Source organism: Triturus cristatus, chromosome 10 (genome assembly GCF_964204655.1).
Source record: "Triturus cristatus chromosome 10, aTriCri1.1, whole genome shotgun sequence".
Lineage (NCBI taxonomy): Eukaryota > Metazoa > Chordata > Amphibia > Caudata > Salamandridae > Triturus > Triturus cristatus.
The window spans coordinates 1,133,508,020-1,134,494,519 of record NC_140593.1 but is presented as its reverse complement, the minus strand read 5'-3'; the positions used below and the strand labels follow the sequence as shown (position 1 = coordinate 1,134,494,519).

At 45.7% G+C, this 986,500-nt stretch overlaps 1 protein-coding gene across 6 annotated transcripts; it reads left to right on the top strand.

Annotated features, from left to right (window-relative positions):
- The first annotated feature begins 191,667 nt into the window (after positions 1–191,667).
- CASKIN1 (CASK interacting protein 1) lies at positions 191,668–911,355 on the top strand. 6 transcript variants are annotated; one of them, XM_085629424.1, is made up of 21 exons: positions 191,668–192,430; positions 598,763–598,814; positions 635,209–635,306; positions 649,179–649,324; positions 651,085–651,180; positions 654,560–654,690; positions 702,759–702,867; positions 739,332–739,440; positions 742,749–742,843; positions 751,851–751,968; positions 758,340–758,552; positions 790,204–790,311; positions 795,855–795,964; positions 812,241–812,331; positions 823,203–823,297; positions 836,070–836,180; positions 841,523–841,624; positions 843,181–843,319; positions 891,526–893,724; positions 895,267–895,654; positions 898,172–911,355. In XM_085629424.1, the coding sequence occupies exons 1-21, from the start codon at positions 192,337–192,339 to the stop codon at positions 898,266–898,268; spliced, it is 4,701 nt and encodes a 1,566-aa protein (XP_085485550.1). In that variant the 5' UTR covers positions 191,668–192,336; the 3' UTR covers positions 898,269–911,355. The 6 variants fall into 6 exon arrangements, with proteins under 6 accessions (XP_085485550.1, XP_085485553.1, XP_085485555.1 ...); XM_085629425.1 differs by lacking the exon at positions 191,668–192,430 and adding an exon at positions 512,542–512,651; XM_085629426.1 differs by lacking the exons at positions 191,668–192,430; positions 598,763–598,814 and adding an exon at positions 614,173–614,617.
- The last annotated feature ends 75,145 nt before the right edge of the window (positions 911,356–986,500 follow it).

The window sequence follows — 986,500 nt, the reverse complement described above, 5'->3', positions numbered from 1 at the left end:
GCATTGAACCATAACAATAGCTTCAATAAAAACATGTTTCCTTACTGTCAATCCAAGTGTTGTCTGGTTGTGAAGAGGATCTTCCATTTTTAAGATCCTTGGCTGAGTTAAACCTTGCCTCCGTGTCCTTTATAGAATTAAAACTTTCCTTCTTGATAGCTAGGAAATGTTACATTCTATGTCAGGACCAGCGGCAATGATAATGCATGTTCAAAGCTTACTTACCACCAAAGCTGCTGAACTCATTAATAGGTTTGAAATAAAACCTCTTAAAGGTGGATTCCGATGACTGATATGCGGCATTCATAATGTCCTCTAGTCTGCCACCTATCCGAATTGTTTTTGAGGCCATAGCTCCTCTTGTGGAGTGTGTGCCAAACTTTTTGACGTCTATACCAACCTCTGCCGTGATCCATTTTGCCCACCTTGCATTAGAAGGGGAGGAAACAGCCTTAAACGACTTCTTTACAGATATGAGAAGTTTCCTTTCTCCTGCCGGCCTTACCTCTGCAGTCATTTCTTCATCTGCTTTGATGCATGAAACAATACATAATTTAGGGGTGTTATTAAAAACCGGGTAAGATGCCAACCTGGTATTTGTCTCTATCCTCCGAGTAGTCTAAAATGTCACACCCTCAGGTTTGAACACCCGAGCAGACATATCCAATGCTCTCACGTCTGAAACTCTTTTACAATAGATCAAACACAAAAGGATTGCCAGCTTAGCGTAAAGCTCTTTTCTGCTAAGGCATTGGTTGTCTTGCCATCCCAAAACAATATAACCAGCCCATAAATCGGAATATCTAGGTTCATGGGGCTTTACCTGTCAAATCCATTTCATCAACCTACAAATGCAGATTTGTTTACCCACCGGCACTTCGTTCATGGAAGCATGTGCCGCAGACATGGCTGATCTGAAGGAGTTCACTGTGCAATAGGCCAGCCCTGAGTGGGCCAGTGTTGCCAGAAAATTTAGGATGTATGTAACCTCCGTCCCCAAGGGATCCAGAAGTTGTTCCGCACACCAACGCACCCATTGTCTTAATACGGACCAGTACCTCTTTATGGTACCAGAAGCCCAGGCCTGAATGAAGTTCGCAGCAACTGTGGGGAGTTGGCTGCTTTCCCAGCAGCCCCCGAAAACCTCCAAGCCATGAGTCTGAGGGTCTTCTAGACTTAGCCTGTTCAGCTAGCTCAATAATCTTAGTTAGAGAGCCCACCATGTACAGGAGTTTGTCCTGGCGAGCCCCTCCATGAGCAATCGATCCTGTTGTTAGGGTCCTTCATATACTTCCCAAAGAAAGTGCACATCTTTGGGTCAATCTCTGGGGTGACCGGTACTATCCCCCTGAGTGAGGGTTTAGGGCACTCCACCCACAATCAGGTTCTCATATCTTTCTTCAAGTGTTTGTTGTAACTTACTGGCGACATAATCCACTACCTTCGGGTCATGGGGCCACTCCAAGAAGTTGGGATGGTAAAGGCCCTCGGGCTCAGAAATATCCGACTGCCCTTGTGAATCTGAAGCATTTGAACTTGGGCGCCAAGGCCTGCTGCAGCCCGGTTCCTCTTCGGAGGACCCATTGTCCTCAGTGTCACCCATCCCCCTTTCAAAAACCCGAATCAGGGTCCAAACTTTGTGCGACTGTTTTCCTGGGGAAACTTTACTCCCGGCAGGGTGCATTCTTGAGCATGCACGCACTCCTACAGATGGCCTCCTAAAGCTTGTTGAAGCCATTCAGGTGCCCGCATCACTCTTGACAGTCTTTTTAGTTATTGAGGGAGACTGCTCCCTGGGCTGTGTCCTCTGTCACAGTTCTGTTAGTCCCCTCAAAGACCCCGGATATTTGCCCCACTTACTTGTCTATTTGCTCTTGTAATGGGGTAAAAGCCCTTGAAATTGCCTGACTAGGGACTCTATTGACCTCTGCAGGAGAGTGCATGCCTCAGTTGCAAGTATTTGGAAATTGAGTAGAGGAGAGGGCAAATTGAGATTGGAGATCTTGGAATGATTTCATCAAGGTGCCGTACCATACGTCTCCCAAAAGGGAAAGCCCAATTTTGTCCCATTTGGCAAACCCTTCTAAACAGGAGACTTGACCTAACCAGCCTTATTTCCAAAGAAGAGTTTGTTGTTGGGTCTATTGCCCCATCAGGTCGTCCTCAATGCTGCGCGACACACCTGGGTCACCACCCTAGTGACATGTCGAACGTTGTCTAATCCTAGCTGAGAGCGTTCTAGTCTGTACGCAGGATTTACCCAACTGCCATTAAGCCACTTGTTAATTATTAGGAGTTGGGAGGCCTAGTATTAGAGACGAATGTCTGCCATGCCGCCATCATACGTCGGTTGGCAGCATTTAGCAAGAACTATGCAGGGGGGTCGGCCACCCGATAGAAAGGTGCGAATCAAATTGGCAAGGAACCGGAAACAGGAGGCTGGGATTTCCAGAGAAAAATTCGGTAGGGTATATAGAAAGTGAGGTAGAATCCTCATCTTAAATAGTGCTACACTGCCTCTAATGTGTAATTTGAGGTGCACCCAGACGTGAAAATCTTTTTTCAAGCTGGTCAAAAAGTGGGGGTAAATTGAGGCACAAGGTCAGCTCGCGTTTCACTGATATTTGAATGACTAAGTAGAGGGATGAGTCTACGTCCTCCTGTTCTGTGGGAGATACGGTTGGAAGGGGAATATCAGAATGGTTAAAAAGGAAGGGAAAAAGATAATTAAAACAAAGTGTGCAAAAAGTTATATAGTAACTCTAGATAATATCCCAGTGCTGTATTAATAGAAATATATATAAAGATAAGAAAGAAGCTAACAATTTTTATTGACAAAATATTTTTTCTTTTTATTATATAATATTTTCTATGAATAGATAAATATTCCTATAGGCTCTTATTTTGTTGATACAAAAAGTATATACATAGACAATAATGATTTCTAAAATGACTGTATTATTTGAGTGATACACAAAATTATGTACATATTCTGACAAGTAACATAACCCAAAGTATATATATACATGAAACAGGACAAAGCCCTAGTGATGATGACTTTCTTCACACTTCACACAACGCGTTTCAGCTAAGCCTTCATCAGGTGTCCGTTGTTTGTGATTGAACTGAATGATGGTTTAGACGAAAAGGAACAATGAATGACCAAAGTATTAGACAAGTCGATAAACTTGAAATATGGACTCAAATTTGATAAAAAAGCTGTAAAGGGACTGAGGTCTATCTCTTTTCACAAGTTAACCCAAAGCTGTGTATAAAGAGGATTAAGAATGCACTGGCCAGATACCTTGAGTTCCTTTATAGATGGATTAGATGTGTGAATACTGCTAGACAAGGGACCAAGATGGTCAATAATCATGCAAAATGGTTAACCTGCTGATAAACATGATGCCGGAACCTACTGCATGAATCTTGTACTGATACACTAGATGGGTACCATTCTTCACGAGTGAGCTGCCTCTATTTGATATATGAATGCAGTACCAGTTAGAGTTCTCGCAGGGATATCGGCGCGAAAAGGGGAATATCAGCCAGTATGGGGTTGCTATATTCTGCGTGAGGTCGGGTGGGGGGTGCATGTAGGTCCACACTGTCCAGATATCGCTTAGCCCCAGAGAACACATCCATACAGATAAGGATCTGGAGGTGGTTACTCGGTTTTTCATTGAGGTACCTGTGGAGTCTGTCCGAGTCAGAGGCTACATTAAAATCACCTCTCATTATCATAACTCCTGGGGGAAAATCCAGAACCTCCATGGCCAATTTAGGAGCTCAGGGTGGAACATAGACGTAAAGGAAGTTGTACTGAGTTACTTTTAATGTTCTCTCCAATCCCGCATATCTGCCCATGGGGTCCAGGGTCATGGCTGTAACTACGAAAGGGAATCATTTATGGAAGCGTATTGCAACTCCTCTTGCACCTTTGGTGAAGCCGGCATTGAACACCCTGTCATACCCATTCCGGAGGAGGAAGGGGCATCTCCCACCCTAGAGGTGAGTTTTATGAAGCGTGAGAACCACAGGGAGCCTCCGTTTGGCATATTGAAGTATTGATGTCCTCTTTAATTGGTCTAAGAGACTGTTCACATTCCGAATGAGAAGAGGGAAAACTTAGGCAGGGCCATCATGGGGAAATTCTCTGGTGTGGATATAAAGTGTGGAGTATCAGCACAGGTTATGCAGCGGGGTAGCACCTAGGAACCTGGTGGCAAAAGGATTGGAAGACAGGATTGTCCAGCGCCAAGGCAGTGCAGTGCAGTACATTAAGAGACAATGGCGATCTAGGTCGGTTGAGTCAAAGATTTCAGTGAAGGGTTGGTTGCTCCATGGACGGTCTCTGGAGTCAAGAGTCCTTAGGACCCCCAGGGGGCCCCTCCGTCAGAGGTTTCAGGTTGGTGCCTGTCAGTCTCTGTGGGCGTTGGCCAGTTCGGGGGCTGAGTCTGCACATCAGGAGTTGGCTGGTTCATCTCAGTGTCAGATGATTCTGAGGCATCTTGGGTGGAGCCCCGTCATTTGTGGGATCTTGTTTTTTGACGCAAACTGTTGGGATGTGGGCTATCTTGACGCCCTGCCACCCTAATGGGTAGGTTCTGAGTTCAGACTCAGTCTATTTTTTTTACACCCAGCCCCATTTCTCCTCAAGAGTTTCAAAGAAGTGGGTGCATGAGTTGTGGATCACCTTTAGGGTGGCCGGGAACATCAACATGTATTGTAAAGTTCATTGCCCTTAATTGTTTGCTAAATCTTCTGAAAGGATTTATGTTTCTGCTGTACCATTTGGAATAATAGGATCCTGATGCTCATGGAGTGACAGGAGAGATCTCTAGCTTTCCGGGCCTCCTGAACAATGATATTATAATCTCTGAAAATCAAAGTGCAAGCAATGATCAGGCTTTGGCTGCACCTGGAGGGGGTTTGCGGGCTAAACATCTGAGGGCCAGTATGAACCACGGAGATAGTTGGTCAGTTGTAATCCATGATTTCAGTCAGGATTCTAAAAATTGCTCAGGAGCTGTGATTTCCGCCCCTTCCAGGTACCCTATGAATCTCAGATTATTGCGTCCAGATCTGTTTTCTACCTCCGCATCAAGTTGTCTGGTGGTAAGGAGCAGCTTATTAACCGAGGATTTTAAGAAAAGTCACATTGTCCTCAAGAGTGGAAACTCTGTCTTCTGCTTTCGTGACCTTGCTAGCCACATTACTGAGGTTCTGTCTAAGTATGGCCATTTCGACTCGTACTTCACCTTTTTTAGTCGTCCATCACATAGCTTGCAGGATGGCTTCTGTGTCTGTATGTACTGACAACTGTCCCATCAGTAATCTTGCTTCACTCTACCCTCCCATCAACGGGTATGAAGTAATACATTTATCAATCCTTATTTGGGCCTGAGGCGGGGCCTCATATCCTTACCCATCTCTTCCCCTGCTAATGGGCCATTGCAGTTTGTCTCCTGGGTCATAGAATCAGGGTGCCAAACTTGCTGAGTTTCTCAGATGGGCAACTTGATTGACCCTTCAGGAAGGAAGACATGGGCCATCACTCGCCGGTTAGGGTGGGGGAGCATGAGCTGTTGGCGACACTACTCTACTCTGCACCCTGTGCCACTTCACGCTACACCACTCTACACCATTGTGCTTTAAATCCCTTCACTCTATGCCACTCTATTCTATTCTGCTCCATTCTACTCTGCTTCACTCTACGTACTGTACTCCACGTCACTGCACTCTACGCCACTCTACTCTGTCATTACACTCTGCATCACTCTGCGCCACTGTATTCTATCCTGCACCACTGCACTCCATGCCTCTGCACTGTACACCACTCTGTTCTATGCCATTGTACTCTACACCACTGTACTCTAACATCTCTGCACTCTACCCTGCAGCACTCCAGTCTACGCCACTTCATTCTACTCTGAAACAATCTACTCAATGCCACTGTACTCTATGCCACTCTTTGCCAAAGTACTCTACACCACTTTACTCAAAACCAATGCACTCTATACCACTGCACTCTACACCAATTTACTCTACACCACTGTACTTTACGCCACTTCACTAAGGGCCACCCTACTTCATTCTGTAACAGTGCACTCTATGATACTCCACTCTATGACGCTCTGCTCCACTCTACTCTACAATGCTCTACAAAACTACTCCACTATGTGACACTCTACACAACTCCCTCTAAACCACTCCATGCCACTCTCTTCTATGACACACATTCCACTCTACTCCATTCAACTATACCACTCCACTCTACAACAAATCTACTCCACTCTGTGCATCTCTACAACACTCTAATCCACTCTATATTTCACTTTCCTACACCACTCCACTCTATTCCACTCCACTCCACGCCACTCCACACCACTCCACCACACTCTATGCCACTCCTCTTTGACACTATACTCCACTCTATGCCCTTCCACTCTACTCCCTCCACAACACTCCACTTCACTCCATGCCTCTTAACTGTATCCTACGCCACGCCACACCACTCCACTTTACAACATTCCACTCCATGTCACTCTCCTTTACCCCACTAACATTTACCCTTGCACAACTTCAGCCACGCTGGTGTATAACATGATTAAAACATATTGCCAAAGCCAATAGCTGTTACATAAGCGACACCTATTGGCTTTGCCAGTGCTTGTTAGATTTGAGCTCTAAACGGTTTTTGAACAAACTCTAGGGGCGTCTGTATGTGGTGGATAAGTGTCAGAGAGAGCGAGAAGGAACGGCTGCTCCAAGGCCCTCAGAGGAGAAGGCTCTGCGCTTCCTTCAGACACTGTCAGGTAGTCACTGTAGGAATCCTCCTGAGGTCCCTTCAATTCATTTGGGGCCGGTAACTATAGTTACGGTCGCACTGGAAGTAAGAAACTTGCGAGAACACTTCAGATCTGTTCTTTTCTGGATGCTGCCGACATCTCTGGTGAAATACTGGGGCATATTAAGGAATTTACAAAGGAATCGGACCTAAAATTACAAAATCACCCAGGAATGTCTTATCTCTAAGTGGACCATCAGGATGATATGCTGTGTGTATTTGTATGGTGCACAACCCTCTGGGAGAGGATCCTGTCTGGACTCTCCCGGTAACACCAGGTGGTGAAATTACCAGGACAAGGCTCAATGTCTGTGTAATCTAGCTTGTTTAAAGAAAACTGACACAACAAATGACCTTTGAATGAAAATCATTAGGAAGATATATATATATTTCTTCTGAAATGTTTCAATATTCCAAGCCATGCATACATATAGAATTTCACTTAGTTCATGAACATAATGCACTGGCATGCTTTGACATGGGGCAACGCAGTGTAGGCTTTTCACCAAGCAGTGTGTTGGAAGCTGCTTTCTGGATCATGGGCTTGTCTCTGATATTCATAAACAGTAGAATGCCTCCTGTTGTGCAGGATCCAGGAAATCATTATGAAATAAAACCACTCAAGCAAGTACCCACAAGATTACCTGAATTTCCAAGGCTCTATTTTGTCAAAAACACTATGTTTTTCTTGTCTTTTGCATTTATTTGACATTTTGAGGCGTCTAGTTAAGGGTCCTTTTTTGCTACATTGTTTCAAAATTCTGTCTTTCTCTCTTGATTTAAATCGCCCAACGTCTTAGTTCTTGTTGGCAGATTCCCCTCCTGTGGCGGAAATAAAGCCCTTGTGGGGCCGCTGAGGTTTTCAGACTCCTCAGCACACCTGGTCCAGCAGATATTGGTGATACAACATGGCTGGTCCCCAGATACAGTGCCTTTTCCCCGGGCCCTTGCAGTAAGCAGTCTAGCATTGCAATCTTGGTTCTCCTACTTGGCCATTTGTTTGATCTTTGGCAAATCATGTTCTCCCTGGGCTTCTGACCCATTGTCTGCTATTAAGTGCGAAATTCAAAACAGGCTCAATCCAGGAAAGAAGCTCTGAGGGCATATATTCCCAAGACAGCCCCCCAGCAAAGTTCATTTATATGTGCTATCCTACTTTCATGGCTGAATGCGTAAAGTTGACAAGATGACCACTTGTGTCCTTTCCCGCTGGTGATGCAACACATAAACAGACTACTTTGTCTCATGAGTGTAGTTTGGTGTAAAATGAACCCCCAAAATTCCTTGAGTCCTAAAGTTGTGCTGGTCCACACCGCCCTGCACTGCCAGGGGCCAATGCATTTGAGAAAGGCCTTTAAATGGTACATTCCCAATGGACAGTTGAGGTCTGCTTCTCTTAAGAAGGTAGAGGTTCTCAGATTTCCAAAGCGAGGTGGGGTGGACGTTCTTTCCTCGTGGCTACTGCCAGCCTCTGGAACTCCCTGCCCACCCATATTGCTCGCCTTTCCTCTCATGTTGCCTTTCGTAAGAACCTGAAAACCTGTTTAAGGTCGAGCCTGGCAAGGCCTGCTGTATTCGAGTATGGACTTGAAACTCCAAGTCACTGGCTTGTGTCATTGTCCTTCATAAATGTTGGCTTCTGATTCGTTAATAGGCTTGATAGTCCCTCCTTAGTACCGCCTTGTCTTCATTTATAACCTCCCATGAGGACTGTCCCTTTTACTTCGGTTGTTACACGGTATGTCTTTTGTTGTCTTTTAAGCACTATTTTCTTTAATGCGTTTCTCCCACTGCAGGTACGGCATGCTTTCCTGCAACATTCAGCTTGCCAAGCACTTTTTCACTTTCCCAGCAGCCCGGGACAATGGTGGTGGCTTCTTTGAAATGAAATAGGTCTTGCATTTACAAGAGTTACAGCTATTGGCATTGTAAATGACAAAGCCTTTTATTTATGTGTTAATTATCAAAACCAATAAATAAAAGGCATTGTCATTTACAATGCCAATAGCTTAAACTCTCGCAAATGCAAGACCTATTGCATTGCAAATGATTGTTTTTTCTTGTGGTGGTGAATAGGCTTTGTTGTCTCCCCTGTTGGCGCTTCTTTGGTTAGCTAGCGCTTTGACACCTTTGTGTATAATGCGCTTTATACGTTTTCAAATTACATTCTTTTGTTTGATCTGTTTATTAAGTTTCATATTTGCAATATACATACATCAATCGTTTATGAATCGTTCTATACTTTTTCAAATTTCATATATATTGTTCACCGGATACAGCACTGATCAAGCTTCACACTGACCTCTTATAGGGCCCACTGCGACTTGGTGCTTACATGATCTAGGCACACTCCCTGAACCCAGCCCAAACACTCTGCTTCCATAGCCCTAGACTCTCAATGCTCTTTCAGGGCCTCGATGTGCACCCAGGGCCCAGGTACCCTCTCTACGCTCTCCCAGTACCTGTGCCACTCTCACAGGATTCAGAGACGCGCCCAGCACTCAGAGGGTCCAAACACATTATTTACACAACAGTACACATCATGCATCAAATTTGTAAGATCTGCCTTAAAAAAAATCACTTAACGACCCTCTGCATCAAGTCTTCTAATAGCATCTAAGGATGCTGGCACTGATGACACTTCAACCCTAGATTGCTGATTTCTGTGATCTTATTCAATGCTAAGGCATGTCTCCCCTTGTTTGCTCTGTGCACACCACAAATAGCCCAGCCCAGATGCTCTCACCGCCTGGTGACTGGACTTCCAAAACTGGTCTTGTCGCCCTCACCTCAGTTGTTGAAGAATTACAGGCCGCAAGCGCCTCACTGAGGAACCTGCCAGCTGCAGGTCTTAGCAAATTGGGTCTAGGCAGGCAGGAGACACTGGCTTGCTCTGACAATGGACAGGGGCCCTGGAGGGTAGGAACAGTGTGTGTTACAGATAGTCACAGTGGGCAAAGAAGGACTAGGAGGTGCACTTGTATACTAGAGTTTCATGATGCTATAGAGAACTACCACATAAACAGGACAGAGAAGAGGACAACCAAACTCAAAGAAGAAAGATGAAAATACAGCAGAACCCATGGAGTTAAAAATTTAAAACTAAGGTGTTCAGCTTCATGCAGCAGACTGAAGGAGGGCAAAGCTTGAGAGGAAACTGGTTCCATTGGCAGCTGCCACAAAAAAGAGAATCTGGAGCAGCTACTAGTTCGAGGAGCACAGAGGATGCTGTGGGAAATGGAGCTGGGATTTCAACATTACAAATAAGGTTATGAGTGATGTTTCACCTTGTGCATAAGCAGCAATGATTTAAATACTACATGCTTCTTGACATGGAGTCAGTGAAGGTTTCTAAGGAAGGGGGTGATATGATCCCTTTACTTGCTTACGAATAGAAGGCAGGCTGAAGCGTTTTGGACTAGTTGAAATTATCTATTGGTTTTAGCAGGGAGACCTAAATAGATGAAACTCCTATGGTCAAGGTGAGACTAGATCAAGGCCATAACTACCTTGATGTAATATTCTGGGGCAGGGGCGATGAACAGGAAGATTTTGTTTCAGCCAATGATGATGCAGTGCAGACTCCTCGGATCAGCTAATGGAAATCCGCTTGTTATTCAACATCAAGGAACGCTGGAAGACCAAATCAGCATCCCCGCTGTGCCCTCTCACTCCCCTGTCACAAAGTGGACTTCAGCTATTGCTGCATTGCTACTCTACCCTTTCACTGCAAGACATGAACATAGTTTGTTCTCTAGCCGGGGAAAGATAGAAGTGGAGCAGCCTGTTTCAGTGTCTGTTTTCTTTTCTTTTGCCAGACACAACCCTAGCAAGCTCTTGTCTACTAAAAGCACTGTACTTGCCACAGTAGCTCATGCCTGCCAGGGCTTGTCTTGATACTGGAACTCTTGAGAAAATAAGGGAGAGTAGGGTAAGGGCTGGCCTGACATCACACCCGCTTTATGTGATAGTGCAGTGCAAGTGACCAGTGGAAAGATATGAATGTGCAAAGCAGAACGGTAAAGAAAATAGTTAATATTGGTTCTGCAAAAAGGACCGTAGACCTCAATGTTAGTACAAGCTCCAAAATTAAGTTCATTAATTGTTCAGCCAATAGAGTAAACAAGTCAACATTTCCATGTAATGTATTGTCATTAGCACAGGAGGTTAATTGTGTGTTTTTGTTACCTTAAAAGATGCTACCATCATCTTGTCCTGATGAAGCCTCTATCATTAATCACTATCTGGGATTGAAACATTGACATATTTCCTCTATTGGATGACCATTTAATCTACATAACGTTAAAGCCTTTACTAACATTGAGGTCTGCACTCCAATGAGAATTATTTTTGCACATCTAATATTGTCTTTTTCCATTATTGTTCTTTTGTGCACATCCACATCTTTCCACGCGTCACTTGCACTGCACCGTCACATGGAGCATGTACTTTGTTCTTTTTATATTTAATAGAACTGCAATCAATGCAAGTTTTATTTGTTAAGAAAATCTTTTCACATGTTCCTTGATGGTTTGCACATTTTGGCTCCCAAACCTAAAGGATTAAATTTTTTTGTTTTTGTTAATCCTCAGGAACCGTTATTGTTGTTAAGTATTGAATTATGTACCATTTAGGAAGTGTTCGATGACTCTATCAAAGCTACAAATTCTAGATGAAAACCAGATTATAGGCTCTAGCCACCTGAAAAACATATGATGCTGAAAATAATAGAACTGTGGACACCTTGAGTTTGCGCTGCCTCCACCTGGTTTCCCAGACAATGTGTGCTGAGAGATTCCTTCTGTTTGCTGTCCCTAATTTATATATTTTCCTATAAGACCTAAAGTTGAGAAGAGAGTTGGTGCAATCGACGGCTGTTCATTGTCAGTTAAACAAACTAGAGATCTTTGTAGGACGTGGATCTCCAGGTTCAAGGGGGAAGCTCTCTTAAAGGAGCTAAAGAACAGTGTTGGCACTCTCCCAGCCCTGGGCATTCTGGCCTGAACTTCCAGTGCTCTAGAGTTTACCAGAGAACGCCGGGTTGCTTACTTTGTTTAAGGCCCAGGGGACCCAGGTCCTCCCAGGCCTGTGCATAGCAGATTCAGGTTTTGTGTTTCAGACACAATGCAATGGAGAATACTGTGCTCAATATTCCGCCCATTTTCTTTGACCCCAGCCGCCAGATGTAAAAGGCTTTAGTCAAAGGGCCTGTCTATGTAAACGATGGGTGTCCAAGGCAGTCACTGAACTGGGCCTTTGACTGGATGCCAGACGCAAGCACACCACTGTAGTGGCCTGGGGTGAAGGGCACTAGGACCCTGCACCGGACCACAAGGCAGGAAAGGAACTGGACACCACTTCCGGTCAGGGAGTGGGCAAGGCAGTACTGATGAGGTGGGCATGATAATGTGCATGTGGGCAGAGAAGCAACTATAGCAATAAAGAATATAGCCACCCTACCTGACTTCTGTGTGGTTCCTTGGGTCAGCAGAACACGACAACTGGCGACGAGCCAGGTGGGACGTCAAGGCGACACCAGACGCGTGCACGAGGTCCCTCGTGATTCAAAACGGAGCCAGGAGCCCACCCTGGTCCGCCTGCCGCCTAAAAAGTACAGGAGAACAGCTGCGACGTCCGGAGCCCACCCGGTCGCAGGAAGAAACGGAGCCAAGATCCCAACCTGGTCCGAGTGCCGAGGATCGGAGCATCAGCGCGGGAGCCCGCCCAGCCGCAGAGAAGACGCGGTAAGAGGCCCCCCACCTGCCTGACAGCAAGCGGTAGGCCCGTGTGTGTGTGGGAACATCGCCCGCCTTTCAGCGGTGCACCCGACTGTGTTCCAGCTGCCCGCCGCATTAGAAAGAGCCCGCTTCGCACGTAGATTTGAAGGCAAATCTCGCGTGAATACAGCGGCCATCTTGGGGTCAGGCGGGAGCAACCAGGAAGACCTGGCGGCCATTTTAAAGGGTCAGACACCGCAAATCTCGGTCCCGCGAGACCCGGCGGCCATCTTAAAGACAGGCAGAGCAGCCAATAGAAGAAGAGGAAGGCTGGGAGGCCATTTTGAAGCCAGGTAGAAGCAAAACAAAGAAGGAAAAGTGAAATTTAAGGCCAGGAGGCCGGATTACGGCGAAGCAGATAATAAAGAAACACAAAGGTGTAATTAAAAAGGAAAAAGCAACAACAAATTAAAGGCAAAAGTGAACGTGGGAATAACGACATCAGTAGAGACGGAAGTGACACTGTCACTGTAGAAAGAAAGCAACTGCAGAGAAAGAAGGCTTGCACAGAAGCTGCACGTCACAGAAAGTGACACAAGCAATATTTCGCAGACCATTGCCATTCAGCTTATCGAAACCACAATCTGGAATCAGGTGGGAATGGTGGATTCGGCAATTTGAGCGCTAAATGCGCGCCACGGACATCGTAGACAGCAAACAGCTGGAACTCTTTCTGAATCTCGCAGGGGATGAAGTGAAGGACCTGCTCATAACATTTCCTAGTGATCAAACAGCGACATACAAAGGGGTGATACAGTGCCTCACAGCGAAATTTGACCCGCAACGAAACATTGACTTTGAGAGATGCACCTTCAACACAGCGTGTCAGCGAACGGAGGAGTCCCTTGACGACTTCGCACCACGACTGCGAAAATTGGTCACATACTGCGAGTTTGACAATGAGCAAGCGATACGACTGCGCATCATTGAAGGCTGTCAGTCTGTAGAGTTCCGTGCACGTGTTCTGAAGGAACCAACGATGCTGGAGAAGATATTGACCATGGCCCGCACAGAAGCGAGGGCAACGGCGAATGCCAAATAGATGGAGTTGGGGAAAGAAAAAAGAGTGGAACAAGCGAATCGCATTACGGGAAATGGCAGGAAGAAAGAATACCCGGTGCCCTCTCCAACAAAGAAGAACGAACAAACGTGCTATAGATGTGGACTCGACTTTCAGCACGTCGGGGCATGCCCGGCGATGGGCCAGAGATGCAGGAAATGCAACAGAGACAATCACTTTGCAAGCGCCTGCATGAGCAGGCAGTTCAGAAGCGAGCGAGGCAGAGAGGCAAGACCACGGATGACCACCAGCACCACTAGCCGGACACATGGAAACAGTGAATCGCAATTCCTCCGATGAGTCGGAAGAAACGGCCGCACCTGTGAGTGTGGCACGACTGCATCTAATGTCAGATGCCCCCAAAGAAGACAGGAGACCAGAGCACATTCATCTCGTGGAAAAGCATCAAAAAACTGCAACCGTGGACATTGAAGTAGGGCGACATAACACACGCGTCGTGCTTGACAGCGGGGCCCCATGTAACATCATGTGCATGTCGGAGTATGAGAAGATGAAAGTGAGACCGCCGCTATCACCGTCCACTGTTGATGTGTTCACGTGGGGCTCCAAAAAGCCGGTAGAGAACATCGGGAAGTTCACAGAGACCCTAACATACAAGGACAGGTCCTGCCAAGAAGAGATACATGTGCTGAAAGGTGACATCCCAGCACCATGCCTGCTAAGCAATGTCACGGTGCAGGTGATGGGTCTACTAGCGATGACATACCACATGTCGGAGAAACGGAACATTCTACAGGAACATCCAAGGGAAACAAATAACGTTGTACATCAATGAGGCGATCAAGCCGGTAGCACATCATCAACGGGTACCGATACACCTACAACCACAAGTTGAAGAGGAAATTCAAAGTTTACTGGCCCAGGACATCATTGAGCCTGCAGAAGGGCCGACGCCCTGGGTGTCTCCAATAGATGCGGTTCCGAAAAAGAACACTTCCAAGATCCGCATATGTGTGGACATGAGGATACCAAATACAGCAATTGAGCGAGAACATCACCCGGGGCCACATCTAAATGAGATGATCAGCTGTCTCACTGGGGCCTGCTGATTCTCGAAGTTAGACTTGTGCAAAGGATATCACCAACTGGAGCTGGACCAACAGTCAAGATATATTACCACGTTCTCGACGCACATGGGCCTGTTTCGCTACAAGCGACTGAGCTTTGGCATTTCATCGGCTGCAGAGATATTTCAGGAGACCATGAGGCAGGTGATAAGGCCGGTGAAGAACAGCCTAAACTATAGTGATGACATTCTAGTATTTGGGCGATCAGATGAGGAACATGACAGGGCCCTGCATCAAGTATGCCTACAGGTGGAACAAGCGAGATTAACATTGAACGCAGACAAGTGCGAGCTGGGGAGAAGTGAATTGGTATTCTTCTGACACATCTTCTCCAAGAAAGGAATGAGGCCAGATCCCAGCAAAGTAGAGACACTAAGAAATGCGAGTCCTCTGAAAGATGTCGCAGAAGTAAGATCATTTCTGGGGCTCACCAGCAACTGTGCTCGCTACATCAAGGACTTCACCACGGTGAGCACACCGCTCCGAGAGCTGACATATCAAGGTCAGAAGTTCCTCTGGTCACAGGAATGCAGTTGGGCGTTTGAAGCCATCAGCAAGGTTGTAATGACTGTAGATCATCTTGCCTATTTTGACCCTTCGTTATGCACTGAGCTGACGGTAGACGCCAGCCCAGTTGGGCTGGGAGCCATTCTAGCGCAGCACCTGCCGGGGAGAGATTCACCAAGAAAGATTGTTGCTAATGCAAGCAAAAGTTTGTCTGACATTGAGAGGGCATACTCCCAACCAGAAAAGGAAAGCCTAGCAGTGGTGTGGGCGTGTGAACACTCACATGTTCATCTACGGGAAGTCGTTCACCATCATAACCGATCATCAGGCTCTGGTTACAATATATGGCAATCCGTCAGCAAAAATGCCACCTCACATTGAGCGCTGGGGCATACGGTTGATGGACTAGGACTTGTGCACAAGCCAGGAAAAGAACACAACCCAGCTGACTACATGTCGCGACACCCTCCACCACAGGCACCAGAGACTGCATCAATGGCTGAGTAATATCTCAATTTTGTCCTAAAGCAAAACACTCTGGTACCAATAACATTAGCGGAGCTAGAGCAAGAGACAGTGAAAGATGCCACCATGCGGCTGGCCAAAGAAACGACAAGGATGTAGAGATGGAGACATGTTAACAACAACTGCACCTGGGGAGAGGGAGTAAACAAGGAGGAAATGCTAGCACTAAAGAAGATACATGAGGAACTGTCGGAGACAGAAACAGGAATAATGATGCGAGGAACAAGGATAGTGATACCAAGTTCACTAAGGCGACAGACTGTCAATGTGGCACACAAGTCACACCTTGGCATGGTTGCAACAAAAAAACTGCTAAGGGAGAAAGTTTGGTTCCCTGGCCTGGATAGAATGGTGGAAGACACCATCATGACGTGTCACATCTGTCAAACAACAGGACAGTCAGCAAAGCCCGAGCCGCTACAAATGTCGGAACTCCCAAGGGCGGTGTGGACAACGTTGGCAGCTGACTTCTTTGGCCCACTGGACACGGGCAACTATCTGCTCGTGGTCATTGACGAGTACTCACGATTCCCCATAGTGCGACATGTATCATCAACGTCGGCAACAGCGACGCTGCCAATCTTGGATGACATATTTGCGGCCTGGGCTGCCCAGAAATTCTAAAGACAGACAATGGTCCTCCATTCTCAGGAGAGGAGTTCCGAAAATCCATGACCTACCTAGTCTTACATAACAGAAAGATAACACCGCTGTGGCCACAAGCGAATGGCATTGTTGGTGGAACGGTTCATGGGGAACAGAAGAAGGCTGTCCAACGAGCGAAGCTGGCGCAGATCTCCATCGGACAAGCCCTATGTCAGGTACTACAGAAGCACCCCCCACAGCTCCACGGGAAGATGCCCCACTGAGTTAGTGTTGGGGAGAACAAGCAGGACGAGGCTACCACAAATAGAAGCAATGGCGTCACCAGAGCACAGCAGCATTTCAGCCAAAGACAAAGAGGCTAAAGAAAAGATGAACGCATATGCAGATGCAAGGCGTCATGCTACTCCGGCACACCTCAAAGAAGGAGACGCAGTGGTAGTGCGTCAGCGACAGCAAAGAAAGTCCGGCAGCCCGTTCTCAAAAGACCCGCTAACGATCATAAAAGTGAAGGGGCCAATGATTACGGCTCAGTCAGAACACCACCGATTAACGCGGAACAGTTCTCATTTCAAAGGACTGAAGACCATGAATGAAGATGGCCAAGAGACTGCAGCAGGAGGAAGTGAAGAAATGGATCACAACGGAAAGGAAATGGACAAGGGAGAAGGACCAGCAAAAGAAGTACAGGAAGAGGCTTGTCCGAGAAGAGCGAGCAGACGGCCGAAAAGACTTATTGAAGAAATGCATTGAAGGGGATGCACACCTATCATTTTCTGTACTCTGAGCTATCTTTTTCTTTCTCCCTATCTCTACATCTTTTCTCTCTCTCTCTCTTCTCTTGTCATTTCTTTGTGACAAAGGGGGAAGATGTAGTGGCCTGGGGTGAAGGGCACTAGGACCCTGCACCGGACCACAAGGCAGGAAAGGAACTGGACACCACTTCCGGTCAGGGAGTGGGCAAGGCAGTACTGATGAGGTGGGCACGAGGACAGACATGCATGAGGGCAGAGAAGCAACTATAGCAATAAAAAATATAGCCACCCTACCTGACTCCTGTGTGGTTCCTTGGGTCAGGTGAACACGACAACCACAGCTTGTTCTTGCACAGATGTCTTTTAGTCAGTGGTGTCATGTATGACAGAAATCTATGGAATTTGAACTGGAATCCCCAGCAACATTTATATTATTAATATCACTTTTCCATTCAACCATGATGTGATACGATCTGGCATCACTCTGCCATCCACAATCGAGGATTCACAACCGGGCCCTTATTAAGAAGGCCTACGCTGTTTACGCAGTCACTGACTGACTGACCTATACGTCACTATACCTTTCTATTTGGGTTCAGGCCTGACAGGGCCTTCCGGTATACTTCCTACCTGGTGAATCCACTACAAAGACTTCCCGATCAACTCACAGGCCCTAATGAAGTTCAACCTTTGAACGAAACGCGTTGGCTGATGCTTTGCACAATTTGATGGATTTTGAAATAAAGAATTATTTTCACACAAAGGATTTGACCAAACTTCATTATTGACATATACCCATCTGGGAGTGCAACGCTCCATTTTTCTTGAAATATTATTAATATTACTTTGTCTGTCACTACAAATCTGCAATCCAAATCTTCTGCAAATAAAAATGGACCTACCACCACACAAACTCAATGTGACCAGTCTCCCTGACCTTAACTGTAACCCTTAATCGTACCCATAACCTAACATTGCCCTTCACCGTAAGCCTACATCTAGACCGAACTTATTTACTTTCTTGAACTCTTGTTTGCAATGACATTATTCTCTGTGGTGATGGGAGGGAGAACGAAAGAGGACCTGCAAGTAGAACACTATATGGTGGTACCTGATAAAACAAGAGCATTCATTACAAGTTTTTTTTTAAAGTTTTGGTTCCAACATTCCAATTTCCAGTATTGATGCTTAGAAGTTCCAGTGTTAATGACCTTCAGTACTGTTGTGTCCAATGTGAAATGGTGCTTCAGTGCTCCTCAGTCCACACGGTGAAGAAAACTTTAGCCTGCCCGTCTGGAAGACTGTCTATTTGGCCGCGTGTTTGCCTTAAGAATTTGCATCAAGAAGGGTTTCTGTGCTTTACTAAGGCTTGAAAGCACCACTTTCATATGGACAGCCTCCTGTAACCTTAAAGACATTGTGCCTGGTTGAAGGGGCTGTCCTTAATTCAAGAAGGTCAAGTCTTGATGCTTTTGTCCAGACCGAGGCACTCTTACATGAAGCGGGTAACTTTGTAAAACCAAGCATAGCTAATGTAGGATTCACTTCCATCCTGCGTTGGTTGGCCTAGTGATGCAACGTGTTCCAACGACCGAAAGGGTCTCTCCTATATCTTCATCGTGAAGGTCTTTACCCTGATCTCTCTTAGACTGTTTGAACAGATCCAACTTGCTCTTGGAGAACTGGTGCAACTGACTTAATTTGCCAGACGTGTGATAGTAGCATATTAAGCACTTGATTGACATACCTTTAGAACAAGCATTGGCAAAGCCAGTAGGTCTCAGCAGTCCAAGAGCTAATGGTGTTGTCAATGATAATGTCTTTTAGCCATGTGTTCTAGAGTGGATGTATAATGTGTGAAGTAGAATTATGTAGGTTGGATTGGAATTGTTTGTTGTGGAATTGTGTGCGGGTGCAATTATGTTGCATGGTGTGCAGTGGTGGAAATATGTGGATAGTAATTATTTGGTATTAAGTGTGCTGGAATTATGTGGAGTGGTGCTGTGTGTCATGGAGTGTAATTATGTGGCGTGGTATTGTGTGTTGTGGAATGGCATGTAGCGGAGTAGAATTATGTGGTGAATTGTATGGCATGATGTGGAATTCTGTGGTGTGGATTGGATGTATGTGGTGTGTAGTGGAATTGTGTTGTGGAGTAGAATTATGTGATTTGTTGTGGAATTATGTGGTGTGGAATGGAAATGTGCAGAGTTGAATTGTGTGGCGTTGAGCAAAATTATGTTGGGGGAGTTATGCGGCATGGTGTGCAGTGTATTTGTGTGGATTGTTGCTATGTGGCATAGAGTGGATTTATGTGTGGTGGATTTATGTTGTATTGAGTAAGGTGTAATCCTGTGGAGTTAAAAAACATTTAAAAAGGCTATAAATTCCATAAAATTGACGATCGGAGTCCAAATCTTGTGTGCTTGTTACTGGAATTCCATGCTGTCACTGTTTTTTTGTTTCTAGAGTTTTTTTTAACTGCCAATACACACTTTCATACCGTTTTCCAGACTAGTGAAACCCACTGTAGAAGGGTGTGCTGCACAAGGACTGCGCCTGCCCTCTTCAATCTTTTGTAACACTACTCTGTAAAGGGGGAGAATGCTGAGCTGTAACGTTGGAGACTGGTGTAACGCTTTGTTGGGAAAGGCGTTTGGCTCACGTAAAGCACTCTAATAATACATTCAGATGGTGTTCGCTCTATATAAAACTGCATTCAAACGGTGTGCATAGCACCAAGACAACAGAACATTAAGTCAGAAAGCAGCAAGACAATATGGGCTTTAAGGAGTGACGATAACAAAACAGTGCATACGTTTATCATTTGTACATATTTACACCCGGCAAGCAATGACGGGAATAAATGCAACAGTGGGAAGGGGATATGTGGTCAGGAACAGGCTTGAGCAGAAGTGTGTCACTGCTACCATTATGAAACGGGGTTCTGCTCTTGCCAACCCATGAGTTTACAGTTTGGGGCCAATTGGCAACAGTTAAATAACTTTTCTCTAAAACGTCACTTTGTTTGACCTCGGAAGGGGTGAACCCTAAAATCGGATTTAAGCAGAAGTCAAGGAACCTCATTACTCTCACTGTCCACACCACGTGCCCTGTCCCCACAGTAAGTTGGTCGGTATTTCAGAATCTAAGAAGTTGATAACTATGTAAACAATAGTCCTATGAATCTGGTATTAACACTTGCTTCTTTAGTGGCCACTGTCTGCACAGACCGCAAAAGGGCTCTATAAGAAACTCTGCCCTTCCCCTGTTACACGCTGCAAGTAGTATGATCCTCTGCTATGAGAAGACAAACACTGCTTCAGGTTGGAGTGCGTACCACTGCTGCCTGATCACTAGGATTGGTTTAACATCAGGCAAGGGACCACAATTCTGCTTCGGGTATGGTTTTATGAGCATCAGGGCAATTATTCGACTTTTGGCGTTGGCACAACATCCTGTGATCTTGGGTAAATCACATAATCTCCCTGTCCTACAAAAATGAATGTGTCCTTGTGTAAAGTAACTTGCACTTACGTAAAGTGCTCTTTTGGCATCGGCACAATATCCAGTGATCTTGGGCAAATCAGTTAGCCTCCCTGTTCTTACAAAAACTAACATACTTGAGTAAAGTAAGTGGCGCTGACGTAAAGCGCTCTAATAATATGTTTGGGTGGTGTCTGTGCTATATACAACTGCATTTAAAAATAAGAAAGAGACAGAGCGAGAGAACTGAAAACACGAGAACTGTATGAAGTGCTCCAAGACAAATAAAAAAAGTAGTCCTGAAAACATTTCCTAAAATGGCCTCTGTGTATGAATAGTAGTACTTGATCCCTGCTCTCGGGGAGGGAAAGAAGCATGATGCATGCATGCCATGGGCAAATGAGGAAAACTAATAATAGAGCGACGGGGGAGCCAGCAAATGGCAAGCCTATGAGCGGACTGAAGCTCACAAAGTACCTACAACATGTCTGTTTTTAGGTCTCGCCTAGCTATTGCGTAGCAATCGCTATGCGAGACTCTAGTAAGGGGCTCCCAAAAGTGCTCCCAAAAGGGGATTGCATGGCGAGCACGCGCACAATCACGTGCATCGTGCCGCCATGCAATCCACTTTTGGGGAAGCGCTTCAGCCCACTGGCGCGTGCACTGGCGACGGTCGTGCGGTTACGCGCACAATGACGAGCAGAGGCACCATATGGCTTTCCTCTCTCGTCATGGTGCGCGCACATCGCACACCACTCGCCAGCCAGCCTGCTTTCACTTGCCTGCTTTTCACAGCCTGCGTAATTATCCTTCCGATGCCTCACTCCGTAGTCTAGTCTACGCCCAGTACTCGGGAGTCGCTCACCTCGGAGCAGCGATGCTCTGTTTTCCACCGTCCTCCAACTGCCTCTATCGGTCCTCCTGCCTTCGGTGCTGGCTCTCTCCCTGTCACGCTGTAATCTGCTGTGCGAGGGCTGACAGGCTGCTTTCCGCTTCATTTCCAGTACAGCTGTGCCTGTCGGACCCTGATTGTGGGTGAATAGCCAGCTACCTTTTGTGTATGTACAGAGGCTCATTAAAAAAAAACACGCGTTTTCCAAATGCGTATTTTACATTCACGTATCAAACCCTTAGCATACGGGTTAAACGTAGGCTTTTTAAATGTATCAGTAAGTTACCTTTTCTTTATATGTGTTTTGTTATAAAATCTTTATAATTAAGAGGACAGACTTCAGGGTTCGTGTTTTGCTCGACAGTTCGCTCACTGTTTTATGTTTCTTTTACGGCGTTTTACAACATCGCGTAGCTGCACACATCCCTATACAAAGGTAGGCTTTTTGGGTTTTAGAAAATTACAGCCAGAGGATGTTGTACGAACACTCTTTTTTTATTACATTTCAGAGCAAAGTGTCACTGTTTAGGTGTTGCCTTTATGTGCTTTGCATTGAAATGTGTTTAGCATAATGTGGTTGCTTTTAGATAATTGTCGTACACCTTTAGGGTTATTTTTAAATATACAGTTATGGTTTTACAAATTTCGGTGTAGTTTGGGGTCTACACTACCTGTGTTACTAACTAGCAGAGGATTACCTAAAATTAGGGAAAACTTACGGGTGCATAAACATTACTTTTTTTTAGTCCTCAAAGCGTGATTACTGTTACTTGCTTTCCTGTAACACTGTACAACATTTGTGTAACTTTTAATAAACATAAACAAAGGGTAGGCTATTTCTAGAGACGTTTGATGCAGTCATTTGTACCTGCATTTAAAGAGGTTTACGTTACTAGGCTAACATACAGCATACCCGAGAATATTCTTCGAACCTTTTAAGGGAAAACTATAGCAATGCGCTTTATATTTCAAAAATAGAATTTCTTTATTTCAACATCAATTTATTGTAGCAATACCGCTATTGTCTGTAGCGCTGCGTTACACATTTGTTAGCTGTCCCTTTTGCGAGTCTTAACATACTATGTGTCCACCTCGTCTCCCTCTAAATTCACCGCCGAAAGCAAGGCGCCCTGTACTTTCGCCACATGCTGCGCGATTTTTACATCTTCTTTTCATCGCAGGAAAGGACCTTCTTATCAATGTCGCCATCGATTTGCCTGTTGATTTGTTCGTTCCCGCACAAGTGAAACATCCCGTCTAATGATTCTTTGGGGCACCCCTAACCTACCCTTTCATCCTTTCAGTGTAACATTCGCACCTACTTGCCAGACAAGTCAGCATCAGCAAAACTTCTCTAGCTCACGTACATTTTTGGTGGGACTAAAGGCAAGTGCTAAACTTTTGTTATTTAAAATACACTCCCCTTTTTTTACCCCAGCTACTGTGGTACTTAAATGAAACTGAGAACAAGCATTGGCATAGCCAATAGGTCTCGCTTTTGGGACCTTATAAGTATTTAGTTATGCAGCACAATATCCTTGGTGCAACAACATCAACTGTTGCAAGGCTAAACACTTATAATGTCCCAAAAGCGAGACCTATTGGCTATGCCAATGCTTGTTGATACAGCGCATGTGCGCCTTCTAGAGTCAAGACCTAAAAAGCAATGGGACATAGACTAGAAAGTGTGTGAGATTGTTCTTTAAATATTTGTATGTATCGATTTGATTTATTTGATTTGTATAGTGGCCACAGCACAGTATTCCCAGAGCACTTGTAAGGTAAGCGATCATGGCCCTTGTGAATAGAAAGACGGCTGGTGGTTAGGGACTGAAATTAAAACAAGCATTTGCAATGCAATCGGTCTCGCCTTTGGGGCCTTGTAAGTATTTAACCATGCAGCACATTGTCTGCAGGTCGGTGCCAGTAGCGGTTCAACCGGGATGGGGGAAGGGAAACAGTGCTCCAAACCAGCATGCTGTTTTTTTTTAAAAGAGCCAAATAAAGGACAAATCCAGGCTCACTTTACTAGGCAATTCTAAAACGCGAGGCTGTATCAATGGCAAGGGAGATGGGTTAAATGTTTCTGTCAGCAGGGTAAAATCATCTGTCAAACCACAAGGGGATGACCAGCCTCGGTATCTGAAAGACAAAAGGAACGTGTTGGCTAGAACGGTAGAATCCAAAGTACAATAACCTGAATGTCTCATCGGCTTTACAGAGATAAACTCAGAAAGAAAAATGGGAACTCAATCGCTCACAGAAGGTGGTAATAGCTGAACCAAGTGGGGGATGAAGGCACTTAGAAGCCTTTGGGTGGCCTAATGAGGTGTGTCGATAAGAGGGGAGTGAGGAGGTTGCAGCGGCATGGGGAATAAGGAGTGCCTGGAGTACGACATAGAACATTAGAGAGTTTGGGCTGTGTTTGGGAGGTGCAGGGAGTCTGAAACAATCCAACAACCTCACATGGAATGGAGCGAGTAGAGCTGAAACAAAGCCACGAGCCCCAAGGACCATGGGGTTCAATTATTCGAATTTTTCTAAAAGGCCAGTGGGTTTTTTCCCAAAGAAAAGGTACTTCGTGCTCAAAAACCGCCTTCTAGGTACAGCCATGCTACTTTGTGCTCAAGAACCGCCTTCTAGGTACAGCCATCCTACTTTGTGCTCAAGAACCGCCTTCTAGGTACAGCCATGCTACTTCGTGCTCAAAAACCGCCTTCTAGGTACAGCCATGCTACTTTGTGCTCAAGAACAGCCTTCTAGGTACAGCCATGCTACATGAAGGACTGCGTCGGTTCCCGTGGTCTCATAACTGCTGTCTTGGAGCTCTGTAGCTGCAATGCCTCTGCTTTGTACCTGAGCCTCCTGCTTACAATGGTCCCCTGCTAGACCCCGCAGTTCTTCCTTCTCCTTCCCGCAGCATATGGGCAACTCAGGTTCCCAAGCACAGAAGAAAAACACACTGCCTCTTAAACATGCTTCTTGCTGGAAGTGCAGGGCATGCCCACCCCACCATTAGGTTGACAGAGTCAAAGGGGTGAACCAGCAATTCTATCAGAAGCTGCAGCACAGCTCATGGCCATCTTTGAATGGTAATCATTCAAAACAAGCTCCCACAAAGCAATATATATATAGTTTTTTTGTATTTCAGTTTTCATTATGTTCTTAGGAATAATGACTTCAGGATTCACACTATCCACAGAAACTGCCTGTATTAAGGCACCCTTTACGTCTAATTAATTATTTAAAAAAATGTAATTTACAATACTACGAGGACTACAAAGAAAAGAACTGCAAGTTTTACTCAGACAGGCTAGGAGCCAGAGAGCTCGGGTGATTTCCAATCCCAACATTATTAATATAATTAAAGTGTGAATTAAACATGAATGCTTCAGACTGACATGTCAACTTATAAATAATGCATGCCACAACACTGTTAAGTACACTGATAAGTTAAAAAAATAAACAATGAGTTAATACATCTGCGTTAACTACTGTGTACTCCAGCTCACATACAACTGTTAAAACTGTTGCTGATGCGAACGTATACGGAGTTACAGAAGTTTTGCATGTGGCTGCAGCTGCTGGGAATATGACTCAGCGGGCGCGATCTAAGCTACTGCCAAGTTGAAGGTGGGAAGACGGCCAGCGCTGCACGATTCACCCATAAGAGATGTCCGCAAAACAGCAGAACCGAGTGCTGCGGCTACATCGCGCTCGAACCAACTTAGAAAAAAGAGTGCCAAACACAAAGGGGAAACAACTTCAGAGAAAGTAGACTAGTATTAGGTCAATATTTTGGTCAGAAACTAGCCACAAGAAGGAGGCTCAAAGCAAATCAAACCACACCGAAAAACGCTTTTCAGAACGACACGCCCTCAAACAAATCACCTGCAAGGGGCAGAAGCCCACATACTGAATACAGCATGTCTCAAAGAGGCAGCGCATTCGCTGCCTAGGCAAGACCTAAAAAAGGCGAAGCTGGCCTGCAAAAGAATTAACAAATTCCGAAAGTTTGAAACCAGTGGTAAGTATTTTTATTTATTTATTTTGAAAAAATTCCATAAAGGCCTGTTTCAGGTTCTCCTTGATTTAAAGGAAGTCTGAGATTCTCCAAAGTTCTAAAGATAATTTTGTGAGCGTTTTTATTCATTTTTAGCCAAAGGCAAAGAGACTACCACACTTGCCCTTAGCCACAATTCAAATAAGCAATATGTATATTTCATTGTAATTTATGATGACATTTATGTGCGCGAAATTGATTTTTTCTATTTAAAGTGAGACTACTGTGTCAATTAATGCAGTAACACCACCACACTGAATAGGAAATGCACACCTACTAGCGGTAAGTTGTTGCTCATACCTTCACACCTTTAGATGTGAAAAAGCACATTCGATTGCTGTTTACAATAAAACAATTTCCAAATCATGATACTATCGTGAACAAACCGACCAACTTTCTCTGCGGGATTCTTGCTCTGTTGCACCAGCTCTTTTGTGATGCTGACCCAGTTCTCATCCTGAGCACCTTAAATATAGAGAGATGGAGATACCACAGGTACTTGACGTCAGCTCCAACCACAATCGTACGGTAACCTAGATTTACGACTCCGAGTCAAAGGTGATGACGGAGCCATCATCTGGCAGATGCTGTAACAAGTAGGACCTGCCCTTAATTAGGGAAGTTTGTCAAATATCCAACGCCCTCCAATCAGCTTGAACCATAGGTAAAACCAGCGAGAAATGAGAGGTGTATTTCTGTCCAAGAGAATAATGGTGCGGACGGGGGGAGCATATACAGTACTGCAGTACCACTACAGCACAGGAAGTGGTGCTTGTTAACCTGAGAGAGTCTTTGCAGAGGAGGGGGCTCTTGAGGGTTCTTCTGACTTCCGGTTGTAATGTAACGCCAGTGGGATGGACTTACCTCGTGGGACACAAGCAAAACCCTGGTAGGCTGGAGGACAAGGGGTTGGCTTTGGGATTGAATTGACTGTAAGACCCTTAACACGTCCATCCCTCAAAACAAATCCGAATGAGCGACACACACAAAGTTCTCATGGCCTACCCATGATTTTCTGCTGCAGGGCAGTAATGCTCCTAGACGCTGTCCTGGATCTGGAAATATTGGAATGTTTTACAAGCTTCTCTTTAGAACTGAGTTTAAACATATGGTGTGTGTGTGCAGTGTATTTGAAAAAGTGTACTGTGAAATTAATAATGTAGTCTGATAAAAAGAAAAAACACTATTGGTTGGACCCCCCTTTAACTTCAGTCTGTCACAGATGGCAAGGATTGTTCTTTGTGCATGCTCAACGCAGCATGCAGCTTAAATTAAATATTTTTCCAGGACTACCTTTAGCTCCCAGTCCAACCCCGCACACGTGTGTCTATGCAGGGGTACAAGGAGGCGTGAAGACAATAGTGTGTAAAGTTGGGGTGGCCTAGAGAGGGTCGGGTTTGGAAGGCGATGCTAGGATTGAGTATAGAGGTGGTAAGAAGCAGACGAGACATCCTGGGCTACGTTGGGGATGCCATACATTGAAATGGTGAAAAGGCCAAGTTGAGAAGGTTACACGGGTCTTTTTTTGTATTCAGAGCATTTGGCAATGAAAGTAAGTGGAGGTAATGTGCTGGAAGCCGAAGAGGAGTTGGTGGCACAATGAAGAACCTCAGAACAGGGGAGAAAGTAGTAGTGCTGTTGCAGTTTATTGATGCCATCTAGGAAAGTGGTGTTCAATGGCAAGGGACCCGGGGCACAGCCTTGGGCGGCCCCCACCAGCAAAGAATGGGCATGAAGTTTGCCTGGCACCAGTACATAGAGCCGGACATTCAGGAAAGGGTGTGCAGATTACCCCCAAGGAAAACAGAGTTGATTGGAGTGTCACAAACTTGACACTGTTTAAGATGGCAGAGAGGTCCACATTGGAAGGTAGGTGGCGGTGGTGGGCAGCAGGAACAAAATTAAGAAATCAGTGACTGTACTCTAAGGCAGGTAACGCCTGCATAATCTAGACTGTAGGATAAATGGTTGGCATGTAATTTAGGGAAAAATCTGCCAATAGGTCACCATGGGTGTGTCATCATCCTGTCCCTCTGGAGCAGGGGCAACAGATGTCATGGCCTGTGCCTTCTCAGAGTCCCTTCAACCACAGTTAGCTCATTTACTATGATGGGTGCAGCTGGTACATGGTCCTGCATCTCCTTACAGTCCTCTTGGTAAAGTCATTCTTTGTGGCACATAACAATCACCTTAGCTTAGAAGGACATTCCTGTTCTCCATACCCTCTGTGTTCCTGATATGAAACCCAATTCCCTTTCTGCTTGTGTCCTCCTTAGGACCATTCAGAATTGCTCTGGCCCTTACCCTCTGGTTTGGAGCCCCTCTGAGAGTTCCTCTCTTGTTTTGGCTTAGAGCCGTGCTGCCCCATCCCATTGTTGAGCCTGTTAGCTAACCACTTGTCAGCCAACACTGCAATGCCTCTGGATCCTTCTCTGTCAGATCAGGCAAGTGAGGTTGAGTGCTCTTTGAGTCGCTCTGTCACCATCAACTGGTTAAGCGCATGATCATTCTTGGCTTCCATCTCTCACCCACTTATTACAGTCATGTAATATGCAACAAATCCATGTATCAAACACAGCACCGTCCGCTCTCTTGCTCGCTTTGAACCGCAGGAGTTACTGGGTCGTCTTCAGCCCAGATCATTTGATCAGATTCCCCTCCCTTCGTTTGTACTTCATTTGATCAGCTGCTAGCATTCAAATGACTGCCGTTCCATCTGTGGGCAAGTGCCTCATTAAAGTAGTTGCCTTAGGCACCTCACTCAAAGCGTGAGCTGTAGTAGTGATATTAGAACTTACAAACCGTATCCTGGCCCTCCACATAATATACAGAAGCTCTTTTGGGCCAATGTAGGTACTTCTTTTGAGTGGGAGGAGAAATTGCATCTCGGAGATGAAGCTGTCTCTGTTGCCATCCTGAACTTTTCCTTTCCTAAAGCTAGACTCTCACTCAAAAAATATTTTTCTTTTTTTCCTGCATTTTGCTTTTACTTTTCCTCTTCTCTCTCTCTCTTTTTCTCTCCTCATTGACCCATTCCTCTGGTCTCTCCTGCCTCCTTTTGTTTGGTTCCTGGTGAACTAATTTCAACTTCTCGATCTCAAACTCCCTGGTCCTCTCCCTCAGCTAGACTTAACACATGCAAGGGAATAACTTCTACAGTTGGTGACAGTGGTCCCTTGAAATTGGAGCGGAATGTCTAGTGAAAGTACTAGAAAGCAAAGAAGTGGGGACCCAATTGCAGTGTGCTGTGGAAAAACAGTGCTAAGGGGTTGTGTCAGCATTCCCTCCCTAGCTTCCCAACATGGTACCCTCCCAAGAGTCCATCAAAGTCCCTTCCCTTTCCCTCAGTTTTTGTAACTGATTATTACCAAAACTAACAGGGTTCTCTTTATCCGTGTTCCTGGGAGCCCTCTGCCCTCTTTCCAAACACAGATCCCGTAACTGAGCTGTGGACAGGGTGTCCGTCTCTACTCCCTCCAAGACCGTATCTGCAATCGTACTGTATTGGAAATTGTGTTCAAGCTGAACTTGCTGTTCTAGTCAGTAAAGGTGGAACTGGCACTTGCAGACCTCTCACAGCTTGCCATCAACTCTCGGAGGCAGTTTCGGGGGGATTCATATGGCACAGCGGGGCTACTGGGTCCCAACTGTGGTGGTTGAAGATGCTTGCCACTGGTGTCCTGGTCGTCCATCATACTATGGCTCTGTAAGCTTGGCCAAGTACAGCCCCTCCTATGCTTGGCTCTCCGGGTAGTGATGGCAAGCAGTCACCGGCTTCCGAAGGAGTTAGTGTGGGGATACTCAACCTCAGAACTGAGCAATCACCAATAGACACAATAACTTCCATATCCAGCCACCTGCTTATAAAAAAAACTGCTTTTAGTCACAGAGTGGTACTAAATACTCCACCATTCAATGTAATGTAACATAACATAATGGGTATTTTTATAAAGTGCATGTTCACTCAGAAAGGTAACTTGGCGCTGAATATCAGATGTTTATTGTTACCCAGCCCAAATGGTACTAATTTTATTAACCTCAGAAAGATGAAAGGCTGGGTTGACCTGCTGGGAGTTGAACCTGTGACGATGAGGTCAAACACAGGCACCTACACCACCAGACCTGGCTTTATAAGAAATAAAATGTGCCTTTAGTCACAGAGTGGTACTAAATACTACACAATTCAATGTAACATATAACGTGTATTTGTAAAGCACACGTTCACCCATAAAGGTATCTTGGTGCTGAATAACAGATGTTTATTGTTACTAAACTCAATGGTACTCATTTTATTGACCTCAGAAGGCTGAGAGGCTGAGTGGACACATCGGGGCTTGAACCTTTGACCATGAGGTCCAACACAGGCACCTACAGTGGACGCAGTCCACTAAGCCACCAGACCTGGCTTTAGAAGAAAAAGAAACTGCCTTTAGTCACAGAATGGTACTAAATGCTAGATAATTCAATTTAATGTAACATAACATACATGTCAGTGACCCTAGTTACACCTTCCCCTTGTACAAGAATAATGGTAAATGGCCAATAAGGGAATCATTTGCAAGTATCTTTACTAATATCTTAGATCAATTACTTGTCCAAAAGGTGACAAAATTTAACCAATGATTTAATCTAAAGAAAACAGGTGAACACAATATTCAAATTTAGAAAGAACCTTTGTATTCCATACATGTAATCAAGGGGTGCACAACAGAAACAATCCACATGCACATTAACCGTGTCAATCTAAATCCAACTGAAAATCAGTTTCGGAAACCCATAGGTCAATGTATGTAAAGTCCACTCATTTAAATCAATGTATATCCACCAGGAAGACTGAATGATTTACAGGTAAAGATCCAGTTATTCAATGGGAAGAAGTAGACTTGGCGGCGACGTTTCGGTCTCTTTTGCCCGTGGTACGTGAGACTATCCTCAGGACAGAGACAATTAAATGGAAATACAAAGACGACCTTACATAGATTAATGTATGAATTAATCAGCCAAACCCTGAAGAAGCACCCGCAGGTCACTAATGGGATGAATTTATAGAATAAGCTCCATCGATTCAGACTGAAACGTCGACGCCAAGTTCTCCTCTTCCCATTGAATTTTTAAACTTGTATGGAGGAAATCCCAGCCTCAAACTGAACTAAGCAAGAAAGTGAGCACAGTGTGCAAGACTGGCCTCTCCACTCCTAATGTGCTTTAGGTTGATTCTCCAATGTGATGGTACCAAGACATCAGCAAATAGCGTTTTGCCACCAACTCAGCATAAAGCATCACTCAACTATCAGCTCTAAAATTAGTTCACAAATTGACTCATCTTGTCATGTTCAGAAAGCACACCAAAAATGTACTGCTTTGCACTTTTAGTCTCTCTTAACGAAATATTTTCATCTTACGAAAAAGTCACCAAATAACATCATTTAAAAAAATGTATCTCTCATTTTTCCCAACCCTTCATTTCCTTTACTGTCATAGCACCAAACACAAGCTTGTCAGTTTCTGAAAATGCACCTTGCTACCCTGCTGACCAGCTTTTCTTGTTTGTGTTTTTTTGTTGTAAATGAGCCCCATTGCTTACAGCATCAACCTGGTTTTCTCAAAATAGACTTGTTTTGCCATCAACACCTGTTTTTTTTTATTTTCACAAGTAAACTTATTCTCCATAAACAAAAAAGCTCGTTTTCTGAAAATGAAGTCCTTTTGTTCCTGGAAGATAAAATGTTCATTTATTTTTGGCTCATAACCTCATTTTACCTTAACAAAAGCTCACATATGTGTACTAAAACAACATTTATAACTTGTTTTATATACAGCACTTCAACCACACTTCTGCTGCTTCTAACCTCTGTAAACTATAGCTATTTACCAATGCACTCATCAGCAGCAGACTCAACTACGGCAATGAACTCTAAGCAGGCGTCACGTAGAAACTCCTCAGGAAACTACAGAACATTCAGAACGCCGCAGCCAGACTGGTCCTCAAAATCCTATTCCGCAGCCACATTGCCGAACACCTGTGAGAAGAAAACAAGTTACTTACCTGTAACTTTGGTTCCCCAGTATTGGTAACTTTCATAGATTCTCATGCTTTGTATCATTCGCCGTCGTCGGAATGGGAGCCTCGGTAACAAAAAAAAATATATATATATGTATAACCATAGAAACAAAAGAGAAAAATAGGCCTAGGCCTCATCTCATTTTGTAGTATATCACCCTCTTTGTGTAAAAGAGCCCAAACTTTTGCCAGGACCAATCAGCACAGCCTCACCCTCTGGAACCTTCCTGAGAGAGCTCAGAGCCTCAGATTTTCGTAGCCGTTGTGCCAACAGCCACTACCTCAGTAAACCGGCAGAGCTTTCCCAGGGGAGGTGGGTGGGCGCATGAGAATCTATGAAAGTTACCAATACTGGGGAACCAAAGTTACAGGTAAGTAACTTGTTTTCTTACCCCAGTATTGGAACTTTCATAAATTCTCATGCTTTGTATCAGAATAGCAAGCAGTAAATCACGACAAGCACATTTCGGAAAACACATGGCTTTACAAACTCATCTCAGTGTACATGATAAAACAGCAAAGAGAGCCACTGAAGACGCCATCGCTCTCGTAGAATGAGCCCGGGCCCTTTTATCCAAAGGTTTGCCCGCAGCCTGATTACAGTATTGAATTGCACTGGAGATCCAGCGGGAAATGCCACTCTTGGCAAGCGGCAACCCCTTCCGTGGTGCACTGTAGGCAATAAATAGCTGAGTAGACTTTCTGAAAGAGCGTGTGCGCTCGAGATAGAATTTCAGACATCTCTGGACATCCAAAGAATGCAATGTTCGTTCCGCCTGGGTGGAAGGACGCGGAAAAAAGGAGTTCAAAATTAAGGGTTCATTCAAATGAAACTCCGAAGGCACCTTCGGGATGAATTTTGGGTTGGTTCTCAAAATCAGCACATCCCTCTTGAACTGCAGAAAAGGCTCCACTATAGAGAGAGCCTGGAGTTCACTAACCCTCCTAGCCGAAGTTAATGCCAAGAGAAGGGCTAGTTTCCACGACAGGAACTTCAAGTCCGCCTTGTGAATTGGCTCAAAGGGCGCTTTCATCAGTTGAGCCAGTACTAGGTTAAGCTGCCAGATGGGAGGGGGTGGTCGGACCGGAGGAAACATCCGAAATAACCCCTTAAGGAACTGCTTAACAATCCTTGCGGACCATAGAGATGGCCCCGATGTCTTCCGTCGAAAACGGGATATGGCAGCCAGATGTACCGTGACCGAAGAGTGCGCCAGACCTGATTTAGCCAGAGACAGGATGTAAGGCAAAACCTGATGTGGCCGGGACTTATAAGGATGGAGTTTATTCCTGTTGCACCATAGACAAAATCTCTTCCATTTTGCCCTATATGTCTTATTAGTGCTTGGCGCCCGCGCCTGAGATAAAACATCCCTGCACTCCTTGGAGAGATTCAGATGACGGAATTCTCTGTGTTCAGGAGCCACGCTGTCAAGTGAAGTGACTTCGGATCCGGATGGAGCACCTGCCCCTGATCTCGCGACAACAGAGATGGAATCAGTGGCAAGCGAATCGGGCGATCCTGGGAGAGAAGCAGGAGTTCCGTGAACCAGAACTGCCGCGCCCATGCTGGAGCAATGAGAATCATCTTGCATGGTTCCGCCCTGACTTTCCTGAGAACTCGAGGAATGAGGGGAATGGGAGGAAAGGCGTAGCAAAATGCGCCGAACCAAGCAATCGAAAGGGCATTCCCCAGAGACCCTTGATGGGGAACCTTGCTTGCGTAAAACCGGCACTTGGCGTTCTCCGGGGACGCAAAGAGGTCTATGGTCGGAGTACCCCATCTCTTGAACACTGCCTCCAGCGTGGCCTGATCTAACTCCCACTCGTGAGTCACTTCCGTCTGTCGACTTAGAGCATCCGCTGTGATGTTGAGACACCCTGCTAGGTGCTCGGCTTGCAGAGTGATCTTGTGAGAGATCGCAAAATCCCAGATCATCTGAGCTTCTTTGGACAGAGTCCGCGACCTTGTTCCCCCTTGCTTGTTGATATAGTGCATGGCCGTCGTGTTGTCTGTCCGGACCAGCACTGCACGATTCTGAAGTCTGGGAAGGAATGCCAGCAAGGCTAAGTGAATGGCCCTCAGCTCCAAAAGATTGATGTGGAGTAGTCTGTCTGCTGGACTCCAGTGACCGCTGACCTGAAGCTCCTGGAGGACAGCTCCCCATCCTTCTAGGGAAGCATCTGTGGTCACCACCATAGGAGAAGGAGGGATCCGGAACGTTAATCCTCCTGCGATGTTCTCCTTCACCAGCCACCATTCGCAGGCTTTGCGCATAGCAGGTGTTATCCACACCTTGTCGTTGAACGACCCTTCTGCCTGGCGCCATTGTTTGTCCAACTCCTCCTGCAGAGGACGCATATGAAGCCTGCAATGCGGTATTAAAGGTATGCAGGATGAGATTGATCCGAGTAAGGACTTGTACCGTCGAACCGATACATATCTCCTGTGCAGCATTTGGCGAGCGGAAGTGGTCAGTTGACGCTCCTCCGACGGATGAGCCGTGCATCGTTTCGTGTCCAGAATAGCCCCCAGGAACTTCCGTGACCTGGAGGGTATCAGCACCGACTTGGACATGTTGAGCTGAAGACCCAAATGGGCGAACAACCGTATGCAAGTTGAAACGGCCTGAGACGTTGCCTTGAACGACGGAGCCTTGACGAGCCAATCATCCTAGTACGGGAACACTTCCAAGGACTGCTTCCTTAGAAAAGCAGCGACTGGTGCCAGCATCTTCGTGAATATTCGGGGTGCCGACCGAAGGCCAAACGGAAGCACCTTGAACTGGAAATGGCTCTTGCCTACTGTGAAGCGTAGATATTGCCTGTGAGCTGGGTGGATCGGAACATGGAAGTATGCATCCTCCAAATCCAGGGACGCCAAAAAATCTCCCGGATTGAGTAGTCGTAGAATATCCTGGAGAGTGACCATCCTGAAAGAGAGTTTGATGAGATAGGTGTTGAGCTCCCTGAGGTCTAGTATAGGACGCCATGTATCTTCCGTCTTCCGAACCAGGAAGAACCTGGAATAAAACCCGTTGCCCCTTTGTGAAAGAGGTACGGGCTCTATCGCCCCCTTGATGAAAAGTTGGTGGGCTTCGAGATGTAATAGTCGGAGATGTTTTGATGGACGGGCGTCCGGAGCTCTTGTTGGAGGAAGATCTTGGAACTCCAACGTATGGCCACTCTGAACAATATTTAAGACCCACCGGTCCGATGTTAAAAGAACCCAGCTGTCCAGACAAAAAGATATCCTGCCCCCGACCGGTGTTCTTGGTAGGGGAGGAACAGTAGCCAGAGCCAGGAGGCCGCTATTGCCTCTTGGCGTTGTCTCGTCCCTGACGATTCTGACGTCCTCTCTGGGACTGTCGAGAGAAAGACGCCGACTGTCCTTGGCGTTGGCTGGAGTATTGACCTTTATAGGACTGTCCTGATTGTGTGGAATATCGACATTGGTTTCCTCTGTAATTAGAAAACCCCCGACAACGTGCCCCTCTGAATGGCACTTTGCGATAGTTCAAAGACCCCAAGCTGTGTCTGTGTCCTTTTTTATGCTTTGGAGGGCGTCATCCACATGCTTACCAAAAAGCATCTCCCCGTCAAAGGGAAGGTCCAAGATCTTATTCTGGACCTCCTGGCGAAACCAGGTCGCCTTCAACCAGCCTTGACGGCGCAAGACCGCTGATCCTGCCAAAGCCCTGAAAGCAGTAGAGGCTATGTCCATCGCACAGTCAATGACTTCCGAAGAGCATCTTTCCCCTTCCATCAGAACCTGCTTGGCTTCCTCTTGACTTGACTCTGGTAGCTGGTCCATGAACGGCTCCATGTCGTACCACATCTGGCGGTCGTACCTGCCTAGAATAGCCAGAGAATTAGCTGCACGCATCAACAAGCTGGCCATGGTGGAGAATCTTTTTCCTACATTGTCCAGCCTCCTGCCTTCTTTATCCGGAGGCGTGGTTAACGGAGTGGACGGATTCTTTGGCTTGCTTTGTGCGGCTTGTGATATTACGGAATCCGGCTTAGGTTGTCCTAGGAGACATGCAGGACTGCCCTCCGGGGCCTTGTATTTCTTCTCCAGCCGGGGAAGAACCGGAATGACCGTCGCCGGATTCTGCATCGTTTTAATTCCCTCATCCCAGACATGTTCTATGATGGGAATTGATCTGACCGACTTCCTATACTGTGCTTTAAAGTCATATAGGAAGCAGTCGGACTGCTCCACTGTAAGGGGCAGACCAAACCTCTTGGATGCCCGTTCCATCAAATTAAGGAAACCACCAATATCTGCTGGAGGCGATATATTTGTCTCCCGGCCCACAGCATCCGGATCCTGCATACCAGTGTCATCAGGGTCCCCATCCGGATCCCCTGGATCAGTAAGAGGGATCACCTGCCCCTCGTCGTCCTCATCTGTATCCAAATCTTGTGTGTCTTGATCGGCAGGTTCCGTACCTGAAGGTTGAGGAACCACTAACGGTACCACCGTTGAAGTGGTACGAGGTATGTCCCTTGGCAGAGGTGGCAAGTCCATTGCCATGTCACGTGGCACTACAGACGTAGAAGGACGCACCGGAGTGAGATCTGGTAATGACGGAAAACGAGCTTTATAGTCTTGCAGCATCATTTGCAAATCCGTCACTAAAGCCACTGGCAAGGCTATCATATCCTGCCCCAGAGAGCGGGGGTGTACTTCCTGTGTCAAGCTTTGCCGCCCCTCCTGCACCTCTGGACCATAAAAGTCCTCAGTATCCGTGTCCTGCTGTTTCACATTCAGGTCTGAAGGGCTGTAGGCGTCCCCATACTGCCCATCCTCTTCCTCCTCCTCCGAGTCATCGAGAAGCATGGATGGTGGCAAAGGCGTGACCCGCCTAGGAGAAGTCATGTCCGGCGTAATCTTTAATCTCTGGATGGCAAATCCTGAATTCTTCGTAGTCGACGGTCCCGTCGACGGTCCCGTCGACGGAGTCGATGGCAAAGGGATTCCCTGCGTCGACTGAAGGGTAACTGTCGTCGACGGGGCTAGAATCGTCGTCGACGATGAGGACGTCGACAGTTCCGGAATCGTCGTCGACGGAGCAGTCGTCGACGGAGCCTTCTTCTTCGTCGACGGAGCATGTTTCATCGTCGACGGAGCAACCGCCGACGGTCTCGTCGACGAACTCGTCGTCAGCAACATCGACGAACTCGTCGTCGTCGACGTGGTCTTCGTCGTCGACACCGCCGTCGAAGACGAGAAAGTAGCCGTCGTAGACGATGAAGTAGATATCGTCGACGGTCTCGTCGACGACCCCATGGAAACAGTCTTAACTATGGAGATCGTCGTCGACGTACCTGCTTTAGCCTGCGTCGACGGACGCTGTTTCTTCACTGGAACTGACTGAGGAGTTTCTGCAGCATGTTTCTTCACAGATTTCTCCTTCTGGGACGGAGGGGAAGATGTTGCAACCTCCTTCTTGTCCCTAAGGGCTACGTCCACACCAGCAGCCCGTCCCTGCCTCTCCTTTACACTGCCGTGAGGAGATTTCATGGGACCAGCCTCCTCAGACCTTTCAGAGATCCCGTGAGGGGCTTTGAGAGGGGGTTCCGCAGAGGTGGAGGGAGATGACCTACCCCTCTTCTTAGATCTCCTGAAGGAGGTACCAGAGATTGATTCCTCCTCATCCGAAGAGAGAACCTCCGTCCTGGTCTTTAGCTTCTGCAGCCACGTCAGCAACCGACCCTCTCTGTCTCTCAAGGTTTTGGTAGAGAAGGTCCGACAAATTTTACAGTCTGTGGCTTTGTGTTCCGGGTACAGGCAGTATATGCAGTTTTCATGCTTATCTTCCACAAACAGTCTCTTCTTCCCACAAGAAGCACAAGATCTGAATAAAGCTTTCTTCTCCTTTTCTGACATTATGTCACAAAAGATGGCAAATAAAGATGACTAATAGTAAAATTCTGAGAAACTGAGCAGAGCTCAGTGGAGACTCCCTAGCACAACGTGCGGTAGAAAAATCTGAGGCTCTGAGCTCTCTCAGGAAGGTTTCAGAGGGTGAGGCTGTGCTGATTGGTCCTGGCAAAAGTTTGGGCTCTTTTACACAAAGAGGGTGATATACTACAAAATGAGATGAGGCCTAGGCCTATTTTTCTCTTTTGTTTCTATGGTTATACATATATATATATATATTTTTTGTTACCGAGGCTCCCATTCCGACGACGGGGAATGATACAAAGCATGAGAATCTATGAAAGTTCCAATACTGGGGTAACTCCACTGGCTCCCAGTCAACAAAAGAGTCACGTTCAAGCTCCCTACACACATCTACAAAGCCCACCATGAGGCCGAACCAGAATACCTGAACCACATCCTCTCATTCCACGTACCCACCAGACTCCTCCACTCTGCCAAACTGGCCCTTGCCACCGTCCCTCGGATCCGCAAGACCAAGACGGGGTATGGCCCTTCTCCTACCTCGCCGCCAAAACCTGGACCACCCTGCCTGTCCACCGCAGGCTTTCCCCTTCGCTGACCCAATTCAGGAAGGATTTCAAGAACTGGCTCTATGACTGAACCACAGTGCGCATCAGGACCTGCACCTCCCCCCTTCCCCTCCAGGCGCCTAGAGACCCTCACGGGAGAGTAGCCGCGCTTAACAAACACTGATTGATTGATTCCTGTTATTCAATTTACTGGAGCTTAATTTACTAACCTTTTGGATGATTGAAGGCTGGTAATCAAATCTCTGTGACCTCAAGCGTGACACTTTTTTCAACACTGAGCGTTCAACTCACTGAGGCATTGTGCCAGCAGTAAGTCATTTTCTGGTTGCGCACTCTTTTTTTAACCCAAGTACCAGTTTTTCTGTTTTTTCTAAATAAACAAGTTTTTTTTCCTAAACTCCAGCTTGTCAATTTCTGACAATACAATAATTTTACTCTCAAATTCCATCTTTATATTTTCAGCGACTGCAATAATTGTGTTCAGAGGCTCAGATTTCTTTGCATGTCACGTGTTTTCGTCTTGTTGCGTTTTGTTTTTTCTTCTTGTGTGTTACGTCTTTTCTGATTGTTGCGTGTCATGTTTGTTGTTCTTAATGTGTGTTACGTGTTTTCTTATTGTAACCAATCAAACTTCACTTCTGCCAAAAGCATCCCAGTAGTGTGTTACAACATCTCCCTCTTCCGGGTTTCAAATATACTTTTTTATGCTCTTCAATGTTGGGGTATTTTTGGGTATGGGTTTTATTTTTCTTGGTACTTCTTTTTGTGCTAGTATCATTTTCTGAAGTTTGCTTTCCCCAAATGTTAAATGAAGGTCAAAATGCAATCTGTATTTTTGGGGGAATGGCGCTTTCTGTACTAGGGACAGTACACGAGTGCCAGTGATGCCAACTCTTATCCACTTACAACACTACACATGTTTTATCTTACAGCAAAATGTGTCTTCCTTCATTAAGAAAAATGAACAAAGATACCTTTATGTTATGAATTGTAAACATACCCAACAGTCCTTTAACCCCATTCGATACGGTTCCCCAAATGTATGATTTCAATCTATGAAAATTAAAATGCTTCAAATTTAATAATTGTATCTTGCACAAAAAACATAGTAGAGTTCATGACCTTTGCATGTGAAAACCCAACCAGTGATCTGCTTAGTAGCCAACCAGACTGTGCGCACTTAACCAATTGTAAAACACCTCAAAGCCAATTCTACTTCGATATTACACATGATCACTGGTGATTTGTAGTGAACAAGTGCAGTGATAGCCGACAGATATAAAGACCGGTGGGGCAGATGAGGGTGAGGGGGCTGGCGGGAAGCACGTAAGGGGAGAGTGCGGTGGGTGGGGATCAATAATAATAAAAAACGTACTTGATGCTGTCAGCCGCCTTGTGCTCCTCTCTTCCTGGTTCCAGCCATCTCTGGGACAGCATCGGACTCCCCATTCAATTCCCACGCTGCTCTCAAGCATGAGAGCAGCGTGGGCGATTGGCCTGAGTGGGCTGGATTACTGCTTGCTCAGGTACAGGGAGTCTGTGCTGTTTCTCCAACCTGGCTGTACAATAAAGTGGGGTTGGAGAAACCTATATGTGCATGTCAGTTTTAGCTGGCCTGAAACGGCTGACCAAACTGACGTGCACTTAAAAGTGCACCTACCACACCTCCTCCCCCCTTCCATGGCCCCGCCCCTCCCTGCACACGCTGGCTCAAAGCCAGCCGCTGAAAAATAAAACAATAGTAAAATATTGTTTTATTTTTCAACTGCCTGCTCTGACCTAGTGGGGCGAGGCTCCTCTACCATTGCTGAGGAGCCGCCGCTGAAAGTTGTCTGAAACGGCTGCAAGACGGCATATAGCACTTAACAAAACACATTATTGACACAAAGTTTTTAATAGCAACCTATAAGGGCGATATTACATTGAGGCGTACGTAAGGCCATATATTGGGCCTGGTGATGCGGCTAGTGGCAGCCATCATTCACCAGCTCTTGCTAATGTAATAACCAGAAGTCCCCGACCAGATCAAAGACCAGGCAGTACTTGGGACCTGGGACACGAATTATTAAACTTGCTGTGTGTGTAGAATAATGAGCTCAGCTTCATGTTTAGATATAATTTGAGGACATGTGTTCTGAGTTTCACAGTGTCTCATGATCTCATTTTAACACACATCTTCTTCAGAATCGAAACCTACAATCATCAAACCTTATTTCGGGTGCTTTCTGTAAATATGTATCCTTTGCCGCTGAGATATTCTTTCCCCACACACTGCCGGAGAGAAACCCTTGCCCGATTCTAGTGATCACAACTGTTTCATAAACACCTTTTGCAGACATTCCAAATGCATTGCATAAATGTTTTCTTTGACAGTTCCAAACCATACTCTGTGTTGCGTCGGGCCTCGTGATGGTGTAGTGCGGGTCCTCTGTGACATTGGTGTCTGCAGTGCAGTTCTAATGGTGCGACAAGCCCTATAAAGAAACACTTGGAGGCAGAGATGCGGTTGCTTGGTAGTCAACGCAGGCAGGTTCTCCTGGCCACACCCTGCCGCTTCCAATATTTATTATCGATGATCCACGTGGCTACGGGGTCTTACCATTGTGGTGCACATTAAGGGGGTGGCAACATAAAACCCCTGCTCACTAATTGTTGCCCAAAAGTCCAGCGCTCCTGTAACGTCACTGGAGCGACACTACATTCGTCCCCCAAATAAAACAAATTGAAACACCAGAAACATGTACCAACTAGTCTGCTGAATATCATAACAGGCATGATGCCACACACAACTGTATCTGTAGTAGCACAGTCATAGGCAGGTACATAGTTAACAAAGTGAAACATAACTACGGTCCAAAACTCACCATACCATGGTGATCAACATTTACCTGAAGATGAAGACTAGTCATCCCGCTTGGTGATCCTTCAGCTTCGTGGATTGCACTGGGTTTCCCTGGAGTTCATACCTGGTGCGGGTGGTGCGACTGCCATGTTGTTCGAACGGGCTCACCTCGCAACTTGCATTGCTGCCCACCACAGGGGAAATAGGGCAGGCCCACCATCCATCAATGCTGGCAAAACGGAAGCAGTGCTACTGGACTCTGACAATGTGTCATGTTCGTCCATCTGAAAGTGATTGTCAGTCATATCCATGGAAGGATTGGTCCTGAAATCTCTTGAACACTGATATGTTCCGGGTGATTTCTTCTGTCCTGCGACTAGCAGTGACTTTGGTAACCTTGCAAGTGGACGATGGTCCAAGGGCGGCATTCGAAGGGTAGTCTGAACTTGCTTCCTGGGGCCCAATCCTTGATGAGGACTAACAGGTACATGCATCAATGTAGGATTTTGCGATTCCTTAATTGCGATTTTTAAGGAATCACAATTAAGGAATTGCAAAAGCCTATGCATGTAGGAATCGCTGTAAAATTAGCGATTCCCAAACCTTCCTTAATTGCGACTCGCATCATTCCTATGGGCCTACAGGCCCATAGGAATGAATGGGAGATTGCATGCGCAATTTGCGAGTACCAATAGGTACTCGCAAATTTCGCATGCAATTTCAAGGGTGCAAGGGTGTCAAAAGGACACCCTGTAGCACCCCTACAATTGATCTGTGCACACATGTTGCGCACACACATGCCCCAAGGGCATGTGTGTGTGTAACCTACAACTTTGAAAAATGCACTTTAGTGATTTTTTTCAAACTATTTGCAATTTACCATCGAGTACAAATTGATGGTAATTTGCGCCCACTATTTGCAAAATCGCAATTTGCGAATCCATCATGCATTGCATTTAAGGAATCGCAATTTGCACAATTCCTTGAATGCAATCGCAATTTAAGAAATCTCAATAATTTGCGATTTCTTAAATTGCGAGATGCTGACAGGTTGATGCATCGCAGAAACCCTTTTTGCGGGAGCAAACGGCCGAGTTTTGCGAATCGCACTGTTTGCGCTCACAAAAATGGTTGATGCACATACCTGTAAATCGCCAGCTTTAAGAGTGGATACTTTTGCACGCCGGTGTTTGCTAGCTCTATTATTGGCTTTCATTCTCTTCTCAAGCACCTGGCGGTCATAAATAGGGCCAGGAACCCAGAGATGGTGATTAGGAATTGCATCCATGACTACGAGACCCACAGAGAGATACCCTGGAGCCCGCCCTGTAGTAGAGTGCGGTGTTTGGCGGTAAACACCTAGGGATGAGTAGATGGCCAACTCAGAAGCTTGCTGGCTGGCAGGGGCATTTCGGATGACCTTGTGTAAAGTTCTCATGAATCTCTCCACCTCTCTGTTAGCTTGGGGCCAGCGGGAGGTGATCCTTCTTGGCCTTGAAAAGGAGGCCCATTGTCTGGCATTAGTTCTTTTATCAGGCTGGAGGTAGCCATGATCTTCTCGATTCTAGGCACCACTTCATTGCACTTAGAGATGAGAGGATTTCCATTTCAGGGTATTTACATTATTTGTCTATCATGACCACGGTGTGTCTTCCGTTGGGGAGGCTCCCAAAGTTGAGACTGCCGCACATTCAAGGCAGTTGTGGCCCTCTTTTCATCACCACAGGAGCTGGTGGCCTAGCTTCACCCGAGGCTTGGCACCAGGTGCATGATCCTACCAGCGCATTGACCTGTTCATACATCAAGGGGAACCACACTTTGGTAGCTGGCTCTTGGTCTTGACCATGCCCTGGTGTCTGGCATATGTGAGCTGAACTAGCCGATAAGTGAGGCTAATGGGGATGACTAGACAATGTCCTCTCAGGAGGCAGCGCTCAATTACTAACGAACATGATATAGGCTCTCCATTATGCATCTAGCATCGGGAGTGAGCTGGGCACACTGGTTCACCAGCTCTTGCTAATGTAATAACCGGAAGTCCCAGACCAGATCAAAGACCAGGCAGTACTTGGCACCAGGGACACGAATTATTAAACTTGCTGTGTGTGTAGAATAATGAGCTCAGCTTCATGTTTAGATATAATTTGAGGACATGTGTTCTGAGTTTCACAGTGTCTCATCTCATTCTAACACACATCTTCTTCAGAATCGAAACCTACAATCATCAAACCTAATTTCGGGTGTTGTCTGTAAATATGTATCCTTCTTTGCCGCTGATATATTCTTTCCCCACACAATGCCGGAGAGAACCCCTTGCCCGATTCTAGTGATCACAACTTTTTCATAAACACGTTTGGCAGACATTCCAAATGCATTGCATAAATGTTTTCTTTGACAGTTTCAAACCATACTCTGTGTTGTGTCGGGCCTCGTGATGGTGTAGTGCGGGTCCTCTGTGACATTGGTGTCTGTAGTGCAGTTCTAATGGTGCGACAAGCCCTATAAAGAAACACTTGGAGGCAGAGATGTGGTTGCTTGGTAGTCAACGCAGGCAGGTTCTCCTGACCACACCCTGCCGCTTCCAATATTTATTATCGATGACCCACGTGGCTACGGGGTCTTACCATTGTGGTGCACATTAAGGGGGTGGCAACATAAAACTCCTGCTCACTAATTCTTGCCTGCAAGTCCAGCACTCCAGTTACATCACTGGAGTGACATTACAACTCTGGTGCATTTTGAAAATAAGGAGTAAAGCCGAATGACCTGAACAAAACTCGTGGGAGCCATATTTTTACAGGGACGGCCAAAGGAATCTTCCAATTTATCAAATACAAGAAGGATAAAACATGCTATCAGTTTCAACAATGACTGCACATAGTTTTGTCCACTGAACTGCCCCCCACTTACCTACTTGGACATGTGTTGCTATTACTCAGATGATGGAAGGGCGCATCACAAAGTGTACTGAAAGCAATACATGGACACTACATCATGAATGAATCACATCTGGGAAGCATGTTAAAGCTCCACGGATTGTTTGACGAGCACTGTGGTTTTACTGTACTCTGAACTTTTGAACTTCTGTAAACAGCAGCTCTGTCATTAAGTATAATGAGGCAGGAAGTACTTTAACGATCCCGCACTAAAATGCTCGCTATGTGCAGTGTTCTGCACTTAATTACATTTTCTGTTTTATTATTGAAATCTTTCTTCAATCACTGTATCGCTTTTCTATATTTTACCCCCCAGGTCAAATTAATGGCAATAAGGTTCTCTGAGAGAATATCGGGCACAAAAATATTGTGTGGACAAAATATTGACGTTTAAATATGGAGTATGAAAATATTCAAATGGCCTATATATATGTGAGTACTGTATGGGTGTGTAAGTGGGTGTGAGTGGCTATATGTGTGACTAGGTGGCTGTGTGGTTGAGTGACTGGGTGTGTAAGTGGCTGAATGGGTGAGTGAGTGGCTTTTTGAATGGGTGTATAGGTAAGTGAGTGGGTGTGTGAGTAGCTGTATGAGTGAGTGAGTGATTATGTGGATGTGTGAATGGGTATGCAAGTGGTTGTATAGGCGAGTGAGTGGCTGTGCAAGTGGCTGTATATGGCTAGAGTGAGTGGGTGTGTGACTCGCTGTATGGTGTATAAGTGGGTGTGTGAGTAGCTGTATCGGTGAGTGTTTGTATGAGCGACTGTATGGGTGAGTGAGTGGTTGGGTGAATAGCTGTATGGGTAAATGTCTGGGTGTATGGATGAGTGAGTTGGTGTGTGAGTGGCTGTATGCGTGAGCGAGTGGATGTGTGAGTGGTTGTATAGTTCTGTGAAACGTTATGTGAGTGGTTGTGCGAGTGTATATGAGAGATTGTATGGGGGTGTGAGTGGTTCTCAAGATGATGCCAGCAGTGATGTCATTTTAGATGTCATCAGTGATGTAATGTATGAGGTCATAAGTAGTGCATTGCGGGAGCGTAAGTTATAATGAGTTTAGGTAACTATAAGTGCTGAATTTCTATGTTTTTGTATGGGTAAAACGTAAACCTAACTATAATGTCCCTGTAACCTTTGTTTTTTTTCAGGGAATTTCTATGTTTTTTAAAATTCTATTTTCTTACTATAGCTTCCCTGTAACCTCTAGTATTTTCAGTGAACGGTAAAGGTTTTTTAAATTCCATTTCCAAACTACAATGTCCCTGTAATGTTCGGTTTTCTTCAGTGAATTTCTAGGTGTTTTTTAGCACCACAATTTCATGTTTTTTATACACTTTAGTAATACTTTTTTTAACTTTAGACTTTAAAATATATATATACATTCACAAAATGACAAAAGTCATAAATGTGCTTAATGTAAAATATGTAATGTTTTTGTGAAAGTAATAAAACAAGTTTTATTTTTTTCATTAATTTATGGTTCCATAAACACAAAGGCTCTTTTCAGAGCCAACCCTTTTACACACAAACTGTTTTGTTTTATTTAAAAATTATTTTTTATTCATTCTCTTTAAAATCCGCGGATCTGTTGCGGATCCAGAAACCGAAAGCATGCGCACAATACAGAACAACAACACTTATAGTTGTGTAAATGCCTGCGTGAGTCTGTCAGTGGGTGTGTGAGTGCCTTTGTTGGTCTGTGAATGGGTGTATGAGTGCCTGAGTGGGTCTGTGAATGGGTGTGGGAGTGGGTCTGTGAATAGGTGCGTGAGTGCCTGATTGGGTGCGTGAGTGCATGCATGGATCTCCGAGTGGGTATGTGAGTGCTTGTGTGGCTCTGTGAGTGGATATGAGAAAGCCTGAGTGGGACTGCAACTGCGTATGAGAGCACCTGTGTGGGTGTGCAAGTGGCTTTTTTTTCAGTGCGTCATGATCTGCGAATCTGTTGAGGATTCACATGGGGGCACGCTGAGCATCCCCACACATGGAAAACAAATTTTAGGGCAATTTCTTGCTCAACATAGGTGCCTCTGAGAACCCTCTAACACATCCATGGGGACAGGGTACCTCTACCCTGACCCCTATAATCACTTTGCAGATAAATGTTGAGGTCCCAGGACGGTTTACCAACACTTAAAATGGCAGCCGTGACCTGCCGGTCAGGTTGCTGCCAACCAATCATGGCATTGCTGTTGGTGCATTGATCCTTGGAGGATACCCGTCCCTAGATATACAATTTTCTTTGTTGTTAAATAACTCTGCAAGTACTGAACGGATTTACACCAAATCACAAAAAAAGGTCTCTTTCTAGACCAAGGGATAGCTTTCTTCCAGATTTGGTACAATTCCACCCAGCGGTTTGGGCTGTAATCATGTCTAAATTCCCAATTAGAGATTTCATGGGGAAAACGTGTTTTGGCTCTCTCCCTTTTTCTCAACTCCCGGTTGATGAATTGCCTTGACACTTTCCACACAGCATAAGAACTTAGCTGCGTACTAGTTTTGAAAATTTCATGGAGATTCATCAAATTGCGCCAAAGTTATTGGCAAAACAAAAACGCTTTTCCTATTTCCTAGGTCCTCACTATAACTACCTACTGGCAACCATATATAAATATGCTGACATCAACCCAAATGGGGCTCATTTGCCTAATTGGCGCCTTCGAGTCTGGCACTGTCAAGTGACAAAATCAGCCCAACCAGGTATACAACTCCCTGCTTGGCCAGAGTGGGGCTGAACCTGCTGTGCGATAACCGTGTCTCGAGCAGAACTGCCTCTTCAATCTACATGCTTGGCTCCTGCATGGCAAGACAGGGCTCGGTAGCTGTGCACTCAGACACACAGGCACACATGTTTTTTTGCGGGCAGCATCCGACATTGCCCTCGCTCACTGCGGCTGAACCATGGTAAGAACTCCGAAGTGTCACATATGCAGCAGAGAGGGAGCACCACAAACTTCCCCACACCCACTACACCAGGGGTAAGAATCTTAAAAACAAAGTAGACTATAGGGCCTATTCACAAAAGGTAAACTTAAATATGAGAAATTATATATGTGTAAGTTTACTCTTACACTTTGAGTAAGTATTTTACCTTTGGCTAATCACCATTTAAAAGCATAAAGCTATATAAAAGTTAGACTTGCTTGCCCTCACTCCCTAAAATAGGGGGTGGAATCAGTAACATGTCAAATACGCCCATAACTTTACGACTAGAAGTGACTTTACAACAGTAGTTTGAATTTCCACACATTTGGTTGAGACCTCCACAATCTGGGCAGAGATCTCTATATGGTAAAGTGTAGGCAAATGTTAAAAAAGTTTTATAAAGTTTTAAAAAATAATTATAAAAATGTGTGTGGCAAACATTAATGTTAAATAATTTTATATATGTATATTAAATGTAGATTTAAAAAAAAAGTTACTGCACCATTAACTACATTTGGAATTACATTTCTAATAAATGTAAGTATATTGAATTAAATTACATTTATTATTTAAAAATGTTTTATGAAAACTAAACCCACCTAAATTGAAATATCCATATGTATTTATTATATACTAAACATTATGTATAAAATTAGTTTATTTAAGATATTTAAAGCTGTCAAGGCTCAGAATGGCTATAGGGTAAAATCAGCAAAGGACTTGCCAGGCTAAGTGTCGGGGAGCTGTTGAACAATGTGGAAGAAAAATGAAAGGCACAACAGTGCCCATAACGAGAGAAAGAAAATGTGTGTCCGCAGATATTAACTTGTGGCCTACAACCTCTTGGCCAGTGCTCCTCTCCTCAACACCAAGAATATCGGTGCAGGTCACTTATCATCTTGTGTTGACCATGAAATAGTGCAAATTGGCCATGCTTTGAGACATTTGCTGTCCCCACACGTTGCTTATCACATATCACTGTGCTAGGCTGAACTGTTAGGCATTTTACCATCATCTTTTGGGAAGCTGCACCTGTTTCTAATTAGAGGAAGCCTTGCTTAAATTATGACTCTCACTTGTTAAGCCATGAAAGACTATGTTTGTACAGGCCTTCTCTTATGAAAAAAACAAGTTGACCTCTGACCTTATAGATAGGTATAAACGGGCTGTCTTTTATTTTCTGGAGGAGTCTGGTGATTGATGTTCTCCATCAGTCAACACAGTACCGCGGTGTGCCTAAATAAATGTGAGTTCGGGTATTTCCTGATAGAAAATGTTTTTCCCCGCAACAAAGAACAAGACAAATGTAAGAAAGAGTGAAATTGGAGGTGCAGTGTTTGGTTGCATTTGATGGGGATGTTGTGGTCTGCTTTGCCAAATGCAGCAAATCATCCAGAAACGTGACCCATGTCATCCCTCCAAAAGTAAAAAGAACAACTGATGGACGGAATGCCGAACAATGCAAACATTGAACCTCAGTAATAAAGATATGGGTTTAATCGATCCTTTTTTTGCTCCCAACGCCACCACAGTGTGGACTCAGCCATATGCAAATCAGTCTTGACATCCTCCTCATGGGAACAGTCCAGCCCGAACTGCCAAGGCCAGGTCCTCCTTGGACCGGGAACAAGCATCCTGGGACCAGTTTCGGATCTCTCCCCTCATCAGACAGGCTAGCTTCAATCCAGTGGGGCAGTGAGCTTGCCCTAAGTGGAAAGGGTATGCCCAGATGTGCGTCCCATGAAAAGAGGAATGTACGTTAGGGGCAACTTTTGGATCTAATCTTAAGACCTCTCGATCCGGGAAAACTTCCAAGTAAGGATATGGGATTGCCAAAGTGCCCAATTCCCATAACTTTCTTGCTGAAGTTATTGCAACTAAAAATTCTGTTATTGAAGATAATCATGTGAGGCTCGCCTCTGTGAATGGCTCAAATGGTTTCTGCTGCAAACATTTTACAACTATTGAAGGCTCTCATGTAGGAATTACATTGGGGTGTTCTGGTTTCCTTAATTTAAAACTCTTTGGCAATCTAATAGCTAAAGGAGATATTTAGGACAAGTTTCCTACATCTTCTCTAAAGGCTCTCAATGCTGCCCACTGAGAGGAGAGAGCAGTGGTGGCTAGGCCTTGCAAGAATCAAACGCCCCAAGAATACCACTAATTGAAAAGGATCAACAGAAATAGAAGCATAACCCCTTCTAAGCACTACTTTTGAAAAGAATCTCAATGGTTCTTGTAGGAGTTGAGGGTTGAAGGCTTTCTTGAGGATTAAATATCTTGCTCAAACAACCATTTTTTCTAAACTTAACCTCTCAACATCCAAGCCATTAACTTGATGCTGATATTGTAGTACCAGTAAGTTTGTATATTGTAATGGAGGTGGATACAATGGCAGGTGAAAGAATTTTTCTGTAGAGAGTTTCAATAGGAGAGAGAATCAGAGGCGACAGGGCCAAAAAATACCATCAGGATTACCATCACCCTCACCTCCACCCAACTCACGAATCTTCTGAAGCACCTTCGGGAGGAGAGGAATTGGCAAGAAGGCATACAACATCCCTTGAGGCCATGGGACTAACAATACATACACAACCCAAGACTAGGAAGTCCACACCTTGATACAAAAGCTGAGAAGAATCACATTCTGTTGGGATGCAAAGAGGTCTATCCAAGGAGTTTCGAAAAAGTAACAAATGTGGTTGAACTGCCAGATTGACGAATGGGCACAACCAAGGATGCAGATTGCGACTAAGGCTGTTCGCCCGGAAGTTTAAACTGACCTTATATAGACCGATGTCAATGCTACCAGGTGTGTCTCCACTCAGGCAAATATCTGAATTGCTATAAGATTCACATCAAAGAGACTGTTCTTAATAGGCCAGGGGATGGATACTGAAAGGGACCCCCAACTCAGATCATGTGTTATCTGTACAACCACTAGCATCAATTGTTCCTAGTAGCAAGAACTTGGGTCCGTGCACCAGGGTGTGATTCACAACAGGTTTGAGGTGGTACTGTGCCCATGGGCATAATACTGGTGATGCTGCCATTAGCACTTGTACCTTCAACAAGTCCTGGAAGTTACGTTGGTTTGACTCAACAGGCTTGGGCTGGAGAGACGCCATCCTGTTTGCCGGTAGAAAGCTCAAGCCTTGCTGGATGTTGAATCGAGCCCCGATAAATAACACCTTACGTCATTAACAACTGAATCTATTGGATATTCAACATGAACCCCAAATTCTGAAGTATGCTGGTGACCATCTTCACATCCTCTTGTGTCTTAGAAAAAGTGGAAGCAGATAACAACCAATCGTCAAGGCACGGGGACACTGTTATACCTCTAAACTGTAAATTAGCAACCACAGGCACCAATACTTTCGGAAATATCCTGGCTGATGTTGCTAGGCCAAAGTGTAGAGGCTGGAAATGATTCTTTTCTACTGCAAACTTCAGGAAAGGCTGACTTCCTTGGTGGATTGGAACATGAAAGTACGCATCTTGAAGATCCAGTGTTGGTAGGTGGTCGCCCTTGGGTATCAGTGATATGATGGATTGTAGTGATATCATCCTGCAGGATTCCACCAGAACAAATGTGTTGAGGGCTTTCAGCTCCAGTACCAGCTGGTACCATTTGTCTTGCTTCGGCACAAGAAAACGGATGGAGTGCAAACCCTGCCCCTTTTGAGCCTCGGGGGCTGGCCTTGTCACTTCATTCTGCACCAGGGTCTGAATCTCCAGACTACTGTTTTCTTGCATAGTCTTTCGGTAATGGAGCAGATCTAAAAGGGCCTCCTTGGAGGAGGGACCTTGAACACAACACGATGATTGACTACGGCTATGACCCGCAAGTCTTTTCTACAATGACTCCACTGCTGGCAAAAATATTTTGGTCTTCTTCCCAACTCCAGGAAGCCATCCTTGTGACTTCTCTTGATTGTGAGAAGTGATTGCTTGGGTTTTGTTCGCAAACACAGCACTCAACCACAAGCCTGGCCCCGAAAGGGACGCTTGTTTTTTTGGTAATGCTCCCTTGAATGCTTTGGGATCAACAACTTATCGACATAAAAAGGTTGGAATAGTTCAAGGATTTTTTCTCTTCTGCTGCTTTCTGGACCATCTCATCCAGTTCCGAACCAAACAACTTTAGCCCTGTTAAAGGCTGCATCTGAATTGGAGACCTTTGACTTGAGGACTACTTCCAGCACTTTATCCAGACTACCAGACGGCCTGCAACCATTTCGCCTGCTGCAGACATAGTAGTCCGAAGACTGTCAAATGTTACACCTGACAAAAACTGTGCCAATAGCTGCAAATTGGCCAGCAAAGTTATTTGATCCTCATTTGTCTGAAGACAATCATCCAAGATTTGGAAGTCCTTGAGGAGGGCTTGAGTGGTGTATGTCTCATAAGCAGTCGCTCTAATAGCGAAATTCAACCTCTTTCATGTCGCTTCAAATGTGCCGACTCCTCTGTCGCCAATGATGACGATGAATCCAAGATGATGGAATAATACTGACTTTCTGTACTTGAGAGAAGATGTCATCAAACTTCTGAATCAAATATCTTTGATTCAGAAAATATGCTATTGCTGTTTTGTCCAAGTTCTTCCACTCTTTTTTAGACTTAATAACTTCGTGTGGGGGTAAACCATCCTCGACAGTACCACCGTATAGTGAGTGAAACCCTTCTTTCTCCTGGGCCTTTTCTCAAAACCTCGCTGATGTATTTCAATAGGTCACGCAGTTGGGATCCTTGGACATATTTACCCCTAAAGTCAGAGTCTTGGTCGTCAGCATTATTCACCCTCTGTCTCCTTGTTTGGGACTACGAAAGGGCATCTGCAACTGGGCTTGCAATTAGGGTTTGCAAATATACCCCTTGAAATCTGGCCTCCATTGTTGCAGGAACCTAGAAAGCACTAGTGCAGGACTCCGGTTCCTGCGTATATGGGGTTTCCTAGTAACAAAATACCATCTTATGAGATTTGGTCACTAGATAAACTTGCTGCCTCCCTTCTTGGACCCGTGCTTCACCAGTGCACTGATGAGGGCTCCGGATACTACTGACGCAGTTCCTGAATGCATATGATCGGGAATCGCTGCCACGGCCAGTGAAAACTAAATGCTGCGTGTCCAGTGCTACAACTACCAAGTTAATAAATATGAGCATACCAGATAAAATAATGATAATAAAATAATAATACTGCATGGTGCCTTACTTCATCAAGGATGGAAAACAAAGGAGGAAGGGCGTTTGGAGAGACTCTATGCGGTCATGTGGGACTATCAGCAGTCGAAGTGCATTAAAAAAAGTAAGGGAATTGTTAAGCTGTGCACAATGGGGGTGTGGCAAGTAAGCATGGGGGCGGGGTAAAATGCGTGGCTAAAAAAAGCTAAATATTCTGTAACTTTTTTTCAGTCTTTTAATTTCAGGAATGTACATGTAAAATTACACACAGCTTAAATGTAAAATAAGTGCAAGTTTAGGTAATCAGTGGTAAATGCGGTATCATATTTTATGAGACCTCTATTAGAGATCCGCGTCTCTAACCAGAGAGACACAGAATTGAATCCTGGTTGGAGCAGTGGAGAATAGTTAGGGGCGTAACACAGGCCCCTGCATCCCCTGCGGCATAGGGGCCTGTGTTATGCTCCTTTGAAAAGCACACACTTCACAGCTAAGCTGGTAACTTCTTTCCAAAACCACTCAAAAATAATAAACCCGTATCATCTGAAAGTATGAAGTGATTCCATTAATTAAAGCCAACACTCCATCCAAGCTCCCTTTCCATTTGCAGATCAACCCGTTGTGCAAATTTACATTTCTTTCAGGTAAGCAGGTACCCTGGCACGAAGGCATGTTTAGCTGTCTGTCGCCTTCGGTTTCACTGCGCAGGAGACTCCCTGCCTTACACTGCAGCTGAAACATATCACTCTCAGAATTAACAACCCCGGGGCAGTTATCTTTTCACAGAAAGTAGGAGAACTGTTTTCCTTAAATTAAAAAAGTATGGGCATGTAGTGCCCCTTCGATACCACCGACTTCGACCACTGGGGACTGGAAATAAAAAAGAAATACACAGTGTATATTGCTTGATGACTTTCTGTCTGGATGAAGCAGCAGTCAGTGGTTGAAGAGGGCGGGATCTGCAGAAAAACCAGTTCCCCTACTTTTTGTTCATAATGTATGATAGTGCATTTTCCACTGATTAACTTAACTTGGATATATTTTCCATTTAAGCTGTACGTTATTTCATATGTAGTTACCTTAAGGTGAAAGATCGAAAAAAGTTACAGAATATTTTGTTTTTTTTAGCCACACCTCTGATTCCGCCCCACACTCCCTCAACCTGCCTCCATTGCACGCAGCATCACAGTTCCCATTTTTTTTTTAATGCACTTCACTGCTGGTCGCAGTGCTTAATTTGAGCCGTGTGTGCAGGTGGGTCACCCCGGCACTCATTTATGTGGACTGGCACTAATTTTTCCTAAACAGACTTTGTTTGATCCAGAGCAAGAGAGAGAAAAAAACACGAAAAGTGGAAGGAAGGAGGAGGAGAAGGATGGTAAAATAATAACAAAGGAAGAAAGCTGGGATAAAAAACTGCAAGAGTGAGATAAAGGGATAGGAGTGTCATGAATGAGACACGAGGTGGAATAAAGACTATGCAGCCTTGGTGTTCGGTCTTCTGATAAATCTTTGGACAACGACACTTATTATTTTACAAATTCAGCACTTGATATATGGGGGCACCTTACAGAGACAGGCTTGGAAACGAGGAGACCAATAAGAATGGGGTAAAGACTATATAAGTGGTTCTCTTATTGTAAATTCAAAACACCATCTTGGATTTCTCTAAAGGAACCTGTAACTGGACTGCGGACTTTCTGCCACCGGGCGGTGCTGTTGCCTCTCTTTCGCCCCTGGAAACTGCTTTCTTTTTCCCTGAGCTTTCGAGGCCACCAGGCTTCTCGCGATCGCACAGAATGTCACACGTTAAATATAGAAGTTAATTAGATTCAAAACATAAACGAGGGCATAAGACAAATCTTACTGCGTCAGGCTACAGGTTATCAGATTCCCAAAATATCTGACAACTCCCAGCGTGCTTACACAGAATTAAATGTACCTCAGCCTGCGGTTTCAGCAATTTTGGACTGCCTTGAAGCGTTTCCACGCCGCGAGATGTAGGTCGCGTTAGGTCTGCGCGTGCGCGTCGCTCCTTTGCGGGGACGCACGCGACGTCACTTTTGGACTTAGCGTTTTCTGTTCTCGAATGACCAAATGGGTCTAGAGGTGGCCGAGCCAACACATGAACATGGAGAGCCGAGCCAAGGGTCGGCCCTGGCTCTAGCACCCCGTGCATGAGCCGAGCCCTTAAAACATTTGCCATTAAACCATGCAACTATCATGATAGAATATGATAAAATATCTTCAGAAGTTAGAAAAGGTATTGCTTTAACTCACAGAAGTGTTTTGCCTTAGTACATACGTTCATACCTCTGCATTGGGAAGGACTTCTTTGAAGTGAGATTTTAAACAAACTGAGAAACATGCCTGGCCTCGCCCTAATGACAATGCTAAGAGTGAGCTAAGAGGCAAGTAGGAGGACAAAAGTACACTACATGTGGCCTAGATTCCTGTTATATGGATGAACAATATAGGTCATTAAACAAGAGAGGTTTTTTGTACAGTGCACATCCTGAACTCATGTCTAGACCCACCAATTAGGGTCTGACAAGTGTGAAGGGGGCTCTTATTTTGGCAATCCTGAAGAAGGCGGTGCTTGATGGCCAAAATGTGCGTAGATTTGATACACAAAAGCCACATTTTTTTTTTTTGCATATTTATATAGTGCGAACTCGACCCGAAGGTATTGGAGCGCTATACATGAGCACCGTATTTACATTACACATTCAGGCACGGGGAGATTAAGTGATTTGCCCAGAATCACAGGATGTGGACGCGACCCCGAGGCTCGAACCCTGGTTTCCTGCACCAAAGTCGGCAGTTTAAGCCGACGGACCACATCCTTTTTTTGATTGGATGTAAGACCAGTAGCGGCTACTACTGAACGGGGGTGGTGGGGAACAGAGTGGGGGAATAAAAAATATGATAAAATGACTTATCTGGATGCCGCTGGCCACCGCATCTCCTCCGGCGTCTTCTCTGCCCCTCAACAGGAAGCACAAAGCCTCCCAGAATCCCCTTGCCAATCACAACACTGTAATGCAGCATTGTGATTGGTCTGAGTGCCTTGTTTAGGCGCTCAGATGGGGACGGGGAAGCTGTGCATGTTCCCTACCTGGCTGTGTAATTCAGCCTGGTGGGGAGAATGCAAAGTGCGCATGACGGTTTGGCCAGCCAAACTGGCCATGCACTTTAGAGTGTGCCTAACACTCCTTCCCCTGCTCTGCCAGCCCAACCCCGCCCCGCCTTCACCCAAGCAGGAAGGAGAACTCAAATGAGAATAATGTTAGTATTATCATTTTAGTTTTCCTTTTTAAACTGCTCGCAGAGCGGTGGGGCGACGTTCCTCCACTTTAGCGGAGGAGCAGCCGCTGTGTAAAACCACAGATTTGATGTTAAGCTACAACAGAGAAGAAAATATATCAAAAGATTGGACAAATAGACATATAAAGAACATTTAAGAAGGTAATGTGGAGTTCTGATATTCTCTTTTGAGGGGCAACACCGAAGATAAATAAATGTATGGGGAATGTGGAATTTGATGTGAATATTGAAGAACCGTTTTGTAATTTCCTATTGATTGATGTTTTTGAAGAAATGTTAATTTGAGGCATGTGTGTGAATGATGAAATGAATGAAGGTTGAATGATAAAGTGGTACATGAATGAATATGGTATGAGATGTTCTTAAGCAAAAAAAGAAGATACACTTCTCGTATTTTTTACCTTTATTATTAAAAAATGGAATGAGTGCTGTATGTACATTGTTTAAAAAATTGTTTACATTGAAAAAAACACTAAATGAATTTATAATATGCTGTGTAGACGTCATAGTATGACAAAAAATAATAAATAAAAAAGTAAATTAAACCTTGTAGATTAGGGAGCATATATATTGGAGTAGAACAATTAGAGAATGATGATTTGCTGAGGAAAGAAAAAGGTTGCCGGGGGACTCATCTCTAAAAATAGATTTTTCCCTGCCCCAGGGTCCACAATTGAAAGCAGAGGATCCGGTACTGTTTTTTGCAGTTTTATATAGTGCGAACTCGACCCGAAGGTATCAGACTGCTTTACATGAGCGCCAGTTGCGTTACACAAGGACACATTCATTTTTGAGGCACGGGGAGATTAAGTGATTTCCCAGAATCACAGGATGCTTGAGCCTCCAGCCAGACGCGAAGTCAGCCGCTCTAGCCGTTAGGCCACATCCTCTTCTATTCTATGCTGTTTGTACACTGCAATTGATTGAAGAAAACATAGTTTCCCAAATTGTTATAGATTTATTGCATTCGAATCTCCTAGTGAATTCAGTTCCGAGCCTTGGCATATCTCTAAACTTTCCTTTAACTTTTACGTCCTGAGTACATGCTGCAAAAGAACAATTTAATCCCGAGTGAAACCCCCAACCCATATTTATTATGAAAGTCCTCCAAAAAAGTTACACCTTGACTTTAGCCCCCCTGTGTTGTGAGTGGGAGCTGACCCTTCACGAGTCAGCTTTGAGTTCCCAGGATATCTTGCTGCTTCAGGGTGGAATATTCTTAGAGTGCGAGAGGTGCAGATGGGCTAATTCAGCTCTGTCGTTTCCCTGGACACATCTCCTTGATAGTCAAGTAACACAAAATGATTGGGCCCTCCCGCAGAATGTGATGAGGGGCGCTAAGTCTCCCATATAAGGCGGCTATTGATTGGCTTAGAGCTAAAAAGGGCCCCTCTGAAGGGTTGTGGCCACGATGCGATGCAGGGGCTTGCGGTATGCCTCTGGGCAGTACCAACCAGTCTGGGACCGCAAGATGCAAGGACTGGACTTGGGATCACTGAGTATGTTCTAGGGAGTGTAACAAGGCAGAGCAATACTAAATCCAGAATTGGGAGAAGCCCTCAAGCACGGCCAGTGCTTGGTCACAGCTACTAATCAATCCCCGGCTCTGGTATCCCATTATCCATTGGCAGACTTGTTTGCTCTTTATCAATTTTGTAAAAATCCACTATGGTCACCACCATAAGAGATGGTGAAGGAGCTCTGAACGCAGACATGACTAGGGCTGTCTCGTTTGGCTCTTTATGGCACGGTGAGTGAGTCATTTGCCAAGTTCTGTGCTTGTAGCATTTTGGAAGCCACATCTTACATACACTCGCCCCTACTGCTCGGAAAAACAGCTGAAGTACTTAGTGTATGTAAGAGCTTGTTTTTTTATATGACACAATTTTAAAGGTTTTACAGTTAGCATGATATACAGCTTTAAACTGGACAAGAAAATTTGCAAGTGAACTAAAAAGAGAAAAAAAGTAGTAATACTCTCATCGCTTAGCATAAAGTGTCACCTTTTGCTTAGTGTGGAGGTCTGGGCGTCTTTCCTAGGTTCTTTACATTACCCGATCGGCCAACTCACCCACTCCAACACCCGGATACCACTCGGGTGATAAGTGTGCTTTACAGATCATCATAACATAACCTTAATCTATGGCTGTGTCTGCAGCGACTATAACTAGATCTTATTTAGCCAGGCACTCACTTTCACATTGTTATCAGCTGTATTAGGATCAGGGTGAGTCTTAACTCCTTCTTATAGTCTTTTTTTGGTCTTTATTTCTTTTAAGGACTATAGGTGGGCTGTTCAACAGTGGATAGAGCAACAAAACTAAGCCAGGAGACATAGACAGGAGTTCCCTGCATTCCCAATGTATCTTCACTACCTAGTGCCTTCACCTAATACACCTTTTTAATGCCACAAAACCCTTAAACACATTATATATCCAGGTCCCAGATGAACAAGAATGGGCGATCTAGGGAAATTGCCTTCCTGCCCTCTGTCCTGGACAGATTTAACATACTTCCCCATCTCATTCAGTCCTGCATTTCTTGCTATATCAACGCAGACAGAAAACTGATCATCTTGAAAATGTGGACCATCAACAGACATAGGGCGCGAGGAACCTCACCAGAAACAAATGGATGACCAAGAAACTCAACCACTAAGCGTCTACTCTCCAGTCAGTCGTGAGGCAAATATACGCAAGCGACACACTCCCGTATAAATGTTCGCTAGAGTCGTAGGGAACCACGCGGAGACTCATTTTGTACACTGCAATTGATTGAATAATACATAGTTTCACAAATTTTGCTGGATTTATTGCTTTCCAATCTCCTAGTGAATTCAGTTCCGAGCCTTGGCATATCTCTAAACTTTCCTTTAACTTTTACGTCCTGAGTACATGCTGCAAAAGAACCATTTAATCCCGAGTGCAACCCCCAACCCATATTTATTATGAAAGTCCTCCCAAAAAGTTACACCTTGACTTTAGCCCCCCTGTGTTGTGAGTGGGAGCTGAGCCATCACGAGTCAGCTTTGAGTTCCCAGGATATCTTGCTGCTTCAGGCTGGAATATTCTTAGAGTGCGAGAGGTGCAGATGGGCTAATTCAGCTCTCTCATTTCCCTGGACACATCTCCAAGTAACTTGAGTAGCAGGGCACCAGCCTCTCAAACCTCCCCAATAATAGGTAAGAAAGGGCAAAGAAATACAGGTAAAAAAACAAAGGAAGCCGAAAAAAGAAGGGCACACCACACAGGCAGACATACCTCACAATAAGTAATGTGGCACTCATGCTAAGAAACAGAGTCAAGGAGATTACTAGAAACATTCTCTGAGGGGAGGCACATGTTCAGGTCCTTGAGAATGATGCATTCTACAGAGACCAGAACTGGAGACACAGTCTCACTCATCCTCAGACAGCAGAGATACACACATGCAGCCTAGAAGCTCTAACTGGACAGAGACACGCAGGAAGCGATGGAAACTCATTCCAACAGAACAGGCACGCAGATATCCAAGGAAGCTCATTCTCACAGAACAGAGAGACATGGAGCCATGGAGCTCAGTCTCACAGAACAGAGACACGCGGTGCCGTGAAGCTCATTCTCACAGAACAGAGAGACATGGAGCCATGGAGCTCAGTCCCACAGAACAGAGACACGCGGTGCCGTGAAGCTTATTCTCACAGAACAGAGAGACATGGAGCCATGGAGCTCAGTCCCACAGAACAGAGATATGCGATGCCGTGGAAGCTCATTCTCACAGAACAGAGAGACATGGAGCCATGGAGCTCAGTCTCACAGAACAGAGACACGTGGTGCCGTGGTAGCTCATTCTCACAGAACAGAGAGACATGGAGCCATGGAGCTCAGTCCCACAGAACAGAGACACGCGGTGCCGTGAAGCTCATTCTCACAGAACAGAGAGACATGGAGCCATGGAGCTCAGTCCCACAGAATAGAGACACGCGGTGCCGTGAAGCTCATTCTCACAGAACAGAGAGACATGGAGCCATGGAGCTCAGTCCCACAGAACAGAGACACGCGGTGCCGTGAAGCTCATTCTCACAGAACAGAGAGACATGGAGCCATGGAGCTCAGTCCCACAGAACAGAGACATGCGATGCCGTGGAAGCTCATTCCAACAGAACAGAGAGACATGGAGCCATGGAGTTCAGTCTCACAGAACAGAGACACGCGGTGCCGTGAAGCTCATTCTCACAGAACAGAGAGACATGGAGCCATGGAGCTCAGTCCCACAGAACAGAGACACGCGGTGCCGTCGAAAGTCATTCTCACAGAACAGAGAGACATGGAGCCATGGAGCTCAGTCCCACAGAACAGAGACACGCGGTGTCGTGAAGCTCATTCTCACAGAACAGAGAGACATGGAGCCATGGAGCTCAGTCCCAAAGAACAGAGACACGCGGTGCCGTGAAGCTCATTCTCACAGAACAGAGAGACATGGAGCCATGGAGCTCAGTCCCACAGAACAGAGACATGCGATGCCGTGGAAGCTCATTCTCACAGAACAGAGAGACATGGAGCCATGGAGCTCAGTCTCACAGAACAGAGACACGCGGTGCCGTGAAGCTCATTCTCACAGAACAGAGAGACATGGAGCCATGGAGCTCAGTCCCACAGAACAGAGACACGCGGTGCCGTCGAAGGTCATTCTCACAGAACAGAGAGACATGGAGCCATGGAGCTCAGTCCCACAGAACAGAGACACGCGGTGTCGTGAAGCTCATTCTCACAGAACAGAGAGACATGGAGCCATGGAGCTCAGTCCCACAGAACAGAGACACGCGGTGCCGTGGAAGCTCATTCTCACAGAACAGAGAGACATGGAGCTCAGTCCCACAGAACAGAGACACGCGGTGCTGTCGAAGCTCATTCTCACAGAACAGAGAGACATGGAGCTCAGTCTCACAGAACAGAGACACACGGTGCCATGGAAGCTCGATATCACAGAACAGAGACACACAGGTAACTGCAAGGTCATTTCCCAGAACGGAGACACACAGGGAACAATGGCAGGTCAAACTGACAGAACTGATGCACACAAAGAGCCATGGAGGGTCATTCGCACATAAATGAGACTCGGGGACCTGTAGAAGGTCTTCCCATAGACCTGGGACATGATGGGAGCCATGGAAGCTCATTCCCACAGAAAAGGGACTCACGGGGAGCTGTGAAAGCTCGTTCTTACAGAACTGAGAAACACAGGAAATCAGGAAGCGCATTCAAACAGAACAGCGACATGCAGGGATGCATGGATGCTCATTCCCATAGAACTGAGATATGTAGGGAACAATGGAGGCTCATTCCCATAGGGAACAATGGAGGCTCATTCCCATAGGGAACAATGGAGGCTCATTCTCACAGAGCAGAGACACAAAGGAAGCCATGGAAAGTCATCCCTCTAGAATTGAGACACCCAGGAAGCCACTGAAGCTAATTCTTACAGAACAGAGACAAAAAGGGGTCAATGGGAGTTCATATGTATAGAATAAAGACATAGGGAGTCATTCAATCTCATTCTTACAGAACACAGGTACACAGGTAGCCATGGAAGGTCATTCCCATAGAATTGAGGAATGAAAGGAGCCATGTGCACTCATTTCCACGGACCCGGGAACAAGGAGGCTCATTCTAACAGAACAGAGACACACAGGGAGCTATCAGTCCTCATTACCCCAGAACACAGACGTGCAGGGAGCCATTGAAGGTCATTCCCAGAGAACTGAGACACAGGGGTAGACTTGGAAGCTCAGTCTTACAGAACTGAGACCAGGGCTGGCTTTAGCACTTTTGCCCCCCAGTGCCACAATGTTTATTGGGGCCCCCCACTTATCTCCTTCTCTAGTGATTCCCTCACTTCCACCCTTTAACAGTACCCCTCAAGTCTCCATAACCTCTCTTTCTCACATGCATTTCTTTTTTTATAGTGCCACTTATACCAGTGTAGGGTGTCAGAGCACTTTACATCACACACACATTGCACAGAGACAATCATACCTGTGTACATCAGTGCATTGGAAGTGTTACACCAGACAGAGGACTTCAAGGGGTAGGATTCATGTGTCATCCATACTGGCAGGCAGTACGGGGTTGTATTTACTAACAAGAACTGATTTCTACCAAAATGAACTCTTTTTGCAACATTAGTATAATGAAAGACTGGGTCGGGGGGAATCATAACGCTCTAGCCTATACCTTGCAGTTTTCATGCAGCTCTTTGCTGAAAGGTAATAGCTTGCTGCGCTTAGTTAGGATTTTAACTTTTCAACTGCAAGTAACAAAAGGATCTCTCTCAGACAAAATTAGTAATCCACTCAACTGTTCACATTATATGCACTTTGTGTTCTGCATGGTGCACGTGCTTTGCAGCAGGCATATTAACCCTCTGTGCTACTTTATGAGGAGTCAAACCTTCCACTAGACCACGGGTACTCATAGTACGGCCCGCGGGCCGCCAGCGGCCTGGCAAGCCTTCCTTGGCGGCCCGTGGACCTGGCAGACAACATACCTCTGTTTTTTTATATCGCCGGATGCAGCAGTGCGGAGCTATGGGGGACGGGCGATTCTTTTTAAAACCATTCACTTGTTAATAAGGTTTTGTTGTATTTCACCTCTTCTTAGCGCCCCTGCATCTCCACTCTGATTGAGTGGAGATGCAGGGGCGATTTGAGTGGAGATGCAGGAGCGCTAAGAAGAGGTGAAATTCAACAAAGCCTCATTAACAAGTAAGTGGTCTTTAAAAGACCTGTGAAGTACTTGGGTGCGGCGGCTGTGTGTGTTCCAGGGAAGCTGTCTCAGCGCGGGGTGAGGTGACAGGGACAGCAGGGTGAGGTGAGGGGGGGGCAGCAGCTAGTGAGAGCAGCGGGTGAGTTTACAGCGGAAGGAAGACAGTGCGACAGAGGGAGGGAGAGGGGGAAGACAGAGAGCGGGAGACAGAGAGGGAGAGACAGAGAGAGAGGGAGACAGACAAGGAGAGAGAGGGAGAGGGAGGGAGACAGAGGGAGAACATAGGGGGAGGGAGGGAGACACAGAGAGAGGGAGACAAACAGTGAGTGAGACAGAGGGAGAGAGAGAGTGGGAGGGAGACAGGGAGAGGGAGGGAGACAGAGAGAGGGAGGGAGACAGAGAGAGGGAGAGAGAGACAGAGAAGGGAAGGGAGACAGAGGGAGGGAGACAGAGAGGGAGGGAGACAAACACTGAGTGAGTCAGAGGGAGAGAGATAGAGAGAGGGAGAGGGAGAGAGAGGGAGAGGGAGAGGGAGGGAGAGGGAGGGAGACAGAGAGAGGGAGACAAACAGAGTAAGTGAGACAGAGGGAGGGAGGGAGACAGAGAGAGGGAGGGAGACAAGAGGGAGGGAGACAGAGGGAGGGAGACGGAGGGAGGGAGAGGGAGGAAGGGAGGGAGACAGAGAGGGAGACAGAGAGAGAGGGAGACAGAGGGAGTGAGACAGAGGGAGGGAGGGAGACAGAGAGAAAGGGAGAGAGAGGGAGGGAGACAGGGAGAGGGAAGGAGAGAGAGGGAGAGGGAGGGAGAGCGAGAGAGGTAGGGAGACAGAGAGAGAGGGAAACAAGAGGGAGGGAGACAAGAGGGAGGGAGACATACAGAGGGAGGGAGAGGGAGGGAGGGAGGGACTGAGACAGAGAGAGGGAGGGAGACAGAGAGAGGGAGACAGAGAGAGGGAGGGAGACAGAGTGAGAGAGACAGAGACAGAGGGAGGGAGACAGGGAGGGAGGCAGAGAGAGAGAGGGAGGGAGGGAGAGAAAGGGAGACAGAGTGAGGGAGACAGAGGGAGAGAGAGAGAGAGAGATAGATAGATAGATAGATAGATAGATAGATAGATAGATAGATAGATAGATAGATAGATAGATAGATAGATAGATAGATAGATAGATAGATAGATAGATAGATAGATATGTGTGAATGCCGGGTCTGGTGGCTCAGTGGACAAAGGCGTCCGCTGCAGGGGCCTGTGTTCAACCTCATGGTCACAGTTTTTTTTGTAGCTCTAGCCCCGCCCCCTCCCCCACTGCCCCCGCCCCCACCGGTGCGCAGAGGCGGCTGGTGACATTTGAAAGTGGTGGGGCGTAAAATGATTGGTATACTTCACCGTTGCGAGCGCAGCGAGCGAGCCCGAACCCCTATAAGGAGGGTTCGGGGGGGTTCCCCCCCCGAGACAATTTTGAAAAAAGAGAAGAGAAATGGTGCATTTTCAAGCAAATTTGAGAAAGCAGGAAGGCTTCTCGAAGCATCTTCTACTTGACTTTATGCTCCCAGATCTCAAGGTCTTCTGAATAAACTTATGTTTAACTCTGAAAACAGTTGCTTTCTATTTTAATTTTGTTACCTGCATGGCCACAGTCAGTGCGCATTAAACATTTTATAATGGATGCTTTTACTCGATGTCATCTTAGTTTTAGTATGCAGAGCCCCCTTTCGATACATTATGCTTTTTTATGTAAAGTATATTAATGCCAATGCAGCCTAGAAGCACTCTAGAAAAGCATTAGGTCAAATAACTGGAATAAATAAATACCTATAAAGGACTGTATTACAGTACAACGTTACTTAGCATAAAACATAACAATCCTAAAATCTGAAATTTGGCTAATTTCAGTTTTATATTCACACTTTTAGTTAACTTCAAATAATGGTCAGTCCCATTTCAACAATAATGGCATCTTCTGTTTTTAGTTCATTGCCTTTTCACATTCTCCCCATGTCTGCATGACGTCTTGTCTTTATGCTGCTGAGTCCTGCATGGCAAAGCAGTGTGCTGCTTTGAATTTTTCCAACCTGAAGTCCTCTGCTTCCTGACTACATACCCTTTTCATTTTCCACCATCTAAACATCCCTCTGCAACAGCATGTTTGTCCCGTAATTTATCATATAACTTCAAACTCTTATTACAAAAAATCTAATTTTCAAAGATGTACGTAGCTCGTGTTATGCCTCGTGGCTCATCTAGCCACAAGGCAATGCAGCACAGTCATCACCTGCATGCATAGTGGCCATGTGAACTCAAGTGGTCATGATGGACTATGTCATTAGGAGATGGCGGTGCAAATTCAATACTAACGTTCTGAGTGAGGTAAAGCAAAGGTAAGGTAAGCTGCAGTGTGTCTTACCACTAATTTCTTATGTGGCCATTTATAAAGAGGATGTGAGGAGCAGAGAACACACTTCGAGGCACTTTAGATGTTCCACGGTGTTTATGCTGGTATTCAGTGGGAAATTTAAAGAAGAATCAATGACAGTGGGCGCAGCTCGATATTCTTCAATGCTATCACCAGCTGCAAATAGTTTAATTGAAGCCAAGATGGAGCACTTCTAAAAATCATGTTTTCGGGCTCTCCCCTTAAGTGTGGGCTCAATGCATTCCACAATCTAGAGCCCAGGTCTCTATGTTTAATCCGATTGAACGCTCATTGGGTAACAAAGTGTGCTGATGCAGAAAGCAGGATTCTGTATGGTATTAGACTTTGAAGGCATGTGTATCTTAACCATCTACCTGAATAGGACTTGTTGATGGAGCTTATGTCCACTGAGAACCAATGCAGTGTTTTTCAAGCTGGCATTTGTGCTCATGCACCTTTAGGTGCGGGCACAGTCTGACAGCTCAGCTCAGCGGAGAGGACTTTGCAACCCGTCAAAGAGCTTATTTGTGAGCCTGGTGCACTTGATGGTGGAATAACGAAAACGTGCATTTGCGTTTCAAATGTCCGATCCTGCAGCAGCACACTTACAAAGCCCACACATCATGTGTGGGCTTTGTAAGTGTGCTGCTGCAGGATCGGACATTTGAAACGCAAATGCATGCACGTTTTCGTACATGCCAACATTTCAGAAGAGCAAAGTGGGAGATGTAAAAAAAAAAACGGGAGAATGGGGCCTTGAATCGGGTTACTGTCATGTGTGACACATGACAGTAACCCGATTCAAGGCCCCATTCTCCCGATTTTTTTTTTTTTTACATCTCCCACTTTGCTCTTCTGAAATGTTGGCATGTACGAAAACGTGCATTTGCGTTTCAAATGTCTGATCCTGCAGCAGCATGCACTTCCAAAGCCCACACATAACGTAACCCGATTCAAGGCCCCATTCTCCCGCTTTTAGCAGCAATGTAGATGCATGTCCACACCACCTAGAATCTCAACAGAGAACAGAATCTAATTTACCTTTCTCGACAAACACCACGGTCACGATGGCACTGGCAGTCACGTCAGACAGTCACGAGTCCTCGACGACCGTCACACGAGTCACGACGGGTCCGGGAGAGCTGACACACACTGTACACCGCCGCCACGAGGTGTGTATGCAGACAGTGTGGCACCGCGTGCGTGATGACGCGACGGACTGCAGAGAGTGCGCTGCGCACCTCATGGACAATCACTGTCACTGTGTTCAGACATAAGCCACAGTGATTGGCCATAGTTGCGCGGCACCCAATGCAGTTTCGTCCTAGGCTGCCGCGCGGGGTCTGAGACTGTCTCAGGCTCTCAGCCAATCCAGAGACGCTGCATTAGCAGCGCCTGCCCTGGATTGGCTAAAGAGCACGGATAGGGCTCGCCCGGATACCGAGAGAAGGGGCTGCTGCATGAGGCAACCCTCGGTCTCTCGGCCCCCTCCTCTCAGTACATAGTACATGGCAGACAGTGCGGCGAATGCGCATGCTCGTGCTTGTCGTGAGACAAATTTGAGCATGCGCAAATACATTGCGAGCCGCTGTCAGTCAGCGTCAGTGCTCGCCCCCCGGCCCCACCCCCTTGATGTCCCGACTCCCGGCCGCTACACAGTAAGAGGCAGAGCTGAGCTTAATTGCTGGATTTGCTGCAAGCACACCGCGTCGCGTGCGTTAAGTGGGGCTCCGCCCCTGCGCCCCAATGGACGCACCGCCACTGCCGGTGCGGCCCTCGGCCACAAACCACACTGCAAATTTGGCCCCCGAGAGAAAGTTTGTGAGTACCCATGCACTAGACAAAACTCCACTGCCTCTCCAGCAGGCCCTTTAATCACCAGAGTATACTGGAAAACAGCCCCCCTCCCAATTTAGTGCCCAGTGCAGTGACACCGGTGGCACCGACCCTGAATGAGACATGTAGGGAGCCATGGATGCTCATTACCACAGAAGAGAGACACAGGGAGTCATCGAAAGCCATTTTCGCTGAACTGAGACATATTGAGAGTCATAGAAGTTCATTCCTACAGAACTGAGGCTTGCAGGGAGCCATGGAAGGTCACTCCCACTGAACTGAGACACACAGGGAGCCTTGAAAGCTCATTCTTACTGAACTGAGGCTTGCAGGGAGCCATGAAAGGTTACTCCCACTGAACTGAGACACACAGGGAGCCTTGAAAGCTCATTCTTACTGAACTGAGGCTTGCAGGGAGCCATGGAAGGTTACTCCCACTGAACTGAGACACACAGGGAGCCTTGAAAGCTCATTCTTACTGAACTGAGGCTTGCAGGGAGCCATGAAAGGTTACTCCCACTGAACTGAGACACACAGGGAGCCTTGAAAGCTCATTCTTACTGAACTGAGGCTTGCAGGGAGCCATGAAAGGTTACTCCCACTGAACTGAGACACACAGGGAGCCTTGAAAGCTCATTCTTACTGAACTGAGGCTTGCAGGGAGCCATGAAAGGTTACTCCCACTGAACTGAGACACACAGGGAGCCTTGAAAGCTCATTCTTACTGAACTGAGGCTTGCAGGGAGCCATGAAAGGTTACTCCCACTGAACTGAGACACACAGGGAGCCTTGAAAGCTCATTCTTACTGAACTGAGGCTTGCAGGGAGCCATGAAAGGTCACTCCCACTGAACTGAGACACACAGGGAGCCTTGAAAGCTCATTCTTACTGAACTGAGGCTTGCAGGGAGCCATGAAAGGTTACTCCCACTGAACTGAGACACACAGGGAGCCTTGAAATCTCATTCTTACTGAACTGAGGCTTGCAGGGAGCCTTGGAAGGTAATCCCTACATAACTGAGATACAAGGGGAGCCATTAAGCTAATTTTTACAGGACAGAGACACACAGCAAGCCACGGAAGGTCATTCCTACAGATCTGAGACAAAAATGGAGCCATGGAAGCTCATTCTTACAGAACTGAGCCGTGCAAGGAGTCATGGAAGCTCATTCCCACCGAACCGAGACACGCAGCGAGCTATGGACGCACATTCCCAAGAAGAGAGATGCAGGGAATTTGTAGAAGCGCATGTGTACAGAACTGAGACACACAGGGAAACAGGAAACTTGAACTAACTATAGAGACACCAAGGGAACCATGGATGATCATTCACACAGAACCGAGGCACAGAGGGAGCCTAGGAAGGTCAATATAGACCCGCCTTCAGCAACACACCGTCCAATTTGTGCTGCTCGCAACTTTGGGCGCGAGCTTGGATAGAAACGTTCCGGTCACCAATGCCCGGTGCCTTTCTGCCTAAAGGCGCCCTGTGCCTCGGACCACCCCAGAGCGCGATGAGGTACCAGAGGGTGTCATGCTCACAGAGCAGAGACACGCAGGGAAGTGGAGGGGGATTCATTCGTGAGCTACACTGTCACTAGTGCAGCAGGTGCAGCGGCACCGGAGCGGGCGATTATTGCTGTCTTGTTACTTCCCAGCTTTGGGAGTGGGGCAAACTTGCCGACACTGTCGATGTAGGCGGAAAGCTCTCGAATGTTCTAGTCTGAAATGTTATTTTGCCCTTGTCCCGTTGAATTTGCCCTCTCTACAATGCCAGTTAATTTGTAATTTTTTTTTCTCTAATAGATCCTGTTGGCTGTTCCTAAATGTTGGCATGTATGGGACGGAGTGGGGTTCATTTTCTTTGCTTGCATGAGTCCCCCTAGCGCCGCTGCTATGCTACCGGCCTGTTTCCAGAGTTTTAACTTCACACAGGGACGAAAGTGTCACATTCTGCCCCGAAAGTGCCACCCCAGTGCAGATGTTTAACATAACACTGGGGCGCGTTAGACTGGCCAGACCTGCGTTCGCCCCCCTCGAGTTAATGGCTGTGCAAACACTACCCTAACGGAGCCGGGACAGTTCAAAGGAGGCCTCGCCGCTCCCTTCCACGCCCCCCACACGGCTGGGACAACAGAGCCCGCTGCGGATATTGACTGCGAGAAGTGGCGGCTGGCCCCGAGGCCCGGGGAGCGCGTGTGCCGCTCGCCTGAAAGAAACAAACAGACCTCGCTCGGCAGGCTCCCGCCAGCAGGCCTGGGGGAGAGTCACCCACCGGGTCTGGCGGGCACGTGGCTGCCCACCCTTAGGCAAGGCCCGGCAGAGGATGGGCTAGTGAGGCGAAGGCACGAGGAGCGCGTGCTCCCCCTCTCTGGACATCTAATGGGGCCCCGCAGGGGCTGGAGGCCTGAGCAGCACGCGCTCCCTGCCTGGAACCTTCAAACAAGGCCCTGCTGTGCCCTCAGCACGCGGACAGCCGGAAGTACATATGTTTGTCCATGTTCCACCCCTGACTGCCCCATGACACTGCTGGAGAATATCATTCGCCCGTTTATGTCCTTACGAACTAATTCGTCTATTTGATGACATCACAGTAAGTACCTCTATCCAACATTTTAATACCAATAGCCACAGGAATGAGACAATGGTAAAATTTCAAACATAAATGACCAAGTCTTCATAAAAGTAGTCTCGTGTTTACTCTTTGTTTTGGCCTAGTGTGGGGAAGTGTGGCCATGTCGTGCGTGAGGACCACTGAGGTGCGGATATCGTGTTATGGGACTCAGCGCTCCCCAGTGTGACGGATGAAGATGAGTGGGAGACAGACTCGCAGCTTATGGGTTCAGTAAGGCGGCCCCTAGAGCAGCTCTGCAGGTCTCTTTATGGGATTCCTCATGTTCATAGTCCACTTATCTGCTTACCGCATTGGGTTGTCCATTCTGAGATATTTTGTTTACCGTTTATGGTCCTGAGCAGGCATTGGTTGGAGGGAGAGGTGGTGGGGAGATCTGCTGGGATGGACTTGTTAGTGTCATCTAGGGGTGGGCGGAATTTGCGAAAGTGACTTTCGCAAATGATCGCAAAAATGTTGAAAATCTCCGCAAACACGCGGAAATATCGCGAAGATGCAGAAGTTTTTTTCCCGCCCGTTCGCGGTATTTTCTGTGTGGTCGCGGCTCCCCAACCTACCCATGCGGTTGCTCGCGGGCGCGGCCATCTTGTTTTCACTCTTCTCGCGGTGCATGATCGCGAGAAGAAAGACGTGATTGTGCGACCAATGACATTAATGCGGGCGCGAACTGTCGCGAGACAGCGCAAATGGCTACCAACAATCTAACATCTCGTAGAGAACGCGACCGGATCGGGAAAACTTGTCGGCGAACGCGGGGATTCAGGTAAGGCGATCGCGCGCCCCTGAGAATGTATTATTTTACAGCGCGAGCAAGAAACAAATTATCGCTAAGCTGCGGAATGCGGAAATTTTGACATTTTTGCGCTCTCCGTGGAACGCAAAAATGTCAAATTATCGCAATTTCCGCGAGTGGAACGGAAATTTAGCCCAGGCCTAGTGTCATCGCATATCTGATTGTCATTGTGAGATGTCAAGAAGCAGTCGTAGCATCTATCTAGTTGGGACCAGCAGTGGTGGACTCAATTAAAATCCTCCATGGACCAGCAGCATGTGGCAAATCTCTTCAGTTTCTCCACGCCTGTTCAGTTGTTGATGAGCAGTTTATTGCTGTGGACTGGTACGAGATACAGCCTCTACAACGCGGCAACTACCACTCAGCGACAGCTTTTACACTCATGCATTTCCTGCATATGCATTTTTGGGGTCTTTTACCATGCATATCATTACTACGCATTATAAGTCTATTTAAGGTAAGTATATGTGTGTATGTGTAAAAAAAGCAAGGGTTAACGGGACGTTATAGTAAGGCTGAGATTTTACACACACAAAACCATAGAAATGCAGCAGTTATGATTACCTAGGCTAACTATAACTTACGTCCCTGCAATGCTTATGACCTCACATATTACATCACTCATGGCATCTCAAATGACATCACTGATGACATCATGCAGTAAGAGTGTGTCGTAAAAGTTTGTGAGACTTAAAGCTATATACAAAGCTACTGCATAAGTTAAATTACTATTCTTTCTGTACTACTAATGAGTAATACTATTTTTAGGATATGTCATGTGATGTATAATCCCGGTTTTGAAGCAGGATTGCTATTTATTCGTAATCTAGCCGCTACACTGTCACATGTCCCCAGCTCATGTGTATGTATGGTAGTGCTTTGCGACTGTCTAAGGTTTCAGTGAGACTTTACTCAAGAGTGATGGCTGAATATAGTTTTATTTTATGATATACTGACAAGTTTCCTTAGATCTTTTTGTATTGTGATGAATGAGTATAATAGTAGATTGTAATAAATTCATCTGTTCACTAAGGCCCTTCTGTAGGGTGATGGCTGAGTATAGTACACATTTACAACAGACTTACCTCAATGCCCACAACTTTGTCCTGGATGAAGAATAATTTCACTGTTGGGTTCGGACATAGCGGCCTGTCCGCTAAGTCGTGTCTACTGGTTGTATGTTGTAGTCATTTGCACTAAAACTTGCTACTAGGTTCAGGAATAGTGCTTTTGTGGTTTGCAATAGACTAGTCTATACAGTTAGACATTTGTCTTTGATCACTAGTGTTTAGAGTAGTGGTTCAGAAGAGAAAGGATTATACACTGACAACTTTCTCTTACGTGATAAGTGAGTGCAGTAGTTGATAAGCGTACAGTAAGGTGTCTGCTGTACGTGGAGCACCTGTGGCTTCATACTTTAAAAAAATGTAAATCATATGGTATCAAGTATATTGAAGTTTAATTAGCTGGATGATGTCATCAGTGATGTCATGAGGGATGTCACTGACCATGTCATAAGTGATGTAATATGTGAGGTCATAAGCAGTGCATTGCTGTGGCGGTGTAAGTAATAGTTAGCTTAAGTAACTATAACTGTTGAATTTCTATGGTTTCGAGTGAATTAAATCTCAGCCTAACTACGACGTCTACTTAGCCTTTGTTTTTTTAGTAAATTTCTAAGGTTTTTAAACTGTATTTCCTAATTATAACGTCCCTGTAACCTTAGTTTTTTTTGTGAATTTGTAAGGTTTTTTTAAATGTTATTTCGTAAATATAACATACCTGTAACCTTTGATTTTTTCTGTGAATGTTTGTGGTTTATTAGTGGTATTTCTAACAATAACGCCCATGTAATTTTTGTGTCAATTTGTATGGTTTTCTGGGTGTATGATTGGGTGTGTGACATACTGTGTGGGTCTGTGAGTGAATGTGTAAGTGTTTGTGTGGGTATGTAAATGGGTGTGTGAGGGATTGTGTGGAACTGCGAGTGGGTGTGTCAGTGGTTGTGTGGATGAGTGAGTCGGTGTGTGAGTGGCTGTGTGGGTATGTGGGTAGCTGTGTGAGTGGGTGTGTGAATCATGTGGGTGGTTGTATGGGTGTGTGAGTGGTTGTGTGGGCCTGTGAGTGGGTGTGTTAGTGGTCGTATTTACCTGTGAGTAGGTGTGTGAGTGGCTGTATGGGTCGGTGAGTGGGTTTGTCATTGTTTGTATGGGTCTGCGAGTAAGTGTGTGAGTGGTTTTGTGGGTGTGTGAGTGTGTGTGTGAGTGGCTGTGTGGGTATGTGAGTGAGTGTGTGAGTGGCTGTATGGGTTGTTGAGTGGTTGTATGGGTGTATAAGTTGGTGTATGAGTGGTTGTGTGGGTGTGTGAGTGGCTGTATAGGTCAGTGAGGGGATATGTGAGTGGCTGTATGGGTCTGTGAGCGGGTGTGTGAGTGAGGTGTCTGGATCTATGAGTGGGTGTGTGAGTACCTGTATCAATATGTGGTTAGGTTTGTGAGTGGCATATTGACACACACATGCATTTAAATACAGAAGCAGATATAAAAAGAATGCATTTTTTCAGTAGCACTTCAAGCTACTCTTCTGCCCATTGTAGGTGCTGTAAACAGCAAGTGTTACTGTCACCTGAATTTATTGTACTATAAGTGTATTTAATTAATTGATGTTAACTTTTTCTAGAACAATACCCATCACCGCATACAAAAACACCCACACATTCTGAAAGTGATGGCTACTTAGAAACATGTGATCTGTGGCAGACTCGTACACGCACTTTTCTTGCTTTGCAAATGCCTATATACCCATTAGTAGTTGTGGCACGTATAGTTAGATGCTCATTTAAATGGACAGACACACACTGCTTAATTTACAGCCCTTTCTACAGACGCAGTGATAACGTGCAGGATGTTGCTTCAGACATCAAGCTGGGCTTTTGTGCGTATGCAAATGTGTGTGAGAGATCAATGCTCATATTTCTAGTTTGTGTGTGAGTACAAACGTGTACGAGGGATCAACACTCATATTTCTAGCTTGTGTGCATGTGGAAACGTGCACAAAGTATTGATGCTCATATTTGTAACTTTTGTCTGTGTGCAAATGTGTATGAAGGATAGACACAAATTTCTAGCTTCCGTGCGTCTGCAAATATGTACGCAGGAATGACACTCATATTTCTAGAACAGCCTCAATTTTGAGATTTGGGGAATGTCTCATCCATAAATTTGTCTCCTATGTTAATTCAAATATTGCGCTTGATTAAAATGATCGATAATTCATGAACATTTAACTTGAGCTGTTCCCCGCCCCCACCCCACCGCGAGAAAGTGCCCCCTTTGACAATTCTTTCAGTGAAGCTGTTTTTTTATAGCGGGACAAGCGAACACTTAGAATTCTGCTATTGATCCACCCCCCTGGGACCTCCGCCATCCGGGGGCATATGCAAAACAAGCGGTCGGCCAGCAGCAGTTTAGAATTTTTTTTACAGCTGATTCTTGGCAAAATTGTAGTAAAAAAAAGAAAAAAATATGTTTTTGGCGTAAAATAGCTGCCAAAACTTCCTGGTTGAAGTGATGGCAGCCGATAAGATCTCAGCATGATCTGTCAGAACCATAGAGGATTTGCGAGATATCTATAAATTGTTTTCTTTAATAACGCCAAAACTACTAAATGGATTTACACCAATTTACAAAAAACACTTTCTGGACCAAGAGCTAGGGATCTGTCAAATTTGGTGTAATTCCATTCTGCTGTTCGGGCTGTAGTAGTGTTCAAAATCCCTTGGGGAAATTGCATGGGCAAAATGTGTTTTTAGGACTCCCTGTTTTTCCTGCCCCCATTTGATGGTTCACCCAGAAAATTTCCAGACAGCAGCTGAAGTGACCAGGACACTCATTTTTAAAATGTAGTTAAAATGTGTCAAATGGCGCTAAAGTTAGTAGCAAATCAAAAAAAATATTTGTCTATGGAAACTAGGTCCTAACTGTACCTACCTACTTGCGACCGCCAGTAGGTAATTATCTATCTATCTATCTATCTATCTATCTATCTATCTATCTATCTATTTATAAATTGCTTCACTCTCAAAAGAATGGTCAACACTCACGCACGGGGAAAGAAAAAAACTCTTGTTTAATCAACACAAATAGACCGACAGACTCGTTTCGGCAAGTTCCTCTGTTAATGCTATAGTTACGTTATAATCAGGTGTGATAAGAAGATTTGCAGTTTAAAAAAAAAAAAACTTAAAAATTCACTGAACAAATTAAAGGTTAAAGTAACGTTATAGTTAGATGAATATGTCAATGACAGCATTAATGTATAGAACAAAAAAAACACTGAAATTCAATAGTTGTTTTTTTTGAGGAGCTAACTATAACTTGCGCCCCACAAAAAACCCCACAGAAATTCAATAGTTATAGTTAGCAGAGCTAACTATAACTTGCGCCCCACCATACACTGCTTATTACCTCATGTATTCCATCACTCATGATGTGTTCTGTGACATAATTTATGATATCACTGATGACATCTCAAATGACATCATTGATGACATCACTGATGGCCAGGGGCGGCTGGTGACAATTGAAAATGGTGGGCATAAAATGATTGGTATACTGCACCGTTGCGAGCGAGCGTAGCGAGCCCGAACCACCATAAGGGGGTGTTCGTTGCAATTCTCGACCTGTGAAAATTTTGAAAAAAGAGAAGAAAAATTGTGCATTTTCAAGCAAATTTGAGAAAGCAGGAAGGTTAATAAAGCAATTGTGAAAGTGCCTCTGTGAACTGTCACTTTTCTCTTTACCTATCTCTCTCCCAGAATTCACCACCTTCACCTGTAAGTGGCTGCAAGCTGCTCTATCAGCGTCACTCTCTTCCAGTGACACTCTCACTTTCCCATCATCTAAGTATCCCTTCCTACCTTATCTCTTTTGCTATCTCAGCATCTCCCCTCCTCTTTCACTGGCTGGGTGCTGCTGACACTGCCCGGTGACTGTCTCTTGCTGCCCCTTCCATTGTCTCGCAACCCCCATGCTCTCCTCTCTCCCTATCTTGCTTCCTCTTTCTATCTTGCTATCTCTTCCTATCTTGTTGCTGTCACATCCATCTTGCTTGCTATCCCTCCCTACATCTCAGTATCCCTTCCTCCCTCGTCTCTTTCTCTGTCTCCGCACCTCCATTCCATTCTATCCAGCGTTTGGACAGAGAAAAACAACGGGGAGGGGGTCTTGCCATTATGTTTCGCAGCTCATTAAAATGTTCCTCACACGAATTGGTCGATATCAAAGGAGCTGAAGCTTTATTTTTCTCATTAGGCATCCATGATTCATTTACTTTTTCGGGTGCACTTGTTTATCGTCCTCCAGGCCCCCCGAAGGAGTTTTTAGATACTGTGGGAGAAGTCCTAAGTGATCTATCGCTTAGATGCTCTAATTTCACTATACTGGGCGATTTGAACTTACATCTCGACTCCCCGAATGCCCAAGGAGTAGAACATTTTATGGATACCATCAATATATTAGGACTTACCCTTTTGACGCATCAACATACTCATCTGGGAGGTCACATATTGGACTGTGTTTGTTCTAACTTCACTGGACTTACAGTTCAATCTCCTTGCCCTCAGATTTGGTCTGATCACTTTTTCATTCCATTTCGTGTTCCTATACATCATAAAAACTTGGGTGCTATTACTAATAACTCCCCAATTTCAAATCTGACATATAAACCTAATTGGAAGGAAATTTCTAATCGTCCTGATGTGCTGGACTCCTGTGCAGCTTGCACTCCCGTATTAACAGGCAGTACCTCTATAGACTATCATAACCTCTGTGACTGGCTAACTATGATAGGTAAGAAACTAGGCCCCACGAGTCTTAAAAAGTGTAGCTCAACCAAAATCAAAAGGAATGCCCCCTGGTTTACTCAGGAGTTGAGAGCAGAAATAGGTAAACTAAGAAGACTAGAACGACAGTGGCGCAGGAATTATGAAACTACTGCCCGTGAGCTATATAAACTTGCTAGGGGAAAGTATCATGCAGACATAAAATCAGCTAAAAGGGCATACTATCTTCAAGCCATAGTGATGGCCGATCAAGACCAAAAAGAAATCTTCCAGATAGTCAAGGGCTTCATGAGTCCTTCAACCCTTGTGCAGGAAATTCCACCTTCCTTAAAGCTTTGTAATGCAATTTCCGACTACTTTGAGAATAAAATCCTCAATATAGTGAAGAGCTTTCCTCCAGTGCATCCTACTTTAGGAAATACAGAAAGAGGGGTGAGGACGAGTCCTCTTGTATGTTCGGATACTTTTGCTTCCATCTCTCTTGAAGACTCCTCTAAAGCTATTTTAGCTTGCAAATCAGGATCTCCTTTCGACCCATGTCCCCCTTTGGTTCTACACATCACGGTAGAACTCATGAATCCTATCATTAACAGTATTATTAACTCATCCCTAGCTACTGCAGAGGTCCCCAATGACTGGAAGCTTGCTGCTGTTAAACCACTCCAAAAAAAAGCCCTTGCCGACCCCACCACTCTTTCAAATTTACGCCCGATCTCCTTGCTGCCGGTGATGTCGAAGCTGACCGAAAGGTTCGTAACTAAACAACTTACGAACTTTCTGGAAGTAAATAATATCTTACATCCACATCAGTCAGGGTTTCGCTCAAGCCATTCCACCGAGTCTGCTCTGCTGTATACAGCAGAAACCCTTCGCATGGCCATGGACCAAGGAAAGGAGGCGGTTTTAATTCTACTTGACCTGTCGGCAGCCTTCGATACGGTCTCACACTCCATTCTAGTGGACCGGTTGGCTGCCGCAGGAGTGGCGGGGACGGCTCTGGCTTGGCTGGTTAACTTTCTCAAAGACAGGCGTCAAATTACAGTGCTGGGCCCCTATCAATCTGAAGCAAAGGCACTCAGTTTTGGAGTTCCCCAGGGATCAAGTTTGAGCCCTATACTTTTTAATTTGTATATGGTTCCCCTGATAAAACTGATTACCTCATTCCAGATCAGTACTATTTCGTATGCTGACGACACTCAGCTTATTTTAGTACTGGATAGGGAGCAACCCGATGCCGAGAAAAATCTCAAAGACTGTCTAACAGCAACATTTAAGTGGATGTCTGACAATCACCTTAGGTGTAATGCTGATAAGACTGAGATTTTGCCATTTGGAAAACACAAGCTGTTTTCCCCAAAGAGCTGTTGGCCTGAGGATGCTGTGACTCCCCCCAATACCATCACCTCAGCTCGGAATCTAGGCATCAAATTCGACAATCAACTGTCTTTTAAGCAGCAAGCGGTTACCGTAGCTGGCACCTGTTTCCATATCATAAAAGCCTTGAGGAAATTCTTCGATCTTCTGCCTCTGTCAGCTAGGAAAACAGTTGCTGTAGCACTAATAAACTCCAGGCTTGACTATTGCAATAGCTTATATGCTGGAACAAACAAGTCGGTTCTCCATAGATTGCAAATAGTCCAGCATGCAGCAGCTCGGTTAGTTCTACGTCTGCCGCGTAAGTCGTCAGCCTCAGCAGCGCTGAATGCGCTTCACTGGCTCCCCGTCGTTAAGAGGATACTCTTTAAGATCCTCCTAATTACTTTTAGGGCTTTTCACCACCAAGGACCTAAATACCTACAAAATGGTTTTAAACGCTACCATCCAGCACGCTGCCTAAGGTCTGCAGGGCAGAACCTCCTTGTAACCCCCAGATTTAAGCTGGTGACTAGAGGGGGTAAATCCCTCTTTGTACTGGGGACCAAAGCGTGGAATAAGCTTCCTTTTGCTATACGCTCCATGTCCCATGAAACCCAATACAGGAAGGCTTTAAAAACTTGGCTTTTTTTAAGAACTGACGCTGCATGTATGGCAATGGTTTAGGAATGTGATGTTCAGCGTGAAGTGTGTCTCTCCCACCAACCCCCTTCATCTGGGTTGGGTGAGCGCCATGATACTCTCTGAGTGATAATGGCGCTATAGAAATACATTTTACATTACATTACATTACATTACATTACATTCCCCCGTCATAGCAAATGACAAGTAGTTACGACAGAGCACATCTCACACAAGAATCGGATGAACTATCTCTAGACTCTACTATAGCGCCTAATATGTACCGGTGATTGCAGGTGGTGGGCACTTAGCGCTGCCACTCTTTTAAGGTCCAGCGTCCGGTCCGGGGCATATTTCTCATCATTGGCCTTCACCCCCAGAGCAAGAGAGAAAAGTCAGTTAACCGGGGAATAGAAAGAGAAAGAAACAGTGACATAAGGGAACAAGGGTGCAGAAAGGAACGTGTTAGAGTAACGGAGCTGACTTAATGCCCATTGCTTTTATCATTACAAAACGAAAGCAGAATGGTTTCAAAAGACCACGTTTGTGAATAGAGAGCCGCAGTATGCATTTTGTTTTCCAATGCACGCACCCAACAAGCAGGTATTTCAGTACCTCCAGGAATAGTGTGCTTTCCCACCCAGGGAAAACATGGTTGTTCAAAGAGCGAGGAGGCGACAAAAGTAGGGCTTCACTGGCAAACACTAATGAGGCGCTAATGTGTTTATGTGTGAATAAATCAATATGGCCACCTTGCTTTAGTTAGTTAGTTATTTTTCATATTTTGAATGTTTTATTTCTCTCTACCCTGAGGCTGCACTTAGAAATTGAAAAATGTCAGCAAAAGACTACGTTTCCAGCAAGTGTTTTTCTTTTTTGGATCAATTTCACAAGGAAAGAGAAGGTAATACCTGTTTCTTGAAGTCTCCAACCGGTTTTTACTACATGAGCAGTCGCGAGGGGGTGGGGGGGTCGCGAGGTGGGTGGTCACGCGCGGGGGGTTGGGTCGCACAGGAGAATACAATTAAAATTAAGAGGAAAACTTACCTGATCGCCTCTGCTCCTGGTCCGCGTTGGCGCCTCTGCCCTCTTCAAACTGGAACAGCACATCAGCACTGCAGTGGCAACCCCTCAGCCAATCCTGGCGCTGCTGCAGCGCCAGGATTGGCTGAGGGCACAGCCTACTCTTCGGCCGCCGCCTGCCCATTAGGAGACCGAGGGGCATGCGCAAGTCCGTGAAAACACAAGTGCGCATGACTGGGCACGGGCTAAAAATTAGCTCACCATGCCCACTCATGCGCACTTGTGCTGCAGTGCTGCCTGTCCCTGCCTGGTCTGACAATGCATGTCAGTCAACATGACGCCGGACCGCCCACGGTCCGACGTCATGCTGACTGACATGCATTGTCAGTTCTCCCCACCCTCGGCGTCTCTGAACTTAAGTAAACTAAGTTCAGAGACACCGAGGGAGCTGCGGGCACGGGCGGGGGCGGGGGGGCAATGCCCCAACGCCCCAATTGACGCACCGCGCCTGCTGATGGCATCATCCAATGAGTGTGTTAGTTTGTTTTATGGATTACATAGTGGGAGGTAACTACCATATTACTTTTCTACCTAATTTTGTACAGCCTTTAATGGCTCAGGGAGGGGTGCCTTGGCCCTCCTCCTCTTTTTTTCATCATTAAACCCCCTTGCCCGCCCTGCCTTATTGAATAAAGTCCCAGGGTGGCCTCCCCAGGGCCTATAATTAATGAATGCGGCCTCAACTGCCATTTTTTTTAAGATCCTGCAGGACTGCCGCAATTATTGCTATTTTTTGGTTTTTCTTTTTTGGCCTGGTGGTGGGGGGGGGGGGGGGGGAGTCACCCCTTGGGTCCTAGTGGGCAGGTTATCCCTACCCTGTGCCAGCTCTTGCAATTGTCTGACTACGGCAAGAATGAATTGGTCCAAGGGAAAAAAGCTCCCTGTGCTAATCAGAACGCTACATTTTTAAACTGATGCTGCGTGGGCATCTCTTGAACCTCCCGTGGACCTTATCCTCCAGATATCTATATTCTTTTTAATTTTAATTTCTCAAAAACTACTGAACTGATTTACACCAAATCACAAAGAGCATAATCTGTGTACCAAGCTCTGGCTTCCTGCCAAATTTGGTATAATTCCGTTCAGCAGTTTTTGCTGTTGCCCTGTCTAAAGAAGTCTATGGAAAATGTACGGGGATTTTGCATTTTGGGACCCCCCCCTTTTTTTCTCGACTCCTGCTTGATGGATCACCCCGAAACTTTCCATGCACAAACTAAGTAGAAAAGAGGACTTTTGAACAATTGTTTTGGAAGATGCGTCAAATGGTGCAAAGTTATTAGCAACAAAAAAAACGTATTTTCTATGGGAATGCTGATCTAACTATAACTACCCAGTGGCGATATATATTTACATACACACACACATATTTAAGGGTATTGGGGTTCATAGGGGTAGGGTGATAAGAGTATTTTTAAGGTTTATGGCAGGGTGAGGGTTTTGGGTGGTAAGGGTATTTTAAGGGTTTTGGGTGGAAAAGAGTATTCTCAGGGTTTAGGGAAGGATAAGGGTATCGGGCTGTAAGGGTGTTTTTAGGGTTTAGGGATGGGGAAGGCTATTGGGTTGTAAGGGAATTTTTACGGTTTAGGGCTGGGTATGGATATTAGGTGGAAAGGGTATTTTTACGGTTTAGGGTTGAATAAGGGTATTGGGTTGTAAGCATATTTTTAGGGTTTGGAGGTGGGTAAGGGTATTGGGCTGTAAATGTATATTAAGGGTTTAGGAATGGATAGGGGTATAGGGTGGTAAGGGTATTTTTAGGATTAAGTACTGGGAGGCGTATAGGGCGGTAAGGGTATTTAATAAAGGGGGGCATTTGGGGGGGTCCCCCAAATAAAAAAGAAAATAAATTTATTGAAAACAAAAATGGGGAGTTTGGGAGATATTCCCCCGTAAAAAAGATACATTGAAATATATATATATATATATTCACTTAAAAAACCATAGGTTTCAGGGGTGTTATAGTTAGCTGGACTTTTCACTTGTACAAAACCATTGAAATTCCCCCGTTATAGTTAGTTCAGCTAACTATAACTCGCGCGCCCGCAATGCACTGCTGATGACGTCACATATCACATCACTCATGACATGGTCAGTGACATCACTCATGACATCACTGATGACATCTCAAATGACATCACTGATGACATCACTGATGACATCATCCAGTGAATGTGTGTTTTTCTGAAAATTAAATATGTTTTATATATGTATATCTCAAGGTCGATGGAAGAATAAATGGGTATATAAGTGTCTAAATGGATTTGTTTTTGAAAAATTGATTGTGTAACTGACTGATTAAGTGTATCATAATGAATACATGGCTTAGTGAGTAATGTTTAAATATGTAAATATCTGTATCAGTCTCTCACTTTGTGTATAAGTGGCTGCATGGGTTGGTGAGTAGGTACATGGGTGTCTATATAGGTTATTAGTTGTTTTTTTGAGTATCAGTCTGAGTGTCTGCATGGTTCGGTGGAGGGTATTACGTAGTGCATAGGTGCATGAATGAGTGACTCACTGTTTGTATGTGTTGAAGACAGCATGTGTGCAGGACTGTATGGGTGGATGAGTGTGTGTATGGGTGTGTTAGTGAGGGAATGACTGTCTCAATAGTGTCTTTATGAGTAACTACATATGTTTTAAACTAGTATATGTGACTATTGGTGTATATAAGTGAGTATATGTGAGAGTGAGAGATTGAAATAGTTCCTGTATGAATAAGTATGTGTTTCTATAAGTGATTGTTTAAAAGACTAAGTATGTGTAAGTTTCCCTAGAAGTAAGTGTGGTAGTGTGTGTATAACTGTATATGCAAGTAAATGTATGTTTGATTCTTTATTAGCATGAGTGACTATGTGTGTGAGTAACTCTATGGATGAGTGGCATTGTGTAACAGGATGTATAAGTGTATGAGTACATATGATGAGTGAGTACATGTATGAGTGACTGTATAGGACTATTGGTGAATGAGTGGATGTGTATGTGGATCTTAGAATTACTGAAGAGGTTGTTGTAACTGGTATTGGTATGTCCATTGTTTTGAAAATTTTAGTCTCTACTTTTGAATGCGTGTATCAAAGGTTATATTAGGGTGAGAGGAGGTCTGCCACTCTATCACAAGGATGATGTCATCAGTGATGTAATCAGTGATGTCATTTGAGATGTCATCAGTGATGTCATGAATGATATCACTGACCATGTCATGAGTGATGTAATATGTGACGTCATCAGCAGTGCATTGCGGGCGCGCGAGTTATAGTTAGCTGAACTAACTATAACGGGGGAATTTCAATGGTTTTGTACAAGTGAAAAGTCCAGCTAGCTATAACACCCCTGAAACCTATGGTTTTTTAAGTGAATTTCTGAGGTTTTTTAAATGCTAATTCCTAACTATAACGTGCCTGAAACCTATGATTTTTTTCTGTGAATTTCAAAGGTTTTTTAAATGCTAATTTCTAACTATGCCTACAGAGATAGGACATGTGAAGAAAGAATAAAAAATGCACAGAAAGAAAAAAACAGGAGTGCAGAAAGAAGCAACAGAAGTCCTCAAAGACGAAGAAAAGTGCAGGAAGAAGGATAACGTGCAGAAAGAACAAAAAGAAGAGCAGAAAGAATCCTTGTTGCAAAATCATCCTCAACTTTTTCAGACGGATACTGGTGGTAACTGAGTCTGTCTAACCAGTCCTAGAGCCAGTGCTGTGTTAAAAGACACTTAGCATACAGTGAAAACACCTACATACACTAGGGAACATTATGCGTTGGGGTCCCCCTGTGATTAGCATGACCTCCTCTGTAAGCCCCTAGTATATAATAGGGCAGGGGGATTAAAACTACCTCTTAAAACAGGCCACAGGGCGTTTTTGCACACGTTAACTAAGGCCCCGTCCTCTCCCTTCACCACTGTTTAAACACGCCCTGTGTCCGTTTTTAGTTGGGAGATTAAGTTCATTTGAATCCTGAGGGTCCCTAGGGTCCAACTAGCCCACTAGGTACCTCCAGTAAGTGCCACAGAGCTGCATTGCAGAGAGGTGTAAAAAGTGGCATGGCCTGGACCACCTCTCTGCAATGCAGCTCAGTGGCGCTTACTGGAAGCACTTGGTGGGCTAGTTAGCCCCCAGGGGCCCTCAGTATTGAAGGGAAATTATATCCCCAATTTAAAACGTGCCATAGTGCGTGTTTGCACACGTCACCTCAGGCCCCGTCCCCTCCCTTCACCACTGTGTAAACGCGCCCTGTGGCTGTTCTAAGTTGAGAGATTAAGTCCCCTTGAATCCTAAGGGTCCCTAGGGTCAAACTAGACCACTAGGTACCTCCAGTAAGCTCCACAGAGCTGCGTTGCTGAGAGGTGTAAAAAGGGGCTTGGCCTCAGAACACCTGTCTGCAGCGCAGCTCCCTGGCACATACTGGAGATGCCTGTTGGGCTAGTTGGCCCTCAGGGACCCTTAGTATAGAAGAGGAATTAATTCCCCAAATTACAACTCGCCAGGGGGCGCGTTTGCAGAGTGCTGCAAGGAGGGGGCGTGGCCTCCGGCACGATGCCAGTCTTTTATTTATTTTAATTTTTTAAGAAGGGGGGCTGTGTGGTTCCCCTTCTTATTCTAATTTATTGGCCCTGATGACCCCATCCCCCAGGGCCTGTCTCCTAATTATATTTTTTTGACCCCAATCCCCAGGGCCGGCCACTGTTTTTTATTATTTTTAAAAAATATATATTTATAGACACACCTAGGACATGCTGGACAAACCGTACGTACCTATCACCATGACGATTTACGTGATATTCATTAAAAGGCGACTATGCATACAATGAATCCACGTGGAATGTATTTACACCACTAGTGAAGCTCTGACATGTCTGATGCCCTACCGTGCCTAATCCCGGTAGACACCCTTGTCGTTTATTTATACAAACATGGGTAGCTATTGACGGGCACATTTAATACACATGCACAACAAGCCATTCAAAGGGGATTCGACAAAAATTCGACCTAAACTATGCAAGAAACCCCCCTCACGGTTAATAAAACACACATCCACTGCCGGATGTGTAATACTTTTTATTTTACTCTCTGGAAAGGCGACGAACATCACTTGAGAGTCACAGCGCGCTCCTGGCAGAGCCCAATGCTGTGTTACACCCACCATTGCCTGCCGAGTGCCACACACCTCTGTGTTGTCTTCCACCAGCTAGTGCATATGCTATGACACTCTCTAGCCCATGTGCACTGTAACACCACCCCGTGAATATGTCATGCCACACTTGTCTTCGCACGGGTTATATTGCCCCATCTAACGTGCCTTCCTCGATGCCTATGTTATAACGCACAGTGCTATGCCATACATATTACAATATGGGATCCATATCTTTGTCACAGTGCATATGCAACGTTACACTCCCCAGCACATATTTTATATTACAACTTTAGAGACTAGTTAGGTTACACAACACTGCCCTGTGCATATTACACTCCAATGCGCATATCGCATAGCACGCGCTAGTGCCTGTGCTATCTCGCGCTCTCCAATGAATCTGTCATTGCGCACAATGTATTGCATATTATATTTCACGCCCGGTTCATCTTATATCACACTTTTTGGTGCATAGTTCATACCATACACTATACCTAGTTTTCATTTTCAATCGTGCTCTCAGGACTATGTTCTATATAACACTGTGTTCACCTACCCTTTTCACGGGCATTACATTTTGCGATAGGGGGTGGAGGGTCAGGGGGTGTTTCTGCCAAGTGAGCCCGGAGTCAGTCACAAACGTCCTCTTCTTCCTAAATAAAAGTGAGATTATGCTGCATACTTGTTCATATTTTAAGTAGTTCGCACAGACACACGTTTTAAAAACAATGAAGTTCCTAATACCCGCCTTCTCTGAACAGTTAGCTTGCTGCCCCATCCCCCTCCTCCCTATCCTCTGTTGTGTGAATCCATGGACTAGCCTCCTCCCTCCTGCCATGCATGGTCTGATGTGCTGCCACTGCCCTCAATTTAGTATGATGTACCAGTCCACTCCTCCTGCCCTCCATTGCCCAATTCTATGCCCCATCATTGACCTCCTGCTTAAACTCTGTGCTTAGCTTGCTGCCCCTATTCTCCTCCCCCCTGCCCTCTGATTTCTTTGTGCATGCCCCTGCTCCATCCTTTTTGCCCACTATGTTCCATGGACCTGCCACTCCTATCTACTCTGAGTGTTCTGTTGAGCTGTCACTCCCCTCCCACCTGCCTAGCATTGTCAGATGACTGTAACCTGTCCCTGCCACCTCCACCCTGCCTGTCCACATGCCATGCCCCTATCCTCTTCCTCCTGTCCTACATGGTCCATTGTTCTGCCACACCCTTCTGCCCTCCCTGGTCTGTTGTGCTGCAAATGCTCCTCCTGCCTGCCCCGTGCGGTCTGTTGTGAGGCCCCTTCCCCTGAACTTTCTTGTCCGTGCACAGGTCCTGACCCTCCCTTCTATCCTCCATCGTCCTTTGTGCATGCCCCTGCACCCTCCTTCTTGCCCATCATAGCCATTGTGCTGCCACCAACCCTCCCACTTGCCATGCATGGTCTTCTGTGCTGCCATGGCCGCTCCCACCTTCCCTGTGTGGTCAGTTAGCTGCCCCTGACCCCCTCCCACCTTCCCTCCATGGTCTGTGTGTATGCTCTTCAGGGTGTGTCTTGCTTCTAGTGCCCATCCTGCCTGACCTCCATGGCTATCTTGCTGCTCCTGCCCTGCCCCCTTGCCCCCAGCCCTCTGTTTACATGTGCAGACCCCTACTCCCTCCCTCCTGGCTTGTCTGTTCCATTGTAATGCCCCTGATCCGTCCCTCCTGCGCTTTATGGTCTGTTATGCTGCAGCTTTCTCTCCTGTCTGTCCATTATGGTCCGCTAGCTACCATTGCCTCTTGCCCCTCTGTTCTCTGTTGTCCATGTGCATGGTCCTGTCCCCTCCCTCTTGCTTTCTATGGATTGTTGTGCTGCACTCCCGTCCCGCATGCCCTATGTGGTGTATTGTGCTGCTGCAAACCCTGATGCCTGCCCTGCAGGGTCAGTTTGGTGCACCTCTCCATGTCCCTCCTGTCCTCCGTTATCCAAGTCCATGTCCCTACCCCATTTCCTTCCATGATCCAATGTACCATACTTGCGAACATTTTGAACTTGGTAAGAGGGAGATTTTGAAAAAAAACTGGGGTATTGATTTTCCCCTTTGAGTTACATTGAAAAAGAGGAGATTGTAGACAGGAGACAGATCAAATAAAGCCCATTTGAGCTTAAAAACATTGGACGTTTCCTGGCTGAATCGGGTCTGTTGGCATTTATGGTTGTACTACCATTGCCTCTTCCTTCTGCCCACAATGGTCTATTACATTGCCACAGCCTCTCTTGCAAGTCCTGTATTGTTGGTTTGTTGCCCCCGCCCCCTTTCCACTGCCCTCCATAGTCTGTTGTGCTGCCACGGCCCTTCCTGCCTGCTCAGTGTGGTTAAATTGTTGCCTTTGCACCCTCCTACCTGCCTTCAATTTTCAGAGTCCGTGCCCCTGGCCTCTGCCTCCCAACAGTATCCTAATGTACAACTAGATTGCTAACATTCTATATTTATTACAAAAGTGTGGAACGCCTGACGTCATCTTGATGTAATCAAAACTGTAATACCTAGAGCATTTCCTTTAGAAATTACATATATGAGAGCGTCTTATTGGCATCAAAATTATGGTTAGTGCTCTAAAAGGCTAAAATAAGGACATATTTTCTGAGTTTTTAAATAGCGACAAAGCACTTTTAAATTATTTGTTATCTTTATGTTTTTTTATCCAGTTGACCACTTGCTTAAATGTTGCACTTAGGGGAGAGGATGTGGTGTTACTTCCAGAACTGCAGACTTTGCAACTGGGGAACCAGGTTGGAGTTTCTGCTTCAGCTCGACATTCTGTGATTCTGGTCAAATTACTTAGTCTCCCCATGTCTACAACCAAAATGAATTTGTTCTTGTGTGATGTAACCAATGCTCATGTAAAGCACTCCAATACCTGACAAGTCTGCACTATATAACACTGCAAAAACACAAAATAATAAGTGTTTTGCACACTTCTGTCATTGGGCTATATTTGGGCTACATCTGGGTGATTTTGGGCTACATTTGGGCTCTTTTGTCTCCGGTGGCCATCTTGGGAGATTTATTTGTTATGAAGTTTCCTAATTTCCTCATGTACTGCAGTCTCCTCAGTAGGAAATGCTTTCAGTTTTTTACTTTGATTCCATCATGAAGGTATTCAGATATGTCACACATTTGCCATAAATTCTGAAAGTTAGCACTCTAGTTGCTCATTAGATCACTGTAGTAAAACTACTGTTCACCATGGAAGTCTGCTCCTGGTATTTAAAAGTGCATGTTTCAGTCTGCATGTCTGAATTTTTTAATGAAATAGAAGAGGATTTGAGAAGTCACTCAAAATGTGCCCTCATTTTCTTTCTTCAGCATTAATCATAATTTCTATGGCAAAATGAACCCCCTCATTGTGTTCCTTTTTAAATTAAATGTTTTAAGTGTTACCAGTTTATTCCAATCAAGATGGCTTCAGGTGTGCCATACTTTTGTCATAATGAAGACAGTAAGCGCTAGTTGTTTTTAAGAACACTCTGGGACATTCTGTCATTGGGCTATACTTGGGCTACATCTGGGTGATATTTGGGCTACATTTGGGCTCTTTTTTCTCTGGTGGCCATCTTGGGAGACTTATTTGTTATGAAGTTTCCTAATTTCCTCATTTACTGCAGTCTCCTCAGTAGGAAATACTTTCAGTTTTTTACTATGATTCCATCAAGAAGGCATTCAGATGTGTCACACATTTGCCATAAATTCAGAATGTTAGCACTCTTTTTGCTCATTAAATCACTGTAGTAAAGCTACTGCTCACCAGGGAAAACTGCTGCTGGTATTGAAAGTGCATGTTTCAGTTTGCATGTCAGAATTTTTTAATGAAATAGAAGAGGATTTGAGAAGTCACTCAAAATGTGCCCTAATTTTTCTTTCTGCAGCACTAATCATACTTTTTATGGAAAAATGAACCCCCTCATTTTGTTCCTTTTTAAATTAAATGTTTTAAGAGTTACCACTTTAATCCAAGCAAGATGGCTTCAGGTGTGCCATACGTTTATCATAAGTAGGACTGTTAGCGCTCTAGTTGTTCTTTGGAACACTCTGGGAAGCTGCAGTAGAACACAAAGGAATCAACTGACAGTCTCTGCCCTTGTTGGATGTACATGTTTTACTGAGAATGTCAGACTTCATTCTCACATGACTGAGAAAGATAATGTGAATTTACAGAAAATAAGCTCTCAGTTTAGCTTATAGATCACCTTCCAAACCTCTGTGGGAAAAGCATGAGAAAATATTTTTCTCTCAATCATGATATCCCAGCAGAAGGCTTTTTCACATGGTGAAATCACCTTAGAACATACCACAATTCCTAAAATGAGTATGGTACCATCAACAAATGATTTATAATGGAACTAAAGTCTTAAAACCTTCTATTAACTGCAATGCTTTTTAATGAGGTGCTATCATGTATATTGGCCCCAAGATGGCTGCCAACACTTCTTGGATGAAGTGCTGACAGCCAATCAGATCTCAGGATGAGATGTGTGGTTAGGCTCCGCCCACATATATATATGATTTTACTTTTGATTTTCTCAGGAACTACTGAACAGATTGACACCAGACCTGCAAAAGGCACTTCCCTGACCTGAGGACTACCTCTCTGCCAAATTTCAAGTAATTCTGTTCAGCCGTTCGGGCTGTACCTTGGACTAAAGGTCCCTATGGAAAATTGCATGGGGAAAACGCGTTTTGGGACCCCCCTTTTTTCTCTGCCCCTGCTTGACGAATCCCCCCGAGACTTTCAGGGTAGGAGCGGAGCGGAGCGCCCCACCTATTTTGAAAATTTCGCGAGGATTCGTCAACCGGCGCCAAAGTTATTCCAAATAGAATGTTGCGGATTTCGTATGGAAACACGGTCCTAGCTATAACTATCTACTGGCGACCGCCAGTAGATAATATATATATATATATATTTATATATATATATTGCGTGAACTCCGCTGCATGGTCAGAATACTTCCATAAACATGGACACGGACCCAGATAGGTGCTTCAGTTGTGTTTATTCACCCATCACCATTACGCGTTTCGGCTCAGCAGAGCCTTGATCACATGACCATACATATATACATCACTTACCTTATATGTACCTACCTGCGTGGATGTGTGGTAAAGGCGGATGCATGGTAAAGCTATGCGATGTAAAAAATGTAATACCTAAAATGTATTTTTCCCCCGCTCCATCCCTAAACTCCCTACTCAAAAAACAAGAACAAAAGCTTGCAGAGGTTGGTCCAATGTCCCGGGGTGTTTCCTCAGCAGTTCAATGCCTCCAAACCAAGCTGGAAATCCACTTTGTACAGAGGTTTTCAGCTCGTTTTCTCTGCCACCGTGTGATTGTGGCTCCTCACTGGGTGAAAGGGTGTAGGGAGCCGATATTATGTGTCACACAGTGAACCATCTGAATTAGGTCTGAAGCCTGTTTTATAGATTTTGTGTAAATTAATGCTTCTCAGGGCAGGTAGCACTGGGGCTGTCTCCAAATTGGAGCACGCGCAACAAAAGCACAATGAAGTGTGAGATCTTGCATCTGGCTGCTATTCTGTCTTCCTGTAGCAGTAATCAAAGACGGATAAGGAATTGCATCACTTTTCTGTGTGCAGAGCAGCATCTTCCACCAACTGAGGGGTTCTGTGGGAGGGCTCTCTTGTGGTGGGTTGGATGCCTGAACCTTTTCTAGCCCCCAGACCCTGCAATGCACTCAGCAGAGCTCGGAACTGAGGCACATTTAGAGTACAGGTTCTAGCCATCTCCCCAGGTTTGACATGCTGTGAGAGAGAGCTCAGCCCTACTTCCTTATGAGTGAGTCTCACTCGCAATGAGTGAGACTTGGGCTTTCTGCTGTGTATTGCCGCCTTTCTCAAAGAAAAACATTGGCCATTTGTTTGTGTTTTGAGATCGTAGAAGGTGCGAAAGCTGGTTACTTAATGAAGATTTCCTGTAAAGTTCTATTTATTCATTTTTCTGGCTCTATTCGCTTTGATAAACAGTTAGTAATAGTTTAAACAGCTCTAAAATACAATTTCCATTTTTTTCCTCTTTCATATTTTGCTTTCAGATTATGTTTTAAAGGCAGAACATTATGGCTTTTACTGATTTATATACTGACTACGGTTTTCCAAGAAATGTGCATTTTTTTGCACACTCTGCCACCAGAGAAAACCAACAAGGAAAACTGCTGAAAAGAAGCTGTTTGGGCTGTCTTTACTGGGCACAAACAGATCGATTTTCCAGACTATTGCATTCACTACAGTAATATAATAACGGTGAAAACAGTCGCATTTCCGGCATGAAAGCATAATCCATTTTAAAGAACAGTGAAAATCCTGTTTTTCAAATCATTCTCCCCCGTCTGAGGAATTGTGGTCAACTTAGTGCCAAAGAGATATTTATAACCCAGGTATGAGTTTTCAAGATAAAAAGTACACATGGACATGGCAATAACAAACGCTGTATCTTGAAGTGGAGGGAAGGGTGCATGCGACTTCCCTCGCTCTACTGTCAAACCGTATGAGAAGGCGACTTCAGACACCTGGCAGAATGGATTTTTTAAGCTAAAAAAACAAGTAAAATCCATTCACAATTTCTAAAATGTGAGAAAGGGGCAGCTGGGGTGCTTGAATAGATGTTCACAGGCCGTCTATCCAGTTTTCTTTTCTCCTATATACAATTATATAAATACAATGGGAGTATTGTGTATTTTTTTTATTGTTCTCTCATTTCTCCCCCTCAAACAACATTAGAGCTGAAGAACACTCAGAAACCCACTGATATTTCTCCTGCCCCCCCATTCCCCAATTAGCCAAGCCAGGTCTTCCCTCAAACGGAAACAAGCATCCTGGGACCGTTTTCGGGTAACACCCCTCATCAGCCAGGCTAGCTTAAATCCAATGCCAAAGTGAGCAAGGGACCCACGTCTGGGCATACCCAGCCAACTTAGGGCGAACAAAGCAAACACAAGGAGATGATGGACGGAGCGCTGAAACTATTCAGACACTCACCCCCCAGTCACAGATCTGGATTGAGTCCATCATCGTTCTTTAGCTCACTTCGCCACCTCAGTTCAGACTCAGCTGTTTGCATATCAGTCTTGACCCTGTGCCTCATGGGAACAGTCCAGCCGAAACTGCCAAGCCATGTCTTCCCTGAACCGGAAACAAGCATCCTGGGACCGGTTTCAGGGTAACACCCTTCATCAGCCAAGCTAGCTTGAATCCAGTGGCAAAGTGAGCAAGGGACCCACGTCTGGGCATACCCTGCCAACTTAGGGCGAACAAAGCAAACACAAGGAGATGATGGACGGAACACTGAAACTTTTCAGACACTCACCCCCAGTCAGAGATCAGGGTTGAATCCATCATCGTTCTTTGGGTGTAATGGGGCAGGAATCCCGCAAGACGATATCAAATAAAGTGACGCAAAGTATTACAACCTGGCTCTGTGTGGAATAGTATCTCTAAATTAAAACAGGTGCAAGCCATAGGCAAAATGAAATCACGTGATATTATCACTTGTGATATGTGTTATTTTCCTAAAATTCACTCGCATTACATGGTTTAGGCATGAGCTGTTGTTTGTGTGATAAGAATTGTACTCGCAGGTACAAAACAGATGTAAAACTCTACTCAATGCCTTTGCACCATGAGTTTAGGAACTTGCAAACTAAGCATTAATTGCCTTTTGGTGGCCATTGACATAATGGCTCATGATGCATAGTAAATTTGACACCGCGCAAATGTAGACATTTGTACAGCACAATATAATTTTCGTGCAGCATTGCACTGCAGAAATCTTGGTAAATCTGCCCCTGTAATGTCTGTGAACCTCGAATTAGCTTGTTCAAAAAATTGTGAAGACCTCTCCTATCAGGGCAGAATGGGGAAATGCCTAATTTTTGTGAGTCGTTAGCAAGGGCTTATGTCTTGTAACCTCTACCACAGTTTTCCTCTGGCTGTTTGTGTCTAGGAGGGAAGTGGTCAAAAACACTTCAAGGTTTAGGGGGCCATAAGCTGGGGCCTCCAGGGATGCAGCTTCCAGGTTAAACCTGAGCGCGGGCACTGCCACACCTGACAGGTGGTCTTCAGACCGACCACCCATCTAAAGAGGATGTATGATATTACAACGCGGGTTTTTACCACGCGTGCAGTTACATCGCATGCGTTACAACGCATGCGATGTTACAACGCTATGCCATTAGAACGCAAGTCTTTACATCGACTTGCGCTAGATGGCGTGCTGACATTAAAAAAGTGTAATTTACTATTCCAACTCCAGTCCACTTAACAGTAGGGAAGGTGTTGGGATAGTAAACTACACTATTTGTAATGTTAGCACGCCATCTAGCGCAAGTCGATGTACAGACTTGCGTTCTAATGGCATAGCGTTGTAACATCGCATGCGTTGTAACGCATGCGATGTAACTGCACAGCGTGGTAATAACCGCGTTGTAATGGCTGTTCCCCATCTAAAGAGCATATCTGAAGAAAGACCACCTCAAACACCCACGCTTAAGTATTCCCCCTTCAAACTCTGATTCCTCCGCACACCCTTACTAGAACTCTGCGGTCTACTAACTCCCGACTTGCCGCAGTCCTCTCCGTTAAAGAAAGCCAGAAGTGGAGTTCGATCATTTTGATACAATGTTGCCAAGTTATGGAATTCTTTGCCCTCCACCCTTCGGACAATCACCCTGGACCTTCATTTTCGCAAACTCCTGAAAACATGGTTCATTGACTGTTTTTACCACTAATGTCTGGTCATCTAGATACATACTTAGCACTGGGACGCCTACGGGCACCACGCGCTCTAGTGCTTCTGAGATAAGATTCTAAGATAGGATGCCGGTGCTGTTGACGTCTCCAGATCTTATTCTGAATATTCTTTTTATCTCCCCGGTGTCCAAACCCCCCTTATTATTTTCCCTTCAGTGTCATCTGAGTGGGTATCTTGGTATTATACATGAAAAGTTGTTTTTATATTTCCCAGGCGCACCGTCTTGTCTCAACGTGTCATTCCATCTTACTGTGCCCTGAAGAAGGTGAGACCCACCATTGGGGTCACACACTGAAACGTGCATCGGCGCTGGAGTCCTCTGTTCTCCATGTCTCTCCCTGAGATTTCCTATTTATGACATCCATTATATGGTGTTAATATATTGTATTAACTTGCTGTTACATTTAGTGAAATGATATTTTGTTGATGGTATCATCATCTTACCATATTGTACATTGTGGTTTTAAGCAGTTATCTCAGTGCCTCCGACTTTGTGTGGGGGTGGTCAAATGATGGAATTCGGAGACCATTGGACATTTATGATTTCTGTGTATGTGCAAAAGAATGAATATGCATTGGTTTGAGAGAATGGTTGTAGTGTAGTGTTTATGTTGCGCCTGGGTTTTTCGTTAAGTTTTGTACATTTTGGAACATCCATTTATTGTGTATATTATGATTCTTTGTGATTTAATATAGTACATTTGATGCAATTTATCCTATAAATATTGTATGATTGAACATTTTTTTTCGTTTTTTGACACTGCATTGTTGTGTTTGGGGGGGGGGTATGTGACTTTCTTGTGCTTAGTGTATCAGTGACGATTAGCTTTTTCTCAATATTTTTCAGGCAGTGAGTTTTCTTGAATAGTTTTACCTGTTGACATGGAGTGTCACTACTGGCACCCACGCTGAGAGAGGTGTCACACCCCTCTGTACAGTGCTAGCTTCCTGTCCTCCTTGTGCTGGCTGCTTCTGTGCAGCACATGAGACTGCTCATGTGCAGTTTCCCGGTGCTGTCTATCCTGGTGACCCAGTACAGTTGATTTAAAACTCAGCCAGTGCTTAATTTGAGCTGGTGTTTTCCAGTGCTGGGCACCGGCACTTAATTGTCAACACCTTCACCTACGACAGGCTGCCACATGGTGGCACTGTTTGTCTTATTTAGAAATGCGTACAACAGTTGTTTATTAGTTGAATATACCATAGCAATGACTAATACTTGCCATCCAAGCCATTCTCATAGCTTTGGAGACAACAATTGGTGCGAGCTGAAGTGACCTTTTGACGAGGGCTCTGGCATTTTTATTTTACAAATTAAGCTCTGAACTTGGATAACTTCGGTCCGGTACAGGGGTCTTTGGCACCATTTAGGGGTCACTTAGAGGTCGCCTGGGGGTAGCCTCTGTTACCCTTGATTTTCCTTTGGTGTACATGCCACTACTTTTGCTGCCCCTTGGCAAACAATGCAATGTGCTCCAAAGTGTGTTTTTTTTAAACACGACAGCATGTTTTGACAAATCCACATTATGCAGAAAACCACTGGAACATGCATTTTCTTTTTCCTTTTGGAGAGAAAGTCAGTTCAACATATTGGGCAAGCTGTGCTCTTCTTTAGTATGCTAATCCTTTTTTTAATTGAGCAGGTCTTACACAGCTTGGGTACAAATTGTCTTGCGTTTCTCTTCTTGCAGTTTTATTTTGGTGGTGCAGCACAGCTGTCTAGCTAGCACTGAAGGTAGGTAAATCCAAGGTTGCAAACTTGGGCAACCGAATCCTTGATTTTTGTCCAGAAATGTGTGCATGATTCTAAGAATCGTCGTGTTCCTTGCGTCTAGGGTGAAACAATATTTACTCTCATTCAACAATCAATCCCCTGCAGATCATCTTAATGAAGGCCCCCTAGCACCCTTGCAATTGCATTTGCAATTTGCGATTACCAATTTGATAATCGCAAATGGCAAATGCTTTCCAATTGATTCCTATGGGCTAGAGGCCCATAGGAATGTATGGGAAAGCATTCCCTAATAGCGAATCACAATTTGCGATTCGCTATTAGGGAATGTGTAGGAATCGCAATTTCTTTCGCAAATCCTACATATATTGCATTTTGTGATTCGAAAATAGCGAATTGGTAAAATTTGCTATTTCAGAATTGCAAAATGCATTCTTGATTCATCTGGCCCATGGTGCCTACGGTATTTTGCAGAGGAAGTTGGTAGTCATAGCAAAAACCTGCTATTTAACAACAATCCAACTGTCCAATGGAAGTAAACCGCACAGCTTGAGTCTGACGCGTGCCCTGACGCAGTATGACAACGGATCCCAGTTTTCCTTACTACTTCCTATCTTGGCCTTACGAACTATCTCACTCAAATCTTAATTTTCTTGAGCACCGTGCCCCACAACAGGTAATCCTTCGTCACCCATATGGTGGTCAGTCACATCTAGAGTACCTTTAAATATCAGTGGAACTTATCCTATCCTAAGTCACCGCAACTTTATATCCTGACTTACCCCGTTCCTCTTTTACTCAGGCCTTCTCTGCTATGTTTGATACTACACATTCCCTCTGCATCTTTATCTTGTCCAGTCCTGGATAACCCCTGCCATTTGTACCATAAGAACCTGTAAGCCTTCTTGCATACCTGCACTTGGTGGGAAGCTCCTACTTTGGACATTGCCAGTACCTTCACTCAAAGTGCAACCAAACTGCCAACTTTCAAAACCTTATGCACGGTTGTGGGATAGAAGCACGATTGGTTTTACGACGCGTGCCTCTACTACGCAGCCCAACCACGAATGTGCCTTAACCACACATTCCTTTGCAACACATGCATTTGCCATAACATTTCACAGTATAGGCATGAATGGTAAAGGGGTATGTGTGGCTAAGGTTGCCACTAACCCGCCGCCGCCTCACGCTGTCCCTTAAAATACCTTAATCCTTTCCACTGCCCTAAAACCCACCCGACCCCCCAATCCTAAAAACTACCCCAACTACTCATCCCCCTCCCACTGCCATAGGGCCTAACACCCTACACTACCCCACCCCGGCGCTGTCCCTTAAACTACCCTAACCCCTTCCACTGCCCTAAAACCTACCCTGACCCCCACCCTAAAAACTAACCCAGCTATCCATTCTCCTCCCACTGCCCTAAGGCCTAAAACCCTGCACCTAACTTACCCTACCCTGACCCCACAACCCCCGAGCTCTCCCTTAAACTACCACAACCCCTTCCCCTGCTGCCCTAAAACCTACCCGACTCCCTCCCAGCCCTAAAAAAAAACACACAACAGCCCCACTTACCTCACCGCAGCGTCTTCTTGCTTCGGTCCCCCAGCAGTTAGACAGCGCACTGCGTTAACCACGCATATGCGTGGTTACCGCATATGTGTGGTTAAGGCAAGCATGGTAGAGCTTGTCTACTCGGAACACACGTGGTTCAGACCTCAGTGTTCTGACTGTTTCCCCTTATACACTCCAGCTCAGACACCTATTTAACTATCTGGTGCACACTTCAGTCTTCTTGTCTGCCACTGTGTCATCAATCAATCAATCCAGTGGTGTGGGCTGTCCCCCTTCCTCCTCTCCAGCTGCTACTTGCCTTCCTTTTCACTGTATTATACATTATTTCAGTGACCCAGCACTACTTTTTAACAGGGATACCCACATTCTCTGTACCCACTGCTGATCAGATGTTCAGTCCAGGCCAGTGGCATAGCTAGCCCTACTGCCACCTGGGACAGACCCTAAGTTTGCCATCCGGTGCAGGTAAAAGCGGGAAGGGGCTTAGGGGTTGTGGCGGCCGACAGACAATTTTTTCCAGGAGGAGGGGAGTTATGGCGGCTGACGGGCAACTTGTTCTCGGGGGGCAGGGGGATGGTGGTAGTCGACACACACGACTTGCTCACCTCCACTGCCCTAAAAAAACAGTGCAGCCTTGGGCGAACAGCCCCTGCGCCTCCCTCTAGCTACGCCACTGGTCAAGGCACAGCTTTTCACATGCCTGTAGTTCCTCGTTGTGGCTTATCACAGCCAGGTCCTCCCCGCTTATATGCCTTGAAAGACATATCCATTACTTCAGTCTTAGAATATTCCATATGCATTTTTCTTGCATACGCATTTACAGACTTAGAAATCCATTAAATCATTCGGATTCATAGGCCTTTTGCCTAGAGGCACAAATTAATTAATGGGCGAGTGAGTCAATAAATTGAGTATGGTATAACCTATCCACCTTGCCTTCTTTGCACATCAGACGTAATATGCCTAGCATATCAACAAAGGCTTTCTCCGAAAGGCAGTTGATGATTATCCGAACGTTTTTATTTAATTATTTTAGGTTTTGTGACGCATTTGGTAGTCTCATGGTGAGCTGCATGGCTAAACACATAAGGTTCTAAAGGCGAGACCTATTCGCTATGCCAATGGTTGTGTAATAATATGCAAGAAATGTGCCAGCATAGTGCATTTCTTTTTCATGGTGGTTGCGGGCTGACATAGACAACGGATCACAGTGTGATCAGTGGAAGAACACTAATCAAGATGAAGCAAGCAGTACTTGGTCTACGCTCCACATGAAAGAAGAAGAAGTGAAACCGGCACTCGCTGGACAATTAGGAGGCAGCAAATAACAATGACAATGAAGACATCAAACGGTAAGCAATGGGACTGATGTATACAATATGTCTCAAAAGTGATAGATTATGTGCGCTGTCATAGGCGAGACCTAAAAATAAGTATTCATCAATATGGCAATAATAAAAGCTATTTCTTGAATTGAGAGATAGGGTGCCAATGATTTCTTCCGATTCACTGTCAAATCTTCAAACCTTTGTCAGAATGGAATTTCGAGAAGATCGCTAAAATGTGAGACAGGAAGCTTGGAGTGTTTGAATGGCTATACAGAGGCCTTTTAAGCACTTTTTCTACTTCCCTATTTATAAATATATGAATACAAGGAGAGCGTTTATCTATTTCCTTATTTCCCTTCATCAACAAACATTAGCGATGGAGGATACACAGAAGACCACTGGCATATGTACCACTTACACATTCCCAAAGTACTAAAGATATTTTGACTCCAGGTCCTAGATTCACGAATCCTTTTGTGCGCGCGCTGCGATGTAATGCAATGATGAATGACGCAAACAACAGCGTTGACCAATTTTCAAGCAAAAAATTATTTTTGCGCCAAGACTTGATGCTCCATTCCTGCTAAACGACATTGTGCGCCAAACCCCTCCAATAGCTCACCCAGTATGGGTACTAACAGGACAGGGTGATACAATGCGACATCACATCAGCTAACACACAGTAGTGCAATCTGCCTCTGTGAGGAACACTAGCTCTAAATGAAAACAGGTGCAACCAATGGGCAAAAAGAAATCACATGACATTTTCACATGTAATATGTGTAATTTTCTTGATGTTCCATCATATTACGGAGTTTGTAAGTGTGAAAGAGTTGGACTGGCGGGTGTGCCTCAAGTACAAAACGAATGCAGGTCGCTGCTCATTCTGCCTTTGAACCATGACGTTAGCATCATGCAAACCCAGCCTTATTTGCGGCCAATGATATAGAGGCATGTGGCAAGTTTGCGTAGCCAATGATATAGAGGCATGTAGCGAGTTTGCGTAGCCATTGATATAAAGGCATGTGGCGAGTTTGCGTAGCCAATGATATAAAGGCATGTGGCGAGTTTGCGTAGCCAATGATATAAAGGCATGTGGTGAGTTTGCGTAGCCAATGATATAGAGGCATGTAGCGAGTTTGCGTAGCCAATGATATAAAGGCATGTGGCGAGTTTGTGTAGCCAATGATATAAATGCATGTGGCGAGTTTGCGTAGCCAATGATATAGAGGCATGTGGCGAGTTTGCGTAGCCAATGATATAGAGGCATGTAGCAGCGAGTTTGCGTAGCCAGTGATATAGAGGCATGTAGCGAGTTTGCGTAGCCAATGATATAAAGCCATGTGGTGAGTTTGCGTAGCCAATGATATAAAGGCATGTGGCGAGTTTGCGCAGCCAATGATATAAAGGCATGTTGAGGTTCTGTAGCGATCCGAACCCGTGAAATCGGTATCTTAGTACTGACACGATTTTGGTACCAATGAACCGCAAATGATCCATTACATACATGACAGTGTTTTCGCTACGCAACTAGCATGAATTCACTGAGAAATAGGGCATTCTGTTGTAAAGTCATGGCATCCATTTTAGTTAAGGTATCCATTTTGTTTCTTGCCCTCACATAGTCAATGAACGGGCAATGACCCCGACAGAGTCACCTTGTTAAGGACACGTAAGCTCGAGCCCCGAGAAAGGCTGACGCTGCATGACTAGGCAGAATCAAGCTGCCTCCCTTGCCTGAGGTCAGTCCTGCTATACTGGTTCTCGTGTCCATTGTCCTGACTGAAAGGCCGAAGACGGTAGCCATGCCCGTTTATGATCCATAAACACCTCTTATCCTACTTTTCAATCCTTTGCACCTGGCTCTGCTCCTCTCCTTCTGGACTTTTACAATGGGGAGGTTACGATTTTTATGATGGGGAGGATCGGGTAAAGAATGGAAAACTGACAAGGGGACCTGATCGAATACCGAAAACCTACGACTAATTATTGTTTGATGTCTATTTACTGTTTATTTGGGATACCGGGTTGGGCATGAGAAATATTCGTGTAATGTTGCCTAAAGACATTTTCCGTGTATTTAAGGAACAACCCACTTAATGCAATTCGAACAGTCTCGTAGATTCTGCCTCTGTATGGTTCCTATGACTTCTGTGTCCCTGCAGTAAATAAACCTTGGTCTTTGACGCCACCATCGAGAAGCCCGTGTCTCTGTTTATTTGTGCACCGAGACAGGAGGAACTCAGGGGTCTTTGGGTGTTGTTTCCCTGACACCTCTGGACTCTTAAAAGTCCAGAACCTCAATGTGGCGAGTTTGCGCAGCCAATGATATAAATGCATGTGGCGAGTTTGCGTAGCCAATGATATAGAGGCATGTGGCGAGTTTGCGTAGCCAATGATATAGAGGCATGTAGCGAGTTTGCGTAGCCAATGATATAAATGCATGTGGCGAGTTTGCGTAGCCAATGATATAGAGGCATGTGGCGAGTTTGCATAGCCAATGATATAGAGGCATGTAGCAGCGAGTTTGCGCAGCCAATGATATAGAGGCATGTAGCGAGTTTGCGTAGCCAATGATATAAATGCATGTGGTGAGTTTGGGTAGCCAATGATATAAATGCATGTGGCGAGTTTGCGTAGCCAATGATATAAAGGCATGTGGCGAGTTTGCGCAGCCAATGATATAAAGGCATGTGGCGAGTTTGCGCAGCCAAGGATATAAAGGCATGTGGCGAGTTTGCGTAGCCAATGATATAGAGGCATGTGGCGAGTTTGCGTAGCCAATGATATAGAGGCATGTAGCGAGTTTGCGTAGCCAGTGATATAGAGGCATGTAGCGAGTTTGCGTAGCCAATGATATAAAGGCATGTGGCGAGTTTGCGCAGCCAATGATATAAAGGCATGTGGCGAGTTTGCGTAGCCAATGATATAACGATACAATGGCACATTGCGCGTGGTAAATGTGATGCAGCACACATCTTGGTTACACTGCACAATACGATGTTCATGCAGTACTGCACTGTACTGCACTGCACGGAGAGCTTGCAGAATCTTTTGTCTGTGAACCTCCAATGAGCTAATACAAAAATAAGTGCAAACTTCTCAGGTCAGAATGGAGAAAAGTATAATTAGCCATTAGCAAGGTCTTGTTGCTTCAAATCTACACCATTGTCCTAAGAGAAGTGGTCAACATCTTTCAAGGCTCCTGGGGCCATGAGCTGGGGCCTCCAGAGCTGCAGGTTCCAGGTTGAACCTAGGCCCTGCCACACCTCACTGGGAGTCTTCAGACCGACCATATCTAATGGGGTCCCACCTCAAGCCCCATCCTGAAGTATTCATCCTGTCCCATATCAGTGCTGTTGCCAGTGGGATGCCACTCTTGGTACCCATGCGGAGGGATGGCAGATGCTGTGTAATGGTGTCGTGGGCTCTATCGCAGACCCTTTGGTGGGTTTCTCTCCTCCTTGTGTGAGATGCGGCTCCACAGCACAACAGGCGGCACATGCGCAGATCTGGGGGACTGTGTCCTTGCGCGGCCCGGTATGGTCGATTTGTAATTCAGCGCACTTTGGCCCTACAGAGTTCTTGGATATCAATTAGAACTCTCTGGGGGGCAGCATCTGGTACCCCTTGTTCTGTCTTAAGTCAACATAGCACCGTATGTGTGACTCAGGCCCCTGCAGCCCCTGCGGCAGAGGCGGGCCTTCGCCCTAGAAGGGCCCCAAGTCAGTCCAAACCTATCACCAGCTGTGAGATATAGAGGTGTCAGGGTGCCCCACCCCTTTTTTCAGGGGGTCCCCATCCTTTTGACGTTACTCCATTGATGCAACCTCTTGACAAGCATATGTCAGTGCATTCTCAAGTGTGTCTTAAACAAGGCAGAATGTTTTGAGAAATCCAAAATATGCAGACAACCACTGGGACATGTATTTTTTTTCTTACTTTGAAGAGAATAACAATTCAACATATTGTGCAAAGCGGTGTTCTATTTTTGTATGCCAGAGAAAATGTGGAAATAAGATCTTTTGTTAAGACTTGCCAGATCTTACACATCTTGGGTACAAACTGTCTTGTGTTCTTCTTCTGGCAGTTTTATTTTGGTGGCGAAGCACTGCTGTCTAGCTGCCATTCCAGGTGGGTACATCAAAGGTTGCAAACATGAGAACCAAGTCTGTGCAACCTATTTCTTGCTTCTTGGCCAGACAGGTGTGCACTTTTGTAAGCATTTTCTTACTTTTGTGTACAGTGAATCAGTGGCTTGTCAGCCTACAATCAGCTGCAGGTCAGTAAAGGTAACATTAGTTTGTGGCATCAGGAAACGTGAGCTTTGCTTAACTGATTCGCCGCCTGGACGGTGACTGTACATTGTAAGATGAAGCAACTGCAAATAATAAAGGTTTTTTTCCAAAAAAAAAAAAAAAAAAAAAATTCGTTTGTGGGTTTATTAGTACTTTGAAAGGCTTCCTGATTGACTTGCACTCCAAAGTTTGATGCTGTCATGGACAGGGGGTCTTGATTTTTTAACAAAGGGCTGTCCTGCTACACATGTCAACTAGATTCTGATACAGTACCAGACAGACCTCTTACCACCCTCAAATAAGGTGTTCTTTCACATCGTATTTTACTTATAATACCCAGAACCCTGCAATCCCTGTGTAAAAGCCCGTCTCTAATTTCCTTCTTACAGTCGAGTTGTGATTTCTCTAGTCACCTGTAGTAAAGGAATGACATAGCTGTTCAACTGTAATAAGTTATTACAGTTGAGTTGTGATATGATAATGCCTTCTGGCAGAGCCAGCAGCCAAGGTGAAAGGCAGGCTATGCAGCTGCAGTTTCAACAAGGAAAACGGTAACCGGTGTTCCCCTCTTTTGATGTATTATTCTAAAAAGAAAACAAGATCAGTAGAATGAAGATTCTTCTGGCAAAATGTAAATTTTTTTCACACTATGGGTAATTGCAGAAAAGATAGAATCTCTGCATCTTTGTTCTCAATCTGAGAAATCGATGTTTTACCATGACTTACAGTACATATTGATTTTAATATATTATTACTAAATGTAAACTTTTTTCATATTTAATTTGGCCGTACTCATTTGCTTTTGACCTTCTTGTCTGCAACGGATTTGAAAAAGCAAGACACTGATGATTTAAGCATGACGGTATGACCATCTATTATACAGAATAAAATACCCTCTGCTGTACATTAAAAGGATATTGTAAGTCACCTTGAAGGTGTGAGACCTTCATAGGAAGTCGACCTTTGGCCTCGTTCTTATGGTCATGAAACTCCTCTGTGACTTCCAATAATATTTTGCTCGTGCATGGTGTGGGGTACTGTATCCAATAAACCATATTTAAGCACGACTTTACCCGAAGTACAAGGATAAAATGCCCAGAGTCATATGCAGTGGGTGGTCAAATGAAGTGGGTGGTCATAACTGAAATCTGCATTTTTATTAAACTCCATTCAAATCACTCACTGCAATCAATGGCGGCTGGCAGGGAATGGGGTGACAGGCAGGGGGTTTGAAACAAAACCAAAAATAACAGGAAAAACAACATACCTTTTCACTGGCGCCATCTCTCCGTTGTTGCTTCTCTTCCTGGCAGTCCCAGAACCAGGAAGTACCCAGGCTCCCTGTTAGAAATGGGGGTCTCTAGTTGGCAGAGGTAGGTACCTTTGTCCAAATAGGGACCCTTGCTTCTAGTCGGGGTAAGGGGGATACACACTTTAGATATCCCCTGCTCACCCACTTGGTAGCTTGGCATGAGCAGACAGGCTTATCCCAAAGGCAATGTGTAAAGTATTTGTACCAACACACAGCAACACAGTGAATACACCATGAAAGGATACCACAACAGTTTAGAAAAATAAAATATATTTATCTAAACTAAACAGGACCAAACAATAAAAATCAAACATACACAGTTAAAAATATGACTTTCAAAAGGTTTCAAGAACTTGTACCATAGAAAACTATGGATGTGTGATTTTTACACAAATTACCTGAGGTTGTGTCAAAATTCACAAGGCTAAACAGCCGCAGAGTTGGAAACAAAGAGATGGGTCAACTCCTGAGACCTTGGGGAGACGATGCAACAGTTCTGCGGCACGCAGAGGATGAGTTGCGTTGAATCCGATCTATATGGGGAGTGATGTGTTGATTCTTCGTGATGGTTCCGGTCCGCATGTGATGCGTCGGGAAAACTTGCAGCACAGGTACGATGCGTGGAACTCCGGGTTGTGTCAGTGATTGATGTGGCGGCGCCTAGCAGAGCTGCAGCGGTTTTCTTCAGCCACGATCCCTTGATGCGTCGATTCTTGCAGCAGTACGGCGATGCGTGGAAATTATTCTCATTCCGTGGAGATGGGTTATAAAAACAGTCGCAAGAAGAGCGATGCGTCGTTTTTTGCAGTTCTTCAAGTTCCTTCTTTCTTTCAGCTCCCAAACAGCAGCAACGACCTCCAGAGGTCCAAAAGTGGCACAGGCACCTCCTGGCAGGTCAGAACTCACAGCAGCAGAGTTCAGGGGATCTGGGGGTGAAATCTTTGTGTCCCTGAGACTTCAGAACAGGAGGCCAGCACATACAGGCCCTTGGAGATCTCCTTCAAGCAGGGGACACAGCACATAGCAAAGTCCTTCTCCTTTCCTTGGCAGCAGGGCTTTAAGTGGGCCGGGTCTCCCCGGGTCTGAGCACCGGCAGTTTTTTTAAGGAGGCCTCGAAATGGGTCTCTATCGGGCTCTGTTTTGTGGCCTGGCACAGGCTGTCCGTTTTTTTGCAGACTGCAGTGACAGCAGGCACATTGATGTGCACTGCGCACACTGCTCACTTCTCACTAGTGCATAAGTCAACAAGCATTTACAATGCAATGGTCTCGGCATTGTTAAAGTTAGAGCTATTGGCATTGCTCATGACATTATTTTTGTTTATGTTTGTTTTTAAAACATTTAAAGAAACTGCATTGTTATTTACAATGTCAATAGCCTAATCTCTCTCAAATAAAAAACATAAATCTTGATGTTGCCATGTGTTTTAGGCCTCTCCTGCCTTTTGCAATAAGCCCACTTACACACGTGAGGTACTGATTTTAACAGATGTGTGGCAGTGCAGAACAGAAGAATCTTTGTTATTATTTATATTATCAATTGTTTTGCTACATTTTTGCCTACCAAACCCAAGTCAATGTGCATAAATACACACATTTTGCAAAACCCCTGCAAAGTCACCAGATATTATAGATTAAGCTCATATTTACAGAAGTATACATAACCCCTATTTCTAATTTCAGTTCTGGGCATATTCCAAAAATGCACAGTTTTCCTTCATGCTCACATTTGACAGATTACATTTCACCTTATAGATTGATGCACAGTCAAACCCATAATTAAGAGGAAAACACCGTGGTAGCAGATTTGCTCATTCTAGTGGCCTTTGGTAAAAGAGACAGAGGCGGCAGCTAAAACTGCCGATAAACACAGAACAGAGACAGACAGGAAGTCTGCGAGAGGGAGCGTGACAAGGCGAATAGCAGATACTATAGACAGACAAGAGAGAGCACGAAATGAGACAGCTTAACAGGAAGATAATGTAGACAGAGACAGGCAGGCCGGAGAGGTTAGGCAGGATCTATAGACAGAGACTGTCAGACATTGACAGAAACAGACAGGGAAAGAGACCGAAAGGGCGGATATCTAAAAAGGTAGACAGACACCCACATGGAAGACTCACCGTTGTCATCGAAGTAGTGCATGTTCAGGTGAGCTTCGGGTCCCCAGGCTGTGCCAGGGCCCGGTGGGCACAGAGCAGTCCCAGCGCCTGGACCCACAGAGCAAGCCCCCGACACATCTCACAGGTTCACACCGGACACCCCGCTACCGCCGGGATACAGCAGGGCAGCGACTGTCAGTGGAAGTTGGGGGCTCCAGCAGTAGGGGGCAGGGTTCCTTCCGGGTGTGCTGTCCCACGAGTACCCCCAAGACGTGGGCCACGGTCTCCTAGCAGGCAGCCGATCTGCGGGGGTCCTTTGTAGGACAGGAAGAGGGGGTCTCCTCAAAAAGTAAGACCCCAACAGTTGACTTGCACTTCACGCCCAGAAGTTTGTGGTACAAGGGGGGCCCCAGAAAGGCTTTGTTCAATGGTTGGGTCGCCGTGCCCTGTGCCCCCTCCCAGAGGTCATCTCACCGGTTCCGGTCAGCGGCAGCACCGCCCTGCGTGCAGGGGTCTCCCTCCAGCGAGCATCCCTCACAGAGCACCCCTGCCCCACTCTCTGCGGCTGACCCCGCACTCTCCGCCCCTCTCCTCCCGGTTATCTCTCACTTTTCTCTCTTCTGACCACCCTGTCCCAGTCCTCCCTTTCTCTTTCAAAGACCCCTCTCCCACTCTGTTCCGTGCTCCCGCCCCCTCTTTCTCCCTGCGCACCCCTGTAGTGCACCCCTGCAGCAGAGGGGAAGATGTGAGTGTAAGGGGACTGGGTGGGCTCCACCTCTGGCCGGCGGGAGGAGAACCACGGAAAAGGATCTCTGGCCGGTCCCGGAGTCAGGTTACAAAAGCTTCAAACAGCCCCTCCAAAGCCTCCTCGAGTGGCTGCAGGAGAACAGTGCGATTCCGATCCTCGCCCCGCCCCTCTCGTGCTCCTCCTCTATGAGGCGAATTTACATTGTTTTACTAAAGTGCCTGTTACTAGAACCTTTGCTAAACTGTCCGTTTAGCTAGCTCAGTGGGTTAAAGCAACTGCCTTAGACATCTACTACCAGAAAGGAACATACCTCCTGAATTCAGACTAGGCGCCCTGCGGTCCGGGTGAGAGTCGAGTTGTACAGAATGTACAGCTAACTGCACACAGCTCCGGAGAGGACAGGGCGAGGAGACCAGAGCAGCAGCCGGACACAGGGGCACCGAGGGAGCCGAGAGCAGGGGGAGCGGACGAGCACACCACCGCCTTTCTCCAAGGCGAAGCAGAAATGCCTCGGAGAAACGCAGTGGCGTTTTCGGATTCGGGGGCGTGTTTTGCTGTTATCTCCTCTTGCCATTGGCTGGAGGAGATAATTAGACTTTCTGAAAAAAACACGCCCCCCGATCCGAAAAGGACGGGGCCTGATCGGAGTGACGGGACCTCTTCTCCAATGGCCGGCCAGCATTCAAGAGGCCAGCCAATGGAGAACAGGGGAGAAGAGGGGCGGGTTCAAGCCCCTCTTCTCCAAGTCTTAAATCTCGGATCGAGACTGCGCAAGCGCAGCCTTCGAGCCGAGACCTAAAAAGGCATGACATCATGCCAGGCAGAGGCACAACTAAAGCCAAATTTCGGGGGGGGGAAACTACTAAAAATTTCAGGGGGTTGGGGGGCTGACTCTTCCAGTAATATGCAGAATGGAGCTGCAGAAGCTCTAAGAAGGTGTAAAAAAAAAAAACTCCTTAGTACTACGCAAGAAATGTGCCTCCATTGATGACTGTTTTTCAGAGGTCATGTGATGATATTTCCTGTAATGGAATCGGGTTCATATGTCATACGTTGTCACATTGTGTGATATCAGTGAGGACAAATGTCGCTTGATGTCATTTCCTTTAATGAGTCGGAGGGGTAAAAGAAGCGTAGTGGCACTTCCATTACCTGTGGCATTTTGGTGAATCGATGTCCACAACGCGGTTTCGAACCAAGAATGTTTTCTAGACCTAGACAGTGGCATGCTCCCAAACAATGTCCCCTCTGTCTTCATGTGCAAGGCATGCATTCATATGCATGCCACACATGGCGATATTTAGCTATGTGCCTGGCACTGCAAAGCAGGCAGTATTTGAGCTAATGCGCTAGCTTAAATGTAAAGAGATAGGACATGCATTTACAACCTTTCCCCTGTATGTGCCAGACAATTAAAACAAGCATTGCGAAATGCAAAGACTGCCTTTAAAAGCTATGCACCATTAATCTGTCAGTGTTCATCTTTAGGGCTCGTGAACTTATGCCGCACAGAAAAATGTAAAAGGAACATTGAAAAGTAATTTAACATATGATGAATCGCCTGCATTATTTGCAGATACTAATACGTGATTGACATCACATGCCCTTTGACCTACACTTTCACGCACACACCCATACACATATTCACACATATAAACACACTCTCACCCGCAAGCAAGCACACAACATACATTTAAAATCATTTTTTACTTACCTAATGTGCTATGGAAGGACATATTCCAGCTTATTGTACTCCATTTTTATTACACTATTACACTATTAGTGAATAATATATTTAATGTATTCACTAAATTGACAGAAAATAAAGAGAGTGGAGCCCCAGCTGCCCCTGTGTCCCTGGCACTGAATTTGCCACCTCTGAGGACAGGGGTAGCAAAAGGCAAGCCATGGGTCGCAGCTGTGACCCCTGGAGACCCATACGTGACGTCCATTGGGCGAGGTAAGATAAGTTGATATATCTAACATGGACAATGTTCACTGAATCAAAGCATGTTCTTGTTACTTATTCACCTGTCTTGTTTTCTCCTCTTCAGATCACATCACAGTAGGACATCGTATCCTCCTGAGAACCCTTTGGGTAGTTCAGGATTAATTCAATAGTAGGGCACCCGCCACTTTAGTGCGCAGGCCTGTTCCCTCCACCCCCTAACCATGAATTATTGCTGGATCTTGAGCCCTACATTCTTCACAACCGGATATCTATTGCACAGACTGTGGAAGGTGAACTCTGGGACATCTTAAAGATTGTTGGGGCCCTGGGCCAAACATAATTTGGGGCTCCCTGCTTGGATCAGCTCTGGATTTATTATTCATTTTCAGCTCATTCAAGCCCTAAGCAACTATGGTCTGATCATTGACAACCCTCTCCGGTGGACCCCACACAATTAACAAGACCCCAGTCCTTCAGGGGGGTCCGATTCAGTGCAAAGCTTTTGAATGTGAGATATTGGGGGCCTCTTTTCACATTGTGAAGGGGGCCCATCGTTTTTAGGTCTCGGCTGCGAAGGCTGCGCTTGCGCAGTCTCGCTCCGAGATTTAATGACTCTGAGAAGAGGGGCTTGCACCCGCCCCTCTTCTCCCCTGTTCTCCATTGGCTGGCCTAGTAAATGCTGGCCAGCCATTGGAGAAGAGGTCCCGTCACTCCAATCATGCCCCGTCCTTTTCGGATCGGGGGGCGTGTTTTTTAAAGAAAGTCTCATTCTCTCCTCCAGCCAATGGCTGGAGGAGAGAAAAGACAAACACGCCCCCGAATCCGAAAACGACGCTGCGTTTCTCCGAGGCATATTTGCTCTGCCTCGGAGAAAGGCGGCGGTGTTCCTGGCGTCCTCTCCCCCTGCTGTTGGCTCCACACATGAAAATAGATTAATTACGCAAATCTTACCTGCACTCAAACGCGCGCTTGCAACTCCGAGGAGGTTCATTTTGCCCAGGTAAGTGAAGCGCACGCCACGGACTGCTTTCTACGAATTGGCCAGCACCCTGAAATGGAAACCATTTCAAGCTCAACACGTAAGCCTGGGCGGAATGAAAATCCACATCTGCGGATTCATCAGAAACTTTCCCATGTAAATAACTGATGTTACTATGACCCAGTATGACCCAGTATGTGGTACTCAACTAACCAACTTCGAAAGGCTAGAATGCTCATTTTGTCTTGCTGGGATTCGAACCTGTGACCCACAGATCACTGCATTCAATTGCTAGTGCCCATTGTTGAGATCACTTGTTGAGATCACTTGAGCCATCCAGGAAGCACTGACGAAAATCTTTGCTTTTGAAGCAGGCAATTAGTTACCAACCAACCAATTCCTAGGCAAATCCAGTCAATAACAAAGGCTAGTAACTGGCCCCAATCATCGACAGTTAGCGTTCGTCTGTAACAGACAGACCTGCAGTACTTCTGGAACACAAGCCAATAATGAGTTTCACAGAATCATTATGGGAACATTTGAGACTCCAACTTAAGGAAAGCCCGTAAATCATTCTCCCGGGGGAGCAACAACCCTCCCGGGGGAGCAACAACCCTCTTTCCAGCTAAACTTATCTTCAGACCTGTGAGCAGGATGCGTGCAACAGGACAGGGCTGGTCACGTCATGCTGGCTACCGTGGTCATCTCGGCCTCAAAAATGGACTTTTTAACGGCAATTTATTTTACTATTAATGGTTTATGGTTAGTGACAGCTTCACGTTCCCGTGTTTTTCTACGTGTACAGTGAGGGTGTCCCTTGTTTGTAAGCACGCCTTCCGTCTTCCGGTGTCAGTGAGTGACATGGCGTCAGACTGGAATGTAAGCAGGCAGGCCTCTTCATGTTGACAAGGACCGCTCGCATTGCCATTACCGTGCCGGCCAAAGTAATTGCCCTTCTATGTGCGACAGGGAAAAGCGCCAGGCATTTCTAATCTTTCTAAAAAAAATAAAAAAACAAGGAATGTTCTAACAGTTTGTGGCTCAATGACGCATTTTAGCAAGACCAAGTTCACAAGGGCCCACTCTACAAAGAGCCATATATTTCAGCCTGGCAGGAGTTGTGTGTGTTAAAGTGTTTGCATATGTCCCCTTTGGCCTGCAGCAACAGGGGGCACTTTTACAACTTGTTATGCCTGAGAAGGTATGCATAAAACGTGCAGACAAGCCCCCTCCAGCCCCGCGCCATACTGAAGACATTACAGCGTTGTTGCGTCTTTGGCCCAAACACAAACAGAATTCGCACGTTTGAAGTTCCCGTCCCAAACAATATATATCGAGCTGGAGTCTCACTTCCTTCTAGGGGTTCTGCCTCCCAAGTGCGTGTGGTGTTTAAAAAAATCATTAAATTATTTCATTGAAGCACAAACTTCAGCCAAAGCAAAGCGTCTGCTGTATATATGTCACCAACCCCGCCGTCTGAGTGTCAGGCAGAGTGAGCTGAAACCACGAAAAACAAGAGCATGGCTGCATATTGTACAGATCATACCGAACATACAGGCGCAGGCATGAACCGGGACATGCGTGTGTTTTACACACGCACTCAAGTACCTCTGACGTGATGAACATGACTACATATGACACGGATCCCTGGTGTGGAAGCGATCACTTATGGGTATTGATATTACACACCTCAGAACCGCTCACCCTACAACACGTGCAGAAGAAACAGGGGCCTAGCTGCATATGACATCCACCAAACAGTACTGTGTAATGGTAAACAGGATAATGGCTCCACACGTAGACAGAGCAGACACATGACTCAGGATGCGCACAGTGAAGAACAGGGGCACATCCGAGTAAAACACAGGAAGTCCCTGTGCTTTTTAGGGTTACTGGATGACTCTGTCCTACGGGGCATTGCTTTTCGAGTCCTGCGCGTTCCTTATGCAAATTGTTGCCTTTGGCTGTACTATTCAAATGTCTTTAATTGGGCGGAAAATAAACGACAGCTCCCATAATGCACCGATCTGCTCAAATTATGGCCCGAAGAGGAAACAAGGTGTCCCGGTGACATGGGATTCTCTAGTAACAACACCAGGGGTGCACATTCCATAGGCGCACCAGGATCTATTTCCCCACACCAAGAGGGCGGCAGGCATATTGAACAGGGTCACCCCATTATGGCCCCTTTCTTCCACCTAGAAGCCTCGCCAAATTGTTTAGGCGGCTGGCTAACCCCTTCTAAAAATGCATGTAACATTAACTTTATGCAACGAAAAAATATACCGACTGTACTCACCTCCTGCAGCCGGAGGCAGTCAGGAACCCCTTGGCAAGCTGTCGGCTCTGACTGCCTGCTTAGTTGGGGGGTTGCTTTTCAGAGCCGTGCCCCTCCCACCCGGTGTACTTTCAACTAATGGGACACAGGAGGCTTCGGGGAGGGCAGGACCATTCATGGCGCTTGGTCTGGTATGTGAGCTGTGGACACACGCGCGCGAGGCAGGCCAGCAAGGGCCGGGGAGGTGGGTTAAACACCGCACACCATTATTGAACACGTGCTAAGGATCGCATTCGGCGTCACCGACCTGAGGCGTTTACTAAAACGAATTAATTCACCCATTCATAGCCCAATTAAAGAAAAATGTAACGTGCGGCAACATTTATTTAGTCATATAGACATTACCCAAAGGTACGAGCGCTTTATGATGAAACAGAGATCGTTAGACCACCTTTTTGACCTGTCACTGGGCAGGGAATACTCCTGAAGTACACGACAAAATAAACAACTCAGCCAAAGACTCTCCACTAAACATCCGCAGACTGTTCCTATTAGTATATAGGGCTGCACCGAAGCACCGTGAGTCCTAAAAATCCCTAATAATGCAATTGGAACTGTTTACATGCACTCTGTGTTTGTCGGTGGCTTTGTGTGTGTGGCTCTGTGTGTGGGTGCAAATGCAATAGGTCTCGCATTTGAGATACATTAAGCTATTGACACTGTAAATAACAATGGCGTTTCTTTAAATGTTTTAAAAATAAAAACATAAACAAAATTAATGTCATGAGCAGTGCCAATAGCTCTAACTTTAACAATGCCGAGACCATTGCATTGTAAATGCTTGTTGCCCTATGGCACTGTCTGGGGCTGTCCTTAAAAGCTTAGTGATGGGGCCCCTAGAAAGGTGAGGGCCCTGGGCCAGAGCCTACTTTGCCCATGCCTTTAAACATCTCTGAGTTAACAGTGAAAGAGCAGTGTGCAAGCCTCGTGTCACCAAGCGAGCAAGCGTAGTAAGTGAGCCCGGCCCACCACCGGGGGCCAAGCTGGGTGCACTCACGACTTTTTTTTAATGAGTGGGTCCAAATGGTGCATTGTATATTATGGTTTTCCAAACATCTATGAAATCAGAAGTGGGAATTTCTAGGTAGTTATGGGTGGCAACTATCAAAATATTCCAGTGCTTCATGGAACACAGGAGCATACTTTCTCTGCAGCAGGACACCATGTATCTGCCAGTCAGAAATCAGTGCACCGGAAATGACGCTGGATGCAGAGCAAGCCAATATTTGCTTAACTTTAAAAGGCCAGATTCTGCCTGGGACCATATTCAAAACTTCTTCCAATATATATCTAAAAGTACATCAAATAGTACAGGGTGCTGCTAATGTGACGTGCAATGTGCCAGTCTGCAAGTCAGAGACTGTTTTAAAATGCATCAAGCATTTTTTATTATGAAATGAAAATTCAACACAGGCGTCAGTGTCAAAATCTGGTGAAACCAACCTTTTTAGGTCTCGCTAGAGCCAGCGCATGCGCATGCGCTGGTCTGGCGTGACATTTAGTAAGCGGGTTTTTCAAGTGCTGCTCAAAGGCTTTCGCCGGCCACAAGCTTGCTATTACGCGCACAAGCGCGCGCTGTTGCTGAGCTCTTTCACTTTCGCGTGCGCGTGCACACAATTCCAATTCACGCCCTTGATCGCGATCACTTTCACTTTTGCGGCCGTGTGAATTTCACGGCCGCGCGGCGAATGTGTTCTTACAGCAGCATGTGTCATGTTAGGGCAAGGTAGCTCTGCGTGCAGAGCCAGGCATGATCCTTTCAGAGGCTGGAATTTAAGTCAGGGAAGGAAAAGTCTGTTCTGCTGATTAATCGTTGCAAAAATATTTGTGACACAATAATTGTTTAAGCTGAGTGAGCTGAAATCACAGGGTGTATGCCCCCAAAAAAACCTGGCAATAATTCTGCTTTTAATGCATGAAACGGTGCACCAAGGGTCTTATTACTAACTCTTTTGAACGCTCAAGCCTTTCAAGTCTGTGCCAAGATGGTAGCAGGACCGGGTTCTGATTCTCAGGAGTGCATGCCAAGTAATCTTTCAAAAATCCCCATGGGCTGAGTGCTCCAATTATTCTTGAATTTAACCACAGAATACTTGTTTACTCGTTTTTTTTAGCTCTTCCCCTTCCTCTGCTAAAATTAAATCTCTCCCTCTCTCTACACGTAAGGGTCGGCATGAACCCTGCCTGTCAATCGACCTGTCCCTGCAGTGACACCACATGGCCTGACGAGGGCACTCGAGGCGCACAGGTGGCACCGTCGCTTTTCTCATAGCTGCAATGTTTCCCTCTCCTCTGATGTTTTTCCAGTGGGCATTACATTTCGCTGATTTATTTGTTTTTGCCTAGCTTCCTGTGTTGACTTTCTTAAGAGCATATTTTACTCCCCGGGACTGCATTTTTTTTTTAATGAGTGGCTGAGGACGAAGTTGTGCACAAACAGTCGATCTAATGGTCACATGCAAACAGTCACTCTGCAAGAGTCAACACCTTCACAATCTGACTCTACCCCATCTAAACATGCACAAACAGCCACGGGTGCACCACTCAAGCTCTGCAAACAGTGGCCCTGGCCCCGGGGTCCTGTGGTACTCCTTTACCAATTTCTTTTAATGGTAACCTGGCCAGGACAGAAATGCAGGCAAACGACAAAGAGATTTCCGTAGTTGATTGAGTTTTTTTTTATTAATTTATTTCAATTGGAATGTTTTGCTTTATCCGAAAAAAACATTACCGACGGAGGAAGCATGCACTTGTTACTGGTTACTCGTTTCGTACTGGAAAGACTTTCCCTTATGATATAAATATTCACCAAAGGTGATGCTCTTTGTTTACGACAATCAAGCCACGTGATACTGCAGCCACAGCTTTTCCCGTGTAATTACAAATGTATCACATTTGTCGCATGACCCATGATCTGCAGCATAATTTTCACATTTCAACAAAAAAGTGTTTCTAGTTGATGTAGTTCAGTTGATGTAGTTCACAATCAATCTGGGAGGGTTAACTGGTCACATTTCAGATGCTGATTGCTGTATTCAGATGCTAAACTGGTGCAAATTAGTTGAAACTTTTGGAGTGGGGTTGAAGCTTTGTTCTGTAGCACTGAAAACATCCTTACATATTTCAATGTAATTCAACAGCTTGGGAATATTGATCCCTTCTTATTTATAAAAGATTGTCTGATTTAGTATTAGTGCAAACTGATGTTACATTACAGAACCTCTTTTGAAACCTGGATCCCTTTTTCCGGAGAGCCCTCACAGTACAGAAAAATCCCAAACATGTTGCTTCTTTTTTTAATGCCTTGGGTCTGGAATTTTACTGTGCCTTCCAGTGAAACACTGCCTTTTGCAATGTTAAAGCGGTGTTTCTGGAGTCAGACTAAAGCAAAAACAATCATTGTCAATAGGACTCGCCTTTGGGACTTATTGGCTTTGCCAATGGTTTTTAGCGATGCTGCAAAGCATCTCTTTTGTATCAATGAGTGCGAATATTACAAACCAGCATGATAATACCGCCGTAGCATGAGCAGCATACTAATGCACTATTTGCTTTTTTGTGCCGTGGCATGTATTCTACCCTTTGCTCCTTTTTTGCCACATAATTCCAGCTGCCCTGACTATAAACGAGTAAATTATGAAGAGAATAACCATGCTGAAGCCATTCCTCCCAGGAAGGAAGTGGTGCAGTCTGTATTTAACACACTGCTTTGACGGAGGCACACCTGGGCTCTCACACTTTTTTCCTTTCTATTCCATCGCTAGCTGGTCTTTAGGAAATTGCTTTATCCCCTTGTACCTCAGTTCTTATGAACAGCTAATTGTGTTTATGTTCAAAATGCTCAATCTTAAACAAGCATTGGCATAGCCAATAGGTCTCGCCTTTGGGACCTTATAAGTGTTTAGTTATCCAGCACAATATCCTTGGTGCAACAACATCAACTGTTGCATGGCTAAACACTTATAAGGTCCCAAAGGCAAGACCTATTGGCTATGCCAATGCTTGTTATGTCTTGCCTTGCTGACAGCGCAAGCTGTCTGTTGGTGAAAAGACCTATTGGTAGCTTACAGTGTCAAGTTGCCCATTGCTTACCACCATTATAGTCACTCTCATTTGTTGCTCCTTATTCATTGGCTTGTGTGGGCTTTACTTGCTCTTCTTGTGTTTGTCCCTCCTCTGGATCATGGCACATTACTTGTGTCCTTCCACTGCTCATTTTTCAGGCACAACTTTTTTTCATTTTGTACAAGTGCTCCATGAGAGTGCATGTGTTTTCTCGCTGTCTCTCATTTACTTCTCTTGCGGCCCCATGGCTCCTTGTTGTTCTCTCTCACTCAGGTGCTTCTGTTCTGCCTCACTCCGTGATGGCCTTACCCCATATTGCTTCCAGCCCTCCATCTTGGCTCCCCTAACCTGAACCCTCTATGTTGCTTCCATACTCCCGCCCCCCACTGTGCCCTTCATGCCCTCTGAGTGGATTCCCCAATCACCCATCTACTTTTAGAACAAAATTGCTTGCCATACTTATTTTCTTTGTATTTACTGATCCAACCCAGATTGGTAAATTAAAGGACAAAATAACACCTGCATAATTTTGTAGTAGCGTTTACGCTTGGTCCTCGTGCCTGCAGAATGGCGTATATTTTTGAGAGTATAAATAACTAATGTTTCCAGATCATATGCTGCTAACACTAACAGACTCAACAAATTTACTAAGAGCCCCGCTAACATTAGTAAAGAAGTTCACATCAATTTCGGGGAATGTGTGATACAATCCAGCCTTATGCAAAGTTAAAAATAGTTAATGAACATGATTATCAGCAGTGTCCTTTAAATTGGAAACAGAAAATACGTATGGGAGTACACATTAAGAAATGGAAGAAGCTTCAAATCACCTTTAGAATTCAGGTATGCATCACAAAAATCAATCTTTCTTCTTCCTAGAATTCTTCATATACTAAGAATTCTCAGTTTTATATTTTAATGTCTCCACAAATGATGATTGAGAGGTATTTGTTTTGAGTGTCGCAAGAGGTCTCAAAACAATTTACCAATTTCGCACTCCAGAATGACAATTCCATCCCATTGCTGTAGCCGGACTAGGGTTTCCAGATATAAAACCTTACCTCATACTTTCATACTATTAAGCACAGTGCTTAATTTGAGCCGGGGGTTTCCAATGCTTGGCACTGGCACTTAAATGACAACACCGGCACTTGTGACAGTCTGCCACAAGGTGGTACTGTCTGGCTAATTTAGAGATGACCACAGAAGTTAATTATGTATTCAATATACATTAAAATGTCTATTACCTGCCTCCCAAGCCATTCTTATTGATTTGGAGGGCATGGAATAGTCTGAATTGTCACACTTGTAGGAATGTGATGCTTAGTAGTTGGTAGGAGCAATGTGTGAGGCAAGCTGCAGTGGCCTCCTGACGAGAGCCCTGGAACTCATTTATTTTTTTAATTAAGCAGTGATTAAGCATAAGATAGGGAATATGTTCTTGTGTCTAAGTTCTCCAAACTGGGATAGCGTTTGCCTGAATATTTCTCCTGCTCCTCATTAAAGACGCTATTTTCGACTGATAAGCGGAAATCTAAGGCAAATCTTCTAGCCACAGTAAGGATGTTACTTTGTTGTGATTCAAGCCTGATTAAAGGGTGTTAATCCCAAATCCACTGTTATCTCTTCTTAATGGAAACATTAGGGCAGATTTACAAGCCCCTTGCAACACTTTTACACAGCCGTTACGTCTCTTTTTGTGACGCAGTGGCAGTGTAAACAATGCGCCACGTTACGGCCCATTTACAACGTGATGCATCTAGGGAGATGCATCACCTTGTAAAGCTCTACGCCACAATATACCTGGGTCAGGTATAATGTATGCAGGGTGAGCGTTCCCGCGAGGGAAAGCCTTGTAGAAGTGACGCAGTGAAATCTAAAAGATTTCACTGCGCCACTTCGTCAAAACCCTACGCCTGCTTTAAGCAGGTGTAAGGAGTGATGCAGTGTGTTAAGAATAGGCCTCCCCATGCATTGCTGGAGTTGCGTCATGCTTGTGACACGACTCCAGCAATGCGTGACTTTTGCGCCGACAGATGCATCAACATTTCTGACGCATGTATCAATACTTATGCCATGGTGCTCCGTATTGTAAATATGGCACATCCATAGTGGCGCAAGGGTTTCGCACGCAGGTCGGATACATCAGTTTCTTGAAAATAGGCCCCATTCCGTTTTTGAAATACAAAGGAGCAGTCTGTGCTGGTCTGCTTGATCAGGCCATGGCATTTACCTGTTTGGCATTTACTTCAAAATTACTCCATCTCGCCCTTTTAAAAGCTGCAATCTCTTTTTAATCTTCCTAAAAAAGGAAATATCGAGCTCGAGTCTTTGGCAGGCCATTCAACTTTTTCTGGCTTTGATTAAATTCAACAATCGTTTAATTAAACTGCTCCTGCTCCAATTAACTATATCTGTGCCGGGTAAGACATTTGGATCTATGTTGTGGCAAGTGGCATGTTATGTTATGTTAAAGCAATTTCTGGAGCGTGCATCTACCCGAAGGTGTTGTGGAGCTGAGACTGCTGCTCAGGACAAAGAAGTGTCTAATAAGAGGGAAACATCCTTTACCCCGCGTGCGTTACTCCGCGTGCCATTACCCCACATTTTTTACTCCACAAAATCTTGTACAATGCAGGGCTTTACACCACAAACTATTACAACACATTTCCCAAAGTAAAACCCCAGTGGAGTTAGAATAGTTAATTGTGTTGTAATGGGGAATGCGTTGTAATGGGTTGCGTTGTAAAGCCCTGCGCTGTAAAAGATTTTGCGGTGTAAAAACTGCAGGGTAATGGCATGCCGCTTAAAAGTGTGCGGGGTAAAGTGTCCTATTCCTAATAGGAACAAGGGTAGGTGTTAAAGAGCCATGTTTTCAGCTCCTTTCTGAAAGACAACAGAGTAGTTGAGGCTCGAATGTAGGAGGGGGAGATCATTCCAGAACTTAGCAGTAGAAACAGTGAAGCTCCTGCCCCCCCCCCCCCCCCCCAAGTGGTCTTATGAAATCTGGGCACTTTCACGAGCACGGCCCCGGTGGAGCGGAGTAAACGGCTGGGAACGTACCATTGAACGGATTTTTTTAGACAGTCCGGTCCAGAGTCATGAAGTGCATTGAAGGCCGCACAAAGGGCCTTGAACTTAATCCAGCTTCTCACAGCAAGAAAATGGCAAGTGGTAAGAAAGATTTGTTTTGAAAGGGGAAAATGAATTGAATTTTCCATTTCTGACGGATCCTGGGAGAGACTTGGCTTCTTGGAGCTGGTGTGCTCATTGCACAGAAAGGGAGATGTATGTGGCATTGTCTTGGCGGCAAGTGCGGTAGTGTAGCGAGGAGACACCCAACTATATCAAGGTTGTGCTGGAAGCATTGCGTGGGTTCTGTGTCACGTGTTCTGCTGTGCCGGGTCTCATGTGCTGGTCTCTGACTCTGCCTGATACTTGACCAAAATGAGCTTGCTTTGTGGTATTGTGATCTGTAGTCCTTCCTTCCCCACTTGTGCACTAGACGCCCCTCGATAACAATCCCCCTCAGTAAGACTAACCGACACTCACGTGCATAGGTGAGAGGCGTACTTCCTGGTCTGCCGGTAGGGTACACTGCTTAAAATGATCATAGTGTCTCCATCCTGCATGAGAGTCCAGGAGCCCCTTAATTGTGTATCTTGTGCAAAATTATTCAGATGCTGGACACAAACTCCAAGAAATGTATTTACCAGCCCCTTTTGCAGCAGGGCATATATCCATAGTGAAGGCTTTCCAGAAGGTTTGGTACAGCCACGCGCTCAGGAACACAAACATTCACATCGAAGTTCACTAATCAATCCCACGTGCCTTACACATGCCCGACTCTCTCAATCCTGGCGTAGGCAAGGGCCTCTACTCCCTCAAAGGTGGTATACTATATCTACTAGTTGTTAGAAATTGGGTTATGGGTCGACTGGGGTATAAGCCCTGGTCAAGCAATAACCACAATCCTAGTCTGGGTACGGTACAAGCAAACCCCAAATTAACCAGAGCTCACCCTCTGGTATCCTCACACAGAGCAGTCAGCAGTGTGTAAAGTTTTTGAGCAACACTTCAAACAGAGCAAACACCAAACAAATGATTCCACATGAGTTTAGAAAAATATCTTTTATTTTAAGACTAAAACAACAAAAATGCAAGTAGCAGAACACAAAATATTGGTTTTTCACGCTAAAAAGCACAAAGCACTATTAGCGATGTCTGGTCCGCTGGACAGGGTCAAAGTGACAAGTTCAGGCCGACCGCGATGGAGTGTAGGCAGGCTACAGGGTCCCAGGTAGGTCTGCTGAACAGAGTACCTTAAATCCTGGTTGCGGAGCTTTGTGTGGATCTGCTATGAAGATGCGTCGCACAGCTGAGGCAATGTGTCGGTTACGAGATGTGGAGAGGCTGTGGTGCGAGGTCCTGCTGCATCAACGTCAATGATCCCGTCGACGGGGCTTGCGATTCGAAGTGCGGTGCTGGGGATGCGATGCTCAGTCGAGGTGATGCATTGGTTCCAATGAGCGGTGAAGCTGTGCTGCCATCTACAAGAGATGCGAAGAGCTGTGCCGAGGAAAGCGTCATGCAGTGATGGTTCAGTAAGCGATGCATCGGTCCCAAGAATTGGGTTGCAGTAGCGATGTGAGTCTTTTGCGACGGGTCTAATCAACACAGAAATGGCGATGCGTCGGTTCTGCTCAGGGATGTGCCACTCAGCCGAGTAGATACATCAGTACTGCTCAGGGATGCTCCGCTCAGCCGAGTATTTACATCAGTACTGCTCAGGGATGCAGCGCTCAGCAGAGATGAGGTGTCAGCTCTCCCAGTAAGCATCTTAGGCTCACTTCCAAAGGTCCAGGACTGGGTTTGCACCTCTTGGCAGGGTAGACTCACAGATGGCAGAGCAAGGTGCAGATGCGAGTTGGTTGGTAGTCTGTTATGTCCCTGAGGTTTCAGATTAGGAGGCAAGCCAACTAGTCCTTGGAGTCACTTTGGGTTCTGGGTTCAAGAGATACAGGCCCAGCCCTTCTCACCCAGGCAAGAGTGCAGCAGATCAGCACAGCAAAGCAGGAGTCCAGCAGAGTGCAGTCCAGCAGTGTGGCAGCTTCAGCAGCACAGTAGTCCTTCTTCCTGGCAGTTTCCACAGGTCCAGAAGTGTACCGAAGTGGTAGGGTCGGAGATCCAGCACTTATACCCAGTGGTGCTTTTGAAGTGGGGGAGACTTCAAAGACATGTTTGAAGTGCACAGATGTTCTTACTTCCTGCCCTGGCTCCAGACTCACTACAGGGGGGTATGCAGCCCTTTGCATGTGGGCAGGACACAGCCTATTCAGGTGAAAGTGAGGCTGTGCCCAGCATCTCCCTCCCATCCTGCCAGCGATGGCCCATTGAGACACACCTAAGCTCCCATTGTGTGTGACTGTCTAGAAAGAATACAGAAAGCCCAACTGCCAAATACACCTAGCAATGTGATTAGAGACAGGGTACAAGCACCAAATGGCTAAAGCAAGAAAATGCCAACTTTCTAAAAGTGGCATTTTCAGAATTGCAATTTCAAATCCGACTTCACAATAAGTTTGGATTTTAAATTTGATTCCAGTGACACCAGAGTTGAATGGTATATCTCTTCCCAATTGAAATTTACACTTATAAAATCAATAAGGTAATCCCAATTATATCCTATGAGAGAGATATAGGTTTTGCAGTAGTTAAAAACAGATTTGAGAGTTTTTCAGTACTAAGACATGTAAAACTTAAAAGTATATGTCCTGCATTGCACCCTGCCCTACGGGTTATCCAAGGCCCACTTTAGGGGTGACTTATTTGTATACAAAGGGAAGATTTGGGGCTGGAAAAAGGTTTATTTTGCCAGGCCAACATGGCAGTGTAAACCGCACTCACATGCTTTGCAATAGCAGGCTTGAGACATTGTTAAAGGGCTACTTAAGTGGGTAGCACAATCAGGGCTGCAGGCCCACTAGTAGCATTTAATTGACAGGCCCTGGGTACATGTATTATAACTTTACCATGGACTTATAAGCAAATTAAATATGCCAATTGGGGATGAACCAATATTACCATGTTTAGGGGAGAGAGCACAAGCAATTTAGCACTGGTAAGCAGTGGTAAAGTGCGCAGAGTCCTAATACCAGCAAAAAAGATGTCAGAAAAATGGATGAGGAAGGCAAAAGGTTTGGGGGTGACCCTGCAGAAAGGGCCATTTCCTACACCAGTCTACTACATCTACTAATTGTGATAGCTCTGTATACGGTAAGGCAGCAACTACGAAATGAGAGGTGTGAATGTAATTTTCCTTTTTTGCCCCCCTTGTGTCCACCTAAATTTCAGGCTGTGCCTGAAAGCCCTCTCAAGGAAGTGTGCAGCGTGTGGCAATGGGTGCAGGCCAAAGTCTGTGGGAAGGAAGAGCCTCGCCTCCATATCTGATAAAGCACCCACACCGATGATAGTGGTGTCACAATGCATCGCACCCTATGAATTCCAACTGAGGGAATCTGAGCGGAACTGGTCGGTCTGGCAATTCCTGTCTGTCTTCAGCACCTGGGTGGACGTCACTAGGGTGGCCTGGCTGCCACACAGAGCCTCTGGGAATCTGCCGCCATGGGCTCAATGACACTAAGGCCATATTTATCATTCTTTCACTCAACGCAGCAAGATAACTTGCTGCGCTGCGTGAAAGGAAGCGGGCAGGAGTGCGCCATTTTACATATGTATGGGGCATTCTTGCTCTCTGCCTGCGTTGGTGCACAATCTGCTGCCTGGCACCAATGCAGGCCCCCTGGGGCCATGGTGCAAGATTGCCTGCGTTGCAGGCAGGATTGTTTCCACTGAGGCTTCTTACTCTTTCTGTGTATGCTGCAGAATGCTGCACACTTAGAAAGAGGAATCAATGAGGAGAAATAAAGACATTTCTCCTCATTGCTACTCCCCTAGGAAGGCATAGTATTTTGACACATTCCCAGGTTTACTAGAGGAGGTAAAACTGGGAATGCGCCAAAATCCATGGGTGGATGCATGGGAACACCCTTGCTCTGTCCATGCTCTCCCTAGCAGAGTAAAGCAAGGCCGAGATTTGTGCTGCCTTCCATTACTCCATATTTACCAAACGCAGGGCCATGCAGGGTGTCCTTGTGTTGCTTGGTAAATCTGACTTAGGGCTTGCGTTGACCATGCGATACCCTGCGTGACTAAAGGGCAACGCAATCCCTTGATAAATCTGGCCCATAGCGCCTGGCAGTCCAGCACTTAAGTCTGGCTCTTTGTCTTAGAGGAAGCCCTGTATTAAAAGGGCCCCTCCCTCAAGAGATGGGGGTTCCTCCCTGCTACCCGTGCTGGTCATGGGAGAGGGATGGCATCGCATGTCATTGTATGTGTACCTCTTGGTCCTATCCCTTCAGAAACTAGCTCTTAATGCCCATAACTACCAGAATGTTGTACACACTAATACACTTCAGTGTAAACACAACCAGCCAATCAGTGGCAATAAAGCCAAATAATGGTAAGTAATGGGCAGCAGGGCTTTAAGTGGGGTGGGTCTTTCTGGGCCTCAGGACCAGCAGTAATTAAAAAACGATGCTTAGATGGGCTGGTAAAAACAAAGAGAGATTTCTCAACTATGACAGTAAAAACATGTAAGATAATCCATGTCACCGATTCAATCCCTGTTTGCATTTCACATGTGTTACTTCTTCTTGCATTCCATAAGAATATTTGCTTTTTCAAGACTTTTTAAAATATTTATTTTGTTTCATTCAACACATGACTCTTGTGTAGTGCACAATTTAAACTGAGCCCTCCAAGTGGCTTCAGTGAGTTCATGTTATGGGTGGGTGTTTATGACAGTGCACGACTGAGAGCTCTGAAGCTAAAACTGAAGACACTGAGTTTCTCACAGTACCTGTCAGTCAGTCCTAAAGGTGTGCAGACTACATGCAAATCCCATTCCTTGGCCTCTCTGCTGAGCTCAAAGTGTCATTGCCCCATATGTGCCAGTTGTAACTGTTGGATAGTGGTAGATTTGCAGATATGGTTAAGAAAGATGTGGGTAGAAAAAGGGTGTATGTGTCTAACATTGAGAAACTTCAGAACAAAGTACTGTGAATGGGAGAGGAGGAGTGTATGAGACATATTACATGTAAATATTTAATTATATTTAATTCCAAATTAATTTAATAGTGCTGTAGCATTTTGTTTATTTTGTTCTAAATTTAAAATAAAAAAACGAATTAATTTACCCTAATAGTTAACATAAAATATATATGTATTTTAATTTTAATAAACATTTTCCTACACTTTACCATAGGGAGATTTGCGCCCCAGTGGTGGAGAACTCCAACTACATGTCAAAAGTTACTAGCAGTAACTCTACACTGTTAACCTAATTTTGAATTAAATATGTAATTAATTTAAATCTATTAAATTAAATGAAAATTAAATTTTAAAGATTGTTTTTAAACTTCTCTACCTAAAGTAAAATGTTTGTATTTACCTATTATTTATTAAAAATTGCAAACGGTTATTTATAGAATTAAGTTAAATGAAATTAATTATTTAAAAAAGTTTAAAAAATATATAACTCGTATAATGTTATTAAATATGTTGTCATAAAATAATATTCATTTTTTATTTATGTATATTTTTAAATATTAAATCAACATAATTAATATTAATTTAAATACACGTATATTTTTAAAAAGTCAAAATAAATACATTCATTTTAACGTTATTTACTACGGGTTTCTATTTTTAGTCAATGCCTCCTTTATTTGCTATGGGAAAGTGTTGCCGTACCAGTGGTTGGCCGTATGGGGTGCTGGATTTACTCCAGACCTGAGCTGGAATACATTTACCACTGTTTTGGGTTGTAGTAACTTACATTTAGCTCCACCCTATGTTTAAGAAGGTGAGGACACGCAAGTTTACACTTTGCAGTAAAATTAAACTTGGAAATGGTGAATAGCCAAAAGTACATTTCATTTACTACAAGTGTAAGAGTACATTTACATGTGTAGATGTACTCACATAAGACTTTACCTTTGAAATGACTCCTCCGCCACCCCCCCCCCCCCTTGAACCTCCCCCTTATTCTTTCTTTCTATCTTTGGTTTCAGGTCACCTCTGGTGATCAGTGATCGATACCGGAAATATCGTTGCCCGGTAGCCCCAGGGCTGCACCTTGTGCATGCCCAACTGAACGCAGTGGAAATCAATAGACCCCTGTATAAGTGACATGCATGTGAAAACTCCTCTCTAAGAGCTTACTGTCTCTCATCAATGACAATTGGGTGATGTTTGTAACCTTGAGTCTGGCGGAACAAAAAGAAAAAGAGAAAACAGACACAGCCTTTGTTTTATTGATGACAGGGAGCCACATGAAATCAGAACCCAAGCCAGCTCTAAACCGGAAAATGTTGTGATGTGGTATTTTCAAACAAGCAGTGATTAAAGAAGGTGTTGCCTCACCTTTAGGGAGGGGGGTTTACAAAGGGCTCACTTAGGCAGGTAACGGGGGTGAGCGTGCGCTCCAGCGCGCCTTGAGATCGCCTCCAGGCACACGCTTACTCTGTGGAAATGATCTGTGTCGTTTGTACTTTTGTATGTTTGCGTTGCCTCAGAGCGTTCAGTGGTGGCTCTAAGGGGGCTTGTTAGTGCTACCAAATACTTCAGCACAGAAAGGTAACACAAAATGACGCCTCCCCGCGCTCCCCTATCCTGCAGAATGCAGTGACGGGCCCTACAGATGTCTATGGGCCTTATTACGAGTCTGGCGGTCCATGGACTCGTGGGGGTGCGGTGGTGGCAGTCCAGCCACCGCCGCACCAGCAGTCCAGCCTCTGTATTATACGTTTGGTGGCCGGACCACCACTTGACGACTGCAACCGCCAGGGAACCGCGTTCCCTGGTGGTGGCACGGCAGTCAGGGGCTCAGAATATGCTGCTGGTGCTGCTGCGGCAACGCCGTGCATATTTTGAGTTTACCGACCGCCATGTACAAGCTGGCTGTGGGGAAACAAAGGGGGCCCTACAGGGCTCCCCTTGCCTCATGCAGGTAGGTACATATGTTGTGCCCCCCTGTGAGTAAGCACCCCCCCAGTTCCAGCATGGCATGGATTTTACATTCCATGCTGTGTTGGAATGCGCTGTGACGGTCCCACGGCGGGTATTATTAAAGGCTCATTTAGCCTTGCTGCCCACCCGCCCTCCCGCCAGACAACAATTTGTATCGTAATCTGGCGGGCAGGCAGCGTTCGGGTTTGGTGGTGCCGGAGCAGGGCGGTAGTGAACCCCTCTATGAGGCCCTCTATCTCAGGGATGCTGATGGGCTTTGCACTGAATTGAAGGGTCCTTCAAGGGTAAATCCCCAGGACGCACGCGGGACCAGCAAGTTACACCTCTGCCTAAACACACAACCTGGAGTGTACATTGACAAAAACAACACGATATTACTACTGAATGACTCACTGCCATTACAAGTCATTTGGTATATTGAAAATAGGGTACAAGAGGTGTCGCAGTGCGAAGTCTGTAAGAGAGCAGTTCCAGGTTCAAGAGCCGGATCAGCACAAGCTCCAGCTGGAGGGGCAGTGCCAGTTTGAAGGGATGAAGCAGTGCAGGACAGAGGGAAGAGCACCATAAGTTCCGGTTGACAAGGTTGTTGGGACGGGTTAGGACCTGTGCACGGTTCATGGGGAGGAGTAGAGTAGGGGTGGAGGGCAGGCAAAGAGGTCCAAGCAATAATGCTTCATCTAGACAGAGAACACTGACATCAGAACACATGGCGGGCGAGTGTAGATGTGTGTAGGAGAGAGAGAGAGAGACTCAGGCAATAGACCACGGCCAGGGTGTGGAGATGTGTGGAGGGACATAGACCCTGGCATGATAACACATGGTGAATGAATGGAGATGTGTGTGAAGGAGGCAGAGACCGCCAACTCACCAGCCACATAGAGAACAACGATATCCTAGACCCATCCCAATTTGCTTTCCGCTCAATTCACAAAGCAGCGACTGCCCTAATCGCAGCCACTGACGACATCATGTCTTTCCTAGATCAAGTAGAAACCACAGCCCTGATCCTCCTGGACCTCTCAGCGGCCTTCCACACTGTGTCGCACTACACCCTCCTACAAGGACTCCACCAGATGGGGATCCAAGGGAATACCCTCAAATGGATCGCATCCTTCCTCACCGGAAGAACCCAGAATGTCTGCCTTCTATCCTACACCTTGGGCCCAAAAAACATCACCTGCAGCGTTCCCCAAGGATCTTCACCCTAGCCTCACCCTGTGCAACACGTATATGGCCCCTCTGGCAACCCTAGTCAGATCCTATGGTATGAACATCATATCATACACTGATGACCCTCAGCTCATCCTCTCCCTATCCTCAGACCCCACGAACACCAAAGCCAACTTTCACATGTGCATGACTAGCGTAGCGAGCTGGATGCAAAACAGCTGCCTCAAACTCAACACAGACAAAACAGAGGTACTCATCTTCGAGAGCAGTACATACCTGTGGGAGGACTCCTGGTGGCCAGCAGAACCGGGCCCTACACCCTTACCCACAGAACCCGCAAGGAACCTCAGCATCATACTTGACAGCAAGCTCACCATGAAAAAACAGATAAACGCAGTGTCCTCAACCTGCTTCCTGACTCTCTGCATGCTCCAGAAAATCTTCAAGTGGCTCCCCATCAGCACCAGATGCACCATCACCCAGGCCCTCTTCACCAGCCGCTTGGACTATGGCAACACCCTATACGTGGGCATCACCTCACAGCTGCTAAACAAACTTGTGAGAAAGACGACGGGGTGGACCGGAAGTGGGGCTGGTTGGAGCCGCTGCGTACTGATCCGGAAGCAGGACGCGGACTAGTCTCTGGCTCGAACCTGGGGGCGGAGCTGGACACGGAAGAAAAAGAACAGAAGCAGATGCGAGGGTGTGGAGGACGCGGAGCAGAGAACGAGACCAGCGAGGCGAAGCGGGAGAAAGGACACGAGAACGGAGAGAGCCAGGAAGAGAGAGGAAAGCGACGACGAGACGACGGAACAGAGGCGGACGGCGACAGGAGTAAAGACGAACCCAGGAGCGGGGTATACATCGCGAACCAACCCGGTGGGCAGAGGAGAGGAGAAGACGCCCCGGGTCCCAGCGCCGCGGTCCGTGTAACGGGCCGTGGCTCAAGGCGAGTGACACTCAGGGGACCTTTCGGGTGGGGTTGGTGGAGATAGTGAAGGGAGGGGGTAGTTAGGGGAAGGGAGGCACTGTGTAGGAAGGGGCGGGGAGTCACTAAATTTGTAGGAGGTCCCTCACTCCCCCTCACGCCCGATTCAAAGGTGGTGGTAGCACAAATACAACTGCTGAAAAGAGCCCTGACTAAAACCTGGTACTCTTTTGTTGTCTTCTCTCCCTACGCCCCTCCGGACCACCAAGAAGCAAAACCCCTGGAGCACTCCTGAACCCGCCCTGAGAACGCAAGGAAGAACCCAGAGACAGTGAAGGAAACTGTTGACTGTTGTTTTTTTTTTTTTGTTGTTAAGTACTTTACGCATCTCCCTTGACTGAGACCAGGAGAATAAAAGAGTCTGTCACTTTCACCTGGTACCCTGAGACTTTCTTTGGCTTGGTCCCCTGACCATTAGGAGCCCCAGCTACCACAAAACTTCAGACCATTCAGAACACAGCAGCAAGGTTCGCCCTTGACCTCCTGTGGAGGGCCCACATCACCCCTCACTTCAGAACACTTTACTGGCTCCCCGTCCACAAAGGTGCCAGTTCAAACTGCTAACCCACACCTACAAGGCCCTGCACAAAATGTGACTGGCCTACCTCAACCGCAGGGTGAATTTCCACCAACCCCTCAGACAACTGCATTTTGCCTCCCTCTCCCTCACCCACAATCCCTGCTTCAACTGGAGCAGGCGCGGCAGCCGTGCCTTCTCCTACCTGGCCACCAAAACTTGGAACAGCCTCCCCCTCCACCTCTGGACTGCCCACACGATGCAGGATTTCAGAAACTGCTTAAAGACATGGCTGTTTGACTGACTACATGTAGCAGCAGCATCCCCCCAATGTCTGTATACCCACACGGGCGATTAGCAGCGCTATACAATTCTGGTTTGATTTATTGATTGAGACTCTCGCATAACAAAACATGATGAATGAGTGGAGATGTATGTGAAGGAGACAGAGACTCACGCATCACAAAACATGGTGAATGAGTGGAGATGTATGTGAAGGAGACAGAGACTTGCATCCCAACACATGGTGAATGAGTGGAGATGTGTGTGAAGGAGACAGAGACTCGCACATCGCAAAACATGGTAAATGAGTGGAGATGTGTGTGAAGGAGACTGAGACTCACACATGGCAAAACATGGTGAATGAGTGGAGATGTGTGTGAAGGAGACAGAGACTCGCACATCGCAAAACATGGTGAATGAGTGGAGATGTGTGTAAAAGAGACAGAGACTCGCACATCGCAACACATGGTGAATGAGTGGAGATGTAGGTGGAAACAGTGACTCGCACATCGCAACACATGGTGAATGAGTGGAGATGTGTGTGAAGGAGACAGAGACTCGCACATCGCAACACATGGTGAATGAGTGGAGATGTGTGTGAAGGAGACAGAGACTCGCACATCGCAACACATGGTGAATGAGTGGAGATGCATGTGAAGGAGACAGAGACTCGCACATCGCAACACATGGTGAATGAGTGGAGATGTATGTGAAGGAGAAAGAGACTCGCACATCACTACACATGGTGAATGAGTGGAGATGTGTGTGGTGAATGAGTGGAGATGTGTGTGAAAGAGACAGAGACTCGCACATTGCAACAAATGGTGAATGAGTGGAGGTGTGTGAAGGAGACAGAAACTCGCACATCGCAACACATGGTGAATGAGTGGAGGTGTGTGTCCGAGACAGAGACTCGCACATCGCAACACATGGTGAATGAGTGGTGATGTATGTGAAGGAGACAGAGACTCGCACATCCCAACACATGGTGAATGAGTGGAGGTATGTGAAGGAGACAGAGACTCGCACATCGCAACACATGGTGAATGAGTGGAGATGTGTGTGAAGGAGACAGAGACTTGCATCCCAACACATGGTGAATGAGTGGAGATGTGTGAGGGGACAGAGACTTTGATGGTAGGACACACAAATGGGAGGGTAGATGAGACCTGAGAGAGGGTAGATTCTCTGGGATCAGAATACAGTTGTGTTGAAAATGCATGTATGAGGGAAACTTTGACATCAGTCAGAGCCTGATATCTTTGCTCAGATAGCACCCTGGGCAGATAGAACATTGGCGCCCTCGCTGCTGCTGGTAAATACAATGAAGCCTCAGGGCGCCCATTTTGTGCTCACAGGTCAGTCACAGGGTGACTACATTATAGCAGTGTCTGGCCTCGTAACACAAACACCTCCCCTGAACCAGCCTGATTCATTCACAACTTACCTCTATCACTCTGGTGCCAAGTTGTTGGTGTGGTGGAAATGGTTGTGTTGCGTGACAGCAGGGGGTGAGAGGGAAAAGAGAATAGACGGAAAGTGGCTACTGGGGTGTAAAACGGCACCTGCAGTTATATAAAACAGTGTGGACACCTCTATGCTTCCCTCTGATGATTGGCGCCCTGGGCCTGGGCTCAGCTCGCCCATTGCTAAAGCCAGCCCTGATATTAGGAAACACAAGCGGGTTGGAGCAAGTTGGAAAAAGACCCTGGCACCAGGACACACTAAATGGAGTTGAGGAGAAATGGTTGATGGCAAAGATCCTGCATCTGGTTTCACAAACGGGTTGGCTCGCATAAATGTGTGAGGGAACCTAGACACTGTCTTTAGTATACACGCTGGGGGCTGTGATAGATGTGTGAGGGAGCATAGACACTGACTTTAGTATACAGCCTGGGACTGTGATAGATGTGTGAGGGAGCGCAGACACTGCCTTTAGTATACACGCTGGGGGCTGTGATAGATGTGTGAGGGAGCGTAGACACTGTCTTTTGTATACACACTGGGGGCTGTGATAGATGTGTGAGTGAACCTAGACACTGTCTTTAGTATACACACTGGGGGCTGTGATAGATGTGTGAGGGAAACTAGACACTCTTTAGTATACACAATAGGGGCTGTGATGGATGTGTGAGGGAACGCAGACACTGTCTTTAGTATACACACTGGGAGCTGTGATAGATGTGTGAGGGAGCATAGACACTGACTTTAGTATACAGCCTGGGACTGTGATAGATGTGTGAGGGAGCGCAGACACTGCCTTTAGTATACACGCTGGGGGCTGTGATAGTTGTGTGAGGGAGCGTAGACACTGTCTTTTGTATACACACTGGGGGCTGTGATAGATGTGTGAGGGAGCATAGACACTGACTTTAGTATACAGCCTGGGACTGTGATAGATGTGTGAGGGAGCGCAGACACTGCCTTTAGTATACACGCTGGGGGCTGTGATAGATGTGTGAGGGAGTGCAGACACTGTCTTTTGTATACACTCTGGGGGCTGTGATAGATGTGTGATGGAACCTAGACACTGTCTTTAGTATACACGCTGGGGGCTGTGATAGATGTGTGAGGGAAACTAGACACTCTTTAGTATACAGAATGGGGGCTGTGATAGATGTGTGAGGGAACCTAGACACTGTCTTTAGTATACACGCTGGGGGCTGTGATAGATGTGTGAGGGAGCATAGACACTGACTTTAGTATACAGCCTGGGACTGTGATAGATGTGTGAGGGAGCGCAGACACTGCCTTTAGTATATACGCTGGGGGCTGTGATAGATGTGTGAGGGAGCGCAGACACTGTCTTTTGTATACACACTAGGGCTGTGATAGATGTGTGAGGGAACCTAGACACTGTCTTTAGTATACACGCTGGGAGCTGTGATAGATGTGTGTGGGAGCACATAAACTGACTTTCAGGATACACATTAGGGGCTGTGATAGATGTGTGAGGGAGTGCAGACACTGACTTCAGGATACACATTAGGGGCTGTGATAGATGTGCGAGGGAGCGAAGACACTGACTTCAGGATATCTACATACTGAGGGGATGTGATGTGTGAGGGAGTGCAGACACTGACTTCAGAATACACACTGAGGGCTGTGACAGATGTGTGAGGAACCACAGACACTGAGTACAGGATACACACTGAGGGCTGTGACAGATGTGTGAGGGAGCACAGGCACTGACTACAGGATACACACTGAGGGCTGTGACAGATGTGTGAGGGAGTACAGGCACTGACTACAGGATACACACTGAGGGCTGTGACAGATGTGCGAGGGAGCACCGACACTGACTACAGGATACACACTGGGGGACTGTGATAAATGTGTGAGTAGCACATTGTGAGGGAGCGTAGGCACTGACTTCAGGATACCTATACACTGGGGGCTGTGACAGATGTGTGAGGGAGAACAGACACTGTCTTCAGTATACTCACCGGGAGCTGTGATAGATGCTTGAGGGAGCGCAAACATTGGTATCGTGATACACAAAGGTGGTGAAGAGAGAAATGTGAGAGGGAACAAAACCCTTACCTCATGATATACAAAGGGGGCAGAGGTATTGGAGACACTATCTGTAGTGCCGAGAAGACAGATGTGGGTGGCAAAGGGAGACTGTCATCGAGACACACAAAGAAAGGTGAGGAGAGGTGTTTGTAGAGAACAGAGATCCCACGTTTTTAGGTCGAGCATTCAAGACCCCTTGTATATACTTTAGTATATACTTATATATGTGAATGTACTTTGTGGGCTCTGGAGATCAATCATCCCTAGGACTTGTCTGCTTCCACTTAGGGACTTTTTTTTCTGTTCAACTGCCTCTATTGAACGGTCTTCATAGAAAACGACCAGCAGAGGTCAGTAAAATACCAGAATCACTTTAGCATTCTCTAGATTCCATTCCATAGAAATTGTCTTCCAGGAGCACCCGTAGACAATAATATGTTTTTCAAATCTTGTATTTTCAGTGATATCACCACCGAAGGCCCTGATTTTATATTAAAGACAGAGCTTTGGACTATACAGTATCCCGCTAAAAGGCAATATTTCACTCCACGTGTTCCCATACCTGGCGTGTCACACATTTTGGTCCTTACTTTCCCCTCATGTTAAAGAACAGTAGATGTTTCAGCACCCAGGCTAATGTACTGCATAGCTAAATACATAAAAGGTCCCAAAGGCTAGACCAATTGCATTGCAAATGCTTGTTTAACTGTCTTAATGGCCATGCATTCATGTTAAAAATAAACACGATGACTCCAGCTGAGTGTAGCTTGTTCGGTTATTTTTTTGTATTGAATTGAGAAGTAGTAATGTATATTTTCCAAACAGTTCCTGCCGATTTTCTGTTTTTCACTCAGATTTGACATTTTTCTTTGAGGAACGAGTAAATCGTCAGTGCTGTCAGATTTTAACGGTGTCTGTTTTATGTGAAAAGATAGAACATAGAGTACCCGATGGAGGCTTGTTCGGAGTATTGTATTGTATTGTAATTGCTTTTAAATAGAGCTTACTACCCATGACGAGGTGTCGAAAGTGCTTTTTCGGCGAGTAGTGCGCTACTCTGGAACCCATAAAGTATTAGTGTTGAATTAGTATAGTGAAATATGAAAGTAATTAGAGCTGTGGATATGTTATTCAGTTATTTTGATTGTGAAGGATAGTGGAGGGATAGAAGAGGAAAAGGTTTGCATATATATAGCTCTAGCTACCCCTGATGAGGTGTTGAAGCTCTTTTCGGTGAGTAACACGCTACTACGGAACCCAAACAGGATTAGTGGGGAATTAGTATAGGGAAATATGAAATTTATTTGAGTGGTGGACATGTTAGTTTGTAATTTGGATTGAAAAGGAATAGTGGAGGAATAGAAGAGGGAAGGGTCTAAATATTTGTGTTCCTTCTTTTTTTGGAGTTCATAGCAGTAGGAGGGGAATTGGAATGAGTAAAGGGGAGGTGGAGTGAGAAGAGTCAGAGGGAAGGGTTTAGAAAGGCATAGCTAGTAGATGGGCGGTAGGTTGAACGTGTAACACAGCGCTTGATAACGTTATAGAGCTCCTTCTATGCGCTGCTTGTTTGAACAGGTATGGGAAATGGATCCAAGGCAACCACGTGATTTCCTCAGTGTCACACAGTATGGTAAAGTCGGGTTTCAGAAAATATTTATCCTTTGTACATGACCAAGCAACGTGTTTTGATTTGTTTTGATCCTGTTAAAATCTTTATTTCTGTCATAATCAGAATTATAAAACACATGCTTGATTGATGCTTTCCTAACTGCTGATATAATTTCAAATATTTGTACAGTTCATTCACAGCTATTAAAATGATATTGGGTGTTTAAAAAAAAATTGACATCCTACCAACTTTCCCTTCACAACCCAGCAAAATTGCCATATAATTCACTTTACAAAATTCTCTCACTTTCCAGTCAAATAAAGAAATGTAAACACCAACCCCCATGTTAAAAGAATAAGCAGCAATTTGTGAAAATGCGGTGCCTAACATTTGATCTGTCGTTAAACGATCAGGAGATGTGACACGATAAAAATAAAATGTAAAGGCATCTTTATGGCTCATTTACCTTCTGGACTCCAGCATGGATATTTTGTGGGTGCTGTAGCACCCTCTGCACCCTACTTCCAGCGCCTATGTCCCAGTGCAAGTAAAGATGGGGATGGTGGAGCGATGTGTCTGTCCCTCTCTGTGTGAGGGTTAAATCCAGGAGGAAGGCAGTGGTGTGAGTACCTGTAGAAGAGGACAAGTCAAGAGACTTATAGGCAGAGCGGAGACAAAGATGAGCCAGGGGTCTGGGTTGGCTCTAGGGGCCAATGAACGAGCCGAGCCATGAGTAGGTTTGATATGCAAACTATACAGCAAAGATCACGTATAAACAAGATAAATGAAATGAAATGAAATTAGGATTTCTAAAGCGCACTACTACCCGTAGGTGTCTAGGCGCTGATAACGACGCTCTCAGTTAAAAAATGGATACACTGTGCCACTTCAGTAATTAGATCATATCACTGTATTGACGTCTGTTCAAACCAATAGTTTTTAAAGTTAAATATTCCCCAAATCCATGGCCCTGACGTCTATGGGTGGAAGCAGAGATATCAGGTATCACGTGCTTTATTTATTTATTTTGGAGTTTTATATAGCGCGAACTAGACACAAAGGTATTTGAGCGTTTTACATGAGCACCAGTTGCATTATAGACGGACACATTCATTTTTTTTTCTTTGTATATATGGCCAATGTTGTTGTATGTGGAGCCACATTCATGTCTTTGAAACCACATGCAATTCAAGTGTTTATATAGCACACATCTTGTAAATTTCTTATTTGTCTCAACCAAATGAGGCACAGTGAAGTAAAGGTGTTTGCTTAGGATCACACAAGTGTGGAAGTTGGGATTTAAACCCTGCTTTCCTGTTGGCACATTGTGTTATTCACCCACTAGATGTTCACCCCCCTTCCCTGTGCTTTTGCTATCAAAGGCCAGTGCCTTGTGTTCACTTATTTTCTGATCTACATCAGAACACTATGTTCAATGCATACAAATAAGTCCTGTTAATTCAGTGTGACTCGATTATTGTATAAAATGTCATAAGCGTCTTTATTGAGCAAGGTTAAGTGTAAGAGAAGGCAGGAGAATGAGTCTATGTCGGTATTATGGCCTTCCCCTCATTCACCAGCAAACGCCCGGATGGTCTGCACTCCAAGGGCGACAGTTCCATTCCTTAGTCAAACAAAGGGGAAACAGACTTCCTGTAGGGCATCAATGATGCAGCTATGCGTGAAGCTCAGCTCAGGTGCAGACATGTATTCATCTCTTTATTTATTCATGCATGTTTTTATAGCGCCAACATCACCCAAAGGTGCCAGAGTGCTTCACAGCAGAAATCATTTGTTACATGGAAGTCACAGATGGTTTAAGAGGCGAACGACCTTTATAACGCGGTCATTACACCGCGGTATGTTTACATCGCGGTCATTACAACGCAAGTCGTTATAACGACTTGCGCTGGATGGCGCTATACACTAAGGAATAGTATGATTTACTATTCCACCACCTTCCCTACTGTTACGTCGGCTGGAGTTGATATAGTAAATCATACTATTCCTAAATCCAGCGCCCTCCAGCGCAAGTCGTTATAACGACTTGCGTTGTAATAACTGAGATGTAACGTACCCACATATTCGGTTTACGATAGGCAGTACAGCTATAAGTAATTAGAAAGGTTGAAAGTATAAAAAGGTATATCATTACATAAAAGAGAATAAGCTGTAAAAAGGTTGAGGTAGCATACAGAAGGCACTTTTTTAAATGTGTGTCACTCAGATGTCATTGGGTTCGTTTTTGTCTTTTAAAACTGCAATACGGACGGAAAAAGGAAGTGTCTAGGATGCTTGGCTCGGCTATCTTTGTGCTCATGGGACAAGGCCCTAGCCAGATCCGGCGCTTCAGCCACGCTAGGCTCAAGCCCTGTTTGGCGTGTGTGTGTAATAGGAAGAGATGAGAAGGGTTATGAGCAGCCGCGGTCCGTGCAGGTAACGGAGGTGGGACGGTGTGGCTGGGTAAGGGGGGATTTCTAGAGACGATGTTGTGGGAGGATTCATTATTTATTTAATTTTACCTCGGCATTGTCCTTCAAAATCCCCTCTTACCCGGCCCCACCGCTGTTCCCTGCACGGACTGCGGCTGGTTACAAGAGTGATCTGTGGGGTTCTTGAGGAGGGTGGCGTGTGAGCAATCTATGTAAGTGAGACCCAGGGTGTACGAGAGGGTCAGAAAGGCATGTTTGTGTGATAAGACAAGGTGAGAAGGATCAGGTGAGACTGATCTCTGGAAGTAGGTAACTGGGTGGGTATGAAGTTTCTGTTGAAGTGATGAGCAGGATGGCGTGTGAGTGACTGGTAGAACTTTTGTCCTGTATAATATATGTAGCGCTTCATATCCCTGTTGAGGGGCGCAAAGCGCCCCACTTTTACAGTGCGCAATTTGGAATTACATTCAGTGAGTCGTTTCCCTGGGCATATTTTTCAGAGTGCCTACTTGGTGTTGATTGTAGTTAGGCCCATGTGTGTTAGGTGAGGTGGTTGGGTGAGGTGCCGACATTCACAGACCCGCTTTGAACATGGTTCAATGAACCGGCAGCTGTGCACAAACAAGAGGCGTTGCAGGTAAGTGTGAGAACAGAACCTCTCAATCATGCAAACCCATGCCCTATTTTTATTACAAAAGGGACCTGTGTAAATTGTGAGACTTATAAAATCCAGGGTTTCAGCCCTATCCCAAATGTGAGGTGGTTGCCAATAATTCTTATTCCACCAGGATTTGAGCTGTGGATCTCAGCATTCTGACCTTAGAAGGTCCTGCTGCTGGTGCAAGACTTCTTGAAGAAAAGTATAGCCAAGGCCAGGGCTAGTTTGATATGTGTTTGGTGATAGTTCAGGAGTTTATGCGGAAGGAAGAGTGGCCTAGAACAGTGGATGCCTTGAAGAGCCATTAAAACCTCTTTAAAGGTAGTCTGTAGCCACTGGCAGCCAGAAGAGTGATGGAGGGGCTGGGAAAAGCATTCTTGGTTAGGGAGATTGAGATTATTGGCCTATGCTACGCCTGCATTCTGGATTCTACGCAGTTGCGAATCAGGTGGAGAGAGACACTGAGCCAGCGCTTAGTTTGTGATAAAATAATTGCCTGGGTCCAATGTATTTCCCAGAAGGCCACTGCCGCGTGCACTACCCACTGCACTTGTTGTCGCTGCCAAATGCAAGTATAAACGTTCCCCTACTAATCATCACACTCCAATAAATATGACAGTTTGGACACTTCACGCCACCCAAACCTGTAAAAATGGCCTGACACACCATAGTTATTTTTAAGTGTATATTTAATTATCAAACCAATGTGAACTGCTCAAAAATAGACAGACAGCGCCACTGTGTGGTGCACTGCCATAAATAGGTGCTGATGGTAAGCATTAAATGTGGGTGCCGAGCACCAGCAAGCACTGTCACAAAATAAGCCCTGCAAGGAGCTATGATATATTGTTGGAATAGCCAAGATTGGAAACTACTGAGGTAATGGCAACTTACAGTGATCTATCACCAGTGGAATTCATAAAGTGCAAACATTCTCCCCTCGGGAGTTCTCTTGGTACTGGCCTTCAAGTAAAGTGGGGAAGGAAGTACCTGAGAATCTGAGAACCTAAGGCAGGTTATGATCAAAGAGCCAGGTTTTAAGGATCTTTCTGAATCTGAACAGGGTGGTCTCTTGGTGTGATGGGTAGGATGCCTGTGAGTGATTTGTGGATTTGAAGAGGGTAGGAGGGTGTAATTTATAGGAGGAGGTGATGTTAGTGATCTGTTGATATGATGAGTGGTGGAGAGTGTAAGTGATTGGTAGAGGTGACGAGCAGCGTGGTTTGTGATTGTTCAGTAAAGGTGATGAGTAGGGCTGTGAGTGGTTTGTGGAGGGGATGATTCGGGTGGTGGGTGGCTGTCTGTATGATCATTGGAGGTTGTGAGCAGAGCAGCTGTATGAGTGATCTGTAACGTGAGGAGCATTGCAGTGTGTGACCGATTTCTGGAGGTGATAAGCAGAGTGGCATGTGAGCAGGGGCGCCATGAAGCCCCGCTTTGCCTGCTAGCTACTGCATGGGAGAGGTTTTTTATGGGCCTTTTTTATCTCCAACTTGGCAGATAAAAACTCATAATTAATGCTAAGAGGAAAACTGATAGGTTGATAGAAAAGGGAATGAAAGATGGTGGAGTGGACACATGAGTGGTGAAAGGATGAATGGATGAGTGGGTGAAAGAATAGCTGAATGAAAGGATGGGTGGATGAATGAATGAAAGGATGGATGGATGTGTGGGTAAAAAATGAATGGATGAGTGAGTAAAAAGGTGGGTGAAACAATGGATACTGAGTGGGTGAAAAGATGGATGGGTGGGCGAAAGGATGAGTGGTTAAAAGGATGGAAGGATGGGTGGGTAAAAGGATGGGTGGGTTAAAGGATGAACAGAAGAGTGGGTGGCAGGATGGGTGGGTGAAAGGATGGATTGGCAGATGAAAGGACGGATGGGTGAAAGGATGGATCAGTGGGTGAAAGGATGGATGGATGAAAGGATTGATGGATGAGTGGCTGAAAAAATGGGAGGATCAGGGGGCAAAAGGATGAGTGGGTGAGAGGATGGGTGGAAGGGTGTGTGAAATTATGGGTGAATGAGCTGGTGAAAGTGATGGAGCAGGTAGAGCAACATTTTGTATACCTCCTCTATTTTGCATGAAAGTATTAATTGAATAACCTTCTTATTAGAATTTACTAATTGTGTGCTGTGATATATTAAAAACTAACCATTTGCATACACAAATTACACGCGGGAACTTGCAATTTGCATGGCAAAATAACTCTATAACTAAAATATGTTCGCATATTAATATTAGTATATGTGGTAATTAGATATTGCATGATTTATGTTGCTTTTGTGACGTTTGCATCTTCGTGGAGGACCGTAAAGGTGAATATAATGCTTTAAATGTCGCTATATGCTTGGTAAATATTAATACAAAAAGGGATTAGTAAGGGTATAACATTAGAAGCATAATTTCCTTGTATTAATTACTCTTTTGTGTTTGTTTCGCTTAAGTTGACATTTGGGCCTAAAATAACATGGAGGAAAAAACCGAGTTCAGAAGTGGCCACCGCCTCGTGAAGCGCGAAGTCAACTGCGCAGACTCGGATGGCTCCGTGAACTTCCTAAGCGACCTCTATACACTCTGTTCCTGTCAAGGATAGGTTATTGGAGGACTGCCAAGACCCCGAAACTAGAAATTGGTATAAAGGAACAATGGAATCTCTTAACTAGAAGTCGAAGCTTTGCAACATTATCATTATAACATCACCGGAAAACGTATCAGCAAAATCCATGTGAACTCAGACTAACTAAAAATCGGATGTTTGCCACTAGCCAATCACGAACACTCTCCGCCCAAAAATGTTTCATATTATCCCGAAAATGTATTATAAAAGAATAGTAGAATAGGGAGGAGTTAGTGAAGGATCGTTTTTGCGGTTACTATGACTGCATACCCTCTTTGACCCCACAGGCGATGACTGATGCTGGCACGACTTCTGGTCCTTTGGCGATCTTTGGGACTGCATCGTGCTGAGCAGAGGACTTTCGGACTTTGAGCCTTGGCCTGCTTTATTTGGACAATTGACGATAAAATTTGGTTATGCAGAGCCAATGAATTAGAGAAACCCCAGATAGCCAGAATAGGTAAATATGGTGCTCTGTGATTGAAATAAATTGATCTAGAAATTCTAAAAAATTGATGAGACAAATGCTAATATTACTTATAATGAAAATTTAGATAAACAAATATTGATTAACAGAAATTATGAGTTTGTGGTTTTTCGTTAAAGAGAATAAAGGATTCTGAGTCTTAAATGTGTTTTAGCTGGTTCTAATTCACCATCAACCAATCCAACTAATTGGTCCGTCGACCAAGTGGGTGGAGTGCCTTGATGTTTAGGATTAGGGATCTATAGGTGAAGAATGTTAATGTATATTTTGTAAAATAACTTTTCTCTCCTTATAGGTTATAAAGTGTTCCCCCACATGTCCAGCGCTTGAATTATTTATTCCTCCTGTGTGCAGACTCGTGAGAGAGATGTATGAGTGTTGGTGTTATGGACCCCACCAATGACTGTGTGTGTGGATGAGCTAGTGTGACGTCGGGTCTGTGACGCAGGGAGGATAATTGTATATTTTATTTCTTTTCCCCGGTCTCGTGCTGGATCAAAAGGAAAGCAGAGTAAAGGGAAATCTGAGATGATGGATGGGTAGGTTAGAGACTGGAATTCGGATGAAAGGATGACAGAGTAAATGGAAATGGATGAATAGATGATCGATGGATGGAGGGATTAATGCATGGATGGGTTGATGGATCAGTGGGTGAAAGGATAGCAGGGTAAATGGAAATCTGAAAGGATAGAAGGAGGGGTGAATGAAAGGATGGCAGATGAATAGAAATCAGAGTGAATAGAAGGTTTGGCAAAGTAAATCGAAATCTGAGGAGATGGATGGTGAAAGGTTTTATTGAACAATAGGTAAGTCAAATGATGACTATATGAGAGGATGGATGCATGTATAGATGATGGATGTGTGAACGGATTGTGTGGAAGAGACAAGGGAGTTTTTCTAGGGAGGTACAGACTCATGTGTTTCATTTGGTTGGTGCCATCAGAGCTTTGGTTCAAAGTAGGGGGTACTTTAATTTTCTGGCTACTACCTTGTATGTGAGTGATCAGAGGAGAATGTAAGATCCACGATCACTCGCTTTATAGTGGAGTGGCATACAGTGGAGTAGAGTGTCGTAGAGTGGAGGGCATAGAGTACCGTAGCGTGGAGCGGCAAAGAATGGAGAAAAGTGTCGTAGAATGGAGTAGAGTGGAGCGACAAAGAATGGAGAAATGTGTTGTAGAGTGAAGTAGAGTGGAGTGGCATGGAGTGGAGTGACATAGCGTAGAATGGAGTAAAGTGTCATACAGTGAGGTGTGGAGTAGAGTGGAGTGGCATAGAGTGGAGTAGAGTGGAGTAGAGTGTTGTGGAGTAAAGTGGTATTAAGTGTCGTAGAGTGGTGTGGCATGGAGTGGTGTAGAGTGGGTAGGGGAGTAGAGTAGTGTGTCTTAGAGTAGAGTGGAGTAAAGTGGCATGGAGTAGTGTAGATTGTTGTAGAGTGTAGTGCATTGAATGGAGTAGAGAGGCGTAGAGTGGAATGGAATTGAATAGAGTGGAGTGTCATAGGATGGAGTTGAGTAGAGTGTTTTAAAGTAGAGTGTTATAGAGTGGAGTGTGGTAGAGCAGACTGGAGTAGAGTGGAGTGGCATAGAGTGGAGTTGAGTGTTGTAGAGTGAAGTGGAGTAGAGTGTCATATAGTAGAGTAGCAAAGAGTATCGTAGAGGGGAGTGGCATAGAGTGGCGTAGAGTGGGGTGGCATAGAATGGCGTAGTGGGGTAGCATAGATTGGCACAGTGGAGTGGAATAATGTGTCATAGAGAAGAGTGGAGTAAACTGCCATGGAGTGGCATAGAAGGACTTGCATAGAGTGGAGTAGGGTGTTGTAGAATGGAGTGACATAGAGTGGAGTAGAGTGTCATAGAGCGGAGAGGCATAGTGTATCATAGAGAAGAGTAGCATAGAGGGCAGTAAAGTGTCATAGAGTGGAGCAGAGTAGAGTGAAGTGACATAACATAGAGCAGAGTAAATTGTTGTGGAGTGTCGCAGAGTGGAGTAAAGTACAGAGTGGAGTGAATCAGGGTCTCATAGAGGGGAGTTGCATAGAGTGGAGTGGCATAGAGTGGAGTATAATGTAGAGTGGAGTGGAAAAGAGAGCTGCAGAGTGGAGTAGCGTAGAGTGGAGTGACAGAGAGTGGAGTAGAGGGGAGTCGCGTAGAGTGGAGTAGTGTGTCATAGAGTAGAGTGGAGTAAAGATGCATAGAGTGGCATAGAGGGATTTGCGTAGAGTTGAGTAGGTTGTCAGAGTGGAGTGGCATAGAATAGAGTACATTGTTGTAAAGTAGAGTGGCACAGAATGGAGTGAAGGAACATAGAGTGGAGTGTTGTAGAGTGGAGTAGAGTGTCATAGAGTGAATGTTGAGTTGAGTGTCGTAGACTGGAGTAGAGTGGAGTTACATACAGTGGAGTAGAGTGTTGTAGAGTGGAGTGAATGTCATAGGGTGGTGTAGAGTGGCATAGTGGGGTAGAGTGGAGTAGTTTGACATGGAATATAGTGGAGTAAACAGGTGTGCTGCTGCATAGAGGGAGTTACGTAGAATGTCACAGAGTGGAGCAGAGTGTCACAGAGTGACATAGAGTGGAGTAGATTGTTACAGAGTGGAGTGGCATAGAGTGGAGTAGTGTCATAGAGGGGAGGGGCATAAAGTGTCTTAGAGTGGAGTAGAGTGGAGTGCCATTGGTTGAAGGAAAATGAGTGGAGTGGAATATAGTGGAGTGGCGTAGCGTAGAATGAAGTGTCATAAAGTGAGGTGTCATAGAAAGGAATGGTGTAGCGTGTCATACAGTGCTGTGACATAAAGTGAAGGGGGTGTCGTAGAGTTAAATGAAGTGACCTAGAGTGGAGTGGCATTTTGTAGAACAGAGTGGAATGGCGTATCGTAGAGTGGCATGTCAAAAGGTGTCTTAGAGTGCAGGGGCGTAGAGTGGAGTGGAGTGGAGTAGAGGGGAGTGGCATGTCGTAGAGTGGAGTGGCATGTCATACAGTGGTGTGTCGTAGAGTGGAGTTGAGTACTGCAGATTGGAATGGTGTGTCGTAGAGCAGAGTGGTGTGCCGTAGAGTGGGGTGGAGTGTTGTGGAGTGAAGTGTCATAGAATGGAGTGGGGTGTGGTAGAGTGTAGGGGCATACAGTGAAGTAGGGTGTTGTAGAGGGGATGGTGTAGAGTGGAGTGGCGTAGTGTGGAGTATGCATGGTGTGGTAGTGCACTGCCTTTACAAACAACACATTTTCAACTGAAATGACAATTACGTTTGCACAGACATATAGTTTTACTAATAAATACATACAGTGCGCAAACGATAATGTGTGGAAATGTCATCACCTAGTGTATTGATTTGTTTTGATTGTATTAAAATATTTGTTTTCACCACACTTCAGAATTACAAAAAAACAGTTGCTTCATTTGTGCTTTCCTAATTCTGATATATTCTGAAATGTCTGCACAGTTCATTTATAGACTTTTAAATTGTATTGTGTGCTAGAAAAAAGCCTTTTCTTTCACAGCAAGATTGTCACTTAAATCCTTTCACTTTGAAGATAGAGAAGAATGCAATAAATAGGCTATGCTATAATGCTCCACAGGAGGGACATACTCAAGCTGGACAATCTACAACAAATAGAAAGCAGGCAAATGTGAGGTACAAAACACAAAGCCAATGGTAAGCAATGGGTGAAATGCATTCCCAGGGAAGCTTTCGGATTGTACCCAAGATGTCGTTAGCAACCAGACAGCTGCACTATCTGGTAGGCTTTGACCGAAAAATGGCCCACATGTGCATATTAGGATAGTTTTGAATTTATAAAGACATGCTGTATGAGTGCTTTGCAAGGTGTGGGAGACTTCATGCATTTTGTGCTTGCTACAGGCAATGTTTGTGGCAATATCAGGGAATCACCAGGAGGGGCGGCTCCTCCACGTGGATGTCGGAGCGTCGCCCCACTGCTTTCTCTCAGTGCGAGAAGCAGAAACATAAAATGGTATAAATACCATTTTACGTTTCTGCTTCTCGCACTGCGAGAAAGCAGAAGAAGGGTATGCCTGGCTGAGGGCGGGTTGGGGAGGAGTGGCTACCCCAATGTTATGGGCGTTGACTGTTTGGTCGGCCCCAGGGCCGACCAAACCAGTCATAGCACTCTCTGTTTTCTTCTTGTAGGCCTGCATGAAGAAAACGGCCTCCCGGTAGACGCCTGTAAGGACGGCGTCCTAGCCAATCACAATGCTGCCATTACAGCATTGTGATTGGCTTAGGGGATGAGAGGGAGGCTGCCTGCTTCTGATTCCTGTGAGCAGAGAGCAGGTGACACGACGCAGGAGTCTGGGACCAGGGGCGAAGGTAAGTTTGTTTTATTTATTAAATTACCCCTACCAGCAAGACGCCCCACCTCCCCATCTGCGATTCATGCCGGCCGCGACTGATCACCAATAGGAAACAGCCCACTGGACAATAAACCAGCCTTACAAGCAGCCAACAAGTAGTTCTTACACTGGGCTGTCAGACCAGCTCTTAAGGCACTGCCCCCTGTAGGCCAGTCCAACGCTGGAGAGAGTGACAGACACAGATGGGAGGGAGCAGACGAGAGCAGAGATTGAGAGAGAAGGCGAGAGGGGACACGTGCAGCCTCCTTGGGTACACTTTTTATTAAGTCCGGCCTTCGATACAGTCTTAGTTGTCTCACCAGACTACTGCTTTTCCAAGAAATGCATAGATACTATACATACATATAAGGGCTGTTAGTCCTCAGACTGCCTCCTTTAGTCTGATAAATTGTCATTCACATCTTACTTCCAACCACCACAGCATACAGCACGGGACAGCGGGTCACCCCACTCTATCCACTGGCCCCCTTCACTTTGAGTGACTGCACAAACTAGGCCCACATGGTTCACATCCGCTTAAAATAGTTCCTTTCTCTACTGAGTCAAGTCTGTTTCAAAGTGTCCTTTGTTCATTAATTTTTTTAATTTCATCTTTAATAATGGCTTTTATCTTGCCTGCGCTTCGTGCGCACAGTTAAATGGCGATTTATTTCCCCTATCCCGAATAAAGGTTATGTTAACGAGTTCAAATGACTTTGTAACACTGTAGGCTGCCGTTTGATTTCGCCGTGCTGCCTTCACAAAATCAGCAATAATAAAATGCATGGCACAACTGAAATGTTTCTTATTTAAAAAGCATTGCTCATTAGTGAATGGTTTTGAAATGAAATTGTTTTTATTGCAAGCATATGATGCCCACATTTGCGTGGCAGCGTGTTGTTTTTCTCATATGCTTGCCAAAAAATTAACCATTGCACCATCACGGGCCAGAGCTACAGGCTTTGCCAATGCTTGTTTAGGTACTTAGGCGTTAGGCAAGGCCTTTTGAATAAACTAAAATTATATATGAATATACTTCTAGGGGGTTTCAGCCAACCCTCTTCATCCATTGATCTGTAATTGTGTAATTCATATTTTTCTCCCGCCCATTACAATCCACAGCAAGGGGCTCATTTCAGCCATTGGCTAATTCCCTGTGATGGACAGGATTCTACTCCATCCAAAAGAGCGCGGCCACACACAAGTACCTGCCCCTTTATTATAGACAATGTGTTATATGGAATGTGTGCTTTTTGATATAAAAAATATGTTTGCTTTTGAGCAATTTTTTATATTGCAAAGGCCCTAAATTGACCCCAGTAACAATGGTTTACAAACACAATCACCAAGCAAAGCAAAGCCAAAAGGCCGGCGCCAACACCAAACTTTGCCAATGCTTGCTTTCCCAAAGCTGAGTGGGCCTGCCCCCATTGAGTGACAACCTATAGCAGAGTAACAGCTGCATGTAAATAATATCTACTGCCCTTAAACAGTTTATTATAGCGCCTCCATCTAGCGCTCAATAACTTCTCGACACTGTGTGAGTCGGGCAGAACAGCTTGCAATCAATGAAACAAATGTGTCATAAATGCAGAATGTGTGAAGTGATCACTAATAAATAATACATGTAACCCAAACATAAGCTGTAAACAGTGCTGGGCTTGCCTTTCTGGCACTGTGGCTTTCTGACACCGCCAGATGGGCCCCAGCTTGATAGCCCCAGTGGGTGGATTGTTTATTTTGGTCCCGTCATGTCCCACGGGACCAAGAAAAGGTGGCCCACACACTTGCCCTTTTAAGATGGCCCATCTGGCATTACCAGCCTGCCTGAGCATCCAGTCCAACACGGGATAATAACACTTAGTGACCACAATAAGCCTATGATAAATAAACATTCACTGAAATATGTTGCAGCTTCTTAAGTCTATAGTTCTATGTGTATGTAAATGAAAATATATGTACATTCATTTAATGTTAAATTAACATTCAGTTCAACTTGCACTCTTTGGATACAGTTAACCATAAATGTGTATTTTCTTTGCAGGCCTTCCCCGAGCCTGTCACTTTATCAGTATTTATTTCTTGAAATAAAAATCAGAATTGGATTTGGTTCAAATGCAATTTCACTTTCTGCTGTAACAGCAATTATACCAACTGTTCCATTAGTGAAATATGCTCGGCTTGAGAAGCTTACAGTTACATTTTCAACTTTAAATAATTTTCTTCTTGTTACAGTGGTGCCCATAAGAACTAGCATTTAAAATCTATGCTCCCTATTAAGTATAGGTTTGCGTGGGTGCTCGTGTGATGCTAAGCAGCGCTTTATGGCACAGACAGCAGAGTCAATCAATGTCCTGTCCTAAAGGTTTTTAGGTCTCGCCTGGCGTAGGCTGCGCAGACATGCTGGCGAGATTTAATGAGTTAGGGTAGATTTCACTAGCGGGGTTTAAGCCCCGCCCCTCTTTTCCATTGGCTGGCGTCACCGTTTATGCTAAACGGTGGCCAGCCATTGGAAAAGAGCTTCCAGTGACGTACAGTTTTCTCTTTTAGAGCCGTCCCAGTTGGACTGGCTCGCTTGGTTTACGTTTGTGGTAAAAGTTTTCTTATCTTTATGGGGCCATGTGTTTCAAACATATGGCCCATAAAGACAAGAAAGCTTTTGCAAAGGACGAAAGTGAAAGCAGACCGTGCCTTAGCAGTTCAGCCAGGCGTGGTGAGACTCCACCCCCTCTGCCATCGCCATTCCCGCACACGCGGAACAATAGAGCCGCATCCAGGGAGCGCGCGCCGCATGCAGGACAGGATGCAACATCCTTTATAACATGACCAGGTATCGTTTTACTTCATAAATTAATGCGGGTGCCCACCCCACTTATGTAAGCCCTAGAGGGTGCACAAACCGCATGCTAACTTTATTTCTACACCGAGGGAGCCTACCCCTCATTGCCCCAAGAGTGCCGCTGCTGCTGCCCAGCCGCGGCCACCCGGAAGTCAGGCAAGTCTGCCTGCGACGCGGGCGAGGCCTGCGACTGTCCCGGCGGAAGCCAGAAGCAGCGCGAGCGTTGCGGGAAAGGAGTTAGCCTGGAGCCTCGAGTGCTCCCTATCTTAAGTCCCGGTCCCGAGATGGGGGACCGGGTGAAGCGTGGCGCTGCCTCCAGAAAAGGCTGAGGGCTGAAGTGTACTTTTTGAAATACCCAAAGCAGCTGTCACTGGTTGTTGTGCATCTGATCCACCTCTTCAGGAAAACCCAGGAGGTAAGTCGCTCCCATGTAAATGTATTGTCTATAAAGTTATCTCAAGGGGAGAGCCATAAAATCCTGCATATATCCGACACTCGCGGATCAACGTTGGAGACCACTCAACACAGCTAAACACACGTTCCAAAAGTCCATGACTACACTAGATTGCATTCATTTAGGACAAACGCCAATAACAACAAACACATCATTTTATTTTTCGCGGCAACGAAACTATATCCTTAGAACAAAAGTCATCCTCTTATAAATTCAGCCCAGAACCAAGAGGTAAGACTTGCATCGTAGAAAGGCACTTATGCTGGGTACAATCTCAAATGCACAACTGCTTGAAAAGTAAATCAGAAGGTTTACCTTTTGCTACATAGGTGGTACTTATTTTGTCCAAATAGCCTAAATATCAACCACAGCCCTGTTTTCGCCTTTCGCTTAATTAACCCTTTTCTATATACACAACATGATTCCTATTGCTTCACCTGAGTCTGTCGCATTGTTCTCAATTCTCATGTCATTTTAAATGATAATCAAAGAAGCCTCTTCAATTTCGTGACTTTTTGGATAATATTAATGTTAGTCTTCAAGCATTTATATCAATGTCAGACCCACGCTGCTGTCTGCATCACTGGCCTGGCAGGGGAGATGTTCCAAGTAAACCCAGGATTGGTCAGACCTCCAATGATTCCCAGCCTCTGAGCAGGACAGCAAACAGTGGCCAGGGTGAGAAGCAGACCCCAGGTTAATCTTGTGTCAAAACACAGACCTTTAAAGTGACTTTCGCCTTCAGTGCCTTACTCGAAGTACCTGTAGCTTCAAGTGCCAGACCACTAGTGACTACGTTTCAGTTATCGTCTCCAAATGGCTCTAGTACTGTTAATTCACGAACTCTGTGACGGAGTGATGCTTTATTCGTATATAAAGCATTCTATAGAGCAACGCAAACCTTGCCATGTCAACTGTCCACTGCGTATAATTTCCGTGGGTCAACAATGCAACAGGTATTGCAGCTTTACGCATTTTCACTAAAACATTATGCCTTTTCAGTTGCTTGGTCTTATATTAATAGGTATGGACTCTAGCACACAGGTACAGGCAGACTCACTCACATACATGCAGATACTCACCCACACACAGGTACACTCACTCACTTAATGCTGTTTCTAAGTAGAGCGTTTTAGGCACCAGTACCTCTTGTTCATGCTGCTGTGCAGCATGGCTTAAAGTAAAAAAAAAAGCCTTGTGATGCGTTCAACGCTGGCAGTGTCATAGCACTTTAAAAACAAGCATTAAAAATGCAATAGGTCTCGCCTTTGATTAAGCTAAAGCCATTTGCTTTGCTAGTCAATACCATTAGCAAAGCAAATGGCTTTAACTTAATAAAAGGCGAGACCGATGGCATTTTCAATGCTTGTTGTCATTGAAATTGATCCTTTCACGGCGGCCATCTTGGGTTGGCCTGCGGGGACTAGAGTGGACCATCTCAAACACCACTTGTATTTAACGCAAAGTCTAAACAAGATTGTAAACTGTAAATCGAGAGATATACCTGCAAGTAATGGTCCTTGAGTTGATTCAGGGATTCACATGTGACCTTATGGTGTGCTGACAACAGCAGCACAATTGGGGTGATTGTGCACACTTGTTGAAGATTATCAAGAAGGGAGTGGTATATTGGACAAAATATACCTCGTATTGGGTTTCACTTCATTCACAGTTATTTGAAGATTGTTGCAAATCACGTTCCCAGAAACCACTACCACAATAAAATGATTAGGGAAGAGGAGAACGGGGGATTGAATTGTGACTCAAGTCTTTTTCATGATCAGGTTGTCTATTCTGAAAAAGTCGCTTGTTGAAAATTAGTACAAAGCATATTTTATATCCTGGGGAAGACACTTGAAATAGTTGGTTATTAGGATGCTGAAACTAGTCGACTATCACACAGTAGAGACACCCAAAAGATAACGCCATTATTTGACCATGTATGCATTTTTTTTAAAACATGGTGTACGACGGAGGTTAATAAATAGGTATTCTCTTCGGGAGACTTTTTAAAATGCAAATTACTCAGAAATACACTCATCTTTTGCTTACCATTGCATAACTTGATATGCTATTCCTGCAACACTTTGCATAGCTTGAACTTGATTACTGCAAACCCAAATTGCGTATGCATTCTACCGGATTCCTGGCTCCCTTATAAACACCTGACGTGCCTTGGGTGTAGTACAAAACTACCGGACCTTATATCTCAACCGGTGAAAGCCATACAAGACCCAGGCAGAGATAGGAAAGGACACAAGGATAACAAATGTTGGAAGTGTGCCCTTCTTAACGCAAGATCGATGGTAAAACACAGCATAGACTGTGCCTCTCTCATTGAGGAAGAGGAAGCTAAAATTGCTTCCATCACCGAATCATCGACGGACGAGGCTTCCAGTCCTGATTAGGTGAAAGGCACCCCCCCGGATTATCTCTGTTTTACTTTAAACAGGCCACATGGGAAAGGGGGGGTTAGCGGTCATATACCATAATTCAATAAACGCTTCTTTCAACCCATCATCCAACCCTGAATGTGATGCGTTGGACTTCTGCTTCTTTCTTTCTCATCAACATACTTTTAGGAGCACTCTCATCAATAGACCTCCTGGCCAGAGAAGAAGGTTTACAAAACAAGCCGGTAATATGCTGGAAACCGAGCTCAGTGCTAACTCTTACACAATATTAGGTGATTTTAACTTTCATCTTGAGGCCCTTATGGATCCAGATATGTCAGAACTGCTCGACCTAATGAACAATGTCGATTTAAAGCAATTGGTTAGTGGTGCTACCCATAGGACAGGACACACTTTGGATGGCATTTTTTCCAACAACCCTCAGCTTGCCTTCGTCGACCTTCTTCCACTAGTATGGTCAGATCACAAGGCAGTGCTATTTGCACTGACCGTTTCTGACCGACACATGAATAAACCAATCAATAAACGAGTGGTTAGCAGAGCGTGGAATAGAGTATTAGCCAATGAACTGAGAGAACTATTAACCTCTACTTCTTTTGATTTACCAACAGACTTGGACAAAGCCACTGCTTCATACACTAACTGGTTGGAAGCGGCAGGGAACAAGCTGGCCCCTAAGAGATTCATACGCCCGAAGAGGGCTCAACCATCTGCCCCTTAGTATACCCAAGAATTAAGAGAGAAAAAATTGGCCTGTATACATCGGGAAAGAATTTGGAGGAAGGAGTAGTAGAAAACTAAACAAGACTACTATACAAAAAAAATGAATACTTCTAAATCGACAAAAGAATTGTTTAATACTGTAACTGCCCTAGCACACCCAGCCCGGCCACCCATCCCGGCGAGCCAGGAACTATGTGATAATGTAGCAAAATTATTTTTTGTCAAAATCGAGGCTATTTTCTCAACCTTTGCGGGATTGACAGTTAACAGAGTACCGGCAGACACAGCAGCTCCAAAGTCAGGAACCAATTCTCCACCACAATTTGACAATTTCGCACCAGTTATGGTTACAAACACCTTGGATCTACTCATGACAACGAAATCAGGTTCTCTATATGACCCATGTCCAATGTCAATATCACAACTTGCACCCGAGCCTGTCACTACAACACTGACTTCAATCATAAATGCTATGTTTAGAGAAGGGTACTTCCCTAAAGTATGGAGAAAAGCACCCATTCTGCCTCTACTAAAAAATCCAGTCTTGACCCTAAAGACTCCAACAATTTTAGGCCCAGCTCTAAACTCCCACTTCCAGCGAAAATTACAGAGAAAATTATGAACTCGCAACTCAGTTTGTTCCTAGAAGATGCTCAGGTGCTGGATCCCACTCAATATGGTTTCCGGGGGGGTCACAGTACGGAGACAGCTCTTCTTAAATCCACGGAGGAAGTGAGAGTCATACTCGGATAGGTAAGAAAAGCGGCTATGATAATGTTGGACCTCTCAGCGGCCTTTGATACGGTCCATCATGCTTTTCTGATGCACCGGCTGCATGAGATTGGGGTCCAAGGGACTGCCTGGAAACTACTTAAATCTTTTTTATCCAATAGAATTTAGACTGTTTTCCTTGGCAACTTTTCTGCTAAACCATTCACTCTGCCCTGTGGAGTCCCTCAGGGATCATCAATGAGCCCAACACGTTTTAATATATATGTGTCATCACTGGCTCCCCTGATTGAATCCTTTGGTTTTAAGTTGACGACATATGCCGATGACACCCAAATTGTGGTTTCTGTTTTACCAAACAAGAAACAGGAAACGTCATACCAATTCCGTGATTGTCTGTCAGCGGTAGGTGTCTGTATGACCCAAAACTGCCTAAAACTTAACTCCAATAAAATGGAGGTGGTCCTATTTGGAAACGATCCGAACTTTTGGACCCCAGTGCGGTGGCCGGATACACTGGGCCCTTTACCTATCCCCATTAATAAGGTAAAAAACCTGGGAGTTTACCTAGATAACAAACTCAGCTTCAGGGAGCAAGTGAATGCGATAGTCTCATCTGTCTCAGTTACTCTTAAATCCTGTAAGAAAATCATGCCGTTTCTGCCTAAAGACTGCCAACAAACAGTCATCATGGCTTTAGCCATGCCGAAAATAGACTACTGCAACAGTCTGCACCTTAGTATTCAAGAAGGGCTCATGAATAAACTGCAGCTTCTACAAAATGCAGCTGCCAGACTGCTCACTGGCACGCCAAAAAATGCCTCAATCACTGCGGAGATTAGAAGGCTTCACTGGCTGCCAGTTAAGAAACGTGTCCAGTTCAAGGCGCTATGTATGGTACATAAAGCCCTTCAAGGAACTGGGCCTAATCACTTAAAAATGCTATTTCACTGGTACACTCCCTCAAGAGCACTACGCTCGGCAAAAGCGAAATTGGTGTTGGTATCTCTGGTAAAGAAAGCCAACTGGGGTGGTAGAATATTTGGGGTCGGTGCAGCCAAGGCATGTAATTGTCTTCTGCTGCACCTCAGAGGCATGGCTAATCTATTTGTATTTAGGAAGGCCCTTAAAACTTGGCTTTTTACCAGTTAATATCTACCTTTATCTTTCCACCAGGTAGGGTCTCGGTAGGACTTCAGTCAGTGCCAGGACACCTTCGAGTAACAGTTTGCACTCTTATTATTTTTTATTTTGCGATTTCTAAAGCGCCTGGTGACCCGTAGGCATCCCCGCGCTATAAACTTGAAGAGATCCAGAGGAGGGGGAGAGGGAGTGAATTATTTGGGGAACAAGAGGGTTTTAAGTTTCCTGCGGAACGTAGTGAGGGAGGGTTCCAGACGTAGACTGAGAGGGAGTGAGTTCCATGCTATGGAGGCTTTGACCGAAAAGCGACGACCGCCGGTGCGAGCCTTCCTAAATTTGGGAACCGTGGCAAGATGTTCGGCGTCAGAGCGAAGGGGTCTGGAGGCTTTGTATGGGGTAACCATATTTTTTAGCGCGGCTGGGCCAGCTCCATTGATGAGCTTGTGGGTGGTGCATAGGGCCTTGAACTCTACTCTCTGGCGAACAGGGAGCCAGTGTAGGGCTTTAAGGGCAGGCTTTGCTGAAACTCTAGGGGGGAGGTTCATAATAAGCCTGGCCGCCGCATTCTGGGTGCGTTGGAGTTTGGCCAGGGTGTACTCAGGGGCCCCAAGATAGATGGCGTTGCTGTAATCGAGCCGGGCCAAAACAAGACCCTGGACCAACAACTTCCTAGATGGGAGCGGAAGAAGAGGCAGGATCTTGCGCACGGAACGCAGGAGACCGAAGCAGGTGCCTGCTGTCTTGGCCGCCTGCGTTTTCATGGTTAGGTCGGGTTCCAACCATACTCCTAGTGTTTTGATCTCAGTTTTAGGAGAGGGGATTTCGCCGAAGGTGTCAGGCCAAGATGTTGGTGGAAAGGATGTCCATTTGTTGCCCAGGAGCATGATCTCGGTCTTTGCACCGTTCAGCTTCAAGGCCGAGTCACACATCCAGGTATGGATGTCCTGGAGACAATGCAGCAAGCTGTCAGGGTGGTTATCCAGGTGGGACAGGGAGACGACTAGTTGGGTGTCGTCAGCGTAGTTAATTATTTTTATACCGTAGGGGGCCACTACGTCTTCCAGGGGGGCCATATAGACATTAAACAGGGTAGGGCTGAGCGACGACCCCTGGGGAACTCTATTCTTCAGTGGAAGAGGTTCTGACCGGGAGTTGCCGTCCCACACCTGAAAGGATCGATAGGAGAGAAAAGATTCGATCCACGCTCGCGCCGTACCCACAATTCCTGCCTTGGCCAGGCGACGTAATAGGACACGGTGATCCACCGTATCAAAGGCGGCGCTAAGGTCCAGGAGGATCACTGCCACTGATCCCCCTGAGTCTAGGATACACCTTGCCTCCTCGATGACAGAGAGGAGGGCGGTGTCCGTGCCATGGCCAGGTCGAAACCCAGTTTGGGATTGGCGCAGGATATTGTTTGTCTCAAGAAATTGGGACAGTTGCGAGTTAACTAGCTTTTCAGCCATCTTACTGATGCATGGGAGCAGTGAGATCGGTCTGTAATTAGACATGTCATCCGGGTTAAGTTGGGGTTTTTTCAGCAGGGCCTTAACGACTGCGTTCTTCCAATTGGGGGGCACCGTTCCTCCAGCGAGGGAGGAGTTGATAAGGTCCATGATGATAGGGGCTATGGTGGGAGACACCTTTTTTAGGAATCTGACCGGGGCTGGGTCAAGAGGGGAGCCTACTCTACAAGTAACAATAACATAACATAACCATTTGAAATAAACACAGCAGTTCCACACAGTAGGGAGTGGGCCCCAGTCTTTCAGCATTTAGCCAACACTCATTTTTGCTATTAAAAAGGTGTTGAGGAGTTAGACACATGAAAAGAGTTACGTGTTTTCATTCCACTTATATTGGTGATTAGCTCTATAATTTGATGGTCCTAAGGAGAACAATTTGAGGAAAAGCTGGTGACTTCTCGAATTGCCCAAATAACTGGTTTTGAGGAATGCTGTTCTTATTTTCTAATTTATTAAGATTTGTCTCGGTATCCCTCTTTAAATTTGCATTCCGAATTAAAAAAAAGTAATACATCTGTAGCAAGAAGACAAGTTGGAGACATCGGAAAAGTGAAGAAAGTCGCTCCACCCCTACACTGTAGTTCTATTACCCAAGACGACGTAACACTAGGTTGGTATCTGCATAATTTTCTTATCTTCTGAATAGTACCAAAATTTACTTTGTCAGTAGTCTCCTCCAACAACTTCTCTACTCTCCTCAACATGGCACGCAACTGCATTCGCGGGTCGAGCTTCATAGCAGTCTGGATCACACCTTCTGACCAAGCTTCCTCTGTGCAGCTCATGGAACAGCAGGAGATAGAGTGCTGTGCTGAAGTGACACTGGGGATTTTGTATGTTTTGAGAATGAAATTGATGAATTTGTTGATATTTATCTGAACAACATACTCATCTTTCCGAACAATCACACCGGTAAAAGGTTCACTTCAGAAAGACCCTGCAGTCCTTATGTGAGTATCATTTGTAAGCCAAAGCGGAAAAAATTGTATTCAGTGTCACTTCGTTACAGTTTCTGGTTTATCTTCTATACTTGGAAGAGCAAAACTGGCTAAACTTAAAATATAAATTATACACACAACTTTAAAGCCTTCATAGACCGGTCAGCATCCATCACTCCAAAACACAAATAAAGTTTTATTGTGTTTCTGTTACAGTGTGCAGTTCTTCTACCATTTCCAGCATGTAAAAGTGCTTCATTGTGATTGGTCTTCCAAAGTCCAACAGTCCATTGATCATCTAAATGAAGAATTGTTTATTCTGGCTGATACGTCAAAAACCTTGAAAACAAACAAATCCAATATTGTTTGGCTGTTGGAGCTGTTCTTTCACAGAGATGTGCAGATCAAATGTTAGCTGTGTCCCAGATATGTTTCTTCTGCCACTCTGAGTTATCCAAGGCATAACATATCTGGGACATTTTCAAAGTCCTCCGTGGCGGCCTGTGGCGTGAATGATGCTGCTCTGAAGGGCAGGTTGGATCCTGGAACGCAGGCAGGTAGAATGGAACAGAACCAGGTGGATGGACCGGACCAGGGCTGGAAATGCTGTTCTGAATTCTGCTTCCAAAAAATATATATTTTTAACAATACAATGTAAATTGGTTCCAACTGGTGCTGGTTTAGTGAGTGATGTTTGTTGTCAAGTTGGTAAAGAAAGCCAATGGATTTGCCACCACTGAGGGGTTTTGAACTGAACGCATCCAGGTCAATTTCTTCCAACCGTGTTTTAATCTGATGTTGTGATGTTGATTGTCAGCGTTGGTGATCAAGACCTATCCTGGTTGGGATGAACTTAAAGTATGAGTCGCAGATGCAGTATTGGAAGATTACTAAGCAAGTCTTTAGTCGGGCGATGTCCCATATATTGATCCGTAAATATTGATAAATTCTTTTTCCGTTTCTTCTCTTACTTGGTGTCTCAAAATCAGCTTCTATCTTTCTAAACTCAAGCTACCTCAGGGGTCAGATTGCTTCTCTGGCATGCTTATTTGTGTTTGAAACTACCACCAGATGTCTCTTCTCAACCTCTAATCCATGGACGTCAATTCACTGATGTGCCTGGGGTAGCGCAAGTGACATTACACGCCCTTTGACCTACACTTTCACTCACACATACACACAAATTCACACATGTACACTCTCTCACATAAACGCACTCTCACCCACAAGCAAGCACACAACATACATTTAAAAGCATTGTTTACTTACCTCAGCCTCCATGGAAGGGCATATTACAGCTTATTGTACTCCATTTTTATGTCTCTACTACTGAATAGTATATTGTATTTATTCACTATTAGTGTAATAAACAATTGACAGAAAATAAAGAGAGTGGAGCCCCAGGTTCCCCTGATCCCTGGCACTGAATTTGCTACCTCTAAGGCCAGGGGTCGCAAAGGCAGTGCTAGGAGTAGCAAAGGACAAGCCAGGGGACGCAACTAGGGGTCGCAGTTGCGACCCCCAAATGACGTCTAAATACCCTTGATGTCGTAATTCTGCAAAAGTTGGCTTCTACTCTGTCCACAGAGGCACTCCTCTCCCCCACCACCCAAACCTGGCCATTGTTTCTGTGATACATGCAGTTTCCCAGAGGTAGATAAAAACATTGAGAAGACGTGCCGGCAAAGAGAGAGAATAGAACAAAAGCCGCAACATAATATTTTAACGAAATTAATTAAAATAACAAATCAGCACAAAATAACGCCAAACCATCTTTGTAGCATATGTACAGACATCCAGCATCTTTTTTTTCTTCCCATTAAGTATCCCTCTAAATCTTTTTAACAACTGCTTAACAGTTCAGTTTCCAGATTGTGAATTGTCTGCATTTCATCTACTTTCTAAGTCTGGCACGTTTCGATGTATAGCCTGCCTCATGTAATAAAAATTATAAATAAAAAAATAGGTACATATATACATAAATACATACATACAAAGAGGGGCTTTGGATCAGCCCTCTTCTTCCATTGGTCAGTTCAATTGTCATTGACATTTTGCTTCCATTCACCACAGCATAGAGCATTGGGTGAGCTCACTTCAGTCATTTACCCTCGTCACACTGAGTGGCTCATTTTGCTTGTGTACATGTCTAGAGCCACCTACAAAGTAGTCCACCTCAGTGATAGTTCTGGAAGGCCTGTCCTTGTTAGGTCTCGGCTAGCGATGGCTGCGCTTGCGCAGTCTCGCTCGCGAGAGATAATGACTTGGGAGAAGAGGGGCTTGAACCCGCCCCTCTTCTCCCCTGTTCTCCATTGGCTGGCCTAGTAAATGCTGGCCAGCCATTGGAGAAGAGGTCCCGTCACTCCAATCATGCCCCGTCCTTTTCGGATCGGGGGGCGTGTTTTTTGCGAAAAGTCTCAGGGAGGAGACAACAGCAAAACACGCCCCCGAATCCGAAAAGGACGCTCCCTTTCTCCGAGGCATTTCTGCTGTGCCTCGGAGAAAGGCGGTGGTGTCTTCCGTTGCCCTGTTCCTGTTTACTTGTTTGTATTTAATTGCGTGTGTTTGAATATGTGCAAAAAACGTTAATAAAGTACTGCCTCTGAAAGACATGTTTACTGTTTAATATCACAGTTACACAATTGTTTTACGGTATGATCAGTTTATAAGGGCACTAGGTTAGGGTCCTTCCATTTAGATGCTCTGCAACAGTTTCAAGATCTTACTGTTTCTCGTTAGGTCAAATGGGTGTAATTTTTGAAATGTACTTTTCTCGCCTTCGCTTGATTTTGCTCTCGAGAAAGTGCCACTGATAGTAATTGAATGACACTCATAATTACACTGAAATTATGAGAATGTCCCACATAAGCGATCTGAAACTTTGGCAATGTTTGCTGTTCCTCTACTCACGCTACCCAGAAAAGCTTCTTTACTGGCCACTTCAAGATGGCTGTTACGACCAGACAAAAGTTACGTAATTCGTCCCTTTTCCCTTTCTATCTTGGAACTGATCATGTGAAGCTCGGTCTCAATTCTATGTCTATTTCGGATTATTCTCCTGTTAAATTTAAGAGCTTTTCTTCGTCAGTAGACTTCTAATGAGTAGGAATGACATAACTCGACGTCGGACAGCTCTTGCGGTAGCAACGTTTGATGTTGGTACCACCGTAGGAAAGGCACGACTACTTACTCAAATCACTCCTTAATTTCAATCGCACGGAGATTCGCACCGCCCATGCATGGCACGTGATGCGAGGAAGTAGGGTAGGAGGTGGGGGGGTAGATTGGTCTTGAAGTCTCGCGTGGCTTCCGGAGCTGTCAGCCCGCCTGGCTTTGAAAGGACGCACCGGCGTTGAGTTTTCACGTGTGTTGATGCGGTATGCGTTTGGTGCCTGAACCTTCCCTGTGCAAGACATAAGAGCCATGGCATTTCAACATCAGGGATACTCCGAGGCCGAGCTCCGAACATTGGAGGAGGCGGTTATATGTCGCGAGGCACAGGTGTCCTCCTTGCTCAGCATCTTCGGGGAGGTATTTAACATCATCTTAAATCAAACTCAGCCGCTGTCACCCTTTTACTTTTCAGACCCTGTTCCTGAGCTCCCTACCGTGGTCCATGACATGGCCACTTTGGCCGTTTTTGCTCTGCACGGTGCAGACCTTTCCCCTTTACCTCCTCGCTCCCCAATGTCACAGTGCATGCAAAACACCAAGCGATTTTTGAACAATGAATGTGAAAAAATTTAAAGTAATCAGTGACAGCGATTTAATTCTAGTTTTCTTCACGTTTTTTACTTAATCTTAAATTTGCATTCTCTCCGCATGTTTGCTATTTCAAGTTTGGATGTTTCTATTTTTTGGGTGTAGGATATTGCTCTTGTATAACGCAAACTTTTATTGAGTCGCCTGTATGTGTTTACAGCGGGCCACGATTGAGACTCTGGAGTTGAAGTTCAAGGGGTCAGTGCGAGGTTTTCAGTGGTTCAGAAAGGTAGTCGGAATAGATGGTCTTCCAGACCTTGGCGCTTCTGTAGAGCGCACAGCGCAGTGATTATGTTTTCTAATTGCACTTTTGATTATGTGCAAGTGTATGTGAAGGAGGCATACTGTTGTCAAAATACTGATAAAGGAAAGTAAAAGAAAATGCGGCGCTAATAGGTGAGTGGGTACGCTGTTTGTTTGGGGACGGGGGTGAAGTCAAGGAGAAGCACGCATCTGCTTTCAGGAGAGAGGAGAAACAAGCATTTACAATGCAACGGTCTCGGCATTGGTAAAGTTAGAGCTATTGGCATTGCTCATGACAATGCCGTTTCTTTAAATGTTTTAAAAACAAAAACATAAACAAAAATAATGTCATGAGCAATGCCAATAGCTCTAACTTTACCAATGCCGAGACCATTGCATTGTAAATGCTTGTTTTTATTTCTGCTTTCATTCCATGTGCTTTTAGTTATTTATTTGTGCCCTACCCCCTCGTTCCTGTGCCCTCCTTCCTAGTTCCTATTGCTTCTCTGTATTCTTATTACACCCCGCGTTGTGCCTTTTGCCTGTGCCCTCCCCCCTCGTTCCTGCCGAATCCGCTCTCCCCGACTGCCCCCGCTCCCAGCTGCACGTCCCTCCCCCCGCCCCTACTTAATGGCAGCCGCTGCGGGGAGCGCGAGCAAGACCCCTGACCCTTGGTCTGAGGTCTGCTCTTCCCCGGCAGCTCCGCTGTGCCGTGCTCTGCCTTTGAACCCTCCCAGGCAGGGTTCGAGACCGCACTCTGACCCGCTGGTGCCCATTGCTATTCTCAGCCTGCTTGCTGCGCCGGTATAGTTTTTATCTGTATTCCTGCTTATTGTGTATTTCTCCCTGCTTGCGCCCTGTTTTTGTGACTTTTCCTCATTTTATATTTCATTTTATATATTTAGTTGTAGTCTGCCTTACTCTCTATTCTTTTATATTGCTTCGCTGTATTCTTATTACACTACCCCGTTGTGCCTTTTGCCTGTGCCCTCCCCCTCGTTCCTGCTGAATCTGCTCGCCCCGACCGCCCCCGCCTCCCAGCTGCACGTCCCTCCCCCCTCCCCTACTTAATGGTGGCCGCTGCGCGGTTGCGCTGCTGGCGTTCCAAAGGTGCGCCAAAGGCAAGCCCGTCTGTGCCCGTCTGCAACCCGACCGCGACCAGCGACAGGAACCCTGGATCAGGGACCATCCACCGCTACGACTCCTCGCACTCAACCCCGGAAGACTCAGAGACTGCCAATAGGCCTCGCCGACCACGACTCACGGCCAGTTCTCCTGCCTCCACTGCCGCAAGACCTTCACCTCCACCCTGGCCCCAACACACCCAACGCCAGCACCAGCGACACCCTCATGATGCATCCTTCTCAACGTACGCTCCTTACACAGACACGCCAAACCACCTCGACTCCCTCTCGCCCAACATAGCTTTCTTCACAGAAACCTGGACCAACGCCTCCTCCACTCCCGACATCAACAACGCCACCCCGGACGGATACAAAATCCAGAGAAAGGACTGCCCCAACCACCCAGGAGGGGGGCTCGCCATCACCCACAACAGCACCCTACGACTCACCACCTCCAGCAAAAAATTCCTTGCCACCGTAAATCTGCACTTCCAGATCCGGACCAGCCCCAACACCACACTCCGACGGACCCTCGTCTACAGGCCACCCAGCGCCCGAATACCCTTCGCTACCACCATCACTGATTTCATCGCACCATACTCCATCGCCTCAATGAACTACATACTCATTGGAGATCTGAACTTCCACCTCGAAAACCCCAGTGACCACCACTCCACCACCCTCCAGAACAACCTCGCCAACATCGGACTCAAACAACTCGTCAACACACCAACCGACAGAGCAGGACACACCCTCGAACCCATCTTCGCCGCGGGAAACAACATTCACTTCAGCTACACAAAACAACCTCCATGAACCGACCACCACTGCATTCATTTCACCGTCAACAAAGTAAAGGCACCCAAACCCGCCCCACGCCCACCACGAAGAAACTGGGCAAAGTCACCGATGAGCAACTTAACTCCACCATCACCCGTAATGCCCCCACCAGGACATCTGACGTAAACAGCACAGCCAGAGGACTCCACACCTGGATCTCCAGCTGCGCAGATGAGCTCACCCCGCTACGCAACCCCGGCAAACAGCGCCCCAAGAAAGTCGCCTGGTTCACCACCGACCTCCATAGCGCCGGGCGAACCTGCAGACGCCTGGAGAAGAACTGGAGAAACAACAAGACATCCGAAAAATACTCCACCTACAAGGACGCCATGACAGCCTACCACAACCTTATCAGAACAACCAAGAAGAACTTCATCCACAACAAAATACGAACCAACTCCAAGGAACTCTTCAGTGTCATTCAGGAATTCACCAACCCACACAGTGGAAACACAGACATCACCCCATCCCAGGACCTCTGCGACAAACTTGGAACCTACTTCCACCTCAAGATCAAAAATATATACGACAACTTCATCGACCACCCTCCAGACGCCGCAGACGGATCCCTCCCCCTAGAGACACCAGCCATCCCACCATCTCCAACTGGACACCGATCACGACCGAAGACACCATCTCAACCATAAAAGGCATCCACTCGGGGGCCCCCACTGACCCCTGCCCTCAGCACATCTACCACAGAGCCGCAACCGTCATCGCACCCGAACTACAGCACACCATCAACACCACATTCAAAACAGGCACCTTCCCAGCCGACTGGAAACGCAATCCATCTTTACATCATAAGGACTAGGTGAGACGCAGAACCAGGGATTAAACAATCACTGAACAGACAGATTTCCTTTAGACATCTTTGTAAGATTGGCACGATCAAATGTCTGACCATACAACAGACAGGTAGGATGCAGAGAATGTGCAGAGAAAATTAGTTGCATGCCTAAAATCAGAGGCTATAGGATCTCTACCCAGGTCTCAAAGGTTAGGTAAGCGTGTGCCCAAGGATGAGTGGGTACACTGCTCAGCCCCTAAAGGTAAAAGAGGAGAGAACGTCTAATGCTATTCATCATCATTTGATTGCCTAGGATCGCCTCTGTAAGAACCAACTGAAGACACTTTGGGCCAGATGTACGACTGTTTTTGCGGTAATCGGCCCGTTTGCGACCGCAAAATAGGTCTGCCCTATGTACAAACCCAATTTTGTGAGTCAGTAATCTATTAGCGACTCGCAAAATATGGTTTGCGACTCGCTATTAGGAAGGGGCGAGCCAAGGGCACCCCTTCCTAATATCGAGTCGCACTTCAATGTACGATTGTATGCGACCGCAAGTGGTTAGCCACTCGCAAACAAGAAGGGGCCCCAGGGAACCCCTTCCCTTTGTGACTGGCAACAAAAACAATTTTTAAGAGCAGGCAGTGGTACTCTTAAAAAATGAAACAGAAACGTTTCATTTTTCTTTTGTAAATGCATCCCATTTTACTTTAAGGAAAACGGGCTGCATTTTAAAAAACTGCTTTATTTGAAAAGCAGTCACAGACATGGTGGTCTGCTGACCCCAGCAGGCCACCATCCCTGTGAGTGCTGGCCATTCTCAATGGGGTCGCAAATTGCGACCTGCCTCATGAATATTAATGAGGCGGGTCATTTGCGAGCCCATTGGGAATCGCAAACAGCATCTGAGACACTGTTGTAAATTCCGATTTGCGAGTAGCAAAACGACGCAATTTGCGAGTAGCAAATTGAAAGGGTCGTACATCTGGCCCAGAATGTCAGGGTGCGTGGTATTCCTAATTCCCCCAGTAATTCCCCATCTCTCAGGGAATCCGTTGGCATAAACTTGAGGCTTCAAGGTAGTCCTTCCCCCTTGGAGCGATGGATGTTCCAGTATCAATACCTCAGCAGTGGAGGTTTGGGGGATGGGGGAGAATACTGTGCCTATTTACTGCCATCTTGTGATGTGCCCCTCACTGTTTATTATAGTTTACAAGACCAGCAGGAATGATAGTCATGGACATGATGGATACTGAACTGAATACCAGCAGGGCTTTAAGCTTTATTATTCTAGTGAAGATATTACTACTTAAATGTGTTTAGAAAAAGTGATATATCTCTTGAGTCTTCACTGTCAAGTGACTTTAAAAAGAATGAATTGTAGTTTTATGTTTGTAACGTAATAAAAAAATCTTTAGAATCTGGGTGCTTGGTTTAGAGTTTGGCGGACAGGGTGCTCTGGCGCAAACATTACGGAGTGGCCTGTCCATCAAGCTCATGGTCTTCCTGCCATTTGGAGATGGGAGGATAGTCAGCTTTCCATCCGTGGAGTCCCTGTTGGCTCCATTAATGGGAAAGCTACCTCCAGTGGTCAGATGGAGTAGAGGCCGTTGGAATAAAGGTATCACACTGCCCACTATTTAGAGTGGACGGTCAGAATTTTATTTTCCTGCCTGTCGCATCTAGGAGAAACCTGGCAGTGAGGATAGAAACAAAAATGCCCCCATCCCTTAGGAGAAAAAAACAACAAGAGTGTGGGGGCATTAGTTGTTTGTTTTCCTCACTTTGAGAGCTTGTTTTAAAAAGCCAAAAGATGTGAAAAGTTTGGTGGATTGCTGTTAATACAGACGTCGGACATCCAATTTGACAGCCATCCAGCAAACGTTTAGAACCTTGAAGGGAACCGCTGCTTTCAATGTACAGAGATGACCACTGGGCCAGAGGCCACCTCTACATAGGATAGACTAATGTCATCTGTCAGGATGGCAGAGGATTTCATGTCCGCTGCCATCTGACAGATGGTACTCCATCCTCCAGGATCTAAATCAGGCCCTTGGACACCAATCTGCTATGTTATGCATCTCATTTTCAGAGTTCTCCCAGTTCCTTGGAATCTGAAGAGGTTGACCTTGTTTAACTCCTTCACTATGAATGGACAAGGCGGAGGCCCAGGGGAGTAAGAAATATTGAATGAAATGCCACAACTACAAACAGATGTCAGCTGCTAATGGAGGGGTCACTCTTGGTGACCAGATGTCCTGGACAGGAACTCGGCGTGCTTACCTTCACTTCTGTCAAACGGCTAGACCACTTCACATGCGTACAGCACAGCACCATTCCTGAAAAGTGCCTAGTTATGTTATATAGGTTTATAAAGTGCACTGTTACCCAAGGGTGTCCTGGCGCTGAGCACTGTCTACCTGGGACCCTTCTTCCCTGAGCCCAGACTGATACTAAGCTAAAAACAACCATGTCTTCAGAGCCTTACTTAATGAAAGGAATTCCGTAACAGACTTTAGATAAAACAGAAGGTCATTCCAGGCATTGGTGGGTCTAAGAACAAAGCTCTTTCCACCCCAGTTAGCCTTTCTCGCCCTAGGAACGGCCACCCGCTTTGCTTCCATTGAGTGCAGCGATCTCCCGGGGACATACCACTGAATGCGCTTTTTTAGGTCTTCCGGGCCAGTCCCCATCAGGGACTTGAAAACCGTGCAGAGAGCCTTGAATTGGGCTCGTTGTTTGATTGGGAGCCAGTGAAGGTCATATAAAAGTAATAGGAGCTATTGATTTAAACGGATTGATGGGTGTCCTAGTCTCTGGGAGTGGGTATCATCGAAGGCTGTCTGAGGCAAATAGAGGCAATGAGGTACACTTGGAGCATGTCATTGTGGAAGATCCACTACGGATGCTTGCACATATCGGTACAGGGACAAAGATATGGTGTATGCTGCCTCTCCACTCCATGCCCAAACAGCCAAGGGGCATGCTGACACCTCAGGGGTAGACACACTGCAGCAGTACAAAGCAGGTGTTACTTCCATGCTTCACTGTTTTTTTACTGGATTTTGTCATCTGATCCTTTTGTTCTTGTTGAAATTTTAGATCTTGGCCTGGCCTAATCTTGACCTGCTTCTGTTTGGCATTTTGGACTTTGTCACAACAGTAATTCTGATGCTACCTGGTGGTGATTATCTTATATCTGTTCCTGTGTCTTGACTAGTTTGGGTGAAATTTTAATTAATCTGGCAAAATTCACAACATTTGTGAGATTTCTTAAAATTTGACATTATGAGATTTTGTGCTACTCTTTTTAAGCAAGCTTGCACTAGCTAAATACTTGTGAAATACAAGCGGTTGACTGGTTCACCCAGAAAATGTCTTGCCAATCGACTTTTCCTGCGCAAACTAGTCTCCGGCTGGTATCTTGCACACTTTTTTATGCAAAGTGCACACTTGTGTAAAAAAATCACAATAGATACTGGCAAACCATATTTCTCTATGAAAGACGCTTCTGTCAGTTTTGTGAAATTTTCCTGCAATTTTGTGCAACAAAAGTGACGTGATTTCAGACACCCCTAGTCTTGGAGTGCTTCTCTGGTGCTTCTCTCTTCCTGACTCCAGCCTGAAATTGCTGTGCTGATTCTTTCTACCTGTTCTGGATGTTGACCAGGTCTGGGTTTGTTTTGCTATTACTGAATGACAACTTCTTCTGGAGAAGGTTTGCCTGGTGATGGACTCCTCCTTGACGTCATTATCATCATCTTCTTCTGCTCCTGGACCCCTCATTGTCATCACCTTGGATATCTCAAGGTCTTCACTGGTATGTGAACTTTTAATGGGAGTTGGGAAGTTTATTATTGTATTTACTGTTGCTCTCTTCCTTCTTCCCTCATCTCTGGCTCCATTCCTACCAAAATTTACTGTAGCCTAATAGGCCGCCGCAGCGGGCATTACCGGCTATTAAAGGCCCACTGCAGCGTTAAAGGCCCGAGCCGAAGCTTCCAACTTTCCAATGTTCTAATACAGGTTAATCTTTTTGTCTTGCTGCCTCAGGGTTGTCTGTGCAAGGATTTCCCCATCTTTTCTGTTCCAGGTACCACTTACATTACCAGTTTCCTACAGTCCTGCAGGATATGGGGCCTTGCCTGGATAGGACTGCTCCCCTGATAGAGCCTTTAAGAAAAATAGATATCATTGCATGTTTAAGCTAGATTACCTTTCCTTTTTAGGTTCTTTTGACTGTTTAAATATTAAAGAGACCTATTGCTGACAATATACATATAGGCGTCTTTGGATCCGGCCATTTCGGCCATAGGCTTTCTTCAATCAACCTCTTGCCACCATTGGCTGGAGACTTTGTCAATCACTTTTTGACTCAGCCTAATTGAGTATTCATCTCTTACCTAATCCTTTTAGCAGTTTGAGTGCATCCTTCTGCCAACACTCAAAGGCTTGCACTGGAGGGCTTGGTGGGCTACTTTACAAATATGGCCTTCTCTTCATCCGGTCTTGCTCTTCTGTGCTTACAGCTGTTTGTGTTAGCACATTAAACCCAAACCTATTAGTGTTGCTAATGCTTAATGTAAGATGGGCCTTTGCAGTGAGAAGTGTTGCAATTAGATTGTGTGGGATGTCTGAAAGGGTAACATATTGTAACGTCCTGGCTTTCTCGGGGTTGGGACAAACAGACGACGGACCAGAGAAATGGAGGTTAAGGAAGATTTAATAAACAGATAAACAACTACAGACAACAAAGAATACCGGTACTGGAATCACCAGTTAAAGTACGATACCCATTCACAGCTCTTCTAACCGTCCTCCGCATGCATACTGGACCCGGTATGCTCCAACGGAGGGCACAGTGCTAAGCAGTGGCCGACAATGCCACTCGACCGCTGTGAAGGGTAGTTCCAAGGTTGTGGAATCTACGGGGGGGGGGGGGCACGTGGGACTCACCCGGCCGGGCTCTCTACCACCTGGGAACAGCCGCTCTACCAGTATCCCCAGAGTACTGCCACAACACAAAGACGCTGGGAACACTTCCTAGTGTGCGTCTCTTGTATCCGGGTTTAAGTGATGATACCCAAGGTGGTACAGAGAATGGATGGGAGCAGCCGCTCTACCTATCCCAGTTCTCCTACGAGTGTTGATGGCTAAGACGCGGAAACACCTCCTGGATAGCGTCTTAGCTCTAGGCGTGTGTTTACCCAAGTAACGAGGGTGGGGAGCTTCGGCTCGCACCCACCTCGTTTTCTCTAATTGTCAGGCCGTTGGGAGCTTCGGCTCTACCAACGGTACTTGTGCCCAATGACGTTGAATACGGCTCTCAGAACGGGACAGGACACGGGCAGGAAGCACACGCAGCACCTCTCCTCCGATCCTTAGAATGTTCCTTCCGCCGCTCAACTCTCCAACGGGTCCGTGTACCTCAACCAGGTACTCCGGCAAAGATCAGAATATCCGACGCCGAGTCCCAGTGATCTTCTCCTTAAGTAGTACTCTCGGCGTTGTATAACCATGACTCTTGAGTTGTATAACACGAAAACTAGGCGTTACCCTTGGTGTTATGTAAGCAGAACTCTTGTGTTGCATAAGGCACTGTTGGCGGAGGGCATTCTGGGAGTTGTAGTCCGCTCTCCTCCAAGCGCACCAGGTTCACGGAAGTGGCATCGTGGGAGGGAATCCATGTGCGGGAGGGGATTCCTGACACATATGTTGAGATGGATGTATCCAGGGAAACTTGTAAGAGATCCTAAGACTTTATAGCATAGAACGCCCTTACCACTAGCTCTGCAGGTTGGAGTTCTTTTAATTAGATTTCATCATTCAAGGAAGAACATATGAGAACTTGATCAGACCAAGATACGGACAGTGGTTTAATGATGGCTAATTAGACAGGTTGGGGCTGTGATTGGTGCGTTGGATGGAGGCACTGACCAATTGTAAAGAGCCCTGACAATCAATGCCCCAAGTCATTGTTGAAGCATAATCCATTTTGGGAGCCAGAAAGGGTGTGTTCAGTTTTCAAAGGGTGATACGTCATTGCATTGGTGTATGACGAAATGTCTTTATTTATTTACTTTTTTTTCAGTAGTGGAAGCTTTTTGTTCAAAAATGTTGAACATGAGGACATTGACCATTCAGAGGACAAAGGCAGATTGGATGTTTGACAAAAATCAAACATTATTCTGACCTAATTAAATTCTACGCGAAAACAGAAGTTTAACAAACCTACCTCATTCTCACTTTAAACACAAACAATACTATTTATATTTATGGATAACATAACATAAAACATAACATGAAATGGTAAAAAGATAAAGGTAAGAGTAAAGGATAAAAAGTGCTCAGTAATGTGGTAATGACCCTTTACCTTCTCGTCTCTCAAAATTACTATTGTAGTTTTACAGTCAAGGAGTGGGGTGTGTGCTCTGATGTCTGGCGGAAATTATTTTAAATAGAGTAAAATGAGTTGACAACCTAAGGTTGTGGGTGGGAGCATAAGGGGCAATGGAGTTAGAAAGGTAATCCGGGGATATTTGATGGATACCCTTAAATACGACCAGTAGTTTTTTCTAATGGTCTGTTTTGAGTACAGAGTCAGCCAGACTGGTAACAATATGTGGAGGTAGGTGTGTCCTTTTGAAGGTTTTGTAGGGTGTTTTATGGCAAAGTGGAAAACTTTGACAAGTTGAAGGGAACATTTTTGAGGTAGGCTTACTGGTATTCTGTTTCAAGAGTCTTGTATACTGATCACCAGTGAGTTGTCCATTGCTTCAGCTGTGTCGAATGGAATTTGGAAGTGGATGTTTCATATATTTTGTACGTAGTAGGGAACAGTGATGGCAAGGGCGGCGAAACAGGAGGAAAAGTCAGAGCCAGGGGGGAAGTAGATAGACTTAGATAAGAATGAAGATGCCGTGGAGGAGGATAAATAGAGGACCCAAGTTTTGGATTACTTCAACACAGGAAATGGAGAAATAAATCTGCCCCGGAGGAAAAACTGAGATACAAACAACAGATACAAGAATATAAGAACCTGATTATCGCAGAGAAAACCAGTTTTTTCACTGATAAAATTAGATCTGCAGCGAATTTGGTCCGAGAGTTGTTTCAGACAGTATCTAGTCTCTCAGCTCTGTCCGCCCGCCTTCACAGACTCCCTCACAACTGTTCTGTGATAACCCAGCTAGGTTTTTTAAAAACAAAGTAGAGGCGGATTATAATTAGGGCTCCTGGTTTTATGGTATTTATTTTTTTGACATTTCCGTCTTTATTTATCCATATTTATTGTTTGCTAGTTGTATCTGTATTTATCCATATTTATTTTGGGTTTAGTGGAAAAATGAAGCTGAAATTAGTATATTTCCACATTTATTTAACCGGTATACATGCACTCATGCTGGAATACCTACCAGGTTTCAATGCTGTAAACATCCACAGAAGATACATCAATGCACTTGATGATGATATGCACATTTCAGTATCAACATTGTGCATATCTACTGCTGTTAAAGCCTCTTTACTAAAAGTCCTTTCTTTTTTAGCCCCCTTACCTATCAATCCACACAGCCATAGGCCTGGCAGTCATGGCAGACAGTATTTAGAATTACTCAAAAAGCAACCCAATTTCCGTTTTATCCACATTTAAAAATAAATACAGACAAGAACATCAATGTGTTCTGTCTGTATTTATCTGTAAAAATCAATACAAACGGAAAACAGGGAGCCTTAAATATAATGACCTTGCTCTATTTTTGTAAATGCATTGTATTGAGCTTTCAGAAAGAGCAGGTTACGACAACAAAGATATTAAGAAAAAGAAAAAAAACAATAGTCACAATACACAATAATACGGTCTCTTGCTTACTTCCAGGTGTAACTGTGTCTCGATGAGGGTTGAGCCGCTCCCTCTAGTGGGAGCAGATCAATACAGTGTTCATATTATCAGTCTGCCTCATCCGGACAGCATCATCGGACCTATAAGGACTACTGCAAACCAAACTGGGGCCACAGTCGTAACACTTCTAGCAGCCACTGCTGCTAACAGAAATTATGTGTACCACATCCCAACCCCATCCCTAAAGCCACGCATAACATGCCACAAGTAGCAACAACTCCCATCGGTCTATGATTCAACTGACAATCTCCCTTCCCTCATGATAATTTGGGTTAGCATTTGGGATTAATCGGAGGGACCCCCTCCAGTCTCCAGGGGAAACATTGGCAGATAGGACCTACGTGGCTGCCAGATATGTTTGGGCCTGGAAGCTATCAGTTGAAGAGAAGCATATATCTCACTTGTGGTGTCACAATTTACCAAGTCTTGCATCCAGTGTTTCGCTGAGGGTGCTGCTGCCCTGATACCTGCCTTTTAGCCAATAGTAACCCCCTGGCGGTGTAATGCCGAGTGCCTTTTGGTAACGTCTGGACATAGCCCAGCAGAGCCTTTAAGGGGTTGTGGTCTATTTCTATCTCAACCCTTTGTGACAATACTGGGAACATCTCCTGCAATAATCCAGCAACAGCGCGCAATTGCAGGCCAAGTGTATGAAATCACAATGGTGCATTTTCCCTACACAACTGGTGCAACTATCCAACAAGACTGGACACCATTAAACATCTCTGATGCTATTTGGAACATAAATGTTTATAAACTGTATGTTACAGCAATAGCTAATGGTGCTCCGGTCCCAGAGTTGTGGAGGGCTGCTGAGATGGTTCCAATCCATAAAAAGGGTGTTAGGGACGACCCTTCCAATTATAGACCAATCAACCTGATTGATGCTATGCAGAAGGTCTTTGGACGAGTCCTTATGCATAGGATACAGTCATGGACTGAGGATGAAGCCATCCTCTCCCAGTACCAAGCTGGATTCAGATCTAAGAATGGGACGATAGATCAGGTGTTTAGACTCCTCCTTATTTACTGAAAGGTAGTGGTGATAGGCAAGGGCAGGCTTTATCTCGCATTCATCGACCTGAAGACTGCCTTCGACCTGTTCCCTAGATCTAAGCTGTGGATGACACTCAGAGAGATGGGTATTCCCCACCTCGTCCTTAAATTGATGATCCAGCTACATGAGGGCAACTATGCCCAGGTTAGATGGGGGCCGCAAGGACAACTTACAGAACGCATCCCTGCCAACAGAGGAGTCCGACAGGGCTGTGTTCTAGCCAGACCCTATTTTCCTTATATGTGAATGGGGTGGTTAGCTTTCTCCAGGAGATTCCTACAGACTCACCTACCCTGGGGGGAACCAAGGTACCAACCTTGCTGTTTGCAGATGATACCCTGCTGATATCTAAGACCCCAGCAGAGTTACAACGTCTACTTAACAGATTCCAATTTTTTTGTGACAATCGGGGATTGGTCATAAATAGCACGAAAACTAAATTTATGGCCTTTGATTGTCATAAGTCATACGGGGCAGCCCCCAGATGGGTGGGGCATCCTTGGAAAAGGTCGACACCTTTGATTACTTAGATGTCAGATTCTCTGACAGAATGTCTTGGAAGCCTCATCTAGCAAAGATGCTGCTGGGACATAAACGGGAGGCTGGAGTAATAGGAAAAGAACACCACCTCTCACACACTAGGCCGGTAGCCCCTGCCCTCCAAGTCTACGATGGTAAGGCAGTTCGCTCTCCTCTTTATGGTGCAGAGGTTTGGGGATTCGATAAGCTTGACGACCTCTGCAGATCCGAGCACACATTTTTTAGAGACTTGGTGATGCTACCCAAAAATGTCCCCCTTACCCCCGTAATGCTGGATATGGGTAGGTGGCAAGATTACGCCCATTACTTTTCTGGGCCCGCATTAGACAGACCCCAGAGCTCCTCCTTTATGCCAAAGCCCTCACCAAAATCGTCCGTCTGGACGCTGGCAGTAAAATAGGCTGGATTTCTAATGTTAAAAAAATGCTTACATCTATCGGCCTCAAAGCTTATTGGGATAGCCCGGACCCCCTAAGGAGAGACGACCTCAAACAGCTCTATTGGGAATGGGTAGACCATCGGGAGAATAGCAAGCCTAATGCGGGCAAATTAACGAAAGAGTTCCTCATGCACAAACAAAACAGATACCTCAAGCCCTTTCCTTAATATAATCCAGGGCCCGAGGGACAGGAAGTTGTACATACATTTCAGGTATGGAACTCTCCCTGTTCGCGAGGTGACTGTTAAGTGGCACTCATGCAACAAGACCTCAAAAGGCTGTCCATGCTGCAGCGCCCAGATAGAAAGTGTTGCACACCTAATGTTTGCCTTCCCGGCATATAAAAACTTGCGGGCAAAGTGGATAAGATCGATCTGTCAGCAATTAGGCACACTGGATCAACATGCAGCCCTGTGCATCCTTAGGTCTGATTCCATTGCTCTTTTCGCTTATTGGCCAGGCATGGCTCACTAGGTGGAAGGTCCTTTTAGGAGTGGCACAGTCCCAACTTGACTGAGGCTGTGACAAACATGTGCGATGACCCTAAGCCCGCTTGGCCAATTAAATAACCTTCTTCTATGCACAAGCACTTTACTAGTTACATTCGATGTCATCCCAGGGCAAATTTACAATGATCCAGCAAAATATCAGACGTCCATGACATTCTGAAGGCTTGGCAACAAGATGAAATGTTATCTGTTTTTAACCTGTTGCTACCGTATATTTCCATATGCTGTATTAATTGCATGCTTTTATCTGATGAATTTATTTTTTAACAATTTGACTACACAAATGTTTTATCATGCCTAGGACCAAATAGACCATCATGATGTATTGTCCTTTCATACGAAGTACATGGCATTATACGATTCAACTTTTATTTTTAAAAATGTATTTAGATAGCTTTTTTGACATTACTTGTCGAATAAAGCTTTTACAACAACTCCAACAGTATATTACACTCCATTAGATATAACAACAGCCCAACAGGTGGTTGCCATGGTTTGTATGTCAGTGACACTTCTGGGAAGCCCACGGGGCAATAGCGTACCCAAAGGGTGGGGATGGACCCGTGAATGTTCAGGTTTGAGGTATTGCAAGCGGTCATCATGGTGATACCAATGGTAAGAAAAATGGGCCTGTGCTACCAAGTAGTGGAGGTAGGGATCGGGAACTCCAAAGCTGCAATGCTCATATGGCAGTGTTAGTGGGGTCCACCCAATCCTGGGATGACTCCCTGCCCACACCAACCGGGTCAGCAGGCTCCAAAGGTTGTCAAAAAAAGCATTCGTAAGTACGATTGGGATATTTAGGAACAAGTACAAAAAACGAGGGCGAACCGCCATTTTAATAATAGCGATCCTGCCGGCCTTTGAAAAAGGGAGCTTTATCCATTTGTCTATCATTGTTGAAGGTTTGTCCACCGCAGGGCCATAATTCAATCTAACTACCTATGAACAGGACCGATATATATAAATTCCTAGATATTTAGGAGGGTCCGTGCACCATTGAAGTGGGAAATCAAGCGGTACCCGGGTAGTGACTTTCGTTAAAGGAAAAACCTCTGACTTAGATCAATCAATTGAAAGGCCAGATAGGGCCCCAAATCTGACCGCTTCTCTTAGCACCAGGCAGAGATTGGACTCTGGGTTTTTAAGGAAAAGCATTATATCATCTGCGTACAGTGATGCTTGTAACGGACCACGCTGAAATTGAAGTCCTTTTCCCAGGTGACGCTCTTGTAGTGGTTGAACCAGTGGATCCATGGCAATGATAAACAATAAAGGAGATAATGGGAATCCCAGCCGAGTAACTCGAGACAGCGAGAACCGACTAGTTATTTTACCATTTACTTTTAAACAAGCTATAGGCTTTGTATATAGGAGCCTGACCAGGTCACAAAAATCCTTGGAGCAGCCCAGTTTGCCCAGTGTGGCAAGCAAGAAGGGTCATTCTGGCGAGTCAAACGCTTTTGCAGTGTATAATAGTACTGCCACCGCTGGTAACTCAGGATTAATCAGATTAAGCACTGCGAAGATGGTGCGCAGGTTGATAGACGTTGTTCGGTTGGGCATGACTCCTGATTGCAATGGGTGTATCATTGTGTTCATTAGTAACAAAAGGCGGGTAGCAAGGACCTTAGCCAGGATTTTATAATCATGGTTCAGCAGCGATAACAGGCGATAAGACCCGCAGAACTCCGGGGACTTACTAGGCTTCAATAAGAGAGTGATGACCGCCTCGCGCATTGTTTGAGAAGGAATTCCATCAGCCAGGGCATCCGCATAGACTTCAATAAGGTATGGGATCAATTAAATCTTATATTTTTTATAGAAGGCTCCGGTGAAGCCATCCAATCCAAGTGCGTGGGCTCCGTTTAGTGCGTCTATTGCCTCTCCGATCTCATCAAATGAGATGGGCTCAGCAAGGAACTGCTGCTGTCCAGATTCTAACCAGACCATGGTGATTTCTGCGAGGTATTGTGCTATAGTTTCTGTTGAAGCGGAACATCTAGACATGTATAGCTGAGTGTAGTAGTTTGTGAATACCTGTGCTATCTCCCCCGAATCAGTGACAGAAGTACCGTCCTCCAACTGCAAAGATGGAATCCATTCCACCTGATACGGAGGCCGTAAGGTATTGGCCAAAGTGCATCCAGGCCTCTCTCCCTCCCCATAGGACCGTGCTCTAGCGTTTTTGCCCAGATATGTTACTTCGCGGTGCGCTAATTCTTGGAACGCAGGGGTGTCATGTGGTCCCCTGTGAGCATTTCTGAATCTAGTACCTTCAACGCTTGTTCTACCTGAGCTGGGTCTCGTCGTATTGATTGCAGCACACCAGAATGTTTAGCAATGCATACCCCTTTTGTAGGCCTTGAACGCACCCCATAACACTGCATGCTTTTCCACTGTGCCCTCATTGTATTTAAAGTACTCAGCAATAGCCTCTCTCACCTCATTTTCGAAGACGTCATCGAGCAGTGCATTTGTGGGAAAGCACCAGGGTGCACGTGGTGAAGAGGCATCAGGCATCAGCATGGTGAGGACTACCAGGGCGCGGTCTGATAGCGTCCTGGGGAGGTGGACAATGTCAAGGAGGTCTAGCAATAAATTAGGCATGACATACCAGTGGTTTGTGCGGGACCACGTACTGTGAGGTGTAGAGTAAAATGTATATTCCCTGGATGTTGGATATTTGTGGCGCCAGGCAGCTATTAACTAATGAGAATTTTTCATTGTGGTTAGGGTATGCAATGAATGGAGCTTTGCTACAGGGCTCATGCTGGTGGTATCGAGTTGCGCATTCGGGAAGAGGTTAAAATCTCCCCCATAAGTACAGTAGATATGTGGAGACTGGAGAGATGCACTGATATGCATGCATAGATGTCAGGAGAGTCCGTGTTGGGTGCATAAACATTTTTTTTAATTAATGGCGTGGCAGCGGACGTGCCTGCTTCTATTAAAAAGCGACCTTCTGGGTCAGCAACAATCTCCTGCACTTTGAACGGTATGGATCGATGCACAAGGATGCATACCCCCCTTGAGTACGTGCTGTAACTTGCAAAGTATCTATTTGCACCCCAAGCAGAGGCAAATCGAGGCGCATAACCCGGAGCACAGTGAGTTTCTTGCAGGAAGGCAACCTGCACTGAGTGCCTAGTTAAGTAGGAGAGCACTTGCCTGCTCTTCTGGGGGTTTGAGAGTCCACGAATGTTCCAGGTGATACAAGACAGACAACGCCCCAGCGCAGCATTAGAAGGTACGCCCATTTAGAACGGTGAACAGCATAAGTGATGAAACGCAACAGGAACGATAGCCCCACTCTTCGGGCAGCCCATTAGCCCACGACACATCACATATTCCGTGCAGACATAGAGACCAAATAGGTTAGAGAAAACAGCAAAGAGAAAATAACACACAATGCAATAACCCCAACTTCCCTTCCTCCCACTTTCGGTGGTAAAACAGAGCCTACCGGAGAATCCCAAAGGACAAACCCCGATCAACAAACAAGAATAATTTGTAGGATTCATCCTCGGGGTAGACAACGCTCACGGGCTAACACCTATTGGCATAGTTATGAATCTAGTGTCAATGGCCCAACTGATAATCAGCAAAAGAGACCATGGCGATTCTGCTGCATTCAGTGTCAGCGACAATTCAAAGTTGCAGTCAGATCCCTCTGGCGCCGAATGCTGACACATCCTTGCGGAGTCAGAGAGTGCCCCAAAGAGATGGGCATCAGGTGCATGAGATCACCAAGGAAACGCAGAGAGGAACAATGGAGCATCATGGCCGCCAGTCGTAGAACATAGCTATTTGGATGACAGAAGAGACAGGGGGGAGCTCCCAGCTGACCCTGCCCGCGTCCGCTAGACCAGCGCGGCGCTGTTTACAGAACTGGACAGCCTCCTCCACTGTTTCGAAGACAGTGACCTTGCCGTTGTACTATATGTGCAACTTCGCTGGGTATAACATAGAGTAGTTGACGTTGGCTTTGCTAAAGGTTTTCTTGACATCCTGCACCATTGGAGTGTAGTCTGGAAACAGAGCCAATGTCAGTCCTTGATGCTGCAGGGAGCCTCTCTACCGGGCAAGATGCAGCGCTGTAACCCGGTCTTGATAGTTGAGCAGTTTGGCTATGAAAATCCGAGGTGGGGCTCCAGGGACCACTTTCGGTCCTAGGGTTCTATGTGCTCTCTCTACGCCAAACATGGTGGAAAAGGCCTCTCTTCCGAATAGGTCAGTGAGGAGGCACTCCACATTCAGACTGATGCATCCTGTGTTGGTGGTCTCAGAGACTTCCGTTATGCACAATTTATTCCTGCACGAACTCGCTTCTAGGTCTTCAGCCATTGCAGGGACTTGTTTGAATTGCCTCTCTAGCTTGTCTAGGCGTTTGATATTTGAGGAGCCCCCATCTTCCATGTCAGAGATACGTTGCTCAGCGGCAGTGAGGCGCTCTTCGTGTTGGTCGAGGCGTTGGTAGATGGTTTCCAAGGTAGACTCTATTTTGTAAAGGCGGGTATCCACTGCACCGAATCCCGCCCTAAGCTCTGCTAGAATTGTTTAAGTGCCCATAGCAGACGCATCGGCGCCTGATGGGCCCGCGCTACCACTCTCCGCCAGTTTATCCGTTCCTCGCCGCGGGGTCCTGGCAGCATCAAACGACAGAGGGCGTTGGTGAGGGTCCGAGCGCCCCATTTTAGCAGCCACGTAATCTGAGGCAGTATTGATCACAGGTTCCGACCATACCGCTGGAGAGAGGGGGGATGCTAGCGCTCAATGCGGGTCCAATGGAGATGAGGCCAGGCACGCCAAGCAGATGCCAAGCTGCCACCGCCCTGTTGTTAATCACTTTCAGACCGGCAGCATGTAGCCTCGCCTCGCTGCTATGGTGTCGCACCGCAAACATGGGGTTTGTCACGAGGAGGGTGCGCAGACATGCAAACGTCCACAGTGGACAATGTCACCATCACTGATTGTTGTGCCAACTGCTCCCAGCACAGAATAAAGCGTTGCGAAGTGGCCCCAGTATTTTCAGGCATCAGCCACCTTATAGTGCAGAGCTGGGGTCCCATGTCGTCGCGCCATGCTAGGGATGGGTCAACGGCAACGCGGTAAACTCTCCATCGCTGCAGCCCACCGCTCCAGTCATGACCCATTACGGTTGCCTTACACTCAGCAATGGGTTTGACCACATTGCGAAGGGCGCCGCCAGACTCACCAGTATCAGTGGGCTGTGGCTGGCAGGTGCCGGCTGATATGGTCCCAGGAGAGCGCAATCTCGCTCAGTGCAGGTCCAGGTGCCAGCGGCCCTCGAGTTTGAGGCCACCGCCAGTCACGGTCAAGGCCCTGCCCTCAGGCTCACCCGCGGTCCCTGAAACCGCGGGGCCTCTGAGGACCGCGTCAGGCCGCAACCGCCGCCGGCTGCGCCACGTCTCCTCTCGGAATGTTCAGCTTTACAGCCTCTCTCTTCACCGTCTTGCGGGATCTAGCTCACAACACCAGCACCGTGGGATGCATTTAGGAGCAGCAAAGTATTTAAGGGCCAGAAGATGTCGGTTTTGCCGTCGTGCTTTAGGCTCGAGTGGCCATCATGGTTCTTGGCCAGGCCATGCCCCATAATGACCTTACTCTTAACAAATACAACAATAACATCACAAGTTACCACTCAATATAACCAAGGACATTATGTTTTTGATGAGTTTCCCCCCATATCTCCTGGCTGTATGATTGCGGTCCTCAAACAAACCAAATCAGGCGCCCCCTCTGGCCCAGGCCCTTCTAAGTTGCTGCACAAAATAGTTGACTTCATTGCTCTCCCACTTTGTTCAATGTTTAACAGCATCCTAACATCTGGGGGTTTTCCCACAGAAATGGAAAAAGGCCTCCATTCTACCGCCCCATATCGAGACTTCCGTTTTTAGCCAAAGTACTAGAGAGACACCTTAATGTTTGTCTCACACAGTTCCTGGACCAACATGATATCTTGGACAAATCACAATCTGGCTTCAGGAAAGCCCACAATACAGAGACGGCCTTAGTTACAGTAGCAGATGAGGTCAGGGAAATTCTCGACAGGGGAGGCAGGGCTGCGGTGATCATTTTGGATCTATACTCAGCTTTTTAACACAGTATGCCATACAATTCTGAAAAAGGGTTTGCTGGACATAGGCATCAAAGGCATGGCCTTCAAGCTCTTATGTGCCTTTCTCGACAGAAGAGAGCAAAGTGTTAGTTTAGGAGATTTTAGGTCAAAATCTTTCTTTTTTTACTGTGTTGAGTTCCACAGGGCTCTTTGATTACCCCCACATTATTTCATATTTATGTGGCCCCTCTTATAGGTTTGATAAGATCATTTGGCTTCTCTACAATATCTTATGCGGACGATACTCAAATTGTCATTTCCATTAGCAAAAACTCCGAAGAGGTAGCTGAATGTTTCAACAAACGCATGAGTGCCATCTTCCTATGGATGGTCAACGATTGCTTAAAATTAAATGCAGAAAAGACAGAAGTCCTGATTTTTGGGCAGGATACCTCCTTCTGGAATCAATTCTGGTGGCCGGATCCTCTTGGCCCACTTCCCACCCCAGTGTCCAAAGCCAAGAATCTTGATATAATTTGAGACACAAAATTGTCTTTCGGGGAACTTACCAACCACCTTACATCCTCCTGTTATCATACACTCAAAAGTTTGAGAAAAATCCTTTCCTTCTTGCCGTTAGAGCTACAGAAAACTGTGGTTTCCTCATTGGTTTTTATCCAAATTAGATTATTGCAATGCACTCTTAGTTGGAGCCCGGAAGTGTATTTTAAGCGGGCTGCAGAGGCTACAAAATGCTGCTGTCAAGGTTTTGAAAAATATTTACAAATCTGAGTCGGTGACTAAATCCAGAGAAGAGCTCCACTGGTTACCAGTTAAAAAAAAGAATTGCTTTTAAAGCTCTTTGTATCGCTCATAAAGCTGCACATTCTCTAGGCCCGAATCCCTCAGGAAAAACCGTTCTTGGTACGCCCCGTACAGGTCCCTACGTCCGCTGACCTCGCAAACCCTGTTGGTCTCGACGATTCACAAAGTCTCATGGGGTGGGAGAAGTTTTTCTCATGCTACATCTCGCCTCGGGAATGAAATGCCAATCTCTCTGAAGCCCTACTCCAATTCTCTGGCATTTAGAAAGCTTCCGAAGACTTGGATTTGTACTTTCCCGCTGTAGAGATGCTTTGTTTCTTTTCAGTTTGCGGGCAGCGCCAAGACGCCCTTGGGCATACGTTGCGCTTTACAAATTAAATCAAATCAAACAGGGGACTTTGGAGCCATCCCATTGTGAAGTGCAGTGAGGCGGCGGCTATGTTGTGACTGGAGAAGGGGAGAGAGCGTCAGGGACGAGAAATAGATTTGGGTGTCGTCAGCATACAGATTGTAAGAGAAACCAAATGAAGATATATCACGGGGGGAGATGGTCTATAGAGAGGAGAAGTGAGGTCCAGGTCTGAGCGTTGAATGTCCTTAACTTGGAATCCCATGGTACAGAGAGAAAGAATTCGCAGAAGGAGGAGGATCTCAGTGAGTGATTGAAGAGGGTTAGGGTCAGTGATGCATTTCACAAGTCGTTGTTCGAAAGACGTCTACGGTTGATCCATCACTTCATTGTAAGTGTTTTGGAATTGGTAGATCAGTGCAACACCTTCCTCCGGCTCACGCTTCCTCTTCTTAAGAATGATGTTCTTTCCATCAAGGAGGATATCAGAGACGATAAACTGGAGCTGTCAAGTCAGCAAACCATGTGTTGGTGTTTGTGAGGGAGATGGGTGATACTGTGGTTGTGAACGACGTATGCGTGACTGCTAGTATGGTGGAGGACACTCCTGATTGCGCTTCCCCTCATTTGGACAGCTAACAGGAAATATGAGGGGAAATTTTGGGGAGATGGTTTGGTGCATCCCTAATAATAACTTCAACACAAGAAATACCAACTAGACAACTATAAGGGGCAGAGAACCTGAAGGAACCACAGCACTCGTGCACATGTAAAATGGCACCCACTCACTAAATGAAAGCAAACTCTTAGATAAATCTTCAGGGCCCTCTCTGGTGCTTGGAAAACACTTTAATGAATTATTGTTTCTTGGATCTGGTAATTGGTCACAGAGAAGGGTGTAATGGTTGCGTTAGCCTCCTCGGAACATTTCAATATTGGGTGGGATTCCGGCAACAATAACGTTGCTGGAGTCAACGCTGGAAATATTGAGGAGGCAGAGAAAGAAGGTTTTATGCCTGCCTAAGTCAACAATTCTTTCCATTTCTCTGAATGAGGCCTATATGCTTTAGGCTCCAATATAAAACAGTTAACTTTCAATACAAGCAAGGTAGGAAAGTGGAGTGGTCTGTCTATGATTCACTTTAGCCTGTTTCATAGAAAATGGAAAGTTCAAGGCCACACTTGCCAAGCAGTAAAATAAAAGAATGTAAACGTCTTTGGACATTACCAGTTCAGTGAAGGAAACCTCATTAACTACAGAAAGTATAAAACCCCTGCAGAATCATTTGAAGACCCACACTTGTTACCTTCTTCCCACCTGGTCAGGATTGAAGCTTTAAGGAGCTGCCGGAGCCTGAAAGGGAAGATTGGTTGAGTGTTCAACAGTTCACTCTCCGGCACCTCTGCAATGGAGACCACCCAATCCACCAATGAATGAGCCATCTCTTCCAAAGAAACAGTCTTCCCATTGCCAATCTGATGGCAACGGTAGACCACCGAGGGTTGGCCCACACTGGCACTTGGTCGCAATGATGGTCCGGTTAGGACCCTGATTCTTAACCAACACCTGCACCAGGTGTTTCAGGCAGGTCTCTCATGAGTTACTGAAGATAGCAGTGTTATTCAAGTAGAGCTGGAGGTATTTATCTGATTTTATAACGGATTGTGCAAATATATATATTTTTTTTTTCAAAGATAGCTTTATTCGATTTCAATTGTTAAAACCATAAAAGCACATTAAAAATGCATACATAAAAACACAATAGTAAAAATCAAAGTACATCACAATCTGAGTACTACATAATAGGGAAAACCTAAAACTGGGAAACCAAAATTTAATTCATAGTGGATCTACATCGAATTGCAAATTTTAAAAATTTTGATACAGCACTAATGGTCAGTTCATCTTCTAGAAGCAGCAGCTTTACATAAGCAGGTTTACACTGTCTTAAGCCCCAAATCTTAAGAAGTGGAATCAAAAATCTCTTTCTTCCCCAGGCATAATATTTACAAAATAAAACACAATGTATTGTTGTTTGCTTAGAGAGGTTATCACAGGGGCATTTAATTAGACTCGATGACCAATCATTATTTTCCGGGAAGGTTAACATCCTATAATAAGAACCAGTTCTAAGTCGAGCTAACAGCATCCTAGTGTAACAAGAAAGCTCAGGAGATAAGTAGAGCTGCATGCCAGATCCCTGAAATATTAGATGATGATGTGATACAGATGTCTTATTCCTCTCCTCGAGCCACCGTTTGGACTCCAGAAATTCAAGACAACATTTTTTTAAAGTCTTTCTGGAGATCAAGGATAGTGAGGATGGGGTATTAAAGTATTCTACACACCCCATATTAGTCAGGAATTCCTTTATAAATGAAATCCATTTGATATCTTTCGATCTCTCTAATCTCATACAATCTAGCAGGATGGCTCTATTATAGATGGTTGCCTCAGAAGTCCATATCTTATGCCATAGCAGTAAGGGGCTAATTTTTATTAAATCCGATATATAAACCAGGTCGAGTTCTCTATGGCAAATGTATGTGGAGGTCAAAATTGGTACAGCTAAGAGATAGCACAGGAAAGAATTTTCTTTAGCTTGTATTTCCCGGCAATCCGTCGTACCCCAGATACCAGCCCCATAAATAGCAGTTGAGACACATTTAGACTTGTAAATCTCCAAAAGGATACGTACAGGCCTACCCCCCAGTTTATTTGCAAATTGTTTTACTGCGCCTAGAGCACGGGCAAAAGCAAGATTCCTTGTACTGACCGCTGATTTCCAGGTTCCCATTTTATTAAAAACAATCCCTAAATATGAGAAAGTACTTGTTAAGCCTATCTTAGACTTTTGAATAAAAATGTCACAAGAAAGCTTTTTCTTTGATGAGCAGCACATGGTAAAGGTTTTCCCAATATTAATTTTTAAACCCCTAGAACTCATATAAGTTGAAAAACCGGTTACTGCCTTTTGGAGGCCCAGTTGGGTTCTAGCCATGATGACCGCATCATCAGCAAATATATATTATATAATTACGTACTTTGATGATATTTTAGTAATTTTTGTAAGATTTTAATTAATCAAACAAAATAAATAAACTTGAAACTTGAAGTAGAGCTCCCCAAGCCCAGAGAGAACACGGTTCACCAGATGCTGCAAAGTGACTGGGGAATTCTTAGGTTTAAAAGGTATTACCTTCAACAGATATAATCCTTCCAGCACAGAGAATGCGTTCATCTTCTTGGCACCAAACACCAATGCACCCTGCCAATAGCTACTGGGCAAATTAAGGGTGCTCGAGTAGCGAGAAGCACCCAACCAATCCGCTAGCTCATCAGCTCTACAGATCGGGTATTCTTTTTTTTTTTCTTTTTTTTTTTTTTTTTAAACCGTTTATTACAAGACTCAAAAAATTATACAAATATGGGCCTACAACCTTCCGGCCGGCCGCTAGCAATAAAAGGAGCATACGGTATACATTTATAAAACACATGGTGCTGCGGCCGAGCATTTACAGGAGATAACATCGTTGCGTGCCACACTATTCAGGCCCCAGTATACGGTTCCATTTTAAATTTAAAGAACAACAAACACAAACAAACCCACAAGGCAATCCTCAATCGAAATAGCAACACGTGCTCCCCTAGGGGGGGATTCTAGCCATCCATAGGAATCTCAAGAGGGGGGGGAGAGATCAGAACTAGGGTTGGGGACACCTAATGCCCAGGTACCGGGGGGATGAGTTGGCTAAGGGGACGGGGCCGGCGACGGATCAGGCAATAGGGGTGGAGCACAGATTCCCCCGCGGTAGGCGTTCCAGGGGCCCCACACTTTCACCCATGTCGCAGGCTTACCTCTCGCCACATACACCACCTTTTCCCGAAACATGCACCAATCCATATGTTCCTTCCAGGCCGAGACAGTCGGGGGGCTCTGGGATCCCCACAGCTGGGCAATATCACGCTTGGCAACCATATACCCCAGAGTCACCCACCACGTCTGCGGCACCGAGTAATCGGTAGGCTCCCACACATTCAACAGGCATCTCCTCGCTTCGGGCAACAGCGCCACATGCGTGACCACTCGCAGCACCTCATGCACACCTCGCCAGAACCCCTCCACTTGCGGGCACTCCCACAGGATATGCAGAAAAGTCCCCAGCGCACCACACCCACGCTTACACAAACCGTCCTCAGCATAGCCCATACGCCGGAGCTTTGGCCCCGTCATGTAGACCCTGTGGAGTATCTTGAGCTGGACGAAACGAAGGCGAGCCGGTATGGCCACCTCTTTCGGGGAGGCCACCGCGGAGATCCAGTCCTCGTCGTCCAGCTCCAGCCCATCGGCTACCCAAGCCTCACGAAGGGCAGTCAGCAAGTCTGAGCGATCGTTGATCAGTTTTTTGTAGATCAGTGAGATCGTGCTGTCAGGGACGTGTCCATCCAGCACTCTATCCTCCAGGGGGGAGCACTCCGGGATGGAGGCAACGTCCGGAAAGACGGAGCCCAGCGCATGCCGGACCTGCAAGTACCGAAAGTACTCGCTGCCCTGCAACTGAAATTCCGTCTGCAGCATCTCGAACGTTTTAAATCCTCCCCTCGTCCAGAGATCCCCCACTTTGCTGATGCCTATTAAATCCCACTTCTCAAAGCCCTTCGAGGTCCACAAGGAGCCCAACCGCTCAGATGCGTATAGTGGTGACGCCCGGGTCAAACGGTCCTTCCACCCCATTGCAGCATTGGCCGCGTGCCACACTCGCACCATGACACGCGTGGGGCCCGTCAGGCGAGCGTCGGGCGCGCTAGAGTAGAGCGCTCGATTATAGTCACCACCTGGAAGTAGCATCCTATCCATTTCAAACGCCGGGTTTAAGGCTGGCCCATATAGGCCCTGATTAATTGCAGCTAGCTGGGAGGCCCAATAATACCGTTTAATATCCGGGAGGGCAATCCCCCCATCATACCAGGGGAGCGTCAGCTTAGCCAGGGCAATACGTGGCCTCCCGTCCCAGAACAGGTGGCGCTGCAAACTCTCCACTTCGCGGAAGTAGCGCGCTGGGACGAGGTCCATCGTGTTCTGCAACGCGTATAGGAAACGCGGCAACGACATCATTTTAAATAATGCCGCCCGGCCAAGCGGCGAAAGCGGCAAACGCCGCCAGCGCGCGACATCCTCTTTCAGACGCTGGAGGGGGGGAAGCAAGTTCCGATCATACCGAGCCTCCGGGTCCAGAGTAATGAAGACACCCAGGTACCTGAATTCCTGCGGGGCGATCTGGATCGGACAGTCCCGCGGGAGGATAGGAGCCTCCCCAGAGAGAACATACACACACGATTTAGCCCAGTTGATGACCAGACCGGAGTTACGACCGAATGAATGCAGAACATCAACTAGTACTATGAGTGATTTACGTGGGGAAGCTAGGTACAAGAGGATGTCATCAGCGTATAGGGATACGCGGTCCTCATACTCGGGGGTCCAGCGGAGACCACGGATGGAAGGCTCCCACCGCAGCCACTCCGCCAGGGGCTCCAAGGCAAGTGCAAAGAGGAGCGGCGATAAGGGGCAGCCCTGTCGAGTGCCCCGGCCCAGCTCAAACGGAGCAGATACTCTTCCGTTCACCACCACCTGCGCCAATGGGCCCGAATATAGCAATTTGACCCAACTGATGAACCCTGGGCCAAATCCAAACTTCGCAAGCATCGCCCAGATATATGGCCATTCAAGCGTGTCAAACGCCATGGTGGCGTCTAAGGACGCCAAAATGGCCGGCTCCCGTATGAACGGGGCACGTGCGAGCACACCGTGCAAACGCCGCAGATTAAGGGCTGTGTTGCGATGAGGAATAAAGCCAGACTGGTCCTGATGAACCAAATCGCCCACCACGCCGACCAGCCGATTGGCCAGTACCTTAGCGAGAATCTTGGGCTCCGCATTCAGCAGCGAAATGGGCCGATAGGATGTAACCCGGTCCCGAGGTCTCCCCTCCTTGTGGATGACCACGATTGTAGCCAGACGCTGGTCCGGCGGGAGGGAGCCCACCGAGTGTGCCGCCAGGAACATAGCCCGGAGGTGGGGTGCCAGCGTATCCGGTCGTAACTTGTACAACTCGATAGGGAGACCATTCGGACCCATGGCCTTGCCGGAAGCGACCGAGCGTATGGCGAGGGCGATCTCGTCGGAGGTGGGAGTGGCGTCCAACGACACCCTGTCCTCCCCGGAAAGGGACGGCAGCGCGATATCACCGAGCAGGGCAAGGGAATCCTCTTCCGAGCAGGGAGACACCGGGGAATACACCCCATGGAAATAATCCGCGAAGCAGGAGACAATTTCTTCTGGCTCAGTTACACACACACCATCCGTTTTCTCAATCAGCGGGACCACACGATTCGCTCTCTCTTTTTTGTCCAACCACGCTATAAGTTTACCAGCCTTATCACCCACATCATACAGACGCCCCTGTTGCTCTCTACTGAGGCCCCTGGCCGCCTCCGTGACGAGGGCCCTGTAGGCCGCCTGCTTGAGTTGGAGGACATGTAATGCAGCATCCGTCACCCCACCTTCTAAATTCCCCTCCAACTCGGCTATTTCAGCCTCCATCCGGGTCACCTCCTCCCGCTCGCGCCTCCGGGCATGGGAAATAAGGGATAGGGCCTCCCCTCGGAGTACTGTCTTGAAGGCCTCCCATAGCGGTATGGCCGAAGGCACAGACCTCACATTCTCATCAAAGTATCGCTGAAGGGATTTAATCAATGCAGCGCGAATGGAGGGGTCGCGCAGGTACCAAGGATTGATTGGGACCACCCTACCCTCACCCCTCGGAAAGACATCAAAGTGCAGTAGGAGCGGGGAGTGGTCCGAAATACCCCGTGGCAAATGGCGTACCTCTCCCACCCTCCCAACATAGGCCGCCGGGACAAGGACATAGTCTAGTCGTGAGAGACTACCATGGGCTCCCGAGTGGAAAGTATACTGCAGCTGCGCGGGGTGTTTTAAACGCCAGCAGTCCACTAATCCAAATGTATCTAAGAGGCCGGGTAGCCACGCCTGTGCCCGGGGGAGGTCCCTAGGGGGGTGACGATCCAAAGATCCAGATACCACCGCATTAAAATCCCCCCCCACAACTAAAAGCCCCCCCGGAAGGCCAAGTAGAAGGCGCCCAAGGTCCGCAAAGGTGGTCGACTGCAGCCCCGGTGGGATGTATACTGACACAAAGACAACCACTTTGCCCTCCAGTCTTCCCACCAAGACCGTATAACGTCCCCTATCATCGTGGAGCACCTCATCAATCTCCAACGGGAGCGAGTTCTTCACCATAATGCCCACATCCCGTGAGCCGGACGTAAAGCCCGAGTGAGCCACTAGGCGATAGCCACGCCGATTCATGGCGCAGAAGGAGTTACCAATGAGGTGTGTCTCCTGCAGAAAGACTACATCGGGCGAGATTCGCTTCAAAAACTGCAGGACCACACCCCGTTTGATCCTGTCCCCCAGTCCATTCACATTCCAGGATAACAAAGTTAGTTCCCTACCCCCCATCATATACAAAAGCCATCATTCGTACCCCGGAGAGCACTTTAAAACCAACACAATAATACGTTTGCCTTGTGATAAAAACGAACAACACCCCATCCCTACCCACCCACCCCAACAGAACTCCCCCCTCCCTGCACCCCTGCATGAGCCCAAACAGCCCCCCAACGTGCAGTGTGCCTGTCGCCCCATATGTAGTTAGACTAACTAAACCCCCTAGAGGAGGAGGGAGAACCCCCAAGAGACCCAACACAACCTCCATAGGAGGGGAACTTACAAAAAACTGACGCAGAATCAAAAGTGGCATCATTTTCGTCCAGAGTGAGGCCCATTATTAGACCCTCAGTCCTGATCCAGCGTGCCGTCTCCCCCCGCCGCCCCCCCCCCCCCGCCCCCCCGATCACGATCCCCGGGCAGAGTATCCAGCCAGTCCCCGGCCGCCTCGGGACGATCAAAGAAATGCGTGCGACCATCCACCTCCACACGCAGCTTGGCCGGGAAAAGCATGGCATATTTGAGGTTTAGGTCCCGAAGACGGCGTTTGACGCCTAGGAAGCTCAGTCTCTGCTTCTGGACCGCCGGGGTGAAATCAGGATAGAAATTAACCTCCATGTTGTCAAGCTTGACCGGTCCATGCAGTCTGGAGGTTTGCAGGATAGCGTCTCTATCCCGAAAATTGAAAATCCGGGCGATGAGAGGTCTTGGAGGGGCTCCGACATTCGGCCTTCCCCCGGGAACCCTGTGAGCCCTCTCCACAGCGAAGAATTTGCTCAGCCCCCGTGGCTGGAGATGGGTAGCAATCAGGTCCTCCACAAAAAGATCCGCCGCCGCCTCCTCGCGTCCCTCGGGCACCCCGATAATGCGGATGTTGTTCCTCCGTGCCCGACTCTCGGAGTCCTCCAGGCGTCGATCCATTAGTGCAGTCGCCCGACTAAGCCGGCGCACCTCTGTTTGCAAGGCCGCCACGTCTGTCGTTAGGCCCGATGCGGTGTGGGCCAAAGACTCTACTCGGTCATTGGTTTTGGAAAGATCGGCCCTCACCAGGCCAACATCCACGAGGACCGAGTCAATCTTCTGCGCCAGTGTATCAAACCGCTGGCCCACCGAGGCCTTCATCTCGGCAATGGCGCCCATAACATCTCGCAGAGTCAAATCTGCGGGCAGGTCTGGGGCATCAGGAGGGCTCTCAGGGGACTTGCGCAGACCATCGGGCGATCCCTTCTGGAGGGTATAGCGGTCCATACTGTTGGCCTGATGGACGGCGCCGCGCCGGGTCGATTTGATCTTTGCCCGGTCTCCATCTTGTTTCGTGGCCATGGCCACCAGTCTCCCAGTCGCACCAGCCACGTCGTGTAGGGCAGGAAAGCGGACACGAGCTCCGGGGGGGCCCCCTCAGGGCAGCGGGGTGGATCACAGCCTGCAGGCAGGCAGGGTCTCCCAGCAAGGCCACACTACACCAACACCAAGGGCTCCGCGACCCAACCTCGCAGAGACGACAAGGTGGTGCGAAAGCGAAAGTGCGGGGCACGCGAGTCGCCAGGCCCTGCCTGCCGCTGTTGTTCACTTTGTCACTGGATCACCCCACAGCGCAAATCCGGGGTCCGGCGAGGGGAAGGCCGCACACTTCAGTCGGTGCTCACTCCGGTGTCCGAGGTCCGATTCGGAAGCGGGAAACGGGTGCCACCTCAGCTCAGGTTCACCAACATAGTCCCCTCATCCAGGGCAGGATAATGTCAGGATAATCGTAGGAGGTTGCGGAGGTCCTCGGGAGCCTCGCACCTACGCGGCCATCTTGGTTGCGCGCTAGGCTCCTCCCAGATCGGGTATTCTTGAGTCTTGGTTACAGGGGCGGCTCCTCCACTAAGGTGCAGGAGCGTTGCCCCACTGCTCTGTGAACAGGTCAAAAAGGACAACATAAAACGATAATAATGCATTGTTATTATCCTTTTATCTTCTGCCGTTGCTCAGCTGGGTAGGGGCGGGCAAGCGGGGCTGGGCTGTCATGGAGGAGCACGAGGAAGAGTGGTGAGCACTCTCTTAAGTGCGCATGCCGGTTTGGCCAGCCATCTTGTGTCGGCCAAACTGTCATGCGCACTTGGCATGTTCTCCACCGGGCTGTACTGCACAGCCCGGGTGGATTACATGCCCAGACTCCCAGTCCCCGTCTGAGCACCAAACCACAGCATCGTGATTGGCTAGGGGAGTCTGGAAGCCTGGGTGCTTTCTGTTCCTGCTTCCTGTTCCTAGACTCTTGGAAGTACGCGAAGAGGACTGAGAGGCGGCGGCTGGCAATCAGGTATGTGATTTTAGGTATCAGTCTTGGTCATCACACTGACAGCCAGATAATCCACACAAAAGTGTGAGTCCATTAACCCTGGATTAGGAACCAACACCTCTGGGCTGGCCCATGAACTGTGCTGCACCCACTCACTCCCAGGCCAAACAACTTAAGAACCTCTGTCGTTGTGCATTCCTAGGCCCAGCTTGACAGCCCCCATTCATGGGCGTGCTCGCCATTGTGTCTGTGTTGTGAATGCAGATGGGTGTCAACCTTTCGGTCAGAGAGAAGAGGTAAGCAAACCATTCCATAAGATCCCGCCATGCACTCGCCTTGCCCTGTACGAGTCGGATCAGGGGCCTCCACAAAGCCATCTCTCTTACTACTGGGCAACAGGTCGGGGAGGGCTTCCTGTCCTCCTCAGCTTCTTCTAAGATTGCCAGGAAGTACATTGTGTCATTTATCCTGTGATATGGGAAGAAACCTTTAGATGTTTATCTTGTAGTTATTTTTATGTTTGTGTTCTTTGTTATTAATTGAACTAATGAATTTGATGAGCTGTGGCCTCACGAGTGGCCATTTTATAACATCATTGTTATGTTTAGCAAGTTTATGAGACAATATGGATCCAAGCCTACATTTACAAGCATTTCTGATTCCCACAAATCTATGCAGAACACTTTATGGTTAAAACACAGGAAAAAGGTAAACGAATTTATTGATTTTAGTAATGGTTGTGTCAATTCTGGCATGCGATGATATTTGCAAACCCCCAGATTAAGCAGGGGTGTGTAGAAGCTTTAACAGGTTGCTAAAATGTAAACATCAGCGCCCAAGTGTGTTTTGCTTGGTATTTCACATTTAGAGAATCAATTTTAATTAGTGTTTCCCTCCAGAATAAGGAGGACACCCTGAAATGTGTTTTGCTTAGCCAAATAAATCCAAACATTAATGAAATAAATTGAGGATATGTTTTCATGAAATTGTATTTGTGCAAGAGCAAATTCTTCTTAATTCATTTATTGAAAGAGAACATTCTATTCGCCGTCTGTGGAGATGTGCGAGCTGTAGGTAAAATATCCCAGATTTACAAAGATTTCTTACCTCCAAACTTACCATTCATTTTGCAACTTGAACAGGTCCTAAGGAACCACTGAGCATCTCGAAACACCGAGCAGTGGGTCTTACCTGTCCTGCGTATTTGTGATGATCAAGTGTCCTACTAACCTCGGGAGAGGGGAGAAGCAGGCAGAAGGAGGGGAGAAGCAGGCAGAGAGGGGAAGCAAGGCAAGCAGAGAGAGGGGAGCAGCAGGCAGAAGAAGCAGCAAGCAGAGAGAGGGAAGAAGCAGGCAGAGGGGCAGCAAGCAGAGAGAGGGGAGAAACAGGCAGAGGGGTAGCAGACAGAGGGGAGAAACAGGTAGAGAGAGGGGAGAAGCAGGCAGAGGGGAGAAGCAGGCAGAAGGAGGGGAGGAGCAGGCAGAGGGGAGAAGCAGGCAGAGGGGGGGGAGCAAGCAGAGAGAGGGGAGAAACAGGCAGAAGAAGCAGCAAGCAGAGAGAGTGAAGAAGCAGGCAGAGGGGCAGCAAGCAGAGAGAGGGGAGAAACAGGCAGAGGGGTAGCAGACAGAGGGGAGAAACAGGAGCAGCAAGCAGAGAGAGGGAAGAAGCATGCAGAGGGGCAGCAGGCAGAGAGAGGGGAGAAACAGGCAGAGGGATAGCAGACAGAGGGGAGAAACAGAGAGAGGGGAGAAGCAGGAAGAGAGAGGGGAGAAGCAGGCAGAGAGAGGGGAGAAGCAGACAGAGGGGGGAAGCAAGCAGAGAGAGGGGAGAAGCAGACAAAATGGGGAAGTAAGCAGAGAGAGGGGAGAAACAGGATCAGCAAGCAGAGAGAGGGAAGAAGCATGCAGAGGGGCAGCAGGCAGAGAGAGGGGAGAAACAGGCAGAGGGGTAGCAGACAGAGGGGAGAAACAGAGAGAGGGGAGAAGCAGGAAGAGAGAGGGGAGAAGCAGGCAGAGAGAGGGGAGAAGCAGACAGAGGGGGGAAGCAAGCAGAGAGAGGGGAGAAGCAGACAAAATGGGGAAGTAAGCAGAGAGAGGGGAGAAGCGAGAGGGGAGAGGGGAGAAACAGGCAGAGAGAGGGAAGACGCGAAAGATAGTGAAATATTTAGCGGAATGGCCGGGGTTGAGCAGGGATAACTGGATAGACAGAGGACCGTCGGGGGAGGTACAGGCGGGACGGGGAGGAGTTTATTGGGCAGGAGGGGTCGGAAGGTTGTAAGGGGGGAATGAAGAGAAGGGAGATGTCCAGGTAGCAAGGGAAGAGGCGGGAGTCGTGGACATTCTGCTCATGAAGTACCGCAAGAGGCAGCACGTCTCTGTTTACTCGCGGTAAATAAAGCCCCGTGCGTTATATTGCGTTACAAAATCAGTCACAAGTGGGCGGGGAGGGGGGAAGAGTTGGGAGAGGATGGACGGAGTAGAGGGAGGAGGGAAGGCGGAGGCAGAGTGTGGTGGGAGGCGTATTTAAATGATGTCTCATGAATATTTGAAAAGGACGTCCCGTACAGCCGAGTAGCAGCGCGCGATATTGTGGTAGCGCTGTGAGGAGAAAGCGAGTACCGGAAAGAGGGAGCGCTAAGGGATATAACACAGGGAACGCAGGAGGACTGGAGGGAGAAACAGGTGAAGGGAAAGAGAACACCGATCGAGGAGCAGAGTGAAGGGGCAGAGGAGGGAGGGAAATGGAGTGAAGGGGGAGAGCAAAGAAGGAAGGGGGCGGAGTCAGGGAGCGAGGTGGGCGGGCTTTGGCAATGTGAGGCGGGTGGAGGGAGGGGGGATAGTGAGGGAGGAGAGCCCTGCAGATCCTGCGCTGCCCGGGTCCACCCGCTCCTGCAGCGCCCAGCGGACACCGAGGCTGGGCTTCCCCCGCGTCTTCGTCTTGCTGCAGCTGGTTCAAGGCCCCCTGGCCCTCGGGGTGGTGAGGGGGCTCCCCAGGAGCGTGCATTTGGGATTGCAAACTGACTAGCTGCCTGTGTGGAAAGCCCCCCATCTCTGCGGATCTACCCCCAAAACCTGCCACCCTACGGATTTACCATTTTCGGGCATCGATGCGCGGAGCTGACTCTGGCCCCTCTGAAAGGGGGCGTTCTTGGATGCTGGGGGTGATGGTGGCGAGGGGGTTCCTGCCCCTACCCCATTAGAGGCGCCTCGAAGCCCTGTCAGCTCTTTAGCGCCTGCGCGCGGGGAGGACCGACCCCACTTGGTGAATTCTCAGCGGGTCCCCGGTGATATGGCGCCCTACAAAAAAGCCAACCGGGCCCAGGCGTGTGTACCGCGCGGATCCCCGGCGTCCTCGTGATTAACCCCCGCCCCCTGCATCCCTGGATGTGCACGCACCCGCTCCAGGCGCACGGGAAGGATGCTCTGAGGGCACCAGGAGCCTGCCCGCCCCCCCGAACCGCACTGTCCGTATCTGAGGACCCCCCCGGCCCCCTCCCCGCCCCCCTGGAGATTTTGCGATGGGAAAGGACCAGGAGCTGCTGCAGGCAGTGAAGACCGAGGACCTGATCACGGTACAGAAGCTGCTGCAGAGGCCGAGGCCGGGCAAAGCCAGTGAGTACCGGGAGGGGGAGGGGCGGCTGTGCAGCAGCGGCGCTGACCAATGGCGGGAGGGGGGGGGGGTCAGTAACCTCCTCTGATCACTAGTGCTGGACAGCGGCATGGTCAAGGGGTGCAAAAACCCATTGCTGTGCACGAGTGCTGACCAATGGCACGAGGGAGAGGGGTCCGTGTATCCGCCGCTGGCCAATGGCAGGGGAGCGTGAGCAGGAACCCATCGCTGCCATTAACGCTGTCCAATAGCCTGGGGTCACCAGTAACCTTCTGCTGACCATTGACGTGAATAGCGGAGCTGTCCACTAACGCTGACCAATGGCATGGTGGAGGGCTGTACTCCCCCCTGGTCACTAGTTCTGACCGGTGGGTGGAGGGGGGGGGGGGGCGGAGTGTACCGAAGCACACTGGTGCCCACCAAGTGCTCGGTACCGCGGGGGGCTCCATAGGTACACTCACAGCACACGAACCACTGCCCAGTAGCACCGCTGACCACCAGTGCTGCCCAGCAGTCCTCTGTTGGAGACCCAGCGCTGTCCAATAAACAGCTGACCACTAGCGCCGTGCAGCTTTCAGCTCAGATCCCACCGGTGCCTACCTCTCTATGAGTGGGGGGTGGGGGGGCTCCCCTGCCACCTAATTGTCTGACACCTCTTCTAATGAACAGGGGCAGCAGGGCACATGTTCCTGCCCTCCCCTGACAGAAGAGATCAGAGATGGGCAGCCGAGCCTCCTCACTGCCAGCTCGACCAGCTGCTGTACAGGGCGAGGCTGGCATGGCACGGTGCACAGAGGTTGCCAGTACTGGGGAGGTTGGTGCACACTTTGGAAAATAAACCTCTTCTGCACATTTCCTTGATATTGTTTGCACCGGTTAAGAATGGTTACTAGTCTACTGGGAGCGGCCAATGGGCAAAGGCTACTAGTTAGCCTGTCAATGAGTACGGAATATGGCCTCATGGTACTGGTTATGTTGCCACTGCTAGTTAGACAGTCATGTAGCACGGAATCTAGTCTTCTAGAACCAGCCAAGTGGGCACTACGCTTGGCACAGATATTATGAATACTGGTCATGCTGCCATAGCGTAGTGTCAGTTTCTGGTGCTGGTTAGGTAGGCGCTGGGCATTGCACATACGTTTGTCAGTCCTGGTCAGGGTACTAGATATAGCGCCCTGGTACTTGTCAAGTGGGCATTGGCCATGGCACAGATGTTGTCTGATTTGGCGAAACTGTTACTGGGCTCGAGATATCACCTTCGGGTACCGGTTAAGTGTGAACTGTGCATTGCTCAAGAGTTGCTATGCGTGCCAGTCTGCCATGGGGCATATGAATATTGTCTACTCCTACTGGCCAGGAGGGCGTGAAGCGTGCCAGAGAAATTGCCAGTGCTTGTGAGGTTGCCATGGAGATAAGAATAGAGTTTTCCAGCGCCGGCCAGGTTGGCAGTGTGTATTGCAGTGCAGATCAGGGTGGCATGTGGGATGGAATGGTCAAGATGGCATGGGGCATTGCCCATTGGGTTCTTATGGTGGCTAGACTGATGGTGTGGCGACAGGAAATGCGCGAAATCGCTTTGTTTGAAATAAAAACATTTTTAACTGTTTTTATTATTTTCATATTCAAGGCACATATCTTTCTGACATATCGATATTGTTTGAACTCATTTGATACAAATTGAAATGTAGAGTTTACTGTACTTTTGGTTGACATTTTTTGTTTGGAAAGAAAGAATTGGAAAATGAATAAAACATTCAAACAATACTGTGGGAAGAGCTTAGAATGTCTGGAACACCGACCTCGTCGCCAATTTTAGATCCAGCATCAGCTTGTCCTTCTTAAGGAGGTGCGAAGATCACAATAAAATCTGTTTCTACTACCACTACACAACATCTCATTTAAAAGCCCTTTAATTGTTAAAATGAACTTCTTGAAAATGATTTTGCTCGTGGTGCAGTTTTACTGCAGAATGTTTCCAATCAGATACCGCGTTAATTGCTGATTTCGACCACTTTTTTTTCGGTCAGTTTGTATTTCGCTAGCCTGGGTTTCCGCCAGCTGCACATCTGATATCATAATATTAGTGCCATCCCTTCTGTTGCTGGGTCTGCGCGTTGCATTAGCGAAGGCTTGTCGGGTCTGCATACTGCACAGAGGTGTCTGCTGGAGCCCTGCGTGAAGGCGAGCAGGTACCACTGATGAGGGATGCTAACCTGCCGAGGCTACTGCACAGAGGTGTCTGCTGGAGCTCTGCGTGAGGGCGAGCAGGTACCACTGATGAGGGATGTTAACCTGCCGAGGCTACTGCACAGAGGTGTCTGCTGGAGCTCTGCGTGAAGGCGAGCAGGTACCACTGATGAGGGACGTTAACCTGCCGAGGCTACTGCACAGAGGTGTCTGCTGGAGCTCTGCGTGAAGGCGAGCAGGTACCACTGATGAGGGATGTTAACCTGCCGAGGCTACTGCACAGAGGTGTCTGCTGGAGCCCTGCGTGAAGGCCTGCCGAGGCTACTGCACAGAGGTGTCTGCTGGAGCCCTGCGTGAAGGCGAGCAGGTACCACTGACGAGGGAAGTTAACCTGCCGAGGCTACTGCACAGAGGTGTCTGCTGGAGCCCTGCGTGAAGGCGAGCAGGTACCACTGATGAGGGATGTTAACCTGCCGAGGCTACTGCACAGAGGTGTCTGCTGGAGCTCTGCGTGAAGGCGAGCAGGTACCACTGATGAGGGATGCTAACCTGCCGAGGCTACTGCACAGAGGTGGCTGGGGGGAGGGGGGGGCAGTGCTGATCAGGGACTGGCGGAGGTCGAATGTCTGTCCAGGTGGAAAGCGTTCCTGCTGCAATAGATAATCTTTTAATATAAAAATCCTCCTCCATCTTTGTAATACATTAGAGGAGGGGAAAGGTATTTTTGAATTAGAAAAGATGGTGCATAGAGCATCTCCCACACACCCTGGGCCTGACTATGCACGGAATGTACACTCACGGTGACAGGATCTCTAGGACAACATCTCTCTAGAGGCAGGACAGGTAAGGGACACATGACTCCATCGTTCCCCCGCTCAAGGTCCCGGATACATAAGTGGCAGTGTTTGGGGAAAATGTCATTCACTCCCGTGCCTGACTCACATAAAATGTAGGAACACCATGGCCACGAACATCTCCCTCATCCATAGGGCGTGGGATACAGGAGTGCATCAGAGACCTGCTGTCTCTGTGAACATCTCCCTCATCCATAGGGCGTGAGATACAGGAGTGCATCAGAGACCTGCTGTCTCTGTGAACATCTCCCTCATCCATAGGGCGTGAGATACAGGAGTGCATCAGAGACCTGCTGTGTCTGTGAACATCTCCCTCATCCATAGGGCGTGAGATACAGGAGTGCATCAGAGACCTGCTGTGTCTGTGAACATCTCCCTCATACATAGGGCGTGAGATACAGGAGTGCATCAGAGACCTGCTGTCTCTGTGAACATCTCCCTCATCCATAGGGCGTGAGATACAGGAGTGCATCAGAGACCTGCTGTCTCTTTGAACATCTCCCTCCTACATAGGGCGTGGGATACAGGAGTGCATCCGAGACCTGCTGTGTCTGTGAACATACTCCCTCATACATAGGGCGTGGGATACAGGAGTGCATCAGAGACCTGCTGTGTCTGTGAACATCTCCCTCATACATAGGGCGTGGGATACAGGAGTGCATCAGAGACCTGCTGTGTCTGTGAACATCTCCCTCATACATAGGGCGTGGGATACAGGAGTGCATCAGAGACCTGCTGTGTCTGTGAACATCTCCCTCATACATAGGGCGTGGGATACAGGAGTGCATCAGAGACCTGCTGTGTCTGTGAACATCTCCCTCATACATAGGGCGTGGGATACAGGAGTGCACCAGAGGCCTGCTGTCTCTGTGAACATCTCCCTCATCCATAGGGCGTGGGGTACAGGAGTGCATCAGAGACCTGCTGTGTCTGTGAACATCTCCCTCATCCATAGGGCGTGAGATACAGGAGTGCATCAGAGACCTGCTGTCTCTGTGAACATCTCACTCATCCATAGGGCGTGGGATACAGGAGTGCATCAGAGACCTGCTGTGTCTGTGAACATCTCCCTCATCCATAGGGCGTGAGATGCAGGAGTGCATCAGAGACCTGCTGTCTCTGTGAACATCTCCCTCATTCATAGGGCGTGAGATACAGGAGTGCATCAGAGACCTGCTGTGTCTGTGAACATCTCCCTCATCCATAGGGCGTGAGATACAGGAGTGTGCAAGTACACACACTGATTTCACTCCCTTCCACAACACGTATTGACCAAAACTGCACTCCACGCTGAACAGGTCATCCAGACACCAGCAGACATCTGTGCTCCTTTTCACCTGAAGGTCAGGCCCAGCCCCTCCGCACCTTGGTACATTCTGGAACTGAATGCTAACGAAGCATCCGCAAACTTTACACATCCTGGTGTAACTCCACACTTCCATCTCACCTTGCTTCCTCAAAGTAGCACTCAGAACATGCAAAAAACACAAACCATTGCCACCCTCAAAGCAAACTACTGCCCAGAAACCATCCTCAAGGCAAACATTGAAAGACAGGCATTAGTCACAGCTGTCAGACACTGTTCAATCCTCTGCCACCACTACCTGTTCCACCCTCAATACAGGCATCGAACCACAGTGAATATTGTGCAGGGGTCGCCAACCTTTTCTATAGTGAGAACTACTTCTGATCAGTGAAAATCATTGTGAGCTACTGAAGGCGAAACAACTCGGGCGCTGTTAGCCGACAACCTCACGTCCAGCAACATTGACTTTAAGGCTAACGTCCATAGAGCCGGATGCTATGGTTTGAAAAAAATACTTTGACGGGGGGGCACTATGACAGGGCTGCCAAGTGTGTCAGTGAGAGCGTGTTCCTTGGGGATCTATGAACATGTGTGTGTATATGAGTGGGATATATGTGTATGGGTGACTGAGAGCCACTCTGAAGGTGTCTGGGAGCTACTGGTAGCTCACGATCGACTGGTTGGAGACACCTGTAAGATAATCAAGACCACCTCACTTACCATTGGTAATTCGACTGCCCGTACTATAAAACCTCACACTTCCCTCTGGCACACTCCTCTGGCGCTCGTACAATCCACTGGCAACACAGTTCTTGTTTAACATGTTACATTCTCTAAAACCATCATCCTACGTTTATGACTGTATCTCGACATCTTTAATAAATTCACTCCCTACTGAAGCCCTTACATCTACTATGAACATAATTATCACCTCTCTTCCTACATGTATAATCCAATCATTCTTGAAAATGTCTGGACTGTGTCCTCTGCTCAAAGAAGCAAACCTTAACCCAGATGAGCTGTGCGTTGACCGACCCATGACATGCCTTCTCTTCCATGCAATGTTTCTCGAATGGGCCAGTAGCTGACCACCTTCATGAAACACATCAGTCAGGGTGTGGGCTGGGGATATCGAAACCCAAATATCAACGGGTCATAGTATCCTGGCCACAATATCGAAGGATAACATTTCAAAAGGTAGGCTTCTAAACCTTTCTTATACCTGACTCCACATATTTGTACCTTGTAGATATATATATTTATGTCATCAAGGAATGTAGATGCAGACTTTATTATCATATATATCTTTATCTATCGATCTATCGATCGATGGATCTATCTATTGATCTATAGATATATCACTATATATAGATACATCAATATCCTCATCAAGGAATGTTGATTTAGAGTTTATAATTAATCCTTACCTCCCTCTGAGCACTTTCCTGCACAATATGTTGTTCCTTGATATTGTAGTCCCGATGTTGTGACCCATCGATATCTGGGATTTCATAATCTCCACCACAATCCTCAGTCTTCATAACCATCTCTCTGGCTTTCACCCGGGCTGTAGAACAGAGGCCATGAGTAGATCCGAGTTGTAGATGGCATTCCATGAATAATTCAAAATGGTGGTTCCTGTGTGCTGTTACTGCTTGAACAGTTGTGGCTTTTGCTAACATCAAACACCTAGTTCTCCTCAATACTCTCCGCGTACGCACAAGCATCACGCATACAGTGTAAATTGTCTTACCATATATCACCACATATCTCTTTGGTAGACAACAAGCTGCATGGATGGAATTCTGCAGGTCTCCACCCATGCTTGCCCGGAGAAGAACCCTAGGACTCCATTGTCACTCCTATGAGAGTAAACTTGACATGGAGCCACTGCGAGTACCCCTAAGGAAACAAGACACTGCCATCCGCCAATATGTGGGGCGACCCGATTATACCTTAAAGTGTCATCGACTAGACGCATTCTTCAGCTTATATATTTCCAAGATCTCATTCAAAGATGGATGTCTTCAGTATACTTTAAACTCAACCTAATACAGAGTAAATTTGTCCTCATAAATGGCAGAGTAATCAAACTATTCCTTCACTATGGATTTAGATGGTTCACTCACTGTCAGTTCTACGTCCTTTCTCCTAGACTACACTTTCCTTTAATGACCATGTCAATAAAATAAGAAAAGCACAGACTGCTTAGTTCAAGCTTACATTACGGTGTAAAACTAAGACCTACTTTCCAGCTATGAACTTCCAGTCCATGCCCATGACCTATCGCAGCTCGATGGAGGTAATACTTTATTTACTCGCCTCCCTGGCTTTTCACTGACTCCAATTTAAGCAGCTTTTCATTCGGCAGCTCAATTTGTTACCAACCACAGAAAGTCGGAACACGTTTCCCCTATCTTGGAAAATCTACAGTGACTCCTCCTCCTTGCCGCCGCTTTAAAGTTTGTCGCACGAGGTCTACAAAGCACTTCAGATGAGAAAACATGACTACCTTGCATCCAAACTCAGGGCTCAAGTGGATTAAAAAGTAATCGGACACATCCCTTGCCAGGCTGGAATTTAAAACACGTACAAAGAATGCGCACACCAATACGCTACTTTGGCATAAGGACTAAGACTATGAAATGACCACCTTTTCCACTTGAGACTTTCCCCTCATTGGTCTAATTCAGGAAACAACTCAAAGCCTATCTCTTTAGCATCTTCTTACCTGTCTACACGGTACACGCCTAGCCGCTTCTTCCCACTGGAATAATTGTGTCTATCCTCTTCATGTTTCTCATGGACCAACAACCCAGAGAGGCACAGGCCCGACAGCTAGAGGAGACGCTTACCACGCTTGGGCTTGCACAGCTAGTAACTACCTCTACGCATGAGCTAGAACATACCCTTGACCTGGTCTGGTCTACCCCCCCTCTGGTGACCCTAAGGGATATAACCCCTTGTGCGTGGTCGGACCACCATTGTATCAACCTTCTACTCCCCTAGCTAGACGCACCACACGCCCACCGCCGGACTGGAAATATGTTCGTAGCTGGTCAAAAATTGAGGGCCCGTCACTAGAAAGCTCGCTTAGAGACAACCCTGTCTGGAGGCCGGAGACAGCTGATATTGATGATTGGACCGAAGCCATCTCCGACCAGCTTCTTTCTGCCATCAATAAACTAGCTCCAGGCAAAAAAATAAAAACTGGTAACAAAGGCAAGGGTGCACCGTGGTTTACGGAAGAGCTCAGGGCTTTGAAACGCACGCTCCGCCACCACGAACGACAGGGGCGTAAAGACTATGAGCCACAGGCTCTCGTAGAGTATAGAGCTAAAGTCTCCACTTGCAAAAAGGCGCTCCTTAGCAGGAAAGCGGTATACTAAGAAAACAGGATCTTAGTAGCAACCAACAAACAAAAAGAAACATTTAAAATCCTGAAAGAATTAAGCCAAAAGCAGTCATTGGTGACACCATCCAACCAGGAACAGTGTAATCAATTCCTATCATACTTCTCCGATAAAATACAAAACATTCTGATTGAGATCGACAGATCCCCATTCAAACAATCCCTCTCTGAAGAGGAGGCAACCCAGGGAAAGGGGATAGAGTTGCTCTCTTCCTTCCCAACACTCGACATTGAGACCCTCCGATGCATTGCTACAACAATCAAATCTGGCTCACCCGCTGATCCCTGCCCCCGAGGATTTTTAAGTTAGCTCTCCCAGAGATTGAGAGAGATATCCTTGCCTTATTGAACCTCTCTCTGGAGACTGGGAAGGTGCCAAGACACTTTAAGGAAGCCAAAATAATCCCCCTGCTTAAGAAGACAGGCGCGGATACTTCCAATATGAAAAACTACCGACCAATTTCCCAACTCCCATTCCTGGCCAAAATTTTAGAACAATATTCCCTGCAAACTCTATCCAGGTTCATGGAGGACCACCACCTCCTGGGGGACAGGCAGGCTGGTTTCCGAGCGCACCATAGCACAGAATTGGTGATGCTATCAGTACTCGATGATATTAGGATGACAGCTGACAACAAGAAGCAATGTGTCCTAGTCCTCCTAGATCTGTCAGCAGTGTTCGACACGGTCAATCACGCTCTACTCCTGGAAAGATTGAGACATATTGGGATTGGTAGGCCTATCCTCCAATGGTTTACCTCATTCCTGACCAACTGCACCCAGAGAATCCAGATGGGTGATTGGGTCTCAGAGAGGGGGCCGATCCCCTGTGGAGTCCCACAGGGGTTGGCTCTCTATCCCCTCCTGTTTAACATCTCAGACCTCTGATAAATGCCCTCACGGAAATGGACTGCCAAGTCTTTAATTATGCGGATGACACACAAATCATTCTGCAAATGGAAAACACCCCACAGGCCCACTCCCGGGCGAAAGATCTTCTGCGATTCACGGTTCAATGGATGACGGACAATTCTCTCATGATTAATCCAGACAAAACGGAGGTCTTGGCCGTGACCAATGATCATAACCCTTGGAAGTCCCTCTACTGGCCTCATGAGCTGGGTGAGGCTCCAGTCCCAGCTCCAGTGGTAAAAAGTTTGGGAATAAAAGTGGATGTCAAACTCTCATTGGCCAATCAAGTCTCCTCTGTGTTTGGAACTTGCGTGGGCCTGCTCAGGCTATTAAGGAGACTCTCCCCCATCCTCTCCTTCTCAACCATGAGTACAGTCGTAGCTGCCCTGATCCTGGCCCGCCTAGACTACGGCAGCTCGCTCTACATCGGTTTACCTGACTCACTGTTGGGTAAACTCCAGATAGTGATGAATGATGCCGCCAGGCTAATCTTCAAACTACCTAGGCGCACGCGGGCATCTCCCCTACTGCAAGAACTCCACTGGCTACCCATAAAGCAGAGGGCCAAATTTAAGGGCCTCTGCATTGCACATAAGGCCCTCTACGGCCAGGCACCTATCTACATCAAACAACAACTTGAGAAATACGCCGCAGGCCATTGCTATGGTCCTCCACGGAGGGCCTTTTAAAATGCACACCTCCAAAGGGGGCCGAGCTTTCTCAATCCTCATACCCACACTTTGGAACAGGCTGCCTGGTCAGCTCCGCGCGAAAAGCCACCTTCTTCCTTTCAGAAAAAAACTGAAGACCCTTCTATTCACAGAAGCTTGGGCCTAACTGTGTGCTACTCTCCCTGGAACTGACGTTGCTCTTCTTGAAGCACTTCGAGACCTTTGGTATTAAGCGCTCTACAAATCAAAATTAACAATAACAAATGATACAACTTCTTATGTAAACATATTAGTATGTCTCTCAACTGTGGGTCAAGTATCCCGTTTGCTAGGTAAAGTGCTCCCTGGCCTTCGAGGCTAGATGCCCACTCTGAGAACCACAATAAAATAAGTAATAACGTTCAGGTTGGAACAACGCAACCTGGTATAGAAAGACCTATGAGTAGATAGACCGCAATCTAGCAAGGTACTGGCCCTGGCTTTAAACATGGGCGAGAGTTTTTAGGCACTGAGTAGATTTTTCGAAGATTTGGACTGTTATGGAGCCATGTTACATCATGTGATGGCGTGTGTGAGGCTGTTTTGTTGTTGCCACAGACATACTCGGTTCTGCAGTGGATCGATGCCTTCTATGATCCCTTATAATCTGCAAACAAGTGTGTGATTACTAGTTTGCTGCATGCATTGTATTACGTGTGGTACATGATACGTGATTGCTCACATGTTAGTGAAATTGGAGTACCTTCTTCCATTAATACCACCCTCAAAACTTCTGACGTGGCGAAATACAAAATGGACAGCTACAGATGCCGAACGCATAAGTTATCCTATAACAACTGATTTCACACAACACATCCTTGCAGTAAATCCTTATCTCACTTCCATACGTTATTCCAGCACCAACCATGTTTGTGAATGGTCCTACAACTTCTGCAGACCTGAACGGCCTTGTTCTGCACCGGGAACCAGTTCCTACTGTGTCCCTGTTTTGCACCAGGACAATTCTATCCCTGGACGAGAGTGTGATGGTCAGTGGAATTGGCTGGCCTGTTTCCTGGCCCTTGTGGAAATTCTGGTGCATGGCTACCAGAGTGGACTGACTGCGAAACCTCGAACCTAGACCTAGGCTTGTAATTGTGTATATAAAGCCTAATATATACAGGAAGGCGGGACAATGAACCCAGGGATCCCTGGGATACCCTCAGTGGGGTTTTCTGTAGGCTCCAGCCTGTGAGCTTAAGATGCAGTTCCTCCTGTGGGCAGGATTTTGAAGGAGGCGGTCATAGACGATTGGTCACTTTTTAGGTCTCGCCTGACCCAGCGCATGCGCTGGTCTGGCGAGACTTATTGAGAGGGCCCCAAAAAGTGCTACCAGGCCAGCCTAGAGCTACAGTGCATGTGCGCGCGCGCCGCGCTTTACCGCGATTACTTTCACTTTCGCGGCAGCACAGCTGCTTTGCATAGCCAATAGGTCTCGCTTTTGGGACCTTATAAGTATTTAGTTATGCAACTTTTGCATGGCTAAACACTTATAAGGTCCCAAAGGTGAGACCTATTGGCTATGCCAATGCTTGTTCCTCTTCCTGACCAGGCAGGACTACTTTTCCAAGGTTCCCCTGCACTCCAACCTATCTGGGCCTTCTTCCTGTCCCGCCCCATATCTCCTCCCAGATGTGGTGTTTCTTGGATGACATTTGGTCAGACCCACAAATTCCTCTGGAATGGGTACCATTAATCGCATTTCTTTCTCCCGGATGGGACAGAAGACGGATCGGTTACCTTTGACGCAAACGAGAAGAAAGAAACACTGTGCCTATATGAACCAAATATATATAGGGTCACCACCTCGCCCATGTATCGGGGCTCCATATATCCAGGTCTCAGCTCTTCCGCTCATATCACTGTTATCAGATATTGTAATTGTATTGTAATTGCATTTATATAGCGCTTACTACCCCTAACGAGGCGTTGAAGCGCTTTTTTGGTGAGTAGCATCCTTCTCCAGAACCCATAAAGGATCAGTGTTGAATTAGTATAGTGAAATATGAAAGTAATTTGAGTGGTGGATAGGTTAGTCAGTTATTTGGATTCAGCAGGATAGCGGAGAGAGCAAAAAGGTTTGCATTTATATAGCGCTTGTGACCCCTGATGGGGTGTTGAAGCGCTTTTTTGCCGAGTAGCACGCTACTCCGGAACCCCTAAAAGATTAGTGTTGAATTAGTATAGTGTAAATATGAAAGTAATATGAGTGGTGGATATGTTAGTCAGTTATTTAGATTCAGAAGATATGCCAATTGAAAAAACCCAGCGGAAGCTAACAGACACTACAACACCCAGAATGCATCTTGCCAGCAAATGTAAATATGGACAGGAAATATGGTGCCATGGCAACCGAGAGCGAAGTGACAACCCTATATCTACAAGCCACACAAATACACTGACGGATTATAACCCGGATTTGTCACCAACGCAGCTATAACCCCTTCCAGATATGCCTAAGGTCACACATGCAGCCAGATGAGTTAGTAGTTATGCAGAATAGGTCCGAGCAGCAGTAGCAGCAAACATGCTCGTTATTGTAAATGCCCACTAGTCTGGCTCAGGACAGATCTGCCCAGAACTCTTCAATGGTAATTAACTGTGCTGCTTTCACTCTGTCACTCGCCCTCCTTTCTGAGACGACGTCACCCGGAGTCTGTGCTGAGCGAGCAGCGCGAGTCTGTAGGGATGAAAGCCGAGCAATATGTCTATTTAGTGACACTTTGCCAGAGCTTTAAGGACGCGGAGAATCCTTTTTTCAAAATCAACACAGACAGCTCAGCAAAGCTTGTGCCCTAAAATGGCAGTGCGTGGTGGTGAGAGCAGAGGCCTGGGCTGTGGATGCAAGTTCCCTGCAGGGGAAGCCAGAAGGGTGAGTGTCAGTGCTCGACAGTGGAAGCCAGTACTTTAAGGCGCACGTTAGTGTTTCACAGTACTGGGTGGGAGTGTCTGCAGTGGCCTCAGCCCTGATGCACAGAGGGGGCGGGGGTCGATCATCCTGATACACTGCCGGTGCTCTCGTTCTTGGCAGAACTGACCAAAGAATCGAGGATCATGGGAAATCGGACCAGGGCAGACAGTGGAGTTTCATGGGAGATGATGGCAGACAAGGAAATACCCATCCTAAAAGGATTTCGCGATATTCGGTCTGAACGACGTAACATACAGCAAAGGATCATGGGAGAGTATATCAGAGAAAAGCTGCCATCGAGAAGGGCAACATGGGACAGGAAATCACACCAGAAAGAAGTGTCACTGGCTTCGGCATCAGATGAGGACTGATCATAAAGCAGAGGATCATGGGAGATGGTCTCAGTCAAGGACTCACCATGGAGTGGAGGATCATGGGAGATGGTCTCAGTCCAGGACTCACCAGGAAGCAGAGGATCATGGGAGATGGTCTCAGTCAAGGGCTCACCATGGAGTAGAGGATCATGGAAGATGGTCTCCATCCAGGACTCACCATAGAGTAGAGGATCATGGGAGTTGGTCTCAGTCCAGATCATGAAGTAGAGGATCATGGGAGATTGTCTAAGTCCAGGACTCACCATGGAGTAGAGGATCATGGGAGATGGTCTCAGTCCAGATCATGAAGTAGAGGATCATGGGAGATTGTCTAAGTCCAGGACTCACCATGGAGTAGAGGATCGTGGGAGATGGTCTCAGTCCAGGACTCATCATACAGGAGAGGATCATGGGAGGTGGTCTCAGTCCAGATCATGAAGTAGAGGGTCATGCGAGATGGTCTCAGTCTAGATCATGATGCAGAGGATCATGGGAGATGGGCTCAGTCCAGGACTCACCATGGAGCAGAGGATCATGGGAGATGGTCTCAGTTCAGATCATGAAGTAAAGGATCATGGGAGATTGTCTAAGTCCAGGACTCACCATGGAGTAGAGGATTTTGGGAGAGTATGCTGTGATGTCAGGACTGATCATAAAGTGGAAGTTCATGGGAGAAGATATCCAAGGGCATCAGTCCTGGATTGACCATGGAGCAGAGGTTCATGGAAGAGGATGTCGTCATCACAGGACTGATCATGGAGCAGAGGATCATGGGACAAGGTATCAGACCAGGGTTGGCCATGGAGAGAGGTTGATGGGAGAGGATGTTCTCATTTCAGGACTCATCATAGAGCAGAGGATCACGAGAGAGAGTATCAGACCAGGACTGACCATGGAGCAGGGAATGATGGGAGAGTAATTCCAGATCTGGTATCTCCCTGTAGTTGAGAATCCTGGAGTTTCGGACCAGGATTTACCTTGTAGGACCGAACCCTGAGTTATTCGCCCACGACTGATCATATATTGTGTTTTTGTGCAGCGCTGGTACACTGTTTTCATATACAGAGCAGAAAAGTATGGGAGATAATATCGTAGACTAGACCAGACCTTACTCTTCTGCACTTAAGTCACCCTTCTGACAACCTCTTGCCACAGCTGAAGAGCAGGATTCTTTACAGTGATTTCCCGGCTCTGCTCCCACCACAAAGCCTGTTTTGGAAAGTTCGCAGGGTTTCCAGACAGGCCAGCGTTTGATCCTGCAGCTGGGGCGCACTCTCCCACTTCTGCTGACTCAAACAGTTGTTGGGCCAGAGGTGCCAGAAGCCGAAAGCCAGACACGGCTTCATTAACAGGAGCTGCTGGCTCTCCCTGGTGCTGGCGAGAGCATCACACCCTAGCCATTGTGCGGCCCCCCTCAGGACAATGCAGACCCCGTCTTCGATCCAGATAAGGCTTCCTTTTAAGTATAGTGCAGGGACATAGGCGTTCCTCCTCAACCCTGTGAAGGCTCCAGCCCTCAATCATGTGAAGATTACCATCACCAGTACAATGCATGCCCCCCTCCTGAGTCCAGTGCAGGCCCCCCTCCTGAGTCCAGTGCAGGCTCCGCCCCCTGAGTCCAGTGCAGGCTCCGCCCCCTGAGTCCAGTGCAGGCTCCGCCCCCTGAGTCCAGTGCAGGCTCCGCCCCCTGAGTCCAGTGCAGGCTCCGCCCCCTGAGTCCAGTGCAGGCTCCGCCCCCTGAGTCCAGTGCAGGCTCCCCCCCCCTGAGTCCAGTGCAGGCTCCCCCCCCCTGAGTCCAGTGCAGGCTCCCCCCCCCTGAGTCCAGTGCAGGCTCCCCCCCCCTGAGTCCAGTGCAGGCTCCCCCCCCCTGAGTCCAGTGCAGGCTCCCCCCCCCTGAGTCCAGTGCAGGCTCCCCCCCCCCTGAGTCCAGTGCAGGCTCCCCCCCCCCTGAGTCCAGTGCAGGCTCCCCCCCCCCCCTGAGTCCAGTGCAGGCTCCCCCCCCCCTGAGTCCAGTGCAGGCTCCCCCCCCCCAGAGTCCATTGCAGGCTCCCCCCCCCCAGAGTCCAGTGCAGGCTCCCCCCCCCCTGAGTCCAGTGCAGGCTCCCCCCCCCCCCTGAGTCCAGTGCAGGCTCCCCCCCCCCCCTGAGTCCAGTGCAGGCTCCCCCCCCCCTGAGTCCAGTGCAGGCTCCCCCCCCCTGAGTCCAGTGCAGGCTCCCCCCCCCCTGAGTCCAGTGCAGGCTCCCCCCCCCCCCTGAGTCCAGTGCAGGCTCCCCCCCCCCCTGAGTCCAGTGCAGGCTCCCCCCCCCCCCTGAGTCCAGTGCAGGCTCCCCACCCCCCTGAGTCCAGTGCAGGCTCCCCCCCCCCCCCTGAGTCCAGTGCAGGCTCCCCCCCCCCCCCTGAGTCCAGTGCAGGCTCCCCCCCCCTGAGTCCAGTGCAGGCTTCCCCCCCCTGAGTCCAGTGCAGGCTCCCCCCCCTGAGTCCAGTGCAGGCTCCCCCCCTGAAACCGGTGGGCATGCTCCCCACCCCTGAAACCGGTGCAGGCTCCCCCCCCCCTGAGTCCGGTGCAGGCTCCCCCCCCCTGAGTCCGGTGCAGGCTCCCCCCCCCTGAGTCCGGTGCAGGCTCCCCCCCCCCCCCCTGAGTCCGGTGCAGGCTCCCCCCCCCGAGTCCGGTGCAGGCTCCCCCCCCCGAGTCCGGTGCAGGCTCCCCCCCCCGAGTCCGGTGCAGGCTCCCCCCCCCGAGTCCGGTGCAGGCACCCCCCCCCTGAGTCCAGTGCAGGCTCCCCCCCCCTGAGTCCAGTGCAGGCTCCCCCCCCCCCCTGAGTCCAGTGCAGGCTCCCCCCCCCCCCCGAGTCCAGTGCAGGCTCCCCCCCCCCCCCCCGAGTCCAGTGCAGGCTCCCCCCCTGAGTCCAGTGCAGGCTCCCCCCCCCCCGAGTCCAGTGCAGGCTCCCCCCCCCCGAGTCCAGTGCAGCCCCCCCCCCCCGAGTCCAGTGCAGGCTCCCCCCCCCCGAGTCCAGTGCAGGCTCCCCCCCCCCGAGTCCAGTGCAGGCTCCCCCCCCCCGAGTCCAGTGCAGGCTCCCCCCCCCCGAGTCCAGTGCAGGCTCCCCCCCCCCCGAGTCCAGTGCAGGCTCCCCCCCCCCCGAGTCCAGTGCAGGCTCCCCCCCCCCCCCCCCGAGTCCGGTGCAGGCTCCCCCCCCCCCGAGTCCGGTGCAGGCTCCCCCCCCCCCCGAGTCCGGTGCAGGCTCCCTCCCCCCTGAGTCCAGTGCAGGCTCCCTCCCCCCTGAGTCCAGTGCAGGCTCCCCCCCCCCCCTGAGTCCAGTGTAGGCTTCTCCCCCCCCCCCCCTGATTCTAATGCAGGCTCCCCCCCCCCTGAGTCCGGTGCAGGTTCCCCCCCCTGAGTCCGGTGCAGGCTCCCCCCCCCCCCCCCTGAGTCCGGTGCAGGATCCCCTCCCCAGTCCTGTGCTCACTCTCCTCTGAATCTCTGTGCAGGCTCGCCTCCTCATCCCTGTTCATACTCTCCTCCTCAGTCCTCTCCAGGTTCCCCTCTCCAGTCCTGTGCTCACTCTCCCCCTCAGTCCTGTGCTCACTCTCCTCCTCAGTCCAGTGCTCACTCTCCTCCTCAGTCCTGTGCTCACTCTCCCCCTCAGTCCTGTGCTCACTCTCCCCCTCAGTCCTGTGCTCACTCTCCCCCTCAGTCCTGTGCTCACTCTCCCCTCAGTCCTGTGCTCACTCTCCCCTCAGTCCTGTGCTCACTCTCCCCCTCAGTCCAGTGCTCACTCTCCTCCTCAGTCCTGTGCTCACTCTCCTCCTCAGTCCTGTGCTCACTCTCCTCCTCAGTCCTGTGCTCACTCTCCTCCTCAGTCCAGTGCTCACTCTCCCCTTCAGTCCTGTGCTCACTCTCCCCTTCAGTCCTGTGCTCACTCTCCCCCTCAGTCCTGTGCTCACTCTCCCCCTCAGTCCTGTGCTCACTCTCCCCCTCAGTCCTGTGCTCACTCTCCCCCTCAGTCCTGTGCTCACTCTCCCCCTCAGTCCTGTGCTCACTCTCCCCCTCAGTCCTGTGCTCACTCTCCCCCTCAGTCCAGTGCTCACTCTCCCCCTCAGTCCTGTGCTCACTCTCCTCCTCAGTCCTGTGCTCACTCTCCTCCTCAGTCCTGTGCTCACTCTCCTCCTCAGCCCAGTGCTCACTCTCCTCCTCAGTCCAGTGCTCACTCTCCTCCTCAGTGCAGTGCTCACTCTCCTCCTCAGCCCCATGCTCACTCTCTTCCTCGGCCCTGTGCAGACTCTCCTCCTCAGTCGTCTCCAGGTTCCACTCCCCAGTACTGTGCTCACTCTTCTCCCCAGCCCTATGCACGTAGTCCTCCTGAGTGCTGTGCAGATTCCCCTCTTCAGTCCTGTGCTCACTCTCCTCCTCGGCCCTGTGCTCACTCTCCTCCTCAGTCCAGTGCTCACTCTCCTCCTCAGTCCTGTGCTCACTCTCCCCCTCAGTCCTGTGCTCACTCTCCCCCTCAGTCCTGTGCTCACTCTCCCCCTCAGTCCTGTGCTCACTCTCCCCTCAGTCCTGTGCTCACTCTCCCCTCAGTCCTGTGCTCACTCTCCCCCTCAGTCCAGTGCTCACTCTCCTCCTCAGTCCTGTGCTCACTCTCCTCCTCAGTCCTGTGCTCACTCTCCTCCTCAGTCCAGTGCTCACTCTCCCCCTCAGTCCTGTGCTCACTCTCCCCTTCAGTCCTGTGCTCACTCTCCCCTTCAGTCCTGTGCTCACTCTCCCCTTCAGTCCTGTGCTCACTCTCCCCCTCAGTCCTGTGCTCACTCTCCCCCTCAGTCCTGTGCTCACTCTCCCCCTCAGTCCTGTGCTCACTCTCCCCCTCAGTCCTGTGCTCACTCTCCCCCTCAGTCCTGTGCTCACTCTCCCCCTCAGTCCTGTGCTCACTCTCCTCCTCAGTCCTGTGCTCACTCTCCTCCTCAGCCCAGTGCTCACTCTCCTCCTCAGCCCAGTGCTCACTCTCCTCCTCAGTCCAGTGCTCACTCTCCTCCTCAGTGCAGTGCTCACTCTCTTCCTCGGCCCTGTGCAGATTCTCCTCCTCAGTCGTCTCCAGGTTCCACTCCCCAGTACTGTGCTCACTCTTCTCCCCAGCCCTATGCACGTAGTCCTCCTGAGTGCTGTGCAGATTCCCCTCTTCAGTCCTGTGCTCACTCTCCTCCTCGGCCCTGTGCTCACTCTCCTCCTCAGTCCTGTGCTCACTCTCCTCCTCAGTCCTGTGATCACTTTCCTCCTCCGACTTCCCTCTCCAGTCCAGTGCTCACTCTCCTCAGCACTGTGCAGGCTCTCCTCTTAAAGCCTGTGCTCACTCTCCTCCTCAGCCCTCTGCGTACTCTCCTCCTAAGCCCTGTGCTCACTCTCCTCCTCAGCCCTGTGCAGACTCTCCTCCTCAGCCCTGTGCAAGCTCTCCTCTCCTTTACTGTGCACACACTCCTCCTCAGTCCTGTGCTCACTCTTCTCTTCAGTCCTGTCCAGGTTCCCATCTCCAGCCCTGTGCACACTCTCCTCCTCAGTCCTGTGCACACTCTCCTCCTCAGCCCTGTTCATACTCTCCTCCTCAGTCCTTACTGTCCTCCTCAGTCCTGTGCAGGCTCCCCTGTTCAGTCCAGTGGAGACTCTCCTCCTCAGTCCCATGGAGACTCTCCTCCTCAGTCCTATGCACTTTCTACTCAGTCCTGTCCAGGTTCCCCTTTTCTGTCCTGTATACACTCTCCTCCTCAGCCTTGTGCACACTATCCTCCTCAGCCCTGTGTGCATTCTCCTCCTCAGCCCTGTGCGCACTCTCCTCCTCAGCCCTGTGCGCACTCTCCTCCTCAGCCCTGTGCGCACTCTCCTCCTCAGCCCTGTGCGTACTCTCCTCCTCAGCCCTGTGCGTACTCTCCTCCTCAGCCCTGTGCGTACTCTCCTCCTCAGCCCTGTGCTCACTCTCCTCCTCAGCCCTGTGCAGACTCTCCTCCTCAGTCCTCTCCAGTCCTGTGCTCACTCTTCTCCTCAGTCTTGTCCAGGTTATCCTCCTCAGTCCTGTGCTTACTCTTCTCCTCAGCCCTGTGCAGACTCTCTTTCTCAGTTCTCTCCAGGTTACCCTCTCCAGTCCTGTGCTCACTGTCCTCCCCAGCCCAGTGCAGACTTCCCTTTCGAGTCCTGTGCTCACTCTCCTCCTCAGCCCTGTGCAGACTTCCCTCTCCAGTTCTCTGCTCACTCTCCTCCTCAGCCCTGTGCAGACTTGCCTCTCCAGTCGTGTGCTCACTCTCCTCCACAGTCCTGTCCAGGTTTCCCTCTTCTGTCTTGTGCTCACTCTCCTCTGCAGCCCTGTGCAGACTCACCTCCTCAGTCCTTTGTAGGTTCTCCTCTTCGATCCTGTGCTCACTCGCCTCCTCAGCCCTGCGCAGGCTTCCATCTCCAGTCCTGTGCTCACTCTCTTCCTCAGCCCTATGCAGACTCTCCGCCTCAGTCCTTTGCTCACTCTCCTGCTCACTCTCCCCCTCAGGCCTGTGGAAACTCCCCTTCTCAGTCCTGTGCTCTCTCTCCTCAGCCCTGTACAAGCTCTTCTCTCCTTTACTGTGCACACACTCCTCCTCAGTCCTGTGCTCACTCTTCTCCTCAGTCCTGTCCAGGTTCCCATCTCCAGTCCTGTGCTCATTCTTCTCCTCAGTCCGTGCTCACTCTCCTCCTCAGCCCTGTTCATACTCTCCTCCTCAGTCCTGTCCCGGTTCACCTCTTCTGTCCTGTGCTCGCACTCCTCCTCAGTCCTTACTGTCCTCCTCAGTCCTGTGCAGGCTCCCCTGTTCAGTCCAGTGGAGACTCTCCTCCTCAGTCCCATGGAGACTCTCCTCATCAGTCCCATGGATACTCTCCTCCTCAGTCCTCAGTCCTGTCCAGGTTCCCCTTTTCTGTCCTGTATGCACTCTCCTCCTCAGCCTTGAGCACACTCTCCTCCTCAGCCCTGTGTGCATTCTCCTCCTCAGCCCTGTGTGCATTATCCTCCTCAGCCCTGTGCGCACTCTCCTCCTCAGCCCTGTGCGCACTCTCCTCCTCAACCCTGTGCGCACTCTCCTCCTCAGCCCTGTGCGCACTCTCCTCCTCAGCCCTGTGCGCACTCTTCTCCTCAGCTCTGTGCGTACTCTCCTCCTCAGCTCTGTGCGCACTCTCCTCCTCAGCCCTGTGCACATTCTCCTGCTCAGCCCTGTGCGTACTCTCCTCCTCAGCCCTGTGCGTACTCTCCTCCTCAGTCCTGTTCGTACTCTGCTCCTCAGTCCCATGGATGCTCTCCTCCTCATCCCTATGCATACTCTCCTCCTCAGCCCTGTGCATACTCTCCTCCTCAGCTCTGTGCATACTCTCCTCCTCCGCCCTTTCCATACTCTCCTCCTCAGTCCCATGGGTGCTGTCCTCCTCAGCCCTGTGCACACTCTCCTCCTCAGCCCTGTTCATACTCTCCTCCTCAGTCCTTACTGTCCTCCTCAGTCCTGTGCAGGCTCCCCTGTTCAGTCCAGTGGAGACTCTCCTCCTCAGTCCCATGGAGACTCTCCTCCTCAGTCCTATGCACTTTCTACTCAGTCCTGTCCAGGTTCCCCTTTTCTGTCCTGTATACACTCTCCTCCTCAGCCTTGTGCACACTATCCTCCTCAGCCCTGTGTGCATTCTCCTCCTCAGCCCTGTGCGCACTCTCCTCCTCAGCCCTGTGTGCACTCTCCTCCTCAGCCCTGTGCGCACTCTCCTCCTCAGCCCTGTGCGCACTCTCCTCCTCAGCCCTGTGCGCACTCTCCTCCTCAGCCCTGTGCGCACTCTCCTCCTTAGCCCTGTGCGCACTCTCCTCCTCAGCCCTGTGCGCACTCTCCTCCTCAGCCCTGTGCGCACTCTCCTCCTCAGCCCTGTGCGCACTCTCCTCCTCAGCCCTGTGCGCACTCTCCTCCTCAGCCCTGTGCGCACTCTCCTCCTCAGCCCTGTGCTCACTCTCTTCCTCAGCCCTATGCAGACTCTCCGCCTCAGTCCTTTGCTCACTCTCCTGCTCACTCTCCCCCCTCAGGCCTGTGGAAACTCCCCTTCTCAGTCCTGTGCTCTCTCTCCTCAGCCCTGTACAAGCTCTTCTCTCCTTTACTGTGCACACACTCCTCCTCAGTCCTGTGCTCACTCTTCTCCTCAGTCCTGTCCAGGTTCCCATCTCCAGTCCTGTGCTCACGCTCCTCCTCAGTCCTGTGCTCACGCTCCTCCTCAGCCCTGTGCTCACTCTTCTCCTCAGTCCTGTCCAGGTTCCCATCTCCAGTCCTGTGCTCATTCTTCTCCTCAGTCCGTGCTCACTCTCCTCCTCAGCCCTGTTCATACTCTCCTCCTCAGTCCTGTCCCGGTTCACCTCTTCTGTCCTGTGCTCGCACTCCTCCTCAGTCCTTACTGTCCTCCTCAGTCCTGTGCAGGCTCCCCTGTTCAGTCCAGTGGAGACTCTCCTCCTCAGTCCCATGGAGACTCTCCTCATCAGTCCCATGGATACTCTCCTCCTCAGTCCTCAGTCCTCAGTCCTGTCCAGGTTCCCCTTTTCTGTCCTGTATGCACTCTCCTCCTCAGCCTTGAGCACACTCTCCTCCTCAGCCCTGTGTGCATTCTCCTCCTCAGCCCTGTGTGCATTCTCCTCCTCAGCCCTGTGTGCATTCTCCTCCTCAGCCCTGTGCGCACTCTCCTCCTCAACCCTGTGCGCACTCTCCTCCTCAACCCTGTGCGCACTCTCCTCCTCAGCCCTGTGCGCACTCTCCTCCTCAGCCCTGTGCGCACTCTCCTCCTCAGCCCTGTGCGCACTCTTCTCCTCAGCTCTGTGCGTACTCTCCTCCTCAGCTCTGTGCGCACTCTCCTCCTCAGCCCTGTGCACATTCTCCTGCTCAGCCCTGTGCGTACTCTCCTCCTCAGCCCTGTGAGTACTCTCCTCCTCAGTCCTGTTCGTACTCTGCTCCTCAGTCCCATGGATGCTCTCCTCCTCATCCCTATGCGTACTCTCCTCCTCAGCCCTGTGCATACTCTCCTCCTCAGCTCTGTGCATACTCTCCTCCTCCGCCCTTTCCATACTCTCCTCCTCAGTCCCATGGGTGCTGTCCTCCTCAGCCCTGTGCACACTCTCCTCCTCAGCCCTGTTCATACTCTCCTCCTCAGTCCTTACTGTCCTCCTCAGTCCTGTGCAGGCTCCCCTGTTCAGTCCAGTGGAGACTCTCCTCCTCAGTCCCATGGAGACTCTCCTCCTCAGTCCTATGCACTTTCTACTCAGTCCTGTCCAGGTTCCCCTTTTCTGTCCTGTATACACTCTCCTCCTCAGCCTTGTGCACACTATCCTCCTCAGCCCTGTGCGCATTCTCCTCCTCAGCCCTGTGCGCACTCTCCTCCTCAGCCCTGTGCGCACTCTCCTCCTCAGCCCTGTGCGCACTCTCCTCCTCAGCCCTGTGCGCACTCTCCTCCTCAGCCCTGTGCGCACTCTCCTCCTCAGCCCTGTGCGCACTCTCCTCCTCAGCCCTGTGCGCACTCTCCTCCTCAGCCCTGTGCGTACTCTCCTCCTCAGCCCTGTGCTCACTCTCCTCCTCAGCCCTGTGCAGACTCTCCTCCTCAGTCCTCTCCAGGTTCCCCTCTCCAGTCCTGTGCTCACTCTTCTCCTCAGTCTTGTCCAGGTTATCCTCCTCAGTCCTGTGCTTACTCTTCTCCTCAGCCCTGTGCAGACTCTCTTTCTCAGTCCTCTCCAGGTTACCCTCTCCAGTCCTGTGCTCACTGTCCTCCCCAGCAAGTGCAGACTTCCCTTTCCAGTCCTGTGCTCACTCTCCTCCTCAGCCCTGTGCAGACTTGCCTCTCCAGTCGTGTGCTCACTCGCCTCCACAGTCCTGTCCAGGTTTCCCTCTTCTGTCTTGTGCTCACTCTCCTCTGCAGCCCTGTGCAGCCTCACCTCCTCAGTCCTTTGTAGGTTCTCCTCTTCGATCCTGTGCTCACTCGCCTCCTCAGCCCTGCGCAGGCTTCCATCTCCGGTCCTGTACTCACCCTTCTCCTCAGCCCTGTGCCGGCTTCCATCTCCAGTCCTGTGCTCACTCTCCTTCTCAGCCCTGTGCAGTCTCGCCTCCTCAGTCCGGTATAAGTTCTCCTCTTCGATCCTGTGCTCACTCTCCTCCGCAGCCCTGTGCAGACTTCCCTCTCCAGTCCTGTGCTCACTCTCTTCCGCAGCCCTGTGCAGACTTCCCTCTCCATTCCTGTGCTCACTCTCTTCCTCAGCCCTATGCAGACTCTCCGCCTCAGTCCTTTGCTCACTCTCCTGCTCACTCTCCCCCTCAGGCCTGTGGAAACTCCCCTTCTCAGTCCTGTGCTCTCTCTCCTCAGCCCTGTACAAGCTCTCCTCTCCTTTACTGTGCGCACACTCCTCCTCAGTCCTGTGCTCACTCTTCTCCTCAGTCCTGTCCAGGTTCCCCTCTCCAGTCCTGTGCTCACGCTCCTCCTCAGTCCTGTGCTCACGCTCCTCCTCAGTCCTGTGCTCACTCTTCTCCTCAGTCCTGTCCAGGTTCCCATCTCCAGTCCTGTGCTCATTCTTCTCCTCAGTCCATGCTCACTCTCCTCCTCAGCCCTGTTCATACTCTCCTCCTCAGTCCTGTCCCGGTTCACCTCTTCTGTCCTGTGCTCGCACTCCTCCTCAGTCCTTACTGTCCTCCTCAGTCCTGTGCAGCCTCCCCTGTTCAGTCCCGTGGAGACTCTCCTCCTCAGTCCCATGGAGACTCTCCTCATCAGTCCCATGGATACTCTCCTCCTCAGTCCTCAGTCCTGTCCAGGTTCCCCTTTTCTGTCCTGTATGCACTCTCCCCCTCAGCCTTGTGCACACTCTCCTCCTCAGCCCTGTGTGCATTCTCCTCCTCAGCCCTGTGTGCATTATCCTCCTCAGCCCTGTGCGCACTCTCCTCCTCAGTCCTGTGCTCACTCTCCCCCTCAGTCCAGTGCTCACTCTCCCCCTCAGTCCAGTGCTCACTCTCCCCCTCAGTCCAGTGCTCACTCTCCTCCTCAGTCCTGTGCTCACTCTCCTCCTCAGTCCAGTGCTCACTCTCCCCCTCAGTCCTGTGCTCACTCTCCCCTTCAGTCCTGTGCTCACTCTCCCCTTCAGTCCTGTGCTCACTCTCCCCTTCAGTCCTGTTGCTCACTCTCCCCCTCAGTCCTGTGCTCACTCTCCCCCTCAGTCCTGTGCTCACTCTCCCCCTCAGTCCTGTGCTCACTCTCCCCCTCAGTCCAGTGCTCACTCTCCCCCTCAGTCCTGTGCTCACTCTCCTCCTCAGTCCTGTGCTCACTCTCCTCCTCAGTCCTGTGCTCACTCTCCTCCTCAGCCCAGTGCTCACTCTCCTCCTCAGTCCAGTGCTCACTCTCCTCCTCAGTGCAGTGCTCACTCTCCTCCTCAGCCCCATGCTCACTCTCTTCCTCGGCCCTGTGCAGACTCTCCTCCTCAGTCGTCTCCAGGTTCCACTCCCCAGTACTGTGCTCACTCTTCTCCCCAGCCCTATGCACGTAGTCCTCCTGAGTGCTGTGCAGATTCCCCTCTTCAGTCCTGTGCTCACTCTCCTCCTCGGCCCTGTGCTCACTCTCCTCCTCAGTCCTGTGCTCACTCTCCTCCTCAGTCCTGTGATCACTTTCCTCCTCCGACTTCCCTCTCCAGTCCAGTGCTCACTCTCCTCCTCAGCACTGTGCAGGCTCTCCTCTTAAAGCCTGTGCTCACTCTCCTCCTCAGCCCTCTGCGTACTCTCCTCCTAAGCCCTGTGCTCACTCTCCTCCTCAGCCCTGTGCAGACTCTCCTCCTCAGCCCTGTGCAAGCTCTCCTCTCCTTTACTGTGCACACACTCCTCCTCAGTCCTGTGCTCACTCTTCTCTTCAGTCCTGTCCAGGTTCCCATCTCCAGCCCTGTGCACACTCTCCTCCTCAGTCCTGTGCACACTCTCCTCCTCAGCCCTGTTCATACTCTCCTCCTCAGTCCTTACTGTCGTCCTCAGTCCTGTGCAGGCTCCCCTGTTCAGTCCAGTGGAGACTCTCCTCCTCAGTCCCATGGAGACTCTCCTCCTCAGTCCTATGCACTTTCTACTCAGTCCTGTCCAGGTTCCCCTTTTCTGTCCTGTATACACTCTCCTCCTCAGCCTTGTGCACACTATCCTCCTCAGCCCAGTGTGCATTCTCCTCCTCAGCCCTGTGCGCACTCTCCTCCTCAGCCCTGTGCGCACTCTCCTCCTCAGCCCTGTGCGCACTCTCCTCCTCAGCCCTGTGCGCACTCTCCTCCTCAGCCCTGTGCGTACTCTCCTCCTCAGCCCTGTGCGTACTCTCCTCCTCAGCCCTGTGCTCACTCTCCTCCTCAGCCCTGTGCAGACTCTCCTCCTCAGTCCTCTCCAGGTTCCCCTCTCCAGTCCTGTGCTCACTCTTCTCCTCAGTCTTGTCCAGGTTATCCTCCTCAGTCCTGTGCTTACTCTTCTCCTCAGCCCTGTGCAGACTCTCTTTCTCAGTCCTCTCCAGGTTACCCTCTCCAGTCCTGTGCTCACTGTCCTCCCCAGCCAAGTGCAGACTTCCCTTTCCAGTCCTGTGCTCACTCTCCTCCTCAGCCCTGTGCAGACTTGCCTCTCCAGTCGTGTGCTCACTCTCCTCCACAGTCCTGTCCAGGTTTCCCTCTTCTGTCTTGTGCTCACTCTCCTCTGCAGCCCTGTGCAGCCTCACCTCCTCAGTCCTTTGTAGGTTCTCCTCTTCGATCCTGTGCTCACTCGCCTCCTCAGCCCTGCGCAGGCTTCCATCTCCGGTCCTGTACTCACCCTTCTCCTCAGCCCTGTGCCGGCTTCCATCTCCAGTCCTGTGCTCACTCTCCTTCTCAGCCCTGTGCAGTCTCGCCTCCTCAGTCCGGTATAAGTTCTCCTCTTCGATCCTGTGCTCACTCTCCTCCGCAGCCCTGTGCAGACTTCCCTCTCCAGTCCTGTGCTCACTCTCTTCCGCAGCCCTGTGCAGACTTCCCTCTCCAGTCCTGTGCTCACTCTCTTCCTCAGCCCTATGCAGACTCTCCGCCTCAGTCCTTTGCTCACTCTCCTGCTCACTCTCCCCCTCAGGCCTGTGGAAACTCCCCTTCTCAGTCCTGTGCTCTCTCTCCTCAGCCCTGTACAAGCTCTCCTCTCCTTTACTGTGCACACACTCCTCCTCAGTCCTGTGCTCACTCTTCTCAGTCCTGTCCAGGTTCCCCTCTCCAGTCCTGTGCTCACGCTCCTCCTCAGTCCTGTGCTCACGCTCCTCCTCAGTCCTGTGCTCACTCTTCTCCTCAGTCCTGTCCAGGTTCCCATCTCCAGTCCTGTGCTCATTCTTCTCCTCAGTCCATGCTCACTCTCCTCCTCAGCCCTGTTCATACTCTCCTCCTCAGTCCTGTCCCGGTTCACCTCTTCTGTCCTGTGCTCGCACTCCTCCTCAGTCCTTACTGTCCTCCTCAGTCCTGTGCAGCCTCCCCTGTTCAGTCCCGTGGAGACTCTCCTCCTCAGTCCCATGGAGACTCTCCTCATCAGTCCCATGGATACTCTCCTCCTCAGTCCTCAGTCCTGTCCAGGTTCCCCTTTTCTGTCCTGTATGCACTCTCCTCATCAGCCTTGTGCACACTCTCCTCCTCAGCCCTGTGTGCATTCTCCTCCTCAGCCCTGTGTGCATTATCCTCCTCAGCCCTGTGCGCACTCTCCTCCTCAGCCCTGTGCGCACTCTCCTCCTCAGCTCTGTGCGTACTCTCCTCCTCAGCTCTGTGCGCACTCTCCTCCTCAGCCCTGTGCGTACTCTCCTCCTCAGCCCTGTGCATACTCTCTCCCTCAGCTCTGTGCACACTCTCCCCCCTCAGCTCTGTGCACACTCTCCCCCCTCAGCCCTGTGCACAGTCTCCCTCCTCAGCCCTGTGCACATTCTCCTCCTCAGCCCTGTGCGTACTCTCCTCCTCAGCCCTGTGCGTACTCTCCTCCTCAGTCCTGTTCGTACTCTGCTCCTCAGTCCCATGGATGGTCTCCTCCTCATCCCTATGCGTACTCTCCTCCTCAGCCCTGTGCATACTCTCCTCCTCAGCTCTGTGCATACTCTCCTCCTCCGCCCTTTCCATACTCTCCTCCTCAGTCCCATGGATGCTGTCCTCCTCAGCCCTCTGCGTACTCTCTTCCTCAGTCCTGTGCATGCGCTCCTCCTCAGTCCTGTGCATGCGCTCCTCCTCAGTCCTGTGCATGCTCTCTTCCTCAGTCCTGTGCATGCTCTCCTCCTCAGCCCTGTGCAGACTCTCCTCCTCAGCCCTATGCATGCTCTCCAACCTCAGCCTTGTTCATACTTTCCCAACTCAGTCCTGTTCATACTCTCCTGCTCAGCCATGTACAGACTCTCCTCCTCAGCTCTGTGCACACTCTCCCCCACAGCCCTGTGCAGACTCTCCTGCTCAGCCCTGTGCATACTCCCCTCCTCAGCTCTGTGCACACTCTTCCCCCCCCAGCCCTGTGCAGACTCTCCTCCTCAGCCCTGTGCAGACTCTCCTCCTCAGCCTTGTGCAGACTCTCCTCCTCAGCCCTGTGCGTACTCTCCTCCCTTTTCATACTCTCCTCCTCAGTCCCGTGCAGACTCTCCTTCTCAGCCCTGTGCACACTCTCCTCCTCAGCCCTGTGAAGACTCTCCTCCTCAGCCTTGTGCAGACTCTCCTCCTCAGTCCCATGGATGCTCTCCTCCTCCGCCCTGTCCATACTCTCCTCCTCAGCCCTGTCCATACTCTCCTCCTCAGCCCTGTGGTCGCTCCCCTCCTCAACCCTATGCATACTCTCCTCAGCCCTGTGCGTACTCTCCTCCTTAGCCCTGTCCATACTATCCTCAGCCCTGTGCGTACTCTCCTCCTCAGCCCTGTGTGTACTCTCCTCCTCAGCCCTGTGTGTACTCTCCTCCTCAGCCCTGTGCGTACTCTCCTCCTCAGCCCTGTGCGTACTCTCCTCCTCAGCCCTGTGCGTACTCTCCTCCTCAGCCCTGTGCGTACTCTCCTCCTCAGCCCTGTGCGTACTCTCCTCCTCAGCCCTGTGCGTACTCTCCTCCTCAGCCCTGTGCGTACTCTCCTCCTCAGCCCTGTGCGTACTCTCCTCCTCAGCCCTGTGCGTACTCTCCTCCTCAGCCCTGTGCGTACTCTCCTCCTCAGCCCTGTGCGTACTCTCCTCCTCAGCCCTGTGCGTACTCTCCTCCTCAGCCCTGTGCGTACTCTTCCTCCTCAGCCCTGTGCATACTCTTACCCCTCAGCCCTGTGCACACTCTCCTCCTCATTCCCATTGATAGTCTCCCCCTCAGCTGTTAGAAGGCGTTCACCGGGGAGGCTGCGGAATGCGTTCCTGACCACCCGGGGACCCACCCCTCCTAGAGTTAGGCCGAGCAAGAGCGGGGAGGCCCTTCCTGGAAGGGTCTCGTACCTAGGATCGCACACGCTGCGCTTACACTCTTCTGATAGAGGGACACCACACAGTAGTTCTTCGTAAGACAGTATACTTTATCGTTAGTTGTAAGGGATCTTTATGATCCGGAAGGCAGGTATGGAATTAGTGCCACAAGCGGCGGCGATCTCGTGATGGGGGTATGGGGGTAGCGGGACAGTCTTTGAGTCAATGTCTCTGCGGAGTATCCTGCGCACAGCGCTCATTCCTCGAGCTGGGGGGATGTTGCTTCTCTCGGCAATCTCTGCCGATTCTCTTGGAGGAGGGTGCCGCGAGTCACTCAGCAGGCACAGGTGGTTCGTAGTTCGGGGAGCCGCGACAGCGTCAGCAGGGCTCAGATGGTTCAGAGTTCGGGGAGCCGCGACAGCGTCAGCAGGGCTCAGATGGTTCAGAGTTCAGGGAGCCGCGACAGCGTCAGCAGGGCTCAGATGGTTCAGAGTTCGGGGAGCCGCGACAGCGTCAGCAGGGCTCAGATGGTTCAGAGTTCGGGTAGCGTTCTTCGGTTCGGGGAGCGATCGAGCCGCGACCAGGTCAGCAGGCTCTCGTCAGTCCAGGTCTTCTCTGCCTCCCGTCCCTTCCGCACCCCTTGTTATACTTCCCCTCCTCTTTGAAGTCCGGAGTCCTTGCCGAGAGGGGTCTTGGTGCCTGGGGGCGGGGTGTCGGGGCTTCCTGTCGCTCGGCCCTTTGATCTGTTCAGGTGGGTCCGGGAGGGACTCCAGACACCCAGCAGGCGAGGCGGCCGCTCACCGGGGGCCTGGTGGCCGATCGAAACCTTCCTTGGGGAAGAGACCAGAGGTGTGACAGGGTCGGCGCCTCTCGGTCTGGCTTGGGGGGTTTCTCTCTCCCTCGGCCGGGCATGCGTGTTGGGGTCTGGCCGGCCATCGGGATGTTGGGCCATGGTGGCCGGAAGTCTGTGACATCGAGGATCTGTGCGGTTGCAGGGGGGCTTGCTGGTCGGGAGGGCCCACGCCACGAAGCCGGTCTCACATCAGCCCTTTCACACTCTCCTCCTCAGCCCTGTGCGTATTTTCCTCCCCAGTCCTGTGCATACTCTCCTCCTCAGTCCTGTGCATACTCTCCTCCTCAGTCCTGTGTATACTCCTTCTCAGCCCTGCGCATACTCTCCTCCTCAGCCCTGTTCATACTCTCCTCCTCAGCCCTGTTCATAGTCTCCTCCTCAGCCCTGTTCATAGTCTCCTCCTCAGCCCTGTGCACACTCTCCCCCTCAGCCCTGTGCACACTCTCCCCCTCAACCCTGTGCACACTCTCCTCCTCATCCCTGTGCACAACTCTCCCCCTCCGCCCTGTGCACACTCTCCGCCCCTCCACCCTGTGCACACTCTCCGCCCCTCAGCCCTGTGCACACTCTCCCCCCTCAGCCCTGTGCACACTCTCCCCCCTCAGCCCTGTGCACACTCTCCCCCTCAGCCCTGTGCACACTCTCCCCCTCAGCCCTGTGCACACTCTCCCCCTCAGCCCTGTGCACACTCTCCCCCTCAGCCCTGTGCACACTCTCCCCCTCAGCCCTGTGCACACTCTCCTCCTCAGCCCTGTGCACACTCTCCTCCTCAGCCCTGTGCACACTCTCCTCAGCCCTGTGCACACTCTCCTCAGCCCTGTGCATACTCTCCTCCTCATCAGTCCTGAGCATACTCTCCTCCTCAGTCCTGAGCATACTCTCCTCCTCAGCCCTGTGCACACTCTCCTCAGCCCTGTGCATACTCTCCTCCTCATCAGTCCTGAGCATACTCTCCTCCTCAGTCCTGAGCATACTCTCCTCCTCAGTCCTGAGCATACTCTCCTCCTCAGTCCTGAGCATACTCTCCTCCTCAGTCCTATGCATACTCTCCTCCTCAGCCCTGTGCATTCTCTCCTCCTCCTCAGTCCTGAGCATACTCTCCTCCACAGTCCTGTGCACACTCTCCTCTTCAGCCCTGTGCACACTCTCCTCCTCAGCCCTGTGCACACTCTCCTCCTCAGCCCTGTGCATACTTTCCTCCTCCTCAGCCCTGTGCATACTCTCCTCCTCCTCAGCCCTGTGCATACTCACCTCCTCCTCAGCCCTGTGCATACTCTCCTCCTCCTCAGTCCTGAGCATACTCTCCTCCTCCTCAGCCCTGTGCATACTCTCCTCCTCCTCAGCCCTGTGCATACTCTCCTCCTCCTCAGCCCTGTGCATACTCTCCTCCTCCTCAGTCCCGTGCATACTCTCCTCCTCCTCAGCCCTGTGCATACTCTCCTCCGCCTCAGCCCTGTGCATACTCTCCTCCTCCTCCGTCCAAGCATACTCTCCTCCTCAGCCCTGTGCATACTCTCCTCCTCAGCCCTGTGCATACTCTCCTCCACAGCCCTGTTCATAGTCTCCTCCTCAGCCCTGTTCATAGTCTCCTCCTCAGCCCTGTGCACACTCTCCCCCTCAGCCCTGTGCACACTCTCCCCCTCAACCCTGTGCACACTCTCCTCCTCATCCCTGTGCACAACTCTCCCCCTCAGCCCTGTGCACACTCTCCCCCTCAGCCCTGTGCACACTCTCCCCCTCCACCCTGTGCACACTCTCCCCCTCAGCCCTGTGCACACTCTCCCCCCTCAGCCCTGTGCACACTCTCCCCCCTCAGCCCTGTGCACACTCTCCCCCCTCAGCCCTGTGCACACTCTCCCCCCTCAGCCCTGTGCACACTCTCCCCCTCAGCCCTGTGCACACTCTCCCCCTCAGCCCTGTGCACACTCTCCCCCTCAGCCCTGTGCACACTCTCCCCCTCAGCCCTGTGCACACTCTCCCCCTCAGCCCTGTGCACACTCTCCCCCTCAGCCCTGTGCACACTCTCCCCCTCAGCCCTGTGCACACTCTCCCCCTCAGCCCTGTGCACACTCTCCTCAGCCCTGTGCACACTCTCCTCAGCCCTGTGCATACTCTCCTCCTCATCAGTCCTGAGCATACTCTCCTCCTCAGTCCTGAGCATACTCTCCTCCTCAGCCCTGTGCACACTCTCCTCAGCCCTGTGCATACTCTCCTCCTCCTCAGTCCTGAGCATACTCTCCTCCTCAGTCCTGAGCATACTCTCCTCCTCAGTCCTGAGCATACTCTCCTCCTCAGTCCTGAGCATACTCTCCTCCTCAGTCCTATGCATACTCTCCTCCTCAGCCCTGTGCATACTCTCCTCCTCCTCAGTCCTGAGCATACTCTCCTCCACAGTCCTGTGCACACTCTCCTCCACAGTCCTGTGCACACTCTCCTCCTCAGCCCTATGCACACTCTCCTCCTCAGCCCTGTGCACACTCTCCTCCTCAGCCCTGTGCATACTTTCCTCCTCCTCAGCCCTGTGCATACTCTCCTCCTCAGCCCTGTGCATACTCACCTCCTCCTCAGCCCTGTGCATACTCTCCTCCTCCTCAGTCCTGAGCATACTCTCCTCCTCAGCCCTGTGCATACTCTCCTCCTCCTCAGCCCTGTGCATACTCTCCTCCTCCTCAGTCCCGTGCATACTCTCCTCCTCCTCAGCCCTGTGCATACTCTCCTCCGCCTCAGCCCTGTGCATACTCTCCTCCTCCTCCTCAGTCCAAGCATACTCTCCTCCTCAGCCCTGTGCATACTCTCCTCCTCAGCCCTGTGCATACTCTCCTCCTCAGCCCTGTGCACTCTCTCCTTCTCAGCCTTGTGCTCACTTTCCCTGCAAACGTGTGTCTAGTTGGCTGTCACACACATGTCGTGGGGCGAGGTGACTTCTGTGCTCTCACAAACAGTACAGAACCATCAATGGTGTGATTGTTATTGTGGAGCAGCCCAGAGATTTCATTGTGTTAAAATACAAAGAGTCTGATGCGCGAGGTCTACATTGCAAAGACCGTATTCTGTAGGAGCAAACAGTTCAATACTCGTCTGAAACCTGTAATTTCTACCTCCCCTGGAACCACAGTTCAACCGAATTTGACTCATTGCATTTGCCTCTTTTTTGTAACCTGAATATCTGCCTTTGTTTCTGCCCTGTCCTGCTGTGAATCTTTGTTTTTTACTAAACCTCTAAATTGTACACAGAAACACGTATTTAAAACGGATTAAAGCAAGATACCTCTCTACACCAAATAAACAACACATGCCAGTACTACACAAACACTTAACATTTTGAATGTCTGCCAAGCTGCTCCTTGTCTTGTGTGCTTCAGCCAGCCCTAGCTTTCCAGTCAACCACACATGCATTCCAGAAATTTTAGCTTTTAAAAAAAAACTTTTATATAGCACAATCTCAACCCGAGGGTGTCGGGGCGCTTTACACCAGCGGCGTTACATACAGATACATTTATTTTGTTAGGCATGGTGAGATTAAGTGATTTGCCCAGAATCACACGATGTTGAGCGTCCCTGCCGAGACTCGAACCAGGTTCTCCATCTTCGAGGTCGAATGCTCTAGCTATTGGCCACAGTGAGGTGTCAAAACTCCTAGCATGCCAAGTGTTGTTGACTAAAGAAGTCAGCACTGCTTAGAGGTGTCAAACACGGCATTTGACCAATTGCATATACAATAAACCTGGGAAGAATTTAAATTACTCCGGAGGAATAGGAATAATTTCAGTAATTTTGCATCTTTCACTGATGCCGGATTGCTGATAATAACGCGATTACGCCTGCTCGCATTATTGAGTTTTATTGGTGAAAAAATCCTACTGCGAGAGCACATTTAGCGAGCATGAGCGGCTGCGCAACCTCCTGTTTATGTTCTGTTGCATGAGCGGCTGCGCGACCTGTTGTTTATGTTCTGTTGCATGAGCGGCTGCGCGACCTGCTGTTTATGTTCCGCTGCGTGAGCGGCTGCGCGACCTGCTGTTTATGTTCCGCTGCATGAGCGGCTGCGCGACCTGCTGTTTATGTTCCGCTGCATGAGCGGCTGCGCGACCTGCTGTTTATGTTCTGTTGCATGAGCGGCTGCGCGACCTGCTGTTTATGTTCCGCTGCATGAGCGGCTGCGCGACCTGCTGTTTATGTTCCGCTGCATGAGTGGCTGCGCGACCTGCTGTTTATGTTCCGCTGCATGAGCGGCTGCGCGACCTGCTGTTTATGTTCCGCTGCATGAGCGGCTGCGCGACCTGCTGTTTATGTTCTGTTGCATGAGCGGCTGCGCGACCTGCTGTTTATGTTCCGCTGCATGAGTGGCTGCGCGACCTGCTGTTTATGTTCCGTTGCATTTAGAGCTATTTTCTTTGCGCAGACTGCATTTTGGACGCGAGGGTGCATTTTGTGCCAAGAAACTAGTGCTAAATACAGGGAGTAAATTGGGGGAAAATCCTACCTCGCGTGCAAATTCGGGGAGCGTGAGCAGCTGCTTGGGCTCGTTATTCACATTCTCTTGCATTTAGCACTATTTCTTAGCGCTCAATGCATCCTTGAACCGATTTTGGATGAAGGGGGGCATTTTTGCAGAAATCAGAACTAAATGATGAATTGTCTTAAGTCTTGTACTGTGACAGTAGGCCCAAAAAACGTGAAATCGAAAACCCGCTATATAAAGGACCATTCTTTAGGGAAAGCGGATAGGTTTTGTTATTTAGGTATTCTGGTGGATATCAACTAAATCGGGGACCTCTGGCAAGAGCGCATCTACCATCTTTTAATAGGGTAGCTCATGGCATAGACTCCTTTGCCAAGCACCTAGGACACAGCCACATCAGATCTATTTTACATCTCTGTTACGCGAAGCGCGTCCCGACCTTAACGTTGGGTGCAGAAATCTGGGGATATAAACCCTGTCGCCCAATACAAACTGCTGACAATAAATTTTTTAGGAGGTTATTACGAATTCTCCAGAGTGTCCCAGAGGAAATTGTGCACAAAGAGATGGGAGCAGATTATATTTCTGATTTCGTTGAACTGCGCCCAATACTTCTTTGGTTCTCTATATGGTTTAAGGAGGAGCTAGAATTTAATAGAAAGATTGCGATCGACTGCATGAATATGGATCTGAGCCACTTATACCATTGCTAAGCTATGTCAAATCAACTCTAGGGGCATTGGGCAAACCGCAGTTGTTCAGCACACCAGCGTTGATCTATAAATCAGACATAGCTTGGCCCAAAGAGACCCTTAGTCTAGCTACAAGAGCAGCATGGTTCCAAGCGGCCCAACATAAAGACCGTTACAAGCACTTTATGATGACGAAATCCAATAATAAAATGGAAATGTATCTAACTCTGGATATGTCAGCCCAGCACAGAAGACTGTGAACCTACTTCTGTTTAAACCTGTTCCTGCAGTTGTTGATGGGGTGGCACAAACCATCCGTACGCCCTTTTTTGCACATATGATACGACTACTGCACTGGACTCTTTATACACTGCTTTTATTTGTCTTAACTGGTCAGCCTTCCGACAAAAGTATGTCCCCTTCTCTTTGTGCCTTTTAATTTTAATCAAGTGAGACCAGCCTTATTGTACCTGTAATTATTAGACTCACCTAAAGTCTACTGCTTTTTATCCCGGTTTCTGGCAGGGGTGTGTTTTGATAAATTGAGATAATATTATTTATTCTGGCATGTAGTGTCATTTTAATAATATGTTTTCTTATTATTGTGCTTTTCAAGACTGTATATTCAAATTGTATAAATATATTTATGATGATGCTGATTATATTAATGGTTTTAGGTGGCCCCCAATATTTCCTACCAACATAGCGGACCCTAAAATTGAGGTTTTTGTATGTTCGGTTTTATCAGCATGAGCCTCCACGCTGTTCACACACAACCATGTCTCTCTTATTATTAGATGTCTCTCATTTTGCAATTTATAGATAATTGTAATGTATGTTGCTATTCCTCTAGATTTTTACAAGGGGTGTTTTATGCTTATATATGAATTTGTAGTCTCTGGATGGCTCATGTATTTACTAAAGATTTTTAACTGTTTTAATTGTTTGTACTGTGCTTTTATGATTGCTATTGCAAATCGAATATGAAAATTTGATTGATTGATGATTGATTGATTGATGAATTCTTCTTCTTTCATAATTCTGGGTAATCTTGCAGAATTATTGGGTATTTCCGCATGGTTACACTACATGGAATTACACGCGTTACGCTCACCACTAATATAGAATTTTGCCCATGTACAATTATTGTGTGTGTGTGTGTGTGTGTGTGTGTACTTTTTCAACTAGATAAGTAGATTGTGGCCTCAAAGTAAAATAAGTCACATCTTCAATACGCAAGTAAAGCTCTTGTGTACAGTATTTTGGAACATCTAAGGAGATTTAGTGAAAAAATGTAGGAATTCTATTTCTTCTACAAATTGATTTGGAGTGTTTGCATATATAAGGCATATGAAACAGGGCACCAGAAAAGACAATACAATCAGAGAAGATATGTCATTAGATTATGAGAATCCGAAATGGATGGGGTGGACTAGAGACATTTGAAAATACCCCAGTGCTTCCAGATTGAAAACTATACGTCACTGCTGATAAGGGTGCACTCACTGTGCCTCTGTGAAGTAGTCCTCTATTACCAATAAGAAGACATAAGGCATGATTTCCAAATAAATTGGGGAATTGTATACATAATGGGAAATCAGAAGCCTACCTCAAGGTAGCTGTGAAGCTGTCCAGGCAGCAGGACACCCCCACACACACTCACTCACACCCAATCTCACTCTCGCTCACACACACACACTTTCACTCACTCGCACTCACACCCAATCTCACTCTCGCTCACACACACTCACTCACACCCAATCTCACTCTCGCTCACACACACACACTCACTCACTCGCACTCACACCCAATCTCACTTTCGCTCACACACACTCACTCACACCCAATCTCACTCTCGCTCACACACACACACACACACTTTCACTCTCTCTACTGTGGGCAGAAAGTGAAACTGAATGAGTCAGGGCTTCAGCATAGTCCAGTTCAGAGATATACGTTATGCAACATTTATTTTTTGTAGCACAAGCTCCGGTGGGGAGAAGGGGAGGTTTTATGTTTTTAACATGTTGCTGCCGTTCTGAGTTTCGAAATTAGTCACATTATGATGTGTTCAGGGGTGTAGAGCATGTGAAAAATATTTGTGCAAGGACCCTGCTCCAGACACTGCCTCAGCGGGTCCTTAAACACCCCGAACTTAATAAAGAGAGGTTCAAAGCCCCCCACCGGTCCCCAAGTCACCTCTCAAAGACCATCATCTTGCCCGAAGGTAGGGGCCTTCGCAATCTTTCAAACATGCCCAGTTGGTCCGTCAACATCCTCGCTCCAGCAGGCTTAGAGAGACTTGACATGCTCACTGCAGGTCTTTGGAGATCCTCAGCCACGCTCTAGAGAGACTTGACATGCTCACGGCAGGTCTTTGACGATCCTCAGCCAAACTCTAGAGATCCTTGGCATGCTCACTGCAAGTCTCTGGAGATCCTCAGCCATGCTCCAGAGATCATTGGCATGCTTAGAGCAGGTCAATGGAGATCCTCAGCCATGCTCCAGAGATCCTTGGCCTGCTCAAAGCAGGTCTTTGGAGATCCTCAGCCACGCTCTAGAGAGACTTGACATGCTCACGGCAGGTCTTTGAAGATCCTCAGCTATGCTCCAGAGATCCTTGGCATGCTCAGAGCAGGTCATTGGAGGACCTCAGCCATGCTCCAGAGATCCTTGGCATGCTTAGAGCAGGCCATTGGAGATCCTCAGCCATGCTCCAGAGATCCTTGGCATGCTCACTGCAGGTCTTTGGAGATCCTCAGCCATGCTTCAGAGATCCTTGGCATGCTCACAGCAGGTCTTTGGAGATCCTCAGCCATGCTCCAGAGATCTTTGGGCTTCTCACAGCAGGTCTTTGGAGCTCCTCAGCCATGCTCCAGAGATCCTTGACAAGCTCACAGCAGGTCTTTTTTAGATCCTCAGCCATGCTCCAGAGATCCTTGGCATGCTCACAGCAGGTCATTGAGATTCTCAGCCATGCTCCAGAGATCCTTGGCATGCTCACGGCAGGTCTTTGAAGATCCTCAGCCATGCTCCAGAGATCTTTGGGCTTCTCACAGCAGGTCATTGAGATCCTCAGCAATGCTCCAAAGATCCTTGGCCTGCTCACAGCAGGTCTTTGGAGATCCTCAGCCATCTTCCAGAGATCCTTGGCATGCTCACGGGAGGTATTTGAATCTCCTCAGTCATGATCCAGAGAGAATTGGCATGCTCACGGCAGGTCATTGGAGATCCTCAGCCATGCTCCAGAGATCCTTGGCCTGCTCACAGCAGGTCTTTGAAGATCCTCAGCCATGCTACAAAGATCTGTGGCCTGCTCACAGCAGGTCTTTGGAGATCCTCAGCCATGCTCCAGAGATCCTTGGCCTGGTCTCAGCAGGTCTTTGGAGATCCTCAGCCATTTTCTAGAGATCCTTGGCATGCTCACGGCAGGCCCTGGAGATCCTCAGCCATGTTCTAGAGATCCTTGGCATGCTCACAGCAGGTGTTTGGGGACTCTCAGCCATGCTCTAGAGATCCAGGCGCTATGCGATAAAATCGCTTCTCATTTTGAGGAGAAAATCGCAAAAATTGTAGGGGGGCTAAATATGTGCGACCCCTCCCCTCTAAATGATAATGGACACACGTCCCCGGAAGAACTAGGGATGATAACCTCACTGGAGCGCTTTATACCACTCACTAATGAGCTGTTTAACAACTGTGCACATAATGTGAGGTCAGGGTCCCCATTAGACCCCCTACCCAATAAGATCTGGAAAGAACATGCTTCGGCTTTGCTCCCTCGGCTGTGGCAGATATGCTGCCAATCTTTGGAGGAAGGGGTGGTACCTGAAACATGGAAGCTGGCAGTAGTTAGTCCACTTTTAAAGAAGCCCTCCCTGGACCCAGGAGATCCTGCTAGTTTTAGACCCATCTCTCTGCTGCCTTTTCCTATAAAAAATTATTGAAAAGGTAGTGAGTAGATCTCTCTCTGGGTATCTGGAGGAGTTCCATCTCCTGGATAAGAGCCAGTTTGGCTTTAGGCCAGGTCACGGAACGGAGACAGCTCTGGTCACGGTGCTGGATAACCTTCGGATGCGGGCGGACAGAGGCCTTTCGTCAGTACTGGTCCTCTTAGACATGTCAGCCGCATTCGATACGGTTAACCACCGAATTCTGTTGAATAGGCTGGAGCATTTGGGAGTGAAGGGATGCGCCTTGAGATGGGTACACTCCTATCTCACAGGGAGACAACAGGTGGTCTCTCTGCCCCCTTTTACCTCCAGTAGGACCTTGGTGGAACATGGGGTCCCCCAGGGATCGGCCATCAGCCCCATCCTTTTCAACATTTATCTGCAGCCATTAATTCCTATTTTCAAAGCGTACGGGATCGATCTTATTAACTACGCGGACAATACCCAACTAGTGTTCTCACTGGAGGGAAAAGGCGCTTTGACTATGGATGACTTCCAGAATTGTATGTGTCAGACCTCGGACTGGTTAGGGCTAACTCACTGCAATTTAACGGAGGCAAGACTGAGGTGATCTACTGCCCCCCGGCAGGGGTAAGAGATTTGCCTTTCGATCTTAGAATGGCCCCAGAAGTGGAACCCATTGTCCCAGTGACAACGGTGCGGAATCTGGGGGTCATGTTTGACAACGACCTTCAAATGGCTTCTCAAGCTAAAAAAACAGTGGGGGGGTGCTTTGCTCTCATGAAAGCCCTACGGCAGATTCTACCTCTTCTGCCTGTGGAGAAAAGACCTTTGGTGGTCCGAAGTATCATCCTGAGTAGGCTGGACTACTGCAATTCTCTGTATCTAGGAGCTCCTCTTTACATCTACCAGAGTCTGCAGAGGGTCCAGTCTATGGCAGCCAAACTGGCGCTGAATAGGAAACGTGGTTCCTCAACCACGTTGGCGCTTCAAGAGCTTCACTGGCTTCCTATGAGGGAAAGGGTTAAGTTTAAATCCCTGTGCATTGTCTACAGAGCGGCACATGGTCTTGGCCCTATCTCTCTACAAGAGAAAATATCCTGGTACAAACCTCAAAGGACTCTCCGTTCATCAAATGCCTTCTTGCTAAACACTGGTAGGTTCAAGAAGGCCAGGATGGGAGGTAGGGCCTTTAGTACAGTGGCCCCGCGACATTGGAATGAACTTCCTCTGAATATTAGACAGGCCAACTCCTTGATCGATTTCAGGCGAAGTTTGAAGACTTGGCTCTTTCCTAGGGAGGGGCACATGGCCTCTTAATTCTCCATCCCTTGATCGGCATCGGCTTTCTATCTCTCCTCTTCTCTTCCGTCTCTGATGCTACACACTTTGTTAGTTTAGAAGTTTCTCTCCACCACAGTCCAAGCGCCAAGATACCCGTTGGGTGATAGTTGCGCGGTATAAGTACAAAATACAAATACAAATACAAATACAGCAGAGGAGGTCTTTGGAGATCCTCAGCCATGTTCTAGAGATCCTTGGCCTGCTCACAGCAGGTCTTTGGAGATCGTCAGCCATGCTCAAGAGAGACTTGACATGCACACGGCAGGTCTTTGGAGATCCTCAGCCATGCTCTAGAGAGAATTGGCATGCTCACGGCAGGTCAATGGAGATCCTCAGCCATGCTCCAGAGATCCTTGGCCTGCTCACAGTAGGTCTTTGGAGATTCTCAGCCATGCTCCAGAGATCCTTGGCATGCTCAGAGCAGGTCATTGGAGATCCTCAGCCATGCTTCAGAGATCCTTGGCATGCTCAGAGCAGGCCATAGGAGATCCTCAGCCATGCTCCAGAGATCCTTGGCATGCTCAGAGCAGGTCATTGGAGATCCTCAGCCATGCTCCAGAGATCTTTGGCATGCTCACAACAGGTCATTGGAGATCCTCAGCCATGCTCCAGAGATCCTTGGCATGCTTATAACAGGTCATTGGAGATGCTCAGCCATGCTCCAGAGATCCTTGGCATGCTCACTGCAGGTCTTTCAAGATCCTCAGCCATGCTCCAGAGATCCTTGGCATGCTCACAGCTGGTCCGTGGAGATCCTCAGCCATGCTCCAGGGATCCTTGTCCCGCCTTCAGATGCCCATATTCAACTCTACGCACATCTCATGCACTCTGGACCAGCTCCCAGAGAGCCTGTGCATGCTCACGGCAGGTCTTTGAAGATCCTCAGCCATGCTCCAGAGATCTTTGGGCTTCTCACAGCAGGTCTTTGGAGATCCTCAGCAATGCTCCAAAGATCCTTGGCCTGCTCACAGCAGGTCTTTGGAGATCCTCAGCCATGTTCCAGAGATCCTTGGCATGCTCACGGCAGGTATTTGAATCTCCTCAGTCATGATCCAGAGAGAATTGGCATGCTCACGGCAGGTCATTGGAGATCCTCAGCCATGCTCCAGAGATCCTTGGCCTGCTCACAGCAGGTCTTTGAAGATCCTCAGCCATGCTACAAAGATCCGTGGCCTGCTCACAGCAGGTCTTTGGAGATCCTCAGCCATGCTCCAGAGATCCTTGGCCTGGTCACAGCAGGTCTTTGGAGATCCTCAGTCATGTTCTAGAGATCCTTGGCATGCTCACGGCAGGCCCTGGAGATCCTCAGCCATGTTCTAGAGATCCTTGGCATGCTCACAGCAGGTGTTTGAGGACACTCAGCCATGCTCTAGAGATCCAGGCGCTATGCGATAAAATCGCTTCTCATTTTGAGGAGAAAATTGCAAAAATTGTAGGGGGGCTAAATATGTGCGACCCCTCCCCTCTAAATGATAATGGACACACGTCCCCGGAAGAACTAGGGATGATCACCTCACTGGAGCGCTTTATACCACTCACTAATGAGCTGTTTAACAACTGTGCACAGAATGTGAGGTCAGGGTCCCCATTAGACCCCCTACCCAATAAGATCTGGAAAGAACATGCTTCGGCTTTGCTCCCTCGGCTGTGGCAGATATGCTGCCAATCTTTGGAGGAAGGGGTGGTACCTGAAACATGGAAGCTGGCAGTAGTTAGTCCACTTTTAAAGAAGCCCTCCCTGGACCCAGGAGATCCTGCTAGTTTTAGACCCATCTCTCTGCTGCCTTTTCCTATAAAAATTATTGAAAAGGTAGTGAGTAGATCTCTCTCTGGGTATCTGGAGGAGTTCCATCTCCTGGATAAGAGCCAGTTTGGCTTTAGGCCAGGTCACGGAACGGAGACAGCTCTGGTCACGGTGCTGGATAACCTTCGGATGCGGGCGAACAGAGGCCTTTCGTCAGTACTGGTCCTCTTAGACATGTCAGCCGCATTCGATACAGTTAACCACCGAATTCTGTTGAATAGGCTGGAGCATTTGGAAGTGAAGGGATGCGCCTTGAGATTGGTACACTCCTATCTCACAGGGAGACAACAGGTGGTCTCTCTGCCCCCTTTTACCTCCAGTAGGACCTTGGTGGAACATGGGGTCCCCCAGGGATCGGCCATCAGCCCCATCCTTTTCAACATTTATCTGCAGCCATTAATTCCTATTATCAAAGCGTACGGGATCGATCTTATTAACTACGCGGACGATACCCAACTAGTGTTCTCACTGGAGGGAAAAGGCGCTTTGACTATGGATGACTTCCAGAATTGTATGTGTCAGACCTCGGACTGGTTAGGGCTAACTCACTGCAATTTAACGGAGGCAAGACTGAGGTGATCTACTGCCCCCCGGCAGGGGTAAGAGATTTGCCTTTCGATCTTAGAATGGCCCCAGAAGTGGAACCCATTGTCCCAGTGACAACGGTGCGGAATCTGGGGGTCATGTTTGACAACGACCTTCAAATGGCTTCTCAAGCTAAAAAAACAGTGGGGGGGTGCTTTGCTCTCATGAAAGCCCTACGGCAGATTCTACCTCTTCTGCCTGTGGAGAAAAGACCTTTGGTGGTCCGTAGTATCATCCTGAGTAGGCTGGACTACTGCAATTCTCTGTATCTAGGAGCTCCTCTTTACATCTACCAGAGTCTGCAGAGGGTCCAGTCTGTGGCAGCCAAACTGGCGCTGAATAGGAAACGTGGTTCCTCAACCACGTTGGCGCTTCAAGAGCTTCACTGGCTTCCTATGAGGGAAAGGGTTAAGTTTAAATCCCTGTGCATTGTCTACAGAGCGGCACATGGTCTTGGCCCTATCTCTCTACAAGGGAAAATATCCTGGTACAAACCTCAAAGGACTCTCCGTTCATCAAATGCCTTCTTGCTAAACACTGGTAGGTTCAAGAAGGCCAGGATGGGAGGTAGGGCCTTTAGTACAGTGGCCCCGCGACATTGGAATTAACTTCCTCTGAATATTAGACAGGCCAACTCCTTGATCGATTTCAGGCGAAGTTTGAAGACTTGGCTCTTTCCTAGGGAGGGGCACATGGCCTCTTAATTCTCCATCCCTTGATCGGCATCGGCTTTCTATCTCTCCTCTTCTCTTCCGTCTCTGATGCTACACACTTTGTTAGTTTAGAAGTTTCTCTCCACCACAGTCCAAGCGCCAAGATACCCGTTGGGTGATAGTTGCGCGGTATAAGTACAAAATACAAATACAAATACAAATACAGCAGAGGAGGTCTTTGGAGATCCTCAGCCATGTTCTAGAGATCCTTGGCCTGCTCACAGCAGGTCTTTGGAGATCGTCAGCCATGCTCAAGAGAGACTTGACATGCACACGGCAAGTCTTTGGAGATCCTCAGCCATGCTCTAGAGAGAATTGGCATGCTCACGGCAGGTCAATGGAGATCCTCAGCCATGCTCCAGAGATTATTGGCCTGCTCACAGTAGGTCTTTGGAGATTCTCAGCCATGCTCCAGAGATCCTTGGCATGCTCAGAGCAGGTCATTGGAGATCCGCAGCCATGCTCCAGAGATCCTTGGCATGCTCAGAGCAGGCCATTGGAGATCCTCAGCCATGCTCCAGAGATCCTTGGCATGCTCAGAGCAGGTCATTGGAGATCCTCAGCCATGCTCCAGAGATCTTTGGCATGCTCACAACAGGTCATTGGAGATCCTCAGCCATGCTCCAGAGATCCTTGGCATGCTCAGAGCAGGCCATTGGAGATCCTCAGCCATGCTCCAGAGATCCTTGGCATGCTCACTGCAGGTCTTTCAAGATCCTCATCCATGCTCCAGAGATCCTTGGCATGCTCACAGCTGGTCCGTGGAGATCCTCAGCCATGCTCCAGAGATCCTTGTCCCGCCTTCAGATGCCCATATTCAACTCTACGCACATCTCATGCACTCCGGACCAGCTCCCAGAGAGCCTGTGCATGCTCACAGAGACCTTGTGCTGGCCCCAGGCATCCTCATCTTGTCACTGAATTCCTCAGGCGGCACTCAGTCTACATTCAAACACACCTCCCCAGCTAATCCTAAAACACCATCATGAAGGGAGCCAAGACCACCAGAGTGTCAATGGCTTTTAAAATATTTTTTCAGTCAAAATTACACTTTTATTGACATGTATACTGTTGCTTCCTCCTGCATTAAACAGAGTCTGGCAACTCCTCTACTGTCAAAAGGCATTGCCAACTTCAGTTGGCAGCAGGCTACTCCTAGAAAACAGAACACAAGCTATTTGATGGGGGCAGTAGTAATACACATAATCTATTTGTATATTCGGAGAACCATGCCTAAATAGCTAGGTGACATACAAGTTGCCAATAGTACTCATCACAGTCATACTTAATATGTCACCCTCAAAGTATGAATGAGTACTAAAATCCTGCCTTGTGTAACCCAGCCTATCCGATGAACCATTGTCTTTGTCCCGCACAGCATTAAGAAGGCCACAAAAGTATGCTACCCTTTAAAAACATCACAAATACAAAAAAACATGAGCAGGGCCATGATTCACACTATGGTTCACATGAAAGAGCATCCCTGATCCTGCAAGTTCATTCTCCTTCCATTTGTCAGGTTCCGGGGCATGTGGTAGTCCTGGCCCAGGAAAAGAGCAAATACTTATTTGCCACTTTTGGTGAGGCACGTTCGATCATGGAGATCACCATTAGTTCCTTCTTCAAACATCAGAAGACCAGTTCTGCATCATCCCTACAACAATTTCTATTTCTAGGTAATGCCTAGTACATATACTGTAGGATGGTTTTCCTGCCAGTTTCTGAAGCAAAATGGAACTCGGGCAGAGTTCTCTTTTTTTTTTTTTCTTCCTGGGAAGGATTGCAGGCTGCCAGTCCAACTGTGGGAGCCAGGAAGCGACCAACATGTGGATTACACCACCTTAGAAACAATCAACCAATCAATATATAAACATTGTCACTTCCTGGACCATGTCTGTGAAGTCCATGGATTTTGCCATCGACCCCTTGTTGCAACCGACCTAAATGTCAATAACTGAGAGAAGTTGACCCCTTTTCAGCAGTTCTCCCTTGAATCAATTGGGAAATTGATTCTTGTGTCTGATCTCTGTGAGGCAGTACAAGCTCTTGTAATCTCCCAGATCAACGGTGGGATCTCTGTCTTGGAGGGCTTCCACGAGAGTCTGGCTCCGTGCAGTGCGGAGATTCTTCCTGGTTGCTGGTTGAGGTTCTCAAGAGGCCTCAATACGGACACGTTGGCTTCTCGTGGAGATGTCTTTACCACCCTTTAAATCTCCCCATTTTTCCATTCCTATGCCTCTTGCTGAAAAATCTTAGACTCCCCTGGGCTTCTCAATGATTGATGAACTCTTTGTTGAGACCTTCAAATATTGCAAAGGAGGTAAAAACAAATACTTATTTTATCTTCTATGGCCAGTAATCCCAAAACAGTCGCAAAGATGAGTTTGCACCACAATGGATCTTGTAGTGTGTAAAATTACTGTACACAGCGTCTTTTCTTACACAAATTTCACCAAGTGACACTTGCTTAATTTTGTGAGTGTGAAAAACTGTAAGTACGCATGTGTTATTACTTGTGGTGTACCCGTCTTGTTAATGATGCCTCTGAACACGTTTTCCCTCTAAATTGGCTTTTTCAATATATATATTTTTTATCTTTGCTTCTGGTACTTGCAGTTTTGCTTTTCATTCTGCACCTGCGGTTCTACATGTTGAAAGATCAAATCTAAGGCTGGGTGGGTTCACAGCAGGGGCGGCTCCGCCACTAGGGCGGAGGAGCGTCGCCCCACTGCTTTCTCGCAGTGCGAGAAGCAGAAACATAAAATGGTAATAACTTTCAGTTATTTCCATTTTATGTTTTATTGCGGGCAGGCGGGTGGTCGGGGCTGCTCTGTGAGCAGGCAGGGGAGGGGTGGTGTGCCAGCCCACTCCCAAGTGCGCAAAGGCTGTTTGGTGGGGCTGCCCGAACCAGTCATGCGCACTCTGCCCTTCTCCATGTAGGCTGCATTACAGCCTGCATGGAGAAGATGGCCTCCCCATAAGCTGCTGGCTGGGCGGTGTCCCGACCAATCACATTGTTGCTTGCTGCGTTGTGTTTGGTTTAGGGGAGGGAGCCTGGCTGCCTGCTTCTGCTTCCTGTGAGCAGGAGAGCAGGAGCAGAGAAGACGCGGGACCCGGCCGACGAAACATGCCGGCTGCGACTGGTTCACAGACAATTTATAAGAGGAGAACTTTCTTGACCTGAGCTCGTGTTATTTAAAGAAGACACAAACTTAACAAAATCATATTTGAAATGCCTTCATATTTTCTGCTCGCCCTTTATCATTTAGTTGTTGCCTGCAGGCCATGTTGACTGAATCTCATCCCATGAATATGCATTTGCATCTACTTAAACTTCCGCATCATTATACATTACGGTAATGTTTGTTACTCATTCAATGAATATATTACTGCATCTCAGCTTAGTGCTTTGACACCAACAATGGATTGGTCAGCGCTGTGAAATATGAAAAATAAAAATGTAGCAGGTGGAGCGCCAGGTATGGTTGGCCTCTTCAAACGGCCGGGCACTTCATTGGTGCTTTTATTGGGAGTAAATTCTGAAATCTACTTTTTAATCGGTTCCTGGCCTCTGTGGCGTAGCAGGGATGCTATGGACCCTAATATTCGGAAGGAAATTGGGCCCCCATTCACAGGTTTTAGAGTAGAAAAGCAACCAGCAATTGGGTCAAGAGGGCCACGCAGACCCCTCGGCTGCGGTGCCTCTGCACCTGCTGCACTACACTCCTGCCACACCTGCAGAAGATGCTGTAGGGAAAGAGTTATTGCTCTCCATGCAGGGCATGCCTGATCCAGGAGTGATGGAATGATTTTTAGGTCTCGCCTAGGCAGCGCTTGCGCTGTCTTGTTGAGACATGCTGTTTTCAGGTATGGATTTTATGCTCTACCCATTTTTCGCGCAGCATTTCAATTGGCTCCTCTAACTGTCCTTTGTAAATTATGGCTTTTGATTCATGAATAAGCTTAGTAGTCTCTCCTTAGTACCACCCTCTCTTCTGTTTTTACCCCCATGAGGACAGCCCTCTCACATGTGTCCTTAATCTCTAAGTTTCATTAACAGTTAGTGAGCACTATTTAGTTAATGTCTTGCTGCAGCAGGCACGACATGCTGCACGGGCGGCCACCGCATTTCATTTCCATTTATTTACTTTTGTAGTAATTGCGGCACACCTGTCTTAAGCTTTAAACATCTGAAGCTAAAGCGTAAAGTGGCGTGACGCCAATGCTACAAAAGTTTTAAAAATAGGAAAAAAAGGCGGACGGCCGCCGCATTTGTTTTCCATTTATTTACTTTTGTAGCAAATGCAGCACGCCATGCCTCAATTTTAAACATCTTAAGCTAAAGCATGGCATGTCGCAATTGCTACAAAATAAATAAATGGAATAAAATTGCAGCAGCTGTATGCCTTTTCTTTCTATTTATTTACTTTTGTAGCAATAGTGGCACACCGCGATTTTAGCTTTAAACAACTGAAGCCATGCTGCAATGGCTACAAAAGGAAATAAATAGAAAATAAAGGTGGACGGCCGCTGCTTTCCTTTTACAAGTATTTACTTTTGTACCAATCGTGGCACGCCACACTTTAGCTTGAAACATCTGAAGCCAAAGCGCAGCGTGCCAGCATTGCTTCAAAAGTCAATAAATAGAAAAAAATATGGCTGACGCGCAACTTTTGTTTGCATTTATTTAATTAGGTAGCAATCGCGGCACCCTGCGCTTTAGCTTTAAACACCTGAAGCTAAAGAGTGGCATGCTGCGATTGCTACAAAAGTAAAGACATTTTTTAAAAGGCGGAGGGCCACTTTCATTTCTTTTCCATTTATTTACTTTCGTACCAATCGCGGCACGCCACGCTTAGCTTTAAACATCTGAAGCTAAAGCGCAGCGTTAGGTGAATTGCTTTCTTCAGTCTTTTCTTGCGCCTGCACAGTGTTACATCTTCCTGCATGCCAGAATTTTAGTATGTGTATCATGGATTTCAGTGAGTTTGAGCAAGACAACAGCCGCAGCAGCAGGCTAAACTCTCCCGTGCTTCCTGTGTGTGTCAGCAAGACCTGTTGCTTGGCAATAAATTAGGCGAGCCTGGACCCTGTCCTGGGGATGAGTTGTATTCTTCATTATTGCGGTGTGCAGTACCTTATATGGCTAGCTGAAGTCCACAGGGACACCTAGTGCAGTACCTTATATGGCTAATAGAGGACCACAGGGACACCTAGTAACAGGCGAAGGTACTGCACCCTTTCCTTGCTTCATGGATTTTCTTTTATTAGTTATGCTACTGCTAGGATATTTCTTAAGAAAAAAAATTTGAACAAACGTTCTCATTTGCAACGCCAATGGCTCTAAATTTAACTCAGGCGAGGCCTATTGCACTGCAAATGCTTGTTAGACTAGGGGTGCTGTTCAATAACATCACCGCAATAAAGGCGCAAAGGGATCTTTGACAGTGTTTCTTTTAAAACACAAACAATGGGGCTAAAAGTTAAAACAAAAAAAATACAGAAGAGACCCTTAATTGCTCATTCTCCATCTAAACTCTTTCAAGTTGCACATTAGTGCAGATTACTGTCTCCCTCTGCTGGGTTTCACCAATAAGAGGCGGGCAGAACCGAGACCAGGGTCATCTTGGCAAAGCGTTAGTAGCTGCCCAGAGGAGCACAGGGCAGCACGACGGTCCTACGTATACTAATGTACGTAAGCACGTCTCCTTCCTCTCCCCAGGATGGTGCGCGCCACCGCGCAAGGCTACCGACGCTTCTTCGTTTATGACAACATGCAGCATGTTTCCCAGTAATAGCCGGGTTTTATAAAATAATTGTGTTGGCTTCTTTGTAATGTAATTTCTCTGTGCCCTGGTAGACTTCAGTTTACTGTCAATTGTGTTCATCGGGTTAGCTGCGGCGGCATGTATCATTTATTGGACTGGTCAGGCCAAGAATGCGCATTCTTTCCAGTACGCGTAATTGCGCTGAATTCAGTATTAGCCGGTGATAATGGAATATACTCGGTGTCTACAAAAGTCAAAGTAATTCAAGCATACAGGGAAGTCATGTGAAGGGTGTGCATGTAAAAACACACATGTCCATCTTGAGCCCGCCCCAAGACATGCTGAAAGTGTGCATATAAACACAGCCATATCGCATCGCCCGCATGCATTGACAATAATTGCTTCATGGACAGATACCAACGCCCTTTGTTTATGCGTTGTGAGGCCACGAAACACATGAATGGCATGTGTGAGAATCGAAAGAACATGCCTTCTAAGCACACAATGAAAATCAATGGGAGTGAGGTGGTTGAAGGAATGACAAGTTATGAACAAAATGTGGGTACTGAAAAAATCACGTAACTTCCCCGTGCCTACCAAAAACAAGCATTTGCAATGCAATAGGTCTCGCAGTTACACGAGTTAAAGCTATTGGCATTGTAAATGACAATGCCTTTTATTTATGTTTTTAAAACGAAAACAGAAATAAAAGGCATTGTTATTTGCAATGTCAATAGCTCAAACTCGAGTAAATGCGAGACCTATTGCATTGCAAATGCTTGTTTGTTACGCCTCTGCCAGGAGTGCTCTGTAAGTTGGATGGTCTCGCCCAAAAAGTATTCTGACAAAATGGGACCATATGATGCATTTTAAATCACACGTCTCAAAGAAATTGGCAAGGAATGTGCACGTTTTATAAGAATTTCTGAAGGAACACTTATTATATATTCCAATGCTTCCTGGTCTCTTCTCCAAGGGGAGGAGGGCGACTCTTCTTCAAGCTACCAAAAAACAGAAGTAATGTTCCTTTTACAGTGATTTTACAGCACAATATATCTGTAAAACTGGCTAACAATTATAGGTTTCAAAAGCCCTTCCTATAATTTATGTCATCAATTTACTGTGGACTGTTATTGTTTAAAACCTTAAAGTTCCTTCTTTCATAACCTATAACTAGTCATGTGCTAAGAACAGAAAAAATGAAGAAAATGAAAGTACACAGAGCTGGTGGCCTCAGGCTGTGCACAGCTCAGTTCTGCCAGAGGCTGGGTAGATGTTACTGGCTCAGACAGCATAGCTGCCGCTCAAGTTACAAAGACTGTACAGCTTTAGACAGCAGACATATCCCTTAGGCTACACTGATCTCAGAGGATCAGGCCTCAAACAACCGAGTTATATATAATCATAACAACTTCATAAAACAATATCAAAATAGATCACAAAATGCCGCCAAACGAGTCACGGAATAATAACCTATAACAAGCCAGAGTCCTCTGGCCTAAAGGAAAGGATGTCATAGCATCTGATATACACATCTCCTACTTGAGATATCATTCACATATTATCATTAAATATGTTTTGGAAATGTAGGCATTTTAACACATGTCGTGTTTCTGTTTTCAGTGAACACACGAATTTTGACCCCAAATACCAGCTCTTCGGTTTTAGTAAATTCGCTCTCATATTGTTCCCAAAAAATCGCCATATTGTTTTTAGTATAATCAGTATATTTCTCCTAAAGTGCTAGCTTTTCACTTTTTTTCAATCTCGAAACATCTTGATACCATTTTCAGATGCCAACTTAATGTTATCTCTAATGATCGCTTGTATATTTCAGTGTATTCACTAATTTTGTCGCAAGCTCTTATGCCAGATACACAGGGCGGTCCTAGGCCATATTCCTGCCTACCTAGGGGTTCCAACTTTACCGATCAGCCAAATGCTTGAATTGTCTTCCAGTGAGTGGCCTGTTGGTTATACGCCCAGATAGGTACATAATATTTTGAAGGGTTTCCCACACTTTCAGGGCTCTACACGATAATCACCCATATACTCCAGTGCTTAATTTGTGTCGGTGTTTGCCGGTTCTCGCACCACCTATGACACTTATTTCTAAACATCAGCACTTATTAAGTTCCACCACAAGGTGGTGCTGTGTGGCTATTTATTTTAGCAGAGTATATCGGTGGAGCTTTTAACTATTTGAAAATAAATCATAAAACTAGCACTTCTAGGCCATCCCTACAACCTGAAAGGACCTGGAATGATCTAAAATGGCACACTTGTTTGAGTGTAATGGTTAACAGGTGATGCTGGCCCTGATAGCAGCAGTGGCGGGAGCTGTGGGTGGTGCCAGCTGCAGCAAACTCTTGTGAAAAATCATGGGCCCTGGTACTTAATTTTTTTTCCAAACAAATTAAAGTGCTTGTACCAGTGGCGGCTCCTCCGCTAAGGTAGGGCAGCGTTGCCCCACTGCCTTGAAGCAGTAGAAAAAAGGAAGAAATTACAAGATAACGCAATGTTATTATCATTTTATTTTGTCCTCCTGCTGCGGCAGCGTTGCGTGAGGGGGCGGGGCGGAGCTGCAGAGCAGGGGGGGAGTGGTAGAACCCTCCTGAGTGCACAATGACTGTTTGGCCACCAAAAACTGTCATGCGCACTTTCCATGTTCTCCATGCAGGCTGCATTACGGGGAACATGCCCAGCCCCTGGCTGAGGTTTATTTCGCAGCGCTCAAACCAATCACAACGTTGCATTGCAGCGTTGTGATTGATCAGGGGAGCCTGGCTCGGCTTCCTGTTCCCTGGAGTCCGACGCAGGAGCAGAAACGTGGGACCTGGATCCAAGGTAAGTGTTTTTTTTTTATTTTATCTTTTAACATTTCGACCTGCGCCTGGTTGTTCTACCCCCACCCCCAAGCGCGAGCCCCACCACCCACGAGGTGTACCGGCTGCCACTGGCTTGTACCACATCTGAGACTTTAGACAGAAATACTAAACTTTCTTAAAAGCCTGAAGACTTCTGTTTCCAACTAAGTAGCTCTAGAAAGTGGCCCAACCCAACTCCCCCGCACAGCTCACTATCCTGGCTCACCATTGGTCAGCCTCTGGACCCTGCTTTCCTTAGCGCCGTCCTGCTGGCAAAATGCCTACGCTCACTCCGGGCTTCGGCTCCCAATCGGGCCCCTTAAGAGCTCAATTTGACTCCACTTCCAAGGCTGTGTCACCATGCCAGCGATGCCAAGGAGGCTGTACTCAACGCACACTCAACTCTTCATCAACCTTTGTTTTTATATCACTTAGAGCTCTGGCTTGCCCTCAGACTTCAAAGCGCCTTGGATGTAGCTTTTTAGCAATGTGCAGAGCTTTACTAAAAACCCTAAATAAATACTGCACGGACCTCTTTACAAACCCTTGGAACTACAACACAGGCCTTTCATGATACACTCTGGCCCTTCCAATCCCTCCATTCTCACAGTGCACACCTACGGTTTGAGGCACTGGGTTGTGGCAAGTGCTGGCATAGAGATAGATGAAGGACTAGCAGAACTCTTGAAGAACTTTCCATCTTGAGACCCCACTCCCATGCAGCAGCCATTGCATCATGAAACATGAGGCTTCATGACACATTTCACACAATACTTCATTTTGCAAGACTCGCCCTTTCCATGTGCTCTTTTCTCTCAGTTCACATCCCTTCTGCACAAATTCCTCCCGCAACAGCTATCAATTAGAAATCGTGTATCCTACATTTCTTATTGAAAATACACTCCTTGTCTCACATAAGTAATATACATAAACTGTGCTTTAACCAGGGCCACTGGAATAATGCGGCATGGGAGGGCCAAATTATGGGGCAGAGTTGAGTAAATTATGCGGCAATAAAAGACAAATTATGCACCATAAAGTGGCACATTTTGTAATAGTATTACTTCATTGTTTCGTCATTTTCACAATTATTAACATTGTCTGGACATTGGCTGTACCTCATTAGTACCAATTTAACACCCAAATCGCAATAAGCAACAAAAATGCAACTAGTGAACCTTTGAAAACGGCCTTCCACCACGCGGCGATATGTGCCGCTGACTTTTTAGTAACTTTTGAACTGTTTGAGCTAGAAACTAATTTGTTTTTGTTACGATCTGCAGATGATGTGCCAAATGATGGATTATGTGGCATATCTATAATTATGTGAAACACCTCCGGCAACTTCTCGTCCCTTCTAGTTGTCCTCATGTGGTCCACTTCTGCTGTTGCCCATTTCTTCAGGTCTGATCTCCACTTATCTATAGTAGAGGGTTGATGTTGTCTTATGTTTCAGTGAGACTGAGTTCTCTGTGATTCCACCATCTGTGAAACTACTTGGTCTGTGATGTCATCAGCAATGACGTGTGTACTTATGTTATGCCATGTGGATAAGATCATATGTTCTCAGTGAGACTGGCTGCGCTGTGACGTCATCACATGTGAGACTGTGCGCTCAGGGATGTTGTCAGTTGTAAGTCTGTGAGTTTTGTGATGACGTCAGCAGTAAGATCAAGCGTTCGAAGATCCCAGCAATGATAATGCGGCACCTTGATGTCACCAATAAGGCCGCTTGCTCTGTGATGTCATCATAGGTGAAACTCTGTGCTTACAGCCTTTGCAGATAGGGTGTCTGTGTGCTCTGTGACATCATTGTAGGTCTGCATGTCGTCGTAGGCATTTAGTGTGTTCTATGATGCCATCACGAGTGAGTCTGCACTTTGCATACCACAGCATCAGATGTTGATATGGAGTCACTGCGTTCTGTGATGACATCATGAGAGAGTCTGTATATACTAAAGGATGTTGTTGATAGGAATTGTTTCTGTGATGTCATCAGCAGTGCGACCGTGTGCTCTAAGAGCCCAGCAGTGACGCAGTGTGCTCTTTGATGTCATCAACAAGGAGGCCGCGTGCTTTGTACTGTGGTGATCAGTGACCGTGTAAGTTTCTGGATGCCGTCAGTAGTGAGCTGTGTGCTTCGTGCTGTGCTTAGCTTTGTACTGTGTGCTCCTTGATTTCATCAGCAGCGAGACTTTCTGCCCCGTGACTTCACCATAAATAAGACGGTGTCTTCAGGGATGTTGTCGACAGAAAGTCGGTGTCCTCTGTGACGTCATCAGCAGCGCGACGACAAGTTTTAACATTTCAACAGGACCCTGTGTGTTCCGAGATGTCGTCAACAGTAAGACCACGATGCCATCATATGAAAGCCTACTTTGTCGTCGATGACGTCAGCAGAGAGGCTGTGTACTCCGTGATACCATCATATTTGAGACCCTGTGTTCTGTGATGCCGTCAGTTGTTGCTTGTGATCGAGTACATAGTAAATCTCTATTTTTAGGCGGTGAGACGCGATTGTAATTTTCCAATACATTTCTGATTTTGCAGTCAGGTTGTGAGAGCAGAGTACGTAATTTAAGTCAATTGCATTTTTGGCGGTTAATAAAAGCGCGGTTCTAAGCTCTTTCGTGAATGAATATTGCTGTCATGGCAACATGGACACAGCTTTTGCTGATGGAGTAAAAATATGTTCGTTCACGAAAAGTGCGGGTCCAAAGAACGCTCTGAAAGGGATTTAATATAACACCCCGTGTAATTAATTATATTGCCTGGCTGTTCTTTTGCTGCGGCTCAGGCTGAGAATTACTGCCGAGGATGGATCGTAATCTCTGCAAACCCCACGGTTCGCAGGCAGTGTGAGGGGGCTTAATCCCGCTCTGCCCCTGGAGGGTGTGATGGGGGCACAAAGGACCGGTCTCGGTATAGAACAGGGGGCGATTGTGTTCAAAGAGTGCAGTGCATCCGCGGTGATGGGCCCTTTGGCGGCAGATTCTCACGGTGCCGTGCTATGCGTGACATCTCACGCCAGTTGCTAGGTAGTGGGAATTGTGAGATACAATCTGGGTCGCGTCACACCGGGTATCTGGTAATGGGTGTTGTGAGGGATGTCTTATGTAAGACAAGAGGGACCACATCACACTGGGTATATGGGGATAGTGTTGTGAGGTAGTTTTTTTTTTTTTAACATTTCTTTATTATTTTCATTAAGTAAGCAATATTCACTTACAGGCATGTACTGAAAACGCAAAGCTATATATCGCAGTATTAACAGTTCAATTAACCTTTGTAGCAAGTTTCGGATCACACTTCTCATTGCTTGCATGAGTGTATAAAGGACATCATTTCAATACTCCCAACTCCCACCCTCCCTACCCACACCACTGTTTGCCAAATTCTTTTGATGAATACTTTAGGGGTGCTCTTGATTGTCACTGACTCGCACTTCCTGATTGTGTGTATCATCCCTTTCTTGTTGCCCCCCCTCCGGTGGAGCTTGTTGTATGGGTGGGGTTTGCTCTATTACCTCTTGAATCATCGTCCCATCGTCCCATGCCTGCAACACCTCTGGCAACTTCTCGTCGCTTCTAGTTGTCCTCATGTGGTCCTCTTCCGCCGTTGCCCATTCCTTCAGGTCTGGTCTCCACTTATCTCTAGTTGGGCCCTGCGGGGTTAACCAGTGTATAGCTATTCGCCTCTTGGCTATTGCGAGTCCTAGTACCAGAAACCGTCTGCTAGTCTTTCGTTTTGGATTTCTAGGTATCGATCCCAGGAGACAAGTCCGCATTTCAAGGGCTACCTGCCACCCCGTCACCCTGCTAAGTTGTTCTTCGATTTCTGGCCAGTATGGTTGTATTTTGGGGGCAGTGCCAGACTATATGTACAAAATCTGCCTGCGTGTTCTGACATCGGGGACATCGTGGGTCTCGTGTTGCATTTATGGTGTGCAGTCGCGGAGGTGTGTCATGTGAACGATATTATATTGTATTTGCTTAAACCTGGCACTTACTGATACTCGACGGATACTTCTTCATGTATTTTTTCCATTTTGTCGGCGTTAGCGGTTGCTCACTGGCCTCTTGCCATCGCTCCTTCATCTTAAGGGGCTTGGTGTTGTGAGATCTCTCCTTTGTAAGGCAAGAGGTTCCCCTTCACAATGGGTAATTGGTGATGGTGTTGTGAGGTATTTCTCCTGTAGGGCAAGAGGTTCCACTTCACACTGGGTATATGGGAATGGCGTTGAGAGGTATGTCACTTACAGTATAATGTGTATTACTTCATACCGGGTATATGGTAATGGGCGTTGCGAACTATGTCTTTTGTAAGGCAAGAGGTTCCACTTCACACTGGGTATATGGGAATGGTGTTGAGAGGTATATCACTTATGGTATAATTTGTGTCGCGTCACACCGGGTATATGGTAATGGGTGTTGCGAGGTATGTCTTCTATAGGGCAAGGGGTGACACTTGGGATAGGGTCAAGGGATGTAAAACTAGTTACAGGGGGTGGGTGTCCATTGGTTTAAGACTTCAGTCTTACACTGTTAAAAATCTAGTCCGCTGGGCCTTTAGGGTAATAGATTCTGTATGCAGTGTCTCTTTGAGTGTTCAATATGTCTTCTCACCCCAGCACAACGTGACAGATGAATATTATGATATCACAGAGTTAGGATGTATAAGGTGCCACAAGTCTCGTCTCCTTTTGCATCTACATTGAGGTTCACGCTCCTCTCACAATCCTCTGCATTGAGATTCACGCTCCTCTGACAATCCTCTACATGATTCACGCTCCTCTGATAATCCTCTACATTGAGATTCACGCTCCTCTCACAATCCTCTACATTGAGATTCATGCTCCTCTCACACGCCTCTACACTGAGGTTCAAACTCTTCTCACAATCCTCTTCTTTGACATTCACGCTCCTCTCACAATCCTCTACATTGAGATTCACGCTCCTTTCACAAGCTTTTACATTTAAAATTCACACTCCTCTCACAATCCTCTACTTCGAGATTCACGCTCCTCTCACACGCCTCTACACTGAGATTCATGCTCCTCTCACAATCCTCTACTTTGAGGTTCACGCTCTTCTCACAATCTTCTACCTTGAGGTTCACGCTCTTCTCACAATCCTCTACATTGATGTTCACGCACTTCTCCCAATCCTCTACATTGAGGTTCACGCTCTTCTCACAATCCTCTACATTGAGGTTCACTCTCTTCTCACAATCCTCTACATTGAGGTTCACTCTCTTCTCACAATCCTCTACATTGAGGTTCACGCTCCTCTCACAATCCTCTACATTGAGGTTCACGTACCTCTCACAATCCTCTACATTGAGGTTTACGCTCTTCTCACAATCCTCTACATTGAGGTTTACGCTCTTCTCACAATCCTCTACATTGAGGTTCATGTTCCTCTCACAATCCTCTACTTTGAGATTCACGCTCCTCTCATAACCCTCTACACTGAGGTTCACTCTCTTCTCACAATCCTCTTCTTTGAGATTCATGCTCCTCTCACAATCCTCTACATTGGGATTCACGCTCCTCCCACAATCCTCTACTTTGAGATTCATGCTTCTCTCACAAGCCTCTACTTTGAGATTCATGCTCCTCTCACAATCCTCTACATTGAGATTCACGCTCCTCTTACAATCCTGTACATTGAGATTCATGCTCCTCTCACAATCCTGTACATTGAGATTCATGCTCCTCCCACAATCCTCCACATCGAGATTCATGCTCCTCTCACAGTCCTCTACATTGAGATTCACGCTCCTCTCACAATCCTGTACATTGAGGTTTACGCTCCTCTCACAATCCTCTACATTGAGGTTTACGCTCCTCTCACAATCCTCTACATTGAGATTCATGCTCCTCTCACAAGCCTCTACACTGGGATTCACGCTCCTCTCACAATCCTGTACATTGAGGTTTACACTCCTCTCACAATCCTGTACATTGAGATTCATGCTCCTCTCACAATCCTCTACATTGAGATTCACGCTCCTCTCACAATCCTGTACATTTCAGATTCACGCCCCTCTCACAATCCTCTACATTGAGATTCACGCCCCTCTCACAATCCTCTATATTGAGGTTCACGCTCCCATCACAATCCTCTACATTGAGATCCACACTCCCATCACAATCCTCTACATTGAGGTTTATGCTCCTCTCACAATCCTCTACATTGAGGTTTACGCTCCTCTCACAATCCTCTACATTAAGATTCACGCTCCTCTCACAATCCTCTACATTGAGATTCACGCTCCTCTCACAATCCTCTACATTAAGATTCACGCTCCTCTCACAATCCTCTACATTGAGATTCACGCTCCTCTCACAATCCTCTACATTGAGATTCACGCTCCTCTGACAATCCTCTACATTGAGATTCATACTCCTCTCACAGTCCTCTACTTTGAGATTCATGCTCCTCTCACAATCCTCTACATTGAGATTCATGCTCCTCTTACAAGCCTCTACATTGGGATTCACGCTCCTCTCACAATCCTGTACATTGAGATTCATGCTCCTCTTACAAGCCTCTACATTGGGATTCACGCTCCTCTCACAATCCTCTACTTTGAGATTCACGTTCCTCTCACAATCCTGTACACAGAGATTCATCCTCCTCTCACAATCCTCTACATTGAGATTCACGCTCCTCTCAGTCCTCTACTTGAAGATTCGTGCTCCTCTCACAAGCCTCTACGTTTGGGCTCAAGTCGCTCTCTCAATCCTCTACATGGGGGTTCATGCTTCTCACCATTACTTGCACTGGCAGGTGTATGGTCAGTAGTCTTCCGTTTTAGGGTTTATGAACTTGCATCTGTCTATATTTGGGTTCGTCCTCTCATAGCCCTCTTCAGAAGGGGTTTCAAGCTCTTCCGTCCTTCACATTGGGACACTCTTTTGTGGTTTTGGTTGTGGCTGTCCGTACATTAGGGCTCACGCTGGTGCAGTCCACTGCATCTGCGTTCATGCACTCTCGCTGTCCTCTACTCTGAGGTTCATGGTCTCAGTCTCCTCGGTTGTGGTCTTCATGTTCTTGCAGTCTCGTGTGTAAGAGTTCACGCTCTCTCTGTCCTCTACTTTGAGCTTCATGGTCTCACAGTCTCCTCGACTGTAGTCTTCATGTTCTTGCAGTCTCGTGTGTAAGAGTTCATGCTCTCTCTCTCATCTACGTTGAGGTTCATGGTCTCACAGTCTCCTAGGTTGTGGTCTTCATGCTCTTGCAGTCTCGTGTGTAAGAGTTCATGCGCTCTCTCTCCCTTCTACTCTGAGGTTCACGGTCTCACAGTCTCCTGGACTGTGGTCTTCATGCTCTTGCAGTCTCGTGTGTAAGAGTTCATGCTCTCTCTCTCATCTACGTTGAGGTTCATGGTCTAACAGTCTCCTAGACTGTGGTCTTCATGCTCTTGCAGTCTCGTGTATAAGAGGCCATGCTCTCTCTCTCCCTTCTACGTTGAGGTTCACGGTCTCACAGTCTCCTAGGTTGTGGTCTTCATGGTCTTGCAGTCTTGTGTGTAAGAGGTCATGTTCTCTCAGTCGTCTTCATTGGTCGTTGACACATTGGCGCTCTCTTGAGAGTACATGGAAGGAAGCACATGGGTCCATCATATATTCCTGCATTGCCCAAAGAGTGTGTGCTCCGTATTACCTTTAGTCTTATGCAGGTGACTCCTCACCTTATATGCAGATTCAGTCATCTCTGTAAGAATTGGAGCAGATGTGTTGAAAAAGGTTCTCAAAGCCACCGTAGGCTGTATCCACAGCTCTGCTCAGTCCATTCGCCCATTTTGGTGCTTGACACCTGCAGATTCCCCCCAGCATGCTCCCTTTCATCACCCTACTGTCCAAGGTGTTCCATCCAGGCCTCCTCCTCCCATAATGTTCACTACTCCCACCCCGCCCTCTCCCAACCCTGCCTGGGCCCTGATTTTCAGGTGCTCACCCTCCTTCAGTTTACTTCCAATACTGAGGCATTGTTTTCCTCACTTTCCATGCCACCCTTGGCCGGTGCCCGGTGCTCTTGTAGTTGTGCTACTCATCACCCATGAGCGAGACTCCAGCGTGGGTTTCAGATCTCTCCTATTCACTATAGTGGTGGCCAAGAGGCCCTGCCTCATGGTACTGCGCAATACACCGTTACCAGCTGTGGGCTTTGCAGCTGGAAGCTCTAGAGTAGCTCCAGAGCCAGAGGAGCCCAGTGGCCACGACTGCCCAAGTGTAGGGGTACTTGACGCACAGAGCCTGGGTGCTGGGAGGACAGCCTGTGGGCAGAGCTCATACCTGCATCCATGCGTGTATGGACAATCTCTTCTTTAGAGCACACATGCATGAATACATTGGGTTTATCTTACAATAGTTGCAGTAGGGGCTGCATGCAGAATGCACACTTGCAGGAAAAAACACATAAACCCAGTTGAAACCTGGGTGAATTTTATGTAACAAACAACAATGTCTCAACAGGCAGCACTTCAATGCAATTCGATAGGGAGCAAAATCAATTGCGACAGAACAGAAGCAAGTAGACATGAACAGTTTAAAAAAAAAAAGAAAGTAGTCTGTATTAGGAACTACCGATACAAATTGTATTAGTTATATCAGCACTATTACAATGTATGCCGGTGTAATCCAAGAATTGGTGTGCACGAAAGTGCTCTTGTAGAAATGAACGGTGCAAGTGAAGACGTGAAAGGGTACAAGATACAGCAAAAAGGCGCAACAATCTTTAAAATGCTTTACTGCTCTAGTATGTGGCTTTCTGTATCTCCCTCCACCCCGTGTGGCACTTTTTGCCGCGTATTTTAGCACTGCCCCATATGGGGCCTTCTCAGTGCATGTATAATACAGATTGAAAGCGCTATATCCCAGCTGGGCAACTAAGCGCTCTAGGGGACTTTCCCTACGGATTGGGGACTAGGAAAGAGTGGAAGGATTGAGGAGAGTCGGCCATGACTCAGCACCTGCTAGTGCCCCTGACCGTGCCTGACACTGTTGGAAAGGCCCGCCCTGTCAGAGAACGTTCTGGGCTTTGCTGTGGACCCTGCGCGCGGCGCGAGCTCCCTGACAGCATCCCCGCTCTCAGCAGTTTTTTGGAAGAGATGAAGCTGTTTGTGTCCGCTGTCATACCACGAATGTGCCAACTGCAGCGCCATTCGAGCAGTGAAAACAAAAGCGCCGTGAAGGAATGTGCTGGGGTCGGGGATGTCGGGCGCAGCTGTGCGCGAGCCCCATGCCGCCCCCGAGGCAAGTGCCAAGAAGGGCTCCTCCCGGGAACGTCACTTCCGCTACCATCGGAGAGGCAAAGCCAGCCTAGGGAGCGGGGTCTTGAAGGGCGAGGGTAAAGGGGACCTTAATCTCCAGTCTGACTCACTGGCGTAAGGAACCTTGAGGGGGCCTCCCTGCAAGGCACCTGGGGGGCGCCCCTCAGGGCTCAATCAAGAGCCCTGCAGCCAGAGGGCTGTGCTGAGGGGGCCCACTGGAGCTTGGGCCCCCCCCGCATCGCGAGGGCCTGTGTTACGCCCCTGGTCTGACTAGAAACCCCCTATCAGGGGTTAAGGGAAGGCAGGAGCTTGCGGCCCATGCATTGCAGGGCGACCTCAACCCTACAGTGGGCGCCCATTAAGCACAAGGCCTTTGACTGTATACTAGGTATGGGATTGTCACCATACCCACCCCATTTTGCAGGGAGGCCCCACCGTTTTCCATTAAGCCACTGAGCCCTGGTCAGGGTGCCTGCAAGGTCCAGTCTTGGGAAGATGGGGAATTGGATTTGGATGGTGAAGTGGCAGCAGGGCAGGTTTGGGGAGTACGGAGTTATAGTAGTAGTAGTAGGCAACAGTGAGCTGTAGGAGCCCGTAGGACACGTTGCAGCATGAGTGGTTTGTGGGTCAGCAGTACCGTGTTGAGGCAGTTGTGGGGCTCTAGGGCATCACTGGTGGGTTGTGGCCCCTGTGCGGGATGGAGGGCAGCCGCGGTGTGTTGAGGACCGCAATGCGGATAGACTCAGCATTAATTGATGGGGACTGCAGTGGTGAGCTGAGGGCACTAATAGTGCATTGGGGCAGAAGTGGGGGTTGTTGAATCGGGGGTGTTAGGACATGCTGTGTAAGTGGGAGCAGTAGCATTGCTGGGGAGCCAGTGGTAGTTGGGTGTCAGTGGTGATTCGTGGCAGTGTAGGGCACTGGCGGTAGTAGTACAGGTTGGAGAGCATTGAGGTGACCGCAGTCCAGTACTTCATTTGAGCCGGTGGTTTCAAGCGCTCGGCACTGGCACTTTATTGTTAGCACAGGCACTTATACCAGTCTGCCACATGGTGGCGGTCTTTATCAAATTTAGGGATTAGCACAACAACAGCTGTTTATTAATCAACCAACCCAATGAAGGGTCAATGCACCCTAGTCCTGCACTCGTCCACATGGAGTGATAAAAATAATGATGAGCTTTACAGTGGTGCAAAGAACCAGAGATGTGACCCCCCTTCACCTCTATATAGGAAAATACATTTCCCCCAAAAAGTTCTCAAAAATGGTTCAGCACTCAACTATCCAGTCACTTATATGTGTCACACATTCTTTTAGTCCATATTATACAGGTGAGAACAGTAGGACAATTTCATTTGGGTCAACAAATGTAGAAGTCGTTCCTTCTTCCAAAATTCCTTTTATTCTTTATTCATTAGTTTTTCTTTAAAATCATAGCACGAGGTTGGTAGAAGGAACGACTCCTACATTTGTTGTCCGAAATGAAATTGTCCTACTGTTGTCACTTGTATAATATGGACTAAAATAATGTGTTACACATATAAGTGACTGGATGTTGAGTGCTGAACCATTTTTGAGAAAGCTGTTTATTAATTAATCCGACCACTACATTGACTAATACCTGCCTCATATGCCATTCTTAAAGCTTTCGGGACCTTTAATAGTCTGAATTGTCAGTCTCAGGCCTGCAGGAGTGTGATGGTTAGTAGATGTGTTGGTACTATCATTGGCAGCAAAGGTAAGGGCAGTGGGTGGTGCAAGCTGCAGTGGCCTCCTGTCGAGGGCCCTGGCACTTAATGTTTTACAAATTAAGTACTCCAGCAGTTGTGTATTGGGTGCAGGACTGGTAGTCTGAGACAGTCATTTTTGGGTTGAGGATAGCTGTGGGGTGCTTAGGTCTGGGTAGGGTTGGATGAGCAGCAGATCTGTGGCAGTACAAGTGGCTGTGAAAAAAGTGCTTCCGGTTAGCGGTTAGCAGTGGAGGGTGTGGAGCCACGGAGGTGGTTCACATCAGTTTTGTAGGTTATTGCATCCTGCTGGGTGTCAATAGCCGTGCTGGTTGGCAGCACCAATGGAGGGTGCTGGTGGCAGTGGTGATTGCGGAGGCATGCTTGTTGAAGGAACAATGGCCCTTGAGGTTATTAGCAGTGGGCTGCTTAGAGCCGCAGTGGAGTGATGGGGTTTCAGTGGAATGTTGGAGGCCACAGTGGTGGGTTGAGGGCACTATTGGCTCATTGGGCAACCATAGCTTTAGTGAGATTGAGGGAGTTGGCAACAGTAGTGATAACTGGGGACAACAATGTCAGTGGGTACCACAGTAAGGGTGAAGAGATGTGGTGGAGGATGCAGTGGACTCTGGGAAAACAACATTTATAGTGCTGAAGTGCAGTGGGCTATGAGGTCTGAAGTGGTGTTTGGACCAGTCAAGTAGTTTGGGATAGAAGAGGGGTTTTAGGGTCGCCGGCGGGTTTAGAGTAGCGGTGGTATGTTGGGAGCTTCAGTGGGGGTCGGTGTCAGCGTCAGCAGTGGACTGATGGTGGCAGTAGTTCCATAGATTGTGGGGGCTGGGGCTGCTTCAACGGAGTGAGGGTCTGCAGTGAAGTTGGTGGGTGAGGAGCGCAGTAGTAGATTGTGGGGACCCCAGTGGGGGGTGTAAGCAATGGACTCATGGTGGTGGTAGTGCATTTTGGGACAGCATAGTTTGAAACTGTGCAGTAGGATCTTGGGCAGCAGGAAGGTATTGAGGACAAAACAAATGAGAGGCTAAGACAGCGGTGCGGATTGGCGTCACCAGTTGGCTGTTTGGGGCAGTGATGGAGGTTGGGGTTTGGGCATGAGTAGGACTTGGTGGAAGTTTTGGGCTGTTGGGGGCAGCAACGGAGCTTAGGAGCACATAGTAGTTGTTGGGGGCAGTAATGAGCTGTCGGGGGCAGTAATGAAGGGCCTTGAAGGCTTCTGTAGAGCTCAGAGGAAGCAATGAATTTCTTGAGACCGTGATAAGAGATGGAAGCAGTGGTGGGGGTTACAGGAATGGGCTATTATTAGAGTGTGGGGTCGGCAGTGGAGTTTGGTTGGTGGTAGAGGTGGGCAGTAACGGGCAGTAGTAGAGTGTGGGGTCGGTAGTTGGGTTTGGTTGGAGGTAGAGGAGGACAGGAAGGGCATTAGTAGAGTGTGGGGTCGGTAGATGGGTTTGGTTGGAGGTAGAGGTGGGCAGTAAGGGGCAGTAGTAGAGTGTGGGGCCGGCAGTGGAGTTTGGTTGGTGGTAGAGGTGGGCAGTAAGGGGCAGTAGTAGAGTGTGGGGTCGGTAGTTGGGTTTGGTTGGAGGTAGAGGTGGGCAGTAAGGGGCAGTAGAAGAGTGTGGGGTCGGCAGTGGAGTTTGGTTGGTGGTAGAGGTGGGCAGTAAGGTGCAGTAGTAGAGTGTGGGGTCAGCAGTGGGGTAGGTTTGGGGTAGATGTGCACTGTTGTGGCAGTAGTAAAGTGTGGGGCAGCAGTGAAGGCTGTATCTGCGTCATCAGGGGCCCAGTGTGAGGTTGTAGGAGCCCAGACGTGCCCCCCTTCCTCCCCCCAGACGCAGCACGTCACCCCGTGTTCCATCCCGCGTCTGTCCGCGCTCCTCTTCAAGGGCACGCACTGGTTTTAAACCCAGTAAATCTGGCTCGTTTTCTGTGATAAACATCGCAGATCTGAGGATAAAAGCAGCTTCTTCGCACAGATCCCCCGACTGTGCCGAGAGCCATCCAGACACCGCGGTCGTCACTCCGGCCTCCGCTGAAACGAGAGCCGCTCGGAGGGATACTTAAGCCGCCCATCAGCGCAGGGCCTTTACCGCTGAAATATAGTCCGAGGCTCGGTGAGCAGCAAATGTGAGCAGCGCAGGAGGGACTTCAAACACACCGGGAGAGGGAGGGTGAGGGGGGCGCAGGGTGGGAGAGAGAGCTGCGGAGGGGGGTGCTAAAAGGGAGAAAAACAGGAGTGTGGTAGAAACAAGAGAAGAAGGGTACAGTGAGGATGTATATTTGAGCATTCATGTAGAGAAAACCCAGCCCCCGTGGCGAGGGCAGGCAGGACTTGCTCAGGAGTGGAAGGCTTTCCTTCTCGGCGTCCATGCGGGGAAAGCACAGGGAGTGGTTCCTTCTGAGTTAGTTTTTTTTAAATTAGGTGGTCTCCTGCTTCATCTCAAAGAGAAGGTTCTCAGGTTCTTCCTGAAGTCAGAATCGAAGGATTCTTTTTGAAGTGGTGAGTCTTCAACGTCTTCATGATGTAGAGGGGCTTCAGCTTCTTCCTAACGTGACATGGACAAAGCTTCTTCCTGAAGTGGAGGTTCTCGTTTCTTCCTGACATGGAAGGCGTCCAGCTTCTTCCAGACGTGGAGGGTCATCCGCTTCTTCCAGACGTGGAGGGTCATCACCTTCATCCTGACGTGGAAGGTCTCCGGCTTCGTCCTTTATGTGGAGGGTCATTAGCTTCGTCCTTACATGGAGGGTCATCAGGTTCTTCCACACATGGAGGGTCATCAGCTTCTTCCAGACGTGGAGGGTCATCAGCTTCTTCCAGAAGGGAGGGTCATCAGCTTCTTCCAGACGTGGAGGGTCATCAGCTTCTTCCAGACGTGGAGGGTCATCAGCTTCTTCCAGACGCGGAGGGTCATCAGCTTCTTCCAGACGCGGAGGGTCATCAGCTTCTTCCAGACGCGGAGGGTCATCAGCTTCTTCCAGACGCGGAGGGTCATCAGCTTCTTCCAGACGCGGAGGGTCATCAGCTTCTTCCAGACGCGGAGGGTCATCAGCTTCTTCCAGACGCGGAGGGTCATCAGCTTCTTCCAGACGCGGAGGGTCATCAGCTTCTTCCAAACGCGGAGGGTCATCAGCTTCTTCCAGACGCGGAGGGTCATCAGCTTCTTCCAGACGCGGAGGGTCATCAGCTTCTTCCAGACGCGGAGGGTCATCAGCTTCTTCCAGACGCGGAGGGTCATCAGCTTCTTCCAGACGCGGAGGGTCATCCGCTTCTTCCAGACGCGGAGGGTCATCAGCTTCTTCCAGACGCGGAGGGTCATCAGCTTCTTCCTGATGTGGAGGGTCATCAGCTTCTTCCTGATGTGGAAGGTCTCCAGCTTCTTCCTGATGTGGAGGATCATTAGCTTCTTCCTGACGTGAAAGGTCTCCAGCTTCTTCCTGACGTGGAAGTTCTCCAGCTTCTTCCTGACATGGAGGGTCATCAACTTTTTCCGGCTGTGGAGCGTCATCAGCTACTTCCTGATGCGGAAGTTCTCCAGCTTATTCCTGACCTGTAGGTTCTTTCTGACCTGGAGGGTCATCAACATCTTCCTGACGTGGAGTGGTTCCTGCTTTTTCTTGAAGTGGAAGGTCCTCTGCTTGTTCTTGAAGTTGAGGGTCTTCATCTTCTTTGTGAAGTGCAGTATCTTTGACTTTTCTTAAAGCGTGGGGTGTTCAGCTTTTTCTTGACGTGGTGGTCCTGCCAGTTCTTCCTGAGGTGGAGGAGAGTTCTTTTCAAATCTGTGTTGAGTTGGAGATGCTAATCTTTGGTGGACAGCAAGGACTGGCCTGAAGGCCGCCCATGGCCTTCCCTTGCTGCCATGTTGTTCTTTGTTTTAAGCTTTCCATGTCCTTACTTCTTATGTTGTGGTCACAACAGATGTGTTGGTCTCCTTTGCTGGGAGGGTGGTACGTCAGCCCTGACATGATGCTGGCCTGTAGTTAACAGAGTCTTGGGGTGATCCAGTTGTATAGTTATAGCTCAGTCGGTTGATGAAGTCATGCTGCAGCATGGAGGATGCTTCCCAGTGGGGTCAGGTCTATATCTGGGATGCCAGCAGGTGGGGAATGGCTGCCATCAAGACATGACCACACCATGTGCCGGAAGGCAGTTCTGAAGTCATGCTGTTGCTGGTATAGTATCCAGGCAAAGCTGATAGAAAGATAGATAGGTAGGTGAGAAAGAGAGCAGGGTAGAGTGAGGGTACAAGAGAAAGGGAATGGGTGCTGGGAGAGATAAGAGGAGGAAAACATGAGATAGAAACGTGGTGGAGAGGTAGGGAGGAAGAAAGGAATTCAAATTGTGAGGGACAGAGAGGGGGAACAATGTGTTTGTGTGAGAGAGATGTAAGAGGTCCGAGACTGCAGAAAAGGGAGCGAGTACAAATTGACACAATGTGAAAGATAGAACAAGCATTGGCACAGCCAATAGGTCTCGCTTTTGGGACCTTATAAGTATTTAGTTATGCAGCACAATATCCTTGGTGCAACAAAATCAACTGTTGCATGGTTAAACACTTATAAGGTCCCAAAGGCGAGACCTATTGGCTATGCCAATGCTCGTTTTTCGTGCTGCCGACTGCAACTTTATGCGCTGCTGTTGAGTCTGCCGACTTATTGTGCAACTGAAATGGTGGACATAAAGGGGTGCTGACGAGATCGGGCCTTTCTTGAGTGATGAGGGGTTTTGAGCGCTGTTGAAAGTGGAGGTTGTGTGGGTTGGACTTAGGGTACTCTGTGCTGCCCCTGCCAAGGTGCTTGCTGCTGATCTGAAAACGGCTTTACAGAGCGGGCCATCTCTGCTGCTGCTGGAAGACGTCTCTCTGTACTACTAGCATGATCTTCCTTATTTAGGAATAAAATCTGATGTGCATATGCGGGATGTTGGTGCGTTGCAGACAGTTGTGACAGTTGTTTGTGCCACTACCTGAGTGAAAGACTGGGCAATGCTTTCTGTTTATTTCCTTCCTGTGTTGTATTATCACCGAGTAAAATTACCTTGTGTCGTGCTCTAGGTCAAAATTATTAACTGTAGGTCAGTTCCAATCCTCAGAGGAAGACAGAACAACTCCAAGAACTGGAGGTATGTAGAGGCAACCCCTGAATTTTTTGGGGGTGTGAGAATATGGCTACTCTTTCTTTTTTGCGCCCCCATTGCTTATTTGGTTCGCACTCACCACAGCCTCTTCACCATTCCAATCACTGGGTGCCCTGCGCAGACAGTGCCACTGCGGCAAGGCAGATGTGTTTAATAAGCATTTATGAGGCAATAATTCTACTCTGGTCAATCGGATAGTCCGCCTGGGCCTTCATATTGAATTTACAGCTGCCTATAACTTTACCAGTGTCACTATCATGAGACCTAACCATTTATGGTTCATGTGCAGGGCAACCATGAGATTTCTTCCAAAACCTTTGGAATGTGGTGGAGAGGTGTATCCACATCGACCATTCTACAAATAAGGCAACAACAGGCTCAAATTGTTCTTGAAATGCGAAAGGCTTAAAGTAATTTTACGCTGCTTTTCATTTAATTTGTGGCCATGTTTTCGTTGAGGTGATTAGCGTTATTGCAGGATCGCCATTCCACAAGTTATGATACTTTGCCTTTTAAATCCCATACACAAAAGATCAATGAGAGGCGGCAGCAAGCTCCGACTGCTTACATGGAGTAACAGGGAGAAGTAACATTATCTTTCAATATTGACAAAATAGCCCTGCACTCTTATAATAGTAATTAAATAATCAACATTCAAATCATATTTTGCAGTACATGAACAGTTCTCACTGAGTAATCAATTTTCCCAAATGAAAGCAGTTGATCCAATCTTGTAATTGTTGAAAGTTATTCTTTATTCAGATTCTTTCAAATAGTTCAGAACAGCCACAGCCAACGCGTTTCGTCCTCAATTGGACTTCTTCAGGGCTTAAGGTTTGTAAAGAATATTAATTCATTTAGGTTTGCATCAGTACACAGAACTCGAACCGATTTGAAATGTATTTTTCAGTTTTGAAATTTCAGTCAGGTCAAAGATGCACGAGAGAAACAAAAAGTGTGGTCGGCGAAAAGTGGTACCCGTCATTATTTTGATCGTCTGGTTCGGCAAGGTTTAACATCATCTTTCACACTAGGCTGCAAAGTAATGAACCAATGACATTTGATAACATTACTTGGTTCTTGCTGAGGTTACACGAGTACTTGTCAATACATTTGGCCTTTCCTTTACAGTGACCACAAAATATGGCAAAGACAAGTAATTTCTATGGCTCAGCATATGAATAGAAACCAGCAGAACGCTATATTTGCACTCTCATGTACATTCTGTACTCCACAGACTTTACAAGATAGAATCAACCGGTATTTCCTGGGTGGCTTTCCAGTGACCAGTGTTCAAATCGAACTACCTCAAAAACATCTGTTTAAAAAAAAAACATATTCAGTAAAGGCTGCTTCGAGTGTGTCTGAATGTGTGTGTGTGTTTGCAGGAGACAGAACTATAACGAAAGTTCTTCCTTATTATGGTATACAAAGTTATACCAACATGGTCATGCGGTTAACCACGTAATCGGAAAATGAAGAGCCTTAATGGGCCAAAGAACACAGGGCTTAATTACCCTTATAGATAATTACTTCTGTGCCATAGGTGCAAACAAATCTCAACTGAACAAAAAATGGTCAAAAATGTTATCTAAAAACACCATGGCAACAATTACTTTTTTTTTTATTTAAAGGACAGAAGATCTAAAACTTAAAATACAGAATAGGACCCGGTTTGGCATGTTCTGTAAAATTCTGCGTCCCTCTAACAGAGACTCTATTTTTGCAAAAATGTAGGACAAGGGAGTCTCATTTCCTGTATTTGAAAATCTCTTACACTGGGGGTACCTCGGTCCTGTAAAGGCTTGGATTGTGGACAGAGCAACAAAGTCGATATTGTATTATAGAGACACCAGTGCATTATGTGCTGAGCTGTGATACAAGCGATGCACACGTGGTCAAATGCCCTTTTCTGAGTTCCTAAGCTCCCAGCGTGGCGTAGACAGCAAACAAGCACAAAGAGGTGCAAAACAGAATGTGTTGACAACCTCCGCCATCATCACGAAATTTAACTCAACACACATGAAATACTGAAACGAGGTTGCAGGGTACAGTTGGAATTTCGACACCTGGGAAGGATATCATCTCAAGTTGATGGAATCTTTCACTGAATGAATTGGTGACACTAGCATCACGGAATTACAGTGAAAAGTCAATTTCATGAGTCAGAATGTCTTACTGCTGTTTCTCAGACTAAAGAAAAGCAACATAGATTGGATATCTAAAAAAACATACCACTGAGCGATGGTAAACAGGCCACTAGGGGGATTCTCAAGCATATCCATACTTTTTAAAGGATCCTCCTCACTCAGCCTGGAACAGATACCAAAAACATAACAAGCATTGGCCGTGCGGGAAAAGGAAAGTGATCGTGATCGCACGAAAAACATAAAAGCAGGGGTGCGCGCGCGCGCGCCGGCAAACACGCAAGTGGTGCCCGCGCAGCACCGCCAAAAGTGAAAGCAATCAAGCCCGGGAGTCGTGTGCGCGAGCACGCGCAGAAAAAAAAAACACGCGAGTGGTGCGCGCGAAAGGAGAGGCCTGTGCACGTTCACGCTCACATGCACGCAGGCTTTAGGCCACTCTGGTAGCACTTTGAAAACCTGCTTACTAAAGGTCTCGCCTGAGCTAGCGCATGCGCTAGCGCTCAGGCGAGACCTAAAAAGCAGTAGGATCGAGACTGCATGAAAAATCAGGGAAGAGAGAGGTGGTGAGAGAGTCGAAAAGTATAGAACAGAGCAGAGGAGAAATAGGAAGCTGGAGGGAGAGAAACAGAAATTACAGAGAGAGCCCGGCAAAGGATGAAGCAGTGAAAGAAAGTGGGCGCGAGTACGTGAGTGAGTGAATATTGAAGGAGAGAGGCCAGTGTGTGAGAGACAGTATGATGGAGAATAAGGGGAAATACGTCCTTCAACATTACCAGTTACTATCAATCAATAATTGTACTTATAAAGCGCGCTACTTACCTGTGAGGGTCTCAAGGCGCTGAGGGAGGGGTGCCGCTACTGCTCGAAGAGCCAGGTCTTGAGGAGTCTTCTGAAGGTGAGCAGGTCTTGGGTCTGTCGTAGGTGGGTGGGGAGGGTGTTCCAAGTTTTGGCGGCGAGGAAGGAGAAGGATCTGCCGCTGGAGGTCGTTCATTGGATGCGGGGGACAGCGGCGAGGGAGAGGCTGGTGGAGCAGAGCTGGCGGGTGGGGGTGTAGAAGCTGAGTCTGCTGTTGAGGTAGGCTGGTCCGGTGTTGTGGAGTGCTTTGTGAGCGTGGGTGAGCATCTTGAAGGTGATCCTCTTGTCGACGGGGAGCCAGTGCAGGTCTCTAAGGTGGGGGGTGATGTGGCTGCGGCGGGGGACGTTAAGGATCAGTCGGGCGGAGGCGTTTTGGATGCATTGCAGTCGTTGCAGGTGTTTGGCCGGGATTCCTGCGTTTAGTGCGTTGCCGTAGTCTAACCTGCTGGTGACGAGGGCCTGTGTCACCGTTTTTCTTGACTCGGTGGGGATCCACTTGTAGATCCTGCGGAGCATGCGGAGGGTGTTGTAGCAGGAGGAGGAGACGGCGTTGACCTGTTTCTACATGGAGAGGGAGGAGTCAAGGATGATTCCAAGGTTGCGTGCGTGGTCGGTGGGTGTCGGTGCTGTTCGCAGCGTGGTCGGCCACCAGGAGTCGTCCCAGGCTGAGGGGGTGGATCCGAGGATGAGGACTTCTGTCTTGTCCGAGTTCAGCTTCAGTCGGCTGCCTCTCATCCATTCGGCGACGGCCTTCATTCCCTCGTGGAGGTTGGTTTTGGCGGTGTGCGGGTCCTTGGTGAGGGAGAGGATGAGCTGGGTGTCGTCGGCGTAGGAGATGATGTTGAGGTCGTGCTGGCGGGCGATGTGAGCGAGGGGGGCCATGTAGACGTTGAACAGCGTCGGGCTGAGGGATGAGACCTGGGGTACGCCGCAGATGATATCGGTGGCTTCGGAGCGGAAGGGGGGAGGTGGATGCTCTGGGTTCTGCCAGAGAGGAAGAATGTGGTGCAGTCCAGGGCCTTCTCTTGGATTCCGGCTTCTTGGAGGCGTGTCTTTAGTGTGTGGTGGCAGACTGTGTCGAAGGCGGCTGACAGGTCCAGGAGGATGAGGGCTGATGTTTCGCAGTTGTCTAGTTGGATCCTGATGTCGTCTGTGGCGGCGATGAGGGCTGTCTTGGTGCTGGGGTTTTTTCAGAATCCGGATTGGGATGGGTCTAGGATGTCGTTGTCTTCGAGGTAGTGGGTCAGTTGCGTGTTGACGATTTACTCGATGACCTTCACCGGGAACGGGAGCAGGGAGATGGGCCGGAAATTCTTGAGGTCCTTGAGGTCCGCTTTAGGCTTCTTGAGAAGGGCGTTGATTTCAGCATGTTTCCAGCTTTCTGGAAACGTAGCTGTCTCGAAGGAGATGTTGATTACTTTCCGTAGCTTGGGTGCGATGGCTGCGTCTGCTTTGTTGAATATGTGGTGTGGGCAGGGGTCTGATGGGGATCCTGAGTGGATGGAGTTCATGGTCTTGCGTGTTTCGTTGCTGTTGACGTTGGTCCAGGAGGTCAGGTGGTTGATGCGGGTGCTGTTCGTAGGGGGGTGGGGTCTGACGATGTCGGGGTGGTCGTGGTGGTGTTGAAGCTGTCGTGGATGTCAGCGATCTTGCGGTGGAAGAAGGTGGCCAGCGAGTCGCACAGTTTTTGTGAGGGCGGGGATGTCGTTGGCGTTGGCGTTGGGTTTGGAGAGTTTTTTCACGATGCTGAAGAGCTCTTTGCTGTCGTGTGCGTTGTTGTCCAGGCGGGCTTTGAAGGAGGATCTCTTGGCTAATCTGATGAGATGGTGATGTCTGCGGGTGGCGTCCTTGTGGGCTGCGTGGCTGTCCGGTGTTCTTTCGTGGAGCCATTTCTTCTCCATTTGCCGGCAGGCTGGTTTAAAAGTCTGGAGTTCTTCGGTGAACCAGGTGGCTTTCTTGCTGGAGCGGCTGTTGGAGGGTTTCTTGAGCGGGGCGAGGGTGTTGGTGCAGTTGTTGGTCCACTGTCTGAGGTTGCAGGCGGCGGCGTCTGGGTTGGTGGGGTCGGTCGGTGGGTTCTGGGCGAGGGTGGTGGCTAGCTGGTCTTCGGTGATTTTGTTCCAGCAGTGTCGGAGCAGCTGTTTGGTGTGGTGGTGCGTGGTGGGCTTCTTGTAGGTGAAGTGGATGCAGCGGTGATCCGTCCAGTGGAGTTCGGTGGCACGGTCGAATGAGACGTGGGTGCTTGTGGAGAAGATGGAGTCAAGCGTGTGGCCGGCGGCATGGGTGGGAGTGGTGACGAGTTGTCTGAGGCCGAGGTTGGCGAGGTTGTCGATCAGGGTGGTGGAGTTGGCGTCCCCGAGGAGGATGTAGTCCGTGGAGGCGAGTGCGTGGGTGCTGGCGAGGTCGGCGATGGAGTCGTTGAACCATGGTCGGGGTCCTGGGGGTCTGTAGACTAGTGTTCCTCTGAGGGTGGTGTTGCGGTCAGTGTGGATCTGGAAATGCAGGTGTTCGGCGGCGCTGATGGTGTCGTCTGAGTCGGTGGAGACCTTGAGGCTGGACTTGTGTATGATGGCTATTCCTCCTCCAGTTCCGTTGGTGCGCTCTCTACGGGTGATCTTGTAGCTGTCCGGGACGGCTATGGCGATGTCGGGGGGCCGAGGAGTCGTTCCACCAGGTCTCGGTCAGGAAGGCAACGTCTGGGGTGAAGGTGTCGAGCAGGTCCCAGAGCTCGACGGCGTGTTTGCGTGCAGAGCACGGGTTTAGGAGTATGCAGTGGAGGTGGTTGGGTCCGGTCCTTGGTGGTTTGGTGGCTCTGTCACAGATGAAGCTTCAGGTGCGGCGGGAGAAAGGTCCGTGGGTGCGTTTCGGGGCGGCCCGGAAGCAGCTGCGGTCTCGGCCGGCGTTGAGTGCGTGGAGGGTGCTGGCGTCGTATCGGAGTCTGGCGTCGTGGCTTTTGCGGGGGCCAGGGGTTCTGGCGCTGGGCGCGGTCCAGGTGCGGACGGGCGCAGACGGCCTTGCCTCTGGCGCGCCTCCAGCGCGCCAGCAGCGCACCTGCTGCGTGTGCCCACTGCGCGCGGTCGCCATAAGTAGGGAGGTGGGAGGGAGGAGCGGCTGGGAGGAGGGTTGGAGCAGCGAATGGGAGCGGGGGCGGGGCCGCAGGGGAGGCAGCGGCCGGAGAGGCGAGGGAACAGAAGGCAAGGGGGTGGGGCCGCTATCACCTACTCACCCAAACACTGTCCCTTAGATCATATACTACAAGATATGTTTGTTAAATTTAGGGGTCCATATGCACGGTGGGTAAATATTACAGACCGCCATATTGAGGGGTAGCCTTAGCTGACCACGGTAGGTGGGAGTGTGTAGGAAAGGCATTGTGGCACTGCTTTAATAAAGAAGTCTTCTCCACCATAGAGCGTGCAGGAGATCAGGCCATTGAGAATCTACCAACACTGGCAATGAGTGAGTGACAGGTGGTCAGTCCTTGCATTTCATCCATCAAAAACCCAAACTCCCACATCCAGGGAGGACATCTTCTCACGCTCCAAGCTGCCAATGTCGGTTCAATATGGGGATCACGCCTATGTCATCACTACTCCAAAATTGTGGAATTCTTCGCATGTGTCCGAAGCCAACTCCAATTGTGTGAAGCCCGTACAACTTGCCAGTTACATAGGTAGTCCACAGCATGTTCTAGTGCCAAGAAGCCTTTTGGTGGACTCAGGTTCTACAAATACCCAACACAAGTACATTTCTGCTGAAGATGATTGAAATTACATGGACATGTCTGGAAATTGAACAGAACTCTTTTCGCCCGCTACTCCTGAAGAAGGCTGGTCCTTTTTTCCTAAAGAGGAGACTGAAACTGTAACCTAACTGTGGTTATATTTATTATAAGGCCTCGGGTGGGAGTCGCTTTTTCACCTGCAAATCACCTACAGCTGCTGTTGCTGCTTGTGCTAAAACAGGATCTGTTTACTCGTGATCACATGACTAGTAATGCTGGGAACATGTTCCAATGTGTATTTATGGACTGACAGCATAAAAGATGTGGCTACTGTTCTTCCGCGACACCAGTGAGTAAGCTGATAAGATAGCTCAGTGTGCTAGTGTATCTATTGTAGAGATCTGTATGTAGCCTGAAGGGCACAGATTTCAGTCTCAGGGTTTCCACTCAACCTTTCATCCTCACAAAGTCAAAAAGTTGATAACTTTTCAGTTGGGTAATAATTACCAGCTGCTGGAAACCAGACAAATGGTAGACGGTGCTATATATGTGTCGTCATTATTGTTATTAGTAGTAGTGGAACCTGTAGCAGTAGCATTGGTGGTGGTAGTATAAAGTCTCATTGTCTGGGAAAAGAAGGTATTGTTGTCTCCAGAAGCACACTAAGCTGCTGGTTTCTCCAGAGACTTTCACAAACACCAGGGGCCAGATGTGCGACTGGCTTACCACCTGCTTGAACTAGGTGCTAACTGCGATTGTTTTGCGATAGCATTTGCGGTAAAATAAACAACCGTACTTCCCAGTTTCTCTTGTTTTTAGGAAGGGACGCCCTTGGACGCCCCTTCCTAATAACGAGTCGCAAACCCTATTTTGCGAGTCTTTATTAGGTAACCGACTCGCAAACTAGGCTTTGCATATACCACAACCCTTTTAGTGGACCAATTTCCCGTTTGCGACCGCTAAAAGGGGTCGTACATCTGTCCCCAGATTTCTTAGCTCTTGAAATAAATTTGTCAATCTAAGCGGATCTACCATAAAGTCAGCCGTGATGCTGAGGATTTTCCGTGATTAGTCATTAACACAGTTATGGTAGTATGACCAGATTTTGAAAACTATAAACCAGGACATGTAACAAAAATAGAAGAAAGACTACAACTTCACATTAACCGAGGGGCACAGAATAACAGCAATGAAGTCCTAAGGGATAAATTAAATGCAGTTTTAAAACCCAGTATTGTATCTGTTGATTAAATTGCTTTCTGAGAAGAACTGATAACTAGTCCTGCTTTAGTATGCATAAAAATGGCCTCCCACTGTTTTCAGTCTATCCCTCTCTGAAAACTGGGACAGGAGTTACATTTGCTGAAATCTGCAGGGACAGCAAATCCAGGACACCTGGTCACGCCAAGTTATGGACCATTAGTGCGTTTTGTCTTTTAGCGTGCCGAGCTTATCAGACAGCGATACATGGAGGCATATTTACGATGAAATGTCAGAGCGGGGAGCTGTGCCAAATTTGGCAGCGCTGCGATATTTCCAAAATGCAGGGATGCGCCATATTTACAACGATACAGCGCATCCCTGTGTTTTCCCTAGCGCTGGTGCTAAAATTAACTGCCTAGCGCCAACGCAGGCACCCTTGCACCATAGTGCAAGGGTGCCGGCATTGCGCTAAGAGTGACATTCTGGTGGCGCTATCCCCTTGTAAATATACCCCCTGGTCTTTTGCAGTGATCCCGATCGATAAAATGTGCACCCACGCCTCGAGCTCACTCATGTTTCGCAGACCAGCCAACTAGGGACGGATATTGTGTGAGAGACTTCAGTCTATGTGAACCAAGTCTGGTGATTGCGTCAATTTAACAGTGGGACCTTCGTTGTAAAAGTTAACAGCCACTATATTTGATAGGCTGTTGGCTTGCTCAGTCTTCTCTCTAACACTTCACAGACAGACCGGTCTGCTAGAAAGTCACAATTCCCATCTAAACTAGTGCAGCTCAATCCACCCACGGGCAACCGTAGACTACTTGGGATGTATTTTTCTTAAAACTGCTCTGTTTGTTTATTTTAGGGTTTTTGTAAAGCGCTACTAACTACACTACAGTGGACTCAAAGTGCTTTGGGCTGCCTGGTTGGTTGAAACACCCAGTTAATGTGCTCTCTCTCATGGGAGCAGGTCAAATGTACTGAACTAATACTTTTGCTCACCTAAATGCACTTCTCGATGACTTGTGTGGGCACCATAGAATGGGAGTGACGCTGGCATAAAAGGGTCCTATTCTAAAAGCAAAACTTGCATGTGAGTAATCTGCACATTTAAATTTACTCTTACACTTTTGAGTAACTCTACTACTTTGGGCTATTCACCATTTCGGAGTATAGAGTAACTAAAAAGTGCAGACTTACATGTTCCTGTCCCCTGAAACAGAGTCAGAGCCTAACTTATGAGTATACAGTTATTACAGCCAAACAACTGGAACAGTAGTTAGTTCAGTACCACACATGGCCACCCACTGATACTACAACACCCTCGAATAGAAAAAAAAATGGAGGCAGGGACTAAAAACAGGACCCCATAGGAAATAATGTTAAATTAAAAAATTATTAAATACATTATTTCAACTTTTTAAAACGATATATAAATTACACTGAGTGTTAAAAAATCACACACACATATATACGTGTGTGTATATATATATTTTAATGATAAAATATTTTACTTGCCTTTTTCATTTAAAATGTAACTAATTTTTAAAGAAAAAAATTTACTGATTTAAAAATTATTCTGTAGATAAATGTTTATGATTTTATTGCATATTAAATAAATACAAACCCTTTACTTAAAGTGGGATTTTCAAAATAAATCTTTTAATTTGAATTGTATTTAATTTACCATATTTAAATGCATTTAATAATTATGAAAAATAAGTTAATAGTTTATAGTTGCTATAAGTAACATTTCACATGTCTCTGAAACTGGACTGTGGATCTCCATAACGTAAAGTATGTGGAGAAGTGTACAAGTCAATAATTTTTAACAAATAGAAAAAATATTTTTTTTTTAAATATTCATTTTATATTTCTTTTGATTTTAATTTTAAACCAATATAAACAATTTACAGCATCAATAAATTAATTTAAAGTTATAATTTGGAATGAATTAAATTGAAAATATTTTTCTAAAGTTTAAATTACAAATGTCACACTTTTGGTTAAAAAAAATTACGTGTCGACAATGATTATAAGTGATGTATAGAAGTAATTAGAATGAATTTGATTATATTTTAATAAAGAAACATGCTACAGAAATTTATAGTCTAAAAAGTTATTAAACTGTAAATTTTAAATATAAAATGTTTTATTTTTAGATACGTTTTTAACATTAAAATATTATATGTATTTACATTTTTGACGAGTTTGAATATTGTGTTTAATTTGACATTATTATATATGGAGTTTTATTTTAAGTCCCTACTTTCATTATTTTCTGTGACTGGTTTTGCAGTACCAGTGACCGGCCATGTGGGATGCTGGTCTTACTCCTGCTCTGAGCTGGAGTACATTTACTATTGTTTTGGGTCCATTTTGCCTGTAGTAACTTTAGTAGAGCATTTCATAAATAGGAATTGCTTTATTCTTTTTTTTTTGTTAGGTGAATGTCCCTCCCTAAACCCAACTCTAATCTTCCCTTAACCCCTCCTTACTCCTTCCTTAACCACTCCCAATTGGTTGTAACAGGTAGTTTTCCAGACACTCTTCCGTTTTCCTCCCCCTTTACTACTAAAATGTATACTTAGATGTGCATCAGCTCCACACTCTGGGCTGAGGTCTTCGCACAGAAAACGAAAGGAGGGACGGAGGCTCAACCTCCACATGTAAGTTTGTGAGGGGCATTTTGTAGTACGCTATACCTATTGTAGTACTACTAAAAGTACTGCAAACACACAGTTTGTGAATAGGCACCATAACGTTGCTATTCCTAAATTATCTGATTGTGAAAAATGCCATATGAATAGTGTATGGACCATCTACTTTGTTTTCATTGTGACTGCAAGCACTATTATGCACTGGGTTAAAACAGTGACCAGACATTAGGTTGGGAAGTGGTCGTTACTCATAGGGTTACGCTATTCGTTGAGGTTATGCACATCGGAGGGATTAGAGTTATGGCTACTCTTGGTGCACCCTTTGCAGGGGTTAATGTACTTCAGGTTTAGTATCAGGGTTGGGGTTATGGTTAATTTTTGGTTTAAGGGCTAAGGCTAGGACTATGACTGTGTGTTATACTTAGTGTTAACATATATGATTATTAAGGTTGAGGATAGGATTAGGCATGGCCGTCATTTAGGGGTTGCATGGGGTCGCACCTGGGTAGAGCGTTGCCCTAATGTCTAGCTTTAAAGATAAGGTTTAGGTTACACGTAGGTAGCGGTTGACACTAGGGTTACACTCAGGGGGTGGATTATGGTTGCAGATAGACAACAGTTACGAAATCGGGTTAGGATTAAGTGTTATGGGAGGCGGGATGGAGAGGTGGACGAGGGTGCTTTTGACTCTAAACGGACATTGCTCTATGTCTAATTCTTTTATGTGACCGCATGTTGGCCCTGCCACTCTCTGGAAGCATCATATTGCTGTGTCACTCATCCAACTGTGTTTATTTGCAAAGCTATAGTATACGCTAGTGCGTTCAGGTGTGTGGCTCTTGACCAACAAAGCTAGTCATGAAATAGTAAAGGAGTGCTAATTAGGCACAAAAGGTTTGATTAGCTGTTAACCCCAGTTGTCCTTTTGTCTTTTGATACGATAATTGGTCCTCTCTCCAGCTCATTAGAATAAGGGTTAGAGGTTATGGTTAGCATTAGGAGGAAGCGATGTGATTGGCTAGGAACCCAGTAGTACCTCTCCCTCCAAGTGGGCTCTCTCTTGCTTGCTTTCATCCTGTATTGAGGGTTAAGGGTTATATTTGAGGTTAAGCTTAGCAGCAGGAGCTTTGATTGGCCAGGAAACCCAGCAGTTCCTCTGCCCCTCCCTCCTGGTCTTTTTTATCCTGTGTTGAGAGCGCCTTGGTTATAGTTGAGGTTACACAGTAGCTGAGGCTGTGATTACCCAGTAACCCCAGCATCCCCGCTCCCTTCACAGTTTGCTTTTGGGCTCCAGTTTGCTCTCATCCTGTGTTGAGGGTTAGAGGTTATGTTTGGGCTAGGAGCAGGACATCTGATTGAACAGAAACCCCAGCTTTCCCTCTGGAACTATGCACCAATGTGCTGGTAGAGCTCCCACGTTTTCTAGGTCCATGTCCGAGTAACTTATCCAGTCTAGGATTTTTCTTTGCATTGTGAGACCGCTAGTCCCACTTTTCGAATGGGATAACCAGAAGTACAAATCCTAGCATTCAAAGAAAAAGCAACCTGATCTGGGTAACATTATCATGCATGGAACTCAGCAACATGAGAGCTCTGGGTTTGGGATCACTGACAGAATTTCAGAACCAAAAATATTGTGTGGACAGAATAACGCTTTGAAAATATTAAGGCCCAACATATCGAGAAGGTAAGTGCAAATAGGTAAGTATAGATTTATTATTCTTAAATCTGCATCTATGTACCTTGAAGATATATATATTGTCATAGTACATATATATGAAGTTATATATAGTAAAACTTTGCTTACCTCCAGAAACTTACCTTTACGATATTTTTGTCCTCGATATTCTTGACAGGTATTTAGTCCCGATATTCAGTTTAAACACCCTGGGTTAGCCCACTCCCTCCAGGTCGTATTTTTAGGTCGAGCCTAGGCAGCGCGCATGTGCTGTCTGCAAGACCTGTTGTTATCTCCTCTATCTGCTTTTGGCATGCCCATGAATTGCCATTTGTTCGTTGTTGTGCCATTCAGAAATACGTTTTTTTTATTGGTGCATTGGGTCTGATTCTCCCGCCTTTGCAGGCGATTTCACTCATTTTTTGCTTGTGTTGGCCATCCCAATACATCCACGGTTCCTCCTGGTCATCCTGATCTGCCTTTTTATTTTGTAGGCTATCAACATCGTTTTAGGCTTTCAGGCCGTTTCACAGAGCAATGCTGTGTTCGGCACCTGCAAAGTGGCAATTTCTGTCTGGTAGCTGTTGAGCTATGCCAATAGCTCTAACTCGAAAAATGCGAGACCTATTGCATTTCTAATGCTTGTTATTCTGTGTTGAAGCACTGCTGACTTTGCTCGTTTTGTCGGATCTTTTTCCCCCTGTTTTTGAGGAGGTGAAATTGATTTAGTCATTAAGGAAGCTCTTAATCAAGAGACCTTTGCTGCATCGAGTGAGCTGGTGGGGGGATGGTGCCTTTGATAAATGTTCAGAGAATCATTACCAGCACATTACTGATCAAATCTTTGTATTGAAGGGGCGGGTCAGCTGTGTGCTGTGATAGGAACCATAGAGTAGGCTCTTTTGGAAAAATAAATAAATAAATAAGCCATTAAAAAGTATTGGCCGGCCTTTCGACCTCACCAATACTTGCCACCATTCATGCGCGCATACATCTGCCATTTTGGCTCTTCACCAAGCATGTGCGCGCATGCATCATGACAAGTGGCCATTTTTTGTATTTTAATTTTGCTTTCAAAGATGGCACGGGGCCATCTTGAAGTAATACATTAAAATGAAAATTGTGTATTTTGTGATAGGAGAAACCCAGTAACAAATTGAAGCTGCCAGGCCCTACTAAATAATTTTTTACAAATAAAAACATGGGATATAGAGGGTTGGTAGAGCAACCCAGAAGCGGTGGGGGAGTTGGGATAATGAATGAGTGTCGCCGACAAGTAGCGGTCAGCAGAGAGGGGCAAAGGAGCAATTGAGGAGCCGAGGCGAGGGGATTCAACAACAAAAATCAACAGATCCAGACAGAAAGAGGTGAGAGAGCAATGAACACGCTGAGGAATGGAGAAGACACATGGACAGTGTAGGGTGTGTGAAGGAGAAGCAGCAAGCAGGAGACGGGGAGAGAACAAGGAAACACATGCACTTCTATAGAGTGCTGAAAGGGAAAGAAACAAGCATTGGCAAACCAAACGGATCTCTTTCTGGACCTATAGGTTTGTCAGTTTTGTTTGTGATGCTGTGCAGCATCTGATAAAAATACAGAAAAAGCATAATGATGCAGCAGACATGGCCATATAGGCCCATTCATGCGTGATGAGATAAACACACGTGTCACCGGTCATGTATGTCCCCCGAAATGACCTGGACACCATTTTGTTTTAATTTAAAGATCCGAGATGGATCTGTACATTTTAAAAAACAAAACATTTAACTAGCGTGTAAGCTCTTTTGAAGGCAAAGCGGCCCGCAGTAGTATGCTGCCTGGCCCTTCCAAAAACAATAAAATGTGTCTAAAAGGACCATGAGGATGAGGTGGAACAGAGGAGCATGTGGTGAGGTAAGCAACGGAGAGTGGGTGGGATAAAATAAAAATGAATCTGGGTGGGAGAAGGAGGGGAAAAGCAGCTCAAAAAGTAGAGAACAACATGGAGCACAGAGACAGAGGAGGTTGGTGAGTGGAGAAGCAAGCAGGAGAGCAAGAGCAGGAGAAAAGGGAGAGGGCATCATTGAAAGAAGTGGGATGGTTATTTGAATGGGTTAGAAGCGTACAAGGGAGACAGCTGGAAAACACATGCACTCTTACGGAGTGCTTTAAAAAAAGAATGTAGTTCCCTAAAAGTGGGAAGTGGAAGAATAGAAGTTAACCTATCAGAAGGATGACAAAGAGGCTATGCCCTGGGTGACGGGCAAACACAAAAAGAGGAAGGCAAGCCATAGAATAAGAAGCAAGGAAATCAGAGTAACAGTAAAGCCAACCACGGTACTTAGTGGGTGGGCTGTCAGTCCACTTCTAAGTTCTTGATAAGCCCACAATGGGTCTTTTGCAACCAGAGAGCTTGCACTGTCTCGCAGGCGTGACCTAAAAAGTAGTTCCCTGAATATAAGAAGTAGAAGGATACAAATCATCCAATCCAAAGAATAGTAAAGGAGCTATGCTGCAGGGGAGTGACAAACACAAGACAAGATTGACCGAAAGCCAACCAAAGATGAGCCACGAGCTGACCCAAATCCCATTTTAAGTACTGGTATTGGACACAATAGAGCTTTCAACAACAGACAGCTAAAGGTCTTGGTAGGCTAGACCTAAAAACACACAAAGAGGGGCCCAGCGGAGCAGTACAGACACAGTATAGGTCTGCGGTATGCTCAGCAATTCATTTAGCAAAATTCCACAGAGCACCCTTGTATTTGGAAGGCTGGGAGGTCTTCTGACTAAGTCATCGCTTTTGGTGAAGCCTGCTGGGCGGAGGAAGTCGCTCAAGGGCTGTCGAAGGAGCAGGGATTCCAAAGGCACACAGAGGAGTTCTCTTGGAAAGTACTCCACCAGGCAGATGAATGCAGATTGAGGGAGTGTCTGGACCAGGCACACCAGAGGGGCTGTGGAAAGCAGTACTCGGCGCGGCTCGTGGAAAGCATCTCCCTCGAGCTGTGGAAGGCACTCCCTTAGGGTTGTGGAAGGCACACGCCAGGGCTGTGGAAGGCACACGGCCAGGGCTGTGGAAGGCACACGCCAGGGCTGTGGAAGGCACACGGCCAGGGCTGTGGAAGGCACACGGCCAGGGCTGTGGAAGGCACACTGCCAGGGCTGTGGAAGGCACACGGCCAGGGCTGTGGAAGGCACACGCCAGGGCTGTGGAAGGCACACGGCCAGGGCTGTGGAAGGCACACGGCCAGGGCTGTGGAAGGCACACGGCCAGGGCTGTGGAAGGCACACGCCAGGGCTGTGGAAGGCACACTGCCAGGGCTGTGGAAGGCACTCCCTTAGGGTTGTGCAGAGCGCTCCATCTCGGCTGTAGAAAGCGCAATATTTAGGCTGTGATAAGCACAATATTTGGGCTGTGGAAAGGGCAGTGCTTGGGCTGTGAAAAGCACACGACCTATGATGCCGAAAGCGCTGTTGGGCGGTAGAAAGCACCACACCTGGGCTGTAGAAAGCACCCTGGCTGGGCTGAGGAAAGCACACTGCAGAAATCGCCCCATCCGAGGTGTGGAAGGAAGTCCACTGACTTGTCTGTAGAAAGAAAACTAGTGGGGCTGTGGAAAGTACAGTGCTCAGGATGTGGAATGTACCCCGCATGCGCAGTAGAAATCACTCATGGTGGAGTGTGGAAAACACAGCGCAAGGTCGGTGGAACTGGAAAGCATACTGCTGGGGCTGCAGATAGCACGCTTCTTAAGGTGTAGAAAGCACACTGCTTGACTCCTTTAGGGCTGTGAAAAGCACAGTGATTGGTCTGTGGAGCGCCCCCGTCTGGGCACGGAAGCCTTCTGTCTGGGCTGTACATAATACTCCGTTGGGCTGTGGAAATACTGCTGCCGGGGCTGTGAAAGCACAATGCTTAGGCTGTTGAAAGCACCCTGCCTGGTCTGTGGATAGCACACTACTTGCCCTATGGAAAGCACACTGCCTGGGCTGTGGAAGCACACTGCCTGGACTGTGAAAAGCACGCTCCTTGTGCTATGGAAAGCACTCTGCTGCTGTTGCTTAAATAACATCACATCGCCTATGGTGTGTAAAGTACACGGTCTGGTCTGTGGAAAGCACTCCTTTAGAGCTGTGGAAAGCACGCCGCCTGGGCTGTTGAAAGCACACCTTTAGGGTTGTGGAAATTGTGGAAGCGACACTGTTGGAGCCGAGGAAATCACACTACTTGGGCTGTGGAAAACACGCCACCTGGACTGTGGAAAGCACACCTTTAGGGTTGTGGAAAGTGTGAAAAGGACACCGTTGGGGCCGAGGAAAACACTCCCCCTTGGGCTGTTTGAAGCACACTACTTGGGCTGTGGAAAACACGCCGCCTGGACTGTGGAAAGAACATTAACCTATGGAGTGAAAAGCACACTGCCTGGTCTGTGGAAACCACACTGCCTGGGGCTGTAGGCAGCACACTTCTGGGGCTGTGGAAAGCACCCGCCTGGGCTGTGGAGCGCACACTGACTTGTCACGATTAGAGCTCAGGTTCGAGAGCGGTAAATAAATGTAAATATAGCCACACCGAGGCACGCGAGGAGAGACGCGGCTGATGCATCTCTGCCTTTCATCGTCTGCTTATTACAGTGCGCCATATGCTGCCAGCAACTGTTTGTGCTGCAAGGGCGCCCTGAGCCGGGGTGTGCACCGACTGGCGCTATATTTACTCCTCGCTGCGCGCGAGAGCCTTGTGCGCGTGCGCCTGGGAACTTGCTGTCCTCGCCCCAGGAAATCATTGTTAAAGGTTAAACACTGCGCTGCTGCGCCCACACAGAGCTGGCATTCCCAGAATGCACCCAAGGCATCATGCCACCGGTGCCAACCGCTGGGAGCCACAGACTTCATGGATAGAGGCTAGTGCGCGTTGTGAGACGCAGGGCAGGGGGGCATTTATATATGAGTTTTGTTTGGAAGCCCACGGCCAGCAGTGTCGAAGGGTGGAGTGCCGAATACCAGGGCTGCATAGTCTTGAATCCACCTTCTCTCTCATCCACCAGCAGATACTTCCTGTCCCTTTATGTCGCTCTTGCGGGAGTGGCGTCCGCTGCCGGGGGTATGGTCCCAGGCCGCAGCGGAATACAATGAAGTACACACAGGTATGCTAACCACTCTCGCGGACTGGCCTCGAGCGACCATATTTGTACCCCCCGGGCCCCCTGTCCCTCAGGGTGTGGGGATGCACCACATTGTGTATAGGGGCTGAGTGGCACTCTACATCCCTTCCAATTTTTATTGTAACAGAACAATCTAGAACTTTTTTTTTGGTACACAACAAACACAGCCTCTCAGTCTCAGCCTCTGGCTGGGTGCTGGGTTGGGCTAGCGTCCATACTTCTGGCTTCTGCTGCCGGACTCCTCACTCTGCCGCTGCCCGCGTCCCACGCAGTGGGACATCAGCAGGGCAGCATTCTAGTGGCCGCCCGTCGGAGCCTTCCCCCCTTGCTGCCTCGCGCGCGAGGCCTACACCCACTTGGGAAAAACCCCTATCGCGTGGAGCTGGGGGCGGGGCGGGGGCGCGGCTTACTCCCTACTCTACTTAGTGGGCTCTCTCGCCCAGTTCCTCCTCTGTCTCCGGCGCGCCGCCCCCTGCCTGGACACGCGTTCTACTCAAACGTTACCTTCACCCTGCTTATGGTGCTGTAGCTGTTGGGAACACAATTACGTGCCAGTTGGCACCCAAATTGGCCAATTGGAAGGTATCAAGGGGATGGCAGGTCCTTAAGCGCCTATTTCACCAATGCCCTGTTACCGATGCCATATTTCCAGCCTGAAAATCAGATTTAGGTGTTACTCTTCTCGCCCAGCATTTCCTTGGAGCCAGGGAGGGGGGAAAACGTTCACAAATTTGGGTCCTCGAGCTGAGCGATGTACTTTCGGCAGCTCAGTCAGCCATATCGGCTTTATCCGGAGTCATGAAAGAAGCAGACGTCCATTTAGCAGTTAAAATCTTCTGTCCTGCTAAAAGAAATCATGCAATTGCCCACCTTAGTGCTAGGTTGTGAAGGGAAGCGATGGATTGACGAATTCAGCTATGGCTTAGTTCTGACTACAGTTGTAGGTGCTAGATCTTCCCATAATTACGATAGGAAGATCTGCAGTGGCATCGCTTATAAGGCTAGTAACTCCAGGCACGCCTCAGCTGAGCGGCATTGGGGCCTAGAGTCATTCGTGGTTAGTCTGCCCTGGGCTTCTGAGTAATGTTGCTACTTAATGCCGTATATTTACGGTTACAGAACAGGACCCATTATTTAGCCCACTAAAGCTGGCTCGCAGGGGCGGCCACCTATAAACAGCGAAAGGAGGAAGGGGGGCTCTGGCAGCGACGGTAGCCTCCCCAGAGCTGTGGCGGAGTTACAGGGCGATCTGGATGCAGACTGGTACAGTAAGGGTACCTCTGCGACAGGCGGTACAGTAAGGGTACCCCTGTCCGGCACAGTAAGGGTGCCCGAGCCAAGGTCCAGGAGCCGAAGGGGGTTCTGGGAAGACCGCGACGGCGCCCCGTTAGTCCTTCGGGCGGTTGGGGGGCCTGACCAACCGGGGGTGGCCACAACACGCTCCGCCCCTGTCGGAAGGGGCGGGAGTAGGAGGCAGATCACGTGACCCAGTGGATGATCTGCAGATATTTATGTGCCACACTGCCGGGCATCGACCCACCGTGTGTGCTGGCTCACCAGGCGGGCGGGCAGCAAGGGGCTGCCTGCCCTGGATCGCCCGTAAGATAACCCAATTTTATTCATACTGTGTTGTATGAAATAAACCTGCAGCAGTTCTTCACCCACAAATAAAGTGTCAGTGTAATCTTTGGGTGATGTCTGTGTATGCGTGTTGACTGAAGCGGATGACGGTGTGGTCACTATGCCGCTGCCCGCGTCCCACGCAGTGGGACATCAGCAGGGCAGCATTCTAGTGGCCGCCCGTCGGAGCCTTCCCCCCTTGCTGCCTCGCGCGCGAGGCCTACACCCACTTGGGAAAAACCCCTATCGCGTGGAGCTGGGGGCGGGGCGGGGGCGCGGCTTACTCCCTACTCTACTTAGTGGGCTCTCTCGCCCAGTTCCTCCTCTGTCTCCGGCGCGCCGCCCCCTGCCTGGACACGCGTTCTCCCACCCTTTCCTCTTACCCCGCGTGTCAGGATCAGCGCGTTATTGGAATGTTTAATTTTTCTTTTTTGCGTTGCAGGCGGAGTTACAGGGCGATCTGGATGCAGACTGGTACAGTAAGGGTACCTCTGCGACAGGCGGTACAGTAAGGGTACCCCTGTCCGGCACAGTAAGGGTGCCCGAGCCAAGGTCCAGGAGCCGAAGGGGGTTCTGGGAAGACCGCGACGGCGCCCCGTTAGTCCTTCGGGCGGTTGGGGGGCCTGACCAACCGGGGGTGGCCACAACACGCTCCGCCCCTGTCGGAAGGGGCGGGAGTAGGAGGCAGATCACGTGACCCAGTGGATGATCTGCAGATATTTATGTGCCACACTGCCGGGCATCGACCCACCGTGTGTGCTGGCTCACCAGGCGGGCGGGCAGCAAGGGGCTGCCTGCCCTGGATCGCCCGTAAGATAACCCAATTTTATTCATACTGTGTTGTATGAAATAAACCTGCAGCAGTTCTTCACCCACAAATAAAGTGTCAGTGTAATCTTTGGGTGATGTCTGTGTATGCGTGTTGACTGAAGCGGATGACGGTGTGGTCACTATGAGAAGTGCCCGTGTCTGCGCTGGTTGCACAAGTGCTAGTGTCCATGTTCACCAGTCATCACTCCTGGGACTTGCTGTTCTTGGCGTATCCTCAGCACGCTCGCTCAGCTGAGCGCGTGACATCACAGGGTCTCCTTACAGCGTTCCGCCTGTCTCCCTTGTGCCTTCATCCTCATCCCCTGCCTGGGATCCAATGCACTGAACCAGGAGACATTCCTGGCTAGGGTGGATTGGTATCTCTGAACTGTGACCATCATCCCTTGGATGCTGACGATCTTCCACACCTCCTCCTCGAACGAAGTGCGGAACTTCCACCCTGGGTGTCGGTCCGGATAATTGCCTCATCCCCAACCACCAGGACAGGCACCACTGCCTTACAGGCCCGGCTTGCACGGTCATTCATGGACGTCCTTTTCTCCTGTGCAGCTTGGATGTCAATGGTGCTTGGCTCCAGCTGGGCCCCACGGGGATGACATCACGGGTGGGTCTTTGCAGTAACAGATCACTCGGGCACATCTTGTGGTACTGTGCGGCGTTTCCCAGTGGGCTCTAAGGAATTGGTGTAGGCACTCGGGGTGTGGGGCTGTAGTACATTATATAGTAGAGGCCGGGTGGCACTCTACAGCAAATTCTTTTTCATTCCTGCTTTCTCCCATTGTCACTGTTTTTTAGTCTTTCTCTTTTTCCTTCTCCCCCCTTTTGTGTTTTTGTCTCTCTTGTTTTTCCTCAGCAGTCTTTAATCCTGAACAAGTGCCAGACCCCACTCACGACCACTGACTCAAATGAAGCATTGGCTGTAGGAAAGGCGGGCTTGAGAGTTAAATCCGCCACTACTCTCATGCAGATTGTATGCAGCGGGTTGGATGGCTCGGGGATTTAGCACTCGCTGTTGACATCTGCAGCGATCTGAAGTGTTGTCCTGATAGGGCAGACTTCAAATTATATTTGTTGAAGAGATGGGTTACCCGAGCACCACTAAAGTGGGTAATAGTAATTATCTATCGATCTATCGATCTATCTACCCTAGAGGTGGAGGCGTCATGGGTAAAGAAGCACATTTTTGCAGATGGCGCCTAAGTACCAAAGGAGTCGCTTGGGTTCAGGGCAAGAGGTGTATTGTTTTCTCTTTTGCATTGTGGTACTTTCCACCCTGACTTTAGTGTATAATTCAAAAGCAAAACCCCAAAAACAAAGATGGAAACGAGAATCAGGACTGAGTGAACTGCTTACCTGGCTGTCATAGGGCACTTGAGAGCCCTGGAGCTTTAGATCCAGTGCATTGTGGGAGTTAGAGTTCTACTTTCCTAGAATGAACAAATGCAGGGTGTGAAGTCTGAGGACACCACGGAAAAGGATAATGCGACCTGTGACCTGTATGGTGCGAGCTGTGGTAGAGGGTAGAGGTTAGACCCAAATGTGCACATGGGTTCTACACTCAAAACCACTGCCAAATTTTCCAGTGACTTATTTTGTGGCTTGGTCTCTGACCAGAGATGATAGGTGGTGGTGAGTGTCCGGCTTCCCTTTTAGAGGTCACCTCGACAGATACTTACCAAGGGCTTGGTAGGTGTAGTGATGCCTCTACTCTAAGTCCCCACAGTGGCTGCTGTTATTGCCCGGGGAAGCTTACCTTGCTCCTGCCTGTGTCAACAGTAGCAACCGTGGTCTGGCTTTTGTTTGATGGAGGCTTGCCCTGATCCTCTGTGCTTACAGTAACTTCGCCTGTCTACTTAGGGGAAGCTTAGTTTCCTCTACTGTGCTTGAGAGAAGCTTGCCTTGCTCCTGCCTGTGTTGACACTAGCAACAGAAGCTTGACCTTCGTTTGATGGATGCTTGCACTGATCCTCTGTGCTTACAGTCACTTCCCCTGTGTACTTAGGATAAGCTCGCCTTCCTCTTCTGTGCTTGAGAGAAGCTTGCCTTGCTTCTGCTGGGCCTAGTTTGACTAGATCTGTGTTTTAGGGCTGCCTGCCTTGATCCTTTGTGATTACAGTAACCCAGGCTTGCCTTACATGTGCTTGAGAGAAGCTTGCCTTACATATGCTTGAGAGAAGCTTGCCTTACATGTGCTTGAGAGAAGCTTGCCTTGCTTTTGTGTTCTTGAGGGAAACTTGCCTTGCTCTTGTGTTCTTGAGGGAAGCTTGCCTTTCTTTTGTGTTCTTGAGGGAAGCTTGCCTTGCTCCTGTCTGTCCTTGTGATGTACTCCTGCTTGTTTGAATGAATCTTCCAGTCAACAAGTCACCAGGCCTGTGTGTTCGAGGTACACTTGTTCTGCTTGTGACAGTGTTGTACCTTTAGGGCTTGTGAATGTGGAACCCGGCACTGTTCATCTGCATGCTGCGCCTGTTTTGTGGATTGGTGTGAAACTGGCACTCAGTGCCTAACTTGGTTTTAAAAAGTGCCAGGGCCCAAGGTATTGCTTAGGAGTCCACTTCAGCCATCGCCACTCACAGGACTTGCCACTGCTGCTGAATTCTATGCTAGCTTTACTTACAAACCAACACACTCAATCTAGTTTAACATTTTGACTACTCCAGGCCAGCTCAAACTGTGGGGGTGGCTTGAAAGGGCTAGTTTTACCATTGTAGTATATTGAATAGTTTAAGGCTCTACCAGTGTGCGCTGCCCAAAAACAGAAAGACAGCACCACCTCGTGGTGGACCCTCATAATACATACAGTAGACATGAGTGACGTGCTGAGCACCAGCCAACACCAGCACGAATTAAGCACTGGTTGCACTATGCCTGTTATCTGACATCTACCTGTGCACTACTCATTGCACTACTGCTGACTGTGTGTGAGGAAAAGTTGACCTACTGCTCTTTATGCCTTGCCTACTCTGGAGGAAGAAGCAGGCAGTGTTGCAATCCGTGCGGCACCTGCTCTGTGTGCCGGAGAAGAATACACCGATGGTGACCGTGTTACACCTGGGTGCTTGGTATGTGATGGAGACTTGCCCTGCTGATGCCAATGCTGAAGGGAATCTGGCTGAGTGAAAGAAACTCTCTCTGTCACTCTCTGTGCTGTACCTAGTGATTGTGGGAGTTAAGCTTGCACGGCTGCTACCTGTGTTGCAGCTGTTGTGTCCATGCGGACAACTGTCTAGGTGGCTGTTTGTGTTGTATTATATTGCAGCATTTATATAGCGCTTACTATCCCTATGTGGGGGCACTGAACCGCTTGCCTCAATGGGCAGCAAGTTACTCCGTGTAGTGTGGGTGGTTGGAAGGTTGTTGCCTTCGTTTTGTGGTCCTCTGTAAGAAGTGTTTCAGTGTCGTGTGTGATGTCCTCCGAGGTGTGGTTGTTAGTTCTGGGAGGCAGTGATTAGTAGAGTGTTGGATTGTCAAGTGTGAGAGATGGACGTGCAGTTTATTTTCAGTAAGCTGGCAGCTTTGAGCAGTTCTGCAGGTCACTTTACAGTATTTCTTGCAATCATAGTTACTTAGCTGGTTACAGCATTGGACTGTCGAACCTGACATTTTGTTTATAATGTTGGTCCTGAGCTGGCATGGTTGGAGAGAGAAATTAAACTGGAGTGGTCTGCTGGGGTGGGCTTTGTTACTATCATCCCGTATCTGAGTGTCACTGTGAGATGTAACGAAGCAGGACCTGCAGTGGTGGATTATCAGCAGGACCTGCAGTGGTGGATTAACAGCAGGACCTGCAGTGGTGGATTATCAGCAGGACCTGCAGTGGTGGATTATCAGCAGGACCTGCAGTGGTGGATTAACAGCAGGACCTGCAGTGGTGGATTATCAGCAGGACCTGCAGTGGTGGATTATCAGCAGGACCTGCAGTGGTGGAGTATCTTAAAGTCCACAGCTGGACCAGCAGTATGTGAAAGATCTTCTCCGTTATACTGGTACAGTACTGGTGATAGACAAGCCCTATAGCAGGTATGTCTTATGTGAGTGTAACAGGGTAAGTTACAGTTGGCTGCTGACTACTGAGCATTATGGTATTTGTATTAGTGAGGACCAGAAATGTTTTATATATGAACTGGCAAAATAATATAATACGCAACAGAACAATACGTCAGCTTCTATTTGCTTCTGTGGGTAAAGAAAGTAGTGTGCTAGTTGGGTTGTTCCGTATCTGTGGGCTGTAAACTGTAGACTGTACTTGAGATGCAATTATCTTTCCAGGTTCTATCTCAAGGATGTGGATGATGTCATTATCTTGGAAATATCCACGTTTTCAACTGTCTTCTGAACAGTATCTGCTCATGGATGCTTCGTATGTTGGCTGGTATCGAGTTCCAGAGCATGGCAGCTTGTATTAAGAAAGCAATGCCTCTGAAGGATTGATTGTGGTACGGTGGTATGACAAGTGGTGCAGGCCTGAAGCACAGTGTCCTGTTGTGTTTGCATTACTTGAATTGAACTTGCAGGTATAATGGTCCTTTTCCTTGGGAGGCTCAGTTGACAGTGCAGCTTTCAATGAACCTAGTCCTTCTACCTATACGAGGCCAGCGTTGTGATTGCAACACTGGAGTCATGCGTCCTCCTGGGTGAAGGTGGAGAAGAAGTCTTGAGACCGAGTTTTAGATGAGTTGTGTTTTGCGTATGATAAATCTGTGTGTGTCAAGGTATTGGCTGCTGGCATAGTGAAACGTGGAAATCATGAGTGTGAGAATGGCTTACAGTTCCTGTTGGTTTCCACGTATGGGAAGATGTGATGCAGTGCGTAGAAATCCCTCTTTGTGACACATGGTATCAATGATGCATCTGAATCCCTGGTTACCCTTGGATTTCTGACTTATTTGATTTTGTTCAAGGGGCCTTAAGCTCCTTGGGCCATATGGTGGTAGGCTGGTGTTTTTGTCTGCAGATGATGATCTCTGTCTTTGTGGTGCTGAGCTTTAGATGGTTATTCATGTTCCATGTGTTTATGGTGTGAAGGCAGTCGTCACGTTTGGATTTGTACAGGTCTTCTAGGCCATCTATTTTAGAGTTATTTGGGTGCCATCTGCATAGTTGTAACGGGTGAGGTTGACTGATTTAATCAGATTTTATAAGGGTGTTAGGTAAATGTTGAATAGTAGAGGGGATATGATGGACCCTCGAGGGATGTAACCGTGTTGGCTGTGAGGTGCTGATTTGAAAGGCAGTAAGTAATTGACACTTCACCTCTGCGATAAGAAAGAATCAATTTTAAAGCATTTTCACATACTCCGAGATGATGGAGTCTGTGCAGTATTGGTAGGGGACATTGTCAAATGCAGCTGATTAATCCAAAAGCAATAGGGTGGCCACTCGGTTCTAGGCCACTATAAGTTGTAGAACATCTCAAATGAATATGATGGCTCACTTTATGCCTCTGTCTGGTCTGAAGCCAGACTCTTGTTTTGACATAAGGGTTTTCTCTTCTGTACCATTTGAAAGTTGAATAAAAACTGCTTTTTCAAATATTTTCCCAAAGAAGGGCTCCTTCAATATAGGTTAGTAGTTTGCTGGGTCAGGTGGATCAAGGTATTTAGTTTTGGGGAGTGGTCAAACGCAGGTGGTTTTCAGCTTGGGCAGGATTGTACCTAGTTCTAGGGAACTGTTGAGTAAGCATCTTGCTACCTTGTCTGTAGAGGCTGTGGGAAGGATATCGTTAATGATTTTTGGAGTTGTTCGGTCTGAAAGTGGTCCTGAAGATCTTGCTATGGTAATGTTGGCAAAATCTTTTTCTGGTATTGTAAGTATTTAATTATTTGAGATTTCTTTTGGTTCTTTCTATGTTGGTTGGGTCATGTGTTAGTGTAGTGTTGTCCTTAAGGTAATTTTCTATCTACAGAATCTTTTAGATCAATTCCATTGTGATTTTGACACTGAAGTCTTGCGATTGTGGTTTTTCTGTGTTTTGGCACTTTTTATTGCAGAATTTTGCTAGAATAGTGTGGAATTCTTTAGACGGGCAGTTGTCTTCAGTTATGCATGTGGAGTAGTGTTGCCTTTTAGTGGTTGTGATGGCACGTCTGAAGGCTCAGTTATAGTGGCCTAGTGTGCTTTTGTCTGTTACATTTCTGTATTTTCTCTATTTGCATTGAAGTATATTGAGTCGTGTTTTCATTCATTTGATTTTGTCATTAGTCCAAGTGGTGTTATTTTTATGGTCAATCCTGGTGTGGTCTTTATTGGTATCTGTTTGCCCATATAGTGGAGTTACAGTTGTAGAAGGTGTGTATGTCCTTTGGCTGCATGTTTAGTCGAGTTCTTTCAGAATGGGAGTTGAGTTTGTGGCACCTTTAAAGTGTTGTCACTGATAGGTGTGTTGAACTTGAATTTGATGATGTTGTGGTTGCTCCATCTTACAGGGGAGTTGGATTTAACTGTAGCTTGTCCTAAGAGTGCAAATATGACATCTAAAGTGTGTTCAGGGGAGTAAGTTTGGTCAGAAATAATTTATTGGAGTTTGAAGGCTTGAAGGTTGGCTGTGATAGCTGTGGTTGTGGTTAGATTATTTTTATCAAACCTTATGTTGAGTTCTCCTCGAATGTGAGGCTGTGGTGGTCCAAATGGTTTTTAGTCACTGGACCTAATAAGACATCTTTAAAGTTTGTATTGCTGGGTTGCTGTCTATATATATAAGTGGCAGGGATAATTTATAGTTGGAGTAGGGTAACACTTTATCATAGACTCCCAGCTGCCCATGGCGTGGTTTTCAATTTGTGTTATTTTAATTATTTTTTTGGGATGAGGGCTAGGCCTCCTCCAATTTTGGCAATGCGATTTTTGTTGATGTTGTGAAAATCTGGTGGGCTGGCTTAGCAGCATGTGGGTGCAAAGTCTTCGTTGAGCCATGTCTGTAATGAAGGTGAGGTCCCGTGTGGTTTCTGAGATAGGTAAAAAATGTTAAAAAAATGTTTGTTCATGGATCTTGCGTTTAAGAGTAAGTACTGTAGTTGTTGTGTTTCTTTCCTGTTCATGTCAAGATGCTTAGAGGTTATTGTGTGATGTAGAATGGTGGGACAAACAAGGGCACAGAGGTTATTGGTGTGGGTGGATTTGGGGTAGTCTGGTTGTAGCTTGGGGTGGAGGTGGGAGATTGTTTGGGTAGAGAATTCAGAATTTTGAGATGTGTGTGTGTGTATGGGAGGAATTTGTGTAGATGCTAGTGGTGTTGTAACTTTTTGTGTTGTTTGGTGGTATGACTGGGGTGTAGAGGGTTCTGTTGGGAACGTACGATCAAGGAACCTAGTGGTCATATGGTGCGGCCTTCCCAAGAATTTAGCTTTTCTTCTGGAAAGTGCCATAGTATTTGTCAGTTTGTTGGGTTGTTGTTTGAGAGATGGTGTGCTGTTTTTGATAGGTTGTGTGGTGTAGGTGTGTGGTTAGTGTTGTTGCTGAAGAGGTTAAATGGTTGATGAGGTAGTTTAATAGTTTTTATGGTCACTAAGTGAATGTATGTGCATTTAGTATATGGAGTATTCAGGAAGTAGTAACAGATAAAGATTTTGTAAAAGAGTGTTTGTTTACCTGGAGTTTTAAAGAAGGAGATGCAGAATTCTGGCCCTAGGCCCTTTCCTTGCTCTACTGTCCCAAACAGACAGCATCCGTAACCCGTTACCTGTCGCCCTTTACATGGATGCTCAGGATGGATGTCATAAGCCCTTGGTTTAAATAGCCCTAGTGATCATGTGACGTTGCCAATGAGAACCCTAGCCAAAACCTTAACCAGTAAGAACCTTAGCCATAGGAACCAATAGCCTAACAGGTGGCACATTTGCATTGCACACCTTTACACTGTATTCGACCTGTGTGGGTGACAGCAGAGCCACTTTGCTTCCTATAGCTAACCTTTCCACATGCTTATATGAAGAACTTCGGGCCTGATTTAGATCTCAGCAGAAGGGTTACTCCATCACAACGGTGACGGATATCCCATCCGCCGAAATATAAATCCCATTATAGCCTATGGGATTTATATTTCAACGGATATCCCAACTGAGATCTGGCGCGGAGTTTCTTGTGCATAATATAGTGACTTTGTCAGACTGTACATTCACTGAAGTGTCTTGAAGTGACAAGTGTTGTTCTTGATCACAGTTTTACAGAAGTTAGTGCACGCTAGAAGGTAGCAGTGATACAGCATCAAGGGTGGGTGGGTGGGTACAGGTGTGAGGAGAAGGGTGCTAAGGTGGGGCTGACAAAGATGATCCAGATATAAGGGACGGTGGTATAGCTCTGTTGGGAGTGGGGATTGGGTGGAACAGGGCTGGACTGGGAACCGAAAGCAGCCCTGGCAGTTTTCTCGGACCAGCCCCTGGAGGAGCAATGCCTTGTGACTGGGGGTCGATATTGCAGCGCTGCTGCAAAACTGGCCCTCAGGAACAAAACCAGCCCCTACTGCTCCAAAACCGCCCCACCCTTCCAGCCTCCCGGGGAACCGCCAGACCCTGGGGTAGAATGAGCATGAATGTGAAATCTCCAGGGGTGGTCTGGCGTCCTGTTGGTTACCCAGGATGGGCTCCAGGGCGGTGCGACTGGTGTGGCTACACTGGGCGCTGACCTCAAGGGTGGTGGAGGGGGGGCGCTGTGTTTAGCAATAACTTACTGATTTAAAAGCACCTGCTGCAGAATAGGGTGCTGTAGGAAGGTGGATATCTGACTATGGTTACCCCCAAATTTTTGCCTAGTGTCTAGCTGGTTTTTCGACTTAGTTGGCCTGAGATCCTGCCATTCAGGATCTCAGCCTGGCTGTTCTCTCTTTAAAATGGACTCCATGTACCCTAGGTACATACCTAATTGGTTGGATCACCCTGTGAGCCCCTGTACCAATGTACACTAGGTACCCAGGGCATTGGTGTATCTAAGGCCTGCCAGGGGCTGAAGCATGTATTATGCCACCCCAGGCTTGGCCTAACAATCTGACACAACTGGCTGATCACTCAGCTGGGGTAAGTTGGTGTAATCACCTCTTACTTAGGTGTAGTATACCTATACCTAACCTTAAATGGGACACATGTTAACCTATAAGTCACTCCTATGGCAGGCCTTAACAATCCTGAAGGCAGAGTGCTTGGTTCCATGTGAGATGGTGCTCTAGCATGAGCTGAGCCTGTCTGCAGTGGTCGGAACAACTTCCTTCTACTGTTTCCAGATATCGTCATACCATATACTCTTAAGTGCATTATGAACCTCGCGGTTAAATGCTATCTTTGGTTTGGCTTTATCAAAACATGTCGAGTAAGGTGTCATACGAATTGGAATACTAACCCCTCGCCAATTCTGGCGACGGGGTTAGCATTCCACCCTTCTAGAGGGACACGACATGTACAGTACCTGAAACCCGGGTAAAATCAGACATAGCCTCAGCTCCACAAAATGGATGCTGCCACCACAGACACAAGTCTGCCCTCCTGCTGCTGGGAGTCCTTCCAGCTTGGGAGGTGTGGACAAAGGGTTTCCTGCCAGGGGAGGTGCATGCACCACCCCAGACAGGATTTTGTGTATTGGTCAGGTAGGGCTTGAAAGAAACCAGACATGCCTGTGGCTCACAAGGAGCCTCGGTGCATATGCCAGTTCAAACCGGTCCTGGGGCACACCAGTCCCGGGCCTGGGGCGAGCTGGACAAAGGATTGGGGGTGTAACCACCCCCCTTCCTGGTCCCACCCATAGGGAGGGACCTAGCAGGTAGTCCGGCCCCTAGAATCCGCTTAAAGGTAGGAGCTGTGTCCTAAGACTTCAGACATCCTGGAATCAACTTGAAACTAAGAAGAAGACGGGAACTTCGACATTCTGCTGCACAGAAGACTGAAGGAAATCTCCCCTGTGGTCAGGGAGTGACCACCTTGCTAACGCAAGCACCATCCAGCGAATCAACGTCTGCTTTGCCGCCGCCGGAGCCCGAGCCCAGAGACTGACAAGACCTGGACCTCCAGACCTCTCACCGCCCGATCCACAGTCCCTGAAAAGAGGAGACCCGTGGAGGCACCGAGACACGTGGAGCCAGCCATCTTGAAACGACCACGACAAGCTGACAAGTGCAACAACCGAGGCTCCCTCCAAGTTGTGCTTTGGGATCTGAGAAGCCCAACCCTCGAGCAGCATCTGCACCAAAGGTGAGCCCTCCATCATCTCCACGATCTGCGTGGGGCCCTTCTGCATTTTGCCACTCGACGCGCCTACCCGGTTGCTGGCCCGCTGGCTAGTAGCCATCTTGGCGACGAACTTTACGAAATACACCGCTGGTCTGGTTGCTCCAGACTGGCCCTTGCTCCCCTCCAAAGGAGCAGTTCTTCTGACCTTGCTGGTCAGAACCATCAGCTTATTTCATCTCCTACAACAATTGCTTTTGCCAAGGCTTGTTTGCTTCGATCAAGTCGCCGACACCGCCGACAGCGAGAGCCTGCATGGGACAGCTCGTGAACCAACTCCTGGACGTCGTCGACCTCCAGGGACCACGTGGCTGCAGAGACAAGCTACACCTTTCTTCCTGTTTGCACCCGACATTGCCTGGTACCCACCTGGTGCCACGCTGGTCACTGGCTAGTGACTGTGAACACTGTCCCCTCTGCTTACAGGTCTTCAACATCTCCGATCCACTCTTGGATCCACTGCATCTCTCCCGGACCGACCGCCTGCAGCATCTTTGTCTTCAAGCTCCACGGAACAGATAGAAGAAACCCGACGCACTTCGAGGCCTATGCACCCGCTTCCTGTGGGTGAGGTAAAGCTGGCACACCTGTGCCCAAGTGTAGTATTACATCTCTAGTGCCTGTGTTCCAAATCTTGAGTTCCTAGTCCATCCGGAAGATCCTTTTTGCAGTAACTTTGTACTTTTTACGCACCCATTGAAACCTATGGGAGCACGCGTGTGACTATTTGCTCTGCACACGCCACCCGTGGACCTCCTGGTCACTAACTGAAGTTAGCTCCTTGTAGGCCCAGCGATTCTAGAGGCCCTAGGCCTTTTTCCTTTTCTGTTCGTGGTACTTATACCACTATTTTAGTATATGGTTTGAGCGGCCACCAGGGCCTATCCATATAAAGTGCAACTTCTGTGTATTCTACTGTAATCTTGTTTGACGATTTGTGCTCCTGTGCTCATAAAGAGACTAGGGGTTACTTTGAGAAATAAATACATATATATTTTGAATATATATCTGTGTGGTGTCCTTTCATTGGTATAAAAGGGGGTTACATGTGGTAAAACAGCTGGCTTAACACGCTTCACGAGTTTAGCCTCAAAGACTGCTTAGCCTACGCTACTACTAGGGCAGCTAGTCCGAAAAGGTTGACTTACAACCACACCATAAGGGTTGCTTGGCATGGTACAAGGTGATCACTTTAACTAGTGAGCATCATATACCAGGCCAACTTCTCACAGGTGCAGATTTAAGGCAGCAAAAAAAAAAAAAGTCAAGCTAACCCTTGTGAATAATGCTCCTGCCAGAGAGAGCGAGAGAGAGATCTAAGTTTTATCTAGTGGCAGTTTTGACTCCCCATAGAGTAGTGCAGAGGGTTAAAATGCCTGCTTCAAAGAACAGATCTGTATTTTATGTGGATAGCTGAGTGGATTAGTAAGGCCAGCCTTTACCAGTACTTTAAAACAAATGAAATGTATGTGAGAGAGGGATATGGAGAGATGAGGGGCACTTTTGCCGAGTGATAGTGAGGGAATCCGAAGAGGAGATCATGGGGAGGAGGGGCGCCAAAAAAAGGCTGTCTCACTAGGCGCCCCGAGCGCTAAAGCCGGTGGTTACCCTATGAGGAAGAGGGGCTTGAAAATGTGAGATTTTACCTCCTTGTGGGAGTGGAGAAGAGATGGAGCCAATAATAATCAGTATTGTAGGACTGACTCTTCCTGCTCTGGTCCATCACTCGGTATGCAATGAGTGATCTGTCATGTTCAACATGGCCGGCCACAGCCGCGGTCTGCGTTCGGTGATTTGCAACGTCTGACGTTTCCTGTCACGGTTCAGTGCTCATGTTTCATTCAGTGTGTTTTTTCCAAGCTCAGCGTCCCTGACGTTGCCTCTTGAAGGGCCTTCGGTGATTTGCGGGGTCCCCCTGCAGCTGCGCCACTCTGTGTGTATTAAGTTACCGATTGAACAGTTATTTTTGTGGTATCAGCTGTTGCGGTGTTCTGTGATTTGTGGGGTTCGATATTTTATGACGTCACACTTCGCATCACTGCCGGCTGTGGAGGTTTTTCTGACGCGGACTCTGTACGTTTGGCAGTGTTCAGTGACTGAATTTGACATTTATGACTCAGCAGTTGGTGTGTATTCAGCACTCTGAGGGTTGTTACCTTTTCTGGAACAGGCTCTGTACTTGGTATGTTCAGTGATTTGTTGAGTTTAACGTTTTATGACGCTGCATTCGTCTGAGTCATAACACGTGAAACCAGTTTGTTTTACCTAGAGTCCAGTTTAATTCTGTTCAATTACAAGCACGATTTTTTAAAATTGAATTCCAGAACATGGCCTAATTAGTGAAGGATCTCTGGTGCCTCAGGTCTACGAATTGCCGTCATTAACTCCTGCAGACAAGTAGAATATTTGGATCTGTAAATTATTTGGCTTCTATATTGCTAGGGACATCTTAAGGATTTTTGGGCCCCTGGGTCAAATTCATTTGTGGGCCCCTGTTCGGAACATCTTTGAATTTATATTTTGTCAGCTCTTTCAGCCCTGTTTGGCCAGGTCACTGACAGTGCATAGGCCCACTCATACAGATTCTAAATGTGTTTACATCTAATATTCAGGGATAGTGACGTGTGTTTTCAATATTGTAACATACCAGGGGCGCTTTCATACATATTATTGCAAATAATCACTGTGAGACTCTCCCTTTTCTCCTCATACGTGAGGTCCTGTTTTTATCTAAAAGAAACTCTTTTTGTGGATGTTTCAAGAAACATAAACGCAACATTGCTCTGCAAAATATGTCTAATAGAATGTCACACATCACCCACATTAAACATAACTTAAAGGAAAATGGTATTTAAAATAATCTGTTTAAGAATTATCGGGGGAAGACTCTGCAGAACAGAGCTGTTTCTATCAGGGGAGCCCCTGAAAGGCCGGAGCCCTGGGCAAGGGCCCACTTTGCCCATGCCTTAAAACGTCTTTGTATATTGGGTCCCTGTTGCTAGCGCCTCTTTGAGTTCACACCCAGACCGTACAACATGCAGCAATGTCTAAAAATCCTTCAACTCGGTCCACTTACTTGATGATTTCTGAATCTCTGTGCTTGGAGCTCACTCCGTGACTTATCAGGTTCGATGTGGTATTTTAGATACAGGTTCCGCATGGACATTGAGTCATCTGCCTACTGTTTCCTCCTCGCAGACCGATTCATGAAATGAGCATACCGAATCTGTACTGGGCAAAACCTTAACCATGCCCTTTCAGTGCCTAACAATTTCACTTTCTCTTCTGGCAAAACAGAATGTGCTCCCCATTCACGTACATGTTTTTTGAATATATATTTTTGCACTTTTATATAGCGCAAACTCGACCCGGAGGTATTGGAGCACTTTACATGTTGTTACACAAGGACACATTCATTGTTTATAGGCATGGGGAGATTAGGCGATTTGCCCAGGATCACAGGATGTTGAACCGAGGCCGAGATTCAAACCTGGTTCTCCCCTTACAAAGTCAGCAGCTCTGGCCATTACGCCACACCCTCTCCTTAACATTGGTGTAGAGGGGTTGATAGTGTGGTGCGTAAGCAACCACCACAGTTAGGCCGGGCACCACCGCAATGGCATGGGCAAAGACTCTTGGCGGTCTTCTTCCCATTTATTTATACCCTGAGCCGCGCTGAGGGTTGAGTATACTACATCCGGGGTCAGGGTATAGGACATAGTGGCCGGGTGGTTCACTACAGATACTAAGACTGCTAAAATCTTTAGAAATAGAGGATTTTATGGCACATTTGTGTAGTGTTTTTGTGAGTTTGTAAGCTCGTCGTTTCCTGAACCCCAGCGGCAGGCAGGTATTTGCTGATTTACCATTTCTTGATCTTGCCTCGGGGCTCAGTATGGATTAAGCGATTTCACGAGCTTTTCATTTCTTGGTTCGGCCAGGGTGACCATGAGGCGTGAGTGACTGACCTCCCTCCAGGGCCAAGTGTGTATTTGATGATTTGCAGAGCCAGGTTTTTTCAAAAACAATCCAGTTTATTCTAGTCACAGTGTATTTTGTCATTCGTGTAGCTCAGTGTTTTATGGCTTAGTTAACAATAAACATCTGTTATTTAGCGCCAAGATACCCTTCTGGCCAAGATACCCTTCTGGTTGAACGTGCGCTTTACAAATACACATTATGTTATGAAGCAACCTGAGTGTACCGTTAACCACAACAACTTACGCTCATCTGTCACGCTTGACCATCTGTGACACAACTTCGGCATACATGCACAATTGCCACCACTGCCTCATGAGAGGCGCAACTAGAGCCAAATTTCGGGGGGGGGCTGAGCAAAAATTTCGGGGGGGGCTGAACTTTAAGAAATAGGCGGAGTGGAGCTGCAGGGGCTCTTAGAAGGGGTGAAACAACAGCAAGGCCTCGTTAACATGCAAATGGTCTTTAAAAGACCTGTGAAGTGCTCGGGTGCGGCTGCTTTTTTGCCCGGGAAGGTGTCCCATCCCGGGCTGCCACACACGACGGGGGGGGGCTGAAGCCCTTTGAGTCCAATGGGTGTTGCGCGCCTGGCCTCATGTAACGTAACGTTTGTTTTAGTGTTTTGAGTGTCTGCCATTTATTGCAGTTTTTACCTCTACGTGTACTTTGTATGCTTTTGTGACCTGCACACATGTCACTTTTTCCTTTTGTAACGTATCGTCAGCTACCTCTTGTATTCTGTTTGCTCTTGATACTTGCACAATTGTCACTATTGCCTCACGTAACGTAACGTTTGCTTTTGTAACATGCTCACTTTTATTTTTTCTCCTCATGTATCATCACTGTTCCTATTGTGAAGCGCGCTGACACCTTCGGGTAAAGTCCGCGCAATATTAAAACGCATTAAATAAATAAAATAAATAAATACAGCCAATACTCAGCGCTCAATTAAAAATTTGCTAACATTCGTGACAAGAATTTTCAATTCTATTAAGGACAAGGAGGCGAGGATTATGCTTTCTCATTTTCTTTACTAGAAATGCTCAGCAGCCAATAAAAACACAGTATATGAAAAAACTACAATACCCATAAACACCAGGGTATGACGTATAACCATAGAGTCCACAGTATATAAGGTATTATGGCAAGTACAACATCCTCTTTCTTTGGTGAGGTGAACAGTTCAAATAGAAGGAAACAGATGAAGAGTCACGATGACCAACAGGAGGGACCACCATCAGAAGCCGCAGGAGTCCGTAAGGCAAAACGCACAGCACTGGAAGGCGACAGGACTCTGGTAGCCAAAAGCCATCGGATGCAGATGAAACCAAAAGATGCAGTAAGATTGTCACTTCGGGTCAGAACCTGAAAAGAGACAGACTGCCGTAAAATACATCCAATATAATAAAATGTAACAAGGGGGGGAAAAAATATCAGAGAGCAATACAACAGCAGAAGATACATAATACATATGCAAACATCCGTATAAATGCAAATTAATACATCAGAAGAAACATAATGGGTGGGATAATCCTCGCCTCCTTGTCCTTAATAGAATTGAAAATTCTTGTCACGAATGTTAGCAAATTTTTAATTCTATGTCAGGACAGGAGGCTCCGATTATGCTTGTTCAAAGCTTATCCACCACTACTGAGGCAACATGATCAATAGGTTTATAATAAAAAGCCTTAAACATGGAGTCAGAAGACCAATCTGCGGCCTTCATAATGTCAGACAAAGTCACACCCAAGGAAAAAGCTTTAGAAGCCATAGCTCCTCGTGCTGAATGAGCACCAAAAATAGACACATCAATGCCGGCTTCCGACATAAGCCAGCGCACCCAACGAGCTAAAGTAGCTGGGGTAACAGGACGAAAGGGTTTCTGCAAAGCAATCAACAGTTGACCCTGTAAATCAGAACGTAAAGAAGCAGTACATACCTCATAATCCTTGACACATTGGACCACACAAAGGTTGGGACGGAGAGGAAAAGAAGGATAGGATATCAATGAAGTATTCGTCTTGGTACGACGAGAAATTCGAAAAGTGACACCCTCAGGAGTAAAACAACGACCAGCCAAATCTAAGGCCCAAACATCAGAAACCCGTCTGCAAGAGACAAGGCATAGCAACATGGTCAGTTTGGCGGACAACTGTTTGCGGGAAAGCAAGGAGTTGGAAGGCCAGGCGTCCAAAAAGTTCAAGACAATGGAGACATCCCATAAAGAAGTGTATTTAGGACAAGGGGGAGTCGTCAGGCGAATACCCTTGAGCAATTTAGTAATCAAAGGGTGTTCACCAGCAGGTTTACCTTCAAGAGGAATATGGCCTGCCGAAATGTCAGAACGGAAGTTGTTAACAGTCCGATAAGCTAAGCCTGAAGAGGCAAGAGAAGCTAAAAAATTAATAATTAGAGAGACATCCGCTGTAGCGGGATCAGCTTCCCGTTGAACACACCAATCACACCATCGTTTCCAAGAACCTGCGTAGCGTTTGTGAGTGTTGGGTGCCCAAGATTCACTGATAAATTTGCAAGCGTCGCTTGAAAGGCCTGGGACCGACCAACGGTCCCCGAAAGTCGCCAAGCCAGAAGACGGAGAGAGCCTGACTGGATTAGGGGATGTGGATTCCCGAGAGGGTCCAGCAACAGATTCCACTTCTGGGGAAGAAGGATCGGCACCGCACAACACATTTCCAGAAGAACTGGGAACCAAGCCTGAGCCCTCCACAGAGGAGCATTCAGAATCCGCTCTGACTGAAAACGCTTTGTTCGAGCCAGGACTCTCGGAATCATCATGAACGGAGGAAAAGCATAGCACAGAAGGGCAGGCCAGGTCTGGAGAAACGCGTCCGTGGCCAGAGCCTCCGGATCCGGTCTCCAACTGAAGAATCGGGGAAGTTGCGCGTTGAGGCGAGAGGCAAAGAGATCGATGTGACTCTGCCCCCAAAACCGACTGAGGGAACGAAAGAGGCGAGGATGAAGTCTCCAGTCGCTGAAATCCCGAAGGTGACGTGAATGCCAATCCGCAATCAGATTGTTGCGGCCTGGAAGATATTCTGCAATAACAGTGATCTTCCTTTGCAGACAAAAATGCCAAAAATCTTTGGCGATCTCCGCTAAAAGCTTGGACCTCGTGCCGCCCAACTTGTTGACATAACGAACCGCGGACACATTGTCCATGCGGAGAAGAATGCAACAATTGGCCTGAAGAGGCGTGAAGCAACGAATCGCAAAGGATCCCGCCAGGAGTTCCAGACAATTGATGTGAAGAGACAACTCCTGCGGGGACCAACGACCCCCTGTTGAAATAGGACCGCACCGGGCTCCCCAGCCCCACCGGCTGGCATCTGACTCGATCACTATCTCCGGAGAAGAACCGAACAGGGCTCGACCATTCCAGGCCTCCATGTGGTCCAGCCACCACTGCATCTCGCATCTCGCCTCGTCTGACAGAGGAATCTGATCTGAATAGCGAAGACCCTGCTGAAGATGACGGATCTTCAACCGTTGTAATGCCCTGTAATGCAGAGGACCTGGAAAAATCGCCTGAATTGAGGACGCTAATAGACCGACTACACAAGCTATAGATCTCAATGACACAATCCGTTTGGAGATAATCGATACCAACTCCCGTTTGATATAACGAATCTTCTGAGAGGGTAACAGAAGTTGACAGGTCAGAGAATTGACCTGGAAACCTAGAAACTCCATCACCTGAGAAGGAAGGAGGACAGATTTCTGCGGGTTCACAAGAAACCCTAAGGATTGGAGAAGATCGATCGTCCAATCGAGATGCAGGATCAATTTGTGAGGACAATCTGCCATGATCAGAATGTCGTCCAGATAGACAATCATGCGGAGACCCCGAGCGCGTAAGTGTTCCACCACTGGCTTCAGAAGTTTCGTGAAGCACCACGGAGCCGACGAGAGGCCGAACGGAAGGACCTGGTATTCGAACCAGTTCCCTTGCCACTGGAACTGAAGAAACCGCCGATGTGGCTTGAAGATTGGGACTGACAGATAGGCGTCTTTGAGATCGAGACGAACCATCCAATCTCCCGCTCGGAGAAGATCTCGCAAAAGATGGATCCCTTCCATCTTGAAATGTCGGTAAACCACTCCGCCGTTGAACTCCTTTAGATTGAGGACCAGGCGGGAACCGCCCCCTCGTTTCGGACCTAGAAACACCGACCTCACAAACCCTCTGGGATGGCGGGTAGTTTGAAGAATAGCCCCTTTCGCAAGAAGGGAGACGATCTCCGATGAGATGATCTCCCGATCCCGAAGAGAAAAGATCAACGGGGTAGGAAGGAGAGGTTGAGGCATGGGCTGATAAAATTCTATTTTGTAGCCCTGAACAGTTTCGAGAATCCAAGCATCGCTGGAGATTAGTTGCCAATTGTGGAGAAAAAACTGGAGCCTTCCCCCCAAAACCACATCGGAAAAAGGAATCAGTCTCACCTGAAGTATTGGAGTCGTGATGACCTCCTTGCTGTCCTCCGAAGCGACCCTTCCGGAACTGTCCCCTTCCCTTGCGGGAGGGATAGAAGTTTGAACGGGTGGTGAAGCCGGAGTCCTGTCCACCGCCACTGTGGGACTGAAATCCTCGTTGAGAATTTTGCTGGGATCCACGGCCGAACGAACGTCCCCTAAGACGCCCGGCCTTTGCAAAAACCGGCCGAAACGCCCGCCGCAGCGAGGCTTGGGCTTTGTCAAGGCCACTGAAAGTGGCCACAAAACTGGAAAGTTCTTTGAGGAATGGTTGACCAAATAAGAGCCCCTGAGCCAAGGGACCGGCCTCAGAAGAGGAGAGCTCCGCTAGCCTGGGGTCCAGGCGGAGAAGGATGGAGCGGCGTCTTTCGCATGAAAGCGCACAATTGGCATTACCCAATTGACATATGGCTCTCTGAGCCCATTGAATGAGTTCATCTGGGTTAACAAGAGCCGATGATTCTTTAGCCAGAACACCCAAATCCAACATTTTTGTGAGTGGGCCCAATAAATCTAATAACTTATCCTGGCAGGAGCGCCAAGATCGATCCAAACCTTTTTTGGGGTCTCTTGCGTACTTCTTCAGGTAGGTGACCATGGTAGGGTCAACCTCCGGAGTGTCGGCTAAATGATCTGCCAGATCAGGACGGGGACATTCAGATCTCATGCGTGCTCGGGCATCCTGAGGAAAAGGTTGGCGAATGTGGGATTGGACATAATCCGCCACCGCTGGTGAAGGTAGCTCAGAAGTGGAATGGGGATGCATAATCTCTGAAGGTTCAAATGTAAGAATGGGAGGAGTGGAAGGAGCGTCAACAAAATGCTCTTTGCGAGCCCTTTTCCGAGGAGGTGGTTCAAATTCAGACGAGGAGGAATGTGCATCATCAGCATCAGGATCATGGGAGGATGAAAAAGAGGTCCCAGCCGACCCTTTAATAGAGGCCGTGTCCGAAGACAGCGTCTTAGCCAACCGCTGAAAATCAGACTTATGAGGATTGACAGGGGACTTTGACGCACGGGACGGTAACCAACCCTGCTGCTGTGCATAAAGAGACAAATGTCGCTTCAAAGGATTAATTGCGCGCACAAGCGCCTTATTCACGGAGTGCTGCACCCCTTGATCTAGAGCTTCCACCAAGTCATGCTCCAAAGAGCCAGAAGGATCCTCCTCATAATAATAACCATCCTCTTCATAATATTCTTCCATGTTGACACAAAGTGTAACAGTATTCAATGCCCACAATAAACAATTAAATCAATAGTGGCCAAAGGCACAATGCAGGGGGGAGTGAAAAAACCCCACAGCAAGCCAAAGTGTAGATAAGTCTGAACACTTAAGTAAACAAAAAAATTCAACTGTGGAGGGAGGGCTTGCTGTAAACAAAAAACTAGCACTCTAGGCAATGCCTATGCATAATTATACAGCCCAAACGTTGTAAAATAGCAAAATGGGCGTAAAAAGGGGGAAATACTGAGGCAGTGGGCTCTCGGCGCGTAGCGACCGCTCTGACAGGCGAGAAACACCTGTTGCAATCAACAAATATGGCCGCCGCGCATGCGCGGTAACGGCCGCCCAGTATTTCGAAAGACGGAGCACTCGCAGCACAAGCGCGAGTCTCCGAGCCCCTGTCTCCCTCTCCACAAACCGAGACGCGGGCGCAAGGCGCCCGGCAACGGGAGGTGAACCACACGCTCCCCGCACATTAAAGGACACGCGCGGCGAGCGAAGCTGAAAACAACAGCGCGGGCAGAAAAAACTGCGTAACCATGGCAATTGAACAACAATGCGCGTTATAATACATGAAACCTTGGCAGCGAAGAGCAATAGTATCAAACCTGTACACAATTCACAATAAATGCATTTGAAAAAGAAATAAGCACTTAACTGGCTGCGGAGCAGCAAAGAAAGAGGATGTTGTACTTGCCATAATACCTTATATACTGTGGACTCTATGGTTATACGTCATACCCTGGTGTTTATGGGTATTGTAGTTTTTTCATATACTGTGTTTTTATTGGCTGCTGAGCATTTCTAGTAAAGAAAAAGAGAAAGCATAATCGGAGCCTCCTGTCCTGACATAGAATTGTCGAGTTCTACATTTTGTGAAGTATTATTGGTGTGCAGTGAGCCAGCGCTGCCAATGGTCATTTGTCTAGCTCTACGTATTTTGTGACGTAATCTCGGCGTGCGTTCAGCACGTGCCGTCAACGCTCGGCGCGCGTTCAGTGCGTTGCCAGTCTCCCGACGCGGCCCCATTGCTCCTCAGCTCTGCGTGGCTAGCATGGGCTTTCTGCTTCTCGTTACATCGCCGTTCTCTGTTCTAATTACACGTTCTCCGTCTCCTTTCCCCACGCACCGCCTCTGTACCGTAATCAGCCGTCTAGGAAATAATGATTAAAAAAAACCGCTCTTGCTGTACTAGTTAACCCCCTGATGCATTGGTTGGCCCCGGTGGGTCACACCGCTCCACAGTTCCTTTGCAGTATTGTGTTTATGCATAAATCCTTAGGTTAGGTGCCCCGTGGCGGTGGCCACATTAACATAATACTAGTAATCAAACAATGTATATAAATAAATATTATTTAGCTATTATGTCTTTCAACTAAAATGAGCGTGCTACTAAATATGTTAGTATGATATGTTCAGTGAAGCCCAGCGAGTTTATGATATTCTGCAGCTGTGGCGTTTAATCCTGGATGTGCCATATTTGCCACATAAACTAGCATCTGATGCATATTTGTAGGATTTTACAAAAAAATTGGTTTCTGTGTCAACCGGTTCAAAAGTTTCCTAACAGTGTTTCACATTTAAAGTCCACACAGTGGTAGGTCTTTTTGAAAGTTTAGTGGGTCACGGCTAAGTTGCTGCTTGCTGTTTCCATTTATTAAATTAATATTTTACCAAGATAGTATTCATTTTTTGAATGGTGTGTATGCCACCAAAAATCATCTGCCGGTGCTGTCGTCTGCTACGCACGGGCGGAGGAGTATGGGTAATGTTCACATAATATGGCCTCTCCTTCCTGACCAAAATGTGAAAAAAATACCCTACCTGCTATGCTTAACCAACCCACCCACCTTCTCTCCCTTCCTTTCCCCTCCTGCAGCTATGCTTTTTGCTTTCATCAAAGCATTCCCGTCAGCCTGCCTGGAAGGCTTTTATGATGTAGCAACAATAGGTAACACGTTTTTTTTATCAACTGTTGCTACGTCCTAGCAGTGAATTGCCAGTTTTAGTATGTGGTGTAAACGATAAAGGCCTCCTATGGAAGCCATTCACAACAAGAAAATTATAGTGCTGCAGATTATGCTGCATAGTTCGCCTTCGTTGCTGCATGCATTCGTCAACCCTGCTGCATAATTTGGGCTTGCACTGCTGTATCGTTCCAGTGGCCTGAAGTGCAGTGTACACAAGCCCTGGGAGAGCATGAGTGGTATCACAGTAATTAAGAGTGGCAAATAAATTGGAAGCAGAGAATATGGAATGCTCACAGTGTGAAGTTAAGGCAGGGTCCATTAAGTGGAAAGGCGTGTCTAAGGTCAGAGAGGTCCGTTGGGCATTAAGTTGGCATTAGGTAAATCAGTTAATTCTGCTGTGACCTCAAGGCAGTACTCCTGTTTATGATGTGTCGGTGGTATAAGGCAGTACTCCTGTTTATGTTGCGTCGGTGGTCTAAGACAGTACTCCTGTCTATATTGTGTGGTTGGCATATATGTTGTGTACGTGGTATAAGACAGTAGTCCTGTTTATATTGTGTCAGTGGTATAACGCAGTACTCCTGTTTATGTTGTGTCAGTGGTATAAGGCAGTACTCCTGTTTATATTGTGTCAGTAGTATAGCATAGTACTCCTGTTTATGTTGTGTCAGTAGTATAGCAGAGTACTCCTGTTTATGCTGTGTCAGTAGTATAGCAGAGTGCTCCTGTTTATGTTGTGTCAGTAGTATAGCAGAGTACTCCTGTTTATGTTGTGTCGGTGGTATATAGCAGTACTCCTGTTTATATTGTGTCGGTGGCATAAGAGTACTCTTGTTTATGATGTGTCAGTAGTATAACAGTGTACTCCTGTTTATGTTGTGTCAGTAGTATAGCAGAGTACTCCTGTTTATATTGTGTCAGTAGTATAGCATAGTACTCCTGTTTATGTTGTGTCAGTAGTATAGCATAGTACTCCTGTTTATGTTGTGTCAGTAGTATAGCAGAGTACTCCTGTTTATGTTGTGTCGGTGGTATATGGCAGTACTCCTGTTTATATTGTGTCGGTGGCATAAGATAGTACTCCTGTTTATTATGTGTCAGTAGTATAACATAGTACTCCTGTTTATGTTGTGTCAGTAATATAGCAGAGTACTCCTGTTTATGTTGTGTTGGTAGTATAACAGTATTCCTGTTTATGTCGTGTCAGTAGTATAACAGTACTCTTGTTTATGTTGTGTCAGTAGTATAGCAGAGTACTCCCGTTTATGTTGTGTCAGTAGTATAGCAGAGTACTCATGTTTATGTTGTGTCGGTGGTATATGGCAGTACTCCTGTCTATATTGTGTGGGTGGCATATATGTTGTGTATGTGGTATAAGACAGTACTCCTGTTTATAGTGTGTCAGTGGTATGACGCAGTACTCCTGTTTATGTTGTGTCAGTAGTATAGCATAGTACTCCTGTTTATATTGTGTCGGTGACATAAGACAGTACTTCTGTTTATGTTGTGTCAGTTGTATAACATAGTACTCTTGTTTATGTTGTGTCGGTGGTACAAGACAGTACTCCTGTTTATATTGTGCGGGTGGCATGTATGTTGTGTACGTGGTAAGAGACAGTACTGCTGTTTATGATGTGTCGGTGGTATAAGTGTTACAGCAAACAAATGATGGACGGAATGCTGTCTATGCAAACATTCTCCCCAGTCAAGAGATCTGGGTTAAATCCATCATTCTTTTGCCCACTACGCCACCCCAGTTTGGACCCAGCCATATGCAAATCAGTCTTGACCCTGTGCCCCATGGGAACAGTCCAGACCGAACTGCTAGGCCAGGTCCTCCCTGGACCGGAAACCAGCATCCTGGGATCGGTTTCAGGGTATGTCACCCTTCTTCAGCCAGGCTAGCTTGAATCCAGTGGCACAATGAGCAAGGGACCCACGTCGGTGGTACAAGCCAGGACTCCCGTTTATGATGTGTCGGTGGTACAAGGCAGGACTCCCGTTTATGATGTGTCGGTGGGACAAGGCAGGACTCCCGTTTATGATGTGTCGGTGGTACAAAGCAGTAATCCTGTTTATGTTTTGTCATTGGTATATTTGTTCAGCAGCAGGCAGAAGACAAAGCTTCTCTGTCTGCTACCCTAAGACCTTGGCCAGTGTCTTACTAAGAGTGCCTTTTGGGTATCACTACTGTACTGGTGTATCTGTCGAGAAAAGAGAGTTGAATTGTTTTGCTCTTAAAACATAATCAATGTTAGAATATGTTTACAATGTGTTTGCGTGCCTGTGGAATTCATTTGTTGATGGTTTAATCTCCTAAAGAGGTGATGGCCTTGATCTTGTGACCTATCCGAGCCAATGGAATGGGTGTGGTGATGACTTTACTATGTACTGTTCTATTCAATGCACGTGAAGTCCAGAAAACTGATGGAAAAAATCTACAGACTTGCCTTGTCACACAAATGCAAAGGATCTTTTTGATAGTTACCACATTATTTTTCCTTAGTCGAGCCCAGTGAGATTCTGCTATTCTGCAGCTGTGGCGTTTAATCCTGTATGTTCCATATTTGCCACATATTCTAGCATCTGATGCATATTTGTAGGATTTTACAAAAAATGTATTTCCGAGTCAACCGGTTCAAAAGTTTCCTAACTAAGTGTTTCACTTTTAAAGTCCACACAGTGGTAGGTCTTTTTGAAAGGTTAGTGGGTCACGGCTAATTTGCTGATTGCTGTTTTCAATTCATTAAATTGATATTTTACCAAGATAGTATTGATTTTTGAATGATGTGTATGCCACCAAAAATCATCTGCCAGTGCTGTCATCTGCTACGCTGGGGCAGAGGAGGTATGGGGGATCTTCATATGACATGGCCTCTCCTTCCTGAGTCAAATGTGAAAAAATACCCTACCTGCCATCCTTAACCAACCCACCCACCTTCTCTCCCTTCCTTTCCCCTCCTGCAGCTATGCTTTCTGCTTTCATCAAAGCATCCCTGTCAGCCTTAGGTGAAAGCCCTAACCCACAGTAGGATCTCTAAACCAGATCAAGAAAAGGTAAAAAAAGATGATGCTTTTGAGGAGCAGACTGGCGCAGTGCGATGAAAGGCAGGTCTGACCACAAGAAGTCAACTTCTCCAGAAAGTTAAAGAAGGTCACTGTAGATATCACTTGGGATTTCAAAAATGTGCTTTATGAGTAAAAAATAACCTCACCTGGGACTAGCAATAGAAAACAATACACTGAGTCGAGATAAGCAACCAAGGTGTCAAGGCAGGATGATGGCAGATTGCTAGCTGGAGAGGAGAGCGGAGCAGCCTTTGATCGACGTGAGCCAATCCTCACTGCAACGGAGAAGCGTTTTCAGATGTAAATCCAAACTATGGCCAACTTGGCAAGACCACTGAGCTTATGGACAGAGGGGGAAAGAATTACCCAGCAAAAAAGATATTGGTTCAACTCACACTACACTTTGCTTCACTACTACTTTAGCAGCTTATTTGGAATGTGTCCCCACATAAAAGTACAGCTTGTAACTAATAAGCAGCCCTGCCACGTTTTTCAGGTCCATTTGCGATGTGCTGCTCCAGTCCAGGTTTTTTCTTTGAATTCAAGGACTTGTTTATTGCATTATAAAACAGGGCTACAAGTTCCAGAGTTCAAATTAAACCTGGCCTGGAGCAGCACATCCAGCATGCACCTGGAAACGGGGCAGGTATGGATAAGAGAAAGCACTAAGGAAAAATGCAATGATCGTTGCTGACAGAAGCGTGCAGTATCTGCTCTCAATTAGCCCTCACAGCATAACAGCCAGGAAAGCCGATAATAACCAGCCATGAACATTTGTCCACGCCATGGGACGTGTGATTTCTAACTATCACCCGCGGCTATTGCACTGACGGAAAGAACCAATGTGACCTTTATAAATTAAGACTATTGACAAACTAAAGTTAGAACCACCAGGTCAAACTCTAGAGAAAAGTGTATATTCTGTATACATGTGTAATCTTGGTATTAAATATTTTGCAATAGAAAAAGAACTAGGTACTTTGCTTGATAGATGCATTTATGTGGAGTGAAGGACTGGTGTTGTGACATTAGGGCAGGGGCATGCGCAGCACGGGTGCAGATAAAAGCAGATATCTGGCACTGCCTATGGATTAACCCTAGTAAAGTGTCAGCAGAAATGACTTAAAACTGTACTTCAAATTAAAGGTGTAAGAACAGCAAAGAAAGCCCTGTTTTGTTGACTTCTAATTTTGATGTTGCCAATTATATGAAGGATACATTATTTCTGACGGCTAAAAGTCGTGGGGACCCTTTTGTTTATAAAATGACCAAAGCAAGAATATTCTATACTGAGAAGTTATATACTTATTATAGCCCTGGCTCCTTTTATTTGATTTTTGGATGCACCATCTTTGATGCTTGTGTATGGCTTGTTTGCGTTGCATTTTTAAAATATTGTAATCCGTAGACATAGCGACAGAGAAATCTAAAATGTACCAGGGAAGAGTTGGTAGTGAATAGGGCACTCAAGGATTTTCGATAGAAGAGGGGGGGATGAGGTTAAAACTAGCCTGAAAAGCGAAATCAACTTATTTTATTATTTTTTTCGAGGGAGAAAAGTAGAATTTTTTCAAATTTAGGAAATATCTCATATGCACAACAGAGATTAAGAAGAAAAGCCCAATTAGGCGGAAGAAGTGGAAAAGCAGAAGTTTTTCAGGTTCATGTGAAGTGCATCACATAGAATTGTGGTAGGATTGGTGTGTATTGGCACTATATCTCACAATTTGCAGCAGTAACGAAGATGTGTAGATTACTTACCTGGAACCTCCTTGACTTCGTCTTCTCATCTCAGTCCCGATGGACCTCTCTTCCACCCAGAGTTGGCTTATGTCTTGGAGGGCAGTGAACCAGGAAGCATGGTGGGATATCGAGGCAGAGAGCGTGATGTGAGATAGAGGCAGGGAGCACAATGGGAGATAAAGGTAGGGACCATGAGGGGAGATGTAGGCTGTTATGAACTCCAACTAGGTTTTTTAGGTCTTGCCTGATTCAGCGCTTGCGCTGATCTGGCCGAGACATTTTGTAAACAGGCTTTTTCAAAGTGCTGTCGTGGCCTAAAGCTACAGTGCACGTGAACGTGCACGCGCGCCCTCCGTTGCACGCGATCGTAATCGCGATCGCGATTAGTTTCACTTTCGCGGCGTTGCCAAAGCTTGTTTGTATATGTGCTTTATGTATCGCATAGATACTGCGATGTCACTACTTCAGGGCGCTTTGATACGGGTATATTCACAAATGTATCACCGTGTAGCGCCTAATTTCCATCCACGTCTGCCAGCAGACACCGTCTTTCAGCATCTACAGGATCACACCATCTGTGAGTGCTCGCTCTGCATTACTCCTCTCAGCTTCTTGGCGCTAAGGTATCGAGTTGAGGGATTCGGGACTTAATATTGAATTCAGACGTCAACATTTCTTGTACTTTGATGCACTGTTTCCATGACTACAGCGCCTTGATACACGACGACTTGGCCGTTATCGCTACCTGGACAACATATTTATTGCAAAAGAAGAACCGCTGTTTAAATTGTGACCGGCCGAGGGCTGTAAACAAACAGAAATTATCCTCTTTGGGCCTTTCAGGAACGGAGCAATCTGAAAATGCTCATGTGGTGTCAGATGACTCCATAGAGATGTATTTTCAAGAGTCCGGGAGTCCCAGTTCATTCACTCATTCGCCCACCCTTATTTATTTATCGGTTCCTTCTTTTATTAATTCACGCATGCGCCATAATATGTAGCAACCCATCCACTCACCACGAGCATTCATCCTCTCATGTATTCACTAGTTCATTTATTGATTCACTAACTCACCCACTCACGTATTCTTTCACCTTGTCACTCGTCCAGCGCGCGCACCCATTCGGCCCTGACATTATGGACAGATTCCAGGACAGAATCACATTTTATAATTCGCACAATACAAGGGGCGCGTGATAAACCCTCGCAGATTATCCCGTCTCCAGGGAGTCTGGCCGGCGTCCCAGGGCGGGCGTCGAGCAACAGCAGAGTCCTTGGCCCGAAGCGTCACCTCCCGGTAGAGTCACCTGAAGTTCAGATAGGAGTGGGGTATTATCCATGCACAGTCCAGGGAATGTGTGAGCACCAGCAAATGGCCCTCCCTAGCTGCCTAATCTTGATTCTACCTCACGTTCGTACCACAAGCATGTAAAAGACAGGGCCTTCTATATGAAGGCCTTGTGGTACTTTTGCGCTCCTGTTAAGTCACTTTTCATGAGGCAGTGGCGGCGTAAACAATGTGCCACGTTATATTTACAAAGTGACGGATCTAGCCAGGTGCGTCAGCTTGTAAAGCCCTGCGCAACATTATACCTGCGTCAGGTATAATGTATGTAGGGTGGGCATTCCCCCACAAGAAAGCCTTGTAGAAGTGTTTCAGTGAAATCTATGAGATTTCACTGCAGCACTTCTAGAATGCCAATGCGTCAAAACCTCACATCTGCCTCATGGCAGGCATAAGGGTGGCACAGTGCCGTAGGCACAGGCCTTTCCCCATCCATTGCAGCAATGCGTGACTACATGGAGCAACATACATTAAATAAAGTGCATCCATCGTGTCGCAAGGAGGGCGCAGTGAAATCTGTTGCATCGCTGTTTTGTCGCAGCGATGCAATAGTTTTTAGAAATGAGGCCCATAGCATTTATCAGGTTTCAAAGGGCCCTTCAAGACTCTGGGCCCCAGTGCCCCATACCTGCGGCCAGTGCTTGAAATGGAAAAATAGAAGTGCAGGTACTCTGTACCAACGTACCTACTTGTTTCTGAGAAGTGCCGGTACTCTCCAAACAAAAGTATTACATTTTACTTGAGAAGTGCAAGTACTCTCTCTCTCAAAATAAACAAGCATTTGCAATGCATTAGGTCTCGCATTTACGCGAGTTTGAGCTATTGACATTGCAAATAACAATGCCTATTGGCATTGTCATTTACAATGCCAATAGCTTTAACTCGTGTAACTGCGAGACCTATTGCATTGCAAATGCTTGTTTTAATTTATAGTTGGAAGTAGGGTGCCAGGCCACCTTATCTAGCCACTGTCTGTGATGAGGAAGAAGCAATCAATTAATCAATCGATTGATCAATCCGGATTCTTATGAAGTGCGACTACTCACCCGTGAGGGTCTCAAAGAGCTGAGTGAGGGTGGGGGGGCAAGGATCTGCGGTTCAGTCGAACACTTAGGTATTGAGGTCCATCCTGAACTGGAGCAGCGATGGTGATTGCCTGAGATGCAGAGGCAGGGAGTTTCAGCTCTTCGCAGCGAGGTAGGAAAAGGATCTTTCTCCAGCCGTTGTCTTGCTGATCCGGGAGATGGTGGCCAGTTGGGCGGACCCGAGATGTCTGGTGGGAGTGTAGAAGGAGAAGCGGTGGTTGAGGTATGTAGGTCCGGCGTTGTGGAGGGCTGTGTATGCGTGCGTGAGGAGCTTGAAGGTAATTCTTTTGTTGATGGGAAGCCAGTGAATGTGTCTCATGTGGCCGGTGATGTGGCTGCGGCATGGGATGTTCAGGATGAGTCTGGCGGAGGCGTTCTGGATGTTCTTCAGTTTTGCTTGGAGTTTCAGGGTGGTGCCAGCATTGAGTGCGTTGCCATAGTCGAGCCTGATGCTGACGAGCGAATGGGTGACCGTTTTCCTGGACTCAGAGGGGATCCACTTGAAGATCTTACGAAGCAGGTGGAGTGAGTGTTTGGAAGCAGGAGGGCGAAATGGCGTTGATTTGGCGGTTCATTGATAGCGAAGAGTGAAGAATGATGCTGAGGTTTTGTGCGGGGTCCGTGGGTGCGGGGACAGTTCCGAGCACTGTGGGCCACCAGGAGTCATACCAGGCAGAGGGGGTGGAGCCCAGGATGTGGACTTCTGTCTTGTCTAAGTTAAGCTTGCGGCAGCTGTCTTTTGTTCAGGTTGCGACTGCCTTCATCCCATTGTGGAAGTTGCTCTTGAGGGCTATGGGTTCGTCTGTGAGGGACAGAATTGGCTGGGTGTCATTGGCATAAGAGACTATGTTGAGTCGATAACTTCTGACGACAGCTGCAAGCGGGGCACTGTTGATGTTGAAGAGGGTGGGGCTCAGAGAGGATACGTGGGGCACTCTGCAGCTGATCTCTGTGGGTTCTGAGTTGAACAGTTGAAGTCTGACTCTGTTTGGCTGGTGAGGAAGGAGCGGATCCATTCTAGGGCTTTTTTTGCGGATGCCAGCATCATTGTGTCTTGTACAGAGCGTGTAATTGGACACAGTTTCGAAGGTGGCTGAGAGGTTCAGGAGGATGAGGGCAGTTGTTTTGCCTCTGTCAAGGATGGTGTGGATGTCATCTCTAGCAGCAAGGAGAGCAGTCTCACAGCTGTGGTTGCTTCTGCAGCCTGATTGAGAGAGTTCCAGGATGTGGTTCGTCTCGATGAACTTGGAGAGTTGGGCGTTAATAGCTTTCTTGATGGCATTGGCAGGGAAGGGGAGCAGAGAGATGGGTCTGTAGTTCTTGAATTCTGTCGAGTCGGCAGAGGGTTTCTTCAGCAGGGGATTGATCTCTGCGTGCTTCCAGCCTTACGGGACGGTGACAAACTCAATGGAGCAGTTTATGGTGCAGCAGAGTTTCGATGCAATGGAGGTCATCTGGGGTCTGGAGCCATTGGGTGCTGTGTTTGAGGGTATGGTGGATGGGTCTTGGGTTGCGAAGATGTAGATCTCCTTGATCTTGCGGTAGAAGAAGGTAGCAAGGTTGCCGCAGAGGTCTTGAGACGGGGGAATATCTGCTGTCTCTGTGCTGGGTTTGGCGAATTCTTTGACCACTGCGAAGAGTTCTTTGCTGTTGTGTGCATTGGCATTGAGCGTTCCTGGATGGCTGCTCTCTATGTTGTTCTGATGCGGTAGTAGTGATAGTGGTTTAAAAGGCTGCATGGTCTGCCATGATCTTGCTGCTCTGCCATCTTTTCTCAAGCCATCTGCAGGTGCGCCTGGACTCTTGGAGGGCAGGGGAGAAACAGCTGGCTTTCTCGGACAGCTGCTTGCTTGAGGGTTTCCTGAGGGAAGCCGGTGTGTTGGCGCAGTCGGAGATCCAGCGGTGGAGGTTGCGTGCTGAGGTGTTAGCATCCATGGATGTTGATGGTGGGGTTTTGCTGAAGGAGGTGGTGAGCTGGTGTTCGGTGACCTTGTTCCAGCTTCTGCAAGGATCACGGTGGGTGTGGTGTTGTACGGTGGGTTTGGTGAAGGAGAAGTGGACGTACTGGTGGTCGGTCCATCAGAGAGATGCGTTATCATTAAGTAACTCTCACATCTTCAGTGCTGTTGTGAATTGAGAGGCAGTGTAACTATAACGTAAAAATAATTGTGCAATAGAACATCTGTTCCCATTCAATAACAGTTAACAAGATTCCTGCTCCTAGAGGGATGGTGGATTTCAGGCCTGCATATTGCTCTAATTTTTTTCTGATTAGTTTTATGCTGATGCTGACAATTTCCTCCCCCCCCCCCCCCCCCCTTCAAAACAAGCCGGATACACACTTTTCGCTCCACGGGAGATTCTAATTACACGTTTATAGAATGGGATTCGGCAGCACAAGCAAGGTTGAACACACAGGGGTGGCGTGCCCCTGGATTGGCTCAAGGATTTTTAGAGTTCCAAAATAGGAATATGCTTGCTGTTGTGCTCCCCATGAACTTATAAAGACCGTTTGGCATCTCTTCAGCATTAATGTTTGCGACTTTGGATGGCACCTTAATGATGCTGCCCGTACGCCATTGCCATCCATCGCCTTACAGAGGTAGTGCTAGGCTCTCGCTGTATGTAACTCCATGTCAAGTCCATGGTGACTTATAACTTGACGAGTTGCCATTTCTCATTGATGGGCGCCTCACTGGGCTGCTTTGATGAGAGGTGGACAATGTGAGTGCAAAATTAGGAGATTTTGTTACATTCCAGTAGCCTCCAGGGCTCACTAGGAGTAAGTTAGAAGCTGTAGAACTGGCTCTTCGTATAAGCACCTCAGGGAGCACACACCTACACACCTTGCCCAAGCACCTGGATTCCCTCTCGGGTGATTAGTATGCTATGCAAATCAACATAACTTAACAAGTCGGTCAGCTGTCTCTGTCCCAACCCGACCAGCTTTCAGAGGATCTCCAAATGTCTCTCTGCGTCATTTACCCTTTTGCTCTGAATCTGATTTGGGGTGAAAGGTTGTGTTCTGATTCGCTCAGTCGTGTTGACGGGAGTGGGCATCCTATGGGGTCAGGCCTGGTGTTCGCCGGGGGGGCTCGTGAAGCCTGGCTGAGCTGAGCACGGGGCTCGGGTGCCCCGCGGTGCCGCCAGCTCCGCCGTTCACTCGTGATTTTGCCTGGCACGGCCTCTCCCCACTCCCCACCGCGTGGCTTGTTTGGGTGCCATAAAAACAGAGAGTTATGTAACGTCTGGGAGGCGAGCCGCCTTATGTGGAGCGAGACGCAGTGTGGGAGGAAGAGGGTGCCGCGTGCCGCCATCTGCAGGCCTGGAGAGATGGCTGCTGCTGTGGGCGTGTCGGCGGGCCATGAATGGAGGAGGGATTCCTGCTCATTGGGGCCCTGGGCTGGAGAACATTTACAACCAGCTCCGCATTTCACCCATTTCTAATGACCACCCACGGCCATTGCTGCGAGAGAAAGAAGCAATGAGACCTTTATTAGTTAAGGCTACTGACATGCTAAAGGTAAAACCGCCAGGGCAAACACTAGAGAAAGGTGTACATTCTGTTTACAGTTTGTGGTGGCAAATATTTTGCAATGAAAAGGAACTAGGCATTCTAATTAGCGGAGGCATTTGGGTAGGAGAGACGGATTGGGGTTGTGCCATTGGGGCTCGAACATACACAGCACATATGCAGACAAAAGTAGGTACATGCCCCTACTTCCCATTTACCCTAGTATCTAAAGTCAGGGCTTTATGTGGGATGAAAAAACTGGGGGGGGGGGGGGGGGGGGGGTCTCTCAAATGGGCGTGGTCAATGTAATTAAGGGCGTGGCTTAAAAACTCGTAAGCTAAAAATCTGTGTTTAGCGCAGTGTGCTGCCCGACTTGTATTTTGCTGTTCCTGTCATTGCGTCCAGGTATATGATACAACAACTCGCATCATACCTACAAGTCAGGACTATTGGCTTTGTCATTGGTTACTAGTTGCATAAGATAAATAAGCAGCAACTATGGCTTGTTTATAATATTGAAAAAACTTCCACGTAAAGCCCTGGTGACACCACAACAATGTCGCTGCTCCTTTCACTAGAGAAGGGAAATCCAGAGAGAAAATTACTCTAAAAGGATTTCCCTTCCTCTGCAACGCTCACCTGGCATGACGTCATGCCGTAACTTCTCCACTAGTGAGAAGTGAGGAGTGTTAGCACACGCACATCGATGTGCCTGCTGTCACTGCCGTCCGGAAAAAAAACGGGCCGCCTGTGTCAGGGCACAAAACAGAGCCCGATAGAGACCCGTTTCGAGGCCCCCTTAAAAAAACTGCCGGTGCTCAGACCTGGTGAGATCCGGCCCACTTAAAGCCCTGTCTAAAGCATCAGAAGAAATGTACATATTGTAGCACTAGCACCTTTTTTTTTTTTTTTTTTGCTGCCCCTTCTCATTTGCTTATGCATAGAGTGTTCATACTGTTTTTAGAACTATCTGATCTGTAGACATAACTACAGAGAAATTAACATAACACGTGTATTTGTAAAGCGCAGTTTCACCCAAGGGTATCTTGGCACTGAATAACAGATTTTTATTGTTACCCAACTCAATGGTACTCATTTTATCGACCTCAGAAAGATGAAAGGCTGAGTGGCCCTGCTGGGATTTGAACCTGTGACCAGAGGTCAAACACAGGCACCTATAGTGGATGCAATGGTCCACTAAGCCATCAGAAGTGGCTTCAAACAATGCATTTGCTTAACTGCTTGTGATAGGGGTCAGATGTTAAGTTAGTGCTGCATGGTCCCAGAGGTACATCAATAGAACTGCCTTTGTGTTTCCCTATTCATCAGGTGATCAAACATTGACCAAAGGTTTCCAGTTGGAGCACATTTATTGGGGGCCTTTGCCCCAGTATAGCATATCGACAGGGCAGAATTCCTCCAGATGGATTCTTGTGTCTACTGGAAGCCAATGGAAAGCTTTCAGGTGGGTGTGATGTAGTCTCAGTTACTGAGGTTCAGTACTTACTGGCTGCCTGGTTCTGTAGCCTTGGTAGGCTTTATATGAGCACCAGATTGTATTACACTGTCAGATTTTTTTAGTTTTTAAGACATGGAGGAGATTAAGTGATTTGCCCAGAATCACAGAATGTTGAGCCAACACCGGACTCAGCCCTGGCTCCAAAGTAGGCTGCTCAGGCCACAGGTCTTTCCCTAAAGTGAAAGAGTTGATTGGCGAAAGCCATTGAAGGGTTTTCAGGATCCTGACTACTTGGTGCCAAGGAGCATCAGGGCTCACAACAGGGATGAACTCCGCCCCAGCCCTGTCCTTTCAAAGGTGTTGGCCTGTCTGTTGGTGACTCTCAATAGACAAGTCCCCCCTCTGTTTATTGTTGTGCTTTAGAAAGTGCAGGTTATACCCATTTTAGTACAGAGTCTGCCCACTTTGTCCCAGGAGAGGATGGCGCCACCTACACTGTGGTATTTCATGCAGGGATCGTGTGGTGGCTTTCTTAGGTAAGTATAGTGCCGCCTGGTCATTTCAAGGGCAGTGAAGCGCTGTCCGTGTCCTTCGGTAACTGCCGGTGTTTTGCAAACAGATTTCGTCCATCTTTAAATGCATCTTTTTGACCTTACCTGTGCGCTCTCAGCAGGGGTGATATTTCTTTTCTTGGGATCAGATCTTTAAATGGACAGGTACTGAGTTCCTGCACTTCTTTAATTTGAAAGGAAGAGTACCTGCACTTTTCAGCACTGCTGTAATACTTTTAATGGAAGAGTACCTTCTCGGGAGCAAACAACAGCCGCGGCCCGTGCAGGTAAGAGCGGTGGGGCCAAATGAGGGGGGATTCTGACGAACGATGGTTAGGGAAAATGAAATAAATAATTAAATTGCCCTCGTCATTGTCTGTTGTAATCCCCCCCAACCCGGCCCCACCGCCCACTGCTCTTACCTGCACGGGCCGCAGCTGGTAAACCAGGGCTCTAAGTAGTGAGTACCTGCACTTCTATATTTCCATTCGAATTAATAGTTGGTATAGTCTCTTTTTGGCGATTCTGCCTGGTTTTTTTTTAATTAAATGGTGCTGTCTGGTTTATTGAAAAGCCTGTTTGCTGTAGCGTCTGCCTGTTGTATCAGAAAAGGCCGATGCCGCCCGACTTTGAATAAACTTGCTTGCTCTTGGCTTTGCTTGCGCAGCCTCAACATAGAAGTCCTCTTCCATCCCCCCCCAATCATCCAATCAGTGGCAGGGGATGGGGCTCTCCAGTGTGCTATCCAATAAGGGCTGAGCTTTACTAGACCTTAGGCTGGAAACCCAGCAACCATCTACGGCTGAGAATGAGGTGCTGCCTCGGGCCCAGTCGCGACGCAGGGTGAGAAGAAAACACCACATTTAGCTGTGTTTGCTCAGCTCCGATTTCACAGTGATGCGGAGAAATTGATAAAAAGTGTTAGTCTAATTCGAGATGCGTGACACTTGGCAGGGCTGGGTACAGTGTTTTCGCTGACCGTGCGTATATGCTGTAAGAACTACCATTGGGTTTCTTACGACAGTAAAAGCAGTTTAAGCTGGTGAGCTGTCAAGCCTGCCTCTGGTGGTTCAGTGCAGAAGGTGGTAACCAAATCTGTACCAGGAAGTGTGAATTTGGACCTGCATGTTTTCGCTCAGTAGATGTCGATGCTGCCTGCATGGGTGAAGGCTTTTGTGCTGGAATGCAAGCTAAGGGAACATACTGTTTGAGAATGCGCATGCCAATACAGTCTGACGTGATACACAGCCAGGGCACATTATGTTACTGCGGCAAGTTCTCAGATCTGCTCCACATATATGGTGCAGCGGTCATAGCTGTTCCCCGCCTCCCATTGGGCATCGATGGTGTTGGTCCCTTTCCTCCTGATCAGCATGCTGGCCTCAGCTGGGTGAAAACAAAATGGCTGCCAATTTCCCTGCATTCCAAAGCCTGAAGCAGGTTGCCTGGCAACGCCCTGTGAAGCGTACCTGCCAGCACTCACCTTAGGGACTACTTCTGTTTTTTTTTTTTTATAAATAGAATTTCCCTTCATCTCTATTACATTATCACATGTTTATCGCTGCTGCTATGGATTTCTTTAAAGGCCAGGTGTATGAGCAGCTTGGGAGGCTCTCCAGCTGTAGAGGATTTCCACTTTTGCACTTAAAGAAGTAATCTGAACAGGAATTAAATATATTATGAACTTTCTGAGCCTGTTATTAAATGTCGATTCTTCTAAAGTACTTAAAATATTACGTGTTTATTTTGTTACCTCTCTTTTTGTGTTGGACAAGTTTTTGTACATGTTTGTTTGCATCTCTGGAGTAAAATATGGGTACATTTTTATTCACCACAACACACAAATGTGGATGTGATGTCTTCAGAGTCAATACTTTGGGGCCCATTCACAAAGTGGATTTTGCAGTAAGTTTAGAAGTACTACAGTAGTAGTACTAATGTACTATAAAATGCTATTCACAAACCTACTGGGACTATTCACAAAGTTAAATTACACTTGTGAGTAATTTACACATTTTATTTACTCTTACGAATTTGAGTAACTTTGTTTGCTTTTGGCTATTCACAAAATTTCAATATTAAGTTACTAAAAAGTATAGACTTACAAATCTCTCCTGAAAAACGATGGGGACGACAAGGGTGTGCTTTCCTCTTCTTATGCTTTGTGTTTCTCTCCCCCCTGTGTGCGTCTTCGTTCACCCCGACTTTCCTTGTAGCCCCTCCCCTGAGTGCTTCTATTACTGAATTGGATCCTTTCTCGGCTGTAGTAATTCTGGAAATGCTGTTTGTGAATAGCATTGGGCTTAGTCTTTGTGGGTGGGTGCATGTCCCACCCACCCTAGCCCACCCTAAACCCCTCTTTACTCCTCCCTAAACCCCTCCCATTTAGAAGTAAGTGTCCGTTTTCCCAGGGACTCCCCCTGGTCCATCCCACATCTACTACTAAGGGGCTGATTACGATGTCGGTTGGAAAGCTGGTTTTCAATTCCGACCGCCAAATTACAACCGTTGTGGTTGGAATTTAAACTGGCTGGTCATTCCGGCTGGATTCCGACGGGCTTGAGGAGCCCGCCCTCCAGTCGGACACCACACTGTAATCCCAATAGGATGGGATTACGATGTCAGTTTCTGACAGCCTTTCCGACATGGAAATGCTGTCGGAAAGCGACTTTGGGGCCTGCCTAGCAGGGCCCCCTTGCCTCCGTGGCCTACGGTTGTAGGCCTGGCTCGTGAAAATCTCTGCACCCTGTGGCAGGCACCTTGGGGTGCCTGCCACAGGGTGCAGGAATTTACACAAACTCCCATTTCTCTATGGGAGCTTGTGCTACGGCCATAGCACAAGCTCCCATAGAGAAATGGGAGTATGTGACCCTCACAATGTGCGGTTGCATCGTAATCATGAGTCGGGACCACCGACTGGAGGTCGGTCGGTCGGTCCTGAATCCACAATGGTGTCGGTCGGAGGCAACTCCGAACCAACATCATCATAAGGCCCTCAGTACTAAACTTACATGTGTGAATCTCTTCACATAGAAAAGTTGGAGGAGGTGGTACAAGCAACACATATAAATGGGAATCACTTACAAGGTCAGTGGTTGTCCTGAAAATCCAGATCTTGTGGACCAGCGCTGGTCAATCCTTTTTTAAACCTTATAAGCTAAATGTTTTCAGTCTCAAGAGACCTTATTTTTCACTAAAGCCCTGGGATTATACTCCGTGCTTGAAAAGCAGCAAAACACAGCTGTAGTGATAAATTCTATAGTGTGTAAAGACTTATTTCCTCCTACATATTTTCCATATGGCTTGATAACTTTTCATTTGGCATCACAAAGGCGTCTAGGTGAACAGAGGTCCAGTTGGTTAAGAACAAGTTATATGCATCACATTCTGCTGTAAGATTAGATGACAGTCTGCTCCTTTTAAATGGTTCATATAGTTTATTCCACAGTGAATAGATGCAGTTGTCTCAGAGAGATCGTACAGGGCCACTCACCACATGTTTTAACATCTTACAAACTAGATGAAACCAGACCGGAAGTGCAAAATCCCCGCATTAACACCTTAACTAGTTTTACACCGGCCATTATAGAGTAATCTGATGTAAAAAACTCAAATTCTAGATACACGTGCCAAGACCATTTAAGTAAGAAATAATGTCGTACTACAGACATTTCTACTGTATTAGTTTAAATATACATTCTTAAAAATTTCTTTCTCTCATCTTTGCTCTCTTGTTTCTGACCTACAACAAAGATTCTCAGAGCAGGTCGAAAGCAACGCCTAAAAAAACAACACTCAGAAATGCCATCTCAGTCTTTATTATCCATTAGAACATCTCAGCCCTATTTTTTAGGTCTCGCCTGACCCAGCGCTTGCGCTGGTCTGGTGAGACTTATTGAGAGGGCTCCAAAAAGTGCTACCAGGCCAGCCTAGAGCTACAGTGCATGTGCGCGGGCAGGCGCGCGTGCCACGCTTTACCGCGATGACTTTAACTTTCACGGGCGCACGGCCGCTTTGATGTTTATTCGCGATCGGGATCACTTTAACTGTCGCGGCCGCACGGCCGCTTTGCATAGCCAATAGGTGTCGCTTTTGGGACCTTATAAGTATTTAGTTATGCAACTGTTGCATGGCTAAACACTTATAAGGTCCCAAAGGCGAGACCTATTGGCTATGCCAATGCTTGTTTTTACCCTCTATGCTCTCAGTATACACAGCTATTGCTTAGCAGTCATGACTGGCACCATGGAAAGACTCTTACATAGAGACCTAGGGCCTGATTTAGATCTTGGCAAACGGGTTACTCCATCATAACGGTGACAGATATCCCGTCCGCCAAAATCTAAATCCCATAGGATATAATGGGATTTATATTTCGGCGAACATGATTCACGTCTCTGTTGTGATGGAGTAACCTGTCCACCAAGATCTAAATCAGGCCCCTAATGTCCGATTCTTTCTAGTATTTTAAAATATGTAAACATTTGTACAGACGGGTAGACAAGGGTCTCTATTCACAAAAGTCAGTTTGCATGTATCAGTCTCCTCATGTGTTGATCTGCTCCTACATGTAAATCTCATCCCGGATGGAATTCACCATTTGCTTGTATTGATTTACACCCAGATGCAGACTTATGAGTCTCCGCCCCTTCTTAAGAGGGGGTGGAGACTCCCACAACTGAATTAACCAACCAGTAAATATTAGTAACTTTCTGCCTGTTTGTGGCAATCGCTGCCACTGGGACAGAGATCTCCTTTTAACAAGTAATAGAGAAACTAAGAAAATGAACTTTAAATAAACACTAAAGATCATTAAGTTTTTTATAAAAGCATATTAAAAAACATTTCTCCAACTCCTATTTGGATAGGACTACCACAGTAACAAAGGACAACACACTTTATGTATTATAAAATTAAATAAATTGAAACTAAATGTTAATTTTTCCTCTCTCACTACCTACAGTATAATTTATGTTCAATGTATCTTGGATGCTAGTGATGTATTTACAATATGTTTTATTAAATGTAGTAATGTAAAATAAAATATTACTTACTAAATTAAACAACTTTGGTGAAAAGTATCCTGGAATGCGGGTATTATTTCCTGTTTAAGGAATCAGTGTATGTTTGGCAGTCGTGGCACTGCCTGCCTGGCACCAGCACCAACAGGAGGTTGAGACGAAAAGCCGTGGAAATCTTGGAAAAGTAAATTAAAATATTAACATTTTAAGTTTCTTAGAAACGTAATAATTAAATTAAAAATAATTAATTTGATATGCATGTGTGTGTGCTTTTCTCCCACCGTTGATTTCTATGGAGTGTGTTGCAGTAACAGTTGTTGGCTACATATGGTGCTTGACTTACTCCAAGGCTGGATTACATTTGAGCCTGTTTTGCCACTAGGAGAGCTGTAGTGGATTTAAATGTGTATTTTGTGAGTTGCAACTACCCTACTCTTATGTGGGTGTGTGTTCTGCATTAGCATGACCCTCCCTAAACCCCTACTTCATATTCCCTTAACCTCACACATTTTAGTAAATATTCGCTATTTTCCAACCGCTGTCCTTTGTCCCACCCACATTTACTGCATGAGCAAAGATCTCTCTCTGCCAATGGGGCAAACCTCACCAGCAGAGAAGACAGGAGAAGCGGAGGTGGATATCCCCGGCCGGAGATTTGTAAATTGCATTTTGGAATACATAAAGAAGTACTACGTTACGTGCTCCAAGATCGCTTTTTTTGCATTGGTTCCACAATAATTTCTGCCCATATGTATGTGTTACATTTTGGGAAAATTGGGAGCCCTAGTCTGTTATTTGAAAGGCTGTGTTTCTGTGAGCGTGATATGCACTTATTACATAGCAAACACGCAACCTTAGGGTCCGAGCAGCTAAACATGGGGTTTGGAGCAGCTAGACACCAAGAGGTCCGAGCGGACCCCAAGGTAGAGGGCAGAAACCCACTGCGCTATGTCTACATGAGAGGTAGTGAGTTGCGTCATGGAAGTGACCTGCCTTCCCATGGCTACCCGTGATGTAGTTGACTGTCTAGTCTTTGACCCACATTCTTGTAAACGTTTGCGACAATACGGACCAATCGGTGACCTACATAATTGTTAGTCTGTGACATTTATTGTAATCTGGAACCTGCATAAAAACAGCGTGTGATGTACATCGGTACATGACCATGACATGCATGGCAAATAGACAGGCAGTAAGTCACAAGAAAATCCGTGACCTATATAATTGTTAGCCTGTGGCATCACAGTCTGTGACCTACGTAAATTGACAGTGTGTGAAGGACATCACACCAAGACGTGGTGTACATGAAAGTGTGCGTGCGGCCTACATACCAGTGTGTGAGGAGTGTGTGACGTTCTCAGAGTTCTCCAAAGCCAGATCCATGCCAGATTTTTAGCATATCCCCTTTCAGATATTGACATATAGTGCATGATTTACAAATATGTGACCGTCTGGGGAGATGAATGTTAAAAACCTTGACCATGCGTTACCTCCATGTAACGACAGCGTGTGCTCTCCAGGAGAGGCTAGACCGTGACCTGCATGTGCAGGACAGTGCCCAGTCCCCAGGCAGATAACAGGTCATTACCTACATGTACAGAGCATTCCGCGACATACCTTTAGAGGACACTCAGCAGTTTTCATCTCCATGGGAGTATGTGGCCTGTGTGAACATGGAAGATTGTGACAGTCTTGCATGTAACTGTTGCCCTATATTAGGTACACACACGTGTACACGTGTAGTAGGCCATGACAGCTCCCAGCCACCTGCCAGGTCTCCAGGCGCTGGGGGGAGGGGAAGGGTAGATGACAGCAGACCCCCTTTGTGCAACAAACTGGTTGTAAGTACCCTCTTGGCACCACCTCAAGCACCGAGTGGCATGCAGACAACATCCTTGGCAGCGCCATGCATCACTCTGGCACTGAGCACCACCCATTCAACACCCGTGCACCAAGAAGTACACCTGGCATTACATAGCCACCTGGCACCAAGCAGAGCTCTGCCACTTGAGAATCGTCAAATAAGATTATTTTTTTATTTTACTTACACAGTTTTTAATAAATGGTTGCAGTGTTCAGTTGTACTCACTTCGGAGCACTAGAAAATGACCTACATGTCCCTATAGTTTTGGTTACTCTGCAGCTTTAACGTTTTTTAGGGGAAAATGCCTTTCATGAACTCTTGTCAAAATCTGATTGGAGTTCGGCACTTGCCTGCCATGAGGATTCTTTTTTGTCACTAAGATTTCTCCCATTAGATGTGATTGCTACACCCACTGGCATGCGCTGTCTGGTAATTGCTGTAATGATTTTCAAAAGCCCCGTCACTCTCCTTAGAAGTGTTCAGCTGATTTCTAGGTTGATACTTTCTTAAAGCAGACTGTGCTCCAGAATGTTTCTGTTCTATAAAACTTAAATTCTCTGCCAAAAAGGCAGAATCATAGATTAAAAAAAGTTCTATTCAGACTGTTATCTGCAAAAATGTGACCGGCTATTCAGTTTTCTTCTGAATCGTCACGTAATGTCTGATGAATGTTATGTTACGTGAATTTGTCGAGCGCAGCTAATCCGGGGCAGAGTAGGGCAGGCCTGAGGGCGGAGGAGGAGATCATGCTTGTTTCGTCTACAGGAGCCATGTCTTGAGGTTCTTTCGGAAGTCCATGAGAAAGGGAGAGATTCCGAGGTGTTTCGGGAGGTCGTTCCAGGTCTTGGCTGCGAGGTGTGAGAAGGGGCGTTGTCCGCTTCTGGTCTTCTTGATGCGAGGGAGGTGTGCTCTTGCCTGGGACGCAGATTAAAGGTGTCTGGTGGGTTGGTAGAAGTTGAGGCAGCCGTTGAAGTAAGCTGGACCGGTGTTGTGGAGAGATTTGTAGGCGTGGGTGAGTAGCTTGGACTTGCATCTTTCCTGTAGTGGGAGCCAATGGAGATTGTTGATATGTGTAGAGATGTGAATATTTCACAGGAATTTCATGATGAGGCTGGCGGTGGCGTTCTCGGTGGTAGGACATGAGCTGGGATTCCGATGTAAAGGGCGTGCCAATTGTAATGAACAGAAAAAGGTGTCCATTCGTTGTTGGTAACTTCAAGTATATTTATTGAAGATTGAAGTTACAGGTAATAAAGTATATAAATAGCGAGCTCAATCCCACAACGGCGTTCCTGACAGGCTAAAGCTTCAATTAACTTTATTTAAAACGTGGTTGGCAAAGCGGGAATGCAACACTACCAAATGTATTGAAATATGCAGAAGATCGCCAGTCACAAAAATGGCGGCACGTCGATCACGTTGCGCCGGGTGGCTCCTAGCATGCAGGTGCTCCCCAACATCTCTCAAGGAAAGCAACACGTCACAAGGGCTCCGTGGAAGGCAGCATCAGAAAGGTAAGTGCGCACGCTGAAAAATGCTCGCGCTTGCATTTCGAAATGCCGCGAGGCTGTTAAACTGTCGAAGTCTCTGAAGAGACCAACAAAAATTGTTCAACAATGCCCCTCACAAAATGTTTTAAAATAAAGTGAAATCAAAGGGAAACCCCAACACACATATGCAATGTCTCACCTCTCCTTGCCCCAGCTGAGACCCGTTTTGTGACCTGACCTTATTTTACCAACCACCGCCACAGATGAGAAGAGGAAGACGGTGGGGTTTTGGCTGTCCTTTACAGTTTGACGCTGTCTGGGCCCCTCACTGGAGATACAAGCGCTGGCAGTCGCTAGTGACTTGAACAGGAAAGTAAACCGTCCCTTATCATGTGAATTTTTCAGGTTACAACCATTCTTTGCGAAACTTGAAGGTAGTAGTTTAGATTTTCCCCGATCTTGACAGTAGTAGATAAAGTTCACATTTAGCACACAGCTCAGCAGAATAGTCAGGGAAACAGTAGAAAGCAGTAGATAACCTCTTGTCCTCGGATTACAGGTCCTTTACAGAAGGAACTGGCTTGGATTGCAAGTGAAACAGACGCTGTAGGAAAAGCAAACAGAGAATTGTGCTGCAAATTTTTTTTTTAAAGTCTCTTGAAGGCACAGAACATGAGAAAAAACGTTGTAGAGAGTCAGACTTACCCTCTCCTGAGGGCACATCATAGGCTTACTCTCTCTTGAGGGCACAGCACAGCACAGGCTTACCCTGTCTTGAGGGCACAGCACTAAACGTTATAGAAAGTCAGGCTTACCCTCTCCTGAGGGCACAGCATAGGCTTACTCTCTCTTGAGGGCACAGCACCGGCTTACCCTGTCTTAAGGGCACAGCACAAAACGTTATAGAAAGTCAGGCTTACCCTCTCCTGAGGGCACAGCATAGGCTTACTCTCTCTTGAGGGCACAGCACAACATAGGACGTAGTAAAGTGTCAAGCTTACCCTCTTCTGACGGCACAGCACAGGCTTACTCTCTCTTGACAGCATACAAAGACTTGAGCTGCCGTTAAAACAGGAACTGGCACCGAAGCGTAGAAGGCGACCGTTGTAGAGGTCACTGGTGGGGCTACGATGTGCCAGTTAGTTGAATAATCGCAGCTGTAGTTACTTGAGTTTCTTTAGCTTGAGAGTAGATACTGCAGACTTGAAATAGACTTGAAGTGAAGGTTACAGAGGTAGCAGACGCAGGTTCTTAAGTTCAAATCGTCGCCATAAAATTGTAGTAATCAGGCCCACATCCAAGAGGTGGTTTCAAGTGGAGTTATTGAGGTTGGTTACAAGATGTAGGTTAGATGTAAATAAGCAGTCATTAGCCCCACCAGGAGCAACCTTCCAGGTGCTCAGCCCTTCTCCAACTGTCCATTCCCACTCCCAGCATTCCATCCAGCATCACACTATCAGCATTCCACTGGCACATCTGAAACCATACCAGACCAGGATACTACATATCCTCCTTTGTTCCAACAAAAACAAAAAGAAACGCCAAAATCTAGAATGACAGGAGAGAAAAAGAACAGAAGCTAGACACAGGCTACAGGAAGGAGAAAACCGGAAAACACGTAAAAGAGTAGAGGGAAAACATAACGAAAGGAGATAAGAGAGAATAACAAAAAACAAACCCATCTTCCCTTCCAAGGATAGGAACCTAACAAAAACACCAAAGAGAGCGGGGTAAAACATAATAACAGGAGATGAGAGAAAATATCATAAACCAAACCCATCTTCCCTTCCAAGGATAGAAAGAAATAGAAGGAAAAAAATCCATTAATGGCTGTCCTCTGCAAACCCACTGTCCAGGTAGAAATACAAGAAGGCAGCTCACATCAGGAGAAAACAAGACGACAGAGAAAAAGAGGAATCCAAGTACTCACACTTCCCCATCGACAGCAAGAAAAAGAGATTACAAATATAGAATACAACTGGGCTACAGCGTGCAATACAAAACTAAGACAATTGAAACGTCCAGAGTAACGTAACCCATGCACTATGGCAACTTACAGCGCACACCCACGTAGGGTAAAGTCATTAGCTTATGCATGGGCAACCTCGAGTGGAGGTATAGATATGTGCACTTTAAAAAAAAAAACATGTCTAACCTTAGACAACTAAGAAAGGTAAAGTGTGCACTGCCGCGGAGGCAATTGACAAATAATGTGATGTCCACCTACGGACGCACCTCGACTGGAGGTAACAACTGATATGCACCGAGTGACGGGGAAAAGCCCCACAACACACCTCCGGAGAGGTCAACAGATTGTGCATAGAAAACACGGGACACACGTCCACGCGACGCACCTCAACTAGAGGTCAAACGATGTGCACATAAAAGTGGGACAAAACCCCAAAACACACCTCGCGGAGAGGTACATAGATTGTGCATGATTGTGCACTGTGCGGTAAGTTAAAAAACCTACTGACGCACCAAATGTGCACTGTGTGACCACCGCTCACATGTAAAGAAAAAGCAACCTAACTGGTTCTGGAGATTAACTTGTCACACCATTGGTTCGGACGAAGGGTAGGAGCAGCCGTTTCCTGCAAGAAGGAAAGAAAACACTGTACTATTCAGTGTTATAGTCCGGCCCTGATTCGTTGGAGCCCCTTACGCATCACTATGGGGTACATGTAGGTTTTTCTCCAACTAAAGTAACCACTTATTAGGGTGCTGTATCAGTGGTAAGTGCTAAATAGGTGCTATCACTACCAGTAAGTGTGTGAACTTTTTTTGTTTTGTCCTGAAGAATTGCGGTTTAATTAACCATAGCAAGAAACATGTTGACCTCTTTTAGCGCCAACCTTATTACCTTGCAGTAGGGAGGCGCGTCCTTGTGTTTTTAGTCAAGAGTGGGACCCTGCTTATTAAATTTTGTTATTTTGGGCCCCAGCTACTTGTTTTAAAGTTGCATTTCTGAACACACTTCACCTAGGGCCCTCACCCGCACTACACCAACCGGCTTTAAAGGAAAAAAGATCTCCATCAAAAGGCCCCGATAAGGGCGCCGATCGGGGATTGCAGCGCCGCCCTGATTCGGAGCAGACCTGATGATGAAGCATGACATCTAGCTGGCTGGATGTGTGAGGGTCTTTTTCCTAAAGAAGGAAGTTTCTCCTGATTTCACTGACTTCTAGATCATAGTAGGCCTCCTTCTTCCAGTCTCACCCGCTAGGAACAGCACACATCTTTATATTTAGACTTACGATTAGGCTCCGTGTGCTGGACCTGTTCACAACAGCCCTCTGTTCCTCTTATTATATTTACTTCATTATAAAACCAGGACAACAAGTCCCAGAATTCAAAGAAAAGAATGGCCTCGAGCCAGCTTTTCACACAAAGACCTGGAAAACTTGGAAGCTATGCAAAGTGTCTTGATCCTGCAGGGGATTTTTGTGCGATAGTTTGTGGGTGCGTGTGTCACAGACTGTCAATGTTTTTTTTATTTCATGGAGTTAAACTGTTGTCTATTGCCCACCCTGAGGTCCCTGTGCTCTTTTGTGGCATTATTTGCAGAATATGTTGCCTTTGTGTAGAGGTTTACATTTTGAAGCCTATAATATTACCTGTGCTTTTGTAAGAGAGGCCGCACGCTGATGGAACAGAGACCGAGGGTCATTGGGTAGGCGGCCCTGAAGTGTGATGCATGATGTGCCACTTAAACATATAGACAAAATATATATATAGATATATATAGATATATAGATATTTCATATTTCCTACACCGTGTGTGTCCATAGGAGTTTAGTTGGACATGACGGACACGTGATGTCTGTATTCTAGGACTGGTTCTGGCCGGTGTCCATGGTAGTGTAGTGGACTCCAAAGGACAGAAGTCACTGCCATTTGTGCCCGTCCCTGGAACGCGCTCATGGCATTGTGGTCTGTAATAGCTGCGTGATGTTCCGTGCTTGACACGTGTTTATGGCATTGTCACAATATCTTATCTTCAGAGTGTCTTCCTCTTATCTTATGCCTGTCTGATCCTGGCACGCACGCATGGCAGTGTAGAACTCTTCTGTGGACATGCATTGTGTGCACTGAAGCCACATCAATTTGTGGCATCCCCCCAAAGGGGAATGTCCCCCTAGGGACCAAGCTGGTCCTCAGTCAAGGACTTTAATTCCTTTTAAAAATGACAACAGTGGTCCAAGTTACTCATTCATTCATTGGATGTATTGTTCGTACAGTTTTCACAAATTAACTTCATTCGTGAAGCATACAATATCCAGAATGCATTGCAATGGTTGTTTTAATAACTCACATGGATTTTCAGTTTTACATCTTTAGTTTTCCCGATGCATTTCGGGCATTCCGCCCTTCATCAGGGGAGAATTCGAAAGCATCCATGCCTGTGTCTTTAACCTCCTTCAACCTTGAAGTTAATTTGTTAAAACTGTACGAACAATACATTCAATGAATGAATGATTAACTTGGACCACTGTTGTCATTTTTAAAAGGAATTAAAGTCCTTGACTGAGGACCTGCTTGGTGCCTAGGGGAACACTCCCCTTTGGGGGGGGATGCTACAAATTGATGTTCTTTACACTCCAGTCCGGAGAGTGATACCCCGGGTGCACCATACATATTGACTTGAAAAGAGTGACCTCTTGAACATCGTAACAACCTGCTGTGCATGAGCTGCAACCATTTTTGCACTGTAGCCACGCCATTGGTGCATGTACCTGTCATTGTAGCAGTCTGCATTTGTTGCCTGGCACCAGTGCATGGCAGTGCAGTGGGCCCTCATGGGCACACTATCTGGGCCTCCATGCGCGGCTCTGATAGGCTTCTAGGGCAGCATTCTGGGCTATTATGGGCACACATTTTCTGTCATCCAAGCTAGGGGTGGCATGGCCCAAGGGTGGTTTATTGGGCTCTTATGGGCTCAACATTTCTTCCATCCACAGCTTCCCTGGCAGATGTCCATCACATTTTAGAGGGCTCTGCAGAAGGCTTTGTGTCTGCCTTCCATGCATGCTCCTGAAATGTTGGAGGTACACACTGTCCATCTCCCTTGATGCACCCTCTCCACTGGTTCTCGTGTTCACTCGCCCTGGTTCCCCCTTTCTGTTTTACAGTCTCAGCTTTACTGTTCATATCACTCTCTCTTTTGTGATCTTTCCTTGTTGTTTGTTTCTCCTTCTCCTGCTTCTATATCTTCTTCTTACTTTGTTTACTTTCATTTTCCTCCTTATTGTTTTTTTTACTATCCCTCTTCCCCCTCTCTTTGATGTCTACCTCACCCTGTCTGATGTTCATATCTCTCCATGTTTGTTGTACCTAACACCCCTTCACTTTTGTCTCCCCTCTGTTTTCAACCCGTGTCTCTCTCTCTCTCCTTCTCTCTCTCCCTCTCTCTTTCGTTTGCTATTTCGTTTTCCCCTGTCTCTTTCTCTCCCTTCCTCGCTTTCTTTCTGCCTCCCGTTTCTATTTTTCTCATGCCCTTAGTCCCAAGTTCTCTCCACCTCCACTCTGCCTCCTTACAGTGTTTCTCTCCGTCCTCTTCCCACTGCCTCTTTTCCTTGGTGCCCTTTTCTTTATCTCCATTTCCTCTCTGTTTTCCGGCTGCCCATAACTCTTGTTTTCTCTCTCTTTGTCAGTATGTCTTCCACCCTTGTGTCCTCTCTGCCTCTTATACGTTTATGCCCTGCTGCCCTCTTCCTTCCCATTGGCTCCCTACTCTGAGGTGAGGTCCAGTCATTGAGTGAAATTGAGTTAATTAATAGCACAACCTTTTGGGGGGAGGAGTTGGCCTAACAGGTAGGGCGGTCAACCTCAAATCTGGGGAACTGGGTTCGAGTCTTGGCAACGACGCTGAACATCCTGTGATTCTGGGCAAATCACTTAATCTCCCGGTGCCTAACAAAAACATTTTCACGCTATATAAAACTCAGTAAAATAAAAACTAAAATAAAAACCTGATATATACAGTCCTAGGAAGAATGAAATTCTGCTCTGGAAGGTACGGTTTACAAAAATTATGTTTTTCTTCTCATTCTCCCCTCTCTCTATTTATTCATTGTTTTTCGCATCCATGGTAGCTCTCCCTTTTTGTCTTCTTTTCTCTCTCTTCTTGTTCTATCTGTAGTTCCCCGTCGTTCTCTCTCTCCCTCTGTGCATTTTCCCCTTCTGTTCTCTTTTCCTCTCCCTTTCTCTGTTAGCATTCCTCTCGGTTCCACTCCTCCCGGGCTCTTGTCTGGTGTGTCATATCCAAGCCTATAATGAGCTGGTGTGTGCCTGTTGTGTCAGGCGATGCTGACAGGCACTCTGCTCTTCCAAGATGCCTCTGCAACACCCTCATCTTTGAGTTTATTGTCAGGCCAGCCTGACGTCACTCTACTCTGTTGAGTGGTTTGGCTACAAATAAAGTGAAGACATCTCTCCTTCTGAAGGAGGCATGAAATTGTCTTGCAAAGACCATGTGTGATATTGCTCGAGAGGTCTCATTATTCTGGACAAAGGGCAATCGTGACAGCATAACCAGTGCTTAACTTGAGCCAGTGGTTGCAGGTGGGACCCACCGGAAAACATTATTGGGCACCAATTTTTCCTCATCAGATTTGGACCCAGACCAAGTGGGAGAAAATAGAAAAGGGAGAAAGAAGGAGGAAGAGAAAAACTGTGACAAAGAAAGAAAGAATGAAAAAACCCTGAAAGAGTGAGATAAAGATGCAGGGAGTGTCTGGTGATGAATTAAAGAGGCATGAGAGGGAATCAAGACTTTACAGCCTTTGGTATTCAGCACCCTCACATTCTATAGCAACGGCTTTCGGCTTCTGAGCAAAACTTTGGGCTCCGGCGCTTATTCTTTTACAAATGAAGCCCTGGGTATAACATCAAGAAATATGGGGAAGCCATGGAGAAGAAAGAAATTGTGCTCACAATAGGCACATGAAACAGCACTTTCTATAATACCCCTTGAACCCTGTAATCACTTATTGTATCTGGGCTCCACAGACAGGGTCTACAAAGAGATCCACACCTTATTAAAGAATTAGACACTAGTTCCTATGACTACTTTTTAGCTTATTTATTGTCGTTTCAGTGCTCCGCCACCAGGACTCTAGCAACTCAGGACCGGTTTCATCCTTATTAGGGATCCTCAGCCAGATATAGCTTGGCCCCTGACTGAAGATCCCCAATTTGGGCAAAAGCAGCCTTGTGTTCTGGTTCAAAGTTGACCTAGCTTGTCAGTTCGGGCTGGACTGTTCCTATTGGAGCAAGGTCAAGACTGATTTGCATATAATCTGAGGTGGCATGGTGGGCAAAAGAAGGATGGGTTGAATTGCTATCTTGAGCGATTGCCAATTTTTAGACTTATTACAAGCATTCCTCATATCACCTTCTGTGCAATTCTGGAAGTGGCAAATTAAATTTCTCTTAAGATGGCAGAAATGTTGCCTTGATTTTCAGCGTCATACAAGCAGCAAGCAGAACACCAGTATGAGGGCCCGCAGGTTTTCAATTTTGCTTATTTAATTTTCGCCAGTTAGTTTATTGATAGTCTATTCGTGAATCTGCTTTTTGGAAGGAAACCTACCGTAACATTTAATGAGTTATTTGAGTATTGTCAAAATGGACCAATCCCCCATTCTTGGTATAAAACCAGGGTCCATTACCCCCTCCAAAGAAAGATGAAGAGTGCGGGATAGCAAAATTTAGAGCCCGGGAGAGCAAAATGTAGGGCGTGGGATAGTCAGGAGGTCGGGAGGGGTGTTATTGAGGAGTCTTTCATAGTTAGAGAAATTGCTGGTGTCAAAAATCTTATTAGAACATTGGAATGTGGAGCACTCCATTGAAGACAATGGAGTGCTCCTACGGGCCGATAAAGGCCCACAGAGCAACATTTCAATGTTGTTTTACAAAGGCCTCTCGGAGCCCAAGGGGATTTAAACCCCCTCGGGCTCCGAGAGGCCTTTGTTTTATTTGTTAGAACATTCTGCCTTCTAGTGGCAGAATGTTATAATAGCCTTATAGCCCTTCGTAGCTGGGCTATAACGGCTATTAAAGTCCCGCTCCCTTGTTAAAGTCCCTCGCCTTCGGCTCGAGCCTTTAATGCTGGAGCGGGCCTTTAATAGCCGGTATAGGCTATAAGGCTATATTAAACAACAGTTATTTTTCCTTACTTACAGAAATGTACAGTTTCTCATGTCTCCAAACGGATTTTCAGCTAGTTTTGGACTGTTTTGACATGTTCTTTTAGGTGGCATTTCTTTGTCATAAGATAATGACCGACCAACTAGAATCCGGGTGTCTAACAAAGGTCTATGAGGGTTGGATCCATTCCAACATTTACAAATAACCGCTGACTCTGAGTGATTCCCATTCAAAGTCATTGTATGTAATTCATTCCATGTGGATGCTCTAATAATGCGGCTTGATGTCTCCTGAAATCGAGGAGCTACAGTAGACACCACGGTACTACAAATTAAAGGGTTGACGCTGTAAAGCTAGAGAACCATGTACTCACACAATAAATCCAAGCGCACATTAATTCACTGATACTTTCAAGAAAGCAGGCGACATTTGTTACAGCGAAACAACCCTGAAATTATTCTATCTTCATTCAACTCTGCTATCTTGAGCGCATTAAATCTAATTACTCCATTAAAAAAATAATTAGATGACCCGGTGCCAATTGCTGGTCTACTGAAGGATTAACAACGCACCAGACAACTTGTAAGAAAATGGAGGCAGCATAAATCCTCTGTTATCTATCTACTCTCTACAGTTATATTTAAAAAGTTATCGCTCTGCAATGGAAGTCATTAACCAGACGTCGTCAGAGTTATTTAAAATCTGTACCAAGTGTCACTGCCTTTATGTTTCACTTGTTCTTCACAATAATAGAAGAACTATGTGAAGTAATTTAGAACTACGCTTTCACCCCCCATAAAAGCACATTTTACCAGTGGCGTAGTAATGGGGGTGCGCTGGGTGCGGGCCGCCCCAGGTGTCATCACTGAGGGGGGAGACAAAATGGTGCCAATATGTGTTTTAAACACATATTTTTGCCATTTTGTGAGGCCGGGGGTGACAAGAAATGTTCCGCACCTGGTACCACCTGACCTTGCTACGCCACTGCATTTTACCATTTACACCAAAGTTTCCAAGTGAGTCCTTGTCTACAGGGACAACATGTGGCAGACCTGTGCATTCCTTTAGCAACCCAATGCCTTCTGTGAGTTGTAATTCTGGTTCACCTCAATTGAATGATATGGACAAAGCTGTTGAGTCCAATTGTTTGTTGACCGTAAAATTGGACTGCTATGCGATGTTCCTGCAAATATGGATTTATTTGGTAACCTTACATGCAACCGTAGTTCTACTGCTCCAGAGATGCCACTCTATAGGTGTATTTTACAAGAAATAACTTAATTATTGCTGACTGTTCTAACCGGGTTAAAGCTGCCAGGCTCTCTGGAAGGGCATGCAGCACCTTTTAAAATAAATTCAAATGTTTCAATATTGACCTGACGAGGTTAGTAGAATGGTTTATGGTCCGATATGGCAGCAATGACAGAGCCCTACATCATGTTTCTACATCACCATTCTAAGGTGCTAATTTCGATGTCGTTAGGAAGGGCTCCGGATGGGATTCGGTACTGCCGAATCCGATTTGGTACCCTTGTTCCCAACCGAATCGTACAGTTTTCCCAACGACCGATTAAAATGTCTGGAAACTGTACGGGCAGTCCGAATCGGTTCCGAATGGCATTGGGTTAGTCCGAGTATTTCGGAGCCAAATCGTACAGCTCACATGATGATTAGGCATCCGAACGGGGCTCGTGGGGGTACCCAAGAGACCCCTCTTCCCAACCATGCACAATGTGGCAGGCACCATGGAGTGCCCACCACAGGGTGCAAGGTTTTCCCCAACCACCCCTTTTTCCAATGGGAACCTGTGTTCTCGTTTGGAACACAGGCTCTCATTGAAATCAATGCGAGTCTGACCGCACGATGTTGGGAAGCATCGTAATCGGTCATCCGGACTAGCAGGACCCGATTTGTTCACAAACGAGTCTAGAACTGATTAGTTCGGGACAGTTTCCGAACGACATCGTAATCGTCTCCTTAGTGTCTTAAGAGATGTGCAGGAGTCCTAGGCATTGTGAGCCTTTGATCCTGTGGTACTTAGGTACCCGCACCCTGTGACCCAGAGAAAGAGCTACACAACGCTGGACTGACCCATAGGGAAACTGGGCAATTAACCAATGATTAGTTCTACAACATGCCGGTAGGTCTGGGGCAGAGTGGGTTACATAGCAGAGTGTTACACCCATCAGTGCTTCACGTCACAGTAGGCTGCTCCCCTGGGGAGACCATACCTCACATAAGGGACTGAATGTCACCAACTGAAGTGAGGGGTAGTGCGACGCTGAGCGCTCTGCTTCCCGCCTGAATCTCTCACAGAAAAATTAAACTAATTAATTTCATTTCCCCAGAGGATGTTTGCTCTTGAGAATGTTCTACAAAAGAAAAGAACAAAAATAGAGGTGGGCAAGCCAGGCAATTAACAGAGCGAGCTGGAGCCCAGCCAGGGGTCTGACTTTGCTGTAAGAGGCAAAGCACGAAGCATGTAATCGAGAGATGTGACATGTAAGTGAGACCGCAAATGACCTGTCAAACATCACGAAGACACTGTCAGATCAGAAAGAGGTCAGTTCTTGGAACGCTTGTGTTTCTTTTTAGTACATTGAATCATATCATAGAGTTTATAGTTGTTAAAAGTAATATTTTCTTAACATGAACTTTTCTCCACCTCAATACCTTGGAAACACCGTTAAGAATCAAAAACCAAGAAATGTCAGTTTGTCACGTGCCCTGTGTACATGGCCGTTATTTCGGTTGGATGTGGAAAATCAAAATTCTAGATTGAGCCAAACATAAGTGAGTTTTGTTGTAGAGCACAGGCCCTGGAATGAATTTCTACAAGATGGTCTCGGAATTGATGCTCGATGAAAATGAGGCACATTAAAGGAAGTGGCATAGGATCACACAATTTGGTCAAGTGAGGAAGCTGGGATTTGAACCCCGTTTGCTCACGGTTTCCGGGTTACACATTGTACAATTCAGCCACTGAAGGAATATTGCCTGTTCTCTTCTTATTGCCGCCAAAGGCAATGCTTTGTGTTCAATTATTTAATGACCGAATTTAGTACTCCAAATGCAAAAAAATGTTTCACGTGTTAATTCAATATGACGTAATGTATGTCTTAAACATCAAAATGCCTTTCTTGATAAATGAGTAACATTACGCTCAAGGGTGGTAGGAGAATATGTTAATGGCGCAGACTTGCCCTGACGTAACTAACAGCAATGTAAGAGGTCTCCACCTCAGTGACGGTATGGCATTGATTAATGAAACGGAGCACACTGACATCCCGCGAGAGTTCGGTGACGCGCGTGAATTGCAGCTCAGCTAAAGACACACACAGCGAAAATGCAGCATTTAGATTTCAGGCATTCACCTACCGCACATCTAGTAGGGTTTGTCTTTTAAAACTGCAACAGGGAGGGAACAATGTAGTGCCTCGATGAGTGGTGGCCGAGAAAAATGGTGGTCGAACCCAATAAGGATATCTAGCTGGAAAGTGGCTCAAACATTGTATCACTGTGAACTAGACCCTTCCACAAGTCCAGCCAACGCGCTAAAGCCAGGGCGGATCTTGCGATATACTCTGACATGAAGTAATGTCAATGTTCTTTTTAATTTCATGTTTTATATGATGGCGTCACAGGCAATGACAACACCGCCCTCTACTAGGCCTGTGCGTGAAATTCCGTTCCGCTTGCGCAGTTTGCAGAGTTTTTCCTACTCCACGCTCAGCGTAGCACGCGGAGTTCTGAAAAACTTTGCTCCGCCAGGTTTTTCCACGCTCGCGCTCGCCAACGTTAAACTGGCTAGCACATGCGAGGAAAATCTTACTCCATACTACATCTCAGAGAGATATCTCAACACAGGTGGCCGCAGATGGCTGCTACCGCTCGCGTTGAGAAACCTTTTGTTCGCATTGAGGAAGCCACCGCTCGAGTACAACATCTACTTGAACGGCAGAAAGGAGTAACGCCCTCTTGTGCTGCGCCTAGAGGATTTCGCACTGATTTTCCAGCACAGGACAAACACACCGGAGCTAAAATTCAGCGTTAACAGCGTGACCTAATGCACTCCGCTGCTTGCGGAACTCCGCATAGCGATGCAGAGTTTTCACTTCACGGAACTCCGCCCAGGCCTACTCTTTACCACACGTGAAGCGAAACCACAACAAAAATGCTAATAACCACCTACAATAAGCTGTAACTTTTATCAAACTCACTAAACATTTCCACTAAAATGGGCCCAAATGCAACTAACCTGACACATACAGCGTGTTATACTTCAATATGAAATCAAAATACTATACGTATTTATAAGTTAAATGTGCAGTCAGGTACATGGTGCTACGTTACATCCAGAGACAGGAACCTAGCACCTTCTTTACAGAGCATTGTTCCAGATCAGGGAAGACAGTCTTAAACCTAGAGAGACAATCCTAAACCAGGAAAGATAGTCTTAGAGCAGGAAAGACAATCCTAAACCAGGAAAGATAGTCTTAGACCAAGAAAGACAATTCAAAACCAGGAAAGATAGTCTTCGACCAGGAGAGACAATCCTAAACCAGGAAAGACAGTCTTAAACCAGGAGAGACAATCCTAAACCAGGAGAGACAATCCTAAACCAGGAAAGACAGTCTTAAACCAGGAGAGACAATCCTAAACCAGGAAAGACAGTCTTAAACCTATAGAGACAATCCTAAACCAGGAAAGACAGTCTTAAACCTATAGAGACAATCCTAAACCAGGAAAGATAGTCTTAGACTAGGAGAAACAATCCTAAAGCAGGAAAGATAGTCTTAGACTAGGAGAAACAATCCTAAAGCAGGAAAGATAGTCTTAGACCAGGAAAGACAGTCTTAGACCAGGAAAGACAATCTTAGACCAGGAGAGGCAATCCTAAACCAAAAGAGACAATCCTAAACCAGGAAAGACAGTCTTAAACCTATAGAGACAATTCTAAACCAGGAAAGATAGTCTTAGACCAAGAAAGACAATTCAAAACCAGGAAAGATAGTCTTCGACCAGGAGAGACAATCCTAAACCAGGAAAGACAGTCTTAAACCAGGAGAGACAATCCTAAACCAGGAGAGACAATCCTAAACCAGGAAAGACAGTCTTAAACCAGGAGAGACAATCCTAAACCAGGAAAGACAGTCTTAAACCTATAGAGACAATCCTAAACCAGGAAAGACAGTCTTAAACCTATAGAGACAATCCTAAACCAGGAAAGATAGTCTTAGACTAGGAGAAACAATCCTAAAGCAGGAAAGATAGTCTTAGACTAGGAGAAACAATCCTAAAGCAGGAAAGATAGTCTTAGACCAGGAAAGACAGTCTTAGACCAGGAAAGACAATCTTAGACCAGGAGAGGCAATCCTAAACCAAAAGAGACAATCCTAAACCAGGAAAGACAGTCTTAAACCTATAGAGACAATTCTAAACCAGGAAAGATAGTCTTAGACTAGGAGAGACAATCATAAACGAGGAAAGATAGTCTTACACCAGGAGAGACAATCCTAAACCAGGAAAGATAGTCTTACACCAGGAGAGACAATCCTAAACCAGGAAAGATAGTCTTACACCAGGAGAGACAATCCTAAACCAGGAAAGATAGTCTTAGAGCAGTAGAGGCAATTCGAAACCAGGAAATATAGTTCTAAACCAGGAGAGACAATCTTAAACCAGGAAAGATAGCCTTAGACCAAGAGAGACAATCCTAAACCAGGAAAGATAGTCTTAAACAAGGAGAGACAAGCCTAAACCAGGAAAGATAGTCTTAGACCAGGAGAGACATCCTAAACGAGGAAAGATAGTCTTAGAGCAGGAGAGGCAATTCGAAACCAGGAAAGATAGTCTTAAACCAGGAAAGATAGTCCTAAACCAGGAGAGACAATCCTAAACCAGGAAAGATAGCCTTAGACCAAGAGAGACAATCCTAAACCAGGAAAGATAGTCTTAAACCAGGAGAGGCAATCCTGAAGCAGGAGAGATAGTCTTAGACCAGGAGAGACAATCCTAAACCAGGAAAGATAGCCTTAGACCAGGAGAAACAATCCTAAACCAGGAAAGATAGTCTTAGAGCAGGAGAGGCAATTCGAAACCAAGAAAGATAAACCTAAACCAGGAGAGACAATCCAAAACCAGGAAAGACAGTCTTAAACCAGGAGAGGAAATCCTGAAGCAGGAGAGATAGTCTTAGACCAGGAGAGACAATAATAAAGGAGAAAAAAACTGTCTTAAACCAAAAGAGACAATCCTAAACCAGGAAAGATAGTCTTAAACCAAAAGAGACAATCCTAAACCAGGAATGATAGTCTTAGACCAGGAAAGACAATCTTAGACCAGGAGAGGCAATCCTAAACCAAAAGAGACAATCCTAAACCAGGAAAGATAGTCTTAAACCAAAAGAGAGAATCCTAAGCCAGGAATGATAGTCTTAGACCAGGAGAGGCAATTCGAAACCAGGAAAGATAGTCTTAGACCAGGAAAGACAATCTTAGACCAGGAGAGGCAATCCTAAACCAGGAGAGACAATCCCAAACCAGGAAAGATAGTCTTAGACCAGGAGAGGCAATTCGAAACCAGGAAAGATAGTCTTAGACCAGGAAAGACAATCTTAGACCAGGAGAGACAATCCTAAACCAGGAGAGGCAGTCTTACACCAGAAGAAACAATCCTCAGCCTCTTAGAGCCAAAAATGGAGGTAAACTGCAGCCGATCAGCCTCACACAAAGAACATGGCTGGTTGTTCTGAAGCAGAAGTGAGCTTATCACGCCACCTGCTGAATGATCCCATTGGCTTTTAACTCAATTGCGATTGTGTTTATTTCCACATGACCTCTGCTGGGCTCTCGAGCTTGGCAGGGAGAGTGAAACCTAAGTCCTGAAACCCAATCATTGCATCTGCAAAGGTGGATGCTAGGGAAGTGATCCGTCTTACAGGTCTTGTGTGGCCCAGAGGTCACTCTAGCTCCAGGTGACACACAATAACCCAAAGTTATCACTGACATCCGGTGCCAATGCCCCTTGATTAATGATTTAGTACATTGCCTGTATGTCTCCTATTAATTCTCTGTTTTGAATGCCATGTTTGGCAGAAGCAGAATCACTCAGCGGGCTCCATATTCTGATCGGCCAATGGGCATCATCGCTGCACCAGCACCCTGCTACTTCCTGCTCCACTCACCTTTTCCCTCTCCCTAATATCTGTTCCATCTCTACTTCCTCATTTCCTTTTCTGCCCTCGTTCAGGTGCTAATGCAATGACACATTCTGGCCACTAAGTGTCGCTTGTGTGTAACAAAATACATGCCAGTTTTTATAGCCTTTCTTCAGGGGACCGAGGTATTAATAATATGTGAAAAGTACAGGGGGTGATGGTGAATAAACATGTATGTAAATGTATCAAGATGAATTTGCATGTAATTGTGATACTTGGAAACCTGTCTTATGAGAGGAGAGAGACTTTGACTTTTAATTTCTTACTGCTTTTCCACTGTTACAATAAAAATGTAAAGAAATATTTAAAAAAAATGTTAGACAATGCGATGTCCTTCTTCGACTGGATAGTAAAGGAAATAAATCAACACAAAAAAATGGATCCTATCCAGGTCGACTTCAGTAAAGCATTTGATCCTCTCGCCGACGAGGCTCGTGAAGGAGATGGACGTCTTCTGGGATGGGAGCCAGGCTAGGAAACTGGATTAGAAACTGAGTGATCGACACCAGTGAGCGCTGGTAAATGGATCTCATTCTAAAGCGCTGAAGAGGACTAGTGCCGTGCCACTCATAGTTGTGGTGAATCAATAAATGATGGTGATGCAGAAGTACGGGGTGGTAGAGTGCACCCTTTTAATGTGATAAGAAGATCTGGATGGTTTGGAACAGAGGGGAGTGGAAAAACAAGACTCAATTTAGAGCCGCCGGTGCATGATCTTGGCTGAGCATTGGCGACAAAAGTTCAGTTCAGCCAAAAGGCAATGTCATGAGTCCAGGGACGGATCCTGGAGCCGCAGGACTGGATGGACTCAAAGTAACAAAACCAAGTGAGCTGGTGTTTGGAAGGTAAGAGACCTTGGACTGCAAGCACTGGATACATTGGCCTCAGAACATTTATGGGAGCTTGCTTTCATACCCTTGTGTGTCCTTCCTACCTCTTCGGATCCTTCTTTTTCTGAGCCCATGAGGGATAAGATGTCTGTGTTGTGGAACTGGGCTGTCGAGGTCTCAGGTCCAGGCAGGTCACATCCTGTCCAAGAGCACATAGAGTGTTCTCTGCTGAAGGCTGCAACATTAGCAGAAGGCCACCTCAGGGGCGTAACACAGGCCCCCACACCCCCTGCAGTGCGGGGGGCCCCCAAGCTGCAGGCGGCCCCTCAGCACAGTACTTAGGCCTGTTCGCTCGTTATTAAATCCTGAGCGGGGGGGGGGGGGGCGGTATACATTGCAGGGGGGCCCCTTAAACTTTCGTTACACCACTGGGCCACCCCTCCTAGATATAAGCCAGGGGCATAGGGGAGGCTCTATAGCCAGCGGTGAGGGCCTTTAATGACTTGAATAACCGAAGCCAGAGGCCATAATGCCATTGGAACATTCCACCCATTGTTGGTGAAAACTACTAAATTAAACAGGGAACTCAGTAAGACAAAAATTGAAGTATTTCATTAGAAGATTGTTGTGCATATATATTCACATTTCACATGAATCGCATTCCTACATCCACATATCACATTCATACAATCACACGCACACACATATATATATATATATATATATATATATATATATATTCACCTTCATACAATCACACTCAATTATATATTCACTTTCATACAATCACACACTCATGCATGTATATGTATATTTATTATAAACTGTTTAACAATACAGTATGTTCATGTTATGTATATTATGTGAGGCTTAGTTCTCATTAGTACAAGTTGTGATGTAATCATAAGAATGTAGAACTTAGAGCCAGTATATATACCGCAAGGTAATAGAATGTAGAGGCAGAGTTGGAGATTGACTGCTTTGGAGACACTGGGTGATATTGCAGTGCTGTCACTTTTGGGCCTTATGTACTTATGTTCTTATAATAAAAAGAAACCCCGTTTCAGTCAATTCGGGCTGCTGTGATCACTCCACAGCAATTTGGCGACGAGGATGTGATGCGAGAGAAAGTATCTAGTTATAACAGCACATTAAATGCTTTTACTTGTTAAGGGGTAGAAGAGAACACATAATACTCACACCCAAATTTGAAAACGGTAATACATTACAGAATATGTTCGAAGAGAATGATAAGTATTTGCAAGTTAAAAATAATATTTTCAAGAAACAAATGAGAACCAACATTTATTATGATTCTATTAACAGATTAAAATCAAACCATTTTAAGATTGTAGATTGGGTAATTGTAAGAAAACCTGTAAGAGTACACAAAGGGGAATCCGTGTATTCCTCAACAGTACAAATAGTGAAAGTTACAAATAGTGCCTTATTATTAAGAGACAAAGGATGGTGTGGTAAGAGTGCAGCCATTTTGTTTAAACGAGGTCAAGAAATGCAGTGGAAGGATAAAACAAATACAACAATTATTGAAGGGTATAATTATTTTGATGTATCTGGCGAGAATTCTTTAGACAGAATGGGAGAAAAAGAAGTTATACGTGATGAGCATGTTGTCAAGATACAAACGAGGTAGGAGATGATAGTGTGATTGTTCAACAAAACAGAGAGTTAGACAGTTGCCTGGAAGACCGAAATGAAAGTAATGAGACCATTTCACTAAATGTTAATAATTGAAGTGTGTCAAGTAGTGGAAGGAGAATGATAGTTCCAAAAAATTTACAGATTATATTATGTGTTACGTTTAGTTTAGTTTAGTTGTTATTTTTATACAAAAAGGAAGGTAATGTATATATATTCACATTTCACACGAATCACATTCATGCATTCACATTTACCCATATCATATTCATACAATCACACACTTCTGTATATTCACATTCATGCAATTACACACATACATACATATATATATTTATTATAAACTGTTTTACAATACAGTTTGTACATGATATGTATATTAGATAATGCTTAGTTCTAATTAATACAAGTTGTAATGTAATCATAAGATTGTAGAACCTAGAGCAAGTACATGTAGTGAGACAATAGGATGCAGAAGCAGAGATGTAAATTGACTGCTGGGGAGATACTGGGTGATGTTCCAGTGCTGTCACTTGTGGCCTTATGCACTGATGTTCTTATAATAACAGGAAACCCTGTTTCAGTCAATTATGACTGCTGTGACCTCTCCATAACAAAGGCACACACAGCCATTAATGGGCCCATTGGCCCTCTTGCTTTCAGCAGACATCAGTGTTCTATTATAGCAGCTGCCAGGGGTTCTACCAGTTGTTAAATGCCCTGTCCCTGAGTTATTATCATTCATCTGAAAGAGAATTACTTTAAGTTCCAGAGACTTGGAATCGATCTTAGAACCTGAGATAATGGAATCTGGCCAGAGGGAAAAGCTAACTGAAATTCTGTCTTTTGAGAACAGTAAAGGAAAACAGAACGTTAAACCTTCGGGAGCCATGTGAATAATGGCTGATGCTTGGAAGGCACAATGTTCTCGACAAGATCGAAGTCACGCTAACGCGCATGGCCATCGAAGTAGTTTCTCACAAACAGAACATTTGACTAGAAAAGACATTCCGCTGGGCTTTGCGAAAGACTGCTGCCTGGTGCAATCGACACTATGCTCGGCAAGACCAAGTTGGCTATAGAAGGGTAGATAACCTACGATGAACTGCTTGACAACTGTTTTGCTTCGTTTCCGCAAGAAGTCCTGATCAAAGTTCTTCCTTTAGTGATTCCCGGGTCTTGCAGCGCCTTGCTTAGGTAGAGTCTTCCAGTTTCAGGATCCTAGCCCTTCCTCTCCTGGGACCTCTTCTCATTTTTCTCTGGTGGTACTTCAGACCTCTCTTCGTGTACCCCATCCAACCGCTGCTGGAAGCCAGCTATACGAACCAGCCACTCTTGACTCTTTGTCACCAGAATTCCCCTCCACATCTCAAGCCTACTAAACTCAAACTTCTGAAGATCTACCGCATAATTTAAGATTACTCGGGCCATCCTGACTCTCTCAAACTAGTTTTCCTTCACAAGTTTTTTGGCAATCATCGCCTGAAGACCATTATTTGTCTCTTACCGTTGATCAACTGAGACCTAAGCTGTCTAAAGTGACGGACGGCTGTACCACATACGCCTGATCGTGTGACAGTTATGGGCTTGGGAGAGAGCGCATTCAACAAACAGTATAGCTACAATTGGAACATTCCGTATGGAGAGCTGCCTTAAGTTAAGCAGGAGCAGAAAGGGAACCTTTGGAATGTTGAAATGATGAGTTCAGGGTCCGAATTTAAAAGTTCAAATGGTAAATCCAACCCTGGACCCACCGTCAAGGCATTAGTCTTACATCTGTTTGTGAAAGAATAATGGAGAGCTCTACACAGTATTTTCAAACATCTGGAAAGATGAAGATACATTCATATGAATCAGCTTGTGATATGGGGGTTTTAACTTTCCCAAAGTTATTTGCTTTTTGTTAGAATATTGAAAAACGTGGACCTGGGAAATAAGGATGATACATTTGGACTTTACATAACCTTTGCACAAACCCAACACAAAAGTTTGCCTTTGAAGATTTGGTTAAATTGTTAATTAATATTATTTCACTCGATGTAATCAAAGCTGGTGTGCCAAGTAAGCACATTTTACTCAGTAGGCCACACTCCAAACTGGGCTGACTCCAGGCTCTTGGGAGGATTTGGTGCTTGTAAAAGTAACGCAGAGGGAAAACCAGAAAACCTAAATTGGATACACAAATTACAACATCCTAAGTGCCCTTTATGTGCAATGTGTAACTGCTCACCGCTTCTGATTTCTGATAAGCTAGCATGCCTGGAGCCCTTCAGGGCACCCAGCAGGAAGCTGTCCTTCGGGAAATGCCTTAGCTGCTATCCTGGTGTCTTAAGGGGCTCAGACAATGGTTAAAACACTAGTAATGAGCTGTGAGTTCAATTCCTGTGCAAAAAGGAGTTTGTGCAGGGATCTGAATCCCCATATAGACCACACCTCACTGTTTCCCCCAGATAGGCTTCGGCAGGTCAAAGCTACCAACATGTATTGGGGATGGGAAAGGCATGGAAAGGAGCAGAACAGTATGGGTAAATACCTCACAGCAAGTAATGGTATTGGTAAATGTACTTACCAGTGCCGTAAACCCCTTGTATGTTTCAGGCCTCCTTGGAACCTGGGCCACAGGGCGCACCTGTCATGTACTGGCCTATCAATTCACCTCCAAATTATCTTGTGGGCGAGTTCACCTCTAAGTGCAATATTACTAAGTGTAGTAGTATTAGTTCACCTCTAAGTGTGATGTTACTAAGTATAGTATTAGTTCACCTCTAAGTGTTATGTTACTAAATATAGTATTAGTTCACCTCTAAGTGTAATATTACTAAGTGTAGTATTAGTTCACCTGTAAGTGTGATATTACTAAGTTTAATATTAGTTCACCTCTAAGTGTGATGGTACTAAGTGTAGTATTAGTTCACCTCTAAGTGTGATGTTACCAAGTGTAGTATTAATTCACCTCTAAGTGTAATATTACTAAGTGTAGTATTAGTTCACCTGTAAGTGTGATATTACTAAGTGTAATATTAGTTCACCTCTAAGTGTTATATTAATACGTGTAGTAGTATTAGTTCACCTCGAAGTGTAATATTACTAAGTGTAATAGTATTAGTTCACCTCTAAGTGTGATGTTACTGAATATAGTATTAGTTCACCTCTAAGTGTGATGTTACTAAGTGTAGTATTAGTTCACCTCTAAGTGTAATATTACTAAGTGTAGTATTAGTTCACCTCTAAGTGTACTATTACTAAGTGTAGTAGTATTAGTTCACCTCTAAGTGTGATGTTGCTAAGTGTAGTATTAGTTCACCTCTAAGTGTAATATTACTAAGTGTAGTATTAGTTCACCTGTAAGTGTGATATTACTAAGTGTAGTATTAGTTCACCTCTAAGTGTGATGTTACTAAGTATAGTATTAGTTCACCTCTAAGTGTGATATTACTACGTGTAGTATTAGTTCACCTCTAAGTGTGATATTACTAAGTGTAGTATTAGTTCACCTCTAAGTGTACTATTACTACGTGTAGTATTAGTTCACCTCTAAGTGTGATATTACTACGTGTAGTATTAGTTCACCTCAAAGTGAACTATTACTAAGTGTAGTAGTATTAGTTCACCTCTAAGTGTAATATTACTACGTGTAGTATTAGTTCACCTCTAAGTGTAATATTACTAAGTGTAGTAGTATTAGTTCACCTCTAAGTGTACTATTACTAAGTGTAGTAGTATTAGTTCACCTCTAAGTGTGATGTTACTAAGTGTAGTATTAGTTCACCTCTAAGTGTAATATTACTAAGTGTAGTATTAGTTCACCTGTAAGTGTGATATTACTAAGTGTAGTATTAGTTCACCTGTAAGTGTGATGTTACTAAGTGTAGTATTAGTTCACCTCTAAGTGTAATATTACTAAGTGTAGTATTAGTTCACCTGTAAGTGTGATATTACTAAGTGTAGTATTAGTTCACCTGTAAGTGTGATATTACTAAGTGTAATATTAGTTCACCTCTAAGTGTTATGTTACTGAATATAGTATTAGTTCACCTCTAAGTGTGATGTTACTAAGTGTAGTATTAGTTCACCTCTAAGTGTAATATTACTAAGTGTCGTGTGAATGCTCCTGTCTAAAAGCAGTCACGCCAGGTTCAGTGTTTTAAAACTCAATGACATTTCTGGAAAAAGGGGTGTAAAAACGTTTCAGGGGTGGATCCTGGAGTGGAAGAGTTATATTGAAAAGAAGAACTCCATGTGCAGGACCGACTGAGCCCAGAAAGTCCCGGGCGTCTGTTGGGCCCTGAAGGGCGGAGTCAGGACTAAGATTTCTTAGGTGGAAACCTTTTACATTCCTCTGTTTCTTCAGCTGCAGAAATGCTGCTCAGCATGCCACAAATGGAACAGAAGATGAGCTGGGAACTTTGAGATTGAAGGCACGGTGTGTCCTTTCTCAAGCCAGCACGACACGAGACCAGTGTATGTTCCTGTGGTAAAAACACATTATAGGGCACATCAGGGGTACACCGGGACTTCAGCTCTCCATCAGACCCCACATCAACTCCACTGCTAAGAATTAATTTTTTCACCTAGAAACATCAAGGCCGATATCCACTTTTATCGATTTCTCGCTCGGGATCCTCGAATCACGTGTATTCATTCACACCTAAAAACATCAATTGTGTAAACCTTGGTGTTTGGGGTACCTGACTGATAGACTGTAGTGGGTCCCAAATTCAGCAGTCAAATTACTGATAAACAGTAGAACACATCACCATGTACTATACGCCCTTTAGGGAGGACCAATCACACGACACATCAGTCCACAGAGCAGGACATGGTAGCAGCCATAATTTCCTGCACACCAAGCTGGTTTGATACCACCATATTATTTTGTTATGTTATAAAAATGTATTAAGAACACGTGTACCCTAAGGTGCATTGGCGCTGACTTCTCCTGAACACAAGTAGCAAATTTAATTATTAAAGAACCAAGTTTTGAGCTTCTTCCTAAAGGAGATTATGGTGGGCATGACTCTGATGTGAGGTGGAAAGCAATTCCAGACCATACCATGCAGGCAGGGGCCGCACACTACCTCACCGCCCCTGATCATCTTTAAGAAAATGCCCAGGCGGATCCACTTGCTCTCTAGAAGCCTCTAAGATATTGGCCTTATCCACAGACTCAATCGCGCTCCATACGTGCATATCTGACCTTCAGAAAGCCCTCAAAATCCGACTCTTCCTTATGTTAGTGCACCAAGCAGCCACGTCAAACAACTCCAGATGGTCTGAATGCAAAGTCGCGACCATCAACCAATGCTCTGAAGATATCCCCAAGCATTGGCACCTGTTGCAACAATAGCTTGACCAACTTGTCAATCACAACATGCGGCATCCCAGCTCAGAACATCGGATTCAAGATGAGCAGCTCATTGAGACATCAAAAGTAAGTGATTACTAAAATGGGGTTACTCTACATTAAGTTATGCTCCTTCATACCCGTCTTTTCCCATGGGCCAGCCTACCCAGTTACCATGGTGTTTTCCTACTCCCAACATGAGTGTAGTTTATTCCGGACTGTGTTTAGCTGCAAACTCTGTTTTGTGCCCCATCCGTTAAGGTCCTCAGAAACTCTTAGTTGACAACATGTCTATCTACTGTGGAAGGTACCATAGAACCCTGAGACTGGGGTCTTATCATAAAATTGTACATATGCATTAATTACATGTTTTTACCATTTTAGGTTCCCAAATACGACCAATACCATTTCCTGAACAGCTACTCTTGGTCTAGGTCCTTCAATGAAAACATTTCTCTGTGAAGCTGTGTGGTGGTCCAGGGAGCCAGGAACGCACTATTTCAAATACCTAAAATGGAATAATGTCTGACCTGCTGCTAGGGGCCGGAGTTACCAGTTTCTCATGCAGCACAGTGCAGCAGCCGCAAATTCTGTGCAGTGCTGCATGAGAGGGAGAGAGCAGGAGAGAGCCATATTTACAGAAATATTGCACTCTCCTCCCCTCTCCCTAATGTCGGCACCGAAATGTGCAGCCGTGCGCCACGGACACAACTTTGCACCATAGTGAAAAGGTGTCTCCCTGAGTCTAGCATAGGATTTGTACTCGAAGGATACCCTTGTGGTACAAAATACTATGCTTAGCCTAACTGTAAACATTTCCCCACTTTATATGTGTGCTGTCCAGTGCAGCACACATGCAAAGTCGGAAGATAAAGGAGAAAGAAAGCAGTGCTCCATCATAGCGCCAAACTCAAGTGGGAGCTATCTTTTCACGCTAAACCTTGTCTACTTTTTAAGTACATAGGGTTTAGCATCGGAATCCTTGGGTGGTTGCATGGGAACGCCCATGCACCACCCATAGTATGCCCCCTGGGCGTTAAGTAATGCACAGCAGCGCTATGCACTGGTTTTCATTACTTTCAAGTGATTTTCCAGCATAAAACTGGGTTTACACTGGAAAGTAAATAGGTAACAAAAGATTTAGTGTTGATTTGCGTCACTTTTGTGACACAAACACGGCGTTAAATATTAGTAAATAGACCCCTAGGTGTCTGCTTCCTCCTAGGACTGAGGGACAATGATGCTTGGGGTGCCAGACTGCTAAGGAGTAATACACCCTCTAGTGGTGTTCCTGATGTAGTGTCCTAATCGCTCTAGCAGTTCAACTCATGCCATTGGCACTAGGTGTCACTGCAACATTACTTTCTCATCCCTTTCCTCATCCCATTTTTTGCTCGTGAAATACTGAGATGAGGGAAGGATAATGACAGTAATAAAGATTACCAGTGAGTAATCCAGCCAATCCTTCCTCACCCCCTTCTTCTTCCCACTAATAAGAAAGTACTGGGATGAGGAACGGATTAAAGCAGTATGAGGATTACCGGTAAGTAATCCAGTCATTACTTCTGCATTCCCTTACCCTTCCCCTTACTCAGTGAGTACTGGGACGAAGAATAGAAAATATAAATAATGAAGATTTCCTTTAAATAATCCAGCCATTACCTCATCACCCGCTTCCTCTCCCCAGTCTTTCTCATTATGTACTCTGATGCAGAAAAGGGAACTGGAGTAATGAATGTCACCAGTAGGTAATCCAGCCATTAATGTACTTGTACTCCCGCAAACTCTGAAATCCACTGACCGAACACTAGTTGTAAGCGCTCCTCCAGTGCTTGTTTGCTCACTCACACATAGAAAGTCGCGAGTAACCCCACCGTGGCAGCCCAGCACACTCATCGTCAAGCCCTGGAGGCAACCCAAGGTTGCATTTTTTTTATCTGAGGACATCTGAGAAGAGAGCTGTGCCAGTCTGGCCTGGACCCATGTCCCAGAGGGCAGGAGGTAGAGCTGGTTCCCACGGACGAGGCTGGGACTCCCACAGGACACCCTGTGATAGTGGCGACTCAGGCTGTGCTTGCTACACGCGGGGTGCAAATGATGTCAGGGTGCAGGAATGACAGTGCCCTGCGACTTCTGGTGTGTCACCCTGTCACAAGGGCAGTGTGTCACAACCATTGTTATTGTGATATACAGGTACTGGGAGACTGTGGCTGGGCCACCCTCTGACCCCCTTCCCACCTACACCCTATATACACACTCCCTACAAAACCCAAATCATTAGGTGCATGCTAATTCATAACTTCAGAGCATAACATCCACTGTTCAAACAAGGTTGTGAAAATCTAACCTCCAGCACAAGATTGGACTGTAGGAAAACGCACAGATTCTAAACCCCTGACTCACCGAAGACACGCCCAGGGCTCTAAGTGGGATGAAGAAACTGGGGGTCTCTTAAAGGGGCATGGCTGATATCATTAGGGTGTGGCTTAAAAAGTAAGCTAAAAATCTGTGTTCAGCATAGTGTCACCCGCCTGGTAATTTGCTGGTTCTTAACTTGCATGCAGATATATAATACAACTAAAATTACACCTTAAACAATTCAGGACTATTGGCTTTGCCAATGGTTTTTAGTTGCATGAGATAAATAAGCAACAACTATGGCTTTGTTGTATAGAATATTGAAAATGCTTCCGTTCTGAAACAATGAGACTGAAAGAAATATACCGCGTCACTTTGAAGTTACGTCAAAGGCAGTGGAGGGTAGGACCGCGGCAGAGTTAACATTTATTTTTCACCTGAATTGTGATGGCAAAAATGGAGAGCCCGATAGGGACCCGTCTCAGCACCTGCGTTTTAGAACTGGTGGTGCTGAGCACCGGCGGGACCCGGCCCACTTAAAGCCCAGGATATGTCTATATTGAAACAAGCTCCTGGGTAATTTTATAGTCAGGCAAAGAGAAAGTGCCACAAAAGGAGATGTGGCACTGCAGGAAAATCGTTAGGATTGGATGACATAATGTCTTCAGCCACTGACTAGTGCAAAGAATGAATCTGGTACGTCCACCTCCTCAGAACATTCCTGGACCTGGGAAGACTCTATCCGAAGAACAAAGCCCTCCGGGAAGAAAGAAGGCTCTTGACTCCTGCGGGAAAAAGAGGTTTCACTCAATTACCAAGGATGTCCTATCTGCAGAGCCATGCTTCAGCGTGCCCTGCTGTTAAAGGAGTATTACACTGAGTCCTCTCAATAGGAGTGTCCTGTCCCAAAAGCAGTGTTATTTACACTGCATCCTGTCACGTAGAGTGTCGCGCTGTGTTGTGCCACTAGGAATGTTATACCAACTCCTACCATTTTAACAAGGCTACACTCTGCTCTGTCGCGATAGACGTGTTGCACTGTGCCTTGATAGTGTATTGGTATACTGTGCCCTACTACTGAGATGGCGTACACTGTACCCCAGCTCAAGAGCACTGTTCCTCTGTGCCATCCCCTCTCAGTAGGAGTGTTCTACTGTTCTAAGCCTCTAGAGCGGTGTTACGCTGTACCCTGCTTCTAGAATGGTATTGTTTCCTAGCTGTGGATCAGTGTTTCATTGTGTCGCAGCCAGTGCTTAATTTGTAAAATAATAAGCGCCAGGGCCATGACCAGGAGGCCACTGTAGCTTGCACCACCCATTACCCCTGTTATCGTTGCCAATGAAGGTACCAAAACAACTACTAACCATCTCTCTCACCTGCAAGTGCGACAGTCCAGAGTATTCTAGGTCCCCAAAGCTAAAGGAATGGCTGGGGAGGCAGGTGTTAGTATTTTTTAATGTATATTGTATTCATAAACAACTGTTGTTCTGCTCATCTCTAAGTTAGTTGAGCAGCGCCACCATGTGTCAGAGTGTGGCGATAACAATTAAGTGCCAGTGCTGAGCACCGGAAACCAATTAAGTGCCGGTGCCGAGTACCAGAAACCATCGGCTCAAATTAAGCACTGGTCACGTCTCTAGAGGGGTGTTATACAGTGGCTGCCACTGGGAACACTATACTATCTCTTGGAGTTTCAAAAGCTTTACACTGTGACCTGTCACTACAGGACTGTTACATTGTGTTCCACCTCTTGGTCAAGGTCACACTGTGCTCAGCCATCGAAGGGACAGTACACTGTGTCTTGTCTCCGGAGGGCTGTAGTGTCCCCTGACCTCAGAGCCATATTATTTAAACTGCATCCTGTCACTTTGTGTGCTGCCCTGTCCTAACACTCCCAATATTAGTGACACTTGCCATTTCAGGAAGGTAACAATGTGTTCTGTCACTAGAGCAATGTTTCACAAAACCTGCCACTAAGAGGGTGTTACATAGTGTCCTATATCTGGAAAGTGTTAAACTGTGACAAGCACTGGCAGGAGTGTTACACTGTCCTTTGCCCCTTTACCATGTGAGAAGTGTTGTGCTGTGTTCTGTCATGAGGAATGGTATACTGTTTTCCATAACTAGAATAGTTCTGTGTACACGCACACTCTATCCTGTCTGTCTGTCCATTTGTCCATCTATCCATCCATCTATCTTTTTCTTCTCCCTGTCCCTCTTTCTCTCCCTCTCTCTCTCCTTCTCTCTCTCCTGCAGTCCTCCTTATGTAGGTAGCAGCGCCTTGTGCACTGTAGAGTACTAGCCCCTGTCTTGGTGATATGCTGGGGAACATGCTTACTTTAGCATACAAGATCCTGGTACAGATTTGCTGTAGGTGGTATATATATTCTCCATGTACTTGGGTGTGGCTGGTGGATGCTGCTTTCTTTAAGGCAGCCTGCATCTCCCTCTTAAGAGGTCCCCACCTTCTTGTTGCTGTGCAGAAAACAATCAGCAATATTCGATTCAAAGTGCCTGCAGCTCTTGGTACCAGTGATTCATTGTTCAGTCAAAGAGTTAGGTTTTCAACTTTTATGGCCAACCGCTCCCTGTCTCAAATCATCATGGGATAGGGTGACCATGTACTTCTAGGTAATGAATTTTCTGTCCTGAACTTATGTGTGATAGCCTATTGCATTCTGGATGTTGTAGTTTTGTTTCCTTCCATTGAACTAATCCGTCTGACTCAACTGAAATCAATGATTTGTAAGTGAAATGTTCAGGATTGAAGATGGTGTGCACGATGACCGAGAGTGAAGTGGCCACCCTACCATAGGATAAATGGGATCCCTAATCCGTCACATCCTTAATACAACTTTGATCAAGTAGGACAGCTCTTTAAACATGAGACAGGAAGTCTGATTATATCTAAATGACAGTTTCTAACGTGTAATCTCCTTGCATATCTATTTTTGGTGGTGGTCACTAACTTACATAGTGCTTAGGAATGATTTGATAACATACAGTCAATGCCGTAACCAGTCAAATAAGAGTGACTATCTCAATGTCTCATTATCTATTAGCAAAAAACTCTTTGAAACACAGCAATGTTAGTAAAAATACTATCTAGCTTTAGTCCTATCAACGTGCTTATTTTTCAACCACATGCAGAGAAATCCCAACTCCAAAACAATCTAATGGATGGTACCTCACTGATGAGCTACTAGTTTTTAATTCTCTCCTTTTGGTCCAACAAAACCCAGACCATCTAAAAACTGTCACCATATAATATCAGAATTGGATTACTTAGGGGCCGATTACGAGTTTGGCGCAGTTGCGCCGGCTCCTCATCAACACAGCTGCACCAATCACGAGCAAGGACCACCCACCATATTACAATTTGAACTTGTGTATGGTAGACTGTCCTTCGCCTTTCCCTTGGCGGTGCCTGAAAAACAGGCACCGTAATGGGAACGGCAAAAAAGTTCCAGCACGGCATGGACAGTGACGTCCATGCCGTGCTGGAACTTTGGGGGAATACAGACAGAGGGTCACATGTTGTGCCCCTCTGAATGTATCCCAATGGCGGGGACCCATGGAAGGCCGTATAGGGCCCCCTTTGTAGCAGAACTTGTACTATGCTCAGCGGAACTCGTAATATGCTCAACGGGACTGCGCCAGTCCTGCTGAGCATCTTACATTGTGGCGCAGATTCGCCACTGCAATGGAACGACTGTTCCCTGGCACAGTTGGTGGTCCTCCGCCGCAACGACTTTCAAAGTTGTAATGGGGCAGATGGTGGACCACCACCGCGAGTCTGGCAGTTGCACGACCGCTAGAATCAGGCCCCTAATGTTTATATTGTTCTAAGGGATGATTTACATGTGGCTGGGTACAAACTAAAATGGCATGGTGAGCAAAAAAACGATGGATTTAGGCCCAGACCTCTAACTGAGGGTGAGTGTTTGACATTGTTTAGCATTTTGTTCATCAATTGTTCTTATTGCATTTGTCACCCCGAGTGGGACGGGTATGCCCAGACGTGGGTCCAGTGGTTGCCATGCCACTTTATTCAAGTTATCCTAGCTGATGAGGGGTGATACCCCAAAATCGGTCCCAGGATGCTTGTTTCTGGTCCAGGGAGGACCTGACTGGCAGTTCGAGCTGGACTGTTCCCATGGGGAGCAGGGTCAAGATTGATTTGCACATGGCTGGGCCCAAACTGGAATGGCATGGTGAGCAAAAAAAACGATGGATTTAGGCCCAGATCTCTAACTGAGGGTGAGAGTTTGACATTGTTCAGCATTTTGTCCATCAATTGTTGTTTTTGCATTTGTCACCCGAGTGGGACGAGTATGCCTAGATGTGGGTCCCGTGCTCTCCATGCCACTGGATTCAAGCTAGCCTGGCTGATGAGGGATGATACCCCAGAACCGGTCCCAGGATGCTTGTTTCTGGTCCAGGGAGGTCCTGGCTGGCAGTTTGGTCTGAAATGTTCCCATGGGGAGCAAGGTCAAGACTGATTTGCACAATAGTTGGGCCCAAACTGGGATGACATGGTGAGCAAAAAAACGATGGATTTAGGCTCAGATCTCTGCACTGGGGATCAATGTTTGACATTGTTCAGCATTCTGCCCATAAACCGCTGTTTTTGCATTTGTCACTTCCACCATGGCTCAATATTCAGTTCAGTGGACTCCCATCCATGGCACATGATGACCAAAGAAAGGTGCCATTGTGTTGTAAATGCCAATCGATGCTCAAATATGTACATAAATACCCTCACAGCATTAAATATTTCTAGTGTTTTTGAAGGCCTTGTTGGGGACCGTGCTCACAGCTGAGCGCTAGATGCTTCATCAAGCACGGGTGACTAGCGGGGATGCTGAGGGATGCAGTGTTGGGCTCGCGACATGCATGGATGACGCGGCACTGGTCCATCATCGCATCCTCCTTCCCTGAGGGGCTCCTGATGCAAGAGTCATCCTTTCAAATCTGCATTCATTGATGGTACCATCTCCGCATCTCAGCACGCTCCTGGGGTTACTGTTACATTTCACATGCAAAGTGGCAGAAATGCAATTAACGCACACGGAGAATTTGACGAAGGGATTGTTACACCTGGGCAAACACGAAACTGATCTTGCAACTAATATTGAAATTTGACTCTCATCCGCTTGCCTTCTTGATGCTCGAAAAGACACGCATTAATGATAGGAGCAGGTATTAAGATTATGTATTGTATACGTCCAAGTATCTATACGTGGCACATAGTTCCAGATATAAGCATGCTGACGTACTCCTGCAAGACACAACGTTGAAATGTGACATTTGCTGGATAGGTAGTATTAACCTGAGGTAAATATTTATTCAGAACCAGTGGCTAGGCTTCATTGTGAATATTTATACCCCCACTTAACATTGATATGCAAATCTATGCAAAATTGCTAATTTGTGTTCATTATATTTTTCAATATGATACGAAATTGTGTGACAATTTGTAGAACATTTATGGTTTTACGTATGAAAAAGGAACACAAGGGCATACAGAGATACAAGGAGAGGGACTCATTCGATGACAAAATGTCTCCTGCAAGACATTTTCTACTCCAGCTAGCCTCCTGATGAATAATAGTTTACAGCTGTGAAATTCGCAGAAGTTTGCAAATTTTACATAAAATTACATTTGTGAATTTTGCAGGGTTAATAAAAACTTCACACTGGCCTACCACCGCAGTGTATACAAAAAAGTGATGGATGGAATGCATGAATTAATCTCGCCCACTGGTAATTACTCGAGGCCGCATCCCAGTCCATTGTTATTTTGCACACCATGCATCTCAGTTTGGACCCAGACATATGAAAAACAGCTTTTACCCTGCTCCAATGGGACCAAACTGGACCAAACAGCCAGGCCAGGCCCCCCCTAAACTGGAACACAAGCAACCCAGGACCTATTTCGCCCTAGTAAGAGATCAGCCTGGAATACCTGGGTTCCACTGACACAGTGTGCACGGGACCCTTATCTGGGCACACAACCATCCCAATTAGGGTGATACAATAAAGTATACAAAAAAGTTATGGATACAATTCTGGAATTAATCTCAGCCCGCATCCCAGTCCATCCTTAATGTGCCCACCATGCCACCTCAGTTTCGACCCAGCCATATGGAAATCAGTGTTGACCCTGCTCCAATGGGAATATAGTAACAATGGGGTAACCCAGTATCCCTCAGAACCTGGGCAGTAATATATAATATAAACAATTGGTTCTGTCGGGTATAGATTATCTCTTTAAACCATTACGCCAGTCATTGGTTTACTCAAATGGAAAATACATTGTCAAAAACAACAAAAAAAACACACATAAAGAGACCTTCGAGAGTATTAAAAAACTTTTTATAAATTACGTCATTTATAAATACCCACATTGATTTGTATGGCTGTCAAAACGTAACATAAAATTCATTGCAATTTGTGAGAGGGTGAATAAAGTGCTCAGTGCTGTGGTGAGGGTGCACAATATATACAAAGTGAATCTCGCAGAATTGTCGTTTTTTAAGAGGCCAGGAAAAAACAGTGATGTTTGAATAGCTCTGTAAGTTGAATGAATAAATCTTGACACAGAGTCTTTCAACTGGTCCAGGGGATATGTCGACGTTTCAACCCAGGAAGCATTACTGAATTAGTCAATGCGGGTCTTCATCAGGACAAGGACAAAAGGGGACAGCCTAAAAAGCCCAATGAAACTCAAGGGACGGCAAACGTTCTGTCTCGTTCTGTTTAGACAGAACGTTTGCCGTTGCGGTTCGAGATTGGCCCCCCGGTGCTTAAGAGAAACGCGCAATTATTCTGCACGACTACATAGGAGACGTGAGGTCCGTCTGCTCCTCCCGCCAGGGTATTTATTACCCTTAGCAACCGTGGACGATTGATTCCCTTCGCGGGGGTCCCCTATTGGATTAATCCTTGCTGTACAGTACATTGTTGTAACTGTTGGAATCCTTGAAGAAATACACGTCCCTTGAGTTTCATTGGGCTTTTTAGGCTGTCCCCTTTTGTCCTAGTCCTGATGAAGACCCGCATTGACTAATTCAGTAATGCTTCCTGGGTTGAAACATCGACATATCCCCTGGACCAGTTGAAAGACTCTGTGTCAAGATTTATTCATTCAACTTACAGAGCTATTCAAACATCACTGTTTTTTTCCTGGCCTCTTAAAAAACGACAATTCTGCGAGATTCACTTTGTATATATTGTGCACCCTCACCACAGCACTGAGCACTTTATTCACCCTCTCACAAATTGCAATGAATTTTATGTTACGTTTTGACAGCCATACAAATCAATGTTTTTGTTGTTTTTGACAATGTATTTTCCTGCTCCAATGGGAACAGTCTAATCCAAACTGCCATGCCTGGTCCTCCCACATCCAGAACACAAGCAACCCAGGACCGGTTTTGCCCTATACAAGCATTGCACTTTTTGCATAACCTAACACTGTGATGCGCACATAATTGTTGTGACCTTATCATTTTATCAATGGAACATCTATGCATCCCCAAAAATAATTTCTAATCACTTTAATGCTGGTAAGTTACACATACTGCCTCAGGCCCATTCTTATGCCAAATATTGACATAGCCAATAGGTTTCGCCTATGCGACCTATTGGCTTCGCCAACTGTTGCTAGCCGTTTTGCAGAGCCGCCTGGTTGAATGTTTAAAATAAAACATTTATGCGGCTATTGCTTTTTATTGCTGGCGGGAGAGCAGGGTGGGAGGCATCTACTCCCTTCCTGTTGCACGCCCTCCCTCCACGATGCCTCCTGCCATCCCTCCAGTAATTAATCAAAGGACCTATGACACAGCCAACACTGGCCGTGTCATAGTGCTTGTTTTTTTTTTTTTAAACTTTCGGCCATGTGGCACAGCAGATGTGCTGCTGTGCAACATGGCTGATAATATTTACAAAGGCACTTAGTCTCTTAAGTCAGATCTATTGTCTTTGCCAATGCTTATTTATAAAGTGCTGCGCGTCAACTACATCACTTCTGAGCACTGCAATTTATGGCAGGAAGAAAAGATTTCTTCTTTATTTTGGCCAAGCAAGCACCGCTGTGTATGCGTTTAAAAGCCACCATTCTGCTTGCATAATGTACACCTTTGACATCTCCCGCGAAATGACATCCATGAAGGGAGAATCCGGCAGAAAGAAGCGAGCAGGGGAGTTGAAGGGCACGCGGCAGCTGGGAACAGATCAAGGGACGGGAGGTTGACATCAGCAGGAGCTTCTGGGATAGTTACCTGAGAGAACAGTTTGAGGCAGTGAGAGACAAATCTAGAAGTAAGGGACTAGCGGCTATAAAGGAGCATAACATTGGATATGGCAAGTTGGGGGAGGGTGGGCAGTAGGTAGAGGAGAGTTAACAAGGTGATAAGGGGAATGGGGGGTGCAGCGGGAAGTAAGCAAAGGATATGGCTTTATGGCCTGACCTACTGACTTTGGACCTGGGGAGCCAGGTTCGAGTCCTGGCATCATCGTTACATCCTGTGATCCTGGGCAAATCAATTCATCTCCCTGTGCGTAATAAATGAATGTGACCTTGTGTAAAGTGACTGGTGATTCGGTAAAGTGCTCCACTGCCATTGAACTGAGTCTGCGCTGTGTATAACAAATGATGGGGCAACAAGCAATGGGGCAGGAGGGATGGGGCAGCAAGCGACAGGGGCAAAAAACTAACGGGGTTTTGAGAGAAGACAGCAACAAGCAACTGAGCAGGAAGGAGAACAAGCATTTGCAATGCAATAGGTCTCGCATTTGCAAAATTTTAAGCTATTGGTATTGTAAATGTCAATGCCTTTTATTTAGATGTTTTCAAAACCAGCACATACATAAAAGGTTCGTCATTTACAATGCCTGTAGCTCAAAGTCTCGCAAATGCGAGACCTATTGCATTGCAAATGCTTGTTTTAAGAGTCAGTGGACAAAACACAGCAGCGCATGAAGAAGGATAATTGAACTTCCAAGGCCGTTGGAGCCCTACAGTACAAGGGACCATTCAGAGAAGGAATGGCTCAAAGAAAAAGAGCACCCAGAAGGGGAGACTTGCAGCCACACATCACACACGCAGTCTTCAGGCAGCACTGGAGCGAGATAACGACACCGCCACAATGACAGTGCTGTGTACATAATAAACCGCTCCTTTGTGGATGAGGAAGAACCTCCAAAGGAAGAATGCATACATGTAAGTGACTTACACAGGACACCCTTGTACACAGTTTACCAGTTGGCTGCAGATCACCTCCAACAAATGAATACTAAATATTAGAAAATATAGGTATTGCATAGAGTTAACAGAGACACCTCTGACTATACCACTGAAAAAGATGTGAGTAAAAGGAGTACAACATTGCCTACGACAAAAAGTAAAGGTAAGAAAACGAGCCATATAAGTTGTACCATGGAGAGAGAGACAAAGGGGTCTACTTGAATTACTTTCTGGTATCAAAAGCGGACAAGATGTTTAGACCAATACTGGATCTAAGAACACTGAACAAGTCGAAAAAAAATGGCATCAATTCAAGATATGCCTCCAAAAAGTAATCTCTCGTGCAGAGGAGAGGGACTACATGGCAACCATAGAGCTGATGGTTGCTGAGGTGCTTGGAGAGGCATTGGTTTGTTCATCACTTGTGATAGTGAGTTGAGTTTTGACGGTGACAGGGTCAGTTTGAGTGTTGAATTTGCTGTATATGGAGTAGATTTTCTTACAGAAGAGTACTGAGAGCTTGGTGTAGAGGTCTTGTGAGGTGATGATGGTGCTGGAGGTGACAGGAGGTGAGTTGAAATTTACTTGCTGCTGTTAGTGCTGGTGTTGATGCGATCTGCTAACGCTGTGCGATTGGTGTTCCCGATCTGTTGGTGGTAGTGTCTTAAGGCTGATTTGAAGATATCTTTATCTCTGGTATCTTGAATTTTTCTCCATTTGCATTCCAGTTGCTTGCAGTGGTGTTTTGTTAGATTGAGTTCCTCTGTGTACCAGCTGGCCTGAGGTCAGGCTCTTGCCATTGGGTTGCTCTAGGGAGGAGCCAAAGTGTTGGTGCATGCTGTGATCCAGCTGTTGAGGTTTTTGATGGCTTTCAGCAATTCACTTGTGTGCTCAGGCCAAAGTTTGGAAAGAGTGGAAGCCCACTCCTCTTCTGAGCTGCTTTTCAGTTGTCGAGGGCAGCTCCATGGTGGAAGGTCAGATGGTGTGGGATGAGTATTCTGAAACTGATGAGGGCGTGGTCTGTCCAGGTCATGGTTGCTGGCTTGTCGACTGTGATTCTGCTGATGGATGAGTAAATCGGGTTCAGTAGATGTCTGGTGGTGTGCTGAGTTAGGCCAAGGTTTCTGAGGTTTTCTAGAAGGGCCGTAGAGTTTGGGTTGGTGCCAGCTTCTAGGTAAACTTTTATTTTTATTTGTATTTTTAAAATAATTTATATATAGACTGAATTGCATTGTTTTGAGTCAATAGCCACAGTGTTACATAACCATGCATAATAGCGTAGTAAGGATCATGGAGAGACAGAATATGGTACAATGCAGGATGATTACAATTTAGAGCATCCCATGTAATGCCAACCATTTACCCCCATATCTTTTTGTATTCCCTGGGGCAACCCTGTGAGAGCGAGAAACTCTTAATTCCTGTTTGACACACCAGTCCATTGCTTGTTTCGTGGAAACCAAAGGCGGGGGAGATGCCGCCCTCCAGACATTATCAGTGTCTTGCGAGGCAAGTACGGTAGCAATCCCCACCAGCGTTTTGTCCCCAATTGTCACTAATCCATTCTGTGGCTCCTAAGAGTGCCACTCCAAGGGAAATGACTTTTGGCCTCCGTGTCACTTTAAATAGTATGTTAAAGATGTTCTGCTAGTACTGGCCTTTCTAGCAGCATTCCCTTAGCAGGTGGTAAAAGTGAACCCGTGGTTCTGGACAACACCAGCACATCGGTGTTGTCATTTAGCCTGTATGCATTGGCTTCAGCAGTGTTACGTAAGTCGTATGAACTTACTTGTTCAGCCAAAGTTCCTGAAGGGACCTGTATCCGTGGTTCTAAAGCGCTGCACGCGCTAACACTTCCTGGTGTGCACAAAGCCTGCTGACGTGTATCTAAATACCTCCGTGAGAGTCTAGATGTAAAGGAGACGAGTCTAAACAAACCACGTGTTCCCGAAGGCTCCATGGAATAATTAAACACAGCGCAGCGAGATGCTCCATTGTGATGTTTAAAAACATAATGACGTGTCTGGATGGGCTGACAGGGAGATTCAGGAATGTGTGACCTCTCAATAAAGTTATATCGTATTTAAAACTATACCAAAGAAGTATCTGAGTTTAACACACACAAATGGTTGAAACCAAAATATGTAATGAGCGTATCTGAGCACTCAGAAAAGATATAAATAATAGCCACAATCTCGTGTGTATGCTGTTAATAGGTAAAAATTAACGGAACGGAAAACAGTAGTTCCGATGTCATGGTGTCATAATCAGTTTGCCTGCATTAGTGAAACCGCTACCTTGCAAGAATGTGAGTGAGATTACTAACATTCATGTGAGCAAAATCTTATATAACATACCCTGGTATTGAATAAGGTTATACATGCATTTACACATAAACAACCTCACCGGGTGCATTATGTCTGTCATTGTATATAATGTCATGATGATAACAAGCTTTCGCCACACGGCCGCGAAAGTGAAAGTGATCGCGATTGCGATCGCGTGCAACGGGTGGCTGCGTGCACGTTCACGTGCACTGTAGCTTTAGGCCACGGCAGCACTTTGAAAAAGCCTGTTTACAAAATGTCTCGGCCACATCAGCGCAAGCGCTGAATCAGGCGAGACCTAAAAAAAGATTCTCAATCTGAGCACAACCAGTGGAGGGACACCTGTAAAGAAATCAGTCAGTACTTGGTCCATGCTCCATCTAAGGGACAAAGGGACTTAAAGACAACGTAAAATTGGACGTGCTGACCAATGAGAAGCAAGGAAATTAGAGTGAGGATGAAGGTAACGAATGAGCAGGCTCTTAGCCCCCTATTAAGCTAAGTTAACAAAATACCATCACAAGCAACATTGCATGCGCTGTCTTATGCAAGGCCTAAACATTCCTCATTCGCCAAACCCGGGCCCTTAAACTTGGGTAGCCGAGACAGAAGAAGGACTTGAAGAGCAGCTGCAGTTAATTTTTTTTTTTTTAATTTTTTTTTTTTGAAAAACCTTTATTGACATTTCGATCATTGACAAGTATGGGCCTACAACCCCCCAGGGCCGGCCGCTAAGCAATCAGAGCAATAAGGTCAAATATAAGCACATGCGGCACCTCGGTAGCAAAATCTTCATACTAAGATAGTTCGGCCCGGGAGCCGCGCAGGTAGGACACCAGGAGAAAAGGGGTTTTTCATTTTATAATGAAACAAAACAGTAGGATCAGGTGCCAAACAATTTCCCAACAGCGATAAAGGGCAGGCCGCATGATAGACGTTGGCAATAAACAGCAATCAATTGAATCCATGGCGCAAACACAGGAAATGATGGGGAAGAATATCAAAAACAGTTGCGCCTGCAGGCCCCCATACCTAACGCCCAGAGAACCCCCGGAAACTGTGGCACACACGGAGAGGCAACGGTTCACAGCAAAAGAGGCGTACCACGCTGATCCCAGAAAAGAAACAAAAAGAAACGGAGAAGAAAAAGGAGGCCATGGAAAAAGAGAGGAAGACTGAGAAAGAAAAGAGTCCCCCCCCCAACCCCCCACCCTGCACCTCTGCAAATGAGTATGGCCCCTCCCCCCAGCAGTGTGCCTGTCGCCCTGGAACTAGACCCGAAATATAGAAGAAGCAGGGAAAAAGGAATAAGAAAGAACCCCACCAGGCGGGGGGGTGGAGAAAATATAATAGACTGGAGGAGGGCCTTCAGAACATACCCCCGGCTTCTCCCTCCCGCACCGTAAGGTATCCCAGAAGCAAACAATAAGTAGCACCAAATCGACCATAACAAAAGGGGGAATGGGGAGCATTGCGCACCGAATATGCTAGTAGCTATGTCCTGGGAATACACAACCATGAGTCCGCCCGTCTACCAGATGACCACCCCGAGGGATCAGCCTCATCCCTGACCACTCCTGGCGATGCTGCCCATGCCTACCCCTCGACCCAGCGCCATGTCCGATGTTCCAAGGTGAAGGGATGTCCCAAAACAACCGGGAGGCGACGCACACAGGTGGGGTGGAGGTCTCAGAACGCCAACACAGTCCGCATCTCGGAGGGACGTCTTTCCCAGTGCTGCCCCAGGATCTGTACTGCACACAAGGTCCGGGAAGGCTGAATCATCCAGAGTAGACAGACATTGCTGGTAAAGTCCCTGGGTCACCGGAGGTCGTACACGGGACGAGGCCACCACCTTCCACTCGGAACCACTGCCTCCGGAACAGATCAAACCCTCAGTCAGCCGATCATACGGTAGCATACTGTCCGGAGTGTCCGGCTGCGCACTGATCGCAGGGATGGCCGCGACATTATCCTCCTGTGTGCAGTGTAGGAAGTCCCTGTGCAACTGTGGACTAGCATGCCGCCATTGTCCCAACGCTGATGCCACGCCGTCGATCTTACTCCCCAAGACCTCGATGCCACGAGCCAAGGAGAAATGAAGGGCACCAAGGGCCTCAAGGAGGTCGCCGTACCCCAGCACTGCTCCCCGCGGTCGCTCTGCCACACTCCCAAAAGTCACACACTCCCAATCCTGCTGCGACCCGGTGGACAGGATAGTAGGCTGCATCGCAACAAGATGGCCGCCGGGGGAGGCCCGGCTCGTATGGGGGCCGGGACCCAGGGACAAGCACCTCGGGGTCCACGTCGCTGGAGACAGGGGTCCGGGGGCAGGTACAAATTCAGCCGTTGCGTGGACTCGGGCAACAGTCGTCTCCACCAAGGACCAGCGGCCGCGAAAATCCGGGAGCAGTCTGCAAGGGTCAGGGCGAGCTAGGGGCGGTGTCCGGGCAGCTCACCGTCAAAGGCAGGGGCAAACACCGAAGAGTCTGAGAACTGCACCCCCGGGGATGCCCTCGATCCACTACGCGTCAGCAACGGGAGCGGCCGTGGCGAAATGCAGGCCGGGGGCAGCACCGATCCGGTGGACCGACTCCACCCAGTCACCACAGGCCGTTGTTGTTAAACTGCCACCCGGCCAAGGCGTCCACTCGAGGTCCCGGCTCCGGGGCCGCACGGGCCGCAAAGTTCATCCTCAAATTTCTCAGGCGGTACAGTAGCCAGAAACCCCGGAGTCACACGATCGGTTGCCACTCTCCTTCACAAACACGATCCCATGGCGCAAGCTGAGGATCTAGTACAGGATATCCGTGCGGGATGCGGAGGTTCACGGAGCCGGGAATCTACGCTGCCGTCTCGGTCGCCATCTTGGCTCCTCCCTAGCTGCTGCAGTTAATTAACATTCAATTTCGCAGTACTGATTTTATCAACACGGACACATTCTTTGCTGCTCCAACAAGATATTGGCAATTCTATATTTTAAGAGTGTATTGGCGCCAGCCACTAACCACATATTGTACAGTGCTCGTGTACTCAGGAAGGGAAGTGGTCAGTGCTACAGTAAAGCCCATAAAAAATGAATATATTTCTTCTTAAAAGATTGGTATGTGTTGACTTAATAATATAAAATATATATCAGAGCTTATTTTATATTAATGAATTTTTGAGTTTTTTTAATGATGAAAAGAAAATGACATATCATGTGTCATGCAGGGTTTAATTTGTGCAGGTGGTTGTAGGGGGTTGGCACAAGCACTCATTTTTGGGACATGAACTTTCCTCATCATCAGACTTTGACCCAGAGCAAGAGAGAGAAAGGCAAAGCAGAGAGAAAGAAGACAGAAGACAATGGGATGAAAAAGAACCAGAAAGAGTAAGATAAAGAGACAATCAGTCTAGGGTCTAAGAAAGGGGCGCGCAGTGAATCGAAACAAGGCGGCTCAGATATTCGGCAACCCCGCCTTTTGGCAGTGACAGTCGCTGCACCTTACAAATTAAGCACAGGTGTGTGGAGTGTATTTGGCGGTGTGGTGTGACCTATGGATGGGTGGCGGGAGGGCAGTAGTGGTACAAGGTATAAGCATAAGAACATGTTATATACATTGTTGCAGTATGCATGGATAGCTATACGAGGATTTATATAAGGCTGAGTACATGTCGGGACCAAATGGCTTCACAGAGAGCATTAGTGGAATCAAACTTGGAAATCAGTCTTATTTATGATTGTACGCTGAAATATCGTGCACACTAATATTGTGGACAAAATATCAAAAGGTTAGTGCACAGAGGGAAGTTTAGGTTTACTAGTCCTATCTGCACATCTATATACTTTGAAGATATATTTAGCCTCAAAGTACATATATGTGGAGAGTTAAGTATCAGCGGTGGCTGGTATAAAACGGGGGTGGTGCGGCAGGGCCAGGGGGGTCTGTTTTGGGGGAGGTGAAAGAAACAAATAGCGATCCACTTACCTGCTCTGCAGATGTCGTGTCCTGAGAAAGCAGAAAGCACCCAGTCTCCCCTAAGCCAATCACGAAGCTGCTGTCACCATGACAGCAGTGTCGTAATTGGTCTAAGCGCCGTAGTTCGGCGCTCAGACGGGGACTGGTAGCCTGGGCATGTTCTTCTCTCAGGTTGTGCATTACAGCCCGGTGGAGAACATGCTAAGTGCGCATGACTGTTTGGCCAGACAAAGATGGCTGACCAACCGTCATGCTCACTTAAGTGCATGAACCACTCCTCGCCCTGCTGGCTGTGAGACAGCCCTGCCCTGCAAAACTGCCTCAGTAAGGAAAAATAAAATGAAAATAACAACGTGTTCTTATAATTTTATTTTTCCTGTTATCCACTGCTGAAAGTAATGGGGCGACGCTCCTCCGCCTTAGTGGAGGAGCCACCACTGTTAAGTATAGAAAATCTATGCATACTTACTTTTTGATATACAGTACCTCAATATTAAGTTTATTTTTAAATAAACCCCCTTTAAAAAAAAAAAAAAAAACAGTTAGAAGTGCTGATCCTGGAATGACTAATTGACTGTTTTTGCTAATCAATAATGTATTTCTGAAATAAATCTCCAGCGAAATTTAAGATCCCATTGATCCAGCCGCTGCCACCCTCTCCCAAAGAACACGTCCAAATCCAGCTCCTCCCTTCACAATCATACAACGGAGAAATGCATGCTGGGAACATCCTGTCAGGCCTGCCCATCACTTGCATGTTTATTCAATAGCGAAGACGCCAAGTGATTTTGTGCTTTGTCTTCTAGATTTGGGCAGTGATGGAGGCAGTTCTGGTCATTAAGGCACCTCAGTTACTTGTCACCCCGCCAGCACAAGTACCCTAAGGCTCCCAATGCAAGATCAGCCAGGCCCTTTGGAGCTCAGACTTTGCGATGAAGTGTGATATCTATTGCAAGAATGACTGGGTCGTTTAGACCGAATGGTTGTATGACGGAATCCTGCATACGTTTAGCACGCATGCCTTTACAACGCCGGCATTAGAAGGAACGCGTCGCTACGACGCGTTCCTTTACCATGCAAGTCGTTACACTGAAAATACCAACACCAAATGCACCACTTAAACACTATAAATTGAATCTTATAACACTTCTTAAGTAGTCTGTGTCTTTTACAAAAACTCCAATTTTATTTTGCAACAATTTATACATTTAAAAGGTCAAAGTTTTCACAGAACAGCCGGAACAGCCGACGCGTTTCGTCCATCAAAGGACTTCTTCAGGGCTGTAACAGATATATATAAAGATATGTTGAAAACTTTGTTCAAACTAACAGAAAACACATAAGTTGACATTACAAAGACCCTTTTTACAGATAACACCCACGTGTTATCATGCACATATGATACCATTATCTTAAAAATGCTGATTAATCCCTCACAAAACAAAACATAACATGCTGAGATTGAACCATTGCATCAAAAATTTCATATGTTTACAAAATGCAGCAGCAATTAATGTTAAAGAGAAATACATAGGGAATTTCATGAATTTACAAAAAACGGCAGCAATTGATATATAAAACTGGTATACATATAATTATCAGTTTAAGATTTGTAATCGAGAGACATTTTTTATGAGTAAGAGCACTTCTCCCACAATGTCTCAACCCTAATGTGGTTAAAATTTCGGACAATGAAAAAGAGGAGATGACCAATGGGAAAGGCATAAGACAAAAAGAAGTGATAGTAGCAGCTAGTGTAAGAACAGTGAAAAAGTCAAAAGAAAGTGAAAAGAAAACTCGAAGAGCAAAGGGCAAAAGAGTTAAAGAGGTCACGTAGGAAAGAACAGCCAAATACTGAAACGTCCAGAAGTTGGACACGTATGATAAAAATATATAATGTCTATACACACCGAGATAAGTAAATCAGGGTGACGGGAAAGATATATCAATCTTAAGTTCTTGATAAAATGTTTGAATCCCTGGTACCGATATTCCCGGTAGTGGGTTGTAGCGCAATCAATCTGGGGAGACAAGTACAATATACGTACAACCATAGTTAGTTGAGATGCCTGATGGTAACGTGTATAGGTTAAATATGGTCATGGGATCCTGCCAAATAATACTCACTTTATATCCGAAATATCAGAAAACACTGTGTTTATCCCAGACAATCTATGGAAAGGCACATTTCAGGTAAGGCCCAGTAAATGATGGTCGATCAAATTCAAACGATAATCGATCAGTTAGGCTAATGTAGTCAAAGAAAGATACCTACAACAAAGGAATGACAAAATGTATACATCCCTACGTAACCATAAATACAAAAAAGTAACATTAAACATTGAGAAAGCTATTAACAATTTCGAAGGTATGCTTATGCTATGAGCAATGGGAGGGAGAAAAGAATGGGTAGATCAATAAGAGGGCATACCTAACGTTGAAAGTGCCACCCTTATAACATCCATAGGCTGTTAAATGCAAGAAATAGCGGTCCCATTATCACGGCCGCCATCTTGGAATGGTGAACTATAGTTATGTTAGTATGTCCATAATCAAACGGTCCCGTTATTAAGCTGCACCCCACGTCTTATCTCATGGACATGAAAACCAAAAACGGTGGAGCTTACACACACCACCCACCCGTTCATTTGTCCTTATATAACGTATTGTGAACGTACTATCACCGGCTAAGGTTATGTCTGACATCCTGGCCTGATGCAGACCGAGTGGATGTTGTTAGTCTGTATTTGAATAAACCCACGTCAAAGTACGTGTGTCTATTCGGAAAAACGTATGCTCGATTATGGCTGGTGAACCATCAGCCGGACGTCGCTCTTGTTTAAAATAAATCAATAAATAGAGTCTCTTCATGAGAACTATGAGCCCTTACCAGATTCCGTATCTTCAGGAGGCGGGTCCAGCATCCACCCAACCAGTCAAGTGGCCGTAAGCTCTCCCATGAGGGGATTCCTTATATATAGGCCATGTAATCATGCAAAATTGAGCGCACCTGGTTAAACCAAAATTCCGTTCACAGGTTGCCGGGCAACGGAGATAACAAAATAGTCAACTCAAACATAGGCGCCATTTTGTAGATGCTAAGACCTAATGAAAAGGGATCCGTATGCTCCGTAGGTGTTTAAAAATCTACTACTAATACAAGTCCATACCCTAACAGGAAAGTTCTTATTGAAAATCACAAAACACATATAGCGAGCGTGCCCCCAGTATGACAACTAGACAATGCAGGGAGGTCTCCTTTAAGCCAAGCAACGACGCGCTGTATTATAGACATAACTCAGATAGTAAAACCCATGGGTTTAAGCTTATGGGGGGAGAGTGGAAAGAATAAAAAAGTGAGTAGTCACTCGTGTTAAACATAAGCAAATAAAGTCTGTCGATCTAATTACAAGAACCCTAAATTCATGACGCCATCTTAAAATGACCAGTAGGTAACTTCAGATTACTGACTAGCCCGTATTGGGATGTCCCTCCTTATCCCCTAGATACGGTCGTGTTCGAAATGGAAAGATCGTTTCACCTAATACGAGAGGCGGAGGTGCATCCCCGAAATTACCAAAAAATCAATTGACGACAAGTGTATAATAATACACAATATTTGCTATCAAAGGTATGCATACAACGAAGGGATAAAAGGAACAATAAACCGCATGGCCCAACCCCGTATAGCTGAAAGCATATAAGGTCGGTATGAGAGAAGCATAGGTCTTGATAACTTTTCAGATCCACCCAAGACGATATAGGCAGCACCTCATATACTAAGCATGGAGTACATAAAAGGGCTGAGTTGGATGTGTCATGGATAATATATGATGATATAGATTGCCTGGTAACAAAATATATCTGTGTGTACGTCGGAGGGGTCTGAATCAGATTACACAGCCTGAATCATCCCCGAGTAAACAACGATATAAAGAACAATAACCATAACAAGAGGAAAAATGAAATGGGTTCTTGTGGGGACAAATGATAAAGCGTCAACAAAAGGGGGTATAGAAAGGGTTGTATCAATGGGCAAAAAAACCCGTATGGGGGTCCAAATGGTAAATGCCAGGTAGGCATGCAAGTGACTATCAGGTTGCCAAAAATGCATGGGGGTTCGATGATAATAACGATTGCAAATTAGGGAATATGACATGTGGATGGAAGTGCTCTTAGATAGTGTTAAAAGCTCCAAAACAAAGCACCAACCACCGCAGCAGATAGTTTGGACTTATCATTCTTACATGGATTTCAAAGAAACATGGGTAGGGGGATTGTATCTAGACTGTTAATGACCAATTCAGTACTTCCAAATCATCTTATGATATTTCGGTGGAGCTGTCTCCAGTATGAACAGAAAAGGTTTAAGGGCACTCAGAGAAAATAGTGCATCTCTGATTCGCTATTATGGCCCATTTCGACACATCGGAGTTTACAGATCCAGCCAGCCTCGTTTCTTCTCAGGGCAAGTTCCCTGTTTCCTCCTCGAGATGATACTGGTATGTGGTCTATGCCAAAGAACCAAAGTTCTCCGGACTTGTGTTGTTTTTCTAGAAAGTGCGCTGTAAGGGGGTACCTGGAGTCACCGTTGTTTATTGCCCTGTGGTGTTCCTGGATTCGAATCCTAAGTTCCCTTTTAGTACTGCCCACGTATATTATGTTACAGGGGCACCCTAAAATGTATGTGACAAACGTGGTTCTACACGTTATGATGTGTCTGATCTCATATGTCTTTTCACTGTTGAACTGGAATGTACGCATTTTATTTTTTCCAATTTTACAGACACAGCATTTGGTACAAGTGTAGAAACCCCCTTGGCCTTCTCTCATCCAGTTGGAATTGTTTGGTGATCTAATCAGGCTCGGGCAAAGCATGTTTCTCAAACTGCGACCACGTTTGTAGGTGATTTTAGGGTTTCGTGTGATCGAGTCCCTGAGACCTGGAACATCCTCCAGGAGTCTCCAGTGTTTTCGGAGAATATTATAAACCCTACTGCTGTCTCTGTTAAATCCTGTTACTAGGGCCACGGGTAAATGTTCCCCCCTCTTTTTTCGTGGAATTCGTGCTTCTAATGTGCTTTCACGGTCCATGTTAAGAGCTCTCCTCTCTGTTTTATTCATGAGGGTCACTGGATAACCCCTAGCCAGGAATCTTTCCTTAGTCTCTGAGATGTGGTGAATGAAAGAGTCTTGTGTGCTACAGATCCTTCTCATTCTTACCATCTCCCCGAATGGTATGTTGTTTACCACTCGTCGGGGGTGGGCGCTTTTATAGTGTAAAACACTATTACAGGCGGTGTTTTTTCGGTGGACAGTACTGTGGATCACTTTGTTCTGCACAAAGAATTCAATGTCCAAAAAATCTATTCTCTCCTTGTTCCAGTTCAAAGTGAACTTCACATTGTATGGGTTATCATTGAGGTAGGTGTGATAATCCAGAAGGTCTGGGACAGGTCCATTCCAAATGATGATGACATCGTCGATGTACCTGCCCCAGAACAAAACATGCTCGGTCCATTTGGTTGAGTATCTACCCCAGGCATGCACCCGCTCATACCAGCCCATGAAGAGGCCGGCATAAGCGGGTGCAAACCTGGACCCCATGGCCGTACCCTGTATCTGTTGATACCATCTGTTGTCATGGAGAAAATTTTTTTTTGACAGAATTATGTTTGTCATCTCCATGAGCATGTCATTATGGGCCAGATGGTCAGCCGTTCGTTGACCCAAGTAAAACTCCAATGCCCTAACGCCAAATTCTTTCTTTATGCAGGTATAGAGACTGGTCACATCAAGTGTGACAAAAGTCATGGTGTCCTGCCATTCCAATCCCTCAAATTTAGAGAGAATGTCTTTGCTGTCTTTAATATAAGCAGGAAGTCTCTGTACCAACGGTTGCAGGAAGCCATCCACATATTGCGACAGCCTCTCGGTTGGGGAATTGATTCCAGAAATTATTGGTCGCCCTGGTGGAAAGGGACCACCCTTATGAACTTTTGGTAGGACATAGATGCATGGGAATGTTGGCTCCACGACTGACAAATACCTATGTTCCTTTTCATCCAAGAGCCCAATCTCCCGCCATTCAAAAAGTCTGTTATTAATAAAATCGCATAGTTGTTTCATGGGGTTGGCAGTTAGTTTCGTGTAACACGTGGTGTCCGATAGTTGTCTCTCTATCTCCCTCATATAATCTGTTTTTTCCATGACGACCACATTGCCTCCTTTGTCGGCGTCTCGGATGACTAGTGTGGGGTTTGCTTTCAATTCCTTAAGGGCTTGATTTTCGGCCAAAGATAGATTGAACGTAGTCTTAACATTTTTGGTGTGTGCAGTTTTCATGTTGTGTAGGTCGGTGATAGTACGTTCACAATACGTTATATAAGGACAAATGAACGGGTGGGTGGTGTGTGTAAGCTCCACCGTTTTTGGTTTTCATGTCCATGAGATAAGACGTGGGGTGCAGCTTAATAACGGGACCGTTTGATTATGGACATACTAACATAACTATAGTTCACCATTCCAAGATGGCGGCCGTGATAATGGGACCGCTATTTCTTGCATTTAACAGCCTATGGATGTTATAAGGGTGGCACTTTCAACGTTAGGTATGCCCTCTTATTGATCTACCCATTCTTTTCTCCCTCCCATTGCTCATAGCATAAGCATACCTTCGAAATTGTTAATAGCTTTCTCAATGTTTAATGTTACTTTTTTGTATTTATGGTTACGTAGGGATGTATACATTTTGTCATTCCTTTGTTGTAGGTATCTTTCTTTGACTACATTAGCCTAACTGATCGATTATCGTTTGAATTTGATCGACCATCATTTACTGGGCCTTACCTGAAATGTGCCTTTCCATAGTTTGTCTGGGATAAACACAGTGTTTTCTGATATTTCGGATATAAAGTGAGTATTATTTGGCGGGATCCCATGACCATATTTAACCTATACACGTTACCATCAGGCATCTCCACTAACTATGGTTGTACGTATATTGTACTTGTCTCCCCAGATTGATTGCGCTACAACCCACTACCGGGAATATCGGTACCAGGGATTCAAACATTTTATCAAGAACTTAAGATTGATATATCTTTCCCGTCACCCTGATTTACTTATCTCGGTGTGTATAGACATTATATATTTTTATCATACGTGTCCAACTTCTGGACGTTTCAGTATTTGGCTGTTCTTTCCTACGTGACCTCTTTAACTCTTTTGCCCTTTGCTCTTCGAGTTTTCTTTTCACTTTCTTTTGACTTTTTCACTGTTCTTACACTAGCTGCTACTATCACTTCTTTTTGTCTTATGCCTTTCCCATTGGTCATCTCCTCTTTTTCATTGTCCGAAATTTTAACCACATTAGGGTTGAGACATTGTGGGAGAAGTGCTCTTACTCATAAAAAATGTCTCTCGATTACAAATCTTAAACTGATAATTATATGTATACCAGTTTTATATATCAATTGCTGCCGTTTTTTGTAAATTCATGAAATTCCCTATGTATTTCTCTTTAACATTAATTGCTGCTGCATTTTGTAAACATATGAAATTTTTGATGCAATGGTTCAATCTCAGCATGTTATGTTTTGTTTTGTGAGGGATTAATCAGCATTTTTAAGATAATGGTATCATATGTGCATGATAACACGTGGGTGTTATCTGTAAAAAGGGTCTTTGTAATGTCAACTTATGTGTTTTCTGTTAGTTTGAACAAAGTTTTCAACATATCTTTATATATATCTGTTACAGCCCTGAAGAAGTCCTTTGATGGACGAAACGCGTCGGCTGTTCCGGCTGTTCTGTGAAAACTTTGACCTTTTAAATGTATAAATTGTTGCAAAATAAAATTGGAGTTTTTGTAAAAAAGACAGACTACTTAAGAAGTGTTATAAGATTCAATTTATAGTGTTTAAGTGGTGCATTTGGTGTTGGTATTTTTACATATATTTTCCAAATCTTTTTGGAACGACATTGTGTTGGCGGGTGTCGACCAAATTTGCACACTTGCGGTGATTCTATTATATCACCATAACTGATATGGGGTAATTTCCAAGACCGGTGCTGTTCTAGAGGGCCACCGCTAGCTTTGTGTTTGGTTCTGTATACTAAGTCGTTACACTGACTTGCCATAGGGGTCCGCTGGATTTTGAAATAATATCATTTACTATTCCAACTCCAGCCTGTACAACAGTAGGGAAGGTGTTGGACTTAAAATGCTTTTGAGTTTTTGAGCTTGATTCACAGATCAGGGCCAAAAATGCAGAATAAAGCAAGGAAGTGTCATTTCTGTCCATTTTCTGTGCATTGTTCCCACTTGTAGCCTGGTGATACCTGCTCTTGCCAACATAGGAGTAAAAAAATTTACACTCAACCCCTGATAGTCGCTTGAGCCAAAATGGGCCTAAATTGAGCATGCACGTCTTTTCGTACCAGCACATAGACTTAAATAACCCTTTAAGTATTTGTGGTTTCAGTTCAGCATAAAATGATATTTATTCCAAAGACAACGTTTATAATAATCCAGTCTTTTTGGTAATCTGGTTCCTGCAATTCAGAAGTGTCCAATTTAGGTCCATGGAGGGCTGGATCAATGGCAGCTTTTAGGATAATCACTGACTACCTAAATGAGCACCATGTAGATTCATTCTGTGCAAATGTATCTTATGTAGATATCCTGAAAACCTGCTTGGATCCGAACTCCTGGGCCAACGATGGACACCCCTGCTGCAGTTACTCATCCCACTGTACAGAGGCCACCTTGATATGCAGGGCCGGACTGGCCGTAGCGGGCACCAGGCGTTTCCCCTGGGGGGCCATTTTTGTTACCGGGGGCTGGCAATATCAGCCCCCTGTAACAAAATCGCCCTAAACCGTCCCTAGAAACCAGCTCGGCCGCAATCCCCCTTTCCCCCACGGGGGCCGGCCGATCAGTTTTCCAGGGCCGCTTTTGGTTCCCAGTCCGGCCCTGTTGATATCTGAGGCACCTCTTTTCAGAGGTCAGAGGCAATTCTAAGAGTGGGGCTCATTCTACCCTTTGTAACACTTTAAGTGCTGTTTGTATCCTATAAAGGTATTATATTGGGAAATACTTTTGGCTCGGATCTGAAAAGGGTTTCAGGGTTATCCTGGCTTACACAGTGAAACGTTTCTAACTCTCTATGCAAAACCTTATGGTCTGATTCAGAAAGGTGTGATCCCAGCCGCCTTGCATGTGAAGGTGTGAGGGCTGTAGAGGTTCTGCAAAGTCGGTGCTTAATTTGTGCCGGTGTTTTCAGTATGCAGGATTTTCCACATTTTGTGGGTTACACCTTTAGAACGTGCAGTAGGTGCTCCTTCGGGAATTGCAGGGAAATTCAATGAAACCCAACAAGTCCTAACTTGTGACACTTCACAAACATTTGCAATGCTTTCCACACACCTGCACTTCTAGACAACACTTGACTGAAGTCTAGTTGTAAATAAGCTTGTAAGTTGTAAGTCTTGCCAATGCATTTGAATATATATGAATATGCCTTTAGCATTTCCAAAGATTTTTGACATCTTTGAAGAATTGGGTCAGTTGTGTCACTGTGCACCTGCACTATACAGTTCAAGAACTGGGCTCCAGAATCCTCTACTTCACAATCCTTAATGGTGCATCTTTTTACATTTAAAAGGTGTCCCTCGCCCAAATGGGCATGCACACATTAATCTCACTTGATACCCATGGTGGTCTCCAGTTCAGAAAGCGTGTTTCGTAAAGTAGTGATTTAAAACAATGGCAGTAGTGATCCTTCAAACTGCACCGGTCAATATCCCTTAAATTTGTAAGTGTGTTGCGCCTACTCCTAGAGTTTCGACTGCCCGTAAAACTCAACAATAAATAAAAACACTTTTTAGTAGGAGGGCAACATGCTATCTATTAGTTCATTCGAATGTCCATGATTTTTTGTATATAGCTATAATCACTTTATATCCAAAGTTCATAAGCAAAGTGTTTCCCTCTGTTAGGAATTATTCTCCAAGCACTGGGAAAAAAAATTCTCCAAAATTTTCTTTATCACAAGCCAGTTTTCAATAATTTTTGGCAGACCTTGTCAACACGTTTCATCCCTTATAGGGACTTCATAAGGGCAAAATAAATATGCATGCATATGTATAAGTATTGGCACAAGTAAAGTGTGTGTGAGCAACAGAGCCTTGGACATCATTGTAGGTTGCGGCGAGAAGTCCAGATCATGTACACGTGCAGCATTACACATTCTTAATATTTCACAGTATGACATATCGGTAGGTTCGGACACAGGTAGATTTGATGCTTTTCCGATAGTCAAGCGGGTTTTGGTCAAATACCGAATCCGGTGTTAGAACCGAGGATGCAAGATAACCACACCTCTTTCTATGGTATCCGAATCTCATTGGCCGATGCATTATGCTACTGTATTTTTTTTCTTTTATGAAAAACAGTGCATCTTTTAACAAAACACTTTGTTACATTATTTATCTGAAAATCACTCTTTTTCTTTTACGAGCTGTGGGTTTCAGTTTGGTTGAATGTGTAAGTGTCCGTTTGCTTTGTTGGAATATACTGTTACAGGTGAAGTGCTGTCTTTGCCAAGTGCATTGGGTTACTGTTTGCATAATCTGTGTATTACCCATAGCTTTATTATTTTTTTTTTAAGCATCGTGAGATTGCAAAAAGAAAGATTGTATTAAAAGACGGCAGCAGTACATAGCTTGACATGCAGATGGGAGGTAAACAGAAACCAGACAGGGTGGGTGATTGAGGCATGGTACAATTAAGCTGTTTGTGAAGGACATACAGCAAACAAACAAAACTTGTAGACAAGTTACGTGTTAACATAACCAAAAAATTATATTTACAGTTTTGATAAATTATCCATTATCAGTGCTTAATTCGTATCAAAATAGGTGCCAGGGCCCTCGCTGGGGAGGCTACTGCAACCAGTTGCGTAGCTAGACTGACTGCCACCCGGGACAGACCCTAAGTTTGCTGTTCGGTGCAGGTAAGAGCGGGGGGGGGGGGGGTGGCCAACTGACGACTTGGTCCCGGGGGGTGCTGGCAACTAACAGACAACTTGTTCTCGGGTGGGGGGATTGTGGTTGTCAACAGACACGACTTGCTCACTTGTGCCGCCCCCAAAAACAGGCCACCCAGGGCGGACCGCCCCCTGCAGCTATGCCACTGACTGCAACTTGCACCACTCACTGCCCCTGCCAAATGACACCTTAAAAACAGCTACTGACCATCATACTCCTGTAAGTGTAACAATTCAGAGTATTCCAGGCCCCTAAAGCCATAAGAATGGCTTGGGCTGCAGGTATTAGTCATTTTTGATGTCTGTTGAATTAATAAACAACTATTGATATCCTCATCTCTAAATTAGACAGACAGTGCCACCATGTGGCAGACTGTCATAAGTGCCGTTGTTGAAAAATAAGTGCCGATGTCAAGCACCGCAAACCACAGGCTCAAATTAAGCACTGCACATTATGTATTTGTTCTGTTATGTTGACTGCATGACAAAGCACCTCAGGGCAGTTTTATACTCACACTGCTAGGAGCATAGTTGTACTTCAGGAGGCGGTGGGTTCTAGGTATGGAGACCTGGGAGGTAGGGGGATCAGAATCTGGTTGCTGCACATTTTAGTTTGGGCACCACCAGCAGGTTCACATGGTCACATGGGCAGATTCTTGGTTGGTGTTGTATCATGGCAGTATGTTGGTATGGTGGTCTGGGAAATTTGCAATAAAAGTGCTGTCTTTGTAGGCCTGTGAGCAACAATGTTTTAGAAAAAAAGAGTTGCACTGATTCTATGTAAAAGTGTTTTTTGTTCCTGGTAGTATGGAGAGTATGGGGAGAGGAGTTGGCCTAACGGCTAGGGCGCTCGACCTCGGACCAGGGGAACTGGGTTTGAGTCTCGGTAATGTCGATGAACATCCTGTGATTCTGGGCAAATCACTTAATCTCCCCGTGCCTCACAAAAATAAATGTGTGTCCTCATGTAACGTAACTGGTGCTATGTAAAGCGCTCTGATACCTGATTGGATTCGGGTCAAGTTCGCGCTATATAAAAACTCTGCAAAAAAAAGTGTGTGTTTACTGTTGTTGCTTTGTACAGCAGGCGCTGCAGGGCTCAGTTGCTTCTAGGTGCTTGCACAAGGAAGGACTTGAGGCCCAAAGTATCTTGGTTAAATTGCCTCACCATGAGCTTACAACGGTGACAATTACACGTATGTCTGCCTGTTTATGTAAAAAGCTTTTTGGCTATTATACCATAGTATACGCACATCGTGACATTCCCTCCTCCCCAAATTCTGTCACCTTAGCCCCACTACACCCAAGAACTCTCAGAATCAAGGTAGGTTGTCTACGGCGTAGCCTTTTATTTACATCAAGCCAAGGAATTAACCACAGGCCATTACCAAGGAAAGTATCCTTCTTGGATATATAAGAATTATTCACAGCATCACACTTTAGCTACATCAACATGTTAACGGCAGTAAGGAAATTAAGTACGATATTACATTTTAACTTAAACTCGGCCGTACACTAGAATAACTTGTTGGGGCACCAGAGGGCTGTTCACAAAGATTTGAACTAGTCTATTTCAGACTTACTCTGCTGTCCATGCATAGTTTATACTTCATTAAAAAGACTATGGCCAGACTGATGTGTGTAGCATAAGCACCCAGTGTACACTGCACACTTTATTTTTGTTTTATATAGGGCAAACTCGACCCAAAGGTATCGGAGCGCTTCACATGAGCGCTCCTTGCGTTACAGACAGACACGTTCCTTTTTGTTAATTACGTGGAGATTAAGTCATTTGCCCAGAATCACAGGATGCTTAGCGTCCCTGCCAAGACACAAACCTGGTTCCCCAACTTCGAGGTCGACCATAGGTCCCGCCTTTGGGACCTCATAAGTGTTTAGGCATGCAACTGTTGATGTTGCACCAAGGATGTTGTGCTGCATAACTAAATACTTATAAGGTTCCAAAAGCGAGACCTATTGGCTATGCCAATGCTTGTTGTTAATTACGTGGAGATTAAGTCATTTGCCCAGAATCACAGGATGTTGAGCGTCCCTGCCAAGACACAAACCTGGTTCCCCAACTTCGAGGTCGACCACTCTAGCCGTTAGGCAACATCCTTTTATCCCAGTTTACACCAGTGGCATGTCAGAGGCATGGCCACAAATATCTAACTCAAGCACAGTGGATACTTCATTTTTAAGCGACTATTGATTCTCAAAGTTTTAAAAACTTTTTAAAAGCTAATCTTCTTCGCTTTTGAGCACATCTAAGTTACACCTGAGCAATGTCGATGCTGCGGGAAAGGGACCAATAGTTCCCACTTTCAGAGATGTTGGCAGGGTCCCAACCGCTGGGAAAGTGATAGAACTGAGAGAAAAAATATTCGATTTGTAAGAAACGGAAGATTCAAAGAATAATTAATATATTCATGAAAAAAACCAGTACTAGGCGTGTGTAGGAGCGCAGAGGGCTGGACACGGGGCGTGCATTAAGGGTTTTCATGTTCTAACATGGATGACGGATGACAGGAGTAGATTACGCACGCATTTATTGGAAGGTTCCATAATAGTCCTCTTTGCCTGCTGCTTGGCACTTTGGTTAGCAGGTGGTGTCCACTTTGGTAAAAATACTATGTAGGGCTGTGATTGGCTCGATTTCTGGAGCAGGGGCAGCCCAGCTCTTTTTCAAACCTTGATTCTGGACACAAGTGCTTGCTGACAGCCGTAGTGGAAGGACTACAAAGTGTCTGTCGCTACACCAAGGCCTGGAGCGCTTGCAAACACTACTGCCTGTGAGCTTGGCTCTTGGCATCACTGGGAGAAGTTATGAAAGCCCAAAACAAAGTTCTTCCAGGTTCTGAAAGACACATCTTTATGGAGTCAGCAAGGACTCACCTGAGCCCAGGCCTGGAGGTCATCGGTACCAATGGATGCCGCATCTCCTATGGGTCTTGTAAAGGTGGTTCTTCAAGCATAGCTTCTGACGGTGAAGCTTCTAGCAGTCATGTGCTGACTCATAGAGTAGATGCAAAGGTACTTAGGTATCAGTTAGATACCTAAGACTCAACTAATAGGTGGGATCTGTAGGGCTCCCTCGACCTCCCAGTCTTGGACTTCCACCTCCTTATGCGCCCTGCTTGTGGCAGCCTCCTGTTGTATGCATCAGAAAGCATTCGCCGACACTCGACAACCACAAACATCCCCCATGTATCCCAGCTCTGGCTACCACCGACTGAGGATGTTCCAATTGTTAATGGGAAATGGAGCCCTTCTCTTGAAAGGTTGGCATGAGCCGCTGGCTCTGTGCCACCAGTTACTTGCCAACCAGAAGAGTGAAGACCGCCAGAGGCTGAAGACAATGTGTAAGAGGGAGAGCTGAGAACCTTTCCTGTTTGCTGAACATAAACAAATTAAAATGTTTAACTAAATCAAAAGCCTAGAAGATCTAATATTGTTTTTTTTTTTTTAATAACTTGAAAAGTTTGCCAAATCCACTGCTGTGGCTCAGACTTCAAGACTGCTCTCAAAGAACTGAGTGCGCCACGATCACATCAGGGAGAGAGACAAGAGGCAGAGCTTGTTCAACAAATTACACGCCATGAGTAACACAGATGGAGTGCCATGCATTCTGGGAGTTGTGGTTTTGGTTCCCATCAATTGAAGCAATATCAATAAAGTAAATTAATGTTTTTGAGAATGTCAAGCTAGTGAATGGAAACTTGGTGTGCGGCTTGGAGACATCTGATCGCCCTGGAACATGACTTCTTAAAACACAAGCCTGACACTCACCCATCAAGGGCATTGAGAGCTTTTGAGTGCGAGTTGTGGGCAAGAGTCTGGAATTCCACTCTCAGGCGGAACCAAATTTCATAGCAGAAATTCCTGACTTTCAATGTAGGAAATTGGCAAATTCCACAGCAGTTTTTCCACGATTATATACCACATTTCTACATAGGTGCTCGAGTTTCTTATGCAGGAATGCTGCGGCCCTGTCTTGAAAATACTTGTGAAAGCAGAACTTATAATATCTATAAATAGCACAAAAACAGACCGAGGTGTTAATTAAACACTGCAAAGGCATACACATTAAACTAATGGCATTCTAAGAAACGTCGAGTCGTCAGGAAAATGAGAATAATATTTGCGTTAAAATTAGATTGACGACTGTTCTACCTGCTGTCCTCAGAAAGGTCTCTCACCCACTGAACGTGACTGAAACTGTGCGAAATTAAACCACGTTCTGCATATGCTGAGTTTAAAGGCAAATACTCATGGAACGTTGAGTGGTCAAAGGTTTGTTTGACGGAACCATATAGTTAATCTACAGGGTTCAAGCCTCCGGTGGGTCTCTTTCATTAGAGACAGACCTCACCCGTTGCACTCTGGGAATTCTACCTCCTGGCACTCCCCGCCAGTGCCAGTAACAACACAACTATTAACCATCACACTCCTACATGTGTGACTATTCCAGGCCCCCGAAGCTACAAGATTGGCATGGGGGGCATGTATTGGTCCTTTTTTAATGTCTATTGAACTAATAAATACTCTGTTGTTGTGCTCATCTCCAAATTACACAAACAGCGCCACCATGTGGCAAGATATCATAAGAGCCGGTGTGGACAATTAAGCGCCGATGCAGATCACCTGAAACCACTGGCTCAAATTAAGTATTAGGCATGCGCCAATAATGCACCGATGCACAGTCCCACCTACCAATTAAATCATAGTATTGTCACATTGCTTCAAATGAGCAGAATGCCATGTTTCCAGTTACAGGCCTTTATTTGATAAACTGATGCATTCTGGGAGTTGTGGTCTTTGCTTCCTTTGAGTCACTTGGACAGGCACACCTGAAAACATTGATAGGTAAAAAGCCTGCAAAGCAAAAATGACAATGTGCTCACCAAGAGTGAGGGGGCAACCCTTTTAAGCACCAGACTGTATTAACAAACTCTGAGCGTCAGGTAGGCCTTGTTTCTGGTGCTACAATTGGTGCAAACTGTATTTGTGTCTGTTTGATTGAAGGCAAAGATTTCGAGGTGAGCGCTAAATTCAGTTTTTTAAGACTTGTTCTTACACCTGTAAACTAAGAAGGGTATGCAGTTCCCCGAAGGGATAGAACAACGAGAGTGGAGGCCACAGGAGGGGGGGAGTCCTAAACGGAACTAGAGTCCTCACACACCCAGCAAGCTAGGTGTCATGCTTCATCATATGGACTCGCAATACCCGACGGGCACCCATAAAGGGGCTCTTCTGTTCCTGCCGTATGGTGCCGTGGGTGTGAGGGCCCTACGTGTAGGTGTAGATGTGAATGAGTGATATTAAAAAAGGTTAGATAATCCAAAAGAAAAGTTTAATGGAATGGTTATCCATCTTATTAAAAATACACAAGAGCGGCTGCTGGCTGGCTCAATGGTCCAGGGGAGCAATGCTCTGCTCCAAGGATGTGGTCGACATGTTTCACGCAGTGTGTTCAAAAATTGATACTGTGCACTTCACCAGGACCTATAAAAACTATCTACACATGGTGGTTGGGTGGAGGAGTTCCTACCTACCGCTATTCTTACGTGCGAGCACGAGGTCCCGCCAGATCTAGGGGTAACCTAACTAGGTGATAGCGCTTGCTTCTTAAGGTTTGGTCAGCTCTTGACACCTCAGTGGATGGTGTCCTGTCCTGTTGCGGACGCACACCGGAAAACTACCCCACCTATCTCAAAGTGTTAGCTGATGATATGTGTGACTGTAAGTTGGACCTAATACAGAAATAACAAGAAAAAATGTGCAAATTTCGCTTGCAAATATTAGCTACAATTTTTGTCACTATGTATAAACTGGACACCGTATTTGGGAAACACCCATGACACTGGACACTGGACTTTAAACTACCTCTAATTCGGAATCTGCGACATGCAAATTAGATTTGCAGTAGATTTGTCAATACAAGTTCACATAAGACTGAATTCCTTCTCATGATGACACGACACACCGCTATAAGATTTATGAATGTCAAGACAGTGTCCTCAGCTAGCTCAGAGGTGACAATACTGAAAAATGCGACACTTTAGCGTCATCTAAAACGATACCCTCAACTTTGATATCTTATTTTTAAAGAAAACACCACCATTCCCACTTATTCGAGATTAAAAATCTTTTCTGAAGATGTCACCACACACAAGCTTTCCAAAACCACTGCTCTCAGCCAATTAAAGTCTTAAAATATTGATTAACAAAAGAAAAATGTATATTTGTGAATGACAGAGCACTTGACAAGAAGGTTCCCCAGCAAGCGTAATGTAAGTGAACTCTGCTAGGCAAAGGCAGGACACAGTAATACAGTATTATGCAAACAGGCTTCCAGTGGGAGTCAGATGGTTTCGTAAAACAAAGGGAGTACACAGAGGCCAGAGACTGAGATCATGAGAAAGGAAGAAGTCGACCCTCAGTTGTAACAAGATCTAATATTTTCAGTTGAGTCAGCTGTTCAGCATTTGTCGTCTGGAGAGCCAAGATGCGAAAGAGAGGCATGAACTGTCGAAAATGGGCATTTCCTCTAGGCACAGTTAGCACAAGAAGACATGACTGCAGTAGTAACAGTTTCACTTAGGCAAAGATTTCTGGTGACAAAGCTCTGTTCTTCTCAAGATCTACCTGTGTCACTGCTTTGCTCACAAATCTCTCCAAGTCCATGTTGGCACCACTTCAGTGCTTAATTTGAGCCGGTGGTTTCCGGTGCACCAGCACTTAATTGCCTAAACCTGAACTTATGACAGCTGCCACATGGTAGTGCTGTTTGCGCCTTTTAAAGATGAGCAGAAAAACAGTGGTTTGTAAATTCACTATACATTAACAGCATCTAATACCTGCCACCCAAGCCATTCTTAAGGCATTGGTGGCCTCGAACAGTCTGAATTGTCACACTTCAGTGTGAGGGATAGGAGTTGTTTAAGTAACGTGTGGTGCAAATTGCAGTGGCTTCCTGACAAGAGCCCGGCACTTATTTTATTACAAATTAAGCACAGCATCACTGGAAGGCCTGCTGCTTTCACTGTCAAGACCTGCACTGGCTTCCCATCAAAGAGCTATATCTTTTCGAACTGGCATCTGCTGTGCAAGATCCCCTACACCTGAACACCATAACCAACTGTGCAGAATGAACTAAATTATGCCAATCGGGGCGTACAAGAAAGGGACCCTATTTTCTCTCCCCTAGCCCATTTTAGCAGGGCATATCTCTCAATAGTGCAGCAGGTGCAGCGCCACCATGGCCTAGGCCTGTGAGGAGCCCACTGAACCTCAATAATGGCTGTGTTCCTACAAAGCTGGGGTCAGAGCTCCTTTTCCTTGCTTGCATCAGGGCCCGTGGCACCCTTGCTACGCCGCTGCGCGTGATGCCGTTGCAAAGGTCTAGAGAGGCATTCAAAGCCTGTATTCATAAGTCATGCTTCCAGTCAGACCACCACATACATGGTCCATGCAACTCCAGTTTAACACATTCTGCAGCTGGTAAGGTGGGGCATTTTAACACATTTGTGTGTAATGATGCTGTACCTTACCACACTGAGTTACATAGTTTTTAATTTGTACCTGTGGTTGCAGGCGGTGGGCATTAGAATCAATTTCTGGTAAGCAGGACTCATCTTTTATTATCAGACTTTGAACCAGACCAGAGCAAAAGTGAGAAGGGCTAAAAAGAGAGAACGGAGGAGGAAGAGAATATAGGTAAATAATGTAAAAGGGAGAAAGCAAGGATGAAAAGAATGTGCAAGAGTGAAATAAAGAGAAGCCAGGTGGAGGGCGGTAGAAGAAAGAGGCGTGCGTGGATTGGAGAATGAATGCTGGGTGGACTTCCAACAAAAACTTTGGGCCCATGAACTTTTTAAAATAAATTGGGCACTGACACCACCAGAGTCCTGTCTACCTCTGCATAACATATCACCAGCTGACCATCCTCCCCGTTTTGCCTCGCATAACCTTCTTCCTATATACTTGGTACATACAAATGGCTCAGTGGAGGGTCGCTCTACATACAGGGTTCATCACTCTGGAATCTCCTCTTCGTTCAATTCAGGCTCAAAGATGGCTTTCTTCCTTTATGAAGACAAAGGAAAGCACATCTCTTCACATCAGCCAGGGCATAGAGGAAAGGCATTCATAGGCCGGTGGACCGTACCCACCTCAGCCCCTGAAGTGATGGGCTTGGTATCCTGGGAAAGTCCTCTACAGGAGTCTCATGATGAGATCAACACCTGTGACCCTCCCCCGCCACCAATCCCTTGGGTGAGACAATACTGGCAGCCATTGTACATACCCCGTCACAGCCACGTTTCTAAAAGTGTTCTCTATGAGACAGATCAGTGTAAAGCAACCCCCGTCATTCATTACTGGGTGAGAAAGGTTTGTAGTCAGGTTACAGCCCAGTGCTTAATTTGAGCCAGTGGTTTCCAGTGCTCGGCACCGGCACCTAATTGTCAGCACTGGCACTTATGACAGTCAGCACATGGTGGCACTGTCAGTTGAATTTAGAGATAAGGACAACAGCTGTTTATTAATTCAATACACAATACAAAAAAAAGACCAATACCTACCATGAAAGATGTTTTTATAGCTCTGGGGTCCTGGAATCGTCACTCCTTAACAGTGTGATGATTAGTAGTGTATTGGGCAGGCACTGGCACCTCTGGCAGAGGCATACGGTGGTGCCAGCTGCAGTGGCCTCCTGCCGAGGGCCCTGTCACTTTTTAGGTCTCGCCTGAGCCAGCGCATGCCCTGCTCTGGCGAGACTTTTAGTAAGGGCTTCAGAAAATGCTACCATGGCCCGTCTACAGCTTGCGTGCATGTGCGCGGGCGCGCGCTTATGAGCTTTCCTCTTGCTCTCCAGCGTGCAACCGCCTCTCTCTGCCTCTGTTTTGCTCGCGCAAACTCCCTCCCCCTCCCTCACCACAGAGCGTGTCTTTTCACTTTCATTTGTGAGTGGCGGCACCTCCGGATCGCGCTGAGACCACTCTCCGTGGCATGTGCCCCCGTCATGTCTCCCCTGCTGCTGGTTCCCCCCAGTGCTCACCTTGGGTATTTGTGGTGCCGCCTTGTCTCGGGGTCGGCGGGAACCGTCTCATCTGGCTCTCCGCAGCTGTTGTCCTTCCTGTGGGCATGAAATTGGCGCCGCTTTCGGCACTCCGATCAGTCACCTCTGCGGGCCGTTATTCATTCTCCGGGGCGCCGACATGTTCATTACCGTCTCTGCCTCACCTGGCAGTTTGTCGACTCGCTCCGTCTGCCCCAGTCCTCTATTTTGGGTTTTTCGCTGCAGATTAGGGATGCCGCACTCACAGGCGTGTTCTCCAGTTTACTTTTGGGGTCCACCGGCACCAATAATTGCTAATTCTTGGGCCGCCCCTCGCAGCCTCAAACATACACGTCGGCTCTCTTGGCCACACCCCATCCAAGGTTAACAATGCTCTTTTCAGTTAATTTCAAAATCGTTGTTAATGATTTTTACACCATGGGAGGTTTAATCCGAGCAGGGTTTATTTGCGGAAAACCCTGCTCCATCAATGTCTAAGTACTTTGAAATGATAACTCTGTAGATCAGCATTTCTTTAGTGCACGCGAGAGACTTCATGGCGACTCTCAACCTCCCGGCGCTGACTTCCTCATCCACATCCATGCAGCTCAATAACGATACTCCGGTTCGTGGTAAGTGAAGTTCATTACCATTTCAAATTCCTACCCCTAAGATCATTACAAAATGTTGAGCAGTCGTGGCAATGCTTTTCCAGTGCAATCACATTCATGTGTTCCTTCACCTGGACAAATAGCTGGTAAAAGGGAGTGTTCATGCACAACGGTCCTGCACCTTTAGATTTTTTTTAGTTTTACAGTCAAAAGGCCCCTCCTATATCCTCAACAGACGTAGAGATCCTGATGAGCCACACTCATTGCAGTTAAGGACAAAACTTCCCCAGCAACAAGAATGACAGCCTTTCAGATGCTGCTTCCCATTTACCAGACGACGCAGACGACGCATCCTCTGAAAATGACAAAGATAATGGCACTCTTAAGTATGATGGCTCAGTGTATTGCCTTAGTTCCAAACACCAGGGTATGTATTTCGCTTCAAGAACTTCTTGACAGACAATGGTCACAGGCAACTGGGGAATGGTAAGACCTTGTGTTGGTGGAGTCCATTCTTCGGCACAAAAAGCAGTGGGGCAACAAGAACAATTTGTTACTGGACAGAAAATTTCTCGATCCGCAGCCACCTCACTTGTGGCTTGGGGAGCACACACAGGGGACCCCATAATCCAGAGCCACTGGCCCTTGCAAGAGTGTCTCCTGCTCATCAGTGTGCTTGGAGCTCTTGGCAGTATAGCCCGCACTTCGAGACTTCCAGAAGGGAATTCACAACAAACTTGTACTTATTAGAACAGACATGTCTAGCATGTACTACATACAGAAACAAGGGGGGGCACACTCTCAGCACAGTTGTGCAAGCTCACATAGTCATATTGACATCAAGTATCCTTGTTGGCAGAACAGCGCACACAAGTGAACGTCTTTGTATATCTTCCAGTAGCAGCCATCAGCTGTCCACTTGTTTGATATCAGCACTCGGGTACTCACTCCTTACTTACAAAGTTGGGGCATGTCAGCTATGACCTGTTTGCCAAAAACGAGAACGTAAACTGGCACACGTTTGTGTCCAGGTACCTTCATCCCAGGTTTTTTGTAAAGCCCTATGGATCAGCTGGTCAGTTATATTTGCATACGCATTCCCCTCACCACCACTGATTTAATTTATACTCAGGAAATATGGCAAGCACCAATGACGTTTATTCCCATAGCTTCCTCCTGGGCTCAACAGCCGTAGTTATCTCTGCTTCCAAAGATGTCCCTTCACCCTCATGAGAAGCTATACCTGTGCCAGATCTGCTCACAGAACATCAAGGACAGCTAGTGCACTCCAACCCCAAGGTTCTTGTCCTATCACTTTGGCACCAGAGGTCCAAGAAAGCTTGCACGATTTGAAAGAGGCTAAAAACTCACCATATGAGCATGCTATTCAGCTAAATGGGAACAATGTGTTCACTAATAAAACAATCTAAAGATACAACCCTTGCCAATCACGGTACAACAAATATTATTTGTAATTTCTTGTACCTCCAAAAATCAGGGGTGGCCTAGTCTTCAAGACATGTTCACCTGGCAGCAGCAATAGCTGCTTACTTTAAAAAACAAACCGTGCCAATCAATCTTTAACCCCTTGCGTGCGCATGACAGAACCACGCCGTCCTGAGCCACGGGCGGCGTGTGCTCATGACGGAGTGGTTCCGTCATGCTGCGGCCACTCCGCCCACGCGTCGCTGATTCCCCGCCTGTGCGGGTGAAATGAAGAGTGGGCGGAGTCGTGACGGAACCACGCCGTCATGAGCACAGCTCGCCCGTGACTCATGACGGCGTGGTTCCATCACGAGCATGGTGGCGCCGCGCTCACCCCACACCCCTCCAGCGCCACGGCGGAATTTGCGCCGCGGCGAAGGGGTTAAAAAACCGGTTGTTAAAATCGTTGTCTGAGGGTTTTAGATGGTAATCCCTCATCAATTACCACCGATCCCTTTGAGATTGAGTCATTATTCAATTTATGAGACCTGTTGAAACGTTCAGCCATGTCATCAGCCACGTCAGCTGCATTTTCTCACCTGGAAAGTGACTTTCCTGGTAGCCATAATTTTGCTCTACAGAATAAGTGAACTACGGGCTTTTTCCATTGTAAAACATTTTAAGTGCATACAGACCAAGTCCTTTTTATCATACACTATTGTTACTAACTAAATGTCGCCCTTTTTCTTGCTAGCCAGTCTATTGCTAGCCTTACTTTTTTTCGCAACCACTGTCAGTCGCCAGAAAAAGCTCTACATTCTTAAGATTTTAAGAGATATTATGTAATATGTTGACTGTACCAAGTCCCTCAGAAAAACGAAGCAAGTGTTTTGCATTTTGCTTTGCACCACCTTGGCAACCCAGATTCAAAAGCTGAGCTTGTCAACTGGATTGTAAAATGCATTCACATTTGTAATGCCGTATTCGAACGCACATTACACTCTGTGCCTAGGGCACATTTTACTTACAGAAAAAGAGCCCCTATGGCTTTTCTAAACAATAACCCATTAGCAGATATCCGCAACGGTACTACGTAGTTGTCCAGCCACACATTTATTAAATCACTACTTTGTGAATATTCATGCCTGACAAGTATAAGCCGGCCAATCTGTCCTTAAAACATTGTTCCAAACGTCTCCCACTACTGCTCGCAAGCCTCCTCTTTAGCGATTGGATTCTACTTTGCAGTCTAAGCTGCACAGCATGTTATATACAGTAAAGCGTGCTGCAAAGCGAAACATCACTTCCCTATTGAAATCAGTTTGCAGCTGGCTGTAGATTCATCTGCACCCTACTCACCTCCTGGAAGTTTAGCTCACAACATGACATGACATGCGGTGTTTAATTAGTGCTTATCTACTTTATCAAGGCATGTTCAGTGTTTAATTTGTAAAACAATAAGTGCCAGTCAGGAGGCCAGCGGAGCCTGCACCACCATTTGCCCCTGCCAGCGCTGCCAGTTACGATACCAACAAAACTACTAACCATCAAGTGTGCCCCCAAGCTTCAGGAATGGCTTGGGTGGCAAGTAATAGTCCGTTTTAATGTATGTGAAATAAATAAACAACTGTTTTTGTGCTCATCTTTAAATTAGACACACCGCGCTGCCATGTGTCAGACTGTCATAACTGCTGGTGTTGACAATTAATTGCCGGTGCTGAGCACTGGAAACCACCAGCTCAGATTAAGCACATGGCATGCTCTTTCTCCAGTTTATAGACATTTTAGCTCTTCCAATCTTCACACCAACAATACATTATCTAAAGTGGATTCTTTGTCCTTGTGTGTTACCTGAAACTGAAACACCTGCTTTGAAGACTAGCATTGGCATAGCCAATAGGTCTCGCTTTTGGGACCTTATAAGTATTTAGTTATACAGCACAATATCCTTAGTGCAACAACATCAACTGTTGCATGGCTAAACATTTTTTTTATTAACACTTACAAGGTCCCAAAAGCGGGACCTATTGGCTATGCCAATGCTTGTTTTTCTTACAAATGAAGCACTGTCAGCCCCCTTGCCACCCCAGTGGTAGAGGTGGCAGGTTCTCTCCTCCAGTGCCAGCCTCCTGCCCCGAAAGAGGAAGGCTCTGCAGCTGGCGGCAGGTCAAAGGTCATGGACTGGTGATTGTTAGTTCGCTCCTCAGCAGGCATTGTCCATCCCCACCCCACGCGGTGATCGCCGGGAAAAGCGTGGTGTCGTCACGCGCTTCTGCTGTCACGCGCCGTGTCTGGGGCATGAAAGAGGATGCGCCGATATCTGGAACATTCTGTGCCGAAGGTTCACGCGCCGGCTCTGCGGGGAGCAGCGCAGCAGGTGCGGGGAGGGGACAGTTCTGCGCTGGAATCTGCATTTATTGTGTCCGTTCCACGCCGTGCGCTCACATTGAGCGTCTCGCCCTCGGCTCGTTTCTTTCAGAATGCAGCCCTTGCAATACTCAAGGGCGGCGAGGTTCCTGGCTGCTGCCGTGTGTACAGTGTCTGATGCCTGGTGTAACATGCGTGCAGCGCTGCAGAGCACACCCTTACTAGCACTGCCCACGAGAGGTGCCTCGTGCCTCCTTTACTAGCACTATGCAGTGCTCCGATGCTCTACGATTAATGGGCAAGGTCGGACTGGGACAAAAAACATAGGCCCGGGCAGCAAAATAAAAGTGGCCCCTAATACGAAACAGATAGCAGAGTGGCCTGGGGACTTGTGCAGTGATCGAGTGGTGGTCCTTTACTGGCACTGTTTTCCAAAGATCTGGCATCTCATGCAGTGATCCAGTGGTGGTCGTTTACTAACACTGTTCAGCAAATACCTGGTGTCTTATACAGTGATCCAGCGGTGGTCGTTTACTAACACTGTTCAGCAAATACCTGGTGTCTTATACAGTGATCCAGTGGTGGTCGTTTACTGGCACCGTTTTCCAAAGGCCTGGCGTTTCATGCAGTGATCCAGTGTTGGTACTTTACTAGCAGTGCCTGTGTAAGGCCTGGTGTCTCATGCAGTGTTCCAGTGGCAGCCCTTTACTGACAGTGCCTGTGTAAGGCCTGGCATCTCATGCAGTGTTCCAATGGCAGTCCTTTACTGGCAGTGCCTGTGAATGGCCTGGCGTCTCATGCAGTGTTCCAATGGCAGTCCTTTACTAGCAGTGCCTGTGAATGGACTGGCGTCTCATGCAGTGTTCCAATGGCGGTCCTTTACTAACAGTGTCTGTGAAAGGCCTGGCCTCGCATGCAGGGTTCCAATGGCAGTCCTTTACTGGCAGTGCCTGTGTAAGGCCTGGTGTCTCATGCAGTGTTCCAGTGGCAGCCCTTTACTGACAGTGCCTGTTTAAGGCCTGGCATCTCATGCAGTGTTCCAATGGCGGTCCTTTACTAGCAGTGTCTGTGAAATGCCTGGCCTCGCATGCAGTGTTTCAATGGTGGTCCTTTACTAGTAGTGCCTGTGAATGGCCTGGCGTCTCATGCAGTGTTCCAATGGCGGTCCTTTACTGGCAGTGCCTGTGAAAGGCCTGGCGTCTCATGCAGTGTTCCAGTGGCAGCCCTTTACTGACAGTGCCTGTGTAAGGCCTGGCATCTCATGCAGTGTTCCAATGGCGGTCCTTGACTGGCAGTGCCTGTGAAAGGCCTGGCGTCTCATGCAGTGTTCCAGTGGCAGCCCTTTCCTGGCAGTGCCTGTGAAAGGCCTGGCGTCTCATGCAGTGTTCCAATGGTGGTCCTTTACTAGCAGTGTCTGTGAAAGGCCTGGCCTCGCATGCAGTGTTCCAATGGTGGTCCTTTACTAGTAGTGCCGGTGAATGGCCTGGCGTCTCATGCAGTGTTCCAGTGGTGGCCCTTTACTAGCAGTGCCTGTTAAAGTCCTGGCACCTCATTTAGACCTCCAATGCCCCTCATTTACTAGCAATGGTCACATAAATCCTGGTGCCTTGTGGTGCTCCAGTGCTGCTCCTTTAGCAGCACTGACAACTAAAGGCCTTGCACCTCATGCAGTGCTCCAGTGCTCCTTAACCACCTTTGCTCACAAAAGACCTGGCACTTCAAGTAGTGGTCCAGTGCTGCTCCTTTACCAGCTGTGATTATGAAAGCTCTGACACATCATTTAGTGGTCCAGTGCGCCTCCTTCACTTGCAATGGCCAAAAATGCATGGTGCTTCATGCAGTGTCCCAGTCCTCTTCCTTTGCTTTAGCCCTGCAGTGTACCAGTACTCTTCCTCTGGTATAACATTGCACTGTCCCAGTACTATTCCTTTGGTATAGCACTGCATGGTCCCAGTAATCTTCATTTGGTATAGCACTGCAGTGTCCAGTACTCTTCCTGTGGTATAGCAGCACTGCAGTGTCCAGTACTCTTCCTTTGGTATAGCAGCACTGTAGTGTCCAGTACCCTTCCTTTGGAATAGCAGCACTGCAGTGTCCAGTACCCTTCCTTTGGAATAGCAGCACTGCAGTGTCCAGTACTCTTCCTTTGGTTTAGGACTGCAGTGTCCAGTACTCTTCCTTTGGTATAGCAGCACTGCATTGTCCAGTACTCTTCCTTTGGTATAGCAGCACTGCAGTGTCCAGTACCCTTCCTTTGGTGTAGCACTGCATTGTCCAGTACTCTTCCTTTGGTATGGCACTGCAGTGTCTAGTACTCTTCCTTTGGTATGGCACTGCAGTGTCCAGTACTCTTCCCGTGGTATGGCAGCACTGCAGTGTCCAGTACTCTTCCTTTGGTATGGCACTGCATTGTCCAGCACTCTTCCTTTGGTATGGCACTGCAGTGTCCAGTACTCTTCCTTTGGTATGGCACTGCAGTGTCCAGTACTCTTCCCGTGGTATGGCAGCACTGCAGTGTCCAGTACTCTTCCTTTGGTATGGCACTGCAGTGTCCAGTACTCTTCCTTTGGTATGGCACTGCAGTGTCCAGTACTCTTCCCGTGGTATGGCAGCACTGCAGTGTCCAGTACTCTTCCTTTGGTATGGCACTGCAGTGTCCAGTACTCTTCCTTTGGTATGGCACTGCAGTGTCCAGTACTCTTCCTTTGGTATGGCACTGCAGTGTCCAGTACTCTTCCCGTGGTATGGCAGCACTGCAGTGTCCAGTACCCTTCCTTTGGTGTAGCACTGCATTGTCCAGCACTCTTCCTTTGGTATGGCAGCACTGCAGTGTCCAGTACCCTTCCTTTGGTGTAGCACTGCATTGTCCAGCACTCTTCCTTTGGTATGGCACTACAGTGTCCAGCACTCTTCCTTTGGTATGGCACTGCAGTGTCCAGTACTCTTCCTTTGGTATGGCACTGCAGTGTCCAGTACTCTTCCCGTGGTATGGCAGCACTGCAGTGTCCAGTACTCTTCCTTTGGTATGGCACTGCATTGTCCAGCACTCTTCCTTTGGTATGGCACTGCAGTGTCCAGTACTCTTCCTTTGGTATGGCACTGCAGTGTCCAGTACTCTTCCCGTGGTATGGCAGCACTGCAGTGTCCAGTACTCTTCCTTTGGTATGGCACTGCAGTGTCCAGTACTCTTCCTTTGGTATGGCACTGCAGTGTCCAGTACTCTTCCCGTGGTATGGCAGCACTGCAGTGTCCAGTACCCTTCCTTTGGTGTAGCACTGCATTGTCCAGCACTCTTCCTTTGGTATGGCACTGCAGTGTCCAGTCCTCTTCCTTTGGTATAGCACTGCAGTGTCCAGTCTCTTCTTTTAGCACTGCAGTGTCCAGTATTCTTCCTTTTAGCACTGTAGTGTTTTCTGATCTGGACATGCTTTTGGTTTTGTTATGGAAATTCCACCCATCGGTGGTGGACGATTGCTTGACTATGTTTCCGGCTGTATGGCTTGCAAAGATTGGCTACATTTCTAGTTTAGTAGTTGTTCTTTTTGCTTAATGTGAAAGTGACACCATTTCAATCCAGCTAAACATCTGTATAGTGCGCCATCTGCAGGGTCACTGGAAGTATGACGTGTCTGCTGCCCGATGATTATGAACTGACGATACTTGTCACATAACACACCATTGGCTGCACACTTTGCAGGGTTCAATTAATACATTTTTGCTTGTGACTCAAATGGATATAAAGTTACTAATAGAAACAATGCAGCTCATGGTACAGTGCAGTGGGAGACCTTTGCAAGGATAACTAGTCCTCTTTCAGGGGGCAATAGCTGTATTCAGGTATTAACCTAGTACTATTGACAATTAAGGTTAACTTTTGCTAAATCGTATTAATGTGCTAAAATGACAAAATAGGGACATGGTGCAGCCACTGTGCCGAGTCATGCAGCATAGTTTGAATTTTCTTGACACATCATACTACTACCCCTACTGCATACCTTGGTCTTCCATTGGCGCACTGGCCATGGTCATGTGGGTGGATAGAAGTGCCGGAGAGCCACTTTTCAGTGAGCTGGGTTTCCTCCTCAATGTCTGGCCTACACAAACGTTTTGCTCGAGCATCACAAGCTAGGAAAATAGCTATTTAATTACTTTAAATATATTACATTACATTTATGTTTGAAAACGTTATTTATAAAATCCCACCGAAAGTAAAATGTTTATATTTACTTATTTTAAAATTTACAAAACTATTATATATATTATTAATTTAAGTTAATGTAACTATTTTGTTTACAAAAATACATTTGTTATTTTTAATAAAAAAGGGTATTTAAATATTTTATCATAAAATAATATTTATGGTATTCATATATACATTTTTTACATTAAATTAAGGGTGTGTGTGTGTGTGTGTGTGTGTGTGTATATATATATATATATATATATGTGTGAGTTAAATTAATTTATTGTAACACTATTTCCTATGGGGTTCTATTTTAGGTCCCTGCCTCTATTATGCTCTATTATGCTCTGTACCCGTGTGACCCTATGCCAGGAGCAGAACCCATAGCTCCACATTGTTCTTTTGCACCAGGGCCACTGCTGGCTCTCTTTAACCATGTAACCCTGTCCCAAGCAAAGTTCTTTACACTGGGCATGCAAACCAGGGGGGACACTGCCATAGTGCTTTCCCTCAGCCAATGACTGGAAACTCACACCAGTAGCACAGAGCCATATGCACTTTACCAAGCACTGTTCCTAGAGTGAAAGACTGGCCATGCACACCTGCAATCGTGCCCGCCACCCAATAAGCAGTGCTTAATTTGAGCTGGAAACAGCACTGGCATTTAATTTCTGGCACAGGCACTTACTGGCACATGCCTCAAGGTAGGCTTTTGTGATTTCTTAATTTTGAATACTAAGGAATCGCAAAAGCCTGTGCATGTAGGAATCGCTAAAAAAAAGCGATTCCTAAACATTCCTTAATTGGGAGTCGCAAATTGCGAGTCGCAATTAAGCAATGGCTTCCCATTCATTCCTATGAGCCTACAGGCCCTTAGGAATGAATGGGTATTGCATGCGCAATTTGCAAGTACCAAATAGGTACTCGCAATTTGCGCATGCAATTTCAGGGGGGCCAAAAGTACACCCTGTTGCACCCCTGAAACTGTAATGTGCCCCTATGTTGCGCGCACACATGCCCCAAAGTTCTTGCAAATTACCGACCAGTTACATTTTTTGGTAATTTGCGTGCCAAAATAGCGAAATCGCTGTTTCAAAGTGCTTCTAGCATTGCATTTAAGGAATCGAAAAAGCAATCACAGTTTAGGAAATCCCAAGAAATTGCGATTACCTAAATGGCACATCCCAAAAACTTTCATGCATTGCAAAAGGCCATTTTGCAACCGCAAACGGCCGATTTTTGCGAATCGCACTGTTTGCGATCGCAAAATCCCTTGATGCATGTGCCCCTTAATTGCCAGAACCTGCACCTATGACAGCTGCCACATGGTGGCGCTCTTTGTGCAATTTAAAGACGAGCAGAAAACAAGTGTTTGTTAATTCAATATACATTAAAAGCAACTAATACCTGCCACTCAAGCCATTCTTAAGGCATTGACGGACTCGAACAGTCTGAATTGCCACACTTGTGGCAGTGGGATGGTTAGTAGTTGTGTAGGTTCAGTGGCAATGTCTGGTGCAAACAGCTGTGGCCTCTGACCCTTTTTTTGTTTGTTTTTTTAGAAATTAAGCACTGCCAATAACCATAAGCCGCACAGATCTCCCGACCCTCGGCCACTGTACCATGGTCGCTAATCATGTTCTGCCCCCTGACCCATGTTCTGTAGCACCCCATCCCTGCATGTGAAGCAATGCAACGTAAAGCGCTTGACGCCCCAGGTTGTGAAGTTCCATCTGTCCAAACTGTACTGGCACAAGGTGAAAACGGAAATAGCACTGATGCTGATGAGGTAACAAAGTGTGAGAGGGTCTGCCGCCTCCGGTACTCCTGCACTCTGCCTCCTGGTCCCAGATGAGCCCACCTCCTTCTCCAACGTCTTAACCAATGCTCCCATAAGGCATTGTGAGTGTTTATAGTACAGAAGAGACTCCCGCGTGCGGCCGACACACATTCGCATTTCCATCTCAGTGCTTCCATGTCCAAAGAGAAACAACGCGGTGCTGCCCTGGTGTGGAAAGAAACTTTGGCAAACAATTTACGGAGAATGAACCCCATGTGTTTGTTACGTCATAGTTATGTTATGCGTGTGTTTACTCCCACCTACAGGTCAGCGGCTTACTCATGGAACTGTTCCTCTTTATGTTACACTCGTTATTTTATGTCCTGTTTTGTGACAGGGATTTGTAAAGTGCCGTGTTGCCAATGGTTTGACCTCTTGGCGCTAGCACAGTTCCTGTACTTTCATTCCCTGGTCTAAAAGATTCCATCACAGACCAAAGTCTATAATCTGGTTGTTTGAGTAGGAACAGTAGTGTGGGTGTGGTGAATATGCTACTTTCGACTGTGTTTTTTGTTGTGTGTGTTGTAATGGTTAGTTTTGTTTGGTGTTTTTTAGCCAGAGGCTAGTTAGGGTTAGTAATGTGCACTGTCCATCTTAAAGTACCTGTCTGCGGTAATTGAGGTATGGGCATTTTATTAGTGACCGCAGCACCCCTTTAACCCAGATTGGACATGAGGTGTTGGGTGGGCGCTGGTTTATGTTGTTATGTGTTGTCATGAAGTGGTATATTATTTTATAAAGAGAAAGGGGCTTCTGGATTGTGATGAATTTGCGTGCACCATTCTGACCACCGTGTGTTAGGTTTCTGTTTATAATTCCTATTGTTGTCCCTGCTGTGAGTTCGGTGACACACACCCATTGATGGAATATCTGAGCTGTGTTTGACACTGGGTCAGTGTCCCCCTAAACTGTTCTTTTGCACGTGTGTGCTTTCCTAGTGAAAGGTGATGTTGAATGTAGAGCGCCCTCTAGTTGTAATCCGTCAGTGTTCTCGGATGAAGAAGGACCGCCTGCTGTAAAGAAGCGGATGAAACTTCATGTTCGGGAAAAGTTAACAAAATATGATACCTTTCCCGCGAAAGTATAATGCTTCTGTGGAAAGGGTAAAGGATTGTTTACAAGGATAGCATGACAAAGAAGTAAGAAAGGAAATACAGTTACAGTTATATATACAGCTTGGGGGAGGCGTGGATGGGGAAAGGAAAACAGTAAGGGTTTGTTAAAAAAGGGAGTAAATTAGGAGTGGGATTACATGGTTTGAAAAAAGTAAGTAATGTGAGAGGGGTAAAAGGTATTTGTGAGAAAAAGTGAAAGTAAAGCGGGAAAGGGAGTAATGGGTTTCAAAAATGGATCAAAGCATAAGTGGCAGTAAGCGGTTTGTGAAAATGGTGTAAAGTGGGAGGGGGTAAAGAGTATGAAAGAAGGAAATGCGGCGGGAGGTTGAATAACTTTTTTTTAATTTTTAAATGGTGTAAGGCAGGATGGGAAGTAATGGATCTAGGTCAAGCGGGAGTGGGAATGCTGTGCATGGCCTTCTTAGGGGAAATTACCCCAAATGTTTTGTGTTTTCCTGCTAGTCTATGCCGACTCTCTCCGCATAACCTGAGGAATCTGGGCACCTTCTCACTGTACTGCAGTGGGAAGGTGCGCACGCCCGACTCGCCAACATTGGGATGGGGGTGCGTATGCGATGGGTTTAGGTGATGTGCCTTAGTGTGCCCTCTGAACAGGTACACCACCTACCTGGGGTGGGGACAGCACTGGCTAGTTGTGGGACGGAGCACTGAGTGTGCCACCCTCCGGATAGCCTGTAAACCATGTATCGGGTCTGCCATTCCCAGCCTGTGGGGCACCATTGCGCCTCTGCCTATGTTGCCATCACCTACGCCTCAGTCAACCCTGAGTGGGTTGTCCCATACCATGAGGGCACCCCCTCAGGATAAAGGCTATGTGGGTACATATGGATGTTTCCAGCCCAGGTAAAGAGGAAAGCCCAAAATGGGCCTTCCCCTGACTTGGAGTTCTCCTCTTCCCATGGGATACTCTTGGGGTGTTACCAATTCTCTTGTGTGGCCTCAGGGCCCTGAGCAAATCCTCACGGTCTAGCCAGTGGGAAAGTGGATGCACCTTCCTACATAGGAAGAGGTACTGACACGATGTTCTGAAACATGAGCTGGTCTGCCAACGCAGACTGGGATGTGCGCACTGGCTCTGGGGTTGTTTCAAATACCTGTCCCGTCTGCCAATGCAGGCTGGAGAATGCGCCCTGGAACCTATGGTATTTTGGATAAGTGCCCGGCCTGCCATCGTGGGCTGGCGAGCATATTCCTGCATCCTCGGTGTTATAACCTCTGGGTCAGGCCTGCCAGTGCAGGCCGCGGTGCTGCTAAAAAGTGTTCTATTTTCATGTGTGTACATCATTTTGATATTGTGCACTGCATAAGGGTGCTGTCTCTCTCAATTGGGGGGAGGGGAGTTAGATTGGTAATTGTCCACAATGTGCATACTATCATAACAATACGAATGGGCCTAGTACTGCTAGTAATATTTCCAAATGTGTTTTATGCCCAAAAGTATATGATGTTAATGTTATAAGGATTGAATATGTGTGTTGAATATAGTTGTTTTTTTCATGCATCCTGTGTGAAGCCTATTTTGTGATTCTCTGTGTATTTATCTCATGTGGCTGCTTTACACATTGCCTCTGTAGTGAGCCTGACTGCTCAGTGCCAAGCTACCCAAGGGTGAGCGGATTGTACAGTGAGTGTTATCACCTTCCCATGATGGGAGTGCTAAGTTTTGCCTGGCTAGGGGCATCCCTTCAGCCAACCAGACACTGCCGGTTCCAACAGGAAATAAAGAGTTTGTAAAAAAATAATGGAGTAAAGCAGATGGAGAAGAAGAGATTTGAAAAAGGGAGTAAAGCATGAGAGGCTGAAAGGGTTTATAACAAAAGGAAGCCATTCAGGAGTGGGAGTAAGGTGTTTCAAAAAAGGAGTTTAATGGTTGAGAATAAGAGGTTTATATAAAAGGGTGTAAAGCTGGATGTGAAAAGAAGTAAAGTGGGAGTAAGGGGATTTAAAAAAAGGATTTAAGTGGGAAGAAGAATAAGGGGTCATTAAAATAAGTGAGAGAAAGGCAGAAAGGGTAGTGTGGAGGTTGAAAACCGAGTAAAGCAGGATTTGGGAGAAAAAGGTTTGTAAGAAAAGAAGAATGTAAGGCTGGAGGGTGAGTAAGTGGTTTGAAAAAAGGCTGTAAAGCAGAAGCGGAGTGAGGTGTTTATAAAAAAGGAAGTAAAGCTGGAGAGGATGTAAGGGGTTTAAAAAAGGGAGTAAAGCTTGTTCGGGAGCAAAGGGGTTTATAATAAAGGGAATAAGCTGGATGGGATGCAAAGTGTTTGAAACAGGGTCAAGTGGAACTAAGGGGTTTGTTAAAAAAAATGTGAGTATATCAAGAGGTGTAATATGGGGGTTAAAAAATAAATAAGCGGGAATGTGATTAAGGGGTTTGAAAGAAGGTGAGAGCAAAGCCAAAAGGGGAGCAATGGATATGTAAATATGGAGTAAATTAGGAGAAAGAGTAAGGGGTTTGTAAAAAAACAGGAGTAAATGGGAAAAGGATTAAGGGGTTTGTAAAAAAAAAAAAATTGAGTAAAGTGGGATGCGGGAGTATCACAAGAGGGAAGGCAGGCAGGTAAGAGGATTTTTGTTTTTTTTTAAAGGGACTAAGATGGGTGAACTGCCTTAAAAGCAACAAAACAAAAATTCAAACATGAAGAAACGAACGTGTCAGCTGGTTGGTTTCTTCCACCTGGTGAAAGCCATTTTAAAAGGAAAATGTCATCAATTATGCTTCGACGAAATAAACTGTCAGAACCATTTTCTCATTATTTAATTTTCAACAGAATCACATCCAACCCACCCAAGACCCTGTTGTATTTGCACAGCTGGGCCGTTCAGCGTGCACTGTTTGAATATATTGTTTTTTGGAGTGCACGCGGTTGCGAGTGGGTATGGGAGTGTATAATTGTTTTATTTAATTAGAGGTTTTATGTAACACAAACAAAGTCCCAAATGAGAGATATTGCAGCTTGCAGCAGATAAGGTTGGTTACTTTACACTGTCCTAAGGATATGTTTTAGGATGGTAGCAATGAGTCAACAAAGGCAATTTGTAAGGTTCCTAGGTCAATAATCAGGCCTCAAAATACTGGATGAGAGAGTCCAGATGTGCGGTCTGCTGCTCCACTAGACAGGAACTGCCTTCGCCCTTGAGTGACCTTCATTTAGATATATCTATGAGTGTCATTTTGATACGAGACGAATTGTGGGTGTTTTATTTTTTATGTGCTTTTATGGCCATTGAGGCCGAATAAAGAATGTATTGATTGATTGAGTGACCTCCAGTCCTGTCAAGCGCAGGTCTTCTGAGACCACCTTCTTGGTGCCTTTTAGTTCGAAGATGAGGCATGTGGCCTCCTTTCACCACTTCTGAAAACAGAATGGTAACTGGATAAAGAGCGGAAATGGTGTCACACTGAAGAAAACGTCAGCTCTTAAAGGAAAAAAGCAATAGCAAAAAAAAGTTAAGAATGAAGGCAGCAGAATTCTTGCAGCAAAAGCAGAAGTCTTCGAGAGACGACCATGAGGGAAAATAAAATAATTAATTTTCCCTCATGGTCGTCTCTCGAATGTCCCCCCAGCCCGACCTCAGCGCTCTTATCTGCACAGGCCGCTCCTGGAAACGAATGATAAAGTAAGTAAACTTCCCACGGAAATATCTGGCCTGGAACATAAATAAACTAAAAGGAAAGGATTGGGATTCTCAACAGAGTCTAAACTAAACGATAGCGTCTAATGAATAGTGAGAAAATGTCCACTTTAACCCAGCTCAGTATTCTGTGTGGAAACCACCGACCAGCAACCTGACGCAGTGCCAAGAAGTCTTTCTGCAAAGCAATCCCACTGACCATGGCCAGACCTAAAACTTGCACAGCAATTGACATGCCCTGCGCCAGTGCTACCAAATTAAGAAACCCTCCTGATCTGGCGAAAGCTACAAAACAGGACGCCTTCCTAGATGGTAAGCAGGGCAGGGGCGGCTCCTCCGTAATGGCATAGGAGCATCGCCCCACAGCCCTATCTAGCGGATGATAAATAAAACGATAATAACACAATGCTATTATCCTTTTATTTATGCTGTCTGAGCCCCCCAATGAGTATAGGGCGGGGTGGGGCCGGGCATGCCAGAGAGGAGGAGTTGTGTGCACTTTTAAGTGTGCATATGTGTTTGGCCAGCCGTCCTAGGCCAGCCAAACTTACGCACTTAAGTTTCTCCAACCCAGCTGTAGTTACACAGCCGGGTTGGAGAAAAGCCACAGGGTCCAATGCACTGTCTGAGCGGCAAACGACGCTGCTCAGACCAATCCTGGCGCTGCTCTCATGCTATGAGAGTAGTGTCTGGATTGGGTGTGGAGCCTATGCCCTGAGGGCCCATCCCCTTCCGGCCCGACGAGAGGAGCAGCGAGGCGGCCGTCAGTGCGAGCGGAGCAGCAGGTACGTCTTTGATTTTTTTACTTTTATATTATTCCTCCCCCCTCCCCAACCCCCAGCGGCCGCCCTACCACTTTAGATAGGCGGCCGCCGCCACTGATGGTAAGAGAACTCATCGAATTTTTTTAAATTTTTTTTTATTTTGAAGATTTATTAAGCGGGTGTCTCGGCGCTGAGTGTTCCCTATACATGTCCAGGAGAAGTTATTGCTTGAACAGCCAGGTCTTTATCTGCTTGCGGAAAGAGAGAAAGGAAGTACAGTTTTTGATGTGGCGTGGAAGACTGTTCCATAGTTTGGTAGTGGTCACTATAAAGGACCTGTCGCCCCATGAAACCTTCTTAGTCCTTGGGATCTGCATAAAACCAGCAGAAGAGGATCGAAGGGATCTAACAGGATTATAGGGGCAGAATGCGTCCTTTAAAAAGGCGGGGCCTTGAGAGTATGTAAACCTTAGAAACAAGGCTAAAGTTAGATATATCTTCCAGTCTATGAGTAGAACCTACGCTCTTGTTAGATGGAAGATTCTTATCATGTCCAGACTGGCCTCCCACCCAAGATGTAGTGAATGATGTCATCCCAGCAGGGGACCAATGGAGGCATGTCCTCCACCTTGTTAGTTTCATACTGACTCTATGGCTACCATCATTAGAGATTTTCAGAACTCTACCTTCCTTGTTGATCAGCAGACATCAGTATGACTATAGGGTGACCAGAACTGTAAAGCCAAAAACCGGGACATTTCACAAAAATAGAAGGACTACAATTTTTCTTCAAGCAAGCGCAACAGAGAATTACAGAACAGGCAGGAAGGACATGAATAAAATGCAATGTTTAAACCCAGTAGCTTGCCTGTTAATTAAAATGCTTTCTTAAAACAACTGCTAATACCTGCGTGATAAAACATAAAAAACAGAATCAACCGCCGTTTTCAGTTGACCCTTTATAGAAACCGGCACATGAGCTAAATTTATAGAAATTTGCCGGGACAGCTGGTGGAAAACCGGGACCGTCCTGGCAAATCCAGGACGCCTGGTCACCCTAGACCAGTTGCACATGGGTGAACGTCCATTTTCCCCCTTTCAACATGGCAGTCTCTACTGATGTGTGGAATGCTGACCGCAGCACATTGGTGTAAGTGATGGACATCCCTTGTAGGAAAATGTTCCTCATGACTGTGTTTACCGCACATAACCACCGCCTTTCTTCCTCCCAGGTGTCTCTATGATGTGATCTGGGTTCGCTGAAGTATCTGCCCAAGAAAGAGACAGCCATATGCAAATCAGACTTGTTCCTGAGCCAATAAGAGCAGTCTGTCGTATGTGAAGGCCCAGTGCATTGTGGGTAGCAGTGTGCAAGGGCCTGGTGCAGACTGCAGTGCGGGATGGACCAAGCACTTTGGGCGGGGCTCTAGCGATGAGAGCCGGTTGGGCATTCTAAGGTCTTCACCTGTGGCGCCCGCGCCTGCGCACTTCCCTCGGCCCCTCGTGCCTCCTGGTGGCTGCCCTGGGCGCGAGACTGCAGACGACATTAGGATTCAATAACCTCCTGAATTTAATCCAGCCAAATCCACTTTGCTGCTATTACGCGGCGGCCGCGCTGCCGGGGCGCTGCGCCTCTCCAGTAATGGCTTTGATATGCATTATTCAGTCGGATGGAGCTCATTTCGAGGCTTTTGTTCGCCTGTTGTTTTTACACACGCCTTTTGGGTCAGGCCTTGATAATTCCTCGTCAACGATGGACCGTAAAAGTGCTTAAAACAGACTCTATTTGAAGGCATGTTAACATCTCCTTCTGTGCGTTACAGCAGCATTGCTAAGTCCAGGCAGCTGTCCCGCGGGGCGTTCCGCACAGCTGGCAGCGCGCATGTCTTGGGCATTCTACAGTGCGGGCAGTTAATCTGTGATGGGCATTCTACAGAGCGGGCAGTACCCCTGAGAGGGACATTCTGCAGAGCAGGCAGTTCCCCTGTGATGGGCATTCTACAGAGCGGGCAGTTCCCCTGTGATGGGCATTCTTCCCCTGTGATGGTCATTCTGCAGAGCGGGAAGTACCCCTGTGATGGGCATTCTTCCCCTGTGATGGGCATTCTGCAGAGCGGGCAGTTCCCCTGTGATGGACATACTGCAGAGCGGGCAGTTCCCCTGTGATGGACATTCTACAGAGCGGGCAGTACCCCTGAGATGGATATTCTGCAGAGTGGGCAGTTCCCCTGTGATGGTCATTCAGCAGAGCGGGCAGTTCCCCTGTGATGGGCATTCTGCAGAGCGGGCAGTTCCCCCTGTGATGGACATTCTGCAGAGCGGGCAGTTCCCCTGTGATGGGAATTCTACAGAGCAGGCAGTTCCCCTGTGATGGACATTCTGCAGAGCGGGCAATTCCCCTGTGATGGACATTCTACAGAGCGGGCAGTTCCCCCGTGATGGTCATTCTGCAGAGCAGGCAGTTCCCCTGTGATGGGCATTCTTCCCCTGTGATGGGCATTCTGCAGAGCGGGCAGTTCCCCTGTGATGGACATTCTGCAGAGCGGGCAATTCCCCTGTGATGGGCATTCTACAGAGCGGGCAATTCCCCTGTGATGGGCATTCTACAGAGCGGGCAGTACCCCTGAGATGGATATTCTGCAGAGTGGGCAGTTCCCCTGTGATGGTCATTCAGCAGAGCGGGCAGTTCCCCTGTGATGGTCATTCTGCAGAGCGGGCAGTTCCCCTGTGATGGGCATTCTGCAGAGCGGGCAGTACCCCTGAGATGGATATTCTGCAGAGTGGGCAGTTCCCCTGTGATTGGCATTCTGCAGAGCGGGCAGTTCCCCTGTGATGGTCATTCTGCAGAGCGGGCAGTTCCCCTGTGATGGTCATTCTGCAGAGCGGGCAGTACCCCTGTGATGGACATTCTGCAGAGCGGGCAGTTCCCCTGTGATGGGCATTCTACAGAGCAGGTAGTTCCCCTGTGATGGTCATTCTGCAGAGTGGGCAGCACCCCTGTGATTGGCATTCCACAGAGCGGGCAGTGTGCATGTAAGTGGCGCTTCGCAGAGCTGACAGCGTTCTTGCAATGCGCGCTTCGCAGAGCTGGCAGTGCTCTGGGTGGTGACATCACCTGCCCTTTTGACCTTTCAGAATCCACACTGGCCCCCCTTAAGGGCATCCCACATGCTGCTGCATGCTTGTTTCAGAGCCTGAAGACTTATGATCACATCACGCCCCACCCTGGTGGAGAGCCACTGGCTCCGCTTGCTGGCCCACACCATCTTCGCTATCAGCTGTCGGATATTCCACATGTGGTTAGTTGACCAATGACACACCATTGTGTGCCCCACGTAGCACCCTCATCTCTCGACTCTACTCAGACATCACAGGAAGCAGAGGCAAGAAGGCCCGAGTATTCTGCAGAGCTGCTGGGAGCTGTCCCTTCATGTTTAATTCACCCACTGTGGGTCCCACGGCTCTCAAACTGCTGTCTGTCTTGGATGTCAAAGGAATGTCTTGGGCTGTAGGAAGTCTCCTTTCAATACCACTTGAACATCTCTAGTGTTCGGTCCCTGCCCTTAGTAACACTCCTCTCACCCCGGTCCTACGTTGCTTGTGCTCCAGTTCAGGGAGGACCTGGCTGGGCAGCTCTGGCTGGACTGTTCCGATTGGAGCAGGGTCAAGACTGATTTGCACTTATCTGGGTCCAAACTGGGGTGTGCAAAATAACGATGGATTGGAATGCGGCCCAGAGTGATTACCAGTGACTTAGATTAACTCAAGCGTTCCATCCATCACTTTTTTGTACACTTCACTAACACTCTTCCCACCACTCTTTGAGGTGTTGTCGAAGTACAACCTAACCCGGTTGTGGCTGTCCATGGCCTCCCTCTGAAGTCTTCCTGTTGGAAACAATTGAGAACTTCTTAACTTTATACAACACTTGAAACTGCCTCCTCTACGCTCACATAGCATCCTGCCCTGCCCCGCCCCTAGTGCGGCTCAGCTGAGAGCACTTGTACTATCTCCGAAACATTGGGCATTCAGGTTTCAAACACTTCACATTGAAGTCAGTATGCCATGGTTAATAAAATTAAGATCAAATTCAATTTTATTCCATATATTAAGTGTTGTAATATATTATGGTATGATATGATGATATAATCATCAAAAGTCACTTTGAAGAAAAGTGCCATAAAAGTGCACACCCGGTTGGGTTGCTTGGTGGTTCTGTTTTACTTTACATTTCGATTGACTCTCTTCTTCATCCAATATCATTTCTGGTCTCCGATTCCATCATAAAATTAAGATCTCCTTAACCCCAGTTTTCTTGGATATAAAATAGTGCAAATGTGAACAGCAGCTCCATAAAGAGAGTACATTGTTAACCCTGTGGCTTGACGTAATGTTATTGCTTCTGTGATTTGAGGTATTTGGAAGCCGCTGTGCTACTTTTCTGAATATTGTTCTTTTGTCACTTCAGTAAAAAGCAGTCATTTAGTTATACCTCTGAATGGAGGTAATTTGAGGGAGTAAAAAAATAACCTCTATTCAGAAAATTAACAACAATCTCCGTAATGTTTCAAAGCTATATTCACAGACGCAACAAACAGTAGTCAGTGAACTGATTACAGCGAGCTTGTTCTGTTACTCCTATTATCACATATTGTATTATTAGGATTTTGTTTAAATTTTTACACCTACAGTTTCCATTGGTATTGTGCTTTTGATGTATTTTATATTTGTTGTTGTGCTGTCATGTTTGGCTGTTAATTTATGACCACATCATATTTTGGGATTAGATTTATGATAGATCCTTTCGTTACTCCCTGGAGTACAGCTCATTTTACAATTCCCACCCCTGGCCCTGTTAAAATCACACTCCTTTTAAGATCTCGCCTCAGACTGTACATCAGTTGTCCTTACAAGATATTTTGTTAGCTTACAGGGAGCTTAGAGTCTGCCCACTGTTTACCATTGGTTGGCTTCATCATCACTCTCATTTCCTTGCTTCTATTTAGTCAGCGCATGCCGGCTTCACTTCATTTTCCGGTGGTTCTCCCTCCACTGGAGTGTGCCCAAGTACTGCGACTTTCTTCCACTGTGTGTCCTCCCACTGCTGGCGCTTTTTTGAATGTGCTTTTTTTGTTTCAAAAATTTCGATTGTCGCTGCTTACCCCATCGTCATTCCTTGCCTCGCCCCCTCCTGTGTTGTAGCCCCATCCCTCACATCCCCATCCAGTGTTGTGTTCCTTCTCCCGCTGACGTGTTGTGCTGCTTGCCCCGCCCCTACACCCCCATGTTGTGTTGCTTGCCCCGTCCCTCCAGCCCTCCTCCTCTGTTGTATTGCTTAACCCGCCCGTCCCGCCAGAAAAAAATCCTGTCAGCCATGCTCCACATCAGCCACGCAGCTGTACAACATGGCTAAAAGACATTGACAAAGAATTGGCCAGAACTATTTGGTTTGCCAATGCTTTTTAACATTAATTCTTTTAGGCCCCTCCGAGAGGGACCTTAGCAGAATGTGATTTGTTTGCAGAGAATATGATGTATCTCGTGTTCTTTCATGTTCTGGGCTCTGATTGCGGGTCTGGATAATGAGACACACTAACTGAAAAGATGAAGCCCTTGGTTATGTAGCGCCGAAACATTGTGTACGACCAGAAATAAAGCGAGGATAGCGCATACACTTTTATCTCATGTTTTTGTAAAGCGCTCCATGCATCAAAGTTTAGAGCGGCATTTACTAAAAGAGTTGTGGATGTTTGGCGACTTTTTTTTGCAGAGGCTCCCCTGCTGCCATGTCATGTCTAAATTTTATTTTTTATCCAAAAGAAACTTTTTTTAAGGTAAAAGACTAAAACACACTTTCCATTTCTCTAGTAGAATGTTCCCTTTAGACACTTAATAAGCCCAGCTTCCAGTGGAGATGGTTTAGGTCACGCCCTTAGTTACAGGCCACGCCTCTAATAAAGGTTGCTAAGTTACGATTCTTAGGCCATAGCTACTGGAGGTCCCCGCTTTTTCTTCCTGCTCAAGATTGTGCCACTGAAGGGCGGAGCGACGCGGCTGTGATGGAGATGGTGAAAGGAGGAGCCCCCATGAAGACCGCAGAGGCAGTGAAATAGACGGAGTGCTGGCATTAAGAAGGTAAACATTCCGCCATTTGAAACCGGTATTTCTAGGCGCTGAGTCCGCGTATTTATAAGTCAAGGTCTAAAACAGTAACGCCTTCAAAGCAAAAAGCACGTTTTCTTTAACTCCGCGCCGGCCCTCCCTGGAAATGGGTTTCCTGCAAAAATATGAATTCACTGGGGCTCATTTGGACAACAGTGGAAACACTGACACATGTGTGTCGTGTAAGAAGCGCTATTGACTTTCTCAGAGGGTGTATAGCGCTAATTTAAGAGTAGGAACGTGCCGGTGCTGGCATTTGAATGATGTGTCAAATCTCATGCATCACTTTGTAACACGAAAAACCTGCTTCTGTGGTTTTTTTTTTTTTTACATAAGAAATCTTACAATTCTTTAGAAGCGTCATTTTTATAGCTTTTTTCAGGTTTTAAGATCGTTTTATAGAGAGGGAACTTAGCCCACATTGTAGCAATATACATGAGCACCAGTTACACTACAGAAGATGAAATTCATTTGTATTTGAGCCCTCTTGAGATTAAGTGATTCGGCTTTAATCGCAGGACGTGGTGCCAACGCTCGACTCGAATCTAGTTCCCCAGTTCCAAAGTCGGCAGCTTTGGCCCTAAGGCCACACCCTCTCTACTTTTTCCTCTGGGCAAGGTGGCCTCACATCAAGGCCTATGCAGACGACCACCGTCCTCCACCAAGGCCTAAAAGAGACTGGAGCAGAGGTGACGAACCTGTCCCAAGCCTCCTCCTCACCTCTTTCCCAGCCCACCATCAGAGGCGCAACTAGAGCCAAATTTCGGGGGGGGCTGAGCAGAAATTTCGGGGGGGGGGGGGCTGAACTTTAAGCAATAGGCAGAGTGGAGCTGCAGGGGCTCTTAGATGGGGTGAAACAACAGCCACAATGCCATCTGCCCCCAAACCCATCCCACCCCAACGAGGCCCGGAACAGGGGAAAGACATTGCTTCTGGGGCGCCCCTATGGGGGTGGGGGGCGAGGGGAGAATGGTCGGAGCAGCACCTTGACCCCAGCGAGGCCGATTATCAGACTCGCTCTTCCCAGCCGCGGCCCGCGCAGGTATGAGTGGTGGACAGAGGCGCAACTAGAGCCAAATTTCGGGGGGGGGGGGCTAAGAAAAAATTTCGGGGGGGCTGAATCTTTAAGCAATAGGCAGAGTGGAGCTGCAGGGGCTCTTAGAAGGGGTGAAACAACAGCAAGGCCTCATTAACATGCAAATGGTCTTTTAAAGGCCTGTGAAGTGCTCGGGTGCGGCTGTGTGTGTGCCTGGGAAGCTGTCTCAGCCCGGGCTGCCACACGCGACGGGGGGGGGGGGAATCGGGGCTGAAGCCCTTTGAGTCCAATGGGTGTTGTGCGCCTGGTGGTGGGGCCAGGTGAGGTGCTACCACGCGACTTCATAGTACACATATCAATGAAACACTGTAATGCATCTCTATAACCGGGGGTTCAGCAGACGACTACGAAAGAAAATTAATTATATATTTAACTTCTCGTCGTGGTCATCTGTCGAATCCCCTCCCAACCTGGCCTCACCGCTCTTACCTGCACGGGCGACGTCTGTCCCTTCCCCGCCAACCATAGCGTCCGCGTGATGGCCTGGCAGGGGAGGAAAGAAACAGAGCTCCTAAAAAAACGGTGCACAGGTCACCCTTAGGCACAGCCCATCACCCAATGCCCGACTGCCTTCTTTCTCACTCTGACCCTGCTCAGGTGTACCCAGATTCTGGAGTTTACCTTCCAGGTAGGGGTGGCTTCATTATTTTGTGGTTTTATGTACAGCCCTGGACCTGTTGGCACACATGTAACGTCCTCGCTCTGGCATCATGGACAGCATGTTTCAGTCCTGGGCTTGTGTATATAATAAACAGATGCATTCTGGTCACTGTATTCCTAATTCACCTCAATTCAAACTATTGAACCAAAATTCTGGGCAGCAGTGACTTGCAGAAGGACGTGACATGGAGTCATTCTGTGAAGCTGCATGTTGGTGATGTGGAGGAGATGTGAGCTAGTGGCCAGATTGTTGATCTGTTTTCCAATCTCGTCTAAAGCACTTTGTGTGATTCTAGGCAAGTCACATTAATGAACGATACCTCAGAATGTAAACATGTGCAGCGGAAATCTGTTAACAGGCATTGGCAAAGCCAATACATCCTCCCTATGCAAGCTTTTGCCTTTTTCAATGGTTTTAACCATATTGCTCGCCAGCGCTTCTGTGCAGCATGGCTGAATTAGAACATTTTTTTTACGAGATGCAGCCGCCGCTGTCCGTGTCATAGCACTTTTTAAAAAGAATTGCTGGCGGGAGGGCAGGCCAAGTTGCACCTTAGAGAGATAGAGGGCTTGCAACATAGAGGGTGTGGATGCCTCCCGCTTCGTCCTCCCACCAGCAAAAAAAATGCTATGATGAGACCAGCGTCATAGCACTTTAGTTTTTTATTCCAGCATGCTGCACAGCAGCCGGGCTGCTATGCAACTTGGCTGAACAGATGAACAAAGCCAAAAGGTTGCATAGGTGAGAACTATTGGCTTTGCCAATGCTTGTTAAAAGTTCAGTTAGTGCAGATGGTCTCCAGTTTACAGCTCATAATTTCTTGTCCTGTACAACGTTTGGGGTTACTGACTGCATAGGAGTTCTTTTACCAATACTGCTGCAAGTAATATTAATGTTCTTGTTTGCTTGGTTACCGCCCATGCTATTTCCCCTTTGAAAATGCCTTCGAGTGACCAGCTGTGATCATTTATTTATCCAGCTGCTGAACCAGGGTCTTTATCAAGCAAAGCTATTGTCTTTGACCTTTCGGTCACACAGACGAATCTTTCATGCTATTAAACAGCTTCTCCTAGATACTTATGCTGTTTGTTCTTCCCGGGTTGCCTTGTGTGAATGTTTATGTTCAATTCAGCATGGCTTTGTTAGGCCTGGTTGGACCAGATGTTCTATGATCAACAAAAAAGAGCTTTCAGAGTACTACTGAGAGAGGGCCTTAGGCTCCACCCACATGCGGCTTCCTCTTGAGTACAGAATTTGATTGGGCCAAAGTTGTGGCCTTCAACTGAAAGGAGTGCCTGCATTGCACCTTTGGAAAAACTTATATTCAAAACAAGAATGCTGAGTTGGTTATCGTGGCGCTAGCGATCATGCTGTAGGTCTAAATTATGTATTGTTGAATGTTACAATAAAGGCTGCAGCCTGACATATTTATTGTGAAAAGCATATGTAACATTAATCAATTTAAGAGTGCATTGTTATTACTCTGTACGAAAGCCTGTTGGGAAGAATTTTGTAAATGGAATGTTGTAGATTACTGTAGTTGGCACAGGTTTGGCATTTGTTGTGCCCAGAGACAAACCTTGGCTAATAGAAGATTTGTTCTTTGAGAATTATTACTAGCCCCCCCTTAAGAGAGATAGGGGCATATGTATCAAAAACCGTTATTGCGATTCTCAAATAGCGATTTTTAGGGAATCGCTATTTGAGAATCGCAAAACGGGATGTAATAAAAAATTCGCAAATGTTTTGCGATTCCTTGGCATTCCGTAATTGCGATTAGCAAATTGCTAATCGCAATTATGGAATACCTTCCCATTCATTCCTATGGGCTAGGAGGCCCATAGGAATGAATGGGAAGACATTCTCAATTTGCGATTCGCAATTTGAGAATTTCAAAATGAGAATGCAATTTCAAGGGTGCCAGGGTGTCAAAAGAACACCCTGTTGCACCCCTGAAATATGCACATGTGGCACACATACATGCCCTAAGGGCATGTATGTGCGTGACATGGCACTTTGAAAAATGCAAAAAAGTGCATTTTTCAAAGAAATCGCCAATTACCACCAACTTGAAGTTGGTGGTAATTTGCGATTCCTTGCGGCCAAATCGCACTTTTTCTGTGCTTCATACATTGCATTTAAGGAATCGCAATTTGCGATTCCTTAAATGCAATCGCAAAATAGAGAATCGCAAATTTTGCGATTCTCTAACTTGCGATGCCCTTTTGGGATGATACATCCCAAAAGGCCTTTTCCCGTTCGCAAACGGGCCGATTCTCAGAAGCGCTTGATACATATGCCCCATAGTATTTTGTTTTGCCAACTGTAATTTTGTATTCCTTTGTAATGTTATAACTGTGTTCCTAAATGGTAGCCATGTGGGGAGCCTTACACTGAGTTGGTTATGGTGACAAGCTTAAAGCCCGAATGATGCACTGGGAAGCTCTGTCTGATGCTATACGTCTGATCTGCTGAATATGAGACGATATGACAAAGGCAGAAGGCTCAGCTTATTGTGAAAAGCATGTGTTAAAGCCAGTAGGCCTTAACAGTGGGTTGTTATCACATAAAAATTGGCTCTAAACAGGTATTGTGTTACATGTAATGTCACAGATTACCGTTGTGGCTAAGGTTTTTGTTGATGGTCACAAGCTCTGACAAATCCCGAGGGTTTTCACTGTGATGATTTCTGTCAGGCCCTAGGTTGTATATTGTATATTTGAAAACCGCACTTTCTACATATTTGTAGTTGGAATTTTATAGCTGTACACTTGATGGGCGCCAATTGTTGTGCACTTGAGGAAGTCTTTGTTGCTTATGCTCTCAAGCCAAAGGTAAAGGCTTGTAGGCCATGTTGGCTCATTGGGATGAGTTAAGCCAGATTCCAAAGGTTTCATTGGTTTATTATGGAACGTTACTTCAAAGCCGGTAGGCCTGACTTACTTATTGTGAAAAGCATGTGTTAAAGGCAATATGTTTATACAAATGTGTTTTCATTGCACTGTGTTAAAGTCTGCCGGCAGGCATTTTGTTACATGGAATTTCACAGATTACCAGATTAGGCAACGTTTTTGGTGTCGGTGACCCCCTCTGACAACCCTGGGCATAGACGATGTGCACTGTGAGAATCTTTGTTAGACCATTTTAGGACAGATGGTATTCTGCTCTGCCAACCATATTCTTGTATACGTTTGTAATTTTATGACTGTATGCGTGATGGTTTCCTTGTGGGAAAGTGTCCACTCACAACAGCAGGTCTGAGCTGGTTATGGTGCCAGGCCAACAGTAACAGCAATGGGTCTGATTGGTGGGCTGGGAAAAGTTATGCCAGATGACACAGGCCTGGTCTTTAAATGATGAGACGTTATGAGAAAGGCTCTAGGCCTGGCTTATTTATTGTGAAAGGCGTTGATTAAAGCCAATAAGCCTCTAACAGTGGATTGTTATAACACTATGGGCCGGAAGTATATGTTGGCGGAAAGGATACTCTGTCCTAACAGGCCACAACGTTACCTACAGCAGAACAGCTTTTCCTAAACCAATTTGAATAAATTATAAAAGGTCTCTGTCCATCACCCAAGAAGTTAGTTTCTGCAGCAGAAACTTGACAAATAGTTTACCTTCCATGTCTAGAAGTGCAATAAGGTAATCATTTTTTGTGTCATTTTTGGCTTTTTTGGTGGATGGGCCTTTCCATGTCAGTGTAATCATAAGTAAGTTGCACAGACACCTGCTCCAAGTCAGCGTGTCAGATTCATAGACTGCTACAGGTATCCCGTTAGGGCCGTCCGCCGAGAGGATCTACAACACTATTCATTTGTTCACTTCCTCTTGAAAAACGTCCAATGTTGTGTTACAAAATGGCCCCAGTGTGGTGGATGAATGTGATCTTTTACTAAACAGAATGCCAATATAGGTTCCCCATTTGGATATTTGAGATATAGAAGTCACAATTCCTTTTATGGTAATTGGTTCCAAAACCTATCAAGGCCCAAAATCTATCAGGATTCTTAGGATTAATTGCCTTTAACAATCCCGCCCAAGCCGTATCTTCTCGTTTGATTTTGATGCTCCTAATTGTTGCTTTAAATTTGTGTTTTGATTGTTTATTCAAATAATTCCATCTTTCGCTGTTGGATATCTTCAAGGAACTTCTCAAAGATTGCTGAAGTTATTTTTTCAAAATCCCGATTTGTTTGTAAACTATATAAGGGGAAGATTCATTAGTTATTGCTCTGGTACTATTAAATGAATGTGAAGAAATAAAACATAAAATATCAGATAAGACGTTTTCCTTATTCTGAAGTCCCGCAATATGTGAGGTCCTCGGCCTCGGTTATTAACAGAAGATTGATGGTGATAAAGAGTAGTTAAGAGTCGATAAATTAAGGTTCAGAACTTGATCCCATAGCATTTTCCATTTGTTTTTTAAAATTCCTTTGTTGTTGCCTACTGAAGGAAGGGATGGAAATTGATCATGATAAAAACGTAATGTAAGTGATTGTGGATTCTGATCACTCTCCTCTCTACAAATAATGTAAACGTTTTGACACAAGTTAAAATGGACTGAGTATATAACAAGGTATATTCTATAGCGGAGGAGTGATTCTTGGTTTCATAAGTTGGTTTGTCTGGGCGGTCGTTGAAGGATCTAGCATTGAGTGAACCGAAACCATTCTCTGAGAGTAGGTTAAACAGGTGGTGCACATTGGTAGCTGTTTTACTTTTACTCATGTGGGTCTGGAGAAAGGAAGTAGGCCAGACATATTGTTTGTGAAAAGTATATGTTAAAGTCAATAGGCATTTAGGGGTGGATTGTTGTTTCTCTGTGTTAAAGTGTACAGATGGGTCTTATGTTACATGGAAACTCACAGATTATCATAGCAGGGAAAGGATTTTGGTGTTTGGTTATTCCCTCTGCCAACCCATCGCTATAGAAGATTTGCACCATGGGGATCCTTTTTAGACCTTCTTTGGAGAGTTGCTTTGCCAACTGTAATGTTGTAAACTTTTTTTTTTTTTTTTTTACTATTTGCCTGATGGTTGTCTTGTGGCAAAACATAAGTTTAGTTCAGAGGGCCTCAGATGGTTATGGTGACAAACTAAAGCTAACAGCTATAGGGGCGGATAGGGTCACTAGGAAAAGGTGTTTCTGATGCCAGCAGTATGATTGGGAAAGTAAGACAAATTCTGGAGGTTTGATTTATTTAATGTGTATCACACATGTTATATGCAATTGGGCTTTAAGTTTGGGCTGTTTTCCACAGTGTTAAAGCTTGCAGTCATGTATTTTGTTGCATGAAATCTCACAGTTTTCCTTTGTAGAGAATGATTTTGGTGTTGGTTACCCCTTTTTAAAAACCCTAGATGAAAACATTTGCTCTGTATTAATTGATTAATTCATGCTAGAATCTCTTTGGACGGGCAGACAGGTTTAGTTGTCTGCTAGGATCTTGTAGTATAAAAATTATTAATAATGCATTTAACCATATAGGTACATAGAGGGCATTTGGGTCAGCCCTCTTCTGCCATTGGTCTGTCTCGGTATCATTTACTCTCTGCATCCAACCATGACTGAATGGGGTAATGGTTCAGTCCACATCCGTAATTGGCTCTGTTGCCCTTTGAATGATTTTCTGATCACATGTGCACATCCACCTGAAAAGGAGTGCACTTCAATGTCAGTGCTGGCTGTCCAGTCTAATAAGTTTTTAATTTTCTCCATTTATAATTCCCCTTTCATTTCTTTTCTTTTCATCTTCTTTTTCCATTTTTCTTAAGAGGATACAACAACTCCCCAGGCAGTGCTAACGGGACACTTGCTTACTACTCATTTCATTTGCAGTACGCCACATCCAATGGTTTATTATTACAAGGTGGCCAACATATTGGTTATAAACGTGGCAGCCATGCTGGAACTTTAAAATGACAATACACTATATACATACCATTGCAAGATGGACATCCACTGCTGTGTATAGTTTTGTTATTGCAAGCATATGCTTGCCGTGGTTATATCGCTGCATGTTGCCTTTTTTCCACTTTAAAAAAAAAAAAATTACCAGAGTTTTATATAGCGCAAACTTGACCCGAATCGGGTTATAGAGCGCTTTACATAGCACCAGTTGCATTACATGAGGACACACTCATTTTTGTTAGGCACGGGGAGATTTAGTGAGTTGCCCAGAATAACAGGATGTTCAGTGTCATTGCTGAGACTCGAACCCAGTTCCCCAGATTTGAGGTCGACCGCCCTAGTCGTTAGGCCAACTCCTCTCCACTTGTATTCTTTTAATTTATCTTGAATCTGTTGCTGAGTTTCTGTGTGTGTTTTATTATGGTTGTGTCAGAGGGTGAATGAATCAGTGGATGGTGGAATGAAAGCATCGGGGCAGAGATGAGTGACAGAGTGCCTGTATGTTGACTGTCGAAACCCATCAGCGACATAAAAGGCATTTTCATTGATCACCTAGACCTATTAGCATTGCTAATGCCTTTTACTCATTTGACTCCAACATTCTTTGCTAAAAAATGTAAAATTGTAGTGGTACATTTGTAGTTAAGTTTTGTATTGGTTCTTATCTAATTAGGTTGTACATTACTACTCCTTGAGAAGTTGTATCTGTTGTTAGTTTTCTGGTTACGTGTTTATCATATGTCAAAGTAAGTATGATTACCCTTTGTTTAAAGATTTCTTTTACAGTGTGTACATGTACTCCTTAGAGTATGTGCTTACAGCTTCTTGTATCTTGACTTGTGTGCTTAAACTTTAGATTGTTACTCCTCTGGTTAGAGTTTTTGCTGTTTTTCTGTGACCCACAGTTGTTATCCAGTTGGACCATTTCTACCATAATTAGCTGTATTAGCTGTCATTGCTTAAAGCTTGTATTGCTTCTATTCTTGTTACCCCATTCACTGTTAATTCACCAATCACACTGAATTGTGCTTGTACTTGATTGGTTTTTTATTTTACACCTGTTTTTTTCAGTTTGTATTACTATCAAAAATCACGTGCATTACTATACCATGCCTTTACTTTTATGATTACAAATGTGTATTGTTTCCTTCAGGACAGGCTGAACTTTTACTATTTGAACCTCAATGCTTAGGCTTTGTGTTATCACTTCTCTATTACACTTTGTAGTGTTACTCCTCAGGTTACACTTATTGTTACTCCATGCTTATAGCTGATAGTTAGCATGGCTACATATCAATTTACATATGAAATGTTGTATAATGCATTTTTACTTACCAGTTACAGTTTTTTTTCCACCACGGAGGTTATGGTTATTATTAGTCTGATTGAGATCCTTGTATTTTTACCCTTTTTGCTATAGTTTGTGTTGTGTTTTTTCTAGTAGTAGGGTACATTATTTCATATCTGATTGAGTTTAAAACATGTTTTTCTGTTTTAGCTGTGTGTTCTTCAACTCTGGCAAATATTAACACTCTTCCAATATTTGCTCAATGTATTAGCTTATGTTTTCAGTACAGGTGTTGTAGATGCTCATTCTGTGCACTCTCTTGACACCTAATGTTGGGCTCAAAATACAATGACGCGTTTTTTTTTCAAAGTTTCAGTTTCAAGTTAAGAATTTTACTTCTCGAGTAATGACGTCTATCGTTACATTTTGCTAACTATGTATATTGATGCACCTCTGAAACAACATATTTTATAGGGGAGAGGAGTTGGCCTAACGGCTAGGGCGCTCGACCTCAGACCTGGGGAACTGGGTTCGAGTCTCGGTAATGACGCTGAACATCCTGTGATTCTGGGCAAATCACCTAATCTCCCCATGCCTAACAAAAAATGAATGTGTGTCCTCATGTAACGTAACTGGTACTATGTAAAGCGCTCTGATACCCGATTCGGATTCGGGTCAAGTTCGCGCTATATAAAACTCTGCAAAAAAGAAAAAAAAAAAACATTTCAATGTGAGACTTTGCTCGAAGTAAAGTCCATCATAATAATCATCAAAGTACAGCTCAGTTCACTACTACCGCTGTTGCAGCTTGCAGGGTTGATCCTCAGGATATAGTGTTGTTTTTCCCCCTTCAGAGTATATATTTTGTTTTTACTTGAATGGTTGGTTTTATAAATCTTCCTCCTACCTGATTTCATTCTCTTTTCACTCTCTGCTTCACAGTCCTGCCTCTGTGAACATTTCCCTCGGAGGGCTACACATCTCTTGGGCTGCCACCTAGTTTTAGAACACCATGTTTGCAATCTTGGGGGCTGACCTAGAGTTAAGCGGGTGGGTTGCTCCATCACAAACATGGTGGCTAGTCCATCTGCCATATTACAAGTTCCATAGGATATAATGCGCTTTTAATAATACGGCTTGTGGGATATCCATCACGTTTGTGACGAGTTACCCGTTCGCCAAACTCTAAAATCAAACCCCTAGTCTTTTGTGTTGCAATTTATTTTGGCTAATTTGTCAGTGTTATTGTCTCAATGAAAGTGAATCAAAACTACAGTTCCCAGTATACGCAGGTTGTAAAATGAAAGTCCAAGACTGAAAACATGGTGTCCGGACGACAAGGAAGTAGCTGGAAATTCTGCTCCATCGTATTTTTTCCCCGGTGTTTTGCGTGAGATTTTAGTGCCCACTTTTCCACTTGGGATCTATGACCCTACAGGTGCTTTGGGTTATGTCCCATCATCCCAGCACTGTAGGACTAGAGCACTCTGCTACCTATCCTACAGCAGTGGCACAATTCATTAATGGTACCTGCCCCAGACAATAATGACCCACTGGAAGGAGTGGCTGATGAGGGCCACGTGCGTGTCTATGAGTAGACACCTGTTGAGAAGGTGTCTGCAACTTTGCTTGAGCATGGTACTGTTTTGGTTCTTTGCGCGTTCTGTAAAGCCTGAGAGAAAACATTTCTATGTCTTATGTTATATGTGTAATTTGTAGTAAATAGAATCTCCCCTTGGGAATTCTTAGTGTCACACTACATTAACCTCAGTCGACCAAGTCACCTCAATCACCCATCAAGCATGCTTCACAACTCAATATCTACAATCAAACCAGTACCACAGAGGTGTAAAAGTGCACAGAGCTTTTATGACGGGTTCACAAACACTTTGCCAATTCACAGATGATTCACATATAGTATATATCAATACTTGCCTAAAAACAATATTTCACATAAAAAAAGTTTTAAACCAGTTAGAATTATAGAGATTCAAACAATGACATGAATTCATCCCTGCATACGGCGCAAAATCAAAACACAAATGGTAAGGAAAAAAGAAATGAAAAGGAATAAAAAGAGGAGAAGGAAATAAGATAAGAAACATGTCTATTGATCAGATGCTGATCCCCTTTGATCGTTAAACAAGATACATGATGTCTCAAAGCAATAATCCTCTATGGTATCACAGTGTAAAGCAGATTCTGCACACAAAATATGTTGACGCGTTTCGGTGGAATTCGCAGTGTGTTGCCGCCTTCTTCAGCATTCTAGTGTCTTGCGGGATGGAGCGACGGTGCATCATGGGTAGTCAAACTTATGGCGACTCACAGGGAGGGAGGTGGGAGGTAAGGGGGAAGAACAGGAAAGAGTATGAAGGAAGGAGGTAGAATTCAGGCTGATGGATGAGAATGGGAGGAATCAGGGTCTGACCAAATTAGAAACCATTGGACACCTTTGGACAGGTACTAGTTCAGGCCAAGGCGAGCCCACGGGAGGCCTACATTAGTACTCTCTGTTCGGTGAGGCCTGACTTACAATGGTCCCCTGCATTGGCCACCTTGTCAGACACATGCACTTAATGCAAATTGCATTTCTCCATCCGCCCTGTACTGTCACTTCCATCCTTTCTCTGAACACTGTTTGGGATAAGCAGCTTGGGTTGCACTTAACAAGGTAATGCGAGGCTTGTTCTCCACTGTAATGACAGGGGAGGTGAAAGGGGTCTGGCGGTGTGAGGAGGGCAGGGGCGGGTAGCGGAACAGCTGCATGGGGCATGTGCGGCCTGCTTTCATGCCTCACACGAGAGCACTTACTCCGAGAAATGACTGTGGCAGATTACTGCTTTGTAAACGAAAACGCTGCTGAATAAAAAACACAAACACCACATTTTCTGCATCCGTGCAAAATGCCGACTGGGGAAATGGGCGGGCGAAGCTGCCAGCATCTCTCAACATATACTTAACCAGCCGGCAGCTCTGGAGGGCTCGCTGCAGAGCGATGTTTAGAGCAATTTAAAGGCATGGCGCTGCTCGGTGCATTGGCACGAAGTTATCACGCGGAGCCTTTCCCATCTGTGCTCGGATAGCAGCGGTGCAGAGAACCCCTCTCCTGCAGGGCTGGACTTTACAGAGAGCCTTTCACCTCTATGACTGGCCGGTACGGGGGTGGGGGGCGAGCCTTTCACCTCGAGGAAGGGTTGGGGGAAACTTACCTCTTTCAGGAGATCGGTTTACCTGATCGGTACAACGGCACCCACCCTTTCACCTCTATCACTGGAGTGGTTCACATGGCCAGTTTAGTGGAACTGCCCCTTTCTCCTCTAGAACTCGTGGAACTGCCCCTTTCACCTCTAACGCTGGTGGAACTGCCCTTTTCACCTCTAACACTGGTGGAACTGCCCCTTTCACTTCTAACACTGGTGGAACTGCCCCTTTCACTTCTAACACTGGTGGAACTGCCCCTTTCACTTCTAACACTGGTGGAACTGATCCTTTCTCCTCTAGAACTCGTGGAACTGCCCTAACACGGGTGGAACCGACCCTTTCACCTCTAACACTGCTGGAACTGACCCTATCACCTCTAACACTGCTGGTACTGACCTTTTCACTTCTAACACTGGTGGAACTGACCCTTCCACCAATAACACTGCTGGAACCGACCCTTTGACCTCTAACACTGGTAGAACTGACCCTTCCACCTCTAACACTGCTTGAACTGCATCTTTCAACTCTAACATTGGTAGAACTGGCTCTTTCACCTGTAGAACTCGCGACACTGGCCCTTCCACCTCTAACACAGCTGGAACTGACCCTTTGACCCCGAACACTGTTGGAACTGACCCTTTGACCTCTAACACTGACGGAACTGACCCTTTCACCTCTAACACTGCTGGAACTGACCCCTTCATCTCTAACACTGCTGGAACTGACCCTTTGACCTCTAACACTGACGGAACTGACCCTTTCACCTCTAACACTGCTGGAACTGCCGCTTTCACCTCTAGAACTCATGGAACTGCCCTTTAACCTCTAACACGGGTGGAACTGACCCTATCACCTCTAACACTGCTAGAACTGCCCCTTTCACCTCTAGAACTCGTGGAACTGCCCTTTCACCTCTAACACTGGTAGAACTGACCCTTTCACTTCTAACACTGGTGGAACTGCCCTTTTCACCTCTAACACTGGTGGAACTGCCCCTTTCACTTCTAACACTGCTGGAACTGCCCCTTTCACCTCTAACACTGATAGAACTGCCCCTTTCACCTCTAACACTGATAGAACTGCCCCTTTCACCTCTAACACTGGTGGAACTGACCCTTTCTCCTCTAGAACTCGTGGAACTGCCCTAACACGGGTGGAACCGACCCTTTCACCTCTAACACTGCTGGTACTGACCTTTTCACTTCTAACACTGGTGGAACTGACCCTTTCACTTCTAACACTGGTGGAACTGACCCTTCCACCAATAACACTGCTGGAACCGACCCTTTCACCTCTAACACTGGTAGAACTGACCCTATCACCTCTAACACTGCTGGAACTGACCCTTTGACCTCTAACACTGGTAGAACTGAACCTTCCACCTCTAACACTGCTTGAACTGCATCTTTCAACTCTAACATTGGTAGAACTGGCTCTTTCACCTGTAGAACTCGCGACACTGCCCCTTCCACCTCGAACACAGCTGGAACTGACCCTTTGACCCCGAACACTGCTGGAACTGACCCCTTCATCTCTAACACTGCTGGAACTGACCCTTTGACCTCTAACGCTGACGGAACTGACCCTTTCACCTCTAACACTGCTGGAACTGACCACTTCTTCTCTAACACTGACTGAACTGACCCTTTCACCCCTAACACTGCTGGAACTGACCCCTTCATCTCTAACACTGCTGGAACTGACCCTTTGACCTCTAACACTGACGGAACTGACCCTTTCACCTCTAACACTGCTGGAACTGACCCCTTCTTCTCTAACACTGACTGAACTGACCCTTTCACCTCTAACACTGACTGAACTGACCCTTTCACCTCTAACACTGCTGGAACTGACCCTTTGACCTCTAAGACAGCTGGAACTGACCCTTTGACCTCGAACACTGCTGTAACTGACCCTTTGACCTCTAACACTGACGGAACTGACCCTTTCACCTCTAACACTGCTGGAACTGACCCCTTCATCTCTAACACTGCTGGAACTGACCCCTTCATCTCTAACACTGCTGGAACTGACCCTTTGACCTCTAACACTGCTGGAACTGACTCCTTCATCTCTAACGCTGGTGGAACTGCCCCTTTCACCAATAGAACTGAATTCGGTTAAAATAATGGGTACAGTGAGACTAATCCTTTCACTCTAGCACCGGTGTGGCTCTCTTGATTGGTACAGTGGAGCTGAGCCTTTCACCGTTGGCACTGGATGGGCTCGCATGATTAGTACTGTGGGATGGACCTTTTCACTTCTTGCACCGGGTCAGTACAGTGTCTCCGGTACAGTAGAACGTTCCCTTGCACCTCTGGCACTGGATGGGATCACATGACCGGTATGGTGTAACTGAGACTTTCAGCTCCGTGATTGGACAGTTCAGGGGTCGACAGCCTTTCACTTCGAGGACGTGATGGCAAATGAATAGATGCTCCAACCATAGCACTGGATCGAAACACATTATTGGTGTAGCACAACTGAGCCTTTCACCTCTCTGATTGGACAATATGGACTGAGACAGCCTTTCACCTGAGTACAGGATAGGACATTTCCCCTCTAGCCCTGGGTCGGCTCACTTGATTGGTGCAGAGGAACCGAGCCATTCACTTGTAGCCCTGCATCAGCTCACATTATAAGCACAGTGGAACTGACACCTTCGCCTCCAGCACTTGGTCAGATCATGTGACTGATACAATGCAATTGACCCTTTCACTTTTGGACTTTAAAGCTCAGAAGAAGTGATAGACTGGTCTTAAGCCGTATGTATGCAGGGATGATGGCTCACTGGAACAGCACCGGGTCAGAGATGTTGAGTCCCTAGCAATAGATTGACTCTGAGGGTTACAGAGCCTTTCACAGCTTAAACTGCATGCATTTACTAAATCAGAACATGGATAGAGAACATTCCCCCTCTGAGAATGGGTGAGATCACAGGAATGTCTAAAGCATGGGTACTCGCAAACATTTGCCCAGGGGCCACAAAGTGTGGTCTTTGGTGTGTCTGAGGGCCGCACTGATGCCAGCGGGGTGGTAGTAGGGGGTCTGGGTGTGTCCGGGATTGCGCAAGGAGGTCTAAAAAAATGTAAATAAACAGGCAAGCATTTATTTGCAGGTTAATAAATGCTACCCTGTTTATTTAAAAAAAAAAATTCTCAATATTAGTGTTCAGCAACCAAACAGTAGCTGGTGCTGCTGTTCACCAGGGGGGCCACATGTAAAGGCCAAGAGGGCCGCAAGTGGCCCCTGGGCCGTACTTTGAGTATCACTGGAAGGATGCGCAGCCTTTCACCCCCTAATTTGGAAGTGCTAAAATGACGGGTACAAAGTCTACCATCTTTTAGGTTAGGTGCCACGAGGACAGGGGCTCTTTCACCTCTAAGGCTGAATAAGCTCATGGGTGAAGCAGGGGCGGCTCCTCCACGTGGGCGGAGGAGCGTCGCCCCACTGCTTTCTCGCAGTGCGAGGAGCAGAAACATAAAATGGGAGAAAGCAGCAGGCAGGTTTTGGTTGGGGGCGGGCGGGTGGGCATTCCTAGTCCAGGCAGGGGAGGATTGGCTAGCCCACTGATGTGGGCGCCCACTGTTTGGTCAGCCCCAGGAGCGGGACCGGAGGAGATGGTAAGTTTGTCTTTATTTTTTTTAATTAAATTACCCCCCACTTTCCCCGCTCGACCACCCCCCCACTCGTGAGTCATGCCGGCCATGACTGGGGTGAAGACCCCGCCCCTCTAGGATTGCAAAGGAAATATACAAAAGAGGACGGGAAGAATGCTCGCAAATAATCTGAACCATTGGCGGGAGCTCTTGGTTTCAGTCCAACCTGTTGTTTTTCGCCCACTGTCCCCTAGACAGAGGCCCGCCTTATGTATATCAGCCAAACTCAATTCCCTACAGCAGGCCACTCCAGGAGGGAACACAAGCAACCTAAAGCCAGTTTCAGCCTTAGTTAGGCCTCATCAGTGAGGTATAGCCTGGACCCTGTGGCACAATGAGCACCAGCCACCTCTGAGGATAGCGTTGGCCACCTACGAATGCAAAGCTCCTCAGCTACTGGAGTGGCCAAGAGAGAGGCTCAGGAGAACAGAGCCCTTCACCACTAGCACGTGGTGTCGAAGGGCATCAGCAGAGGGACCCAGAACCCCTCACCACTTGGGGCCACAGGGATACAGAGCCCCTCACCACTTGATGTCTCAGGGGATTGGCCCAGGGATATAGAGCCCCTCACCACTTAGTGTCTCAAGAGATTGGCACAAGGGAAACAGAACCCCTCATGCTTGGTGTCCCAGGGGATTGGCACAAGGGATATAGGGCCCCTCACCAAGTAGTGTCTCAGGGGATTGGCCCAGGGATACAGAGCCCCTCACGACTTGGTTCCTCGGGGATTTGTCCAGGGACACAGAACCCCCTCACCACTCGCATGCAGTGGTTAAGAAGATGGTCAAAGGACACAGAGTCTTTAAGCCTGAGGCTGTTCACTGGCTGGTGCAGACCTACAGACGGAGTATGGCTGGCTGGGGTTTGGGCTACTCTGGCACGCAGTTTTGAAGAAGATTGTCACACAGACACAAAGCCTTTCACCGGCTGGTGCCGACCTTCAGACAGAGTACGGCTGGCTTGGTTTAGGGACCTCAAGTGGATAATAAGATTATCACACAGAGCCTTTCACCGGCTGGTGCAGACCTACAGACGGGGTACGGCTGGCTTGCTTTAGGGACCTCCAGTGGATAATAAGATTATCACACACAGCCTTTCACTGGCTGGTGCAGACCTACAGACGGAGTACGGCTGGCTTGCTTTAGGGACCTCCAGTGGATAATAATATTATCACACAGAGCCTTTCACCGGCTGAAGCAGACCTACAGACCTACAGACCTACAGACAGAGTACGGCTGGCTGGGTTTAGGGACCTCCAGTGGATAATAAGATTATCTCACAGAGCCTTTCACCGGCTGGTGCAGACCTACAGACGGAGTACGGCTGGCTTGGTTTAGGGACCTCCAGTGGATGATAAGATTATCACACAGAGCCTTTCACTGGCTGGTGCAGACCCACAGACGGAGTACAGCTGGCTTGGTTTAGGGACCTCCAGTGGATAATCAGATTATCACACAGAGCCTTTCACCGGCTGGGCAGACCTTCAGACAGAGTACGTGGGCTTGGTTTAGGCACCTCCAGTGGATAATCAGATTATCACACAGAGCCTTTCACTGGCTGCTGCAGACCCACAGACGGAGTACGGCTGGCTGGGTTTAGAGACCTCCAGTGGATAATAATATTATCACATAGAGCCTTTCACCGGCTGGTGCAGACCTACAGACGGAGTATGGCTGGCTTGGTTAAGGGACCTCCAGTGGATAGTAAGATTATCACAAAGAGCCTTTCACCGGCTGGTGCAGACCTACAGACGGAGTACGACTGGCTTGGTTTAGGGACCTCCAGTGGATAATAGGATTATCACACAGAGCCTTTCACCGGCTGGTGCAGACCTACAGACGGAGTACCTCTGGCTGGGTTTAGGGACCTCCAGTGGATAATAAGATTATCACACAGAGCCTTTCACCGGCTGGAGCAGACCTACAGACCTACAGACAGAGTACGGCTGGCTGGGTTTAGGGAGCTCCAGTGGATAATAAGATTATCACACAGAGCCTTTCACCGGCTGCCGCAGACCCACAGACAGCGAATGGCTGACTGGTTTAGTTCACTGTGTGTTACTGGATTACAATCTGTCGGAGGTGTCAGCATAATTAGAGGGGAAGAGTTAATTGCTCATGCTCTGTGGAGCTGAGATGACGAAATCTGTGTGGGTGTTTAGGCAAAATAACGCCCTGCTTTCCACTGCACGATATCTTGACTGTTCACGGTTACTGTAGCACGAAAAAGGCGCTGTCGAGACCCCTTCACTGGAGCCCAGGAACGGCCATCCCCATTCACAAACTCTGGCCAATCCCAGCTGCCCCGGGGCTGCGGCTTGTCAATCAATGCGTGAATGGGCTGTAACTTATACTACTGGTACTGGGGGTCCGAAAGTCTCTTTTATGACAGTGATCTTCCCTGTCCCTGGCAATCAGTACTGAGAATATACGGTTAATGTTTCCTTTCTAGCCCCTTTCTTTCATCCCATTCAAAGAGGCGGGCGTTCTTTGAACTGAAGCGTGATTAAATGTGCACAGATGAATAAAGGGGCATAAAGCGCTTCGACGCCTCGTCAGGGGCAGTAAGCAGTATATGAATGCAACTACAATACAATGCGCCTTACTTGACACGTGTCTCTGCCCGGAAGGAACAACACGTGTGCACTCAGGCCCACTGGAATGATGTGCCTTGGGGGTATCAAATTCTGTGGAAGGGTTGACAAAATTATGTGGCAAAGATAGGCAAATTATGCGGCGTAATGCAGCATTTGTGACAGTATTAGTGCTTTTTTTTTTTTTTTTTTTTTTTACATATGCTAACACTGTCTGGGCCCAGGGTAACAGTTTCAACACTCAAATACAGCAATAGGTAATTGAAAGGTGACCAGTCGACTTTTGTTAAGGCATTACCGCTGCGTGGCAACACGTTTCAGCATTTTTAGTAACATTCGATCCATTTGAGCTACAAACAAAACTTTTTTGGGGGGTAAAATCTGCAACGTATGCAGAAGATGATGGATTATGTGGCAAATGCCACAAATCCATATTTTTGCAGAATTTGCAGCCGCATAATTCCAGAAGCCCTGTGTATAGCAAACAATTTGTGGGCAGCAATAGACGCATCCCATCATATGGTTTTCTCTTGGAACCCCACAATCCCACGTCTCCTACCGGATACATGCCCTTCATCTCCCACAATTTCTGCCCTGAAAACCTCCACCATCAGACTCCTGTCTGTTGATGCTCTAAAAACAAGCATTTGCAATGCAATTGGTCTTGCCTTTGGTACCTTATATGTATTTACCTATGCAGCACATTAGCCTGGGTGCTGAAACATCTACTGTTCTTTAACATGGAGGGTAAGTAAGCACCAAACTGCGGAACACGGCAGGTATGGGAACACATGAAGAGAAATATTGCCTATCAGCGGGAAATTGTATTGTCCAAAGCTCTGTTTTTAATATAAAATCAGCCCTTTTGTGGACATAGCACTGAAAATACAAGATTTGAAAAAAATATTATTGTTTAAGGGTGCTCGTGGAAGACAAGTTTCTATGGCCTAGAATCTAGGGAATGCTTAAGTGATTCTGGTATTTTACTGACCTCTGCTGGTTGTTTTCTATCAGGAAAGTTAAATCGAGGCAGTTGCCAGAAAAACAACAAAAGAAAGTCCCTAATCAGAAAGCCATTCTGGTATTTTACTAACCTCTACTGTTCGCTTTCTATCAAGACAGTTAATTAGAGGCAGTTGAACAAGCAGAAAGCAATTTTGGTATTTTACTGACCTCTATTGGTCGTTTTCCATCAAGACAGTTAAATAGAGGCAGTTTAACAGAAAACAAAGTCCCTAAGCAAAGGCGGCAGCATTCAAGTCCTGGGGCTAATCTCCAGATCCCACAAAGTGCATACAACAGATCTTCCAGACGGCGCAAGCTTTGTCTAGGCTCGACCTAAAAATGGGTAGAAAATTGTGAGAGGAGACTCCACCCTGACATTCACTTACATCAGTCTGAGTGATTCTCCGCTCCGTTAAACCCCAGGCAGCTTGGAGCCCAAGTATATGGACTGTGATTGTAATATTCACAGTCTGGGTACATTCGGCGGGATGCATCTAATTCTTACAGGACATCTTTTTACTCTCTATGTAGACCTCAAGTACCGTGACCTAGTTACCTGGGTTTGGTGAGGTAGAACACCCCTCCCCACAAGTAGACTAATTACAATGGAGCAGGTATTTCTCACCATGCACCTACTTAAATATTACCTGCACCCACCTAGACCATACCTTTGGCTTTCCATAGACTCTCTGCATGGCCCTGGCATGAAAACCATGCTGTTCTATTGGGTAGCTCTTTTTGACCGGGCTGCCGGTAACTTAAAAACAACAGGGTATCGCAGTATCCCACGTGGAAGCTGGGTATCTATTGTAGGCGAGTTTGTGTTCCATATATAAAACATTCACAAACTCTTTCTGGAATTAATTTAAAATACTTTATGAGGAACTCAGCGATGTATATGAATGTGTGCCGGAAAGGCTAGAGTGTAGGATTAAAATATGATATTAAGTCAATTTTAGAAATCTTGAAAATGAATATAAGATCAGTTCTTCACCCGAAAACTTTAAAAGTAATGATGACGAAAAAAACAATAGATTCATTTTCAATATATCTGCAGGACTTTGAAATATGTAGACGTTTCGACCACTACTGTCAGAAATTGGTAAGATGTATTGTAAGAGATTTGGGAATGCACCGATAGAAGCAAAGAAGCCGGCGAGGTGACCAATGGGGAAGTGCCTACTTGTGGTCCTCCGAATATGGAATTGGGGCAGAGGAGGGGCAGTGCTGCCATCCACTGATCATAGGACACATTTTGCCAATATTCTGACAGGCACCCGCCATTTTGAAATAGACCACAGTGAACATCATGAAATATTATGTTCTAGGTTGTTTGTGTAATGCAGCGTTCACCACTTGCTTGGCTTCTGAGCATTTTAACGTGCAGTGTTAGGTTGCTGAAGGGTTTCCCCGCTAAGATTTTCCATGGGATTTCTCTTTGGTAACTCTGACCCAGGCCAGTGTAGTTGAAGGGATTTGGGAGGGAGTGGATTGTTGCCATAGACATGTTCAGCAGGGGTTGGCGTTGAGTCTTGCAAAAATTCAACCTCACTCATGTGAATGTTGTCTGTGTAGTGGTGATCTCTGTGTGGCAGTCCAACGCAAGGTTTTGAGCCTTGTGGCCTTCTGATTCACCGCTGTCAGCTATAGATTGTCTGCTGCTTGTTGGATAGTGATAAACCTCTTTTGAGCGGCACAGGTAGCCTCCACCACCGACTATGGGCCTGATTACGAGTTTGGCAGTGCAGGAGCAGACCGCCATGCAGGTGACCTGCTCCTTCACCGCCAAACCATAGGTCGGGCCACCGGCAGATTACCAGTGTTTCTCGTGTCTGGCGGGCTTTTCTTGGCGGTGCCTCTGAAAATTTGCACTGCAATGGGAATGCCCCAAAAAGTTCCTACGCGGCATGGACTGTAAAGTTGGCAACCAATGCTCCATGGCCGACAGATGGACGCTCGCAGGGGGTGGACACAGGGCCTGGCCGCAGGTTCTGCATCCAGCCCCCTATTGTGCATGGTCAAAAGCTATTTTCAGTGAGAAGGTTTGGGTAAATATGATCAAAAACACCAGAAATTCACTGAAAAAAAACTAAAATTAAAGTGACGTTACAGTTAGGTGTTATAATAAGCTCTTACTTCACATAAAAAATAATAATAATAAATTCACTGCAAAAAAAGAAAGGTTAAGGTGATGTTATACTTAGGTATGGTAATATTATCTTTCTTTACACCAAAACAAACCTCAGAAATGTACTGGTAAAATAACAGGTTAAAGTGACATTATAGTTGGGTAAGGTAGTAAGATTTTAGATTACAATAAAAACAAGCATTGGCATAGCCAATAGGTCTCACCTTTGGCACCTTATAAGTGTTTAGCCATGCAACAGTTGATGTTGTTGCACCAATGATACTGGGCTGCATAACTAAATACTTATAAGGTCCCAAAAGCGAGACCTATTGGCTATTCCAATGCTTGTTTTTCTTCACACTGTTTGCACTTTGTAAAGCTTGTGAGATTGAAAAATAGTATGTAAAGTTACAAAGAGCCACACTTTGCAGCTTTGCACACCTCTATGTAGGTTCTGCTTGTGTTACCAGCTGGATTACTGCACTCCTTGTGAATCTGGACTTTTGGGGCACCCTTTGCCCCTCTAGCTAGGTTTGCAATATGTAAAAGACCCCTATGAGTCAGATGACAGATGGCAAGAATTCTCTCTACAAATAAAATAGGACTTTTTAGACATCCCTGTACCACACTTTCTTGCAACCAGTGGAGTCAAAGACTTTGACATTTTCTTTTTACATCTCCTTTTGTGGTAATCTAGTTTATTGTTGTTTTATATAGTGTTCAGACAACAGGGAGGTATATTCAGGCCACAAATAAAAAGATAACAAAACGCAGAGATATCAGCATGTAGCTTATATATTAATATACATTGTGAGTATGTGGCTTGTGTATAGAACATGCATTGCAAAGATTTTACCTGAGCTATGTGTGCAAAGGAGGTAAGCCCTTACTATGACGAAGTGGCATCGTTACACGCTGTCTGTGCTACTTATTCTCACATCTACGTTTTTAGGACTCGTTCTATACTTTAGGGGTTCAGCGAAGGGCAGCTGGGGTGTCCAGCTCTGGTTGGTTAGCACTGTACAAAATGATTAAAGAAGACGCTTGTTCGTGGTGTTGTCGTATTACGACTTTCTAAGTTCATTAATAGCGACCTACAAAAATATTGCCTCCAGTACTTGAGCCAGTACATTTATGTTTATTATATGTACATATATTCACCTACAGCAATGTAGTGTTAAGGTCCATGTAGTGGATGAAAGATTTTTAATGCAATATAACTATCATGATGTAGTGCGGTGATACTGTATTGAACACCATTTTAAATCCACCTACAACTTTCCATAAATCAAAAATAAAACGTGCTAACTTAAAAGAGGTGTCTTACAACACTGCATGGCGATTCTAAAGGAAAGCACACACAGCAATCTGAATCCCCGTAAATTAGTCACTTGTTTAGAGGTGAGACAAGAAGCTTCAATGACGCAAAGGGTTTTCCCAGGATTACACATTTTGACCAAGCAGGTAGGAAAGTCTTCACGTGAAACCCTGCTGGTTTCCTCAAGATAAGGTCTTCAACGTAGCGTTAGTATGTATTTTCTTGCCATAAGGCGCCGGCCTGACTACAATTATTGCTTTTACGTCTTTTACAATACAACCTGTGAGCGCGTGCACACACATTAAAAGTGTGGAGATGAAAAAGGCAAAGGGACTGCATCTGACATCACTTTCATTCACATGTGCATTCGTTTATTCATTCATTCGTTCGTCCGTTCATACATTCGTTTGTTCCGTCCATTCATTCATTCGTGCGGTCGGTCACTCGTCCATTCATTGTTTCAGGGGGGATCCGCGCGCCTGACAGTTCAGGAATGCCGGTACCCCCTCTTTCCCTTGGGGTGCTCTTCACCCCCGCCCCTGCAGGGGGCGTGTTTTCAGAGAAAGATCTTACTTTAAAGCCAGAGGCAGAGAGCTCACGGCCCGCACTGAGGAGCCTTCCTGCCTCCCATCCTGGAGATCCCAGAGTCTTCCGAGCCGCCCCTCCTCCTCCTCGTCTCTGCTCCCTGTGTTGATGCCCTCTTGCCTGTGTGCCAGGACAGACCAGTCCAGCAACGTGGGGGAGCCACAGACTTCTCTCCGCCCGACCTGACTCGCTTCAAGCCCCCCACCCAGGAAGGGTCTCTAAGGTAAGGCAGGGACCAGGCGCCTGTGCTCGGGGGTCGGTGCAAATGTCCACTTTATGCAGAACGTGGCTTATCTGTATTGCATTTTGGCAGAAAGGGAACCTCCCACACAGAGAGAATTAGTGATTTGCACAAGATCACACAGTGTGGTCACGCAGGGAAGCTGGGATTGGAACGCACATCTCCTCGGTCGAGAATTTAGACATCACGGAATGTACTCTCCCCAAGGGTTATTTATTTTGCCTTTTCTGTGGTAATGACCGGATTCCAGGGAGTGCTCGTAGACTGGGTGAGGATAAGACGATCTGCATTTTAATAGGGACACTCGCAGTAACGAGAGGCTGTTTCATCTTTGTTGCCATGGTGATCACAGCAGGCGGGGGCATCCCTAGGAACTGGAGCATAATCAATGAGGCTGTTGCTATTGGCATTGCCGGGCTCGGATCAGGCGGAACCAGTGAAAAGCACGGTCCGCTTTCAATTTCGTCTATCGTGAAAGCTTTCTTGTCTTTATGGGGCCATGTGTTTGAAACACATGGCCCCATAAAGATAAGACAGCTTTCACGGCAGAAGGAAGGCAGACGAGCCCGTCCAAATGGGACGGCTCAGAAAGCCGGACGAAAACGTCACAAACAACTCTTTTCCAATGGCTGGCCACCGTTTAGCATAAACGGCGACACCGGCCAATGGAAAAGAGGGGAGGGGCTTAATGCCCTTTACACAAAATACCTCAAAACGTTAAATCTCGCCAGCGAAACTGCGTATGTGCGCAGCCCATGCCAGGCGAGACCTAAAAACTCTAGAAATGCACTGAAAAATTAACGTTGAAGTGACGATATAGTTTAGGCCTGGAATTCTTTTTTTAAAACCTATTGTTGTAAAACAAAAAACACTGATTTTGCCTGGTATAGTTTACTGAGATAAGTAAAACTTACACCCCCTCCATACAATGCTTAAGACCTCACACATTACATCACTCATGACGTGTTAAATTACATTAATGATAAAATAACTGATGACATCTCAAGTGACATCATTGATGACATCACTGAAGACATCATACAATCATTCTGACCCCGCCCTATAAGGTTTGTAGCCTTGAAATAACAGGTGTGCTCTAGTTTCTATTCACCATTATGGGATTACTTTGGCTTAAGACTTCACACGACCTCAATTTTAAGTCAAGAGTTCGACGGCCACTATAAAGGCACTTTCTTCCAGGCCCTATGGACAATAATCTATTGTTTAGTAAAATACACTACGCACACTCCTACAATGGGCATAATGGTATACAACCTTACAGCCATGCTTACAACACGAGTACGAGCTAAACCCCCTTTAGGTAGGACACCCCTACATTGTACATTCAGGGATGTGGAATTCCTATAGCCCGACGCCCGGGACATATTGTTTGGGGTCAAGGGCAACATGTTTTCATATGTATTTTGTCCTTGGGACAAGTAGGCCCAACCCCCTACAGTGCAAACCCTTTGACTGCCAGTTTACAGTACCACATCATGGATTTGGAAAGGCCATTGTCTCCTGTTAAGGTAATATGTGTGTCCATGTGTTAATGCTGTTCAAACTTGTATTTATGGTTCATTAATGCTAAGCCTTTATTATTAGGGTGCGTACTAAAAGTAAATGTTGTAAGCTCGGCCTGCACTACTGACAGTGGTTCCAATATAAATGTGTACACACGTTTTCAAAGTTTAGTAATGTGAGGCTATGTACAATGCTCCCAGAATGCTCTCTGATTATATGAAAATATTTGCAGAAGCTTGAAAGCAAGAGTGATGATTCTTTGCTTTCAAAATAAAATGTTCACAAAAAATACAAGTAGGAAAAAAACATTTTGCAAAACTACTGTAAGATTTTAGGTACCATTTCTTTGCAGCATCATTTAGTAACATGTTGATGTATGCTTGAACTTCCCAAAAATATTCGTAATGGAAAATCAGTGTAACCAGTTGAAATATGATCATGGGAAACAATAATAAACAAGCATTGGCAAAGCCAGTAGTTCTGAAATTGGTGGCCAGCCTTTTGGTTCGTCAATGCGTGACTTGTTTAAGCATGGTTTTTGTAAAACCTTAATGGTGTGGGGGCTTCTGGGCCCTCACCATTCTAACAAGCATTGGCGAAAGCAAAAAATGTTTTGGTCTCAAAAGCACACATTGCCGCAGCAGTTCTGGGCACTGAACAAAACTCCTGTGTGTGCCAATATGCTCCTTGTAAAAGAGCAGAATACGGTCACTCACAGTGAAGCCAGCTGATTGACCAAGAGAAAGAAAGAGAGAGATAGAGAGAGAGACTTATATTAAACACAAAACGTCATGGTTAACGCAAGGCCTAATTAGAGGCCGAATTATTAAAGAAAGTCTCAAAAGTGTATCCATGGTATATACCCTTGCATTAAGTGCATATATACAGTTTCCGTGAATTCACAAGAATTTACAGAAGTAGGCCAAGAAATAGTACTCCTAAAAAATATTTGTGAACTGCATTTTAGTGAGAGCAAATGTGCATGTGTAGATTTGCTCATGTGAAAATCTGAATGTTTCAAGTTCACTTTTCCTCCAACCACTCTTCTCCCAACCCTGGAAGAGGTTTTACGGCTGCCACTGTCAAGAGTAAATTTCCAACCTTTTTCAGTATGGGAAAAATTTAGAAAAGAGTTGGTGAAAACCCTTAAAACATGCAAGTTAGTAGGTTTGCACAGACTCAAAAGGTCATTCCAACCCTTGAACTATTGCTTACCGCTACTTTCAACCCCAGTATGTAGATCTGCAGAAATGTGGCAACATAAGGGAATTGCTAGTATTCAAACCCTACTATGGTACGAGCCCTGGCATAAAGAGAGATGCTATATCAGAATTCTTATATAATGAGATTGCTGCCGTAATTTGTCACCACATTACATGGCACAAAAAGGACAAGTGGATTTTGTGACAGGATTAGTAAATTCATGAAGCAACCTGCCCAATGGACAAGTAGATATTTTATTAAATTCCACACCCCTGACATTATTTCTTAATCTGTAATGTCTCAAAATCTTCAGTGGCATTCTGGAACTAAACACCCACATTTTAAAGATGACCTCTCCACGTAGAATTTGTCTGTAGCTCTGCTTTGCAACTATTTAAAATGGGCACATGCCTACATATCCACTGGTTGATTATCTACAGTGAACAGAAGGTGTGTCCTTTCTCACGGATTTTTTTGGAACAGGCTTTAACTTTAAGATTCAATAATTTAAAACATACCATATTAGGTGCCCTCAGCCTTTAACTTGTTTAACAGCGGGTAAAACTCACACCCAATACTTTGGTGATTTGTAAACAGTGCAGCACATAACTTTCAACATGCACAATCATGCCTGCCTTCAGGGTTTATGCTATTTCCATTCTATGGAACCACACATGTACGCTCAGTAACTTGATGCAGAATAAGACTACGGTGTTATCAGTGATGTCATTTGACAGGTCATCAGTAATTTTCTCAATTATGTAATTTAGCATGTGGTGAGTGATATAATATGTGAGGCCTTTAGTGCTGAAAGGCGGGCATGAGTTACAATTAGCTCAGTAAACTATAACAGGTGAATTGCGTTTTTGTTTTATTTTAAAGCAAAAGTTTTTATATTATTACAGGGATTAACTATAACACCACTTTGACATTAACCATGTCATGAGTGATGTAATATGTGAGGTCATAACCAGTGCATTGCGGGGGCTCGAGTTATAGTTAGTTCAGGTACCAATAACTGCTGAATTTCTATGGTTCTGTGCATGTATAATCTGAGCCTAACTATAACATCCCTGTAAACTTTGTTTTTTCAGTGAAAAAAAAAGTAAGTGTGTGTATATACCTATCTCTCTCTCTCTCTCTCCCTCTCTCTCTCTTTCTCTCTCTCTCTCTCTCTCTCTCTCTCTCTCTCTCTCTCTCTCTCTCTTGCTCTCTCTCTCTCTCTCTCTCTCTCTCTCTCTCTCTCTCTTGCTCTCTCTCTCTCTCTCTCGCTCTCTCGCTCTCTCTCTCTCTCTCTCTCTCTCTCTCTCTCTCTCTCTCTCTCTCTCTCTCTCTCTACATATATATTTTATGGGAACAGTCACAGGAACACAGTGTTGAAATGGAGTCACATTGGTAAATCAGTGCGTCTCCGGCCAGAACTGAGAATTGGCTTCAAGGCTTGAGATCCCACTTACAGAACTGACCCCAGCTCTACCCTGGAGGTCTGTTGGCATCTGATTAGTTTCAACAGCTCTTGTGGGCTATCTGTGTTAAAGTAAGTGTTAAAGCTCACGTATGGGGGAGATTTTCTGTGCTACCAAATCTTGGTCCCAGGCAGACAGACCCAGAAGAGATATGACTGCTTGAAAGTTGTCATGGCAACAGCCATCTTTAGAGTTTCAGCTTCCTTCTTTGCGTCCACCTCATTTTCCTGGAGATATATAATGTAATAATTATTATATAATGCAAACACGGTACTCCGAAGCTGGAAGGCCCCTGAATCACCGCGCTCCGTGGTCCAAGGTGATGACCAGAATCGTATAACCGGCTCTGGATTAAGACAAGATCATGGAGACACTGACCGGTAGGACACTGTGGGTGGATTTGAGAGAAGAAGCAGAGGGAAGACTGAAAGTTGTAGCAGGCTGTGATGAATGTCGCACATTTGCAAGTCTTTCTTGTGCGCCATTTAAATATGTGATGTTTTAAATTTTTTCCTGAGGATTTCTATTATGTGTAATTTAGCATAATGACATTCACTGAGTCACCCGCTGTCACTCAATTTGCATTCTGTGGCTGCTCCATCTGCATACTGTGGTTCCCTCCGTAGTCGCTCAGTCTGCATTTGCTGGCTGCCTTCTGATCGCATAGTCTGCTTCTTGTGGTTGCATGGTTGCACATCTGCATTCTACCGTCAACCTGTTGTGCATCGTCTACGTTCTGTGGTTACCTAACCTGTTGCCTCGTCCGCATTCAGTGGTTCACCGGTGGTTGCACCGTCTGCTTCTATGGTTGACCTGTTGTGCATCGTCCACATTCTGTGGTTACCTAACCTCTTGTTGCATCGTCCGCATTCAGTGGTTTCCCGGTGGTTGCACCGTCTGCATTCTATGGTTGACCTGTTGTGCATCGTCTACGTCTGTGGTTACCAAACTTGTTGTTGAATCGTCCTCATTAAGTGGTTACCCAGTGGTTGCACCGTCTGCATTCCACGGTTAACCTGTTGTGCATAGCCTACGTTCTGTGGTTACCTAACCTCTTGTTGCATCGTCCGCATTCAGTGGTTCCCCGGTGGTTGCACCGTCTGCATTCTATTGTTGACCTGTTGTGCATCTTCTACGTTCTGTGGTTACCTAACCTCTTGTTGCATCATCCGCATTCAGTGGTTCCCCGGTGGTTGCACCGTCTGCATTCTATGGTTAACCTGTTGTGCATAGTCTATGTTCTGTGGTTACCTAACCTCTTGTTGCATCATCCGCATTCAGTGGTTCCCCGGTGGTTGCACCGTCTGCCTTCTACAGTTAACCTGTTGCGCATAGTCTACGTTCTGTGGTTACCTAACCTCATGTTGCATCGTCCGCATTCAGTGGTTCCCCGGTGGTTGCACCGTCTGCATTCTATGGTTGACCTGTTGTGCATCATCTACGTTCTGTGGTTACCTAACCTCTTGTTGCCTCGTCCGCAATCAGTGGTTCCCCGGTGGTTGCTCCGTCTGCATTCTATGGTTGACTTGTTGTGCATAGTCTACGTTCTGTGGTTACCTAACCTGTTGCCTCGTCCGCATTCAGTGGTTCCCCGTTGGTTGCACCGTCTGCATTCTATAGTTGACTTGTTGTACATAGTCTACGTTCTGTGGTTACCTAACCTCTTGTGCATTGTCCGCATTCAGTGATTTCCCGGTGGTTGCACCGTCTGCATTCTATGGTTGACCTGTTGTGCATCGTCTACGTTCTGTGGTTACCTAACCTCTTGTTGCATCGTCCGCATTCAGTGGTTCCCCGGTGGTTGCACCGTCTGCATTTTATGGTTGACCTGTTGTGCATCATCTACGTTCTGTGGTTACCTAACCTCTTGTTGCATCATCCGCATTCAGTGGTTCCCCGGTGGTTGCACCGTCTGCATTCTATGGTTGACCTCTATGGTTGACCTGTTGTGCATCGTCTACGTTCTGTGGTTACCTATCCTCTTGTTGCGTCATCCGCATGCAGTGGTTCCCCGGTGGTTGCACCGTCTGCATTCTATGGTTGACTTGTTGTGCATAGTCTAGGTTCTGTGGTTACCTAACCTCTTGTTGCCTCGTCTGCATTCAGTGGTTCCCCGGTGGTTGCACCATCTGCATTCTATGGTTAACCTGTTGTGCATAGTCTACGTTCTGTGGTTACCTAACCTCATGTTGCATCGTCCGCATTCAGTGGTTCCCCGGTGGTTGCACCGTCTGCATTCTATGGTTGACCTGTTGTGCATCGTCTATGTTCTGTGGTTACCTATCCTCTTGTTGCATCATCCGCATGCAGTGGTTCCCCGGTGGTTGCACCGTCTGCATTCTATGGTTGACTTGTTGTGCATAGTCTACGTTCTGTGGTTACCTAACCTCTTGTTGCCTTGTCCGCATTCAGTGGTTTCCCGGTGGTTGCACCGTCTGCATTCTATGGTTGACCTGTTGTGCATCGTCTACGTTCTGTGGTTACCTAACCTCTTGTTGCCTCGTCCGCATTCAGTGGTTCCCCGGTGGTTGCACCGTCTGCATTCTATGGTTGACTTGTTGTGCATAGTCTAGGTTCTGTGGTTACCTAACCTGTTGCCTCGTCCGCATTCAGTGGTTCCCCAGTGGTTGCACCGTCTGCATTCTATGGTCGACCTGTTGTGCATCGTCTACGTTCTGTGGTTACCTATCCTCTTGTTGCATCATCCGCATGCAGTGGTTCCCCGGTGGTTGCACCATCTGCATTCTATGGTTGACCTGTTGTGCATCGTCTACGTTCTGTGGTTACCTAACCTCTTGTTGCCTCGTCCGCATTCAGTGGTTCCCCGGTGGTTGCACCGTCTGCATTCTATGGTTGACTTGTTGTGCATAGTCTAGGTTCTGTGGTTACCTAACCTGTAGCCTCGTCCGAATTCAGTGGTTCCCCGGTGGTTGCACCGTCTGCATTCTATGGTTAACCTGTTGTGCATAGTCTACGTTCTGTGGTTACCTAACCTCATTTTGCATCGTCCGCATTCAGTGGTTCCCCGGTGGTTGCACCGTCTGCATTTTATGGTTGACCTGTTGTGCATCGTCTATGTTCTGTGGTTACATATCCTCTTGTTGCATCATCCGCATTCAGTGGTTCCCTGGTGGTTGCACCATCTGCCTTCTATGGTTGACCTCTTGTGCATCGTCTACGTTCTGTGGTTACCTAACCTCTTGTTGCCTCGTCCGCATTCAGTGGTTCCCCGGTGGTTGCACCGTCTGCATTGTATGGTTGACTTGTTGTGCATGGTCTACATTCTGTGGTTACCTAACCTGTTGCTTCGTCCGCATTCAGTGGTTCCCCGGTGGTTGCACCGTCTGCATTCTATGGTTAACCTGTTGTGCATAGTCTATGTTCTTGGTTACCTAACCTCTTGTTGCATCGTCTGCATTCAGTGGGAGCGCGATCTACATTCAGTGATCCCTCTTTGCACAGAATGCATTCACTGCAGCTCTTATAGTTGCACTTGCTGCATTCTCTGGTTTTCCTGTAGCCACACAGTCAGCATTCTGTGGGTTCCTGTGTGCGCGCACAGTTTGCATTTCGTGGTTACCCTGTGGCTATACAGCCTACATTCAGAGGTTTCCCTGAGGTAGTTTGGCCTGCTTTTACTGGTTCCCCCACCCAGCGAGGGGTGCACAGTCTGCATTTTGAGAACTGTATCCGGTTGCACAGTCTACATTCAGTGGTTACCGCCATGGTCACACAGTCTGTATTTATGCCCCCTCCTGTGAACTAGTTATCCAGGGTCTCACAGTCGCCCCTCGGTGATCACCATTCAGTTGCACAGAATGCATTCATTGTTGCCCTTGTGGTTGCACAGACTTCATTCTCTGGTTCCCCGTTGGTCACACAGTCTACATTCAGTGTTTTCCCTGTGGTTACACCGACTTTATTCTTTGGTTCTCCTGTGTTCACACAGTCTGCATTTGCTGGTTCTCCTGAGACCACGATGTCCACATTCAATGTTTTCCCAGTTGTTGCACAGACCTCATTCTGTGGTTCCCTTGTGGTCACAGAGTACACATTCAGTGTTTTCCCAGTTGTTGCACAGACCTCATTCAGTGTTTTCCCTGTGGTTGCACAGACCTCATTCTCAGGTTCTCCTGCGGGCACACAGTCCATATTCAGTGTATGTCCTGTGGTTGCACAGATTTTATTCTCTGGTTCCCCTGCGGTCACACAGTCCACATTCCGTGTTTTCCCTGTAGTAGCACAGACCTCATTCTCTGGTTCCCCTGTATTCACACAGTCTGCATTCTGTGGTACTGTGTGGTCACACAGTCCACATTCAGTGTTTCCCTGTATTTGCACAGACTTTATTCTTTGGTTCCCCTGTATTCACGCAGTCTGCATTCTCTGGTTCCCCTGAGGCCACGATATCCACATTCAGTGATTTCCCAGTTGTTGCACAGACCTCATTCTGTGGTTCCTCTGGGGTCACCCAGTCCACATTCAGTGATTTCCAAGTTGTTGCCCAGACCTCATTCTGTGGTTCCCCTGTGGTCACAGTCCACATTCAGTGTTTTTTCCTGTGGTTGCACAGACCTCATTCTGTGGATCCCCTGGGGTCACACAGTTCACATTCAGTGATTTCCCAGTTGTTGCACAGACCTCATTCTGTGGTTCCCCTGGGGTCACACAGTCCACATTCAGTGATTTTCCAGTTGTTGCACAGACCTCATTCTGTGGTTCCCCCGTGGTCACACAGTCCATATTCAGTGATTTCCCAGTTTTTGCACAGACCTCATTCTGTGGTTCCCCTGGGGTCACACAGTCCACATTCAGTGATTTCCCAGTTGTTGCACAGACCTCATTCTGTGGTTCCCACGTGGTCACACAGTCCATATTCAGTGATTTCCCAGTTTTTGCACAGACCTCATTCTGTGGTTCCCCTGGGGTCACACAGTCCACATTCAGTGTTTTTCCTGTGGTTGCACAGACCTCATTCTGTGGATCCCCTAGGGTCACACAGTCCACATTCAGTGTTTTTCCTGTGGTTGCACAGACCTCATTCTGTGGATCCCCTGGGGTCACACAGTCCATATTCAGTGATTTCCCAGTTGTTGCACAGACCTTATTTAGTGGTTCCCCTGGGGTCACACAGTCCACATTCAGCGATTTCCCAGTTGTTGTACAGACCTCATTCTGTCGTTCCCCTTGGGTCACACAGTCCACATTCAGTGATTTCCCAGTTGTTGCACAGACCTCAGTCTGTGGTTCCCCTGGGGTCACACAGTCCACATTCAATGATTTCCAAGTTGTTATCCAGACCTCATTCTGTGGTTCCCCCGTGATCACAGTCCACATTCAGTGTTTTTCCTGTGGTTGCACAGACCTCATTCTCTGGTTCCTCTGGGGTCACACAGTCCACATTCATTGATTTCCCAGTTGTTGCACAGACCTCATTCTGTGGTTCCCCTGTGATCACAGTCCACATTCAGTGTTTTTCCTGTGGTTGCACAGACCTCATTCTCTGGTTCCCCTGTATTCACACAGTCTGCTGTACCGTGTGATTGCTCACTCTGCAGTCATTGGTTACCCATGGTAGTACGATCTACACTCAGCGGCTCCTCTTTGGTCGCACTGTTTGCACTTAGTGATCTCCATGTAGTTGCATAATCCACAAGCAGATGTTAATCTCGTTGTCGCTTAGTCTGCAATTGTGGACCATCTTCTGATACTCTCAGAATTTACTGGTTCTTTGGGCTCTCACAATCTGCATTGGTCATCCCGTGGTTGCACAGTGTGCATTTAATGGTTACCCCGTGGTTGCACAGTGTGCATTTAATGGTTATCCCGTGGTTGCACAGTGTGCATTTAATGGTTACCCCGTGGTTGCACAGTGTGCATTTAATGGTTACCCCGTGGTTGCACAGTGTGCATTTAATGGTTACCCCGTGGTTGCACAGTGTGCATTTAATGGTTATCCCGTGGTTGCACAGTGTGCATTTAATGGTTACCCCGTGGTTGCACAGTGTGCATTTAATGGTTACCCCGTGGTTGCTCAGTGTGCATTTAATGGTTACCCCGTGGTTGCACAGTGTGCATTTAATGGTTATCCCGTGGTTGCACAGTGTGCATTTAATGGTTACCCCGTGGTTGCACAGTGTGCATTTAATGGTTACCCCGTGGTTGCACAGTGTGCATTTAATGGTTATCCCGTGGTTGCACAGTGTGCATTTAATGGTTACCCCTTGGTTGCACAGTGTGCATTTAATGGTTACCCCGTGGTTGCACAGTGTGCATTTAATGGTTATCCCGTGGTTGCACAGTGTGCATTTAATGGTTACCCCGTGGTTGCACAGTGTGCATTTAATGGTTACCCCTTGGTTGCACAGTGTGCATTTAATGGTTACCCCGTGGTTGCACAGTGTGCATTTAATGGTTATCCCGTGGTTGCTCAGTGTGCATTTAATGGTTACCTCGTGGTTGCACAGTGTGCATTTAATGGTTATCCCGTGGTTGCACAGTGTGCATTTAATGGTTACCCCGTGGTTGCACAGTGTGCATTTAATGGTTACCCCGTGGTTGCACAGTGTGCATTTAATGGTTATCCCGTGGTTGCACAGTGTGCATTTAATGGCTATCCCGTGGTTGCACAGTGTGCATTTAATGGTTACCCCGTGGTTGCACAATTTACATTCAGTGGGGGTGCAGGATGCATTGGTTATTGTTGTCACAGTTGCACGTTTTGCATTGAAGAATTTACTTGTGATTGGACAGTTTTCGTTTCTTGTTGCCAGTGGGTGCCCACATTGCTTCAGCAGTTAGCCTGTAATGACACAGTCTGCAATCAGTGATACCCCTTTCCTGCAAACTCCACATTCAGTGGTTATCGCCGTGGTTGCGCAGTCTACAATTGCGGGCTCTTTCTCAGAAGCTCTCCATTTATTGGCTCTCGAGACTGACACAGTTTGTTTCCAGTGTTTATCTTGTTGTTGCCCAGTCTGCATTTAGTCATTGCCATGTGATTGCACAGTATGCATTCATGGGTGCTCTTGTGGGTGAAAAGCTTGCTTTGAGGGTGGTTGCACGGTTTGCATTCATGGGTGCTCTTGTGGGTGAAAAGCTTGCTTTGAGGGTGGTTGCACGGTTTGCATTCATGGGTGCTCTTGTGGGTGAAAAGCTTGCGTTGAGGGTGGTTGCACGGTTTGCATTCATGGGTGCTCTTGTGGGTGAAAAGCTTGCTTTGAGGGTGGTTGCACGGTTTGCATTCATGGGTGCTCTTGTGGGTGGAAAGCTTGCTTTGAGGGTGGTTGCACGGTTTGCATTCATGGGTGCTCTTGTGGGTGAAAAGCTTGCTTTGAGGGTGGTTGCACGGTTTGCATTCATGGGTGCTCTTGTGGGTGAAAAGCTTGCTTTGAGGGTGGTTGCACGGTTTGCATTCATGGGTGCTCTTGTGGGTGAAAAGCTTGCTTTGAGGGTGGTTGCACGGTTTGCATTCATGGGTGCTCTTGTGGGTGAAAAGCTTGCTTTGAGGGTGGTTGCACGGTTTGCATTCATGGGTGCTCTTGTGGGTGAAAAGCTTGCTTTGAGGGTGGTTGCACGGTTTGCATTCATGGGTGCTCTTGTGGGTGAAAAGCTTGCTTTGAGGGTGGTTGCACGGTTTGCATTCATGGGTGCTCTTGTGGGTGAAAAGCTTGCTTTGAGGGTGGTTGCACGGTTTGCATTCATGGGTGCCCTTGTTGATGAAATGTGTGCATGGAGGGTGGTTGCACGGTTTGCATTCATGGGTGCTCTTGTGGGTGAAAAGCTTGCTTTGAGGGTGGTTGCACAGTATGCATTCATGGGTGCTCTTGTGGGTGAAAAGCTTGCTTTGAGGGTGGTTGCACGGTTTGCATCCATGGGTGCTCTTGTGGGTGAAAAGCTTGCTTTGAGGGTGGTTGCACGGTTTGCATTCATGGGTGCTCTTGTGGGTGAAAAGCTTGCTTTGAGGGTGGTTGCACGGTTTGCATTCATGGGTGCTCTTGTGGGTGAAAAGCTTGCTTTGAGGGTGGTTGCACGGTTTGCATTCATGGGTGCTCTTGTGGGTGAAAAGCTTGCTTTGAGGGTGAGTGCACAGTATGCATTCATGGGTGCTCTTGTGGGTGAAAAGCTTGCTTTGAGGGTGGTTGCACGGTTTGCATCCATGGGTGCTCTTGTGGGTGAAAAGCTTGCTTTGAGGGTGGTTGCACGATTTGCATCCATGGGTGCTCTTGTGGGTGAAAAGCTTGCTTTGAGGGTGGTTGCACGGTTTGCATTCATGGGTGCTCTTGTGGGTGAAAAGCTTGCTTTGAGGGTGGTTGCACGGTTTGCATTCATGGGTGCTCTTGTGGGTGAAAAGCTTGCGTTGAGGGTGGTTGCACGGTTTGCATTCATGGGTGCTCTTGTGGGTGAAAAGCTTGCTTTGAGGGTGGTTGCACGGTTTGCATCCATGGGTGCTCTTGTGGGTGAAAAGCTTGCTTTGAGGGTGGTTGCACGGTTTGCATCCATGGGTGCTCTTGTGGGTGAAAAGCTTGCTTTGAGGGTGAGTGCACAGTATGCATTCATGGGTGCTCTTGTGGGTGAAAAGCTTGCTTTGAGGGTGGTTGCACGGTTTGCATTCATGGGTGCTCTTGTGGGTGAAAAGCTTGCTTTGAGGGTGGTTGCACGGTTTGCATTCATGGGTGCTCTTGTGGGTGAAAAGCTTGCTTTGAGGGTGGTTGCACGGTTTGCATTCATGGGTGCCCTTGTTGGTGAAACGTGTGCATGGAGAGTGGTTGCACGGTTTGCATCCATGGGTGCTCTTGTGGGTGAAAAGCTTGCTTTGAGGGTGGTTGCACGGTTTGCATCCATGGGTGCTCTTGCGGGTGAAAAGCTTGCTTTGAGGGTGGTTGCACGGTTTGCATTCATGGGTGCTCTTGTGGGTGAAAAGCTTGCTTTGAGGGTGGTTGCACGGTTTGCATTCATGGGTGCTCTTGTGGGTGAAAAGTTTGCTTTGAGGGTGGTTGCACGGTTTGCATTCATGGGTGGTCTTGTGGGTGAAAAGCTTGCTTTGAGGGTGGTTGCACGGTTTGCATTCATGAGTGCCCTTGTTGGTGAAACGTGTGCATGGAGGGTGGTTGCACGGTTTGCATCCATGGGTGCTCTTGTGGGTGAAAAGCTTGCTTTGAGGGTGGTTGCACGGTTTGCATCCATGGGTGCTCTTGTGGGTGAAAAGCTTGCTTTGAGGGTGGTTGCACGGTTTGCATTCATGGGTGCTCTTGTGGGTGAAAAGCTTGCTTTGAGGGTGGTTGCACGGTTTGCATTCATGGGTGCTCTTGTGGGTGAAAAGTTTGCTTTGAGGGTGGTTGCACGGTTTGCATTCATGGGTGGTCTTGTGGGTGAAAAGCTTGCTTTGAGGGTGGTTGCACGGTTTGCATTCATGAGTGCCCTTGTTGGTGAAACGTGTGCATGGAGGGTGGTTGCACGGTTTGCATCCATGGGTGCTCTTGTGAGTGAAAAGCTTGCTTTGAAGGTGGTTGCACGGTTTGCATCCATGGGTGCTCTTGTGGGTGAAAAGCTTGCTTTGAGAGTGGTTGCACGGTTTGCATTCATGGGTGCTCTTGCGGGTGAAAAGCTTGCTTTGAGGGTGGTTGCACGGTTTGCATCCATGGGTGCTCTTGTGGGTGAAAAGCTTGCTTTGAGGGTGGTTGCACGGTTTGCATTCATGGGTGCCCTTGTTGGTGAAATGTGTGCATGGAGGGTGGTTGCACGGTTTGCATTCAGGGATTTACTTGTGGTTACACAGTTTGCATTCTTGGGGTTACCGTGTGGTTGCACAGTATGCATTCATGGTTACCCTCTGATTACATACTCTGCATTCTGTGTTTGCATACCGTGCATTGATTGTCTTCGTGGGTGGTGTTACCTGTTACCTGTGGTTGCCCAGTTTGCATTCAGTGCTTAGCCTGTAGTTACTCGGTCTGCAACCAGTGATATCAATCTGCTGCACAGTCCGCTCAGTCTTTGCTTGTGGGCCCACTTATCAGACACCTTCCATTTGGTGGTTCTCGGGGCTCTCACAGTGTGCTTTCAGTGGTTATCCTGCTGTTGCACAGTCAGCATTTAGTGGCTTCCCTGTGGTTGTGCTTTAAGCATCCATAGGTGCCCTTGTGGTTGCACAGTTTACATTCAAGGGCTTACCTGTGGTTTCACAGTTTGCATTCCATGGTTTACTTCTGGTTGCACTGTTTGCTCTCTTGGGGTTACATCGTGGCTGCACAGTGTGCATTCAGTGGTTACCCTCTGGTTGCATAATCTGCATACTCTGTTTGCGTAGTATGCATTGATTGTTGTCCTCGTCGTTATTCAGTTTGAATTCAAGGTTTTACTTGTGGTTCACAGTTTGGATTCAGGGGTTTACCTGTGGTCGCACAGTTTGCAATCAGGGGGTTACCTGTACGCACACAGTTTGCATTCAGGGGGTTACCTGTGGTCGCACAGTTTGCAATCAGGGGGTTACCTGTGCGCACACAGTTTGGATTCAGGGGTTTACCTGTGGTCGCACAGTTTGCAATCAGGGGGTTACCTGTGCGCACACAGTTTGGATTCAGGGGGTTACCTGTGGTCGCACAGTTTGCATTCAGGGGTTTACCTGTACGCACACAGTTTGCATTCAGGGGGTTACCTGTGGTCGCACAGTTTGCAATCAGGGGGTTACCTGTGTGCACACAGTTTGGATTCAGGGGGTTACCTGTGGTCGCACAGTTTGCATTCAGGTGTTTACCTGTACGCACACAGTTTGGATTCAGGGGGTTACCTGTGCTCACACAGTTTGGATTCAGGGGTTTACCTGTGCTCACACAGTTTGGATTCAGGAGTTTACCTGTGCTTACACAGTTTGGATTCAGGGGTTTACCTGTGCTCACACAGTTTGCATTCAGGGGTTTACCAGTGCTCACACAGTTTGGATTCAGGAGGTTACCTGTGCTCACACAGTTTGGATTCAGGGGTTTACCTGTGCTCACACAGTTTGCATTCAGGGGTTTACCAGTGCTCACACAGTTTGGATTCAGGAGGTTACCTGTGCTCACACAGTTTGGATTCAGGGGTTTACCTGTGCTCACACAGTTTGCATTCAGGGGTTTACCTGTGCTCACACAGTTTGGATTCAGGAGGTTACCTGTGCTCACACAGTTTGGATTCAGGAGGTTACCTGTGCTCACACAGTTTGGATTCAGGAGGTTACCTGTGCTCACACAGTTTGGATTCAGGGGTTTACCTGTGCTCACACAGTTTGGATTCAGGAGGTTACCTGTGCTCACACAGTTTGGATTCAGGAGGTTACCTGTGCTCACACAGTTTGGATTCAGGGGTTTACCTGTGCTTACACAGTTTGGATTCAGGGGTTTACCTGTGCTCACACAGTTTGCATTCAGGGGTTTACCAGTGCTCACACAGTTTGGATTCAGGAGGTTACCTGTGCTCACACAGTTTGGATTCAGGGGTTTACCTGTGCTCACACAGTTTGCATTCAGGGGTTTACCAGTGCTCACACAGTTTGGATTCAGGGGTTTACCTGTACGCACACAGTTTGCATTCAGGGGTTTACCAGTGCTCACACAGTTTGGATTCAGGAGGTTACCTGTGCTCACACAGTTTGCATTCAGGGGTTTACCAGTGCTTACACAGTTTGGATTCAGGCGGTTACCTGTGCTCACACAGTTTGCATTCAGGGGGTTACCTGTGCTCACACAGTTTGCATTCAGGGGTTTAACAGTGCTCACACAGTTTGGATGCAGGCGGTTACCTGTGCTCACACAGTTTGCATTCAGGGGTTTACCTGTGCTCACACAGTTTGCATTCAGGGGGTTACCTGTGCTCACACAGTTTGCATTCAGGGGGTTACCTGTGCTCACACAGTTTGCATTCAGGCGGTTACCTGTGCTCACACAGTTTGCATTCAGGGGTTTACCTGTGCTCACACAGTTTGGATTCAGGAGGTTACCTGTGCTCACACAGTTTGCATTCAGGGGGTTACCTGTGCTCACACAGTTTGGATTCAGGGGGTTACCTGTGCTCACACAGTTTGGATTCAGGAGTTTACCTGTGCTCACACAGTTTGGATTCAGGGGTTTACCTGTGCTCACACAGTTTGCATTCAGGGGTTTACCTGTGCTCACACAGTTTGGATTCAGGAGTTTACCTGTGCTTACACAGTTTGGATTCAGGGGTTTACCTGTGCTCACACAGTTTGGATTCAGGGGTTTACCTGTGCTCACACAGTTTGCATTCAGGGGTTTACCAGTGCTCACACAGTTTGGATTCAGGAGGTTACCTGTGCTCACACAGTTTGGATTCAGGGGTTTACCTGTACGCACACAGTTTGCATTCAGGGGTTTACCAGTGCTCACACAGTTTGGATTCAGGAGGTTACCTGTGCTCACACAGTTTGGATTCAGGGGTTTACCTGTGCTCACACAGTTTGGATTCAGGAGGTTACCTGTGCTCACACAGTTTGCATTCAGGGGTTTACCAGTGCTTACACAGTTTGGATTCAGGCGGTTACCTGTGCTCACACAGTTTGCATTCAGGGGGTTACCTGTGCTCACACAGTTTGGATTCAGGAGGTTACCTGTGCTCACACAGTTTGCATTCAGGGGTTTACCTGTGCTCACACAGTTTGCATTCAGGGGTTTACCTGTGCTCACACAGTTTGCATTCAGGAGGTTACCTCTGCTCACACAGTTTGGATTCAGGCGGTTACCTGTGCTCACACAGTTTGGATTCAGGAGGTTACCTGTGCTCACACAGTTTGCATTCAGGGGTTTACCAGTGCTCACACAGTTTGGATTCAGGCGGTTACCTGTGCTCACACAGTTTGGATTCAGGGGGTTACCTGTGCTCACACAGTTTGCATTCAGGAGGTTACCTGTGCTCACACAGTTTGCATTCAGGGGTTTATCTCTGCTCACACAGTTTGGATTCAGATGGTTACCTGTGGTCGCACAGTTTGCATTCAGGGGTTTACCTGTGCTCACACAGTTTGGATTCAGGGCGTTACCTCTGCTCACACAGTTTGGATTCAGGCGGTTACCTGTGCTCACACAGTTTGGATTCAGGGGGTTACCTGTGCTCACACAGTTTGCATTCAGGGGTTTACCTGTGCTCACACAGTTTGATTCAGGCGGTTACCTGTGCTCACACAATTTGGATTCAGGAGGTTACCTGTGCTCACACAGTTTGCATTCAGGAGGTTACCTGTGCTCACACAGTTTGGATTCAGGGGGTTACCTGTGCTCACACAGATTGCATTCAGGGGTTTACCTGTGCTCACACAGTTTGGATTCAGGGGGTTACCTGTGCTCGCACAGATTGCATTCAGGGGTTTACCTGTGCTCACACAGTTTGGATTCAGGGGTTTACCTGTGTCAGACAGTTTGCATTCAGGGGGTTACCTGTGGTCGCACAGTGTGCATTCAGGGGGTTACCTCTGCTCACACAGTTTGATTCAGGGGTTTACCTGTGGTCGCACAGTTTGCATTCAGGGGGTTACCTGTGGTCGCACAGTTTGCATTCAAGGGGTTACCTGTGCTCACACAGTTTGGATTCAGGGGGTTACCTGTGCTCACACAGTTTGCATTCAGGGGGTTACCTCTGCTCACACAGTTTGCAGTCAGGGGGTTACCTGTGCTTCACAGTTTGGATTCAGGGGGGTTACTAGTGGTTGCACAGTTTGCATTCAGGGAGTTACCTGTGGTTGCAATTATGCACTCAGTGGTTACCCTCTGGTTGCATAATCTGCATACTGTGTTTGCCTCGTGTGCATTGATTGGTGTCCTCGTGGCTGTACAGTTTGGATTCAGGGTTTTACTTGTGGTTGCACCGTTTGCATTCAAGGGGGTTACCTGTGGTTGCACAGTTTGCATTCAGGGGTTGCCCATGGTCGCACAGTTTGCATTCAGTGGTCTCCTGTGGTCGCACAGTTTGCATTCAGTGGTTACTTGTGGTCTCACAGTTTGCATTCAGTGGTTACTTGTGGTCTCACAGTTTGCATTCAGTGGTTACCTGTGGTCACACAGTTTGCATTCAGTGGTTGCCTATGGTCGCACAGTTTGCATTCAGTGGTTACCTGTGGTTGCACAGTCTGCATTCAGGGGTTGCCTATAGTCTCACAGTTTGCATTCAGTGGTTACCTGTGGTCGCACAGTTTGCATTCAGTGGTTACCTGTGGTCACACAGTTTGCATTCAGTGGTTGCCTATGGTCGCACAGTTTGCATTCAGTGGTTACCTGTGGTTGCACAGTCTGCATTCAGGGGTTGCCTATAGTCTCACAGTTTGCATTCAGTGGTTACCTGTGGTCGCACAGTTTGCATTCAGTGGTTACCTGTGGTCACACAGTTTGCATTCAGTGGTTGCCTATGGTCGCACAGTTTGCATTCAGTGGTTACCTGTGGTCACACAGTTTGCATTCAGTGGTTGCCTATGGTCGCACAGTTTGCATTCAGTGGTTACCTGTGGTTGCACAGTCTGCATTCAGTGGTTGCCTATGGTCGCACAGTTTGCATTCAGTGGTTACCTGTGGTTGCACAGTCTGCATTCAGGGGTTGCCTATAGTCTCACAGTTTGCATTCAGTGGTTTCCTGTGGTCGCACAGTTTGCATTCAGTGGTTACCTGTGGTCGCACAGTTTGCATTCAGTGGTTATCTGTGGTCGCACAGTTTGCATTCAGTGGTTACCTGTGGTCGCGCAGTTTGCATTCAGCGGTTAGCCTGTTTTTGCACAGCCTGCAGTCAGTGATGGCCATTTGGTAGACAGTGCGCATTCAGCGGTTATCACCATGTTTGCTCAGTGTGTACTTGTGAGCCCTCTTGTCAGACATTTCCCATTTGCCATTTCTTGGGGTCCTACAGTCTCCTTTCCAGGTTATCCTGTTGTTGCACAGTATGCATGTAGCCGCTGCCTAGCGGTTGCACAGTATGCATTCATTCATGCCCTGTGGCCGCACAGTTTGCAATCAGGCATATTTCCGTGGTTGCACAGTTTTCATTTGTGAACTTACTTGTGGTTGTGCAGGTTGCATTCATGGAAATACATGTGATTGCATAGACTGCATTCAGGAGTTGCCTATAGTCTCACAGTTTGCATTCAGTGGTTACCTGTGGTCACACAGTTTGCATTCAGTGGTTGCCTATGGTCGCACGGTTTGCATTCAGTGGTTACCTGTGGTTGCACAGTCTGCATTCAGGGGTTGCCTATAGTCTCACAGTTTGCATTCAGTGGTTACCTGTGGTCGCACAGTTTGCATTCAGTGGTTACCTGTGGTCGCACAGTTTGCATTCAGTGGTTGCCTATGGTCGCACAGTTTGCATTCAGTGGTTACCTGTGATCGCACAGTTTGCATTCAGTGGTTACCTATGGTCGCACAGTTTGCATTCAGTGGTTGCCTATGGTCGCACAGTTTGCATTCAGTGGTTACCTGTGGTCGCACAGTTTGCATTCAGTGGTTGCCTATGGTCGCACAGTTTGCATTCAGCGGTTACCTGTGGTTGCACAGTCTGCATTCAGGGGTTGCCTATAGTCTCACAGTTTGCCTTCAGTGGTTACCTGTGGTCGCACAGTTTGCATTCAGCGGTTACCTGTGGTCGCACAGTTTGCATTCAGTGGTTGCCTATGGTCGCACAGTTTGCATTCAGTGGTTACCTGTGGTTGCACAGTCTGCATTCAGGGGTTGACTATAGTCTCACAGTTTGCATTCAGTGGTTGCCTATGGTCGCACAGTTTGCATTCAGTGGTTACCTGTGGTCGCACAGTTTGCATTCAGCGGTTACCTGTGGTTGCACAGTCTGCATTCAGGGGTTGCCTATAGTCTCACAGTTTGCCTTCAGTGGTTACCTGTGGTCGCACAGTTTGCATTCAGTGGTTACCTGTGGTCGCACAGTTTGCATTCAGTGGTTGCCTATGGTCGCACAGTTTGCATTCAGTGGTTACCTGTGGTTGCACAGTCTGCATTCAGGGGTTGCCTATAGTCTCACAGTTTGCATTCAGTGGTTGCCTATGGTCGCACAGTTTGCATTCAGTGGTTACCTGTGGTTGCACAGTTTGCATTCAGTGGTTGCCTATGGTCGCACAGTTTGCATTCAGTGGTTACCTGTGGTTGCACAGTCTGCATTCAGGGGTTGCCTATAGTCTCACAGTTTGCATTCAGTGGTTACCTGTGGTCGCACAGTCTTCATTCAGTGGTTGCCTATGGTCGCACAGTTTGCATTCAGTGGTTACCTGTGGTCGCACAGTTTGGATTCAGGCGGTTACCTGTGCTCACACAGTTTGGATTCAGGGGGTTACCTGTGCTCACACAGTTTGCATTCAGGAGGTTACCTGTGCTCACACAGTTTGCATTCAGGGGTTTATCTCTGCTCACACAGTTTGGATTCAGACGGTTACCTGTGGTCGCACAGTTTGCATTCAGGGGTTTACCTGTGCTCACACAGTTTGGATTCAGGGCGTTACCTCTGCTCACACAGTTTGGATTCAGGCGGTTACCTGTGCTCACACAGTTTGGATTCAGGGGGTTACCTGTGCTCACACAGTTTGCATTCAGGGGTTTACCTGTGCTCACACAGTTTGATTCAGGCGGTTACCTGTGCTCACACAATTTGGATTCAGGAGGTTACCTGTGCTCACACAGTTTGCATTCAGGAGGTTACCTGTGCTCACACAGTTTGGATTCAGGGGGTTACCTGTGCTCACACAGATTGCATTCAGGGGTTTACCTGTGCTCACACAGTTTGGATTCAGGGGGTTACCTGTGCTCGCACAGATTGCATTCAGGGGTTTACCTGTGCTCACACAGTTTGGATTCAGGGGTTTACCTGTGTCAGACAGTTTGCATTCAGGGGGTTACCTGTGGTCGCACAGTGTGCATTCAGGGGGTTACCTCTGCTCACACAGTTTGATTCAGGGGTTTACCTGTGGTCGCACAGTTTGCATTCAGGGGGTTACCTGTGGTCGCACAGTTTGCATTCAAGGGGTTACCTGTGCTCACACAGTTTGGATTCAGGGGGTTACCTGTGCTCACACAGTTTGCATTCAGGGGGTTACCTCTGCTCACACAGTTTGCAGTCAGGGGGTTACCTGTGCTTCACAGTTTGGATTCAGGGGGGTTACTAGTGGTTGCACAGTTTGCATTCAGGGAGTTACCTGTGGTTGCAATTATGCACTCAGTGGTTACCCTCTGGTTGCATAATCTGCATACTGTGTTTGCCTCGTGTGCATTGATTGGTGTCCTCGTGGCTGTACAGTTTGGATTCAGGGTTTTACTTGTGGTTGCACCGTTTGCATTCAAGGGGGTTACCTGTGGTTGCACAGTTTGCATTCAGGGGTTGCCCATGGTCGCACAGTTTGCATTCAGTGGTCTCCTGTGGTCGCACAGTTTGCATTCAGTGGTTACTTGTGGTCTCACAGTTTGCATTCAGTGGTTACTTGTGGTCTCACAGTTTGCATTCAGTGGTTACCTGTGGTCACACAGTTTGCATTCAGTGGTTGCCTATGGTCGCACAGTTTGCATTCAGTGGTTACCTGTGGTTGCACAGTCTGCATTCAGGGGTTGCCTATAGTCTCACAGTTTGCATTCAGTGGTTACCTGTGGTCGCACAGTTTGCATTCAGTGGTTACCTGTGGTCACACAGTTTGCATTCAATGGTTGCCTATGGTCGCACAGTTTGCATTCAGTGGTTACCTGTGGTTGCACAGTCTGCATTCAGGGGTTGCCTATAGTCTCACAGTTTGCATTCAGTGGTTACCTGTGGTCGCACAGTTTGCATTCAGTGGTTACCTGTGGTCACACAGTTTGCATTCAGTGGTTGCCTATGGTCGCACAGTTTGCATTCAGTGGTTACCTGTGGTCACACAGTTTGCATTCAGTGGTTGCCTATGGTCGCACAGTTTGCATTCAGTGGTTACCTGTGGTTGCACAGTCTGCATTCAGTGGTTGCCTATGGTCGCACAGTTTGCATTCAGTGGTTACCTGTGGTTGCACAGTCTGCATTCAGGGGTTGCCTATAGTCTCACAGTTTGCATTCAGTGGTTTCCTGTGGTCGCACAGTTTGCATTCAGTGGTTACCTGTGGTCGCACAGTTTGCATTCAGTGGTTATCTGTGGTCGCACAGTTTGCATTCAGTGGTTACCTGTGGTCGCGCAGTTTGCATTCAGCGGTTAGCCTGTTTTTGCACAGCCTGCAGTCAGTGATGGCCATTTGGTAGACAGTGCGCATTCAGCGGTTATCACCATGTTTGCTCAGTGTGTACTTGTGAGCCCTCTTGTCAGACATTTCCCATTTGCCATTTCTTGGGGTCCTACAGTCTCCTTTCCAGGTTATCCTGTTGTTGCACAGTATGCATGTAGCCGCTGCCTAGCGGTTGCACAGTATGCATTCATTCATGCCCTGTGGCCGCACAGTTTGCAATCAGGCATATTTCCGTGGTTGCACAGTTTTCATTTGTGAACTTACTTGTGGTTGTGCAGGTTGCATTCATGGAAATACATGTGATTGCATAGACTGCATTCAGGAGTTGCCTATAGTCTCACAGTTTGCATTCAGTGGTTACCTGTGGTCACACAGTTTGCATTCAGTGGTTGCCTATGGTCGCACGGTTTGCATTCAGTGGTTACCTGTGGTTGCACAGTCTGCATTCAGGGGTTGCCTATAGTCTCACAGTTTGCATTCAGTGGTTACCTGTGGTCGCACAGTTTGCATTCAGTGGTTACCTGTGGTCGCACAGTTTGCATTCAGTGGTTGCCTATGGTCGCACAGTTTGCATTCAGTGGTTACCTGTGATCGCACAGTTTGCATTCAGTGGTTACCTATGGTCGCACAGTTTGCATTCAGTGGTTGCCTATGGTCGCACAGTTTGCATTCAGTGGTTACCTGTGGTCGCACAGTTTGCATTCAGTGGTTGCCTATGGTCGCACAGTTTGCATTCAGCGGTTACCTGTGGTTGCACAGTCTGCATTCAGGGGTTGCCTATAGTCTCACAGTTTGCCTTCAGTGGTTACCTGTGGTCGCACAGTTTGCATTCAGCGGTTACCTGTGGTCGCACAGTTTGCATTCAGTGGTTGCCTATGGTCGCACAGTTTGCATTCAGTGGTTACCTGTGGTTGCACAGTCTGCATTCAGGGGTTGACTATAGTCTCACAGTTTGCATTCAGTGGTTGCCTATGGTCGCACAGTTTGCATTCAGTGGTTACCTGTGGTCGCACAGTTTGCATTCAGCGGTTACCTGTGGTTGCACAGTCTGCATTCAGGGGTTGCCTATAGTCTCACAGTTTGCCTTCAGTGGTTACCTGTGGTCGCACAGTTTGCATTCAGTGGTTACCTGTGGTCGCACAGTTTGCATTCAGTGGTTGCCTATGGTCGCACAGTTTGCATTCAGTGGTTACCTGTGGTTGCACAGTCTGCATTCAGGGGTTGCCTATAGTCTCACAGTTTGCATTCAGTGGTTGCCTATGGTCGCACAGTTTGCATTCAGTGGTTACCTGTGGTTGCACAGTTTGCATTCAGTGGTTGCCTATGGTCGCACAGTTTGCATTCAGTGGTTACCTGTGGTTGCACAGTCTGCATTCAGGGGTTGCCTATAGTCTCACAGTTTGCATTCAGTGGTTACCTGTGGTCGCACAGTTTGCATTCAGTGGTTGCCTATGGTCGCACAGTTTGCATTCAGTGGTTACCTGTGGTCGCACAGTTTGCATTCAGCGGTTAGCCTGTCTTTGCACAGCCTGCAGTCAGTGATGGCCATTTGGTGCACAGTGCACATTCAGCGGTTATTACCATGGTTGCTCAGTGTGTACTTGTGAGCCCCCTTGTCAGACCTTCTTCATTTGCTGTTTCTTGGGGCTCGTACAGTCTTCTTTCCAGGTTACCCTGTTGTTGCACAGTATGCATGTAGCCGCTGCCTCGCGGTTGCACAGTATGCATGTAGCCGCTGCCTCGCGGTTGCACAGTATGCATGTAGCCGCTGCCTCGCGGTTGCACAGTATGCATGTAGCCGCTGCCTCGCGGTTGCACAGTATGCATGTAGCCGCTGCCTCGCGGTTGCACAGTATGCATTCATTCGTGCCCTGTGGCCGCACAGTTTGCAATCAGGCATGTTTCTTTGGTTTTACAGTTTTCATTTGTGAACTTACTTGTGGTTGTGCAGGTTGCATTCATGGAAATACCTGTGATTGCATAGGCTGCATTCAGGTGTTCACCTGTGGTTGTATGTTTGCATTCAGTTGTTCAGTCGCACAGTCTGCAACCAGTGGTCCCCGTGTCTGCAGGATGAATTAGGGGGTCCCTCTTCGTCGTAAAGTGTGCAGTCTGCAGGTGCACCCTGACCTCACAGTTCACTGGGGCTTCAGTGATGCAAACCCTGGGTGGGATGTAGGCAGAGCCAATATAGTGTCCCCTAACCAGTCCTAGCCACAGGCAATCACCCTGTTACTGAAGCCTGCGGACTCTGAACTTACTAGTCCCAGTGTTACAGAGAGAGGCCAGGGCCTGCACCTTTCTGTCTTTGGCCTCTCTCCCACTCAACAAATGATTCCTAAAAGAGAGTGTAGGGGCCATGTTTTGCTCACTTCTCAGCCTCTGTCTGGAGCAATGGCCTTCAAACGTCTTACGGCTGCACTTCCCGCGCAGAATGATTACACTGGGACCCCCAAATGACAAATATAAGTTGTCACATGCATTCGATATAATCTTAAATACTGAAAGCAAGCTAAAGGATTTTATGGGGCTTGAGGGCGCACAATAACAACCGTAGTCAAAACTGATTTGCAGCAGCACTTAGCTATTTCTCACACTAACATGGATGCAGGGAAAACAAACAACAGCCAAGCTGAGCATTTCAAGTGAGATCGAAGTAGAGAATTATTTAAAAGAATTTCCCAGAAGCATTCTGTTTTTGTTTTACTACTTGCTTGCGCTAAATTCCATATGTGAAATTGAAAAAAAGTATTGTAAACAAAAAAACCAAAACATGTAAAGGTCTTTAGAGAGTGACAGCGACATTTTGAGAAACAATTATGCTTGTGTATGTCTTTTATTTTGCTCCATTTTCAAACCCAGCTGGCAACTAACCCCAGGGCATGTTGTCTTGTGGGGCACCTCCAGTCCAGCCTGCCATTGTAGCCAAGAGCACTTTGCATGCTGGAATTTTTTAGTCCCTCCTTACAATGTTAAATACAAACCTGCAAGTCCCAAAACGTAATATAACGTTGGCTAAGATATCAGTCTGGTTGAATATATTTCAGAAGGAATGGAGCCACTTGGCAGCTCTGTTGGCAGCTTGTTTGCAGTTATCCCTTTTAAAAGAGCAGTCACATGCATGAGTCTCAGCATGCTACTGGTAGACCTGTCACCCTAAATGTGTCCCACGGCGGGACCCTTTATCATAAACGAGAGGTGAGATGCCGCGTTATGTTTGGAAGATCCACTTAGCTGCTTCAACCAGGTCATGATTGTCCAAAGCTACTGATTATCCTTGCAGAGTGGCCCACGTCTACTCTTTTCTTCCATTAAAATCCCAATGCTTTTTATTGCATGATGATTGTCTGTGCATAATAAAAGCAACTATTGGTTAGGGGTGGGCGGAATTTGCGAAATTCACTTTCGCAAATTATCGCGAAAATGTTAAAAATCTCCGCAAACACGCGGAAATATCACGAAGATGCGGAAGTTTTTTTCCCGCCCATGCGCGGTATTTTCTGCGTGGTCGCGGCTCGCCAACTTACCCATGCGGTTGCTCGCGGGCGCGGCCATCTTGTTTTCACTTGTCTCGCGGTGCATGATCGTGAGAAGTAAGACGTGATCGCGCGACGACTGACGTTACTGCGGGCGCGAACAGGCGCAAATGGCTGCCAACAATCCAACATTTCGTGGAGAAGGCGACCGGATCGGGAAAACTTGTCGGCGAACGCGGGGATTCAGGTAAGGCGATCGCGCGCACACGAGAATGTATTATTTTACAGCGCGAGCAAGCAAAACATTTCCGGTAAAATGCGGATTGCGGAAATTTTGACATTTTCGCGCTCTCCGCGGAATGCGAAAATGTCAAATTATCGCAATTTCCGCGAGTGGAACGGAATTTTAGCCCAGGCCTACTATTGGTCAGAGCCTTGCGTCAACCAATATGAATTCAGTCCCCCCCAAACGGGCCAGCCCCCAGTTAGAAGGCATCTGGTGTGGCGGGCTCAACCCCTGGGAGTAAGAATAGAGTAAGTTGTCCTCTTTTGATTACTCATTTGTGTTTCTCTAGGGACATCACTCTTTGAGGGTACTGCTGTAGGCACTTGTTGTCCTCTGTCTGGAGGGATCATCTCTATGGGTAAGAAGGGACCTCAGATGTCCTAGGTTATTCACCCCTTTGATCTCTCTCTGGAAGGATTGCCCCTGGGGTAGGGGGGTGTTGCATTCCCTCCTAGTCCTTGGCCTGGATGGATCATCCCATGGGGTGAGTTCAAGTGTCCTGTTGTATTCACTCTTCGTCTTCCTCAAGAGGGATCATCCATAGCGAGCACTGAGGGAGATCAGCTGGCCTGTTTTATTCAGTCCAAGGACTCCGTATGGAGGGATCACCTCTGGATGGCACCAAAGTAGTTCTGATTGGTTGCCCATTCATTCCTGGACCCCTCACGCACTTGAACATTGATTGAAAGTAGCAGTGGGCGGGGTTACCTGTTGGCGTGTACGCTTTCCTGTGTAGTCTTCAAGTACTAGGCCCAGGAGTACAGGGCCTAATGCGCTCCATCGCCTGATGTGGGGCGTGTCTAAGTCAGGCGTCTCCAACGAGCATCTCGCGACCTACTCGCAGCTCTCTAGCTGTGTGCGAGTAACTTTCCTGTGTCTGGCCCAGCCTGCTAAATTAGAAGCTTTCACTTGGTTAAATTAATGTATATAAACAGGCAAAATTGAAAAGTGTACAAAAATGTCTGTATTTTCAGAACTCGCAAGCTGATGTTTGGAGAAAAATAGTTGAATTTTCAAAATATATTTAAAGCTGGCATTTGAGTGATAAATCATGTGGCATTTGAGAAAATGACCTTGGTGCCGGAGGCATTACATATGTTATGTATCACTGATACAGAGACATTCCACATTGACAAATTATTTCTCTACATTACTGCCGGTTACCCTCCTGATGCACTGAGGCGATTGCGACTGCTAAAAACTTGTCTGATGTGGTCACTAGTGCAACACTAATAATTGATCATAAGTAGCCCTTATTACAAAAATCGTTTGGCCACCCCTGGTTTTAAGTCGATGGCTTTTGTCATCGTATGACTGGTCCAACACTCCTCTCCTCCCACCCCCTCACCTTTCTTGTGCTGTGATCTTTCTGAGGATTTCTTCCAGGGGGAGGATTTCTCGCGTAGATCTCCTTCTGTGCAGCAGGTGGAGTGGCACCAGTACCCACGGGTGAGGAGCCAACTGCACCCCAGTCATTGCGGTCTGTGCCTACTCAACAGGGAGAGAGGGGCCATTTTCCGTGCTTATTTATTGCATTTATTTAATTATTTAATTTTATTTTAAAAGTTGTATATAGCGCTAGCTTGACCCGTAGGTATCAGAGCGCTTTACATACATACTGTAAAGAAAAACAGACGGAAATTGCATTACATAGTAGGCAGGCAGTAAGGAAGCAAAACCAGGGATAAAAAAAATACAGCATGGAAGATAAGGTGGTTAACACAGTCTGGTCAACAACTATCCTTGAATGGGGGTTCGTTCCTTGTTACACTGCTATTCCTGTGCCCATTTGAGTCATGGCTTTGCCCCGCTGCCGGGCTCCGCTCTTTGCATGGGAACAGCTGGCCTTACATCACGAATACCAGCCCTGGCAACCAGAGGGCGCCAGAGTCCGAAATACGAGCAGCCGCATCGGTGATTCACCCAGACTTCCGCCTGCTCGGGTTACTTCCGTGCAGGCAGAAGCCTCGGCCTCTGTCCGGCCCTGTGAGCTCGTCAGGGCACTCCAGCCCACAAAACCAGGGTGACATTCAGGCCTCGAGGAGCAATGACCCACCACATACCACACGGCAGGCAGGTACAGGTCAGAGCAGGCCCTCCGACTCAAACGCTGTCCACCCTCACGGTGCTGAAACTGAGCAGGGATTCGAAAAACACAAAAACAACATATTTACGTTTCTGAAACCCAGCACTCCTGTGTCCCATTGAGCACCGCGGCCACCGAGTCACTGCTCTCGTTCGAGGACAGACTTTACAGTCATTTAAATATCACATTGTTATATTTCCATCTGCCACTGGGGGAAGTTCCCCTTCATAATTATTAAATATTGAAGGAATAAAAGGTGCCACTGCAAACAGACACCGGACAATGTGAAAGAAGCAAACATGAGGGAAAGAGAGAAAAGAAACAGACAAACATACAATACAATCGTCAAAATCCTCCTCAGACAATTTGCACAAAAACCACTCGAATGACCACTTTGTCCCATCACACATCAGACACTTCTCACCTCACAGGACTAAATACCAAATACCTTTATATTTCAGTGGGTGCCCTGAATGTCATGGCCACGAGCATGTGGCAGGGTCTGTCTGCACCTGCTGGTCAAGCCACAGCATGTCTTGCGGCATACCATAAAGCCACTTTAAAGCCCATGTACGCACATTCCTTGTGTGAATGTTGTAAGTTGCTTCACTTGCATCTTCCCGGTGATTCCTTTGACCATGGTGCATAACACTTTTCTTGTGTGCCACAGTCATACTGTCATGATGTAACAAGTTCCCACCATACTGGGCCATGCCTTCATAGGATCATGCCTTCATAGGATCACTGCCTGGAGCCCTTGTGAGGATCTGGAGAATCTTGCAAAGCAACACAGAGACTGGGCCCTCGTCTGACACTACCTCCTACCTCAAAATCCAACAGATCACACCCCCGAACCCTCCCTCGGGGCAGGAAGTCCAAAGTGCACTGGTTGGCAGAGTGAACAAATCTTTAAAGTTGCATAGCTCCTCCTTGGGCTCCTAGTGGCCAGGCCCAGCGACCAGAATCCAAAATAATTTTCATTAGGCCCCCTGGTCCCTAAAGGGGTACATTGTGTGGGGAGCTGGGTTTTCTGGTTCCCTTCACCAGCCTTCTCCTCTCCCTGGCTTCCAGTGCTCATCTCCTGTTGGCGGGGGCATCTCGCGGAGTCCCTCTGCTCCCAGCCACCAGAACACCGTCCAGCCTGCGCTCCTCTAGTCCCAAAGACTCCTGGCATCTTGAAAAGCACCCGGGACAGGGGGAAGTGGAGCTCATGTCCTTTCCCCAACTGGTCCTCAGGTGGCATAAGGGGGCCAGCATCACTGGTCCTGGAGAGACCCATCCTAGTCCTGGGCGTCAGCTAGAGCCAAAGTCCTCAGTCCATCTTTGCAGGGCATAAGGTGGCCCCTCCTTTCAACCGAGCATCCTTTCAGCTGTTGCCGCTTCCCAGGCCCAGGGTCTTCTAAATTGTCTCTCACTTGCGCAGTGTTTTTTAAGTAGGTGTAGAAAGCTTTAGTGGACAATCCTACAATGCCTTATCAGCCTTTCGTTCCTGTCCAAGTTCTCCTCCACAGCATTCTGGGAAAATCCAAAATGGCAACTTCAAGTTTCTTAGGAAAGAGCTTCTCTGGGGACCCCAGCTCTACCCTAATAGACTGATCCCTTCCCACCAAAACTTCAAAGGTGAGCCCCTCCTGCGTATCTTCTAAAAGGTTTGAGAGGTGCAGGTTAGAAAGTAACTCACTTTTTTGCCTGTGTGGCATCTCTTAAAGATCTTCAATCTATGGGATGTGCCGTGGAGGGACTACTATGGGTGTCATGCGGTTAGTGCACCATATCTGCTAGTCACTGTAGAGTATCTGTACCTCCTGCACTGCACCATGAGTATTTGACGCAGAGAGCCCCTGGTGTGACAGGGAAGACATGTGGGACCTCTGTAGTGAAAGAGAAGCCACAGCTCACTGCTTTGTGTAACCTTCTGCCACATGATTATCTAAAGAAGTTCACACTAGAAACAACACACAAGCGCTTTCCTTTCCATCTCTGCCCTCCCGCGGTCACCCACAGGGTTCCTTCCCACCCCTTCCCTGCTTTCTCCGCCCTAAATCTCGCCCCTCCCCAGCCCTCCTGCAGCTTAGCACCAGCCCCCTTCAATATTGGGTGCACAGCACCCCTCCCCCACAGTCACCTCCCAACCTTACGTTATATGGGACATTACATGCCCAATAAAGTTTTCCTTCTTCATTTTGATCTGTAGTCTAATTGAGGTAAAGCAGGGCTGTGCATCCCAGAATGCACTGCGCTGTTAAAGGAATGTCCTGGACGGGAGCGTGGGTGCCATGTATATATCTAGTAACCATTCCTTTGCACCCCAATACTTGCATGTTAATCCCTAACCTACATGGTGCATTGTAGGTAGGTTCGCTCCATAAAAGACAAAATAGACACAGAACCCGGGCCATGCCCATAGGAGCCGCTCCTTCGGTCAGCAGTGGGGCAGGCACTCTAACCCCCCCAGGTGTCTGCAAGGGCTGCAGCCACCAGTGTCTGGCATACCATCTATATCCTTCCCCCTTCTCTATCATTCACTTTCGTCTCCTCCACTCCCCTTTCCTGTCTCTCACTTACAGTTCACTCTATTTTCTCCTCTCTTCCTCTCTATTCTCCCCTCACCTTTCCTATCAATCAATCAATCAATCAATCAATCAATCAATCAATCAATCAGGAGTTTATAAAGCGCGCTACTCACCCATGAGGGTCTCAAGGCGCTCTGCTCTTTCTCTCCCTCTCTACTCTCTTGCCTTCTTTCCCTTTCTACCTTCAAGCTCTTTTTTCCTCCCTCAACAATACCCTCAACTTTTCATCCGTTCCCCTTTTCCTCACCCCGAAACTATTCTTGCCTCTCTCCTTTCGTCCTTTCATTCGCCCCCCTTTGTCAGCCACTTTAATCAATGTCTCCTTATCAGTACTTGCCAGTTCCCTCCTCACACTTTCCCGCCTTTTCTCCAACTTGCTGTATTCCCTCTCTCGACTCTGCACGCTTGCATATCCCTCACTGTCTCCCTTATCCGCTTCCGTCCTTCCACGTCACCCTTCTCTACCTCGCCTCTCTTCCTGACACCCCTCCGCACTTGTTTCTGTGGTTCTATCTCTGAGGCTGGGGTAGTTCTCGGTGGAGAAGGCAGCGCAACATTTCCCGAGGCCCCTCGCGTGCACGCTGTGCCAGGAACCCTATATGTCTACTTGATATCACCCAGGGACACGATGCAGGCTTGACAATGGCGCGATCCAAAACCCGGGGGAGGGGGCGGGGGGCGATGCGATCTCCTCACACACAGCGCCGTGACCTTCAGCACGCTTGGCTGTTGGCGCTGTCAGAGTGCGGCTCTGCAAGGGTTAAGAGAAGAAAGTCCCGGAATCACCAATTAATTATTGATTACCCGCGCTGAGCTCTCTTCGGCAGGAAAGATAACATTTCATTCCATGTTCAGTGATAGTTTGGGGGGGAGGGTGAAAGTGGAGGTGAGCAGAGGTCAGTACACCCCTCGGGCATAGTGGGGAATCTGATTGCCTTCCAGCTCCGCCATTGGCGGATGGCGCAGGGGCTTCTGGGAATATCTGCTGATGAATGTAATACCTTGCTGGCGGTGCCACAGTGGAGCAATTGAAACAAAGGTGGGGGGTCCCGTCTTTATAGGAATAAGAGTTCTTTGTAGAGAGCAGTCTACTCCAGGTTGGCCCTAGGTGGACCACGTCTACCCCTAGTATGATGGTACGACCCCGGGTTTTAAGTGGGATGAAAAAACTAGGGGGGGGGGGGGTCTCTCAAAGGGGTTTGGCCGATGTAATTAAGGGCGTGGCTTAAAAATATCAAGCTAAAAATCTGCTTAGCATAGTGTGCCGCCTGACTGGTATTTTGTCGTTTCTGTCATTGCATACAGATATATACTACAATAAGTAACATTACACCTACAACAAGTCGGGGCTCTTGGTCTTGGCTTTGCCAATGGTTGTTAGTTGTGTAAGATAAATAAGCAACAACTATGGCTTTGTTGTATGGAATATTGAATGCATCACTGCAGAAGTGATGAGACTGTGAAAGAAGTATACCGAGTCTCTCTGAAGTTAGTGAAGGGTGGCACTGCTGCAGAGTTAAGATTTTTTTTTCGCCTTGAGGACAAAAATGGAGACCCCAATAGAGACCCGTCTCAGCACCAGCTTTTTAGAACTGACTCGGTCCACTTAAAGTCCTGGTAACACCCAGACTAATATCGTCGTACAGCCCAAGATGGACCGCCATTACCCGTAGTATGATGGTACGGTCCAAAATGGAGCACCCCCACTCCTGATATGTTGGTAGGGCCCAGGATAGGACACCAGCACCTGCAGTGTGGTAGTATGTGCAAGAGACACCACCAGTACTGGTAGTAAGGTGAACTTATATTCAAGCGGGAAAGGTTAAATGGGGTCATCAGTATATCTCGCGGTATCCTAGGCATGAAATCTGTTGATGCCGCGAAAAATATTGCTATCTAGCTTCAAATGTTACAATCAGTTTAAATCACAGCAGTATCCAAATCTCACGTCAGTATTCCACTCAGATATATTGATGCATATGTACAACATTAAAATAGTCGGAAGTTTAGCTTTCAAGTAGATTTGTGTTCGCAATTATGGAAACCTTAGCGTGTGAGCTATGCTGGAAGGCCACACCGTGGTGGGGTGACATGCTTTGTGAAAACTATTTAACCAAATAAAGATCAGTGGCAGATCAAAGGTAACATTCAGAATATATAATCCAGTCAAAAAAGAACACAACCTGGTCATGCAGAAGAAAAACTCTACACGCCGTCAGATATTTAAGCATTTAGTATTCGCCCCCAAAGAACGGCATCTGTTCTACTTGAACTTTACAAGCACCCTCTCCTTCCCAAAAATGGTGCACTTAAAACCAATGAAAAAGTAAACTTGGCAAACAAATTAAGAGATCATAAGTGTTAGGGTTTCACACTCATGGATTGAACCTGCCTATCACAGCTGGACTGGGAACCCAAAGCCGCCCTGGCAAAGTTGCTCAGACCAGCCTGCCCCCCCCCCCACCCCCCCCCCTCAATGTTGTGTAGCACCAGGATACGACAATCTTTGTTGGGGCTCCCACACTATCACCCTCCAGCAGTGCCGCTCATCTCTCCAGAGCCCCTCTGTCACATGTATTTAATTTGCTTTATTGCACCTCTCGTACCAGTGTAGGGTGTCGGTGCACTTTACCTCACACTCACATAAAGACAATAAATAATACGTGTGTAAATCAGTTTATAGAAAATGTTACATGAGACTAAGGGGATATGACGCGCAGGACTCACATGTCATCCATCTTGGTCAGCATTTTTTAAGAGTGCTTGGTGTGGGGAAGCACAAACTCTGGATTCAAAACATCACCCATGGTTAGGGTTGAGTTTATTAATAAGAATTTATTTCTACCCAAACAAACCCTTTTTTGCAATATCAGGATAATAAAAGACTGGGAAAAAACATATCTTTCTAACCTGTACCATGCAGCCTGCATGCGGCTCTTTGATGGCAGTTCATAGCTCACTGTGCTAGATTACGATTGTAATTTATGAACTGCAAGTAACAAAAGAATCTTTGTGACAAAAGCAGTGACCCACTGAGCCATGCACATAAAATACAGTTCTGTGATCTGCGTAGTATACGTTCTTTGCAGCATGCGCATTAACCCTCTGCAGTACCTTAGATTAGGCAAAACTGTCATTAGATAAAACTCCAGCCACTCTCAAGAGGGAGATTAATCACCAGAAATATCCTGACACTTTAATTGTTGCCTGGAAACTGCTGGATATTCAAGGAACTCTGCAGCAGGTGCTTTTAAAACCATAATATATTTCAAAACACAAGAAGGCTGGAAATTAAAGTGAGTGCTAAATGGATTATGCTGGTCTGCTGATTTTGTTACTGGGGGCCGATATTGCAGCAGTGCTGCAAAACGGCCCCCCAGTAGTAACAAAACTAACCCCCACCCTAATAGAATTGGCCGCTCATACTTCCAGCTCCCGGGGAAAACGCCCGATGCACAGCACGTGTCCGGCATTGCAAATCCTATGTCCGTCTTCCAGCCGCGGCCCGTGCACGTAAGAGTGACGGGCCGGGTGGAGGGTGGGGGATTTTGACAGACGATGACGAGAGAAAATTAATGATTTAATGATTTATTTAATTTCCCCTTGCCATTGTCCCTTAAAATCCCCCCCACACCCCGGCCTCACCGCTCTTACCTGCATGAGCCGCAGCAGACGTCTTCACTCTTCTAGCTGCTTCTGGAAGAAAAATAGTGCTTGGCCAATAGATGGTCTCAGTAGCATAAAACGGGTGTATAAGGCGAGGCGGGGTGTATCAGGGTTTCAAGAGACGGGCCCTTACATGTATTGCTTCCCCCTGAACAGCACCTCTGCAAGAGAAGGAGCGATACCTCAAGCCCACGGGACCACCAACCAGACTAGACCTCTCAGTTCACCTCTTTTTATTCCTCTCCAAAAACTTTGTTCCATTGAACATGGGTTACCTACACTGGTTGAAAAGTGAGTACTTGTCAAATCCATGCGAATGGACGCTGTTGTCCGGGCAGTGGGACAGAAAGACTCCTCTTTTCATCAACCCCAGCCTTGGCATTCATCAACAAAGGATGCATTTTCCGCTCAAGTATGTGAGGGCAATAGAAGCGAAATTTGCATAATTGCGTGGAATACTGCAAAAAAAGGTACAAAATTCATCAAAATCGGTACTCAAGTATTAGATTTTAGCGCAAAAAGTGTCCCTGTGTCCATTTTGGACAGAAGGATTCATTTTGTGAAGAAAAGAAACACGCAAGTGCAGTTAAGAACCACTACTTACGCTTGAGTCGTTCACGTTGTTCCCATCCTCCCACATTCAAAGTGTGCCATAATAGTGTCATTTTGGGGTCTTCGCAAAACATGCGTAACAGAAAATTGCCACATTTACGCCTGTACCTAGAGTTTACTGAGGTGGCTGAATATTGTTGGCCTTTTGAGTTAGTATGTTATATATTCGGAATTTCAACTTTGTCCTGCATGATATTTACTTCTTTTGATTTAAACTGCTAACGAAGCGCTACGAGGCTGGGCCTTCAGTGCACCTGAAGCTCAGCTCCAGTGAGCCCAGTGACACTGGTGTCTGACAAGTCTGTGCATCTCGCAGTGCACCAACCTGAGCAGACACAGGCCTTTAAACAGCCCCCTACACTCCGTGAGAACAATAACCCTGCAGAAGTAATATCTGGATTAACAAGCATTGGCATAGCCAACAGGTCTCGCTTTTGGGACCTTGTAAGTATTTAGTTATGCAGCACAATATCCTTGGTGCAACAACATCAACTGTTGCGTTGCTAAACACTTATAAGGTCCCAAAGGCGAGACCTATTGGCTATGCCTTTGGGACCTTATAAGTGTTTAGCCATGCAACAATTGATGTTGTTGCACCAAGGATATTGTGCTGCATAACTAAATACTTATAAGGTTCCAAAAGCGAGACCTATTGGCTATGCCAATGCTTGGAGAGGGATGCTGTTGAAAGATTTCAACACGGCTCAGTAGGTGAGGGTAAACCCAGAGCAGCTCCGGTTTTACGATGGGACACAGACTTTCTAAACACAAATTTCTTTCCACCTCTGTCTTTGATTCTATCTCAGGCTCACATTCCTGTCGCAGGGGCCTAAAAAGGAAGCACATTTCAAATAAAATACAGATAACCGAGAATGTTTTTAGAGACTTGGTGCAAGCTTTGTCTGTTCCTTCTGGTTTTAACTATGAATCATCATGAAATATGTTCGAGTAAATGCAAGCGCTGCAGAAGATTGGGCAACCTTGAGCCGCACGAGACGGCAACAAATGTGGGCACGTGATACTCCACTATCTTCCAAGAAACAGTTGAAAGCCATCTCGCTTTGTTTTTTTTCACCATCTTGAACTGGGCTAACAGCATGATTTAACAAGGATTGGCAAAGTCCGTCCTTTCATAGGGTGCCACCTGGCCGGTTTTAAACGGGCATGACCTGTATTTTAATCTCCTGGTCATTGTCAAAGTTCGAACAAACTGGCCATCATGTTCACAATCTTTTCCCATTTTGAGCACAGCGATGTTGGTGGGGATGATGCCACCCTTTGAATATTACAAATGTAGCACAATTAAGGAGTGGATGGAAGGCAGCAGTCACGGGAACCAATAACCGGGGAGGGTTTGCACGGCACTATGCAGCAATAAAGGCACGAGTTGAAGGGCGGTGCTCACCTCCTTGAATTTAAAGTGAAAGTGGCGCAGTTGGTAAATAAATAAAGGTACACTTAAAGTGAAAGCGGGCCTTTGGTAAATAAATAAATAAATAAAGCTGCGCTTAAAGTGAAAGTGGGCCTTTGGTGAATAAATAAAGGCACGCTAAAATTGAAAGCGGCAGGCACCGTTTATAAATAAATAAAAGCACGCTTAAAGGGGTGAGATGGTGTGGGGACCAGCACAGTGAGGTTAAGAGTGGACAGCGGTGCCAAAGCTGAATAAGCACAACACAAACAAGCAGCGTCATCGGAGGATTGACGGGGGCTGACATGCATTGTTGTAGGAGGGGTGAAGTGGTGTGGGGAACGGCACAGGGAGATTGAGAGGTTAAGTGAGGAGGCCAAGCTAAAAAAAACAAGACCCGCGGCCGCGAGACATGCTCTGGGGTGGGGGAGGGGCATTGAAGCGAAAGGTGCGCTTAAAGTGAAAGTGGGCCTTTGGTGAATAAATAAAGGCACGCTAAAATTGAAAGCGGCAGGCACCGTTTATAAATAAATAAAAGCACGCTTAAAGGGGTGAGGTGGTGTGGGGACCAGCACAGTGAGGTTAAAAGTGGACAGCGGTGCCAAAGCTGAATAAGCACAACACAAACAAGCAGCGTCATCGGAGGGTTGATGGGGGCTGACATGCATTGTTGTAGGAGGGGTGAAGTGGTGTGGGGAACGGCACAGGGAGATTGAGAGGTTAAGTGAGGAGGCCAAGCTAAAAAAAACAAGACCCGCGGCCGCGAGACGCGCTCTGTGGTGGGGGAGGGGCATTGAAGCGCGAGCAAGACAGAGAGGCGTAGCGAGGCGCACGCGCTTGGGAGAGCGAGAGGAAAGCCAGATGGCGCCTCTGCTCGTAACTGTGCACGTAACCGCACACTCTATGCCACCCAAAAAGCTGTGGTCGGCTTTTTAAAAGCCGACTCACTAAATGTCTTGCCAGACAGCGCATGCGCTGGCTCAGGCGAGACCTAAAAAGGAAAGAACCATGCACAGGGAACCAGACCGAACCACGCGGGCTACAGGTGACATCATCTGGACAGCAACCGGAAGCGAATATTGGGGTGCCTCACAGCTGGGGCCCAAGAATGCAAGTTTTGAAGAAGAGTGCACTCAAGTTTGGTGTCTATGAAGATCTTTTTCCCAACTTTCGTGACGCTTCACAACTTTGCGCCGAGTTTTGCTTTTTACTCACATGTGCGAAAACCTTAATTTGAGCCGGTGGTTTCCGGTACTTGGCACCGGCACTTAATTGTCAACACCAGGTGACATGGACTGTCTAATTTAGAGATGACTGCAACAACAGTCAATTATGCAAAATATATTATAAATTACTATTACCTGTCACCCAAACCATTCTTATAGCTGTGGGAGCCTGGAATAGTGTGAATTGTCACAACTGTAGGGGTGTGATGGTCAGCAGTTGTGTTGTTACTATCATTGCCAGCATGGCAGGGGCAATGTGTGGTGCCGGCTGAAGGGGTCTCATGACGGGAGCCCTAGCACTTTTTTTTTTTTTTTTTTACAAACTAAGCACTGATGAAAACCATGACTGTTGTGACAATTTATGCGACGCGTGTAACATAACAGGCGTATTTGTAGGCGGCACTTTCACCTCCACGTGTTCTTGAATGCGCACAGACAAGCCCCACTAAGTCTAAACTTGTAAGAAACATTTGCAGTCTTCTACCACTTTGCATAGGACAGCATTGCTAAAGGTACAATTGCAGAGGCTGAGGCTGCCTACTCCATGCATCCCCCAGGTGACTTGGTTTGATGACAGTGGAAATTATCTCGCACAGAGGAAAAAAATATTTGCTTAGGTGAGAGGAAATTTTAACCTAGGAACTTTGAAATCTTTGTCATGGGTTAAAAATAATTTTTAAAAAATGCACCATAAATAAAAAGAAAAAAATAATCCTTTGCGCATCCCTAGTTTAGATACAGGCAATTGATTTTCTAGCTGCCAAGTATTGATGTAAGGCATATGTACTCGGATGATTAAAAGCACTTGGACTAACCTGCTTGAATGAGCTTTCCTGTCCTACAGTACAATTATCGAGTTTCTTGCCTCTAAAACATCTGATAAAAGAAAACTAAAAGATACCTCCATATCAGGGGTAATTGGTTTAGCACACTGTCACCACTGCTGAATTCCTGCCATGATGTGATTTGCAGTGTGATACTGGATTTATTGAGTACCTGTGTGATGCTGCTGTTGTAAACTTCTCATAATTAGGGCTCCCAGTTTTATGGTATTTATTTTTTTAACATTTCCATCTGCATTTATCCATATTTATTTTTTGGCCATCTTATTGGTATTTATAGATTTTTTTTAGTTTTGCGACTAAATGGAGTCATAAATCTGTATATTTCCACATTATTGTAAACATGAACTTATACTTTGCTGCCTGTTGCGTTTTAGCAATTTAAGCACCCAAATATAACGAAACACTCCACCCACAGGTAAATACCAGCATTAGAATACAAATAAATGTTAACATATACCTGTATTTAGGGAAATCGCAAAATGTTTTTAACTTCCCATGCTGACTTTCTACTCTGCTCTTATCCTGGAACCCACCAAAAACAGCATGGAGAGTCGCCCACAAGAAGCATAATTTTCTGTATTTTTCCACTTGTAAAAATAAACACAGACTGGAAACACATTGTGTTCTGTCTGTATTTATCTGTAAAAGTCAATTAACTCGTTCCATGCTCATGACGGAACCACGCCGTCATGAGCCACGGTTGCCGTGTGCTCATGACGGAGTGGTTCCGTCATGCTGCGGCCGTTGGCGGCCGCGCCGCCCACGCGGCGCTAATTCCCCGCCTGTGCGGGCGATTAGCGCCGTGGGCGGAGTCATGACGGAACCACTCCGTCATGAGCACAGCCCAACCGTGGCTCATGACGGAGTGGCTCCGTCATGAGCACCGCGCCACCGCGCTGCCCCCCCCCCCCGCACCCCCCAGCGCTGCAGCGGAATTTCCGCCGCAGCGAAGGGGTTAAAAAGGGAAAACTGGGAACCATAGTTATTAGTTAGTAATATTGTCAATGATTATTACCGATCCGTTTTATAGAGCATTTTTAACACACTTCGAGAATCACTAAGTGTAATAAATATACTATTAACCAATTTAGGGCTCTGAATTTACCAACCTCGTAAGGATAGAAGGCTGAGTTGGCCACGACAAATGCATACATGTGAATTACGTATCACAGCAGATTTCAACAGTCCGTGTTTATCTCACTGAGCCATTTTACCAAGCTCAGTAAAAAAAACAGGGTAACGACTTGGGCGGAGGTTTTAAGATTGTCCTGCTGTCAGTGTTGCTTTGTGGCTCACTTGTGTGGGATTGTAAAAAAAATACCCTTTGTGGTGGGAGAAACCCTTCTGCTTTACCCTTCTGTGTTGATAGACTATGGGGTCTCAAAATAGTACACTGGAGTCCGAACACTTATAGTGGCCAGAAAATGAAGGGTTTCTGAGTGAGTCAAGGAAATCTGATTTGCTTCGTCTAATTTCCAGGTAACCACGGGGCAGGAGCTCCCAGACCGAAAATTAAAGAGTTCAGCCTTAGGGCGCCACCTAGTGGCGATGATAACTATACTGAGGACAATTGCAAACACATTCCTGGAAACCTGACGCAAAAGCGCGCGGTCTTTGAAGACTAAGACGCTAGAGCAGAGGTATTCAATCTGTGGGGCACGACCCCCAGGGGGGCCCTGGAGGCATGGGAAGGGGATCGCGCTCTTCATTTGCTAAAGAAAACGGCCCTGGCGGTGGATTCCGGTAGTTAACATGTTTTCCCTGGAGTGTTATTCAGGGACTTTCCTCTGCTGGGAAATCGAAGCAAGACAGACAAACACACCTTTCTATGAGTGTATTGCTGGCCTGAAAGAAATGCAAATGTGCACAACCAGTTAATCTGCAAATGTAAAGGATTTGCAGATTAACTCGTTGCACACATTTGCATTTCTGTCAGGCTAGCAGCACACTGGCTAAAAGGTGTGTTTAGTTGTCTGCCTGACTTTGATTTCTCTGGACAGGAGAGTTCTGCTACAGTTAATTGATTAAATCGCTTTTTTGAGTGGTAGTGCACAGAGTTTACTGAGCTGTGAAGTGCTTGCTTTTATTAGTTATTGTATTTACACAGTGCTTACTATCCCTGAGAATGTGTTGAAGGGACAGTTATGTAAAAAAAATTGCATTACATAGGGTCTGGTTATTGCTCAAATCTATGGGTCTTCTTTCCAATGAAATGGTGTAGGGCAGCTCTGCAAGTATTTTTGCTGCACTGCCCTATGCCAATTCAAAAGTACAGGAATGGACTGTACTTATAAGATACAGTGCACTCCTGTCCTTTCTGCCGGCGCACAATTTGGTGCCTAGCGCCAATGCAGGCACCCTTGCACCAAACATTGAGGGCAGGATTGTTTTTGTGCAAGAAGGCACTTCTTCCTGCGCAATAGAAAGAGGAAACAATTGAAGTGAAATAAAGATATTTCTCCTTCCTACCGATCCCCTGGGGCAGGGTGCAGTTTTGACCCATCCTCAGGTTTACAGATCCTTGTAAATCTGGGAATGTGTCACAACCTATTGGTAAACACACTGCAACACCCATGGAATGCCCCCCCTCCCACGCAATGTAAGACAACGCACCAACTTGTGCTGCGTTGCCTTACACCATATCTAGGAGGCCATGAAAAGCCACCCAAAGGGACCTTGCGTGTCCTCGTAGATATGGGGCTGCTCTGCGCAACCAGAGCGTCATAGAAAATGATGCACCGGCAGCACAAGGGGCTTATAAATAAGCCCCTATATTTTGGAAACAGCCAGTATATATTTGGATGCATCATTTTATCGTAGAACATTTTGCACATTTTGTAGAGGTCTGTTTTATACTGTGTGTAATGCAAGTATAAAATAGCGACTTATATAGTGACAGTGCTTTCTGTCGCAGGCTGTGACCTCATAGCACTAAAAATACACACGTCACTATTCTCAACTGCACCTACCACAATTTAATTCTGTGGCTCTCTACTTTCACACAGACTTTTGCAATGCATTAACTAATAGAGGTTTCCTAATTTATGATATTGCATTTCCCACTGAGTAACAACTTTTTCAAATGTATTTATTATTCATTGAAGCTGTCCGTTATTTTTTATGTAGCTACCTGACGGTGAAAGACCTAAAAAACTTACGTATGTTTTAATTATGATGAATTTTGTTCAGCTGTCTCCAGTTACATGCAGCTGTAAATGCCAAGCTGTCAGCATCCCATGAAATATAGCATGGTTTTCCTCTAATGCCGTGCAATAAAGTTGCAGCCCATGCATTACAGCTATTATACCAAGGGCCACTGGAATTATGTGATTGTGCGGCCGTAGGAATTTTAGCATAATTATAAATTTGCCACATAATCCATCATCTGCCGCATAATCTGCTAATTTTAACACAAAAAAAATGTATTTACTCAAAAGGTTTAAAAGTTACAAAAAAGCAGCAACAGGTGTTGACACTCTGTAGAAGGCTCTTTGGAAAGCTGCTCTGGTCACATTTTTGGGATAACTAACCTGCTGCCAACTTCATCACGTTCAAACCAAGCCCTGAAGGAAGCCCTCTCCCAGGATCCATTCGATCCTCCCAAGACCCTCGCAAGATATACTTCTTAATCCCTGTAATCTCCCCCAACAAACTCTCCGATGCAGCACATTCAACATCCAGGAGGCAAAAGAAACCGGCACGTGCCATCAGCCAGCCCAGGCAGGGATCGGCAGCCCAAATCATGGTAGGTCCTGCGGCTTGCAGCTCTCCCCTGCTGATCCCCACTCCACCACCCCAGACCCTTCGGGTGGCTCCGACAGGCGAGAGTAACAGGCACAGACCTCTCACCACGGACAAGGCACCCAATCCGGTCCAGGCCCAGAATTCACAACTGTCACTCCACTGGTTCTAATGCCTCCAGCGCCTCTCCTCCATGCCACCTATGCAGTCTCTGAAGAGGGTTCCAACCAAAGGGCATGGTGCTCGAGTGTCGAGGGTGTTGCAAAGCATGGCCAGGTCCCCCCCCCTTGTGGTGAGGGTCTCCTTATGACCTGCTTTGTCCAGTGCTTGTTATCCATGAGCTTGCATCATACATTTTTGGCCATCACTGCTTTTAAGTTGCAGCGCAGGGCTGAGGGTGCTGCCATGTTCAGCCGTTCCACCATTTTTCCACATCCCTCGCTCACCACCCTACTGTCTTCTTTTGTGCTTCTGGACAAGGGGCTGCAGTGCACAATTAAAGTGCCTCAAAGACAGGTGCAAGCCAGATTAGACTGGTCAAAGTCGGAAGCCCAATAGTTGCCGCATCATTTGAATTTTCACAGGTTTCCAGCTGGAGGCAACGGTTGGTTGCCTGGGGGCAGCGGGGTCACCTGGGCCGTCAACCGAGGCGGCAGTACAGCTTAACAAGCATTTGCAATGCAATAGGTCTCGCATTTTCGTGCGTTTGAGCTATTGACATTGCAAATGGCAATACCTTTTATTCTTGTTTTCGTTTTTAAAACATAAATAAAAGGCATTGTAATTTGCAATGTCAATAGCTCAAACTCGCATAAATGCGAGACCTATTGCATTGCAAATGCTAACTGCTGTCCTGCAGTTCCCCAGGGGCACAAGCAGGCATCCACTTCTGTCAGGACAGCTGATCGCAGCAAAAAGACAGAAGTGGATGCCTGCTTGTGCCCCGGGGGGACTGACATTTAAAAAAAAAAAACACGCAAAGCGGCATTTTGTTGCTATGGCAACAGAATGGCGTGGGACTGTCCACAGTCCCACGGACACGCGCATGCTGTTTGCAATGGACAAATGGCGAGAGCAGCCATCTTTGTCCATTGCAGATGCGTGCATGAGAGCCCTCACAGAATTGATTCCAAAAGGTGCTCTCCTGGCTAGAGCAGCGCTGATTTCGCCAGGCGAGACCTAAAAAGGGACAAACTTAGTCTATCAGACACCTTGCTGCCTGCCTGCCACTGAGGACTGTTGACGCATGCTGTCCCCAGATTCCAGATTCTTCAAATTTTTAGATTAACGCAGGGATGCCACTGTCACTAGTGAAGGGCTGGTGACATCTGCTGCCGTGACTGTCCATAGCCCTATAGGGTACACCATTATATGGTCCTAGGGATTTGAGGGGTGGAGGCTGAGCCAGGGGACCAAGGTATATCCTGGTTGCCCTGGCTCATCCTCTGATTGGGTGCCCGAGGGTATCCCTTATTGGGTTGCTCTGGAATGGTTCTTTTCGGGGTCCAGCTGCTGTGCTGGCTCAAGCGCCCTCTATCCCGAGTGAACGTAGAGTTCGCCTTGTAAATCACAATTTGTTGAGGGACCCGCAAAAATGACCCCGGCCCAAGTCAATTGAATTATACGATACCGCAAGGACCTGAGGGGTGGCCAACCATGACTCGTAATGAAATGTGAGAATATGTTGGTAGAAGATTTGTTGTATTAGTCAAAAAATTAAGACCATATGAAATTTTTGTATATACTGTAAAAATGACTATCAATGAAGATAACAGTGGAATTTCGAGTTAATGATGTGCAATAAATACAGCGGGAGAATTTGAACAATCTTATGTGAGAATGTTGGCTGTTATTGTATAATTTAGTGGAATACCACTTTGCTTTTGTTTTATGGAGTACAATCTTTGTCTTCATTCCCAACCGACCGGTCTCACTATGGCCCCTCACCTGTCCCATCCTATCCCCTCTCCCAACCCACCTCAAAGAACCCTGATCTCTGCTACGCCCCCGGGGCAGACACAGGAAGAGCCAGAAGAAGGTTTTAATGGTGCGTCGGTTACATCTCTAAATGCACCCTCCCTCTGTTGGACTGATTGAAAATAAATTACAAAGATAGACCACTTCTTAATCTTTCTGAAAGACAATTTCTTCAAACACTGATATCTGATGAGGGATTCTGTGCATTGCGCGCTCTCTGATGATGTGCTCCGGTATTTCATTAGAAGAGATCAAAACCCCTGTAGTGCCCGGACTCCTAAACAGTTCATTAGATCCAGGGATGTTTGGGCAGAATATTAAGTTCATGAAAATTACAATCTGATCAGAGACTCCCTCGAGGTCGTGGAGACAGAAACCAGCTGCCACCATCAGGAAATTAATTTGACCTGATTTGTAATTCCATTGGCTTCCCCTGCAGTATGTTGTAAAGGGAGGGGCATTTCCCGAAGATAACTCTAGATGGGTGGCTTAATTTCAATTATTGTGGGATACAAAGCAATAGGGGGTATTTTCAGGTTTCACAGCAATGTATAGAACATCTGTATCCTGTACAGTTCTGCTTCAATCTAATAATCAGCAGAGAGTAATTGATTACATTTCTGCTTAAAAAATCTCTGATTGGTTTCATTTGAAAAGTAACATCTGCTGTTGCAAAAAATAGCATGCAGAATAAAATCTCAGATATAGGTTCTGCGAGCTGATGATTGTCTGTGGCATTAAAGGCGCTGCTGATTATGACAAGAGCGCGTGGCGACTAAGGAAGGAACGTGAAATGAGGAATGTGAGACGATGCCTGAAACGAGGAGTGGTGGTGAGCTTGAGGAGTGGCAGATGGACATCACTGAGGAGTGTGTGAGAGTTTAAGAGGTGGGAGATGGGCATCATTGAGGAGTGTATGAGACCTTGAGGAGTGGCAGATGGGCATCACTGAGGAGTGTGCGAGACCTTGAGGAGTGCAGGATGGGCATCACAAGGGAGTGTGAGAGTTTAAGAGGTGGGAGATGGGCATCATTGAGGAGTGATTAAGACCTTGAGGAGTGGAGGATGAGTGGCAGATGGGCATCACTGAGAAGTGTGGGAGATCTTGAGGAGTGCAGGATGGGCATCACAAGAGCTTAAGAGGTGGTAGATGGGTGACACTGAGAAGTGTGTGAGACCTTGAGGAGTAGAGGATGAGTGGCAGATGGGCATCCCTGAGGAGTGTGTGATGAGTGGCAGATGGGCATCACTGAGAAGTGTGGGAGATCTTGAGGAGTGCAGGATGGGCATCACAAGAGCTTAAGAGGTGGTAGATGGGTGACACTGAGAAGTGTGTGAGACCTTGAGGAGTAGAGGATGAGTGGCAGATGGGCATCCCTGAGGAGTGTGTGATGAGTGGCAGATGGGCATCACTGAGAAGTGTGTGAGATCTTGAGGAGTGCAGGATGGGCATCACAAGAGCTTAAGAGGTGGTAGATGGGTGACACTGAGAAGTGTGTGAGACCTTGAGGAGTAGAGGATGAGTGGCAGATGGGCATCCCTGAGGAGTGTGTGATGAGTGGCAGATGGGCATCACTGAGAAGTGTGGGAGATCTTGAGGAGTGCAGGATGGGCATCACAAGAGCTTAAGAGGTGGTAGATGGGTGACACTGAGAAGTGTGTGAGACCTTGAGGAGTAGAGGATGAGTGGCAGATGGGCATCCCTGAGGAGTGTGTGATGAGTGGCAGATGGGCATCACTGAGAAGTGTGTGAGATCTTGAGGAGTGCAGGATGGGCATCACAAGAGCTTAAGAGGTGGGAGATGGGCGACACTGAGAAGTGTGCGAGACCTTGAGGAGTGGAGGATGGGCATCACTGAGGAGTGTGAGAGTTTGAGGTGTGGAAGATGGGCATCATAAGGGCATGCAAGAGCTTGAGGGGAGGGAGATGAATATCATGGGGTAGTGTGAGAACTTGAGGTTTGAGAGATGGGCATCACAGGGAGGTATGAAAGTTCAAGTGGGTGGCTAATGGGTCTCAAAGGAAGTGTGAGAGCTTTATAGTTGTGAGATGGGCATCACTGGGGTGTGCGAGAGCTTGAGAGGTGGGAGATGAGCAACACAAGGGGGTGTGAGAGATTGAGGGACGGGCAATGGGCAATTCAAGGGTGTGTGGGTGCTTGAGGGACGGGAGATGGGCGTCACAGGGAGGTATGAGAGTTCAAGTGAGTGGTTCATGGGTCTCAAAGGAAGTGTGAGGGGTTTAGAGTTGGGAGATGGGCATCATTGTGGTGTGTGAGAGCTTGAGAGGTGGGAGATGGGCAACAGAAGTGAGTGTGAGAGTTTGAGGGGCAGGAGATGGACATCACAAGGAAGTGTGAGGGTTCAAGCGGGTGCTTCATGGGTCTCAAAGGAAGTGTGAGAGTTTGAGAGTTGGAATATGGGCATCACTGGGGTGTGTGAGAGCTTGAGAGGTGGGAGATGGGCAATAGAAAGGGATGCGAGAGCCTGAGGGGCAGGAGATGGGCATTTCAAGAAAGTGTTAGAGTTCAAGTAGGTGGTTCATGGGTCTAAAACAAAGTGGGAATGCTTGAGGGGTGGAGAGTGGCATCACAAGGAACTGTGAAATTTTGAGAGGTGGTATATGGTCATCACTAGGGAGCGTGAGAGCTTGCGAGATGGGAGATTAGCCTCCCTGGGGCGCATGAGAGCTTGAAAAGTGAGAGTTGGGCATCACAGGCGAATACAAGAGTCTTAAGGGGTGGTGGTGGGGATCAGAGAGGAGTGCAAGAGCTTGGAGGGTGGGAGAGGGCCATCGCAGGGAGTATGACAGTTCAAATGGGTAGTCCATGAGCCTTACACAGAAGTGTGTGAGTTTGGGAGGTGGGTGATGGGCGATGGGCGATGGGCATCACAAGCTCACATGAGGACAAGAACGTATTGAGAATCTATGACAAATGAGATTTCATTAAGGAAAATGAAATGTACAGATGAGCCGCTCGCAATTTCAGCATCAGATGGAGGTCTTTCTTAGCCAAACCATCAGGACTGCATCCAAGTTGTGAACCAACCTTATGCTCGGAGTCGGGAAATCCCTCCGCCATTCAAAGAGAGCCAAATGGGAAGCACTCTCACCACAATCCCAGACTCCTCCAAGGAGAAGGGGAGATGCTGAAATTAAATAAGAATTGGCAGATCCAACAGTGCCCATCCTTTGACTTTGGCAATGCAGATCTGTTGAGTTTACCAATGCTTTTTGAGGATGATACTCTGTATTGGCACAATGAAATAAATGCTTTCTTACTAATGCTGTACAGACAAAAAAAAACACAAATTTGCAATATCATCACAAATGAGCCCTTATGCATCATGATGCAACGACAGCCCAACATGATGAAATATATGTGCGCATGAGTCACCATCCATGCGTGAGCATAGAGCTTAAGACCGCTACCATTTTAATGACTTCACATACTAAGACGTTCATCTTAAAGTGTGAATTAAAACAAAAGAAATAAGTAGTCTTGCAGCAGTGAGCAACTATCGGGTCCTAAAAAAAAAAAGTAATTGTAATAAAGAATTTAATGGGAAGTGGCAGGGGTACTTGAGGAGCAATGAGGGTGTGGGGTGAAAAAAAATAAAGTATGTAGCAATGACAAGCAGGGGTTCGAAGGAGGAATGGAGGCGCAGGGGTGTTGGGTGATGTAAAAGCGATGAGCAACATAAAGAGTGCAGAGTGGCAGAGAGTTGAGGAGGAAACAGCACATGAGGGGGAGCGCAAGAAAATACCTGCACCCCAATGGAGTACTGAAAGGAAAAGAAACCAGTATTGGCGAATCTAGCCTTTTGGACATATTGGTTTTTCATTTGGTTTTAACCATGCGTTACACAGTCACGGCCGGTGCATATAGGAGTGGTTGGATGTTGGGGCGGGGGATGGCGGGGGATGGGTGTGAAGTCAACAGAAGACGACGAGGGAAAATAACATTTAAAAAGCACTTACTTTGCGTTCGCTGCATTGTAGACTGAGCGATTCAGCGAGCGCAAGATAAGTAGTTTTCTTTTTGTTTAATTTTATTTTCCCTCGTTGTCGTCTATCGAATTCACCCCCCTGCCAGTCGCTTACCCGCCCTGCCCCACCGCTCTTACCTGCACCGGCTGCACCTGGCGGTACAACTTCCCTGATAATGTGACACATGGCTAAAGAGTTAAAAAAAAAGCTTTTGACATTTCTGTATGTGTCATTTTGTAGGCACACACACCACGCATGCTTGTGCTTACAAAATTATGCTGCTGATTTTATGTTCTTTTTTTATTTACCAACCCTCACAGGAAGGGGCTGAAGTAAAACTAAGGTGTAAGTGGGGAGAAGCAAAACAGAGCGCAGGTGGGGGATCAACCAGGTGAAAACAGCAACGTGGAGCTAGCATGGAGATGGAACATGGGAGAGAATGCAATGTTGGAAGAGTGGGGAAGATGCACAAGGGTGAGAGAGAGGTTCACAGAGCAGGGCGAAGTGGGAGGAGATGCACACAAGAAAGACAACTGGAAAACACATGTGTTCTCATTGAGTACTTAAACTAAAAGAAAAAAAGTAGCTCCTAAAAAACAAGCAGTGGAAGGACATAGTAATGCGTTGTTGTGGGACAAACACAAGAAGAAGAAGGAAAGCACACACAGCTAACGAATAAGAAGCACGTAAATGAGCGACAATGAAGCCAGCCAATGGCAAGCAATGGGCGGGCTTTACACCCACCGTCAGATAACCATATGTCTCACGCTGTCTTAGGTGATATGTAAAAAGTAGTTCCCTTAATATGGGCATTGGGAGGGTGCAAGTTATCCGATGAAAAGAATGGTAAAGAAGCTAAACTTCAGAGGAGGGACAAACACCAGAAGAGGGGGAAAAGTCATTGAATAAGAAGCTAGGATTTGAGATTGACAAGATAGCCAACCAATGCTAAGCAATAGATTGACCCAATCCTACTGCAAGTATTGTCATTGTCCACAAGAAGTCTTTTTGACCACAGACAGGTAGAAACAGCTAAAAGCTGTCGGTAGGTGAGATCTAAAAAGTAGTCACCTGAATGTGATTAGTGAAAGGATACAAGTCATCCAATCAAATTGATGCTAACAAAGCTATCCTCCCGTGGAGGGACAAACCCCGCAAGAGGAAGGAAAACCATTGATTCAGCATAAAGCAAATGGGAGTGACACGAAAGGTAACGAATGGGGAGCAATGGGTTGGTCCAAGGCCCTCTGTAAATATTTGTATTGTCCACAGTAAGTTAGAAACACATTGAAAAGAGCTATCTGCAGAGACTTAGACAGTCTCACATCACACAGCCAGGAAATCCCCCCAAAACAGAAACTCAGGTCACAAAGTCCAGACAAAATGAGAATCTGAGTGAAGCGAGTGAAATGGGTTTCAAATGAGGAACAGCAGATATTATAAGATAAATTCAGTCCTACAGGAGATAGGGCTTAGTACGTACACCCCACCCTGGCATGTTTTGCCTCTCTGTACCTCAGCAGAGGTTTGAGGCTTGTACATATTTTCACAATCTCTGTGTTTCTGTTCCATGTATATATACAGTGTAACCCCACTCATAAGTGAGTCGTTGGTCCCGAATTATATCTTGCTGCTATGAATACTCCGTCGCAAGAGTGACGGAGTATACATACTGCCAAGACTGTGGTCCGCCCGCAAAACCTATATGCAGGCGGACCTTAGGTTTAATCATGGGGGAGACTACTCTGTTTCCAACGTGATTAAATCCCTCCGACTGCCCTTCGGAGTAAGGCCCGTCGGGGCAGACCTTTATTTCGACCCACCTTATCTAGATGGACGGAAAAATAGGTCACCTTTCCATGGGAGAGAACTACTATGGTGATGGGAACATTTTCTTTTTTTATTTTCAAAAATAAAATCCCGCTTTGAGATGTTCTTTTTTTTTAAATAAATAAATAAAAAAGAAAATAATTTAGTTTGGGGAAGGGCTCCGTCGAGTTATTGGATCCCTGCACCGAACTGTAAACAGCATTGACAGGAACCGCCATGATGGCGGTTCCTGCCAATGTTATAGACGTGACCCGTCATTTCTAAATTTGGCGAGTGGACATTAAGCCCTCCACAAGGCCAACGGAGATTACTCCATCCTCCAAAATATAAATCGGGCCCCTGTCGGAAAACAGCCCTATGGTGCCCATAGTCCTGCAATTCAAATATACAGGATTAGGAGGCTGTTGCCACACTGGAAACATCAGCAACACACTCCCAGTGTCACAAAGAGCCTCTGTGCTGTGAGCCCAGAGGATACGCACAGAGTACGGTGCATACAGGCCATCAATGGATCTTACCACCTTTACCAAGATAATTGTACATCATAGAAAGAACTCTGTGCATAATACCTTTAATTATGTTCAAGTTTTATGAATAATTCTCTCTCTAAAATAAGTTATGAGGCAGATAACAAATATTCCATTTGCAGCCACCGCAGTAAACATAGTTGACCAGCGTCTGAAAGATTTCATCTAAATTTTGCAGATCAGCTGCGGCCCGTGCAGGTAAGAGCGAAGAGCGGTCGGGCTGGGTGGGAGGAGATTTTGACGGACGATGACTAGGGAAAATTAAATAAATAACTAATTTCCCCTTGTCGTCTGTCAAAATCCCACGATACAGAGAAAGGAGAGTGAGTAAATTTCTGATTGGCTTGTTTAGGGGCTTGAAGTTCCCAAGAATTAAGAAACTAAACGTTCTTAGTGAATGTTATTCCATGCCCTACTAACTAGGGACATCTTATGAACACCTTAGGGGTGATTACCTCTTTGCCCTACTAAAAAGCTGTCTTCAATGTCTCTGCTCCTACTGAAGAGAAGACTGTTTCCAATTCTGGTATACCAGGCCCCTTATGAGCCTTGAGGGCTGGTGGGACTAGTCTGACCATTGCTGAAGGGCGGAAACATCCCCTTTGAGGTATCAAGCTCCTTACAGGCTTGAGCAGGCATAGCTTGATAGCTGTTATACGTCAGCAGCTCGTGAAGTTATTTGTGCTTGGGATATTATGGACTACCATGTAGTCTCTCTGGGGCATGTGCCCAGATCTACTCCTCTTGGTAAGGAAGTAGCCATACCTGGGATTCAGTTTTCCCACATCGCAAAAGAATAGAGACACTAGGCCAGCTCCGAGTAGTGGGGGCCATGCAACAAATCGGAGTAAAAGGACACAGATGCAATGATTAATTTGTAAAATAAAAAAAAATCAATAAATAAAATAATAAAATAAGGGGAAGGGCATTAGAGTCTCACTGTCGGCGCTGCTAATTGGTAAGTTGGCCGAATGCTACGGCTGCGGAAATACTACAGCTGCCGAATCTTGATTCCGCCTTATGCCTCTTTCTTACATCACCCTACACTTCCTGTCTCTTTAACTCACTCTTGCAGGTTCTTTCTCATCCTTGTAGCCTACATTTGTCTTTTTTTTCTTTTTTTTCTCTTCTTTTCTCCCTGTTCTCTTTTGTTCAATGTCTGATGATGATAAATAAGCCCTAGTCCCTATAAAAATAGTGTTGGTGCCTCCACCTGCAACCACTGGCACAAGACGATTTCAGTAAGCAGGAGGTCCTGTTGTACCTGCCTGGGTATTGCCATCCCACACCCATCTCAGGAGTACCTCGGATTTCAGACACCACTGACCTGCATGAACAACTGAGGGCACCGATAATAAAACGCCCCGTAAAACTGTTGCTCATCGCCCCACTACTTGATCTGCTCTTGTTTTTAATTTCATTACAAAACCCGAAACAGAGAGCACAGCCCCTTGCGTCCCATTTGTGGCACTACTTAATTTGCAAATAAATAAGTGCCAGGGCCATTGTGAGGAGACCACAGCAACTTGCACCACCCATTGCTCTACTAAGGACAATTCAGACTTTTTATACACTAAAAATGAGTAATACCTGACACCCAGTCATTTACAAGTATATAGAATTATTTTTAAAAAATCATTTTGTGGTCATCACAAAATTGGAAAACAGCGCCACCATGTGGCTAGCTTTCATGAATCCCGGTGTTGACAATTAAGTGCCAGTGCAGAGCACCAAAAACCACCGGCTCAAATTAAGCACTGGTTTGTGGATTTTGAGTAGTTTCAGTCATTTTGAGGATGACCCTTGGACTTTTTGAACTGTGCAGTAAAATAGATTTTAATTCCAACTGGACTATTTCTGCTATCAGTTTGTACCCAATATTGAGAAAACAGATAAGCATAATTGTATTTATTCGTATCATATTTCTATTTTGCCTTTTTTAGTGAAGGATAACGAATACATTTTTGCTATTGCTCACTTTTTGGTTTGAGCCGTTAGATATATCTCGTCCATCCATTCTTTTGGCATAGTTAAGTCTTAAGTTTAGCCTACAACACCGGAAGGTGACTCAAGGGTGCTTTGAAGAGCTGGTTCAGGGTGTTGTTCAAGCTTAATTAAAATAAGTTAAACCTCCGAACTCTCTACTGCACTGGATAGTGAAGTCCTCACACAGATTATATTGATCTATAAATAACAATTTTGGGCCCAGTTCACAAAATTCTAGGATGCAAAGTTAATAATCTGCTCCTGTAGGAACTCTCCTACGCTTAACTTTTTACGCTTGGCCGGACTGGCCACTACACTCATGGGGCATTTCCCCAGGAAATGCCACTGGTGCCTTTGGAGGTCAGTTTTGTCATGTTAAATTATTTTTGTAAGGCGCACAGCTACCCAAAAAGGGTTTCCCAGCGCCAGCTTTTAAAGGTCCACAGAACCACTGGCTCTTCTGTCACTATCTTCAGCGTGCAAGTTTGTAGCATCAATCGTTCAAGGGTTAGTAAAGTGCAACTACTCACCTGTGAGGGTCTCAAGGCGCTGAGGGGAGGTGGGGAGCAGATTCGTCTAAGTGCTGGGGTCATTCGAAGAGCCAGGTCTTGCGATACTTCCTGAACTGGATTATGCATCAGCCACAGCCTGGCATAATCAACGGAATATGGCACATTGCAACGCGATGTATTACATCGCGTGCTTTTACATTGCGGTCGTTACAACAACCGCATTGTTAGTACGCGAACATTTACATCGCGGGTCATTAGAACGACTTGCTGTAGGGGGCGTGCTGGAGTTAGGAATAGTATTATTTACTTTTCCTACTCCAGTTTGCGCAACAGTAGGGAAGGTGTTGCAAACATTTCCAATACCTCATCACCCCCTACAGCAAGTCATTGTAATGACTTGCGATGTAAATGCATCGCGTACTAACAGCGCAGTCGTAGTAACAATCGCATTGTAATAGTACTGCGATGTAATGACAGTGTTGTAAACGCTGTTTCCCATCATCAATTAGAGAAAGGAATGAAACAGAGCTGAAGGAAACAGAGAGAGGATAAAGAGAGAGCAGAAAATGTGGGAAAACATAGAGAGAGAGAGAGAGAGAGAGAGAGAGAGAAAGCAAGAAAACAAATAAGAAAGGGGTTTGGCTTGAATATTTTTACCAGGGTTGCTTTTGGCTTCCTGTCCGGTTCAATTTTTTGGGACTTACTAACGATCTCACAACTACTCCAAGAAATGTACTATAGTCATATTTCCTGGCCTGCTCATACAAATAAAGTGCCTTTATGCATACACATTTTCTATCCGCTGGAAAAATTATGTATTAGCACTTTGATGCCTTTGGGCAAGGTTTGCACTATATAAAATTGCAAAAAAAGTATGCCTTGAATGACGTCATCGTCCTGAGACAGCACGTATTGCAATGGATGCGGAACAGTATTGCTCATTATTCAATGTCTGGCCTACCCTCTGGGAGCTCTCACCTGGCGACACAGCTCCTGCTGATGTCCACACAGAACAGAGATTGATGGCTTGATTCTACACGTTTCTGCACATCTTGCAGTCCACTTTGGGCCATTTATTTTGACCGCCTCCTGTGTTGCATTTAATCAATGTAGTCAATAGAAAGAGCATTAAGGTAAAGTTAGCTTCCACGAGCAGCAGTGCACAAAGGACCTCTTGAACTCCTTCACAAAAGGAAATCTTTAGAGGTAGGCAAGAAGAGAGTGTTAAAAACACAAGGATTGGAACTGAAAGTATTTGGAAGTATGTGTCAAGTAAGGTAACATTATGGTTAAAAATATATAGAGATGTAGGAGACCCAGCTCTCTCATTCTTTCTTTTTGTGTCTATATTTCTTTCCCTCCTTCTTTCTTTACCTGTATTTTTATTTTGAGATAGCAGGGTGGCTCAGTGAGTTAAACACTTGCCTGCTAAGATATGTAGTGATCTGCAGGTTGATAAATTGAGGACCATTAGATTGAAGAGCAGCTTATGTTTATTGTATTTAGAAATGCAAAGGTGCAGTATGAAGTTCTATACAAAATATGTTTACAGAAAGACCGACAGATAGAAGGACATTTAGGATGGTCCCTGACTTTACTATCTAATTTATTTTCAATCTTTGCTCTCTATATATTGATTCAGAGGTTTGATTTAGCTTTGTTCGCTCTGTTGACTGTGGATGTACACTAGTCATTGAAAACAGAAGTGATGACGTTTGCAGTCTGTTCAAAAACACTCCTCAGAACAGTGGCAGTGAAGAACGGACAAACCTAATAGTTCCAGTACACTTCACGTTGTGTTTGTGTATACATGAGAATGTACACAACATCATACAGTTTTCAACATCTGGCTATGCTTAGTATGCATTATAGTTCTACAGTGAAAATGTATTTATCTAAGATATATTTTTAAACATTTACACATCTAAAGATTTCACACACCTTTCAGTAGTGAATCGTGCTTCGCGTCTGCTGTTCAAATTTTTGTCCGGTATTTCTGAGAAGGGCTTATGGGCTGCTTTTGGTGTGAGTCAGAGAAAGGGCTGTCTGTCTTGATACCCAAGTCTGAACGACCGCTGCCAAATAATAAATTGTCAGATGATTGCTGATGCGATTCCAAATCAGTTCTTCTTTCTGCTTTGACAAGTGTTTATCACTTTTTCGGTTTAGGATTGTAAGGCACACTCCCTTTTTTTTGTTTCATGTTGCTGTGACATTTAGGTGATTTAAAACTAAATATAGGAAAACGTTTGCCCAAAGAAAGTAGAAGATGAAGCCCTATAACTATAACTCCAGTGATATGTAACACATGTTTTGATTCTAGGTTATGTACAACTGTCAGAATTTAACATAGAAATAAAAGTACATAAATAACATATTTTCTTTAAAAAAAAAAAAAGAAAGAAAGAAACAGAACAAACTAGTTTTGGAGATGTTTTTTTTAAATTTGTTTGTACTTGGAGAGCAATTATGCTGGCCTAAGACTGCTTCAAAGTGCTTACCAAGGGAAGAAGCAAGAAATAAAGAGGGCTAGGCAGGCATCTTCAGACCTAACCTATTGTATCATAACATAAAGTGTATTTGTAAAGTGCACATTCACCCCTTGGAGCATCCCGGGGCTGAATAAAAGAAGTTTATTGTCACCTAACACAAAGGTACTCACTTATCAACCGCCAAAAGATGAAAGGCTAAGTGGGCCCGTCCCTGAGCCTCCCTGTCCCCTGATTAGGCTGGGGATCTGGTGATCACCAATTCATTACCTCAGAGAGCAGCCAGCTTCGGAGAAATTCAAAAGACTGGTGGAAATACATACTTAGGCTTTCGAGAGTCTCTTTCCAGTGGGAAGAACCTTGCACGTGGATTGAGAACTCCAAAAATGTTTGCCTCTCAGCTGGTGGGTGGAGAGTACATTTTAGGAGGTCCACCTCAAGGGAATGGTCGGTCAGTAGGTAGTGATGAAGTTGGAAATGTATATGGGATGCATGTCCATCAGTACCTTGTGCACTGTGCACACATCTTGAATTCAATTCATGGTCTTGTGAAGCTAGCTCCCAGGTGCCACACGTTGTGAAGGGTTGCAGATAGACAGGATGACCAGTCGTGAAATAAAAATGGGAGAAAGCGATTTTCTCTCAACTATAAATCAATCTTTTACATTAAAAAAATTGCAAAATTGCATGTTTCCACTTTATGTAAACTTAATTTCATGAAATGAGTTGGTGCCAGGCTTGCAAGATGCAAATAATGACTGCCACATTCTGTTACAGAGGAAGCAAAATTGGTGAAATTTGTTTATTTTTTGTTCTGCACGAGTACAGTTTCTGTAGTAAGAGCCCGATAGACATGCTGTAAACTGTGTCTGTCTCACATAGCATCAGAATGCTGGAATCAGTCGCTAATATCCACACAGCTGCTGTGACTGTGAAATAGAGGGTGAGAAAGATGGTCTAAAAATAATGTGTGTCATCTTTACATTTTTTTTTTTTTGGGCGGAAGCAAATGCACTTTGCCCTTGTGCAGTCTGGCATTTTGAGAAACGTCAAGTATAGGGCTGCAGGAGTACCGAGCCTCTTCCTTACAACAAATGCCAGCAGCTGTTATTAGTTTTTCTTGCCAGAATCTGCATTCAGCTCATGCCAGGGACCAAGTCAAGTGAAAGTTCAGATTATTCAATCTGCTGCACTTCTAGTTGGGGGCAGAATGCGGCTGAAATACTGAGCAAAATGGAAGAAAACCTATCCGTGCCTGATGCTTTATTAAAATATGGCAAAGTTAACTTGTACCCGCCGCATGGAAATAAAGTGAGGTATGATGTAATATATAACAATGTAAGAGAACGTGTAGCATGTAACACCATGATGTATGTAGTAGGACAGGAATGATCCTGCATTGTTTTTGCAAGCATGCATCCCTGCCCTAAGGTAGCAACATCTTAGCCTCTGTGTCTTTAATAAATTCCAGATTTTCTGCCCACCAGGCTGGGAACAAATTGTGCCTAGAGAGCATGGTACTTTGAGCATGCTGATGCCTGGCACCAGTAAAGATATTGAGGCCAATGGCGGGTATCTCTGTATGAAGGGGTGTACCAAGCATGCCATTCTTGCTCAATGAGACTACTCATTGGCGTAGCGTGGGTTGCCAGCGCCCGGGCAAGGCAAGTATCCTTCCACTTTTCTTTTAAAATTTTGCGCCCCTATTAAAATGTTATGCCCCTAAAAATGCCCCTACGTATTTTGCGCCCGGGGGGCAATTGCCCCTGTGCCCCCCCAGGCTACGCCATTGAGACTATTGCCCATGTATCAGCTTCTACACTCTTCGTGATCTTGGCAGATTACCCTTTCTGAATCAATGGATCCGGGGAGTCTTTTCCGAGCCAGTAGCTTACTGCCCTCACCCGGAGAAGTTTCACTGAAGCTCTATAACCCGTCGCTTGCACTGACTGTCCATGTGCGTGGTGTACGCGTGTTGTGATTAAATGGTGATTGGTAGCATGGAGCTGTACAGCAGATGAGTGAATGGTATGAGACCAGTGGGATCCATTTTGGATAGCTCTGGGTAAACCATACCACGGGTTGGAGGCTGGGTCACAGACTTCCAAACCAGCAAAGTGTATTCAGTGCTTAATTTGTAAAGCAAATATGTGCCAGGGCTCTCGTTAGGAGGCAATTGCAGCTTGCACCAAACATTGCCCCTGCCATGCTGCCAAAGATTGTAACAACAGAACTACTAACCATAACACTCCTACAGGTGTGACAGTTCGGACTATTCCAGGGCCCCAAAGCTATAAGAATAGCTTGGGCGGCAGGTAATAGTGTTTTTTTAATGTATACTGAATTAAATATTAACTGTTGTTGTGGTCACCTCTAAATTAGCCAGACATCGCCACCTTGTTGCAGACTATCGCAAGCGCCGGTGTGTACGATTAGATGTGGTTGCAGAGCACCAGAAACCACCAGCTCAAATTAAGCACTGGTATTGCTGACATTTCTGAGCCTTTCGAGTTGCACTAGACATTTCGGAGCGGGGGATGGAGACATGGCTTCTTTAGAAAGGGGCGGTGACCTTTCAACTGAGTTCTTCTGGACCATTGGGTTACAAAAGACAAAAATGCACACAGCAGCTGACCAAGGTCAAGCACTTAAATTCCACCAGTTTCATATATCCCACATGAGTGCAGCTACTCCCGACATCCGCTGCTGAGGGACGTCAATCAATAGAGAAAGTCCACAAGCAAGGAAGGCGCACTCTGATTGAAGTCACTCAGGAAACATATGTAGTCCAAAGAATCTTCTTTTTATTAAAGTTGTTTGTTTTTTTAAACCGGCACACAGCCTCAATGGACTGCTTGGGACTATTCCAGTTATATCCATACATTTGATTTTTGAGCAAGCCCTGACGAAGTTCCCGTGGCACTAGGGAACGAAACGCGTTAGCTGTGTGCCGGTTTTAAAAAACATAAAGAACAAAACAAGTGCCAATACTGTATGTGTTTTCACCTCGAGTTTACGTAGTGAACTGAATTAAACAAGAACACTAGCCACAACTTTGTCGTTGAATTTAATCAAAAAAGTGTTTGTTATTTTATAAACACTGCATTTTTTGTTTTTTTGTTAAGGTTAAATAAAGTACGCTCATTACAATACAAAATACATTACAACATTAATGACAATACTGACAATACAAATACATTTGTTACAATTTAGACACCTGTGCACAAAAAAGAAGAGATTCGTTCTACCTAACATACAAACAAACAACACATTCAAATCACATTATATACAATCTATATACAGGCCATCAGTATATCGCAATTGACATAGTCATGAATTAATTCACTGTTTACTTTAAACAAAGATTGGCCCGAAGCGGAGAGAGGTCTACGCGTTTCGAATCCCACTGAGTGCTGGGATTCTCGTCAGGACCAACATGTGGCTGTGAACCAAAAAACAGAAAGAGTTTTAAATAATAGTGACCCAACTCTAGTGTGTCAAAGCTGCATGAGTTTGTTAAAAAGGCTCTTACCTAACAGTGAGGAAAGCCAACTTATTCTCTAAGGTGTTGCTTCTTCAAACAGAAACCTAAATGGAATCAGGACCAAAGGCGAGTCAATTTCTATATCTATATTGCTACAACCAAACACAGAAGGAGCCCAACAGACAGAGAAAACACACCTTGTTTAAAATGAGTACGCTAGACTCCGCTTCCGATAAGACTTTATCCGATAGATTGAAAATTGGTGATGTTTTTAATTTTTGTAGTTGTGTTGTCTGGTGGTCATTTCCCACGGCTGGTTTGTATACCTGGACCTCCCTCGAGGTTTCCGTTGGCCTCTTCCTAAAAAAGGCGATGGCTGTTGGTAATTTTGTTGGTAATTGCCTCTCCTATTGAAATCTGGACCGTTGGTGGATTTATCTATATCACTTCCGTTTGATGAAGATGTCGAATCCGAGAAAGAAATGAATTTTTGTCTTGATCTGCCTTGATATTCTGACAGAAATTTGCGTGAATCTGGTCTTGTTAGGTAAGAGCCTTTTTAACAAACTCATGCAGCTTTGACACACTAGAGTTGGGTCACTATTATTTAAAACTCTTTCTGTTTTTTGGTTCACAGCCACATGTTGGTCCTGACGAGAATCCCAGCACTCAGTGGGATTCGAAACGCGTAGACCTCTCTCCGCTTCGGGCCAATCTTTGTTTAAAGTAAACAGTGAATTAATTCATGACTATGTCAATTGCGATATACTGATGGCCTGTATATAGATTGTATATAATGTGATTTGAATGTGTTGTTTGTTTGTATGTTAGGTAGAACGAATCTCTTCTTTTTTGTGCACAGGTGTCTAAATTGTAACAAATGTATTTGTATTGTCAGTATTGTCATTAATGTTGTAATGTATTTTGTATTGTAATGAGCGTACTTTATTTAACCTTAACAAAAAAACAAAAAATGCAGTGTTTATAAAATAGCAAACACTTTTTTGATTAAATTCAACGACAAAGTTGTGGCTAGTGTTCTTATTTAATTCAGTTCACTACGTAAACTCGAGGTGAAAACACATACAGTATTGGCACTTGTTTTGTTCTTTATATTAGCTTTGGTTTGGCCGTGCTGCTACTTGAGCCAGAACCCTCCTTGCTTTTTGAGGTTTTAAAAAACAAACAACTTTAATAAAAAGAAGATTTTTTGGACTACATTTGTTTCCTGAGTGACTTCAATCAGAGTGCGCCTTCCTTGCTTGTGGACTTCTGGACCATTACCTCCTGGGCACAGCAGTGATTAAAAGGTGAGGTGGGGGGGTGGAGGAGTGGACACAGCAGTCTCCTCTGTATAGTGCAGAGTTAACTATTCTGTCAGGGAATGTTTTTTGTGTCTCCCAAAGGTGCTGCTCCCAAAAGGTGGATCATTGCTAGGTGCAAGATCTTCACACCTGCTTGTTCTCTTATTTTTGGAGCTCTACTTGGAGACACCCCTCATTACTCCCTGCTGTAGATCCATTACTTGGGAAGAATAACAGCTTCTGCTCTGGAAAGGATGGATACACCAAGACAAATGCCTAGGACTGGTTCGAGAAAAGTGAGAGGAAAATTTATATTTTCTTTCTGGAAACTGAGTTCAAGACAAGGACTCAAACTTTTCAAATGTGTTCCAGAAATTCTCACTGACCTGAGAAGTGGCACTCAGCAGAGCATCAGGGAATTATTTTGGTGCAGGGCTTGTGTCACTGAAGACCAGTCTCCCTTAGGTTAGGAGACACCACCTGAAAATCAGCATTAACCACTGGAGGAATGTTGTTGCTCTGCCTAGGTATGGAGCCTACCTGTGAGGGCCTGGAACTGGGGTGCAATTACTATGCGGACTGATATCGAGTTGACTGATTTACCGGTCATCGACACAACATTTGCTCGCACTTTCACCATAAACTGCACCTGTGGCTTTGCCTTCCTCGTCAAGTTAATGCTTTCTACCTGTAGAACCTCAGTTGAACTCCACACCACTATTTAAATCCTTTTTGTGTAGCATTTTGTAATTGGTCATATAGAAGGTTCACAGTTTTCTGTTTTTACTGATTTTTACAGACAAATGCAGACGGAAAACAATACGTTTCCTGTCTGTATTTATTTTTTTTAATGGAAAAATACAGAAAAGCTTCTTGTAACTCTTCGTGCCGTCATTCTTGAATACCAGGCCAACAGCTGAGCAGACAGACAGCATGGAGAGTTAAACACCAGGATGAGATTTCATTGAATAGGGGCATATTTTAACATATACTTGCAGTATAATGCTAATAGTTATTGGGAGTGCAGTGTTTTGCTACATTTGGCTGCTTCATTTGCTAAAAGATGACGCATCAAAGAATGAATGCATGTTTATCAGTTAAATAAATGTGGTAAGATATCATTTTACAACTTCACTTATTCTCAAAATACAATATAAATATGGATTAATACTAATTAACCCCTTCGACGCTCATGACGGAGCGGTTCCGTCATGAGCGTCGGTTGCGCTGTGCGCATGACGGAACCGCTCCGTCATGGCCCCGCCCGCGCTCAGAACCTTCAGCACCGCGCGGAAATCCGCGCAGCGCTGAAGGGGTTAAAGGGCCCAAAAATAAATATAAATAAATACAGATGGAAATAATGAACAAAAATACAAATCATTAGACTGGGAGCCCTAATCATATACTGCTTTCATTTCTGATGAAGATAGGCACTGGATTGGACAACTGTTATTTTGGTCTCTTGAAAGATTGTTGAGTTTTGAGTCTTTGTCCCCATACAACCTCCCTGAGAAGCCTTGGAGTGTTTGCATTGCTAGCCTGAAGCCTGACAGTCAAGTGAGGAAAGGGTTATTGGTGATCGGTTTTCAGTGCCATGGGATGTTTGGTCACGAGACAGCAGTAGTAAATGGCCCCAACCAGTTTGGCTGTGCCCCAGTAACCTCAGCTTGTCCTGGGGCCCTCAAACAGGATCTGGGAGTATAGTAACATAACATTTAGGATAGTACTTTAATATACCATTAACACCCTAGTACCGCACATTAGACAATCTCACTGAGAAACCAGCAGGGTGTCTTAGTGAGTTGTACACTTACGGCGGAGAGATATCCTGACCTGCAGGCCATGGCATGACATTTGTTATAAAATTAAACAATTCCCATGCTATGAAGTGTTCAGGAGCACCGTCCATTGGCATCGGCTGACCACACTGTGGCCAAGAAGGGGTTTGTACTCAGCAATGCTTTAACATCTGGTACAAACTGTGTCACTGAGGCAAGGGACCCGAGCAGAGAACTGGCATCCAACCGGTGCCGCCTATAATCCACATCTGTAGGGGGAGGAAGGTTCCATGGTAATCCCCTTGCTGATCCCATGAGCCTCGCATCTCTCCTTCACACGTAAGTGCATTAGCACATTTGCCTAAGCATATTAGGATTTCCCTCGGCTCAAGATAAGTCCATTTAGGGATGCTTTTGAAGATGTTGTTCAAAAGTCAGATACACCAATAATTAGAGTTAATCACCACCGGCTGAGGGGGGAGTTAATCATGGCTGAGGGAGCACTCTAAATGCTGATGGTGGTAGCCGTATTCATATGCTCAAGGACAAATTGTAGTTATCAGTGGTTTATAAAATAGACTCTTAACTTCCGTGTGCCCCCTCTATATCACTACTGGAAGTAGCAATTTCTTCAATATGAACTTCAAAACAATAAACAAAAATAGAAAGACAAATATACATGAAGTAAATACACAAATTATGAAATACTGTATTTAATTTGCACACAAAAAACTTAGAACATCCAAATTTGAATGTTTATGGGAAAGTTCAAGCTTTTGGAAATTCCCTTTTTCTAAAAGACAAAGAAATATGTTAGGCTCCAGAACATCACTTTCTCTATTGTTTGCTCCAAATGAGTGCTCTCTTTTTGTCGGCAAATACCAGTGCTTCACTTGAGGCCATCAATCGTCCATACTAGTTTATGTTTGCTGTACTTACACTACTACCGCAAATTAAGGTAAGGCTACCAACCTAATTTTTGCTTTTTTGCGTATATATGTACTTGATTCATTTGCAAATAACATTTACTTTTCTAAACAGTCGCTGACCCTGAACAGGACTCTGAGGACCCTAAGTTAAGAGCCGCTGGCTTTTAGAGGCAGCTATGTCCAACCTCAGTTTAGCCTTGTGAGAGCAGCCCAAACCCTGGTCCTTCTGTGTGGGGGGGAGGTAGGGAAGAGATGCGTCATGCAGGATAACTGAAGTCAGACTACTTTTGTTTGTTGGGGACTACTGGATGGTGGTGCATGTAGGAGTGAAGTTTATTTGGGGAGGGGGCTTTGCTCTTCTGTTAAATAGTGCTTCAGATTTTTTGATGATATAGGCTAAGTGTAACCATTCCAGATAAGTTGGCTGAGAGGAACTAAAGCTGTTGCGAAGCAGAGAGGGAGATGAGTTTGAATAGTCTGTAAGTGTTTTTCTGCATTGCAGAACTTGCAGGTAAGATGATACATTTTTGCCACAAAAAGTCTCTGTGGTCCTGTTGCGATGACCGTGTGTTGTTTGAGGATGGCTGTGGTTGAAGATCGCTGATTCCGCCCTTTGGTGTGGTTGTATCGTACAGTTCTTTTTCATGGATGGGATCTTTGCAAAGGCAACTATCTCTCAAATGTGTAAGATGTGACACGTATGTGGGGAGGTTTTCACATAAAAGTATACTCACTAATCGTTCTGTTGCTTTAAAAGGGCTCAGATCGCTTTTTTTATGGGATTGAGTTTAGTGTGTGGTAGCTGCGGGTCTTCTTACTCAATGAGTTCTGAAGAGGGTGATCAGGAAAAGGACAGCTTGGCAAGCAATCCATAAAAGGGGTAAGCGCTCCAGTATTGGGTTAAATAGTCAGGGCTACATGGCCAACCCTATTCTGTAGGAAACCGAACGAGATCAGAACATTCTCCAATGGTGCAACACCTGTTACAATCATTAAATATGAGAAACACATGCTGTTTGGAAACGGGGGTGGAAAACCATATGTGCTTGTAACACGGGGCAGTGGAGCGAAAGCAGGGACATATGGAGGTGTGCTCTTGGTGCCATGTGCCATCTCCATGACAACTGAAGTAGTTGTCAATTACGGAGCAGTTGAAGGAATGAGGATGCTGAAGACAGTATGAAAGCACTTCGGAGTACAGGAGAAACAGCAGCCAATCAGCAAGGAGTACTCATACTAAAGCACATCTGACATGTCTACGGTGGGCAAGAGGGGTTGGTGAGGGCTAACGCAACGGCTGTAAGTGCCCTTTACCAGTGCTCAGAATGTTTCTTTAAATGCTTGCCTAAACTGAGTCTACTGGTGAACAAGATCTCAAGACAGAGATAAAAGGAAGAACAAGAAACCAGACTAGGAAAATGTGTTCCTATACAAGAAAGCCTGTGTGGGTTTGCAGAAAAGAGACCAAGAAAACTAAAGATTATGAGATTAAATTGAGGTAACGAGAAACTGGGTGCAACTACCTGCTTTTCCCCACTGTAAAGTGTGAGGTCTAATCATGATGTGATAATTTGCCAGTCTATGCCCATGACTACAAGTTCAGGACTAAATTCAGATCCCCGTACTAACCAGAGGTCCGTAAACAATGCAAAACATGCAGAATTTGGTCGCTTAAATATCAATTTTGCATGTAAAAACCTCCAATTCTGGAAATGAGCCTTACCATACAAAATAGCTCACCATGGAGTAATGGTATTTACCAAGTTTGGTAAATTCCCAACCCAATTCAACACAACCTGTAAATAAGCGCACGTGTTGTTAGAAATAATTTGTGGAGGCAGGTATGTGCAGAGCCTCTTGCCCTTAAACTGCCAAGATTCCTCTTAAAGAGTGCAATCAAACATAAGCTCTTCTGACTCGCTTAGAAAAACTGCATACAATCATTCCAATAATTGTAAAAAGAAGACTGTTGATTGGTTATTCTGTCAAAGTGCCCTCAGATCCACTATTTGAAGTTAGAAGGGCCTTTTCTTCAGGCGATAGATAATTTCATCTGACTGTTTGGCTCCTCCAAACACACGGATGTCTCTCCAACCTTTTAGGTGACTCAATATTATACATGCCAACAGACCCGCTTCAGTAGAGAAACCCTGATTTTTTTAAAGCTCAAAACAGCTTTATTTTACGTGCCTCCCACCTAAAACTGCCTCTGCTTCCAATGGTGGGGAAAATACATTCCCGGAATTGTTTCTGTTAAAAGCTGTGCAGATTGAAAATGTTGGCATGTATGCCATATGTAACTAAGTAGGGGTGAGGGAAGCATGGACATGAAACTGGACAGGGTTCACACAAAACTTGTAAATCTAGACCTAGTGGAAAGAATATGTATTTCGAAGCTTGATGTATGTTAAGCAGTTCACAAATGTACTAGTTATGCCCAAATGCATCCTCACAGCTAACTGTGCAACTCCGCAAAATCTTAGGTTTCCATATGAAGGCGTCAGTTAAAAAGAAGGAAATTCCGTCAGTGGCGAATCTGCATGTTTACAGTCAATGGCAAACGGAAAGATGGGTAGAACACAATAAATAACCGCAGACACGAACAGAGGCGCAGGCGTAAAAACACAACGAACGAACACGAACCGCGAAGCTCTGCAAGAATGCTTAGCCAGGCCTCTCGTCCTCGTAAAACGTCTTATTCCCTTTCTGACTGATGTCGAGATAAAGCCGGCCCGGGCCTCTAAAGGAGAAGGAAGCGAGCGTGCTTTGAAAAGTAGCCCCGTCTGATGCCTCGCAGGCATGCGTGCGCACGCGGAGCCCGCGCCGACGTGCGTCATCCGACGTTGGTGCGTGCAGAAGCAACGTGGACGTGGGGAGAAGGCGCGCAGTGCAGCGGGAAGCCTGCCCCTGCGTCCAAAAACATTCAATATTGCTTTATTGTCTTAGCGTTGCCAAGGGCACACAGACTTCTTGTTTTTCTTTCTGCCGCCTTTTTGTTTTTACAGTTCTTTGCCTATTTTTTGTTAATCTTTCAACTCCGTGACGGCAGCAACCCTTCTGGAGAAGTCCTGATAGTAGAACAGCTTGGCGTGTTAACACAATGCTACTTCCAGCTTCATTTTTGTCAGTTGTGACACTTAACAGCAAGTCCTGATTTCTGTTTCTTTGTTTTTAGCCAACAGGAGGTGCATATTGAGCGATTGAAGCGCAAAATACAAGGCGCTTGTCTGAAAAGCCAGGGCTTACTACCTGAAGGTGCCTCACATAAGATGAGGACAAGAGCTTTGGAGTCTTATCAAGCACCTGCCTTATTGCTCTACCATAATTGGCCATAAGATGGTGCTATGTTGCAGCACACAGACTAACAAATTGCCTCCGTGCTAGCCCACGGGCAGCTCCTGAAGAGGAAGTTATCATTTTATTGCTGGAGCTGGTATGGCCATTTTTGGACCAGAGCTTGACGATGTGGCCATGATTTTGTACAAGTCGCACCTCGCAGCTCCCACCGACAACTCTCTTCAAAGACTTTTGGTGCCAGCCTCTTTTTGTAAGTATGCTTTGGTCACTGACCCTGTAAATGGTCGTTACCTGTCTGTGATCAGGAACACAGGGTTACCTATGCCTATTTAATCTTTTGCCTGTGGTCAGAAAACCAATGTCGGTGGTCCCAAGTTTGTCTACATTTGGCCAGGGCTGCACCAACACACTGGGCACATAATAACTCTTGCGTCATGGAGTGACAATGGGCCAACTCCAGGGCTAGATGAGCTGAAAAAAGGCCTCCATCCTTGAAAGAAGCCTGGAGGGAGTGACAGACAATTTTCATACATTTTTCATAAAGTGAAATAAGGCAGGTAGAATACTCTGTCTGTGGTTTTGGCTAATATTTTATGCAAATTATGCTGTTAAATAAATTGTTAGGTCAAATTTAAAAATATATATATTTATGGTGAGAGACACAACCCAAACTACTTGAAAAGTTGGCATGGCTCTCTGTGTAATATTTCATGGTTGTCTGTACCTTGTAGTCCAATCCTGTACCTGTTTCAATATGTAGCCATGGGCCATGGACTTGTTCACTTTCAGATCTATCTGTTTCTGTCTCTGTTCATAGTCTCACTATGTGTATAGTCATTATTTGCTCCCAGGATGGTCTCACTATGTGCATAGTCATTATTTGCCCCCAGGATCCACAATGCTGTCTGTTTCCATCTGCACCAGTGGCCATTGACCCTGTATCTGGTCACTGCTATCTTGTGAGTGTGAGCCTACAGTCATGCAGTGGTGAAAGGCCAGTCTCATTCTTTAATGGCTTTGGAAACGGATGTGACCATACTCAGCTGAAGTGCCACTTTTTTAGTGAAAGGACTTATTGAACCCACAACAAAATGGCAATTTTCCATTTGATGAACAACCTCCTCTGGCTTGAAAGTCATGATTTAAACCTGTAGCAACAAGGTAGTTTGTAATAAGTTTGTTACAATCTGTTGTCCTATTGTGGCCTATTTTGGTAGCACCATAAGACAGGTGCCTGTAGTGCTTTTAATGTAGTGCTGGCCTAGGACACCAAACATCGCTGTGCTCAGACTTCTTTGTAAGGGATACTTGTGAATTGTTATAGGTCTGGTCCCTCCCTCCCACCACTTCCCCAGGGCTTTGAAAGCTCCTGTGCAGACATGTAGTTGCAGGAGGGGGTTCTAAAATTTGGCAGGGCAGGCGCCACCCTGCAAGGGTATTTCATACTGCTGCACATACAGGCAGCAGGATGCTGCTTCTGCCATTCTGTAGACACGCCAGGGTGTTTACAAACTATACCAGTGCTTGAAATGGGAATATAGAAGTACAGGTATTTCTTATCCCATATTATGTGTTTGCTGCCAGCACTCCATTATAAAGATTGGAGCAGAACTTATGTTTAATTTGAGCCAGTGGTTTCCAGTGCTCTGCACCAGCACTTAATTGTCAACACCGGAGGTTGTGATAGTCTGCCACAAGATGGCGTTGTCTGGCTAATTGAGAGATGACCATAGCAACATTAAATTATTAATTCAATATACATTTAAAATGACTGTTACCTGCCACCTAAGCCATTCTTCTAGCTTTGGGGCCTGAAATAGTCCTAAATGTCACACTTTAGGAGGGTGATGGTTAGTAGTTGTGTTGTTACTATCATTGGCAGCATAGAAGTGGCAGTGTGTGGTGCAAGCTGCAGTGGCCTCCTGATGAGAGCCCTGAACTTATCTTTTTTTAACTTGAAGCACTGACTGAGAAGTGCTGGTACTATCCCTTCCCAATTAAAGAAGGGCAGATACTGCGTACCTGATAGTACCTGCCCAATTAAAGTACTGCTCTGCATAATATAAATGTTTGTGAAAAATATGCAGTCTAGGCCCCTTAGATATGTCTCCCAGAACTCTATTCCAATATAATACCGTCAGAAATCAATCCCTAGCCAGGGTAGGCGGGTCGATGCATGTATGTCAGTCTGCGTGATGGTATCAGTGGCTGGTGAATTTGTTTATTAGTGAATTAAAACCATAAAGCTTGACAAGAGGACATACACAATAAAACATCTAAATAGAAAATCTAAAAAATGGCTATCAATCATGAGCACATTCATTCTGCGTGGTTGTATCTATTTATGAATGTTTGTGAAAGATACATCTAGCACAGACATAGCAATATGGTAGGGAGAGCTAGACAGGTGGGAGGGGGTAGAGATAAGTGTCCAGGGAAGGGAGGGTAGTGTGAAATGGATATGGGTGTCAGGCGTTAAAAGATATGCTGTGCGAAGAGGCCAGACAGCATACAACTCCTTGCATAGTGGAGTAGGGTGGTAGCCAGCTGGATCTGCACCAGGATGTTGTTGTAGATTCACATAAGTAGTGAAGACAGTTGCCTCCAGACTGCAATTACTACCATCAGATTTTTTAAAAACTCTTCAACATTTGAATCCTCCTTTAGTTTATTATTATTTTTTGGTTGTGGTGTGGCGCTGACGGCAGAGAGAACCTCCACTTTCTTCTCTCATTGAAAGTGACAATATTGGAAGATGAGGACATGCCAGGAGGGAGCGGGTAAATGCCAGGGCACGAAAAGGCTGTCGTGCACCCAGGACTCATAGCACTGCTCTGCGAGCCACTGTGGCTTTCTACAGCATCTCTGTGATGCTAACGTCTTCAGTGGGATGGTGCTAAACCCCGGAAGCTGGAAAAAGGCCTGGAAAATTTTCATTTGGGCAGAATCCTGTCTGCGCCGCATATATTACATATAATTGATTTTTAATGCGGGGACAAGCCGGCTGGAAGAGGATGCCTTACCATGTCCCTTGAGTCCTGGGAGGAAGTGAGTACAGAGGCTGGTATCCTAGCAACCAGCACACAATGCTTCTCATCTTCTGCAAGGTGAGATCTAAAAAGGATGAGGCTCCCTAGCAACTAGGAAAGAGATGTCTTTGCCTATTTCCCACCCACCGGAAACTGTACATGGACCGGACGACTTCTTGCTCCGACATTGGCCCATTCCAGAATACTTGCTGACCACTGGACTACAGCTATTTCTTGATCTTGCGCAACTTGGTGATGTGACTCTTGTTTATGACCAACAAGGCAGCTCAGTGGGTTAATGCACCTGCACTGAGATTTGTTCATGACCTGTCAGTTACTAGTTTTAATTCTTAGTGGGTTTAGTTAGCCTGTCATAAATCAATAAAATGCTTCCGACTGAAATAGGTAATAATGCCCGTTGTTTGCCGGACCTATTGACAATTCAGCTTGGAGTGTGCTATGTATGTGGATTAACTACCGTACTAAATATTATGGCAGCTCTTTGTGGAGTGATGAAATGGGTTCGGCCAATCAGAAAGCTTTGAATGGGATTGTCCATTCTGAACCATCTCCCAGATCCATGACGGAGAACAGCTAATAATCTTAAAGGCGGCGCTTGATGGCATACATCTTCTTTAAATTATGCGTACTACAATTGCAGATGTTAGACAGCAAAGAATACATAGCCCCATAGCTCTCCAACGGGAGCAGGGTTGAGCACAGAAGCCTTAAAGAGGTGTCCAGTGACATGTTTTAGTTTGTGGTAGAAATATGGTTTTATATCAATAACCATTTAAGCTAAGGGGTACAGTGGAAAAACTGAAGCTTCCATCGAGAACAATTCTCTATGTATGACTTCCAGGTAGCTAGGTCAATGTTGAAACTAGGATGGGCCAAGGTTATTTTAGCTACATAATGCTATTGCTATGTGAAAATGTTTTCTGGGACAGAAGCTCTGTGTCTCTATCCAGAGGCTGGGGGACTTGGAGGATGTAAGGGCTGAGCTGCTAAAGAGGAGCCGTCTGCAGCAGACACCGGTGATGAGCTAGATACACTCTTAGAAGGGCATGCAATGTTAGCCACTACTAGAAAACCAGAGCAGAGGCCCACATAACATTTGTGAGGGAAGCCCCCACAAAAGCTTCTGATAAGCCCGTAAGGGGATAAGGTAATATCTCAAACTGCAGTAGCAACTCCATCGCCTTTTGGCAGGCTCATGCAAATGTCATTTGGAGCTGCAATGCAGACTCAAGCGTATATCATCTGGAAGGATGGGATGGCATTCGGCCTAGTAGTGACAAGGTGGTCATGTTTTTGCTTCCCATGGTGGGACAACTGAACACAAAACAAACTAGAAGGCAACAACTAGACAGGCTGTGTAGGAAGCCTTAGAGGGCTATGGCTCTTAGGCAAATAGATGCACAGCCAGGACCAGAGGCGTTTTATAGCTTGGGCAAAGTGGGCAATGGTCAAGGGCCACCACCTTCCCAGGGCCCCCCTAGGAAAGTAAATATTATCTGTCTCTTGTAAACCTCTGTTTATTTCTAAATTTGGACCTCCCTTCTTCTTTTCTGCAGGTGCCACCTGTGCTGGTAAGAGCGGTGGGGCAGGGTTGGGGGGATTCGACAGACGTCTACTATGGAAAATTAAATAAATCATTAATTTTCCCTTGTCGTCGTCTGTCAAAATCCCCCTCCCCCCCCCCCCCCCTCCACGGCCTCACTGCTCTTACCTGCACGGGCCGCTGCTGCTTCTCTGCTTATCTCTATCTGTGTCTCTCTTTACCCAGTGCCATCTTTTTTGGGATCCTCAGAAAGACATATTTCAGCTGTTTTTGTGTGACACTTATTTCCCAAAGTTTGTTTGCTTTTTGCCGGCTACAATTAGCATAAAAGCGGGTAATGAAATCAAATTTGTTACAAACAAGGGCCCCAAAATATGCCTTGCCCGGGCCCCAAAATTCCTTAAGACAACACTGGAGAGAACCCTGGAGGTCTCCAGAAGATAAAGGTTTTAAGGAGCAGGGCAGTCTCTCTCATTAATCTTTCCTGTGAAAAGAAGCCTGTAATAGAGAGCAAGGGAGTCCTGACTGATTTCAATTCCTACCAGGAAATTGCATCCTGAAGCATGTTCTCATATGTCTTGGTCATCAACCGATATCTTCCAGCAAGCAAAAATAAAACTCACATTCGATGTGAGCCGTATGGTCTGGAGCATTTTTGCGAAGTTTCAGGTATGCCTTGCAAGTTGCAACTTAAGTCGTTTTTGATACCCTGGTGAACTTCAGACTCAGCCGCAAGAAATGCAAGCATGTGAGTATGCAGAGAGGTAAAACGAAGGGTAGGAAAGCGGGGGCTCCTGGTGGCCAATCTGCCTCTTATTTAAGGAGGCTGCCATTCAACACAAAACTCAGCTCCTTCGACCTGGCACAAGTGCAGGGTCTGACCCTCGACAAGAGAATCCATAAAGCCCCTCTTGACTCCTACTGCAAGGTGGATCATAGATTTAATAATATGATCATAAATCAAGACCTTGCAGTCCTGGCACCCTCTTTTGATCATGGTTCTAATGTGTTTTAATACGAGTAACACCTAAGGTTCATGAAACCGTCTCTGTTTTAAGAGGACTCAGACTTACTCACTCTAAGACTGGCCTAAGTCTTAACTGCTCGTTCTTCGTCCATACGCTGATGAGTTTAATCTGATTAACATTGAACTATTAGTTCATGAAGGCGGGGAAAAGTTTCAGGATTGGGCCAAGAGATGTCAGTTTGTCATGTGTGGTGGCTGCATGGCCAATACTGTTATTGTGTTTGAAGCAATATTATTGTCTTTTAAACCATTCCTGAACCGAATAACTGCTGGACGTTTCAGTGTAAAAACACAAAAGAGGGGGACTGTAGCGCGTCTAAGGTCCAGTATACATGCTCCCCAAATATACATGTTCCTCTAAAGTCACAAAGAAAAAGGAGAAAAAAGCAGTAAGTCAGAAGAGGCTGGGAAAACAGACTGAGAGGATCTGATTGCTCAGAAGCAAGAGCCCTTACACACCCAGATGGGTGTCATGCTTCATCATCGAGCAGCTCCTCGTTGGCTCTGTGCTGCAGTGCCCAACGGGCCCCTCGGGGGGGCTCTTTACCAGAGGTCTTTTGAAAATAAGACGCTGTGATGGAGTGTGTGTGTGGAGATGCAGTGTGTGTAGATTGGTGACATAGAATTATTCAGCCGTCAAAAGATAGTCAGCTTAAGATCAAGACCCTTGTTTCATCCTGAAGAGGCATTGAATAAATAGGCCGAAACATGTCGACTATATGGTTCATAAGAAGTCTACTGTATAGACCACGGGTACTCCTAGTACGGCCCGCGGGCCGTCAGCGGCCCGGCAAGCCTTCCTTGGCGGCCCGCGGACCTTGCAGACATAGTGCCTGTGCCCTGTGCTTGTCAGCGAACACCACTGGTTACAGCAGCGCGGAGCTGTGAGGCCGGGCGATTCTTTTAAAGGCCATTTACTTGTTAATGAGGCTTTGTTGTATTTCACCTCTTCTTAGCGCCCCTGCATCTCCCCTCTGATTGAGTGGAGATGCAGGGGCGCTAAGAAGAGGTGAAATACAACAAAGTCTCATTAACAAGTGAATGGTCTTTAAAAGACCTGTGAAGTACTTGGGTGCGGCCGTGTGCGTTCCCTGGAAGCCGTCTCAGCGCGGGGTGAGGTGACAGAGGACAGCAGGGTGAGGTGATGGAGGGCAGCAGGGAGTGAGAGCAGGGGGTGAGGTGACAGCGGGAGGAAGACAGAGTGCGACAGAGGGAGGAAGAGGGAGGGAGAGAGAGGGAGAGGAGGAATACAGGGAGAGGAGGAAGACAGGGAGAGGGGGGAAGACAGGGAGAGAGAGAGGGAGACAGAGGGAGGGGGAGGGAGGGAGGGTGGGAGAGGGAGGGAGACGGAGGGAGAACGGAGGAGGGAGGGAGGGAGACAGAGTGAGGGAGACAGAGGGAAAGAGAGAGCAATAGAGAGAGGGAGGGAGACGGAGAGAGGGAGGGAGAGGGAGAGGAAGGGAGGGAGAGAGGGAGACAGAGAGACAGAGAGAGGGAGGGAGAGAGAGGCAGGGAGACAGAGGGAGGAAGGGAGGACAAAGGGAGGGAGGGCGGGAGGGAGACAGAGGGAGGGAGGCAGACAGAGGGAGGGAGGGAGACAGAGGGAGACAGAGGGAGGGAGACGGAGACAGAGGGAGGGAGACGGAGACAGAGGGAGGGATAGGGAGGGAGGGAGACAGAGGGAGAGAGGGAGAGGGAGGGAGACAGAGGGAGAGAGGGAGAGGGAGGGAGACAGAGGGAGAGAGAGAGAGAGGGAGGGGACAGAGTGAAAGGGAGACAAACAGTGAGTGAGACAGAGGGAGTGAGAGGGAGACAAACAGTGAGTGAGACAAAGAGAGCGAGAGGGAGACAAACAGGGAGGGAGACAAAGGGAGCGAGAGGGAGACAAACAGGGAGGGAGACAGAGAGAAAGGGAGACAAACAGAGTGATGGATGGAGAGAGAGACAGAGAGAAAGGGAGACAAACAGAGTGATGGACGGAGAGAGAGACAGAGAGAAAGGGAGACAAACAGAGTGATGGACGGAGAGAGAGACAGAGAAAGGGAGACAAACAGAGTGATGGACGGAGAGAGAGACAGAGAGAAAGGGAGACAAACAGAGTGATGGACAGAGAGATAGATAGATAGAGAGGGCGGGAGACAGAGTGAGAGATAGATAGATAGATAGAGAGGGCGGGAGACAGAGTGATAGATAGATAGATAGATAGAGAGGGCGGGAGACAGAGTGAGAGATAGATAGATAGATAGATAGATAGATAGATAGATAGATAGATAGATAGATAGATAGATAGATAGATAGATAGATAGATAGATAGGGCGGGAGACAGAGTGAGAGATAGATAGATAGATAGATAGAGAGGGCGGGAGACAGAGTGATAGATAGATAGATAGATAGATAGATAGATAGATAGAGAGGGCGGGAGACAGAGTGAGAGATAGATAGATAGATAGATAGATAGATAGGGCGGGAGACAGAGTGAGAGATAAATAGATAGATAGATAGGGCGGGAGACAGAGTGAGAGATAGATAGATAGATAGATAGATAGATAGATAGATAGATAGATAGATAGATAGATAGATAGATAGATAGATAGGGCGGGAGACAGAGTGATAGATAGATAGATAGATAGATAGATAGATAGATAGATAGATAGATAGATAGATAGATAGATAGATAGATAGATAGATAGATAGATAACAATTAAAGCATTATTGACGATAATGAAAGTGGCTTGATCCATCCTGCTAGAGCCATTCTAGGGTGGTTTCAGATGTGACACTTAATTCAAATGAAACACAGTTAAGTTAAGCGGATTGTGTAAAATCACACAATTTGTCAAATTGGAAAACTGGGATTTAAGCAGTTTTCACTATTACTCATGCTATTCAGCCACTGGCTGAATATCTCCTATGCTGTCCCTTTAGCTCCAAATGACAGTATTTTACATTCATTTATTTATTGACCTAAGTTAGACCACAGTGTTCAATAAAGACAAGATATCTGCCTTGATGTATGTATAAAATATCAAAATATCTTTCTTGTACAACATTAAGTGTAAAAGAAGGCAGGAGACTATTTTTAGGTCAAGGCTATGTAACTGCACAATCTGCCTAGTTGCAAAATACCGATTGTGAGTTTACTAGGAGCTTACAGACAGACCTTACAGAGGGATTAAACCCTGTCCATGTCTTAGTATTGGTTTGCTTTGTTGTTCGCTTTCATTTGCTTGCTTTCTTTCCGATGACTTACCTTGTCCATATTGTGTTTGTTCCTCCCCTGAAGCATAGCCTCTTTACTTGTCTTTTCATTGCTCACTTTTAGGAAACTATGTTTCTCTTTTTGCTTAAGTACTCCATGATAGTACATGTGTTTTTCAGCTGTCTCCTTCCTGTTCTTCTCCATCCCCACCAAGCTCTGTGTTGCTCTCTCATCCATGTGCTGCTCTCTCCCCTGCAACCCCCAGGCTCTGTGTTGCTCGTGCCTGTGTGCTTTTCCCTTCACCCCTGTTTAGGATTGCCACTTGGATTTTTTGTTTGTTGTTGTTTTGCTTTGGTTTTTTTACTGGGTTGGGCTGTATTTTTAAGTGCAGGTCAGTAAGAAAGGTGGCAACCCAACCCCTTGTTGTTCTCTCCCATGTGGGCATCTCCCCCAACCGTCCTTGTTGTTCCCTCAGTTGTGTGCTCCTTTTCCCTTCCTCCACCCCACTCACCACACTGAGCCACTCCTCTGTTGCCGCCCTCGCACACCAAGGCCCTGTTTTTTAGGTCTCGCCTGACCCAGCGCTTGCGCTGGTCTGGCAGAGACCTTATGTAAGGAGGGCTTCAAAAAATGCTACCGCCGGCTACAGCATGCAGTGCATGTGCGCGGGCGCGCGCTTGCACTGCAGGCTGTGGCCGGCGGTAGCATTTTTCCCCCCAGCTTTTTTCTTTGTAAAGAAATAGATGCTTGTTTCTATTTCTTTACTTTTGCTATAATCGGGCACCGGCGCTTTAGTTTTAATGTTAAAAATAAAGCGCCGGTGCCGCGATTATAGCAAAAGTAAAGAAATAGATGCTTGTTTCTATTTCTTTACCTTTGGTATAATCGCGGCACCGGCGCTTTACTTTTAATGTAAAAAATAAAGCGCCGGTGCCGCGATTATAGCAAAAGTAAAGAAATAGAAACAAGCATCTATTTCTTTACAAAGAACAAGCATTGGCATAGCCAATAGGTCTCGCTTTTGGGACCTTATAAGTATTTATTTATGCAGCACAATTTCTTTGGTGCAACAACAACTGTTGCGTAGCTAAACACTTACAAGGTCCCAAAGGCGAGACCTATTGGCTATGCCAATGTTGGTTACTTTTAGCTTTTATGTTTGTAGGTCTGGGCAGCAAGTTGTTGGTGGCCCTTCACTTCATAAATAAAAGCGACTTCATTTTCATATTTTTGGGATTTACCAACCCATCTTGTATCAGTAAATTAAATAAAATGGTGCCCACTTGGCACATGCATCCTGACACATGCGCATGCCTACAATATGACGCAGCTGCCCTGCAAAATAATGTGGCCACTCTGTCATGCCTTTTTGCCTTTTGTTAATGCTGTACAGCATTGCCAGAAAGCACTGGCAATGCTAGTAGGTGTCCGTGACGAGACCTATTGGCTTTGCAAATACTTATTGTGGTATATCACTGCTTTGCCTTAAGTGAAAAAAGGGAAAAGAGAAAGGGGTCAGCACCTCAATCACTAATTACAATAATTATCAAAGCAAAGAGAACATTGACTTCCTCCAAGTCTTCACTGAGACAGATGCACAATGCAGCTCAATTCAGGTGCAGAGACGAACAGCAAAAAAGCGCCTATTTATTCAGTCTAAGGTTTATGAATATCTGTGAGATATGGGAATCTGAGGGGCTCGTCGCCATATTGTGCAGGAAAGCCCCATCATTTTGCATCATGCCACTGAGAAGCTACCCAGCCAATAACGTCTGAGGTGACATGTCTTCCATCCAAGCTTCTGCATTTAATGTGGGGTCCACATACTTGAAAATGGCGTTTACACCCTTATGAAAACCACTGCCCTTTTGGGGTGTGGGGTCACAGAGTGCTTCATGGTGTGCAGACCCCTTTGAAATGAAATGTTTGAAGTGACGCAACCATGGCACCGGACAGGGTCAACACTCGGTTCTTCCAATTCTTGTGAACTGAAGCCCGATCTGCTGTTCCAGTAGAGGTTCCCAACAAGCCACACAGCTCCTCCTTTATACCACAATGCTGCCTCAAGACTCCCCATTGATATCAGTCGGGTCCCAGGACACAGCCATGCTAATGCGCCCCAATCTCGCCTGTGTCATTCTTGCCTATTTCAGTACTTTCTTATGGTTACAGCTCCACCAATGCACCTCAATCCAGACCTGCAGCACTCCTAGCTATTTTTAGTTCTGGCCCAAGCTTACAGCTCCACCAATGAACCTTGCTTTAGAAATGCAGTATTGCTTGCTAGTTACATACTGGCTTATTCCTGCAGCTCGACCACTGCACGCTCATTTAGAAATGCAGAGTTTCTTGGTGTTTCAGTACTGGCATACAGCAACAGTTCAACAAATGCACTTCAATCCAGACCTGCAGCTTCCCCATCTGATCCCAGCCTTGTTTGTCCAAAGATATGGGGGCACTGACCACTCCTCCCATCACGAAAACATGGGCGGTGGTCGTATTTAGGGTTGGCCCCTGCACAGTAGCGGCTGCTGTTGATAACAAGTGGTGGGGTGGGGATGGGGAGGTGTGGGGGTAAATACCACCACCCAAAAAACGAACAAAAAGCACTTACTTGTCGCTGCTGGCCGCCGTCTTGGAGTTCTTCGGCTGTATTCTCGACTTCGATTCCGCATGGGCTGGTGCACATTGCGCAGGCTCCTAAGCGCCAAACAAGACGCTGCTCTCATCCTGGTAACACAGCATGAGAGCAGCGCCGTGATTTGCCTGAGCGGGCTGGTTTGAAGCTTGCTCAGGTCCTAGGAGCCTGTGCCTCTTCTCCACCCGGGTGTGCAGCACAACTCCAGTGGAGAGAGATCTATGTGTGCATAACGGTTTTGCCGGCCTTAGACAGCCAGCCAAACCATCATGCACACTTACAGTATGCACTACTGCTCTGCTGCTGTCATCATGGCCCCGCCCAGACTTGACTGGCCCTAGCGGGGAAGGAAAATAAAATGATAATAAGAGGGTTTTATTATTTTTGTTCTTGTTTCCCTCAGCTGCCTCTCAGCGGGGGGGGGGGGGGGGGTAGGAGCCACCACTGTCCCTGCAGCCTCTTAAGTGCAATAAAGTGTGCGTGTTGCTTATCTGTCCTTCCCCCTCCTCTCTTGCGCTGTCTGAGGTTACCTTTCAGGGCTTTGGATTGGAGGAAAGCCCCAGAAGAACGTCACCAGGGATGCTTCTGTCAAGGTCTTGGGACATATGGGGTGCTGTAAAGCCCTCTGGGGTATAGGGGTTCACCCTAAATAAAACTGTGACTTAAAAATTCACAGTGAGCATGGAGTGATGAAGCTCCAGCCAGATCGATGTCACTCTCTTTACCTGCCCTTCAGAGGCCTCCAGGGCCCGATGGCCGCCATAACTAACCCAGCCATCCTGTGCCTTTAAGTGTGCCTTTTTGTGAGACGGTGATATGGTCCAAATGTCTGTGTTAATTCTGTGTATCATATTTTTGTGGTAATTTCCTTTTTGGTCATGGGAGGGATTTGGTGCTGCACCAGTTGTTTTTGCATGCTCTTAGTCATCTTTACAATTTCACAGACTTACTTTGAAGGCCTTGCCAACAGCCGTGAAATCAAAAGACTTTCAACTGAAGCGAGTGGTATCCAGCACTACATTTACCACAATGCATTTGTGCAAATTGTGCTCTGGTATGCCAGGTAGGGTGCTCCACCACCTTTCTTGTGATTGGCTCCTTCGAGTTATTGGGCGAGCTCATTGGGTGCACCTGCGCTCTGGTAGTGGTACAGAAACCAGGGAAGACTGTGAGCGGCATTGCCTGCACCCCCCCATTTAAAGAGTTACTCGCTACTGAAGAAGGACACGCATCCAGAAATGGGTCTAGACTAGAGATTTTCAGCACTGACTGCACCAACAATGGTGAAAACTGTAGACTTTCAACTGAAGTAAGAGTTATCAAGCCCTGCATTTACCACAATGCATTTGTGCAAATTGTGTGCCCTCAGTGTGGGCCTTAGGGGGTTGGCACATTTGAGCTTTTGGGACTCAGAACAGAACCATGCTTTTAACTCCTGTGTCCCCAACATGAGAGGCCCATGCAGCAGAGAGGAAGGAGATGTGGCCTAATGGCCAGAGAGCCTTACTATGAAGCAGGGAGCCAGGTGTCAGCTCCATACTCTGTGATCCTGGGCAAATAACTTGCCTCTCCCTGTGCCTAAAAAAACCACATACAAAAAAGTGACCTTGTGTAATGTAATCTGGTGCTCATGGAAAGCGCTCTAATGCTCTTGGGTCACGTTCGCGCCACTCTCGCCCTCTCACATACCCTAAGCATCCAACTAAGCGACAGCGGAGGCCGTTCCTTCTCTTACCTCGCCGCCAAGTTCTGAAACGGCCTTCCCCTCCATCTCCAGACATCCCCCTCACTGGAGGAATTCAGAAAGAGACTCAAGACCTGGCTTTTCGACTGAGCCCTGCTACCCAGCTCCCGGATACCCTCATAGGTGATTAGTCGCACTATACAAATACTGATTGGTTGATATAAAAACTTGAAGAAAAAAAAACTTCTGGGATGGGGCATTTACTGTTTATTGCCTGAGATCCACCCTGACATGTGCGTGATCGAGGGAAGAATGGATGCTCGTTGACAAGGTTGTCATCTTAATTTGCCCTTTTTAACAAACGGGTTAGACGTGTCAAGCATTTAGACTTGGCGATATAAATAACTGAGGTGTGTTCTGGGCTGCAGCAATGCAGACGTGGAATTTTTCTGTCGAATGTTGTAAATATGTTTCTTATGAAAATAACCAAAGCCATTTTTTCAATTTTCATAACAATCTCAAAGCCACTTAACACAATAAAGTTTTACTACGAATGTGAAAGCAAATCAATGTTTCTGATCCATATTTTCCAAAAAATGAATTACTGGGGTCGTGTGTGTCTTTTTATGTGAAAGCGGAATCCGTGCCATGAGGTCCACAGCCTGTATGAGGAATCTGCTAGGTCGGTGGTTCTGAACCTGTGGTCTGTGGACCCCATGAGAGTGTGCAACGCCTGCTCATGGGGTCCGCTACTGTTTGGAAAATTAAACACGTTTAGTTGATTAATACTATATATACACATAAAAAAGCCAAAATGAAAATTTTAAACGCTCTATAATTGAGGAGGTATTTGAAACTGGAGGCTATCACCGGTATCCTGAGCTTCATTCGTAAGAGCAGCGCAAGTACAGCAACCAGTAGCATGGGCGACTGTGGACTCACTAGGATGCACTGACAAAAAGAGAGGGTTTGTGTGTATGTGTGTATATAATATATATATATTCCACAGCAGGATCCCAGGGGTACCACCATCCAAAGAAAGGCGCAACACCAGGAAACAGACTCCAAAGGCAAAGTTGAGAGTTAAATGAGGATTTATTCAAGCATCAAGTGTCCAAATGACGTGTTTCGGCCACCAGACATGCGGCCTTGATCACATAGCGCTGTACTAGTGAATGAGTGGCCAGACGTATATATATAAATATATATATATATATATATCAATCAAAGAACAATCCTGCTCCTGCAAAGAAGAAGGCACGCACTCAAGGCTGTAAGTATAGGGCTTCTTTATTTTCTCGGGTCTCCCTCGACCCCGTGGCTAGAGAGACGCGTTTCGGCTGCACAGCAGCCTTTATCAATCTAAATGGCGCCAGATACATGCAGGTATATATAGCCCTACCCACATTTAGGCATAGATAGACATAGAAAACAGATTATCCCAATGCGCAATGTCACTGTGCTTAAGCAATAACATGATGTACACAACCACAGATGTGGCTAGTGAAACATCAAATCACTAAAAAAGCATAAACAAGCATAATGCAGCAAAATGCAGCAAAATGCAGCAAAATGTCGTGCATGTACCAACAAGGTGCAAAATCAGCTTACATTGCTGTGAGTGATACGTTTTTTAAGAAACAACTCTTAAAGTGCACACTGAGAGGGTATGTCTTTAGCTGATATTGGGGGGGCATGTCATGTTAGAAGGCCATAGTGTGCTTGTAGAAGTACCGAACAATGGCGCCAACCCTCAGAACAAATTGCCCAAAAAAACGAAAATAAAACATAAAAAATAAAATAGGAACGTGCTGCAAGTGACAATGTTAAACATTTAAAGGACACATTAGCCCGTAATTGATAAAATCAGACTGTGACTTCTCTGCCGGGCTTGACCTGTGACCCCAGTTAGTGCTGCATACCGGGAGCAATATTGTAATTAGCCCAGTTTAAATCGCACCAGTAAGCACAAAATTGAGGCTGAAAGTCAAAACCTAGAGGCTAAAAAACACATAGTGTGTACTTTTTAGACATAAATGTCAGTCTCCAGGTTCTCGCTAGTGTCCCCGAAGGGACTACACATCCCATAATGCCTCATGTGCCGTAGTGCAAATATCAAAGTCCGTGGGCCAATTTGATTCTAAAAGCACAATATTGCAACACAAGACATGTGAAAGATTAAGTTCTCATCTAGCATGTCCCGATTTGGAGCGAGATAAATGAACACTCCAGCGATGTAGGTGTAAGATAAATTATATATATATATTATGTGTGTTTATATGTATGTCTATATATATATATATCGATTTATCTTTTGAAATAAAATAATATTTTGAAAAGGTTCAAGCTTCTCCTCCAAATAAAGTACGATTGTTGTCCCTTTTTACTTTGTGAATTCAAATATTTATTAATCTTTGTATTTTGATGCATGCTTATTTATGTAGTAAAGTAATTTTTGTTGAGATTCAAATCATAGAATTTGCATTGGCACTGGCAGGGGTCTCCAGCTTCCAAAAGTGATTCCCCGTGGGTCCAAAAAAGTCAAAGGTCAAGAACCGCCGCGCTTGGGGGACTTAGAGGCATTCACTCTGCTCGCGCCAGAGAGCGTGCCCTATCCCCCGTTTCCGTTCCATTTCCTCTTTCCCTGCATTCTGATAGTCACTCTATCTTTATCAATTCCTTCCTTGCTCCAATCTCTCGCTTTCTGTCAGTATCTCTCCTCCTTTCATTCTCGCTCCCTTTTGCCCCCGCTCTCCATGACCCCGTTTGTTCTCTCCTTCTCCACTCTCTCTCTCTCCACACTCTCTCTCTCTCCACACACTCTCTCTCTCTCCACGGATGCTACCCACCCCCTTCCCGGGCCCTTCTCCCCCGGGCAGCTGTCAGTGCGGATCGCTTCTGATAAACCGTGAAGTGGTGAGCATCGGTTTGTCGGTGGGGTGAAGGGGGACGTGAAGGGGCGCACTCCGGCCTCTGGGGACAGGGGCGTTAGGAGGACACACTCCCTCCAGCGCCCCCCCCCCCCCCCCCCGCTCCGCTCATCTCCTGATTTCGAGGGTCTTTAATCTGACGACGAGTACGATGATCATTGCTGCGCAGTTCGCTAACCAGCGTCCCCTGCGGCTGCGCATGGATCAGAGACAACCGGTGTTTACAGATGAGCGTGAAGGGCGTGCGCGTGAAGGGGCGAGGGCGGTGCTCGGGAAGAGGAGGGGGAGAGAGTGGAACTGCCTTCTCGCTCCATCGCTTCATTGAACCACTCTTGTGCTTTCATTTGACAATTGATGCATTCTGGGAGTTGTAGTTGTGATGTGCCTGCGCTGAACCGATTGGCGCTCCAGGTTACAATGATTTTTAGCATAAAAGTTGTGGATGGCACGCAGAGCGCAAGCGAGGGTGGACGAGAGTCGTCGGAGCCAGGAAATGAGGCTAGACAGGATACACGAGGCCTGTGTGAGGTGCCACGAGGTTGACTTCTGTCAGCATGAGTTGTGGTGTGGAGCCAGCAAAGGGCGAGGTTGGTAAGCAAAGTACAGTGGCGCCCTGCACACAGGGCCGAACTGGCCATACCGGGCATTGGGCGTTTCACCAGGAGGCTGGAAGGGTGGGGACCTGTTTTGCTGCGGGGGTGGGGGCAATTTTGTTTCCAGGGGCCCATTTTGCTGCAGTGCTGTTTTAGCGGCCCCCAGTAACGAAAGCAGTGAGCACATGTTTCCAGCATTCCGGGGCCAGTCAGTGCTTCCCCAGGGAGTGGTCCGAGAAAATTGCCGTGGGCTGCTTTGGGTTCCTAGTACGGCCCTGCCTCCAGGTGACATGGGATGGACAAAACCGAGCCCTGGGGCACTGGTGTTACAAGGTGGACAGGGCTGAGCCCCAGTGTCTTGTTAGTAAAATAAAAAGTGCCAGGGCCCTGACCAGGAGGCCACTGCAGCTTGCACCACCCATCGCCCCTGTCATCACTGGCAAAACAACTACTAACCATCTCTCTCGCCTGCAAGTGCGACAGTTCAGGTTATTTCAGGTCTCCAAAGCTAAAGGAATGGCTGGGGAGGCAGGTATTAGTAATTTTAAATATATATTGTATTTGTAAACAACCGTTGTTCTGCTCGTCTCTAAATTAGATGAGCAGCACCACCATGTGGCAGACTGTCCTAAGTGCGGTGTTGACAATTAAGTGCCGGAGCTGAGCACCGGAAACCAATTAAGTGCCAGTGCCAAGCCCCAGATCCACCGGCTGAAATTAAGCACTGCTCAACCCAGCTTCACACCCTAGGTAAACAAAGGCAGACACAGGTGAGCCCTGCAGCACCCCTCAGGTGACATGTGGTGGAAACGGCCAAGTTATCTGGTGACAAGTCGTTTTCCCGCCAAGCCTTGCATGGATGTAAATGCCACGCCCTCCAGCACCTCTTAGGAGATCGGGGGTGGACCTGCGGTCCTGGGTGGAAACTCCAAGGTCATGCAGCATACCAAAGGTGACTAATAGTGAACGTGGCTGAGCCCAGCTCCATTGCACTGGTAGCCAGGAGTAGACACAAGTTAATGCTATGGCATTCCTCTGGTGACTTAGGGGGAGAAGGTCAAACCCTGCTGAATCATGTAGAGAACCTCGGATGGACAAGGATGGCCGTACCGCACTCCATACAGGACCTGCAGTATTTAATACCAGTCCCTTCAGCACCGTCAAGATGCCTTAAAGTGGACATGGGCCGGCTAAGCATGGCAACACTGCTTCTCAGGAGTGGACAGCGGAGACTGGTGCCCCGGTTACTTACTGGGAATCTTCATTACTCTGAGTCCTGGCCTTCCTTGATTCAGTCCTGAGTCCCGCCTCCCACTGCCCCAGGGGTGAGGGTTTGATTATTTTCCAGATGGCTTGATTTTTCCATGTTTCTTTTGCCTGGCACGAAAGAGCATGTGACGGTCTAAGTTCCTCCCTTTTGTGGTGGTACCTGGGTAATGGGGGCCATCTTGAAGGAACTTTTTCAGCTTCAGCTGAGGAATTGGTTCTGCAAGAGGGGAGAAGTACCTCTCAAGCGTAAGGTTGGCATCCAGGAAGATGGATAGAGGTAATGAGGCCCTCTGCGTGGGACCTGATGTGGACAAGCCTAGTCCTGTTACTTTACATTGTTGAACAAGAGTGGGAGAGGTTGAATCGTGCGGCATCACTCATGGTACCATGGGTGAAAAGGCCAAGCCTTACAGCTCCTTGACGATAACCTAGAGTGATAAAGCGAAACCCTGCAGCAAAGCCAATAGATTTTGTTTCCATTTGAGGCGTAACTAAAACATTAAAAACAACCTGCTGCAATTTAAAAAACCACAACACAAAAAAATCATTACTTTCTGTATATAAAATGTCAATGAGATAACAAAGTTAACTTGTGATGATTCAGTGTATTTTTCAGATGTAAAATAGTCGCTCATGCATTGCAATGCAAGCACTCCATAGGAAGCGTAATAAAACTCCAAATTGCCAATTGCATGAGGGAGAAAATAACGCACCTGTGTGTGGGACCAATGACCACCTTATGCATCTTGTAAAGATTGGGGAACAAGTAGGCCTGGGCAGAGTTCGCTGAGAAGCGTCCAAAAATCTCTTTGGCGCTACACGGAGTTCCGCAAGCAGCAGAGTGCGCTAGGTGTGCCATTCGCACTGATTTTTAGCGCATGATTGTCCCGTGCTGGAAAATCAGCGTGAATGGCACCATGCGCAGCGCAAGAGGATGCTGCTTCTGCCATTTGAGTAGATTTTTTACTCGAGCAGCAACTTCTTCAATGCAAACGGATGGTTTCTCAATGCGAGCGGTAGCGACCATTCACGACCGCCCGAGTTGAGTAATCTCGCTGGTAGATGGTCTAGCGTTGGATTTTCCTTGCTCCTGCTCACCAACTTAATGTTGGTGAGGGCGTGCGAGGAAACAAAACTCTGCTCTGTGCACTCCACGTGCTCTGCGGAGTGTGGAAAACTCCGCAAACTCCATGAACAGAGCGGAGTTCACAACCGAGGCTTAGGAACAAGACAGCTGCACTGAAAATCCAGAGCTTTAAATGACCTGCCGCATCTCACAGGGAATCTTGAGATGACCGCTCATAGTATTACAGATTTTACATGCACCCCAGGGTGGAAGGGGCGGAATCCTATGACTCTTGGCAGGTGACCGGGTGCAATACTTTTGTGTACCTAAAACCATCATGTCTAAGATGCCTTTTCCGTTCTTCAGAGAAGTGGGCCTTAGATTCACATGCTTCCCACGCTGGTACATCTCCAGCCTCCATCAACACGCCACAGCAACAGCTGCCCTGGGCACAGCACATGCCAAGGCATGCCAGCTGGAGGCAGTGAGCGTTTTTGCAAGAAGACAGGGGTACATCCTTCTGGCAGCCCAAAAAAACACTCAACCCTCGTGCATGGTACAATTTGTGGGGTGACGCAGACAGCGGCCCTCTGTGCTCACCAGAACTCCTGTGCTGAGTAGGGGTGGGCACTCCTCACAATTTGATTTTATAAGTGTACCCAGCTGGTGCAGCGCATTGTCACCCTAACTGAGCTGTTCACTGTTAGGTTTAGCGTTTGCCAGTACCTTGTGATTTGATGAGTGATGTAGTTCTTACAAGGCTTCAAGCTGCAGTGTTCAGCCATTGGTCTGTTAGTTTGTCATTCACATTGTTCTGCATCAGCCCACTTCAGGAATTGGCAAACTTCACTGTGAGTGATGGTATTTGGTCTTTCTCAAGGTGCACATCCACATAAAAAGTAGTTCCCTTCGGCACTACTATTGCAATGTTTGCTTTTTGAGCACAAAACAATATTTTGGCTTTAAGCCTCCATTTCTTTCCAGATGGACGAGGGCTCAGACGCTTCCTCCAACATTAAAGTTTTGCAAAAACAAGCACTGAGAAAGCCAAAAGGCTGGCAGCCAATGCTAGAACTATTGGTTTTGCCAGTGCTCGTTTTTATATGTTTTGCCTTCGTGTAGTCGGTCTTTGAGCTCCTCTGCTGCCAGCCTTTTAATCTGAGAATTTTAATTAATTTTTATAGATTTACACAACACCAAAAAATCACCTTCTTGCCAATGCAGAATGCTCTGAGCCAAAATCAGCATCCAACTCTGAGACCAGGGTTCGAATGATACCACTGTCAGTGCCAGACACCATTAGTCAATATTTTACATTATTGGCATGTGTATACAGCTATCAGTCATTATTATGGCCTTGTAGTGCGTTCTAAGTTGGTTTCTCGGCCTGCCATTGTTGGATTGTGTATGTTGTTTTTTTTGTGTTTGGTTGTGCGGAGCTAGTAGTTTGTTTAATGTTTAGGTTTAGGAAAAGTTTGTTTAAGTTAGTGTAAAGTAAAATGAGTTTGATCTGGGAAAGATCTTTGTAACACCCTATATCTGTGGAAGAGCTTGCTGGAGGATTTATCCTGCTTCTCCGCAGATTGCGTGGTCGCGTGTCTATTCCTTGGCCACTACAGGGTGGGGTAAAGGATGTGGCCGAATGGCTAGGGCGGTCGATCTCAAATTTGGGAAACCGGGTTCAAGTCTCGGCAATGACGCTCAAAATCCTGTGATTCTGGGCAAATCACTTAATCTCCCTGAGCTTGACAAAAAAAATTAATGTGTCCTTGTGTAACGCACATGGTCATGTAAAGCGCTCTGATACCTGATACCTTCGGGTCCAGTTTGCGCTATATAAAACTAAAAAATCAGCCAATGAAAATCAGTCTTGGCCTGGATGTAAAATATTTGGCCAAGAGTATTTGCATTTATTTTCTGAACACCGTGGGACATTGCTTAGATTCTGATTAACTTGCTTTTTCATGTAGCTCTCCCAGCAGCACCCACGTAGCATCCTACCACTGCAAAGAACAGATATTACTGTTAATCTACGTGTGGGTGCACATTTTGTTCACCTCAAACTAGTGGATGTAAGGCTGAGCCAGCCTAACCTAAAGTCAAGCCTGTCACCTGTAAGTTGCACACAGAGTCTGCTGCACGCGTGTTGAGTTATTGAACCATATTAGCTGAAAGCGTGTGTGGGGGTGATAGGGAATACAGATTTAGTAGCCTACAACTGACTGAGACAGGGACTGATGAGGTCATACAAGAATTGTATTGTATAATACATATTATAGCATTTCCTACCCCTTATGAGGCCACAAATAAATATAGTCAAACAAAAGAATCGACGCTGCAAAATGTTAATTTCCCCCTCTTTTAGGTCCTACCTGCACTACCTTGTGAGAGATATTGTGTTCTTTAAGGGGCTTGGAGCCCGCCCGTTGCTTACCATTCGTGGGCTTCATTGTCACTCTCGTTTGCTGCCGTCTAATTGGCTAGCGCGAGCTAGCTTCACTTCCTCCTTTCGGGTGCTGCACAGACATGTACTGATTGCTTCATTTTGATTGCTGTCCTTCCGCTGATCACACTGTCATTGAGGTACTATTCTTTTTTTTTTCTTCTGGTTTCTTCCACTCCCACCCCACTGTGCGTGTTGCTTCTTTCTTCTCCTCCCACCCCCATCCATGTGATGTCTTTCCCTCCCACCCCCTGTCCGTTTTGCTTAATAATCCTACTACTCCATCCTTGTTGCTTCTTACCCCACATCTGTGTTGCCTCTTCCACTCCCACCCTCTCCCACTGCTTGCTGTTCCTGTTTTGCTTATTCCCCTCCCCCTAACGCCATGAAAAAAATGCTATGACGCAGCCAGCACTGACCTCTTTGTAGCACTTTTTTTTTTTTTACGTCTGCCTGACTAAAACCCACCGACCCTCTGCTGTCCATCATTACCTGATTAGTAAAGCCAATAGTTCATCCATAGGTGAGACCTATTGGCTTTACCAATGCTTGTTTAACATACATATGCACATCTCTAACACTTGGGTCCGGTGGCTCAGTGGACAAATGTATCCACTGCAGGGGCCTGTGTTTGACCTCATGGTCACAGGTTCAAATCTCGGCAGGTCCCCTCAGCCTTTCAACCATCTGAGGTTGATAAAATAATGCCAATGAGTTGGGTAACAATACACATCTGTTATTCAGTGGCAAGATGCCTATGGGTTAAAGTGCGCTGTACAAATACACATATTAGGTTCTGGAGTAGCATGCTACTCGCCGCAAAGAGCTTCAACGCCTCAATAGGGGTTCTACGCGCTATTTAAACACAATTTACAATTACCATTTTCAGCTACGCTTTGTGAAGGCGATGGACTGTTGCTACAGTAACAACGTTGACATGCACGAGGAATCTTGCGCGCTCCTCTTAAAACAGAGAAGTACCTGCCGCGAGGTGATGAACCCACGAATCAGTGGGGAATGAAACCTATTAGGCGCATCAAAAAGCCATTTCCTTTGTAATATTTCCCTGACGGGTTCGTGCTCTGCTGGCTTGCCTCTCCTGCCAACACCTATCTCACAGCCGGCGTGAGCCAGGCCTCTAGGATGGGGGGGGGGGGGGTCTTTTCATCACACTCTCTCCTGAAGCCGATAGTGTGAGCAGGAGGTACCTCGGCTGCACCGACAGCTGATAGAAGCCTAGCTCTCTTAAGACACCTGCTAAACGGGCGAGATCGCCAGCTCGCCAGGTGAGACTGTCCCTGGCAGTCAGTGCTAAATTTGAGCTGGTGGTTTCCCGTGCTCACCACCGGCACTTAATCATGGACGCCGGCGCTTTTCATGAGCACCAGTTAAAGATACATTCATTTATGGTAGGCACAGGGAGATTAAGTGATCTGCCCAGAATCACAGAATGCTGAGCCTACGCCAAGACTCGAAAACCTGGTTCCCCAGCTCTGAAGTCAGCAGCTTTGGCCATTACGCCATATCCTCTCCCTGCTTCCATGGTTAGTAGTTGGTTCTGTTTTGGGCAGCGCTAACAGGAGAAATAGACTGGTTCAAGCTGCCTCCTGACGAGAGCCCAAGCACTTAGTTTTTTTACAAATTAACCACTGTTGGCAGTGCCAGCCTCTCTGCAGGCCTTGGGACTGCGAGCTCGCCAGGTGAGACTGCCGCTGACAGTGGCAGTCACTCTGCAGGCCTTGAGACTGCGAGCTCGCCAGGTGAGACTGCCGCTGACAGTGGCAGTCACTCTGCAGGCCTCGAGACTGCCAGCCCACCAGGTGAGGCTGTCGCAGGCAGTGCCAGCCACTCTGCAGGCCTCGAGACTGCCAGCTCGCCAGGTGAGACTTTTCCTGGCAATGCCAGCCACTGCGGGCCTCGAGATTGCCAGCTCGCCAGGTGAGACTGCCCCTGGCAGTGCCAGTCACCCTGCAGGCCTCGAAGGTGTCAGTACAGCCGCCGTCTCTTTGTAAGTTGTCTTATCGTGTGCACACGCAAGCAATGCCTGCCTCACAGGCTTCAAGGCGCTTAACAAAATGAAACAGAGGAAAGTAACTCCACAACTGTGTTGCTGAGTAGTCTACCCGGATACCACTTATGAACTAGTACATCATAAAACACCTCGTACAGATCAATAGATTACTCACAGCGGCCTTACTACCTCTGCAACAAAACCCTGAGCCTTTCAAACTATTACTAAACAGGGGCCCAGAAAAAGGAAACGAACACTACTGAAGAAGGAAGCTGTTTCTAGGCCAGGCCCAACACACCCTGCTTCCTTAAGGTGGCCACCTCACTCCACGTGGTCATCGCGGACTTTAGTTTCAGTTCAACCTGCAAATCATTGCTCACTGGTGGGTCAATTTAACTACTAGTTCAAGGGAAACAATCAAAGACTACAACACCCATAATGCATTAGGTTATCACATCAAAAATGGAGAAAAAGGAGATGTGGCCTTGCCACTCGAACTGCCACCTTTTGAACCTTGGACCCGGGTTCAAATCCTGGCCTCCCTTTTTTAGGTCTCGTCTGACCCAGCGCATGCGCTGGTCTGGTGAAACTGATTGAGAGGGCTCCAAAAAGTGCTACCAGGCCAGCCTAGAGCTACAGTGCATGAGCGCGGGCGCGCGCACGCGCTTTTCCGCTATTACTTTCACTTGTAAGCGATCGCGATCACTTTCGCGGCCGCTTGGCATAGCCAATAGGTCTCGCTTTTGGGACCTTATAAGTATTTAGTTATACAACATTTGCATGGCTAAACACTTATAAGGTCCCAAAGGCGAGACCTATTGGCTATGCCAATGCTTGTTTAGTTTGTGCCTAACTCGGTAAGGACTTAATGCGAAATGGTAATGCATTCTACAACTTGGCACCTGTAAAGTCCATGCTGTGACTGCCCGGTCCCTCGTGTTTCCACAGCAGACATGCAAGTTTGAGGTCCTGATTGCAGCACAGTTTACTGCTCAGCTTGTTTGTTGCTTAAATGGACAGATTAATGAGGGAAGTCATACTTTTTTTATTGACAATTTGAAAATCAACATGCTGTAATTTGCCGAAGCCCACAGTAGTCCAAAGTATGTATAATTCCACACCAGCTTTCAAGGCTATCCCTGGCTATGTCATTTAGTTCCATTTAAAGTCATCATTTTTAAATTTACATAAGCGGCCATCCCAAAAATTTGGCAGCATCTGGCTGTCCTGGAACCTATGTTGGCACCTTGATGTGTAGACTGAGGACAATACAGATGGCTCCATGGTGCACTCCTCATAGCTAGTCAGCGGATGCGCATCTTCTCCGAGGCAGGACGTACATAACATTGAATTGTGAGAGTGCAACAAGCTACATTGCAGAATGATCAGCTCCAAGGGAGGAGATCTTGAGAGTATCGCATTTTAAACTAAACAAGTTGTCTTTAAAATTAAATCCAGGCTTTAATATAGCCTTAGAGCCCAACGTAGCGGGCTCTACCAGCCATTAAAGGCCCGCTCCAGGGTTAAAGACTGGAGCCGAAGGCGAGTGCCTTTTACAAGGGAGCGGGCCTTTAATGGGCGGTAGAGCCCGCTACAAAGGGCTCTAAGGCTATTAGAACATTCCACTCCTAGAGAGTAGTAGAATGTTCTAATTTGTGAAACAAAGGCCCCATGGAGCCCGAGGAGGTTGAAATCCCCTCGGGCTCCAACAGCTGTGAACAAACTTTGGAATGTTGATGCTCCGGGCTTCTACCGGTCATTAGAAGCCCGGAGCAGCCCACTGTCTTCAATGGAGTACTCAACATTTGAGTGTTCTAAAGACTGTAAGATAGCCCTCCACATCGGATGCATCTATAAGTAGGTCCCGTAGGATATCTGGCACTGCAGGCCACATCCTCCAATAATCTGGCCTGAAGGCACCTTGTAGCTTTTGAAAATTGAGGGTGGAGTTGCCAAGTAGCCCATTTGCTGGTGGCAGGCCATAGGGAGTAACCAGTCCCTGTTGAATTTCCTATTCCCCATCTGCCATAAATAACAGTTGTGGGTGGGTCTTACTGGTTGAGAGCGTAGCTGGTTTTAGAATGGTGCTTAGGTAAATGCTATATGCATACTCCGGTCACAAGGCGTGCCCTGACACAGGGAACAAATTCCTGCAGAAAGAACATTCTACAGCTGCCAACTGGCCCCATATCAATAGTGAGATCCTTGACCAACCCTGGGTTTCCATCCAGCCATACTTAATGCAGCTTGCAGGGCCAGTGCTTTTAATGGATAAAGTGAAACTACAAGTCCCAGAAATGCTGCTGGCAAAGACCCTGCCTTGCCTGAAGCTGTCACACAAGACATTGAAGCCCTTGGCAGATTGAATGTTGCCTTTTTAAAATAGTATTGAACCCACTATTAAATCGTTTTAGCATTAGTCTTCAAGAAGGGCTCACGGCTCGGCTTGAGTTTATCGTAGAGCAACAGAAGGCCAAATTATGCAGCACGGTTGACGAAGTTATGCATCCAGAAAAGGTCAATCATGTCAATCAATAATACAGCACGTTTTGAGATAGTATTACCTCCTTATTTTGTCATTTTTTACACGTTAGCACTATCTGAGCAAAGGATTCACCTCATTAGTACCAGTTTGACACATATATACAGCAATAAGCAACAGAAAGGTGACCAGTCAACCTTTGCAAAGGGCTTTCCAATGCGCAGAAACATGTGTAATCACATTTTTAGAAAGTTTGAGCTGCAAACAATTTTTAAATTAAAATCTGCAGATTATGCAACAGATGATGGATTGCATGGCACTAAGTATGCAAAAAATGTGGGGTACGTAAAATCACATAAAATCAGCGGCCCTGGCATATGGTCAGGTTTTAGTGTTAGCGTTAATTTGAGTGCTAAGTATTAGAACCGCCAAAAGGACCTCCTTCAAGGAACGCATCGACAACAACGTGCACAACAGCAAAGAGCTCTTCAACATCGTGAAGGAACTTCCCAACCCCAGCTCCAACGACATCTCTCCGTAGCAAGACCTTTGCAACTCACTAGCCAACTTCTTTCACCGCAAGATCACAGACATCCACGACAGCTTCAACACCCAGACCCCCCCCGACAGCTGCCGACACCTCATACTCTCCGCCCCCAGCCACAGCGGCCTCCTGATCTCCTGGAACCACGTAAACAACGACGACACCATCAAAACCATGAACACCATCTGCACCAGATCGCCAACCGACCCCTGCCCCCATCACATCTTCAACAAAGCTAGGTCCACCATCACACCCCAACTCCGAAAGATCCTCAACAGTTCCTTCGAGACCGCCACCTTCCCGGAGAGCTGGAAACACGCTGAGATCAACGCCCTACTCAAGAAACCCAAGGCAGACCCGAAGGATCTCAAGAAAGTCCGAACCATCTCCCTGCTCCCGTTCCCAGCAGAAGTCATCGAGAAGATTGTCAACAAGCAAATGACCCACTTCCTCGAGGAGAACAACATCCTGGACTCGTCACAATCTGGATTCCGCAGCAACCACAGCACCGAAACCGCCCTCATTGCCACCACTGACGACATCAGGACCCTGCTGGACAACAGCGAAACCGTGGCCCTCATACTCCTGGACCGCTCGGACCGCCTTCGACACCGTCTGCAACCACACCCTACGCACACGCCTCCACAACGCGGGGATCCGCGACAAAGCCCTGGACTGGATCACCTCCTTTCTCACCGGCAGAACCCAGAGAGTCCACCTCCCTCCATTCCGATCCGAGGCCACCAAGATCACTTGCGGCGTACCCCAAGGATCATCCCTCAGCCCGACCTTCTTCAACGTCTACATGGCACCGCTCGCCAACATCGTCCGATCACACGACCTCAACATTGTCTCATACGCCGAAGACACCCAGCTGATCCTCTCCCTCACCAAGGACCCCGCCAGTGCCAAAACCAACCTTCACGAGGGAATGAAGGCCGTCGCCGAATGGATGAAGAACAGTCACCTGAAACTGAACTCAGACAAGACGGAGGTTCTCATCCTCAGCTTCACCCTATCCGCCTGGGATGACTCCTGGTGGCCGACCGCACTGGGAGCTGCATCGACACCCACCGACCACGCACGCAACCTGAGGTTCATCCTAGACTCATCACTATCCATGACCCTGCAAGTCAACGCCGTCTCCTCCTCCTGTTTCAACACCCTCCGCATGCTTCGCAAGAGCTACAGATGGATCCCCACTGAAATCAGAAGGACGGTCACCCAGGCCCTCGTCAGCAACAGGCTGGACTACGGCAACGCCCTCTACGCAGGAGCCACGGCCAAACTCCAGAAAAGACTTCCAACGCATACAGAACGCCTCAGCACGCCTCATCCTCGACAACCCCCCACCACAGCCACATCACTGCCCACCTGATTGATTGATTGATTGATTAGTTTTAGGGTTTGCATTAGGCTTATTTTCTGGACTAGGGTGAGTGTTAGGCTCAGGGTTAGTTTTATGGATAATATCAGCGTAAGTTTTGGGTTCAGAATTTCGGGTGAGTGTTAGGCTGAGGTTGGGCATTAGTTCAATAAATGTGTCATTTCTGTTCAAATGTATGCAATTCTGGATTCCATTGGAGGGACTCTAGCATTTTCCAATTTAATCATGTTTTTTTTATTTTTATTTTTATTTCTAATGTCGGTATTTGTTTTCGCACACGTGAAGCAGTGCCTCCGTGTGCATTATGCGGCATGGGCTACACTTTATTATCCTGGAGTACAGATGTGTCTTGTATGGTCACCAGAGGCACTGCTTCGCATGTGCATTATGCGGCATGGGTTACACTCTATTATCCTCGAGTACAGCGATGTCTTGTATGGTTACACAGAGGCACTGCTTCACGTGTGCATTATGCGGCATGGGTTACACCCTATTATCCTTGAGTACAGCGTGTCTTGTATGGTTACACAGAGGCACTGGTATACGTGTGCATTATGCGGCATGGGTTACACTCTATTTTCCTCGAGTACAGCGATGTCTTGTATGACCTGAAACCGCACAAGAAATCTGAATTCTTTCCACTGAAGCCTTATCTGGGAGTAAATACAAGCAGGACGACTCCATTTGGCCTGTCTCAGGATCTGTACTGCGGATTTATAATCTCGCCACGGTAAAATTTGCATCGGATTTTGCATTGAGCAATGCTTCACGCCAGATGGTAGAGGGCAAATCGAAGGAACGCTGCAGGCAGCTTCACTCCCGGAGCAGCCAAACAGGCAGAGCAAAAACGAATGGTGGAAAAAAAAAAAAAAACAGTTTATGATCTTTATCGAGACACCGCGGGTGAAACCTCTCTCTCTCTCGAGCAGGCTGTTGAGCCAGACGAAGGCGCGATGCTATGGAAGCCGCCTGTGCAGGTGAAGCTGACGCGCAGGGAAGGACCGTATGGATGGCGCCTACATCTTTTAACCCTCTGGTGACCGACCTGCAAGGTGTTCTGATGCCGACGAGAGCTTTGATTTTGCTACAGAAAGAAACACCTGCTGCTCCCCTGCTCCGCAAAGCGGCTTGAGGTGCCCGGGCAAGTCTTCTAAGAGCTACAAATGCACCATCCACGCGAAATACCGGCAAGTGGCCACTTGCGATAAGCGTGGACTGAGAACGATTATTCTTTTGGGCCAAAATCTACATTCGGCAATTACCAAGGGCCAAAGAAAATCAAATGTCTTATTTCCTATGATGCAATTCAGCATCAACGGCATGGTCACAATGTGGCGGCCTATGCAATCGGTTGCAGCGATACACTTTCATTCCTGGACCTGGCTATGTATACTCTTGCAGGCCTCAATGCACAGTGAAGCCATGTGAAATAACTATTATTAGGAAGAGGCATGTCTGTGTCTGCAAAGGACAGAGAGGGGCAGCGGTGGGACAAGGAGAGGGGAGGTGGTTGCATCTGTGAAGCAAAGGATACCGAATGCAGACTCGTGTCATCAGTCAATTTCCCTGTCCACTGAAGTGTAACTGACGCCACAGCTCCAGCCTAGCCCTCGACTTGACTGAATTCTGTTGCCTCCGTTAATCCTGCTCGAAGTTGGTTCCATGCTTTTCTGTTCTTTCTGTGAAGCGTATTCCAATGAGCCCTGCTTCCATGTTTTACCCTTGTATTTATGCATGCATGTATGAACGTATGCATGTATGCATGAATGTAAGTACGCACGTATGTATGTACATCTGTATGTATGGATGAATGTATGTCTGTATGTATGGATGAATGTATGTCTGTACGTATGTATGCATGAATGTATGTATGTGTGTATGCATGTATGTACGTACGTATGTATGCATCAATGTATATATATATGTATGAATGCATGTATGCATGAATGTATGTATGTATGCATGAATGTATGTATACATGTATGTATGTACGTATGTATGCATGAATGTATGTATACATGCATGTATCTATTGTTTTCATGAATGTATGTATGTACCTACGTATGTATGTATGCATGAATGTATATATGTATGTATGTATCAATGCATGAATGTATGTATGCATGAATGTAAGTACGCACGTCTGTATGTATGCATGAATGTATGTATTTATGCATGTATGTACGCACGTATGTATGCATGAATGTATTTATATATGTACGTATGTATGCATGAATGTATGTAGACATGCATGAATGCATGCATGCATGTATATAAGTATGTATGTATGCATGAATGTATGTATGCATGTACATATGTATGTGTGCATGTATGTATGAATGTATGTCTGTATGCATGAATGTATGTATGTACATATGTATGCATGAATGTACGTACGTATGTATGCATGTATGTAGGTATTAATGCATGCATGTATGTGCATATGTATGTATGTATGTGATATTGGTATAGCGCAAACCTAGCGAAAAGGCAGCGTAGCACTGTACAAGGGTTTAAATATACATCCAATGACTGGATGGGGAGTACCTTGGTTCTGACAGCGGAAGGGGTCTGTAATGTTCAACTCTTTCCTAAACTGGAAAAAGGTTGGGGCGGTCATGATGGAGCCAGGGACGTGCTCCAGAGCCGAGGTGCATAGATGGAGATGAACCGCTGCCTTGTTTTCCTTCTTTGCTTTTCTTCAGAGCCAGTCTGATGGTGTCCTGGCTGTAGGTGTGACGAGAGCCATGGAAGACAGTGAGCTTATCAGCCAGATAGGAGAGGGTGGCTTTATAGATGATGCAGATGGTTTTAAAAACTGGCAAAAGGACTCAGTGGAGTTCCTTCAGCGTCGGAGGGATGTTGCCTCGTTCCATCACTGGACTGTGCCCCGGTGGTCTCCACCAGGCCCTAGTCCAAGAAGATTGCATCTTCCTGAAGATCTTCTTCTTCCATAATACAGCTGCAGAAGGTGTTTAGACCATCCGTGAAGCCATATTGCCGCGGAGGGACTCAACGGAATGAGTGTCTGCCATATTAGAAATAGAAGATTCTATCACCAACAGGGCAATCAGCCGACAGAGGACCTGCTCTGACCAGTAACTAACTGGGGACTGACACCTGATCGAATCTTTCCCAGCAACCTTTATTAGCACAATGCTGGATTCGATATACAGCAGGGGTCTCCGACCTTTTCTGTAGTGAGAGCTACTTCTGATCAGTGAAAATCAGGGTGAGCTTCTGAAGGCCAAACAACTCGTGCAATGCACCAGACACCCCCCACGTCCAGATTCATTGACTTTAAACCTAATGTCAATAGAGCCAGATACTATGGATGAACAAAATACTATGACGAGAGGCACCATGACTGGGCTGCCCAGTGTGTCAGTGAGAGGGTGGTCTTTGGGGATGTATGAACATGTGTGCGTATGAATAGGATAAGTGTGTATGGGTGACTGAGAGCCTGTGTCGTATGTACTTGTACCCCAGGACATACCTATTGCCATATGTGGCACCTTTACATGTATAACAGAAATCTTTTTTATTTTTATGGGAGAAATTTGAAGTGCAGAAAAATGTTCTGCAAACATTTTCATAATATGGAATACTTTTCTGTACTTCTCTCATAAAAAAAAGCTTTCTTTTTCAGTTATACTTATGGCACAGTGTCTACTGGCCACTTGGAGCAAAAGGCCTGCTGTTTGTAAGTGCAACACTTTAAAAATGGGAGAAAATTAAAATGAGCAGTTAACTTAATCATATGGGTAACTTCATTTGTATTTTTTCCCATTTAAAAGCATTCAGAAACATCGTTTTGTTCAAAGCTCCAACACTGAGTTGACACAACTTTGATTGAAGATTTAAATACCTCAGTGCTTCAGTTCTTCACCTCCGTGCCCCAGTCTGGGTCATACAGCTGCTCCTTATCAGACCCTGCTTTCTGTAGCCTGATGATGATGATGTAAAATAATCAGCCTTCCCTTAACTTTAACAGGAAAACATGACCTTGTGCTTATTTAAAAATGAACTCAAGGCTTGGAGCTCCTCTGAAGGTGCTGAGGAGCTCCTGGAAGCTCGCGATGGACCGGTTGGAGGCACCTGGTATACAGTCTGATGGAAAGGTGTCCGATAGACGGCTTCATCTGCCCAAACATCCGAAGCGTTGACGGTGAAGGTCTGTAGAGGGACTAGTAGTAGGCGAAGAAGTGTTTTTAGACTGCGGTTATAAGTGCTGATGTGGAGCAGCGGGTTTATTTAGTTTACGGTTGTTTTATGTAGCAGAGGCATAACTCGGGGAGCTCTCCAGCGGCAGGAGGTATTTACATCATGAGGGGACAAGGGAGATTTTGATGGGCGGGAGAGGGAGGTGATGTTCATGGCTTTGATGTAGTATTGGTTTACTCATTGGTTTAATATTAATGAGTGAGGGGATCTAAGACATAGGGAGGAATATAGAGGCTGGGTGGCTGGCAGTGAAGGTGAGCACGAGAGGAGGGGACAGACAGAGTGGGCTCAGTGTTTAAGGACAGAGCCGGAAGCAACGAAGGCGCTAACTAACAAAGGCTGAAGCTTCATCGGGCTTTCCTGGTACTATGTCAGTGGATGTGCCTTGCTAGCTGCATAGGTGGCCCGACTCGTCATTGAAGACCACTACTCTGCGTGTGCAGATGTGCACCAGTCCTGGGTTTGAGAAAGCTTCCACTTGTCTGGGTGCTCATGCAACAGCTGCAACCCTATTATCATTGCCGGCCATTTGAGGTTTATTGATAAGCATCAAGGGTGTGCAAAATTTGTGTAATTTGCTTTTACGTAATTATGTGAAATGTCGATGCATTTTTGCATATTTATGCAAAATGCCACTATATTTTAGCACAAAATGTGTCCTCTCTATTTTGGATGCGAGGGCACATATTACACTAATAATAGAACCAAAAACACAAGTGCTGTGAACAACAGCCACTCGTGTACCGGTCGTTCATGTTGCTCCCGCGCTATAAAGTTTGCAATGGACGCGGCATAGTTACATAGTGTGGTGTAATTTCATGAATTTTGCATAACAAGGGTAACACATAATTGCTGAAATTATGCAAATTGCACTAGCATAATTTAGATTGTGCCCGGGCCTAGTAAGCATTGGTTGAAACTTGGCTCTTGTCCGGGCTCCTCACTGACGAACGCCAACGTTAGTCATGTATGCAAGGTGCAACATGGGTGGGGGAAGGGTGCCCAGGCTTGAAAGCCATCACAGTGGCTCAGTTCCCTACACAGACAACCAAAATCAGACATCCTCATCTGCAGCCCTTTGTAGTGGCCCGCAGGGGGTGGCTTTCATGCAGCCCCACAGTGCGCCTAGGCGACATCAGAGGGGTTTTAGCAGAATGGCTCAGGTCTGCAATGCCTGCCAAGGAGAGCATACATTATTCACAAGGTCTGTGTTCCTTTCAGCAGGATACTGGAGTGGAATAAATGCATCTTCCTCTGTGTTTAAGATCTAAGTGCAGTGCTGTTTAATGGAAGCAAGAACAAGCATTTATCAGGTGCTGATGGGAGCTACCACTCACCGCGACAGTAGGGGGGACATTAAAGGCTTTTAACATATGGGGAGTCTGATTGCAGATAAGAGCTCAGATGAGCTTTCCATGATTATTGTCTGCCTTCCTTTTTGTATGATTTCTGAATTTGTGTTTTTTTCAAGCACTTACCTCCCTATCTCTTGGCCAACAATGGCGGCTAGGTCGCACTAAAAGCCTCCCAAGGCACCGACATTGAAAAAGTATATGGTACAAATTGTGAGTGTCAGAAAGGTCTCTGAAGGGGGGTGTAAAGCGGGAAGTGTGGTCTATTGGAAGACATCTGACCAAAGAAGGCGGGGTGAAGGGATGGAGACAATCCTGTGGGAGGGTTTACGTTCTTGATTTTCCATATCAGACATCTTTGTCTTCCTTCTTTTTATCCGTATATACTGGCCAATGATATGCCATATGGCCATGTCTGAACTGGGGTGGCAGAGTGGGCTAAAGAACGGTGATGGATTAAACCCAGATCAGTTGACTGGGGGTGAGTGCTTGCAATGTTCAACACTCCGTCCATCATTTCCTTTGGTTATTGCAATGATATGCCATCGTCATTTTATCCCACTATGTTTAAAGAAAAGACCTTCCTTTTATCCACTGTTATTACTGACCAATAACAGCCCTTTCTTTTTATTTCACCTTGCTTAGTGACCAATGACAGCTGCCTTCGATACTCCCACCGTTTGTTGACCAATGATAAAACACCTTCATTGTTGGTCACTATTTTTGATGACTTATTATATAATACCTTACTTTTACTCACTATGGCTGCTGCTCAGTGGTAAATCACATTTGTTTTACTGCGCTGTATTCACTAACCGAAGTAAAATCAACGTACTTTAATATGTCATGTTTGCTGGTGACCCAGCTCTGTATTTTTAGTCTAACCTTAAATTCGCTTCTACATCATGTTTGCTGCCTCAACATAGACACCTCTCGCGCAACTGAAGTTTTTTTAGGCTAGCTGTAAACTCCCTACCTCCTCGCCTTGTTTGCTACCCCCACCTTGCTTGCTGGACAGTAATAAAGCCAACAGAAGGGACTAACTTGAACAAAATTATCCCTGAATTTGGAATTTAGGGTTTATGTCCCCAGGCCTCCTTCACATGATGAAACACAGGGCCCAGTTCATAAAGACATTTCTGTGAGTACGCGTGATTTACTCATGGCTTACTCTTGACTTACTCCTGAGTTTACAGCAGTAGGCCACATCAAGTAGTGTATGGTAGTTTTGTGAATCAGGCCGTTAGAGGGGGATGAAGACCAACCCAGGAGACAAGGACAGGGGCTTAAGTGTGGCGAGAAGGCAGTTCCGTATTTCCCAATAGGCACAGTAGACACCGGCCTATGGGCCCCACTTCTTTTGGGGGCCCGTGACATCAGATCAAAATAATATTGATTTGATCTTGAAGATACACTACCGGTGAAGGAACCTTTTCAAAGTTAAAACTACTGAAAAATGTTCATTGATCTTGAATGACACAAGAGCGGCTGAACTCACTTGGCATTATGGCCACTGAATACGACGTCTTGCAAAAGGTAGACCTCCAAGATATCCTGAAAGATTTCACCACAGACAAATTCAGGAGCGGTTCGTGTAGGTAAGAGTGGTGGGGCAGAGTGAGGGGGACTCGACTGACGACGATGAGGAAAAATGAAATAATTATTCTTTCCCCTCGTCGTCTATCGACTCCCACCGCCCCACCGCCCTACCACTCCTACCTGCACGAGCCGCTGCTGAACAAATTGAGAGAAGTGAATATTTAAAGTTTTGTTGGTTTATTAAAATTACAATATTTAAATTTTAGTTTAATAACAATAATTGTTGATGTTTAATTTTGTGTAATAAAATTGGTAAGTGTTGGTTGGTAAAATTAAAAACATATTAGGAGATGATTCATTGATAAAAGCATCTTTACACCCTCGAAGGGGAGGAGATTTTGGGATGGTAATGTGAAGGAAATGCTCTGTCCTTTCCTTTCTTGAGTAGTTTTGTTGTTTTACTCCTTGGCTACAGCGAATAGTGAGATGGTGCAGCAGACACCAGTCATGAACCTTTTTCCAGGGTCTTTCAGTATCACATGCTCACACCTGGCTTCATGGGCATCATTTGGGTTACACACGGGTAGCAGCTGGCCCTGACATTGATGCTTCAGGTCTCAGAGGGCATAAAGGCAGCACGTGCAAGCATGCAGATGTGCACAGAGTAGCGCCCACCTTTCTGAGGCGCTAGTTTAGGAGCATCCGATGTAGGCCCTGGAGGGCTGGAGCCAGGCCAGAGATTCTGGATATCCACAGAACGTAAATTTGCGCATTCTGAATGGAACTGATTTACAAAGTCAATGGTTAGCCGGAAAATCTGGCATGGATCTAGCCCCCATGCCCTGCTTCCAACAGATCTGCACTGGCTCAGAAGAATGTCCTGCACTAAAGCTCGTGCTGTTGAAGCTACAACAGACCTCGGACGGCGACTGCATTCAGTTGTCTAAATGGGAGACTCTTGTGAAAAGGGAATGCATGTGTGTTTTTCCAAACTGTTCTCTTTTTAGATGTGTCATTAGTCAAGAACTTTTGCTTTCAATAAAATGATATAATATATTCATAAGGGCTTTTAGCCTGCCTTCCTTATCCGTTGGTCTATTGTTGTGTCATTGACATAGTTCTTCTGCCCACTACAGCCTGCGGCAGTACGGTGACCAACCGTCTGTAAATTTCCCGGACCGTCCGTCATTTTGGTGTCCTGTCCGTCATCATTCCTTTTGCGGACGCCTTTTGTCCGTAATTCTGGGCATTTCAGCAAGCTGTGCTGTTCCCCTGCGAGAAGCCCCAGGAGTTAAAGCTTCTCACAACCGGGCCAGCTCGCACTTCTCTTTTAAACTCCACAGTATGCAGTAGCCCCTTCCCGAGCTCGCACAATCAATCAGAGTACTTGTAAAGCGTGCTACTTACCCGTGAGGGTCTCAAGGTGCTGAGGGGAGGGGGGTGCTGCTCCTGCTCGAAGAGCCAGGTCTTGAGGAGTCTTCTGAAGGCGAGTAGGTCTTGGGTCTGCCGTAGGTGGGCAGGGAGGGTGTTCCAGGTCTTGGTGGTGAGGTAGGAGAAGGATCTGCCGCCGGAGGTCGTTTGTTGGATACGGGGGACAGCGGGGAGGGCGAGGCTGGCGGAGCAGAGCTGGCGGGTGGGGGTGTAGAAGCTGAGTCTGCTGTTAAGGTAGGCTGGTCTGACGTTGTGGAGTGCTTTGTGTGCGTGGGTGAGGAGCTTGAAGGTGATCCTCTTGTTGACGGGGAACCAGTGTAGGTCTCTCAGGTGGGGGGTGATGTGGCTGCGGCGGGGGACGGTGAGGATCAGTTGGGCGGAGGCATTTTGGATGCGTTGTAGTTGTCGTAGGTGTTTGGCTGGGGTTCCTGCGTAGAGTGCGTTGCCGTAGTCCAGTCTGCTGCTGACGAGGGCCTGGGTCACTGTTCTTGTGTCGGTCGGGATCCACTTGTAGATCCTGCTTAGCATGCGGTAGCAGGAGGAGGAGACGGCGTTGACCTGCTTAGACCTGGAGAGGGAGGAGTCGAGGATGAATCCTAGGTTGCGTGCATGGTCGGTGGGTGTCGGTGCTGTTCCCAGTGTGGTCGGCCACCAGGAGTCGTCCCAGGCTGAGGGGGTGGGTCCGAGGATGAGGACCTCCGTCTTGTCCGAGTTCAGCTTCAGACAGCTACTCCTCATCCAGTCAGCGACGGCCTTCATTCCCTCGTGGAGGTTGGTTTTGGCGGTGTGTGGGTCCTTCGTGAGGGAGAGGATGAGCTGGGTGTCATCGGCGTAGGAGATGATGTTGAGGTCATGATGGCAGGCCACTTGTGCGAGAGGGGCCATGTAGACGTTGAACAGCGTCGGGCTGAGGGATGAGCCCTGGGGGATGCCGCAGATGATGTTGGTGGCTTCAGATCAGAATTGTGGGAGGCGGATGCTCTGGGTTCTGTCGGAGAGGAAGGACGTGGTCCAGTCGAGGGCCTTCTCTTGGATTCCAGCTTCTTGGAGGCGTGTCTTTAGGGTGCGATGGCAGACCGTGTCGAAGGCGGCTGACAGGTCCAGGAGGATGAGGGCTGTTGTTTCACCGTTGTCTAGTTGGCGCCTGATGTCGTCTGTGGCGGCGATGAGGGCTGTCTCGGTGCTGTGGTTTCGTCTGAATCCGGACTGGGACGGGTCCAAGATGTTGTTGTCTTCGAGGTGGCGGGCCAATTATATGTTGACGATTTTCTCGATGGCCTTCGCCGGGAACGGGAGCAGGGAGATGGGCCGGAAGTTCTTGAGGTCCTTGGGGTCCTTGGGGTCCACCTTGGGCTTCTTGAGGTGGGAGTTGATTTCGGCGTGCTTCCAGCTTTCCGGGAATGTCGCTGTTTCGAAGGAGATGTTGATGACCTTCCGTAGTTGGGGTGTGATGGCTGCGTCTGCTTTGTTGAATACGCGGTGTGGGCACGGGTCTGACGGGGATCCTGAGTGGATGGAGTTCATGACCTTGCGTGTCTCGTCGTCGTTGACGTTGGACCAGGAGGTCAGGTGGTTGGTGCTGGTGGTGTTCGCAGGGGAGGTGGAGTCTGGTGTAGTCGGCGCGGTCGTGGTGTTGAAGCTGTCGTGGATGTCAGTGATCTTGCGGTGGAAGAAGGTGGCTAGTGAGTCGCACAGTTCTTGTGAGGGCGGGATGTCGTTGGCGCTGCGGTTGGAGAGTTCCTTTACGATGCTGAAGAGTTCTTTGCTGTCGTGTGCGTTGTTATCCAGGCGGTCTTTGAAGGAGGATCTCTTCACACAGGCTGTGGACAAGCCCACCATCATTCTGACTGCAGCTGATTATCACATTAAGAATAACAATAGGCCGTCTGCCTTTAACATAACATGTGCAGGCAAGTGGACTTGGAGGCAAGTGGCTCACTCGGAGCCCGTAGATTGTAGCAGAGGAGCTTTCCTCAATCAGAAAACTTGAGGCCTTGTGTAGTTTGCCAATGTTGTTCACTGAGAGCCCGACTAAATCAAGTACAGCAGGGAAGGGTGTGGCACCTTCCCTGCTGTCAGTGCCAGGGGCTGTGTTTTCGGCATGCAGCTCTTCTTTCCCTTACTACTTTGGAGACACAGAAAGGCCTGTTTCCTTATTAGATGGTTACAGTCCAGCAAATAAATATCTGCGGGGGTTCGACGTTGACAGCACATCCAGTTTAGGAGCTTTGTAGATATAAGTACTTGCTCTGGGTGCTCATGGCTGTTTGATTTTATTTTTAATCGAACAATGACCTCCTCTGACGTGTCTGTAAAACCTACCTTTTGACTGGAATTTTTGTCCTGAATTTTGACCTTTTGTCCTGAATTTTGTCCCTTTGTCCTGAATTTTTACACTCACCGCCCTGAATTTGTACCAATGCCAGTTGGTCATCCTATGCGGCAGTGGGTCACACCTCTTGAGTCATTGGCTAACTTCACTGTGAGTGACAACAGTCTGCATTTTCTCCAGAAGCACAACCACACAAAAAGTAGGGACTTGCAGTGACATACATTACTACAACAATGTGTGGTTTTTTTTTTTTAGAACAAAAAGTATTATTTTTTTTTGGTCAGTGTATAGTTGGTTGTAACCTCGCTGAATCCTCAACAAGAAACGTTGACCAAAACCATGACAAAGCAAGCATTGGCAAAACCAATAGGCTGGCCGCCAGTGCCAGGCTTGTTGATGATTTGATGCCTTGTTGCATCCTAGCAACATTTTTGGCAGTGGAACTCTTACTTTTGATGGTGTTGTTGTTCCTGTCCGTTTCCAAATACATCACTGATTGGACATGGTAATCCCACTCAAATGAACTAAGGGCGGCCATTACTGGCATGATTCAACATTGCGCCCGTGAGCGGGTACATAGGTCGGAATTCCATCCAATCCCTTGCTGCTGTGCCTGTAACTGGTTTCTCACCTGCAGTGGGCTATGACTCGCCTGATCTGCTTTTGTAGCATTTGTAGGTCTGGCTAGAACAAGCTTCAGCTCTCTGTTGACTAGAGCATAAGCGAGAGGGATGGGTTTATTGATGGCGACGTGTTTGCAAATGCCTTAACGACTGCACGTGTGCAAACCCCACGCGTTGTGTTGCTGCTTATTTCAGGTCAGAAGCTTCTCCATAACATTTGATCAGGCAGCTGAAGTTGTGGTCTTCCCTGAAGCAGTAACGGTGAATGATGTGATGTATTATGATGACGAATGGGATTTGTAGAGCGCACAGATGCTCCAAGGAGCGTCTCGGCGCTAGACAAATGATAGCTCCAGTCGAAGCCGAGGCCTGCCTGGGAGAGGAGAGGATTCATTGTCTGAATGAGTGCATGCATGTGATGCCAATGCATGGACTTGGGTTATGTGAGTGGTGGGCGAACCAGATTGTGTGCCATGTTCCTCAAACAGGCACATGATCACAACAGTCTGCGTTGTAACATAGCGAGCGTTGCTTTAAGGCTGCTGGAGCTCTGTCTGCCATATGCGATGCGTGGGAAAAGGAGTGAGTGCTCCCCCTTGCCCCTGAGACCCAGGAGCTCACCTGAGGTCCAGATAGGTGGGAGTACCACCCACCATCTCCTCCTCTTCTCCTTCAAAATGGATTAATCACTCAGGGTTTTCAAGGTACACACAAGGTGGGCCTTTAACATGTGCAGAGGTGGGCCCACGCCAAGGGCGCCGGCTACCAGAGGGGGCTGGGGCTCCCTGCAGAAGTCTCCCTCCGAACTCAGTCCAAAGAAATGTGTGTTTAAGGACTGATTCTGAGGGCTGCTGGCACTCATGTCTGCTTTCTGTTCATTCCCTCAGCTTTCTCTAACTCCTCACTCATTTTCAATACATCGACAATTAAAGAGGACGAATGGGAGGGGGCGCCAAATGTAGTTTCGCCCAGGGCGCTCTGTGAGCAGAGGCCAGCTCTGGTTACAAATTATGCCCCAACCACTGTCTTTAATGTGTCCAATGTTTGGTAAGATCTGGCTCATTCTTCTTTTAGTCTTTCGCCTTGGGGGGGCAGTACGGATCTCAAGGTTAATGGTACTGTAGCATCTCACAGGTGCCTGAAGAGGTGGGGGCTGAGGGTACAAGCCGTGGGGACTCCATGAATCCTTTCGCAGAAGGCAGTCATTCATTAAAATTCAGGTCAGGTTTTACACCTGGTATCCATGCAGGCAGGGGGCAACGCTAGTGGTGGAAATAAATGGCCCTTTTGGTGAAAGCAGACGGCACCCTTCTTAGAAAAAATTTGGTCTCCAGCACATATTGTTTAATTAAACACTTGCTGAGACGTACAATCGTACTGGGTCTTAAATCCTCTCTTCAAGATGGCCGCCAAAGACGCTGTCTGAGTGATGGACGAGCTCCTCCATCTGTACGGGCGAATGGACAGCTCATCCATTTTCATCTCGCGTCCTGACACATTGTAAGGCACAAGACCGAGGTCGGGCACAGGATTGAATGCGGTCTCACAGTCCAGCGCTCAGTGACAACTATTTCAGTCGATGGCTTTCAGCTCACCTCTGTTCCCCTGCTGCTCTAGGACGTGTCGCTGGCTTTCCAGATTCATGGCATAGCTCTGGGCCAGGCTCCCCTATGCTACTCATTTGGCCTGGGATTAGTGGGTGTTCAAGAACACTCTAGTCATAGCTGCCAAGGTTTCAGATTGCTTATGTGTGACATTTTGATAATTTCAGTGTAATTATGAGTGACATTCAACGACTATGAGTGACTCTTTCTCGCAAGCAAAATCAAGCAATGAAGAAGAGGTAAACATATACATATTAGAAATTCCAGCCATTTGAGCAACAAGAAACTGTAAGAAGATCTTAAAACTGCTGCAAAGCACCAGAAAGGGTAGGGCACGTGGGTCCCGACTGAACCAAACAGGATGTGAGAGGCCCCAGCGCAGATGATTTCAGCTGCCGATAAATTATCATAATTGCTGTCACTACAGTCAGCTGAGGCTGGTTTTAACCCCTTCAGTGCCCATGACGAGCTGGACTCGTCATGGGCCGCGGTTGCGCTGTGCCCATGACGAGTCCAGCTCGTCATGAACCCCGCCCGCTAATGTAACGGCCGGCACAGGGCGGGGAAAGGGCGTGGCACACAAGAGGTTAACATCACAAGAAGGATATATTGGTTCAAGCTGCTGCCTTGTGGTTCTAAGCAGTCCGCCTGTAGTAGTAAATGCGTTCACATCCTGGAACCTGGAGTGAAATAAAGACTGCAATAATAATGAAAAACTTAAAATGTTAGCTCAGTATAACTGATTTTAATATTTTAGAAAGCTAGCAAGCAGCCATGCTCTGGCCGCTGCGCCACACCTCTCCCTTTATGAAATCTCACAATTGAAGCCGTGTGGTAGTTAGCAGTTGTGTAGGTACTGTCATTGGCAGCACTAACAGTGCCACTGGAGAGAGGTGGAGAAAGAAGACATATGTGAGGGACAAGGGTAGGTGAGAAGGATAGGGAGTATTGTAGAGAGCGGAGGCAGGGGGGGAGAAGTGGAGGGAATGGACAGAGGAAGGGTTGGTGGAGTAGACTGAGTGTATTTGGCTGGAGGTGGAGATTATAGAGAGGTGCAGAGGATGGAAGAAAAGAAAAGGCGGTGGGAAGAGACATGGGGAAGGTAAGGAGGATGGAGAGACATGGAGAATATATGGATAGCGCTGGCAGATGGGTGGAGCGTTGAAGAGTTTGGGATACACAGCAGACGACGGGGGACAAGAGAAGACATTACACCTTAAAGGAAGAGGGGAAATGGGGAGAGAGGTCCAGTAGCGGCTCATATCAGGTGAAAGTGATGGGGCAGCGCAGGTGAGGGCAATAACAAAATAAAAAAACAAAAAATTAACTTACCTGCCACTCAACTCTATTCTGCTTTCTGCTGTGCACAGGCTGACGTTCCCAGACTCCCCTACGGCCAATCCAGACGCTGCTCTCATGCAGGTACCCAGCATGAGAGAAGCACTGTGATTAGCCTAAGTGGGCATGTTTTCAGCTCCAGCGGGGACTGAGAGCCTGTGCCTGCAGTTCTCCAACCGGCAATGCAGCTCGGGTTGGAGAATGTGAGTGTGCATGTCAGATTGGCCGTCCTCAGACAGCTGGCCAAACCTACATGCGCACTGACAGCAGTGCCCACCACTCCTCCTTCCTGCTTCCAGTGCTGTGATGAGTATGGCCCCGCCCCCAAGACTCGGCTCCCTGAAAAAAAATACAACTGTTTTATTATCATTTTATTTTTCAAGTTTGTCTCTGCTGGCAGGGGGGCGACTCTCCTCCGCCATAAAGTAGGAGCTGCTGCTGGAGAGGTCAGTGGGGGGTGGAAAGCAGAGAAGTTGGTGAGTTAAGCAGGTGAGGATAGGTAGACCGGAGGGTTTGAGGAGAACTAGGCAGGATGGGAAGAGGTGGGCCAGCTGGAGAGAAGGTTGGAGAGAATGAGGAAAGGGTGGGGTGTGAAATCACAGCTGAGGAGGTGAAGAGCATGGAAGAAGTAAAGTGGGGGGGTGGGTCTTAGGCTGGAATTATTAGAAGGAAATGGCTAGAGAACGGGAGGGGGGGAAGAGGCTGGGACAGTGGAAAGGAGTGCGGGCTGTAGAGGGTTCATAGCAGGTTAGGGGACAGACTCACCCGTGGAGCAGAGACTGCTGGTTCTTATAGACATGGCCTTGTGTATTGTATTGTATTTGCATTTATATAGCGCTTACTACCCCTGATGAGGCATCGAAGCGCTTTTTCGGCGAGTAGCACGCTACTTTTTAACCCTTAAAGGGTTAGTGGTGAATTAGTATAGTGAAAATATTAAAGTAATTTGAGTGGTGAGACACTTGCCCTTTAGTTCACAGCCCACCTCCCGGGAGCAGCCAACCGGATGTGCGCTTGGTGCACACGTCTGCAGAGTGCAGCGCGTGCTGTGCACATTGGACACCTTCACAGATAATTCCATCTCAGGCTGAGCTCCGTGTCAGTAGAGATTACTCTGCTGTCTAGTGTGTGAGCTTGTGAAATCCTACAGCATGACAGGAAGCTTTTCTGAATAATGCACGAGCCGTGAAAGCTTGTAATCTGAGAGAAAGTGCTGGAGTCACCGGCATAAACCAATGGACTCTTATTACCTGATGTATAGCTCTGTAGTCTAGGGCACGTAAGACCTCCCCTGAGGGATAGCTCTGCTGTCTGATACAGCCAATCAATGAAAAGTGAGGAGTAGCTCTGCTGTCTGATACAGCCAATCCATGAATAGCGAGGAATAGCTCTGCTGTCTGATACAGCCAATCCATGAATAGCGAGGGGTAGCTCTGCTGTCTGATACAGCCAATCCATGAAAAGTGAGGAGTAGCTCTGCTGTCTGATACAGCCAATCCATGAATAGCGAGGGGTAGTAGCTCTGCTGTCTCATAAAGTCAATCCATGAATAGCGAGGGGTAGCTCTGCTGTCTGATACAGTCAATCCATGAATAGTGAGGAATAGCTCTGCTGTCTGATACAGCCAATCCATGAATAGCGAGGGGTAGTTCGGCTGTCTGATACAGCCAATCCATGAATAGCAAGGGGTAGCTCTGCTGTCTGATACAGCCAATCCATGAATAGTGAGGGGTAGCTCGGCTGTCTGATACAGCCAATCTATGAATAGTGAGGAATAGCTCTGCTGTCTGATACAGCCAATCCATGAATAGCGAGGAATAGCTCTGCTGTCTGATACAGCCAATCCATGAATAGCGAGGGGTAGCTCTGCTGTCTGATACAGCCAATCCATGAATAGCAGGGGTAGCTTTGCTGTCTGATACAGCCAATCCATGAATAGCGAGGGGTACCTCTGCTGTCTGATACAGCCAATCCATGAATAGCGAGGAATAGCTCTGCTGTCTGATACAGCCAATCCATGAATAGCGAGGGGTAGCTCTGCTGTCTGATACAGCCAATCCATGAATAGCGGGGGTAGCTTTGCTGTCTGATACAGCCAATCCATGAATAGCGAGGGGTACCTCTGCTGTCTGATACAGCCAATCCATGAATAGCGAGGGGTAGTAGCTCTGCTGTCTCATAAAGTCAATCCATGAATAGCGAGTGGTAGCTCTGCTGTCTGATACAGTCAATCCATGAATAGTGAGGAATAGCTCTGCTGTCTGATACAGCCAATCCATGAATAGCGAGGGGTAGTTCGGCTGTCTGATACAGCCAATCCATGAATAGCAAGGGGTAGCTCTGCTGTCTGATACAGCCAATCCATGAATAGTGAGGGGTAGCTCGGCTGTCTGATACAGCCAATCTATGAATAGTGAGGAATAGCTCTGCTGTCTGATACAGCCAATCCATGAATAGTGAGGGGTAGCTTGGTTTTATTAAGACTGTCCACGCCATGTGCATGGAAGGGATGCTCTGCTGTCTTGATACTTCACAGTCAATATGATTTGAGGGATATAGCTGCTCTCCAACATCCGAGACGGCCCAATCATTGTAACCTGAGTGCTAGCTCTGCTGTCCAATGCTACCAAATACATGTAGACTGATAGATATCCTTGCTATTCGAGACTACCCAACTCATCTACACTGAGGCATATCTCTGTTGCATGAGACTGTCCAGTCCATGTAACTGAGGGATAGCTCTGCTTTCCGGGGGTCAAGCCTGTCCAGTCTACGTAAAGGGAGGGATACCTGTTGTTTGATAGTGTCCAATCCATGTTCTTTGGTTAGCTCTGCTGGTATGGACCCAAGCGAGTCCAATCCATGGATAGCTCTACTGTTCGAGATGTGCGGCTGCCAAATGATTCTATTCTAGTGTAAGTGTTTCTATACATAACATTGTCCATACAATGCACCCTGAGGGAGAGCTCAGCTGTTTGAGACCCAACAGTAGCCAATCTAGATAAAACCTAGTATAGCTCTGCTGGTTGACGCTGCCCAATCCATGTGATCAAAGGCATAGCTCTGCTGGTCAGTGCCTGAGGCTGCTACGCTGAGGCATAGTTCTGCTGTCTGAGACCTTAGACCAGCAAACGGATGGAAAGTGAGGGGTGGCTCTGCTGTTGGAGATTTGAGACAGTCTAATCAAAGTAACTGGTGGCAAAGCTCTTCTGCCCGACATCCTACAATGTAGAAGCCATGTAACCCGGGATCACGCTGCTGTCTGAGCTCTAGACGGCCCAATTCATCTATCCTAAAGCACAGTTTTCCTGCCACAGATCCCAGCTCTGCTGTCTAAGGTCTCAGGATCTAAGATGGCTGTCCCTGATGGATAGTCGTGCTGCCGAGAGAAAATGGGCCTGATTCACAGAAGTAAGTTATACTTCTGAGTAAGTTTACACTTTTGAGTAAGTTTACTACTTTTCGGTATTCACAAACTGCGCTTTTGTAGTAACTTACACTTTTGTAGCGAATTGTACTATTGTAGGAAGGCCAGCACTGCACATGGCCAACCACTGGTATTGCAACCCATCCAATAGAAAATAACGGAGATAGGAACTTACTATAAGAGTGGAAGTTACTGCAAAAGTGTAAATTGGTGAATACCGAAAAGTAGTAAACTGACTCAAAAGTGTAAGTTACTCCAAAAGTGCAGTTTCTGAATGGCACTTTGTAGTAAGTTTTGTAGCACTATAAAACTTACTACAAAGTGCAGTTTGTGAATAGCACTGTGGTAAGTTTTGTATGGCTACTTTAGTACTACAACATTTACTACAAAGTGCAGCTTGTGAGTCAGGCCCACTGTCTGTAAGGGATTTGTACCCCTGTAGGCTTGATCTGTTGAATCTGAGTTTGAAAACTATGCTACAGACTGTAGGGCGAGTATTCTACAACAGCTGTCTCATCTAGAGCTTTTGAGAGTGCTCTGGCATAGGGCACAGGTCTGCTGTCTGATATCTCAAACTGCAAGATGAGTGGAAGCTGACAGACTGCACTGCAGCTTCAGGTCTGAGCCCCACTGCATCAGTACTTTCCCTTTGATGTTTTTGATTCTTCTGTTCTTAAATCTCTCTTGCAAAGCATCCATTTATTAAATAGTTATCATGCCATTTACATGCTTTTTTGAGCAGTGCTTCTTTAGCATTTTATTTAGTTAAACATGTGTTTTAATAAGCGTCTAGAAATGTCAGTGGGTGCCACGCTGAATGTTGGGCCCAGTCGAGGACAGGACACAATTATTGTGGAAAAGGTGGCGTTAATGAGACCAGTCTGCGAATTATAGGTTCTCCTCATCTAGACCCACTTCTTGGACCTACAGGTCTTCCATCACTCTCATTACCTGCCTATATCTGTCATTTCCTAACTCCCAGACTTACCTGTCCTACCTCCAGTCCCGTTTCACCTCTTGCTCTTTTATTCTCATAACCGGTTAGATTGTACCCCTGCTGCACAATAATGAGTAAAAACCAGTGCTTAACTTGAGCCGGTGGTTTCCAGTGCTCAGCACTGGCACTTACTCATCAACACCGGTGTTTTAATGAGCACCGGTTATGGACAACAGAGAGATTAAGTGATTTGCACAGAATCACAGGATGTTGAGCTGACGCAGAGACTCGAACCTGGTTCCCCAGCTCCGAAGTCGGCAGCTCTGGCCATTACGCCACATCATCTCCCCACTTTCATGGTTAGCAGTTGGTTCTATTCTAGGCGGCGCTAACAGGAGAAATGAGCTGGTGCAAGCTGCCTCCTGACGAGAACCCCAGCACTTATTTTTTTCGCAAATTAATCACTGGTCCAAACACTCTCACCTTGACTCCGCCTAAAATTTTGCATCACCTTCCCTAGCTTACCATTGTACCAGCTTCTTCCGCTCATCTAAGCAATTGCCTATCCCACCTGTAGAGAAAATAGCGTGTGTCTCAGAGTTTTCGCTGCACCTGCATCATCATTACTAGGAGCTGTGTGAGCAAATGCATGTGTAGAAATTGAAATATTAGAAATAATACATATTCAAGAAAAAAAGAAATCTGTTAGAAAAGTGGTAATTCCTAAATGTTTCCTGGGTGACAGAGAGAGATTGTGTTTTTGGAATGGCCATATATGTTGGCGGTGGCATGACGCTTGAGGGCCAAAAGCGTGTGAGATTGGTGGGTCTCCATGTTTAAACTAACCTCACATATTCAGTGGCCCGTATCCAAACATCTGATTCAGTAGTTCTTAAACTGCGGTCCGGAAACCCCTATGGGAGTCTTAATGGGTCCGTAACTTCTCTGGAAATTAAATCATTAACAAATTATAGGTATAAATAAAGAAGCAACATTTTATATTAAAAAAATTAAAACGTTCTGTAAATGTGAAGGAATTTGAAACTGGAGGCTAAAAATTAGGTTAGTATTCCCAGATTGATTTGTGGGAGCAGTGCTAGTGCATCAAAGAGAATATAGTATGGACTATAGCAAGCCTCAGTTGAATTTAGAATGGCTCCAGCCTTCCCATTAAAATTAGATTTTTTTACATTTGTGAATTAAAAAAAATATTTCATAATTTGTGTATTTGTATGATGAGTTCTTGTTTCTTTATTTTTTGTGTGTATTGTTTTGTGGTTCGAATAATTGAAAATGCTTAGCCGGGGTCCCTGCCTTCCAATAATGACTCAGTGGGAGTTCCCAGATTGCACTAATGGTTACCTATAGGGAAAAGAGTGATTTTCAAGGCGATGGTATTAACCCATCGCGCCTTGCATAATACCGGCCCTCCATATCTTAGAGCTAGAATTCAAAGATACGCACAAATTAGATCTCTAAGATCCAATAATTTGAACCTTCTTAAGGTACCTAAATTTAGAAAGGTCAGAATGGGTGGTCGGTCTTTTTCGGTCCGGGCACCTACCACCTGGAATTCTATGGCGAAGGATCTCAGAGCACTGGAGAAAGAAAATGTTTTCAGAAAGGCCTTGAAAACCTGGCTTTTTCCTATGCATTAATTCTCCTCCCTACTGATACAGCTCCTTTCTCAGTTCAGGTCCTCATGATTAGTTACAGCACCGGGACACTTCCGTTGGAGGTAGCTGCGCGCTATACAAGCTTTTATAACATAACATAACATTAACGGGGTCCCCGGGTTCCCGTAATGATTAAGTGGGGGTTCACAGAAGTCAAAAGGTTAAGAACCACTGATATAGTTCACGTTGTGGGGTGGGAAAAAACCCTCCTAGCTCTGGAACCTTCCAGCAGGAGCGGCCCTATGCCATCCCTCCATGCAGCTCACTGCTCTAAAGGTTGCCATGGCGACAGCCTAGATGTGTGGCCTGGGCTGTGAGGCTTGTAAACATGGCTTTCTTCGGGCTGGAACAAATTGGTAGTTGCGAGCCTATCATGCCTGCGCCGATCATGTTCAAGTTGATATTATAAGGCCATGATTCCCTCAGCTTGGTGCTAGGTAAATATCGCTACTCGATCAGACAACACTCCTCCAGTAACAAGCAGTGCCGCTCCCACTGCATGCTGAGTAACCTCACGTCACCCGGCTTTACGTCATTCAAAGAAAATTGGTTGTGAACTCAGCAGCGAACATGGCCAGCATAGGTACCAAGGCTGGACTGGGAACCAAAACCAGCCCTGGCAAAGTGCTCGGTCGCCCCCCCTTCCCCCCCGGGGGGGGGGTTGGGGGTGCCACCGAGCTCTTGCCAGGGCCGGTTTTCGGCCGATTTTGTTACTGGGCCGATTTTGCAGGTATTCTGCAAAAATGTCCCTGTAACAAAAATGGCCCCCAGAGGCCCAAACAAGCATTTACAATGCAATGGTCTCGGCATTGGTAAAGTTAGAGCTATTGGCATTGCTCATGACATTATTTTTGTTTATGTTTTTGTTTTTAAAACATTTAAAGAAACGGCATTGTCATGAGCAATGCCAATAGCTCTAACTTTAACAATGCCGAGACCGTTGCATTGTAAATGCTTGTTTAAGGTGCAATAGGTGTATTTATTGAACTCCGGCCCACATTTACAAAGATTTTGCATCGGGGTTCTGACGCTTTTTCAATGCTGCTCCAACATAAAATCTTTTTTGGTATTTAAAAAACACGCAAATATTGATTTTCTTCTTTCCCTGGTAATACTTACATAGAAGTGGCGCAACGCAGCATAGCAAGCAAAGTTGCAGTGCTGCGTTGCATTGCATGTTCTCTGTTCCCGACGGTACTGTGCTTTCCCTTATATGACGCTAGATATGAATGCATAGCGTCACTCTTATTCCCTCGTCTCACTGCTGCTTCTGTCTCGTTTCACTTTCCGCTAGCGCCAAGATGCTCCTTGGAGTGAACGCAGCGCTCTGTAAATAAACTCATTCATTCATTGCCCTTAGAGAGCAGAACGGAACCACATCTTCAAAGAAATTGTGCAGTTCTGGTCCCTCACGCACTGGCACTATTTGGGCTGCTTTGTGTTAACTTGAGCACCCTTGGGCTATGGTGCGAGGGTGTCTGTGTTGTGGTCAGGATCGATTTTGTGCAGAAAGGGTTAACTTCCTGCACAAAAACCATACCTTGAGGCTATTTCTTCTTTGCACATGCTGCAGAGTGCAGCACACGTTCAAAGAGGAAATATTTATGAACGGTAAAGATATTTCTCATCATTACGCTAGCCTCAGGTCTGTCTCTCTTTGTAAATATGAGTTTGTGTCAAAAATCATTGGTAGAACCAAGGGAATGCCCATGCACCACCCATTGAACGCCAACGTGATGCAAAGTAACGCAAGGCACCACAATGCTCTGCAGTGGAGTAGCAAGGTCAGGGGGTACCCGGTGTAGAAACTTTGTCACCCCCGGCTTGACAAAATGGCAAAAATATGTCTTTAAAAGACATATATTTGCCATTTTGTCACCCCCTCAGGGATTGCTTGTCACCTCCGGCTTGACAAAATAGCAAAAATATGTGTTTAAAAGACATATTTTTGCCATTTTGTCACCCCCCTCAGTGATGACACCTGGGGCGGCCCGCACCCACCGCACCCCCCTTCCTGCGCCACTGCTGCTCTGCTTTGTGCTACTTTTTCTTACAAAGCAACGCAAATCAACATTTGCATGGCTTTGTAAAAACCCAAATAGATTTTGCATCGGGCCTTGTCAAACAACTGACACCACCACGACACAAAATCTTTATAAATATGGGCCTAAACGAATAACGTTAATTGCATAACTAAACACAAAAGAATGACGTTTGGCGTTAAAAGGAAGAGAGAAGGATGTAACCTCACAGTCTCTGAACTGTGCAATATGCTGTCCTGAACTCATAACCCGGCTAACACACTTGGCCAAGCTATGTGGTCCACAGCCCATAGCTGTACTTGATTACTTTCAATAATTGTCACTTAACGCAACGATATAACCGTATGTTCTTGAGACACTGTCAAATGTTGATTATATATATATATTAATGTATGTATATATGTCAAAAACTTTAAAATTATATATATATAGATATATATATATCTCAAAGGCTTTAAAATTATATATGTATATATATATCATTTTAAAGTCTGATATATTTTTGTGACATCTGTTGCCTGATTTATATCTCTAGAAGGTTTGCTTGTGCTCTGGCTCTTGAAGCCGAACCAGACACCTGGCTTTGCTACCCCCAAGTCTGTCATTGTCTCCCGCGTGCCGTGGTGTCCCCTAAGTCTTCGGGGCACAGGGATCTCACAATACGCCGCCTGGCTCCGCTGGCCTCGAGGTAAGGTCGCGACTCCCGGAGCCGGGAAGTGAATTCAGATTTGGAAAGTTGTTTAACTCGATTATTTCGCCCCAGGTTCTATGATCAATGAATAGATTAATGTGTGCATCTTTGAAAAGCTGTGCTCTTAGCTTTGGAAGGCGCTGTCACGTGGTCACGTGTTGGTGCGGTTGTGACTCGTTCCTTTCGAACGTGTCACGATGAGTTGGATGTGCGCGGACGGCCGGCGAAGCGCTGCCAGTAAACAAGGACATGTTTGTAACCTTTCGTCCTTAGTCGTCTAGTATATCAGACGTGGCCGCTGCATTTGTGCTTTCTGCTTTGGCAGCTGAGAATGTAAAGAGATTTAAACTTCCGCTCAGCGCTCTGAAGCAGCATCCTTGCGGTGTAGGCGCTATGGGGCAGGCCACAAATAAACAAAGTTTACCACCCATGCGTTTGAACGCGAGTGGGTTTGTTACTGGCAATTTACACAACGTCACAACATTTTTACTTTTAGTCTACAGCGCTGCAACAAGAAAGATTAACGTTGAGAAACTAATATAATGTTTAGACACTCACTACATTAATGTATTTATTAGAAATAAAAATCATGTTTGTGAAATGAATTTGGGTTGGGTGTTTCGGTGACATGCTGTCCGAGTCCGATTTTCTTTTGTCATGCTCAGAGCACTGCTGGGGGGTCGGGGGGTCATGCAGATCCTGGTGTCTGTCCAGCCGCTGGCATGCAGCTCAAGAGAGAGGCATTCTGGGAAAGCGAGCACAATTTGTTATCAAAGGACAGTCATCATGTCACATGCCATTAATCGGAGACGAAGCTATGGCGAGTAACCCTGCCGCGTGCAGGGAGTGTCTTCGAGTTGAGCACTTTGAGAAAACTCGGTGTTGCCCAAAGGTACTTGACAGCGAGTCCAGGGCAGAATCGTGTAACCTGCCTCACTGCCTACGGATTTGGGCGCTGTGCAAGTTGTGATGCAGGCCAGTGTATCTGGGCAGTAACGTCACTTGATTGATTGTCTTCAGAGTTGGACGCTCTGAGAGTCGAGTTGAAGGGCAGTGGTTTGGGACAGTAATGATGTCCTGTGTCTGAATGTCTTGAGTGTGACTCTCCAAGAGTTGATGTGCAGGGCAGTGCTTCTGTGCAGTAATCTTTCCTTGGTCCAAATGTCTTTAAAATTAAACATTGAGAGCTAAGGTGCAGGGCAGTAGAAATGGGCAGTAATCTTGTCACCATCTGACTACCTTGAACGTGGCGCTCTGAGGATTGAGGGTCAAGGCAATGGTGGGCTGTAATCTGTCATACATCTCAGAGTTGGGAATTCGGAGAGCTGAGGTGCAGGGCAGTAGGAATCGGCATTAACCATGTTACAAGCATGTCTGCTAAACTCCCAGATCCGCAGGGCCCTGGCCACACCTGCTCGCGCCAATACTCACGTCTATTAGACGCCCGGGCTCTGTACTCTTACCTGCTGGATTGCTTGCCGCTGGTCCCAGGATAGGCTGCAAGGAGCGGTGGAGGGCGCCCCTTCCTCATGGTCCTGTGAGATGCTGGGAGCGGGGGGCAGGATCCATGGCTTAGTTCCATTCGTCATCAGAGTATAGAAGAGACAGGCAGCCACCCCAAGAGCCAGGAAGAGAGGCCGCCAGCACAAGCGTTGACGGCACCCCCAAACCTGCTGCCAGAACATGTCACAGACTTTTCCACATCGATATAAACCAGCCTGTCCTGCTCGCTGCCCTCAAAGCAGTACTCTGCCCGTTTCTCAGAGTCAGACCCGTGGGGGCTGCCTGCGGAGTCGTTGGTCCCAAAATCCATCATTCCTTGAAAAAACCCCATCCATTGATGGTTGACGTGTGCGGGACATGTGCAAAACGGAAGTCTCGTCCCCCTGTGCTGAGCTGTCCCGTCAGAACTTTCTCGAACGCGGAGGCAGCACTCCGGCCTTCCTTCAGCAGCTCAGCATCCTGACTTGATTTAGTTACAGCACGAGAACGCGACAAGCTAAATAAAGGAAATCAAAATACCAGTCTGGAGCCTGTCCAGGCTTACTGGCAACCCCTCCCTACTTTTAAAAGCATTGACTTGTCTAACTCAGCCGGTTTAAGGGACATTTCCTTTGCAAGGTTTGAACTGTTGTCTCGTGAGCTAAATTCTCCCCTCCGAGTTACAGGGCAGAGGCTGAGGCGGCTGGAATCTGCTTTTCATTTGCCTGGTCCAGATGTAACAAGGCCGAGCAAAAGGCAAGCACACCACTGCCTTTCTCCGAGGCAGAGCAGAAATGCCTCGGAGAAAGGCAGCGGCATTTTCGGATTCGGGGGCGTGTTTGTCTTTTCTCTCCTCCAGCCATTGGCTGGAGGAGATAATTAGACTTTCTGCAAAAAACACGCCCCGATCCGAAAAGGACGGGGCTTGATCGGAATGACGGGACCTCTTCTCCAATGGCTGGCCAGCATTGAAGAGGCCAGCCAATGGAGAACAGGGGAGAAGAGGGGCGGGTTCAAGCCCCTCTTCTCCAAGTCATTAAATCTCGGATGGAGACTGCGCAAGCGCAGCCTTCGAGCCGAGACCTAAAAATAGCCTCCACCTATGCGGCCCACCGGGGGATTGCCCAGTGCCCGCTACGGCCAGTCCGGCCCTGATAGGTACTGGAAGTAGTGGGGATGCGGGGGTACTGCAGCTCCCCGAAAATATCCATGCTGGTGTTCTGAAGGTGAATGACCAATAAAAATGCTTAAAAGTTTTGTTTTTAACTTTGTCGCATTTATTGTGTGCTCAAAGACAGAAAAGTCAAATGTCAGGCTCTGTCTTCTGACAAATTGCTGCTCATTCTTCTAGCAGTGAAGTTAGTGTTTTCTTTCTCTAACTGCAAAGTCAGAGAAATTGGTAAACTAAACTATGTGACAATAATGCGGGTGTGAAAGGAAAGGTTGTATGATGTATTTGTTAACTACTACTCAGCATAATTTAAATACCTATAAATGAACTGTGCAAATACTTCAAAATGTATCGGCAGTTGGAAAAGTACAAATGAAGGACTTTTTTGCAATTCTAAGTTGTGATGTAACAAAGATTTTAGTATGATCAGACCAAATCAAGACACTGTACTTGCTGATGCACAAATGACAAATTTTCGCTGAAGCCCAATTTCCACATTTTATCATTTGTGCACTATATAGTTTTATCAGTAAATCTGTACGGCTGTGCAAATTCAGTGGCCCTTCCAATGGAAAATGTGTTGTCTGCATAATGACAGTGCGCTACCACACCATGCTTTAGTAATATATTTATGACAGTGTGCTCCAAAATGCATGACCAAATACATACTAGCTCTCTTGCTGAATGGGCGTGGTTCAGTTGCTACACTTGTTCTTTGTGTAATGCGTGGATTTTTCACAATCCCTATGATCACAATGATGTAACAATAATGGTAGCACCACCACTCTGAAAATTGTGCCAGCACCTCTGACGTGAAGTCCTAAGGCAAAACTACACAGCCTCCAAGTGCACCAGCTGGAGGCATCAGGCTCGGTTTCTGTGGTAGCATGTGTGTGCATTTAGGGCTGGCCAGTTGCCAGCATTGAAATTACCTGCATGTCAGGCTTCATCATAATGAACAGAACTCTAGCATTTTTTGGGTAACTGAAGAAATGTTGATCAGGCACTCTAAACTCAGATTGCGCATGGAGAGGTCCCCAGTCTAAATTGAGAAAAAAGAATTTGAGTCTGCTGACATTAGTGTAAAATATTGTATTAGAACATTGGAATGTTGGGAGCTCCATTGTGGACAATGGAGTGCTCCCCGCTTCTACGGGCCGGTAACGGCCCGCAGAGCAACATTCCAATGTCTTACAAAGGCCTCTCGGAGCTCGAGGAGATTTAAATCCCCTCGAGCTTCGAGAGGCCTTTGTTTTATTTGTTAGAACATTCTGCCCTCTAGTGGCAGAATGTTCTAATAGCCTTATAGGCCTTCGTAGCAGGGCTATACCGGCTATTAAAGTCCCGCTCCCTTGTTAAAGTCCCTCACCTTCGGCTTGGGCCTTTAACGCCGTAGCGGGCCTTTAATAGCCGGTATAGCACGCTACGACGGGCTATAAGGCTATAATATAGACGGTCCTCAGGTAATATCGCTTGTGGAACCTGAGACTTGCCTGTCTTTTGAAATAGCAGAGTTTCTTTTCGTCTTTAATGTCTTTTTGCAAAGTTATTTGAATATAAATAATGTGTTTTGGAAAAATAATATGTAGAAAGTTGTAGGGGAAAAATGTTCTCCAAAGAATAAAATTGTATTTGTTCTTGACTCTCCAGTGTGGGTAGTGCCACCGGAAGCTGCACATTTATAGGGTTATTGCATTGTTTATTCATAATGCGCGATTACTGCAGTGATGTTGCATGGGAGTCGGTGAGATTGGGATATTTTCATGATTTAGAGTGGGTGTTTGCTTTCGGCACACATGCCCATGTTCTGAGACATAGCCTTGGTTCATGCTTGGTGCAGTCTTATTTTTGTTCATACTGTTTGAGGTACAGTGATGTGTTTGAATTGTTGATTTCTTTCACATTGATGTGGTGTGTTTTATCGGCATGTTTAGAGTGATGTAAATGAGAATGGTGTTATTTTTTACTTCGGTGTACAGAGATGTTTATGTCAAGTTGACCTGAATTCTGTGAGTTGTGCGAGTGAATATGAAACAAGTTCTTAGTCAGAAATTGTGTGTCCTGGGGTGGGGGAGTTGCCATTTGAGAATCTGGCTCAATGTGAGTTTTTTTAAAAGTGTGTTACACTCTCCATTTAAGGGCCTAATTATGAGTTTTGGTGGTACGGGAGTGGGCGGCACGCCTCCACCCCGTTCATGCACCGCCAAACCTCACCGCCGCCTGTCCGATTAAGAGTAAAATAGTGGTCTGGTGGGCGTTCAAAACATATCAATACACAAGTGATGCCGTTTCCACACATTATCATTTGTGTGCTGTATACTTTTATCAGTAAAACTGTATGTCTGTGCACATATAATGGTAATTTCAATTGAAGATGTCTGTATTGGCAGTGCGCTACCATACCATGCATACTCAACTCTACCCCACTCCACTCTACTCTGCACAACACAACGCCACTGAACTCTACTCTGCAGCACTCCACACCACTCCACACTGCGTCACTGCACTATACTCTGTACCACTCCACACCACTTCACTCGAAACCTCTCTACTCTATATCACTCTACACTGTGCCAATGCACACACTTCTCTAGGAACCACTGCACTCTTCGCCGCTGCACTCTATGGCAATCCACTCTAAGCCACTTTTATCTACTCTGCACCACTGCACTCTATGACATTCTACTTTATGCCACTGCACTCAGCACCACTTCACTAGAGGCTAAAACAATCGACTGTATGCCACTCTATTACATTCTGCACCATTCCAATCTACGCCACTGCAATCTATCCTGCTCCACTCCACTCTATTCCACTGCATTCTATGCCACTCTATTGTATGCTGCTGCACTCTATGCCACTGCACTCTACACCTCTGCACTAAAAACTAACACACTGTAAGACACTGCACTGTATTCGACTGTACTCTACTCTGCAACACTCTACGCCACTGCACTCTATACCACTCTACTCTACACCATTGCACTCTACATCACTACACTCTACACCAATGCACTCTACGATATTCTACTGTACACAACTGCACTCTAAGCCACTCCATTTTGCAACACTGTGCTCTCTGCCACTGAACTCTACGCTACTCGGCACCACTCTACTCTGCGCCACCCTACTCTGTGCCACTGCACTCTATGCCACTGCACTCTACTCCACTCTGCTTCACTATATGCCAATGCACTCTACCCCAATCCGCTAATCTACTGTACACCACAGCACTCTGACACTGCACTCTTCGCATCTCTAGTGTACTCTGCACCACTCTACTCTATGCCAGTGCACAGTACCCCACTCTACTATGTACCACTGTACTCTTCACCACTGCACCACTCTACTCCACTCTACTCTGCAAGACTGCATGCTTCGCCACTGAACTTTATGCCACCCTAGTCTGCACCACTCCTCTCTACGCTACTGCACTCTACGCCCCTGCACTCTACTATGCACCACTCTACTCTGCACCACTCTACTCTATACCACTCTACTGCACTCTAAACCAATACTCTACGCCACACTACTCTGCATCACTCAACTGTATGCCACTCTAATCTATTCTGCACCACTGCACTCTACACCGCTCTACTCTATGCTACTGCACTCTATGCTACTTTACTCTACTCCTCTGCACTCTATCCTACACCACTCCACAACACTTAACACTACAGCACTCTACACTACTCTACTCCTCTCTATGCCATTGCACTCTGTCATTGCAATCTCTACTGTGCACCACTCTACCCTGTCACTGCACTCTACTCCAATGGACTCTACACCACTTTACTCAAGACCAATGCACTCTATGTCAATCAACTCTGCACCACTGTACTTTTCACTAGTTCACTCTAGTCCACTCTTTGACATTATGCTCTATGACACTACAGTCCACGATACTCCACTCTACGGCTCTTTACAAAATAAAACTCTATTCCAAAACAGAGCCCTGTCCTGCCCATTGCATGTCGTAATAATGTTATGAAGCAGAGCGACTCTGCGAATGGTCACCTGACCTCATTAGTGTGATTTAATCTCAATGCATGGATGTCCGCCCATGTATCCTGGTTATGGTTAAATAAATGTGTTTATAATTACTACACAAGCCAAAACATGCATGGCATAAACCATATATATATATATATATATATATATATTCACTTAAAAAAACCATAGGTTTCACACATGTTATAGTTAGGTGGACATTTCACTCGTAAAAAAACAATGAAATTCCCCCGTTATAGTTAGTTCAGATAACTATAACTCGCGCGCCCGCAATCCACTGCTCATGACGTCACATATTACATCACTCATGACATGGTCAGTGGCATCACTCATGACATCACTGATGACATCATCCTTGTGATAGAGTGGCGGTCGCGCGAGTTATAGTTATCTGAACTAACTATAACGGGGGAATTTCATTGTTTTTTTACGAGTGAAATGTCCACCTAACTATAAAATGTGTGAAACCTATGGTTTTTTAAGTGAATTTGCAAGGTTTTTTAAATGCTAATTCCTAACTATAACGTGTGTGAAACCTATGGTTTTTTCAGTGAATTTGTACAGTTTTTTAAATGCTAAGTTATGTATTTATTATTATATTTTTTATATATTTATTTAACAATAAACTACGTATTAAAAAAAAACATTTGGGGTTTTTTTCACCGTGCGCGCACGGTGCGCGTACCGTGCGCGCACCCCGTGATTCTTAAAAAAAAATTTTTAATGATTTTTTTCTGCCTTCGGGGTCCTTCAGGGACCCCCTGACAAAGGCTAGGGGGTCAGGAACTCTCTACCCTGCCCCCTTTTCACATTCGCCACCTTCCTTTTTCACTCTCGCACTCAAAACAAACAAAATGGCGGCCGACACTTCCTGATTTTGACCGATTCGAACGTTGACTGACCTGTAACCACCAATAAGAATTACGCTCGCTCACGTTAGGGTGCGCGCACCGTGCGCGGCTATAGATATTTATGTACTTTAACTGCAATTTTCTCAGGAACTACTGAACAGATTGACTCCATATATGCAAAAGGCACATCCCTGACCTGAGGACTACCTCTTTGCCAAATTTTAAGTAATTCTGTTCAGCCGTTCGGGCTGTACCTTCGACTAAAGGTCCTATGGGAAAATGCATGGGGAAAACGTGTTTTGGGACCCCCCTTTTTTCTCGGCCCCCGCTTGACGAATCCCCCCGAGACTTTCAGAGTAGGAGCTGAGCGGAGCGCCCCATTAGTTTTGAAAATTTCGCGCGGATTCGTCAGCCGGCGCCAAAGTTATTCAAAATAGAATTTTGAGATTTCCTATGGAAACACGGTCCTAACTATAACTATCTATGTATATATATATATAATTCCTCCATCTCAGTCTCAACCACAGAAATCCTCATGAGAGCGGACGACGGTATTTGTGCCTTAATATTTATTCAGTGCATAGTCGCCATAACGCATTTCGGCTTGGGACGAGCCTTGATCACATGACATGGTACATCGTATCATTGTGAATTTTAAAGTGACGAGTGCTCATGTGGCGTACCACGTGTAAAACAAAGCAGTGAACATAGAAGACATTTTATTTTGAACCATAGTGGTTGTTTCTAAATATTGCATGTTTGACATATGGTTTGAAATTAGGCTAAAGTTCAGGTTTTAAAAAACATTTGTGGCTAAAATATTCTAAAACATTTCAATTGATCACATTTATCACAGTCAAATATACTTGTTTTGAATATATCGCTGTTGGCTTTGTATATGAAACTTTATTGACATCTCTTAACAATTTAGGCCTTTAGTGGCCAGTGTTGCCTTGTGGAGATGTTGTAGCCTGTGTGCCTATATTTAATACATTTTCGTAAATTACGATTTTTATATAAGGCGCATTGTGGTTATCCTCCCTTCATTGTCAATATTTCCATTTCAACCTTTCTTGAATGTGCATAATGCTATACATGAAAAAGTGCTGTAGTGCAAAGTGCAAAATTAACTAAAGTGAATAAGTGCATAGTGCGTTTTTGCGACACCCGCAGTGTTGGTTCTTTCTGTATTTTATATATATTAATCTATTTTTAAGTATTTATTTTGTCTGTATTTTTATACATCTTTATAAATGGTCTGAAATATATATTAACTTATATGGCTTGGAGCCCCAATGCCAGGATCTTTTATTTTGATGTTTTCATTTGAAATGTTCATACTGTTCCATTTCACCCGCTATCAATTTAATCTAGTATAAATACCTTTATAAGGATTTGATGCCGTGATGGACTGTTATTACTTAGTCTTAGAGATTTCTTTTATGAAAATCCTTTTCTACGTCAGCATCTCCAATAGATAACAATCACAATAAATATAAATAAATATATTAAAATTATAATATAGATAAATATATAAAATGTAATAAATACCAGATATATCTTTTCTTAGGCATGTATGTAGGTCCTCTGAAATATTTAAACCCCCGGGATGTTTGGAGTTCATACCTATAATGTAGCTGGTTTTTAACTTTCTTAGTGTGGTTTCTCTATTCCCCCCCAATCGTGGCCAATGTCTGTGTGTCAGACCGAAACGCGTAGATCTGTGGCCCTTCACCCTGAGCAAGAAACAAGAATAAATATCACAAAAGCAAAAGCCTTCATGAGTGCGACCCATTTTTCTTCCTCTTTGGGAAGGACTTGTGGCAATATTAAGCAGTTGGGCTCAACCGCGGGGTTCCGCACCATTCGTAGAGCACCAAACAACCAACCAACGGATATATATATATCAAAGACCTCCTTTTTTATCCTCAACAAAGAGTCCTTGTACTCGAGGGAGGGTGGGGCTGTGAATTTTATTGATAAACTGTTCCCCCAGAGACGTGTTTCAGCTTGAAACAGCCTTTTTCAATCTGGACCAACACGTGTTTGCGCTAAGGTAAATCATGCAAGTAAAACATCCATTTGTGTACAAATGAAGACAGACACTCCACGTTTTCCCTTTAACAGCACAACTGGCGTCCTGGTTTGACGATAAATAAATGTGTTTATAATTACTAACAAAACATGCATGGCATAAACCATATATGTATGTATGTATATATATATATATCTCATATATATCTGCTGAGCGTAATTTCATATGTGCATCATGATCCACAAGAGGCATATTACAATCTTTGCATCTGTGTATATGGTGTGAAATGTATACAGAGATGCTAATATTTATATATATAAGTGAGTAAGGCCAATGATTTGGCCGAAACGCGTTGTGGACATGATTGAGAAAATGAAATAAATATCACACTTAGTAATTTGGAATATATATATATATATATATATATATATATATATATATATATATATATATATATATATATATATATATATATATATATATATATATATATATATATATATATATATATATATATATATATATATATATATATATATATATATATATATATATATATATATCCAGTCCTGCTTCCTTAGAAGAAGGCACGTACACAAAGCTGTTGGAATACGGCATCTTTATTTTTCTAGATCTCCCTCAACCCCGAGCTCAAGGAGATGCGTTTCAGCTTCACAGAAGCCTTTGTCAATCAAATTGGCGCCCAAGCTATATGAGTATATATAGCACTTTCCCTTAAAGGCACAAAATAGACGTAGAGAAAATACTGTTACGTTAATAAAATGCACTGATGTGGACCCATTGCACAGTATAACCGTTCTCTTTGCATAAACATAGGCAAAATAGCTGCTACCATTGTAACTGATCCGATCTTTAAAAAGATTGCAGAATACAGAAAATAATTTAATATGTGCACCTCGTAATCGTTACTAGACCAGCAAAAGAATGCGCCACTCCATCCGATGTGCATATAAACGTATGTAGATAAACAATATTAGTGTCCCCTGCCTGAGTGGGAACATTTCAAGTATATACACAGGGCCGCCAATCGCTCAAAAACATATGCCTAGATACGTAATAAAAAACATTAGATAAAAGACGTGCTGCAAAGTGTCACCGAATTATTATAACAAGATTGCCCCTATTCCGGTATATTCAGAACACCTAGGACACACAACAGTCAATGTTCAATTTATGTCTTGTACTGCAGAAGCAATGTTGTCTTGTGCCCCATTGACTTGGCATTAACCAAATTGATAGCCTCAGGAGGCAGTGGGGCGTAATACTTGCGACTGCACCCCGAGGCCAATCTGAACACACAATGTGATTATCCATCATAAATGATAGCCATTAGGTGCGCGCTCATGCCCCCACAAAACTACATCTCCCATAAGGCAACTTGGCAGAGCGATAAATGATGGAAGTCTATGGGCTGTGACCCGTACATAAGTCAATTTCATTTGTCCATTTCATTGGTGCCAAAAGAAACAAGCATTGGCATAGCCAATAGGTCTCGCCTTTGGGACCTTATAAGTGTTTAGCTATGCAACACTTGATGTTGTTGCACCAAGGATATTGTGCTGGATAACTAAACACTATAAGGTCCCAAAGGCGAGATGTATTGGCTATGCCAATGCTTGTTTTCACAGCCAGAAAAGCAAAAAAATTAAAAAGCAACTGACCTCGCTTCTTATGAATTCGTTATTGTATGCGACACACACACACACAAATCCCAGGTGTAATTATTCAAACGCACTGGGTGTGAGTGTTTGATTGGTTCTGATGCTCCGTCCATCACCACCCCCTTTTGTACCGCTTTGTTCGCCATAAGTTGGCAGGGTATGCTCAGACGTGAGTCCCTTGCTCACTTTGCCACTGGATTCAAGCAAGCCTGGCTGAAGACGGCTGAAATGCCAGAAACCGGTCCTAGGAAGCTTGTTTCCGGTCCAGGGACGGCATGGTTTGGCAGTTCGGGCTGGACTGTTCCCATGAGGCACAGGGTCAGACTGATTTGCATATGGCCATGTCTGAACTGGGGTGGCAGAGTGGGCTAAAGAACGGTGATGGATCAAACCCAGATCTGTTGACTGGGTGTGAGTGTTTGATTGGTTCTGATGCTCCGTCCATCACCACCCCCTTTTGTACCGCTTTGTTCGCCATAAGTTGGCAGGGTATGCTCAGACGTGAGTCCCTTGCTCACTTTGCCACTGGATTCAAGCAAGCCTGGCTGAAGACGGCTGAAATGCCAGAAACCGGTCCTAGGAAGCTTGTTTCCGGTCCAGGGAAGGCATGGTTTGGCAGTTCGGGCTGGTCTGTTCCCATGAGGCACAGGGTCAGACTGATTTGCATATGGCCATGTCTGAACTGGGGTGGCAGAGTGGGTTAAAGAACGGTGATGGATCAAACCCAGATCTGTTGACTGGGTGTGAGTGTTTGATTGGTTCTGATGCTCCGTCCATCACCACCCCCTTTTGTACCACGTAATTAATCAAACGCACTTCCTTGCTGTTTTACAAATGCCTCCAATGTGTATTTAACCACCCGATTCGTATTGGGACATTTAGGTGAGTGAGCCAGTATTTTATTTTGCAGACTCGGGTGAACAATCCTGTCTTTTGAATGCGATCTCCAGGGGCGCCATCTAACTGCCAAATATCTCACATTTGTTAAAGTTAGAGCTCTTGGCATTCAAAATAACAATGTTTTTTACTTTTGCTTTTTCATACCAATGGCAATAGCGCTATGCAAATATTATTACTCCACTGCAAATAAAACAAACATTGCCATTTTTAACGCCAACAGCTCTAACTTTAACAAATGCGAAACATATTGCATTGCAAATGCCTGATATTAAACTTAGTAACACTATCCGGGCACTAGTTGCACTTGATTAGTACTAGTTTAATGTCTATATGTAGCAATACGCAAAAGGAAGGTGACCAGTCCCGCTTTGCACAGGAGTTTCTACTGCGCGGCAACACGTGTCACTGCATTTTAAGAACTTTTGAACTGCTTGGGCTAAAAACTGATTTTTTTTGCTAAAATATGCAGATTATGTGGCAAACGTGGCAAATCTATATGCGAACATCTTTTGGCTTTGTTAATGTTTATATGCTGAATATTCTTTCAGCAGGCGGTTCCTACTACATATGTGGCTTACTGTGTTAATATTGAGGTTGGTGTGCGGCATTTAGGACAGAGTCTGTTTTGCAGACAATAACTCATGCTTCTCAGCAGGCTGGCTGTTTTACACAACTCGGGGTGATCGCTGCGGGCCTTACTAGGTAAAATGTTTTGATTTTCTCAAGAGCGCTGAGGGCATTGTGTTCTCTCTGTCCTTGAGTCCTAAAGCGCTGGCTCAGGCGAGACCTAAAAATAATAAAAAAGCAAATAAAATAAAGCCACTTTCAGGGTAAAAACGTCTTGGAATCATAGTCGGCAGGCAGCACTGAATATGGATTCAATCAGGCACAAACCTGGGATTGAAGGAGACCAATAAATAAAATTGAATATGCCACACAGCCATCACCACTTCCGCGTTGGCGTCTGCGGTGCCCAGTCACCAGAGGGCACCAGACTCCTGGGCAAGGTGATTCTAGCTGGGGAAATGCAAACCCCGTGCTGTCAGTCGCAAAAACCGCCCAGCTGCGGGATCCTGGTCTCCTCACTGCTGTCATCCTTGGTCCTCTTCCTGGCAACCACACTGGGGGCTCCACCTTTAGCACTTCCATACTTATATATACATTTGTGTCACGCACCTTGTTATTCTCATAGCTATTTTTTTGGTTTTCTTACCTTGGGGATACTAATGTTTTGAGAATGGCAGAAGGCATGATTTGTGAATTTTATTGATTAGTTATGTAAAGTTACTGTTTACAGAATGACTGTCCATCATTTACTGTGCACACATGGACTGCCAATCACGTACGCTTTCAAAATGTCTGCCCTTCATCACTGCACACACAACCACTGCTCCTCTCTTACTGCCTACAGAGAAGCTGCCCGGCAGCTATTGCGCACAGAATGACTACCCATTAGTTACTGCCCATAGAATACCCTCCCTTCTATTATTGATACCCAAATGTCTGCCATTCAGTTACTGTACACCGAATGACTGACTGTCACTGCACACCGAAAAACTGACCCTCATTTACCGCACACAGAATGGCTGCCCGTCAGTTACTGTGCACATAATGGCTTCCCATCCTGTTATTGTGTAGAAAATGACTGGTCATCAGTTACTTCATACAGAGTGACTGCTTATGAGTTGCTGTGAACAGAATGACTTCCCATTAGAAGCCGCGTAAAAAATTACTGCCGATCAGTTACTGCACACATAATGACTGCCCATTAGTTCCTGGCTACAGAGTGACGGCTCATCGGTTACTGACTACAGACTGAATTCCCATTTGCTCTTGGTGTCTGTTACATTAGTTCTCTGCTGTTTAGATCTGGCCTTTGAGACCGCTTTAGCTGTCTCAGCAAACTGCTGTTTTCCAAAACAATTCATGCATAAAACACAAGCACAGAGGGGCTTTGGGTCAGCTGGCGTCATCTATTTGGCTGCTGTATTATTCACATAACGCTCCCGCCCACCACAGCATACAGCGGGGGCAATGGTTAGCCAACTTTACCCATTGGCTAGCTTCACTTTGAGTGACTTCACAAAGCTTGTGCACATTGTTCACTTCCACTTAACGCCTTCAGTGCCCCGCCCTTTCCCCGCCCTGTGCCGGGCGTTACATTAGCGGGCGGGGTCCATGACGAGATAGTCTCGTCATGGGCACAGCGCAACCGTGCTCCATGACGAGACTATCTCGTCATGGGCACTGAAGAGGTTAAAATAGTTATTATCTATTTTTTGTAACAATGCTTAAAAGTGCATATTCTCAATGTTATATTTATAAATTATCTTTGAAAAAAAAAGACTATGTAGCCTGCACTTCAGGTGTCTAGTTAGATGGTGATTTCTTTATTTCCTCCTTTTTGGGTCAAGCCCTCCAGAGAGTGCAACTGTATGGTTGCAAAATACCAACTGTGGGATTACCAAGTACTTACAGGGGCTTCCAGCCCACCGTTTGATTACCATTGGTTGGCTTTATCGACACTCTAATTTGCATGCTTCTTATTCAATGGCTTTCCTTGTCCCAGCCTGTCCATCTTGTGTTTGCCCCTCCCCTGGAGCATAGGCTCTTTACAGTCTCTATGCTTGCCTGGCTTTTGCCCTTCACTGCTTACTTTTAGGCAACTACTTTTTACTTTTTGCTTAAGCGTTTCATGAGAGTGCATATGTTTTCCAGCTCTCTTCCTTGTGTGCCTCTCCCCACTGTGCTCCATGTTACTGACTCCCTGATGTTGCAAGGTATCTCTTGTGTACTCCCCCCCCCCCCCCCCCCCACCAAAGTCCCTGCCTGAACTGCGCTCCATGTTGCTCTAGGTTCTCCCTTGCCCCATGTCATGCTCCATTGTGTGCTGCTTCCCCCCTTTACTCCCTGTTGGTCCCCGGTGCCTGCATGGCCCTTACGCCCACTGTCTTTTCTTTAATTTCATTTTTGTTTTTTAAGGGAGAAGAACCAAGCAGCTAATTTCTAAGCTCTCCTCCACCTTGGGAACAAAAAGCATTTTTACTTTACTTCATTTTCGTTTGTTTTATTTACATGGCCATCTTGGATCAGTAAATAAAAAAACTTGCACCTGCATTGTCTTGTAGACATGGATGGATAATACGTATGCATGCCACTGCAAAATGACGCAGCCGCTGCAGCCGTGTCATTCTGCCTTTTTTCTTTTTTTTCCTTAACTTTCGGGCATGCTGTACAGCATCTTGCTGATGCTGTAGAGCAGTCCAACTGCGAGACCTATTGGCTTTGCCAATGCTTGTGAAATCTGCTGTTATAAAGTGTTTAAGTGACATGTAGCAGTTTGCAATGTGGTTGCTTGGTTGGGTGATGATTTATTTTTGTCACCTTCTCAAAAAAATAAGAGTAAAATGCACGGCTCAACTGAAAGGCTTTTTTAAAAAAAAATCATTAGTAAAACAGCCACATCAGTGAATTTTTTTATTGTATTTCACATTTTCACTGCAAGCATACAATGGCCACATGTAGGTGGTGGTGGCCTGCATATTTTTTATTTTCATGGCATATGCTTGCAATAAAAAAAAACATTAACCGTTGCAGTAGCAGCAACACCCTAGGCCAGATATATTAGCTTTGCTAATGCATGTTTGTGTGAAATGGAGGACATTCGAAATGCTAGTGACATCTTAAAAGCTCCAAAGTCAGTCCTAGGAATCCGAAATGACTGTGACCTGGGGACCAGTGGGAGAGATGGGCACAACGAACGTTTGATGGAGAAGGAGTGAGGAAAAAATAGCAGGAGAGACGGAGAAAGAGAGAAAGCGACAGAGTGAAAGAGGTAAAGAAAGAGAAAGAAACAGAGAACAAAAGAGAGGGGAAAACAAGAAATGGACAGAGAACAGGGAGTGAAATAGATAGGAGAAAAAGGGAGAGAGTGAGAGAAAGAGACTTAAGGAACATAGAACAGAAGATAGAATGGAAGCAACCGAGAAAGAGAGAGTGAGCGACAGAAAGAGAGAAAGAAAGTGTGACATAGGAATGAGATGGAGAGAGAAAGAAAGCTAGAGAACAGGAGAACATTAGAGACGAGCATAGATGGGGGCAGGGGGCCAATTTCAGCCCCTCGGCGCTCAGTGCCGTTTCCGCCGGAGGTGCTCGGCCCTGCACGTCCCGGGCTGTACCACTACAGATGGATCCGGGCTGTACCACTACAGATGGATCCTCGTTGACGCTTCTCTCGGCGGCCGCTGACAGGTCGATGAAGCAGCGGCGCATCCGCTCAGCGCGAGGCACTAGTCCGGTGCAGGCGCGTGTGTATGTTTTCTTTGTGGGCGGACAGCTAATTAAAACCTTCCCTTTCCTTCCTCGCCCATCTGCGAGCGCGTGCTCTCTCTCTCGGGCCGCGCTGCATCTTGTTAAACACTTCACTGCCTCTTCCCTAAAATCCGCGTGCCATAATTACCGGAGTCTTTCGTGCAGTGCCTGAGGTGGGTGAGTGGAAGCGGCGGGTTCTGAGCGGTCTGTGTGCCAGCTGCAGGCCCTCGGATGCATGGGAGGGCCCTGGGTGGCTGCTGCGGGCCCTCGGATACATGGAAGGCGGCTGCAGGCCCTGGGAGACGGCTGCGGGCCCTCGGACGCATGGGAGGCGGCTGTAGGCCCTGGGAGGCGGCTGCGGGCCCTCAGATGCCTGGGAGGAGGCTGCATGCCCTGGTTGTCAGCTGCAGGCCCTCGGACGCATGGGAGGCGACTGCAGGCCCTGGGAGGCGGCTGCGGGCCCTCGGACGCATGGGAGGCGGCTGTAGGCCCTGGGAGGCGGCTGCGGGCCCTCAGATGCCTGGGAGGAGGCTGCATGACCTGGGCAGCAAACCAGAGCTGTGGCGTGTGCACTCCAGGTCCGGAGCTGTCTCTGAGAACTGCTGCCCCAGAGCTGCTTGTTTGTGAAGTGCAGACCCATACCTGCCTGTGTGTGCACTACTGACCCAGAGCTGTCTACCAGGAGGTTACAGGTCCAGGGTGGGCTCAGCGTCGGATTGGTAACGCAGGCACTCGGGCAATGCCGAGTGACCGGTACCCGAATTCCAGCCTTGGGCTGTTTTTTTGCACAGCCTGAGGGGCTGATTTGGGTGGTTTCTGCGTTGTTCGACGCTGCCAGTGGGTGCCTAAGTGGCCTTTCTGGAGGTAGATGGGCGTGAGGGCGTCCATTACTTTCCTCTTATCAACGGCAGAGGTGTCACTCCCTTTCTCTCGCTGGGCTGGTCCATTAATATTTGCATATTGAGTGTGGGTAGGGGGCCTGAGTAAAAGTGTCACCACTTTTCAGGTGTGAACTAATCTGTGCACTTTTTTTAACGCCCTTTTTTATGTCTCGCTGAGCCAGCGCATGCGCTGCTAAGCGAGAAATTTAGTATGTGGGTTTTCAAAGTGCTACCCCACGCTTTGGCTGGCCTAGCGCTTGCGTTCACGTGAGCGTGCACGCGTGCAGCCGCCACCTTTCTTTCCTCTTTCACGAGTCATTAAGTGCATCACGATCACTTTCACTTTCGCGGCCGTGAAACCGCGTCACTTTCACGGCCGCACGGCTAATCCCTGTTAATTGAGAGAAGTTCTGCAAAACATAACAGCGCTGCTCAGGGGTTCTCCTGTTGCTCCCTTTACGTGTAGCACCATTTATGAGAAATGTCACACGAACAAATAAAACAAAGTCAACCAGCACAGCAGAAACTTGCTGCGTCTGTCTGATGTTAGTGTCTCAGACTGCTTCAGAAGGGCTGGCAGGCAGCGTCCATGAAAAGTACCTCAGCCAGGAAAAGGTCTTCTTACTCTGGCCTTAGAGCAGCCCTGCTGATAAATGCCGTGCTCTCCACGAAGGTACAGAGCCATGCTGACGAGTGTTGCAGATAGGGACTAACAGAAATATAGCTGCCACACTAAGAGGTGCTTCTGCCCTGCCATAAACCAGCAGCCAGCGCCTGCTTGTTTGCGCTTGAGGTTTCTAAGGATTGAACAAACATGCATCTCTGGGTTTCTTCCGGGTTATGCACAGACTTTAGACTTAACAATCTGGAAACCGTCAGCAGAGATTCCCTCTCGGTTTCCGCCTTTTGTCTGACATTCATGCATTAACTAGCAGAAGTTCCCAACTTCCCAGTTATATGTTTGAACTTCAGACAACTCAAATGTAAAAAAAAAAACCCAGGTGTTCTGCTCTGCGGCGGGCCATCAGGATGTGCACCCTGGTGCTGTAAGGCATCTCAGCTAAGAAGTGCTGCTACCCAAGTGCCGAATTACCTATCCAAAGTGCAGCAGCCTGAGAAGCCCTTCGGCCTAACAACTCCACGACACCAACTCCACAGCACCCTGGCGCTGCCCGACAACTCCACAGCACCCTGGCGCTGCAGCCGTTACTGAGCAGCCGTTTTCCGTCCGCTCTTCGGAAGCCAGCACCAGGTGTACTCAGTTTAGGCAGTTTATGCAGCTCCTTGTGCGCCCGAAACGTGAGGTATTTAAAATCAGATATAAGAACATATTCAGACTTAAACTCCACAGAATACAGGTGATTTGTTTTGAGAGGGAAATGAAAAAAGATGCGCTCAGAAAATGAATGACTGCAGCCTGGCTAGTTACGGTCACATAACCATGGCCGAGCACCCAGTTCCGTGTGCTCTTCATGCATCCCCGTAGCACGAGAGAGTGCTTTCACACAGCCCAAGTGCACATCAAATGACAAACACTGAAACGCAGCAAAATACACGGGTCTGAAAAGGTCCTCTTCTAAAATTACAAAAACGTTGACACAATTTATAGATGTTCTTTTTGTGGGCCTTGATGTAGAACACTGTAAGAGGGCGAGAAAATGAGAGAAAACTAGGGAATCTGTCAATTGTAGGTGTTACTACCTTCTTTAGAGGAACAGTATAGGTACGGAAGTGGACGCACAACCCACCCCTCAACAATTGTAGCAAAATGCATGGAGAATTCAGCTACACAAGGCTCCCAAGTACACCAGCAACCACTGTACCGAGTGCCCTTCCCCAGAACGCAGTGCAGCTTGGACACCGAGCCAACTGCACTGATACGTAACGCACCTCGCATCGAATTAAGAAAGGTTCAAGCGTTGTTGAATATGGCCACCAAAATGACCTTAGTCAAGAAACTGAGCGGCTCCATTTGTTTATTTTAGTGTCTTCAAGCTGCTGACAGTGAATATGCAAGAGTGGTTCAAGCACTGAATATGGGTAAACTGGTTGCGCTGCATCTCCCCCTCATGAACATATAAATATAAAACTAAAATGCATTAATAAGGAAAAAAGCATACTTGGACAGCAGACGCTATAAAAATACACACCAGTCGGATGGGCTATGCAATGAAATTCTATAGAAGAGAAGTATTTCTCACGCGCCCCCCTCTGTCACGCGCGCACCACTCGTACTTGTTTAAATAGGTGACCGTGCTGTTGCATGGCTGTTGCATTTTGGGGATTGCTGCAGTGCTATTGAATTAAACACGCATTGCGGAGAACAGCACGATGATCGGCGTCCATCCAATGTATACTTAAGGAGGTCTGTTCTGCCACAGGACAGTTCGAGCAGTATTTCCAAGCTAGGTAGAGGCGTGTCCAATTTGCTCTTTGGCTTCATCAGCACATGAGTGTTTGGTTGCTTGCTACTGAATGGATAACGAATACACATCTTTCTGAAGATGACCGCTGCGGTGCAACAGCTTTGCTCCAAGTGGTTGAAACCGTGGCCGATTAATTCATTAGAATGGAAATAAACATGCCCTTTGTCCCTCTTCTCTTTTACTGCCACGCTTCGCGTCTCTGAAGCCAGAAGTGACAAAGTAAAATGTGTGCTGTTTTTGGAGTGCTACGCCACGTTTCTCCTTTTGTTTATTGGGGAGTGCTGAATGGAAAAGCTGTCCTACAGTCTGACCACTGATTTTATCGTTAAGAAAGGAGGTCGTCAAATGGTCACTTCTACCTGAGGAGGTGGTTTCTCCCAAGTCTGAAGCAATTTCTGCCTGCCTCCCCTTGACTCTGTGGAACACTACCGTGCCCGTGATATGGCTGTACTTCCTTGCGTTTCCTGCGACTACTTATGACTTACGGCCTCCTCCGGTCTACTGCTTACAGTCTGACTGTGTGTAACTCTTCTGCCTGTACTTACTTGCTTGCTCTTCAGATAACGGTCCTGGTGCTTGTACCTTCCCTGATTGTTGCCTTCTGAATGCCCACCTGCCTGTATATACTTTCAGTCTTCCTGTACCTTCCTTGCTTGCTTGCACTTCATCCTGACTGTTCGCCAGCCTGTATCTCTGTAGGCCTCTCCCCTTCTGCCTACACTTTCTTCTGATTGTCAGTGGTTCTATACTGCATCCACCTTCTAATGAGAGCCAGCATGTCGGTATTCCCTCAGTTCTCCTCACCCTCTGATGTTTTCTACCCACCTTTCCCTGGGGCTATCTCTCTGCTGGTACTGCGTCCTTGCACCCTATTCTGCTTCACTTGCAGCTTCTCCCTGTAACTCTCTGACGGCGTCACTCTGTGTGTGCCTGCCGCAGCCTGCATCCACCTGCCACTCTTTCTGCCTGTGAAGGTGCACCTCTGACGCCCTGCAACTACCTCTGACTTCATCATTTTGTGTGCACCTGCCCACATCTGCCGCTCACCTGTGTTTATAAAACACGTTTTTTTAGCATCCAGATGTTCAGTAAGATAAAGCAATTTGCCCCCCAAAAATACAAGCATTTGCAATATCTGGCCTTTTTCACAGCAGGATGGGCTATCCTCTGCACATATCTATAATGGGAACCCAGTTGAGCGAGTGATACAGAGGTTAAAAAGATAACAGCGCCCAAAGAACCTTATGATAAACTGTTGTGGTCTTTATTTAATGCTTTTTGTTTGCGCAACAAAACCGAGGGTCTGCTTGGTCCAATTTGCATGAATCCCTTCCCGCCAAATGATTCGGGTAAACATCATGATTGTGATGTTTCAATGATGTTGTTACCTAAACCGTTTTATTCCAGCGTCCTTAGTGAAACCCACAGGGCTGGAGTCAGTTCAGCTCACAACTTCTACTTTGAAACTGGAGTAGTCTCCACGGTCTTCTTTACGTTTCTACCCCTATGTATCCTCATGTATAGAGCTTACTTGCATAGGATAATATTACCTGGTGGTTAACATTATATTGAAATTTCAGTACAACTCTGTAACATACATACACTTTGTCTGCAGAAGACAAAACAATAAATAAAACAAGCATTGGCATAGCCAATAGGTCTCGCCTTTGCGATCTTATAAGTGTTCAGTTATGCAGCACAATATCCTTGGTGCAACAACATCAACTGTTGCATGGCTAAACACTTATAAGGTCCCAAAGGCGAGACCTATTGGCTATGCCAATGCTTGTTTATAAAATTTCGCCGAAGTAGTGTTTTGCGGAAAGGCAATATGCAAATATGGGCCACTTTTTTTTCGTGTGCGGGGCCGATTTCTTTTATCCCACTCCAACCCTGGGTGGGCTGCAGGCTCGGAGCAGCTCCATGGGAGGTGTAGCTATAGAAGAGCATGTTTGTGGGCTGCAGACCTGGAGCTGTCTGTGTGCAGGTGCCAGAGCTCTCCGTGCCTGAACTTAGTGCCAGGACTAGGGCGCATGTGTTTGGCAGGTTCTCAATAGCCGGTGTGTTGGCTACGACCAGGAGCTCCCAATGTACAGGCTGGTGGCCCAGAGATGTCAACGTGTGAGCCGCAGGTCCAGAGCTGCCTCCTGGCCAGTAGCAGGGTCTCAAAGATGACTGTGCCAAAGCTCTGTGCAGAGGGCTGCCTGCATGTGTGGTGTAATCCCTGAGCTGATTGCGTGCTACAGGCCAGAGCTGACTGCTCCTAGCCACATGGTCAGAGCTGCCTGCTTGTGAGATGCATTCCCAAAGCTGCTCGGGCACTGCAGGCCCGCCCAGAGGTGACTGCGCATAGCCACAGGGCCAGAGCTGCCTGCTTGTGCGATGCATTCCCAAAGCTGCTTGCGTGCTACATACCAGAGCTGACTGCGCATAGCCACAGGGCCAGAGCTGCTTGCTCGTGAGATGCATTCCCAGAGCGGCTCGTGCACTGCAGGCCAAGAGGTGACTGCGCATAGCCACAAGCCCAGGGCTGCCTGCTTGAGAGATGCATTCCCAGAGCGGCTTGCGGGCTGCAGGCCCAGGGGTGACTGCGTCTAGCCACATGACCAGAGCTGCCTGCTTTGAATATGCATTCCCAAAGCTGCTCGCGCGCTAGAGGCCAGAGATGACTGCGCATAGCCACAGGGCCAGAGCTGCCTGCTTGGGAGATTCATTCCCAAAGCTGCTCGTGCGCTGCAGGCCCAGAGGTGACTGCGCATAGCCACAGGGCCAGAGCTGCCTGCTTGGGAGATGCATTCCCAAAGCTGCTCGTGCGCTGCAGGCCCAGAGGTGACTGCGCATAGCCACAGGGCCAGGGCTGCCTGCTTGTGAGATGCATTCCCAGAGCTGCTCGTGCGCTGCAGGCCCAGAGGTGACTGCGCATAGCCACAGGGCCAGGGCTGCCTGCTTGTGAGATGCATTGCCAGAGCGGCTCTTGCGCTGCAGGCCTAGAGGTGACTGCGCATAGCCACAGGGCCAGGGCTGCCTGCTTGTGAGATGCATTCCCAAAGCTGCTCCTGTGCTGCAGGCCCACCCAGAGGTGACTGCGCATAGCCACATGGCCAGAGCTGCCTGCTTGCGAGATGTATTCCCAAAGCTGCTCGTGCGCTGCAGGCCCAGAGGTGACTGCGCATAGCCACAGGGCCAGAGCTGCCTGCTTGTGAGATGCATTCTCAGAGCGGCTCGTGCGCTGCAGGCCCAGAGGTGACTGCGCATAGCCACAGGGTCAGGGCTGCCTGCTTGTGAGATGCATTCCCAGAGCGGCTCGTGCGGTGCAGGCCCGCCCAGAGGTGACTGCGCATAGCCACAGGGCCAGGGCTGCCTGCTTGTGAGATGCATTCCCAAATTAGCTTGCGCGCTACAGGCCAGAGATGACTGCGCATAGCCACAGTACCAGAGCTGCCTGCTTGTGAGATGTATTCCCAAAGCTGCTCATGCGCTGCAGGCCCAGAGGTAACTGCGCATAGCCACAGGGCCAGGGCTGCCTGCTTGTGAGATGCATTCCCAGAGCGGTTCATGCGCTGCAGGCCCACAGGTGACTGTGCATAGCCACAGGGCCAGGGCTGCCTGCTTGTGAGATGCACTCTCAGAGCGGCTCGTGCGCTGCAGGCCCAGAGGTGACTGCGCATAGCCACAGGGCCAGGGCTGCCTGCTTGTGAGATGCATTGCCAAAGCTGCTCCTGCGCTTCAGGCCCACCCAGAGGTGACTGCACATAGCCACAGGGCCAGAGCTGCCTGCTTGTGAGATGTATTCCCAAAGCTGCTCGTGCGCTGCAGGCCCAGAGGTGACTGCGCATAGCCACAGAGTCAGAGCTGCTTGCTTGTGAGATGCATTCCCAGAGCGGCTCGTACGCTGCAGGCCCAGAGGTGACTGTGCATAGCCACAGGGCCAGAGCTGCCTGCTTGTGAGATGCATTCTCAGAGCGGCTCGTGCGCTGCAGGCCCAGAGGTGACTGCGCATAGCCACAGGGCCAGGGCTGCCTGCTTGTGAGATGCATTCCCAAAGCTGCTCGTGCGCTGCAGGCCCACAGGTGACTGTGCATAACCACAGGGTCAGGGCTGCCTGCTTGTGAGATGCATTCCCAGAGCGGCTCGTGCAGTGCAGGCCCGCCCAGAGGTGACTGCGCATAGCCACAGGGCCAGGGCTGCCTGCTTGTGAGATGCATTCCCAAAGTAGCTTGCGCGCTACAGGCCAGAGATGACTGCGCATAGCCACAGGGCCAGGGCTGCCTGCTTGTGAGATGCATTCCCAAAGCTGCTCATGCGCTGCAGGCCCAGAGGTGACTGCGCATAGCCACAGGGCCAGGGCTGCCTGCTTGTGAGATGCATTCCCAGAGCGGCTCGTGCGCTGCAGGCCCAGAGGTGACTGTGCATAGCCACAGGGCCAGAGCTGCCTGCTTGTGAGATGCATTCTCAGAGCGTCTCGTGCGCTGCAGGCCCAGAGGTGACTGCGCATAGCCACAGGGCCAGGGCTGCCTGCTTGTGAGATGCATTCCCAAAGCTGCTCGTGCGCTGCAGGCCCAGAGGTGACTGTTCATAGCCACAGAGTCAGGGCTGCCTGCTTGTGAGATGCATTCCCAGAGCGGCTCGTGCGCTGCAGGCCCAGAGGTGACTGCGCATATCCACAGTGCCAGAGCTGCTTGTTTGTGTGGTGCATTCCCTGAGCTGCTTGCACGCTGCAGGCCCAGGTGTGACTGTGCATAGCCACAGGGCCAGAGCTGCCTGCTTGTGAGATGCACTCTCAGAGCTGCTTCGCGCGCTGCTGCTGTTCCATAGGTGACTGCGCATAGCCACACGGTCAGAGCTGCTTGTTTGTGAGGCACAGTCCCAAAGCGGCTGGCACACTGCTGGCCCTGACGTGAATGCGCATTGCCACAGCTGCCTGCTTCTGACATACCTTCTCAGAGCTGCTCGCGCAGTGCAGGCTCAGAGGCCCAGAGGTGACTGCGCATAGCCACAGGGCCAGGGCTGCCTGCTTGTGAGATGCATTCCCAGAGCGGCTCGTGCGGGGCAGGCCCAGAGGTGACTGCGCATATCCACAGTGCCAGAGCTGCTTGTTTGTGTGGTGCATTCCCTGAGCTGCTTGCACACTGCAGGCCCAGGTGTGACTGTGCATAGACACAGGGTCAGGGCTGCCTGCTTGTGAGATGCATTCCCAGAGCGGCTTTTGCACTGCAGGCCCAGGTGTGACTGTGCATAGCCACATGGCCAGGGCTGCCTGCTTGTGAGAATATTCTCAGAGCTGCTTCGCGCGCTGCTGCTGTTCCATAGGTGCCTGCGCATAGCCACACGGTCAGAGCTGCTTGTTTGTGAGGCACAGTCCCAAAGCCGCTGGCACACTGCTGGCCCTGACGTGACTGCGCAGTGCCACAGCTGCCTGCTTCTGACATACCTTCTCAGAGCTGCTCGCGCCCTGCAGCTCCAGAGGTGACTGCGCATAGCCACAGGGCCAGAGAGCTGCCTGTGTGCAGACTGCAGGCCCAGAGATGCAAGTGTCTTTACTATATTTTACTTTATTGGGCAGTATGACTGGCCAGAAAGTTAATCTTTACGTACTGCGGGCACATAAAACATAGAGGTGGGCGGGCTACTGGAAGCTCAAGCCAGGTTCGAATCTGAAGCCAGGCTCGCTCACTCGAGGGCCGAGGCCCTGTTGGAACCTCGAGCCCACAACAAGCACAGCTTTCCTGTGGCTTGTGCCTGCCACCCTCCCTCTACCCAGTATGTAGTACTACGGCCAGAGCAGCCGGCTAGGGTACTGGGGAACCAGGTTTGAGTCTTTGCTTTGGCTCAACATCCTGTGATTCTGGGCAAATTACGTCATTTCCTCGTGCCCATAAAAATGAATGTGACCTTGTGCAAAGTAACTTGTGCTCATGTAGAGCTCCTATACCTTTCAGGTCGAGTTGCGCAAAAAGAAAAGCAAAAACAAAAAAGGTAAAAAAAAAGTTAACACAAAAAAAAAGGGAAGACAAATATTTACCATTTAGTGACTCATTTGGGCAAAGTAAAACCAGAAACCCTTTATAAATCGTGGCTTCCACGCTTAAATTGTGTGATCTGAGGCAAATATTTTATTTCACCAAATTCCTTTTTCTTCATTATCATGCATGAAAGCAGTTACAAATATGCGAGTTCCAAATACCAGTTCTGTAAAGACCTATTGTGTTTGATTTAATGGACTATCATGTTGCTTTATATATCTGGGCCACGTAAAGGGTTTAATTGATAATTGACTTGCCTTCTTAGTTCACTAATGGTTCATGTTAAAAAACGATCACTTTTAATAGGTACTTTTCAGTACAGCGCTATGATGTAACATATTTATGCCAGAGCTTCCACATGTTAAGGAAATACATTTTTGTCAATTTTGAAGAGACTTTATCATAATTTATGTGACATTTGTTTTATGATGTATATAGCAAACATTCAGCGCTACAATCATGTACGATTGTAAGAGCCGAGCTAAGCCATTGGCTCAGCTCTCTCTGTTAATTTTTTGGTTTGACCACCTTTAATAAAACAGGCACTCGACTCTGCGCCAGAAAAGTTTATTATACCATAGAGCCTGAAAGTATGATGTGCTAAACAAGCCTGTTCCTCCCGAATGGTAGATTTTATACTCGAGCAGCAGCAAAATCAACTCGGATGGTCATGTGCTGTTGCACAACGCATGTGCCGTTCACACTGACTTTCAGCACTGCTCGCGCTTCCAACGCTAAATTGCAGCACGAGCTGTATATTTTCTGCGGAACTCTGGAACTCTGGAATCTCAATACATTTTTCTGTAACTCCGCAGAATTCCGCAGTGTGAAACTCTGCGAGCTCCGCCCACTCCTATATTTAAAGAGTTGGTGAGGGGGAAGCAGGACCTGTTGTAAATTATAACTGACTAAATTTCACTGTTCCGGCCTAGCAATGCCCCAAAAAGCACCAACTGAGCAAATATAGCAAGCAGGCATCAGCCCAGCCCTCCCTGTAGGGGCCTGGAGAGTTCACTTGGTCTGCTGCAAGGGCGTTTTGAAAAATGGGATCAAATTGTACATTCTGTGACACATTTTCAATTATATTAGCTAACTGCAAATGTTTCATAAGGATTACTGAAGGAACTCCCACATTGAAAACGCACCAGTATACCCCACTGATTCCAGTTAGTGTCCCCTGTCAGAAAGAAACAAGCATTGGCATAGCCAATAGGTCTCGCTTTTGGGACCTTATAAGTGTTTAGCCATGCAACAGTTGCATTACTAAATACTTATAAGGTCCCAAAAGTGAGACCTATTGGCTATGCCAATGCTTGTTTCTGTTTATTACTGCTCTGTAGTAATGATGGCACCCGTGCTTTAGCTTAAACATCTTAAGCTAAAGTCGGGTGCCGAGATTGCTTCAAAAGTAAAGAATTGTCTATTTCTTTACTTATGAAGCAATCTCAGCACCCAACTTTAGCCTAAGATGTTTAAGCTAAAGCACCGGTGCCACCATTACTACATAGAAGTAATAAACAGGAAAAAAAAAACTGGCTCACGGAGAACATCAAAGAGGCCTTGGGGCCGTGAAAGTGATCGCGATCAAACATCGAAGCGGCCTTGCGGCCGCGAAGGTGTGGCACGCGCGCCCGCGCACATGCACTGTAGCTCTAAGCTACAATGGTAGCACTTTTTTGAGCCCTCACAAAATGTCTCGCCAGACCAGCGCATGCGCTGGGTCAGGCGAGACCTAAAAATATAAGCAAGTGCCCCCTAATTCAGCATGAACTATCGACAAAAATCTGCATTAAACATATTCTGGAAAAACAATAATTTTGTCCCCAAACATCGATTTGACATTTTCTGAAATGCACACACAACTACTAAATACCAGATTTAGATTTTGGGTAAATAAACTCATTTACCTCAACGAAAACCTTTTTGGGTTTTTGCAGTTTTTATTTTGAGAGTTTTGTAAAGCGCAAACGTGACCCATGGGTATCAGAGCACTGTGCATAGAGAAACTATAACCCGTTACATTAACCATACAATCATCGCCTGACAACAGCATTAACACATGGATTTCGCTGTCATTGTCTGCTCTCCTGGCGTCCACTCACAATCATGCACACAAACACAGGCACAAATGCACGCACCTATCCCAAGTTCATCACCCACCACCTCATACCCATCCAGGAAGTCAACAAATGAAGGATTTTACCCACCCAATGCCACATTATTCTCCTCCTCTTCGTCTTAATCATCGTCATTCCTTCTTTCTGCACCCATGGGTGCCTGTTTCAGAGTCTGATATCACACATGTGATTGATAAAATTGTATAAATGCCCAAAACAGCAGATAAAATGTTACTTCCGGGTTCGTCTTGAATATGCAGGGTGTGCATCAGAACAGTTCAAGAAATGCAAACTCTGTAAGATTTGCTAACTCAGGATATTTTCTTGATTATTAACTTATCCTGTGTATTTTTATCTTTTCCCTATATAATATGATTTAGGGCTCCCAGTTTTATAGTATTTATTTTTTCAACATTTCCGTATGTATTTATCGACATTTATTTTTTGCAAATTTTTTCTGTATTTATAAATTTTTATTTTGTGTTCACTGTATAAATGAAGCAGCAATAGGTATTTTTCCACATTTATTTAAATTGTAAAAGTATACTCGCATTTCAATGTCCTAATGGTTTCAGCAGTATACAGTGCAATAGCGTTGTCTGAAAATACTTGCATTGTAGAATAACATCAATAACTGTAGAACTGCTCTTAATCAAGCTTAATTAACAAATCTATTGTCTTTTTTTTATCTCCCCTACTTCCCAACCGGAACAACTACTGACCTGGCACTCATGATTGACAGTAGAAAAAAATCATCCAAGAAGGCCTATTTTCCATATTTTCCTGTATTTAAAAATAAATACAGACAGGAATATACATAGTTTTCTGTCTTTATTTATCTGTAAAAATCGGTAAAAACGTAAAACAGGGAGCCCTAAATATGATGTAATGATGATCAATTGAGGATTCTATTGTATTTTCTTAAAAAAACCAAAAAAAACAATAACATTAAAACCTTAAAAAATCCGAAACTGCAGCTCAAAAGTGCGTTTTCTGATCTTCTTCAGTCTGTGCTCAGCCTGGGTCCAGACTGTCGAGTGCTGAACAAGACTCCAGGCAGAGACCCGAGTCCAGGCTCAACCCTTCAAATGGCACCGATGTGGGCTCAGTGGTAAAGGGTTCTACTTCGGATTTAAAATAAATTCACAGCATTGAGTTTCATCCATAAAATCACTAAAATGATAGGCTAAATCCATGCATGCCAATTCACCAAAATGGCAGGGTTGGCGGAAGTGACATCACACGCCCTTTGACCTTCACGTTCACTCACACACCCATGCTTACATATACACACACATTCACACACTTTCTCACATAAATACACTGCACTGCAAGCATGCACACTATATAAATCTAAAAGCATTTTGTACATACATCAGCTGCCAGAGAGGGTCATATTTCAGGTAATTGAACTCCATTTTTACAACACTAACAGTGAAAAATATTATATGTGTGTATATATATATATATATATTTCACTATTAGTGTTGTATAATCCACTATTAGTGTAATAATATAATTGACAGAATACAAAGAAAATGCAGCCCCAAGTGGCGTCCATAAGGATGAGCTGCCACTGTGTTCCTGGCACTGATGTTGCCACCTCTGAGGCCAGCAGACTCAGCCAGTACAGGTAAGAGTGGTGGGGCGGGCGGGTAAGTCGACATACGACGAGATGGGGAAAATAAAATAAATAAATAAAACTACTTACCTTGCACTTCCCGCATTGCTGTCTCGGCAGCTGCGACCCTTGCAGACCCCTAAAGGATGTCCATGGCCAAACTGTGAGACTTGGTATGAATCTGCAGATGTTCAGGAAAAAGGACCGAGCATCTTTGAGGAGCGTGGTATGGTAGAGGGGCGCGGTATGGTACAGGAGCGTGGATTGGTACAGGGGCGCGGTATGGTACAGGGGCGCGGTATGGTACAGGGGCGCGGTATGGTACAGGAGCGCGGTATGGTACAGGAGCGCGGTATGGTACAGGAGCGCGGTATGGTACAGGAGCGTGGTATGGTACAGGGGCGTGGTATGGTACAGGGGCGTGGTATGGTACAGGGGCGCGGTATGGTACAGGGGCGCGGTATGGTACAGGGGCGCGGTATGGTACAGGGGCGCGGTATGGTACAGGGGCGCGGTATGGTACAGGGGCGCGGTATGGTACAGGGGCGCGGTATTGTACAGGGGCGCGGTATGGTACAGGAGCGCGGTATGGTACAGGGGCGCGGTATGGTACAGGGGCGCGGTATGGTACAGGGGCGCGGTATGGTACAGGGGCGCGGTATGGTACAGGGGACTTGGTATGGTACAGGGGCGTGGTATGGTACAGGGGCGCGGTATGGTACAGGGGCGCAGTGCAGGAAACACACCAATGGGTCAGTGCAGGGTACTGCACAGAAGTAAAGGTGCAGTTAATTGTCATTATGGACTCCCTGTCAGAACTGGCCCTCTCGCACTTGAGTGCACAAACCAATTGATTTCCGAAGTTGTGTCAAAGTTTAGGCAACACCCAAGGGCCCAGTTTATGGAAAACTTCCCACTGTACTTCCATTTTCAAGTAAAGAGTGCTTGCGAGTAGTCCTCAAATAGAAAAACCTCCACTGAAGGGGTTAAATCGGTGCAGTGAGATAACATGAGAGGGTAAGCGTGCCTGCAGGCATGTTAAAATGCGCTCTGATGCAGGTGTTGAAATGGGCTCTGATGCAGGTGTTGAAATGGGCTCTGATGCAGGTGTTAAAATGGGCTCTGATGCAGGTGTTAAAATGCGCTCTGATGCAGGTGTTAAAATGGGCTCTGCAGATGTTAAAATGGGCTCTGCAGGTGTTAAAATGGGCTCTGCAGGTGTTAAAATGCGCTCTGATGCAGGTGTTAAAATGGGCTCTGATGCAGGTGTTAAAATGCGCTCTGATGCAGGTGTTGAAATGGGCTCTGATGCAGGTGTTGAAATGGGCTCTGATGCAGGTGTTAAAATGGGCTCTGATGCAGGTGTTAAAATGCGCTCTGATGCAGGTGTTAAAATGGGCTCTGCAGATGTTAAAATGGGCTCTGCAGGTGTTAAAATGGGCTCTGCAGATGTTAAAATGGGCTCTGCAGGTGTTAAAATGGGCTCTGCAGGTGTTAAAATGCGCTCTGATGCAGGTGTTAAAATGGGCTCTGATGCAGTCGTTACAATGGGCTCTGATGCAGGTATTAAACTGGGCTCTGCAGGTGTTGAAATGGGCTTTGATGCAGGTGTTAAAATGGGCTCTACAGGTGTTAAAATGGGCTCTGCAGGTGTTAAAATGGGCTCTGATGCAGGTGTTAAAATGCGCTCTGATGCAGGTGTTGAAATGGGCTCTGATGCAGGTGTTAAAATGGGCTCTGATGCAGGTGTTAAAATGGGCTCTGATGCAGGTGTTGAAATGGGCTCTGATGCAGGTGTTAAAATGCGCTCTGTTGCAGGTGTTAAAATGCACAAATGCGCTCTGATGAAGGTGTTAAAATGGGCTCTGCAGGTGTTAAAATGGGCTCTGGTGCAGGTGTTAAAATGGGCTCTGATGCAGGTGTTAAAATGGGCTCTGCTTCAGGTGTTAAAATGCGTTCTGATGCAGGTGTTAATATGGGCTCTGATGCAGGTGTTAAAATGCGCTCTGATGCAGGTGTTAAAATGCGCTCTGATGCAGGTGTTAAAATGCGCTCTGATGCAGGTGTTAAAATGCGCTCTGATGCAGGAGGTGTTAATATGGGCTCTGATGCAGGTGAGCAGTGAAAGGGATTCTAAGTCGACCTCCCTTTTCAAAGGTCTTGAAAGGAATGCAGGAACAGTGAGGCACAAACCCAGAAGTTTGCTCATTTACTTTACCACTCGAGAGTTGGTTGAAAGGAAGCCCTGACTTGGAAAGTCCAAAACAGGCAAAGAACCCAAACTTTGAGGAAAAGACCAGCATAGCTCTTCTCTGTCAAGAAGTTGCAGAAAGGGCAGCATATAGGTAGGCCCGGGTGAAATGACGTTTAAGCCTGCGTAATTTGGGGAATTTGTCACTTTTTATTTGATAAATTCCTGGAATAACAACATTATGCCGCGTTATGTAATTACGCTGCATTCTTGCCAAAATAATAGTGATGCAGCGAACTGCTTGTGCCTGTTGTTCGCACTGCTTGTGCCTGTTGTTCGCGCTGCTTGTGCCTGTTGTTCGCGCTGCTTGTGCCTGTTGTTCGCGCTGCTTGTGCCTGTTGTTCGCACTGCTTGTGCCTGTTGTTCGCGCTGCTTGTGCCTGTTGTTCGCGCTGCTTGTGCCTGTTGTTCGCGCTGCTTGTGCCTGTTGTTCGCACTGCTTGTGCCTGTTGTTCGCACTGCTTGTGCCTGTTGTTCGCACTGCTTGTGCCTGTTGTTCGCGCTGCTTGTGCCTGTTGTTCGCACTGCTTGTGCCTGTTGTTCGCGCTGCTTGAGCCTGTTGCTCGCACTGCTTGTGCCTGTTGTTCGCACTGCTTGTGCCTGTTGTTCGCACTGCTTGTGCCTGTTGTTCGCACTGCTTGTGTTGTTGGTGCTATTTTGGACATGAGACGCATTTCACACTAAAATATAGGTCTAAATTCCAGTCTTGGAATTCACAATATTATTCATAATTTCTCATGGTTTTCATGAAATTTCGCATAGTTACACAAAAGAAATGACGCACGTAGTGCTTGATGTGCAAAGAGATGCACACAGAGTGCAAGATATACCCCAGAGATGCAGTGCAACAGGTATAGTCAGTAAAGAGGTGCTCTCTGGCTTAGAGTAGAGCGCAGAAGTGGACTGCGTGGTGCTCTGGAGGCAAGCCCGGTGCCGTGAAACAAAGAGAGGTGTCAGAAATCCACCTAGTAGGTTGAGGAGGTAAACTAAAGGTACTGATGGCTAAAGTAAAGCTTCGTCAACACCCTGCTCTAGGGACCTTAAATACCAAATCATAGATTTCCTTCTCTCACCTTTCGACAAGATGTGCCAAGGTTGAAAAGTTTTTATGGAATGGGAATAGGGGGGGGGGGGGGGGGGGGTTGGAGACATGCAGCTACAGATCTAAAGTTAAAAAGTCAGAATATAATCTCAAACCCAATGCAAACAAGCATTGTCAAAGGCAATATGTCTGGCATTGCTTGCCAGCCTTTTGGCTTTGGCAATGCTTGCTTTATTTTTTGTCATGGTTTTTGCAAAAACGTTATTGTTAGGGGAGCTGCTGGGCCCCCATCGACTTTAATAAAAACATTGGCTAAAAGCAAAAATACTTTTTTGGTCTCAAAAATACACATTGCCATAGAAGTCCGTGGCACGTAAGGAAATTAGCTTGCGTGCATGTGCTCCTTGTCAAGGAGCAGAATGCTGTGAAGCTTAATAAAGTTAGACAATGACGGAAGTGGGCTGACCCATTGCCCTATGACGTGAGCTGTAGTTGGTGGCTGAAAATGTGAATGCCACAATAACAGACCAATGTATGAAGCCAAGTAGCCCTACTCTCAGTCCCAGGAATAAAGTCATGAACTGGTTGGCCCCTCCAGGTAGTCAGAGTTAAGTCTAGCCGGGCAGAGGTGTACAGGAATCCAAATTATTTTTCACTAGTCAAAGAATCTACATGTTCCAGCAAGGGCCCACTGAGGTAAACACTGGGTTTTCATGTGTGGACGTTCCAAGCCTTAGACTAACTAACATGAGCCTTGGCTAAAACAATCCTACTCCCTCTTTAATCAGCACCAGGACTCAGGAGCTCTTGTGAAACTGATCTTCAGTTCACTAAACCCTCAGGGTCTAGGTTCATTTGGAGGGAAGAACAAATGTAGACTAAGAGGTCGTTTTTTAAGTCTCGCCTGACCCAGCGCATGCGCTGGTCTGGCGAGACTTATTGAGAGGGCTCCAAAAAGTGCTACTAGGCCAGCCTAGAGCTACAGTGCATGTGCGCGGGCGCGCGTGCCGCGCTTTACCGCGATTACCTTCACTTTCGTGATCGCGATCACTTTCACTTTCCGGGCCGCAGTGCCGCTTGGCATAGCCAATAGGTCTCGCTTTTGGGACCTTATAAGTATTTTGTTATGCAACTGTTGCATGGCTAAACACTTATAAGGTCCCAAAGGCGAGACCTATTGGCTATGCCAATGCTTGTTATTGTTTTACCATTTCACTGCGCATTAGAGTGACTCCTGGGGAGGATATGGCAACATGAGTTACTCTATATAAGACTAGCCCCAAAGGCTGGGCTGCTTCCAGAGAAGCAAATGAAATCCCACCGCCACCTTAATGGCGGTGTTAGGCTCCAACAGGGCCTAACATGTGGTATACAGTTCGATGAGTTTGAGCAGGGAAGGCCCTTTATGGGCCACTCCCAGGAGCCTCCATGGTTTATATTAGATTAGGCTGACTTAATTTTACATAATTCTTTAAAATGCCAGGTAACAAATATGATGTACACATGTCATAATAAGAATTGAATGTCAGATTGTTTTGTTTCAAAGCTGATAACATACCCCCTGTGGAATTGCCGCCACCAATTAGAAATTCTGAATTAGGTGGCAGGGTTCAAAGCTGCTTTCACATACTATGGTCTAGACACAGGGTGCATCTCTGCAGGGCCGCAGATCCACATGCATGTGCAGAAACGTGGTACTGAGAAGAAATTCTATTTCTTTCAAGTCCACTTTTAAATATTGCACACGTGCAGGCCCAGGAAGGCCCCTCAATACTGGACATTTACATTCGTGCATTTTACACCAGCAATACAGTCGTCGTGTAAACATTAGCAGACTAAGTTTCTATTTTAAAGTGCCTGATTGCAAGTTTGGTCTCTGATGGTTTATTCACAGAAGGGATTTCCTTCATTTCGTATTTTCTTTGTTAAAATAGACCCAGAGGTGGCTTTAGGCCTCATCTCCTGATTGGAGTGCTGGGTGCAAGAAGAAAGGGGTTTCTTTTTAGTATAATCACAGGAGATTGGAGGTGGAATGTAGGCCTAAGACCTCAGTGGGACTCAAATTCAGAATATGTGGGTGGGTGTATAACCCAGGGATATATAGTTCCTTGTAAATTGTGAAGAGGCTCATGGTAGCCTCCTAAACTGGAATTGCCCAGCAAGCCCTGAACACACAGCTGGGTCACTTCAGGGTATACAACTGCATTTGGCCAGGTAAGGCCCCCCTGACTGGTTGAGGAACCCTTGCTCCACAGTGGATGCAGGGGTCCACACCAGGGCCCGTGCCAGACTGTAGTGTACGCACAATGACTGTTCTGGCACAGTGATGCGGAGTAGGGCGAAGTGCAGGGTATCACACATAGGTGCAGTACAGAGTATAGCCAAGAGACAGTAAAGGTTCCTTCCATCCTTGCTCCCAGTGCAGAACACATAGAGCCTGTCAAACTTATGGTCTGAAAAGATGCATTTGTTTATGTTGAAATGATGACGTTGTAATCCAAACGCCCGTGCTCATTGGCTGGCTTTGAAAAGTTAATTGTTGCAGATTGGGTGAAAGGATTTTAATGGTAAAATGTAGACTTAATAACTTGTAGGGCTTTGGGGAACTATAAGTAAACACGAACATGGAGAAGGCTTGTCCTGTCCTAAACAAAACTCATTGGCCACCCCAGTAGTCTCAAGAAGAGGGCATCCTCGGTTCATATTTGACTCCTTAAATAGTATTTCATAAAACAGCTAAAGCGAATGAGCGTTGGCGAAAATGAATTCATTAGAAAGTCTGATTTGGAGCGGGAAATGATCTCTCTTCAGACATTATTGATCAGGTGTAATGGAAGGAAGAAGCGAAAACAACCCCTTGTAGCAATAACAAAAACTTCTTGTGATATTCGATATAAGATAAAACAAGCATTGGCATAGCCAATAGGTCTCGCCTTTGGGACCCTATAAGTGTTTAGCCATGCAACAGTTGCATAACTAAATACTTATAAGGTCCCAAAAGCGAGACCTATTGGCTATGCAAAGCGGCCGTGAAAGTGAAAGTAATTGCTGGCCTGGTAGCACTTTTTAGAGCCCGCTCAATAAGTCTCGATAGACCAGCGCATGCGCTGGGTCAGGCGAGACCTAAAAATAATCAGAAGGTCTAATTCCAGTGCTTTTAAGTGGGTGGGTTATCTGAAGCTGCATCCTTCAATTTGACTGCAAGAGTACCAGCACTTCTCATGAGATGTGTACTGTTTTAATGGAGGAGTAATGGCGCATCGTAGTAGCAAACAGATACTTAGAATAGTGAGAAGCTGCAGTTTTATACTCCATTTACATTTGTTTACAGGTGACCAACGAAACAACACAGCACCCAGACAGACCACCTGGGTAGACTTGTTTACATGTTGGAATTGACGCACTTTTTTTGGTATCCTTCCTCTCCAATCTCATGAAAAGGCTCTTTGGACACATTTTAAATTGATAGAATGTGGAAAAGGCTCAGATATCAGGAGGGATGGTATATTTCTAATCTAGGAGAACAAGAAGGATTAACTATTCAGATTAGCGCTGCCAAAATCCTGAAAAAGATGTACCGCGGTCTGACGATGACCGGTTCAGTACGAATGATATGCAATGGAAAATATGGACAAATTGCCAGCAGATCATAGATAATTAAAATAAAATGTTTAGATTAGATTTTTAGGAGGCATGGTGTTGCTAATCATAAACATTTAACTTTTTATGGTAAATTCAATTTCAAAGAGTTGTGTGGACGCGTGCTAGGTGAAACCGAGTAGACACATGATATGTTTTTCTAGAAACAGGCATGTCTTAGTTCGGCTGTATTTCAAATTAAACCTAATAACCTCATAATTGTACATAGGTGTTATTTTATGGTACTGACTTTTTGTAGTGTGCCTCTAACATTGGTGTGGCCTCCTCCTAGCACTAGGGACTGTTTGATGGGCAGAGCTGCCTTTTCGAGGCTGTCCGGAGAGTGTGTTGCATCACTGTAATGTCTAGAGAGCCAATAACTCGGAGAAGGGGTTATTGTGTTAGGGCTTGATTTTGTAGATATTACGCACCTCCCGTGGCGCACCAGTATGCTACAGTCACGCATAACATATAGGGCCTGATTTACATCTTGGTGGATGGGTTATTCCGCCACAGCGGTGACGGATATCCCGTCCGCGGTAACATAAATGCCATTGGATATAATGGGATTTATATTTCGGCAGACAGGATATCCGTCATCGTTGTGATGGAGTAACCCATCCACCGAGATCTAAATGAGGCCCATAGTCATGCATGTGTAGACATGTGCTGCAGTGCTGCGAAACCCCTGTCGGGGTGATTCGGTGTGTTATATCAAGTCCATATAGCATAACATAAGATAAGGGACATGCCGTGGTGTACCGGTGTGCTACAGTCATGTAGAACATGTGACCGGATTGGGGAACCCGGGGAGGGGCCTTCTGGAACCGCTGGGGAGACTGCGCCGGATGAGGCCACTTGAGCATACTTGGGAGGGATCTGTGTCTGCACAATGTATTGCGGAGTGCTGGGGGGATCGGGGTCGGAGCGGGAAGTGTACATAGCAGGGGACATGGAGTTCAGGCCCTCTGCGATCATTGCTGATGTCTTTTTCATTGCTTTGGGTTCGGTGGGTTTAGACCTTGGGCTGCCTAATGGCTACATGTAACGGAGTTTTGTGCGGGCACGCTGACAGAGGGGGGGGGGGGGGGTGGGGGTAGAGAGGGAGGCTGGGGATGGGGTTAGGGTAGTAAAAGTTGAAGAATGGTTTCTCCTGATATGTGCATTGCCGATTGGGCATCATACACGATGTTACTGTGTGTACCCGTGAATTATTGATGAGACGGTTGGAAAAATCAATAAAATACTTTAACAAAAAAAAAAATGTAGAACATGTGGTCAATACTGGACTAGAATTTCAGGAAGGAAACACACCTAAGGTGTGTTGAAAATAAAACAAATCATTTCATGTTCAGGTGCCAGCAACTTGTTACTTTCAACATAAACATATCTAATGAGCGGGTGGCAGGACCTTCTCCTGGAGAAGGCGTGAGACGTCCTTGCAGAGAAGATGTCATTCATGAAGACAATACTAGGATCAATGTTCTTCTAAGATCCCGTTTGTCTTGGTCAGCACTGAAAATGAGTTTACGCTGTGCAGAAATGTACAGATGTACGACTCTGAACACAGTGGCATCTGGCACTCCTGGAGTCATAAACATTGGCAAGCAATAATTGAAGTAAAGACCCTTTAGATCAATAAGAATACAATATCCATATTTAATTATGAAATATATTGGTACACACTGATATACAGATGTATATATGGAAAAACAAAAACGTTAAAATACGTAAAGATGTGTAATTCTGTTTTCAAGTGGCGAGACAGAAATATGGTGCTCTCAGCGGTTGCGTCTGCCTTTTTGATCACTGCTCTTTGCTAGGCATCCTCTGCTGCTTTGGCTCACGATGCCCAGAATTAGTGAATTAAATTAGAAATTCTATTGTATGGGCTGAAATGCAATGCTTTACTGTCATTGTTTTATTGGGTGTTATTCATATTTTTGTCAGGTTTGTCCTTGAAGGAAGCTCTTTTACTGGTTCCTGTGTAAAGAGATGTTTCCCGGTTCTGGGTTTTGAAGGCTCTGGTCTGTCCAAGGTAGGGGCGACCCTTTCCGGTTGCCACGGTGCTGCTGACACTGAAACACCAGGGCAGACAGTGCCTTCCAGAAGGAGTCCCCAAGAGAAAAACCCCAGAAGAGAAAAAACCTCTGGCTGAAGTGGAGACTCGAGGAGCGGTATGAAGACAACAGATAACCAGGACACAGGATCAGGCTGAAGACAGATAGCCAGCAAGGAGAGATCAGAACAGGAAATAGGGAAGAATCTAACAGGAACTCCGGTCCAATGGAAATCCGGAATAGGAACAAGAAACACCAACAGGAATGAAGATACATCAACAGGAGCAAGGACACACCAGCAGGAGTGAGGAGTGTTGCAACACAAGGAAATGAAAGATTCAGTCCCGTATACAGGAAGTAACGTGAAAAGAAGTGAGCAGTCACCATCTTGGTTTTGGAAATAATGATGAAAAGGATATGAATGGTCGCTTATTTAGAATGGTGAAATAAAACTTCCCGCGGCATTCTGGGAACAAGACTGCTGCATTCTGGGAAGAAGACAAACACGAAGATGGCCCCTGGGTGGGAGAATGCCTATTGGAGAAACTAGGGGGATCGGCTCTGATTCCTCAGGCACCACATACGTGTATTGTGGGTCCCGCAGAAAGCGCGGGACGCAGTGAATGGAGCTATGGTTCAAAACTGAAACCGTGGCATTCCTGAGATGCCGCGCAAACAACCGCGGGTCACCACGTGGTACCACTGCATGCCCGGGAGGCTGATGGAGGCGCCCTGGGCCGAACCATGGCATGACATTTTCTTTTCAATTTATTTAATGTTTTATTTGGTGATATGTATTTGTACCCTCTGGTGGCTAAAGCCAGCAATCGGAGATGTTGAATTAAGAGTTGTCTAGGGTAGGAAGTCAGGCTTCTTGGCTGCTATTGCATCAGATTAAAGACCTCTTGCTAGAGGTGAGAACATAATTAATTTGGGGGGGGGGGGGGGGTGAGGAGAGTAGGGCGGCACCAGACTGAGGTGATGAACGAAAGTTATCTTCTGTAGACATATATAAATGTTTTCGCAAGGTGCAGAGGCCAGAGGGAAGTGTGGCTAAAATTGAACAAAATGGAGAACTACCAAATCGGTACCATACTGTTGTCGTAGCCAAAACAATGGAAGCAGGGCAATTCCACTACTAACTATGACAGTGAAATATATCTGGGAAGAAATAGTAGGTCAGTATGATGCCTCCTTATCCATATCCGTCCATATTTTATGTAAAGCGCAAACATATCACCTCTTAAGGTTTCAAGGCACTGGGGGCTATGGGGGAGATGAAGTGATCTATTGCCCAGAATCATATGGTGCTGAGCTGCCGCCGGTGCCGGGGATCGAGCCATAAGCCCCGCGCTTCGGAGTCAGCCATTCTGGCTGCTGCCCTACACCGCTCCCTCATGTAAAAAAGAAATAAATAGGAAAGTATTGGGTTCTCATAGAGGGGTGATGACAGAACGGTAACACACCCAGCTTGGGTAGTGTCTGAACAAAACCTAAGGCTCACCCAACTTGCCTGCTCGACTTTGGGCTCCTTCGAGAGCTTGAAAGGGGCTTTGGACATGAACACCTGCTCAGAAGGTTGGCTTCCTCTGGCCGAGCAGGAGTAGGTGGAATCTACCTCTATTGAAGATCGGTTAGTTTCTGCTCAGGCTGCCGGCTTTGAATGCTCTTCCGCTTCCTTCCTTCCTTGCTCATGGGATGTATTGGTCCAGCATCAGGCTGTATCCTTGGTTACTGCTCATGTCTCTTCAGTTCCCATCCTTTCTCCTTTGGCATCCTTTTACTCATTCAGTACAATCTCTGCCTGGCGCATGTTGCCGTCTGGATTACTGGGACTTCTCTGATGACTCCCTGTTGTGGTGTACACACAGACAGCATGCGCTACCTCTATGACTCGGATATTGCTGTGTAGCTTCCTTGCTTCTTACAGTTGTGATTTGTGCATCTATCTCTTGCGTACCTCAACCCAACACACCATCAGGTACTGCTCACATGACACGATAACCTCACTTCGGGGTTACACACGACACTTCCCACTCAGGCTCAAAACAAGAAACAACACGCTTGCAACCACACACCCTACACGCTGGTGCTTTCTGCCTCTGTTGGGAAGAGCTTCAGTGTGCCACATGGTGGTAATGGGCACTATAGAAATGAGGCAATATAGTGCATGGTATGTCAGCATTCTGTATGGAAACGTGGTGCAGTGGGATGTACCGGGGTCTACTGCTGGGGGACAGTGCCATATTAACGCATGGGCACACTGGGCAGTTGCCCTAAAGCCCCAGAGCATAGGGGCCCCACGCTAATCTATGCACAGACCAGAATTTAATATGTTTATTTTATCGATACTTTACATGTGTATTCCTGTGAATGGTTGTGTAGACAGGACCCAGTGCACTGCTTTGCCTGGGGGCCTATAAAGCTGTCAAGACGGCCTTGCTTGGGGGATTGTGTGTTGCTGCAGCATCTGTGATGTCAGGATTATGAATTGCTGACTGTCTGTACTTTCTGGGCTGTGCATTGCTGACTGTCTATTTGCAGTCTGTACTGTGTATTATTGCTAGAGTTTCTGCTATCTGGATTGTGTATTGCTGCTTGTGTGTCTACTCTGTAGATTGTAAACTGCTGCAAGCCTCTGAGCTGCCTGTATTGTGCACTCTGGTCTGGATTGTGCTTTACAGCACGCCTCTAGAAGGCCTAGATTGTGCACTGTTGTTTATTTCTCAGCTGTCTCAGTTGTGCATCGCTGCACGACTCTGAGCAATCTGTGTCGTAAGCACTGTTTATGTGCTATCTGGATTGTGTGTTGCTGCTTGGATCTCTGCTAGCTGGATTGTGTGTATCAGCATGCCTCTAGACTGTCTAGATTGTGTGTTGCTCCATGCCTATGTGCGGTCTGGTTTGTGTGTGGCTGCTTCTATTTCTGCTCTCTTGATTGTGTATTGGTGCACGCCTCTAGTCTGTCTAGATGGTGTGTTGCTCCATGCCTATGTGCGGTCTGGTTTGTGTGTGGCTGCTTCTATTTCTGCTCTCTTGATTGTGTATTGGTGCACGTCTCTAGACTGTCTGGATCGTGTGTTGCTCCATGCCTATGTGCTGTCCAGTGTGTTTGTTGCTGCTTTTATTTCTGCTGCAATGATTGTGTATTGGTGCACTTCTCTAGACTGCATTGGTTGTGTGTTGCTCCATGCCTCTGTGCTGTCTGGTTTGTGTGTTGCTGCTTCTATTTCTGCTCTCTTGATTGTGTATTGGTGCACGTCTCTAGACTGCATTGGTTGTGTGTTGCTTCATGCCTCTGTGCTGTCTGGTTTGTGCCTTGCTGCTTTTATTTCTGCTGTCTTGATTGTGTGTTGGTGCACTCCTCTAGACTGTCTAGATTGTCTGTTGCTCCATGCCTCTGTGCTGTCTGGTTTGTGTGTTGCTGCTTCTATTTCTGCTCTCTTGATTGTGTATTGGTGCACGTCTCTAGACTGCATTGATTGTGTGTTGCTCCATGCCTATGTGCTGTCTGGTTTGTGTGTTGCTGCTTTTATTTCTGCTGTCTTGGTTGTGTATTGGTGCACTCCTCTAGACTGCCTGGGTTGTGCGTTGCTTCATGCCTCTGTGCTGTCTGGTTTGTGCCTTGCTGCTTTTATTTCTGCTGTCTTGATTGTGTATTGGTGCACTCCTCTAGACTGTCTAGATTGTGTGTTGCTCCATGCCTCTGTGCTGTCTGGTTTGGGTGTTGCTGCTTTTATTTCTGCTGTCTTGATTGTGTATTGGTGCACTCCTCTAGACTGTCTAGATTGTGTGTTGCTCCATGCCTCTGTGCTGTCTGGTTTGGGTGTTGCTGCTTCTATTTCTGCTCTCTTGATTGTGTATTGGTGCACTTCTCTAGACTGCATTGGTTGTGTGTTGCTCCATGCCTCTGTGCTGTCTGGTTTGTGTGTTGCTGTTTCTATTTCTGCTCTCTTGGTTGTATATTGGTGCACTTCTCTAGACTGCCTGGGTTGTGCGTTGCTTCATGCCTCTGTGCTGTCCAGTTTGTTTGTTGCTGCTGTTATTTCTGCTGCAATTGTTGTGTATTGCACGCCTCTAGACTGCCTGGGTTGTGCGTTGCTTCATGCCTCTGGGGTGTCTGCTTTATGCATTGCTGCTTGTCTATTTGCTGTGTGCAACATTCCTTTAAACACCTCTGTGGGCTGCCTGGATTGTGCATTATTGCACGCCTCAGGGCTGCGCAGATTGTGCATTGCTGCTGCCTCTGGACTGTCTGGTGTGTGTTTCTGCACATCTCTGTGCTGTCCGGACCCTTCAGTGCTGCTCGTCTCTCGGTTGTCTGGCTTGTGCATTGCTTCTTCCTTTCAGCTGTTTTTGTGTGTGTTGCTGCCCACCCCTGGGCTGACAGGATACTGTGTCGCTGCTTACCTCTCACTTTCACAGATTGTGTGTTGCTGCCCACCCCTGGGCTGACGGGATACTGTGTCGCTGCTTACCTCTCACTTTAACAGATTGTGTGTTGCTGCCCACCCCTAGGCTGAAAGGATACTGTGTCACTGCTTACCTCTCACTTTCACAGATTGTGTGTTGCTGCCCACCCCTGGGCTGACGGGATACTGTGTCGCTGCTTACCTCTCACTTTCACAGATTGTGTGTTGGTGCCGACCCCTGGGCTGACAGGATACTGTGTCACTGCTTACCTCTCACTTTCACAGATTGTGTGTTGGTGCACACCCCTGGGTGACAGGATACTGTGTCGCTGCTTACCCCTCACTTTCACAGATTGTGTGTTGGTGCACACCCCTGGGCTGACAGGATACTGTGTCGCTGCTTACCTCTCACTTTCACAGATTGTGTGTTGGTGCACACCCCTGGGCTGACAGGACACTGTGTCGCTGCTTGCCTCTCACTTTCACAGATTGTGTGTTGGTGCACACCCCTGGGCTGACAGGATACTGTGTCGCTGCTTACCTCTCACTGTCACAGATTGTGTGTTGCTGCCCACCCCTGGGCTGACAGGATACTGTGTCGCTGCTTACCTCTCACTTTCACAGATTGTGTGTTGCTGCACACCCCTGGGCTGACGGGATACTGTGTCGCTGCTTACCCCTCACTTTCACAGATTGTGTGTTGCTGCCCACCCCTGGGCTGACGGGATACTGTGTCGCTGCTTACCTCTCACTTTCACAGATTGTGTGTTGGTGCACACCCCTGGGCTGACAGGATACTGTGTCGCTGCTTACCCCTCACTTTCACAGATTGTGTGTTGCTGCCCACCACTGGGCTGACAGGACACTGTGTCGCTGCTTGCCTCTCACTTTCACAGATTGTGTGTTGGTGCCGACCCCTGGGCTGACAGGATACTGTGTCGCTGCTTACCTCTCACTTTCACAGATTGTGTGTTGCTGCCCACCCCTAGGCTGACAGGATACTGTGTCGCTGCTTACCTCTCACTTTCACAGATTGTGTGTTGCTGCACACCCCTGGGCTGACAGGATACTGTGTCGCTGCTTACCTCTCACTTTCACAGATTGTGTGTTGCTGCCCACCCCTAGGCTGACAGGATACTGTGTCGCTGCTTACCTCTCACTTTCACAGATTGTGTGTTACTGCCCACCCCTGGGCTGACAGGATACTGTGTCGCTGCTTACCTCTCACTTTCACAGATTGTGTGTTGCTGCACACCTCTGTGCTGCCGGATTACCCTTGGGCTCTCATCTCTTAGCTGTCTGTATCCTGTGGCCAGGTGTGGTGTCCGTGTGTGATGCTTAGACCCTGAGGGCTTGCTTGTCCTTGTTCTTGGACGAATTGATGGCCATTGCCCAGTGTTGTGTTCACGCCTGCTTGGTATGGTCACTGCCTGTGCAAGGAACAGGTTGATTGCATTTTATGACTGCGGTTATGTGAGGTGGCATCACACAGGTGGGCACGTGAATCATTCATGTGGTGGGTGCAACAATTAACCACATGTATTTTTTATTATTCATTTATTCTCTGATTTATGTGCCTAATTATTTTAAGGTAGGCCCATCTTTAGACTTTGTGCTCTGAAAGTATACTAGTTAGGCAAGCTGAAAGAAGGGGTTTACAAATGTTCACTTTTGATTAAAAGAAATGGGAAAGTAGGGGTAAGTCCCATTACCTTACAAAGGGTGTAATGAATCCGATATTTTTGTTGAAAAGGTAGATTCATGTATGTTTTTTTTAATGGCCCTTTTAACTTCCTTTTCTGCAGTTTCTTTAGCGATATCTCCAACCTCCTGATATTTATTCGATTCTCTCACTTCTAAAAGGAACCCATCATTGCTCCACAGAGCACCTTGACTCAGACTTCCTTGGCAGGCATGATCTGACCCCTGACCCACCTTTTGAAGTAGGCTCAAATGCATATTGTTTAGGCCAACATTGTAAAGTTGTCCTGACTACACAACTGAGTTCATAGATGTATGGGGCTGTGATGTGAGATTCCTGGCAATAATTTTATATACATTATATGTACGTTGTATTAAACCCTGTGTTCAGATGACTCTTGTAATGCATGAGTTCCTAGATGGTGTCTGCCCTCCTCTCATAAATGCAGACGCTAAGTAGCAAGGGCATGTTTGACATAAATCCCACTAGTAATTACTTGGATACAAAGCCATGGATCTTAGCAGATCAGTTAGTGTAACCAGGGACACCCTTCTCCAAATGAGTTGTGTATTTTTAAAAACATAGCAATGTAAGACCTTAGTAAGTATTATCAAGAATCATGAACTAGGACTACAAGTCCCAGAGTGTTTGGGTTACTAACAGAATGCCCTGGACTGGCTTGCAATATGACGTGCAGTGATGTGGTGTCATATGGCAACCTTTTGTAGACAGCTATAGAAATCACGCATGGTCGAAACATATACACTCTAAACCGTTTGCCCACAACATTAAACCATTAAAGGCTAAAATGATTAAAATCATTGTAAAGTCTGTTTTTCCTGGGAGTGGGGGACTCAGATTGAGCATGGAGATTTCAATCTCTCCCATGATAGATTTGTTTACTGGTACTTGCATTTTGTTTTTCCCCACTGTAACTACCGCATATCTTGCACCAAACTAACACACATCAGGCATAACGGCCTGATTATGTGATGGATAGCATTGTACCACCCATTGCAGATCCCAGGCGGTGAATGGCTGGTGGTTGTCAGGCAGGAAATGCCACATTTGTCATACAAACTTTTATTTGCTACCAGCTAGTTGCAGAGTGGCTTTCTTGCAAAAGCCCCCCCACCCTTCCTCAACTGCCACCCGCCAATACCGAAGCAGCATTAAAGAGCCATGAATGAAAGGATGCACACTACCCAGCTTTTTACCAGAATATTTTTGGGCAGTGAATGGAAAGAGGTCGGTCATTTCCTCCCAAGTATTCCCCGGTTGTGGGGTGCTTGCAGAACCCCTGCTATCTCTGGGGTGGAGCTCTGGTTGTGAGTAAATAAGGTCGGGGGTATAAGTTGTTCATGCATGTTCCCCTCACCCAGAAAGGGTCAGTCCTCTGTGTTCAGATACTTCCTCCTGGTGACAACACTTTGCACCTTATTATTTAAAGTGCTGTGACTTTGGGAAAAGTCACGTGTAATTTAGTACTCCCGGAAAACTGCACTTAGCACAGTTTTCCAGGTGTCCTACTGGGAATATTTGTGAATAGGAAAAAAGATAAAAGGATATAAAAATTCGGAACAAGATGAAAATCTTTATTAATACTTTTATGGTGGTTTTTCATGAATACGGCACAATAAAGGAACATTTGGTCATGTGAGGGTCCCAGTTCCTCAACAGAGGGGGAACCCACCATTTCCCCTTTTGTGGCACCTTCAGAGGCGAGAGATCCAGATTAGATCTCCTGTTTCTGCTCTCAGGCCAAAAGTCGCTCTGCGACAATTTGCAAATTTGTTCTTGAGTAACAGGTCCCAGGAGAGGCTCCTGTCCTCGCCATAAATCCTGGAAACTTGTTAAACGCTGAAGCTTGAACACAATCTCTGGCAGAGGTTAAGCAAAGCTCTTCTGAAATGATATGGTGGAGGTGCTGGCAGCCCTGCTCCATCCCAGGTCCCTAGACTCCCAAACCTAATTAGGAAGCAGAAAATTGAGTTTTGAGAAGAAGTTGCCAAGCTGGAACATCTGCACTGCTCAGAAAAAGCAACCGGGCCATCCATCAAGCGAGCGATGATGGACTTTATTCTGAGCAGCAGTCCTTCTGAGGGAGCGGCTCTCTCCAGGTCCCATGATGGTCTTCTGTGCGGAACAAATTCTTCTTGTGAAAATATTTGCATGAAAGAAAATCTTTACAGAGTCCTAGGATTGTCTTTGCTCTGGAAGAACTTGTCAAATGCAAAGTCTCGCTGTATGGGCCAGGGGCATGCAAAGTTGGATTTTTTTCTCTCGCAAATTTCTGATATTTCGCACAAAAATGAATTGAAATGTTCAATGGTCACAACGCTCACTCAAGTTGTGCTCTCGTGAAAATCTTAAGTTTTGCAAGTATTTTGTACGGAATTGGCGTTATTGTTGAGTCGTGTACAAGAGAAAGCTAAGCAAATCATTCTCTTGAATACAAAATGCTTGCAGTTTCAGAGTCCTCCCGAGAAAACACTAAAGAAAGTATGCACAAACATGCAAAATACTTGTGAATTAACAGCAACATCTAACACTTATGAGAAAAAACATGCAAGCACGTCGGCCGGAAGGAAGCATGACCAGTGCTTAATTTGAGGTGGTGGTTTCCGGTGCTTAGCTCCAGCACTTAAATCATCAACACAAACACTTTTCATGAGCACCAATTAAGGACACAATAACACATTCACATATGGTAGGCACGGGGAGTTTGTGATGTGCCCAGAATCATAAGATGTTGAGCCGACACAGAGACTTAAACCTGGTTCCCCAGCTCCGAAGTCGGCAGCTCTGGCCATTACGCCACACCCTCTCCCCACTTTCATGGTTAGTAATTGGTTCTGTTTTAAGCGGTGACAACAGGAGAAATGGGCTGGTGCAAGCTGCCTCCTGACGAGAGTCCAGGCACTTATATTTTTTAAATTAACCATTGAGCAGGACACGTCGTGAAGTATAGATAGGCCAATAATGGGGAACTCTGTGAGACCACACTTGCTTGGTAAAACTTTGCACGTGCCTAAGAAAGGCATCTCTCCCTACCCGAATGTAACCACCATCTGGTAGTTGCAGCTGGCATAATCAATTCTCCCTTTAATCATGGCAGCCATGTGTCATCCCTAAATTGGGGCCTACTAAAGTAGCGGCAGATGACGACCCTACACATGTGGAACTTGCATCACTTAGTGAATTCTACATCCATCTTGCGCGCTATCCAGGGACTCAAGAGCACCTTTTGTTAGATTGCATTCTAGCACTTCCATCTTTCCACCTACCGGTGTGCTGCGTGATAACATCTGGCTCACCTAATAAACTCAATTTCATCATTTTCATTGGCAACATGTCTGTTTTACTTCTCCTGGGAGGGAGAACTGAGTGGAATTATTAAATCAAATGGCTCGTTCGAAGCCTGGAGCTGTAGGAGCCTCAACAAATAAAGTTTAGAGAATGACCTGGCATGGACATGTAGCCTGCTGCCGCAGGAGGTCTCCCATGGGCGCCCTTGTGCGTGGGTGACACTCTAGGCCTTTCACAGAGATGCAACCAATGGTTTTGACAGTAGTGTGGAGCAAGAAGGTATTTCTGGTCATGGTCTCATAATAAGTTAATTATTCAATGGGAGCAATCCAGATCCTTGATCAGTTCTGGCCACCAGAGCAGTAAATATGACAGTGGCAGCCACAATGGCTGACTTGAGAAGGGCACCAGGGGTATGCTTGGAGCTGGGTAATGAGACAAACTCGTAGAAAAGACAATATCATCCGCATGTAAGGCATGCCATCTATGGGAGTGCTGTACTGGATTCGGTGCAGTTTAGCAGTAGTAGAATCCGTGCTTAATTTGTACCAGTGGTTGAAGGTGGTGGGCAATAACACTCATTTTGGGATACTAGGATTTACTTTTCATCTTCAGACTTTAATCCAGATTAAGAGGTAGGAAGGCAGAAATGAAGGAAGAAAAGTGAACTAGAGAACAGTGAAAGATAGGCAAGTATGAAGCGAGATAAAGTGACTGGAGATGTAGGGTGGAGGAAGAAAGAGGCATGAGGTGGAATGAGGACTAGGCAGCCCTGGTACTCACACCTCCATCAGTAACCAAAGTACTAGGGCCTTAAGAAAAACTGTGGCCCCTGTACTTGTTGTCTTATTTCTTTTGCATAACAAATTAAGCACTGGAGAATGGGGTGACTGGTGGGATGTGGTATGTATTGAAGGAGTGTGTTTAATTGTATTGGATGTGCTGTATTTTAAGAGATATAAGTTACCAGTGGAGGTGTGGCCTGATTCAAGGTAGAGGTGTTGTTTTGGAGGAAGTGTATGCCCTGCTTGGCGGTAGGATTTGTGATCATATCAAGTGTGGGGGCGTGTTTATTTCCAAAAATATTTCTGGTTGACTGGGACATGGTCTGTAGGAAGCGTATGGTCTTTAATAGAAGAGGTGGTCTGTAGAAGGAGGTATGATCACTATAAATAAGTTTATAGGAGAAGACAGCATGAGGTGTAGTTCATCATTACATAACATTGGAGCGGACTGTAAATTTTATTGCTTGGGCATTGAATACAAGACTGCAGAATTCTAAAATCTAGCATGGAATCACAACACTCAGTCTAAGGAGCAGTGCTTAATTTGTGTTGGTGTTTTCCGGTGCTCCACAACGGCACTTAATTATAAACACCGGCACTTGTTTATGAGAGTACACCACATGGTGGCGCTCTCAGTCTATTTTTTTCTGCACAGCACCAATATTTTGCAATATATAGTATAACAAAATGATCAAACTTGCACTTCCAGTCCATCCCTACAGCCTGGGGCAACCTGCAGTAGTCCACAATGTCACACTTGTTTAAGTGTGATAGTAATTAGGAAATGCTGGCAATGTGCGGTAGAAGTGGAATACCTTGAGCGCTGGCACTTACATTTTTATAAACTAAGCACTGCTAAGGAGATAATTGTTATTTTTATTTGGCACTTAAAGAGCATTGAGTTGGCTCCACAGAGCATTTGGTAGCCTAGGGATGCCTTCAAGTATTCTTTTGGTACCTCAACTCAAACACCCACATCCTTCCTTGGCCAGAGGGTCTGTGGTACAGCAGCCAGTGACAGACACTTATGTGAGAAAGGTCACTACACAGCATTGTTCACCCAAAAAGCATAACAGAACCTCACCTGTAACTCACAGCGCGGTTAGTCTCAACTTGGCATCTATTCTTTACTGTTATTTGTAAGTAGCAAAAGTTGTAATTCTTTATGAAGAAGAGATTTGTTTGGTGATAGAGGACGAAGGAATACCAGCGTCTGTAGCCCTATTTTAGCCCTATTAATGTTTTAGATTTTACACTTAATTGAAATAACTCAGTGAGAGGGGGTATGTATACACATTTTACAGTATTAGGCTGAGCCTTAAAAGAAGTGATGAGGCTACCTTTGCCACTCACCTACATCATGTCTGTCAGGCACATTCATGGAGCAATGTATGGAATGGGTTCAATGCACAGGGGGAGTGCCCACCCCTGGTGTCCCTCGGGAGCCTGCTGGTGCCACAGAAAAAACGTAGCACATGAGACCATTTAAAGTCTGGCCTTATCCTAGGTGGGTTTCACAGTGAAGCCTCATCTCCATTATGTTGGCATTTGAAACATCAGAGCTAGGGGTGGGCACAGATATGAGCTAAGCAGTGTGTTGCAATATTGCTTGAAACCGGCTGGTGAAATACAACACTGAGCAATTCTGAGCATGAGGTAATGGGTTGAGCTACCAGTGGTGTAGCCACATCTGTGGGGCCTTTAGCTCTTATTCAAAGAATCTTTGAATCTTTGTAAATTGCCACCTGGACAAATACTGTAAACAAGATCAATCCATTTTTAGGACATACACATTTTATGAGTTGGTCAAAAGTCTCTGGTGCTAATACATATGCAATTAAGGGGTCTAGCCTGTTACTTGCTTTTGTCACAATCTAAAGGCAAAAACTTTGATACTAGCTTGCTGAATCTTAAAGACATTATGCCACAAGTTCATTCCATCTTATGCTTTACACGCTTTGATTGCCCTGCACAACGTGTTGTTGTTTACTTGCACAAATGTCATCTTTAAACAAACTTTTATGCATGTATACTTCTTCGTATTTTTTCTCTTTAATGGACTTGAATGTCTCAATAAACTATTTTTAAAAAAACTGTGTAGCCACATGCTAGCATTAGCAATCTGGCTCTACATTTCATCTCTTCCTACCCATTTCCTTCCCTCCTACCAGTAGTGTACAGTGCTTAGTTTGCAAAACAATAAGTGCGAGGGCTCTTGCCAGGAGGCCACTGCTGCTTGCTCCACCCATTGCCCCTGCCAGCGCTGCCAATGACAGTACCCGCACAACTACTAACCATCACTGTCCTATACGTATGACAGGTCAGGCTGTTCCACACCCCTAAAGCTATGAGAATGACTTGTGTGGCAGGTATTAGTCATTTACAATGTATACTGAATTAATAAACAACTCTTGTTGTGATCAGCTTGAAACAGACGGACAGTGCCACCATGTGGCAGACTGTCATAAACACTGGTGTTGACAATTAAGTGCTGGTGCCGAGCACTGGAAACCACTGGCTCAAATTAGGCACTAGTAGTGTAGCTTGTGTGTCATGGGCTCCCATACAATGAAGGAAATGTGCCCCCTGGCTGCTGTCTGAATAATTTAAAAACAGCAATAATCAGAGTTCAGTGGGTGCCCCAGGCCTCTGGGCTACGAGGCCACAGTACCTGCTGCACCAATGGAAACTACGCCCCTGCCTCCTACCTTGTTTGCCTATGTATGGTTGACTTATTTCACCTACATCATAAAACTTAACAAAGTCCAAATTTGTTTCCTTGCGTCACTTTGATACATTCTACCTCTGAACCCAAAATGTCAGTCTTAACAGTTCATGGATGTCTGTGCATGGCACTTTTCATATACAGTGTGTGATTAAAACAGACTGTGTCAGTGTATCTGTGCCCAGTGTTATTTTTGGAAAAGCATCCAGAGATGGTTTGACACTTTTTTCTCTTTCTCCATTGCTTTTGCAGAGCTCCTCGGTTCAGCCAAGAGAGTAAATGTCAACTTCCAAGACACTGATGGGTATGTTATTTATTTATATTTGTTTTTATGTGCATATTCATTTATTTATTTATGTATTTATTTAAGGTTAATTGATAATACAAAATAGAACAACTTGCTCTAGGGCAGAGGGACTGATCGTGCTTAGAGAATAGACCTATCACTCAGCCAATTAAAAACTTGGCCATTGTGTATTTTTTCTTTTGACTCAAAAATTCATCTTGCTTAATATTTTGTATTTGGGAGAAGAGATCAGAGCCCTTGCTTGGACCTTAATATCACTTATTATGATACCTTGGTGGATTTTGTGGTTGCCAAATAGAGTGCAAATTATTATGCATAAATGTGCATACCGGGGAGACTACAGAGTAAACCTGCAATGTTATTTGTTTCATGGCACTTCGGACTTTGCCGAAGGCAGTGGCCAAGTAAAGGGTGAAAAGCGTATGAAAGAGCCTACATGAATAGAACCGTGTAAAAACTGTTGCATGTGATTTCATAAAAAAACAATTTCATGGAATATCATTGGTGAGAAACCATTTCATCTAAACTGTTTAATGGAAATTATCAGAATGAATGGCATTTACCTTTTCATAGAAACCAATTAATAGAATGTCTTTTTGATCGATATTGGCTTTTGAATGCTTATTTTTTTAAGTGTAAATGGAATGGTTGCAGGCCTTACTTTCCTACGGTTTTGATTTCAGTACATTATTTCATATTTATATACTTTACATTGTCAAACAATTACTGTGGATGCTTTTAATTCTCTGACTCATCACCAACCGTAAACACCATCCCTCGCTGACCCTTCACAACCCCTAAACACCATCAATCTGTGCACCTTAGAACCTCTCTCCACACCAAAATTACTCATCCCTGAAGCCAAAAAGCTATTTTTACCCCAAAAATCCACAATCCCTAAACCATAAAATCACTCCCTACCCCTAACGCCACCCATTCCAGAACCCTAAAATCCCCTTTCAATGCCTAAGCCCCACCCATCCCATCCCCTTAAAAACACCTCAGCACGCCCAAACTCCATCCATCACTGAACCCTAAAAAACCCTTGCCATCCTTAAACACCAGCCATCCATTACCCATAAGATCTCCTAGTCACCCTGTCCTACTAGTCCCTAAACCTCAAAATAGCCTTTCTGCATCTAAACTCCATCTATCCCTGAATCCTTAAACCCTTGCCACCCTAACCTCCACCCAATCCTGAACACTGTAAACGTTTACCACCCCTACTGCTACCCGTAATTGAACCTTAAAAACCCTCACCAGCCCTAAACTCCGCACATCCATAAACCCTAAAACCCCTCAACACTGTTACACTCCACCCATCCCTGAAACCTAAAAACACCTCGCACACCTAAACATCACTCATCCGTGAACCCTAAAACCACTCACCACCCCTACACTGCACCCATCTCTGAACTCTACAAAAAACCTTTGTATGTCCAAACTCCAATTATTCCTGACCCCTAATAAACCCTCATCCCTCTAAACATTACCCATCCCTTAACGCAAAACCCCACAGTGCTCCTAGACTCCAACCAAGTTTAATGCAATTTGGATTTTTACTTAAAATGATCTTTCCTTTAAAATGTTTCCTTTAGTTTTCATTTTTTTGTATTTTCTTAAAATTCTCTTTCCTTAAAATTGTTTTTCAATGATTTGGTTTCCCAGTTTTCGTTTTCCATTAATTCACACACATCATGTAAAATCAAGTCCACTTTGGTTTAGAATAAAAATAGTTTAACAAAGTAAACCGATTAACATCCTTGACAATAATACAGTTATACTGGATAAAAAGAGCCTGCCTGACCTGTCCTACCTGGACCACAGTCACACATTTCATTATTCATCACACAAACTGGAAAAATGTGGCTGGGATGTGAAGGAGGAGATTTAGATCAAAAACTAGTTACATCTGAGGGCAATCCATATCTAACGGTAAATGAAGCACCTACAGATAGGAAGGCTACAGTGGAGTCCTTAATGGCAGAGTACAGGGCTGCTATTACTAGTGTTACCGAACGTGTTTAATAATTATATAAATGAAATTTTTTAATGATCCAAATGTGGGAAGTCTTAAACATCATAAAAAATCATGAAACTTTGAGAAGGTCTAGCACACCTATAAACTGTGGCTGGTGCAATTGGTACAAGGGTTACCTAGAATAAAAGTTAAGTCATGCACTCAGGGTGTAACCTTGACAGAGTGTAGTATCTCTGGGAACTATGAAATCTTGGAGTAATGTGGACAAGTGGCTCAATGTAAGTAGCCCATGAGATTCTTTAGGAAAATGCAAATGCTGTGCAGTGGTCTAGTGTCTAGAGATAGAAGAAATCATTCACTTTTATCTTTATTTATTGATATGCCCATAGTTAAAATACTTTCCTCCTTTTTGGTCCCCACAATATGAGAAAAAGAGTGATAAACTTTAAGAAATTTGTGGTGAATGGCCTGGTGTCTGCGCTGGCCTGATGATCAAGGACCACCTCCTAAAATATCTAAGGAGGTCAAAAACCTTGGAATTACCTTGGATGCCAAACTGTCTATGAATCCACAAGTGGATAAGGTAGCCAAGTCAAGCTTTTTCACAAAGCAAACACTGCAACACATCTTCCCGCATTTAGGATTCCCACACAAGGTTCAAGCTACCATCGCTCTTTTCCTAGCAAAACTAGAATACGCTAATGGTCTGTATCACGGCTCAACTTTGTCAACTAAGAGAAGACTACAACGAATTCACAACGCTATAGCTAGATTCCTCCTACCAGGGCCGGACTGGCCGTAGCGGGCACCGGGCAATCCCCCGGTGTGCCGCACGAGTGGGGGCCGGTTTTGGGGCCCTGGGGGCCGTATTTGTTACAGGGCCGTTTTTGCAGCATAGCTGCAAAATCGGCCCTGTAACAAAATCGGCCATAAACCGGCCCTGGCAAAGAGCTCGGCGGCACCCCCAACCCCTGGGGGGTGGGTGCGGGGGGGCCGGCCGAGCACTTTGCCAGGGCCGGTTTTTGTTCCCAGTCCGGCCCTGCCTCCTACATGTAAAATCACAAGCACCATCTCCCCTGCTTTGAGAGTGCTACCCTGGTTACTGGTTGCAAGAAGATCCTCCTTGAAGCTGCTTTGCATCACACACAAAGCAATACATAGCAAAGAACTACTCTTCATCAGGAAAATAAAACCAACAGATACATACAGCAAAGGAATCAACACCCAAGAGTGGCTCTACATACAAGAAAAAAACCATGAGTGGAACACCTTTCTCTGTTCAAGCAGCCAAACTATGGAAATCTCTACCCACAAACATAAGATCCACAGACAACCATCTCCACTTCAGACGATTAGTCAAAATCTAGCTCTTCCCCACATGACAACTATACTGACAGTTCAAGATACTCAGACATGACAAACTGTATTTCTCACAGTAAATGAAAAGAGCTGTAGCTATACAAGTACACATTGTACTTTGAACTATGCCTCCTATTATAAGTAGAAACTATATCTTGCAGTCAAAGATAAATGTGTATATCACATTATGCCAAAATTACTGCCTCTGTGTACATGTGCATTCCTTTCACTAGGTGACTTAGAGTCCTGGCCACTGCCGGTAGATTCCTCTGACAGGTACTCCTGTAGGTGTAAAATTAAGCATCTTGTTTTCTGTTGTCTTCCCTCAAATGAGAGACCATCACTCTAGATTTAAAAAAGAACATCATAAATTACAGCCACCTTTCTCTCCTAGAATTTTTTTTTCTAACAAAAAAGGTTCCCAATCAATGGAGCTTGCTGGGGCATAAACATTTTTTAAAGCCCTGTGAGCATTACAGAGTAAAAGGGAAATGGATTGAGATGTCTGGATTGTCATAGCCACTGCTGATGTTTGTGGATAGCACTCCATTCTATTGTTTTGTTGCTTGTGGTACTATTAAAAAAGTGTGTTAACAGTATAGAAACTATTCTTGATCCTGTCCCAAAACGGACAGGGCAGTCCATACCATGTGAACATGTCTGCTCTGGTTGGGAACACAAGTGACCTCAGACAGTTGTTCCGTTTTACTGAACCTTATCGCTAATGTGCAGCTTGATACTGTAAGGTACAGTAAGGTCTGAACTCGTGCCGTGGAACACCGTATTCCTAGGAGTCAAATTTAGTAAGTAAAAAACTTGAAGGAAGGAGATATTTGAATGATGCCCACTTTAAATGTTGCTTCTAGGTAGCCTTAATACAAATTTTGGCTCAATTATAGAAAGAGACCCATGAGACCCAAATCCATCTTGCTGCAGCCTCACTAATTCTGTCTGGTCCTAACTGCGAGACCATGTCTGCTGTGAATGGTAACACAAGTAACCCAGTTTGTTTTTTCGCCCTTGTTGGGACTCCTCAGTAATTTGTAGGTTGAGCCTCTGTTTTACAGCGTTCAAGAATTCTGGGCTGGGCGTGTCCCTGTCACTAATAAGATGCATGTAAATAGTACAACAATAATGAGTGGTGATGCTGAAATTAATCCTAGCACCTTGGAATTCCTCAAGGTGCCACTTCATTTCTTTCGTTCTTTGCCTAACTGATGAGGCTCAGCAAGGTCAAAATATGTCTGGAGTGCTTGTGTTCCCATTCAGAGGGGGCATGACCCTTCCGTGCAGACAGTGGCGGCTCCTCTGCTAAGGCGGAGGAGCGTCGCTCCACTGCTCACTGAGCAGTTTAAACGGTAAAAATAAAATGATAATAACGCAGCGTTATTATCATTTTATTTTACTGTACTGTCTCAGTTGGTTAGGGGCAGTGCAGGGCAGGGCTGTTGAGAGCTGGGGAAGAGTGGTAGGCACTTTCTAAGTGCACATTACAGGTTGGCCGGAAGTCTTGGGCTGGCCAAACAGTCATGCGCACTTAAAATGTTCTCCACCTGTTCAAGTGAGATACCTTATCTGTCTCACTAGTGCAGGGACACCCTTTGTCTACGGGTTCACTAAATGAGGATCGACACTGGAGTGGAACAAAACACAAGTTGATTACATCTCATGAGAGGAGTCTCATCACTCAGACACTGCAAGTGCCGGAGGGAGGGGGCTGACAAGTTCAGGTTAAAACACTGTATTTATACATTTTGGTACAGTAAGACATGCACTAAAACCCCTTTGTCATTGTTACATAATGCTTACACAACCCCTTTGTATAATGTTAACATGCTGAACTGTTGAATCCTGATAAACCCCTACCCACGTCACATTCATAGATAGGCAAGGGAGGTTACAGGTGTTGGTGGGCTAACAGATTAGACATCTGTGCACTTTGGCCCTTCGGCAGGGCACGCAAGCATTATCAGTTCAACCAGCTTTCAGTGAACACGCAACTTCTGACTTTACGAAAGTCCCCGCAGAAACACAAAAATGGGGGCTGGTAAACAAAATGGAAGAGTAGTAGAGGCTAACTAAACAGAATACATTTTTTACCGTTCAACACACTGGCTGTATTGCACAGACTGGGTGGAGAACATGCACAGCCTCCCATTCCCTCTCTGAGCACCAAACCACAACGCTCAGACCAAACACAATGCTGCTGTAAGGCACTGTTGTGATTGGCTAAGGGATTCTGGGAGGCTGTTTGCTTCCTGACCTGCTGCCGGATAAGAAGACTGAGGAGAGGCGGCGGCCGACAGCACCCAGGTAAGTCCTTTTATTTATTTTTATTGCACCTGCTCTGCTTCCCCCCCACCCCCGTTCGGAAGCAGCCACTACTGAGTGCAGACAGGTCCGTCCCTGTTGAATGGGGCCAAGACAAATTTGCATATAGTGTGGCCATGTTATGAAAAGGGGGCAGATGACCTAAAAACCCAGTGGAACGTGCCCAGAGTAATTATCAAGTGATTCACATTATTTTAAGCATTTTTACCCTTTCCATCTATGCTTTCTCTATGAAGTTTAAAAAGCATTTTGATATCGAGATGGCTAAGGGCGCAGGTTGGGATATGGGATGAGAATCAAGGGAAATCATTTCATGATATATCACATTACAGCCGCAGTGCCAGCCACCAAAGCAATTTCAGAGGGTTTTTTAATCCCCAAACATTTATCTAAAAAATAGAATTACAAATGAGTTTTAATTGTTCCCGTATGTGCCTTTTTGTGCTGTAAATGTATACATTTCCCATGAAAAGATACTAAATAATAAATAACCTCATAAATAAATATGATTACAGTAAATTTGTATGTAAAATACAAATATTGCATATAAGAGGTGTGTTTTGCAATGACATATTTTGAGTGAAAAACAATTAACCAGCTGTGATCTTGCATTAATTGTTATGCAATGGGCATGCTTGCTCAAAAAATATGCAAATATTATAATGCAACATTTCAAGATTTTTTGCAAAGTCCGCATAATGCAAAATGTGCGAATTTTGCAAATTTCACCTAGACTTAGCATGAGAGCAATTCAGGAAACAGCACGACCACCCTGATTTATAAGAGCCTCAATTTGGCCCCAGGAAGCAAAGAGGAGAGATGCAAGGGGACTCTCGAGGAGACATTCCTTTGACAGAGGCGAGTTTAAGAATACTCAAGGCTTCAAATTTGGAAATCTTGTTTTGAACACAGTGTGATCTATTTTGGATCCGGTTCAAATTCTTGTAGGTTGGAGGCCTTTTCGTGGATTTAAAAAAAGAAAGAAATGGACTTCATTGAGGCTGTTCGAAGTCTGCAGGGCTAACACCCAACCTACCTTGCACCCATGGGTCAGACTTATGCCTTAATGTTCTAAGGAATGCCACAGTGAGAAAACAGCACTTATAGGACTTCTAGATATAAACTTTTGTTTCCAGTATACATAAAATAAATTGGCTTTGTGTTTATTTATTGTCTCCACTGCCAAGAAGGTTATAAATCAACTTTGGTGAAGAGTCAGAAGCTGAAGAGCCAGAAGCTGAAGAGTCAGCGTGCAAGTACATAAAGGGAAGAAAGAAGACACGCATTGGCAAAACCAATATTTCTTGCCTTTTGGCTGCCAATGCAGACCTATTTGCTCTGTCAAAGCTGTTCAGCATTGGCAAAAAGAGAAAAAAAATGCTTTTTCTGATGCTGTTCAGCATTAGCAAAAAAGCACAATGGCAGGTAGGCACACAAGCATCTCAAGCATACCTGCCTATGCGTCATGTTTATGCATATGGCATGAGGTGGCCACCATTTCTTTTTCTTTATTTTGTTTAACGCTTCAATATGTCGGACGCCAATCCTGGAGCGGTAAGTAAAAAAAATAAAAATATATAAACTACCATGTTGCTCTATCTGCTAGAATCTGGGCCACACACCGAGTTTATGAGACCACTGTACTACTACTTAGGTCACTAATGGCACTATCGCCAGGGTGGGGACACGGACAGAATGGTTCTAAGTTCGTGTTTAAAAATGATCACTTTTAATAACTACTTGCAGTGCTATAATGGACGTATTATTGTAAAAGGTTCCACATGTGAAAGAAATGCAGTTTTTGGAATTGTATTTTGACTTCATCATATTTTATGAGAAGTTTGTTTTATGATTTACATGGTAAACAGTTTTAGGGCTCGGCTCGTGCTCAAGCGCTAAAAGCCAAGCCAGACCCTTGGCTCGGCTCTGGGAAGCCCTGTTAATTTGTTTGCTCTCCAAATTCTATGCCGCAGCACCTCCCCCACCCCTAGTTCCAGCACCACTAAATTACAGGATGGGATAAAACCAATGTATTGAAAGAATCAGCAGTCCATTAGCCAGCAAGGATGGAATTTGCTTGGGAATCCCCTCATCTGAATAGAGCCACGGGTGGTTGACAACACATTTTTTATAAGTGGAGTCATGAGAGGCCCGGGGTAGTAATGGTGTGGCTGGTCTCACGCATCTGACCGGCAAGATGATACTACTGCGCAAACACAACAAGATGATGGATGGAGTGCTGAAACTTCCCAACCACTCACCCCCAGTCTCAGATTTGGGTTTAATCCATCGTTCTTTTGCTCACTATGCCACCCCAGTTTAGACCCAGCCATATACAAATCAGTCTTGACTCTGTTCGTCTTGGGAACAGTCCAGCCCGAACTGTCAGACCAGGTCCTCCCTAGACCGGAAACAAGCATCCTGGGACCGGTTTGGGGTTCCACCCCATCAGCCAGGCTAGCTTGAATCCAGTGTGTTTGCTGAGATGATACAACTGCCCAGAACAATAGTACTCCTTTTGTCGACCGCCATAAAATGATGGCTCAGTTGCATAGTAATTCGTAACTGTGACCAGTAGGTTAAAAATAGGTTTCTGCAGTAGGTTCATGAACCCACCAGGTTCATTAACCCACATACCCATAATAATATCTGTCTCATTCTAAAACAAGAATATCTGACAGGTGTGATCCATAAATGAGAATCCAATCCGTGTGAAAACTTTGACATGAGACCTTCTGGGCTGGTAAGAAGTGGCTAGCTTTTAAGGGCAATCATGGGACGTGACTGCTTTTTTGCCTTCTCTACCAGCTTCGAGAGGTAGTGAGTGGTCTGATCAATCATTGGCTCTGCAGTGTTTGCCTTTATATGGGAAGTGGTGGTAACCCCCTGGAATAAGGGACTCTATCCAGCATAACCAGTCTATTTTAGGTTCAGGCCCAACACGTGACTGTCTCTGCCCCACCCCATTCCCATTTGAGAGAAGAATGCCTACGCTGGCCAATACCAATATTCTTACCCCAGCCGGCCTTTTTAGAGACAGTTTTGTACATGCGACTGACTCTTCCTCAGCCTTCCTGGCCTTCTGTGAGGCACTGACCGCTCTGTAATTCTCTTCCTGCAGGTTACCCAACTCTGCAGCCCTTCGGTCTGTGTGTGACTAACACCGATGACAGGCACTGTTCGGCATCTCCCTTGGGGTCTGTCACTGGAGGCGGACAGGTGTTGCACGAGACCTTCATTGATTGCGTTGTCCTTGTGAGCTGGCCCTGAGAGGTTCATTATCTGTGTCATCCTTTCACGGCTCATGCAGCGTCCTTCCAACATGGGCCTGGTGACTTCGACCTGAACCCGCGTCTCAGAAGCAGACGGCCGACATACAACCCTGCTGTACATGGAATGGAGGGAAGTGGTGGATTTAGATGTCTCCATTAATGGAACCGGAATTCAGATATTGTGAGTCTATCCGGTTGGGGCTCAGGTGCTTGCAGTTGCATAACAAGGGTGCCATGGGCCCTAATGCAAGCAAAGAAAATGGACCCCCTTTGTCCTGGTTGGATAGTAAAAGACAGCCAAAAGCAGGGTGCTGTTGGCCACTCTTATCCATTGGTCCTGGTGCAGCAGCACATGCCTCATTGATGACAGCTATGTCCTCTGCCAAAGTAGAGTGAAAGGAGGGTGCAGGTGGATGATTTAATGGACCAAGAAAGGAGAAGTTGAGGAGAGCTTTCAAAGGTGTGACACTTATTGTGACATTTTCTCGCAAGTAAAACCAAGCAATGAAGTGCATGGAAAGAGATAAATGTTAGAATCAATCAATGAGGAGCCATAAAGTATCTTGAAACTGCTTCAGACCCCTGAAATGTAAGGTTAAGATACCAATATGATATTCTGGTGCGGCTCCTCCTAAAGAGAGATGGAGCGTCATCCAACCTGCTGCAACCACAGCAGGCAAACACAAATAAATAAAATGGCATATCAATGCCATTTTATTTTGCCACTGCTCGTGCTGTGTTCAGCGCAACGGGGGGCGGGGATAAATCCTGCAAATGCAGGATGATTGCACTGGTCTAAAGTGCACATGTCGGATTGGCTGGCTGCCTTGCGACAGCTAGCCCGACATGTGCACTGTAGACCCAGCAATCTGAGGGCTGTGAAACAGCCTAGGGATTGCTGGCACAGGCCCCCAGTCTCAAAACGAGCGCTGGGTGAGTCTGCTCAAACCCATTCTGGAGCTGCTCTCATGCTGAAAATAGTATGAGAGCAGCTCCAGGATTGGTTGGATTTGTTTTTCACAAGCAGGAAGGAAGTTCTTTCCTTTCCTGCTCGTGGACACTAGGATCATTGAGGAGACACACACCAGACAGGACGGAGGCCAGCAAGTGCAACATATATGGTGATTTTATTTTGGCATCGCGCTCCACCATATTTTGCCAGCTATGACTGGAGCCCACAAGATATAAAAGTAAAGAAATCATCATAAAACATGTCTCACACCCTCATGCCATTGTACTTTATTGCGCCCTAATACAGTTAAGCACCTGCTGCGGGAGATCAAATTAGCTCAGGGCAGGGATTTTGATGTTCTGGATGGTACAAAAATAAGCAAATTCACCCATAGCTGATATTTTCACCTTTACCGGTAAATACGTCAAAGATCAATAGAAAGCACTTTTAAATGTGTTCTCGACTGATCCATGACTTATACTTAAAGTAAACAAATACAGAAATGGCACGTTACAAATTCATAAATACGGTTTTGTTTCCAGTTTTATTTAGTATCATGTCCAGGCCTTTGCAGACTCTCGAAGCAACAACTAATGCCTGGTGTTTTTCTCTTGGAAAGGTGTCAACCCTAAGGCGACTCACCTGACTACTGCCCTTCCACCAGTGCCTGGGAGTGTTCCTCGAAGCTGAGCACTTCACCAGCTAGCTTTGTTCACACAGTCTTGAGCTGCGACGTGTCTGAGTTCTTCAGCCGGGGATGAGGGCGATGGACTACAGCTGCAGGCGGCAGTTTAAAGCTGTCTCAGAGCACATGGAGAGTCACAGGCAGCTCTCCTCAGGAGTGTCTCGCAGCAGTTTTTGCTTCTTCCAGGACCCCCTGCATGCTGTTTTACGGGGAGCTGCCTGAGCAGCATCGATGCCTTCTTGGAGGCGGCCAGAATGATAAAATTAAAAACATCCCAGTCTTAAAACACTGTGAAGGCTGGGCAGCGCACAGAGAGTGCACTGCCGCAGAGGCGATACGTGGACCTTAGGATTCCAGCCCTACACTCGCTCTCTGCCTACGGCCAGCAACGCAAAAGAAAAAAAAAGTTTAAATTGCCCGCCACTCAGTTTATAGGAGTTGTTTCTGCTGTGTAGCGCGTTAATAAGTAGTTCTGTAAAGTGCAGATGTTTTCGGTCCAAGCTTTAACGGTTGCTGCTAAAAGTCACATGTGAAGGTAACAAAGTACTTTAACAGAAAGAACAGTTTTGCAGACTGTAGGACGCACTGATCATGGGTAGCCATGCAGGTGCGCAACACCCATTGGACTCAAAGGGCTTCAGCCCCCCCCCCCCCCCCCCCCCCCGCCCGTCGTGTGTGGCAGCCCGAGATGAGACAGCTTTTCGGGCACACACACAGCCGCACACGAGCATTTCACAGGTCTTTAAAAGACCATTTGCATGTTAATGAGGCCTTGCTGTTGTTGTTTCACCCCTTCTAAGAGCCCCTGCAGCTCCACTCTGACTATTGCTTAAAGATTCAGCCCCCCCCCCGAAATTTTTTCTTGGCCCTCCCCGAAATTTGGCTCTAGTTGCGCCTCTGTAGCCATGCTGCCGTAACCTGCTTTCGAGAACAAACACAAGTGTCAGTCAACATTTCCCTACAAAGCTACAAATCGTGGAAAAAATAGCTAAAACAAGCCATACCCATAAAATGACAATGACAGTTTAAAAAATGTCAATAAAGAAACAATAACTATGCGTACCAGGCTCGCACTGCTTTACCTAATGGAGCATGGCTCCTCCTATCATCTTGGCTTGTGCCACACAGCGGGAGTAGTTTCAGGAGGTGTGATAAATGTTTGATTTATGCACGTTTGTGCAGTGATGGGGACCACCACTCTAAATTGCGTTAGTCTAATCCTTGATGTGTGGTACTTGGCAGGGCTGACAGAACTAAGGCCTTGGATGGGCAACACATTCCCAGGGCTAGTCTGCAAACCACACTTAGCCCCGTCAAAACGTTCAGACCAGCCCCTCATTGCAGCAGGTTGCAACTAGAATCAAATAAGGAGGATTTTATGGTTCCATCATGGTAACCCAACCAGTTCTAAAAGAAGCCCCTAACCTGCAACCCTTCGACAAATGGCAGGTTGGACGTGGATGTGACAGATCAGTGAGCAGCAATAACCAGAAGTGTGAAGCGAACAAAGCTAAGAAAATAAAATGTTAACCGTGTGTAACACGGAGATGGGGACAGATATCCTAGGGGTGGAGAGCGTAGGAGGACAAAGTGTGAGCTCAGGCGTATGCAGGACTCAACCGTGAGAAGCCGGGATTCTGTGAGCACAGGATTTAGGGTCAGGGTGCACATGGCTTAGTGGTGAGGTGAGCACAGCTCAAAGGTAGCGCGGGACACAGGAGTGTAGAGTGCAGGACTCAAGAATGAGAGGCAGGGGTCACTCGAATGAGGAGCGGAAGTCATCAGAGTGAGCTCTCAGGTCCTGTGACACATTCTAAAGATGTGTATCTGCTGTTAATAGGCATCAATTCTAAATATCGATATGGAAGAGCTAATCTAATGATGAACGGCACAGCCCAATGGAGGATGGAGAGAACCTAGCACAGGCTTGTGGGTGGGGGGTTCTGACCCTTCTCCTCTGACTAGAAGAGTTTTCAATTTGAGTGGTTAGTAATAAATCCACTTCCATATACTTTGTTGCAGGCATGCGTCTTGCAGATTTATCTGAATGAGGCTAGGGGGAAGTGTGGGGTCATGGAGCAGCATGTGGGATGTATAGGCTGAAAGGTCTTTCCATGACACTCAGCAGAGCAGAAGGACTAACTAATGCATCTAGAAGAACACTTGAAAGGAAAGGTCATCACACCTACTGGATTATCAATACAGCGTACCATGCTCTCAAGGAAGGGACCCAGTCAATCTATACAACCCCTGAACAGGAGCAGTGGCGTAACGAAACTTGAGGGGGCTTCCCTGCAAGGTACGTGGAGGGTCCCCCTCTGAGCTCAATCAGGAGGTCCCCGGCCGAAGTACTGTGCTGAGGGGGCCCCCTAGAGCTTGGGGCCCCCTCCGCACCACGGGGTCTGCGGGGGCCTGTGTTACGCCCCTGAACAGGAGGCTCTAGAGGGGAAACAACCTTAACAACGCAACCATTACAACACATGCCATTACATTGCATGCCGTTGCAACGCAAAAGGTGTGCAGCAGTGGGTAGAAGGTGTTGGATTTAACTCCAACACCTTCACTACTGTTGCACACACTGGAGTTGGAATGGAAAATTAATCTATTCCAACTTCCAGCGCCGGAGTAAACATTTGCGTTGCAACAGCATGCGATGTAATGGCATGCGTTGTAACGTCACATATCCGGCTCTAGAGCGGAGGGGAGGGTACACCAAGGAAAGGGCTAGCTGATCCTACTGACCCGCCAACTCACTTTTACATACCTTAAAAGGGAGGAAAGTTGATAATATGACTCCACCAAGCAAAACATCTTCACCAGCCATTGACCAGTGAGGGGCCCATCCACTGAACCAATAGAATGAGCCATAAAGCAGAATCAGCCAAATACTTTCATTAGTCCTCAAAGGAAAGGACAGGCTCATACTGCTGAACCAACTGAAGAAGGAAGCTCATATCACCCTTGGAGAAAGAGACCACCCCAGAGCTTTATTTGTGCTGGTGGTTGCAGATGGAGAGCACCGGCACTCCGGTTTGGGGACCAAGACTTGTTTATAGTCATCAGACAATGGTCCAGTGCAAGAGTGAGAATGGCAGATGAGAGCAGAAGGAGGAAGAAGAGAAAAGTAGGAAAACAGTGACAAAGGAGGAAAGCGGCGATAAAAAGAGGCTGATGAGTGATGCAACAGGAGGTGTAGGGTGGTGGAAGGAAGAGGCATGAGGTAAATCGAGATTAGAAAGCACTGGCATGCAGCAATGGCCGCGGCAGGCTCCTAAGAAACACTTTGTGCCACTACAACAAGTAGTAATTTGGGTTGGCCATGTGGGTGACACACCATGCCCCAATGGTTAACACTGTTCTCAGTATTGAAGAGTATAAACATCTCAACGCTAATGACCAGACTCGAAGGGAATCGTAAGTCTGCAATCATAGAGGTACGATTCCTCAGGGGTGCAGGTTTTCGGTCTCCCTTACTCACAAAACTCCGCAGTAGTACGCGTGGAACGCTGTGCGGTGCACTGCCTTCCATGCACAGTCTTCCATGCACAGTATTCCGTGCATAGTATTTCATACACCGTATTCTGTGCACAGCCTTCCGTGGACAGCCTTCCATGTACAGTATTCCATGCACATTATTCCATGCACAGCCTTCCATGCAGAGTATTTTGTGCACAGTATTCTATGCATAGTATTCTGTGCACAGTATTCCATGCACAACCTTCCATGCACAGTAGTCAATGCACAGCATTCCATGTGCAGCCATCCGTGCACAGTATTCCTTGCACAGTATTCTGTGCATAGCCTTCCATGGACACTACTCAGTAATTTTTGAAAGGACGGCTATTTCTGCAATGTACATTTGTAAATAGAGTATAATTCCATGCTGTTAGACGTGCAGAATTTTTTCTTTTTTTCTCCATCTGGAAAACAGTGTTCTGTGTAGAGAAACCCTTTCCTTTGCATCCCTTCCAAATTTGGAGGTGATCAATTCCCCTGTACACTTGGTACACAGTTAGTGAATGCCCAAAAATTCACCAGTTGAGTGTTCACACATTAAATAGGCAAACCATTGACACGTCCCATTGGGTGGGAATACTAATTCATTCATAATTGCTCACGCTGCACTTTTGGAGTGCAATTACTCAGCAGTAAGAGTACTTACGGCTTCTACCTCACATGTTGTGACTGCTTGGCAAATAGTCTTGATTTACGAGCACAAATGGATTTGTGGATCAGGCTATACGCTTTTAAAAAAATATATAAATTGCCTGGTTCCATGGTTGCCCCCGAGGTGGCTACACTGCCTGGCAGACTCCCGCGTGCGGCCTGGAGGGTAGTGAGGTCTCCTCTGGAACGTGATTGGACGGTGGGCACGCACGTGCCGCTCGCGGTGTTGTGATGGCCGCTGACGCACTGGAAACACGCCCTTCGGCGCAGCTGAAACTGAGGAGAGGCCCGCGCGCTCTCTCGGGGGTGCTCTGTGGTGACTCCGGGCGCCATGCGCCTCTGCCAGACCCTGATCCTTGCAGGCAGATCAGGACGGCTCATGTTCATCACCGGGAGCCAAGGGCGGCCAAGGGCGCGCGGAGCGCCGCCCGAGGTATTAATAGCCCCGGGAGCTGCTCGGGCGTCTCTGTGCATCCAGCCCGGCCTAATTGGTCCGTTCTGACTCTGGCAGCCGAGGACGGGGGTGCGCTTCGGTGACAGATTAACCTCAAGGGAACAGTGGACATTTCTGGACAAGGCTGTTTCACTTTAGGGATATTTCAGGATGGCGCCATTGGTGCAGGTGTTTCAGAGCGCCGAGGATCACCTCAACAGGCTGGGCGCCCTCGCTTGCAGCACGTGCTGCACTTGTTTAACTCTGAGCGCTTTCCAGTAGTTTTATAAGCTCTGTAACTCAATTGCACCAGTTTCTAGGCCGAGGATGTGCTTGGAAATGGGATAGATAACAGGCCGTTATTTTGACTTCATATATTTTATTGTGCTTTGGCATCATCACATTGGAGAAATCATTTATTTTTTTGTTTTTTCAACCAGCAGCATGTTGCATCCTGGGGCTTCTAGTTTTGCTTTTAACAGTTTCATTATTTCTAAAACGGCTTCTTGTATGCGTAAAATGTAGGTGAGGATGTGGCCTAACGGCAAAAGCGGACAATTTCAAAGCTGGAGAACAGGGTTCGAGTCTCGGCAGGGACGCTCAACATCCTGTGATTCTGGGTAAATCACTTAATCTCCCAGTGCCTAACAACATGAATGTGTCCGTCTTTAACACAACTGGTGCCCATGTGAAGCTCCCTGATACCTTCACGTCCAGTTTGCGCTATATAAAACAAAACAAAAAAAGTTCACTGTCTTACACCATGCATTTGCGATGTGAGTAGATTGTTCTTATGTGTAGTGGAAAGTTTTAGAAACAGCTTCAGAACATTTTAGAGGTATAGCATGGACACCCTAAAGTGTACACAAAAGTGATGGATGAAATGATTGAATTAATCTCAGCCACTGGTGATTCATCCGGCCGCATCGCAATTATTGTTATTTTGCACACCATGTAACCTCAGTTTGGACCCAGCTATATGCAAATCAGTCTTGACCCTCATCTAATCAGAACAATCCAACCCGAACTGCCAGGTCCTCCCTTATCTGGAACATGGGCAGCCCAGGACCGGGTTCACCCTAGTTATGGACTCATCAGCAGTGGTTAATTTGTAATGTAAAAAGTGCCGTGGCTCTCCTGAGGAGGCAGTGCTAACAGGAGAAATGTGCTGGTGCAAACTGCCTCCTGATGAGAGCCCCGGCACTTATTATTCTGGAGAGGACTTGGCCTAATGGCTACAGCTGCCGATTTCGGAGCTGGGGATCCGGGTTCGAGTCTAGGCGTGGTTTAACATTCTGTGATTATAGGGAAAATCTCCTGACTTCCAAATGAGTATTAAGCACTGCTCATCAGCTGGGTTCATCTTAGTTCCAGTGACCAGTGTGCATGGGCCCCACGTCTGGGCTTACCTGTCCCACTTAGGGCGACACACTAAAGTATACAAAAAATCAGTGAATTCTTCCCTAACACACAAGTTAAGGGCAAGCGCCAGTAGGAGAAGGAATATAACACAATTCTCTCACGCATACAGAATAGGTGAAACACACCCTTCATAGAACAGGTACACATTCTGCAGAAACTGTGCAAGTGCCCCAATTTCAGAGGACCGGTACTGCCAGGTTAGCATCAGCACAAGTTTTCTCCCACAGAGGGCAATACATGAACTCTTCTATTTCCTGCTGAGCAGATCCAGCAGGGCAGACTAGTAATAGCTTTCATCTCCCACAGAACATGAGCAGGTAAAGCATGAGTGGCATTTACGTTACAGAAAGATCTCTGGAGTGGGAGTTTAATGCACTGAGATTAATGTGTAGGTGGATGCGTTAGTGAATATGGGAGTTCAGATGCCATTCTTTCTTGGGTAATATTCCAAGCCCACATCTGGAAAATCCTGCTGCTGTCACTTGGAGATCTGCTGTTTGTGTAGCTTCTTTGGTGTTTACATGTATTGAGAAGTAGCCGGAACATAGTAGGTCATTATTATTTGGAGCAGCCTCACCACATTGTAACTATGCTCTAGACTGGCAGACAGGTACTTAACTCTTGTAAAAGATTTTGAATACTCAGGCACCAGGCGTTGTGCAATCCCAGGCTCGGTGCTGCACTTGTTCAAAATGTTGAGGGGCATTCAGAGTGTCACTTTTCATTTGCGTGGCCCCTCATCCCAGGTCCTCTCGCCCAGGATTAGTCTCACAAATCTTAGAGCACCATGAAAATCCTCCAGAAACAACTTCTCTGAGACCATCTTCAGGACCCTCCAAAGGGTCTGATCAGTCAGACAGTAACACCGCCACCTCAAAGAGACCTAATAGCTCTATACGCTTCCTAGGCGCCTCTACCCAAAAAATACTTAAACGCATGCCGCTGACCGACTAACCAGTTTTATTGTTTCTAGCACTCCATTGTAACCCATACAGGTGAGGTGGTTGAGGGTGCTGCCCTGGGTACCTCTGAGAGACCTGCCTGCCATGGGAGACTCGGGAACCCCAGGAAACTTTCTCCCATCGACTCAGACAGGCCTTACTAGTCTGGGAGCACTCAACACTTTTTTTGTGAGTTCATCTCGGTGACCCTTCAACAAGCTTCAGAAAGCTGAGAGCCCAGGGGCCCCAAACAGCCATCACAGCACTGATCGCATCGGGTGCCCCCGAAAAGGCAACATAGCACTGGGCGCATCAGGGTCCCTCCTATAGGTCATAGGACTCCAAGAGCACAGAAAAGCCTCTGTTTTCAAAGATTACTCTGGTGATCCTCCACAAGTCTCAGAGCTCTAGGCAGGCAAGATGGTTGGCCTGCAACCGACTTTAGAAGTTTAAAAACAGTAAACAGACTATCCGAATGTTCTGTATTTTCTTAGCTTTGGTGATGCTTCGGCAACACAGAGTTCCATGGGTATCGTATAACAGTCTTTGCTGCTCTGAGACCTTGAGGGAAGTAAGAGCACCCTGAGGCTGGGGGGGGGAGGGGTATGACAACTACTGACCGCACCCATCAGCCGTTTTGACCACCCCAAGACTACATGGTTGAACTGCCACACGTCTTGGCGCCTAGAGAGCACCCTTGACACCCTCTACCCACCATGGCTGCTGTGAGAGCATCCTGGGGATCCCACACAGGCCGGAAGATTCTTGGTGTGCCCTAGCAGCTCCAGCAGACTGGAGGTACAACTGGGGGTGGGTGGAATATTCTGTTCCACCCACAGAATTGGTGGTATTTTGGCAGCAGTGTATTACTCTTGTAATACGGAGTTCCGACCAAATTCCGCGAATCGCCGCGTGGAGGAATGCTTCCAGCTATCTCCCCTAATTGCTTTACACCCTCCCTTCACGTTACTCTCACTTGCCCATGTGTTTCTCTCCCCCATCAGCACTTGTGTTGTGCTTTCTCGCCTGTGTGTGCTGCTAAGACCCTGCATTCCTCCCACGTTCCTCTCTTTCACCTTTCACTCGTGTTGCTTTTTCCCCACCCTGCTGTGTGTTAAACCGCTCCTAGTGCTTTAAATGAAAATATGGAAGTATAGGTATTCACTATTTAGAGTACCTGTTAGCTCCTGAGAGGTGTCAGTACTCTCCCATTGAATGTATTGCAGCAGTGCTGAGAAATGCAGATACTCTTCCCTATCAAATGAAAGAAGTGCAGGTATTCCGTACTGGACAGTACCTGCCCATTTAAATCACTGACCGCTCTCTTAACCCGATCATCCTATTTATTTTTTTTAAGGACTTTTGCACTTCTTTTTTCTTATGTACCGATCCATCTCAAATTGGTAAATAAAACCCCAAAAATGCTCACTTCATGGTTTAGGTGCACGCATGCATGTTGTGCACCTACAAAATGATGTATACCCACCTGGTGCTTTTGTTTGTAACCGCCATCCTACACAGTCATTATGATGGTGTACAGAATTTCTAAAAAAACAATTGGCACAGCCAATAGGTGTAATAGGCGGGACTTAATAATTTTGCCAATGCTTGTTTCATAATTACTCTTTTGTTACCACTTATCTTTTTTCTCTATACTTAGTTGGTTTTTCTTATTATATGTTTCTATTTTTATTTAAACTTGTTGTGACTCTTAAAGTTCTTTGTTTCCATAACTGTGGTATTTGTTTGGTTAACACCAAATCCCACGCATATACCTATATATTATCACTCATGCCAAGGTACCGAAGCTGAGCCAGTGGTAATTTTTGAAGTCGGTTTGCTTCTGCCTGTTATTCTTTTTGTCTATTGTGTGGGCCCTTTCACAGTTCTCGTCAAGACTGTTCTTTAAGCATATTGCCTGCCATTCTTCTTTGTGCAATGGTAGCATCATATGTCAGTCATTCTAGAGCAAAAACAAGGGGTTTTAATCAAAGTTGGCAGGAAGTTTTGAATCATAGAAGCGAAGAGCTAGCTTTGTTTTGCTATCAGGTGAGCTCTTTGAATAACCCTTCTAATTTTAAAGTACAGAGGGGTAAGCCATTGTTTTCCTTGCGCTCTAAAATCCTCCTAGGTATCCCATCATTGTTTTATCTATAAAAGGATGGGGGGAAAAATACATGTTTTCACTAAACCCCTTTAACTGGTAGCCAACACTTACACGAGGTAAAGGTAAACTCTTGCCAAGCAGTGATAATCTCCAAATACTTTTTCAAAGGTATTCTCTTTGCCCTTCTGCGTTGTTTTATTACCCAGTTAGAATTAACACCCATTTATTATTTGATAATGTGTATTTGGTGTGCAGACACAAGGATTTACATTTGCTGGGAGTTTTATACTTTCAAAGAAATTGTTGGCAATAGTGCACAAAGGGGTGCTCGTTCAATATTTTGTTTTGGTGAAAGGAAATGGCAAGTGGTCTCAAAAGCATTAATGGTGGCCATGATGGATTGGGAACCACTCCTGGGCTTCAAATGAGGTTGACGGATTCTACGTGCTCCTCAATGCAACCGCAGGGGTTTAAGATAGCTCGATAATCTTTGGCCAGCCGCACTGTAGTCCGCTGACACGTATCAGGGATATTGGTGTTTAATCTGCAGATTGATAGATATAAGATTGCCGTGTGTCATGTTCAAGTAATTTGATCACACTATATTTATGTGATCATATATCTGCACTTATTATAATCCTCTTTATTTGGCCGAAAGATTTTCAGCTTTGTAGTAAATGGCTAGCCTTCCAATGGTGGACCTATTAACGAAAGGCTTTTATCCTTGTAATTGCTCTACGAGGACTGTAAAATGGTGCATGCACATGTGCATAGAAGAAGTTATCTGTCCAGGAAGCACTCTCCCTGGCAACTCCGCCAGCGGATCCTCGCCTTTCAGCCCCAGCAGCAGAGTTCGAGCCTCGCGCCCGACTCTGCCACAGGCTCTGTTACACATGGTATTTTGCACTCCTGACACCAGCACTTGTTAGTGATTTTGTGTTCTTGTGCGTGTGACTGTTTTACTTTACAGGTCTCTGCCTCATTATTTGATTTAGCGCCGTAGCGCCTTACCGCCTCCCCGGTGATCCTCCCCTCAGCCCCGCCCCTCACCAGACTCCAGCCCGCCTCCTTCGCAATCCCGCCCCCTTTGCAATCCCGCCCCCTCCCCTTCATATCGGCGACCGCTGCGGGGGAGCGCGGTGTGCTGTCCTGACCTCAGTCCAGGAAGCACTCTCCCCGGCAGCTCCGCCAGCGGATCCTCGCCTTTCAGCCCCAGCAGCAGAGTTCGAGCCTCGCGCCGACTCTGCCACAGGCTCTGTGACACGTGGTATTTTGCGCTCCTGACACCAGCGCTTGTTAGTGATTTTGTGTTCTTGTGCGTGTGATTGTTTTACTTTACAGGTCTCTGCCTCATTATTTGATTTAGCACCGTAGCGCATTACCGCCTCCCCGGTGATCCTCCCCTCAGCCCCGCCCGACTCCCACTCACCTCCTCCGCGATCCCGCCCCCCTCCCCTTCATAACGGCGACCGCTGCGGGGGAGCGCGGTGTGCTGTCCTGACCTCAGTCCAGGAAGCACTCTCCCCGGCAGCTCCGCCAGCGGATTTTCGCCTTTCAGCCCCAGCAGCAGAGTTCGAGCCTCGCGCCCGACTCTGCCACAGGCTCTATGACACGTGGTATTTTGCGCTCCTGACACCAGCGCTTGTTACTGATTTTGTGTTCTTGTGCGTGTGACTGTTTTACTTTACAGGTCTCTGCCTCATTATTTGATTTAGCCCCATAGCGCCTTATCGCCTCCCCGGTGATCCTCCCCTCAGCCCTGCCCCCTGCCAGACTTCCGCCCGCCTCCTCTCGATCCTGCCCCCCTCCCCTTCATAAGGCGCGCCCAAGGCAAGCCCGTTTGCGCCCGTCCGTGCCTGGACCGCGGCCAGCACCAGGAACCCTGGCTCTACGGGCCCCCTCCTCTACACAGTCGCCAGCCTCCGTGCACTCAAACCCAGCCGCCTCGAGTACTGCGTACGAGCAGCGCCCTACAACACTCAAGGAGCTTTCTCCTATGCTCACTGCCAATGCACCTTCTCCATGGACGCCACTCCATCAGCTACCAAAGCACCACCTGCTGCGATACCCGCCAACACCATCAAGTGCATCCTTCTCAACGTGCGATCCCTTCACTGGCACGCCATTGAGATTTGGGACCTACTCGACACTCTTGCCCCTGACGTCGCCTTTTTCACCGAGACCTGGACCAACGTAAGCCCCGGTACTGACATCGCCACGGCTATACCAGATGGCTACAAACTAAGGAGGTTAGATCGCCCCAACCACCCGGGTGGCGGCCTCTCCATCGCACACAAATCATCCCTCCAACTCTCCACGCCCAGCACTAACATCACCCTTCCCAACTTAGAACACCTCCACTTTCAGATCCACACCAACCCCAGGCCTACGCTACGAGGCTCGCTCATCTACAGACCACCAGGACCTCGCGCCCAAGCCACTACCGCCATCACAGAACTCACTGCATCCCACGCCATCGCCTCCACGGACTACATTCTGCTCGGAGACCTAAACTTCCACCTCGACAACCACCAGGACCCCACTTCAAACGCGCTACTTGAGAATCTCTCCAACCTGGGACTCAATCAACTGGTAAACTCACTCACCCACATTGCAGGGCACACTCTGGACCCCATCTTCACTGAAGGGTCAAACATCCTTGTCACCCACACCTCCCAGCACTCCTGGACAGACCACCACTGCATTAATTTCACTTTCACTTCCAGCACCGCACCCAAACAAGCCCCACACCCACATCGACAAAACTGGAGTAGGATCAACGAGGACCTTCTCATCTCCACCCTCCTCCATGACCCCCCTTTAGCCACCACCGACACCGACGACGCTGCACTTGAACTCCACCGATGGATCACCAGCTGCACCGATAAACTAGCCCCTCTGTGGCAGCCCACCACCAAACGTCCGCCAAAAGCAGCCTGGTTCACCACAGAACTCCTAGAGACCAGACGCACCTGCAGACGCCTCGAGAAAACGTGGAGGAACCAGACGACCTCGGAAGCCCACACCTACCATAGGAGCGCCATGAAGAATTACCACCAGCTGAGAAGAGACACCAAAAGAACATTCATCAGGGAAAAAATCAACGCCAACGCAGCCAACAGCAGCGAACTCTTCAAGATCTTCAAGCATTTCACCAAACCCCCCTGCGAACCCTCTGACATCACACCCTCCCAAGATCTCTGCGACAAGCTCAGCACCTTCTTCACCAGAAGATCATGACCCTTTACGACAATTTCAACGAACCAACGAGTGCCTTCACCCTTACGACCACTACCTCCACCATGCCAACCATCACCACATGGGTCCCCGCCTCCGTCGAACTAATCACCACCACTATGAAGAACACTCACTCAGGAGCCCCCACGGACCCCTGCCCATCTTCCACAGAGCCTCCACGGCCATCGGTCCAGAGCTAGCCCTCCCCGTCAACTCCTCCCTGGCATCGGGTACCTGCCCCAAGGACTGGAAACGTGCAGAAGTGAAGCCCCTCCTGAAAAAACCCTCGGCCGACCCTACTGACCTAAAGAACTACCTACCCATCTCCCTCCTCCCCTTCGCTGCCAAAGTAACTGAAAGGCTCGTTAACGCCCAGCTGACTACTTTCATCGAGGACAACGGCATCCTGGACGCATCCCAATCCAGCTTCCGCAGCAACCACAGCACCGAGACAGCCCTGATCGCCGCCACCGACAACATCCGCATGCTGCTCGACCATGGCCCTCATCCTCCTGAACCTCTCCGCAGCCTTCAACACCGTCTCACACCGCACACTGACCACCAGACTCCACAACGCAGGGATCCAGGAAAACGCCCTCAACTGGATCCGCTCTTTCCTCTCCCACCGAACACAGAGAGTCGGGCTCCCCCCCTTTCTCTCCGAACCCACCGACATCATCTGCGGAGTTCCCCAAGGTTCCTCTCTGAGCCCTATCCTGTTCAACATCTACATGGCCCCCATCGCCACCATCGTCAGACAGCACAGATTCACCATCGTGTCCTATGCTGACGACACCCAACTCATCCTCTCCCTCACCAGTAACCCAGAAGATACCAGACTCAGCTTTCAGGAAGGAATGAGGAACGTGGCCTGCTGGATGAAGGACAGCTGACTCAAACTCAACTCCAAAAAGGCCAAGGTTCTCATTTTCGGACCCCCCCAACTCGTGGTGGCCTCCCGCCCTCGGCCCACCACCCACCCCTACGGACCACGCCCGGAACCTTGGCATAATCTTGGACTCCTCCCTCTCCATGAACCGCCAAATCAACACTATCTAATCCACCTGTTTCAACTGCCTCCGTATCCTGCGTAAGACGTTCAAGTGGATCCCCCCTGACTGCAGAAAGACCGTCACACATGCACTCATCACCATCAGGCTCGACTACGGCAACGCCCTCTATGCAGGAATCAACAAATCCCTACTTCGCAAACTCCAAACCATCCAAAACGCGGCCGCCAGGCTCATCTTAGGGATACCTCGCCACAAACACATGACCCCTCACTTGCGAGAACTCCACTGGCTCCCCGTCGAGAGGAGAGTCACCGACAAGCTACTCACGCACGCCTACAAATCTCTCAACAACATCGGACCCAAGTACCTCAACAGCAGAATGAGCTTCCACGCACCCAATAGGAACCTCCGTTCAGCCGACCTCGCCCTGGCAGAGATCCCCCGCATCTGCCGAAGCCGATCCGGAAGGAGAGCATTCTCCTACACCGCAGCCACAGCATGGAACACTCTCCCAGTAGAAATAAGACGCTCACCAACCCTGCACTACTTGGCTCTACATAAGCCCTTGGATGACATTAGCATCCTCCTGGAAGGGGTCAAGGAGTATGAAAGAGTTAAAGAATATAAGTAGGTAACATTCTGTGCCTTCTTTTTTCACTTTCTCAAGAGCTGGAATTTGCTGCGTAAGCCCCTGGAGCTCTTCCTTGCGGAAGTGGTCAACGAGGGCCATGAAAGATATAAATGATAAAATGGTATCTCATTGCTGTGCCTTCTTCCATCTCACTGTCTCTAGAGATGGAATTGCTGGTTGAACCTGGCATCCCTCAAACTTAAAGCACTTGTTGGTAGCGGTTAGTTTCATTGTGTTGCAACAGCCCCATTCTTAGCAGTGTTACATCAGAAATGACTTCGTCTGGGCCATGGCAGTCTTAATCCACATCAGCAATGGACATGCTGATGTGCAGAGGCTGGTTGGGTTCCCAACTGCAGTGCCATATTTTACCTGTGACCGTTTACTGCAGCATTAGAAGCGGTAAGGCCTGCTGATGCACACTCCACACAATGCATGCAACAAGCACAAGTCAGTCAAGTCTCCCAGCATATACGCAGGAGATTAGGTAAATACTTTGTCTTTAGGGAAGAAACAGCCAGCAAAAGTGTCAAAGATTTCAAGGTTTTGTGAGTCGTAGAATCTGCAGGAAGCCTCATAACCGATATACACAAACAGTGGACCAGAGTACAGAGAATGTGACTGTCACTACAGGGGGCGGCAAGGTGGGAACAGGGTAGGATGGCATTTGTGATGTCCATATACTGTTTGTTAGAATGCAATCTCATGAGAAGGGAAACTGGAGGGAACAGGTTTAAGCACAGAAATAGCTATCGGCAAACAAGAACAAAGCCTGACCATATGGTCAGGAGATGAGGAGGGGGAAGAAGGAATGTTTATGGCGGCAATAAGCTATCAATACATAACCTCTGAGACCAGGTGCACTGGCAGCTGCAACCCCCCAGCACGTACACCAGATGGACCATGTCAGAGAGGTCAGCTAAAGTTAGAGGACACAGGCTGGATGAAAAGACGAACAGCAAAGAGTAAAATGAACACGACAGAAATGAAATGAACGTGACAGTCAAAATGGCTGCCGCTTATGCTAACATAAAATGTACACTTTTCCACAGACGACCCTTTTAGCATTAGCTAAGACAGTTTTGTTCCTTCATAGGGGCATTTCATATGTCCTCAACGTCTATTGCCATAAATCTATATATTTCTTGTTCCATTGCTAAACTGACATTTACATTTTGGACATTCACTTTAGATGGTATGCAGGCAGTACAGGCAGAAGTACAGAGGCAACCGAGCATTGGACCACAATGAATACAAAAGCAACAAGAGAAGATAATAGCTATTAATATAAACCGGACTGATAGTACTTTTAAACCCCAAGCTGAAAGTAAGTCCCAAAACCACCCAGTCCATGTCCATGTTCCTGGGTCTTGATGTATTTTGGTGGCTATTTTGTGCAGTTTGGAGATGGCCGCACAGACAGAAGATGAATTGTCCGGTATGAAGACACAGCAGCTAGATCCGATGATGCGGCATGCTCCACCTCGATCAGCTAGAACAACATCTAAAACAAGTCTATTCTGTAAAGCAACCATGCGGATCGATGCTTGTTCTTCTGTCAAATTTCTTAAGGCCACAGTTGTTTGATTGATCACTGCCTCCATTGTACGGGTGAGGCGACGGACCAGCTTATTGTTCTGTACTGGGCCAGCGAAGAAGAAGAATACTTTATTAAAGTCTGTATATTGTTCCCATGTAGTCTCTGTCTGGTTGACTACAGAGACATCAATTTCACGTTTTCCCCTACTAATAGCGTGGTGATCGAACAATTGCAAATCTTGGTGATATGATGGGGGAGCTAGAAACACAGGTGGTAAGAGAAAGGCTATGTAACAGGTACCAGACCAGCCTGGAGGCAGGAAGTAGTATGCCTTAGCTCCACAAACAAAATAAGTATGATGTGATGCAAGGAAGCTGCTTCGGCCTCTCGTAGACATCTGCAACACTGTAGTACAGTTACTGTGGCCCACTGGCGCATCTCCTGCACTCTGTACACAAAGGGGGCCAGTGGTCATGGCAACAGAGATAACAAGTGGTCCATTTCCTTTAGCCGACCTAGAGTTTGGATACACATAGCTCGTTGCAGCACTTCCTTACTGTATACTTCCATTTCCAAGGGAGTCCCTTTTGCTTGTGGATCCCCATCTTCGTTGGGATAGCAGGCTTTATTCAGTTTGGTGTTGAGGTCGCCCACATCCCATGTTTCTGAGAGGTTAAATTTGTAAGAAGCATATAGAAGTTTAAACCAAGCTTGGCATGAACCATTGTGAGAAAATGGCAATGGGGACAACAGGATTTCTTTTATGTTCTGATGAGGAGGAATCTTGCCACAAACCCAACAGTTAGTAGCCTTGCATAGGTGGTGGGTCTGATGCAACATTTGAAGAAATGAATTGTTTCTCAGATTTTGCCGGTATCCCTGTTCATGTTGTGGGAAATCAAAATTATGGTGTTCTTTTGTAGCAGGCAATGTAACAGTAATGTTAGGCAAGGAGGCTCCAGGCATTGCTTCCTCCACGACCCACATTACAGTAGCGATGATGGCAGCAGTCAAAGTCAGACCAAGGATACAGATTGTACACAGCCGTAACACATTGTCGCAGCGATCTCTTTCTCTTTAGGCGAACTCATTTTCATCAGAAAAAGACAAGAAAGGTAGCGCCCTAAGAGTCCTGAGCGGACGTTGGTTTCTTCACTGACATTGAGATGAGTACCACTAATAGGTGACCCCCCCTTTGTAGTCAGACTTAACCACTCAGGACAATGGCTTCACCTGTCTTGTTTTGCACTGGAACGCCTTTCTTCCTGGGTCAGAGTAGATACCTGGATGCACCAGGGATCGTGTGGTCCGGGAAGACTTACTCAGTTGTTTCAGGTGACACTACTCGTCCTGTCTCTGTGACCCAAGATGTTGCAATGATCTTCCAGCACAGTGGGATCCACCAAGGCGAACTGAACTTTCTTGCAGTGACTGGCGTGGGTCCAATTCTTCCTGTTGGTCATTCGACTGCAGTTCGGGTGGCGAGGAGGATTTGCTCGGGGCCCTTCCAGCGAGGTTCCAGGCAATTCGCCCGCTGGAAGACCTTCACCATAACAAAGTAATTCGGATGCAGGTCATGTCCATCACCTTGTGACCGGTCCGGGAGAGCTTCTCAAACCTGAATAGAAAGTAAGCTGTCAGTCAACTGAGACAGATAATCACTCATCAATGCATGAGGCACGTCATTTATACAGCGAGGCTTAGGGACCCCCCAAATATTCATGGGCCTGCCAAACACTATCTCATATGGGGTAAGCCCAGAGCATGTATGAGGTATTGATCTGATGGAAAGCAGTGCCAAAGGCAATGCATCGGGCCATTTCAGAGAAGTGGAAGCCTGTACTTTTGCCAATTTCAATTTCAGTGTGGAGTTGTAGCGTTCCACCAGGCCTGCTGACTGTGGGTGAAAAGCAGCATGGAACTTCTGCTTGACCCCTAGCCCTTTCATGACATAATCTACAACCTGTCCAGTGAAATGGGGCCCGTTAGCACTCCATAAAATTCGGCAAACACTGAATCGAGGAAAGAACTTCTTTAGGAGTATTTTCGCAGTCACAGGGGCTGTATTGTCTTTCATAGCATATGCCTCCACCCATTTTCTGAAGGCGCAAACTGCTACTAAGACATATTTAAGATTGTTAAAGCGCTTAAACTGAATGTAGTCCATTTGTAGGACCTCAAAAGGTGCAGATGGTGTCGGAGACCCTCCCGTAGGAGTCTGCGTTCCCTTTCCAGGATTATACTGAAGACAAACCAGGCAAGACTGGACTGTCTTTTTAGCGGTTCCAGCAATATCAGGATGATCCCAGACTTGCATAAGCTGTTTTGCTACTGAGGGTGCACCAACATGTGCTGGACCATGTGCCATATGGCTCAAAGGATATAGGTATGCAGTGGGCAACTTCCATTTAGCCATATCTTTGCTCCTCCAGCAGCCCTCATCATTCAGTGCTCCCTCCTTAGACCATTGGTCTAATTCCTAAAAGGAGGCAGATTGTTGCATATCCAACACTTCCTTTCTAGCATCATGCGAACGTTCAGCTTGCGACTTAACTACATACATAGACGTGGTGCTTCACTGTGTTGCGGTCTCATGAGCTGTGCGATCCGCAAAGGCATTACCTGCCCCTCTTTTATCTGTCACCTTCTTGTGTGCACTACACTTAACAATAGCTATTTTCTTGGGCTAAGTTAAGGCAGTAAGAAGATTGTGCACTAGTTCTCCATGCACTATCTGCGTTCCAAGTGAAGTGAGGAAACCGCGTTACTTCCACAAGCGGCCAAAATTGTGCGCTACCCCAAACGCGTACTGACTGTCAGTGTAGACATTGACGAGCAAGTCTGTACTAAGCTCACACGCTCTTGTTAGAGCAATCAGCTCAGCTGCTTGGGCCGATTTCTGTGGGATGCGAGCTGTCTCAACTACTGTCTGGAGTGTCGTAATAGCATAGGCAGCAGATGTGGTGCCATCGGGTAATTTCAAACATGACCCATCAACCCATAACTCGCCATCTGGAATGGTGAAGGGAGTGTCTTGCAGGTCAACGCGACCCTTCGTTTGTTCTTCAGTGAGAATAATGCAATCATGTGGCTCTAGTGATTGAGGCTGAGTAGCTGGAAAAGGTAATAGTGTGGCTGGATTTAGTGTCAAGCATCGTTTTAGTGTGATATGGGGTGCCAAAAGTGTCAATTCATATCCTGTCAGACGGACACTTGTCAAATGCAGCATCTTGGTTTGGTTTAGTAAGGCATCAACTGAATGGGGTACTAACACAAGCAGTTTGTGTGACAGAACTATTTCTTCACTCTGGCGTATAGATACAGCCGTTGCTGCCACCGCTCGGAAACATCCTGGCAGCGCGTGAGCGTCTGGGTCAAGGACAGCTGAAAAATATGCACACGGACGTTGTTTATCGCCGTGTGTCTGTGTTAAGCCCGAGAGGGCACAACCTTCCCTTTTGTGGACATAGAGCGTGAAAGATTTAGTGTAATCTGGGGTACCTAATACTGGTGCAGAACAAAGGGCTTGACGTAACTGTTGTAAGGCGCTCTGGCATTCAGTAGTCCATGGGAGGGGCATCTTTGGTCAAAAGGGCTAACAAAGGTTTGACATTATGCGAAAAACAGGGGATCCACTGCCTACAAAAGGAAGTAAGGCCAATCAGTGCACGGACATCTTTTCGAGTATGGGGTACAGGAGTGTCTAGAATGGTTCGGATGCGATCTGGTGTTAGCGCACGTCCCTCTTTAGACAGGAGGTGACCTAGATAGGTAACCTGCAGTCTACAATATTGCAATTTCTTTCTAGAGACTTTGTGATTATGTGATGCAAGAAACGATAGCAGTAACAATGTACATTCTTCATATTGCTCAGGAGTGTCAGCAGCTAATAGAATGTCATCAACATACTGTATGAGGGCCACCCCTTTTGGTACGGGGAAGGAATCCAGTTGTCTCTTCAAAGCCTGACTGTAAATACTAAGACTCTCTGTATAGCCCTGTGGAGCTCCACAGAAACGGAAGGATCTATTTTTCAGTGTAAATCCAAAAAGATAGCGGCTTCCAGGGTGAATAGGTATTGAAAAGAACGCGTTTTTCAAGTCAATGACCAAAAATGTGGTGGCAGTGGGAGGAACCATAATGAGGACGATTATGTCAGGTCAGAAACTACTGGATATTGGGGCACCACAATTTTGTTGACCTCACGCAAATCAATAATGAACCTGTAAATCTTAGTATCAGTGTCCTTTTTCAAAATGGGAAGGATATGGCTATTGCAAGTATTGTAGGGAACCTCTTCCACTACACCTACTTTAATCAAGTCCGGGACAATTCCCGCTAGTGCCTCCTCACCCTCTCGAGATATCTTGTATTAAGGCAAACGAGGCAATGAGGCACCTTCTCTCACTTGAATTAGTACAGGAGGAATAACCATTTGACCCACATCAGTTTCTGATCTAGCCCAGAGTGCAAGGCAAGGACGCCAGAGCGGTGTCCTCATTGATAAGGCGAGATCTATCAATGATTGGATAGTTGTCGTTGAGGATAACATGTACACCTTCCGGGGACCAACGTATTGTAGCATGAAAATATTTAAGCATATCGATACCTACAATGTTATCTGGAGTGTTAGGGGAAAGCAAGAATGGGCATGTTGTAGCAAATTTATCAAGTCCAAATTCGAGTGGCTGTGATAATGTGCTAGGTGTAGGTGTTCCATCGAGCCCTATCGATGTTATCATTGTGCCAGACAGGGGAGACCTAGGAACCAGTCTTTTAGACAGGGCACTACGGGTAGCTCCTGTATCAACCAGCAATTGATCGGTAGATCCCAAGACATTTGCGTCAACATAGGGACCCATTTGATCTACTGGCACCTCAACCGGTCCCACACCCCGTCCTAGGCATCCCTATGCGTAACCAGAATCTGTGGGTGTATCAGCAGAATAGTCAGTCATTTGGTACTGATGTCGTTTGTCAAAAGCATTAGGGTAATTCGGTCCCTGTTCAAATGCCTCAAACCTGGGGCGAACACTTGCACCACCCCTGCTCCCTACATTCCCTGGACGCCCTCTAATACTCCCCCGTCCGTGCTGATATTGCTGACCTTGCAAAACAGGGCACTCAGAACGCCAGTGCCCAATCTCTTTACAATATGCGCACTGATCAGGAGACAGATTGGCTCGAAGGAGAGGGAACGCTCCTGGTGCATGCATTGCACGTGCGCCCCCTCCACCGCTCCTAAATGGTGGACCATACGCTTGAGCCATCATCACCTTTGTTTTCAATTCCTTAAACGTTTTTATCCTCCCTTCCCTTTGCTTCTAGTTCCTGTCGCTCATAATATTGTGCCATTGTCAAAAGGGAAACTGGGGAGGAAGTAGTCCAAGAACTTTCACTCGCTTAAAGGTGACTAGATGTTCCTGATAACATATTAGCAACAAATTTGTCGACAAACAAATGTTTGCCCGTGTCATCCACCAGGGACTGGCCACTAAAATCATGAAATGTCTCCTCAAACCTTGAAAAGAAATCAGAGACTGATTCATCTTTTTTCTGTGTACAAGACGCTAATGTGGTGCAATCTATTTTCTTAGGGGGTATGAGAGTCTTCAATTTAGTCACAATAGCTTTAGGAAGATCTAATATCTCCTGTTGGGGTTTCTGAGAAGGTAACCTATCTGCATCTATTTCTTCTAATTTTACCCAAGTGTCACCAAATGCCTCAGCGTCATTGATTTTGCGTATCGTTCTCCACATATCAGGGGGCAAAATAAGCCCAAAGAACATATCTATATCTGCTAATGTCATAGTACAAGAACTAATAGCTCCTTCCACCTCCTCATAGAAGGCAGCAGGATTTTTCCGTGGGTCAGGCAAGGCAGCCTTAAGGGCCATAACATCTGTTCAACTCCAGGGAGTATAGATCCAATTATATATAAAATATCCCTTTGCATCATCGGAAGTCTTATCATTTGTTCCCGCACCCTTTGGGGGAACATACAGGGGGAAAGCTTCACGCATTGGTCTCATAGCAGACTCACTACTAATGGGATCATTCGCATCCCCCGGAATATCCGTCTTCTCTGTCTGAGATTCTGTTGTCTCAATGCCTGCTTGCTGCTTTTTAGCTATTCTTTTGCATTTGAAATGTATCATCCCGTAATTTAACCGCTCGTCTAATTGTGTCAGATATGTTTTTGAAAGGGTAAGTCCCATCTCTTAACTGCCTATAATCTGTCTTCAAATCATTTGGGCCTGATTTGTCAGAAATATGTTGCCAATTATATAATATCTCCCAACAGAACTTTTCTAACAAATATAACTGTTTTGCGTCTTCCCAAGCCTGAACTGTAGTTGTGAGGATCGTTGCTGTAGTCTTCCGACGAGATTCCTCTCTAGCACCACCCTTCAATTTATCTTTATCTGCGCTAGACAGAGTAGAGCGAGTCTGTCACATGGATCGCTGATCTTTGTCCTTATCACCTGATGAAGAGAAGAAGCACCTCCCTCAGGGTCACTCGGATCAGGAGATTTATACGGGGTGGGAGTCGCTCTAATAAAATAGTCTCATCATGAGGCTTATAAGCAGTGGATAGACAGGACATCTAATAGGGTACTGGCCATTTACCTGCAATCGACGTTCTCTCTCTTCCTTTTCTATTCCTTCCTGCATCTCCTTATCTCTTAATTCAACACATTTGTGATACATCGCTTTCCGCTGTTCTTTCTGTGCTATAGCTTCCCCTTTCTTCGCTCTCTCTCACACTTCCTTAACCCACATACGCAAACTATCAAACATATCCTGTCTACTCTTCCTTTTGAACAAACACTGTTCCACATACTGAACCTTCTTAGAATCAAATGACCCATTCACTGGCCACTGTAGATCAGGCTCTTTCTTTGTGTATTTGTTCCACAATGAGCCATACATTATGGGACAAATACCATATTTTATATACATATCTCTATTCGGGGTCCCTTCTGGGGAAGCCGGCAGACTTTGTTCCAAAACAGCCTTAGTACTACAACAGCAGCACCACTTACGAAGTGTGCTCAAAGCAGGCCTGCTTTTACAAGTATATGTAAAATATTACTTATCCAAACAAGTTTCAGAAGGAGAAAAATCCCCACAATACCTGCCTTCAGTCTTTGCAAAGAATGAATACCAAAACCAAACCAAACAATTAAGAGTGCTGCATCCGTGACCTTACCATACAGAAGTCTTCAACTCCCCCCTGACGATCTCCGGTCGACCTAATGGTCACCTCTAAATTCGCCAGAGAAGCCCCAGTCGAGACCGGCCACCACCTGGAGGGTCAAGTCAGAAAAACCGGAAAGTTCATGTTGGCTGCAAAGACAAAAGGTCTTCTCATGCAGTGCGTGCCCTCAGTGATAATTTCGATCTTCTGCCAAGACCACTCCTTCAGACAGCTCCGTCTCCGATGGGGCCCCCTGTGCTGGGCGCCAATTGTGGAAATGTACCCCCGTGAGGGCACACTGGCACAAGGTCACCCTCTCGTCTACGGGTCTGAAGACTAACAAAAGAGAGATCAGCACTGGAGTGAAGAAAAACAAACCAAATTTATTAAATGCTCATGAGCAGGACTGCGTCCGAGCAACCCCCTCAAGTGTTGTGGGAGGAAGTACACCTAATGCAAAAACCATCGTCCTTATATACTGTTTGTTAGAATGCAATCTCATGAGAAGGAAAACTGAGGGAACAGGTTTAAGCATGGAAATAGCTATAGGCAAACAAGAACAAAGCCTGACCAGATGGTCAGGAGATGAGGAGGGGGAAGAAGGAATGTTTATGGCGGCAATAAGCTATCAATAGATAACCTCTGAGACCAGGTGCACCGGCAGCTGCAACCCCCAGCACGTACACCAGATTGACCATGTCAGAGAGGTCAGCTAAAGTTGGAGGACACAGGCTGGGTGAAAAGACGAACAGCAAAGAGTAAAATGAAAACGACAGAAATGAAATGGACGCGACAGTTAAAATGGCTGCCGCTTATGCTAACGTAAAATTTACACTTTTCCACAATTGTGCCTCTTATTAGGCATGGCTGATTGCCCGTGCTTGGACATCAAGTTTTCTTTTGAGTTAGGGATGTTGCCAAGAAGTTCAGTGATTCGTCCTTTGTGTCAAGGGTTGTCTGATGTCACTGAAATGGTTGGAGGGTGTTTGATTTCGCTTATGTTTCCTCTTTAATGGTGAGGAAGTGACATCATCGAGTAGAGATAGTTCAAGAGAGTTTGGAGTAAAGAAACAGTGGAACCTAGAGCTGAAAAGAGAAATACAGAAAACTATAATGGAAAATACCTGAAAAGTATCCTATGAATTAATAGAAACGTCTTTCACCCAGTACCATCTTATTGTAATTAGTTCAGGGTCATTTGGTACTAAGCAATAGGTTTGAAAAGGTGTTATGCCACTATATGATGGTTGACGAAAGCAAAGCATTGACATTCTTACTGAGTCGCAAAAGGAGTATGTCACAACTCCATGGTCAGATATCGACCTGCAAAAATATTGCATTTACTAAATAAACTACCAACATATCAACGAGGTATGTGGGTGAGGAGCTAAGAATAGTAAACCGGTGCTTTTTTTTAATAACGTACCTTCACAATGTGTTGGTCGTTGGTATTGTGGATGCCATCTTGATAGGTTGGTAGTTCAGCCACGAATTGTGAAATGCACTTTCGAAATTCAATAAAACTGAATTGCTTTATTTTTTTTTTTATAACCCATTATAGTATACAAAATATTGAATAAACATTTTGATGTTATCACATAGGATGTTTGCAAATTTGACCTAATTAGTTTAATCATCGGTCATAAGTCGGATTGTCTGATGACTCTAAGTCACTAGGGAAATTGTGTTTCCATCTCGGGGCTTTCATTCTGGGAGTTTAGTTCACTTTAATTGGAGCAATTGGACAAGAATATTAGATTATAATGGTCTGTAATGGGAATTTTTAATGTGCAAAAAGACAACAACAAAGGAACCTTAATAAGTCGAGGCTGCTTACTAAATATAGACTGTGTGATAGGTAGACTAATCAGATTAAAATGATAATGTTAATATAAAGAAAAACTAAATGAACAGCATAGCAATTTATCTAAAGAAAAAACTGCATTCTAGGAACCAAAAATCCAAGTCCTACCAAATGATGAAATTGAAAAAGGAAAGTCAGTGACTCCAAACTTTGCGAGCACCGAGGCGCTTGTTAATCGCAGCTATTAGGGAAACAAAGACATTTTATGTCTTCTTTCAGTCTAGGTCCTTTGCTTTTTATACTAATAAAGTAACTGTTTGTATTGTTCAGCCACTCCACTCTTTAAGTTGTGCCTGTAAGTCCTAATTTAACAGAGCAGTCTTACAGGAGGAAACAACATAGATCATAGGACAGGAAAGAGGTAACTTGGTAACAAAACCATGGTTGTTCGCAGAAGAAAGTATTAGTCTTGGAGTTTGTGTTCCCCGCTGTCGGTGTACACAGGCATAGCATGTGCTCCCCTCACATACGGAGAATAGTGTGTGCGAGCAAGCACAAGACATGTTACCCTTCTACTGTGTATTGCACCCACCTAAAGTTACAGGGCCCTATTCACAAGAGGCCTCCGTACTCGTGGCGGAGGCCCTGCAGCCGTGATGAGACCTCCGTATTGCAGTTGCCCATTGCGGGGAACCCGCTACGAGTGTGGGAACCCCGCCGCGGCTGAAGTGCTTCAGCCACGAGTTCAGAGGCCCTTTGTGAATCGGCCTCACAGTTTTTAAGAGGATGCACGCTTGTAGTTACTTGTGGTGCATTATCAGTTTTTCTCGCTGTCCATATCCTATATGATTATAATTTCTTTCTAACAAATTTTGAAATATTTGAAAACAAAAGGGGGTAAACGTAGATTTAAAAAAAGGTTAATAATGGCTTAAAAGAACATAGGTATCAATAAAACATGCAAATACTTGTAAGGTAAAGCGTGAACGTCATATAAAAATATTACTTTTCAGCACAAATTATGTTTTTTTTTTTTAATAGTGCAAAATGTGCTCCTATCTATAATAAAATTGCTAAAAATGCAAATATGTTTTCCTTCACAGCAACACATTGGTAAAAAAAAATCAAATCCTTTTGTCCTCTTGTAATCTTCCATCTTTCTTAGAAAGATTTGCAATTTTCCTGTGCTAGTCTTGTTCCTACTTCTGACCTCGTTTTATGTATCTATGATGCGCTCTCTCTGTTTCATAAAGTGTTTGCGGATCCTGTCCTAGGCCTTCTTTAGTTCCTCATAGTCTACCTCTTTCTCCACAGATTCTCAGCCTTACACCATGCTGCACTTAACGGGAACACCGAGCTCATCCTACTGCTGTTGGAGTCGCAGGCCGCCGTGGACATCAAGGACAACAAAGGTGAGTACCTAGTTGACCCTGAATTCCAATGGACCAGCTGACCACTAGAAAGCCTCCCAGAGTTTGTTATGCAGTTTTTAATGCTCGTTGATGGTCTGTTCCATTTGACCAATGTGTCCCAGGTGTTATAGAGTTATGGTCTAGTGGTTGTGTTTGGAGCCAGAAGCGCAAGCTCTTTTTTTTATTCACTTGAATCGCGTGATGTTGGGAATACGGATTAATTTATTTTGCTTAAGTCTCTTTTTTTAAAAGAAAATGAGAACCCTAGTAAGAACTAAATATAAAACTGAACATTTAACAGCCATTACAATGACCTCGGAGAAATAGAAATTAATGCCGCGTGTTATCCGGTCACTAGAGTTCTAATGCACTGTTTCTCTGTTATCTTAAAGTGCCATGCAGTCAGACGCAACGTGACCTTTGTCACTAGAATTGGCACTAGAGATGAGCGAGTTAGCGAGAACATTTACCCAATGTGCTCAATGCGGGTTGAGACTTTTTTTAGGCACTGTCTGGTCTTGGTTGATAATAGAAGTGTGATAATGAGGAACTGATTCAGCACAGAGGTGTCCAGTGCAAGGCCAGAAGACCAGATTCATACCAAATGTTTGGGATTTACACATACAATAAATGCACATGTAATGAATCTAGATAGAGCATTTTTCCATATTGAGTCATTGTCTGGAAAATTTGCCATTGACCCAATCCTCCCGGACCTGCACCCGATACCCGTAATGCAGGTAAAAGGCGGCATTTCCGGGCCCTCTAATGCATTGCTGATTAAAATCATTAGTTCGATGATTTGGCAGAATGATTAAGTTTGAATTCTAAATTGGCATTTACCAATCTCAATCTTATGACATTTTCCAAAAATGATATTTTGAGCCAGTCAGGTTAACCTGGAGCTGACCACGCCAAATTTAAAATATAAATTTTACAGCATGTAGGTTGACAAGTATTTGTTACTTAGCAGTTCAGACCACACCGAAGCTCCCAGACAAATACAAGACACCAGAAAGGATGAAAAAGTAGGAAAGTTTGCAAAATGTAATTCTTAATGAATTGCTACCCTCAACTCTCTCCCATGGTTATCTTCCATTGTTTGTGTTGCTTCATATTTTTCTTTCTTCACCCTTTTAATTCCACTATCCTCAGTTTTTTTACTCAACCCACCTTTTTCTTTTGCTTTTCACAGCCCTTGGTCTTAAATAATGTAATATTGTTTACCCCTTAGCAAATCTTGGAATATTTTTTAGAGACACTCATAGATTATGGAATTTTATGTTTGTGTAAATTTCATTTTAATTTCTTTTATCATTTTGTTTAAATATTCAATTGAGATGTGGTGATATTGTTGTGTATCCCTCAGATATAACTGCATTTTTTATGTTTTGATGCAAAAAATATGATTAGAGCACTGTGATTCTTGTTAAAGCAATCAGAGAAGCTCATTTAAGTTCACAATGACCTAGGATGCAAATTATATGTTGCTGTTTTGGGAACTTTAGGCTGTATCAGCAGTCATCTTCTTTTTGCTTTTTATGTCTTCTAAACAAAGCACCAGGGGTCCCATTACTTATAAGGCACACTTTCCCTGTTTCCACCATGGTACACCTTGAAACAGGTGTGCCGTGTGCAAACAGGGAATTTGCACCCTATTAGGCTGAATGCGCTGCCCCCAGAGCAGCTGCGTACTCGTGCTGCCCTTGGGGCAGCACATTCAAGTGAAATACGGAGCAGCTGCTTCAAAGCTGCTCTGTGTTACACTGTTCAGGGGCCAACCCGCCTGCACTTTAAAGAGGAGAGAGATCCCCTTGCAGGCAGGTGCAATGAGTGACAGCACCCGCCTTCAAGGGATGGGGGGTCCATAGGACCTCATTGACCGCCTCCAGAGGGCAGCCATCAGAAGGATTACTTACAGTTTGTCACCTTTTTGTGGCACACTGTCAGTACACCACCTGACAGCTTCTTTACCTCTGAACCCTTGTCCATAATATGGTGCGGTCGCAGAGGTAAATAGATTCCCTCGTTTGCATGGAGCCAGCCCCCATGCAAAAGAGGGAACGTCCTCTTGAGATAGCACTGGTGCACATGATGCGCAAGCACTATCTGTATTACAGAAGGGGCCGCACAAGAGTCTGCAACCCCTTATGTAATACCAAAATGCCCCGGGAGTGCACAAAACGGGCGTAAATGTCTGTTGTGCCGTCCTGGGGCACTTTTGAGATACGTGCCCAGATATATTAAACACCTAAACTTGCCACAACCTCACAATCGATGCTCCCAGGTCATCTACATTGTGAATCCTGAATTTGACTTTTTGAAAGTATTTGTTGATCCTCTTTTTATATTAATATCATTTAATTCAGTTTGTGGGGTGGCAGCTCAGCTGTGTTTTGACCAAAGCATCCTTTTTGAGATGTGCAGAAGGCTTGCCTCAGGCATCACATCCATGCAGTCAAAGTCAGCCATCTTACCTTTGTTGTTCAATAGACACATTTCCAAACTTTATCCCAAGAACAGTGTATTTTATAATTCTTTTCCCACTCGACTATGCCTTTCCATTTTGTGGTTGACATTGCACCACCCCCACGTTCAGAAAAAGATTGTTTCTTATATTAGTTTATTTTTGTTGTTCAAAAACTCTTGTTGCATTTTTATATTCGTTACCATTCTGTTCGATGACAAAATATTCACTCAACAAGTGAAAATACAATAACAGAACATTAGTCCTGTTCCCCTTCCAATACCAAATAGTCAAACCTAAACACTTACTTCTAAGGAAAAAACATGTGAGGCGATTGGATCCTTTGTTGATTTAATTTATTAGGGGATCATGTGGAAGTGAATATTTGTAAGGTTTAAAGTGGAAAGAGATCCTTCGGAAAAAATCACATCTTTAGGCCTGGTTTTAAGTTTAGTGGACAGCCGACCATCGGTCAGGGGGCGGAGGTCATTACCCTTGCCTCCCTGTTTTGGATATCTCTGTCTGCCCTAGTTAGAGCACTGAAAGTTGGTTGAGTGGCCGCCATGTTTCATGTAGCAACTTTGCAAACATTTTTGTTTTTCAGAATCAAACATCCCAAGTGAGCGTTTCATTCTGAAAAACAAAGTACTAATGACACTGACACCCTGAGAGTTTTTGTCCCAGGATGTCAAGGTCATTTGTAGGTCGAAGCCTACCAGACAGTACAGCTGTTTGGTTTGCTAAAGACATCTTGGGGACATTCAGAAAGCTTCCCTGGGAATGCATTCCGCCCATTGCTTATCATTGGCTTTGTGGTTTGAAGCTCACATTGGTTGGTCCAGTTTGAGTTCGTCCCTCACGTGGAACACAGCCAAAACTGCGGTGGAGAAGGCCACCTATGACTATGGGGCCCAGTGCCACTACATCTGCTGCCCCATTGATAGCTACACCTGATTCCCTAACCTGTGCTGTAAGCATGTTGATCGCATGACCACAGCATCAACATTAGCTTGTGCATACACTGATTTCCATCGGAGCATTTACGTTTCTGTTGTTAAGGGGAGGATACATTCTACGACAAAGCTTCCTGACTAATAAAAATGCTAATTATTTTTTGTGTCTGTCAGTTATATAAAAAATTTAAACATTTGGAATAAAACTTCTCAGTCTAAATGTAAGGGCTGTATGAGATTTAGACGTGGCAAAAAAGAAAGACTGTCGCACTGTGTGACTGCAGACAAATCCCTCCACGTGCCTAGGCCTCTGCATCAGCACAGCTGTGCCTCTGTTGTTCCTCGTGATTTGCCTTTGTCCTTTTCTCTCATTGTGTGTCAGCCCTGTGACTGTCCCTCCCATAAAGAGCATCATATGTGCAAAGCTAGAATCAGACATGATCCACTGGCGGGGAAGAACCTCGCGCGTGCTGTCAGCGATAGACAGTAAAACGAGGTGTACACTTGAAATGATAGTCTTGAAATGCATCCCTGTAAGGTGAACTACTTGTGGGAGGCCCTACAGCAGATTCTTGCTTGTTGCATTTCCTGGTTGCTCCGTCATCTGTGTATTTTGTATGTGGATTATCGTTGCTTCTGCAAAACATGCATCAAACACCTTTTCTCTTTGCAGTGATAAGTAATGGCCGCATTTTGAGTTTGCCTCAAACATGGAGTACGACGTCAGCCAAACTGATGGTCCACTTGCTCTATTTAGAGTAAGGCAAACAGTCATGTTTCAGCTGACAGTGCTCCCTTTCTCTAAGCAGGCCTTTAAATCTTGTTCTTATCATGTCACATTTGCTGTGCATTCAAAGACAGAGGTCAAATATAAGGCTCGGTCTTCCGAGGGAGCTTGGTGTTTATTTTTCATTCTCTGACTTCTAAGTGAGAGGATTTATGTGACTATCTTGCTGTGATATAAAGGCTTTTTTTCTACTGCACAACTAAGTTTAAATGTCTGTAAATTAACAGCCCAAACTTTTCAGAATATATCAGAATTAGGAAACCACAAATAAAGCAATTTGTTTTTTGTAATATTGAAGTATGATGGTAACAAATATTTTAATACAATCAAAACAAATCAATACACTAAGTGATGACATTTCCACACATTGTCGTTTGTGCACTGTATACTTTTATCAGTAAAACTGTATGTCTGTGCAAATGTAATAGTCATTTCAGTTGAAAATAGGTTGTCTTTAATGGCAGTGCGCTACCACACCATGCATACTTCACTTTATACCACTCAACTGTACTCTGCACCGCTCCACCTCACTGCACTCTGCCCCACTCCACTTTGCATCACTGTACTCGACCCCAAGTCACTCTATGCCTCTTTACTCTACTATGCACCATGCTACTTTATACCAATGCACTATACGCCACTCTTCGCCACTGCACTGTTTGCCACTGCACTCTACACCACTCCACTGTACGGTGCTCTACTCTGCACAACTCTATTCTACTTCACTCTGCAACATTGCACTCTATGCCACTGGACTCTATACCAATACATGCTACACCAGTGCACTCTACTCTGTACCACTCCACTCTACGCCTCTACACCTCTGCACACTATGCCACTCTACTCTATACCACTGAACTCTAAGCCACTCTGATCCACTCTGCACCATGCCGCTGAACTCTAAGCCCCTCTACTCTAAACCATGGCACTCTACGCAAATGCACTCTTCACCAGTCTACTCAAAACCAATGCACTCTATGGCAATCTGCTCTGCACAACTGCGCTCTATGCCACTATACTGTACTCTGCAAAACTCTACTCCACACCACTGCACTCTACGCCACTATACTATACGCCACTCTACACCATTTCACTCTACGTCACTGCACTTACGCCACTCCATTCTACTCTGCACCACTGTACTCTGCACCACTCTACACTATGCCACTGCACTCTATGCCAATCTATTCTGTGCCACTCTGTACCACTGCACTTTATGCCACTCTACTCTAGTCCGCACCACTCCACTCTATTCCACTCTGCACCGCTGTACTCTACGACACACTACTTTACTCTGCACCGCTCTATAATATGGAATCTTACTCTACACCACTGTACTCTGTGCCACTCTACTTTACACCACTGCAATCTATGACACCCTACTCTGCAACACTGCACTCTACGACACTCTACTCTGCAACATTGCACTCTGCCACTGAACTCTACACCACTTTACTCTGCATCAATGCACTCTACCTTCCACCACTCAACTCTATGCCACTCTGCTACACTCAATGCCAGTGTATTCTACATCACTCTACTCTGCATCACTCAACTCAACACCACTGCACACCGCGCCACTCTACTGTACTCTGCACTACTCTATACTAAGCCACTCTATTGTACTCTTTGCTCTGCACTCTACACCACTCTACTCTGCACCAATCTACGCCACTGCACTCTGCCACTCTACTCTACACCGCTGCACTCTTGCCACTTCCCTCTATGCCACTGTACTGTACACAACTGCACTCTATGTCACTCTATTCTATTCTGCACCACTGCACTTTATACCACTGCATGCAAGGTCACTCTTTTCTATGTCATAAATGTTTGGCCATGCTGAACATCAGCCTCGCTGGTGTACAATCTGGCTGAAATACATTGGCAAAGCCAATAGCTCTTGCATAGGCGAGACCTATTGGCTTTTCCGATGCTTTTTATTTTTTTCTGTTCAGGGCCATCAGGCTTTACCTGGAGATCCCAAACAGAAGAAAAGACACCAGACCATCCATTCTAAATGTGGCAGAAGGTCTGATGCATTTGGTGTAAGGTTTCCATTGACCGGGACAGGAGTGTGCTGCCAGCGGAAACATGACTGTTTGCTTTGCTCTAAATATAGCAAGTGGACCATCAGTTTGTTGGATGTCGTACTCCATGTTTGTGGCAAACTCAAAATGCAGCCATTAGTTATCACTGCAAAGAGAAAAGGTGTTTGATGCATGTTTTGTAGGAGCAACGATAAACCACATACAAAATACACAGATAACGGAGCGACCAGGAAATGAAACAAGCAAGAATCTGCTGTAGGGCTTCCTACAAGTAGTTCACCTTACAGGGATGCATTTCAAGACTATCATTTCAAGTGTACACCTCGTTAGGTCTCGCCTGGCAGTAGCAGCGTGCATGCGCTACACTCAGCATGCGAGGGCTTGTTGGAATCAATATGGTTCCAGAAGTCGTGTCGCTGCTCCGCCTGCAATTTCCATTCGTGCGCGTTGTTTGTCGTCATCAATTATTCAAAACACAATGTCATGATTGCACCGGAGGCAATCATTACACTGAGGGTTGCCACACTGTCCGCTTTTTGCCCCGCCCACCGGGATTGGATTGTTTACTTGCGGAGGGGCACGGCCTCCTTCAATTACTCGGTAAGCACTATCTGGCACATGCATCAACAATGCCATTTGCGATTCCTTATTAGTGAAAAATAAGGATTTCCTAATAAGGAACAGCAAAAGGCTATGCATGTAGAAATTGCTTAAAAAATAGCGATTTCTAAACATTCCTTAATTGCGACTAGCAAATTGCGAGTCGCAGTTAAGGAATACCTCCCTGTTTTGTTTTACAAAGGCGCTCGCAGGGCGAATTTCATGTTTTGTTTTAATGTTTAATTTAACACATACACTGGATGTCTTCCTTCCAATTTGGACAATCCCACCTTTCCGCATAGGTCACTTAGCGTGGATGACGCTCACTTCCGTGAAACCATCCACAGAAATAGAGGTTTTGGTATCTCTGCCGCCTCACGGCCAGCGTGTGCTCTCTGCCCTGCCTCTGGCACTGCTTGTTTCAACTTCCACTAAAGCAGGCCTGGCAGAAGCAAAATGCGTGACCCGATGTGCTCTGTACAGTAAAATCCAGTGAGCAGTGAAGAACTGCTGGCTGTAGGGTTAGAGGGGAAGTGATGTGCTCTGTACACTAAAATCCAGTGAGCAGCGAAGAACTGCTGGCTGTAGGGTCAAAGGGGAAGCGAGTCAGGGGTCAGATTCTCTTCAAGCCATTCTAGATTTAAATACAGATGTCTTTGAGGGCGCTGCTGAGTGCGCCATTTCCTTAGATGGTTTTGCCCTCTCTCCTTTCCCAAACACACTTTGAAAATGTACCCGGGCCAATTGTTGCGTGTCCCGGATACTGGCCACCCCACTGTACCCGGTGGACTGACTGTACAAAGATAAATCCATACTTGGTGCATCCTTGAGACCTGGCACTGTGTTTGGAGGTAGGTAAAATGTTTGCTAGGCTAGATTGCCTAAGGCCGCCACCAACAACTCTACGCTGCGAGAGAGAGAAATATGCTGTGCAGTGGTGAGCATGAGTTTTTTTTTTTTATTCTTTCAAAGTGTTTTATTAATTTTAGAAACAAGTACATTAGCATTTCCGTTACGAGATTAGTCAAACGTAGTTTGTATTGCATGAGTTTTTTACACCGCCATTTCCTTGTTCAAGTCCTCATTCTCGGTTCCGTTTCATTTCATCTTACTTACAAGGGCACGCTTTTGAAAAATTCAAAATACATTTAAGAAATTTTTACAAATGAGCCTGAAAGCTAAATAAGCAAAAACCTGTCATATGGGCGCGTAGGGCGCATTTTAATACTGCAAAAGTTGAGCGTTTGCTTCTGGATCGCAACAGAGGCATAACCAGGCCTTTAAGTGGGCCGGGTCCTACCGGTGCTCAACCCCGCTATTTTAAAAAGCAGGTGCTGAGACGGTTCCCTAACAGGCTCTCCGTTTTTGCCCTCACCCTCCGGTTGACAAACACAATTTAACTCGCCAGCAGTATCACCCTTCATTGCCTTTGAGGTAACTTCAAAGAAACGCATTATAGTACTTTCACAGTCTCATCATGTCGGAACGGAAGCATTTTCCATATTATATATAGTTATGCCAAAGGTGTTGCTTATTTATCTTATGCAAATAACGATTGACAAAGCCAATAATCCTAGATTGTTGTGGGTGTAATGTTACATGTTGTATTATATGTCTGGATGCAATGACAAAAGCTGCAAAATACCAGTGCTCAGCAAAGATTTTTTAGCTTCGGTGTTTTAAGCCGTGCCAATATTGATATCGACCATGCCCCTTTCAGAGACTCCCAGTTTATTAATCTCACTTAAAACTCTGGGCGTAACACAGGCTATAGTACTTTACATGCCCCGCAATGGGTGGTCCCTGATTTAAACTAAAGCCTTTGAATACCTGTGACTCATGACTCTTTGGGCAGGGTCCTGCATTACACTCAGCAGGGACCCCATCATTTTGTGTTACACCACTAGTGGACACCCTGGTTTTGTCAATATTGGTTACGTAGGTCTCACCTTTGGGACTTTATAAGTGTTTAGCCATGCAACAGTTGATGTTGCACCAAGGATATTGTGCTGCATAATTAAATACTTATAAGGTCCCAAAGGCGAGACCTATTGGCTATGCCAATGCTTGTTTTACTGTCTATCGCTGACAGCACGCGCGAGGTTCTTCCCCGCCAGTGGATCATGTCTGATTCTAGCTTTGCACATATGATGCTCTTTATGGGAGGGACAGTCACAGGGCTGACACACACTGAGAGAAAAGGACAAAGGCAAATCACGAGGAACAACAGAGGCACAGCTGTGCTGATGCAGAGGCCTAGGCACGTGGAGGGATTTGTCTGCGTCACACATCTCATACAGCCCTTACATTTAGACTGAGAAGTTATTATTCCAAATGTTTACATTTTTTTATATATCCGACAGACACAAAAAATAATTCGCATTTTTATTAGTCAGCAAGCTTTGTCGTAGAATGTATCCTCCACTTAACAACAGATACATAAATGCTCATTTGGAAATCACTGTATGCCAGTGCTAATGTTGATGCTGTGGTCATGCTATCAACATGCTTACAGCACAGGTTAGGGAATCAGGTGTTGCTATCAATGAGGCAGCAGATGTAGTGGCACTGGGCCCCCATAGTCATGGGTGGCCTTCTCCGCCGCAGTTTTGGCTGTTTTTTTTTATTACCCAACGGCAGAATAAGGGACCCATTTCCCAAGTTTGCAGCATGGCCTAAGGGGCTCTTTCTAGGTCACTGTATGAACTACAGGAATGTGACATGCTATGATCACTTTGAGCACACATAGAACTGAGACCTGATGTCATTGCGGGAGCCAATATGGCCATATTCAGTGCCAAGATCACACTATACTTGGATCAAATGGCATGTTATGGTGACTTTAAGCGCATTAACAGCAGAGCGCATCGTACTTGTGAAATACTTTGACATGCTGTGCTCATTCTGAGCACTCCATAAACATGAGATAATGTGGCCTGCTGAAGTCACTCTGCACATGTAAAGAGTAGAGCTAGCTGTAGTCTGAGGTAATGTGGCAATTTTCAGCATAGGTGGACCTAGAACATCTTCATACAGGAGATACTGTGACGTGCTACGGTTACTTTGAGTACGTAAGCTTTGCTTGTAGCTGGAGAGATGAGATATTGTGACTTTCAGTGGTCACTGAGCATACCCGGATAACGTTTATTATGCTACATATTATGTAACAGGTAATCATTTTTATACTGTACTAGCGTATTTCAGGAGAGACGTGTATTGTACGCTAAGCTTTCTTATTTGGCATTACCTAACATCGCAGTGATTCAGCTGTGCAGATGCCGAGAGCACTTACCATGCTTAATTATCTATGGAGGTGAGTGTGCACTGTTACTGTGCCACTTGGCGTTAGAAGTTAGCGTTCTAGTTTATGTATGCAGAGCCTTGCTGCTCCATTGTTGTGCGTACGTAATCTGATTGGATGGCCAGGTCCAGGCTTCTTAGAATCTTGAGGCCGACTGAATTTATGTCTAAGCGCAGTGGACAGTTGGACGAGGAAGCGAGGAGAACAGCTTCAAAGACCCAGAATCCCAGCCTCTGAGAGAGACTGTATTTGGGCGTCACTAAAATGAAGACTTTCACGGCCTCCCATCGTGAGATTACCTGTGACCAGCAACTGATAGGGGAGTGCCGCCTATGACCCACGAGTAAGGATGCCTTTCCGTACACTGACTGACTCCTGGCGAGAGGTTGATGACCACTCATCGAGGATGGGAGTAAAACTCCAGGATCTGTGTACACACAATGATGACCGGAAACAGTGACATCGATGAGTTGCCAGGATGAAAACAAATCTAATAAGGTAACATGGCCTGTAAATGTGAATGAAAGAGTGAATGAGCTACTCCCAAGAAAATGTGAGAAACCAGCCTGTTCAGGCCGAGAGAGAGAGAGAGTGGGTAAACGAGCCCGAAGAAAATAAGGATGTCCATACAGACAATGAAAACTCGCCTTTACTCTCTCACTTGCGAAAATTAGAAGAAGTAATTTCCTCAGGTTAAAGGAGTTTCACAAGCATTTTAAGGCACGTGCATCGCCATTTCCCGCGGTGAAAGAGCTTTTTTGTGTTGTATCAAGATCTCTACAGGACGAACAAAAGATATTTAGGAATATTCATTTAAGGGAAGCACTTTAGGAGGAAGGTTGGGGAATAAACCTTCGGAAAATGTTTATGCCTGAACAATCTTATGAATTTAGCAATCTGTATGAAGGTTCAATGTGTGAACAAAGTTTAGGTGGACAAAGTAATTTGCAGAACATGAGACATAGAGATATCCAAGTGCCAGAAGAGGATGGCTGCTCTCTGGGCACTGAACTGAAGATATATAACTGCAGTCTGGTGAAGGACATTAGCGGAAGTGTCCGGTATAGATTGCTGGTTTGTTCCAACAGGTTTGATTTTTCTGTGAAGTGAAAACTGACTTCAGTGTGGAATCTCCTGTTTTGAGCAAAGTGTGGGCTATTTCTATAAAATATCCATGTGATGCCTCTTTATAGTCATTGACTTGAGAAGGGGATAGGCCTGAAGATGTGCATATGTTTTGGAAAAGTCCTGGAATATTATCATATATGGGCTAAAGTACTCTGGGCATTGCAAGTCACAGAGGCGGTCCATTACCATGTACAGAACGAGGTCAAAGGCGGAGTTCCTTTATAAAGTCACGGGATATCGACATTAATTGTAATTTCCTTTTACTGTGTGGTAACAAGTACTTTAGTTCTCATAATACAATTCCACTTAACCACTTAAATCCTTACTGTTGTGCTCTTTTATTTGCATTACAGACATGATTAGTGTGAAATTAAACGCCCCAAATATCAGTTTGTAATTTTTGCAAAAAAGATATTAAAATTCAAGCCAGGTTAAAAATGTTGTGTCTCGGATTGTGTGGAAACATTCAGAGATTCTGTCTTTCCTATAATAAACTTTTGTGTTGAATAAATAAGCACGCTGCCTTAAGAATCTCATTTCTGCTGATCTTTTTCCGTTTAGAAAAAAATATCAGGAATAAGAAAAGCCAAATCCTATTTTCCTTGTGTAAATAGTGACAGTAATTATGCTCTGTGACCCGCCTTTCACCTTGTCTGCTGGATCTGGAAGCAGGCATTTTGACGTCAGAATTAAACTGTAATAACTTATTACAATTAAGCAGCTACATCTTTTCTTTATTACAAGCCACATCAACAGGTTGCCTCTATTAAGAAATTAGAGACGGCTTTTATTAAGGGATTGCAGGGTCTGGTATATTTCCGTGATGCTATGAAACGCCAATGGTCAACGCCTATTGTGTTGAGAATGTTTTTTTTTTTTTTAGCAAGCATGTCATAATACTTTGGAACCTTTACCTTCAGGATAAAGATAGTGAGCGAAGAGGAAGTATAGAATGAAAATAAGAAACTTGGGGTCCAATGTATGAACCCTTTTGCATTTGAAAACCCTGTAATTTGCTAAATCATAGTATTTGTAATCATAAAAGTGTGATATTCAAGGTACGGAATCCATTTTGCAAGTCGTGAAAGCCTTTCCATTTTCAAAATAGGTTTTATGACCAATTCCAAATAAAAACAAGCATTGGCATAGCCAATAGGTCTCACCTTTGGGACCTTATACGTTTTTAGCCATGCAGCACAATATTCTGGGTGCTTGACATATACAGGTTTTACTACGTGTAGCACTGGGTGGGAGATTGCAAGCCAAACAAACGTACACCGCATGATTGAGAAGAGGAAAAACTTCCCTTTAATTTACAATTTATACTTTTAAATACAAACAAAGAATTATCGCCGCCTGCTCTCGTTGCTGCGGGGGGAAAAGAGGTGATGGCAGCTCTTATGCCCCCTTGTGTTAGCCTTCCTCATCGCGAGGTGGTCGCTGTAGCGCTGTTGTAGGTGAGGCAACCAGTGTCCCCCAAGCACTCCACCGTGCATCACTTGCTCTGGATGGCTCTTGGGGCAAACTGGTTTATTTATACATTTTCTGCTTGCCTTACGTTCACACATAATGAGAGAAACGACCATTCAAATCTGAAAAAAACACCCCACTGGCTCTGATTTATCTAATTACCATAAATGTTCGTTTTTTAATTTTTTTTTCTTTATTTTAAATTACACGCTTTTCTCGAAACGTGACACAACAAATCTTTCCCATAAAAGGAGCACCGATTTCGATTAGATGATATCTGGATTATACGTACACTTGGGTTAAACAAAAACTCTTATAACATTTCTTTTTTTAAATGAGCTTGGCATGAGAGCAGCCCTAGCTGTGTGCATTTATTGTTGACATTGTTTGCCCACTGCGCACCCCCTTTCCGCCAAACCATCTTTGAATGGGTTTGCTCAGATAATACAAATACATTCAGAGATGGTCACAGTGGCTGCTCGCTCATCTACCAAGGCTATATTTCATAGGTTTGTTCAAATATTTCAAATTCATGCAAAGCTGACCACTGTGGATGTGTGAGCATCCATTGTGACCGTCTTTGAATGCATTTGTAATGTTTGAACAAACCTATTTAAAAATAGCTGCTGCACATGTGCGCATCCACCGCAGCTAACAGAAAAGGCATTGGCGAAGGCAATAGGTTTCACTGACTTGATGTGTTTTCCAGAGTTTGTTTTAATTGCAGTCGGTATTCTGCAGCCTCTGCATTGCATTGTTCTGATTTTCTGCATATATTTGAGTGCAGCAGCTTATGAGAGCCCACAAAATAGACTATTTAGGAGCTGCATGTAGAAGTAGGCTTGCAGGACAGACTTAAGTCACGGATAGGCCTGGCAGTATGACGTATTGTAGAGGGAGCTATGCCCATTGTCTGGTGGGTTCACCATTGGCTTTCAGCTCTGCTGACATCCCTCCTTGCTATCCAGTGCAGCTTCCATTGGTAGTCCAAGCTTTACAGCTTCTTTCAAGATGGGCAGTGCTCGAGTGAGCAATATACACTGAGCACAGTTAGGGTAAGTCTGCCCCCGGTGAGGCCCTCCATTAATCACAGCACTGCTCTCTCTCTCTTGCAGGGATGCGCGCTCTACACTATGCCGCCTGGCAGGGTAAGAAGGAGCCAATGAAACTGCTGCTGAAGTCTGGCTCAGCTGTCAACATCCAATCCGATGAAGGGCAGATCCCCCTGCACCTGGCGGCCCAGCATGGGCACTATGATGTGGTAAGAGCTTCCTCCCCTTCATAGTCCACCTCAGCAGTGCCAGGATGTAACTTTCTATCTAGTTATGTATTTTTTAAATTATTATATATGTTATCTGACTATTTTCTACAGCTCAGTAAAATGGTAAATACATGTACGGCTTCAGGCCAAGTGCAAGCAGCGATGGCCTGTTGTAGGGTAAAGATTGCCACTCCCAGCTCAATGCCGCAATCTGTGAAGGGACAAACCAAGGTCCAGACCCTGTCTGCACAGCTGCACCTTCTGAGTGGCCAAATACTGTTGCCTGACCAGCTTTTTTCAGATACCTCCCTGTGGTGTGGAAAGCTTTGCTCCAGACCCTAGATGAGCAGCACCTAACCTGTAAAGGGTCAGATTCTGCTCAAGCCAGTCTAACTACCTGCCCTGGCATTAGGTAAATGTTGCTTTCTATCCTGTGTGCTCCATACCAGCTCTACACCTAGCACTATCAATGTTTCTCCTTCCATGTACATCATTATGGTTACTGCGGTGCTATTTAGGAGTCGGAGACTGGGCGTAAAGACCGCCGTAGAGCTGCTCACCTCCTAGAAGGTAGACGTCTGGAGCTGCACTGAGAGAATCCTAGAATCCTAGCACACATACTCCTGACTAACACTGTTAGCCATCAATGTACCTACTAACCCGCATGCTTCTCACTAAAACCACTAGTATAGCTAATATAGCTTGCAGGAATGCTAGCTTTCCTAGCCCATTATCTCCTAACTAACACAGCTGGTCCACATGCTTCTAACCAGTATGGATAGTCAATATGCTCTTGAATAACACAACTAGACCATGTGCTCCTGACTGTCACTGCTTGCCTACTGTCCCCTGACTAACATATCTAGCCACATGCTTCTGGCTAGCATTCTGAGCCCACAATCTCCAAGCTAGCACACGGATTCCTGACTGACAATGCTAACCCACAGGCCCCTGACTAACACATGTAGCTCACATGCGCCTGACTACCATTCTTGGGCAACAATTTCCCTATTAACACAGCTAGCCCACAGACTCCTAACTGACCTCACTAGCCCACACGCTCCTGAATAACACAACTAGCTCACATGCTGCTGATTGTCATTTCTAGCTCACAATCCCATTACTAACACACACAACTGACTGTGCAAGCCTCAGACGCTTTACTGACACTGATGGCTCGTGAGTTCCATGAATGTCACTGCTTGCCCTCAAACTCCTGACTGGCACCTTGGGCTTACAAGCTCAAGCCTGACTGTGCTAGCCTGGAGGCCATGGCTGATACTGCTGGCTTACAAGCTGCTGAATGTCTCTGCTAGCGCTTAAACTCTTGACTGGCACCAAACTGCTGACAAATACGGGTAGTCATGAGATACAGACAGACAGTCCTAGCCTTCAGATCCAGGTTGGCAATGCCAGCCTCAAGCACTTGACTGGCAGTGCCAGAATCGAGCTACAGGATGGCAGTGCTAACCTCAACCTCCTAATGGGCAGTGGTAGCCTTGAGTATCTGACCAGAACTGCTAGTCTTCAGCTCCTGACTAGCAGGGACTAATCTTGACTTCCTGATTTACTACTCGCATCAGTCTCCTGACTCGCAGCCTTGAGCTCTCGATACTGAATCATCATTGTGTATGTCCATGTTCTTATTGTGTGTATTTGTATACTGCTTAACAAACCCAGTAGGGTATCCTGGCGCTAATCAGCTTTTCACTTTTCATAGCATCAGAACACCTCTCAGTGCTGTTTTCTTCTTTGTCCAGTCAGAGATGTTGCTGCAACACCAGTCCAACCCCTGCATCATGGATATTTCTGGAAAGACGCCCTTGGATCTGGCCTGCGAATTCGGACGAGTTGGGGTGAGTCTTTCAGGCGTACCGGATAGTTCCCTGACCACTGAGTGAAATGTATGAGTTGTGCCCTTTCAGCAGTGTAGCCAACCGACAAGAGGAGTGGAAAGAGAGCTGTGTAGAAAGCCCTGGTGGTCTTCAGGGCATGGTGAACAGGAGAAGTTGGCATGATGCGATGAATGAAACAGACGCTGAATTTGTGGGTATGTTAGATCACCTGTATTGGTCAGAACTTTGCAGTATCTGAAGAGCATTTCATTGTGGAGGAGATATGGGGGTTCTCAGCCAAGGATTTGTTACATACATTTAAGGACAAAGGTCTACCATAGGAATTTCGAGTTTTTCATGCAGACCCACAAAAATATTGATCCCGGGAATATTGATTACCATCATATTGTTAACCTAAGTTTATAAAGTCAAGGGCATATTTACTATTCTAATTAAATGTAGGGGTGGGTGCAACTTGCGTAATTCAGTGTAGCATAGTCATGCGGAATTACCTGAAAAGTCTGCGAGATTACTCATAATTACGTGGAAAGTGTAATTCTAAATTTAGCGCTATATTCTTAGTGCCAAAATGCCTCCTAGCATAATAGCGCTAAATGCAACAGAACACGAATAGGTAGTGCAAGCAGCTGCTTGGGCTCACTAAATGTGCTCTTTTGGTGGTATTTTCCCCCCACTTATTCCCAGCATTTAGCGCTATTTGCTAGGAGCAAAATGCCTCCTTGCAACCAAAATGTGCGACGAAATAACGGTAAAAGTTCTCTTGGGGTAGTATTTTCCCCTAAATTACTCCTGGCATTTATTGCTATTTGTTTAGCACAAAATGTACCCTTGCATTCAAAATGGACGCCAGGATGCATTCTGCGATAAGAAATAGTGGTAAATGCAGGAGAACATGAATAGCGAATACGAATGGCCACTCGCACTTGCTAAACATGCTCTACTGCTGGGCAAAATATTCTGTTCCGCGGGCGGAATTGGTGAATTTGTGGTAACTCTGCATTACTCTTGTAACACAGTTTCGCCCAAATTCCACCAAATCGCTGTGTGGTGGAATTTTCCCTCACAGGCGGCACCAGAACGGTAAGTTGGCAACCATGAGCCAGATTTGGCATCACCGGTCGCGACCGTTCGCTCTCAGAAGGCTGCCGCTAGAGTAGAAGATTTACTCGAGCGGCAGCAAAGTCTGCTTGAGTAGCTGCGCCCTCTGGTGTGCCGCGTGGTGGCAATCACGTTGATTTTTCAGCACGCAACGTGCTTCCATGCTGAATTACAGCACAAATTGCTTATTTGCCCCTGTTGCTGGAAAGCTGTGGAATCTCACTGAGTTAATCTGTCAAATTTCACAAGCTCTGCCCACCCCTAATTTCCCCCCAAAATTACACATAATCACACAGAGTAATCGCACAATTATGGGTAATTCCGAGTCAAAGAATAGTGCAGAAATACCAAAATTACTCCCATTGCTCCAGCATAATTGAAATTCCGCCTGGGCCCAATTAAATGTACCTAAATGTGTAGTTACAAATAGTAAATATGCCCATATATATGCTTATATTGACGATATAGAGGTATTACATTTTGTTCTGTCAAATTTGTGTCGGTCAGTGTTAGTGACTTTGGTATGCTGACAATCAGCTGTAGCAAGTGATGTATTTGTATGCATTTTTTAGGTCCATCAGGCCAACAGCATTGTTAACAATGTACAAGATAGGTGCTCTTCCCCAAGGTCTTTTTTCAGAAATGCATTTGCAACCGGTGCACCTATAATCCCCTTCCTCTGTACAATTATAATTCTCCTGTCTCACAGCAGTTGTCACCTATGTGTCTGGGAAGGTGTCCCTTTCTCTGTAAATGTTAAATCCTCCCTGACCTATTGCCCGTACACAGGCATTCCTCGACCTCTTTCTGCATTGATTTTCTCAATTAAAAATTAGGAATGTTTTCCATCTTTAATCGTCACAGTATTTGTGATGGGCTAAGGCCTGCAGTGGTAACATATTTGTATGATGAGCTACCGACTTTGGCAGCATTTTAAATACTTATTATGCCAAGAAATAATTTTGTGTTGTATTGCAGAGCAAGGATTTCCATTGTGCCTGCAGCGCGCCAGTCATAGAGCCCAGGCCATTTAATCTTTTTTTACTACCATTGCCCCAGGAATCCTGGAGCAGCATTTAGTGAGAGGGGTGTTCTGTGCTCTCAATCCCCCACACACCACACATGCATGCCAATCGTGTGCTCTGGCCCTTTCAAAATCAACCCCAAGTTAAGGAAAATGCTCTGGGGCCTCTCTAGACCAGGGATGCCACCTAGATTGAGGTATTGAATTGCTGAATGCCTCACCCAGGCAGCCCTAGGTTAGACATGTGCAAGGTGTAAGCCGTCAGGACCAGAGCTGGCTCTTCCACAACCCAGGAAGCCTCTGTTTCCCAAGAACCCCGAGCCCCTGTGGGAAGAAAAAACTCTCTGCTCTTTCTCAGTCATATTCTCTTTCCATCTATGCTGGTCACACTGGTAATTGTACCAGTTACCGTGAGGCACCATCAGATGCCAGACTGAAGATACTGTGAAAAAGACAGGAGATGACAGTCTCTCGCCTCCCATGGTGCTCTCTGTTGCCTATCCTAGTATTTCTTGATCGTGTTCCCGTTGACGCTAAATCTCTAATATGCCCTGATTCAATTCATCCCCTGAATTCTAGATCCTTCTCCTCTTTCTTCTGCCTTCTTTCCGACTGTCCTACCCATAATCTCTTCGCACCATACTCCCTTGTCATGTGCCTAAGGCCTGCTTCTCACTGCGCATTCTCTCTCCATCTGGTGAGATATCAACATTCTGGAGAAGACCTGTCCACCCACAAGACTCCTTCCTCATGTCTTCTGTATTGTCCAGCCCTTTCAATCTCTCCAATCTCTGATCATCTCCTTGAGATGATGATTGGGGAGGGTAAAGGAGTACGTGAAGCCCAGCTGAAAAACTAGAGACTGCATGAGCATGTACTCAGAAGCTTTTAGTGCCTAAAGATCTACCTACTATACATACCTCCCTTCAGAAGTTTGACCGGCGCCTAAACTCCCAAGGACTTATGACACCACTGGAACGAGAAAGGTAGATTAGCCCAATCTTACAATAGTGAGTTTAGCTGGATTTAGAAGATTAAAATGGGTATACATTTTTGTAGAGAAGTGTTTATGTATGGTAGACATTTATGAAATCTTTGTTCTTGCTAGTCTGTTGTTTTCATTGTATGACAACACTTGAAGGAAGTGTAAAGCACGGTACAAATATCCCATATACAATAGTGAAATCTGACCAGTGCGTCTGTGTACGGTTCTGTCTGCTGGAGCAGTCACATGCTCTCTAATCTACATCGCTGCAGGTGGTCCAGCTGTTGCTCAACAGTAACATGTGTGCGGCACTCCTGGAGCCCAAACCCGGAGACACGACGGACCCCAATGGCACTAGCCCCCTGCACCTGGCAGCCAAGAACGGACACATTGACATCATCAGGTAAGTGTGGGTCACTTTGATTTTGATTGTGAGGGGGATTTCCACTGAACTGTAGGAGTTTGAAGAAGTGTTGGATCTGAAGCTTCATCACACCTCTGAGTCTCCTCACTTTTGTATGTGCCTTTTTCCTGAACTCGCATTTTGAGAATATTTCGGAGACACTGGGAAAGTGACTTGAAAATCTTGATCTTCTTAAAGCTGAGTATGCGCATAGTGTGTGCTGTTCTGTTTAAATAGAACAACTGATGAACGATGTCACAATACATTTCAAAACTCAAGATGACATCATCAAACAGAATAACATTCTTGAATGGCAATTGTTTGTGGCTGTTATAAATGCAGGAGCAAAGATATCTGCTTTTTATTTCTCACCTGAGGCAACGCATGCTCTGTTGCTTACCAAGATCTTTTGTAACTTAAAGCAAACCTAAAAAGGCCTTTGGGCCTACTCATTACTTACCATTGATTTTGTTCATTGTCACTCTTATTTTCTTGCTTCTCAGTGGTGAGTGAGTATGAGCGAGTGTCGGCTTCAGTTTGTCTTAATGTGTTTGTCTCTTCCCTGGAGCATGGACCAAGTACTCATTGATTTCTTCATTAGTGTTGTTCTGTGATGCTTGGAATGGAATTGCTGTACTTATTTTGTGTTTCTCGCAACACAACTAATTTATGGGTTGGTAAGAACTTTGTAGGTGCAAATTGCTTTATATCATAAAGCTATTTTTGTAAAGCGTGCAAACAAGAAATAAATCCCTGTAGAATGTATAGTCATTTTCACTCTAGAATATTGTCTCTGAGCCTTAACTGTGGAAATGTAAACCTTTTGAAAACATGGCTTTTATATATTCATTAGTTTTCTTCTCTTCATTTGAGGATAATCTATGTGTGTGTTTATAGCCAATTGACATTCCAAGCACGTGCCGTGCTAACTGCATTTAGCATGTGGAATCGCTGGAGGTTCAGTTATCAGCGGATTTGAATGGTTGCACTCATATGGTAATGTGCTGCTTGAACAAAGCTACCTATTTTCTACAATTCATCTGGATTTGCTTCCTAATAACTGCATATTTGATGATAAATAAAACATCCCCATAATTATAAAACAGGTAACCCACAAACATACATTTTGGCAGCCTGTCACTTTTTCTGATTATGGAGCTATAAACATACTCCCTTCCTTTTATACTATTGTCAGAAAGTATGTGTTTTTAAAAATTAACGTTTGCCACTGTGTCACATTTACTTATTTGTTGGTTACCTGTTTTATAATTTAGAGGAGGTTTTATTCATTACTGTCCTAAACCGCTACCCACCCATAAACCCTAAAATCACCCTTACTTTCCTGTACCTCTACCAACCCGTAAATCCTAAAATCATGCTTACCTCTCTTTACCTCTACCTACCTCATAAAATTTAAATCACCCTTACCTCCCCCTATCTCTTTGCACCCCTGAAACGTGAAATCACCCTTACCTCCCTTTACCTCTACTCCAAACCCAAACCAACCTGTACCTCCCTTTACCTCTACCCACCCTGAACTCTAAAATCACACATACCTCACTTTACCTATACCCCTGTTGGAAATGGCCCTTTTTGCAGGGTTATCTCCAAACCTTTTGCTTCTTCCTCCTATTTTTACCTGACCTACTGCTGTTGTTTTAGGACTCTGGGCACTTTACCACTGCTGATCATCAGTGCTAAAGTGCATATGCTCTCTGGGTAAATTGTGTTATGGATTGGTGTTTCCATGATTGGATATTTGATTTACTTGTTAGTCCCTAGTAAAGTGCACTGAGTGTGCCAGGACCTGTAACTCAAATGCTACTAGTGGGCATGCAGCACAGATTGTGCCACCCACGTGAGTAGCCCGGAAAAGGTACCTCAGACCTGCCATTGCAGAGTCTGCACGCAGTTTGTAACTGTCATGTCGACTTGGCCCGTGCACACACTGGCCAGTCCCTAACCTTCCCTTTTCTTACATGTCAGGCACCCCTAAGGTAGGCCCAAAGTACCCCTGTGGGAAGGGTGCAGTGTATGTGAAAGGTAGGACATGCCCTGGTGTGTGTGGCATGTCCTGATAGTGAATTACAGCCCATTTCGTTTTTCACTATTGCAAGGCTACCTGTTCCCAACAGGACAGATTGGGAAGTTTATTTATAACATTTTATAAACATAACTGGCCCTGGGAACTAGGTGGGAAAATAAAATGTTGTATGCCTGAACTCAGACTCTTACGATGCATCTTTTAGTAAAGGTGATTTTTACATTCTGGAAGTAGGTATTTTCTTGCTCAGTCATCCCGTGTGTCTCTGCTGGAATGTGGATTGCCTGTCTGGGTTTTGGACGACAGATGGCTAGGACGCAAGGGTGGCTCCCGATAGTCTAGGTAGGTCAGGAAAGGGCTGAATAGACCTGGGCTGCGATGGGGAAGAGGGAGGAGATTTCCTTGCACCCCAAAGGGCCTGGTCTGCCTCTGACAATGCCGTCTCCACCCCCTGCTCGGAAATCACACCAGATAAGGCAGAACTGGTTCTGGCTGGGCACAGACACCCTCTGCCTAGAGGATCAAAGGATTTTTGGATACAAATACTGGGGCCCATAACCCTGAACTTCAGAACTATTTTGGCTCAAGAAGACTGACAAGAAGAAGAGCTGGAGAAGCTGTGAGGAGAACCTACCACTTTGCTGTGTGCTTTGCTGTGTTGGCCTGCAGTGGCTGCTTCTGTCTTGGGCAGTGAAAGGACTGGACTGAACTTTCTGCAATCTGTTTTGTGAGTTTCTCCAAGGGCTTGAGGTAGAGCTTGCCTCCTGTTCAAGAAGTCTCAGGAACAACAAAGACTTCAAGCTCTTCTGCCCACAGCACTGGGGACTGTGTGTTTTGTGCTGTAACAGCAGAAAAGCAACTTGACGACATCTACGACGCTGCTGCCGACTCTGTGTCCTGACGGCACTGCAGAGGGCACCGCCGCAACGCTGCACCGCGACCCTGGTCTCACTGACACCTGCTGACGCCGCCACCGAGCCGCTGCTCACACCGTGACCTGTGGGCACCGCATTCTGCACGCCTCGTTTCCCGACGACGCCATGGCACCGCAGAGGGCACCTCCGCAACGCCGCACCGTGACCCTGGTCTCACCGGTGATGCCATCTGATGCCACCACCGAGCCGTTGCTCCGCGACCTGTGGGCACCGCACTCCACACCGCCTCGCTTCACGACAACGCCTTGGTATCCCCGACGACGCCGCTCCACGCCGGAATCGACGCCGCTGCTTGCATCGCGGTTTGAGGGCACCGCTCGTAAAGTTACATGACGCACGGCCCTCATCCCACTCCGCAGCCGTGGCCTACCGACGGCGGTGCCATCGACTCCAGTTCATCTGCCGAAAACAGCGCTTCAGCAACGATGATGCCGCTGCTTGCACGTGACCTGCTAGCAGCACCGCCTTCATCCCGCACCGCGACCCTGGTCTCACCAACGTCGCCATCTGACGCCACCACCGAGCCACTGCTTGCACCGTGACCTGACAGCACCGCACGCCGCACTGCTGCACTTCGCACCACAGCACCCAACGCCGCCAAACGCCAGCGCTCCTGACTCCAACAGAAAGGAAATCGACCTGCAACGTGTATGACTTCGAGGGCCACGACGACTCCTGCACTGACCTCCAGAACCGACGCCTGTGGACGCGGTGTTTTCGGAAGCTCAACGAGAGGTAGCCGTCGTCCTAAATTTCTAAAATGTACTGTTTGCGGGTCTTCCTGACACCGTAGCTGGCCCGCGACACTGCGGTCAGCCAGAACTGTTTGTATTTGTTTGCTCACGAGGCCGTGATAGCCCCGGACGGAGCTATCGACATTAAGGAACTGTTTTTAAAGCGCATTTTGATAACTGTGGATTTTTAAGTACTGTATTGTGGATTTTTAAAATTTTTAATCTTGTCTTAAGTATATAAAAATATTGGATATTTTTCTAAACTGGTGTGGTGTCCTTTTGTAGTGCTTACGCTGTATTACTGTTGGTTATGTGCAAATGCTTTACACACTGCCTCTAAGATAAGCCTGTCTGCTCGTGCCAAGCTACCAAGGGGGTGAGCAGGGGTTATTTTAGGAGTGTAACTCCCTTATCCTGACTAGAGTGGTGGTTTCTGCCTGGCTTTGACACATGCCCTAGCCTGACAAAAATCCAATTTCTAACAACCCTCTAAACCATAAATTAATTCTTACCTCCATTTACTTCAACCCACTCCGAAACCTAAATTCCATCTTACCTCTCTTTACCTCACCCTATCCCTAAAACATAACATCTGCCTTACCTCCCGGTACCTGTACGCACCGCTATACCCTAAAATCACAATTACCTCTCTTTACCTCTACCCACCGCTAAAACCACTCACATCTTTCTTTCCCTCTTCCCACCCCAAAACCCTAAAATCACCTGCATGGTATAGTAATGCATAGTAAAGGTACCGGTACTTACTTGCACAGTAGTTACCTGTGTGGTAAAGACTGCATGGTAAAAGTCCTGCGTGGTGCAGGCTTAGTGGTAAAGGCTGTTTCCTCTCAGACAGGACATATTTCTGAACATTCCCCTAAATCACCCTTGCACCCCTAAATATTTTGGTGCCACTGTTGGTTGTTTTATGCCCTTGGTTATGTTTGCTAGGTACCTTCACCTCTTTGACAGTGTGCCCTCCCCCTACTCCAACCTACTACACTTTAGGTCTGCCTGAGACAAAACATGCGTCGTCACTGGCAAGACATTTTGTTTACGGTCTGCACATTGCTTACCATTTGTTGGCTTCCTCTTCACTATCATTTCCTTGTGTGGTCAGCGAGTGCTGGCTTCACTTCCTGTTCCTGTTTTTGTCTTTACCCTAGTGCATGGCCCAAGTACTGCTTCCCTTATAAAAAGATTGATGCATAAACGTGCATTTAAATATTTTGTTGGTTTACATTTGGGGACAAGGTGTTATTGTCTTTTGTTGCTCTAAACGTTTTTGTGACGTCAGAGAATAATACCTTAGTTATGTGCCTGCCTATATCTTACATTGTAATGGAGATAATCTGGCTTCTCTCATAGCATTGCATTTTTCAAGTGGTTAGCAATATAATTGATGAATATTATTTGCACATCCGGACACAAATGGACCAGGGTGCCAGTACACAAAATGAGAGTACCAGACAAACTTTAAAAAGCTCTCTGACTCAGAAAATGCCATAGGACGTGCGGCCTAATGGCTAGAGGTGTCGACTGTAGAACTGGAGAACCAGGTTTGAGTCCCAGCTTCAGCCCAACATCCAGTGATTCTGAGCAAATCACTTAGGGGCTGATTTAACTCTTGGTGGATGGAGTAATTACTGCTGCCATGGCTTTACTCCCACCATGGTGAGGATACTCCTTCTGCCGTGTTTAGACATGTCTGCTGCCCTTGTGGACCTGTCTTGCATTTCAAGGAACCACTATCATGGAGGGTCCTTGAAATGATTTGTGAGTTTGAAGGAGGGCTCTGTCAACATGACGGAGCCGCACATCAAACTTGCATTTTTTTTTATTTTCAAAAAGAGAATCCCAAAATGTGATTTTTTGGGGGGGGGGGGGGGAAATGACTCCCTCACAGTGGGAGCACTCTCTGGTGGAGTGGGGGTAATTAAATGTGTTCACTGCCCTCCTTACCGCCACATTTGTGATGCCGGTGACGGGCAGTGAAAACTGGCCATGTGTTAGCCCACACTATATAGGGCAGGTGGGCACATGTCCAAACCTCTAATGGCCCTTACTCAGTTGGACTGTCTGAGGTGTGTGTAGGCGGCAGAGATGGAGTAGTGTCCGCCATCTACACAGAGAAGGCATGCCCTCAAAATGGAGCAGGCAGACCTTCAGGTTGGTGGAAAGGGTATTTTGTCACTGTGGCGACTGTTGCGACAGAGTAGCCTACCACCAACATATAAATCAGGCCCTTAATCACTCTGTGCCTAGAAACAAGCATTGGCAAAGCCAATAGACTGCACCTATATGAGATCTAGCGGCTTTGTCAATGTTTTTAGATTTGTTGCACAGCAGTTCTGGCTGCTGTACAACATGGCTTAAAGTAAAGAAAAAAACACTGTTAGCGCTGTTGTGCTTGGAGAACCTTTAACACGGGAATGCAGGAGGTACCTTGAAAGGCACAGCACTGAAATGTAGTTTAAGATAACAGAATTGACAGAATAACAGCACCTTAGAAAAATGTTTATTTGTATTAAAGGTATTCCTATTCTACTGACCTTCGCTATTGTTGGCGGGCAAGAAAGGAGGGGGCCCACGGGGTGGGAGGGACGGGGCAAGCAATGAAAGAAGTGCTGTGACTCCGCCAGTGCTTTTTTATGATGGAGGGAGCAAGAGAGAAGAATGCAGGAGTGGGTGTGAGGGATAGGGTGAGCAAGAATGAAGCGGGAAGGAGTGGGAGGGACAGGGACAAGAAACAGTGAAGTGGGAGAAGGTGGGAAGGAGGGGAGCAACCAACAAGGACATAAGAGGGGGTGGGAGGGACAGAGAGGGGTAGAGATCGTCTGCAAACACATGCACTCTTACGGAGTGCTAGAATAAAAGTTAAAAAAAATACCTTTACAAATATATGCGGTCAGTTAAGGACAATGGTGGCAGACAGGGAACTGTACTTGGTCCATACTCCATGGAAGACAGGAACGCACAAAGAGAAAGTGGAAACATGAGTCGCTAACCAATGAAAGGGAAGGAAATGAGAGTGACATCAAAACCAACCAATAGTAAGTAAAGGACAGGCTCTTAGCCCATTTTAAGCTTTTAAAAAAAAAACATTTTTAAGAGAAGAGATATCACAATGACAGCACATGTGCTGTCTCAGGCAAAACCTAAAAACGGACCTTTTGTAATATAATCAAGTGCTCATGTAATGCACACTAATACTGTGAGGCCAAGTTTCTGCTATAAAAAACTGCAAAAAAATAATCTACATTTGTTCGTGGTATAACCTAATGAAATAGTGAGGAATCATGTAATTTATTCTACCAGATAAGTTTGGAACATAATAAAGGGGTTCTAAAATATAAGAGAGGGAATAAGTGTGACTCGGACATTATCCTTTGATGGAGCAGTAAAAAAGAACAATAGGCTCATGCACAGTAAACGTGCCTATCAATACATTTCAATATAATATGGACACAGAAGAAACAAATGATTGTGTAATCTAAACAGAGCAAAAAAAGTGTGATTTTCTTACATTACTAATAGATTTATTTGGTCCTGTAGGATATAAACAACACACCAGCCTGCACTCTGTAAGCATCCAACTTCCTCAAATATATTAAACCTGAATTGTATTCACATGGCACATTATAAAGACGGCTCAAGATAACTTCTTGTATTTGGCTAATCCTTGGTTCAAAAATGAGAACTTGATAACCATAGCAGGATGCGCATTAATAGTTTATATTGTTAAACATCAGTGACAAATTACATCTTTTTAACCAAAAAGTGAGTACAACCATTAATCTTTTACCGGAAACGTGACAGTCATCCCCAACAAAAAGTCTCCCAGAGCTTCGGTTTTTGCTCACAGAGTGCTTGACCAATCATCCGCCTTACACATGATGCTTGTTCACCACAGTGCATGCTAGTTAAATGGAAAATGACTTTATACCAGAATGCATGTTCATAAAAAGTATGTCAACCTGGCATTGTTGTAAGCAATCATCATCATTGAGAATGAGAGAATTAGCTTTTGAAATAGCCTTCAGGTATAAATTCTGCACCTTTATCAATTGAGAATGGATGAGTGAGTCCAATCCAAGATGGCCACTGGGAACATGACATCAGCGCTTCTAGATCTGATCCATGAAAGCCCTTCTGGCAAGCTGGTCCTTGCAGTCATGAAAGCATGCTACGGCTATGGTGTAGGAGTTGTGGCTATGTGAGCAGTTTCCAGATGAGAAAAGTTTATGTGTATGTTTATATCACAGTAGTTTGTAATTTATTTATTTTATTTGGTGGGTTTGTAATCATTCTGTGGTACCTACTTCTGAATTGAATGCTCTGGCTCCGAGTCAAGCAAAGAATAATATTCAAACTACTACGCACTGTGTTAAAGTCCTTTGAAGAAAATGTCACTCTCTACCTTAGCAAACAAGCACCCCATCAATCCAGGATTCAATTTCAGATCCCACTCCAGCAGTTTGGTTGAGACACCTAAAAATAGACCAAGAAAATAATAGTGAAACAAGTGGGAGTTCGGAGCTTTGTTCTGTGGAATGCTTTCAACCTCTTACTGCGAGCCCTGTCTAACTTGCCATCCTTTAAAAAGCCTGAAGGTAAAACTCTTCAAATAAATCTACCACCCATAAGGTGACTCCTCAGGGGGGGCCCATACTTATGGGACAGTGCCCCTCGTCCTTCAGTGTCTGTTTAGTACTAGCTTTTAAGCTCTCACCATGACCTCCCTATATGAGTTCCTCATATCTGTTTTCAGTCCCATGCTGTTATAGCACTACCTGGTATATCTTCCTTACCTGTGGTGCAAAGTGGCCTTGGTGACCTGTCCGCTCATGAAATAAATGAATGAAGATGAAATAGGAGGATAATGGCGATAAAGGGGTTGTAAAATATAAGACAGGAAAAGATTACCAACTGCAATGAAATATGTCTAGTTGACCTCTAGTCTTAAAAGCTGCCCATTTGTATGAGGTAACAACTCTTGATTACACTTCCATTAGTATTAAGAAAAGAGCTGTTTTTACTGGCTTCTATAAAAATCTAAAACTGTGCTTTATAGTGCTGGCTTATTTGTCTACTTCACGCCTTGGATTTCAGTTGATCCAATGTTATAAGTTGGGAGTCGGCTGTCCAGTTTGGTTATAATTGACAAATGGCATACAACGTCACCGGCCCCATTGACTCAATCCATAACAGTTTGTGGGCTACCCTCCCATTTCGTTGTTCTGGAAGCCTCTATCCTATGTTGTGACTTTGTCTCATTACTCAGTCTATGCCTAAGCGCTTCTCTGCTTTTTCGCCTTCAATGTTGCCGCACCCACTTTGATCTGCATAAGATTTTCCAGCTCTGAGGACAAGAAGGCGAGTGCTGGAAGGAGCCTTGTGGCAGGCCAGACTGGTGGACCTCTCAGGGACATTCAAACCTTTCAAAGGGTGTCTGTCTCCTCAGGGTCATTAACAAAAGCTGCAAAAAGCACCAGAGGCACACGCTGATGACAGAGCACATGGCAGCCAGATAATTGCAACAGCTCAGTGGCAAATAAATAAATAACACTCGTATGGGGAGCCCAATGAACAGCTGACACAACCTGTAGAGTGAACAGATACAGGACGCAACTGGCACCATACTACAGGAGGAGGTGGGTTCCTCTGGGACAGTTCTGTGCAACAACATCCATATCCATAGAGAGGCATCTCTTTCCAGCGCGGACAGGGGTGAGTTCATTGCACCCTCCCAATTGGGAAGAAGAAACCTGGCAGTACTATATAACAACAAGGAACAACAACTTCCTAACTTCTCAGGGAGGTGGAGGTGGCCTAGCCAAGACTAGGCGAAAAGCAAAACAGAGCACGCAACAAAAGGAACCTGGCTCAGGCCCTTGCACACCAAAAGTGATTACGCCCCCCAGAACAGCAAGGAGCCTATAGTGCAAATATGGTAAAAGAGAAGGGTGGCAAGGCAGCTCAGGCAAATAAAAACTCCAGCTATGCCCAGCCGCTCCCTCTGGAACAAGGGGCACATACGGCGATCCTGACCACTAACACAGATGAGATAGTGCAAAGAACTGACCGACCCCCCCATACATAACGGAGGTGCTCACGGCAATCCACGCCACGAGAAATGAGCTGAAGTACAAAATTGACTCAGTCGCCATTGATGTGAATTTGCTCCGATGTGACTTATGAAAGGTCTCGGACAGGGTCACTACCACTAAGCAGACAATGGACACGCTGCAAACAGAACTGCACAGTTTGAGGGATATGGTAATCAGTCTCCAGAAAAGCGTGGTACGCCTAGATGATGGTGCAGAAGACGCAAAAGGAAGATCACGGAGAAACAATCTTCGCTTTGTTGGAGTTCCTGCGAAAGCAGAAGGCATGTCGGTAGAACTTTTCTTGGAAGACTGCATTGGACCCAAGGAAACTCTCAAAGCTTTTTTAAAGTGGAAAGGGCGCATAGAGCATTAGTCCCCCCCCTCCCCCCCCCTTCGAGGACAGGGGTGCCCCCCAGGGCCCTTATTGCTTGATTGCTCAACTTTCGTGACCGGGACTCTATCCTGCAACTTACCCATAGTCGGGGACATACGAGGGCCACCAGATTTCCATTTACCCGGATTACACGCAGCAAGTACAAGAACAAAGACTATCCTTACTGGTGGTAAAACGACACATGAGAGCCCTGAACCTTAAATATAGTCTCTTATTCCCGGATTCTTGCCATCTCAAACTACATCATGAGTGAGAGAAACCGAGTGGTAAAGAGTGGAGTTATAATTAATTTAGTCTGGCTAGATAGATGACAAAACTTTGTATTGAGGTGCAGCGAGTTATAGTAAGTTTCGGGCAGAACATAAATTATAACAATAAATTATAACTATAACTTTTGAATTTGTAAGGTTTGAGAAGTTTAAGTTGGTTTTGTATAGAAATAACAAATTAAGTTTTCCTAACTATAACACATCGTAAGCCTTTTTGTTTTAACTTGAAAATAAACATAGAGAACAGTGCCATTCGTATACGAAGTACAGACCTAAATATTTCCACATATCCATATGACATGATGATGTTAGAATATATATATAACCCACCGGCAGTCGCCAGTAGGTAGTTATAGTTAATACCTAGTTTCCATAGGAAAAGCGTTTTTTCTTTTCCCAATAACTTTGGCGCCGGTTGACGAATCTTCGCGTAATTTTGAAAACTAGTGGCCTGCTCTGGTCTCCTTCTGTCTTGAAAGTTTATTTATATATATATATATATATATATATATATATATATCCAAGTCGCCTTGCGCCCTGCCGCAAGAAGGAACCACACTCCAGGTTTCTTTCAGCAATGATTTAATAGTTGCTGATGCGTTTCGACCTTCCCGGCCTTCGTCTGAGTCACAATCCTCACACGAATGTGCTCTGCTTTTGTCAGAAAACAACAGTGATAGAAAATTATAGAAATGGAAGATATACCTGGTGGGAAAGAGAATCGGTGCATTCCCTAGGGGAAAGGAAAACAGACTGCTTCAAATCAATTTCAAACTAAAAGTATAAATCAAATTGTATGGCAGTATTCTAACAATTATTCTAGAAATCGCCTACATTCATTTGTTACACCATGAGAACAAGTTGGACCTGAAAAAATGACAGTAAATAATACATTAGTGTCAAAGATGGGAAGTGCCATTATAATCTCTTCTGAGTGATGTCCACTGTTCAATGGTGTCAACAATAAATAAATCACATTACATTTAGAAAAGTTAGCAAGCAGTACTGTGTCACATTTATATATATATGTATGTGTATAAAGTTGTAAATGTACATGCATAGAATATATACATTTACAAGAAAGTTTAAAATATATACATAAAAATATAATTAAATTCTAGTTTTCAAGTCTATTGTTGTGTTGTGAGTATTGTCGTCATGTAGGGAACAGCCATCACTTGACTAAGCTTCTGAGGCTGAGATGGTTGTCAGTGGGTATTATGTTTGGGGTAACAAATTTGATAGTTTGGCTACTTGAACAGAGAAAGATTTCCCACTCGTGTTTTCTCTTGTATGATGTAATTTTGAGGTGGAGTGCCAGTTTAGAGCAGAGGTTCCTTTGCTTTGTGGATAACACAATGCAGCTTGAAAGTGATTCTTCTGGTAACCGGATGTTGTGAGTACCTTTCTATCACATTCAAGCTGCGGTGCATGCAGATTCCTGTGTTAATGGTCTCACCTTCTAAGGCATTCCTTCCTGGTAAATAGTGGAGTAACCTGTTCTATTTTTTCTTTATATTTAGCACAGTATCTGAATGTGGTAAACTACCTTCACCCTGCATCCGTGACCCCGCATGCTGTCACAACGCGGTCGTAACAACGACCGCGTTGTGACAACGCATACCATTACTCCACAAGTCGTTATAACGACTTGTGGAGGGGGGAGAAGGTGTTGGATTTAAAATCCAACACCTTCCCTACAGTCCGCACAGACTGGAGTTGGAATAGTAAATTTTACTATTCCAACATCCAGCGCCCCCCTCCGCAAGTCGTTGTAACGACTTCCGGGGTAATGGTATGCGTTGTCACAACGCGGTCGATGTTACGACCGCGTTGACAGCATGCGGGATAATGGTATGCGGAGTGAACTGGCATATTCCCTGAATGTACCACAATAGCAAAGGGTGCAATACATTTGTTTTGTTTGCAACAATCTTCTGAGTCTGGCAATCGGGGCAAGCCTTTTCTTCATGAGTATCCAAGTAAAGTCACTTCTCATTCTGAGGTCAATGAGGTTCATTTATTTTCCAGCTGTATCAATCAATGCCAAAAAGCTGTCTGAATTTGTTCTTTAACTTAAGGCTGTGTGCCATTTTGAGATTCGTTCATTTATTCAGTCCCCGGATCAGCACCAAACACGATTGTGTTTCTTTGTATGAAGTTTCTGTAACTAGGTCGGAGTATTTACACCATAAACCTAGTGCAGATTACAGTAGAGCGCTTCTCACGCTTTTTTATACTGCGGCCGATGTCCAGGGATTGCTGAACTGTGCTATGCTGTTGGAAAATCATGGTATTCTAATGTTTCACAAAGTCGAGATATCGCCTCCTCACTTTGCCTACTTATGGTCATGCCGTTATCTCTTTGCGAATGTAGTGATCAATGAACTGCCAGCACTATCAGCCTGCACAAAGGGTACCTAGCTTGCCATTCCCAGACTCTGTTGAAGGGAACACCTCTCTCTGCCAGAAGAGCAGGAGTGGGAGACTGATGGAACAGGACAAGAGACAGCATGTTTGTGCATTGATACCTGCCAAGAATGCAGGTTGAATGGGATCAGATTTGGCTTTAGATAACTGAAAATATCTCTATGGGAAGATTAGAGGAAGACCGTATCAGTCACTCCAAAATAGAAACTTTACTCCAAATACGACCCATGGTGGTTAGATGTGCAGTGCACGCCTCCCTGGGTGACCCCCGTTCCCCTGCTCTCAAAGTGAGAAACCTAGGAGTCCTCTTTGGCCCAGTGCATTTGTTCACTCCAAAAGTGAATGCTGTGGTACAGCGTATGCCCCTGCACCAATGTTGCACTTCTACCACAGAGAGGACCATTCCTCCATACAGACATGTTGTGGTAAAAGCAGTGAGCTAAGATCCAGGCTGTGTGAGATCAAGATTGGGCTCATTTACGCAGTTTGATCTTGGGCACAGAGCAGTGTCTCACTTCGCTCTGGATACTGCTCTCGTTTACCAATAACATCAGGGAGTGAGAACAGAAAAGCATCTCGGGAAGGTCACCAAATGTATCTTTTTCCTTTGTTCTTCTGATGGTACACGATATCCGCAGCTTTTTTACAGATCTGATTTCATTCTCTTAATTGGAACATCTGAAAAATGGAAGGTGAACATCTATTATTCAGCACAAACACTGGGGATCAAGGGCTTCCCTCCCCTGTCTACTTTATTTATTTATTAGCGCTGGAGATGCAGCGGGCAGTTTTCACTCAGAATGGATCATTAGGAGCAGGCGAAATTGGTTATCACCAGTGGATATGAACTGAAGTTACATTAAACATTTAGAATCAGGCCACAATCCTCAGACTCGTGGAAAGGCTAGATGTGAAGGGTTTAAGTTTTTTCTTCTCATCTCCAGACCTTCTCTCCTTTCAAAGGAACATTAAGAGAGCCTTTCAGACATACACTATCTTCCCAAACTTGTGCTAGACACCAACTTAATAAGATATGAAGCTAGAGGTTGCAGTGCAGGACTTAAGACATCCAACCTGGTCTTTGGACAGGAGTTTACTGATGGACAGCCAGTCTGCAAAATACTTAATCCAGTAGCCCCTAGAATATTTTTGTGTAAGCCAGTGGCTCAATGCATAAAGCCATATCCTGCCATAAATGTTTGTTAATGGCTGAAAATGGCAGGACGTACGCTTGCCTGGCAGCCACAAAAGCATACCAAGGAGGCAGAAATTCATTTACTTCTGTGTAATTGTACATCCCTTTGGCATACAATTCTGCAGTAGAGAACCCCATGGAAGGACACGGAGTAGGTGGTTCAAAGCGTGGTTTGCAATGTGAATTTGTGAACCACCACAAGCTTCTCTCCAATGCTTTCCCACCCTGGAAACGGCTTGAGATTTGCTCCTGTAAAGGTTTGAGTAAATCAAAATACAGGATAGGAATGGAGCTGAACACTCCCAGACTTGGTGGCGATATAAGGTAAGAGGTTCCTGCACTGGGGAAAAATATCTCCCCTTGAGGGGAAAAAAAAGTAAAAGAAAATAAATCTTCATTGCACATAGGTGCTGGCTTCCCCTAATGTGAAAATGTACTATGCATAAAGTTCCGCATTCGGGAAATAACAGCTTGTAAAAATCTCAGATGACCTTACCAATAGTATGCGTGGAACTTTGCGACTGGCACAGCTTCTCAGGTGAACTGACAAAAATGTTTATGAACTCTAGAAAGTGATAAACGTATAGGAGTACTTCTATGGGTGCAAATTTGCTACTTTATTTTTAATAGGGTCTGGGGTAAATCCAGATTCTTCAGCTATTGCTATGATCCTTAACTCATGTAAAGTGTTTTAGGATGCAATGTAGCAAGCTATATAAATAATATAGATAAGGCTTTAATACTTTTTGTATGAAATATATGAAGTTTGCAAAACTCCCTAAGAAAGGAGCTTGAATGTGCACAGACTATTCCATCGGCTCGCCGTCTGATTGATTGCAATTTTTTTAGCATCCACAATTGGAAACATGCAGAATCAAATTACCCATGATGCCTCAGGATCGGGATTCAGGACATGTACAAACGAGATAGTTCCAAACACCACATCTGGATTTGACAATGAATACTACCTTGTATTCTAATCCATCCTGCATGCAGAACTTAACATTCTGGTGTCCGGAACCTGTAGACGTGGGTCGATGCCATTCCCACTCCAACTTACCACTTGGGTTTTCTAGATTGCTGCAATGTGAACAATTTATCAGTAGACAAAAAAATTGACACAAACTAATTTTTCATCTTTTTTGTTAATATTTAGGTAACTAGTGGCGCACAGGATGCCGCAAACACTTTTTACATGTGTAACATAAGATTGAATCCTCAGCAAAATGTACAGTACTTAAAAAAAAAAGAAATGGTTGTTAAAATGTTCCAACAATCTTGCTCCTTTGTCACCACTTATAAATTATTATAGAATAAATAAGAAAATACTTTATTGCAAAAACTGTCAAAATTATGCCCAATTTCTGTGCGCTCGATTGCCCCATGTTGTCTGACTGCACCATTTTACCAATATGGGAAAAGGGTGCCACTGGTATAGCCCAGAAATATGGGCCACAACCTTGTACCAGGCAAATTAGTTCCCATCATCTCAAATTAGATACTTGTTCATAGCTGTCCAACGGTGCCAAGTAATGAAGCAACAACACTTATCATCTGGGCCTGTCATATAATTAAATGTACTTATTATGAAACTCCCAGAATGCAAGGTGCTGCTGGCTATTAATGGAGCCAGAACTAGCTAAAGTGGGCAATCACAAGCCATGCCTTTGAAAGAACAAATGATAAATGTATATATTTATAGCATTTTTTAGATCTAATTTGCCTAAGTACCATGAATGACAGCGTACAACGTTCAAGATCTAATGAAAAATAAAGAGGGATTGGCGAATGTTCATGCATGGCAAGTGTATTTCACAAAGCTGCTAGCCTTTAACTGTTCTAAAACTAATAACATGTTTTTAAAATATGTCAAAACAAATTGCATTTTCTGATATTATTTTTTTTAAAACAAAACAAATGGGGGTTTCCTCTTCACATTTCGAATAAGTATTTTCTCTTGAATGTATCCTGCGTGCATTTTATTGGTTGACTTTATCAACTTAAAATGGCCTTGCTATCCATTTTTTGATTTCTGCTTCTAATAGATGACCAAGTTCAAGGCATACTCAAGGGAGAAGCCAAGAATCTCCTTAAACATGCTAAATGTGGCATAATACGCTGTGGGTGTGTTTAGGCCCAGTGGCCAAATGACGTAAGGAGCCTTTCTGTACCTACTCACCTAGTCCTCCTCAACCAAAGTGAAAGTTACCCGGTCCACAAGTGCCCACCAATAAGGGCCCTTTTGGTATAATAGGGAATGGGTGGGGACACAGCCCTCAATATGTTTGACCAAGGGCTTGTCCCCACTAATGCACACTGCCACAGATGCACAGAAATGTCCGGCATATTGGCCTTGACTGTGATGTGCCTCTGTGGCTCAGAATATTTCGCTTTTGCCGTTATTGTTGTAGGGTATTCAAATTCAAGGCCTTGTATCTATGCCCAGGTACTTGAATGTGATGTGTGACTTCAGTGGGTGCTAAGGTAGTTGGCGAAGGACTGGATGTTGTGACTATGTTTACAATACAGTGATGACTGCCAGTAACATTCCAGCCCCTATGAGAAGTTAGGAGGAACTGTTTAGGGCGACATTGATGTTGAGCAATGCTCTAATTCATGGAAGATGGGAGTAGTTTGTATGTTCTTCGGCATCCAATGATGCAAGCAGTACAGAGTGCACATGTTGTAATGGTGCTCAAGCGACGTGGGCGCAGGAGACACTGAAGCAACAAGTCGAAATATCATATATTTCCGTATCCCATCTGGCCCTCCCATAAAAGACATCTTCCATTGGTGTGCAGAGTGATCCTTCTTAGGTACAATAATGCATGTCTGAGAGGGAAGGAAGCCATACGTCATCAGTACACTCACCTGCATCGCATTCCTTCACCGGCAGAATGAGCTGCGATAGGTGGGTGTTCTAATAGCAACTACTATTGGAACTGGGACTCTACTTAGGTGTAATCGTAAAATAGTGAAAGCTCTCTTCGTGTGGCCTTATGTTGTGTAAATATTTAAACGGCCAGCTCTCAGACAGGTTGGTACTGCAAAGACACATAAGAATGCAAACCAGCACATGGTAGCAAACTGGAAGTTACAGTAATGTCCAGCTTGGTCACCACAGTTGACTTTAGAAAATGGTGTCAATTAGGGCTCAAATTAAGTCTTGTGGTTTGTCTTTAGTGCTTCATGTGCTTTTGTCTGTTTTTATTTATTTATTCCAACATGGCAATTTTATAAGGAAAAAAGTTGTATATTTTTGTGCTGATTTTGAGACATTGGAATACACAGAGCTGAAGTATCTCTGGTCGAGCCTGGGCAGCGCATGCGCTGCTGCAAGGTATGCAGTATTGGAGTATGGACTTGAAGCCCCGCCACTCTCCGCCCATATTTTAAATTGGCTTGTGTCATTGTCCTTTATAAAGGCTGGCTTCCGATTCGTTATTAGGCTTGTTAGTCCCTCCTTGGTACCGCCTTGTCTGCATTTGTTACCTCCCATAACGACTGGACCCTTTACTTCGGTTGTTACACGAAATATCTTCTTTAGTCTGTAAGCACTATTTTCTTTAATGAGTTTCTCTTACTGCAGGAGGGCAGGAGTGTCTCTTGTGCGCAGTTGTGACCACCCGCTTCTTTATTTATTTTTTGGTATTTGTAGCTTTCACAATGGGGCCATATGCACTCGCACGTTGGGCCACGCAGCTCGCTCAAATAGTTGTTTTGGGTTTTTTTACATTTAATTATAGCGCCCCGTTTCTTGTTATTAGAGATTATTTTGTGCAGTGCGCACTTCCATTTTTGGCAAGGATTGAAAGAAATCTTGCCCGCTGCGTGTGTGGAATGTGATGAATTGATGTAATGCAGCTCTGCTCATGTGAAATGTACACCCCTGCCCAGCTCCTTCGCCAGAGAGTTTCCGTGCTAAATTGCCGCTTGGAGCGGCTATAAGGAGGTTGGCTCTTGCCTGTTCCTTATGCAGGCATTCATCATGCAGTACTGCTTCCACTATTCCACTATTCCCCGCCTCGGGCGGCTCTGGGGTTACTGCAGAGCACGGTTGTGCAAGCTGTGATGCTTTCACGCAGGAAATGCTTCTTCTGACTGTTCAGATGCGTAGGTTTCACATCTGTTTAACTGTTCATGGGAGAACATAACGCACTGCTGAATATTCATTAAGGGAGCCCGACTCATTCATGCCCTGATCCCTTTTCTCCTGATAAGAGCAGCATGTTGCCTGCATATTCTTAAGAATGCTTCTAGAAGTTACCATGCACCTCTCCCACTCGTTAATCTTTGCAAGAAACTGCCTGACTGGAAGAATTGTACATGATTTCTATTCACAGAACGGGGAAAGTGATTGTGCTAGAGTAGACGCTTTACATCAACTAACGTGTGAAGGAACTGTTTTAAATCCATTTTCCTAAGCACTCTGGATTTGACCAGGAAAACTGTTTCTTGGTTGCATTTCCCTTTGATGTTAATGACTCATCTTTAGATGCTTTGTATACACGGTGCACATTTCTGTGGCCCAAAAAACACTTATACTTGATTGGTTGTTGTTGTATATGTGTGTTCATGATGTGTGACTGTATGTCAAGGAAGAATGGTCCTGATTATGGGTGGGCAGAGCTGGCGTAGTGCCTCTACGCGTAGCTCCACTGAGTTTGAAAAAAACTCAGTGGAGCTACGCATAGCTTCGCAACGCTCCCTCCCAGTTCCCCCCCCCCCCCTTCTCAAATGCATTCAAAATAATAAAAAGAAGGCACTTACTTGTGTTTCTGCCACCTCCCCTGCCTGGCCGCTCTCCTTCCTGCTCCTGGCCGCCTCGCGGGCTTCTTCATTGAAAAAAACACTAGGCTTCACATCTTGCGCATGCGCACACACAAGACGTACAATGTAGTGGTTTTTTAATGAAAAAGAACGCGAGAGGAGCAGGAAGGAGAGCGGCCAGGCACGGGAGGTGGTAGAAACACAGGTATGTGCCATCTTTTTATTATTTTTAAAGTATTTGGAAGGGGGGGAGGGAGCAGCTAACTCTGCCTATCTCCGCGTTTGCCACGGATCGCAGAGTTGGCAAATCTCCGCAAACTCGCCTGGCGGAGCGGAATTACCCGCCCAGGGTTAGTCCTGATGCATCTCCTTTATTGCCTGCAACCCGGCTAGTTCATTGCCGTGAACTTTGAGAGAATTGTCAGTTTGTCCATTAGCTCTATCAAAACTGGCATATATGTTTATGTACGTAATAATGTTTATAGGCAGGGAAAAGTCACAAATATACACACAGTAGGTATCCACCTATAATTTGTGTAGATTTAAAATGTTGTTTTGTTACAGTACTTCCTCATTGCCTTTCCAGCTACTTTATGAAGCTGGGGACATAGGATAACACCAAGCACCTAGTAGTTATCTGGTAATTTTGATGCAGCGGCTCCTGTGAAGTAGATATAAAAATACATTACCATTTACAATGCCAATAGCTGTAACTCAAACAAATGTGAGACCTATTGCATTTACAATGCTTGTTAGTATGTAGTCCTGGGCCAAAAGCAATGGGCCACAATCACACAGCTCTGTGCCAAGACCAACGAGTGCTGGGATAGCATCACGCAGTTGCTGGGCCAAGATTAGTACTCCTGGGCGGAGTTTGGAACTCTGCAAAGTGACCAAAAATCCTCGCCGCGCTACGCAGAGTTCCGCAAGCAGCAAAGTACGTTAGGTCATGCCGTTTGCGCTGATTTTTAGCGGCGGGTGTTTGTTCCGCGCTGGAAAATCAGCACGAACAGCAATATGCGTTGCATCTCTTTGCCCGCTGTGTAGATGTTCTACTCGAGTGGCAGCTTCCTCAACGCGAATGTGACAGGAGTGGGATTGTCCATTGTGACCTGTTTCTTTAAAATCAATGAACATTGTTAATATTTTAGAAACTGAAGCAACAAACTAGCTGTTAGTTGGCTAAATATAAGTACTGAAACTTTATGACGGGTCACATGAGAATTGTGCTGCTGAATGGATGTTCACCTCCTGTACTTATGCAAATGGATCTCTGGACATGTGTAACATTTCACATCTAAATATGAATGTGTTGGTATGCACACATCAAAGCAAGTCACACTCCAGATTATGGGTGAGAGATTTGGGATCAAGGAAGCCAAAGTAGAAGGTGCTTGTGGGTCTTCGGATTTGCCTCCTGCTTTTCTGCAAGTGTTGTCCTAGGAAGGCTGCTGGTGATGTCAGGTGAGCAGAGCGGTTGTTAACTAGTCGTATTCAGCCATGTTACCAATGATGTTTGCAAGTTAAGAATGAACACCAATGACAACACTAGAGCAACATTTTGCAACTTTCTATAAAAGTGACGGATTGCTAAAAGTAGATCAATGACAATCCGAAGAGAAGGGCTTTTAATCAGGCGGGTCTCTCCGGGCATCAGACCCGACAGTAATTTAAATCAAGGATTGAAATGGGTCCGTATCGGGTCCTTTAGTCATATTTTTAACTCTACAGGCAAAAAAACTGATTGCCAAAAAATAATTGTAAAAACCATTAGGGTAAACCTCGTCAGCGATGTAGATCCACTTTGTGTTTCACACATTTTGCTTACTGTTGTGTTCCATAACAGTGCTTTTTAGGTCTCGCGCCTAGCGTTGCAGTGCACAGCACTGCTCTCGCAGAGAGAGCCCTCTTGTAGGGGGTTTGAAAACGGCCCTTGCGTGTGCTTTTCCTTTTGGGCCACGCTATTGGCCTTTGCGTGCATCTATTTATCCAAGACAGCACGCAATTGGCCAAAGGCGGGCGCATTGCTCCGCCCATGGCCTATTGGTGTCTGTTACGCACACCGCGCCATGTGGTTTTAATTATCGTGCCCAGACACAGGTGCGATAATTGAAACCACATGGCAGCGGTGTGGCGCGTGCACCACTCGTGTTTTTTAACTTTCAGCGCGCCATATTACTCTTGTTCTTCTGATTGATGAGATGTCTCTGGGAGAGGTGCAAGCACAGTCCCCCTGTTCAAAGGCAGTTTGGGGATTTAATTGATTGAGAAATGTTCCCCAGCCAGGCTCTTACGTAGCAGGTTTTAAAAAAATATATATTCGAGCATGTGCTCTCGCAATTGATTTACTGATGACATCCCTGTTCACAGAAGGAGCTTGATTTACGACTTTCGGATGATTTGTAAACAGCCCCTTGCAGCTTTTATTGCCACGCAGCACCGCGGCGTGTGCAGAGAGCTTCGAAGCCAGCTCCCCACACACAAGCTCACTGCAACTGAGGCACCCTAGTGCTGCTGCTGGGTGTGTCATGTATGAGTGTGTTTGTGTGCGCGTGTGGCGGAACGCTGTGTGCACCTTATCTGGGTCCATGTGTATCGTGTGCACATTCTGTGTGCGTACACTGTATGCGGGTGTCCCTTGTGTGTCCTTTATCTTTTTTTGAGTATTAAGTGTGTGTGTACATTATGTGCACGAGTGCAGGTACAGTGGCTGCACCTTGGGTCTCGTCCACACTCCTGGTGACTGAGCTCGCCTCTGTGCCAAATCGGGAGGAATATTGACAAAGCGCTCTGCACGGATGCAGCCAGAGTAATCAGGCCAGGGGTTCACTCGAACAGACACCACGACTGGGCGACTGGGCCCTGTGTCTGCGGAGCAGGTATAGTGAATGTGCAGGCAGGGTGACTGGGCGTTTCGTTGAGCCTCTTAAGGTAGCATGGTGACTTTGCCCTGTGCCTCTGGAGCAGGCTCAGCGATTGGGCACTCTGCACTGGTGCACGCATGGTGATTGGGCGTTGGGCCTCTTGAGCAGGCACTGCGACTATGCCCTCTGCTATTGGAACAGCCACACTCGGGCAGGCCCCGAGAATGGACCTTGCACCACTTAGTTAGTCATGGTGACTAATCAATCTGCTGGATCAGTCAGAGTGACACTGTACAGTGAACCAGCACAGTGATTGGACTGTGCACCACTGCGGCAGGCAGAGCAGAGAGCTGGTGTTGGACCACAGTTGTAGCACTTATATATCGCCAACCAGGGCTTTAAGAGATATGAAACAAGCATTTGCAATGCAATAGCTCTCACATTTATGCTAGTTTGAACTATTGAGATTGTAAATGACAATGCCTTTTTTTTTGTTTTCCTTTTTTAAAACATAAATAAAAGGCATTGTCATTTATAATGCCAATAGCTCAAACTCGTGTAAATGCGAGACCTATTGCATTGCAAATGCTTGTTTATTTACCCGGGAACCGCAGGCACGCACTGTTTTTTTTTCTAGTTTGCAGAAAAATGTCATCGTTCTTTTATCAAAACAGCAATTTCTAAATTGCTGTGATAGGTTGGTGTCTCTATTGCCTTCCATTTCTGCTGCAAGTGCAGGTCCTGCTCGAAGAAGGTTCCCTTTAATTAGAGTGACACGCGTCACCATTCAATTCTCAATTGCCTGCTTTTAGACAGCGAGAGGCTTCTTCGCCCCATCTGCTAGCAGCGAGCCTCCAGCAGCAGCTCCCCTGAAGATTTTCACTCGATGCAATGCACAAGATGGCTGCCAACACTTCCTGGTTTGAAGTGTTGGCAGCCAATTAAAGCCAAGCTCGTCCTGGGGGGGTTAGGCACTGCCCAGATATCGAAACGTTTTATTTTTTGAATATCTCAGGAACTACTGAACGGATTTACACCATTTAAAAAAAAGGTCTCTTTCTGAACCAAGGGCTACTGTTTTGCCAAATTTGGTGTACTTCCGTTCAGCAGTTCAGGCTGTAGCTGTGTCTAAAGTTTCCTATGGAAAATAACATGGAGAAAACATGTTTTGGGACCCCCCTTTTTTCTCAGCCCCCGCTTGCCGAATCACCCCGAAACTTTCAAGACAGGAGCTGACCGGAGCGGGCCATAACTTTTGAAAATTTCGCGAAGATTCGTCAACCGGCGCCAAAGTTCTTGGGAAAACAAAAAACGCTTTTCCTATGGAAACTAGGTCCTAACTATAACTAACTATTGGCGACCGCCAGTAGATAATATATATATATATATATATATATATATATATATATATATATATATATATATATTCACTGAAAATTAGCATTTAAAAAACCTTAGAAATTCACTGAAAAAACATAGGTTTTAAGGAAAGTTATAGTTAGTTGGACATTTCACTCGTACAAAACCAGAGAAATTCCCCCGTTATAGTTAGTTCAGCTAACTATACCTCGCGCCCCCGCAATGCACTGCTGATGACATCACATATTACATCACTCTTGACATGGTCAGTGACATCACTGATGACATCTCAAATGATATCACTGATTACATCATCCAGTGACTGTGTGTTCCTGTAAAGTTGAAATATGTTTAATATATATAGGGAAAGGCGTATTGAAGAATGAGTTAGTGTATAAGTGTCTGAATGGATGATTTAGTAGGTGCGTGACTGACTCTATTAGTGAGTGATTAAACTTATCTTATGAATGCATGGGTTAGTGACTAAACTGTGTGAATGTCTGTATCCATCTGTCTGTTGGTGTGTAAGCGGTTGCATGGGTTAGTGAATAGCAACATGAGTGTCTATATGGGTTATAGATTGGTTGTCTGAGTATCTGTATGGGTGCCTGAGTGTTAGTGTGGGTGGGGTGTGTGTGACTCTGTGCATTGATGTATGAGTGGGTGATTCACTGGGTGCATGGTTTCAAGAGTGCATCTGTGATGGACTGTATGGGCGGCTGAGTGTGAGTATGGGTGTGTTAGTGAGTGAATGTATATCTCAGTGGAACATGTGTGAGTAACTACATATGTGAAAGGCAGTATATATGTGTGTTAGAGTATTTAAATGGCTATAAGTGAGAGTGTGTGATTGTGAGAGTGGCTGTATGGATGAGTGTGTGCTTGTATCAGTGATTGTATTCGAGCGTAAGAATGTGCTAGTATTTGTATCAGTAAGTGAGCTGGTGTGTGTATAACTGTATAGGTGAGTAAATGAGAGTGTGATTAATTATTTGCATGGCTGACTAGGTGTGTGAGTACCTCTATGGATGAGTGGCGGTGTGCGAGTGTCTATATAGGTGTATGAGTGCATATGATAGTCCTGTACTGAGTGACTGTACGGGTGAGTGAGTGGATGTGTGTGTAAACCTAAGAATCAGTAAGTGGGTATGTAGTTATTGGTGTTGGAGTGTCTATGGTTTTGAGAATGGCAGTCTGTGATTTAGAGTGGGTGTATCAAAAGTTATATTAGGGTGTGAGAAGATGCATGAAATTATCACATGGAAGATCTCATCAGTGATGTCATCAGTGATTTCATTTGAGATGTCATCAGTGATGTCATCAGTGATGTCACTGACCATGTCATGAGTGATGTAATATGTGACGTCATCATCAGTGCATTGCAGGGGCGCGAGTTATAGTTAGCTGAACTAACTATAACGAGGGAATTTCACTGGTTTTGTACGAGTGAAATCTCCAACTAACTATAACGCCCCTGAAACCTATTTTTTTTTGTGTGAATTTTTAAGGTTTTTTAAATGCTAATTTCTAACTATAACGTGCCTGAAACCTATGGTTTTTTCAGTGTATGTATATATATATATATATATATATATATCACTTCAGAGCCTCTCTTACCAAAAAAGAGGCAGCAGCATTTTAATCCTTTAATCCAGCAGCTCAACAGTCCTAATATATTTCGGTCATCATTGACCTTACTTAGAGGTGAGCCGGTAACATCGCATGAGGGGCAGAGCTGAAACAACAAGTTAATTTATCACCGGTTTTTATAGTGATTGCCCCCTGGTGGGCGCCCAGATGGGATGGAATAATGCATCTTGGTACTTGCTGTTTTCTGTCCCTCTGTATTGCGGTTCTCCAGTGAATGATGTCAGATTTTAGTTTTGATTTCAGGTAAAATTACGTCTTCAACAAGCCCACTTTCAAGGCAAGTAAGAGAACCATGCCGAAGTCAGTCTTCGGCGGCGCCGTTACCCTTCCGCTTTCACGAGCTACAAACAAGGTTCCTTTTTGGGTAAGTTTGGCGCTCTTGCTGGCGGTGCTTGCTGACGGCTGAACCACGCCGTGAAACATCACTTCATAGCCACTCTTACCAAAAAATAGGCAGCAGCACTCCATAACATTTTAATCCTTTAATCCAGCAGCTCAACAGTCCTAAAATATTTCGGTCATCATTGACCTTCCTCAGAGGTGAGCCGGTAACATCGCATGAGGGGCAGAGATAAAACAACAAGTTAATTTATCACCGGTTTTTATAGTGATTGCCCCCTGGTGGGCGCCCAGATGGGATGGAATAATGCATCTTGGTACTTGCTGTTTTCTGTCCGTCTGTATTGCGGTTCTCCAGTGAATTATGTCAGATTTTAGTTTTGATTTCAGGTAAAATTACGTCTTCAACAAGCCCACTTTCAAGGCAAGTAAGAACCATGCCGAAGCCTGTCTTCGGTGGCGCCGTTGCCCTTCCGCTTTCACGAGCTACAAACATATATATATATTAAACAACCTTTGTTCTGTATTAACATTTTAGCCCAGGCATACTTTTGCCACAATACTGGACCATGCTGTCTTTTTCAAAATGGCAGTCAAAGACTTTTTTTTTGCATTGCAAAAGTATACGACTCACTACGTTTACTTTTTTTGATAATTTCAAACTATTACAATAAGAACCGTTTTAGGTACCTCACTTTCATCCACTAAGAACACACATCTTGTATTATAACAATTCTCCCACAATGTCATTTTGACGAAAATGGCTTTCATCCATAGCATAACTAAATAATTATAAACAGTGGTATAAAATATCAGGTGCCAATCACTTAGAAGCACAAGTAAAACACTCATCTGCAGTTATGATTGTATAGTACATAAACCTGCTACACATTTTAGCCATCCTATAACATTTAAAACGTTCAAATTTGCATTGAAATATGTTCAATTCTGGATCTTCGTCTATAATATTTTACACCGCGCATAGAAAAGTATTTTAAACAACGATGCACTCATTATTTTTAGCAAATTTCAAATTCTCAAGTAGTGTGTTGGTCTCTGCCTGCCTCCATCCTGCATGGTGCAGTTCGGCATATTAATTAAATCCACATTGGAGCCCACGATGTGGGCAATAAACTAACTCACGCGGTGCTATGGGAGTGCTTGCTGCAGACACGAGAGGCTGACCAGGGCCTACTCTCAACATGCAACAAGAAGAATACACAGACCCCAGCAGTCTCACTACTCACTCAACAAGCATTTGCAATGCAATAGGTCTCGCATTTACACGAGTTTAAGCTATTGGCATTGTAAATGACAATGCCTGTTATTTATGTTTTAAAAACGAAAACAAAAATAAAAGGCATTGTTATTTCCAATGTCAATAGCTCAAACTCGCGCAAATGTGAGACCTATTGCATTGCAAATGCTTGTTCTAGGATGTTGTGTTTCTGTAGTTCCCCTTGCAGCTTAGTATTCTTGTATAATGCATACTATGAACTGAGTTGACTCCAGGTGTCTGGGTGAGTTACGTATGTGGGTGAGTGGGTATGAGGGCACAATGGAAAGCTCTAGGCTGAGGCTAAAGGCAGCGTGTGTTTCTCACAGTGTCGGTTAGTGGGTCATAAAGGTGTTCAGAATTTAAACTCATCCAATCCTTGGCCTCTCTGCAGGTCACACAGAGCAACGGTTGTGTGCTCCAATTGTAATTATGATTCTATGCGAAAGTGTGTTAAGGAGCTACACAGCTGTTGAAATATTGACAGTGAGAAACAAAAAGAAAATGGAGTGGTTGGTTATAGACTACATATTTTTCAGTAGGAATTTGCTTGGCTGCCTGGTTGATGGTAAGGTTATTTCCAGCCTTTTCAATTATCATAGCCCTCTCTCTGTTACTCTGCTTTTTCTGAAGCCTTGCCCATGGGTAATTGCTGTGGAAGGGACACAACTCGTGTCAAGCAGTGATGGGCTTAAGTTGAAATGGGAGTCTGCCAACCTGCATGTTGTTCAACATAGGATTTGCGCTGAACATCTGGATATGCTTATGATTGCTTGTGTCTAACTTATGACTCCTCAGGCCGTACTCGTGTTTTTGATCATTTAAGGTGTACTATTAAGACATTTTTCATAAAACCGATGTCCCCTACTAAGCCTGTTGCCTAATCTTGGTTTGATAAGGTCTGTAGTGAGACTAACTGAAGCCTGCAGCGGACACTTAGAATAATCCCTCGTGTCTCGGCTGAGGTAGCCTCTTGTAGGAAAGCTCACAAGCTAGCCATTAGTAGAAGGAAGGCAGAGCTTAGGGAGGATGTCTAGAGTACCTGGGTCACCTCTGTTAGGACCGGTACCACCGGCCTAGTTTGGCGTACGGTTAATCCCAACCGACTGATTAAAACCAACACTAACCACATTTGTGACAATATTAGTGCTGTCTCCTGTATGGGCCATTTTAAGCAAGTCTTCCACACGGCTGACTGCGTGAGTGGTGAGTCAGCTATGAGTTTGCCCTCCCATCCAAATAGTATTGAATTCACAGTGGAGGAGGTGGCCGAGGCTATCCGTAATGGTCCCATGCACAAAGCCCCGGGGCCTGACGGAGTGCCCATGGATTTATACAAGTTGGAGGTGGACTTTTGGGCACCAATCTTAACAAATTATGTCAATTTAGCCTGACAGAGTGGCCTCTCCTTGTTGTTATAAGCCCATATCCCTTTTGGATTTCACTGTGAAGGTTATTGGAAGGGTCATTCTAGCTAGAATCTTATAATGGTTTTGGATAACCATATCATCTCTTATATCCAATATGGCTTCAGATATGGTTTGGTACCCAGGAGCAGTGCCTCAATCTCTATTTGCTTATTAATAGATATACTGTGGCCAAAGATGGTTCTTTTTATCTTGCTTTTATGGATCTGACGTGCACTTTAGATAGCATAGTCATACCCAGACTTTGGGAAGTTTTAGTGTCTCTGGAGCTCGACCCCAGCTTGGTGTCTTTCTTACATGCTTTCCATTATGATTTGAGTGCTTGTGTCAGATACTGGCAGAATGGTGAATGTTCTTAGAGCTTTTGGCCTGGACGTGGAGTCTGGCAGGGCTGCATCTTTGCTCTAATTTTGTTTCTCCTGTACATCAATGGCCTAGAGGCAGCTTTGAGGACCAGCGGTGGGGACACGACTACCGTGAAAGGTCAGCGTGTCCCTGTACTCCTGAATGCAGATGATGCTGTCCTAATGTCCTGAACTGTAAATGGGCTTCAGGTTCTGCTGGACTCTTTTGTTGATTTTATGAATCGTTTGGGCCTGACCACAAATCTTTCCAAAACATTTGTAATGGCAATTGAGCCACAAAAAGTGAAAATGTGTTGTTTTTCACTGCAGGGAATGCTTCTAGAAGAACTCATTAATACCCTGTTATTAAGCTGTTTTTTTTTTTTTTCTAAATTGAAAATATTTTAATTCCGAAAATATAAGACTGAATTAGACAATAGTAAGTTCTGAAAGGGGTAGTGGTCTTTGGAATGTCAATCAATACCATTCTGTCCTTTTTACGGGTAAACACTTACACCCTATTTTCCTTCTGAAAACTTCACAGTATCTCTGTCTTCTCAAATGTCTTTACTCAGTCCTTATGCATCCTTCCTTGTTTTTTTATTTCAAAATATTTTATTAACTGCTTGTGCGTTGCCCGTAAGTAAAAGCGGGCTGCCATTAGAATCTGACATCAGAGGTTAGCGTGCTAGTGTTTGGGCATGCTGGGGCATAAAATCGCATGCTGACACGACCACGCAGTGCTGCCGAGGATTAATTTTTTAACTTGGGCGGACTAAGCAGCAATTTCCTGCATATCCACTGTTTCAGATTTGCAATGTTGCACTTTGCCCTAAACTGTTCGTTCTTAAACTGCTTATGTGGTGCCCATAAGTAAGAGCGTGCCCACCACTAGAATCCGACTTTAGAGGTTAGCGTGCTAGTGTTTGGGCACACGGACATAAAATCGCATGCTGACGCGACCGTGCAGCAGACTCGTGCAGCAGGCGTGCCGCAGGCAAGCCGAAGGTGTGCCAAAGGCAAGCCCGTCTGCGCCCGGAATGAGCCATGCGCCAGGACCCCTGGTCATTTCTATTACCATATCTACTCATGGGAGCAATTACTTGCACAAAAGTAAGTGCTGTAATTCCCCTCTATGGGATGGGTAGTAGGATAACCATTCATACTGATGCAATGTGTGCAATTGCTCCCCCTTAATAAGTGTCCCAGTAGCCGTGACTTTAGAGGCACATACACCAAAACTTGCAAAGAGGGAAAACAACTCCCTCGTGAACAAGCTCAAATGATGTTGATGAAACGGAAAGCTTTAATGTCAAGCAAATCGCTAACCTGTATCCTGCTAAACACCAGATCATTAATCAAGCACAAATACGAGTTTAAGTCTGATACAAACCTCCAATCCTTATCTGGTTTTCCTCATGGAAACCTGAGCCAACGAAACCTCTGAGACCGACTGGATCACGGCGCTACAAGCAAGATAAGAACTGGCCTGTTTAGACAGGAAAGGAAAAAGGGAAGGAGGCATAGCAATTGTCTACCACTCAAGCCTGGAAGCTACTTTGAATCCTGTCCAGCATTTGGGAGTAGAAGCTATGACCTTCAATTTCAAACTTAATAATGCTCTATCCTTCCCTAGACTGCTCTTATACCGGCCGCCCGGACCTAGGGCCCCATTTACTCAATCGCTCCAAATATTCATGGACTCATGCCTAGACTCCCCCACTTTCACGGTAATTGGAGATTTAAACTACCACCTACAATGCGGAACCAATGCTGACACATCCCTTTCTGTTAGATAATATGCCAGCTTTTGGGCTGTCCCAGATTGTTACAGAACCCACACATAAGGCCCATCATACATTAGATGGTATCTTTACCAATAACCCAAATATTACTTTGGAAAAAATACTCCCATTGATCTGGACCGATCATAAGGCCATCTTCTTCAAACTTCTTTTTCCAGGGAACAAAGTTCCCCAACAAAACAAACTGCCTCCTTCTAAAACCCGACAGTGGCACAAAATTAACAAAGCCAATTTAGAAGAGGTCCTTGTTAAACATTCCCCTCGGTTAGTCCACAATAATAACATGGCTGCTGATAACGTCGACGGCAGGATCAGATCAGCTATTGATATTTTGGCCCCAGAAAAATATCCCAAACAATGTAGAAATCAAGCCTCAGCCCCATGGTACAGCATAGAACTTGAAAATATAAAAGCACCTGGAGGCTAGACTACAGTGAGCAGGTAAAACTTAATTATAGACTTGCCCGTGCTCAATAGAAATAAGCAATTATTACCGCCAAACAGACCTATTTTACCTCCAATTTAGAGGCAGCAAAAAATTCAACTAGAGAGCTTTTTAAAACAGTCACCTTCCTGTCCAAACTCCAGCGGGAGAATCAATTCTCTCTGGATCAAGCTTTCTGTAATAAAGCGGCCAACTATTTCCTGTCAAAAGTACAAACAGTTTATAAGGAGCTCACAGAAAATGCTCTAGACACTGCTAACAAGATACTAATAGATTATGCTAAGGCTGATACACCTACTTCCTGTCAATTGTCAGGTTTCTCTCCGTTAACCTCTGAGAGACGAAATGACCTACTGTTATCCATCAAATCCGGCTCCACTTCAGACCCATTTCCTCCCTCAATACTTCACATGGCTTCAGAAAGGATTAGTACCCAATGGGCCCAACTTCTGAATAACATACTGTTATCAGGCACTTTTCCCATTTCTTGGAAGAAAGCTTGCATACGGCCCATTAAAAAAAAAACCTTTGTTAGATCCCACAGAAGTCAAAAACTACCGGCCCATATCTTGCCTACCCCTCACGGTTAAGATTTTAGAAAAATCTATCAGTCAAGAACTGGTAGGCTACCTAGATTCAAACAACCTCATAGAAACCACCCAACATGGCTTCAGACCGTACCACTCGACAGAATCAGCCTTAGTCATGGCCACTAGGAGATACGTAAACAGCTTGACAGTGGAGGCTGGATCGTTCTCATCCTACTTGACCTTTCAGCAGCATTTGATATTGTCAACCATCTGGTATTCACGCAGAGTCTAAAGGCAGTCGGAATAAAGGGGACAGCTCTAGCCCTACTCACTTCTTTCCTTACCTCTAGAGAACAGAAGCTGTGTTTCGGTAGCCTCACGTCGGAGGCTTTCTCACTCCTGTGTGGAGTCCCTTAAAGCTCAACACTGTCCCTGACTTTGTTCAACATCTACGTTACTCCTCTAGCTAAAGTGATCAAAGCGCATGGGTTCTCGTTGTTTTTTTTGCCGACGACACTCAAATAGTGATATCAATATCATCTAGTGCAGAAAAAGTAGCTGGGAAGTTTCATAACTGTCTGAAGCATATTATTGGGTTCATGCATCTGAATTTTCTTAAACTGAATACAGTCAAAACCGTGGTAGTGGTGTTCGGTAAGGGACCATTACTCTGGAACCACATGTGGTGGCCAGCGGAGGCTGGAAGCTGTCCTGACCCCATTGTGAAGGTCAGAAACATATGAGTCATATTTGATTATCAACTCAATTTTGCAGCTCAAATTAACCTCCTGACCCCTTCATGTTTCTTCCTCCTAAAGATCTTGCACAAAAGTCTCCCGTTCATTCCTCAACAACTCAGAAAAACTGTAGTAGTTGCCCTAATTCTTTCCAGAATTGACTACTGCAATGCACTCTTTCTGGGCATTGACAAACGTCAACTACTAAAACTCCAGTCCTTGCAGAATGCCGCAGCGCGGGCACTGCTCAACATCCCGAAATTCCATTCCATCTCCAACAATGATAGGGACCTCCATTGGCTCCCGGTCCAACAAAGCATTGAATTTAAGGATCTGTGTCTGATGAATAAGGCACTATGGGGGGGGCTGGACCTACAGAAACTCTTCTTTTGGCATGTCCCACAGCGTGACCTAAGATCAGCCAGCAAAGGACTGGTTCAGGTCCCTAAAATTCGAAGGGCTACGGTGGGGGGAAGAAGCCTCTCCCATTGGGCAGCTAAGCTCTGGAACACGCTGCCAGTAACTACTAGGTTGCAACCAAATAGACTCCAGTTCAAGAAAATGCTTAGGACCTGGCTATTCCCGTCTAAGTAAGAATATTACATCTCCCTTTCTGGGTAGTTCTCGCTACACGTCACAATTAGCGCCAATACGCCTCGGCATTTGTGCGCTCCACAAATGTTTTTACTCACTTATCCCAATTTGGGGGTTACTTTTGACTCACAAGGGTCTTGGACCACATGCCTTGAACAGAGATGCCTTAAGGTTTGCAATTTGGTTGGGTTTCTTTTCAGTTTGGCCTCAAAGTTAGGTAGGTAACCCATAGCAGCCCTCGTTGACATTTATAATAGGAAATGTGTGCTGATTTTCACTTATGGTTCAGGCTTGTGGGGATATAAAGCAAAAGACACACAATTGATGGACGAAATGCAGAACAAATCAAAACATTCACACCCCAGTCAAGAGATCTGGCTTAAATCCATCATTCTTTTGCTCACCATGCCACCCCAGTTTATAGATCGATATAAAGCCATTAATGTATTACAGACCGAGGGAAACAGAGTGCGCAGATGCATCCTCGGTGTCTTGCCAGGGTTTCCAATCTATGCCATCCATGAGGGATTTGCCGCTTCCCACTCTTGAGGTCTGTTTTGGTGTGGTCACTTTTCTGAAACATGCACTACAGCACAGACGTTCCTTATTGTTTTAATTGGCAGTATCTGTTTTGCCCATTGCGATTGCAATCTGGTTATGCATGTAGTATTCACCTGTGAAAGGTTGCATTTGCTTACTCCTGTACTCTATATTTATTGATGTTTCATGCCTGTTGTATTGAGTTGATGGACGATGTAGATTTTGATTGTGATTCTGGCGGTGTGATACGCTGCCCTGGCTCAACATTTTGCACTTTTATTTTTAGTTGGCAATTATAGTCATTGTATTGATCTAGCAACTGGTTTTTATAAATGTATTCACTGTATTTTAATTATACATCACATATTTCCATGTGATTGTGCTTTTATGGGTTTAGGGGAACTGAAATAAAGTTGATGATGAAAATGCAGTGCTTACAGGTGAGAGTGTGAATTGTAGAAGTGGTAACATGAAGGCAATGCAAAAAATGCAGGAGAAAGTTAAGAAAGGGTGCTGAAGAGGAAAGAGATGAGGTGTGAGATATGCATATGGAGGATTTCAGAATGATGATGGCAGAAAAAGGGCGTAAGTTGCAGATGAAATTGGTGTGAAGGGAAGAATGGGCGTCATTGAGACCCTCCGTGAACTACTATCGCCTCCTCAGATCTTATAAATGTTGAATTCACAGTTTCATAATCTTAGAACTTTCATGTTTAATTATTCACAACAAAATCACTGTTACTTATGTACCTGATACTGCAACAAGCACAGGCAAAGCCAATAGATAGAAAGTTAGTTTCAAATTCATATCCGTTACTGTGTGCTATGTTTGGGTGCATAAAAGAAAGTCCTAAGAGTGGCACCAAATACTGGTCGGGTTGCACACTATGGAAAGTTTGCAATTTTAATTTGCATATTCATGCCACGCCCTTAATTACATTGGTATGCCCTTAATCGGATAAGCCACACACCTTGGAACGGATTCTTAATAAACACTTCTAAGGTCACATAACCTTTACGCCCCTTCCTCCAGTACCTGTATGTGATGTATAATGAAAAAAAGCTGCAGCCTCCCAGGCTGGGCTGTATTTATTTTTGTACACAAATACAGAAAGAAAACGATTGGTTATTGTGACTTCAATGCCTAGAATGCAGGTATAGAGTTATATGGCACCATAAGGCCAAAGGTCCAACGTTTTGTTTTTTTGTCTTATGCATTGGTTTGCTTTACAACAGGTCAAACAGACACTTGTTTTATGAACACAAGAATATGTATGGGGTGTACTCTTTGGTGGTTTGTTGCATGCTATGAATGAATAGGACAAAATATAGTTTATTGTCTTTTAATTCAGGAGACGGGTGTGAAAATTAATTAGCATTCTTCTTAGCTTTTTAATTTGCTGTTTACAAGTTTTACAGCAGTGAACATATATGATGGGTGAATGAGATGTTGCCCCTTGGCTGACCCCAAACTGCTGTGTCACAAAGCCACAATATATTAGTTATGGAACGTAGTGATTGAGAGACACTTCTAAACATCTTTATCCATCGTGGCTATCAGATGGCCACAGGCCACATTCCTCGGCCTCCCTGCTATGTTTAGTGGCGTAACAAAACTTGAGGGGGCCCGCTTGCAAAGTACTTGGAGGGGGCGGTTCATGCACCGGACCCAGTCAGGAGCTCTCAGGCCAGGGGCCCGCCACCCATTCACCGTTCCAGGGAGGGTTCCCCGCGCCGTGTGGGCTATTTTTATGCCACACCTTGCCCAGCTGCAACAGGTTAAGGGAGGCGTTCAAGCTGGAGTTGTCTTTAACAACATTGAAACTTGACAATGTCCAAGCCGCCGTCTCGTAGTGACCTGCACCCTCTTTCCACCGCCGACCTCACATGTGCTTATTGCTCTTCCAATATTTAATGCAGAGTAAGCAAAGAAAATTGGTTGATGTGTATATTGTTTTTATTCAGTCAAGAAATTGTCATGCGGTGACAACAAAGGGGACCAGTTGACTGATGAAAAATAAATCTGGATAGAGGATCAAATTCCAGTAATAGACCTACTTTTAAAAATTGCTGGTGAATTGTTACAGAAAGTGCTTTATTCTATTACTGACTGGGACATTTATCATTTCCCAACACTTTGAAAATTTAATACTTGTAAATTTACCATATGAAGGTCCAGACCAAGTCATAAGTTCTGCCTCCATACCCCCACTACTATTAATGCCCTGTGATATAATAAGCTGCAATAAATAAGTAGTTCACATTATTTTTTTTTTTATGTCTCAGAGTCGTTGTGACGTTTACCACCAACTCCTTCTTTGAGATAACAATATATGACTTCCCTAGGACGCCTCAATGGCATTTTATACATCTTTTTAAGTGGGCATCCTGAAAACAGGTTTTTAAAAATTCTCTACTCTCCCGTCTTCAGTTTGTGGCACTAGCGCAGTCTCATGGCCTAATCAACTGGCCTCATTACTAATGAGAGATCTACCTCTGTACATGTCTATTCTGAGGAGACCAGCTGATTGTATTGACAAGGACGGTGCTGAGGGATGGAAATAATAGTGCAGATTCTGCCGGCTAATCAGCAGCCTCGTTAGACACATGGGGGGGGATCTTCGTTAGAGCCATGAAGAGGGACGGGGGGGTCTCTGTTAGAGCCGCAGACTGTCCATCTCAATTACACTGGAGGTATATGTTAGTCACTCTCAGCATCCCCGTTACTTACCCTGGGGGGGTTTAGTTATTAGCAGTGGGATCATCATTTTAATGGAGTATCTTGTTAGCTACCCTAGGGGGGTTGTTTGCTACCCTGGGGTTCCTTGTTACCTACACATGGTAACCTCTGTCGCTGTTGTAGGTCAGTTCTGCAGTCCCAGAGGGAGCTTTCCATATAGTGTCAGTGCTTCCAGGGTGTCTCTTCAGGGAAATAAACTTCTCTCTGCCCTGTAGCGATACTGAATCCCTGGTTTGGACACTCCCCCAAACTGCGGGTGAGTAAATCTAAAGGTTTCTTCAATATACAACCACAAACGCAATAATAAACATGCTCTTGTTCGCTTTAGTCTATGAACCAATGAAACTGAAATTTATATTTTAATGGAAACACTTTCAAAAGCAAATTCTCTACATCGTAGGAGGACCATCACTATTTTTAAAATATAAGACCTGTCTGTATTATTTGTTAACAGACGGCTCCCTGTACCCCCTACAGTCCGCTTCCATCTCATAATTGGGAAGATGTGGATTGTGGGTACATCACCTGCCATGCTGACACATTCAATGGTGCTAGAGTTTGAAGTAAACTCTTAACAGTTTGGGATAGTGACTCATGAAGCAGCTGCCACTTCCCAAGGATCAAAATCTAGTCTTTTTTGCCTCCTGAGATCTTAGTACGTATTTATATGTTTACTGTTTGCGGAAAGCCAATGATGAATCTTCTGTAGGAGAGGGCATGTTTTGTAGAAGGTCTTACGATGTAGCAGGTTGGCCTGCGGCCTAGAGTGTTGACACCTGCTCTTGTGGGTAGAGGACTATTTTGATTGGTCAAGGTGTTGTCTAACGAATAAAGGTGGAGTCCGATACAAGGGGTGAGTATCACTGGTCTTTGAGGGACAGAGTCATAATAGATTTTCAGGATACCCCACAAACAATATATGCAATAAATTAATCTATATGGGAATCCTAAACATTATCATCATTTATTCTGAAAACTAATATTGTGTGCTGAATGTTACGCTCCTATATGTCGTGTTGGTAATCCTAATCCACAGCTGCTCATTTTCCCGCCCTATGTTCTACGGTACTCCCTTCCCAATGCATTACCAGTCACTTTGTCCCATATACTAGATCTTTCAGTGCCGTATGTCCTCTCCTGTTCTTGTTCTTCCTGGCTAACATGTCTGGATGGTCATCCTGCACCATGCTTTCTTGCTCTCTTGTCCACTCGGCTTCATCTTATTCAAATCATATGGGTCCCCGGGACAACTGATCATGATAATGATGATGAGATGATGATGAGGCTCTGCTGTTGTTTTAAAAAGGCAAAAATAACCGATTACAAATAACAACCTAATTACGGGACCCAAGCCCATTTAACGGGTATATAGCATGTTACACTATGGAAAAGGTGATCTGAAAGATACTTTAATAGAAAATATTATTCAACACCTTCCTTTCCCAGGAGAAAGGTTTATTTCCTTGAATAAATTCACACAAAGAAAATTTAAACTAAGAATACTGCATTATTCAGACGAATCATGAAAAACAAGGTTAATAATAAAATAATAATCGCTGTTTTTATGCACATCGTTCACACCTTTCTACTTCTCCTGCAATTACAGCTTCCGCCTCCTAACAGCCCTCCTACCTTTGCCAGCTACTACATAGAAGCTGTAAAGACCCATGTGCTTGTTTTTACGTAATTGGCCCTGTTTGCATATCTGTATTCTTTATGTATTCTGGGTGCAGCTGACTTTAATCACTCCTGTTGTATTCATTTCTCTCTAGAAACATTTTTGGAACTGTGGCTTGTCTGTAAAATATTGCATTTTTGTTTTTTGCACTTCCCTTCCTTTAGAGTATCACCCCCATGGGGACGTCTCCACTGATGCTATGAACTCGCCAAGTACCTTGCCATTATTCATCACAATGTTCTCTGCTTTTCTGAAAGTAAAATGAATTGCTTCTGGATTTCTAGCTCATTGTTTCCCTATAATGTCTGCCCTGATGGATGCATACTCTGCTGCTAACACTGATGGGAGCTTTATTGGTTCTGTCTCTCTTTGATAAAAAACAAGCTCTTTTGACAATTTTTCCATAACGAATTGCTTTCACCAAGCTGACAAAACCAACTCGAAGAAGGGTTTTCTTGGTGAAACCTTTATCAGGTTGGTTTTGCATTTTGTTTTTTAACTTACCCCTCTATAACACTTATTTTTCTTTCCTAATTTATGATTTCCTTCTTTCTTTAAAGGAAAGAAGGTTTGGGGTTCTTGCCTTAATTTCCTTAACTTCTTGGCACCCCCTTCTTGTGTACCCTGTATTCTTATTTTTGACTCATTTTAAGCAGCCCCTTAATTTCTCCTGATTCCGCTCCCCTTCCCCCTCCACTTTATTCCCATTGTTTGTATACCTTTTCCACCGTATGATGCTCTTTATTTACGTAGCCCTCTTTGGAACTTCCTCCCCTACTCAACGCTACTGTCACTCATCCCCAAGGCCGTCCCCTTTTCTCCCATTCACCTTCACATCTCTTTTCCAGTCTTCTTGCCCCTGAATGTAGTCTTATTTTACTTTTCCTACTGTATCATGGTAGACATAAAAAAAGAATACAGTGACCCTTTTTTAAGTTAATTTTTTTTGTTTTCTCACTGTTCTTAATATACTAGTAATTATAAGAAGTTTATGTTTATTTTTTATACAATGCCTAGGATTTAAACCCAGTCCCCAGGATTCAAACCTGGGTCAGTAAAATATATTTTCCACAAAAATCTTTGTATTATGTGGGAAAAGTATTTCATCCTTCTCAATTTTCAACAAAACTAAGTTTTGTCAGCCTGGATCTGTCAGACTGGCATTCTTCAAAATGGGATTCCAGCAGAAAGATGTAATACAGCTGTATTAGTGAGATTAGATATTAGTGACATTTTTTATTTCAAGGAGAATATATTCAGAAAGAAGGAAAAAAGCTGTCTGTGTCATCAAGCACTCTTTCTAAAGAAGCTGTTCCTTTTCTTGTTAAGGTTTCCTATCAATTAGGGTTTGGCAACGTATCTAGCCACATTTGCCAACATTTTGCGACCATGAGTGAGCTCCTTTAACGAAAGGCAGCCTTCACCTCACTAACACAGTGTCATGTAGAACAACATTCCTTGAGAGAATTACACAGTGACGTTTCTAATAATATCAAATGTGGTTCCAACAACATGTTTCGTACCTTTTTTGTATCCCCTTCTTCAGGGGTATTTAAACAAACTTTTGATAGACTCAGGGCAGTTTTTCTACAGTTCAGGGATGTGTCTCTCTCCTACTAGTGCATCTCAAAGATGGTGGGTAAGGTGACTCGGACGAGTGTGTAACATAATCAGAGTGCATTGTCCTTGGCCAAGTGTGAGATAGAATCAGAGATCAGCGAGTGCATAGAAGAGCGGAAATTACAAAACAACAGCTCTGCAGTACAATCCGTAGGACTTTTGAGAAATATCATATCCTCTTAGGGCAACCCTTTTAAAATATTTTCGTACCACCAGTCCATAGTCTCTAATATTTTCCGACAGCAGGCAAAAGTAAGACACCCCTTCCCCTGAAATGGCGGCTTTTGAGCCTGCGGAGAGGGTGCGGCTGAGTGGCATTTGCTTAAAGGATCTTGCAGGTGAGTGCTCACCTGTTCTCGTGACTTCACGCCAGCGGGAGTCGTCATAGTTCTGAAGCAGCAGCGTACCGAAAATAGAGCTGCATGACTGGCCATGTGTGCTGGTCAGCCTCGCTGCTAGAACACAGCTTCCATTGGCTGATACACCGGTAGCTTCAAATTTAGTTGCTACTCGTGTGTGTGTCATCCTCACTCATCTTCTCTCTGCCTATGTAAAGCACTTGGTTATAGACATTGGTGTAACGAAATTTGAGGGGGGCCCTCCGCAAAGTACATGACCCAGTCCGAAGCTCTCTGGCCAGAGGCCTGCCAATGCCAAAGGGGACCCCTGGAGCTCAGGAGCTCCCCCCGCACTGCGGTGGCTTTTGTTATGCCACTGGTTATAGATTTAGTCCCATGCACATGCATGAAGTGCTGTGGCTTCTCCTCCGCCTCCATAAAAAGCCAGACCAGAAGTAATCGGCAGGCATTAGGGCTGCCAGAAAAGCTGTAGTCTACCACCTACATTGGTAGGTATGATTGGTTGTCCTCCAAAACAGATATTTACATACTTTTGTACTGCAGCACAAAGGCCCTTAAAATAAAATTTGTTCAGAAATTCAATCAGGCAGTGATCTCCTCCCTAACTGGATTAAAAGAAGCCAAGTCATAAATATCCTGCACATTCAGAAGGTTGGAAAAGAACAAGGCAACCTTACAGAAGTGTACCCATATTTATTCATTTATTTTGTCATTTCTTTCTTATTTATTTTTAAACTGTTAAAGGACAGCACAGTAACACAGAAGTTTCTGGGATCAAACATAGAATGCCCAGTTGTTAAATTAAAGTCTCTCTAGGATGCCAGATTGATAGATGCCATAACATTTCATATATTTGATGATTTCCTACGTTTTCTGAATTCCTCCACGGGGCATTTTAGTATCATTGTCGCAATGCCATTTTTATTCTTGATTTTAATGCAACTGTAATTGTTTATTTTTTTTTTACATGATTAATAAAAATAGAAAGCTTATGTTGCCACATTTGCATATTTGTGTATGTTTCTTCTCTTTGAAGTTCTCCTAGACAGTAGCATATTCTGAGCACAACACCTCTGCGGTGGCTGCATGTTCCCATCAGACATTCAATGGGTCTAGGCTCATGCAGCCGGGGAAGCAGTAGCTTTGTAAATGTCAATTTATGGAGAGTGGAAAATGGATGAGCAGTTCTCAGTGACAGGAAATCTATTCTTGCCTGGTCACCATACACATTGGGTGATAAGGCATCCTGCTTGTTAGCTCGATTGGTCTTTGATGACTGTGCACTCTGTTAAGTCGGCCTGAAAACAAGAACAGCAATTCCTTAAATCAAGTTCACCTTTAAAAGGAGGACATGTGGGCAAGTAAGGAAAGGTTATTTTAAAGGAGTGTTCTAAAAACTGAAAGCACTTCTATGAGACGTGACATATGGGGCCTTTGGCAGGAAGTTCATTTGACGCATACTCCAATCGGATATATTGCACACAAATGGATAGGCTGATGATCAGGAGATGCTATTTTATAGAAGGACCTTCTCCGCGACTGATACGATTGTGGATACATGTTACCGTCTGAGGAGGAGTCTGTCCTGGTGCATTGTGGTTTCAGGAGATGTTCTACAAGTCACCTCGAAACTGAAACTCCTTTTAAGAAAGACAACTTTTAATCATCTGGGCCCAGGACTAGATGGCAGGATTATGCACAGAATGTGAATTGACAGCATGTCCAACTGCAAATGAATATTACAGGTAAGTAACATTTTTCTTTGTTTACAAGAAGACATACCCTGGTGACAGTGGAGTTGCTTTTTCATAGAAAGTAACCAACTGAGGCTATGAGTGGGTTTTCATATCAAATTACTCATCTTACAGTTTCATAAATAGTTATGTTCCTATATGAAGTTATATCTTATCAGATGAGTGGTATTAAGATACAAAGCTTTCTCTTGCAATACTTCTAGAATGGAGCGCCATCTGAATCCAGATTCCAGCGCAGGGCACAGAGTCTGTGACATCATGATGACATTCTAGCCTTTGATAACTTAGCCCCTCCTCCCAGACGTGTACATAGTTGAATGAATGTAAATACTGGGAATGAAGCATATCATATGCACGTGCGTTTTGTTACCTTTACCAAGGCCCAAAGCATTTGCGACCTGTGTCTTTTAAAGATTCCAGTGTATTAAACAGGTGGCGGCCCGAGCCATCCTGACGAAAAAAGGGAGATCATTTAATCTCCGGTCAGATGAAGAGGCAGTAGATGTCCGTTAAATGTGAAGCGACTTTAATTTATTATGTACCCTCTGGCAATGTGAGGTTGAGCCCCATTGTAGCTGAAATAAGCCTTCACAAAATAGTCTACAAGGATAAGAAAATATGAACAGGTGGGAAAATGGTGGTGGTGTTAAGCTCAAAGATGGCCTTCCTAAATTGCTAAATTACATTCACAGCCACTATTGTTTCTGAAGTGAACTTAAGATAGCGTTGTTTCCCAGAGCATGTTCTCGCTGCTGCACCCTGAGCTTTCAAGCAGACCGATGGGATGCAGAGTGTTTGATTAGCAAGGCTGCCCAACAATAAATCACAATTTGTCCCAACTGAGTTATACCACATAGCTAGTAATGCAGTCAGGCTCAGTTATATAAAGGTTTAAACAGATCATTGGACCATGTTCAATTACATAATTGTCTATTCAGACAGACCAGCAGGCTGCGGTTATCGTTATCATGGTCTGAGCAAACCATCAAAGGCTGCTTATTTAGATAATAATTTCTAAAGACCATTGAACCATGATTGTTTATACAGACCATTAATCTCTGCATATTTATAACATGATTAATACAGACTAAGCCACTCTGCTTATCGGGGCTTAATTTGTAAAAGAATAACTGCCGTGGCCCAAAGCTTTCCACAGAATGTCATGGTCGGTGCTATTGAACGTCAGGGTGACGAATATCAAGGCTACGTAGACTTGATTCCACTTCACACCGCTTTGGTCCACCACGAGATATTCCCTTCCCCTTTATCTTATTCTTTTAGGTTCTTTTTCATCCCCGAATTCTTTAATTCTTAGTTTTCCTGCCTTTCTCCTGCTCCTTTCCCCCCCCCTTTTGTGGTTACATCTATTCTTCTATGTCAAAGTCGGATTAAAAATAAGTACCAAAAATATGTCAAGTTCAACTCCTGCTTTTATAGCACATAAAGAACTGGGCATTGAGTACCTAGAGGACATTATCCACTATAATACATTGATGATTTGGCATGGTATCTGGGCAAAGCAGGGTACTAAGTTCACCAGAAAGATCATCAAGAACTGCATAGGTATGGACCGTTTTGATAAACTACCTTGGCTTCAGTACCGAAATACCCTATTGCACGAACTAGGAGGAGACTTGAATCCCTTAGAACCTCATAATATCCTGCAATTTAGTAAAAAGGAAATCAAATGGGTAAAAGGAATATGTGTAGAGAATGCCGGGAACAAAAATCAAACATACAATAAATAGGTACTGTATGGGCCAATGCGATCAGGGGATTCAAGACTACCTGGCAGGAGTGAGAAAAACCAATGACAGATTTTTTTGACCAGATTACTCCTAAAATTCATTCATCATTTAGTGGTTTTTCCAAAAACAGATCTGTGGCCCCGGAAGTTACCCAGATGCCCGTGCAACAGAAAGGCAACACAGGCGACGACTCATTTTATGTAATTTTGTAAATTTTCTCCCAGCCTCAGTTGCACAACAGAATTCCTGTATTTCCTGTCCAGTGACCAAAGTTACTTACTGTTTTGGATTGTACCACTTGATTTTCTGTTTCCTCAAATTTCAGATGTTTTAGCTGAGTGTGTAGCATGCCAGGGCTCCTATATTTGTGATGAGGTGGAGAGTATACAAAATCCTGAACAGTGGTGATAAAAATTGATAGAGAAGTGTGTCTCTTTGAACCAGTTAGCTGTGTGCAACACAGCTTTAACAAGTTGTGCTGTCAACATTTGTCACACAAGTTCTAGAAATAAAGTAACCTGGTGAAAAATATGTTTTGACAGTTGTAGATATTTTCTAGTTTGTGGATTTTTGGGCATGTTCAGAATAGGCCTGGGTGGAGGTCGTGGAGTTCTGCTACATGGCAGTGACAAACACAACTCCACCACACTCCCTGGAGTTCCGCAAATAGCAAAGTGCGTTACCACGTGCCATTCGCATTGATTTTTAGCACCAGCTATTTGTCCTACGTTGTAAAATCAGCCCGAATGGCATCACGTGCAAGAGGGCGCTGTTTCTTTCTGCCGCTCGAGTAGAAGTTCTACTCGAGCTGCAGCATCCTCAATGTAAACAGAAGGTTTCTCAACGTGAGTGTTAGTGACCATCCGCTCTCGCCTGTGTTGAGAAATCCAGCTGGGAAGTAGCCTAGCATTAGACTTTCCTTACTCGTGCCTGCCAGCTTAATATTGGTGAGCACAAGCGAGGAAAAAACTCAGCGGAGCGGAATTTTGCAGAACTCTGGGAGCTCCGCAGAGTTTGAAAAACTCTGCAAACTCACCGAACAGAGCGGAGTTCACCCCCCCAGGCCTAATTCATAACAGGTAAGCAGAGATTGCTAATTGACGGCAGTTGCATCTTTGAACTGTTATTTGCATCTAATGGTGTATCAATTTCACTTGGTCTTCTATTTTTAGGGGTGGGCAATAAATTCCGCTTCACTGGCAGAGATGGTGTACGTTACACAGGTTTCAGGCCTATTTCTACCAACTGCCGCGCTGCGGAGCTTTTTCTTGAGTGGGGCTCACCAACAGTAAGTTGCCAAGCAAAAAATTGGGGCATCCCCTAGAGTGATTTTCGGGTGCTCGGAGGGCACCCATTGAGATTTTCTCAGCGCTGGCGGTCGTGACGGGTTGTGGCAAAAAAGCTGTTGCTCGAGTAGAAAAGCTACTTGAGCGGCAGCAAATAAGTAGTGTCCTCTGGCGCACCATGTAGTACCGTTCACATTGATTTTGCAGCGTGGAACATGCTCCTGGCACAAACAAATCTGTGGGAAAAGCATGATGTGCCGTTTTCCTCCTGGTCGCGTGACTCTGTGGAATTTTGCTGTGTTTTTATCGAACTGCGAATTCAAAAGAGCGAAACTCTGCGAGTTCCGCCCACCCCTATTTTTTTTTGGGGGGGGGGGGGACTATTGCTATTGCTGCTTTGCTTTTCCACAGCACAAGTATAATCATTGGCCAAAAGCGCAGCAAAATCCAATAGAAGCCATTTGCAACTGATCAAAAGGAATCCCCCCATGGTACACTGTTACAAAACAAAGAGCCGCAAGATCAAGAATGTGCGAGATGCAATGGTAATTGTGCCAGATTTACAAGTAGTCATATTTTTTATACAACTATTTCTCCTTTTAAAGCATCTATAATAACAATTTCGCCCCAGAATTTTCAAAAACTGTTTACAAAATAGAACAAATGTATATAGCCATGAGTGTTAACCTGCCCCAAAACCTCCCTGTACCGGAGTTAGAATAATAGTAAATCCAGTCATAGAACATGAAAGGGAAATATTGTATTAACAAATAAAAGAAATGCACTAAAAATGTTTTTTTTTTTAAACAAATAAATAGTTTATATTATTAATACGGAGTAGGTCGCACACTGCTCGTCATGTAGTGGCAGCGGTGAGTACGCCTATGCCACGAGTGTAAAAATAATGCCATCCCTGGACACGTGTTTCGAGGTAATTGCCTCTCGTCAGCAGGGAGCAGGTAGTATGTGGGGTGCCAAGTAGACTGCCAAAATATTAAAGGTATAGTACCTCTCACGGCGCGCAGGTGCGGAACCCAGGCTCGTCAGCCCAAAGTCGTTCGAATGAGCTTTAAATACAAATACGGAGTAGGTCGCACACTGCTCGTCATACTAGCAAATAGCCCTATAGGACTCTGGATAATGTAGTGGCAGCGGTGAGTACGCCTATGCCACGAGTGTAAAAATAATGCCATCCCTGGACACGTGTTTCGAGGTAATTGCCTCTCGTCAGCAGGTAGTATGTGGGGTGCCAAGTAGACAGCCAAAATATTAAAGGTATAGTACCTCTCACGGCGCGCAGGTGCGGAACCCAGGCTCGTCAGCCCAAAGTCGCTCGAATGAGCTTTAAATACAAATACGGAGTAGGTCGCACACTGCTCGTCATACTAGCAAATAGCCCCATAGGACTCTGGATAATGTAGTGGCAGCGGTGAGTACGCCTATGCCACGAGTGTAAAAATAATGCCATCCCTGGACACGTGTTTCGAGGTAATTGCCTCTTGTCAGCAGGGAGCAGGTAGTATGTGGGGTGCCAAGTAGACTGCCAAAATATTAAAGGTATAGTACCTCTCACGGCGCGCAGGTGCGGAACCCAGGCTCATCAGCCCAAAGTCGCTCGAATGAGCTTTAAATACAAATACGGAGTAGGTCGCACACTGCTCGTCATACTAGCAAATAGCCCCATAGGACTCTGGATAATGTAGTGGCAGCGGTGAGTACGCCTATGCCACGAGTGTAAAAATAATGCCATCCCTGGACACGTGTTTCGAGGTAATTGCCTCTCGTCAGCAGGGAGCAGGTAGTATGTGGGGTGCCAAGTAGACTGCCAAAATATTAAAGGTATAGTACCTCTCACGGCGCGCAGGTGCGGAACCCAGGCTCGCCAGCCCAAAGTCGCTCGAATGAGCTTTAAATACAAATACGGAGTAGGTCGCACACTGCTCGTCATACTAGCAAATAGCCCCATAGGACTCAGGATAATGTAGTGGCAGCGGTGAGTACGCCTATGCCACGAGTGTAAAAATAATGCCATCCCTGGACACGTGTTTCGAGGTAATTGCCTCTTGTCAGCAGGGAGCAGGTAGTATGTGGGGTGCCAAGTAGACTGCCAAAATATTAAAGGTATAGTACCTCTCACGGCGCGCAGGTGCGGAACCCAGGCTCGTCAGCCCAAAGTCGCTCGTATGAGCTTTAAATACAAATACGGAGTAGGTCGCACACTGCTCGTCATACTAGCAAATAGCCCCATAGGACTCTGGATAATGTAGTGGCAGCGGTGAGTACGCCTATGCCACGAGTGTAAAAATAATGCCATCCCTGGACACGTGTTTCGAGGTAATTGCCTCTCGTCAGCAGGGAGCAGGTAGTATGTGGGGTGCCAAGTAGACTGCCAAAATATTAAAGGTATAGTACCTCTCACGGCGCGTAGGTGCGGAACCCAGGCTCGTCAGCCCAAAGTCGCTCGAATGAGCTTTAAATACAAATACGGAGTAGGTCGCACACTGCTCGTCATACTAGCAAATAGCCCCATAGGACTCTGGATAATGTAGTGGCAGCGGTGAGTACGCCTATGCCACGAGTGTAAAAATAATGCCATCCCTGGACACGTGTTTCGAGGTAATTGCCTCTCGTCAGCAGGGAGCAGGTAGTATGTGGGGTGCCAAGTAGACTGCCAAAATATTAAAGGTATAGTACCTCTCACGGCGCGCAGGTGCGGAACCCAGGCTCGTCAGCCCAAAGTCGCTCGTATGAGCTTTAAATACAAATACGGAGTAGGTCGCACACTGCTCGTCATACTAGCAAATAGCCCCATAGGACTCTGGATAATGTAGTGGCAGCGGTGAGTACGCCTATGCCACGAGTGTAAAAATAATGCCATCCCTGGACACGTGTTTCGAGGTAATTGCCTCTCGTCAGCAGGGAGCAGGTAGTATGTGGGGTGCCAAGTAGACTGCCAAAATATTAAAGGTATAGTACCTCTCACGGCGCGCAGGTGCGGAACCCAGGCTCGTCAGCCCAAAGTCGCTAGAATGAGCTTTAAATACAAATACGGAGTAGGTCGCACACTGCTCGTCATACTAGCAAATAGCCCCATAGGACTCTGGATAATGTAGTGGCAGCGGTGAGTACGCCTATGCCACGAGTGTAAAAATAATGCCATCCCTGGACACGTGTTTCGAGGTAATTGCCTCTCGTCAGCAGGGAGCAGGTAGTATGTGGGGTGCCAAGTAGACTGCCAAAATATTATAGGTATAGTACCTCTCACGGCGCGCAGGTGCGGAACCCAGGCTCGTCAGCCCAAAGTCGCTCGAATGAGCTTTAAATACAAATACGGAGTAGGTCGCACACTGCTCGTCATACTAGCAAATAGCCCCATAGGACTCTGGATAATGTAGTGGCAGCGGTGAGTACGCCTATGCCACGAGTGTAAAAATAATACCATCCCTGGACACGTGTTTCGAGGTAATTGCCTCTCGTCAGCAGGGAGCAGGTAGTATGTGGGGTGCCTAGTAGACTGCCAAAATATTAAAGGTATAGTACCTCTCACGGCGCGCCTTTAATATTTTGGCAATCTACTTGGCACCCCACATACCTACCTGCTCCCTGCTGGCGAGAGGCAATTACCTCGAAACACGTGTCCAGGGATGGCATTATAGTGACATACTCGTGGCATAGGCGTACTCACCGTTGCTACTACATTATCCAGAGTTCTATGGGGCTATTTTCTGGTATGACGAGCAGTGTGCGACCTACTTTGTTTATGTAGTTTATACTATTGAACAATAAACAATAAACATCCGTCCCTTTCCTTGCAATTATTAGAGGTCTCAGTCAGTCTGCAGAAAACATTGCAAATCAAAATTGTCGATGTTGGATTGATAGCTTGCAACCCAGTGTAACATCAACACTGTACATTCTGAATTGCTTGTAGAAAGGAGGTTCATATCCTAGCCAAGCCTACTCAAATGTAAAGACTTTGTCAGGTTGCAAAGCAACAAAACTGCTGCTGGCTGGACCAGTGTAAAAAGGTGTTTGAAAGGTGGTCTTATCGTTTTTTCTTTTTTTTCCCTTTGGGTGAAATCCTTCTGTCAGGCTCCTGCTTCAAGCTGGCATCGACATCAACCGGCAGACCAAGTCGGGCACTGCCCTGCATGAGGCGTCCCTTTGCGGGAAGACGGAGGTGGTGCGGCTGCTGTTGGATGTAAGTCTGTTTCTTTCTTTCTTTGTACTTGTGATTGGCTTACATCTTCTTTTAGGACTGGGGCTTGTCCATACAGAGAGTTGGTAAAACTCAGCAAAGTCATTATGCAATGGGTATACAGCACATTGCTTGTGCATTACTTCTAATCAGCATCATAGCTAGAGGGGGAAGCCGGCCATCATGCCTCCGGCTAACAAAAGACTGGTAGATTTTGAGTGTTACTGCCACAAAACATTCCATGCGCTTTAGCTGCACACATGCTATGCATAACAAGTGAACTGATAGCTGCTAATGCGATTCCCACAATGCTTGAAGTAACGACTATGAAGCAGGAATGGTGAGATGACTGATATTTGATAGTTATTAATTGATAAAGCGCCCGAATTACCCCAGCAAGGGTATCTCCGCGCTGTGACTGCTACCGTCAACCAAGAAGACACACATCAGAACAAAGAGGTTTTAACAGCTTTCTACATTTCAGGTAGTCAGGGCATTGACGAAAATTGAATGGGGAGTTGGTTCCAGTAGAGGGGGGCTGGGTGGGAAAAAGCTCTACCACCCAAGCGAGCTTTTATATATCGTGGGGTGTAAAGTAATGATTTTGTCTGATAGCCCATATCATGCAGAGATTTATAAACAATACAGCAGATCTTGAATTTAATCCGCTTCCGCACTGGGAGCCAATGCAGTTGTTGTAAAAGGGGTAGGGAGGCCGTTCGAAGAGGGGCATTGGCAACTAGGAGTGCCGCATTGTTCTGGACTACCTGCAATTTATTTAAGGAGACTCCATTGGCTGAGATCAGCAGGGCTTTGAAGTAGTCCAGGAGGCTTAACACTAATGCCTGGATCAGAGTTTTCCACATAGAAGAGGGTAAGAAGGGACAGACTCTTCGAAGTAGACCGAGTGTGTGAATGCATGCCCCGCAGTGGTGGTGACATGCTCTCCTAGTGTTAGTTTCTGATCTATGCGGACACCCAAGTGGCTGAGCTCTAGGCACAATAATCCAGATGGCTTCCCATACATAGGAAAATTTCATTTTCAGGTGTTTGCTGTCCTTTCAGGACACCACTTGGTTGCGCTTTAAGGCTGCTCTGCTTTACCGTCTGGTAGAAACCCTGCCTCAGCTCCCAGAGCCCAGATGCATGTTCACTCACCAGTACTCTGAGGCACCAAGAGGAACATTTTCCAAACTGCATTGAAAACTGCAGTCTGCTTTGATCTGTTACAGTTCCTAGAAGAAGCCCTTGTCTATAGTCACCCAAGCCACCTCTCAAGTAGTCTTTAAATCCTTCAAAGTATAAACGACCATTATTGGCCCGATGTAGGAACAAAAAGCACTTTGCACTACAGTTGCCTCCACACTGTCCTGCGCATGGCCGTTGGCACATGTCTACATAGTTTATCCCTTATTCCAGCCATATAGACTATACGCACTCCTCTAGTGCTCTCTCAGAAGAGCTCTGTTCTTCTCTCCCACTGTTCAACCTCCTCTCTGAGGCCCTGTTCTCTCTGTCCACTCTCTAAACCACTCACCTTAGTGCAAGAGATCCCCGGGGGTGGTGGGTGTTTTATAAATGCTCCCCCTTTCTCCCTCCTCCCTCTCATCTGATGCATCACTCGCTCCCTTCTGATGCCTCTATCCTAGGCATCTCCCTCATCCTCCCCTGCTAGGCCTCCCTCAAAGGTACCACCCCAGGGGCTCTACCGCTGTGGCGTCCTGTTTTCCACATGAGGCGCTTCATTGAAAGGCTCTCTTCCAGCTGAACTGAGGCAGCGCCTGCCTCTAAAAGCTTCAGTTTTGTCTGTAAAAGCAAATGCAAGAGCCAGATTAAAGAGCCCCTTCTCTGTGCCAACAATGGCCTCAGCGTGGCGGAAAGAAAATAGGCTCCGCACCCTGTGCATTACGGTTGTTAAACACCATCTTTGATGCCAGCTGCCTTCTGCACTTTCAGCACCGGGTAAACGTAGTTATTTATTTGCAGTGTGTTTTTGCCACAAAAACAGCAGAGATCTTTACTGACAGCTAAACATAAGAATAGGTATAAATAGCAGTTAAGGCAGGAGATGTCACCTGAAAAGTCTTTTCTAGGCTATTGACTGAGTTGAGCCTTTTTGTGTTCTGAGATCTCATTCCACCCTCTGTGCATAGAGCTTTTGGGATCTCATTCCTCGATTTGCTGGCTTGTCTTCTGGGATCTTATTCCACCATCTTTGGGCTGGGCTTTTGGGTCTGATTTTACCATCTGCAGGCTGTACTGAAAAAAGGCCCGGTTCAGTTTCTTACTTGTATTCAATATTAGAACATTGGAATGTTGAGAGCTCCATTGAAGTCAGTGGAGTAGTTCCGGGCTTATAATGGCTGATATAAGGTCGGAGCTCCAACATTCCAATGTTTGTTTTCATGTTTCTCCCATTTTAATTTAGAACATTCTACCCTTAGTAGTTGGAATGTTCAAATAGCCTCATAGCCCTTCTGCCTCGTGCTATACCAGTTGTTAAAGTTCCTCTCCCTTGTTATAGGACCACAACTTCGGTTAAGGGCTTTTAACGACCAGTATAGCCTTCGGCAGCTGGCTATAAGGCCACATTAGAACATTACTGCTAACTCCACTGAAGACAGTGAAGTGGCTCTGCTTATCATGGCTGGTATAGGTCTTCTGCTCCAACATTCCAATGTTTCTCTTTCTGTATTTCCCTTTTTAAATGTGATCATTCTCCCCTCAGTTGACAAAATGTTTTAAGAGCAATATAGCTCTTCTGCCTTGAGCTTTACCAGCTGTTAAAGGCTTACAGCTGTATAGTAATAACTAGGCTGAGGTTCGCTGTGGACATATGGGAGAATTAACTGAACGCATTCCCATTCAACGTGGTGTGCGTCAAGGGTGCGTTCTTGCCCCCACGATTTTCACCTTCTATATGAATGACATAGTAGACACCCTGATGAATACGTTTTTAAGCTTCTGTGTGTCTAGGGGCTTGGAGCTCAATGTTAGCAAGACCAAATATATGGTGCTCTGAAAGGGGGTGGTCAAAATTTCGATCATCGCGGTAGGTGGAGAAACCTTATAGAGAGTGCGGAGTTTTGATTATTTGGGAGTAAAAGTAATGGAGAATTTTAAGTGGAAAGGACAACTTAGTAAAAGCTCCTTACTAGTTGAGCATAGAGCAAATGCTATTATTGGATTACATAGGCAAACGAGCTCATGTGCAGTGTCACCGGCCCTTGAAGTGTATCGTGCTAAGGCACAAGGAGCCGCTCTTTACAGTGCTGAGACCTGGGGTTGTACCTATGTTTCTATACTTTTCATCTCAGAAAATGAATTTGTGAGACAGTTTGTCGCTGTCCCAACTAGTTCACATTTAATTCCTCTATATTTTGACCTAGGACTAAAAAGAATTACAGATCTGGCTGCACTCAAACCGCTCGTCTATTGGGTCCACTTATGGTTAACACCTGAGTTAAGCGAGTTTAGAGACTCGTGTAGATTTACTGAGTGTTGAAGGTGCCAAGTCAGTACCGTGGGTCAAGTTTGTCTCTGATTGGCTGAGTAGATTGGGATTGCATAGGCTATGGACAGACCCGATAAACATGCGCAAAGGGAATTTTAGTGTCTTGAGATCTTGCTATTGGTCTGATAATCAGGAGGGTTATACTAATAATCAGTCAAATGGTTCACTGACAATTAGATTTTTAGATATTAAACCATTCCCTCGTTTTGAAGATTTTTTAGATGTTGTGTCTTCCCCTATAGCGAAAAGGCTCTATACCCGTTTCCGATTTGTCTCTCTGCCCTTGAGACCCTGTACTGCTAAATTGCTAAATAGAATAAGGACTTAGCTTCTAGCATTTGCCCTGCTTGTGGCTTAAAAAATGAAGAAGAGACACATATGTTGTGTTTTTTGCCATGAGTATCTTGGGTCGCGCCGGGAATGGATTGCTCCAATATATCGTGCTCTGAACGTGACCAGTTATCTTGTGGCTTATAGAATTTTAAAGAGCGATGCCTCCCCTGTAATTGTTATCGCTATTAGTAAACTTTTTCAGGCGGTTTGGGTAAAACGGGTTAGATTGCAGTTTGGGGACGCTGGGGTTAAAGATGCTCTATGAATTTTACTGAATTTTAACTATTTATGAGATTTAGGAAAAATCTTGGGACCTTTCTTATTCCTTGCTTGCACACAGCCTTAGTTCATCCTTGCATTATTCTGTATATAGGAATGAATGTAGGAATACATTTGAAGTAGTATTGATTTTTATTATTAGATTGAGTTATGTGCTGTTTTAAATTGTATTCAATGTTATATGGTGTATTTTACTGTGTATGTATACTTTGATGGTGCATGGACACCGAATAAAGTATTATTACTACTACTAATGGCTTACAGGCTATATTAGTATTTCTGTTATCAGGCGGGTTTGCTTCTTGTATTTCTTTTTTACCCTGTGGTGTGCAGTTTTTGTCCTTTAGAAAGTTGGTAATAAGGGGACACAGAGGCTCCAAAAGGCAGACAACTGGGGGAGAATGCCTGCTCATATTGTAACAGGTCACTCTGAACAAAAGTTGGTTATCATGCCGTAATTGAAGAGACCCTGATGAAGTGACCATGATATCATGAAACCCCTGTCGGCCAGTTTGCTAATCAGGAAAAGGAAAACAAATCTGTTTGGGAATAAAGAATCCTCACAGAATTGACTGTCTCATCTGTTTATACCTCAAACCCCAGTCTGTCGAGAGATTGGTGTGTTAAATATATCAGTTTAAGGTTATTTATTTTTTCCAGGCAAGAATCCTGCCAGAAAAGTAGTGACGTGGTCTGATTTGTTGCATCTTTCACCAGTTGCGCTGAAGCATGACGGGTGTCTTTGGGAGGTGATGTGTGTTTAGGAATGTCTGAAAGTAGTGCCTTGCTTCTGTCAACATTTGAGAATGGCAGAATTTGTGGGACAGTTCTGACCAAGAGCGGGATGGAGGCTTTAAATATCCTCAGGAGATGGAGATGAAATTATTCATTCGTCATAGGTTTAGCGGTCGCTTCATTTATATTTAGGTTACAATTGATAATAAAAGATAGAGATGAGGCAAAAAGGATCAGAAGGGGGGAATCCCTAGAGGACAATTCAAGTGATTTTTGCACTTATGCTAGAAAGTAGTTGGAATAAAGGAGTAGGAATTTAGCTTTAGATAGGTTCAATTTCAAGATGATTGTTCTCATCCATTTTGTTAACTTCTTGAAGTATTTTAGGGTTTTTACACCGAGGGTGGGGGATGCTGCAGCATAACGCGGTGTCATCAACATAATAATGTATGGCTCTCTTCCTGTCTTGAATCGTCATGCATAGGCTTTTTATCGATGGGGTGAACAGGTAACTGGGAAAGGATTGAGGATTCTGGAATAGAAGGGTTGAAGATCGGAAGGAGTACATTTTCACACACTGAGACCTCGCTGAGAGGAATGATTGGGGCGTATTTATGATGTTTCCTTCAATGGGAAAGCCAATTCGTACATGGCAGCTGCGAGTATAAAAGCATTGGCATAACCAATAGCTCTGCGGTTGTTCATTAAACACCATACCTCTTAGCTTTCCTGTCACTTTCTTCCTTTTGTGATTTACCATCCTGCTAACTGATCCCAGATCCACTTTCGATGAGTCGCAAAGCCTCTGACCCTGATCGCGGTCTCCATTTCGACTGCTGCATTACGATGCAGGCAGTCGAAAGTGAAACCGGCTGGTAATTCTGGCTGGATTCCGAAGGGCTCAAGGAGCCCGTTGGCCAGTCGGAGACAGGCATGTAATCCCAATGGATGGCGCATCCGCCGCCGGGATTACGATGTTGGTTTTCAACAGGCTTTCCATGTCGGGTTTTCTGATTTGGAAAGTCTGTTGGAAAGCAACATTGGGTGCCCCTAGTAGGGCCCCCTTCACCCTGCCACTTGGGGGCTGAGGGGGCACACATGGTGCCCCCCTGTTGATCCCTGCACCGTTTGGCAGGCACCCTAAGGTGCCTGCCACGCAGTGCAGGGATGAACAGATTCTCCTATTTACCTATGTGAGCTTGTGCTATGGCCGGTTTATGGCTGCAGCACAAGCTCCCATAGGGAAATGGGAGAATTCGACCTCACAATGTGTGGTCGCATCGTAATAAGGTATGGGCAACCATACCACATTGTAATAAGGCCCTTAGTGTGATGCCGAGATACAATTGATACCAACATTTTTATTTAGCTTAATTGTTCTTGACTTTATTTTGAAAAACATATTTATGGTCTTTTTCAGAGTTTTTAGAGTGATGAGGAAAGTAGCGTGCGAGGGTGTGTGTGACTTAATGGTCCATTGATTTCTTGCATAATAATGCGGTTATCTAGAGGTGTGTGATAATTTTTAAAGCCATTCTCTAGAAAATGTAATTTCTCAAGTGTGCTCTAGTCTTTATGAGGTTTTTACCTTTAAGGTCCTGCGTAACAATGTGAGGAATGATTGGTCCATATTTGAACATTCTGTATTGTTAGGCATGATAACGGAGCTAAATTTCTTTCACTTAAGCTACCAACAGCTGCTTTCCATGGCCTTCTCGATTTACTATAACTGGACATTTTTACATGCATTTTCTTAATCATGACCTATGCATTTGGTGTTTGGTGATAGGTTTCCCAGAGCTCATTTTTGCTTTCATCTTTTGTGAGCAGTTCGGTGAAAAGCAAATTATAGACTGACCATTAAATATATAAATCAGATGTAAAAGACCCTATTGCGTCTCAGAGCAGCAGAAGAACACCATACAATGAATACATAAGCACTGACTTTCATCTGTTGGGTACAATTGTTTTCAAGCCATGAAATAATGTATATCCTTGTAGTCCAGCACGGTTTTTGCATAGTCAAGTGCAAGTCAATCATTTCTCCCACTCATCAGATTTCTTAAACTTTTTTGCTTTTATTTTCATTTGCATGGTTATGCCTCCTACACCCCTGCAGATGATTTTGGTTTACATTTGTTTAAATGGATCTATGAATGGTGCAAAACTCTTAAAATGCCACTGGAAGTTTGTGCACGTTCAGACTATTAAAAAATATATAAGCGATCATGTGGCTGTTGACAATGCAAAAAAAATACATACTTTTTATTTCAAATGGAAAAACAGAGCCTTTTTACATTACCATGAAAATCAGTGAAACAAGAATACTCAGTAATTTGCAGCATGTAAAATGTTTTTTTGCTCTACAAACAAGGAATCACCGTGCAACACACTTGAATGAGAACCCTATAAGATGTTGGCAGTAGACCATTCTGCTGTGATTTGAAATATGATATTACACTTGCCACTGATGTATGTTCTTCATGCTTACCTGTATCTCTCGAACTGCTGTTACTCTTTGTCTGTTTCTGTGTCCCAATCATTCCTCTTTACCTCCAACTTTACAGGCATCATTTTTCCTCCCTCGCTGTTTCCTGTCACTTGTTTTGTCTATCCTCCTCTTTTTAGGTCGAGCCTAGCGCAGCGCCCATGCGCTGCTCTAGGAAAACGACCTCTTGGAATCACTCCGGACTTTTCACACACTTTTTTTTTTAAAGAATTTTTTTTATTGAGCTTTGCGTGTGTCTTTCTAAAAAGACAGCAGGCAAATGGGCAAAGGCGGGTGCATGTCCCACCTTTCCCAGGATATGTATCCGGCCACTGCTACAGCTTGCGGTTACGAGCAGGGGTGCCATCTGTTCGGGGTCATGTCACCATCTGTTTTTAATTAGCGTGTTCGCCGCGCTGCCGTGCTCACTCGCCCCCGCTTCTCTCTCGCGCCATGCACACGCGCAGCCCTGCCAATGCTCGGGTTTCGTTATACATTATCTTATGTTTTGGCCTTACACAACAGTGACCTCACTGGGAACGATCATGTGCGAGTAGTTTACTTCTCGTTTTGTGCCAGTACCAGAAAACAGCTATAACATGAATATGCCTGTGCGAGCTCCTGGCTCCTTAGCCGCTTGAGTTCCATAAGCCTCTGAGGCCTCACTGCAGCAGCCAAGCCTCGATGCTTGAGCACTCCCAGCCTAGCACTGGCCACCATTGCCATTAGAGCGTGGAAGGCCAGTCCCATAGCGTCGTGCGCATGACCCACAGAAACACTGCCATCAATGTCTGCCCACTACCGATACTGGTCTCCCCGACTCAGTTCTACATTTATCTGACCCTTGACCTCGATCTGGTGTGCTCTGTATCCTCACCCCGCCCCCCCCTTCTCCAAATGTCACCCCCCTTTTCTTCTTGCCCACTCCAGGCCACTCGGGGACCCCCTCCACCCCATGCTCCTCACCATTACTCTTTTTCTCCCAAATCTTGTGCCCTGGGTCTGAAAGCACTCTGATGTGCACTGTGGTCCAACACGGCAGCATTATTTTCGAATTTGAAAACGTACAACTTGAGTTGCATTAGCCAAATTCTCAGTTGTACATCTCATACAATTGTCTCGGTGGCGCTTTTCTGATGCCGTTCATATTTTTTATCCATTCGCTGTCATGCTAGGCCCATTGCTGTTGACTTGTAGAAGGAGGAAGGCAGCAGAATCGTGTTTTGACAGTGGCCGCAGAGGTAGCGAGGCCTCTGCTAACACACACCGCCCCCTTCTTCCAGGCAAGAGCTTTTAAGTGGCTCTTGGAGCCCTTCCTCGGCCCCCGCCCCCAGCTGCTCTACAGGCACAGAGGAGGCTGCACGTTCACACTCCATGCACACAAATACGCCACACAAGGCACACACAATAATATAAAACATAACAAAAAACTTATAACATCCCAAAGGCGAGACCTATGCTTGTTTTCTCTTGACATCCACTCTTTACTTTCACCTCCTTCCCCACCTGCATTTTCCTCTATGTTCCTCACTCCTTACTTCTCCTTCCACATTCCTGTGTATATACTACAAATCTGATTTAATTTGGTATACCAACAAACACCAGGTATTTGGATCTTAACAGTAGATTATCATATTTCTCTAGCAAGACTCAACCAATCGAGTAATACTTTCCAGTTTCCCATCCACTATTTCCCTTTTAACATAATCACCAGCGTTTACCATGCCTGAGTTCTCTTTCAAGACATAATGACAGGCTGACTGCATCAGAGAGCCTTTGCTAAGACGTATTATTGTGTACTCGACTGGTTTTGTTGCTAAGAACTGCTGAGCATTTTTTTGACCATCATTAAACCTGGAAAATGATTGCAGACTTCGCTTTAGGTCCCCAGAGGCTGGCAAGAGAAATAAGAAAAAGAAAAATGTCACTAATATTTTATGAGTGTACAACCTGTAATTATTGTGATGGAACAAAAGCAGAAAATGAATATCACAGAAGTTATACCTGGGCAGCAATAAGCACAATAGGCTGCACTACCATTTAATTTCTAAATCTTTAATGATATTAATAAATCTACAAAAGCGAGAAACTGCAACATTCATTTTCGGTATCTAAGGATTTTCCGCATTCTTCAATAGCCTCTGGTTTCTCATAGCAACACCAACCCCAGGGGAGTGATACTGAGCTAAAGACTAGCTTATGTGGGAATTCTCGCATATTCGTCATGGTGTGCCAGGTGAATGGTTTTTTCAATCAGACTGGATCTCCTATGAACTTAACATGACATTTAAATGCTGCGTACAATGTGAGTGAACTGAGACAAAGTCCAACTGCAGGGCTTGCTTTACTGTGCTCATTAGTACATGTAAGGCACATTTCCAAAGTAACCATTCAGCGGGGTCTGGCCATTTTTTAGGCAAAAACAAGTTAATCGCATTATAAGACATGGGTACCACTTTCCCTTGAATAGCTTTGACCATTTAGTAGGCCTGGGCAGTGAACTCCGCTCCGTTTGTGGAGTGTTCTGCGCTCAGTGGAGCACGCAGAGTTCTGAAAAACTCTGCTTAGTTTTTTTCCTCGCTCGTCAACGTTAAGTTGGCAAGCGAGGAAAATGCTACGCTATACAACCTCCCAGCGGGATTTCTCAACGCGGATGGTCGCGACCACTCGCATTGAGAAACCTTCAATCCGTGTTGAGGAAGCTGGCGCTAGAGTAGAAAATCTACTTGAGCGGCTGAAAAAAGCAGCGCCCTCTTGCACATGGTGCCGTTCACGCTGATTTTCCAGCGCAGGACAAACACCCGGTGCTATAAATCAGCATTAACTGTGCAACCTAATGCACTCTACCGCTTGTGGAACTCAACGTAGACTTTTTGGCCACTTTGCAGACTTCTGCATAGCAGAACTCTGCGAACTCCCTCAAGGCCTACCATTTAGTCCATAGATGAACCACCCATACTGTGTCAGGACCAGTGGAATGTATGTAGAGCTTGAAGCATTGTCACTAAAACAAGCCTGAAGCCTGGTTTCAATGAGAGTCAATATCACCAGACTGCGAGAAATGTGAAACATTGTTTCATTGTCTGCAGTCTTTGGAGGGCTTGAAACATATTGTGCCAGTGTCAGCTGGCTTTTGTACCTTAAAAGAGTGTGTCTGTGTCAGCAGTATGTTGGACCTGAAACATTGTGATTGTATTAGTAAACTCTGGGGGATCTGAAACATTGTGTTAGCTGACTTAAGAAGTCTTGCAACATTGTGTCAGTGGACTGTTCAACTTAAAACACTGTGCCACTGTGAGCAGGCCCTGGGGACCTGAATGATTGTGTCAATACTAGCAGAACTGTGGAGGGCTTGCAACAATGTGTCTGCGTCAACAAACATTTGTGGGACTCTTTCCCTGTGGAAATGTTAAGATTGTACTTTCTTACACAAGGCAGAGAGAATCACACACTTTTTAAAAGTCTCGTGGCCTAAAGACATGGTTCAGTTTTAAACATTTATTTTAAAAATAGGTTCAGTTTACTAAAAGGTGCTTTGCTTCTTCAAAACCTGGATCTTGTAACAGGTGCAGAGATTTATTTGACAATTTCATTGATAGGTACTAGCCACCATCTCCTCACAGTTCGCTTTCTAGATGCTCAGCAGTGGTAGCAAATTCTGGCATCAAGTACGCTTGTCGAATCCGTGCTTTCTTCCTTTCTGTGGCTCAATAAGAACAACTGTCTAAAGATGCTCTTTGGTGAACCTGTTAGCAATTCATTGTGATACTGTAAGAGGGAGAGACTGGTGAGCCCTTTCCACAGCCAGGTGACCACCAAATATCACAACCTTCCTTATTTTCTCATTTATGCCTAGTGTGGGACCTCTGCGAATGCATATTAAGCTATGTCGTGCTGTCACAGAGCAAAACCAGCATAGCTGAATTTCTGGAATGATCTGCTTCCCTCTTTCTCACCATAGTGAACCTCCTTAATTCAGAGGTTCTCAATCCGCTGTGTGGTGGGGTAGCCAGATTGCTATCGAGGCCATTGTTGACACCTCAGCTTCGTTGAGGGTAAGACACTGATGGAACGTACCTCACTGCTGCTTGTCCATGTTTGGGAATGATCAGAAGGCTGACCAGGGCGTGGATCAGTTACTCCAGTTTAAAATGTATTTCATCCTGTTTGGAAAGAGAAAATCAGATGTTATTTGGAAAAATGCAAGGGGTGTTAAATTCCTCCTTGTATTGTATGGTAGGCCCTTCTACTGCTGAGCGAATTCAGCGACCAAGCATCTCTGACAGTGGCTAGCAGGTAGATGATGCCACTTGGGGCATTTTCCAGCTCTCCAGCAAAAGGTCATGTCTATCGCCCGCCTTCAGAAAGGTCTTAGAGACAGTACTCTTCGTCCATCAAGGGGACTCCACAAAAACAAACCATATCCCAGCATCCACTGATAATATCCACTATGACTAGATAAGGGGTAAAACAAGACAGTTGTAAAATTTGCAATATTTCTTATCCAAAACATGGTTGTTTCTTCATTCTTCCTCACATAGGAGCATATCTCCCCTCCTCAAAGCCTGATCTAAATCTGTGACCCCTAGGTCTGCGGAGTGTGGAGTTTACAGACATATGCGTTTTTTTACATGGGTTTGAGCAGGAATCCACACACTGGACTCTAGGGAGTATTTGTGATGTAAGAGACCCCATTGGGAAGTCTATGGTATTTAGGGCAGAGGGTCGTCCAGCACCCTGGGGAACCTACCAACCTAAATATTTCTGGGAATTAGAGACAATGATACATCTACGGGTACGTGGCTTGCATGAATCCCAGCACGTTATTACCTGGACTCCCAAGCAAATGTCAAAGAATGAGAAAACAATATCTAAATTTCTTACTTTTTGTGTGACCGAAAACTCCAGAACATCACGTAAATGCCAAAGGTTATACTATCTAATGTTTCCAAACATTCTGTTCCTACTTTGAACCAGTGTTTGGACGTTGTCCTACCAGCAGTCATTTTTGGGGACATGCACTTATTTTTCCTCAACAGACTTTGATCCAGTGCAAGAGAGAAACACCCACGAATGGGAGTAAGAAGGAGGGAGAGAAAGAAGGAAAAACAATGACAAAGTGAGAAAGTAGGGACAAAAAAAGAAATGTAAGCCGGAGATAAAGAGGTAGGGAATGTCTGGTGGTGAATAAAAAAAGAAGCTCGAGGTCGAATCAAGACAACACAGCCGTGGAACTTGGCGCCTCGTCCCTTTAATAGCACAGGCTTCTGAGCAATCCTCTGGGTCCCAGCACTTATTCTTTTGCACATTAAGCACTGGACACATCTTTCAATAAATGGCTCCAGGGACAGGGCACACTAAGCACAGATCACATCCACACACATTTACAGCTTAAGCTATGATGCATCAAATTTATTGTATTACAGCAAACAAATGATGGGCGGAATGCTGACAATGCAAACATTCTCCCCCAGTCAAAAGATCTGGGTTAAATCCATTTTTCTTTTGCCCACAACGCCACCCCAGTTTGGACCCAGCCATATGCAAATCAGTCTTGACCCTGTGCCCCATGGGAACAGTCCAGACCGAACTGCCAGGCCAGGTCCTCCGTGGACCGGAAACAAGCATCCTGGGGCCAGTTTCAGGGTATGTCATCCTTCTTCAGCCAGGCTAGCTTGAATCCAGTGGCACAAATTTATTGTAGTCACTCAAATGTACTGCCTCCTGTCACACACTGCAGGTTCTTCTGTCTGACTTGTCCTGTAGCTAGGAACTCAATAATGCTCAAGCAGCGTAGTAAGGTTTACTGACTGTGACTTTGATGCAATGAAAAGTTTTCGCGTAAAAGTGACAATTCAGGATTGGAAAAAACAAGCTGCTGAGTGTGACAGAACATGCCTCCCATTCTGACTAAGGCCAAGCAGTGCTCAGAGTGATATTGAAAACAAGTGCTTAGAGAAGCTCGGATTGACGTGAACACTAACTGGCACATGCATCAAGTTAGGATTTTGCAAATCCTTAATTCCGACTATTAAGGATTCGCAATTAAGGACTCGCAAAATCCTATTCATGTAGGAATCGCTATAATAATAGTGGTTCCTACACATTCCTTATTTGCGACTCCCAAATTGCGAGTTGCAAATAAAGAATAGTTTAACATTCATTCCTATGGGCCTACAGGCCCATAGGTATGAATGGAAAATTGCAAGCGCAATTTGCGAGTACCAATAGGTACTCGCAAATTGCGCATGCAATTTCAGGGTGCAAGGGTGTCAAAAGGACACCCTGTTGCACCCCTGGAAGTGACCTGTGCGCATATGTTGCGCACCCACATGCCCCAAGGGCATGTGTGTTCCCAACATGAAACTTTGAAAAATGCACGAAAGTGCATTTTTCAAAGGTTTTGCAAATGACCATGAAGTTCAACTTCATGGGAATTTGCGCCCCCTATTAGCAAAATCGCTAATGTTATTACTTTAATTCATTGCATTGCATGCGATTCCTTAAATGCAATCGCAATTTAAGTAATCACAATTTAGAGATTACTTAAATTGCGATTTTTGCATTTGGGATGATGCGTCCCAAATGCAAAAATACCGGTCTGAGAATCTGCCCGTTTGCGACCATTTTTTCTTTTAATGCATGTGCCTGAAAGTGCTTTATAGAGGTGGAGTATTAGCGTTTTACGGCCTTATTTGGCACAGTTAAGTTGTGTGCTCTACTGGACCGAGTAGTACATTACGATTAGCTCAGAAGGTTATGATTCAGGGGCACTGGCTAAACTTTGTAGAGCCATTCTCTGTGCCATTGTCTGATAACGCAAACTGCATAACACAATTGTCAGCTCTAAGGAACACCCCAAAGCACAAGTAATTAGAGATTGAGGACCTGCAGACAGCTCGTTACCTAGGGCTGCCGCACCTCTTCCCCGTTACAACATTTTGGCTGCTGCAGCAGCCCAATATGGTACTCACATTTGTCTGCACCCAGAGGGCAGTGTCACCCAGGACAAACCAGGAGCACAAACACAGTGTCCAACACAAAAGGGGTATGAACTGCACATACTAAATAGAAGCAGCCAAGCCCCTTACAAATGTGCTCATTTATGCTATGGTGGCTTGGATTCCCTGACACAGTGTCGCCCCTCCATTACATAGCGGGAGTGCGTGGCAACATTCTGGTTGTCCCGGGGAAAAAAGGCTTCAAGCTGGACATGTGGTGGGTCTTCTGGGCATAGGTGTGGCTCTTTGTTGCATATTAGTGGCAGTCTTAGAATGGTGTTCACTTTTCACTAGTTCTGGCTGTTCTCGTCATAATTCTGGATGTGCCAGGTGCTCAAGTGTGTAAATCACTGCTGTTAGATGAACATTCATGGTATTTGTAACAGTGAATTACAGGGATGTTTTTTACAGAGGCAGTGGCGTAACACAGGCCCCCGCAGCCCCTGCTGTGCGGGGGGGTCCCCTCAGCACAGTACTCTGGCCTAAAAGCTCCTGATAAAATTCAGAGTTTGGGGCCCCTCCATGTACATTGCAGGGAGGGGCCCTCAAGTTTTGTTACGCCACTGCACAGAGGGAGTTATGATTTACATTAAATAGACAACGATGTCGCTCAAAACCTAAGGTGAAAAACATTCCCTTAATTCCCGTTTTACACATCTAGAATTGTATGTTATGTATTGTCTCAAAATCATCTGCCCCTGCTTGCAACTGCTAGACAGGGTCAGAGGAGAAATGGGGGACCCATACTTAAAATGGCCTCTCGCATCTGAGCCAAATGTGAAACAAGTACCTTATCTGCCACCCTTTATCAACCCCACATCTTCCCTGTCTGCCTCCCCCCTCTGCAGCTGTGCTTCTTGCTTTAAGACAAGGCAGATCAACAGTGCTGTGCTAACAGGCTCTCAGGGAGCTCTGTCAGCCTGCCAGGCCTTTATGACATAGCACCAGTGGGTAATGAGTTTTGTTAAAACTGCTGCGATGTCATAGCAGTGAATCTGATGTAGACGATAGGGGCTTCCTATAGGGAGGTGGGTGAGTGTTTGGTGGAAATATCAAACTGTTGTTCGGGGACATATATTGACTACAAAGAAAACCAGGTCATTTCAAGACAAAAATACAGATTTTTTTGGGTGGGCTGCAATTAAACTTATTGTAAAATGCAGTGTTTTGTTCAATGTCTGCATCTTTGGAAACTGGCAAGCTAATGTTTAAGGCAAAATTAATCCATTTCAGAATGACATTGAGAGACTTCATGCAGAGGTCAGGAGGTTTTGGCGTCAGACTGTCACTTACTCCTGTCCCTGTTGTTTCATGGCTTGTGACGTCATTTTATCATCTACATAACTAGCACTCTCTATGGTAATCGCTGCCTCGGTGTGGTGCCTATGCGGGAGTGAATAATGAAACCCGTTGGCTCTTTGATCCTGTAAACCGTGTGTAATTGAGCAGGAGCCTCGCTGAATGAGCGCGTGTCGAATTGGTTTTTCTAGAACTGCTCTTTACCGCGTGTTATTGTGAGTATTGTATAGCTTTAGATTTTTCCACCATGAGCCTTCAAAATCGATTCTCAGATTTTTCTACGAAGGAGAATGGCGTGAAAATGGAGTGAAGAACTAGGCTATGTATACATTTCGATATATGAAAGGGAATGTGAAATTCCATATTCAGATGTTTTACCTGCCTGGAATGCACATAACCTGTTTAGGAAACATTATGGCTTTGCTACTAATTTCACTGATTTCTTGGAGGGTACAATCCCCTCTAACCATTCAAAACTTCTGGAACTTTAGACTATGTATCTGGAAATTGAGCTGTAGTTTGGCACTTCCTTTTTCAAACTTTGAGAAAAACTTCACTGGTTTGCTGCAAATCTGGTCAGGTCCCACTGCTTTCAAAGATGAACAGCATCCTCTCATCGGGTAAACTGGATTTTGCAGAGTTTACATGGTAGTGTTTGCTTGCACCACTTTGGTTAAACTTTCTCAGATACAAGTGAAAAATTAAGTCATCTTTACACACTCATCATTGGTTCCCCTGCCCCAAATCCAACAACAGTTGGAGGGCTATTGAGAGCAGCAATAACTTTGGGTGGTGTCCATGCAGGCCATGGGCAGTGCCAGCGGAGGAAATGACCTGCACCAGTGGTAGACGTATGAGGCAGCATCCTAACAAAATGTTCAGGCACCTGCACTTATTTTTAGACAAATTAAACACTGGTGATGGGGGTGTCCTGTAGACACCCTTTCATGATGTCCATATACTTCAATCTGGCAGCTATAAGGTTGCATTGCATCAGTAGGTCTGGCATGAGGACCTGGAAATAGACAGTCTAAACCAGCATGTTGGTATATTGCTCTCTGCATATGGAAGGTCTGGCAGGCCCATCTAGCCTGTATATATATACATTATTAGTTATTGCAATTCTGGAAACTATACACGGTCGTACAGATCTTCCCTACATTGATCAACATTGGACATCCAAACTGTATTGTATTGTAATGCAACATTTACATAGCGCTTACTGCCCCTACGTGGGACACTGAAACACTTGCTTACATGTGCAGCATGCTACACCAAGTAAGGTATGTAGTTGAAGTGTGTTGTCTTTGTTTTGTTCCTATGTGGGAAGTGTTTCCATTTCATACATGATAACCACCGAGCAGGGGCAGCTCCTCCATTAGGGCAGTGGAGAATCACCCCACTGCTTTCTTGCAATAGGAGAAGCAAAAACAAAAAAATGGTATGTTAAATACCATTTTATGTTTCTGCTTCTCGCGCGGTGAGAAAGCAGAATGGTATGCCTGGTTGGGGGCAAGTGGGCGGGTCGGGGAGGAGTGGCTTGCCCAATGCTGTGGGCTCTGACTGTTTGGTCGGCCCTCTGGGGCCGACCAAACCAATTATGGGCACTCTGCATTTTCTAAATGTAGGCTGCATACATAGAGAAAATGGCCTCCCTACAGGCGCCCGGCTGGGCGCCGTTGGCACCAATCACAACGCTGCCATTGCAGTGTTGTGATTGGCTTTGGGGAGGGGAGGGAGGATGCCTTCTTCCTGTTCCTGCCAAAGGCAGGAGAGCAGGAAAGCAGCAGGAAAACGCGGGTGCCGGACCCGGCCAGGAACGGAGGCAGCACAGGACCCGGTAAGGTAAGTTGTTTGAGGGATTTTTAAAATCCCCCCCACCCCAAAGGCCCTGCTCCCTGCGCGAACCCCCACCCAACACCGCCACCCCCACCCGCGAGTCATGTGAGCCGCAACTGCCACCAAGATGGGTTCATCATGTTATTATGGGATACAGTGCTTAGCAGTGTGATGGATGAAGAAGTGTGAGACAGTTACGTAGTTTATGGTTTTCAGTAAGCTGGCTGCTTTGAGCAGCTCTGCAGGTCCCTATTTTATTTCTTATTTTCATAGACAGCTGAGCTAGTTACTGCACTGGGTTTGTCCTTTCTGAGATATCTGGTTTAAAGTTTATGGTCCTGAGCCGGCATAGATTGGAGGGAGAGACGAATCCGAGATCTGCTTGAATGGACCTTGTTACAACCATATTGGATTGGAATTGTGAGATGTCAAAAGCGTTCATAGCACATAGTTGGTTGGGCCCTACTGTGGTGGACTAAATGAAAGTCCTCTGCGACATGCAGGGGACCTCTTGAGTTATTTCACAATTTCATGCCTGTTCAGTTGGTGATAGGTGGATTCTGCTGTCAACTGGTACAGTACTGCACGTCTAAAGGAACAGGAGCGTCCACCGCCTGGATATTTATTATCTCAGTGTAAATGTTTGCACTCTAGTAAAATATTAATGCTCGTATAGCTGGCAAGAGTTTTATAGGCAATAAAATCCCACTGTCATTTTATATTACATGTATTCTTTATACTGTGCATCAAGGTAAGAATGTTTAAAGGGCTCAGGTGAGATGTACTAAGCATTTAAACCTTCAAACCACCATTAGTAGTGTCCTTCACAGGCCACTATGGTTTATGCTATTATTTAAGCTTTTAGCTCTAGCAACGGAGGCTTTTTCATGCACCTATCCCTTGCTGTAAAATGGAGGTCTGGCCTTGTTTGGATCAATAAACTGCAAGTCTACAAGATAAATCAAGAAGTGCAATTCACTCTCTCCTCGTCCTTGCCATCCACTGCCTGTCAGTCCTATCTGAGAACCAAGGAAGAAACCCACTCATGTTGAGATGCTTGTTAATTGGAGCATGTGGATGGACCAGAGTCTGAAAGCTTGGTCCCTCGGCTCCGAGGCATAGCTCCAGTTCTGTGCTACTGCAGTCGTCCGGGCCACATCTACCATGCCTAACACCCTCTCCCTCCTCCTTACTAAAGCCTTTTCTGAAATTAGAAAGTTTGTCTGGAGATAGAGCCAGACGTCGCCTGCTGCTAGACAGTCTTGCGATCATGCCAGCCCTCGACACAGGAGCCACGAGTTCAATCAAATGGTAAGTGAATTAGCCAACAGTAAAAAAGATAAATGGTTTTAATTACCAAGGCCCTGCAATGCTGGGAGGCCAATAACTGGGAGACACGGAGGGAGAAGCAGGAAGCACTTCCTCATCACAGTTATCTCTCGTAAAGCGGCAAGCTAGCACAGGCTGGATATCAACAGTTTGTATGATTCCCGTGGGCATATCTAAGGGACTATAAGAAGGCAGTAAAAAAGAAGCATTCTGATTGGCTCTTCGTAAGGTGATACTTCAGCTTAAGCTGTGAAAGGATTAAGTAGTTATAGTATGGAATGGTTTGTTTGCCTCTCTCTTCTTTCCTCCTGCCTAATACTTATGTGACCACTCAATACCCAGCTCTCTCCAGCAATCTGTTGAAACTCACTACTTGCCATCCTCCTGGCGCGATCTACCCTTGTGATCAAGGCCATCTTGCAAAAGCCTGTGTCCACCACTGAAGCACCAGCAGCTTACAGCTCTAAAAGAGCACATGAATTCTAAGCCCTGAGACCCTCATATATGACCGCCTCCAACTTGCCCAGAATAAATAATCTTACTCATCGATACACCAAAATGGCGGCCTCCCACTCGCCATGTGGAAATTATTTCTATACCCAGTTACGCATCATGGCGTCCCATACGAGAGCGATGTGGGTACTCCTAACCAACATTAAATATCAAGAAGGGAATTATTATGATTTAAACTGAGTGGAATTGCTTCTTTGTGGTGACTCTCTCATAGAGCGAGAAACTAATATACGATAATTCATTAGGCTTTTGAGGAATTACATTTTTAAAATATATATAATCTGCATGCATTGTTAGAATATCGGCTGTATCTGTCCATTAGCTTTTTACACTATAACCATTTATATAGCACTTACTAATAAGTGTTTATTACTAGCCAAAGTAACCCTTTTTAGCAACCTCAGAAACTAAAAAGATTGAGAAAAAAACAGTAAGGTTCTATATATATGCCTTGTTGTTGCATGCAGGTCCTTGCTGCAAGACAAGGCTCCATGCAACAAAAACAGTATACAACTGATCTACATAAAAAAACAAATCTGTGATATACATCTTGCATGCTATGCTTTCCAGCAGGCACAATGACCCTCTATGCAATTTTATGGTGAGTTGAACCTTATATTAGAATGCACACAGATCTTTCTAGCAAGCACACCAGAGTTATCCACTTTATTACTACTTATGGTGCCCCAATCTTACTTACTTGAGAGAAAGGCACTGGCTGCCTGTTTCAAACGATTAGTAAATGCTTAGCTGCAAAAAAGCGACCAATTCATCAGACGCTCTTTTTCATTCTCTGTACTAGTGGATGTTTCTGTCTAAAATGGAAACCAGAGTTGCTTTCCAAGGGACATAATTTGTGTAACTTCAGTAAGCAGCATATTCTCTCTCTAGTTGCCACTGGATAAGAAATGTTGACACAGAGACACTGGTGAAGTTGCTGCTGGTGGCTCAACCTTTCAACATTCCATTTTATGTGATTGAAAAGGAGTGGTGGACAGAATAAACATGTTGCACATGTGATTTTAGATGAAAAAAGGTATCTAACTGAGTTCTCTGAATACACTCTGTGTAATTAAAATATACACCCATATATGTAAAACAGCACACATGTTGAAAAACGTCTCTGTTGGATAATTTAAATTGGTTTAACTCGTTGAGTGCTCATGACGAGCTGAGCTCGTCATAACGGCCGCTGCCCTCCCACGCGCGATTAATTCCCCACCTGTGCGGGAGAATTCATCAGTGGGTGGGGTCGTGATGAGCTCAGCTCATCATGAGCCGCGACCCACCCCCCCCCCCGCACCGTGAGGGAATTACCCCCGCAGGGAAGGGGTTAAAATCTTTTGTTGACATTAGTTTGTAGTATTTATTGCAATCCCACGTATATTAATTTAGATAATATTATATGCCTCATATACTTAATACAGTACATGTCAAATGTATTCTTGCATTTTTAACTGTTGATGAAATAAATATAAAAAAAAGCAGCAGACATTCACATCATGTTACAAATGGCAAGAGGGTATGTCGGAAAGGAGATGAGACTTATTACAAATAAAATATGTTTCCTGTGCTTGTACTCAAATAACTTCCACTAATGACCACTTATGGGTGCAAAATAAATGAAGTGTTTCAGTTTTCCTGCATTTGCCATCCAACGACAGTGTGCAATAAATTGCAAAGCAAACACAATTGCAACCATGAGTGTGAGTTACATGCACTTACCTAGTCATGCATTACATATATTGGCTTTTGATTCAAATACAGCTGTATACTTCCTTGTGGCATGTACGCCCAGATGGTTTACGCTGGCTGCAAACATCTCTGTTCAAAGAGCATAGCACATTTTTCACAGGGATCAGTGAGTTTGGTACCGAGATCCCATTATATTTAGTTGTGAAACAATGGTTAGAGATAGTGAAGGTAAGCACAAGCTTTTAGTTCTGTCCAGGCACATTGAAAATACCCACCACAGGCAACAATTACTGGAAAAAATGCTTATATGTGTTTTGTAGATGCACAATATCAAGTATTTGACTTTTACATAGTGCTCAACATCTTGTCTTGTGATAGATGTGCTGGCGAATTTGTGTTAAGTCTAATGGCAGCAGTTTACATATAGCGATTTCTGCTACAGAAGCATCATTGCAGCAATGTGTTTCCCTGAACAATGCCTCTCACACCCTCGCCCATTAGGTTTAATAGCCACCTCTCTGCCCCGCTGTGTAAAAACAAAGGATACAAGAACCACCCTGCAGCCACACCTCTGCTCTGATGGCTTCCAGAGCAGCATATGCAGATCACTGTTTAACGGTGACAAGAGCAGCTGTTCTCTTATGCGAGCCCAGCCCAGGCTTCCACTGTGAATAGGAGTGGAAGGTGCTGCCGAGGTACGAGGTGATTGATGAAGGGAGCGCCACCTGCATCAAAGCCGGGCCCTCCTGAGTACCGGTACTCTCCTTATTCAAGGAAAAGTGCCGGTACTCGATGCGAGAAAATGAAAAAGTGCCGGTACTCAGTATCAGTGAGTACCGTCCCATTTAAAGCACTGCCAGTGGAGAAGAGCAGAGGAGTCTCCTTGGAGGCAGCTACATATTGGATTAAAGTTTCAGCTCATTACACATTTGCGAACCTCCTGATATATCTCTCTCCTGGTTCACGAGCTAACTTTGCAGAGGTTTGGTGCCAGACCCTGGAACCATATCTGACTGCCCAATAAACTATCTTAAGGAATTTCTATTTTCATTTCGATTTTTTTTTTTAAACAAAGTTTATTAGGTTTATAAATCATAGTCATCCCCTTACATACATCATTTATCAATATTCTCCCTTCGATTTTCATTTCGATGACCCTCAAAAAAAAAATTCTGCCCTCCTCCTGGAACTTCTGTCCAACTTTGGTTTTGATCAGCTGGTGCAATCCCCCACGCACTTGGTGGGCAATACCCTAGATGGGATATTCATAAATCACAATAATTTGGTCATTGAGAAAGTCCAGCCTCTCAGTTGGGTTGATCACTGGCTGATCCTGTATAAGTTATTTTCTCCTCGCCCCACTACTGGTGCGAGCCTGACCCTCCCTAGGCATCTACATTGTAGGAATTTTAACAAGATCACAGTAGAAGGATGGGAAGTAGCTCTGGAATCGTATCAACTGATAGAGATAGTTTGCACCCCCCATCGGCGGAAGGCTTCTATGATTGTGTTAATAATGACCTGGACATTGCTGCTCGTTATGAAACAAAGGCTATCAAAATAAGTAAACCCTCGGCCCCTTGGTACTTTGCAGAACTCATATCCCTTAGGCAGGAATGCCGCAGACAACCCATGTTCCAGTGAAACAGTGAAGCAGAAAGAACTTCTTTGGAATAAATCAACAGGCTATTGTACAGGCCAAAGCACACTTTTTTACAGAGAAGATTAGATGTGCTAATAACTCCTCTAGTATGCTGTTTAAAGTAATAAAGGTGTTATCTGAGCCTCCGAGGCTACGGGCGCTTAACTTCTCCCAAGAGTTTTGTGACAAAGTTGCAGTCTGCTTCCAAGAATAGGTTCTTAGCGTCATTCGAGATCTCAACACTCCTGTGGTAGAGGAAATCATCTCTGATAAAACTGCTCACTGTCCTACCGAGAATCTTCTTGCTGCCTTCCCCCAGATTTCTACTCAGCAAACTAAGGATCTACTGGTGAGTTTAAAATCAGGAGCCCCCTTGGACCCGTGTACGCATTCTATACTTCAACTGGCTCTGCATCCGATGGCCAAATTTCTATGCAGGGTGTTCAACTGTACGCTTCAATCTGAAATGTATCCTGGCATCTGGAAAGAAGAGATTATTACGCCACTCCTTAAGAAACCCAGTGCCAACCCCTAGGACTTGAAGAATCTTCACCCCATTTCTTTACTTCCCGCTCCTGCTAAAATCTTGGAAACATTTATCAATCAGGAGCTGATGACATTTATTTACACTCAGGGGATTTTGGATCTCTCCCAGAACTGGTTTTGTGCTGGTTACAGCACAGAGACTGCTCTCATTGTGGCTACCTACAGCATCCGTGCCCAGGTTGATCAGGGTGGGGCGGCAATCCTGATAATGCTTGACCTCTCTGCAGCATTTGATACCTTCTCCCCGGCATGAATGGTTCAGCGTCTGCAGCAAGTGGGGGTCACTGGACAGCCTTTCAGCTTCTCCACTCATTTCTGTCCAACAGGGCTCAAATCGTCAGTTGTGGAGGTTTCAAGGCTAAGGCCTTTAGTCTTCCATGTGGGGTACTACAGGGCTCATCTCTGAGTCTCATCCTTTTCAATCTCTATGTTTCCCTTCTAGCAGACCTGGTGCAGTCATTTGGCTGTCAAGTGCTGTCATATGCTAACAACACGCAAATTATCATCTCCATTTCTAATGACCTGCAGTGGGTGGCGGGCAATGCAGACAAGACTGAAGTGCTTATGTTTGCCTCTCAAAACTCCTTCTGGTCAAGCACTTGGTGGTCAGAGGTCTGTGGACCACTCCCCTCCCCCTTCAGGTCAGCTTTGATGACGCTCTGAGCTTTGGTGCTCAGGTCAGTCACACTGTCAGCACGTGATTTTACATCATGAGTGTTAGAAGGCGACCTCAGAGGGGCCCGGAGGGGGGCCCTGACTGTCCTGAGACCAACCCTTGAGGTATCGTAGCCGGGCACTGGCGGGAGACTCCTCAGGGGAGGAATCTCGTATCTAGGATCGTACACTCGGCACCACACGACAAAGAGACACCACACCGAGAGTTCTTAAGAATAAATCTTTATCAAGTCGGAGTGGTAAGATCTTTATGATCAGCAAGGCAATATATATACAAGTAGACCGCGGGCTCACAAAGTCTTGGAGGGGGGTTAGGAGGTAGCGGGACAGTCTTTGGGGGAATGGATCAAATGCAGGAGCGTATCCGGCGCACAGCTCACAATCCTCGAGCTGGGGGATGCGCTTGTCGTCGTGGGGTCCGGCGGGACCAAGGGAGTCTGGGGGCGCTGCGAGATACTCAGCAGGCTCGAGTACAAGTTCGGAGGTCTTACGATCTTCAGGGAGCCGCGAGTCACTCAGCAGGGCTCAAGCACAGGTTCGGAGGTCTTACGATCTTCAGGGAGCCGCGAGTCACTCAGCAGGGCTCAAGCACAGGTTCGGAGGTCTTACGATCTTCAGGGAGCCGCGAGTCACTCAGCAGGGCTCAAGCACAGGTTCGGAGGTCTTACGATCTTCAGGGAGCCGCGAGTCACTCAGCAGGGCTCAGGTGGTTCCAAGGCGAATCTGCCGGACAGTCCCAGGGCACCCCTTGTTATAGGGCGACTCCCCTTGATGTCCGCAGTCTGTGCAGGCAGGGGTCTTGTCACCTGGGGGTCGCTTGTTGGGGTTTTCCTGCCATTGTCCTTTGATCGTTTCAGGGCCGGGTCGGGAGGAGCCCCAGACACCCAGCAGGCGTGGAGCCAGCCCTCGGGGAGGCCGGCGGGTCGATCGAAACCCACCTTCTCAGGGAAGCGCAGAGGTGTGATGGAAACTGCTCCTCCCTTTCTCATCCCAAGGGGAGCGCGATGTCCTCCAGCCGGAGTGGCGCCTGTAGGCGAGGGTCGCGCTGGGGCCGGGCGGCCATCTTGGTGCATGAAGTGGGCACGCGGGCCCGGGGTGGCCGAAGGGGGGGGAAGGCCTACGGACGGGGGAAGTCCGGGTCGGGTGTGTGTGTTCTGGTGGGAAGGATCGGCCAGGCCAGGGGCTCGGGGCTGGTGTGAGGTGCAGGGGTCAGGTCTGACTATGTTACGAGGGCCGGGTCTAACACGCGTCCCCCCCAGCTGAAAGCCGGAGAGAACTACCCATCTTCTTGGGGGTTCTCTTCGCTGAGGCGGAAGAATCGGGAGAGGCCATCGGCGTTGGCGTGGTCCGTACCAGGGCGATGTTCCACGGTGAAATCCATCCCCTGGAGGGAGATTGACCACCGCAGAAGCTTGGGGTTTTCTCCTCGCATCTGCATGAGCCATCGCAAGGGGCGATGGTCGGTCTGGACCCTGAAATGGGTGCCGAACAGGTAAGGGCGTAGTTTCTTGAGGGCCCAGACTACTGCGAACGCCTCGCGCTCGATGGTACTCCATCTCTGTTCCCGGGGCAACAGCCGTCGGCTGAGGAAGGCCACGGGCTGGTCCAGACCCTGGTCATTTACTTGGGAGAGGACGGCCCCGATGCCATGCTCGGAGGCATCAGTTTGTACCACAAACTCTTTGGAGTAGTCGGGGGCCTGGAGGACGGGGGCCGTACACATGGCCGTTTTCAGGGCATTGAACGCCTCTTGGCAGGCAGGGGACCACTGTACCTTCTTGGGCTGCTTCTTGGACGTGAGCCCCGTGAGGGGACCGGACAGGCTGCCGTAATTCCGGATGAATCTCCGATAGTAGCCTGTGAGGCCCAGAAAGGCTCGGACCTCTGTCTGGGTAGTGGGAAGTTCCCAGGCTAGGATGGCGTCGATTTTGGGCTGTAGAGGGGCGACCTGCCCGCTTCCGACCTGGTGCCCCAGGTAGGTTACCGAACCTTGCCCAATCTGGCATTTGTTGGCTTTCACGGTGAGGCCCGCCTGGCGTAGGGCGGTTAGCACCCTCCGGAGGTGTTGGAGGTGCTCGCTCCATTCGGAACTAAAAACTGCGATATCGTCGAGATATGCAGCGCTGAATTTTTCCAGCCCGGCCAGGACTCTATTTACCAGTCGCTGGAAGGTGGCCGGGGCATTTTTCATCCCGAAGGGCATTACGCGAAAGCGATAGTGCCCATCCGGGGTGGAGAAGGCGGACCGCTCCTTGGCTCCCTCTGTGAGCGCAATTTGCCAGTAGCCGCAGGTGAGATCGAAGGTGCTGAGGAACCGTGCAGCTCCGAGACGGTCAATGAGCTCGTCGGCTCGGGGAATGGGGTGGGCATCGGCTCGGGTGACCTCATTGAGCCCCCGGTAGTCCACGCAAAAGCGGAGTTCCGGGGAGACCCCGGGGGCAGCTGCTTTTGGGACCAGGACCACGGGACTGGCCCAGGGGCTGTCTGAGGGTTCGATCACACCTAGGGTCAACATTTTCGAGACTTCGGCTTGGATACAGGACCGGACCCGATCGGGGACTCGGTAGGCTCGGTGTCTCACTGGTGGGTTGTCCCCGGTATCCACATCATGGACACACCAGTCGGTGACCTTGGGGACCAGGGAGAAAAGGTCCGGAAACTGCCCTAGGAGCTGGCGGCAATCCTCACGTTGCTGGGGAGTGAGGGACGGGGAGAGGTTCACTCCTTCTACGGAGCCGTCCTTCTCCTTGGTGCATAGAAGATCGGGGAGAGGATCCGACTCTTCTTCGGACCCGTCGTCAGTGGCCAGTAGGAGGCTCAGCTCTGTCCGCACAAAGTGGGGCTTGAGGCGGTTCACGTGGAGGACCCGGAGGGGGTCCCGGGGTGACTGGACGTCTACCAAGTACGTGACTGGGCTCTTTCGCTCAACTACTTTGAAGGGCCCGGTCCATTTATCCTGGAGAGCGCAGGGTTTCACGGGGGCCATGACCCACACCAGCTGGCCCGGCTGAAACTCGACGAGCGCGGCATTCTGGTCGTACCAGCGCTTCATCTCCTCCTGACTCGCCTCCAGATTGGCCTCTGCCATTTCCCGGAACCTCCTAGTCTGATTGCGGAGGGTCAGGACGTAACGGAACACGTCGCGGGGGGTGCCTCGGGGCGCCGCCTCCCATTCTTCTTTGACCAGGCTGAGAGGCCCCCTGACGGGGTGCCTGTAGAGTAGCTCGAAGGGGCTGAACCCCAAGGATTTCTGGGGAACTTCTCGGTATGCGAATAGGAGGCAGGGGAGCAGGAGGTCCCACTTACGCCGGAGGGGCTCTTCCAGGCCCGCGATCATCCCCTTCAGAGTCCGGTTAAACCGCTCTACCAGGCCGTTTCCTTGGGGGTGGTACGGGGTGGTGAACTTGTAGGACACCCCGCACTGTTGCCATAAGGACCTCATGTATCGGGAGATAAAGTTGGTACCGCGATCGCTCACGACTTCGCGGGGAAAACCCATGCGGGAGAAGATCCCCATCAGCGCCCAGCCCACCACGGGGGCCGTGACGGTGCGCAGGGGGATGGCCTCAGGGTAACGAGTGGCATGGTCCACCAGGACGAGGATGAACCGGTGCCCCTGGGAAGTTGGGGGGTCCAGAGGTCCTACAATGTCGATCCCGACCCGCTCAAAAGGGGTACTGACGACAGGGAAGGGCTGGAGGGGAGCCTTGCGCTTCCCTCCACTCTTCCCACTGGCCTGGCACGTGGGACAGGACTTGCAGTGGGCTTCTACATCTGCTTTCATTCGGGGCCAGTAGAAGTGAGTCACGAGGCGACTGTATGTTTTGTCCTGACCCAAGTGGCCTGCGAGGGGGACGTCGTGGGCCAAGCCCAGGAGGAGGTCTCGGAAGCGTAGTGGTACCACCAGCACTCGGCCGGACCCTAGCTCCACCGACTTCTGTTCGCTGTACAGAAGGTCATTCTACCAATAGACCCGGTGCGTCCCCGTCTGGTCTGCCTGCTGCCGGGGCCCGACAAGGGAGGGACAGATAGCCTGTTCTCGGCAGAACTCCTCTCGGGAGGGGCCCCCTTCGTGGCGCCACTGTGCTAATTCGGGCAGATCGCCTAACTCGGTGTCTGGGGTGGAGTCGGAAGGCGGCGGCTCGTCACTGGCGAGCGACTCTTCCGGTGGGGGAATGTGGGGGCCCTCGGCCGGGACCATCCCATCTTCAGGGGTCGGGGCGTCGTCGACGTCCCTCAGGGGGGTCAGTCGAGCCGCCATGGATCGAGTGGTGGCGCACACCCACTCAGGGAGGCCCATCATCCCTAGGTGGGTCTTGCGCTCAACTTGCCCCCAGGGGAACTTTCCAGGTCGTTCCCCAGGAGACAGTCGACGGGCTGGGATGTTCTCACTGCGACCTTCAGTTTCCCGACCACCCCTCCCCACTCGAAAGGCACCAGGGCTACCTTACATAGGCTTTCTTTGTTGTCGGCTGAAAGGACCGGGCAAAATACGTGGGGGAGGACCTGGTCCTCGTGGACTAAATGGCTGAGGACACCGGTGATGCTGGCCCCGGTGTCACGGAGGGCTTCTACTTGGTGGCCATTGATCGTGACGAGCTGCCCATATTTCTTTGTGTTCGAGGGCAGGAGGCTCCCAGGGACCATCTCTCTATCTCCTAAGGACACTAGGGCCATAGCGGCGGGTTCCCACTCCTCGGCCTCTTCAACCTCCTCCCCCAGGGCTACATTGGCTATCTGTCTAGCGGGGGGTGCTGCCTGGTTGGTGCGTGGGGCCATGGGGCATTCAGGGTCGTTGGCGTAATGCCCGGGCTTCTGGCAACGGAAACAAGTGATGGTTACCCGTTGCCCCCGTCTCAGGGGAGGGCCGGATACAGCTGGTGGGGATGCCGGGAAAGGCGGAGGTTGGGACTTCGGGGGACTAGTCTGGGGCTCTCTCTGCCCTCCCTGGTTTCCCCCCCCCTCTCTGGCGGGGTGGTCCCTGACTGGCTCGGGGGTACTCTCCTACAGGGCCCCGGGAGACCCGGGTGTTGGTCCAGCGATCCGCCTCGACAGCCAGCTTTCTCGGGTCCGTGAGCTTGCTGTCGAGCAGATGCTGGCGTAGTTCCACAAAGCAGTTGGCAGCCAGGTGTTCCCATAACATAAGGTCCGTTAGTTCTTCCAGGGTGGTTACCTTGCTGCCCTTGATCCACCCATCGAAGGCACGGCTGAAGAAATTCACATATTCCACCCAGGTGGTACCCGGGATCTTCCGGCAGTCCCGGAACCGCTGGCGGTACATCTCCGGGGTGAGGCCGTACCTTGTGAGGAGGGCCGCTTTCATGTGTTCATATGAGGTCTGCATGGAGGTGGGTAGGTCGAGCAGGGTGTCTCTTCCTTCGCTCAGGAACCGTCCCCATAACCCAGCCCCCCAATCTTTCTGCGGGACCCGATGGGAGGTCATGGCGACCTCGTAGGCCCGAAACCACTGCTGAATGTCATCATTCTTGTAATATTCCTTGACCACATCCTTGGGGATGTGGACCTTCTGTTCCGTCGGGGCGGCCGCCTCTCGGTTCCCCGGGGGCCGCGCTTCTTCACTTCTTGCTTTCAGTTCTATTTCCTTCAAACTGCGTTCATGTTCCAGTTGAAGTCTCCTTCCCTCGTGTTCTCAATGGAGTTTCTTCTCTTCCAGTTCTCCTTGCACTCGCAACTGTTTTACTGCTAGCTTTTTCTCGGCTAATTTCAACTCGCCCTCAATTTTGAGTTTGGGTAATTCGAGCTCGTGATGACGACTTTTTTCTCTGTCTGCGAGTTCCTCCGGGGATAGGCCCCCGTCTGGTACGAAGCCTCGCACCTGGTTGCTGCTGCGTTCTCCTTGGGAGGGTCCTGCTTCGTCGTGGGGCTCCACCGCTCCTTCTGGGCGGGAGGCTCCAGAATCCACCCAAGCTTTCAGTGCCTTTTGCATATCTTCTTTGGTGTTGAGACCAGTGGTAGCGATTCTGAGTTCCTTACAGAATTGCTTTAGTTCCCTGTGAGTGTACTCTTCCAGCTGTTCCACCTGGAACACGGTACTGGCGTCATCTTCTACGAGAGCCACGGCGTTTCCTTCTGCCATCTTTGTCGGTAGTGCGTCAGCCGTTCACGGTACGATCTCTAGATTATGGGCCCGTATCCCGTCGCTTGCCACCAATGTTAGAAGGCGACCTCAGAGGGGCCCGGAGGGGGGCCCTGACTGTCCTGAGACCAACCCTCGAGGTATCGTAGCCGGGCACTGGCGGGAGACTCCTCAGGGGAGGAATCTTGTATCTAGGATCGTACACTCGGCACTCGGCTCGGGGCTGGTGTGAGGTGCAGGGGTCAGGTCTGACTATGTTACGAGGGCCGGGTCTAACAATGAGTATTCTGAAAAAGGTCCTCCCTTGTATTCGATTGGAACTGCACCAGTCAGTTATCATTGCCATTGTCACCTCACGGCTGGATTACTGCAAAGCTCTGTATCTGGACATCAACTGTGCCTCCCTTAACAGCAGGTGGTACAGAACGTGGCAGCTCGTCTCATTCGGAATACTCCCAAGTGGCACTCCGCTAGGAAGGGGATTCGCACCCTACATTGGTTCCCTGTCAGAAAACGTATTGTTTTTAAGGCTTTGTGCCTGGTCTTTAAGGCCCTGCATCATAAGGGCCCCTCCTATTTGAAGTCGCTTTTTCAATGGTACATTCCGGGGAGGCAACTGAGACCTTCTTCTTGCAAAAAATGTATGATCCCCAAATTTCGTAGGACTAGATGGGGTGGTCGCTCCTTTTTGGTAGCAGCCGCCAAACTATGGAGCTCCCTACCTAACTATATGTCAGATGCAAACACTTTTATGGCCTTTAAAAAAAACTGAAACCTTGGCTCTTTACATCTTAGTATCCTTTTTCTGCCCGCCTCTCTCATGCTGATCCCCTTGCTCCGCTATAGCGCCTTGACACCTATTGATATTAGTGCACTCTACAAGTTTTATCCTATCCTATCCTTGTGACAATTGGCTCATATAAGTGTATTATGAAAGTTTTGAGTATCAAATTTGTGGAGGAAACTGCATTCAAGGACTTTGGGAGGGAGTTCTTATACAAAAGATTTTGGAAACCCTCCCCCTACTCTAGAGGGATTGATATTTAGGATGAACCTTGATTCAACAAATTTCTATGTATGTTTAGAAGCAAAGCTAGATGTAAGTAACTGTTAATATAAGTGCGGAGAATGTGGGTGAGCCATTTTACATAATGAGGGCTTCATAAGTGGGAAGCCTTTAAGTTGGTAGTGATCCCGTTAATCTGATTCTGGATGAGTCAGAATGATGTTTTTAAGTGACAAATTTGATTCCATTAAGCTGCAAGTAGGTTGATTTATTTTTGGACTATGAGTGAGTCAGAATGAAGGAGGATCATATTGAAGAATTTAATTGTTTAACAATTGGCTATTTAGCATTTGATTCATGCCATTTTGTGGGAAGGAGATGTATCATGTTGTAGATGGATGAATGAAAACATATGAGAGAGATACGGGTACTCCTAACCAATATTAAATATCAAGAAGTGAATGATTCTAATGTAAAGTGGAGTTAATATGCTTCTTTGTGGTGACTCATTTACAGGGAGAAACTAGTATACATTACTGTATTAGGCTTTTTAGTAAATCGGGTTTTTTTAAATAGTTTGCCTTCATGGTATATTTTTTCACTTTTTTATAGCCTTGATAAAGGGATGGTCCCTGAAACGCATGTTGTCTGGCTGTACCTTTTGAGAATGTCTGGGTGAATTTATTTGAGCTTATAGGGAAGATTAACAATACAAACTGCATATCTTGAAATAGTAACAACGGAGTATGTTTGAAGTTATGAACTTTGATAATAACTGCAGGACCTCCTGGGAAGAGTCAGGCATCCCCAAAAATGCCAGGCGCAAACTAATTTTACACCTCAATGTGCCAGCGTGGTAGCCTCCCAATGACCAGAAACAAACTAATCATACACTTTGATACCCATCGTGGATTCCCCCAACTTGCCGTGAGCAAACGGATCTTACACCTAGACACCAAAGAATGGTGGCCTCAAACTCGCAATTAGCAAAGCAGTCCTATGCTTAGAGACCTCAGTGTGGCCTTCAGCTCACCAGGGGGAGACTAATCCTATATCTAGAGTCACAAGCAAGGTGACTTCCAAATCACCGGGAGAACACTAATCCCACAACTAGGTCCCCAGTATTGCTGCATCAAATGTTTTGTACTGGATGGATTATTGCAATGGTCTTTATCGGGGCCTCCCAGCATATGCTTTGGCTAAATTGAAGAGGGTGCAAGATCAGGGTGTTCGTTTGAGGAAATATTATTCTGCTTACAAGGTACTAAGGAGTTTTCACTGATTAGCCATTTGGCATTTGTTTTATTTTAAATACCTCTCCACTGCACATACAGCTTCTTATAACAGTGATCACTCTGGGGTGGCCAACTACATAAGCGTTTACACTCCTACCAGATCTCTCTACTTAGAAACCAAGCTACTACTAAAGAACTTGAACATAAATGTGAGTTGCTCGAAGGCAGATGCTGAGACCCAGACACTGGAACAGTCTCCTATTGCAAATCAAAAGGAATGATCAATAACTTTTCTTTTGGAAGGTCCTCAAATTTTCTTCTTCTGCTAATATTTATAATGTTCGCGGCTGTGCCTACCACATTGTGATGTTCTCTGTTGTTCTCTTAGCATCACATGAAAACATTTGTGTTGGATTAGGCTCTCTGCAAGGAACCATATCAAAGTAAATCACTCACCTAGATTCCCAGCATGGCAGCCTACAAATCTCCAGGAGAAAACTAACTCTAGGACTAGCTTCCCTGGCATGGCATCCTGCAGTTCACAAGGAGAAAACAGATCCACTACAGAGAAAGCTTAGCATGGCTCTCTCCCGTTCATGAGGTGCAATCTAATCCTAGACCTAGAGTACCGTCAACCCACAAAGCAAACCATACTCTGTTCTTTGAAAGTGCTGTCAGTGCCTGGAGCTTCCTACAGACTGAGCTCTGTGCCTTCCCACATTAACTCTCCTTCCATTGCAAATTGGAAGTCACCCCATTCCAGAACAGGCTCCTTTTCTACAGGGGTGCCCTTTGCGTGGCACATTTGCAACCTGTCAATCCCCAACTCTCCTAATTTCGAGCCGTCCCAAACCCTGCAGAAGTAAAGCTTAGGTACGTCTCTCGTTCCATGATCCACATGTCGTCTAGTATCCATCCATCAGTGGGTACTGTGCGTTTGCAGGCGACATAAACTTAGGATGGTGCCAGACTGATTCCATGCACCCCGCTGGATATTTTGTCCCTTGAACCAGTTAGCTCGCAGTGCCACGTTAGCGCCACTGAACCTAAACAGGGAGCAAACATTTCTGGTAATCACTGAACATTACAACTCTGTTCCCTCAGGAACCGTGGTGACAGACTTCACACTTTCGCTTAGTCACTCGTGCTTTCTTTTGCTCAGAGAAATATACAAAGAATTCACAGAGGGAGGTTTTCAATATTTATTGAACCAGAATGATTCTTGTATAAAATACTGGTCTGCGATGATTAATAGACAAAGGCAGATAAAAGTTGGAATGAGTGTCAACACAGAAAATAAAACCGAGTTCTATCATTTTGCTGAGAGTTTATATATGCATACATAGAAGAGATTGTAACAACCGAGTGTACCCCTACAATGCTAAACCCTAACCTAGATGTCTTGGGCGTGAATATGTAGTTAGCCAAGAAAACCCCCGTCTGGATGATCTAACCCCTTACCTGGTGGGTAAGAGTGAACGACCCTGTCTTGGTCACGAACTGTACACCCCTCACTGAGATGTCAGTCAGCTGCCAGGCGAAACCCTCGTAATGCAGGGACCCCTCGAAATCAGTGTCTCCTCTGACTATGGTAGGAAGCAAAAAGCTATATATATATATATAAAATGTCATCCTTGCCTCCGGTCGAGATTGTAATCGCGTAGCCATTGTTTGTGTTATACCGATAGCTGTGCCGCCATATGGATGTAATAATAAAACACATTTGTATTACCTACATGAGAGGCTTTACTACAAATGCCAAGGTAGTGTAATAGGATTCTCATGAAGCGTTCTGTGTCAGCAAGGTCGGTGTTTCTGCAACAAAAGAAAAAAAACAGCTTCACGAATGCAAGATGTGTGTGTCAAACGTTAATGTGGCAAAGAGAGAGCAACTTTAGGAAGAAGGATTAGTGTATATGTAAGAATGATAGTAATTCCTACCGTGTCTAACTAGTGCAGATGACAACTCCTAATGCAGACCAGCAGCTTCCAGCCTCTCAAGATATGCATGATAGACACTTTGTCTAGCCAAGTGTCCTACCAAAGAGCTCCAAACCTGACAAGTAAAAACCTGACCTGGCTGCCTGGAACCAGGGTTTGCTATTATGCCATACAATTTAAATACAATCATGGAAAAATGGTATTTATCCTAAAATCCATTAATCATCTCCCCCGTTTAATTGCAAAATTTTAGTGTCGCCAGGAAGTTTATAGGTAGTTTCTACAGTAAGAAATGATCCTTAGGAGAGTTGCTGAGGAACTGGTCATGGAGGGACAGCTGCTCCCTCTTAGGACCCTCTCTGGGTAAACCTCTGTTCATACGCTACCTGGGAAGCTCTGCTCTGTCCTGCATTCCTTGAGTGTTCCAGGGTGAGCAGTGTGACCTGTTGATCCATCCTTCCCTGGTATGAATATCTGCACTACACCGCTCAGGTACCTCCTTTACTGGACTTCTCAATGTGTATAACCAATCCTAATGCCCAATGTCTCTCTCTGGTTAACAACTTCCTGTCCGTGGCAAATGGCAAGGCTAAAGCCAGATGGATGGCTGATCTCCCGACACACGGACAGTCTCTGGTTCTGGGCGCTCCAACATGTCAAGGAGGTTTTGCGCAGCCCCGCATCAGCTACACACAATTTAACTACTTACATCAGGACTACCTCATGCCGCAGCATATCAAGGGCATTTTTCCCATGGGATCCCCTGAGTGGCCTAGATGTAGAACATCTGAGGCGGGGTTTTACCATATGGTCTGGGAGTGTCCAGTGGTGCAGGGGGCCTAGGGGGAGATCACAAGAATAACTGCCGCAGTGGCGGAACACTTGCCCCTGCTGTCACCTGAATCATGCATCCTCGGGCTTCCACCCAAGATTAAAAGGGATAAGTACTTGCACTGGTTTATTGATCTCACTTCTGTACTCTTTAAGCAGAAGATCGCAATGTCCTGGAAGGCGTAGTCAAGTCCTGACAAACACTGCTGGATCTCCACATTGCTGTGATGGATAAAGGCTGAGCTGGATGTCCTCACAGTTGCGTGCATGCATGGGGGAGGGGGAGGGACTGCTTGGGGTTTGAGCTGGGACACCTACATTGGCAACCTGGAGGTAGTAAATGACATACGTCCACCCTGAGCCCTAGCATAGGTCCTTGGATTCCATCCTGCACTTAACATAATGTAATGGAGGCAATTACCTTGCCCCTTTGCAGACTCCTGCAGGCAACTGAACATTCATTTATTTCAAGCTTAAATTCTAGAGAAGTGGTTCTTAATCTGTGGTCTGAGGACCTCTAGAGGTCCGCATGGCTTACTCAGGGAGTCTGTAACTGTTTTACAAAATTAAACAATATTAAAATTAATAAATGTATATTAAAGTACATACTAATAAAGGAGCAAAATTGATGTTTTCTATATTTGATTGTAAATTGCACCAAATATTTAAGCATTTGCTTGGTGCATACATGTTTTTGTATTTTGTGTGTTGTTTTGAAGTTCAAATCCTAAAACTTGCTTAGGCGGAGGGTCCCTGGGTTCCAATATTGACTCAGTGGGGGTCTCCAGATTCCAGTAATGATTCAGTGGGGGTCCATAGAAGTCAAAAGGTTAGGAACCACTGTTCTAGAGGAATTATTCATCTTCCCCAGGTCTTTTTGACAACTAACTGCTTTGCTTGTGTTCCTGTTCAGAGGGGCATGGGCTGGCTGTTCAGGTTGAACTATTCCAATGGAGCACAACAAAGGCTGATTTGGATATGGTTGGTTCCTGTCTGTAATGGCACAGATGAGCTTAAACATGATGTATGGGAATACAGTTTAGGGTAATTACAAGTGTCTGAGATGAATTCAAGTATTTTACCCATCACCATTTACTCTGTCACATTGGCATATCCTTATGATCTGGAATTCCTCTGACCTCCAACAATAGCCTCATGAAATTTCCAAGGCACTTGCAGCAAGTATGCACTGGGGTAGCATTGCAGAAGTGTCCTCTGCTGCACTCCTTTCCTTAGGAACAGCTGATCTTAGTGGTAGAAGCTTATTTTTGTATAGCAAAGGGAGTTCTTATGAAATAGTCCTCACAACTCTGTCACTCTCACTTTGTAAGCCTTTGTTTACTAAACCATCAGGTGCACCTAGAGGTGGCATACCTGGACTGCAAGCAGGTAATGATGGAAGGCATGTGTTTTGATGTATGTGGCTCTCAGTTCTTAGGTGTAACCCACGCCCATCTCTTGTCTTTCAGAGTGGAATTAATGCCCAAATCAGGAACACCTACAGCCAGACCGCATTGGATATTGTTAACCAGTTCACAGGCACCCAAGCCAGCAAAGAAATTAAGCAGATGCTCAGAGGTAAGAAGGGAGATCTGAATGCACATTGAGCCAACTACGTTCACCTCCCCATCCTGGTCTTTGAGGGCCCTGTTTCCAGTCCTAATATTTGAGTGACAGCCTAATTCATTCTTGGTGTTGTAGTATTGTTGTGCTTCCAATTAAATAATCAGATACCTGAAATACGTGATTTGTAGGTGAAAAGTGTGTGAGACTTTCAGAGGTGCAGTTTCCATCAGTTAGAGGATGTAATTAGTCACTTGCAAGGTTGAATCTTTTGCATGTCATTGAGAGACATCTTGCTCAATCATGTATTTGTGCACAATTCAGGAGCTGCCTTGCACTGAGGCTGTCTGGAAATCACTGGAATCTTGGCCAAGGTTTGGATTTTGGTACTCTCAAGTGCCCACAAGCTTTGTAATTTATAGATGTGAACACCTTAAACAGTGCCATGGTCATGGATGGTCACAAGGGACACTGTAAGCAGTGTCCGTGTACCAGTACTGGGGCCAGATAATCCTACCTCACCCTGAGCTGATTTCAGCAATATAACAAGGATAGCAATATGCACCGCCTCAAGATCTTTTGTCAGACAGTTAAAACCATGTGCACCACCTTAAGGTCTTCTTTTGGCCACTTTTGCCTGTGTGTACCCATGGTTTCTGCCTTTAGCCAATCCTTAACATTAGCCATATGCCTCCCCTTCAAATCTTCTTTTGGTCACAGTTCATCATAAACCCTGCCCTTAATCCAGATAACTGTGTGTTTAATGGTAAGAGTTGGAATCTGTCAAGTACCAAGCAAAGTCTTAGGTACTTTCTTAATAGTTGTCATAGGAGGTGCCACCATTTTATCCACACTCCTAATAAGCTAGCAAAGTGCTTGGATTTGCTTTTAAATTTTTTTTATTTGAGAGTTCGTACCGGCAAATACATATTACTGAATGGGTACATAGATACATAAAATAAAATAAAATGGAATATTGCATTATACCCTCATGCAATACAAAAACAGACAGAGTGATAAACAGTGAAAAACAATACAAATTAAATTAGCATATTAAATATCGATACAGCCAATATATCATTCGTTTGTGGTTAATTTTGCTGTCCTCCATGTAGCCACTGGGGCCCAGAGTCGCTTGCCCACATCCCTTAACTTTGCTCCCTTTAAGTCATATAATGCCTCCTCAATATTATGTATACCCAACATTCTACACAACCACATTTGAAAAGTTGGGGCTTCTGTATCCTTCCAGGCTGCGCTTATTAGAATCCTAAGAACTGCTACAGAGTGCTTGGATTTGCATCGGGTTCCTGGATACCCATTTGCAGTGCATGGTTGAGAAGGATGTTGGTTGGATCTGTAGGGAGATGTTGAGTGAGGTCCGTCAGGTTTAGCTACTGGCTCTGAACTGGGTGCAGCAGAGTTGAAGCGCAGAAACATGAGATCTAAAGGAATAGAGGCAGTGGCACCTCCAGATACCTTGCTAAGAAAATTGAGCTCACCCCCTCAGAACCAAAGGTACAGGGTCTCTTAAAGACAAAAAAACAATACACCCCTCAGATTAAATGAGACTATATTAATAATAACATCAGACTACAATGCCAACTGTCAAAACACACCAAAAACAAAGATAACACATACACAAAAATATACAATTTATTATGATCAATAAATAATGTATGACAATATGCATAAATAAACGGATATTTAAAAACAAAATACCATACAGCTTATACAACTAGTAACCCCTTCTCCTTTTTTTTATCATGAAACAATTGACTCATTCCAAACACAAAATATGGGGAGAGAAGTAAATGCTCAGTATTCATCAAGGCATTTTGATTGTATATTTTATTGTTAACCACCTTCTTAAGGTTCATTATTTGTATATATCTTCCACACACAAGTTCACATCCGGGTTAATCACATGTAAGCAAGTTAAAAACATGCCTAAAAACAAACATAAAAACAAGTATTTTATACATTTTTATTAAACGTGTTTTTGGTAACAAAACCCCATTTTAAAAAAACCCATAAAAGACCGTTACTTTACTTATGTCCTTGCACATCTTAATGGACCTTTTAACCTGTCAGTTTTAAATCAACTTATTATTAAAACATATTTATCCTATACAGAACCTCAAGGAGGTATATTCATTCATTGATGTTATTGTTGTCATAAAAACATATACCACATTAACTGAAATTGATGAGATCAGAATACTAAAGCACACATCTCCTTATATGGCTTCCGCTATTCTGATATCAGATTATCCCTTCTCAGACTCACAGGGCCTCTTCTAGGCCATTTGCTTTCCTGCTATTGCATTTTTATAACACATTTTTTCATACTTTTGCTGTTCATGTGATAAGAAATGTAGATGCAGACACTTTGTCGTTCAGGGTTTTATTTTAAAAACGAGGATTATTACTACTTTTCTTTGCTTATGGGATGAAGACAATTATGGAGTTAATCAGTTGCTGTGCTTTCTGTGCAACTATGCTTGTGTATATGTTTAAATTGGTATGTTTGCTTTTACGCATGTTTTTAACGTACCAAAATGTGATGAACCCAATGTGAATTTATGTGTGGAATATTTTTGAACAATTGTCCTGAAGAAGTTGGTTAACAGTAAGGTGTATCACCGAAACACGTTGACATATAGTGAGGCCTTAGTTCTCACCCCCCATGTTGTGTCTTGGTTAAGGAATTGTGACTTATTAAATTATTTAATGATGAGAAATTAAAAGGGGTTACTAATCCTATAAACTGCACAGTGCTTCATTTTTAATCTTCCATATATTTATGCATTTGTGTGTGTGTGTGTGTATATATATATATATATATATATATATATATATATATATATATATATATATATATATATATATATGATCAAGGCCGCAGGCCGGTGGCCGAAACGCGTCATTTGGACCATGTAATTATGCAATAAATCTACACATCAATTGGAGTCTGTGCCCGTGTGGTTTATCTTCAGCGGTAACACTTGGGATCTTCTGTATATATAGATATATATGGTCACACATTTATTTATGGCTAGTAATAAATAGCATATTTTAGTATATGCGTTGTGTTTGTTTGTTCTGTGCACAGTAGTTTGATTATCTTGTTAGTATAAACCCATTGAATCAGAGTGGAGCCTTGCTTTTTTGTCTTTTTGTTTTTTGACCTTCAGACAGCTCCCTATTTTGGGTCCATGGTTGAGATTGATGATTATAGAGATAAGAAGGTGTGGCATGTAGTCATTCTTAAAGGTCTGATTGCCTCTCCTTTGCCTCTGCTTGTTTCCTTTGCCCTGCAGATGCCTCGGCTGCCCTGCAGGTCAGGGCTGTGAAGGATTACTGCAACAATTATGACCTCACCAGTCTGAATGTAAAAGCTGGGGATGTGATTACAGTAAGTGATACTTCTGCAGAAATATATACTTTGTGTGCGGTAGGTCACTTGTGGTTTTTCTTCAGACAGACAACATACATGCATTTGCAAGAAACAAGAGGAAGAAATCCATCACATTGTCATTCTTTGTCACTTTGTTTGTACGCCCATATTTTCTTTCTTCTCTCCCTCTTTATCCCTCTCCATCACTCTACTCTTTCTTCTTAATTTCTCTCTCCTTTCTGTCTGCCTAAATCTTTTCGCTAGCACTCTTTTCTCACCCACCTTTCTCTCCCTTTCTGCTTTCTCCCTCTTCTCCTTGTATTTATCTCCCGCCCACCTTTCTTTTGCTAATCTCTCTTTTCCACTCAATCGCTCCACTTTGTCATTCTTTTTCTATTTGTATTTTATCTTTCGTTCTCCCTCTTTGTCCTTCCCTCTCTCTTCCTTTCTTTGTTCATCCTTCATTCTTTCTTTCCTGTTCTGTCCCTCGCTTAGACCTTCTTTCTTGCTTTCTCACTCTCCTACTCACTCTCGCTTCTCACTCTCTGTCCACCTAGGTTCTCTCTCCTGTATTCTTTTTTGTCTACATAATCATTTATTTCAATGAGTGGTGGACATCTTGAGAGGGGGATGAGAAGAGAAACTAGCTGGTAAATTCTGAAACAAATGGCACTATCACAGCTTCTGAACCTCGGGCCATAATATTTCGTCTAGCATCCAAATACATTCTCTTTTAATAACTAGACCTGTTGTAGCTCAAACCACTGTCAAGGCCCCTTTCAGGTGCCAAATTATCGCAAATTTAAAATGTTTATATTTCTTTCAAATTATTTTTCCCATTCCCCAATGTGTCATGGGTGTACACACCCTATTTATGAGACGACTCTTTTGTTTTTTTTACTTTGCTTTTAAAAATTGAGGTCCTTGAGTTTTTGCGCACAGCAGACTGAGCTGGTTTCTCCATTGGAAACTGTGATGGCCTTCTATGCAGCATTGACTTGACCCATTAGTTTGTTCTTAATGATTGAGGCAGCCCATTTCCATTGTCATAACTGGAATGTGTAGGAAACGTTCCACGAGGCATCACGCCTTCTCCAGACCTGTTAGAATGTTAAAGCATGGAGAATGATTGACAGGGGTGTGGCAGATCAGAAAGCTTTAGGTCAGACTGGGAAATCAGAACATTCATTAGTGACTTTCCACTAGCATATACTGTACAACAAGGATGGGCCTGCCCCGGATCTTCTGGAATACTATGTCTACCTAAACGACAACCCATTCAATGTTAAATTCACGATTGAGTACAGCAGGGAAACTATTGATTTCCTTGATGTTACTCTTTATGTCCATGATAATCAAATTCAGAGTCGTACTCACAGGAAAGAGACTGCATGTAACAGTACATTACACTTCCTAAGCGCACACCCGAATCATGTTGTAAACAATATCCCCTATGGGGAAATGATCCGGATGCGGCGCAACTGTAGTTTGGAAAGCACTTTCCTCAAAACATCAGTGAAACCGAACAACGATTCCTCAGTAGAGGCTATCCAAAGAAAATATTGGATAAGGCACACAGAAGGGTGATGAAGGTACCTAGGGCCAATACGCTGAAATCAAACCCCACAAAAAAAGAGGATAAACAAACTCGAATCTCCTTTAATACACAATTTAACAACAATAGTAGCAGAACCTACAATGTTTTACGTAAGCATTGGCACTTGCTGAAGGATATAGAACAGATTGTACTTACAATTTTGTGTTTTAAAATGAGACAACCATTATAAATCTTTTGAATAAAAATGAACTTTTTTGAATAATCTTGACGTGCAGAATGAATTATATTATTGTCTTTCCCGATTTCTCAATGTGTGGTGCACCTGTGCTTATGTTTTGAAATTATTAGGTCCGTTTGGACTTGCATTGTATCAGTGGGTGCGATCCAGTGTGCACACATACCCCTAGTAACTACATAGGGACATAAATATAGAAGGGATAGCAGCTTAGGTGCTGGTCAATAGAGGGCTCCACTGATTTGGGTGTGTTTCATGCCTTTTTTTTTTGCATAACTGTACAACAAGGTGTTGTCCCTAGAAGGCAGGATGATAAATGTTGACTCACACCTTGGCTCTACGACAGACACACATTTCTAGTCAGGCCTCTAAAAACAAACGTGATGAGCCTAAAAATAAGAAATGATGATCTGTGGACAGAGTCTTTCCAGGAATCCGGGCGTAAAGAACTGGAAGAAGTGCTGCAGATGTTAGACAATCAATTTCATGTTCATTGAGTGGATACCCTTAGGGTGGGATTCAAGTAGGCCCCAGAGTGGCCAAGACTAAATAATGATGTCAATAAGCATAAATCTGATTATCTGAATTTTAAAGAGCATGAGATCTGCAAATGTTTGGGCATGTTGTCTTTCAGTGTCTAACTTTGATACGACAAGATCAGGTCTAGCTTTCCCTTACACAATAGATAGAGCTGCTCCTTACCGCTGTAACCTCCAGCCATCTGTCAGAAACTCAGCTTATGGCCAACTCATCCCTAGTCCTCTCCAGCTAAAAAAACCCTGTGGTACCTGTAGGCAACCCCACCTGCTTCTACCCACATTCCTCTCAGACAGATGCCTCCTGAGGACATGAGCTGCGGTGACTGGTGGAAGAAAGCCTTCTTAACAGGCTCACACTTCTTCCCTCCCAGCTGCCCCATTGCCGCTCAAGGTAATTTCTTTAATAGGACCCATCACCTATTGCATTTGTTTTTACTTCTTTTAATTGTTAATCCATTGTAAATTATGGTAAATATGTGTTTGTGTGAATTACCCCAACTAAAGAATTTTGTCTTGGACTGAATTCGATCTGGACTTCATGTGTGAAGGTCATGTAAATGAACAGTAAGATTGAGTCTGGTTTTCAGAATCACTACAAAAAAGGGAATATACTATCTAATGAAATGCATTTTATGTAAATTATTCTTATTGATATTAATTATGAGTGTCCAGATAACTTGAATGTACTCGTTCGAGGCATATGAGCTGCAGATTGTACACTTAGCATAGATCGCCATCTGGTGTTGGGCCCGGATGTTTGCAGTTTGTTTTTCTTCTTGGACAGTCTTTGGAAGTCACGAGTTTGGTGACTCCTCCTTCGGTCCGTACTGCGCATGGGCTTCGGCTCCATCCTCAGATTGTTTTTTTCCGCCATCGGGCTCGGATGTGATACTTCGTGCTCCGGCTTCGAACTTCTACGGTTCCAGCCTCGACGGAAAATCCTCGATTCTTCGAGTTCCTTCATCATCTTCATCTCTCGAAGCGGCACTTTCTCCATCCCGTTCATCGACACCGGCCTTCGGGCCCTCCGCGACTCCGGTCCCGGCCGATGGAAAGGACTCCGTTCAAAAAGTGCCCAAAATGTGGTTCTAAATTTCCCCACACCGACCTCCATCAGGTGTGTAACCTTTGCCTCTCTCCGGAACACGAGGCTAGAGACTGCCCCGCCTGCAAGTCTTTTCGATCGAAGAAGACCATCCGAGATCGAAGAGCTCGACGCACCATGGCGCACTCATCCTCCGCAGCTCCACCGGACATCTTCGGAGACGACGCCGAAGCTTCGGGGCAAACACACACCGAACAGGAGGAAGACGTCGTCAGCGCTTCCGAGGCCGACGACTCCGACGTGGAGGACATTACACCAGCGCAGCGGGCCGTGAGTAATATGCCCCCTCCTACCCCCACGCCGAAAACCAAAGAGACTCAGGTTACTCCCTCGCCTGCCGGCCTGGGCAAAACCAAAACCAAAACTTCGATCACCCCACCTTCGGGCCCGGTGTCGAAGCTCCCAAAGTCTCATGGCAGCTCGGGATCGAGCCAGCCGACACCCGGTGCCGAAAAACAGCATCCGGCACCGAAGACTGCAAAATCCAGCTCGACTCCGAAACCACCGGTGCCGAAGCCTGGACACTCGGTGCCGACCAAACACAAACACAAATCTGTCGGCACCGATGCTCCGGCGCCGAAACATCATTCGACGCCGAAACACCCGGAGACCTCAAAAAAGCATGGCGCACACAGACCATCGAAACCCCCGGTTCCGAAATCACCGGTGCCGACAGACGACTCGACACCATTGGCTCTGTTTACACCAGACCCTTTACAAAAGACTTTGTCCAAAGATCCTAAGACTGGGCTTTTGACTTTAACTACCAAGAAAAGACGCCTTGATGCTCCGGCTCCTCCTCCTCCACCCAAAAGGAAGGACTCTGCTACTTCTCCCCTCAGAGTGCCCTCCCCACTACCGCCTCCCCTACCCCCTCCACCTCCTCCACCACCTCCACCTCACAGGTCTCCGCCACCTGTACCTCACTACGATCCGACCCCATCCCCAGATCCGGATGATGGGGATCCGGACAATTACCCGGCGGACGCCCCAATGGATCCCACTCCACCAGGGACCCCAGATCCATGGGAGGATTACAATAACCCTGATATACCCAATGTACCTCAGGACGACTTATACCCATCAAGACCGTCTCCTCCAGAGGACTCCTTAGGGTTTCACCATTTAGTGCAGAGAGCAGCACACTACCATGGGGTGGACATGCACAGTGAACCAGTAGAAGAAGACTTCCTACTGGATACATTTGATATACAAGACAAATCCACTTCCATTTTACCCATGCTTAAGGGTGTCACCAAGCACGCTACAGAGGTGTTCAAAGACCCTGTCAGAGCCAGAGTACTGAACCCTAGAATAGAGAAGAAGTATAAGGCGGCACCCACAGACCCTGCTTACATCAAGGGCCCTGCTCCCCTAGATTCCCTAGTTGTCTCCACAGCTAGAAAGCGGGCTAACTCCCAATCCTCAGGAGATGCCCCACCGCCAGACAAAGAATCTAAACTTCTGGACGCGTCTGGTAAACGCACCGCCTCCCAAGCTGCAAACATGTGGCGCATTGCAAACACACAAGCACTGCTTGCGCGATATGATAGAGCACACTATGACGAACTAGAGGCTCTTATGCAGCACCTTCCAGAAAAATATAAGCACAAGGCTCATGACCTGATACAGGAGGGTAAACTAATTACAAACACCTCCATTAAGTGTGCCCTCGATGCAGCCGACACTGCTTCTAGGGCCATAAATACCAGTGTCCTGCTTCGTCGCCACGCCTGGCTCAGGATCTCAGGTTTCAAGCCTGAAGTCCAGGCATCCATACTCAATCACCCCTTTGACCAGGAAACACTCTTTGGGCCAAAGGTAGACGAAGCGCTCGAAAAGATGAAGAAAGACACAGACACAGCAAAGTCTATGGGGGCACTCCAAACACAAGCCTCCAAACGTTCCTTTCGACGCTCGTCCTTTCGTGGCACAGGCAGAGGCTCCTCCACCGATAACGCCTCTACCTCCTACAAGTCCCCTCCTCAAAATACCTTTTCAAAGGGCAATCAGAGAGGTGGTTACAGGGGTAACAACAATAAGGGCAGGGGCAAAACCAACAACACCCGTTCTGCCACCCCCCCCGCACAATGACTCCCCTCCGCTCCCCCCAGACCATTCCACTCCGGTCGGGGGCAGACTACAAAACTTTATCCACGTATGGGAGTCCATAACATCGGACAAATGGGTAACCCAAATCATTCGGTCGGGGTACTGTCTCGAACTAACATCTACCCCACCCAATATCCCACCAAGGCACCGTCCAATGTCTCAAGAACATTCCACACTGCTCAAACAAGAGGTACTCTCACTCCTCCAAAAACACGCTATAGAGCAGGTCCCCGTCAATCAACAAAATCTAGGGGTCTACTCCCTATATTTCTTAATACCAAAGAAAGACGGGACCCTCAGACCCATTCTCGACCTCCGGCCTCTAAATGCCTACATACACTCAGACCATTTTCACATGGTCACCCTACAGCAAGTCCTCCCACTCCTCTGCCAGGGAGACTTTCTCACAACCTTGGATCTGAAAGACGCATACTTTCACATTCCAATACACCCCTCTCACAGGAAATACCTCAGGTTCGTGGTGGACGGGCAACATTACCAATTCACGGTTCTCCCCTTCGGGGTCACCACCGCACCGCGGGTGTTTACCAAATGCCTAGCAGTAGTAGCAGCACACCTCAGACGTCAACACATTCACGTATTCCCTTACCTGGACGACTGGCTGATAAAAGCCGCGTCCTACGACCAATGTGTGCAGCATACAAACAGCACCATCCAACTGCTCCACCAGCTAGGCTTCACGGTGAACTACCAAAAGTCCCACCTCATACCATCTCACACAAAGCAATATCTCGGGGCCACTATAGACACCTCCAAGGGTATTGCCTATCCAAACTCAGCCAGAATCACAAGCATTCAAGCCTTACGCAAAACATTCCTTCCTCAACACTCTCTTCCAGCAAGAGTGTTTATGAAGCTCATAGGAATGATGGCGTCTTGCATCTTCATAGTGCCCCATGCAAGACTCCACATGCGTCCACTTCAAGAGTGCCTAGCACAACAGTGGAACCAGGCCCAGGGTCAGCTGACGGATCTGGTGTTGGTGGACGGCCGCACACATCACTCTCTGCAGTGGTGGAACACCACAAACCTTTCCAAAGGGCGGCCGTTCCTGGACCCGGTTCCTCAGGTGATTCTAACAGCGGACGCATCGCTCTCCGGCTGGGGAGCGCACCTCCTACACCTCACCATGCAAGGTCTATGGACGCCACAGCAAAAATCGCTCCACATCAACCACCTGGAGCTCTTGGCGATCTTTCTAGCCCTAAAATCTTTCCAAAAACAGATTTCGGGCAAAGCAGTCCTCATTCGCACAGACAATATGACTGCGATGTATTATATACAAAAACAGGGGGGGACACACTCTCCCCAGCTCTCCCGCTTAGCCCAGAGCATATGGAGATGGGCAATTCCCCAAAACATCTTTCTCCTGGCACAGCACGTTCCAGGCGTACAAAACACCATGGCAGATCTGCTCAGCAGACAAACACAACAACTACACGAATGGGAACTGCATCCACAAGTTCTTCACCCATTCTTCCAACAGTGGGGGCATCCTCAGATAGACCTCTTCGCCACCCACGAAAACTAAAAATGCCCAAGCTTCGCCGCCAGATACCCACACCCATTGTCCAAGGGCAATGCGATATGGATGAACTGGTCAGGCAGATTTGCATACGCCTTTCCACCTCTCCCACTAATTCCATTAGTGGTCAGGAAGCTACAACAGCACTCCCTCACACTCATTCTGGTAGCTCCGACGTGGGCCAGGCAGCCGTGGTACACCACGCTACTACAACTGTCAGTGGTACCACATCAAAAATTGCATCTATCCCCATGCCTCCTAACCCAGAACCATGGAGAAATCAGGCACCCGGACCCAGCTCAGCTCAACCTGGCGATCTGGCTCCTGAAATCCTAGAATTCGGATACCTTAACCTTCCCCCTGATTGCATGAACATCATCATGGAAGCCAGACGTCCTACCACTAGAGCATGCTATGCCGCAAAGTGGAAAAGATTCGTAATTTACTGCCGTAACAATACAATCAACCCTCTAGATGCATCCATACAGCACATAATATGCTATCTGCTCCATCTTCACAGGTGTAACCTGGCATATTCATCCATACGCCTACACCTAGCAGCGATCGCTGCCTATCTACAAAACAGGCAGCATTTATCACTCTTCAGAGTGCCCGCTATTAAAGCCTTCATGGAAGGCCTTAAACGAGTAATTCCTCCCAGGGCACCACCTTCCCCTGTATGGAATCTGAATTTGGTTCTTACACGTCTAATGGGTCCGCCCTTTGAACCAATGCACAAATGTGAGCTACAGTTTCTCACCTGGAAAACAGCTTTCCTTGTAGCTATTACTTCCCTTAGAAGGGTTGGTGAAATACAGGCGTTCACCATACAGGAACCCTACATACAAATGCATCACAGCAAGGTCATACTTCGCACAAATCCGAAGTTTCTGCCCAAAGTCATTTCCCCCTTCCACCTCAATCAATCAGTGGAATTACCTGTCTTCTTTTCGCAACCCCAATCTGTTGCAGAAAGGGCCTTACACACGCTTGATGTAAAAAGGGCGTTACTATACTACATACAAAGAACGCAACCCTTCAGGAAGACTAAACAATTGTTCGTTTCCTTCTCTCCACCACATAAAGGCAACCCCATTTCAAAATCAGGGATAGCTAGGTGGATTGTAAAATGCATACAAATTTGCTATCAAAAGGCAAAGAGAACATTATCTGTTCCCCCTAAAGCCCACTCTACAAGAAAGTTAGGGGCTTCTATGGCTTTTCTAGGGAATATACCCTTAGATGACATCTGCAAGGCAGCCACATGGTCTACACCGCACACCTTCACAAAACACTACTGTGTAGATGTGCATTCCAAGCAGCAAGCTAGGGTGGGCCAGGCTGTACTAAAGACACTTTTTCAAACAGCTGCAACGGATACCGGTGGTCGCCGCTAGGGTTGGGTACTGCTATATAATCTATGCTAAGTGTACAATCTGCAGCTCATATGCCTCGAACGGAATATGCTACTTACCAGTATGCATCTGTTCTTGGCATGTAGAGCTGCAGAGTTGTACACGCCCACCCGCCTCCCCGGCTACCTGTATCCGTTCCAGTACATCTTATTTAGATACAACACATGGGTTTCTCACTGTTATTACTACGCTCCATCATTTCCCTGTTGGCGAAAAACAATCTGAGGATGGAGCCGAAGCCCATGCGCAGTACGGACCGAAGGAGGAGTCACCAAACTCGTGACTTCCAAAGACTGTCCAAGAAGAAAAACAAACTGCAAACATCCGGGCCCAACACCAGATGGCGATCTATGCTAAGTGTACAACTCTGCAGCTCTACATGCCAAGAACAGATGCATACTGGTAAGTAGCATATTCCTTTTGTTTCATATCTCGGCGATCACAGCCCCAGTGCTGAGACAAGCTATACTTTGCAAGGGATCTAAAAAGAGTCATTCTCTCTCATCTTCTGGCAGGTTCTGGAGCAGCACCCGGATGGACGCTGGAAAGGTTGCATCCACGACAACAGAACCGGCAACGACCGAGTCGGTTATTTCCCTTCCAGCTTGGTCGAGGCCATCAGCAAGCGCACAGGCAAATACTGAGCTCTCATTTTTCATGGATGTTTGTTTCCACATGCATTAGATATTCTGTTCCTCTGGTCAACTCCAAGACTCCTGGATTGCAGGTTATTGGTATTGATCTGGGTGGATGGACTCTTCCAGTGCCTTGGTGTGCTGTCTCATCCAGTGTTTGTTTTTGTCAGTAACAAAGTTCCTGGGTCCTGAGTGCATGGCCACAGCTTCTTGCGCTCAGCCATTATTTCTTACGCTGTTATTTTCTCCTCAAGCCAGAAGTGCTCACAGCCAAGCGCTCATGTGCAAGAAAAGATACTGAATCTTACGTTGCATGCTGATGCACAAAAGTCTCTGTACCTGGTCTCTACTTTCCTTTATACCTATGCATCCTTCTTAAAGCAGCAGTAGCACTAAAAACAAACATCGTCTATAATAGTACTAGAGCAAACATTAGCATATTGGTATGCCCCTGCTCCTCCATCACGCTCCCCTCTTTTCTTTCTCTCAAAGGCTTGAATTGCGTTCTAACACGTTTTTCTCCTATGATATGCCTATATTAGATGCAGTGATGTTGTGATGCAAACATGCTTTAACAAGTTTTAAAAAGATATATGAAGGGGCAGCCTTAGACCATGGATGGGATACCTATATACAGACACGGAATATCCATAATGAATGGTGCTGATCCTTAAAATAAAATAATAATTAGAATTGGATTATGACTTTTTAAAAATGAAGAGAGAACCCAAATTGGATCCTAGCAATGGAAAGTCATAGATTGCAAACAGAGATTCTGTGGTATATTCATGGTTTTTGGTGGTACTGCTTCCTTAAGTTTCTAGAACAACCTGCTGAGGTTGTATTGCACGCATGAGATAGGTTATTACTAGGCACGTTCCTTTCTAACATCAAGCACCTATTTTTCTACAGAAAGGGGCTCAGTGATTTGCAACTCTCAGGCATTGATGCATGTTGAGAAGCATGGTCAAATCTTGGAGGTGACAGAAACCTTCCGCCCACCACCATGTAGTTCAGAGAGCCAACCCATCTACAGAAAAAGTGCATCTTGGTTGTTATCACAACCAACAGTCGTAGTTTGAATCCAGGAATGGATTTCCATTAGTTGCAAATGAATGTATATACATGTTTTGGTTTCATTTAGCTGAACCCCACTTCCTCGCATTCATCACCCATTAGTACCCAAGGAACTTGGGGGTGGGCCTGAGGCATTATGTGGTCCCAGGCCCACGTGATGAGTTAGGTGGAGCAAGTGAGCTTTTAATCTCCTTTGGCCTGTCCTGTACAGCCATGTGAGAGCGCAACAAGCTGTCCTCCCAGAGATGAGGACTGAAGCAATGTGCTATTCTCCTGCAAGCAAGAGCTGGAGTGTGTGTCCCCTCCGTATGATGTGGTGTCCTCCTACAGGTGAAGACTGGGGTGGCTGCCTCCTGCGAGCGATGTGGTGTTCTTCTCGAGGCGAGAGATGGAATAGTTGTCTACTCCGAGCGATGGGGTGTCCTCCTGCAGGTGAGGGCCTGCATGGTTGTCTCCTACCATGACAAGGTGTCTTCTCACAAATGAGTGTCAAAGTGGTTGTGTTGTTCGAATGATAGTATGATACGGTGTTTTGACAGTTGTCTCTTAGCAATGTACTGTTCTGCTATAGATTATTATTTTTCTCATGGTAACATGTTTTCTTTTTTGGATGGGAGCTGGAGTGGTTTGTTCTTCTGCATGTTGTGGTTTTGTCTGTTGTGGGGCAGGACCTTGTTTTTTGCTACATGCTATACTGTTATTTTCTCTGGATATGGTAGTTTAACTAATCAGGCAGGGTTTGACTGGTTTTCTCTTACTGTTTGCTGAGTCGGGCTACAGGTGATAGTTTGATTGGTTGTCTCTGATATGTTGTCCTTCTAGATGAAAAAGCATTAGTGGGTGGCTCATTCAGATGTCATGAGGCCTCTTAAAAGTGTGTGCTGCGGTGCTTTCACCATAGTCAGGTGTGTTGTCTTTCTGAGGTTCCCTGTATGTTTGCCTACTATGAGTGGTGTGCTATCTCCTAGTGGTGAGTGGTTAGTTATCACTACTGAAGCATTTCCACTCTTTATTTTTAAGGAACTTCATTGAGTATACCCTCTTTGATGGACAAGGAAGTGATTGGTTAGGTAGTGGTGTTTGTTTATTGAAGCCACTGCAGTCTTATAGGAGCGAGGTAGTCCACAGCCCTTACAGAAATTGGACAAGAAAACTGAAATGATCAGAAGTACAAGGTAGGACTATCTTTGCCGTGCACTTTGATGTTTATTGGATCTCACAGAGGAAAGCCAACAGAAAAGCTTGTTTTCTACAATGCACCATTTAGGACATAGCGTTTTCGTACTTTATTCTAACCACCATCATGCTAATAGAAAACTAAGTGTCTGCTTCACACGCTTATTTACATAATTTGTATTTCCAACAAAACGACTTTCTTTTATAGCACTTGAATGGATCAGAATACTGATAACTGAGCTCTTCTAACTTCTCTTCCTGTTTGTATCAAACAAGATTCAATGCAATATAATAATTGGATAAAGAGGGATCACAGGACGATCAAGTAGATTCTGTTTCCGTTTTTATGGTGAAAATTCAGAACAATCCAGCCAGCCAACACGTGTTTCGTCATGGGGTACACACACCCCCGACTTCTTCAGGGCTGGTGAGAAAACATATACAAGGTATATATCACAGACAAATATCTGGATGTAATGACAAATAAAGATCTAGTTAAAATTCTAACTATGAAGGTGGGAAAAACCAACATCAATGAAAATACCATGGATTTGAGAAAAAATTGTGTCCTGGTGTTAAGGGTAAAGCACCCAAAATCATATGGACATAAACTATAATTTGATTAATCTTGACCGAAACAGAGAGATAAGACAGTCAATACGAAACGTCCTTAGTGCGTGAAAATACTGTGAAGACCCCTTCACAGTAGGTGCCGCGTGAACGGTTGTGTCCTCTATCTTTGCACAGTGTTACGAGTGCGAGTCTAGTGAATTCCAACTTCATGATTGAGACTATATTAGGACGAGTGAACCACGTGTATGTGGCGAATCTTATAAATAATCACACTCTTGGAGAAAATTGCAGGAAGCATGCGAGAGGATATCGAAATATCCCTACCTTATCGTAATACGGCCAATGAGTCTGACCTGTAAGCAAGCAAAATCCATATACCATCACAATCCATCTCTTAATTACTGATTGGCCATGTACATACACTGAAAAGTACTTAAACAGACTTATTCAACCCTATGCGGTGCCGTGAAAACTCCGAGTCCAGGCTTACCTTACACCTGGTGATAATTCCGACCCAGGGGGTCATATATTTCCAAACACAAACTATGTGATTCAGCGTTGTCCGTTAAAATCCAAACCAATCTGCGATTACTGACAATGTTCCAATTCTGATATTCGGTCTCTGCGAAGAGTAAAATAAACCAGTCACTCGCACGCTCTGACAAGATCGAGTGGGACCAATATTGCAACAGGCATCTCCCAGCTCCGTAGTGATTCTTACCCGAAGACGAGTGCGTCTATCCGTAGGTGCTTGGTGTTCTCCGCGTGTATTTGCGTTTGTGTAAGTGCGCATACCCGGAAGTGTTTATATCGGCAAACCGAGTCAAACACTAGAACGTTTGTATGTGAATACGTTTCGTGGTGCGCATGCGTTAGATTAAGTTTGTGTGTATCTCCTAGTTTGTCAAGAGACGCGAATAGAAGGAGTAGTAAGAGAAACAATTCTTACATGAAAATATGACAGAAAATTAAAATATAAAATGCATGGTGGAAAGAGTATTATCTCTTCACTTGATGGATTACATTAGAAAAGCGGTACAGATTACAGCAAAGTATTAATAGATATTGAAAAAACACTTCATACATAAGGGCAAACACATCCTGGTACAAATCGGTGAAAAAAGTGAGACAGAGTATATGTCGATGTATGCAAGTATCCTGACAAAAGGTCTACATTACACATAAATGATCATCTGGTATCGTTCTCGGTGTACCTTTGTTAAAATTTCAAAATTTGTTGTAATTTTTGTTCCTCGGCCAAGGTGTTGTGGTGTTCATGTTAGTACATGATATTAATTACCTCATTTAATACGGTTTATGATTCCATTGTGGTCATTACCATGTATATACTTTGTCGGAAAGATCACATGTTCAGGACCGCACCCCGGGGTCAAAAGCGCCTCGGCTTTCAAATAAAATGCAACGAATCTATCAGTCTCCTAGGAAATAGTGCATCTCATTGTCACTATTAAAACCTAGGTCGTACGTTCTCAAGCGCATGATCCAAAAGGCTTCAAGTCTCCTTAGATTGAGCTCCCTGTTACCTCCTCTAGGGTTCTGTTTGCAAAGATCTATACCATAGAATTTGAACTTCTTGGTCTGGCCTTGTGTTGGACACTCCCAAATGTGTAATGCCATGGGGTATCTTGGGTCTTTCTGTTTCAAGGCTCTTGCATGTTCTGCAATCCTTTCTTTCAGGCATCTTATCGTGCTGCCCACATATTTGCCTCCACATGTGCATTCTAGTACATACACTACAAATTTGGTGTTGCAATTAATGTTAACCCTGATCTCATATTCTTTATTTGGGCCTTGAAATGTCCTTTTTTTGTCATCCGCCCATCTACAATTGCCACAACACCCACATTTGAAAAAACCCTTGGATCTTGCGCTAAGCCATGTGTCTGGGAAAGCGTTGTATGTGTAGCTCGGACTGAGGCGTGCCCGTAAGGTTTTACCCCTTCGATAAGTACGATAAGGTAGGGATATTTCGATATCCTCTCGCATGCTTCCTGCAATTTTCTCCAAGAGTGTGATTATTTATAAGATTCGCCACATACACGTGGTTCACTCGTCCTAATATAGTCTCAATCATGAAGTTGGAATTCACTAGACTCGCACTCGTAACACTGTGTAAAGATAGAGGACACAACCGTTCACGCGGCACCTACTGTGAAGGGGTCTTCACAGTATTTTCACGCACTAAGGACGTTTCGTATTGACTGTCTTATCTCTCTGTTTCGGTCAAGATTAATCAAATTATAGTTTATGTCCATATGATTTTGGGTGCTTTACCCTTAACACCAGGACACAATTTTTTCTCAAATCCATGGTATTTTCATTGATGTTGGTTTTTCCCACCTTCATAGTTAGAATTTTAACTAGATCTTTATTTGTCATTACATCCAGATATTTGTCTGTGATATATACCTTGTATATGTTTTCTCACCAGCCCTGAAGAAGTCGGGGGTGTGTGTACCCCATGACGAAACACGTGTTGGCTGGCTGGATTGTTCTGAATTTTCACCATAAAAACGGAAACAGAATCTACTTGATCGTCCTGTGATCCCTCTTTATCCAATTATTATATTGCATTGAATCTTGTTTGATACAAATTGGTAATTCACCTATATACTGTGAAATTTAACGTGTGCACAGTCTTGTTCCTGTTTGTATAGTGGGCTCAGGCCTACTTGTAGAGGGTTTAGGGGTTATTTTCCCTCTTCTGTTGCACCGTTTCTGATTCATTTCATTTTGAGACATGAACGTTTAAAAGAGAGCGCTCATTAATAACCTGGCAGTGAGAAATAATACCCCCTTTTGTGCTAATTCTCTTCCTGTTTGGTGTCCAGAATGGTAGTTTAGTGGTGCTGGCGTCCTGTTTCACCCACTCCCTGGTTGGGCAAGGTATATTACACTGAGCCCTAAAGTGCCTAGCTTCTCTGTGTTTAATGTAGTTGCTTGACGGCCTGGTCTTTGTGGATCCAACAAAAAATATATATATATATATATATATATTTTGAATTGAGACCCACCCCAGTGTGGAACCGCGTGAACATATGTAACAATAGTGTGCGATTAATATGATAGCAAGTTTAACATTCCTGCTCTAAAAGGAAATAAATAGCCAACTATGTGGCCAAACAACCACAGCACAGTGTGTGCTGACATTGCCATCTACATTTGTGCTACTCTGCCTGCCATATAGAGGAGAATGGCTGTCCACTCTGTGTGTCAGGAAAATCTCATGTAGAGGAGTTGAAGGTACAAGAGTGTTGATGGCCTTTCATAGATCCTCCCAACACCTTCTGACACAAAGACTAATCTAAAAACATCCCAAATGCTTAAGGCTCCCAAGGTACAGGACACCGAGGTCGCGTCCTTAGCACATTTGCACAAATCATCGTGTTAGCATAGAAGTCCATAAAAGACATTCATGAACTTCTTTGATTTCTGCTGTTTTGTTTGTGTTTTTTAGTCAAATTTTCAGTTTTTTTTGTTTGCGTTTGTTTCCCTCCCTTGACATTTATGTTTCATCATCAGGTTCATGGAACGCCGTTGTTTGTCACCAGCAGTATCACAAAATACAGCTCACGGCCTACGGGGCGACCGTGATAAACGGTGACGCACACCCTGCGTTCCATTGCACGCTGCCACCTCCGCCTGCTCCACCGCCTCACTCCCATCAACCTCTTTTCAGTTCCTTTGGCTATCACAGACCCCGTAGCACGGGTGACGAGCTGCGCTACCCGCCAGGTAGTTCCTGCTGATTTTAGTGTGATTTTCTTTTCTAGGCCTTTGTATATTGTTTCATGTTGTCTTTATGTTTATTAATCATTTTCATCCTACAGTGTGGCAATTTTTGGTCATCCTCACCACTGCCTTGGATGGTTTAAGGATGGGTGAGAGATATACATCCAGGTGCAACTATTGAGTACTGTAATCAGTGAATGTTTCATTGACCATCACATTTGCTCTTTGATATGATTGAGGAGGTCCTGATTCTGCAAAATATGCTTAAAGATGTGAAACTTGGACTTGCTCCTAGGATGTGTTTGTTTATTGATATATTTGAGGTTTCACAAATCTCAGATGTGAAATACATGCAAATGTAAGATTCCAGTGCACACTAGGCTTAGGTGGAGTTCGTGTAGTTCCGAAGTGATCGAAAAACTCTGTGAAGCTACGCAGAGTTTCGCAAGCTGAGGAATGCATTAGTTCACACCGTTCGAGCTGACTTTTACTGCCGGGTGTTATCCCGCAATGGAAAATCAGCACAAACTGCACCATGTACAGCACAAGAGAGCGCTGCTTCTTTCTGCCGCTCAAGTAGGTTATCTACTCGAGCGACAGCTTCTTCAACATGAATGGAATGTTTCTCAACCCGAGTGGTCGCGACTGCCCACTTGAGAAATCTAGGTGGGAGGTAGTTTAGCTGTAGATTTTCCACGCTCACCAACTTAATGTCGGCTAGCAAGGAAAACACTCTGCTTCAGTTCACAACTCCATGGCTCTGTGGAGTGTGTAAAACTCTGAAAACTCCGTGAACGGAGCGGAGTTCACCACCTCGGCCTAGTGCATACTTCTCCTCACCTATACACACTACTGCAGATTGTTCATATTTTAGTTTATTCTTGAAGGTTAGAGCCATGGCGTTATTGATAGCTCAAACATAGTTTTACCTGAAAAACGAAAGGGAAATATTTATTATGAGAAGACGTTAGTGTTACGCTTACATTATGGGTTGCACTTATGAGTGGGGGAGACACAGACTCTCTAAGGAAACCAAAATAAAATGGGGGCAATAGGAAATGTGACAGTTGGTTAGAATTACATGTTGGTCACGGTGAGATGGCATAGACATTAGTTACGGAGCTACCTACATTTGGGCAGGTAGTATGTTCCAGAAGAGGGTGATGCTTCCAGAGAAGGTCTTGGCCAGAATCCAAGTCTTGTGGATGATGGCCGCTTTATGGGTTTTCTAAATTCCTGTAGATTGTGTTGCCCCAAACATGCACAGCTGTTCTGCCAGGTTCAATCATCTTTATGCTTCTGATTTTTACTGCGTGCAGAAAGGGAGATGCATCGTGCATAAAGTTACTGATTGCAGATCCAGCAGCCCCTTCCTGTCTTAAATGGCAAAAAACTCCATTAATACACTTGAACTGATGGTTCTAGGCATGCCTATACTGAAGTCCAAGGATGTACCCGCTTATATTTTTTAGCATTGTGATACATGCAGTTGGAGCCAGCTCTTTGGTCACGGCGACCTCTGCAGTTCATGACTTCTTAACCTGCACCTTCTAAAACAGCAAAAATACTGGACCCACTTCTATGGAATTGCAATGGTGCCATGGACCCTAAAGAAAAAGTGGTATAGACCCTAAAGCGAGCAAGGAGAATATACCTCTGCCCGAGAAGGAATTGAAACCAGCTTTAATTGTTTTGCAGTGGGCCCTTCACACCCCTAGGTCATGGTGCCACTTCACCTGCTGCATTATTGATAGCTACGCCACTGAACCACTGCTGAGTTGGTACGTAGAGGAGAACCCTGAGAACATTCTGTGTGTCATGCTTAGATTTTTGATTGACTTGTGGGGCCTTTAATGGAAAAGAAAACAAGACCACATGGGATACACAAAACACACACCTCTGTGAATGCACTTGGAGCAAATTAAAGCAATTCATACTCGTGATGACTTGAACTAAGCTTCGCTCAATGGCTGGCAGTGCATCCATACACTCTGATGACTGAAGATGAGCCTCCAGAGAGTGAATCTTACAGAACTGCTCTAGAACATAGGGAAGTCATTTAAGGAGAAAAGCAAACAGAGTTCCTTTACCCACCTTTCAAGCCTGGTGGAGGTAGAACCAAACTGAACTTTAAAGCTACTAGCCATTAAGAATAACAGGCCTGCAAGAAGAAATATCCAAACATTGGAGTGTTGGGAGTTCAATTGAAATCAACGGAGTAGCTTTGGGCTTATAATGGCTGATAGAAGCTTTCTGCTCCCACATTCCAACGTTTGTATTTCTGTTTTTCCCTTTTTAATGTAGAACATTCTACCTTCAGTGGGTGGAATGTTCTATAACCTTATAGACCTTCTGCCTCGAGTTACACCCATTTATTAAAGGCCCTCACCCTCGTTATAGGCCCTTGCCTGCTGTTTGGGCCTATAATTCGGGTTCAGGGCCTTTATCAACTGGTATAGCCATCGACAGCGGGCTATACAGCTCTATTAAAGTGGCTCAAGTAGACAATGGAAATCCTACCTTGTATCAGAATATGAAGTTCACAAATATCGACCTACAAAAGTAATACCCATCACAATATTGTCAAGATAATTATATTTGAATATTTTAATATATATATCATTATTTTCCCATGTCATTCTAACGTTAGATGTTTTGGCCCCAATTCATGCAACTGTACATAAAATAATACTGTAAGAGTACTTCTTTACATACTTCCGCAGCCCCCTAATGTACAGATAGGTAACGGCAGAATGAAGACAGACCAAATCCAAGCTGCAAGATTTCTTACCCTATGTGCTTTCCAGAGAGCCAGGAATCAATGAAAACCGTTCAATACTAAGTAAATGATCATTGGGTGCAATGAGAAGTTTATTTCAGAAGGTGAGGGGCTAATGCTATTGGGAACTGCCTCGTGTGGAAGATAAGATTTATGTTCTGCCCGGAGATCCATCCAGAGAGCAACCAATAGCAGCTAGGACAGAGTTCTAAATTTTAGGGGCATATAGAGAGAATGATATCAAACAAGAAGAAGCACAAAGTGGAAGGAGAGGTCAGATAAATCTGCGAAGCAGCAGTGAAGAAGGCAAGTGGTTGTGCTCAGCACAAATTGAGATAAAGTATCAAAGGGGAGAGAGCCCAGGGTGAACGCATTTGTGAACTGTGTAAAGAAAATGGAAATAGAAACAAGCGTAAGAAAGCCAGCTTTGACAAATTAATGAGGAGAATGATAAGCAGTGAGATCGAGTTTAAAGAACAGGTGATTTGCAAAATCTAAGACATGTTTTTGAGGGACAAACAAATTAGCAGAAAGGCCCATAACAAAGGATGTTCCAGAGTCCAAGCTAGACCAGATTACTCAAAGATAGGACGACTGAGAGCCAGGAAAATTAAACATGATTGAATTTTACATATATTCTAGAGTAAATTTGTGTAGATTGAGAATATAAAAAGGGGAAAGCAACGGAATGACTATTGAGCTTCGAAGTTGTTGTTAACCTAGTGGTTTGGAGGTAAGTGTCATGCAGTGTTATGGATGCAAAGTTGTGGCAGTGAACTGAGAAAAGAAGAGAGGTGTGAAAGGTGAGGCAGGGCTAAGACTGGGAAGATTGTTAACTGGAAAACATAAAGGAGAGAAGAAAGACAGCCTTTATGCCTGAAAGGTTTTTGTTAGAGTCGGGGATCTCTGGTTGGCGCAAGGTTGCCCTTGTGTCAAGCAGGAACCCTCTCCTCCACGTCAGGGCGCAGGATAACCCCTCGCGAATGACCCTTGCTCACCCTCTAGGTGCGTGGCGTGAGCAGCCAAGGCGATTCCTCAGGCGTTGTTGGTTAAGCACTTACAATCATACACACAGTAAATACATCAATCCCCCCAGAAACGGACACCAGACTTGGATATATATAAAAATACGCTTCTTTATGTAAAAATAAGGATATATATCTCAGCAGACTTATCACAAGACCAATAACGTTTTCGCTATGCCACCAGGTTGTAAAGCGGGCAAATGTTCTTTGTTCGTAGCTTCAAATGGATACTTGGTAGTCTCTTGCAAATGTTACTTGTGGTTCCAGTACTCACAGAGATCGGCTCCTGCGAACGGGGAAATAAGGCGTTGCGGGCCCCGAGCCCGATACTGGAACTTCTTTCGTGATGTGGAGAGTCGGCACAGGTCGGTGCGACTCTCAGCTTGGGAAGTGTTCTTGGGTCCTCAATCAGCAGGTGTGGGCACGTAGGCAGGCGCGGCCAGCGACCCTTTAGCACGGCGGTGCCGGAGGGTCTCCACAGCGGGGGCGGCGCGGCCTGAGATGTCCGGGGATAACGAAGCGGGGTCGCAGGGCACGGTCAGTGCAGCTGGATGACCCGGCGTAGATCACAGTCGTCGGACGGCTTCCGGCGGGAGGGGTGATAGCGCGGTCAGCGCGCTCCAGTAGCAGGCGGTGACAGGGATGCAGCCGGCCTGGCCCGGGGACAGAGAGCGGCTCGGGACGGAGCGGGGCTCTCACGGGTTTGAGGCAGGCAAGCTTCTGAGTGTCACGGCCCTAGGAGGGGCGATGAGGGGCGCAGTCTCTTTTCCAGCGGGATGCACACACGGCTTGAATTGGAGGACGAGCAAAAGCACAGAGAACCCACTGGTCCTGGGGTTCAGTTCAGGGGGCAAGCTCAGATCAAGCCCTTGGAGAATGTTCAAGCACAAAGTAGCAAGTCTTTTCAGTAAGTCTCTTCCTCTCCTTTCTCAGCAAGGCAAGCAGCAGGCCAGCTCCTCCAGCGTCTTCTTCTCCTTCTAGTCGGGCAGAGGTTCTTTGTGGTAAAACAGGATTCTGATTTCTTAGGAGCCAGGCTCCTACTTTTATACCATGATTCTTTTGTTCTTTAGCGCCAGGGGGCCTAGGCCTGGCTCAGTCCAGTTCTGGAGCACTTTGTTATGGTGACTCTGCTCTTTCCTTTCAGCAGCAGGGCAGAGACATCAGCCGCTCCACAGGGGGCGGCGCCGGCTTTGTGGTGGCAGAGCACAGGTCTATTCAAGAGTCAAGGTGTACTCCTCCCACCCATCCAGGTGTCACTTCTCTACCCACCACCTGGCAGCCAACCTGTCTCTGGGGCTTCCCCAACCCTGCTCCTTACGGTTGCCAGGCAGAACACACACACACAGCAGAGGCGGACTGAGATGGTCAGGTCAGTAAATACTAACTTTCTAAAAGGAGTATTTACAAACCCAGGATATTAAAATAAACTTGACTACAAGAAGTATTTTATTATTCTGAGTTCAGGCATACTAAACTTGACACTCTACCATGCTCTCTGAGTCCACTGGGGTCACAGCGTTGGCGTGATCCCAGCAGCCCATTCTGGCCTATGGAGAGCAGGTAGCCTTCAATAGTGAAAAACGACAAGGGCTGTAATTCACTACTAAGACATGCCACACACATCAGGGCATGTCCTACCTTATGCCTACAATGCACCCTGCCCTTGGGCCTACCAGAGGGGTGGCTAATATGTAGGTAAGGGAAGGTTTAGGGACTGGCAAGTGGGGGTACTTGCGCAGTCAGCGCGACGGTCCCGGACCGCGCACAGGGTCTGCGGTGGCAGACCCTAGACACATTTTACAAGGCCGCTTCTGTGGGTGGCGCAACCAGCGCTGCAAGCCCACCAGCAGCATTGGCATTCACAAGCCCTGGCACCCCTGGTGCACTTTACTGGGGACTGACAGTGAATCCAATAACCCAATCATGAACATCAATTACAAGTACACTTTACCTAGGGAGCACTTGCACTGCGGCACGGATTAGCCGTGGCGCAGTGCCCTGAGCGGACAACACCAGCAAAACAATCGAGGCACACCATCAAAAAGTGGAAGGGAAACTCACGCCAATGTGCCAGGTCTAACAGTTTTTCTCTCTGCTGGTCATCCTTTAGGGCTCGGAGTTTGCCTTTTTATCCGAATACAACTTCTAAAAGTCACTGATGCTGCACATCTCTTGGTGCATCTTCATTCTTCAACAACCGAGATATGCTTCCAGAAACCTCTGTTGAAAATGTTTTGTTTCACAGAGAATGTGGAACACATTTGATTTCACTTTTGAGTAATGGGGCCATTTAACTGAAGGTGTGACCTGAGTCACACTGTCTAGGAGCAGGCTTTGGTAGGTGCACCCCTGCAAGCCAGGAGGAAATCCTATGAATGTCTCAGATTGGTTTTTAAGTTCTTTTAGCACTTGTCTTTCACACAGGAAAATGGACACCCAATGAACAAACAAAAACAGATAAAGCAATCAAACCGTGAACAATACTGCTGAAAGATTATGAAAAGTGAACTTAGCAAAGTGAAGTTTATTAAGGCTCCTGCCCTGTGGCTTGTGCCAAGCTTTACTTTTGTAGGATTAGCTGGCCAATTCCAGTGTCTGTTGGCCATGGCCTTATCTGTGGCAGTCCTGCTATGTACCAGCAATTGACCCATGTGCCTTAGAAATGTTCCAGAGCAAGTAAATCATGTTCTCTTCATCATCTCTAGATGTTATTTAGATACAGCTTGCAAGGTCATCTTTCCTCTGAGATCTTTACGGAGTGGACATTTCACAGCCAAGTGGAGGACGTTCTATTTAAGGCCACAACTACAGTTGGTTGAGTGGGAATGGTTTCTGTTCCCTAGTAGAAGGAACCCACTTCTCACCATGGCAACCAGACTCCTCTTGCTGTGGCTGTTTGATTCATCAAGTATGACTGTACGTGAGCTAAGGCATCAAAAAGACCAGACTGGCCCACTGGCTGAAAGTTGTCAGGAGCTGTAGGTCTTACTTTCTGTTGTTTGTTTACAACCATGTTAATTTGTTGTGTCATATGAGGCTCAGACTGTGATTGCAGGCTTCCCAAAGAAAGCCAAGCAATACGGCTTCCTTCTCCCAGGCCAAGATGTGTTTTAATTTGATATGTAAACTTTGTCAATTAGATGGTTTCCAAACAAATTCCAGTGTTTCAACCCGTATTTTATGGGTGATCTCTATCCAGGGTAGAGCTGCAGCCAATGTCAGATTTCAAAGCGATGGCAGGGAAGCCGCTCTGGAGCATAAGCAGGGATTTCCAAAATTTCCCTTTATGGGGTACTGTCTTATCTGTGCTATTGCCAAGGACCTGTAATTCCATTCCATAGGTTATTTGGCTTTGCACCTTGCTTGTACCACTTGATGAATGTGGTGTGAAAATAGCTTACCGAGCGAGCAAATGTAAGGATAGCATTTAATGAGACCTCGGACTTCGCAATTGATTTTGAGGTGTGTGATTCTAAATTTAAGTTATTGGTTCAGCAATGCTCTAGAATCCTTAGAATAACAACAGAACAGGACCCAACCCTGGTAGGCTCAGGATTTTCCATTGTCAGCATAGGAGGTTTAAATCCATGCCAGACCTTCAGGCTAGCCGCTGGCTATGTAAATAAACACTGCATAGATTCATTGTGTTTAATGCATCGTATGTGGATTTCCTAAGAATCTAGCATTGTCCAAGATAAGCGTGTACTGGGCAAATAGCATCCTGAATTTTAGTGCTTGTGCCTTCTGTCCTTGTTTATTGAAAGACTTAAAATTCAGGTGCAATAATATCTTTTATATTCAGTTTTATGGAGAACAGCTGAATGGGAAGCTATGAATTTTAAGCAGCTGCTTTTAAGGCCCCCTTTAATCGTTTGTAATGCATATTCATTCATGTAGCAACATGCCACTTTCTTGTATAGTGCAAGCTCTGAATAATTTGTATGATCATGTAAAGTGTAGCATAATGATAGCGAAGCCCTGCTATTGTGTTAAAACACTGGCGTGACAGGTTGTTTTGGAAGGAGTGTCTCAAGTCGCGCTCTTGTTCCTGGTGGTATTTCCATATATTTGTCCAGGTGCACGGGTAGTCATGGGCAACACGGGGGAGGGAGTTGTTTGTTTTTTGCGCCCTTCTGTAGCTTTTAATCAGGCATGATAAAAATACACTCATCGCCAATGCGATGGATTCTACTTTGAACATCACCAATGATAACTGGTGTGTAATCATCTGTACTGTTGATTTAATCATGAACCAGAACCAATGGGTGATAACATATTTGTCACTTAGAGGCATGTGAATTCCTCACAGACCATCTCCAAGCGGAGTAGTGTACCTTTTATTGATGTAACTGCCTCAGTGGCTATTCCCTTTCACCGACACCTTTGCCCAGTGCTCTGTTGCCTAGTAGCTAGGTTCTGGCTATGTTTGTAACTCCCCATATTTGCATGTATTGCCTGAATCACAAATTGCACTTTGGAGTATGTTTTTGAAGCACTACAAAATATACTACAAAATGCTATTCAAAATCTAACGGCCCTATTCACAAAGGTAACTTAGATTTATTAGCAATTTACACTTTTGAGTAACTACTTTTTGCTAATTAACAAAATCCGAGTGGAAGTTAGCAACAAAAAAAAAGGTAGTAAGTCCAGCACCACACATAGCCAACCATTGGTACTGCTAAACCCTCCCATAGAAAATAACAGAGGTATAGAATTAAAATAAAACATTGCAGTAAATAATTATAAATTAAATTATTTAAAATAGTTAAAATATAAATAAATCTAATTTATTGTCAAAAATCTAGAAATAGTTTATTTAATCATAAAATATTTTAATACCCTATTTTGAATACGAAACTTAACATAACAAGATTTTTATTACAATATAACAAAATGTATCGTAATTTATTCTATACATCACTTTTAAAAGTTAGTAATGCATAATAAAAAGTATTTTTATTCAGGTGGGAATTTATTGTTTTAACTTAGACTTCAGTAAAATAATTGTAATTAAATATATTTAGATTAATTAAAGAATTAGTTCAAAGGTTATGTTTATAGTGGTGCAGCATTTTTATTTTGTTCTACATTTAAAATAAAAATATAAAATTCATTTATATTATTAACATAAAAATATTGTTAATATTTATTTTTGAGTTAAGTTAACTTTATCAGACATGACATATGACACAGTAAAATGCCTCTGCTGTCAGAATTTAGCACTGCTGCCTAGATTCCTTCTTTCATTGTGTACCTGCCCTCAACCCGATACCGCACTCTGCTGCCTTTGACTAGATTCGCCCTACAAAATGACCATGTACATATATAAGTTGCTATCTGTTTGACCATATGTACTTTCTTGGGTGAATGAGGGTGGGATTGGTGCTTCTAGTGTGTTTATTTGAATGGTGTGTTTAGTTGAATGGAGAGTTTTTTTTGTTGGTATTTGGCACATCTGTATGGCACGCTCTGCTGTGTCTGTGAGTTCCTTTAATGTCGAGGTGCGTTTTTGGTTGGTGTGCATGTGTTTTTTGCCATTTAGTTCCATCATTACATTAGCTTGCATTTCGGTGAGACATCACCTTTGACGTATTAAAGTAATAAAAGTTTGCCACTTAGCACAGGAACTTTATCCTTCTGGTGAATATAATCTGGACAATGTATAGTTGGGTCCATTATGTTTCCAGTAGCTGGAAAAACACATTTCGCTGCATATCTCGCGATAGGCCAATGCCAGAGTCTAATGTTCAGTGGTATCCACACAGCATCGGAGAAGGTGAAAGCACAGAATTGCATGGGAACAGCAGTAACGTCCCAGGTTTACTAGCCTGTTCCCCTTCATTTGGGAGTTGGAAGGTGATTCAGAGGTGTGCCAGCATGGTACGGTTACACGTTTTTAGTGGTCCAGATGCACAACAGTATGGTTCCACAAGTGCCCCTGTCCAGTGAGAAAAAACACTCTGCTTCCAACTAGAAAATCTCATTACCTTGTCCTCAAACGGGGAGGCCAGATGTACCATCTAATTTAGTTAGCACCAGGAGTATTGTGTATTAAGAGGCAGGAGAATTCCTAAACTATAAACCCCAGGGTTTGGACACTGCTATCCGCTCTCATCATGCACCTTCACATAATCCAAATATGCCTGTCTTTAGGGGGAAGGGAGTGAGAACCACAGGTCCAGTTTTTTTCTTGTGTCTCCTTGCTTATTATGGAAGCTTGTTGCGTGGCACACTACGTGTGAGAAATAATGATGATCATTACGCTCCCCGAGCTGGCTGAAGTCCATCGTTGAGCTGCATGTGATGTATGTAATGGAATTCAGCTCTTGCCTAGATTTCAGCACTGCACTGTGCATTCCCAGCTCACACTACAAATGGAATTGCCTATAGATGCTTCAATAATGGGCAATGATCTTATTTTCATGACGAGGGAAGAATGGATGCCTCAGGGAGCCGAAGTGGAATTTTAACATTTGACCTGCAGGTTTCTAAACTTCTCTCCATCACTATTATCTAGCGTACGTAATGATACTTGCATTCAATACTATGCCTTTGTGAAAGTCCGAACCCCCTACAATACTGACTGTTCCATGTTTTAGTAACAGAGTTATATTAATTCGATTTATAATAACTTACCTCAAACCAAGCTCCCTTTATTCAAAAGGGACATGTACTGCCCTAGTATCAAAATGACTCCATATTGGACTCGGTGATAATTGCAACTTCATGTGATTAATTTTCCATTCTACGAGGTAAGGATGAAAAATTTCAATTAAGTTTAAGTTTGTTTTAGGGGTAGAGTTTCTAATTTTCTTTATTGAAGGATTCTCCCACCCTGCCTTCTGTGTTTACCCCATGTTATAATTTTCTCTTGTTTTTTTGTGAGCAATGGTAATGGCTTCTCTACTTTTTTTTTTTAACACCTTTTTGGGGATTTTTTGCACCCTGTGCCCAGTTGCGGCACGCATGGCTCGCGGGGGGGGGGGAGGTCATGCGGGGAGGGGGAGGTCGTGCAGGTAGGGGGAGGTCACGCAGGGAGGGGAGTTCGCACCGGGAAGGAGAGGTCACGTTTGGGGGAGGTCACGTTTGGGGGAGGTCTCGTTTGGGGGTCATAATAAATAGAAAATAAAAAAGGTACCTTGAGGCCAGGTCCCGTGTCTTCTCTGCTCCTGCTCTCCTGCCTCCGAGAGGAAGCAGGCAGCCAGGCTCCCTCCCCTAAGCCAATCAGCGTTGTGATTGGTCCGGAGCGCCGTAACACGGCGCTCAGCCAGGGGCTAGAGGGGTGGGCTTGTTCTCCATGCAGACTGCATTGCAGCCTGCATGGAGAAGGGAAAAGTGGGCATGACTGGTTTAGGCGGCCCGAGAGGGCCGACCAAACAGTCTTTGCGCACTCAGCAGTGGGCACACTATTCCTCCCCTGTCCTGCTCGGAGAGCAGAGCAGCGCCACCCGCAACGCAAGCATAAAATAGTAATAACTAAAAGTTTTTACCATTTTATGATTTTGCTTCTCACACTGCGAGAAAGCAGTGGGGCAACGCTCTTCTGCCATAGCGGAGGAGAAGCCCCTGCCCGAGCCACCCTTTTCATGCTACCTGGTTAGGAATAAACATATAAGTATGTGCTCCTCTTGTTGTTATACAACTTTTTCAGAGCTAAAAAAGTAATTTATTTTGTTTTACATTTATACGTTATTATTTATGCTTTTTTTCTATTTTTAACTTTATGCCTTTTGTTGTCCTTTGTAAATAGGTATGAAAAATATTTAAAAAATCATTATCATTAACTCTTATCATAGAGCTGAACAATTACAAAGAGATCACATTCTCTGTTATGATCATAGTAACCGTCCATCGAAAATGAAAAAAAATGAAATATTAATGAAATTATTTGTGAAAGTGAGAGAGTGCGCAGGAAGCAGGTTTGTGAAATAAGAGCATCCGAGAGGGATGTATATATGAATGAAGCGTTTGCACAAGAAAGTATTTATGTCTGTGTCAAGTGTGTGTCTATATGAAGCGTGTGTGTAGAGTAGTGTCTGTTTAATAGGATGCCTGTAACAGGATTTATGTGAAGGAGTGTATCCTTATCCATGACCAGGGTTGCCGGTGAAAGAGAACATCAGTTTGAAGACAAATTTGGAGTTATTTTCCCGTACACACCATTACATTGTCAAATATAAAAATTACAGAGCTGGAGATGACTGATTAACTAATAATACAAATTACAGGAAAAGATAATGTTAAGGATACGGAGACTATAAAGTTTTAAATTTCTATCCAAAATTGTTAACATTTTTTGATTTCGCTTCTTTTTATGACCCACAGCATTTAGAAAACAAATCTGGACTCTATTTTCCCAATTGAACCTGTCTTCTAGATGAGAATTCATCCATTCAGCAGTTGAACCAAACCCAGTCTAAAAACATATAGAGGGTTATTAACATATATGGATTAATTAACTAACTATGTTTGCCTACATCTTTCTTTCCTGGATAAAACACAGTCCTACCTTTATCTTTAACTTGTTGCTTTCTTTTCCTCTGGGAAGGCTAGCATTTCATATTGACCAGTTCATTCAAGGTTTGTGGCTACTTGCTGAAAGTTGGGTTTAGTTGATTTGTTTTGCCAAACCGATAGTCGAAAATTCTTCTTCTATGATTGAGCGAGTCATTATTGAGTGGATTATGTAAAATAACTGATTACACTGAAATACCAGGTTCTTAGGAACCATGGACATCATGAATTGTTTAAGCAGAGAATTATTCTCAGACAAGGCAGGACCAAGTAAATGATTGCATATGTTAAGCTCCTAGTGGCTGTCCAATGAGAAATGTCCGGCCAAGCGTGTGATTCCCTGCAATCACCAAGCCAGAGGAAATGTAAAATAGAGACATTCTTCAACCCACCCATAGTTAATGCAAGAAGTCACATCCACTCTTCCGCATGTGTTACTTGTATCATTTCTACTTTTTCCCTTGGTGGAAGTGTATTTCATACTTCAATGTAGATGTACAATTTGCACAACTAAAAAAACTAGCTGTAAAAGATAGAATTGAGCATCATCCATATATAAGCCTAAAAGAAAATTCCCTCATCTTTATTGCCATCCGTTGAAAGGTTTCACTTGGGAGTACGTATGTCTGTGTACAAAGCCTCAATCAAAAGATATTTTTCTGCATATTAGAGAAAGAAGTTGGGTTTCTGTAGTGATGGTGTTTGAAAAGTTTTGTGTCGGCAAAAGAAAATAAATTTAACTACACACGATAACTGCTTATAGACTGCCTGCCCAAATCTCATATTCTGCTCAGCCAGAACAGCGGTCATGCAGTGATTTTTGATAATGCACATCACAGGAAGCACTGTTTGAAGGGAAATTAGTTCTTAATTGCATCCTAGGCTGCAGAATGGAAAGAAGGAAGTTACTAGTTTTCTATTTTTGATCATTGTTTTGTGGAGTTAAATAACTCACTTGCAATGGTAAGAAAGACTTAACTTATTGAGGTGAAGTCTTTCTTTCTCCACCCAAGTGCCAAGTAAATGAATTTGCCAGCCAGTGTCCCTTCCTGTATCTAGAAGCTTTGTAGTCCTTTGTATCCCTAACATACACATTAGACAGGCTTGCTGTCAGGAAGATGTTTCACCTAAATGACACAGTAAAACCAGAAATGTATCGTTTCCATGGAGCCTTTAGTTTTTAAACTTAAGGATATACTATCCCCCCATAATGTAACCTACAGTCATAGGACTACGAATGTAAACATATTTCTAGTCAAAGCACCCAACTATAAGAGCTGTAGACGGCCATCAATGAGGATATTCACGTGCCTGGGAGGACTAAGCCTCCAGCACCTGAGTATCTGACTGCCCAGTCTTGATTTGCAGTTTATTGACCTGTTTCTTAGCACTCTGCCAACCAATGACTTGATCACATATCCTGGACAAATGACATTTGATATTGCATCTCTTTGACCTAGAAACAAGAGCTATCAGGCTGGTCAGCTTCACTAGGAAGTCTGACAGGTCTCAAGATGTGGAAGGCTGACAGGTCTCAAGATGTTGGGTTCGTTGTTGCCTCTTTTTATTCCTATGACACTTCAAAGTTAATTTGGCAACTCAGAAACTAATTTAAGATTCCAGGTGCAGATATATTAACAATAAGTAAGAATACCTATAAACCACCTGTAAGTGATCGGGGTGAAAAGGACTCCTGATGTAAAGGAAGCATGACTGTGGCAAGCAGTAATATGCCTACCTTTGACTATGAAACTTCTGCCGAGATTCTGACTTCTGCTGACATGGTGTTGGTTTTCCAGAGGGGGTACACAGGAAAATTATTTTGAACAAGCATGCTTCGCTTGTAGAGGACTCCATGCCATGTGCATGGGTCACTGCTGCCATCTGTATGCTAACACAGTCTCTGTTCCTATAAAGTTTAGATCTAGGTAACAAAAAATGGTCTCTAAACTGTTATTACTTTTCTCGAAATAATTATGGCTATTCAAGATTGCTAAGCAGGAATGTTGCATTTCAGAAGAGTCAAAGCTTATTCAACCCCAGTGTGGCTTAATTGTTCTAAACGGGAAAGGCACTCCAGGTCTAGGACAACTTGGGAGTCAACCAAATGTGTCGGAATTATATATATACTACCAGAAAATATGACCCCCCCCCAATGATTGGTTGAAGAATGAAAACAAAAATTGAGAAAAAGGTTCTGTTGCAATGAAAGTGCTCTTGCTCAATTCATAGAGTTGTTTGAAGCTTCCGGCAAATGGGCTAAACAGATGAAAACATCTAACAACAGTTTAAGTTCAACTGCTGCTAATTTGTAGTCCTCCAAATGGAGGTCAGAATCTGTGCTTTCTCAACCACCTTGACTGTCTACAAAGCTAGGCGCCTCAGCAGTCAATAGTACAGGGCTCACCTTTGGGGTCAGTGTGAAACAAAATATGTGTCTATTGATGAAAACACAATTTCTGCATCTTTACTGCCTCTCCCTCAAGATGTTGCCACCCGACTGCTACCTGAGGAGGTAAGCATCCTAGGTGCTTCGCATCAAGTGTATTGGAGATGTTGCTGTTCTGGGTATGACTCCAGATGGGTCTTTATTCGGAGATCCCTTATGAGAGCTCATTTCTAGGGAGGGCATTGGTTTGCTCCTATGGTAAAAGCACATAAAATGCCTATGTTATAAGTTAGATCTCTCTGAGATTCAGCTGTCCCATGAGACTTTGCATGCTGAAGGCAGACGTGCTAAAAAAGGTAGGATTAGTGATTGGACAGATTTTGTAAACTTGGAGCCTGATTCACAAAGGTAAACTTAAACTTTCATATAAGTTTACAGTTGTTTGCTATTCACAAAGATCTTTATGACTTCTGAGTCCCCACACAAAAAAGGTAGTCCGGTCCTATCTTTTTATGTGTGGAGACACCTCTGTTGTAGATACTATTCGGAAAATACCTTTTTGAATAGAAAACAGTCGTAAACTTACACAAAGGCTCTTGGAGTCTCCTTTATAGACCTTTAGAGGCAACATCTGCCTCTCACATTAAAAAATAGCGGCTGCGAGTCTCCTTTGGAGGAATGCATCCTTGCTGCGCTCATTCACTTTATGCTCAGTCGGGACGGGAGTATCACCAATTGGTGATGTGACAAAGACATGGAGCACCTGCACGTCCGAGTCTGAAGCTCGTATTTCCCAGGACAACCTGATTGTAACTAGATTTCATGTTTTTTTTACTATTCTGCCCACTTAATAATACCACCAGGAGGAACTGGCTGTTCCCTTTGTTCAGGGCCCATTATGTAAGATTGGGAAGGATTGCCTAAGCACCATGTAATTTTACTTTGCATTTGGACCTAGTGGTATAGGAGGTGCTGCAGCACCGCATGGACATCAATTCACCGAGATGCCAGGGGGTAGCAGAAGTGACATCACATGTCTTTTGTCCTCCACTTTCACTCACATACACACAAATATACACACTCACACATAAACACATTCTCACCTGCAAGCATACACACAACATACATTTAAAAGCATTTTTTACTTAACCCAGCTGCCATGGAAAGGCATATCCCAGCTTATTGTGCTCCATTTTATTACACTGATAGTGAATACAATATTTTATTTTAATGTAGACCTTTTTTCACTTTTTACTCATTAGAAGATACTATAGGTCAATTTAACCTATCACGGTATCCATATCATTTTTTAACATTGTCCAAATTGCCCTAGAATAAATCATTTGGATTGGGTTCAATCTGGCCAATTTTTAACCTAAATTTTCTATTCACCTTCACACAAAAACCAGCTCCACTGTAGTCTGGTGTCGCAGCACACCTGGATGGCATTCGGCTGTCCAGGTGGGACCCCAATGATTGAGGCCACTCAATGTTTTTGTTTGGGCAGCATTTTTTGTGTTTTCAAAGTCCGCTTGCCCTGTTCCCCCTATGTCCTCAGTGAGGTGGCATGACTGTCCTGCAACCCCACACTAACGATTGTTCCAGCACCACCTCCTGTTAGTCTGCAGCATCTATGTTTTTAAATTCTGTTTGGCAGACTAGATTGGAATTTCAGAAACTGTAGCTATGTGTGTCTATTAGTTGAAATATTTAGTGGATTTTAGGATGTGTTTCCTTTCTACAATTATACTTACGTTTTACATGAGTTTAATTATCTTTTAATTGTCTTCCTAGTGCTATGGATAGTGGTAAGTTTGTAATAGTTTATTGTTTTTCATCCGACTAAATCAATAAACTTACACTCTTAGCAGTCGTTCCTATTTTCTAGTACCTCCCTGTGTTGCAAACACCAAGGGGATTACAAAAAAAAACGTTTTTGGTTTCTCTATTTTATTTTACTGTAAGAATACATGGAGAGCACACGTCCCTCCGAGCAAATGATCATTTTAGTCATGAATTGTTTTAGAGTCTGCAGGGGATGGCATGCCCCGCTTGACGACATTACAACGACCCTTGCGCCCTCCCCCAGGGGTTAAGATGGCTGCCCAGGGCTGGGAGATCTCACTCTGCCAAGCCTGACTGCTTCCTCCAGGGTTGCTGTTGGGCTGGAGGGGATTGTTGCCAGCTTGATATTTTTTAAACATTTATCCCAAGGCAGCTGTCAGCTGCCACGGTTTCCTGATCGCAGTTACCAAGAGGACACCGGGCACTCTGCCCAAGTCCTCCACATCTGCACAAGCTTTTGTGGAACACAGAGGACCGGGGCCGCTAACTGCTTCTCTGGTGTCTATTCGTAGGCACCCGGACACATGGCTGACTCTCAGCTGTCCTACTCCTCTTTGTCCTGCTTTCCGTGTTTAATTTCTGGTGGTGAGTGCCGGTGTAGGATGAAAAAGATCCTGCAAGAGTGAAATAAAGAGGAAGGGAGTCTCTGGTGGTGGATTAAAGAGGTATCAGGTGGAATCAGGACTACGGACCTGCACCCTCCTCCCCAGCCCGGAAGCATGCAAATGAAATAAGCCGCACCTGGAGCTCTGCAACATACGTCTTTATTCTTCAACATTCTTCAACATACAATCACATGCATTGCATCATGACTTTTATCACCCCTTAACACCTCCCAGCAGACTACGTAATTCAAGTTTAAAGTCCGCCCAGAACCGTGAGGGTCCTAGCATGCATAATCTCAAGACACTACATCAGCTTTGGTATTCCGCACCCCGACCTTTAATTGTGCCAGCCATGAGCTTCTGAACAAAATCTTGGGTTCTGGCACTTATTCTTTTACAAATAAAGAACAGCCTGCATCCATCTTGGGTACAAGGGAGACCAGAACTGCTGACTGTTTTTCAGTGTCCTACTTCTCTGTGTCACGTTTGCCGTTGCAAACGGGACACTTGGACAGCTCACTGCTCTTGCAGAAATATTAAAAAATTAAGATGGCAGTTACCTCCCGGCTCTTAGGCAAATTCCAGTAGGTGGCATGATATCCCCTTTAACAAAAAAGAAACAATTGCTGTGTGTGGCTTCCGCTTCCCAAAGAGAATCAAAAGTTTTCTAAAATTAATGTAAATCCCAAAAAAGTGTTTCTCTTTTTTTAATGTCTCTCAGTAAACTCCAACAGGGATTAACAAAATAAATGCTTATAAATGTTAAACTATTGCACAATTTGTCGAGCACAATTCTTAACAGTGTTGTTTCCTTTATTTCTACTGTCTTCTGCTGTTTGTAAACACAAAGAGAGATTATTTTAAACAAGTATTCCTTTTTAATCTTTATTCCTCTGTGAGTAGTGGAAACCCCAAAGAGCCCTTTTGTGTTTTATGTATTTGTTTTTAAAATCTATGGGAGACGCACTTCTAGAATAATCTAGACGAATCCTCACAAGCCCTCGGGGCCTTGCTCAAAGGCTCCGGGGATGTTCTGTTATGTTTATTAGAATTTGTAGAGGGCACATACACCAGAGGATTCTTGGCTCTAGGGGTGAAAACATGTAAGTACTGTAAAAACAATCCTTAGTACAGTAGGTGGGCTTGTTTGAAAAGTGAAGTCTTTACATCTTCTTAAACATAAGAAATTCAGTGTGAAGTATAAGAAGAGAGGCAGGCAATTCCAAATTAAAGGGGCTTAAACAGAAAAGCTCCGGCCTCCCATGCACTTCCTACTGAATTTTGGAATGGCCAATAACTTTTGGAAGGTGGAACGTGGGATACCAGAAGGAATATAAGGCCTAATCTTGTTTGTAATAAATTGTGGGCCCTCGCCATGAACCGCTTTAAAAACAATGCAACATATTTTAAACATGATTCTTTGTTCAATTGGAAGCCTTTAACAGCGGAGTTACATGGAATCTTCTAGGCTGTTTAATAATCAGCCGAGCTGCCTGGTTCTGAACCATCTGAAGTCTATAAAAATGAGCCAGAGGTAGGCCAACATATAAAGAATTTGCATAATCAAGCCTAGAAATTACCAAGGTCATTATCACAGTGGTTAAAGCAACTTGTGTAAGCAAGCTAGGAAGCATTTGAACCTTTCTAAGAATTGCACACCTAGCTGAAACCACTGACCCTGTTTAAGGTTTCATAGACAGATCACCGTCCATGATAACACCTAGACATTTTGCCACTTTTTTGTGGGCAGCGGCCACGCCCATTTCAGAAGGCGAATAATGAAGGTTCAAAAGATCAAATTTTTTGTTCAGGATTATAATTTCAGTTTTCTCTGTGTTAAGTTTTAGATAATTCCTAATCATCCAGGCCTGGATAAGTTTGATTAATAGTTGTGAGTCATCTGCATAATTGTATATTTTATGATTCACTTCTATAAGTTCCTTAGTTAGTGATCTAATATAGATGTTGACTAAATGGGGGAACAGGAGGATCCCTGTGGTACCCTGCACTCCATCCATAGAAGTGAGGCCTTGTAAGGACCCAAATGAACAGATTGTGTGACCATTCAAAAGGACCTAGCCCACTCGAGAGCCAGGCCACCCTAAGCTGACAGCCTCCACACGGGCCACCAGTAAATCATGGTCGAACCTGTCAAAAGCTGCTGATAAATCTAGAAGTACCAAGGTAGAGTCCAAACCTTTGTCACCATCACTTCGCATATCATCAAGCATCGAAGGCATAACCGATTCAGTGTCCTGCGCAGGATGGAAGCCATCCTTCTGTGGATCTAAGAAATAAGTTTCAAGATGAGAGCACAAACTCTGGGCCACATAGGCTTCGAAAAGTTTAGCAGGAAAGGGCAACAGGAAGATGGGGCGCTAATGTTTCGAAAGCAAAGGATCTTCTTTCTGCTTTTTCTGGAGTGGAATCACTATTGCTTCCTTAAAAGAATTTGTTAGTATACCTTGCACCAGAAAATTGTTCAACAAGGATAAAAGAGCTTCCTGCTTTTCAGAAAAAAGAAGCCTTGAAAACGTAGATGGACATCAATCATTTGGTGAAGCTGATTTCACCCTAATCATCAGCACTAGAAGCCGTTCTTTGTTAAGCAGAAAAAAGGTAGAAAGAGTCAATGCGCTTCTATCCAAGGAAGCCACATATAGGTCCTTATTACTGAGTGGGTGCTATCTGATCAATAAAGTAAGTGTTCAAGAGAAGACAAAATCCTTGTGACAGGGCAGTTGGAATAGACATCCAATCTGAGTTGGATAGATCAGTAACCATTTTGAAAATATATTTTTGTTTAGTAGAGGACTGCAATAATTTATTAGAGAAGAACGTGATCTTAGTGTGAAGTAACAGTCTGTTATGTTGTTTTATTTCTATTCTTTAAAGATCACTGTTCACTATTGAGTAATCTCTATCTCATTACTGTTCCATTTGATGAAGTTTTAATCTAGCAGCTTTTAGTTTATCAGTGAACCATCGAATAGATTCAGCCCGGCAACCCCATTTGGATCTAATCACAGGAGCATCTGTCTCACTGACTGAAAGCAGCTACTCTTTAAAGTTCTTTTTCATAAGATGTGCGTCCTTACGTGGTATAGAATCAGACATGGTTTTCCGAAAAAGATCTTGATTAACAAGTTGCCATTTGCGAGAATGTTTATACAATGCCGGTCTACTATTTTGCAGCCAAAAACAGGAGAGTGAAATTAATAATATGATGGTCAGAACAGATGCACGGAGAGACATCCAGTCCAACAAGTTGTAGATTAATGTCCAGACCTGGTCAAGAGTATAACCTTTAATATGGGTGGAAGTTGTAATATTTTCAATGAAATTCAAGCTATTCATTTAATCTATGAATTCTGTGGATTTGTGGCACATGTTTTAATCAATAGCCCAGTAGTCAAATTCCCCAATAATGATGAGCTGAGAATAGTCAACGAACAGGAGAGCACCAATTTAATGAAACTGTTGAGGACAAATACCCATTGAATTATGAGGTCATTAGACCAGTAAGCAAATCAAGGTCTGTTTAGTAAACTCAATTTTAACAGATACAATATCCACATCAGAGATTACATTGGATTGAAGTAATGAAGATTTGAGATTGCGATGGATGATAGACCTTTTTTATTTGAAGGTCTATAAGATTGAAGAACATAATAATTACTTGGGAGAGCTGCTAGTTCATCAGGACGATAGTCCTCTGTAACCCTTATTTTAGATAGTAGCAGAATATCAGGTTTTTCTGTATGGCCCACACCCCATTCCCTCATCTTGCCTAAGTGCAAGTTGTAGAATTTTGGGGATTTTGCTTCAGCATTTCAGTAGTTTCTTTAGATATTTGCTAAAATGTCACTATATAAAACAGACTTGAAGGATTAATTGTACGTGCATCTGACTGTAAGGATGGCAAACCTGTTTGTAAATCATATTTTAGTATATAAAAGTATCCAATTGCCCAAAACCAGGAGTTTTTCCCATCATGTTTTTTGGGCATTGTGAACCTCACAGCATGTCTCAATATATAAAAAAAACTATAATTAGATCCCTCTGAGTCAAAATTTGTTGTGAATGCCATTACCAGGATGCTGCCAGTTTGTAAAACTGTGGCAAAGTCAAAGAATTACTAGGTGTCCAAGAGGGGGAACGAGGAGTACACGGCAACCCCAGGTGCTCAGAAATGTAAGAATTATTTTAGAACATGCCCTTTCACATGTGGCACGGTGTCTTGTTTTACACTCCCAAACAAAAGAAATCCAGCACTCCCAAGCAGAGACACTCAGTAATGCAAGATAAAACACTTGGAAAGGGGGCTCGACACTCATGAAAATGAGGCACATCAAAAGACAGTTTAAAAATAAAGCATGGGGTTTTATTAATGCAACACTCTCTAACAGAAAAGCTTACCCAGATGTCAAATGAAGCAGATAAAACAACATGCAAATGTATATAAATGTGTAAGCAAATAATAATATATACTCACAAGTTCAAATGCATAAGATAAAACACAAGCAGATAGTATTGGTAAAACACAAGTAAATAACAAACACTTAAAATTCAGATAATAATGAAACATTCACAAGTGAAATGCAAGAAAATAGAACACAGCAAATAATAAATGAATGTGCACCCTGACCAAAACACATGTAAAGATAGCTATATATATGTATACATATATCTCAATGCTCAAGAAGTTTCTAGAAGACACCCTCTATGTCAAGGAAACTCACCAGAGCTGGCCAGGCTCCTGCAAGCATTTCAAGGCAAAGGATTCCTCATGCATTCTCCTCGCACATCCCACACTACATGTTCCAGCCCCTTATCTTGGTGAAGCTCGAGAAAGTAGAAAACATCTCCAAAAGTACAGAAAAACCCTCAAAGAGGAAAACAATCTTGGATGCAAATAAACGGAATAACCATGAGTAACCAGGGGGCCTACTTGTGTGTGCAGAACCCAGACCGGAGAGAGTCATAATCCAAGACGGAGTCAATAGTTAATACTTTTCCCAACGTACAACATAATGCACATTTGTGCACCACTGACTACAGCACTACACTCTGAGACAGAGAAGTACATTCCACGCATTTCTCTCTCATGCTTTCAAATGCACATCCCACATGTTCCTTTCCAGGCAAGACTGTTTTGCTTTGTGCTGAGAAAAAAAAGTAACCAATCTTAGTCTGAAGCTATAAGGAGACACAAAGTGAAATCACAAGTCAAACTGCACATTGAAAATAACCTGTAGAAAACAGTCTGTGCTATATCATCTTGTTGGTTTGGCAAAAAGGGCATCAACTAAGGCGTCGGTCTGCGCTGTCGGGTGGTCACTTCCGGGGAAGGACATCCAGTGCACCAACACTCAACAGTATGATCTAGGAAACAAAAAAGTATCACTCTTCTTGCAAATAAAGATTTTCAGAAAGCACATGTTCACCTTTTTTAGGTCTCGCCTGGCATAGGCTGCGCGCATGCGCAGTCTCGCTGGCGAGATTTAGTGTTAACGGGTATTTTCTGTAAGGGGCTTTAAGCCCCGCCCCTCTGTTCCATTGGCTGGCATCACCGTTTATGGTAAACGGTGGCCAGCCATTGGAACAGAGCTGTGCATGGCGTATTTGCTTGGCTTTGTGAGCCGTCCCACTTGGACGGGCTCGTCTGAATTACGTTCATCGCAAAAGGTTTCTTATCTTTATGAGGCCAAACACATGACCCCTTAAAGACAAGAAACCTTTTGGCAGGTGAGGCCGTCCAAGTGGGACGGCATAAAAAGGCAAACAAAACATCACAGTCACAGACGATTACATTAAAAACAAACGGTGGCCCGCTCTTACTCCGAATTCAAGACCTTTGTGCGCAGCGGCCATCTTAAAACAGTACTCCCAACCAAGATTGCCCTAGTACACCTTCTAATTAGTAACCAGCCCGCTCCTTAGCATTTTTCAGCATATGGTATAATATGTGTCAGACCTATGGCTATTTCAGATTTTGTCTGGTATTGGTCTTCGCCGAGCCCGGTACGAATTGCTATGGGCCGTGTTTTATATTATTTTAATGGCGTGCTTAACTTTGTTCCGGATCACTTTGGGTTCGGAACGTCAACTACGTTATATCTCTCCTGATAAACCATCTCACGTTCACTCTTCGCAAAAAACATTGTTGCCTCTTTAATTAATCATCCACACCAGCCTCCCTGACGTCTCCACCACTCGTGCTTTAACGTTATGACGCCTGGATCGCACGCCAGGTCACCCTTCTCTGAGAAGCGCGTGGAAGTGGAACAGAACAGGAGGCGAAGTAGAAAGCGCTGGGCACTACAATACCCAGTAGTCTGCGTGTCGCGCACGCGCCCCGGTCATGGCTGCAACGGCCTTGTATGTCACGTGGGTTTCTTCAAACCAACCGGGTTTGAATGCTGTGGTGTCCCGGTCCGTAGTGTGAGCGAGCAGATCGATGTAAGATGGCGGCCGTGGACCTGGTGAGTCTTCGTTAGCCAATGGGAGGAGAGGGTAGCACGTGCGATTCGGAGACAGGGGATGAGTGGGAGGGTCATCCAACCTCATCGCCCGGTATTATTACGGGGAAGCATATACAGGCACAGTGTGGGTTTCGTGGAACGTTCCTAAACTAAATTTAGTAGCGGAGAGGTCTTACCCCGACCCCGCCTTAGAAAAAATTATGATAAAGACTTTAAAATGCTAAAAAAGTGTCTTCAACATTTTCCAGTCTCTATTAAGTATACCATTAAATTGAGTTTAATCTACTGAAAGTAATATGGTTTTTTTTATTGCAACATTCACAAATGCTCCCGTGTCACGAGTTGCCCAAAATGTGTCCGTTAATCATGTTTCCTAGCTAGATAGCCTATACGGTCATCAAATGTGAAACAATATTATTTCATATTTACCATACCTAATGTAGGTTTTTGTAGAACGCAGATCCTGTACTGAATTGCATCAACAAGCTCTCAAACTGGATGAGAAGGCCCATTATTGCAAGGCAATATGTCTCACATTTGCAAGAGTTTGACCTATTGGTTATAAATAACAATGCATTTTATATAGGTTTAAAAACACAAAACATACATTAAAGGCATTGTCATTTACAATGCTAATAGCTCATACTTGCATAATTGCGAGACGTATTGCATTGCAAATGCTTGTTCTGCTTTGGATCTAATGTTAAAGTGTTGGCTGCATTATATGAATATGAATAGGACCTCAGCTGGTTCTGGGGAATGATTTGGGGATTCTACCCACACTTTGGCCTCTGGGTTCTTGTAAACAGAGTCGAACCCTTCTTCATCTCACATCTTAAGAAGGGCTGGGGCAGTCCCCTTCCTGACTATCCCTCCATACACTGCCGAATAAGTACACACTAGATCGGTTGGCCATATCTGTATTGGTCATTTTCCTTTCTTCAATTGAGCCCTCATCGCCTGTGGGACTGGCCTGTGTTGTGCATGCTATCAAATAGGAATTACAGTTTTGATCAGGTCTAGGGAAATAAGCATTAATTTATTCTCTGCCCAATCCTTAGTGGCTTTCTCTCCCAGGTGTCCACATTCCTGGTGTGCCCACTTAGCCGTTTTCACCGATTCAGAATCCTGTGTCACCTCTGCCTTCGAGATTTTGGCTTTTTTTGTCTGCAAGGGAATTAAACCAGCATTTGAGTGAAGTGGTAGGACATTGAGCGTCTACATGATAAACAGGGACTGCGCTTTACAGTAACATTTCCCAAATTTCTTGCCACTACTCCTTACTCAACTTCGCATGGGACTCTTGTATCCCAGACACATCCTGTAACACCTCTGTGTTTTCCACTGGGACCTGCACCACTGCAGTTTCTGCCTGTATCTACCACTTCTAATTTCTAAAGTGTTCCTGCACATTGGAGTCAACGCTAAGTGTCCAAAACATTGCAGCTTTTGTTTGGTTTAAAATCAGTTGAGAGGCTCCTAAGTCAAACAAACGCACAATCCACATTAGCAAAGCCTCCCCTGGTTTCTGTGGAAATCTGTCCAAAATGCCATTAATCTTCTGCGGCGTAAAGTCCTCCAGAGAAGTAATTAAAACCTCCTGTGGGCAGCCTTCGTTGAACAGCATTCCTTTCTGGCAACGCACTCTGGCTATCTAAAAAGTCTGGTAATTCATACTGCGTCACACAAAACATCTCGCCTTTGCACTGTCTGGTATCTAACTGCGCACATTTTTCATACATGCTATGAAAAGCACTCAAAAAAATCCAACTTTTTTCCCTGGAGTACTAAGCTATGTTTTCTCTTCAAAAGGAGACTTTCTGCAAACATTTAAATCTCTGTGCTTGCCCCTCATCTGTTAAACATGCATATGAGGCATCTTCCCACCCGAATAGCTCAGTTGGTATCTGGGAATCTGCAACTGAAAACATTGACTTTTGAGAAAACATTTAATCCCCTTTCCCTTTTAAAATTGTACCCCACTCCTGGTACCAAAATGTCTTGCTTTACACTCCCAAATAAGAAAACATTCAGCACTCCCAAGCAGAGGCACTCAGTAAAGCAAGAGAAAGTAATTGGAAAGGGGGCTCCACACTCATGAAATGAGGCACATCAAAAACCAGTTTGAAAATAAACCTGGGGTTTTATTAATGCAACACTCTCTAGCAGAAAGACTTTCCCAGATACCAAATGAATCAGATAAAATAACATGCAAATATATATATATATATGTATGTAAATGTGCAAACAAATAATAATAATACACTCACAAGTTCAAATGTATGAGATAACATACAAGCAGATAATAACGGTAAATACACGCAAATACAACCTTACAAGTCATATAATTATAAAACATTCACAAATGAAATGCAAGGAAATAGAAAACAAGCAAATAATAAATGAATGTACACACCTACTAAAAACAAATATATAGATAACTATATATATCTACATATATCTCAATACCAATGATCAGAGAAAATACCTCACCGACTGCAGTATCTTCATCCTGACCCTCCCAAGACTGGGGGTCACAGATAACAGTCCTAGGGTCAAGAGACTTCTCAAGCTGGGAAATGCAGCACTGAGCAGATGCGTCCACCTGTCAGGAGTGATCCTGTCTATGAGCCAAGAAACCCTAGTATTCATAATATCCTCAATGCATGAGAAGTTTCAAGAAGACACCTTATATGTCAAGGAAACTCACCAGAGTTGGCAAGGCTCCTGGAAGCATTCCAAGGCAAAGGATTCCTCACACATTCTCCTTGCGTGTCCCCCACTACATGTTCTAGCCCCTTATCTTGGTGAAGCTTGAGAAAGTAGAAAACATCTCTAAAAGTACCGAAAACACTCACAAAGAGGAAAATAACTTTCAACGCAAATAACGTGTATAACCGTGAGGAACCTGGGGGCCTGCTTGCGTGTGCAGAACCCAGGCCAGAGAGTCAGAATTCAAGATGAAATTAGAGCAAGTTACAATGGTTAAAACATCATTTCCCAATGTACAACACAATGCACATTTGTGCACCACTGCCTACAGCACTGCACACCGAGACAGAGAAGTACATTCCACACATTTCTCTCTCAAGCTTTCAAATGCACATCCCATAAGGGTCATGAGAAGACAATAAAAGGTGCTAAAGTGTTCAGGGCTGTAAGCTTAACAGATCCCGGTCTTCGGCTTTCTGAGGTAATAGCAACTGTTTCCGGAAGCCACAATATTACCACACACTGGAATATGTGGTAGGCAAGTGACCTCCAGAAGCTGCCACCTTCTCCGGAGGTAAAAGCCAAAGGCAAAAAAACTCCTTGTGGATAATTTCTTTACAGGATTGGAGAAAAACAGAAATCCAGTCAAGGAGGCCCGAAGAGTTAGGAGCGAGGAAAGAAGTGAGGGAACACAGCTTTGTTGTGACACATCCTCCAACCAGACCGAGGTGTTTGAATTGTAGAAGAACAGAAAAGGTAAATGACATCAACCATCAAATAATAGAAAACCTGAAGTGGACTAGCAGCAGAGTTGCCTTAAAAGGCAGCCTCAAACCCTCTAACAGGTGATTGCCATTTTGGAGTTGAAGGGAGAAGGCACAGCAGCCCAGGAGCACAAGAGGAAACAGAACCAGGTGATAGACTCTACCAGCTTACAGCTTACAAAATGTTTTGAACTGTGGGAACTGCATGACCCCACAAAATACGGCGATTCTGGGGGCACCCAGGTGGTCAAAAAGCAGTGGATACAACATAAAAGTGTTCTCTTTGGACTGGTGTACTTGCTAGGAGAATGGCAAAGAAAGAGTTACGGCACCAGGGTGCAAACACTAGGAGAAGAGATCACACAGGCCACTGTGAGAGAGGAGATGGTGAGAGCACCGTAGCTTTGGCGACAAAGATAGAAACCGAGGAACAAATGCTCTGTGTGCGTGAAATAAAGATTGCCACTTTAGGACCCTCTTCTGTTGACAGGCAAGCACGAGAATTAACATGACCCGAAAAATGGCATAAGAATTCACCTCAATAAGGCAGACCGGGAAGTCAAGTGGATGGAATGTTATGTAGCACCACAGAGAGAGCCATAGAGGAGAGTGAAATCAGGGCAGCTACGCTCCATTGCAGGTGCAACACAGTGAGGGGAGGCAAGGTGTATTGTAATCCTGTCAAAGGGCACATGGAAACCATGGTATATGTGGCAGTGGGGGCAGGCAAATTGTACTGCCTGCTCTTTCTGCAACCCTGCCTTTAACTCCAATTCTATCCCCTGCCTTAACCTAATTAACCTCTACTATACCTTGATTTCCATAGCCCTTATGTTCTTTATTTTTCCTTCAATATCACCTTTCTTCATTGCAATTTGTCTTCATTTTGCTTTTGCTTTTTTTTGTATTTCTTTGTTATTGTTTCTTCATTTTCACATTATACTAACCCATCTATTTTCTAATAATTCTCAAGGGTCTGCTGTTGTTACATATCAGAACTCACAACTAGATAGGTTGCCAGAATCGTAAGCATTGGAGAGATACTTGGTCTTTTGTTTTTGCTGATTAAAGCCCACATGTTTTGTATTTAAATGACTGTTTTGTGCCTCCAGTTGTTTCTAGAGTTTTCCCCCTAATGAGGGATATACGATCTTATATCTTCTGCATATAGAAGAAATCATACCTTGAATTTCCAAGTATGGGTGTAGCTTCTTTTTTTTTTTTAAATAATTTATTGGTTTTCACAAGGTATACAGAGAGCGTATAGCAGGGTACGCGAGGGTATCCAAGGCAAAATTTTACAAGGCAATAATTTACTTCAAAATCTAGTTAGTCACAATTAATAATGGCAAAATGAAAAAAAGAATAAATAGAAATGGGTCAAGATGCATCTTGTATAGAATTCTGTTACTTGTATATGGGAGTGCAGCACTCCCTGCTCCGGTGCTGAATAGGCCCTCGGCAAGAAGCACAGCTCCCTCCTGCCCAAGGCGCTGAAGCTAGAAACTGAAGACTGGAACCTGCATTGAGATGGTAGCCTCCAGTTTCAATTTCTTGCAATTTCACCTAACTCTCTCCTAACTTGTCAAGGAGTGGGGTGGGATGGGGTGAGGTAAGTGAAGCTTCTGACTCCAACGCATACCACCCTGTGGCAAGATAGGAGATGATGAGATGACAGCCTAATTGAAGTGTAGGCCAGGGCAGTGCAAAGCTTAAGCCAAATGCCTCTGAAGCTACCTGAACTTGTGATGCTGCAGCTGATCACAAGGCCATGAGGCCAGGGTTGTGACGTTGACAACCATGGACAGTATTTGTGATGGCTGGTGAAGGCACCTATATGGACCAGTGCCAACCATCTGACAGGTTTAGTGCCTACAGATGAAGCATTTCATAGGCTAGTTTTCACCATTGGCATAATAATTAAAAAAAAAAACAGAAACAAGAAGGGTGGACCTCTGAGTCCCATAGGGGTAAACCACCACATATAATACATCTATCATATATGTTCATGAGAGAGATAGCATGTGTATGTGTCATTTTCTGTTTGAGTCGGAGTGAGCGGTAGGGAGTCACTTTGAATAACTGATAATGAGTGACAATGTAGTGGTGAGTGAGTGTATGTAAAAGTGAGTGAGAATAAATGAGCGTGAGGGAGTGTGGAATGCGACTGTTTGAATGTAAGTGTTAATGAGAGTGTGTATGAGAAAGAACATGTACATGTGTGTTTGTGTGTGGCGGTGAGAGGGAGTAGGTGAGAATGAGGGATGTGGGAATAAGTGATAAGTGAGAGCGAGTTTAATTGTGACTGAGAGTGAGTGAGACTAAGAGAGAATGAGAGACCGAGATTGTCATATTGTATAATAAGTGTAGTCCATCTGAGGACTGTCCACACTGCCCTCTTCAGAGTCAAAAAACTGTACAGAAGGCCGGCTGGGGATCAAGAGTCTTAAAATTCGCTACTGTCTTGGAAACATCAGGCCTGATTCTCAAAGTTAACTTACACTTTTGAGAAAGATTATTACTTTTCTGTATTCACAACTGCAATTTTCTAGTAACTTACTCTTTTGTTGTAACTCACACTTTTGTAGTAAGTCCATCACTACACACTGCCAACCACTAGTACTGCAACACCCTCCCATAGAAAATAAAGGATGTAGGGACTTGAAATAAAACCCCAAAGGAAATGTTAAATTCAATTAAATTGTTTTAAATAGTTAAAAATGTGAATAAAAATTAATGCTATCAAATATATTTAAAAAGTATGTATTTATTTTTGAATTACACTTGCATCATGTTTAAAAAAAATAAAAAAAAAGTAACACAAACCTGATGCAGAGTGTTTGCAAATCTGTTCCTGAGTTTGTAGTTTCTAGGTATATGAGCTTGATCAGAGTAATCCAGTTTATTTTCGTGTCCAATTTGAATAATCTTTCCACGGCAAATCATCATATTCATCATATCAAAGACCTGAGCAAAAATGAGGAGTGTGATCTTCAGGTGGACATCTCATACCTTTCAGTTTGATTTGTTTTTAAAACAATAGATTGAACAGTGGTCTTAAACCCTCTATGTTGTAGCTGGGAAATATTGTGCCCACTCCTGGACTTTGCCTAAAACTCCATTGCATACAGCATCCCTGGGCTATCCTTTAACGTCCTCGTTCCACAGCATAAGTTCTTAACTTCCATTGAGAAAGAATGTGTATTTGGTTGGGTTGTTTGTTTTATATGTACTAGTACATTATTTGCAGTACTTTATCCATGCCAATTACATATTATTCTAGAGTAGTGAATTTCAGCATAACATATTACAGTGTAAATAAGTTGCAATGTAGAAGGAGGTTTGCTCTAGGGAAGAGGTGTGCTTCAGAAGGCAAGGAATGTTCTTAAGACAGATTCTTTCTGCATTGGAAGATATATGCTTTATATGGCAAGGTCTGATCTCCTATTGAACATGCTCTTTATACTAGGAGGTAAAGCTTAATGGTCTTGGGTCTAAGAAAAAAATATGGACTATCAAAAGATGAAGATCCGTGGGGGAAGATGTGTTCTACGGCCGAGGGTGCAACCTATCGTGGTCCAGAGGTCGGGTGTTGCCTGATTGAGTTTAATCTAATATGAAATATATGGTTAAGGGACGAGGTGTACTAAGAAGAGGTATGATGAGTTTCTTAAGTATATGGGAGGAGTAGTATGTATCTTTGTTTAGGATGTTTAGTTAAATCTGTGACAATGATGCACACATGCACACTGCACAGAAACAAAGTACATTTGTTCAATAAAAGGAGCACATCATGTAGAGGTGCTTCTTATGGCAGAACATTGGTCCTCAGGGGCATTGTAGTCTCTGGGAGAAGAAGTGACCTATAAATGTTGTGGTTATTTAAGGAACAACTCTGTATGGAAGGTGATGCTCTTTTTGGGAAGAAATGTACTTTATGATGTAAGGTGTGGTTCAAACGGAAATGTGTGACTTATGTGCTTAACTGTGGTTTTTGGTACTAGACATGGGCGAAGGAAAGTATATAGTTTGGTGTAGGGAGGTAAAGAGAAGTGGGATCTTCTTGAGGAGGTGTGGTCAATGAGTTTGCTGTTGGATGCTGTGTGATCTTTGGGAGTGGCCTTTGAGTGTTGCTTGTTGGCCAGGATATGGTGTTGCTCATGAGAAACGTTTTTTAGTCTCTCATGAGAGGTGGTATGGTCTATACCAGCCTGTGCATCCTGTTGTATGAGGTGTGGCCTAAAAATAGGGTAACATGAAAATAAAACTGCTTTGTAGCAGAGGAGAGATCTGTCTGTAGTTTTTAGTGAAGTTGTGATCTGGGCAGGTGGGATGTGATCTGTATGGGAACCTGTGTTTGAATGGAAAAAGTTCTGGGTTGCCAGTCTGGAATCTCACACATTCAGTCCCTATTCACCACTCACACCCTATGTAATATTGAGCACCTACATCATACATTTACTCACTTTTCCACTCACAAAGTGCTGCAAAATAATCCTGTCCTGAGCAGGCCTCTCCTTCTTGTTGCTGCAGGTTCCAGAGGATCAGATTCCAGCCCTTCCCACTTGTCCTCATCTCCGGGATCTGCTTCCACCATAGCCCCTGCCGAAGAGATCTGGGTGTTGCGGAAACCACTGGCAGGTACAGCTGAGGACTAGGGATGCCCTGCGATGACAGTGTAGGGTGACTAATCTAATCTTAACCACAGGTGGCTACTAAACAACCACAGCGCTGAAAGTTTACTTTGGCTGTCTGTTGTACTTGCGTGAGCTGTCATCTTACATACTCGTTAATTGACTGATATTGCGATTTCCATGAGTGAAGGGTTTACATTTGCTTGAAGAAATATATACATCCAGCATCATCTTCTGAATATAAATGAATCAGCAGGGTGAGGGACGCCTTATGATACAAGAGGCGGTTATTGATGTATTGGCATTGCGACTAAAACCTCTCATGATAGAAGATACATCATCTTTTACTAGTTAGGAGTTAATAGATGCTGCAAGTGATGTTTCTTCAGGTATTGGAGTTGTCATCCAATATTGATTTTAAAAGAGAAACTGCATCAAATGATGCCTCTTATAATCTGCAAAATACCTTTATAAGTTCTGCAGCAGATGTCACGTAGCAGTTCAGAGGTATTATTTCAGGCTGGTAATGAATTAATAGGTATTTGAAAGGATTCCTGCTTTCGTGTATGACATGTCATCACTTCTGCTAGTGACGTGTATTGCACCATTGGCAACTGCCAGTAGTATCAGCTATGAAGTTAGTGCACAAGCATGTATGTTTTTGTGTGTGTGTATATGGGTTTTATTTACCGTTATAGTTAAGTGAATATGTCAGTGACAACCTTACTGTTTTTAACAAAACAAAACACAGAAATTCACCAGTTATAGTTAGCAGAACTAACTATAACTTGTGCCCCCACCATGCACTGCTTATGACCTCACATATTACATCACTCATGACATGTTCTGTAACGTCGTTTATGACATTACTGATGACATCTCAAATGACATCACTGATGACATCATCTGTTGACGTTATTCTTTTTTTTTTATAGTTTACACAGTGGCAGGTAACTACCATACTACTTTCGTACCTAATTTTGGACTTCCTATATCCAGCTAAATGTTGTAAGTGTTTACCAAATGCATGTGCTCCTAATGCAGAATATGTGGGTAGAAGTATTAAACATGCCATAAACCTTTGTATTGAAGAGTAATTCTATGTGCAAGTGACAGTTGACGGCTTGTGTTAATTATGTTCCTCACAAGATTTTTAGTACTGCAGAAAAAATTCCAGCAGGGCAAAGAGTCTACATACTACATACTAAGTACTGTAAGTAGTCTTTCGTCTTTAGACAGAATCGTCTCAACATGACAATTTCTACTTAACTTAGAAGGCTGCATGCACCAGATATTAACCTATGTACATGTGCTTGTTTGCTTCAGAAGATGGGCTATCTGTAAAGTTTTCACCACAGTATGAAAGCTGCAGGTAGAATGATCTTTAGCACTTTCAGACCTTGATTATTTTAAGTGAATAGTCGCTCTCTGGACAAGTTTTGCATAGAGTGTACACTGTTCTTAGTAGATACTTTTTAATACTCTGTGGTGTATTCCCCATGAGAGTTTTCAATGTCTGCAAACAGTGTTGTTCAGAGTAAACTCTCTCCACAGAGTAAACAGTGTTAACAGTACCCACTTTTTTACTTACCTCCACTTCATTTCTCATTATAGATTCATTGACTGTCAGGGGTTTAATATAGATAAAGACTGTCCATAGTAGGGCATTCGTTTTGCAACAGGGCTCCAGTATCTGGAGAAACTTGGTTTTCCCTGAACAGTTGTACACAGATTGATTACTGTGTGCAGGAAACCCTTTCACCTGTGGTTCATAGTCAAGATGAACTCAGCTACTCATGAAGTGCATGTATGGCATAGGGTCAGTATTCTCTATAACATACACTTCCTTTACCTATGGGTATTGTATGTATGATAGCTCACAATAATATAAAGCATCAGTACTTTTGCACTTACTTTCATAGCTCGAATGCTTTACCCGTTTATAGAACAATGTGTACCAACAAGGTTTGGATGATGTCATCAGTGATATCATAAATGTCATAGAACATGTCATCAGTGATGTAATATGTGAGTTCATAAGCAGTGAATGGCGGGGGCAGTTTGTAGTTAGCTCTACTAACTATAACTGGTGAATTTCTGTTGTTTGTTTAGTTCAAAATGTTGTCACTGACATACTCATGTAACTATAACCTTACTTTCAGCTTTGTTTTTTTCCGTGCATTTCTAAGGGCTTTTTAAAACAAAAAATGATCAGATCTTTTTATCTCACCTATCTATAATTTTACTTTAACGTTTGTTTTTTAGTGAATGTCTAAGGTTTTTTTTAATGTAAAGTAATATTTTATTACCATATGTAAAGCCAACCACTCGCCGTGGGGGATTGGCTACAAGACCTTATATTTTTTTTAAAGGGAAGAGGACCACATGGCCCTCCTCCTTTAGCCTTATTAGCCCCTTGGTACTCCATACCAAGGATTTTTTTATTTAAAGCGGAGGGGGGCCTTATTAGGCCCTGGTGACCCCATCCCCCATGGTCGTTATTTTTTAATGAAATGGAGGTGAGCCACATGGCTGGGCAGCCTCCCCGAGCCTTAATAGGCCCTGAGGAACCCATGCCCCAGGGCCTTTTTTGTAATTAAAGGGGAGTGGGCCCCTCCCCGAGCCTTATTAGGCCTTAGGGACCCTATCCCCCAGAGATTTTTTAAATTACTTAAAGGGGAGGGAGCCATGTGGGCCCCCTCCCGAGCCGTATTTTGCCCTAGGGACCACATCATCCAGGGCCGTTTTTATTTTTAATTCAGGGGGCCCTGATGACCCTTTTCACCAAGGCCACTCTTCTTAAAATAAAGGGAATGGAGGCTGTGTTTCCCCGTCCCCGAGCTCTGTTAGGCCCTGGGGACCCCAGTCCCCAGGGGCACTACTAAAATCGAAAGGGGAGGGGGTCCACGTGGCCCCCCTCCTTGAGCTTTGTTAGGCCCAGGGGACCCCATCCGCCAAGGCCACTACTAAAATTAAAGGGGAGCTTTTTCCGGCCACAGGACCTCATCCACCAGGGCTCGCACTATTGAAGGTGCATGCCCTGGTGCCCAGCCATACACTTGTTGGCACCAATGCCCCCGCGGCCACAGCCATCTCCGCTCATGCTGTGGGAGCCGGCCTTGCTTCCTCCTGCAGGGAGCGGCTACTAATGCAGCTCCCTCTGGGCAGCAGCCGAATTTTTATCTTTTTTACTGCCTGCATCAGTGCGGGCAGGGAAACAGATCAAAACTCTTCTCCCAGTCAGGGGGAGCATTTTTAAAGCTCCCGCTGGCTGGGAGCAGACTTTGTGTTTGCTCCCGCTTGGCAGGAGATGAAAAAATGCTTCTTCCAAGCCGGAGCAAACACAGGTTTCCCTTCCTGCACCATTGCAGGCAGGGAAACCGCTTTGTCCCATGGGTGAGCTCCCCGGGACATAGCTAGTGAGCCTGCCCCGGGGGTTCGGGTCCATGGGACCATTAATGGCTCGGGGAGGGGGGGGGGGTCTGTGTGTGAATTTCCTCTCTTAATTGAAGTTATCAGCCCCAGGGATGGGCTCCCCATGGCCTTTAATGGCTTGGGGAGGGGTGTTACATGGCCTTCTCTTCCTCTTTATTATTGAAACCGTCCCCAGGGATGGGGGTCCCAGGGGCCTCTGGAGGTTTGGAGAGGGGGAAGCACACAACCTCCTCCGCTTATATGCAAGTTTTGGCCCCAAAGGTGGCTCACCGGGGCTTTTAATTGCTAGGTGAGAGAGAGGGTGCTGGCCCCCCTCCCCTTTTTTAATGATTTAGGCCCGGGGATGTGATTCCCAGGGTCTTTAATGGCTCAGGGAGGAGGACCATGCACCCCCTTCCCTTATTGAATATGGCCCAGTGGTGGGCTCCCTGGGACCTATAATTAATGAATGTGGCCCGGCTGCCATTTTGCTAGGGTTTTTTTTTATTCTCTAGGAGACCTGCCGTATCACAGCAATTTATGCCAACTTTTGTTTGTTTATGGCCCCAGGGAGGGTCCCTCTAGGTCCACCTCATGGGTCTCAGGGGCAGAGTATCCCTACCCTAGCTCCTTAATATTTTTCTTTTTTTGACTTCAGGATGGGGGACTACGTCTCCTAGTCCTGTAATGGCTGTCAGCAAAATGTTTTTCATTATGTTGGCAACCAATCAGAGCACTGGCTCCCGTCGGAGATAGACTGGTCTTTCCACTCCCCTGGCAAGGTCGATGGTGGATCTATGTTTAAAAAGTGTCAACAAAGGGACCTCAGAAATGTCTATCCAGTCAGGTCGACTTCATAGCAGCTAAGTTAATTGACAAGACTTGGAAGAGGGTAAATCCTATCAAACTAACCTGGTATCCTTCGAGTAAGCAATTACTTGTATGCTAAACCATCTAAATTAGGTGGGAGGACATAAAGATCAACCTCTGGCAGCCTTTACTCTGTTAGGCCGTGGGAGGGGTGTAATCATGGTGGATACAAAGTAGCCTCTGCCGTCTTTAAACCAAAAGTCCACCTGAATTTAAATTGGGCAGGTGGACCATCATGTTGGCCGAAAGGATACACCATCATGACAGAGTACCCTTTCCGCCAACATATAAATTGGCCCCTTAGCTCAGTGTGCTTGACAAGAATAATTATTTTCATAGTGTATATTGAGGTCTGTAGTGCATAGGGGTGATTTAGTTCACAGTGTAGGATGCAGGGTCTTGCGGTGAAAAGTGTTTCTTATACTACAGTGTGGGGTGGATAGGCCTCTGGTTCATAGACGTGATGTAGTTGAGTGGAGGATGTGGGCTTTTAGGTTCTAGAGGGCGATTTATTGCCTCCATAGAGTGTTCAGCCAGGGATCGTCCTTTTTGATGTCCATCAAGGAATGTATTTCTTAATGTACATATGAGGTTCTAGGACACAAAGAGGTAGTGTACTTTACCATGAGGAAACCTGCCTCTTGAGATGCCATGGGTAGATGAATGGTGTAGTACATAGCGGCCTAGAATATGAGCAAAGTATCTAATTCACATTGTAGGATGAATAACCTGGGGTCCATCGGAGTGCTTATAGCACCCTTTACGATGCAGGACCTTCTCCACTTAGAGGTGAGTATTTCACAATGTGTTTGGGGGTGTGGGTGAGGCTCTTACAGACAACCTCCTTCATGGTGGGTATTTCTGGCCTGAGCCACCAACACAGTATTTGTCTCACAGTGAAATATTGATCCCCCCCACGAACATGACTGTTGTAGTAACTGGCTAACTTATATTTTTACTTTCTCCCAAACTGAAACGCAGTCCCTTAGGAATAATTTATATTTTGTTTAAGCTGCAGCGTGTGGATGGATGGATGGAGGGTGAATGTTGTCCCGTTGCTCGATTTCTTTGCTTCTAGGCAGACACCCTCAAGGCTTTCTCCGACATGAACGTGAGACCTGCTTCCAAGACAATTTGTTAATCGGTGGATTCCGCGGACTCCTCTTGCTCTGAGGCACAGGGCTCATGGTTACTAATAATACTAATTGGCAAAGATGTCCTGCTCAGTAGAGCCTAACCAATGCTTCCTTCTTGCTTCCGTGGCAGGTGGGGACCGCAGCAGCGTTGGCAGCACAGGAAGCGCCCGGAGCTCTGGCAGCGGTCAGAGTGCTGGCAGCAATGCTAATGCCATCCATGCTGGTGCTGAAGGGGTCAAGGTATACAGTGATGGCGTTCTTCAGTGGTGTAGACCCATGGAAGCCCCTTCCTTAAGCACTAGATACTATGAGGCTTATCAGCCAGTGTGAAAGCGTTAACACCCTCCTGTTTACCAATCCAGTCCCTGGCCCCTCGAGCCTCAGCCTATCATGAGTAGGGTGCAGATGGAAGCCAGGTGTATGTAGGAGCCGGTGTCGTCTGAAGAGGAGTTGTTGGTCCCCGCTTCCGGTCACCTCCCCGCTGTTTTATGAAAGTGTATGATTGTCCATCTGTCCACATGTCCTCCCTGTCATTGAGTTTAGGGACAGATCTTTCTAATATTTCCCCTCTCCTCGTTTATCTCCTATGTCCATCTCCTTTTAGATCAGTGTCTATTTGCCTTTCTCTCTAACCTTCTCAATGTGTCTCCTTCGATGTCTCTACGTGCATCTGTCTGTCTGCCTGTGCGTGTTCTTCTGTATCCCTCTATCACTCCCGGTATTGCTCTGTCTTTGTCCACTTGGCTGTCCTTGTGTATCTATGTGCATTTATTTTGTTACTGCCCCACACATATCCCCTTCTGTCTCCCCCTCACTTTATTATTCCATCTGCATGCATACTCAATTTCCATCCATAAACATGAATTTGATCATGTTCCTCTTATGTATTAATAACTTGGGTTTGTATGTTGATGACTCTACCCGCTTTCTTCGAGGGCTTATCTCTGATTTTTCTTCGTTTATACGATCCCTTCAGTATATTTTACATGTGGTTTTCTGCCTTGCACACAGTAGTTGGGGAGATGAATGGAGAAACTTCTTTCTTTTTTTTCAATAATTTTCTTGCAACAGCTAAACATGGGGCTTACAAGCGCAGGGTGTAACATCTTACACAGCTCACAAACACATCTTACACAGACAGATGCATACATACAGACACATACGTTATTACCTGTAGGTAACACAAATCACACAAGATTTGATCATACTTATTCATCCACAGCACACGCTGGGAAATGCACAGAAATTACAAACATGAACCAAAACGACTGTATGCATAGACATTATACACTGTGAAAGAATGACTGAAAGAACCAATAACTGAGTGAATGGGTGAGCATAGGAAAGATTAAAGAACTCCCTGTATAATCCGGTGTATGCACGCTCACTACCCCATACCGAACCCTAAACATTCTTACACTGTCCCCAAGAAACATTCTGTGCACTTCTCTTAGTTGCCCATAACACCTTCAGACTGGCAGACCTTTCTGGTTTATGAATGATGGATGGTGTATGAGGATGCATCATGTCCGGAGAGGCACTTGCAAACTTCCAAGTGGTTCTCCATCAGTTCCTTGAACCACTTCAGGGGTCTGCCATGCTGCCCTCGTTCTGGCCTCTGGAGTTTATTTAATTCTGGCCTTTTGTTTATTTTTAACTGCTAATATATTGGGGTTTCCGTGAAAAAGAATGGAGTTCCTAAGACACGGACAAAACAATCAATTGTACTGGAAATTCTTAGGCAACTATACGTTTCAACAGTAGTTACATGTTAATCTGTTAATCTTGGGGCATCCTGACCAGTCTAGAAAAATAACAAATTATCCTTTGGTTGGCAAATACTGAGAGAACTCTTACTCATTCACTCACCCAAATCACACAAATTCAATCACGGGGGATGCAGTACCAATATTAAAAGCAGTGTGCCAGTAGACAAGAGAAAAATATTAGAAATGTTATGTATCAATTTATTAAAAGCATATAAAAAAATTGTAGTTATTGAGTTTGCTCATTTGTTTATTTATAGTGTGATTTTTTTGATTTTGAACATAAATATACTATGTATGATTAACTGTTTTTTAATTTGCTACAATCGTTTTATATGCTTTTAATAAATTGATACATAACATTTTCAATATTTTTTTCTTGTGTACTGGCACACTGCTTTCACAATTGGTACTGTATCCCCCATGATTGAATGTGTGTCATTTGGGTGAGTGAATGTGTAAGAGTTCTCTCAATATTTGCCAACCAACGGATATATTGTTATTTTTCTAGATTGAACCCTTGTCCTTTGGTGCACAAAGGGTCCCTCTCATTTTTTCAAAAGACATCCTGACCAATGACCAAAGACCAAGAATATATTAAAATATAGTACATTATTAGATCAACAGTTTAAAAAATATTTATATTTCAAATTAAATACATAATACACTTTATACTTCTTCTAAAACATCCATACTCTTTATCCCAAATATAAGAAGCATTCAATCATACATCCCCTCTCATCTTTCCATACAGTAAAGTATATCACCAATATATGATGTTTCAATATCCAAATATAGGTATAACATGCCTTTCTTTGTAAATTGATAGAGGCTGAAATGGCTGATATTCAATAAAGAAAAATAATTATTGTATTCAATTTTAGCATTTAGAACAGTATCCTTATTATTTAATATGGTAAATAAACAGTCCCTATACAATATATTAGTCTTTCTTCTGAGGACAATACTATAATTTAAGGGCTGCGTGATTCCTTCCTTGTATCTTTCATGACTATATAATTGTGTTTATACACACAGATTATAGTTTTCTTTTTTAATTCATTCTGCCATGCAGTGAATAGAAGGCTCATACATGAAACGTTCGTCCCCAGAAAATCATGAATAATGTACCGGGGACACCACTAATGACGACACACATAAATAGGTATTCTAATGTATTCCACTTTCCCCCACACAGCTTAAGAAGGACTCCTTTATTGCAGACCAGGCAGCTTTACACTTACATATACAACCATTTCAGACAAGAGCTATTTGCTTACTTACTATCCGGGAACTCTGTTCCAAGAAAGCACTATTCCACCTATCTTCCCTTATATAAGAAGTGTTTGTGCACTTGGAATAAAACTAAAAGGAAACTTTACCAAGTGGAAACAGCAGAAGGCGGCCCAGGAGGCATCAGGGCATAAAGATGGGGGCATTGGCATAAATACAAGGCCGAAGCAACAGGGACTTGTGTATGGGAGCAACACAGAGGTATAGAGTCACAGAGATGGTTGTTGGATGGACATAGGGGCAAGTGGATGCTGTGAGGTGAGTACAAGAACAGTGACGCCCTGAGACAGTGGGGCTTGGGGATAGAGGTGAATGCAAGAACAGTGAGGCCCGGGAAAATGGGGCTTGGGGATAGAGGTGAATGCAAGAACCGTGAGGCCCTGGGTCTATGGGGTTTGGGGACAGAGAGGAATGCAAGAATAGAGAGGCCCCAGGAGTATGGGGCTTAGGGATATAGAGTGCAAGAACACACAATCCTAGATTCTTGGTGCTTGATGATAGAAGAGAGTGTAAGAAGTACGGCTTAGAGATAAGGTGAGTACCTAAACAGAGAAGCCCTGGGACAGTGAGCTTGGAGAGATGGTGAGTGCAGGATGAGAAATGCCCTGTCTGAGGAGTGGGGAGGTACCAAGACAGTTGAATTAGAGACTGACATGCAGACACAGGGTAGAGAATGTGAGAAGACAGACACCTTGCAACAGGAGCAGGTCTTGGAGATAAGGGTGCAGGGGACGGAAAACCGTGAAACAAGATGAATTAAAAGGATGCATTTATTTAAGAGTTTTAAAAGGATGCATTCATTTATATAGTGCAAACCACATCTGTTATGACAACAAAGAGCTTCACAAAGAAGATGATGGACATCAATGTAATCCTTATCAATCATAAAGCTGGGATTTGTCTCTAAAAATGTAATTATATGTTAACACTTAAATATTTGCAGATAATATGCAGCAACCCAGATCAGATTGTGGCACCAGCACTCTGGGAGGCCTGTCTGCTCTCTCACACAACTATCAGAAGTCCGTGAAGTAAGCCTGAGAGAAGCAAGAAACTGGGGAGCAGCTATACATGAAGACAAGTTGCAGTCATTAGGGAAAATTTGTATATATCACATGGTATTTGAGAATAAAAAAGAAATGTTTCTGGGAAAATGTTCCTTGCTGCAAAAAGAAGATGGGTCCCAACCAGATAAATTCTATTTTCAATGGTCTTGTGACTTCAAATCCTCACCTGTCATGAGCCAGTATTCTCACAATTCTTTCTTCACTGCCAGGCGAACGGGCCATCTTGCTCTCCGATGTTTCTGCTCCCTGTCAAGCGTTAATGTCTTGGGACTGGTATTGCTAGACCAAATGTCTAAAAACCCTGAATATGCTGGTGCACAGGCCATCTGAGTGATGGCGAGCTTGTGGCGCCATGCATTTTACACAGAGGAATTCTTGTAAGACCAGAATAGCTACTGAAACCCTAGAAGCATTTCCTCCAAGCATTTTGATGAAAACACAGTGTGAGTTGAAAGTTTGATCTTTTTGCTTGTAAAGCAGAAAAAGGGTCTGGAGGCCTATCTGTTTTTGCCTGGGAATACACATCTTGCGGGATGAGCACCTTAGTCTATGATTCAACCATCCACAAGGAAGGGCAACAAGGAGCTCTGCCCATACAGCATGGAAGTATGCTATAGTGCAACCTTCTTAAAGCGCCTAAAAGCTGGTAGCCTGAAGGCAATGCGGTCTGTGCCCACTCGAGAAGTGTATCACCGAATGTGAGCACCAGTGCTTAAACCATACAGGTGGTGGGGACCGGCACCCGTTTTTGAGGGCTGCGTCTTATTTTCAACATCAGACTTTCACTCAAAATAAGAGAGAGAAAGGGGAAAATAAAGAAGGAAGAGAAAGAGTGAAATTAAGAGAGGAACTGCAGGGTGGTGGAAGGTACAGTCAAGAGGTGGCATCACAACAAGGCAACCTTGGTAGTCGGCAAGCCGCAGCACTTGACAGTGACGACAGCAGGGTCTCAAGAAAAACTTTGGGCCCTGCATTACAAAATGTATACATTTAACAATTTTGGCATTGATGAGTATCATAACCTCATGTCAGCGACAAGAAGCCCAATTAGTAAGATTTGAAATGGAGGTGTTTATCACCTCAAAATAAGACATGCATTTATCTTTAACATCCCAAAACCTACTAGAGAAAGAACTTCATCACACAGAACATGATTTCCCCCGCTAGGTAACACACTCTAGTAGTACCGGACTCTTTTCCTAGCTACCTTCTCTGGAGCTCTTCTAGCCTGTGCAAGAATCATGTCTTGCTAGAGATCAGAGAAATTATGTTATCAGGTGTGATTTTTGCTCCTATCCCTTCTATCCTCCCTCTCAATCTTTAAATGGTAACAAGTTAATAGATATTGAATTACTGTATATCCACCCTTGGGTACAGTGGAAGATGTTGATCTCCTGCTTGTATCTGCAGTCATTGGCAATCCCCAGTGAGTGACAATATCCAATGGATCTAGCTGAGTTTTTGGCCCACCTGTATTTGTTGGATTCAGAGTTTTGCGGGAGCTCAGCTAAAACATGTTGCCCTCTACTCTGGCATGGACCCCCTCAATCACAGAATGCTGTTTTTCTGAACTTTGCCTCTATACTATGGAGCTGAAGCGCCATTGGCGAGACGGAGTTGGCCAACATAAGAGCCATCGGAAGGAACTTTCTATTTGAAGCTAATTGTCACAAAAGACATTAAGCGGGATCCAAAAAGTGATCTGAGTGAGGGAATTGATCTGATGTGATACTTGGAATTCCTTCTGTTCAACGGATAGAATGCCATTTAAGCTCTCCTGGACAGCCTCTCGTTACTAAGCAACGCCATGTGCCTCACAGCTGAGAACCTTGAGGCTTCAGTGCTTCTAAGATGCTGCGAGGAGGATGAACCATCAAAGTTAAAGGTGCCCAGGGACTGCAATGCAACATTGTAGACACCGCAAACGAGATGATTAAAACTTTACTCGGCCCTCTTTAGCTCTGTCAAGCATAAAACAGGCAGAGGTGTGTTTAAAGGGAACCTGTGTGCGTACCTGTCCAATAAGGATCTGAGTGGTGATGGTTACTGCGACAGAAAGGGGAACAAAAATGATCAAGCATAGTGTAGGTTTGAGCACAGCGTAGTGTTACAGACACATCAATAAACCAGCCCACAGCAGCTACAGAAACTGACGGTGTAAGAGGTCACTGTGTGAGTGCTCGCTCAACAAACCTAGAGTATCCTTCAATTAACATTTTAAATTGCTCGCCTCTCCCTTTGTTGTTTCCGCCTTTCTCTAAACTGAGACTAAAACTAATTGTATCTTTTGTCTTATATCCTCTGAATTTCTTTCTCTCAGTATCTTTCTGTTCATGATTTCTCCTTTTCTTTTTTTCTGTTTCCCTCCTGTTTTTCCTTTCCTCTTTTCCACTCTTACTTCATCCTGACCCCTTGACACCGCCCTCCCTCTTTATATCTTCCCTCTACTAAATTCCTCAGTTTGTCTCCTCCTCTCTCAATCTGCCCTCTTCCACTACTCTTTCTCTGTTTCCATCCTATCCTTTGCTCCATTTCGCTCTTTCTCTGCCACCCATCCTAATCACATGATCCTTGACAAAGTATGATTATACGTGCTTTTTCAATCGCCAATCATAGATAAATGTCATTTAAATGTAAAATTAGCTGTACTTTTGACTGTTCGTCCTTTCTTGTCTCTATTCCCCCTCCCTCCCATTTTCTCTCTCTAGACTCCTGTAATTTTCTTAATCTCTCTCTCTCTCTCTTCCTTTCTTTCTTTAAATCCTTTAAACTTTCCCTTTACTCCCTCTCCGTCTCCCCTTCCCTGAGCCCTTTCTCTCATTTTTCTTTCTTCTGTCTGCCTTCCCTCCTGTTCCGGTCTCTCTTCTCTTTTGCAGTCTCGCTTTCTTTCGCTGCCTCTCTCTTTGTCTGTGTCACACCACAGCACGTTCATCTCCACCAATCAATAGTGAATAATTTGCCCTCATGAGTCCACATTAATGTCACCAAATACATTAACAGGCAGTACACATCGGTTTCCAGCGATTGCATTATTGATTCGACCGGGTATGTCTATGTCTCAGTTCTTTTCATGGATTTTTTTGTGTTTGTGCAACATTGGCCCAAAAATAGAACCAATTAGGAGAACCCGAACCCCCACACTGAATTCCTACAGTATCTAAATGCTCTTCAGCAAGTTCTGTAACTCAGACATTAGCCATGTAGAATGTGTCCACATTGTGACTACTTCGGTATGTTAAAGCCTTTGTCAACCAATCTAAAAATGGCCCTTGTTTAAAGTCCTGCAGTTTGAGCCGTGTTTGTTTGAACCCCGCTGTATTCCTCCTTTTAACCATTAAATATATGCTCCTAGGGCGTGGTGAAAGTGACAAAGCCCCTAGACTAAATAGGGAAGAAAGGCTTATCCACAAGGTACATATATGGGAAAAAGTCTTCTTGCCAGCAATGGGGTAAAGCGTTATCTGTCTATGGGTGAGCACTTGCGTCATATGTGTAAGGCCTGGGACAAGGAAAAAGGACCAGGAGAGAATGATTTTTAAACCAGGTTGTGACTGAGTTAATATTAATAATTTAACACAATAGCATTATTTATTTATTTAATGTTTTATATAGCACGAACCAGACTCAGAGTGGGTGTCAGAGCGCTTTACATTTCAAAACACCTTCAATACCATCAAATATCCAATTCTTTCACATCACAAACATGTCTATGTATTCACTAACGTTGGCATATATTTATCCCTACAAAATACATATATAGTGTTGAATAATAGAAATCAATAGATTACAATCAAGATTGTCATGTCGTACTTGAATTTAAAATAGTATCATTCTTGAGTTCTTCTATATCCAAGCTGGTTATAGTATTGTTATGTTAAGAACACATTGTTCGTTATGGGAGAAATTTACCCATCAGGTAGGACTTAGTCTCCTTTTTGAATCGTGGCGTATATGTGATTCTTCTGATATACGGTGGGATTGAATTCCAAATCCTTGGTGCAGCTGATGTGAACGCTATATCGTTAGTTTTTTTCTTACGGAATAATGCTGGTTTCAGTTGAAAATCTTTTGCTCCTCTCGATGGTCTTGTTCCTCCGGAGAGCGTAATTTTATGGGCTAAGTAGAGTGGAGTTTTGTGGTGAATTGCCTTGTGTGTCATGCATGCAATTTTGAGTTCTATTCTTGCCGCGTATGGTAGCCAGTTGAGCGCTTTCAGATGTGGAGTGATGTGCTCATATTTTTTTGTTCCAGTTATAAGTCTGGTTGCTGCATTGAGACAGGCTTTTAGGGAAGCTGTTGAGATCTTAGGGAGTCCTGAGCGAGTTGCGCATCCATATTCAATTCTTGATATGACCAGTGCCTGTCCAGCCATTTTCAGATCCCCGGGCTCGATGAGTGGCTTCAGTTTTCCGAGGTAATTCAGATGAAAATGAGTGTTTTTTGCCATTGTGTTGATGTGTGCTCGCATGTTTTGTCCAGTGTAATACCAAGGGATTTGGTTGAGTCAACTATCATCGGGGTAGTGTTTAGAGCTGTGATCAACTTGGTCTATTATTTAATCTTGGTTGAGATTTTAAGAGGGGAGATCAAAAGGAATTCAGTTTTCTGTGAGTTGAGCTTAAGATGATGGTCAGCTAGCCATTCCACAGTTTTCTTGAGTGCTTGGTTCATAGCTTTGATCTCCTCCGTAGATGCTATCTTCATATACAACTGGGTGTCGTCTGCGTACATGCGAAAGGAAATGTTAGCCTCGTGTAATATCTCAGTTAATGGTTCAACGTAAAGGTTAAATAGTGAAGGGGATAGAGTTGATCCTTGTGGAACCCCAATTTGAATTGGAGATGGTGGGGATTGTTTGTTGTCTACCAGGAATCTCTGCGATCTTCACTTCAGTACCATTCCCGACAAGCCCATCCTATTTTCCAGGCGTTCAAATAGTTTGGGATGGTTTACTGTGTCAAATGCGGATGATAGATCCAGGAGGATCAGGAAGCAGGTTTCATTCCGGTCTACGGCTAGTAGAGCATCATCTACTATGTGTAGGATTGCTGTTTCCATATTGTAGTTTGATCTGCACCCTGATTGACAGTCATTTAGTTCTTCAAATTCAGTAATGTGTTGACTTAGTTGATTGTGTACACATTTTTCTAGTTATTTGGCTAGTGGAGGAATGGTTGTTACTGGACGAAAGTTGTTTGGGTCGGATGGCTTCTCCGTACGTTTCTTTAGAAGAGGGATGACCTGACCTGTTTTTAGGCATTCCGGAATTGAACTTTGGGCAAGCAATTCATTAATTATCTTAGTGCAGTAGGGAATGACCATGTGGTTCAGTAGGGCCAGCATTTTGATGGTAGGGGGTCATTGTAATGATTATTTGGTTTCAGAGATAGGACTATTTTGGTGATGTCATGCTGATCATATAATTTAAAGATAGACCACTGGGCATTATTTTTGGGCATTATTGGTATCGGTAGGGTATTGTTCCTCCCTTGATCATTTCATAGGGTTGATACTTTTTCTGAGTTATTCTTGAGCTCTCTCTCTCCAATGAGTTGTCTTTATCAGTAAAGAATGTTGAAAAATCTTCGCTGTTCATATCTGATTTAGATGTTAATATGGAGGGTTTGGCTAATTTGTTTGTTTGATCTTTTAGTAGATCGAAGAGTTTCCTCGGTCTGTTCTTTGCATTTTCAAGTTCATTTAAAAAAAAATCTTTTTTTGATTTAAGTACGCTTTTATTGTAGGTTTCCTTGTCATTCTTAGTTGTTTTAAGTGGGGGGACAACGGAGTTTGTCTCCATTTTCGCTCTGTTATTCTGAGTTTACGTCTTTCTTCGTTAAGTGATCCATTGAACCATGGGTTTTTATCTTTGATCTGTATTCTTTTAAGTTTTAGGAGGGCAACATCGCCAATTATTTTAGGTATCGTACTATTGCTGTGGTCTGTAAGCTCGCTGACGTCTGATAGATCACAAGGGGGTTGAAGTTTATTCTCGCCCTGCATTGTTGCAGTCTCCAAATTCAGGTTTCTCTTGTCTCTCATCCACTGTTTGGGTTTGCTTGGTTGCTAGATTGTTTTCTTTTTTTTGGCTGGTATTTGGAAAGTAATGACGTGGTGATCAGACCAGTCGCACGGAACGATTGAAATTGCTTGGATCGTATTTTCTTTGGAGATGATCCAGTCTAATGTAGCTCCTTTGGAGTGTGTTGGTAGGACACATGCTTGTACTAGTGATTGGTCTGCTAGAAATTCTTTAAGAATGTTTATCTGATTATCTTGGATGTCGTTCCAGTGAGGATTGAAGTCTCCTAGGAAAATATCATTGGAGTGAGGTTCTGAGTTAGATGTAATAATTTCCAGTAGATGGCCTATGAAAGATAGGTTTTTCCCTGGGGGTGATAGAATGCGTGTAGTTTGTACACTTGGTTGTCTGTGAATTGTGCTGTGAGTCCAAGGTATTCACATGAATCTATAGGGTCTGAGAGAACTTTAGAGATGATGATATTAGAACTGTGGATACAGGCCACTCCTCCTCCCGATTTGTATAGCCTATCTAGTCTAACAATGTTATAGTTAGGTGGCACCAGCAGGTCTAGGCATGGGGAGGATGATTCAGATAGCCATGTTTCAGTTAGAATATCCATGTCAGTATGTTGATTCAAGAGTAGGTCGGCAATGTCAGCTGCATGTTCCATTGCTGAGCGGCAGTTGATAAGTAGGCAAGATATCTTCTTTGAAGGGTTTTCTCGGTCCGAATTGGCGTTGGGTCCCTCTGGGCTTAGCGTTATTTCTTTCAAGTTATCAGAGTTGTCTTTGCATTGTCTTTGGGGTTATCGTCTTCACTTTTGGGCTATCACTATTTTAATGTTTCCAGGCTGGGTTTGTGCCTGGGCTAATGACTACATGCTTTTACATTAAGTTTATGTTTTCAAGCTGGTGTTGTTTTTAGATAATTTCTACTCCACTGTTATTACTATTTAGATGTAAAGAGATTGAATGGCATTTTCAAGGACTTCTGAAGTTGTGTTCCTTGCTGAATTATATTCTTCTGTGTCTTGTATTTTATCTGCATGTTGGGATTGTCTTTGAGTAATTGCCTGTAAGTCAGAGTTGCCTCTAGGGTTTGGACCACTAGTTGGATTTCTTACTGGTTTAAAGTGTCCAAGATAGTGCTTTCTTAGGGTTACTGTATATGAGAAGACCCATCTTTATTCAGGTTACTGCTTATGGGAAGGGTGCGTCTCTTGGTCAACAATAACATTTTCAATAAATGTTTCTTTTTGAGCAGTGTCTTCATATAAGTCTAGACTCTAGATTAACAACTAAAAGTTTGTTTGGTCTTTCAGTTATTGTCTACAGGGCATTTGCCTCTGGATTAATGGTTTGTCTCTAGTTTGATGTCTGTCAGTTTGGTTTATCTCTGGCTTGTTTTCTGCAAGCAGGTGTTGTCTCTAGGTTAAAGTTATTGGGGCGTATGTTTTACCAGATTTATGTTCAGTAATTAGTGTTTTCTCTGTGCTACTGTCCACACGTGTTTGTTAGTGGGATATTTTCTACAGTTTTTTTGTCGCCATATTATTACCTCCAAACACATTTTCTCACAAGGTAATGTTCTCCAGCACTACAGTTCTCCAGGTCTGCATTTCTTTGCATCTCTGCCTGACTATTCTGAATTTCTTTCCTGAGTCTCTTGATGTTAGTATAATATTTTGCATTACACCACATGGTGATTGTTGCTTCTACCATGCCACATACAACTTTTTCCATGGGTTTTCTTGGGTTCCACAGTATCATAAGTCAGCTAAGTGGGCCTATCAGAATTCTTTAGGGAACTAAGTTACTTGTTCGATTACTGAAGCTATGTCTATGATTTTTACTATCATCACAAGGCATCTACAGATTATAATGGAAATGGAACCTTCCCTTCAAATGGAAGGTTTATTACTTCGCTGTAATAATTTTCTCCATGTTCGTACAGACAGCAGACTAATCGCAGTCCCCTTCGCCATACCCAATTTGTTCTATAGATTTACATTTCTATTTCATCATTCACTATGATTTTTAGCAACAATAACATCACAAATGATTTCCCATTATTTTCAATGAAAGCAATTAATCATTTGGTTAGTAGTCTCGGCTTTTGGCCACCATAACCAATGTGCATCTTTATATTTCAGTTCAGTTGTATACCTGCTCCAGTTGGCTCTGGATCAACATAGTGTGCTATTGTCACATCTATTTTCCTATGTCCTTTTTGCATTCCAAGACTATTTTCTTTTTCTATTTGTCCAATTTCTTCTTTAGTTTATGTTGTAGCCATCTTGTTTATTTTCTTTTCATACTACAGTATCTTCTGAATGTTTCATTTTCTTTACATTGTCATTTACCACAATGTCAAGGAAAAGCATTCCAACCAGACCAACCCAAAGGTCATCTGTCAAGAGTTTTGATGGGTACAGAAGACATAAACTAAAGAACTTGTAGACAGTGCAATAGGAGTTGGAGCCACAATACCAAATATAGGTTCCTAACTGTATTCATTATATAGGTTCCTAACTGTATTCATTAGTACAGTGAAGCAAACGTTGATTTAAAGGACGAGGACGTGGTTAGGGTTGTAAGGAATGTGCCTCTATTATTATTGATATAATTATAAAAATCACCAAACACCAATTACCAAACTAATTATGCGATAAACAAAATAAGACATATTCATTGTGGACTTAGGAGACAGGAGTGTTCGGTGTTTTAACTGTGTCATCAAAACAACAACACGCAGTCAGTGCATTAAGGATAACGGAGTGCCATGTTTCTTAGCCTAGCTCGTAGTTTTGTTGACTGTATTCAGTCTTTGGTTTTAATAAGCATTGGCTTTTACGGTGACATAAAATATTATTACAAATGAAAAAATGGCGTGAGGCAAATAAAAGAACAGCTGCAAGGAAGTTCTGTACAGACTATAAATGAAAAATAACAATCAACTGCTATTGGATTTTCGATGGAGTGCTAGATTATGGAAGAAGGCAGGTAGGTTAGGGTGAGGAAGGAGGGTTAACAAAAGTTCAAGATATGTCGAAGGCATCCAGTGAATGGTTCTCATGTATAGGTAAAGTAAATGTAATAACATATCTGGGCCATGAATTACAGATGTTTATTGATAGTCATTTTATCAACTTCAAGAGGATAAAAGGCTGAGTGGGCTCATAGTGGTTCGATACTTGCTAACTATAGGTGACCAAGTTAGAGGTGAAACTGGATAATTTTTAAACACGCTGGAAGCTGGATCTTTCAAGACCTCAAACGCATAGCTTCTAAAACAATCTAAAAGACCTTTAATACATGTACTAAGTTATGAAGATTCTGTTATTTTTGACCACCAAATATATCTACTAATTAAATCTTTCTTCCTTGACACGTGTTTTATTCTTGCAAATACTAATCAACACGCTTCTACTAATAAGACACGCTAATTACATCTTGTCTCATCTGGTTAAGTTTTTACTGCTCTTTCAAGCATGATAACTAAACATTTCCTCAACTTCTTTAACCCCTTACCCATGTTAAATAAGGTATCAGTCTGCTCCAAACACATATAAATTAAACTGTCACCCTTCTTCCTTCACATGATAATTAAATATTTCTTTACTCCCAACACATTTTTAATATCTTCTCTAATTAATCTGTTGCTATGGGCTCCCGATACATAGAAACAGAATAGTTAAAGTACTTATAACGCAGAACAGTCGAAAGTGCCTATGTTTCTTACATGCTACCTTAAATATTCTTTAGACTTATTAATAAAATATGTTCTCTAATCCAGAAGTTTATATTTTCAAACATCATCTGCCCTTAAAGTAAGGATTACTCTACTTTTTGATGTCCTGACTCTCTTTGTGAAGGGGCAACAAAGGGTTTCAATACACACACCATGTTTCTGATCTGCTGTACAGATTTACAGTGCAGGTTGTATTATCATCTGATACACAAGAATTCCTCAAAGTACCCCTGACACAAGGCATCCATCCATACATATCTTAATGCACATACATCTATGCTGACATTACCCCCACCTCACATGAAATACCCATCACATTCCCACAGGTACATGTGCAGTGCTATAAACCTACCACCCACAAATGCTCCACCAGCAAACATAATCAGCACTTACATCCACAAATGGTTCACCACATTGGGTGTGTGTGTGTGTGTGTGTGTTGTGTGTCTGTGTTGAGTCTGTGTGTGTGTGTGTGTCATATGATTGTTATGAAAAAAGTAGCCCAGAACTTCTTGCTCTATCTTCATTCAACCATGTTATTTAAACATCTTACTTGCATGTGGTAGGTTTCTCCTTTTATACTCTCCGGCTCCTGATGAATGTTTTACCTCTTTCTTTTCACTGAGGTAGCACGTCTCCCATCATGTGACCTATTGTAATCTTCTGGTACATTTATGTCCCAGTGTTGCCTTTCTCTCTCTGCTCCTGCCCCATTTTGTAACCTCTATTTGCTCTTGTGACATGGCCTAACATGTATTTTCCTGTGACCGGTGTGTTGATGCAGTGTGTGACTCCTCGTGTGCCTTGATGCTGCTGTTTCTACTCTGCCCTTATGTAGTTCCTTTCTCCTCCTGACCTCCAGTTCCCTGGTATATGCTGTCTCCTCCTGTGCCCTTGTCTCCTCCAGTACCCTGGTGTAGCCACTTTCTGCTCTGCTATTCTGATATAGCTTAAATCTCCACTTGTTCTCTATCTGACTCCTCACTTCTCCATCCAAGTCACGGCTGTCTCTGTGTTTAAACTCCAGGTGGTCTGAAACTCTGTCCATCAACTCGCTTAGCAGTGCAAGAAACATCTTCCTATGGGTTTTTTCACTGACCACTGCTTAGTTATGTCCAAGACAGTTCAGTCAGCATTTAATGTCCCCAGGGGCAGGACTATTTTTATGAAGTCACATGTGCTACCATACCCCGGGGGTTCCTAATAGGTTTTAACACTGGGTTTAACAATTGTGGACACAGTACACACAGGCAATGTTAGAAAGTTAGACATTTGCATCCATGGCATACTTCATATCTTTGGAGAAAATTTCTAACTTTTGTGGGATTCACAAGAATCCCAGAACTACTCAAGGAACTCTACAAAAGATGTGGACTTCTTGTGTACTCAGTGGTGTAAAATTACACAATCAGATTTTCCACAATTCCTGCATGAAGAAATGTGACCATGCAGTTCACGAATGCACTACGCATGCGTGAATTTGATTCTGAGACCCAAGATGTGAAGTTTATATGCACAAATCTGCAATTTCCACAGCTGGGTTCAACTAGGTGTGCACAATGCTTTCTTAATTGGGTGCTGTGTGTGTTTGAAGCCACTCAGATTATTAATGCCAAAATGTAAATATTTAGATAAGTTGGTTACCATAAATGGGACTAGCAAGGAGCCGGGCAATCGGTTTCTAGTGAAATGGCCGGAGTGAAGTCAGTACTTGGGGTAACTATGATATGTAGACTAGTCCAGGGTGTCACTATGCTAACTGGGTGACAAAATTTAACAGTATCAAATTTACTTACCTCTATCTATTAAACCAAAGTTAAATTGTATGCAAGGTTATTAACATTATAACCATAACAATGGTAGTTAATGGGATATGGTTGCACATCCCATGATTGGTCCTGAGTAGGTAAGACCCAAGCGAACCCTGTACAGTCGGAATAATAAAATGGTGATCTACCATCAATACATCTTGCTATTAATAGATGTACTTGGAGTGGCTATAACAACAGTCCTTCCTCACATGTGAACAATGCGATTGTGGCATTCATGCGAGTTTTATGACATGTTGCCCAAGATAAATTTAAAAAAAAATAGTGCTGTAGGGTGCCTTGTTTCTTTTAATGAAACATGCTGGTGTATCCTGAAATCCAGATCTAGGTCAATGGGATTGTAAGACAGGTAACTAGGAAGATAGATAGATAGATAGATAGATAGATAGATAGATAGATAGATAGATAGATAGATAGATAGATAGATAATGTACGAGGTAATATAAAAACATAATAGAAATGTACTAGGTGGCGAGCATGTCTAGTTTCTGATGGCAAGTCAGAGAAAAGACTACTGCTAGTTTCCTCTAATTATCTTCATAAAGTAGGAAGATAGGCTGAATAATGTTGATGGTGTCCCTCCACAGTAAGAATCTGTGCTGTCTCCACTTTCTCCCACTTTAGCTCCTTCCGTCACCCTTCTCCACCCCTTTAGGTCAGACCCACATTAAGTTGCGCCGCTCTGTTGGCCGAAACTATGGCACCTATTGACCTTTTTGTTTTTTTGCTTTTAGTTTGTTCATTTTCTGTCCATTTTCCCCTTCCCCTTTACTCTCTCGATTTCAGCTGCTGGCGACACTTCTTGCCCAGAGAGCTCCTGCTCCGGAATCTTCCCCAGTAAATGGATCTGGCCACGCCCCAGAAGCTCCGGCTGCAGGTGTGTGCACGGACCAATCACAGCACGGACAGACTCTGCACCTCCCACTTTATAATGTGGTCCACGGTGGGATAAGACAGTGGTGCAAGTGGGCAGCGGGCCCTCACTCTGTGTGTTGCACGCCTCTTTCTATACTTGGTGTCACAGGTTTTGTTCTGTGTCCCTTATGATGAAACCCCTAGTTCTGCTGATATTTAGGTGCCAACTCAATTTGCAGGGTTTTGTTCGGGATACCTTTAGCATTTGCACTTTGGGGCCTTGCTGAAGTCGTTTTTTGGGGCTTTTGCCTTTGTGCAGTTCTCAGAACCCAGTAGGGTCTGACTCTGGTTTAGAACTTTTAAAAAGTGGGGGTGGAAAAAAAGAGAACACAGACCAAAATGAAAATGTTAAAAAGTCTGTGATGAAAAATGAGACATTGAGCACGAATATTAATTCTCCAAAATGCTAGAGATTGCAGGTGTGACATTGAATGAATTTGACACCGAGTAACGTCACGCGATTGACCTCTGGTCCAGTCCCCAACTGCCATTTGAGGGCATCCAAGAGGATGCCCTCAAATAGATCACCTCTTTCCTTACCGGAAGAACTCAGAGAATCCACCTACCACCTTTCACCTCGGAACCCAAGAATATCATCTGCAGCATCCCTCAAGGCTCATCCCTCAGCCCCACTCTTTCCAATGCCTACTTGGCCCCCCTAGCCAACATCATCAGAACCCATGGAATGAACATCATATCCTATGCAGACAACACCCAGCTCATGCTTTCTCTCTCTCTGAAGACCCATCCACCATGAGAACCAACTTCCCCCTGTGCATGACCAGCGTCACCGACTGGATGCAAAATAACTGCCTCAAACTCAACACAGACAAAACAGAAATACTGATCTTCAGGAACAACACCTCTCTGTGGAACAACTCCTGGTCTCCTGCAGAGCTAGTACCTTCACCCACCCCTACAAACCACGCCCAGAACCTCAACATCATCCTGGACAGCAAACTTACTTTGAAAAACCAGATCAACACAGTCTTCTCTGCCTGCTTCCTGAATCTTCACATGCTCTGAAAGATCTTCAAATGGCTCCCCATCAAGCCCTCATCACTAGCCGCTTGGGCTACGGCAACACACTCGAAGGGGCCGACTACAATGTCATTAGGAAAGACTCCGGCTGGGATTCGGTATTGCAGAATCAGATTCAGAACCCTTGTTTCTGAACGAATCGTACTAATTTCCCAACAAACGATTACAATGCCTGGAAACCATTCTAGCAGTCCGAATCGGTTCCGAAAGGCATCCAGACAGCCCGAGTCTTTCAGAGCCGATTCATACAGCGTGAGGGACACGGTTTCCGGACGAGCAATTACGATGACTGATTCGGACAGCCGTTCCGAATCGGTTTGCCCGAGTCGAAACGGCTGCCGGAATCTATCTTTGGGGGCCTGTTGCGGGCTCCTTTCACCCAGAGGAGTATGAATGGGTCCCGTGGGGGTACCCAATGAACTCCTTTTCCCAACCATGCACAATGTGACAGGCACCATGGGGTGCCCGCCACAGGGTTCAAGGTTTTCCCCAATCACCCCTTTTTTCAATGGGAGCCTGTGTTCACGTTCGGAACACAGGCTCCCATTGAAATCAATGGGAGTCTGTCCGAATCATATCCGGATGCATCAAAATCGCTTGGTCGGAATCCGAGTCATTCGGAAAGCATTCCGGAACCGAATCGGTCAGCATGCTCTCCTAACATTATCGTAATCGGCCCATATGTTGGAGTCACCACTCTCTCCTGAAGAGACTGACGACCACACAGAACTCAGGGACCAGACTCATCTTCGACCTCCCCAAATGGACCCGCATCACCCCACACCTCAAGAAACTCCCATGGCTCCTGGTCTGCAAGAAATGTCAATTCAAGTTGCTGGCCCATGCCTGCAAAGCCATGCACAATCGAGGACCGGCATACATCAATCACCGCCTGAGTTTCCACCAACCCTCCAGATACCTGCGCTCTGCCTCCCTCACATCCATTTAAGCACCATCAGAGGACGCTCGATCTCCTATCTCACTACGAAGTCCTGAAACAGCCTCCACCTCACCCTCTCTTCAGGATTTCAGAAAGAGTCTCATGACCTGGCTGTTCAACTGATTTCACCCAAGCAGCATCGGTCTAACGCGATACCCTCGCGGGTGATTATCAGAGCTCTATAAATCCTGTTTGATTGATCAACTTTCTATTTGCTGCTTAAAGGCTAGGATAATGGAAAGAAGTGCAAGCTACAGAAAGTTAACATGGCACTTAGAGCCTTTTACTGTCTCTGCCCGTTTCTGCATCCATGACTCCTCCTTCGACCAAGCCATCAAAGACAGTGCCAGGGTCCCAAAAGACAAGCCAGAGGTAGCATTTGCTACTCCTTCCTACCCCTAATTGGTGACCCAGTTAAATTGAGATAGAGAAGGGAACATGAGAGACAAATAAAGAGATTAGATTTTTGTGTCGCGTGTGATGGGAGAGGACGGTAGAGTTGAGAGAGATGTGTGTGTGTGGAAAAGGAGGGGGCAAAAGAGATCGGCCAATCTTATTTAAATGGCAGATTTGCTCCCAAAAGGATGAGCTCCACTGTTTTTCAACTGGTATTTAAACACATTGGTTTCACATAGCCAGGTAGCTATACAATAACTGCTTTGGCTGCTGTTATGTGCAAGGGTTTACCACCAGCACCATACATCTGAGTGAGGGCTTAGAAAGACCCACAACAGTTGGTGTTATCAGTAACAGAACTCACTCTTGTACTGTTCATCACACCTGTTATTCTCTAAAGGCGAGGTGGCAGCAGGCCATTCCTGAAGTTGTGCGATGGTAGCACATGTGAGTGCTACACTCTGAGAGTACAACTGATGCCCTGAGGTGCATTTTTACCCTATGGGGGTGTGTGTGCACTTGCATCGCAGTTCATGCTGAACATTCCGCAGTGAGGCATTTAACATGTTGTACTCGGTTCCAGCATGTCATCTGCTTGCATCATCATACAACAGTCACAGAAGCTGGAGAAAAGGGTGCTGTTGCACCTTCCTCAAGCCTCCCCACCACCCCTTCTGGCCCCAGCCTCCGTTCCCTTGAAGACTGTGATTGCTGGTTATGGTCTTGCTTGACAGCATAGTTTTCACCAGACAATTATGAGGGAATCACTAGAGAGGGGCTTTAGGTCCACCCACATGTTGGGAGTCAGGTGTAGATGTTTTGATTGGGCAGAAGTTGCGTGCTTCCACAAATAAGTGCTTGGCCTCCACGCAGCCATGATCAGTTTGTTTATTTATCCAGCTGCCTAAGCTTGAACTTTCAGTGGCAGACACATGGCATTGGAATGCTCTTAAGGTGACTTAGCTAGATAATTTATGTTGTTTTTCACTGGCAGCAGCACAGATGGGAGGAGGGCAGTGCCTTACCTACATGAATTTTTCAGTCTGGCTTGACAGTGCACCTGTCACCTGACCTTTTAACCTACACCAATATTAGTCTACAATTCTTTACTTTCAAATCAATTCAAAACATATTCCCATTCTATTTACTTACAATGCTTCCCATTATCTAAAACATTCCTTTACAGCCAGACCTAATGGCCTTGCCAATGCTTGTTTTCAGTTTGTGACTTAAAATCCGTATCCTAAAGGCCTAATCTGTGAGGGAAAATGAAAGGGACGCTGAGGAGGAAGGTGTGTATGATAGGGAGATGAAAGTGTAGAAGACAATAGAGAATTGTAAGAAAAGAAAGATGTCTGTACTAAAAGGGAAAGGAGAAATGAGCCAGGGAGAGAGTAAAAGAAATGTATTGTAGCTGTGTGAAGGGAGATGTCATGAGGGGACAAGCCTTGAAGTGTGTGTGATGGAGAATGAAAAAGAGGAGAGAGTGGGAGAGCGAAAGGCAGCCGAGGAGAGCTCATTCCAGACCATGAAACCTTTGTTCTTAAATAAACCCATACCTTTGAAATCACTTCAAAGTGCTAACCCAGAGCCAGACGTCGCGTGTTGGGAGAATCGCGCACAAAGCAGCCACAGAATTCAGCCTCAAACCTATTCTAAGCCCGTCTTTTTCAATGTTTATATAATTCTTTGGTCATGTTCCTTAAAGATTGTCTTTTGACTGATTCCTGTTTCTTCTGGCTGTTCTCACGCTGTTGGCTTTTTTTCGTCCAGTTCTTGATTTAGTTGCTGCTTTCTGATTATCTTGCCCGTTTCTTAGCTCTTGTCTGATTCCTGGCTCTCACGCCTGCTTCTTGACTTTTGGCGTTGCGGGGATCCTGTTTTTCGTGCCTTGTTTTCCTTTTCTTGGGTTCAGATTACTGCTTTTGTTTCAATCTTGTTTCTCCTCTCTGATTGGTTCCTCTTTCTGTTACTGATTGTCCTGGCTTTTCAAAATCCCAATCCTATCCCAGTTGGCTGTTTTCCTGTTCTCCCTCTTATTTTTTTGCATAGATTCCTGCGTCTTAGTCTCGTTCCTGTTATCCTTCCTGTCTCCTGGCTCAGTTATCCTCAGCTGGTCTACTTCCTAGATTTACTGCCTGTTTCCTAGTCCGCTCACCACTTCCTTTTAATTTATGCTTGTTCTGCCTATCCGATGCCTAGCATACCCCTCTTCTGTGAATGGTCTTAATTTGCCTGCTTCTTTGGCCTTGTTTTTCTCCTGTTGCTCTAAAGTCTGGTTGTACTAACTGCTTTCTGCCTTAATATTGCCATTTGCGGCTTTCAACTAAGATTCTTCCTAGCTACTTGCCTTTTCCTTGACTGTGAATTTCTTTCTTCCCGATTGTGATCAAAAAAATAACTCATATGGATAGAGATATAGTCAAACTACTTTTTGCTGCATGTTACCAGAACTTTTCATTTATTGTTTCATTATAATGTGCCTGGTGAGTATAAATAATCCATTTAAGGGCCATTCTGGTTCAATGTTCATCTCTAGAAGCTGTTTATATGTTGTGCCTTTGATCAGCGTATCTGCTGTCAAAGCAGGTTTTCCACTGCTTCCTAAATGTCTGTGATATCTTATACATCAATATGAACCTCCTTAAACCCTCTTCTTCTTGGGTGACTCCTGGGCTTTGTGGGAATGAACATTTTGGTCTACTTTTTATTGTTGTCCTATCAAAAGGAAGACAGAGGTTTTGTCTGTCCATCAGCGAACAGGAGAGGGTGCCACCAAGATGGCTGACTGGAAATTGATCAACCTAAGAGCCTTTCTCTTCCGACTGCAACAGGCTATGAATACAGTCGAGGTCACAACAGAACCAGCACAGTAGTTTGCATCAATAGTTTGTAGCAGGGTGGCATAACAGACTGGTTCGAACTTTATACGGAATTGCATTGCAATACTGAGGATACTTGTATACCTATGAATTTCAAAATGGCCATTTCGGTAAGTAGCATCCCTGGCTGAGAGATCTGATACTGGCAGGAAAGCCTATGGGTAATTTATGACATGCTACTTGCAAAGTTCATTGTGCTTAGAATGGTATGGTACAGTATACTGAGGTTTGAATAAATCCACATGCAAAAATATCACCATCAGAATATTTTGCACCAAAATAACACGAAGGTAAGTATATACAGGTAAGTATAGGTACACGGATATGTACCTTGATGATATACACATCTTTAAGGTACATAAATGTGGAGTAAATCTTTACTGGCATTTATACCTAATTTTCCGATATTGCGATTGTCAATGTTTAGCCAAAATATTTTTACATCTCAATATTTGTGTAGTCTATATTCTAAGATACCACTGCTTAGCACGTGCCTGCTTTATACCTATAATAGATTACTCCTTTGCATCGAAATTTTGGATAAATGTAAAATGATTGTCCTGCAATCCAGAGCAGGTCTTCCGAAACTCGCCGTGGCTTTTTGTTGTGTGACGAGCATGGGCCTTACGCTAAGGTCCAATGTTGTTTTCTCAGAGGGGAAAAAAGTCTTATTGTGATGGACAACCATTCGTAGTAGTAAATATGGTTAATACTGGACAAGAAATTTCTTTTTTTTCTTTTGGTTGTGTTCTGCTCAGTATTTATCCTAGGCCCAACTTTTTCCTTTTTGGCTAGACAGCGTTGTCATTTACAACCTGTTACAGAATTTAGCAATGTCCTTCCTGCTCGACCCTTCTTCAAGCGCTCAAGGGGATAGGCCTATGACAGTGTCTCTCAAAACCAGGTGGGGTACGAGTCAGTCACATGTCAGTTGCAAAAGGAAAAGATTTTAAGCAAATACATTAACTGGCTCTTGAAGGATCTCTTAATTCCCCTAATTAGCTAGTAATATATATGCACCTGATGTTTTATTAAATGTATATATTCTTTTATGTATTTAATTTTACACCACCGTTAACTAGTGCACTTCAACATGGAACTAGTGGTACAGAAATGAATGTGTGATACATTTTCAGATAATTGACCCTTTATTCCATGTTCTCTTGTACACATATGCAGATGTTACAGGTCTGCCTGAATGGTCCATTCATTGATGAATTTATGTGGTTTGGGGCAGTGAGCACTCCAGATTCAAGGGCCCCTTGAAAAGCCCCACTCACAAATAATGTCCTTCTGGATCAGCCAGCTTATATTTTTTTCTACTTGCATGTGAAATTTCTTTAGCACTTAACTTTCTTAAACAAGACTTTCCAATTAAGATAGTAACCTAAGGTGAGTGTATCTTGCAGGTATTTTCTCTACGAAATATCTCAAGTCATAGTTTGCAGTACATTTTCCAACCAAAAATTGCTAGGCCCTCAATTTTGAATATATATTCTATTAGAAATGATAGTTGAAAAAGTGTTAGTGATATCTGAGACGTTATCAAATCCCTCTGTTAAAGTTAGGCATCCAAGCTTTACCTCACTGTGTGCCTCATGACCCCACACATGATATCACAGACAACATCATTGGTAACATCACTATTTACATCAGAATTAAACTAAAGTGGTATGATGCCAACAGTGATGTTATATGTGATAACATCAGCCGTGTCATTTTTGATGTCATGAGAAGTGTGGTGGGGTGAGATAAGATTACATAGCTTCCTTTGGTACCAAACCATGTGACTTTTAGGGTTTAGTTAATACCCAGATATCTCTTTGACTGCAGTTTTATCGCATGGCTTGGTACATATGGGCCAGAGAGACATTATTCTCCCCCGGGCAAGTCATTTATGGGTCAATTCTCATGGTTTTCTATTGTTGTACCATGACAAACCATAAATATTCTTCTCCAAGAAAGTATTACATCAGTCTTTCTGCACAGTGTTATCTATATAAGTTACTGTAGATGAGTCTTTGTATCCCCACAGAGGTCTGGTTCTATCATGACCAGTTGTTTGCACCATTCTCCATGAGACAGACTCTGAAATCAAACCCAAGCAGGCTAGATATCCAAGCTGGTTTAAAAAAAGGTGTCATTTTATGTGCCTAGAAGGAATTTTATTGAGTGTGACTAACACCAGGAGTGAAAGAAAAGCATCAGCATGGTCGATGGCCTTTGTCCATGGGCTTGGCGTCCACCGTAGATCCTGGTTTGCCGGATTCATGCCTGATTTTCCAAATATCTACATAAGCTAGATTTGCATACAGTGAATCTCAGTGTAACTAATTTACAAATTCTTGGATTATCTGGAAATCTATCATGGAGTCGGCACTCCTGGACCAACGCTTGAAACCTATGCAGGCTATGGATTGGTAGTATCTCGACATTGAGCATTTAGTTTAGAGCAAAAGAACATGAGATTGATCGATGAATAGTGAACGCCATGCTATTTACATAGCCTTGTACATGCTGCACAGCGGTGGATAATTTGTAAAACAACAAGTGCCAGGGCATTCGTCTGGAGGTCACAGCAGCTTGCACCACATAGTACCAAAACAACTACTAACCATCACACTCCTACAAGTGTGACAATTCATACTATCCAAGGCCCTCAAAGCTATAAGAGTGGCTTGAGTGGCACGTGTTAGTGATTGATCATATATATTAAATTAATAAACAGCCCTTGTTGTGCTCATACCCAAATTTGGCAGACAGTGCAACCCTTAATAGCTATTCATGGCTAGCACAGCTTTAGGGTGAGATATGTCCTTGGGATTGCTTCCGAATCCCCTTAATTTTCTGAAATGGCAAGTGTCCCCAGCCTTTGCAACGTCACTGTCCCATGATCTTTCACTGGGAAGATGCATTTTCTAATCCTTTGCTAATAGCTGTGCAAAATCCAGCCACCTAGTAGCTTTTTCAGTCTTATAAATTTCTTCTGTGCCCTTAAATATCTGCTCATCCTGGGACTGTGCATTACCCTCTGACTTTTTGCACACAAAGATTAATGAATCTACCCCAAGGGGGCCGTTGATCCGCATTAGATCAGACTTGGCGTACTTTTTCCAGAATCAGAGTGATTGAGGCCTGTTACAAGGTATATTGTATCTATCATTGACCAGAAAATATGTACATTATACGAACAAGCATTAGCAAAGCCAATAAATAAAACTTGTGCATGCCTTTATTTGCATGTTTTAGCTTATTAAAGACAGACTTGTAGACTTTATAATGCTAAGACTTAAGCAGCAGGAAATTAGCATAAATGGTAAGTCAACTGGGAAGACAAAAACGAAATATACAGGCGGAGAACACAGCGGGAAGATTCATGTAGGGGGGAAAACAACAGGGAATAAAGATCAATGGGCACTCGGAAAGACACAAAGGTGTAACAACAATGCAGAAGACAAACAAGTAAAACAGTGCACCATTGAGAACTAAAAAATTTTTTTAAACCTGCTGCAGTGAAAAATCAAAAGAGGATTATTTGCTGTATAACATCCATGTATAATTTAAAGAATTCAGTATGTGATTATTTTGCAATGTAAAATAGTCCCTCATGCATAGCTGTCAAGTGCTCCTTGGGAGACAGTTTGATAGACCAAGCAGCCACTAGCATGAGGGGAGAGTGAAATAATCCTCAGTGTGGAGCCAGAACACACTCCGGGCCCGATTACGAGTTTGGCGGACGGGTTACTCCATCACAAACGTGACGGATATCCCGTCCGCCGTATTACTAGTTCCATTATATTGCATTGGAAATAATGTACCTCTTAATACCGTGGATGGGATATCCGTCACGTTTGTGATGGAGTAACCAGTCCGCCAAACTCGTAATCAGATCCTCTGTATATTTTAAAGAATCAGTAATAAAAGGTGATGCAGACAGCTGCTCTGTCAAACTAGACACCAAAACGACATCCAGCAGAGTGATGGACACCTTTGCTATGTTTGCTTTTCATGGGTCATCAGGATAATTGATGGCCAACAGCTTGTGTCAAAATGACTTGTATGAATGTGCGATATCTTAGAAGCAGACAAACATTTACGTAGGTTAAAAACAAAGCCCTGAGCATCCTTCAGGGTCGCAGCCATCACATTTAAGCCACAAGTACATCCATGAGCACTGCAGATGGAGGGTTCTGTTCAAGTCGTAAGTTAAAACTGCCCTATTTGATGATTCCCATAGTGATAATTAGGACAAAATCAATTATAGTTACAAAATATGCTATAAAGTTTTTGTTTGACTTCAGGGAAAGGGTCTGTTGAAAGCAAGAAAAATTGGCCTTTGACGTACACTGTACTACCAGATGTTCGAATAATGATGAATCCTCAATGTAATAAACGCGTCGCTTCAGTGATGGTTTATCATTGAGAAGAATAAAAAGTGATGGATGGCAAGCTTCTATTATTCTCAGCAACTGTTCATTACTCTGATCCCCTTTCCAGTCCATCATGGTTTGCTGACTGTGCCGCTACCGACACAGCCCAACAATGTACAAATCAGCCTTCACCCCTGGCTGTTTTCGAGCCCGAACTGCTACTACGCCAAGTCCTTATATACTGGAACACAAGCAACACTAGACATGTTTCGGAGATGTAGGGAACCGTAAATAAAAAATCATAAACGAAATAGCTGGCATATCAGTCTCTCCAAGAACTACTCACTGGTTCAGATTAATTCAAGCATTTCAACGATCAAGTTCTGCTGTTTAGGTGATGTTTTATAATTTCTTGTCACAATATTTGTGTATTTACTTCAGGAGAACATTTGCTGCTGGCACGACATGTCTGGGGAACTAAAAGACTTTGAGCATCTAACAGATTCATTATTGTAGGGAGGTCCTTGTTTTATGTTCGATGTGGTGGGTAGGTTTGCACATGTCAGCAGCCCTTTCTCCTTAGTCATGTAGGACTATGAAATTGATAGGCAGGGATGCCACCATCACATACAAGGGGATGACTGAGACCTCAGCCACTGTGCTCAGTAAGAGGGCAACATCGTTTTCTATAATTGTTCATTTGCATTCCTGTTTTTCCATTACTAGGTGGGCATTTCTTAAAGAAAATGTTAGGTGTGAGTTTTGACCTTGGAGTGACAATTGCGCATTGGTTCAGACTATGCCCAGATTGCGCCGCCCTATGATCTTTTTTCATATGTCTCAGGTTGGGTTGTGAAGTTTGCAGCACGTTGGTCACTCTGCTTTTTGTAAGTAGTTAAAACATGCTGGCTGGGCTAATCTGCAGCCGGAGGCTTTCTGTGTGCCCAGAGGTTAATTGTGTGGCATTGCAGCACTTGTAGAACAACCGGAAGTTGTAGATTCAGACTACAACTACAAAATGGAGGTAATGGAAGGGTGGTCACTGAAGTTGCAGTAGGAGGCTTTGCTGGGCCGATGCTCAATATATCATACAAGTGGTTGATCAGCTCTGTTCAGCTTTGTTGGCTAAGGTAATCCATTACCACCTGACAATGCCACCAGACTTGTGACCATGATGTTTTGTCTCTCTCCTTGTCCAATATAGGGTCTTCTCGCCCGCAGAGCGTTGGCAGCAGTCCGTACATTGAACAGCCCCACGGGGATCAGGGAAAGAAACCGGAGGTGCTATCGGAAGGAAAGGTAAGGTGACCACCAAATTTACGAACCAGCTCTGTGATGTTCAACAGTGGTCCAATATAGAGGTGCATGGCATCACCAAGGACAGCGTGCCAAGGATTCACCTCCAGTGGTGAAAGAAACCAAAAATGTATTATTTCTGCTGCTTCCTTCTCCGGATCCTGACTCCCTCCAGGATGAGGCTTGGGTCCTGGACAAAAGTCTCTACTCATTGTTGAGCTTGAGGGGGAAGACTTGAAACTAGAGAAGGCAGGATCCATTGATACCATGTTGTTGCCACTTGTCAGATTGTGTACTTCAGTTCCACCTACAGGCAAGTAAAGCAAGTGCTGGCTCCATCCACAGTTTGTCAATTCCATTCATGGCTCGCCTGCAGCAGTTGTCAGTCTCTCCCTGAGATCTACCAAGCTGCAGGGGCACAATCATGTCAAGTTATTCTAGGCTAGTTTTACAATGCATAACACAAATTGCTTAGATCTTGGATTAAATAATAGGTGGTTTTATTGGCCAACTCTTAACTACTGAAAAAGTGATGAAATCCAAACCTTGGCTGGCCAGCATTTCAACTTGTGATCTGCATGTTTCATAGAGATCTAGAAAAAGCAGTCTTCAAAATAAGGTATTTTATCGTCTAATATTGTTTCCTTCAGAAATTATTCATTGAATCCACTTCAAGCAGATCTGTAGAAATGTATTTAATGCACCGTTCCTTCCCCCAATCACCTTGATCATTCACTCATCCATACCTGCTGATGGCACTCAACTTTACACCATACCTCAAAGAAGTTGATCCCTGCATCCATCATTCCCCCGTGGCCTTGGTCTTCTCTTAATGCACCTGTTCCCTGCAACATTCTTACTCCTCCATGACCCCTAACTCTGCATCTTCCCTACTTCTCTAGGACCTTGATCTCTTCACCCATTTAGGACTCTGCTTTTTTCACCCCTCCTTTCATTTCTGACTTCTACATCTAACATTACATCTATGAGCAAGAACCAGCTATCTTCAAGTGCAGGTGAGCTGCATGGTGGCTGCCTGTTGAACTCACTCTCACATAGCAACATTTAGTTTATTGCCTGTGTACAGCTTTCTGGGAGCTTCTCAATAGCAATTTCCAGGTATTTACTAGACTCCATTTGTGGTGTGAGCAGGATACCATCACATGCCGAGTTTGCCCGGATGGTCTAAGAAATGTCCCAGAGCCACCCTTTTGGTTCAGCACTTAGCTGGCATCCACACTAGAAGGATCCAGATAGCTTAAAGAGAGACTTTGTCGCTCTAGTGTGTGTCCTTGTAACCAGGAACTTGCACGCCAATTAACTTTGTGGGTAATGCCATTTCAGCACCTCTGATTGTGGAGCTGTTAAACCAGGGTTGCTAAGATCCCCCACATCATGAGATATCCATTTTCCAAGCATCCGAAGGACACTAAACTTAGTCCAGCAGAAAGACAAACCTTCCTGTTTCCTTAGCTCTTGTTGATTCTTTATGCTAGGATCCTATTGTTTGGTACATATTACATTGTCTATGTTGAATGTTTTTGTAAGATTTCTTGGTTTGACCGACAGTTAGTGACCCTGAACCGTTTGTAATGAATTACTACATTTTGGGAGGAGGATCATAATCTCACATATTCTCCTAGAATTACAAACAGCACAGGGTTCACAACCATTTAGTGATTGCAAACAGTATATATTTTGCTCAACTTGGCTGCCCAGTGATTTAACTGTATTGCTCTGTGTTGTGTATTCACGTATTTGATTCATGTGAGTTTCACTGTTTGGCAACCCTATTTGCTCCTCAAACATGAACATATTTTGAAGTATTATTAAAGTATTATTCTTTTAATTATAATACAAATAGCTGGCTATTCCCATTTATATATTTATACTGCCCTGATTGTGTAGGTTTGTACCTCAAACTGCCTCCTTTATGCTTGGCATCGGAGGCCATCATTGTGTTGCACAAAGGATTCCCGGCGTTGTGATTAGTTGGGGAATCTTGCTTAGATTATTGCAAGACTGTCCCTCTGACTGCAAGGATTGCGGAAAAGGTCTAACCGTGCCGCTGGCCGCTTTAAGAAGCAAGTGGGCGTAACAGCTGTTAATTTGACAGTTCAGTGGTGTGTAACCTGCGCGGGCTCTCAGGACACTCGTATTGCTTGTATTTGGAAGTCGGCCACAGCAAGGGAATTACTTGGAACAAGCAAGGAGAAACATTGATGCGGCACAAGTAAGCACCCAAATGCCATCCTAAGATCTGACATGCATCCAAAGAATGAAGGATTTAGACGACATGGGCTAATTTACATTGCTGTGTTCAGCACTCCAAGCTTTCTTGGTAGTGCTTGTTTGCTAGGTGGTGTTGTAAAGATCTGGGCTCTCCAGCTGATTGGTTGTGGTGATTGTCTGAGTGGCCTATCCCTGATATCATTAGGGTTTGAGAGAGAGCAATCAATGGTGCGTCCTCCGGTAAACACGTCTGTACTGCTTGGCAGGTACGTGAACAGGGTTTATTGTGCAGTCCGCGAGCGGGCTAAGGCTGCGTCTCAGGATCGCTATCTGCAAAACAAGGGAGCGCTCCAAATCAGATTATCTGTGTTACTCTATAAAAGGAGTATCATCTCTAGGCACAGCCTTTATGATAAGAACCTGAGAGCCGAGGTGATAAAGACTGAAATCATGGCTTGACTATGAAGGAATAAATCATTAGGAATATGTATATCATTTCCCTATGTATTGATCACCACCAGCTCTTATTCGCATGGGTTATATGAGGTGGGTTGTGAGTTTCTTCCAGAACACTCAGGTGATCTTTGGTGTGGACTCAGCTCATGGTCTCAGAACCACTGTTCACCGTTGGATCCGATGTGTGTCTTGGGCGAATATGCGTCCTTACAACGTATGCTTTTTTCACACAGGCAATTACAACACTGTTGTTACAAAGACCGCTTTGTAACAAAGCATATCATTACCCCACAAGTCGTTAAAACGACTTGCTCTAAGGGGGTGCTGGATGTTGGAAAAGTATAATTTACTATATCAACTCCAGTATGTGCAGCAGTAGGGAAGGTGTTGGATTTTAAATCCAACACCTTGCGTCCCCTCCGCAAGTCGTTGTTCCAACTTGCGGAGTAATGGTATGCGTTGCCACAATGCAGTCGTTGTAACGACCGCGTTGTAATTGCCTGCGTTTAAAAGGATTCGTGGTAAACGATGTTTACCGTCTTGGGGATGCACCATAACAGATTATGACCTGCTGCCCTCTACCAGTAAGAGGTGCTAGTGCAGCAAGAGGCATACAGCCTGGAATTATTGAAAGGCTTGCTGCAGATTACCTCTAAAAGCCGCAATTACCATGATCGCACCATCCAACAGCAATTGTGCAGGCAGGAGAAAATGGCTGCCAACATGCTTCAGGGGAAGGACCCGGTGCATTGAAGAAAGGTCAAAACGTGTATATCACTGCCTATTTTGTGGTGGATGGAATTCACACCATACCACAGAGCATACATAAAAGCAGATGGTACAACTCAGAAGCATGTTTATAATGCCTAGCTTAAATTCCATACGGACTGCCACTGGGAGCCCCTGCGCCTGTGCAGTTAAGCCTTCTGAAATATGAGGCTGCCTGGAGGTATGGGATTTCCCCCAGTGATCTATGCTGTGGAGAGCATATTAAAAAGCAGAGTATAATTTATGGTTTCAATTAAGGAGCCCTGCTTGTCTGAAGGACATAATATGGGTTTATAACCATGTATTTGTTACAATAATGAAGGCTGGATTGCAGTGGCTTGCTAATCATTGTCTGAATGTAGTTTTTTTAATTGTCTGCTGGAAATGCTCATGTATTACTTCGGTGATACGAGGGATTATTATGTTTTACACGAGTTTTGGCTTCGTTGATAAATGTGTACCCTTGTTAGGTCTGGCTTGACAGTGCAGCTGTCTGAATGACGTATTGTTATCAATTGTTTAAGATATGCATAGAATGGGCTTCCGCTGCGCATTTCACTGTCACGTCATCCCATTGGCTGTGTAGTGTATCACTCCACTTCATATAGATGCTTGCACTGCATTGCAAGAGGAGCTATTTTATATCATAAAAAGACATATAATCATGACAGGTTAAATTCATTTTCTCATTGATGCATCGTACACAGAAAACAATTATTTAGTTTTTTTCACTGCAAAAGGCTTTTTAATATTTTCATCAGGAGTCAAAATGCAAGCCGGATATATTGGCTTTGCCAGTGCTGGTTATCAGTGGCGGTCTCTATTCTCACCAGTCATTCTGCGGGTGTTGTTGTGCGGAGTTAAGTATGCTGAAAATATTGGATAGCAACCAAACTCAAATAGAGTACAAATTCTCACTGGCGATTAATGTAATCTGCAGCAGTGGTGACAGTGGCGGCTGGCTTGTACTGAGTTCAGTGGGGTGGGGGCACGAAAAAAAAAAACCTTCTTTCGTAGGGCGATGTCCTCCGCCCTCAGGTGTATTCCAGGAAGCTCCCGATGCAGGATACTGCACTACCCAATCCTGACACTGCTTTCACAGCATGAAAGCAGCACCAGGATTGGATAGCGCGGCCTCTCTCGGCGCTCCTAAGAGCTCTGGAGGCCTGTGCTTTCTCTAATCCAGCTGTCTAAGACAGCTGGGTTAGAGAACTTTAAATTGCGCATATCTGGCTGGCCATCCCAAGACGGCCGGCCAAAGGAGCGTGCGCATTTTAAAGCGCACAGCTCCCTGCTGCTGCCACTCGGCAGCACGGGCCTGCCCCGCCCTGACACTTAGTTCAGGATGGGTTGCTGAAAAATAAAATGGTAGTAAATAAACTTTATTGCCATTTTATTTTTAAGCTCTGGGGCTTGTGGGGTGACACTCCTCCGCTCAAATGGAGGAGCCGCCCCTGAGTGGTAACGGTCATTTAACGTAAACATTTGGCAGAAGTCGTTACATCTGTGCAGTGAGGTAAACTCACAGTGCACAAACATGACTCCAGTCATGTTAAAATGACCCATGCATAGGGTTAATATAACAGTACCATAATTACTAGATCAATTGTTTACCAGACTGCAATAGTAATCCTTTCTTCACTTTTCTTTGTATATGATATGTAAAGACATTTGGGCACTGATAAAGAATTCGCAAGCATATGTTCTGCTTCAGTCCCGGGGTGTTTTCTATATGGCAGTGAGGTCTTTCTGCAAACTGAAGCTCTTGCATCAGGCCCTGGGGTCACCTGGTTCTTCTATGAAAGTGTCCAACATCCCCATCACAATAAAGGCCACAAACCTGGGTGTTTAGTAAACGTAGCAGCTTTCTCATATGTTCTTGCTGTTACCTGTAAGAGAGGAAAGCTGCCAATTTGTTACTAGTCAACTAAGGCAATAAATTACTCCTGAGCTGTGTTAAAATCATTAGATAACCAGCCACATGGAATGCTGTGCATTAGTCTAGAATATCCCAGACAGCCCATCTGTCCTCATCGGCGAAGTGGAGCGTCATATCTTTCCCATCTATAAAAACAACCTATGGCTATAGGGGTGGATCTGGGTTGCCGTGAGGAACAGTGTCAAGACTGATTTGCATATGGCTGGGCCCAAACTGGGGTTGTGTGGTGAGCAAAAGAACGATGTATCAAACCCAGAATCTTTGTGACGGGGGGTGAATGTTTGCATTGTTCAGTGTTCTGGCCATCATTTGTTCCTTTTGCCACCCTAAGTGGGAAGGGTATGCTCAGACTTTGGTCCTGTGCTCACTGCGCCACTGGATTCAAGCTAGCCTGGCTGATGAGGGATGATGCCCCGAAACCAGTCCCAGGATGCTTGTTTTTGGTCCAGGGAGGATCTGGCTTGGCAATTCAGACTGGACTGTTGCCATGAGGAACAAGGTCAGGACTGATTTGCATATGGCTGGGTCCACACTGGGTGGCATGGTGAGCAAAAGAAAGGATACATTAAACCCAGATCTATGTGATTGGGGGTGAATGTTTGCATTGTTCAGCATTCCGTCCATCATTTGTTCCTTTTGCTATATTTTTTTTAAAACACACATTCTAGTTAAGCTTTCACTACTCAGGGTTTCTGCTTTTCGTAAAATAGATCACAGTCCAGGTATTTATTTGAGGTAACATAGGGCCTGATGCACAAACACTATTGGGTACATTATAGGAACTGAGGTGCACAGAAGACAAGTCTACAGATAAAAACTCTGTGATCCCAGTTTATAGCACTGGCATCTGCTGACATGTTCATCTGCTTGTAGTGTGTACTTTTGCAGGGAGTCTGCCAGTTTTGCAAAATGTCCTCTTAATTAAATCTCAAATCATGGAGGGTTATATGGCATATTCTGGGCTATTTTATAGGATTCTGTGGAAATATACTCCTGAGAACAGCTGCTGTAAGACCCTTTTCATTGTGGGAAAATGGGCACTGGACAGTATTTCTCTACAATGATAAGAAAAAAAAAAGTAAAAAGAAAATGTGTACTCCTGTAGAGCGTCTTGAAAGCAGATAATCTGCTGAAGTAGACATAGGGGACCATTATTGCACTTGGAAATCTAAATCTTGTGTAGATTTCCAAGTGTACTAAAAGGCATGTGTGAATCAATGAAAACGCATAAATCTATTAACCTCATTGATGTTAATCTACAAGGCATAGATTTACACTCTTTCTGTGACCAAGTTCCATAGCGAGTTTTTCGGAAGCACGGTATGGATGCATAACCGTGTTATTGATGATAAAATGAATGGATAGGTTGTTCTCTCTCTCTGAGTAGCCACTTGTATCTCTGACGCAAAACAAAGTGTCTGGAGATCAACTGTTCAAGAACATCTACAAGAGTGGCAAACTTAGAGGCAGAAAAATTATTGCATTATTAATGGCAATCCAACTTAACCAAGAAGTTTGATTATAATGGGCATTTCATTTTAAAATTTACTTTTCAAACTCACCTATGGTTTTGCTGTTTTAGTGTAATCCAACCTATCAGAATATTTTTGTTTTTTGTTCTATATTTCAATTTGCATATTTACTTATGTATTGAATATTGTTTGCTTCATATAGAAGGAAAGAAACAGTTCAATCGAAAGAGGGGCCATTGTTGAATGGTAAAAAAAACATATATTCCATCTGACTCCTTAAGTTGATGTTAACAGACTGAAGTCAACAATGGGCTTGGTTTCTATTCCATGCAGGGATCAGTGCCATTTGGAAGAAGATGTGGTTCAGTGATGAAGATGAGCTCTAGTGGAGGAAATATGGTCTAGCGGAGGAGATGTGAGCTAGATGGGAAGAGAGTGGAGTAGATATGGAAGTCACAGTGGATTCAGGATCACCCATTACTATAGTGTCTGATAAATTGTATGATCAGGAATGAAATCCCAAAAGGCATTCGTACTGTGGCTTTTGGTGGGCACGAAATTGATATGATGGGGTATTGTCTTTAAGACTATAAGGTTGCTGGAATGCCAGTCCGAGGTTGGTACGTCTATTATCCAAGATGTTTGAATTTCATTTTAGAGTGAAACATATTGCCGTAGGGAAAAATATCTGCGCTGATTGTCTTTCCAGATGTCTGTCAGTGCCTGCTCGGGAGGGGGATGATCTTGATGAAGAGGAAATGGTGATTGGAATGGTGGATGGAGTGACAGTGTCTTAAGAAATGATTACCCATCGGGATGGGACTGATTGTGTGGAAAGGGACAGTTGTCAAAATATGCTCAGGAAAATGATGAGTCAAGGTTGGCTCAGGAAATCTTTGATTGCCAGTTAGTTGAAACCTTATTTTAAAGTTAAGGAGGATTTGGGTATTGATGGTAGCTTGATTCTTTAGGGGTAATTGCGTGATTCCCCTTAGTGATTTGAGGAGCAGGTTGGTGAGGTTGGCCCATCTAGGTCATGTGGGTGCTACTAGGACGAAGAAACGTTTAAGGTTGTACTACTGGTGGCCGGGTATGGACGCAGAATGCATGATGGCTGACAACTGTCTGCCCACACAATGTACTGCTTTGACGAGCTGAGTTTCCTGAGAGTCCTTGGGAGAGGTTAGGTATGGATTTTATTGGCCCAATTTCTGGTTTGAATGAGGTTAAGAGGTTTGTCTTGGTAGTAGTTGACTATAACTCCAAGTGGGTTTTGTTCACGTTCATGTTGGAACCTAACACATCCAATGTAACTGCTTTTCACAAGGTGTTGTTTCATAGTGAGGGGGTTCCATGGTTCATGGTCAATGACAATGGTGGCCACTTTTGTTTTGTTGCATGGGTGACATTCCACAAATGAGTTGACCCCGAAATGGATTTTAGAGGAAACTGTCAACAAGAGCATTCCTAGTGGTGATGAGATAAGTGTTAATGTTGAGAATACTCAAAAGAGAAGTAGGGTTAGGTATAATGATTTTATGAGGGTGAAAGTTGTAGATTCTTTTTCATGTGGGGGAACAGGTCAGGGTTAGGAGATCTCAGGGCACCAAAACATTGTCTCCCAAAATGTATCCCAAGACAACGGGGGTTCAAGCTTCCAAGCACTCAGTGTACAAAATGGTAAATGGTGGAGTAAGAGGAATGTGCCCAAGGTGCAGGGTGGAGAAAAGTTGGGTGGTTCTGACCAATTGGATTCACCTGTATGTTATGGTATTCTCATCAGACCAGTGATTGGGTCAGTGACTGGTAGGGGTGACATGTGCCCAGAAGGGGGCGGGGACTTGGTTGGCAATGAGGTGTGCCATGTGTATCCTGGGGGTTCCAGCCTATGAGTGAAAGAAGTTCAGAAGGAGGTGGTGAGAATCGTGTTTCACACCAACTCGCCACTGCTGACACTGATTTGCAGCAAAGAGGTGCTGGACGTGGTGTCAAAGAAGGGGGGCACAGGAGTAGAAGGAAAGTGTATATGCCCAAGTATCTAAGTGATTATATTCTTTCAGAATGTATTTTACTTTATCATGCATTTTTCTTTGGGCTCTCTTTTTTGGCTTAGTTTGCTGTAGGTTTATTGTGTTTTTGGTTCTGTTAAGGGAACGGAGGTGTTTAATGGGGTTGTGTGTGTGTGTGTGTGTGTGTGTGTGTATATATATATATATATATATATATATATCACTTTGGGGTTATCTCTTTAATTGTTAGAATGTTTTTATTCTATGTTCTATTTGCATGGTGTCGCTCTGTGAGTGTTCTGGGCTGTCAGTTGTTCTGGGAGCCTGGAGCGATCGCAGGGAGACTTTGTGTGCTGATTCTCCTGATTCAATGAGATTAAATTCTTCTGAACCTATGCGCTGTGGCTCCTGTCCTCTCTACACCAACACAGCAGTGGTCTAGTGGAGATGTTGCCTTTTGAAGAAGATTTGGTCTACTGAAGGAGTTAGGTTCCAGTGGAGATGATGTGATCTCCAATATAGATGCTGTCTAGTGGAGGAGATGTTATCTAGTGGATGAGAGCTGATCTTTTGGAGTAGATGTGATCTTATGGAGACAATTTTGTCTTGCAGAGCAGATCTGGATTCACAGAATAGATGTTCAGTTAAGAAAAGGAGATCTTCCATGTACTTATGGTTTGTGGAGGAAAAGTGATCTATAGAAGAAGCCAAGTTCTAGCGGAGACAATGTGATTTGTAAGTGTAGATATGATCTAGAGAAGCCAGTCCATTGGCTTGTGGAGTAGATGTGGTCCGGTGGTGTGATTTAGTCTGATAGTACATGTAGTCTTGAGAGCTGCAGACATGGCTTGATGGATGCCTGAATTGGACTGCAATTTTAGTTCACTGTAAAACATTAATTTTGTCCACCTCTCACTTCAAAGGGCACCCAAAAACTTCTGAAATATTTATCGTCAAGCACTTTGTGTTCAAGTGAAAATACCTCCTCTAGGGTGCAGCATTTTAATTTGTTTAATTATTTTAGCACTAGCAGCAATTTATAAAGTAGTAGCTGTGCACACACTCATGTGCATGAGTCCACAGGCTATGTACACTCATATGCAAGGGTCCATGGTTTATGCACCATTCAATCTGCACTAATTTGAAGGTTGTTGATCTTTTACGCAGTTGTCCTTAGGCTCTCAAAGTGTTCTTAGACACCAGTCAGTATCCTGTACATCGTTTTCTACCCACTGATGTTTAGGGTGCACCCCATTAACTAATAATTCCTCTATAAACTATGCAATATACACGGTCCTATAGGTTCTAATCATGTTTGTGTTCAGTACTCTAAATTCTATCTACACTTTGTTTAAACTAGCCTACAGGCTCCCCAGAATTACATGTGCACTAACATATATGCTATCCACAGTTTCATGCTCAGACTTTGCACATGTTGCCACTCGACAACCTGTGCACCAGTATGCACTAGTCCACAGGAAGAATAGAATTTTATATTCACTATCAGATATTTGTGTAGAATTCCATATAGCAGGCTCTCTTTAATATTTAGTAATTCACAGGCAGTGCACTTTTTAGGTCGAGCCTAGCGCAGCGCGCATGCGCTACCTTGCAAGACTTTATGTAAGGGCTTTAGAAATCTCACCACACGCTCGCACATGCTTGTGCGTGTGCTGCTTTTGGTTTTGTCCCAGGCTATTGGCCATTGCGTGTGTCTTTTTAACAAAGACAGCACACAATTGGGCAAAGGCGGGAGTATGTCCCGCCTTTGCTCCGCCCACGGTCTATTGCGTGCGGTCACCCACACAGGCACCATCTGGTTTGAATTCGTGCCCAGACCCGGGTGCAATAATTGAAACCAGATGTCTTGCTGTGGCGCGCAGTCGCGCACCACTCGCGGGCTTGTTTTCTTAATAACCATGGCTCTCCAGTGAGATCACCGTTGCCATTCATTACAGACCTTGCACTTTAATCCCTTCACTTAACGTTTCCTCACCAGGGCTTTAAAAAAAGAATAAATGTTTTAATTTAGGCTTGTTACCAGAGTTCGATAGCTCAGCATCAAGGGAAATGAATAAAATAAACCATTACCTTCCAGGCCCCCATGATTCCAGCAGTCCTTCCTTCTCACACACTGGTAGCGTCACCAAAGAGACTACAAAACACTTCCGGAGCACACCATGGGCAGGCTTTTGAGTAGACTCTACCATCAGACTCGGAGGAATGGGGGGAAAAGATCTTCAAATCCCCACCTTCGAGCTAATTTTCTTTTGTCGTTCGGTGGGATACTAACAAGAAAAACAATCGCTAGATATTATTTTATGCCTTATGTGGCATGCAATCGAGCTGCAGAAATTGCAAACACAGACACATATCAAACATGGTATCGCCCGTAGGAGGAAATAGGGAGCCATCTTTTGCAAACATAGATAAGGGACAATAAAAGTACATTCCAGATGAAGCGGCAAATGGAGGCAAAGTATAGAAATGCAAGTCGTTTCGAAGCATTTATTTAATGACAAGTGAAGAACACACTTCGAAAGTTTAAAAATATGCTACTGAAAGTATTACACTTGCACACAATTAAATTAAAAACTTCCCATTTAATTTTTTTCGTTGACCAAATTATTTTCTTTCTTTCTTAACTCAAAGAATATTCTTTTACTCAATACAGAAAAAAATACGTATTTGACTTTTATATTGTTATCCGGCCTGATATAGCAGTGAAAACTCAACGAATCACTATTTCAAAATGATTGGTTTATTTGTATTCACAGAGAGGGTTGCACGTCCCGCCAATCTTTCTAGTAAACTTAGCAGGATGCAAAGCGGCTGCTGTCCGGATATGTGCAGGCAACAACATTTACGCTTCCTGTACACTATTTTCCGATTACACCACAGCTACTTTTTTTGAAGGGGCGGGCCATCCAAAAGATGTGGCCTTTCATGATTGGTCTACACCTCAGTCAGTTAAATGTCTCCTGGAATTAGCTGGTCACACGGCTGTCAACGACCCTCATAATAATTGGTGTAGAAAGAGGACAACACAGGCTTCCTGCTATCTTGGGAACACTATTACCTTTAACAGTAGGCATCAATAAACTTAAACAGAGTAACCACTAAGAGGCTACTGTTGGGTAAGCGAAAACACAAAGGCTCCTAGTTCCACGCGGGACTACCTTGTACGTGTCAGAAACCTTTTTTTCAATTTTGGGATTTGTAGTACTGGCTTGAAAATGTGTTAAATAGGACCTCAAGTCCCAACATGCAACAACAAGCATTGGCATAGCCAATAGGTCTCGCCTTTGGGACCTTATAAGTGTTTAACCATGCAACAGTTAATGCTTATAAGGTCCCAAAAGCAAGACCTATTGGCTATGCTAATGCTTGTTCTAAATACAGCTCTATTGGCATAACGTCCGTGTATTGGCCATAGTGCATGCTTAAGTACCGATCCCTAGTCTACGCATGTGTGTATAAGTTCATTTACAGTGCATATTTTCAATTAAATTTGTCGGTATCCAGTTCATCTTCTATCAGTCTATATTCTTACACTCTACTCTATAGGTTGTGTAGCTTTCCACATATATAGGAATTCATAAATCGCTATGACTGTCCTTTGCCTTTTGATATAGAAGTCTCATATTTAATTCTGAGTTACTGTGTAGAGGATACACGCTTCCTGTGTATTGTGAAGTCTGGGCAGGATTTCCTGTGCATTATATTTAAGCTTTGACGCACACCCTGTGAAGTCCTGCATAGGCTAGTGGCATTTTCTCATGCCCTACATTACAGACTGTACAAACTATGTCATTCTATGTCAAAAGTGTTATAGTTTATATATGCAGCACCCGTCATTGTCATCTCTTCTGTTACTGAAAGTCTTTCTTCTCTTTTAGAGTTCAGAGGCTGTGTTCCAATGGCTGTGCAAGTTTCAACTCCAGCTCTACGCGCCCAACTTCATCAATTCAGGTTACGACCTACCCACCATCAGTCGCATGACGCCCGAGGTAAGACTATACCAGCAGCATCCTGCCCAACTCTGTCCTCCCCTTCTGTCTAACTCCAGATGTTAGACTAGTGTGGCACTGTGAGAGGCCCCACTGTGGCTTCCTCCAACTTTAGAGGTAAGACTAGTGAGGCAGAGTCCTTCCCAACTCTCCCCTCTTCTTCTGTTCAACTTTTAAAATAAACATAGCGAGGCACCTTATTGCCCAATCCTGCTTGTCTCTTCTGTTTGACTTTTGAGGTAAATCTAGACAGCTTCCTGCTCAATATTGCCCTCTTCTTCTGTCTTCTGTCTGACTCCAAAGTTAAAACTAGTTAGGCAGTATCCAGCTGCACTTCTGTCGGATGTCAGATGTAAGATTTAGAGAGAGCATCCTGACCAACTCTGCCCTAGTCGTCCACCTGACATATGTATCTACTTATCAACCCTCCAGAAGAGTAAACAGAAAACGAATATCCTGTCTATTCTGTGCTTTTCTATCTGAGACTTGTGAATCAGCTCTCATGTTCCTATCACCCCAAGAGAATGGAATACCCCCCCCCTACTCTGCACCATCCCAGCCTGTCCGACGCCCATGGTAAGGCAACAGTGATTCAGAACATTACCCCAATGTTCACTGGCCGTCTAACCTCAGAGGTAGAAAGAATAGCAGAACAACTCACTTCTACCCATCACTCTCAAAATAAAATCAGGATACAACTCAATGCCCCCTTACCGTGCCAGACTGTCAGGCACAGAAGGTTAAGGTGAAAAGCGAGGCACACTATGCACTCACCATCTTACCCCAAGTGTAGAAAGACTAGCAAGACAACTCAATTCTACCCATCAAATTAAATTAGGAAACTCCTCCATGACCCTACACCATGTCAGACGCCCATTGTACAGCGAATAAAGAAGTTCACTACCGCCCACTATGTACTTGCCATCTTACCTCAGGTGTGGAAAGACCAATAAAACAACTTACTCCTACACATCACACCCAGAAGACAAATAGGATGACCTCCCTGTCCCACACTGTGAATGTCTGTCTGGCACCTATTGTGCAGATCTTGGTGTAATGACCTTGGCAAGGGAGGAGTGTGGCTAACCACAGGACAGGATGACCACGAAGATCAGATGCTCCGCACTGGACCCCATTTTTCCATCCAGGCACATTGACTGGGGTGCAGTGACGGTGTGTGGAGGTGGGCTGTGATACTGAAACCTTTGGGAAATGTGGGATATGTCCAGGATCAGATGGGGCTGGCTTCTCCAGTATGTACACTGGTGGTTCTTTAAGCCACCCAAGCCTGAGTGCAGAGAGTTGTGGAGATGCACATACCAAGAGTAGCTGCAGAGAAAGCTGGAAGAGTAAATAATCGCTTCATAGACCTGGCTCTACTCATAGCCAGTAGATCCATAGCAATGCATTGGAAAGCTGACACACTACCAGGATTGAAACAGTGGTGTGCTGCAACACTTAAATGGCGCTAGGTGACAGGTGATCCGCGGCCTGGTTAGGATCCCCCATAGTTGCGGCATGGAACGCTATATTACCAGACTTGCAAACGTTCAAAGAGGGCCTCCCAGGCTAACCAGTATTTACACCTGATCATTGCGGGTCACCGTGTTTCCGTAGCCCGCTGATGTACACCCCCACTCCTTTATTTCCTTTCCATTTAGCCAGGCACTTACGATGCTGGTGGGTAGGGGGCATCGTTGTAGTGTTTACTTAATCAATTGTGTAAATTATGCGTCTAATGAGCAAGGACACCGAAAGGGGTGAAATCAGCACTCTGAAGGTGTCTATTTACTGTAAACGACTTTTACTGTTATGACCTACAGTTTGCAAAAGTTCATATGGTGGACCAATCACACCTGCCAAGTTATCAGTATTGCAAGACATGGAGGGGACCTGGGATGGGTTTGCTCTATCTGTTTATGTCATATTGATACAAATGCTAATAACTTGTATCTTTAACATTAAGATGAAACAAAATACAAATTGGTAAAAAAAACAAGAGTAGATGCAGTGGCTCATCCTGGTGCTTGTGGTCTTCCACGACCGAGGCCCTGGATGGCGTCAGAGTTTGGCGGAGATAACACTGATCTCAAGGTGTAGGTGCTGCAGCCGATCCAGCACTGCAGTTATAAACCTGCGTGTGGCTATGATCTCCCTCTCAGAGCATGGAGGAACGAGAGTGAGGAGGCGATGACCCTAAGGCCGCGTGTCTGTCCTTTCATCACTATGGGTACGTCCACACCATGTTTCCCCAATAGTTGTGTGCTTTTGCAGGTTTACGATTGGCCAGGAGGAACTTGTAACATGGTATAAATGTGTGTGTACTGGTCTGTCCCAGTTCTGGCACAGAGGATTCTCTTCACATGAAAAGGAGAATATGTTGTTTTGCTTACTTGATTAGGCTATCGAGATACAACCAACGGTTCAAAGATCTTATAGACTGACATGGGATGATAGCTGCAGAAGGTAGTAAGACTGTTAGAAATGTCCTGAATTCTACAGATTTAAAACATACTAAACAGTAAAAAGACAGTCAAGTGGAAAGACAATTGTTTGCTGTTCTTTCCGAACTTGTGCTCAGAAAAGGTGTTTATAGGCCTTCAAGCTTCTGTGGGTCTTCCAGTCTGAATAAGAGTGCTTCATCTTGAGAAGAGATGTGTGTTCAACCAATCAAATATTATAAATTTCTCATAAAACTTTGAGATGACTTAGTAGGCTGTCACTAGTTCCTGCTAGACTACTGATGGTTTTGTGACATGTTCTCATTCTTCCATTCCTCATCGGGGGTAAGGCAACTCACATGTCTCTTCCTGCCACATGCTCTGCTGCTCGATGCTGCCTGTAGCTGGCACCTTCGTCCCTGACCACGCATTGTGCTCTTCCACTTTACCCTAATTGTAGGGTTTTAGTATGATTGCTTGCACCTTTGTCCTGCTGCTCTTCAGCATTCCTCCAGCAATAGGCAAATAGTGAGGTAGCTGGAACCTTCACCTCAACCATAAGCTCTCTTACATTTCTGTAGCAGTAGGGCGATTGTAAAGTAGTTGGCACCTCTATCCACTTCTTGTGCCCTCCCACACTACACTAGTAGTAGGTTGTATGGTAAAGTATTTGGTACCTCCAATTACTTCTTGGATCTCCTGCATTACTCTAGTGGTAGGGAGAATAGAAGAAGAGCTGACACCTCAAACAATGCCTTATGCTTGCCCACATTACTCTAGTGCAGACTTCTCCATCGAGTAGTTCCCGAGCTACTGGTACCTCTCAAGCTATCTGTAAGTTCAGCCTAATAAATTAGAAGCTTTTGCTTGGCTGAATAAATGTATGTTTACCAAAATCAAAGTGTGTATTCGAGATGAAAATGTGTGTATTTTCAGAACTCATGAGTTGGTGTTTGTGGAGACGTCTTAGTAATAACTTGATGGCAGGGGCAGTGCAGCTATAGCTGTTATGCATCATTCATGTAGAGGCCTTCCACATTGACAAGGCATTTTTTTACATTAGTGCTGGAAACCCTGCGTCATGCACTGAGGTGAACACTGATGATAATATTACACTTTATGGGCACTAATGTAATGTTCTCTGATGCGGTCAGTATTAAAACTCTAAAATAATAGTAGCTCAGGGTACTTTCACCGAGCACGAGTGGCTCCAACTATAAAAAAGGTTGGAGACCCCTGCCCCAGTGTTTGAGTGAATAGTAAAGTAGATGGCACCTTTATCCGCTCATTCTGCTCTTCCACGTTACTCTATGGTAGGATGAGTGGTAAAGTAAAAGCCACCTCCATCCTCTCCTTCCGCTCTCCCCACATTTCTCTAGTGGTAGGGTGAGTAGTAAAATAGATGCCACCTCCATGTTCTCCTTCTCCTCTCCCACATTACTCTGGTGTTTGGGTGAATAGTAAAATAGATACTACCTCCATCCGCTCCCTCTACTCTCCCACATTACTTTAGTGGTAGGGTGAATAGTAAGGTAGTTGACATCTCCATCCGCTCCTTCTGCTTTTCCACATTTCTCTAGTGGTAGGTTGAGTAGTAAAATAGATGCCACCTCCATGTTCTCCTTGTGCTCCCGCACATTACTCTGGTGTTAGGGTGAATAGTAAAATAGATGCCACCTCCATCCACTCTTCTACTCTCCCACATTACTCTAGTGCTACGGATAATAGTAAAGTAGTTGACACCTCCATCCACTCCTTCTGCTCTTCCACGTTACTCTATTGGTAGGGTGAGTAGTAAAGTAGATGCCACCTCCATCTGCTCCTTCCGCTCTCCCACATTTCTCTAGTGGTAGGGCGAGTAGTAAAATAGATGCCACCTCCATCTTCTTCTCTCCCACATTACTGTGCTGTTAGGGTGAATAGTAAAGTAGATGTCACCTCCATCCGCTCCTTCTGCTCTCCCACATTACTCTAGTGGTAGGGCGAATAGTAAAGTAGATGCCACCTCCATTGGCTCCTTCTACTCTCCCACATTTCTGTGGTGTTAGGGTGAATAATAAAGTAGATGCCAAGCCCCTCCACTCCTTTTGCTCTCCCACATTACTCTAGTGTTAGGGTGAATAGCAAAATAGATGCCACTTCCATCTTCTCCTTCTGTTCTCCCGCATTACTCTAGTGGTAGGGTGAATAGTACAGTAGTTGAGCCCTCCATCCCTCCTTCTACTCTCCCACATTACTCTGGTGTTAGGGTAAATAGTAAAGTAGATGCCAACTCCATCTGCTACTTCTGTTCTCCTGCATTAATCTAGTGGTAGGTTGAATATTAAAGTAGAATCCACCAGTTAGGATAAATAGTCAAGATGTGTGCACCTCTGCCCCTACCCTCTGCTACTCTAAATATTAAGACATGTCTGTATGATCTGTTTCATAGGTTTTTCTTTTGGAGGAACATGTTTGTTGTACAGAATGCCTTATCTCTATGTACACTTACTTCAAGTAGTTCTAGTCCTTGTCCTAGAGATACAGTGATGCAGTGGGACATCACGGCCACACTGGACACCAGCTTTGTGGATCATGGTATTGGTTGAACCCAAGAATGAAAATGGGCTTCCAGTGTCCAGCAAAGAACACACAGTCACATAGTGCTGACATCTCTGTATTTTGTGGTAGGTCTACAAAGTGGTGATCAGTGCTGTCAAGGCAGCAGGTATTAGCAACCCCCCCGTCATCTACTCCTACCTTTACTGTAATGCAGGAGATGTTAAGCAAAAGTGACAAGTCTAATATTTTCTGGAAAAACAATTCATAGGTTTCCATTGATGAGTTAGTATAGTCTAAAAATGAGGTAGGATTTAAGACTAGGTGCAAGCTTTTCATTGTGCTTTACCTCCTTGCTACCAGGATCTCACTGCCATTGGAGTGACAAAGCCAGGCCACCGCAAGAAGATCACCGCTGAGATCAACAGCCTGAACATACCCGAGTGGCTACCTGAGTACAAGCCGGTAAGGACCTCAGTGCTGTGTGGGAGCTAGGCATGCCATCCGGGGCTTAGCTTTAGTATGAACATTAACGATGTGTTCATACCACATGCCACAGAACTCTCTCCTCATCTGGGTTCCTGATGACCACTAAGTAGCCACAAAGGGTTGGATTACTGCTGTGAGATCAAATCTGATTGTACATTCCAAATCTCATTCAACAAATGCTTTCGTAGACACATCACACTCAGCCTTGGCGTTGATTGCGGCAAGATGCATATGCATAGTTCTAATGGGTGGGGGCCCTTTCTGGGTTTATGGCGACCAGTAGTGGCTTGGCTTATTGAGAATATATCACAAAAAAGGGTAAGGTTGGAGGCCTGTGGGCAAGGAGTTCATTAATGAAGATATTTTGGTCTATCTTAAGACGTCTGGTCATGTGGAAGAGACTTTGATCTTGCTCAGAAAGAGGCAATATTTACCAGCTGAGATTTAGTCTACTGGGAGAAAGTGGTGGGGGAGGCATAAGAACTTGGAAGGGTTGTGTTCTAGTAACAAGGAGGCCCTATCATGGTTTACACAGCCTTTCCCCTCTAGGCCTCATCACATGTTCCATTGGGAAGGTATCTGTTTTACTGATCATAACCTCAAGGGCCTCTATGAGCAAACATGTTAGCAGCCCGAGCAGAATTGAACAATTGTCGTATTTTTCCCTTTTGAGGATGCGTTGATGGGGAATAATGGGCAAAACTTGCAATTCTCTGAATGTCTTTATTTTATATGCCCCTCAACCCAGCACCTTCCAAAGACACTCAAGCCTTCCCGTAGCAATAACATACACATATTCTTGTCCATCCATATAATATTGTCAACATAGCTAAATAGCAATACATAGAAATAAACTGCTGAATAGATGTAGGATACTATTTGTGGTTTTATAAAATAGGCATTCAGCCCTTTTCCTATATTTATTGTTAATATATCTATGGATTTCTGGAAACCTCCTCACACATCAAAGTATATTTAAATATACGTATTGAATCCATTAAATTTCATTAATTAGTTGTCTCTTTCAAAATAAAACATAAGGAATCTTGAAGAAAAAAAAATATAGACACAATTGTATCTGGAGGAGATTCACTAACTTTAATGAAGGAAATGTGTCCTAATGTGAGAAGGGGCTGAGGGAAATGGTTTCATCTCACGTTTGTAATAAAGGTGCCACATGCAAGAGTACTGACAATAAGTCTTCTCTCAATAGACAGGTGCTCTGTTTTAAGGTATAGTGGCAGCTCCTAAAAACCTTGTCATTGCTGTAGGTACGTTTCAAAACATGTTGATGAGGGAAGCTGGCCAATGAGAATAAGGGATTACTAAACCCAAGAGAAGGTTTCACTTGACCGTGACTACATATGTATCATCTCAGACACAAGAGGGTTGCAAGTTGACTTCCCTGGGGCAGCTAACTGGAAGCAATTGTGGGGTGGAAGAACTTCCATTTTATTTTTATTATATATAATTCAGTTTCCTAATCTCAGTGGTCTACACCACCCACCTCCAATGCCCCATTCTCTCTCCAGGCAAATCTGTCTCTCTGGCTTTCCATGATCGGCCTCGGACAGTACTACAAGGTCCTGATTGAAAACGGGTATGAGAGCATCGACTTCATCACTGACATCACTTGGGAAGATCTACAGGAAGTTGGAATCACCAAACTCGGTAAGAGCTTGGAAGTAGAGTCTTTCTTCACCATTCGCTTCCTGTTCTCTGTCTTTATTGTGTCTTGATTGAACCTCTGTTCCCAATCTGTCAACGCGAGTGGTTGAAGGCGCTTTGTGAACAACTACTTCACATTACCAGCTTTAATGACCACAGAGGTAAATTCTTCACAAATAAACTGCATGTATGTCGGCATTTTCTTCCATTTTTTCATGGCGGAACAAGGCACAACATTGGAGAATATAAAGTAAACCTCCACCTATGCAATACACAACATAATTACATAAAAAGTGGGCTCATTGATGGGACAAGAGTAAAAAAGGATGCTAAATAGGACATTTTGTGAAAGTCGTACACTTTTGTTATAGAGGTGTGTACAGCAAACAGCAGCACATTAAGTCAAGTACACTAACTTAAGATATCTTTAAGAGATCAGCTGCCTACACAGCTGTCAAGTTGATGTATATTTCTCAGAAAAGGTAGGTCTAGATGTCCAAAGGTCACTTTATCTCATCCTGGGAACCATACTTTGTTTCCTCTGTGCCTTTTTAAGAACATGGCCAGTAAACCACCAATTACAGCCATTACAATGATCTCAACCCCAGTTTAACGGCAGTATCTATACTTTTCTGGGACTAAACCTGCAAGCATGAACTGAGGAAATGACACTTGGTGCAACCAGATAACCCACCTTTTACCCCTGTTGTACTGGTAAAACCTACCAGGTTAACTGTAATTGTGAACAAATGTGTACATATTATCTGTGCTTTCTAAACAACGATGTAAACTGGATTGTGGAGCCCTACAAGACATTTGTTTATGGGTATGAGATGTAAGGTAGCATTAGTCGTAATTAATTCTGGACCCATAAGCCACTTCTGACTCAGCAAATTATCATCTCTTAGGAGGGTGATAGCACCCCAGAAGAAGTTCAAAAAAAGAGCATGTGATCTTGAATTGTGTGCTGGTGAAACTGGGACCCTTTTTTAACAGCTGTATCATAAGGTAATAGTATTCTGCAAGGTTGCCAAAGTGTCAGCCTCATCCCTTCTGAGGACCTACCTTAACGTATTCTGCAAGGGTCAGCCTAATTCCCTCTCAGGTCATACCTTAAGCTAAGTATGTCTCACAGGGATCAGCCACATACCCTCTTAGGTCATACCTTAAGCTAAGGATGTCTCACAAGGATCAGCCACATCCCTTCTTAGGTCATTCATTAAGGTATCCCACAAGAGTTGGCTTCCTTCTCTCTAGGGTTGTACCTTTAGGTATCCCCCCCAAAAGGGTCAGCCTCATCCCCTATCAGGTCATAACTTAATCTACGGATGTCTCACAAGGATCAGAATCGTGCCCTCTCAGGTCATACCTTAAGGTATCACCCAAGGGTCGGCCTCATCCCCTCGCAGGTCGTACCTGAAGCTAGGGGTGTCCTACAATGATCAGCCTTATGTCCTGTCATTTTATAGATTAAGCTGGGGGCATCCCTCATACCATCTCCAGTGATACCGCATGTGGTCCCACAGCAGTCAACTTCATCTCTGCTCAGGTCGTACCTCAAGGTGTCCTGCAAGAGTCTGCATCATCCCCCCCTCATGTCATACCTTAAGCTAGGGTTGTAGCACAAGGGTCAGCCTCATCTCCTCTCAGGTGGTACCTCAAGCTAGAGGCATACCATAATAATCAACACTTAAGTCATACATCACAATTTTCCACTTGGGCTGGTCACCTTCCCTCTCAGGTCCTGCATTAAGGTGTCCCACAAGGGTTGGCCTCATTCCCTTAATAGTCGTATCTTAAATTTGTGGTGACTTCAAGGATTCGGCTTTAATTTCCTCCCCTGTTTAATGTGTCCCTGTTAACACTGGTGGCTATTGCATCAGATGCCACCAATGGATTTTCAGATACATGAAGCAGATATGGCTGAGGGTTCAGCCGGAAATGGGTGGCCTTAACTTTGAGGCTGTACAACTTTTACAGCTGCACGAGACAGGGCTTTCTGACCCAAAAGGGATCAAAAATAGATGGACTGCAAGTGAGAACTTTCATTCTGTCCCCTCTGCCATTCAATTGATCTGACATTCCCGGGCCAGCACCAGCCACAATCCTTGACGTAAGCAATCTACAGGCATTGTTATATCACAATCTTATCTCTAAAGAGAAAAGCATCCGAGGAGGTGAACACCCAGAATTACCATCCACAACACCCTGTCAAGGTCCGACTATGCCGATTCTTTGAATGCAGGTTTCCCTCCTACTCTATCGCAAGGTTTCAGCAAATTCGGAACATGACTGTCAGCACTATTGTCAGATTGAAAAAGCAACAGCCTATCTCCTCTGAAATTGAGGGGATATACACCCAACTAAAGTAGGTGTCAGTGACAAGGCAATTCAGTTTAAGATCTTCACTCTTGTTAAAAGGCTGTTTGAGGGTTAGTGCCAGTCAACGTTCAAAAAGATCTACCACTTTACAAATTGGCACAGCATATCAACTAATCTGCAATACTGATGTTTTTAACCCCTAGTTTTGGGAAAGGTAAGTAAGGTGGAAGGACTCTTTTAGTATTTTTCAAAATGGAATTGAACCACCTAACATTCAGGAGGTTGCCACACACTGGAGTTTTTGTTGATCTTTTAGAAGGACATCTATAAGAAATCCACCGGCATAAGTTGGCCTTCTGTTTGTTGTGTGAGTGCAGTGGAGCAATATAGGCCCTACACATTTTGAAGGAGAGAACGTCATGTGTGCATTATTCCAAAGTAGATCTTTTAAGACACAGAATTTAAGGAAAATTAGGAGTTTAGGAAGATGTCGCACATCAATCTTGCTGAAATTCTCTGTGCCCATTACCTGTGAAGTCATCTATGTTTTCTGATGGAAATTCTTCTTTTCATGCACATCATTGACTCCTGGATGTTAGAGACTTCAACGAGGGTAATTGAAGAGTCTCAGTTCTTACAACACTACACCTGATTTAAAGTACAGAGCTCTTTCCACTCTTACTGGATTGGCCTTTATCTCTTTTTCTATCCCCTACGGAAGACACCCCCCCGCCCCCCTGTGGTCAGAAATCAGACTGCAAGTCGCCCCAGTCTCAGCCGTATTTAGACCAGCTATAAGGTGTTATAGCCGCGCTGGTGTCTGTTTGGCTTTCTAGAGGCCGTATGTAATGCTGAAGGCAACCCTGTTTGCTCATTCTCTTCTCCCTGCATCATCGATCCTTTACAGATGATCACATACTAAAGGAGAACTACGTAACAAACACACCCTCTGATGTATAAACTGAACCTATAAGAAATGCCAAACAAGTATCCAGCAACACATCCTCCAAAGTGTTTTTATATATTAAAAAAAAAAAACAATCACCATACAGTTAAAAGTACCATGCTTTTCCCATGCTTTCCCCAGCATTGCACACCCTGTCTTCTGTCATTGAAGAGGTTAAAGTGAGACAGCGGCAAATGGTGAACATGCAAATCTCTTGTATCTTCTCCACAGTCTTGTTAATCCCCCAGGTGACCAGTGTTTTAATAGCTGTCCATGCAGGAACATTAATTAGCAGCCATCTGCCTGACAGAAATTAAAGAGAGCCACAAGCTGCTCACCTACATTGGTGCTTGTTCCCAACAGGAGTAATAGAAAATTTTTCCCCCTTGCACCCTCCCACAGTCAGTAAGAGTGACCATGAGCAGAGCTTAATGCCAGACCTTTGGCCACCACCAGGACTGCTTGCAGAAGAAGGGCTGCTCATGGCCCGGCTTGCATAGGCCTGTGGTCCAGACGCGGCAGCATGGGAAGAATTGGATTTAGTGCGCATCTGAAAGGCAGGTAACATGAGCCTGGGCTTATGCAGAGGCTACCGCAAGTAGTCCTCTTCAAAGCCCTCACGCTTTCCACACAATCCTTCACTGAAGACTCTTGTAGGGTGGTTTTACGGCAGAAAAAGCCTAAAGAATAGGTTGCAGGATGTTTAAAATGACTTCCTTCTAAGGCCCAGAAGACATTATTAAAATAGCAACTGGCCAGTTTGTATAGTATAACATAATGATGCTAAACAGTTGGCACGTGCTATGTTAATACTTAAGGACTGTGCAGGATATCAGGCTCCCAAAATCAGGCGAGGGGGTAAAAGAGAAGGATTCCTCCTGGCACCTCACTTAACAAGTAACTTCCATTATTTAGGTCTGGCATTATACAAGACCTTCTGATTTAACTAAAATGATGCACATAATATACTTATAATGGTCGTCAGCTAGTTCTCTTCATCTATTGGTCGTTGTATCATGCACATTTTACTTACGCCTATTACAGCGTACATCAAGGGGCAGGGGTTAGCCCAATTTAGCCAATGGCTAACTCCATTGTGAGTGATGGCGTCTGCACTTTCACAAATATCATATCCAAACACGAACTGGTTCCCTTTAGTGCTGGGGTCATCTATAGCAATGTGTGCCTTATTGCTTTTAGCCAATGTTATATCTTTATATTGCTGAGGGCCAGCAGTTCTCCCATCAAATAATGTTTTACAGAAACCATTGATGGCACAGGGTCACAATTTGCATTCAGTAGACCTTTGTGGTTTACTGAGGGATGAAGGGATTTTGCATTCAACAAATCACAGGTATAACAGTGTAACCCATTTGGTGACACAAAAGGACTAGAATTCAGTAATCTAAGTTAAGGTGGACTTGTACAACAGTAAGTATCAAACCACTAAGTAAGCAAAACAGAAAAGTATTATGCACATGAAACATAACAAGTATAATAAGGCGCTGATATAAATTCGGGCTTGAAAGTAAAAGTCCAATGAAAAATGGCAGTCAGAATAATGCAAGATTAAAAGAATACAATTTGATGCGCCTCTCCATTCCTCCTACCTAAACATGCATAATTCAAAAGTAGTTTAACCTAAATTAGAATCTACCTATATATGGGTCATTAAGGTTTGGGAAACGGGGAATTTAAGAATGCAGGAAGGTATCAGCATTGCAAGTATTTTAGTAGAATGCGTCTTAAAAGAGCAAGTATTTATCATATAGCCATACACTCGCAAGCAGAGAGGTCTGTACCTCTCAAAGTCCAAAAAGGTCCGCCCTACAGTCTAAGAGCATATACATTAATTAAAGCATACAGATACAGTCTCATGATCTAATTGTCACACCACCTTTCCTTGGTCCAAAGATGGTCAACCTTTTGTTACTTTAGCAACATTGGCATTTTCTCCCATCACGCAAAACCTAGGCACTCCCATGCCATTGAACACCTTGTGTGTTGCAGCTTCAATGCGTTAGCTTCTCAACACCTACTGCCAAGATTTTCTTCTCAGGCCACTCAAACTCTAATACATAGTACTCCTTTCAAATACATGTCGGAATTCAGGCATACTATGGTCAAGTTAAACCAAGCCTCAGAGTGCACTTCAGTTACACGAACGCAGGTGCACATACTACTTAAAAAATAAATGTTAAATGAATACTAAAATCCATGTTACATGTATAATGCACTTTTCATATGCATGTAATATAACTTGAATGATAAGTGTAAGGACTTACGAAAACCTAAATTTTTCATGATTAGGCTAAACATTAATATGCACACATTTACTAATCTCTAGTTTCTACAGTGAATGCACTTCAGTAATACATTCACACACCTCTACAATAATAACATTAGAACACCCAGAGTATATTGTGCTAAGAGCATGTATATTGCGTAGTTGTGACATGTGAGGGTGGAGCTAAAATGACTCTGCTACAATAAACATAAAAAAGAAATGACAAAGCAAAAAGGTTTCAATCAATAAATGAGGTAATGAACCACAACAGTCTCAAAACGAGATTCTCAAGGATAATTTCTTTGAGACCCTCAACCACACGACCACAGTCTGTGGTGTATGTAACCTCTGCTTAGTGTGGTTTGGCGGATAGCGTCATCATTGGGCCTGTCACTTGAATGTCTCATTCTCCAAGTGGCAGCATAACCCATCAGGAGGGAGACTGTCTGGATAACGACAGTGGTGAGTGAGTTGAAATGATCTCCTATCCTGTAGGTAAATCTTGATTCGGGGAAAGGAGAGAACAGCTCACCCATAAAGCCAGCCATACACCTACTCACCCACCTATATAGCCACTCACTCACCCTTAGAGCCACTCAGTCACTGATTCAGCCACTCACACACCCACCCAGAGAGCCAGTTACACAGCCACTCAGCCACTCATACAAGCACTCACATGCCCACTCACTCACTCAGGCAGGCACTCGCACACAGATTCAGATGCTCATGCAGCCACTCAGATGACATATGTTAGAAATACCATCTCTCAGTAGTAGTACAGAATGAATAGTAATTTAACTTAAGCAGTGCATTAGTATATATCTTTAACTCTCAGAAATGTTTTTGTAACACACTCACTGGATGATGTCACCAGAGATGTCATCAGTGATTTCATCTGAAATCTCATCAGTGATGTCACTAACCATGTCATGAGTGATGTAATATGTGAGGTCATAGGCAGTGCCATAAGTTATAGTTAGATCAGGTAACTATAACTACTGAATTTTTATGTTTTTTTATGAGTTAATTTTGAACGTAACTATAACATCCCTGTAACCTTTCCTTTTTTCAATGAATTTCTAAGATTTTTTTAATTCTGTTTACTAACTATAACGTCACTGTAACTTTTGTTTTTTTCAGTAAATTTCTATATTTATTAATGTTATTTTCTAACTATAATGTTCCTGAAACATTTGGTATTTTTTTAGTGAATATCTAAGACTTTTTAAAATTGTATTCCCTACATGTAGCCTTTGAGAGTAGGGGTGTGAGTGACTGTATAGGTCAGTGAGTGGGTGCATGAGTGAGTGTGTGTGACTGGGTGTGTGAGTCTCTGAATGGTTCTTTGAAAGGTTGCATGAGTGTCTGAAAGGCTCTCAGTGTGTATGTGTTTGAGATGTCTGTGAGTGGGTGCATGAGTGTCTGAGTGGGTCTGTGAGTGGATATGTGACTGTTTAATTGGGTTTGTGAGTGGTTGCATGAGTGTCTGAGTGGGTGCGTGAGTCTGTGAGTGGGTGCATGAGTATCTTAGTGGGTCTGTGAGTGGGTGCCTACATGTCTCAGTGGGTATGTGAGTGGGTGTGACCGTCTGAGTGGGTATCTTAGTGTCTGAGTAGGTGTGTGACTGGGTGCAAAACTATCTGAGTGGGTCTGTAAGTGGATGAGTGAGTGTCTGTGTGGGTCTGTAAATGTTTGAGTAAATCTCTGTGTGTGTGCATCAGTGTCTGAGTGGATCTGTGAGTGTGTGCATTAGTCTCTGAGTGGGTCTGCGAGTGGGTATCTGTGTGGGTCTGTCACTGGGAGCGTGAGTATCTGACTCAATCTGTGAGTAGGTGTGTATGTGCCTGCATGGGTCTGTGAGTGGGTGCATGAGTCTGAGTGGGTCTGTAAGTGGGTGCATGAGTCTAAATGGGTCTGTAAGTAGGTGCATGAGTCTCTGAGTGGGTATGTGAGTGGGTATGTGAGTGGGTGCGTGAGTGTCTGAATGGGTCTATGAGTGGGTGCATGAGTCTGAATGGGTGCGTGTCTTTGTGGGTCTGTCACTGGGAGCATATCTGACTTGTTCTGTGAGTGGGTGTGTAAGTGCCTGCATGGGTCTGTGACTGGGTGCATGAGTGTCTGAGGGTCTGTGAGTGGATTCATGAGTGTCCGATTGGGTCTGTGAGCATGTGCATCAGTCTGTCAGTGGGTCTGTGAGTGGCTGCATGACTGAGTGCATTATAAATTGGTGCATGAGTGTCTGTGTGGGTCTGCCGCTGAAAGCATGAGTATTTGGCTTGATCTGTGAGTGGGTGTGTAAGTGCCTGTATGGGTCTGTGAGTAGGTGCATGAGTGTCTGAGGGTTGTGTGAGTGGGTGAATGAGTGTCCGAGTGGGTCTGTAAGCATGTGCATCAGTCTCTGAGTGGCCTGTGTGGGTGTGTAAATTGGTGTGTGAGTCTTTGAGTGGGTGCACAAGTCTCTGAATGGGTCCGTGAGTGGGTCTGTGAGAGGGTGTGCAAGTACCTGCATGGGTATGTGATTGGGTGTTTGTCTGAGTGGGCCTGCAAGAATGTGCATGAGTCTCTGGGTGGGCCTGCGAGTGGGCATGTGAGTATTGGAGTGGGTCTGTGAATGGGTACATATATGTCTGGGTGTGTGAATTGGTGCTCGAGTGTCTGAGTGGGTCTGTACGTGGGTGCATGAGTCTCTCAGTAGGTCTGTGAAGGGGTGCATGACTGTCTGAATGGGTCTGTATGAGGGTGAGTGGGTCTTTGAGTGGATGCATTAGTATTTCAGTGAGTATGTGAATGTACATTTTTTTGGGGGCAAAATTCATGAATCTGCCGCAACAGTACGCGGGGGACTGCACTGAGGGTTGCGATGGATTTGCGAATATCTGTACTTGGAAAATATATCGTATTGAGGCATTTTGTACACATTAGGGGTCCTTCAGGGACCCCTATATTACACCCATGTGGTCAGGGTACCTCTACCCTCACCCCTTCTATTAGTTTCAGCATTTATTTTCAGCACCCCGGGATTGTGTCCCTTTTAATAAAACGGCGGCTGAAACTTTCTACACAGGTTGTGGCCAGCCAATCATGGCATTGCTGTCGGCACATGAATTCATCAAGCGTCGTGATGGATTTGTGAAACACGTTTATTTTCCCCCTTAATGTCTCAAAAACTACTGATCTACTGAAATTCAGAAAATTGCTTAAAACCAAGGCTAAAATAGCATTTTAAAAAGGGGGCGGGGCTGCGCAGCCCCTCTCCCGGGCCATATAATGCCCTAGGAACCACCACCCCCCAGGGGCCATCCCGCAAACTACAAATAAGGGGAGCCACGTGACCCGCCCCTCCAGGAACCGTACATGGCCCTGGGGACCACCACCCCCCAGGACCAGCTCCTGCTATGCCCTGGGGTGCCCACCCCGGGACATAATTGTTTGCTTTAGCTTGGCCGGAGCTTTGACAGCTCCCACCAATCTAAAGCAAACACTCTGCTTCCAGCAGGCGGGAGCTGTCAAAGTGCTCCCACCCACTGAAAGCAGAGGTTTCTGAAAAAGATTGCTCAAGTAGTTCTCTCCATGCAGCAGCAAAGCCAGCTTCCACAGGAGGCGAGGAGCAGACTGGGACTGCGGAGGGCCTTGAGGCTCCACCAGGGGAAGAGCCGAAAGAGGCAGAATAAAGGTCAGCTACGGGCAGAAAGAGGCAGAATAAAGGTGAAAAAATAAGCAGAAAGAGGCAGGAGATAGGTCAGCAACAAGCAGAAAGAGGCAAGTTAAAGATCAGAAGCTAGGCAAAATGAAGGTGAGAAACAAGCAGAAATACAAAATAAAGATCAGAAACCAGCAGCAAGAGGCAAAATAAAAGTGAGAAAGTAGCAGAAAGAGGCGGAATAAAGGTCAGAATTAGCAGAAAGAGACACTAGAAAGGTCAGCAGCGAGCAGAAAGAGTCAGGCTAAAAATCAGAAATGAGCAGAAAGAGGCAGAATGAAGGTCAGAAACAAGCAGAAAGAGGCAGAATAAAGGACAGAAATTAGCTAAAAGAGGCATAATAAAGGTCAGAAACTAAAAGAAAGAGGCAAAATAGAGGTCAGCAACAAGCAGAAAGAGAAAAAATAAGGGTGAGAAACAAGCAGATAGAGGCAACATAGAGTTCGGAAACCAGCAGCAAGAGGCAAAATAAAGGTGAGAAAAAGCCAGAAAGAGGCTAAGTAATGGTCAGCAACAAGCAGAAAAGGGCAAAATGAAGGTGAGAAACAGGCAGAAAGAGGCAAAATAATGGTCAGCAACAAGCAGAAAAAGGCAAAATGAAGGTGAGAAACGAGTAAAAAGGGGGAGACTAAAGGTCAGAAATGATCAGAAAGAGGCAGAAAAAAGGTCAGCAACAAACAGCAAGAGGCTGTGATCTCGTTGGAGGCCCCACCCCTTTCTCAACCACTCTGCAAAGGGACCTCCAGGTGCACTACTGGTTGGGGGATGAAGTCCCCTTGGGTGCTGAGGGTCATTGGGGGCCAAGAACTCCTATCGTTGCCTCAAGTAAGTGCCCCACAGCGGGATTGCTCAAACCTCGTTGGAGGCCCAGTCTCTTTTCTCAACCACTCTGCAAAGGGGCCTCCTGGTGCACTACTGGTTGGGGGATGAAGTCTAGGAGTGAGTGTGCCAGTAAACTCCAGTCTGCTGGTGGTTGGGAGAGTTTTTGCAGAACTCTGCTGAAGAGCGGAGTTTACCACCCGCCCCTATCAGAGACTCACACACCCGCTCACAGACATTCTCAGACTCTCATATACCTACTTAAAGCGCCACTCATACTCTCACACATCCACTTACAAGCCTACTCGGACACTCACACCCACTGAGATACTCATGCACACACTTAGTGTCAAAGGTTAGTGGCTACAGTTGGATAAAAAAATATTAAAAACCTTACAAATTCACTTAAAAACCAAAGGTTACAGGGACGTTATAGTTATGCTCAGATGTCACTCATACAAAACCAGTGAAATACAGCAGTTATAGTTACCTGAGCTACCAATAACTTATGCTCCCTCAATACACTACTTATGACCTCACATACTGCATCACTCATGACATAAACAAATCTATAACAAATAGAATACATCTTAATCTACATAAGTTTTATTTGCATACTCTCTGACTCCCAAAATAAAACTATACCCAACAATCCAAACCAAAACCATCTTTCTTATGCTTTTCTGCGTAACTAAATTGAAAAGTGACCTAGCAGTGAGCTACACAAACTACTGTATAGAGGTCATGATATTGGCCACTAGGGGAAAAAAGTTATCTCAATTTTCATAACAGCAATGATTGCCATTCATTCATTTTAGGCTTCATATGTAGCACAATCCTACTAAAATAGCAAGGCAGCCCAAAAAATAACATAGACTGCATATGTAAAGTTTGAGAATTATTACATGAACAACTAAAAGACACATTTATAGTCACATGATTGTGTATACGAATAAACACATAACAAATACAGTAGACAGAAAGATATCTCATTAAATCTGTTACTCTGTAGTTATAGTTAGGATTCCTAAAGATAGGAATTTCTCAGATTTTTGCTTCCTAAAAACTTTACTCCCAATTCACGAATCAGCACAAAACTTTCCAGACCTATAACATTTTCTAAATTTTGCGACAATGTTAATTTTTGTGATGAATCGTTAAGGTGGTGCAAAGATAAAAGGCAGGTCACAAAACGCATTTTTCCACCATTGCATTTTCCATAGACTGTTGTATTTGACGTAGTACAAAACGGCTGAACAAATTTACATGAGATGCGGCAGGATTATACATTATGGTGCGTAGATGATCCTTTTGGGGTAGCGCAGGTCAGTAGGGTAAGTGTTTTTAAGTTCTAAGGCACCTAAAATTAGTGATATCTGTGACCACTGTACTTTCACAGAATTTTGCTACATTTTTTAAAGTAGCTCGGTACATGGTGATGACAAGTCATTGTCTGATTGTGTAATGACTGTCTTTACAAAAGTTCAAGACAGCCATGTTGTTTTAAGGCCACTTTGCCATTGTTCTGGCTTAGGGCCTTAGACACAGGTATTAGGTTTTCTAAATTTTCTCTAGCTATTCCCACAGTGACAATAGGTAGAGAAAAATAATTATAAGTTTCTACATATTTTTTAAAAAGTTACAGATTACCGCAGTACTACAGAGGAAAAAACATTTTCTTTTAATTCTAATAAAATGAAAAGACACTGTAATACACTTTATTTTACAAATATAGTGTAGTATTGTCTATTTACAATTTTTAACATATGTGATTTTGTAAAAAAAGAATTGTGTACGAGTACCGCAGAAATACCTAAAAAAAGAATTCTAAGAATAACAGTAACTACTAGGTGCTAGCACAGTATTCGGTAAACTTACTTAAAAATATGTAAAAAATATTAATACTATTCCCCCTACCTATTACCACTTTAATAAAAGTGATAATAGGCAGGGAACTATAAGAAAACCTACCACTTACCTATATATAAGGCCCTAACTACAGCCAAAGTGTAGTAAAAACAAAATAGCTGCCTTTTCATTTTCTAAAAATAACCCAATTATATTCTGGCTGGTTATTGTCATGTACTAGGGTATATCATGGCCCAAATATAAATAACGCCTTGCTTGTATTATTGTATTGCAGTACCCTTCTGTCACACAATGTGTCGCATGGGCAATGCAAAACTTAAGTAAGATTTACAAAGCATGCATGGCCCTGCGTTTATTGGTTAAACTGGAGAATTGCAAGGCAGCGCAATTCCATTATCTGCATTGCTGCTAAATTTCACATACATTAGTATGCCCTCCAGTGTACACCACTCCACTCTCCGCCTCTCCACTCAACGCCATGCAACTGTACGCCACTTCACTATTTGCTATTTCACTCTAGGTCTCCCCAAGGTACGAAACTCCGCTCTACACCATTCAACACCATTACACTGTACACAACTCCCACTGTATGCTCTCTACGCTATTCTATTGTATGCCACTCCACTCTACACTATTCCATTGTAAGCCACTTCTGTACTACTCCCCTCTAGACCACTCCAGTGTATGGCACTCCCCTCTACCCCACTTCATTCTACACTGATCAAATGTACTCCACTCTACTGTATGCTATTACGCTCTACCCCATTCCTTGCTATACCAGTCTCCACCACTCCACTGTACCCTACTCAACTACATACTATTACACTTTACGCCATTCCTCTGTACAACACTCTACTCGACGCCTTTACTCTGTAGACAAGTCCACTCTACACTATTACTCTGTACGCAACTCTACTCTACACCACTTCACTGTATGCCACTCCACTATACGCTACTTTACACCATTCCACTGTACGCCACTCCACTCAATGCTTTCCACTCCACTGTAGAACACTCAACTGTATACTATTTCACTGTAATGCACTACCCTGTACGCTACTCTATGTCACTCCAATGGATGCCACTCCACTAAATGCCACTCCATTCTACACTATTTTATTGGACGCCAGGCCACTGTATGCTATTACTCTATACCCCATTTCAGTGTATGCCATTCCAGTCTACACAGCTTCACTGTACTGCAGGGTATGCTACTCCTATGTACGCCACTCCCAGGGGACACAGCAGTTTATCTGCCCACACCAACGCGGGCAGGGAAACATATGTTTGCTACGAATATAGCATGTTACAACGCATGCTTCTACTTCACCTTCTATTACAACGATGTAGTTACAACGACCGCGTTGTTAGAACGCGATACCTTTACATCGCAAGTCATTAGATCGACTAGCTGTAGGGGGTGTGCTGGACGTAGGAATAGTGTAATTTACTATTCCAACTCCAGCATGCGCAAAAGTAGGGAAGGTGTTGGAATAGTAAATTATACTATTCCTCAGGTCAGCGCGCCCCCTACGGCAAGTCGATCTAATGACTTGCGATGTAAAGGTATCGCGTTCTAACAACGCGGTCTTTGCAACGACCGCGTTGTAAGTGTAACGTGATGTAATGACCGCATTGTAAACGCTGTTTCCCTTTTGCTACAGTCTGGTGGGATCATTTTTAAATCTCCTGGCAAATAGGAGCAAACATATAAGTCTGCTCCAAGTCAGTGAAAGATGTAAAAACACTGATGCATGCAGGGAAACAAACCACATACTGATCCCGCCCGGAGGGAGAAAGCATAAATAGCTGCTCCCGCTGGGCGGGAGCAATGCCAGCTCCCGCACTTTGCATGAAGCCAGCTGAGGCCATGGGGCCTTGGGGCTTCTCCCACGGTACCCAACACGTGCCCCCCCCTTCCCTTTATGTGTTTTTGGGACCAGGGATGGGTCTCCAGAGCCGAGATGGCTTGGGGAGGGGGGGCCACTCAGCCTCCCTCCCCTTTATAGTAACATGCGGCCTTAGGGCATGGGGTCCCCAGGGCATGCTAAGGCTCGGGATGGGGGCCGTGAGCCCTTCCCCATTTTGATTATATTTTCCTGGGGTCTATTAAGGTTTGGTGAGGAGGACTGCATTTCGCAGGTTGTCTACAAGGCCTGGCCAACCCCCCGCTGTGCAGAGCTGAATGCTGTGTGACATATGAGGCTGGTTGTCCACGGGTGGGTTGACCAAAGGGCCCAGTTGAAGCCCAAGTGCAGCCTAGGGTTGGCTGTCTGGAGCGGTTTGCCACACAGACTTGCCGCAGGCCAGGCCCAGTGGCCAACCTCACGCAGGGTCGGGTTGACTGTAACCAGGCCTTTCTGCCGACCCCCCAGGGTTGGCTTTATGAATGGTAATAAAATATTACTTTACATAAATAAATAAAAACTATAAATTCACTGAAAATAAACAAGTAACACTATAGCTTGTGCACCCGTCATGCTCTGCTTATTACATCACTCATGACAAGGTCAATTACATCATTGATATCACTGATGACATCTCAAATTATAATTATTGATAACATCACTGATGACATCATCCAATGAGCCAAACAGTTTGTTCAAGGCATATGAGCTGTAGATTGTATACTTTAGCATAGATCGCCATCTGGTGTTGGGCTCAGATGTTTGCACTTTGTTTTCTTTGTAGTCACAGGATAGGTGACTCCTCCTTATGGTGATAGTGCGCATGGGCATCGACTCCATCTTCAGATTGTTTTTTTCCGCCATCGGGTTCGGATGTAAACTGCTGCGTTCCGGGTCGGTGTCGTATTCGATTCCCCTTCGACGCGCAATCCTTCACCATTCGCCGGTATCGTTTTTTCAAACGCACTTCTCGACAAATCCCTCAACACCTTCAATTCCGGTCGTCGACGCAGGCCGTTGGGCCTATCTGCGCCATCAGGCCCTACAGCTAAAGGTAAGAACTCCATTCAAAAAATGCCCCCTGTGTGGTGCCAAATTCCCACACACTGATCTCCACGAGGTCTGTAACCTTTGCCTCTCTCCAGAACACGAGGACAAAGATTGCCCGGCCTGCGCTTCCTTCCGATAGAAGGAAACCATGCATGTACGCCGGGCTCGACGTCACGTAATGTCTCAATTCACTACCTCTGTGCCGTATGACATCTTCGATGCAGGTCCAGATGTTCCAGAGGAACAAGAACCGTACAATGAAGAAATCAGCGTCTCCGAGGCCGACGAATCAGAGGGCAAAGATCAGACGGTTACTCCAGGTCAAACTGACATCGAAACCCCTACCCCCTTCTCAAAAACATAAGGCTCCGGTAACACCTTCGCCTTCCGGCGCAGGTCGACACAGTGATAATCCTTCAGACGCACTGCCCTCGGGCCCGGCTCCGAAGTCCAAAGACAAGCCTTCAGGCGACTTGGGACTGAGCCAGCCACGCATCGGTACTGAAATACCATCTCCGGTACCAAAACCCAAACATATGGCACCGAAACACCATCAGGATAAACCCTCAGAGCCAAAATCAGACCATAAATCTTCGTAGCCAAAATCAGACCATAAATCTTCGGAGCCGAAGAAGGACCATAAATCTTCGGAACGAAAAAAGACAATAAATCCTTGGAGCCGAAAAAAGAATATAAATCTTTGGAGCCGAAAAAGTCCTCGAACGCCACAGCTCCTCCAAAGAATAAGGACACCAAGACCCCTCCTAAAGCTTCGGAGTCTAAACCAAAACAACCAAAAATCCTCGGTGCCGAAGAAGGATACTGGATTAAAAGACCTATTTCAACCAGATCCAGTGGATCCTAAACAAAAAACCCTTCACATTGACCCTAAAACTGGTCATATCAAGACAACTCCCTCTAAAAAGAGACCTTTCGGACTCCCCAGAGGAACCTAAGGTACCATTAAAGAAAAGAGACATGGAAACTTCAACAGCCAGACCCTTCTCTCCTACAATTATTCCTACTACACCACTTTCTCCAGCACTTACTTCCATATTCACCTACACCACAAGATGATGATGATGATCACCTTGGGGTTGGGGATGAAAACCCACAAGAGGATAATGACAATGACTCTACTCTCCCACCACCTGATCCTTGGGAGGATTATGATAATCCTCCAGATGTCCCCGCTCCAGACTCCTATCCATCTAGGCCATCCCCCCCAGACGACAACATAGGTTTTGCCCAGCTCATAAATAGGGCTGTACAATATCATGGGGTAGAATTACACTCAGACCCACTGGAGGAAGATTTTTTATTAGAGCCTTTCACCCAGTCACAAAAATCAACAAGCATTCTACCCATATTAAAAGGTATGATCAAGCATGCACCTGACGTTTTAAAAAACCCTGTCAGGGCTAGAGTTCTCAATCCCAGGATTGAGGAAAAAATATAAGCCAGCTCCCAACGATCCAGCTTTTATTAAAGCACAGCTCCCTCCAGATTCTTTGGTTGTGTCAAATGCACGTAAACTAGCAAATTCCCAAACATCAGGAGATGCCCCACCTCCAGATAAGGAGTCTAAATTACTAGACGCATCTGGTAAGCGAATTGCATCACAAGCAGCGAATCACTGGCGCATTGACAATACCCAAGCTTTACTGGCCAGGTATGATAGGGCTCATTACGATGAGCTTGAAAAGCTCATACAACATCTTCCCGGTCAGTATAAATCTAGGGCTAACAACCTCATAAAAGAGGGAAAATGAATTACAAACACTTCTATAAAGTGTGCTCTTGCTGCAGCCGACACGGCGTCTCGTGCGGGTAACACAAGCGTTCTTCTACGCAGACACGCATGGCTACGCATATCTGGGTTTAAACAGGATGTGCAGTCTACAATTCTTAATCAACCCTTTGATCAATAACATTTATTTGGACCCACTGTAGAAACATCTTTGGAAAAAATGAGAAAAAGGACTCAGAAACTGCTAAGTCCGTGGGAGCCCTACAGGCAACAACCTCTAGAGGTTCTTTTCGTCGCTCCTTTTATAGGGGCGCCTTTACAACTAGTGGGACGGACAACACCTCATCCTCCTACAAAAACAATACTCAAACCTCCCCTAACAGAGGATATTTCAGAGGAGGTTATAGAGGGAACAACAACAAAGGTAGAGGCTGCGGTAATAACACCCACACCTCTCCTACTACAAAACAGTGACTTCCCTCCACTTCCCCCCCCCAAACATTCCACTCCAGTCGGGGTAAGACTATCACAGTTCCAACCTGTCTGGAATTCCATCAACAAATTATCCAGTATGGTTACTGCCTGTTACTCACTTCAACTCCCCCATTCATACCCCCCAAACAACGTCCAATGTCCACAGAACATCTGACACTGTTAAAACAATAGGTTCTCTATTTTATTACAAAAACACGCAACAGAACCAGTTTCCTTACCTGATCAAGGAACTGGGGTTTACTCCCTTTACTTTCTAATCCCAAAGAAGGACGGTACTCTCAGGCCAATACTAGACCTCTGACCGTTAAATCTCTACATACAGTCGGACCACTTCCACATGGTCACTCTCCAACAGGCCCCCCACTGCTCCAACAGGGCGATTTTCTTGCCACTATAGATCTCAAGGATGCCTACTTTCATATTCCCATTCACCCCGCTCAAAGAAAGTATCTACGGTTTGTAGTGGAAGGTCAGCACTATCAATTCAAAGTCCGCCCATTCGGAGTTACTACAGCACCCAGAGTCTTCACAAAATGTCTTGCGATAGTCGCAGCTCATTTGCAGAGACAACACATTCCCGTGTTTCCTTATCTCGATGACTGGCTCATAAAAGCCAAGTCACACACACACTGTGTGCACAATACACACAAAACAATCCAGCTGCTCCACGACTTAGGATTCACAATAAACCTACCCAAGTCACACCTTCAACCGTCACACCTACTTCAGTATCTAGGTGCCAGAATAGATACCTCAAAAGCCCTTGCATACCCCAATCCAGTCAGGATAGCCAGCATGCAAGCTCTCGTATCAAAATTTCAACCTCAACACTCTCTTCCAGCTTGAGTGTTCGTGCAGCTAATAGGGATGATGTTCTCTTGCATCCTCATCGTTCCTTATGCAAAATGTCAAATGCGTCCCTTACAAGAATGTTTAGCACATCAGTGGAACCAAGCTCAAGGTCAGTTAACAGATCTGGTGTTGGTGGACAGCCGCACGCATCACTCTCTGCAGTGGTGGAGCACACAAAACATATCCAAAGGGCGGCAGGTTCCACAGATAGTGCTAACCACAGACGCATCGCTCACCGTCTGGGGAGCTTCTCTCCAAAACCAAACCGTTCAGGGTATATGGACCCATCAACAAAAACAACTCCACATAAATCACTTGGAGTTACTGGCAACCTTTCTAGCACTAAAGTCTTTTCAACTTTTGCTAGTAGACAAAGCTGTCTTGATCCATACAGACAACATGACAGCAATGTATTACATACAAAAGCAGGGGGGACACACTCTCTTCAGCTTTCACAACTAGCGCAAAGCATATGGAGATGGGCCATTCTCCACCTCCTCGCAGAACATCTACCAGGAGTACACAATCAGATCGCGGATCTGCTCAGTTGTCAAACACAGCAGATCCACGAATGGGAACTTCATTCTCAAGTTCTTCTTCCATTCTTTCACAAGTGGGGACATCCAGAATAATTCCACCTAGAGTTCAACCTTCTCCTGTATGGAATCTCAATATAGTCCTCACCAGACTCATGGGTCCCCCATTTGAACCTCTGCTCAAACTTGGAAAGTAGACTTCCTCGTAGCTATCACATCACTTAGGAGAGTTAGTGAACTCCAGGCATTAACCATACAAGAACCATTTCTACAAATACACCATAGTAACCCACAGAACCCCCTATTTCATGCAGTTTTACCATGGTACATTTACCACCTCCTCTTAGCAGGTGGTAAATATATGCGGGCGGTGTGTGGGATGGGAGGTGAAGGAGAGAGATTGTGGGAGTAGGGTAAGGAAGGTTAAGTGTTCTTTTAGCAGGGGGAAGCATTATATGCTTCTCTTGTTAGGAAAAAAGCAGCATGAGTCTTGGCTGCTGCTACAGCCAATGTCTCATGCAAGACTTCTAGCTGGTATTTCCAGCCGGACAAATCAGGCCAGGATCTTCTACACCTGGTCAATTTGGGTGCAGAATAACCTAACCGCACTAATCAGACAGAGCGAATTTAACACTTGCGAGCATGCATTAAATCCTGTTCTGCCTGACATCAGACAGGCAGACACACTCACGTTTTTGTTTGGGTTAGTGAAAGGATGTAACTCCTTTCTGGAAAGAGCGGTAGAGAGAGTGCGAAGCATACAAGGGGGCTGCTTTCATGACTTGCTTTCCTTGATATATCGTACAATCTCTTTCTAGTGCTCTGCTACCTCAAACCCTGAACCCTAGATGTGCTGAAAGACACACTCAAACAAAGAGAGAAGTGATCTTTGTTTATACCAAACTCTTGAAGCCTACACAAGAAATTGTATTTATGTGCGAGTGCTTCCTAACCACCTCTGCTGGAGGATAAGAATTCTCGACTGGCTATGAGGGGCTGTGAGTCTGATCCCAGAGCAGTGATGTATTCCCGCAGACACATTCAATCCTGGAGGTTAACTAGGACTGAGTCACAAATACATGTAAGTTGCAGAGTCAGCACTTTCTATTCCATTCTTCCCTTTGGCGACCAGTGTGACATCCTTCTTACAGATGATGCTAACTCACAGTTTTTTTTCCTGAAACATCAGTCTCATGTTGGATATCTTTGTAGATGTGTGAATCAAAGACATTAATAAAAATCTTTTTAGGTCTCGCCTAGGCAGCGCGCATGCGCTGCTCTAGGTAAAAGGACCTCTTGGAATCGCACTGGACTGACTTCCGGCATATGGCTTGCTGTTACGCGCACCGGCTCGCGCGCGCGCACACACCACTCGCAGGTCTTCCAGCCTATGGCTTGCTGTTACGAGCAGCGGCTCGTGCGCGCACCACTCGCGGGATGCTGCAGCTGCATTTGCGGTCGCACTTAACGACCTCTTGGAATCTGCTTAGTGCGACACTGCTTCACATGTGTGCGTTACACAGAAAAATGCCACTCCCGGGCTTGTTTTCATTATTCTAATATACAATTTCAAGTCCAGTCTGTAGGAACTAGCCACATGGCGTCACCAAAGACCCCTGCTCCCGTGCGTGCATTCTCCCCTGTGAACAGCTCATGCGAGGAGCGGAGTCATTCCACACGTGGTTTAATCGTGGAGACACTTATAAAGTTAAAAACCAAGGCTGCAAAATGCACAATGCGATGAGAAAATCCAGACTGGATGACCAACTCGCAAATAAACCTCAGGAAAATCGAGAGCATTGCATCAGTAGTGTTACTGTGCTGGAGATGTGCAGTGGGACAAGAGGGGATTTACAGCGCACATCACAATATAGTGTTTTAGGTATTGAGACACTATGCACATTATTTATGCACATTTTTCTCTTCATTAACTCTCATGATTTCAGTGGTAATTTGACATTATAGCAATTGACAAATCTTCTTGATAACAATTGTCCTAATCAACATAAGCAACTGCATTTGAGTAAAATTGCTTTTTAGAGACATTTGAGCTGCATCTCGGGACCTAATTATATTTTTCTAATCTGCTATTTTAAAGACCATTGAGTAGTCATCTCTTGTAAGTTGCATAACATGCCTCATGCAGTCTTCAACTGTGTCACTTTTTGAAAACATTGGCAAAGCCAATAGCTCTCTCTATACACATTTGTAAGGTCACAAAGGCCAGACCTATTGGCTATGCCAATGCTTGTTTAAGATGCTATAGACTAGGAAGATAACACCGATCTGTTGTCTTGGAATATTTTCAACAAAGTTCCGGGTGTTTAAAAATGGTGAGCTGGCTACAAAGTTTGGTGTAAACTCTGAAGTACACCATCTTTTGCTAAAATGTTATTATAAATCACAAGCCAGCATTTCTTAGACAATCTAGAAGATTGCATTTAAAACCTGATTTTTAAAGGGCAAAGTAATTAATTCATATTTAGGACAACATCATCACTCATCACTGAAAAAGCATCACCTTGTAATAAGTAAGGGCCTTAATTAGAGGTTGGCAGACAGGATGCTCCGTGACAAACGTGGCGGATGACCCAACCCTTGTATTACATGCACATTATAATCTATGGCACTTGTAATATGGCAGACAGGATATCCTCCACGTTTTGACAGAGACACTTCCGCCAAACTCTAAAAAAAGGCCCTAAGACAAATCTATATACATAAATGAACCCTTATAGTTGTATCCATCATCACAATAAATTATTCTACACTTGCCAATCAGTGTCTAGCCAGGCCCCATTTCAAATACTGAGTGATTTTATGTTACCGACTTTGGGGGTGATTCTGGAAGCAATGCATAAGTCTATGCATCAGAGTCTAATCCCTGAAACTTTCATAGATTTCAAACATAGTGTGTCAGATTCACATCAATTGGAGTATATTCTGAAATCTATGTAAATCAGTCTTATGAGCAGATCAAGGACACATGCTTACTATTGGAGAGAATGTGCAATTGCTCATTTTTCCCCAATATTCCACGTGGAGAAATCCATTCCTTTACAAATTAACTCCAAGCTTGTTTTTGGAGTAATTTTAGGTGCTCAATTTGGGTGAAAAATGCAATAGGAAATATTTGTAAATATACACAAAAAGCTGACTTTGTCCACACGTGCCAACGAGCCAATCCCCATATCCTACCCTTTGAACTCCTAATTTTCCACCCCTTAACTAAATGTACAACTGTGAGGAATCCTGTGTTTAGCTGTATATACACACAATGTAGGTACTTTCTAGTGGAGAGCGAGCCAACAAATTAACAAGACGAGCCCACCCAGAGCCGAGCCAAGGATCTGGTTTCACTCTATGAGCCCATGCACGAGCCGAGCCCTGAACAAGTTTGCTATGTAAATCATATACAAATATCAAGTAAATATGATAGACTCTTCAAAATTTTAAAAAGTGTATTTATTTAACATTTGTAAACTTTGAAATTAATATGTCCCACTACAGCACTGTACTGAGAGGTACTTATTAAAAGTGGTCGTTTTTAAACAGGAACTTCATGCCCCCACCGGCACTCTGGCGAGAGGGCCATTAGTGAACTAAGAGGCAAAACATTCTTATAGATAGGGCAACATTATAGTCTACGAAATCAAATCAAATAATGCTTTATTCAGTTATTGGAAAACCATCAAAGCAAACAATTAAAAACATTCAAAATAAGACCATAATTTTAAAACAATAAAGTCTGGTATTAAAAAAAAAAAAACTACAAGCATTGTAATATATATTGCTTTAACTCAAACCAAAACATTGAAATCGTTCTGGTCTAAGATAAAAAAAATATGCTTAAATGCATCTCTGAAAATACAAAAGCTCTTCAAAAATGTAATCCTAATTTTTTACGTAAAAGTATTCTTGAATGCATCCCCTCGAGTGACAAAACCTTGACCCACGACCGTTCCCACCAAGGGTACTAAATCAAGCACAATAGGTTTTTGTACAGCTGACATTCTGAATTTAGGTATTTGAAGTTGCTTTCATATCCAACATTGAAGAAAAAGGAGAATTAGTAAAATAAAATATTTGCCTAAAAACACACAATTTGGTTAAGCAGGAAAGCCACAATTAATCCAGTTTACTGGTTTCAATTTATGCAAATCAGCCGCTAAATGGGTATCTATTTTGCCTCAAATATTAAAGCTCTCTTTTTACCTCATAGTGCATGAGGGTAGATCGAGGGTGACAGGCAGGCGCCTCATGAAAGCTCGGCTCATTGCTGTCTCGAGGGTCCAGCGGGACCTGGAGCTGAGATACAGCCAGACTCGAGCCTGTCTCGAGCTTTTTGCTGCTCATCCACTTCTAGAACTTTCTGTGTCCAGAAATAAGGGATATGTATTGTTTGTATCGATATTTTGAGTTAAAGGTTACACTTTTTGTACACCTAAGTTTTAAGTACATGCATAATTCATTCTGTGATTCGAGCCTCACATTATCTACTCAGAGGCAAATACAGCTCTCTGCAGAGAAAGGTGCATATTGCAGCCTAACAGATTTCTACAGAGCGGGACATTTTCTAAGACAGTTGGCACACTTGACATTGATCCCAAGTGCAAGAATAAAGGTTTACATACCCAGAGAATATCAAACGTAAGATTGAACTGGAGTAAAATACAGGATTAAGAACTGGGAGAAGCCTAGGAAAATATGAAGATGGGATTGGAGGTGGCCCGGGGGATGAGAACGATTACTCATGCTCAACACAGACCATATCACCTTCTGCATAAGATCTTTCTAGGTAAAATGTGTATTAACATTATGACCCAAGAGCAACATAAAGTACAAAATACAGACTTCATGATTGTAGACTAGAGGGAGTGCCTGTAAATCAAGATTTTAATTAGCCGTAGGCAGCATAATAACAATGAAACAGACACTTGATTGGGAAGAAAACCTAGACTTATTTTAGGAATGTTGCCTGTATTTACATAATTAAATGCAGTGAATTCAAATTCTGGTATTCACAATGGATGGATGTAATTAGCAAACTGTTACGGAGGCTGTCCCTCTTCCTATGGCATCCCACATGTGATGAGATGGAGAAGATTTGTATAGTCTGTTCTACTTCCTGGTCTGAAGCAGCCAAAATGTTACTGGCCCTTTCTTTAGTCCGATATGTGCTACCACTGCTAGAGGAATTAAATTCAGAGCTTTATTGAGGGTCGCAAATAGACTAATGGGATCAGTGCGCCAATGCTAATCATATTCAGATGTTTGTTAACATCATAAAGGACTATCTCTGTGCCATATTGTGAACACAAATAAACTAGAAAGGAATGCGACCGGTCATTTCGACTGGCTTCCGATGGGCTCAGAGAGCCCGTCCGCCAGTCGTAATGCTTTCAGTAATCCCAAGGGCGGCTCTTTCCGCCCTTGGGATTACGATGTCAGGTGGAGACGGCCTATCTCTGCCGGCCTTTCTGACACAGAAAGGCTGTTGGAATTTGACTTTGGGGGCCCCCAGCAGGGCCCTCTTTGGTGCACTGCCTCCGGTTGGAAGCCGAGGGGGCACCTATGGTGCCCCCCTTGAGGTGCCTGCCACGGGGTGCAGGGATGAACTGCCCCTCACATTTTTACAATGGGAGCATGCAATCCAATCTGAATGCATGCTTCCATTGTAAAGTATAGGCATGCGACTGAACAGTGTTCGGTTACATCCTACTTAGTCGGTTGGGACCGCCAACCGGGTGTTGGTCAGTCCCTTGACCAAGATGATGTCGGGCGGAGGAAACTCCGCCCAACATTGTAATAGGACCCATATTTCTAGGAACACAAAACAGTCTATCTCCACCCAACTAGGCAATAGAAGGAAGTAGTAATATCTACCTCGAACCAATTAGGTCATAGAAGGAAGGCATAATACCCCTACTTCCACTCAAATAGGTCATGGAAGGAAAGCATAAAGTATATTATCCCTACCTCAGCACAACTAGGTCATAGAAGGAATGCGTAATAGCTCTACCTTCACCCAACTAGGTGATAGAAGGCAAGCATAATATCTCTCGCCACCTAACAGGGTCTTAAAAAGAAAGTAGAATATTTCTATCTCCACAAGCTAGCTTATAAATGCAAAACAAAACAACCGTGCCTCCACCTAACCTGGACACTGAAGGAAAGCATCAACTCTCTGCCTTCACCTGAAACGATATTCGAAGGGACGCATATCACTACCTGCACCCAACTTGGCCATTGAAGTAAAAAGAGAGTAATGTCTCTACCTTCACCTTAATAGGTAATAAGTAGCATAATGGATATACCTGTACATACCCAAGTCATAGAAGGAAAGCATGATAACATCACCCCCCACTCATTCAGGTTATAGAAGGAAAGCTAAATATTTCTGCCTTCATCCAAGTTGGTCATAGAGGGAAATGATTCAATATCTAGCTCCATCCAACTAGGATGGAAAGAATGCATAATATCTCTACCTCCCCCTAACTTGGTCTTCGAACTTTAGCTCCACCCAACTATGTCATAGAATGTGTTCTCTCCCGCCACCCAGCTTGGTTCTAGGTGGAAATCATGTCTCTATCTTCACCCAAAAAGGATCTTGATACTTGGTGAAAGGAGAGGATATTAAAATCTCTAATTCTCCCAACAAGGATCGATGGCAAATCATATAACAATATCCCGAGACTATTGACACGTGACATTTGGGTGACCTTAAAAACTTTTAACTAAATTTTCCCTCCTTAAAAATGTCCACATAGGTGTGGACTGCCATGAATAAACTAAGTCCGGTATCTCCTTTGCAAGCACTTCGCAATGAGAGTCCGCTGACTTTCTGTTGAGTCTAGTGGCTATTTTTCATTTTAAAGGGCATTCTAAAGTTCTCTTGAGACTTCAAGTAACCTCCAATTACCTTAAAAAGTTACAGAACTGTAGCAACAGGAACCAAATCCAACATGTTGTGAAGAGCAGTACACATATACAGATTACATATCGGCTGGTCAATTCTGCAACAGGAAGAATGGCTGAGTAAGCTGACAAAGAGGTTCCTGGAACATCAGAGACTCAGGAAGAGGAAGAAGATGTATGCTACCTAGAGGACACGGAAGAGGTGCAGAAACACTCTAAAGACTCTGATGTGTGGGAGTTCTTTGAACGTCCACTGGGAGAAGAACCTATAATGCAAAAGGGTCACTTGCTAGTCATGTGGCAGGGGCCAGAGAGAACACTACTTCTTTGGCACCTCAGCTATGAGGAGACGCTCAACTCCTAGCATGAGTGGGAGAACTCAAGGTGCCAGCAGATGAGATTACTTGTTGAAGCAGGGAACGGAACCCCTGTCAAACATTCCTTCTGAGGAGATGCAGGAAGAAGAGAGGTAACATTATTGAGAGCTCAAAATCTTCACACTGTACTTCATGGAGCACAAGAAGAGCATATGGTGTGGAGAACAAACCCCAAGAATTGAGGCAGAAAAGGTGGGGGGACATTGTAAGAAATTCCATCAGTGAGACAAAAAAAGATTATAAGTGGCTGTTTTCCACACCAATAATAATAAAACTAGCACAGACGTTAAAATAACAAAAGCTCCAATTGAAAAACAAGAAAGAAAACAAAAATATATATATATATATATATTCTGAGAGCCACCAGTATTAATCAGTCAACTCCTAGGCCCTGTATAGCTTCCCAAAGTGTGTTGAGTGCAATGCCTGGTAAAAGGTCAGTCCCTGCAGTCAATTCTGAGAGGGAGTTGGTTGGATGGCCTCACCTTAAGCTGTGCACAGTCGAGTTGACTGCCCTTGATGGGTTGAGTGTAGGCCCTGTGGCATATGACCTCTGTGCATGGCTAAAAGCCATGTGCAGCTGGGACTGGCCAGCGATAGCATGGTGGGCACAGGGCCTGGCTGTGTACAGTCACAGGGTCTGACTGAAGACTGCATACAGAGGTTGGTGGGGCATAAATCTGTTCATTAGTTTTCAGGAAGCTTTCATTTAAAAGATTGCTTGGGTTAGGCATGAGGAGGTTACATTTTAGAGCTATCTGGGCATTTAATTCAGAGATCTCCCTCAGATTTACAAATCCTATGTGGATTCCATTAAAAAATAAATAAAAGCACCCCTTTAGACTAGCAAGCTTTGATTCCCCTTTGTGAGCTCCAGATTCATGAATCTAGCTCCAGATTCGCATATCCACCACTTTATGATTGGTATGGAAAGTTTCTGTTGCTGCCACCATTATCCAACACAGTGCACTGAACACCTTGTTGGTAAAAAAGAAAAAAGTCAATCTGGTAAAGCCTGGTCAAACCTACCCTGAACCCCTAGCCCATATGTGGGAGGACCACAAAGGAACCCCATTTGTATTAAAATAACCTTTATTTAAATGATTTTTATTACAGAACTTGCAAATCACTACACCCTGCAAACCCCGTTAGCCCTCGGGAGTCACAAATCAAGCATAGGATCTCTGAATTCAGAAAAAAAATGGAAACTAGTATTTAGAGCACTAATGCTGTGTTTGGCCAATTGCCACATATGGGGGTTGGCCACACGCAGCAGTGTGGGAGCAGGGCTTTGCCACATTCCAGTCCCTGTGACCAACTTCCACCAACCCAAGGCTGTGCAAGGAGGTTGGTTGCCTGCAGAATGTTGGTGCAGATTAAGAGCACATTTGTTTGGGAGCCCAACTCCAATCTGCAAAGATGTTACCACACAATAGGCATAAACTAGAGCAGTAAAATATTAATGGGGTGTAAATACAATGTTCATAAAGACTGACAACAATTTCCTGTTGCTTATAAACCCCTGCATAAAGGTTTGGTAGATAGTATGCATGAAGACCCATAGGTACAGTCACATGTCCATTATAATATTCTCAATGTGAATGAAGTTCTTGAGTGAATCAAGCCAGTTTGTTGTTTTTATTTGTTTAAGAGTTTTTTAAAGCCCCTTGTAGCTACTACCCAGTGTCAGACTGGGAGAATAAATAGACCCAGTCAGAATAATAAAAGTGGCCCCTGTTAGAAAACCAGATAGCTAAATAAGCATTGGCAAAGCCAATAGGCCTCGCATGTATAGTATGTTTGAAGTTGTATTCTAAATTGCAATGAAACCCCCCTTACTATTTAGTAACAATAGACCATCCCTTTACGGAAAATAAACAAGCTATAAAACTGCGTCTGAAGCATCTAATATATCAAACTCGTCTTTGAACGGAATGGGGAGATTTATTAATGAGCGCCAAAGCGCAAACACTGGAAGCATTGGGGTCACTGGGGTGAGGGGCTCCTACAGGTCTTTTGCAGATCAACAAGGATGTATCCTCACAGCAAAGTGACGGTGGAAACACATATGTTCGAGGCATGCGAGCTGTAGAGCACATGCTGTGCATAGCCCGCCATCTAGTGTTGTATCCGGATGTTTGAACTTTGTTTTTGTTTGAAGAAGTCTTTTCCAGTCATTAGGTAGGCGACTCCTCCTTTCGGTGATAGTGTGCATGGGCATGAATGAATGAATGAATGAAAGGAGTTTTTATGAAGCGCGATGGCTACCCTGAGGCATCCCAGCGCTAGAGAACTGAGTATGCGTGAGTGGATAGAGGGACCTAGTCTGTGGTGGTGAACAGCAGTGTTTTTAACCCCTTTCGGAAAGAAAGATGGTTGGGATCAGATCGCAGATGGAGAGGGAGAGAGTTCCAGAGTTTTGAAGAGTTATAGGAGAACGATCGTCCACCCGCTCTAGATCTCTTAATTTTTGGCACTGTGGTCAAAAACAAGGACACTGACCTGAGATGTCTGGTTGGAAGGTAGGGGGAAATCAAAGAATGGTTTATAGTGGCGCCAGTCTTCCAGAAAGCGCGATGGGCAATACATAAGCTCTTAAAGGCAATTCTTTCCCTGATTGGGAGCCAGTGCAGTTTCTTTAGACCAGGTTTTATTGAGACGAGATGGGGAGCTTGCAGGAGCATTCGTGCTGCACAATTTTGGATGACCTGAAGCTTATTGATGGTAGACTGGGGGGCCCCCAGATAGAGGGCGTTTCCATAGTCCAAACAAGAGAGTATCAAGCCTTGTGTCATAATCTGTCTGGCTTCAAAGGGGAGTCTGGGAAGGATTTTTTTGATAAGCCTGAGCATACCAACACAGGTGGCTGAAAGCTTTGCCGCCTGGTATGAAAAATTAAGGGACTTATCCAGCCAGATTCCCAAGCTCTTAATTGAGTCTTTGGGAGTAGGAATAGGGCCAAGGCAAGAAGGCCAGAGGAAGTTATTAATGGCATTTGATGAATTGCCCAAGAGCATCATCTCTGTCTTATCTCCATTTAATTTAAGACAGGAGGAGGTCATCCAAGAAGCAACTGCTTCTAGGCAATCCCTCAGGTTACTGTTAGTCTGTGTCAGGCATCAACTCCATTGTTAGATTGTTTTTTTCCTCCATCAGGTTTGGATGTGTATTGCTGCGCTCTGGTTCGGCACCGTTTCTCGGACCCCTTCGACGCGCAATCCACTACCCTCGACGGTATTGTTATCGATCGCGGCTTCCCATTCTTCATGTATCGTCTCAACTCAAAACAACTTCACTCCGAAAACTCGTGGCGGGCCGTCGGGCCTACCCGCGCCGACAGCGCCAGCAGTCGATGGAACGGACTCCTTTCAAGTTCTGCCCTGGGTGTCGTGCTAAGTTTCCATGCACCGACTTGCACGAAGTGTGCAACCTCTGCCTGTCCCCAGGACACGACGAGAAAGACTGCGACGTGTGCCGATCGTTTCGACCGAAGAAGATGCTTCGTGACCGTCGGGCTCGACGTCACAAGATGCAACACCAGAGCGGCTCTACACCGGACATCTTCAGCAAAGATTCAGACACAGAACATAATGCTCAAATAGCCGAGGGAGAAGTACGACATGTCTCTGTGTCCGAAGCCGACTCCGACATGGAAGAGGAGGAGCAGGTTACCCCAGGTCAGCGTACCGCAAGTACAGATACCCCCTTGCCCCCCCACCAGACAAAGAACAAGCATTGGCATAGCCAATAGGTCTTGCCTTTGGGACCTTATAAGTGTTTAACCATGCAACAGTTAGGGGCAACAGTTGGGGGCACTAGGTGGCGCACGACCAAGATGGCCGCACGCCTGTGAGGCTCTAGCCTTGCCGAGCAGAAAAATATACTTTAAACACATCCTGAATCCGGGAAATGAATGTTTGAAGTCACCGCGAGCTGGTTGAAGTGCTGCTGAAGCTGGTGATACTAAATTGATGTGCCTTGCCTGGGGAAGCTGCCTGACGCGCTGCTGCCGTTGCTGTAGGCGGTGTTTCACGCTTCCATGCGGAGCCTGACTGCCGGCGCTCGAGCTGGGAAAGTCCGAGGCTGCTCCGGCGGAAGAGTCGCTACTCCGAAAGAGGTGCGCTGGTGGCTGGCGCCTACCGCCTTGCTTGGCGGACTACCGAGGCTAGGAGGCGGAGGTCTGTGCAGAGGCGCGTATGGACATGGATGCTGACTTCCGCCACCTGAAGCTGTGAGCGGAGCTGCGGTCCAGAGCTCCGAGATCGGAGACACGCGCTGCTGTGGAGAGGAAGGCCCGCGGCAAGAATACATTGAGGCTGGTGAGATACAGTTTGTGGAGCCCCGGGAGGGTTTGTGGGGGCATACTCGCTAGCTTCCTAAGATCGCCCTGATATACAGAGCTTGAGGTCAGTGCCGCCATTGTGCTTGCACGTGCACTGATAGGGGCAGTCACCATTTTACCTGCCTGACCCATCACAGCCTGAGGTGGAGACACTTACCCCAGAGGTCTGGCTGGAGTTGAGGAGTGCTGTGTGAGATCCCCGGTCGGCTGCCTGCGATACGCTGAGCCTGTGGCCCCTACTCGGTGCGGACTATTTACCTGCTACTGTGGCTGAAGTGCAGACTGCACCTGGCAACCATTTTGTGCTGCCTGTGCTGCAGTGGATTTGAACTCCTGGGGGAGAGTGGATAATCGTAGCTGACAGGAGTGGAGAACTGCGACGTTACATACCCCCCTGGGACCCTCGTGGAGCTCTGGACCTCTCAGGAGTGCCTTTTGGCATTAAGAGCCCCAGCTTGGTTATGGCACCACTGGAACTTGGGTGCGACCTTTTGCCAGTATACTAGGTGGGCATTGCTTTATCGCTACCAAGGCTGTCTGCGAGGTGGGTGGGCCAGATATTAATTAAGCTTGTCGCCGTGAGGCCGGTGTTTAGGCACGTACTAGATGGCATTGGTCGCTTTGCTCTAAGAGGGACAGTTGTCATCCCTGATTTGCGGTGGTCACTGACGCTAGTGACATCACTGGAAGTTCTGCTTGGAGCCACTGCACTGTTTACAGCATTGCAAGATGGGGCGCACGGACGCCAAGCAAACCAAACTCCCATTTGAAATGCGTAGGGCACCCAAATCGACATCGCAGGAGCATGCAGACTCGGATGCCTCGGAGGCGTCTGACGATGACTGGAAGGCCCTTCTGCTGGGTAGGAAGCAAAGCCTCATGACTTTAGGAACTAAAATTGACACAATGAACATGCGCATGGAGGCTGTGGCCAACAAACTGGACCAGCATGAGCAGCGCCTAAAGGAAGCTGAGACTAGGGTTTTGGATCTAGAGGATGGCGCTGCCACAAGTAGGGGACAATTATCGCAAATGGACAAGCTGCTCAAGATAATAGCCGATAAAAACGAGGACTTGGAGGCTCGCTCCCAAAGAAATAATGTCCGCATCCTTGGCCTGGCAGAATCCACCAATGTGGGCCGCATGGAAGACTTCATTGAAAGGTTGGTTGTGGACCTATTTGGCAGGGACTCCTTTTCAACACACCTTACGGTGGAAAGAGCGCACAGATCACTAGGGGCTCGCCCACCCCCGGGAGCGCCGCCAAGACCGGTGATAGCCCGGTTTCTGAACCGGGATGCGGTCCTGCGCCTGGCTCATGAAAAGAAACAGGTTCACTATGAGAACACTACATTGGCGTTCTATCCGGATTTCACACCAGCAGTTCAGGAGCCCAGACGTAAGTTCTCTGCAGTCAAGAAAAAGCTCCAGACACAGGGCATCCCTTATGCTATGCTATACCCGGCGAGGTTGCTGATAACGCATCAGAGTAAGCAGCACTTCTTCCAGAACCCACAGCAGGCTGAAGACTATCCTAAACAGCATCGGCGGGCAGCGTCCAAGACATCGGAGGCACGGAGTCGCTCCAGATCTCACTCTCCACTGTCGGACCCCGACTAAGGCCTGTAATGGGCATTGATTCTCCTGTGACTCTTCGCAATATCTTGCTTAAGCTGAATGGTTCGCAACTGGTGATGGATTATTATATCTTATGCAATTGGTAAAATGTCCGGCTTGGCATCTCCCCTCTGTCCCGCGGCAGCTGCCCGCTTCCAAGCAAAGCAGTGAGTGGGCGAAAGTAAGGAGGGAGAGGGTTGGTCGTGAGCCCCTGGCGTTCCCCCCATGAGGGCATACCCCCATTTATATGGTAACGAGGGGGAGCAAGTGTGGGATACGGATGGTTGGTTGGGCGGGGAGGGTTAATGTGCCCGGCATGTTGGGGAAGCCGGTGTGGGTGGTGGGAGGGTGGTGCACGGTTACAGGTTTATGGTTTGTACAACTTATAGTAGTTCTCGATACAGGGTTGAGCACAGCTTTTTATAGCAATCACAATAACAGACACCGCATGTGATATTAATGGGCTTAAGAAAGCATCATGGAATGTGCGAGGCCTGAATAACCCCAGGAAGAAGAGGCAGATACTTGGGTATTTAGACAGAGACCATATCACCGTGGCTATGTTACAGGAAACGCACCTCAGCCCTGGAACTGAGGCTTTGTTTGCCTCGAGGTGGGCTTCACACCGCTGCTTTGCATTCTACTCCAATTACTCTCGTGGGGTTGCTATCTTATTCAAAAGGGGGATGCCGTTTGTACCTTGTAGGATGGACGCGGACGCTGGGGGTAGGTTTTGTCTTATCTGGGGTAGGCTCCATTCCTATGATGTGACGTTCGCCAATTATTATGGCCCCAACACTGATGACCCTCAAGTTCTTATTCGGCTGTGGAGTAGAATTCAAGAGATAGGCACCACCTATGTCATATGGGAGGGGGGGGGATTTTAATACGGTACTACAACCGTGGCTGGACAGATCTAGGGTTGCATCGGCACACTCCACACTCACTCACAGAGCACTGAGAGATATAGTAACCGATAACCGTCTACTCGACTCTTGGAGGCACATACATCCTGCGCTGCAGGAGGGTACAAACTACTCAGCGGTCCACTCATCCTGGGCCAGATTAGATTACATGCGCATATCGGTTGGCATGACGCACTGGCTGCGTGATGCGACCCACCTGGCCCGAACGTATTCGGACCACTCCCCAGTGGTGGCAGAGCTTCATGCCCCTTTGTAGTACTCCCCATACAATAGTTGGCGTCTCAACCCGGCACACTTGCATGACATGGTGTTTAAAACTGAACTGGAGCAAGATATCCGAGATATTTTTAAACGCAACGTCAAATCTGTGTCCAGTATAACTACTGTATGGGAAGCGGGCAAAGTGACGGTTCGTGGATGGTGTTTGTCCAAAGGGGAGGGGGGGGGGGGGGGGGAGTTCGCAAAACGCTGTGCAGGGACCTCTCTAGATTGGAAGCAGAGCTTAAAAAATTGGAGCAGGACGTGAACGTCAGTACTGATGGGCACGCACTTAGAGCTACCATACGCAGCAAGCTAACAGAATATGGCGAGATAGCGGACAGGGAGTGTAAATTTCGGGGGAAACCGCACATGGCAAGGAGATATGGGGAGGGCGACCGTCCGGGGAAGGCACTGGCAGCAGCGATTAGGCCCCCTAGGTTCTCTAACTATGTAACGGAGATTCAAGATGTGCAAGGTGCTACACACAGAAATCTCACTGACCAATTGACCACTTTTAGAGATTTTTATAGAACTCTGTACTCTTCCCAGAGAGGCACCCCGCTTAACCTGCCTGAATATTTTGAGGATACTGCTCTGGCTTGGTTGGGGGATAATCAGCAAAAACATTTAAACCTGGAATTGGAGGTAGACGAAATCACAGAGGCTATTATGCTGATGAAATCTGGTCGAGCCCCGGGGTCAGATGGGTTGCCCATAGAATTTTACAAAACCTATGCTTCGATTCTTGCCCCCATTTTGAAAGAGGTATTCTATGCGGCACTATAGGAGGGTAGCTTACCGAGAACCATGCGCAAAGCGTTAATAACCTCGTTATTGAAGCCCGGGAAGACCCCTCTGTCCTGCGACTCGTACCGACCCCTATCTCTATTAAATTGTGATACTAAAATACTGGCTAAAGTTTTGCCGATCAGGCTGGGTCTGCTGATGCAGCGGTTGGTACTCCATGACCAGGCGGGGTTCATCCCTAATCGGGCCACGTCGCATAACCTCAGAACCCTTGCCGCAGTGTTACAAGATATTGACCCTAACTGTTCGGCTATGGCGGTTTTCCTTGACTCCACCAAGGCGTTTGACTCCCTGGAATGGGATTACTTGCTTGGTGTATTGGAGCGTATGGGGATGCCTTTTACTTTCCTTAACTGGATACGATTATTCTATAGCCAGTCAGTGGTGTCGGTGCTCTTGAATGGAGCCAAATCTCTCCCCTTTGCCCTTTCTCCCTCATTTTGTTTGCTCTTGCAATTGAACCATTGGCAGCGAAGCTCCGCCAGCACCACAATGACAAAGCATTGATTTACCCCTCTAGGCAACTGCTTATCTCGCTATACACAGATGACATGACGTTATATGTGAAGAAGCCCCAAATCAATTTGAATCCCATACTACGGGAGATAACTAAATTCGCCGTTATATCTGGAGTACAAATCAATTGGTCAAAATCTGCTGTGTTTCCCTTAACAGATAATACCCTGCCATACCAGCTGGACTACCCCCTAATATGGGAATCTGACGACTTGAAATACCTGGGCGTCCGTATTACTAGGGATAAGGAAGCTTTGATGAGAACAAACTATGGCACGGCCATTGATAAGATAACTAATCATGTCACCAAATGGCTGCGCCACCCCCTGTCCATGGTGGGTAGGATATCATTAATCAAGATTATGTTGTTGCCGAAGCTCTTATATCTCTTTGTCAATATTCCATATCATCCACGGAGTTTTTTCTTTAGTACACTCAGAACCCAACTAACGAGGCTTATATGGGGCGGGAAGCAAGCACGCCTTAACCTTAACACGCTTATGCTGCCATATCATCAAGGGGGGTTTGAAGTTCCAGATTTGGAATTTTATTACTATTGTGCGCAGGCCCATTTTGCAACCTATTGGTTCCATCCACCGCCCTTTATGCCGCATCTGGCGGTTGAAGATGGATATATGGCTCCGACCCCACCGTCAGGCTATCTTTTCACTGCAGTGAGGGAGCGTGCTTGTGATCCATCAACTGTGGACTGTACTATACTGGCCTGGCATCGGATAGCCCGCAAGCTGGGGGACCCTGTGTTATACTCCCCCAAAATGTCTCTGTCGCGTAATCCCTTGATACGTGTAACGTGTGAGGGAATATGTCGCAAGCTACTCAATGGCCTCCAATACTCCACATGGGGGGACCTCTATATAGCGGGGCAGTTTCGCTCAAAGGAACAATTCTTTGGAACACACACACCAACAGTTATGGACACACACAGAAAGCAGAGCCCACCCGCCCTGTACGGGCCAGAAGTGAGTGGGATAGAGATTTGGATACCCCGCTGACAGATGACCAGTGGGAACTTAGCTGTACGCAGACTGTGGCCATTACTAGTAACAGTAGGCTGCGCCTTATTCATTTTAAGTTCTTGCACCGATTGTATTATTCTCCGGCCAAGCTTTAGAGACAATGATCTATGTGTGCGCTGTGGGCGGACTTTTTTCACCTGGCATGGAGCTGCCCTTTGGTGGCGGAATTCTGGGCGCAGACGTTCGATGGTATCTAGGACATGATAGGGGTCCGGGTGCAGCCTTGCCCACTACTAGGCCTCTTGGGACTGATTCAAGCTGTTAATACAAAATATAAAACATTTCTAGCAATGGGATTGCTATTGGCAAAACGGCAAGTGGCATGTCGATGGGGGAGGGGCCGGGCTCCCAAGTTTAAAGATTGGGTTCACTCGATAACTACCTGGCAAGAGCACATGCACGAGTATGCTGAACTCCTGCCCACTAAGTCGCGCCCGAAGGATATTTGGGGTCCATTAACCTCATATCTGATAGTGCAGGTGGCGAGGAACGAAGAGGTAGACGGGGAGGTTGCTTCAGAGACAAATCGTGAGGCGGAATCTGAATCCCGATTCTTGGCCTTGCAGGAGGGACACCCTGAGAGGGGGTTCTTTTCACCGCCAGAGCAGCAGCACTGAGATTGTAGTTTGAGTATGTCGCAACCTATTTATGCTGTAAGCTGTGAGTGTTCTGGGATGCCAGGAGGGGGGTGTTACTGTACCTGGGGGTCCTGAGTATTTAATGTCGCTTTGACCTGCGCATATTACGTGGTAAAAGGTGGACTACGTCAGATGCTAATAGACTGTGCCGACAGGTATCGGACTGCAACATGGGATTCCTCAGCCTGCATCGAAATTATTGGGGGGGGGGGGGGGAGAGTTAACTTCATGTTTATTCTGGTACGGGAAGGTGTTCTATACAAATGTCCTGATGTGTAATATGATATGGTGTTCATTATCACACTGATGTACCGCACAACTTTTCAATAAAGGTTTTCAAACTTGTTGCACCAAGGATATTGTGCTGCATAACTAAATAGCGAGACCTATTGGCTTTGCCAATACTTGTTCCTCTTCTATCCCTCCACAATCCTTCGCAATCCAAATAACTGACTAACATATCCACCACTCAAATTACTTTCATATTTTCACTATACTAATTCACCACTAATCCTTTATGGGTTTCGGAGTAGCGTGCTACTCACCGAAAAAGTGCTTCAACAAATCTCGTCAGGGGTAGTAGGCGCTATATAAATGCAATTACAATACAATACAATAGTTGTTATGGAGTTATACTACCATGGCTGTCCAAAGTAATACCATGAAATATGTTGATGGTGCGTAATATATGAAGTCCTGAATGACATCATTTGTAATGTCACCTATGTCATGTGGGAGGCAATGAGCAGTCCCTGTGGGCAAATAATAATTGTGCATGCATTTAGGCTTATATAATTCATAGTGAAAAATATGTAACATAATTGGTATTAAAACAATTGAAGTTACAGTTTAAGGATCATCCAGAGAAAAGTATCATGGGGCGTCCTCGGTCAAAAAAACATAAAAGTAAAAATGTAACGTGGGACGAATTAATTATCACCGTTCATCAGATTCTCAAGAAACTCAGCACATAGGCTCATCTGTACAAGTGCAAAGCCGCTCAAGTAAAGTATATATAATTTGCACAAAAAAAATGTGTGACATCAAAAAAGGTTTTCTGTGGTACCGGGTAAATGGTGGCCAAGGGTAGGAGTCTTTGAAACGTGTATGTCTAGCATCCCTGCTCCTCATACGCAAGCCACAGAATATATAGCCTTTTGACGTTTTATGTCAGATTGTTTTTTATATCTTTAAATGGTAGCTGTCGAATTTATGGCATGCAAGGTAGTTACATACTGTTACCAAACAGCCGAGACAGCTTCCTAAAGAACTAGCCGCATGCTTATGTATTTCCAGCGCCACCATAGCCCCTGGTAACATCAGGGTTCCGTTGAACACAGCTGCCGCAATGTTTACCCAGGTTGGCCAGTTGCTCAGGAACTTTCAACGCCATGGCGAGTCACACTTCCTCGCTCTCCGTTGAAATGCGTGCGTAGCTCTCACAATTTGTTGCGGAGCGGAACGCATCTAACATTTTATGAGATTGTTTCTTTTTTTACGGGGACGAGGCAGCCACAATACGGTTTGGGGTGCGTCAAAGGAGGAAGTGTGATGCGGAGAGGGGCTGGCGGCAGCAGTGCGGAGAGTGCTGTGTGGAGACGTGTACAACACACGTCGCCTCCCCGCAATGTACAACCGGCATAGCACAAGGTCATTGGTCTCTGACGTTGCACCATCCTTGCCCCCCTACTTGCAACTGTTCCTTTTGTCTGTTATTTTTTTCGGCCCAAGAAATAAAACATCAGATGATTTCAAGGAGGCAGGGAAAGGGAATAGACTAAAAAACAAATTTAATTAAAGGTTAAGTGCGTGGAAAGGTGTATTTTGGTGGACTATTATTGCCATGGTCTGCGTCCTCTCGGGGGACACTGAGAGCGGCGAAGGGATATTTTCAAAGGGTTTTTTAAAAATGTCAAGTCCGTTTTGAGGTGCCCCCACATTCCTCCCTTGTGGTGTTTGGGTGTCTAGAAACTAAAAGCGCTTCCAGCTTTTGTAATGTGTGCAAGGAGAGAGTAAGGGGAAGAGTCCAAAAAAGAGCCGCAGTGCGTGCCCGTGCCACATTGGAATGAGGCAGTGAGGGGAGTGCCGAGAGCCTACAAAGGGGGAGGCGGGGGAAAGGCAGAACGAGCGTGGCAAACGCGCTAATTAAAAACAGATGGTGACATGACCCTGAACAGATGACACCCCTGCTCCTAACCACAAGCCACGAGCGTGTGAAAAGTCCAGAGTCATTCCAAGAGGTCGTTTTCCTAGCGCAGCGCATATGCGCTGCGCTAGGCTCGAACCTAAAAGGGCTCTGGTCCCTCCTCTGCCTTCGGGCCAAGGTCAGCACTGACAAAAAGTTTCCAACGCCCCGCCCTCGGGCCTGGCTCCGAAACACAAAGACAAGCCTTCCAGCTTGAGCCGCCCTTATATCAGTGCCGAACGACACCTTCGGCACCGAAATAGAAACATCTCTTGGTAACAATTCCACCCTTACTGAAGAATCCACCTTCTGCACTGAAAGGCTCGGAGCCGAAACCTTTCGGCGAGTAAGGAAAAAGGCACTCTGTCTAAAGAGCCTCGTCCCGAAGCTCCACCTTCGGATCCGAAGCAGAAAACAATGGTTATACACCCTGAAACAGGACATATCCATGCCTCCCTTCCAGAGAAATGTTAAATTGACCAGTCAGAGGATTACCACATTCCTCTCAAAAGGAAAAGTGTGGGTACTAACCCTTTTCCCCCTTATATTCCATCGACTTCTCCCACTGATCCCAATTTACTTATTACACCCTCAAATTCACCACCACCACTTTCACCTGACCCACAGGATGATGGGGATGGCGAGGATGGGGATGAGGATCAGCATAGGCCACAGGACACTGATTCTTGGGAGGATTATTATACTGACCCCAATACAGATAATGACCCTGATCTGTATTCGTCTAGACCCTCCACACCTGATGATAACATTAGATATATTGAGCTTCTTAATAGGGCTGCTCAATATCATGGGGTGGAGCTTCATAAAGAGACGCTAGAAGAGGATTTCCTCTTTGAGACCCTTACTTCCTCTCAAAGAACCACTCATACATTGCCAATGCTTAAAGGCATGTTAAAACACACAGATGACATATTTAAAGATCCTGTGAGGGCAAGACCTATTACACCTAGGGTGGAGAAAAAAATATAAGCCTGCCCCTACTGACTCTGCTTATATCAGAGGTCAGTTGCCCTTAGACTCGCTTGTGGTTTTCAAATGCTCGCAAGAGAGCTAACTCACAGGCCACAGGTGAGGCTCCTCCTCACGATAAGAAGTCTAAGCTCATTGATGCCTCTGGCAAGAGAGTGGCTTCACAAGCAGCCAATTATTGGCGCATTGCCAATGCTCAAGCTTTACTGACTTGCTACGATATTAAGATGAGTTGGAAAAACTTGTGCAATTTTTGCCTGATGAACACAAGGCTAAGGCTAATGATCTTATACAAGAAGGTAAACTCATCACCAATACATCTATCAAGTGTGCCCTAGATGCAGCAGACAACGCAGCCCGTGCAGTGAATACTAGCGTACTACTACGCAGGCATGCTTGGTTGAGAATCTCAGGGTTCAAGCATGAGGTGCAAACCTCCATTCTCAATCAACCATTTGCTAAGGAACATCTCTTAGGCCCAGCGGTTGATACCTCGCTGGAGAAAATGAAGGAGGACACGGAGGCCGCAAAGTCCATGGGGGCTTTGCAGTTACTTACCAATAGGGTTTCCTTTCGCCGCTCCTTTTACAGGGGTGGTTCCAAAAATGTACCCACCGAAAATCCCTCCTCCTCTTACAAGGGCAATAACCAATCCCCCTCATCAAGCGGTTATTTCAGAGGAGGTTTTAGAGGAAACAATGGTAAAGGAAGAGGCAGGGGCAACTCAACCCGCACTTCCCCCGCAAACAAACAGTGACTTCCTTCCGTAACCCCCCGATCATTCCACTCCTGTCGGGGGACGTCTCTCCCAATTCCTACCCTGTCTGAAATTCAATCACCTCAGACAAGTGGGTACTACAAATTATCCAGTATGGTTACTGCCTGGAGCTTACAGACACTCCTCCAATGTCACAAGAGCATCTTACCCTTCTAAGGCAAGAGGTGCTCTCTCTGTTGGAAAAACATGCTATAGAACCAGTCCCATTACAATACCAAGGGACCAGAGTATACTCCCTGTACTACTTAATTCCCAAAAAGGACATCTGTCTCTTTTTAGAGTGCCTGTCATCAAAGCATGTATGGAGGTACTTAAGAGAATCATTCCTCCAAGACTTCCACCTGCTCCAGTGTGGAATCTTAACATTGTCCTCACCAGGCTAATGGGCCCACCGTTTGAACCATTACATAAATGTGAAATACAATTTCTTACTTGGAAGGTAGCTTTCCTCATAGCTATCACATCTCTGAGGAAAGTGAGTGAGCTTCAGGCACTAACCATACAAGAACCATTCTTGCAAATACATCAAAATAAAGTGATTCTGCGGACCAACCCTAAACTTCTACTAAAAGTAATTTCTGCCTTTCATACCAACCAATTTGTTGAGTTGCCTGTGTTCTTCCCTGAACCAGATTCAGTATCAGAACATGCTTTACACACTTGTGAAAAGGGCTATTCTTTACTATATAGAAAGGACAGAACCTTTCCGCAAAACAAAACAACAATTTGTCGCTTTTGCTCCACCACATAAAGGCAATCCAATATCAAAGGCAGGCATTGCACGGTGGATAGTCAAATGCATTCAGATATGCTATGCAAAAGCAAAAAGAACTTTAACAATTCCCCCTAGAGCACACTCCACTCATAAACTAGGGGCTTCAATGGCATTGCTAGGAAATATACCCATAGATGATATCTGCAAAGCTGCAATATGGTCTACACCTCACACGTTCACAAAACACTATTGTGTAGATGTGTTAGCAAGACAGCAAGCTAGTGTGGGCCAAGCAGTTTTACGTACACTATTTCAAACCACTGCAACAGCTACAGGTTAGCCACCGCTTTGGGAGGTAACTTCTTTGTAGTCTATGCACAGAATGTGATCTACAGCTCACATGACTCGAATGGAAAATGTTACTTACCCAGTATGCATCTGTTCTTGGCATGTAGAGCTATAGAGTCACATGCGCCTCCCCGGGTACCTATACCTGTTGCAGTGACATCTTACTTAGATACATACATACATACAAGGACATCTCTTACTACTCTTACTAACTCCATCATCACCCTCTGCGGCAAACAATCTAACAATGGATTCAATGCCCATGCGCACTATCACCGAAAGGAGGAGTCACCTACCTCGTGACTGGAAAAGACTTCTTCGAACAAAAACAAAGTGCAAACATCCGGACCCAACACTAGATGGCGAGCTATGCACAACATGTGACTCTACAGCTCTACATGCCAAGAACGATTACCTGAACGCTTTATATTTTGCAAATGCCATCAACTGAGCGAAAAAACACAACATTCTGAGAAGTGAAGCTGGTGATGTTTGGGAGAGAAGGGGAGCAATATCTGCGACAGCTGTGACATGCAGGGTACTAAAAACATCATTAAAACTGTGAAATCACTCGTACGTTGTTCATAAAATAAAGGTAAATACAAATGCCAATTTTTAACAACCTCCGATCAGCTGAATGCACTGCACGTGCTTTATTTAGCAAATGCTGTCAGCTGAGCGAAAAAAACACGACATTCCGAAAAACAAGAGCAAAAAAGAAATAAAAAAAATAGTCCACCTTAACAAACATAAATAGACAGAAGGGAATGAGTACATGCAATAGTCACCATGGGAGGGAACTAGGCACTAAAAGGAGGGACAAATACAACCAATGCACCACTGAAAAGTCAGCATTTCAGAATGGCACACAAAAGAACGAATGAAAATCGATGGGCATGTTTGAAGCCCACAGAGTAGATACAGCATGTCTTGAAGAGACAGCACATGCGCTGCCTAGGCGAGACCTAAAAAGTGGCCCACATTTGCTAATCAGGCCAGTTTTTAAGTGGTAAAGACACTCTGTAAGGGTATTTTGCAAAATATGGGGAACTGCATTCATTTGTGTATGTTGCAAAGAATATTTATGATAATCGGAGGGACACCGACAGTAAAAATCACTATCCTCCTGGCCATAAATTAGAACCACAAAATGCTGAAAAACTGTCCCACACACTGATCTGTTAGACCAACCCATCAGCCACTGCCTGATTGCCCTTTGGGCCAGTTTGACCCTGCTACTACCGAGGGCTGAAAAGAGCAAAAGTCCTATACGATGCAGGTAAATGGAGTAAATAAGAAACCTACAAAATGTGACTGCAACATCCCTTTTGGATATTACTCTAACAAAGATCAAATGAATCCCTGTCTAAAGAGCTCTGTCTTCAGTAGCTTTATGCACAGGAGGTGGTCAGTCACTGCCCTCAAGCTGGAACCTAAGGCAACTCAAAATGAGTAACCCTGGCCAGCCAATGACTTGCCACCATGTTCATTTGCCATTTAAGTGTTATTGGATGAGATGCAGATTAATCGTTTGATGATCCCAGTTTAGAATGTGTTGGGGGCTGAGTTTTGAAGGTGGCTGGGTCCTTTGTTCGAGTGAATACACCGGGAACCGGCGGAAAGGGCATTCAAGATTGGCTTTCCTCGTGACCATTTTTTTAGAGGATGAGAAAGATCAGTGTGGGGATATACAATATAACAAGCGCATGAGATTAAAGTAACTTGTCTGTAATAACTTCTCTGCAGCATGACTTCCCCTTTTAGCCCTCCCAGGCCCCACCGTGTGGCATATGGCTGACTTGGTGTTAACAGATATTTTACGTATATTCCAAAATATTCAGAAACCTGAAATGTAAAAAATAGCAAGATTTTTCCAGAGCTGAGGGTCACTGTGGCTTCCCATCAACATCATAGGGTAGTTTTATTTTGCACACACCTTCATGTGCGACCCTGTAATTTTGATCATTGCAACGCACAGTACTTGCGCTTACCACTAGATGTCAGCATGTGCATATGTTATGAATCTGTATTTAGCTAACCTGCAGATATGATATTTTAATCATAAGTAACAATTTTCAGTATGCCAATTTTTTATCTTTATAGCAGTTCTCAACTAATGGAATTATTTTGCAAGGTATTTTCTAAAAGTAATTTGGAGGTCACTTTATTTTGGCTGCATCTTAATGTTCTCGAAAAACACTGGACGTATTAATTTCGCAAAGCTGACAAACTTTGCAGGTCTTCTGTTTCGTAATTTTGCTACCTTCGCCTGTGTGCGAAATATCCTGTCATAAACAGTTTTTGTGGAAGAAACATTCTTAGTAAGGCAATCTAACACTTTGCAGAATTTTTCTTCTACACCTATTAGCTTTAAGAAAAGAAATAACAGCTTTAAAATAGAACTCCACTGAGGTTGCGGGTGAAAATGTAGGCAACTTTGCACAACCTAGTATTGTTGTGTGTCAGGGCAACCAAAGTCACTGTGTTCAATATTTTGGAAATCATGCAAAAATATTGTGCTTAATTAGATGTAACATTATATACATTAGTTAGGACAGGCTGTCATAAAGGTGATACCTGGTCTGGCGGGAGCTTTGGAAAGGCTGTAGATTACTAGAACACTGGAATTTTGAGAGCTTCACTGAAGACAATGGAGCAGCAGCGGCCTATATAAAAGGATATTGTCCCACTGCGCTCAGAATTTCAATGACCTAATGCACAGCCTCTGCCTTTCTCTTTCCCCTGCCCCTCGAAAATATATTTATTAGGCAGAGAAAAAAGAAAGGCAGAGGCAATGCAGAAGGACACACGCTCCCTTCACCCCTCCCTTCTCCTGTAGCTTAGTGTCACTAGGGCTTCAGAAGGAGAATGCTGCTCAGCGCCTGGGTCTCCCTGGCTTGGCTGAACTACAAAAAGCAGTTTAACCACGCCGGGGAGAACCAGGGGCTAACTCCAGACCCTTTTCACAGCTCTCGCTGTGAATGTTCTAAAGCCAACAGCCGTGGCCCTGTGCTCGGCTGTTAGCTGTAGAACATTCACAGCCAACAGCTGTGAACAAAGGCCTTATAGAGCTCGAGGTGGGGCGGAGACCACAAACACGGTAATCACAGATAAGGCTTGGGAGAGCATTTTAGGACATCCCAGACGGGTTTCCCGGAGTGCCAAACTTAAGTTTATACAGTTTATGGTACTTCACCGAGCATACCTAACCCCAAAGCGGATACACTGCATGTTCCCAGAGGCCCCAAATTACTGCCCGAGATGCAGGGAAGAAGAGGCAGGTTTCGTTCACATGCTGTGGGCTTGCCCGCGCCTACAAGATTATTGGGGACATATCCGAAGCGTGGTGGGAGAAGTCACACACCTTACAATGACAGACAACATATTAGAGGGTCTTTTAGGCCTACGTAAACGCACTAAAGCCCAGAAGGTCTGCCTGCGTTTTCTAGATCTTGCGCTTATACTGGCGATCAGAGCCATCACTATGAGATGGAAATCCCCGAGGAGCCCCCCAGTGCATGCATGGAGAGAAGAGGTACTCAGATGGGGCAGCGCGGAAAGTGCAGCACTTAGACGTGAAGAGGAGAGAGGACTGAGAAAACGTCCCATCTCCATGGAATGGGACATTATGCTGGAAGAACTCACACAATTGGACATCCCAATTACAAACCTGGATCCACTACCCTAATGTGCTATACCATTAAACATGCGGTTAGTGACAATTAGGGTAAATATAGGGTAAAGGTCCCTAGCACACCAGAGATATAGGTTGGATTACACGACGTCCTCAAGGATATTCAGCAATTTAGACGGCTACACACGAACAGACCAGGAAGAGGGAGGGGGGGGGGATAGTTACTTTAACTAGTTTAGGGAATAAAAGTATACACACATGTTATGGACCCTTACAGACATTACTGATTGCTATAGGCGAGTTCTGAATATGGTATTTACTGCATTGTAATTATTACGCGGTGTAACTGTTGGATACAAAGATTGAAGCATGCATAGTTACCCAGAAAGTATGGCGAGTCAAGGCTACCCAAAATGAAAACTGCCATGAAACTCTGATATCATGTAATGTCCTCTGACTGTTGGCTCAATAAAGTTTGTATTAAAAAAAAAAAAAAATAGAGCTCGAGGTGATTTCAACCCCCTCGGGCTCCGCGAGGCCTTTGTTTTACTAATTAGAACATTCTGCCCTGATGGAGCAGGATGTTCTAAAAGCTTTATAGCCTGCGATAGATGGACTTTAATGGATGGTACAGCCCACTACAGCGGGCTATAAAGCTATATTAGAACGCTGGAATTTTGAACGCTCAATTGAAGACAATGCAGTAACTCCGGGTTATAATGACTGGTATAAGCCTGGAGCTCCAACATTCCAATGTTTGTCTTTATGTTTCACCCTTTTCAATTTAGAACATTCTACCCTTAGTGGGTGGAATGTTCTAACACCCTTACAGCCCTTATGCTTCAGTCTATACCGGTTTTAAAGGCCTGTTCCCGCAGATTCAGGGCCTTTAACAACCGGTATAGCCCTCAGTAGTGGACTATAAGGCTATAATATGATGTTCTGTGAATTGTGATGAAAAGGCAAGATTATTATAAGAAGGGTTGTAACATAAAAGCATTTTAATAACCACTATGCATTGTGGGAAAAGATCTGCTTAAGTATTTCCCTTTCAGAGAAGTGGATTTTATATAATCATTTTAGCCAGAAAATCCCCCCCCCCCCCCCCCCGTGTAAAGATACGATTTAAAAATAGAATAATTAAACAGAAGAGAATCAGTTATCTCTAACTTAATTCTTAGTAATCGAAGTTTCAGTTATAAATCTAAAACAGATATATTAATTTCTGAAAAAAACTGGAAACTTGTTTATCTGAATTGCTGACTTGTCAGGAATTAAGGACTAAAGACTTTTGCATTGGACTGCCTAATGCCAGGGTGCTTAACCTTTCGATATTTGCGAACCCCAATGAATCACTATTGGAAGCCTGGGACACCCGCCAAATCAATTTCTAGGATCTGAACCACAACAAAATACATACAAATGCAGTAATAAGTATACATCAAACTATTGACGTAATTATGAAATATTTTCTTTAATTCACAAATTAATATATATAAAATAATTCAAATTCTAATAGGAAGGGTGGAGCTTTTCAAAAGTTGGATTTATTTCTAAACGGCAAAGCGAGATGGAAGACTCTAGCATATGTTGCATATCATATTGTCTTTTTGCTCCTATTGTATGCTCTGTTTTTTGCAACTCATAACAGCGCTTCAATTTAGGTCATGGATAGTCCATATGATTGTTTGCTGAACTTGTGCTGCTCCTGCAAAGCAAGCTAACAATACCAACTTAATTTGTAGGCTCTAAGATACAGAACAAACTCTAAAATTTAAATTAATAATTAATCTGCTACTATTATTTTTAGGTCTCGCCTGAGCCAGCGCTTTAGCGCTGCTCTGGCGAGAGTTTTAGTAAGCCGAGTTTTGGAAGTGCAAACTAGTGGCTTTTCAGGCCTCCAGCTACAGTGCATGTGCGCCGGGCACGCGCACCATTTGTCCGCCTGCGTGATCACTTTCGCTGCCGCTTTGATGTTCTCAGTGAGCCGCGCGGCCACTGAGAACATCAAAGCGGCCGCGAAAGTGCTCACCATTTGCCAGCCTGCGTGCCTCTCTCCGCGCGACGTGCCCTACCCCACGCTACGTTTTTACTAAGCTTTTCGAGGACAACCGCTTTTTGGGACACTCAGAGCCAGAGCCAGTTTTCACTTACAGTAAAGGCTTCTTAAACAAAAAAATGGGGTACCTTGAAAATAATATTTTGCAAAAAACGCCGTTTGCATTATTGGAAAAAAATGACACACCAAAAAAATGCGGTCCCCAAACGCAATAACGTTATTGCCATTTGTAAGGGTTCTAAAATCGATGGTAGCTCATCTGTTCACGTGCCTGCTGTATAGATCCCAACACAGCACGCAAACCGAGTCGGTGCACCAGCCTAGTGTGTAACTGCTGTTCCAAGGAGGATCGTGTGACCCCAATGCAAATGAGACAGTAGTTTATTCGGTTAAAGCACGTGCTGCCGAGTAGTGAGTAACTTCCAGATGATAATTCTAGCTGACAACTAACGAGGCCTGCAGCAACGCTCTCTGCTTTCTCCCTGTTTGCATGCCTTTTCCGTATCAGCCATGCTCCACTTCTTTCCATTCCTGCCTCGCGCCTTCCTTCTTTCCTCCTCGCCTCCCTTCCCACCCTCCTTTTTGCTCCACGCACCTCGTGTTTTGCAGCGCCTGCTTGAGCTGCCCCCCTGGCTGACTGCATTCATGGCAGCTTTACTCCACGTGAACCAATTCCCCCCCCCCTTCCCGCCCCCACTTCTGCAGACTCAACACTCCAGAGGAAACAAAACAAAACAGGTATCAGTTTGGGAATAAGGCCGCTCTATTCATGTACTTTCAGCTGGTTTTCTCCCTACTTTACCCTTAAAGTTCATACATTAAGTTCTAAACTTTCAGTGCCTGGGGATGTTAAGACAACATATAAAGGCAAAAAGTGTCACATGTTTATGCGCCTCCGTGAGGTGCCCCCCTGGTAAACTGCATTCATGACAGATTTACTCTGCGTGAACCAATACCCCCCACCCCTTCCTGCCGCCACTTCTGCAGACTCAACACTACAGAGGAAACTAAACAAACAGGTATCAGTTTGGGAATACGGCTGCTTTATTCATGTACTTTCGGCTGGTTTGGACGCTGCTTCTGAACAAATCTTTCAACACCAGCACTCATTCACTTACAAATTAAGCACTTCTCTCTTCCCTATTCTCATGCATTATCCTTATCCCTCTCAGTTTTCCTCCATATGACTGTTGCCAAAGCGCCAACATAACATTCAACAATCCAAACAGCAGTCGCATTATTAGAATATTTGCAGTATTTTTCTCAGCATTTTCCAAAGTTTTATTAACAATGTGCAATTGGCTGCACTATCTACTTTCTCATGTTTGTAAACTCGCAGCTTGTGTGCTGCATGGCTAAACACTTATAAGGTCCCAAAGGCATGACCTATTGGCTTTGCCAATGCTTGTTTAAACAGTCGCTGCCCTCATGAGTAGGCGTTGCGGACCCCAGTTTAAGAACTGCTTGCCTAAAGAGTGCTTTAAATGTCTATTTCTATCATTGACTCCCTTTTTTTTTTTTTTTCTAGGCCATCAAAAGAAGCTGATGCTGGCTGTAAAGAAACTGGTGGAAATCCAGCGAGCTGAGTATGGGAAGTACGAATCAGGCACTCTGAAGAGAAAAGCAGCTGAGAACCGCGAAATCGCGGCCATCGACTCGCCACCTCCAGAAAGTGCTGAGTGTCAGTCGCCTAAGTTGAGCACCTTCCAGGACAGCGAGCTGAGTGGGGAGCTTCAGGCAGCCTTGACTGGGAGCAGTGAGGAAAACCAGGAGCGACAGACCAACCATGTCTCCCATGTGCGGGAAGGGCCCAGCTTCCGGACTCCTGGTGCAAGGGTGGTGCGTGAGAACAGCCTTAGCGGGCGGGCCAAGCACATCAGCAGCTCCCAGGAGTTGCTGGGAGATGGACCTAAGGCACAAACTGCTGGCATTTCCAAAAGTCAGGAATACTTGATAGATGATGTCAAGGAGGAACCTCCCAGTACAACCAAGGAAGTGAGGCCCATGAGGCATGGACACTCCATTAAAAGAGCGACTGTGCCTCCGGTGCCAGGGAAACCAAGGCAATCCTTCCCGCCTTCTGGGGGACAGAGTTACACGCCCCCACAAACGCCAACCAAGTTGAGGCCTTCATCCCCGCAGACTCTAATAGTCCCTCATGCCACAGCCAAGGTAAAACCCACCCCTCAGATTCTCCAGCAGGTGGACTTGTCCTTATCCCCCAGGTCACTCCCTCAGTCTCCAACCCACAGGGGTTTTGCTTATGTGATGCCCCAACCAGTCGAAGGGGAAGGGTCTGGCAGCCCTAGTCACATGGTAGGTCCATTAGCACAAGCTGTTCCCGTGCTACCGGTGTCAGTCCCGGTGCTGTGCCTTCCTCCAGCGGGCTCAGATTCGGACGAGGACCCTGCTAGACCCAAGAAGCGCACCCACAGCCTGAATCGTTACGCAATGTCCGACACTGAACAGGATAAGGAGGAGCTGATGGTGCCTGACGCTATTCCCTACGCCACAGTCCAGCGGCGCGTGGGGCGAAGCCACTCGGTTAGATCCCAGTCCAGCCTTGATAAGAACGTTAACCGAAGCCAGTCTTTTGCGGTCCGCCCCAAGAAGAAGGGACCACCACCTCCTCCACCGAAGCGGTCAAGCTCAGCCATCTCCAGCACTAACCTGGCTGATGACTTCAACAGAGAGGGGGAACCAGGCATGGAGAATGATGTTGGGGAGGGCTACCGGGAGCATAGAAGGGCGAGTGATTTTGGAGGGGTGGTGGACACTGGAAGTGCAGGGAGTGTGAAAAGCATTGCAGCCATGCTGGAGATGTCATCCATTGGAGGTGGTGCAAGAGCCATGTCTCTGCAGAGGGTGTATGGGGGCAAGTTTGTGGAAGGTTATCCCATCCACCCAGGTTTGCTGCTGCACCCTTCCAGTCCCGAGCACATCAGGGTGGCCGCTGTGATGGGCACCGTGAAGCACAGAGATGCCATTGGCTTAGATGGAGAGATTGTCAACCGGCGTCGGACGATCAGCGGGCCGGTTACGGGTCTCATTGCTGCTGTGCGCAGAGAGCGCTCGGACAGTGTTAAGTCAGACAGCAGGAAGGATGTGGCCATGAACAGAGCCATTGGAGAGCAGGAGGGGTCACCACAGAATAGCTCATCTGAAAACATCCCATTTGCCGAAGAACGCAAGCAGACCATAAAGCAGCGCCCACGACCTAAGACGGAGGCAATGGAAGGCAGCTCAGCCCAACGGCTGGCTGAGTCTGTGGCCATGAAGCACAGCGATCTGTCCAAGATGGAGTCCAGTATCACTCTCAAACGGAGGATACGAGCCCGGCAGAACCAGCACGATGTGAAATTCAGCCTCACCGAATCAGATACCGTGAAGCGGCGGCCAAAGACCAAGGACAGGGAGCTATCGGTGTCCTGCATCGAAGGAGGCTCCCTAACTGTGTACCAGAATGGCACTGGGACCTCAAAACGCAGGCCTGTCTCTGAGATGAGTGGGCTGGACGTTCCCATGCCGCAGGCCCAATCCACTGGCGATGGCCACTCTGTGGGGAAGCAACCTGGTGTGGCATATGGATCCCCGGGGGCAGATGGCGAGGTGAAGCGGCCTGCGAAACCTCCAGTCTCTCCCAAGCCAGTGCTGACTCATCAAGCACAGAAGATTCAAGGGTCTCCGACAGCTGCACCGAAGATGAACCAGAGCCCTGGAAGTGCAGGTACTTCCTTCTCACAGATAGATACAGTCACCCCTGAAACAAATGAGTGTCTCTTCCAAACTCCACCTCCTTTCTCCTCTCTCTCTCTTCACTCCTAATTCTCTCTCTCCCTCTCCTAATTCTCTCTCTCCTAATTCTCTCTCTCCTAATTCTCTCTTGACCTGAATCTCTTTCTTCTACTTCCTCTGTCACTCTGGCTATCTTTTTGTCTGGCTCTCCTTTTCTGTATATTTTTTCTCTCTTTCTTTCTGTCTCTCAGCCCCCTTTCTATTGTTTTCTGTTCCTTTTTTTCATACTCGTTTTGTTTCTCTTCTTCTTCCCCTTGTCTTCCTCTTCTCCCTCCTACTGACCTAATGCCTCAAAACCTAAGTCCCCGACTAGTCCAAGGTAGCACAAGTACTCTCTGTAAGATGTTACTTTGCAAATAGTTCATCTCAAGTGCACACTCAAAATAGCAGACATCCAAACCCCATGGCCACCCACAACAGGGGAGATTGGATTACACAAAAGCATTGTGTGAAAGGTGAAATCATGTGAACACAGACTTGCAAATATGTAGATCAAGCATTGGCCAATAGGTTTAATGAGGCCAAGCAAGTTGTGGCTATTCGTAATTATTGAAAGCATATACCACAAAAACTAAAAAGAAAGAATAAAAGAAAAAGCAAGCATAACAAGCGGCCGCCTAAACGTGGGTCCATATGCTTGCAGTGAAAACTGCACATTAAAAGAAAAAATTAACCATTGCATATAATTGTGATACAACAGTGCTTTTTAGGAGGTTGGTGAGCTTGGGAATGGTACATAAATGTTTTTTAGTTTTTATGTACCTCACAGAAAATATGATATGTATTAGCACAGAGGAAATGTATTGTTTAGCAACCTGAAGACAGATTCACTAAAAAAATAAGAGACAAAGAATGGAAAGAAAAAGATATACAAAAGTAAAGTATAGGCTTACTAGCCACAGCACTCAAGTCCCCTTTTTTGGTGAAGGTGCATATGAGCAGGCACGATGCTGTCACTCACAGTGCAAGGCAGCCAATGGCTGAAGTGGGCGGAGCCACAGCTCCATGGCATAAGCTGTGGTGGGAGGAAGCAAACTGTGAGTGACAGTAGTAAAATCTAATGGATGAAAAGGGCACTGATTACCTGAGGCTGCTAGAGACAGCCACATCTGTCTGTAGACCATACCTAAAAATAGGAGTAGATAATGCAATGGGGTGCTTTTTCACCATGCAACTATATAGTGGCATTTAAATGCATGTACACACTGTAGAAGAGACAGAATATTTTTAAAGCAGGTGCTCCTAAAGTCCTAGGCTGCATTATTGGGGCCACACTACAAAAGATAATTTTAAATCAGGGTTTGTGGGTGTATGGAGCAATTTTGCAGCCTGGTACTGATGTTACAGACAAAGCAAGTTTAAATTGGCTATGAACAGCAGTCTGGGGAAAATGGCAGAATTTATAGATAGTCGTCTGCTGTTAAATGTTATATTCCTATGCATTGATTCTGTGTCTTTCTATTGTAATGTGCAGATTTGAGGCGGGTGCAGGGCACGCCCCCTCCCGTCTCCCCCAAGCCCACACCACCACCGACAGCCCCCAAACCGGGCAAGGCCCATGCGGTCATCCAATCTGTGAGTGCGAGCTCCACCCCAGTGCCCTCGCCCGCCAAGCAGACCAGTGCCATCAAGCCCTCCAGCACGCCGCCTTCACTATGCTCGAGCCCAGCGAAACCGCTGACCCCTGGCCAGCCTCAGCAGGTTCCTGTGAAGCCCCCGAGATCATCGATAGCGGGGTCATCCGTGGAGACACCGAGCACGGACACTGTACATCAGAAACTGGAGGAGACCAGTGCCTCCCTCGCAGCCGCCTTGCAAGCCGTGGAAGAGAAGATCAAACTGGAGGAAGAAGAGCAGAATGAGTAGGAATTAAATTACTTTGGCCAAAGCTGCATGCGCATGCAAATTACCAGTGCAAGTGCTATAAGCAGATACAGAGATGCCACAGAGGGTTGTGTTAGTCAGTCTTAGCCAGGGTCTAGGGGCCAAGGTCATCATAAATGCATTGAGACCCTTACGGGTGAGTAGTCGCGCTTTACAAGTCACTTGATTGATTGATAAATAGGGAGCAGCCGGGACAGTTTGCCCCAGGCCCCACTCTTTTCAGAGCCCTGTGCTGCAACTGGCAAATGTATTTCTATATCTCAAAAGCAGGCTTCCTGATTTAGTTATATATTAATTATGAGCCACATATCGTCAGCTGCCACTAGGTCACGTCCTATACGGAGCTTCATTGAAAGGTATTCCATTGCATTGTTTTTGTTTTGGATGCAATGCTTCCTGAAACGCATGGGCCCTGCATGTTGGTTGTTACCCAGCCTCCGACTGGCCCGTTAAGTCCATCCATCGTCTAATGCAATGCAGCCTGAGCAGTGCTCAAGACGCAGGAAGAAAATTGGTGGATAGGATTCAGGATAGAAGGATGTGGATAGAAGATAAGAGAACCATGAGTTCTTCTCTAAGGTAAGTGCAGGAAGTAATTCAGACTACTGTCACAAAACGTTCATGACCTATCACAACAACATACACAGCGCAACATAACTCATTTACAACATAACAGGGCACAAAAGAACAGCCATAGCACAAAACAACCACAGTACATCACATCATCATCTGATTGCAATACTGTAACACAAAAACACAGGAGCACACAGGACCGATCACCACCACAACAAAATGTCACACAACAAAAATGCACCAACAATCTAGTCACCCACTCCCAACGCCACAAACCTGCTTTTGTAAGTGGTAAGAGGTGTCTTCACTGAGCCCTGTCTTAACTTACCACCGAGGACATCTAATCGGGTCAATCACTACGTTGGCAAAGTAGAGGCTGTAATTGAGAAGTAATTAGGCGCTGGAGATGGAGATGCAAAGAGGCAAAGAGAGCGCAGTGATCCTTAATTCAAGCAAAGCCCCAAAATAACAATTTCAGGAACTTGGGGGAAGTAGACCCTTGAATTGACTGTAATAGTTCTGTTGAAAATCAGATCCTTAGTGGCCAGATTTATAATTTATGACCCATTGCAACGCTGCAAGACTACTGGCTATGCTGTATCAAATGGAGAGGGCAGAAATGCACCATGTTTACCAAGATATGGCGCATTCCTGCTCTCTCACTGTGCTGGCACTGTATGTGCCTCCTAGGGCCAACGCAGGCACCATTTTGCAAGGGTGCCTACATTGCAGGCAGGATTGCTTTTGTGCAGGATGGGACACCCTCCTGCACCAAAAGAATCCTTAGAGGCATTTTCCTCTTTCCATGTGTGCTGCATAATGCAGCACACTTAGAAAGATGAAACGATGAGGAGAAAAAAAGATATTTCTCATTGTTGCACCTCTGTCGGGAAGGAGTACAATTTTGACGCATTTCCAAGTTTACAAGTCTTGGTAAATCTGGGAATCTGCCAGAAAGCATGGGTGAATGCATGGGAACACCCACACTCCACCCATGTAACGCCTTCCTGGTGCAGAGCAATGCCTGGTGGCGACTTGGGTTACTCCAGATATAAAAAGCAACACAGATCTTGCAAGGCTTGGTAAATCTGATTTAAGGATTGTGTTGCCCTTGCATCACCTTGTGTGACGCAACAGCAATGCAACCCCTTGAAAAATCTGGGTCTTAGTGTATTAATGTCTCGATAGTCTGGTAGGTAAATACGCCAAGCAAAGTAAACTAGCATTGGCGAAGCCAATAGGTCTGGCGTGGACTGCCGACATTTGGTTTTAAACAAGAGACTGTGGAAACGGAACATGCACAAGAAAAGCAATACAAAGTTTTACCTTTAAAATGTATACAACAAAATTAGTGAAGAGTGGATGGGATGATAGTGGTAGAATAGGGGAAATAGGTCAGTAAGATAGCTACGAAATGACGTGTGTGGTTGGAGGAAACATTATAAAGAGGCTGGGGGTGGGGAGGCAGTGGTAAACAGTGAAATGGGTGAGCAGATAACAGAGAGAAGCTTGGGGTCAAAGACAGGGGTGTCAATTATAAGATGGAGAAATTGTCCATCTGTTTAAAAGGGGAAAATGGTGTTTTAAACAGTCAGGTGAAAATTGAATAGTTGGGTTTTGCAGCATGAAGTCTCTTCTCAATTCATAAGTTGTGTATGATTCCGCACTATAGTGGTTGGGTTCGGGTGTTTTATACTACAAAAATGTTTTTCTGAGGTGGAGTTGTCATTTTGTTATTTCAACTAGACCCTTGGTTTCCTTGCATATCAATTTTTCAAGAAGGAGTTACACACAGATGTGGCAGCGCTAGAAAAAAGATTTACATGCCACTTAGTGTGATTTGGACATTTTAGTATTGAGTCGAAGAGTTTCTTTGCTTATTTTATATCTTATCTCCCTTTTCTTTCTTATCCCCCCTACAGCTCTGCAGTCGAGTCAAAGAGCACAGTCAGTATCCTGGATGACATTGGCAGTATGTTCGATGACCTGGCTGACCAGCTGGATGCCATGCTGGAATGAAGATAGGGAGAGAGGATGCAGATAACCTCAGGATTTACAATGGGTACAAGGGCACAATGTCTTCTCCATCTCCTCCTCCCTTAAAGACTCCTCTTGTACAGAACCCTTCCCCCTGGAAATTACCCGGTCCTGTTCGCACAAAGACGTTATGAAGATACCTCAGGATTGTGCCCGGTTTTCCAGTGCGGATCTCCACTCGGGATGGTGTACGTCACCGGCTTTCACGCAGAAGAATGGTTTGAGCTGTTTCTTCCGCAACAAGGCGGGCCTAGTCCCGGGACACATGAAATGGAGAACCTACCCCTTATGATGACGGTTATGTGTGTGTTTGTACTGTGGCATGATGACTTGGTCGGCGCTGGTAGAAAGCCCTTTGGCGTTCCGGGCAGCCTTTGGTCATTACTGAATGCTTTCCTTCCCTCCTGTTCCACCAAATTCCCCACCCCACGTAAGAAGCCACGCATGGGTTACACAGATTCACAACTCCTAATGCCAGGTCCTTGATTCCAGGGACTCCAGACTGACCCCGCTCTTCACTAGTACACTATATGAATTTTTTTTGAGGCCAGCCCTCTGTTGTAGATCGAAACCAACAGCCTTTTGACGCTGTGAAGGACATTGACCCAAAATGAAAATCGAGTTAGTTTTCATTTATCTCCTGCATCTTTGAACACTTGCCGGATAAATCAGTGCTTATCCAACTGGACCAACTCCCCAATGCCACACTTGAGGTGTCACCACTTCTTACTGCGGCTGACCAGCAAGATTTTGGGCACAAGCGGGTTTCCTGTATTGTTTTTAGTTGTCTATTTCATGTGTGCTTATAAGTGAGGGGAATGGTCTCTTTCTAAAATGCCAGAGGATTTGTCTTCAGGGACTAGGGTGAGGCCTCTGTACCACACTTCTTGTTTCTACACAACATGGCTGAAAATACATTTTTATTTTAAAAAGAGACAACGCACCCAGACTTCATTAGCACTTTGTTATAAATGTATTTATATGTTTAAAAATCCTATGACGATCAGACTGCACAAATAACATGCAGGTTTAAGGTCTACCAGAGGGGTTAGAAAGCACAGATTTACAGCCGCTTACATAAACATTTACACAGACATGCAGGAAACCGTTAGGCCAGAATTGGCACCAAGAGGTGCCAGACCAGGCAAAGGATGCCGCAAAGTATATATATATATTATAGTATACAAACAGTTTACATTGTCCTACAAAGTACAGTTTCTACTAATAAAGTATTATGGGCCTGGAAAATAAATTAATAATATTATTATTGCATAATAAAGTCTCTTCTCTGCAGTGGAAAAGGTTGCTAGGTATGAGGGCCATTAAAGAGTAAAGCAGCATTGGTGCATTCCTGATCTGAGAAAGACTGGTCCAGTTTGTACCAGAGATGTTATCTGTTGCACCAATTAAGGTTGCAACTGGAGATGCTTACATAAGGCCATTGTCCGCGTTTGAAATAGAAACTGAGAAGTGCAGTCCATGCCTGTAACAGGGTACCTGTACCCTTCCTTGAAGTGCTGCTACTGCATTGTTAAAGGTTGGGAAACTCTGCTGAAAAGTGTCAGTGGTGTCCTAATAAAAGCTGCAGCATTGTTGATGATAAATAGTGGTACTGTCAGGCCTTGTTAAGAGGAAGGCTGGCTTCGTGATAAGTGCTGATATCAATGCTTAAAACGGAATCTAAAAAGTGCAGATATTCACTATGCTAGAGTTCCGGTTTGCCACGAAGTGCCGGTACTTTCCCATTATAAGTATTGTACGACTGCTGAGAAGTGCCGATACTCTCCTTTTCCAACTAAGAAGTAGTACAGGTAATCAGGACATGGCAGTACCTCCCAGTTAAAGCACCGAATATACAATATATTATATGTACTGCAGTCCTTATAAGAAGTGCTGGTATTCTTTAAAGGTATTGCTCTCCTGGTGAGAAGTTACACTACTTTCCCTTACATTTATTCCAAATTATGTAAACAAAAACAACAACAAAAAAGCCAGTTCCGTTTCAATAGACAACTAGAATTAACAAATTCAGGTAAATAAAAGACCTGTATCGTCTGCTTCCTGCCTCCCAGCCAGGGGTTTTGTTGGTATCCAGAGGGCTGACTTTTAGTTTCAAAAGTCAGCAAGAAGTCATCTCTTCTGTACCTTATCCTCTGGCGCCATCATGTGGGGAAACATAGAACTGCCACTGTTAAGTGCATAGATTTTTGGATGAGCATAGATCCAAAATGGCGGTCTTTGGCCTCCATGGGGCATTTGTCTCTCGTGTACAGTCGCTCTCAGCACTTCCTCAGGGCGAAATGTAATAAAATTATGTAAGGCCCCCACTGACCATATTTGGTAACATCTTTATAGAAATGTTAATGGAGTTCTGCGCAATTTATGTAATCTTCTATCTCAACTGAGCTTTTGTGAAGTTAAATATGTGTTTAGTGAGAACAATATGCAATTTCCTATAGAATTCCATACACTCTCTCAAAGTTGAAATATGCCACCATCAATAACGTAAATATTTCAATGGAAAATTGTTTTATTTTTGAGAAATGAATCTTATGGTAGATTCACATGTTGTACAAAATTCAACCATTGTAAAACCGTTATGAACTCCCCATATATTGGGCCGAGGAGCTAGGCCACTTCTGCATGACATGCAAAAAGATGGAGGACCAATGTTGCAGAAGACAAAGGAGCAGATTTACAAATTTTTCATGCAGCAAAGCAGCCAAATTTGCTGCAGTGTGCGCGGTGGGAATGCCGCACAGAGCCAAATCTACTACGATTCATCTGCTTCCCTCTGCAATGGTGTTCGAATTGGGCTGCCTTGCGTGACAAACAATCCCGCACTATGGTGTAGAGGTGGGTGTGCTCTGTCTTGCATAGTATTTGTACTGGAAGCATACACTTCCATCACAAACCACTATGCCTAAACACATTTCAGGAGAATCCTACACATTGGTTGTGTTATTTTAACATATACAATGTGTGGCCTTTTTTTTCTTTGAGAAATGAAAACATGTTCCCTCATTAAAGTCTATTTCAAGGAGGCTTTATTTTTTTATGCAAAGCCCGGTCCGCTATCTTAGTAGTTTGGCATTTGTGTCAAAACCTATAAGTGTTTGTGTTGGTTGTCCAAGCAATGCCAAAGTAATACCCCCTTTACGCAAAGCAGTGCAAAGAACTTTTCACAATGGGAAAAGGGCACCTTTCCAGTGCAACATACCTTTTAAACTGGAAAGTAAATACTAATGCATCTCTTTGCATGATATCACGTCACTTGGCAACGGCGAAAACCATGAGTGAATTTGGGTCTAAGAGTCCACCGGAGAACATTGATCTGGCCTGAGCTAGCTTTATTTTTATAATATACTTATTTAAATGTATGCCCTTGCCCATTAACTAAAAACATGAAATAATGTTCCTTACTGGCACTTTAATGTGAAACATTACTATATGCCCTCATCTACTGACACTGATCTGTAGAAGAATACTGTCCCAAAACCTATGTAGGAAGTAATCAGGAATCTCCCAAGGCCTTTGCTAAACTGAGACCCAAGAGTGGAGCCAAAGTTCAGCCGATGAGGTTCGAGTCAAGCAGTAAGGTTAAGCCTGCTACATTAACACATAGGTCCTGATTTAGAGTTTGCCGGATGGGATATTCTGTTACAAACATGACGGATATTCCGTTCATCGTATTACAAGTGTATTATATTGTATGGCATTTGTAATAAGGAAGACGGGATATCAATTACATTTGTGATGGAGTATCCCATCCATCAAACTCTATATAACACCCGCAGCTCTATTAGAAACGACAGTCCATAAGATTGTTGGTCTGGAAAGAGTTGACTTAGTATAGAATATGGATGTGTATCGATTCATTTTTTCCCCATTGGCTGGTGGCAATCCCTGTCTTGTATGTTGATTATTGCCAAATATTCTAAAAAGGGTTTGTAAAAGTGGAACCTATTTCTCATAGAATCAACAGTCCGCTTTTCCTAACTGCAAACAGGAGCTTATATGAGACCTGTTTGCAATATGATGACAGTACGTGAGGTTATTAGTGTTTGCTATGCTCATCCCTAGGTCTTTGCTACCAGGCAGATGAGATGCTGTATGGGCTGAACCTACCCTAAACATGGAATTTGTTTCCAGTCATAGAGGTAGGGCACTTCATTCTGATGTGCTAGTTTCCCATGTGGAGATTGAGTGCTACGTAAGTACAGAAACATGGCACCTGGAGGAATTCTTTTTTAACTTGGCTAATAACAGATGGTACCAATAGAAATTGCTTCCCTTTACTTTTGCTGACTTTGGTTTCCCATATTGGGCATTTACATAGAACACCACTGACCCGCTATTTTGCTGCATAATAGATTGGTGGGTTTGAGGCTCAATCGCTGCGACTGCCCAGCCGAACCTCCCATCAGAATGCAAAATGGCGACAGTCAGCAGGGACCTAATACTCATGCAGACCCATTTTGTCAACGGTGCCCAGTGCTAGTGCAAACTCATATGTTTTCAAAGTGCCTACAATGGTTGATATAGGTTCAATACCAGCATTAGTGTGCCACTTCTTTCTTGACATTACTGTAGGAAATTCAATTATAGGGCCATGCCAGTGCTGATACACCAAACCATGCCCACTGAAGCTCTAGCAAAGACTGTCTTGAACAGTGTAAATAAAACCGTGCCTGCTACAGCACAAAACAATGATTTTTATGCCCGATAATACCAGATCGGTCTGGTGCATGCAAGCACAGGTGATGCCTCTGCAGAAAGATGTGTGCCCACACACAGACAAAGCCAAAACATCCAGGACTATGCACACTGTAGCTCCACAAAAGGCTGTTGCAGTGCAGACAGAAATGTGTTCATTGCAAGGCCAGCGCAGAATATGCCAATGTAGAAAGAACTCTGCCTGCTGCCTTGTCAGCACCACCAGTTCCTATGCGGATAGAACTATGCATGGTGCCAGCATACTCTGTCTCAGTGCCAACACAACTATGCCTGCTGCAGTGCCTACACCAAATGTCCTAATGCAGTCAGAACTATGCATGGTGCAGTGCCTGCACATGCCTTCCCAGTGTAAACAGGACTATTATCTGCTGCAGTGCCAACATCAAGTGCTCCAATGCTGATAGAACAAAGCCTGGTGTAGTATCAGCACCAACATTCTCAATGGTGACAAACATATGCATGATGTAGTGACAGCACAGACATTGCCAGTGCAAACAGAACTATGCTGCTGTGCCAACATCAACTGTGCCAATGCTGACAGAGCTATACCTCCTGAAGTGCCAGCACCAGAAGTGCCAGTGCTGACAGAACTATGCATGGTGCAGTATCATTAAGGACTGCCATGGCATTGTATGCCACACACTATGCAGCAGAGACAGTCCAGGATCGCTGAACTAACCATGAAGTTGTGACAGCACCGATTGTGGTTCTCCCCCCTGAACTGGGCTTATACAACTCTGGCATAGTGTGCCAGGGCTTTATAAACCACACCTGGACCCGTGCATTCTGATCCATGCAGATACAGTGCCAGGATACCTGTGCATGGCACAGAGTGACACTCCTGGCATGCCAAACTGTTTGAAACAGTTTTAAAGCACAGTATGCATCTGAGTGGAGCAATCTTGTATGAGCTGCAGGACCTGGAGGGGTTATTGAAATAAGCACAATTAGAGGGCACCTGATAGACGGGAAGCCACAGGCTCTGCTTTCTGGAAGCAGATAGCCACTCTCACATTCTGCTCCAGGACTGAGTATAGATTTTGTAGTCCTTGAACTCAAGTCTTGAAAAGGGGCCACACAGTTATATACTGAAAGGAACGGAAATTTTGATTTCGGCAGCTGTGACTGCAGTAATCTAGACCTCATGCCTATGAATTGGGCACATTCTTACTATTTTTCACCCAATTTCCATCTTGTATAAAATAAATGGAAATATTTGTAGTTGGTTGTGAAGCACAAGCAAGAGGCACAAAAGAGGATCTTTCTCCATGTTTGGAGAATGATTTTGGAAATTTATACAGGTTTTGCTTACTGTGTATCGTGGGTTATCTGACCTTTAGCGGAAGGTACCCAAACCTCATTGTGTGTTAACGCCATCATGGATGGGGTTCCCCTACTCATCCAAGCCTCCAAAACTCTTGTTCTTTGGTGTATTTAGCCCCACCTCCTCCAAGTCAGAGAAGAGTATCTTTCCTTGAAATTTGCCACCTTCGTCTTGACGGAAGGCTCCTCATTAACTCATGTGAAAAGCGGGAATCTCTTTAGCATCTTTTTAGGTCTGGCCTGGAGACAGCTTTAACAGTTACTTCAGCCTCCTGTTTTCCCCAAAACAAATCATAATAAAAGTACACACAAACACATACACACATATAGATAGATAGATAGATAGATAGATAGATAGATAGATAGATAGATAGATAGATAGATAGATAGATAGATAGTGTTGAATGTGGGTAGGGGCCATGACTGGGGAGAGATTAATCCCCTCCTGTCCACTATGAAGGGTTCATTTATTGGCCTGCCCTGACCCCAACCATCTTTATCCTTTGCTAATAAGCACAACGAGAATGGCAGTCAGGGCCACATGCCGTATATCAGAGCTTATTTATAAAGAAGTTATATAGCTTGAAGCAGGGCGTCATTGGAGATGCACGGAATAGAGTTTATTTATGCTTAGATTTCTACTGAAGAGAAATTGTTTTATTATCAGATGTTATATGACAGATTTGTTTCCAGAGTATGTGTATATTAGATAGAGGAACACCATTTGCGGTGTATGTCTGTGGCAGGATTCAGGCCAACGCTTCCTTGCTTCCAATGCTGTAGTCAAAAGTTCTACTTCTGGATGTCAAAATGATGTGACACTACCTACTGCTTGGAAAGAGAACCACACCTTTGGGGTGGACCCCTTAGAGGACTCCAGCTCAGGACGCACATGGTGCTGGAAGTGAGGTAGGCGTCTACCCTCCATAGGTTATGCCACTTAGGCGAACTTTGCCAAAATGTAACATTTGTAAACAACTCACAACACTTTGGACTATTATCCTTGATAGACGTGCAATTCAGCTGAAACCACTTGCTACACTTTGAAAACAGACCTTACTTGTGTCCTGAATTTGAACCCTCAGAAGCAACTGTTTTTGTTGCAGACCTCCAGAACCACAGCATAAGCTTGTTCCCATCTACGTTAAGGCTGTTCCACATTGCTAGGTCTTCAGTCGTAAACTTAACCTGTAGCAACCACAATTGATGTGTACCTGTATTTGCCACCGTGACTATTTTTCCGGCGAAGCACTGCTGTGAGCATGCAGTAGGCACTGACACTAGGAGCCTGTTGTGACACCGACTGCAGCAATACTTTTTGTTGGTGCCCTATAGTAAGTGCTGTGGCCTGCAGAAAGTACTGTGCTTATGGACGTGTTGTAAGAATGTGGCAGGCCCTGTAGAAAGTAACCTGGCAGCAGCGCCACAGTAGTTCCTGTGCCTTAGAGGCATGTCACAACCACTGTGGTTGGGTGCTTCTAGAAATAGCTGTCTGTGCAAATGCAATGCAGGTCCTACTGCGACCATAGAGCCTTCAGAAACCATAATAGCTGACAATCTGAGTTGGCTAATGGTAATGTCCCCCTCTGAGTACTACATATGGCTGATCGTAGGCCTGCAGTGGTTATGGTGGCTGAAGACTGTGAACATTTAATGCACACTGTCGTTTGGGTCTGTAGACACACTTATGTGTGTGGACCTGTAGTCTTCATTGCAGAGGTTTGGTCTGTGGTAGGTGCCTGCAGTCTTCAGATAGGGAAATTTAATAGCCAATGTGGAAGATGCCTGTAGTCTTTCTAACTAGACCAGCCTTGGAATTAGGCCTTTCACATTAATTTTTTTCTGGGACCTGCTTCTAAGACTGATGGATTTGTTGCTCAGGTGTTCCCCATAGTTATTAATGCATAATGCAGTGCGGTTTGGTTTACCGCTGAGTACCTTCAGTTTTATGTGGTGGCCCTTGTAGAAATATTTTCCAACTAGTGTGAGCTATTCAAGAGAGAGATCTGGAATCTACCGGACAGAACCCAGTGTTTCTTTCCGAACTGGGTAGTACTGTTGTACAATTCCTGTGCATCACAGTCAAGGCCTGTCAGTGTGCTTTTTTCTTTTCTCAAGAAATATTAATAAGCATCAACGTTTAAAGATTCCTAGCTGAAAATTGTTTGGAAAAAAGAAAGAGAATTCACATGGTCCGCTTGCTTGAGCTTGCCAATGCCACGCCAATAGCAGCAACTTAAGTAAGTATGTGAGAGGCACCAAGGATCGAAACAGGTATCAGGCTGTCAGGTATAAAAGCCACAAAGGATCCTGAAATGCACATCAAAGTCGGATGTGATTGGATGCCGTTGATAGCAAATGAGCATCTATAGGCCCATTGGTGTATTTAGGGTGTCCGCAAATGCCTGATTTGTCCATCTGCCAAATCCAGGGCTGACAGAATACGCAGAGTGGTCTTCTGTGGGTCAAAGAAAATTTGGTCTTGGATCCTTTCAAACCAAATGCCATCCATGTTAGTGTGATTTTAGTCCATTTGGTGACTTATTACCTGGTTTCTGATTGGGCCACAGGGGATCAGGCAGCATGAAACCTGCTCTTTAATCAACATGATTGTTGAAAAGGTCAGCGTAAGCTGCCCTTCAATAGGCTAATAGTGAGTCAGAAAGCAGCGAGCAGACTCATTCAGAGACCCAGTGCAGATCGAAAAGCCTCACTACTTGGTATGGTGAGGAGGTAGGTACAGCAACAGCAACCCTGGTGAGCCGCAGCGGATAGCTGGAGTGCACTTTGTTGCTGTCTTACCAAATTGCATTAAGTATTGGGTGACCTACAGAGAAGCACAACATGGGCTCCATGCTGCGGGATAGCTGGCAGTACTTGTACGATGTTAGGAAGTGGCCTGGGGTGCAGAACCTAGACCACAATAGAAATTCATATGGTTCCTTATGAATGCAGGAGGGGATTGCATGATTACTGGAACCTTTTCCTGGAAGGTTTGTCCCTACATAAAATAATAGCCATAGAAAAGTTAATTTTATATTTTGATAGGCTGTTGCTGTGGAGATATTTTTTTTGTTTCCACCAAATTTTTCCTGAGAAGCATTTTAAAAAGTTTGCGTTCCACCATAGACATAACTGGTGCACTTTTAGAACCTTTTTGCATTCTTAAACCATAAATGCTTATTGCTTTGAGTATTTTGGAAACAGCCACAAATTAATTTTTCTTTCAAGGCCTGATTCTCAACGGCCAGCTTGAAAAATTCAGAGATCTTCTCCCAAAGATTACCTTACTTGCTCGGAGCGGGTGTAGAGTTCCGACTTTCTGGAATTTACAAAAAATCTCAGGAGTTCTCCAGGAAATCTTCAACAATCGTATCTTTTCAGGATTCTCTTATAAACCAAAATGTACGTCTGTGGGTTTCCTGCAGGGAGAGAAATTTGCATAAATAAATCTTGTGAAAACGTGAATTTGCTGTCAACATTTTTTTTTCCCTCCACTAGGAAAATATTTTTCTTGCAGAAATAGATTTCCCTGCATCGCATTTAAATAAGCAGATCTTAACTTCCACACCCTGTCTTAAATTAGAATAGGTTCAGATATTTATAAAGATCTTTTAGGAAAAATTTTGGAAATGTGTCTCATAATGTTTGTGAATTCCCAGATGTGGTGGTGGAAAATCTGCAGTTACATGAAAATAAAGAATGCTAACATTTAGAAAGCCAGTAACATTTCGAAACCACAAATGTTTCAAATAATATTACGTGTAATAATAGGTAAAGCATAAAGAAAACATCTTGAGCAGAATAGAACAACATACATTTTTTTTGAAATCCCTTCTGGTTTTCCATGCAGGGGTTAACACCTCGAGCCCCCAAACCAACCTCCCCTTCAGCCCCTTCTAAGCTTCTCTTCTCAAACTTTTTTCTTATGTTAACAGCTGTAGCGTCCTCCTCACCCTGGGTAGTCGCCAATGACTGCACCACACACGGAGCTTAGTATACTATAACATGTCTTTATTCGTCTGCGTATAACCGAGAAATCAACATTCTAAACCTGCCTTCACTTTGCTATGCTCACGTCACAGTTCTACGGAGTCCATCAAGGGTTCAGTCATTGCTAACTCACATGACACAACACAAGTCCTTCCACTGTGCTGCAGTGTCTACCATTTGTATCCTCCTATATTAAATCTTGTCAATCCAAACAGATTCTATTTTTTATATATTTTTGGTAACTTAATTGAATTTTTTTTTTCCTTTTACTCTTTTTCTATGTTTTACTTGTATTTCTGCTTATAGTATTATTTATTTAATAATGATATTAGTAATTATATATATTTTTTAAACGTGACTTAATATACATACACAATTATGATTTTTAGAGTTCTAAATCTTTTAAACTTTTTGCCGCATGATTGTTTATATTTCTGCTTTACATCATTGCCGCAAAATGTCTCCTATGTTTTTTATACTGATTTTTTGTACCTCGTTAAAAATTCATAATTAGGGTATCGCTTGTATTTATCTTTGTAGACAAGTCTTTCTTGGTGACAAATTAGAGGGTTTCACAGAAAGCTGAAAAATTTGCATTGCTGGCTCATTTTCCGCCATCATGAATCCACTATGTGTTTTAAAAATTATACTAATTTTGAAGTGTGAGTAGCAAAATTATACTTAGTTATTTAAAATCTTACTCTGGGGTACAAGAACTGAGGCAAGCTCCTCTGTAAGTATCACAAGCACCTAGAATCTGGTTCACAAATATTTCATTTAGAGCAAATAAATGAATGCCAATATTATCTCTGATTTACACCATATTCACAAACATTTCCACTGGGGCAACCGTTCTGAATTTCATTTGCATATCTGAAAGATTCCCCCGTTGTCTCAAGATTTGCTCTGACATACGCCAGTGCCCGTGAATAGCGTCTAGGCTACATCTCACAAGCTCATACCACCTCTAGTTGTGTTATATTAATGAGGTTTTACAAAAGTGCTTTCATACCTGTGTATGTCTATTGCAGCTGTCAGAAAAAGGATTATGTTCAAAACCTTGACGCTTATGCACAGAGCACTCCACCAGCCTGGTCCAGAGTACCTGTCCACTCGGGTTCAATTTTATTCTCCCCCTAGAACTCTTTGGTCATCTTCTGGTCATTTTGCCAAGGTCCCTAGGATAAGACGAGCAAAAACAAGAGGTAGATCCTTATCCCTCCTGGGCTCGCACGCGTGGAATAAGCTTGCCGGCCAATGCTCTTTTAAAAACAACTGAAGACCTGGCTTTTTACTCTCTTATTGCATCCTTTGTCTTCCGCTCTTGCTTTCCCACTAGCGTTGGGACACTCCAGGGAGTTGCCGCGCGCTTTACAAGTCTCGCTATTCAAGGAGAACATACAAAGAAAGCATAGAAAAAGGAGCACTTAGATGTTTAAGAGAAACATCCTACACTTTTCATAAAGAAATAGTTGGAGATATTCCTGAGGTCTATGAGGAGAGAGTTTCACAGAGAAAAAGCAAGATAAGAAAAGGAGCGGAATGCGATCTAGATTTGAAAAGCAGGAGATTCATATAGGATAGTGATTTGAGGAACGTAAAGGTACAACCGATGGGATGGACAAGCACTAGTGGTCCTATAAACGATACAGAATATCAGCCAAAGATCTTTATAAGAAACCCTACAGTATGTAAGCAGCCAGTGATGAAGAACGGTTCCTCTGGCTTATTCTGATGCACAGCACATCTTTGGAAACCAAACCCAAGACCCTTAACCTTATAGGCCCTTTAAGGTCCCAGGAGGACACGGTGAAGAATAAAAGATACACACATTTTTGACTCAGAATGTTGACCTTTTGAAAAAGAAAATATTGTGATACAAATAAAAAAAGGATTTCAAAGACAGTCTAGGAGAGGGGTGAACAGAGACAAGAAACGGGACAATTTATTTATTTTTTAATAAACAATTAATCAGACTGCTGCTTCAAGGGTCAATCTTGCAAACTGTAAGGATGCAGGAATCCTATTGAAAAGTTTTATTTTTTATTTTTAATATTGTTGCTGATGTCTTCACGTTGCCTTGTTTAGTTTTTAATGTGTATGTGTGCTGGTGTACATGCGTGTGCGTCTCACCATGCCGCCTTCCGTGCAAATGCAGTTGCAGAAAACAGGTCTCCCAGTCTGGTTTGTTGCTCGAGTTTTGATAATAGTGTTTTGCCCGTGTAGATTTTTTTTCGTGTCATGTGTCTTTTTTTTTTGATTAAAAAAAACTATTTGTAAGAATTGTGTTTGCTGATGAAACATTGTTGGGCAGAAAGTTCTAGAAGGAGCTAAACACACAGAAAACCTTCCTCAAAAGCCTGATGCATAGATGTTGTAAAGAGAATATATATTTAAAATCTACACCCGAGACCTGCATACATGACTGGTATATATGTAACATATATATTTTTTATTGATTAAGTTATGGAAGTTCATATCGTATATTTGTTCTGTAAAACCTATGGCATCTTGGGGCCTACCTGCTGGTCATCTGTGCTTTTGTCAGGCTTACACGTTATGATCAATATTACTAATATGACTTGGTAGTCTGTGGTGCTGTGAAAGTAATGCTGAAATTTACTCTGGTGGGAAATAAGAAATTATATATATGTGTGTGTATATACATATATATACATATATCAGAGGATTACTTTGCACCTCTGTTAAGGTTTACATATATGGTAGAAATAACTATGGTAATTATTGCTAAGAACAAAATGAGACGAGACAACGTACCACCGAAAGATCTGTATCATTCATTGTATATAAATATAAAAAAAAATGTTGAGAAAAAAAGTTATTTTTTATTGTCGGAGAAATGGATACGCAGAGAAAGGAATGGTCCATATGTTGCTGACGTGCCCGGTCTGTGCCCTGTCCGGTCTGTGCCATTGTGGTGTACCATCCTCTCCTTAATGCCGGGCAGGAGGCAGCAGCCTGTATGCCTGGCATGGCCTCCGCTCCCAATAAATGTCTGGATAAAAATCAGAAATGCGCCTTTTCTCATTTTTGTTTGAGTATTAAAGTTGGAATGTTCCTAGTACTCTAGGCTGAGTTTGACCAGTAAGGTTAAGTCGAAACCCAAGCCGAACAAAGAGGCCTTACTGGCTAGAAAGCGAAAGACACCCTCCACAAAGACATTAGATCCCATCCTCGTCACCACTATCACAAAGTGAGCTGAGCCTTTGAGCTCTGTCAGCCAATTACAGATCCTGATGATAACAGGTATGGCTTCAACTAATCCTAAATCACCTTACACTACACACTTTCAACAAACAACAGGAGTAGCGATAGCACACGCGCACAAAGGCACAGCTGTATATGAATATTTCTCAGCTGAGCACGTGCACTACTATATTGTAGAACCAAAACAATTTTGTATTTGAAATAAATTAAATATACAAGTACCACCCAAAATAAGTTTTTTTATCGTTTACCCCAAAGATAGAAACCAATCCACCTTTTTTCTGCTTTAAAGTACAAAATATCACAAATTCTGAAAGCCACCACTTATACAAGTTAAAATTGACTTACAAATTAGATGATGGGACATGAAAAAAATTGAGAAACGAAACAAGGGCAAAACCGTTTGTTACTCTACTTTATTAATTATTGAACATGCACTTAACATTGCATATGGATACGTACCACAGGCAAAAACCTCCTGTAAGCTCCCTCTCTCCCCAACCCCCCTCAGGTTTAAAAAAGAAAATGTTTTTGAAAGCATTACAGTAATTGTAAAAACACTGTTCTATGGTATTTAGGAAAAAAGAACAAACCCTCACTACCTGCTATTAAAGTAGCATGTATTTTCTATAATTGTTTTGAACATGAAACCCTTTTCAGTTCTTCCAGGTTAGTAGTAGTTACTGTATGAATAAGGCAGTCCTCCCATATCTAAGCAATCCTGTCTCGGCTTGGGTTTCTATGAGGCGTCATAGCTATAGAGCATCTTACAATAGTCATGTCATTCAAATTGCATTTGGTCAAGTGTGTAGTCCCCAGGGATTTGGGCATTTAACCCCTTCCATGCTGCGCAGATTCCGCCGCTGTGCTGACGGAATCTTGCGCGGGCGTGGTCATGACGGAACGGTTCCGTCATGAGCACAGCTCAACCGTGGCTCATGACGGAACCGTTCCGTCATGAGCACCGAAGGGGTTAAAGCATTAGTTCTGATTTCTTCCTCCTCTTTCAGTAATCAGTGCCCTCCTTGATTTAGGGTAATTTCACATTATTGATTCACATTGTCCAACTACTGATGCTTGACAGATCGTCAGGACGATGATCAATCATTAAACACCCAAACACATACTTTGATTAATGCCCCATTATAATAAAACACACCTAAACCATCACCTATGGCAGATTTTAGACTTTGTGAGTCCTAATTAGAAATAACACAGGCAACTAATAGCCATGATTTAGATTTCATAGGTAATTCAAAGAGTTTGTTTTTGGAGGAAATGCTTAATATGGAGGAAAATCCATTGAGTTTTATAAATTATAGGGTAGAACGGTGGAGGGAATCTAGCCAAAGGATGCTACTCTGTACTAAGAATTTCAGTCAGAAATTGAAGCATTTTCATTTCTTATCAGACTTGAAATCAGGCCCCTAGATTGTATCAAGCTTATTCAAGAATTGATATTCTGGGTTGCATTAAAATATTGGTTCATCAAGTTTAAAACAGTTCAATCATGTTTAGGTCACAGTTTGTGGTAATGTACAAAATATCAAAGGTACAGTATTAATTACATTTATTCAATTAATTAGAGCACACACTATAATTATTTTGAACACAAACATTATTTTATTGTAAAAATGCATTTCTTGCACTCCTCCGGTCACATATGGTTTGGGTGAAGGGCAAAATAAATCAAACATATAAACTGAATTTAAAACTTATCAATAAGTTGAGCGACCCTTGAACCTGTCCTCAGGCAGGTCGCTCCCCCTCGCCGCACAGCTCCACCAGTGCTGTGTTCTACTCCTGCTGCCTGTCACCGCCGCTGCCGCAGGTTCGAGGCCCCTCCGCCTCGGTAGCCCGTTACTGCCTTCTTGTTCACTGCTTGTCCTATTTTATTTTTCTGACTGTATAATTGTGTGCCCCTTGTTTTTTGTACCTTTTGCTCCTTATTGCCCCTTTTCTTTCTGTGCCCCTTTTTTTGCTTTCTGTTTCCCAGCTCCGCTGTTCTCGCCGCTGCATCCTCTGCGGCCCCGCCCCCCTGTACACCCATTTGCCGCCTTGCTCCCGCCTCGCAGCTGCTCCTCCCTCCCACCTTATATGGCGGCCACTGCAGAGCCACGCCGCTGGCGAGCCTAAGGCAAGCCCGTCTGTGCCAGTCCGTGCCTGGACGGTGCCCAGCGCCAGACCCCCTGGCCTTCATGAACACCACGACTCCCGACGCCGCTACGACGCCAGCACCCTCCACGCACTCAATGCCGGACGATCACGCATCTGCTGCCTGGCCGCCCCGAAGCGCACCCAAGGGCCCTTCTCCTGCCAGAACTGCAGTTTCACCAGCATCCGCCCCGCCAAGCCGCCGACCGGGAAAGAACCCAACTACCTCAGATGCATCCTCCTCAACACCCGCGCCACCCGCAAACACACTGTTGAACTCTGGGACTTACTCAACTCAACCTTCCCAGAAGTCGCCTTCCTGACGGATACCTGGCTGAACCCCTCCTCGGCACCCGACATCGCCATAGCCATCCCAGAAGACTACAAGATCACCCGCAGGGACCGCACCAACGGAGTCGGAGGAGGAATCGCCATCATCCACAGGAACACTCTGAGTCTGGACCGACAACACCCTTAGCACCGCCGAACACCTGCACTTTCAGATCCACACCGATCCAAACACCACCCCCGGACCCCGACCACAGTTCAGTGACTTAATCACCAACTTCATCAGCACACACGCCCTCGCCTCCACAGACTACATCCTCCTCGGGGATCTGAACTTCCACCTCGAGAACAACAATGACACCAACTCCACCACCCTGATCGACAACCTAGCCAACCTCGGACTCAGACAACTCGTGATAACACCCACCCACAAGGCTTTGTAGGATTTATCAGGTTTAAATTTAAATTTTGATTCTCGATCTATAAAGGGGTCTAAAAACTGATTAAATTCACCTACCAGAATTACAATGGAATTGGGGCTGTTCGCAAGTTTGATTTTAATCGAATGCTAAAACTTAGGGTCAGACTTAACAGGCCCGAAGACATTCAACAAACTAAGATTGAATTTGACCAATATCCATCTTCTGAAGTCATCACATTCTGTAGAAACAAAATGGAGATTTAAAGATTTGTAACAAAGAATTGTGACCCTACCTTTACATTCTTCAGCTAGAGAAAAAAAAACTTGACCCACCCATTGTCTCTTCAACGTAACAGATTCAGAGGCATTATACTTAGATAAATGAGAAAGTACCTTCTGTTTCACCAGATTTCCAAGATCACCAACATTCCACAAGACAAAATTTAACATAAAGGACACACAAGGGAATGGATTCAGGAACATGGGTGTCAATCTACAAAAAATTGTAAAAATACACTATGACACCATCTGTCATACATAGTAAGAACTGTAGGAAAACATTGCAAATCACAGAAAAACAAAGCACTCGAGGGAAAGGAGAAAGAAGATTCAAGAAAAAGGCTAAAAGATGTATAGAGGATGAAAGGAAGAAAAGGCAATCAAGGAAAAGAATCCAGGTCTAAAAGAACAAGCAATACAAAATTGAGTGAAACGTGTCAACAACATGACAAAAAAAACAGCAGAGCAAAAGGAATAATAAAGAGATCATTGTCAGCGTCCTAAGAAGGATTCCTGCTAATCACTCTGTCCTGGCCAGTGTCTCCATAGGCAGGAGGATCCAGAAAAGACAAAACACAATGTTATCTAACAATTGGAGATTGAGCTGGCAGCTCTGGAAATCCAAGATGTCTGCCAGCCCAACTTCTTCTGTAATGCTCTAGTTTATTTCCCCTTAGAACATGAAGAGAATGTAAGGCTCGCGCAGCTTAACGACCACGCACTTCACCTGAGAGAAATGTCAAAGAGGCAGTGTTTTTCGTTTCCTCCGTCACGTTAGTTAGACTATGGTAGGAAATGCCTGGTTCCTCGTCTTAGTTCCTTCGGTATTGTGCTTAAGGTCAAATCCCTTTCTGCGCGTGTCAGTTAGTTTTCAAGATAGTGTCTCCGCTTCGAGTCTGGTAAAAGACCCTCATGAGTATCTGAGACTAATTCTCATGTGACTATTCTCATAGCGTTTTGAAAGGCTGGTGCATTCTCCTCAGCCTAAGTAGTGTCTTAAACTTTCAGTGCGCAATTCCCTTCAATCAATGTATTGTTCTGAGTCGTTAGTGCGCACTCGCTTTAGTCAAAGTTAGTGTCCAGAGGGACGAAGGGGAGGGGGGAGGGAACGCTAGTGTTGTGGGTTATATGTTATTTGTGGAGATGAACAATATGGTAAGAAATTGCAGGAGTAGAGAACAGCTGCGGAAAGCTGACATTATGTTATTTAACACTACAAGTCATGGGATAGAATTATTCTGCAATGTCACGCCACTATATGAAACGTGCAAATTTTGAAAATCAATAAAAATATGTTTAAAAATGTATTTATTTTTAAAGTTAGTGTCCAGAGTAGTTAGTGCGCATTCAGGTAGCGTCTCCGTTTGCTGTAAAGTTACGAAGTTACGAAGTTCCTAGTCGCATAACAACGCAGCATTACTCTTTGGTAGATAGGCAACCGAGGAAGGTACCAACTACAGTACTTGGCCTTCGCGCATTAAACCTCCTTAGTCTCCAGAAATATTCGGAGTTTAAAGCTGTTGATTTTAAGTACCTTTTTTTTTAGCCTCCCCTCTTTTGAGTTTTAGTTATTGCTTACGCAAATCATAAGGAAGAAGCACTATTCAACCAGAAGCTCTCCTCTTACCTGTTGAAGAGTTCGATTCATGCAGCGCTGTCCTCTCCTAATACGCAAGTATCAACCTAAAAGAAAAAGAGAGATTAATAATTTAGTACGTATATATCTATTGGGTGAAGCAAGTGAATAACTAATATTTAAAGAAAGAATAAGACCACAGAAGAGAAGCTAAAGCCTTGATAGAAATGGGTAGGTGATGAACGAACAATATACTGATATATATGTTGTATTACTATAGAAGAGTAAAGAGAGTGAAGGAGTAGGAAAAGTAATGTTTTTTTTTTTTTTACAGTCTCTCACTGAGAAGGATGATAACCAATAATCAGAAGCAGGAAAGAAGAATTCCTTCTGAAGAACCTCTACCAGGACAGACTCTTTTTTTTTTTTTGCAGTTTTATATAGCGCAAACTTGACCCCAATCCAATCGGGTATCAGAGCGCTTTACATAGCACCAGTTACGTTACATGAGGACACACATTCATTTTTTGTTAGGCACGGGGAGATTAAGTGATTTGCCCAGAATCACAGGATGTTTAGCATCATTGCCGAGACTCAAACCCAGTTCCCCCAGGTCCGAGGTCGAGCGCCCTAACCGTTAGGCCAACTCCTCTCCCCTTGTTCTCTCCCCATCCCCTTTCCCCCTCAGGAACTTAACTGCGCCCCGGGTTTTAGGTTCCTTGAGGGCAGTGAGTTTCTGGATGGGAATTGGGAATAGGCGTCATTGTGCTCCTGTGTGATTGTAACTGAGCCCTGACAAAGTGAAGTGCCCATGTGACTGGTTGCACCCAAGCAGAATGGCGGAAGGAATACATTTGAAAGACTTAGGAGAAATCTTAGGGAGTATCCAAAAAGAGTTAGTGGCGTTGAGAGAAGAAAATAAAACTATACGACAAGAACTAGTTAGTTCTAGACGAGAAACTTCAGACTTAGCCACTAGGATGACTGAGATAACAGCAGGAACGAGATTTAATACCCATGTCTCTGGAAACACAGGTCCTACAGTAGATTCAGCGTCCTTTCCACCTACACAGGTCATTCACTCATTATCCCTAGTGATTCCATTGGCACCCCCAGAACGTTTTAGCGGGGACCCCCCAAAAACTAAAAAAAATTTACACAGTGATCTCTTCATTCTATGTGCCGTCCTACTATTTTCCCAGATGCACAGTCTTGTGTAGCCTTTATGTTATCTTATCTTAGTGGAGATGCAGCATCACGGTCCATGCCTTTGGTGACAAAAGATGACCCAATCTTGTACAATTTCGAAGAATTCAATAAAGAATTTTTACGGATATTTGATAGAAGAAAAGCATCACAAGCCACCAATAACGAATTATTGGAGGTGAAACAGGGAAACAGAGACTTAATCACCTACCTAGCTCAATTCAATAAATTAGTGGTGGAACCCAACTGGCCAGAGAATAACACTGGAGCAGTCTTTTACAGAGGATTAGAAGATGAATTAAAAGACTTTTTGGCTCAAATTGCCAATCGACCAACAGGAATTTCAGAATTAATAGGTTTAGTGCTAGAAATTGATTTCAGACAGAATGAAAGTCATGGAGAGAAAAGAAAAGAATTCCGAACTAGTGTGCCGAGATATGACAGAATGAGACCCGAGACCACAAAGCCTGCAGAAAAGCCCTCAGAGGTGGAGCCAATGCAAATAGGCACAATTAGAGGTCCATTGTCAAAAGAAGAACAACAAAAAAGACAAGTTAATAAGTTATGTCTCTACTGTGGAGCTAGCCGACACTTCGTGAACATCTGCCCTAAGAAACCAAAGTTACAGATGAAGGAAAACTTGCTGCACCGCCCGTAAAAGGAGTTGGACTGGTGGGTGCGGATCAGAAAACAACTCAAATCAATCATTCAATAGCAAATACCTTGCAAGTTTCCTCACCCCACTTAATTCTTTCAGTAACCCTGAAATTTAGGTTTTAAGAGATGTCTCAGTAATGGTCGACTCTGGGCCCACGGGAACTTTTTGTGACTTGAAGTTTGCTGACAATATCGGAATAGGAGCCATAAGAAAGGAAAAAAGTGAAGCCGTAAGAGCAGTTTATGGCACCAATCTTTCATCAGGACCGATAGTGAGTCACACTGAGCCAGTACTGTGGAAATGTACCTTTTTAGGGGTACAGTAGTGCAGGGTCACCCACTCGTCCACGGGTTCCAAAGACTAACAAAAAGAGAACAGCACTGGAGTTGAAATAAAATAACAAGTTTTTTAATCACTCATGAGTGGGACCAAATCCACACAACACTCAAGTGCTGCAGGAGGTAGTACCCTGAACTACAGACCATCGTCTTTATATACTCTTTTTCTGCAATGTAAGCATGTGGACAGAAATGGAAAGAACAACTTTAGAAATAGCTATCAGCAAACAAGGGCAGATGGATAACCACTTGCTCAGCAAATAGGGAGGGGGAGCAGGAATGCTTATGGCAGCAGTAAACAGTCAACAGATAATATCTAAGACCAGGTGCACTGGCAGCTACAAACCCCCAGCACGTACATTGCTTAGCCATGTCAGGAGGTCAACTAAGATAGATGGCGCAAGCAGAGTGAAAAGGCGAACAGCAGAGGACAAAAGAATTACGAAAGAAACAAAATTTACACCACAGCCAAAATGGCTGTTGCTTATGCTAAAGAAAATATTATACATTTACACAGTACAACTACAATGCTTAGAAGGCCATCATGAGATTTTGCAGTTTAACTTGATTGATGCTCCACAATTTCAACTTTCCTCTGTCTCCCCTGGTTAACTGAGCATAATCCTGTAATAAATTAGTGTGCGAGAACCATCGAAATGACTTCATACTACTGTAAAGAACATTGTTTTGGAGACAGGAAGAGTCATCAAAAACCTAATGTAGCTACCCAACTCTGTAACAGTGATGTTTCAGTTTGTGTGATTCAAACATGAAATTCCTGAAAAATATAGGGATTATACTGATGTATTTAATGAAGTTGAAGCAGAGAAACATCCTCCCAACAGTCCTTACGATTGTAAGATAGAGTTGGGACCAGGTTCCAATTTGCCATGCAGTCGAATATATGCTTTGAAGGAGAATCAATATTTGAAAGACTACCTCAAAAAATATTTAGACAACAGATTCATTAGGCCCTCTCAATCCCCTGTATCTTCCCCCCTTTTTTGTACCCAAAAAGGGAGGGGATTTAAGAGTATGTATTGATTACAGAGAGATTAATCGAAACACAATCAAAAATCGTTATCCTTTGCATCTTATCTCCATGCTAATTGATCAAGTAAAGGAGGCAAACATTTACACCAAGTTGGATCTAAGAGGTGCCTACCACCTGATTCGACTTCGTGAGGGAGATGAATGGAAAACGGCCTTTCGAACTAAATACGGCCTGTTCGAGTATCAGGTAATGCCGTATGGGTTGTGTAATGCCCCTGCCGTCTTCCAGCATTTCATAAATGATGTCCTCAGTGATTTTATCGACAGATGTGCCATCGTCTATATAGATGATATATTGATTTACTCGGCCACCGAAGAAGAACATCAGGAACAGGTACAGGCAGTCTTACAACAACTGCAAGAATACATACTGTATGTGAAACTAGAGAAATGTTCCTTCAACTATTTATTTATTTGCAAAGTTTTATATAGCGCTGGCTAGACCCGGAGGTATCAGAGAGCTTTGTATGAGGATCAGCAAGTTACAGTTTAAATAATTACTTCAGTTACAAATTCCGTATCGACATAGGAGTAAGATAGGGGGAAGGAAGCATAAAGGAGAGGCGAGGAAAACAATGACAGATGTCCGGCTGGGTAGGTGATGGCCAAGGGGGTGCCCAAGGTTCAACCTCCTCTATAGCTGCATAGGACAGCTCCACCGGGTATCGGCCAAGGTTGTTCGGACTCCGCGGTGAGAACAGACAGTAGAAAAACATGCGATTACATGATAACATAAGTTATATTCGTGTTACGTAGCAAAGACAAAACGTCTTATGTGGAATGGAAGGTCGAGGGGGGAAAGGTAAACAGGGGAAAAGGAATGCAGATAGCGTCGGGAAGGCCAGAGGGGGAAGAGACTTTAGGGGAAACAAGCAGTCAAAGTGAAAGATAGACAAGATCGTGAAGCACCGTTAAAAACAGTGTCCGATGTCCAGCTGGGTAGGTGACCGCCGAGGGGGTGAACCATAGCCAGACTCCTCTATAGCTGCATAGGACACCTCCATCGGGCATCGGCCAAGGTTACTCGAACTCCGCGGTGAGAACAGACAGTAGAGAAATATGAGATTGCACAATAACATAAGTTCTTTTCGCGTTAGATAGCAAAGACAAAACGTCTTATGTGGAATGGAAGGTAGAGGGGGAAAGGTAAACAGGGGAAAAGGAATGCTGATAGCATCAAGCAGACCAGAGGGGGGAAGGGACTTCAGGGGAAACAAGCAGTCATAAGGGAACATCGTGTTACAAGTTACAAAGATATTCATTTTAATTACAGAATGATTACATATTCGCTACAGGAGTTATTAGCGAACACAAAACTCAAGATCCAAAACAGCCAGGGAGAGCAGGGAGTCCACATAAAGGAGAAAGCAGCGGAGAAAGAGACAAGACATATGTCTGAAGTCCGGCTGGGTAGGTGACGGCCATAGCGGTGTGCCAGAGCCAGTCTTCCCTATAGCTGTCGGAGCAGCTCCATCGACAATTGGTCAAGCGGTTCGGACTCCGCCGGATAAGAATGAGGATCAGGAAGACACTGAAAGTCTTGAGTTCAGAGACGGGCGCGTGGAGATGGCAAGGGTGTAGCTTGGCTGCCATCTTGTAGTCAGGCAAGTCGGGTCAGTTGATTTCCATGATTCTGTAGCTGGGATTGTCTCTGGGTCTTTGGTTTGTTTACTCAGCTATGCCAATTATCCTAGTAGAACATCGGGACCCCCATTGTCTCATGGGACATCTTCCCTCACCGGTGGAAATACCTTGTTGGGCACCATTTTAGGGTCATGCTCTGTAAGTTCCGGTTAGAAAGCACTGTTCCACCTTATCAAATATTTCTTTCTCCTGGGAAATACCTTATTTCAAGTCTCCTTGCACTTGATATACCGGTGTATCTGTGGCTCCCAGATTCCCTGTATATGTTCAGCTGAGATGCAAACCTGGAGCTCCAGCAGAGCGAACACCCAGAAAGCAAGCTACGTGCAGGCAGGTTTGATGATCTTCAGAGTGAGTTCCGCGTGTGTCCCTCACTCTGAATTGCCGCCCCCCGGACTTTCCCACAGTCCCTGCACCCTCCGCACGGCCGCACCTAACCTCTTCTTCAATATCTATGCTGGCCGCGGGGGCCCCCGACTGTCACCCGATCCCCGCAGATGTCCAGCGGGCTAGGCTTGCCTCCCGCCGGTCCACCGCACTGGTGCAGAGCCCGCCCCGAGGGATTCGGCTCCGACGCAGCCAGTCTTCACATCCTGTCCTCGCCCAGATCTTGTAGGGGAACTCACAAGCGGCGTTCACTTTCAGCTCAACACCACTACATAGAATTTATAGGGTTCATTCTATCACCCTACAGTATAACTATGGACGAACACAAGGTACAACCAGTCACGGAGTGGAAATCCCCTACAAAAGAGAAAGAAATCCAGAGTTTTATCGGTTTTGCCAATTTTTATAGAAGATACATCTAGGAGTTCTCCCAGAAAATTATTCCAATTACCCGTCTACTGAAAAAAGAAGTACCATTCAATTAGTCAGATGAAGCAGAGGAAGCATTCACTTCCTTGAAGAAAAGTTTTACATCAGCAACCATACTGCTCCATGCTGATCCCTCTGAGCCATTTTATCTTGAAACAGATGCATCAGATCTAACAATTGGTGGAGTGCTGTCACAAAGACGTAAAACTATTGAACAGCTCCATCCGGTAGCTTATCATTCTTGAAAATTGACTCCAGCGGAAACAAACTACACTATCACCCAAAAAGAATTATTGGCCATAAAAGACACCTTTAAGGAAAAGCGACATTATCTAATGAGTGCCCAACATACAGTAACTTTATTCACGGATCATAGAAATCTGAAATTTTTAAGACCTGCAAGAACCTTGACCCCACACCAACTTAGATGGTCATTGTATTTCGCAGATTACGATTTCAGGTCACCTATCGACCTGAAAACAAAAAACTGAAAAGCGGATGCCTTATCGCGATTGGATACGGAGAAGCAAGAGAATACAAGGGTCGACCAGACGGTAATTCCTTTGGAAAAAATAATTGGAGCAGTTTCCGGAGAGACATTTGAAGATCAAATTATCCAATCTTTAAGTCCAAAAGAAATCAAGGAATGGACAGTGTTACATCAGAAAAGAGAGATCAGAAACCTACTACCGTATCATGATGGAGCTTTGTACTTACCAACTAAGCACCTACAGACTAAAGCATTGTTTGAATGTCATGATAGTCCCGTAGCAGGCCATAAAGGAATGAATAAAACATAAGACTTACTGAAACGAAGATTTTGGTGGTCGCAAATGAAGCAAGACATTCAACAGTACATACATAGCTGTGAGATCTCTGCTCAGGGAAAATCTGAAAGACAGGCACCAAATGGTTTATTACAACCTTTACCTACTCCACCTTACCCTTGGCACACAGTCTCTGTAGACCTTATAGTTGACCTACCTTCTAGGCAAGGTTATAATAGAATCTAGGTTTGTATAGACACATTTTCTAAGATGTCGCACTTTATTTCTTTACGAAACATTCCCTCAGCCAAACAACTCACTCAACACTTTAATAAACACATAATCCAACTTCACGGTATTCCCAAGATTATAATCACAGACAGGGGAAGTCAGTTTGTATCCATGTGTGGGACGGCGGACCGGACAAACAGACGCGGAGGCTGTATATAATGAGCCAGCTGGTATTTTTTTATTGACAAGGTAGGAAGAGCTCTGGTCGGTGCGGGTCTCAGGGAGTCCTGGCGAGGTCTTCGGGTCCCTTCTCGTTCCGCTGGGTCTGGACTGTCCTCTTCGGTGAACGGCGTTTCTGGGATGGGCTGTGTGGTTTTCCCAGGGAGGCTCATGAGAGAGACAAGAAAAACAAACAAGAAGCCGTCAGGGACTCTGGCCCGTCTTGCCTATCGGCAACCATACTGAATACTGAAATATTTATAAAGTGCTCGAATGTCGAGGCGTCTTGGCGCTGGGATAACGTAGAGAATGGTGAGAGTGGATCAATGAGGAGGATTGAAAAGCCAGGTTTTTAATGCTTTCCTAAAACATTGTTTAGATTTTTGTGAGCGCAGGTGGGAAGGTAGAGAGTTCCACAATCTGGAGGCCTGGTATGAAAAAGACCTGCCGCCCCATCTCGTTCTTCTTATTCTTGGGTGGCATATTAGATCATGGTTGGCTGACCTTAGTGCACGCAATGGCACATAACGGGGGATAAGTTTAGACAGGTCATCAGGTCCAGTGCCATACAGAGATTTCTGGACCAGGCAAAGGGTCTTAAATTGTATTCTGGCTTTGACTGGGAGCCAGTGAAGTTCCCTAATAGCTTTTGACGTAGGGTGGCGGTAGGGTAGATTTAGTAGAGCCCTAGCTGCTGCGTTTTGAATTGCCTGGAGTTTGTTGATTTGTTTTTCACCTGTGCCCAAGTAGAGAGCATTACAATAGTCCACTCGGGACATTATCAAGGCAGCCATTACAGTCTTCTTTAGAGTAGGGGGGATGTAGGGTAGGATTTTTTTTAGGACTTTGATGTAGTAGAAACAAGTGGAGGTGACCTGGTTAATCTGTGTTTTACAGGAGAGATCCTTATCCATCAAGAAGCCAAGATTTCTGACTTTATCAACCGGATTGGGGCAGGGGCCTGCCTCCTGAGGCCACCATAGGTTGCTCCAGACAGATGGTTTCTGACCGAACTCAATTATCTCGGTTTTGTCCGCGTTTAATTTTAAAAAATTACAGCTCATCCAGTTTCTAACATCCAGGAGGCAGTGTTTGAAGCGTTCTGCCGTAGCTTCGATGGACTGGGACACTGACACTATGATTTGAGTGTCATCAGCATAAGACACTAATTGGAGGCCATGAGATCGGATTAGGGCAGCCAGGGGAGTGACATACAAATTAAAAAGGGTGGGTGACAGTGCCGAGCCCTGAGGGACTCCACCTGGAAGAAAGAATTCATCAGAGTGAAAGCCTGCCCAGTGTACTTGTTGGATACGAGAATCCAGGAAGGAGGTTAGCAGGGTCAGTGCCGTGCCCGTGAAGCCTAAAGTTTTGAGTCTATTTAATAGGATGGAGTGGTTTACGGTATCAAAAGCCGCCGTAAGATCTAGTAAGACAAGAGCCGTTCTGCCGCCCTTGTCCATTTCCCTTCGGATGTTTTCAGTGGCCATAATAAGGGCGGATTCTGTCGAGTGATAAGGGCGGAAACCATGCTGAGAGGGATCCAGGAGTTTGTTTTGGTCCACATATCTCATCATTTCCTGGTTTATAGCCTTTTCAAGAATCTTAGCTGGCAGGGGGAGGCAGGATATTGGCCGGTAGTTCTTTAATACCATTGGATCCAAGGAGTCCTTTTTGAGAATCGGTCGGATACAAGCTTTTTTCCAGCAGCTGGGAAAGTCACCAGAGGAGATGATGTTATTGAGTAGCGGGGTCAAGCCAGCCGCTACCGTTTGAGGGATCAGGTGTAGAATGCGTGGTGGACAGGGGTCTAGAGGGGACCCCGATTTCATCAGAGCAATTAGGTCTGCCACCTGAGTCTCCTCCAGCAGCGGAAAACAGGAATAGCCAGGCCCAGACAAGTGGGCAGTGTCGACACTGTCGTTAGGTATTGTTAAAGCAGATGAGCTTAAGTCATCAGACATTCTGGACCTTTTGCTGGAAGAAGGTTGCAATATTGGTCACGAGGTCCTGGTTAGGGGTAAAAATAGTGTTGCGGGGGCTCTTAGTCAGTTGAGTGACCGTTTTAAATAGTTCTCTGGTGGTATTAGAGGCTGCCTGAATTTTGTTTGTAAAATATAATGACTTGGCCTGAACTATTGCTGTCTTATACTCCTGTAGGGCTTTTGTGTATATTAATTTGCTTAGGGCACTATAATCCGAGCGCCACACCCGCTCAAGTCGCCGGCATTTGGTTTTTATGTGTTTCACTTCTGCCGAGTACCATAGCGCGGTTGCAGACCGTCTTCTTGCTTTTTTTATTTCAGCCGGCGCTAGTTGATTAACCGCCTGACTGATCCAGTTTTGAAATATAACCGCTCCCCTATTGGTATTGCCGGATCCAAAATTCGGGGGGTTTTCTGTAAGTGCATTAGCTAGGCTAATAGGTTCAAGTTTGTTCCAGGGGCGCGTTTTGACAGGGAGTGAAAGGCCTTTTCGGTGGTTGGATGAGTTGTTGTAAGGCAGATTAAAAAAGATGGCATAATGGTCAGACCAGGGGAGTGCTAGGATCGAGGTAATATTAATGTGGTTATTATTGGTAAAAATACCATCAAGGGTATGTCCGGCGGTATGGGTAGAGCCAGATACTAGCTGAGTCATGCCAAAGCTAAGAAAGTTATCTATTAGTGTGGCTGAGTCAGAATCGTTGTTAGCCTCTAAATGGAAATTAAAATCACCCAGAACGGTGTAAGAGGTCGAGTCAAATGTGGATTCTAGGAAAGTGAGTAACGCCGCAGTAAATGGTGCTCTTGGCCCAGGGGGGCGATACACAAGGAGGCCTGTGAATATTAGGCAGTTGTTGCTTTTGACTTTAAAACTCATGGCTTCTGCTTCTAGACCCGGTTCTGGTAAAGAGAAAATTTTTAGATGGGATTTGAAGATTATCCCAATGCCACCGCCCACTGCTGCTGACCTGTTTACATATTCTACCAGGTAGCCTTCAGGAACTGCATCATTCCAGTCCGGCCCCGAGGTCTCAGATGCCCATGTTTCTGTTAAGAACATTAGATCTATGGTGTGATCCAATATAAGGGCAGAAATTTCATGTTTGTGTTTAGCCATGGATCTGGTATTTAGTAAAATACATTTTAGGGAACTCTCCCAGCTTGTCAGGCGGTTGAGTTGACAGTTATCGTTGTTGTTGACCCGTGGGGGGGTATGAGAGTTAGACCATAGATCCATCACCACACCCGGTAGGTGTTTAGGGGAAGTGCAGGGCGTAAGTTTTTATATGCGGGTGCTAGGGTTCTTGAGGGAAAAAACCACAAAGGTTTGTATAGTAGGATTACCGATACAGTTATAAAGAGGTCAGACCCGACCACCGGAGCACTGGGTGTGCTCTCTCAGGAAGGTGCAAAGTTGAGGAAGGAGCAAACACCAAAGAAAGAGAACCGAAACAAAGAAAGGAGTAAAGAAATCACTGTTCCCGTAACCACCCTCCTCCCCGTTACCCTCCTCTACCACCCACCTCCCTGTCCCGTTTTTCCCCGTATTTCAGCCACTCACCGGCCCCGCCGCAACTCTCCCGGGTTGCGGCCGCTCTCCAGCCTCCTCCTGTGGGGTCCACCAGTCCTCACACCACGTCTCGTCCTGGGCTTCTTCTTCTTCGTTACTCCGCCTCTCCTCGCTCGCTCCGCGCCGTTCCTGCTCCGCTCTGCTCCTCTCCTTCTCCTCGTCCCGCTGCTCCTCCTTCGCTCCGCTCCTCTCCTTCTCCTGGTCCCGCTGCTCCTTCTCCGCTCCTCTCCTTCTCCTCTCCGGCACAAGTGCGTCAGTTTGTCTCGGTGCCCCTTTTCACCTGTGGTGGAGAAGTACATCCGGGTTTAGTCCTTCCCACTTCCGGGTTCCTCATGGCTGTGTCACGGCCCGGCCGGGTCTGAGCACGAGGGGGCGGGGCCGGTGTCCGGAACGTTGCGGCCATGCTGTGGGAGTACGCGAGGCCGGTCTCCCTGGGTAAGGTCCGTTCCCGGGTTTGTAGGGGTGGTGTGGGCAGAGGAATGTCCGGGGCCCTCTCACATCCCTTTTCCCTTGCTGTCTTTCTAGAGGGGGGGTGTCACTGGGATAACGGGAAAGGAAGTCTTCATTGGTTTGTTCTATCCCTTTCCTATGGTGGTACGGAATCTATAGGGTTGCAGTGATAGGAACCAACGTAATACTCTTTCATTGTTCCCTTTGTTGCGAGCTAACCACGCCAACGGGGCATGGTCTGTGTATAGTGTGAATTCGCGACCCTCGAGATAATATTTTAAGGAGTCGATCGCCCATTTAATGGCTAGGGCTTCTTTTTCGATCACGGCGTAGTTTCGTTCACGGGGGTACAGTTTTCTACTTATGTATAAAATGGGTTTTTCTTCTCCCTGGCTGTTCTTCTGAGACAATACTGCCCCCAGACCTTGATCCGAGGCATCCGTCTGGAGGATAAATGGTAAGGTATAGTCAGTGCTGGCTAACACCGTCTCCGAGGTCAGGGAGGCTTTTAATGCATTGAAGGCCTGCACTACTTCGGGGCTGGGATCCCTTAATCTGGCCTCTGTTTTTACGGACTTCTGCAAAAGATCGGTGAGTGGGGCTGCTATCCGGGAGAACTGAGGTATGAACCTCCTGTAATACCCCAGCAACCCCAGAAATGCTCTAAGGGCTTTGGCAGAACGAGGAAAGGGTATTTGGGATATGGCGGTCAGTTTCTTATCCTGAGGTAGTATCATGCCATCTCCCAGTAGGTAGCCCAGGTATTTTACGGTCTGGGCGGCCAGGTGGCTCTTGGCCGGATTGATTTTGAAGCCGTGTCCACCCAAGGTTTGGACCACGTTAAAAAGATGGGTCAGATGCTGGTCCCAAGTCTCACTGTAGACAATGATATCATCTATATATGCCCCTGCATAGCACTCATGGGGACGTAGGATGAGGTTCATGGCCCGTTGAAACGTAGCGGGGGCTCCGTGCAATCCGAAAGGTAACATTAAAAACTGGTAGAGGCCGTCTGGAGTAGAAAACGCAATTTTCTCTCGGTCTTGGACCCTTAAGGGTATTTGCCAGTACCCTTTGCATAAATCGAGGGTACTGATGTACTTGGCTTTCCCTATCCTTTCTATCATTTCGTCCACCCGAGGGAGGGGATAGGTGTCGAATTCGGATACTTTCTTGACCTCCCGGAAGTCAATGCAAAAACGTACCGAGCCATCGGGCTTCGGCACGAGAACGATAGGTGAATTCCATTCGCTTACAGAGGGTTCTATGACACCCATTTGTAACATTTGTTGGACTTCATTTCGTATGGTCTGTCTGCGGGCCTCTGGAATACGGTTTGGCCGCAGACGCACTACTTTACAGGGACTTGTTTTGATGGTATGTTCCACCACGGAGGTCTTTCCAGGAGTGAGGGAAAACACGTCCTGCAAAGGCAGCAGTGAACACAATCAGAGCGGCGGTGTTACGGGAGGGTAAGTCACCGTCGATACACTGGCAATACAAAGGGTTTTGGTTCCGTCCAGTGGTGGCCAAGACGGGAAGGGGTCCCTCCCATTTCTTTAATAGATTGACGTGATAAACCTGGGAGGTGCCTCTTTGTTTGTCCAACTAGATTTTATAGGTGACGGGGGTTACGTTTTCTAGTATCACATAGGGTCCCTGCCACTGACCCAATTATTTGTGGTCAGAAGACGGCATCATTAGGAGCACCGCATCTCCGACAGCGAAGGACCTGTCCTTCGTTTTTTTGTCATATTGGGATTTTTGTGCCTCCTGGGCTTTTTACATATTGTTCCGCATGATAGTTCGTATCTGCCCCAGATGGGTTCTCAGATTCTTGGCGTATTCGATCAGGGGCGTAGTACTGTTTGGTTCTGTTTCCCATGTCTCGCGAGCCATGTCTAATAATGAACGAGGTTGGTGTCCGTATAACAGTTCAAAGGGGGAGAACCCGGTGCTTTTCTGGGTTTGGCATCTGATGGCGTACAAAGCTAGGGGTAATAGGTCCTCCCACCGTTTAGTTTCGAGGTCAAGGAGTTTTTTTAGGTGGTCTTCAGAGTGGCGTTGTAACGCTCAACGAGACCATCCGTTTGGGGGTGATAGGCCGCCGTCCTTATTTGTTTGATCCCTAATTGTGTGCACACCTGCTTCATCACTTTGGACATAAATGGGGTCCCCTGATTCGTTAGGACCTCTTTCGGGAACCCCACCCGAGAAAAAACTGAAATCATGGCTTTTGCTATGGCAGTGGCGTTCGGGTGTCGTAAAGCGATGGCCTCCGGAAACCGCGTAGCATAATCCACAAGGACCAGCACATACCGACATCCACTACGGGAGGGTAGAAGGGGGCCTATGATGTCCATCCCTATCCTGCAGAACGGTTCCTCGATAATGGGTAGGGGTTGCAAGGGAGTTAGGGGAGGCCTATACCTGCTATTCTTTTGGCACACCGGGCATTCACGACAATACACCTTCACTTTTTTATAAATGCCAGGCCAGTAGAACTGCTTAGTTATTATTTGTTCCGTTTTTTCCTCACCAAAATGCCCACCCAGGAGATGGCTATGTGCGAGATAGAGGACCTTGTCCTGAAAAAGGGAAGGGACCAATAACTGAGGGTTGCTGTTGGGCTCTGCCTTCCGGTAGAGCAGTCCGTTTTTGACAAAGAAATAAGGACATACGTGTAACGGGTCTTCCTGGTTCAGGGCTTTATTCCAGGCTTCCTGTAACACCGGATCTTCCCGTTGGGCTGTGTGAAAATGGTGATCGTGTTCCCACGGGTTTTCCATTGGGGCAGCTGGGAAAGCATGCAAGGTTTTCCCTTTGTCCCTGTCTGCATCTCCTGGGTTTGGAAGGGGGCCAGTCGGGATTCTCTTCTTGCGCGAAGGGTGCCATGTCCAACCATTCTCTGTCGGGGTTTGGGGCTTCTTGCAGTAAGGCAGGCAGATGGGGATAATCATTTCCCAGGATGATCTGCTCCGGGAGGCGCCGGATGAGGCCCACTTTCAACGCCGAACCAGGATCTGTTGTGGTTTGTACTCGCACATGGGTAGTGGGATAGGTTTTTGTATCCCCATGAACGCATTGGATATTCACAGTCCCTTCCACCGGCCCGATCTGGGCCCCTAAATCCTGGGGCCGTACCACGCTCTGTCGGCAACCAGTATCCGCAAGTGCTGTCATCAGTTGTCCATTTACAGCCACTTCACAACAATAAGGAGGGGGTGGGGTGGTCTGGGGGAGGCAATAATAGTTCCTCGTCATGCCGATTTCGATCGGTTCCTCCTTTTGTGGGCAGAAACGGGCTATGTGACCAAGCCCCCCGCAACCGTAACACTGTGGTCCGGGGGTAGGGATTCTCATTAGGGGGGGACCTGGGGTTCGGAAAACAGGGGGTCCGGGGATTACCGTAACGGAATCAGGTTTTCGGGTCAGTGAAGGCCGGGAAGGGCGAGGAGTCCCGCTCTTGCCGGGTTTCCAGGTTGTCTTCTCGCGTCCCTTTTGTACTTCTTGTGCTCTGCTGTAGGCACTAGCGATTTCCACAGCCGTATCCAGTGTGAGATGCGCATGTTGTCTTGCCCATCTCTGTATGAGTGGATGGAGGGAAGCGAGATACTGCTCCAGGTAGACTTTGGCCATAATGTCCTCCTTTGTGGCGTTAGCGGGCTTCAGCCATCGATCAGCCATGTATCGTACTCGGAAGTATAGGGCCCTAGGGGTTTCTTGGGGCCCTTCCTTTATTAGACGGAGTCTCATCTATAGGTCTCATCGTCAACCCCTAAGCGTTCCATAATACACTGCTTTATTTCAGCGTAGGGGGTCGTACCCAGGATGTTGGCCGCTTGGTAGGACGCCTGCAGTTCTCCAGACAGTAGGGGTCCTAAGTATTGACCCCACTTATCCGCTGGCCATGCTGCGGCCAAGGCCATTCGTTCGAAATTGTTGAAAAAGTATTCTGGGTTCTCCGGCAACATATTTTTGCAATATCACGGAGGGAAGAGTACTCGGCCCTCGTTGTTGTCCTAGAACGTCAGCGATTTTCCCCATCGCGGTATCATGGGTCTGACCTTGTTCCGTGAGAACCTGTTGCAGCTTCCCCGATCTTCCTCGACAATGGCGAGGAATTTTTCCATGGCTTTCCCCAGGCTCTCTTGGTTCTCGGCTATTCGGGCGATCACAGCCTGCATGTCTCCAGTTGATCCCACTTCTGACACCACTTGTGGGATGGCGGACCGGACAAACAGACGCGGAGGCTGTATATAATGAGCCAGCTGTTATTTTTTTATTGACAAGGTAGGAAGAGCTCTGGTCGGTGCGGGTCTCAGGGAGTCCTGGCGAGGTCTTCGGGTCCCTTCTCGTTCCGCTGGGTCTGGACTGTCCTCTTCGGTGAACGGCGTTTCTGGGATGGGCTGTGTGGTTTTCCCAGGGAGGCTCATGAGAGAGACAAGAAAAACAAACAAGAAGCCGTCAGGGACTCTGGCCCGTCTTGCCTATCGGCAACCATAGATCCATCACCACACCCGGTAGGTGTTTAGGGGGAGTGCAGGGCGTAAGTTTTTATATGCGGGTGCTAGGGTTCTTGAGTGAAAAAACCACAAAGGTTTGTATAGTAGGATTACCGATCCGGTTATAAAGAGGTCAGACCCGACCACCGGAGCACTCCTTTGCAACCTGGGTGTGCTCTCTCAGGAAGGTGCAAAGTTGAGGAAGGGGCAAACACCAAAGAAAGGGAACCGAAACAAAGAAAGGAGTAAAGAAATCACTGTTCCCGTAACCACCCTTCTCCCAGTTACCCTCCTCTACCACCCACCTCCCTGTCCCGTTTTTCCCCGTATTTCAGCCACTCACCGGCCCCGCCGCAACTCTCCCGGGTTGCGGCCGCTCTCCAGCCTCCTCCTGTGGGGTCCACCAGTCCTCACACCACGTCTCGTCCTGGGCTTCTTCTTCTTCGTTACTCCGCCTCTCCTCGCTCGCTCCGCGCCGTTCCTGCTCCGCTCTGCTCCTCTCCTTCTCCTCGTCCCGCTGCTCCTCCTTCGCTCTGCTCCTCTCCTTCTCCTGGTCCTACTGCTCCTTCTCCGCTCCGCCCCTCTCCTTCTCCTCTCCAGCACAAGTGCGTCCGTTTTTTGTCTCGGTGCCCCTTTTCACCTGTGGTGGAGAAGTACATCCGGGTTTAGTCCTTCCCATTTCCGGGTTCCTCATGGCTGTGTCACGGCCCGGCCGGGTCTGAGCGCGAGGGGGCGGGGCCGGTGTCCGGAACGTTGCAGCCATGCAGTGGGAGTACGCGAGGCCGGTCTCCCCGGGTAAGGTCCGTTCCCGGGTTTGTAAGGGTTGGGGTGGGCAGAGGAATGTCTGGGGCCCTCTCACACCATGTTTTGGAGAGCATACACCAGTGGGCTGCACATAGAAAGCCGATATTCTACCAGTTTCCATCCCAAAACTGATGGCCAGACTGAAAGAACTAATCAGGAGCTGGAACAATATGCTAGATGAAGAGGGAGATTGGCCAGAGTATCTCTGCACAGCTGAATTTGCCCATAATAATGCAAGTAATGTATCCACTGGTCATTCCCCCTTTTATTTAAACTATGGCTGACACCCTAACTCTTTGATCAAGTGTGGTAGTATTGAAGTACCGGCTGTGCAGGATTTAGCTCAGCATCTAGCTCACGTTCTTCAATCAGCTGTACAAAATCTATCTCGTGGAAAAAAACGCTACAAACACTTTGCTAACTGAAAAAGAGGAAAAGAACCCACTTTTCAAGTGGTAAGGTAATACTTTATTGTACAGTTAATTAAAACCATTACAAGTCATCATCAATTAAAACAGTTTCATATTTCGAAACAGCCATAGCAAAGTACGATGATACTATGGTAAGCTATGAGTAAGAACTGCTATTAAAATACTAAAGCTAAAACTATTAAAATACAGGCAGAGTGTAAAATTGGCCTAAGAACTGGCTCAGTTCTGTCATGCCATTAACAACTTTGCGTGGTTGGGCTAACTTGCATTCCCATTCATATTCAGTTAATTGTTCCAGTCCTTAATGTGCCTGGGCCGCAAGAGTTGATCCTCCGTGTAAACTTGTTCTTGCTTAGTCCCGCCCAAAAGGGAATTACCACATGTGCTACAGTAGAATGGGAGGAAAAAAAGAAGGGAGTCCTAATAGTGCCCTTCTAGCAGCTGTTCTATAAGCAATTGATTGCTTATAGAACAAAAAAGTTTCAGCGAGACATCTAAGCCGTAGTTATTCAGATCTTGAACTCTGGCCATTAACTGATCAAAGTTTTTAGGGTTTATAGCAATAAAGCTCAATGGACACCAAGATGCCGACTAGACCCTTGTTGCCATCCGATTACTTTGGCTCTAAGGGTACAAAGGATGCGCTGGGTTCTGTCATTGTCCTTCCTGCTTTTCCGCTAGTGCGAGTGTGGTGCCTTCCTTCATGAGGATTGTGACACTAGTTTCCGCTCTGCAGCTTCAAGATATTTTACCAATCGGCAGCTCAGTTGAACTTCATCACCAGAGAAGCATGCCAGGACTGCTTGCCTGCATGACCTTATCCGGTTTTTATTGAATAGTGGTCTCAAAGGGGTCCGGCATTCTTGTAGCAGGTCCTTGCAGATGGTGACAAGATTTACGATGTTTTCTTCACCGTTACAACAAAGGCGGCACTTTGCTGGCATTGAGGGGCGCAGCCAAAGGGCCAGATAATTTGCAGAGGGCAACGGTCCTAAGCGAAATTTCAAAAACTTCTCTTTTGTCTTTTTGGTGAAACTAGTCTGAAGATATATTTGGGGCCTGAGTTTATTGTAAGATTGTGTAGTTAGCCAGCCGTGTGCTCGCTCCGCCAGTGAGGCTTTGTCCTGCAAGAGAGATTCTTTTCTGACGATGTTATTTACTGCTTTTTTTAAGCCCGCCACGGTCCCTGGGAGATCCCATGATTGACGCAGTCCCAACTGTTTGATTGCATCCTCCAGGTAAAGCCTTGCAGGGCATTTTTCTTTAGTTTGCAGTTCCTTCCACAGGAGAGCATTGAGTGTTTTTGCGTGCCAGCTCTTCCTTTGCGAGCCCGAATTCGAGCCTCATCTGTGCAGGTGATGTGTACCACGGCAAGCCAAAGATCATGCGCAGTGCACTCGCCACCGTACCATCTACCGTTTCAGCCTCCCTTCCTTTCATCGCTTCACTTCCGTAGGTGATAGATGGAATAAGTTTTGCCTGAATCACCTTTATTAGGGGGAGGAGGCTTGTTCGAGTGATCTTATTCTTTTAGGTTTCTTAGAGATACCGCGGTCATTATTCCTCTCTTTTTTTATGGCCTCAGATTGTGGCTTGAAGCTACCCTTGGAGTCTAAAATGACCCCCAAGTATCTATATTCGCTTACAACGTCCAACCTCCTTGAGTCCAAGAACCAGTTGTTCATTGTTTTCATTTTGCGTGTGCTGATACACATGATTATCGATTTTTCATGGTTGATTCTGAGTTTATTTGTTATAGAGTATTGCGATGTGATGTCCAGCAGCCACTGTAGGGCTATCGGGGTCCGGCTGATGAGCACCAGATTGTCCACATAAAATAAGTTGTACAGCTGAGTGCCCCCTAACTTGGGTGCGTGGGAGTTGCTTCGTGCCGCAAGATTGATAGTTCAGCCATGAAGAGATTAAATAATGTTAGTGCAAGCACGCACCCTTGTTTAACCCCTGTGCTTGTTAGGATCTTCCTGGATAGAAATTCCCCTGCACCTAGTTTGACCTGGACCCAGGTATCACAATGCAGGAGAATTAATTGATTTAACAGCAGCAGAGAGATTTTCAGCTTTTTAAATTTTTGCCACAACAGGTTTCTATTGACGTGGTCAAAGGCAGATCTATAATCAATATAGCACAGGTATAGAGGTTGTTTTGCTGCAAGTGCAGAGTCAATCAAAAGAGATAGGGGTAGTATGTTGGTGGTCGTCCCGATGTTTTTACAGAAACCGGTTTGATTATATGGAATTGCTGTTGTATCTTCCACCCAAGTTGTTAGCTTCTGGAGTAAGAGGCCTGCATAGTATTTTGCCTCGTTATCGAGTAGGGCTATGAGACTATAGCTTCTTGGGTCATTCCTATCTCCTTTTTTGAAGATTGGGGAGATAATTGCTCCCCTCCAGGATGATGGAATTGTTGAGGACTGCAGAATTTTCTCAAACATTGGTCTGAAAACGTCAGCCCAGTATTCTGGCTCTTGTTAGGAAAAAACGTAGGGGAATACCATTTGGGCCTGGTGCACCCTTGCATCTCCCTTTTGAGATTCTTTTGCAGATCTGTGCATTCGTGATTGAAAATTCCTGATTTTGTGCAAGAGCTTCTTTAAGTTGAGGTGGCCAAGCTTCGGGAGCATATGTGGGGTTATATGACCCTTTCCAAAATTCTTGAGCTTCATTCAAATGTTTGCCAAGATAAATTGTCCATGCCTCTTCAGTGGCGTGGGAGTCGATCCCCTGACTTCGCTCGCTAGTCAGATTGTTGATTTGTTACCAAAACTGTGGGCTGTTATTTGTTTTGGCATCGTGTAGAAGCTGTGCCCAAAAGTCCTCGTCGGCTTCTTTTTAAGTCGCCAGATCAGCTTCCTGCGAGCATCTTTTAATTGTCTCAACGCTTGGCATGCAGCGGTGTCTGTCCTGACTCTTCGGAGAGTTTGGTTAATCAACGTATTTAACTTTTTTAGCTGAGTGTAATTTCAAAAATGTTGATGGTTCTTATGTTTCGAGACTTTGACCGTTCCTTCAGTCCTTACATTTCCTTTTTTTATTCCGAAATTGTCGCATAATGTTTTTGTGAACAGCTCCCAACTCTCGATTAAGTCTTCAGTTGCTATTTGTGCCTCTCCTAATGCCCGTTTAGCTTGGGATAGGAGACTAAAGGATCATTAATTCTGCACTTTATCGGCCTTTCATTTGTTGAATATTCTGAGCCTAATGTGTTGGCAGTGGGGGGACATAATATTGTGGGAGCCTCAATCAAGGTTTCCTGGGGGAGGTGGTCACTGTGGTCCATTGAGCCAATGTGGAAATATCTTACTCTTTGGTACAAGCTGCAAGTGGGAAATGTGGTGTGGCTTAGTACTAAGAATCTAAAATTGAAGGGTATTCAAAAGTTTCAGCCACGTTTTGTTGGTCCCTACCCCATTGAAGAGATCATCAATCCTGTAACTTATCGCTTAACCCTACCTGAAAATTCTAAGATTCATCCTGTCTTTCACATTGCTCTACTAAAAGCGGTTAAACCTGGTTTAAGACTCTTCCCCTCCAGAACCATTATCAGTTGATAGTGGTATTGAATATGAAGTCAAACAAATTCTCGATTCAAAGTACAACAAGCATTGGCATAGCCAATAGGTCTCGCTTTTGGGACCTTATAAGTATTTAGTTATGCAGCACAATATCCTTGGTGCAACAACATCAACTGTTGCATGGCTAAACACTTATAAGTTTCCAAAAGCGAGACCTATTGGCTATGCCAATGCTTGTAGCTGCTTGGAGTGCACCACATTCTGACTTGCATGTCCTTTCTGCTGGTCTTTCCCACAGTCCTGTTATTGTGATGCACCAAAAGGTACACCGGTGTAAATTCAAGGGTACCTTTTCAAGGGTAGAGAAGATTAAACACAATTTTTCAGAAAGTAGAGACCCTTCTTCCTACCTTCTCGGAGAGGCTTACACCTCAGATCTGTTGCTCTTAGTTTTCTTCTGCAGACTGAGAGGGTTCCATTGCTGCCGCCCTTAAGAAAAGTGGGGTAGAGGTGGGGAAAAAAGCAACTGCCGACTACAGCCAGTTCCACCTACAGTAATGTCTCCCTACCGCAGACGGAGTGCCTTCCTTCTCTGAAAGCTCTTCGAGCTTCAAGCACTCACCAGCAGCACACAGAGATCCTAACCCTGAGCGGACATCTGGCTCATCTATGGATGAAGGGAGCTCTCCGAGATTGCACTCTAATGTGCTAGCAAGGAACCCCCCACTCCTCTGTAATAGGTTTAGGTTTTTGCACTACTGCAAGTAACAAATCCCACAACTCTGGGTTCAGGAAGGTGGCGTGATCGGTCAGGCCAAGTGACCCAGTGGAGCTCAGAAGTACACGATATTCTCCCCAATCCCGCTAGACCATGCCCGCTGCAATTCATATTACAATTTAATGTTTTGCTGAAAGTTATTGATGTGTATACATGATTACCAATAACAATTTACACTTAATTGCAATGTATGTATTCCACCCTTATAATTTTTCAAAGCTCTAAATTTTAAATAAAGGGACCTAAAATTAAACATTTTAATTGTATTCAGATTATGATTTGGATATAGCTTGTATGATCACTAAAATGCATAGCACACACCCTGCTTTAAACATGCTCCATTTTTTTCCCATTCATTGTGCTGTTGTGTTCATCTTTCCTGGAAACAGCCCAGATACTGTCAAGTATCTGCCCATTTAGTATATGTATGACAGGCATTTTTATTTGCTTCCTAGATAGCTGCATTGTGGATTTATGGTCTGCTATCCATGTGTTACAACCTGCAGATTGTAAACGTCTGAAACGTCTACGTCATGTAATCCAATTTGTCACTTTTTGATTATCGTTCGTGTGACACCCTAAGTGCACCTTGTATGGCAAGATTTGAGTCATATGCTCGCTGTGGAATCGAGCTTCAGCTCTTTGATGAGACTCAAATAGGCAGAAACCAATAGGAGGGAGCTTGTTTTCAGGTGTGGAAGGGGCCTGGCCCTGGCACTCGCACTTCAGGTTAGACTGTTCCTACTGGACCAAGACAAAGCTTGATTTCCAAGCGGGTGGATCTTTTCTAGATCATTGCATAGTCGGTATTTATTAACGAATGGCGCTGGCTTCAAAGAGGAAACTGCCGGTGGTGCTGGTATAATACCGGCCAAGTGGCAATCATACGGGGCAGAAATTAACTTTGTGAAAGTCGCTCGAACTCTTAACACTCAGTCCTCCGAAATGGGTAAAGCTATGCTTCCTATATCCAGCAACATGGCGACCAGTGTTGACACATGACATTGCTGTGGCACCAAGCCATCAGCTATCCATACGTTGTGGTCACCAATGTTCCCTCTAATTTTTTTCCTCTGTGTGCGGGAGTATAAGGTTTCTGTGCGCTGCAACTAAGGCTATGTGCGCCGGAAACCAGACAGCGTATGTGGAGCAGCGCCAAATATCACTCAAAACCTTTGCTTAAAAAAGTGAAAAAAGAGTGCATTTCCACACATGTAGCTGGTTGAGGTGGAACCCAGCATTTAGAGTATTTTTTTCCTCTGCATTTGCTTCATTCTCTGGATAATGTCCTACACTGGGGTATCTTGCAGCTCTTAACACATTATTCTTGAACAAGGCTTTTAAGTATCTAGATAAAATGCAAATCTGTGAGTTGTTGAGTGTATTTGTGTGTGTGTTTTATAGAAGTACTACGTCAGAGGGAACATGTTTTTAAGGTTAAAGAGATAGCCTCAGAAGTAGCACATGAAAAAGTTTCTTTTAGTGAGAAGGTTTATGACCAGCTAAAAATCTCAAGTGTAAGTAGTGAGAACAAAAACATGAAGTTTGAGCAGAGCTCGTCAGTCTTGGTGTTTCAAGAATAAGACAAAAGCTAAAGTCCAGGCAGGGTTATGGCAGTTAAGAAAATAGCCTCCCTAAGTGGACCTTGCTCTTTTATGTGCCAATCAGGTTTATTTTCTGTCACTGTGCACTACTCTGTCTAAACAGGAGCAATAATTATCGAATGAGCTTTTTCGGTCTCCCTTCCTGTGCTACTTTTCTGCATGTGTCACTATAAGTGTCTGAGGGTTGTTCTATATAATTATTATACGTTTTGTGGTCGGTGATTAGCTAACAAGGCATTATGTACATACTCTAGATGCCATTGATCTACGATTAAAAAAGGGATTGTTTCTACACAGATACCAGGATAGGGGCACACATTTTGTAATTGCCTGAATGTGTTTCAGAGTTGCTTTCCGTATCCAGCCATCCTTTCAGTTACTCATCCATCCACCCAGTCACTCATCCTTCCACCCATCCACCATTTCAGTCATCCATCCATCCTCCCTTTCTCTATCCATCGACCCTTTCACTTAGCCATCCTTCCTTCCATCCACCCACCCATCCATCTACTCATCCACTCATGAATCCATCCATTGTCCCTATCACTCATCCATTTATCCTTTCACTCCTTCACTCATCTATTCATCCTTTTGTCCATCTACCCACCCTTTCACTCACTCATCCATCCTTACATCCACCCTTTCACTCATCCATCCATCCATTCACCCTTGTACTTATCAATTCATTAATCCATCCATCATTTCACTCATCCATCCAACCACTCACTCATCATCCACCTTTTCACTCATCCATCCATCCTTTCACTCACCCATCCACCCTTTTACCCATCCGGCTACCCTTTTACCCATCCAGCTACCCTTCCACCCATACATCCAGCTATTTACCTTTTCTCTTATCCATCCTTCCACTCACTCATCCATCCATCCTCTCTCATTATCCATCTATTCAATCTTTCATTCATCCATTCACCCTTTCACTAATTCATCCAGCCATCCCCCCATCCCTTCACTTACTCACTCGCCCACCGTTTCATATTAATTTTGAGCTGAACCTTTTTGAGAAGAGGCCCATCAAGAACTTCACCCTCGCTGCAGGAGCCATTCCAGGACTGGGACAGAAGCCACCCAGGGCGGAGACAGGATCCACCACAGGGGGGACAGGAGCCATCACAGGTGGGGGGGACAGGAGCCACCACATGGGGGGACAGGAGCCATCACTGGGGGGGGGGGGGGGCAGGAGCCATCACAGGAGGGGGAACAGGATCCACCAGGGTGGGCATGCAGTATTCTACTATCATCTTGATCTCTTCCAGGGTGGGGTAGGGCTCCTCACCCCCTCCTGGACAAGACAACGAGAAGACAGGCTCTCTTTCCAAAATGTTAATTTTGCCACCCCCCACTGTGATGTACAGTACTTAAAGGAGATACTCCAAGAGAACTGATTTAACTGATTGTCCTCCATACATTGTTAATCAGTGTGGGTGCGATTGTGCCATTTCTTTATTTTATTACATTATAGACTGCATGTTTGAAGAACCGAGGTTTGCTTACAATTTAGTTACAGTAATTAAGCTCTGTGAAGAGAACCACTGCTGCCTCGGGGTAATCGGGGCCGGTTCTAGGATGTTTGGGGCCCTGGGCAGAAAGGGAATGGGTGAGGCCCCTCTAAATTGCAGAGACATGACGCATTCAGGGCTGTTTGCATCTGAATAGATTCCCCTGCTCCTGAAGCTGCAGCCCCTCCCTCTCAGTCACCTTCAAACACCTCTTAACAGCTCATCAAGGGCTGAAGGTGTGAGGGTTGCCATCCCGCTGTGCCTCTCCAGTGCTGCCGGGTATCTGAGCTTTGGTACAGCATCGGAGTCTGTTACACCCGACCTCAACAGCATCGGAGTCAAGAAGGGAGGTGGGTGGAAGCTGTGCCGGCCTTAGGGTGGTGCGACCGGTGCCCGGTTAAAATTACGGACAAATGGCGTCCGTTAAATTCTTCACGGACAACGGACAGACAGACGAAATTACGGACTGTCAGTGAAATTTACGGTCGGTTGGTCACCCTAGTCACATCAATGCATTGAGCTAAGTTCAAGGGGAGTGTACAGGGCGCACATGTATGCTCCTGCGATTCTCAAGGGTCAGTGTACAGCAGGCGCGCAACACCCATTGAACTCAAAGGGCTTCAGCCCCCCCCCCGTCGTGTGTGGCAGCCCGGGATGAGACAACTTCCCGGGCAGACACAAAGCCGCGCCCGAGCACTTCACAGGTCTTTAAAAAGACCATTTGCGTGTTAATGAGGCCTCGCTGTTGTTTCACCCCTTCTAAGAGCCCCTGCAGCTCCACTCTGCCTAGATTCAGCCCCCCCACCCCCGAAATCAGCGCCACTCTGCCTACTGTTTAAAGATTCAGCCCCCCCGAAATTTTTGCTTAGCCCCCCCCGAAATTTGGCTCTAGTTGCGCCTCTGGTGTACAGAACACTTGCATGTTGGAAGCCATGCTCTGGGGTGAGTGCTTACGACGCGCATTCACACCCCAAGCCATGCTCCAGGATAAGTGTATGAGAAGCTCATGCATTCTGTTAGTCATGTTTAAGGGAGAGTCACGTGTGCACATGCATGTTCCGAGTCCTGCTTATGTGCAAGTGTACAGTGTACACATGCATGCTGCAAGCCATGCTCAAGGGAACGTGTGCCAGAGGCACACGTGCATTGTGATATCCATGTGCGACTCGCCCATTCGCCCATAGGAGAGTGAATATAGGATGCATATGAACAGTGAGAGCTGTTTGTGAGACCAGATGCGATGTGAAAGGCTGGCTATGCGGGGCCATCATTCATAGTCAGTGTTTATTTAGACTGGACCTACCCTTTATCTCCCACGACGTTCTTCCTCCACAGGAGATGTCAGTGCAGTGACTGGTGACTGCCTTGTTTCTCTTTCATCCAAAGTTCAGTGAGGTGACCCTGGCATGATTGGTGACCATCGGAGTGACACCCCTCTTTCCCTCACATGCCCCTCCTACCCTTCCACACCACCCTCACTGATTGGCTGCCAGCCATTATGCCATCACCTCCATTTAAAGAGTGAATGTGCTAAGGATGTTGTCCTATGTAGTTTCCCCAATGTGGCCCTCTAAGGGCCTGGAAAGTTCACTGACCATGACGAGTCTGCCGGCTCATCTTGTGAAGCTTTTTGATGCAAGAAGACCAAAAGGCACCATAGGCGCGTTTTAGGACTATGTGCTGAGGCTTTCCTGAGCCTCCATCCAGATAAGACATAAAGGAAGGGTGAGGATGTGGTCCGTCGGCTAGACTGCCGATTTTGGTGCTGGAAACCAGGGTAAAAGCATCGGGGTCGCGTCCACATCCTGTGATTCTGGGCAAATCACTTAATCTCACCGTGCCTGAATGTGTAATGTAACCGCTGCTCATAGAAAGCGCTCCAATACCTTTGGCTCCAGTTCGCGCTATATAAATATAAAAAATGAAAAAAAGGAAGTAGAAGTGACTTTTCTCAGAGTGCAAATGAGGGCCGGAGTGCTTTTGGTAGTCCGGGAACCATTGGGAAGAGGAGTCCAATACGACAAAGCTCATTGACATGCAAATGGTCTTTTAAAGACCCGTGAAGTACTTGGTGCGGGAAGCTGGCTCAGCCGGGCCGACACACGACGGGGGTGTGGGGGGCTGAAGCAGAAGCCCTTTAAGCACAATGGGCTTTGCACGCCTGCAAGCACCATGTCTCTCCCCCTGCCTCACGCCGGGATTTCGCGCCGCTCGCGTTTAAAAATACGGCGGCGCGAAGGGTCTTGTAGGGATGTCTCGCAGTGTGCGCGCCAAATGCAGGACACTGCGCGCTGAGGGTGACCGTCGTGCGCGCGCGCCCGCGCGCGCAGGTTAGTGGGAACAGTGGTGGTCACCTATATTAAAAGCTTTAGATATCCTTCTTCCACTTGCATGGACGAAGATGACATTACAAACCACCGCAGGGACGGGAGAACGTGATAATTGGTGGGAAGAGTGATTAACGGTCAGAATAAATCCACGGGATTGGGCATAAAGACAATGCAGACGAGCAACGGGATTGGGCAGTGTCCTAAAGACCATGATAGTAGCGGCTATTGGCCTTCAAACCAGGTGTGGAGGCGGGAATAACGCAAGTTTTGTTGTGAAGTCGTTAGGGATCAGCCAACGAGCGCGTGTGTTGTTCCGAGGTCGTGTGGACCGTGCGGCAGGGGCACCAGGAACAGATCCGAGGAGGGGGCAAAAAAGGTAAAATAGATATCATTGGGACGAGGATATCCATAAGAGGAAATATATATTTTATATATATATATATATATATATCTATCATCCTGTTACTGAAGTTAACAGAGGCAAAAAGGAGGAAGTGAAAGCTAAGACGGCTCTCTCAAACAAACGAGTGGATGCCGCACCTGAAAAAAAAATACCAGGAAAATCCAAACAAACAGAACATTCCATCAATAGGCCAACATGCCTTCTTCCGTCAAGCAACTTAATGACCTGTGACGGAGGAGACAGGTGGCGGCTGCGCACGCAAGCTTCAGGCCAGCAAAAGCCTCTGGTAGGTAGCACTTTTTTTAACCCCTTTACTAAAAGTCGAGCAAGCAGCGCATGCGCTGCTCTAGGCTCGACCTAAAAAGGGATAACTGTTTAATCTAATTGATTGGAAAGATTTTGGGCCAGATGATAGATCTTGGGAGAAACATACTGACATTTGTTTAAAGCCCTCCATAAAAGATTCCCAACCGAACCACACCCGCAGGAACCCTCCTTGAAGGGGGGTACTTTCAGGGTCCTAAGAAGGATTCCTGCTAATCACTCCTTCCTGGCCAGTGTCTCCATAGGCTGGAGCATCCAGAAAAGACAAAACACCATGTTATCTAACAATTGGAGATTGAGCTGGCAGCTCTGGAAATCCAAGATGTCTACCAGCCCAACTCCTTCTGTAATGCTCTAGTTTATTTCCCCTTAGAACACGAAAAGAATGTAAGGCTCGCGCAGCTTAACGACTGAGCACTTCACCTGAGAGAAATGTCGAAGAGGCAGTGTTTTTCGTTTCATCTGTTGCATTAGTTAGACTAAGGTAGGAAACGCCTGGTTCGTCGTCTTAGTTCCTTCGGTATTGTGCTTAAGGTCAAATCCCTTTCTGCGCTTGTCAGTTTGTTTTCAAGATAGTTTCTCTGGCTCGAGTCTGGTAAAAAGACTCTCTTGAGTGTCTGAGACTAATTTTCATGTGACTATTCTCGTAGCGTTTTGAAAGGCTAGTTCACATTCTCCTCAGCCTAAGTAGTGTCTTGAGCGTTCAGTGCGCAATTCCCTTCAGTCAATGTAGTGTTCCAAGTTGTTAGTGCGCACTCGCTTCAGTCCAAATTAGTGTCCAGAGTAGTTAGTGCGCATTCCCCTTAATTCAAGGTAGCATCTCAGTTTGCTGTAAAGTTACGAAGTTCCTAGTCACGTAACAACTCAGCATTACTCTTTGGTAGATAGTCAACCTAGGAAGGTGACAACTACAGTACTTAGCATTTGCGCATTAAACCTCCTTAGTCTTCGGATATATTCGGAGTTTAAAGCTGTTGATTTGAACTACAGGTTTTTTTTAGCCTCCTCTCTTATGAGTTTTAGTTATTGCTTACGCAAAACATAAGGAAGAAGCACTATTCAACCAGAAGCTCTCCTCTTACCTGTTGAAGAGTTCGATTCATCCAACGCTGTCCTCTCCTGATACGCAAGTATCAACCTAAAAGAAAAAGAGAGATTAATAATTTAGTATGTTTATATCAATAGGGTGAAGCAAGTGAATAATATTTCAAGAAAGAATAAGACCACAAAAGAGAGGAGCTAAAGACTTGATAGAAAAGGGTAGGTGATGAATGAACAAGTATGTTGTATTACTATAGAAGAGTAAAAAGAGTGAGGGAGTAGGAAAAGTCATGTTTAATATGTTTTTTATAGTTTCTCACTGAGAAGGAAGATAACCATTAATCAGAAGCAGGTAAGAAAAATGTATTCTGAAGAACCTCTACCAGGGCAGTCTCTTCTTCTCTCCCCATCCCCTTTTCCCCTCAGGGACTTAAATGCGCCCCGGGTTTTAGGTTCCTTGAGGGCAGTGATTTTCAGAATGGGAATTGGGAATAGGCGTCATTCTGCTCCTGTGTGATTGTAACTAAGTCCTGACAATCATACCAAAAAAAAAAAACAGTCATCAATAAGGTATAGCAAGAAAATGTAAGACTTAATTTAATGGGATTATCAAAAGATTTAGTAATGCCCTCTTGAGTTATTTTGCAGAGGCATGGATGCAGAATTCATCAGTGGCCTCAAAGCCAAATATTCTTGCCGTCTGGAATTATCTTAATTCGATACATTTTAAGAAATGAACAGGCCTGATCAAAGCAGTTTTTTTTTGCCTTTAACCACTTTCAGAACTAAGAGGAGGTCTTTAAATACCAGAAAACGTAAAATGTTGCCTCAATGCTTTGTTGAATGAGGGTTTAGCCATCCTAATCTAGGAGCACGTTAACTGTTTAGAGGTTGAGAACTAGGAAGATTTAGTAGGTATGGAAGAAATATTTTAGGGAGCAAAGAAGATTAGGACCTTCAACATTCTCTGGTAAACCATATAAGCGTAGATTGTTACAACAAATTCTATTTTCCAAATCTTCAGTGTGATCTGCATTGTGACATCCTGAACAGAACTAATAAGTTACTCCATTTCAATCATCCTTCCTTCCTTAGCAATCCACCGGTCTTCTATCTGCTAAAGTTTCTCATTGGTTTATGTTCAAGAAAGGTTGGAGAGCCATCAGTTTGCCTAACATGGTATCCAGAATCGGGTTGCTAGATGAAGCAATAGGTGATGTAGGGTCATTGTTGGCAGTCTTAGATTTAACATCAGAAGAGGATACTTTAATCCCAATATCAGTAGCCATTTTAGCTTTGAGATGCTTGCTTTGAGATAACGGTGTCAAAGATTTTGTTCTGCCCATAAACCAGAAAAACATACACTAGATGAGTAGATCCTGAGATAGCAAAGGAGGAGGCAAAATGAGAGACCTGGTAGCTTTAAGAAATCGATATAGGACACAACCTAGAGTTTAAAAAATGGTGTAGAGGCAAGTAAGTTAACTGGTGATGCAGGAGGCAGGCAAGTGCTAATAATGTAGCATGACATGAAGAAACAGGAAAAAGTACCTTTATTCTGTGGAAAAATGTATGTCAGTTCCAGAAATAAGGTCCCAAGTGATCAAGCACAGTAAGGCCTCAGAGGACCTCTGAGGGAAAAACAGAACAAGCACGCCATACAAAATGGCGGCCACTTGCACCAAAGCACCAGGAATTAAAGCAAAAGAGGAGAGGACTCAATGATAAGAAAAACCTGATCATCAAAGCATCTAACAGGGGGTGAACGGGCCCCAAAATGTCTCTCTGAGCAGCTATAAATAAAAGGAAAGCTCTGCAGTGGAGCTCAAGAATCTGTCACCATCTCTGCTTTTTTTTTCAATTAGTTTTTAAGTCATGTATATCAACAAAAACCTAGATAATATACACAACACATAGAAAACAATCAGATACAAGGAAATAAAGAAAGGGGAATATCAAACCTTTTCATTGTAAGAATAGATATACACAATTTGATTATGGGCACAAAATACAAAGTATCGACAAATCCAGATATAGACATCTTATAGGTAGACTAATCCCACTGAAGACATGACCAGATCCTTCCGAATTTTACCTTGAAGTGTATTCCCCGAGCTTTAGCTACTGCAAGCTCCATTTCATAGACCCCCCTCAATAATAACCAAAAATCGGTGATCTTGGGACAGGCTGGGTCAATCCAGGCCCTAGCGATACACAGCCGAGCAGTAATAATACGTATTGAAACTAAAGAAATCGATAGACGGCCTGGGTCCGCTAACACACCCAAGACTATTTCTTTCTCAGTTAATTGCATTTCCTTGCCAGCGAGCCAACTCATAACATTTGTAACATCATGCCAGAATGTAGTAAGAACAGGGCATTTAACAAACATATGTGTGAGATCCGCAGCGTATTCCTTACATTTAGGACAGAATGACTTAGAAGAAGCCTGCGAGGTAGTCCACTTCGAAACAACCTCAGGAGTATAATATAACAAACATAGTACGATGTTGTTGCAATTTTAAATTAATTGAAATAACAGCTGAGTTGATTATGGCCATTGAGTCAGTAATCTCTTCTATATTAATATCTGTTGAGAACATGGAATTGAGTTTAGTCGCAATCAGCGATCCGTCGCTTTCGCTTACGGACCGAAAATTCTGATAAATTTTCCCAATCTGACCACGGCCAGAAATCTTATGAATAGCCCGCAGTAGCTCTGAGGTACAGGGGAGGGTAGATAAGCCCTTCCCTTGTAGAAAGTAATCCCTGACTTGCAAATATTTAAAAAAAAGATTATGGGACAGTCCATACTCCTCTTGTAAAGAGGAAAATGACCTGAACCCATAGTCATCGTATAGCTGCCCTAACCGTATTATTCCAGACTGTGACCACAGCCTGGATACTGAATCCGAAAATATATCGGAAACCTAGGATTTTCCCACAAAACTGTGAATTCGTGTAAATCTGTTAGAGCAAAATTTCTAGCAATATCTAGCCAAATACGGTAAGCGTGTCTGACTATCTTAAAACGAACTCTTTTGAAGTAGTTAGGGTCCGACATACTATGTAACAAAAAACCTGTATTGAAACCAGCTGCAAGCTGGTACGCGAACCATGTTTTAGCTTCATAAAGGTCCCAGAAGTAAACTCTGAATACGGTTCAGGAAGGCTGACCAGTAATAAGTCTTAATCAGGAAGAAGAAAGCCACCTTGCTCATATGTCATCTTTATGTATTTAAGTGCTCTTCTGGATTTTCGAAAGCCCCAAATAAAACTGCCAATAACAGAATCAAGCCTTTTAAAAAAGAACATTGGAACTCGTAAGGGAATAGAACGGAAAAGATACAGAAATTTCGGCAAAATATTCATTTTCACTATATTGCATCTTCCAATAATAGTTAAAGGCAGTCTATGCCATTTACGCAAGTCCGCTGTAGTTTTCTTAAGCAACGGTTCATAATTCAAGGTCAAAAAGTCCTCGGTACGGCCACTAATACGGACCCCAAGATAGATAGCAGAAGTAGTTAGCCCCAAATGTGGTATTGGAAGTGAAGTCTCATAATTGAGGATCGATTGTGTTTTGTTAATATTAAGCTTATACCCCGAAAAGGAACCAAAAAGTTGAGCCGCCTGTGTTATTGTAGCAATAGCTTAACTTTATACCGTTAAGTAATACCGGTGCTATAGAGATATTCTGAAGAAGATGTCTAATAAAAGGCTCAATATAGAGGGCAAATAATAATGGGGAAAGCGGGCACCCCTGACGCGTACCCCGCTGGATCTGAACAGGACTAGATGTAAAACCATTAAGTTTGATAACGCCAGATGGATTATAGTAAAGTCGCTGGACTGCCGAGACAAACCTGCGACCGAGGCCTAAAGAGAGCATAGTACACCACAGAAACCCCCAAGCTACTCGGTCAAAAGCCTTCTCGGCGTCCAGCAGTAACATACCAATCTGATGACCCGATTGACTAGCAACATCAAAAGCTGCAAAAGCAGTATTTATATGGGTTACAGTACCTCTACCAGGAACAAAACCGCGCTGTTCGTCTGAGACCAGCAGGTGTAGATGTAAGGAAAGGCGAGAGGCGAGGAGTTTAGCAAAGATTTTCGCATCTGAATTAATAAGAGAGATCGGTCGATATGATCCCAATTCTTCTGCCGGTTTGCCCTTTTTAGGGAAGACCATGATATTAGTTCGATTCCAAGAGGGAGGTGCCACCCCTCCCTGAAGTATATCATTAATCAACTCCAGAAGAACTGGCGTCAGCAGGTCCCTAAAGATTTTATAAAACTCGAGCGGAATAGTGTCCTCGCCCGCCGCCTTACCATTAGACAAAGACCTAATTGCTGAGTTCAATTCCTCCAGGTCAGCACTTTTCTCCATGCTCGAGGTTTGAGATAGGTCCAGAGAAGGTAGAGCACTTTCTTGTAAATAATTCATAACCACCGGCTGATTGAAACTGCCAGATTGCTTATATAAACTAGCATAAAAGATCTTAAATTGCTCTGCTATGTCCTCCGAATTTGTATAAGTGATGCCGTCTACCCCATTAATAATCTTAATGTACGATTTAGCCTTACAATCAGCCAGTTGATGAGCCAATACCCTGCCGACCCTTTCCCCATATTCATACTGCAGAGATCTAAACTTAGTAAAATTGTTGGCGGCCTTTTCCTTGAGCCCTCTATTAAGTTTGGCTCTAGCTTCAATAATTTGGGCATAAATTAATGGTTCGTTAATATCTTTTAAAGCGATTACCCGGGCATGTTGCTGCTCTAATTCAGAGTATTGCCGATGTTCATTACTCAGTTGAATATTATTAGATCTATTTTGCCTAACTATAAACTGAGTGGTAGCGCCTCTGACAACTGTTTTAAACAATCCCATACCACCGCAAGAGAGGAGGTATAACGATTATTAACCATATATTCATTTAGGGCCACATGCATATGCTCAATAAAAGCCGAGTTACTTAGAAGATGCAGAGGAAATAAAAATTCCCTAACTTGACCCTGTCTAAATTAGCCAAAATCAATGGAAAGCATGATAGGATTATGGTCCGAGGTTATTTTAGGACAGACGACCATAAGTGCATTGGACAAAAGCCGACCAGTAGTGAAAATCATATCAATCGTAGAGTATTGTTTATGGGGATGAGAAAAAAAAAAGTAAATCCAGGGCTAGTAGGAAATAATATTCTCCAGGTATCTTCCAGTTGGTGGATATGTAATAGGTCCCTTATCGCATCCCTAACCCGAACCATTCTAGCTCTAGCAGACGCATTTGTAGTATCGATTTTTTTTTATCTAAGATACAATTAAAATCGCCCATCACAATAAGGTCGCCATCCCAATCCAAGAGTTCAGAATTCAAATAAGAGATAACCTCAGGACAGTCCACATTAGGGCCATAAACCATAGAAACTGTAGCCTTCCTACCAACAATAAGAAGTTGCGCAATTGCCCACCTACCCCGGCTATCGGCAAAAGTTCGCAATACAGTGATTTTAGAAAATGTATCCTTTAAAAGAGCAACCCCCCATATAGAGACTGTCTGCGAAGTACATACTACCAAATCATAACCAAGCTGCTTAAAGAAATTTCTATCTTGATAAGACACATGAGTTTCTGCTAGTCCGACTATTTGAGGCTTAAATCCTTTGAGCTCTTCAGCCACCAGTCGCCTTTTACTGGCTAAATTCAGCCCACAAACATTCCAACTCATAAATTTCACTCTAGACATTCCCAGCCAATTCTTTTTCTAAAAAAACTAAATGATTCCTCCTCCTCACATTTCTCTGATTTATTTTCATCTATTTCCTGTGCCATTTTGACAGTACCGTGACTATTTATCCCCACCAAACCCTCCATCCCCCGGACACCAACCCCGGATCCCTCCCTCCAGTTTCTTAAGAAAGGAATCGCCCTCCTTAAAGCTGTCCTAACCCGACAGCATATGACGGACGCTTCATCCACCCCCCCCTAGACCACCAGCCCGCCAACACGCCCTACCCCCACTATCCAGTTCCACTTAGTATATTCTCCACTTATAGAAGATGCCACCCAAAAGAAAAAGACCCCCCAGACAACAACAAAAATCAAGAATATCAAGCCCAATTTTAACTCTCGTTAATTACAGTAATCAAGGCTTAGAGGTGGTTTGCCAATTAGCAAGAGCTATTTTAGCCTCCTGTTCGCTTAAGAAAAAATATGAGCGACCATTCCTGATCACTTTAAGCCTGGCAGGTTCCTGCAGGAATACTTGAGAACATAAAGGCTTAAAGGAATCAATAAGTTGACGAAACTGCCATATTTTCTCTATAGATGATTTACACAAATCTGATCTAACAAATATTGACAGAGTCAACCTGAACAGGAGCCGCTGGTCTAGCTTTAAAAAAAATAGCCTGGCAGAGTAGGAAATTACCCAAAAAAAACAAAATGGGTCTTGAAAAATTAGTTTTAACTTGTAAATTTGTTTTTAAGATTAATGGGAGACGATGTGCTCTTTGAACCTGTGTGTCCAAGTCCCAGTCCCCAACTCAGGGAAGGCTTTCTGAAATAAGTCCACAACAAATGCACGAGGGTCAGAGCCCTCCCTCCCTTCTGGTACCCCAAAAATCCTCAAAATATGTCGCCGCTGTCTGTTTTCAATATCGTCGATCTTTTGCTGCATAGAGGCCAGCTGCGACTCCTGAATGGTGACTGATTTAATAGCTTGAGTATTAGCTTCCTCTACATCTGTGACACGCTGTTGCAGCTCAGTAACATCCGCTGTTAAATGATGAACTTTGGCTGTGACCTCAGATAATGCCTTTTTTATTTCAACACAGTCCGCCCTTGCCTGCTGATAATGTGCTTGTGCTTCTGCTCTGTGTATATTTAGAGCCTGCATTATGTTAGAAAGAGAAGGCTCATCACCCCCACCACACCGTTCGTCCAGCTGATTCGGCACAGAAATAGGAGTTGTAGCACTTTCTGTGATAACCTGAAGACCTTGGAGCCGGGGGGAGGCAGAAGAATAGGATCTTGTAGATAAATTATTACACTCAGCTGGTATTGGACCCTTAGAATAATGGAGCGCCCCATCAACAATATTTTGACCATAGTCAGTACACTGGCCCTCAATTGAAGCTTGTACATAATCCAAAGTAGATATATCAGTAACAGCAGTGGTAGAGTTATTAGGCGTTAAGAGAGCTGGGGCTGAACAGCCGGACGTGGCTGCCAATATGTCAACCGGCAGATCTGAGCTATTTCGCAAAGAATGGGTGTTTATACCTCCCAAACCCGAATTGGATAATCTGGAGACAATGTTTCTCACTTCGCTCTTTGATGACACCCATTTGCGTAATGGGCTCGTCCCTGAGCCAGCCTTGCAGGAGCTAGTACCCTTCAGTCGACCAAAAACATCAGTGATTTGAGCCACATTGCCAGTACTGCCTCGACCACGACCTCTACCACCTTTTCCAGATCGGTTTGATTTACCACCCTTAGTTTTCGGGGTATCACCCTCTGAGCCATGCACCGCGCTACTGATCCTAATGTTAGCACTACTGTGCCCAAGAGAGCCATGATTTTCAGGAAAGAGCACCTCCTTACCAGGTTCCGTAGGTAAATTCATCTGCTCCTCACAACCCCCAGTCACGTTATCATTGCCAGTTACTTTACCAGAGTTAGCAGTCAGACAATTATGATCATTATGATCATTACATGGGCTTGCCTCCAGTCTGGTACCCTCCGAAAGCTCTCCACCTGTATTGTTCGGATCTTCATCTTGAATGATATGAACAAGAACTGGCGAGTTCATTTCGACTGTATCGCTAAGTAGAGGAGGATCAGGAGGAACCAAGCCAACTGAAACTGCTGAGTCCATCCACGAATCAGGAGATCCTGATCTTAAAACATGAGGAGATACCTCCGTACCCCCCCCACCCCTCAGTGACCGCGGCATTGAGGACTTTAGCCATCTGGGAGGGAGGGGCGGCAGACTCAGAGTCGCAGGATCGAAGAAGTGCCATAACTTTCCCTGAGCGCAGAAGCTTTAGAATAGGCTTCCCCACCTGAGGGTCTGCTGGGCTAGCTAGAGCAGTATTGCCCGGTAGAGCTCCCCGTGGTGAAATTACATTAGCAGAAATTGCATTAATCGTAGAGACAGTCTCACCTTCCAGACACTCCCGTACTGCAGAATGAGGATCTTTCTCTGTTTGTACCTCAGTACGCACTCGGCGAGTTGTCAGTGGAGGGGCCATATTTTCCAGCTGCCCTCCCAACAGATTCAATAATTTCCAAGTCCGCACGACACAGCCAACACCGTAGGCGGGGCAAAGACTCCAGGCTGAATGCTAGCTGTAATCCATCCCGCTACGCGGACGCCGCGAAGCACAGAGCCGACACCCACCAGCCGCCACATCCGTGAGTCCGCAGCCCAGAGGAGCCGAGGAGACGAGGCACACAGCACCGGGACGCCGAGAAACCGTAAGTAAGGATTGTACTTCAAAAGTTAAACTGTGGCGTTTATTCTCTTCAACTGCATCCTAAGATAGGACGCGGAGGCAGCGCGGCAGGCATCTGATCCCGGAGAGGGCAGACGCGTCCTTCAGCGGCGGATGCAATCCACCATCTTCCTTTCCCCCATAATCTGCCACCATCTCATCGGCGCAAAAATCCACACCCCCCATATGTATGTCTTTTAATTGACACTTTTTATACTAAGTGTTAACCTTCTATTGAAGGCATTAACTCTTTTATAAATGTAATTGTTTTGGCTTATGTTAAAAGCAATAAATTATAATAGTAAGTACTAGATTTACATGAACAAAATATAGGAGACGTGAAGATTTTCACTCAGGTTTGTGAATTGCATTTTGTAGTAACACTACTTCAGTATTACTTTACACACTACAAAAGGTAGTTTGTAAAGCAGACCCATTTGTGTAGTATTTAGCTACCGGGGGCTATTTACAAGGGTGCCTTTACACATGAGTAAAGATACATGTGTAAAAGTTACTCTTACACTGAGTAACTTACCACTTTTGTATAGTCACCATTTACAAGTGCAAAGTAATTAAAATGTGAGGACGTACAAGACCTCATCCCCTGAAATAGTGGGTGGAGTTAGTAAAGAAAAAAACAGTAATAACGTTACTTCTAGTAGTGATTTTACAACCATATTTTATATTTCGAACAATTGACAGAGACCTCCATAATCAGACCAAAGATTTCTCTATGGTAAATATGTTAAATGTTAATGTAAAATATTATATAGGTTTAAAATGTAGAGTAAGTGTCTAAAAATGTTACTGCCGTATTAATATTTCACATTACATTTTTAATAAATATGATAGTAAATTAAATGAAAAATATTTTTTAGATATTTTAACTTAAAGGAAAATGTTTATATTTATGTACTACAAACTGCTAAAAGTTATTTTTTAAATACATTTTTTTTAAAGTCACATTCTTTTAAAATAAAAAATCATTATAATATTTTCTGCGAGTGGCCATGGGTGGTGCTAGACTTAATCAAGCCCTGAGCTGGAGTACATTTTTGTCTGTTTCAGGTCTCTTTTGGATGCAGCATCTTTAGAAGTGCAATTTGAGAATAGGAAATGGCTTACTAATTTGTGTGTGGGTGCATGTCCTTCCCTAAACAGCTCACTACCGCTCACCTAACCCCTCCTTATACCTTCCAAACCCATCTATTTAAGTCGTAAATATTCCACATTTTCCAGCCATGCCCCTCTATCCCACCCACATTTACTACTAATAAATATACTCACTTGTGTGGAGATCTCCAGAGTCAGAGCAGGGATCTTCACACATAAAAGTTAGGATGACAAGAGTGAGGACCTCCACACATAAGTTTTTGGATAGCATTGTGTAGTACGTTAGAGTACTATTGTGGATAACTAAACGTACTGCAAAGTGCAGTTGGTGAATAGGCCACCTGGTGTGAATTATAGTACTTTTCCTTCTCAAAAGTAAAACATTTTCATTTAATATTCTTAAGACAATAATAATGTTATAAAATATAAATGCAAAATACTTTAAATTATTTACTTTAAATATTGAACTAATATGATGTAATGTTAGAGCAAATTAACTCATAAAAATAAAGTTGTATTAAATGATGAATTAATTTAAATATATTTAATTCATACATAATGTTGCTTAAAGAATAAACAATTCCTGCTCATAGCACCCTTTTAATTTTTTTAATATATATTTTGTTTTATTAAAAATGTATAAATAATTTTTATTTTTTCAAGCAAAAGTTTAATTACATTGTATTTTTAAAGAAGTTTATTATTACATTTTAAAGTAATGCTCCAAGGCTGATCTGGAATGTATTTGCATCTGCCTCCTTTAGAGAAGTAGTAGCTTTAGAAGTGTAGTTTATAAATAGCAATGGAATTACTCTTTTGTGGGTGGGTGTTTGTAGTGGCCTGTTCTTCCCTAAGCCCGACTATTGTGAAATAGTTATTCCCCATTTTCTCATCACTTATTATGCTACTGTGTGGCTGTTGATTGCTAATCTTGAGCACCATACTACCTCACTAAGAAGTTTGTGATTGCCTGATGTTGCTACTGCAGAGTCAAGTGTTTGTACTTAGTCCAGTTGTGTGAAGCCACAGTTGTCTGGACACCTGGACATCAGAGGCAAATGTGTTTGTACTTAGTCCAGTTGTGTGAAGCCACAGTTGTCTGGACACCTGGACATCAGAGGCAAATGACCACAGCCCCAACGGCTGAGGCTTAGAAGCCCCTGATTGCATCCTGCCCCGCCCAGCAGGCTCTAACACCTCAAACAATTCATACTTACCACTCCTATAATATACTCCTCTACAAAAGGCAAATATTTCGCGTAAAAGAAAATGAAACAATACACTTTGTGTTTGTAAAAAAAATATTTTTACAACAAGGTGCAGCGACCAAATAAGACCGCCCCATGCTCTACTGTATCTAGGGTTAGCAAAATAAGCACTGTAATTGTTTTTCTTCAGAGGTCTCATTGATTCATTGTGCCTCTCAATCGAAAGAGGATACCACTTTTTTTTTCTGTCCTGGATGCATATGTTTGGCCAATGATGGAAATTCCTTGGCCTATCTTTCTGGTCATCATAATATTATTTTCTTGACTCCTAAGGGCATTGCATTTACTCCCCCCTCAAATGTACTTCAAGATCTTTGCATTGGATAACTTCTACTTGATTGTCTTCAAATAATTCTTTCCATAAGTTTTGTAAGCAGCTCAGATGCTAAAACCCCAAATACTCACCCTCAGGCAGGGACTTTATAGGAGTATGTGATCTCAGGAGTATCACAAGCATTAATGATAAATAATAAGCAATCCTTCACACTCAGTACTCTGAATCTGTAACTAGGTTTGCAGCCCCATCGTGAAGTAATCCCTGTAAGGGCCTATGAGGTCCATGTATGTGCTGCAGTACATCTGTTATGACCGCCCACTTCTTATTAGTTTAAGCACACGCGCCATCTCACAAATGACTTTCTGCATAGAATTGTTTCCTTTATACTATATTCTAAACTAATGTATTCTGCATGTGCTGTTCCCTAGAGCACTGGTTCTCTCTCCCATGTTTCTTTTGTTGCAGTTGAATGGGAAAAATACATGTCAAATATCCTTAAATTAGAACCTTCGCCCTTTTGAGCCTTTTTCTTAGTGTCCCTGGTCAGTCACTTACTGGGTATAAATTTTTGGTTGGGGACAAAATTACAAAGAAGTGACACAACAAAGTGCAGCAAGTAAAGTTGCCATAGATGCTCTGATATGGCGTGGTTCCTCCTGTCCCCTGTGCTGGCGCATGTTTGGGTTCTTGAGCCCCGTACACACACTTGCACAATAGTGGAAGGGTGTGTGTGTGATTTTTAGCAAAGGGTTTGCACTGGAATTTGCACTAAATTAGAAACTTACCTCCATACTTCCGTTATGTCAGTCCACCAGGAGTAGTGACTCCTTTTTTAAAGGATGTGTTGTAATAACTGACATAGTGACCTACAACCGCAGTACTAGCTGAGGAGGCCAGTACTTACACTTCTTTGGACACTAAGCCTTTTGAATGTTCAACGGTTTACTACAATCCTGGGGGGGCAATCCTCCTGCCCTTCAAGCCAACATTCAGGGGATTATTGTTCTGCTGGCCCTCCTGAAATTGGTTTAGAGTAGCTCTTGTAGATGAGTCATTGACTCAACTGTAGAAGGGAGGTTAGAGGCAGGACAGGGGGAGGGGTGGGTTTCACGTTCACAGGGGGAAACCCAGACAATTTAAATAGGAATGAGCTGCCTCTTCCATTCCACAGGCCCACAGTTTCGGTGAGGGACAAGAGGAGTGCATGCAGGATAGTATGTCGAAAAGGACATCATCCGTGCCGTGCACACTCAGACATTCCTCATTCATTGTAATTGTAATTGCATTTACATACCACTTAATACTCCTGACAAGGCATCAAAGCGCGTTGTTTGGTGAGTAGCACGCTACTCCAGAACCCAAAAAGGATTAGTGGTGGATTAGTATACGGAAAAATGAATTAATTTGAGAGGTGGACATGTGAGTCTGTTAGTTGGATTGAAAAGGATAGTGGAGAGATAGGAGAGGGGAGGATCTAGAAAGTGTTTTGTCACCAATCGAGTAAATGCCACCCGGCTGCCAGCCCGTTTTGCCTTGCCTTGCCCAGAAGTTAGGCAGATAGTTAGGGTCACGCCACTACGTATGTCACAGAAGACGATGCGGGGTCACGCGAGAAGGAGGGAAAAGAAGGAGACGAACAGGAGAGACTGGAGACGTCGGAACGCTGAGCCGAGGAAAACGAAGACGCCACCAGGAAAGAGAGCGGGGAACAAGAAGCCAGTTGGAGTCCTATTCACCTGAGAAGGATCGCAAAGCCCATGACAAGACGGAGGTTCTTCCCCCACCGGTGGACAACAGATTCCAGCCGTGTCCCAGGAGGGGCGTGGCTCTGTCCGGTGCATGCCAGTTTCTAGTCAAAAGGGGCAAGGAAGAGGAGGGAGGGAGAAAAAAATAGCACAACAAAGGAAAAGAACGAAAGGGAAGAAAGAGATAAAAGGGGCAAGAAAAAGGTGTGAGGAAAAGAATCCAAAAAAAAGAGAAAGAGAGAGAGAAGAGAGGGGACAGCAAAGAAAAAGGGGAAAAAAGAAGGAAAAAAAGGGAGCAATCACCCGCACCTTCTGTTTAGTATCCCAACCACCCCTAACATGCACTTCCCATAAACAGTAGCAAATAGTAGCATAGAGTTCACAAACACTAACCCACACTTTGTGACATAAGCAGACACGTACCTGCTTCTCTGTTTCCATTGAAGGTACTGGCGGAGAGGCACTCCGAAGGACCTAAAGACAGAAGAAGATACTGCGAACATCAGATCGAAACTCACTTGTCAAAAAGAAAACTATACTCCTCCATTCAATAAAGAGTGTCCTTGGAACATTAAATCCCTGTTTCAATCACATGTTTATTTGGGGATAATAGCAGCAGGAAGAGGATTGGGATGAGAATGGAGAGATGGAGATGGGGAGAGTCTCAAAGTGGATTAGGGAGAAAAATGAGGTATCGGAGAAGTCGAGGAGGGATACATGAGGGAAAGAATGAAGGTGCAGGAACCCAGTTATTTGCTACAAAACAAAGCCTCCCAGACCATAGATTGTACTTATTTCATAGATAGAGAGCTGCAGGAGTCTCTTTAAGCTGGTTCAACCAATGAACGGTCCTTACTTTGGTTTACTTTTTTTCAGATACTAGGATTTCCCGTATCTTGCTTCAAATGTGAAACCCAACTGGTTTTGTCAAATAAATACTCGTGCCGGGTTCTTAACTAACCTGATATTTATCTTAATGGTACACAATACATGTTACAGCATAAAGGATTTGTAATTATATGCCGTATGTGTGCACTGTAGGAAGTCACGTCTCATTGTACATGAAATGTTTATTTGTAAATTGTAATGTCATTTTATGTTTTAACCATCATCTCACATTTGTTTGTTTGTATTTTGCCACTGTTGAGTCATGTTAAATAATGTATGTTACTGTTCTATACAAGTGTAAAAGCACAAGATGAAATAAAAAAAAAAACGGAAAAGATAAATATCAGACTAGTTAAGAACCCGGCACAAGAGATACTGCCTATGTTAATACGTTCTCCATGTAATGTGCCTGTTAATATGACGTATCTTCTCCCTGGATCCCCCCAGTGTTTTATATGAACAAAGGGGACGCGGCGGTGTATGAGAATGGCCGTCCCCCGAGATCCCCTGGTGAACCCTGCATGATATATTGTATGATCTGGCCAGGCAGGGAGTCTTGGTGCCCAGTAGGTGGGTCTCCTGCAGAAGCAAGATGTACGCCTCATATCGCTTAGCCCAGCGCAGAATAGCACCCCTCCCCCTGACATTCCAGGATACCACGGTCAGGTCCCAGAGTGGGGAAGCATATTACGGTGTCGTCATCCAGCGTCTATATGAGTGATCTTTGGAACTGATGTATCGGAATGTGAGCGATGTGTCCGAGCATGTGAATAAACTGCAACCATTCTAACATCAATCCCCATACATACCACCACCCTCTCCCCCCGATACTGCCATAAACAAGGAGCATCTGTCGTGGTGAAGGAAGCCCCGGGCCCCCAACAGGGGAGCCTAGAGCATCTCCGCCAATGGCACCCAACCAACCCGTAAAACATCAACCTGTGGTGAAAATGTCTGGGGCAAGGCAGCCACATGGTTAAGTGAACATGCCAACACAGTGTTCAGTGTGGAGCAGGATATTCCCGGTACCAAACAGTCAGCACGAGGTGGGAGCCATGGAGCAGTGACAGCCGGTCAGTTTCAGGATGCCTGTTATGGACTGGAGGAGTGCCGATCTGAGCCAGATCTGTGTCACCTCTTTGATTTGATCCTCTTTGATCTGTTCCTCCATGAACCCAGAGAGGAGTCTGACTCCAGCGAGGGCAGGGTATGTGGATTTAGGTAGGTCCGTTCTTCTGTCCAAGCGAAGACGGCCTCCGGCGTGTCAAAGAAATGTGACTTGGAATTGAATGTAAGACGCAATGGGCAGGGTATAAAAGCATATATTGCATGTCGAGTTCCCGTAGTCTACGTTTTTGCTGCTGCAAAGGATTGGCGTTGCTGTTGCACCAGGCTGGTGTAATCCAGAAAAATCATTATGGGCCGTGAATCAAACAAGAGTCTGGCGAATTGCAATACGGCGTCCCGGTCTGCATAGTTTAATAATTTATCAATCACTGGTCGTGGGCTTTCTCCAGGGGGTTACTTCTGCGTCAGCACTGGTGAGCACTCTCAACCACAAAGCAGGTGGATAGCATATCTTCTGGTAAGAACACTTTTAGCCAATGGGTAATAAAGCAGTTCATGGAGGTGCCTTCACAACCCTCCGGGAATCCCACAAAGCGTAGGTTATTATGCCTGGCGGGTCCTTCTGTATCTTCCACCTGGGATGCCAGCTCCTGTGACACCACCGTAAGTGTATTGACTTTTTTCTGCAGGGTGGTCATGGTGTCCTCGACGGTCGAGACGCGCCTCCGTGATGTGGTCCACCGCCTTCCTGAGGTCCTGGCGCAAGAAGGAGACTTCGGATCCCACTGCGCTGATCATGGCGTTAAGCTGGTCTCTGGCCTCGTTGATCGTAGCCAGGAGTGGTGCGTTGTCCGGTATGACACCTCCTATGGCAGCTCCTGTGTCACCTCCGGCTGCGCCCCCCGGTGTCATAGTATAATGGCCAAGGGTGCTCTGTTTGGTACCTGAGCCTCCAGGTTTGTCCTTGCCCATGATTATAGGCTGGGGGAGGCCGATTCGGGGACCGGAGGAATCCGGTAGCAGAGGGGTACCGCGACAGGCCTCGGAAGTCACACAGGGGCCTCGCTGTCGTCGTTTCGGCCCTCTCAGAATCTGGCACGCCGTGGGCCGCAAGCCGCACCAAGCCTAGCCCGGCCGCCTCCGCAGCCCACGACTGTCAGCCAAGTGGGCCTCGTTGTGGGACCAAACTCGCCGGACCCCCAGCCCGCGGCCCGCCCCATCAATATGCCAAATGTTGGGCCCAGAGCCTCGAAAATGGAGTACCCCCTCCACAGGTAGCACAGGAGCAAGTGCAGCTATTATGCTCCCCAAGTCTCGCTCAAGAGCATGATCCTGCCACTCCACGTCCCACGCCCTCCGGCATTTGTCCAGGCCGCCAGCCCGGGCCGGTGAGATGGGGGTGTGAATTCCAGGTGTCAAGTCGAGCAGCAGCCGCTACCCGTCTCGGAGCTCCATCCCAGCTGCCAGTTGGGCACACCACCTCCCCATAGCACGTATAAGGAGAGAGGGGGGCCAGGCCTCTCAGAGTTCACGGCCTTCCATAGGCAGCACAGAGGAAGGTGCATCACACAACCACTCCTCAGCGGGCGCAGCTTCCCGGTGCAGACACCCCCTCCTAATGATGTCCAGGTCGGGGGATGTCACACTCCAGAGGTGGATCAGGCCAGGCAGAGGGGCGTACACGCAATCAAGGACTCTCCCGGGGGGGGACCAGTGGCCTCTACAGGATGGGCTCCCTCCCGCCGCAGGCCGCCGCGGTTCCCCGCCACGGCCCACAGCACACCACTCAGCCCCTCTGAACCAGGCGTCCGCGCTCACCTCTGGGTCCCCATGCTCATCCGCCGCGCATCTGGTCGGAAATGTAGGAGTTGGGCAATAGACTGCCCCCGGCAGGCCCAGGGCCACTCCACAACTCCAACAGGCTCGGATGCGTGGCACGTCAGCCAAACATCGCAGCCTCACACCCCATGCCGAAAAATATCATGCCGCAGCTGGCGCAATCATAGAGTCTGTCAATGTGCTCCACTGAGCAGGATTCTGACTTGCACAATTTTGAAAACTAGCCACCAGGGGTAACCAGGGTGGGCTGACTTGAGTGAATCTCACCAGGCTGTTTTACCCAGAATCCCTTGCACACCTCAAACATTGACTTTAAAAAAAAAAAACATTTTCCTCATATTTCTGTTTTGAAAAGTCTTGGAATCTGTGGGGAGCCACAAACATTCATCCATCTGCCATTCCCCCAACTCTTTCAATAACCAGCATTAGCATAGCCAATAGGTCTCGCTTTTTAATCAATCAATCAGCCATTTGTTAAGCGCACTACATACCCGTGAGGGTCTCAAGGCGCGGGGGGGGGGCTGCTACTGATCGAACAGCCAGGTCTTCAGTATCCTCCTGAAGGTCAGCAGGTCTTGGGTCTGTCGTAGGCTCAGTGGAAGGGTGTTCCATGTCTTGGCGGCGAGGTGGGAGAAGGATCTCCCGCTAGTGGTTGTTTTTCAGACGCGCGGGACGGTGGTGAGTGAGAGGTTGGCGGAGCGTAGCTGGCGGTTGGGGGTGTAGAAGAAGAGCAGTCTGTTGAGGTAGGCTGGGTCAGTCTTGTGGAGTGCCTTGTGTGCGTGGATGAGGAGCTTGAAGGAGATCCTCTTGTTGACGGGAAGCCAGTGCAGGTTTCTCAGGTGGAGGGTGATGTGGCCGTGTTGTGGTACATCGAGGATCAGTCGTGCCGAGGCGTTTTGGATGCGTTGTAGTCGATCGATGAGCTTGGTTGGGGCTCCCGCGTAGAGGGCGTTTCCGTAGTCGAGTCTGCTGCTGACGAGGGCCTGGGTGACTGTCTTTCTTGTATCTGCCGGGATCCATCTGTAGATCTTGCGGAGCATGCGGAGGGTGTTGAAGCAGGAGGAGGAGACGGTGTTGACTTGCTTAGTCATTGAGAGCGTTGAGTCGAGGATGATTCCCAGGTTGTGTGCGTGGCCGGTGGGGGTCGGGCTGCCCCCAGTGCCGTTGGCCACCAGGAGTCATCCCAGGCTGACAGGTTGGAGCCGAGGAGGAGGACCTCCATCTTGTCCGAGTTCAGCTTCAGACGGATGATCTTCATCCAGTCGGCGATGGCCTTCATTCCTTCGTGGAGGTTGGCTTTGGCGGTGATGGGGTCCTTGGTGAGGGAGAGGATCAGTTGAGTGTCGTCAGCGTAGGAGATTATGTTGAGGTCGAGCTGTCGGGTGACATGTGCGAGCGGGGCCATGCAAATGTTGAAGTGTCGGGCTGAGGGAGGATCCCTGGGGTACGCCGCAGATGATCTCGGAGGCTTTGGAACGGAACGGGGGAGGCGGACGCTCTGGGTTTTGTCGGAGAGGAAGGTGGTGGTCCATTCCAGAGCCTTGTCCCGGATCACTGAGGTGTAGAGGCGTGCGCGTAGTGTGCGGTGGCAGACGGTGTCGAAGGCAGCGGAGAGGTCTAGGAGGATGAGTGCTGCGGTCTCCCCGTTGTCTAGCAGGGTCCTGATGTCGTCAGTGGCGGCGATGAGGGCGGTCTCGGTGCTGTGGTTGCTGCGGAACCCAGACTGGGAAGGGTCCAGGATTCTGTTCTCTTCGAGGTATCGGGTTAGCTGTCTGTTGACGATTTTTTCGATGACCTTGGCCGAGAAGGGGAGCAGAGAGATGGCCCGGAAGTTCTTGAGGTCTCTTGAGTCTGCCTTGGGTTTTTTGAGTAGGGCGTTGATCTCGGCATGTTTCCAGCTCTCTGGGAAGGTCGTGGTCTCGAGGGAGAGACTGATGACGTTGCGCAGGTGGGGTGCGATGGAGCTGCTTGCTTTGTTGAAGACGTGGTGCGGGAATGGGTGTGACGGAGAGCCAGAGTGGATTGTGCTCATGGTCTTGATGGGGTCATCGACGCTCACGCTGGTCCAGGCTAGCAAGGGGACGTGGTCGATGGTGTGTGGAGGGTCTGTTGTGTAGCTGTCTATTGGGGCTGTCTGGGTGTTGAAGCTGTCGTGGATGTCTGCTATCTTGCGGTGGAAGAAGGTGGCGAGGGAGTCGCACAGGGCTTGCGACGGCGGGATGTCATTGGTGTTGGAGCTGGGGTTGGAGAGTTCTTTCACGATGTTGAAGAGCTCCTTGATGTCGTGTGCGTTGTTGTCGAGGCGGTCTTTGAAGGAGGTCTTCTTGGCAGTCCTGATGAGGTGGTGGTGGTTGCGGACGGCGTCCTTGTGTACTGCGTGGCTGTCCGGAGTTTGTTCGCTGTGCCATTTCTTCTCTAGTTTCCGGCAGGCTTGCTTGGAGGCTAGGAGTTCTGGGGGGAACCAGCTGGCCCTCTTGCTGGTGTCTCTGTGGGGGAGTTTCTTCAGCGGGGCGAGCGTGTTGGCACAGTCCTGGATCCAGCGTCTGAAGTTGTGGGCAGCGTCGTCGGTGTTGGAGGGTTCAGTGGGTGGGCTGAGAGCGAGGTTTGCATGTAGTTGGTCTTCGTTGATTTGGCTCCAGCGGCGGCGGGGGATCTGTTGGGTGTGGTGGGTTTCTGGAAGGTGAAGTGGATGCAGCGGTGGTCTGTCCAGAGGAGTTCTGTGGTGTGGCTGACGGAGACGTGCGGGCTTGAGGAGAAGACGGGGTCGAGCGTGTGGCCGGCGGAGTGGGTGGGCGTTGTGACGAGTTGTCTCAGTCCGAGGTTGGCGAGGTTATCGATCAGGGTTGTGGAGTTGTTGTCGTTGTTGTTCTCAAGGTGAAAGTTCAGGTCTCCAAGCAGGATGTAGTCGGTGGAGGTCCGGGCGTGCGTGCTGATGAAGTTGGCGATGGAGTCGCTGAACTGGGGGCAGGGTCCGGGGGGACGGTAGATGGGGTGCCTCTGAGGGTGGAGTTGAGGTCTGTGTGCATCTGGAAATGCATGTGTTCGGCGGTGCTGAGCGCGTCGTCGGTGCTGGTCGAGACCCTGATGCTGTTCTTGTGAACAATGGGGATTCCTCCTCCGACTCCATTGGTGCGGTCTCTGCGGGTGATCTTGTAGCCGTCTGGTATGGCTATGGCGATGTCGGGTGCGGAGGAGTTGTTCAACCAGGTCTCTGTCAGGAAGGCGACGTCCGGGGAGGTTGTGTTGAGCAGGTCCCAGAACTCGACGGCGTGTTTCCGTGCGGAGCGGGTGTTCAGTAGTATGCATTGGAGGTGGTTGTGGTCTTTCTTGGCGGGTGGTTCGTCGGCTCTGTGGTTGGGTTAGCTGCAGTTCCGGCAGGTGAAGGGACAGTGTGTGCGTTTCGGGGCGGCTTAGCAACCAGGTGTGGGTCTGTCCGGGGTTGAGAGCGTGCAGAGTGCTGGCATCGTAGTAGCGGGTGCGGGGGCCAGGGGTTCTGGCGCTGGGCGCGGTCCAGGCGCGGACAGGCGCAGACGGGCTTGCCTTAGCCGGTGGCGCGGCTGCACAGCGGCCAGCATATATGGGGAGGTGGGAGGGAGGAGCAGCTGGGAGGCGGGAGCAGTGAATGGGCAATCAGGGGGCGGGGCCACAGGGGACACAGCGTCGGGGGCGGTGAGGGTCGACGAAGGAAACAGAAGGCAAAAAGGCACAACAATTGAGGGGGAAATGAGTGGCACAGAAGGCAAAAAGGTCACAAGAAAGGGCAAAAAGGTCACAAAAATCAGGGGAAACGAGTGGCACAGAAGGGAAAAAAGGTCACAAAAATCGGGGGGAAACGAGTGGCACAGAAGGCAAAAAGGTCACAAGAAAGGGCAAAAGGGTCACAAAAATCGGGGGGAAACGAGTGGTACAGAAGGCAAATAAGGTCACAAAAATCGGGGGGAAGCGAGTGGCACAGAAGGCAAAAAAAGTTCACAATAATCGGGGGAAACGAGTGGCACAGAAGGCAAAAAGGTCACAAGAAAGGGCAAACCGGTCACAAAAATCGGGGGGAAACGAGTGGCACAGAAGGCAAAAAAGGTCACAAGAAAGGGCAAAAAGGTCGCAAAAATCAGGGGGAAACCAGTGGCACAGAAGGTCAAAAAAGGTCCCAAGAAAGGGCAAAAAGGTCACAAAAATCGGGGGAAACGAGTGGCACAGAAGGCAAAAAGGTCACAGAAATGCAGGGGCAAAAACGGGCGGAGAGACACGGGGGCAGCGAGGGGAACAGAGGGAGAGAACGGGCACAGACCACGTACAGGCAGCGGGGGAGACAGACAACAGCAGTCACAGACACAACGATGAAAATGCAGGCACTACGAGAGCAATGAAAAAATACAGGCAGTACAACGAGAGCAATGAGAAATACAGGCAATACAATGGAGGATGAGCAAATCTACGGCCTACCACTGGCCACCAGGGATGAGGCGCAGGTGGTAGCCTGCGGGTGGAGGAGGGCCTCGAACTTCCTCAGCAGCGGCAGCTGGGGCAGGGACACACATGTGGTGCTGTGCGGAGGGGGAGCGACCTACCTGGAAGGCTTTTGGGACCCTATAAGTATTTAGTTATGCAGCACAATATCCTTGGTGCAACAACATCAACTGTTGCATGGCTAAACACTTATAAGGTCCCAAAGGCGAGACCTATTGGCTATGCCCATGCTTGTTTCTTTGTCCGACTGCAAAGTTAGAGGTTTTTGTAAAGTGAACTGTCTGACAATGGTGCTGGGCACACAACATTTAAATAACTTTTAAATGACCTGAACAAACATTTCCAAATATATTTCAGTAGTTTGGAAAGCAGTTTCTTGTGAATCTGTATGGAAGCAAAGATTTTAAAAGGATCAAAACGAATCAGAATACTTTACATGGTTATGTGCAAATTATAAATATTTACTGAAGCTTCTTTTCCTCACATTATAGTTTATCATTAAAATTGCATGTTAGAAGGAAAGTTTGCAGCCATTCCAACGGAAAATGTCTGTCTGTGAATGACAGAGTGTTACTGCATCATGCTTCAGTAGTACATTTATTAAAAGTGAGAGTTTTGAAATGTGTGCTGCACGACAGTCATGTCCCTGTCCTGATGACAATGCCATTAGTGACCTAGGAGGCAAGTCAGGCATCATGTGTACACTATACAAGGGCACGAATTTGAGTATACATGGACAAAAGTTTAGTCTAGCAAGTAAAAAACAAAAAAATCAAAATACAGATATGAATTCATATATTTTAAGACGTTCTTGTATGTGATAATGAAAAAAAAATGCAACTCGAGGAACTTAAATATTTGCCTAGGGTCACACGATTTGAGACACTTATCGGTCAAATGCATTACAGTTAAGTCAAGTAGATTAGTCAAGTCACTATACCTGTATATCTGGTAGCATTTTCTGATTTTTCTAGGCCTGCTGCACACCGTGTGGGTTGGCAGGTCAGCAGCACCAGAACTCTGCAGCACTATGAGACCCTCTAAAACGGTGAAGAAAGTCCAAAAGGCGGGAGATGCAAATGAACACTGCCCATGAATGGTGCAGGAACAGCAACCAGCACAGCATCATAGTATCTACTGGGGTACAAAACTATGCCAAATAACAACTGACAAAACATTCCTGTGTATTGCTTATCATAAATGACTCCCTTGCGAGTACCTGTGTTTCCCGCCGTTAAACACAGCTAGAATTGGCAAAGCCCAACTATAACCCTTTCGGCCCAGTTATCAACACCTTCTGGTAGAAGGTAAGGGGGTACATTATGATGCACAGGAAGGGTGTGGGAAGAATGTGGCGGGGTGGTGGTGGCGGAACCAGTGGACAGGTTACAAAGAGGTAGAGAGGGGCGCGAAAACAAATTAAAAGTCTGCCTTGGCTTTAAGATGACGTACATGAGCCAAACCATGAAAATATTTGCCAAATAAGTCATGCAACAAATAGCAAGAACAAATATAATAAAGCCTCTTCAAAATCCTGAAAAGTGTATTTCTTAAACATTTGGACGTGTTTAACCTTAGAACATGAGATTATATCAGTGTGTTGAGAGACACAAATTAAACATGATAAGGTTTTCAATATGATGTTAGAAACATTCATATCTCCCGCGGCTCTGATGACAATGCCACTAGTGAGCTAAGAGGCAAGTCAATTGTCATATATGCCCTATATGTGGCCTAGATTTGTGTTATAGATTGTTAAAATAAAACACAACAGGTCAGAAGGCCTAAGTCAAACAAGATACATAAACACACTGCTGAATTCATTGTTTTCCTAAGATAATGCTTCTGCTTGCCGACATTGATGCTACAAAGAAACAAGAGCAACACATAATGTCCTTGCGAACCTGGGAATACATGTACAAACAACAGCAATGGCTCACACGGAACTCACTCTGTACAAATGTGTTGAATACACACACCAAAAATTACTGAATTAGTTCTGTGTACGCCATTGTTGTTGATTGACCACTGAAAGGAAGGTTAAGCTTTACTAAAAGAGGCAGGAAATATGCAAACATACTGCTGCAAATAAAAAGGCGTTTAGGACTAAAAGAATCATGAAACTTAGCGAACACAATATAAAAACGATATCTAAATATTATATATCGGAGCAGTTTGCGATATGCATCTTCAAGGAAGCATACATATTTTAGGCTACAGGAACACATGGTTCTCAAGATGGAGCAACACCATAGTCTACTGAATCAAACACTAACCCACACTTTGTGACATAAGCAGACACGTACCTGCTTCTCTGTTTCCATTGAAGGTACTGGCGGAGAGGCACTCCGAAGGACCTAAAGAAAGAAGAAGATACTGCGAACATCAGATCGAAACTCACTTGTCAAAAAGAAAACTATACTCCTCCATTCAATAAAGAGTGTCCTTGGAACATTAAATCCCTGTAATCCAGAAAAATCATTATGGGCCGTGAATCAAACAAGAGTCTGGCGAATTGCAATACGGCGTCCCGGTCTGCATAGTTTAATAATTTATCAATCACTGGTCGTGGGCTTTCTCCAGGGGGTTACTTCTGCGTCAGCACTGGTGAGCACTCTCAACCACAAAGCAGGTGGATAGCATATCTTCTGGTAAGAACACTTTTAGCCAATGGGTAATAAAGCAGTTCATGGAGGTGCCTTCACAACCCTCCGGGAATCCCACAAAGCGTAGGTTATTATGCCTGGCGGGTCCTTCTGTATCTTCCACCTGGGATGCCAGCTCCTGTGACACCACCGTAAGTGTATTGACTTTTTTCTGCAGGGTGGTCATGGTGTCCTCGACGGTCGAGACGCGCCTCCGTGATGTGGTCCACCGCCTTCCTGAGGTCCTGGCGCAAGAAGGAGACTTCGGATCCCACTGCGCTGATCATGGCGTTAAGCTGGTCTCTGGCCTCGTTGATCGTAGCCAGGAGTGGTGCGTTGTCCGGTATGACACCTCCTATGGCAGCTCCTGTGTCACCTCCGGCTGCGCCCCCCGGTGTCATAGTATAATGGCCAAGGGTGCTCTGTTTGGTACCTGAGCCTCCAGGTTTGTCCTTGCCCATGATTATAGGCTGGGGGAGGCCGATTCGGGGACCGGAGGAATCCGGTAGCAGAGGGGTACCGCGACAGGCCTCGGAAGTCACACAGGGGCCTCGCTGTCGTCGTTTCGGCCCTCTCAGAATCTGGCACGCCGTGGGCCGCAAGCCGCACCAAGCCTAGCCCGGCCGCCTCCGCAGCCCACGACTGTCAGCCAAGTGGGCCTCGTTGTGGGACCAAACTCGCCGGACCCCCAGCCCGCGGCCCGCCCCATCAATATGCCAAATGTTGGGCCCAGAGCCTCGAAAATGGAGTACCCCCTCCACAGGTAGCACAGGAGCAAGTGCAGCTATTATGCTCCCCAAGTCTCGCTCAAGAGCATGATCCTGCCACTCCACGTCCCACGCCCTCCGGCATTTGTCCAGGCCGCCAGCCCGGGCCGGTGAGATGGGGGTGTGAATTCCAGGTGTCAAGTCGAGCAGCAGCCGCTACCCGTCTCGGAGCTCCGTCCCAGCTGCCAGTTGGGCACACCACCTCCCCATAGTACGTATAAGGAGAGAGGGGGGCCAGGCCTCTCAGAGTTCACGGCCTTCCATAGGCAGCACAGAGGAAGGTGCATCACACAACCACTCCTCAGCGGGCGCAGCTTCCCGGTGCAGACACCCCCTCCTAATGATGTCCAGGTCGGGGGATGTCACACTCCAGAGGTGGATCAGGCCAGGCAGAGGGGCGTACACGCAATCAAGGACTCTCCCGGGGGGGGACCGGTGGCCTCTACAGGATGGGCTCCCTCCCGCCGCAGGCCGCCGCGGTTCCCCGCCACGGCCCACAGCACACCACTCAGCCCCTCTGAACCAGGCGTCCGCGCTCACCTCTGGGTCCCCATGCTCATCCGCCGCGCATCTGGTCGGAAATGTAGGAGTTGGGCAATAGACTGCCCCCGGCAGGCCCAGGGCCACTCCACAACTCCAACAGGCTCGGATGCGTGGCACGTCAGCCAAACATCGCAGCCTCACACCCCATGCCGAAAAATATCATGCCGCAGCTGGCGCAATCATAGAGTCTGTCAATGTGCTCCACTGAGCAGGATTCTGACTTGCACAATTTTGAAAACTAGCCACCAGGGGTAACCAGGGTGGGCTGACTTGAGTGAATCTCACCAGGCTGTTTTACCCAGAATCCCTTGCACACCTCAAACATTGACTTTAAAAAAAAAAAACATTTTCCTCATATTTCTGTTTTGAAAAGTCTTGGAATCTGTGGGGAGCCACAAACATTCATCCATCTGCCATTCCCCCAACTCTTTCAATAACCAGCATTAGCATAGCCAATAGGTCTCGCTTTTTAATCAATCAATCAGCCATTTGTTAAGCGCACTACATACCCGTGAGGGTCTCAAGGCGCGGGGGGGGGCTGCTACTGATCGAACAGCCAGGTCTTCAGTATCCTCCTGAAGGTCAGCAGGTCTTGGGTCTGTCGTAGGCTCAGTGGAAGGGTGTTCCATGTCTTGGCGGCGAGGTGGGAGAAGGATCTCCCGCTAGTGGTTGTTTTTCAGACGCGCGGGACGGTGGTGAGTGAGAGGTTGGCGGAGCGTAGCTGGCGGTTGGGGGTGTAGAAGAAGAGCAGTCTGTTGCGGTAGGCTGGGTCAGTCTTGTGGAGTGCCTTGTGTGCGTGGATGAGGAGCTTGAAGGAGATCCTCTTGTTGACGGGAAGCCAGTGCAGGTTTCTCAGGTGGATGGTGATGTGGCCGTGTTGTGGTACATCGAGGATCAGTCGTGCCGAGGCGTTTTGGATGCGTTGTAGTCGATTGATGAGCTTGGTTGGGGCTCCCGCGTAGAGGGCGTTTCCGTAGTCGAGTCTGCTGCTGACGAGGGCCTGGGTGACTGTCTTTCTTGTATCTGCCGGGATCCATCTGTAGATCTTGCGGAGCATGCGGAGGGTGTTGAAGCAGGAGGAGGAGACGGTGTTGACTTGCTTAGTCATTGAGAGCGTTGAGTCGAGGATGATTCCCAGGTTGTGTGCGTGGCCGGTGGGGGTCGGGCTGCCCCCAGTGCCGTTGGCCACCAGGAGTCATCCCAGGCTGACAGGTTGGAGCCGAGGAGGAGGACCTCCATCTTGTCCGAGTTCAGCTTCAGACGGATGATCTTCATCCAGTCGGCGATGGCCTTCATTCCTTCGTGGAGGTTGGCTTTGGCGGTGATGGGGTCCTTGGTGAGGGAGAGGATCAGTTGAGTGTCGTCAGCGTAGGAGATTATGTTGAGGTCGAGCTGTCGGGTGACATGTGCGAGCGGGGCCATGCAAATGTTGAAGTGTCGGGCTGAGGGAGGATCCCTGGGGTACGCCGCAGATGATCTCGGAGGCTTTGGAACGGACCGGGGGAGGCGGACGCTCTGGGTTTTGTCGGAGAGGAAGGTGGTGGTCCATTCCAGAGCCTTGTCCCGGATCACTGAGGTGTAGAGGCGTGCGCGTAGTGTGCGGTGGCAGACGGTGTCGAAGGCAGCGGAGAGGTCTAGGAGGATGAGTGCTGCGGTCTCCCCGTTGTCTAGCAGGGTCCTGATGTCGTCAGTGGCGGCGATGAGGGCGGTCTCGGTGCTGTGGTTGCTGCGGAACCCAGACTGGGAAGGGTCCAGGATTCTGTTCTCTTCGAGGTATCGGGTTAGCTGTCTGTTGACGATTTTTTCGATGACCTTGGCCGAGAAGGGGAGCAGAGAGATGGCCCGGAAGTTCTTGAGGTCTCTTGAGTCTGCCTTGGGTTTTTTGAGTAGGGCGTTGATCTCGGCATGTTTCCAGCTCTCTGGGAAGGTCGTGGTCTCGAGGGAGAGACTGATGACGTTGCGCAGGTGGGGTGCGATGGAGCTGCTTGCTTTGTTGAGGACGTGGTGCGGGAATGGGTGTGACGGAGAGCCAGAGTGGATTGTGCTCATGGTCTTGATGGGGTCATCGACGCTCACGCTGGTCCAGGCTAGCAAGGGGACGTGGTCGATGGTGTGTGGAGGGTCTGTTGTGTAGCTGTCTATTGGGGCTGTCTGGGTGTTGAAGCTGTCGTGGATGTCTGCTATCTTGCGGTGGAAGAAGGTGGCGAGGGAGTCGCACAGGGCTTGCGACGGCGGGATGTCATTGGTGTTGGAGCTGGGGTTGGAGAGTTCTTTCACGATGTTGAAGAGCTCCTTGATGTCGTGTGCGTTGTTGTCGAGGCGGTCTTTGAAGGAGGTCTTCTTGGCAGTCCTGATGAGGTGGTGGTGGTTGCGGACGGCGTCCTTGTGTACTGCGTGGCTGTCCGGAGTTTGTTCGCTGTGCCATTTCTTCTCTAGTTTCCGGCAGGCTTGCTTGGAGGCTAGGAGTTCTGGGGGGAACCAGCTGGCCCTCTTGCTGGTGTCTCTGTGGGGGAGTTTCTTCAGCGGGGCGAGCGTGTTGGCACAGTCCTGGATCCAGCGTCTGAAGTTGTGGGCAGCGTCGTCGGTGTTGGAGGGTTCAGTGGGTGGGCTGAGAGCGAGGTTTGCATGTAGTTGGTCTTCGTTGATTTGGCTCCAGCGGCGGCGGGGGATCTGTTGGGTGTGGTGGGTTTCTGGAAGGTGAAGTGGATGCAGCGGTGGTCTGTCCAGAGGAGTTCTGTGGTGTGGCTGACGGAGACGTGCGGGCTTGAGGAGAAGACGGGGTCGAGCGTGTGGCCGGCGGAGTGGGTGGGCGTTGTGACGAGTTGTCTCAGTCCGAGGTTGGCGAGGTTATCGATCAGGGTTGTGGAGTTGTTGTCGTTGTTGTTCTCAAGGTGAAAGTTCAGGTCTCCAAGCAGGATGTAGTCGGTGGAGGTCAGGGCGTGCGTGCTGATGAAGTTGGCGATGGAGTCGCTGAACTGGGGGCAGGGTCCGGGGGGACGGTAGACGGGGTGCCTCTGAGGGTGGAGTTGAGGTCTGTGTGCATCTGGAAATGCATGTGTTCGGCGGTGCTGAGCGCGTCGTCGGTGCTGGTCGAGACCCTGATGCTGTTCTTGTGAACAATGGGGATTCCTCCTCCGACTCCATTGGTGCGGTCTCTGCGGGTGATCTTGTAGCCGTCTGGTATGGCTATGGCGATGTCGGGTGCGGAGGAGTTGTTCAACCAGGTCTCTGTCAGGAAGGCGACGTCCGGGGAGGTTGTGTTGAGCAGGTCCCAGAACTCGACGGCGTGTTTCCGTGCGGAGCGGGTGTTCAGTAGTATGCATTGGAGGTGGTTGTGGTCTTTCTTGGCGGGTGGTTCGTCGGCTCTGTGGTTGGGTTAGCTGCAGTTCCGGCAGGTGAAGGGACAGTGTGTGCGTTTCGGGGCGGCTTAGCAACCAGGTGTGGGTCTGTCCGGGGTTGAGAGCGTGCAGAGTGCTGGCATCGTAGTGGCGGGTGCGGGGGCCAGGGGTTCTGGCGCTGGGCGCGGTCCAGGCGCGGACGGGCGCAGACGGGCTTGCCTTAGCCGGTGGCGCGGCTGCACAGCGGCCAGCATATATGGGGAGGTGGGAGGGAGGAGCAGCTGGGAGGCGGGAGCAGTGAATGGGCAATCAGGGGGCGGGGCCACAGGGGACACAGCGTCGGGGGCGGTGAGGGTCGACGAAGGAAACAGAAGGCAAAAAGGCACAACAATTGAGGGGGAAATGAGTGGCACAGAAGGCAAAAAGGTCACAAGAAAGGGCAAAAAGGTCACAAAAATCAGGGGAAACGAGTGGCACAGAAGGGAAAAAAGGTCACAAAAATCGGGGGGAAACGAGTGGCACAGAAGGCAAAAAGGTCACAAGAAAGGGCAAAAGGGTCACAAAAATCGGGGGGAAACGAGTGGTACAGAAGGCAAATAAGGTCACAAAAATCGGGGGGAAGCGAGTGGCACAGAAGGCAAAAAAAGTTCACAATAATCGGGGGAAACGAGTGGCACAGAAGGTAAAAAGGTCACAAGAAAGGGCAAACAGGTCACAAAAATCGGGGGGAAACGAGTGGCACAGAAGGCAAAAAAGGTCACAAGAAAGGGCAAAAAGGTCGCAAAAATCAGGGGGAAACCAGTGGCACAGAAGGTCAAAAAAGGTCCCAAGAAAGGGCAAAAAGGTCACAAAAATCGGGGGAAACGAGTGGCACAGAAGGCAAAAAGGTCACAGAAATGCAGGGGCAAAAACGGGCGGAGAGACACGGGGGCAGCGAGGGGAACAGAGGGAGAGAACGGGCACAGACCACGTACAGGCAGCGGGGGAGACAGACAACAGCAGTCACAGACACAACGATGAAAATGCAGGCACTACGAGAGCAATGAAAAAATACAGGCAGTACAACGAGAGCAATGAGAAATACAGGCAATACAATGGAGGATGAGCAAATCTACGGCCTACCACTGGCCACCAGGGATGAGGCGCAGGTGGTAGCCTGCGGGTGGAGGAGGGCCTCGAACTTCCTCAGCAGCGGCAGCTGGGGCAGGGACACACATGTGGTGCTGTGCGGAGGGGGAGCGACCTACCTGGAAGGCTTTTGGGACCCTATAAGTATTTAGTTATGCAGCACAATATCCTTGGTGCAACAACATCAACTGTTGCATGGCTAAACACTTATAAGGTCCCAAAGGCGAGACCTATTGGCTATACCCATGCTTGTTTCTTTGTCCGACTGCAAAGTTAGAGGTTTTTGTAAAGTGAACTGTCTGACAATGGTGCTGGGCACACAACATTTAAATAACTTTTAAATGACCTGAACAAACATTTCCAAATATATTTCAGTAGTTTGGAAAGCAGTTTCTTGTGAATCTGTATGGAAGCAAAGATTTTAAAAGGATCAAAACGAATCAGAATACTTTACATGGTTATGTGCAAATTATAAATATTTACTGAAGCTTCTTTTCCTCACATTATAGTTTATCATTAAAATTGCATGTTAGAAGGAAAGTTTGCAGCCATTCCAACGGAAAATGTCTGTCTGTGAATGACAGTGTTACTGCATCATGCTTCAGTAGTACATTTATTAAAAGTGAGAGTTTTGAAATGTGTGCTGCACGACAGTCATGTCCCTGTCCTGATGACAATGCCATTAGTGACCTAGGAGGCAAGTCAGGCATCATGTGTACACTATACAAGGGCACGAATTTGAGTATACATGGACAAAAGTTTAGTCTAGCAAGTAAAAAACAAAAAAATCAAAATACAGATATGAATTCATATATTTTAAGACGTTCTTGTATGTGATAATGAAAAAAAAATGCAACTCGAGGAACTTAAATATTTGCCTAGGGTCACACGATTTGAGACACTTATCGGTCAAGTGCATTACAGTTAAGTCAAGTAGATTAGTCAAGTCACTATACCTGTATATCTGGTAGCATTTTCTGATTTTTCTAGGCCTGCTGCACACCGTGTGGGTTGGCAGGTCAGCAGCACCAGAACTCTGCAGCACTATGAGACCCTCTAAAACGGTGAAGAAAGTCCAAAACGCGGGAGATGCAAATGAACACTGCCCATGAATGGTGCAGGAACAGCAACCAGCACAGCATCATAGTATCTACTGGGGTACAAAACTATGCCAAATAACAACTGACAAAACATTCCTGTGTATTGCTTATCATAAATGACTCTCCTGCGAGTACCTGTGTTTCCCGCCGTTAAACACAGCTAGAATTGGCAAAGCCCAACTATAACCCTTTCGGCCCAGTTATCAACACCTTCTGGTAGAAGGTAAGGGGGTACATTATGATGCACAGGAAGGGTGTGGGAAGAATGTGGCGGGGTGGTGGTGGCGGAACCAGTGGACAGGTTACAAAGAGGTAGAGAGGGGCGCGAAAACAAATTAAAAGTCTGCCTTGGCTTTAAGATGACGTACATGAGCCAAACCATGAAAATATTTGCCAAATAAGTCATGCAACAAATAGCAAGAACAAATATAATAAAGCCTCTTCAAAATCCTGAAAAGTGTATTTCTTAAACATTTGGACGTGTTTAACCTTAGAACATGAGATTATATCAGTGTGTTGAGAGACACAAATTAAACATGATAAGGTTTTCAATATGATGTTAGAAACATTCATATATCCCGCGGCTCTGATGACAATGCCACTAGTGAGCTAAGAGGCAAGTCAATTGTCATATATGCCCTATATGTGGCCTAGATTTGTGTTATAGATTGTTAAAATAAAACACAACAGGTCAGAAGGCCTAAGTCAAACAAGATACATAAACACACTGCTGAATTCATTGTTTTCCTAAGATAATGCTTCTGCTTGCCGACATTGATGCTACAAAGAAACAAGAGCAACACATAATGTCCTTGCGAACCTGGGAATACATGTACAAACAACAGCAATGGCTCACACGGAACTCACTCTGTACAAATGTGTTGAATACACACACCAAAAATTACTGAATTAGTTCTGTGTACGCCATTGTTGTTGATTGACCACTGAAAGGAAGGTTAAGCTTACTAAAAGAGGCAGGAAATATGCAAACATACTGCTGCAAATAAAAAGGCGTTTAGGACTAAAAGAATCATGAAACTTAGCGAACACAATATAAAAACGATATCTAAATATTATATATCGGAGCAGTTTGCGATATGCATCTTCAAGGAAGCATACATATTTTAGGCTACAGGAACACATGGTTTTCAAGATGGAGCAACACCATAGTCTACTGAATCAAACACAAAAGGTTTTTTGCTATACACAGCATGAACTCGCGTATATGAAGGGGTTCGCATACGAGAAAATGTAGAAAAAGAGGCTATGTGAAATAAAATCTTCCTGAGATCACACAGTTTATTCAAGAGGCAAGCTAGGACTGGTCCCAGATGCAGTTCGGCCACAAGATGTACATCTCCTCCTCGTGCCAGTTTTACATGAAAGGTCACTGCTTTATCTTTAATTATTGAGGCACGAGGTCAGAGCGTGGGTGTACATGAAAGCTTGTCTAGTTTTGGGCTTGAGAGTCCGAGCGAACCTCGAGCTGAGCCAGAGCTAGACATCTTGCTCAAGCTATCAGTTTGCTCGTCCACCGCTATAAGGAAGGCTACTTAAAGTCCAATGTAACCATCTGTAAAATGCTATGCCTTTAGCCCACGCAGCCAGTGGTAGCTTATAAAATAGTGAAACAGCCAATGTGCGAGTGTCTGCGTCTTAGTTATGAGGTCTCCAAAAGGTCTGATGGCGAGACCTTAAAAGGGGCAGACTTAATACTGCAAATGGCACTGGAGCACAATGCTACAGAAGTTTACTATTTGACCCCCTGATTACATCGTCGCACACAGCATTTGTTAAGTCAATGGGGGACAAGTCAGTATTGGGGGGTAAGTGGGAAAGCGATTTCCCTGCAGGCAGGTGGGTTCCCAGAATGCTAGTCCTAGGACTTTAAAACAACAAGTATATGCTGAGAAAGAAAGTACCTGAAAAGTTGAAGCCAGTCGAAAGCCTGAGCGAGTCACTGCAGTCATCAAGGCTCTGTTCGGTCGGCGGCAAAAGTGAAAGCAGCGCGAATTAACATGAGACGCGGTGGGGGAGGGGCGGAGGAGCGTTCAGAGAGCAAGCGAGAGGAAAGACAGATGGCGCCTGATCGGGCGCTGTAAGCTGGCGGTTGCGCACGAGCACGCTCGCGTGAACGCAAGCACTAGGCAAGCCAAAGCGTGGGGTAGCACTTTAAAAACCCACCTACTAAATGTCTCGAAGCACATGCGCTGGCTCAGGCGAGCCCTAAAAATGGCACCTCACCAGTGTGCGTAGGACTAGTGTCCGTGACAGCAAACGGATAAAACCAAGGTCAATGGGAGTCCCCTAGCGAGGACTCCCATTGACCTTGGTTTGAGCCGTTCCTGTAGTGGGCATTAGGCCTCATTTATATCATAACCAATGTTATTGAAAAAGGGTACAGGGCACAATATCTTATATGATTGTTTTCACATATTCAGTATAAGGACAATATACATTTCCTTATGTATCCAAATTAATGTAGACCATGCAGTGCTCAAACAGTGAACAAGTATATGTACAACACAGAACAAGACACTTAACAGGATCCCACGGTTGCATAGGATTTTATATCAAACAAACATATGTGGGGATCCTATCTGTTCATATATGGTATCTCCTTGCAAACCATAACATATTTTGAAAGTAACTTGGGGAGAGGATGTCAACAATTCTATCATCTTGGGGTCTTATCAGAACAAAAGTCGACTGACTAAACTTCCCTAGAAACAGTGGAAACTTCAAGAAGGCATCCTGTACGCAATATGTGCAAGAATACTTCAAGAAAGAGTCTACAACATGTACTGGGTTGTTCGGTTAGTCGGACAGTTTCAGTGGGGACACCAGTTATTCAGGAAAAGTACACCTTTGTTTTATGTGGAGAAAGCGGTCACACCTACACATACAAGAGTTTTTCTAGAGAAAGCCAACAATGCAAAACTGGCTGCCTAGTTCCTTAGTCACGTAGAGGTAATTGGATTACTCAGGAAAAGTACACCTTTGCACTGTGTTATGAGGCGCAAGTTTAGAGCAGGCCATAAGCAAGTTGATGATTTCCTTAACTAGAGGAACAAAAATTCTATGGCCGCTTGCCTAGTGAAGTAGTGGGCCATGGAAGGTAGGTATCCATGCACAACCATTGAAAGGTTTACCTAACGGCAGATCCACCTCAGTTAATTTCCCATTACTTTACTTTTGTACGGTACAATGTAAAGCAGGAGGGAAACACAAGACCGGGTGAGATGGGCACCGGGGAGAGTAAAAACTACTCTCCTGCCTCTTTCCTTGCTTAAAGCAGACTCTACAACGATGACATGGTCGAGTCTTTTTAGCTGTTTAAGGAATACAATCAGCAGTGTCGCTCCTGTCGACTTGCCACACTCTCCAGAGCATATGAACTGGAAGCTGCTGCTTCTGTAGCAGTAAGACTTTCAATAACGCACAACTGAAAGTGAAGGAAAGACACTAGTCCAGTGGTTGTCCGACGATAAACAACATACGCATTGTATGTTGCCATCTGGATCAGGTGGGTAAACAGTTTCTTGTACAAAGTGTGAATTTTACAACTATTTGTATGGCTGAAGAACCTGGACATTCTTGTCCACTCTGCCCATGTACTTGTTGTAATCAAGTATACAGGTAGGGTTGTGAACTTCGGCCATCTGACCCCAAACCATGACGGGGGAAGTTCTCTCATCATGAATTGTAGTGAGCATGTACAGATTGCGTCTGTCAGAGAACTTGACTGCGAGCAGTTCGTTGGAACGCAATGCGTTGCTCTGGGATTTCTGGAGCTTCTTACAAACAAGCCTCTGCAGGAATCATTTGCGGCAACAATATACTGTACCGCATGGCACAGTGCCAGCTTTGTACAGCTCACTGAACAGCTCTACTCTGGTGTAGAAATTGCCCACATAAAGGTTAGAACCTTTGTAAAGGAGTGGCAGGACAGGCTCCCATACAATCTTTCCTGTAACTCTTAGTATGAGAGGGCAACCTACAGGGTTTAGATTGGAGTTCCTTTCAGTATACACTGTCAAGCTGTACACAAAGCCCGCAGGGCTCTCACACAGCATGTACAACTTGACCTCAAAGTGAGCTCTTTTGCTCGCAATGTACTGCTTGAAGAGCAGCTGCCCTTTGTACAGGATTGAGCACTCATTGATGGCTATATTCTTTCCAGGAGTATAAATGTCTGGAAACCTGGCAGACAAATGTTCCACAACAGGCCCCCCGTGGAACCCTGCCCTCCGCACATCTTCCACAGAGCCAACGCCTCCATTGCATCTGAACTACGATGCATCATCAACACCACCTTCAATGCCAGCACCTTCCCCAATGACTGGAACCGGGCAGAAGTCAAGCCCCTCCTGAAGAACCCCTCAGCAGATCCGACGGACCTGAAGAACTACTGACCCATCTCACTCCTCCCTTTCGCGGCCAAAGTCACCGAGAAGATCGTCAATAAGGAAATTCATCGAAGGGAACTCAATCCTCGACCCCTCCCAATCAGGATTCCACAGCAACCACAGCACTGAGACGGCCATATTCGCCGCCACAGACAACATTCGCACCCTCCTCGACCAAGGCCACACCGCGACCCTGATTCTACTTGACCTCTCTGCAGCCTTGGACACCGTCTCCCACCGCACTCTCACCGCCAGACTCCACAACGCCGGCATTCAGGGATCTGCCCTCGACTGGATCCGCTCCTTCCTCACTGGCAGAACCCAAAGAGTCAGACTTACACCCTTCCGCTTCAAACCCACAAAGATCAACTGCGGAGTACCCCAGGGATCGTCGCTGAGCCCCACGTTCTTCAACATCTACAGTCCCCTCTCGCCGCCATCGACAGACAGCATGGACTCAGCATAGTATCCTACACCGATGACACCCACCTCATTCTCTCCCTCACTAAGGACCCCTCACCACCAGACTCAGCTTCGAGGAAGGAATGAAGGAAGGATTTTGCATCCTGGATGAGCAGCAGCTGCCTGAAGCTTAACTCGGAAAAGACAGAGGTCCTCGTCCCCGGACCCTCCCCCTCTGCATGGGACAACACCTAGAGGTCCACCGCCCTCTGCAACCCCCACCACCCCCACAAACCACGCCCGGAACCTCGGCATCATACTTGACTCCTCCTTCACCATGGCCCGACAGATCAACACCGTCGCCTCCATGTGCTTCAACACCCACCGCATCCTTTGCAAGACCTTCAAAGTGATCCACCATGAATCAAGAAAGACCATCACCCACACACTCATAACTATCAGGGTGGACTAGGAAAACGCCCTCTACACCGGGATCAACATAGGTCTACTCCGCAAGCTCCAGACCACACAAAACATCGCAGCCACTCATCCTTGGAATCCGCTGACACAAACACATCACCCAACACCTGCAGGACCTCCACTGGCTCCCCTTCGAGAAGAGTGTAACCATCAAGATACTCACCCACGCCTACAATGCCTCCACAAGACTGGACCCCAATATCTCAATGAAAGAATCTCCTTCCACATACCCAAGAGAAACGTCCGTTCCGCCTACCTCGCCGAAACCCCGCGCATCCGCAGAGCCAGAACAGGTGTAAGAGCCTTCTGCTACATTACAGCAAAGACCTGGAACGAGCTCCCAATCAACATCAGATGCGCCCCCACTCCGCATATCTTCAGGAAGACCCTCAAGACCTGGCTCTTTGGCTGACCGGAGCTGCACCCCCCGTGCCTTGAGATCCTTACGGGTGAGTAGCGCACTTCACTTCCCTGATTGATTGATGCGCAGGCATGCTCCTTGTGAAACTCACAGTGCTATCATTAGGGTCAATGGCATTACGGGGCCCAATTATGCAGCATGAAAAGGCAAATTATGAGGCATGATCTGCACTTTTTGTATAGTAGGACCATTACTTTATGATTTGAAACCATGGTAAACTGTCAAGGGAAACATATCACTTCATTAGTACCAGTTTATCAGCCAAATGCAGAAATAGGCACCTGAAACAACTAATAAACTTATACGCAGGCCCTTCTACTACAAGCAAACATGCTGCCACATCCATTAGTATTTACTGTATATAACACATAAATCTACCATCTACGGTATAATCAGCAGACGGTAGACATGTGGCATAAACAATATATATGTAAATATATATATATTTTTTAAATATCTATATAATTTCAATATCTATCTACACACATATATATCTGATGCTTAGTCACTTCCATCTGGCGGGTCGATGCAGAAATCAATGCGCCCAAGTGTAGACACAAAAAGCTCACACTCCACAGTTTCAACAGGTTTATTCGGCAAAAATAAACCTTTGGAAATCTTGAACTGTGGAGCATGAGCTCTTTGTGTCTACACATGGGAGCATTGCTTTCTGGAAACAAACAAACACACACACACACACACTGTATCACCAAGTGAATTGTAAGAAGAAAAGTATACACTATAACAAACGTGAATATGATAAATTAATGAAGAAGTTGGGAGAAAACAATGAAATAATAATAAAAAAATCAGATAAAGGTGGAAACTTGGTATTATGGCCCAAAAATGACTACATCGAAGAGGGTAAAAGACAACTTGACAATACTGAATGTTATGAGAAGACAGCTATAAAGGAGTATAATACAGCTAGAGATACACTACAGAAGGAATTAGCACAATGGAGACGAGAAGGACTTATCTCTTCAGATGAATACAAATTCATGTATAAAGAATTTCCGGTCCTTCCCGTGTTATATCTAATCCCCAAAGTGCACAAAAACATAATGCCCATTCCTGGAAGGCCCATTATTTCAGCTACTAATAGTGTGGGAGAACAAGTGGGGCAATACATTGATTATTTTTTACAGGACATGGTGAAGGAGCTCCCAAACTATGTGAAGGACACAGGGGACTTCTTAATGAAAACAAAAGACATAGTTTGGACAGATGGTTTGCTTTTAATTACCCTTGATATAGAGTCTCTCTATACGAGTATTGATCACAAAATGGGTTTAGGAGCAGTCAAATATTTCTAGATGAGAGACCCTGTGAATTCTACGAGCATAACAAGGTTGTTTTAGAGCTTATTTCCTGGTGTCTTAACAATAATTTTTTTCTCTTTGGTAAAGACTTATTCAGGCAGCTAAGAGGAGTATCGATGGGAGCCTGTTTCTCCCCAGCTATGCGTGCCTTCCCGTAGGCTGGTGGGAGGAACAGGTTCTGAGGAAGGTGCATCGTGAAATGTATGATCAGCATGTACTATATTATCTCAGATACACTGATGATGTTTTTATATTGTGGAAGGGTAATAAAAGGGAGGTTCAACAATTTATTGAAGCAATTAACACCAACTCTATGAATCTTAATTTCACTTCACACATAGATAAATCCAACATCGAATTTGTAGATGTTAAAGCCTACATTAGGGATGGTAAATTTGAAACAACTCTATTTAGAAAACCAATATCAGGGAATGCCATGCTACACGCTAGTAGTGCCCATCCCAAACATCTTATAGCAAGCATACCCTACGGGGAAGTTTTAAGACTGAAACGTATCAGTAGTCTAGAATCTGACTTTATTAACTGTGTGCAAGATATGATGAATAGACTCCGGGCTAGAGGATATAATGAAAACATTTTAAAAGACGCCATGAGCATTCCAATGCAAGACCTAGAATGAGTCTTTAAAAAAAAAAAGAGACAGTGTAACATGTGACTCATCTGGGGACATTGTAATTCCACATAGAGATTGTGGTGGTCCCAGATTAATTACCACGTACAGTAACGAGGAAAGGAAAATCAGATCCATAATAAAAAAAGAACTGGCCAATTGTCCTCACTGACGGTGTCCTACGTAGCAGATTACCCGAAACTCCGCTGATTACTTTTAGGAGAGCGAGATCTATGGGCTCTAGTCTAGATAAAAGTTGCCCAGAGATAAGACAGACAGCATCATGGCTGAGACCAGCACAAGGCTTCAAAAAGTGTTCGTCTTTCAGGGTTTGCAAGTTTGGAATCAACAAGACTCACTATGTGACTCCCTTCAGTGAAAAAGAAATAGCTATTAGAGGTAGCTTCAATTGTAGAACCGAATATGCGGTGTACGTTCTGACGTGCACCTGTGGGTTTAACTGCATTGGTAGTACGAAGCTACAGGTGCACGTCAGAATCCTGCAACACCTGCAAGCTATCTTACATAGTGATCCTGCATATCCAGTAGCGAGGGTTTTTAAAATTACACACATCAATGATCTGAATTGCCTCACTTACTTTGTAATTGATGCCATACCCAAACCATGGCATGGTGGAAATAGAAAGCACCAACTAAGACAGCTGGAGGCCAGAATGATACTAGAATTTGATAGTAAGTGGCCTAACGGTTTGAACAACACTGAAGACATGCACTATTTTCTCTAGAAGTCTGATATTTGGATTAAATAATTGCTGGCGTTATAGTACAAAATAGCTGAAATAGTTTCTTACAATTTGGGATGGAAGTGGATGTATTAAGTGCAGATATCTTTTCATCATGATGTGATGTAATGGTTTTAAGTATTTTATCTGCCACAGTAGCTGTTTGTATAGTGATACATATTTTAGTATAAGTTTTTTATCAACGACATCTATATGATTTTAACAGTACTTACTGAGATTACGTTTTTACTGTTATCAATATATTTAAATTTGCACATACTATAGCAGGCACTTTAAGTAGTTGCACTTTATAAATTTGCACTTTAGCATCACTTTGCACTTTAGGTTTGGCTGCTATGCACTCACGCATTTTATCCTCTTAAAAATAAGTAATAGGAATTACTTATAATACATAACATGACACGGTATCAATATGGAAGAACTTTCTTTAATATGAGACTAGCATCTAAATACAAATGACTACAAGGATTTATCCTATGTAGGGTAACAACGTAAATGCATAGTTTAAATTTCCATAACAAACAGTATAATCGAGTTAAAATTATGAATTATGATAGCCCTGGTATTTAGACCATGCATATTAGCAGTCTGCTCTCAAATTGGCATTTGCTATTGTTATGGACTGTGAATTGCCGTCAGTTTGTCTCTAATTGTGATATATCTACTTTTTTCAATGTATTTATACAATACTATACATTTTTACAATATTGTGATTATGTATTTAAGACTTTGCTTTTAACCCGCAATACATCGTGAAAAATTAGCAAATTACAATCTTATGCCATTATACGAATGTCTATGGGAAAATGCGCAAGCAACTTATGGATGTCTTTCTTCCCTGCTTATTGTCATGTGACACGGAACCCGGAGAGGGGTTTCTGCACGCAGCAATGTTTAAATAACAATGGTGGACTGTGCTCCGCATGTGAACAAGGGCTTCGGTAGCCCAAAACGCGTCATCGATTGTGAGGTCTAAATAAACATCTTGCCTGAAATCTTTGGGTCCGTCACTCTTTCATCGCCGTTAAGGAGGTTGCGGGAGTTTGAAAGTCCTTGGATATAAATATATATATATATAAATATATATAACATTTTGGTGATTAATTTTTCTGCATGGCTGCCCGGCCGTGGAAGGGAGCACCATTTCGCTACAATAGAAAGGCTGTGGAGTGGAACTGGTTTACTCCGTGCAGCACAGCATTCCCGAATGTAAATAGAGCCCGCCTTGACTTTGCCTATCCTACAAAGGATGTAAATATGCTTTTAAGAGATACAAACTTGGCATTGAACCTACTAAGGTATTCATTTGTACTCACCTCAAGGGACTGCAAGTCCCCTCATGTATTAAAGACATTGCACTAAGCAAAGATTGCACTAAACAAATCCCATTAGTGAAATTGTTAATAAAAGCATGCCGGAAATGATCGGAAGTGAGCCTGCAATGCCTGTTTGTCTTGCTGCCCACGAAGAAGAGGTGTGTCAGCCTAGAAACGCGTTGGCATGAAATAAAGAATTGCAAGAGAGGCGAGCTGCAGCGAGGCAAAGAGACCGAATGGTTGGGAGCGCCGTCCAGTGCCCCTTCAATGCTTCAGGGCATTTTGGTGATGAATATATATATATATATATTTTTTTTTTTCAAACAAATTCCCTCAAGAAGGAAACACTGCACACCAAGGAAGTTGTAGATTTACGGGATTTAATCTCAGTGTAAATAATCACCAATATCCACCACCAACGCGTTTCAACCACAATCGGTCTTGCTCACGGTGTGTGAGTCCGTTTTCAGTGTCCTTATTTATAGTTCTACCCATATTGACCATTTAGGAGGAATTATGGGAGATGTAGTTTCTGTTCATTATACCGTTATTGGCATGTTGAATTTATTTCATTCTTTCTGGATATGATTCCGTTCTTTTCAAGGGAGTTGTGATATTATTGTATTGTAATTTTGTTGATATAGTGTTTCTTCAATGTATATATATGTATATATATATATATATATATATATATATATATATATATTATTATCTACTGGCGGTCGCCAGTAGATAGTTATAGTTAGGACCGTGTTTCCATAGGAAATTCGCAACATTCTATTTGGAATAACTTTGGCGCCGATTGACGAATCCTCGCGAAATTTTCAAAATAGGTGGGGCGCTCCGCTCCGCTCCTACCCTGAAAGTCTCGGGGGGATTCGTCAAGCGGGGGCTGAGAAAAAAGGGGGGTCCCAAAACGCGTTTTTCCCATGCAATTTTCCATAGGGACCTTTAGTCCAAGGTACAGCCCAAACGGCTGAACAGAATTACTTTAAATTTGGCAAAGAGGTAGTCCTCAGGTCAGGGATGCGCCTTTTGCATATCTGGAGTCAATCTGTTCATTAGTTCCTGAGAAAATTGCAGTTAAAAGTACATACATATCTATAGCCTCGCACCGTGCGCGCACGGTGACGTACGCGAGCGCAATTCTGATTGGTTGTTAGATGTCAGTAAACATTAGAATCTGTCGAAATCAGGAAGTGTCGGCCGCCATTTTGTCTCTCGCAGTCTGAGGCAGTGAAAAACAAAGGTGGAGAACGTGAAAAGGGGGCAGGGTGGACAGTTCCTGACCCCCTAGCCTTTGTCAGGGGGTCACTGAAGGACCCCCAAGGGTGAAAAAAAATTATTATTATTTTTTTTTTTTCGAAAAAGCGCGAGGTGCGCGCACGGCACGCACAACGCATCGTGGGCGCTCTGTGGGCGAAGCGCACCGAGTGCCCACAGAGCGCGCACGGTGAAAAACCTGAAAAAAATATATATTAATAAATACATAACTTAGCATTTAAAAAACCGTACAAATTCACTTAAAAAACCATAGGTTTCACACACGTTATAGTTAGGAATTAGCATTTAAA

Excerpts from the sequence above, each read along its gene's own strand:
- CASKIN1 (XM_085629424.1), top strand. The coding sequence starts at position 192,337 with ATGGGAAAGGACCAGGAGCTGCTGCAGGCAGTGAAGACCGAGGACCTG. Across the intron at positions 649,325-651,084 it reads AGCATGGGCACTATGATGTG|TCAGAGATGTTGCTGCAACA; the intron begins GTAAGAGCTTCC and ends TTCTTTGTCCAG. Across the intron at positions 758,553-790,203 it reads CGAGCTGCGCTACCCGCCAG|GTTCCAGAGGATCAGATTCC; the intron begins GTAGTTCCTGCT and ends TTGTTGCTGCAG.